Source organism: Ictidomys tridecemlineatus, chromosome 6 (assembly GCF_052094955.1).
Source record: "Ictidomys tridecemlineatus isolate mIctTri1 chromosome 6, mIctTri1.hap1, whole genome shotgun sequence".
Classification (NCBI taxonomy): Eukaryota; Metazoa; Chordata; class Mammalia; order Rodentia; family Sciuridae; genus Ictidomys; species Ictidomys tridecemlineatus.
Window position 1 is genome coordinate 186178295 of NC_135482.1, and position 1151052 is coordinate 187329346.

General features: G+C 39.9%; 3 protein-coding genes and 5 long non-coding RNA genes across 33 annotated transcripts; 4 read left to right on the forward strand and 4 right to left on the reverse strand.

Annotated features, from left to right (window-relative positions):
- Positions 1 to 16982: 16982 nt before the first annotated feature.
- Hs6st3 (heparan sulfate 6-O-sulfotransferase 3) lies at positions 16983 to 670615 on the forward strand. Of its 2 annotated transcripts, XM_040281659.2 has the most exons (3): positions 16983 to 18714; positions 145839 to 145916; positions 663742 to 670615. In XM_040281659.2, the coding sequence occupies exons 1-3, from the start codon at positions 18011 to 18013 to the stop codon at positions 664448 to 664450; spliced, it is 1491 nt and encodes a 496-aa protein (XP_040137593.1). In that variant the 5' UTR covers positions 16983 to 18010; the 3' UTR covers positions 664451 to 670615. The 2 variants fall into 2 exon arrangements, with proteins under 2 accessions (XP_040137593.1, XP_005317088.1); XM_005317031.4 differs by lacking the exon at positions 145839 to 145916 and having other exon boundaries at positions 16987 to 18714.
- Positions 670616 to 776296: 105681 nt separating this feature from the next.
- On the reverse strand, positions 776297 to 785780 carry Oxgr1 (oxoglutarate receptor 1). 5 transcript variants are annotated; one of them, XM_078016227.1, is made up of 2 exons: positions 785665 to 785780; positions 776297 to 780327 (listed from the first exon to the last, which is right to left on the reverse strand). In XM_078016227.1, the coding sequence occupies exon 2, from the start codon at positions 780251 to 780253 to the stop codon at positions 779240 to 779242; it is 1014 nt and encodes a 337-aa protein (XP_077872353.1). In that variant the 5' UTR covers positions 780254 to 780327; positions 785665 to 785780; the 3' UTR covers positions 776297 to 779239. The 5 variants fall into 5 exon arrangements, with proteins under 5 accessions (XP_077872353.1, XP_077872352.1, XP_005317087.1 ...); XM_078016226.1 differs by having other exon boundaries at positions 785605 to 785747; XM_005317030.3 differs by having other exon boundaries at positions 776297 to 780269; positions 785605 to 785746.
- Positions 785032 to 793662, forward strand: LOC144365194 (uncharacterized). Its single transcript, XR_013423479.1, has 3 exons — positions 785032 to 785791; positions 786230 to 786442; positions 790498 to 793662. It is a non-coding gene; the product is annotated as an uncharacterized LOC144365194 (long non-coding RNA).
- Positions 793663 to 810327: 16665 nt separating this feature from the next.
- Positions 810328 to 824112, reverse strand: LOC110598589 (uncharacterized). The gene is made up of 4 exons (XR_002484448.3): positions 823840 to 824112; positions 823586 to 823752; positions 819477 to 819532; positions 810328 to 810648 (listed from the first exon to the last, which is right to left on the reverse strand). It is a non-coding gene; the product is annotated as an uncharacterized LOC110598589 (long non-coding RNA).
- Positions 824113 to 941393: 117281 nt separating this feature from the next.
- On the forward strand, positions 941394 to 963695 carry LOC120888508 (uncharacterized). Its single transcript, XR_005732188.2, has 4 exons — positions 941394 to 941852; positions 960836 to 960952; positions 961257 to 961481; positions 961732 to 963695. It is a non-coding gene; the product is annotated as an uncharacterized LOC120888508 (long non-coding RNA).
- Positions 963696 to 971593: 7898 nt separating this feature from the next.
- Mbnl2 (muscleblind like splicing regulator 2) lies at positions 971594 to 1122013 on the forward strand. Of its 13 annotated transcripts, XM_013360597.4 has the most exons (10): positions 971599 to 971854; positions 1019308 to 1020049; positions 1070874 to 1071038; positions 1078152 to 1078352; positions 1081158 to 1081421; positions 1088046 to 1088099; positions 1088751 to 1088904; positions 1095642 to 1095677; positions 1096935 to 1097029; positions 1119226 to 1122013. In XM_013360597.4, exons 2-10 carry the CDS (start codon positions 1019876 to 1019878, stop codon positions 1119238 to 1119240), a joined length of 1158 nt encoding a protein of 385 aa, XP_013216051.1. In that variant the 5' UTR covers positions 971599 to 971854; positions 1019308 to 1019875; the 3' UTR covers positions 1119241 to 1122013. The 13 variants fall into 13 exon arrangements, with proteins under 13 accessions (XP_040137599.1, XP_040137600.1, XP_013216051.1 ...); XM_021729891.3 differs by lacking the exon at positions 1096935 to 1097029; XM_040281660.2 differs by lacking the exon at positions 1096935 to 1097029 and having other exon boundaries at positions 1019448 to 1020049.
- LOC144365195 (uncharacterized) lies at positions 988679 to 1008766 on the reverse strand. Its single transcript, XR_013423487.1, has 2 exons — positions 1007760 to 1008766; positions 988679 to 990206 (listed from the first exon to the last, which is right to left on the reverse strand). It is a non-coding gene; the product is annotated as an uncharacterized LOC144365195 (long non-coding RNA).
- LOC110598669 (uncharacterized) lies at positions 1036701 to 1042825 on the reverse strand. 9 transcript variants are annotated; one of them, XR_002484561.3, is made up of 4 exons: positions 1042064 to 1042547; positions 1039197 to 1041145; positions 1038987 to 1039102; positions 1036701 to 1038153 (listed from the first exon to the last, which is right to left on the reverse strand). It is a non-coding gene; the product is annotated as an uncharacterized LOC110598669 (long non-coding RNA). The 9 variants fall into 9 exon arrangements; XR_013423486.1 differs by lacking the exon at positions 1036701 to 1038153 and having other exon boundaries at positions 1038232 to 1040181; positions 1040305 to 1040370; positions 1040585 to 1041145; positions 1042064 to 1042550; XR_013423481.1 differs by having other exon boundaries at positions 1038987 to 1041145.
- Positions 1122014 to 1151052: the final 29039 nt, after the last annotated feature.

Below are 1151052 nucleotides of genomic sequence, written 5' to 3' on the forward strand. Positions count from 1 at the left end.
AAAAAGAAGGAGCTCTTCCAAATTCATTCTATGATGCCAACATCACCCTGATCCTAAAACCAGACAAAGACACTTCAAAGAAAGAAAACTACAGACCAATATCTCTAATGAACTTGGATGCAAAAATTCTCAATAAAATCCTGGCGAATCGAATACAAAAGCATATCAAAAAAATTGTACACCATCATCAAGTAGGATTCATCCCTGGGATGCAAGCCTGGTTTAATATACGGAAATCAATAAATACTATTCACCACATCAATAGACTTAAAGACAAGAACCATATGATCATCTCGATAGATGCAGAAAAAGCATCTGACAAAGTACAGAATCACTTTATGTTCAAAACACTAGAAAAACTAGGGATAACAGGAACTTACCTCAACATTGTAAAAGCTATATATGCTAAACCTCAGGGTAGCATCATCCTAAATGGAGAAAAACTGAAGGCATTCCCCCTAAAATCTGGAACAAGACAGGGATGCCCTCTATCACCACTTCTATTCAATTTAGTTCTTAAAACACTAGCCAGAGCAATTAGACAGACAAAAGAAATTAAAGGCATAAAAATAGGAAAAGAAGAACTTAAATTATTGCTATTTGCAGATGACATGATAATATATTTAACAGAACCAAAAGGGTCTACAAAGAAACTGCTAGAGTTAATAAATTAATTCAGCAAAGTGGCAGGATATAAAATCAACACTCATAAATCAAAGGCATTCCTGTATATCAGCAACAAAACTTCTGAAATGAAAATGAGGAAAACCCCTCCATTCACAATATCCTCAAAGAAAATAAAATTCTTGGGAATCAACCTAACAAAAGAGGTGAAAGATTTATACAATGAAAACTACAGAACCCTAAAGAGAGAGATAGAAGAAGATCTTAGAAGATGGAAAAATGTACCCTATTCATGGATAGGCAGAACTAACATCAACAAAATGGCGATACTACCCAAAGTTCTCTACAGGTTTAATGGGATACCAATTAAAATCCCAACGGCATTTCTTGTAGAAATATATAAAGCAATCATGAAATTCATATGGAAAAACAAAAGACCCAGAATAGCAAAAGCAATTCTAAGCAGGAAGTGTGAATCTGGAGGTACAGCGATACCAGAGTTCAAACTGTACTACAAAGCAGTAGTAACAAAAACAGCGTGGTACTGGTACCAAAACAGGCAGGTGGACCAATGGTACAGAATAGAGGACACAGAAACCAATCCACAAGATTACAACTTTCTTATATTTGATAAAGGGGCTAAAAGCATGCAATGGAGGAAGGATAGCATCTTCAACAAATGGTGCTGGGAAAATTGGAAATCCATATGCAACAAAATGAAACTGAATCCCTTTCTCTCGCCATGCACAAAAGTTAACTCAAAATGGATCAAGGAGCTAGATATCAAATCAGAGACACTACGTCTGATAGAAGAAAAAGTTGGCTACGAACTACATACTGTGGGGTCGGCCTCCAAATTCCTTAATAGGACGCCCAGAGCCCAAGAGTTAATAACAAGAATAAATAAATGGGACTTATTTAAACTAAAAAGTTTTTTTCTCAGCAAGAGAAACAATAAGAGAGGTGAATAGAGAGCCTACATCCTGGGAACAAATTTTTACCCCTCACACTTCAGATAGAGCCCTAATATCCAGAGTATACAAAGAACTCAAAAAATTAAACAATAAGATAACAAATAACCCAATCAACAAATGGGCCAAGGACCTGAACAGACACTTCACAGAGGAGGACATACAATCAATCAACAAGTACATGAAAAAATGCTCACCATCTCTAGCAGTCAGAGAAATGCAAATCAAAACCACCCTAAGATACCATCTCACTCCAGTAAGATTGGCAGCCATTATGAAGTCAAACAACAATAAGTGTTGTCGAGGATGTGGGGAAAAGGGTACTCTTGTACATTGCTGGTGGGACTGCAAACTGTTGTGGCCAATTTGGAAAGCAGTATGGAGATACCTGGGAAAGCTGGGAATGAAACCACCATTTGACCCAGCTATTGCCCTCCTCGGACTATTCCCCGAGGATCTTAAAAGAACGTACTATAGGGATACTGCCACATCAATGATCATAGCGGCACAATTCACAATAGCTAGACTGTGGAACCAACCTAGATGCCCTTCAATAGATGAATGGATAAAAAAAAATGTGGCATCTATACACAATGGAATACTAAGCAGCAATAAAAAATGACAAAATTATAGAATTTGCAGGGAAATGGATGGCATTAGAGCAGATTATGCTAAGCGAAGGTAGCCAATCCTTAAAAAACAAATGCCAAATGTCTTCTTTGATATAAAGAGAGCAACTAAGAACAGAACAGGGAGGAAGAGCATGAGGAAAAGATTAACATTAAACAAAGACGAGTGGGGGGAGAGAAAGGGAGAGAGAAGGGAAATCATATGGAAATGGTAGGAGACCCTCAATGTTACACAAAATTACATAGAAGAGGATGTGAGGGAAAAGTGGGGGAACAAGGGAGAGAATTGAACAACAGCAGATGAGGTAGAGAGGGATGATGGGTGGGGAGGGGAGGGGGGATAGTAGGGGATAGGAAAGGTAGCAGAATACAACAGTCACTAATATGCCATTATGTAAAAATGTGAGTGTGTAACCGATGTGATTCTGCAATTTGTATTTGGGATAAAAATGGGAGTTCATAACCCAATTGAGTCAAATGTATGAAAGATGATATATCATGAGATTTGTAATGTTTTGAACAACCAATAAAAAAATATAAAAAAAATAAAAAATAAAAAAAAATAAAATTCAGGAAGGCTTTTAAAACTTTCCTTTTTCACAACTTAAGTTGTCTCTTGTCCAAAAAAAGGAATGACAGTAATACATGCATTTCAAGACAGAGTAAAAGTTGTCTTGCAAGATGAGCAGGGTAAGGATGTTCAGAAAGTCTAGGTTCACTCATTCAGCAAACATTCATTGAGTGCCCACTATAAGCCAGGTATCATATTAGCCTGGGGTTACGGTGATAAGTAAAAGCATTGTCACCACCCTTTGGAACACATGTCTAGTAAAGAAGATGCACATTAATCAAGTAACATACAAAGGGGTGTATAACTGAAGATAACTAAAATGCTATGGTTCCTGGTACTAAGAGAAGGTGCTATATAAGAGAAGGGATTTGACTTAGCAATAGAATTTATTAAGGAAAACTTCTCTGAACAAGCGACATTTGAGATAAAACTTCTAGAATGGGGACAAATTATTTGTTGAAGAAGGCGATAGTTGTGTTTCAGGAGAGAAAGTGTAGGTCTGAAGGTCAATGTCCACAGACAGAATTGAATATGCATTTTCCATTTTAGAAAATAAGACAGAACTAGTGTGAATACAGTGCCGAGAACGAGGGAGGCAAGGTTGGCATGAGAAAGGGCCTTGAAAGCCATATTGAGGACTTAGGTCATTGTCTTAAAAGCAATGAGAAAGTACTAAAGCATTGTAAACAGGGGACTGGCATGATAAGCTACACACAAAGGATACTATGATTTCAACGTGTAGAATAGACTGAAAGATGCAGAGGCAGAGGGATCTGGTAGGTGAATTGTGAGCCAAAGCAGTAGGTAATGGTACCTCAGTTTATCATGCTAAGTTCTGAGAAGTATTTAGAATGTGAAATCTATAGGACTTGTAAATGGATTATAGATGAGGAGTGAAGAGGAAGAATGGTCAGAAATGACTTGCAGGTTTCTGGCTAAAGAAGTTATTGCCATTAACTTGAAGTGCAAATCAGGGGAAGATCACACATTTGGTAATGAACTTTTGGGATTGGACAGATTAGTAAAACAACCAAATAGAAATGAGAAAGGGGTAGATTACCTGCAGGTGAAGTTGAGGCGATAAGTGTGACTAGGGACAGGGAGATCTGGGAATTGCTGTATATAAGTGGTAGATTAACTAGTGCTGAGGCATAGGTGAAATTTTGGGTAGAGAAGGCTTAGAGTAAAAAGAGAGGAGTGCCTAGGACTGAGCATTGGGGAACTCAAATGAATGAAAGGGACTGGTCACAGAGCTCAAGTCACCTATGGCAATTGTACATGTAACCTAGCTTTCTAGTCCTAGTGAAGAGTGGGACATAGGAAAATGAGAAATATTCAGCAGAAATCATTCATTCCTTCAATTATATATGTAAAGTAACGCCTACCGAGTCAGTCATGAAACCTGACACTAATACCCATCCAAAGAAGAGGACAGTACAGACCCTGCCAATGAGTAGCTCACAATCCAATGGGTGTATCAAGATTTCAGGTTGTAGCTCTTCGATTTGATTTTAAAAAAATGGGGGGCCATGGAGAAATCCATTTCCCACACTCAGACAACCACTCCTTCCTAATTGATCCTTAGATTCCCCAAACACAGTGCTGTTATCCATCTTGAACAAGGCCATCCTATGGTTCTTTGAGGAGTCAACAGTGAAGTTGACAATCAACTGATACCTATCTGGAGAAGATTGGGCCTTTTAGTGCAGAAAGAACCATCCAGGTACAAGGCCAAATGGAGAAAACATTACTCTCTTTTGTTTAGAGCAATGGCCTTCAACTTTGGCTTAATATTGAAAGGATAGGAAGAGTTAAAAAAATTATAGTGCCTGGATCTCAGTTTCTGATTTAATTGGCCAGGAATGCTGTCTGGATATCAGAATTTCTTTTTAGACTTCCCAAGTTGCACTATTGTTCATCCAAGAGTGAGAACCTCTGGTCTAGAGCAATCAACACCCAAAACTCACCCTTACTTATTCCTACCAGTGTTTTCGCTATGTATTTACCTGTAACACATCTTTGATTTCCAATAAAATCTGAGCTTGACTTTCTTACTTTATCTTATTTATCATATTTTGTTTGTCTGATTCTATCATAAATTTTAATTTTTAGCAAAGCCTATAATTACAATGTTTCTTTTTAAATAAAAATAACAGCAATGATATTCCTGCCGTTGGCCTCAAACCAAACCTATATACTTTATGAACTCTGTAGTTTACTCAAGGAATTTCTGTCTCTCTTACCACATAGGTATAGGGAGCTGAGCAGAGCCGAAGCAAGGTTTATGTTATAAAACTTTTGGGGCAGAGAGTTGGGGGGGGCTTAGAAATGGGGAAGGGAATTAGAATTTGGGTAATGACTCATGATCTGATTAATAGCAGTCTTGACTTGATCCTGAGTCATCTCTGTGATTGGGTGGGGGAAACCAGATCCTGAAAGCTTGTATCTCAAGATAATTTTCTAATGCTTTCAGTTTTGGAGAAGAGGGTATTTGATTAATCGATGCAAACTTTTTAGATTCAACTATTTTGACTTTGATATGCCCCAACAATGAATAATTAAATATTCACAGCATTGCATCTAAGAAACATTCTCACTCTTGTAAAGGATCAAGCCAGAGACTACAGGAACACACCTGTAATAAGATAAAGATGAGTTTATTTCTTGCTGCTATTAAGGAGACCTCCCACCATGGGGAGCTATGGATTGCCTTGAAAAGAGGAAGTTAGGAGTAGCTTATTTTAAGTGCTTGTATTAAAAGATTTGGGGGAGAATTTAGAGAAGCAGGGATGAGAGTATGCAGAACAATTAGGTGAAGAATATCTTAATGCTTTTTATTTAGGAAACAGGAGGAATGAAGCAAAACTAGAGATGTTATTGGAAAAAAGTGGTTGTCATTCCTATTTTTTTTTTTGGAGGAGATATTTGGTCATTTTGTGGTGGAACAGTGTCTTTGTTTTGATCTCTGTACAGACATATTTATGGAGTGGCCTTGTTTTTATCTTATTCATAATCGTGGCCAGTGCTCACCTGATGTTGAAATAATGTGAGGTTGTTTATATCCAACAGGAAAACACTATGGCCTAGCTGGCTGCAACTAGTCCAGCTACCAGCTGACAGTTGTCAGAGCTGTGTTTTTCTTTTTCATCAGACAAGTTGGAGTCAGGGTGGAGATGACAAAAGGGTCAAGGAAAGATTAGGGATGAGGGATGGGATGGAAGTTAGGAAACATGAACAGAAAAAAAACTAATTTAAGCAGGCATAATATGTCTGCCACACTTCTTCAACACAGAAAGGCCCATCAATCATTCCAAGAAGGCATCTGCTCATTCTCCGAAGATTCATTTGTACTTGAATGGGTCACCATATAAACCGTTTTTCTAAATAGTATATTTCTTTCACCTTCTTCTCTTTCATTCTCCTTCCCTCCTTCTATTTATTAATTCAAACCAACCCTCAACTAACCAGCCAATATTTTGTTATGTGCCAGGCACTAGGCTAGTATATAATTTTCCACTGTAATATAACAAATTACCAGAAACAATGGTTTAAAATGACAATTGTTTATTAGTTCACAGTTCTGTAGGGCATAATTCTGGGTATGCCAGGACTGGGTTCTACTCAGAGTCTCACAATGGAAAAATCAACGAATTAGCTGAACTGATTTCCTATGTGAAGCTGTTAAGAAAGAATCTACTTCCAAGCTCATTCAGGGGCAGGCAGAATTTAGTTCCTTGAAGCAGTGAGGTTGAGGTCCCAGTTTAATTGCTGGATGCCAGGGACTTCTTGCTGGATGTCAGGGACTTCTCTCAGGTCTCGGAACCTGCCTGCATTTGCTTGTTAGATGCCCCCTACAGGCAGTTCCCCTTCCAGGTCAGCAGGAGTATGTCTTTCAAACTTATTCTTCTGAAATCAGCTGGAGAAACCTTTCTACTTTTAAGGGACTCATCTGATTTAAGTCATGTCTAACCAGGATAATTTTCCTTTGACTTATACCATACCATGCCCTGCCGCACCATACCATACCATACTATGCCATACCATTGTCAGAGCTTCTGCCTGTACTCCATGGGATGAAATTATACAAGGGTAAGGTTTTAGGGGAGTTATCTTGGAATTATGCCTATCTCGGCTGAATCAATAGAGATACCAATAATCAGGAGTGCCTCCCCACAGAGAGAGCTCACAATCTCTTGAAGGAGTCAGTCATACAGAAATAATTTAGCATGTAGTATGGCAATAGAGCTACATAATTGTAGTAAGATGCAACAGTGGAGGGAATAATGAACTTTACTGGAGTGGAATAGAGGGATGATGGAGTGTCCAAAACTCTTTATTAGAAGAGGAAATATTTTAGTGGAATGTGGAAGGGCACTTTGAGTCATCAGGTGGAGAATACGGAGAAGAGCTCTTTTATGATGAAAGCCTGCCAGCATAGAATGTGTGTGTGTGTGTGTGTGTGTGTGTGTGTGTGTGTGTGTGTGTGTGCATGCGCGTGCACGTATGGTGGAAGAAGGCTCTTTGACATAAAAGTGCAGTAGAGTGAGAAGATGGAGCTGATGCTGTTTAGTAAGGTAACACGCAGAAATAAGTGATGGAACAGGAGCTGGTAAAACAGACCAAAGGAAGGAAGAGCAATAGGACAAGTGATAGTGTTTTTTCTCTTCACAAGCAAACACTCCTCAGTAGGTGGTTTACTTGATTTGGATAAGTAACCATCTCGTGAAGTATGTGATCATCTCATCTGGCTCTGCTGTTTTGTGCTTGTAGCAAATAGAACCTTTCACAACAAAGACCCACAAAGACAGATGTTTCAATTTCCTTTTTTCAGAAGAATGAGATGTTTTTGCATTTGCTACATCAGGATAGCACCTTAGAGTGAGACACTTAAATGATATACCATTGCCTTATAAAATCACAAGAATAACACTTAACTAACAATAGTTGGTAAGAACTAACATTAAATGCTTAAAAGCAATTCACAGGAAAGAATGATCTATAGGCATCTCACACGTAGAGGAAAAATGAAAGAGCAACTGTTTTGAAATGCCTTTTTTGTGAAAAAAAAGCATATTGAATTTGGGTGTCTGGAGTATAATTAAGAATTAATTGGATAAAAAAACCATGAGCCTCACAGCATGACTTAAAAAACAGATACCTTAATTAATTGAATAACAATGGTTATGCTTGCAGAAGTTATATGTAGGACATTGATTCGGGTTTGGATGGGTAGGTTTATGCTACGTTAAACTACTGATGTTTTTTACATTTAGAATATATTTTTAAAATAAAATAGACTGCTAGAAAAATAGTGAGCAGATCTTAAGGCATTAGGAAGGCTCTGAGTAAAATAAGTTTTTACTACCTGATTCCTTAGGGGGAAAAAGAGAAATAATTATAAAAGTTTTAAAAATAAGAACATTCTGTATAATAACCATTATAAGGTAGCAAAGAATAATTTTGTCAGATAGCTAATATGCTTCTATGACAAGGTGACCCGTCTTTTTGATAAATGAATACAGATATTCATATATATGTAATAGAATTTTGCTTTTGTGTGGTATAATTCATCAGACATTTCGCTAGGAACATCGGATTAAATGGTAGCAAAAGGTCACACTAAAAAGGCTGTTATCAGCAGTAGGAACACATTGAATGATTTGCCAAGGAAGTTGAGCTCACTTCACCTTAGATAAAACGTAAGCGAGAACTGTCAGAGTTTTGAAGCTAGGCACCCGTTAGGAAGGGAATCTGTGGAAAATCATTTGGCAATTTAAAAGAAGAGCATATTTATTTCTTAACATATTCAGAGAACATTTATTCAGATGCCTACTGTGTTAGTCAGCTTTTTGTTGCTATGACTGAAACATCTCAAAGGAACAACTTAGAGAAAGAAAGATTTATTTTGGCTCAGTGTCAGAGGACTCAGTCCATGGTCAGCCTACCCCATTACAGAAACATCATGGTGGAAGTACATGGCAGAAGAAAACTTTTCAGCTCACAGTAGTTGGGGAGCAGAGAGAATGGAGTTAGGGAAAAGACAAATTGTTCCAGGGCAGGCCCTCAGTGGCCTACTTCCTCCGACTAGGCCCCATCTCCCAGTAGTCCATTTAATTATCAATAGATTAAGCCATTAAATGTCTCATTCCACTGATGAGGTCATAGCCCTCATGATCCAATCATGCCTAAAAGTCCTATCTCTGAACCTTGCTGCCTTGGGAACCATGTTTTCAACACATAAGCTTTTGGGGGGAAATTCTAGATCCAAGCCAGAATACCTACCAAGTACAGGGAACTGTGTGCTAAGTGCTTTGACAAAATAAGAGTCCTGCTTAAAGTCTACCCTTCGGAAGGTTTCAGACTGTCTTTCGGTGCTATGGAAAAATGCCATCCTAATACAGCAAAGAACACTCACCTAAATCACCTCTTAGAGTCTGCTGTAGATATCTGACTTCTTATGATTAAAAATGTATATCTGCATATATGGAGAGAAGGAGAGAGAGGGAGAGAGAAAGGGAAGGAAAGAGAATAAGTGAAATTCATTGCCAATATAGAAACAGGGAGCATTCTATCCTGATTTATCAGATGAAATGTTAGGAAAGAGAAAATAGTCTTTATAAAATGTACTTCTACCTAGACTCTTCTCTCCAGAGCTAATAATTAAACCAAGGTTATCTGCCTTGCTGCAGAAAAATTAAAGTGTATTTTAAGCTTGCTTTCGTAAAATGAAATGTAAATGTTTTGAAGCTCAAATCCATTTTAAAAATGCAAACATTTTAATTTTCTAAAAGAACTAATAATTGTCTACATTGGTTTTTGCACCTAATCCTGTGTCTTTTGCTGCCCATATTAATGACATTATTATATGTGAGGCATTCCAAGTTAGGAGCGATATCCTTAGTCTCCTCCTCTCTCACTCCTTCATAATGAGTCACTAAATCCTATTGGTCCTACCTCTGGGATATTTCTCAAATTTCTATTCGTTGGCTCTATTGCTACTATTCCTTTTGTTTGAAATCTTGTTTCTCTCTTGGACCATAGCAACTGCTTACTTAGTGTTTCACAGATTCTGTCAACAAATATTTATAGAGCACTCACTGCTATGTGTTATCTATGTTATAAAAAACATATTTTTAATCTCCTGTCCAGAACTCATAACTGCTATCCTGGTCCTATTGCCAGCTATTTGTTTGATATCTCCATTTGGCTATCTCATTAGTACTTTAAATCCAACAAATCCAAAGCAGAACTCAGACTTACCCTCTCTGCCCACACCACGTCATCTCTAAGACCTCTCAATTTGTCTTTCTCTTATTTCTCCTTTTCAGTAAGGGGAACTCTCAGTCTCCTAGGAGTTCAGAGGACAAATCTCAGCATCATTTTTGATTCATCCCTTGCTCATTCCCCCTTATCCAATTTTTCAGAAATCTACTGATTTCATTTCCACCATCTATCTTGTATATAGTCATTTCTTTTCATCCTTGGAATCAGACTACCTGGTTCAAATCCAAGTAGTGTCATTTACCAAGTACATGATCATAACTTCAAATGCAAAACTAGACCCTTTTAGATAACAAAATAGGTATATTTTTAAAATTTTAAAATGTGGCTTTGCCTATCAAGAGTCAAAGTCTAAGGAAAAGGAGGAAAAATGTGTGCCGACTTGACCTTTTAATCTCCCCAACTGGATTTATTTTATCTATCTATCTATCTATCTATCTATCTATCTATCTATCTATCTATCTATCTTTGTATTCATTTATTTACTTGCCCAGGAGAAAGATTCTCAAAGGGAATGTAGGGAGAGTTTGCAGTATGTGGGCTCAGGTGGATTTGGTATATAGCTCATGCAATGGGATATCTATTGGCATTTATTTGGTGGGGGCATTGTCCTGCATCCATGTGACTTTTAAGTATTCCCCTACATTCAGAAATTGAATTATACCTTCATGATAGTAGGGTTTTAAAATGAAAGGAGTGGGTTTTTGAGATATTTTATATTATAGAAAATTATTTTGCTTTTGCATTTAAAAAGAAGCCTAGCTCATTTGTGAGAACATCAAACTTCCTCATTTTCTTTATTCCAAAATATATAATTTGTCTTGGTGTATGATCTCTGCTTCAATTAATTAAATTAATTAAAGTTATTCCTTTTTTTTCCCTTATGGTATGTCTATTTAAGTCAGATCTATTCTTACTTATCCTACTGCTATTTTTAATTCTGGTGTCCACTAACATCTTTTATTTTCTTCTTGAAAGAAATGGCATCTGACCTTCTCTTAAATCCTAAACTGAGATATTTAAGAGACACAAGAGGTAGAGGACTTCTTTATGTTGTCTTCTGTAGTCAGGTCTGAGCATTTACATATTGAAATACTCAGTATTTTATTAATCATCTTTACATTTTCTTTATGTTGCAATCATGCTATCATGTTAATTTTGAGATTATGTATGTAGGTAGGTTCTGTTATCTATGATGCTTAATTTGAGATTATTAAAGGAATTATTTCAGAATATTTGTTCAGTAAAAATGAGATGGGTCTGATGGGATTAAAAGATCACTGGTTTTGATAGTAATGGGTCACTGAGAAAAGGACATCAAAGAGCTGAAGAGATTGGCAATTAGGAAGGGTCTCACAGTTCACTAGCAGAAGATGCCAATCATAGGAAGATGGTAGCTGAGACTATAACAGAATAACAGAAGACCCATCAGAAATTAAGATATGTGTCTGAGTCCAGGTAGGACTAAAAGGGAGGAAAAGGTAATTGCCTATGGACCACACTTCTCAGTCAGCACAAAGATGCTATATAAACTCCCTAACTTAGATCACTCAGGGGAAGAGGGGTGAAAAACATGACCTTGACCACTCACCCTAAAGAGAAAGAGGTTAACTAAGAAGTGACTAAATTAACTTAAATTAGATTCTTTTCATTTCCTTCTGTTTCTAGCAATGGAATCTTACAGACAATTTTTGTCTTTTTATTGACAAATGAAGGAAGTTACACCTTTCCAGAGCAAGTCTTTGGACTCATGACTTTGAAAATTATTTTCTCCACTGCTGCCATCCTATTGCAAGTCCTACCATCTCTTGCTTGGACAATTGCACTTGTCTTTTATCTGGTTTCCCTGCTTTCTCTCTAATCCTTCCCAATCCATTCTTCATGGAGCCTAGTGAGCTCTCAATATCCATTAGTTGTGTCAGTTCCTTGCTTACAAGTCTCCAATGGCTTCTTTGTAACTACTATCATGCTCTGAATGATATAGCCCCAACCTCTCCTCTAATGTCCCTTTTCTACCTTGAGCCCCTATTTCTTTCCAACTCCAGAACTTTGCAATCATTGTCTGTTTAGAAAGCGTATCTCCAGGGTGTTAGGCATGGCTAGTTCATGCTAATCCTTTGGGATGCAGCCTCTTTGTGTCCCTGTGACAACAGTCTCTGATGACTGCAAAATGAGAAGGACTGGCCTACTCTCTCCACCCCTGCCATTTACTCTTTGTCACATAACACTTTTTATTTCCTTCCTAGCAATTGTAATAATCTTAGTTGACATTCAGTTGATGACAATTCCTTCTTTCCAGTTGCTTAGGCCCCACATCTTGGCATCGTCCTTGACTCTTTCCTTTATTTTCCACATTCAGTCTACCAGGGAACATCAATGGTTCTGTCCTGAAACTACAGGCAATCTCACTACTTCCCACCAACTCTTCTGCTACCACCTTGTCTCCTTGTCTTGGTCTGAACCACCATCACCTCTTACCTGGTTAAGAACAGCTATTTAACAGGCTTTCCTGTTTCTATTTTTGTCCTCTTATAGTTTCTTATCAACAGTCAAAATGACCCTTTAGAAACTGTTCATATCCTGCACTGATTTCCTATTTCTCTAAGAGTGAAATTCTTACAATGTCTCACAAGTCCTGACATGACCCATCTCCCATTATCTAACTCTTTCTATACTGTTCTGTACTATTGGCTTTTGAGCTTTTTAGGACAAAAATTATTACCTTTATTGTTCACTAGTGTATCCTAAGTACCTAAAAATATCTGACACATGTCAGGGTGTCAACATACATCTTTTAACTAAATGCATGAATTTCACTTATTTCTTCATCATTCATTTTTCCACTGTTGGAATGTAAGATACATGTGGGCAGGGTCCTTATTGTTCTTGTTTCATGGTGTGTTTAAAACATTCAGAACAATAGCCAGTATACAATAAATGCTTAACCAGTTCTTGTTGAAGAAGTAAATGCAAGTGGGGATGTGGCTCAAGCGGTAGCGCGATCGCCTGGCATGCGTGCAGCCCGGGTTTGATCCTCAGCACCACATACAAACAAAGATGTTGTATCTGCCGAATACTAATAAATAAATAAATAAAATAAATAAATAAATAAATACTAATAAATAAATAAATAAAAAAGAAAGAAATGCATATCTACTGTGAAAAAAATGAGTGCATCTACTTACATTATATTGAATTAATACATTATGCATACAGTTAACATAGTTTCCACTGTTCACTCAGATTGCCATCTATGGTGAATAAAGAGGTTATACAATAAAGCAAAACATGAGCTGTTTATAAAAATAGAAAGCTATTGGAAGCAGAATGTAGGGTCACAGTTGCCCCAAAGTTACAATCATGTAGTGAACTGGAATACATTTAGTATATATCACAATTCTTTTTGCAGTTTGCCCTGACTATACAAAGTCTTACATTTAATTTCCTAAGGAAAAAAAAAAAGCTACCACTTTGCTGTTATTTGCAAACTGCTTACCCTAGGGGGTTGGGGGGTTGTTTACAAAAAATGAGAAAGAAGTCATTTCAGTGTATAAGAGCATTTTCTATTTTTGAAAGATAGATTCACGCTGCCATAGACTGACATAATCTATTTTGGTTTTCATCGCCATTGAAAGGCATTCATATCTATATATTTCTGTGTGCTAATGTAGGGATCCAAAACCATTCTCTGTTATTGTTTGGATTGTTAATCTCTCCAGGGTTTCCTCAACATTCTCAAGGCAGTTTCTTGCACCAAAGGGAAAACGAAGAAGTTGAGATGCAATTTTATCTCCCAATTGAACTTGATTAAATGGAGACTGTTCTAATCAAAAGTTTGAATCCTGGAGGAGTGCAATGTTGCTAACAGGTTTGAGTATATCTGAGAAGAAAAAGGAAGAAGAGTACTAAAGTTAAGGCAGAGAAATAATCAGGCAAGAAAATAATTGTAGTAAAGCTTATTAAGGCATAAAATTAGGTGAACAAATTGCCTCACAGATAGTGTTAAGCTCATTGTTAGACTGGCAAAGGAAGTCGAAGAAAGCTCTTTGAAAACATTATTTTTATTATTTTAATAATTTGTGTAGGAATCATAGTAGCTGCAATCTGTTAGCCAGAAAACAATTGCCAGCTGGTGTCATCGTGGAGTAACTATAGTAGGCTGAATGCAAACATGTTTTTCCTTTTTACCTGGAGAACATTCAATTTTAGAAAGTTTCTATTCATTTTTGCCCGAATGTGAGGTCTGCCCTTGTAGATAAGAAAGCCTGTTTATTGCATGATTTAAGAGCATTGATTAGGTCATACCAAGACCAAATTTAGGACAGACCATGTTTACCCAACCAACGTTACTTGTCATTAAAAACGAATACCTGGTACATGCCTGAATTATCTTTGTAATTGCCTTGACTCTATGTGTTGTTTTCCATGTGATTACCTAAAAGAAATGGTGGCACTCCATTAGGTATTTTACTGGAACCAGAAAGAGAACTTCTGGGATAATGTTTGTTAAGGACATTCTTATGGACACACAAGTTGTATTAGCAACATAACTGTTATATTTGTTACAATATTTTCTTTTGAAATTCTTCTAAATAACTTATTTTAATAATAGTATAATAATTTCATGATTGTTATTATCTTTCCCCTGTTTATCTGGAAACTCACAGACTAGGTTCCAAAGTACTGTAGGATGTAGAATTGCTCAGCTTTGCTCATAAAGCCAGGGGAAAGGGAAAATAATTTAATTATTCTGTTGTCTCTTCCTGCTTCCTGACTCAAAGAGTCCCAAGAGGGGAGAGAGGAAATTATGAGCTCTGTTGTTGATGTTCACTGGATTTCTTCAGTGATGATTTGAATATACTCCAGGGAAGTTATTTTCTAATCCTGACTTTGCTTTCACCTACCTTTCTTTGGTTCAGTTTCCTCATCTTTGAAATGGGATATTATACTTCATTAATCTCCTTAAGGATTTTGTTCTGAGGTACAAAGGGCACAATGGCTAGGAAAGAGCTTTTCCACTATGGAAATTACCACTAGTGCTCCAGTTAACAATTTAGGTGACTAAAAAGGTTCTATTTGTCTGTGTGATATCAAGTAAATGTATAGAAAATAAGAACCTTCTCAAATAAGGCTATATGAAAAAGTATAATGATTTTATTACTTGATTAAAGGTTTTATATATATATGTATATATATATATATTTGGAGGTATATATACATATATAAATAAGCAACACCATCAGCTAGATGTATTCAAGAAATAATTGCTGGAGTTGTAGCTCAGTGGTAAAGTGCATGCCCAGCATGTGTGATGCACAGGGTTTAATCCTCAGCATCTCATAAAAATAAAATAAAATAAAGGGTATTGTGTCCATCTATAACTAAAAAAATTTTTTAAAAAGTTGCTGGATTCTATTGGGTTCTTATTCTCTCACGATTTCTTGCTTTGAAGTGTAGTGTGATGCCATTAATGGTATTTTAAACCTAAGTGAGAGCAAAATAAATAGAATCAAATGAACTTTAGAGAAGCTGATTTATCTAACCCAACACCTTTCTTACAAATATAGGCTCCCTCAGTAAGGGCACAGTTTGTGGATGTTTATAGAGTCACAAACAGGAAAGGAAACAAAGGAAGAAAACTTTATTGAGAAGAATCCCCAAAATAATATTTTTAAAAAAGAAAAATAAAAGTAAATTTCCTATGGGCAAACTTTAACATAACTGCAAAGGGGACATGATAAGGAGATCAACAGGGTCTCAGGAAGTACTTACTGCATAGATTACAAAGAGGCCACTTGGGCAGGTGGGCTACTATGGAGGTGTGGAATGCCCAGGACTGTGCTGGCAGGATAGCCAGGAGAAGCAGTTTGGCCTGGACCAGGAAGTCACACTGCATTGACTCCAACTTCAATACACTGCCATTCTTCACTCAGAAAGCAGGTCAGGCAGGTCTAGGGATAGTGCTGGGGCAGTTACTCTAATTTGATGGTAAATCCATTCATTATCTAAAAAATAGAGGTTGATTTTAAGAAAATATTTGGGATTAAATACAAAATCTAAATACTTGATAAATAAAGTTTTCAAAAACATCTGCAGAAAAAGAAGGGCTTAATTTATGAAATACAGCCAACCAAGGGGGCTGGGATTATAGCTCAGTGGTAGATCGCTTGCCCACCATGTGTTTGGCACTGGGTTCGATTCTCAACACTGCATATAAAAATAAATAAATAAATAAATAAATAAATAAATAAATAAATAAATAAATATCCGTCAAAAACTAAAAAAATTTTTTTTTAAAAAAAAAGAAATATATGGGCCTGGGGATGTGGCTCAAGCGGTAGCGAGCTCGCCTGACATGCGTGCAGCCCGGGTTCGATCCTCAGCACCACATACAAAGATGTTGTGTCCACCAGTAAAACTAAAAAATAAATATTAAAAAAATTCTCTCTCTCTCTCTCTCTCTCTCTCTCTCTCAAAAAAAAAAAAAAACCAAATATATGTAAAAGTAGGTGCAAAGGAGTCAGCCTTGAACATTAAGAAACCCAGTGCACATTAGTAGAATGAATTTAGAAGGTGATCACTAAACCAGTATGTTCTGCATGGTTGTGGACTGGACAGTCCGGAGCTGGAAGAAATGAAATGTGCATTGAACACAGAGTCTCATATACAAAAGGCATCTAATGGATGCTGGTTGAATAAACAGAGTGGAGTTGGGCATAGGTAAGTTCATAGTTGAGAAAGGACCGAAATAAATTTTGAGCACCAGTTAAGGATGTCTTGGGGAGCAATTTCCCCTGCCCAAGGAGGAGCCAGCGAATCCGTGTTAAGTCTAGTTTAGGTGGTTCCTTCAGCGGTTTGAGACGTTATTTCTGTAAAGAAGGCCGCCCAGGTTCTGTCCACTCTCAAACTGAGAAAGCTGCCATGTAGAGGTGTCAGATCAGCACCAGAGACGCCCTCCTCGGGGCTGTTTCTCGCTGCACCTTAGCCTTTCTGCCAAATCTTTCTTCGCTCCAGGCTGAAGGGATTCCCACCCCCAGTTGCCGCCCCCGAGCCCCTCGGAGCCCCGGACTCCTCCCCTGGAAACTCCTCCGGGGCTGGGGAAGGCTTTGGCGCATGCTCCGTACCTAGGGCAGGTTTTTTTGCTGCGGGTAGCAGGGCTCCTGTCACACCGGCTGGCGGGTTGTGGCTGTGCCAGCCTGTGTGTGAGAGAGTGTCTACGTCCCTGCTCCTGGGCTGACCAACCCGAAGCAGCAGTGCGACTATCCAGGAGAGGCGGCTCCGCAGAGGCGCGTCGCCCGCTGCCGCTGAGGGGGCTGCTCTGCAAACTTGCGGCGGGCGCCGTCCGCCCTCGAAGATCCCGCGCCTGGCGACCTACGGGCAAAGGTGCTGGGTACTCGAGAGGGGCGCGGTGCCACGGTCGCCTGGGGCGGCGGGGCCGGGCCGCGCCTTCGCCCTTGGCGGGCGCCCTGGCGAGCCTCATGCAGCCCCTGCGCTCGCGGCCACAGCAGCCCAGCTGCCCGGCTGCCCCGGGCAGGTCCAGGTCCCGATCCCCGCTTCCCAGCGCCTGAGCGTCTGCGAGCCGGCGGCGGGATGCTCTGTGTCGCCTGAGAGCGCCGCGCCGCGCCCGGGCGGGAGCGAGGAGCCGGCCGAGCCCGGCGCCCCCGGGAGTGTAGGGCGCTCCACGCCGCAGCCGCAGCCGCGCGCGCCGGCGCCCGCCTTTCCTGCTCGGCTCACAGGCCCCGGCTTCGTCAGCCCGCGAGTGCTGCGGGGCCGCCAGCCAGCCACACGCCTCGGCGTCAGGGGCATGGAGGAGCGGCGGGCTCCGAGCCGCGCCCCGGAGTCCCCGAAACTTCCGAGCAGGCGCCGGTCCGCGCCGCTGCAGCCATCGCCGCCGCCGCCGCCGCCGCTTCACCTGCCGGCCTGAGAGCGGGACCATGGATGAAAGGTTCAACAAGTGGCTGCTGACGCCGGTGCTCACTCTCCTCTTCGTGGTCATCATGTACCAGTACGTGTCCCCCTCTTGCACCAGCTCCTGCACCAACTTCGGGGAGCAGCCCCGCGCGGGGGAGGCCCGCCCGCCAGCCGCCCCGAGTCCCGCCCGCCGCGCACAGGCGCCTCCGGAGGAGTGGGAGCGGCGGCCCCAGCTGCCGCCGCCGCCCCGGGGGCCGCCCGAAGGGATGCAGGGGGTCTCGGCGCCGGAGGACGAAGACGAGGAGCCGGGGGATCCAGAGGAGGAGGAGGAAGAAGAGGAAGAGGAGCCGGACCCCGAGGCCCCCGAAAACGGGTCCCTGCCCCGTTTCGTGCCGCGCTTCAACTTCACCCTGAAGGACCTGACTCGCTTCGTGGATTTCAACATTAAAGGGCGCGACGTGATCGTGTTCCTGCACATCCAGAAGACCGGGGGCACTACGTTCGGCCGGCACCTGGTGAAGAACATCCGGCTGGAGCAGCCCTGTAGCTGCAAAGCCGGCCAGAAGAAGTGCACCTGCCACCGGCCCGGCAAGAAGGAGACGTGGCTCTTCTCCCGCTTCTCCACCGGCTGGAGCTGCGGGCTGCATGCGGACTGGACTGAGCTCACCAACTGCGTGCCGGCCATCATGGAGAAGAAGGACTGCCCCCGCAACCACAGCCACACCAGGTACTGTCCCATGTCCCGTCTAGCTTCCTGCTACCTTGCTGCCCCAAGTGCTGCCCCTTTCCCCCAAGTCCCGGCCCCAGGCGGCCCCGAGTTCCCTGTCAGCCTTTTGTAGCGGTTGGGGCCGAGGCTTTGGGTGAGGGATGAGAAATCTCTGGTTAGCGCCGGGATCTTGAACTCACCAGTTCTTTAGTTCCCCCTGCTTTCCGCTACCCCCTCCCACCTCCTGCTTTCACCTTCGAAGGTGTAGGGAGCTGTCGTGTGCTGTGTATCCTGTCTGCTCAATGAACACCTTGGAATGGCTATGGGATCGGGGGCTGGTTAGACCAGAGGCTGGAATCTTACACTTAAGTTCTGTGGCGGAACCCCAAACCCAGGAAAAGGCAGGGGGAGGTGGTGGTGGTGGAGGGCAGGAGTTTTCCAGGCATGATATAGAGGAGAGGAATATAATCTCTTCATAAGTGGCTCTTGGGTGACTGCCCACCAGCTCAGAAAACAATCCTCCTGATGGCTCTTTGAAGATCCACCCGCAAATTCCTGCTTTATATCGATAACCCTAATTCTGGAGATGGTCTTTGTTACCCAGCAGTGCCAGGATTTGGGCTCATGCTGTTCTCAGCAAGATTTCCACTCTCTCTCAGGCTATTCTATCAAATTTTTTCAAAAATATTTGTTAAATGCCTACGGTGTGCCTGGCAGTGTGCTATACTAACTGAGTGGGTACAAAGATCACATAAGTAACATACTTTGCTTTAATGGCTCCTCCCCCCCCACTCCGCCCCCCTTTTAGAAAGTGGTAACGCAGTTGAAGATTAGGAAAGTTTGAAATCTAATAGTCAATGAAACTGCTTATGCTATTAACATCCTTTGAGAGAGGCATGGGTTTAAGAATTTGGTTGAATGCTCTTTATGCCCATTGCAATCTGAAGATTAATCTGACATGCTTGCTCAAGGGACTAAAATATTAAAAGCTTGGAACACTAGTTTATTGAAGTTTTTATCTCAAAGGTTCAAACAATTTGGTGTTAAGGAAATAGGAATTTAAACACTCGGCTCAGTAATGTTGGTATCAGACAGCTTTTGCATTTGACATTATGGAAAAGCTTCATTTACTGGAAACTACCCAGATTCTGGAATTCGCCGCCACTGAAGCATCTAATTCTACTTCATTTCTCCAAGTATGAGCAAAATTTCATTATAGGATTTTTTTTTTTTTTTACTCTGGTAGTTTTTCAAATACTCTCTCTCCTCCCTGCTTCTTTCCCTGTTTCGTGGAAATTGATTAGAATAAGAAACTGACTGGGCTTGGAATGAGGGCATTAGAGTCTCTCAGTAGGATACTTTGGAACCTTCTTTTTAAAAAATTTTAATGGTATGTTATTTTAGATTCTGCCACTTCATTTGGTCCTAAAACAGCCAAGTATTACTTCCAAACTTTTTAACATAAGCATGCTCACTTAAGTGAGTTCATCTGTTATATTTCATCCTATGCTGTATTCTTTTTATTTAGATATTATTTATTCCTGTTTGACACCAGAGTTTGCTAGTGTGCTTCCTAGCTATTATTTCACTAAAACTGAGACTTTTATTATCACACAGAAATACCTAATGACTGTTTAGTAGGGATTCATTTTTTTAAACCAATGTCTTAGTGAATAGATGAAGATTTAGAAGTTAGAGGAGGGCCCAGAATGTAAAAATAATTGGCTTTTTTGCTGAGTGATGAAATGATGCTGCCATTAAATGAAGCCCTGCATAGATCACAAACAGTAAGGTGTTACTTCTGTAGGAAATACTGAATATCTCTATTTCATAATGTAGGAAAATTTCAGCTTGACCATTTAAACATATTATTTATATGGCACAGTGTAATTATTTCCTTTATTTAGTGATGGATCATAAATATTAATTTCTCTCCAAATCACAAGTTATCAAATACTCAATTCACTTATACTGGTTTTCTTTTTTTAATATTTATTTTTTTAGTTGGACACAATATTTTTATTTATTTATTTTTATGTGGTGCTGAGGATCGAACAACCCAGGGCCTTGCACGTGCTAGATGAGCACTCTACTGCTGAGCCACAACCCCAGCCCCAATTTTCTTCAAAAAATTCTTATGGTAGTATTTTGTTTGTATCACTTTTTATAATCCTCTTTTTTTAAAAATACTATCCTCTCTTTTTCCCAGCAATTCTCAATTGCTTTTCTTCTCTAGGAAGGAATCGTTGTGAAATAAGTGAAGCACCCTGCATCCAAAGCTATAGGAATAAAGTTGAAAAGATGTTAACCTTAGCATCTTCCTAGCAGAGAAGACTGAATTAGTTGTCTGTCATTGTAATGTTTGTGTACAGCGTTCTACAGTCAACCAGATTAGCCTGGATAATGGAGGGTACATTTTCACAATGCAAAATGGCAGATAATCTATTGCTACATAATGGGAACAAGGTTCTATTTCAAATAGGGCTGGCTCTAAGCAAAACTGAGAAGTAGATCCTGCTGATTTTATTTGCCTAGGCTCTCTGCTTTTGATCCTCCCTTGGTACCTCCTCCTCATTTCTCTCAAAGATCAGTGCCCTTATGGATCAAGTAATGGGTAACAGCTAGGAATCTGGAGACAGATGGATGTGGTCCTTGTATTAACCAGCCATGTAACCAGTAAGTTACTCTTTCTGAGCTTCAGATTCTTCACCTTTAAATAATTAGAATAATTTGAATAATTAGAATGTCCCTTACAGAGATATTATGAGAACTAAATGAGCTAATATATGTAAAATGCTTAGCATAGTTTATATGCATAGTATAAACTGCTGGTATACAGTACTTAAGACTTAATATGTGATATATAGTAGTACTGTGATATTAGTTGCTAATTTTAATAATATTTTTCCTAATAAAGGCCTTTTTTCCCAAAAGGATCTGAGGTCAGTTCCTTAGAGCAGCTTGGGTATAAATGGGTTACCTTGACTTACTTATAGAGATGCCATTTTATTTATTTATTTTTGTACTGAGAATCCTAAGTTCTAAATTTAAGCAATAAATTGGAAATTATGGAATTTGGACATTAATCATTGCAGGGGGCAGGATAAGGAGCAGGGGATGGGGTACACACAATATAATAGGCATTCTATTTATGAAAAAAAAACTATTTGAAATGGTGAGAGGAGGTAGGAAAATCTGGGAGAAAGGCCCAAGCAAGAGTGCTACTCTGAAAAGGGACGTCTGGAAGGGTTGAAGGATCCATCATGGAAATTACACTTGCTCATGAAGGAGCAAGCCTCTGGGTTAGCAGTGTGGATCCAGCACAGAAGTAATTTCTAATCACAAATTGCTTAGAATAAGACAGGAAGCTAATAGGCAGATGGCACATCTGAATGACTTCTTTTCTCATATTACAGATAACTTCTTCCTGTTAGTTTTGTGTTGCTTTTTTTTTACTCCCAATTATTACTTGGTATGTTATTGTTTCACACTATCTTAGACTTCTTTCTTTTTTACTGAATGTTTTTCCTCTTAATATGCATGAACTGATCCTTGGTTACTGAGTATGGATAGAAACATACCATTTTGTGGCTAAAAAAAGACCAAAGAGATAATCTAGTCCCACAGTTTTCATGAGTAATCTAACTCTAAAAAGGTGAAATGATATGCTTAGGGTTTCTCCAGGGAATTCATATTTTGTTTTCATAATTTAAATTCAGTGTTTTGCCTACTTCATCATCAGTTTGTCTCTGTAGGAGAAGGTATTTTAAGTACCTATTTACTATGTGCCAGGCATGATGATGGTCTTAGAATTTTGAGCAGTGTCAGTCCCATGGAGCCTAGGCAGTTAGAGAAGACAGACAGATTTTGTTAGGTGAGTATAATGCCAATTCTTAAATAATGCTGGAAGATATCCCATCACATCCTCTTATAGGTTGGGTGGCAATCTTTCTGCTTTATGACCTGTATGCCATTGGTCTTATTTCAATAGGAGCCATCTGGATATTATATTAGACCTATCTCTATGTTATAAGTGATACAAACCTAACTCAAACTTAATCCAGCCAGAGCGGAGTTACTTATGTTACTACTCCCCAGGAAAGAGTAGAGGTGGTTTCAGGACTGACTGGAACTAGGATCTCTGTCCCCACACTCTTTTGCATAGTGATCTCCTTCTACTAAATTGTGCTCATTCCATGAGGTGGATGAATGACCTTCACATCTAATAGCTCAGCAAGCCAAGAGGAAAGCAGGCCTTCTCTGAGTTCCTTGAGAGTTTCTTTTCTGAGAAGTCTTGGAGAATAACTGACAAATTTCAGCTTGTGTGTTCTTTCAGCCAATCATTGTGGCTGGAGAGACAGTGTTCTTTGACTGTTCTTGTATTACAGAACTACCTCTATGACTGGGATGTGTGTGTATCTGTGGTGGTGGTGGTGGTAAGACAGGGAGGAGGGGAAGAAAAAGGGAGAAAGGGAGAAAGCCTGCTTGCATGTGTGTGCATTGGGAGTGGGGGCATCAGTTATCAGAAAGAATACAGCTCCTGAGCCTATGGAGTTCTGGACAGTCCCTCCAATTTGTTGACTAAAGATGCAAATAAATTAGAAATAAATGAATCTTCAGATCTCTTCTTTGTATTCACATTAGGGAAATTTTAGAGTCAAACTGCAACTCAAATTTATCAGCAACATCTGGAAACCATGTTCATGTGAGATTTTATTGAAGGAATTGGTAATGTTTAATATGGAGATGGAAAAAATATAGAAAGACATAAAGCTTGTCTTCAAATACTCAGAGGATTATATAGAAGGTAGAGGAGAGTTGTTCTGTATCACTCTAAAGAATAGAATTAGGTTAAGAAGCAATGGAATTTCAACTCAGAGTAAGAATTTATAAGATTTTAACTGTCTAACATGAGCATGAGCCGTTGTGTGAAGTGGCGTGGCGTGTCCCCCAGTAGCGAAAACCTTCAAAGTGGCTGGGGAGCTACTGATGTGGTAGGAGGAAATCTTTGGGGAGGGCTTAACCTGAGTGGCCTTCTATTTTATGGATCTAAGATGAGTGCAGGGTATCTTTTGTCTCCCCTTTCCTACCTCATGCATAGACAAGAGAAGAATAGTCCATCCTCCAGAATTTGTAAGTATTTCTATCTAGGAAACTTTTGGTAAAGCACAATCTGATGGTGACTATTTTACACATTCAGGGCCAAAAGCAATAAATGAACCCTGTGTACTAAACTGCCTGCTTCTTAATAATGAGTACAAAAAATATGAGATGAGAAAATGTAACACAACTCTCCACAAAAATACCAGAACCACTTTGAAACATCTTCTGGTTATTGCTTTTCCTTTAGACACCAGACTAAAATATATACAGCATCTGTAGGGCTCTGTTTCAAATATTCCAGAATGTTATAGCCTGTGCTGCTTTCTAAAGCATAATCTGTTTGATGTCTCTTCTAATTAGAAATGTTGAACTGCCAAGAAGGTTAATTTTTACCATAAGGTTTGTGTGGCAGTGTAAAACTAAGAGATAAGAGACTGTCTGTATGCCGTATCCACTTATTTGTTCATTACGGGGTTTCTTAAAGTATTGCTTCTGCTTCAAGCTACCAATATTTGCTATAAATCAGAAAGAGGTTAAATTAAACTCATTCAGTTTTTGTGAGCGGCAAGGATATAAATTGGAAGTAGTCAATGGTAATAGATGATTTATTCTTTTGCCTTTTTCTTTTTAGTCACCTTGAGATATTTGATTGGGTTGATTTTAGAGAAATAGAAATTTTCATGTAATAATTAGAAGCTAGGAAAATTTAGCCACTGATAACATGGTTTTGCTTAATCTTAGACTCTTAACGTTATTATTCCCCAAAGCTAATTATTTTCATCTCATTTTGACTAAAGACAATCAGAAGCTTGTGTCATTTGAAAGTTATTTATGCTCAATAATGAATTAAACAGTTTAATTGAGACAGGCAAATTCTAATGTGATTTTAAGAGTCACAAAATAAATTATTGGGCCTAGAAATTGGTTCAGTATGAAAGCAATTAAATGGGGAGCCTGTGTTAATATTTTGTAGTAATCACTTATCTTGTTTTTGAATTTGTGATATGATATATACCTTTACAATTGATTTTGATTAGCTAATATAACATTGTTTAAATTATAACTAAGCATTTACCTAAATGTCAGAAAATATGCTATTTATTAACTTAGGCAGTATTATTTGTTTTTGACTTCCTCTGGTAAATACACTTGCTGGTAAATACATATAGAGTACCTAGTACAGAGGTTAACCCATAGAAGATGCTCAGTAAATGTTAGCTTTTAGATTACCTTTTAAAAATATCAATGTAACTTGACAAGATTGTGGTCCTTTAGAAAATGGAGTTAATGCTTTGTGTCAAAGACTATTATCTCAGGTGAAAATTCTAATTTTTATTGGTTGACTTTCATAATTAGTTAAGGTATCAACTCCCCTCATTCTCTAAAAGAGGAGTTAAAGTAAGTATGGAGGCCAGGGTTTATTGGGCAATGTTAGGAAGTTTCTCCTATCAGACAGTGTGCCGCAAATCAGAAGTTCATTTGGGGACAAACAGATGCCTTTTAGGAAAGTTAATTCCATCATTCATTTTTACTTTAGAAGAAAAATCAGCCTAAATTGAGAGGATGGGGACTCTGATCTAGGATGAAAGGATGAGAGAAGTGTATATAACCTCTGTTATATACAGACTAGGTATTACTACTGTTCTAAGCTAGATGGTTGAGTTGTTGGCAGTTGGAGGTTATGATATTGAAGGGCAGCAGGAAGAGATTTTGAATTAGAAAATAGTTCTTAAGAGAAGTTAGAGGAAACCAATAACAAATATTAGCCACTGAAAATTACTGAAAATCGTGTTGCTGTCTGATTTCTGAATTCAATTAGAGTGATGTTTAAGAGCGTGGACTCCTAAGTCAAACCTCCTGGATTTTCATCTGGCTTAATCACTCACTGCCATGTAACCTTGGATTGAGTCAGTTATCTGTTCTTCTCTGCCATTTCCTTCTCTAGAAAGGTTTTTCCAGAACCTTGGCTCAAAGGTACAGCGCATGCCTAGCATTCGTGAGGCCCTGGGTTTGATCCTTAGCTCCACATAAAAAAAATGAACAAAGGTATTGTGTACAACTAAAAAATAAATTTTAAAAAAAGGAAAATGGGAGTAGTTAGAGTAAAATTTTGCTGTGAGCATTAATAATCCATGTGGTTCTCTTGGAACACAGGAAATCTTATGTGTTAGCTATTTTTTTATGGGATTTGTCTTATACATACATGTTGTTTTGTGTAATGATAAAATTATAAGTAAGCTTGTATTATCCTTTTTGAATCTGGAAATTTTCATTATAAATAATGCAAAAATGAACTTGCAAGTTACAATGCAAAGAAAAACTATAAAAGATAAAAATTAAATGTTAATTCTTAGGACTCCATGGATACTCCATGGGCACTCAGTGACTACTGCTGAATGGAAACTTGCAGCTTTTCCCCCAGCTTATTGTTTTATTTTTTATGGGAAATTAATGAAACAGCAATAAAAATGTTTAACACATACAATGAAATTCATACATGAAACATTCCTGCAGTGAAATGGAATTAGTTGCCTGAGAGCACATAATATTTGTAGTTCATTACTATTATGAATATCTTGCCATTTTTTTATTGATAACTACAGTGTTATTTTTTCCAGAACCTTGGCATTTTATGCTGTATGTGTTTGCCCCTACATTCTAGTTTCTTTATAAATCCAAGATGGTATAAAGGCTGATCACATTGATATCCTTAATATTTATGTATTAGATTTACAGAATATTTCTTCCAAAGTGTTCAAGGCTCTGAATATGTATCTGTACACTTACTTGTATGATGACATCTGTATTTTGTGGACTCTAATTAGAAACCTGTAAACTTTTATGGATTTACTTCAAAAGTGAAAACCTAGACTTAGAAAGACACGTACTAACTTAATGTGTGAGTATAGTCTGAAGATCTCTATAATACAGTAAAGTATAAGGTGACAAGCCAAGGAAGAGAGCAGACAGTGGTCATCTGGAGTATAAATTAGAAGGGTGCCACAGAAGAAGGAGAGAAGGCAAAAACAGTCAAGGTGAAGAAGGGCTAAAAGAACCAAAGCAGAAAGAAGGGAACATTGAATGTAGAAGACAGAAATTCGTCTTGTGTGCAGTGGTTTGCCTCATTAGTGCATTTGTGGGAAGTAATCAACTATCCAGGAGACCATCTGATTTGAAGTGCAAGTATATTTAAATGCTGCTGCTGTACATTTATTTACTTATACCTTCTTCTTCTGTATCATGATGCTGTTTTACACCGTTACCAGCTTTATTAGCCAGAATCTTGGCAAACAGAAGCCCCTTTGGGGATTTTGAAGGAACTTGCTACGTAATTATGAACAGAGGTAATGGAACCAGTATTGGACCTCCAGGTACCTTGTAACTAGTAACAAGGGGGCAACTGAGTCTGTGAAGTAGCAAATGGAGAGAAAGGCTTTATCATATCTGTTGTCTTCTGGGGGCTAGCAGAAGATACGTCTCTGCGGAAACCTAAGAAGAGGTTTGTGGAAAGAAACAACTGCCATAACTATAGGCCTGAGGAGAAATGAAGTGTGGGGAGGATATTCCTGGACCATGTTCTCTTCCCACCTGTCCATTTTTTCCATTGTCTTCCACTGAGTGAATCTACTGGAGGCTATCAGCACAAGAGCTAGTTGATGTGTTTGTTCCTTGGCCTGTGGCAAGGCAGAGGAAGATGGAAATGGATTTGGAGTTGCTGGGATTGGGAGGAATGAAATCAGAAAACAACTTTCACAGTGTCTTAAAATAGTTTGAAGTTTCTTCTAATTCATTTTATGGATGCCTTGGTTTTGTTCAACAGATGAGACAAGAACCGATACTATATTTTAGTACCTGTACCAAGTGTCCTCTTCATGGATCAGAGTTTCTACCTAAAGAATAGTGAATACAGAAAAATCAATAATAACAACAACAACAAAAACAAAAACACTTTCAAAAGAACAGCCACCATAGGCAAGAGACTTTTTGCTGAGTATTAAAAATAATGCTAAATTTAGGTATTTGTCACCTTAGCACATAAGAATGAGCTGGTAAAGTGACAGATTTGGGCAGTTAAATTTGTATCAAGATGCACTGTAGGGCTGGGGATGTGGCTCAAGCGGTAGTGCGCTCTCCTGGCATGCGCACTCGCCTGGCATGCGTGTGGCCCGGGTTCGATCCTCAGCACCACATACAAACAAAGATGTTGTGTCTGCCGAAAACTAAAAAATAAATATTAAAAAATTCTCTCTCTTAAAAAAAAGATGCACTGTAGACAACACATTTTATATTATATCTATGGCAGTTTATAAATTTGGAGTTACATAATAATATTAGTTTAGGCATGACAAGTAGTGTGCAAAACTGGGTATAGTTTGCAAAAACATATTTATGAAATGAGATGCTTTCTGTTGCTTAGATTTTCTTCCAAGAGCATTAAGATTCTTCAGAGTAACATTTATGAGCTTTAAGTCTCTCAAAAGGAAAATGTGAGGGAAGAAAAAAATTATGTCACATATGAAATTATTCTATTGTATTTAGGTTCAATTTTAAAGGACTTTGAAATACTATTTTTGTTTTTATTTTGGGGGAGATGTGATATGTATGAAAAGTGTGCATTTTGCATGTTTCTCTGCAGAATGTATAACTTTATTATTATTAGATAATGGAAAATAATTAAAATTGATATCTGATGAAACTAGACCCAAGAAGGAATTATGCTTTAATCCTGAGAGTCAAATGCCACAGAAAAGCTCGTTTATATACATATTGATAGATAACAAAACAATATTCAATGGAATATCTGTATGTATCACATCTGTTGGGATGGCTGTGGATGTTAAATCTGTTTTAACAGATTTTGAGTTTCTGGGAATAGGGCCATCCCTGGAGAATATAATACCCTATGCTGTCTTTTTCTTGGTCCACCTTTATACACAGTTCTCTCTCTTTTGTTTTTCCTTAGTGTCCCATTATATGCCATGACTATAGGCAGCAATGACATGTAAGAAAGGGGGTAATCTTTGGACCCTTGTTTTTATGGGAAGAGTTACTTATCACAGTAAATTTGCCTCAGGAATTGTCTTGTGATGGCTATGAAAATTACTAGTTGTAGAGAATTTGTACTTCATTGAACTGGACTTAAGTCCTATTAACTTAAAAAATCTGGAGAAGGTGTCAGGGAAGATTTTCTGTCCCTCACAGCTTCATCAGGTTCCTTATTATGCCTTCTATGAATATGATGAAAGAGGTGAATTAATAGTTATTTCTATTTCTAATATTTGTATTAGAAGAGATTTATATTACTATTCTCATTGATAAATGCAAAAAAACACTTGTGAATGAAAACCTCTGACACCATGGAGAAACTCAGGTACATTGGAAACATCAAATTTATTATTGGATGCGTTCTAAAAATATTTGTGATCATGGCCTGTTCTTTGTCTTTTAAATTCAGACTTGAGCCTAAAACACTAATACAGATAAATTTCTCTGCTTTGACAGTTTTATTCTCCAAGTTCCTTATGTGTGCTATAAAGAATAATTAATGTAATGAAAAAATCAATACTGTGTATAAATTATTTAGGTTTTACTATCATTGTAATTTTCTCTTCAACACCTATTGATCAGTAACAATTCATTTGTTAATTTCTTCCTAATAAGATATTCATTGTATTAGGTCTGTAGTAGTGCTGTCCCTGCACTTTCACAAGCAAGTCATGAATTACTAATGATACATGGAACAAGTTAACTTACTAGTGAGTGCTGTGAGATGGAAAACAGGCAAAGGGGAGTAATTTGAAATGCTCTCCTACAGAAAGTCTGTAGGCAGAGAACTGCTAATAATTAAATGTGTATGCTCTTGAAGGTTATTAATTTGTACTTTAAAGTTTTAAGGTATGTATTTTTCCAAGTGTGAATGTATTTTTTATTTTATTATTATTTAAATTTTTTTTTTTAGTTATTGATGGACCTTTATTTTATTTATTTGTATGTGGTGCTGAGAATCCAACCCAGTGCGTCACATATGCCAGGTAAGCACGCTACCGCTGAGCCACAACCCCAGCCCCTTTTTATTTTATTTTTGATTAACATATGTTAATAGTGCTTATTAATGAGGTTTGGCGTGATATTTAAGTACACACACATGGAGTGCGTGGATCGAATCCAACCTCTCTTTATTTGCTTTCTCTCTTCCCCTCCTAACCTCTAGTAATTACTATTTTACATTCAAGTTGACTTCTTTTATCTTGTTTTGGGGGGTAGGATAAGTATAGAGAGTTCTTCATAATTATCTACAATATTGTTCTGAGCAGGATAGTTACTGAATGATGTTTTGACAGGAGACAACTGAATCAATTTTGAGAATGGGAGAAATCTGAGACCTTTTGGAAATTCAAAGAGATAAGAATCAGAGAATTCAAACTACAAAAATTTATGTCAAAGAGGACTTTTGCATTGGATAGTTTAGGGAGGAAGAGGAGTAACCTGCACAGAGCTGTAAGTTCATAATGAGAGAACTGGGGTTTGAATTGGGGCTTTCTCATTTACTTTTTTATTTCTTCATTATGTCCTTTCCTGCCAGCATTACCTGAAGATGGTGATTTAATTTTATTTTCTTCTGCATCTTCAGCACCTAGAATAGTGCCTGGTACATAATGGCTGTCAAATAAATGCTGGCTGACTACCACCCCCCCCCCAAAAAAAAAGAAAGCATTTATTAATTTATTAGACAATTTGAATGAGAATATGCACTTCCTCCCCATTTTTAGAGTTGCTGTGGGTTAAGAAATGAGTATGGAGGCACTTTTCAAAGTCTAAACTGCTATACAAATTTAAATTTACATTGATAGTGAGAGGTCTTTTGATATAAAATGAAAAAGGAAGGCAAGTTGGATTTTGGAAATGCAATGAATATATTATTCAGCTTTTATAGAATGTTTAAAAAATCAAGAATGACAAAGATGAAGTTGAAAATGTACAAAACACATTCAGCTTAACAACTTGTTAGAGTAATGACCAGCTTCTTTTAAAACATGAAATAATATGTCACAAAAGACTTATCTGAATCCATACATTTTTTCCCTTAGACCCCATCAGGAAAACTTTTGTTCAGGGATTGCCCAGTTCAAGGTTCAGAGGTTCTTTTCCTTATTTGTTTTTTTCTCCATTGATGCTTTGCCATTTTAAGGAAAGTATCCTAAAATTCATTCATATTTAAATTTTTTGCTCAAGACTTTTATCTTTTCATGATAGATATAAATTGTAACTGTCTTAATATGTCTTAAAAGTGAGCTGAGAATGTAAGTGTTCTTCATTGGGGCTGGTTTAGGATGTGGGAATTTGTTACATACTTTAGGATGTGGAAATCTGTACATACTTGGTTTTGCAAGTAATTACAAAGAAAGCAAAATGTTATTTTAGAACAGAAAATAAAAATTTCTAGACTCTAGACTTGGTAGAATAATAAAGATCTATTAGCCAATAGTTTTTCTTATTATGAGCTGGTTTTCATATGTGAGGCATGGTCCTGATCATTTCTAGGATATGACAGATTTGCTTGAGTCAAAATCTACAAGTAAACATAACTCCTAGGATCAGATGAGTGTTGGAAGAAGGTCATCAAACTGATGGAAAACCATAGAATTCACAGTGTGATGTTTCATGCTTTGACATTGGGGCCTTGCTGTCCCTGGATGGGCTACCCATCCCAGGGCTAGCAAATTTCTAGAGAAAATAAATGATTTACCTTCTGTCATATCATATCTTTCAAATGTAAACCAATCAATCCAGAGTCCTTACCTCTAACCACTTCCCTTAATGGGCTCCTCTAGGCGACTATAACTGGCTGCCCTAAACACCCCAGACCAGATTTCATGCAGTGAGAGGCAGCTTCTATGCCCTAGACCCTGTTAAAATGACTTAAACAAGTCTAACATACTTACCTTGTCTCATGCCTTTATTTCTATGGAAACCTTGATAAAGGATCTTTTCCATGTTCCCCCTTTCCCTCTGCCCTCAGACCAACCCTGGTGCTTCCCTTTTTGGCCATGCATGGCATGCTGTACCTTTTACTTCCAGGGATCTGTGAGCATAAAAACTGCTTCCTTCATGACAGTCATATCTGTGTCTGCTTATCTTACAAATATAAAAATAAAAAATAAAATAGCTTAAGATATTTTATTTAAAATAAAAAAAATCTTAAGATTTGTCTTATCTTAAGACAAATCCTGAGTATACTCTTAAGCAGTTACCAAAAATGAAACTCAAGCACTGAACAAAGAATCTAGTTAAACACAGGCAAAAGGTGGCAACAAGTGGGTTTCAAAACAGTGCAGAAGCCCGTGGTTAGAGTACAGGTGCAAAGACAAGCGGAGACCAGATCTAGGATTAGAGTACATAATGCCCTCACATCCACAATCAGGATTCTGGGTTGGTTTGAGAATGGAGTGGGACTGAATCTCCAAGCCACGTGTTCTAAGCTATAAGAAGACATGCTCCTAACAGGAAGCCGGAAAAGGAGGGAGAGAGTCTAAGAACTGTGACACCAAGCAAAATCGGACACAGCCAATTCCCTACAATTTAAAAAATACTATAAAATCATGGGATTGTTGACAAGAGAGTTATAATAGTGTCTTATTTTAAAGTATTTTTATAGCTCACTAGCTGAATTGATTGATTGATTCATTTCTGATTGTATATATAGCCCAATACTAGGCACTGTGGAGGATATAAATTGAACAGGAAACTTGGTCCTAGCTCTCAAGGAGCAAAATTATAGTTGCATTTTAGACAAAATAGCTGGTGAATGTGTACATCGAACATTTGATTCTTGGTACTATAATAAGAACTGTTTAAAAAAGCGATGAGGAGGGTGTCCTTAAAAGAAAAAGTGTGTATTTGCAAAATTGAACAAGTCAGGTAATAAAGGGTTGAAATTACCTGAGAGATGGGATGATATTGGGTTGGAAGTGGGGCTTTTATAGTGGGTTCTGAAAATGTACTGGATTGAAGAAATTATTTTTGATTTCCTAAGAAATTTGGAATTACTTAAAATTATTAAATAGTAGTAGTTATTAAAATGTGCCCAGGGACTCCTCTTTTCAAAAGGTGAAGTCAATATTGCCCCCAATATTGGCTTTAATGGCTTTTTTCTAATAAGTAGAATAAAACCGAAGGAATGAGATGCTATTTCTGGTGTTGGGTTATAAAAGGACTGTGGTTTCCATCTTTGTTGCCCCCTCACCCCTGTTCTGAGGGAAGCCATGTTTTGGCCAGTGTCAGAGAGATGCCTACCTGGTGAGGAACTGAAACCCCCTTCCAGTAGCAGTATGAGTAAAGTTGGAAAGCGATCCTTCATCCTCAGGCAAGTCTTCAGATATTGTAGCTTTGTGAGAAATTCTAAGCCAGATTTTTAGTGTTAACAGAAATGAAAAGGCAAAGGGGGTGATTGTAGGAGTGATATTTTAAAGAAGATTAAAGATAATCTAGTCACAGAGCATAGGATTTCTTCTGTTCTTCCCCCTTTAACAGAAATGGAGACAGATGGGATTTTTGAGTACAGATACAGGATCATTGGTAAGATTGATAATTGAAAGATGAGGTGATTGATCACATGTTTTCTCTGTGAAATACCAGGCAAGGTCATTAGCTGACAGTGGTGAGGGGAGGGAAAGGATATTGGAAATTTGAGGAGAGCAGAGATGTGAATATTGTCTCAGAAGTTGAGAAAACACATTCCCTAGGGAAGTATGTTGTCTGGCAGCAGTGAGTTCTGCTTGGTATCTGTGATGATACATTTGAAATCAAATGTTCTGATTTAGTCATCTTTTCCCACTGCTGTGGCTAAAGGACCCAACCAGCACAATTATAGAGGAGGAAGAGTTTATTTGAGGGCTCACGGTTTCAGAGGTCTTAGTCCACAGCAGGTGGCTTCCATTCCTCAGGGCTCCAGGTGAGACTAAACATGGCGGGAGAAGGTGGCAGAGGGAATCAGCTCACATCACAGTGATGAAAAGCAGAGAGAAACTCCACTCTCCAGATACAAAACATATACACCAGAGCCATGACCTAATTTCCACCTCCTCCAGCCACACCCTACCAATTCAATTAATCCTCAATTAATCCCTATAAGGGCATTAAATCACTGATTGGGTTAAGACTCTCACAATCCAGTCATTTCTCCTCTGAACCTTCTTACATTGTCTCACACGTGAGCTTTTGGGGACACCTCACATCCAAACCATAACATGCTTTATGATTTCTTCAGCAATGCTTAACTGCTTTGGTAGAGGTACAGACTAAGTGCACACTTGACTTTAACCAGAATTGGAGTTTTACCCAGTGAGGAGCAAGGGAGTTGTGGATGGTGGCAAAGGAACATTTACAGTATCACACTGTGCCATTTAGTCCATTTAGGACATAAGCAAGGATGCGAGGGTGTGTGATAGATAATAAGAAAAGCTATAGGGTCAGTTATTCTATGTCAGAGTTGAGGCTAGAGGTCTTTTGGGGTTGGGAGTAGCAAGGAGTGCTGGAGTGCTGGCTTAAGTGTGCTGGTCTCTAGGAGACAGTGCTCAAAGAACAGTGTTTGAAGGTGAAATGGTAGGGTGGACATTGTTCCTTGTATGATTTGGGTGAATGGGCACCTGAGGTAGAGCAAAGAAAGACCTTTGCAGCTTAGAAGGTGAAAGAATGGTAGGGACAAGACAGTGGATGAATTATCCATGGTTTTGTTAACGTCAAGAGTGATGGTAATAAAAGTAGAGTTGGGAGACAAAGCAGCAAACCTGGTGCTGGAGCTTAGGCAGTCCCTGGTGCCAGCTCTGTGGGTAAAGGTGACAAACATTGCCATGTGCTTCAGAGGACTATGGAAATAGTCACTCACCTGAAAGTCAGACCTCTAGGCTGCTCAGTTTTGTAAAACTGTGGGAAGGAAGGGGATAAAGGGCAGAAAAGAGAGCCAAAAATAAAAACAAAAAGAAGAAATATGGATAGGAAGTCAAAGAGAGGGAAGAACCTGAATACCATTCTGCAGGGAAGTGCAAAGACTCTCCATTTCAATATCCCAGGAGGGATGTAGGAGCTCCAGGACAGTAAGGAGATCAGGGTGCATTCCATGAAGGGTTAAGCCCATGAGTTCTGTTGCCTTTATCTGTGTTACTTAATCACATTTAATGAAAAACAGCAGAATTTGTTCAACATTCTGAATAAAACAATAATATTTGTAAATAATATTTGTGATATCTTTTTAATCTAAAAGTATATTTAAATTTTAAAGCCCTATGTCAAGCCTCTATTATCTGAATGCTTTCCTTGGGAGGGCCAGTTCTGTCCTAGTGTTGCCAGATACTTCGGATTTTCCAGTAGATGGATGACCTTATAAGGAGCAAGTCTGATTATTTGGTGTGAGTTGGAAATCAGCAGATAGGTTCCTGAGAAGTAGATGTTTCTGGAGGAAAAAAGTCCAAATTTATAAAGGAAGATTAGACTATTTCAAGCCACTTACAATTTTGATGACATGGGCTGTGAGAAGTTGGGGATAATTTTTGTAGTTTCCCAAAGGTGATACATTGCTTATATGTGGAAGGGACCTCATTCATGGATAGACTTGCCAGTGTTTTGTCTGAAACTTTATTCTCTACACATTTGGAGAGCACTTACATTTATTCAGAATCTCTTATCCCTTTGTTCTGTTCTAGAGAAGTGTTTTGGCAGTGAAATAAGTTACACTGGTGCTAGTGACTTTGAGGTATCAGAGAGATCAAGGAAAGGCCTAGGGATGAAGACCTAGCTAGGCTAGGAGGATGCAGACTGTGAACTGTGCACCACAACCAATGTTTATTAAGTCTGTACACTTAATGTTCATTATGACATGTCCTAAGCACACAGAGGTGGATGGAAGTCTCTCTCTTGACGGAAGTCAATGATAGGAATAATTAACTAAGGTACAGTATGAGCAGGCTGCAAGTGCTGGGTACTGGGCTAGGCCCTGGGGATAAAGAAGGTGAAACAGATTCTATTCCTTTTTCAAGGATTGACCACCCCCAAACTGAATGATTGTAGTGTAGTGTGGGACATACCACCATGCAGGTACAAAGGGTATGTGGTAAAGCGCCTGCAAAGCTGGCAAGGGCTCCCTAATGTTCTCAGACGCATGAGATTTTCTGGTGGACAGATGACTTCACAGGGAATGAAGCATGAGGCTGGAGCAAATGATGACTCAGAGGATCATATGTCAGAAAGTGAGTAGATGGGAATAGTGAAATTGTAAAGAGTCATCAGAATTCAGAATAAAGAGTAGTTAATGTCTTCAGAAAGGTGTGGTAGAGACCTCAGAAGGGGTAATTCAGCAACTGTGCACAAATTTCTTAATCTTGTCAAGGAACTCTCCAAAACCATTTTCTCACTATTTCTCACCCATTTGTGTCCTGGATGTATATGGGTGGACATGTTGCTTGCTGCACATTGATCAGGATAAAGTTGGGTCATAAGTGATTTCTTACTAGCAGTATTGGAAGTAGGAAAGTTTATGAAAAATAATTATTTTTTAAATAGATTAAAGAGGATTCAAGGTGACCAAGTGGGATCACTCTTGTGTTCCATAATGCTTTCTGAGTGTGTTGTGAAGGGGTGGATTTGCAAGGTGTCCTAGAGGAAAAAGGTTGATTACTCCACTTTCAGTGTATGTGATTAAGAACAGATGAACAAACATACTATTCAATTATCACACAGCTTAATTACTTGTGAATGTGCACATTAAGGTACAAAACCTTCCTAGGCTAACTGCATATTTGCAAATACAATTTGAAGTGGACTACAGACTTACATAGGAGAATTAAAAATATGGGTAAAACCAAAACCAATTAAAAGGAACAGAAAAATGTATATGCAAGGCATCTAGATTTTGTTAATTTTATAAGTTGAACTTAAGCCTTTAAAAATCTTAACTTCTAAGGAAAAACAACTTGAAAGAACCTTTATCATTGGTTTAAATTTGTTTCAGGGAAAAAAATCCTCTTTTTTTCTGACCTCTAGAAGGAATTTATTGCTTAAAGGAACATGGAATGACATCATGAAAAAAATGTTTTCATAATAGTTTTGCCAAAGATACTGAAATATTCTTCAAAGGTTGTTATTCGCATCATTATTATAAAATAGAGATTTTGGCATGTAAGCAATAAGTAACTAGAAAATATAATGAAAAAAATCTCATTCACTATAGTGACAGAGACATAGGAGTAATCTTTGTTAGGGATGACTGTGACCAACATAAAGGAAGCTACAGCATTTCATTAGAGATAGAATTGAGGCATGAATGAATAGACAAATGTTTCCTGAGTGGAGGAATGCACATTGTAAAGATTGTACATTTTTATTAAGTTAATTTATAAATCTAAGAATAAAAAATATACCAGGCCTTTTCTTAACAAAACCATTTCAAAACATTTTGGAAAAAAAACACAGGTTATCAGAAGTATTACTAAAGAAGAAAAGTGGTGAGGTAGAGGCAGTCCCAGATAAAAACCATTTTAGAAACAATAATTAAAACTATCTACGGATGTATAGCTAGAAGCATATACAAATAGGACAAGAAATAGGTACAATTGCATTTATGAGTTGAATGTGTGATATAGTAGTTAACTATTACATAATTATAGGGAAAGAAATACTCAATAAACAGTTTCCAAAAAATATTAAGAAACACCACAAATTCTTTTAGATCCATATCAAACATTATATAACATACTATGTCCCAGATGCATTCACTAGTCGAACATAAAAAATAACACAAACTTTGGGATAATGTAAAATTGGGTGTATTCATGATCCTTGGAAAGAATGCTTTCCAATGGATGGAGGGATAAAAGAAAACACAAAGGAAACCATTAAAGATTTATCTGTATAAAAAATGTGAAACATGTAGTGAAGACAACATAAGTGAAATTGGGAAAGAAGAGGGCAGAGTTTCCATGGGCTTGCCTTGGCAGCAATACCAGACTCTGTTGTAAGATTAGATTAGTTCCTGATTTATGTAGCCGGGAATGCAGGGTTTTATTGGATTGAGGAGGTCACATAGAGCAGGAGCAGATGCAGCCTTCTTATATTCTGGGATCTTCTTTGAGGTGGGGGTGTCGGGGCTTCTGCTGCTGGCACTGTGCTCACTTGGGGAGAGAGGTGCTGTTTCCAGATTTGAGGAACTCAAGTCTTGCTGTGTCTCAGCCTCTTTATATTCAGGGCTAAAATCACCCTGCTGGCATGAATTACATAAAAATTGATTCACTTAAACTTAAGGAGCCATTTACAAATGTGCTGTCTTAGTTCTTGAGCCAAACTCAGCTTCCTCAAGGTCACATCTTAACTCCATAGGGCCAAAGCTGACTCAGAGCCCACATGGCTCTGAGCAATGTCTCCAAGGCTTGCTTTTCAGTACCATGGAAAGCTCACTCCTGTGTAAATAGGTTGAGGAAAAGCACACAAAGTAGGGGAAGGATTAATGACTTTCTTAAAGGCATTCAAACTGGTAGAAAAACTATTACACTCTCAATAGATAATTGGGCAAAACTTAGGTACAGAGAATTTTCTCATTAAGAACCTCAATAAGTAAACAACTAGAGAAATATTAACCTCATCAGTAAGCAAGGGAAGTAAAATATAAATTAAAAAAACACACGCCTTACACCTACTAAATGAGTAAACATTAAAAAATAGATAGAATAACTCAGTTCTCAGAAATTGTGGTGAAATGGGTTCTTTTGCAAATTTTCAACCTTTAATTATTGGCTTTTGGATAGGAGTTTGACTATATATAAGGAATTTAAAAACTGCCCATTGACATTTGTACCAGCAAGCTCACTTTGCTCCCCACCCCAGGGAATTTATCCTAAGAAATACTTCAAGAGAAGGAAAAAAATATTCACTAATATATTCATTCAATCATTATTTGAAGCAGAAAAGTCATGGAAAAACCAGGGAACAAGTAGGGATTTGAATATCAGGGGAATAACTAAACTATGACATGATAAATTGATGGAATATTATCCCCATTAAAATGATAATAATGAAAATCACTGTATTAAAAATGTTTGAGACACTGTTAAAGAGGACACAAAATGTTATCTATTCAGTCATTATATTTTTGTATCATATCTGGTATCATTTCTGTATTATATCTGGTTGAATCCTACCAAAGATCATGACAAAATGAAAAAATCATGGAAGTGTAGATCATTTTAGTTTTATTTCTATTTTTTTATTATTATTGAAAATAGTTTGAGTAGTGGCTAAGAATAGATTCTCAGATTACTGGGTTCTGCTAAATCCTAGTTATGCTATTTACTAGCTGTGTGACTGGGGAAAGTTACCATTTTTGTGCTTCAATTAGTTTGTCTGTGAAATGGGTATACCAAGAGTCTACCATATAGAGATTTTTGGATTACATGAGATAAGTATTTATGAAGTATTTAGAAAATTGCCTGGCATGTAGAAAGCATTTTGTAAGTATTATCTATTGATATAATGTAGCTGTTAATAACATCTAAATAGGTATAAAATCCCCAAATGAACAAACCATGTTCTCATGAAATGCCATCCCCTGGGGCCTAGTTTATAATAGACACTGACTTAGCTCCTAAGTCTGTGTAAGCAGCAAAGCCTTCAACATTGGGTCATGACTTCTTTCATACAAGGACTCTGTTTTACTTGTTTTTATGACATGCTGGTTCATGGTAAGTAATCAACATGATTTTGATTAAATTTCCAGGACATATGGCTTTTTGAGGACTTGCATAAATAGTTAGTCCAAGTTTAGGTAACCATAGAAATTGTTTCTTCTTGACCTTGTGCCTGCTTTTGACTTCATCTCCTTTCCTTGCCTCTCTGTTTCTCTGATTTTTTTTTTTTTTTTAGGAGGCCATCAGGGCATGTTCTATCCAGGCTGGGCCGGAAGCTTTTCCTTATCGCAGTATGGAACTCTGTTGATGTGTCTTTTATAGTTTTTGTCACATGATATGTACATTTTGCATTCACTGGCACTCCCCTAGTTCTAAGTGACAGAAATAAGTCTAATTAGATCATACTAAAAGTCGTGTTTATTTTTAAGGATACGATTACAGACCACAGCAACATCGTAGGAAAATAGATAATAGGCCAACAGGTGTCAGGAAGACTCTTTAAAGATTGGGTCAATTTTGGGGAACTGTGCAGCAAGAATGTAGGCACTCTAGCTCTCCTTCCTTGACATGGGGATATATTCTCTTCATTTATTGTCTTCTCTTACACTGCTACTTCTTGATTTTTTTTATAGGCCCAATTATATGTTTTTGGCTGAGAAATCTGGCCCATTTCATCTTTGTGAGGTCTTCTGATTGCTGTTCAGCCTATAGTCAGGTGACGGCCCCGACACTCGGGGTTTGGGTGGCTGGAGAGAATATAGGGGTAATGTGGAATGTAGATGTCTCCTAATCAATAGAGATAGGGTCTGAGGCAGGATCTTAAAAAGGGGAAAACAGCATGGCAAACACCCCAATATACGTTTATTGTATAACAGTCTCCCCTCCTCAGTTAATTCCCGAACTGTAAGTTTCTCGATGACAGATGAGCATCTTATTTGTCTGTGTTCTAAGCAAACAGCATGGTGTCTAGCATGCAGAAAGTGCTTGACATACACGTATTGAGCCAAACTTTCAAAATTCTGATAGTTTGCTCATTATAGCAAGTGCTAAATTGCAGTAAATTTCCCAATGAATGCCTGAACACAATTTTAAACTGTTGATGAAAGAGGACGGCTGTTGCTTGTGGCAGAACTGCCATCCTGTCCTGATTATGTTGGCACCTGACTTGTGTTATCATCATTCGGAGAGGCTCAGGAAAACTTGAAGGAGGTAAAAATATATTTAAAGAGAGATGGGAGTTTATATGAAGCTTGAGTTTTGGAATATACAAATTAAAATTTTACTCCAAGGTTTTTCATTTATTAAATATTTGAATTTGAGAAAGTAACTAAGTTCTCTGAGCCTCAACTTACTCATCTGTAAAATGAGAAAAACAATTTAACTCAGTTAATTTTTTTAATTTATATATGATAGTAGAATGCATTATAATTCTTATTACACATATAGAGCACAATTTTTCATCTCTGATTGTATACAAAGTATATTCACACCAATTTGTGTCTTCATGCCTGTACTTTAGATAATAATGATCATCACATTCCACCATCATTAATAACTGCATGCCCTCTCCCTTCCCCTCCAACCCCTCTGCCCTATCTAGAGTTCGTTTTTAGACTAAGAACTTAATGATATTGTGAAATAAAATTTCTAGCATGAAGTAGGCATTAGTAACTTAATACCCTTTCCTTTTTCTCTACTTGCTTTGTATCTCCTTAAATACCTTGAGAGTTATTTTGAATAGAGTCCTGAGAGTCTTGATTTCAGTAGCATAAGAGAGACTCTTGTGGTCTAAATATTTCATAAGAGGAGGGCTTTCAGGAAAATTCCAACAGAATTAACATATGTGATGCTTCCTATGGTCTAAATATATCAAAATAGCAGAATAAATTTAAAAATTATAATAAATATCACAAAAGAAAAATAACTTTGAAAACAATAAATGGAAGTAAAACAAAGAAAACCAGGTTGAATTGTAAAAAACATTTCAGCACCAAAAAGGAAGTTCGTATTTGGAGGGTAACTGGTAAAGACTGAAAGCAAATATCAAGAATTACAAAGAGATAAGACGAATGATGATATCCATAAGAAGATAGAAAAGAAAGCACAATATCTATAAAAATATGCAGTGATGATGAATTACTGCAGCACCTGGTAATGCTACAGAAATACCAACAAACAAGGCAGGCTATCAAGGGTAGGTTTAGAGCACTGGAGTGAAGAGTTACATCAGTTGTAAACTATAGTGTTCTTGAATTAAAAATATACAAGAGGTTGCATGAGGACAGAAAATTGATTAATATTTATATGTTTGTAATAGGGACACTATTACAGGCTGAATTATGTCCCCTTCCAGATCCTGTGTCAAAATCCTAACCCCTGTTGTGTCAGAAAGTGAACGTATTTGGAGCTGGAGCTTTTGCTATGGTTGGGATATGAAATGTCCCCCAAAGACTCATGTGTTGACTACTTGGTCCCCAGAGCAGGAATGTTTGGGGATGGGGCTTTTGGAAAGTGACTTGATCATGAAGCCTTTAACCTCATCAGTGGCTTAGTCTACGGATAGATGAATAGACTCCTGGGAGGTGGTGGAAACTGTAGGTCTTTGGGCTATACTTTTGGGACCTATATCTCATCCCCGTCCCCTTCCCTCACCCCTGCGTCCTGCTGCCTTGAACTGAGCAGCTTTCCTCTGCCACTCTTTCCTGCCATAATTTTTTTGCCTTACCTCAGGACCATCGCAATAGAAGCAGCCTACCATAGAGTGAAACAGCTGAGATAGTGAGCCAAGATAAATCTTTCCTCCTCTAAGTTGTTTTCCTTTTCACAGTAAGGAAAAGCTGGCTAATACAGCCATTAGAGATAAAGCTAAATGAGATCTTAGTGTAAGCTCTAATCCAATATGCCTGATGTCCTCAGAAGAGAAGATCAGGACAGAGACACACACAGAGGGAACACCACATGAAGACAAAGAGACAAGGTGCCATCTATAAGCCAAGGAGGAATGCTTCAGAATGGTATCTACTTTGCCAACACCTTGATCTTGGACTTCTAGCCTCTAGAGCTGGGAGAAAATAAATTTCCTTTGTTTAAGATACAACTGTGTGGTACTTTGTTCTGGCAGCTCTAGTAAACTAATATAGGCATTAAAAAAAAGTGATTGGATGGTCAGATGGTCACCATGGAAACCATAGGAAGGACTTGAGACTCCCTCTAACTTGAAAAAGAAGAACTTATAAAAGGAGAGACAGGAAAGATTTTGAGCTGCTTTCCATCAGTGACCCTAATTAACAGTATCAGAGGTGTTTGCCTTCAGGAATGTGAGTGAAGGAAGTTCAAAGGGCAAGATGAGTCTAAATACTTATGTGACTGTGAACTTAAAAAGCCCAAGAAATCAACTAAAAACTATTATAGTAATAAAAGTTCAATAAAATTATAGCATATAAATCTATGGTCTCAAATGCTCCATATATCTATAAAATATAATAAAATTAATCTCCTTATAAATGGCATAAGTAGCATTAAATAATTGCAATTAATTTAAAGCAGAATATAAAAGCTATTTGAGGGAATTTAAAATAATGGAGACTTTTTTAAAAACTTAGTAAGTATGCAGACAATTGTAACATCTTTTTCTTAAGTAAAATTAAATATAATAATAGTGATATACTTTATAAGTTATAAAGTAATATTTGGGGCTGGGGATGTAGCTCAGTGGTAGCACGCTTGCCTAGCATATGCAAGACCCTGGGTTTAATCCCTAGCACAGCAAAAACAAACAAAACAGTAAGGGTTGCCAGATATTGTTTTATATTAGTGTTTAGGATACCAAAATAGAGACTCCAAACAAATTTTGGGGGAAAGTTGATTTTTAAGATGGTCTAAAATACTTCAGTATTAAGAAAATAAAGAATGCCTGATTTCTCCGTGATAAATCATTTTGATGCTTTAGGTGAAATTTTCATTAAATATATCCTATTTTCTACTATAGAGTATGGTCAATCTCAGACTGTGAATATGAGAGCTTGGTGGTGCTTGCATCTATTTTCTGAGTGCCCGTGAATTGTTATTTAATATTTTTACTCATCAGTTTTTACTCTGTACAATGGGAATGAGATTGTTGTGAGGGCTAGTGAGTTTGGAAATATTAGATTATGATGAAAACTGCTTTCAAAGACTGTTTGCAATATGAAATATAATAGAAAAAAGGAAACTATTTTCTACTATTAGAGACTGTTCAAAATAGAATTGTATGCCCTCTTCTCGAAAATATGTTGAAGTAATAACCTCTAGTACTTTACAATATGACCTTGTTTGGAAACAAGGTGTTGCAGATGTAATTTAGTGAAAATGAGAACATAATATAGTTGGGTGAGACTCTGATCTAAGTGATGTCTGTGTAGGAAGAGAAGAGACACATGGGAAGAAGGCATGTAGAATGACAGTAGAGGTGGGAGGCCTGATGCCAGAGATTCCTGGCAACACCAGAGGCAAGGAAGAGACCAGGAAGGGTTCCCTTCCAGATGACACTGTGGTTTCTGATCCATGGTTTCCAGAACTGGAGACAATGCATTTTGTTGTCTTAGGGCACCAAGTTTGTAATACTAAGCAACTCTGGGAAACTACTTAAGGAACTGTGGAGTGTTTGCAGCCATTTAAAACATATTCTTGAATATTGTAAGACTATAAAAAGGTTCTTAAAACATATTAATAACTAAACAGGTTATAAGATATTCAGTGTGCTGTGACTCCTATTAGCTATATATCCATTCCTTCAATTTGTTTTCCATACACCATAGTGTTAAAATGTTTTTTTTTTTTGGTATTTTAGACTTATTTCCTTAATCATACTTTTCTGAAGTATTCAAACTTAGTAAGGAGACAAAAATCTATGAATGTTAAGTTTTACTTGGTATTATCCTCTGTGATTCAGTCAATTATGCCCCTAGTAAAAAAACACAATTATAAGCACGTGTTTTCACTTTAAATTTCAGTGCATGGAGCTCGGTAGAACCATTATGAGCTCTGGTACATAAGAGACCTAGCATTGATGAATCAGTTAGAATGTATAAAATATGGGAGGCTGACTTTCTTTTTTTTAATTTCTTTTTATTAGTTGTTCAAAACATTACAAAGCTCTTGACATATGATATTTCATACATTTGATTCAAGTGGGTTATGAACTCCCATTTTTACCCCATATACAGATTGCAGAATCACATTGGTTACACATCCAAGTTTATACATACTGCCGTACTAGTGTCTGTTGTATTTTGCTGCCTTTCTAAGATACATGTATTGCAAAAACATCAGAAAGTTACAAATTATAAATTATAGCATAGCAGGTTGGTCTTCAGAATCTGGACAAGGTTTGGGATGAACTGAAGAGTTTCTGAAGCTAATGGATATCTGTTCTGGGCTGGATAGGAAAATTGACTAATAAAACTTGAGCACCCAGAGTTTCACTTTCCAAATCCCAAATCACATAATAAGATACTATTAGAACTGGTCACAGAGGATTTAAGTATGCTTGCATACCTATCTGAGGAATATTTTAAGTTATTTATAAGTGTATTTTTAACCACCCAAAGGTTTTAAAAATGCCTTCATTTCCCTTTTGGCTTTTAAATGCAACAATTTCAGAGTTACCAATTTACCAATACTTAGAATTTAGATGTTTTAAAGTTAGTTGAATTGAGCAATATCCAAACATGTTGGTTTTATGGGCTTTTTGATGCAGTTAATTAGAGGCTTATTAAGGCACTTTATACATGGAGAGTGAGGCTAGAATTCCTCCACGTGAGAGTCACCTGAGATGTGTGGAGTAGTGATGTCTGCAGAAAAGGCATATGCTTATTGCTCAGTTATAATGTATGTTGATGCCTTGTGGCCATCCTCCTTCTCTTAGGGTAGCTAGGATCTCTTTGATGCTTCTGAAGAATGGAGAGAGCAAATGAGGCAGCAGATGGCTTCCATTGCTAATAGCCCAGGCTAGTTTATCATAGCCACCCAGGATGAGCTCACCTCTGCTTCAGTCCAAGGTGTCTTCCTGGTGGCAATGATTAGGGGTAGGGTGTTAACAGATTCTTGAACACTTGGTTTATTTTTATTGGCTGTGGTCACTCCATTTAGATGATTAGCTGGCCTTGGGCCTCCAATGTTTTCTAGCTGCTAGACTCCCTGAATCCCACTAAATCAACTATCCACTAAATCTTATCCAGTTGAGCTCTCTCTTTGTCCTATACTCCAGCTTCCCTGAAACTCATTCTGCTCTTGAAGAGGAACTCATAAGACTTCATGTTACACCACATTGATTATTACTATTGCTGTATATGCCGCAGTTCTTACCCCATTATACTGGTATTAGTGTTTCAAGAGAGTCTCATTATGATGATGGCAATGAAAAGTAATGTTTGTGCAACCCACTATCACACAAGACTTTGTTCCCTTAGATTATACTCTAATATTCACTCTTTTTTTAATAGCTAAAAACTTTAAAAGAGTTTCCTGTGAGCTGGCTGGTGTAAGACATTCACATGCTAGTTTCAGGGAGGTGCTATTATCTCAATTTTGTAGATGAGGAAATTAAGACAAGGAGAGGTAATTGTCCAAGGTCACAAAGATGGAAAGTATTAGAACCCAGGATTTGCTCTCAGGTGTTCTGACTCAAAAGCAGGGCCACTGAGCTATACATAGTTGCTTCTTTCCAACTATGTCTTTAATTCTGCCATTTTCAGTTGTTGTAAGACAAATTTACAAAGACATGTTCTTCTAAATCAGTAGTATATTATATTTTTAGTAACAATATCACAATTATTTTGAAAATAAAATGTGTTCACCTTAACCTATATCATTCCCTACTTACATTGTCATCATGGGAAAGTTTCTTGTGTGTATGGGCTGATTAGGAGGTTTGACTCATGCACAGCGTTAGCTGAAGTGTGTTGAAGATAGTGAATTTGAGCTCACATATTTTTCATATGGGGGCTGAAGCATCTCAGATATTAAAAAGAAAAGGAAGTAAAACATTCAGGATCTTTCCTTAATGGTTTTTAAAACTGGGGCTTATTGCTCTCTTGATGGCAGTTTCTACCCTGAATTGCCAGGAACAGCAATTTTAGGTGTGAAGTTATTAACCATCTCAGAGGGTTATCCTTTAGGACAAGGACATCGCTGGGGACTTGAATGGGAGAACTGATTCTAGGCATTAAAGGTCCCTGTGGACAAAATCGTTTAGCCAAGCAGACACCAGCAGTCTGCCTCCTTACTCTGGCTCTTCTCACTTCTTGCTTAATGGAATACATGTAAGATAAGATAAAGGGAAGAATAAAGTAGACATTGTTTTATTTTCTTTCAGTAATAAAATGTGCAAGCAACTTTGACCTAAAAATCCTGTAAACTCCTAACACAGTGAGTATGGATAATTCTTTGGGATGGTGTTTGGAGTTAGCCATGGATTTTGACTCTTGAGCCAGAGAGGTATGGAATAAATTCTGAGGCCATAATCAGGTAAGTACATATTTTGTTGATGTAATGGACCATCCACATTAAGGGATGGTTAAAATAAGCAGCTTTCGTACCCAACCACACTTGGATTACTACCTGATTTTAAAGATTTTTACTTTTGATGACAGGATACAAATAGGTAGCAGAAAGCAGGATAGAGTGCTGATAAGCAATACAATTTATTACCAGCTTAATATACAGTATGCTACCAATGATATCCACTCCTGAATGTAGGCTGATAAATGTAATGATAAGCCAGACTCAGGGAGGGTATTTCACTGTGTGACATTCTGCCATATGTGGGAAAGTAAGAAAAAAGATTTTAGAGTGGGATGACTTTGGAAATGATGTTTAGTGTGTGAAATTAAGTATGGAGCTAGCAATTTTAAGTGAAATGCTGGCTATTTGAACTGCAATTAGGAATGAGATTTCTGAATATTTATTTTTAATTTATGTTGCACACACTCCAACAGTGTTTGAATTGGCATGCACTTCAAACCACTATAACTCCATTAAATAAAAGATAAAAGCAAGGTATAAATAATGAAGCTAGGTATTGATTTAAATAGAAAAACCCAGGTTATGGGAGTAATTAACAATTGGAGGAAATATTTACTTCCAATTTACCTGGAGTCAAATGTTTAACTCATTTCTATTTCCAAATGGAAATAGAAATGAGTTAAACAACTCTCCTTGTTTAATAGCAGGAAATGTGCTGGGAGGAAACTTATCCAGCACCAAATTCTAAGGCATTTATTGCATTGATCTCGAGTTAAGGAGCACTAAGCTTCATAAACCAAACTCATTTCCAGTTTTGTTTTATTTATGAATCTTATCTCTCTTATCTTAAACGTGTTCTATCATGCTATGTTTTCATATCCTTTTAAGACAACCAAATCCTACATGGCATGAGGCACTGTGTAAGCAAAATAAAGGCAACACAATGAGTAGGGTCTTCATTTACAGGTTTTATAAAATATGAAGCATCATTTAATGTGTTCATTTACAATTGACACCTGATAAAGTCTCACAAGTCTCACAGTTTTATGGTTTTCTCCAGCAAGTCAACAGCAAGTGATTAAGATTCTGTTGGGAACATTTTAGTCAATGTCCATGGTGGTTCTATAATCACATGCTTCCTCCCATCTGGATCTCTTGTAGCAAGCTACACTTCCATGCTGTCGGCTTGTTGACTTCATATCAGCCCTTAATCCCTCCTCCTCCTCCACCTCCTCCTCCTCCTTCTCCTCCTTCTTCTTTTCTTTCCTTCTTCTTCCTCTTCCTCCTCCTCTTCCTCCTCCTCCTCTTCTTCTTCTCCTTCTCCTTCTCATTTTAAGTAAGTCCCCTCTTGACCTTAACTTGGTTTGGGTCATGTGGTTCATCATCCACACTATCCTTTCACCAGCATCTTTAACCAGGCTGCACTTACGCTTCTGCCGCATCTTTCTCCGCAAAACCTGTCAGCGTTCATGTTACAGTTTGGTTGCTTTTCTTCTGTCTTTAGTTGCTGGAGAAAACCACAAAACTGTTCAGCCTGTTGCCCTGACATTATCATGGAATCCTGTTAACATTGGTTCCCTTCTCTAAGGCTCCCTCCTCTCTCTCTTCCCTCTAGTCCCCACCTTTCTTTTCTGCTGCATCAAGAAAACTGGGTCTGTCAAGACGATCTTCACTTCTCCCCACTTTCTCTAAAAGGATGGCTACAAAGACTAGCTCTTGATTCATGCCTATCACAGACTGAATGTTTGTGTCCCCTCTCACTAACAATTTCATATGTTGAAATACTACCCCACAATGTGATGGTGGTAGGAGCTGGGCCATTGGGAGGTAATTGGGATGGGATGAGGTTATGGGAGTAGAGTCTTCATGAATGGGATTTGTCCACTATATGAAGACAGTGAGAATATGGTCATATAGGAAATGGGTTCTCACCAGACATTGAATCTCCTGGTGCCTTGATCTTGGACTTCCCCACCAGAACTGTGGGGAATAAATTTCCATTGTTTATAAGCCACTCAGTCTCTAGTATTTTGTTATAGTGCCCTGAATAGACAAAGATATTACCAAACCATCCATGATGCCCAAGCTTCAGTCTTCTCCCTCCTCTAATGTACCTATTCTATTAACTGCTGCCTCTTCTGAATCCTCAGTATCTCTTTCTTTGAAAGGATATCAAGTGTCTCCTTTCCTTAAAACACAAATATTAAAAACAACCCTTAACTGAGTCTAAGTCTCCCTCTGTTCCATCTTATTCCACTAATTGAATCTTCTGTGCTTGCTCTCACCATCTCCTGTGTCTTCTCTCCTTATGACTGCACTTGGATTTCTGCCTCTACCACTCTTGTGAGATGGCTTTTGCTTAGTCCACTGGTGACATCTAGTATGTTAATTCCAGGGAATACTTGGTATTCTTTAGGTGATTAACTCATTAAAGCTATTAGTTATCATGCTTTGTGATTCTGATTCTCTCTTTATTTTGGCCTTTTATATTTGTAAAGTTCCCCCTTTTGTTCACATATTCCTGTTATCTAGACATGTCCTTAGTTTTGCTCTTGTTCTAGATCTTGGAAGATCTCACACATTTCATGGTGTGTCATATCTTCCTTGTGTGCTTGTTGACTGGGAAATAGAATGAGACTAACTAGACCTATAACATTCTGGTTATTAGAACTGCATTAGGGTTAGAGCATAAACAGCAGGAGGAAGTGACTGCTCTCACATTACTGGAGTTTTTGAAGAAAGAGCCCCCATCCATTACAACAGAGTCACTTAAATATATCTAGCTGACAACATCCCTGAATTTCTAAGTGAAATAATTGGGGTAAGGTCTGTGAATCTGTGTTGTCAAGGCCTTACTGAGTTACTTCTGATGCACTGTTTATCTAAGTTAGGAACCAATCTTTTGTTAATGGAAATTTAAAATCCTTATATTTGTTTTCTCCACTTCATATGGAAGCTTTCTGGTTGCTGGAGTATCCATAGGCAAGATCAGAACTTTTTTCTGAAAGCCCCTTTGAATGTTCTTATGATGAGTAGAGTTAACCAAGTATTAGGTTCTATCTTTTGAGGTGCTAGCTGTGTGGTAGCCTAGAATTATTTAGAGGCAGATGTTTTCCGATGATCTGTCCTATAGATGTTTTCATATGCAAAGTGGTTGACTTTGGACAGTGCTGTATCAGGGTGGGTCCAGGGTGGGTTAGACTTAAAGTAAATCCCATAATAACTGAATGGAAGAAATTATTTCCCATAACTCAGATGTCAGCTGAGACTTATGCCTAGCTGACTGCTCCAGGAGGGTGCTAAGTTTTTTTTTTTACCTCATATTTAAAGTTCCCAGAGTACCTACTGCCTCTTCTGAGTTTTCCAGAGATTTGAGGTTCATGTGGAAATTACTTCTGAAAGCCGCAGCCTCTCTCCACATCCCAGTCCGTCCCCTCCCTGTCTTTTCTTCCTTCTTTCTTTTCCTCTCACCCACCTACCTCCCCTCTCTCTGCCAAGAGCCACTCACATTCCCCTCCTTGTTTGATGCACAGAATTTGATAACTGTCACTTTAAAATTTGAATGTGGTTAGGATCTTTCCCTTCATTCCAAGAGATTTATCAAGTTCTTATTTTTTTCTCCCTGTGTTTTTCCTAAGAGGAATTCTGGCAATAAAATTTCTCTGTCTCACTTTCTAAGATGTCTCTTTCAAAGCTGTTTCTTAAAAATGACAGTGTTGGTGGTGATATAGGCAATATTGTGAGCCATTTGTTTTGGCCAGGGTTCTATTTCTGCAAGAAGATCATTTTATACTTCTCAAAGAGGATGCTGTAGCTGGCGAGGATGCGTCTAGATAGTCTGATAACTGGATTAAGGAATAAGTTACAGAGAGTGAAAGCTGTGATGTAGCTTTGCTTCACATAATTTGGGATTGGAGTTCGGTTTATTGAAACATGGTCTATTCTGATTGTATTTATATATTACAATAAAGTCATTTCAAGTTCCTGGGGGTCCATACATTGGCATGGTAACAAGAGTGCCTGGGAACCAAGAATTGAAAGTAATTTGGAGCACTAAGTCCTATCTTTAAAAATTCATCTGGATCAGTAAGTAATAGTAATGTTCATATGTACAATGATGTGTGGGATGGGCTGAATTGTGTTAACACCTCCAAATTCATATGTTGCGGTCCTAACATTCACTATAGAAGGTGACCTTATTTGAAGATGGAGTCATTACCAAGTTAAAATGAAGTTATTAGGGGCTGGGCCCTAGTCAAATCTGATTAATATTCTTATAAAAAGGGAAAATTTAGACATAGACTGACATACAGGGGAAAAAGCCCAGGAGATAGGGCTGCAGGAAGTCCTTCCCTTTCAACCCTCAGAGGGAACCGACCCTGCCTCCAACTTGACCTTGGGCTTAGGGCCTCTATAACTGTGAGACAATACATTTCTGGGTTTATCAGCCCTACCTAGCACATTACTCAGTGTGCCTCATTTCTTAGGCCAAATACTGAACTGAATAATCTAGCTCTATGGTTAAGAAGGGAAAATAATAAGAAAGTATTTGAAAGATATTCCCAGTAAAAATAAGAATACATTGTTTTTGGGAAAAGGAGACTAACATTTTGGTAAGCACAGTAACTTCTCTTAGTGTTTTCACACTTAATGCGGAATAGAGTCCCTTTTTGATTGGTACATTATAATCATACATGATTGTGGATTCATTGTGCCATGTCCATACATGCACATGGCATAATTAACCCATCTCATTTCCTGGTCAGTACCTTCCACTTTCCTCTACTCCTTCCTTTCTCTCATCTGCTTGCTCTTCTCTACTGATCTCCCTTCTATTATTATTATTGTTATTATTATTACTACATGATAATTATATATAAAATCAGGAATTATTGTGGCATCTTTGTACATGGATATAGCATAATTTGGCAGATTTTGTTCCCTAGTACTTCCCAATGTCCTCCTCTCCTCTCTCCTTGATCCCCTTCCTCTATTCTCTTGGTCTCCCTTCTAATTTTGTGAGATTCTTTTTCTTTTCTCTTTAGCGTCCACATATTAGAGAAGACATTCAACCCTTGACTTTGAGTCTGGCTTATTTCACTTAGCATGATGTTCTCCAGTTCCATTCATTTATTAGCAAATGACATAATTTAATTCTTACTTATGGCTGAGTAAAACTCCATTGTGTATATATACATTTCTTTACCCATTTGTTTTTAAAAAGAGGAGACAATAGCAGAGCTGCTTTGCTTTGGTTGAAAGGACACAATATGTGTGTGTGTGGGGCTTGTTGCTGTCCCCTCTCCACCTTATCCAAACCTTATGTGATATGGCATGGTAACCCTGAGAGACAGTGGGAATATTATTGGCAACTCCTCTGAGTCAATGAAGGAGCTGTGCCTGAGGGTTAATTAAACTCTGCATGGGTCAGGATTTGCTACTGTTACAATGTCCTATATGCAAAATATCATTCTTAGGAAGGTGATTATGTGTGTATGCTGCAATTTGGGATGATATAGAAGATCCTACTTGGGGAAGATTTTAGGGTCTCCAGACCTTGGGATGAACAACCACGGTGGGGGGGGGAGGGCGGGGGAAGAATGACTTACCTAAATAATCAGTGTGAACTTGTCTTTCCCTAACTTCCTTTTCTTGAAGTAATTCCAGGAGCAACTATATCCCCAAATCTGCATTCATTTTTGGCCCTGTTGGTTAAGCCGTGAGCTTTTTAGTGAGCCCTGTAGTATTGCATTAAAAACTGCTTATAAAAGGATTTACATTTAATGAATTTTGGTACAGCTTTCTCTGAGCTCTTTATCCTACCCTATCTAGTCTGGAACTTCCTCCTTCAATTATCACTGCTTTCAGACTTTCAACCTCTTCCTCTCTGATGACTTATTCTGTGTAGTTATTAGAAATGTTCAAGCCTTACTCATTTTGTGAAATCCTAAAATACCCTCAGATGGCTCTGCAGCCCAGCTCAGCTTCCTGCATTGTTAACACCCTCTCTTCCTACCACTGGGCAGTTTGAGGGCTGCTGGTGTTAGGGCTGGTGAGCATCTGCCACAGGAGGTGTGCTGCTTCTGATTTTCCCTGGCTTTCATCAGCTCACCGCCCTCGGCTTTCCATTACACTGTCTTGAAATGCTTTGCCAGGAATTCTAAGTCTTGGAAGGTCAAATCTTTACATCTGCTGTCTTTGCATTGAATTCAAAACAAGTCCTTAACAGCATCTAATACAAGCTATTTTACTCCACTAGAGTCTCTTGTTTTTGTTTTAACTATTTGTATATGTTCTTCTTTAGAGTGTTTGTCTTAGTTTATTAATCCACTTAAAGCTTAAGGTGTTTTTTTTTTCTTTAAAAAAAAACCTTTAAAATTTTCCTGGTTTAACTTTAAACATCTTCTTGCCACCATCCCCCTTTTTTAACTTAATTAACTTGGCAAAAAATTGTATTTATGGTGTGCAATAGAATGTTTCGAATTATAAATACATTGTGAAATGGCTAAATCAAGCTAGTTGGCATATGCATTATCTTGCATGTGTATCATTTACTTGTGGAGAGAACACACTTAAAATCTGCTCTCTTAGCAATTTGGTTAGTATGCTGACATTAACTACACTCACCCTGTTAAGTCTCTTGAACTAGTTCCTCCTGATTAAAAGTCTGTGTTCTTTGATCAACATCTCCTTAATTCTCCCCTACCCTGAGCCCCTGGTAACCATTATTCTACTCTTTACTTCAGAGTTTAACTTTTCTAAATTTTTGCTATGAGTGAAATCATGAGGCAGTTGTCTTTCTGTGGATGTTAACATAACATCCTCCAGGTTTATCCATATTGTTGCAAATAAAAAAGACTTTCTCCTTTTTCAAGTCTGAATAGTATTCCTGTGTGTGTGTGTGTGTGTGTGTGTGTGTGTGTGTGTGTGTGTGTATCACATTTTCTTTGTCCATTCATCCACTTATAGATTTAGGTTGATTCCATTTCTTGACTACTGAAAAAAAAGCTGCAAAGAACATGGGAGTGCAGATGTCTCTTTGACATACTGATTTCATTTCCTTTGGATGTGTACCCAATAGTAGCATTGCTGGGTTACATGATACCTCTAGTTTTAATATTTCAAAGAAACCCCATACTGTTTTTCATTATGGGCATGCCAGTTTACATTCACTAACAGTACACTGGTCTTCCATTTTTCCCACATTCTCACCAACACTTGTTATCTTTCTTTTATTTTGGTAGTAGCCAATCTAACAGATATAAGGTGATATCTTATTGTGGTTTTAATTTTCATTTCTTTGATGATTAGTGATGTTAAGCATTGTTCTCATATTCCTGTTGACATTTGTACATCTTCTTTTGAGAAATGTATGTACAGATACTTTGCTTAATTTTAATCAAGTTGTTTGCTCTCTTGATACTGAGTTGTTTGAGTTTCTATGTATTTTATTTATTTATGTTTTTTTTAAGAGAGAGAGAGAGGGAGGGAGGGAGGGAGGGAGGGAGGGAGAGAGAGAGAGAGAGAGAGAGAGAGAGAGAGAGAGAGAGAGAGAGAGAGAGATTTAATATTTATTTTTAGTTTTCAGTGGACACAACATCTTTCTTTGTATGTGGTGCTGAGGATCGAACCCGGGCCACACACATGTCAGGGGAGCGTGCTACTGCTTGAGCCACATCCTCAGCCCTCTTATGTATTTTAGATATTAACCCCTTTCTTATCAGATGTATGGTTTGCAAATATTTTCTTCCATTCCATAAACTGTTCCTTCACTTTGTTGATTATTTCTTTTACTATTTAGAAGCCTTTTAGATTGCTGTCATCTAAAAAATGTAATCCATTTGTCTAGTTTTGTTTTTTTGCTATGCTTTTGGGGTCATATCCCTCTGAATTATTGTCCAGTGAGGCTATTCCCCTATGTTTCAGGACTTACATTTAAGTCTTTAATCCATTTTTTATTCACTTCATAGAGTGTGAGATAAAGGTCTAATTTAATTCTTCTTCATATGGATATCCAATTTTCCCACCATTATTTATTGAGGAGTCTATCCAATCCCCATTATATATGCTTAGCATATTTGTTGAAACATGGACCCTTCTGGGGTCTCTTTTCTGTTACTGTGGTTCATGCTTCTTTTTAAAACCCTTTTTTTTTGTAGATGGACACAATACCTTTATATATATATATGTTTTTTTTTAATGTGGTGCTGAGGATTGAACCCAGTGCCTCACACATTCTAGGCAAGTGCTGTACCACTGAGCTACAACCTCAGCCCCTGATGCATCTATTTGCAGTAGTTTGGTGTTTGATTGCTATTTACTTCTGATATTCTTTTATTTCTTTATCATATTAATCTTTTAATTGTTGAAATTTTTTACATTGGTCTTATTCTGGTTATAACCTTAAATATCTCAGCTTATGGCTTTATGCTCTTTTTAAATGTCTCTTTCTATTTAATTTAATACTATACATGGTAATTTTTCTTTTTCACTTGTTTTACTTCTTAATCCCTTTTCTATGGTGTCATAGTTTCATCTTTATTTTCTCTCTTTTCGATTTTTGAACAGTTTTTGTTTTGCTCTTTTTTTCTATTCTTAATAGTGTAATTTTTCTCTTTATGGTATTTTGGTTTTAGCTATTTTATGGGTTTTAATCTTATTAGTTCTTTGTATTGTAACTATCAAAACTCTTCTGTGTTATTTATCTATTTCTTATTTTCACATTGTATTCTATTCCTTAATTTATTTTATTATCATTATTTTAAAAAATTATAGACACATAAACATTTTTGCTATTGAAATTGTGAAGGTGTTATTCTCAGTAGTCACAGAGGTTAAATGTTCTCGTATCTAGCATTTGCTTTTTTGGTTTTCAAAATATCTCTCCATTTTCTTGCTTTGTTGATTCATCAGGAAAAGTAGTCACCATATCTCCAGAGTTGTATATTACATTTATTGTCTGACAGTGAAAATGATTCCCCTTATGGAAGAGGCATATTTTATATTAGAATTAGAAATTTTCCTTTTTTTTTTCATCCCATAGCATTCAATTATTGATTAGGAGCCGGATGTTCCCACATTCATTCTATCTGACACAAGCATTGGGACAGGAAAGTTGCTCAATACCATGTGAGGCATGGTAGAGAAAGCTAGAGGGGAGAGCTACCTCTGAGGCCTGGCTTTGCGTGAGAAACTTCTAGAAGACCATTCTGGAAAGAGTCTATTACCATGCTCCTGAAAACTGCTGCTCCTCGGCCTGCTTTGCATATGTAGTGTGACTTGCCACTCCTGTTGGCAGATTTATGGGAGAATCCTGATGATGAGGTTTTCTTTTCCTGCATGGTCCCATGACAAGGAACACCTGGACTCTGATAATCACATGGGCTTCCTTTTCTTTCTTTCTTTCTTTTTTTTTTTTTTAACATCAAATGTAAGTATGGACAAATGAAAGTAGAATGCAATAGCTGTTTTGGTTAGAGCACATAGGGAATCATAAGTCTGGGACACATTTTTAAAAACAGAATGATGGAGTAATATAAAAATCATGCTGTATGGGACGAGTTAAGGGAATAGTTTGTCTAATTATAAAAGGAATTTAAAGGAAATTTGCTTCCTCTTGGCACATATCCCTAAGGCTGTCATGGAAGAAGGGTTTGCTAACTAGGGCAGAACTAGATGCATTGGGTGAAATTTACAGGGAGTCAGGTTTGGCTGTGTTTATGGAGAAAATTCAAAGATGAAAACTGTTGAACCACGTAGGCTGCTGCTTCATAGTGGCTAAGAGGACCAGAGTTAAAGGGAGGTTAGAAGATTCTGTGGTTCTTTAGCCTTGTGCTCATTTTTACCTCTGGCTTTAAAATTGGTATTTTAGAAAATAATTTTTATTGCATATATTTAAGATATACAACATAATGGTTATATGTGTGTATGTGTATATATATGTGTATACACACATATATATAACCATTATGTAGATACACATACATGTATGTATACACACCCACACATATATATATAACCATTATGTATACACACACACACACACACACACACACACACACATATGGTTACTATAGTGAAGCAAATTAACATATCCAAATGCTCTGATTAGCCTATTTTAAAAGAGGATATTTGCATTTAAAATGAATTTTCTCATCTGCTTTTATTTCTTTTGATAGTGAAAAAGAAATTCTTTCTCCTCAGCATCATTTTGGTCATATAACATTAAGCATTGGTCATTGTCCCCATATCCAGTTGGATTCATTGGGTGGAAATTAAGGTCATGCTGAGCAAAAGGTGTGAGCATTGGATTGGATTCATTTTAGAGCCAAATCTTTATCTTTCCAGAGACTTATTTTATCTTCATTTTCTTCAATGAGTTTTAAATAATATATAGTAAAATGCATAATCTCAAACATTTACTATGAGTTTTGACAGTTGTGTACACCTGTGCAGCCACTTCCTTGCCATTCCTTCCTGCCTTTGATTTTTCCCTCATCCCCCACAACCCCATCGATAAACCATATTCTGATTAGATTTGCGTGTTAGATTAGCCATTGATTAGATTTGCCTGTTAGATTAGCCATTGATTAGATTTGCCTGTTTCTGGACTTGATATAAATGGAACTGTGCAACATGTACTCATTAATGTTTGTATTTCTTAACTCAGTTTGATGTTTGGGAGTTCATGCATGTTGTCACAGGTATCAGTAGTTTGATATTTATATTATATTTTATTATATGAATATATAAATTACCCATTTTACTTACTGAAGATTTTATTTCTTGAAACCTAGAGGAACAATGATGAATATAATTCTTCAGGGAATTTCTTTCTGATTGCATTACTTAGTATTGTCATATTTTGACTTTATTGTGCTTATTTCTATTGAAAAAAACAAGGAGATAATTGATATGTAATGTAAAATGCTAACAAGTGTCTGCTCAGGAAAATCTTCAGTGAATGTGAGAATTCTAATTAGAGCAATTAATTGTTTATCTAATTTTGCTCCAAATATATCTTTTTTGTCCTAAACTTAAGTGAACTAATAGGATACAGTAGGATGCTCTAGAAATCTGTGAAAGTTTAGTAAATTGCTTAGTAAACGAGTTTCAGAACAATTTTCAAGTGATTTATAGAATTTGTTGTGATTTGCATAGGTTTTGAAATGTCTCTTTATTCAAATCTATTGATAAGTTTTAAATGTGCTAAGTTATTACCTTCAAAATAAAATGGTAAAATATATTTGTTACCACTTTATAATAGCTAAACTTTGTAACCAACTTACTGTGAAATTATAAAATAATTTTTCAAGTTTATTGACATATGAATTAGACAATAACTAGGGACATTTACTTATTTATTTATTTTAAAAATATTTTTTAACTGTATATAGACACAATGCCTCTATTTTGTTTATTTATTTTTATATGGTGCTGAGGATCGAACACAGTGCCTCTTACTTGTGAGGCAAGCACTCTGCCACGGAGCCACAATTCCAGCCCAAGGGATATTTATAGTTTATAAAATTTGATACATTTTCACAAATGTTGTTGTTATGAAACCCCCAACAGAACCAAAATAACGAATACTTCTTCTATCTCCATGGGAAATTCTCATGATATAATGTTAAGTGAGAAAATAATACAAAATTATAAGTCCAGAATGATTTAAATTCACATACACAAAATCCTTTCAACATGTATAGAAAAAAGATGAAGGAAACATTGAAATGATATAGTTTTTTTTCTGGGTATGTAGTATTATGGGTGGTTTTATGTAATTTACAGTGTCCTCTATTTTCTAGATCTAGTATAATCAGAATGCATTATTTTACAATAGAAAAGTCAAGTAATGGAAAAAAAAAGTCTAAAGAAAGCTGTGAACTTGCTAATCTGAGTTTATCATGAACTCTTCATAGTGCATTTCCATGTGGCTGAGGAAGTTTTTGCTTAGGGATTTTCCCTGTAAATAGTTAAGAACGTGTCCTCTATGCTAAAGGAAGAATTGAGATAAAGAAGCATTTTTTTCTTCTGGAAGTGTTCGAGTGCCTTGGATATTAATATAATTTTTCTGAGTAATCATGTTAATAAGTATGGTATGTAAAATAATTCCTACAGTATCTGACTGCTTATCCTCCTGGAACTGAACTGAAAGCATTATGTGAGCTCTAGGTAATGAAGGTCACAAATCAAAAGGAAGAATACATGAAAAAGGATTAGAACAAAAAGAACTAAAGCCATAACTCTACATCCCTGTTATAATGAATCCTATAATTTGACAAATGTAAGCGGGTAAAAAATGGTACTTAATGAATTAAGGATGAGCTGATCTTCCCTATAGCCTGTTGGGAATCAAATCTTTTTTTTCCTGAAATACTGAAAGATTCAGAAAAAAAAATCCACGTATAAATTAAAATAATTTGTTACATGGAAGGGTATTATAATTTCTTATAAATAATATTCATAGAAAAGAGTGATTTTTCTTCTTGAGTGTTGCATAGGACTTACAGTATGTTCAACACAAACAATGATTACAAAATATTTATGTTTATTTTTACTTAACCAGTAGTAGTTGCCTATCATGTTAGTAGGCCTCTGAAAAACACAAGAAAGGGGAGAGAGTGATTTCTTCTCAAGGCATGGAGTTTAGTGCACTATTTTGATGAGAACTTGTGTTTAAAACCAAATATTTCCAGGTGGGGTGGTTCACGCTGTAATCCCAGCAGCTCAGGAGGTTGAGGCAGGAGAATTGTGAGTTCAAAGCCAGCCTCAGCAAGAGGGGCACTAAGCAACTCAGTGAGGCCCTGTCTCTAATAAAATACAAAATAGGACTGAGGATGTGGCTCAGTGTTCGAGTGCCTCTGAGTTCAATCCTGGGTACCCCCCCCAAACAACAACAACAACAACAAAACCAAGAACCTATTTTGAGTTTGAAATTAGTATTTTCAATTCTTATTTTCATCCGTTGGAATTTAAAACTATGACAGCATTGATCAATATAGTTGTAAATTTCCATTAGAATTAGTGTTTGGGTCATTAACAAAAGAATGTATTCTATAAAAAATATATGAAAGCCAGGCTCAGTGGCACACACCTGTAATCCCAGCAGCTCAAGAGGCTGAGGCAGGGGGCTTGCAAGTTGAAAGCTAGCCTGAGCAACTTAGCAACTTAACAAGAGCCTGTCTCAAAATAAAAAAATACAGAAGGGCTGTGTATGGAGCTCGTTCATTAAGCACCTCTGGGTTCAATCCCTGGTACCAAAAACCAAACCCCAAACCAAAACAAAAATATATGAAGATAATTATTCATTTTTCTTAACTGGCTTTAGTAGCACTTTGGATAGGTCATTTTCCTAGAAACACTCTACTCAAGGAAGTAATCATTTATTATATTGCTTCCTAATTCTAGGGTTAGCAGAGGCAAAATGAGACTAATTGAAAATCATCTGGTAACAAGTCAGTGACTCTAAAGGTAGGTATTTCAGTCTTTGGCCAAAGTGTAAATGGATGATATCACATTTAATATCACATTAGGGTGCTAGTCACAAGGAAAGGAGCTATACTTTGCATTATCAGAAGGGTATACATTGTGCCTGTGTTTCTGTGTGGCAAAAAGGTGTGCAAATTGTTGCTATGGGCACTTCTGATGCACATGAACTTATTACAGTATTATTCTAGAAGTTTATAAATGTGGTTAATCTATATGCCAGAGATAATGACCTATCATGAAAGGACAATTAGTGCAATTAAATACTTTATTCTTCTTTTGTGCTTGTGGTCTGTTTTTCTTCACAAATCCTCCCACTTATTAAAGGGATGCAATAGAAAATCAAAAGCAGAAATATGATATTTGAGTAATGTTTTAAAAAAGATATTTCAACATTAAAGTGCTGATGCTTTCCAAGACCTTAATTGTATTTAAAAATAAATGAAATTCTGATGACTTACATCTTTCACTTCCCCAAACCTTTCTCTAATGTAAATGCTATTTCATATAAAACTCCTTAAGCAGAACTTGACATCTTTTAAAATCATTCACTATCATAACATAATGTAGTCTGCAAATGTTTTTCACTTCATTTGAAATGTCTCTGTGGATGAACACAAATCCTATTGATAGCATCGATTGAATGCCTCACTATCATTGCATAATGAAGCTAATATCAGTGTGAAATAAGATAATGAACTTTTAAAATTTAGTGAGCTTCCAAAAACTTAATTTACAGATCAAAATAAAAACTTGGAATAATAAATAATAATATGTAAATGTCCCTTAAACAGGGACATATATTCTGATTTGATATATATTCAAAGAAAGTATTTTCTCTTCTTTAAAAAATATATATTAAACCACCTAAATATACATGTGAATATGTGTGTATATATATTTATATATATCAGATAATATAGTTTTGAGAATTACATATATTTATGTACTTAAATATATTTTTATATGTATAAGTAGACAAGGTAGTTTCAAGAAAATCTTAAATACTTATAAATAGATTGTTGCAGATCATTACGATTGAAATTTTAAATTATTTGAATTGAGGAAATATATAAAAATTATAATTATTATGATTTAAGAACTTGAGGTAGGTTTTCATTTTTAAATGATTACCATTTATTGAAAAAAAAAAGACTATTTTTTATCATTACGAATGAATTGTCTTCTCTTTCTAACTACACTAAACCAACCATTCAGTTTCCCATTGCGTGTTTGGGAGAAGTTTGTTCTGAAGATTTTTTAAGTCCTGTTTCCCTCCCTTCTCTGGCTGCTGTTTGACTCTTGTTCAAACCATTGCTGACCAGCAATCCTACGGGGTGGGCACTGGAGGGGAAGCAGGGGAAGAGACAGAAGTTAGGCAAGTCAGTGTTTTTCTTATTTTCCCAAAAGCTGTTGGGTAAAATCAGGTTTTCAGTGTATTTTTGATTTTAATTTATAGTGCATATGTGTCTTTCACTAACTTAGGGAATCCTAGACTCAGTTGAAAATAAAGGCAGTCAGATATAGGGAAAACTTTGAGATCAGACATAGAGAAGTTCAAAGTCCAGCTCAGCTGTGGTGAGAGAGTTTAATTTATTAGACTTTGTCTCTTTCTCATTTCCTGGAGAATAAGATATCTGTTTGGAAGAGTTGTTATGGAAATTAATAACAATTTATGTTAAAAATTGTTTTATGTCATATTTACAGTTCCTACCTTAGTATGTCTAACAGTTTATTAGAATATATTTAATATTGGAGGCTCTTTCCTTGCTAATATTAAGATTACTAAGTATACCATAAAAATTAGTTATCAGTGACTGTAAGTTTTAAAGCATGAATGCTTTAACCAAATGTTCACATAGAGTTGGCGATCCCATCAGAATCAGCAGAAAAACCCAGAAGAGAGGTTTGAAAGCAAGGACTTTCCAGATCCCAGTTTCCTTCAGGGTGTGGTCACTATCAAAAGATTTCAATTTGTGTACTTTATGGACAAGATATGATCCTGAAGTCACTTATAAATAAAATTCTTTAAAAACTACAGTATTTAAATTAAATAAACATCAGGAAAAATTTGAAAACCTGGATGTTCAAAGAAATTGGACAGAAACTTCTAATGGGTACTTCTAACATATATTTGGATTTCTTCAAGATACAGAAATGATCAGAAATGATATCCTATTCTTCTTATTATTGTCTGACCTTGGTTCCCAGGACTTTTGTGCTAGCCTAGGACAGAAGCAATTTTATAAATGAATTTATGCACAGGAAGAGTTGAATTAATCTCTTGGGAAAAAAGTTTTTCAAGAACATTGTGGTTTATTTTTAAAAGTTATTTTGTAAATTCAGAGAATGCATGGATTAGCACTTTTAATAAGAAAACAATTGTATTAGCTAGTGTTGAATTGTGAAACTGTTGAGCCATGAACAAAGCAAAAGGTGGTGTTGATGGGGAGGCTCAAGCTGCTGAGGAAATGACTGTACCATCTATCATCAGCAGCACAGGGAGAGCTGCTTGTAGTTTCCAGATAAGGAACTGAAATGCAGAGGTGTGAATAAAAGCCAATAGAGTGACTGAATGGTTGAGGAACCTTTTAAAGTCAAATTCTGTTTTTCTCAAACTTCTGTACTTATGCATATTTTAATGGAAAAAGGGGAAAAACCTACTTTGACATTCTCAATAATGATCAACCAAGCACATAATGAAGGATTAAGTTAATTCTTAATCATTATAGGGAGTATCATTCATAATGAATCCAATTTCATTAATAAATTAAAGCTGTATGCTTGTCTCATTTTACCCTGTATTTTTTCAAATGACCTCAATCACTTAATCAAACCACAGCTAACCAGCCCTTTAGCCAGTTTATTAACTGTCTCTTATAAATGTTGCCAGGTTTCATCTGTCATGATAAGGAGTCATAATGAGATTGAAGATTCATTCACCATTGTCTTAAGTGCACATTGGCTAAAACTACATGTTTAATGAAGGAATTATAGCATAGCAGAATAAAGGTAGGAGGACTTACCTGTATCATGGTCAGGTGAAATACATGTGGGCAGGGTCTATGGATAGAGAGAACAGTAGAGACAGAAAAAAAAAAAAAAGAGGGGAGGGGGAGGTGAGATTGCATTTCTTAACTTTTGACCTGGACACTAGTTTTTTCTTTAATGAACATTTGAGTTAGATAAGAAAATCCACTTAAAGATCAAATTTACACAAAGATCCCCAAAGAAGTAGAAACAACAATCTAAAGAAAAGGAACTTCAGGAAATTCATCTTTGGAGAGCTTAAATAAATGACAAGAAAATGACCTGTAAGTGGAAGTATTCATGAACAGTAGATAACTTCTCAAAGCAACAGTTCTTGTGATAATAGCAAGATGGTGACTAGGGTTGTGGCTCATTGGTAGAGTGCTTTCCCAGCACATTTGAGGCACTGGGTTCAATCCTCAGCACCACATTAAAAAATAAATAAATAAAATAAAGGTATTATGTTCATCTACAACAACAACAAGAAAGCAAAAGGATGAAGAGAATAGGATGAAATCCAGGCAGCTACGTAGTGTGGCAGATTTGGAATGCCCAAGAGTAAGGATTAGAAATGATTATTAAACCAGGAATAAGGCATATAAATTGTGGCATGTAAGGTTAAATCAGGAAACATGTGGTGGCTGGAGGTGAAATGCACCCAAAATAGTCAACTATCCTGTAGGGAGGATGAAAGGAAGCCTGGGAAAACATCCTCTTTATCATGAGAGAGAAAGGGAGAGGGAAGGGGAGGAGAGAAGAATTGGACTAAAAGGAAGGTAAATTTAGTTATTTTACAAAATTTCACCTTCATAATAAAATGTAGTCTCTAATTTGGAAAAGGGACTAGAAAACAATTTGGTTGAAGGACAGGAAAACAAACTAGACTTGGCAGGAAATTGAGTCAAAGATCATTTAAATAAACAGGTCCTGATGACTTTCAAATTAGAAGGCCAATTATTGATGATTCTGGCTCTAAAGTGCTAAAAATAATATCTTTTGTTACAGTAAAAACTACTCTTGGTGATTTTTAGATCACTGTGAACTGTTAGTGTCTCCTTCATTATGCTTTATGTCAAAGGACACAAAGGGAAATTTACTTTTTATTATGAGAGTAGTTCATGATCGTTTTAAAGAAGTACCTACATTTTTATAGCTCTTTTCTTCTTTATTTATAGCCACAGTAATGTGACTTACCATTTTCCTGTACTGGGAAAAAACACCTCATATCAAAGTGACTTGTATTCACAATAAGAATTCTACCACAAATCAATAAATTTAATTCATCGTATAAATAGAGTTAAGGATATGAATCACATGATTATCTCAATAGATGTAGAAAAAGCTTTTGACAGAGTTCATACCCATTCATATTTAAAACACAAGAGAAACTAGTGTTAGAAGGAACTTATCTCAACATTGTAAAGGCTATATGTGACAAACCCAAGGCCAACATCATATGAATGAAGAAAAGCTGAAAGCATTTCCTCTAAAAACAGGAACAAAATTAGGATGTCTACCCTCACTACTCCTATGTAACATAGTGTTTGAAACTCTAGTTAGAGCAGTCAGGCAGGAGAAGGAAATCAAATGGATACAAATAGAAAAAATAAGAACTGAAATTATCTTTGTCTGTTAATGACATAATCTTATATTTAGAAGACTCAAAATCTCCTCCAGAAGACCTCAAGAGCGGATAGACAAATTAGTAAAGTAGCAGGATACAAACTGAACATAAATAAATGAATAACTTTCTTATACTCTAATAATGAACCTGCTGAAAAATAAATTAGGAAAACTATTCCATTCACAATAACCTAAAAAACAAAATACTTGGGCATTAATTTAATCAAGGGTGTAAAGGAGCTGTACAATGAAAACTATAGAACACTGAATAAAGAAACTGAAGAAGACCTTAGAAGATGGAAATACTTCTGGAGTTCTTGGATAGGCAGAATTAATATTGTCAAAATGGCCATACTACCAAAAATGATATACAGATTAAATGCAATTCCTATCAAACTATCAATGACATTCTTCAAATAATTTTAAAAAGCAGTTCTAAAATTCATGGAAAACTAAGAGACCCAGAATAGCCAAAGCAATACTGAGCAAAAAGACTGATGTTAGAGACATCATAATACTGAACCTTAAATTATGCTACAGAGCTATACTAAAAAAAACCAGCACAGCACTGGCACCAAAACAGACACAAAGACCAATGGAATAGAATAGAAGACACAGAGACAAACCCACATAAATACTCACATTAGAAAAAAGGTGCCAAAAACATACATTGGAGAAAATACAGTCTCTTCAACAAATGATGCTGTGAAAACTGGAAATCCATATGTACTAGAATGAAATTTAAACCCTATCTCTCACCTTTTACAAAACTCAACTCAAAGTGGATCAAAGACATAAGAATTAGACCAGAAATACTGCACCTACTAGAAGAAAATGTAGAACCAGCACTATCAATATGTTGGCTTAGGAACTGACTTCTTCAACAAGACTCCTAAAAGCATAAGAAGTAAAATTTAAAAAAATCAATAAATGGGATGGCATCAAACTAAAAATTTTCTTCACAGCAAGTGAAGTGAGCCTACAGAATGGAAGAAAAATCTTTGCCATCTGCTCCTCATATAGGGCTTACTATCCAAAATATATAAAAAACTAAAAAAAAAGACCTGAACATCAAAAAAAAAAAAAAAACACCCAAAAACCCAAATCAATAAATGGGCAAAAAAAAAAATTAAACAGACATTTCTTAAAAGAAGAAATACAAATGGTCAACAAATACATGAGAAAATGCTCAACATCTCTAGCAATTAGTGAAATGCAAATTTAGACTACATTGAGATTTCATCTCACTCTAGTCAGAATGAAACAAGAAGGGTTGGCTAGCATGTGGGGAAAAAGGTACATTCATACAATATTTGTGGGACTGCAATTTAGTGTAACCACTATGGAAAGCACTATGGAGATCCCTCTAAAAACTTGGAACAGAACCACAATATGACCCAGCCATCCCACTTCTTGGTATATATTCAAAAGATTTAAAATCAGCAAACTACAGTGATGCACCCATATCAAGGTTTATAGAAGCACAATTCACAATAGCCAAGCTATGAAGTCAACCTAGGTGCCCTTCAACAGATGAATGGGTAAAGAGAATCTGGTATATATACACAATTGAGTATTAGTCATAAAGAATAATGAAATTATGGCATTTGCTGGTAGATGGATAGAACTGGAGACCATGTTGCTAAGTGAAATAAGCCAGTCACAGAAAGTCAAAAGTCAAATATGTCTTTGATATGCAAAAGATATTCCAAAATAAGGGTAAAAGAAAAGAAATAAAAAGACAGCATGAAAACACAAGAAAGATCAGTGGAATAGAAATAGGAGATTGAAGGGAAGGGGATTGATGGGATAAGAGAAGAATAGTGGAATGACCTAACTTTCCTATGTACACATATGAATATACCACAGTGAGTCTCACCATTATGTATGTCTACAAGGCAATAGTCAAAAAACCCCCAAACCAACCCCTATAAGTAACTAGCGCAAAGATCAGTGGAGTAGAGGGAAGGGAAAGGAGAAGTACTGGGGACTGTATTAGAACAAGTTATAATCCATGCTTTTATAATTATGTCAAAATGAACCCTAATATTATATATAATTAAAAAGAATTAATAATTAAAAAAGAAATAAAGATCTGTCTGAAGTGAGAGAAGCCAATTGGTGTGTCCCAAAGCTACCAGTGACTCAGGGCAACTGAAAAGAGTGAACCAAAAAATGAACTCATGTTGACCCTGACATATTTATGTTTAAAATGTGAACATTTTATTTGGGTCAACTAAAGAAAATATATGCTGTTAAACAAAATTGCCTAATGCTCTTCCATAAAGGCCACTTTTTATGAGTCCATGACTGAATACAAGGCACAACATTATATTTTAAAACAACAGGGATTTGAAGGACCTGGAAAACTACTAAAAAAAAAAACTATAGAAGTTATTCATCAGTAGCTGAAAAATGCCTGTATTTGTAAATTAATATTTTTTCCTTAAAATGTCTGAGAATAACTCAATTTAATGGATGATAAGATATTATCTGAAGACTAGCTATTTAAAGTCAACTAGCTTCACTAACATTGGTAAAACTACTAATGTTGGAGTTTTTTTTTGTAAATTTTTTTAGTTGTTGATTGACCTTTATTTTATTCATTTATTTATATGTGGTGCTGAGAATTGAACCCAGAATTGAACCCACACATGAGGCAAGTGCTTTACCACTGAGCCACAACTCTAGCCCTAATGTTAGAGTTTTGATGGAATATTTATAGTTGTTTTTTTGAGTTAATTAAACATCAATAGATTTTCTGTCTGTTTTTCAGTCTAAAGGTCTATGATTTATCTGAAGTCTTGCAGAAAGGTCCACATCAATTTAAAAAATAGCTACTAGGTCATAAAAATAGTACATTGAATAGTGGTAGCATTGGAAACAAGACTGGTTCCTGTCCCAGTGGTTCTCCTGTGACTCTGGGCAGGACACTCTAACTTTCTGGTTCTTGTGCTGCCGTAGGCTAGATACCCTTAAAGTATCCTCTTAGGTACTCTGAATCTATGTAGTGTTTTGAATGCAAAGAAAATTTATGAGAAAAGATATAAGTAAAAAATATAAATGTACTAAACTACAAGTATATGTTTGTATTTCTATGTTTGATTTAGTCTATCTATAGCTATATATATCCAAGTTCTTGAGAAGAACTTGAGTGGGGAAATGTAGATAGCCAGGATATTATTTCTTTTTGAAATGTAGTCAATGGATTGGACACATTTCTAAGTGGAAGCCCCATAGACATTGAATATGGACATCAATGAGGAAACAATTAAATTGGCACATCCATGTGATCCAGTCTGCTCAATTAAGACTACATGGATATAAAATAGTATGGAAAATGTAAATTTCATTTTTAAAATAACACATATGCACAATTACATACACACACACACACACACACATCTTGATGGATGTACACCATTGTCACAGTGTTTATCCTTAAGTGGAGAGACTATAGATGACTCTTGTCAACAGAAGAAATATCCAGTATATAATAATATTATTTTTTAAAATCACTATATAAATTTCCTAGGGCTGTTGTATCAAAGTATGACAAGTTGGATTGTTTGACACAACAGAAATTTATTGTCTCATAATTCTGGAACAGAAGTTCTAAATCAAGATGTTGGCAGGGCCACACTCCTTCTGCAACCTGTAGGAAGGACCCTCTTTGCTCTACAGCTTCTGGTGTTTTCCAGAAGTGTTTGGTATTCCTCAGTTTTTTGTGGCTGTACTTCAGTTTCTGCTTCCACCATGCATACTGTCTTCCCTCTATATGTCTGTGTCTTCGAATGGCATCCCTTTCCTGTGTGTCTTTTCTTAAAAGGACACCACTCATATTGGACTAAGATCCTGCTCTAATATAGTATAATCTCATTTTAACTAACTACATCTGCAAAATGACCCTATTTCCAAATAAGGTCACATTCTTAGCTACTGGATGTTAGGACTCCAACATTTTTAGGTGGGGGGTGGGTACGGTTCCACCCATAGCAATCACTTACTCATAATTCATCTAATCTTCTATTTATCTTCAAAATATTCTGCTCTTGAATAGTTCTTTTTCTGTCTTTTAGTTATCAAGATGTATAATTTACTTGGCTTTTCCTTCTCCCTCTATTCTGTTAGCCCTGTATTATTGAGATTTTGTGAGATAAAATGTTTTTTAAACCTCTCTTTTGCTATTATTGCCCTCCCCAGTTCAGATTTCCTGTTGTTTCATGCTGAGATGCTGGAGTGTATTTCTAATTGTCTCATTACTTTTTTTTTCTTTTTACACTGCCTAGCATCAGTCTATTCTGAGCACTTCTATGTGATTCCCTATGCAATCCATCCCATTTCTAAGGTGCATTTCTCACCTTATTGCTCCTTTGCTCAAAACCTCCAGTGCCTTCTCTGAATTAAAATATCCGAAGCTCACCACTCTGGCAGTAAAGGTCACTGATGACTTGGCACTCCTTTCTCTATCTTAGTTCTTGCAATTTTCATATACAATCTCTGTCCTCTAGCCTAGCACAACTGCCTGTGATTCATCCCAAATGCACTGCACTTTCCGTCTCCTCAATTTAACTCATACTGGTACATTCATTGAAATACTTTCCCTGATTCTTCTCCTGCTGTAGTTTGGATGTTGTGTGTTCCCCAACAGTCCATGTGTAAAGGCTTGGTGCCCAGGCTGGTGGTCCTGGGGGATTCTGTGGATCTTTAAGATGTGGGGCATGGTGGAAGAGCTTTAGGTCATTGGAGGGGTCTCTTCAGGGGGATTGTGCAACCCTAGTCTCTCTCTCCTTCTCTCTCCCGGCTTGTGTTGGAGATGTCACTTCTTGCTCCAACATGTGTTCCCACCATGATGCACCCCTGTCCACAGCCCTCACCACAGGTCAAAACCATAGGACTGCCTGATCTTGGACTTTGAACCCAGCTTCCTCAGATATTTCATGGTAGCCATGCAAAGCTGACTAAAGTACTTCTCTGTTCATTTATCAATGGCTCAACAGTGACACCTGAAATACTGTCTTCTCTTAGGAATTTTCCCAGGACCTTCATTCAGATGTTCTCTTACCTTCATTTGAACAGCAGGTATTTTAGCAATCTGACTTAAGGCATTCATCCTGTTTTGCTTTTGGTGATTGTACAATAAAGCTTTCTCTACTCACGTCCCAGTTAAGTGTGAGCATTGTAGACACACACAGATATGTACCTCCACTCCCTAAACTGCAAAGCCCTAGAAGTGAGAGTATATGTCTTGTCTGTCTTTACATTCTCCACAGTGGCCTAGGATACTTCCTTAAAACTATTAGCCCTCTTTACAGGCATTAAATTGTGACTAATTAGAGCACACAAGAGGGAGTTCAGAAGTGCAACTTCAATCAAGAAAATCAGAGTATAGATAACCAAATGTGGACAATAGCCTATTAAATCTATTGGATACTGTGATATTTCCCCCAGGGAGATGCTGTGGAGCAGTGTAGGGATTGCACCCATTTTCACTCAGAGAGTCTCCCAGTTTTTCCCCTGTTACACAGGGGGTGGATTGTATTTCGTCTGTAATTGATTAGAAGATGCAGCGATTGGATCACTTTCCAGGACATGTAGTTTATCTGGATCAACCTAATGTTCTGTATGCAAAATACATCAAAAGTGAGCAGAGTATTTAACATGAAAAATTTATAATATGTCATTTCTGCTATGGAGAACTACCAGTATGAAAAATTATACCTTAAATTTTAGTAAGTTATATAGGATAAACTTTAAAAATGTAATCAGTGATGTCACCCTCTATTAATGGAGGTTATCAGTTGAGGACTTTCAACCAGAAAAAATACACACACACACACACACACACACACACACACACACACACATGCACACGCACACACTTGCTATTCATACATATACATATTTACTGATGTACTTGCTGAAATGTCTGCTACTAAATTTAATCAGTATTAGTATATAGTACTGCTATGCTAGGGAATATTAGTATATAATACCGTCATGCTAGGAACTCCATTAATGTGAAATTGAGCTCAGTGGTGGGAGACAGGGACCCTGAGTTTATCACTAGCTGGCTGGCTCTGACTAGCCACTCTGAACCTGTTTTCTCAGTTGTAAAGCAGGGAAACTAAAATGCCCCCAAAGGTTTATTGTGAGAATAAAATAAGATAATTTATGTAAAATGGCACACTATCTGGTGCAGGGTTATGTTTCAGTGAATGGAGTGCTGAATAATGTTAATAGTAATGTCAGATAATTTAATATTTAGTATAGCATCAGTTTTAGAGTGGCAGAATCATCACTTTTATTTTCATTTGCTGAATTGTTTCCACAATTCATTGAAAGGTTAGGAGAAAGAAAAGGGATATGACAATTTGTCTTTAGTTGGCTGGCATGCTAAATTTGAAAAGAAACACTTTTAATTTCTAAGATAACTATAATTATAACAAGTCTCTAAATTTCAAGGAAAGAAAAGACTTTCAAACCTCCAGATGGTCCCTAGAGTAATGTCAGAACTCAGTGGTGAAGGGTTCCTATTATATTTTAATTTTCAACTATTAGCAACTGTGGTTTTACTGTTCAACTTTGGATGCAACATCAGTAAAATATCAAGGATTCTTCTAATATTCTTACTTTTAGAGTAAGTGACTTTATTTATAAAAGAGTTGGCCTCATACAAATTATTGGAAAAAACAAGACTCTAATGGATGAGCAGATAAAGATAATGAATAGATGTCTCATGGAGGGAAAGGAAAACAGCCATGGGAAGAAAAATGTTCTTTGTACCAGGAAAGTAAAGATTAATACAGCAAAGTATCTTTTTGCTTTCTAGCCTATCCTGATAGGAAATCTTTTTGATACAAAATGTCCAGATCTAGTGACATTGATTACTCGCCTAGAATATTGGTGGTTGTAAAGTTGGTTCAGCCCTTCCAGAAGCAGTTGGATCATATGGAACAAGAACTATATAAATACACCTGCAGACTCAATTTTACTTTTGGAAATCAAACCTAAAAAAGAATTTAATGATAGAAAAATATAGGTACAGCAAAATGTTCATCACAATGTTATTTAAAATTATGAAGCAATATTGATGTTCACGACCATGGAAGTGGCTAAGGCAATCAGTTATACAATGTGCTGTCAATACACATGTATTACAATATATGTAAATCTATTTGGCAAGTTGAAAAGTGCTGGTAATAGTGTTGATGGAGGAAAAAAAGACTATAAAATTATTTGTACAGCAAAATAAGTCCTATAAACATATGCAAGGAAAAAATTGAAGGAATGACCCAAATAATAATAGTAACAACCTAAAAGAGGTGGTATCTTGGTTTTCGTCTTTCATAAGTCTGTGAATTTTCTTTGCAATAGTTTTATATTATATGAAATTTTTAATAAAGTAATGATAATTAAAAAAGCAATTTTCTCGTTTTTGAGATTTACTGTTGGGCAAATATATTCTTGCCTTTTGGACAAGTTTATCTTGGCCTCCAAGGCAGAAGCTGAATGCTTAAATAGATATTAATTAGCCCCAGGTTCAGCACTAGGGGACAACGAAAATGTCAGAGGTTAAAACAAATTTTGATTGGGATAATTTATACAATGAAAATTCATGTCTATGCTGTTCTGGTGAGTTTTCCTTTAAAACAAGGTTAAGGATTTTTTTTAAAGGCTAAGAATGTCAGTGATTTTTAATAACTGAAACCTGATAACAGAAAAATGATTTCAGTTATGCCAGGTACTTCTGGTTTCCATGGCCAACAACATAAGTGAAATTACTTTATCTCAATCTGTAATTTATCATATTATTTTCCTGTCAAAATATGTGAAATTTAGGATTGCATTTAATCTTCCAAAAATGTTTTTCTGAATAAATAGAGAGGATCATAAACATGCTGCATTATTGGGTAGGTCATAGTTGTGGAAACTTTTTTTAAAAGCTCACGGAAGGCCTCCTTTTAGCCAAACCCAAAAGTCACCTTTTCAGTAGCCTTTGACTGGATCAGGCAACTGATTTCTCCATCCTTTAAACACTATCCCCCTTGAGGCAAGGTGTTTCCCACCCCCAAGCTACACTTGTGATTTTCCTTCTGTTTTCTCACAATGTAGGGTCATTTAACAATCTCTAAAATGCTGAGCCTATATTTACTGACTTTCGCCATGTCGCGTACACTATTCTAAGTGCTTTGAAGGTGTGAATTTGCTAAATTATCCCAGAAGCCCTTTGAGGTAGTGGGACCACCAGGCCCATTTCATAGGTGAGTGAACTGAGACCCAGAGAGGGTAAGTAACTCAGGAAATGGCAGGCCTGGGACAGGGACCCAGCAGTCTGGTTTTGAGCATGGGTGCTTTACCACTGCACCTTCCTATTTCTTACAGTGTCACTCAGTGCAGAGAAGTGGCACCAAGAACCCTCAAAACCCAGACATGGTTTGGCGATAATGGGCAAGTCTATGAGAAATACAGAGGGTGGAAGATACCCAGTTCTCTAATTAGGGGGCATGGCAGGGGAATGTTTTAGAACGTCTAGAAGACCAACAGGATTGAATGTGACTTTTCACCATCAATGGTAGAGCTGAGTTCCTGGTGATGTTCCTAGGCAAGATCCTACTGCTTTAGAGAAGCGACAGCCAAGCGACAGCAAAGGAGGCAGCAGGGCTGGCTTTGAGGACGTGAGCTTTGTGTTTGCAGCATGGTTGGTTTGTCAGCTCCACTAACTGGGGGACTTTGGGTTTGTTTCAGGTCCTTATCTGTAGGGTTAATACTACCCCATTCATAATTCATGACATAATAACTTGATAAATACTACTGCCTATTCATAATTAAAGGAAAAAATGTATTATGGACTCATACCCATAGTGCCCAGCATAAACACAGGCAGAGTCTAGGACTGATGCCCTCTTGTGAGTGTAACCATGCTGGCCCAGGAAGCATATCAGTGAGCTGCAGGAGCACTTTCAGGAAAGGCTATTTTTTCCTTGGAAAATCTGTCAGGTCAGTCCAGCAAATGGCAGGGGGCTACCACTTATTATCTGGGTAACCCGGGGCAATTCCTAAACCTCTCTGAGTCTCTGCTATTAATCTGTTCAACAAGGATAATGACATTTAACTTGCAGGGCTTTGATGGGGATTAAAGTTAGCTAATAAGGTCTTTAATCGCTAAATCTACTTTCTTATTACTTTAGTATTTGATGCCATTTAGTAAATGTTACCTTTGGAAAAACTTTGACTGTGGTTTCTCCAGCCTCCATTTTTATTGCTGTCTTCCTTGGAAAGTTCATTTCTTTGCCCTGCCATTCAATAAATAGGACAATGAAATTATAGAGATTTTAATTCCTTAAGGTTTAGAAATGAGGAGTAGCTCATTCAAGGAAATAAATCTTGGAAAACAAGGAAAGGGAGAAAGTCTTATAAAACAAAGTACAAGCTGGCAGGTGTAGCTATTTATATTGATCTAAAATGAGGTAAAATTGGGTAGGAATAGGCATTGGCACTGATATTTCAGAGGGCAGTGAAGAAGTTGCCCAGGTACCAGTGAGACAATTTGTCATTTTGGACTTTTAAATAGAAGTCAAGAAAAGAGCAGTAAGCAGTTGGATGACTTGAAAAGCCGATCACTGTTCTCAAGAGAATCTGTTCTATTTGTTCAGCGCAGGTAACCTTCTCTGGATAAGAACCTTAAAGGGTCAGATTTTGTGAAAGCTTCTATTTCAGGGGAAAAAAAAGTGTTATATTAATTACCTCTTGAATTTTTTTTTGTTTTCTTACAGAATACATTATTAGTGTTAAAAGGGGGCTTAAAAACCACATAATATAAGCTCTTACCTCTAGCCAGGATTACATGTAAACCTCACCTCACAGATAGGTTAGGTGCATGCCACAGACTTCTCTGAAGTGTATGGTGAGCTGGTTGCTCACTCTGGGCACAGACAGGCGCAATACAGTCCTTCCCTCAAGGAGCAGTGAGGACAGAGGCAGGAATGAAGGGGCACAGGACTCTGCATGTTACCATGGGTACCAAGAAGGCAAGTGCTGCATTCCTGGTGTACATGAAGTACTTTGGGAGCGTTGAGGAGGAAATGAGTATTTTTAGGAAGATTGGAGAAAGACTCACAAAGAAAGTAACACTTGGGAGAAATCTGAAGGCCACGTGCTGTTCTGAGGGAAGGAAACAGTTGTGTGCTGGTGGAAAGCCCCGGGCCATTCAGGATGTGTGATAGATGGTTGCTTGGCTCTGTGAGTTGTAATGAAAGGAGAAGAAGGAAGCCCACGGAGAACAGTCATGGAGGTAGGAGGAGAACCAGGGAAGTATCAATCCCAGACAGGGTGCTGGAAGAGGGAACAGATGACATTAACGCAGAGGTAGGGGAGGTCAGGTAGCAGGAGACGAGGGGTAGGTGGCAACAATCCTGGAAAGGTGAGGGAGCGTACACAGGAAGTTCCACTCTGTTTCTCCTTCTGGCAGGGAAGAGAGAAGGGAAATAGTTTTGAGGAAGGTATTGCACGTGCGTACACCAGATGCAGAAGACTACCTGAGTGTGTTTGTGTGCTGAGAGTCAAGCCAGGAAGGAGGGCACAGTTGAGGATGCAGACAGGGGAAAACTCGGGGAGGAAGAGTCCAGAGAATGTAACAGAGGCTAGGATAAAGAGCACAAATGGGAGGATTAGTTCTTCAAGAAGCAGGACAAGTTTCCTATTGGGTAGGAAGGACACAGGGACCAGTGCAGGTAAAAAGGAGGAGAGGGGGTGGCATGGGCATCTGCAGGGGAAGCAGCAATAGCATTTATTTCATTTATTCTCTTTTTTTGGAATTATATAGTTATTTTGTTTGCATTTTAAAAGAAATGGAGGTACTGTAGTAGTAAATCATCGCAGGTTTGCAGAAACACAGCATCATCCATACCTCTCTCATATGCTGATCTGGAAACAGATTTTTTAGGGAAAGAATTCCTGGTCACATCTTTTCAATGATTTTCTCATGTACTCAATATCCAGATAAATCTGAGACCAGAATTAGGTAACTACTTAAGGGACTGACTAGTGTTTTCATCTTACTGATTATACTATAATTTATAATAATAACTGCAGTGGTCATTTAACAAATATACAAAATAGAAATTAAATAATACTTTGACTCCAAAAGCTGCATGTATTAATATCAAAAGATTATTCTATTAGGCAAAACCATGTGACCATTTTTTATCTTTAAAAACGGATTTTAGGGGCTGGGGTTGTGGCTTAGCATTAGAGAGCTTGCCTCGCACATGCGAGGCCTGAGTTCGATCCTCACCACCACATAAAAATAAATAAATAAAATAAAGATATTGTGTTCAACTACAACTAAAAAATAAATACTAAAAAAACAGGGATTTTATATAGCTGAATTTGGCAATAACATCAAACACATGAGTATATATATCCTGAGGTACAGTGTCCCGAGTGGTTAGGAGCCTGAACTATGGCCCAGAAAGGACATAGAATAAATCACAGCTCTCTTTCTTATTTGCTGCATGACCTTTGACATGTTGTTTTATTACTATGAGCACTAACTGTCTTATTTTTAAAGTGTAGTAATGATAATACCTACTTCATAGTATGTTATGAGGATTAAATGAGATACTTTATGTAGTTCTTAGCAACATGCCTGACACATAATAAGCACTCAATAATAATCATCAGTAAAATGAATAATGATGGCAATACGAACTTAAAATCTATGTTTGTATATGAGTTTATCATGGTGCCTCTTGTTTGATGATGACATTGTGGTAATGACAAATGTTAGAAATGGGAGACTTTCACATACACTAAATCTGCCCCTTTTTAGAGCCCTTCTGAGGAGGTTCGCTTCATATGGTTTTCCCAGGCATCTAGAGATCCTTATGGTGTGCTTATTGGTGTTACTCTGTTGATAATATTAATTATGTTCTGAAAGTTCTTTGAGTGGAATGAAAGAGCAAAACAGAACTCTGGAATGTTCAAAGGCTAGTTTTATTTCTTATGCCTTAGGGAGGGTTATTTCCTTTGTATAAAGAGGTCCAAGTTGTCTTATTTCTTTGTTGCTGGCCACAGAAGCTTCCTATTATGCAGGAGTGTCTAGAGAGGTGGCAACTGATTTTAAGATTTCAGTTTTACTATTTTCTTCTGGACTATGAGTTCTTTTTACTTAAATTTACTTAATCTTTAAAAATCAACAACAGCTTTCCTTATAGCTCAGGACAGTTCTGAGGACAAATGAGGGAAATGGTGGTATTTAAGCATTTATTGAGTCAACATATTTTTATTTTTTTCTCTGCTCTCAGAAGGTGTGGCATCTAGTAGGGCAGATGGAGATATAGTTACATGGCAGGGAAGTAAATGCAGGGAAGAGGTGTACAGGTAGGAAACAGAACCCAGGGGGCTGGGCCAATCACCAAGGGCCTCTCAGACAGGGAGGTGGTACTTGAGGTTGGTACAGGTTCAGAATTTCAAGAAGAAATTTGTTGCTCTTACTGACTAAAACTGTAATATTGAATTCTGGTTTGACTGTCTCCATTTCCCTGAAGTTCAATTATTTTTACTCCTTGGATTTAGTTTTATGAATATATATTTTTCTGAATAGCATTTCTAGGCATTGGGGAAAGAGGTATCTAAATAAAAATGTTGTGGACTGACGATTATATGCTGGATATCGTGCTAGGTGGCATTTGAAATATGGGAAGAAATACTAAACTTTGCTCTCAAGGTGCGATGACCTAGTTGAGGATTATAATGCATTCAGGCAGAATGAGATGCACGTATAATAATAGGGATATGGCTAGTACAGGTTGGGTGTCTCCCTTAGCTGAAGTGCTAGGGAGACACAAAACAGAAGTGTTTTGGATTTTTTAAGGATATTTGCATACACATAATGATATATCTTGGGGATGAGATCCAGGTCTAAACACACTTCATTTATGTTTTGTATGCATCTTACAATACAGTCTGAAGGTAATTTTATATAATATTTTTAGTTGTGCCTGCATTTTGACTACAACCTATCACATGAAGTCAGCTGTAGAACTTTCCACATGTGGTGTCATCTTGGAAAAAAAAAATTCAGATTTTGGAGCATTTTAGATTTGGGGTTTTTGGATTAGGGGTGCTCGACATATCTTATGGAGGCCCAGTTAAAGAAATGTCTATAATATATGGAAGGTTTCATAGAAGAGAGAGTAGGATCTTATCTCTATCTTGGCAAGTGAATGGGACGTGGAAGTGAAATGAGTTGCTCCAGGGAAGGCAGGAAGTGTGAAATTGCATAGATTCTCTGAGTGGCTGGGATGGCCAGGGGGTAGGGTTGGTGAAGAGATGCAGTGGGAATAGGTTGGAATAGGAGGGGGAGCTTTTGTCTCTGCTTAGACCTTTGCCACAGAGTTCTTTTTTTCTCTTGTGAGCGGAGGCTGGAGGAATGTGTTTGACTGCTCTTTAGGTGAAAGCACACGACTAGGTCTTGGGAGAGCCTTTGAGGATAGCACTGATTGCAGTGTGATTTGAGAAGCCAAAAAAAGAGGAGATGAGTTAGGAGGCTATTGCCAAAATGCCATGGACAGAGAGACCTCTAGTTCAAGATCCATGAAGAAAGCAGATCGTGAAATCTTCCCTTCCCACACAAAGCTCAGAGAAATATGTAAAAGGAAAGATTATAAAACCAACAAATTCATATGTCTGCTAAAAGAAGAAAGCAAACGGGGTTAAGCAGAAGCACATATGAGCACAGGGAAGTTTTCTCACACAGAATTGGAAGTCAGCAGCATAAATGAGATCACCATTACTTAACACACACAGGGATCTGCTCTTGAGGAAACAGAGAGAATAGAATAATCTGAAAGAGACTTCAAAATGCAAGTATTTAATATGTTCAGTGTGGTAAATGTGTTCATACTTATAAAACAAAAACAAGTGTTTACAAAATAAGAGTGGACAGTTATGCAGAATCCACTTGGAGATCTTTGAAAAAAAATCCAGAAATTATTAAAATAGAAAAAAAATAGCTAATAGGCTATATGGTAGCTTAGAACACAGTTATTTGAAAGATCACCCTAAGTAAAGACATTGAAGAATCATAGAAAATTTAAGAGACACATAGGATGGACTTAGCAGTTCCAACATTCATCTAAGTGTCCAGATGAAAGGACAGAAGGTGAAAAGACAAAAGGGAGGAAAAGTAGAATAATAGGAATGTAGGTTGAGTATTGGTTTACTCAGCTGTTGTGTCACTGTGACCACAGACCTAACAAGAACAACTTAGAGGAAAAATTTATTTTGGCTCAAAATTTCAGAGGTTCAGTCCATGGTCAGCCAATGCCATTTTGCTCTGGTCCCAAGATGAGATAGAACATCATGGCAGAAGGTCATGGTGGAGGAAAGCGGCTCAGGACATGCAACAAGGAAGGGGGTGGTGGGAGAGAGAGAGTGCGAGAGCGATTACACACAAGCATACTAATTACTAGGGACAAAATATAAACCCCAAGGCATGCCCCAATGATTTCCTCCAACCACACCCTCCCTGGCTTCAGTTACCACCCAGTTAATCTGTATTAGTGGATTAATCCACCGATTAACTCACAACTCATAATCTAATCATTTAACTCTGAAAGTTCTTCCATTGCCTCACACATGAGCTTTTGGGGAACACTGCACATCTAAACCATAACAGTATCCCTTATCTGAAATGCTTGGGATCAGAAGTATTTCAAATTTTAGATTGTTTTCAGATTTTTTTTGATATTTGTATATACATTACAAGATATCTTGAGGATGAAACCCCTAAGTCTAAACACAAAATTAATTTTTGTTTCACATACACCATTTACACAGAAACTGAAGGTATTTTTACACCATATTTTTAGTGTACCTGTGTTTGATTGCAACTGGTCACATGAGGTCAGGTGTGGAATCTTTCACTTGTGGTATCATGGAGCTCAAAACATTTCAAATTTATTTGGAGTAAAGCTTTTCAGGTTAGTGATACCCAACTTGTATAGAAGAAAGGGTCAAATATGTGAGAAACTTGGAGTACTCATTAAATGTTTATAAGCTGAGTATAAAAATGAAAGCATTGATGTTGTACCAAGAGAGTAGATAGGTAGGTGATGAATGTACTGAATATAGGAAGAAGCAGAAAGTCATGGGCAAAGCATTTCAATTTCATTTTGGACTTTTTGACTTCGAGATGCTGGAGAAGCATCTGTATTGATGTTCTTATCCAGCAGTAGAAACTCCAAGTCCGGAGCAGAGGAGAGTTATGAATAAAGGGCACCAAGGCAATACTTGAAGGAACTCAAGTGCACAAAATGATGGAAAATGCCATAAAATATGGTGTGAAGAATCCTTTTTGATATACACTTCTTGTACTGTGTGGCTTAACTTTATTAAATCAAAGTTGACTAGTACAAATAGGTCTGTCCCATTAAAAGTTTATCATAGTTGAAGGTGAAAGATGAGACATTTTATGATATCTAGCAGTTCTTTTTCAAGTTTAATCTTTGGATTAGATTGTTTAGTTTATGTGTGATATGTTAAATAGCCATTGTGTTTGGTTATTATAAATGTTTTTCATATAACCAGCCATGTGCTTTTAAAAATTACTGTTTTCTACAGTCTTCTTCTCCCCAATAATGAATGACTAAATCATCATAGTTTCTAATTGCGCAATAAGAGATTTTCCCAAATAATCTGATGACAACATATATACAACTTTATTTTTGGATTCGACCTCAAATTTCTAACGAGGCTGGAATCATCCTAGTCACCAATTGTTAAGAAAGGAGGGAAGCTCCTGGTTTTATAGAGTTGTTCTTGGTGTGGAATAATACTTTCATGGGGGAAGTGGGCATGTAAGTATGATTTTTTTTTTCAGTATCATTTCAATACATTCTGGTATTTAAATCTTAGAAAGACTGAAAAGAAGTTGGACAGCATACGTTATTTTCTTTGGTGCCTGCCCCAGTGCTATGTTCATCTATAGTGCCCTGTTCAGAAGATGCCATCAAAATAATATTATAGGTTTAATTTATAATGATATTTATAACGATTTTTAGCATATCCACAGCTTAATAAGTTTTCCCCCTTCTATCTTGGAAATATACCATTATTGCTGTAGTACTGCCTGAAATGATGTACTTAGATCATTCTGTTGTGGTAAATTCTTCCCAGCAGAAGTTCTGAATCTGCCAGTGTTGACAGTTCTTTATTCAAAAGTGTAGTTGCTAGCAGGGGTCTTTTTAGTAGAAGAGTTTAAATATATTACCCATGAGTTCTTAAATATGTATAAAACCGGGGAAACATTTTATGGTCTTGTTGGCATCCTAAGATACATGACTGAGTTCTGAGAAACAGTTTTCAATCTTTAGAGATGTCCCATCAGTGATTCCTGCGGCTTCACGTCCCTGTGCTGATGTCGCTGTAGTTCGGCCTTCTCTAGGAGGCAGGTCTTCTTGGTCTTGGGGAGTCACTTCAAATGGAATTAGGCCTTCTCTTCAAGCTTGTTTTCAAATCTAGAAAGCACCCGTACCATTCTTTTTCTTTTTTTGAACCAACTAATGGACTAGCCTTTACCCATCTTAAGTGTTAACATGGCACCTTTGCCTCAGGATTAGAACCTCCATTGAACCAAAGAAAGGGATGATTAGAAGTATTCATTTTGGAGGAGGGCTCCTTTAATAATTGATCAAGGAGACTTAAACCTGTGGGTTTCTTGCCTTTCTGAGCTTACCTGTATTTCTGGTAAGGATGAAGCCAGGTCTTGCAAAGTTAGATTAGTAGTACTGATTGTTCAAAAAGTAAGAGCCCTGTATTTTTTTTCCCCAGGACCTACAACGTTTTAAAGATACATTAGACAAACCACGAATACATATTTCATGTGGTTTTTAGGAATCAGTGAAGTTCTTCAATAAGATAGTTAAAACCTATTTTATCAAAGCAGGTCATGAAATATTGATTTCAGCTAAAGTCAATCCTCATGTTATTTTGTCTTATAAAATATTCAATATTTCATACCTCCTATTAACAAAAAAATAAGTTCTAAATTTATGATGAAAAAGTTGGGTGGCAATTTAAAAATATACAAGGAGACACAAAATCCCCCCCCCCCACCCCATTCTTGTAGGGGGAATTTGAACAGTGTATTTTTAATTTATTTTTTAGTTGTACTTAGACACAACAAAGGTATTTTTTAATTTATTTTTAATGTGGTTCTGAGGATCAAACCCAGGGCCTCACACATGCTAGGAGAGCATTCTACTGCTGAGCCACAGACCCAGCCCTGAGCAGAACACTGAAAAGAAGCTTCCTTAAAAATATCACCTGGGGTTGTCCAGATGTGTCAGCTGGAACCCTTGTTCCTATGGGCTTACCTTTCTTGATGTAGCACACATGCTGCTTTTGAAGTCCCAGAGTTTGTCCTGTATTCCTCTGGAGGGTCGTGTTCTGGCAGACTTAAAAAGCCCTGGGACACCCCTTCATTTATGAAAGGCAATGCCAGGAAACTATGGCTTCATTCCAGAACATCCCTTTCAGGTATATTAGTTACTGCAACAAAATACCTGAGATAATTAGCAGAAAAAGAGAAAAGGTTTATTTTTAGCTGACAGTTGTGGAGGCGCCATTGCTTTGGGGCCTGTGGTGAGGCAGCATGTCATGGCAGGGAGTACATGGTGGAATAAGATACCTCAGTGGCTGAGAAGCAAAAAGAGAGAGGAAGGAGATGGCACCCCAGTACACCTTCAAGGACATATCCCAGTAACCTAACTTTCTCTCATTAGTCCCAGCTCTCAAAGGTTCCACCCTCTTCCAGTGGCCACAGGCTAGGGATCACAGGCCTTTGGGAGACATTTAAGATTCAGACTGTAGCACAGTGCCAGATGCCAGAAAGGCTGTGTTACTGGTTATGCTGTGGTGACAGTGATATGAAAATCTTCATAGTTTACTATGAAATAGTTTAATATGAGAAATGGGTCAGTGATGGTTACACTCCAGTTGTCTTTGCTTGAGAATCCAGGTGGATGGATGAGCTTCCATCTGGGAAAGAGACCTGAGATTACAGGAAAGGGGCTGTTAGACTATAGGCTGAGTCCCAGGCTATAGGCTAGGTTCATTAGACTATTAGCTAGGTTCCAGAGCTTTTCCCTGGTCCCTTCTGCTCATTTCTCGATGACCAGAGCAGCTACCGAACCAAACCTGATGTTAGTTGGCGTGAGGAATGTGGTCTTCCCTTAGGGAGAGAGAGTCAAGATTGTCAAAGCAAAAATTGTACCAGAGAAGTTAAATAGGTTAGAAAGACCTAACAGGTTAGGTTATTCAAGGTTATTGCAGTAGGAAAGAAAGAGTCCAAAACATGGTCTAGAGTCAACTCTGCTGAAACAAAGGGTACTAGAATTTTTAATAGCTGGAGTGGGACTCATAGGTCATATGTGTTTGCTAATTGGCCTTATTCACAGGAAAAGTTACTTTTTTCTCATTTTTTTCATGACAAAGGGTAGTCTTAAGATTTATAGCATGACATCCACCTAACTTAGGCTTCTTCTCTCTCTCAGAGACTGTAAGACAGGAGCCCTGTCTTTCTTGATGGTTAGATTTCAAAGAGATGGCTCCTGGGTCTCGAAAAAGACATTTCTGTTTTTTCTTTTCATTTTTTTAATTTTTTGTTTTAATTAGTTACATATGACAGTACAGTGACCTTGACATATCATACATTTGAATCAGATGGGATATAATTTCTCATTTTTCTGGGTGTGCAGGTTGCAGAATCACATTGGTCATGCAGTCACGTATATACACACAGTAATAATAATGTCTGTTTCATTCTACTGTCCTTTCTTTCCCCTCCTTCCCATTCCCTCCCCTCCCCTCCCCTCCCATCACTATGAGAAAGACATTTCTAAGTGGCAAAACTGGCAAGAGGCAGGGGTAAGACTTATAATATCTCAAAGGGGCAGACAAAGAATGAAAAATGATGTTTTCTAAAGCAAGCATTTTCAAGAGACTAGAATCAAGAAGTATGTCTAAAGTTTTGTCAAGTAAGGTTGTCTTAATCAATATGAACAAAAGAAGAGTCTACCACAGGGCAGGTGAGCACGGGCATGCGTGCACAAGTGGGGTGATGTCAGTCATTGGCTTGATTACGGGCAACAGAAGTGAATACTGGTTGCCTTAAGCAGAAAAAGCCTTTTGAACACCATTTGAAGCTCATAGAGTTGATGGGAGCTGAAGGAACCAGATATGTAGCGAGCAGGGTCCTGGGACGGTAGGCCTCCATGTTTGGCAGGTATAGTACAGTCAGGGTTTTTCCACTATTAGACAAAGATGTGGCTGTCACCAGCACTTCTGTAGCTGCTATGAGTAAATGCTGGCTACCCCTTTAATTTTGTTCCAGAGTTGTTGTCTGGGCTGGACTGTCTTGATTTGCAGAGCTTTGGCCTCTAGGTAATGGGAAGTGACACTCTCCCTGCTGTGCCCTCACCCACTGGTACTTTGGAGGGAGTAAGCTCCAGTTTGGGCTTTGGTAATGGGAGGTACGGCAGTGAGTTCCACCAAGACTGAACCTTATTGGAGGTAACCCCCAATGCCCAACCAAAGAGAAGGTTGTCTAGACAAAGCAAAACACAGAAGGAACACAAAACTACTGATGTCCTCCACCTGGTACTGGGTAGATGGAGAGGTTGTGAAGAGAATTCTACCCTGTGAAGACAATTTTTCACATTCTTCTTTTCAATCTCTTCTGTGGACCCTTTGATGGACAGCAAACCACCAGATCACTCTGACCACCTGATCTCTCTGGAAAGTGTACTTTCCTGCTCTGACCCCTCGTTTCACTGGCCCAGCCTCAGAGATCTTCAGCCACGTGAAGGACACTTTCTCTCCTGTAAGCTCTTTGCACAAAATTGATGAATGGATGACTGAGGCTCAGGAAGTCTTGGGGATATATCTGTTAGGAACATGAAAACCTCTCTTAAGATAACAAGATTCCGTCACTTATTTCCTTAAAAGGAGAGGCAAGGTGCAGTCATTGAAGCTACAGAGACCAGGGGTCAGACCACTGTCACTAGCTGAGTTCTAGGTTTCTCATGATAAAAGAGGAGTTTTTCGTGCACATGTTGCAGGGGTTTGGGAGAATGAACCAGGAAACGGCTGCAGAGTATGCAGCACATGGTAGGCACGAATAAATGCCAACCATTATTAAGAAAGGAACTTCCTTAACTCTGTTTCTTTCCCCTCTGCCAGAGTTATTTCTCAGTAGCAGTCACAATCCTAGCTTTTGTTTGAGAGGAAGGAAGGACAGGAGTCTATTTTTGAATTGGCTTCTGGGGGCTGCAAAGTGCCACATGCTCTGGCTCTATCTTTCCTCATAGCCTGAGGATCTCCCATGTGACTCGTCTGGCCTAAATCAAACAGGGCCAGAAGAGAATCTTGTGCAGAAAAGATTAGAACATTATCTGTAAGGCTGCTGGGTCATTTACTGAGCCATGGTGCTCTGCAAATATGAAGCATCATGAGGAAAGGTTTATGAGACCGTCTTTACCATGTCTTCCCTCTAATGCTGCATTAATCATGCTGGCGTGTGCAAGTACCCAAGTGTTTTGAGAATAAGTAATTAATTAAAATGTTATATGTAAGTGGCATGCAGTATGTGAGGATTTTATGGAAATCATTACCATTTCTATGAAAATTCCTCTTTGGATCTATTTATAAATATGTGCCCAAAGACGTGATATCTCTGATATATAAATAAACTTAGTGTGTGTGTGTGTGTGTGTGTGTGTTGATTTATTAGTGAGGGCTTAGATTATGAAATTGGAAGTTAATACTAAAATTTTTTCCAAGTGTCATTAAAACTTAACACCATTTTTTTTAGAAGAATGACTTAAAAAATTGAACAAATCAGAAAGCTTTATTGGCAGCAATATTGTGTTTCTTAAACTCTAGTTGCCTTGGTTACTCTTGGAATATTAAAATAGTCTGGGCTTTGGACAGTGAGGACTAGTCCCTATTTATTTTGGGCCCATAATAGTTCTGATTAGCCCCTCTGCAGAGCAGGCAGAGAGGAAGTGTGCATGCTATCTAGAAGGAAAAAGGGCCACAGCAGCCATGAGTTTGGGTCGTTTCTGAGTTCCCAAAGGAAATAGCATCATCAATACAGAGAATCATCATCTCTAAGACACACATGATTCTTTCTCTGGATGTTTCTGGTTCTCAAAGGCACATTCTTGACCAGTTATTTAAAGTCCCTATTTTAGCGGTGAGCAAAGAGCGCCCGTTGAAACATGTTTTTATTTTTAATTTTTTTTTTATGACTGCTCACCAGACCCACCCCTTCCTCAGAGTCAACAGGGGTAGAAAGTTGCATGGTCATAGGACACTTTTGAAAAAGCAGTGCTCCCCAAGTGCTCCTTTGTGGCCTGCTGTTGGACCTAGCACTGAGCAGGACTGAAAACTTATCCTGGAATCAGAATTTCAGAGTGGAAATGAAATTGAAGAGTTTGCTGAGATCAGCCCATGCTCTTCAGATCAAGTGACCAAGAGTCGGAGAGGTGGGATTTCAACTGAGCGTTTCTGATGCCCAGCGTAGCATTTATCTCTCATTTTTTTTTTTAGACTGAGGGGAAAAAAAATTTCACTGATTCCACATAAAACAAAGTCCTTGCTGCAGGAAAATTGTCTGGTAGTGCTGTAATTTTAGAAGTTGTCATGATAAGAGTTATAAGGCACAGAATCACTGAGTGGTTTGGAATTACAGAGTGGGAAGGAACCTTGGGCAGGAATATAGTCCTCCATGCTGCTTTGAGGCCCCAGCAGGTGTGCTTTTAATACTGCACCTGCTCACTGCTGATCATCCTGTAATGGCCCTCAGAACGTATGGAGACACAGATATGAGAGGGAGCGCTCAGAAGCAGGGATCTCTGTCTAAATCAGGCCTGTTTTGCTTATTTAACATACTCAGTCTACTTAGAATCACTGCCTACTGTATTGTTGAAGTATGGATGTATGCTTGCTTATAATTAAGAGAGAGCCACCCAATCTGCATTTTAGTCTTTCCACTTCTTTCTTTCATGACCATCTCGTGATCCATGCTGATAACTTAAATGGTTGTCTAACTAGCAGTTAGTTAAGAGAATCAAGAGTGAACAGTATAAAAGAGGTGTGTGGTAACCTACCTGCCAGGCACTACTACCAGTCTGCGCCTTGGGGTGAAGAACGTATCATTGTCACCATCTTACAGATGGGACCTGGGCATCAGGGAAGTTCTGATGTGTCCCTCTGAAGGAGACACAGTTGATAAGTAGTGGTGGTGCTAAGATTTGAACCTGGGCTGCTACCTCCAAGGGAGGTAAAGACTTTAAATAGAAAATTGCAACTTGATAGCGGAGCTCAGCCTACTTCCATTTTCTTTCTCTTGCCTAAAAATAAAGTCATTTCATGTGATCCTGTTAGCTAGTGCTTCCTGCAAGGGCAGCCAAGGCAGCCAAGGAATTTTCTTAAGTTTGCAGATCTCCTGAAGTTTAAAAATGGTGGGAGAGTGGATTTTTTTTTTTTTTTAAGCTAACAACTGGAGAAAAGCCGATGAGGTAAGGGAAAGCTTAAGACTCAGATTGATAAAAGCCTTGCTGGAACTGTCAGAGGGAACACTGTGTTATGGAGGAGAGTAGGGACGAGGAAATAGAAATCCATTTAATTGCATAACTGATGGGCACAGGAAATGGTAGAAATGCAAACCAAAATTATTAATCAGGCAGTTGACAGCAAGGCAGATCTTGATGTAGCCTAGAATTTGGTGGAAAGCTGTATTGAGTCTCTAAAAGTAGCAATGATAGATCAAGGGATTTGTTTTATTTAAATCATATGACTGGACCAATGAGATTGTAATGAACTTATTAAAAAAATGATCGGGAAAGATTTAAACTCAGATAGTGCTGATAAGGGGTACTGTAAGTATACTCACATTGATTATCTTTTAATGAAGAAATGCTGAAATTATAGTTTTTTGTTTAGGACGACAAAATCAGAGTTTTAGAATAAGCTACTGTAGGAAATGCTCAGATGTCAAAGTAAAAAGTAAATATTGTTTTATCAACATAAAACCTGTGGTGAAGACAGCCACATTCATGGAAATCCTGATAGTTTCATCCTTTCCTTCCTCTTCCTTCATTTACCCCTTTGCATTTCTCATCCTTTCATCTGCATGAGTGATTTTGCAGCTCAAAACGTGTTCCTTTGTCACAGGGAAGGGTGGCCCGAGATATAAGTGCCATTCTTATGGGATGAGATATTTTTCCCAAAGTTTTGCTTTCGCACTCTGATTCAGCATCTGAGGAGCTGTGCAGGCCTCTCTGGTTACTTGGATGTCTTTTCTTTGACAACATGCTTTTCTCAGTGGGCCTCTGGCCAACTTCACACTACACTTCTTGGCAAATTATGAGTTTTGTTTTCTGATCTCACATGTAATACCGTGTTTTCTCTGTAACTCATACCATGGAGCTTCTTAAATATCCTCAGTTCAGGGAGCCCCTCGTCTCTCAGTAATTTTTTTCTATGATGCCAATAGATATAATCAACCAAACAAATTTAATAGTTCTTATTACATATTAGTTTTAAACAACTTAAAGAGTAGTATGACCTAACAATTGTAGCTGGTTGAAAATGATACACATAGTTTGAAAGAAAAATATTTTTGTTTAATCCATAAATTCCTGCAACTAATGGTATGTGTGCTAGTCTTGAGCACTATGCAGATTCTCAGTTCTGATGTCAGATTGGATATCATCACCTGGTTTTCCATTCCATATTCACCTACATGTGATACTGTCTTTATCAACAACTGCCAAAATTCAGCTTTGCAGTTATGACATCATTCCAAGGTATGCAATGCAGTCTACTATTGAAATTGTGAACTCACTAGAGCTGGTAAGTGTCTGTCAGATGGTGCTGTGTTGTCTTCAAGAATTAAAAATACTTGAGGTACCCTGTGAGTTCATCCTGGAACCCTAGAGTTCACAGTATGAGAACCACTGAGGACTTTGATTCATAACCAATCCATTTAGCAGAGGGTCCACATATTTCCTTTTACTTAATGGCTCTCAATAGTATAACAAAAAACACTTTACTTCAATTTATGACAAATATTTGCTATTACTTTTAACTTTTTTTTGAGTTGTAGATGGACAGCATGTCTTTATTTATTTATTTATTTATTTTTATGTGGTGCTAAAGATCAAACCCAGTGCCTCACACATGGTAGGCAAGTGCTCTGCCACTGAGCTACAGCCTCAGCCCTTTGCTATTGCTTTTTACCAGGAACACTGTTAAACTTTTATCTCTATTTATAAAGTAATAATTTATAATGATAACTATTGTAAGCATTTTAAAACTCTCTTAAAATGGTCACTGTCAAGTTCAGTCATAAGTGGCTCAGGTGCACCTTACTTCCATTGTAAGAGATTTGATCCATTTATAATTGAAATAGAGAGGTCAGAATAACATAAAAAGTTCTTTGTCTTACTCTCTTAAGGCATTGTTCACCTTGTGTTTAATATTAATTAGTTTTATAGTAGATCGTAATGATTTCCTTGAGAACAAATGAGACTTGGCGACTGTAGTAGACTTCTTTAAAGAGGCAAGTTTGGAGGCTGTCAAACGGGATGCAGAGCACAATGATATTTAAAGAAAGACAGTGGCTTTTTTTTAATTGGTGACTAATAAATAAAATTTATTTGGAATCATGTTACAAATTAAACAATTTAATTTCTGTTTCTATAAAAGAATATAGATATGGGTTATATAATAAGGATAACACATAAGGGGTAGTAATGGTATTTGTACCATTATTATGGCAGGTAAAAAGGAAAAGATAGCAAGAGAGTGATGGACAGAGGAGGCCGGGCAAGCTCCAAGGGGAATGTATTAGCTCTAGGTAAATCTTGCTTGTCACACTGTGTTTTGGGCATCAGAGTAAATTATCACCTGTTAATAAACCTTTGGAAGGTTTTCAGCAGATAAGGATAGTCCTCAGTTCCTCAGTGCTCTGAGAAAGAAATTGTAAATGCAAGCATGCCAACATCATCTCACCTTCATTCTATATATTTGCTTTTTTATTCTTAATTAAAATTTTATATAAAATGTAAGCATACAGAATGATATTAAATGAAAAATACATGGCTTCAGAATTCTAGACTCACTCTCTGGAGGCAACTTCTTCAGGATTTTTCTATATATACCTATACCTTTGTTTTATATATATATATGTATGTATACACACACACACACACACACACATATATATATATATATATGATTTATCAACTTCAGATAATATCTACTGAATCTTAATGAAAGAAGAATTTATCTCACACATCATTCTCTCTCATGCAAAAATTGTAGATCTATTATTTTTTGGATTTTCATTTGGGGTTTTTAACTTTAGTATGATTTGATATCTCTGTATGATTTTCTCTCTTCATACTTTTAGTTCAATTATTTTGTGTCATCAGGATTTAAATATTAACCTTTTCTTTAAACTGTATTTAAATAGAAGCTCAAAGCCAATAAACACATATGATATTATGATCAAGCAAGTATTATCCATTATAGAATCCACTGTATGATTTGACCTTCACAGAAGAAAGTTGTTCCAAGAAGTGAATTCCTGTTTCTCAAAGGAGAATGGGTAACAATTATAGTCCAAATGATCTATCTCAGTCTCTCTTTATTAAAAAATATATTCCTCAGAATTAAGTTAAATTTCAGAATTAAGTTAAATTGCTCCCTGTTTAAACCCTGGTGTCCAGGTACAACTTTCTTTTTCCTGGGGTTGCTAATGGTTTGCTTTGTGCTTGTTGATACAATGAACTCAAAACTCTCTTTACCACCCCATTATATCTTCCAGTTTAAAAATGATGACTTTATGCAATGGAATCTATTCCCATCTTGGGAACATTATTTTTGGGTTTGCACACCTGTCATCCTAGAATGTTTTTCATGGTTGCTGAGTTAGTTTCACTTTCTTGGATCCCTGTACTTCTTTTTTTGGAGTCCTTTGTGGAATTTTTTCATAAGACACGTGCCTATGTCCTTACATTACCGTAAAAGTCTTTATTTTGCCTTCTTATTTAATATGCGATTTAAAGTAAAGGCTAAGTAGGTGGAAATATAGAGACGTGAAATAATTTTCCCAGGTAGCTGCACATTTCTGCCCATCATCTGATGATGTCTATGTGCACTCTAATTCCTGTCTGGTTCCTTTTGCTTTGTTAATAGGCTTTCTCCCATTTCTTTTGAAGATTTTAAAAAATTTTCTTTATGTTTCACATTTGACATTTCACAAGGATGGGTCAGGTTGCTGTTCTATTTGACACTTAGCGGGGTCTTTTGAGTCCAGTGTCATTGACTGTAGGAAGTTTCTCTGTTTAAAAAAGCTCTCCCTCCCCTCCCCTCCCCTCTTCTTCCCTCCACTTTTCTCCCTTCCCTTATGAATTGGTTCCCAATTCAGAGGAAAGTGGGAAAATGCAATCATCTTATTCTCTTTCTTTTGGTTAGTTTGGCGAGGAGATTATCAAGCTTGTTTATTTTTCCAAAGAACCAACTCATTGTTTCTTTGATTCTCTACTGTTCATTTAGTTTCTATTTTTTTAATTTCAGTTCTTATATTTATTTTATTTCTTTCCTTCTACTAGTTTTAGGATTGCTTCATTCCTTTCTAACACCTTAAGATGCATCAGGTTGTTTGAATATCCATTACATCTTCTTTTATTAAGTTAGGCCCTCATTACTGTAAATTTCCTTCTTAGAATCACCTTCAGGGTATCCCAGAGATTCTGGTATGTTATATTTCTGTCTCCTTTTGTTTCTAAAATTTTTAACTTTCCTGCTTAATTTCTTTAGTGACCAACTCACATTCAAAAGCATACTATTCAATCTCCATGTATTTGTACAGTTTATGTAGTTTTTCTTGTTTATTTCTAGTTTTATTCCATTATGATATGAAAAGATACAAGAGATTATTTTATTTCTTGTATTTCAGCAATAATATTGTTGATGATATTCTTGGTATCAGTATTCTGAGATGGATTTTAATGTAATATACCATAAAAAACTAGCAATTATATTGGTGTTATTTAGGACTGGGATTTTGTCATGTTAGAGATATATAGTAAATGAGGCTAAGGTAAAGTTAAAGTTCTGTATTGGAAGTATCATTATGAACGTGTGGAGTATTTTCTGTGTGAGTATGTATGTACATTCAAGTATGTATTACTGTCTCTGTCCACTTAAAAACAAAGAGACAATGACCAACCCCAATAGCAGCAAACACGCTGATTGCCTCTAAACCCCATCTCTCACTAAAATGAAAGAAGTTATTCCTGGTAAGGAGTAAGAAAATATACAAGATGGACAAGGAAGTTATCAAAGACTGCTAGGATCATGTCAAAAGGATTATGTAACTCACTTGGATATCAAAAAGGATATCAAAAAGGATATTTCATATCAAAAAGGATAGTTACAATGATTTCAAACATGTGTGTTTAAATTGATGAATTCATAATAAAACAATACTCCCCCCACCAAACAAATAAGAAGAACTCCATATTCATGGACCTTTGTAAGAAATAAAACTCAAAGATTCTTAAAAAAAATGTTGAACGAAAGGAAGGACTGTAGAATTTATCCTACTGTTTTAGTTATAAACAGTACCTCAGGATAACCATGTAGCTGATGAAAGGAAACTAATATTTATAGAAGTATTTCAGGTAATAAATGAAGAACAATGATGAGAATATCATTTGATGCAATCCTAATGAATGGCTTGTTCTAGTCAATGATAATCAATGGCTGATAATTTCAGAGAGAAAGGCAACTCAACATTAGATATTTTTTGTTGGAAATATATGCAACACCTTTGAGATTGTTTTTCCAACAACTAAAATCTCAACCCAAATCAGATCATGCTTCCAATAAACCTATCTGGACAGTAGAGGAACATCAAGTGACACTGTGGGGAGGCTATCCATAAAACACAGGCTGAGAAATTCTACAGCAGAAACCAATTTCTTCAACAAATTTAAATTGCAGGGAAGATGAAGATGGAAAGGAAATCTATAGGATGTAACAAACCAAGAGACTTAATCAACCATTCCTGACATGTGCTCCTTGATTTGGAACCTAATTCAATAAACAAACTGTGTTTTTAAAAGAGATCATTTATAGGACAATTAAGAAATAGGGGCAGTGAGTGATAGTATCAAGGAGTTGTTGATGTTGGGGGACTGGGACTTAGTCATTGTGCTAGGGGAGGTTTTGTCTTTTGGAGTTATATACCTGAATATTAACTGATGAAGTGTTTTCGTGCTGGGAATTTCTGAACAATTCTGTGGGTTGAAGAAACAGGTTGGGGTATGTGGGATACCAGATTGGTCATGAATGAATACTTTTGAAATGGGTGTTAGGTATGTAGACATACATTAAACGATCATTTCTAACTTTATATATTTGGAATTTTTATAATTGTAAGTATGAAAGAAGAAAGAATAAAAATGAGTTTGGGTTAAAAGAAGGTAGCCACCATGGGTGTTTTTGGTGATTCAATGGAACTTTTTAGACATAAAACCTCTTCTCTGAGAGAGGGTTGACTCTGAGCTTTATATTGGTAGTCTACATCACTTGAGGGTCTATATCACTTGAGGGTATCGGGATATGCACTGCTTGTTCAAATGCCATAAGAAGCAGAGCTGCATTTGGGGGGCACCCACTTCTGTCCTGTTCCTCTCTTGTCCCACAGCTTGATGCCTTCCTTCCTTCATATTAGCTGGCTTTTTCTATCAGGGAGAGAGTGAAATTTCCATCTCCCTTTTTTACAGAGTGACTCTCTTGTTTCCTCTTAGGCACATGTTCTTATTGTTCATCTCCACAAGGATGGGAGTGTTCTAAAAAAGGTCTTCGATAAGTTAACCTGATTACCATTCTTCAGCCCACCTGGGATGCTGTCTACCTGAGATCTCTTGATTTGGAATCTCTGTTTCCAAGGATTATTTCCAGGAGACATTCATGAAATGGATCTGACCTTGCTCTTTTGGAGACTAAGAATGCTTCTTCATAGGTAAAGAGAATAAGGAAAGTTGGAATTATATGGAAAGACAGTACTGCTTCATTGAATACATGTCTGATAAAGTCATAACTAAGGCTGGGTTTTCCGTTTTTGGTTACCAAAAGTTACTGACCAAGTTTTATATAAAAGAATATTGTATATTGTTAAATATGAGTTAAACTATATTGGCAATGGGCCAAATACTGAGAACTAGACTTACACTAAGGAAATAAGTCTTCCAGTGGATGAAGTTACTAGGTAAATAAAATAAAAGTATGCAATGACTCACAGAATTTTGCTTAGGCAATCAAGAAATAGATTCAAACAATGAAATTTCTAGATCGGGAAATGACAAACTAGACTAAATAGTAAAATGTTGAGATGGTAAGGCAAAATGATGAAACTCTCTCATGGTAGGTAGTGGAATAGAGAATTGAGTGTGGGTATTCCCTGGACAAAGTCCCTTTCATCCAGACTATTTTTAAAAATATTTTTATTAGTTATTGATGGTCCTTTATTTATCTATTTGTTTATATGGGTGCTGAGAGTCCAACCCAGTGCCTCATATATGCTAGGAAAATGCCCTATCACTGAGCCACAATCCTAGCCCATCATCCAGACCATATTTTTAAAATATTTTTTTCTAGTTGTTGATGAACCTTTATTTTATGTATTTGTTTACATATAATGCTGAGAATTGAATATAGAGTCTTACACATGCTAGGCAGGCATTGTACTATTGAGAAATAACTCCAGCCTTTCATCCAGACTATTTTTAATAGGCTAAATCTCATTTAATCTGAGTTCTGTCACCACCCTAATATGGACACTTCTGAAGGTCACTTGTTACCTCTGTATTCTGCAAAAACATCTGCAGACTCACTGTAACAATAACTTAGCTCTTTATCCTTTCCAATCTCCCTGCTGCAAACCAGCATTATCTTTTTTCCCTATTGACGTTTTGGAAATGCTGCCTTATTACTTACTGGACTCATCACCTGGTACTATTTCATTTATGTAGTCATTCACTCAACACATATTTATCAGTGTCTGTAGTCTGTAAAGCTCTGTGCTAAGTACTGGGCACACTGAAGGAATGAGATGTGGTTCCTGCATTTCTGTGTGCAGAATCTTGTATAGGTGATCATGACTTCTTCTTCCTTGGGCCAACATACAGGAGACAAGTCAGTCTCCTACACTATTATCACCTGTTACTAGGCATCTCTAAAATAGCACTCGCCATGATCTGTATTGGATTATAGTTATGAGTATATATCTTCCATTAGACTAGTACCAGAATCATTGATTTTGAACAATTCTTTTCCACCTTCCATACCTTTATTTTTATGTTATCTATTTCTTTGTTTTTGGATGCAACTATTGTGACTTTCTAACAATACAGACAGACCGAACTCCAAACCAGCTAACTAACAAGACTGCCTTCATTTGCAATGGTGAAGGGCTCCAGATCAGATGACCAGAAGCCTTGAGGTATACTGTTCTTCTCTCAGCCTGCTTTGGTGCCTGTCTTCCTACTAGTGAGCTGTTCCTCCAGGATAGTGAGAATTATGTCTGTTTTCCTTCTCTGATTCTGAGAATTGTCATTAAAAATTTCTACCTCAATTACAAAAGTTTTATTGTTTTTGCTTTTGAAAAACTTAGTAGCCTAATTCATTAAACTTCAGGGATTCCTGCTAGAAAGTCAGCAAAAGAAAAAAGAAAGGGCTAATAAGTATTTATTAAACTTTTCAGCTATTCTTAATGATATCAATAGAATCTCGGAAACACGATCAATTGTTATATAGCAAATGTTTGACATATAAACAGTAAGAATGATCGAACACTTATATGTGCTTGGTACCAAGCCAAGTCTTTTTGAAATGGAGTAACATTTAGCCTTTGCAACAATTCTGTGAGACAGGTACCTTTATTTTTGTTTTATGGCAGATTAAGACTCTGAGACTTAAAGCATTAATAATTTGTTCATAGCTATGGAATGGTGAGTCTGAGATTTGAACTAAAGACAACAATTGTATAAAGTAACATATATGTTTCTTACTTCCTCTCTCTCTCTCCCTCCTTTACTTTTTTAATGCAGATAACTTATAAACAGGTATTTAGGGAACCAGAATGTACAATTACATTTGCATGGTGCTATCAAATTAATTTATCAAGGCATAATTGTATAAAATAACATTCTACTTAAGGTACTAATATTAATATTTTATCACCACATATCTTTGTTATTGAGTCAGTAGGTTGACTGAATTACAGTTGTTAAAAGTTTACTCTGCATGTAGTAGAGAAATACTTTGTAATCTTACACAAGTTACTCAATGTAATTGAATATAGAAATTTTACTTACTGTATTATTTGTTACTAGATTAGAAAGGTGATTCCTGCTCAAGATTTGTGGTGCAGTATGGAACTTTTTAAAACTTACAACCATGGGAAATGGTGGTGGTGTGTTTCCACAGAAAAGGAGCAATGGGTCTTTGAATGTATACTCATTTAAATGTTTCCTAATGCAAGTCATTTTACATGAACATATTTTAGCTATTGAGCCATGCTCCTAAAATGACAAGTACAGTTATCATAGTTGACAATAACTGGAAAAACTTTCTTCCAAATATTTTCCTTAGAGAAAAAAAAAGATTTTTTTCTGCCTTGTTTAAGCTCAGTAGCCAGCAGTTTTGGGGTTTTCTAGCTGTCCTCCATCTCTGCACAGCCATGCCCTGGCTGAGGTGCCCACTTCTGCTTCTCAGAACCTTGTGATGGTGGGCACTGAATTCAAGCTGCATGGGAGCCATGGTAGGCTCTGGAAGGCTGATCCTAAGACAGATGTTTGCTTTCATGGAAGAACTCTGATCACCCAGTACTCTCCTAAAACAGTCCCTGCCTCTGAACCAGCTTTTGGGGAATCTTCAGACTGAGCATGACCAGGAGTTGGATGGAATTGCCACCCACTTAAGCTCTTTCTTGATTATTCTCACACCTCACCTCTGCCCTGGTTTATTTCAGAGTATCTCTTTCTTTAACTGCAGGCCATCATAAGATTTTTACTTGGTGACTTTTATCTGGTAGTTACTTTTACTTAATAACTTACAGATTTTGGTAATTTTTGGTCTTAAAAGCACATCATGACCCTATTTTGTTTTATCTGCTTCATAATACTAACGGGAGAAAAAAATATTATTAGATGAGAAACTATAGCCTTGAAAAAGTTAAGGAACTCATCTAATAGTACAACTAGTTGGCAAAGAAATCAGAATATCAGCCTTAGAGATTGTGACTCTTGGTCTATGCCTCTTGAGACTAGACCCTACTGCTCATATAAAGCATTCTCAAAATAACACTTCCCATGAATTCATCCCTTACATTAATTTGAGTTTCTGAGACTTTGCTATATTGCCAGTCCTTGACTTTCAGAAAAATGATGTTGAACTCTGCAATTCATTTTGACTTCTGGGGCACAATGATTCCAGCAGTTGCTAAAAGTATGCTGGGCCATAAAGGCAGTGTCTTAATGATTTAAGACAAGAATCCTTTATTCCTAAAATAACTTTGCTCACTAATGTGATCAGGGAGCTCAATTTCAGTTTGACAGAGGTTTCAAAATAGAGCTTCATGAAGGAAAACTGCAATTAGATATTCACGGGTAATATTCTTAAGTTTATGAAGTGGAATGTTAATGAAGAGGAGTGTTGATTTTATATTAGTTTAATTATACTACATTTAAGAATATACCTACTGCAGATTGTAAAGAACTCTCTTGTTCTTTTGCCTCTTCTTCTTGCTCGGTACCTGTTGTGAATAAAGTCATACAATTCTTTGCAATCTGTAGCAGACATCAGGTCTCATGTAATATACCTGTTGTGAGTAAGCAAATAAGATCCTTAACAAAATTCCTCCTGCTAGTACTCAGTTGCAAAATAATGTCATAGTCTCACCTTCTTATCTCTGCAAGCTCTCTTCTGAACTAAAGACCTCTGTGAGATTAGGAGTGAAGTAAAAGAGTATATCAGAGAAATCGCCAGCCCAGTCACTCAAATCTAAATTATTAGCTTCCTTTTCAAAGTCTTCTGCAATTTCTTTCTTGATTCAAGCATTTGGAGATTAAGGATTTCTATTTGGTGGAGGACAGCTGTTGTCAGGGGGCCCCTCCTGGGTGAATTAAAGAAGTGATAGAAATGGTCTGAGAGCTGATTCTCAATGGCCATGGAAATGAGCGCAGGACATGGCCCTGTTGTTTTTCTCTTACCAAATGTTGTGGATAATAACAATCATTTTGATAACCTCCATTTTCTTGGAAAATGATTGAATTGAAAATATAAGCTCGGAAATTACAGAGTGTTGTGTTCAAGCCTCAGGGAAATCTCATATGAACGTTGATGTTTCTTCCCTTTTGTTATTGTTTGGGTCCAGTTTCTTGTTTGGTGAGAGAGACCCAACTGAAATACGTTCACTTTCACTAGGGGCCACAACAGTGCCAGTGACCCTGAGAGGCTCAGATGCTTGAGCTGAGGGGAAAAGAAACGGATAGTGCCACTTTGCTCCTTGTGCCAGAGACCCTGGTGTGTCGGTCTCTTTCTCAGTACCTGAGTTATATGTTAGTCTTCATCTCCCTCTGAAACAAGAACAGAGCTGAGCATGTCTTTTCTCTCTCCCTTTCAGTTTGAGGCCAAGATAGACTTTGCTTGAGGTTCCATTACTTTTCCCCTGGCTGCATCATAAAAATATCTTCTGCTAAAGGCCATTCTGACCCATGCTACACAGCCTGGATGAACCTCCAGGACATTATGCTAAATGCAATCAGCCAGTCACAAAAAAAGACCCATATGCCATGACTCCACTTATGTGAGGTACCTAGAGTATGGACTGGCGTAGTCAGGAACTGGGATTGGGGAGGGAAATGGGAGTTGCTTTTCAAAGGGTGCACAGTTTCAGTTCTGCTAGGGGAAGAGTTGTGGAATAGATGGTGGCGATGGTCACACAGGTGTGTGAATGGGCTTCATGCCACTGAACTTCACACTTGAAAATGGTAAGATAAGTCTTTCCACAATTAAATGAGTTTTCTTCTATTGTGCTATCTGTCGTACCTCGGTTTTTCTCTCTCCAGCTAGATAGTCTCACTCTAACATGTAAAATATTCACCCAGGAACTCAAATGCAAAATTTGTATCCTATTTTTTTTTTCATACCACACATCTAATCCAGGAGTTTTGGTTAGTTTCCTCCTCAAATATCTCTTTGCTCTTTCTACCACTCAGTCTGCCACAGTGTTCCTAAAGCAGAATGCCATTCTCACTTTGCTGGACATCTGTGATGGCTTCCTGATTGGTCTCCAGCCACGTCCTTCCCAGCCTTTCTTTTGGTCCTCCCTCTGCCTGAAGTGTCCTTCCTCCTATAGTTCCCTAAGCTGGCCTTTCCATTTTTCAGGTATTTCTGAAAAGGTCATGACTTGAAGAGGGCCTTTCATCATTTGTTTTTACTTTTTTAATTGGCATATAATATTTGTACGTATTTATGGGGTACAGTGTGATATGTTGATATATGCTTATTATGTGTGTTGAGCAAATCAGGGTAATTTTCCATATTCTTGTGCATTGATCAATTGTATGTGTTAGGAAGCTTTGGACTTTTCCCTTTATTTTGAAATATAATTGTTGTCCTTTGTAGTTTCCCTATTGTGCTATAAAACACTGGACCTGTTCCTCACTCTTATCCTTAACCTCAATGGATAAAAAATATATATATATATATATATACATATACAAATGGAATATTATTCATCCATAAAAAGAATGAAATTCTTTCATCTATGGGAATGTGAAGGGAACTGGAGGACATTGCATTAGGGGAAATAAGCCAGGCACCGAAAGAAGTATCACACTCATTTGTGGAAGCTAAAAAGGTAGACCTCATATAAGAGGTCCATAACCTGTTATAACATTTTTTCTCCTCATTTCACCTCTCCTCAGCTCTTCTCCAAATCATCCCCTCTGATTTTCCATAGCACATCTATCATATGGTGCCCTTTTCTTGAGTGCTTGATTGGTTGTTGACTCTCTCCTCCAGGAGAAAACAAAACTCCTTTGCTATGTCCCCAGAGCCCCAGCACAGGGTTGAGAACATGGTAAGTAGTAAGTAAATTTATCAATAAATGAACAAAATTCTATATTTGTATTACTTTCCTCGTTTTAAAATGATTTCCTTCAATGTTTTAAATACACTACCTAGTTAATCATGATATTGAAAAAAACACATGGATCTGAAGAAGTTATATATTTGTGGTTTGTTTCAAAGATGTCTTTAAATATGTGATCCTAGTAGCTGATAATAAACATGAGAAGTCGTGCTCTCAGAGGAGCGACCTTTGGTCCACCGGTCGCCTCTGTCTGCTGCGTGACCGCACCACATTTCCTTTCCATGAAGATGAGTTGTTAATCCTTGTGCATCCACTTTGGAGTAACTATAAACACTGTTTTTCTCCTTCTTATTTGTAGAGTGCTTTAACATTTACAAAGTGTTTTCTTATTTATGCCTCATAGCAACCTGGTGAAGTAGGTATGATTATCTGACTTTTAAAGAAGAGGAACCTCATTTCCAGCATCCCAGGGTGAGTGAATGGCAAACCTGAGCCGCAGACCACCCACTGCATGTCTTTTATCCTATCTCTGGCACGGTGCTGCCTCCTCACTGTAGCACAGCTCAGGGGCAGACACCCATCCAAACATTCTGAACTGCTGTGAAATCCAACACAGTTAGCATCATATTTTTTAATCATGGTAAGTTTTACCCATATAAATTTGCTCCATTTTCTTACATGTTAATTGATTAAGTACCTGGTGGTATAAAAACACACAAACATACATATTCCACCTCATTTTTTCAGTAGTGGTCACTCAATTCCAAAATTGTATATTTTGCTTGAATTTAGAGGTGGAGGAATTAAGGGTGCTTGACATGATGTAGCTTTCTGAATTTAAATATATATCTCTTTCTGCTTGCCTTGATTGAACATGCTTTGGGTCATGGGAGAATATTTACCATGAATTGTTGCAATTGGAAACATTTATTCACATGTACAAATCCCATCTGCTCTTCCCAAATTGGGTAGAGTAGGTCTAAATAAAGTTATACACTCTGTCTAAGTGTTTATATATGAATATGTGTATACTTGTGCATAGATTTTATCTATATACATATTAACATGTGTAAATAGTACATGAGGGCTGGGGTTGTGACTCCGTGGTAGAGCACTTTCCCAGCATGTGTGAGGCACTGGGTTCGATTCTCTGCATTGCATATAAATAAATAAATAAATGCCCATCAACAACTAAAAATACATACATTTTTTTTAAAAAAAGTACATGAATGTGTATCTAATGTGTACATATACACATGCATGTATGTATCTGTATGTATATACCTATGTGTTAGTCAATTACATACACATGCATATTTTTTTCTTCTAACAATGACCAGTTTAAACTGGCTATTTTCCTTGAGGCATTACCTTTCATATATGCATGAGAACAGACAAGGTCCTTCGAAGTGCCTTCCCTTTGTGAGAAATGAAAGGAGGAAGGAAAGATGGCTCAGGGCAAAGAGGATACTTGCTTTGTCATCAATGGTTCACATTCTGAGAAAGGTGGCGCTCTGGAGATGTGATTAGAATTTGCCCTACACATTCTCCTCTATAGCAGGAATTCTGGAAGGGATAGCTTATGCAACTGAATGTTCTTTGCCCTTCCTCTGGTACCCTTTCTTTTGCTAAGACATATAGTATATGTATACAAGTTTGAGATTGACTTTACATTATTATGCACTTGACGTTTGTTCTGTGGATGGGTCTTGCAAGTTTGATGTGGTTCAGAGTAATGTCTGAGTGTCTTTCCACTGAGGAGACCTTTGTTTTATGGGTAGAAAACACCTGAGGACTTAAAGCCTTCTCTAAAATATCAATATCTACAAAGATATTTGAAAATCCAAATAAATGGTAGACATTGGGGTCACTATTTTTTTCTATTATTTTTGACTCTGTGAACAAATACATAAAAATTTTTCAGAGGGAAGCTGTGATTTTCTTCCCATGAATTTTCCTTCAATATCTTTTTCTAATCAGGTTCTCTGATAGATAAGTATCTTTTCCTGCTTTTAGGTCTGTGTGTGAGTACTTACGACTCCCAGCACATCTTCTTCCCTTTTATTCACAATGGACCACTGGAGCATTTTTTTTTTTTTTTTTTTTTTGCTTTATTGTCCTGCGGGTTTAAAGATGATGCTGCAGCCTGTGAGGGTGGACGTGATTGAAGATGTCACTGTGTGATTAACAGTTTCTGGGGTGTAATTTGCCATGAAAACTATTTCTGGGCATGCAGCACAGGACTTTCTTAGCTATGATCCCAGCTGATTTACCGAGGACCCAGGCTCTCATCTTACAATCTATCCAACACTGCGGCTACCAGGGAGGCTCCGCAGCACCAGACCCACAGCTTGGTGGTGGAGGTGGCTGCTTCTCAGCATTTTGCCAGCAGTGGTGTGCTTTTTGAGGTTGTGCATCAGTGTACCTTTACAAAAGTTTTCTGTTGTTTTTTGTAGTTTTCTGAATGTCTGAATTCTGTTCACTTTGCAGCAAATTTGTGGTATCCCATTTCTACCCTATACTAATTAAGAATCAATATACTGCTCAAAACATTATTTCTAAGTGGATTAGATAATTAATAGCACAAACAGTTGTTATCTTCTGAGCACCTTTTAAGTGCCAGGTATCTTATCTCTGCTGTTTCACTTTTTTTTTTTCCCAGAAAGGCAAGATTTTTAATTTTACAGGTGAAGAAACTGAGACTAGAATATCAAACTATTTGCCTGAGATTTCCCAGGTAGTAAAAGGTAGAGCCAGTTAAGGATCCAGGGCTCTCTGACTCCAAGACTCATGTTTGTCATGATGTGGCCTCAGTGACCCATGGCTTCATATTCCCTTATGCAATTGGTTCTGGCATGTGATTGTTGGCCTTATGATTCTTAGTGAAGCATGAATCAGTGATCCTATGGTAAATTTCTAAAACTCTAAATGTATTATTTATGGCAGATCCAAACCTCCTTAATGCACTGTGGACTTGATACTTTAACTACACTTTCACTGGAAGATTGGCGCATATTGGTGTTCTGTCTGCCTGCCATCCTGCTGAAGAAGGTGTTAACTTTTCTGAGGTGGCTTGCCACTTCTTTATCTGTCCAGTGACTGTCAGATTGCTGCCCAGTTAGCAGAATAAAGTTATAATTTGTTTATTTCTATTGATAAATAATATCTGTAAACGAGTTTATATTCCCCCAAGCAGAGATTCATATCCAGATTAATTCTCCTCTGGAATCTCTATAAATTTTAGCTGTTGAGGTTCTAATCATTTTATTTGTGGAGTGATGCTGGTTATACACATAACTACTTATGGCTTATTGGTATAAAGAATGGGTATATGTCTATTTTCTGGTGTGTCTCTCTTTTCCCATAGCATTGAGTTATGGGAGTCCAGCATCTGAACCACATAGCTGAGGGATCACTTGTAAGTGACGCTTACCATAAAATGTTCTGTCTTTTAAAAAAATATTTTTTATTTGTTCTTATTAGTTATACATGATAGTAGAATGTATTTTGACATATTATACATATATGGAGTATAATTTGTCATTCTTCTGGTTGTATATGATGTGTAGTGGTCATATAATCACATATGAACATAGGATAGGAATGGAGATTCATTCTACTATCTTTCCTGTGTCCATTCTCCCTTGCTTCCCTTCATTCCCCTTTGTCTAATTTAAAGTACTTCTGTTCTTCCATACCCCCACACCCTTATTGTGAATTAACATCGAATATTGGAGAAAGCATTTGGCTTTTGGTTTTTTGGGATTGGCTTATTTCACCTAGCATGATAGTCTCCAATTTCATCCATTTACTGGCAAATGCCATAATTTCATTCTTCTTTATAGCTGAGTAATATTTCATTGTGTATATGTACTACATTTTCTTTATCCATTTATCTTGGAAGGGTTTCATAGTTTAGCTATTCTGAATTGAGCTGCTATAAGCATTGATGTAGCTTCACTGTAGTTTGCTGATTCTGATGACTAGGTCAAATGGTGGTTCCATTCCAACTATTCTGAGTAGTCTCCATACTGTTTTCCTGAGTGGTTGCAATTTGCAGTTCCACCAGGAATGTATGAGTGTACCTTTCCCCCCACATCATTTGCCAACATTTATTGTTGCTTGTATTCTTGATAATTGCCATTCTGAATAGAGTGAAATGGAATCTCAGTGTAGTTTTAATTTACATTTCTCTAATTACTAGAAATGTTGAACATTTTTTCATATATTTGTTGACCATTCATATTTGTTCTTCTGTGAAGTGTCTGTTCAGTTCCTTAGTCCATTTACTAACTGGGTTATTTATTTTTTTGGTTTTAAGTTTTTTGAGTTCTTTATATATCCTGGAGATTAACACTATATCTGAGGGTCACGTGGCAAAGATTTTCTCCCATTCTGTAAGCTCTCGCTTCACATTCTTGATTGTATCCTTTGCTGTGAGAGGCTTTTTAGTTTGATTCCATCCCATTTGTTGATTTTTGATTATACTTCTTGTGCTTTAGGAGTCTGGTTAAGGAAGTCAATTCCTAAGCCTACATAATGGAGATTTGGGCCTACCTTTTCTTCCAGTAGGTTCAGGGTCTCTGGTCTAATGTCTGAGTCCTTGATCTACTTTCTGTTGATTTTTTGATGAGAGATAGGATTTAATTTAATTTTGCTACAGATGGATTTCCAGTTTTCCCAGCACGATTTGTTTTAGAGGCTATCTTTTTTTCCAAAGTATGTTTTTGGTGCCTTTGTCAAGTATGAGATAACTGTATTTACACAGGTTTGTCTCTGTGTCTTCTGTTCTGTCCCATGGGTCTGCATATTTATTTTGGTGCCAATACCATGTCATTTTGTTACTATAGCTCTGCAGTATAATTTATAGTCTGGTATTGTGATGACTCCTGTTTCACTTTTCTTGCTAAGGATTTATTTGGCTAATGTGGGTCTTTTATTTTTCCAAATGAATTTCATGACCTCTTTTTCTATTTCTATGGAGAATGTCACTGGGACTTTAATAGGAATTGCATTAAATCTCTGTGATGTTTTTGGTAGTATGGCCATTTTGACAATATTAATTCTTTCTATCCAAAAGCATGGGAGACATTTCCATCTTCTAAGGTCTTCTTCAATTTCTTTTTTCAGTGTTCTGTACCTTTCATTGTAGAAGTCTTTCACCTCTTTTGTTAGATTTATTTCCAAGTATTTCATTTTATTTGAGGCTATTGTGAGTGTGATAGTTTTCCTAATTTCTCTTTTCTCAATGTATAGGAATGCATTGATTTGTGGGTGCTAACTTTATATCCTGGCACTTGGCTGAATTCGTTCATGAGTTCTAGATGTTTTCTGGGTGGAATTTTTTGGGTCTTCTAAATATAGAATCATGTCATTGGCAATTAGGAATAGTTTGAGTTCTTCTTTTCTTATTCATATCTTTTTAATTTCTTTCTTCTAATTGCTCTACTAGAGTTTCAAAGACATCGTTAAATAGAAGTGGTGAAGGAGGGCATCCTTGCCTTGTTTCAGTTTTCGAAGGGAATGCTTTCAATTTTTCTACATTTTTTAGAATGATGTTGGCCTTGGTTGTAGCATAGATAGCTTTTATAATGTTGAGGTATGTGCCTACTATCCCTAGTTTTTCTAGTGTTTTGAACCTGAAGGGTGCTGTATTTTGTCAACACATTTTCTGAATCTATTAAGATAATCACATGATTCTTCTCTGTAAGTCTATTGATGTAATGACTTACATTTATTGATTTCCATATGTTGAACCAACCTTGCATCTCTGGGATGAACCCCACTTGATCATGGTACACTATCCTTTTGATATGTTTTTATATGTGATTTCCCAGAATTTTATTAAGAAGTTTTGCAATGTGTTCATCAGGGATATTGGTCTGAAGTTTTCTTTCCTTGATGTGTGTTTGTCTGGTTTTGTTATCAGGGTGATAGTAGCTTCATAGAATGATTTTGGAAGGATTCCCTCCTTTTCTATTTCATAGAGTTGTTGAAGGAGTATTGGTGTTAGTTCTTCTTTGAAGGTCTTGTAGAACTTGGCTGAGAATCCATCTGGTCATGGGCTTATCTTTCTTAGTAGGCTTTTGATGGTGTCTTCTATTTCATTGCTTGAAATTGATCTCTTTAAATTGTGTATGTCCTCTTGATTCAGTTTGGGTAGGTGATATGTCTCTAGAAATTTGTTGATGTTGTCAAGATTTTCTATTTTATTGGATTTCTATTTTTATTAAACTATTTCAAAATAGTTTCTATCATCTATATTTCAGTAGTACCCTTTGTGATATTTCCTTTTTCATCACAAATTTTAGTAATTTGAGTTTTCTCTCTTTTTTCTTCATCAGTTTGGCTAAGGGTTTATCAATTTTATTCATTTTTTTCAAAGAAACAAATTTTCTTTCTTTTCAATGTTTGGATTTTTTTTTGTTTCAATTTCATTGATTTCAGCTCTGATTTTAATTGTTTCCTGTCTTCTACTGCTTTTGGTCTTGATTTGTTCTTCTTCTTCTAGGACTTTGAGATGTAATGTTAAGTTATTTATTTGGTGATTTTTATTCTTTAGTGAATGAGCTCCATGCAATGACCTTTCCTCGTAGCACTGTCTTCGTAATGTCCCAAAGATTTTGATATGATGTATCGCTATTATCATTTACTTCTAAGCATTTTTTATTTTATCACTGATTTCTTCTACTATCCTTTGGTCTTTCAGCAATGTATTATTTAGTATTCATGTGTTGTAGTAGCTTCTATTTTTTATTTTGTTGTTGATTTTTAATTTCATTCCATTATAATCTGACATAATTCAAGGTATTATTTTTATATTTTTGTAATTGCTAAGAGAAGCTTCGTGGCTTAAGACATGTTCTGTTTTAGAGAAGGATCTGTGTAACTGCTGAGAAGAAAATGTATTCAGTCATTAATGGATGAAATATTCTATATGTCTGTTAAGTCTAAATTATTGATTATATCATTTAGTTCTACTGTTTCTTTATTTGTTTTTGTTTTGAGGATCTATCCAATGGTGTAAGAGGTGTGCTAAAGTCACCTAGTATTATTGTGTTGTGGTCTTTTGAGTCTTGAATTTGAGAAGGGTTTATTTGATGTATGTAGATACTCCATTATTTGGGGCATAAATATTTACGATTGTTATGTCTTATTGATGTATGATTTCTTTAAGCAGTATGAAATGTTCTTTTGTCCCTTCTGATTAACTTTGGTTTGAAGTATACTTTATCTGATATAAAGGATAGAAGCCCCTGCTTGATTCAGTTTGGGTAGGTGATATGTCTCTAGAAATTTTTTGATGTCAAGGTTTTCTATTTTATTGGATTTCTATTTTTATATCACATGGATCTCATAAACAAGCAGGGGCTTGTTTATGAGATCCATGTGAGTGATATATTTTTTCCATCCTTTTATTTTCAATCTGTGAATGTCTTTGCCTATTATGTGAGTCTCTTGGAGATAGAATATTGTTTGGTCTTTTTTTTTAAAAAAAAGATTTTTAGTTGTAGATGGATACAATACCTTTATTTTGCTTACTTAGTTTTTTTTCTCTTTTTAATGTGGTGCTGGGGAATAAACCCAGTGCCTCATGAATGCTAGGTAAGTGTTCTACCACTGAATCACAATCAGAACCCATGGGTCTTGTTTTTTAATCCAATCCTCCAGTCTATGTCTTTTGATTGATGAGTTTATCCTATTTATATTCAAAATTATTATTGAGATGTGATTTGTATTCCGCATCATTTTGATTTATTTCTGATTTTTAATTTGGATTAGTTTCTCCTTTGATTGACCTTTCCTTTAGCGTAGTTCCTTCCTTTGCTGATTTTCATTTTTTTTTTCCATTGCATCTTCGTGGAGTATTTCACTGAGAATGTTCTCTAGTGCAGTCTTTCTAGCTATGGATTCTTTTAACTTTTGGTTTTTTTTTATTTCACCTTCTATTGGAAGCTTAATATTTCTGGGTATAATATTCTTGGTTGGCATCCATTTCTATTAGAATTTGATATATGTTATTCCAACACTTCCTAGCTTTAAAGGATCTGGGTTGAGAAATCAGCTGAATTTGAATTAGTTTTCCTCTAAATATAATCTAAAATTTTTCTCTGGTGACCTTTAAAATTCTATCCTTATTCTGTATGTTAGGCATTTTCCTAATAATGTATCTTGATGTGGGTCTGTTGTAATTTTGTATATTTCGGGTCCTGTAAGCCTCCTATTTTCCATTTTATTCTTTAGGTTTGGGAAATTTTCTGATATTATTTCACTGAAAGAATTGTACATTCCTTTTGGTATATCTCTGTGTTTCATCTATAAATATTAAATTTGGTCTTTTCCTGTTATCCCATACTTCTTGGAAGTTCTGTTCATGGTCTCTTAACATCTTTTCTCCTTGGTCAACTTTATTTTCAAGACTATATTTTGTCTTCAATGCCTGAAATTCTGTCTTCAAAATCGTCTAGTCTGTTGGTCATGCTCTCCATTGAATTTTTAATTTGGTTTATGATTCCTTCATTTTGAGGATTTCTGCTTCATTTCTTTTCAGAATCTCTCTCTCTTTATGGAAGTTATATTTCACCTCCTGAATTTTCTCTCTGATTTCATACCTTACTTTGTCCTTTATCTCATGGATCAGTTTAACTATGTACATTTTAAGCTCCTTCTCTGACATTTCTTCCACTGTGGTTTGATGGATTCTATTATTGGAGCATCTTGGTTTGTTTGGGGAAATTTGTTCCCTTGTTTTTTCACATTGTTTGTGTGTGGATCTGAGGCAGTAGAGTTTCTACCCTGTAGACTTATAGTGCCCTTGAAGGTTTCCTGTACCTTGACATTAAGAAGGATACAAATAATAACAGCAACCAATGCAAACAATGTTCAGCCTTAAACCCAATAGATGGTTTTGGGTTTGTTTTTATAATAAACAGAAATGATATGTTCAGTCAATCCTACAATAAAAACAGGAAGTTTGCAAAAGTGTTTACAGTTTCAAAGGTAGACAGAGAGAGAACAGAAGGTAGTATAGGATGTGATGTTTATGAGGAAGGAGGAGAGAAGGTAGAAGTAAAAAGTTAAAGGAAGAGCAAAAGATGGAATAATAGAGATTGGCTGTTAGCAGGATAAAAGAAAGAATTGATGGAAACAGGTAAGTGAGGAAGAAAAAATATATATATATACACACAATAAAAACTAAAAAATAGAAATAAAAAAGTAAAAATAAAGGAATATAAAAAAACTGAAATATAGTAATCAGACATCCTAGTCCTCCATAAATCGATACATGAAAAATAATTGGTTTCGGGCTGGGGCTGTCACTCAGTGGTAGAGTGCTTGCCTAGCATGCATGAGGCACTGTTTCAATCCTCAGCACCACATAAAAAAATGAATAAATAAAATAAAGGTATTGTGTTCATCTACAACTAAAAAACAGTAATTGGTTTAAAAATGGTAGAAATGTGAGAGAAAAAAGAAAAAGAAAAGAAAAAGAACTCGATGAAAAATTGAACAATTGTTAGGGTTGGAGTACAAAAGATTTTCAGCTTCCTTTGTTAGCAATTAGGTGGGGTTGTCTGGAGTATGAAGCTTGTTCTGCCCTCAGGGTGGGGTTTCTAAGGTGAGAGGGTTAATCCTGGAGGCAGAATTCCTGAAGGTGGAGTTTAGGCTTAGATATGCTCCAGTCTCTTTGCTGAATGCCAGTTGGTCTGGAGATTTCAAATCAGTGCACCTCCCTGGCTGGCCCAGCAATTGCAGGTCCTGCTGGAAGACTGCATCCCCGGGAATCTCCTTTGCTGTTAAGAGCCAGTTGTTAGTCCACTATGTTGCCTGTGGACCCCACTATTCCTGGTCTCTGATTCAGTCTCCAAACTCAATCTCTCCTGTCCCTACCCTTTCAAATTCCTAGTCAGGTACTTCTCTCCTGGATGATCCTTCAAGCAGCCAGATCAGAGGCGGAGGGGGAAGCCGAGTGGGTTTCCTACACCAGTGTACCCCTGTATAAACCTCTCTCCACCCTTGATTTTCTCCTGGTCATTTAGACACATGCTCTGTTGCACAGCATGGGTTTGCCCTGCTTGTTTTTTGAACCAGTCTTGGATTGCCAGAAATTGACTCCTTCAGCTGCTGGCCCCCACACTGCAGCTGCAAAATGATTCCTCCCACTGTCCTCCTCTCACACCACAAGGAGATATGGTGGCTTCTTTCCCATATAAGGATATTGTGCAGTGCACCTTACTGTTTTAGTTGGGCAGTGACTCTGATCTCTAAATTTTCCGTGCTTTGACTGCCTCAGTCTTCCAGAGAATTGGGTTCCATTAATTTCCTTATTGCTTTATGAGTTTGCTTTGCCTGGCTTTGCCTCCAGCCATTGCTGTGGCTGTGGTGCTGGGGATTTCTTCCTCATTTTTTTTTTTAATATTCAATCTCCTGAGTCCATGATTTGTTTTGAGTGTCTAGTATTAAATTCCAGTAAAGTCCCCCCTTAAGTTTTGCTCATTCACCCACCTTGTTGAAAAGCTCCCTGTCCGATTTTCTTGGTTTCACACCATGGAGCTACCAGGGAAGTGACCTCTCTAATCTGCCATCTTCTTGTCTCCCCAAACGTTCCATCTTGCATAACAAACCTTGCAAGATGTGATACAGTATGATATCTGGATATATAGGCTACAGTTTAATAAGTATGTTGTTTGCAGTAGTATTTAGGTAAAGTTGAATGTTAGCCTCCATTATAACATATTTAATATTGTTTTTGTTTCAAAGTCAGAGTAAAATTTCTAAAAAATTAAGTAACACCTTGGTAAAATTTCTTAATCTTCTTGAGTCATTTTTTCTCATCAGAGATAATATATATGCTTTCTCATTTAGACATTTTTAATGAAAGGGAATATCTATATCTATCTATTCACATGCACATATACATATACATATGCACACAAACACACTGAAATTGATTTGGATGGTGCCTAGCATTTGGTCCTCAAAATCATATTTATCTTCTCCCCTTAAAGTATGAATCATAGCAAAGTAATTTTTATTTTTTTATAATTTCTTTCTTTTTATATTTGTTTTCTAGTTGTAGTTGGACACAATTCCTTCATTTTATTTATTTATTTTTATGTAGTGCTGAGGATCGAACCTAGGGCCTTGCACGCACTAGGTGAGTGCTCTGCCACTGAGCCACACCCCCAGCCCCATAGCAAACTAATTTTAACTCATTTTATTTGCATTTTGTTTTATCATAATAGTCATCAATATATAATTGTTGGATTGTTATCAGATGACTGGATATTTATTATCCATAATTGAAAGAATTGGCTAAAGGATACAAATACAAGTGTCTTGGTTACTTGAATGGTAATATAAAAGGCTTCTCCCAATATACTATTTCATATTCACTTAATTTTTGATATGTATTAAGGTCAATGTTATTACATAAAAATAATAAAGAATAGCTAGGAACAATAAGATTTTTAATCCAAGTGTTTATACTGTCTCATTTGAGGGAATCATTTCAATTAAGCAAGAATGAGAAATGCATTTTAGCTCATTTTTCTTCATCTATAATTTTCTATAAATAAAATTTCATGACTTGATTAAATCTATAGAAATTATAGGACTGTAAAAGAAATGAAAATTGATTGTTTTTATTATCATTAGTTTAATTTGAATGCTCCTTTATGTTTATAGTTTTATTGAGTTTTCTTGCATGGGAGTTTATGGACTGTAGGCTTGGAAATGAAAACACTCAAAACCAAGGTGGTGGGTGGGGGCCAAATACAAGATGAAGGAGTAGGCATGGAGGTCATATGCATCCTGTGAGTTGGCAACAGAGGATCCACGAGAATGCCCTCTAAGAATGGATTAAGTTCTTGAATTATTTCAGTTCAGCCCACTCCATTAGATTAAATAAAAATTACATCCTCTTATCTTTTCTTCTTGGAGGATATAGGTTCTCTCTCAACAGAGTGGGTTGACATGGAGTTTGTCCATGAGGGCCTTGTCTTGAGGTCTGCAGTCCCTTATTCCCATCTCCCAGGCATTCAGTGCCATCTGGGGGTTCAAGAATCAATCAACTTTTGCTGCAGTAATAACCCTCAAATCCCAATGGCTTATACCGGCAAATATTTGCTTCTTGTTCCTGTTAGTTATGGCTGTGGTTGGGCTGTGGCTTTTGTCCAGATTGCTGGATGACTGTGTGTCTATTTTATGTGTGTTATCTGTCTGGAACCCCAAATGAAAGAAACAGCTCCCATCTTAGCACAGTGCATTGGCTACACAATCCAATTTAAAGCCAGGACATGATGTGACATCATCATGTCTGCTCAGAGGCCATTGCTGAAACAAATCACCTTGTCAATCCTACAGGAGGAGCAAGTGGCTATTTGTGAGTGATCATGTAATCTGGCCCACATTAACTTAGTTTTTGTTTTTTTTTGTGTGTGTGTGCAGTTAGATAGATGTTAGGGGAGAAATGAGATGAAAAACATTCACAACATATTATGAATTCCCATACCTGGCATGTGAGAGGCTCTAGGTGTTGAAAACATAAATGGTTCAAACTGGATGTCCAAATGAAATTCATAGAAATGTTTTATAGGACCAGATGTGTTTTCAAGTGACACATCCCATTCATTCATTTGTTAATTTGTGTAATGGATTTCTACCAAGCATTTACTGTGATCCAGACTATTGCAGGTTCTGGCTTCTTTGCTTGCCTTCACACTTGCTCTCTCTGTCCAGGTATTCTCCTCTATTCGGGAATTCAGTTGCCATTTGTATGGTGCTGATGGAACCTGTTCACAGCACAGGCTCTGTCCTGAGCTGCATGTTAACTATCTTCCAGATGGATACCTGCACTTTGGTCAGCTTCTACCCTTCTAGTACCTCATGTTAAAATTGAACTCACTGTACCTCCAAAGCCTACTCTCCCCATGAGTTCCCCACTCAATTCTGCACTCAGTGATTTATTGAGTAATTATGCATTCAACTGATATTTACTAAGTACTTACTATATGCTAGGTGCTACTTAAGATGTTGAAGATTCAGCAATGAATAAAACAAGCTTCTTACATTCATAAAGCTTTTACTTCAGAAGTGGTAAGACAGCAGAAAACAGTTACTAAATAGCAAAGATGCTAAGTACAGATAGTGAATGAGAATACTGTAACATTAAGTTAAAATAATAATTGGGGTGGTCAGGGGAGACCTCTTAGGAGGTGGCATTTTATGAAGACCTGAAAGACAGGAAGCAACCAGTGATGTAAAGATCCTAGAAACTCAATTTCATGTCTAGGAAGCAGTTAGTGAAAACACCAGAAAGTGGGAACAAACTTGAGGAGTTCAAGGACATAGAGAAGGCCATTTTGGCAAGTGACACAAAGCTAGGTGGGGATGGTGGGCAACCCAGGCTTTGAAGGTTGCAGTAAATGTGGTCTAAGTGGGATGAGAAGCCAATAATGGAGTCCACCATCAAGTCCAGGCATTATCTTCGATTCCTCTTCATTTCTGATTCCTATATCCAGTCAATCTCTATGACTTTCTTTTTCTGTTTTGCACAGAATTCTAAGTTCCACTCACCTCACTACATCCCTGCTTCCCTGGTCTACACCATCACCATTCGGGGTATCTTTTCTCTGTCTTTCTGTCTCTAGATTTGCCGATTTCAGCCTGGCCTCCACCTCCCTGCAAGGGTGATCTTTATAAAATGCAACTTTGATCAAGCCAACGCCAGTGTAAAGACCTCCAGTGTTTCCAGGCATCTTGTTCAAACACTGCCAAGCCCCCTCCAATCACACATACACACAAGAGCTCAGTCTTGCAGTTCTACTGTGCTGCTTACTTGTAGTTCTCTGAATGTTTCATGGTCACTGACTAGGCATGCTTAGTCCCTGTGCATCTTGTTTTTTCCCATTCCCACACCTAGGTAACTTCAATATCTCCTCCAAGTCCTGGCATAAGTAGAGTTTTCCTTCACTAACAATCTAGTCTGGGCTAATTACCTCTCTTATGTATGCTTTTTGCCTTTTGTGTCATTTCTCCTCATTTAAGCATCACTCCTTATTTTTCTCATCTGTCTCCTCATCAGAGAGTGAGCTCTGTCTCACTTGCTCTTGTATCTCAAGAACTTAACCAGTGTCTGTCACTAGTGAATGCTTAAGAATATCTCTTGAGGGCTGGAGATATAGCTCAAATGGTAGAGTGCTTGCCTTGCATGCACAAGGCCCTGTGTTCGGTCCCGGCACCACGCACACACACAAAAGAAAAATATCTATTGATTGAATGAATATATATGTGAATTCTAGTGGCCAAAGATACAAGGAGAAATAGTTTTCTCTATGGGTCAATGAGTGCTTTGTAGATAAAAGGTGCTCTACATAAGTTAGCTGAAACAAATGAAGTGTGTGTGTGTGTGTGTGTGTGTGTGTGAGAGAGAGAGAGAGAGAGAGAGAGAGAGAGAGAGAGAGAGAGAGAGAGAGAGAGAGAATCTGTTTCTTGAATTAGAAGTAGAGTTGGGCAATGGAAAGAAAAGGAGAGTACCCCTCCAAGACAGAGAACAAATCAGCTCAGCGCAGAGGAGGGAATAAATAGTGAGCCTCAGAGCACCAGGATTTGACTCTTACTACTCATTGCCTGACGAGGGCCAAGTGCTCTACCTAGCACATGCTTCAGAGTCAGAGGCCTATGTACAAATCCAGCGCTAGCCTTACTGATTATAGCCTTGGGTAAGTTATTTATCTTCTATCTGATGGGAAGATCACTAATATCCACTTTTTAAGGCTGACACAAGGATTCAATGAGATAATGAAAGCACCGAGAAAATTGCCTGACAAATATTACTGTTATTACTAGAACCAAAATACAAATATGATTTTTTTTATCAAGGGCTATTATTTTATTATTATTTGTGTCAAAATACAAATATAAATATTTTTATAAGGGTTTCAGTGTCAACCAGATATGATAATTTTAAAAGGCAATATTGGTAGTCAGTTTAGGAACATACTCAATAAGAATGAACATCAGGTTGGGAGAATGGCATGGTAAGAGAATGGGTTGCAGGACTGAGATTCTCTGGGCTCACCCGGAAGCACTGTGGCACTTAAGAAGCTTCAGAGGGGTGCTTGACTTTCTCTCAACCTCCCTGTCAGCAGACTGCAGAAATGGCAAGTCCATTCCTGCCTGGACCCCAGCTTTCCTTCTGGCACTTCCCTGATCCTTTTGCCGTCTTTGTCTCCAACTTTCTGTTGGATCCAAATGAGAGAAATGGATTTTCCTCCCTCTATCTCATTCCTAACAAAATGGCTCATGTTTTTATTGCTGGAGTGGAATCATCTATGAAAAGCTTAAAGAAATCAGAAGGAACAGTGCTCGACAGTTCAATTCCATTCAACCAGCACTTTCAGCTCCCACAGGATGCTTGATTCTGAATTACTTGGAGATGTCATTAAGGTAGTGTAAATAACTAAAACACAGGGGATAAAGGGTTGACTAAAGGCAGAGGGCAGTTAAAGTCAAGGGAGCTTTGGTGCAAGGTGTCTAGGAGAGCTGTGAAGCAGGTGATGGTGTAGACTGAGTGCTGAGCTCTCAGAATGTCAATCAGTTTAAAGAGGACAGAGGCTGTGTGGTGGATATGTCATAAGCATTTAGGGTCAAACTGATTGTAGGTACCCTCTCCACTGCTGGACAAGATGTTCCAGATTTAAGAAAGAAATTAGAGCTCTATGTCTGGAAGTCGGCATTTGCTTGGGTAATATTTGAGTGTAGATGGTATAAATGCACAGGGCATTTAGAAAGAGGGGCAGTGATGTTTCTTATGGGATTTCATTAAGCCCTTTTCTTGCCATCTTATTATTTTGGAAATTGAATAAATTCTTTCAGGCCACCAGAGCTAATTAATACATTTGGTAATCTGCTACTTCATTAAGTGGAATTCCTTGAGGAGCCCATGAAGCTTTAAGATGTGCATTCTAGGGATAATTCCGTTGCCTTTCAGTAGTAATAACAATAGACACGAGTTATTGGACATTTACAATGTGCTAGGCACTTTGCTCAGAGCTTTTAGTAATCCTCCTTTAATCTGTACAACAATCCTATGAGTAGGAGCTTCCCCGGCCTGTTCCCACAGCCTCATCTCCCTTATTTGTTGCAATTTCCCAAATTACAGCTGTTTCTCTGGCATCGTCATCTCATTATGTATATAATATTGTAGAATGAAAAGGACCCAAAAATCTGCTTGGAGGGATTGCATTCTTCCTGTGGAAATCTGATTGCCACGAAGCCAAACCAAAACAGTGATATAGAAAATAGAGAGCATTTGAAGTTATGTATGTATGTCTTAGTCTCTGAATTTTTAACATAATTCTTTTGGATGAATTTTGTCAATTTTAAACCCAGGGAAGTATGAAGTTCTCCATTGTCTAGACTTAGCATTGTACCTAGAAAATTCATCTTTAAAAATTTTCAAAAGATTTATTGATTGTTTTCCAGTTTTTTTTGAGGTGATTGACAAATAAAAATTGTATATATTTAAGATGTACAACATGATGCTTTGATCAATGTATAGATCATTAAGTGATTGCCATCAGAAGCTGGTTAACCCCTCCCTCACCTCCGAGTTACCATCTATGTATGGCCATGGGGTGGGAATATTTAAGATCTACCCTTTTAGCAAAATTCAAGCACAAAATGCATTATGTTAGCTATAGTCATATGCTGTGCTTTAGCTCTCTAGAACTTATTCATCTCATAACTGAAAGATTGTACCCTTTTGACCAAAATCTCTCCACTTCCTCCAAACCCTATCCCCTGGCAATCACCTTTCTACTGTGTCTCTATCAGTTCAACTTCTATAGATTCATGTTATTATATTCCTCTTATTTTTTTAAAATTCCTTTTAGCCTCTCTTATAACTGGTATCTATCATTTCTGTTAGGTAAATTGGTCCCATTTCCAAACTTTAATTAACATTTGCCATTGATTAGATTTTGGGGTCATATGCTACTCTTGGAATTAATGAGAATATTATGTTTAATGGTTATTTTAAAATGCAATTTTATTGATTTCAGAAATAAAACCCTTACTTCTTTCAAGAGAGCAATATGTTGGAGGAAAAAGGATGCTTTCACTGTTAGTAGTTCAAGATTTGTCTCCTAGTTGCAAGGATTTTCTTTTTCAAAATGTCAAAACTAAAAAGGGAAACAAAAATAACATTAACAGACCCACGTAGGAAATTATATTATTTGAGGATGTCAAATTGGAAGATGGAACATTTTTTTTTTGCAGACTTCCCTGCTTCCTGAAAATAGCAGTGAATAACACAGAAAATCTTTAATGCCATCTTTGAGCTTTTGCTTGCTAAAAGGAACTACTGTATAGCTCTAAAGATTCTTAAAAAAAACACTTTGCAGAAATATTTTTTCCTTTGCAGAGCATCTTCCTGTCTCTGTGCATAAGTGCACTCCCAGGGGCATGCTCACTCCATCTTCATAGCCCCACATATCTTCATGCATGTGCTAAATTCTGTCAGGAAGGAGCTACGGCCTCCTCGTGAATAACAGCAAACAGTACTGTGCGTGGGCTGTATTGCTTCATGTAAAACATGGCCCTAGGTGATCACTCTGTACTTTGTCTCTTAAGCCTCTAAGGTTGGATGTGAGCTCCTTGCCATGGTGGTCAACGTCACACACTCAGACATTTGTTGTGGAGCCAGTGCCTGAGAAGCATTGCTTGGCCATTTCAACAAATTGTCATCCACCTGGTAACTCCAGATGTTCATAGAAGGCCTACAGTACTTGGAACCCTTTGTGCCTCAGTTACCTCATTTGCCAAAAAGAAACTTGTATCTTTCAAGTAAAGGTATTGTGAGAGTAAACAAAATAAAATGCCTGGCATATCTTGAGCAGTGCCCACCCATTTCATAGAAAAATATGCTCTGGATAAATGTTGGTTTAAGACCAATTTTTTTCCTGCTCTTAATAGTAGGCCTGAGTTTATCAATTCCAGGGACCAAATGATATCTTTCTATTTTAGATCTGTTTTTAATTGTGTACTTTTTCCTGAAGTATAAGACGTAATTTTGTACTTTTCCAGTATGTTCCTGAGATCATAGGTGTGAGTGAAAGAGTGATTTAGCCTAGTGTCATGCTGGGTCAGCATATTAGCCACTTCCTCTTGCAATACCTATAAATGGAGGCAGCTGCCACTAGTGGTCCACAGAATTCCTGGGAACCTGCCTCCCACCTTCACATTCAAATCTCTGATCTGGTCTCAGCCGTCCTTGTCACTTTGGTGTCTTGCCATGTAAGTCTCTGGGTCTTGCTTAATGGAACTGTGACCCACATGTATTGGACTTTTGACAGGCATCTCCCTAACTGCCTACCTCAGAGTGTGTCTTTTGCTCTTGACTGTCTGCAAGGTAAATCAAACAGGAAAGAGAAAGGTATGTGTTGGCTAGAATCCCTATAACAGACCTAAACTGTAGTTGGTATTTAATATTCTCCTGTGCAGTTGATGCAAAACATCACAGAAAGAGTAACTTCCTGAGGCCATAGGACTTATGAATGATTTACTGGGTTTTGACAACCATGATGGTGATGGTTGGTGACGTTGGTGACTGTGCAGCTCAGAGCAAGAACTTAAGAAGACATTGCATGCCATGCCCACCCTGCTTCATGCCTGTGCCTATGGAGGTAGAACTGTCCTGGGGAGCATCAGAGATCAACAATGAGCCATCTGGCTTTGATGTAGTCACCATTTACCCTCTTTCTCTGTTACAGGACCCTAGTATTTAGATCTACAGTGTACTTTCCATCCAGAGCCTCTGCACCATCCTGAGGCTTATGTTGTAACTCTGTTTCTCTTTCTCTGAGCAGCCTCCAGATGGATCTGTGTGGTTCACAGGGGACTAGTTCAGTGTCAGGACAGATTATCTAAGAATATTTGATAGGTAGATGGTAGAAACTATCCTTAGCTTTTAGAGCTAAAGTACATCTGAACACTAACAGTACATAAATGAACGTGCCTTATAGAGTTAAAATAAGGCTTTGGTAACAGGAAATTGTATTCTCTGTGAGTATTGCTGAACAATTATTATGGAGGATATATATATATATATATATATATATATATATATATATATATGAGAGAGAGAGAGAGCATAGATTACTTAAAAAAAGAACAACTACTGGGAATTTCTTGATAGTTATGTATTTTCCCCTGGGATCTTAATTACATTATTTAAAAATTTGATTATAAGCTCACTGGATAGGAATTAGCAGTAGCCAAGTGCCTACTCAGCATTAAATTCATTTTAATAACTGAGTATTAAGTACCAAGAAATGAAAACCATTAAACATTTATTGATTTGGAGTTTTTTAAAATTTCTGTATTACCTCTATGTATTTCATTTCATTTTTAATTTTAAAAGCTATTCTATAACTTGCTCAAAGATAAGACGGAGGCTCTGGCAAATTGTAATATACCTTATTTTTATATTTGACCTGAATTGTGGAAGGTTGACCTATGAAGAAACATCCCATTTATAATCTTATTCATTTTTTACTAGAAATAAACCTGGGGATACCTTTTAGCTAGTGTCATAATTAAGGGATGTATAGATTGTGGTTTCCTAAGATTTTTTAAATAGCTTGCCAGTAGGTCAAATGATAATAAGATTAAAATTAAACTTTCTCATAGTAGTCAACAACCTTAGTAGCTCACTTCTATGTTCTTTCTAGGAATGGTAAAAAATATTTCTCACACTGACAATGAATGACATCCATGTGTTTCAAATCCCTAGATAGAATGCCTTCAAGAACTACAGACCAGGCTTATTCTATACCCCACTTAAAATATATTTCCTTTGAGATAAAGCATTAGAACCCCAAAATAGCTCATCTCTGTGCCTCAGTGTAGCCAAAACATCTCTTGTGGTTAGAGGTGGAACCCAAAAGTGGAATTAAACATTGGAATGCTACCAGTTAAGTTGGGAATGGCTGCCGTTTCCCTCATAGTAAAATCCCACACCCCTCCAGTGGTTTTCATGGCCCACATTATGTGGCTCCTCTTGCCTTTTGGATTTTATCTTTTGTCCCTCTCCCCACTTATTTCTTGACTGGAGCCACATAGTCCTACTTGATGTTTTGACAGGTCTGGCATTCCCCTGCCTTAGCACTTTGCCCTGGAAGTGCCGTCTGGATGGAAGTCTCCTTTCCTGGATAGTCACATTGCTAGTTCCCTAAGTCTGTGCTCAGATGTCACACTGTTGGTGTGGCCTACCTTGACTATGCTACATAAAGTTGCAGTTTGCTATTGTTTCTCCTTTCCCCCACACTTTTGCATATCTAGTCCTCTTCATTCATATTGCTTATCATTTTGTGACTATATTATTTTCTCATTTGTTTTGCTAAATAATATGTCTCAAGTACTTAGACCAATGCCTTGCTGTGTTAATTGGATAGGTAACTATAGGATACATCTTACATCAGATCTAGGATACCTCTCTTTTGGAATTCCTCACAAGTTAGCTTTTGTTCAGTCTGTGATTTGACTTTGTCTGGACTGTAACTTCCATTCATCCGTATCCTGATCCTACCATTCCATTTTTTTTTTTTTTTTGGTGTGTTCCAGTGCTACCCATGGGCCTGTTAGGACAAAGCCCAGGCTGGAAAACTTATGGCTATGAATTCATGGCAGGTGGCCATGGTATTCTGCCTGGTTATCTCTGAGATTAGAGACACAGTTGATAAATGACAGCCTGCCAAGCGTCTATTACTACATCCCAGCTGTGCATGGGACTGGGTGTGCATCCCTCATTCGGCTGTGTGCAGATGCACCTGTTTCACTCTGAGCTCTGGCATGTCTCAGAATTTCTGATGATGGGGACTAAATAGATGGAGCGATTTGGGACCTGATGTAAGGGTGAAAATCCTCGCCTAAAATGAAGCTTGGCCTACAGAATGGCATCATCAGAATTTCAGATGAGAGCTGATCTGCTTTCCAATTAGCTTCCATTTCAAATTTTTAAAGTCTTTTTGTGGAGAAAGCCACCCTAGATTAGGCTGGTTCAAATAATGATATCTTTCACTCCAGGTTTCTGTGACTAATAGTGGTCTTTCCTTGGGAAATCCACAAGAAATTTAACCAAATACGAAAATTTAAAATTTTATATAGAAAATAAAAATCCATAATTTTTTATGGCAAGGTACGTTTTGGTGCCATTGCATGAATGATACTACATTAACATTTAATTCCTGTTGAGCCGGATTCCTTCCACTGCTCAAGATAACATGGCTCTAGGAACCATATAATATGTTGGTGTTAGCACTCTTCTTAGGGAGTGAGCTTTAGACCTGAATTGAAAAATTCTACATAATAAGTTGTATCACTTACTTTTATAATGTTCTGCCAGCACTATGTGAGCATTATATGAATATTTTTTCATGAAATTGATGAGGATGGATATTTAATGTTTATTAGGTAATAAGAGTAACACAGTTTCATTGCAATTTTCAATATAAAATAGATTTCCATCTATAAATTTGTTGAACTTATTCAGTCTTGTAAATCCATAAAAATATGTGTTTCTACATTATATATGTGTATCTGAAGTAGATTATTTTTGCCAAATAATAATGGATGCTTGTATCAAAGGAGTTGTGACCTTAAAATTAAGAATTTGCATATTGTGAAACAAAATGAAATGTTTAGTTAAAATTAAAGTTGCAATAAATTTTAACATCCGAACCATCTCAACATAGATGCTTTAAGCACTTTAAGATTAACACCTGCATATTGCTGACTACCATGATACATTGCAGTGGCTATAAAAGATTATTTCATCTCCTAAATCCTTTTTTTAAAATGTCTTTTAAAAAACGGATTGATTTGACACCAATGAAACTTTTTATAATGAATCATAGCAGAGAACTGCATTTTAATGCCTGGTGCCCCATGAAATGATTAGAGGGGGTGGAGAGGAAATGTATTTTCCTTATTCAGGTACCCCTCACATCCATTTGAAATTCCGGATCAAAGGCTTTAATGCTTTCTAGCTACCGTCCCCTCTGCAATCTACTTCCTTTTTATGTAACTGCACTGATATCATCCAGGGCCTCAGTCCTTGTTCCCTGCCCTGATTATCTGTAGCCACCAGCACTGCTGTCCTGTCTCTCAAGGATTTTGCAGGTCACATCCTCCATCCCGTCATGCTATGACATCCTGCTCACTGCCCAGTGGTAATTTGCACTTCAGTTTCTATGATGTAACCCTAAGAAGCTGAGTTGGAACAGCCACTCCCCTCCATCTGCAGCTGTGCTTGCTAGGATTCCCCCAGGAAGGAGGACAAGTTGGATCTGTGTTACTTTCTCTCCATTCTCATCCCCCTCCTAGGACCTCTTGGGGAGTTTTCACCTCTTAATTTCTTTTTTTCAGTGCAGGGAATTGAACCCAGAGCCTTGCACATGCTAAGCACATACTTCACCAGTGAACTACATCCCCAGCTTTCATCTCTCAAAGTTTTAGGAACCGATCTTAAAGGTTAGATAGTTGAATTCTGCCTTGATTTGCTGGAGATTTAGGACTGACTTGTCTATTGTAGAAGTTAGTCAGGTTGCCACAGTGGAAAGTCTGGAACTAGTTTCTGGAAATTCTCAGTTCTGATTTTTATTATTGTAAAACTGACTTTTCAAAGATGTCTTCTGGTGCATAATAAACCCCTAGATGAACTGAGGAGAAAAATGGAGTTCTCATAATGGAGAAGGATTCGGGAGGATGGACAGTAATAAAAGCCACTTTCCATTCACCCAATTTATCAATGCATTCACTCATTCATGTACTCATTTATTTTTTTCCTTTACTATGGGCCTCTAACAGTACCAGCTATATTTTATTTTAAACAAGCATTTGGGATTTGGTGCTTGTAAATGTAAACTCTATGGACTAAGGTCCATTTCAGCTACTATAACAAAATACCATTTTAACAACAGAGTTTATTGCTCACAGTTCTGGAGGCTGAGAAGTCCAAGATCAAGACACTGATAAACACATTGTCTAATGAGGCCCTATTCCTGCTTCTTTTTTGTGTCGTCACATGGTGGTAGCAGTCAAGGAACTTTCTGGGGTCTCCATTCAAGGGGGCTGTACCCTCAAGGTCTGGTCATTTCTAAACAACCCCACTTCAAATATCATCACACTGAAAGCTGTGTTTTAGATATGAATACAGGGGACATAAGCATTCAGTTTAGCAAACCTCACACTGTTAAGCTGTCCTAGACTAGATCTAGTCTGTTTTAAATTTTATTTATTTCTACCATTTTCTTTGTATCTTTCTCAATTAGAGATTCGTTGTCCCCTCTTACTAGACTCCTTTTTGTTGGCTGACTTGTTCGCCTGGGAAGGATGCTAGAAGCAATATTAAAGGATGCTGTTTGCCAAATGCCTTGGGAGAAGAAGCTTAGAGGGAACTGCAGGTGCTGGATTTTATGTTGCACACTGTCCTAGTGATGGTGAGTCCAAAGTGGGTCTCAAATTTAAAGTATCTGAAAAGGACAGAAAGTGAGAAAGGGCACTCAAAATTCCGCCTTCATTTTGGTACCGTATAAAGAAATCAAGTAAGCCAGAATCTCTATATGTTCCTTTACTCTCATAGAGATTGCTGTGTGTGAGGCTGGGGTTGTGGCTCAATGGTAGACCACTTGCCTAGCATGTGTGAGGCTCTTGGTTTGATCTTCAGCACCACATTAGAATAAATAAATAAATAAATAAAATTATTGTGTCCATCTACAACTAAAAAAGAAATCTTTAAAAAAAGATTGCTGTATAGTCCTTGTGTTTATACTCATACCTTAATATTAGACATGATTATAAACATAAAGAAGGAACACCGATGTGATTCTGCAATCTGTATTTGGGGTAAAAATGGGAGTTCATAACCCACTTGAATCTAATGTATTAAATATGATATGTCAAGAGCTTTGTAATGTTTTGAACAACCAATAAAAAAAATTTTAAAAAAAGAAGGAACAAGTTAGATATCCATTGAAAGGAGTATAGTTAAATAAGTTTGGTACATTGATATTCTAATGTATAATACTATAGTATGTGACTGTTAAAAAGGTAGTATTAAGGCTTAAAGGCAGATTCGTGAGATCAGTATGTGTTATAAAATATAATCTTGGTTAAAATGTGCACATGTCTGTAAATCATTAAAAATAAATAACACATACAAAACTACTGCTATAGTTTTATTTGTTGCAAAATATCTATTACGTTTTGTAATTCTAAAGTAATATATTAAAACACCCCACCCCTTCTACATATCCTTTTTTATTGCCTTCTAACACTACTATGTAAATTACATTGTTCTTCACCTTGCATTTTTCATTAAATATATCATAGATATTTTCCAGAATATATCATTCTCTTCATGGCTACAAAGGATCCTATATGTCTATGCCATACTTTATTAGGTCATTTCACCACTGGTGGACTTTTAGACTGTGTCTGATTTTTTTTTTTGCCATTACTAACAATGCTTTGCTGATAAATATGTAAACAATGTTTCTTTTTTCTCTTTGGTACTGGGGATTGAACCCAGGACCTTGTACATGCTAGACAAGAGCTCTACCAACTGAGCTATACAGCCCTGGCCCAGCAATTATCTTTGTATGATGAAGTTTTAGAAGTGGGATTGCCAGACATGTGCATTTAACATTTTAATATCCTGACTAATATCCTAGGGTTCAAATGATTCCTCAGAGAATTACTAGTTGTGAGGATTAGTAACTATATTTTTTGTTTTTTTTAAATGTGGCTGAGTGTGAAAGGAACCACTGTATGAAGCTGATATGCAATTTGCACTTGATATTTTACTCAAAATACAACATTAGCCCATGTTAAACAGTAACAGTCCTTTTATTTGCAATTATGTAAATAACATACTTTGATATCCTCAGCTAAAAGGGCACTGGGTGAACTGAGAATTTTTATTATCTTTGTTTACTCCCATTATTTTGGGAATAGTTATATTACAGATAATAAGGCAGACTTTTTTCATGTACAAACATCTTCTTGGAAATATAGAACATTTGGGGAAATTAGCAGGAAACCTTTTAGGAAAGCGAAACTACTGTTTTTTAAATTACTGCTTCGTTGAGCCTGTTATTAACCCCATGAGTTTTTATACTCTTCAAAGCTATGTAATAGATAACTTCTGATTTCTTGACTTGGTTTGGGACACGATACTATCCTAGACTTTTCAACTGCAAATAAGAAGTTTGGGTTATGGACTTGACTATAGCAATACAGATGGTATGCAGAAGTCAATATAGTAATATAACTGGAAAGATAGATTATCTATACAATCCCTTCATCTTACATGTGAGGGAATTGAGAAAGTGGGATGTTAAGCAATTTACAGCAAGTGTGAGTTAGCAAGAGTAGGAATCATGCTATAATGAGGTCTCTCTATTCTAGGCCAGTTTTCTTGTCACCCAGCCAGGCTATATTTTGTAGGCAAGTTCAGAGGTCATGGAATAAATGCTGTCTAAGGGCTAAGATTTCAAACATTGAATACCTTTCACCCAGTTAGTGATAACTAGGGGAAGAAGAGATTTTCCTCATAACCTTCTGGGGTTAGTGCTCTTCCCTGCCAGCCAGCGGGGAGTCACAGTCAACTTTGCCTTTTTTTTGGCATGTCCTAAGATGTGAGCTGGACTATTCAGAAATCCCCTGCTCACATATTCACAGGGTTTGTAGGTCAAGAAATACAAATGGTATTTTTCTGTATTCTTTTTCTGTGAAGCCGACTAAATTACTTGTATACGTCATCATCACTATCATTATTACTTCTATTTTTAGCATTAGAGTTATGATTTGGTTGGTGAGATGAATTTCTGGCCCAGAGGCCTCTGAACACCTGACCACTATCAGTCCTCAGCCAGCTTTGCCTTGCCCACTTATTCCAGACCATGGTCACTGTCCCTCTGAGCATGAGTCACCGTCATCCACTCCAATGACCGCATCCTGTTTACATGTTCAGCTTGCTCTTTTATGTTTGCATAATAGCTGTGTTCTAGGCTTGTTGAGACTCAGGTTAGTACTTGAGAGGAGTGAATTAGCTGCTCCAATTTCAGAGAACAAAGTTATGGATCCTCTAAGTGCCCTTTAGATTGTGAAACCATCCAAACCTTTTAAATATATTGTCTTCTATTATTTTATTAGATACCTTCTTATTCCAAGGATCTTTATTTTCTTCCTTTCTAGGAAGAGAAAGGAGAGAGAGAGAGAGAGAGAGAGAGAGAGAGAGAGAGAGAGAGAGAGAGAGAAAATAAAGAGGATCCTGTTTTCTAGTGGATGTATAGGACTGTGGGTGGTTGTCTTTTATATTGTGTTTCTGGGAAACTTAAAATTTTACATTCAGGTTGCACAGAACTCACCTTGGTGTCTGCACGTTGTGATGATATACTGCTGCTTTCCTCTCACTTACCCTCTTTTAGTCAAGAAAACACAAAACTTTTTATAGATATTAACTCTCAACAACCCCAGTGGATGAGCTAAATGGGAACCGGAAAGAAAGTTACAGAAAGGATAGGCAATTTCCTTGACAACCCAGAGAATACCAGTAGGAGGAAAGTTCTGTTAATTTCACAATTTCTCAAACCAGAGCATTTCCTGATTTAGGATGGTTCATCCAATTTGGATATACCCTACTGACTCAAAAACTCACATCAAAGGAGATTTTATTTAACTGGCCAACTGCAGGCATATGAATGGAAAAATATATCTCTAGGGCAAAAAAAATTTGCTTTTTGTAGAACTTTCAATATATTTTAAAAGAGGGATTAAAATACCAGCATCAGTTTTAATGCCTGGGCATTATTATAACAGCACATTTAAGAATATATGAAATCATCCTCTGTACTAGGCACATGAAGGGTACTTCAATGTATTCCATTATTTTGATATTGAAAATTTCTACAAAAACCTATTTCCATTGTGGATTATTTGCCTGGGCTTAAAGATTGAAGTCATATATTTAACTCATTTTCTTCAAAAGATGAATATTGTCAGTGTATGCTGAACTTCAACATTTCTTTCAATAACAAATGTTTTCCTACAAGGTAGTTAAAATTAGGAAAATTCCTTTAAATTTTAAGTGTTTTGTGCATCTGGTATGTATATACATAGAGTAAATTTTCTATTTTTGGTGAGTAACAAAATGCATTCAGTTTACAAAATGAATCTCAAATGCTAAGTTTCTCTCTGAGGTTTGGACATTTTTATCTTTTTGATTGACTGGAACCCTTTCTACGAGTAAAGAGGGCAAGAAGTTCTGAAGCAGTAAGAATGAGGATAGAGTACACTGAATCTTAGATGTCATACTGGTTTGGTATTTCAGAGGTGAAGAATTCTATTACCGTACATGGCAAACTCACATGCTCAAATAATAGTATTTCATTTTTCATTCCTCTATATAGTAAGCGACTAGATTAACTATTGAAAATATATTTTCTCTCTCCAGAATCCAAAGAGAAGAAAATTTCACCTGCTAAATTTATTAACTTGTACAGCTAAAGCAGATGGTATGATAGGAAAATATTGATTTTTTTATACTGACAGAGCAGCTGATAACTTATTTTTGGTTTGACTTAATGTATAAACTGTGAGTTAGGTCAAGGGATTTTTATGCTATTTTGTACTGGCTTATCTTGGACTTTACAAATCCAAATATTGACTTGTCCATAAAAAAAAGAGCCTACAATGAATTTAACCCATTGGGGTTTTCATAATACAGTCACAGATTTTCCTTAAAGATTTGTTCTCCTTATATATGTACTATTGTATAGTCCCCGTGATGTAGCCGTGAAAAGAAATGACTCAAGAGTTGGAATGTGCTACTTTGGTGTCCAAAAGTATTACTCTTTATTTATTTTTTTTATGGGTACCTGTGTCCTTTTGCTCTTTTCTCTGAATTTGCTGGTGATATATTCTTAATTATTCTGTCCAGTCTTTATGATCCTGCACTGTACTTTTGTGAGGTCTCGTTTTTCCTGCCTGTGCTGTGACAGCTGAGGTGAAGACCAAGGTAAGTGACTCATACTTGGGTCAGTAGGAGCCTGTGCCTAGAACCAACTCTTGACTTAGTGCAGGACACTGATACCAGGGAATGAGGAATCTAATGTGTATCTGTCTTGGCTGAGAAACAGTGCTCCTCTCCCAAAGGAATGAAAGTTAGGAAAATTCCTGGAAGCACTTTGGTATGTCCCTGGGGGTCCTCCCACTTTCCACAACTTCTTTCTCCTGGAGGCAATAACTTACTTGAATTTGGTGGAACCATTTTCTGAATTTTTAAAAGTTTTCCTACAGATGCATGTAATTTGAAACAAAAAAATGGGATTGTTTTTGCATATTTAAAAACTTCATTTAAAAGGCATCATGTTGCATGCTGCACTTGCACAACCTGCTTTTAAGCTTAACATTGTGATTTGGATATTGATCACATTAATATATATAAATAGAGTTTGTTTTTTATTGCACTCCAATTGTGCATTACATGATATTATTAGATTTAATTTATCTTTTCTCTTGTTGATGGGCTTTTAGATTTTCCTAGTATGATCTGTAATGCAGAACCCATTTCCATGTACACACATGTGAGATTTTTCTCTAGGGCATCTACCTAGGAGTGGAATTGCTGGGAATTTACCTCTCATTATTATTTATATATTGACAAATTATTCTCTTGATTGGTAATTGCATCAGAAATGTGTAAGAATGTAGTTGCTTCATGTCCTCACCAGAGGTGGTATTGTCAGACTTGTAAATTTTAACTATCAATCTGGTGTGTATAAAATCTTTATCTCATTGTAATTTTGTTTGCAGTTTCTTGATGACTAATAAGCAACTTTTCATTTGATTATTAGTCATTAAACTTTTTCTTTTGTGAATTATTTTTCATAGCTTTTGCCTTTTTTTGGTGGTGATATTTTTCTCATTTGTTTGTAAGAATGCTTGATGTATTCTGGGATCTAACCCTTTGTTATATGTATGGTGGATATCTCTTTTCTAATCTGTGATTTCTATTCACATTTTTAAGTGCAATTTTTATTCTTAATCTATTTTTATCAATTTTATCTTTTTAGTTTCTTGTTTAAAGTCTCATGCACCAACCCAAAGAGGCTAAGAAACTCTCCAAGAGTTTTACTTTCTGTTCTTCATTTCTGTAGTTTACATTTTTGTAGCTACTTCATTATCAGATCAACGGTTGTGATATCACAGTGTTTGTGTTCAGATAATACTTATTTTACTTAATAATTGCACCCAACTGCAAAAATAGTTATGCTAGCAGTTCACATATGCCAAAGAGAAGCTTTAAGTTCCTTCCTTTAAATGAAAAAATAGATATTTTATTCTATTATAAAGAAAGAAAAAATTGTGGGTTTAAGTTGCCAATATCTAGGATAGGAATTGATCTGTCCATGCAATTGGGAAGAAGGAAAAAGAAATTTGTGCTGATTTTGCTGTCTTACCTCAACTTCAAGTTAGGGCCATGGTGTGTGGTAAGTGCCTAATTAAGATTTGTGGGTGAAAGACAATTAGAAAATGCATTCCAATTATTGACAATGTGTTATGCCCCAAAGCATTGAGACTATGTGAAGACTTCAGCAAGGAATGAATCCCCTCAAATGGGTGCATCAAGCCATTTACTTCTTAAGAGTTGGTTACATAGACTCAGGAATAGACTTGGATAGGAAAATATAAAAAATACAAGATAAGCTTGTTGAAGAAGTAGAAGAACATAACAAAGGCCATTGAGGAGGGTTAGCAAATGAGGAATTGGAAGAACTTGAAGAGTTGTCAACAGAGGAAGAGGAAGAAGAAGAAACTGAAGCAGAACCAGCAATGTGGACATTACCAAATTGCATAGAAAAGACATGAAAAGACAAAATAATGGAGTACAGTTCTCAGATGGAATGCAGCATTAAAGGCACTTATATGGTCATTGAAAGATTAGAGCCTCCGCAGCAACACTTTGTGGAGTTAAAAAGAAAACAGTAACAACTTCCAATTACAGTGTTATTGTAGAAGTTTTTAGCACATAACCTTCAACTATTGAGGATTCCCAACTATCAACATTGTCTGTTTTTGATACCCGACCACCCAAATCTTCATAGCACCATGATCCAGAATCACCCAAAGCAGGTGGCCTTCTTTAACATGTCATTAGAAGGGGAGGTTATAGCCTAACATCTTATGACATAACCATTGTATGTCTCACATAATTTTCTAAAAAAGTGTGAGAATGGTACAATAATATATTTTGAGACATAGACCACATTCACATAACTTTTATGATAGCGTGTAGTATAATTGTTTTATTTTATTATTATCATTGTTAATCTCTTACTGTGACTAATTTATACATTAAACTTTATTATAGGTATGTACATTTAAGAAAGGACATAGTTTACATAGGGCTTGGTACTGGTTTAGGCACTGGGGGCCATGGATATTTCCCCGATGGAAAAGGGAGGAGGACTGAACATAATGAGGGCCTAGAACTGGCAGAAATTTAATGAGGCCCAAGTTGTGAGTAGGTAACCCTGTTGCAACCTGATTCTCTCTCCAGTTAGCACATTTAGGAAGCTTACAAACTGTAGAAATAGCCATCTTTAAATTTTTACAAAGGAAATCAAGCAGTGATATTTGAAAATGAACAAAGATGTCCATTATAATGTTAAGAGGAAAAGTAAGAGTTTGAGATTTCAACTATTCAAATACAACTGAATTCTGAGAATAAGATAATGTTTTTCAGAACATGAGTGAAGCGTGGCAGGAATTTGGTGCCAGTCTCTGTATTTTGTCTGATAGATTGTATCCAGTCCCTGCCTCTTCCCTTACGCTTCTACCTTGAGGCACGTTTACTGGAGTGGACAGAGGGGGTTTGATGGCAGGAATGTGTAGAGATAAACAGGGTTTCCTAATGGGATGAAGAGAGTGGCAAAGGCAGCTTGCTTTTCAGAACTTTCTTTTCTTTTCCCTAGAGTCACAACAGCAGCTTCAAAACATGGGGCTGTTTTGTCCAGTCTGTGAGATTGCATATCAGCAATGTGCTCCAAGGAAGAAGGGGCTCTGTTCTTGTGATATGTGCCTCCGGATGGTTTTTAGCTCACCCAGTGATTACTAATTCCTGGTTGTTAATGGTTAATGAGACACAACTTGGATAGCTATGAGAGAAAATCATTGGTCATTCCTTTAAATTGAATTCTAGATGGGAGCTGCCGATGGCAGTGACTTTATCCAGCCAATCAGATGAGGAAACATTGCCTTTCCCAAGCACGACCAGTCAAAATTATTTCTTGGTAACCTAAAACTGAATGTTCTTTTTTACAGTACTGTGAAAAATAAATGTTAAAAGAGACTGAAAGGGAAGCCCTGAAACATAAATTTAATTTTTTCTTTCAATCTAAAATGTTTTATTACTTTGTACATCTTCAAATTACTTTGTTGTCTAAAGAAACCTTTGGATTTAATCTTTCTTTTCCTTTATTTATTGTTTTTTTGAGGACCTTATGGTCATGTTTACACTCATAGACAACATATGAGATGATAAGGGATAACACAGGGGAAGGAAAAGGAAACACGAGGCACAGTCTCTTTTCTGCTGGTCTACTTTTCTTATGTGCCTTTCTTTCTCTGTTCTCTGTGGTCCTGCCCTGGACCTTGACTATCCTGGTCCTCTCTGCTGACACAGATCTGTCTCCACCATGCCTTTACCCCATCCTGGGCCCTGCTGTTAATGCAAAGACGTGTTTCTGGAACTCTGCTTACCGGCTTCTGTTGACAGTTCCTCTTCTGACATAGTGGAGGCCTGGAATGTCAGGGGCAAGGAGGAGCAGTTTTCCAGGGGTCCAATCAGCTTCTCACTGATTTTGAACATCATGTTTAAGAAGTGAGGGCTCGGAATTAGGAACCAAAGACAGAAGACTTAATTGTACTAGCTATTTCCCATATACAGTCTAAGTGAATTCTTCGTATGCAAGATGGTTAATTTTTCTCATTTAACAGATGAAAAAATTCAATCTAATAAACTTAAAAGTACTGTTCAGAGTCACAGTGGCATGGTCATGGTATAACCAAGGCTGGTTTTACCCTGTTTTTTTTTTTTCATTGGAATGGAAACTTTTATAAGATAATACTAAATATTTGCATTCATTCAAGATTTATTTGGTGCCTGTCACTAAGTGTTGCACTTGTATTATCTCAATCCTCTCAACAAACTAATGAAGTAAGTCCTTTAATCTGCCAGACCACCTACCCATCTATCCATCCATTCATTGGTCCATCCACCTTTTACTTTGAAAATAAATAAACTAAGGAATGGAAGGGCTAAATTCTGGCAGGATCTTCAGTTAGTCAAGAGTAGGGTAGGAATTTGAAACAAGATAGTTTGATTCTAGAGTCTATACTATTCATAACTATGTTCTATTACAGGGAAACGTGTGTGTATATGTGTGTCACTACATATGTATATGTGTGTATATCTTTATGTGGTTATATGATGTGCATGTACATATGTGTAAGCATGTATAAATGTACATATATATTATATATATACTTTTGGCAATCTTGCTACTGTATTCTAAGCACATATAATACTGTCTGGTATACAGTAGATATCTAAGAAATATTTGATGAATGAATGAATAAATTTACAGGATCTGTATCTCCATGAGGGGGTTTTCAAGATGGCAGAATAGAGGAGATTGCTTTCCTGGCTGCTTCATGGTTTGAAAAAAGCAGATAGGCATCTTCTCAGCAGGATGGGTAAACAAACAAAAACAAAAACAAAAACAAAAAACTGTGTGTGGGGGGACTTTTACTGAAATTTAAAACTAGAAATTCAAAGTTGATTGAGGACTCAGGAGATTGGATATGCTAAAATAAGGAAGAAATCCCCAGCGGCACAGAGGCTGCTGTGGCAGGGCCAGAAGCACCAGTCAGAGCCATCCCTCTGCGAGCAAAGTTGGGGGATAAGAGAATTAAAGGAACCCGCTTTTTTAGGTGGCCTGAGGCGTGTCTGAGTACAGAGCACTTAGAGATCAAGGACATTGTCCAACAAACCTGAAAGACATGCTGCACAATATCCTTGTGCAGAAAAGAATTCGCCATCTCTCCAGACTGTGTGAGGAGGACAAAGGAAGGAACCATTTTGCAGCCGTAGTACTGGGCCTGATAGCTGAGGGGGGCAATTCCTGGTATACCTTAGTTTGGCCCAAATACAGGCTCAGTAAAGACACTGCATGACATAGAGGGTGATTAAGTGACCTGGAGCAAAACAAATGTGAAGGGAGGTTTACACAGGGGACAATTGGTCACGGAAACCCACCCAGTTCTACCCGTCCCCCTCCAATCCAGCTGCTTGCAGGACCTGCTGGGAGAGACCCATCTGGTCTGGAATTTGAAAGGGCAGGGATGGGAAAGATTGAGTTTGGAGACTGAACCAAAGACCAGGAAACATAGGGTCTGCAGATGTCAGGGGACTAAGAATTGGCTCCTCCACTACACTAGTGGAACCCAGGGGAGATCCCTGGGGTACAGTCTTCCAGCGTGGACTGGCATTTAGTGGACCCTGGAGGTGCACTGATTTAAAATATCCAGACCAATTGGTATTCAGCAAAGAGCCTGGAGCCCACCTAAGCCTAAACCTGCCTCCAGGAATTCTGCCTATGGGATTACCTCTCTCACTCCAGCAATCCAGAGGGTGGAGCATCATGCTCCAGAGGATCCCACTTAAAATTGCTGAGAAGAGTAGCTGAGAATCTTTTTAACTCTAATGAAAAGAATTCTTTAACTTTTCATCAATTTTTTTTCTTTCTCTGTTTAATTGTGACCTTAATAGTACATGGTCATTTATACATATTCATATTTGTTTTTTTTTCTCATATTTGAGAGAGAGAGAGAGAGAGAGAGAGAGAGAGAGAGAGAGAGGGAGAGAGAGAGAGAGAGAGAGAGAGAGAGAGAGAGAGAGAGAGAGAGAGAATTTTTTAATATTTATTTTTTAGTTTTCAGCAGACACAACATCTTTATTTGTATGTGGTGCTGAGGATCTAACCCAGAGCCGCGCGCATGCCAAGCGAGTGCGCTACCGCTTGAATCATATCCCCAGCCCCTTTTTTCTCATTTTTATGCCTTTATTTTATTTCTATGGGTGCTGAGGACTGAACCCAGTGCCTCACATGTGCTAGGCAAGTGCTCTATCAACTGAGCTACAGCTCTAGCCTTGTTTTTATTCCCTCATTTCTAGCATTTTTGAAGCCAGTTAATTTTCATGGATTAGTTTTTTTTTTTTTTTTTGAGGACTAGGATGTTTGAGTAGTATATTTTAGTTTTGTTTTGTATTCTTGTATTTTTATTTTTAATTGTTTTACAATTCCCACCTTTTTTATTTTTTAGTTGTAGTTGGACACAATATCTTTATTTTATTTATTTATTTTTATGTGATGCTGAGGATCGAACCCAGGGCCTCGTATGCACTACAATTACCACTGAGCCACAGTCCCAGCCCCTTACAATTTCTACTTTTTACATATATTTTTTTCTCTTACCTATATCCCTTGATTCTTTTCTTCTGCTAACAGCTAATCTCTATTATTCACTCTTTCTTTAATTTTTTACTTCTGTCTTCTGCCCTCCTCCCTCATAGTCATCACATCCTATATCACTTCTATTCTCTCTCAGTCTACCATTTGAAATTGTACATCCTTTTGTAAACTTGCTATTTTTACTATAGCCAATAACTGGTCATATCATTTCTTTTTATTGTGATGATTCACATTGTAGATGTGACAGTAGGAACTATTTAGTTTAATGCTGTATATTGTTTGCATTGGTTATCGTTATTATTTGTCTCCCCCTAAACAGTGAGGTACTGGAAAACTGCAGGGCAAAATCTACTGTCCACAGGGCAAGATCTACTGTCTCAGATTCATACTATTAGATGGGTAGACACACAACATGAAAAAACAAGGGAAAAAATCACCCCCAACAAACCAAGATACTCTAATAAAGGACTCCATTGACAACATAGTGAAAGAAATGTCAGAGAAGGAGTATAGAATGTACATAGTTAAATGGATCTGCAAAGCAAAGGACAGTATAAGGAATGAAATCAGTGAAAAAATACAGAAGTGAAAGATCACTTCAAGAAAGACAGATTATGAAAAATAAAAACAACCAGAAATCCTCAAAATGAAGTCAAAAAAACAAATTAAAAATTTAATTGAAAGCACCACCAACATCGTTGGAAGACAGTTTCAGGCAATGAAGACAAAATATATAATCTTGAAAACAAACTTGACTGTGGAGAAAAGATGTTAAGAGACCATGAACAGAACTTCCAATAGATGTGGGATAACCTGAAAAGGCCAAATTTAAGGTTTATTGGGATAGATGGAGGCTTGGCGATACAAACAAAAGGAATGCACAATCTTTTCAATGAAATAATATCAGAAAAAAGAATGAAATGGAAAATCAAATATAGGAGGCTTAAAGGACCCCATATATACAAAATTACAGCAGACCCACACCAAGGCACATTATTTTGAAAATGCCTTACAGAATGAGGATAGCATTTTGAAGGCTGCCAGGGAAAGCAAAGGGAACATTTAGAGGGAAAATAATCTAGATCTCAGCTGATCTCTCAACACAGACCCTCAAAGATAGTTTGAGTCTTGAAATACTATATATCCAGTTCTGAAAGAAAATGATGCCAGTCAAGTACTATACCCAGCAAAATTAAGCTTCATGTGTGAAGGTGAAATACAAACCTTCCATGATAAACAAAAGTTAGAAGACTATACAACTAGAAAGACTGCAATACAAAAAAATGCTCATTTATTTCTCCTTTCTTCTTCTTGAAATGTGAAAACCAGCAAAGGGAAGAACTACACTAAAAGAACAGTGAATCGATGGAAAAATAAATTCAAATTAAAAAGCAGAAATAAAATGACAGGGAATAAAAATCATATTTCAGTAATAACATTGAATATAAATGGCCTAAACTCATCAACCAAAAGACATAGACTAGCAGATTAGATTAAAAAAACAAGACCCAACAATATGCTGTCTCTAAAAAACTCATCTCATAGGCAAAGAAATCTATAGACTGAAGGTAAAAGCATGGGAAAAAACATATTATTCACATGGGTCATGTACAGAAGCAGGGATTCCGTTTCTCTTATCAGATAAAGTAGACTTGAAGCCAAAGGTAATCAGAGGGGACAAAGAAGATATTTCATATTGCTAAGGGAATTATACATCAACAAGATATAACAATTGTGAATATTTATGCTCCAAACAATGGAGCATCTACATACATCAAACAAATCCTTCTCAATTTCAAGAAACAAATAGATCACAACACAATAATACTGGGTGACTTTAATATACTTCTCACACCACTGAATAGATCCTCCTAACAAAAACTAGCAAGGTGTGGTGGTGCACTCCTGTAATCCCAGTGGCTTGGGAGGCTGAGGCAGGAGGATTGTGAGTTTGAAGCTAGCCTTACCAAAAGTGAGGTGCTAAGCAGCTCAGTGAGACCCTGTCTCTGAATAAAATACAAAATAGGGTTGAGGATGTGGCTCAATGGTCAAGTGTCCCTGAGTTCAATCCCCAGTACCCCCCAAAAAACAAAAAAACAAGGGCAGGGGTTGTGGCTCAGCAGTAGAGCGCTTGCATAGCACATGCAAGGCCCTAAATTCAATCCTCAGCACCACATAAAAATGAATGAACAAAACAAAGGTATTGTATCAAATTACAACTAAAAAATAAATATTAATAAAACAAAACAAAAAAATAAAGAATCATAGAACTGAAAATATAATTAGTAATTTAGACATAACAGACATATATAGAATATTTCATCCACCAACAACTGAATATACTTTTTTCTCAGCAGCACATGTATCCTTCTCTAAAACAGGCTGTATCTGAGGCCACAAAGCATCTCTTAGCAAAAAAAAAAGATAATACCTTGCATTCTACATTCTATCAGATCATGATCATGATGGAATGAAATTAAAAATCAATGATAAAATAAAAAATAGAAGCTACTCTAAGATCTGGAGACTAAATAATATGCTATTGAATGATTAATGGATAGTAGAGAAATCAGGGATGAAATAAAAATTACATGGAGGTGAATGAGAATAATGATACAGCATATTAAAATCTCTGGGACACTGTAAAGGCAGCGCTAAGAGGAAAGTTCATTCATTGAACTCATTAATTAAAAGTATAGAAAGTCAACAAATAAATAGTCAACATTACATCTCAAAGTCCTAGAAAAAGAAGAACAAGTCAACACCAAAAGAAGCAGAAGACAGGAAATAATTAAAATCAGAGCTGAAATCAATGAAATTGAAACAAAAGAAACAATCCAAAAAAATCAACAAAGAGATAGTTGGATCTTTTCTTAAAATATTGTTTTTAGTTGTCAACAGGCCTTTATAGAATTTATTTACATGCAGTGCTAAGAATCAAACCTAATGCCTCACACATGCTAAGCAGGTGCTCTCCCACTGAGCCCAACTCCAGCCCATAAAGTTGGATCTTTCAAAAAGGAAATAATGAAGAGAAAGAGAGAACTCAAATTATTAAAATTCATGATGAAAAAGGAAATATCACAATGGACAGTAGTGAGATACAGATGATAAACAAACTATTTTGAAAATTTATACTCTAAAAAAATAGAAAATCTTGAAGATGTCAACAAATTTTTAGAAACAAATGACCTATCCAAATTGAATCAGGTGGACATAGAAAATTTAAACATCGATTTCAATCAATGAAATGGAAGATGCCATCAAAAGCCTACAAGAAAGAAAAGCTCAGGACCACATGGATTCTCAGCCAAGTTCTACCAGATCTTGAAAAAAGAATGAAAACCAGTCCTCCTCAAATTATTCCATGAAATAGAAAAGGAGGGAACCCTTCCAAACTCATTCTATGAAGCTACTATCACCTGATACCAAAAACAGACAAACACATATCAAGAAAAGAAAACTTCAGACCAACATCCCTGATGAACACAGATGCAAAAATTCTTAACAAAAATTCTGGCAAATTGTATACCAAAACATATTAAAAAGATAGTGCACCATGATCAAGTTGGGTTCATCCCAGGGATATATGATTGTTTCAACATATGGAAATCAATAAATGCAATTCATCACCTCAATAGACTTAAAGAGAAGAATCATGATTATCTCAATAGTTTCCAAAAAAAGCATTTGAAAAATACAGCACCCCTTTATGTTCAAAACACTAGAAACACCAGGAATAGTGGAACATACCTCAACATTTGTAAAAGCTATATATACTAAATGCAAGGCCAACATCATTCTAAATGGAGAAAAACTGAAAGCATTCCCTTTAAAAACTGGAACAAGACAGGGATGCCCTCTTTCACTGCTTCTATTTAACATAGTTCTTGAACTCTAGCCAGAGCAATCAGACAAAAGAAACAAATTAAAGGAATACATATAGGAAAAGAAGAACTCAAACTATCACTATTTGCTAATGACATGATTCTGTATTTAGAAAACAAAACAAAACAAAAATTCCACCAGAAAACTTCTAGGACTCATAAATGAATTCAGCTAAGTGCCTGAATTCAGCTAAGTGTTAATATAAAATTAACACCCACAATCAATTTCATTCCAATATATCAGTGATGAGTCAGCTGAAATAGAAATTAGGAAAACTATTCCATTCACAATAGCCTCAAAGAAAATAAAATATTTGCTAATCAACCTAACAAAAGAGGTTAATGACTTCTACAATGAAAACTACATAACACTAAAGAAAGAAATTGAATAGGACCTCAGAAGATGGTAAGATCTCCCATGCTTTTGAATAGAAAGAATTAATATTGTCAAAATAGCCATATTACCAAAAGCACTATACAGATTTAATATAATTCCTATTAAGATTCCAATGACATTCTTCATAGAAAAAGCAGTTATGAAATTCATTTGGAAAAATAAGATACCCAGAATAGCCACAGCAATCCTGAACAAGAAAAGAGAAGGAGGATGCATCACAATACTTAAATTACACTACAGAGCTATAGTAACAAAACCAGCATGGTATTGGCAACAAAACAGATATGAAGACCATTGGTACAGAAGAGAAGACGCAGAGACAAACCCACATAAATCAGTTATCTCATGCTAGACAGAGGTGCCATAAACATACATTGGAGACCAGAGACCCTGTACCTACTAGAGGAAAAAGTAGCCCAAATCTCCATCATGTAGTCTTGGGAGCTGACTTCCTTAACAAGACTCCTAAAGTGCATTAAGTATAATCAAAAATCAACAAATAGGATGGAATTAAACTAAAAAGCCTCTCACAGCAAAGGAAATAATCAAAAAATGCGAAGAGAGAGCCTACAGAATGGGAGAAAATCTTTGCCACCTGCACCTCGGATAGAGCATTAATCTCCAGGATATATATAAAGAACTCAGAAAACTTAACACCAAAAACCAAATAATCCAATCAATACATTGGGAACTGAACAGACACTTTACAGAAGAAAAAATATAAATAGTCAAATAATTTATGAAAAATGCTCAACATCACTGGTAATTACAGAAATGCAAATTAAAACTACACTGAGATACCATCTCACTCCTACCAGAATGGCAATTATCAAGAATGGAAGCAACAATAGATGTTGGCAAGGATGTGGGGAAAAGGTACACTCATATATTGCTGGTGCGACTGAAAATTGGTACAACCCTCAGGAAAGCAGTATGGAGATTCTTCAGAAAACTTGGTATGTAACCACTATTTGAGCCAGTTTTGTCACTCCTCAGAATATACCCAAAGGACTTAAAATCAGCATACTACAGTGACGTAGCCACATCAGCATTCATAGCAGCTCAATTCACAATAGCTAAACTATTGAACCATTGTATATGCCCTTTAACAGATAAATGGATAAAGAAAATGTGGTACATATGTATATACACAATGGACTATTACTCCGCTATAAAGAAGAATTAAATTATGACATTTGCTGGTAAATGGATGAAACTGGAGACTCTCATGCTGAGTGAAATAAGCCAATCCCCCCAAACGAAAGGCTGAATATTCTCTCTGATGCTGTCACACAATAGGTGGGGTTGGGGAGGAGGAGTGGAATTTCACCAGATTGGACAGGGGGAATGGGAAGAAGGGAAGGGGGATGGGAATGGGAAAGATAGTAGAATGAATTGGAAATAACATTCCCATGTTCATATATGAATACACAACCAGTGAAACTATATCATACACAACCACAGGAATGGGAAGTTATACTCCATGTATGTATGATATGCCAAAATACATTCTACTGTCATGTATGCCAAAAAGAATAAATAAATAAATACATAAAGATAGGTTAGAGAGGGTGCTGTCAAACTAAAATAATTCAAGGTGGATTTATTTATAAAGAGACTCTCTCTGAAGATACAGACTAGAAGACCCACGGGTAATCCAGGGACTCAGGACTGGAAGGACCAATGCTTTGTACCATCCCGGCGTCCACGGAGATCAGAGGGGGAGTTTCTGAAACCACAGGAGAGCACCACTGTCGGTCTTGTAGGGACACAGCCTCTGGAGGGGCCCCAAAGAAGGGGCTGTGTTTCCCTCTGCTCCTTCCTCCAGTCTCTTATCAGGGATTCCCAACCGTCAACCCTAGTGAGAAGCTGGGGCTCATGGGATCCACCTGCTGTGGCTCCTGTGAATCAGCTTCCAGGTCAGCGAGCAGGTGGAGAAAATGGGAAGATAGAGACTGGCCAAGGGACCTGGCAGAGAATGACTCTGTTCATTGTCTTCCTGTACTTTCTATTTCCAGGAAGTCAGAATTCCTTAGGGGCAGGCCAGTTACTGAGTCTCAGAATCGACAACTATAACCATGAGGGGACAAGACAAGCAGGGATGTGTTTCAAAGCCCAAGTCAGTAACTGGCTGGAGATGCCTAGTGCAAGGGAAAAATGTGAATTGATGTAGTTAAATTCCGAAGATGTCTGTGAATGGGCCAGGGCTTCAGGGGCTTCTGAACATAGGTGTCCTGTGCTATGTGATACTGGTAGCTGCTGCCCATCACTTGACAGGTGGACCTCCCTTGGTGGGAACCAAGCCTGGAGGTACACACCCTTTCATCTTCAAGGCTGTGACTGCTCTTGGCAAGGTCGGTTCTTCTCATCAGGTCTGTCTTTCCCTGTAGTTTCAGACCACACAACTCTTCTGGAGCCTGGAGCTGCGGCCCATGGTTGAGCCTGATGTGCCTTTTTCTGTTTCCCACAACAGCGCCTGTAGCTGCCTAAACCATTCCCTCAAAGGCTTGCATCTTTTCACAGGAAGGTGCCCTTGGGATTGACTGTACACCTTTCTCTCATTAGTCTGCCTAAACTAAGACTCTTGCATACAAACATGCCTTCAGAACTATATTAACTTGGGTAGCTTACCTGGATCACAGGTGGTCTTATTCTCTTCTACCTTCTTTTCTAAAAAAATAATTAATGTTAAGTCGACAAGTAAAATATATGTTTATGAGTAGCTTGTGAATGGCTAAACCAAGCTAACTGGTGTATGCATTACCTTATCTAATTCTCATTTATTAGCAGTGAGGATGCTTAAATCTTCTCTTTTATTCTCTTTCACCTTCTGTCCCATATTCCCAACTTAGGTGCTTCCTCTGTTCCACTTGCTCAGTTTGCCCATTTTCCCTTCCAGTCTTAGTTTGTCATTCTTGCTAAGGAATCTTAAAGGCCAAACATCATCCCAGTAATATAAACAGGTTGCTGTAGGGATAGAGGCTGTATTTACTGAGAACAATACTGTGTGGTGTTATTCTCTGTGACTGTGTTTTGAATTCTATTCTTTCAACATGATGTGTTCATAAAAGTGTGGGTGATGAAAGTAGATAGATCCAAGCTCACATTGCCACAGGTAGAATTTTCTTAGCTGTAGTAGCATCGTTGGCTCACTCACTCCTTGACTCACTTATTTCAAGAGCATTTATGGAGTACCTCTGGGGTACCAAGCACTTATGTAGGCTCTGGCAAATTGGAGATATACAAAGATGCTCATACCCTTGTCTTCTTGGAACACATCCTTTGTAAGAAGGTGAGAACAATGTCTGCTTTGGAGTGTGGGCTGTTAGGATAAGATGAGATATATAGAGCAACCAAAACAGAATTTGGCACATAGTAGTTGCTTAATAAATATTATTTGTCATTCTTTCCCATAGTAAATATTATATTAGATACATTTTAAAGACTTTTGTGAAATAGCATCTGTAGGAAAAATATTTTTGAAAAGCATTTTCATGCATCATTAAGTTGTAAAAGAAGAAACTTTTTTTTAAAGGGTAGAACGTGGAACAGTGATTCCACACACATTTAAAGTCGCCTTTGTTTTTTCTGCTACATAAATAGCTCCAGTTAGAAATGATGGCAGTTCTCATTTTCTCTAAACCGTCAGCTTCTTTGAGCTGGCCGTGTTGGTTGTAGAGGTCTGCTTCATAGAGATATCTTATCTTTAAAAAAAATGTAAAGAATCTTTAACTTCTTTCACTGCTAATAGTTTTATATCCTCTAATAAATCTATGACATTTTATCTGGCCCAGAGCTTCTATAAATTCACATATTAGATAGCTGAGCCATATGATGTGAATTTTTAAGGCTGTTCCACTGGCTTCATGAATTTAATTCTGTAATTGTTGAAATTAATGTAGTCTGACAATGTCATGATTTTCCCCTATTTTTTCTGCCTCAAGGTTGATGCATCCTGTTGGGGTGAATGTGTGGTTACTGAAACCATAACAGTCCACTACAACTACAAAACAGTGATTTCATGAAGAAATTAAATATCAAAAAAAAAATACTTCCTAAAACGATAATATTGGAGCACTAATGAACATTTGTTTTGTCAACTACTTTGAAAGCTTTTACTGGACTGTTAATGGTATTTGCAGTGTAGCCAAAATAAATAAATAAATAAATAAATACATAATTGAGGCCTTTTATCCTTAGGTGGCTCAAATAAACTCAGTAAGAACATATTTAGCAACAGTGCATTATTTGACTGAGTTTAATAATTATCAATCAACCAGCTCATACTTTGAGCCACACTGTTGATAATTTATAGAACACATGCGTGGGTGGTAAGTTTTGTCTGTTTGCCTCTCTAGGCACAATTTCTGCCTGTCTCCACCTGCTTTGTCTCCTGGTGTATTAGTCAGCTCGGCTGCTGTAATAAAACAAAACAGACTGAGTGGCTTAAACGATGGAAATGTATTTTCTCACAGTTTGGAGGCTGGAAATGTAAGACCATGGTCTGTCTGGGTTTGGTTTCTGGTGAGGACTCTCTTCCTGACTTGTAGAGAGGCACCTTCTTGCTGTGACCTCACATGGCCTTTCCTCACGTTACCTGGGAGAGGCAGAAGTGGGGGGTGGCGGGGAACGAGGGAGAACAAGTACTAGAGCGAACTCTTCTGGTGTCTCCTCTTGTAAGGACACAGATGTCGTGTGGTAGCTTCATGCTCACGACCTCGTCTAGTCCTAATTTCCTTCCAAAGGCCCCCCTCCAGATACTATGACAATGGAGGAAAGGGCTTCACCATGTGAATTTGGGGTGGACACAGCCTTTAAACCATGACACTGGGGAAGCTGACCTTTACAGGCATTTTTAGCCTCTTGCCAACTATTGAGTTTGGCCGGTGGGGAACATCATCGGGTGATGGAGGGAGGGCGAAAGTGAGTCAAGGGTGTCACCAACTGGCTGTGCCCCTTGCCTCAAGGTCATGGCTCTCCCCAGGCAGTCCTCTCTGCTTCAGGTCCTGTGGTGACAGCCGTGCTATGGCAGGTCTTAGGACCCTGCACTATCCCTGTGCTTTTTCCAATTTCCCTGTACCCTGCTTTATCTTTGTAAGAAGTTCCTTTATTCAACCTCCCTTTCTCAATTTGAAGATACCTTCTATTTCTTCCTGCAATCCTAATAAAGTTCAATTGAGATATTTTAAAATTTTTAACATCTTAGATGTTGTACTTTTGGTTGAAGTGAATTGGCAGAAATCTCTAATAAAGAAGAAATTTACCTTTCCCTTGTCCTAAATAGTTCTCCTGCCTACCCTCCACCATAAAACAAACTAACTCCCCACCAAGCCCAACATTTTTACAAATAAAATGGATACCACTTTGTAGATGAGTAGTTTGTGTATTCTTACCTTTTGATCAGAAAGCATCCAGGGTCAGGGAGAGCCTTTTGGGGAAATAATTATCCAGTAGTTAACATATGTCTGTTGGATCGTTATCTAAACGATCCATCAGTGCTTTCTTGTTCATCAGATTGTTGGTCAGGGAAATGTAGAGCTGGTCCTAGAACATTGCCATGTGGTTACCAACCCCCTGAAATTGTCACTTACATATTTGTTCCACGACTTAGGGCTTATTCCCACCTGCAGAATTCCAGCTGAAATTCTGATGGTCTTAAGCACCTTAGTGTTCTAGGCACCGAGAACAATGCTTATGGGAGCTTCCAATAAATATTCGTCAAGTTAATGTTACCTGCAATCTGATTACCTGCAGGAGGGTGTAGTAGATAGGACTTGTGGGAGGAAACTCATGGGATTTCTCGAAATAAAGCCCTTTTGGCAAACAGCACACAGTGACAACAGATATGGGGCAGTCAGCAAGGAGTGTCAGGGCTAGTGGCCTTTGGAGTCTAGCAAGCTAAGGCATGGTTCTAAAAATCTGGATCAGAGGGAAGGAGGCTCCTGGAATTCTGGACAGGTGGAGAGTGTATCAGCAGATTGTAAAATGTAAGCAGTGTGGAAGATTGTATATGCTGGGTGCTGTGATACGAGCTAAGCCATGCTCCATACCTTAGGTAAGTTGTCTCTCCAGCATGGAAAACTGAAAAAATTTTTATTTTCTTCCCCATAAAATGGAAAAAAAAGTCAGTCAACTTCAGTTCTAACATTAAATTTTCTTTTAAGATGATATACTGTTATTTTTAAATTTTATAGTAGATTTTAGGTGCCTGAACTATATATACTATAGCATGTAGACTTACACATTGTTAAGAGTCTGAAATACAGATAATGAAATTGAAAGTATGATTGGAAAAAAATCAAGATTATATTTCCATGGGCATCCATAAAACATTAATCACAGTTTTTATTTACAACTTTATAAGATAGTCTAGAGATGCTGAAGTCACTATGGTTCCCCTTCTTGCCATTTTATAATGTAACGGGATAAATTGATTTCCTTTCTTAACGAGGCACAAACCACATAAGGCAAAGTAAATAAAGGCCTTCAAATGGGCTTTAATAATTTCTTGGCCTTCTAATTGACACAGATGTCTGTGTTGAGAGGTGATGAGCAGCCTTTCTTGTGGTACAACATAAACTTCATTTTCCCTAGGCTGAAGACTAATACCACAGGAAATGAAAGGACACAGGAAAGCTTAGAGAACACTGGAGGCAGAACAGCTAATGCAAGGTGAGTATCCAGTCAAGGAATTCACAAGATCAGTAAAAGCTTACAGCGCCCCCTAACTCTCTACCGTGAAAACAGCCCACTGAAATAATACCAGGTAAATTATACCAGGTGAATGTTTTATCAGTATCCTGGAGGTTTTCTCTCACAGAATAATTTCCTTAAAATAGGAGTGTATTATTCAGGCCTAACAACTAGTAATTGCCCAGTGTCTGAGTCAGTAATGGTATAATAAAATTAACTTATTTACAAAGAATTATTATTACGTGTTAGTGAATTTTAGATGAATAATTAGTCAGTTTAAAATTTGCAACTTCTATCCCATTGATATATTGTGTTTCTATCGCTTTCCTTTCAAAAATTAATTTTTCATTAATCAGGAAGCATGCTTTAGCTCACACAGTTTAATGATAGAATTCTTTTTGTGGAGGGGAGATGACTCTTCTTGTAGCTGTGTGTTTACATTTCAGTGGGATTTTGGATATGAACTTGGTAAAAGGAGTTTCTTTAGCATTTTTTGTATGATGAAACTGCAAAATTGAAGGTAGTGTGCATTTTGGTTTATAAATGGAATGAGACCATGTAATGGGATTTTGTATTTGTTAATGATTTATAGGATGTATTTTTGTGTTAAATAATCTCTCATTATTGTGAACCACGCTTGTTTTAGGATACTTTGTTTCATGGAAGCAAAACAAAAGAGCTTGTTTTGGGTTTCAGTTTTTGGTATTAGCTTGTCGGTTTTGTAATCCAATCAGGACAAGAAAGGGACAAATCATGAGTGAGGCAGAGATGGACAGGAAGATGAGTCATCCTTATTCTGCAATAGGAAATGTGATAGTGGCCATTTAGTAAGAGCCCTGTTGGTGGGGTGACCTCACACACACAGGTGTGCTTGTTGGCTCTGATGACTCAGCCCCCCAGGCTTTGGGACAGCACAGCTTGTTCCACTGCCCTTTGCATATGGACCCCAGAGAGGCTCCAACCCCTTCCTGAATCGTGCAGCTAGTTTCAGCTACGGGCAGGGTTGATATACACGGAGCACCTTTCTGCCGATGCCCCAGTCTGGGCCTGAGCCCAAGAGCCATCTCTAGTGTTGACATTCATGGATGGAACAGAGCAATCACTTTCAAAAAGGCACACCTACACTTTGTGGCAACACAAAAATAAGCCTTTGAATGTTGTATCCGGAATGCGTGTGAGGAAAAACCACTTAGTTTCTCATTTTTAAAAAGTTACTCTTTTTGTCTAACTTGAGGGAGCATTGGGAGAAGGAATAAGATTGCTTAGAAGTTGCAATAATGTACACATCACAATTTTTGGCAATAACTATATGACGACCTTGCTAGTTGCTAACATAAAAGGTCAAAATGCTATCATTGGATGTCTAGTTGAGGGACTCCGATCTTTCTCTGAGTCATGAGAAATTTATTTTAGATGGAAACTGAATATTCTAGTTGTTTTTCTTCTGATCTCTTTCTTTTCTCAAGTATAAATTAACAATATAGAAGAGCATGTCTCAGCCCAGTATCAGCAAGCTGTCCATCCTAGCAGCTCACATAACTCCTTTACATGTTACCTGTGGGTTTTCAAGATGTTCTAATTTCTATGTCAGGAAATTAGCCTCTGCGGTACTTTCAGTTATCCTGTGGTTCTTAAGGCTAATGATTGCAAATGAGACCCCTGAGCCCTATCACTGTTAGTACTGCTGGTTCGGACAGGGGAGAGTAAAGTAAAATCTTGAAGCCTGTACAAAACTCTAATTTGATTAATTTGAGATTAACTGTTTAGCACCTTCCTGAAATTAATAAAATAGCCTTGCTTATGTATGCTCACAGTCCTGTGTTCTAAGCAGAATACAAATGCTTTGTTTTAGTGTGAAAGTATGTAGATTAGAGATGGGCAGTGCTTGGCCCAGGCTGTAGGGCCACCCTGTATCAGTATCTTTCTACAGGATTCTTCTGATAAGAATCTTACATTCTCTGAAAATGAATGTCTGCTCCATCATCCATTACTTAGATTTCTTTTAGGCCATTCTGAAATAATTTGGGCAGACTTTTATGTTTGTTTAAGTGGAGCATGTTTGCATTGTTACTGGGAGTTCATTTAATTTTTACAAAGGGTAATTGAATTATTCTGAAGTTGAATGCATGGTTTATGCACAGCAATATATTAGCTTGTAAGTTGCCAATTGAGGGAGTCACTGTGAATAAAATGTTTCCTACATGCATCCTAAGTATTTTGGGAGCTTAAAATGTGAATTTTGATCACAGACATTCTTTGTAGACAGTAGACTTAATTGGTCACACCTGACAGGTATACCTATATTCAAAGCCACTTAGAAGTAAATGCAAATCAAATCGAGTTTGGCCTAATTAAATTATCTGGGGGAGGTAAGTATGTGAAGTTGCTAATGTTGTTATTACAAATCACCTACACTAGGAGGTGCACACAAGTTATACTCTGTATTCTGTTTGGAGACCTTTCGGTGAACCAGTGAGTAATATCGAAAGCCTGCCAATTAAGAATCAGTAGACTTTAATATTCAGAAAGGCATGTTTCCTCCCAAAGTGTTACATATTTTCTGGAAACAAGCACTGTACTTTCTAATATTTTTCTCACTGCACAGATAGGATTATTTTAGATAATCATGTTGAATGTGCACCTCTTTTTTTATTATTATTATGAATGGAGGAGATAGTATTGGAAAAGGCAAAGAAAGTGGCAGACCTTAAAGTTCTTGTACATCGGTCCTTACTTACACCAGGATGTCATTGGTATAACACTTTAAGATCTTCACTTTGCTAAAAAATACAATAAGTGATCAACTTATACACATTGTTATTTTTCATAACATTATTGTTATTTATTAGATATATATTTGATTATCCAAAAATTCTATTGACTTAGATTTTTTAACTTTCATGTCTCTACTTTTTTTCTTTGTGCACTACTAAAATAGATAATAATTAAGTATCTTAATACTAGAGAATGAGTCAAAAATAGAAATTTCAATTGGGTAAAGTAGGAGAAATCTAACAGAGCAAGGAGAAGTAACTTACATGGATGTTGTCAATTATGGTGAATTCTCCCTGGGTAGTGGTATTAGGAAGCTTGCTTTATGTCTTGCCAATGACTGGCCAATCTTGTTAAGTACCATTTCTTGTGTCTCTGGGTTTCTGATGACCCTCTGTGACAGTGGGAATGCTCAGGTTTAAGAGAGGACAAAACTAGAGGTGTCACTTAGTTAGGATGATTGATTTTCAAAAGGACCTGACCCTCTTGAAAATGGATCTCATGTCCTAGTTTAAATAATTTAGAACATTTGAAAGCAACAAATGGATTTATGTGTGTTTCAAAGGGGAAATGCTTTGATAAGTTTCAGGATTTAAATGAAGAAATCAAAACATCACAATACCTTTTGTTTTGATGGTTCACATTTGTGTTAATCACAGTATATGAACTTTTTTCTCACTGTTTAACTGTAACAATACACTCTATAGTTTCGATTTCTATTATATATGGTGTTATATTTTCCTGTTTTAAGAAATTTAATGGCATTGTTATTTCCTTGGGGTCTTTCATCTAGTTTAGATATCTTAGTATGAATGCACATTTATGGCATATTCATACAGTAAAATGAAATATTAAACCAAGATATGAAAGGATATTTTTGTCAGGTACATTATAGGTGAAGCATTTTAACAATGGATATTATTGATAAGAGCCAGTCAATCCTGACATTGTTCACCTTAATTGATTATTTTTCACGTAGCTGATGGTTTCCTGATATTCCATGATGTCTCTATCTAGCTAGCATGCCACATAAATATTCTTATTATATTCAATACTATAGTCTATTAAATTCATGGTTGTATGGATCAGACACTTTATCTTGACACAAGATAAAACTTCTTTGGCCAATCTCATGGAAAGAATATGCCCTAGATTGTTGTTTTTGCATGATTCTGTAATAAGTAAAGTGTTGTAATAAGTAAAAATATGGTTTTACTTTTTAAGTATGGACATGCTTTACCTGTCAGATATGTATCTTCTCATCAACAGACTGTACTTACTAACAACTTTAGGATACTTATTTATTCATCTTTTGCTTCAAAAATAGGCACTTAGCATTTGTGTAGATCCAGCAGAACAACAGTAGTCAATTTGATCTGGCCTCTAAAGCAGGTGTCATTTTGATAAATGGTACTAATTAAGCTAAGGTTTCAGGTACGAAGCCGATTGAGTTAGGTGTTGGCACCTGGATGGCCATGGCCAGACAAGTACAGATGTCGCAGCCAGGTAGAGGCAGCACTTTATTAACTTCCTTGAGTCTCCAGGTTTTGCATCTCCCATCATTTGATCACAGAATCTCGGTGCTGGGGCACTATGGCTGCAGCTTGCATTTATTCACAGGTTGTAGGAGGCCAAAGCACTTATGGAAATTTCAGCTCTTTCAGGTCATTTTTTTTTCTCACTGATCCCTATCCTGCAGTGAGAGACAAGTGCATAAAAATGATTAATTAGACAAGAAGCCTCATTGTTTTCAATCCATGATTCATATTCCTCCTGCACAACAAGGGTTTAAACTGCAGGAAACAAAGCTCTTTTATGTCTTCTTACATTAATTTCATTATAGATTGTCTAGGTAAAGAGTGCAGGATTCTGTCACTGCTTTCTTCTTCATGATTAGAAAGACTTTTAGTGCAAAATGACATTGGGACATGACCTTCTCTTTTGAATTTCTGTCTTCTTGGTGATCTCACAGGATCAAATTAGGCCTTGGACAGTTCCACTATTGAGGACTCCAAAAGAGGATTTATGATTCCTCTTATTTTCTCTACTTACTCACTAAAAAAATTTGTTTTGATTAGGGAGAGGTACTTTGAGATGATATTTTAATAATCTTGGAGAACCAAATTTGTTTTCTTCAACTTTCTAACATGGAGGTTAGAAAAAAGTATCAAGGAAATATTTCAGGCTTTGCAGGCCATATGGTCTCTGTCACAGCTATTTAGCTCTGTGGTTGTGATGTGAAAGCAGCCATCAACAATACATACATGACTAGGTACCGTGATGTTCCAGTAAAACGTTGTAACTACCAAAACTTGAAATCTCATGTAGTTTTCACATGTCAAGAACATTATTTTTCTTTATTTTTTTCAACCAATTAGAAATATAAAAACATAATTAACTTGTCGCTGTACAGATACAGACAGTGGGTCAGTCTTGGTCCATGGGCTGTGGTTTGCTTTTACCCTGCTCTAATGCATTTCATGAAACTCTGTGCACGGTAATTAAGCATTATCCCTGCCTTCAGGGAACTTTTCATTCAGATGGGGAAAAGCATATCCATATTACAAGACAGAATGTAATTAAATGCTCACTCCAAATCTCAAACCACCCTAATTCTCTGACTAGTCCTGGAAGGAAGAAGAAGAACCAGGGAGAGATGGGATAATCAAGGAGTGTGGGTGTGAGGGGAGCAGGGTGGTGGGAGGAACCGGGAAAGGCTGAGGTCCTGAGGCACAGGCAGTCCTGGCAAGAACTGGCAGAAGATACTTTTCAAATTTAGAAAGTTTCAGATTATGATAAGGGAACCCAAAATTTAACTACTTCAAAATTTGGTTTTGTTCTTTTGTAGAGACATAAATAATGCAAAGGCAATATTAAAAATGTGCTCAATTTTTGAGCCCTATCTTGTGCTGAATGCTGTTCATTCAGTTATCACTTATGATGCCTTGCACAAGTTAAGAACTTGATGGCATGGTAGTCATGTCTGTTTACTGGTCTTAGGACCAACTGCTGTATAGCTGCTATAACAAAATATCATAGTCTAGGTGGCTTAAACAACAGACATTTATTTCTTCTAGTTCTGGAGACAAGTAAGTCCAAGATCAAGGTGCTGACTGATTCCGTTCTCTTCCTGGCTTGCAGATGGCTACCTTGTCACTCTGTCAGGGTTTGTGGGGTAAAGGGAGGGAGAGACAAAGCTCATAGGAATGTCAGACCTCCAGTATCTCTTCTTAGAAGGGCACTAGTCCAGAATGAGAGCCCATTGTCTTGGTCTCATCTAATTCTAATTACCTCCCAAAGCCCTACCTCTACCATCACATTCATTTTGTGGCCATACAGATACAGACAGTGGTAAAGAAGAGCTTCATCACATGACTTTGCCATATGACTAGGACACAAATGGTCTATATCAGAGGGGTATTGAGAATATAAAGTATAGAACACAACTTCAACCTTCTAGGGCATCAGTGTCTTAAGGGGAAACCTCACTTAAGCTTTAAGAAATAAAGTGATATATGCAGAAATAAGAGGATATATAATTAATTTGCTAGAGGAGCACAGTAGGAGAAGCCCTTCACTCTGCTTGGGCTGATAGGGAAAGGGAAGGATTCATAGAAGGGGCAACATTTAGGCAGTGTCTCAAATGATGATAAAGAATTAACTGGGTAGAAGAGAAGAATATTCTCAATAGTGTGTATAGAGTTGGGAATGTATGTGTTATGTTCAAGAAAGGCTATTATGTCAGCCTGTGATTAAGGATTAGAAAGAATATGTTGGTTGGCAGGAAAAGTTCAAAGGAGTATCAGAACTTAGGATCTTGAAAGATATTTCATATGATAACTGAAGTATTTGAACGTTATCCTGTAGGTAAGGAGTTGTTGAAGGACCCTGAGCAGAGTAATGATATGACTAGATTAGACATCTAATCCAAAAATGGATTAGAGTAGGTATAAGGTTGTGGCAGGAAAATAAGTCAGGACCACGTGAGACTGAAAAGTAAAACAGATGATGAGGCTAGGAATGGAGAAGGTAGCAGGAGGGGAAGACAGTCTAGAAAAACTTTTAAATTCTCGTTTGGACAGCTAGATAGATGATTTACTCATCAATCAGATGGGGTCACTGGATTGATTTCAGGGAATCACAAAATCAGCCTTTGGACATGTTGAATTTGAGGTTTTAAGTATGATTATCTGTACCCCTGCTCAAAGTATGTGAATAAAGATGTAGATTTGAGAGTCAACCAGCATAAAATTATAGTCAAAGTCTTTACAGCTAAGGAAGCTTGGGGTCAGGGAGTCATGTAAGAAGAGGAGGTCCAAGGATGGAACTTTGATGGCCAGTATCCAGAGATGCTTAGAGAAGCAGCCAAGAAGCTGGAGGGCTGGATGGGAATGGAGGAAGCAGAGGCATGCATGTAGGTGTTTTTTGAGAAAACTAGGTGAAATGAGGTGACAAGGTGGTGCCTGGTGTGAAAGTCAAGGATAAGAGAAGCTTTGCGAAAGACAGGCAGTGTCAGAACTGGGGATGTAGCTTAATTGGTAGAGCAAATGCAAGGCACAGGATTCAATTCCCAGGTCCCCTAGCCCCCCATGTAGACACAAAGATGGGCAGTGTCTGAACCTTTTCATTGGCTAAGATTATGGAGCCAATGGAGAGTAAAAGCAAATGATACAGAAGAAGAAGTAGGTGATTTATACATTAGGGTCCTAAAGGAGTTAGGTCAGATGGGAGAACTCAAGATGAACAGAAAGAGACAATTGGGAAGATTCACAAATTTAGGACTGGAGCCAAGGAAACTGAGGGACCTCCCACCCAGATCTATGTCTTATCTGTAAATGAGTGTAAGGCTTCGTAGTCAGGATGAGATAGAAAAAGAGGTATGAAGAAGGATTGGAGAAAAGAGCAGTTAGGGTCATGGCAGGGTTTCTTGACCTTTACTGTGCTCATAGATCACTTGATGTTCTTGTGAACATGCAGCTCTTGATTCATTAGGTTGGAGATGTGTCTGAAAATTTTCAGTTTGTCACAAGCTCCCAAGTCCTGAGTGACACCTATACCATAGGTCCATGTACTCAATTTCGAGTAGCAAGCAAGTAGGATGCTTTCTAGTTTATACTCATTGTATGCACTCACTGTTACTTCTAAGATTATGTGTTTATATGGAAGGTGGGGTTTGAAGAATCAATCTCTCTCTCTCTCTCTCTCTCTCTCTCTCTCTCTCTCTCTCTCTCTCTCTTTCAGACATATCTCCAACCTAGTGAATTAAGAGAGGGTTGAGGGATAAGAAGTTTCATTAAAAGGGGCAAAAAGGGCAGAGCCAGTTCTTAAAAAGACAGGATCTAGACAGGGCAATGGAGAATTCTTAACATTCTGGACATGAGCTTGAGAAGATGTGGATAGAGTAATTGGGCAAGAAGAGGAGTGGGTAGGGATGTTTCCAGAGAGCCCAGAGATAAAGGACTGGAGAAGCATTGGCTGTGGGAGGAATCAGGTGGATTCAGGAGGAAGGGAAGAGCAGTAAAAATATGTGAGCAGAAGAAAGGATTGCACCTAAAGATGATCTCTGGGGTAGTGTTCAACAATGACAGCAAGCAGCAATGGCAGAGGTGCTGTCGACTGGTTGTGAGGTTCCGACTGAGACTTGGGTAAGAAAGTTGTTTGGAGGGAAATTGACCAACCTCTTCCAAGAGTTGAAGTGTTGAGGTGTGTGAGCCTAGGGCCTTTTGGACTGTACATGGACTTGGTCTACTAAAGAAGACGTCTGTTTATTTTGTGCACACAAAACAAGAAACCATTATAGTTTCATTCCATGCTTTCCTGAGCATGTTAAGCGTTCTTTTTGAATGACAATGCAAAAGAAATCTGTTGCCTGATGGATACATCTGTTTTCCCTTAATAAACCATTGACTTTTATTGAGAGAATGTGTTTTCCTCTAATTGTGGTGTGGATATGCTTCTTTTCCCTTAGAATTGGAAAAAAAAAAGTTGAAGTAGAATTAAATTCTACTTCCTGCTGTAAGTGGGACCACTATCAGGCTAGTAAATGTAGAATTCCATTCAGGAAAAGGCCCCATTTTTTTTCTTGAAACCATAGAACAAACCATATGCAAAGGGCTTGTCATGTCCACCAGAATGTGTAGGATTTTACAGTGTTCCAATATTGGTCCTTTGTTCTTTTTATTCCGTTAGTTTTGTGCGTAGCTGTTACTGTTTTATTGAAAGCAGAAGCCAGTGGGAAATGTAATTTTGAACTTGACAAATATAAAGCACTCATTTGATTATAAAGGGTTTGAAATACCTAAGAAATTACCATAGTTTGAAGAGCTGGAGCAAAATAAATCTGAAATGGAAAGAGATACAGAGATGAGGACTGAAAAAGATACCTAACAAATCAAAATAAAACCAGTTTCGTGGAAGAGAAAAAACACAGAAGGAAATTGGGAAAATAATAAAAGAGATAATGAAATATAATAGAAAAAGATGAAATGATAGCAATTTGTGTTTACCTGGAAGCTTTCATCCAGAAATTAAATTTGATAGGCCCCGGGGGATTTGGGGAGGTTGGGCAACAGGCTAATAACGGTGTGCTTCTAGGAGGTTAGCAATGGGGTCTGAGCCAGTCTGTATGTAAGAAATAAAAATTGTGAAGGAATTTACATTTGGTCCAAGAAGCCTGTAGGGGACTTTTCTATAAAGAGTTAACTTGGTCAAAATAACAGCAGAGAAGATAATTTACATTCAGGATGCAGGAGCAGAAAGAAGTGGGAGAGAGAGATTTTAAAGGAAGTGTGTGGAATGAATGTTGTTACTGACTGTGTATAGGATAGGACAGACAATGGCACATCATTGTAGCAGGTTCTGGAATGGATGCTGATGATGAACAAGACTCCCCCGTCCAGCTCTTTCATCTATTAAAAATAAGTGAAGAATATTTGCAGATTTGGCAAGGTACAAGGGGATTCTTAGATGCTGCTGTACAAACTTCCTTTGAGGACAAGTGGATGATATATCACAAAAGCTGTAAAAACACCTATTTTCTGTGACTAAAACCCCCATGCCAGGAGATTTTTTGTAAATAATAATTATTAGAGATGTCTTTAAAGACATGTGGCTTGAGGTGTTCGTTATGGTATTATTTATACTTTGGAAACAACCTAGATGTACAACAATAGTAAGTTGCTTAAATATCTCTCTGCTGATTTAGCCAATATGAGGTGATGAATTTATTGAGGTCACATTATAGAAGAATATTTAATGTCATTAGAAAATCTTTATGAAATATCTTTAGGTGGAAAAGAAACAATTCCCTGAGTAGTTTGTTCCATAGTAGAAGAAATGTGTGTCTGAATATGTGGCTGGATATTGCGTATTTCATCATCACATACAGTTAGTAGCAGAGGAATGGAAGACAGGGGTATCTGGGACCAGGCCTTTGGGAAGGACACTGTAGAGCAGGCAGTGGCCACCTGATGTTTCCTTCTGGACTTCTCCCCCCAGGCAGAAACTGCTCTTTTGTCATAGCCTGGATACCTGAGTACCTTGGGTACCCCAGAACAAGCTACTTTGGGTCCAAACAGAATGATCAGAGGAAGCCCTGTCCTGGTTCCAGCAGAAATATAGTGAGAACATCCCTGGAAAGTGAATTTCTGTTTCTACCCAAAAGGCCAATAACATTTCCGTGAAATGTAAGACAAACAAACAAATAGATGGAGGCGGGGGGATGAATTGTTTTCCCCCTTCATTCTCTATCAGTTTTTAATGCTCCCTGTCCCCTTCATCAAAAGCCCTTGGGTTTTATACTAAATCGACAAACCATCTTCACCTTCACGTCCTTGTCATCTACTGATCTCTTCATCATCCCTATTCAGTCATTAAAGATTTGGGTACCTGATTCATGGTCCTATTCCTCTCCGTAAACCTATCACTATTTAGTGACCTAGACACATTCACTCACCCCACCCCACCCCTAGCTTGCCAATGCCTTCTCCCCTGCTACCTGTAGAATGCTCTCCCACAGCCTCCATTGTCCTCTTCACTTTCCGACCTACCCAGCTTAGACTAGACGTTTTCTCCTGTAGTAACTCCCTTGAAAAAGCCCTTGGCTCTTTTTAACCTTTCTTCCTCCATCATTTATTTCTAGAAAAACAGCTATTATGACTCTTTCACTCACTGTCTCCATGCAGGCACCAAGATGCTGAATATTCCTAGAGACAAAACACTCCAGAAGCCTGCAGAGGTTTAATTGTAAGTTTGTGATCACAAACCTCCAATAGCCTGGTGGTGCAAAACTCCTATCTTACTGTCCTGATCCAGTAGGTTCACTTTATCACTTCCTGATATGGTGTCCTCTCAAGTCTTTGTGGATCTTTTCCTCCCACTTCTCCATCAGCTGGTGACCTTGCCTTTTAGGATGGCAGAAGGTGTCCAAAAGACAATTATTTGTTTTCTCATAACCAAGTCTGTAAACCCACCTGCATTGTTCTTTTTATTACAATAAGAGAAACATCCCTTCTCCCCACTTCTCCTTGTCCTCTTCCTCCTCCTCTGTATAAAAACAAACCTACAATTCTTAAACTCATATTTCTCTCCAATATCTGCTTTACTCCTGTTTTCTTAATAATCACTCTCTTTAAAAAATTGTCTACACATACTCTGATGCTTCACTTCTAGTCTTGTTTTTAACCTCAACACCCAGTTGAAACTGTTCTTTTCAAGGTCACTGTGACCTTCATGTGGCCTAATTCAGGGACACTGAATTTGTACTTTTTTTCTCAGACTTACCTCAACACTAGATCTAGTTGACTACTCCCTTATTTTTTATTTTTACTTAGAATCTTATGTATTTAATGTTTTTATGCATAGGAAGAGTTAAAAGAAAATTTAACAAACTGTTCTCTAGCAGGAGTTATGAGAAGGCTTCCAGCATTTAACCTTTCTGAATTGCTTATATTACATTTTCAATCAGTAAAAATTATTATTATTTTTTTAAAAAAGGCATTATGAGAGCAGCTTCTGCTTTCTTGAAACCCGTTCAACTTGGCTTCTTTAACCCCAGACCCTCCTGGTTTTCTTTGTATCTCACTTGATTATTTTTCACAACTCTGCCTTGAGATGTTGGTGTTCCTAACAGCTAACGTAGGCCCCTTTTACCCACCTTCAACTGTCTAAAGGCTTATCAAGCTGAACATGTCTAGAATGGAATGTTTCTCCATCCTTCTTCCCACCTCCTCTTTGTGTTCTTTCTTAGTAAGAAGAAAGGACTCTGGGGCTCATTTGTAATTGGTCCCTTTTACAAGTAAGATCTACTTTGTCACTAAAATCTGAAGCACTCACCCGCTCTGTCTCCAGGCTTTCTGCTGCTGTCCATTTTTACCATCAACATCCTAAGCCAGACTACATCACCTTTACGTGGACTGCTACAACAGACTCCTAACTCTCTCAGAACCCAGTATTCCCACTTGTCCTACATTTGTGGACCAAAAAACGTTTTTTTCTAAAAGTCAAATCCAATTTCTTAGGTGAACTTTGAGCTCCTTATGATGGCCTCTGAGGCTTTTTTGTCTATTATTCTAGCCTTATTCTGTGCCTCTATTCCTTTTGCTATTGCAATCTCATTCTTTTGGGCTCATATTAAATGAAATTAAACCAGAGAAGCTTTCTTTAACCTCTTAATACAAGTAGGTCTCCACTGTTATTCTCTAGTACAGCACCATTGTAGTTTTCTCTAGGACACTTATGACTTGGATTTATGCATATGACTGGAAACCCCCCCCCCCCAAGTCAAGGCTGTTTTCTCTCCTCTGATCATGTTTTACCACCTACCTGGCACAGTGCTTGTGCATAATACATAATAATCTTTCAGTAGGTATTTGTGGAACAAATGAATAGATGAATATTTGCCAAGTATTGATGCTATTTGGTGCCAATGTGAGGAGAAAGAGAAAATGATCCAGGCTGTAAGATGATTACCATGTGGCTGGGTGACACAGGATAAATGTTGAGGGTTGGCAGCACAATATGGGGAAATGAAAAATACAATAGCAAGATTCAGACCTTGAAAAATGACAAAATGATGATATCTTTGTGAGGATGGGAAAATAGAGCAGTGGAAGGGATTGAGGAAGGAATACTGGGAGTTCAGTATTCTATGTCTTTTATGGGGACCCTTATCCTTACAGAATATCTTCAGGCAACCTGACGCAAAAATAGAATTCATGAAACTGCTCAGCAAAGAATACAGAACAGAAACTACAAAGACATTAAAGTCAAAAAAGTTTATGCAACTCAGTATCTATGAACATGCTAGTGAGTACTGAATGCATACCATGCTAGTGGTTGATATGCAAATCGGTTATTTACTTGAATGATGCTTATTGATTATCAAAGGAGTCCCTTGATGATTGTTGTACATCTTAGATTGTTAATATGAAAGAAATCTCTTCATCTGGCTACATAAATGAAATCGATCATTTAGTAGCAGTTGGCTTATCACATTGCACTACTTTACATGAAAGATGGTCTCCATAAAAGCAGTTGTAATGGGTGGCTTAATAAGGAAAACACTGTTAGAGAATACAATTTAACTGTTCTTAGCAAATACAATGCTTTTTGCAATGCACTCATTTGTTTTATTAAAGCCAATTATACATTTGTTTTTGCTAATTTTTACTGTACAAAAGAAACTTGGAATACTTAATAGTCAATTACTGTGAGCAGGCAGATAAAAATAATGAATGTTATCACACAAAGAGTTGATATATAAGAGGCAAGCCAAACATGAATATAGTATATGGAAATTTGTCAGAAATTAATAACTTCTATTTTAAGCCTCTTTAGAGCATTTGAAAAAGGAAAACCTTTAAATCAATTAGATTCCTACTTTGGTCTGTGTAGATGGCTGACACGATTCAATCTAAATGGAATGCTAGTAAAAGCTACAATCAGCGTCCTCTCAAAAGAGCTGACTTTTTCCTGAACAACACCTGAACACAATTGACAAGCAAACTCTCTGTGCTCAGATCTTCATCTTTAGTCATTTTGGAATATTTGATCTTTTAGTAGTCATTGGGAAGGGACTCTGAACTTGCCTTCAAGTGATAATGAGAATGATATCTTTCAAGCAAGTGGGATCAGAGAAGGCTGAATGCACTGATAATAAAATCTGGCTTGTGAAATAATAAGAAAATATTTTTACTCACTAAATATTCAACCTGAACCATTTTTCAGGTTTAGTACTTGGTATAAAAAAAATAAGTCTGGTCCTGGCATAAAGTTGAAAATCTCAAAGTGACATACATGAAACATTAAAGTTTACTCCCATGACATGATGTGTACTATGACAGAAGGATTAAGGACACCATAGTTTGGGGGTGTAGGGGAAAGGGACAGGCTGACCAAAGGGTACTAAAGTTTTGGTTCAACAGGAGGAATAAGCCTTAGTGATCTGGAGCACACAATGGTGATTATGATAAATAATAATGCATTTTTACTGCACGCTGCTGTCATATATAACAAATTAGAATAAATAAATAAATTTAATTAAAAAAACACAGGAACATTCCTCTCTTGTGTTCTAGCCTAACATAGAAGGGTCATGGAAGGCTTTCTGGAGGAAATAATAGTTCAACTAAGCCTTTAATTTAAATAGGAGTTAATTACGAAAGGAGATAGAGAAAGGAGTATGTTTGTGGGTCCTGGAGCCTTTGGATAAAGGAAAGGTCTGCAGGATATCTAGAGCTTGGAATGTTAAGAAGAGGGGCAAAGATAAGCACTGATCTGCACTAGGGAGCAGCTGCAGGTTCAAGGAGGATCAGGCCTGCTCAATATTTATTTTGGTTGTTCTGTGGCTGGAGCTGGAAAGGAAGTACCCCCAGGCAGGCCCACGTGGGGACATGTCAGGATGCCTTTGAGGCACTTTAGCAAGGCATGGTGGTAACTTTTTCTTGGGCAAGAGCAGGGGCAGGGGATCGAGAATCTGAAGTCAGGGAGTTTTATGAGTTAGAATAACCAATAGGTGTACAAGTAGGTGATTCTGAATCACAGGACAGTAGATTGGTCTTTTCTGTGGACCAACAGATGTCACAAAAGAAGGCAGGCCTGCATCCTATTCCACTTACCACAAACATAGTGCCTTCCTGGGCCCCACAGAAGTAATAGCAATGATGCCAAGAAATTGAATGGCCAAAACGAGAGGGCAATAAATCCTTCTGCAACTCAGGTACTTTCTGTTTTTCTTTTGTTTTCCATTAAACAAAAGGGATGCTTAATAGAACTGTCAGATGTTAGATCATTAAAAATATTTTTTTGATGCTAGATCAGTATTTGCTTTCTGGCACATAACTCAGGAGATTAAAAAAATTGAATGACATTGCTAAAATAAAACTTGTTCCATTTCTATCTATTTATTTTTATAAAAAGTTTTCTAAGCCCTTACATAAAAAATGAAAAATAGGAGTAAACTTGATGTAAAACATCATCTCATTCTTTCATTGTTATATTCTCCATGGACCTATGAAATAATTGAAAAACAAATTCAAAAGCATTTTAATTAAGTTTCATCTAAATTCTGGCTTATATAATTAATATATAGTTGTCAAAATATAAAAAGTTACATTGTGTTCATCAATTGTATTTAATGAGAACCCAATTCTGGAGAAAAATGTTATCACCTAAAACCTTATGGTCCCAGGAGATTAGAAATATTAAATTTACCAACTTTTTTAGAAAGATGTATGATAAGGTGATCAATAAAAGACTTTCAAGCATAGAATATATTGAGTTTAAATTTTGTTGAAGAAGTAGAACAGAATTATGAGCTCAAAGAGAATGATGCAAAATTTTCTAGTGTTAAAGAAATGCTTATTCATGTGTTTTTTAACTGGATGAAGAGAGAAATGGAATCACTGGTGATTTCACATATTTTAAACATTGGACATGTTTAAAAAGAATGAAGTAACTGTGATATTTTTAAATTATGAAATTTCCCAAATGGAGGAGATTGCATTCTTTGCCAGTAAGATCCTATATGGAGTTGTATGGTAGTTTTTTGATATTGACTTAAAATGTGAGGCTACTGGTTTAGGGAAGGAAAGTTGGGTTAAAAAAAAAGAAGAAAAGGGCATAGTTTAGATTCCTAAGAGCATCATAGTTAAGGGTCGGTCGTTCTTCTCCACCGTGTAACAAGAGAAGGAAGCCAGGAAAGGATGACTTGCTGTAATTTTGCAGGTTGTCTTGATGGGATTGGAGATTAGACTGTTTTGGAGGCATAAAGGGTGGGGAAAGACTTCTAAAGAGACCCAAGGCTGGAGCACAGGAGCAACCTCTGATAGCAGAAATACCAGTCTTCAGGGTGGCTGACAATGACCTGAGAGTGATAGCAATCTGGTTGGTATGTGATAGTCTTGAAGCATGTATTGGTAAGAAATTCTTAAAATGAATGGATAAATGCAGGCATTAAGAAAAATACAAGAAATTGAATAATATAAGGGGCCATGAAAATCACTGAGGCAGAGAAGATAAATCATGTACCCAAGGTCACCTTTGGGGATGGCAGATAGAACTTCAACTTCTCACTTTTCTGCTGGTCTTTATAAGGTTACCTTGTGCTTCTCTGCATTATGTTTTACATAGAATTTTCTTATGAAGAACATTGGAAATGAGGTGAGAAGTCTGGAAAAGTGTGTGCCCCTCTGCAGGACCCTAACACCTGGCTTCATCCAAACCATCCAACCCACCTTGATACATTTCCAGACCAGTCTCCTCTTTGACCCTAGAATTCAGCATTTCAGCTCCTGGCTGGAGCACCTCCATCTCCTAACTTGACTTGGCATCCTCTGGATCCTTGAAAACCTACCCTCTTTCTCCCTGATTTTCCAAACTCCACTTGTACTTATACTCTGTACCAGCACTGTTCAGGAAAAAATAGAATGTAAACCACACATGAGACACATGGGATTTTATTTTGTTACTTATTTGTTTTATTGTGATAAGAAGCATTTAACAGGAGACCTACCCTGGTATATAATTTTTAAATGCATAATGCAGTACTGATAGCTGTAGACACAATATTTTATAGCAGATCTCTAGAACCCAGTCCTCTTCCATAATTAAACCTTTTGCTGATAAACAGTAACTCCCCATCTCCCTCTCAACAGCCCTTGGCAATCACAATTCTAGTCTCTTGAGGCTCTTTCAGATGCCTCCTGTAGGTGGAATCATGCAGTATTTGTCCTTCTGTGACTGGCTTTTTTCACTTAGCAAATATCCTTTAGTTTCATCTACATTATTGCACATGGCAAGCCTTGTTTTTTTAAGGCTATAATAGATGAAAAGTGCTGTGACAATGTGGGTAAATTGGAATCCTTTACCTTCCTGTGTGACTGCAAAATGATGTACCCACCATAGAAAATAGTGTGGTGATTCCTCATAAAATTAAAAAATAGAATTAAATTATAATCCAGCTTCTGAGAATATATCCAAAAGAATTGAAACCAGGATCTTGAAGAGACATCTGCACTCCCATGTTTATTGCAGTATTATTCACAATAGCTATGACATGGAATCAACTTTAGTGTCCAGAAACAGATGAATGGTAAAGAAAATGCGGCGCCTACCTAATGCACTGTAATTTTAATTTTCTAGTAGACAAACTTCCAAGAGTAAAATGAAACAGTAGCTGGTAGTTAATGCACTGTATAGTGTGAATCTATATGGCAAATGTCAGTGCTAAATTCTATTTTTATTTACTTGTTTCTTGAGTAGTTTTCTCGGTTTTCTTGGCAGACTGTATTCTACTTCGGGGCAGGAATCATGTTTTAAACTTCTTTAATATTCTTAGGGTGTTCAGCATAATGCTCAGCCATAGTAAGAAGCTTGATGGACCACATTTGTTGAATTATTTTAACCAGTAGAACTTTTTGTTAAGCCACCTTGATAATCTGGCTCTGTTGACTGGCCCTTTGGGAATGGGATTGCTCTTTTTGGAACAACAAAGCTGTCACGGTTTTCAATAATTGACAAGGCTGCTAATAGCTGCTGCTTGTGTAATTAGACAGTCATTTGAATTTGTGAGCATCCTGGGGGTGGGACTGTTGTGTCTTCTGCTCCTTCTAGTCACAACAGCTTTTATTTTAAGTATGAACATCTTTACGTACAAATTAATAGTTCTTTGAAAGGTACTAAATGCTCTTTAAGAAAATTATGAATTTAAATTTGCCCTGGGGTGCTTATCAAGTTGGTTAATGTTATCACACTTACATTTGACTTACTGAGAACCTTGGTTGGAGACAAATTGGCTGAGCTGTCCCAACTTGTCCCTTAGAAACTTCTGTTTTTTTTTTTTTTGTTGTTGTTGTTTTTTCCAAAGGCTATGAAGAGGGCTTTGCCCTGATTCTGGAAGTGTTATTATCTCTTCTGATAGGCTTTATGCAGAGAGATGTGGCCTTCAGTATAAACAAACTGACAAAAGGCCCCTTGAGATCTTAATTTGTTCAAATTAAAAAGAATGTGGAAAGATAAGAAAGCTGTTTAAAACCTGGCCTCCACTTTAGTACAAGTCCTTTAACCATTCCTTTGGGGAAATTACATCACCCTTACATGGCGGTTTAATGAAAAAAAAAAAAACAGTCATTATTCAGAGCAGGGATTTCTCTCCATCTTTTAGCCTCCATCATGAATGCAGTGGCGTGAATTCAACAGTGCAAATTCTTGAACTGCAGCTATGTGAGATTAGAAAACCTCTCAGGTGTGCTGAAAAGGAAGCCGGTTTGACTTTATGCTAAAATAAACCTATCACATCAAAACCAGTTTTGTAGTAGAAAACCTTGGTCACAATTATACTCTGGAGGCCTTTTTCTTGAAAGGGAGAACATTTTTTTTTTTCCCCTGTAATTGTGACCACTATACTAAAGCAATCAGGAAGGTATGTTAATTTACTTCTAACTGATAGAACTGATTTCCTAAAAGCTTTAAAGGAATGGGAGATGTTAGTGTGATGAATTGGAGATGCTTAATCCCATCACAATACAAAGCAAATTGAATTCTTATGCATTCCATCTATTTTGATATTAATCAACTAAGGAAAAGAAAAACACCAGTGAAAAGAAAATACAACAATAACAACAACAACAACAACAACAACAACAACAACATCTGTGTTCCTCACCTACTTCTAGGTAATTCACAGTTTCGAAGAGGTTTATACAAGCTAGCTTTAAACTTTTACCAGAAGAAATAGAATTGAAATATGATGCCTCTGGTGTTAATTATTGAGGTGTATTCTGCCAGGGATTGGAATCTATGGGTGGCCTATAACAGAACTCTGCCAAATATGATCTATTCTGTATACAGATAATGAACTGTTGTCAGTTTCCCTCAAGGGAAATTTGAATATATTGTATTCCCCCTCTAAGGTAGGTATAACTATGTTTGAAAATAAAATTGTTGTTGCTGCTAATACCTATTAACTTTAAATGTTACTCACACGTCTGTGCTTGGAAGTCACAGCATGTACTGAACATTAATTTTAATCACTTTCCATAGCAGTAAAATTTTGCTTCATAACCCACTTGGAAAAATGAGAGCAGCAACTGAGGGGCTAATTCTGTGTTATTACTAAATCGTCCCAGATGATTGAAATCAAGTTCCCAAGGCTGATTTGGAATTGACACATGACAAGGAGGTTAATCTTGGATCTATTTAGACTTTTTCCTTGCAGTGATCACATGGAGTTTGGATCCTACAACTTAGGATTTAGAGAATTGAATCAGAGAAGTATGGAAGGGGTATTGCATTAGGACCATCATCTTAAGGTCTCCAATTGATATAACTTAATTTTTTTTTCCCATTTCAATTCTTTTGACAACTCAAGGTTATAGCTTTGAATTCAGTTTCCCTAGTTAATTCATGGATTCTACATCCTCACTGGTTCCATCAAATTTTCAGAGAATTTACAGATGTCAAGACATGAAGATACACTCAAGTTCTTCTCAGGTCCCTGTTGGTTGGTTCCTATAGATTGCTGCCAACCGATTTGTGATCTGATGATAAGGTCATCCTTGGAGCCACTTCTTCAGCCATCAGGTTCTCTCTTGAATTTAATTGCTTGTCATCACCCGGCAGGATTGGGAAAAGGGCTGGGCAACAGCATATATTTTTCCAAATAAGTCAATTGATGACGCCTGTTTTAGATGCAAAAGTCAAGAATCGCCTCTTTGGTTCTTCTCTGAACAGAAATCCCCACATAACTATGTGTGTCCTAGATTGAAAGAAGGTGATAATTGTAGGGAAATATCCTGAATTATTAGGGAATATAGAGGGGAAAAAAACCAGCATTGGTTAACATTTGAAATTATTATTTTCTGAAGGTACAAGCAAACTGAATCGACTTTTGGAAATGTAAAAAATAATAAGGTTAGTCTGAGTAAAAGAAAACTATCTAAAATATTAATGAAACATATATTTTATATATATATATGTATGTATATATATATATGAATATATATTTTCCTCTTCTAGATAAGAACCACATCTGTAAAGATCATCCAGCCTAAGCATTTAACAGTTAAGAAACAGAGACCCACAACTAGCATGAAGTCACACAGCACATGAAACCAGGTCCCCTGACTCAAAGCTCTTTACTTATCCACCCCCTCCCCAAATTGCTTTGCAATGGAAGAAGATTAGGACAAACTTCTGATGCTAATAGGTGGAAACATTGAGATACATTATCAAGAACATTTGCAATGGTTATTTGAAAAAAATGGTTGGGCAGCTAGCGTTTCATCCTGGCCCAGGGCAGTCCTGTGGAGTCGGTACTGATTGAAGCTGATTTCTTTACCCTCACTTTTAGATTACATGATTTTTAAGGCAGATACTTCAAAAGGGTTTACAAATATAGACTTGATTGAATAATTTACCAGAGAAACTGCCCCTCTAGCTTCCCTAAATTCCAGAAATACATTGTGTTTGTTTCCTTTTTTGGTGAATGTAGAGGGAACATCAATCTGCCCTTTCAAGGAAATGTAAGGATTTTTCAAGATGTTTAAAAACAAAAGAGTAAAATTGCCTTTGGATCCCTTGAGAAGATTGGACTGCCTAGGACTTCAGCTTCTTCCTTGCAACAGAATGGATTTCCACGGGGAGAGGATTCAGAACTTTATGGGCCAGAGCGCGTGAAAGATGTCACAGGCTTCAAAAATAATTTTTTTGTGGAACTATTTCTTGAGAATGGTAATTGATTTTACTTAGTGTCTGCCAAAAACAACCTGGAGGGAAAAAGGACAAAGTATTCACGGGTTTCTGAGGATGGATAGAGATTTAGATGGATATTAGAGAGACTAGTTTGTATTTCATGACTCCTTGGCTGAGAGAGTGAGAATGATGTTTGGGGAAGTCCATAGGACATTTCTTCTTCCTCTGATAATATTCAAAATGTGGACTTTGAAGCAAAATCTCCAGAAAGACTTTTCTCTCCTACTCTCCTATACTTCTGGTCCTTGGGTCCTTCTCTTTTGGTGCAGTGTCTATTTAGCAGGGTTATTTGGTAGGAAAAACACCTGCCAAGATGCAGCCTCGTCCTCCTCCCTCCTTCCCTCTCCCTTTCTCCCTCTCAGCTATTTTCCTTCCTTTTTGCTGCAAATGACTTTAAACTGGCAAAATCAACATGATGGTATAACAGAGCTCATATTTTTAATGTGGCTCTTTTTGTGTGAATCTGGAAGTTTAATGTACACACTGTATACTACAGTTTCATCCTTCAGGGTCTAAGTTTTGTATATCTTAAGGTTCCTTCTATATGGAGTCAGTTGTATTTTTGATATACCTTCCAGCTGACTTCTCAGTCATAAATTGATTAGACACAGAATCCAGAGTTAATCCAGAATTAATATAACAGAATATTTAAAATTATCATCTAATTCCCTATTGTCTATTTTCCTTCTAAAGTAGATGTATGTGAACTCTCATGACTCAAATACTTGTCCTGAGGATCTTTAGACACCTTAACCCTAACTCACTGTTTGGATCTAAATCTCACCCTTGTCAATGTACACTTGTACATCACCAAAACCTTTTTTTTTTGTAGTTAGTTTGGGAAAGAGGACATAGTGTGAACAGGCTGCAGTATTGGACCCTTTTTTCAGGTTTTTAAAATGTGTTTGCATGATCCCGATGATCTTTCCCATCCTTGAATGGGGGAAAGCTTTGCTTTTAAAATCTCTAACATATTGTGCCATTTCTTATTTGTATGTTCCTTGTGTATCCAAAAGGAGAGTAACTTCCTATCTGATACTGTAAGGAAGGATTCTTTATGTACTACATATACTCGTACCCTAGAAACACTTGATTGTGTGTTAAATAATTAGGTAATCGGTATTTCTAATGATTTAATTTATATCAGTCAGAAGCCCCGGCTGGATTTAGATTGTTATATAGGTGTTTACAAGTGTTTTATTGATATTTGGGGAAATTGCATGGGTGTTTGGATGGGTTGGGAACATATTAACTTTCCCAATTAAAATAATAGATGATAGGCTCCTACCACCTGGAAATTGCTATGCAATATATTTTCAGAAAAAAAAAATTGAATTCAGATGAGGTATGCCTGTGTTTCTGTTCTGAGCACATACATGTACAATTATATAGTAGCCCATGGTGGTAAAGTTATGAAATCTTTTGCATGACAAATATTCACGTCTGCCACATTGTATAATTGATGTGGCTGCCTGTTAAAATCACTCAATAGGTTTTTAACCTTTCTTGACAGTTCTCTCTATTGCTGACTGTATTATTTTCTTCTGCTTTTGGAATGGTCATTGTCCTCTAGTCTTGTCTTTTCTCTCTTCCCCAAAGATGACTTATATTCTCATTCCTCTGTCATCAATCTCTGCAGAGAGAGAGCTGAACTTTATTTTGAACCCTATTTCCTTTCTCCCTTTCCTGTCCCCTACTTTGAACTGGTTGCTTTTCTGCATACAACTTCAAACACAACACAGCAAGGAGGAGATACCTTGTCTTAACAATGGGCCCCAGAAATCTTTCTTAGGAGGTAGTGGGATAACAGTGCTTAGGGATGCGTCCTGCTGTGTGCTAATGCAGGGAAAAGGCTGAAAAAGGAAGCTAAATCAACCCTATGCATAATGGGCAGAGATTTAAAGTTGGAAGGAAAGGAAAGAAATGGTGAGAAGGAGAGGGAAGATAGAGAAGTGACTAGAAAACTTACGGAGAAGTAGAAACCGCATTGGTAGAAAAAGCCAAGGACTTTATAAGGTCAAGGTGATTTGATTGTCAGGTTTAGGTTGCTTTTATTCTTTGCATAGGAATGCCTTGTCTCCTCAGTAAAATCTGCGACATACACAACAGCTTGCTGGGGTGGATTTTTTTTTTTTTAATGTCAAAATGTAGAGATGAGGGCAGCATTAAGTCACAGTAGCTCAAAGGCATAAACAACCCAAATGTCCATTGATGGATGAACATATAAACAAAATGTGGTATAAACGCAGAATGGAACATTATTCAGCCTTAAAATAAATGAAATTCTGATACATGTGCCAACATGATAAACATTATGCTATGAAATAAGCCAGATACAAAAATTACACATTTTGTATGTTTTCACTTATGTGAGGCATCTAAAGTGGTTAAATTTATAATGAGGAAAAGAAGATTACAGTTCATGTTTGATGGGTACAGAGTTTCAGTTTGAAGAAATCCAGGGATAGTTGCACAACAAAGTGAGCATCTGCCCATAGAACTGCACACTTAAAAATGTCTAAAACGGAAAATTCTAGATGATGAGATAGGGAAAGAGGTTGTAGGCCATGTCCGGGTTCCTATTTGTGTAGGGTGAAAAGATGATTCAGGAACTGAATCACTTCAGCAGAGGTGGGTTTTAGAGCAGAGAGGTAGACCCTTGCAGTGGGTTGAATGGTGTCACCCAAAGATGGCTGTGCTCTAGCTGCCAGAAACGGAGAATGGAACCTTACTGGAGAACAGATCTTTATAGATGTCATTAAGAATTTCGAGATGAGCTCACCCAGGATTTCCCGGTGGGCCCAATATCCAATGACAAGTTTCTCATAGGAGACAGAAGACAGAGTAGCAGGCCACGTGAAGAAACACTCCGAGACAGAAGTGATGTCAGGCCATTTCCTGGGGTCAATGGAAGCCAGGGGAGACCAGCAAGCATTCCCTTTCTTTGGGCCTTCAGAGGAGCACAGTCCTGTTGACCCCTGGATCTGAACTTCCAGCCTCCAGAAATGTAAGGGAATATGTTTATGTTTTAAGCCACTGAATTTATGGAAATACGTTACAGAAGCCCTAGAAAACAAATATATATCCTGAATGTTCCCTGCTCTGGAAAATCTGACTAAATTTGGGCCAGATGTTCCTGAGTGCACAGAGGATGAGCTTCTGGCTAATTTCATCAATATCTTAGGCATCTCAGCCAGCTTTTAGATTTTAAAAAAACAGACACCCACCCTTATTAGGTCTGATACGTGTGCCATGAAACCCAAAGAAGTTGGATATACTGGCTCCATGGCAATGTTTGTGAGTGTGGTTCCGCTGCACCAGGATCTCTTCTTTTAGTTTTAAAATGTAGTCTTCTGGCATCTGGCCAAGACCCAGTGAGCCAGAAACTCTAGGGAGAGTCGCTAGGAATGTGCATTTTCATCACCTTTCAGGAATTCTTACGTGTATTAGATTTTGAGAACCACTACTCTAAGAGGTAACATGATTTACCTCATGGATGTTAGCAGGCAAAAGACACAACAAATGACTTTCTACCAAAAACTAACTGCCTTTTTCTCATGTCATTTTTTCAAACCATTTTATTGAGGTACAATAGATACATAAAAATTTGTACATATTTAATAGACACTAGGATGAATTTGGGGAGAAACGTATGTGTGGGAGCCCATCAGGGTTGTAAACATGTCTGTCCCCTCTCAAAGTTTCATCTTGCCCTTTTAGTTCCTGCTAAAAACACTTAATGTAAGATCTGCCATCTTAGCATTTTTAGGTATATAAGACAATATGGTTAGCTCTGGGTACTGTGTATATAATAGATCTCTAGAATTTATTTATCTTTCATAATTAAAACATTGCATCTTTTAACTACCACTTCCCCATCACCCCCTTTTTACCTGTACATGATACCTTCTAGGTCCTTTCCTGTTGTTGCAAATGGCAAGATTTCCTTCTTTTTAAAAACAGAATAACATTCCATTGTATGTTGTGTTAGTTAGTTCTTTGTGACTATGACAAAAATATCTGACATAAACAATTTGAAGGATGAAAGATTACTTTGGCTCATGGTTTTCGTAGGTTCATGGACATTCAGGTTGTTCCCATATCTTGACTATTGTAAATATGGTTGAAGTGAACATTGGGGTGTAGATATCTCTGCACCATCCTGATTCAATTCCTTTCAATATATTTCCAGGAGTGGGATTACTGGATTAAATGGTAGTTCAATTTTTAATTTCTTGAGGAATTTCATATTTTCTGTAAAGGCTATGCCAATTTACACTCTCACCAGTAGTATATAGGATTTCCTTTTCTTCACATCCTTGAGACGACTTGTTATCTTTTTTAATATAGCTATCCTAACATCATTTTTATCTTTCAGTATGGTGTTAGCTCTGGGTTCTTCATATATTGCTTTTACTGTGTTGAGGTCTAACCTTCCTATACCTAATTTCTTGAGAGATTTTATGAAAGAATTTGAATTTTGTCGAATATATATTTCTGCATGTACTGTGAGGATTATAGGCTTTTATACTTCATATGCTTTGTTCTTTTATTGTATCGTATCATGTTTATTGGCTTGTATAAATTCAACCATCCTTATTTCCTCAGGATAAATGCCAGTTGCTTATGGCATAAGATCCTTCTAATGTGCTGTTGAATGTAGTTTTCTAGTATTTGTCGAGGACTTTTGTATCTATGTTCATCAGGGATAATGGCCTGTAATTGTGTTTCTTCCTCTTGATGAATTAACCCCTCTACCTTACATAATGATCCTCTTAGTCTTTTGTGACAGTTTTTGACTTAAAGTCTATTTTATCCGATGTAAATATAGCCACGCCTGCTCTTTTTTTTTGTTATCATTTTGCATGGAACATCTTTTTTCGAATCCTTCAATTTTATTCTATGTATCCTTAATGAGTTTCTTGTAGTCAGTATACAATCGGATCTTGTTTTTTTAATCCATTCAGCCACTCTATGTAATTTTTATTGGATAATTTAATTAATTTACATTAAAGTGATATTGATAGGTATAGAATTACTATTGTCATTTTATTAATTATTTTCTGATCATTTTATAGTTTCACTGTCCCTTTTTTGCTGTCTTTCTTGTCATTTGTTTGAGTTTTTGTAGTGATATACTTTTATTCCTTTTCCTTTTTGTCTTATATATCTGTCACAGGTGTTTTCTCCATGACAGTCACTGGGCTAACATAAAGCAATACCATTTTAACACTCTATTTTAAACTAATAACAATTTAGTTTTCATCACATACAAAGTGCTCTGCCTTTACTCTGCCCACCTTTATTATGTTGTTGATGTCACAATTTTTACCTCTTTTTAAATATTGTGCACCCAGCAACAAATGTATTGTAATTATATTTTGAATAAATACTTCTGTTTTTCTTTTATCCTTGAGTTAAAAATGTGATGATGCAACACAATTAAAAATTTCCAGTATTCTGAAATTGACCATTTATTTACTTTTGCCACTGAGTTTTTTTTTTTTTTTTAACTTTCATGCGTTTTCATACAGTTGATATGACAGCAGTCAGGGGGAGCTTCTAGGTATTAAACAGCTATACAGTTGCTCTTTTACATTCAGATCAAATTGAGCAGCATTGCTGAACTGTATGTATGTGTTGAATTGTAAGTGTGTGTTCATTTCCCTGAGATCATGAGCTCTTCTCTTGTGGGGCTACTTTTACTTTATTCTTGTACATCTTATCTCTAGGGTGGGTCTTTGCAGAAAGAATATATTGCATGTTGGAAAAGATTGAGCATTTTTCTTTATTGTTTTAATTTTAAGAAGTTGCTCCATTGTTAAAATTGCAAACATTGTGTAAATGTTTGAAAGAGCAGAGTTCTGTTCTTAATTAGAATAGTTCTATTTTCTCTATGTCTGCAACTTATAAAGGTAATTTTTCCACAGAAGAGCCTATCAGTTTATAATATAATCTTTCTTTTTACAAGTACATGGTGGACAGGGCTGGGGATGTGGCTCAAGCAGTGGCGAGCTCGCCTGGCATGCGTGCGGCCCGGGTTCGATCCTCAGCACCACATACAAGCAAAGATGTTGTGTCCGCCGAAAACTAGAAAATAAATATTAAAAAAAAATTCTCTCTCTCTCTCTCTCTCTCTTAAAACAAACAAACAAACAAAAAAACAAGTACATGGTGGACAGTCCTCCTTATCTGTGCCGAGCAATCTACCTTATTACTTCCCCAAAGCCTGGCCCTTTTAAAAAGACAATTGTAGATAGTCTTCACAGTTGCTGCTGGTATAGCTCCTTTGCAATCAGCTAAAGAAAGTGATGTCATTTCAGGTCCCTAAGGTATAAAGATATAGAAAAGGTCACAGGGAAGGACTGACACCATAAAGAAACTCAGAGGCTATCTAGCTTAGAGGAACCAAATGAAAGAGACATTTTGCTTAAAAGGAAAATTTTTGTTTTAGAGGAAGGAACTTCAAGTTATTCCAGAAAAGAGAAGTCTATATGCTTTGAAAGTCCAAAGGAAAAAAAAGCTGACTAGGCTGATGCCTGACCTTGTGGCTTTTTCCATAGCAGTGAGTAGAAAGCCACTGTTTGGTAAGAATTCTAAGTGGATTTCAGCTGTTGAAAAACCAATAGTGAAAAGACTGAATCAGAATAAGTGTTGAAAGTTAAGTTAGAAAAGACATTGTAGTTTTATTTTAAAAATATTCCTCACTTTTTAGATTCTTTCTTTTTAAAATGTATCCAACGAGTAATTAATATTTGACACCTAGCTGGAACAAAGGTAAGGGTGGAAGACTCAGAGATAAGTGGGTCTCCATCCACAGGCACTTGATCTTCTAGATTAGGGGCCTAAGGGACCGCTCTTACCTGTGAGAGCAAACAGGTTTTATTGTATTGTAATGTACTACACAATGTCTTCCTGAAAACCAGGATGGAAATTGTTCAAAAGCTGAGAAATATTGACTTTTAGGTTAATAGTAGCAAGGAAATGAGGGCAGATATACATAGAAATAAAAGTATGATAAAATTACTAAAGATAGCATCAAGTATGGTATATGGGCCCTGGGCTTATTTTTCTAATTTTTAACATACCACTTTTATGATATTTGTAATATACTAAAAACTATATTAAACATTAAATTCATGCAATATGAATTTATTTTAAAAGGAATTTGCAGGGCCGAAAATGGGTAGCTCAGTGGTGGTGCCTTTGCCTAACAAGTAAGAGGTCCCAGATTCAATTCCCAGCACCATTAAAAAAAAAAAAAAAGTTTAAAAGCTTACCTAAAGTTTTAATGGTCTGCTAACTTATTTTATGTAACTTTTGAAAACATAAAACTTGATTTTTCACATTGGGGTGGCCTTTTCTGATGGTAATCTTTTAGGAGATTCAGATTCAAATCTGATTTTAATGGACACTCACAAACTTTCATACAAAATTTCCTCAGAGGAATAGAAACTAGCCTTTGCCTTTCCTTGTAAATAAATCTGTAGAAAACTGTTATGGTGTGGATATTTAATGTCCTCTGAAAAACTCAAGCGTTAGACAATGCAGGAATGTCCAGGGGTGAGATGATTATATTATGAGAGCTACAACCTCATGAGTGGATCCAGCCATTTGATGGGTTCATAATTTGAATGGACTAATTGGGTGGTAACTGTGGGCAGTGGGCATGACTGAAGGAAGTAGGTCACTGGGAGTGTGCCCTTGGACATCTTGTCCCTGGTTTCTCTCGGTCTCTGTGCTTCCTGCTGCCATGAGATTAGCAGGTTTCTTCCTCTGCACCTTCTGCCATGATGCTCCTCTGCCTCTCCTCAGCCCAGAGCCATGGATTTGGCTGACTATGGCATGAGTTTCCTGAAATAGTGAGCCCAAATAAACCTTTTCTTCTCTGAATTGTTCTTGTCAAGCATTTTGGTCCCAGCAATCAAAAGGTGACTAATACAAAACTTTGTCCGTATCCACAATTCTAGTGATTTGTGAGTTTTCTTTAAATCTGAGTTACTGAAATACTTTTCCGATTCTGAATCTTAGTCTACAATTTTATAGCTCTCTCCATTTTCTTTACCCCTACATCCCAGTTGAAGACACGATGTTTGACCTTAGTTTAATCATTAATAATTGATATTTTAAATTAAATAATTGATATTTCCTTTACAGATAAACTCACAATTGTCCATGATCCCGGAGCTTTTGATGTCCTCCTTTTGCCATGCTTAATGATAGCGTGCATTTTCTAAATTGTATTAGTATTGGTATTAATATTTTTTATTTTCTCTTACTCTGCTGTATTCAGTAGAATAGAAAAAAAGCAACTAAATATTTGAATATTTACAGAAATGTGGCTGTACAGACAAGGATAGTGCCATTAGGACAAAGCTTTGCACAGGAGATACACGCACTCTGCAATTGGTACAAGAAGGGAAGTGGAGTTTCACTATATAATGAATGGAAACAAGAGTGAGATGAAACTTCTCATGTAAATATTAAACATTTTTTTTGTCATCTCAAAATGGCAGCAGACATGAGAGCTAAAATTCTAATGTCTGATTTATTAATTTACTTGATCAATCTGACAGTGACTTCTGAGTATTTTTTATAAAAAGAGGGTATAGATTCCTTCCTCACAAGGCTGCTTTGAGGGCTGAGTGATGTGCTTAGAGGATTTAGTATAGAGTCCTGGTGTGTGGTGGGGGCCAGCAGTTCAGCGTCTTAGGCCTCTTCTCACCTGACTAATGGTGCACTCCTGGAGAGCAAGGACCACTCTTGCCTGCCTTTTTAGGGCTTTGCACAGTGGTTCCATAGTAATGGGTATTTTTATTTGTTAATTTTTCCTTCAGTTAGGATGTTTGATGTGATTTAGTAATAGAACTGAATTTTAAATGAAGAGTCATAAAACAGATATGCTAAATTTTAGGGAATTTTAGATGAACTGTGCATGCTCATCTACAGAGAGAACTCTCTCTTGGATGTTTTAAGAGCTATAGTCAGGCTTTGGTTATCCATGGTGCAACATATTTTATCACCCAAACCAGTAAGTATGCTTTTGAGAGTGAAAGGATATGCTATTAATATTTATGCCTGGAACTTAGGTAAAATCTGCATAAGTCCCAGGCAAACAACGATGTATGGCCCTCCAATTCGTAGTTGACATGCTTGATTTGGGATCTGATTTAACTTAAGGTGGAGCATTTCTCAAAGGGATCTGTATTTCTATTGAATTAATGTGATAATTACCTTCTAAGCTTGGGTGGACTTATTCCTGGGTATGATCATTCTCAAAAGTGTTAGGGATCCTTCTGAAGACAGTGTTTAGTTCCTTGACTACTTAACAAAGCAGTGCTGCCAGGATCCTGAGATAATAGGTTTATCCAGAGATTAGAGCATTCTCCTTTCCTAATCCTACCACCCCTGGTCTCAGAAGAGCCTTCACCCTTTTCCTACTGTGTGTCCACATGGGAGTTTAATTACAGTCTTGCAATAGCGCCTGGAATGCCAGACTCTGATTCAAAGTCAAAAATTGTTTAAGGATTATTTGAAGTTTTGCAATGATCTGTGCTGACATTACTCTCCAAGTTCCATATAAAATTTATCATATTTATTGGAGAGGTAGCCTGCTTGTGGTTACAGCAAAGTCTCTTATTTCCAGACTGGGTTTGAAACCTTGATTTGCTCTTTAATTTGGTGACGTTTGACAAGTTACCTAATTTTTCCCTTTAATTTTTTCACTAATAAAATGAGGCCACTACACTTTACAGAGACTTGAGCTAACAATAGTTCAAATATCTAGAAGAGAAGAGTTTGAAAGATTTTACAACCAAGAAATGTTAAATGTCTTAAGGTGATGGACATATTAAGTACCCTGATTTGATCATTATCCAAATGTATACATATATTATAACACCACATTGTGCCTCACAAATATGTGTAATTATTTTATGTCAATAAAATAAAAAATGTAGGGATGATAATAGTATCTATCTCAGCATTGTTGAGAGGGTACAAATAAAATTCCTATCTATAATCACAAACTGATGATATTAACATTGAAATGCTCACAGGACTACAGAGGAAAAAATTTAAAAAAATCATGATCATAGCACCAGGGCATTAGACACACTAACAGTAGGAAATTACTCCATAGGAGACTTAATGATGGAAATCTCTATGATAGAAGAACTAGTATTTGATTGGATACAATATACCCATGAAATAAAGGTAACATTTTCTTTGTTTAATTCTTAATGCCATTGATTTTTTTCAGGGATTCTGCTGCAGTTGTTTTCACTGTTGTTAATATTGGTACTATGGTCCTCAATATTTTAATCGTTTTATAAAGTATTAAATTCCATTTGATTTTTGCAATTCTCTGTATCAGTTAAATACAGGGGTCCAGGCACTGGTTAGAGGTTTTGAAATGATAGCTCTTTATTGAAGTCTGGGTAGACTATAGTGGATTTAGTGTGTCTGTTGTTGAGTTCTCTGAAGGAAACTGGAAAATAGAAACATTCATAGACCTGACAGCACAGCATTGGATAATGACTGCTTCTAAATCCTAGACAGAATGGTCTCAGCAACACTGCCACCGAGTGATCTAAGTAAGGTCATCTTATTATCTAGTTTCCAGTTCTCGTGTCAGATGTCAAGAAAAAAAGAGTAAGTTTAAACTTTGGAAAAACACAAAGACAGAAGAAAGGGCCAAGGGCTTTGGAAATAGGTAGAATAGTATTCAAATTCTGGCTCTGGGATTCACTCTGTGAGCCTCTATAATTTTTTGGAGTGTCTGAGCCTCTCTGTGGCATGGTATTGATAGCTTCTTAGTTTTTTGGTCCCCCAGAGCAGGGATCAAATGAAATCATGTGTCAAAGCAGGTACACTTAGTGGACACTTGGTGTAGGCTCTTTCTTTCCTTTTATCTGGCATTCCTCAGACTGTTTCTTTTGATCTTAGAAATCATCCTTTCTATTAGTAGATCCCCAATACCAATAGCACTTACTAAATGAATATTGATTCTATAATGAATGGACAATGATCTAACTAAATCTGTTCATTCATCAATCAGTGACTATTTTTATGTCAGTTACTATGCTAAAAATAATAGAGATGAACAGCACAATCCTTTTGCTTTAAGGTTCTAACTAGAAAGAAAACATGCATTGTGAGTGTGTGGAGTGTCTGTACTTCAGTCCAAGTGGGGAAAACTTTCACAGCAGATATTTGAACTAAGTCCACCCAAAAGAGAAAGAGGGGAGGGGAGAGGCAGCACTGTATGTAAGGATGTAACACTCTCAGGGACTTAGGAGGAGGAAGCACGTGTTCTGTGAACTTCAAGGATCACATCTTATCTAGACAGCAGTGTGTGTGTGTGTGTGTGTGTGTGTGTGTGTGCGCATGCATGTGCGTGTGTGTGTGTGTTTGTGCTTGCACGTGCATGCAAATGGTTTTTGCATGTGTGCACAGGGGGAGGAACCCAGGGTGAAAGATTAGGCAGGGGCAAGTCACAAAAGGCCTTGCAGGATGGGATGAGACACCTGATGGAAACTCTAGCAGACTTCAAGGCAGGTGATTTAGTCCCCCAAAGGCCTGACAAGAACAATTTTAGAGGAGAAAAAGTTGATTTTGGGTCTCATAGTTTCAAAGGCCTTAGTCCATAGATGACTAGTTCCATTCCTGGAGGCTCTACGTGAGGCAGAACATCACAGTGGTAGAGTATGGTGAATAAAAGTTGACTCAGGACATCACCCCAGGAAGAGGAGAGACAGAGACGAGAGAGAGAGAGAGAGAGAGAGAGAGAGAGAGAGAGAGAGAGAGAGAGAGAGAGAGAACAAAGCTGGGGGGTACGAGAGAGAGCGAGAGTGCTCTGTTTAACAAGGACAAAACATATACCCCAAAGACATACCCCCAGGGACCCATATCCTCTGGCCATATCCCACTTAACTTCATTTGCTACTCAGTTAATTCCTATCAGGAGATTAATTCACTGATCGGATCAAGGCTGTCATAACCCGATCATTCCACTTCTAAACCTTCTTGCTTTGTCTCACACATGAGCTTTTGGGGACACCTCACATCTAAACCATGACATAAGGATTGACAGAACTAGAGTTAGGCTCTTCTGGCTGCCATAGATGGTGCCCGTGAAGTTCCAGGTGAGGACACAGGTGGCTGTGGAAGTTCATGGTGGCTCTGAGAAGAACAGTGGGACCATTTCAAAGATCTCAGTATTCAAGAGTTACTGCACTATGGGGCTGAATGGATGTAAAATCTAGAGGAATCCAATTCCAGTTTGAGTTGTATCAGGAGAGATTCTTTAATTTTTAACAAACATAGACAATATTTTGTGTTTATGATTTTCTAACTTGACTACAAAGACAGTGTTTTAATATGTGAAAGCTACAACTCTAATATGTCATCTTTTAAATTATAATGTGGGTTCTTTCTTAAGATTCTGCCTTTATGAATCTTTAACTTTGATCATCGGATTTTCCATTCATTTTTACTACTCCCTCTTCTGCATGTAGTTTAACTGGAAAAATTAAAAAGTAACTATTGATTAGCATACTTGTCAGAAAAAAATCCTAGACAAAGAGAAGGGGTAAACTTTTTTTTCTTAGTGCCAATTAAAATCATATTACAATGTGAAGTTCCAACCAGTGGCTTCATTAAGCTGTGATTGGATATGTAGTCATATTTTCCATAGAATATTGTTTTATTGGTGATGTCTGTTTTGAGTGAAGACTATATTGTTTCTTTCAGAATTCTATAGATATGCAAAATTAATAAAGAATCTAAGCCTTTTACTTATTGTATCTTCTTTTATTGAAACCACCAAGCACAAAACAAAGCATCAGCGTGAATACTTCATGTGAATATTTTTGATGTCTTTATTTGAATCCCTTGATCACTACTTTGCAAGACTGAATGACCTGTCAAATATTTTCTTTTCATTGTGTAAATTCTCTTATAGTTTAATCTGTATGCCTCCTTTTAGTTCCCTTTATGGAGGGTGACATCCCTGGACTTTATAGTAATAGCCAAATAGAATTTAACAGAAATTCATGCATTTGTGCAAATTATGTTTTTTTTGGGGGGGAGAGTATTCAATTAAACAAATTATTTTAAAAAGTCTTTTAACTGTAACCTAAATATTCTATATTTACTTTCACATAAATTCATTAGTAAACACCAATAAGTTTTAATAACATAACAGGAATTGATTCTTTGTTTAGTGGTTGTAAAGATAATATGAACACTTTGATGCAGTACAGTTTTTTTTTTTTTTGGTCTATATTTGTAAGTAATGGTAGGCTTCAAAGTTTGGGAACTAAAATAAGATGCAGGTGAGTATCAAGTAAAAAGGGGCAAATGGAGCAGTGAATGAAAAGAGAAAATCGATTGTGCACTGCTGTTTTTAAACTGTTAGTAAATATCCTTGATAATAGATTTCTATTTTCAGTATTAAGTGTGTACGAACTTAAGAACACAGTGGCTCTCTAGTTGAGGGCCAGGGGACCGCATGATGAAATGGAAAAAAAGAACAGGAAACAGCTCTGATGGTGGAATAATTTTGCATGAGTCACTGAACCTGTTTACCTTTTTTATCTTCAAAGTCAGGAGATGAAAATAGTTGAATAATAGGGTCTTTCAAATGCTATCCTCCAATGCTTGCTAAGTACTATGAAGACTGAAACATGCAGAGGCTTTGGCCCTAGTCAGTTTTTCTCAGCGGGGACTAAAACTAAAATTGACCAGAACAATTGTAGAGGAGGAATAGTTCATTTGGGGGTTCATGGTTTCAGTCCATACAAAGCTGACTCCATTTCTCAGGGTTCCAGGTAAGGCAGAACCTCAGAATACCTACCCCAAAGGCACACCTCCAGGAACCACCTCCTCCAACTACAACCTAAACACCTTCAGGTTCCACTCAATTAATCCCAGCAGGGGATTAATTCACTGATTGGGTTAAGGCTCTTGTAACCCAATCATTTCTCCTCTAAACCTTCTTGCATTGTCTCACACATGAGCTTTTGGGGGACACCTAATATCTAAATCATAACAATTGCTTAGGAAAAATGGTCCCTGGTTTTGCTTTTGTTTTTACATTGAAATCTGAAGGTAAAGGATTTTATGATCCTGGACTAATGTACTTCAGCACAATCTGGTCAGTGCATTAGGGATCTATGTCAAGCACACAAGTCGTCTAAACCAAGGATCTTAAAGAAGAAACAGAAAATGAAGGTGCAGAGGGAACCCTAGAATGCTCTTAGAAAGGAAATGTACATTACCATCACAGAGAGAGGATTTGTCCCTGGTGATATTTATCTGGGATGAATGAAGGTTATCGGAATGTCGAATCACAACTGTCATTCAAGAATGTTCAAAAGTAAGATGTCTGCAACATCACAACTAGGGATCTTTATCCCCAGGAAGTTGAGAAGGGCCATTTAGCTCCTTGACTGTAAATAAATAAGAGAGAAAAAAAAGACTGTCATTAACTGGCAGGGGAAAAATGAAAGAAAAATAGGAATGAAGGCCAGCATTTTATATCTTTTAAAGACTTAGAGCAGAGGAACCTTATGTTTTAACCTGAACCTTTTGGAAGAATCATAAGAGAGAAATATATTTAAATGAGCAAGACTGAAACCAATGAAGAGTCCAGTGATTATTTCTGTTCTCTGTGACTTATTATCTGAAGATAGCATGTGCGTTGGAGGGGAATAATCAAGAAAAGTATAAGAAAACCTAGATTTTAGATATATTGTTCAGTTGTGTTGCCAGAATTAGTGAAATAAAGAACCAGGAAGCAAAGGATTCATCAGTAAGATTCTCTGTGAAAAATCGTGAGTAGCAGCATCATATACCCATCAACCTATTCTGGGTTTGTCAGGGCAGAAACTAATTGTAGTAGTCAGCTGACAAAATACCTCAGAAAATCATCTTAGAAGGAAGAAATGTTTGTTTTGCTTTTTTTTTTTTTCAAAGTTTTTCTTTTTTTTGGTCTGTGGTTGTTTGGTCCTGCTGCTTTGGACCTGTGGTAACATAGTACATCATGGATCATGGTGGTCATATGTGACAGAGGATGTCTTTCACCTATGGTGACTAGAAGGCAAAGAGGGAGGAAGGGGCTGGTGTCCCAATATCACCTTCAAGGATAGGCCTCAATGACCTAACTTTCTCCAACTAGGCCCCACTTCTTCCATCCTCTCCAAAGAGACTGACTCGTAACACATGGGGCTCTGGGGGACATTCTAGTCCTTATCCAGCCCTCCTGACTATTATTGCATCTACGAGAGAACTGGAAGGGTTTCTGTCTCTGCAACTTTCAAGAAAGAACATCTCTTTAAAAAACTAGAACCAGTAAGAATTGAAATCAGCAGTTAACTAGAATAAGGCACATCATATTGTGAGATATCGTGTAAGCATTTGAGTATAGAGAGCTTTTTATTGTATGATGTGTCAGTCAGATTTTCACCACCAGGACCAAAATATCTGACAAGAACAGCTTAGATGAGGAAGTGTTTGTTGGGCTCACTGTTCCAGAGGACTCTGTGCATGGTCAGCCAAATACATGGCTCTGTCCTGAGGAGAGGCAGAGCATCCTGGCAGAAGGGCATGGTGGAGGGAAGCTGCACACCGTATGGTAGCAGGAAGCAAAGAGAGAACAGGAGGAGCAGGAACAAAATGTGTAATCCCCAAGGCACAAAGTGCTATTGATATTACCCAGCGTCCTACTTCCTCTAGTCACACCCACATCTTCCTACAGGTACCACCCAGTACAGTGGTCCTTTCAAATTATAAACCCATCAAATGGTTTAATCCGCTGATTAGAATACAGCTCTCATCATATAACCATTCTTCCTCGGATCATTCCTGAACTTTTAGGGGACAGCTCATTTCTAGACCACAGCATATGACTTCCTGAATTAAAGTGTTAGCTGTGAGTGCCTAATAGTGATTCTGAACCTATTCTGTGCCTTGTACCTCTTTGTTTTGTCTGTAGAAGGTTTGTGTCAATTCTCAGAGTAAAACTTTTTAAGTGAATACAATTCAATATATAATTACAAAGAAAAATATTTATATTAAAGTGCTGTTTTCAAAAAATTATAATGGAATAGATATTTTATGTACTATGATTTTGAAGTAACAATGCATATTATTAGTATTGTGAGAGATTTTACGGCCTAATGTGATATGAAAATTTATGTGAATTCTTTTGGTGACACTCACAAGATGGGAATCCTTTGGTGACATATGTCCTGTTTTTATAATTCAAGGAAATATTGAATTTCTACTGGAGGAAAAGAAAATTAAGATGTAATTTTTTCCCTATGAAAGTTAATAGGTTTCCTGGTTCTACTGCAGTCCCTTTGAGAGTTCAAGGACCTCAGGTTGAGAACCTAAGTTTTTCTCCTAAGTTTTTCCCAGTCTAGTCTCTCATTGACTTAACTTTCATAGAGGAAGAGAAAACATATAAAGGTTCATATTAATATAATAAATGGAAAATAAATGAATTTTGTAATGTTTATTATAATTAGAAGGCTAGATCCTGATAGAAAATATTGATTTCTTGGAGCATATTTCCAGCACCAGCTTTCTCCTTAAGATATATGAACATTGGTAGAGATTGGGTGGAAAATTATTCAAAAACTGTGAACAAACATTTAGAAAAAGAGGATATTTTTGGTGCCTGTGATGCATAGTTCTTAAATATTTAATGAGTCACAAAGATTTAGTGTAGATTATAGTATATGACAAAAGCCATGGTTCAGACATTTATTACACAGCACAGACTGTTGGCTTACTAAGGATAGATCTGGAGAAGTACAGAGTAGCCACTGACCCAGGCCCAGAGCTGGATGTTTCACTCTGATGTATAGTATTTTGTATGATAAATGCATTTCTATAAAGAGAAACAGACTGTTTGACAAAGGACTCCAAATTACGAGGCTGGAGAATTCACTGTCACGGCAGTCATTTGTCTGATCTCAGGATGGAGCCTGGTATCCTGGGTCTGGGGACCACTCCCTGGCCCACATCACTGGTCTAGGAGCCAGTGAGGGTGCGGGCAGCACCTCCATGTCCTCTCCACCCTAGGTGTATGAGAATGTGAAGAATTAGTGCTTCATCTGGATAGTCATTTGAGTATAGTAAAGTGAAACCATTCCTAGAACACAAATAAATGGTTATAATATAAATATTTTTTGTTATAATCTCAGACAGCACAGTTTCTCATTGCAAAGAATGTTAAGAATTCATCTTCTACATTTATGCAGGTATCACTGTGCCTCTCTGGATCGTCTGTGTCCATACTGGAAGAGGTGTAGAAGTGAGATAAGGGCTGAGACCCCCAGAATAAAGCTCATAGGAGGAAATGTGCCTTCTGTTCATGCAGAGCCATTCTCAAATAGCTTTCACTGAAAGGTGCTCCAGAGGCTATAAAACAAAGTGCCAGCTTCTCCCATGCTGCAGAAAGACCTCAGAGTTCTAGGAAAGTGTTTTGGCTGGCCCTGGCTTGTCCACACTGGGGAGGTGATTCACACAGTCCATGGACCAGGGAAAATTAGATTACTTCTATTTCTGTTACTGCCAAATAATGAACAACCTGTCCTCTCTTTAAAGATGCCCTGTCTATAAAGTGGAGCCTGACCCTCATGGATGACTGCAAACAGAAAATAAACTGGTCAACTCTGAACTCAAACCCATGTAGCTTCTATTCAAGCCCTTTTCCAAGATTTATTTTACAGTACCGGGAAATGAACTCCAGGGACATGAGAGGTTTTGCAGTTCTCCAAAGGCAGCCCAGTGTCACCATAGGTTGTATCTAAAAGGTGAATGTAGAAGGCTTGGTTTGCACAGATTTAATAAAATTATTTGCAAGTGTTACAAGTTGACATTTCAAAATGCTGAAATTTGAAAATAACTCTAAAAAATTTCTAATTAAGCAATAATAAGTGGGAATTGACATTTTCTACCATTCACTGAGAAGTTTTCCAGCTAATAACCCCCTCATATCTAATCCTCAACCCAGAGCCATTATGTAAGTATAGAATGACATAGTGGTACTGTGTAGAAAATTGAGGTCTTAGCATCGAACCTACTTCTCCCCTGCTCAGACTGCCTGCAAAGTGCTATTGATATTACCCTAAACCGAAAAAGCATTTACTCTTCTTTAGAAATTTTGAATAGAAATTGACTTTCTTTAAGCAATCTCAATTTAATTAATATGCCACAACACTATTGACTCTGATTCACTTAGCATCCCTTGAAACACTCCAGCTATTTTTGTAGTGTGAAAATTGAAAGTTCCTATTTAGGAATTTTAAGAACAACAGGCACTTAGGGTGATCCAACAGAAGTAAAGCTTTATCAAGGAGTGGCTTGGGATGATGGCGAATTTATGCACTTGCTGTGCTGGAGAGAGGGGTCCACGGACAGGACCATGGGGACAGTCCTCCCATTTTGCCCAGGCAGAGCTGTTCATGCTTGTTGTCATAGTCATTTCATTGTCAATTCTTCTCTAATATGCATAACAAACTCGATGGTCATTCCACCTAAGTGTCCAGTGAGTTCTATGGTTACTTCAGGTGTAGCAGAAGGAGCCCCGGAAGTAGGATCAAAATACCTGGTTTTAATTTCCTTGTGACTGAAGAATATTGGGCAGTTTATTTCATTCTTCTGTGGTTTTTTACTTGTCTATAAAATGGGAATGACAAGCATTCCTACTTCACAGACTGGTTCAGAGGTTTGAATAATACTCCATGTGAAAGGGCCACGTAACAATGCTTAACAAGTATGGACAAAGGTGTTTTAGTTAAGTCTGACCCTACAGATGATGACTGGGTCTTGGAGAGCTCAGTATGTTGAGTCATCTGATGTTCTGTGGAAATATAAACCATTAATCCTCCTTCCTTGGGCATACCTTGAAAGGGAGAGTGTCATCTATGCTTCCCAGTTTTGGGACTAAACTTCTTTGAGAAGAGATGTGTCATTCCTGACCCTGAATCTGAGAGTGTGGTCCAGATGTTACACCACACAGAGACTGGAGAATCATCTGTAAGACGAACGTGAATTTGGGTGAAAAGCATATTCAACCGCCTGGGACACAAGTCTAGGCAGAAAGACAGTGTTTTAGTCAGCTTTTTATTATTGTAACAAAACACCCAAGAAAACCAACTTTGAGGAGGAAAGATTTATTTGGGCTTACAATTTCAGGTTCTAGTCCATGGTTGGCTGGCTCCATTGCTGTGGGCCTTTGATGATGCAGAGAATCATGGTGGAAAGGACATGGTAGAGCAGAGGTACTCACTTCTTGGTAGCCCTGAAGGAGACAGGTGGGGGGGTAGTTTGGGAGGGGAAAAGACATGCCTCCAGTGACCCACCTTCCTCCAAGCAGGCTCCTTATGCCAAAGTTGCACCACTTCCTGACAGAGCACAGGGCCTTTAGGGAAGACAGGAAGCAGTGACTTACTCTTCGTTGTTCACACCTGATGGCTGAAGTAGATGTGAAATGGCAGAGTAGATGTGAAAATTTGAAAATAAAGATTTGCTTTTTAAATGTGACATTAAATACTTATCCATATTCCATCATCGCAACAAAAGGGAGGACAGATTTATTCTGGCTCATGCCTTCAGAGGTTTCAGTCCCTAGTTGGCTCTGTTGCTTTGGGGCCTGAGGTGGCCCATCATGGCAGGAGATGTGGTGAAGGAGGCCTGTTCACCTCATGGGGTTGGATGGGGTTGGGGCCCCCCATATCCCAGTGACCTAACTTCTTTCCCCGAGGCCCTGCATTCTGAAGGTTATACCACCTCTCAACAATACACAAGCTGGGGACCAAGCCTTCAATGCATGGGCCCTTAGAGGGACATTTCAGCTATAAACTGTAGCACTCCACTTTAATTTTGCATGTCCCCTTCTCAACAAAAGTGTGGTGAGTTTCATGGTTGTTTAACTGACAGGATATAGAACTGGGAGACCCACGTTTAGGTTTGCACTCATTCTCCATTTGACTGTGAGCCCTTCCCTTCAGATTTTTAAAGTCCTTTTCACTTTCAATGTCTTTACCTAAGACGAAAATTCTGTAACATATTTTACTTTAGATTTTGATTAATCATTCACTTATTCAACAAATATTTATTGACAACCTATTCAATAAATGGTAACTGCCTCAAAAGAGTTTTCAGTCTGGCTGTACTGAATGATACATTCTAACCTTTCCTGCAAGATTGGCATCTCTTATCTTATACATTAACAGGAAAGAATTTTGGATTTCCTTCCCTAATTATAGGTAACAATTTCTAAACCTTTATTATTTTAATTTTTATTAATCATTATTATTTTAATTGCACATATTTAAGCTCTAGAGTGTGATATACTAATACACATATACAATGTGTACTGCTCTAATCAGGGTAATTAGTATTTCTTTCTCCTTATCATTACTTTGTTTAGAGACTATTATGGTTTGAATATGAGGCACCCCCCTCTGAAACTGTGGACCAAAATAATCTTTTCCCATGCTAAGTTGTTCTAGTTGGGCATTTTGGTTCGCAACCATGAAAAAGCTGACTAAAAGGAGGCTTTGCATGACTTCTGTTTATTCGTAAAATACATAATAGGTTATTGTGAGCCATGGTCAAGCTACTGGCTGTGGAACATTAGAACTACTTCTTGTTGTGCTTGGTACCTGCTGTCTGTTGCCCTCCAGCCTCCTCTCCCGCATTGCCACCCTTTCCAGCCTCTCAGAATCACTATACTATTCAGATTGACTTTGTTTTAGCTTCCACATAAGAGAGAGAATATGCAGGATTTGTTTTCTGTGTAACAAATTTCTTCTGGTTACAACTTAAACTGTTCTTTCTGCTTTTCCTCAGTGGGGAAGCAGAAAATCTTTCTTCCTGTTTGAATATATTTTATCATATTAAAATCATTATTAGGCTTTCTCAGGGCCCCATGTCATGTAATCCTGTGTTGTTACTTTAAGTTCCACAGTGAACTGTTAACTTGCATCTTTTCTCATTTGGCGTCAACCATTTTGTAAATTTTAAAATATGAGGCTGTTTTTGTAAGTGCTGTGTTTATAACATTTGCAATGTTGTTGGTGCCTAGGATAAGAAATTGTATTATGTTATGCTGAAAAATCAAGGAGTGTGTGTGTGTGTGTGTGTGTGTGTGTGTGTGTGTGTGTGTGTGCATGTGTATTGTCCCTGCTGGGAGATTCCCTTTGGGTTTAACTTGTGAGAACCTTGCTCTTAGGGAGGATTGGACATGGAATAGATTTTGAGTATTTATGCCATTAAATAGCTCAAGGAAGTAGGTTTTTGAAGGGACAAGTTGGAAATGGAATCTGGAAAAAGAATTAGAAAAAATAACCAAGTTTTAGATCTGGGCTCCCATGGTTGATCCAAGGACACTGTTTGGATGACCTTGGCTGCATTCTGATAAGTCTTCCTGGTAGGAAGAGATTGTTTGTAGGGATCTGGAGACCAGCAAGCTGTAGCAGATGATTCTACAAGTGGCTGAGGTAGTTGATTAGAGCTGAGAGGGGCTAGACACAAGGCAAAGGTAAAATCTAACATGGCTATCTTGTGAACTGGCAAGATTACCACAGTTTTTAGACTGCAAAGGACATCAGATCATATTGTGTATCCTCTCACTTCCTGGCCAGAGAGCACATTTGCCATTCCAGTTGTTGGTGTGTCTCTCATACCATGTGCTCTTTGTGAAAGCTGACTTGAGGTGGAAAGCTCAGTTAGAGCTAAAGACAACTTTCCTCTGTATTTCCTAGTATTCCTGATATTATTATGTCAATTTGATCCTGGTGCTAATTCAAGAAAATGAACACAGATTTCTTATAATGGACTATTTAAATAGTTGCAGAGATGTATGTTTGTGGAGAGGCAGGAGAAAAGGTTTCTTGTGAAGCAGGGCAGTGGCTTCCCCATGCTGTGTCTGTGTTAACAAGCTGTCCACGCTTCTCAGTTGTATGCACGGGGCAGTTGCATTTTATGTGAGGAATAGGTTCATAAAGACCTTGCATTTTTCAAAACTCACATAATTCAACACTAATTTCTCTATTGTAATAAATTGCCATGCAAGGGGATATGTTTCAAGACTTCATAAATCTAGCACAACTGTAGTGCAATTTTAATTTTAAATATACTTTTTATGTACATCAAATAACATAAAAATAACACATGAATAAATAGGCTATAAAAAACCTCGACCCTTTGCATAGCTTTTTATCACATCTAATTTCTCTCCATGGTTTTTGATTTGGGGGAACTTTTAACAGTACTACCATTCAGTGCATTTGGGGGTATTGTTATGAGATACAGAAACAATTATAAATTATAATAGCATTGAATATTAAAAGAATAGCACAACAGTTACAAAACCATTCAAGAGTATTCCCAGGCTATAAAGTCAATTGTGGTTCATGGGTAATTTTATTTCTGGTATTTCTGCTTACCAGTTAAATTTCTGCTGCCTTATGAAATGGCAGAAATGCTAGCAATGGTCAGCTACCCAGCTGCCAGCCTTGGAGGGGTGTGATTCATGGATGGTTTGGGAAGAGTGAGTGAGTGAGTGTGTGTGTGTGTGTGTGTGTTTAAATATTCAAGTTGTTATTTTATGTTGTTTTATATATATTTATATATGCGAAACTAAGTCATACCATTTCAAGTTAGTGTCTTTTAGATTTGTATAAATTGAGACTATTGTACATTTCTACCTGTTAATGGTTTTCATGATAACTAATGAAAGTTTAGAAATGGTTTGTTTATATGCTTGAAAGAAATATCTGATATATATTCTTTTGTTAATCCATATTGCTGTGGAATGAATTCAGTACCTCCCAAATTCATATGTAGAAGCTTTAATTTCCCATGTGATGGTATTGGATAAAAGGTGTTGAGAATTCATACCCTATTTGAATCAAATGTATGACATGTCAAGATCATTGTAATAATAAAAAGAAGATGTTAACAAAAAAAGTAGGTTACATGAGGTCATGAGGGTGGAGCCCTGATCTGATACGATCAGCCCTGATCTGGCTGGTGTCTTTAAAAAGAGGGAGTGCCATCAGAGAACTCTGTTTTTATGTGCTTGAATGTGTATGTGCACTCATGGGAGCACCTGGTAGGAAGGTAAGCTGCCTATAAACCCAGAGAAGAGGCCTCAGTAAGAAACCTACTTTGCTGATAATATGATCTTGGGCTGTGCAGACTCTACAACTGTGAGAAATATGTCTGTTATTTAAGCCACTCAGCCTATGGGCTTTTGTTATGGCAGCCAGAGCATACTAATACATGTGTCATTCTTTGATATTATTTGAGTTTTGATTTTTCTAACTTATAGTTAGTGAATATACACATCAGATATTCTCTTTTAACTTAAAAATTTATTATCTAGTGTAATTTATGTTAAGAATTGAATTGTAAATGTTATCTTTGATTCTGGTGATTGGACCTTTCCTTTTTACTGAGCTTACTGTTGAGATTCCCTCACTTGTTTTGAAATATGTTCAGGGTATATATGAAGCTGTGGCAGGTACTTGGTGATTTTGTTTGACCTCAACAAAATTGTCTGTTGAGCGACAGGGAAGAGAAATGAATAAATAACAATGCTACAAGGCTGAACAAGATGAATGGGAAAAAATAAAAAAATAAAAGGAAGCTTGAACGAAATGGATTTAAACAGCACACCTTCTTGCTTTGCACTCGGTCCCATCAACCTTTCGGTTTCTTGCCAGGCCAAGAGCTTCCTTCCTTGCAGAGCTCATGTCTGTTTTCCTTCTCCTGGAATCGTCTTCTCTAATCCCTTCACTCAACGACTTCCAGTACCACTCTAGGAACAGTTCCTTCAGGAAGTTTCCCTGAAGCTCTGGATTACTCAGGGTGTCTGTGGTCTACAGTAGTATATCTTTCTATTTATGGTACTTTTTGCTTTATCAGTGATGTTTTAATAAAAGTTTAACTGGTTCTGGAAAAGTTGAATAGCTGGCTATAGGAGAAAAGCACCCTGTTTTATAGTGTTCGTCAATTTTGGTAACATTACTGCCCCTGTAGTTGGGAGGAGATGCTCAGTAAGTACTAAGCTTTACAGCATTCCACCAAATATAAATATGGATTCAAGTGCAGAAAACAGTAAAATAGGAAATGGTGAACTTAAAGTACTTAACACTTGAATTTTCTGTGTAATGAAAACTTATCTAACTTAATTTTTAGTATTGACTGTGTTTTATGACTGGCTTGCCCAAAATTTTTGAAAATTTAGCAAGTGACTCTGGTAGGAGCTGGCTGTAGCAACCATTGACAATCACAGCATTACCTGTGAAACCCGTTATTCAGCTCATCAAAGCTGGAAGGTAAGCTGTGTTTTCCTTGTTCTATCAGTCACATTTGGGGTGGGGTAATAAAAACCACCAAGGTGATCCCCCTAGGAAGGGTTTTATGCAAGGAAATAGAAGCTTATGCCACCTTGGATTGGAAGGTCACAGAAGCAGGTTTCTTGGAAGCAACTGATGTATAGAAACGTACCCAGAAGCTGTCTCAGCAGATTTCCCAATCTCAGTGGGAACCACCACTGCTGATCTTAGGGATTCTCAAGAACTAACCTTCTGTACATGTGTCTGCTTGTGACTGCCTCCAGAGTCACCCGGATCCCGCGTGGATGTCTCTCATTACATAACTCACCTGGCACCACCTGGGAAGGGCGTTTCTGACTACTGGCAGGGTTCCCTTTGCATTTCACAGTGTCCGTGAAAGGGGCAGAGATGAGAGCAGGTCAGTGATAGACATGCTGCCTATCTTGCTCACTTACTTGGCACAAGCTCTGAGGCTGCTGTATGCAGGAGGTGCTCTGCATGTGAAGCCAAGGTGTTGGAAGTCTGAAGCACAACCATTTTGAAGAGCAATGGCCTTTAAAACAAAGGATTTATTTGGACAGCTCACTAAATCATCCTGACCCAGTACCTGTAGCATTCAGATAAGCCCAACTTAAGAAATAGTTAGTATTCTGAAAGTTAATGTGTAACTTAGTTGCTTGGAATTTAAAGCGTATTTCTGCCTAATAACAATGATGTAAATGTCAGTGAGGTCTCTAGACTGGTCCATAAAAAGCCACTTCACTCACAATGTTGCTGAAATATAGCACTAATAATGTCATAGCTCAACTACCTTAGAGAACACTCTACAAGAATATGCATTTCAAGTTCCAATTCCGGTGCTGGATCCACGTTTTTGCTTTTGAATCTCTGGCAATCAGTGCAGGTATTACTCCTCCCTGATACCTGTACAGACTTTACGCTGTGGAAATAGAAGCATTTGAATGTAGTTTTAGTTTTAATCATAACAGGAAGATTTAAGTTCTGAGTGTCCTAGTAGTAGATAGAAATTCTGACTATGGGAAGAGGTTCTAGTGGCTATAATAAAAGTTAATTCTATGTGAAATATATAAGATGAATTGCTAGTGTTTTATATTGGGGTTTTCTGTATTATGCTTATTTAATTAAGGCTAAAGTTTTCATTGAAAAAGAATATAAGCTATGCAGTTAAAATTAAATTAGAAGAATAAGCTATATTAAATTTGCATAGACATTTTCTTTAGTAGGTCTTACCAGGTGAGTGAACCATACCTTGGGGATATTAACTCTGGCAGTTCTTAAAGGAATCACTTAGTAAATTACTGCTACAATGAACCAAAAGATACCCTAAAGAATACTAAGGAGAGCTCTACGTTTCTGGGGATGGGGATCATGTCTTATTCATTGTGTTATTCCTCCAAGAGTTGGTGCTGTAACATACAGGCATCCAGTGAATGTCAAATGAAATAATATAGCTTGTCCAAAAGCTAAAGATAGAAAAGGAAGCATAAACTAAAATTTAAAACAAAATCTAATAATATTCTATTAGAAAGAATGAGTAAGATTTGTGGATTTACAAATGGGAAAGCTGATGCACACTTATGAGGAGCTGAAGGTTAGAAATGATCACTGCTATTCACCATACAATTCAGATTCTTTGCCTTCTGCGTAGCCTGGCTCTTCCTGGAAGCTTCATGATGAGATGGGGGCTGTGACAGGTTGTGGCTAATGAGTTGTTGATAGAAATGATATACTTTGTATACAACCAGAGATATGAGAAATTATGTTCTATATGTGTAATAAGAATTGTAATGCATTCCACTGTCATATATAAATAAAAAAAATAATTAAAAAAAGAAATGATGCTTCTAGATGATGTTTCTGGTCTATAGTATTTAATTGCTGGTTTGAGGTACTAGACCCCATGTTCCTTGACTACACTGACTGAATATGTTCTAGAGAACCTCCATCAGCTTAGATCCCTTGAGATGTCTAGAAATCAATAATGTGATCATATAGTTTTTTATTCAAACCACTTTTGAATAAAAAACCCCAGTTTTTTATTCAGAGCACTTTTGAGATTTAAGAGGAGGCTGAGACAATAGGGACATGTGGTCACTTAGAACTAAGCCTTTGCTACTTTAAGCTACTGAGGGTTGGGTTGTTTGTTGCTCAGCTTAACTTTCTATTCAGTGATATACGGAGCCCAAATTGGGACTGAAGATGACATTCTTTCTGGATTGCTTTTAAGTGAGTATTATCTATTCCTTGAGTTGCAAATAACAGAAATAGGGCTCAAGTTTGTTGAGGCAAAACTAAAGGAATTTAGCAGCACTTGAAGTTCAACAAAGAGTTAAAAAATACAACAATGGGGAGCACAATGGGACCACGCCCCGAACAGTCAAGCTTGGGAACTGAATGTTGCCAGGCCCTTCTCTTCCACCTCTGTCTCTATTTCTCTGAGTGTGCTGGCCTCACTCTTTCTTACCATGTCCCTGTCTCTTGCACAGGGGGATAAAATATGGTCAGCAGCTCCCAAATTCTAAAATTTTTGACTTTACCAGCAGAGAAAGTCGGAATTACATATGTTGTCTGAATTTAATTTCAAAACTCCCAAGCAAAAATTTGGCTCAGGTTTGGAAAGATGTCAACCTTCTAAACAATCAGTGGAGCTCAGAGGTTTGAGTCAGAGGGCCAGAGCATTTCCCTGGGAAACACACTGGGAAAGGGAAAGGACCAGCTTCCAGAAGGAGAATGGGGGGCTGGCAAGATGAAAACAGGTATTTACTCCACATGTGTCCATGGATATGTCTAGACACCAAGATACTTGCTCGAACATTTTCAGGAGTTCTTTCTGGAACTGAGAAAAGTTAATCATTACTTTTTAGTATTTTCTTTTGTGAATCTTTTTGGATCAAAGCCTTGGATTTGGAAATAGCTTGCTGGAAAAAAGAAATGAGATGTAGGGCCAAGAGCCCAAGTAAAGGTAACTGACCAACCCAGATATCAAATCAGAAATGCTGCTCTTACTAGAATTATATTCCAATCAACTGAGCCGAGCCACGGGAACATAAATGATAAAATGACATTCAAAGTGGCTTTTTAAAGCTGACCATCAACTTCCATTATCTGCAATTAGCTTAGACTTAAAAAAAAAAAAAAAGCAACCAAAACTAAAAGTTAGATGGCATCAAGTTAAGCTTGCCTTCCAAAAGTTAGATGCAGGGGTCTGTGATGGGGCTCTGGCACCAGTTTCTCTCCTGCTGTCTCCCTCTCCTGCCTCAGCTGAGCATGGAGTCTCCCATGTTTTCAAATGTAAATTTGAGGGGTAGAACAGAAAATCCCCCCCAGCAAGGTTACCAGCCTAACTCTCCTACAGCTCCAAGGAAGGTACCTATGATTAAGGGCTGTGTCTGGATGAAAATAATTGCTTTAATTAGCCATCAAACAGGCTTCAGGGTCAACATGACAATGGGTTTCTTTCTGTGTTTGATTTAGTAGAAGCAGTTAATGATTTTGTTTTTATTATCTTTACCCCCTGCTTCAGAATTATTTACTTAGCACATGGAAGGCAACAGATATTTGTTATTATAAAATCAATTTCATGCCTGACTAGACCATCTCTTCCACCTTTGTCATTACTCTTTGAGCTTTGGGTGTTATCGTAGGCTCATTATGTTTATACAACTAGATGGCAGTGGGCCCTACTAATAATTATTTGGGGAATTTGAGTCATACAGCAATAGGCAGTGTATTTTCATTCTGTTTTAGAGAATTTTCGTGTATTCCTTTTTTTTCTCATTTCTACTGAAATTTCTAACGATGTTAGAAATGTTCTTGAAGTCAAAATATCACATCATACTTTCTCCTTTTATCTACATGATGTTAAGAGTAGATTATGTATCTAGAGTAAAACTCAGTTTGCGAAAGGAGTAAGACGTATCCATAAGCTATCATTTTGGTTAAATGCATTCTTCTCTGAAATGTTTGTTTTCTCAAGTTCTGTTCCTTTGTTTTCTCCAGCTTTTTATGTAAGGATCAAGGAGACAATCATGACTTTTCTGAAATGTCAGTGGCTGTGAAGTTAGATAATCTAAAGGCCAGTAACATTCTCCTTCTTTTGATTTTCTTTCTCCTTTTTTTTTTTTTTGTGGTGGTGGTGCTGAATTAATTTCCAACACATACATGAAATCATGTCTTCAGTGCTCTCTGTGCCTCTTCAGAGGAGACTGGTACAGGGTTGTGGATGGTGGCAGGAGTGACTTGGCCTGGTTCCATGAGGATTTGCCCCCACTATTTCCATTCCCATCCATAGCCTCTGATTGCCCTCTGTTGCTAGCATGGGAGATTTACCTGTCCATGTGTTTTTGCTAGGGTTCAGAAATGAATTTGCTACTCACATTGTCTAAGCAGCTTACCATCTTCCCCCTGAGGCAGGACTCCTGCCTCATTCCTCTCTCTATTCCTATTTCCTGCTCCACAGAGCTGGGCCTAGAACATTATCCTCACTGGCACCTACTCCCAACAGGACAGTTGTCCAGAGCCATAATTCCACTCTCTCATCCCATCACCTGATCTTTCCTGCTGTTTGCTTTGACCTTAACAACCAGCAAACATTTTTGAGCAGATTCCCAACTTGACTAGGAGTACTTGCTGAGTTTCTTTCTGGCTATGTGATATTCATCAAGTTGGAGACCTTCTGAACCTTAATTTATTTATTTAGAAAAGGGGACTAATATAAATATCTATCTTATCTACTCCACAGCTATTCTGAGAATTCAATACAGTAAAGCATGTGAAAGTATCCACATACATTACTGGATAGAGTTCATTATTTCATTTCATTGGAGATAAAACATCTAGATTTCTGTTGATAATAATCTCTATAATCTTTATTGGTGAATCTTGCTGAAAATTCTGTGCTGGTGTTATAGTTTAACACTGAGGTTATATAAAAGTTCTTGTACTACTATATGTGTCGTCATTATCTGGGAGTGATTTACAGAAGTAGATTCCTGGGTCTCATGTCCACATACACTAGCTTTCAATCTTCTATGGAGTTTAGGAATCTGCATTTTTAAAAAGTACCACATATCAGTTTTCTACTATCACAAGATTCCACAAATCCAGTGCTTAAATAACAGAAATTTACTGTCTCACAGTTCTGGAGGATAGAACTCCCTCTCTGCTCTCATTGGATAAATAGTACCAAGAGAGTGAGTGGGTTTACTCATCCACCCACTTGTTTCCACATCTATTCTATGTCATAATTAGAAATAATGGAATATTTGCTTAACAGATCTAATCCTGCTTTAACCTGGAACAGTTCCATCACTCTTCCCAAGCCCTTGTTTTGACATATTAAAAAATAATGCTGTTTCATTTTGGGGATGCCTTTCCTACGTCTCTGTTTCATCCAACACTTTCTTCATATTTCAAACTCCACCCGAGTTTAAGCTATTTAGTGAAGGATTTCTTGAATAGTGCAGTCTATGGGGACATAGCTTTACTCTAAAATCTTGGTTGAGTTTTATCCTCTTTATTTTATACATATTTTTATTAATAATTTAAATTTTACTTGAAGCAATAATAGCTTTATTTTGAAATGTTCTTTGCTATGTACTTCTTACCTAACAAAAATGCTCTTAATTCTTTTTTTTATTTGTGTATATTAATTATACAACATAGTGGATTTCATTGTAGCATATTTATACATGCACATAGTCATATTAATTGCTGTATAAATTTGTCACTACTAGAGATATGTGTAATGCTTCTAGATTTTTCTCTTCATTATATGTGGAACCTTTAATAGGTGCTCAGTAAATACACATCTTTTTAAATACTTATTTTAATTCAAAGGCAAAGATTAGCGCACTATTCTACAAGGTAAGAGTTTTGAAAAATGGAAATCTTCAGAAAGGTGATAGAACTTTCAGATGTTCTTGGAAAAGGTTGATGGTTAGTTATATTGTACTGATTAAATGGAATATATGCATTAGTTAAAATCATAACTGTGATGGTGGCAAATTAATATGAAAAATGTCACAAATTCTATTTTAATTTTAAGTGAAGAGAACTGGACATAAAGTCATATTTATATTACAAGTATAGCTATGGAAAACATGAATAAAGGCTGGGAGAGAACACAAATATGAAAATAGTTATATTTGGGCAATAGATTAATGGGTGAATTATTTTCTTTTAATACTATAATACTGCTTTCATAATAATTGGAAAGCATACCACAAGAAACAGTTTGGACTGTTGCTAGCTATGGAAAATAATACTGTTTGTGGAAATGGAAAATGAAATGAGTTATACAGGGACTTCAGGAGCCTTCATTGCATGCACTAATTCTGATACCCATATGTGCTTAACCTTTAGCTTAAACAACAGTGGCCCCTCAGCTAATAGGCGAGATATTTAAAATATGGCTTGCTTGTTTTAGGGGACCCATCTTGGAATGGCGCCCTGTATATGGACTGTAATCTCCATATGGTGATTTCCCCCCAAAGGTAGAACTGCCAGGAGGCTATCTGAAGCTGAAGACCGAGGACAATTAGTACCCTTCACTTTTTTGTGGTTGTTGCTCCACATTCTCACTCAAGCTCTTTTGGGGGGCTCTCTTCTATTTTGTTTATGTGGTAAAAATGGTCTCTTATCTTTGAATCATCATGTCCTTTTCCCACATGACAATATCCTGTGGGGTTTTCATCAGGGGAGAAAAGGCAGAGCACCTGAGTAAGATTTTGCTACGATTATCTCATCATCTCTTTTCATTTTCAGTGCCACTGGCAAAACTCTTTTTTAAAGAAGGGTTCAGCAAAATGATTGGCACTTGGTAAGTGGTTGATATTGAATAGGAAAAGCCAAGAGCTAATTTGAAGTCTTTATATAATGTTCTTTGTTTAAAAAAATGAAGAGAAAAAAATCCAAAATTAGAACGCTAAGAACTAGAGCAGTCTTGCACCATACTGTTTTAATTGGCTGCTTCTCATGAGAAGAATCAATAATTTCTTTTGAAGTTTCACATCGACTGCTTAATTTTGATCAAGTCTTATAATTAATCAGCTGTGAATAAAATGAATCAGCTGTAATTTTGACCATAATTTAAAAAAAATAACTACAGTAATATAAGTAATAGGTTATCTAACCTTATTCAAAGCCTTATAAATGATTTGAACAGTATTTTGGAGGAGCTACAACTTATCAATTTGCTCATGAGTATCAGAAATCACATTTTCAATATCTTTTCAGAACACATTTATTGAAATGTTAATGTAATTTTCCGTTTTTCAAGTATTATACCTGCTGATTTTAACCATCAAGTAAAAATATAATACCTGCTCTAATTCCAACACCATACTAGGCACCATGCAGGCAGAACAATGAGAGCAAAGCAGCTTACCTTGTAGTTCTGCTCCTTAAAGACTTTATGGTATCAGTGGAGGAACACACAATCCACAGAACCATCATGAATCACTGACTTTCAGCGTAGCCTATTAATTATAAAGTGATTTCAGGAAAGAAAAACTGGAGTAGTCTGAGCTCCTGAGAAGGTACGGGACTTGTGTGATGGGTGGTGGGTGGAGGCTGTGTGTATCCCCCAATCCTATTCTTTCCTTCTTGGATAAGAATAGAATTTAGATGTCCAGCTGAAGGCTACAGTTCTCAGACTTTTTTCTTGCCAGTGTGACTATAGGCTTCTTCTGTCTAATGATATGTAAGCAGAAGCAGGTTTTAGCTTCTAGACCTTGCCATTAAGGCAAAAAGTATGCTCACCCCTTACTCCTTTTGCCATTCTTACTGTCTGGGAGCAGGAGCGTCCATCTTACATTACGATATTGGAGTTGTGGACATATGATGGATGCCAACATAGAAGGTCAGTGTCATCAGAATTGTCGTACCAGCTGATAAGAGAATTAACTCATCTCTTGTTTAAGCCATTGTTATTTTGGCCCTTCCTGTTGGAGTAGCTGACTATATCCTAATTAATACAGATGGATAGAATTTAGATCAGCAGAAGGAAAGATAGGGACATATCCTGCGAGGGAACAGCAAGAACAGTGGCTCTGGGTGGGGATCAAATAGTGAAACTGGTCAACTCTCAGCTTACACTGAAGAGGGGATGACATTATCAATTGTTTATGTAATTTAATGAATATAATGCAGTTGTCAATTCTGACATTGGTTGAGCATGGAGTATATGCTGGGCACTGTGGATACTGCTGTGTCCAAGGTACCCAGGGCCTCCAGGGTTACTGAGCTCATGGCTGAGTGGTGGGAGAATGTAAACCTTAAACACACTATCATACAAATTGTAAGTGATACGAAGGGCAAGGTTCAATATTTTTATGAGAGGACTTACTAGAAGAATTTAATCCTGTCTGGACAGGCTAGAAAAGTTTTGTTGTGGAAAATTAATTGCCGGATTGAGAACTAAAGCTGCATAGGGTTTATCTAGATCTGGGCCATGGCCATTCCTGCTTCTGAATTCTGCTGCTTCTGTTAGCTGGTCCTCGTCTTGTCCATCTCACCATCAGACCTGTGTCTTTCATCTGCATTTGGGGCAACTGCATGATGTGTGGGAATTCTCAGTTGTGTTTGTGTTGTGTTCAGAGGTTCTTGGCGTCAACTCATAAAACCATATTTTGGTGCTATTTTAATTTTACTTATTGAGATGATTCACTATTTTACTTTTTATAAGGGATCTAATGCATTTAAAAAGTGGTCAGATTGTATAAAGAATGGCACGGGATCACAACTCCCTGCAATAAAAACGTGTGCTCCTGTGGCTCAACCGTGTGTGGACATGGCTTTTGGGTTCCTCAGTTCCTTGCCTTGGTGTCTTCGGGCAGGAGGTTGCAATACATTCCATTGGAAGGTTGTTTGTGTCTGTCAACACACCTCTTGTTTTGTGTCCAGTTTTAGCTACTGGATGGTTCTGCAGAAGTGATGTGTCACTGAAATTTTCTTTTTTTGACAAGTCTCTTACCTGGTGGTTAATGGCTGCAGTGAAATATTGTGTCTTCAAGAAATGAACCATTTTTTCTTCGCCATATGTTCTAGTTTTTGATGATATATTTGCCAAAAAATTGCCAGTGAAACATTTTGTTTTTCTGTTCATTTAAAAAAATTGACCGTTTCTCCGTTCTGTGTTTATTATTCCTATCAGTGAAGTAATGTGTAACTGCAATCTATCAGGCATTATATTGTAAATGGATTGAGTGATTGCCTTCAACACGAGGGGCTCAGTGTAGAGAAAGAAGAGATGAAAAATTCAGGATGTGTTCCATTCAACAACAAATGACATAGAAAAATAGGTTTTCACTAAATTGTTTGAACAATCTGAGTTCAAACTCTTTGAAGAGAGTATATATTTTGTAATCAATATAAAGTGAATTATGTTTTTGTCCATCTCGTATCACATAACGTAAAAACCTGCTGGATGTATTTTTAGCTGGAAAGAAATCTAGAGGATAGGTCTGATAGAATCTATCTTAAAAGAGCTTCGAGGTCAACCCAAATTTATGCTGCTGTTCCCCAATACTGTAGTCATTTTCTGGAGCAACCACTAATATTGTGATAGAATAAGAAGTATGTGTGACAGAGAGACAAAACACACATAGTAAGACACCATATATTTATGAAACAAATGGAATTTCAACATATGATTTAATTCAAAGGAATAAGAACCGTTGTTCTGAATTGGGGCTATTTTGATATGCTCCTTCTCTTAAGCACAGCCCTCTTTAGCATACCCCAGTGCTGCAATAGGAATTTATGTCTTTAAGGGTAGCTAATGATTGCCTTGAAATATGTACAGAAAACCAGCCAATTTCTTGTAATTCTGAATGAATGAGGAATAAAAACAACTGTGCTGCTTTCTTTTTGAGGTCAAGAAAAGGAAAATAGGTAAAATTGCAATAAGTAGCAATAAGTATGATTTAGAGAAAGATCTGTTGAGGAGAAAGACCATCAGTATTATAGCTCCAGCTCTACAATAGAATTGTGAAGGCCACTGTGGCATTTTTGTGCTGAGAGCTTTAAAAATAGCTGCCTGAAGTGGGTAAATTGCCTGCGTTTGTAAGTATTTACTAGATACCTTGAAATTATTGGAAATAAGTTTATAGCGAAACCTGGATTCTAGTTCTGGTTCTGGTAGTAGTTACATGATAGGCATATTTCCAAAAAAGGAAGATGATGGAATTATAAGGATAGTTTCTCAGGTTACCTGGAGCTGTAAGTTCTTTGGGGCCTTCGTCATGAAGCAGTAAGTAACTATGGTCATCATATTATGCATGGCCACCTTTTGTCCTCATAGCAGTTAAGATTTTAGATAGTCCTCTATTTAAAATGAGGTCACATCCTGCCTGCTAAAGCAATCTGAAGTTGAAAGTGCATTTCATACACCTAACCTACAGCACAGCATCTGAAGTTATCTATTGTTCCCCTTGTGACTGCACGCAGCTCGCTGTGGGTGCCCACCCTTGAGAGCGTTGGCTGCATGTTCCTATCCTGGAAGAAGACCCCAATTCAAAATTGGAAGTACAGTGTCCACTGAATGTGTATTGCTTTCCTACCATGGTAAAATAAAAAAATACCAAGTTGAAACATTTTAAGTTGGGGACCATCTGTGTATGCAGTTAGTGGTACAGGAAAAGAATAAGGTCTTTAATAAGACTTTCCATGGGTGGGTCCAATTGGTAACTGAGCCAGACTGAGGACTTCTGGTGTTAAACACTTATGTAAGGTTCTATACTTACGTGAATTGCATGATAGTTGGGAAAAGCATTCATTTTAATGAACTTACTGAACTCCTTGGACATGTAGCCTCAACTGTATTTTCATCTCCTAATTCTTCTCATTTACTGTCTAAACTTTTTACAGTGCCTTCACAAGTACTATCTTCCTTGGTCTGCACAATGAGTGTTAGAATAGGGCATGTCATGAGACCTCCCCCTGCAGCCAGTCATGCATAGGTGTGGGTCAGAGGTGGAAGGAGAAAGCTGACTCTTCAGGAGACACAGTATCCAATGGGAGAGAGAGAAGTCAGCAGCCAGGAAGTCCAGTCAAGGCTGTGGCTGGAAGGAGCCCAGCTGGATGTGCTTTATTTAGCAGCAGCATGAACTGATAACAGGTGAAGGTCAGTACCCAAGAGGTCAAGAAATACTGAAGTAGATGCGATCAGACAGGACATTCAGGAGACACAGAGTGCATGTAGAATGTGGGGCCCACAAACAGAGAAAGGGGCAAGGGTTTTGACGAACTAGTGAAGCAGTGGGGAAACCATCAGGATTAGTGGAGGAAATCAAGAGGGTTGGTGGAATCAGCCAACTTACTCAAAGTTGTTCCGTCCTCATGCAATGGGATGCCAGAAGTTAAACTTACTTGTTTTGATTACAGTATCTCAATAAAATATGTATTTTCTAATATTTCTAAGTACAATATTTAGTTACTTTTCTACCCTCTCATTGTAATCATTAGGGTACTTCATGTCTATTATTCATTTAAATTCTTGTGTATAGATCTTATGAAAAACATGGCATCAAAGATTCACTTTCTGTAGTCAGGAGAGGCGCTGGACTCCAAAGAAGTTTGTGAAAGAATATCATTGTAGGCCATGCACCATGGAAACCTGAGACTTCATCTGTGCTTACTCAGGTTGCTGTCCTTGAAACAGAATTTTAGAATTCAGGGTTCACTCAAAGGACTGTTGTGAGCATGAATTTTAAAAAACTGATATTTAACACAAAGTTGCAAGGAAGGAATACAAACCAAGTTTCGGAGAGCACCTTTGTTGACTGGAAAATCCACTCACTGCCAACCCTAGTTCTACAGTCCTGGGTGAGTGACCTGGTTGGGAATCTTGTGGTATCTTCTTCATTGTGCTCCAAGCATATTCTGCCTCACAGTCACGCTCTTTTCTCGATTTTCAGAGAGAAGTCAGTGATCGTGGTACAGGGTGGATTTTTTGTTTGCTTATTTGCTTGAAGAAAAATACAAACAAATGTTTCATCTGTCTGCCTATTCATTATGTATATATTGCTTATCATCTTGCCACTCCTAAGTTATAAAATGTTCTTTTTATCCATATGGATTAAATTCTGCTTCTTGCTCAGTAGCTTTTGACCAGGTGGACGTTAATTCTGCTTTTCAGTTCTCCATGAACCTGGACCATGCAAAAGCTGAGCCAAGCTATCTTATGACCCTAAAATATTATTTGTATTCTAATGGATCATGTTTCTTCACTTTTGAAAGTGTTTGTCATGTAATACTTGAGTCAACAAAATGTTGTAGCATCATAATCACAGGGACCACCTGTGAATGTATCCCTGTCCTACTTCATTTCTGAACCTATAGCTAGGGGTAACCAGTGTTCTAAACTGCCTTTTAATTTATAGTTTTATCACATAAGTCACTTAATTTCATAATCTCAAAATGGGTATTGATAACTGTAATTTTTTACAATTTGCTTTTTTTCTGTCAAAATTATGTAAGAAAGTTCTGTGACTTGCCCATTACAGAGAGGTGCTTTCTAAACTTTAATGTGTACACAGATCACCTTGGGAGCTTACTGTCTGGTTCAGGCTGTCCATCACAGGACCTGAGGCTGTGCATTTCTAACAGGCTCTCAGGTTTTGCTTGTGCTGATGGTTTATGGATCACGCTGTGACCAGCAAGATTATGGAGGAAACACCTTGCTCACAATTAATGGAAGGTAGTTTCCTATGAAATAGTTTCTGTATTTCATGAAGTCCTACTTTCCTGGAAACATGTATTTTCATTAATTTTATTTCTTGCCAAAAACCTTAATGAAAAGGTGGAGATTATTAAAAAGAATCACAGGGCTAGCTCCCTTTGACCTCAGAGTAGTCACTAGGGTCATAATAAGCTAAGTTCCCTCCTGTTGTTGCATTTAATTGGGTACTTTCCCTTCACAATTCCTGTAGAGAGGATATTGGTCAACAGTTTTTAGAAAACTGGAATTTTCACATAATGATAATGTGTGTGGGCTATGCATGTCTTACTATCATAGGACTGAAAGCATATTTTCATTTGTTAGTCTTATACTTCATCACTTCCTGAACCTTTGGCTCTTGTGTGCTCTTATAGTATAAGATAATCAACCTATAAGGAAAGAGCACGGAGGTGTGTGCCAGAGCTTCGAGCACCTCTTCGGTGGGATTCAGCAGAAAGATCTGCCACTCTGACAAGTGGGTGATTTATCATCTCCAGCAAGAGAAGTTTAAGGAGCAGTGGGTAATTCTAATGGTCTTCAAAGTATATTATGTAGCAATAATTTTTCTTATTTGTTACTTAGTGCTATTTATTCTACTTATGAATTCACAGTGCTAACCTATGAAAACTGCAATTGTGTTCCACTTTTAAAAGCACCATTAAGCCATTGAGAAAATGGAAAATATGGGCACGTGTTATATGTGATGTAATAAAGTGGTACAGAATATGGAATCGGGCTCTCAGGTTGTAATAGTTGTCGGCCTTAGTGAGAGGAATTTGTGTGCTGAAGAATAAGTCATGAATTGTTTCACCCACTACCATTGTTCTAAATAACAACGTATTTGGTACGTGTGCTATGGAGTGGAGATTCTTTGTAGGCTGAATAGAGATAAAAGATTTGACGTTTAGTTTGAAGGACTAGATAGCTTTCCTTTTCAAAAAAGAGAAAATTATCTCCTTGGTTTAAAGCAAAAGAGGAGTTTCTGTGCTTGCATGACTGACAGTTTGTGTGGTGCCCTGGCTTCAGGTATGGGTGGATCCAAGGACTTAAGTTATCAGGGTTCTGTTTTTCTCTCCTTCTCCCTCTTTCTTTATTTTCCTTCTTATTGGATTCATTCTTTCCAAAGACAGGCCAGATTGGCCAGCTTGAGGCTGACACTGCCTCACCAATGCAATCTCCAAGAACAGAGTGAGCTGAGTTCTGTGTAGCTTAACAAAGTTATTCTTTTCTTCTTCTTTCTTTTAACCTCTCTCTCTGTCTCCTCTCTGTATCTATTTGACTCTTACCCTTTAGCCCTTAAATCTCTCACATGGAAAGCTCTCCTATCTTCTTCCTGAACTACCCTTCTCTTTCTTTGTATACCCAAGATGTTCAAAAGCTCTGAGTGTAGGCGTGGGGAGGTGGTGCTTGTTGCAGAGGTGGGCAATAGGATCTGCTCCAGAGTCAGTATTGGTTACAGATGGAGTCATTCCAACAATTTAGCTTAGAATCCTTTAATCTTTTTTTTCTCATATTGATGCATTATAATCATTCATAATGGTAGAATCTGTTGTTACGTCTTGGTAGATGCACACCAAGTGACAATGCAGTTTTGGCCAACATCATTCCCCAGTGTCTCCCTTTTCCCTCCCCTCTTCTTCCCCCGCCCCCCTGGTTGCTTGCCTTTGGGCAGCTTGGATTCCCCCAAAAGGACCCTTTGTTCTCCTAATGGGAGATAAACTCATGTGTGAGGAAGACTAAGGGTTCTAACCTTGGGTGTGGAAACTCTGGCCTAGTGATCCTGTTGCCAGGATGGTGCAGACAACTTATCTTTAACTCCTAGCCCAGGGAGAGAGGTAGTGTGTGTGTGTGTGTGTGTGTGTGTGTGTGTGTGTGTGTGTGTGTGTATACACCTATGTGTTGGGGGGCCGGGGCTTACTAGGCTGTGCTGTGTGGAGCAGGGAAGGGGTGATCTGGAAGAGAAACTGAATTTCCTAATGTACATGGCAGCAGCCAGGGCAGAGCTGCTCTCTGGAGGTCCTCAAAAGACCGACAGCTTTGCTGCCAAGCCAACAGAGCAAAAGTGAATGCCAGCAGCCCTGTCCCCTGCTCCCCAGTGTTTTCTCATAAAAGTAAATCAGGTAAGCTTCCATATAACATCCTGGAAGTCCCTGTCCAATCCATAATTAAAGATCTAAATGAATCTTCTTTATTAAGGTTTATTTCTAAATGTTTAATATCTATGAGATAAATCTGATTTACCACGTTTCAGATAGTCTCAACCATAAAAATGTACAGGAAAATCTTATATAATACCTTAAAAGATTTTAATATTTGACTATTTTAAGATCCTTAGGGAGCTTTATCTCTTTAGAGATATTTTAAGATCTTTAAAGAGCATTACTCACATATAGCTCAATATGCCATTACTTAGTATCAAGCTATACGTGGAAAGTAATTTAGTGAAAATTTAAAAATGGAATAATACCTCATGCCAACTTTAAAGTAACTTTGGTTATGTATTTTATTTTTCTTTTCAGGGAATTTAAAGCTCAATGTTGAAATTCATTACAGTATTTTTAAAGTCCCCACTTCATGCAGAAATGAATATTTCCTCTCTAGTTAATTTTTATTTCTCTTGCTACTAATTTCCTATGCTAGGTATTGTCACAAAATGGAATTGTCAGCAGGTACTGTGTTCATTTTGCTTCTTGAAATTTAAGTAGTTAAAAAGCTTTGTGTAGACTCTAACTATAAAAAAACAAAAACAAAACAAAAATTACCTTCCCCCATTCCAAACCTAAAATAGCAGAAAGACCAGCAGAGTAGAATGAAGGTAACAGGGGAAGAGAGGACGCAGGGAAAGTGGAAAGACTGGGACCTGGATGAGAACAAATTATATTCCATGCTTCTATGATTATGTCAAAATGAATCCTAATGTTATATATAACTAAAAAGAACCAATTAAATAAAAAGCGTTTCGAGCTACACTGTAGTGCTACCCAAAACTAGTCCTTGGACCAGACCCACACCATTTGGAAGCTCATTAGAAATGCACATGCTTAGGTCTCACTCAGATTTATTGAATAAGGGGCTTTGGTGATGAGGCCTGGAAATCTGTTTTAAAGTCTGAAGGATGGCCAGGTGTGGTGGCACACACCTGAAATCCCAGTGGCTAGGGAGGCTGAGGCAGGAGGATCACAAGTTCAAAGCCAGCTTCAGCAAAATTGAGGTGCCACTCAGTGAGACCCTGTCTCTAAATAAAATACGAAATAGGGCTGGGGATATGGCTCAGGGGCTGAGTGCCAAAACAAACAAACAAACAAACAAACAAACAAACAAACAAACAAAAACCTCAAGGATGATTTTGATCCATGTTTGAGTTTGAGAAATCACTGATATAATTAGATTTGCTAACTTTTCCATTTGTTATAAATATACACATGTGAATTTATTGTAATTTGTATTATAACTTTCTTCAACTACTTATTGTAAATTATTGGTTTCTGTTTTCTATAATATATTCAGATGGTTATTTTTTTAAAAAAGAAAACATATTTTGGACTAGATTTTTCAAAATACAGTGATATATTTGAAAATATGCACTATGACCACCGAGGAGCAATTCTAAGGACATAAGAAAGAACTTGGTATCATGAAATCTATTAATATAAATTAAAGGAAAAATCCATTGTTCATTGAAAATGCATTTGATAAATGTAGTAGTTATCCCTAATAAAAATTCTAAGTAAAATGGAAATGAAAGGAAAATATTTCAGTATTTTTAAGACTATTTGCTAAAACCAATGACAAACATCACCCTACATCATAAAATACTCAATTCATTTCTATGAAATCAGGATAGAGAAAAAGGTACTTTCTATTACTATTACTATTTAATGTTGTTTTATAGGTTGAAGTAAATGAAAAACAGAAAATAAAAGAATAGCTAGAAATGTAAATATAGAAAAGGCAAGGTCAACTTCTTCCTAGAGATATTTCTGTGTACCTAGAATCCCTAAGAGAGGCTGATAAACACAAGTAGATTTGATGAGGGAACTTTATAGAAGAGTCTGGTTATTTTATTGATAGACACAGAGAGATGGAAGTAGGAAAGGCATTTCAGTCACAAGAATGACAAAACATGTACAATGCTTAAGTTTAATTTCAACAAGAGAATCATAGGATTTAGATGAAGAAAATTATAAAATAGTATTGAAGGATATAAAACAAGATATAAGTAAATAAAAGGACTAGTATTCTTGTGATATATAAACTCAATGCAATTTCATTTAGAATATCAAGTTATTTTTGGAGTTGAATGAAAAAAAAATTCAAGGTTAGGAAAAATGAATATCTGAGAGAAAATTAAAATATGGAAAAGAAGGATATTGAAGAGTCATTTTTCTTACCAGATATGGAAACATACTCTACATCAGCTGCAATAACATCACATAGTGTGGAGCAGAGCAAAGATAAACAGACTTGAAGCCTAGAGTGAGTCCCTGAAATGGATCTTAGTATAGTTGGAGTGTGGTAAAGCAAATATTTGAAAAGGATGCTTTATTTAATAAATAAAAACTCACAAGAAATGGGTAGCACTACTTCACATGCATGCAAAATTAATTTCAGGTGAGTAAGGAAAATCCTTTGTTCATATATTAAAATAATGATTTAGGACACCTTTCTAATCAAGACAAGGCATGTAGACACGATTGAAGAGAATACTTTTAGCTATATAAAAAATGAAGAGTTCGAGTGTGGCAGATGCCATGAAGACAAGAAGCAGGCCACAGCTTGGAAAGATATTTTGGATTCATATTTTCCAAGAAGGCAGAGTCTGGGCAAAGATCAGGTGCGAAGGCTTTATCTGTGAGGTGCAGACCCGGGTGAGGTTTGGAGAAAGAGAAGCAAGGGAAGACGTAAGATGTGGTGCTGGCTGAAACGAAGTGTTACGGCTTCACCAGGAGACAGAGGAGACACCACAAGTGCTTGGCCGCTGTGCACGCTCAGGACCTGGTGCTCCTCCCAGAGCTGCAAGGAAGGCTCCTCCTCTGAGAAGTCCTGGGAGGAGGGAAGAGGGACCGCCTCTGCCTAGCTGCCTCTGTGGGCAGTGAACTTTCAGAGGGTGTCACTTGATGGTGCTCATGCTGCTTCCCAAGACAGTTCCCCTGTCTCCCACTGAGGGGTTCCTCCAAGTCTGGAAGGACCAGCATGGGCCTGTCAGCCCATCATAGTAGGGGCCCGGAGATAAGGCCGCCCATCCAGGGCTGGTGACTGGTTGGATCCTGGTGATAATGGGTTTTCTAGACAGGGGGTATGAGCAAGGAAACCTGAAAGGGCAAAAGATTTGTATCCAACCGGCTAGCAGAAATATGTAAATAGGGCACTGTGGCAGGGTAAGTGACTTCCTCAGTGGATTTAGTGTTCTAGGCATTTGTCCCACTAAGAGGGCGTCATCAAGAATGTCTCACCCTTTGGAGTTATTCTGATTTTTGATGCATCTTGCTGCCATAGCTTTGGTCAGAGCTCCCATCATCTCTTACCTGGACAGAGAGGACAGGGCCTGGGAGTTAGCTTTCCTTCCGCTCTCGAATTGTGTTTCCACTACAGCAGCCAGAGTCATTCCCTTAAGACTGAACCCAGAGCATTTCATTTCTCAACTCAGAACCATCATGGCTTTCCATCTCCCTTAGAGAGAAGCTACAGTCCTTACAATGACCTGTGAAGCTCCACCTGATGTGGCTAGTTGTCACCTCTCTGATTTCACTATTGCCACTATCACCTTGTCCTCCTAGCTCTAGCCACACCTGCCACATCACAGGTCTTCCTATAGGCTTTTTACCCCAGGGCCTTGTTATGCGCTAAATAACACTCTTCCCTGGGCAATTCACTTGGTTTGTTTTCTTTCTCATTTCTTATTCAGAAGTCACTTTTTTTTTTTTGATGAGGCCCTTTTTGACTACTCTTGGGAAGATTCCAAATTCTTACTTCTGACATTTACATTCTTCTACTCTACCTATTTTTCTTTTACCTTTAGAACTTTCTAATGTAACATGCTGCATATTTTACTTATGTATTTTATTTTCTGCCTCCCCCTTACACAGTGTGTTTCATTTGCTACTGTATCCCCAGAGCCCAGAACAATCTCCATATAGTAGATGCTCAATAAATAAATAAATAAATGGCCAATGAAAAAGTATAAGGGCTAGATGCTGCTGGCCTTGGTATTATAGTGACATGGTTGCTAACAGCATTGGCAGTTGTGTTAGGAGCTAGAAAGAAGCACCCGAGTTCTCAATATCCCTGGTTTGATCCAGGTTTGAGGTAGGGTAGAAACTGTTATAGTTTCGAGTATGAACTACGTGTTGGGGGAAGATGGAGAAATCTTGGAATATTGAGTTATTTGAAATCTGCTTGAAAATAAGCTTTTGATTAATAAAAATATTGATATTTCTGACAATTGAATAAGATAAATACATTGATTTAAAATTATATTCTTAGAAGATCAAACTTTTTTATCTAATTATATGAAGAGTTATCGAAATACTGCTTTTTGCTATGATGGAGCTTCCTTTATTGAACTAAAACTGGAAAATAAGTGCTGCTAGCAAAATAAAAACAAAAACATGATTGATTTTGAAAAGCTCATGTAGGCAGGATTCCATTCCAATGAAATCAATACAAAACAGTGATCTAATTCACCATCCAGGAAGATGCTAATGATTGTTTGTTGGCAAAAGCACATTCTTGTTCATTTCACCCAGTACTTATTGAGTGCATGCCTTCGTCTCATTTGTCAAATTGGTGTTCCATGGAATGCTGTATTATAAGAAGCTAGGAGTTGTGCTACAAAAGATTTTCTGTGATGAGATGTGTTTGGAAAAGCTTGACTTCTGATGTTGTAATACCTAGGAGCATGTTGTTTTTGAAGTATGTGATAATTCCCGTCCCATAGAACACTTTTATTACAGTATTGGAGAATAGTATTTTCTGATTATGAGTTTAGGACATAAAGGCATATAGAGCAAATATATATGACTTTTGAAGATAAATAATAAGTTATAAATTATCTTCAATGATCATATATATTTTCACCTGTATCCACACATACATACATACAGGCATGCACACATATATTTATATGTATATATATTTCTATTTGAAGGTTTGTAATGCTTTAAAGTAATAGTTAATTTTGACTCTTTGGTATTAATTTAATTAATTTTACTCTTTGTATTAATCTCCACCTGAAAAACAATGGTAATCTGATTATTTTAACAAGGTAAGTTTAGTGAGGCAATTTCAATTTTTAGTTTCCTAGGCAGTGGAATAACGTGGGGTACCATGTTTATCCAAACTTTGCTATTAAAAATAGCCATTTAAATTAAAAGCACTTTATTAAAAACAAACCATTTTTGTTAATTAAGGGTATTTTTAATCTATATAAAAAATAGATGTGTTTTTAAATTATTGATTTTATTTGACTAAAGTTCTGTTAAAAACATATAGTACTTTAGCTGAAAAACAGAACAACAACAACAAAAAAACCCACAGAAAACACAAAACAACCGGGAGTCTGACAAGTGTTTATTGAGCTTGCCACTGTGCCAGGCACTGTGTGGGCACTGGGGACCCAGAGATGTCACCTCTGTTCCCCAAAATTTATTCCACTATAGACTTCAACTTGTTGAATAAGTAGCGTGATCATTAGAATAACTTTAACCTTCCTCCAAATTATTCAATGCAAAAAGGACAAGTTTTCCATTTGATCCATTTCAAATTATTTCTAATTTTATTATGAAAATTCTAAATTATTTTAAACATTTATTAGATGAAATTATTTATGCTGAATATGTTTTTCTGCTTTTATATACTGTCAGATTCTAATTTTTTGAGTCTCAGACTTATTTTATAGTTAATGGATGATTATCTTCATTGATAACGACTTCTGTAGTTTCTCTTTGGAAATGAGAGACTATAGAGCTATTTAGAAGGTATGATACCCCCACACTCAAATCAAGGTTTTATTGTTGAAAAAAAGAATAATATAGATATTTATGAAATGATAATTGTATCCTGAAATAGAGCAAGAGCAACTTGTTAAATTGTTTAAAAATAGATTCGGTTAGAAGCTTATCCACCTGATGTAGTTTTTGAGATTTTAATAATGTTTTGGTATTCCTTCAGAATATAATATCAGTTTTACTAACATTTTCTGAAGGTCAGGGCTGCCTGCTGAAGGTTTTCTGCTCTATTACTGGGCCTCTTAGATTTGACCTATGATCTTATACCCTGTTTTGGAAGCTCAGAGTGAGGGTCATTGATAGGGCTCATGACCTAACACTTTGGTATGTACAGTGACCACCCTTTTAGGGACTCCTTTGGGTAGAGAGAGAGAGCACTATATTGGGGTGAGAGTGGATGTTAGTTGTAGTGTTCTGTTCTCACCTTGCATTTTCGGGAGCCTTGGAGTTGCATGGTGGTGGCAGTATCTTAAAATTATAGTTCCAGATACACAGATCCATTGTGGCACAGAGAGCCAATAGTGGGCTATCCATGTCTAGGGGAATGGCATTGTGTTTCTTGGGTTTTTAAGCTCAGATGGATTTGGTAAGGCTGTATTTAGCATTTGTTCCTTTTTTGTCTCTAGGCAAGATTCCACAGAGAGAGAAGGCCATATATTCATTACTCGAATGTGAATGTTATTTAAGGAACTTTTATTATGATCACTATTTGTTACTAATACAACATGGAGGTTAATTTCAGAGGAGTTTCTACATAGGTGTCTTTGGTTCTCTTTTCCTATTTCAAGCAACACATCTGCACATTTATATTAATAATGTATGGTATAAAGGAATAATTCAGTATGGCGGAGTTATTATAGTGTTATTTCTTAGTTTACAAGAAATACCTCAAATTATAAGAAGAAAAAGTCATTTTCTTATCCCAGAGGAGATAGATTAAGTAGCACAATATAGATTGGTAAAGGAATTGCTGGAAATAGTATTCAAATTACAGTTTTGTGAAAAAGGCTACAATTATAAGCTTGCATACCTACATAAAATAAAGCACATGTTTTTTTTTTTTAATCTTTGAAAATTTGTAGGGTGACTTTACTTTTTCAGGTTCTTTAAAAATACTCTGATGTTATGTGCTGTATGTTTTAGATAATAAGAATGTGGCTGCTAGTGATGAAAATGGGCTTTTTTCCTGAATGAGGAGATTGTGTTCATATAAATACAGTGTAACATGCAGGCGTGTGATGGAAACCTTCCTAATCCTCAGTAGCATTGCTGTAATTCTCTATGATTTAAAATTTCCCTGTGTGACTAAAGCGAGAGTTATTTTAAAGAAGTCATAGCAAGAAGCAAAGCCACTGAAATTTTACGATTAGTTTTTTAAAATAGTGTGTGGTTAAAATGAGGGTCGTGGTAACAATCACAAGAAGATGATCAATGAACAGGCTTTACTTTCCAGCTGTTCCACCAGATGCCTATAGCTAGGTATTTTGCACCTTTTAAATAGGCTATCTATAATAGAATGAAAATGCTTCCCTTTAAAGCTTTTTAATTTGATGGCAGTAATATCACATTTTCCCTTTTCATTATTAATAGCAATACTATTTCTTTATGATAGAGTAGTTCACACTCACCTCTTAAGTCTTTTTAAAGGAAAATATTAAATATCAGAGCGCAGATGTTTTCCTTTTCTTTCCCCCTGTCATTGTGATTTAGAAGTGGTTGCTGAGGAGAAGCAGTGTTAACATAACCACAGTTGATGCAGTTGCAAATCTTTCTGTTTTAAGGCTCAGGGTTCTCCCCATGGAGCAATCCTGGCCTCTCTACAGATGTTGAGCTCTCTCTCTCTCAAAAAAAAAAAAAAAAAAATGCTGAGCCTGATGCAGATGTTCCCACATTGCCCAGCACTTTGATTAACCTTTCATGAAGTATCTGCCTAAGGAAATCTGGATTAGTATGTTCCCACATGTCTTATTAAAGGCCTGCCAGGCTTTATTGAACGTTGTGTTTATACTTTTTGTTCTATGGACAGTTTTAGTGTCTAGTTAAGTATCAAATAGAAATCATTAGTGCACACTAACAAGGATGTCTTGATGTCTTGTATGAGCTGCTGGCCTGAGTTGGCCGTGGGAGCCATCTTGGTCGTGTTTGCGAATTGTCAGTGGAGAGGGAGTGTAGTGACATAGGCAGGAGGCCTTTGGCTTCCTCTAAGGGGTGGCTAACAGAGGGTCTGCGTCTTCTCAGCGAGGCATGTTAATAGACTACTCTGTTGTTACCAAATGTTTGGGATAGGGTTTCCCAGCAGGTGTCCACACTCCAGTCCAGAGCCCTCAATCCAGGAGTCACTGGCCATATGTAGCTATTAAAATTAAATAAAAATCAAAATTAAGTTCCAAAGTCATGCTAGTCGCATTTCAAGTGGCTAGTGGCTCCTGATTTGGGTAATGAAAATAGACTATTTCCATGATTGCAGAAGATTCCACTGGATGGTGCTGCTCTGAATGCCCCTGTCCTGCAGAGTCCTATTTATATTCTGTATTCTTTAAAGGATTTTTCCAATGGGTTTGTGATTTCTTAAAATATATAGTATTAAAGGGAATCATATCCACTTTTCCCTAGAGGAACGATCAACTCCCAGAACTTCTGACTTCGCATTGGATCTTTGTGATTTGGAAGTTTTTGGAATAGCTATTTTTTTTTTTCTTAGATACCTCCAGACAACTCTCCAGGAAGCTGCTGGGCAGCTGATGGTTTGTCTGCATACTGTGAACTATATAACAATGGAGAGAAAAGCTGCTGCAAAAAGTTCCCAGGGTTTAGGAAATACCAACATTTTCCAGGCTATTTTTGTATGTTGTGAAATTTACAAAAATGATTTTCTATTGCTATGGCTGTTAAGATGTCTTTAAATGGATGAAACCATGATTATGTTACCCCGATATTCACTTTATGCCTACTGTGAGTGAATAGATTTGAGTACTTTCCAATTTTCCAACTTAATATGAAATCCCTTTTAGAATTACGTAATTTCTTTTACATGTTTTACTGGGAACATTTTCCCTAATTTTGTTAGATTTGCTCTTCCCCATTTTCTGAATTGATGTGGTGATTTATTAACACAGCTCATTGGATAGTCTCATCTCTTACTCAGCTCACTGCATTAGTCTATAAGCCTCTATGGTTGTCACCAGTTTCTCTCCCCTCCTCCTCTAGTACTGCTGCTAGAGTCACCTTCCCAGCATGCTCGTGGGATTATGTCTCAAACCAGTTGAAGTTGCATTTCCATAGCTCACTGTATTAAATTATTTAGTATTAAATTATTAAATATTGTTAACTGCTGAGTCACATCTGCTGAGTCACATCATGGTCCCTATTTACTTTTTAAACTATTTCCAACTACTTTTTTTTAACCTTCTTTATTATTTCATTTTTTTCTAATAGATGTTCCAGTCTTTTGAATGAACCTTTCCCCTTCTGCATAAGTTCCTAGCTTCATCCCTGTCCACTTGTTCTCTGCAGTGACTCTTATTTTATTGTAAAGATAGAAGTGGCTCTCACAGCTTCTTTCTCTTCTACATTTTTCTGTATTTTGCCTGTCTTCTTTCCTGGCCACTCTTCTCAGGGGAAAAAATATTATATCTTCTAAATTTATTGAACCAAAGCTGAACTCTGAATTCCTACTCAAAAACCTTCAGTAGTTTCTTCCTGAAGTGCAGGTTAAAGTAAAAAAGCTCTTTGGTGTTCAAGCACATCACGATGGGGCCCAAGCTTGAATTGCCAGATTTAACTCTCATCCTGTTCCTTCCTTGAGGGGCTGATGTGTGTGTGTGTGGGAATTCCTCTCTGTCTTGCTAACTCCCTACCCTGACCACTGCTCTTTCTTCTAAATAAATGTCTACCCCATTTGGAGACATTTTTGAGCATCCAGGCAAAAGTCATGCCCCAGATGAAGGTATTTCAGATTCTGTCCGTGTTCAAAGCTCATGTCCTCATTTGTACTCCCACACCAGGTACATCATTTTTCTTGGTACATCATGAATATGATGTCACCTCCTGGCAGAGGAGCTACTGGCAACCAAGTAGTGCTGAATCAGCTTATTCTGTTCCCTGCAATGCCTGGCATAGTCCTGCATACACCAAATATACCAAAACTTTTGCCTGAATGAATAAAAGCCTAAACTTTTCCTGAAAACCAAAATGCCTGGTTTCTCTAAGCAATGTTCATATTCTATTTTGTATGAAAATTGCTTAGAGAAATCAGGTATTTTGCCTCTTCCATGAAAAAAAAAAAACCTCTGGATTAGAACAGAGAAATGATTAACTTTTATTACAGCTGGTGAGATGTGATTTTTTTCTCAGGGGAAAAAATATTATATCTTCTAAATTTATTGAGCCAAAGCTGAACTCTGAATTCTTTTTTTTTTTAAATTTTTTTTTATTTTTTAGTTCTCGGCAGACACAACATCTTTGTTGGTATGTGGTGCTGAGGATCGAACCCGGGCCGCACGCATGCCAGACGAGCGTGCTACCGCTGAGCCACATCCCCAGCCCTGAACTCTGAATTCTTACTCAAAAACCTTTAGTAGTTTTTCTGTACTGAAATGCTCAACTTTGTTAGATTTGAGTGTAGGGATTTAAACCTACCTAGTGATTGTGTTATGGATTCATTGTTTCTGTGCATAAGTGCTAAGGGTTTAGGATTTTTAATAGAAAGGAAATAGAGAGTTTCAAATGAAGTGAGCAGAGATGTGTGCATCCAGATGAGCGTGGTTTTGCATGTGAACACACAAAGTATGTCATAAGAGAAAAGAGATGGTGGAACTGGAAGATGGGAGAGGCAAATGGTTAGAAGGCAAAACAATTTATCATTACAAGTAGCTAAAAGGCTTTCTGCTAAGAAGAATATTATAAGGTCAGTTTTCGCCTAGACTCACTGACCAAGAACACTACTTCTTAGATCAAACACTGGGGCTTATGTATGTTATTTCATCATAGGTCCTCTGAGGCCGAATGCCATGCCCTCTTCCTGTGCACTTCTTTGAACCCCAAGACATCTCTGATAGACTGCCATTGAAACCAAGATGAAGCAGCACCCAAATTGTTCTACAGCAATTGGAAAAATTTTTTATTACTGAACTCCATTTCAACTTTATAGATATTAGTTGACCCATCACAAGGAATGAGGTTATTGTGTCTGACCTTTGTGTCCTCTGCCTATTTTAAGGGCAGGGAGTAACAGCTCAGCAGAAGTGAAACTGTGTACCTCTTCTTGGTCGAGCAGGTTTTATTTCTACCAAACACCAGGAAAGATGTGGAAGAAATTCTATAGTGCAGGGAAAAAAAGTGGAGATTACTAACACCTATTAGAGACAAGGAAAAGCAATATGTCCTTTCAACCCGTAAATTTACAAATAGCAAAGAAAAATATATTTTGAAATAATTAATTTCTCAAGTTAGGTAAAAGCTTAAGCATTCTTAGTTCATCCAACTACCTGGTTTTAGTAATTGTTTCTGAATATTTTACCCTAGAGAAAGAAGCTAGCAGTGTTGTCATGTCTCTTTGGACTATTTCTCTTTGTGGGTTGAACTACCGAGTTCCAAGCTTTAATCCAGATACTGGGAATTTAAAGACAAAACAGTCTCAGGGTCTATGGAATTTATAATCTGTCATACGAGTTATCCAAATAAAGCAGCAATGAAAATAGAACAATGTAATGTGAATTTAAAATATAAAACTCCATGAAAGTAGGATTGCATGTGTCCTCTTTACTGCTTCTTAGTGTCAAACGTCTTGCAAATGGCAGAAACAAGAGTAAAAATGCGTGTCATGTTACATGGAATTTAATAGAGAAGAAAACTTCAGGAAGTGGCATTTGATCCAGGTGACCAAGGGCTTCCTATGGATGGTGCCACCTGAGCGAAGTCTTGAAGGATGTGTAAAGTCACCTTTCTTAGAGAAAATGGCTCCCAGTGGAACAGATTATGGTGGGAATTCATTCAGGACAAGAGAGAGAGTGAAAAAGCACAGTCAAATGAAGGAACAGGCCGTGTTTGTGTTGGGTGGAGCACAAACAGGTAAGTTGTAGAAAAGCAAGTCCAGAGTAAGAAAGGACTTTAGAGCCAAGCAAGAGGTTTGCACTTTAACATGAAGGCTACCAGAAACCCGTGAAGCACTTAACAGAATGGCATCCATAGATCTCCAAAGGAGAATCACTGCTATTGATGTTTGGAAGGAAAGTGGTAATGGGATAACACAGACCAGAAAACTAAAACATTCAGATTATAAGATGAAGAAATCTCACTAGGTAGGTAACATTGCCAGAATGTTTAAAATCACTGGAAGAGGTTATTCTCTTTTTTTTTTTTTTCCAAAAAACAAATTTAGAAAAGATGAATATGTGTTGACTATCTAAGATCTTTTTATCAACCGAAAATATGCCTAGTAAAAAGAACTGATTATATAAATTATGACATATGCAGCTGATGTTAACAAAATTACATACCCTCTTAAAATATTCTTGAAGGTTATTTACAGACATTGGTAAATACTTATAAAAAGCCGTAAAATAGATAAATACTTTACAAAATCATGTATGTAGTATGGCAATTACTTGGCAGGAAATTATTTATATAATATAAAATATATGAGGCTTATATATATGAGCTTTATATGTCAAACATGTGGACCAATGTTGAATAGATATTATAGGTTTATATATAATATTTATATTATACTTATAATTTATTTAATTACTAGAAACACCAAAATGTTAATAGGAGTTATTTCTGTTTTGTGAGATTAGAAGGACTTTTGCTTTCTTCTTTCTTCCTTTTATTTCAAAAATTTAATCATTTAAATGTATTCACCAAATTATAATAATTGTTTCATGTTATTATGATTTGGAAAATTTTGCTAAACTAGATGATTTATAGTGTCACTCCTTGTCTAAGGGTCTTTATTTCTATACTTTTATTTTAGAACAAGTATTAGCAAACCATGGCCCTCAGACTTAATCTGGCTTGCTATCTGATTTTATAAATGAAGTTTTATTGGAACACAGCTATGGCCCTTCATTTACATATTGGTTATTTTTGTGCTACATTGATAGAGTGGCATAGTTGTTCTAGAGACTGCATAGGCTGCAATGTTTATATGGCCCTTTATAGGAAAAGCTTTCTGACCCCTAATCTAGGACACTGAATTGGAAATTTTTAGCATTTAAAGTAACACACTAATTCAGTGAAAATGTGATTTTAAATTAATATTTCGCATAAATTTTAGCACCTAACCTTCTCTAGAAATTTGAACTTTATTTAAACAAATTTTGTGAATAGAATACTCACAGGACTTGGAAAGCAAGATCCAAGTTGACTTTCATAGAACTAAGACGCTTAAATCTATCAGGACCTTAGATGCCTGGGCCCACTGTCATTTTTCTGTGTCCTGATTTTGTGGGCTGCAAACTCTTATTTACAATCTAATTTTGTGGGAAAGGTAAGGGGATAGCCATTTTTGCTAGGTGGTTAACCCACTATTCAACTGAAAATGCTTTCATCACTGTAACAAATATTGCTCGAGGTATTCTGTAGCCAGCTGTAGGAGGAGGCAAGAGGAATCCCTGTCCTTAAGGAAAACAAAGAATCTAACCAAGAAGAATGGACATTCTGGGTAAGGGTAGAATTAGAGGAACATAGGCATATATGAATAGGAAGGACATCTGAGATCTGAGGAAATAAGATGAAGATATATGAATAAATCTGGGGAGTTTTGTATTTATTTTGACCATATATTTTCCCTTTGTTTGGGATAATATTTTTTTTTTTTTTACCCAAGGGTTGTAATGACTAGAACTAAGGAGATTTAGCTTGAAATAGGATCTTGCAGCTTTTAAATGTATCTAACTTTGGTTCATGTGTTTGACCTATGCAGATTTCATTTTGATGGACCCTTGTGTTACCATATTAGTCTTTGAGAAATTACATTCCTTGGTGGTTTATTTTGAGAGCAGGGTAGATTTTCATTTAGAATAAACAGCAAAGGACACCAGAGTCTCCTCTGCTTCTAAATATTTTCTCCCCAGTTTTTTGATTCAACATTTATTTTATCTAAAATTCCTTTTTTCCCCCATCTAAAATGTTATTAGACCCAGGGAGCATTGAATTATTTGTTACACATTAGGGTCAATGTTTAATCAAGTGACCATCTAATGGAGATGTGCCTTAGTTAATAGGAATGATTGATGTTGGTAGGAGTGCAAAGAGGTGTTTATTTTTGGAGCTGGGTATGACTGGAAGACACCGTGAACTTGTGACGGGAAAGGGAGACAAAATAACATATAGAATTTGGAAGGTTTCAAAGCTCACTTTCATGAGAAGCACTGCTGGACAGTTTTCTAATGATTTTCTTGTTCTGAATTTTCCATGTTTACATCCTTCTACATGTATTTATTTATGAAAAGATCAGAGGTATCTAATAATTCCTCTGAAATTAATTCCCAATTCTGCACTGTGGATATTGTGTTCCTAGGCCTTACTGTGGATGGAAAAATCTAATGATTTTTTTTATTTGGAAAAACTATTCATGGGAACACTATTGACAGTGATAAACTTGGTTGTCAAATATTATCATTCATATTTGCTTGCTATGCTTATAAATATTCCTGAAAAGTCCATATTTATTCCTTAAGTAAACATTTAGTTTTAAGGCATTTCATGAATATTTTAATATTTGTAATCCTGAAAGGCAATATACTTTAAAGCAAATTATTTTCAAAATGCAAAGAACATAAAAAATACATCATTTATGGGATTTTCTAACTTGCCTTATTCTCATAGTTTTAGACAGCTCTGTGTTTGCACAAATTATATAATTTCTGCTACAGGATCTGTACAGATTGTACTGTGTAAATACATATATTTTGCATAGAGAATATCTAACATGAAAATGAAAATAATGTAATTTATATAAATAACATGTAAGTAATTTTAGAATCTAGCACCAAGTAACTCATTAACAGTTTAATAGCCTCAGAAATGGCTATATAAACCCTGGGCACAGTGGTGCATACCTATAATCCCAGTGGCTTGGGAGGCTGAGGCAGGAGGACTGCTAGTTCAAAAGCCAGCCTCAGCAACAGTGAGGCACTTAGCAACTCAGTGAGACCCTGTCTCTAAATAAAATACAAAATAGGGCTGGAGATGTGGCTCAGTGGTGGAGTGCCCCTGAGTTCAGTCCCTGGAACTAAAAAAAAAAAAAAGAAATGGCTATACAAAAAATTATTTGTTATTTATAACTGTACGCACATGTGTCCAACAGGATTATACATGAAATACATAGAATCTTGTCAAGATTTGTTTGTTGCTTTCATGTGAATTGTTATCCCATTCATGCCTTAGTTAAAATTAGCCCAAATTATTTTTCCTCCAAGTAGCCATATGAGGGTGTTAGACACTGTCCCTGAGTGAAAGTGCCCTTTCAGTGAGAGCCAGAGGAATCTTGCTGATGCTGGTGAAGGTGCCAGCCTTGTGAGTCAGTTTCTCTGCTTGCTCTGCATAAATGCCCTTCTCGCTTCTGTGTGCATGTTGACAGCGTCTTTTTGTGTTCCAGGATTGCTATCAGGAAGTGCTTAACTCAAATAAATTAGCTCTTTACTTTTAAGAGAAAATATATTTACCTCCCTATAAAACTGGACTCTAGATGATAAGAAATCTTGACTTCAACTAATAATTTTTGTCCCCATCATTTATACCAAGCTGCTGCTGGAAGTGCCTTATCTGGAACTGTTCCTGGATTGGGTGCCAAATAGACAGGCAACCTTGATGCAGATCAACACAAAGGCGATGCAGACAGCTTTCTACCAGTGTTAAAATAAAACGTTCGTACACCCAGTGGATGGCTGAATGGCATTATAATCCAGAGGGGAATAATCATAAAGGAAAGAGTGGTAGTCAGCCACGGCATTTTGGTTAACCTCTATGTGGAGGGATTTCAAATATGTTTCATGAAACCAAGTGTTCTCTCTAATAGCCTGTCTTGGAGGGCAAGTTACTTACTGTTGGCATTATTAATATTTCTATACTTGTATTTTTCCTGCATTCCTAACCTTGAGCAATTATTGGGACACATAGACATAATCTTACCTTCATAATATAGAACAGTATCCATCCATTTCTGCAGATGATGGGAGTAATTATTAATGATTCTTTGAAAAATGGAAAAAAAGTCTTCTCACTAGAAGCTGGTAATATCCTAATTGTGATATTTTGAAACACTACAAAAATGCTAATTTTTAACGTTGCCTTTTAATTTACCTATGTGAGATGAGGATGTTTAAAAGCCGCTATAGTAAAGTCATTAAAATAATATATTGGATTTGTTTGAGATTATTCCTGAACAGTGGGTGTTTATTAATTTTGGGTTTTTTTGACTTATTGTGACACAGAAAATATTTTAATTTGTTGTATACATTTTGAGTCGCTCAAAATTCAAACAATAAGATTTCCCCTTCCCTGGGCAGTAAACATAATATGAATATTAGTTCAGGATATGGAGTCGGTTTAATAAAATCTAATTTATCATCAGGAATAAGCTCCTACTTCATATACATGTTTTCTTAATATACTTTATATGTGCCGCTGCAAAGATGCTGTAATTTGGTTTTTTAAATTACAGCTCTCCACGACAAGAGGGAAGCTTGATTTGATTAATTATGCTTACAAGCTGTTAGAGAGGGGGAAAAAGAAAATGGTTTTGACTTCAGTTTTTGCATAATTGCTGCTTTTTGGATTTACATTACTTCCATCGGTTGTTGAGAAATGAAGAACTAATTTATTTTAAAGAGAGAGATAAGATGAAGAGTTGAGGGTATCAATACTGAAAGCAATAACATTTAACTACCACTTTGATATGGTGATCAGTAAGATGAGAGAAAGCATTTATTAAAACGTTAGCGCCAGTCTTCGTAGATACATTTCAGTGTTTAAGAAAATGCTTATTCTTTTATTCCTCTGATGGTTTTCATTTTGCTTAACTGACAACAATGGACGTGACATTATGATAAACACCATCGATTCCTTCCATACTTCTTCACTGAAAGCATTTGTGATGATCTTCAAGTTTGGTAATCATCATTCCGCTAGAAGAGTAACTGAGATTTATTTTAGTTCTTCTTAGACAAATAATTATAATTAGAAAATAATTATTGCTGGAATAGTGCCAGAGATGACAGAAAATATAGGCAGCCCAATATGCGAAAAAGTCACCTTTGAAACTTGTGATCAGTTTAAAAATCAGATAAATTATCATTTAAATAATCCATATGGTTTCCCTTCTCTGTAACTAATTAGTAGACACTGATCAGGTGGTGGACTTAGGTAAAAGGCAGTGTAAGGTTTATTTAAATCCAAGTTAATGACCCTGGGAGGTTGAAGGCAGTGGTCATTCTTGAGACACTGTTTTCATTCCTGCTTCCTTTCCATTTCCTTCTTATTCCTTTCCTCCTGTCCACTCCTGCGGATGGGATCCAGCAAGAACTCCCCTCAGCATCCGTGCATGGCTAAGAGGAACTTGCACTTTTCAAGTTCATGGCTTCATAAATAAGTATTCTCCTTGCTGTCCAGTGGTGTGGGTGCTATAGCCGGTCACATTGGAAAATGGCACCCCATGTTGACTGAAGAGGGCTGAGAGGACATCAAGAAACTTTCCTGGAAGATTAGGAAAATTAGCCTTTGTCTAGAGGGAAAGAAAGAGAAATTGTATTTGGCATGTCTCCTCTATATTTGTACAAAATATTTACACAGTCTTCAACTGTGGAAAAACAATTTAAAATACTTTCTAAGCATATTTTGCAATCAAATACACACTTGGCATAGTTAGCAAACATTTACTTTTCTCAAAGTTTCTTCCAGTTTTGTTCAAGGCTATGCCCTGAGTTCTCATAGTGCTTTCATCTGCTCCTAACTTAGTTTTCACCACCTTCTGGGTTTTATTATTTGTTGTTCTCACTTAGCCATACATTGTTGGGGACGGGGGTGGGAGGGCATCTACTTTAGCATTTACTTAGTTCCAGGCTGAGCACAGCACATAGATGGTGTTCAATAAGTATTGTCTAATGGAATGATGATAGTCAATTCAGTGATGATAGAAATGATCCCAGTTTTGATTGATAAAGATTTAAATGTAACATTTTAAGAGGTTAGAAATATTTCATTGACTTTTGATTGCAGTAATGTTAGTTTATTTAGCAGAATTTTTTGCATATACCAGAGGTGCTTAAATCAAGTTATTTAGTCCACTGGGGCTCCATTGATGGATTTAATATTAATATAAGCTCTTTGAAATAGTTTGAAAAATATTGCATGCCTGTGTGTTTTTCTGGAGAGAGGATCAAAGCTTTTATTAGATTTTTGAAGAAGTCTGTGAATTAAACAAGATTTAAAATGACTGAGTTATAGAGTAATTGTTTTGGTGAAAAGTTCAGATTTTGTCACTTATTGTATGTTCTATCTGTACCTTATCATTTGAATTAAATTTTGATAAAAATGAAATAAGGAGTTACATTTCATTTAACACCATATTTAGTGTTTTATAATTTAAAAGACACATCAATGTCCTTATTTTTAACAATCACAAGAGCCTTTAAATGAGAGGAACATTGGTAAAGAAAATCAGTAGCTAATTACAGTAGATATGTAATATGTAATTAAATGCATTCCACATAAATGCAATATTTATAAATGGATAGAGTAAATACATGAAAGAAATTTTCTAATAGTGATTATTGGGTGGCTTTTATAGAAGTTTTTTGCTATTAAAATCTATTTTAAAATCTGCTTTTCAAATGTATATACATATATATATATGTGTGTGTGTGTGTATATATATATATATATATATATATTGTTTCTGTTTCTTTTTTTTTCTGTGTTGTAGCTACTACTCAAAAAGTTTTTTCTCTTAGAAGTTGTTCTTTACATTTTGTCATGCTGATCATCTTTCTTCAAACATTTAAAAATAAATATAGCCACACACATATCTATATACATATTCACACATTTATATGTATGAGTATATGTAATCAAACTGGGAGCAATCTGCTTCAATGACATTAGAATAATTTAAACATTAATGAAGCAAATTTTATCATTGTCTTTTGGGAACCCTATGTTTCCATGGCGAAGGAATCTGTCCTTCCTTCACTTAAGAGTCTTAGGTTTGTAGCAGGTAGAATGGTTGTCTCAATTTTTTGAGGTACAGGCAGAAAACTGGGTACAACCTAAAAATGGATGCACTGGAGAAAACAAGTTATATCTACCAGCCAGTGATGAAGGGAAAGGGAAGTGCCAAGTTATGTACACAGTGAGCAAGGATAACGAAGGGGACTTAAGGTTGCCGCCTCCCTCTCCTCCCTCTGTCTCTTTCTCACACCCATATGCAGATATACCTATGGATGTACACAAACGTGCATCCACATGCTCTCTACACCCTTGAACATTGTGTGGAGCATTCTTTTGAGTTCTTCCTCTTTTTACCTTACAGGGCTCAACTTCATATTTACTAAACCATAGCTCTCTTGATAAAATGTGTTTTGTTTTGTTGGAAGCTGAAGAGTTATGAACAAATACTATCTGTTGCTTTGTGCTACCTCATACACCGAGTGGGTCTTCCCAACAACCCTCCATCAAACCAACACCCCCCGCCCCCGCAAAAAAAAGAAAACAACTGAAAATTATATAATTCAGGTAAGTAGAAATCAAAATATTTTTCTTCAGGCCAGATAAGTAATTAGGCCAAGAAGGCAAATAAATATTGTGGCTCAGGCATAGAGTGCTGGCCTAGCACGGGTGGGACCCAGGTTCAATCCTCAGCACCACATAAAAATAAAGGCATTGTATTGTGTCCATCTACACCCCAAAAATAAATTTTTTTTTTTAAAAAGAAAAGTACTCTCATGGATGAATTTGATAACCAGTTTTCAAAGTTAGCATAAAAGGTAAAATACAACCATGTCATGTTTATGAAAGGAATCCCAGTATCTGCAAAGCCATGTGAGCCGTCAATGAAATTCCAGCCCATTGTTAGGGAATCCACAGGGAAGGTTATAACTGTGACAGCTAGTGAAGAACCTTGGTTATATAGATATACTGTGTGTTCTTTCATTTCTGTCTTCTTTTTTCAGGTGCCATAGCTCTATCTGTGGACTGGCAGTGTATACATATCTCTCAATGCATGGAGTTTAAGCTTTGGCATTTGGGGGGTAATGTCAGTCAGATTTTTCTGGTGTGACTAAAATACTGGACAAGAACAACATAGAAGAGGAAAAGTTTGTTTTTGACTCATGGTTTCAAGAGGGCTAGTCCATGGTTGACTGACTCCATTGCTCTGGGCCCCAGGTTTGGCAGCACTTCTTGGTGGAAGGGCATGGCAGAGAAGTTCTGCTTACCTCATGGTGACTAGGAAGCAGAAGGGTCTGGGAGGGAAGGGGCCACAGGAGAGATGAACCCTTCCAGGGCACATCCCCAGTGAGCCACCTCCTCCAACAATCCCCCAGCTCCCTATAATTACCACCCACTTAGTCAGTTCTAACTAGGATGGACTGATTACGTTACAGTCCTCACATCTAATCCAATCATTTCACTTCTGAATATTTCTGCATCAACACGGAACTTTTGAGGGTTTCCTCATGTTCAAACCATGATGGGGGCACTTTCCGGAATTTTTAAATGAAGATGGAAAAGCAGGAGATGAAGTTAGTTGAAGCCAAGCTCTACTCACTTTTTGATACAACTGAAGAGATGTCTTGTGAAACATGGGCATGTAGCAGGTTGAAATGGAAAGTATCCATACCCTGTTTTCTTAAAGTAAACTGGATTTCTTTTGAGAAACACATTATGTCTTGTCCACATGTATCATATATTATGGAGGCTTGTCCAAAGAGAGCATTTTGCAATATTCAGTTAAAGTAATTGGTTCATAGATGGGCATATGAGATAGAGTGGAATTTTTTTCTAAGGCTGGGTAAATCTGGGCAAGGTGTGGATCCTGGCAACTGTCTTGCCACCAAGTAGAACTTGAGAATGAATCCATCCATACAGAGAGAGTAGGTTCTGGGAACCTAGTTTGATCCCCTAAATCACTCTCTGTTATCTTTTTCATTTTCATAAGCCAGTAAGTTCTGTTTTTGTTTAATTTACTTTGAGTTGTTTTTATCTGTAATCTACAACAGGAAGGTTCCTAACTGATACAACATCTGTCCCTTCCTGAAACACATGGATGCTATATTAACTGGAGAGTAAAATAGAGCTCCATAGTGCTGCATAATGGGACCATATAATATGATCCAGTGTGGCCCTCCAGCATCTCTAAGAGTGTTTTCTGTTAAGATTCTAAATCCTTAAGTTGTCTGCATAACCCCCAAATATTCATCCCTTCTTCTTTCCTAATTCAAATATTTAAAGCTATAAATCTCTTAGTAAGTAATATTTTAGTTCGACCTCTCAGGTTTTGGTATGCATTACTTTCCATTTCCATTATGGCTCATTATTTGATCCTTGAGTTATTTATATAGTTTGAAAATCATGAACCATAATATTTTGTTCAATTTTCTTTGTTATAGGCTTCTAACTTGGTTAAATTGTGGTCAGCAGATATAATGTTCGTGATATCCATATTTCAAAAAAAATGCATATACTTGTTTAATGGTCTGATATATGGAAAATATTTATAAATGTTCCACAGGTAGTGGTGTGTGTGTGTGTGTATATAAAATATTAATTTTTTTTCATCTTTAATTTTTGTCTATGTTGTTGTCCTATGTCACCAGTTACTGAAAGATCTTTGTTAAAATTCTCCCAATGCTATAATGAATTTTTCAAGCTTTCTTAATAGATCTGTCACACATTTATTTATTTGGAATTTATGTTATTTTCTGAATATAAGTTTACAATTATTACATCTTAGAGGATTGGATCTTTTGGTATTGTGTGCATGCCCTCTTTTTTTTTCCCCCAAAACACTTACTGCTCAATAATGTATTTATTAATGTGAAAAATGACATCGTCTTGTTTTTGGGTGGTGTTCACCCATAGAATGTTTCTGTCTAGGGTACGAGGAATTGGCCAGCACCTCAGACTAGTTGCTGAACCAAGAGCTACCTCCTTGGATTCTCAGTCTTGCTTTCTATTATCGTCTCAGGATTTCTTCTATCTTTGTATTGTCTTGCAAGGTCAGCAGTGCACTAGAAGAGATTTTTTTTTTTAAAGGAATATATCCAACATTGTTAGAAAGTTAATTTCATCTGGTGTCTTGTGAGAAACAGATATTCTTCATTTTTTTTGCCCACTTAAATGCTTATCTTACTTAAAGACTCCAAAGCTACCTCTTCAGAGAGCTTGTCTGTCAGACAGAATTAATCCCTACCTCTGAATGTTTTTATATTTGTATGTAGACTAGATTTGATTCTGTCTTAGACAGTTCTCATTTATATATCTTAGTTCATGCAGGACTTTTCCACTTCTCCATCAGTGTCTCCCCTCTTCCTGCCCATCTTCCTAAATGCCATAGATTCTTGCCAAGTCTAATACCAGTTTCCTGTCCTCCATGTTGGCATCAGGTATTCTGCTCCTTGCTCATGGGTGCCATTCCAAAACTACCATTACTTTTTTAGCCTATGTCACTGAAATAGCACCTTATAGTTTATAATTCTGCCTTGTTCTCTAATTTTATGATGGCTCCAGGTAGAAACCAGAAAGAGGTTAGTGTATTAATGTTCTAATCCACCCTGATGCCTATTGGAGTATCCTTGTGTCTTTAATTGTGTATACAGTTGAGTTGAATCTCCATTGCCTACTGAGTATTTGCTCCCAATTCTCCTCAAGCTGTTTGTTCTTTTCCAGGCTAGAGAACTAGTATGGTACTTGGCTTCACATCTGTCTTCAACTTCTTATTTACACAGTTTAGCTTTTATGAGTCATTTTTATATGCTATGTTTGCACTATTTGTTCAGTCCCACATCAACTCAGACATGCAATTCATTATCTTTCTTAATTTCTGCAAAGACACCCATTCGTGTAAAGCAGTTATTGTCTATAATACATTTTACCTATCAAGGTAGTTGCATAAACTCAAATCTCTGTTGAAGAGAAACTCTGGGGCAGCTCTTAAGGAGGATAGTGTTTTCATCCACTTCTTCCCTAACTCAAAAATATCTTCTAGCAGCTCAAGGCTGCCCCATGCTCTCTTGCAAGACTGCCATTAGCAGTGTAGTCATTAGGAGATTAGAATCCATGTGGATTGTAGTTTTGCATCTGTTTCTCGTGGTGTGGTTGAGCTGGAGAGAAGGACTATACAACAAATTTTTTTCAACGTTTTCTCCTTTGACTCCATATGCTTTCTGACTCCTGGTACTACATCTTCTGTTAGTCCACAATAAGAAAAACTGGAATAGCTCTACAAGAAATGGCTTCTTTGGGGAGTGAGTTTAGGGTGCAGAAGAAGAGCGTGCACGCACACGTGTGCGAGAGAGAGAGAGAGAGAGAGAGAGAGAGAGAGAGAGAGAGAGAGAGAGAGAGAGAGAAATGGAGAACTGTTTACTTCAAGTCTTGGAAGCCTTTGGATATGAACTCACCATTGTTCGGTTGAACAGACGGGACTCATTAATCTCATGCTTATCCCATTCCAGAGGCTAATCAGTTTATAGGACTTTGGAGGGGTAGATATTTTGTATGAAAACTAGATCAACACCATGAACAACAGTTATACTCATCTACATGCATGAATGTCAAGAACATGATGTGAAGTGAAACAAATCTCAGAAGAGAGTATATTCAATATTCCATTTATGTAGAGTATAAAGAGATGTAAAACTAAATTATGTATTGTTTAAGGTTACCTATAAAAGAACCCCCAAATAATTTTAGGATTAATAGGAATATTCTATTTATTGACCTGGGAGTTGGATGCAAATATTTCATTTTATTATTGTTCTTTAAACTATGCATATACATTTATACATTTTTGTATGTTCATGTATACACACACATACACACTACATTTCAAAGTTCAATACATACATAAATTAGACAACAAAAACAAAACATCCCCATGAATATGGACAGAACAATGTATCAGAACTCTTACACTTCTAAAATCTAGTATTAATCTATTATTAGATCTATGGATAAACAGATCTTATTTAAATGTATTTGACCTTGGGAAAAAATAAGGCACAATTGTTACTAAACACGAAGTCTTTCTTCTTGCTGAATATATATCAACTGTAGAGGAGAAAACCAGTGACTCATGACATGCTACACCCAGTGTCTGCACAAAGGATTTAGATTAATTATTCTTGGGAGGTTTAGACATATTTCTCTAAGATCCTGACAACTGATATTGGTTGGTTATGACCCAAGCTGTTACAAAGAAACTGAAGGAATAGACTGTCATTTCTGTGGAAACAGAAAAGTTTAAATATAGCCAATTATTATTAATAGTCGCAGAATAAATAAGAATAAACATAGCACATCATTTAATCTGATAGCGAGGGATTTTTTTTTTATACAGAGTGTAAGGACATGCTTTAAACACTTTATATTCAGAACAATAATTCTGCTAAAGTTTGCATTTAGATTTTTAGATTAATATTGTATCCTCTTTCAGAGAGAAAAAATGAAAAAAAAATCAAGAAATCTCCCTATGCAAAGGGAGATCCCTATTCAAAGCTCATGATGAAATTAAAGCTTTATATAATATAGAGAGCAATTTGCCTATTGGTACGCATTAATTTCTTTTCTCTGTTCTCCTTGTCAGCCAGTATAACAAATGAAAATGTCACTTTTTTAAACAATGGATTGTTTGTGCTAATCATGTGATTATATGTATTTTCACAGACTGGTACCTTTCAGCAGAGGGTATTTGTATTCTTCTGCATTTTCAATAACAATGTGCCAGTCCTTTGAATGGGCAAAATAGATATCCAAGAGAGATGGGACTTTTTCACAGTTCTGAATGAAGACAGTGGGTTTTCTTTATAATAAGACCATGTTCTTTTTTTTTTCCTTTTGTAAGAACAACAGGGGTTGACACCATTGTGGAGTAAGCCAGATATACTTTAGCCCTTGGCTTCTTTCCAGAAGCTTGGAGTGCTCACTTCTAATTGTACTTTTAAAATTATCATTATTGTCTTAATATTTACAGTTTGCATGGAACACATATTTGGAGCACACATTTGTGTTAAGTGCTGTTTTGTTTTTGTTAACCAGCGCTCAGGATCACTATAGTTATAAGGGGAAAGACTTTATATATAGGTCTATATAACAGATATCACGTATACATGCACACACACATATATTCATATACATACCCTCCATATACCCATGTGTGTGCAGTGGACGTTTGTGTGTGAAAGTCTTGCTTTAAGCAAGAACCAAAAAAGAATAGTCAAATAGAGAAAAACATGATTTCCTAAGTTCTAAGCCATCCTGACATGCCTAGTTCCATTGTCTCCTTGGGTTTTCTCCAAGTACAATTTATTTACTCTTGATTTGGAGGTTCTGGAAAGAAAAATGTAGCTCTATCAATGGAGTGGGGATAATAGGAAAAGTCTCTGTCCATCTCAAACCCTAAGGGTGCCCTTCAGGAGAAAAGCCTACAATTGTAAAGTTGCCATTTGGCCTTCTCTCCCCTAAAGGATAAGAAAATTGCAAGTCACATCCAGTTTGTTAGTTTTATTTCAATTATGATAATTTTAGCTGAAAGCTAAATTAGAGCTTAATTTTAGTCACAGCCAGCAGGAGCAGATGCTACTTTTCTGGCTCCTGGACATTTCTTCTCCTCGTTTGAACAAACACGCCTATCCTCCTTCTTTTTCCTTCCTACTTTCTATGTTATATATGAAACAGCAAAGAAAAAAATGGACAGGAAGTCTTAAATCACAAGGACTCTTGGATGTTGGTTACCTGTTAATTTTAAATTCTACCAATGACATCAAAAGAAAAAAATCATTTTTTTTGGCATGTAGATATTCGAAAAGGAAAATGTTAATTCTGTTTTGATATCTGTCGTTAGCTTTTTAAAAATAATAGCCATATGGAGATACAGTTCATCCACTTAAAGTGTACATCGCAATGGTTTTTAGTATATTCACAGAGTTGTGCAATCACTACAATAAATTTTAGAACATTTTCTTCAGCCCCAGAAAGAAACTCCATGCGGTTAGCAGTCATTCCCCATTTCTTCCCACCTCCCCCAGACCCTGGAAACTACTCATTTATTTTCTGTATCTATGGATTTGCCTATTCTGGACGCTAATATAAACAAAATAAAAATATGTGGTCCTTAATAATTGGCCTTTGTAATTTTTCATAAAGGTTTCAAGGTCCATCTGTGTAGAAGCATATGTTGTGTTACGGTTTGGATGTGAAGTGTCCCCCAAAACCTCATGTGTGAGACAGTGCAAAGAGGTTTAGAGGAGAAATGACTGAGTTCTTGAGAGCCTTAATCCAATCCGTGAGTTAATCCCCTGATAGGGATTAACTGAGTGGTAACTGAAGGTGGGTAGGGTGTGGCTGGAGGAGGTGGGTCCCTGCGGGGCGTGACTTTGGGATATGTATTTTGTATATGTCTCTCTCTGCTTTCTGATCATCATGTGAGCCACTTGCCTCCACCACCCTCTTCCGCCATGATGTCTAGCCTTACCTCAAGCCCCAAGGAATGGAGCTGGCCATCTGTGCTCTGAGACCTCTGAAACTGTGAGCCCTCAAATAAGCTTTTCCTCCTCTACAGTTTTTCTGGTCAGGTCTTTTAGTCACAGCAGTGAAAAAACTGACTACAACATATTGGTTCTTTATTTTTTGTCAAGTAATATTTATATCAATATGCCATATTTAATCATTCGTTGGCTGATGGACATTTGAGTTGTTTCCGTGTTCTGGCTATTTTGAATAATGCTGCTATGAATGTTTATGTGATTGTGTAGGCATATATTTTCATTTTTTGAGTATATACCTAGAAGTGGAACTGCTAGTTCATAGGTAATTCTATGTTTAACTTTTTGAGAAACTGACAGACTGTGTCTCAAAGTGACTGTACCAGTTTCCATTCCCACCAGCAGTGTGTGATGATGAAGGATATAATTGCTTTCTGTCTTCAGTTTTTATATTTCTGTTGTTGTCGTTGAGCCACACTAGACTAAAAATGCCTGTACTCTGCCTCAACATTACAGTGTCAATACCAGCAACAGTACTTAACAAACTTGTACAGATGTATTTTAGGATTTCATTATAAAGCCCTTGAGAACAGCTTTTCTATAGTTCCTTGTTGGAGCCAACAATTTTCCAATATTAGAGCTCTCTGAATACTGGAAAAACAGGATTGCTGCTTCAGAAATTGCTTTTCTTTGTTGTGTGAGGACATCAGAAATGATTCTGGGGTTTGAGATTCTGATGAGGCTGGAGCCATAAGTGCCCCACAGGTACTGTTTTTCTTGGTTACTCCTCAAACACACTTTTTCCTTTGTCTACTGGTGGGAAGGAGAAGATGAAAAGAAGAAAGAAAAAGAGGAGAAAAAGGAGCAGGAGGAGATGGCACCAGAGAACTCCCTAGTATCTTGCAGAAGTAACACAGTTTCCCATGGCTTCCTTCCTTTGGCCTGAAAAGTCACCCTTATGCATCCATGAACACTGTGATCCTTTACTCATTCTTCTTAGCAAGATGCTGGTCCTGTGTTCTTCCTTAGGATTATGAAATCATTCTCATTCTTCATTCACAGTTCCAAGCACATTTGTGTGTCTTGGCTGAACCAAGGGAGGAGGGGATTCTGAACCTTCTCAGTGCCTGGACCTGTGTTGTGTTTTACTGCAAGTTTTTGTTGAGATGTGAGAACATTCAGTTCTAATAAGTTTCCCTTGCTTCTCTTGATTGTACTTAGCTGTGTTGTTATGGAAATAGTCTCTGCTGAAGCATAAATGTGTACAGAAAGCTGACAAAGAAACACAGAAGGTTTGAAAGTGGGCCTTTTTTATCTTGGAGATAGGGTGGAGACTCACCATAGTGCTGTTTTCCACTTTAATTTTCCTCTGACGTTAGAGTGTGTCTTATTTATCATTGTTCAGTGTGGCATTTCAGCTGACTTCGACACTGTTGGCAGCTGCCAGCCTCCGCATGGCCTGGCAGCTGGTGTGGAGGGTGTTGAGTGAGCTCCAGCATCCTCAGAGCCAGGCAAGTGTGAAGATGCTGGGACCCCAGTTTCCACGTTGAGTGGGGACTTGCTTCAGTGGATCATCTTCAGTGTCTTGGTGAACCCTCTTCCTCACAGAGTCTCCTGTTTCTGTGGTAAGGACCATTGAATTTGTTTGGTATTTGTATTGGTCCAGGTCAGACCAATGTTTATGTCATACTTAGTTTGACTATTAGGATTTCACTTTCTGACCCCTTCCTAGGGCTAAGGCATGCAGCAAAGATGATTTCTTGGGTCCCAATGCACAGGAACTTCCTTTCGTTCCTTCCTAATTATGAGAAATAATTCAGTTTTTAAAAAAGAAGTATTATGTGATTATATTTGTTTGGCTTTCTTATGTAATGCAGTAGAATATTAAGGAAAAAATGTTCTTCCATACCTCTGCTTTGAATTTCATGCTTTTTGACTAAATGACCTAGGATTGAAGTTACCTACCTTCCCCCAGAAGATTCCTCCAAGTCCTTGAAGATTCAGCGCCTACCTCACTGTCCGTCTTTACAATACTATTTCTGTCATAATTTCTGGTGGTCTCAGTATCTATGAAGAAGATCCTTTTGGTCTTTTTGCCTCTCATTTCCTTTATCACCATTTCCCCTCTGATAACTGTTTCCTTGAGTCTCCCTCAATTGGTACAGTTTAGATCTTGTTGTTACTAATAATTTCAGTGCTTCCACATCGTAGTTCAAGAATCTTATCCTCTGACCACCATTTCCTATATTTCTGATTTATTTTTTCTGCAACACGATTCCAGCAATTCTTCAACTTCTCTAGAAACTGTAATCCACTTATTATTGTCACCTTTTGACTGTTTGTCACCGCCTTATGCCCTTTCTCCCCTTCTGTTACCGTTTAGATATAAGGTGTCTTCCAAAATCTCATGTGTAAGACATTGCAAAAATGTTCGAAGCTGAAAGGATGAGGTTATGAGAACTGTAACCTCATCATTTCACCTTTGAACGTTTAACTGGGTGGTAAGTATAGGCAGGTAGGGTGTGGCTAGAGGAAGTAGTTCACTGAGGGTGTGCCTTTGGGGTTTGTATTTTGTCCCTGGTGAGAGACACACTTGTCTTGCTTCTTGTGGTGCTTTTCTCTGCCACACCCTTCGACCATGGTGTTCTGTCACACGTCAGGCCCAGAGCAATGGAGTTGGCTGATCATGGACTGAACCTCTGCAACTGAGCCAAAATAAACCTTTCCTCCTCCAAGTTGTTCTTGTCAAGTCTTTGGTCACAGTGGTGAAAAGCTAACTAAAATGCCTCTTTAATCAGCATGAATTCATAGTCAATCATTTTATTCCTTTCCTTGCCCTTTCCCCCAATGTTCCTGCTCTTCTGTCACCTCCCTGGACTTGCTTGGCAGTGTTTTACCCAGGGTAGATTAAAACTCTCTGCTTACTCTACACCTGCTTCCATGCAGAAGAATAGAGGTGGGGAAAATAGATGAACATACTGATAGGTTGTGTTTGAAGTCATGACCATGAATCTTAAACAATCCTTACCATGCTTCTCTAGTTTATTCACTCCTCACTTCCTAGACTATTCCACAGCTTTTCTCAAAACAACAGCAACAACAACGATTTCTGATCTTCATTCTCACCTGATGACTTTGGTTCTACTTCAATGAAAATGGAAGAAATTGGGAAACAACCCCAGACTCTCACCACCACATCTATCTGCTCACATACTCTGCCTTTACGACAGTGGCCAGAGGCAAAGGTTTTTCCACCTGTATCAAGGCAATCTGTTAACCCAATTAGCAGTTTCTACTGCTTTGCCTGTGCAAGAACATTACTCCGGGAATTTCCCACTTCCTGGCCTGCATAATCAATTTCCCTCTCTATTTGATCATCCTCATCAACATTTAAAAATGTAGTTTCTTTCTCCTATTAAAATAAAGAAGTCTTCAATTGACTCAACTTCATTCTCAAGCTCCTATTTGCTTTCCTTTTTCCATTTACATCAAATCTCCTCAAGGAATTTACTATCTCCATTCTTCTCCTTCTTATCTTCCATGAACTACAACGGTGGTTTCTTTCTACCACTCCACTGAAAATGTTTTGCTCATGATGACTTACATATGGCTAGGTCAAGTGGTGAGTGAAGAGCTATGATCTTGCTTGTCCTACCAGCAGCATTTAGCACAGCATCATTTCATTTTTGAAACATTTGACTTCCAGGACACCAGACTCTGCTGATTCCTTCCTATTTCACAGTTGATTCTTCTCAGTCTTCCTTGCTGGTTCTCCATCACCTCTTCAATGTCCTAAAACCTAGTCCTTGGATAGCCTCTATGTTTCTTCCACTTAATGGTCTCACTCCTGCTCAGGACTTTAATTATTATCTTTTTTCATATTTCCAAATCAATAATTCCTGCCTACACATCTTTCCATTACCCTTCCTACAGCTAATTGCATATATAGTAACTTAATATCTAATAGATTATCTCACCATGATATGTCCAAAACAACCATCTGAACTTCCCACCAAATCTACACCACCCTCCATCTTTCCTGACTTGGTAAATGGAAACCATGTTCCAGTTGCTCAGAATAAAGATCTAGAATCATCTTCAACATCTCTTTTTCTTGGATACCTTAGATTCAATGTTTAAGAACATCCTAAAATTTTCAGGAGATGCTACTTCTTATCCTCCTCACCACCATCAACTAGTCTAAATCAATAGCTTCCTATCTGGTCTCAAATGCTTCCACCTTCTCTTCTCTGTACTTTATTCTCAACGAGGAAGTCACATAATATTCTTCTGCTCAAGGTCTTCTATGGCCCCTCAGCTCTGCTCCAGCCGTGTTGGCCACCCTGCTGTTCTGGGAGCTCAGATCCTTCCTGGGACCTTTGCTGTCCTATTCCTTCCGCCTGGTGAGTCAACCCCAGTGCCTCCTTCCTGTCTACTCAGCACCATCGCCACTGAAGAACCTATTTAAAGTTGCAATCTGCTGCCTTCTGGCACTTTCTATTTTCCTTCCTTTTTAAATTTTGCATCACATTTATAGCCATCTAACATGTTACATATTTCACATCTTATTTTGTTTATTTTTCTATCCCCTCTACCAGCAGAATATATACTTCCTAAAAGCAGAGATTTATGTCCAATCTCTCAGTGCCATGGACAGTGCCTGGCACAATAGGCACTCAATCAGTAGGTGTCCCATGAATACCATGTGGGTTTAAATTGAACCTTCTTCTCTCTTATTATAAACTGCTCTCCCCCAAAGGATGTGAGATGACAATTCTCCTTTAAATGAATCACACTGAGAAGCTGGATCCTACAGTAACCCTCTGTGCCTCTGTGCTAGCCATGAAGATGCAGCCTCGGAGGATAGTAAACTAGGCTCCAAGAGGAAACTGACAGTGATGGCTTGCACTAACAGGCTGACAGAGATACAGAAGATCCTTCCTTAATCATCTTCCAAAGCTTTGTTGTATAGATAACAGCTTCACCAACAGGACTGATGGCCTCCTACGTGTCTTTAGGATAATGGTAAAGGGTACTCTTTCTGTTAATTTTGATAAAGCAAAGAGATTATGGGATCTCATGATATTTAGTTAGAACCTGCTCTGGGTTAAACTGGGGCCCTCACCCAAAACATACATTGGAATTCTCACTCCCAGTGTATGTGAATGTGATCTTAAATTTGGAAACAGTGTCTTTATAAATAAGGTTAAGTTATTAATGTGGGCCCTAGTCCATTATGACTAGTATCTTTATGAAAAGGGGGAAATTTGGACACACCCATCTATGTATCTATATCAGTAGAGATAAATGGAGATGGAGATGGAGGTAGAGAGAGAGACAGATACGCATATAGCTGTGAAGACTCATTGAGATGGCCATCTATAGGCAAAGAATTCCTGGGGCTCCTAGAAGCTAAGAGAGAGCTCTGGAGAGATTGTCCTTCAGAATTCTTACCAGGAATCCATCTTGCTGACCCTTGATCTCAGATTTCTGGTATCTAGAACTGTAAGACAACATATTTCTGTTGTTTAAACAACTGTTTGTCCTACTGTGTTCGAGTAGTATCACCTTATTTTTATTTGATTACTGTACATAGCTCAGGCATAGTATTTCAGGACTGATAAATTATTTAAATCTCAGAGCTTTATATTTTAATTATCTAGAGAAAGTTTTCATCTAGTATTCGTTTGCTAGTGAAATCATGATGTACATTGAAACATTCTCAGACATTTAATGAAAAGAAATGAAGTTTTTCTACTTTTCTAAATGCATGATTTAGAGGACCAACTTTACAATTAAAGTGGCAGGTTATATTTAACTATTTAATGCTATACTTTTAGAAGTATTTTGATAAATACTGCTTTAGAAAGGCAATTTATATAAATGATACCACTTTAAAATTTTCTAAGGCAAGGAAGTATTTTTACATAACCATGAACATTTAACTAACTATTGGGACTATAAATGGAGTTTGGAAAAAAAGTTTATTCTTTGAGGGGCTAAATTTGATCATTTAAATTGGTTGAAAAAGTTTTTAAGATATTGTAAAATTCATTTTAAATTGAGAGACTTTAATGTTAGTAAGAAGTGGTTTTGTATGTTAAAATCTTTTCCCTCCTGTATTCATTATGCATCTTAAGATATGGTAATATACATAGAACTATATTTTTAAAATACTTAATTTAGTTTGAAATTATTGTAAGAAAGAAAAGATCTAAAAAGAGATCAGTGGTTTAAAATTCCATAGTGATAATGAAGTTGGAGGGAACCTCTATACTAAGTGGATTTTAGTCTAAAGACAGTGGGAAAGCTACACTCAAATAATAATATTGGATAGCATTCAATTTATTTTTGAAAAGTCATAGCTTGAGACATATCTGAAATATTTGGATTTTTCTTTCATGTTTTGATTTTCTTTTTGTCAATTTTTACATCATAGTTTAAGATGTGGTTTCATGTAAAGATACACAACGGTTTTGTATAATACATGAAGCACTGAAGATGTGGGTGGATCTGGCTCTTTTACTTGATGTAAATTTTGAATCTGAGTTTCAGTTCTAGTTTTGCTGAGTAGCTAGTGGCCTTGAGAAAGTCTTTTTGCCTTTTCAATTTTATTTTTCATCATCTGTAAACCCCTAACAGCCAGTTTAATTTGGCTCCCGAAAGTCTTTGTGGACCTGACAAGTTTGGATGTGTGTGGTTTTTTTTTTGTTTTTTCTCCTAAGAATTCAGTCTGTGCGGCGCTATTTGTAAGATCCTCTTATTTGGGTGGGCTTTTTGTATTGCTCTGTATTGCATTCAGTCTCCTTTATCGAGATGGCCTTTTTGGACTTCTCATTTGAACAAGTACTACTGTGTCACTGTATCTGTGAAACTTGAAAAACACCATTGTGATTTAACAAATGAAGATATTGGACCGTGTACAAACTATCACTTAGTATCCTAAAATATGCATTGACTTGTGTAGTGCCTGTTTTATGCATCAGTCAGGGTTTTCCAGAGGGAACCAGTTGTGTGTGTGTGTGTGTGTGTGTGTGTGTGTGTGTGTGTTAGATAGGGGATTTATTTGATTAGGCAATTGGCTCACATGATACAGAAGCTGAGAAGTCCCATGACAGCCTGTCTATAAGCTGGTTATAGCTGCATTGGCATAGTAACTTTTGGGGTATACCTCATCTTCAAACCATAAAAGGGGATTTTATTATAATAGCCCAAGTGGGCTAAGACACATTGCTAAACATTTATTTGACTACATATACTCAAGGAAAGGAAATGGAAATGCAGACATGTTGTATATACTTATTTTGGATCAAGGGCTAATATTTAGCACCATAAGTGCACATTATGAAAGCTGAGCTCAGAATCAAAGCAAAGGAGAATCTCCACAAAGAGTCCATATTTGTAAATCTGGGTAAAGGATACAGGGAGATTCCTAACAAATGTTTGTCCTTTCCTGGCAGGTCATTAAACCTAAAGTGATTACTCTTTAGAGCTGTCTATTGTTAGGATTTTGGGGTAAAAGGCAAGTACAAGACATAGGAGAGGTAACCAGGTATAGGGACAGAGTCTGGGCACTGAGTCTGTTCTTTCTTTTTAGATGTTTGTGGTATTAAGTGAGATGGGGAATTTGAGTAGTTTCCTTCAGTTATTGACAGTGTTTTGGAGGAGCAGCAGTTCTTGTATTTGCCAGAGAAATACACAGGGGTGGAATCTCTGGTTATATTGTGGGTAGAGAGGAATGCAGTGCATCATTATAAGCAGATTTTGCATGATATGGATTTGGGGGTAGATGCTTTATAAGATTTAAAGGTTCTTTTGATGGCAGGATGCAACACACTGACATATGTCTAGGTGAAAGGCAAAACACTGTTACAGTTCAAAGGAGATAAGGCTGCAAGGCAGTGTCATACCGGGTGACAGTAGGGATGGTACACAGATAGGTACAGGTTAATAGTCAGCTGAAGCCATGAGGGCCAGGTTATATACATAGCATGTAGAGTGGGGATTTTAGTGAGGATTGGAGAGTTCCCTGTGGATCGTCAAATCTAAATGATCCCATAGACTCCAGGACACAGGGACTATCTCTAGTTTTCTGGTCCTGATACCAGGGTGATTACAGTAGATACATAGTGATGCAGGATGTGAGAGCCCCATAAAGGGAGTGGTTGGAGTGTAGACTTAATTAACTGTGCACAAAGGGGAGGTGACTGTCTTGAGCAAGAACCTCAAAACCGGGTCAAGGCAGCCTGAAACAAACAAGCAACCAAACAAGCATACCAAACTCAAACCAAACCAAATCAAATACCTATACTACAATAAATATTTTTATATTTATTCTTCATGTATTTAGTTGATGCTTCTGGGTCTGCCATCTGTTGGTGGGTGCTGAGAAATTACAGGTGTTCACAATGTAAAGATCTTAGAAATCACCTTCTAAATCTCTGTATACATTGGCCTATGCGAGGCTATGGTCACCTTGAGCACATTGACATGGGGAGGGGGTCTATAGTTGCTAATCGGGGGTGGCTGGTACAGGAGTTTTCATGTGCCTATTAAAGGCCATCTTCATAAGCAGGAGACCATGCCAAGGGCAAGGATAGAAATCATATCCTGTGTAGGGCGTCCCAGGAACACCTTTAGGTTGAAAGGGGTTGAAAAGTCCCTGGAGTCACCATTCTTGACCAAGGTGGGCACCCCATGTGAAGATACATTTACCAGAAATACTGGCATAGTCTTTCAGTGGTTGGAACTGACTGTCCTGGCCAGCCGGGTGATATTGTGTCCCCAGAAGCACAGTAGCTGGTCCTAATAGAACTGGCCGCCCTTTCCATCCTGGGCTCCACTGTAAATAGGAGTCTCTGTGCCGCCCACACTTGTCTCTTTTAGCTGTAGCAGGGGTGAGTGTTTCCATGGCGATTCTAACTTCTGGAATAAGGAATCTCTGAGGGGGCAGTTTTGGCTGGTACACAGGCCCTGGTAGTCTAAGTCGCCCACCTACAGAGTGTAGGTTTATAAACTTGAGGGGTGTTGGTAGAGTGCTCCTCCTTAGATTTTCCCCATCCTTCAAGTCCTCTTTGATGGATTATTAATGGCTTGCATAATTAACCATTTTGTTTTTTTGAAAGATATATAGAAAACAAAGAGAAAGACACTTTTTGTTTGTGTCAGTAGTAGAATAATCTCTTCTTTGATTAGGCTCATGTCTTTATATACATGAGCCCCTCTTTATTATTGCTTGGGAAGTAATAAACTTAAGTGTTTGACATTTTAAAATGCTGTGAGTTCCATTTAATTTATCATTGTTTCTCATTTATTTATTTCTTTGATGTCATAAAATATTATACCCTTAAACATTTGATTATAAACTGAAAGTTTTTACTAGCTGGTAATAATATATATTCGTCTATTTTTCACACTTTCATAAATATTTTGTATTGAAATATAGCATTTTTTCATTTTAATTATATTTTAAAGTGTGCTTTAAAGAAGCATGTTCTATAAGACTTATAACAGAAAAGCAATTCCCCGTCCACTCTCTGCTCACCACATCCCCACTCTTCAGAGATAACTATTTTGAAGTCTTTGAACTTAGTTTGCTATTTGCCTTATGTTTCTAGTAGCATGATTTTTCAGATTTAGATATTACCTAATTATCCACTGACTTTCTGGTTGTTATGGGCTGAATTATGTCCCTCTGCCATATTTATATGTTGAGGTTGTATTCCCAAAACCTCAGAATGTGACTGTATTTGGAGAAAGTTCTTCACGGATGTGGTCAAGCTCAAATAGGCCAGAAGGGTGAAGTCTTATCTGGTCTCACTGGTGTCCTGATGAGAAGAGGAGATGAGGTTACCAGCACCCACAGGGAGATAGTGTGAAAACACCAGAAGACAGCCATCTGCAAGAGAAAGAATGGAAACCAACCTTGTTAACACCTTGATCTTGGACTTGTAGCCCATAGAAGTGTGTGGAGTAAGTTCTGTTGTTTAAGTCTCCCAGTCTGTCATTAATTTTACTGTGACAGTTCTAGAAGTCTAACATACTCATAGGAAAGAAAGGTAAGATTTTTCACTTTCTTATACCTTCATATCCCTGTCCTGAATTTACATGTACAAACACCCAAAGTTATAAAAGTTATAATAATATTATAATTATATTAAATAATTCATTGGGGGTTGTATTGTTATATAAACTATTATGGATGAGTACACTATGATTAGATAATCTTTCATTTTCCTGTAATTAATAGTTGTGTTATTGCTTTCTGTTCAGTTTTCCATGACCAGTCTATACTTCATTCTCAACTCTCACGTAAGTGTAAATCTCTTCTCAACATTAAAGCACAGAAAATAATTGATCAGATTTTCTTTTGAATAAATTTGTTCTAGATTTTGCTATTGGCTATCCCCCAGAATCTCTTTTCTATAATCGCAGGCATTCCCATGACCTATCATTTATCTTTAATCCCCTATTTCCCGGCCTCCTTTTTTTTTTTTTTTGGCTTACTTCCTCATTTTGGTGGAACACATCTTCCAGTATCTTCCTGAGATAGAGTCATGGGAAATAAGTTTTCTTATACACTTAAAGTTGTTTCTAGTTTCCAATATTGTTGTAGAGATGATGGAGGCCATTTTCATTTCTGATCCTGTGTACAGGCCTCACCCTTATTTTTTTTCTTGGGTTATTGTAGCTCCCAGTATTCTGAATTTCATGATGATGGACATTGGAATAAGTACTTTTTCCATCTTTTTAGCTAAGCATTCAATACACTTTCTCATTTTGGAAATATATCTAGAATCAGAAGCATTAAAGTAAAACACTTCTCTCTCTTATTTTTCTCTTCTTTCAGTTTGTAGCAACTGTTATGTGGAAGTAGCACCTTCTGGATTGATTTCCTAATTTTATTTTAATTTCTTCCCTATTGTCGAACTTTATCTTCCAATCCTTTAAATTTTTTTTTCATTTTTGCTATCATGTTTTAATTTTTAAAAATTCCTTAATGTGGAAGACATTACAACACTGGGAACACTTGTTTCTTGAATGTTTTGTAACCTCCTTTTTCTATTTTACAGATGTGATGCCTTTTCTTATATCTAAGGATAATAGTAGTAGAATTTAAAAGACTTTGTTTCTTGATTATCTGATTCATTTTGTTTACCCCGAGCCTCAGTTTTCTAAAGGCATTCTTCAGATGTGTGGTAGTCTTGGTTGCAATTACTGTGCTAAAGTGTGATACCAAAAGACAAACTACAACTCTAAAAACAGTGTGAGCCCTGTTGTTGGAGGCTGGCCACCTGCCGGGAAGTATAGGTGTTTCCCCGAGAGGATGTCAGTCTACAGGGAAGGCAACTCTTGGCTCAGTCTTCTGGGGTGAGCGAGGGAAAGGGACATGGGGCTGCTCAGAGTCTCACAGTTCTTTCTGTAGGTTTTTACTTATTTCTGGTTTTCAAGACACAGTATTTACAGAGCGAAAAATACTTGTTTTTCCTCTCTCCAGAATAATCTTCCAATCTTCTGTCAGAGCACGAGACAGAATATGGAGACCTGATGCTTCTTTCAATAAACATTACTGATATCTATCAGTTGTCCACAGGGTTCTCTACTTTTAGAGATTCCTGGTGCCTCTAGTTCCTGGAGTTCTGGGGTATGACATATCCAAATCCAGGGCCACCTCCTGCCAGCTCAGGTGCCAGTTTCCTCATATGTCATTAACACCAGTCCGTTTGATTTTTCTCTTTCTCTCTCGTTATGGTTGTCGGGCTACACCTTAGTACCCCTTTCTTACAATGTAGTGGGATTCGGGAGGGCAGGGTGGCACCCATGTCAGTTCCATCTAACACATTTCTGGAAAAGCTGCCTTGCATTAAAATTCTTTTTCACAACAAGCCTCCATGTTTTGAGATCTTGAATAGCCAAAGACACCGGGTGGCCCTCTCTTTCAGTTTTTCTCCAGTGTGGGCAACCTTGCACCATACAAGTCTTACAAATGAAGTAGTTTATAAATATATGTATAAACTACTTCATATAAGTTTTACTTTTCTTGTAAATCATATCACATACAAATTTCTTTCCATGAAGTTACCATTCTTAGTTTTGTCATGTTGTACTTTTCAAACTGTGGTATTCTTGCTCTGGGGTAATATTCCAGGGAAATCATGAAGCCTTTGGGTGAATATGGTGCTTGGCTTATCTACCTGGGGTAGCAATTTCTCTGAAAAAAATTTTTAGAGAGATATGGGTTTGAGAATGAAGTTTGAGGGGATATTTTAATTATTTCTTAAATGGAAATTAATTAAAATACCTATATGATAAAAACTTGTATGATATATTATGAAATTGGATAAAAATTCACATGGATGTTTTTTTAAATAAAAAATTATGGCTTCAAGAATACAACTTCCAGCCAGTCACAGTAGCACACACATGTAATCCCAGTAGCTTAGAGGCTGATTCAGGAGGATTGAGAGTTCAAAATGAGCCTCAGCAATGCAAAGGCACTAAAACTCTGGGAGACCCTGTCTCTAAATAAAATACAAAATAGGGCTGGGGATGTGGCTTCGTGGTTGAGTGCCCCTGAGTTCAATTCCTGGTTACTGCCTCCACCCCCAGCAATATGTATCTTTTCTAGTAACAGTAGAGCTCTCAAACTCAATGAGCTTTATTTTATAACTTTTAATGAACTTTACTGTAAAGCATAATTCTGTATGCCTATATATGTTTAGAGGTGATTTTTAATGTACATGCCTTCAGTTGATATAAGATGCTCTGAATCAGGGTCTCAGGTGAGCTTCAAAATTGAATGTGTCTGCACATGAGGACCTTTCCATTAGTTGTCCTCCTCTCTTTACCACTGAATCTCCCTTCTCCCTCTGAAAGGTCCATGATTTTCATCAGATTTATGAAGGAGTCAATGGTGAAAATAATATTAAGATCTTAACAATATTAAAATACTAAGATTTTTAAAAATATTTGTAGTCGTAGATGGCACAATACTGTTTTAAATAGATGGCACAATACATATTTAAATAAATATTTTATCTATTTATATTTATGTGGTGCTGAGGGTCAATCCCAGTGCCTCACACATGCTGGGCAAGTGCTCTACCACCGAGCTACAGCCCTAGCCCACCGATCTGCTGGTTTTTTTTTTTTTTTTTTAAAGATTCCTTAAAGTCTTGCCATTTGAAGATTGAAGCTTCTATGGGATATGGTTTCTTTCTGTACTTGGATCTTTAGGATTTGAAGCTCAGTGACGGTTTGTGTTTCTTCTCCTATTACTTGTTGTAGTTTTGCCGTTTGTCTACGGGGCTCTTTCTTGTAGACTGAGTTCCATGAAGGCTGAGGACTGCCACCTACTACACTTTTAAGCCCAGGTATCTAACACTGTGCTTGCTCAGTGGTACATGTTGAGTTGAACAGAATACCAAATGTGTTCATGTGGTTCCCCGGAGCATTGCCCTTGCAACCAACAGAACATTCTGTTGCACATTTGTTTGAACTTAAATGATTCAATTATCACGTTTACGTGCTTAATGTCATCCTATCAATTGTGTTTTAGAGTCAGATGTTTTGAAGAATAGCTTCTCCTTAACAAGACAGAATCCAGACAAAGCAATAATCTGTCTTTACTCAGCCCAGACCTAATATGTTAATTCTGATTTAATTTAATTTTCTTCTGCTCATGGCACTGAAATTTTCAAATGGTTCATTTGGTGCTTAATTATCAGCTAAAAATTTCACCCTATCTAGAGAGAAGCCACGCTGTGTCGAGTGCAGATCATTTATGTGGGCACATTTTTGCTCTTCTCACCATTGTTGGGCTCTGTGTTATTTGAAAGGAAATGTTTCCATCTGTGACTCTAATTTGGAGATAACTGATATATCTGAAAATGTATTTCTGAGTATTCCAGGGCTAAATGCCCTGTCCTCTGACATCACGTCTGTTTTCCTTACTTGATACCGCACTGCCTTTCTCTTCTCTTTAAGTGTCTGGGCATAAAAGCAACCTGGCCAGTTGGACACTTTCCTTTCATCTGAAGGGAACAGTGTCCTGGTAGGAGGGGTTTCTGACTCCACAGCATCAGTAACACCAGATTCTCAGGTCTCTTCCTTTTTTTTCAGAGTCATATGCCATCTTGCCACTCTTTAACTCCCCTGTATTGGTTTCCAGTTGCTACTGTGCCAGAGTTCACAGACTGACTGGCTTAGAGCAAATCAAATGTGTTACATGCAGGTCCAACTCTTGCCTCCCTGGACTAGACAGGAGGTGTTGGCAAGGCTGCATTCTACTCTTGAGGCTCTTGGGGAGAATCCATGGTCTAGTCTTTCCCAGCCTCTGGAGACCACCTCTATTCCTTGACTTGCGGCCCCTCCCATCTCCAACGCCAGCCATGGGGAGTTGTGTCTTTCTCACATCATCACATCACACTCACCTCTCCTACACCTCCTTCTTTCACTTTTAAGGACTCTGTGATTAGGTGGACCACCAGGATAATCCAGGACAGTCTCCCCATTTCAAGGCCAGATTTTAGCAACCTTCAGTCCCCTTTGCCACATAACATCACATACTCATAGGTTCTGAGATAGAAACATTGACTTTTTTGCAGGGTGGGAATATTGAGTTTATTAATCTCCTTACCACACCTCTCACTTTTTCATTCTAACTCTTATGCTTTATTTATCTTTTTGTTTTCCTTATTTCTTCTCTGTCATCCCTTAGTCACAGTATTCTGTACTCATCTGTTGATTGTATTTTATTTATTTTAATATATTTCTACAATATGTGTTATATATGTGTAAGGGGTGACAGATAAAGATTGAACCCAAAGAGGGATTGAAGCCAGAGGTGCTTTACCACCTAGCTACATTCCCAGCCCTTTTCATTTTAAGACAGAGTCTCACAAAGTTGCTTAAGGACTCACTAAATTATGGAGGCTGGCCTCAAACTTGTGTTTCTCCTGTTTCCTAAGAAAAAGCTCTTTAAAAGTGTTAGCACTTTAGTCTTTATAAGAAATTCATAAGGTTGTCTTAAGATAGACACCATTTTCGGGCCCAGAGACAATAGTAGTTTGTCTAACAGATTCTTCAGCTATCAGTATAATTCTTTCATACTCACATATTTTACTTATGATTAAAAGAAGCTAATAAAATTTATAGGCATAATTAGGAGGAAAGATATTCTTACTTGAGTATCCTCAATGAGGTAGGTATGATTATTTTCGTTTCCCAGACTGAATCTCAAGGTTTAGAAAACTTGCTCAAGGTCAGATAGTTGGGATTTGATACATACTTCAGACACCAAAAGCTCATGGTCTTTCATCATGAGACACCATCTTGTTTGATGAATATTTGCAGAGTTGGTTATACATTGCTGCTTCTCTTTCTCTGTTGATTTCTAATTCAATCAATACTTTTAAAACAGTGAGTGGTCATATTGCATTTTGGTGGGTTTATTGAATTTATTCTCTCTTCTGTGGTAGTTAGTGGCACTCATTGACGATGAGCTGTCCTTTATTACAAAGAAGTGTTTGGTGTGAATTTCAGTTCCTTCTTTGGATGCTGCTTTCACATTGGATGTGTCTATTTAATGAAGGTCACTGCTTATGAACAATGTGGGTCTTTGGAACATCGTCCCGTGAATCAGGGTGATGAACCGGCTGATTGAAGTATTACATGGATGCCTGTTTTCCTCATAGATAGATAAGAAATCTTACGACATAATCTTTTGGTTTCTCCCTTATTATTTGCTTGTCCATATATAAATGATGATAGAATAGGGAGTTTTTTTTTCAATTGCATAAGGATCAGATTTGAAAAAAAGTAATAGACCATAGTCATATTTTCTAGTAAAGTCATCTTTAGATTCCGTGTTGAAGAAACATTTGGGTTAGTAGTAATCTTACCCCTCAGCAATAAATCAGCATTTGGGAAACTCACTGGAATGAATGGTGTTGGAAACCTTTTACTCTTGTTTTGTGTTTGAGCTTTATCTGCAATGAATTGGACAGCCTGCAGGAGGAATCTCTCTTAAAGTCTGCTCATAGTGCCTTGTTTTTCATAAGGCTGTCATCAATCCTTGAAAAATGCAATTACTTAGAAAACAAAATATAGCCTCTAGCAATTTACCTGAAATATTCCTATTTATTTGTAGTTTCAGGGCATTGTTATCAGACAAGATAGCTTTTTATAAAAGATGTTTGTATTGGTGAATAGATTAATTTTTAAGTGTGGGTACATATATCTAAAATCTAATATTATTTATTGAAATAGTATGAAGATGTTAGGTAGCTAATGGATTTTTTTTTTACAAGAAAAAATTAGGTGTAAAAGTCAAAAACATTGGCCAGCAGAATTCATTTTTTGCCACACCCATATTTACTACTTACAGTTTCTACAGTTGCCATCATGTGTACTACAGAACAATATTGTAAATTACTATTCATTTGTATCCTATTCTGAGGGAGTAAGGTATTGAAATTATCCATTGGAAATAAGTGATGTGAATGACCATATTAAATATTACTTAAAATAATAAAGTTAAGAAGAAAAGGTTCTGTAATTCCATGTTTATATATTCCTGGTAGAGAATCAGAAATATGTTAAAAATTTAGGACATTGAACACTGATTGAAATGCAGTAAAAATGGACCATAGATCAATCTGTAAGGCATAGAGTCTCTCAGATGGCCCCCAGTTATCCCAGCCTCCTGGTATAAATGGTCTTGTGTAATCCCCCACCCTCAAGTAGCTTTCTTGTAACGTGTAGAGTATGTTACTCTTGAATTGAGGTTACAAGAGATTGTGGCTGCTGTTTGTTCAGTGCCACGATTGCCTTCTTTGTTGTATGACATGAGCTTGATATGGGTCCTTCCACAGTTGAGTTACAGAGGAGACTTAATTTTGGATGACACCTTCTCTGTGGCCAGTAGGAGCCCTGGAAGTACAGAACCTGTCTAAGCTGTGCCTGCATTTCTGATCCATAAAACCTATGTGATAATAATCCTGAATTGTTGACCTGCCATGTTTTGTGGTAATTAGTTACATAGAAATAAATAATGGATACAGCTTCCTTCTCTGGATTTATCTACCAAAGCTTCTGTTTTGTGATAAAACTTATGACAGAGTTGCCCACAAGGGAATGTTAGGTTTGACCATACATCCTGACTACAGTTTGCTTCGTGCTGGTCTTTTATTTCCTCTCTTAAAAGTCAAAAATGATGAAATTATCATTGTTTTCTTACTCATTGTTCAGAAAATTAATTGCATAAATGAAACCAGTAGGCCACTAAAAGCATTCCTGGTACATATTCCAACATTACAATTTGGGGGAATATTAAAATTTTATACTGCAGGATAACCTCCTATTTGTACTAAATAATAAGTTCCTTCTTTCTGATAAGTCCACAGTTAACACTAATAGGAATTAATAGTATGATAAAAAATATGCTGGGCAGTGGTATCATCTTGTTTTGGTTTATGGGATTCATAGGAACAGAACATATTATACATGTTCTGTGCATAGGAAAAATTACAATCCTGTCCTCTTCCTCTTTTTTTAATATTGCGTTTTTCCTATATCACCCTTCAGGTTCCAGTTAAATGACTCTGTCAGTACTTTATCTGACTTCCTTTCTTCATTTTGCTTCTTCTGCCATGATTAGGCTGGGTGTCCCCACTATGTACTTTCTTTTCTAGAGCATGAATATGTATAGTTATTGTTTAGTTACTAGCATTTTCCAATAGCCTTCAGGTTATTTGTTGAAGAAATAAATAAATATGGCTGTCAATAGTATGCAATCAATTAGAGCATTCTTACCAAGGAGTCAGCAAAAATGCAAGAGATGCGTGCTCCAGATATAGTCCATGTCATGGGAAACCTCTAGCATTTACTTTTCTACAATATTATAATAGCACTCTACTGGAGAATTGAAGGATGTTGGATATAGATTTTGCAAAAGAGAAGGCCATCTAGGGAGGTGTAACGTTCAAAATCCATTAGAGTCTAGTTGAAGACCCATTATTGTAGTTCCAATTACTCTGCATCAGGAGGTGTTGGCTATTCACGTAACACTGAGAGCTGTGGTTGTATCATATTTAGAGGGTCTAAGGGAATGTATCTCAAAGTATTTCAGTGTTTAAAACTACTAATCAATGACTAACCATGTAGGATGAAACATAACTCTAATTGTGACATAAATGGCAAATATGCTTTCCAAAGCATTTTTTCCCTGATGATCTATTTGTCAAGGTTACTGAAACCAGCACATATGCTCAAAGATTGAATGAAAAAATTGCTAAATGTTGTGTTGCAAAAGCTTGCTTGCAGAAGGATTTGGACTTGTCTTCACAAGGACTGCAGGTGTCTGTTTTGCCACCTAGAGAACCAGCATCCAGGGTCATCAGAATACTTCATTCCCAAAAGGTCTCAACTTATTTCCCAAGGCAGACTTCACAGTGGTGGCACTTCCTGGAGAAGCCAGTCTCTTTTTATCTAGTGCTCTCAGAGGGAGGACTTTTTGCTCAAAGAAGAATAAAAGTGAAGATAAGCTTGAGAACTAGTCCAAATGTCCCTAGAAAGCTGGCTTTTACTGATGATGTCACCAATAGGAGTCAAGATTGTTTTGAGCATGGACAACCCACAGGGAAAGAAATTCAACAAATTGAGGGTCTACAAAATTAAAACTTCATATCAATTTATATCCTAGAAGATTCTGTTCTCAGCTGCCTAGAGCTACCATCAATGTTGTACTCCTCCCAAACAGATACTGATGATCTTATTTTACTTGCAATCCAGTGTTTGACTCTGATTCCTTCCTGAATTTTCAGTTATCTTAAAAGTCTGAGTATAATTTCCATTTTATGAGATATTAATGGAAATTGGTCTGCTAAGTTGAAAAGTTAAACAATCTGTTCTTGGTTTTTGAGTTTTTCCCCCATAAATTGAAATAAGTCATTCATGAGTCATATTATTTATTTGTTCTATATTCCTTTTTTTTCTTAAAAAAGTGTTTTTGGAAATTACTGTGTTGTGTTTTTGTTTGTTTGTTTTAGAAATGTGTCTTTCTTACTGGAGGTATAGCTCAGATGTAGAATGTTCCCTTAGCCTGTGCTAAGCCCTGTGTTCCATGTCCAGCAACTCTACAAATCCTCGGGATCATATTGTTTGCTTAAGTTCATTTCTTTCCTTTTTCAAACAAATATCTCCCAAAGTCATTAATATTAGAACATCTCCTCAAAAAGGTATCATATTTCAGCCCCATGAAGACTGAGATTATTGAGATACATCCAACTTCCAGAAATATATTTATGATATAGCTTGGGTATTTATGGTCTTAACTTGCCAGTCACGTTTAAAGGAAGTTTATTTTTCAGACATGTGTTGTCGGACTTCATTGCAACATAAGGCAAAAATTTAAGGCACTCTGTTAATTTTAGTTCAGTAGCAATAAAAGAGGAAGGGACAATTTCTACAAAGGAAATATGGTTGAATTGTTAATGCCAAAACCTCGATACATCTGTTAAACAAAGATGAAGGAGAATCTATTCATATAAAAATAAATAATATTGTTGGTGTCAATGTTGAATGAATCTCTTACAGGGAATACGGGAAATTAATCAAGTATTTATTTCAAAGGGAATCATGTAAGCCCAGTGCAGATGGTATATGAAGTAAAGATGAAGCCCTCTTTCCTTAGTTGTTGAATGAGACACTGCAGCAAATCTTACCCTGTGCTTCTGAAGGGCATAGCTGGGCCTCTGAGCAGAATGCTTTGCAGAGTAATAAGTGTGGATTCCAAATCAGCCGAGTTCCTACAACCACAAAATTTCCTTGTCTGGATCAGTGTTTCTTGTTCCTGCCATTATTCATATGAATTGTGTAACCACATTAAGTCAGGCCACTGAAATTAGTATTGAATGAAATCCAATTTCCCAAGTCTATTGTTTTCCATCATGTTCATAACAGATGTTGAGACTTGAAAAGGTTTGAGCTGAACACGTCTGTGGTTTCCAGTTAAGCACAGGAAAAGCCAGCTTCCATGTACTCGTCACGGTCTGTACTCGTGGAAATCCTGTAATGTTTGGTGTGAGACGATTCTGCTAGTGTTGATCAAACCTGCTTAGAAATCTGGCATTGCGATAAGTCACTTTGGAAAGTCTTGGCATAACGTTCGCCTGTAAAACATAGAAAAGGGTCTTCTCAAGCAGAATTATCATTTGTGTGCAAGATATGTTTCTAGAATTAGAGTCTGTAAAATGCGGGATCTCCAACTCTTAACTTAGGTGCTCATTTTGCCTTCTGTATAAAGTGCTGGTTGTTCTTCTGCTGGGCATAGATAAGGAAAAAAAAAAAGACACAAACAACTCTGGGTAATGAATCTTTTACTTACCTGGCTGTTATTTTGGCTTTCCATCTTTCACCGCGAATATAATAACGAAATTGAAAATCCATGGAGGGTGTTCTACCACCTGCTGGTGTATTCCCTAACGCAGCACGATGGAGAGAGAGGGTTTGAGCTCCTAACATTATTAAAAATCAATTTATCAGTTGTAGTGTTGCTTTCTCATTTTTCTGGGTCTCAAAAATATACCCCATGCTTCTTCCTTATCCGGTTTCATTTTGAAAATTTATTTCTCAACTTTAATATTTTAGGAATGTTATTACTTTTGAAAGTTAGTAAAAGGAAAAATGATTTGGGAAGATTATCTTTTCCTACATGATATCAAGATGTTGCTCTCTTTCAATTTTAGTCCTTTTTATTTAGAAGCATGTTTCTATTTATTTGTGCAATCCTAATTTGTGCTTTCTGTGGGTTAGGGAGATAATGAAGTCTTTTGGTTAAAGGCCAAATAGGATTAAGTGTAATAAATGAAAGATTGTGAAGTATGAAAACAATGGCTGTCGTCTCTTACATTTTTTAGTCATTTTATAAAGAACTTGGAACAGCAAGGTTTGATTTGGTTTAATTTAAAAAACTAATCATTTATATTTATATTAAACTGAGATGCTATAAAATAAAAATGTTAACCATTGTAACCAAAATGGGAAAGGTGGCACACTCCAGCTACATGACTCTTCAGAATAATGGAAGAAATCAAATTGATAAATACTAATGGCCTATGATATCTTCTACGGTACTGTGTTGTTACAGCTAATATTTACTATCTGTCTCAGCCAATGAAAATACAAAGGGGAAAACAACTGTAAAGAGGAAATTATGAAACAAAATATTATTTGCAGATCATATGATTATATACCTTAAGACATCCAAAACAGTTATCTAGCTATTAGGAAAATCACAGAATTCAGTGAGATATCTGGATAGAAAATTAATACTATTCAAATTGATAGCATCAACATACTTTTGAGAATATAATGGAAAGTAATATAATAACAATAATAATAGGGGAAATATGCCAGATCTAAAGGGAATAAAACTTAAATTATCTGGTCAAAATATTCTTGAACTAACAAGTAAGATAGCAGTTCTCACTTGGATGAGAATATCCAATATTGTGATGAGGTCCTCAGTCTGTAAATTCAGTGCCTTCCCAATAAAAATTATTGCCAATAGGAAGGTGTATACGTTATATGTTGTACACAACAAATTAATCCAAACTTAGTGACTTACAATAATAGTTCTTTATTATTTTACACAGTTTCCATGTGTCAGGTATTTGGGAGCCACATAGTTGCGTGGCTCTGGATTTGAGTCTCTCCTAAAGTTGCAGTGAGGCTGGCTGTCCTCTGAAGGCTTCATGTGTGCCAGACCATTCATTTGCTTCCAGGATGGTTCAGCATGGAAATATGAGTCAGGAGGCATCACTTCCTCCCATGTGGCCTCTCCAGGGGCTGCTGCAGTGTCCTCACAACATGGTGTCTGGCTTCCTCCAGGACGAATCATCAAGAAGGGAGGGTGTTGTGGAGCAGAAATGTCTTTTATGACTAAACTTTGAAAGTCACATACTGTCACTTCTGCAATATCTATTGGTTGCATGGTTCACTCCAATTTTGTGTAAGAGGAGATTACCCAAGGGCACGAATTCTTTGAGTCACAGGTCATTGGCAACCATCTTAGAGGCTACTGTCACAGAAAGAGTAGATTCTTTTGAGGAATGAGACTGGGAGTCTTGATTATATTCCATTGTGAGCTCAGTGATTTTCTTTTTTCCTGTCATGCATCCATGTTATCTTACAATACAAATTAGTTGTTAAAATTTTAACCTGTGGCAGAATTTGCTTTCAAGTTACATGAGAGTCCTTATATCTTCAAAATTACGTCTAATCACTCTTAAGATCCCAGCTGTGTTCATCAAACAAACTCTTCTCAAGTTTAAGAGTCTAATAGACCACCATACAGTAATTATAGGAGACTTCAACACACCTCTCTCACCACTGGACAGATCTTCCAAACAAAAGTTGAATAAAGAAACTATAGAACTCAATAACACAATTAATAACCTAGACTTAATTGACATATATAGAATATACCACCCAACATCAAGCAGTTACACTTTTTTTCTCAGCAGCACATGGATCCTTCTCAAAAATAGATCATATATTATGTCACAGGGCAACTCTTAGACAGTATAAAGGAGTAGAGATAATACCATGCATCTTATCTGATCATAATGGAATGAAACTGAAAATCAACGATAAAAGAAGGAAGGAAAAATCATGCATCACTTGGAGAATGAACACTAGGTTACTGAATGATCAATGGGTTATGGAAGACATCAAGGAGGAAATTAAAAAATTCTTAGAGATAAATGAAAACACAGACACAACAAATTGGAATCTATGGAACACATTGAAAGCAGTTCTAAGAGGAAAATTCGTTGCTTGGAGTTCATTCCTTAAAAAAGGAAAAAAACAACAAATAAATGATCTCATACTTCATCTCAAAATCCTAGAAAAAGAAGAGCAAAACAACAGCAAAAGAAGAGAAGGCAAGAAATAATTAAAATCAGAGCTGAAATTAATGAAATCGAAACAAAAGAAACAATTGAAAAAATTGACAAAACTAAAAGTTGGTTCTTTGAAAAAATAAATAAGATCGACAGACCCTTAGCCATGCTAACAAAGAGAAGAAGAGAGAGAACTCAAATTACTAGCATATGGGATGAAAAAGGCAATATCACAACAGACACTTCAGAAATACAGAAGATAATCAGAAATTATTTTGAATCCTTATACTCCAATAAAATAGAAGATAGTGAAGGCATCGATAAAGTTCTTAAGTCATATGATCTGCCCAGATTGAATCAGGAGGATATAGACATCCTAAACAGACCAATATCAATTGAGGAAATAGAAGAAACCATCAAAAGACTACCAACTAACAAAAGCCCAGGACCGGATTTGGATATACAGCAGAGTTTTACAAAATCTTTAAAGAGGAACGAATACCAATACTTTTCAAGCTATTTCAGGAAATAGAAAAAGAGGGAGAACTTCCAAATTCATTCTACGAGGCCAACATCACCCTGATTCCTAAACCAGACAAAGACACTTCAAAGAAAGAAAACTACAGACCAATATCTCTAATGAACCTAGATGCAAAAATCCTCAATAAAATCCTGGCAAATCGGATACAAAACATATCAAAAAAATCGTGCACCATGATCAAGTAGGATTCATCCCGGGGATGCAAGTCTGGTTCAATATACGGAAATCAATAAATGTTATTCACCACATCAATAGACTTAAAGATAAGAACCATATGATCATCTCAATAGATGCAGAAAAAGCATTCGACAAAGTACAGCATCCCTTTATGTTCAAAACTCCAGAAAAACTAGGGATAACAGGAACATACCTCAATATTGTAAAAGCAATCTATGCTAAGCCTCAGGCTAGCATCATTCTGAATGGAGAAAAATTGAAGGCATTCCCTCTAAGATCTGGAACAAGACAGGGATGCCCTCTCTCACCACTTCTGTTCAACATAGTTCTCGAAACACTGGCCAGAGCAATTAGACAGACAAAAGAAATTAAAGGCATAAAAATAGGAAAAGAAGAACTTAAATTATCATTATTTGCAGCTGACATGATTCTATACCTAGCAGACCCAAAAGGGTCTACAAAGAAGCTATTAGAGCTAATAAATGAATTCAGCAAAGTGGCAGGATATAAAATCAACACACATAAATCAAAGGCATTCCTGTATATCAGCTACAAATACTCTGAAATGGAAATGAGGACAACCACTCAATTCACAATATCCTGAAAAAAAAATACTTTGGTATCAACCTAACAAAAGAGGTGAAAGACTTATGCAATGAAAACTACAGAACCCTAAGGAGAGAAATAGAAGAAGATCTTAGAAGATGGAAAAATATACCCTGTTCATGGATAGGAAGAACTAACATCATCAAAATGGCGATATTACCAAAAGTTCTCTATAGGTTTAATGCAATGCCAATCAAAATCCCAATGGCATTTCTTGTAGAAATAGATAAAGCAATCATGAAATTCATATGGAAAAATAAAAGACCCAGAATAGCAAAAACAACTCTAAGCAGGAAATGTGAATCAGGCGGTATAGCGATACCAGACCTCAAACTATACTACAGAGCAATAGTAACAAAAACAGCATGGTACTGGAACCAAAACAGGTGTGTGGACCAATGGTACAGAATAGAGGACACAGAAACCAATCACAAAACTACAACTATCTTATATTAGATAAAGGGGCTAAAAGCATGCAATGGAAGCAGGATAGCATCTTCAACAAATGGTGCTGGGAAAACTGGAAATCCATATGCAACAAAATGAAACTGAATCCCTTTCTCTCGCCATGCACAAAAGTTAACTCAAAATGGATCAAGGAGCTTGATATCAAATCAGAGACACGGCATCTGATAGAAGAAAAAGTTGGCTACGATCTACATACTGTGGGGTCGGGCTCCAAATTCCTTAATAGGACACCCATAGCACAAGAGTTAAAAATAACTAGAATCAACAAATGGGACTTACTCAAACTAAAAAGTTTTTTCTCAGCAAAAGAAACAATAAGAGAGGTAAATAGGGAGCCTACATCCTGGGAACAAATTTTTACTCCTCACACTTCAGATAGAGCCCTAATATCCAGAGTATACAAAGAACTCAAAAAATTAGACAATAAGAAAACAAATAGCCCAATCAACAAATGGGCCAAGGACCTGAACAGACACTTCTCAGAGGAGGACATACAATCAATCAACAAGTACATGGAAAAATGCTCACCATCTCTAGCAAATCAAAACCACCCTAAGATACCATCTCACTCCAGTAAGATTGGCAGCCACTATGAAGTCAAACAACAACAAGTGCTGGCGAGGATGTGGGGAAAAGGGTACACTTGTACATTGCTGGTGGGACTGCAAATTGGTGCGGCCAATTTGGAAAGCAGTATGGAGATTTCTTGAAAAACTGGGAATGGAACCACCATTTGACCCAGCTATTCCCCTTCTCGGTCTATTCCCTAAAGACCTAAAAAGAGCATGCTACAGGGACACTGCTACATCGATGTTCATAGCAGCACAATTCACAATAGCAAGACTGTGGAACCAACTTAGATGCCCTTCAATAGACGAATGGATAAAAAAAATGTGGCATTTATACACAATGGAATATTACTCTGCATTAAAAAATGACAAAATCATAGAATTTGCAGGGAAATGGATGGCATTAGAGCAGATTATGCTAAGTGAAGCTAGCCAATCCCTAAAAAACAAATGCCAAAAGTTTTCTTTGATATAAGGAGAGTAACTAAGAACAGAGTTGGGAGAAAGAGCATGAGACGAAGATTAACATTAAACAGGGACGAGAGGTGGGAGGGAAAAGGAGAGAGAAGGGAAATTGCATGGAAATGGAAGGAGACCCTCATTGTTATACAAAATTACATACAAGAGGAAGTGAAGGGAAAGGGGGAAAAAACAAGGGGGAGAAATGAATTACAGTAGATGGGGTAGAGAGAGAAGATGGGAGGGAAGGGGAGGGGATGGAGGATAGTATAGGAAAGGCAGCAGAATACAACAGACACTAGTAGAGCAATATGTGAAACAGTGGATGTGTAATCGATGTGATGCTGCAATCTGTATACGGGGTAAAAATGGGAGTTCATAACCCACTTGAATCAAAGTGTGAAATGTGATATGTCAAGAACTATGTAATGTTTTGAACAACAACAATAAAAATTAAAGAAAAGAAAAAAAATTTTAAAAAGATTGAGAATTGGCAAATCAATCCAGAAATTCATGTAAAGACATAAAAATCTGAGGACATCCTAGAGACTTTCCAGAAAGAAAAAAACTAAAATTTATTAAAAATTTACTCTTTACCAGACATGATAATAAACATCCTATAAAGTTTATATTAGTTATAGGATTAAAATTTTTCTACTTCATAGTGTTACCAAGAGTGTAGAGGAAGAGGTCTCTCAAATACTACTAATGATATCTCTCAAAATAAAATATACTTTGATCTTTCTCCCCAGCAGTTCCACTACTAGTTATTCTAAATGCATAGTCTTGCCATGCCCAAAAAATATATACACAGTAAATGTTGCATAGTTGCTTGAAACAATAAAAAGTAAGCTAATAAATTAAAGCTGCCAAGTAATCCGAAGCTAGTTGATTAAGTTCTAACCATACAGTGAACTTTTATGTGTATATTCATTAATGAGAGTTTTCTGATGGAAGTGTGTTGTTATGAAAAGAAAGCATTCATATACAGTTTGAAAATCAGTCAAATGCTCAACACTGGTTACTATAAACTCACTTTTAAAAAACAGCAACATTAACAAAGTATTTGAACATATATGTTTTCTGAATTTGAGATTTCTGAAAGGAAACACAGAATCTATGAAGAATAGATCCTTCTGAGGAATGAGACTGGGAGTCTTGATTATATTCCATTGTGAGCTCAGTCATTTTCTTTTTTCCTGTCATGCATCCATGTTATCTTACAATACAAATTAGTTGTTAAAATTTTAACCTGTGGCAGAATTTGCTTTCATGTTACATGAGAGTCCCTATATCTTCAAAATCATGTCTAATCACTCTGAAAATTAAATTATGCTACTGGGTGAAAACAACAAATAATAATATGTGTATTATTATTATTATTGCAACAAAGCGAAAATCATAGAGGTGATTTACATGGAAAACACAGGTAAGGTAAGGGTTGCCAGAATCTGATTAATTTTAATCTCTAGCACCAGTTTTCTCTTAGCATTAGTAGTTTTATATAAATTAGTACCTTGAAATAGACCCCATTAAAATTGAAATAAGAATTACATGCTACAAAAAAATAAAGCCTTACCGTATGACAGTGTTTCCCAGTGTATTATCCAGATTGTTTGGATTCAAGCCTCCATCAGATGAGCAATAATTTCCCCAAGTACCTAAATTATGAAAGTGGTTTCTCATAGCAAATGTCAAAATTCATTTAAAATGAACATACATTGAATAATTTAAGCAACTAAACAAAGACTAACCAATATGAGAATGTGTCCATCTCTAGGAATTGGCACGAAGTAAATAAAACTAGCTAAATTTGAAAAATTTGAACGTCTAACAACAACAACAACAACAACAATAATAATAGATTAAGCAAATTAAACAAAAAGTAAAGGCATGAGTCTATAGTAATTTTTAGATCACTTTTTTGGAGATCTTTTTTTTTAAAACAGAAGAATGCTAGCTAAAATATAGAAAAGTGCAGTGTTGTAATTCCAGCTCAATAATCAATCAGACAGGGATCATCAGTGTATGCTAAACCTTTGGGAGAAAGAAGGTGAGGAACAGGATATTCGCAAGGTCTCAGAGCACCTTATCACAGATTTCCTCTCTATTATGAAGTGAAAAATCAACCTCTCCTGTGGAGGTTACCTTATCTGTGTGATTCACTGGTAGTGGATAGTCTTGGATTTTAGACTTCTGATATGACGTTATATCACCTCAGTAATGTTCATGTCAGAGAGAATAATCAGACAAATTCAGAGAGAGGCATTTTGACAGACAGCTGGCCTGCATTCTTTAAGAAAAATTAATCTATGGTGTTTTGTAATTTTCATTGAGAGGTCTTTCACCTCTATTGTTAGATTGATTCCCAAGCATTTTTTTTTTCTTTTTTGAGGCTATTGTGAATTCAGTAGTTTTTCTGATTTCTTTTTCAGCTGATTTGTCATTGGTGTATAGGAATACAATTGATTTATGGGTGTCCATTTTATATCCTGGCACTTTGCTGAATTCGTTTATGAGTTCAAGAAGCTTTTTGGTGGAGTTTTTTTGGGGGGTCTTCTAAATATAGAATTATGTTGTCAGAAAATAGGAATAGTTTGAACTCTTCTTATTCATATTTCTTTAATTTATTTCTTTTTTTAAAAATTTATTTATTCTAATCAGATATACATGACAGTAGAAAGCTCTTCAATTTATTTTACACAAATGGAGCAGAATTTTTCACTTCTTTGGTTGTGCATGAAGTAGAGTCACACTATTTGTGCAACCATACATGTACCTAGGGTAGTGATGTCTGTCTCATTCCACCATCTTTCCTACCCTTTTTCCTCCTCCCTGACTCCCCTTTGCTTCATCCAAAGTTCCTCCACTTACCCCATGCCCCCTACCATTTATGGATTAGCATCCACTTATCAGAGAAAACATTCCACCCCTGGCTTTTCGAGATTGGCTTATTTCACTTAGCATGATATTCTTCAACTCGATCTATTTATCTGCAAATGCTATAATTTTATTCTCTTTTAATGCTGAGTAATATTCCATTGTGTACATGTACTACAGTTTCTTTATCCATTCATCTATTGAAGGGCATCTATGTTGCTTCCACAGTTTGGCAATTGAGAATTGTGTTGCTATAAACATTGAAGTGGCTGCGTTACTGTAGTATGCTTTTTTGAGGCCCTTGGGTATAGACTGAGGAGTGGGATAGGTGGGTCAAATGGTGGTTCCATTCCAAGTTTTCTACAGAACCTCCATACTGCTTTCCAGATTGGTTTCATCAATTTGCAGTCCCACCAGCAATGTGTGACTGTGTCTTTTTCCCCACATCCTCACCAACATTTATTGATGCTTGTATTCTTGATAACTGCCATTCTGACTGGAGCGAGATGAAATCAGTAGTTTTGATTTGCATTTCAAGGTAGACACTGTTGAAATACAGAAGATAATTTCTTTCTTTTTTCTAATTGTTTTAGCTAGGGTTTCAAGGACTGTGTTGACTAGAAGTGGTCAAAGAGGCATCTCTGTCTTGTTCCAGTTTTTAGAGGGAATGCTTCCAGTTTTTCTCCATTTAGAATGATGTTGGCTTTAGGGTTAGCACATATAGCTTTTACAATGTTGAGGTATGTTCCTACTATCCCCAGTTTTTCTACTGTTTTGAACACGAATGGATGCTGAATTCTGTCAAATGCTTTTTCTGCATCTCTTGAGATAATTATGTGATTCTTGTCTTTAAGTTGGTTGATGTGTTGAATTTATTGATTTTCATATGTTGAATCAACCTTGTATCCCTGGAATGAACCCCATTTGATTATGGTACACTATCTTCATGTATATATTTGTTTTAAGTTGTAGATGGATACAATTTTATTTATTTATTTTTATGTGGTGCTGAGGATCGAACCCAGTGCCTCAAGAGTGTGAGGCAGGCATTGTACCAGCCCCGGTACACTATCTTTTTAATATGGTTTTGTATGTGATTTCGAGAATTCTGTTAGGAATTTTTGCATCTATCTTCATGAGGGATACTGTTCTAAAGTTTTTTATCCTTCATGTGTCTTTGTCTGATTTTGGTATCAGGGTGATACTCGCTTCACAGAATGAGTTTGGAGGGCTTCCTCCTTTTCTATTTCATGGAATAATTTGAGGAGTATTGTCTAAGTTTTTCTTTGAAGGTCTTGTAGAACTTGGCTCAGAATCCATCTGGTCTTGAGTTTTTCCTTTCTTGGTAGGCTTTTGATGGCATCTTCAATTTATTTCTTGAAATTGATCTGTTTAAGTTTTCTGCCTTCCTGGTTCAATTTGGGTAGGTCATATTTCTCTAGAAATCTGTCAATGTCATCATGATTCTCTATTTTATTTAAATATAGATTTTCAAAACTTTTTTATTATAATCTGTATTCAACAGTATTCATGATGATATTTCCCTTTTTATCACAAATTTCAGTGATTTGAATTTTTTCTCTCTTTTTCTTCATTAGCTCGCTTAAAGGTTTATTGATTTTATTTATTTTTTTCAAAAAACCAACTTTGTATTTTGAATTTTTTCGTTTCAATTTTATCTGATTTTAATTATTTCCAGTCTTAAACTGCTTTTGATCTATTGATCTATTCTTTTTCTAGGGCTTTGAGATGTAATGTTAAGTTATTTTATATGGTGACTTTCTGTTTTTAAAAGATTACACTCAGTGTAATGAACTTTCCTCTTAGAATTGTCTTCACAGTGTCCCAGAGATTTTGATAAGTTGTGTCGCAGTTCTCATTTTCCTCTAAGTATTTTTTATTTCATCCATGATTTATTCTACTATCTATTGATCATTCAATAGTGTATTATTTAGTTTCCAGGTGTTAGGGTAGCTTCTATTTTTTATTTTGTTGCTGATTTCTATTTTCATTCCATTATTATTTGATAGACTGTAAGGTATTATCTATTTTTTTTGTATTTGCTAAGAGATGCTTTGTGGCTTAAGATATGATCTATTTTAGAGAAGGATACATATGCTTCTGAGAAGAAAGTATATTCAATAGTTGATGAAATATTATATGCATATATGCTGTTAAATCTAAATTATTAATTATATTCATTAGTTCTATAGCTTCTTTATTTGGTTTTTGTTTGGAGGATCTATCTAGTGACGAGAGGTGTGTTAAAGTTATGCAGTAAAAAGACCTTAGAAAATGGCAAGACCTCCCATGTTCTTGGATAGGCAGAATTAATATTGCCAAAATGGCCACACTACCAAAAATGCTATACACATGTAATGCAGTTCCCATTAAAGTTCCAATGATGTGTTTCATAAAAATAGAATAAGCAGTCATGAAGTTGATTTGGAAAAATGAGACCCCAAAATAGCCAAATCAGTCCTTAAAAAGAAAAGTAATGGAGGAGGCATCACAATACCAGATCTCAAATTGTATTACAGAGGTGTAGTAACAAAAATGACAGGGTATTGGCACAAAAACAGAATCGAAGACCAATGGAACAGAATAGAAGACACAGAGACATACCCACATATATACAGTTATCTTATATTGGACAAAGGCATCATAAACATACATTGGAGAAGAGATAGCCTCTTCAACAAATGGTATTGGGAAAACTGGAAATCCATATGTAGTAGATTGAAACTGATCCCCTATATCTAACCTGCACAAAACTCAATTCAATGTGGATCAAGGACCTTGGAATTAGGTCAGAGACCCTGAGTCTAATAGAAGAAAAAGTAAACTCTCCATCATATTGGCTCAGGAATAGGCCTCCTCAATGAGACTCCTAAAGCTCAAGAACTAAAATCAAGAAGCAATAAATGGCATTAAGTTAATAAGCTTCTTCACAGCAAAGGAAAGAATGAAGAATGTGAACAGAGAGTCTACAGAATGGGAGAAAATCTCCCTGTATGTCACATAGAGCATTAATCTCCAGGATATATAAAGAACTCGAACAACTTAATACCAAAACAACAAATAATCCAGTCAATAAATGGGCAAATGAATGGAACAGGCACTTTACAGAAGAAGAAATATGAATGGTCAAAAAATAGAAATACAAATTAAAAATACACTGAGAGTCCATCTCACTCCAATCAGAATGGCCATTATTAAGAATACAGGTAACAATAAATGCTGGCAAGGATGTGGGTTAAAAGGTTCACTCAGATATTGCTGGTAGAACTGCAAATTGGTGCAACCACTCTGGAAAGCAATATGAAGATTCCTTAGAAAACTTGGAATGGAACCACCATTTGACCCAGTTATCCCATTCCTTGGCTTATACTCAGAAGCCTTAAAATCAGCATACTACAGTGACACAACCACATCATTATTTATAGAAGCTCAGTTCCCAATAGCCTAGCTATGGCCCCAACCTAAGTGCTCTTCAACAGATGAATGGATAAATAAATTGTGGAACACATCGACAAGGGAATATTACTCAGGTATAAATAATATGAAATTATGGCATTTACGAGTTAATGGATAAAACTGGAGAATATCATGCTATGTGAAATAAACCAGTCTCAGAAAACCAAAGTTCACATGTTCTGTCTGATGATATGTCGATGCCCAGTGTAACTCCACATCATGTTCAATCACAAGAATGGGATCAAAATTGTAATGGGGTTGCACCCCATATATGTATAATATGTCAAAATATACCTACTCTCATATATATCTAAAAATAATACATTAAGAAAAGAAAAAATTAATCTAATGAAATGCAAAAATAGAAGAAGGTATATTTGAATTTAAAAAACTAGGAGACTTAACAGTGAAATGCAATGCATAAAATTTGGATGCTAGATTAAAAAGAAAAATAAGAATTCTAAACAAGGCATTTTGGAGTTGTAGAAACAATTGAAGTCATTTAAATATATATATTAGATTATATACTGAATTTTTCTTAGTTGTAATAGTGGTTTTGTAGTTATTTAGAAAATATTTTTATGTTAGAATATAAATGTTTTCATGGTGAATTATTTAATCTGCTGTGGTGCCACAATGTTCAAATGACTGAGCAATGGTTGCTATACACACACAAAGTTCATGAGTGAGTGCTGATGTATCAAAACAATTACTTAATCTAGGGGAAAAGCACATGCTACTTACTGTAACATTCTCTAGGTTTGAAGTTTTGCAAAATGGAAAGAAATTTGTGAAGTATAAATTAGCTTACACAATTTCCAATGGGCACATTAGAAAGTTCTTGGTGTGAATTCTACCTCCAGAGGCATTTCCAAAGCTTGAGAGGGGGTGCTTTGGAAAAACCCAAAGTAGATTATCTGCATGGATTTTTTTTCTTACTAAAAATAAACATGAATATGACGAATAATGTGAATGAATATACTTTTAAACAGCTTTGCCCTTAGCCACTTTTATCAGTTTAAACAACTTGTGCATTTCATAGGACTCTGTCCTTCAGAAGTGACTGACAGTAAGGGTGTTGAGCAGCTAATCATGACACATTTGCTTAAAAGGTTATTTAACTGGATTCCTTTACAGGAATGTAGAAAATTGCCTAATTATGTAGGTGGATTAACTAATTAGACTGTTTTAGAAACCCTGTGTTCCTCATTGGAGCTTTTCTTTTAAACCCTTAATGGGTTAACAGAGAGTAGTTCTCACATCAGCTGCTCCAGTATCACTTGGGAAACTCTGAGTGAGATTCAATGAATCGGAAACTTTTGGCCTGGGCCCTGCAATCTGGTTTTTAGAAACATTCTCTCAGTGAAACCCATCCATCCTCTCATTGGCATATACATTTCCAGGAATGGTCACATAGGACTGTGGCGAAGCGGTAGGGCATTATAGATCCTGGAGTTAATCATACCATGATCTGAACATGCTTGAAGCACTGAAGGACTCTGGGAGATTTGACCTAATAAGGCAGAGCAGCATACAATAGATTGCTACCTCCAGAGTTAGCAAATTACAAACCAGTTCTGTTCAATATTAGTCTCTAGTGGGGGTTGGTAGACTCCTTCCATCCTGGCCTAGGGAAAGGCTTGGCAGAGGAGAAGCTAGCTGTCAATCAGGTGTGGGCATGGGGTTGGAGGGACAGGGATATTCCATGGCCACCCCTGTTCCACAGCAGATGGAGTTAAAGGTCCAAGGGCAAGAGTGGGAAGTGACTTAGATTTGGTTACCCAGACAGAAAGTGAAGATGTGCTTCAGGAGGCCAGAGTGATGGGAAGTTTCTCCTAATCTTGGAGCAGGGTCCGGCAGAGTAGGAGCTAGACTTTCATGGAAGGATTGGATGTTAGCATAATCTGAGGACAGCAGCAGGAGGGGCTTCCTGGGGAACTTTGAGGATGAAAGAGACCTTAGCTTGTAGGGAGGGTACACTTCTGGGCATCTGGGCCAGAACATCTGGATGTTTTATAGGAGCTATTGACAAAAATGGGGGAGAGAGAGGAATTGTCTTAGTGCTTCTTTGTCGTGTTGAATCCCTCTAGGAGGTAGCAATCTATTGTATGCTGCTCTGGGAAAGGTTCCACTTTCAAGCCGGTTGTGGAAAAAGAGCAGAGAAATAAGGTGAATCTCTGATATACAGGCAGCCTGAGCCAGGGGAGGGTGCTGAAAAAATTCAGTCCCACTATCAGAAAGAGCTACTACTATCCTGTCAGGCTGGGCTTCCATTGATACCAAGTAGAATAAATCTTGGGGTGACCATCATTGGGAACACTGCAGAGAGATTAGGGGAGGCAGTAAACATTATGGCTCTGTTGAAATTCTCAACAGACAGAGACAGCTCTGATATCTGGTGCTTTGTATTATTTAAAAAAAAAAATCAAAGAGGAGGGCAAAGGAACATTTATATAAGAGAGATTTAACCGAGAGACTAGCACTATGCAAGAATGGTATATTGGCTAAATAAAAGTGATGATATTAATAAATAGACTATTAATAGCTAAAAAGTGGACTATCTCAGCATAGAGAGTGGTTTGGTGTGCCCCATTTGACTCCGTACCTGGCAGTAGTAAGCGCACACTTATTCTCATGTTGTAAAAGATGGTGATCCACCTGACTCCGTTGGGAGAGACTGGAGCCTCAGTCAGTCCATACTGACTCCCTACCTTGTCACAGTGGTTTGCTGACCCTCCTATTAAAATGTTTTTGACTCTTTTAAATGTTTTTCTTTCTGAACCACTTCCTTTTATTCTGAATAATGTAATAGAAAAAAAAAATGTGAAGCCTTTAAAGACAGCTTTAAAAGGCTGTTAGTCCAAACTAAGACGTTTGGAGTTTAGATCCAAACTCACATCATTTTAAAGTAACAATTCAGTAGACTTTTTCCATCTGACAGAATCGACTATTTGAAAACAGCAAAAGGGTGAGTTACCTGTTTCCGGAAGTGCTAAAATGGAGCACGGGCTGCTTGTTTACTTTGGTTATAGAGAAGTTCCTTTCTTCTGGAAGAGATAAGATCTGATTGCCCAAATGCCACCAGAAGCCAGCAGCCAGTGAAAACCTAACCAACCCGCCACCCAGCTGCAACAGCAGGGCCCAGTCCTGCATGGCCAGGTGGATGCTCAAGATCGGCGCTTCCCTGTCACTGCTGTGGCTCACTAGGGATGTCTTCATGATGACTTTCAGGGTCTTGATGCTCTTGTTTGAAAAACATCATCAGTTTATTTTTCTGATTTTCTAAGTCAGTGGTTCTCAGAGCATAGTTCCCAGACCAACAGCTTCAGTATCACCTGGGAAACTTGTAATAAACACAAATGAATCAGAAATTCTGGGAAGGGGGCCCAGCAATCTGACAGTGAGAAGCCCTTGGGGTGATCCGGATGCAGCTCAAGTTGAGAACTACAGTGTTAGGGAAGGGCTGAGCAGAAGTTGCCTATTAAATTCAGTGGAATGGAAATATTAGAGGGAGGCAAACTAAAAACAAAGAAAGGGAATGAGTCGTCCTCTTGGAGGGTCCTCTAATGAAGGAATTATCTGTACAACCCATTTAACTACTGTGGTAACACATTAAAGATGAGTTTGTTTTCAAACAAATCAATGAATGAATGAATAAGTAAAGATTTATATGAATTTATAAAATGAAAGCAATTCTGGACATTTAAATTCTTATACATTATAATTTGATTACCGGAAATATACTTAGTTGCTGGGTTAGAGCCTGCTGTATTAATTGGGTTTTGTTTAGTTTGTAAGGGGTATGAGATGGGACAGAACAGACTGCTGTAATGGGTTGCCCAGACACAGTGAGAGTTTTTCTGTCTTATCTCTGGGCCCTCCTGGGCAACAGGAGGCGCCAATCCCTGCCGCAATTCAGAAGCCTCATTCTTCCATTTGTGCTTCTTCCTGTCATCCCTAGAGCCTTGCCTTTATTTGTATCACTGGTGGAAGGCAATGAAGTCTTTAGTTCATTCCAGTGAAATGCAAAAACCTGTAGGGGGCAGGAGTTTTCTCATAGCCAAGAACTGGACACAACCCAGATATCCTTGACACGGCGCAGAGTTAGACAAACTGTGGTATAGCCTTACTGTGGAATGCCACTCAGCAGTAAAACCCAATAAACTAGTGGTATGTGCAACACATAGGAAAAGAATCTCAGAAGCATTATGCTGAGGGTGAAAAAATTCAGGCCTAAAAAATTGTGTACTGTCCAATTCAATTTATTAGACATTCTTGAAGTTTGAAAAAAAACACACAAAGAACAGATTTGATATTGGCAGGGCTTAGAGAGAGGAGCAGGAAGTTGTGATTGTAAAGGGTGGAATGGGTGACAAAATACTTTTGTGTCTTTATTGAGTTGGCAGTTACACAAAGTTGTGCATGTAATAAAATGAATTGCCCCCCCCCCCCAGTCTGAATATATTCTATGTTAACTTCTAGATTTTAATGTTGTGTTGTAGTAATGCAGGATTTCACCCTGGATGAGTAACTGAAGGATGCATGAAATCTTCCTGTACACTTTTTTGGCAACTTATTGTGGATATTTAGTTATTCAAATATTTAAAGTTTTAAGAAAAGAAACTTGCCCAAAAGTGACACACACCATTACCTCAGACTTCATTGACAGGGACTACTTCCGTGACCACACATAACTGCAAGAATTCTGGGAATATTGGAAGGGGAAAAATATTTCGACTATATATTGTTTGTTCTCTATTGCTGTAACAGAATACTCAAAGTTTGGCATTTTATAAAGAAAAGAGTTTTATTTGGCTCACATTTTTTGAGGCTGGAAGTTGAGGATCAGGCCACCCCATCTATTTGGCACAGGGTAAGGGTTCCTTTCACTTCATCACAGTATGGTGGAGAAGCAGGAAGGGAAGTGGTCTCATGTGGAAGGGGGCAAGGCTTGTGTGCGGTGGTCTCACTTTGTAACAACTCTTATGAGAACTAACTGAGGTGCTGAGGGAATCCAGTTAAGCCCTTTAACGGAATTGTCCCCATGACCTCACCCCTCTCCTGTAGGCTCCACATCTTAAAGGTTCCACCACCTTGACATCCCTACACCAGCCAGGCTTCCAGCGTGTAAACTGTGGGAAGCAAACGATACCCCAACGGTGGCAGGGGGACGGGCAGCCTGTGTGCCCCAGCACCACCAGATGCTCACTCCCCAGGCACCCCCAGTCGGTTCTCCAGTCCTTATGATTCTTCTGTAGCCCCATCAGCTGTAAACACTTCTGTGAACACGCCGGTGGCTACTGCGGCAGAGTCACCATGGATACCACTGCATCAGAAGGTTCTAAGAGAATGGAGAAGTCAGAAGGTTAAGGCGTTCTTGATCGTGATGATTTATCTGGTTATTGATGAGAGGAAAAGGAAGGGATGAGAGGACAGTGAAGTCCCTTTTATTCTTCTGTTCCATTCAGCCAGGTTTAGGGCTTAATAACTATTTTGTAATTAATTTATTAACTTTTAGAAAAGAAAAAGATTTTTTTTTAGTATTCCCTTTATGCACTGAGATTATTGCTCAAAATCAAAACATAATGGGGCTGGGGTTGTCGCTCAGTGGTAGAACGCTCGCCTCACACGTGAGAGACCCTGGGTTCGATCCTCAGCACCACATAAAAATAAATAAACAAAATAAAGATATAAAAAAAATTTTTAAAAAAGAAAAAATCAAAACATCAATGCAAAATATAGGAAAATAAAAATCCCCTCTCATTAAAAAAAAGGCTTTTGGGGGGGGCTGGGGTTGTAGCTCAGTGGTAGCACACTTGCCTAGCACATGTGAGGCACTGGGTTCAATCCTCAGAACCACATTAAAAAAAATAAATAAAGGTATTGTGTCCATCTACAACTAAAAAAATTTGTTTAGAAAGGATTTTTTAATTTCATTGTGATAAATTTTGGATAACTTAAATGAGGGAAGGATTTATTTAACTTAACATGATCAAAGACATAAAGTAATTTATGTCTCATTTGGATGACTGCTATTAAAAAGAAAGGGAGAGAAGAAAATAATTAGTGTTGGTAAGTGTGTGCAGAAATTGAAACTTGTGTACTGCCCATGGGTGACTCCTCAGAATGTGTAAGCTAGAACTTCTGTCTGATCAAACAGTTCCAACTCTGGGCATGAATTATTTAATTGATAGATTCACATAGATGTGTGTATACTCACATTTGTAGCAACATTGTATGTAATAGCTGAAAGATACACAGATGTTCATTGGCAAATGGATGATAAACAAAATTTGGCACATATGTGCAATGAAATATTATTCAGCCCTAAAAGAAGAATGAAATTCTGATACATGCAACAAAATGGATAACTCTTTAAGAGAATCATGCTAATTAAAACAAGCCGGACACAAAAGGATGGGTATTATACAATGCTATCTCTGTGAGGTGCCTAGTGGGAGCGATCAAATTAGTAGAGATCCAAAGCAGAATAAAGGTTGTGAGGGTTTGGGAGGTGCAGAGATCTGGGAGTTATTGTTCCATGGAACTGAGTTTCTGTTAGTAAACAACTTCTGGAAATGGATGGTGGTGATGTTGTATAACATTACGAATGTGTTTAATGTCACTGAATTGTACACTTAAAATAGCAAAATTGTAAATTTTATCACAATAAGAAAGTAGGGGGAAATAATATTGGAAGTAAAATGTTTTAAGACTTTAAAGTCATTGGCTGCTTGTCCCAGACATTACAAAAAATTCTATCAGACCCATAGAAAGGAATAGATTAGCTCAATTATGTTGAAATTATTTCATGATCTTCCTTGTAAGTAGTAAACATTGTACAATTCAGAATTGCCAAGGGTTAATAATATATATATATTTTTAAAAATTTTGAGTACTTTTTTAAAGGGTCTGTGTCCAGAAATTCTTCTTCAGAGACTTTAGGCTAGTGTTTCTCAGTCTTTGGTGCACATTGGAATCCCCTGGAGGGTTTTGAAAATCCCCTTGTCTAGACTGCATCTCAGACTCATGAATTGTATCAGAATTCTGAAGGTACATCTGTACCCAAGGTGATTCTGGTGTGGATGGTTCAAGAATCCTCACTTAATAAATGTGGCTCCAAATAAAAGGTTATTAAACTGATCCATAAATAACTACTATGTGTATTCTTGTATAAAGGAAGATATTCATTATAGTACAAAACAACATTAGAAAACATTTTTGTTAAAGAAAAGCTGAAATAAACTACACTGTGTGTTAAAACTTCATATATTCCAGAAATTGTATTTCTAGACAATGGTGATATTACAAAAACCAATATTTATTGGAAAACAAATGATAAATAGAGGATTTGCATTTTTAAATCTTTTGATTGCAGAATGATAAGTTCTCTAGTCAGCTTGGCATCTTTCTGACCAAAATACCTGAAAAGAACATTTAGGGGAGGAAAAATTTATTTTGTCTCATGATTTTACAGGTTCAGTGCATGGTGTGCTGATTCTATAACTGTAGGTCCAAGGTGAGGCTAACATCAGTACCCAAGGGTGAAACAGGGAAAGCTGCTCAGGCTATGGCAGCCAGGAAGCAAAGAGAGTGAGCACTCACCAAAGACAAAGTAAAAACTCTATAAAGGTGCATTGCATCCTCCAGTCACACCTGCCCACAGTTACCACCAATGAGGTCACAGTTTCACGATCTAATCATCTCCAAGCATTCTTACATTGTCTCACACTGGAGTTTCTAGGGAACACCTCACATCTAAATCATAATAATATGTTCTAATTTATTTTTACCTACTTCTTGAAAATCTGATACCTCTGCATTTTATTTCCTGTGCTTAATATCTGTGATTAACTAATGATCCACAATGTGCTCAAATCATAGTGGTTGGCGATGACCCTGGTACAGTTATTCTGTGCTTATTTTCTGAAACTCCTAACATCCTACTTCTCCATGTTCATTGGCCCTCTCTCCTGTTCTTAGGACTGTTGTACTTCTTACATGTTAACAATGAGGAGAATGAAAGGGGTGTCAAGGAAATAACCTTGAAGCTCTTTGCAAAATGTAAAGGAGAAAAGCTCATATTACCCACTATTGTTGCTGATGCAAACAACTCAGAACGTTCTGGATCACAGTTAAATTGAAATCTCAGTGGAGGGAGTGGGCAGGTAATCTACAGCTTGATTCATTGGGCTTGTTTGAGACCCAGTGTATTTTGCAGCCTGATCCATTTGCCTGCTGCTCACTCACAGCTTTCTTTCCTTAATGGCTGTTCTGACTCTCCATCCAGACTGAGCAGAGCTTAGTCTTGCAACAAGTTTCTGCTGAGAATCCAATGAAAACTCCTTTCACAATTTTTATAATTTTCATATAAATGTATGAAATCAAAGATAATTCACAGAGCTCAATATTTGATTCCCAAGATGCCCTGGAATTCCCCATAGGATTTTGCTCAAAGTTCCCCAAAGTCATGTGATTCTGTTGCCACCCTCCCACCCATCACACCCACAGCACCTAGTATTTCTGGATACATTTTTTACCCACTTTCTTACACATTCTGCGGTCCCCTCTCCTTTATTATGCATAATAATACCAAGTCTAGATTCTTCTTCTGTACCTCTAGGCCAAAACTTACTACCCACTTCAAAATAAAGGGCTCTACAGCTACAGGTTTACTTCTCTATTTTAATTGAAGATGGCGTGTTTTTAAATAACAAGAAAATTCAGGAAGTCTGCTTTGTATAAAAGAATCTTGTGTGTAAATACCTATTATATTAAAATTTATTATATTTGAAGAAGACATATTTTCAGTCCAGCTGGTAGACTTATTCAATGAAAAAGGACTTCTCACATTATGAACATTAATCCATACTGAAGCCAGCAAGCCTGATGTTCAGCGCTTTTAAAAAACCATAATTTTCTTCTTCAATTTAAATTACATGGTATAATTCAGTATCTACAGCGTAATTCTTCATTTTAGCAGAAACATAATAAAACTGAGTAAAAATTCGATTTTTGTATAAATGTATAAAAGGCACATTTTGTCACAAGGAAACATTTAATGTCACTGGGATCTAGGAGGGACATGAAACTCTATCAGAGTAAACTCTGTGTTTGGACTCAGGAGGAGAAAAATAGCCTACGAGAGACAAATAGCATCTCCCTGACATTGTGTGCTGGTGGGGGTTGCAGGCCTTGGGGTGCAGACGTAATCTGGAAAGGATAACCCGATGACTGAACGTACCCTGTGCATTTTAGTAGGTTTACCCCTCCTTTTGGAGAGAAGGTCATCCTCCAGGAGGGGGCTTAACTCTCTAGCGGCATGTAAGAGAGAGGGACAGGCAGTGCATTGAGCAGAACTACTGAGCAGGGACCAGTTGTTTCCCCTTTGGAACAACTGCAGGAGAGCAGGTGGAGGGTGTTTGGTTATCGAATCAAAGGATCACCACCTCCTTCCCCAGTTTTCTGCCTGGCGAAGCAGAAAGCAGATGCCTTAAAATACCCAGTTGCCTGAGGTATTGTTAACAGCTGTCTGATGACACGGTGTGAGTATAATTTGGGATCCCTTCATATCACCATCGCTTGAGCTGCCACTGAAGTCTTTCCGGGCAAAGCCTTGGGAAGGGAGATGTTGCAAGTTGTGTTTTTAATCTGTGCTCCTTGTAGCGAGCCTGCACATTTGTCAGCACCTCACGGGCCTCTGTCGTCTGGGTAGCAGACACCCAGGAAGACTGATGAGCACAAGGATGAGGCTGGGAAGACACCTCTTCAGGGCTATTTCTTGGGCTTCACTGCACAGCAATAGGAACAGAGTGAGGTAGAGGGAATTAAGCAGACTGGGTTTCTCCCCATTCACAAAAAAGGAGGAAAAGAAAAACAAGCTTTATGTTCACCTGGAGAATATTTCAGAAGGGTTAGGATGCCAGGGTATTGATTATTGATAACTGTTTTCAGAGAGATATTTTTTAAGTTTATATTCTTTACACCCTTTTTATAGTTTTAGAATTACGGCAAAATTTCCTGACAGTATAATTATATTGATGAATTAGTAGAATATTTGAAACCTGGATCTTGTGCTAATATAACAAGACACTTCCCCCTGGCCCCAATTGCTCAATGTAAGATAGGTAGTGTGGCTTGCATCAAGGGTCTGTAACCTTGGGAGCATATTAGGACCGTCTGGTGATGTAAAGACGAAAACAAAAGAAAATAAATAAGCTGATGACTGGTTTTCAGGCCCATAAATTTTGATTTATTTGGTCTGAGGTTGGACCTAGGCATTATTCTCTGAAAAAATCCTCACTACCAAGTGTTTCTGATATACAGCTAGGGTTGGAAATCAGAGGTCTATAGCCAAAGTTATTTTCAGCAGCAGTGTATTGTAATTGTTCTTCTGCAACTTTCTTCCTTTAGAACCATGAAATTTTGACAGTTCTTTTGTTGATCCTTGCTATGGTTTACATGTGAGCAGTCCCCCCAAAATCTCCTGTGTGAAGCAATGCAAGAAGGTTTAGAGGTGAAATGATTGATCAGACTATAAGAGCAATGAGCAAATTAATCCACTGATAGGGTAACATAGTGCTAACTGTAGGGCAGGGTGTGGGTGCAGAAGGTGGGTCCCTGGAGGGCGTGCCTTTAGGGGGTATATTTGTTCTTGTTGAGCAGACCTCTCTCTCTCTCTCTCTCTCTCTCTCTCTCTCTCTCTCTCTCTCTCTCTCTCTGCTACTTGGTGTGGTGACTTGAACAGCTTTCTTCAGCCACACTTTTCTGCCATGATGTTCAGCCTCACTTTGAGCCCCAAGGAATGGAACCAACTCTCTAGGGACTGAGACCTCTGAAATTATGAGCCTCAAAATAAACTTTTTCTCCTCTAAAATTGTTCTTGTTAGGTCTGTTGGACACAGCAGCAAACAAGTTGTGTAAAACAACCCTCAATTTTCTTTAAAAAAATCTCTGGGAGGAAATTTTTTGTAACATATATGTAAGTTATGAAACATAACAATAATATGGAACCCATCAACACCGGATCCAGATTAAGCACTTGTGTAGAATCATTACTATTGAACTTGGGGATGCATTCCTCTAAAATCTGACGTGCACCCAGAACCCCTCCAAGGCAATCGGTGTTAGGGAGTCTGTCTTCTTCATTCTGGTTTTAAAAACATTTATTATTACTCTGTGCAATATAACATTTTATTTCGCTGGATTTTGTGTGCTACAAAAATAGTATACTTTCTTACCTTAAACAACTTACTTCTTTTCACTTGAAATTGTTTCTGAAAGTTGTTCATGCTGTGTATAGCTGTATTTTATTCATTTTCATTGCTAATAATATTTCATTTGTGTGAACAGTTTGAGTTAGTCATCATTTTGTTAATGGATATCAGAGTACATGTTATTCCATTCTTCACAATATTGTGAATATGTTGTATTATCATCTTTTAAAGAGTTTGCTAATTTAATATAAATTAGCACTTGCACTTCATGGTGCCCTTATTTATATTTAGCTGATCATTAAATAGAAATATCATTTAAAAATATTTTTCAGCTTTATATAGGGATAATTGACAAATAAAAATTATATATATTCAGTGTGTACAACATGAAGTTTTGATACACATATACATTCTGAAATAATTACCACAGTCCAGCTAATTTACAAATCATCACTCCATAGTTGCCTTTTAGTGTGTGCAAAGATAATACTTAGGACCAACTTGTTTAGCATAGTTAAGGAACATAATATGTTATTTTTAACCATAGTTACAAATACTATTCATTAGATCTTCAGAACTTATTTATCTTGTAGCTATAAGTTTTATACTCTTTGACCAACATCTCCCGATTTTTCCCACCTTCCAGCCTCTGGGAACCATGACTCTACTCTTGGATTTTATAGTTCAACATTTGCAGATTCCACATATAAGTCAGATCAGTATTTGTTTTTCTGTGTCTGGCTTATTCCACGTAGCAAAATGTCTTCCAGATTTATCAATATTTTCATGATTTCAGAGTTTCCTTTTAGAAAAAACTGAATTGTAGTGTGTTTTATACACACAGACACACACACACACATACACACACACACACACAGGAGTGGGAGGGATTGATTACAATGATGGTTTCCAGGGCATCGGGGATGGAGGAAATGAGAAGATTTTGATCAAAGAACCCACTTATATCTTCCATATCTTGGCAATCATGAGTGACGCTGTGTCGGATATGGAAGTACTCTTCTTGAGATGGCGATGTGCATCTTGTGGATATATACCTGGAAGTGTATTCTGGATCATATGATAGCTCCCAGTTTTAATATTTTATTTCCCCATGGTGTTTTACATAATGGCTGCACCAATTTATATTTCTGTCAACTGTGTGTAAGGGTTCCATTTTCTCCACATCCATACTGGTTATCTTTTGACATCTTGATAGTAATCATCCTAGAAATATGAAATGATATTTCATTGTGGTCTTGATTTGAAATAGATTGATTTTTTTCCTTTGCTGTGCAGAGAATTTTTTGTTTGATGTAGTCCCATTTGTTTATTTTTTGTTGTTGTTGTGTTTTTTTGTGTCATATTTGGAAAAACATTGGCCAGATCAATGTCATGGAACTTTTCCTCTATAGTTTCTTCTAGGAATTTTATAGATTCAGGGTTTTATATTTAAGTCTTTAAATTTTGAGTTGATTTTTGTGTATAAGAATACAATTTCATTTTTTGAAATAGATAAGGAATCAATTTCCTTTTTTATCATTTTATACATATGGATCTCCAGTATTCCTAATATCCTTTATTGAAGAGTTTATAGATTCTTTCTCTTGCTGATAAATCGTATTGATACTTTATTCCATTTTTTATTTCACTCATTATATTCTTCAGCTCCATATTTTCTGTGGTTATCTTTTAAAAGTGACTTTATGTCTTTATTGACCTGCTTTTGTTATTGTATTGAAGAGAAATTTATCCTCTTAGAGTTCTGGAGACCACAAGTCTAGACTCAAGGTATTGATAATACCATGCTTCCTTTGATGGCTTCAGGGATGAATCCTTCTATGTCTCTTCCAGGTTCTGTTGACTCCTGGAAAAGATCTGCCTCTGGCTGCTGTAACAACACAATCACTGATTTATATTTACATGGCCTTCTCTTCTTTTCATATCTCTCGTTTGTGTCTCTTTTTAGTACACTTGTCATTGGATTTAGGGCTCATCTGGATAATCCAAGATGATCTCATCTTGAGATCATTAATTATATCTGGAAAGACCCCTTTTCCAAAGAGGTTCTCATTTATAGCTTACTAGGGGTTTGGGCATAGACATATCATTTGAAGGGCCCCCATCAGACTCACTGAAGACATTCACCTTCCTGAAATGGAAGTAACTGGTCTCCAAATAGTCTAATATTTAGAGACAGTGAATAACGTACATATGAATTGAACTCAAGTGTGAATGCATTTAAAGACACACTGTTAAAAAGGATTTTGGCTATCTATTATTTTTACTAAAATAAAAAGAACAAGAAGAAAATAACTGTTGATTTTTGCTTAAATAAGTTATAAATCTAACATTGAGATGAAGCTTTCTGAAGCATAAGCTTTCCATTTTCTGTGCCTTATTACTTGCATTCCTCACCAATGTGAAAATGGGGCTGTTTAGATTTTTGTTCATGTTCTTAACAAATATGTGATTTAAGGAGATGTTTTATGTGAAGCTGTGACTGTTAAGCAAATTCTTCCTTAAAAGCATTCTCTGCTTATTTCAATCATGTCTATTCCCATCAATTTGATTGAAATGAGTGGCTGGGCTTTTCCCCAGTGTAATCCCCAGGGTATACAAATCATGGTTTGCCTGACACACAATGCTATCGACATTAAAAGCACTGCTTTGTTTGATGATCACAACTTCTAAGTTGCAGTTATCTTATTTTGTCATGATGTTAGTTTAAATCTGCTTTACTTTTCTTTTTTAGAGCTTTGGCCAAGCTAATCATTCTCTGTATTCAGAGAGGAAAAATAAAAATGATTGCCTTGTACGAAGGAGCATTACAAAGTCATTTGGTCTGGCTTCTTGCCCACAAGCAGATGTACACTTTGACTAGGCCAGTCCAACCTTTGTCTCTCCAGAAAGAGAGGTACTGCCTTAAATCTTGTCAGTCTGTTCCACAGTTAAATATACAATCAAGTGACTTTATATACTATTATTCTTATTACTAATCTCTGTGGGGGTTTTTGTTTATTTCTAGTTGGTTAGTTAAAAATAATTGAAAAGAGTGGTAAATACATTAAGAATTCAACTTATGGGGCTGGAATTGTGGCTCAGTGGTAGAGCACGGGGGCGACCCGGGTTTGATTCTCAGCACCACATAAAAATAAAGGCATTGTGTTGTGTCCATTTACAAAAAAGAAAAAAAAAAGATTCTCTCTCTAAAAAAAAAGAATTCAACTTATGATCAATAATTGGACATTTGAAAGTATTAAACTATGTAATGCATTTTAATGTATTTTTATAATTTTATTTTATGACTCTGGAAAACTTTGTGTCTTTTCCAGCTTTACCTATTAGTATAGGCTATTTAAGGTTGCTTTACCTTTAGGAGTTCCCATTTTTCCATAATTTCATCAAATTTGTCGTTCGTATAGCATTTGCCATGTCTTTCTCCCGTCCCTCTGTATATCTAAGAAGAGAAAAACTAGAAAACCTTCAGGACCTCCCTCCTGTGGGCATGAAGCACCACTCTCTTTTTCTTTTACATTTCCTTCCTCTAAGAAGAGCTCAGGTAACTTTCTGCAGCCACCAGATATATGCCATGGGACAATGCCTAGGAAGAAGCCAAGAGGGTCTTGAGTGGGAAAAGCCAAAAGCCCATGGGCATTGTGTAACAGTCACCAGACGTTAGAGAACAGGGAGTTATGATTCTTTTCCTCATTGACTCCTTTGTCCTTTCTCTGGCCATCTCTGAAATAATGGGTGGAATAGGTGATTCTTAAATTCCTCTCTGATTTTAAAATTTTACTAATGTCATCATTGTCTTTGATCTCACTGGCTAGCCCAGATGAACTGCAGTGATATTGTATATAACACATTACAAGGAACTCTTACTTACCCTTATCATGTCACACACCTGGGCGACGAGCCTCTGCCCTCTTTCTTGACATCAACACAGGCCACCCCTCCTTAGCGCATGCCATCATCACACAGGCATCCCTTCTGTACTTTGACATGGAGAGCTCTTGTTTCAGGATCTTTGCACTTGCTCTTCCCTCTGCTTGGCATATCTTTCTTCAGTCTCTCTTCTTGCCTTGATCCTTCTTATTAAAATCTTAGCAAAATGCCACCTTCTGAGTGGGCATTGCCTGACCACCCCTAAGGACCTGTCCCTTCAGTCACTTACCTCCTACTGCTAGCTGCTGCCCATCACTCTATGTCCTTTGTCATGACTTGTCACGGTTGTGCTTCCTTGTTTTCTTTTTGTTATCTTCCATATACTTGACACCCCAGTATGAGGACAGAAATCATCTGCAAGTTATTTCTGCTGTATTCTAGTGCCTACAACAGTACGTAGGTAGATGTGCAAACAAACAAAAAACACGGAATGATAGATTTATTTTTCCAAACTCATCAGATTATTTTATTTTTTGTTTATTTTTACTAAAACACACAGTAAATTATCATAATCTGTCTAAGAAAATCTTATCTTCAAGCCAGAGTCAGTGTGTATAGCAGGGCACTAATTTTGGTTCTCAATTACTTGCCCTTATTGCAATACATCTCAACATGAGATTAAAGCCAATTAGCAAGTGCCACCTAAAATCTAGAAAACTGTGATATATTAACTATGCCTGACCTTGAATGAAAATTGAATGCTTGTATTTACTTAATGTGGAGAATACAACCCATGGACTTAAACAAGTTAGAGTTATTGATGGAGATTTTCTCCATGAATGCTACTGTTTTATATAATTAGTGATGCTGGAGGCCCTGGGAAGATAACAGTTTCTCTGTGTATATATATTTTTAAGGCTATATTTCAATGATAATTTAAGCCAGCATTTCTCCCTAGGTTTATTTACATATTTTGTCTCTAGTGTTTTGAGTTCCTGGCATTTAGTTCCCTTAATAATCTGTTTTCTGAGCTTTGCAAGTTAGGCAATATGGTAACTATGTACCCAGAAGCATATGGAATCCCGAATGATCAACATAATCCAGGCTTCTACCAAGTAGGTGGTGTGACTTCAATCACAAGAGCAGATGGAGTTAAAAAGGGTGGATGATAATATCATAGGGGCGAAGCTAAGAAAAGTAAGCATGCCCCTATACTTAACTATAATACAAGTGTATTTTATCTTTTATAGGAAAAAATGTGCAAATATGCTCCAAGTACTATTTGTGTTCTTCAGCGATTACTGAAAATGAAAAGTTAGTTTCCACTAGTCTTGTCTTCTACCAAGTCAAGATATTCAGGAGTGTTGCTTCTTTTGCTAGTGAGATTTTCGTTGTTGCTCAGTTAGCTCTGGCCACTGCTGAGGCTGTAAGTGGGAGTGAATCTTCCTTCTCCTGGTGTTAGATCTGGTTGGAAGTACTTCTCTTGCTTGTGGTGAGTTGTATCCCAGGAGCCTGTTCATTTTGGTCTTAGCCAGGGTTAAACTCAACAAGGTTCAAAAACATTGAACTTAGGCTTGGTATTCTCAATACCTTCCATCCCTCCAATGCCAGCATGTACAACCCTTTCTAACAGCTTCAACTTTTATATACCAATAGCTATGTATGAGGGACAAAGTCCACCCACTTACTTACCAACCAAAGCTCGAATTCTAGTGAAGTCAAAAAGTCCTGTTCTATGCCACAAAGATAAGTTTTGGAAACTTGTTTTGGATTTAATAGAAAGGGCTGTCCAATGGGATTCTTTCAAAATTAAAATAAATTTTTCTCTATGGAGAAGTTCCAGCTCCAGGAAAGAATGTATGCCAATATTTATTTATTTATTTAAAAAGTTTTATTCTAATTCATTATATATTACAGCAGAATGCATTACAATTCATATTACACATACTGAGCACAATTTTTCATATCTCTGGTTGTATACAAAGTATATTCACACCATTTGTGTCTTCGTACATGTACTTGGTGTAATGATATCCATCTCATTCCACCATCTTTTTTACCCCATGCCTCCTTCTTTCTCCTCCCACCCTTTTGTCCTATCTGGAGTTCGTTTAATCCTCCCATGTTCCCCCTACCAACCCCATTGGGAATCAGCCTTCTTATATCAGAGAACACATTCAGCATTTTGTTTTTTGAGATTGGCTAACTTAGTATTATTTTCAGCAACTCCATCCATTTACTTGCAAATGCCATGATTTTATTCTCTTTTATTGCTGAGTAATATTCCATTGTGTATATATACCACATTTTCTTTATCCATTTATCTACTGAAGGGCATCAAGGTTAGTTCCACAGTTCAGCTATTGTGAATTGTGCTGATATAAACATTGATGTGGCTGTGTCCCTGTAGCCTTTTTTTAATATTTATTTTTTAGTTGTAGTTGGACACAATACCTTTATTTATTTATTTTTATGTGGTGCTGAGGACTGAACCCAGGGTCTCGCACGTGCCAGATAAGCACTCTACCACTGAGCCACAACCCCAGCTCCCCCCGCCCCCGAATAGTCTTTTGATAAATAGCTTATCCTTGCCCCAGAAACTAGACCTCAACTAACATTCTTGTTTTATAACTTTTTGTGTACTGCAACATAACACTGGTTGTACAAATGTTAAAATTGCAGTGGATGCTGTTGGTAATTCCATCCCTTTCCACCTAACTACACTGTGAGAAAGTGGATAAAACACCCCTTGTCTGGAAGCCAGGAGATCCTGGACTAGATGTTGATGACTCATGAGTTGTGTCACTACAGAGAAGTTACTTCAGCTCTATGGATATGTTTATAGAATTAGAGGATTTAGACCATGGTCATCAGAATTTATTCTTCAAAACTCTTTGTCTCTTTAGCACTCTTATCAGTAGGTATATAGTAATGCTATTATTAGTCACAGGATTGCCTTTATGGTAATGAAATTAATACCAATGACAACATAGTAACAATAAGATTTATTTTTAAGTGTTTACTATTTTTTCAGGTTCTATAATTTGTGTGAATTATTTTGTTTAATTAAGGTGTATATTTAATTATATGTATATTACTATGCCTATTTTATAGAGGTTAATTAACCTGTCTAGGTAATTTATTTAGTAGGTAGCAGATCCAGGACTCAAACCTGGGTCCTTTAGGGGGCTCTTATGGCACACATGTAGTGCATGCAAAAAAAAAAAAAAAAGAAAGAATACAGCTCTAGCATAAATTAGCTGTAAAATCATGTGGGACTTGCATTGGCATATATGAAATTGAAATCAAAACAAAATGGAACTATGCAATAATAATATAAAAAAGAGGTAAAACTATGTAGGAAGGAAAATAAAAAAAGATCCATAGGAGAAAAAAACCCTGGAATGTTGCTTCATAGTGACACAGATTGACCAAATGCCTTTAAGGACAAAGCAACAAGATTGATTTGTGTGAATAAATATTGATTTGACAGAAAGTCAGACAAAGTAATTATATGAGTAAGTGTGTCTACTGTATATTAAACAAAGCAATCTGGGGAGAAAACTGTTGTGACAGACAGTTCCTGATAGCACTTGGGACTTCTCCCCCTGACATCCTTTACCTCTGAAATCACATGGAGAATGGTGCTTTTCCTCCAAGCCAGTGTCTTTCCAGGTGCTTCCATGTCACTCAGCCTGCCGTGCTGGAAATCTCACAGGCACCTCCCCAGATTTATTGAGAAGCAATTGGCAAATAAATGTTTATTATTAACTTGAGTTACCATGCTAAGTTCTCCAGAATTTATCTTATGGCTGAAATTTATAGCCTTTGATCAGCATCTGTCAACTCCCCGACCCTCTAGGCCCTGGTAACTATCATTCTGTCCACTTTTTTGAGGTTATATATAAATATATGCATATGCATCTAAAATATATAAATATAGATATAAAAATATATAAATACATATATGCATATAAACGTTGACAAATGAATGCATTATAAAAATTCTCTGTCTCTGTCTCTCTCACTCTCCATAAGTGTATTTGTCAACATTTAGATGATTGTAGAACTTGGATGCTGTAATTAACGCTGTAGTGAGCGTGACTGTTTATCACAGACATTTTTGACCTCCTTTTCTCCTGTCTCACTGCTTACTATTGTTTCCTCTTGATTTCTGTATAGGTGCTGGACATTAATGTAGAACCAGACCCACACAGTCCTAATTCTCTTGAATCTTGCTGCTTTGGGGGGATTATTTGTGGTGGAGACTTTGGGTTTGTGAGGAAGACCCCATTCTGACTGGGGTCAAATTGCTGTGGCCAAATTGTGATGGAGTCAGGAGAGATGATGAGAACTACCTTGAGGTTTTAGGGGCGGCAATGCAGGGAAACAGTCGTAAGTGAATGCACGACCCACGTACGAGCTCCTTCATGGCTTGTCCTCACTACTGTTCTTGAATCTATCCCTGCCTTTTCGTTCCTTCTGCTTCTGTGGAGCCCAAGCTTTAATTATGCTCCCTCTGTTAATTATGAGAGACTCTGGTAATTGGGCTCTACAACATCCCTCTTCCTAGTGCTTTCTGCTGGTGTATGAAGTCATTGTTTTACTCACAAGCAGTCGGCACCGGCATCTCTGTTGTTTTTCTAAGTCCAGGCCAAGTTCCTCACTTTATGATTCAGAGTTCTCCATCAGCTGTTCATTCCTTCCCTCTTCACCCACCTCAGCTCCAATGTCATCATTTCTCAGTGCCGTCTGCCACTCAACCTAGTCTCATCTGACGCATAATTGTTCTTAAAACTGTTTGTGATACACCAAAGCCATGTTGCTTCTCTTCCTCTCTGTGTGGTGTGTCTGTCCACACACTTTTTTCCTGAGCCATTTGAGACCATGTTGCAGATGTGATACATCACCCCTAAATATGTCTTCTGCAGCTCCCAGAAACGGAGACCTCTCCTACACAACCTCAGTGCCACTGTCAAACCCAAGGGGTCTGCGCTGAGGCAGTGATGTCATTGAGGTGCCATCTGTATTCACATTCTCCAGTTTCTGAAAAAAAATAATGATCTCTATAGCTGCTTTCCCTCAATCCATGATATAATCAAGGAAAGGTATTGTGACAGATTGTTTGGTCTCTTTGGTATCCTTTAATTTAGAACACCCCTGCAAGATATTTAGTCTTTCGCTACATTGATATTTTTGAAGAGTATATGTCAAATGTTTTGTACAATGTCTCTCTATTTGAATTTGTTTGATGGTTTCCTCATGATTATGTCTGTTAAATATTTTATCAAAAATGCTACATAAATGATATTGACTTGTTATTTTCCCACTTCTTCTTTCCTTGGCTTGACAGTTCAATCACTTCCATTTTGTTATTGCAAACACTATATTCCATTCAGTGAAATTCAGGAAATTATTACATGATCCTTTCCCTGTACCAGGTGATCTGGTCCATGAAGCAGAAGATTATCCTTCCTGGGCAGTTCCATGATGCACAGAATCCAAAGAAACTTCCCTAATTAAGTCTGCTTCCAGTCATCTTTTGTTTCCTGAATTTCCACAGGACAATAGTCTATGAACTGTAAGCTTTATTTAATTATTAATGTTCAGCCTGAGATTATAGTGCAATTTTAATGTGAGAATTTTTGTCAATAAAACTATATTCTGAAGTCAGATCTTGTCCACTGCAGCATCTACCACAATGCTAGACCAAACGCAAGGGCTTAAGAAGTAGTTGAGTTGGTTCTGTTTGTAATGTTTTGTTTTTAAAGACTTTTCCTTAAATTAAGGTAATTTTCCACAGCTTTGTGCAATGAAAAGGAGCTGTGGCACAGAAAATACACTAATACATGGCTGTGGATGCATTGCATGACTTTTTGAAAATCATCCTTTCCTAACATCCTTATTATGTTTGTCTAAGACTGGGATCAGTTTGTGTTTCCTGAGTACAAACTTGAACACTGTGAAAGATAATCAGCAATGTGTTGAGTGATTCTGATTTTTAAATTAACCATGGATGATCTTCAAAGCAAATAATCTACACCTGCAAAACTAATAATTTAATCCTTTTCTCTACATATAGGATTAGATGGCTAAACCATCATGTTATGCTGTACAGGTATTGGTCTTACTGTGATGCTGTTTATCATCTGAACATAGTGCTTCAACATTTCTCTTTTAGAAATCAAAAAGATAGCTCAGAACTGCAGAGGATTATAATGTAGCCCAAATCCAAGTAGACTAAGCAGAATTCAGTGGGAGACTAGTGTTTTATTAGAGGTTCTTAGATTTTGCTTTGCACTTTATTATTCTACTTTAGGAGAAAAACATTTAAAATCATGGACTAACCACCTCATTCTGGTTACTCCAAGACCCCTGATATTATCGTCCCATCTGGAATCAAAGATTTCATTCATCACTGTTGGCTTGTTTGTTCATTCGTTTATTTATTTTGGATAAACCAGTGCCCCAAAACTTTGCATGATCTCATAAGAAGTTTTGTACAGCCTGTCTTTTCTCCTATTTTGTGCTTCTGAGGCCATTTGCCATGTGCCAGGGTTTTATCTCACTCTCTCATTTTCTTTTGTTGTCTTTTCTTATCTTTCTTTCTTTTTAAATGTGGAGCTGGGGATGTAGCCCAGGGCCTCACACATGCTAGGCAAGAGCCCTGCTGAGCTCCATCCCCAACCTTGTGCCCATCTCTTGATTGCTGGTGGCCCTGACCTCTCAGTCGTCCACTCCTGAAGCCTCAGCACTGGATTTGCCACCGTTCTTAGGTAAAGAACTTTTTGGATGATTTTAATGACCTTTAAACTGTGAACTATCCTCTGGTCTGCCTTGTTTGAGATCTGAAAAAACAAACCTTGAGCTATTTTAACCTACACTTCTGGTCGCATCCATATTACTGTGTATTACATTTGCATTTAAAGAGCTTAATCATGGAGCAAGTGTGAAATAATTCTATATAGACATAAAGAATGAATCAAAATAACCATATTGAGTTATTTAAGTAATAAGTTGGATATGAGATTATAATTAAGAGAATTTAACATTCAGAGGGATGGTGTGTCATATAGTCTTTGAAAAATTGCCATCACATTTATGCCTGATAAATATATATTTCACGAATATACTAAGGCATTATTAATTTACTGAACAAGATGTGGTTATAGGAATAATTAATTAAAATGATTTTTTATATTTCTAGAAATAGCCAGCTATATAAAAAATGTTTTAAATTAGTAAGGGCCAATAGACCCAGAGCTGAAGAAAAATATGATTGGGCCTACAATTTCTGAGAGTAAGAAGGGAAAATGGCATTTATTCTATTCTTTTTTTAAAGTTTTTGAAATTTCCTGTATTTGGTTGCATTCTTAACCTGCTGTAGTTGGGATAATTTTGTGAAAATCTGAAGGGTTTGTTAAATATTCAATAAGCTCATTTAAAAAAAAAAGAGGTCAGATGTGCAGAGGTAGAGAACAAAATGGTGGTTATCATGGGGGCCTTGGAGATGTAGGTCAAGGACACAAAGTAACACTTCTGTAGGACAAACGGGTCTTGAGAGCTGAAGTCCAACAGGAGGACTATACGGTAGACTGCCTTATCTAGGGATTTTTGTTTTCTGTGTTTCTGTACCCTTGGTCAGTCACAATATGAAATATTAAAATGGAAAATTCCAGAAGCGTACAATTAATAATTTTAAGCTGTACACTTTCCTGAGTAGCGTGTTCCACTATGTCCTGGCCAGGGCATGGGTCATCCCTTTGTCCAGCGTGTCCACACTGTGCACTCTACCTGCTCATTGGTTGCTCAGCAGCTATCTCAGTTATCAACTACACTGTCACAGGAGCACAGTGCTGTGTTGGAGTAACCCTTATTTTACTTCGCAGTGATCCCAAAATGCCAGAGTAGTGATGCTGGAAATTCAGTCATGCAAGAGGGAAGCTATTAAGTGCTTCCTTAAGTTCTTGACTTCATTAGGAAGAGAAAAAAAATCATATGCTGAGGTTAGTAAAATCCACAGTAAGAGCAAATCTGTCTGTAAAATAGGGAAAAGAATAAAGAAATTGGTGCTAGTTTTACTGTCATACCTCAAATTAGAAAGGTTACTTCTCCTTGAAACTTAGGCTCTGTGGGTTAGAGGGTCTTATGGTAGTTAATATAATTGATTTGTATTAGAGATTTTTGTTAAATAAGATTTTACCTGATCTTGTCAAAATAGCAACTATGTAAGATGATTAACATATTAATTTGTTTCACTTTAGAAATGATTTTTCTATCTTTCTCTCTATATAAAATATATAAATCCCAGAACATCATGTTGTAAACATCAAATAAAATTTACTAAGAAACAACAGGTCTAAATAAATATGTATATTGAGTTCATGTAAATAACTGTTATTTAAAAAACTTTCCCTGATTGGTATAAATAGAAAAATTTTCCTTTATATCAAATACACCAATATGGAGACATAGCATTTTTTTAATTTTAATTTTAATTTAATTTTTTTCATTTTTTTATTGGTTATTTAAAACATTACAAAACTCTTGACATATCATATTTCATACATTCGATTAAAGTGGGTTATGAACTCCCATTTTTACCCCAAATACAGATTGCAGAATCACATCAATTACACATCCACATTTTTACATAATGCCATATTAGTAACTGTTGTATTCTGTTACCTTTCCTATCCTCTACTATCCCCCCTCCCCTCCCCTCCCATCTTCTCTCTCTACCCCATCTGTTGTAAATTAATTCTTTCCCTTGTTTTTTCCCTTCCCCCTCACTACCTCTTATATGTAATTTTGTATAACAATGAGGGTCTCCTTCCATTTCCATTCAATTTCCCTTTTCTCTCCCTTTCCCACCCACCTCATGTCTCTGTTTAATGTTGATCTTTTCCTCCTGCTCTTCCTCCCTGCTGTGTTCTTAGTTGCTTTCATTATATCAAAGAAGACATTTGGCATTTGTTTTTTAGGGATTGGCTAGCTTCACTTAGCATAATATGCTCTAATGCCATCCATTTCCCTGCAAATTCCATGATTTTGTCATTTTTTAGTGCTGCGTAATACTCCATTGTGTATAAATGCCACATTTTTTTATCCATTCATCTATTGAAGGGCATCAGGGTTGGTTCCACAGTCTTGCTATTGTGAATTGTGCTGCTATGTGGCAGTATCCCTATAGTACACTCTTTTAAGGTTTTCAGGGAATAGTCCAAGAAGGGCAATAGCTGGGTCAAATGGTGGTTCCATTCCCAGCTTTCCCAGGAATCTCCATACTGCTTTCCAAATTGGCCGCACCAATTTGCAGTCCCACCAGCAATGTACAAGTGTACCCTTTTCCCCATATCCTCGCCAGCACTTGTTGTTGTTTGACTTCATAATGGCTGCCAATCTTACTGGAGTGAGATGGTATCTTAGGGTGGTTTTGATTTGCATTTCTCTGACTGCTAGAGATGGTGAGCATTTTTTCATGTACTTGTTGATTGATTGTATGTCCTCCTCTGAGAAGTGTCTGTTCAGGTCCTTGGCCCATTTGTTGATTGGGTTATTTGTTTTCTTATTGTTTAATTTTTTGAGTTCTTTGTATACTCTGGATATTAGGGCTCTATCTGAAGTGTGAGGAGTAAAGATTTGTTCCCAGGATGTAGGCTCCCTATTTACCTCTCTTATTCTTTCTCTTGCTGAGAAAAAACTTTTTAGTTTGAGTAAGTCCCATTTGTTGATTCTAGTTATTAACTCTTGTGCTATGGGTGTCCTATTAAGGAATTTGGAGCCCGACCCCACAGTATGTAGAACGAAGCCAACTTTTTCTTCTATCAGACACAGAGTCTCTGATTTGATATCAAGTTCTTTGATCCATTTTGAGTTAACTTTTGTGCATGGCGAGAGAAAGGGATTCAGTTTCATTTTGTTGCATATGGATTTCCAGTTTTCCCAGCACCATTTGTTGAAGATGCTATCCTGCTTCCATTGCATGCTTTTAGCCCCTTTATCAAATATAAGAAAGTTGTAATTTTGTGGATTGGTCTCTGTGTCCTCTATTCTGTACCATGGGTCCACCCGCCTGTTTTGGTACCAGTACCATGCTGTTTTTGTTACTATTGCTCTGTAGTATAGTTTGAAATCTGGTATCGCTATTCCGCCTGATTCACACTTCCTGCTTAGAATTGCTTTTGCTATTCTGGGTCTTTTGTTTTTCCATATGAATTTCATGATTGCTTTATCTATTTCTACAAGAAATGCCCTTGGGATTTTGATTGGCATTGCATTAAACCGATAGAGAACTTTGGGTAATATCGCCATTTTGATGATGTTAGTTCTTCCTATCCATGAACAGGGTATATTTTTCCATCTTCTAAGATCTTCCTCTAATTCTCTCTTTAGGGTTCTGTAGTTTTCATTGTCTAAATCTTTCACCTCTTTTGTTAGGTTGATTCCGAAGTATTTTATAATTTTTTTTGAGGATATTGTGAATGGGGTGGTTGTCCTCATTTCCATTTCAGAAGTTTTGTCGCTGATATACAGGAATGCCTTAGATTTATGTGTGTTGATTTTATATCCTGCCACTTTGCTGAATTCACTTATTAGCTCTAGTAGTTTCTTTGTAGACCCTTTTGGGTCTGTTAGATATAGTATCATATCATCTGCATATAGTGATAATTTACATTCTTCTTTTCCTATTTTTATGCCTTTAATTTCTTTTGTCTGTCTAATTGCTCTGGCTATTATTTCGAGGACTAAATTGAATAGAAGTGGTGATAGAGGGCATCCCTGTCTTGTTCCAGATTTTAGAGGGAATTCCTTCAGTTTTTCTCCATTCAGAATAATGCTAGCCTGAGGCTTAGCATATATAGCTTTTACAATGTTGAGGTAAGTTCCTGTTATCCCTAGTTTTTCTAGTGTTTTGAACATAAAGGGATGCTGTACTTTGTCGAAAGCTTTTTCTGCATCGATCGAGATGATCATGTGGTTCTTATGGTTAAGTCTATTGATGTGGTGAATAACATTTATAGATTTCCCTATATTTAACCATCCTTGCATCACAGGGATGAATCCTACTTGATCATGGTGCACAATTTTTTTATATGCTTTTGTATTCGTTTTGCCAGGATTTGATTGAGGATTTTTGCATCTAGGTTCATTAGAGATATTGGTCTGTAGTTTTCTTTCTTTGAAGTGTCTTTGTCTGGTTTCGGGATCAGGGTGATATTGGCCTCATAGAATGCATTTGGAAGAGCTCCTTCTTTTTCTATTTCTTGAAATAACTTGAAAAGTATTGGTAAAATTCTTTTTTGAAGGTTTTGTAAAACTCTGCTGTATATCCATCCGGTCCAGGGCTTTTCTTGGTTGGTAGTCTTTTGATGGCTTCTTCTATTTCCTCCTTCCTTATTGGTCTGTTTAAATTGTGTGTATCAGGTAGCAGAATACAACAGTTACTATTATGGCATTATGTAAAAATGTGGATGTGTAAATTGTGTGTATCTTCCTGACTCAATCTGGGCAAATCATATGACTTAAGAAATTTGTCGATATCTTCACTATCTTCTATTTTATTGGAATATAAGGTTTCAAAATAATTTCTAATTGTCTTCTGTATTTCTGTAGTGTCTGTTGTGATATTGCCTTTTTTATCCCGTATGTTAGTAATTTGAGCTCTCTCTCTTCTTCTCTTCGTTAGCATGGCTAAGGGTCTGTCGATCTTATTTATTTTTTCAAAGAACCAACTTTTAGTTTTATCAATTTTTTCAATTTTTTTTGTTTCAATTTCGTTGATTTCCGCTCTGATTTCAATTATTTCTTGCCTTCTACTACATTTGCTGTTGTTTTGCTCTTCCTTTTCTAGGGTTTTGAGATGAAGTGTGAGTTCATTTATTTGTTGGGTTTTTCTTTTTTGAGGAATGAACTCCAGGAAATGAATTTCCCTCTTAAAACTGCTTTCATTGTGTCCCATAGATTTTGATATGTTGTGTCTGTATTTTCATTTATATCATCTAAGAAGTTTTTGATTTCCTCCTTTATGTCTTCTGTAACTCATTAATCATTCAGTAACATATTGTTCATTTTCCAGGTGATGCAGGATTTTTCCTTCCTTCTTTTATCATTGATTTCCAGTTTCATTCCATTATGGTCAGATATGGTGCATGGTATTATCTCCAGACCTTTATATTTACTGAGGGTTGCCCTATGGCATAATATATGGTCTATCTTTGAGAAGGATTCATGTGCTGCTGAGAAGAACGTGTATCCACTTGATGATGGTTGATATATTCTATATATGTCGGTTAAGACTAGGTTATTGATTATGTTATTGAGTTCTATAGTTTCTTTATTCAGCTTTTGTCTGGAGGATCTGTCCAATGGAGAGAGCGGTGTGTTGAAGTCACCCATAATTATTGTGTTGTGTTCTATTTGACTCTTGAACTTGAGGAGAGTTTCTTTTATGAACGTTGCAGCACCATTGTTTGGTGCATACATATTAATTGTTATATCTTGTTGGTGGATGGTTCCTTTTAACAGTATATAGTGTCCTTATTTATCCCTTTTGATTAACTTAGGTTTGAAGTTGATTTTATTCGATATAAGTATGGCCACTCCTGCTTGCTTCCAAGGACCATGTGAGTGGTATGATTTTTCCCAACCTTTTACCTTCAGCCTGTGTATGTCTTTTCCTATCATATGAGTCTCCTGATGGCAGCATATTGTTGGATTTTTTTTGTAATCCAGGTTACTAGCCTATGTCTCTTGATTGGTGAATTTAAGCCATTAACGTTTAAGGTTACTATTGATATATGGTTTGTACTTCCCCTCATGCTTGTTTATTTATTTATTTTAATATGGCTAGTTTTTCCTTTTTGGTTATTTTTTTCCTTTCCTTTACTGAGTTACCTCCCACTGTTAGTTTTGGGTGCTATTTTTCAATTCCTCTTCTTATAGTGTTTTGCTCAAAATGCCTTGCAGTGCTGGTTTTCTGGCTTCTAATTCTTTTGACTTTTGTTTATCGTGAAATATTTTAATTTCATTGTCAAATTTGAAGCTTAATTTTGCTGGATATAGTATTCTTGGTTGGAATCCATTATTTTTCAGCATTTGAAATACGTTGTTCTAGGATCTTCTCGCTTTCAACGTCTGTGATGAAAAATCAGCCGTTAACCTAATTGGTTTACCCCTGAATGTAATCTGCCTCCTTTCTCTCGTAGCTTTTAATGTTCTCTCCTTGTTCCGTATGTTGGATGTCTTCTTAATTATGTGTCTCGGAGTTGGCCTATTACGGTTTTGAATGTTTGGGGTCCTGTAGGCTTCCAGGATTTGTCAATCCATTCCATCTTTCATATCTGGGAAGTTTTTTAGTATTATTTCATTCAATTTATTGTTCATTCCTTTGGTTTGAACCTCTATGCCTTCTTCTATCCCAATGACTCTCAAGTTTGTTTTTTTTTTTTTTTTGACATCCCATATCTCTTGGATAGATTGCTCGTGAATTTTAAGCATCCTTTCTGTGTTGACTATATTCTTTTCAAGTTGATAAACTTTGTCTTCATTATCTGATGTTCTGGCTTCACCTTGATCTAGTCTATTTGTAATATTCTCGTTTGAGTTTTTAATTTGGTTTATGGTTTCCTGCATTTCTAGGATTACTGTTTGATTTTTAAAAAAATCTCTATTTCCTGGTAGAGCTATTCTTTGCCATTTGAATTTGCTTATTTAATTCGTTTTCAAAATATACTTTCATTGTTTGGACTTGCTGTCTAAAGTCTTCTCTAAGATTCCGTTCCATCTGAGTTAGGTATGCCTTGAGTTCTTTCTCTGTCCATTTGTCTGATACCTCTAGGTTCTCCTGTGTATTTAAGTTGTCCTGCATTGTTTGTAATCCTTTTTTCCCTTGTTTTTTCATGTTGTTCAAGTTACTTTCCAACTCTGTTTGACTGCTGTGTTTCTGTTTTCTCCTTTAAATTTGTTTTGGTTTTTATAGTTCCACTATCTCTCCTTTGTGTTAGGAGACAATGTTTAGAGATGTTGGATTTAATTGTGATTTAAGGTAAATTCATTAGTTTCATTAAAGGCCTTCATATTTTGATGGCATATAGAGAATTGAAGTTTGGACTTAGGATTTTATGTTAAGGTCGGGCGATTTGATGGTATGGAGGTTAGTATATGTTAGCTTCTTTGGGGGGTTGCTCAAATGCAGGCGGATATTAACAATAGAATAGACAGGAGTACGTGGGGGTAGTTAAGGGCTTAGGCAGACTATAGACCTATTTGTAGTATTCATCTATTTGCATTTAGTAAGTTATATGTAATCTGGGTGTTCATTATTAAGAGGAAAGATGGGGAAAAGGTAAGGATGCAAACCAAGAAAAAGAGAGGGAGAGAAGAAAGAGAAAAGAATAGAAAAGAAAAGAAATGATTAAAAAATAATAAAATGCAGTAAAATAAAAATTACAATTAAAAAAATTACAATTAAAAAATAATTTAAAAAATTTAAAATTAAAAAATTAAAAAAATGAGAAAAGAAAAAAGGCACTGTTAGGCTTCTATTTTCTTTGCTTCCAGTAGGTGGTGCTGTGCTTTCTGGGCCAAGATTTTGCCCTCTGGCTGTAGGATACAGTCCCTGTGAGGCCGCTCCCTCCTCTCCCACCCGGTGTCTCTCAAAAACCTGTTAGCTTAGGTTTATTCCTGGCCTCTAGTCTCCTGGCTTCTCCTTCTAGCCAGGCCTTCCCCACTGTGATGCCTCTCGGCAGTTCAAACTATACTCTGGGCTTGCAGTTTGCTGGGTGTGGAGCGTGGCTATTGGGAACTGGCACCTTATTGTTTTGATTTCTTCCGCTTGCCCCTCCCCCAGAGCTGGCAAGACAGGTTTCGTTTTCGCTGCTGACGGGAGTGGGAGTTGGAGGTCAGGTGCCTTTACCTTTCCCCACATCTCTATTCCCGCTCACTCTGATTATCCCTTCTCCGGAAAGCCGGGGAGAGATTTTATGCAAATTCCCCGCTGTATGGGAGATGGGCTGAATTACACACACCTGTTCTATTGCTGTGATCTGTCGGAAACTGGCGATGGTGACGTCAGCTCTCCAAGATGGTGGCCACTGGCTTCCTTGGTGGACAGTCCGGTGTGGGAGACAGATCTGGACCGCTTCCTTCCCCGTCTCAAACCCCGAACTCAGCCCGGAGCTCAGTGAGGGCACAGCCGGCAGGACTCCACAAAATCCACAGCACTGTTTCCCTCTGCGTTGCTGGCCCCTTCTCGTCTCCCTGCCATCTCTACCGCGGGGCGGGCCGCGGATCAATCAGCCTGGATCTCCGGTGGCACAGTTCACTCACGGTTGAGACCCAGTAACCAGTTCTCGGTAATGGAAATCCTTCCTCTAGGTTTCAGTACACCCCAATGTTGCTGGAAATTCCTAACAAGATAGCTTTTGGTCGTTCTAACTCGTTATTCACCTGCGCAGTGATGCGGTACACGAGGGTGATGTACTCTATTCGCCGCCATCTTCCCAGACCCTTGAAATCTTTTATACTCACAGTTTATGGATTTACAGGGAAGGGACACAGATGAAAATCAGCCAAGGGAAGTGATGCATGGGGCAGAGTCCAAAAGTACTAGGCAGATTTCCTATTGTCCTCTCCCATGGAGTTGGCGTATATTAGTCTTTAATATCATGTCACTCTTCCTATGTGACAATATGCAGGGACCATGCCAACCAGGGTAACTCATCCAAGGCTTTGATACTCAGAGATGTTATGAAGGCCCATTATATACTGCCTTCCTAGATGACCTTTGGTCTTCAGAACACTCAAGGGATCAGGCTAATACCCGTTAGTGAACTCTTGTTGTAGGGATGCGTGCGCCAGCGGGTTGAGCCCAGCAGAGGGCCAGGGAGGGGGCCGTAGGTGCCAGGTGTTGGGGGAAGTCGGCTGTAGTCCCGGGATTGGGGGGGCTGAGGCGAGAGCAAGCAGGCATGCCAACAGCATTTTTTAAAAAACTCAGGCTTTGTTCTAGAAAGATTGTGAATTCCAATTCCACAAACTCTTCTCTCCTCTACAAAAAACACTGTGTATGAGAATGTGAATAGGTAAGATAGACGCTCTTAAGCAATTAGCACAGTGAGGACAAGACTACTAGAAAGTGAAAGAACCTCAACAACATCTCCCTTAAACCATGCGTTTCATACATGAGCAAACTAAGGATTAGGTGATGAATGGGACTTGTCCACAATGAAGACAGTGGCAGAGTCATGTTTTGAACTATTTTCCTCCATCCTAGGGCACACATCTTTCCACAATTCTGGAGAAAATGGGTCTGAAATAATCTATTTTTTCTTGCCATTTCAATTTTGGTGAAATTTATGAAAATCTTCAGTACAAACTTAATTCTTTTTATTTAAAATCACTTGTCACGAGAGGCTCCACATTTAATCCCAAACATTGCAAAATGAAATTTTCTGTAATTTTAGTATCATTCAAAATATTGCATAGACTATTAATTCAGTCTAGTATGTGCGCATTGAACAATCCTCTTCCATGAGAAGGACTCAATCCACATAAAGGCCCAAGGATACTAAAATATTGGTAGATTATTAAAAGTATTACTGTGATCTGAACATTTGTGTCTCCTAAAAATTCATGCTGAAACCTAATCATCCTTGGGAGGGCGCTTCAGAGTAGTGAGCTCTTTAGTGCACAGACCTATTGAATGTCATTAGTGCTCTTATAAAAGAGGCTTGGAGGGCCACCTTGCCTCCTTCTGCCGTTTGAGGATACAGTGAGACAAGCCCTTTTATGAACCAGGCAGTTGGCCCCCTGAAAACACTAAATCTGCCAGTGCCTTGATCTTGGACTTCCCAGCCTCCCGATCTGTGAGAAGTTAATTTAAAAAAAATAATAATAAACTAACAAGCATATGGTGTTTTGTTACAGCAGCCTGAATGGAATAATTCAGGTACCATACAATGGTCCAAGATTCTTCTTCCCGTCGTCAACAGACTCTTCCCTTTCACTAACCTCTCACACTAGGTTTTGTCACCAAGTCCTGTTAAGTTTCCCTGTCAGGTGGGTGTCAACATGTGCCTCTCCTTTTCTGGGCAGCTGCTCTAACCCCAGGTGGTCTCAATTTGGGTAAACTTCTGCCACGGTCTCTCCTCTGGACACCAGTCTTTTTCCTTCTCCCCTAATCCTATACCATTCAGGTTTCTGAACATCACCAAGTTATTTTTCTAAATTCCCAATCACTCCATGGCTTAAAACCTGCCATGGAGAGGCTGAAGTTATAGATGTATTATGAGTACATGAATCTTCTCTGCTTCCTTGATCCTAAATTCTAACTTTTCTTCCCGTCTGATCCCTGGGAACTGACATTTCAGCCATCACACATCTCTACTCACGTGATCTTTTGGACTTTCTCTTCGAATTGTTCCACAGAGTCTAGCGAATTCCTTCATTTTCAAAGGCACTTCTTTTTCTAGGTCCACTCTTTCTACTCATTCTTTCTTGTTATTTTATCCTCCGGATACATATGTCTAGGGAGTTATGTTTTCTTTCTTCCTTCCTTTCTCTTTTTTTTCCTGTGTATATTTCTATCAATTTGTGTTGATCCCATTATTCACAGATTCCATATTTGAGAATGTGAAACCCCCAAATCCATGCTGATGTGCTTTCATGCTCATCCGTGGGATGGCAAAGAAGCCTGCGTTGCCAGACACACGTGGTGTTCTCTTTGACGTCTCATATTATAAGCAATGGTCTTTGTGTGGTCTATCTGGGGCCAGGTTTCCACAGTTCTGGGCTATTTGTTGGTGCTTTGGCTTTTTAAAATGCCTAGGCCTCATGCTGAAATGCTTTCTAGTGTCCAACTCTAAGAAGACTTTATGGAGAAAACACAGGTGTTAGATAAGCTGCATTCAGGCATGAGTTACAGCAATACTGGCCGTGAATTCCATGTGAACTAATCAGGATTAGATATTAAATGTCTTTAAACAGAAACACACAAAACAAGGTTATGTATTGATTGATGAAAATCTGAACACAGGTTTATAGGAACTTAATCCTGGGGTTCCCTTAGAAGCAATGGTTCAGTACATGCTAATTGAGTCTTTATGGTGACTCTATAGAACATATAGTCTGCAAATGGTGGGAAATGATTGCAACTACTAGGTGGAAGGATGAGTGAGTAGATGAGATGCTTCCATAGCCCTGTCCCAAATGCAGTGATTTACAAGGGAACAGAATTTCGTTCCAACAATCTCAGTGAAGAGACTTATTGAAACTTCTTTTCTAAGGTGATGATAATTATTTTACAAACTCCCAGTTTAAATAGCAAGACATACTTGTGAATTACTGAGGTTTGGAACGAGAAGGAAGACAGGCATTGGAGACTTGGTTCTAGTTGTGGCTCTTGCTCTAAGGTCCTGAGTAAATCACTCCTTGAGACTTTTTTACCATTTATGAAATGGCTGTGAATCATATCTACTTTCCTTGCATTACAGGTTGGTTGAGAGAAAAGAACGAAGAGTGAAATAACAGACATGAACTACGTCTGTAACTTCAAAAATGTTGAATGATTGTGTAAATATGTTTTACAACGTGTTTATACTATTGCTTAGTGAGCAAGGCCTACATCTGCTGTAGCAACTACATTTTCTACTCTGTTCATTCACCTCCCTCCTTCTTTCTGTATCTGATATCTTTATTCACACTGTGCCGAGAATAAAGACTACCCTCAAAGAAGCAATATTTCACTAAGTGTTCATATGTGATATTTATCAGTTTGGTTCTGTTCAGATGTATAAGCTGACTGCCTTCCCAATTTCCACTTGGGATTTTTTTAAACTATCTTACCCTTGACCTAGTCAAACTATTTGAGAGTAATTGATTAGCTAATCCATTCATTAAATAACGATTGAGCATCTATTCTGCACCAACCTTGGTGGTCAGTGATGGAATAGCAATGTTGACCAAGATGCAAATGAGAACCCTGCGCTCATAGAGCTTCCAGACTCTGGAGTGAACCCTGGATAATTAGCCACAAAAATAACACAAGCAGGAGGTGAAAAAGAGGACCAAACTCCATAAAAGATGGTAACAAAACTACAGACCTGGGGAGTTGACTGGAAGGAAACGGTGATGTCCTGATGATCTGAGATCCAAAGAATTAGCTGGAGATGAATTGGTGCAAAGTTTCTCTTTTGAAAACAGAACTTGGCCTGTAGAACCTGGGCTTGTTTAGAGATAGCAAGAATAAAATCTCCTGTCATACCTTATAAACGGTTGTTTATGAACTTGCACATTAAGAATGAAGATGTAGGGATGAGGTAAGGAATCTGAGCAATTCTGAATTAAAGCAAGACAATATTTTTTGTTTGTGGATGAGTCCAGTGGCTTGGTGTCTTAGATGGGTGGCCATTTCTAGCTTATTATACCAGAAACTGTTCAGTAATGAACATGACTATGGAGAGGAATGATATTAATTATATGACTATGAAATTTTTGACTGAGCAGTGATTTTAAATGACTATTATATGTCCCCAACAAGCCCATATACTAATGACTTAGGGTACAGCCTGCAGTGCTATTGGAAGCTGGTGGAACCTTTAAGAGGTGGAGCCCAGTAGAATGAAGTGAGGTCATCTGGGGGGTGTGCCCTTGAAGCTGGTTCCTCCACCACACACTTCCTAGCATGATGTGATGCATTGTCACAGGCCCGAAGCAAAGCGGACAAGTGACCATGGGATGAAATCTCTGAAACTATGAGCAAAAATTAACCTTTTATTCTTCTACGTTGATTTTTTTCATGTGTTTTGTCATAGTAATGAAAAGCTACCACATATACAGATACACAGATTTTTTTCCCCTATATTCTTCATCTCTCTTCTTGCATTAAGGCCATTGTTCTCTCTTTGCTACTGCTTTCCTGTACTGAGGAAGCAGAGAAAACCAGATGCCCTTATATAACTGAGAACCCTTTGCCTTTTGAACTCCTTCCCAGCTACATGAGTCACTCTCTTAGTCTCTAGATAAAGGTTAACCTTCTTTTCCCATCTTCCCTCTCATCCTGCTTTTGTTGTGTCTCTGTGGTCAGGGTAGGGCCCTTTCTATCTTTTGTAGTCTCAGTTTAAAAAAAAAATCATGGTTTGTTTCATTTTTGTAAAGCTACACCTCTTATTTGATAAATTAACTTTAGAAGTGATATGGTGCATATCTGGTAGAAATAAGATTTGTAGAAAATTGTGTAATCCTCATTGTGCAGAACATGAAGAGAGGCTTGCATATAGCTTTTTGCCAATAATCTTTGTAATAAAGAGCTTAGAGTGTGATCCTATTATTTGAATTTGTGCCCTGCTTTATGGTCCATTGTCTACAATTGTGATACCGAATAGTGTAAAATCCTCCAAATTCGAACTTATTTTTGTACGAAGTAAGGTTTGGATCTTAAAAACAGAAAGTTCCTAAAAGGTGAGGTAATTATAATAGCAAATACTGAAAATTATTCAGTTTTATATACTGTGTGAAAACAAAAGCTAAATGGTGAAGTGATTACCACCTGTCCTTATTTACACCAAGATCTTTCTAGTAAGCCTTTATTTGTTCATTTATTGCTCTATCGTCTCTCAAAAGAAAAGCTTTTGGCTAATGCTGTTATATTATTTAGAAGATTTCTGTTAGCTTCAGAGGGTATTGGAGAGACTCTATTCCTTTATCCAGCACCTGAGTTGAGAGATAAATTATATCCTTATAATAGTTATAATATTGTAAAATTCTTATAGTTTTAGAGAATGACAAAGAGGATGTTTATTTATGTTACAGCATCCTCATAAGTTTCTAGCAATTTCAGCTTTTCCTATTTTGTATTAAATCAAACTAAGTCAAACGATCCCTAATGGCAGACTAACCTCTATTCTTGATTCTAAGTAGGAGCTCTAGTGCTAAGTCTTCTGTATTATATGAATCTGTTCTTCCTTTCTTCTCATGCTCCTTTCTTGAGTTGCATGTGGTTGTTTTCTGCAAGTCTGTCAAATACTCCCTAGCAATGTATTAAAGAAAAGCACTGACTTTGAATAGTAACTTAGATATGGAGTCCCCCCTCCCCCTTACCTGTGGTTTCACTTTCCATGATCTTAATTACCTATGGTGACCAGGGTCCAAAAATATTGACTGGAAAATTTCAGAAATAGATAATTCACAAGTTAAATTGCATGCCATTCTGAATAGAGTGATGGAAATCTTGCTCCATCCTATTCTATCTCTTTGTCTTGCGTATCCACCCTGTATATACTACCTGCCTTAGTTACTTACCAATCGTCTTAGTTATTAGATGGATTGTTGTGGTGTTGCAGTGCTTCTGTTCAAGTAACCTGTGTGCAGTAGCTTGATGATGCTGTATCAGATGCCTGGATCATTTACCCAACTTCATCTCATTCTGTAGGTATTGAATCATATCACATCATCACCAGAAAAGGAAGTTTAAGTATCCCAAAATAAGAAGATATTTTGACACAGAGCATATTCACATAACTTTCATTACAGTATAATGTTATAATTGTATTGTTTTATTAGTCACTGCTATTAATCTCACTGTGCATAATTTATAAATTAACTTTATCATTGATATGTATATATAGGAAAAAATAGCATATGCCATATTTGGATAATCTGGGGTTTCAGGACTTTCTTGGAGGGTTGGAGTGTGTCTGTCACTCACTGAAAACAAGGGGCTGCTGAAGCACTTCATGTGCTCCAGTCTTCCCACTCACATTTCTGTCATTACATTCATTAGAACTGTTTTTTTTTTTTTTTTTGGTATATCTTGACTTCTGACCCTTGCCAGGTCCAATAATATTGACTTCTTGAGGATGGATTTTAAGACAAGTTTTATTTACTTGTTTTATATACCTGGTTATATACCTTGGTAATAGGAGGCACTACATGCATAGTTAGTAAGTGAGGGACATAAATGACAGAAGGAAAGAGGGAGGGAGAGATGGAAAAGAGAGAGAAGGAAAAGTAAAACAAGGAGGATTGGAAGTCTCTGCCACTTAGCAGCCTGAGCCTCACTTTTCATATTTGTAAAAAAGAGAAAAATGATAACTGGCTCTGTGGTTAATAGGGATCACCTGAGAGAACTTTTATAGACTATCTGGTAGGGTTAATTACTTTCTTCCAACCTTCCTTTTGAAAACTCCTATAATTCCCCTGGAAGTTTTCCCACATTAATCCTGGCCAATGGGTTTAGAAATCCCAAGATCCAGAATGTAGATTATATAGGCCAAACTTTGTTAAACTAAATTTTAATTCTTCCTTTGTAGCTTCCTTTTGTTCTTTTGAGCTGGGCCAAGTGGTGTCCAGAGTCACCTCTTCCCACTTGCAGATCAGTGACATCCTATCAATAGTCTGGAATCTGCTGTGGAAGTGGATCAACATATCCCTTCCCCACCAGCAGCCTCTGCTCAGCCCTTAGGCCTTTACCAGCCCAGCACTGCTCACATCCCTGCTGTATCTGTGCTATGGACAGCCCTTGGGCGAGGGCCATGACGTTAAGGTGCTTAGTAGCCCCTTATGTTAAGGTAGCACTTGCTTAGGTAACTAAGTTGATTCAACCAGAAACAAAAATAAAAACCAAGTGAATGGCAGAGATAAAGCTACATAATTCAAGGAGAAACACAGTCACCCCTAATCTTAGAAATAGTTGCCTTTTTAACAAGACAATTTATAGCACAGTTATCTAATTTAAAAAAAAATGTTGTAGTAGGATTTACCTTATATAATGTCTTGTAAGGTTTTTATCATATTGTTAAATATTTCTGAAGATCTTGTTTTCCCTTTGATTCACTCATTCTTTGAGTAATCTGTTCTTGTCTCTCTCAATACTTTCCGTCTTAACAAAAGTTAAGTCAAACCTTCTTATAAAGCATGTAAATAGCTCACTTTTTGGACCCTCCAATTTGAATTGTTAAAAAGTGTCTTTAACATTTCGATTTATTGGAAGGCAAGAGTTTTATTGCATCTCCTACAGAAAGACAAATGGAATATTTATTGTTCTTTCTGGCCTAAAGGGCCCTTTAACTAGAGAAAAGTAGTGTGCTGATTACCAAAGAATCCAGAAAATTTCTTGCCAGGAAAAAACAAATAAAATATAAAGAGCCATTAAATTCAGGGTCCTTGCTTGTGCTTTGTGTGTGTAACATGTTAGAGCTCACACAGAGGTACATGGGATGGCAGTGATGCCCTGCCTGGGCTCTTTCAGGGGCCAGGTGTCCTGCCAAGTGCTTTACATTCTCGCATTTTACCCTCACATAACCTTGTGGTGCATCTAGACCAGCTCACAGCATCTTACCTGTTTTACAGAGGGAGAAATGGCCCTAAGGCTATAATGACTTGCTGAGGAATCTATTTACCAGATTCACAAAACTAGCAATTCTTCTTGCTGCTGATCAGGAAACTGAGTCTATGGTTCTGAGTAGGACCTACTTCTTTCTAGTTCTGTGGCCTTGGGAAGGTCACTTAACTTGTCCTTGCTTCATTTATCTTACTTTTTTCTTACATTTCTAAAAATCCCCATTCATAGGATCACTCTGAATACAATGCCTGGTACATGAGAAGTGCCAAATTTGCACTTTCTGCTCTTGTTTTTGTCTTGGCTACTATTACGAGAAAGTTTTCCAAGAGAATCCTTCTCTGTCTCATTATTAGTTCTTAGCTCTACACTTTTTTTTTTTTTTAAATTAACTGAAGAAAGTGTGACTGTTGTTGCAGCAGTTGTTTTGTGTTCCTCCCTGTGAGACCATATCCTAAGATGCCCCCCTAAGAACCTTGCCCTTGTTATCCACAACCCCTGAGCACCAGGAGAACTTGTGTCTTGCTTCCCGCTCTCGTGTGGAAAAGGAGATGGGACATTCTTCCTGTGGATATGCTATTGTATATAAGACTGTCTTAGAGGATGGGAGTGGGAAAACCTTTTGCCAGTCTTGCGACTACCGTGAGGACAGCTCTAGGAGCCAAAGGTGGCTCTCGGGAGGACTTCCAGCTAATAGACAAGAGTCCTAGGAATTGAATGCTGCCATTAGCCACATGTGCATGGAAGAGAATCCCCAGCTCCAGGAAGGAATGCAACTTGGCTGACGCCTTGGCCACAGCCTGTGAGACCAGGTGGTGCTGTGCCCAGATTCCTGACCCATAGAAGCCACCAGATGGTAGCATGTGTTGTTTTAAGCCACTAAATTTGTGGTAATTTGTTACACAGCAGTAGATAACTAATACACATATCAATTCTAATTTCTGAATACTTATCTAACTGACCAATTTTTCCTTCATTAGTATTAGACATTTAATTTGAATTAAAGCAAAATAAAATCTAGTTTTAATTTTGTAAGTGGCTTTTCATAATTTCTAATTATTGCATGTAAGTGAGATTATAGAGGCGAAACAGACTCTTTTACTCTCAAAGAGACATTAGAGTTAGTCTAATCATTTTATTTTATAGATATAACTTTCCTATAATAAGGTTTGGATTAATATCAAGATTTCTTCATTGCTCAGTACTTACACTACACTGCATTGTCTCTGTTCACTAGGAAACTTTCACTGAGATTTTTATAAGATTGCTGTGAAGACAGCCTTAATTATCATATTTTTTACAGCCACAGGGATTGAACCCAGGGCCTTACACATGTTAGGTAAGTGCTCTACCACTGAGCTGTGTGCCCATCTGTCTCCCGCTTTTTGGAGACAGGCTCTTGCTAAGTTGCTCAGGCTGAACTTGAACTTGTGATCATCCTGCCTCAGCCTCTTGAGGCCCTGAGATTACAGGTGTTCACCATTGTGCCCAGCAACAACCTTGATTTATATAAATATTCTTTATATTGTTTATTTATAAGGAAAGGGCCAAGGTAGAAAGTATATTCATGATTGGCCTGTACCCATCATGGCCTCGCCCGTCATGGAAGATTATGGACAATTGCCAGAACTGGGGTAGTTAGTGAGGAGCATCATAAATCAAACTTTGCCCCAAATAATATCTAATTATCTAATAATGTGTCTTGATAGCATCAGTTGTTAACTGGTTAATTAATGGGTTAGCATTGATAAGGAAGTGGGTCGTGGGTATAATAGGAGAGGTGATAACGGGAACTTATTACAGTTGATGGGAACCCAGGAGTTGGTAAGGTGAAATCTGAGACCTTGATTGTGACAGGAGAATATCAGAAAAGGGATTCTGATGGGAACATGAGTCCACAGGGGAGGAGTGACAAGACAGGAGGCATTGACACAGAGTGGCTCAAGGGAATCCCACTCTGGTGCAGGGCTTCAGGTTTTGAGGCGAGAGATTAGAATAATTCTCTGACAAATCGAGAACAGGAAGGCCCACGGTGCTTTGCACACGATTTATTTCCCTTTTACTACCGGGTCACCATTGCAGCCTTGAGTTTTATTCCATTGAGATTTCAGGGCACTTTCTTTTCCTCCTCCTAAAAGTGACTGCTTCCTCTCCAGACTTACTGTTAATTTGTAAGATAATGAAAATAGAAATGGATAGTGTAAACAGCTAAGATCTAAAAATCTTCTTTTATTAAAGTACACCTACCTACCAGGAATGAAAACAGAGTTATTTGAATATGAAGCTACCACCAATTTAGAGTATGTAGATTATTGAATGTTTGTTTTTGTCAGTATAGGAAAGACATCAAAGTAAATTAAATTGGAGTGGGGATCAGGAGGGTACTGAAGAGAGGGCTCCCTCCTTTTTTGAGAGTCTTTTAGAAGAGGATTTTCCTTGTCTTTTGTACCATAAACACCCCCTTCTCCCTAATTGAAAAGACCTATCTTTGTTATTATTGAACACCATTCTATTTTTAACTTCAACTTGCAAGGGTCATTTGGAGCTGTGTCTGACCCTCTGAGCCCTCCAAGTTGGATGTCAATACAGACTTAATAAGTGTCCTTTGTTTTCTCATCATCCAAGTCACCATTCACAATGTCAGTTGTGTCAGGACCTGAAATGGATGGCCCTGGGTAGCCTGATAACTCTGCCAGAGTTATGCCCATCTGTCCTGCTCTATAGTCTGAAAGTGTTGAATGTGCTCAGTGAATCTTGGTAAAACTATCTTTTCTCAGCTTCATACAGCTGTATTTATTAGTGTTACAGTTGTCACAAGCATCCACATTCATGCGTCAGAAATGCTTTATAATGACATTAATTTTATCATTTACCAAATGAGTAGTTTGTGGATTAAAAATCCCCAGTACTAAGCTGCTTGGGACTCTAATATTGATAGAAGACATGCTTACACTTATTACCTATCTATATAAGATGTGGATGATGTACAAGCAATGAGACAGGCCTTGTGTCAAGTTATACACTTTCAGAGTCTCAGTTATTCACTGGGGACAACCATAAAGTTCAAACAAAATTGTTATGAGGATCAAGTGAGATAATACGCAACCTCCTTAGAAGAGCCTGTTTCATAGTAATAGTAAACATGGTGGGTATCTTGATTATTATTATTATGTGATTTGGAATGCTTAACATTCCTTAATATTAAGGTGGCTGATCAATTTTAAGCCTGTTTTTTATTGTGGTAAAACTTAATTTTAAGTGTACACTCCACTGACTTTCATGCAATCCGTACTGCAATCAGGATACAGAATATTTGTATTACCTCAGAGAGTTCCTTGTGCCCCTTGCAGTCAATCCCCTGTCCCCAGAGAAAACCACTTTTCTTATTTCTATCATCAAAGATTCATTTTTCCTCTTATACTAGTTTGGATGAATAGAATCATGGAGCACATAATTTCACGTCTTGCTTTTTTTCTGTAATGTTTTTGGTGTTTGCTTGTATTACCTCATGTGTCAGTGGTTCAGTTTTTTCCAGTGTTGAGTGGTATTTCTTTCTAAAAAATATACAATTTGCGTATCCATTCTCTTTTTGATGAACATTTGGGTTATTTCCAATCCATGGCACTCTTGTCAATAAAACTGCTATATACATATAACATACACGTGTATATATATATGTACATATATATTTTTTCCTGTTTCTAAGGATTGAACCAGGGGTGCTCTACCACTGAGTTATACCCCAGTCCTGTTTATTTTATTTTGAAACAGGATTTCTCTAAGTTGCACAGGCTGGCCTCCAACTTTCCATCTTCCTGCCTTAGCCCCCTGAGTTGCTGGGATTACAGGCATGTCCCGCCATGCCCAGCCAGTATATACACTTATACATATATTTTTGTGGGCATATGTTTCCCTTTCACTTGGATAACATCTGGGAGTGAAACCCTTGGCTCATAGGACAGGTGTAGAATAGCTTCTAAGGAAATAAACAGTTTTCAAATGGTTTGAGCATTTTTATATGCTTCCCAGCTATGTGTGAGAGTCCTTGTTTCATGGCTGTCCAGTACCAGCCTTTGCTGTTGTAGCTCTCTAGTGGGCATGAAGAGGACCTCATTACAGTTTTCATTTCCATTTCCCTCTTAACTAATGACCAGGAGCTTCTTTTCATCTGCTTGTTGGCCACTTATCCATCTTTCTTGATGCAGTGTCTGCTCAAGTCTTTTTGCCAATTTTTAATTGGTTTGTTTGTTTTTATTACTGATCATTTTTTATGTGATTTGGGTATGTATATAGCAAATTAATTGTATGTATGCACCACTCTTATTATGTATTTATTCCTTCTTTCAGTGGAGGGAAATCGTTGCCAAAATGGTTCACTTATCCTCAAATAGACTCTCTAAAGTATCAGTACCTTTGTTTCAGGATTTCACACCAAATCCAGAGCCAAAGCAGGTGTTGCTACCATCTGAGAGTGATAATCATGTGCAGATGCTACATATGGCATCTCTAGTAACTCAGAGTCTACATTATGTGGTTCTCTACATTTTTACACTTTTGTGACTTAATCATTTCCTTCCTATACTTGTTTTAATTTGTCTCTTCAAGGAGAAAAAACAATCTCTGTGAGAATAATTAGCTTTTATGAATTGGGTATTTGAAGCAACTGTTTCTTTTCTTTCTCTCTTCTTTTTTTTGGGGGCAGCTCTTTGTTTGGGGGTGGTAGGGACGGCTTCGCCTTCCCCATACAGCAAGGTAGCTGTGAAATTTGAATGCTCTCATTAGCTTGTATCAGGGTCATTGCAGGAGTGACAGCTAAGAAATGTTAATACATACTTAGAAAATGTGTTTGTTAATGGTTCTCAGGCAGAGACTGTGACAGAGATGCCCCTAATTCCATAAACATAAGGCATATTAATCCCTTTAGTTGACAGGTGCTTAAATGGGCAGATTGGATGAGTAATTGGGTTGTTCTTCTAATCCTTAGCTTTGAATATAAATGAGAAATGTCTTGATATTTTTATTTGTCTTCGGTAACATTTTCTAATTGATTTATTTTAAAATGAACTGTTTCTGTAGAACAGTGATTCCTTTAGCATCTGTTGTTTGTATGAGAGGAATCGCGATTTTAAAACATTTCTAAAAGTCCACACCTTTTAACATTCAACCTCTTTCCAAATCTCATATAAAGGACTTGGGAAGTTATGTTAGAAATAATTCATGTTAAATCACATATTATTTGATGGGGGGTGGGAAGTACCAACTATTCTCTAGGAATAGATAAAGTCCTTTGGAGGATGCTCAGTGCCTTGTAGGCCCCTGGGACACAATTTAGTGCGTACTGTGTGACCCCCAAATATTATGGTGGTTTCCAAGAGAGCTTAAGTCAATTTCAAGTGGAAGCTCCTACCTAGGAATGGCCTGGCAGCTATTCCTTTGCATTTGACAACAGGGAGAGAGATTACTTAACACTTCAAAAGGGTGACCGATATATATTTTTTTAAATTTTTTTTTAAGAGAGAGAGAGAGAGAGAGAGAGAGAGAGAGAGAGAGGTGTTAATATTTATTTATTTTTTTTAGTTCTCGGTGGACACAACATCTTTGTTTGTATGTGGTGCTGAGGATCGAACCCGGGCTGCACGCATGCCAGGCGAGTGTGCTACCGCTTAAGCCACTTCCCCAGCCCCCTGATATATATTTTGTTGAAGGCTCTAACCTGTCAGTGTGATGAAGGGTTGAAGGAAAATTTTATGATTAGTGAAAGGGAGGAAGAAGGGAAGATATTTTGTGGAGCAGTCTATCTGGGCAAGTTTTGGAAGGAAAAGTTGGGAAGTTCTAGACTGTCCAGGCAGGCCAGTGAGCCCAGAAGTTATCCAAAGGTCAGTTAGGACCCGAACAACTGCACCAACCTCAAGTGACCCACCGGAGTCAAAGGATAGCAGGGTGCTGGGGTGAGCTCAAGTAGTAAAATTCAGTACCAGATTCCAGAGAGACCCAAGAGTAGAGCCTAGGTCAGCTAAGGGGCCAAGTGTTGTATATATATATTGTTTTTCTAAAAGCAGGGCCTAGTTTCTTCTTTTATGTCCACATACACCATCATTTGTACAGTTTGAAAACCTAGTCCCTGCAGAGAGCTGTGTAAGGTTTTCCTTGGCTAGCATTTGTGACATTAACAAATGTAACAGGGAGGGGTGGATGAGATGAAGTTTCTGTTACCTGTGAAAACACATTGCAGTGGTTGGCGGTGGGCTAGGGGCACTCCTAGGAGGAAGGGTCAATATGTCTTCATTTTTGTACCTTCTGACTCTGGCACCATAGCTTGCCTCCATCAGGTACACAAGGAAAAGCAGTTGATGGAGTGAATCAGATTCCTGACTTTATACCACACGGGGGTGCTTCTTTTTTTTTTTAATTTTTTTTTTTAGAGAATTTTAATATTTATTTTTTTAAGTTTTCGGCAAACACAACATCTTTGTACGTGGTGCTGAGGATCGAACCCGGGCCACATGCATGGCAGGCGAGCACGCTACCACTTGAGCCACATCCCCAGCCCATGTGGGTGCTTCTTAATACTGACTTTCTTGAAAGGACTCGGTAATGCAAACCTTTTTTTTTTTTTTTTTTAAATACTAAATACATCCTACATTTTCCACTTTCTTTGCTGGCGTAAAATTCCTTTCTTTTGCCAAAGGATTACCTATGGCATGGAAAAGCAAGTATCTTTGGAAAGACTCTTTCCACTGGTATTGAGGGCCTGGCATTGAGGGAAAGGACAGGGTAGAAGAAGTATAAATTTCAAAGGATTGCTGTCATTTCCATGCAAGTGCCTTTTGTGTGATTATTAGTTTCTTTTTAGAGTTTTTCAGATTCACAAACTTTCAGAGGTGAGTCTTGAACCAATTTATTCCCTCTGTGGCAAAAAAAAAAAAAGGCAAATTTTCAAGATTTGAAAATTTAAGACAATAAAAAATAAAATTCTTGCATTTGTTTCAGAAAGACATTGGAGAAATTTATAGTTGCCTATTTTACTTTTCAGCTATGTGATTAATGTAGTTTCCTTGTATTTTGTAATCCTTTTATGCTGGGTACCACATGCATTTGAGGAGCTGGAATACTAATGGCATTAAACTGTTGTGTTTATTTTGGATTAGTGAGTTTAATTACAGTCTCAGCCTATTCTAATCAGTTTTATATTTTTATTCAGACATTAATCTGGCATCACATACAGATAATTATGACAGCTTCTTAATTTGAACACAATACAAAAACTTTCAGCTTATACTCTGAAGAGTATAAGGCATGTACCATAATCCCTAGGCTCAAAGGTACTGGTTTCTTTGTTCTCAGACACTAGTGAATGCAACCATTACTTGTTTTTGTGAATTTTGCTTAGTTTCATAAAATTATAATACTTAGTTTGTTTACATGTCTGTGAAAATATCCTGAACTCTCCATTAGCTACAAAGGAGACCACTAAAGGGCTGTGTGTATTCATCTTCCACTGGAACTTAGGAATTAACAGGATTTTCTAGCTATCATTTGTATTTCACATCCAGGGAGATGTTCATCCTAGACAAGTCTAACAGGAAGGTTAGGAACTTGCTTATATTTATACTTAATTTTCCTTGGAATGGCTTGATTTTTAAAACTGCAGTTAGCATTTCTTCAGGTTACAAGAACTGTGAAATTTAAAAGGTGACAGTGACAACTTATTTAAGCATAGCATGTGTGCATGCAGTGGGGGCTGGGAGAAGGCAGGTTTTGAGTTAGGCATGTATCAGGTATTTGGAAACTTCTTTTAGAAATTACTCCATAAAGGGCTTTGACTTGGCACTGTCTGCACTGTTTTCTCGGGTTGTTGTGGAGGGCAGATGGAAATACGTGGGAAATTCAAGTGTTCTCTATCATGTTCCACTTGTGGCCAACACTTAATAAGCATTTTCTGTAGTTAAGATACAAAAATACCTACACAACTGGGCACCGTGGTGCATGACTGTAATCTCAGCAGCTCAGGAGGCTGAGGCAGGAGAATCTTGAGCTCAAAGTCAGCCTCAGCATCTTAGCAAGGCCCTGATCAACTCAGCAAGACCCTGTCTTTAAATAAAATATAAAAAGTTCAGGGGAGGTTGCTCAGTGGTTAAGCATACATGGGTTCAATCCCCAGCTCTAACAAAACAAAACAAAAAGACAAACTGTAGATAGGGCAAAGGGAAAGGAGGGGGAGGAAGGGGACAAGGGGGTAAATAAAGATGGTGGAATGAGATGGACATCACTACCCTAAGAATGTATGAAAAAGACACGAATGGTGTGAATATACTTTGTATACAAGCAGAGAGATGAAAAGTTGTGCTCTATATATGTAATAGGAATTGTGAGGCATTATGCTATCATATGTAACAAATTGGAATAAAAAAATTTTTAAAAAACACTGTACATTTGAAATAAATAGAAATTAAAACAGTTATATAAATCTGCAATTCAGTTTCTGGATAGTTTTATGAATGTCCTGCAGGGTGTGGTTTACAAAAGGTTACATTATTTTATCGTATTTGATTTTAAATACAAGGATTGTCCCTGAAATTAATATATTTTTTAGTATCAAAACATAATATAAAAATCTGTCAATGTTGAAACTTAAAGTATTCTTTGCAAAATTTTAAGCTAAAAGGGGAGAACTATTTATGAGTTTCTCTCAATTTCATCTCATAAAACATATTTATCTCTGCAGGTGGCCAACCATTCTTACATTCATATATATGCTTCTTTTATAAGTATAGTGCAATGCTTAAGACCTTCAGTTTGTCTTTTGGAGAGATTAAGATAATTTCTTTGCATAGCCATTCACCACCTGCTTAAACCTGGGCAGATTTTTAAAGCCTTGATTCCTTAATGGGTGAAATGGGAATACTAATACTACTACTACTACTAATAATAATATCCACCTCATAGTCTGTGATGATTAGGTGGACATGTGATATGCCCTTGTTGGGAACATATTAAGGGTCAATAGATGTTTACTTTTTATATCCTGTAACTGGTATGGTGTCTTGTACAGATTAGGCGCTCAAAATTCATTCATTGAATAAGTCACTACTTTGAGGATATGGAAACAAAACCGGTTCTAAACACCTGCTGAGATATTCTGTATTCACTGTATTGTAATTTGTTAAATAGATGTCCAAATAGGGTGCTGGCTACTTGAAACAATATCAAGACACTCTGCTTGGTGCTCTGGGACATATCAACTAGAGGAAGGAATCATCCTTGTCCACAGGGTCTTCTATCACTGTTGCAGATGTTGGAAATAGGACTTGGATGTCTGAACAATCTGAGATTAACAATTTAAATAACAAATGAAATGGTAAAAGAATATGAAAAGATTGTTAAGCAAGTGGTGAAGATAATAAAAATTTGGGAAGTTAAATAAGATGTCAAGCCTCAGGAAAAATTTGCTTATCTCACAAAAGGTCCTTTATATTTGATAATATTTAGGATTTTTAGCATTATTTTCAACACTTAAAATAAGCATGTTCCATTTCCTTCTCCCAATCTTTATATTTCAGCAGAGATAATATATTTGTTTAATGCATGAGAACCAATGTGGCCTGGTTGGACACACAATAATGAGTGAAAAATATTTCCTGAAATGAAACACACTGCACAAGTACACATGTAGCTAAAACACAAACTGCAATATTGTAAAGCTATTCAGCTCAGGTAGTGTTTTAAATGAGGACGGAAGATGAACGTCATTGTGTGTGTTAATTATTGATCCTGCAGTGGTTTGCTAGGAATTGAGTTCTTAGAAAAGAGAGGTACAGAGAAACACCAGGAGGATTCTGAGGAAAGGAGAATGACCTCCGTTGGGGAAACTCGGGCCAGCTTCATGGGGAAGAAGGCGTTTGATCTGGACACAGAAGAGAGATTGTCTCGGTGAATCCCCCTGGTGTGCCATATCTATCCGTGTCAACCTTACACAGTCAGATTTATGGCAAATCCTGATCAAAATGCTACATGCTGATACTCAGCCCCTAGCACAGTCTGGTCATAGCAGGGCTAGTAAGTATTTGGGCAAATAAATAAATATTCCATCAGTGTTGTATATGTCGGAAGTACGTTGGGATTGGAAACGGTGGGTAAAACTCTCCTGTTTCTTATTTAGTTTTGTTTCGCTTGTGGTCCTGGACATACCACCTGGCACATCATAGATGCTTAAGTATTTGTTTGATCTATGGCTCCTGGGTTGGGAGCAGTTTTGATAGGCTTATGTGGCAAACAAACTAGCAAGAGCTTTCCCATGGCTAATGTGTCAAGGTATATGATAAATTTGAAAATGTGTTTGTCATTGTGGTACTGTCACGAGGTGATATGTAGGTCAATTAAAAATAATAAGCCAGGCACAGTGGCACATGCTGTAATCCCAGCAGCTCAGGAGACCAAGGCAAGAGAATTGTGATCGTGAGTTCAAAGTCAACCTCAGCAAAAGCAAGATACTAAGCAACTCAATGAGACCCTGTCTCTAAATAAAATTTAAAAAGGGCTGTGGATGTGGCTTGTTCAATCCCTAGTGAAAAAAAGAAAGAGAAAGAAAGAAAGAAAGAGAGAGAGGGAGGGAGGGAGGGAGGGAAAGAAAGAAAGAAAGTCTTCTATTTAGTGCTTCTAACTTTCCCTGTCTGTGACAAGCAAATCACATGAATAATTTCATTTATTGTCTTTCTGTCTCAGTACTGTAGATTCAACCCAGGGGTGTTTTACTACTGAGATATATACCCAGGATTTTTATTTTTTTTTTCTGCGAGTGGGCCTCACTAAGTTGCCAAGACTGCCCTTAAACTTGAACTTGTGAACCTCATGTCTCAGCCTCCTAAGTTGCTGGGTTTACTAAAGATGAATGCCATTGCACCTGGCCACATGAATCATTTCTAAACTTTAAAATGATATGCAAACAGATCTGATTCTCTTTTGTAAGTAATAGTTTTATACACCAAGCAGTGAACTAACTTCATTTCTTCAAGGACACAAAGTCAGTAAGACCTGTAAATGAGTCCAATAACAGAGCCCCCCCTCAAAGATCTATTACACAAATAAAGTAGCGTATGAAGATGTGGTCTTAAAAGCAAGAGCATAAATAAAACTTTATTCAGTAAGTAGGAATGAAGCTGATTTCAGTGAGAAATAATTCTATTCCTACCTCAAACAGTATGCCAATGTAAATGCCAGCTGGATTAGAGTTAAATTTTTAAAAAATTCTAGAAATTCAATAAGGTTTATAACTTCCTAATATTTTTATATTATCATTATATAATTTCCTAATATTTGTATATTCTATATGTAAAACCATGAAAGGAATAACAATGAAAATACTGGGGACTTGATAGCATAAATATTTACAGGTTCTATAAATTAGAGGAATCAAGGAATACTAAGCATAAAGTTGAAAAGCAAATGTCAAGTTATGAAAAACACAAAATACACATCAGGAGGTGAGATACATGATATAATTTAATGTACATACAATAATAAACTGTTTTACAAATTTACAAAAAATACAAATTTTGTAGCTAAAAACAGGCAGAGGAAACAAGCAATTTTCCATATAAATGCAAATGGACAATAAGCATGTGAAAACATGTACAACCTCACTGATACTCAAAGAAGTCAAAACTAAAGCCATAATGACTTGCCTTATATGATCTATCAAATTGATGAGTGTTAAAAATAAAACTTTGTGCTGGGAAGAAATTGTGAAAAACCCACTCTAATGAGGTATTTGGGTATTTGTTTCAGCGCTAGCTATAAGAGTGAAAAACTGAAAAAAATTAAATTTATCCCACTGGGAAATATTAAATTTTGCTTTGTTGACTATAATTATTGTCAGTCACATTCTAGTTGCATCCAATGGAATAAAAGTTAACCATTTTAGATATAATTTTTAATTATACAGAAAGTGCCGTAACACTACATTAAGTAAATAGCACATACATAGAGAGTAATATTGACTTGTTAAAATAGTAATATATGTAAATACAAAGATTGAAAGAAAATACATCTAAATGCTAATCATCGTGGTCTAACATAATTTATTTTATGAAAGATGTATTTTCCAAATTCCCTAAAGTTAAAATATTTTAGGAGAATATAGATCTTAAAATAATGATAAAATGTGTGCCACACATTTTGTAATTTTATGTGAACCCTGCAGCTTGCAGTGAGGAATGAGGATATTGAATTTCCAGATTACGTTCTTTGACCTTGCTGTCACAGCAAACACAAGCCATCTTTGGTGAGATTTTGGCAAAAACAAAGTGAAACAACATAGCCCAGTGAGACCATCTAAGATTCAACTTATCCCCAAACAATAAAATAAAATCTATTTTCAAAATGATTTAGGTGTTGGTAACTTAAACCTGTTATAAAATTTAGAAAATAATAGAAGGCTTTCATCTGGAGAGGACTAGAATATAGCCCTTTGGGCCCCCACATTCAGTAAAGATTCAGCTGGGCCATCTGGAGCAATGAACTTCAATACCCACTGCCAGTCAGGGAGAGGAGGTTGTGCAGAATAAAGATCAGGACCAGACACCCAGGTCAGAAGAATTTACATGGGAAACATTTTGGGATTCCCATAGGCAGATATGTGAAGAAGAGCATCCTAAACATAGGAAAGGTATTTTCAAAGGCTGAGATGGGTGAGATAAGCTGGAAAAATCTACGAAAATGAGAATTTTGGTGGGGCTGGAGCCAGAGGTGGGTGAGGAGAAATGGTAGGAAATGAGGCTAAGAAGTGAACAAGATTTGATTCCTATGTTGCACCAAGACTTCATCTTGGTATAAGAGAGTATTTAGATTTTATAGAAGAGGAGTGTCACAGAGATTGCTTTAGAAAGACCTCTCCATTGCCAACCTAGAGAACAGGTCAGTGGGAAAGCCAGTTAAAAGTGGGGCAGATGCATTAGATACATTAGATATTTATTTAGATAAATCCAAATCAGAATTAAGAAGGATGTGGTAGAAACAACAGAAGTAGACGAGAAATGACTAGTTGGGGGGGGGGGTGAGTGAGAGAGAAGAATCGATCGTGACTTCAAGTTTTGGGGTTAGGTCACCAGGAGAATGATAGGGCTCTTAATATAGCAAGAAACATGGGAGAAACTGATCAGAGATAAGAATTCTGAGAATGAGAATGAGAGCACATGCTATGGAGAGGTTTTGTAGAGAAAAGAGGAAAGGATTGAATACAGTTGTCCCTCAGCACACAGGGGACTGGTTCTAGGACCTCTGGTAGATACTAACACACAAGGATGCTCAAAGTTCCTTGTATAAAATGGTGTAGTACATGCACATAGCCTGTGTCCATCCTCCTAGATACTGTAAGCCATCTGTAGGGTACCTGTGACTTGGAGGACAAGGGGAATGCTATGTGAAGAGTTGATACATTGTTACACTGTACTATTCAGGAAATAATAATGAGGGGAAAGCCTGTGGAAGCTCAGTACAGATGCTGTCACTGTGGCTGTCACTGCATTTTTGATCTCCAGTGGGTTGAATCCATAGATACAAAAGGTCAACTGTAATTCTGAGAAACATTGACATTTAGAGAATATGATGTATTAAGAAGATTCTTGGGTTGAAATAGTTAGGTGCAATGGTCAGAGAGCTAGGAGGAAAATCTGGAGGTGGGTTGGGAGGGAGGGAGGGAGAGAGAGAGAGAGAGAGAGAGAGAGAGAGAGAGAGAGAGAGAGAGATTATAGTAGCCGTAAGAAAGAAATTACCAGTAAGAGAGTGTCAAAACTGCAGAGAAGATGAGTGAGACAAGTATGGAAGGATTTCTCTTGGATTTTTCAGTACTTTGTGAGCACTCCATAAAAACATCTCCAGTTGAGAGTAGAGAATTTCTAAGATTCCATACAAATCCACAAAATTTCCATTTCACATTATATATTGGTATATGTAGTGTATCTGTGTGGGTATAGCAGCCTTAGACACAGGATTTAATCAATATTAATTAGAAAAACAATTGAAAAAAGAAAGAATAAAACAGAGAGGCTCTTGTATGATGTCCCTCCTTCTCACATTTTCCCTGATGACCCTCTTCCTCTGTTACTTGCTGTCTACTCTCAAGAGTCAATAAGAAAGTCTTCATTTCAGGCTCTAAGGCAATGCCCCTCGATGCACCACAGCTGTGTGATGGGAACCTATGTCTCCTTGCAGGTCCTTTGCAAAGGGATGCTTTCTATAGTTCACTATCAGATGACATTCTTTTTTTAATTGGATTTTGAGATGCCAGCTTCAGACACCATATTGTTTTATCTTTCAATGAATTTTATTCATGGATTAGACAAATCATTTCATAAATTTGTGAATACCAGCATTTTTTTAAGTAAAATTAATGGATATAAATAGTGTAAAAACAGGTGAAAACATATTGCTTTATCTGAGTAAGCATGTGGTCAAAAAAGAAATCAGGGACGCAAGAGAGAAAACCAGCGCGTTCTCTTATGCAAGTCACTTAGGAATTTTCAAACTGTCCATTAATTCTTACAGAATAGTAAGTTTAGGAATTTGTAGAGGATGTTGTAGCAAAACAATTTTTAGAAGAATTCTTCACTATTTAATTTCAACAGTATTCAAATATTCACTACGTGTATATTTTTGTTTTCCTTCTCAAAGCTTTCTTGAATTTGCAATTACAATTGTGAGAATGATGTATTTGGTGGATATTTAAGGTTTGAATACATGTCATGTGTTAATCGTTACGATCTATGTTTTGGGTCTAAATCTCTCTCCTAAGATTTGCAAATATCATTTGTCGAGAACCTTACCAGCTAATGAAGCCTAATATAATTGTCTTGTGAATACTTTCGATTACTGATGCTATTTAGCATTTGACTTACCAAAATCCATGGTGGAATTCCTTTCTTCCTCTAGCTGGTTTTTGATGAGATGAAAAATAGACCATTTGAGCTTTGGTTTCAATTATGAATGCATATCATGTTTGCAATTATGTTAAACACAAGCAACAAAGTGTTACATAAATTAAACTGGACAGTAGCCAGATCCTTTTACAAGATGGCAAAGGCAAAAACAGGAAAGAGCCTTTCAGTGTCTCTTTAAACCCATATGGTGAGCTTTGCCAGCTTTGTTACCATTCCCAAATAATGAACTTATTTAGTCATAAGTTTAATAAATATACCATTCTGATGTGTACTAAGGAAATACATTTTAAAAAACAAAATTTTCATTTAGCTCAATCCTTTGGAGACAGAATTTATTTTGTGGTTTACTAATGGTTAAATAAAATAAGAAATTATTTTTATTCATATTTCTCCTTAACCAGTTGGGATTTTGGAAGTTTAGAGTTTGAAGAGACTTTAGTATCACTGAGTCTGACCTTTGACGATGTATAGGCAAAATATAAGGTTCAAAGAAATATATTTACACAAATGCAATCATTAGCTAGTAGTTTTGTGATTTCAACTTCACCTCAAATTTCTTGATTCATGTTCTAGTACTCTTCCTAAGCAAAATGCATCTTATCATTGAAAAAATACGGACATGTTTGCATCTTGCACAAAATTGGCTCAGGTGTTTAAATAATGGTGAAGTTTATGAAAAAAGATTTGGAACCTTTCTTAGAACCTTGTGACATTTGAGCAAACACTGTAACTCCCCTTCCTTTCAAAATAAGAAGATTTTTGAGGATTCAAGATGTTTTATTTTCTCTTAATGTAGCCCCTGTAGTTATAATAAATAGTTACTCAAAAAAGTAACTTTTAAAATGGGGATATTTTACACATAACCGGAAATTCAGGCTCGGACATTGCTATCTTACAATTATGGTTCCTTAGGGAATGGGGTGACTTGCTCAACCATAGGAATCTTCTCACAGTATAACATTAATCAGAAAATTACAGTTCCTGAGGGAAGTTGTCTGGAACATGATGTTCGGTACAGATGGGGTGGGAGCAGATGAAGAGAGGGAGGGCGCGGAGTCGTCCTACTCCTTCACTAGGGAGAGCTCAGGAATCTGTGAGGAGACTCCTATGGATGGAAGGGACACAGGATAATACAACTCTTAAGTCTCTTACAGTCCAGTGATGCACTTCCATTATCCTCTTGCTAAGCTACAGCAATTTTCATTGCCTTTTGAAGGAAAGAAAAAAAAATAAAGTGCCCTGCTTTTATTTGGAGTGAAGGGTACAGCATTTCAGAACTCTCGCTGTCTCTGCTGCTTCTGCCTAATGAAGCAGCTTAGGGACCACGTGAGAGGAATAGCTGTAGTTGGGGCAGGGGATGAGACCAGTTTGCAGAGCTGTCTACATGTGCACATTGGCATGGAAGACCTTTGATTGGCTTTACAAAATAATAGTCGATGTTCTCTGTGGATCTTGCAAGAGAATCTTCCTGAAAAAAGACATGTTTCATTTATGCCACTTCCTTCTGTTACTGGCAGCCCTGCAAATGATCTGGAACAGGTGGGCATACCAATAAGCAAAGAGTGTGCTTTACAGCTCGTCATCCTCCGCTTATCTTATTTTGATGAAGATACATACAGGGAGGATCGTATTTGTACTTGATCTTGTGTTGGGAATCTGTAAAGCACTAACAAAATAAAAGGGGCAATTTCTCTTTGGTAAGTTAGTCGACTATTAAAATTGAGAATAATTTTCTTGCAATTTCACAGTACAGTTTTTCATCGATGGCAGTCATCATTTGGGGCAGGAAAAGGAGAAGCAGTCTATCAAAAATAGATAAAGAAAAGCCACACCACAGCCTGCTGTTTCTGCTATTTTGGATGATCGAGCTTGTGCGCAAATGAAATCATGACAGATTCATTTATATGAAATGGCCATTGCTGATCTCCTTGCCAGAAACTAGATTGCTTTTTTATTTAGGAGATTTGCAGAGCAGTCCTTAGCTTTTTTAGTTAGTGGCAAAGTGGCACCTGGCCAAACTGCCTCTGCTCATCCGGTTGGTGTTGCCAATATCTTGGGAAGCATGCATTGAAGTGTATTTGCAGTCAATTGAAAAAAAAATTTCTGTGTGTTTTAATAATTTGCAAAGTTAGATTGGGTGATACCCCATATAGCCCAACATGAAAAGCTGGGATAATAGAAATTTTGCAGTCAATCAGATCAGGATTAGGAACAAAAACAATAACACACACAACTTATGGATGATCTTTTCAATTAATGGCATTTGCTATTATTGACCATCTCTGAAGTGCTTAAAGAATTTGCCTCGCTGGTTATACAAGACAAAATTATTGAGCAACTGAACTCAATAAAAGGATTGATTAGAGAACATAAAGGTATTAGATAGTCGCAAAGGAGAATCCTTCTTTAGAATCATGAACTAGCCAAGTGAATTTTTTTTTTTGATAGCTCTTTGACTGGTTTCCACTGTCCCTTGGAGGGCCTGCTTGCTTGCTAATCGGCAGAGGCATGGGACGTTTTTGCTGTTAGCCCACACTCAGCAGTTCTTAGTCAGGAGGCAGGTGTTGGAAGAAGTATTATCAGATAAATGAATGCACTTTGCAGTTTTATTTTGCTGTTTGCTTCTGCTCTCTCTCCTTTCAGGTACCAGCTGTTGGTGTGTTTTGTGGACCAATACTTTCATTTATTTATTGAGTGTCTTGATACAAGGACCTTGAGCCACAAGCTGGGGCTAAGAGCAAAATAGACCAAGATCCCTCATGAGCCTACATTCTCATCAAAACCTTTCTCTTTGCCTTACTTCACAGCCCATTGGGAATGAGAGAGAAATCAAAGAGTGAAGATGAAAACTTTGAGTTTTACTAGTGAAAAAACTGATTAAAGAATGTGTTTTTCATTGTATTAGCCCAAAAGGGCTTGCCATTTTAATCTTTTACTCCTTGACTACACTTTGAGTTCCCTGGATGGAACCATATCTGTCATGTTTAGCACCATCTGTATGGGGCCCAGCATAGTTAAAAAGTATATTACACAGTTTACTAGAACATTTATATGACTCATACCAATATAAATGTATACAAATATGAACATATTTAGATACACATACATAAGTAGACAGTTGATTTTACACACACAGTTTTTTCTTATTTTTCATGGTAGTTGCATTCTGTAAAGTTGCTGTGAACATTAGTGCACATTAATTTTTAAAACAATTTCCTAGAGGAGGTACAGGGTCAGGTTCCTGCATGCCTCTGGTCACAATGTTTTCATCAACTGATCAAGACATAAGCCTGTTTCATGTATGCTTGTGTTTACAGATGACTTATTTAACATGTGTTGATGATTCATTAACATTGGAACCACACTAGAACTCATGCCTGAGCAAAGCTTGCTCACACACACGTTTTCTCTCTCAGCCTTCTCAGCCTTCTTGTGCTTAGAAATACCAGACAGCATTTTAACATGGTGCTTAGCACCATTGCAAAGAGCAAAACCACCAATAAAAAGCACAAACATGCAAAAAGACACTAAATAGACCATGAAGAGGACACCTGTTGCGTTATGAAAGATGAAATCAGGAGGTAGTGAGTAGGCTTTTGTACTCAGTTGGGATCATGTGCATTGGGCAGCCCAAATTTTTTGTGACATTGAGCATATGGTCTGAATGACTGAGAAAGCACCCTATGTACTGATTTTGGTGTAATTGATAATTTTATCGAGTAACCGTTTTACACATAGGGAATCTGTGAGTAACAAAGACTGACTGGGTATATGGATACATATTAGTGGCATCTTCTGTCTTTCCCGGTGAGTTCTGAGCTTTAGCTTGGATGCATGGTACTCTGAAGCCTGGAATTGGAGTTTCAGGCTTTGAGCAGGGAGACAGGATAAGCCCCTCTCCCCTTATGCACTGGGCTCTATAATCTAGACCTTCTCTCTGCCTGTACCCTGGGAGGTGCCCTAAGAGATGCACAGGTTCCATGACTCAATCAACCCACTTGTGTTAAAACTAGCTCTGACCCAAATGCAGTGAATGTTGAACTGGAGAAGAAATGATTGAAGGAGAGGAGGCAAGCAGAGACAGTGTGTGAAAACAAGGAAACAAGCTGTCTGCACTCCACCAGGCAGCAGCAGGGCCCTGCTCCCTGTTTTGTGCCAGGTTCCTGCTCCTCAGCTGTAACTGGGCTTCACTGAGTCGCTCCACACTTCAGAAACCTGGAGGCCCTACCCATCCCAAGATCAAACCCTTTCAGCCGACTAGCTGTCCTTTCAAGACAGGAGCACCTGAGCCATGTCTGCACCTCTGGAAACCTAGAGATCAGCACCAGGGCTGTGAAGCGCCCCATAACTGCCTTCATGATTGATTAGCTGTCTGGAGCCTTTTTACAGATTTTTGAGTCAGAGTGTTTTCCCAGTGTCAACCGAATAGGCGGATGCCTGAAATTCCTTTATTGAGGAGAAAAGACTTTTATTCTGTAATTATAGAGACAAAGAGGAGATCATAAAAATATTCAGTTGTAACAATATAGTGTGAATGCTTTTCAGTTAAAATATAATTAGACAACAAATGTAAATCACTAATTATGAGTTCTTTTTCTATTTTGATGGGAAGCCATACTTCAAGTGTCTGTAGCGAGGGGAGACCTCAGTACTGAAGCTGCATAAAAGTGTAGGGAGAAAATAGAATAGCCAATTAAAAGAATGAAGCAAAACAAAAGCAACTTAGGCCATTTTGCATTTGATTGGACTTGGGCAGAGGAAAGCTGAGTTATGAGGTGTAATCTTTGCAAAAGCATTTGCTCTGCTTGGCATGGTATTTAGGATAGTGAAAGAGGAAGGAAGATGAATTTGTATAAGAGAAAGTGCATCATTTGGATCTGAAATGTTCCCCAGAGGTCCATGTGTTAAAGGCTTAGTTAGCTCTCAACATGGTGCTTTTGGTAAGTGGGAACCTTTAAGAGATGGGACCTAGTGGGAGGTCTTGCATCAGGGGGCACTTGCCCTTGAAGGGGATCTTGGAACCAGATTCCTCATCATGAGGTAAATGACTTACTCTGCCACCTACTTCTGCCATGATGTGCTGCCTCACCAAAGACCCAGATCAGTGGGGCCAGTCCATCGTGAACTGAAACCTCCAAAACTCTAAGTCCAAATAACCTTTTTCTCCTTATCAGCTGATTATCTCAGGTATTTGTTATAGTAACAGAAAGCTGGCTAACAGAGTGCATTTGTTTTGTAGGGTCATTGTAAAAAAAAGTACCACAAACTAGGTGGCTTAAAAGAACTCTTTATTTTCCACAATTCTGGAGGATAGAAGTCCAAGGTCAACATGTCACAGGGCCTTGCTCCCTCTGAAACCTGTAAGGGAGTATCTTTCCTTACCTCTTTTGGCTTCTGGCATTTTGCCAACAGTCCGTGGTGTCCCTTGAATTCAGAAGGGCTCGTTCTCATCTTTGTCTCTGTCTTCATCAGCTGTGATCTCTTCTCCCTGTGCCCACATGGCATTTCCTCTTCTTACGAGGACACCAGTTCTGCTGGGTGCGGGCCCACACAAGTGATCTCATCTTAAACTATTTCATCAGCAAAGGCCCCATTTACAAAAGAGGTCACATTCACAAGTCTTGGGGATTAGGACTTCAACTATCATCATTGGGCATGATTGAATCCCATACCAGAGGATGGATTCTACTGTTTGTGCAAATTCCGAATTTAACTTTGGGGACAACCTTATGGTCACAGATTGCCTGTGGACTCCTCTTCCTGCTAGAGCTTTTTAAGTTCTCCAGTGAACAGGAGCAAACAATACACCACTGGCATCTGCCCTTGGTAGTTGAACCAACTTCATTCTGCCTGAGCAGGAAGGGAGTGCTGGCATGACCTAATGAGTACCTGCGTTTATGGTTCATTTGTGAAGGAAAAACAAAGGCTCAAATGTTTATGTCTGGGAAAGTCCGTGTGTTATGCCTACTTTTTTGAGGGTCTTTGTACATCTTCCTTTTCCTTTTTTCTCTGCTCCTCATTATTTCTGTTGTCCTTTTTTCTTTCAAATACACAATTCATTTACTGAATGTACTATAACACATCACTTGGACACACTGTAGTAAAAAGTAATTTTTATTTGAAAATTTTATTATTTTTGTTGGTTTGGTGAATATTTGGGGGGAAGAGCTACTTTTGGAGCATCAGATTTAAGAATAGTTGATAATCAGTGATCATATGTGAACTAGTGTCAAATTTATGACTGTTTCCTCCTCATTCTGTCCATTTTTGCATTTTTTGCATCTCATTGATCTGAAGAGCAAGTCTTCATCCCCTAGATCCGCAATGCCATGGAGCCGGGGCATCTGTGCTATTTAGTTGTCAACGTGTTTTTCACCTGGTCTTTGAAACGTTTCTGCAGAATTGTGGGATAATCCCACTTTGCCTGGGAGGAGTGCTGGAGCAGAACATGAACCACTGGCTGAGGTCTCGTGGGCAGAGAGTGACACTGTTTTCTGATCCTGGGTTTTCTAAGCTCCAGCTTTACCTCCTTCCTGCTCTACTTTCACCTTTCACGCATTTTCACATTTGTTTTCCCTCCACTCCTATGAAAAGGTAGCCACAAATAATTTATTCTTTATGATATTTTATTGAGATTTCCTGACCAATACTAGCCCCTCAGGTATATTGACTGCTCAGAAGGACTTTTTTTTATGTTTGGAAATCAAAGTTGCATATTAAAGCTAATAAAAATGTTACTGTTAATTAAAATTGAATCATTAAAACACTATTTTTAAAAATTTGTGGCATGAAAATACTTTTTATATAGGTGACTATAAAAATAGGACTGCTTTCGTACCACATTTGAAAAGAGAAGAGAGGTTTTTAAAAATATTAAATCGCCCATTCATTCATTCATGACTTTCTCTCTTTCCTGTGCAGAACTGTTGTTATTATCCATGCCCCAGATTCTCTGGAAAGGGAAAGAACAGTGACACTTTACAGCCTGCTGAAGTTGGACTGTGAATCAGATCAAATCACCCTCCTTTTAAAAATATAGGGTATATATATAGTGGTATGCAGGCCTTTTATGATCTGATCTCCCCACTGCTCAGGGACATGCAGTCACTTGAATGTGCCATTTTCCTTCTCACCTGGTCACATGGTGCTGCTTCTGTCTGGAGGCACCCTGTGTCTTATTTGCACAATGAACATTGCTTCTCTCTTCATAATCAGTAGAAAAGGTATTTCTGACTCATCATGTAGAATCAGATGCCTTTTACTCCATGTTCCTATAGTGTTTTGCACATGGCTCTGGTAAAATAGTCAACCTGTTGTTTATTTGTTTGCCTATCTGTTTTCCATGCTAGCCTGCAAGTTCTTTGAGGTCAAGAATAGTATCTTCTTATCTTTATGTATCCAGTCTATGCACTTGGGGAACTGGCACATAGATTAGTAAATGTTTATTGAGTGAATGCTTGTTTTATGCCTTGGTTCATTTTTTTATACAATTCAGCTTTTCATATCTTTACATAATTTGTTTTATCATTCATGAAATAATTATCACCTCCTTCTGAATATATTGCTGAATAACACTGATTCATTTTAACACTATTTATCTTAGAAGTAGTTTAGTAATTAAAACCAAATTACAGCACATCACTAATTGTACTTTCAGGCATGCACTCAGCCAGTGAGAGCTTTGGTAGGTTGCTGTACCCAGCATTAGCACACCACCCTGCAAACCCTCCCAGCCAAAGAGCCCATGCACTATTCTGAGTTGAGTGGGTTCTGCAACACGTGCAGTTTGGAGTGAGTTGGCCTCTTTTGTTATGTATTTTGTATTTTGGTGAATGTTTCTGCCAAGAAGGAGTATCCCCTTGGATGTTGCAATGTGGGTTTTATAGTGCCTTGAAAGTTCTCCAAAGGATGTTCTAGAAAATACAGGATAGTAGATAACAGGATATTAGGGACTGATGGAAGTCCCTTACTATTCCGAAGGGCACATGCATCAGATGTACAGCAGTTATGAGTGGTATCTGGAAGAAAGTATGGCAGAATCTGTGTCATAATTTCAGGAGATTTTTAAAAGGGTGAAGAAGCAACTGCCATTATGTGATGAATCTCTTTGGGGAAAAAGATTTCCTGACTCCATGTCATGTGAATAGTGTTAGAGCTAATTCCTTTAGAGCTGCTATTTCTAAGAGTGCGCACCACCCCAACTTTATCCTCTAAATGAGCTCTTGATATTATATGCAAAGTAATAAAGTAATAAAGCATATAATAGAAGGGGTTTCAAAATAATAAAACAGCAAGAGGTAATAATAACAAATAAATTCTCCCATTTATCTATTACTTTTAAAACATGTTTCCTCGTTTTCACTGCTTTCTTAAACATCTAGTCCTAGCATGTAGCTTATGTAATACTATCATAACATTGTAAGTAATATACTTCTAAATTGAATACTGAAAGAAGCATAAATACTTAACAGTAAGAGCACAAAATTAAACAAATATATTATTTAAACAAAAATAATAAATGAGGAATTATCTCCCTTTCTTAGTTTTTCAGGAGTTCACATATTTTCCCTAGTGTTTACTAGGATTTTGTAAAATGGCCAGTTAGATAGAATCCATGAATCTGCAACTCTGCTTTTGTTAAGGACAAAGGTCCCATCTCCATGCTAATTCTGGTATTCCACTGGAAGTCAAAATGGTCTATTCAGTTATAGCCTTTCACACTATTTTTTTTATTTGTTCACTCTTTACAAAAAGCTTTAGAGGAGTCCTGTTTTATGCCTAGCACAGTTCTGGGTCCTGGGTCCAAAAGAACATCTCTTTCCTCAGTGGACTTGGTTTCTAGTAGGGAAGGCAGTTAACAATAACTAGATGCTCTCAAGCTAACGTGGGTCAGTTGGCTGGAGGGCCTGCTGACTGAGTTAGGAAGACAAGCACCACCTCAAGGAGCTGATGCCGGAGCACCTGGAGGAATCCGGAGTGCCAGTCCCTTGGATATCTTCAGGGAGAACATTTCGGGCAGGAGGAACATTTCTGCAGAGGCTCTGGGATAGGAGCCCACACGGCAAGCTTGAGGACCACAATGAGGTTAACATGCTGGAGCAGAAGGAGGCTGCACCTTGCTGACATTTTTTTATTCTCTTTGGGATGGCAAACTTCAGGAGAGTTGCTAATCTGACTCATGCTGTATATGGATGAGTCTGGCTGCCAAGGCTGAGAAGAGACTAGAGGGTTGGTTAACGTGGAGTTAGGAGAACCAATCAGGAGGCTACTGCAGCGCTCCATGTGCTTGTGGTTTTCAAACTTATTTCATTCCCCAAACATGCTATTATATCTTGGCTGCGATAATCCAAATTATCCATGTGCATTAAATAATCTAAGTCTGTTATGCCAATTTTACACTTCATGAAGACTAGATTCAAAACTACCCCAGGGACTATTCATATTCATATTATGAGTGTTTGTTTCTGATGAAGCATCCGCATTCTCTGACTAGCTCAGGAAGATGAAATCCAATTACAATGGCCACATTTATTAGAGAAAAGTTCTTTTCCCACAGGTGACATTACCAAACAAATTAATTCCAGAACAAAAGAATATTTCCAATTAAAATTAATATGCCCCAATTTATACTCACTGTTATTTTGATAAAACTTGAGTCCAATCAATTCTTACTTAATGGTTGTACCTGACAATGATTTAACTTAATCAGTTTCAAGCAAAAAAAAATGCAACTACAAATTAAAAGGATTATAAATGCTAATGTTGTTTGCTAGTATTTCATTTAGAAATATGGTACATATTCAATGGGCACATCTTCATGGTTTTGATAAACGTCTTTTTAATCAATGAACTTGTGATGAACCCTGAAATGATTTAGTTCATTTGAGCTGCTATAATAATATGCCATAAAATGGATGGCTTTTAAACAATAGAAGTCTCTCTCTCAGTTGTGGAGCCTGGGTAGGCCAAGATGGAGAGGCTGAAAGGTATGGGACCATTCCTGGTTTATAGATGGAACCTTCTCACCGTATCCTCACATGGCAGAAGGCCAGGAGGTTTTCTCAGGCCTTTGATTCCCAGTGGTGAGAAATTTGCCCTCATGAACTAATGACCTCCAGATACCATAAAATTGGGCATTAGAATTTCACATACAAATGGGGGACATGTATATTTATTCCATTGCAAATGATCACACACAAAAAAAGAAACTTAGGTTTCATGCCTGTACGTAAGATTGGCGACTCTATTTTCCTTTTCTTTGAGTGTCATCAAAAAATTGGTGCTACAAACCTATAATTATCAAAATAATGTACAAATGGGTCATGTAATTTTGAAATATTATTGTGGATGAACATTGTAGCTGATCTTTTGGGGATAAATGGAAAGAAGATGCCATCAACTGAGTGGCCTACCTATCTGAGGCAGGAGAGTAAGAGTGATGACTGGCTCGAGGGAGACAACGTGGGTTTGAACCCAGAGTCTGCTCTTTGTAGACGTCTGACATTGGGCAAATGACCAGTTGAAGCCTCTGTCTTCTCCTCTGTGAAGCAGGCACAAACATGATACCAGCCTCTTAGATTGCTGTGGGCAATATTTTTAAAGGCAGGCAGTAAACATGCAAGCTTTTCTTCTATCCTGAAGTTTGCTGCCTAAAGATTTTAAGAGCTTTGTAGTTGTCTCGAATGAAGTCTCCCAGAGAAATTGTTCTTTTCAGGTATGAGAAAATCTGCCGAGTCCACATTTGCCCTTTCAAAGATAAAATGTTTATGAGACAAAGGAGTTCACACATGGGTTTTATTACTAAAAAATCTAGCCAACTAAATATTAGTTCATGTCATTTTTCTGGATTGCCCTTGTTTTTTCCTGGATTTCCTTTCTTACATATAAAAATGAGAAATCAAACATGGACAGCTTTGAGTTGTGGATATGTGAAATAGTTAATTACAAACCTGTCCCTGTGTGTGTGTGTGTGTGTGGTGTGTGTGTGTGTGTGTGTGTGTGTGTGTGTGCCTAGATATGGCAAAAGTTTTCTCACCCCACCTTCTTTCCATGCCCTGCACAAACTATCAGAGAGAACAGCAAGCATATGTCCATTCTCTAACACCAGACTGTCAGCTGAATTACAGGTGTGATTTGGTGTCCAGGCTAATTACCAGAATGAAATTGGAGGAAGGGAGGACATTTATCACACATAGTGGTTTCCAGGGCCTTCCAACAGGTGAAGCGTTAGGAAATAAGCCTCCCCCAGTAGCCAAGTTTCCTTCATTTATGGTGAAAACCCTTACCAGGTATGCTCTGTCATTGACCCTGTGGTTGGTGCTGTGGGTGTTGCAACGGCTAGAGAAAAATGTCCGTGCCCTTGGGAACTTCAGGAGGATGAAGAGAAGCCTCATATTGTAACTGAAGATATGAAACTGCCAGCAATATGATACCACCTACTTTTTTTAAAAAAATCTAAAATAAAGAGTGAAACCCTTGCTTTGAGACCCAGTACAACTGCTAAAGGCAGGGGTTGCTTCGGCTTGCCCCAGCTGTGTAATTATGTAAAGCTAATAAGCTTCATAACCTCATTTCGGGGTTACTATTGTTCGCATTGCCTCTATTTGTGTGTTTTGAATCCAGCTCATAAACCCTATAATTAGGAAGAAGTATCAAAGTGCCTACTTACACACTTTTTATTTGTTTTCTAAGGTCGTGATTGTCTGTAAGTGCTTGCCTGGCTGACAATTCAGCAAACGGAACGGCTTCCAAACACCCTCATTGCAGCTCTCTTGATGTTGCTTTCTGTTTCATTCCTCACCTTGAAGCCATTCAGTGTTTCCCAGTTTTAATTCCACAGAAAAGTAGGAAAATGTTTATTTTCAATTAAAGCCTTACATAGCTTTGCTAGTTTCCCTTTGCCATTTTAAAGGGACCAGAGGAAATTAAAATCAGAGACTGTTAGTCATTTGACTTCTAGTAGTCAAAAGATTGCTACTCACTTCTCTGCATTGGAAGGGCTTTGAGATTTATCTCTGTGTCAACTGCCTCTCAGTTGTTGATACTCTATGCAGTTAGCTGATGGCAGCCCTGATCTGTGTGTCTCTTAAAGAATTTCTCCTTCTCTTGTTGTTCCCGTAAATAATATGTTGCACAAGTTGAATTTAATTGATTTCAATGATACCTGCTTAACCCCAGATAAATGATACATATGACTGCCCTGTCTTTCACAGAGGTGTCAGTTCTTTAGTGTGACCTTAATCTTGAAATAGTAGTTGTTGTTTTCTATACACTTGACATATCTGGGCATATTTTTAAAATCCTGCAGATCAAATTCCAAAACAATGACATAAGGGTCTGGGGATGGCATCTGGGCCAAGGAATTTTTAAAGCTCCCCAAGTGATCCCAATATTCAGCCATGAATAGGATCCATGGAGTTGGATAAAATTAGGTAAATGCATAGTTGCTGGGGATGCATGAATTATTTCTTACCTGGTAGGTCAAACATGTTGCACTGGAATTAAATGGACTTGGGTCTGAAATTCTGGTCTATCACTGTTATGTGACCTTGTATGAGCTACTTAAATATTTTTGAGCTTCCGTTTTATCAGGTGTCACATTTTACAAATGACAGTGCTGTGGTGAGGATTAAATGAGGTACCACCTGTCAAATGCCCAGTGTGGGACTATCATCCAGTAGATCTCAAAGAATGTTCGCACCTCTTTCTCTCCTCCTGCTTCTAATACAGAATTTATTTCAGCAGGTACTTTATAAGTGATGAAATATGTAGTCCCCTCTGGCAAGTTATTAGCTCATTTATTATATTATTTAATTTTTAATATTTCAGAGTATGCATTATTTTATAATATATGCATTTAGAGTATGTATGATGAATTATTTATAAAGTATTATTATTATTTTACTTTAGAAAAATAATTTTAGAGTTACAATATTATTCCAAACAGAGGATCCTTTGCCCAGCCTTCCCTAATGTTAACATATGCATAACTGTAGTTCCTGTATCAAAACTAAGAGATCAACATTGGAACAATGCTATTAACTAAAGTATCCGCTTTATTCAGGAGTCATTAGTTTTTCACTAAGATCCCTTTTCTATTGAAGGTCTGATCCAGGATCCTTTGTTTAGTTTGCATATATCTTTAATCTCGTCCAATCTATAACAGCTTGTGGTATTTCCTTCCCTTCTCAGCCACACTTTGTAAATGATGATCAGTTATTTTTTTTTTTTAATGTAGGATTGTCTGATGACTACTTGTAAATACATTGAGTTTAGGCTTTTTGGGGAAAAAAAACCTCACAGAAATAAAGGATCCTTCTCAGTATTGGGAGCATATGATGGTGGCACATATGAATGTTTTTATTTAACTAATAATATAATTCGAGAAAGGCGATATATGGAGGGGGCGACCTTGGTTTGCTAGGGCTGCTATAAGAAGTGTCGCAGACTGGGTTGTTTAGAGAAACTTATTTTCTCAGAGGTTTGCAAGGTAGAAGTTTGTGGTCAAGGTGTGGGAACCCGTCTCTTGCTTTGTAAATGACCATCTTCTCACGGGGTCTTCACGTGATCTTCCCTCTGTGCCTGTGATGCATACTGGAGCAGGGCCTACCCCGATGGCCTCATGTAACCTTGCTTACCTCTGTCAGGGCCCTGTCTCCCAATAAAGCACACTCTGAGTTACTGGGCGCTGTGCTTTGACCTAAGCACTTGGGGGAGAGGACGCAATTCAGCCCATAGGAGGGGCCTCTGAAGCAGGGACACACAAAGCAAAGGATGTCACCAGGATGGTCAGTGACCTGCAGTGCTCCTTAGAGGCAGAAGCAGCTTCTTGGCAAACTGGAGAAAATGGTCACAGTGGCGCTCGTCAAGGACAAGTGCTCACTGGGAGAACCAAGCTGCTCTGGCACCAAACAGAAGACAGTTGGTTAAAGACCACGGTGGGGAGTGGGTGGGAAGGGTCCTTGCGGCTATAAATGACTATCAGCAAATCATGTGCCAGCCTTCCAGCTGTACAAGTCAACATGATATGGCAACGCAGCAAGATATTTAAAGGTACAAAAATCTTTTTAAGGAAACATTGAAAAAGGGCTTATTCAGCCAAAAGAAGAAATTGCTGATGGGGGATTTCATTATCTTTGAGTACTGTGTGTGAGGGAGTTCTTAAACCAAGGACAGTGACCAGCTGTTTCGAAACTTCACAAGAACAGATTTCAAGTCAACAGACTTAAATGGAAATGGATGAGACTTAGATTAAAAAGAATAAAAATTTTTTTGACCCAAACAGTGGTTGAACACTAGAAAGGTTACAAATGGAAGACACATGATATTGTAAAAAGAACATTGGTGTTTGAGTTAGAGACATCTGTTTTAAACACCAGCTCTTCTAATCAGCTGTATGACCTTGGACAAAGAACTTCACCCCTAGGATAACATCAGCTTCACTTACTTTTTAGGGCTAAATAGGCTTCTATATATAATGTAAGCAAGTTTCCTAATGTAAATTTAGCAGATTTAGAAAAGAGCTTGCTGCTCAATAATGGTTGGCCTGATTGATTGTTACTTTCTCCCCTGTATAATTTCATCCCCTAGATGTTTCTAAAGAGTACAGCATTCCCTGCTCAACCCGAACTGGCATATAGGTAATATTATTTGAATACCAGGGAAATGATATTTCTAGGTCCTTAGCTGTAAGACTATATTTTCTATCACAAAGTACTTTTGGGGCTTAAATTCCTAACCCTTTAAGAATTCAGGCAAAGCAGACATGCTGGAAGTTCAATAGAAAATTACAGGGAAAATGGTAAACCCCCCTTTTTAATGTCAGAATAATGCAAAGTCTTGTGTTTGAGAAGAAGCATGAATTATTTGACAAATCATAGTTTATAAAATTCAGCTACGGTTAACCGCTGTGTGTTACTGGATTTCACAGAAATATTTTTCTATTGTAGATATAAACCCCTTAACAAATAATAAACCCTGACAGAAAGGCATGGTAAAATACAGGGGCTCATTCATGGAATCTAAATTGAGGCTGATCACTGTGCTTTCACGATTTGATTTAGTGTGCTAGCTGTGTGTTCACGCTCTAAGACAGCCCTGCGGCTAATATCTTGGCATAGCTGTGAATGCTGAGCTTTAAGTTGTGGTTTGGGGTGTTGCCCTTCAGCTTGAGGAAATCTCACAGTCTTTGCCTGGCAAAGTGAGCAAGCTTTGAACTTGACTGTTCAACGTGGCTTCATTGTGTTCCCCAAGCTGGTGAGATCTGGAGGAATGTGTGCATGGCGGTCAATATAAGTAACTCCTGTGAAGACAGAAGTTAAGTCTGTTCTACTTTCATAGTTAGAAGATTCAAAGACTGGGAGAATGATCCCCATGATGGCGTGTTTTTGAACCTCTGATGGTAGGTAGCCTGAGCACCCTCTGGGGCCTTGTTCTGCTACAAAGAGCTGCCTTCAGGCCCTGCTGGGTGTGTGGGGGGTGTGTTCACTGTTGCCAGGTCAGAACCTCCAGCCCGAGAGTCTGCTTGAGCTGGCTTGCCCTCCTGCTGCCGCACCGCTGTCCGCCACTCTGCTCTCAGAGGCCCTAGTCTTCATGTGACCACCACTGCACAACAGCCACCAGCTACAATTTCTTTAAAAGGTCATAGCTCCATTGTGCTTTTCACTCTGAAGCTGCTTCTCTGCCCAGCCACATAAGGGTGTCCTGCTCGACACAGGTCTTTCTCTCCTCCCTGCTTGTCTTCATAGTTCAGGGGCACATATTTTCTCCCACGTGTGTTTACCCCAATGTCGGCTCCTGGAGGTCCTGGCCGAAGAAAGCAAGGGAAGGAATTCACCTCTTCCCAGTTTAGACCCACCCTCCGAGTGTCATGTGGGCCTCTCCAGGGAGACTGACAGTGGGAATAGCCAATCCCTTCCGATTCTGCCCTTCCAGATTCACAGAGGAATGCTTTCAATCTTTTCCTCCTGAAGGTTCTGTGTCACCAAACTTCCTCTCATCTCCCTGTAAATTACGAAGACAAAGGAAACGTCCTTTAATTTCAACATCATCGGTTTTATATCATTTGCATACAATGCCATGTGCTGAACTCTTTGCTGACAGTCTAGGCTGAGCTTGGTGAAGCCTAGTGCAGTTCCAGTCCAGAGCTCTTCCGCCCTCTGTGTAATCTCAGGCTCTGCAAACAGCTTGGGGAAAACAAAACGTTTGCCCACAAGAACAAGCAGTAGATGATGATGTCTGTTTCTCCGACCGCACTCAGAGACTTTGTGTTAAAGATCATCTCTTGCAGTGCAGCTTAGTTCCTTAAAACCCACCTTCTCAAAGTTTCCACTCTAAAACATTTTCTTTGTTTTGCGTTTGCATAACTCAGTTGTCTATCTGCTTATTCTAATGTCTTCCCCCACAGCACAGACTTTGAAGTGAGTGGGGGGTTTAGCCTGTTTTAAGATTGCAGGTTCCAATCTTCCTACCAGGAAGGGAGTGTTACTCTGTCCCCTCCCAGGCACACAAGAACTAGGACCTCTGCCTCTTTTTTCCTTTTGTCTTTTACATTTGGAAATAAAATATTTGCCAAAATGACACCGTTTTTTTTTTTTTTTTTTTTTACAAGGGCTAGTCTTATGTAAGAATTAATAAATTCACAAAGCCCTTCAAAGTAGAACTAATGAAGCCTGCAGAAATATGCGGATGACCTTAGTGTATAGATTATATTTGCTACATATTTTAAATTGCTCACCTAATACTGAGAAACTTTAAAGTATTGTATTTAATGATGTATGTCACCAGATCTTTAGCAAATAATGAGAAGTTTTATTTTTCCTCTTATGCCTTTGTTATTTCTTTTAAATAATATCTTCTCTAGCATATTGCTAATAAAGGAAAAAGCCATTGTATTGAAACATGGTTCATTGGCTAAAAAGGACTCCATATCATCTGAATTATTTACGTATTTGTAGTGTTTGTGTTCTCCTCTGAATTTAGAAGTTTATTTTTAATGCAGTAATATTAGACTTACTTAATCAGACTTACTTTGAAAAAGCTAATAGAGCCAGAAAATAAAAGTTTCACTAGGCTCAGCCAGGATGAAATCATCAGCTTCTTCATTCTAAATGTTCTTTAGCTAAAGGTCAGCAAACTCATCTTCATTCTTACAAAATGTAGGCAGAAATGAGAAGAAAGTAAGAGGATAAAATGAGAGAACCAAAATTACTTATAATTATATCTCTATGAAGTAATAATAACTTTATTACCAAGTTGCATATGTGGCTTGACATTCTAAATGGGTTGTATGAAATTAATACCAATAAAACTATAAAGACAATTACTGGCAAATGTATAAAATAAAAGGTCTTTAAGCTCTTTTTAAAATATTGAAAATCGTAAGTGAAGAGTACATGGTAATTTTCCCCCTCGTGTTTGGCTTTAAATCCTAGGCAGGCCTATTGGCTAATAAATAGTAGGAAAAATGAAGCTTGGGAACTAGCCAAAACCACACAATAAATTTGTCCTATTAAAACAAAGTGTTTTTCACTGATTCTGTGGTCTATGTATTTATTTGAGGAATAATAATGTGTATTGGTCAGCTTGCTGTCACTGTAATGAATACCTGAGATGATGAATTTATGAAGAAAAAAGGTTTGTTTTTTGGCTCATAGTTTTGGTCAGTTGACTCCTTTGCATTGGGCCTGTGGTGAGGCAGGAGTGCATGGTAGAGCAAAAAGGCCCAGGTCATGGCCAGTAAGCAAAGAGAGTGAGGAGTGTGCAAGGGCTTCCCAGTCCTCTTGTAGGTCATGTTCCCAATGATTCAATACCTCATACTAGACACTATCTTTTTATTTATTTATTTTTTAGGTACCAGAGATTGAATTCAGGGGCACTCAACCACTGAGCCACATCCCCAGCCCTATTTTGTATTTTATTTAGAGACAGGGTCTCACTGAGTTGTTTTAGCACCTTGACATTGCTAAGGCTGGCTTTGAACTCGTGATACTCCTGCCTCAGCCTCCAAGCTGCTGGGATAACAGGTCTGTGCCAATGCATCCAGCCTAGACTATCTCTTAAAGGTTTCACCACCTTTCAATGGAAGCGCAGAGACCCAGACTTTAACATGTGGTCCTTGGGGGGAACGTTCACCATCCAAACCATACCAAGTGAGATGTAATAAGAGTCTCAGTTCTGATACGAAAGAGTCAATAACCAGGTTATGCCTGTGTTCTAGCTCCTCAGTTGGGCCAGGTGGCATTTTATATGGAGAAAAACATCATCCAAATATTGCTCATTTTTCAAAGATAGGCAAATATATCTAAAACTAAATGTAGTTAGAAGATTGATTACCTGGTACATTTTTAAGAGTCCTGTAAATACCATCTGTTATATTTGAATTGTGTCCCTCCAAAACTCAGACTTCTAGCCTCCAGAATTGTGAGAAAATAAATTGCTCTTGGTTTAGTGATCAGCTGTGGTGCTTTGTTAGAGAAGCCATAGCAGACCAACATGCTGCATAGGTTAGATTTATTTATTTTTTTATTTTGCTGCACATCAAACCTGGTTATCACAGTGACGGCCTCTGCTCCCTCCACCTTGGCAGTGGCCGCATCAGCCTTGGGCTTAGTTGTCCAGCCCAGTGGCTTCCTTGAACTCCCTTGCCTTCCAGCTGTGTAATTGATAAATAAAGGTCAGGTTCACCTAAACTTGAGGACAGGCTCGGGTGGGTACCATGAAGTCTTACAGATTGTGTCACATCACAGTCCTTTCTTATTGCTGGCATCCCTGGCTCTTCTCTTACCTGGTCTTGACCTTGCCAGCTCTCCAAGGTCCATGCCTCTAAGCTTTCCATCCTTCTTTTTGAGCTTTTATGGATGATCTGGTACCTAGTTAGGATTAACTTTATTTTAATTAGCTTGTGGGAATTGGGTGTTTTTTTAATCTTCTGTATATCTATATTTTGATTTGTATACTAATGTTTTTGTTTATGTTTTATCTCTCCTGTAAGATGATTGATCCCCATGACTAATTCTCTTCACAAAGTATAAGAAAGATATCTTGAAATAATTATAGAGTCGATGTCTTCTTTCTTGATCTAATGTCGGCATCTAATGGAACCGTTTGCCTTGATTGACAAAGTTATTTTTGTTTTCCTGTCTTGAATTTTTTACTCCTCTTACTAGGTAAATTCTCCATCCTACCAGCAAGCATCGGCCCCAATCCTTTATTTTCTCCTTTTCTGAAGGTGTCCATACTTGATGCTGACCAATCCTTTGAAACACTTCGGTAGTTTTAAAAGTGAAAATTCAAAACGTAGTGATTAAATTTGGCCAGTAGCAATGGAGTTTCAGGGACGATTGAGAAAGGGAAGGCCCTAGACATGAACTCTCCTTCTTTCCCCTCTGTTCATTCTCAAATCTTGACGGAATCTTTTTAATTGTTTCCTTTTTCACTTCTTCTCTGAGAGAGAAGTGTCTCCCTTGTTTTCTAGGAGAACCTCTTCATGGAGTCTGTCTGTATCTTTTCTGACATGGGCTTTGCAGACTCTTCTGTGTAAAGAGCCTCTTCTGTCTTGTAGGCCTGATTAACTGCCCTCTGACCTCAGCTCCAACGTCCCTCCTTTCCAAGGCCTTTCCAGACTCTCAAAGGACACTTAGGGCTCCTTTTTTCTGTGCATGCCCTTCCCTTGGACATATGAACATTAAAACAAATAAGTTAGACCAGTTTTCTGCCTTCCAACTAGTCTCCCAGCCCGGAGGGCAGAAGCGAGGAGAACACAGAACCAGGAGACTCTCGCCATGCTTTGGGCTACATGGAGAATTCCCTCAATGCTTTGCTCCTTCACATTCCATTTCTGGGTAAGGTCCTTTTCTTTAACCTGTTGACAAGCTCTAGTCTAATCTTTTCCATCAAACAGAATCACAACAAAATTTTTTTGTCCATTATATTTCTCTGTTGGAGTTAAAAAAAATCACCCATTCTCTGTACTTGATTCCCCTTTTCACTTCTTTTTATTAATTTGTTTGGTTTTCTTTAGTTAGACATGATGGTAGAATCCATTTTGACATAATTATAACAGCATGGAATCTCAAAACACTACACTTGCCTTTAATGATCTCAGCTTGACTAACATTGCTTGTCTGAAGGTCACGCATGAAGTCCAAGTGCGTCATCTAGAATGGAGTCTTCTAGGGTTCTGTTTATCTGATCATTCACAGTTGTGGGCACTTGGCTCTACTCTCCTTGGAACGGATCCCTCTGGCATCTGTGGTCTTGCTCTTTCCTGATTCTTCTCCCCTTTGTCTTTGTCATTCTCTTTGGGTACCTCTTCGTCTGCCTGGAACTAGAAGCTAGAATACCCAAGCCTTAATCGGCGGCTCTTTCTTTTACATTGCTCAGCCTTACATTTTTCTAGGAATCAGCCATTTGTTTTAACAAAAAGCCTGACCACCAAATTTATCTATTGAGATATTTCATCAGTCCTGTAGAGTGGAAGTTGAAGGTCAACATTATCATTTCCTGGTCTGAATTTGTAATTCCCCTGTCTCACAAGATTTTGCAGTCTAAATTTACATTGGAATGTATTTATATGTTCTTTTGTGTACATCCATATTTTTTATGTTAAATTTCACCTTCTATTCTATCTATTATGTTTTCTTCCCGGTACCAGCCACTATTGGCATTTCTCTTATGATTAAAAAATACACACACCTTTTTTTTAAAGGCAATATATTTTTTTCCCACTGACATCATATGGAAGCCCTGACCCCCATTACCTCAAGCCGTGAGTGCATTCGGAAATAAGGCTTTCCAAGAGGTGATCGAGCTACACCAACACCATCAGGGAGGGTCCTAATTGGATTTTATGGTGTCCTTATAAGAAGAGCAAATTTGGACACATAAACAGACACAAGATGCATATGTTCAAAGACAAAGGGCTTGTGAGGATGCTTACCAAAGATGGCACCGGTAAACCAGGAGGGGAGATCTAGCCAAGAACCGTGCTGCCAGAACTTTGGTCTCAGACTCCAGGCCTCCAGAACAGTAAAGGTGGATTTCTGTTGTTGAAGTCACCCAGTCCCTTGCTCACTAGCAACCTCTGTAGCTATAATAACCTCCAAATGTATTTATTGTTGAAGTTCTAGATGGAGGATTTTAAAGGGAGGAAAAAGTCCTTTCTGTTCTGCTCTCTTTTAACCTTTCTTGTTCCTCACAGAGATGTTGTTGGAGCTGACTTCAGGGCAGTATTCCCGAAAGCCAGAGTAGTTACCAAGGATGTCAACAGAGTGTTTCTCCAACACCCGAAGCCGCCCAGTGCTCCGTTTCTCCTTACCCAGCTCCTCTTAGAGCTGATCTTTGAGTGCTGAATCTGCCAGCACCAGATGCCTCCGCCCTTTGTACACATCCACACCAGGCCTGTTTTTGTGCATGACCTTGGGAACGTTCTCTTTCCTGGAGATCTTCCTGACCACCAGCCTGCAGTGAGCTCTCTCTTCTCCATCCTCCATCCCGTGGCATTCATGCTATCCCTGGGATGCAGCTCCACTTCATCCTTCAGCCTCTTCAGTGTTTTGTCTTCTTTAAGTCTTCTTTGCTTGCAAGAATTTACATTTTCTGAGGGCAAGAAAAAACTATGACTGAACAATTCTCATTTCTACACTCCTCCCCACCGTCTCTGCAGCATCTTTATGCTAGAAGGGCTGCTGGAGCCCTGAGCACACTGGGGTGCTTAAACCTTGAATTAAAGTCAGAGGACTTGACAACCCTGATTCTTCATGACCATTTGGGATGAAAACGTGTGATCAGAAACAAGGCTGATAGGAGCTATTCACATCTGTTGTCAGAACTAAAGGGGACATTCAAATGCAAAGATAGATTTATTATTCTAGATTAAACCTTTGTCTTTTCTTGTTCTGTCTCTTTCTTGCTTTAGTCAGTACATAATATGCTAGGGAAAAGGGAACTGCTACTGACGGTTCAATACATTTGATGAAAAGACGCTTAAATTATTTTAGGGGAACTTTTGTTTTCCCAGAAACCCTACTGGGGATACTCCTCATGTTAAAAAGTATGAGGATTGGTCTCTTTTCTAATTTTTCTTTCTTGCTTGTGTAAATGCACAATAAATTCCTTTGACAGTCAGAGGCACAGACAAATGTTATTGGAAATCTCCAACCTGTCTTAGGGAGGAGTAACACTTTCAACAGTGAACTCGCTGGGGGACACTCTGTTATGATGTCATGACTTCTTACTCTTTACAAATGTCAGCAACATTCATCTTTTAAGAGTTTCACTACTCTAAACATATTTCTTACCACTTGTTCACTCATTCAATATATACTCTACTGTGTCCTGGGACTGATGTCTATTTTCAGTTCACGCTGGTTCTTGTGTCTTAATATACTCTATTCATTGTGTAGTAATTTGATTTCCTTCCTATGTCTTAATATACTCTATTCATTGTGTAGTAATTTGATTTCCTTTCTGCTCCACCTTTAGTATATGGAGCAAGAGCTTTCTAAGGATTTTGTATACATGTGAATTTTAATCATATTCTCATAAAAATCTTGGACTTTGCCTTAGCATTTCCCCATGTTGCATATTCTCAGGTGAAGTTCTTATTTTGTAAATAAGGTCCAAGAAGGTGAAATGACTTATCCAATGTCACACAGCTGGCTCACAGGGGAACCAGAATCCATATTCAGATCTAACTTCCAGTCTTGTGCTTTCTTTTCTCTCTCTCTATCTCCTCTCTGACTTTCCCTATCATTGTCTCTTCTCTTCTCTCGGGTTCTTGTTTGATCTATTGTAATTAATACATTTCAGTGTTAACATGCTTACAGTGAGGACCCCTTCAGTAAAAACATATTGCAAAGACTTCATAATTGTTCCAGACCAATAATGCTTGTAGGTGATTCTAAGGAAACGCCTCAGAAGTGTTGAGAAATCATCAATGTGGTAGGGTGGCTGAGAATTCTGAGGCCTTCCCTGATTTAAAACAATGTGGTTATGTGTGACCTCTAAGCACTTTCCATGAAATCGTGTTTGTATATAGGCAACATCTTTTAGTGGAAAGAACAACGGAATAAGAACCAGAATGCTACAGTTCTAGGTCATGACCTTGGTCCATTTTATCCATTAGAAACCTATAATAACACACATACAGATCTGTTATTAAGATCCATCCAAAAAATATGTGTGAGTGCTTCTGAAACTATAAAAATTCAAGATATTAATTTTAGACAGGATGTGGGAATCTCTTAAATTATAGCAAGATGGTTCTTTTTGTCATGTGGGAGAAAATGCTAACTATAATTACAAAGGGACATATGTTTGGTGGTTTGTAAAACAATTTAAAAAAAACTAATTGTAAATCACAGTGAGGAGACAGCATGCATATGGAGTGAGAGCACAGATTCTGGAACTAGATTCTGTGTTTACTTCATGCCTCTGGCGTTTAGCAGCTCTGTGACCAGGGCAAATTACTTGAACTAGCTGTGCCTCAGTTTCCTGTGAACCTTGATCTATGGGCTTGTTTGAAGATTATTAAATTAGGGTATTTAAATGTGTGGAATGATGCCTGGCTCAGAATGGGCATAATGTGACTGTTAGCCCTAAATTAGTTACCTGCATAGGCATTACAAGGGTCTGTGGTGTGACCCAGAGTCAGAGCTGCTATTATAACAATGTAATCAGGTGCTTCTCCAGTTATGTGATAAATTTGTTTCGTCCAGTTTGGATCATTTGGGGCTATCAGTGCTCAACTTTTGCTTTAGATGAGTAGACAAGAGTCAGACAAAAATAGAATAGCTAGAAATCTCATCTGGACACGATGAATTATTGCACCTTCAAATAACCTAGTCCTGATGCTGATATACAGTAGTACCCTCTTATCTATTGTTTCACTTTCCAAGGTTTCAGTTACTCATGATCAAGATTAGTCTGTATAAACATACTTTATATCCAGAGATACGAAAAATTGTGCTCTATATGTGTAATAAGGATTGTAAGGCATTCCTCTGTTGTCATGTATTTAAAAAATAATAAAATCAATAAAAAAAGATTAGTCTGAAAATATTAAATGGAAAATTCCAGAAATAAACAATTCTTAAGTTTCAAGTTGTGTGCCAATCTAGGTAGCAGTATGAATGCTCATGCCATCCTGCCCCATCTCACCTGGAAAATGAATCATCCCTTTGTCCAGTGTGTCCACACTGTATGCACTACCCACCCATTATCCCCTTGGTAGCAATTTCAATTATTAGATTGACTGTTGTGATATGCTCATGTTCAATTGACCTTTATTTCACTTTATAAAAGTTCCAAATTGCATGACAAGTACTATGGAAGAGGCATCAAGGAATAAAAAATGGAAGGACAGATTAAAGCTAGTACTGTTAGGCATTGATGTAGGGCATGTAGGAAAAACACAATACATATAGTGTTCAGTATTATCTGTAGCTTCAGCATCCCCTGGGGATTTTTGAATGTATCTTGCACAGATAAGGAGGGACCACTGGATTGATATGCTCCATTTTTCTTACTAGTAAGCATTTTTCCTCCTAGTGTTACCTATTTGTGTCTTCTTTCTCCCTTTGTGACTAAACTTAATTTTCCTCATATAGAAACAAAGAGGAGGGGATTCTTAGCTAAGATGGCAGACTGAACACATGGTTTTGCTTCCTCTTATTTCAGGGAATTTGTTAACAGAACACTGAGGGGATAAAAATGGTATCATAAACACTAGTGAAGAGATGGAGGTGGGGGTATGAACTACTGGCTCACATAAAATAGAAGAGTGTTTATAGCTAATTGGAGCAGCAAAGGCTGCAATGGTTTGATCCAAAGAATATAAGAAGAAATGGCTGGGAGTGAGAAATGCTTCCGAAAACAGGGACCCTGAAGTGGAATAATTATTCTCTTTGTCCCCTACCTTTTCTGCAGCATTTATTGCTTGGAGTTTAAGAATATAGACAGAGGGCTTAAAAGGGCTGAATGTTTGTGTCCCTTCAAATTCAGATGTTGACGCTCTAATCCCAATGGTTTGGAATTTGGAGGTGGAAACTTTGGTAGGTATCCAGGTCATGAGGGTGAAACCCTCATAAATGGGATTAATGCCCTTAAAAGAAAGGGCCAGAGTGTGAGCTTGTTCTTCCTCTATATGTGATACACCAAGAAGACCACCATCTGTAAACCAGGAAGAGGACCTTTTCTAAAAGTTCAACCATGCTAACTCCCTGATCTCAGATTTCCAGCCTCCAGAACTGTAAGAAATAGATACATGTTATTTATAAGCCACTTGGATGTGGTAATCTGTTACAGAAACTCAAACTAAAATAAGGTTTTTAAAAAAGTAAGCATACTTTTTGCTGGGGGCTGGTGAGGAGAACCAAGAAAACTAACAGGAAGGTTTGTACTATGGGGCAAAACTTTCCATGTGGTAATGGTTGGGGGCCACTGGCACAATGGTGGCTCCTTACTGGTTCACCTCAAGTGGAATTTGCCAGTTAACAGAGCCCAGGAGCACAGAAACCTCATTATTATTATGAATGAACAACAAAGAAACACAAAATGCTTAGGAAAAGTCCTCAGTGTTGGAGAGAAAGACCTACAAAAATATGAAAATAGGAGCTAACTTTAAAGGAAGCAGGTGATACAGAGTTTATAGAAAACACAGAAAATAAAAAAAAAGTTATAATTGGTGTACTCGGGGAGATGTGTCCATAAAACAGGAGCACAGTGCTGTAAAAGTGAATAATCAGGGAATGAAAAAGAGTTCTGAAAATAAAAAATATTATTACTGGTATATAACACACAATAGAAGATTTGGAAGTTAAATTTTTATGCAAGAATACAGCATAAAAAAACAAGGAACTAGAGAAAGGAGATGTAGAAGTCAATTTATAATGTTCCATGTTCAACTAAGAGGAGCTCCAATAATGAATAAGAGAAAAAATTGATGGGAACACATTTTAAATAATATAAGAACATTTTCTGGAATTAAAAATTGTCACAAATTTTCACACTGAAAGACGGAGGGCTGATGTGAGTGATGATATAATTTTAAAAATTTAGAACACAAGGTTAAATAGAATTAAATTTTCTAAGAAGATCCACTTTTCTTCTGACCGCTCTTTAGCACACTGGATTCTAGAAGGCAATGGAGCATTGACTTCCAAATAATTCCAAAATTATTTAGCCAAAAATTCTATATCCTGAAAAACTATCAGTCAGGAGGCCAAGTAATAATAGTTGAAGTAGTTCAGATGTCAATACTTATATAAATACTTATATTTGTATAACCCCAAATTTACATAGCCTGTACTGTGTTTTCTAAGCTCTATATCACCTGCTTCCTAACACTGCTCCTTTTCACATACACACACCTTCCTAAGAAGTTACTTGAAGATGCACAGCAGTGGAAAAGAAGATGTGAATTAAAATATAAAAGTTAATAAGTTTCCAAAAACCAATAATCCCAGGGAACAGTAAGAAACATCACAGGATGATGTATCTATTGAACATCTAGGGAGACCAGAGGGAAGAGGAGAGCAGTTCAGGAGGAAGGATTCCTGAGAAATGATGGATTCATTATAATAAAGAGTGCATTTCAGAGTAAAAGATATTGGAGACTCTCATAAAGAAATGGTGTATAAGAAAATCAACAATGAAGCACTAGGGAAAACCAACAGTTTCTCAAGAATCAAGGTCCAAATAGGAATAACTACCGCAATTCAAATTATGATGAAGAAATCAAACAATATATAGAGCAAGATTAAAAATAAGGTGTAATTCTCTCAATAAGAAGGGAGAAAGGAAAAACGTGCAGGAGAGCATCATATAAATATGAAGCAAACTAAATTGTAGGCTAATTTTGAGCAATCCTGTGATGTCAACAGAATGATTCTTTGAACATTTTCCTTCCAAATTCACAGGGCATAACAGGGATCCATGACATCAATGGCTGTTTAAAATGGAGCCCTCATTGGTTTACCTGTTGTTTCTTCCTTGCTAGAATATAATTACCAACATGGCCTTGTCCACTGCTCTGCTCCCAGCATGGAGCAGTGTCTGCCCTGAAGCAGGTTCCTGGTAAATATTTGTTCCTTGGATGGAGAAATGAACATTTTCCCCATGGCTGTAATAAAATAAGTTCTCCTTACTAGTGTTCAGCTTCTGAAGTTAACCTGCAGGCAAAGAGTTAATTCTAGCTATAAGGGGCAAATAGAGCCATTCTAGACTTGGGATGGTCCTGATACTATAAACTAATGATCATCACAAATTACATGTACATAGCATGTGCTGTGATTTTAACACTGCTCTAGGTGTTCACATGTGAACAGCTGGCACTATTATTACTCCCATCTTACAGATTTCCGTACCAGCTGATGGAGGGGAGAGGGGGCAAGGATGAGGAGACGTCTCCTCTTTGTATTATAGATCCTTCTGAGCTATGTGCTTTTAAATCACGGACTTGGATCAAAATTACAATTTTAATTATCTAATCTAATAGGTGCCCAGGGTCAGGGTTTCTGAAGGGAAGCGCTCTGCAACCTGAATAGTTAGACCTATGGCCTCCTGGGTCTAACTATTGACCAGGGAAGAGCGTTTAACATGTGGTATGTTGACCCAGCTGTGAGACTCTCTAGGAGAGTCTTCATCATAATAACACTCTCCACTAATGCATGTTACATGTTTAATTAAAATTTACTTCAGCGGTGAGGGCTTACTCTTGCTTCTGTATGTTGAACCAAAACTGAGTATTATATACAGCCTAATAATTGAGTAATCTATCTCTATTTCTTAATGCTAAAATCTTACAATTTTCATTTTTGTAATGGAACACAAACGGGTTTGTACATAAATGACACTTTATTCTGTGCTTTCTGAATTCAGTATGATACCTAAATAATAGTGTTTCTTATGTGGGAATAAGTTTACTAGAGTTCACCTTTTTATGAGAATAAAAAGGTTGGAGCATGTTAAAGTATACAATTATATGGTATATAAAACAGATATTGTTACTCTGCTATTTATATGTGACATCTCTCAGGATAGTGATGTGAGACCAAAGGTTTCATCTGGTAGTTTCTTATAAATAGATAGAATGGATGGTGTGTGCTGAAACAGCACTTTTGAAGTTTTTTTTTCCTTTTTCTTTCATTTCAAACTGCACCTGAATCTTGTAAACATATTCTCTGAAGATTGGAAGATTTAGAACATACTATTCGCTGTCTAAATAAAACATCATCTAAATGTGAGAAGTTGTTTTAAAAATGGGGGTATCAAGTGTAGCGAACGACCTCAGCGTATTTAGGGGTCAATTGTAGAGAGTCAGAAATGAATTACCCCACATTAGAGATGCTCAATGGTACAATGGGTTGTGGAAATTGGAAAGAAATAGGTAAAAATAATAGGTCAAACCTATTACATTGGCTTTTCTTCGGTGTAATTTTGTGCTGAAAAGCACTGAACCAGGTATCACCTAGTGTTTACTGAAGAAGAAAACACTGAGGCTATTACATTTTTTATGAAATAAAACAATCAGTTGGGCAAAAACTGTGTCAAGGGAAGCTTGACATGGGTGTTGGTGACCAGAGTATATGACACCCAAATGAGTTTTGTTTATTTGTATTTAAAATTTATACTTAAAAAAATAACATGAAGCCTTATAGATGGTGAATACCTTGGTAAACCCAAAATACCTTCAGTAGCATAGCAAAATTTATTATAGACTTACAACAAGCCCCATGAGAGCATACCGTATTATGGATTTCCCTCTGTATCACTTTGGTAAAAGTAATAATAATTTAAAAATTACAACGTTAAATTGTTTAAGAAGTTTTTTGTTTTTGGAATTCATATAAGTGAATATAAATCCTAATGTATATGCTTTGATGAAAAAAGAATTCTATATAAAGTATGTGGACACCTATTCATGTCTTCATACATGTACTTTGGATAATGATATCTATCACATTCTAAGTGTAATAAGAATTGTAATGTATTCCACTGTCATTTATTTTTTTAAAAAAAATCAATTAAAAAAAGAAAAGATTCTAAACTAAAATTTTTCATATATATTATTTTTTAGACCAATGAACTGAGGTTACATTTAATCAGTAGCATCTCATGCATGTTGACCTGTGCAGCTAACACAGGTATTTATGTACCTGTGTTATGTATTTGAGTATTTATGCTTTTGCATGATCCCTGTTATTTAATAAAGAACTCTTTATATGTGAGAGAAGAAATGCAGAGCTTACAAGTGGTAATATTTTTCCCTTTCAGAATGGCTTTGGAAAGTAATTGACAAGGTCTGTGGTTCGATCACCCTCTTAAAAGGGACTGGCCCTCCTGACAGCTTCACACTGGGCTTCATTATTAGTTTTCTGGTGGTTTCTTTCTTGCTGGATTCATATACATCTTTAGCAGTGGGAAGGAACAAGCATATTGATGGGCCCAGGAGATCTAGATCTGTGTGGGTGTGCTCCATTAGACGAAAGTGAGATGTCCGATACTCTCAATGAATGCTTATTTGCAGAGTCAGCCAACTCTGGAGTGGACTTTGGGAGCCACTAGGATAACCCCTTCATTCTGTAGATATGGAAGGGAAACTGAGATACAGAAAGGCAAGCAGTTTGCCCTCTGCATGTGACCTTGCTCCTTGTTCCTTAGTTCAGTTACTGAGTTCATCATCCACGTCATTATCTGGCAGTAACCTTGAAGTCCTCTTCTCCTAGGGGTCCCCCGGTCCTCTTTTCCTCTTCCTCTACAATCTCCAGCTTGTCCACTCCTTAGCAACAGCCCTCACTATCTAGATTATTCCAGTAGTCACTTGTCAGGTGGTGCTATGGTAATCTGGTCACCTTTCCTTTCCTTCTCATCTGTGATGGGGGCTTTCCCTGGTTCCTAGAGGGGACCCTCAGCAAGACAGCCATTTCTACTTTAGACCCCTTCAACAGGTTTACCAGCTGAGGCAGAGCTCACTGTGCACTCTCCCCACTCAGAACCATTCAAAGCCAGGCCTTCCTCCCCTTGAGACGCATCCTCAGCTCCCAGAAGGGCTGTCCTTGGGTACTGTCCCTCCAGGCCTGTGCTTCCTTCATTCCCATCTCCCTGTACTGGGTGGGGTGGAGCTCTCCTCTCTGAACACATCTTTGTCTTTTATCACAGTGTAGACTCTTGGCCTGGTTGTCTATGGTGAAGCAAATGCAGCTGTGGAAGCCAGAGCTGTTTCCCTTCCCACATCCTCTTACCTTTGGTTCTCACCGAAAACCTTGAGAATTATGTAACATATTTGCTGTCTTGGCACAAGGCTTCTGGGTTTTCTAAAAAAATCTGCCTATTACACATACATTTTACTGCCTTAAATTCTGTACTTCCTTACATAGACCCAGTTAATTGTATCTGTTTATTAATCGATCATTGTCACCATCCTCATATATACCACCAAAATGCCTCTCTAATGCAAGTATGATCATAGTTTCCTCTTATAATTCCCCTCTCCCCCTTTTTTTGAGCATCTACAACTGAAAACCCCGATATTGGAATGGCACCCACTGCTCCTCTGTTTGCCTCTGGTCTGGCTTTCAGTCCTTGTTTTTCCCTACACACAGCTGTCTTCTGGATTTTTCCAATATCTACGGCAGGAAGGACAGTAAATAAGTACTCAGAAATGCTCTTAGCTACCCCAAGCCCCATGGGCTTCTAAGGAATATGTTCTCTGTCCCTATGCTGATTCCCTTCACCCAATGCTCCCAAAGTTTTCCTTCCTCCTAATCCACTCGATTTCCAGACTCAACTCCAGACAGCCTCCCTGGGGCCCCTTCGCACCTAAGCGTTCTCAACTGAGTGTTCCTCCTCTTCGCTCCTATAGGTCTTCCGTAGCACCTAAGTTATATTGAATTGAGTTTGTCTCCATGGGACTAAAAGGTTATTTGTTTAGTTCATCTTTGCGTGTCATGCCTAACACTTTAGCAGGCACAGAATGAGCATCTATTTTTGGATGAGTAATAGTTTCCGTTCTCCATTTTCTCACCGTCAAGTTGAATAGATATAGTCTAGAAGCTCTTTATATGATCATGCTGAGTATGAACTGTTGTCCAAAATGCTCCCTCTCCTTTCCACCTAGGAAGACAATGCTTACACTTGCTTTATGATATCCACAAAGCAAATTAGGGAGAAATAATATTCATGGGTCTGCTACAAGTCTGAATGATTTCAACACTTGCAGAATTTCTACAAGGGAGGATTCTTTTTGGACTCAGGCTTCCAAATTCCTTACTGTGCTCTATTTTGTGAACAATGGCTGCACTATTACCAAATGATGCTACTGAACACTTTATTGTCTGGGTTCATGATAAATCTCAAACAAATAGGTAAATAAACAAACAGACTTACATTTAAGAGACCATACCCCTGTATATATATGTCTCCACATGTATATATACAATACATACATATCTATGCATATCTGTCTGGGTATGTATATTTAAATCTTCAGAAAACTATAAAAATCCACATGTTCTGTATTAAAGAGAATGCTGTCTAGCTATTTATCACAATAGTCTTGCTTCTTAGGAACAGTTTCCAAAGACATTGAGCAGTGTTGCGTGACTTCTGTTGCCCTTCTCCTACTAAAAAGGAATCATGCAACTTGAAAGTTGAAATTTTTGCATGATGAAAGTGTTATGCTTGTCATTATATTGTTAGAACTCTAATTGGCCTTAGGAAAGCTACAGATAGAGTATATATCGTAGATTTTCAAAATCACATCAAGAGCAGACTCAGGTGAGAGGGAAGTTTTTATTCCTATCCTTTCTCCGTAGTTACACCTTCTGCTCCCAAAGACCCAAGTAGTTGTTATATAGGGAACTTGCCTGATGACCTCTCACAACTATTTCGCTCAGTGGTAGCTTAGTGAATCTGGAAACTTGCTCTCTCAGAGATATAAAGGCATTTTTGGAGGGGGGCGTAAAGCTGGCTTTTTATCAGTATTATGAGCCTTTTTGATGGACTGTTGCTTTCTTGTTTTCCCACTGGTATTTGCCATAGGAACTTTTATGATTTGAGGGTTATTTAAAAACTTGTCTATTCATCTCAACAGAACATTGATGAGAAATCTCACCATATTTGACTTTTCACAGACTTATTGTGGGATCTGCTTATTTTTAGATAAAGATGGCTTTAAACATTTTTGTATTGAATAGAGACCCCCTGCTTGCCTACCATGAAGCTCTTTTTGCTGGCTGGGATTTGAATGACTATTGAGTATTTTTTCCCATACCCTGGAGACTGGCCATCTTTCTTTCATTTTTTAGTGCAAATATTTACCAGTTCCACAAGAAGTTGAGATGATTGTCTTGAGCACACAAATTGCCCAAGAGGTTTTTGGCTAACCTGTCCATAGAAATAGAGCCTATGATTAATAAGAAATTATGCTGTAGCCTTGTTTTCTTTGCTAAGGAAAAGGCAGTGACTGTCCTTGCTCATTATGAGATAGATGTGGCCAAAAGTGCAGTTGTAGCCGTCATAGAGCATTTGGCATCTCTGCTAAAGAGGAGAAATTATGATACTGGCAAAACAGTCTGGGCGGGAATCAAATATACCGGTGCTAGACAAACACTGACTGTGGCTGGTGAGTCACAATGGGGACACTTCAGACCTCCATGTGGCGGTCTCAATGGGATCAGTAGTCAATTTCTGCCATATCTAAAGACTAAACAGCATTATAGACGCAGACTTAGTCTTCTGTGACAGCAGCTATACTTAAGCTATGTTATTTCTCGCTCTTTTTCATGTTTCATAGATCATTATTTCTTCTAACATATTAAACATCACCTGATATTAGAGGGAGGAAATGAATGGATGTATGGTAATCATCTTACTCATTTTTCTACTATTCCAAAAAAAAAACCCTAATGATGTTGCTATAGGTAATATAAGTTTATCCTCAAAAAGGATAAGCTGTTCTTTTTTTATTTTGGATTTTCAATATCAGCAAGAATGGTTTTGCATCTCTTTGTGTTTTAATCTAAAGGTTGCCATACCATGTTACCTAACCTTGAGTGTTTATATGAAAATTGCAAAATGTAAAAGGCCTTCTCTTAGCTTTCTAAGCAATGGTATTAATTTAATTCAGATGCTACACTTCAGAATTTTAGCTAAATATTGAAGTTTGAATTCTCTGCTCAAGCCTCATTAGTAGTGATTAGCTAACACAAATGCATCTCTGATTTATGCATGTTTAAAAATGATTCTGCAGAGCCGTCTTGTGCAGAGCTGATTGTTTTTTGTGTACAGTTTTGTCCTTCTAGGCCATCTTCAAACACTGTAATCAAGTAGGCACCTAGGGACACAGCACTGGCAGATGCTATGCTCTGCAAATTAACATTATAGATATAGTTCTAGAAATTGAGAAGACAGATCTTTTTGTGATAATGAGAGGATGGGACTAAATTTTACAGAAAACAAATTTTATGCTGGGAAGGTTTGCTTTTCTTTTTTTTATCAGATACTGTAAATTTCTAAATGAATTTCTGACATTTTGAAATGTTTTGACAGTCCTTCATTTGTATGAAGCTTCATGTGTAGCAGCCTCATTGACTTGTTTTTGTTTAGTCTGGTTTTATATGATCGTTTTTACCTCTGTTGAATTGGTGGAAAATAATTGAACATTTTTTTCAAGGCTCTAGCTGGCACAAGGTAACTCTGAATCCAGCCAGGAATTTTTTTCTATGGCCTAATTTTCACATTGCAATGAACATAAAATTTGCATCTAGTTTTATTTTTCACTCTCTTTACTGGTATTTATGTAATGCAGAATTAAATGTGGAGTGTTAATTAACCAAGGAGAACATAACCATCAGCACAATCTACACAGTAAACCTGTTCCGATCTTGAGGGTAAAGAGCCATGTTTGGGAACAGTATTATTGAATCGGTGCTCCAAACAAATGACGGAGCTGAGCAATGGGAACCCAAGTGCCGAAGGACATTTTTCCTTACTCCAAAGGATCGTAAAGCTCTCTTTTCTCTTCTCAAAAGACTGACAAAAATCCATTGACAGGAAAAGCATGCAACTTAATTTTGTGGACAGACTGCTAATTAATTTGAGCAACAATCAATCTGATTTTCAGTATCATCACTGTTCTCTTTTAAAAACGTGAATTTTAAGGTGTTCATTTCCTGAATGTCTTAACATTATTTGAATTACTGATTATTCTATCAGGAATTAAAAAGGAATCTTGTCTTATAATAAAACACGTTTTTCTAATGTACACTTAAAGAGAATTTTTAAGTTGTTTAGGAAAATATGACTCCAAAATCTTGGAGAATTCTTTGCTGCCTGGCTGTTTATTCTCGCACCTGAACCCCCTGCACTGGGATAAGACATTCCTTTATAATGTTTTTTTTTTTTTTCCCCCTGAGGAGATTGGAAATTCCATAACAAATTTCTACTCTGCTGCCCAAAAGAATTGTGAAGATGTGATTTTTACCCTTGTAAGCCAACAAGTTCGCCCGCCCTAATTTAATGCAGGCTGGCAAAAGACAACAGGCCCTGTGTTCTTTACTCATGTTATGACAGGTGGCATGAGCTTTGTAGTTATTCCTCTTCCCTGAAGCCCCTTGGGCCCAGGTAGAAGCTGTGCCACAAGGATTTTTGGCATAGCCCAGGACCCTTGAGGATAGACACCCTGGATAATTTACAGTTGAATGGATGTAAACCTGGAGGGAAACACTATCTTTGTCTTCTAAGACTCTTTGCCATATGTCTTAGTCCATTTTGAGTTGCCATCCCTGAGGCTAGGCGTGCCATCAAGGAAAAAGGTTTATTTGGCTGAAATAATCAAATAGCATTGTACCAGCATCCTGGTGAGGGTCCCCTGGCTGTGTCACAACATGACAGATAAGCAGACAGGAAGATGTCTGCATGCAGAAGGGGAAGGGGAAGGCAAACAGATGGGTGGCCTTATTTGATGACAATCCACTCATTCCCATGAGACCCGACCCACTCCCATGGGAAGGCATTCATCCCATCATGGAATGGAGCCCCCATCACCTTTCACTGGGCCCTGCCTTAAATAGTTCTTCACCTCAACACTGCCACACTTGGGACCAAGCTTCCAGCATATGAGCCTTTGGAGGACAAACCATGTCCCCACCATAGCTTCACACAAACACCTTGAAAATTTAAGCTGGCACAGAAACTGATATCAGATGCCCAGAAACACCATGAATATTGTCTCACATACTGTCAAGTGCAAATAACTGGGCCCATCCTCCATCCTCCTTCCTCCCAATGATAAACCCAGGGTGTTCTTTCAGAAACACTGGGAGTAGCAGAAAATTGGTTCTAGGATTTTTATTATAGCCACAAGCCATCTTATTAGCTACTGGCTGCTTTGCTCATTCAGGAAAGCTTGAAGTCCCCCTATACCAGGACATCAATTGGACAGGAAGACTATATTTGTAACAGAGCACCTCCACCCCATAAAACCCTTTCTTATCTCTACCTCTGAATAGTTGGGAAAATTTAAATATGACTTTGTCAACTTCTGCCATCTATAGTTATAAGAGTCAAGTTTAATCAAAGCATTAAAATAGAAAAAAAAATGTCTTATAGATGACTTTAAGACACTTCCCTTTCTAGGCATCTTCCCCTTTATCTTATTCTCCCTCTTGGGTTTTAGTGAAAGAAATTTTTTTAAACACACTTTAAAAAATTTTTAAGACATTTTTATGTAGTGCTGAGGATCAAACCCAGTGCCTCACACATGCTAGGTAAGTGCTCTACCACAGAGCCACAACCCCAGCCACTGGAAGGAACTTTTGAGATCCTTGAGGGAGGCTGAGAGAAAAAAAGGAAGGGTCTTTCTTTCCTTTCCTCCATTCCTCAGTCCCTACCCACTGTCTTGGTAGTATTGGCTCTTTGAGCAGCAGATGCTATCAGCTTTGAATTGTTGTACCAGGCTCGGCTTTGGAATCTGTCTATCAGGGTTCTAGACATTAGAGCACATCTAAGAACCAAATCTACTTAAGTCTTGGCTATTAATGAAATCATAATAGGGTGATATACTTTTATAGGGTGACAGTGTCCACCAGTCATGAGGAGAAAAGTTTGGGACCTTTGCTTTTTCAAAAACCTAAAGCACAGGGCTGGGGATGTGGCTCAAGCAGTAGCGCGTGCAGCCCGGGTTCGATCCTCAGCACCACATACCAACAAAGATGTTGTCTCTGCTGAGAACTAAAAAATAAATATTAAAAATTCTCTCTCTCTCTCTCCTCTCTCACTCTCTCTTTAAGAGGAAAAAAAAAAGGAGAAAAGTTTGGGACCTTTGCTTTTTCAAAAACCTAAAGCACAGGGCTGGGGATGTGGCTCAAGTGGTAGTGCGCTCGCCTGGCATGCGTGCGGCCCAGGTTCGATCCTCAGCACCACATACAGACAAAGATGCTGTGTCCGCCGAAAACTAAAAAATGAATATTAAAAAAAAAATTCTCTCTTTCTCTCTCCCTCTCTCACTCTCTCTTTACAAACAAACAAACAAAAAACAACAACAAAGCACAGACATAACATGAGCACAGAGATTGATTTTGGGGGAAATTTAATGAAAAATGTAGTATTATGAAAATTTGATTTTGCTATGTAAACCTAACATTAATTACAGTCATTTATGTGAATGGCTTCACATTTATCTCTAATTACCATGCAGCACGATGATTATTCATAATACTGAATATGTGTAAGATCAATGTTTTTAAGTTGCATTGATTATACCACTAAAATCTGTTCCTGTGTGACGCTCTGTCTTCATTTGGCTGGACATCTGCTAAAGTAGCAGAGCTTCCTGTTTACAACTTAAAACATTATTTATTTATTTTTAATGGATGGAGGGATCCATTTGCAGGCAGTTTGACTGAGTCACCATGGGCATTAGATCTTCCTATCATGAGAACGGTGTTAGCTATAGTGGGAAAGCAGGTACTTTAAGATTTTGACTCCAGTGGCTAATTATTGGGCTTGCATCTTGTTTTCTATTCTTGCTACTTCTGTTATTATCAGGGAATGATATTATTCAAACCTAAATCTATGATATCTACTTTTATGCCCACCAAACAGGAGTATAGAATATCCTTAATATACTGAAATAAATTGAACTGAAAGAAATTAACTATGTAGGAGGGTGAGTGATATAAATTGTTCTTGCTTTCTGGTTTAGGAATCAACTTTCTCTTCTTTCTCTTTTTGTCAGTGTGACTGCTAATTTTACCAATGTATATTAACCAAGACCACTTTGATTTAAAAGGTATCAATTTTGCATGATGTTAGAATGTGTCAAAATAAAGCAAGGGATCTTAGGGTAAGTGGATCCCCAATAAATGCTAGTTATGTAGAATAACATTTGTATTACTGCAAGGGGATTATTGAACATCAATCTATCCTTATTGAGTGTCTACTGTGTGGGCCATGCATTTGGATCTGCAGAATTAATTGATAGGTTAAAAAAATGTTTTAAAAAATTAGGTGCTTTTAAGACTTAAACTTGAATCATTGTGTACTTTTATAGCTTCAATTTGATTTTGAAAGAAAAGTTTAGTGGTTCTATGATGGAAAACTTGGCCCTGTCCATACACCAATATGAACTATTTATCCATACTCAGGTCATCCATTGGATTTTAGGTCAGTTTTAAACTCTTTGATGCTGGCTTTGTAATGGAAATAGAAAACCCATGCTCTTATGAAACAGAAGTAACCAGGCCAGTGGAATTACTGTGGGAAAATGTCTGAATGTCTTTTAAAAGCTTCTGGTTAAATGTAGGCCTCTTGAGTTTCACACTGAAAGCTCTGAGTTGTCCTGGTGAGGTGGGGAAGCTAGGCTGTAATTTTGGGAGAGTCCCTTTTACTGAAGGCTTTTTGTTATATGTGTTTAGTTGCACTCTGAGGCTTCAGTGGGATTATGAAAGCTCAATTCTTCTAGGTAAATTTTTAAAAGAACAAATTTATTTTCTGTCTTTTTATTTGGGTATGGTAAAATGGATACAGCAACTCCACTCGTTATAAAATGATTGAATAACCAGTGTTTTGACCCTTTTGTTATAATTACATCTCTGTAATGTTGAAGACTGGATCAATCTAGCCATATAGCCAGCATTTGAACCTGTGTTGTCAATCGTTTCTGCTGTGTAAAAGTGAACAGATTAATCAAGACATGCATTATCCATTTGTAATCAGTTTTCAGATGCTCCCACTTTATTGAGATTTGAATGTCCAGCATCCCCCACAATTATACAAATTACTGATGTGCAAAAGCATTTTCCCAAGTTATCATTAAGTGTGCTTTCTTTAGTGATGAGTTTATACAATGTTTAATCTTATTTATGCACTCTGTTAATATTTATTATTATACATTTCCTTAACTTCATCAGCCTGGAATTCTTTCACCTTAAGTTTCTAGAGCACAGTTTCAATTCCAACTTATTATAAAATTATCTTAAAAAGTGACATATTATTTGGAGTTTTTGCAATGGTTTCCCCTCCCCTTGTCTCCAGGGATGATGGTATTTAAATGGAAATTTTCTTTTCTAATCTGTTTTGTCTGATAATTTATATGAAATTGTAAAAATTTACATATACTTACATATGTTTTATTGACATAAGTAATAGATTTTGACTGTACAGTTATGATTCTAAATATCTTTTTTTCTTTTCAGATTAAGTATTTGGCTGCTGTCTAGAGTTTTCCTTTTGAAAATGTAGCCATTGTATATTTGTCTATGATGCATATTTTAAAATGATTTAATCTTTCTGAGTTATTACTATAATAATCAATATATGCAAATTATTTTTACCTCTATTTTATTGCAATGTGTTAATAAAGTAAATAATAGGTTAAAAAATGTTGATCTGAGTGACTTCAAATTATATCAGGCATACAGAGGCTGATTGTGACTAGCTTTATAACTGGTTAGAACCCCTGATCTTTACATTGTTTTAGCTCTGCAGTATATTTTAGGAATCAAATTGAAACTTATTCTTTAACTGGAAAATTTCTGTTATTTGAATGTGGCCAGATTGACATTTATCTTTAAAATACTTAATGACATTTATCTTTAAAATACTTAAATTGCATCACCAGCCTCATAATCCCAGGGTGGTCCTCTTTAAAATAATCCCAAATCTCAAACAATATAAAGTAATTTTTCTTAACTTGCAACTCAGCCGGTAGAAAGAAAATTGTTATTTGCTTGGTGACAATGTGGCAGTTATATAAATGTAATATACAAAGTGAATACATAAATAGTATTTCAGAAACAGAGAATCATCTGAGTCCCTGTTGATTATAGTATAGGTACTAGACATTTTAATGGAATTGCTTCTTAATTACCAAACTCTCTTTGATAGCCATGAAAAAAAATTGGATTGGACAGTATTGATTCCAAGCACTTCTGCTCCTCTTTAGGGATATTCTGAGCTGGCAAAACACATACAGATGGGCAGACAAGACTGCTTAGTTTGCCCTCTGCTGAATTTGATCAATAGGAACCTATTTCTGCATCAAGGAGAAGTGGCTCTGTTAATTTAGGCCTGGAAGTCTCATCATTAGATACTCTTGAGTAAGAAGATTTAAAATATTTTACTTGAGATATAAATTGCATGTAGGCATTTTTTTTGTAGTAAAACTTGTTTTTCTTTATCTTCTTTTTTAAAACATGTCAAGGACTTCTTAGAGTTATTTATTTTTCCTCAATAAGAATGCTAAGTGGGTCTTAGCTACTGACTTCAGTAAGTAGTAGATAAAACCACTGATTTACCCAGTAACTTTGTTTCACAGTAGTATTGCATGTAGTTTTAAGGAACTAGGGAAAGACAGGTTTAAAAACAAAAACAAAAACATGTTGCCTGCTGGAATGGCAGTGTTTATTTCTCCTGTCATTATTCAGGTGGACACAATTCTTGTTTTGTATTCTGCCTTTTCCAACTGGGGTCTTGTCTTCATTGTCTTGAAATATTTATTGAGTTGTAACCATGCTCAAGGGTACCTAGTTGATAACATGTATTCAAGAATATGTTGGATATTAGAAAAACACAATTATGTTTTTCTGTTTTAAGTGCTTATTCACGTTATCCTGGTTTTGGTTTAAAATATATATATATCATGTGAATTGACTGTGTTACATTTGATTTATGAAGCTTCGATCTCATAACAAAATACCCAGAGACGTTTTCCTTAGGTATTTTCTGCTCAGTCTTCACATGGGGCCATTTCTCTGAATGCTAAGATCAAGTTCAGACTCACAGGGGCAGGAAATAATCGAGGAGGAACAAAACCTTGGCAAGCTGCAGCAGTTCATAGCCGAGGTGCTCCTGCTCTGATCTGACTTTCTTTTTTTAACATTTGGAATAGGTTCTAGGAGACTGTCTTGCCTAATCTGTTATATTTGTCAGATGCTCTAGACAAAGAAAGAAAAGAGGGAGGGAGGGAAGGAGGGAGGGAGGGAGGGGGAAAGAGAGAGAGAGAAAGAGAGAGATATCTGTGAATTGCAGTTTGAGATTTGAAATTCCCGGATCATATTTCCATTTCCTGCTATATGCATTTCAAGGGAGCTGGGACATTATTAAAGCCATCAGGGAAATGGATTGCAGTCAATGCTGATAAAAACGAAGAGGTTTGCAAGAAAGAGGTGGCGTGGCAAGAGCCAGAGAGCTTTCACCAGTTGTAATTGGTCCTAGTAGAGAGATGCTGGGACCTGGTGGTGGGTGATCCTCTGAGACTGCTAATCATACTCACTTGATTTTTACTAATTTTATCATAAGTAAGGAAGAAAATGTCCATTTCTATAGCAGCCATCAAAGAAAGGGAGAGAATTTCTCTTACTCTGAAACCCCTAAATTTGAATCACCCCAAAAAAGGACTATCAAAAATAGTAAAATCAGCCTATTGCAGTGATGCCTGCATTCCTATGTTTACACCAGCACAGTTCACAATAGTCAGTTATGGAGCCAGCCTAGGTGCCCTCAACAGATGAATGGATTGAGAAAATGTGGTATACACACTTAGTGGAGTTTTACTTAGCCATGAAGAAGAAAGAAAGAAATGCCATTTGCTGGTAAATAGATGGAACTGGAGATATGTCATGATACGTGAAATAAACCAGATTCAGAAAATTAAGGGTCAAATGTTTTCTCTCATATGCATCAGTTAGAGATAAATAAGCAATTGTTTTTAAAAAGGCATCTCATAGAAAGGAGAACAGTGGAAGAGAGGAAGGAGATCAAGAGGAAGGAAGGAACTGAAGAATAAAATTGACCAAATTATATTAGGTGTATGTATGAATATATCACAACGAATTCCACTTTTATGTATAACGATAACGCACCAATTTAAAAAGTAAATTATAGAAGGAAGAGCCACAGAATGGGGATAGGGAGTCAGGGTAGGGGAAGAGAAGAGGGAAGGGGTAGTGTTGAGGACTGAAATGAAGCAAACTATACTGTACGTGTTCATGAAGATGTCAGAATGAACCCCACAATTATGTAAAATTAAATGCACTAATAAAAACATTAAAAAACTATCATGATTTTCTTATAATAAAGATCATTTTGGTCATTGTATTGGAAAAATCCAAGCAAACTGTGAAAGTCATACTGATGTTAGGGTAGAGGGTAAAACAATGTATAGAATTACAGAGTCTATCTGAAAATACAGGTTCAGTCCAAGGTTAATATCCCTGGGTGAGGACTAAGCATGCAGTTGTGGAATGGAGATGAATTCTGGTATTTCCACAGTTGCTGTGTTGCAGTATGTTCATTCCTACATATTCACTGGGATAAAAGATGCTTCTAATTTTTCTCTCCTTTTCCAACAAATCTTGGTAGGAATGAATAGTGTGTCCCTTTCTTAGGCACACAAATGGCTCCAACTCCTTCCTAAGACTGATGCCCCTCAAGCTTGTATAGAAGTGGATCAGCTTTTGTAACTTTAAAATGATAAATTGAATAATGGTGTAATTAAAATCTGCTTTAATTAACTTGCTACAGTGTGTGCATATATTTGTAAACCACCTTTCAAAATTCAGTATTTGAAAGTTGTAGGAGCGATTTGAAGTTTGACCTTAGAAACATTTTGAAAGGTTATTTGCTTGATTCTCTTGCAAGTGTAATGATGATTAATGAGCAAATTCGTTTACTTTTAAATACTTTTCGGGTAGCTAAATTCACTATTGCAGTTATTAAAGGCAGGAGTTTCATAAGAATCTTTTATTTGGAGCTCAAGATGGAGCCAAGATATTACACATGATATAACAGCTAAAAAATAATCTCTGTGAAAGAGTGATATTTTCCCCAGAATCGAACCATTCTTCTGCTTGTGTTTTATCCCAACCCCTGTGCTCTTGTTGGTCTGTGGGAGACGAAAGCAAACCCAACAATGGACAGGAGAAGGCTGGCTTCAGATTACCGCCCATTTACTGCAAATTTAGCAAATTAAATGAGTTTACTCTGTGACGATAAGTTATTTGTGTGGAGTTCTTCTACCTTCAATGATTTTATACATAGGAAAATAATTATTTTGATTTGGTAACTAAACTTTATCCTGGAATTTATTTTTTTCCTTTTTAGGGATCACATATTTTCTGCAAGATTCTGTAATGTTTTGTGAATATGTGTTTTGTTGGTTTATCTTCTCTAAATTCTCAGGTTTAAGAAGCATCTTGATATTTTCAAACTTGGAAAACTGCTGAAATGGACTGGAGGCTGTAGCTCAGTGGTAAAGGGAATGCTTGCTATGAAAGCTTGGGTTGTATCCCCAGCGCTGTGAGCAGGAGCACACACCCTGGGTCAGCTGAGCCACTGATCTGTTTTCCATATCCTTTAAGAATGAATGCTGGCAGGGGTGTAGTGGTCTGTCTAGACCTGTAATCCCAGCTACTCAGGAAGCTAAGGCAGGAAGATTGCAAATTCAAGCCCAGCCTGGGCAATTTAGCAAGGCCTTGTGTCAAAATAAATAAATAAAAGGGACTGGGGATGTGAAGTGCCCCTGGCTTCAGTGTCCAGTACTGCAAAGAAATACTGAATGCCATCAGTTATTGCACATGCATTTGCTTTCCTGTTAGGGTCTGTAAACAAGTCAGGATGGCGCCTGTCATTTTGCCAGAGGGAGTGGTTTGTGAAGTAACGCCAGCGAGCCATTAAGTGTGGAGATTTCTTATTGGTTGACTGCTGTATGGAGTTTATGTTAATTAAGATAAGCTGTGTGGAATGTATATATACACCCCTCCTGTCCTACAATAAACGGCTCCCACTCCTGCTGTATCAATGTACACAAGTTGCTCGTCACTCCCCGGTTATTTTGCTGCAGCCGGACTGCGGCACTTTCCTTCAGAAAAACACATGTACATTGGTATTGATTTTTGATATCTTAATTTCTTGGTAATACACTGTAGGAAGTCATTATTTCAAATAACAGTGGCTTTAAGAATTATCTCATAGGACTCCAGTTTCTATTTGCAGACAGCTTTGGTAAGGACATAGGTGTGGCATGGTGGTCACCAGGCACAGGGCTGTTTGAGTCTGTCTCTTTCAGTGGTGAAGTTCTGAGCATGTTATGAGTTCTGAGTTATGTCAAGAAGCATAACTTTGTTCACATAACCCATGTGAGCTGGACGTCTATTGCCAAAAACTAGCTGCCCGGGGGCAGGAAGGAAAAAAGCACCCTAAGCGCTATGGAACAACTCACTGTGGGCTTTTAATTATCTGAGCTTTACATAAGCAACTCTACAGAACGGGAGATACACCCAATTAAATGACAGTAAATTTACTTTGCTGCAGAATTCAATAATTTACATCTTGGTTTCCCTGCATTGCATTAATTACCGATTTGGTAGCAGATGAGAAAGCATCTGGGTAAAATTTAACCTACATATATTCAAATTAACTACAGAGATGGATTTATCTGTATATTTATTCACTCATTTATTCAGTATATTTATGTGCTAGACGTTGGGGATGAGAAGACATATAAACAGATATAAACAGCTTCACATCCTTCAAAAGCTGATAGTGCTGCAGAGGTGATTAGCATGTTAGTAAAATTATAATGTATTACTACAAGGACAGCAACAAAATATGTTTAATGCATTTGTAGTATTCATTTATTCATTTCATAAATATTACCTGAGCGTCTACTATATACCTGAGACACCATGATGGGCTTGAAGAGACACGCTCTTACAAATAAAGGCAGGTCAGATGTTATAGGGAGAACACAGCCCCTGGGATTTCCAAGTCTGGCAGTATAATAGACCACCTGGTTCCAATAACTAGAGGCTGCCAAAAAAAAAAAAAAACAAAAAACCTCAAAATCTTTCTAAGTGCATTACTGAGCCAACACAAAAGAAATGAATCTGAATGGCCAAAGCTGAAGCAGAGCTGAATCCTGCAAGGTGGATGAGCTCCAAGGCTGGCTTTCACCCTAAGATTTCCGCTAAATCTGGGAGACCTTGAACTTTCATATCAGGACCCAGTGGCTCGACCAGATAGCTGGGGAAGCAGTAGCGCAATGCCATGTGAATTCTTTCTCTTGAAGGAAGAGTGAGCACTCCCAAACTCATTACATGAGGCAGCATGACCTTGATAACAGAAGCTGGACAAGAAGGCATGGGGGTCAGGAGAAACAGAAAGTATAGACCTCTCTCCTCATGAATGCAGATGCAAATATGCCATCAAATTTGTACCATACAAAATCCAGATGCTTCTAAGAAAGATAGTGTTTAATGATCAAGTTTTGTTGTGTCAGGAGTGCAAAGTTGATTTAATACTATAGATTAATGTAGTATATTGCCCAAAACACATTAAAGAATTTAAATAACTCTCCATATGTTCACTTGGGAGGCTGAAGCAGGAGGATGGTGAGTTCAAAAACCATCCTCAACAATTTAGCAAGACCCTAAGCAACTTAGTGAGACCCCGTCTCAAAATAAAAAATAAAAATGGCTCGAGATGTATCTCAGTGATTAAGTGCCCAGGATTCAATCCCCAGTACCCTCCCTGCCCTCTCAATGGGTTAAGAAAAATGAATTCTATAAACTTCAGCAGCTCTTTTTGGCTTAAAAAAGTATAATTCTTAGTAAATTCAATGAATAATAAGACTTCATTTGTCTGATAAAGGACATTTTTACCAAATTCGCAACAAAGAGATACCTAGTGATGAAATACTCAAAGGAATACTTTTAATGTTTTAATTAGTGCATTATAATATACATAATAGTGGGGTTCACAGTGACATGCTCATAAATGCACATAATAATTTCTCCACTTCTTTCCTAGTACTCCCTTTTCCTATCTGTTCTCCCTTCCCCTATTTCCTTCTTATACTTCTAGTCTCCCTTCTAGTTATTTATTTTTTAACTAGTACATTATAATCATGCATAAGGTGGAATTTGTTGTGATGAATTCATGCAGGCACAGGGCATACTTTGGTAGATTTCAAAGACTCCTTTCTAAGGTTAGGAAGAAGTTAGGAATGCCCACAGCCACCACTTGGTCTCATTGTCCTAGAGGTTTTAGCCCATGCAATAGGACAAAACAAAAGTAAAAACTGGAGGAAAATACAAAACTGTCACTGCTTAAAGGTTATCTATGTAGAAATCCCAAAATACCTATAAATAAATTGCTAGGTTCATAAGACAGATTAGTGAGTCACTTTAGAGAAAAATCAATGTGTAGAAGCAAGCTGCACTTCTGAATGCTGCTGGCTTGCAGAAGTGACTAGCACAACACATATAAAGTAACTAGAAATAAATCCAGCAAAAGTTTCATAATACTATATTCTTATTTGGACAGTGTGTGAGGTAGCCAAACAGAACAAGTGAACAGTAAATATCATATTTATTGCTGAAAGAAATCTGCGAAAATCTAAAACTACATAAACTGTCATATTTCTGCTAGAAAAAGGTTAATTTTCCCAAGTAACTTTATAGGTTCATTGTTAATTTACTAAAAAGCTCAACAGAGTTGTGTGATTTTTGTAACTAGACACACTGTTTTTTAAATTTATTTGTAAAAGGAAGTGTGAGGGATATCCAAGATACCCATGAAGAAGAAATTAAGAAACAATCAGACCTACAAACCTACATCTAGTTTAGACAATGTAAGAAGTTAAACACAAACGATGGAAGATTCACAAACGATGCAGAGCAAGATTCAGGCATATATTAAAACCAATTTATAGAGATGGCATTGCAGAACAAAAAGAAATGTAAATAGTTCTTAGGAAAATGATCAATCATATGATAACAGTGAAATTAAGTGCCTGTCTCTATACCAAAAGTAAATTAAAAGTAATTAAAATTTGAAAATGAAAGCAAAAGCTATAGAATGTTTAGAAGAAAATACAGGATTATGTTTTTATGACCATAAGGTAGAAAAAGATTTCTTGAACAAGACACAAATAATGCAAGACTCAGAAATGCCAATTATTTAGTAAGGATTTAATTTGACCATATTAAAATGAAGATTTTATTTATCAAAATGCATTGTAAACAGAAAAAAAAGTCAAAAATTAGCAACACATAGAAATGGCAAATAAGTAGATCCAGGTTACATAAAGAACTTCTTCAAATCAGTAAGAAAAAGTTGATCCAGTAGAAAAATAGAAAAACAAAACCAACAACAAAAAAGGAAGATGGAATAAAAAAGGAAGATAAAATTAAAAGGAAGATAAAAGACATATGGCAAGCTGTGAAATAATATTATTAGAGAAATTACAAACAGAATGAGATACATTCAACAAAGCAACCAACTAAGTGTTGTGGAGTGAGAACAGTGGCAGAGAGCCTTTATTCCGTTTTGGGATTTTTCAGGGAAATTACCCATGACTCCAAATGCCATCTTTTCAGTACACATCCTAGGAAATGCTTGCACATCACTGTGCAGAAAGGTTCATAGCATCAGTCTGGAATAGTTGAAAAATGGAAACAACCCAGGTGGTTCTAGGTATTTAAGAGGTTATGTATTTATAAAATGGCAGGAGAGGGAACCAGTTGTCTAGAAGTCACTCTGCATTTAAGGAGAAGTCTCAATAGAATTTGATCAACTGTAGGTAAGGAGAGTAATGGAGTGAGATAAGTCAAATGGATTCCAGGTTCTGATGTGGGCACTTATGTGACCAAACATGATGTTGACCATGACAGTCTTTTCTAAATCATGCTATAATGTTTTAAACTACAAAGACATAGCTGTCCGTAGAAGTTTTTTATATCCTTTGATTAATTTGAAAATGTCTCCATAGTAAACAAAATGAATATACTATATTGCCAGGACACTGTATATCCCTTCTGTGTGTGTGTGTGTGTGTGTGTGTGTGTGTGTGTGTGTGTGCGCGCACAGAGGAAAAGGGAGACTCAGTTGTTATCAGCACAATCATTCATACCCACCGGACTGGAAAAGTAAGGAGATTGTATAACACATTTAGGGTGAGATGTGTCTCTTACCCACTCATATGGGGAGTTGAGAGTGGTATAATTACTTAGAAAACACTTTGGAGTTTCAAATAAATTCAAGCCTCATGAGCCCAGCAACTCCCTTAGTAGGTGGAATCCCTGGATAATTTTTGCATATTTGCACCAGGAAATATTCATAAGAACATTCTTAGCAGCATGACATAGGAACCCTCTAAGTGTCCATCAGCATTTAGAATCAAGAAACAAGTATGAGCTTACTCATACAATGGAATAGTACATACGAATGAAAATAACTGAAATACAGCTTGGATCCTAATAAGGGTAAATCCCACACAGACACAGGAGGAATTAAAAAGAAGCAAGCCTCTGATAAAGCATCATGATTCATTTATGTAAAGTTAAAAATTATTATTGTTTATTTATGTATTTTTGGTACCAGGGATTGAACCCAGGGACACTTATTTACTGAGCCACATCCCCAACCCTTTTTATATTTTGTTTTTCTTGCTAAGTTGCTGAGGGCCTCACTAAGTTGCTGAGGCCGGCTTTAAACTCATGATCCTCCTGCCTCAGTTTCCCTAGCTGCTGGGATTACAGGCATACATCACCATGCTCAGCTAAAACTTGAATTTTTAATACATTATTATGGATGCAACTCACGGGAGGCAGAACAGATTAGGCTCAGCTGGGGGTGGAAGGATGGGGTATGATGAAGAAAGGCAACCTAAACACTATAGGGCAAGGCACGCTTTTCTTCCTTGGAGCCTGGGTGGTGCTGGCAACGTACTCCCTTGGTTATACCACCTCAGAAGTTTCAGATGTTCTGTGTACATCGTGATCTCTATATGGTGGTCAATTTTTAATAAAAAATTTTTAGAAGAGTTAATAGCCAAAAATATTAATGATACTCTCTCTGAGCCATATATTTTTTTTTTTGTGTGTGTGTGTACATTGAAAACACTTTAGAGCTGCCCTCTTAGCACATTTCAAGTGAGCAGTACTGTTGTTAAGACTCACTATCCTGGACATTAGGTCTCAGAGCTTAAGCATCTTTGATAACTGAAACTTTGTACTCTTGGACCAACATCTTCTCATTTCCCTTCCTCCTGCTGCCCTGGCATCCACCGTTCTATTCTGCTTCTGTGCCACGTGTAAGTGAGAACGTGCAGATTTGTCTTTCTGTGTCTGGCTTATTTCACTTAGTGCAATGTCCTTCAGGTTCCACCATGTTGTCACAAATGTCAGGATTCCCCTTAGGTACTTATTTTCTTTCTCTCATTGATTTATTCATTGATATCAGGGATTGAACCCAAGGGTTCTTAATCACTTAGACACGCCCTGTACTTTTAATTTTATTATTTGGGGACACAGGGCCTTGCTAATTTGCTGAGGCTGGCTTTGAACTTGTGATCCTCCTGGCTTAGCCTCCTGAGCTGCTGGGATTACAGGCGTGCCCCACCCATGCCCATTAACATTTTCTTTCTTTCTTTTTTCTTTTTTTTTTTTTTAAGAAGCAAAAAGGAAAGGAAGGAATAAAGGAAAAAAAGGATGAGAAAGAGGGAGAAGAGGGGGATGAAGGAGGAAAGGAGAGAAATGTGGTGAGGGCTGTTGCTGATTAGCTTGCTTGCAGTGGTCATTTCTCAATGTACACATATCTCAGAACATCAGGTGATACACATTAAATATGTGCAATACTTATTTGTCAGTTATTCCTTAATGAGACTGAAAGGTGGCAGGCACCATATCGTCATGTTACATGGCAGACATTCCATGACGGGAGAGTACAGGTGTCACACCTGAGAATTTGCTGGTCACAGTATAAGAAGCTGGGTGCCCCCCAAGGAGAATTCAGTTTATCTCTAGTTATTAGTAAAAAATTTTAGGAAAAAAACACAAAAAAAATAATAAAACAGTGTTCTGGAAGCTACAGCACCACTGGGAAGCAGTTTCCTTTTTTTCAATCATTTCGACTTTGCTTGCATCTCTTTGGTCTTCCCCATGCCCACTGCAAAGCTGTCCCCTCACCAACTTCCCGCTATTGCTTCCTCAGCTGCGCCTGCTGGAGTTCAGTATGTCTATCCTGCATCCGGGTCCTGTCCTTGTGGTTTCTCTGAAATTTCAAAACTGGATTACACTTCCCAATTCTTGTGGTGTCCCATTCGCCTTTGAACAGGAAGCAGCTACCTCTGAAGCAGCGTCACGCAACAGGAGCAGAAGGAAAGGGAGCGCAGGACAACTCGCGGGGATGCCGCATTAGCACTTGGCACTGTCCTCTGCTTAAGTCTGTCCTGAGTCCTGATTCTCTTTAATTAGTCTCATAGGAAAAGAGAAGCAAGATCATGCTGCAAAATGGGATATTTTTGGAATTCTCATTATTCTTTTATAATTGTGCCCCTGGTCATTTTTTTTCTTTACCCCAGTAGGGTTTCTAATAAAAACTGGAAACTAGACATGTTTAATTTATTGAACTTGTATCGTGTGCAGGGCATTATACATATTACCTGAACATGCAGAGCCTGGTCTCTTTACTCAACGAGTCTATAATCTAAAGGGACAGGTGCCAACGTAATAACTAATTATAATAGTAAGTGGTGATAGTAACAACCTTTGCACTTTCTGTATGATAACCACTCTTCACATCAGCCCACCTAATCTTTATGATGACTGTATTGCATGGATGGTATTTGGCCCCATTTTACAGGTCAGGAAATTGAGGCAAAGAAGTCAATGCATGTGCCCTAAGTCATATAGCTACTAGATGGAACAGTGAAAATTAAATAAAACAGGCAGCCCAACTGTTGACCCAAGCCTTGGCCCACTGTTCCGATCCACTACACACTTAATATTAACTTCCCTGTGAAATAAAGCAGTGAACAGGGTGGGGGCTAAGTATGAACTAAGAACAGTCTAATCAGTAACAAGATTCTAGCTGAAACCCAGGAATTCAAACCTGACCTCATTCAGCCCCCAGTCCTGGGGCAGTGTAATTCAGTCCTAAGTTTTTGTCCATTGACATCCAAGGGCCAAGTTTCTCTAATGATTACAGCTTCTACTTTCTTTAAATATACCTTGTTGTTGACTCTTCCAAGCAGCGGTTTGCATTTTAAAATATCAGAAATCGCTGCACAGAATCCTGACTGAGAAGTCCCAGCATCGAATTCCAGTGGATGACCAATTGGGCTCAGGAACACGAGTACAAATGCTGATGGCATGATGGGCTAGGAACCTCAAATGGACATCATTTCCCTCATAAATTATAAGAAGTCACAGGAAGGAAGAAATGGGTGTCTCTAAATTGATATAAGTTTGAATAAGAATATAGAAAGAGAACTGATAGAACATTTATTTCATTATGTGAACATTCAATTACTTGGGTCACTTAAATTTTATTGAACATTTAACAGGCAACACACATATGTGTGCACAAACACATCACAGCACTACCAATCCCATCTCCTTTTTCTGCAGGGGAAACAAGGAAACTGAAAGTCAAAGGCACGCAATGCAAAGCTGTGTTTGATTTACGGTTCCCACTGCAAGTCTAAAGCCACCCGAACACACCTGCTGGGACAGGGCCTTATCATCATAAACAAGGAGAAAAATCTACCGTACCTACACCAGGAAGCCCTGTTCACAAAGGCTGTGGAAAGTGTAATTTAGAATTTTGGACGTTTTTAAGAAGTAAAATCTTTATTTTGGATCTTTGGGCATTAAACATAAAATACAGCAGTTCACAGAAAGATATGACTTCACTGAGCTAAAAAAGATCATTTTAGATGACTTTTTCCATATTGATCTCCTTCAAGGAAGCTAGTAAATAATTTCAGCACCACTGTTTTCTTTTTGTTAATTCATGTCTTTTACCAAAGAAAAGCAGCGTTTGCTAATGGAAGAAACAAAACAAAATATTTACACCACACTGTGCCTTTCTTTTGACAAGGGCCGATGTGGTAAGCAGACTCTTTCTCCCTCATAAAATTGTTTACATGAAACAGTGGGAGAGAGCTAAAGGAGAACAGTTTCTCTTTAGCAGCTGGAGGTTGTCTGAAAGGAGTCTTCAATTCCTGTGCATGTTTTGTAATGCAGATTTCTTTGAAAATGGTCTTGCCTGTGCACCTTAAATACATTTTAGAATTATTTTACCATGAAATTAGTTTTCTCCGTCATTGGCTTAGTTGAATTCCCCCCACCCTTTTTTTTTTTTGATCAATGCTGGGACATTAAAGATAAAGCCCTGGCTGCACATGCTATTTTTGGAAGTTACTATCAAAATCCCTCCTGCAGCAGGCCAATGTGGTTTGAGAGGCAGGTCATTATGGCAGCATGGCTACTTGGTATCCTGTTCTCCATTTTTCACCCTCAGGCTTAATCCTCCACTTTCTACCCTGGCTACTGTGTTTGTGTATTTTAATAACCACAAGTACAGCAGGAAAGGCATTGCCAGAGCAAAAGGAGCCCAGACCCTGGTTGCAATGGAAAGAGCCATGTTTGCAATTTCTGAGTCAAATTTCATGGTTCAGAAATTAGGCTAGGAATCTAGCTGGTTGGAAAATGGTGTTTGCAGAGATTATCAGAAGAGATGGAAGAAGAGAGGGTGAGAGTGATGATGTTGATGGTGATGCGGCCACAGTGATAGAAATGGTGTCAGTGGGAGTGCTGAGGGTGATGGAAATAGAGATGGTGACAGTGGTGATGATGATGAGGGGGATGGCGGTGGGACAGAGGCGGTAGTGATGAGCATGGTGCTGTTGGTAGTAGTGGTGATAATGACAGAGGTGGGAGGGTCATGGTAGTGGCTTCAAAGCATCCTAATTATGGTTCCAGCAAACTTTGTTTGAGCATTCCTGTTTGTTTTCTACGCTCTGGTGATTTCACACCAAGTAGCTTTCTTTCCATGCTAACATGTTTTTCTGTCTCTAAAAACACAATCAATTTTAATAGGGAAAATTAAATCTTTATCAAATAACGCTACACACATATAGGCGATTCTTCAAAGCCGGCAAAATAAATTTTCAATTATTTGTTTGGTACACACTCAATACCCTTGGGAAATGAGGGTTGTAAAAGGAAGCCAACCCTGTAATTTAATGGGGTTAAAAATCTTTCCATATTCACTTTTCCCCTCACTGTTATACCTGAGAGGATGGTCTCTGTGTCATTGTTAGTTGCACATTTGTTTTTTTATTCCACACTTTGAAATATGAATCTATTACAAAGGATCATGTTGGTGAGGCATTGGGGATGAATAAGTTAGGAATAGTAATTAGTTTTCAGACATTCCTTTTGAGGATGGCAATGCATTTTTCCCCCAAAATAATTTCCTCCGGAGCAGTTGGTTTATAATAAGAACAGTTTAGTTTGACTAAATTTGCACATTCTGAATGGACTGCCTTTATCTTCTTGACACATTATTTCCCAATTTCATTGTACTGTTCTTTCAGCTCATCATTTCACACAAAAGATATCCTCTTCAAGATATGGCAGCCCATGACACCTATTCCTCATGTTTAGAATGTGAAGCCTTTCCCTCTTAAACAAACAAATAAAACTTCTTCATTCCATCCCATGTGCGCCTCCCTCCACCTACAGCCTCACCTCTTCCACTGTCCTATGAGTTATCTGCTTTCTCTTTTCTCACACATTTCTTTATCCCACTACACTCTTTTTTTTTACTGGTTGTTCAAAACATTACAATGCTCTTGACATATCATATTTCATACATTTGATTCAAGTGGGTTATGAACGTGGATGTGTAACTGATGTGATTCTGCAATCTGTATACGGGGTAAAAATGGGAGTTCATAACCCACTACACCCTTGCTGCTGTCCTAATTACTGCACTGACATGTCCTTGAATAGACACAGTGCCCAGTATTGCTCAATGACAAGGCCATTTCCCAGGCCTCTTACTGGTCTCCTAGATGGCATTAGACCTTGTTGATTCCACCCTGCTTGATAACTATTCACCTGGCCCTCTCCAGTTTGCCATTTTAATTTTAGCTAAACAATCAGTTATTCCAAGATGACTTTCTGGACCCAAGTCTAGGAAAGAAATAATATCTGTATTTCCCCATACTTTAGGAACTATTAAAAGTGTTTATTTATGTATCTGTCCTATTTACTTTGTACCCCTAGAGCCTGGCTCGTATATGGCACACAGTGGACATGCATTTTCCTCAAGTTTCTTTTGTTTCAGGTAAAGGAACCTTTCTCAAGTGTAAGCAAAAGGAGAATTTATTGTTATGATTTCAAGTTACATCTTGGGTCAAAAGGCAGAAAGTGCTGCTAGAGAGAATAGAAAGAGACAGCTGTAAGAACCAGGACACTTTGTCTATGATGTACTTTGCCTTCAGGGGACAAACAACTGCTAGCTTCTGCTTCTTTCTGTATTTCTGTCCCTTGCCCCCTCCCCACTATGGATCAGCTTTTCTTTGGTGGATTTTTTTCTCTCCTCCACATGCTGGGCATAAACCCAGGGCCTCCGTGTGCTGGGCAAACGCTCTACCACTGAGCTGCACTCGCAGCCCCAGCTCTCTTATCTGCTTCCCTTTCTCTCTTCTCACTTTACACATCCTGGGTTCCAGTCCTCCATGCCAGGGGAGCAGAAGCAAGCGGTAGCAGCATGGTTCCTGGGGTGGCACCCTGGTTGTCTTTAGGGTGCTCTGAGCTTACAGAGGGTGGGGATCATGAGCTGGGCAAACACACCAGCGTAGGACTACTTCACTTGCACATCCAGTGCATGATTGAGCAACTCTCTCCCAGTATTCTTTCATTTCCCTAAGAGTCTTAACTCTCAAAAGATGGATATCCCTCATTTACAAGAAAGTTATTTTATCTAGGGTAGCTTCAACATGCCTCTGTACTTTCCTAATTAACATAGTGGGATATATTGTCTCTATTAAAAGTGCTAATTTTATCTAAAATGAGCGTTTAGTAGTGTCTGAGTTGACCATCTCCTGATTATTTTGTTAAAAAACCAGGGGTTAAGGTTGGGGAGAAGATTCAGTTCTATGTCACTCAGCTGTTGACACAGTGGGACAGTGTAATAAACACTGCCTCAGGTCTCAGACTTACAACAAAGTGCATTTGTTTTTCTGGGTTGTGGGTCTGTAGAAAGTGAGGTTTGATTTATTTTAACTGACCTTCTTTGGGTTTGTGGTATGACTAGGATTGGATCTGGAGGGGCAGAAGCTATTGGGGCTCACTCTTCTCAGGCAGGAACCTGTGTGGAAACATTGGCTGCTTCTGAAGGCCTGGCTCAGAGGTGGCCATGGCCACCTCCACCCACATACTATTATTATGGCAAGAGACAAAACCAAGCTAAATGTCAATAGGTGAAGATATATATGTTATCTTCTCTGTTCTTATGTCAGTTCATATGGCAGCAGGAGGCAATAGTAATTGGTAACTAGAACCACGTGCCCTGAATTGATTATATGATTTTCACCAATTTTTAGTTTTCAAGGTCAAGTTCAAATTCTTTAGCTTAGAAATGCTGCATTGGTAGGTATGCAACTGCCTCTGGCTATTCTCTTTAGCCTCATTTTTCTTAATTTTTCCTTTTTCCTTTTCCCTTCTGTATGCACAGTTTGGACCTGACCAAATTGTATCATTGTTGAACATAGCATGTTTTGTGTCTTCTCACCTGATGTCTTTCTGAGTCTCCTCCCCTGCTTTAACTAGCTGACTAGATATTCTACCTTTAAAACTGAGGTCAAGGAAAAACTTCCTGTTGGAAGCATCTTATGCCAAGAAGCCTGGGCTATGTTCTTGCTTTAACTGTCTCTCTCTCCATATGGAAGTTCCTCGGGAGCTATGGAAATATCCTAACTTTATGTCCCTTAGTATCCAGCATAGTGCCTAACTCTTAGGCACACAATCAATGCTCAGGAAAGGAGAGGAGAATCATGAAAAGACCAAAAAGTAGGAGGAGGAAGGAAGGAGGGAGAGAGGGAAGCAAGATGGAATGAAAAGATGGTGGTTGATTACTCGTGGGACAACTTCATTTACCGGATTCATCCAGTAAGTGTACGTTAGGAATATCTTAGTGCTATAGTTAAGAGATAGAGGACCTTTGCCAATATGCCATGGTTTGATCATTTTCTGTAGGCATTGCTCTTTTTTCTAGAGCATTCAGATATATAGCACATTTACTAAGTATATTTGGTAATATTCTATTTAGGTATTTACTGTGTTCATGCTACAAATCTCTTTCCAAAGCTCAGTGTGCCCTTCTCTACTTCCTTGTAAATATTTCATGGCTACTACCTTGCCAAGAAGTATCTGCCTGAACATGGGCGGGTTTAATTACACAGGGAGCACTCTTGCCCTGTCATTGACTGATATGCAGTTAAAGGCACAACCTTGAGTACCCCTTGTGGAATGCTAATAAGGAAATTGGGACTTAGGTGGTATTAGGTCTTTTTCTTATTGGAAAACAGAGGGTGATGGATGTTGCCAGGGCTGAGTTCCTCCGTATTCCAGACATGTATCAAAAAGAGTTTATCTTTATCTGAGCACCCGTGCCAATGTTCTCTGGAGCCTAAGTGACTGCATGACACATCACGGTAAATAATTTCTTAAAAAAGTATATGCGGGCTTGTTTTAGAATGCATGTGCAGTTTAAAAATAGGTAAGGAGTTTGACACACACCTGATTGCCTTTGAGATGAAATCTGAAGTGTCTGCCACTGCAACCTCTTCCGTGGAAGGTTTCTCCTCCTCTCACCTCATCTCCAGCTGCTCCAGCGGCAGCTAGCTCTACAGAGGCGGCGTGCAATTACTCAGAATATCTGCCCCTGCTCCTGGCAGGGACTTACGCTTCCTGGCTTTTGCACATGATGGATGGCACTTTTTGTAAAATGTGATATCTCTGGAATAGGGAGGTTGAGTCCAGAAAAGGGTAGGTCTTGGTTCCCCTGGGATGGCATACTGAGAAGGGAGCTGGCTGAAGTCAAGAGGCCACCGAATGAGAGCCACAGTGAGATTTCATCAGAAAACAGCACACATGGCGTTGCTCGGGAACGTGCCGACTGCAGTTTACTCTTAAGTGAGAAACTACAGTGGTTTGTTCTGTGTGAATTTCTTTCCAGGATGTGGTTTTAGTTTAGTGGAATGGAAAGGGTCTGACCAAGGGTTGTGAGCCTGTGTTGCCACTTGGCTTCCTTAGGAACCACGAAAGGAGTGGAAAGTTGCAGAGATGGCTGTCAACAGACAATGAGCAGTGAAAATCAATGGGAGGAAAATGGTCCATTTTTGCTTCATTGATTTTTGCTGGTCAATGAATCCTCTTCATTTTATGTGCCCCCCTCCTTCAATTCCTTTCCCTTGTTGGACACATCTTAATGTTACTGCTCTGCATTAAGCACAGTGCTGAGAGCGACAGGGAGTCGTTAGTGGGGTGATGTGTCAGGACTGGAGGAGCTCAGTGAGATGAGGCCAAAGCTAGGGGAGGAGGATTCTTTCCCCTGGACACCAGCGGGTTCATGGAAAGGAGGGATCGGGGCGATGGGGTTAGGATTGAGAGGTTAGTTTAGCGAATAGAGGGACTGTGTTCAAATGGATAAAACACAGTAGAAAAGAGATCGTGAGGATGTCTTCAATAGATGAAGAGCAAGAAAAGGATCCCAGAGAAAGTATGCCAAATCTGTGTGGGTCAAACAATGGGATTTAGAAGGGATCTTTGAAGTATTAGTTTCTGAACTAGTGTTTTTGTGAGATTGCAAAGAAAAAATTAGTATTTAGCATTCAGTAATAGACATTGAATGTAGTAAGTTAATCATTTGGCATTCTTGTTTCCAGCCAACAGACTAGGTGGAAGAACTATTTGGTTATAATGAAGAGAAATCAGAAATTCAGATAGCATGACACTTCTGACATGGTTGCCCCAGGGAGGCTTGTTTCTATGGGAAAACAAGGAACTGGAAAGTGTTTTCTCTACCTAGATTGGTTTTAGTTATTACTTTCAAATAACCTTTAGTTGATTTTCATATTTTTAATTTTCAGGTGAGAAACTAAGATTTAGAACTTTTAAAAATATTGCAAAAGGTCAAATAGAATCTGAGCACAATGCTCAGATGAGAAACCCAAAAAGTTATTTTGTCTGTTAATTGACTATTACACATAGTACTTTATGGAAAAGTAGTTGAGAGTAATAAGGATTTCACGAAGTAGAAAAAGTGAAGTTCAAGGTTAAAATGCAACTCTGTCCACTCAGTGAGGCTAATTTTTTAAATTCCAAAATTGGCCTTTCAATGTATCTTTTGCATTTGGAGATTCCTGCTCTAATGCCTAACACAGAGAGTTGAGTATTCTTGGATTCTGAATGGATTCAATTATCTGAGCTATTTTAAATTTCTTTCTTTCTTTCTTTCTTCTTCTTTTTTTTTTTTTGTTTAAGACTAGGGAGATGGGCAATGACTCAGAAGCTTGCTTCATGGTCCAGGCAATGCCTTGTAACAGGAAAGTCTGTGCTTATGTAGCTCTGTGCACATTAACCAGGGATGACAGGAGGTTCATAGAAGCTCTTAAAATAGATTGCATAAATGCAAGTTTTCCTTAAGGCCTTGGGCGCTAATACAAGCAAAATAGTTTAGTTTCTTGATAATAAATATGTTATGTGTCTTCAAGCCAGTTTTCACAAGTTTTCTTTTATTTCCCTGGAAACCTCCGCCTGCCCCTTGACCATCAGCAGTCTGTTAAGGCTCACATCAACAGAAGCTATTTGGCCAGAATACAGCCCTGAAAAATAGCTGCATTACCCAGCAACCAGAATTACAATGGGAAAATCCTCCAAAATTGTTCCAACTTTCTTGTTGTTAATGTTATGTACTAATCAGAGACTTGACTCATCCAACAATGATATCAACTGAAATCCTCATAACTTTTCCACCTGGTAAACTAGGTAAGTTAACTCAGTTAAACCAAACGGCTGTGGTCGTATCCCAAAATGAGGAAATCAAACTTATGATAATTAGCTCAGCCCCATCCAAACATATTTATGTAGCTAAAAGGAGGAAAGGAAAGAAGAAAGAAAGCAACCTCCCTGGTCTCTTTTCAGACTTCATTTCAGATTGCTTTAGAAGATCGTGAGCTCACCTGTGGAGGTGCACAGATACCTTGGCAGCTCGTATATTTGTACTTGCAGAGAGTAACAATAACATGAAAATGAGAAGTAACTGTGCTTTTGCTGAAGGAATCGATGTGCATCCTCATAGCTGGTGAAAGCTGTTAAACGTGAGGGATAAATCTGAAATAGTCATGATAAAAAGAGGCAATCTTCATCCTGGTTGGAGACTTAAGACTCCAGGAACACAGATAATTAGGTTAATTTCTCTTGACAGCTTCTCGGGCTCCCTAGGCATACGCAGTGGATGGGCTGCGGAGACTTCTCTGAGATGGAGAACCGAGATTTGAATCATTCCTCCAGACAGTGCACTCCCTGTGGTGACATGAGATCTTGTGAATGTTGCCGAGCGCTGCTCACTTGGATGGGATATATTTGTGGTGTAGTGTCTTGAATCATAGAAAGAGAAATCTATTTGTGCTGTTAATGATGGGAAACCAATCCCCGAGGAAAAGTTGATATCAAAAGCTGGTGGAGTGGAGCTGAGGATGACAACGCCACGATTTGATAGTGTCCTTGAGTTCCTCTAAGTAATTCAGAGCAATTCGCGCAGAGGAAGGATTGGAGCAAGTGGTTAGGAGGAATTTCAGGCAAGTCAGAGCTATTTAATATTGGACGTGAGTTCCTGAGAAAGGCTAATTACTCCTCTTCCTGTATGCATTACTTTTTTGGAAATCAGCTTCTTTTGTTAAAACATCGGCCATATAGCATTTCTTTCCTTTTTCCTTATGAGGATCCAGAGGCTAACAGAAGTCAAACTCTGTGCCTCCTCCTGCAGTCACATTCTGACTAGCACTAGCTGCAAGGAGAGCCTTTGGGATTCCACTGCACTGTTGCTTAATTTGTTAATAGAGAAGGCAGGGTGCCTTGGCGGTTGGGGAATGGGACAGCAGAAGAAGAGAGGGATGTGAAAGGACTTTGTATTCAGTTATCAGAACTGTTAGGAAGGGCAGCTTCAACTAACATGAAGCAAAATCTAAAAACCACTGTAGTCTTTCAGAGGCGACAGTATTCTATGCTTTGTTAACACCTGTAGACTTGACTTTCACTTTCCTGTGAAAGTGGTAAGTGCATTTATGGATAGGATCAGGTTCCTAGAGTGCAAGAATGGACAGCCAGGCATGGCCTTCTGCTGTTTAATCAAGGAGGGATTAATTTCAAAAAAAATTAAGTCTCATATTGCTGAAAAATGAAGTACTATATTGCCCATTAGCTGCATGATTTATTAAAAAATCAAAAAGCAAAACAAAACAAGCAAACAAAACAGCAAAAGAAGACAAATAAATACCCCCTTTTTATACCTTTACTTATTTATTTTTATGTGGTGCTGAGGATTGAACCCAGCGCCGCACACGTGCTAGGTGAGCACTTTACTGCTGAGCCACAACTCTAGCCCCCCAAACCTTCTCTCTCTGCCTGAGTGCCAAAGAAGGTTGAGGTATCAAGAACGGGAACGAACTTTTCCTCCAAGAAATTTTATCCTAATTAGATATGGCCAGTAATTTGTAACTAATTAATGTTTGCTTAGAGAAAAAAATAGTATGTAGCGCAGTGCCCCAGGCCTGAAGCAGTGGGTACTCAATCGATATGTGTTGGATGAATAACTGATATGAACATTTAAGAACCTGAATTAAGACTTAGTGTTTTAAATGAGGGTAGATTCCTCAGCTTCATTTGTGTTCATTAATTGTCTGCTTCTTTTTTGACCCAAAATATAAAAAGAGAAATGTAGAGAGAAGTGTTTTTTAAGGATGTCAAGAGAATAGAACATGGAGAATAAAGGAAATAATGATGCAGAGTCCTGAGCAGCAAAAACCAAGAAATGTTGCTTAAAAATTAATGTATTTAGAGAAATATAAAGGATGAGGAGAACAGACAGGGCTGGCAGGGGAGAAGAGAAGATGTCCATTATCCTCATAGTTCTCTGGACTCATCTCCAGTCTAATTGCTCACTCCATTCCTACTTGAAATGAAATCTGATCTCACTTCCATGTAAGTGCATTTTCACTGTCGCTGTTGGACTGGTTCTTATTCGATCAATAATAATAACAAGAATAATATTCTACTATCATTTATACTTAGCATTTGCTTTGGGCTTCTCACTCTCTGCTGATTTTATGTTTACAACTCCAGTTTTTACAACCGTTCCATAAGGGAGATGAGATTACTCCCATTTTACTCGTGCCCTTCAGGGGCAAAAGAAAGATCAGGTTAATTGCCCCGAGTTACACAATTTCCAAGTGATAGTAGGAGAATTAAAGACAGATTGATTAGACTCTTAAGCCCTTTCTCTTTCCTTCTGTTGTCTTTCTTTGGAGTAACTGAGAAGAAAAACTAGGAAAGGCACATCAGATGTAAGCATTTATGCATCCATCCATCCATCCATCCATCCATCCTTCCTTCCTTCCATCCATCCGTCTGGCAAATGCTTGTTAAAGGTCTACTGAGAGTCCCTGGGAATGCAGTGAAAAGTAGAAAATAGTCCCTATGTCAAGGAACTCTCTTTAGCACAGGAGTGTCAATGAGACAGGCAATTATATGTCCTAAAATAGTGACCATTAACAGGAGTGAGCAGAAGTTGACCTGGAACACACAATTAGGCCCTACCAAGTCAGGAAAGGAGGTGTTTGCCCAAACAGGTTTTTAAGTAGTTAGTCAAGAGGACATTGGGCAGGGTGGACAGGAAGAGGCAATAACGAAACAGAACATTGGTAGTTCTAGGACAATCAGGTACTTACAGAATCAAAGTATAGAGAGAGCCATGTCAAGACATAGGAATGGAGAGGTAAGTGGAGGCCCCATTATAGAAGCCTTTGAAGGCCGTGGGTGAATTTTGCATTTGATGGTTGGAGCAGTGGGAAATCATTGCTTGATTTTAGGTAAAAAATGAAAGCTCAGGTTTGAACTTTAAAATAATGACTCTGGCTGTACAGGAAATAGTTTAGAATGGATTAGAACAGAGTCAGGGAGACATGTCCCACCAGAGAGGGAATGGTAACCTGACTCGAGATAGTGACAATGGTTAGCAGTGGATAGATTTGAGAAATATTGATGAGATGGAATTATGAGAACTTGGTGATTTAAAATATGGACAAGTGGACACATTTTAATCAATAAGTTGATCAAGTTCAATCAATGTCTAGACGAATTTTGGGGACAGTTGTCCCACGTGTTGGTCATACAGTCAATTCACCTGTGTTACCTCCCTCTCACCAGAACACCTCTGCAGTCACCATGCAGTGCGACAGGGTGACTGGGGAATTATGCAGGAGCTTCTCACCACCTGAGCCCAGTAGTGACTCTGCTCCCATCTCATTGGCCAGAACTGGTCACATGGACCCAGCAATGGTAGGCACACTGAGCAGTGCAGTTTTCTGTGTGCTCAGGCGTGGGGAACCTTTCAGATGCTGGAAAACACTAGTATTGTTCACCACCTAAGTTTTCCACTTAAAAAATTTAATAACTTGTGTATGTGTATATGTGTGGATGCTTGTGTGTGCATGTGTGTGATATGCGCTTCAGCAGACTTAACTTCTGTGTTTTGGATTGACAATTCATGAAATTCTTGTCCTATCAGCTTTCATGAATTTGGCTGCTCAAATATCAGTTTTTATTAGAGTGCCTCTTTGTCCACTTGGCTACTCCTTGACCCCCACTTCTACCCACCTTTCGCCACTTTGTGTTAGGTCTCCCTTTAAATCCAGTTTGTGGGGAAGTTTAACACAGTCCTGGAAAGTGACTCGCCTGTAATCCTCAGTCCTTGGGTGAGCTGCCCCAGGTGTGGGTTCATTTGAGCACATCCCCAAGGATTGAAGAAACATTTACATCCATGGAAAGGGTACTAAAGAGAATGAAGTGATTTGGACACCTTATGTTTAGATTCATCCCAAACTCATTCAAATAAGATTGATTAATTGCAAAAATAGCTTCTCTATCCAAAAACCGTTATTTTTTACTGTATAAACAGGATTTAGGGTTTTGATGGGAAATGAGAATTTCTCCATTTCCACTGCCTCATAAATTTCAGGATCTGAGTGAACCAGCAAGTATATCGCCTCTCCTCTGCCTTAGACACCAATTGAGTCAAAGGAAGATGAACTATCTGAAATCAAAGAGCACACAATCTAAAATTCTTGTCAAGACTGTTGAGAAAAGTTTATGATAGAATTTTTTAAAAATGTGTTCGATTATTTTAAAAAAATTAATCACAAACAAGAGCTTTGTTGCTTGCTTTTCTCCCTAAGTACAGAGGGAAAGGGTGTGTTTCTTTTAGGGAGGATTCAGGGTTCATTTTTCGCTCAGGTGAGCCCATAGTAGGGTTGTGGCAAACATTTGTAGGATGAGTTAAGAGCAGGAAAAGTGAATCGAGCGCTGTCTGCCCGTGAGGGCTTCTCCTTCTCCAGAGCAGCCAGGCTTAACCCGAAGACTGGTAGCAACACCAGCAGCTCCAGGGGCTCATGCCTACCTGGTGTTTCTTTGTTGTCCTCCGTGAAGCATCTGCTATGAGAAACAGTGTGCAGATCCACGCTGCTTCTCCACTGGCTGGATCTGGGACTCTGGACAACTTGCAGCTTTTCTGCTAAAAAAGGTGCTCAGCTAAACAGAAGGATTGGGGTGTGATCCTGCCCATCTGTCTCACAGGCTTGATGTGAGGTGGATGAGTCTTGTGCGCGAAGTGCTTTGGAAACTAGAAGGTGCGGCGAGACGAAAGGCAAACCAATTATTTTTCAAAATCCTCTTTCTCTGGCCAGGTGCTCACTCTCCTCACCTGTGTTTCTTTCTTCTCTTCTTTGTTCTCTCTGTATCCTGCTCACCTCTGTCCTTTCACAACATGCTCATTTCCTTGCTCTCAGGTCTGCACCCTCTGTGCTTCATCAACTCCAAAAATAAAAGAGGAAGTGGGGAAAATTCCTTACTGCTGCTGAAGGTTTCAGCAAAGCGCTCTTTTCTCTCTTTCCACTCTTGTCCTTAAGCATATTCTTCACAGTGCCTCTCATCCACTCTGGGCACTCTATAAATATTCTTATTGGTAATAACCCAGGGAGTTGCCTGTTTCTACACCAGCAATGATATTTACTAGTTACCTATGACACTGATCTTCAGGGTCCTTTCTCCTGGGGTAAATGCAGGCTCATTATTTTGGTCTGTCAATCTAACTTTCTTTGCCATGTCTCCCAGTGGAGCCTGAGAAACCCGTTATGATACTGAGATCATTAGCTTTCAAGTCTGGCTCCTTGAAGCCAAACGGAATGTATTTTCTTTTCATATGACAATAATTTCCCATCTCTTTGTGTTCATATGCCTTATTTAATTTTTTCTGGGAGAGGGGGTAAGTCTCAGCTTGGATATAGCATTGTCTCTTCTAAGGCATATTTTTGTCTGGTTTCTTGAAAGTGCCCATAATAATCAAATGACTTGATTAAGGTCATGTTCTGGGCAGAGTCAGCTTGATCTATCCAGGTGCCAACCAGCTTCCAAAATGACTTTCCATCAATTTCATACAGCAGTTTCTTTCCTAACTTCAAGTTCAGCCAAACATTAAGTATAATTAAGTAGGTAAAAAAGAAATCTATAGGAAAATGTAAAGCTAAAGGGGGAGTTTTATCCTCATGGGTACAATGCCACTTTCTGTTGTTGAAATTCTATTCAAAGCAGACACTAGGAAAAACTGTTAAAGAGAAAAAATTCACAGCCGTGCCTATGCCTTTCACTCCTGGTTACTCTTCATGACTTCTTCAGCGTTTCTCAATGGGTGTCCACTTTCCCCAGTATTACTTTTAGCGTGTCCTACACAATATGGAGTTCTTAATCCACCAACAATTGATATTGATGGAAAAGGTCCAGTAAGCCAGCTACCGGGGGCTGAGGTGGATGTTCAGATGCAAAAGCAGCTTATTCTCATCTTTGTGGAACTTCCTCACTTACAAGACAATATAGAGTCAAGCTGATCGACTGAAGGAAAGGAGTAGGGCTTGTGAATGCATGTAACCATGGGAACAATCAAATTTTGAGGGTACGGCAGTCAGCAGTTGAGTCTAGAGATGTGAAAGGTGGTTGGGGGCCTCCCAGATGAAGGAGGGGCTTATTAGGGAAGGCTTCCCCCAGAAGAGGACAGCAGGTGCAAAGACCCAGTAGGTGAAGAAGCTGGATTCTGTTGAACTGAAAGGAGGCGGTGTGTTCAGAGATGGGAGAACACCAGGGCAGCAGCTTGGGAGCAGGTGGAAGAGGTATCAGAACAGAATCCCCAAGGCCACATGTCCATTCATGTCACATGGAGTGACTAAAGCATTTTAAATAAGGACTGTGACATAATCAAAATTTTGTTTTGAAAAGAGATGTTTAGTTTTTTTGTGAAGGAAGAATAAAATGTGCTTTCAGACTTAGAAGATTGAGAAATCTGATATTTGAAGTGCATATTTTGTGGTTCACTACTACATTACCCAGCACATTATGTTCCTGTGTATCTCTGTGGGCAATGTGACTCATTTAAGAGATGGGCTGCCTTGACAGAAGAAATTTGTGTCATATATAGATATGTGTGCATATGTGTTTGCATTTTAAAATAGAATTACTTTTAGAGCAGGGTTAAGTTCACAGTAAAACTGAGAAGTTGGAGCTGAGATTTTCACCTTCTGCCCCACATTGTCATCAACTTGCCCCACAAAGTGATGTATTTGCCACAATTGATGAACCTACCAGTATTGACATGTTATTAACACCCACATCCTTAGCTCACGTTAGGGTTCACTCCTCATGCTGTACTTTCTGTAGGTTTGGAAAAATGTACATTGATACATATCCACCACCATAGTACCATATAGAATGGTTTCAGTGCCCTAAAAAATCCTCGGCATTCCACCTGTTCATTCCTTCCCACCCCGCCCCACCCCATCCCACCCGCAACTCCTGGGACCAGGATGTCCTATAGTTGGAATCAAACAGTATGTAAAACAGCAAACTGGTTTCTTTCACTTAATAATATGTTTCAGGTTTTTTTTAAATGTCATTCCACGGCTTGATTCCTCATTTCTTTTTAGTGTTGAATGATATTATTTGGGTATACCAGTTTGTTAACCCATTTACCTATGAAAGATATCAGGGTCACTTTTTTTGTCAATAATGATAAAGCTGCTCTAGATTTCCAAGTGAGGAGTTTCCAGCTCTCCAGGGTGAATACCAAGGAGTGCAATGGCTGGATCATAGGGTAAGAGTATGATTGTTTTCTAAGAAAGTACCAAACTGTCTTCCAAAGTAGCTGTGCAATTTTTCATTCCCATTGGCAATGAATGAGAATTCCTGTTACTCCACATCCTTGCCAGCATTTGGTATTGTGAGTGTTTTGGATTTTAGCCATTCTAGTAGGTTTTTGGTGTAGCTCCATGTTGATTTTTTTTTTTAGTTTCCATTTATCTGATGACATAGGATGTGGAACATCTTTTTCATATATTTTGTTTATCAGTTAAATATGTTCTTTGATGAGGTGTGTGTTAAGGTCTTTGGCCCATCAATTTTGGATTGTGTCATTTTTTATTGTTGAGTTTTAAAAGTTCTTTACATGTTTTGGATAACAGCCCTTTATCAGATATGTCTTTTGTAAATATTTTCTGCCACTGTGTGGTTTGCCTTTTTGTTATCTTTATAGTGCCCTTTTCAGAGTAGAAATTTTAATTTGAATGAAATCCTGCTTATCAATTTTTTTCATGTATTGTGCATTTGGTGCATGTATTGTTAGATAGTCACTTACTTGTTAATTCTGTATGTAGTCAGAGGTCCTGAATTATAAATAGAAAGATTGGATGTTTAGCATAATTTGTATCAGTGATTGGGGAGCTTGGAATTAGAACAGACTTGGTCTGGCACATTACTTCTTCAACTCCAAAGGCAGGGAGCTGGGATGAGAAGTCATGTTTAGATGCAAGACTGCCATTGTGTCAGACTTCATAAGTAGTCAGAATTTCCAGTTTCAGGAGTGCCAAATCTGCTAAAAGTTGGATAAAGGGACAGGCTGGCTAGGAATACTAAGAGACACACATTATTTGGAAAGAATCCATTTAAGGTGAATGAGAACAAAGTTGGACCGTGATCAGTTATGATTGCTTGTTGTATAGTTTCTCCCCCACTGCAATTATGTCTGTTTCTTGTGGAGTTGTGAAAGGGAGATCTGATGTTTTTTTTTTTTTTAATCTGTGTGTGTGGGTTTTCTACTCCCTTCTATGCTAAAATAAATTAACACGATGAAGAAGGTGAGAAAATTCTAAAAGAGCTATGTTACTTACTAAGAGCAAACAATGACCTACTAGCTTGTTTTGAAAGATAAAATTGAGGGGGACAGGTTTCCCCTATCATGATATATTGAGGTGATGCTGTCTTGGAGTTGTGAGTGTACCCCCATTGAATTAGAAGCCATATAGATAACTGATAAAAAGTCTTAGAAATTGCTTTGTAATTAAATTTCATTTTGAATTGTGACATCATTGCCAAGTTAAAAACTCAGATTTAACAGGAATTGCTCTTCATTGGTATGCTAGTGTCAGGAGAGATTTTGGAAACTCTAAATTTTATAAATCACTGATTACTTTCAGTTATACTCATTTGTATTGATATGAATGTTGCATTCATGTGGAATAGTAAGCGTTAAAGGACAAAGGCCATGTTTGGTATCTGTACACCGTGGCTTTTGGCATCGGCTGCCAGCACATTTTAGAAATGCGATCAATATTTAAACAAAGTGGAACAAAGGATTGGATCCTGGGTCCCGTCCACACTGTGCACATTGGGCTTGTAATCCCTTTTCCATGTGAGTTTGAACGTAATTGCAAGGTGCCCATAGTGGAAAGTGTGCACACTGGTAAAGCAAGACGTGCTCAGTGTTTTCTGTTTTGTAGAATTATGTTCTGAATGTGAGCCTGGCTGTGTGCATCCATCACCGCAAACAGAAATGTCTGTGCCACTGGAGAGTGTCTAGTGTGAGTGGTCAACCACATTACAGACAAATTAAACTCAAGTTTACTTGCCAGAAAAAATGATTTATCTGAACAGACCCACACAATCAGAACCTTTCCGTATAGGAGGAGAATGGTTTTTGTTGCTAAGTGATTCATTTTTATTGTTACCCACATTTTAGTTCCACCCAAAATGATCCTTCAATTTTCTTTTCTCCTCTTTTGGCTTCCTCTCTTCGGATGCGTATGGACCCTGTGAACTTGGCTGCTTCTCTCCTGTGAAACAGGTAAGAAAGAGTGATTTTGCTATTTATAATTCTTTCTGTGCTCTAAGCTCTATCTGGGCTAAAAACAGTATCTGTTCCATTGCTCTAATTTAATATGCTGAGAATTTGCTCCTAAACTTGAAAACTGATCCCTCTTAGGATGCTTCTAAGATGAAATCTTTAAATTATTGATGACATACACTGTATAGTGTTATTTAAATCATGTGTTTTTATTTGTATACCAAGACATTGTAGGAAGAGCAATGAGTTCCTGAAAGTTGAAGTGTAAATTGATTCATCATTCCCTGTTGACTTTTGTTCCAACTTCTGGTTGAATGCTCATTGGCAATGCTGCCTCATGTTTTCAAAATCTCAGCTTCTTTTGTTATCTAGCAACTTCTCCATCAAGTAGTTGGTTATTTATAAAGATTAGGGAAATGCACTTGGTGGGTACAACTGGGCCATGAAAACTCCTGTCAATCAAATCATCTTTTGCATGGTGAACAGTCGCTATCATCCATATGGTGGTTTATTTTTTCTTAAACTGGAACCCACATGTAATGGAAATAATATTCTCGGTCACTTTGAATGCATCCACTGCATTTTTTCATTCATTCAGTCTTACTGTAAGTACGTGTGAGTATGTTTCCTGTGGCTCAGTGCAAAATCTCAAGGTTCTTAAAAAAAAAAAAAAAAAGATTTTTTTTTTTTTTTACACTTCTTAAAGAAAATGGGCATAAAAAATGTTCAGGCTAGGGTTGTGGCTCAGTGGCAGAGCACTTTCCTCGCACATATGAGGCACTGGGTTCAATCCTCAGCACCAAAACAACAACAACAACAACAAACACAACAAAATAAAAATACTATGTCTATGTATGACTAAAAACATTTAAAAAAAATGTTCAAGAAGGAAGCACAAGATGCTACAATAACACATCATTTAAAGGTGAGAAAAATTTCTGAGAAATGCCTCCATAGGCAATTGTATCGCTGCATGAACATCACAGAGTACTTATCCAAAATAAGATATGCTGTTGTAGGTTCACTATTACCTGTGTGTCACTGATCAGATGTCATGGGGCTGCTCAGGAGTGCATACCTGTGGTCCTCAGAGGTGTGTACCTGATTTATTGAGGAGCAAGATTAGTAATATGTGTGATACTCACAAATATTTGTGGGGAAAAAAATAATAAATAATATGTGCATGTTGGCCACATCATTCCTATAAACTCTAAGATAGGTCTTTGTTTTATTGACATGAGGAAATAGAGATTCTAGCTTCTATTAGATTTTTTCCCCAAAGAACAGCCTTTGAAGTTAATCTTTAATGTTATATCTTCATCCTTTACCCAGGCTTTTTATAGCAAATGAGTATTTAAAGAATAAACTACAGTTAGCAAATTGCTCCTCATGTTAATTAGTGGCTCTTAATTCATCAGGACAGACAATAAACTCACAGGATTTTGTGCCAGGAATATTTTTCTATATATACAAACACATTTTTCTCAAATTAGTAAAAAACAAAACAAAGAGCAACAAAAGCAAAGATACTGTGTTTCTAGTTTTGACTACCAACTAGGAAGCAGAATTAAATTTTGTGCTCAGCTATAATAGCTTTCACCCTAGTTCTTGGTTAAATTCTTTTTGCCCTGTGTTTTATAAAATTCTATAAAATTCATCATTTTTAATAGCACTACCTCTCTGTGTTGTAATAGTATGTCTCTTTCTCTAGGCAATGTTTCAAGTGGCAAATTATATTAATATGAATCATAATTAAAGGTAATACTTTTTAAGAGGTCGCTAAGTGCTAGGTACTGGTGGTGCAAGTCTTTTTTGTATACTAACTTGCTTAAATCACAGGCACGTGCACACACTTGTACTCCTACACTTATATATTTGGAGCACATTTGGTTGACATTTGGGGGAAAGAGTGCATTGATATCATAGCATACCAGATAACACTATTCTTCAAACGTCTTCAGCCAATCTTTCTTCTCTCTTTTCCTCCTTCTCACTTCTGCCCCTTCCTTCTTAAGTGCAAAAATAAAGTTCACTCTCTTTGGTAGAGCAGATTATCTCCTTCCACCCCTTTCTCTCAGACTTAACTCTCAGGCTTCCTTTCCATATTAAAGAAACCCAGAGTTGCATTAAACAGCCTCACACAGGGACAAACACATTTAATTTCTGAGAACTGATTCTTTCACTTGTATAGGCAATAACTATAAGCAATGATACCAGTTCTTGGAGTTAGTGTCTTTAAATAATTTTTTTTGATTCAGCAGCAGTTGAACATAATTCAATAGGAATTTAATCATAATTAGGTTAGACTCAGGACCTTAATTCTGGAACTATTGTGCATTGAGGACGTACAACAGAATAAGGGCATCTGACATGTGTTTTTTAATGGTGGAATACATATGAAGAAGGTAGAGCATGTGTCCATCAACCCCAGCCTCAGAGAATGAACTGAAGCATGAATGGTCACAGAAGCCAGGCTCCCTGTTCCACTGTAAACAAGCGTTCCCAATATCTTTTTAAGGGTTACAAATAAAAATAAATATGCAGGGTCAAATTTGATGGGAATTAAAATGATTAAAATGAAAATAGTATTCCAATTCTGAAAGATTTATGAGATGACTGTTTTGCACTGACCAGACTTAGAATGCATTTGAAATATTAATATGTATATTACACCACTGAAAATGCTTGGGGTATTTAAATGACATGGTCTCAGACTATTCTTTTCCAAGTAGCAAACAGTTGCATTTCAAACAGTTGCATTTTATGATGTCACTTTAGAAGCATATTTTATTAGAACGCTTGTATCATCTAGTCTATAGATAGAACTCCCCAGAATATCTACAGAGTGGTAATGCATTAAATATAGGTCTTTTCACAGCATTTTCAGGGTAGTAGGCAAACTTGTTGATAACCCCACACTGTTTCTATTATTGTATTAACACAGTTAGGCTATGCTTCTTCAACTCTTGGAGCACATTGTGCTATATGCTGTACCAGCCATCATATCAAGCCACTTCTGGACAGTCTGAGTGAACCATCTACGGGGAACCATGCAAGGGTCTTTACTGCTACCATAAACTTAGGACATGGGTGTCTAAATTGCAACTGCTTGTGAGCTCTTCTGAATGCTTACCATCATTATTTCCTTGGTAATCATGCTAGGGGACCATAGAGTATAATATAGTTCTTAACATAATTTACCTTCTTGGACCAGTTCCAAAGAACACCCATGTTCATCTCAATATCATACTTTAGCTAATTAAATTCAAGGGAAACTGCATTTATTTGAGGGAATTATCCAATTATTTTTTGCTAACTAAACACATTTTGAACACTTTAAAAAGAGAGAGAGAGAGAGAAAAAAAAAAAAAAGAGTGACCATTGCTAAAAGTTGTTCCCAAAGCCATAAGCATACCATCTGGTAGTTCTTCCTATGGTCATTGTTTCAGTATTCTGTGCAGGTTGGAGGGATTCAGGGACACATTTCACATTGCCTTGAATAAAAGAGCAGGGAAAGTGGAGAGATATATTGTTTCCAAAGGGAAAAAAGAGATTGTTCTAATATACAGAGCACTGGTAACTTTATAATTGCAGTGTTAATGTGCAGAAAGCCTCAGGACAGTACTGATGCATGGGACTCTCAGCTGAGCATGGTGAAGAGCATGAGATCTCAGCTGTCTGCCCCTGTGTGTGACAGCTTTGGTAAGTGGAACATTCGCCTGCCTCCACCGGCCCACCTGCTCAGCTTGTGTCCTCATAGGCACAAGGACCTCACTGTACCAGTTATGGTGATGAAATATGCCCCAGCTACTAGCAGAATTTCCTGCTAGCCAGGTCACCTGCAAATGGCCTTAGCCACGTACTAAAGCCCTGAGTGAAGCATGGTTCACCTTGTTCACTTTCCTCTCGTGGCCAGATCTCTGAATTCCAGCCACTTCTGTGATAATTGTGTCTCCAGAATCTTCCAGACAACCTCCGTGTCACTGGTTTATTATCTTCTACCCAGAAAATGAATTCATTGTACATTGTGGATTCTAATGAATATATGTTAATAATTCTTTCCATGGTACTTCCTCCAACAATCCTTCTGACCCACGGAATCAACTCGAACATCTTCCATCTCACACTTTGTTAGGATCACATTCTTTTTAACTTATACCAGTAATTCAGCATTCACCCAGGTTGTTCTCTCACTTTTCCTTTCTTCCTTGTCTGTGCCTCCTTTGGAAACACTTGGCACATAGATAATTCTGCCTGGCATGTAAAAGTGAATTAAGTTCAACTAAACTGAAAGTCTCTTATTCATTTTCTTTCTCTGCCCTGAAAATCTCACCACTTTCTGATGATGGCAACTGCCCTGAAAATCTCGTCACTCTGAAAATTCCTACTGGAAACTTGTACCACTTTTCTGCCCCCTAGGTTGTTTGTATGTAGTCTGCAGGAGCTTGAGGGCCTCTTGTTAGTAAATATGCATATTTAGCAAGCATTTGTGTCAGCCTCGCTACCTGGAATGTTGAGAGGATGGCTACCGTCTTGTTAGATCTTTCATGTTAATCTCCACATTGCTCAGGAGGAATCAGGAGTTCACCCCTTCCAGGTAAGAGAAAGATATGACCAAACTCTCATTTTTCTCCATCTATTCCAACAGAAAAACTACCAGCTGGTATTAGAATGAAGTGGGTAGATCGACTTTCTATCCAAATTCTGTCACTGGCACTCACATTCCACTCCTTACCCCACTTTAGTGGGCTGTCTGTCACCTGGCTACCCTTAGGAGGGGGATCACCTTAATGATGGTGGGTGATCATCCTTCTTTGTTCTTCCTTCTTCTCAAGGGTATACACACGTACACACATACTCACACACCCATTCTCCAGACAGGAACACTAAATTCTACCATCACAGGTAAGATTTTCAGATCTTCCAGCCAACCTTGGAGAGGGTGGCATCTCACTTTTTTTTCCAAAATGTGTTCTGTTATGGGATATAGTCTAGTGGCCCCAGGAGCTTGGTCTAGGACTATGGTGTGGTACTGTGTTGTAGTAAATCTTCCTCCCTGGCCTCGACCTGGTCCTATGTCAGAGTGCATATTTCCCCCAAGAAGCTTGAGTACTTCACCTGTCTGGGCATTCTCTAGATCCCTTCCTCGTGTAGAAATTTAGCCCCAGTATCTACAGACAGATGACTGTCTCAAGGTCGAGTCTCCATTTCAAACAGGGATGTTTTATTTTTTTTTGATGAATGGCCTTACTGGGACCCTAGTACATATATGAGGGTTTCTAACTGAATTTGAACTCCTGCATGACTTTTAAAGAGAAATTAAAATTGATTTGAGTCTTCTTATATATCGACAGGAAGTACAGTAACTTCCTTCTGGAAATCCTCCCACTCTTAAAATGTCATGCAACCTGAGGGGCTTATCCACTCCAAATAGGAGCCGAGGGGTCAGTTCAATTTCTGTTTTAAGAGAAGGGAGACTGAATTCTCTTCAGTTTGCTAATGCTATTGCTTGCTTGCGGCTGCCAGGTTGGGTGGCTGTTGACAAAATCGGGCTCTCCGCTCTGACAGATGCTGCTAATTCACATCTCCACACTGGCCAAGGGCACTCTGCCAATGTCGACTTTTGAGCAAGGACAACTTTAATTTCTCAGAGCCATGCTCAGAAAAAGTTGCCCTTCGCTTGGCTTCCCAAGGTCATGGTTCTTGCTGTTCAGCTCATTTAGTGTCTTTTCCAAACCAGATCTAGTGTTTGTTTTCTGCTCCTGGAGATACATCCCTAGAAGTTGGGCAGCTCCTGGCTCTTTGTGCTTAAAATGCAAAAGGTCTGACTGTACCCATTTCCCAGACAGTTCATCATTTGGAGGGAGGTTAACTTAAGGACCCCGGGGCCTCAACATTCATCCTTTTTAAGATTTCCTTCCAGGATTTCAGAGAGACTCTCTGACACCTCTCTCAATGGGATGTCTAAGCAGCCACAGGTCCTTGGTAGAGAACTTTGCTATATATAAAGATCATTTAGGTTTTTGAATGTTTTACAGGGCTTAGTCACTCATTGCACTTATCCTTCATAGCCATTTTGCAAGATGAGTGTTATTTTTCTTCATGACAGCATGTGGCCTGGCCTAGGCCGCCTTTGCTTCAGAGTGGTGTGGGCATTCATTTGTTCAAATGAATTCATGTTACACTCTTGACCTTCATATCTGACAAGGAAGAAACTGATATCCTGATGTATGAACTGAATTACATGTTTCCTCAATAGCAAAACAGTGAGTGTGTTATGATGCCACTTTGCCAACAGCTTCAGAGAAAAGGGTGTTTTCTCTTTCTTTTTATGATTATGTCTTTTTAGCTTCAAATGACACATGCTGGGGATCAGAGTGGTGGAATGATGGAGACAGGGATATAAATTCATGAGAGAAATGTTATGATTTATTAAAGAATAAATGTCAATAGCGCATGCTTTAAAGGAGATCTCAGAACCAAGTATCATTATAATTTTTGTGAAATGGTTAAGTGACTTGCCTCAGGTCTTGTGGTTGCTCCCGTTGGAGTCCTCCCACGACATCAATGGTTCTCATCTTCTGTGATGCAAAAGAACTCCCTCTGGAGCTTGTTATGGTTAGAGACAACCAGAAGCACCTGGTATCCACCAAATCTCAATCCTTAAAGGTGGGGGTCTAGGCAATGGCTTAGCATCTGGAAGTGCCCCGAGGCCCAGGTGTTGAAGGTTTGGTCCTGAGCTTGGCACAGTTGGAAGGTGGTGGAACCTTGAAGAAGGGGGCCCAGTGGAAGGTTTTAGGTCATGGGCGGGGGTTAGGGGTGACCTTGAAGAGGATTGTGGAATTCTGGTCTCTACCACTCGTTTTTCGATTTCTGGATTCCATGAGGTGAGCAGCTCCTCTGTCATGTGCTCCACGCCATGGCATGGCTCGCCACAGGCCCGAAACAACAGGGCCAGTTGCTCCTGGACTGAAACCTCTGAACTGTAAGCCCAAAGAAGCCTTTTTTCTTATGAAGTGAGCTATCTCAGGTTTTTTACAGTAACAGTACAGTGCAGTACGGTAACCACCAAGGTCCAGGAACGTGTATGTTTATGAAACTCCAATGGAGAACTTGAAATATCAAGTTTCAAAACGCACACATACACACACGGACACAGATACAGGCACAAGACATGATTTCAAAAAAGGAAAATATGCTTTTGACCACATACCCAGCTCCTGTACTGGAGAAACTCTGCATGGGGGTATTAATTCAGAGTTTATGGGATGAGACTGACTGCTGTACTGGTACTGGTCCCACTGATGGTCTCTTCTTTAGCATAACCAGGACTGCTGGGAGATCTTTCATTGCGACCTCTTCTGATACATGCTTAAGGAATATAGCAGTCTGAAGAATCATTAAGAGTATCTTTGCCCTCGTTACAAATCTAGCTTCACTGCACTTGGAATTGTGCCCCGTGGCTTTAACCCTTCTGTCTCTTTCGTGTTTTTCTCTGCTGTTTCCCCTCTGCTAGCTGTCCTGTTGTTTTTCTTCTCTTGTTCTGTCTTGACATCTCTTTAACTCCTCCTGACTGTTACTACACTCTTCCCCTTTCCACAATCACCCTGAGGGAACTGTGCCTTCCTTCCTTCCTTCCTTCCTTCCTTCCTTCCTTCCTTCCTTCCTTCCTTCCTTCCTTCCTTCCTTCCTTTCTTCCTTTTTTTACACAGCCCATTTATAACATCCAGTTCTTGTTAAGTGGATTCAAGAATCTATTGGTGCAGAATTTGTTAATGGAGAAAGAAAATCTCTTGTCTATCAAAACGAGCACAGGGGCCGTTATGTCATGAAGGTGTCTGCTTCTAGGGTGGCTGCCACTTGGAAGAGACTTCCCAACTCTTTTGTTTTTAATCTTTATTTTTTGGCTGGTTAACAGTCTCCCTATCAGCAATATAAACTTCACTAGGAGAAAATGCGTTTGCTTACCATTACTTCCTTAGAATTTTAACAGTGCCTGTGTGCTGAGAGCTGGCACTTTCCATGTTAGGTAAAAAGAGTTGATGAGGAAAATAGCCACTGAATGAGCCCAGAGAGTGTTCCTGTTTTGTTGATGGCTTCTTTTAGTGATTTCTCCCATCCTGCTCGAGCTAAGATTATTAAGAGCTTAATGAAAAGAGCATATTGCCTCTTTATTTAAAGAGCCATTTAATGAAGACTCTAGTATCATTCCAGCCTGGGGCAGGGGGAGTGTAATTGACATGACTTCATAGGGCCACATTGTTAGTTGTGTAAATGTGCTGCTAAGACCCGGATCGCAGCATCCTTGAAGACATCCTTCTGTATACCACTAATACTAGGTTTGTAAAATGTATACGTAGGGAGCTGTATGTTTAGGATTTGGATTTTTCTCATACACCTACCACCCTCACCTCCAGGACAGTGGTTCCTCTGACAATTTCAGCATGAGGCCCAGACACAAGGCAGGCATGAGCCACCCGCTCGAGGTCTTCCTGGCTACAAGCCCCTCTGGGTAACTGGGCCTTGCAAGGACAAGGGGCAGAAGCACAAGGACTCATAGGTGGGTAGTGTCCCAAGGCCCTCTGTGGCCTATGAGCTTCACTAGAGGAAAGAGGGTGAGAGGAAAGAGCAGACAAAGGAGTGCTCGCCACAGTAAACAGGGCTCAGAGACCTGGGCTTCAGTCGGGTTGCTCCTGGAATCCACTTAGGTCATTTGTAAAGGTTCCACCCCCGCCTACAGGGGCCACATCTAATCCTTGATTTTTATTTGTCTTTGACTTTGTGGGGTTTTTACTTTGGGGAGGAGGATGGAGGAAAGATTCAGAGTACAGAGGTCAGAGTACAAAGCAGGCTGTGTGGAAAGAGCTATCTATGCCTGCCACACCCCACCCAACTTTTCCAACCATCCTAGGTAAGATGCCAGGCCTACAAATGGAGAAGCCACCTCAGATATTCTAATCCCAGATGACACCACATGGCGTGGAAAATACACAGTCCAGTGGAGCGCAGCCCAGATTGCAGAAGGACATACTGCTATTGTATAAGCCATTGAGCTTTGGGGTGATTTATTACACAGTGACTGACAAGTGACCCAGGGGCTTATGCCTAATGATTGTTTGAGCAAACTTAGGACTTGAGAAGTTCTGGTTAGTGGGGATGGAAAGAAAGCCAGGATCGTCATCCATTTAGGAGACGAACACAAATGCACTGTTCCCCTAAGGGTGTCACCAGCTGCCCAAGGATAGTATTTAAGAGACTCAGAGTAATATGTGAACTTGGCCCATTCTTGGTGGGACAAGACAGCAAGCAATGGTCATTGGTAGAACTAGCAAGAGTTAGGATACCAAGGATAGGTCTCTGGTCCACTGGAAAAATATAGAATGAATCATGGAAGAAAAGCAGAGCACAGAAGGGAGTCATTGGTAGGTATACATGTGCCTGAGGTCAGCCATAAGTTAATTTCAGACCTCTTAGCCAGGTGGACACAGGATTGCTAATATTTCCTGTGGCCTTAATAAGTTCTACGTTATGATCTGAGAGGGTTAATCCCATAGGTAGTGGCCATCCCTGAAAAATGTGGGATGCCAACAGTGAGGTATTCTCGATTATTGCATGATTATCACCTTTTAAAGATCACCCCCTTACCCTCATCTAATCAGTCCATTACTAAGTTACAGTATTTCCCACATGTATGTCACAGGGATCCACTTTTATGCTCCATTGCTATAACCTACCAACGTCCACACAACCTCTTTGTGTTGAGTAGACAATTCCAGCAACCTTCTAGCTACTCCCCCCAGCTTGTACTTATAGACCCTCCCATTCATTCATTGTCAAGTGCTCAAAGTGGTCATTTACACAGAACTTTGGATGTGTCCTTTTCTGCCTCTGCAAGGGTTTCCCATTGCCCTCGTGCTGCGACCCCCAGCCGGCAAAGGAAGACGCGACACAGGATTCTTCCTTCAGCAGTTTATTCAGGCCTTTATTTTGACATGTCTTCTAGCTTCTACTACTACTACTCCTACTACTCCTACTACTCCTACTCCTACTACTCCTACTACTCCTACTACTCCTACTCCTACTACTCCTACTACTCCTACTACTACCACTCCTACTACTCCTACTACTACTACTCCTACTACTCCTACTACTACTCCCTCACCCGAGCGCCCCAGCCTTGATAAAGCACATCAAGCCCCAATGCACAACTGCCACGTGGACTTTTCTCATAGGGTGCCAAGTCACAGCGTGCCAACTCATACTGATAAGGAGTTGTTTGTCACAGACTACAGCGGAAACCGCCATCTTGTAATGGCGGCCACAGTTCACAGAAACGGCTCACCACACCCTCGGATTAATGTTATAGGATTTTCAATGAGGCTTCAGGGCCAGCTAATATCTGTCCCATGCACACCTGTGCAGCCCTGTTGTATGTTGCTTCTCTTGATGGCTTAAGGTTGTGCCCTCCTGACCTTCAGAAGGTATCTAGATCACACTGTCTGACCACAGGGTCTCTTTTGATTCCTTGTCTTCTAAAATCCCAGGCCATACCCTTCTTTGTAGAAGCCTTCCTTATGTACCAATTGATGTCGCCACTTGGCCCTTATGACATCACCTGATTTTGACCCTCTGCATAGCATTTCTCACCGTGGGTATTTTCTTGTTTATGATTTTGTTGTTAAATATTTCTTTCCTGAACATCTAGACAGATTTGTCTCTTTGTCATTTCTTCCAGCAGCAACCTCACATCACCCTCTGTAATGTCACTCTCCCTTTGAAATGTGAATTTCATAAGAACAGTGATTATGGGCTGCTTGTTTAGCTGCTGTACCCAGATTTTATTTGGTTTATTTGGTTTGAGCTGAATGAAATCTCCTTTTTATCATACACCTTTGAGGTTGGGAATATTGAGTGGCTCCCAGAAAAGATTCAGTGACCAAGTGTAACAGCATGCGTTCAGTCAGATTTCTTGTCTTTTGGATTCTTAGAAATTTTCTATCATTCAGGAGTGTGGACACTTGTGTGAGAGAGAATTAAACTTAAGGACTCTTCACTTATTTCTCCAGTTGCTATAAGCATGTGGCATGTGTCAGGCACTGTTTTGGGCCATGGGATACAGACATGAACAAAAGATCTACAAATCCTTACCTCATTAGGGGCTTTTATTCCCATGGAGAGAGACAAGATAATAAACATCTATCTGAGGCAAGTAAATAACTTAGTAATTAAAGCAATGAGGGCAGTAGAGAAAATTAAAGTAGAGTTAGGAAGCTGAGCAGGTAAGGGCATCAATTTTAAGTGGGGCACTCAGGATAAGGCTTCTCTGGGAAGATACCATTTGAGCAAAGATGGAAGAGGGGGATACAGACCTGCAGCTTCTGGGAGGATCATCTGCTGGGCAGCATGAGTAGCCCTTGTAAAACCCGACCTGCCCAAGGAGGGCAGAGCCCAAGGTGGCTGGCATTGAAGGAGCAAAGCAGAGAGCAGTAGGAGATGAGGTCCGAGAGTGGAAGGGCAGGCCTTCATTCTTTGGTTTTTGTTTTTAAATTACAGCTTCATTCAGATACGATTCATATACCATAAAATCCATGCTTTAAAAGCTCCTACTCAGTGGTTTTTAGCATATTCCAGTTGTGAACATCACTATCTAATTTCAGAACATTTTCATTAGCCCCGACAGCAACCCTGGGCCTGTCAACAGTCTGCACTCCCTTTCCCTCTGTGCCTGCCAAACACTGATCTGCCTTCATGGACTTGCCTATTGTAGACATTCCGTGTAAATGGAATTGTGCAATGTGTGTTTCTTTGTGGGTGGCCTGTTTCACCCACAAAGGATGATGTTCTCAAGGTTCATCCATGTGTTAGCATGTATCAGCACTTCATTCTTTTTTTTGCCAGGTAAATTTCCATTGTACAGATATAGCACAGTTTGATTACTTGATCACCAGCTGATAGACATACGTGTTGTTTCTGCCTCTTGGATACCTTGAACAATGCTACTATGCAGGTTCACATGCAGGTGTTCCTTGACTTACAATGTGGTTATGTCCTGAAACCCCTTACAAGGTGAAAACACTTAAGTGGAAAATGCATTGACTATACTTAACCTAGGAAGCATCTTTTCCTAGCAGCAGAGCGCACTGTAGAGTGTCACTTGTTTCCCTTGGGATAGTGGCTGGCTGGAGCTGAGGTTCATGGCTGCTGCCCAGCACTGTGAGTTTCATAGTGCTTATCAATAGCCTGGGGAAAGGTTAAAGTTCAAAACCTACATGAAGTTTCCCTTGAAAGTGTACAGCTTTCCACCATCATGAAGTTGACAAAGCCTTCGTTGAACCATGGTGAGTTGAAGGCTGTTAGGTGTTGTGGTGTGGATGGTAGAAGCCCCCACAGCTCCTGTATCAATGCAGAGATTATGGATGTGCAGAGGTGAAGTGACTGGATCATGAGAGCTGCAACCCGGTCAGCCCATCCTAGTGGAAGTGGACCAGCTGGTGGTGACTATAGACATGTGGGGCATGGCTGGGGGAGGTGGTTCCTTGCAGAAGGCCCTGGAAAGGCATCTTCTTATCTTCCCTGCAGCCTCTGCCCTGCTTCTCCCCACATGCACATTCTCTGCTTCCTGACCACCATGAGATGAGCAGTGCCCCTCCACCACACCCCTCTGCCATAGTGTTTTGTCTCCCCTGGGGTCCAGAGCAATGGTGTTAGCCCAGCATGGACCAAACCTCTGAAACTGTGAGCTAAAATAATCTTTTCCTGTTGGAGGTTGTTCTTGTTGGGTATTTTGGTCACAATGACAAAAATCTGTCACAGCAAATTTTGTATCAAAGTATGTTTTTCATTTTCTCGGGTATACCTGTGTGCAGAATGACCACATGCTGTCTGTCGTGTTGAGACCAGACTGAAGGAGGTCAAAGGTGGAAGGACAGAGACCAGTTAGTTGGCTAATATTATAGTAATTTAGATGAGAGAGGATGGTAACTTCTAGATAAACTTTTTTGACAATCAAAAGTCCTGGGACACAACTGAGCCATGGACACCTTGTGACAGTCTTCTCCTTCTATTCAGAAAAGTGCCCTTTCAGCTCTTCAACCATCAACCAGCCATCCTGGGAATGATGTGAAAAGACCCATATTTGATTGATTACTACCCTGTGGCATAAACTTTATAGAGAGAGTCTCTATTCATAAATGTAACAATACTGTACTGGATCAACATGAAATCTATTAAAATATAACTGTCTGTTAATATAAGAACTGTAAAACATAATTGTAGTTGGCTTGTTAAGAGCACATTTGTGGCCATGTTATTTAAAGAATTTTACCAGTTGTAGACATCCACATTAGTTAGTGTAATGCACTAATGCATTTCAACTTAGGATGCATCTTGGCAATTTTTCTCTGTCTTTTGGTAGAGTGAAAGTTTGGATGGAAGGAATGAAGAGATTATGAGAGGAGAGGGATAGTAATAAAGAGAAATACAGTCCATACATCTTTGGACCATAAAATGCCTTGTGGTGGGGGAGAGGAAGAGAGAGAGAGAGATAGGGGACAGAACGAGGATGAATCACAGCTCACATCTGTCAAATTACTGATGCCTTTGGCTGATGAGATCATTAGTAAATTGTGCCTATGCTGCTGTTTGGAACCTAATGGTCTGTTTGCTTAACAGAAGGGTATCTATTCTTTTAGCACCCATAGTACATAAAATTGGTTTCTAAAGCAGGGAAATGGAGTGAAATGTAGTGAGTACCTCCCATTGTATATACATTTTCACATTAACCTTCAATACATCCTCTGAGTCGATGCTGTGTTTCAGAGAATGGATTCTGGAGCCAATCCTCCTAGGTTCAAAGTCCGGTTCCTGCCCCTTACCAGTTGCTGCCTTGGGCATGTTATGTAATGGAGCTGTGCTCTGTGTCCTTATCTTTGAGCAAGGCTTCCCTCATAGGATGGTTAAGAGGGTTAATACCGGACAAAGCATTTAGAGCAGAGGCATCCCTTACCAAGTGCTCGTGAAACAACATTTGAATTAAGTTCTGCCAGAGACTGGATCTTTTTCATCTGCCTTGCATGTTGACTCTTTCCAAAACAAGACCATGTTACATACCAGTGATCACTTCCCTAATTTACCTATTACATTTTTGATGCTAAGAAATCCTGATGAATGTGGGAATCAAAAGTTCCATAAATCATTAGATAAGTCCAATTGAGTTTGTTGATTGAGGCAACTAGTGGGCCTGACCTTTGACACACACGTACCATATGACTTTTGTTATTTAGCGTACAATTATAATGGTGGACAGAGCAAGATTTTAAGAAAAATGAATCTCAATTCATGTTACTCTTTATAGTCTTCCTTTTTATTGTACAATTTTATTCTTAGTTTTATAATCAAATATGGACTATAAATCATGACTCTTAATTAAGGCCCTGTATGACAGATCTAACTTTTCCCCCTTAAGAAAAGAAGGGATAACAAATAACAATGTTCTAGTAGCTCTCAGGTGCTATAACCTCACTGTATAGATGGCAGTATTCAGTTGGCTTCCTGTTCCTGACTGGATAGATTTATTTTAGGTGATACCTGAAATGCCAATTTCTGATGTCTTGTAGTTTCATGATTCTGGGCACCTAGCAGGCACTTGGTAAATATGAGTTGATTGACTGATTTGATTCCTCCCGCTCTCTGGTCAGTCAAATGCCTTCAGATCCTACCTTGTGCGTGTGTGCGCAAGTCTCTTTCGCATTCTTTTCTTTTGTTTGGCAGTATTGGGCACTCTAAATGGGAATGGATCAGACATTCTGGCATATTCTCACATTTTACTATTGCTATTTAAAGAACCTGTTTATTAGCAAGCCAGGATGCACAATTGGCCGTGCAGCCTGATGGAGCTCCAGCTTCCATTTTTTTAGGTGCTTCCATCAGGACCTTGTGAGAAAGATTCACTGGAGGCATATACAGGACGTTCCACAGCTAGGATTCATGGATGTTTCTGTGATGGCCCTGACAACTGCAGCCTTCTGGTGCTCATGTCAAGAGCATGAACAGGCACCGCCCCTCCTCCTGAAGGGATAGGCGTGGTCCCAGGTGCAATCCTTAAACCTTATTCTCTCAGGGAAGGGAATGTAACCTGACTCTCTAAAATATAGTTCAGCCAACCATGTATCTCCAACACCCATGAGAACGCATTCTAACATCCTTGGTGCAGATGGACCAACCACAAATCTCACCATTTCTGACATTCACGATATAAATTAGCAAAGCTTCTGTTGTTCACTGAGGTACAGATTACAGTTTCCTTCACCGAGGGGTCAGACTGGAGTGAGCAACCATCCTTTGAGCATGAATTCCCGATTGGGTCAGCTGATGGCCACTGGAGCATGACTTCACTGAGTCACAGGCCTCATCTCCACCAGGTATGCTGCTCACAAAACTGCCCTCTCTTCTGCGTGTTCTTTCAGTGAGCTGTCTTTGTGTATTTGGAGAGGGTGGGTGTGGCATCGTGAAGGTTGGCAGGCCTCCTGCATTATAGATTGTTTTCTAAGTGCGTACACTGGGTGACATAAAAAGAAAAAGGACATTTGGAAAGCTCCTTTTTCTTTCTGTTAAAATCTCCCTCAGATGTTGGCAAAGGAGTTAACCGACACCTATTGAAACTATCTATTGGTCAGTGGCTGCTGCAGAAGGCCAGGTCAGGGCAGTGTCTGGGCTGGTGTTGAGCTGCAAAGATGGTGTGAATGACCACAAGACAAAGAACAGAACATGGAGTATTTAATTATCAGTGAAAGGATGTGAGGGGGTAAACGACCCAGGGGTATGGGGAAGAGCACCGTGACCTGCCTTACTCCTAGAACAGCTCTGAGAGGAGGTGGGCCTCCCAGGAAGGGTAGGATCTATACAGGAGGAACATGAGAGGGTTTTCCAACCTGCTGGGGTGAAGGGCTATTGTGGGGGAATGGAGAGGGGAGTTCCAAAAGATCAAGGGGGGAGAAGTGAGTGAAATGGAGGGTATTTGGATTAATATTTTATTAGCTCATTGAAAGCTCACATTTTTTTTTCTTAAGCACTTCTTATGTGCTATGCCATGTGCTAAATCCTTGAAATCTATGCACCCATTTAATTCTTCTCCAGACTACCTTTCTTAGTCTATTTGGGCTGCTGTAATAGCACACCATGGTCTGGGAGGCTTAAGAAAAGCGTTTGTCTCCCCCAGTTTCAGAGGCTGGGAAGTCAAGATCAAGGTGCAGGCAGATCAGGAGTAAGGTCAGGGTCCTTCTCCTGTTTTCAGATGGCTGCCTTCTTCTTACTTCCTCACATGGCAAGGAAGAGAGAGAGAGAGAGAGAGAGAGAGAGAGAGAGAGAGAGAGAGAGAGAGAGAGAGAGAGAGAGAGCGCTAGCTCTCTTCTATCTCTTCTTATGAGGTCACCAAGCCTACCAAGCACACTGCACCCTCATGTCCTAATTACTTCCCAATGGCCCCATCTTCAAGTACCATTCCGTTGAGGATTAGTTTCAACAAAATTCATGCAAAAAAAATGGATTTTGCGGGTACATCAACATTCAGCCCACAACACTTACAAAATAGTTGCTACTATTATTCTTGCTCACCAGAAGATGAACTAGTGGCAGAGTTAGGCAGCTTGCCCAGGGGGTCACGTAGCTAAGAAGGGACAGAGATGCTATTGAACCCAGGAAGCCTGACTCCAAACACTGCAGCCCTCACATTCACAACTACTACTGTGCTGTTTGGCCTCCCTGGTGGCCAGTGGCTGTGGTAACTTGTGTACAATGGGAAGTCCTGGAGACTGGAGATATTTAAAGTGAATTCTAAACAGGGATTAGCCAGGAGTGATGCCCGGTGGGGTTCAGTGACAGGAAAAGCAATCACTGATAGAGAGAAACAAAAGTCAGCAATAGGGAGGCAAAAAATATGTATGTGCAATGTAAAAAGCTCTGTTGTATGATTCTTATTAATGATTCCAGAGTTTCAAGGTGAAACTGCTAAATGTAAGGTTAGAATTTAAAAGTAATAAATACAGAGAAAGCACGGGGAGGGTGGCCATGGGACAGAAGGATGGGTCTTTAGTGGCACCCTTGCTCCATGATGCTAGTCCCACAGTTCCTGACGTAATTAAACACAACCTTGCCTTCCCTCCTCTTCAAAAAGAAGTGAGACCCTTCTTTTGGAATATGGCATCTTATCTTGTGATATCAGACCACAAGTTTTAAAAGTTCAGTTCTGATAGGACAGCTTGCAAAGTGTGTGCAATGTAAAAAGCTCTGTTGTATGATTCTTATTAATGATTCCAGAGTTTCAAGATGAAACTGCTAAATGTAAGGTTAGAATTTAAAAGTAATACATGATGAAAAGTCTGGCTTCTCAGCCTGCCACTTTGGGGGAAATATTACCCCCATGAGAAAACTCTGACCCAGAGTTCTGTATTTCACACGCAAGTGCTGATTTCTGGCGAAAACCCTCCCTTTGAGGGTGTAAATAAGGGCTTTTTCAGGAAGATGGAAACATTTCCAAAATTTTCAAAATGATCTCCCAAAGCAGCTGAAAATATCTTTAATGTGGAACAAATTTATTCCTTTGTAATTGCTGCTTTACATTCCATGTAATCACATGGGAGAATTCCCTAAAGATTGGCAGGCTGCAGTTTAAATCCATCAAAAACATGCAAGAAAATACGAACAGGCAGGCTTCCACTAAAACTCAGAAACACTAATGAGAACAGCAAGTGGGTCAGCAGAGGGACGTGCCTTCCCAGGGCTGTTCCCTACACTCTGGGAGGAGCCCTTCCAGGGTTGCTCTGCGTTGGGAAGAAGTCTCAATCTGTGATAGACTATTCCATGGGATGGAGCCAGTGTGACCAGGTATATGCTAGAGGTATGTCCAGCCCAGCGCAAGCATGTCTTTTGGAGTCACGTCTCCCTACACTCTTTCTGTCACCTAGAGAAATACTGACACATGCACAGTGCTCCAAAAACACTTGGATTTAAATAAATCAAGGGAAAAACACTTGCAGGAAGATGTGTTTACTTGCCTTCATTTACTCTAAAATTGCACTGCGAATCAAGACAACTCCATGGGGCTAGACCTCTAGGTATTTAATGAAGAAATTTTTGTGGCTATTTGAAAAGTTCTTTCATAAGCACACAGAGAAAAGATATACATCTCTAGTTTATTCTCAATAAAAAATTTGTGTCACATCAAGAAATATGACTAAGGAAATGGTGGAAAACTGCTTATATGCATACACTCACTGCAGAGGGCTTTTCTTTAAGACTTTGACTGTACTGCTGCTTTTAATTGGATTTTTTTTTTTTAATGTAAAAGCTGCTGGTTCAGGCTCTCTCTATTAATGGTTCTGAATTTCACTTTGCCTGTGTGTCTGAGATGTTGCACACCAAATCAATATTTCTGTTTCTTTACCTGCTCTGCCATTGTGTGACCTTGAGCAAGTATTTTATTCTTCTTAGGTCTCAGTTTACCCACTTCTAATAAGGAGCTAAATAATGCAGAGATTTTTTAATCATAAGATTTGAATAATAGATGTCTGAAAAAGCTTTCAGATTTAGGATTTGAAACCACTGTATAGTTGGCAGTGATAATAATAGTAACAGCTTGGATTAACAGAGAAGTTTTCTTCCAACAGCTCTAGCCACTTTTACATTATTCTTTCTTCATTTGTCCTCAAAATACCCTTAAGAGGTAAGAATAAGAAACACCAGCTTTCTCATTTTGTAGATTAAAAAATAATTGAAGCAGAGGAATGTTGGAATGAGTACTAATTTTCAAAATCAGCATTTCTGAAACAGGGAACTCCTGGTTTTAAAATGGCAAAATTGTCTTCACCACATGCTGTTTACCAGGGAGGAATCTTTTTTTTTCCTTGAGTCCCCAACCCCGCAAGGCTGTGTCTGCTGCATGCTCATCTCTAAACAGGATAAGGGACCGTCTTCTGCAGTTCTTCTGCAAAAGAATGCTGCCCTTCCACTTAGATGGTGATTGTTATTCAGTGCTCAGTGCTGTCACTGAATGGAGAGGGCCATGTTATTTCTGCTCCCTGTGAAATTGATTCCATGGTCCTTGTAGTGGGTACACATTTGTAAGGTGTGTACAGATCGCATCACACTGCCTCACAGGTGATCCCTGTCCTCGCGTCCTGGCTTTCAGATGACTTCCACCTGTAGCAGTGTGTAACTGAAAACCAATCACTCCTCTCTGGAGAACATCACAATTTCTACCGCTGAAATGGAAATTGACAGGAGGAGTTAGCTACAGCTGTACCTGATCGTCCAGGGATAAATTATTTTGTGTAATTGTTAGAGCCCTGCTAAGACCTAATGGAACGAACATGTTGTTTTCCACACCCGTGGGTATGGATAGTCCTCGCAGATATTGTGTGCTTGGATTTAAAGATGTGTGAGTCTGTCAGTCTGTTGACAATGAGAAAAATTAATTTGAACTGCTGATAAGGAAGGAAAACATACACAATGAATTAAATTTAATAGACTGAAAAAAATTAGGTTTCTCCTTACTATTTCCATGTGGGAATATGTCAGACTTCATTTAACTCAAATAACGACAGATATCAAGGCCTGCTCTGCTGCAGTCTGTTTGAGAATTCTGCACGGCGGTTTGGTGCGTGGTGGGCACTGTTTTGGTGAGCCTCACCTTTTAATGTAAAATGTAATGATGTGTGTCTTGAGTAGAAAGAGGACAGGCTGGTGGTTAATGACGAATATGACATCGTTCTTGTTCACTCTCCATGGTGGCTTTGCCTTCCCAGTAATGGACCTTGGAGTAAGGCCAGACCCAGGGTGGGCTCCCACTTTCTGAGGTCCCAAGCAGATAGCTCTGAGCCCTGGAAGGGGATGTAGGGTTTTACTACTAGTGTCTCAAGCAGAATAATATTTTGGTTTCAATTTTCTGCATTAATGTAAGACCCCTGGGGATCTTGGCATAGATGGTATGGCTCTCCTTCCACTGGACCCGGCTCCCTTTTATGGCCCAAAAGATGATAAGAATGGTCTCAGTCACTGTCACCATGTCCTGGATATTCTTCTCTTATTTTATTAGTAATAATGACTTCATTGTTTTTGTATAAAGATTACCAGCATCTTAAAACTAATTGTTATAAAAGATGAGGCAAGGGATGGACATTATTATCCAAAGTACATTGGTATGAATATACTTTGTATTCAACCAGAGATATGAAAAACTTTGCTCTATACGTGTAATAAAATTGTAACGCATTCTGCTGTCATACATTAATAAAAAAAATTATAAAAAAAGATGAGGCAAGGGAACATACACTTTTGGATATAGTGGTCATTAACGTTTGGCAAATGTCATCCTATGTGTTGCTTTAAGCAGACAGAGTAATGAAAATAACACTGAAATAACTTTAAAATTGATGGCACCATAAATGTGATTTTAAGAATAACTACTTGAATTTTGCTTGAAGTTAACAAGAGACTTACTGAACCTAAAAAGATTCTCAAGAAATGTTGGGATGAGCAAGTGTCTGAAGTTAAGAATAAAGTTAATGAAGAAATTTAAAGGTTGAAATCTCAGTGCTTTCTATGCTATCACTTTTGAAATTTAAACTTATCTATTGATTTTCTGCTCTGAAAGATGAGGAGGTCAGAATGATTTTACCCCTTGATAGTCTCCACCTGCTATTTCTGTTGGTTCCATGATTATGTTTTACATGATCAAGGCTCATAACATTTACCCTTTTCAGGGTAATATTCATCCCCATGATTTCAGTATTGTTATTGGTTATTTAAATTAATAGAAGTGCTCAACTCTTTCTATTTTGGGGTTTCCAATTTTCATTTTTGCTTTGATTTATTCCAAGATCTGCTGGATCTGTTAAGCTGTAGCCCCTGTATCAGTTTGAATCTCATTTCTAGAAAAATACATTGTTCCTGCTTCTTAGTTTATGTGAGGCAATCCCTTTTTTAAAAATTACTAGCATCGTTCTTTTATTATTGTTGTTGTTGTTAATTCTCTTTTATTCTCCAGTGTCATTCATCTTAACCTGCTCCAAGGGTGATCATTCTGGGGTGTTTGGAGCTATCTCTTGGCTTTCTTGTAAAGCATGAAGTGTCATTTTACCTTATGTGACACGTGCTAGGGACCTCATTGAATTTCTTGCTTTTTACTCTATGGGATATTTTTAGGTTTTATCCTTGTTTCTGTGTACCTAATCTAGTTTGATGCTTTCACCAGTGCACAGTATTCAGTGTAATTTATTGTACAAAATGGGACACTTTCAAGGCTAAAAAGAGCCTCATGAATCCCTGTCTGCTCCAGAGTGTCTGCAGCTGAATGAGCACCATCGTGAGCACACAGGGATTTCCACAGCCCTCCACTCCAGCAGCCACATCAGACCCCTTCCCACTTTACCAATCTGCTGACGTTAATATAATGGCTCCATGTTATTTTAATTTGAATTTTTCTAACTACCAATACATTTGGGCTTTCTTATTTTTGTTTGATTTTGATTCATGGGCTTTCTAGATATGACTCTCTCGTTGGTATAGACCACAAACAACTCTCAATTTATCTTTTTTTTGTTTGTTTTTTTTCAAATCTGCAGATAATAACCTCAGTTGAACAGAAATTCTTACTTTATTTTGTTTAATCAAGTTCATCAAAGCTGCTTCCAGTCAGCACCAGGAGGCCCAGGTGGGAGAAGTCCTTCTGCGTTCTGAGGTTATTATAATGTGCTCCTCCCCCATTTTGATATTTAATTGATTGCTAAAGCACACATTTTGGTTTGAAGTCCACACTGTATGCAGTCTTAGATAGGAATACAGTTTATTTTTATCCATATAGTGAATTGATTTTACCAGTGATACTTGCTAGATAAATTAATATTTCTCAATTGATTTAAGGCACCAACTTTATCATATAAAGTTTGTCTTGCCCTAGTGCCATATTGTATTTAATACATTGACTTCAGCGTTTTAAAAGTATCTCTTAGTGTGAGTGCTCTGTCTTTGCTTTTCTTTTGTAATGTTGAACTGGCTATTTTTGGAACTTTTATCAAAATTATAAAATAAGTTCTAAGATGAGTTTATCAAAATCCAAACATCTAGCTGTTGTTGTGCATTGTGATTGTATTGCATTTTAAATTGATCAGGGAATGATTGATTACTTCTTGTTACATATCAAATATTCCCACCTCAAGACCATCTGTTATATTTTTGAGGTCATTCAGTAGGGATAAAATTTTTTCACATAAGGGAATTATGAATTATTTTAAAATTTCTATAAGCTTTATAAACTTATTGTTGTTAGGAATGATTTCTTAATTTGTATTTGTATCTTCTAGTTCATGGTTGTAGAAAAATGCTGCTGTTGTTATGGGTTGATCTTGTATCTGCCAACCTCATACAACCCTCTAATTAATTCCATGGGTTTGTCTGCTGATTCTATTGGTTTTTCTGTGTGGACAATTATATCATCTATAAATAATACAGGTTGTTTGCTCTGTTTTTTCTGATCTTTAACTTCTCGTTATTTTGTTGATGTTGTGGTTTCTTACATTATGGGCAGGTTTTCCAGTACTTAGAAGCAGCTACAGTGCTGTTCAGAGATTTTAAGGTGACTTAATTGGAAGTTATCTTCCCATAGTTCTTATAAACTCGAGAATATATTTCTGATACTTTTAATTGCATGATTCTAAAATTATTGTAGGAAACCTTTCCTTTGCCTTGAAATCTTGTGGACTGTTACACTAATGCAGAGCTGGGTGTATTGCTTTGGATAAGTCTGAGATCAAACTCTTTCATTCTCCTTTTAAATGCCTTTCTTCACCCTCCTTTATTAGATATCTATTGTACCTCTCCTTACCCTTGAAGTTCAGTGACTTTCCACAATGTACTTTGGCCTTGATCTTTCTGTGCATTTTTTTTTTCTGGAGCAAGATCTAAGGATTCGAATCTTTATTTCAGGGAAGTTCTTTTCCCTTCGTATCTTTGAACTTTTATTTCCCCCCTGTTCTCTTCTTCCTGAATACCAATAATACACATTTAGGGATTTCTCTCTTTTTTCATGTCTGTGCTCATTACCCTAATCACTTAAAAATCTTTGCCAATTCCCATTTTACTCCATGTAATTTCACCACGACTGTGATATTTTTGCGTATTAGAATGTGTCCATTCTAATTTTGGTAACTTTGTATGTGCCTTTGCCTTCTCTTTCCTGTCTGAGCTCGCCGGCTTGCTTTTCACTGCCTTGTATTGTCTTACATATTCTTTGAACTCTTGTCTTCTTTCTGGGCTCTTTTCTTCAGAGCCATCATACTGTTTGTAATTTCTCTGAGGCAAAAGAAAACTATCTGTGCTCTGCTTCTGTTCCTTAGATATTGCCTGGTAATGTATGTCCCAGCGGCCTTTGCTTATTGCTTCTTCAAGATTTGATGCATAATTGCGCCCCTGGATCCTTTTAGAGGATGACTCATGTGGTGAGAGGTCAGCTATTTGCTGAAGGAGAACCTTTGGTGAAGCAGCAGGGTGACCGAGCACTGGAACAGTCTGACACGTCTTCTCACTCAATCTCATTTGGGATCCTCCTTTCAGACCAGGAGGTGAAGGGGTTTCGATGGCTCTGAGCGACTCTTTAGGTCATGACGACTTGTTACAGTTCTGTGGCTCCTGCGTGTCTGTCTCTATCATTCCCCTTACGGTCTATGTCGTGGTTTCCCCAAGGGAAAGCTGGGGACGTACAGTAGGAACAGATAGGTGGTATGGTTTCTCCTCTAGCAGGCTTTCCCTGACTGTCTGTGTTCTGTCCTTGTGACTTCCAGAACCTTCACCCACCTCTCCTGTGCGGCTCCACCCTAGATGTCATTCTCAAGGCCAATGATCCCTGCCCCTTCCTTCCAGGCGGTGCAGGGAGCTTGGTGAGCACAGGCGTCCTATGTGTGGTCTGAGGAGCTCTGCACCCCTCATATAAGTCTGGGTTTTGTGTTATTTAGCATATGTATTTATAAAGTATGTGACCTGTTTTCCACAAACCACACTTGTGTAAAAAAGAGCACATTTATATCTAACTACCAAGGATCATTCACCAGCATTTTTTCTGAGTTTTTCTATCACAGCCTAACACAGTGGTTCTTACACAGTTTATATGAAGTCCATATTCATATGTTCTATTTTCTAATGGAAAAATCACTACAGCAATACAGTAGTAACATATGAGCAAATTGGAGTGTAAGATTTATATTTTCAGTTTAGGAATGAGGAGATTGGATGTTTCTATTTGCATGTATACTTAGGCTATAATTTGGATCTTAAATGTCCCATAAAAGTTCACACGTTAAAAGTCTGGTCCCCAGGGTGGTGCGATTGGGAGGAGAGGCTTAGTGGGGATTCCTTAGGTCATGGGGTATGTCCTCAAAAGAGGCTGTGGAACCCTGGCACCTTCCTCTGTTTTTCTTCTCGGCAATGAGGTAGTGGTTTTGTTCTACCAGGCACTCCTACCATGATGTGCTGCCTCAACAAACGCCCAAAGCAATGGGGCCAACCAGTTATGGGCTAGGACCTCCAAGGGAGAGCCAAAGTAAACCTTTTCTCTTTATAAGTTGATTATCTTATAAGGATTTTTTTTACAGTAATGTGGAACTGATTAACACCATTTTGGACTAAGGAATTGGGTGGTTTACAATTGATACATATCCATATATATGTCAAGTCCAGTTACGGGAAAATTATAGCTTAAAATGATGATGTAGTAAGTACAAGTAGTAAGACTAGCTCATAGATGGTAATAACCTAAATCCATTCATTTATCTGATATTGATTAATTAAATAGATAGTATGATATGGAACACAGAGGGAATATACTGCAGTAGTAGGAGAAAGAGGGAAAAAAGAAAGAGGAAGAAGGAGAAGGAGAAGGAGAAGAAGAAGATAGGAAAAGGAAAAGAATAAGAAGGAAAGAAGGAAGAGGAGGAGGAATGAGGAGAACTTTCCTTTTAAAGCTGTCATTCTAGTGGGGGTGGATAGATAAGAAACAAACATGTAAGTGTATAATGTAAGGTATGAAAACTACTGTGGGAACACACATTTTAAATAGGGTGATGCAGAAAGTGGTTCTCTTAGGAGGACATCTCGGAGGACTGTGTTGCTAATATGGAATGAGAAACAGATATGTCACTCTATGAGGGAATGTTTTCAAGCAGAGGGAGAGTAAGTACTGGGTCTCTGAGACAGGAATGTTCCAGAAGTGTGTAGAGAAGAGTAGGAAGGACAGTGTGGTTTTGGAGAGGTGAGTGAGGGGAGAGTTGGGGGGATGTGGTCAGAAGGGTGGTCAGGGTCTGATCGTGAGCCTATGGGGCATGGTACGGCTGTGGACTTTATTCTCTGTGGGGAGGAAGCCTATGGGGCTCTGAGTGAAGGAAAGGTACGACATGGTTATTATTCAGAGGGTCACTCTGACTTCTGTGTAGACAATAGGCTCCAGAGGGCAGGTGTGGATGGGGACACGGAGCCCAATAGGAAGTAATTGTAATAATCTGATTTCAACCTGAGCTGTGGGGACAGAACAGAGTGGAATTCACTGGATTTTGACTTTATATTGAAGGTAGAGCCAGCAGGACTTGAGATCTAAAAGTTTGAAAGAAGTCTAATTTCAGGGATTTTTCTTGGTGTGAATTTTGGGGGGAATGGTGATGCCACTTACTAAAGGTAGCTGCTATGCTCTGAATTATGTCCCCCTCTCCAAGTCATGTGTTAATGCCCCAATCTTCTGTGCAGCTGTTTTTGAGATAGGGCCTTAAGGAAATATTTAAGTTTAGATAAGGTCATGGGAGTTGGCCCAATTCTGATTGGATTGTAGATAAAAGGAAGAGGAAGATCCCTCTCTTTCTCTCTCTCTGCATGTGCACATCATAGGGGTCATGTGAGCACAGGGAGATGGATGGCAACCACAAGCCAAGAGACAAGAGGAGCCCTCAGAATGAAACCTACCTTGCTGGCACCTTGACCTTGAATTTCCAGCCTCCAGAGAAATACATTTCCATTGGTTAAACCACCCACTCTGTAGTACTTGTTATGGCAGCCTGAGCAGACTAATACAGTAATCACCAGTAAGGCATCTATTATTTATTTACTTAGTTATTTCAAGGAGGAGCTATTAATCAAAGAGTTTGACTTTTGACAAGTTAAATTGGAAATTCTGTTAGGCATGCAAGTGATGTTGCCTACTAACAGCTCAGGGGAAAAGTACTAATACTGACGAAGGCAAACTAATAGTAATTTATAATAAAACCTAGAATAGCGATCGAAAGTCAGAGTTACCTCAAGGCAACAATGATTATGCACTAAAACAGTTTCTTTTCTGAAATTGGCAAGAATTCGATCTATCTTTATGCACACCTTTGCCTGGGAGGTTGGAGCTTGGCAGTTGGTGCCCTCACTACACTCTTTCACCAGGGTCCTTGCTAACTTTAGGAATAATATAACCTTCATTCATGAATACCAAGTACTTGACAACTTGAGTGAACTGCTAACATGCAGCTCTAGTAGAAATTAAAATATATGGAATTTCTTGCTATTTCTTTGTATTTTAGAATTGAAGGGAGAGATTTGTGGATCACTATGGAGCCCAGTTAGAGAGCTCTCTTAGTCTGAGTTATGTGGATTGGATTAGAATCTGAGGCACTGAGTTAGCGTGGTCCTTGGTAACAATGGGCTTGAGGGACAGCCTTGTTCACCTTTCTGTAGAGTTGCTTCTGCTTTGTTCTTTCCTACTCATGCTGAGTGCGTTCATGTTCTGTGCTCTTATATTTCTAGAATGTCTTTTTTTTTTTTTTGCTCCTGTATTTTCAAACTCTTACTCATCCTTCTCCTTTCACCTCTAGTGCTACCTCCTGAAGACATTGTTCAGAGTTGCTAAGACAGATAGGGGCTCTTTGTGTTATATTCTCCTGTTGCAATGCCATACAGAGTTCTGTTTTAGCAGGTGGTGTATTGCATGGATATTATAGTGCATACTATTATTTATCTAGATGATGATGATGAGGAGGAAAATAATAGCACTAACACTTATTATTTGGTTGACAATGCTCTGTTTACTTCATCTATACTTCTCATCTCTATTTCCCACCCAGTATTGAGCACTTCATAGGTATGCAATAATAATCTGTTAAGTGATTACATATTGAGTGGTCACAAATAGCAAAACATTTTTCATCCCTGACTCATTTTGTTGAAATTTAAATGCTCTTAAATATGCATTGGTTTTTAAGAAAGTTTTAATTTGTATTTTCAGTTACCTATGCAAAAGGTACAATAGCAGAAGAACCCCATTGTTTCAGAGTCATTGTTTGCATTAGAACCTCAGTGAACACTTTTGAAAGAATTCCCCTTACTCTGGTTTTGGTGGATTGTTGGAAACCTAAGTAGTTTTTTTAAATGATTAAATGTTAGCCTCAGCTATTGCCACAACAATGCAGTGTAACAAGCTATCACCACATCTAGTGCATGTGCTACCAGAAACATTGCTTCTCCTACATGGACCTATGGGTTGTCTGGAGCTCAGAGATTAGGTCTGGGCTCTCCTGGTCTTCTGGAATAGCCATAGTGAGATTCAGGTCTGCTGCACATTTATTACTCTTCTAGGTCCAGTGGGATACCTGGGACCAGCTCTTTTTATGGCAGTGGTTGCAAGCTCCAGAAGGGTAAGAAGACTTGCTCAGGACTGGCATTCTCCTGGCCAAAAAAAAAAAAAAAAAAATCATGTGACCATCCTGAAAACAGAAGGGCAGAGAAATATAGTCCTCCTGAGTCAGTCTGTATCTGGGTTAGAGGGCAGGAGTAGGGGACAGCAATCGGAGCCTTTAAATTTCCCTTGACATAGAAACTTAAATAACTTTACTGGTCCAGGAAGCTGATATAAAGCTTTTCTTTTCTCTGATCATTTTGAGTTTCCTTGAAATGCTTCCTTTCCTTGGAGGAGACACCATCCCCTAAATATTTTTTTATTAAAATAAAACAGATTTTATTAATATAAAAGCAGTCAGGGAGCTGGGGATGTGGCTCAAGCAGTAGCACACTTGCCTGGCATGCGCGGGGCGCTGGGTTCAATCCTCAGCATCACATAAAAATAAAATAAAGATGTTGTGTCCACCAAAAACTAAAAAAAATAAGTAAATATTTAAAAATTCTCTCTCTCTCTTTAAAAAAGCAGTCAGACCCAGAACATTCTGAGTTTCTCTCTAATTAAGACCAGTCAAATATTAATTAAATTTGTCTTACCTGAGGTAGTGGACATGCCTGTAAACTAATCCTTAGTCCATTTTTTATGGGAAATAGTTGGAATAGTACTGGTTAATTAAGTTACTTAGAGCATGATAATCATAAAATGGGTATTATTTATTTAATCTGCCATATATCACTAATATCACTAAAATATCACCCATGTACAGATCTGCCTCTTCTCTCCATCCTTCTAAGATGGAAAATAATAAACTTTGCAAACCTTCTTGTTTATTGCTTGCTTGGGATAAGTAGCTACTTATCTTAAATGAGTAATAAAATAGATATGCCAGTTGTAAACATTAGAGGTCCGATTGAAACACCAATAATTTAAGTATTTATCTTTATAATTCCTATTAAAAGCAGCTACCTGGTAAAAAGGAATTATCTAAAAGCACTTTGGAACTTCTTATTTATTAGACCTCTTTTATAATGCCTATTCTTCATTCAAAGTCATCTCATAGTTCTCATGTTTTATGAAGCAGCATTCATGCTAAAATCATTTCACTTATTTCTATAAAGAACAGATTTTTGTGTTCTGGAACACTATCCCTATACTTTCGATGTACAAGCCTTTAGAAAACATTTATTTTCATATTTGGGCTGAAAAGACTTTAGAATAGAGAGAGAGTTTATGATCCAAATATGTGCTTTCTGTTTTACCATTTTTATTGGTAAGTTGTCTAAAATGACAAAGCACTTGTTTAAAAGCTATTTACTTAGCACAAGGTAATGGAGTTCATTCTCCCTGGCTTTCAGAACATGTGTTCTTGGGGGCAGCAGAGAAAAGCCTGGAGAACCTCCCAGTCTAAAACAAGGTTAAGTTCGTGTGAGTCACTTGCTTAATGGCTGATGGTCTCAGTTCTCATTAACTCTGACCTTTTCCTAATTGTTGGTAGTGGATTTGTACAGCATTTCATAGTGCCTCCTAGAGGACTATGGCTTCACTCAGTGACCTGTGCACTTCCCCCAAATTGTGTGGCCGACATTTGGGGGACTAGGTCTTGTCTCTGAACTTTGAATGACTTCATCTAAACTGAACTCTCATGGAGGCTAACCTACCACTGGGGGGGACAGAGGATCAAAGGGATAGATGCTTTGGTTTCAACCCTTGAACAGTTATTGGGTTCCAACAAGACAGAAATTATATCCCTATAATTTAGCATTATTCAGTTACCCACTAGCAGATCAAGACAGTAATGAGCTGGTCAATGCAGGGAATATAAAGATGAGTAACAAATGTTCTGCCCTTGGGTGGCTTAAACTTATTTGGTGAGGCACCGTTTGTTTCTTTGTCACTTAGGAAATGATATGATGTAAGGGGTACAAGCACAATCTCTAAAATCAGGCCAAATGAGTTATATCCCACCTATGTGAGTCATTAAACATCAACTAAATTACTGTCTTGATCTGCTAGTGGGTAACTGAATAATGCTAAATTATAGGGATATAATTTCTGTCTTGATTTGGAACATTTAGATGCTATTTTGGACCTTTCAAAAATGAAAAGAGATAAACTATTGATTTTCTTGTATTCTCTCTGCATCTCCAAACTGATAATAGTTTTATTATTAGGTTTACTAATTCCATTGGTTACCATTTAATAATCTATTTGAGCCTCAATTTCTGTTCCATCAAGTTGAAGTGATGCCTTATGACTCATCACAATGAAAGCTGAAGGAAATACCACATTAGACTTGTCCCTATCTCTTCTTTTAACTCACAGATTTTATCGGCTTTACCATTATTTTCATATTATCAAGATAAAGTTACTGTCTTCCAAAACCATAATATGGATATTTTGTTCATAAGAAAGTTTTATAATTATTTAAGAAGTCCTTAGCCTGTAAGTTCATCATTGGGCAGATAAAGTTCATTAAGAGCTTGATCCTATAGAAATGTGGAAGCTGATATTTCTCATCTTCTCCTTGAGAGAGACTATTTCCCACACTTAAAAGTCCAGCGTGCTCTCAATTTGACTTTAACGTTCAAAAGCTTGCCATATTTTATTTCACTTCTTATGACTTCTGTGAATAAATTGTTTATTTGGGAGTTATTCATGAACATGTTTTTAAAAATATACTTTGTCATATTACTAGGGTTGAGAATAACTCCAGCATGACTGTTTTCCTGAGTTCACTTTCTGTCCAGCCATTCTTCCTATAGCCTGCCCCAACGTGGATGATTCTCTCCAAGCCTGTGGGAACCTTCTTTTAGGGAGAAATTTTTCACTTATATTTTTTTCCAAACCTTTTTTTTTTTGCTTTGTTCTTACATTTACACAATGATTATTTTGTAGACACCTATTCAGTACCAGACACTGCTGTAGGTTCTTATGATGCACTTATGCTTAAAACAGACAAAATCTTTATCTCTATGGAACTTTCACTGTAGTCAGGGAAAAAAATTAAAAAATTAAAAACACAGACATGTTAGGTAGCGATGAGTGCTATAGAGGGAAAAAACAATATAGATTGGAGTAACCGAGACTACCATGGCTGGTGGGGGCACAGTTGTGGATTTTTAAAAAATTAAGAGATCATATTTTAGAGCAATTTTGGGTTCATAGAAAAACTGAGCAGAAAGTACAGCATTCCCCTGTACTACCTTTCCCCCAGTTTCTCTTTTAGTTTTATATCTATACATATATATGTGTATAGAGAGATATTTTACATATATATAACTAAGATCCACACTTCACATTCAAGGTTTATTCTTATACGGTGTGCCTTCTATGAATTTTGACAAATGTGTAATGTCATTTATACACCATTACAGCATCATGCAGGTCAGTTTCTTGGCCTGAAAATCACCATGCTCCTCTACTCATCTCTCTCTTCTCACCCAGAATGCCTGCCAACCCCTGATCTTTTGATTGTCTTTACGGTTTTGTCTGTTTGAGAATGCCACATAGCTGGAATTATACAGCACGGAGCCTTTTCAGATTGACATCTTTCACTCAGCAAAACTCATTTACGGTTCCTCCGTGTCTTTTTGTGCCTTGACAGCTCATATCTTTTTACTGAGGGTTGTGGTTTTTAATCAGGTGAGCTGCACAGGTCCCATCATCGTCATAACTTCTGAAAGGGTGCCTGGGAGTCCAGGAATCCCTGAGCATATTAATGTTCTATCCTCACACTTAATAGATAGTCCGGCTGGCATGGCCTGTAGGAAAATGGCCTGTCCACTCAGCTCTTTGAATGCATCATCCATTGCCGTTTAGCACTGGTGTTGATCCGAAGAAGTCTGACACTCATTACTTAGTAGGTGAGCTTTGTATTTTATTTTTTCCAGATATTCACTCTTAGGATTTTCTGCTAATCTCGATTGTTCTGAAATTGCAAAAGGGTGGGCCAAAATCTTGTATCTTTTAAATTTGATTCTGATTAAAATTCTTCTTCAGTTATTTATTTAATTATGTTTCCCCAACACTTTTTTTTTTTAACCTTCCCTCTCTGGAACTTCTATTGAGTCAATATTGGCTCTCATAGGTTGAATCTCTTCCCCTCTTAACTTTTTTCTTATGTTTTATGTGCCCTTTCCTTCTGTCTCCACACGAATCTTCTAAATGTTATCTTTAACTGTTTGAATTTTTGTCTTGATAATTATATATTTATAGTGATAAATGTAATTATGTTCTTTTTCCTGTTTGCATATGATTCCTTATCATAACATTCTGTGTTGGTCAGCTTTGCATTGCTGTGACCAAATACCCAACAAGAACAATGTAGAAGAGGGAAAGTCTATTTTGGCTCTGGGTTGCAGAGGTTAGTCTCTGGTGGGCTGACTCCCTGGCTCCGGAGCCAAGGCGAAGCAGAACAGCATGGCAGAGGGGCAGAGGGGCAGAGGGGCACAGTGGAGGGCACTGCTCTGTTCCTGGCAGCCAGGAAATAGAGAATAGAGAGGGAAGTGGCGGGAGTGGGGAAGAGGCTGCAGGGAGAGTGAACCCTCCCAGGGCAGGTCCTATGACACACCTCCTCCAGCCCCACGCCCTCTGCCTACAGTGACCACCCAGTCAGTCCATTCACACTTGGATGGGCTGATCAGGCTACAGCTCTCCAGATCCCATCATCTCACCTCTGAAGGTTCCTGCATTAATACAACAGCTTTTGGAGAGCACTTTGTATCTACACCATAACACACCCTATTCTTACTTGATGGTGGCAATATTTCCTTCCAACCTCTAAAAGGATAATAATTCATTTAAAAAAAAAACTTTTTCTTATCTGAAAGAAACATGTTTCCTCCAACATTAATTAAATTTAGGGCATTTGGATGAGAAATACCCAAGTAGGAAAAATAGAGACTGGAAAGTTGACCTCAATCCCTCTTTCTACCAGTACCACTTTTCCAAAAATTGTTTAATATTTGATAAAAAGGGGAGTGAAATGTTTTATTTATTTTATCTAGAGGGGAGTACTGAGCTGTTAATCCTTGATACCTACTAAGATGGAGATAGGAGGTTAGGGACTGGTACATTTCACTTCTGGGTTCCATTTTCTGTTTTACTACCCACTCCCCATGATTACCAACACACTCTGAACTTTGTGGCTACCCTGGAGCTTCCCCAGGAAGACTGGCTTTAATCTAAATAACCAACAGGGTGAACCAGCTACTGACAATATTTTGAGATAAAAGCTTTGGGCAACTTCCTGATATTTCAATGTTAAACACATACATATACAACATGTTTAATTTCAGGTCTTTTATGATCTGTTTTGCTATCAATTATTTCAGATGTAATCTGTGACTTTGAAAGAACTTCAAGTATAACTATCTGGCTAGTTAGGATGTTTTTGTTTTAGTAAGAGGTTTCTCGTATATTGTCCATTTTACTTATGAGTGTGAGGAGCACTGGTAAATGACAACAAGTTTAAACATTATTAATTTGCTTATTATACAACTTCTGATTGTGAACACTTAAACCAGGCATTGTATTAGGCTCTGGTGACAAAGATTGCATCGTCATAAAGACAGTGTTCCTGGTTGCAAGGATTTTGTACTTCAGTTAAAAGATATCCAAGTAAAGCCACAGTTAGGGCACGGTGGATGCATAAGCTACAGGCATTCCAGGACATTGTGCAAACACAGGGACACATCATTAGACAAACTCAGTGAAGGAGGAAAGTTTTCGGTAGTTGCTGAGCTGAAATTGGATGACTTTGGAGTTAGCCAAGCAAAGGGAAGATACAGTACATTCTGGGCAGATGGAGTCGCTCAGCTAAGGATACAGAGATTCCTAATTGAGGAAACTACATTTTGTTCGGTATGTGAAACTGTATGCTACGCAGGAGAAGATGAAGAGGAACGTGGATGAAGACCTATGGAGAACACAGAGCTCAACCCCAAGGAACCTGTGTGATGTTTGGCCTGGAATTTATCCTGAGGATAAGATGCATCAGTGTAGGATTTGAAGTAGGCGAGTGGCATGATCAGAATTGCATTTTGGAAAGGTCACTCTGGATTCCGTGTGGAGACTTAAAATGATGCCTCCATCAGTGTGCTATGTGGAGCAGTTACTTTATTTCTGCTGATATGTAACAGTGATAGTTTAGGGCTGGGCTGCCCGTTGTCTTCCTTGTTCTAATCCTCTCCAGACTGGTAACTCACCCTCTCTCCCCAGTACCATTTCCAAAGGTTGGAGCAGGGGAGTCTTGAAGTCTGGAGATATAACACCATTTTCTGTTTCATTCATGGTCACCATTTTTGCAAAACTTGTGGCATTAAGTTGAAGCTTTCCCTTATTTGGCTGCTCTGCATAATTATTGCTGCTATTATCATTATCATCATAATCATCATTATTATTATTATTATTATTACTGTCCATACTTTTTACTAGTTCATTAAGTGTGGGCAAAGCAGGTGGTATGATCTAGTTTTACCATAAGTGCCTTAGATTGTGCTCTTCTAGATACTCACTACTACTTATAAGTGGCTACTGAGCACTTTAAATGTGGTTAATTTGAATGGATATTCTCTTTAAATGTAAAATATAAACTGGATTTCAAACGTACTAAGAAAAATCAGAAGATACTCTGATAATTTTTATGTTCGTTATATGTCAAAACTGATGGTTTAGATATGTTGGGTTAAATTGAGGAATCATTAAATTCCTTTCATTAAATCATTTGTTTCTTTTTCATCTTTTTGTGTGGCTACCATGAAATTTAAAAGTGCATATGTGGCTCATATTATATTTTTATTGGACTGCACTGACTTAGAAGATTTTTCATTATTATATAATGTAGAAAGAGCATTTGGGAGATTTTTTTTTAATGACAAGTTAATTTTAGTCAGATAAAAAATATTTATCTAGTACTCTACTAGAGCTGTAGTGGCAAATAAAGTCTTCACTCTCGTGGAGCTTATATTTTAGTAAGGGAAATAAACAACAAGTAAGCAAATAAATATGTAATGTCATTCTAGTTATGATGAGTGTTGGGAAGAAACTGGAGCAGGAGGGGGTAGAATTTCCTGCTGCTGGGAAAGTTGGAGCTTCTGTGGATAAGGGATCAGGAAGGGCCTCTTGGAGGAGGTATCATTTTCACACACTGGGAAGAGAAAGAAGGAGCAAGCCAGTTGGACCTGGTGGGGAGATGTGTCACCAGCCAGCAGGAGACCCAGCAGATAGGGCAGGAAGAAGCTCGCTCAGTGAGTTAAGCTGTAGCAAGAAAGCCCGTGGGGGCGGAGCAGAGAGGAGAGGAGATGCCTTGGTGAGGAAGGCAGGGTTGTTCTCAGAGTGTGATTCACAGACCCCTGGGGATCCTGAGAACTGTCAGGGGCGTCTGCAAGGTCAAAACTATTTTACTGTGTTAATATTTGCATTCATGATGGAAAGCAATGGCAGAGCCCAAGTGCCTATCAAGGCGGGGACACAAAACTCTACTGGTCCCTGTATTCTTCATTGCCATTCAGGACCACTACCCACAATGCCTGCTTCACTTAAGAATGACCTTGAGGAAGCAGTGTTTAATTGCATTGAATCTGGAGCTGTGAGTACACATCTTCTTAACATTCTTTGTAATGAAATGGGAAGTATACATTAAGCACTCCTGCTGCTTATCCAGACAGAATGGTTGTCCTGGGGAAAAAGCAATGGACACTTGTGAGATTCACCAGCAGTGTTTCTCACCGAGCACCGTTCTGACTTGAAATAATCTCTTACAAATTGTGATTATTCAGATTCAGGTATTTGGTAGATATTTTATCAAAAATTAATCTATTACTTCAAAAGTGATCTTAATCCATGAGAACAAAGGATATAATTTGTTGCTAATGATACGATTTGACACTTAAGAGAAAGTTAAGTTTTAGAAAAACCTAGATCAACCTGCCTGAGCTTGGCAGGTGCCGTACAATCAAAGACTTGTTGATATCATGTGATGAAATGGATCATATTTGGAAATTCTATGTAACTCAGAGCACTGATATTTCCAGAGACCAATGCCTAATGTCAAAAAACCACATGTAATCCTTACTACTCTGGAGGCAGGGAGATTACAAGTGAGGCCAGCCTTGGCAAGTTAGTGAGACTCTGTCTCAAAATAAAGGATAAAAAGAGTTGGGGACGTGGCCCAGTGGTAAAGTATCCCTGGGTTCAATCCCTAGTACAATCAATCAATCAATCAATCAATAATTCCTGGGTAAAAGATTCATCAAAGTGTGAGATAGATGAATGTATTTTGTATTTTACCATAACAATACCTGAAATTCAGGTCATAACTAACCTTAACACTACTACTTTCCAAGTTTGCATATAGTACCAAAGAAATCTATCAACAATTCTTTGAAAAAATGCTATTAAAATATTCTTCCCTTTCCCCTAAATTGGTGGGAGCTAGATTTTCTATGTATCCTTCAACCAAAACAACCTGTCAAACAGACTGAGTGCAAAAGCAGGTAAGATAATCCACTGTCTCCTATTAAGCAAAACATTAAAGAAATTTGCAAAATATAATGCAGTGACATTCTTTCTGCTCTTTTTTGAGGGTAATTAGTATGATTTTTATCATAAAAATATAGTAATTATGTTAATATTAAATGAGTTTATTATTGCTATTTATAAACAAGTTAATAAGTTAATGTTCTTACTATTCCTGTTTTAATTTCAAATAGTGTGAGTTTTAGTAGGTATAACCTACATAAACAAAAGCTCTTTGGGATCTTCAAGAGTTTTAGGGATTTAAAGAGTCCCTTAGGCCCAGTTGAGAACTGTTGATCTTCAGTAAAAATTTGGGTTGTACCCTAAATAATGGGAAGTTACGGTAGAATTTAGACATAGGGTACAATAAAATCTAATTTTTATGTAGAATATTGCTATAGCCATTGAAGACAAGAATGTATTTCAAGAGGTGGTATGTGAAGGCCAATTGGGATGCTCTAATTTAGAGAAGGAATCTTGGTTCAGGGTAGTTGTGCTAGTTATGGTAATCATTAATTGAATGTAGAATATACTTAGAAGGTAGAACCTATGAAGTTTACTGATGATTCAGATGTCTCTAATATTCTACCTCATTCTTATTTATCTGTATGCCTTTCTACCTTTTGATCATATGCATCTATGTATTATATAATTGCAACCATTAATGACCTTATATTTTATGTCCATCAATATTTGTTTTTTCAAATTAGAAACCTTTGTCATGTGAAGGCCTGATCATAATAACTGTCATTTTCAGGTTTGCATATTACTCTATAAAACAGATAGGTCATAATTAAATTTATTATTTTTGCTTATAAAATAATTAGTTAACTTTATTTTTAATATTGTAGATAAATCATGGAGATATTTGCATTTCTAACAGCTTTCTTCTATTGAATTATTTCCTGAGCATAAATTTAGATGGGCTCAAACTTACCATTTAATTATCTAAGAGCAAATGTTAAGAAATGTTCACTTCTCCCATTTATTATTCCAGAAGTTGCTGATAGTAAGACCAAGGGTCTCCAAGTGCTTTTTGTCTCAATACCTTGAAGAATAACATGAACCCAAGTACATGGAGGGTAAGAATCCAGAAATTAGAGATGGGCCTGATCTTCAAATAGTTTGAAATTTGAAAGACAAGGAAATATGATGAATTTGTTGTTTTGTTTGTTTTGCAAATAAAGTTTGGATTAAGGACTTGGAGCACTGCTTTCTAACTTCCTCTTTCCCACCATCATGGTTCATGAAGCACCTCTTCAGATCCCAGGGAGGCATGGAATGCAGTTTGAAATCCCATGGACCAGATAGTAGACGTGCTCATTCAACTCACATGGAGCATATACCTTTCTGTGCTGCTATGGGATAGGTTCTGTGAATCCAAGATGAACAACCCCTCATTTGACAGGTGACCCAAGTCAGAAGCCTTCCAACTTTGTTTTAATTCTTCCTTTATACAGATGTTCTTTAGCTGAACAGTCTCCAAGCCCATTCTTTTACTTCTGATGTCTTTCAAATCTATTCCCTCTATTCTATTTCCAGTAACAGTTTGGCCTTTATCATCAATCACCTGCACTAGTACAATAAAATCTCAATTGGTTGCCTTGCTGTGGTTTACCATATTGGTAACTTATCCTTAAACTATCAGTCCTCTATGTCTCTCTTGAGATAGACCTGATGCTACCAGTCTCTACTTTTACAACAATGACCAGCAAGTGCTTCTTATGATTTTATATGCATTAACGTCATCTGGGGTCTTGTCCAATTGCAGATTTTGCTTAGTAAATTTGATGATTTGGTATTTCTAACAAATTTCATACATCATGGGTGCATCCCTCATACCTTTGAGCAGTGAGGATTTGATCATTGTTCATTGCTTATAAATGCCTAATTGTCTTCAGAGCATAATTCAGTGCTGGCCAGAGACTGTCTTTATCCCTAGTCTAACCATCTCTCAGTTTCCCCCTCCACTCACTCTTCTGTCCTCTGTCATCATTATGTTTGTCATTTTCCTAACAAACAATGAATTTATTGGCAATAAAGAAAATATTTGTAAACCCCTCTTCCTACCTTGTCTCCACAGTTAGGTTCTGGGAGATTCAAATTCTTCAGGCTTGGTGAAAAATTCAACATTTAGAAAAATGGAATTTTGTTTGGATTAAACCAGATTTTATAGATGTCCATTTTTTTTGCCTTTCAGACATATGTTGAAAATTTGATTATTTTCCAAGAAGTCTCTATAAGATCATTACAGGCCCAAAGTTTAGAAGAGTTTTCTGGGAACATCTTCTTTTTCTGTGTGTTGGCTTGATTCAGTTAGCATAAATTTCAATTCGTGATAATTGCATTAAGCCTTGAACTGTTTCTTATATTTATTGCTCTCCCAGTGCAGGTCAGCAGGGCACAGGGTGGACCTTGATCCATTAGTGCTTCTGCAGCCAGAACCATCCTTCTGTCTAAGACAGGGTTATGGGCCAACCTCTGGGCATCTTTACAGCAAGCAATATGGAAATGCCAGCTTCCTTGAGGGCACAAGTACTTTGGCAACAAAACACTTTTGAGTAAGGAAAGTAGCACAAGTGGCCTGAGGTCATGGAAGCTGAACAGAAAGCATATTCTGAGAAATTCAAGAGACTTTCAGAACCCAGATCCCACCCCTTCTAGGAGCACCTAGAGTAAGAAAGCAGTCTGCTGCTGTGCTTTGGAAGTGCACTTAACAGTCATGGCAAAGCCTGGATCTTCTTCTTCTGGATCCTACTGGTTTTATGAACTTGAGCCTATCACCAGATATCTATAAAACTTCATTTCCTCAGGCAAAATGGAGGTTTTACTTCCCTACCTTCCTACTGGGGCATTATGAGCTAAATGAGATAAGACCACAGCAGAGAAACCATCACCACTTTTCCTTTTCTCAAAGAATTACTTTTTTGATTTTTAAAGCCAGTGAAAATTGGGTGGCTGACATGGCACCAGTCATCATTGTTGGGACAATGTGTGTAGCTCAGAGTTCCTGCTGCTTTTCTCCTCAGTCCCTCCACTTTTCAGGAATGAGCACGGCTGTCTGATATCAGCTTTATTACTGATCTCTTCTCTCCCTACCTATCTCCAAGAGCCAGTGAGCTGGATAAGTACCAGGTGGCCATCCCAGACACACCAGCCCCTCATGTTCCCTGCAGGGGTCAGACCCATCCCAGGCTGCATCCAAAGACCAGCCTGGTTTCCCCAGTGGTCACCCTTTTCTGTGGGAAGAAGGCTGAAAATGGTTCCCCAATTTCTCTGAGAGAGGGGAGCTCCTATTGAGAGGCACAAGAGACATCTAGAAAGAGGTAAAATGAATTCTTACACATAGACTTTATTCTTTTTAATCCTTGTTTTTTCACTTTAACATACAGATGTCTTTCCCAGTGAGTAATGTGTTGGAATATATGTTGGCTTAGAGAGTTTAGGAAACTTGCTCCAGAGCTGCTAATGTGGATTGTTGAGTGTGTTGCACACTTGTGGTCTTTAACAATCATGAAACGGCTGAGGTCTGGGGTTTCCATCAGCAAGTCTATTCAGTGACTCTGGGCTGGTGGGCAAAAGATCGGTTCAAAAGGACAGTGTTGATAGAAGCCCAAGATGTCCTAAGAAGTGCTCACAGAAGGTGAGAAATGCCTGTTCTGAACTTCAGGAGATGGAAAAGTCCTGAAAACAGTGGTCCAGGTTTGGGATCTGGGTGACCTGGGAAAGCATCAGGATAACAGAGGCCCTTTTCTAACAGCACAAGCAGCCCAGGTGTTTTACTTAGGCACTGGTTGACCTCATAGGGGAAAGGAAGCAAGTAATCCCTGTCTCCCACTCTGGCACTTTGGCTGACCTGATGAGACAGCTCTCCCCAGAGTTTCTCCAAAGTGGAAGCCTTTTCCAGGAGGGGTCTGTATGCAGGAGGTTAAAAGTGCTAACATAGGATGCATACTTAATGTGATTTTCTGCTTCATTCTCCTTTAAAGATAAATTGAGGAGCTCAAGAGTCAATGTTTGTAGCTTCATTCTTTTGTAATTGGATGATGTTGTTTGCGTTTGCAATGGGAGCCAAGTGAAGTGAAACTAAAAACTTCTTAAAAGGTGTTTTGATTCTTCAAGGGAGTGGAGACCTAGAGACTGATGAGTTATTTGGACCTTCCTTGGAAAAACCCCAGATGTTGTCAAGCCATGTACGTTTATTTACTTAAAAACAAGCTTCCCATTCCTCAGAGTTTCAAAAATGATCCTGCATGTTATTGACAAATAATAATTTAATGGACAGCCTGATTAGATGGGCACAATGAATTAGCTACTGGCCTGACAGCCGTGCGAGCATTATGCTCTGTATCTGTTTACTCAGCACTAGGTGAAATACAGAAGTCTATTGAAAATCAGATTTCCATGCTGCTTTGTCAAAGCAAATTTAATCACGGCCAGAACATGTGGCATCCATCATTTCCACTTCAGAAGACATCAACGGGGGCAGATCAGCAACAAGGAGCCCGGCTGCCATGGCTGTCCTCCACTCACATGAAAATTAAATTTAACTATAGATCCTTGATAAATGAGGCCGCCGAAGCCATCAAACATGATGACTAAGTGCTCAGTATTAAAGTAATCCCCAGAGGCCCCCAAACTGGAAGAAGCACAGTCTCATTTGATCTGGCCTTGAGCTCTTTGCAGGCGTTCACACCTCTGCTGTGGACAGATAAATATGGGCTTTAGCATACTGCCCCAGGGGGCCAAAGATTATTCTTCCAGAAATCTTTACTCGGTCTTTGCTTTTCCAGAAATTTCCATTAGTGCTCTCATAGTCACTTACCCAATCTATTTTTTTTCTCCTTTACACACAATTTTCCCTTTCTCATCATTCTTTCCACTGTCAGGCCTTGCTTATCCAGCCCCCCAAATGACTATTAGGTCTCAATTGTTTTTCAAAATGTTCTTTCTCCAGCCTCACTTTCTTCTTCCCCAGGCTCCAAAGTATGGAAAATAAGACTAAATATTTAGTCTTGGGGAATGGCAAGATTATGAATAATTTGAGGGCAGGGACCATGTATGTATGTATGTATGTATGTATTTTTACCCCCCATAACCTGGAAATAAGCATGTGACATGTAGACAGGGCCCAATTTATGTATATTGAGTGAATGGGTAAATGAATGCTCATGAAAATCAATCAAGTGGTCTGATGACAGGATTTAGACCCTGTGTTTCTGAACATAATCTAGACATAAACATTGACCACACTGTTCAGCGTCTTAAGGATAATTATGTTGACCCTATTTGGAATTTAGCTCTTATTTATTAAAATTTAAAGGATGTATTTAATCATATCCATCCCATGTGGTTCTTCAGAGGCTTAAGTACAATAATTTATTAACCAAGGTAAGCAGAGGGCCTCCACATGACAAAGACTCAAGATGTGTTAGCCACCTTGTTTTTGTTCACCTTCTCCACTTTCTCCTCCTCCTCCTCTTTCTGTCATCATTGTTTACATGCTGTCTGCTCAGCACCAATCTTGGCATTGTCTAGAAAGACGAGGACAATGCTGAACACGTGGAGCAACATAAAGAGAAATGCAGAATAGTCCGTGAAAGCACAGGATTCCAGGGTAGGCCTGCTCAGCTGTGTGTAGAGAAGTCTGGCTGAGTGGGAATGGATCTAGGCTGCGGAGGGTGAGCCATTGTAGGTGGAGAGTCCTGAATGCTCTGGAGAGTGGAGATATGCACAGGAATGGAACGGACATGTGGCCCAGGAATGGGACTTGAAGGATGAGAAGATTAGGGGTGAGCAAAAGATTCAATTATGTAGATATGGGTAGAACTAAGTGTTGGAGACTCTTGAATGCCTGGTAGGGTTTCAATCTGTGCATTACATAAGTTCTTTACCAAGAAATCACACATAAAAGTGAGTAATTATAGATTGGGGTTTGAGAGGCTGGAGTGTGAGAAATCAGATATAAGGGGGAAATGGAAAGTGTCTGTTAGAGGAAGAATCAGTGGGCTTGCGGGGCTTGTCTGCTTCTGTTGCCAGAGGGGTGAGGAGCACACTGCTGGGAAGGCACAAGCCTCCTTTCCCGACGCCAACAAGACGGAAGGGCAGGATGAGTTCACCTCCTTCCAAACTGATTGACTTGCTGGAATAATTTTAAGTGTTACTAATTGAGAATAACTCTACAGCCTGAGAGCACTCTGCACGTGGAGGTGTATTTATAACTCCTTTTTAACCTCATCAAATGCCAATTTAAAAACTTATAGTCAATAATCAAGCACATTTTAACTCCCCTGGAAAAATTATGGTATACACTTAAGCATGCCCCCATACTTAAATTTTCAACATGAAGCCTTCAAAGGGTGTTTGGACTAAATAAATATTCTACCTTCTTCTCAGATTTACATAGAAAATTTTTGAAGTTGTTATGAAAATTGTTAAATTTTTTTCCTGGTATCTCTTGGAAACACTTAGAAGCTTTGGCAGAAATCGTTGTCTTTGGTCTAATCACATATTTCCAAAGGCAGTTTACAAATATGTTATTTTTCTATTTACTAATTATATTTATTTGATACACCAATCACTTAATAGCCTCTGGCTGCATTTACAAATAGTATTGAAAAAGCTCCCGCTGTTACACTTATAATTTATTATAGACAACATAAAAACAAGATACTCTCTCTCTGCATGCATCACACACACAGAGATGCTTGGAGAAAAACCCTGTACAGATCCCGAGTGATCAAATAAAAAGGGCATTCTTTGCTGGGGGCTCTAGCTTCTTTGTAGACAGTTGGAGACTGTGACTTGTCTCCATCTGTGGTTGGGGAGGGGAGAGGCATGGTGATGCCCAAGATGCTAACTTCAGTTAACAGTGCAAGGTGGAAAACTATGTCCTGGAAGGGCCACGTTGGCATTTGCCCCCACCCGCTTCACATCTTGTCGGGTTAACCTGAATCGACCTGGTGGACTGTGGTCCAGAAGGATCTCAGAGTCTGTGAGGAGTAATACTTTCTCCAGAGATACTGGGCACAAACACTGTCCCGTGTGGAGGCCACCAAAGTAGCCCGGTTTCAAAGGATGCCAATGGTCCATTTTTGGAGGAGGGAATCTTCACCTACCTATACCTTTTAAGCCTCTTCCTGTTTGCATAGTGATTCTTGAACATTTATCAGGTAAATAAGTGTTGTTGCCCTGGGTGAGATGTGATCAGCCTTTACAACACTCTGCTCTGGTAGTTAGACTAAAGCACTTCTCTCTTGCCTCCAAAACCTAAGCAAGACCCTGTTGCTGGGGTTATAACTGAAAGTCACTTGCCACTCCCAGTACAGCTCCTTCCATGCTCATTCCCTCTTAGGCAATTTTTCCTCTGTTCTGACACCCCACCCACCACGACTCCCTTTGAAACCATTCCCTGTATTACTTACAAGCATTGGTTTCTTTCTCTGTAGCTTATAAAAATTGTAAACACCTCTGAGGTCAGGGACATGTTTCCTACATCCTTGAACCCCTGACATACCTAATGACTAGTGGGGTGCTACTCACCTAGTTAAATGCTAACTATAACATGACAGAAGAGAAATCACCTTAACCAGGACCTGATAATTTTATTCACATTGTTTCAAAAATTAAGGACACTATTCAATAAACCATTGCTGAGACTGATAAATTATTGGTGATAGATTGGGTGTCAGGAGTCTGTTTTATAAATGGTGGTGTGAGAGAGTCTTCCTCTGTTTGCAGAAGCACATGGTAAGATAGAGATTCATTGTAGTGGGAGATGCTGGTGGATAGTGATGCTTTATAAAAGAGGAAGAGGGTACCAGCAGAGGGGGAGGGCGGGAGGTAAAGAAATGCTTCTCTTCAACCTTACAGTTTTTCCAAAGCCCAGCATGCCTTAAAGGTTATGCTTCACATATAATGGATGCAAATGAAGCAAATGTAACTACCACACATGCACTACATACTTCAAAACAGGACAAGCAAACACTAATCATAGCAGGAGGCGCCTTGTCCTCTGTGTTATCAAAACAGCATTCTAAAGGAACTTTGCTAAACACAACAAATACACAATGTGATTCATGAAGAATGAGAGGCTGTTTACCATTCTAGCTAAATATGTGAATAATGTATGAAGTAATCCTTATCATACTTGGAGGGGGAAAAAGGTGATGGCTGAGACTTAACTCTTGTCTTATATATTAATTATAAAGATCTCTTGCATTATGAATCTCTTAACAGTTTGAGAGAGGAAAGTAGCTTTGTTTTAAAATATTAGGAAATATCCTAGTGAAATATTTGAGGACATGAAAATTGATTTTGACAATGTTTAGATCACAAAAGAAATTTAGAGACTTAAATTAGGAAAAATCGTGTTGTCTCTGAATATTTGCCAGGTTGACTTTTTAGGTGGAATTTGTACCAGATCCACAGTTTCTTGATGGTAGTAGTCAATTGAAGTCATGGGTGGGCAGAGATTCTGTATCTCCACTACTGTTTCTCTTTGGGCAAGTTCCTCATTCTGTCTTTTTGAATCATCTAAATATTTTTTTTTCCTGCTCCAGCATTTCTATGGGTTGTAATGATATCTGGGAATACCAGTGGTTTACTTTCCAGGGTTTTTCAATGAAGTGGTGTTTGACTGAGGATCTTATTCCCTCCATTTAGAAAAAAAACAAACAAAAAAACCAATGATTGACAGAATACGTCCTTTGTCCTTTGGGCAGAATGGTTGAGAAATAGGAACAAAGAGAAAATAAGGAAATTATGAATTGAGAAAAGGCACCCATCTGTTCATATACTGTCCCAACCGTCACTTCCTTACTAGTTTTCTCTATAAACTGTAATTGGAGCTCAAATGCATGTCTACCATGACAGCAGCTACAAAATCTAACCCAACTGCGGCTTTTGCACAACTCCATTTGGGGTCTCATTTGGAGGTCTGTTTATTTCCAAATAGCTCTTTGTTGTTTTCTTACCATTTTAATGATTTGTAGAATTGAAAAGAGAAACCTAGTAGATGACTGGCTGCTCGTTGGCCAGCAGGTGGTGAGTGCTCTCACTGCAGCCCCTCCTAGGTTCAGAGAGGCACAGTGGCTCCCTTTATGCTCTGACACATGTCACTTGTTCTTTTACTTCCCTGGCCAAAACCTTACTGCTGTTCTGATTTCCAGTTCCCCACCCAAGCCTTCTCTCTTGTGGCCTACATGATAAATGTGCTTGGTATTTTCCTGTAGCTCAGGGACTAGACATTCTCCACATGAGAACCTACTTTGTTCCTTTACTCTCAGGGTTTGTCTGATGAATAACAAGAGTGGAGTATTAGGAATGGGCCATTGACAGGCCTGGCAGGGGAGAGAGACTGTGGGCTAAAACCCCATCTCTACAGAGAACTTTTAGTGATAACATGATGTTGGAAACTTACTTGGAATGGCCACGTGAAGTTCTGAAATTGTCCAGCAGGTCAGGTACACAACAGTTCAACCCCCTTGCCTTTCTTCCCAAGTACTTTCTGGTATATTTTGTAGTTATTTCTTTCCAAAACAAATTCTACCTTTAGCTGAAGCCCATTATAATGTCTTTACAGCACTTGGACATAAAACTTATCTTAAAACTCCATGTATTTATCATGTGCTTGTAAGCTTGAACACATTTTCTTTTCCTTTTCTAATTTGTCCCTTCACTTATATGTTGATTCATTTTATCTGCTAAGTAAGCATGTTACCAGGAGTGGTGGCACATGCCTGTAATCCAGTGGCTTGGGAGGCTGAGTCAAGGAGAATTGCAAGTCTCGCTAAGTGACTTATGGCAACTTAATGAGGCCATAAGTCACTTAGCGAGACCCTTTCTCAAAATTAAAAAAAAAAAGAAGAAGAAAAAGAAAAAAAGGGCTGGGGATGTGGTTCAGTGGTTAAGCACTGCTAGGTTTAATCCATGGTATTAAAAAAAATTATCAGCCTGTGAAGTTCAGGAAGCATTTAGGGATGTCTTTCAATCTCCCCCCATGTATCCCAATAACACCAAGCCTTCTCAGCCAAAGGAGCCTTGATCATTGTAGTTTAAATTTGTTAACGGATTCCTGGTTGAGGATAATCTCCTACACTGACATTTAAACCATGCCATTAATTACTAACTAACATGCTTTTGTAACTTAATGCCAGTTCCTTCACTGCACTGTACAAACCAGTTTTGGTCTAAAATAAATCTCATGAAGGAATCACTTCTCTTTGCTTAGCTCAGGACATCTAAATTAGCCCTAGGCATTCCTATTTATTTCTGGTTCTGAGGACCTTGTGGAATTAGATTTGACATGGAGTCCCCTACAGGGAGCTGGCAGCTGGCAGCCCAGGATGGATGAGGCACTAAAAGAGTGTGGAGTAAGAGCGACCTCAAGAACAGATTAATCTCTATCTATGCACAGATGTATGTCAGATAGATTTCTGGGAACTCTGAAATACAGAAGTGGAAAATCTTAGATCTGGGGAGGATCTTAGGAGTTATTTAGTCCAAGCCTGACATTTTATCCATGAGAAGACTGAGTCCCCAAGATAAGATGTGACATGCTGGAGTCCCTGAGGCACTAAGTAGGAAAACTGATATTAGAACCCAGGTCTTGTGGTTCTTCAGAATGCAGAGTGGTTCGGGTGTTTAGGAGTGTCAGTTCTTCTAGCTGATTTTAGGGCTTAGCGCATAACGGGATCTGAGAGTTAACTAGCAAAATTGAAATGACTGTAATAAATTAACAATGTATAGTACCCGGGAGCTCTGATTACAGGTGCTGTAAAAATGGAGAATGTAATGAGAATGATAACTTTACCGAGCAGCCTCTGAAAAGGGGATGATATAATGTCTGCCCAGAGCCAAATGGGAGATGCCTCCTCAAATCAACCAGTGCTATGTGTTGTCATGGAATATATTTGGCCTCTGTGCCATGGCTTGCAACAGTGGTATCCAAAATAGCCACCAAGGAGCCCAAAACATAAAGTTACCTTCAGCTCTGCTAAATTATTCATGAGAGGGATTTCTTGGTAGACTATGCAGTTGATCATTCCATTTGCTTTAGAAGCAGCTCCACAGTTTGCCATTGCTTTACTTTTGTCAATTAAACCATAACATTACAGGAGGAAAGTTTGGCATCGCGTCTGTTTTCTGAGAGTGTTTTCCTGTTTTGTTTTTCTAGGTATTATTGCATCTAAACATTTTTACCTCCTCTGGATTAGTTATGCATATGTATAGATTTGAAACCATTGGATTCAAAAGATCTCCAGGGGCAAAAAGCCTCTAGAATAAACACTTAACGAATTATGTTTGAACATTACACAAGACATGGTCCCTCACTCATTAAGAAGAAGACATGACAAAGTTAGTTCCTCACATTTATGAGTAGAAAGATTAGCCTGGCAAATGAAGGGGAAGATGTAAGCCAGCAACGACGCCATGTCTCTTTATTTAATTAAGATATCCTGCAGCTTTTCCACAATATGGAAATGCCTGTGGTAAGTAAGGAGAAGTGAGTATGGTAATGGGGTCGGGTGGAGTTCCTTGATAAGGCACCTCTACGTAAAGTGTTAGAGTCCTGTTACCCCCAGAAGGTTTTCTGTAGTCCCATCAGTACTTTCATTAATGGTTATATAAAAGCATAATCCAGAAAAATAACAGCCTCTTCCCCTTTCAACAGTCAACCTCTTCTGGCGTGTTGGGAAAGCGGAGCTTAGTCTCAGTCTCTATTCCTGATGTGATTTGGTGCATTTGCTTCTCTCCTGGTCACTTTTTCACCTCGCAACCGCAGATCCTGCATTTGTTCTATCTTCTTGTGCATGAACTTCTGCAGAATGGTATGTGTGGTGAGTGACTGCTTTCACCTCCACCTCCCTATCCCTCTCCTACTCCTAAGACTGCTACTCACATTTTTTTTTTTAAGGAAGCACTAAAAGGAAAAGGAGCAATAAAGGTCAATTTTTAATAGGTATTTTCTCAGAGAAAATTCTTTTGGTTCTTTCTCTGCCACTTTCAAGTCCTGTTCCATCTCAGTCTGTCTTTCAACATGTCCTTTTGGCCACACATGATAGCTGAGAACCTCTATATGTGATATTCTACACTCAAGGACAATGAGAAAAAAAAAATGGTGGTCTGTGCTCCAATGGGGAGCCACATTCTGATGATCAGAAAGAGGCAGTTAAAATGATCAAGTAAACAAGATGCTTTCAGAAAACAACTAGTGCTAGGAAGAAAAAGGGCTGTGCTTTTTGATTCTTCACATATCCATGGTTTGGCTCCCTTCAGCGGGAGGCACCAGAGCACTCACAGGCTGCAGTCCACCGCTATTCCCACCTCCCCACAGACACAGGGACAAACTGGCCTAAAGCAGTGCATTGCTCATTACCTAATTCACTCAGTGGAGAGAAAGCGCCTTGGAGACTTTAGTTGCCTCCGGTCTCTTTTCCGGTGCAAGGTGCAAAACGTCTACTCATCTTGGTTGTCATCCACTAGATAATTACCAAATCCAAAGAGGCACTCAACCCCAAGAACAATTCCCAGACACAGCCAGAGCAGGGAAAAGACATGTTAAGAAAGAGAAGCACAATCTTCATGGATGCTCCTGCCCACAGCAAGGAAATCACTTAACCACCTCACCAATCTTGTTGGTTTATAACCATTTGTTCTTTACAGGGAAATCTTTAGGGAAATAAAAGATGGAAGCATTATCAGGCCCATTGCTCCATATGGACCATCTCTTAACTACAAAAATATTGAGCAGAAACTTTGCAATTGATTTTCTTTTCTTTTGAATCTAAGGCAATGCCAGTTTCTTGACCAGGATTCTCTCCTTTTGTCTTCATATGAAGGGAATTAGTTTCAGGATCTATTCTGCTCTTTCAGTAACATTCTTCTTTTTTCCAGGAAAGTGTGCTTCAGTTACATAGGAAATATACTTATCTGTTTTGTCCATGACACAGACTATGAAGGATGGCAAATAAATTTTGAAACATGTCTTCATATGAGCTATTTTAAAAAAATGTTCAACAGGCCAAGAATAGATGACAGAATCAAAATTTTTTCTTAATAGGATGGAATGATGTATTTCAACCATGGATATGAAATATGACAGGGATAAATATAAAATCCTGAATCCTAGACCTTATCTCCACTAGTTCAGGGTTAGGGAGACCAGGCTCCACTTGAGAGTGGTTGATGTAAAAAGACCCCCAGGGCGTGAGGAGAAGGAAACATACCCTGCAACCACAGCGTGGCATAGCTTCAAAAGACAAGTGCCCAGAACAAGGCAGGGCATGTTCCCAGTGATGTCTGAGCTGGAAATCTCAAATCTGGAATTTGATGGCTAACCTGGGGAGCATCTCACTGGCAGAGAAAATGATAGACCCGAGAACTTTCAAAGCAGGTTGGCTGCAATAGAAGGGCATCTGAAAACTGAAGAACCTAAACCATTTCTGGAACTGAGGAATTTGACCTGGAAAGAGAGTGCGTATGCAAGTTTATGACTTTAAATACGCACAGGGCCATGGTACCAGAGAACTGAGGGCAGATCACAGGCATTCTTAATTAGAACTTTAAGTTGACCAAGTTAACTAAGGAAGAAGTAAGCACTTTGCCATTGAAAAAGACCAAGAGGGAGCTGGAACAGATCTGTAAAATGTAAATCACTCTTAATTATCTTTGTTTTGATCATTTTTATGACCTTTGATACACCTAGGCTAGTCTTCCTTTGAGGCCCACAATATGGAAAAATCCAAAATGTGAGTATTTTTCAGCTTTAGGTTCCTGTCTTTCTACCCCCTTGCCCACCCGTGTGTGTGATTTTGCAGTTTCTGCAGTGCTGACACTCAGGCGAACATCTGATAGGACATGGCAGGGGGTTTCCTGCTGGCCTGGGAGGTGCAGCACTTACTGATGGCCACTTGAGAAAATCTGGCTCTTAATGCCATTTAAAAATAAACCTATTTAGACATTCACAAGTGAATCTCTCTGAAATGAAGCTCGTACTAGAAGAAATATTTGAATATTATAAAAATAAAGCAACTCCCTTTAAGTCTGGCATTTTAGAATGAATCAAATGGGTCTTTGTTAACTAAAAAATGGAAAGATGTACCCCTTGCCCGCTGAATATATAATGGAGACGAGTGGCAGACGTCTCTGTATGATGCCATCTACATCTTGCCGGCATTATTTATGCAGTCTTTGTCAGCCATGAGAAAGTTGCAGTGGACTCTGGGTAGGGCTAAAATGTGTTTGTCTTTTGAGTCAATTTTCACTCAAATTTCATCTACTTATTCAGATGGTGAGTTTGATAACTCGGCTCATTGTGCTCATGTTCTCCCCTGTAAGAATGCGACAATTATTTTAATTTACCTCATCAAACCATTGTGAGCAGACTTCTCAGCTGAATATAGTCAAGAGAAATTAAATGACATCCTTCTATGCTGGCATATTTACTATTCTGCACTCCCTTTATAGCCAAAACTACTCTTTTGAAAAGCTGAGGAAATATTTTAGAGCTTATCTCAAATTATACTCAAGACCACATCAGCGATCCTGGGCAGGAGGATGATGTGAGGCAGTGCTTCTGATGGAGGTCAGCCCATTATTATCTTCAGCGTGATAAGTACGGTTTGTGCTGAACTTTTATTTCTCGCATAAACTTTAGAAGAGAGGATCAAGCCTCCACAAGGAGATAATGTTTCCTATTTATCTTTCAGGTGATTCTTTGAAATGTTAATTAGTTTCAAAATCAGTTTATTACCTGTTGTTCATATTGCTGTTATAAAGAAATATGAGTTCAGTAGTTTTCATCTGTATTCATAATAACATTTTTAAAAAGATGTTCTAAGTGGAAAAATCCAATACCTACTTCAAGATGCACCTGATATAATCTGTAGATGATAAAAGCAGGTAGAACATTCTCTGGGATACTGGAAGGAGGAAATGCAGCCCTCATGTATCTGCTGCACTCAACACTCTTACAGAGAGAGTAGGCCTGTCTTTTTTTTATCTCTGTATTTTTAGGGTATAACACTGTGCCTGGAACATGGTAAGTATTCAAGAGATATCTATTGATTTTGCTATCAATCATACATTTCAGGATGAAGTGGAAATAGAATGATTCTATTACAAGGTCTCTGAGTTTATTCTTCAAGATTTTAATAACAGTGGCAATTGACATTCTGTATTATAGCTTTGCCTAATCCGTTTAAAATACATTTAGTGTAGTAGATCTCAGTCTAGGCTTATATAGCTTCACTGAGGACTTTAAAAAATCTCAGTGTGTCAGGCTGCCCCCTGGCCCAGATGGATTGAACCTCTGGGATGGACTGCAGGTATCAGTATTTCTTAAAGGCTCTCTAAGAAACTCTGGTGTGCAGCTAAGTTTGAGAACTGTTACAGGAATGTGTGAGTGTGTGCATACGTCTGTGTGTGCAAGAAATGATGTAGACTTCATTGTGTGGGTTTTGCCGGTTACCATTTCTCTCCTGTGGCAAGGGCAAGGATGGAGGGTCTGGAGGGGAAGAACTTGCACGAGACTACAGAAAATACATAAATATGTATGGAGAAGGAGTTGTTGCTATAAATCACTTCACTATTAATTATGCCATGGCCTGTTTTTATGTTCACTCTTCTTTATAAATGAGATGAAATAGCTTTACAATGTGCCTAACATCATTTTAAAATGCCACATAAATTCACTCCTGTTTTTATGGGGTTGAAATTTTTTAACACAAAAATAATTTGCCTAGCTTGAAGAATTTGCATAAAACCATTGTAGGGGTGTGTTAAAAATTACTCTTCTTTCCTTTAATGTAAGAGCGCAAGTCAGGATGGAGGATAGATTTCATTCTTACGGTGCCCCAGGTGAATCTCACATTTGCATATTAAAGATTCAATTTAAAATAAACTCTCAAGTCACCATGGGCATTTACCCTAGAATATGTATTTCGGCGTCAGCCTGGGACCATGTAAGGCAAATTCCTAGAGGGACAGCCATGTCCCCACTTGTTCCAGCTCTGTGGCCCTTATGTAGTTTTTTTTTTTTTTTCCCCACAAATGATAGGAGGAGGAGAGATGCCCTGGGTAGACCAGCAGCCCTTATGCCAGACAGAAAACAGTAAATTACAGAAGAAAGAAGGTAGAGCATCTGAGTTTTAGGTCTCAAAGTCTTGTGACATCACGCCGTGCCCTTGGCAACAATTGTGCTCCCTCGTGGGGGTGAGTGGGTGAAGGCTTGCTGTTGCCAAGTGCTGCACACAAGATCAGAGTTGAAGAGAACAGGAGGAAAGAGACCTGGGCAAGAGCTCCCCTCAGCAGGGTCAGCTTGGCGCCAGAGAGAGCTCCTAGCAATTCTAGATCCCTTCCTCAGGCTCATGTAGTCCGACCATCTAGTATTTCTTTATTCCCCCCAAATCACTGGAGGCAGCTCTGTTTTCAATAAATGCTTTTGATTAGAGTCAAAGTCAAGGTACTATATTAATTGAATATGTATTCCTTTCTTATTATTGAATTTTTAAAACTTAAAGAAAATGACAAAATAATTTTCCTTGAGATTAACATTGTGGTATTTTTATTGTCAAAAAAAAAAAAAAAAGTAAATGGCCCAAGGAAGCGGGGACAGAGGGAGAGGATTCAACTGAAGACTTTCTGCAGAACATTTTAATTAATTCTGCTCTTTATATAGTCCCATTGCTTTGTCTGCCACCTTGATTGTTTTTGCCTCATCTTTCTTTGTTGTGCAGGTTGTCTGAGGTTTGGCCAGTGAATGAGTAATGTGTTTACCTGCTACGGCAAAGGAGTTTCCAGTTTTAGGTCTTAGTGTTGCTTGGTCTGTAGTTTGTTCTTGCCTTAAAGACTTACAGTACCATAGCGTATTTTAAGGCCTGAGAATCCTTTCTTGAAATCCCAGAGATTTGCTTGAAAGATGAAGCTGTCACAGAGGCACCCAAGGAAGTCGTGACAATTCTCTTTGACTTGGAGCAGTATTTAGGAGAAATGCAGAAAAGTGTAAAAGTTGCAAAAGTGGCGTGTTTACCGAAGGACAAATCCAGTCTGCTTGGATTTTGTCTAGTTTTTTTCCTTGAAGAGTTATGTCACTATACCCCTGCCCTCCTCCCACCCCTGGCCAACCTACTATTTGACTGAAAATATTTTCTAATGCTTTTTGATTCAAATTTGGGTTTATACAGAGGAACTCATCCTTTCTCAACATGATGAGAAAATATGTGTATATGATATGCATATATGATTCACCTATCTATCAAACAAGAAATTGACTCAGCCAAAATCATCAGAGCCAACATCCTGCATCCTGCCAACGTCTTTGCATCCTGCAGCAAAAACCAGGAAGAGCCAGTTTGATGGCTAGTTTGAAGCCATCAGACCAGGCAGGAGAGCTCTTCCTTACTTGAGGGAGGTTCAGCCTTTGGTTCTATTTGGACCTTCAGCTATTTGGATGGGTCCACATCCATTGAGAAGGGCCATTTTATATCACTCAGTTTACTGATTTAAATTTTAATCTCATCTAAAACCAACAATAACAACAACAACAATAATCCATGGAGATACCCAGAATCATGTTTGATCAAGTCTCTGGGCATGCCATGGTCCAGTCAAGTTGACACATAAAACCAACTTTCATAGTTACCCTAGAGGCATTTGAAGCCAGTTGTGATTCTTCCTCTAGTGATGTAGCTCTTTTTGGTTTTGCCATTGCTGGGGATTCAACCTAGGGCCTCCTGCATGTTTAGCATGCATTCTACCACTGAGTTGCACCCCTAGCCTGGAGATACCATTCTCCATCCTAAACCACCCTGGCCTTTAGTCATTCCTCACACAGGTGAGTTTGACACATTGTCCTCCTGGGGCTCTCCCGGGGCTTCCCCTGTGCCTAATCCTCCCCAGCCCTTTCTCCTTAGTTTCATCCCAGAGAAGGAAACAGCCTTAGTAGCAGTCATTACTGAGTGTGTACACAAAATAATTTTCACATTTTGAGAACTACAATTTACTTGCTTACTGGGTGCATGTGTTAATTTATTTGTGTTTTCCAGTACACAGTTGAGATAGTGGATCAGCTGGGGGATAAGGGAATGGCATCAGGTTTGGAAGTTTGGAGCTGGCTTTATCAGAGTACAGAAGATTAGAATATTCAATCCTCATTATGTGCAGGAACAGCTGTGGCTCCAACATGATTCCAGGCTTATACAGAAATCATTAAACTGTTTTCCTGAAAGTAATCAAAATTCTAATATTTGATAAAAAAAACTCTTATACTTTGTAAATTATAGAGTCAAAAGTCCTCTGCCCTTTGACGAACTAATTGTAAATAATCAGCATTAATTTAATTGTGATTTTTATGTCTACCTGGCAGTTGGTAAAATTTTTTGTGATGTGCAGAAAATAAAAGATTAGTTAATAAGAAGAAAATAGTGATTTTTCTTTTAGATAACTTTCAGATGCATTGTTTTACCTGGTAACACGAGAAAGCTCAAGAAAAGTCTCAGTTGAGTCCACAGCACTTTTAAATTTCCTTGCCAGCTGTACCAGGACACTATGGGCTGGCTGCAGCATGCCATGTCCTTCCACTTGCATGCCTTGGCGTGTGGCACCCTGTCTCCCTGAATTACCCACCGCACCTGCCACCTGGAGACACCCTTACCCATGCTGCAGTTCAGGGGACTCTGAGCTGAAGGGTCTTCCCTGGGACATCTTAGGCACTCCTGAGCAGTAGAGTAACACGTGCATTCTTGTGTCACCTGCTTGTCACGTTGCATGTTGTTTCTGTTGACATGAGTGCCTTTCTGCAGCCAGGGCCTTTGAAGGCATCACACATTAGTACATATCATTGCTGTTAGGTGCCTGAGGCAGAGATCCAGTGCTGAGCGGTGAAGACATGCTCTCAACTCCAGTTCAATGCACAACCAAGTCATGTCATCTTCATAGATAACAGTGCTTAGGAGCTTATGAGATCAGCAAATGAAAACTGATTCCCCCACTAGATTCCTTTAATGATAGGGACAGTGTCTTTTTTTTTTTGTATCCCCCAAACTTAGCATAATTATGTGTTGAGTAAATGAAAGGATGATTAATGTAAGCAATTTCATTGTTGAATTTCAGTTTTATATGAGCAAGTAACTTTTCAGAAAACCTCATTTAAGTGTTTATGTTAATTTCTCTTCATAAATGCTGTTTTGAAGCTGATAATTTTAGGGGTAATGAAAATTCAAAAGTTAGGTCATCTCCTAGGGACAGAGAGTAGAATTCATATGACACTTCTACTGGTATGAAATATTTAGACAATTCTAATCATAGTTTCAGTAATTATAAAATTATTAATATCAGCTCTCAGTTATATTTAGACTTCATAGGTAGAACTTAACCTTTAACTCTGTCCAAATCTGTCATGTAAACAACCTAAATTAACTATCCTTTGAGATTAAAAACTAATATCTTACAAGGATTTACTCAGAGTATGCTAATTCATTGGAGCTTCCTGGAAACTAAATTCAGATTCAAGACAATTAAATGTTAATAAATTTAGTGATCAAAGAGACAAATATCAGGAAGATTAATATTCTTTCTTATGCTTTGGAGACAGGTTCTCCAAGTGATAAAATAATATGTTTCCTTTGAAGGTGCACCTTAAATTACAGTGCTTGAATGTCCTTATATATTTAGTGAACAAGCAAGGTCCCCCATCCCCAGCATTGAGATAGGTGCTAGGGTTGGTGAGTTCCTTAGAGAAGGTCATAATAAGAATAGAAATGTATCTATTCATTCAACAGTTTTCATAGAGAAACTGTCATGTGCCAGACATGCTCAGCACTGGGATGATTGACAGGCAAAGCAAGGATCTTGTCTTGTGGAGCCTACTGTGGAGGCAACAGGAAACACAAATGGAAAAACAAATACAAAATAATTAAAAACTGAAGGCATCATAATTGCTAATGCTCCAGAGAGCATGATATTTCATAATTCACATTTGGACATTTTTAAAGTTTGTTTTTGATTGACACATAATAATTGTCCATGAGGGTTGGCTTTAGGGATGTTGGCCAGAGCCTCGGGCTGGGGATTTAACTGTAGAGGTTGACTCAGTATGCAGAGTTTGCCCAGGGCATCAGACCATAGTCCCTTGTCCGCCTACTGCTTAGCTTGACCACCACCTGCCTGAGTGCTGTTTCTCACTTGAGGAAATAAAGCTAATGTAGGAAATATTTAACTTCAGCTCTCTGCCAGCTCTGTATTGACCTTGTGTGTTCAGCTCTGTAATTTTAAGACTTCATAAATATAAAAAAATACTTACTTTTTTATCTTCAGTTTGGCTTTAATTTCTCTTCTCTGTGAGAACTGTAAACCTGCCAACTTTAAAGTTAGTTGATCTATTTATTCTGAGCTGTAGGAATACAGAATAAGTCAGCTGTTATTTTTTAAAAGTTAAAGCAATCTTAACGGATATCCTAGGGAAAAAGTTTATTGCATGCATTAAAAATAAAATTTGGTTTATTCCAGTGGTTTTAGAGCAATTCAAGGTGCAGATATTTATGACTTAGATGCATGCTACACACATATTACAGAAGCACAAAGGGCTATGATGATAGTTTCAATGTCTTTCCTCTTTAAAGTGTTTTGCTTTTCTGAAGCTTTTTGTATTTCTCTAACCATGTCCTTATAGTATCTCCCAAGGGCAGGTCTCATTGTCCTGGATCCTGATTTATAAGCTCAGCATAGAAGCAGCCATGGGCAGCAGCTGAGCTTGACTGCTTTGAAGGTGGCACATGAGTTCTGTATTCTCTATTGTTGGCCTCCTGCCAACAGTCACATCTGTGGTCAGAACCAGGTCAACTAGAACAAGAAGGGTTAGAGGAGAAGGGTCCAGGGCCCTAATTCAGCCCTTCCTTCCTGAGGGCTATGGGCATTGAACACATGCATCCAACTGCCCACTCTTGGAGAAAGTCTAGTGAGGCTGCCAAAGCTAGATATCTAGGCCAGGAAGAGTGCAAGGAAGAACTTCACTGTGATGGAAGAATAGGTGCATTTGGACAAAAGGCTGGAATTTGGCAGTGGTTTATAGGAGGCAGGCATTTGGTAGCAAAGGCTATTTCAGAAGGTAGAGGGCACCTGGCTGAGGTTCAAGTATAAAAGTATAACTAAAATCCAAAGCTAAGGGACAGGGGGCCAAGAGACATGAATAAGGTGGAGCTTTAGCATACAGCAAAAGAACACAGCTATTAGAAATGAGGTGTTTAATGGTAGAAGAGGTAAGTCCAGTTATAATATGGATATGAAATATGGATTTAGGGCAGAACTTGAGTAGATGCCCTTGGAGTGCAGAAGGGGCTGGAGTTGTCCAACTGCAGGGAGAGGAGTGAGATAAGGTCTGGAAAGGACGAGTTTGATGCTAGGAACCAGTGGGGCCTCTTGGGCATGAGACCTCAGGGGTTACTGGAGATAGTAACTCCAAGCATCATTGAAGGGGCTCATGTAATTCTCCACCTGTATAGTTTATTTTCCATTTCCTCTCTTGGCACTACATTATGATCCTTTATTCCTGACTTAAGGCCTCTCTTCCCTTCTTGGTGGACTCAAATGCCCATCATTCAATGTTCAGCATATGCTTACTGAGCACATACCCTGTACAGGAGCATTGTGAAGAATGCTTGGAAGGTTCCAGTGTTCAATAAAGTAGTTTTCTGATCTCAAGGAAAGACAAGGGCAACAATAAGCACAAGTTGAGGTGCTGTGTTGTGGATATGCAGAATGGATATTCTGTTGTGGTGCAGAATGCACAGTGGGTTGTGGGTGGACAGAGGGGGTCCCAGGAGTGTTCATGGAAGATTTTACAGGGGAAAGTTGACTTAAAGTGAGCCTTGGAAGAAGGCAGACTTTCCATAGGTATGGATGAAGGGGATAAAGCTGCAAATATAGCAGGTATATAGGCATTCTTTAGCCTTATGAGCATTTAGGAGAACAAGTAGACAAAGGTTAGACAGAAGAGGTAAGCTTGCAAATGTAAAGGTAACCTTGTGCAGATACACACACACATATAGTAGAGATTTAAGTGTCAGATCAATTCTACTGTTACACTGCAGCTTCGTGTGGTAGTCCCGGAATCTTCTTGAATTTTTCATGAATAAGATTAATGCATTGAAAGAGGTGCCTAGTTTTATCCAGGGTGAATTAAAAGGAAACTTGAATAAAGCCATGGCAGAAGGCCTCAGCAAATTGTGACACCATCTCGAAGTACCGTAATGGTAACAGTTTGAGGAAGGACTGAAAGGAATCAAAGATGGCGGCCATTTTGAATCAGAGAATGCTGGGACAACCAACAGCTCCAGGAAGTCAGGAGGAGGAGCCTTTCATGGAATGCATGTGCATGCATGTCTGCACACACGTGCTCTGGACTAGGCTAGGAAATGAGTGCAAAAACTGAACTACAAATACAAGCTTGATTAGGCAGCTAGCTGAAGATACATGAGAACATGCTCTGGTAATTAGAATATGGGGTCACAGCTCAGGGTATGTGTTCAGGACTCATAGGGAAAAGAGGTCAGAACTTTGGATTTCATACTTATTTAACGAACAGAAGGAAACAAGGAGCGGAAGAAAGAAACAGAGGCATGATCATCCAGAATAAATGAGAAATGTGTCAGCAAGCCAATGGATAAGTTTCATGGAGAAGGTATCACAGCTTGTTCTTCCTTAATTAGAAGTAAAAAAAAAGAAAGAAAGAAAGAAAGAAAAAAACCCTATATCCCTATATCTATCTAACTATACTATTTTCCAGTGGACTATAGATAGAACAGCAAAAGTCAGCAATTAAGATAAATAGGAGTGTCATAGCTCAACAAGCACATATATTCATTAATATCCATTTTCAGAATATGAATAGCTAAAAATAAACAAAAGTTCCCTGTATCTGCTATAATAAAATCCATGTTTACTGTAACAAGTAACTTGAGTTTTCATTGTCTGGTGAAGAGTCTGGGCAAAGTCACCCCATATGTGAACCTTGGATGGAAGAAGGAGCCAGTATATCTTCAGGGAAGCCCATTCCCACCAGCTCCTGGGTATAGGAGTGCCTCTCTGTCCTCAGCAGCCCACCTCAGGCACTTAGCCCAACACCATGGTCCCAGCTCCCTTAGGCACTTCCTATCAAGAGCTGAGCACTATGGGATTTAGTGCAGTTGTGCTGTGTGCAGATTGAACAGTAGTATAATCTGGAGGAAAGTTGGGATGCTATGTGGATATTTGCAAATTAATAGTATTAAACACAAAACAGAGAATCTCAGGAGGAGTAAGTTCGAGGAATCTACTGTATTGCATGGTGATTATAGTTAATCATAATGCATTGTATTCTTGAAAATCACTAAGAGTAGACTTTAAGTGTTCTCACTACAAAAAAAAAAAAAGGTAAATAGACAAGACAATGCACAAGAGCTCAATCTGGCTCTTCCAAAATATATATGCATATATTTCTATATATACATATTATGTCGTATACCATAAATATATGTAATTTTTGTCTCTCAAAGGAAAATAAATAGTATTAGTGAATTCTCTAGGACCAATGGTGAAATGGTTTACAGTAAGAGAAGAATGGGCTCCTTGAACTTTAAGTTAAATATGACAGTTTTTTTTTTTTATGGTAAGATAAGATAGAGATGTCTAATGAGAGGAAAATTACAGCTTTCCTGCAGAGTTCCCTAGGCCTAAGGATGAGAAACCTACAGCAGCAATGTATTTTGTGTCCTCAGGGCCTGTCTACTGCTTGCTCCTGGTGTTGGTAAACATGGTTTATATTACATATGAATTACTTGGGCATAGATGTAAATACTACTTCTATATTTAGACTCTCACGTTAGGTTCCGCCTAGAGCTCCTTGAACAATTTGTTATTAGAAAATTTATGATCTGTAATTTGTAGACATGTCAAAAAACACACCAAAATGAATTAATAAAGTCACTTTAAACAGATGGCTCTTTAAAAGAAAAACAAGTGCTGCACGGAGCACAGTACACGGAAGTGAAGCGAGATGTGGAAGACAATACATCTCATCTCAGAGTCTCCACAGATGTCAGTGACAATAAATATTAAGCAGAGACAATAAGATCTGGATTTTTTTAGTGGGAAATTGCTTCAAACAATTTATTTCTCCGGAATCTGAGCCCCTTAAGTTAACATCATAGATCACAATATCTTGATCTCAGGTGTGAATGAATCAAGGAGGGATGGGAAGTTTCAAGAAGGATCTGAAGGTCCCAGCAGCCTAAGCTTAGCTTGTTGAGCCTGGACGATTTCTTCTTACAATGGAAATGAATTTTGATCAACCCACTATTGACCATATGTCCTTCCTAAGGCTCTTCAATTTGGAGAGATGTACACCTGGGTTTTCCCTGGTATTAGGATAGGAGAGGTTTGATTGTTCATAAAATAATAGAATGGTCTTGAGTTTTCATGCCCCATATTTGTGACACTTAAAAACACTGGACGTAAAGGAAAGAGACTTTAGGGATTTTTTGTTTGTTTGTTTTATTTTTATTTATGACTGACACCTCATAATTGTAATTATTTTTGATTGACATAAATATTTGGGGGGTACAGCATGATGTTTCAATTTATGAAAACATTATATAAAGATCAACTCAGAGTAATCAGCATATCTCTTACTTTTAATATCATTTCCTAGCTGGGCGTGGTGGTGCCTGTCTGTAATCCCAGCAGCTCGGGAAGCTGAGGCAGGAGGATCACAAGTTCAAAGCCAGCTTCAGCAAAAGCAAGGCACTAAGCAACTCAATGAGACCCTGTCTCTAAATAAAATACAAAAAAGGGCCAGGGATGTGGCTCAGTGGTGGAGTGCCCCTGAGTTCAATTCCCAGTACCAAAAAAAAAATATATATATATATATATATATTTTTTTTTTAAAAAAAAGAAATTATATATATATATATATATATTTGAGAAAATTCAAAGTCCTCTCTTCCATCTCTTTTGAAATATGCAATGCATTACTGTTACTTACAATTTCCCTACTGTACAATCATAAGCCACCAGGTATTGTACCTGAGACTTGGGTTTTAAATCTGTTGTTTTTTGTGTGTGTATGTGCTAACTACATGTGTAGTTAGATCATTAAATTTGGGACGCTTATTTTCTTAACTTTAAAATGAAGTTCCTTTCCATCTTGAGCCATGTTTTATTTAGGTTTTTATACCTGCTTTTAGACATCCATTCCTAGAAACTGCTATCTAAATAGACATGTTCAAATTTTCATAGTCACTTAGATTTGGCCAGAACTCACTATATCTAAATTTGTCAACTGGAATCACTCCTTGATCATTAAAAAAAATATCCTGCTTGGGTGTACTTTTGGGCTAATTGAGAAAATTACTTGCTTTGGGACATTGAAAGAGTTCTGATTCTGGTGGGTGGGGCTGGATGGGCCAGTGCACATACAGGTGAGCAGGTTTTGTCCAACTTGTGTGAAAAGAGCCAGCAATTGCAACAGTGTCTCTGTGAATCATTACTCATTAAAATGACAGAAAAGTAGGGGGCCTGTGTCTGAGGCTTAGTGGTAGAGTGCTTGCCTAGCATGTGTGAGGCACTGGGTTCAATTCTCAGCACAACATATAAATAAATTTTTTAAAAAGTTCATTGACAACTAAAAAATACTTTAAAGTGATAGAAAAGCAGTTTTCCAATGCTAAAAGTGACATTAATGATATACAATAGTGGCTCACGATATTTCGACTGTACTTGTTTTTGTTGGGAGCAGCTGCTACAGTCAAGACCCATGGTTGGATATGCTGAAGAGAGATGGCCCTCTATCCAGTGTCACATCTGATTTTTTTAAACTACTTAATCCAGATAATTTGTAGATCATCTTTAAAGTTGAGATGGGTTTGCCACCAATGAGGTGCTAGAAATAGTCAGTTTTTCTGTTCATAAGTAGAGTTCATCACTGAAGTCCAGATTCAGCAAATGTTTATGGAGTGCCAGATGTTCTCACTGGTCTAATCTCATTGTACCTTTGCAAGTACCCTATGAGATAGGTCCTATTGTACCAGTTTTTATAAGTGAAGATGTTTTGGAGGAGGTTAAATATCTCACACAAGGTCACATAACAATGGCACAACTAAGTCTGAACCCTTTCCTACTAGAGCCAGTTCTGAAAGGTTCACTTTTCGGGTCTGTGGGGTAAGAACAGGTAAAAAGGTGTCTATGAAGATACTGATTGATGAGTGGAAATGGTGGTGCTCATGAGTAAGGACAGCAAAGGATGGCCTAAGAAAACACCTGGATGGTGCTGCGATGTTGAGGGAGTGTGGCAAACACGGACTCTTGAGCTTTCCATATTTCACATCCTCACGGTTTGGATTGGGTTTCTGAGAAAATGTGGTGTCTGTAGGCTATGTCCACTCAACTGAAGTGATCCCTCAACAATCTTTGCAAGTGCATGGAGAATAATGTCTTTGTCATGTTGTGGCTATCCCAAGCTCTTAGTGACCTGCTGCACTGGCCCCATGGTGCCCACACCATAGAGCACTCAGGTGGATTCTGCTTTTGGGAAAGATCTTGTAACTCAGTGATTGGGTGTCCTCAGTACCCACTCAACCTCTCCGCTGCTCTTGATTCCCAGCTCAGACTAGGAGCAGAATAGTATAATCACAAGAGCTCCAATTTTGGAGTCAGAATGCCAGGGTTTGAATCTCAGCTCCTTACTGAACAGCTGTATGACCTTGCGGAGGATGCTTAACACCTTTGTGACTCAATTTATTATTCTGTATAATGACAATAACAATAATAGCTAGCTCATCATTAGTGTAGAAGGATCAAATAAGTATATAAATGCTTGATTTGCTTTGGGTTGCTCAGTTATCTTCCAGAGGCTAGATGGATATGTGTAGATATCATTATTCTTCTTTAAATTCTTCTTTTTGATTGTCCTTAGTTTTACCTTTTTGCTCTTATTCTTATCTCTGTCTTCTACCCAGTGCTCTTTTTAAAAATGTCCTACTTTATAAATGAGCATGCCATCCAAATTTACTCTCCATTTATTTTACTTCCAGCAATCCCATCTTTGGAAAATATATGTATTCACAGTTTCAATTGTCACCTAGCTTCTGATAATGTTCAAATTGAGATGCATATTCAATAAGGTGAATTCGAGGTGCTCAAAGTGTCACGTTTTGGGAGAGTTCCTTTAATGCGTATTTCATTGCTTTTCTCAAAAGCAGGCATGTACTATTATTTTGATATTAGAGAAGAGAAAGTTAAGTTTTAGAGAGATTTGCTAACTTGCCCTAAGTCTCACAGCAGGTAGATAACAGTTATCACTACCTGCTGCCTGTGGAGACTTGAGAGTTTCTTTTTTCCCAACCATTTACAGATTCAGTTACAAAGCATGTAATAATGTTCTGGAGAATTTGGGCAATATTGCAAGTGCCAGGAAAGGGAAACTTTTAAGTCTAAAAAAATAGCATAGTACAAAGAGCCCAGAGCCTGTTTTAAGATCTGTCTTAGAATCCTCTTTGAACCATTTGGAATCTGTGTCACCTCTGTCTAGTCACCTGCGCATTTGATTTTTATTTTATTCATCTGATAAAAAAATGGTATCATAACCTTGTTGATTGCGAAAAATTTTAAATGGTATCAGACTCAAAAGGTGCTTGTAAATCTTTAGTCATAATAGAAATATAAGTTTTATTAACCTTATTATTCATTTTTCAGGCCAGTAGGGAGACACCTGTAATTTCAAACACAGATTGAGAAATATTAATTAACTTTTGGGCAAGATTCATTCTAATTACTTGATGTAATATTGGCAACAAAAGATGAAGAATAATGGTGGGCTCATGCTTTTGAAAAAGAAAAATCTGTCTTGTCTTCAGAAGGCAGATTTTCTAGGGTCCAAATGAAATTTGGGATGATTTTAACCAATTCCTAAGTAAGAATATATGTAGTCAACTGTATTTTATGGATCAATAAATCAGTCTTCCTCATTTTCCTCTATTTCCCAATCTAGTTTATTGCACTGATACCTAACTGGGTTCTGAAGGTTATAATGACATTAGTAACACAGGAGCATAGGTGTAGATTATACCTTTGGTTCATTTAATGGGCCAGGAAAAGGGTGTGTAGCTGTCTCTTTAATCAAGACGACCTTAGGCTGTTTCACTGCGAATAACCCAGGTGCTGATCACCTTAATGACAACACTATTTTAAAAAGCATTTTAAACACATTATACTGTCTATTATTCTATTTTTTTTTCCTAATGGAGCTGTCCTTGAAGGACTATTATGCCATTCCTTTCAGATGTTTAATAAAGCAGGAGATTATAATGATCATGCTTGAGAATAGGTTTTGTGCAGCTGGGAATTGCAATATAGCAATCTTCGATTAAATCATCAAGATGCTAAAATGTATTTTTAGTGCAGTGGTGATGGGGGTCTTTATAAAATTGGTTTAATCAGTATTCCCTAAGATCATTCCTACAATATTATTTTTAATTATTATCATCCTAGTCCAAACACACGTATTTACGATCCCTTTGTGCACAATTCTCGAGGCGAGGTCTGTGGGTTTCATCCTGGGTCCTTCATAGGCTTCAAGTCAGAAACACCCCTGAAGCTTGTGTAACCAGAGGTCTGGGTACACCAGTCACTGTAGAAGGTGCTGGTGTAGGGGCTGGGTGTGCGATCCTGAGTTTGCCTGTCTGGGTTCAAAAGCATAGTTAGCACTTGGTAATGGCCATGTGCAGGCCATGCTGCTCCATTAGTTTTGAGAATAGTGTTATCTCTTGAGAATTAAATGAGATAGTTTGCATTAAGTAAGCCTCCCAAACAAAACCCTTAGCAAATGCTCAATAAATGGTATTGCTTTAAAAATAATATGTTGACCATCAGACATAATGCTTACCCAGTACATTTATATGTATGTCCCATACATTTCTATACTATTCTTATCACATTGTGCTTGACAATTCAAGAGTTTTAAAATATGGAGCCACTGGTCTCTAACAGAGCAAGTTGGTTCTTTTTTTGTCAGCATCATAACATTAAAAAAAAAAATCATTCCTAGCAACTGAGTTCCAGTAAAGGAATCATTTCTGTCTCATTATGAGCATACAACTTGCAAGAGAGAGGTTAGATTGGAGATCAGGGTCTTTGACCCAGAAATAAAAATCCCAGGCCTCTGTGATGGAGGCAGTGATGTAAGGGAAGCTGGCTCTGGAAGCTACAAAAAATGTTTCTTTGTGACTCATGAACTCTGGGAAGCAGCAAATGCCAAGAGGGGGGCTCCAGATAGAAACGGTGAGGCTCCAGGGGCCTGAAGAAAAGAAAAAGCCAGTTATGCCCCCAGAAGGAGGGCTACACTGAGCCAAGGGTCCAGCTACAGGAAACATTTTGAAGGCCCAAGGTTGGAAGGATAACTGGCAATTCAACCAATAAAATATTTTCTTTTTATTTCAGTTTAATTTTTTAGTAAGTCAACTATGTAGTCATTGCATAGAGAGATTTTAATAAAAAAGTTCCCATGACACAGGCATTTGGCTATGGCTTAGGGAACGCTGATTTCCATCACATTGCCCCAGACCCCACTCCTGTTTAAACAGTGAATTTAACACACTTATGTTAGTAAAGGGTAGGAAAAAAATTAAACCTCAGGGGTCAAGATAGTAACAGAGTAACAGCATTTGTTCTGCTTTAAAAGTAACTCTGTTTTTGGTCTTTGCTCCTCTGGAATGAACACCATTCTTCTTTCATCCAAAAAAAGTTGAAAAAACCACTCCCTGTTCAGGTGTTGACTTTATGCTTGAGAAAGTCTTATAGCAATGGAGGGGGGGGAAACACTTTGATCTACAATTTTGAGGGAAAACCTCAAGTGTGTAGGGAAAGGAAGGAGAAGGAAGACTGGCAGTCTTTCCAGGCCAAAGTGATCGAGGGTGGATTGGAGGAGTCAGGTTGGCCTGGAATCAAGGCCCTCCTTTTTTTTTTTAATTTCATATTTTTATATTTTAAGCATATTGAAGGTCAATTCATTGATGAAATAAGGACCATGGAGAGGAGCCATGGTCTCAAGAATATCCTACATTAAACAGCATCTACGGGTAAGGGAGGTTTGAGTCCTTATTATTTATTTATTTATTTATTATTAGTTGCTCAAAACATTGCAGTGATCTTGACATATCATACATTTGATTCAAGGCCCTCTTTATAGTTACTCTGTGCCTCAGTCTTTAGAGCACATTGCAGCAGGAGCTGCCACCCAGCTCAGAGAGGGGATCCGTTGTATGGCTGGAAGGAGGGATCTGAACAAACCCACTTGCCTGCTTCCTGTACAGTACACGTTGCAAGGATTCCATCATATAGCTCCCAAGGAGTCCCTGTGAAATGTGGTCAGAGCCTTTTATAATGTGAAATGACCTACTCATGGCCATGTTTTCAGGGAGACAAGCTTGATGCCAAACTCATCCTTTTAGAGACCGTTTCATTCTGGGTTCATCAGCTTTTGGAAGAGGAATGAGCTAATGAGCTCTTAACCTCCAACCTCCTCCCATCCTTGGCCCCAAGCCAGAGGTCTGGGCCCTATCCATATGACCAGCCTGTGTGCAAATACCTACTGACTCTTCTCCTGCCTCTATTTTTTTTCTGCCTGGCAGAAAACAGGAAATAATATAATTGGTTGTAGCCCCTTCAGATACAAATGATAATAATACACATCTAGTTTATGACCTTACTCATTTTTCATCACCCCAAAATAGGAAAAATAAACTACTTGGTTGTTCCTTTCAATTGAAAATGAACTATCAAGTTCACCAAGTGGTGTGAACTGCATTTTGAAAGTTTCCATAGAGCATGAGTAATTGGGCAATTTAGCACAATACTTCTGGCTGATGGATTCTGCAGAACTTTTCTCCTACCTATTCAAGAACTCTTTACTTGGGAAAAACTCTGCATGCAGTTTATGTGTTTTTAAGTGATGACAGTACATACTTGCTATCCTTTTGTCTTATAAAATTACCAGAGACTATTTTTTTTCCCCTCTCTCTTTGTGGTGAACTGCTGTAATCTGTCTTGGAAAGTACTTTTAAAATACCAAAGATGAAGTTCTATTTCCTTCACAGATCATTGGGTGCTTTGCCTTAGCACCTTGCATAATGAATGTCTCACTGGCATACTGCTTAAGCATCATTTAGTCACAGAGCCAGAAGAAACTCCCTATTTGCCTGGGAGTGGCTCTTTTAAAGCCAAAGCCATCTACACACGAAAACACAAAGAAAAAGAATGCACAAGGTCACGAGAATTCATGTGGGTGTGCTCTCTCTATGAAATGATGTAGGCACATCGAAAATACAGGGCTTCTTAATTATACTCACAGAATAGCAGACAACTTCATTACACGGAATTGTTCCTCATCCCTGGAAACAAGCAAAGTATTCCTCAGGACACCAAATGTGTACAAAATGAACCTCTGGGATAGTGCTCAAACATGGCTGCTAGAATAAACGTAAAACAAAATTGTTAAAAGAACCCGTATTAACTAAATTTCCTTCTAAATCCATGGGAAAATATCTATTTTCATATGTATTTTCAGAACAAAAGCATTCTTTTCCATCTGTCTGTATGTGGAGAGAAGAAATTTGAAGCACTAACTACCATGGGTAATGGCAGAGGAACAAGGGCAGAGGCCATGGTGACATTCCAGCTGCACATACAGTACCCACACAGGCATATGTGACAGAGGGAAGAGGGTCTCCACGGGAGAGCACCAGGACGTCTTGTTGACATAGTGAATTGGCCACATACATGTGTCTTTTCTGCCTGTCTAAAACCCTCCCAAAAAGTTAAAAGGGCATTAATTTATAAGAACCAAGACAACAAATGAGACAAGATCTGAACAAAGTTTGGAAGAAATTGAGTGGATGTTCAGGGCTTAGCTTTGCCTAGTAGTAGATGTTAAATTTATGAACAGTAACCGAACGGGGTGCTAATGAGTACTGACCCAGTTTGCTCCAAGATTTTGAAATTTCCAGCACTTGGATCTTCATGCTCCATGCCGGTAGAATTGAGGACCAGGCAGCAATCCCAGAAACCCTGTTCATCTATGGAAGACATGCAACAATCCTTCTCCCATTCCACAAAGGGGGTGGTTTATTCTTGAAAAAGTTTGAAACAAAGACACTAGTGTATAAAGTGTCATGGGAGAGATGGGACCCTAAAAGTAGAGATAAATGAAGCTTGAAAATCTGAATGAAAGGGTCTTTGCTGCCAGAATACCAGGAACTAGGTGTATTTCCTCTTCATTGGAATTTCAGAGAAGCAAATCCAATGGCTCCAGAGCAGATTTCAAAGTTCTGAAATCTGTAGGTATCTTAAAGAAAAGACCAGATTGTGGCCTAATCCCTCTAAGCTCACCAGCCACCTGCCAATCTGTAGAATGAGCTTTTTGTTTTTCTTCACCAGTAAGCATTCTTAAGCCTCAGCCTTAAATGGGAACTGACAGATGAGGATGAGACACATGAGAAAAATCTCTCCATGAAATAGTGAAAACAAACAAACCAAAAAATATAATTTCAAAGGAACAGAGAACAAATAAGGAGCAAAACATGAAATACCCGCCTACACACACACATATAATAAACATTCTCCTGAAGTTAGAAAGGTGTGTTTATGAAACAAGAACTGAATGTTATCAAAAGAACAGTCAAAGAATTTTTAGGATTTAAATATATGCTATTTAAAAAAATAACAGAATAGAAGATAAAATCAAAGAAACTTCCCAGAAAAAAAGACAAGGGCTAATCAAAAAAACTGACAATGCTGGAGAATCAGTATAGAAGGTTAGCACTCAGTTGAGAAGAACTGCAGAAAGAACAGACAGACTGGAGGAAAAGTTCTTATAAATAATTCAATGATTTTTTTAGTACTAAAGGAATGAGCCTGTTTTTTGAAAAGACAATGGAGGAAACCCTTGAACAATAAGACATAATTATTTTCTTTTATATTGGTTCCTTTTAGTCACACATGACAGTAGAATCCATTTCGATATAATTATGCAAGCATGAATGTATCTTATTCTAAATAGGACCCCATTCTTATGGATGTACATGATGGTGGGATTCACTGTGGTGTATTCATACAAGTACATACATAGGAAAGTTATGTCAGATTTATTCTTCTGTCATTCATTTTCCTAGCTCCCTTCCCTTCCCTTCATTCCTCTTTCTCTAATCTACTGAACTTCTATTCTTCCCCTCCCCTGCTTATTATGGTTTAGCTTCCACATGTCAGTGAAAGTACTATACCTTTGGTTTTGGGGGATTGGCTTATTTCACTGAGCATGATAGTCTCCAGATGCATCCGTTTAGTGGCAAATGTTATAAAATCATTCTTTTTTAAAACTTTTGAGTAATACTTCATTGTGTGTATATATATACCACATTTTCTTATCCATTCATCTGAAGGACACCTAGGTTGGTTCCATAGCTTAGCCATCGTGAATCATTGTGAATCAAGCTGCTCTAAACATTGATGTGGCTGTGTAACTGTAGTATGCTGATTTTAACTCTTTTGGATATTTACTGAGGAGTGGAATAGCTAGATGAAATGGAGTTTCCATTCCTAGTTTTTGAGGAATCTCCATACCACTTTCCAGAGTGATTGTACCAATTCACAGGCCCACCAACAGTGTATGAGTGCACTTTTCCCCCAAAATCCTTGCTAACATTTATTGCCATTCTGACTGGAATGAAATAAAATCTCAGTGAAGTTTTAATTTGCATTTCTCTAATTGCTAGGAACACTGACCTTTTTTTCATATATTTGTTGACCATTCACTTCTTTGGAGAAGTGTCTGTTCAGTTCCTTGGCCATTTATTGATTGGATTATTTGTTTGTTTGGTTAAGTTACTTGAATTCTTTGTGTATTCTGAAAATTAACACTCTATCTGGCCTGAGAATGTAGCTTAGTGGCAGAGCACTTGTTTAACATTTGTGAGTCCCTGGATTCAATGCCCAGGGGTATGGGTGTGTGTGTGTGTGTGTGTGTGTGTGTGTGTGTGTGTGTGTGTGAAAAAGAAGAAATTATTTTCAATTTAGAATTCTATACCCAGAAAAGCTCTCTTTCAAGTGAAAGAGTACACATAGAATTTTTTTCAGGACTCAAATATTTTACTTTAATGAATCCTATTTTAAGAAAACTATTGAAGGATGCTTTTCAGCAAAATGAGGGAGTTATCCCTGAAAGAGGAATACATGTAATCTAAGGAAAGAAATTCAGCACAAGAAAGGACAAAGGGAAGTCCCACTCCAATACCTGGGTTATTTATTAGCCCTTGTAAGAAGGGAAGTTGAATAAAAAACATAAAATGATTTGGTTCAGAAATGTACAATATTTAGAGTCATGATAGTGTAAAGATTGATCACTGGCCTAAATCAAATTTGTTATTATATCATGTTAAGGAGATGGTGGAGGATAGTATTATATTTGGGTTAAAGACTCAACTACAATCATGTCAAGATTTGGTAAGTTAAAAATAGCATTATAAGCTTAAAGTTTAGAAATATAGGGATACATAACAGAAGAAATAAGTACTAATTTATATTCCCACTGTAGTTTGTGAATTTTGGGGTTTTGGAAAACCTAGAAAAACTTTCATCAAAGAGCTCTCTAATTTTACAATCGTAAACAATCATATTACATAATCAAAGACTTAAAAATATTCAATAATGCACAGAGATTTACAGATTCAACAAAATAAAATACGACTGACATGTTAAAATTCTGGTTGTTATGCCATATAATTAATATATTATCTTATTAAATATATGCCTGTAGTATTTTACTTTGCTGAATCCCTAAACACTCTGTACATTTGTTGAGTCTGTATATTTTTTAAAAAAAATATTTTTATTAGTTATTGATGGACCTTTATTTATTTATTTGTTTATATGTGGTGCTGAGAATTGAACCCAGTCCCTCACACATTCTAGGCAAGTGCTCTACTACTAAGCCTCAACCCCAGCCGAGTCTGTATAGTTTTTGTTTTTTTTTTTAAAGAGAGAGAAAGGAGAGAGAGAGAGAGAGAGAATTTTGATATTTATTTTTCAGTTTTCGGCAGACACAACATCTTTGTTGGTATGTGGTGCTGAGGATCGAACCCGGGCCGCACGCATGCCAGGTGAGCGCGCTACTGCTTGAGCCACATCCCCAGCCCAAGTCTGTATAGTTTTGATATATAGATTTTCTGGATTGTGCTGCTCAGGCAAACCAAATGCTGTTTTTTTTCCCCAAAAACTTTTTAAATGTAGTTTTTAAACCAAACTGTATGATACATGTGCATCTTAGAATGACTGGACAGATGTGCACAGATTCGTCATGTCTACATCTCTCACATTCATGGTTAGCCTCATTATCCATCCTTTTTCTGGTAGATCTGTAATGTACCAGTGATTCCCTTTCTCTTTTCTTTCAGCTTCTCTTTCTTATTTGTTCTTTCATCCCTTGTCCTTTATCTACAGCTTCTCTTCCTCCCATACCTACAAAACTTAATTTTAAAATTCCACTAAGTGCTAAACAAAAATTAAATTTCAAATATTTTGAAAAAACACTTAGAACCATAATATTATGACATTTTATAGCATGAAATATAAAGAGAAAATATGAGTTAAAGGAAACAAAAGAAGACCGATTTTTTGAAGAAGACCAGATGGGTATTAGATTTCTCATCCACATGAAAATATTAGATTTCTCATTAGACAGGAAAATATCTGAGAAGAAGTAAGTTTGGATTACAGACTCTGTATGCATCCCACTGTATTATGTAACAAGTAGGGACAGAATAAAGATATTTCTAGATATTGGAAGATCAGAAAATTTATCACCCACAGACCCTCTCAAATACATATAGTAAATACACATAGTAAATCACAGATTATACAAAAAATTATTAATGAATTTGACTTCATAAAATTGAATACCTCTCCTGGTTGTGGTGGCCCATACCCATAATTCCGGTGACTTAGGAGACTAAAATAGGAGGAGGATTGCAAGGTTGAAACCAGCCTCAGCAACTTAGTGAGGCTCTACGCAAGTTGGTGAGACCCTATCTCAAAATAAATTAAAAAAGAGTTGGGGGTATAGTTCAGTGGTTAAACTCCCCTGAGTTGGACCAGTAGCAAAAAATAAAAATACATATATATGATAAGTCACTAAACATAAATCTGGGAGCATATATTTGGAACATGTTTCATGAATATATTCTTAATATGATATGTATATATATTATATGTATATAATACATGATACTTCCAAAGTCAATACGAACTAGAGAATACCACAATAGAAAAATGAGCATAAAGAGTATTTAGGCATTTTTGAGAAGTAGAGTGGTTTATCATGATTAATACACATTTAAGTAAATTTTTTAGTTTATTCCCATTAGGAATCAGGGAAGTGTATGCATACGAAGACCAAAGTGAGATTATATTTCTTGCCTACCAGACTGGTAAAGTTAGAATATCTTTTATCATGTGCTTATGAAAATATAGAGCAATAAGGACTCTACTATACAGCTGGTAGGAATTAGTACAACCAGTTTGGAAGGTAATTTGGCAGCAATTTTTTAAGTGAAAAATGTGCATACATATATATTTAGTTGTAGCTGGACACAATACCTTTATTTTATTTATTTGTTTTCATGTGGTGCTGAGGATTGAACCCAGCACCTCACATATGCCAGGTGAGTGCTCCACTGCTGAGCTACAACCCCAGCCCCATAAATGTGCATATTTTATGATCCAGAAGTTCCACTAACCCCTCTCCAACACAGGGAAGCTGCCACTTATATGCTCAGAAGGTTTGTATTTTGGTCAGCTTTTTTGCTGCTGTGACTGAAAGACCTGACAAGAACAATTTTAGAGGAGGAAAAGTTTGTTTGGAGGCTCCTGGTTTCAGAGGTTTCAATCCATAGAAGGGCAGCTCCATTCCTTGTTCTCCTTGTGAGGCAAACATCATGGTGGAAGAGCATGGCAGAGGGAAGTGGCTCAGATGATGATCAGAAAGGGGGGAGAGAGAGAGAGAGAGAGAGAGAGAGAGAGAGAGAGAGAGAGAGAGACTTCACTCACCAATGGCATGCCCCTAATCATCACCTCCTCCAGCCTCACCCTGTCTCCCTTCAATGACCACTCCATTGATCCCATCAGGGAGACATTTCACTGATTGGATTAAGGTTTTCCCAACCCAATTGTTTCTCCTCTAAACCTTCTTACATTGTCTCACACATGAGCTTTAGGGGGACACCTCACTTTAAACCATAACAGCTCATATGAGGATGCTCACTATGGTGCTGTTGCAACTACCAGACAGTGGCATGGTGAGATGTTCTGAGATATATTCAGATTGTGGTGCTTAACAAATACGACCATTGGATTCTGGATTTTTACATTTAAGTGCCTGAATATCATTACTATCACACACTCCATTTTAAGACCATAATATTTACCGTTTCAAAAATTGATCCTATTTGAGAACACTGGGTTTGGAGATGAATTATATATATCATATACTACATATTTTAATCTATATCAGCTATTATTATATTTTCATGGTATACTATATATGTTTTTCCTTTGTGAAAATTTTGTTCTGGATATCTCAAATAACCCCTGATCACAACCTACTTTAATCTGAAATGAATTCCACATTGCTGAACTTCAGTTTCTTAAAAAATACAATAAATGCAGCCTGTGAAAATACATTTATTTTAAAAATTATCTTCAAGTATGCAGTTTACAATTTATAACATTTATTCTGTTCTGGAGATAAGAATGAGATAACATTGTTAAGACACAAAACTTGGAAAATACTACAAGAAAACATAAGGGAAGCACTTGATGATATTAGCACAGCTAAAAATTTCCTGAACAGGACACCAATAACTCAGGAACAAAAGTAAGAACTGAAAAATGGGATTACATCAAATTGAAAAGCTTCTGCACGGAAAGGAAACAATCAACAGAGTGAAGAGACAGCCTACAGAATGGGAGAAAACTTGCCAAGTAATCACCTGACAGATGAATATCGAAAATATGTAATAGAATAGAATCTAATTTTAAGAAATGGGCAAATGATCTGAATGGACACTTCTCAAACGATGAAACAGATCTGACCAATAAATATATGAAAAACTACAAAATATCTTTACCCATCAGGGACATGCAAATCCAAACTGCACTGAGATTCAACCTCACCCCAGTGTGAATGGCTATTCTAAAATAATAAGAAAAGTAATAACAAATACTGATGAGGATGTGAAGAAAAAGAACCCTTACACACTGTTAAGGGGAATGTAAATTGGTACAGCCCACTATGGAAAATGGTACAAAGGTTCCTCAAAAAGATAAAAATAGTTCCACCATATACTCCATCTATACTACTCCTGGGTATGTCCAGAGGAGGTGAAATCAGCATACGAAAGAGATACCTTCATATTCACGTTTATTGTAACACGGTTCCCAAGAGCTAATATCTGAAATCAGCCTAGATGAAAGGACAAAGAAAATGTGTTATGTATACCCAGCGAAGTATTATTTCTGCCACAAAGAAGAATGAAATCATCTCATCCACAGGAAAATGAGTGGACCAGAGGACATCATGTTAAGTGAAAGAAGCTGGACACAGAAAGACAAGTATCAAATGATTTCTTTCACATGTGGAAACAACAAAAAAATGTACAAGGGGATCTATTAATTAGTGAAGGGGAAGGGGAGATCAGAGGTGGGAGGGAGGGGGAAACGAGAGGGTGGAGAGGCATGGACACTGACCAAGGGTGGTCAGCAGAGAGATGGAAGAGCCTGGGTTCCTTCTGGTGTCCCTGACCCCACCCTCACCCCTGCACCCTCCGGATGTCCTCTTATATGAGGCAATACTTTGGTATGAAGTTAACCTTTCTATTGCTTGAGGCACATATGACAAGAAATTTAAATAAACTCACTTTGCATCTAACAAATGTGCTAAAATTTGCAAATGCTTCTTCATAAACATGCACATTTTCCTCTGAAAGAGAGTTAATAACAGGGAAGATAAGTCAAATAAACCTTAGAAATAGAAATGATTGAATACTCGTGTTAACAAGAACAAAAATCTAGTGTTGCAGGCCATTTATTTAAATGAGAAACTTAGTGTCCAGAGAAAAATAAGTGTTGCTTGGGGTCATTCAGCAAGTCTGTGGCTTATCAAAATTAGCTGTCTGTGCTGTCGGCCACTTCATAGCCTCTATGTGGGTTAAGTGTCAAAAGGAGAATTTGATGGGGAAAGGAGACAGGTATTAAAACAGATCCTGTTTCTGTGTGGTCATCAAAGCCTGTCCACCTAAATCTTCGCTTGATCCTTTTAAAACTGCATCATTAATTTGAAGGATTTGGATAAGACTGGGGCATTATTATTTTATGATTCATTTTAAAGGAATACACAGTGACAATACTTCCAGTATTGTTCATAAATAATGAATAATTATAGGTGCTTTAAGGAATCAGGAATTTTTAAGCAATAAACATGCTCTGGTTTGGTCTATATCCTTCTGATTCATGCACAACCCTTGACACTTGTCCATCTCAGCCTGATTTGACTGTGAAATATTCTAGCCTTGATTTTGACCCTAGTCTTCTTTATACCATAGTTTCTTAACTCATGCCTCCTTGCCTACTTAATATTTAATATCATTTGTATTCTGACACCTCTGAATATTATGCCACAAGAAGGTTTTTCAGTGATCTAAAATAGAGCCTTCCTCAACAATGCTGGTGGAGTTACTGTCACAGATTAATGCGAAGTGAAAATCTGAGCGTAGAGCAAAGCAGAAGGATGAGCAAATTTGTCCCCTCTCTGGATGGAAGCCTAAATCATAGCACATTAGGTTAAATGATCTGAGATTTAGGTCAATGTGTAGCTGGCTGAGTTTCCACTGCACAACAGGCTAACCACCCACTAGATCCTGTAATCTCCTGGCCACTCCCACTCTGCTTGTCAGTAAGCATTTGAAGAGCACCAACTCTGTGCCCAGCAGTGTTCAAGGCCCTGGGAAACATGTTGGCAAGGTAGGAGAGGAAAGTGCAGTGACCCAGGAGTCATAGAAATGTAGCACATATGCAAAGAGAGGAAAGTGCAATCTAATGGATAAGGAAGCTAATCGAGTCATTATGCACATTCTCATAAATCCTACAGAAATGCTTTGACCAGAGAACTACTGAACACAGAGAAGGGTGTGTGTACCTGGTGCTTCTCTGAAGAGGTGGTCTTCAAAGATGAGTGGAATTCTGTATGTGGAAGAGAAAAGAGAGAAAGGGACTATTTCAGGCCAGGGAACATCATTTATAGTAGTAAGAAAATCACTGCTGAAGCAAAATGAGTATGTAGGAGGTCTAGTGTGGAGGATGTACATGATGAGAAATCAGGCAGAAAAATCTAGATAATAAGAGACTGGTAGATACAAGGAATGTTCACTTTATGTTTTCACAGCATTATTTAAAGCTGGTTCTCCCTCCTCTCCATGCATGTTGGTTAACTCTGCTTATTGGTTAAGTTGTTAGTTTGTTTAACCTAATGTGCTGTGCCGGGTCATCCTGTGTATGTACACACCTCAAATGAAAAAGATTAACCTTCTATCATGTACAAAGGATAAGAAACTACAGTTCATTCCTATGAACTCAGATAGAGCTGTTTCATATCACATCTGCAGCAATGTAAATAAAGTCAGTAATAATATTGACAAACCAATAGGATAAGGTGAAAAGATTTTAGTGGTAAAACAATAAGTATGTTTATCTATTTCAGGTTCTTTATTATTAAAAAGTAAACAGCATAAAGACTTCCTTATTGTGCAAATGTTTCGTTATTTTATAAATCAATCTCTAAGATTCCTTCTTTTGTAGTCTGTGCTATCCTTGCCAAAGTGAGGCTTGCAATAATTGTTGCCTGGGAAGAGAATATCCATTAGTCCAGGTATTGGTAAGTCAGTGGTAGATTAGAAGCACTTTCTTTAGCTACTAGAATGGCTGCCAGGTAGTTGACTCTGTTTCCTTTAAAAATTAAACCAATGTTTAGGAGACAGCATCCAAGGAACCAAAGATAGCTTGTAAGTTTGTGCCTACCACGCATCAAGAACTAGTTAAGATGCTGAATACAGGCAATATCCATGAACTGTGGAAACAGTCCACTGAAGGGAAATCCCGAGTCCTTGAAACCTGGCACACACGTGTCATGTGATCCTTTGCTTTGACATGAGAGTGCAGAAAGAGCCATGGAAACCCAGAGGCTGGGAATGAAACCAACTGAAGAGCTCATCCACCCTAAGCTGAGTGGAGGAGCGGAGCTTCGTGGCAGTCAGAGTTCAATTGCTGAAGAGTTCAATTGCTGTTATATCTTAGGCAAGTCCCTTCATCTTCTTTGTGCTCAGTGCCCAAACCTCCATTGAAATCCATTGAGTATTTACAATACAATCCTCACGGATTCTCTATGAGGAATAAAAATGAATTACTATCATCACAATTTATATATTAAAAGCTTTATCACAGTGAATTTTTTTTTTTTGGTAATTTAACTAGAACTAGACTGCTTCTTACTTCTCCACTATCCATAGAGAAAAGTTTGCCATGTGAAGTTTGAAGTTAGCTGAATAAGATTCACGCATTTTCAATGTGATAAAATATTTTCAAATGCTTTTCAATACCATTTGCATATGAACGATTTGTCTGCTAATTACAGATGAGTTATTCAGTTATTAAAATAGACCCTATAGGACTTATGATTGGCAGCATTTTAGTGCTTACTTTTTCATCAAAATAGTTGATATATATTTCTTTGAAAAGACTTCATTTTAGACTTTTTAAAAACCAATCCACTTTCCCCAGCTTCATATGCTATTCCTCTCAGATAGTCTGCATCAATGAATCTTTAGGGTGTTGGTTCATCCAGTGCTTGAAATAAGTCTTAACTCTAAAGTCTGTGAGCAGTTGGTGCTGCCCATGTTGAACAAGTATATTCAAGACACAAGGGCAATATTCTAAGGCAAAGATTGTCCAACTTCCCATATTCATACTTAAAAAATTTCCCAGTAAACTACATCTTATGTTTTCTAATTGCAAGGAACAATGATGAACATGTTGTATTATCCCCAAACCATCGATATCCAACTATTGAGTAAAGTGTTTGCCCCTTTTATTTGGTGGGGGGTGTACCGGGGATTAAACTCAGGGGCTCTTGACCACTGGGCCTGAAGATGTAATTCAAGGACACAAGAATCCTAGACTACAAGGGATTTTTTTAAAAAATTATTATTATTTGGTGGTGCTGGAGATTGAACCCAAGCCCTTGTGCCTGTGAGGCAAGCACTCTACCAACTGAGCTATATCCCCAGCTCAACTACTTAGAATTCTAATCCCACTGCTGCTCCTGACTGGCTGTGTAATATCAAGTGAGGCTTAGCACCTCTCTGAACCTCATTTTGATGTTAAGAGAGGTCAAAAAGTGCCTCGAATGGACTCTCTTGATCCTATTCCCTGCTCAATATCTTCCAGTCCACACTTGATAAACTTGGTTATTTTCATATCCCTGACCAAAGTGCTTTTTAACCTCTCAAAACTTTCTCAGAATAGGTAGAGTAATTATCTCAGCCTTATACTATGATTTGGATATGGTTTGAGTGTGGCCCTGAAAGATTCATGTGCTGGAAGTTTTATCCCCATCATGGTGGTGTGAGGTGATGGAATCTCTAAGATATGGGGCCCACTAAGAGAAAATAAGGGCACTGCCCTCAGGAAGGGATTAATGCTGGTCTCTTGGCATGGATTAATTATCACTCAGTGGATCCTTATGAAGCAGGTTTGTCTGTCTTGGCTTCTTTTCTTGTTTCCCGTGTTGCCCTGCGATCCTTTGTGCACATGGCTACTTCCCTGTCCATTTCTCTTTTGTGTTGTAATGCAGCCAAGGGGCCCTCCCCAGAGCTGAGCAGATGTGGGCCCCATGCCACTGGGCCTCCAGACCTGTGAGCTGAATAAACTTCTTTTCCTCATTAAGTACCCAGTGTCAGGTATTTTGATAGTGCCACATAAAAGAGACCCATACACTTTTCATTTAAATGAAGAAAGAAACCACCATCACCACCAAAACACTAAGAAAGATGCCATTGGGGAGAAATATTAATTCAGCTAATTCAGGAGATACCAGTATTTTTTTTTTCCATAAGCTAGAAAGCCTAAGTTCTAGTTCTTTTTCTTCTGTTGACAAGTTGGGTGACCTTGAGTGAGTCACTGCTTAGGGGTCCCCTGGTGATATCTCTAGAGTGACAGAGGTCTTAGACACTCATTATAATCCCTTCTGAGTGCTAACATGATGTGATATAGTTCTATGCAAATGATCTGACATCAGTAAATTCTGTGCTGGGTAATGAACGCTGTAATTTCTCATGGATAATTAAGGGCTACTTACTATCTAACATTTGAGTTGATAATTAATTTTCTGTTTAGTGATTTTTTTCACATTTTCTTTGACTTTTATTCCATTACATGATATTTTATGTTCTAATCTAATATTCAGAAACTAGTGTCCTTATATAAATATTTCCCCCCAAATTCTTCTAAAATGCCTCCAAAGAGTCAATTTGACTTGAGGACTTTTTTTTTTCCTTACATGATCCTTAATAAGTAAGGATATTCCAAGCCACTTGCATGTAAATTTATGAAGAAGTAACATATACTTGGCATTCAGTTTCACAAGCACATCGATGTAGGAGCCTTTCCTAGAAGATGTGCTACATCATTATCATTTTCTTCTTCACTAGCCCACTCTGTAATAGAGGCAGGTAAACCATGCACGTTTGCAACTTTATTCAGTGCTTTGAATTTTTCTCCAAATGATTGAACCTTGTGGATGTGTTCTCAGTGGTAAGCCCATTTAAAATTTTTTATGCCTCATGATCCTGATGACACATCAAGAGCAACTGATTTAGGAGAACAGATTGCTTGCTGATCCTTGCTGCAAATAGCTTTCTTACTAAATCATATATTTTTTTGTTTTGAATCTTAAAAAATAAAGTTAAAGGTAATTGTTACATGAATTAATCTTTTGCTTGAGAAAAATATCAGTTTGGGGGCCTCTCTCTTTAAATTGGATTCCTCTTGAAGGTCTATATCTAAAGTAAATTATTTCACACTCACTGTTTTCTACATGTTAGTTTAAATAGATTTAGGTATCTGCTCATGTAGTTGGAAAATTTTTCTCAGAATTTAGGCTTCTCATCTATTCCCTTATGTTTTTAATACAAATCTGTAGAATGCTTTATCTCTTCACTTCAAGCCTGTTTAACATTTAAATAATGTCTTCCTAAAGTGATAGAAAATTGGATCTCTGAGTTTTAATAATCTCATAAGAAGTAAGAGCAAAATGAATGAAATGTTTAGTTTATATTGGTCATAGAATCAAATTTATCTGTGGAATAAAATGAGATAGTATGGTTTAATAGAGGGGCTTTATCAAATTACTTTAAACAGAAACTTTAAAGGAGCTTGTTTAGTTTCTGTTTCTTACTTTTTTTTTTTTGAATAGTTGCTTTCAGGAAAAATGACCTTTTCCAACCACACTAGTATAATATTGGAAAATGGACCCCATCCAGGCCCACTTTTCTCTTTACATGCTGATTAGATTGCAGTAGAATCATCTCATGCAGCAGCTATTTTTCTGAGTGCTACTTGAATATCCAGAATTGATAGAAGATGTAGAGGGCACTGCCACCATAGTCCTGGCAGGGCAAAGCCAACATCTGAGCCTACTTAGAGGGTGGAGACATCCTGCAAAGCAAGGTAATGAGCAGCGTTTTAGAAAATAACCCCAAGTGTGGAAAAACATCTGTATTAAGGAAGAGATGACGTGACTTCAGGCTTTCATGATAACTGGAGATGGGGGGAGAAGGCCTGAGCCAAGGGGAGTCAGGGACAAGATATTATTGGGCCTGAGAATTTGGAATGAGGCTGTGGACAGAGAAGGAGTATACAGAGGTCTTCTGTGCTGATTGTCAAAGTGTGTAAATGAAGTCCAATTATAGTCACAAACATCAGAGTCTAACCAAGTCACCTAAATGAGTGAGGACTTCAGTTCTGTCTAAAGAGAAACATTCCTATTTAATTTCAACTGTTGTACCCATTGGTAGATCAGACCTGGTGGGGACAGATTTTTTCCAGTGCAGCCAAAGGCCCAGTTTTGAAAGAAAATGCTCTTAATGTTAAACATTAACTAATGTTTTGAACTATATGTTCACAAAATTAAAGGTATCTGCTGGCCTGATATAGTTTAGGAATTATCAGTTCTACCCTGATAAGGAATATTGGAAGATTTAAGCCTGAGAGAGACATGAAAGACAGGGAATTGGCAAACATGCAAGAAGTTAGCAGGAACCAGATCAAAAGTGGATCTATGGAAACTGTAAAGGAGGGTGTATAATTTAAAGAGAAATTTCCAGAGAAATGACAGAACTTGGAAATGATAAGTTCATATAGAAAGATAAAACTCATGAGCATAAAGCCTACCCCAAGAGTTTTGACTTGGGGTTCAGGTTAATGAGGGCATAAAATAGAAAGTTGATGGCTTGCGGGACATGGAGACCACTTTAATTTCTATGTTCCAGGGTTCATGGAAATACTAGAGGGATATCCTGAAGGTGGATGGTGATTGCAAAAATACTGAGAAAGAGATATAAATATCAACATGGCTTAGGTTCTTAACTGATTGCCTATACAAACAATATATATTTGTACACATCCCTCTTCCACATATAGATATCATTTATGCAGAACATTTTATATTTTAAACTTGGGAAATATAACAGGTTGGCTCACTTTTCAAATATGTGCCATTCCATGCTGCATATTGCAGATATTCAGCTATTCATGCATATACAGTGTTGCCAAGTTTTATAAATAAAAATACAGAAAGCCCAGTTATATTTGGATTTCAGAGGAACAATCAATTGTTTTGCATAAGTATATACCAAAGATTTCATGGTATATACTTATGCAAAATTTACTGTATTTACTCAAAAAATTTATTCATTGATCATCTGAAATCCAAATTTAACTGAACTGTGTTTTATTTGGCAGTTATGCATGCAGGCATTGGGGTCTTCCTGTTTCTCTGGGACCTCACTAACCCAGTATTCCACTTGGTCCTCTTTCAAGCTATTCTCCATAAAACAGGCAGAGTAATTTCCAAAAAAGCTGAGTATGTCACCTCCTTGCTTAAAACTTTTCAGAGAATTCTCTTTACACTTACAATAAAATTCAGATTCTCTACTCTGCCTTGCAATGATCTATGTCTCCTGCTGAACTTCATTTTGTGTGCATTATTCTCTCCCATAGTGGTCAAGTTCAGCACTCTTGCTCTTTATTGTTTTCAGCCAGTCAGCTAGCTCACACCTTAGGCCTTTTGTGCTTGAAATGCTCTTTCCAAACTTTGCTCATGTGGCTTTTTAAAAAATGTTTTTATTACTGTGTTATAGTTATACATAATATTGGGGTTCATTTTGGCATAATCATACAAGCATGGAATGTAATTGACCCCACCGCAGTCCTCAGGACTTCTCCTTACTCTGCTCTCCTCCCTCCCTGTGCTCCCGTGTCTCTATTCTACCAGCCTTTCTTCTAGTTATTTTTAGTATTTGAATTACTGTTTTGTAGATATACATAAAGGTGAAGTTCACTATGGTGTATTCACATAGTATAGGTATGTAGCATAATTTGATCAGTTTCATTCCATGATTCCCCCATTTTCCTGTGCCTCCTCCCTCCTCCTCCCCAGTCCCCTTACTCTGCTCCACTGATCTCCTTTATAGTCCTTCAAGTCTTAACTCCAACAGGACCTCCCCTGATCACTGACTAAAGTAGAATTTCTCAAGCAAGACACCGTTCATGTTTTGTGGACTGGGGGGAGAGACTGTCCTGGGTATTGTTAGATGTCTGTCACCATCTCTGGCCTCCACCCACTAGATGTCCTCTTTTATGTCAATTAAAAATGTCTCAAGACATCACTGAGTGACTCTGGGGACAAAATTGTCACTAGTTGAGAACCCCTGAAGCAGCTGTCCCTCTTCTAGTCTGTATACATCACATTATTCCCTTTCCTAATTTGTGGCCCTTAGGGTACGTGGAGTTACTCCATTTGCTCTCATTATCTGCTTTCTCTTGTCCTTACTAGAAGAGACACTTATGTACAAATCTTGGTCTGTGTTATTCATCACTGTATGCCTAATTTTTAGAATCATGCCTGGTATGTAGAGATGCTCAATAAACATTTACAGAACACATGTCAAATTCAAGTAACCTTTACTGAAAAATCTACCAGGTCCTAGATACCACTAGGCTCGATTGAAATAACAGTGGACATGATGTGGTCTCTTGTGTTCACAGTCTTATTGGAAAGACCCATTATGAACTCCATGATATATGCAGTAAAAATTAAAAGCTCTACAGGGTATAGTTGTCGAAGCTAATAATGCTACAGGGCATGGATCAGTCTCATAAGACAGAGGTTCATCCTTCTCCAATGAGAACATTTCCCCAAGAGAAACACTGGCTGGATCATCCACGGCTCATCTGTAGAGCTGGTGTTGAGGTCACTGGGCACATACTGCACAGAGGAGAGGGGAACTTCACGTATGAAACTGAGGGTCCTTTAAGCCCAAGGAGGATGGTGGAATGCTTGGAGGGAAGAGTACATCTTCTATAGCAGGTTAGCTGTATTGAAGGGAAGCAACTAAGGACTTTATTTGAACATGGAGGTTGGAGAACTTTATGGAAGAAATATTTAGAGTATATTTGTTATATTACTGTGTTAACTGTGATACAATATAATCTTGCTCTAAATCATAGCCTAATTTCTGAACTTTATTTAACACTGATACAGAGCACTTTTTTTTTCCTTCATAGGGGTTGTTTATCTTCTGAAGTAAACTTTAAAAAGACTACGGTCTGTCCTGCCTCCTAAGAAGCCCATAAATCATAAGTATTCAGTTCACTGCAGTTTCATTTGAGGGATGTACTCAAGTTAGAACTACCCAGAGGAAATACCCTAACCCCCCACTGTCCCCTTTTCTCCCACTTCCCACAAAACAACCACCATGGCACCCTCCAGCATCACAGAGTGGACTGGTCAACCTTTGCAGTTCACATGAATGGAATTATGCAGTGTGTGCCCTTGCCTTTTCCTTTTTGTTCAGCTTTACATTTGTGGTATTCACCTGTGTTGCTTCTCGCAGTAGTTCACTGCCTGTATTATACTGTTGTATAAATATGTCCAAATGTCCTTATTGATTCTATCTGGCTTGAGTTTTTGTAAATAGTGCTTCTATGAATATTCACATCATGCCCTTTGTAGGTATGCTATGTGTTTCTGTGGGATGTAAACCTAGAAGTGAAATTGCTGGTATGTGTGTGTTTAGCTGTAATAGATCCCGTAGAGCAGTTTTCCAGAGTGGTTGATTCAATTTACTTGCGTGAGAGTTCCATTTGCTCTATACCAGAAGAGAATTTTTTTTAAATGTGGTAACTTATAGGATTAGGGTATGATAAAAAAGGGAAAAAAGAAAAGTGTTGCATTAAGAGAAACACCACCTAGTTGGCAATAATTTTAGGTATACTAAGCATACTTCAGAGTTTATAACAAAGCTGATCACTTCCTTTTGTGAAATTTTACCCATGTGCCCACTTGAACCTACTTCAGACCTAATAATGATGGCAAGGATCTACTGAGTCTAGGAAATTTAAATTATCCCCAGAATATTGGGGACATGGGAATAACTTACTCTGTAAGTATATAGTGTTCCTTTAACTAAATCATAAAAATCATTGCTGTTTTATATGAAAAGTTTATGAGGTCACATGAATGCTTGCTTACTGTGCATATGGTAAGAGCTGTGCATTTCAAGTTAAATATAGGAGCAGTTCTGGCTGCAAAGAAGTAGTTTAAGAAATCAAGAGAACTATAAATGGCCATCTGCTCTATTCTCCATTTTTATTTGCTGAATTAACCCAGTGCAATATTTTAATGAATAATGGTTTGGTATTCCATCTGCTCATTAATTTTTTTCACACTATAGAATAATCCATCATTTTTACTGAGTGGAAACAATTTGCTACTTTGTAAAAATATTTTTAAAAATAGAGGCAGTGGGTGTAATTCAACTTTCCATTAATTTCAAGTGTATTTTGGAAGCAGAGATGCTGAGAGCATCTTTGGGGTCATAGTGCTGAGAAATGAATTTCAGTTTTTTGGGATAATGATACATATTAGTGATGAAGGTCTTTATTTCACAGCGTTGTAGATTTGGATTTATTTTGAAGACGAGAGAGAACCTTTCTCTATGTGATCAAAGGTTGCAGAGTATAAATGCCACCAACAATTAACATAACACTTTGGCAAAAGAATGTAAGGATAAGTTCTTCTAAAGTAATGTAAAACATATGTCATTATCAAAATTGAGCTTGTGGTGTTCCAATTCTGAATTTGATGCTATGAATCTATAACAAGTTGAGCATATGTGTGTGTCTGAGCACACACACCTGCACATATTTAATTAAAATTTCATTGAAATGTATTTTTACTTTGTTCCTTTTTTATTGCCTCTGTCTTTTTATTTCTCTTAAGTTGGCATGGCACATTATATGCTTTCAGGCCATTTAAGGTTCATGTGTCCGGGAGCAGATGTCGGTTTAATGACATCTTTAATGCCTGCTGTGCCACTTCCACGAGTAGATTCCCGGAAACAGGATTTGACCAGAGGGTTCAAGCTGGCATTTGGAGACCTGATGAGTGCAGTGAGAGGTGGTGAAGAAAAGGGAAGGGGATTAAGCGTATTCCACTATTGACAATTTTTAACATTTTTCATCATTTACCAACTATTTTCTCTCCTGGTGGTTTTCGAGCCCAGTCAGTTTTAAATATTTTATCAACAGATTTTTAAAAGCCTCTCCTCTAGTTCTTATCGGTTCTGGGACCTGAGGGTATTCTTACCTATCAGTCGAGATTTATTATTCCCTTTAAAGACAGGGCTGTGTTGGGCAGAAAGAATGGTGAATAATTAGTAACAGTGTTACAAAGTACTGCCGGAATATTATCTTGAAAGAACGGTTAAATTCAAACAATTATGACTTCATACAGTAATCATCAGGTCTAAAGTAGGTGAACCAGCTTAGAAGCACACATTCTAATCCCATCAGATTTCATTTATATCTCCTTCCTATTGGAGTAGATGAATTAAAGCCATATTGTTTACTCATTCGGGTCTGTCTATGAAGCATTATATACTTTTATTTCCCTCTGTCTCTTGGTGCCCACACATGGTTTGTATGATTTCCTTTAAACAATTTTTCCCACATTAATAACCAGATATCTAGTATAATTGGGGTGATTCCATACCCATGTATAAAGGACATATGACACATTTTTTCATGATAGAGGTCTTTTAAAATTTGAAGACCAAGCAAAAAGAAATGCAGAAAAATTAAAGAAGTCAACAAACATCTTAAACACAAGAACTCAGGGATCCTGTTTGGTTGATTATGAACATCAAAATGAACAGACAGACAGTACAGCTTTGTAAAGGGAGGCTTTTCCTGGTGGCTGCAGCTTGGAGGATTTTTATTTTTCATTGTTTCATGTTTTTGTAAAATTCAGTTTTGAAACAGACTGTGGATGACTTTGGGAACTTGCATTCAGAGAAGTAGCATTGCCGAGTATCTCCAGGGGGCTACAAAGGATTGGCAATCACCAACAATCTGTTCTAAACTGAGGCATGCATGTGATGTACAGCTTATGGAAGAGAACTGTGTCAATGAAGGCCACATCAAGACTAGAACTCAGTGGACGCCTGTGCTATCATGTCTCAGTTTACCCATCACTAGGTCTTTTCAGATGGAGTAATATACATTCCAGATCATAGAAAGGTTTTCTTTAATTATGAAGAAACATGGGCAAGAAATCATCATGCTCCTTGAAACTTTACTATGGATTTAATGGAAATAATTCCATTAAAGCACTCTTTTTTTTTTAATGGACACATTATCTTTATTTTTGTTTACTTACTTTTTTAATGTGGTGCTAAGGATCGAACCCAGGGCCTCATGCGTGTAAAGCAAGCGCTCTACCACTGAGCCACAACCCCAGCTCCCCATTGAAGCACTCTTTAATTTTAAAACATACAAACTTTTTAAATATTTCTGATAAAATCGAATCATGGAAATTGAAGGAGGAAGGACAATCAGGTCTCCCCTGAAATCTCCAAGAAGGTCTACATGATAGGAGCCTCTCCATTTCATTCTCAGCTTGACAGCTGTTCCCGTCACCACCACTGTGCCCCTCTTGCCAACACAGGGCGGGGTACCTAGGCACATTAGAGAATCTCAGAAAACAGGTACAACCATAAAGGCATGAGTCTGGGCATGGTTTATTGGCACAAGATAGCCCAGGTTCAAATCCCACTTCCTCAGTTAATGGCTCCTGTAGTTGGGGGAAGCTTCAATTTGTGCATTAGCAGATAAAATTAGCTACCCTTCTGGGTTATTATGAAAATTAAAGTTTTATTTCTAAAATGCTCAGTTCTTTGCCTGGCAGTGTTTGTACTCAATAAGTGGTAACGGTTACATTATAAATCTGGTCTTAGCTAGAATTCTTTATTTCCTAATAAATAAGCAAAAGTTTGGGATGAGAAATGAGGCTTGTGTGGGACTGTAAGAAGTGCTAGGGGATTTCTCAGACCATGGCTGATTTCCAGTGCTCCCAACATGATTTATTCTAATCAGCACTAAGAAGTGTAAGGAACTGCTGTGAGTCTCCTGTGCGATCAATTGATAGCTAATTTAAAAATTACCATTGGGTCTTCCTTTGTTCCTTTGTGTTAGTTGTATACCTTGGTGTCCAGAAAGGAAAAATAGCACTAGCAGCTTAAAACCCATCAGAGAGTAAAGTATATTTGTCAAAATCATAAAGAATGTTCGATTATGCAATACGTTCCAATGAAAGGCCCGTGTTGATTATCATGTTAATTAGAATACATTCTTTGCTACTGAATGTTCTATACAATCAATGTTTTACTTCTTTATGTCTCAAAGCACATAATTTGTAGTTTTCTGAAATAGAAGAGACAGATAGTATCAAATCTTTGCTTTATAACTTATTCCCCAGAGAAGCTTATAGCTGTGCTGAAAAAAAAAATTGAAAAAAAAAGAAAAACTTAAGGCATATTGTCAGAACTATACACTGGGATATCATAGAAAAAAATTTTAACCTTATCATGAAAAGCTCAAGGGTATTACCTATATGATCAGCCAAAGAAATAAAAACAGGCTTAAAAACAAGCAGAAAACCAGAGACACATCAATTCTCCTTTTCATTATTACTTTTCTCTCTTTTTTTCTTCTTTTCCATTCTTTCCTAACTTTATCAACATTTTGTAAATGAAGAAAATTTTTAAAAAATACATTTATTTGGTGGAATAAAAGTAAAAATAAAATTCACTTTTTAAAGATAGCATCTGGACAGATTATATGACCATTTTCTTACCCAATAAGTGTTAAGAGGAACAAATCTATTACTTCAACGATGTCTATTTAATGCAAGCAGTGTGCTGGGAGCCATGGACTGATGGACACAAACAGGATAAGATCTCTACCTTCAAAGAGCTTCCGGTTTACTTGATGAGACAGGACAGTGAACAAGTATGTAGAATAATTTGTGGTGAAATGAAATATGAGTGAAAATAGTGAAAAGCCCACAGTTGTCTTCCAGGAAAGGCTGAGCTGTTTAGCCAGGGCAGGCAAATGTTTCTCAGTGAGCTGAGCTTCTGTGTTCATCCCCAAAGGTCCTGGAGACTTTCTTGGGCACATGAGAGGAGGGCGTGTACTCCAGGAGAAGGTGTAGCATGAAGAACTCAACAAATTGTGAAGATTTAGGGACCAGCAGGGCACCAGGATTGCTAGAGTAGAAAGGGCATGGACAGATGAGGTGGAGACAAGAATGGGCAATCAACAGGCCAGGACTGAGAATAGAAAGTGCAGGGGACTGGAATTTACACTGGACAGAGGGCAGAGGATTTCCAAGGCAGCAAATGACCAGGAGGGAAAAGGAACTGATTTCCTTTGTACAAATGGATTCCAGAAGTGACGCTGTGGAGGCTGGTAGGCAGACCGGAGAGCACTAGTCCAGCTATGAGACACTGTGGATTGATTTAGAGGAGGAAAATATAGGGTTTGATAAAGAAAATATTGGAATGCATGATTTCTAGGGTGGGTGTGGTGGGCAAAGAATGGGAGAGTCATTGTTGAAGATGCCTTCTCGTTGGAGCAATTGGTCGGATGTTACTGAAGCCATGAACTGCAAAAGGAGATCCTGGATGGGGAGCCTGTGTGGACCCCAACATATCTAGCTTGCTTGATCATGCTCTTTCTTTACTCTCCATGTGGCTCCTTCTTATTGAGGTCTTTATTTGGAGATGATTCTTCTCCCTATCTCTACCTGTTGGTGCTGAGTGACTGATTCTCCCAACTATATGTCCCCACTCATTCACCAATTTTATGGCTCATTAAGCTTTCTCCAAATATGAAACATTTAGCTCTAGCCCCAAGATTTCTACCCAGAACCTAAACTCATGCTTGACCTGCTTACTGGACATCCACTAGACATCTCAAAGCACTCACTCCCGAAGTCACACCAAGTCACAACAAGTCCAATGTGCTTTTCCCTTTGTTTGCACATCTCAATTGAAGGCATCTCCAAGGTTAAAAGAGCCTTGGTCAGAACCCTTGGAGTCATCCTTGTTTTAGTTAATATTCCATTCCTATGACCAAAATATCCAACAAGAACAACTTAGAAGAGTGAACGTTTATTGGGGGCTCATGGTTTCAGAGGTCTCAGTCTGGACGGCTGACTCCATGGCTGTGGCTCAGGGTGAGGCAACACATCCTGCAGGAAGGACCCAGCAGAAGGAAGCTGCTCCCCTTATGGCAACAAGGAAGCAAAGGGGTGGGGAGGGGCCTCATGGCGGAGCGCCCTTCCAGGCCACACCCCCAGTGACCCTCCTCCAGCCACGCTCCTCCTGCCTACACAGTCAATCCATTCAAATTGGATGGACTGATTCCATTATGGCTCTCACAATCCAACCATTTTGCCCCTGCATTAAGAGGAATTGGCCCTTCTTGGGGAACACCCCATATCTAAGCCATAGTAATCCTGGACGCCTCTCTCTTGCATAGCCGCAGTAATCCTTTCAAGACAGATGTCTAATTGCATGGCCATTTCCTTTCAAATTCCCCAGCGCATTGTCCTCTCCCTCCCTTGGAATATGTGTACAGTCCTTGCTCTGACTCACAGGCCCTGTGTGACTCTTGCCTCCACTGCCACTCCAACCTGGCCTCGGCTCCTCACGGGCTTCCCACCAGCTGCTCTAGACCCTCTCCTGGCTCCTCCAGCTCCAAGCTCTCTTGCTTCTCAGAGCCTTTTCACTTGCTGATCCTTCTTCCTGAGACATTCTGCCAAAAGAAACTCACAGAGCTCTCTGCTCAAAGTCACATTATCAGGGAGGCTATTTTGGATAAAATGGCGATTACCTCCATCCTCCACTCCCTAATCTCTCTTAACACCACAGCATGTATCATCGCATCATCTGTTACATAGGCGTTCACTTCACGTCTGTCTCCTTTCGGTGCAATTTAAGTACCTTGCACATCGGTTCAAGAACTTTACGATATTAAATCACTTAAAATTCATGACACCTAATGACAAGGTAGTCTTAGTCCCCTATTATAGACCAGGAGATCAAAGCAGAGAGAAGGTAAGTAAATTACTGAAGATCACACAGCTTCCTTGTGGTAGACCTGGGACTCAAATTTAAACAGTCTGGCCTCTTCACCACTGTCAGTTTTATTTGAAAGCAGGGACTTATTTTCACTGTCTTCTGTTTCTCTGGTACTTAGAATGTGGCCTGGCTCTGTATGTGATGAATCAAAAACTTTGGATGTATTAATTTGAGATAATTGGACAGTATCTCTTTCCTATGTTCAAAAACCAAAAGGAAATGTAAAATGATAGAATCAAAGTTGCCTTTTATTCATTCACCATATACTATTGATTTTAAGAATGTCATTTAAGTGCTTTCTTTTTAAAGCTCTCAGGATTTTTAAATCTGCCTGCATGATTTCATTTTCTATTAAAACACTGCTATTGTAAACTCAGCAGTAAATACTAAATATTAAATACTTGATTGCTTTCTTATGGTCATGTGCTGAGTCTAGCAAATTAATCAAAAGAAGGCATGTCTCTAAAATTTCCTCCTTCTAATTGCACGGTGGGAAATAGTCACTCAGATGATATTTGATGAGAAATTCTGGCAAATCCAACAGGGAAAACTTATACTGATCATGACAGGGGCCAAGCACTATGTGAGTCTGGTCGCAGAGACCTGGAAGGTGTTCCTCCATTTCTGCACGTAAGGGTTCACTGTCCTGGCAACAGAAGAGCAAACAAATAAGTCCACGAGTCATTACAGCAGGAGCACAGGCTCTTAGGAGATTGGGTGGAGGGTGAGGTGATGGGAGAGGCTTGGTGGAAGGGAGGACATTATGTAGCCTAAGAGGCTTGTGAGTATTTGCAAGACTGGAAAACAGATGGGAGGGAAGTAGAGGTGGGCAGTGTGGGTGTCGATGGTGGGCAGGAGACTCTCCAGATAGAGAAGCAAGCGTGAATAATGGGAAAACCCCATGTTGTGAGTCTTCTTACTAGTTGGTGTTTCATGGGGGAAAATGTCTATTAATTTGTGAAAATCCAATTTCTTCCTAGCTCTATAAATTGCAGTACAACTATTGAAAGCTCAGAACTGCATATGTATAAAAATGACTGTCAGGAAATAAAAGAATGCACTATCATTTTGTATGTTCTTTAAAATGTGTTTACTTTTAATTATGAAAATGTCAAATTGTGGTTTTATTTAACTTCTTCCTCTTAGAATTGACATTTTGATACAGTTTTAAGAAACAACCAAAGTTCTACAAATGATGGTTAAATTTTTACTGAATTTTAGGTTTGTTTCCATCTCAGATACATTTTTGTAGTAAGATCATACTAGTAGTATGATCTTATGTAGTAAGATCATGCCTGTAGTCCCCAGTTTGCTTTACCTACTTTGTTTCAGCTGATCCTAGCAATAGTTTTGTGAGCTAGACAAAGGACAGCTCAGAATACCATAAGTCCTTGCTTCTCTTTTAACCCAGTTTCAAAGAAGCAGATGCCATGTGTTCAGATCACTGTTGAGAGCATTTAATTCCCCAAAAGATGGCAGAGCCCTGTGCAAGATCATGGATCAAGTGGCACAGCAAGAACAACCCTGATGGAGAGTGGGTCATATGACCAGTTCCAATCAATCTTGGACCATCCATCACCAGTGTGTACAACCTGTACATATCACTAGACTTGCCTGAGTCTCAATAAATCATATCTGAAAATGTGCTGGTAAAGAAGAGACTAAATCATCTCTAAGGTCCCTTATAGTTCAAAGTTCTGGTACTTGGTTTGAACCTAAAATAAATGAAGCAGAATAAACCCTACCGTTAGAAAAAAATCTGTTAGAAGGTTTTGGTAAAGCATAAAGGTTTTAAGACCTTGTGACATGAAATGCATTTGGACATGTCGTCATAGGCACCCTGTAAATGGGCACCTCTTCAGATGGAAGGCACTGACAGCTGCTTTCATACCTCCATTCTGTACCTTTTCATATATGCAACCTGAGTTGACTCGGTCAGGCGAGTCTTCTTACTTTAAGTGATTTACTTTGATTAGGAATGTTTGCTTTTCTTTATTATAGGAAATAGAAGTTTTCTGCCAACAATTTAAAGAGAGGATCAAAAAGAATTATTTTTCAGATAGTATAGATTGATAGAAACAAAGTTGACACTAGCTAGGGGAAGTTTTTTTATTTGTTAGTTTTGGGTTAGGCCATATTTTCTGAACCACGCGTCTATGAAATGTAGAGTGAAAAATGAAGTTACAGAAGCCAGTTTTAGAAAGCAAAAATGGTATCAAGTGTTGATATTTTAGAGCACTATTTATTTTTTATGGAATCTATGACATATAAAGAGGCACCTGTACACTATAGGAATTCTTGGGAATTCATTGTTTCTTGGGTTCTAATCCATAAACTAGATAATTGGCTGGAGGTCAGAGCTAAGATTTATTACCACCGATAGTATATTTTCTAAGGAAATACAGAAGCTTCTTTTACCTCATTTTGGATTAAGGGCTACATTGTATCAGCAATTCCTCAGGATTTCTTATCCTAAAAATCCGCATTCCTGTTTTAAAGTACTTATAGGTATCTTCTCATCATCATCACTGCCATCTGTTCCCACTCTTTAAATCATTCCTATGGAAATGCCCATACTTACAAACCCTGCCTATAAACTCCTACTCCTGGAATCAGAGAGTGTTTTGAAAAGGTATCATATTCCTAATATTTCTTAGAAATACTATTTTATAATACAGAAATCACTACATGAGAAAATCAGGAACTGGCTATGCATTTCTATAGATTACACAAAAATGGCAGACGAACTCAAATCTAAAGCTCAAGTCATTTTTATATCTCTGAGATGACTCATTGGATAATTGCATTAATTCTGTGTCCTGTGAGTAGATAAAGAGTAACGGAGTAATCCTTCAGAGGCTGGAGCCGAGTCTATGTCATTTGGTTTCCTTACCACCTAGTAGATGTCAGCAAGTCTTTATTGAATAAACAAAGAGCATGAGAGGCTCCCAACCAAAGGACAGACACAAAGCATGTTTATTAAAGAATAATTCATGAGATAATAGTGGCAAAAGGGCCATCTCTTCTTTCCCTGAGTGTGTTCAAGAGACATAACAGTTCAGAGTGAACTGAAGTCTTTCGAACCTTAATATACTTAGTGCTGGCATCTTAAACTAATTTATGGATGTGACTTTTGTAGTATGTCATAGAGATAATTTGTCTACAATCATTTCATAGGCATCACTGAATAGCCATCCTGTAATAAAAGTCCATCATTATTATATTGAATCAGACTTAAATACAGAATGGAAGTTGTACTCTATTGTAGAATGCATTTAAATACCTTGATTAAACCCTACTAACTCAATTTCAAATGACATTTTGTGCCCTTAGTCTCTTAGTGTTTATTCCACTACGTGGAGAATCCTTTTGCTTGGCTTCTCACCGTATTCATTGATTCCATTTTTCTGTTAGTTTATGGAAAAATTAGGGTATTCATAAGTTTATATTAACTACAATCCCTTAACAATTTTAAATGGTGCAGTAGTGAAACTAACTCAAACATATTGAGTTTATCATGGTTGAATTGTGTTTTAAGAATCAGTTTGTGCTTCTTAATCTTTCACTATTGGTCATTCCCCCTGAGTGTCTTTTGGATTTCAGCTGCTGCTAATCCAGGCTGAGGTTTTCAGGAAGCCTGGGGGTTTAGCTTCCACCATGTTGAGCTGGTAAAGTGAACTTGAACTGTAGCCAGGGTGGTTTCGCTGGAGGAAGACAGGGATGAATAGAATGCTAGAATTAACTCAGTTTCCCTAGTTGCTTAGGAGTGCAATCTCTGATGAAGCAAGTCTGCTGGTTTGTCAGGCCAGGCAAAAGCTTCCCAGCCTCTCCATTTACATTAATCTAACACCTAGCAACCAAAGCATATAGAGATTTGGAATTTTTTTTTAAAAGGTAAAAACCTTTTTAAACCAATGTGAGGTTGCTTAAGATTCAAATGACAGTTCTTTGCTGAAAGTCAAATTGTATTCTTTGCCCTCTCTTTGACAATGATTATAGTAATTGAACAGAATATAGTCTTCTCCATTGAAGTGTATGAATGTAGACACTTAAGGTTATATTTTCAAAGCAGCCTATATAGACTTAGCCATGTGTCTCCTGTTAATGCCATTGTGTCATGCAAGGAAGTCCTTTTGCTCATTGGCTTGAAAATACACCTTATGACATTAATGCAAGTGCCTTCGGTATCATCAGTTATCCCATTATTCTATGACTATTTTTCAATTAATTTTATTCCAGAATGTAGAGTTATCTGAGTTTTTTTTTAATGATAGTAGTGTTAGTATTTCAGTATTTATCAAGTACTGACTGGATCTTTTTGGTTGAAGAGTTGGTTAGGAAAATTACGTCAAGCTCACTCACCACCAGAGTAACCGAATTTTAATACCTTCTGGGGATACAGACATTTATATAATCTAACTCTATGGCACCGAGGTGCAGTGTATGTAGTGTATTTATGATTGAACAGAAAGTTTCAAACAGCAGCCTGTGAAATTGGATTTTAGATGTAATGTACCATAAATAAGTGCTATAAAGATTGCCTTTAATGCTATAAATCAGATTTTATTGGTTTCAGCTATCTCATTCTGGTTATTGTATTACCCACAAAATCAGAGGAAATCAAAGAGCTGGAATATTTTTTATTTTAATATCCCATATTGTACAGTAATGGCACATGCACCCTTACAGCTTCCTTTTTGGGCAGGTTGGACAAGGTTGGCAGGTGGCAGACCCTAGCAACATGTCATTGGCAGGATCGCTGTAAACAGTCAAACTTTGGGACTTGGAACGTTTTAAAATTTCCTGTCTGTGAAATATACAAGGTAGTTGAATTGGCAGATTCTTTCCCTTTTCTGAGAAGCCAGTTGTCATGGTCTTCATGCCAGGCTGACACCTGTAGAGATTGGCAGGTGAGGGGTGCTTTGCCTCTTCTGCAGTTTGTAGGCGCGGGTGATGATGTTATGCATGGAGGGATGGAAGGAGGCCCGTCATGCATGATTTATCTGAATTATTCACGGCATCCAAAACTGTTGTGATAAAAAAATAGTTATCTCCTTAAATAATTTCCTAATATTTGATTTAGAATGCCCCCTTCTCTCTCCCACTTTGATAGTTTTCTGTTAGGTGTCGTTTAGTCAAGAAAACTGGCATATTCTTGTCATTTCGATGCATAAGAATGTATACAAAGGGACTGACTGCCAGAGCCCAGGAAACTATGGCAGGCTCAGAAGCAAGTTAGGACTAGAGCAGTTTTCAATCTATTTAAAAATATGGTTTGCACTTGGTTTTTGTGCTGTTTTCTTCAGCGTTTATCTGGTAGTTCCAGATCCTGTGGGGAACCCACCGAGGCCTTGAATGTCTGACTTAGTCTCAGTGTGCAAGGCTGAAACTGTGTAACCTAAGACAGGAGGACGGGGGAAGGCTCTTGAACTGAGGGTATCCAAGAGCCACGTCTTTATTATTTTTCATTTGTTAATTTATTTATTTTTACTATAGCGTTGTACCATATATGTTCTTCTTAGTTCTCCCACCTGAGAAATAAGCGGACTTGGCAATCAGCAAGGTCACAGAACCATTGTGATTTATATTGATTACAAAGAAGTCTAATTCCCACAAATGCTTAAGGGATCCTCAACCCGCTGGAGAGAAGTCATAGGTAACGTTAATACCGCGGATATGATGCCAATCCAAGTCCAGCAATTATTGTTTTACTTTTTTTCCCCAGCGTAAGAAATCTTCTTGATGCCACCTTGCCCGTGTCTGTGAACTAAGCTGGAAGAACTAAGGGGATTACGCTGATCAGGGCTTGACATTTATGACTGCCAGTTCACTGCTGAAAATACAGCCAAGGAGCTCAGCCCGAGACCTGGGAGGCAGCTGGATCCCCGGGTGTGCGCTGGCACTCATTTGAGGCTGTACTCAATTTTCTGGGAGCCCTGTGGACTGCCTGTATTGAACAAAGAACTGTCTCTGTCTTAGAAGTATATGTGCAGCTGCAAACAAGAGCAAGGGGGATCTTTTCTTTAAAGACTCGTGGTGCTCCTTCTGTGTTCTTAATGGAGCATGAGGGAAACTCCTTCCCTCTCTCCTCAAGACTGGCTGCTCCAAGATGCTGCCACCAAAGCAAAACACCACCATGTTGCTTCATGCCCGCCAAAGGATGCCAGTTAACCTTTCAAGTTCCTTTTGTGTCCTTCTCCGTACAACTCTCTTTAGGCAAATGCTAAAAACATAATTTTATTTATTTATTTTTGTTTTGGGTTTGTTTGGTTTGTGCTACCTTATCTCCTTTCTTCGGTCCTATCTGCCTGAAATCAGCAGAAATGAATTATTATTCAGCAGAGTCAGGTTACTGCACCCATGCACCAAGAGAGATCATGCACCAGGGAGACCGAGGGTGTCTTTCCAAACAAAGGGAAAGACAGAGGATATTATAGGATTTTGAGGGATAAAGGAGTTTAGGCGAAATTTAAATAAGGCAGTGTTTGGATAGGCTCAAGGCAAAGCAGGGCTGCGTGCAGAGTTTAATGTTGAGTCTGGACGGTGAAGTGGATTCGAGGTCCAATTTCCCTGGAAACTGTGCGGTGAAGATAGATGTAGAATGTCATAGCCAGAAACCCCGTATTTGAAGCTCTGTACCTCGAATGGAAATTGAAGCTGCTTTTTGTGTTAAAGGGACTTGGATCCTTGAGGGCAGGAATGGAATATTTCATTTTCACTCATTAATTTTCAAAAATGAAAGTTTTTGATAGTTTATGATTTAAGCAAACAGAAGTATCTCAGTAAGTACAAGGGCAGTAGTCACCCAACGAGGGTGTTGTTAGGATTCTGTACAGCTTCAGGACCTACCTGGGAGGGGTACAGTTTCCTCTTGATGTTTCAGCTGGCTTTGTCTGTGTCTGTGGGTCCAGCTCACTGAATGGCCAGGCACATTTTTTTTTTTTACTTTCTTAGTATAATGCTTAATTTCTTATCTCCCTGACCCTGTAATAGTTAGGAAAATTTAGTTTGCAAAGAGCAAAGTCCTCAACATACTTAGATTCATGGCTGGGAAAATGTATAGGCTAACAACAGTCTAGGAAAGAATAGAAAGGGCTTCAGACAAGGTTTGATCAAGTCATGACCTTTTTTTATTTCTGTCTCTTCCCATGACTCTCCCTACTGTCTGCTTTGCCCACATATTAAATATAGTTTCTTTTGAAACTCATAATGATTAAATTATGGCCTTTATATTGTATCCTTTTAAAATTCATTCCTTTATGCATTTTTCCTCAGTCCTGCTTTCTTAATAATTTTATCATCACAGTCTTTCAGTTCACTCATTCTGTCTTCATCTGGATCTTATCTAGCTGTTTAATCTCTCTCTTGGGTTTTATAGTTCAATTATTTTATTTCTAGGAATTCCAGGTGGTTATTTTTCAAGACAGCCGGGCTTTGTGATAGCATTCATGCTTTTTACATAATTTCAATTTCTCCTTTTATGTCCTCAGTCATTTTAAATAGACTGAGTTTTTATTCTGTATCTCATAGTTCTACTGTCCGTAATCCGTGGAGATCTATTCTTTTCATTTGATCTGATTCTCATATGGTTGATTGTTTTTTTCTCTGTCCTCATTTTCATTTGGTAGTTTTTGTTTACAAACTTAACTTTTCTTGAGGCTTTCTTTGAGACCTGGGCTGAGAATTTAAATGGGAGTTGGGTTAGGAGGCAGGAATTTCAGGAGTAGTCCTGGCCAAGAATATTGAATGGGAGATTTTCAGGTTGTAGAGTCTGAAATGAAATTTAGTAAAGATTCAGACCCAGAATTCATGCATGTACCTATGAGTATGTATTCTCAGGGAAAAAAAAATCGCTTCTCCCAGACTGCAGCGTACGCCTGTGCTGGGGACAGAGGAAGATACATCTTTTTAATCTAAGATTTTTCAGTGAAATTTAGGCCTTACCATTGCAGATAGGCCTAGCTATGGCTCTCTGACTTTTTGCAGACCAAAGACATCTCTGCCCACGCAGGCTGTAAATGCAAACTTCTTGGTCAGAGAGAATCTCTGGTCAGCCAGTCAGTCCCTGGCCGGCTGAGCTGACCCTTCCTGCTCTGGTCTGCATTTCCTTCCTCACCTTTTTTTTGGCTCTCCTCCGCTCACTGGTCAGCCTGTAGGTTCTGGGGCAGTGACTCCGCTCTCACTGCCTGACTTCTGGGAGATTTCCCTTAGTTTCTATGGACTCAGCTATTCACTTAAAAAAGGTCCGTTATATTTAACTTGGCATTTCTAAGCTCCAAGTAGCAAGTAGGTTTCTAGGTTACCTAGTTGTATGAGTCAGTGTCCTCCAGAGAAACAGAACCAATAGGAGGGATTTATCTATATCTGCAGAGGTAGACCTGTCTTTATCTATCTTTATCTGCATATCTATCTACATCTCTCTTGCTTTCTCACTTCTTCTCCCTCCTTTGCTAAAGATTGGGAGATACGGATTGTCTCAGACCACCAGAGCCCACCTTGATGCTGAGTGGAGTCATCTTCTCCAGTATCTAGGGTTGCCTGGAGAGGAATGGAAACCAAAAACAAGAGTGGAGTATTGGTGCAAGAATGCAGGGCCAAGGTGGACCATCGGAGCAGCCAGTGTCACGTGCTGGCCCATGTGTCACACATATTTCAACACAACAAGCCTTTATTTAGTGCCTATTTTGTTCCAGACAGGAAACAGAACTGGGCTTGTGGAGACTGCATAGTTATGTTTTCCTTGCTCACAAAGATGTCACCTCTGCTAAGTATTGACCTTTGGTCAAATTTTGCTAGGTTTGTGAAATGTTACCCAAATGTTGACTTTTTTTGTGATGTGTTATTTTTGGTAACATACATTTTAATTTGTATAGCGAGTTATATAAAAATAAGAGAATATATTGTACAGGTGTGTATATAAGTGTATAAGCATATATATATATATATTTGTATACATATATATGCATACAGAAAAAGTAATGAAAATCTGTATGTCATTACTTAGCTTAAGAAATAATAAGTGTCATCCCCTCAAAAAAACCTCTCTCTCTGATCACAGTATGCACAATTCCTTCAGAGATTTCATTTCTGATTTTAATATTATTAATACCCCATCAGGTCACTTTATACCTCCAAATATACATGTAACCATAAGCAAATATGTTTTTAAATTTTGCCTGATGGTTGATTTCATATAATTGGACAATATTTTTCTTTCTTTTATTTGCTCAAAAAGAATTATTCTTTATTATTTTAATTTTATTTATTTTTTTGAGATTATTCTCAAGATCCACTCATGCTGATGTACACAGCTAATATATTAATCATTTACCCAACAGTAAAACATACCTTTGAGTGAATATACCACAAGTTTTGGTCAATTCTGTTTCTAATTTACATTTTGTTTTGTCAGCTTGGGTTATTAAAACCTGTATGTGTGAACATTTTTTGAACCAATTTTTTGCTGCATATTTCCAGATATTTCTTTGGGTATATATCCAGAAGTACAATTTGTTGGGTTGTAAGTCATGTTTATGTCCAAATTTTCAAGATGCAACAAAACATTTGCCAAACTTCTACCAATTCACACTAATTTTTTTTTTTTTTACAATTTAATGTTTACATTTTACCAATTTAATATTTGCTCTTTGGGTGTTAAATAATCTCATTTTTAATGTAAATTTCCCTAATTATTAAAATTAAAGTTAGTGTTTTACATTTTGAAGGTTTTAGGTATTTATTATTTTGTAAGATGCTTACTTATGACATTTGCCCTTTTTTAATTTTTAAATTTCTTTTTCTGTTGTGCATCTTTATTTTTGATACATTTATAAATTGCAAAGAACTTATTCGAATATCTGGTAGTCTTTATGCTCTCTTTATTATTCATTTTGAGAACTTTTAATTTTAGCAAAGTTGAGCTTATCTGTGATTTTCTTTATATTTACTAGTTTTGTGTATTATATACAAATATTTCTCTGAAAAAGTTTTATAAATATATTTTCATATTGTCCTTCAACATATCTAGATTTGATTTTTATTTATGGTGTGAGGTAGGGAATCACATATTATTTTCTTGGCATTTTAACATTCTCCAACACTGTTGAGAACCCTGTTTTTTCTCTTATCACTTTGCAACTACCTATGCCAATTCTTAGTTTTCACATATGCATAGATCTGTTTTGAAGCTCTAACTTCTGCTTCATTGATATATTTAAATGTACTTGAACCAATACTTTACTGCCTTGTTTTATAGCATAGTAAGTCCTGATATCATTATAATAACGATGATATATGATAGGACAAATATTTCATCTTACATTCTTCTTCAAGTGTGTATCTTGACCATTTTTAGTTATTCAATATTTCACATACATTTTCTAATCTATTTATCTTTAGAAACAGTTGGGAAGAACTGTTATTTTCATAATATTGGGCCATTCTATTCATTGATAATCCTATCAATTTTTTGTTTAATATACTTTATTTTTTGTTTAAAATGAGTAATTTCTAAACATAAATACTGCATATAATTGGCAGATTTATTCATTGGTACTTGATATTATTTGATGCTATTCCAAATAGTATGTACTAAAAATTATATTTGGTTTCTTATTGTTGTCAGAGTATGGAGATGTAGATAATTCTGAATGTTTATTTGCTATCCAACAGTTCTGTTAATATCATTTATGGATTATAATATTTCGTATTTTATTCAGCTTTTTTGTCACTGTGACCTAAAAACCTGACAAGAACAATTTTAGAGGAGGAAACATTTATTTGGGGCTCATGGTTTCAGAGGTCTCAATGCATAGATGGCAAACTCCATTGCTCTGGGCCAACGTAAGACAGGACATCAAGGTAGAAGGGTGTGACAGAAAAGCAAAGCAGCTCAGGACATGATAATCAGGAAGCAGAGAGGTTTCATATCAGGAACAAAATATATACCTTAAAGGCATGCCCCAGTGACCTACCACCTGTAGTCACTCCCTACTGGTTACCACCCAGTTAATCCATTTAACTGGTTCAATTCACTGATTGAGTTACAGCTCTCGTAATCCGATCATTTCTCTTCTAAACTTTCTTGCATTGCCTAACACATGAGCTTCTGGGGAATACCTCATATCTAAACCATAACACTTTATATGTTTGCTCTGGGTGCTATGAATACACATATCTTTCAAAAATGAGGATAGCTTTAATATTTTTCTACACTCTTTTATTGTATTTTCTTGCAATATTGGCAGAGACCTCTTATCCATGTTCATAAAAGAAAGGATACAAAAGCCATCCTTGTCTTGTCCTAATTTCCAAGTTAATTATTTTGAGATATTACATTTATTATAAATGTTTTCATAAAGCCTCTCTAATAAGTAAATTATATTTATTACTATAAATACTTTCTTCAGATGGTTTCTGCTTTGACGTAGTCATGCATGTTGAATTTTAGCTAATGGTTTTATTCATCTGTGACTGTAGCTCCTTTAATCTTTTCATGTGGTAAATTAATCAATTTTCCAAAAATATTGTGTTCATGGCATGAAAGCAATTTGTCTATTATGAGCATATTTTTGATACAATGCTATATTCTATTTATTAATGTTTTATTTGTGAATTTTTGAGTTATATCCATGAATTGTATTGGCCTACTTACTATTTCACTCTCTGATGCTCTTCTCTAACTACTTTGCATGTTTTAAGGTTATAATAGTCTCATAAAATGAGTTAAGGAACAAGTGATTTTTCTTGTCTCTGAAAAAGTTTGTGTTTGCTTTGTGTTTTTAATTATTTAAAAGTTTAGCAAACTTCATAAAATTATTTGGGCCTGGTATTTTCCTAGTACAAAGATTTCAAATTGTGGTTTCAATTGCATGAATAATTACACAACTACCTAGGTCTTCTAATTTTTCTTGAGCCAATTTTTTTAAAGTTGTATGTCCTAAATGTTTATCCATTTCACCTGGGATTTCAAGTTTATTTGTATAAATGAGTTTATAAGTTCCCTTCATTATTATTTATTTTTCTTCTGCTTCTGAAATTTTATCTCCTTTTTCCTCTGAATTATTGTGTTTTTGTACCACCTCTTTTTTTCTAAGTTAATATTTATCAGCAATTTGCCTATTTAAGAGGTATTTTCAAAGAAATGACTTTTGACATTTTTATTCTTTCTATTGTATATTTGTTTTCCAGTTCTTTATTACTCTCTTATTAATTCTTTCATTGTGCTTTGCTTGGGTTTATACTATTTTTCTTTTTTCTAACTTTTCATATGAGGCTTACTTCATTAAAGATTTCTGCCTTTTAAATATGTGCGTATGAGTTTATAAATTTCTCTCAGTGTTTACTAGCTGAACCCCACAGGTTTTAATATGTGGTATGTTACTTATCATTCAACAATTTATTTTAAAATTTTCCACCCCCTTTATTATCCATTTGCTTTTTCATGAGAAATGTAAAAAAAAAAATCTATAGAGTTCTTGTCCTAGATATCTATTCATTTTATATTTTCAACTTAATTATTTAGAGCATATAGAATACAATCTTAGATGATACCAGTCTCTTGAAACATACTGAGACTTGTTTTATGGACTCTTGTGGGTGAGTTTCACAAATAGTTCCTATTTCTAAAGAGGAAGGTGGGTTCTGCATTTGCTTACTCCACCTAAGTCAAGTTCGTACTCTCCAAATCTGTATCTCCTTAGTGGTTTGTTGTTTGCCCCCTCTATCAATTTATTTATCAGACCTTGTTAAAACCTCCAAAATCTTGGTGGATTTGTCAATTTCTCCTTGTGTACCTGTAAATTTTAATATATGAAGTTAAAAACTACATTTCATATAAGCCTAAAATTATTCTGTCTGACTAGTTAGTTAAACCCCTTATCAATGTGAAGAGGTCTTGTTTGTCTCTAATCATGCTTTTTCCCCAGTTAGAGTCTGTTTTTCTCTTTGTGATATTTGGGGTTAGTATTCACTTGGCATAACTGATTTCATTTTTTGCATACTCCCAAGTTCAGAAAATTTTTGTGAGTTTGTATACATCTCTGTGTGTATACACATGCAAACATACACACAAATGCAATGTGTACACATGCAGGTGTGTGTGTTCACTCTAGTAATCTTTTAAAATACTGGATAGGTAATTTCATTGGGATTTCATTTTACCCTTTTCTTGTGTTCATTTATGTCTTTCCCTGTTTTAAAATTTTCCCTTGTTTCTTGCTTCCTTTTGAATTTTATCTGTGTACTTACTTTATTTTTTTATTATTTTTTTTTTAGTTGTAAGTTGGACACAATATCTTTATTTTTATGTGGTGCTGAGGATCAAACCCAGTGCCTCACATGAGCGAGACGGGTACTCTACCACTGAGCTACAGCCCCAACCCTGTACTTATTTTAAAGTAAACTCTATGCCTATTTTTTTCATGGTTACTGTGGATGGTTTTATGTGCATAATTAGCACAGCTTTAAGTTCGCATCATTTTTCTTTTATCCCAAATGATATAAAAACCTAAGAGTGCTGTAATTTTAATCACCATACTCACAACTTATAGACTATTATTTCACACTCACTATGTTCTGTCTTCTTTTTAGCCCTCACAATTAAACCATTTTGAACATCTATGTTTGTTTGTATGTATTGTAAAGTTGCCAGTATCTTTACTCAGAGTTCAATTTTGCATTTCAAACCTTCCATCTGGTCTATTTTTTTTTTCTTCCTGAAGCATACCCTTTAGAATTTCAGTGAGGGAAAGTCAGCATGTAATGAGCACTCACAGGTTGCTTTTCTGAAAACATCCTTGTTTTGCCTCTTTCTGGAAAGTGGGTTTTGCTAGACACCGTGTCCTAGGTGAAGCTGCCTTCTCTGCACTGCACACTGTTTTCTGCCATTTACGGAGAAGTCAGGCATCATCATAATTGTTCTTTTGTAAGTGATATCCCTTTCTTCCCCCCTCTGTTTCCTTTAAACTTCTCTTCTGTATTTTCAGCGTTACACTTTTGTCTATAACATGTCTAGTTGTGGATTTTTAAAAATTTTGTCAGCTCAGAGTCTTTTTGGATTTGAGCTGTAGCATATTGAAAACATGTTAGAAATCTTATTACCTTCTAAATATTGTTAGCTTTTTCAAGATTTCCATGATACCTTCCTCTCCCTGAAATGTCATTTAGGTTGACTTCACAATTTCTTAGTCTTACCTCTCTCTTTTCCATTCCTATTTTCAATATTTTTCTCTCCAGGTTGATTAAAGTTTATATTCAAGTTTATTAATTCTCCCTTCAACTTTTGAGTTTATTGTTAATTTATCCTACTGAATTATAAATTTAATTTAAAATTTTAATACTTCCAAAGTGTTTTTAAATCTGAATTATTAAAAACTATATAATTTTTTATTGTTAAAATGAATATTCTTTATGAGATGTTTGTAGGCTGTTATTAAATCTCTCCTTCTTTCATTTTGCTGTACTGTTCTGTTGGTTGTGGTTTTTGAATTGTGATTTCCATTTTTATTTAGGATTATCTTGAGATACATTTGCTTTACAGTTTTATGTTGCGTTCCTCTAGAGAGGATGTCCAGGAGCACTGGATACACATTGAATTGTTTTCTCTGATTGAGGTTTTCCAGTCCACAGAAAAAGTATGAATGTGGATAACAAATTTCTTATTCCCCTAATGATTGACATGATCAGTAGTTCAAGTAAATTTTTTTTTTCATACCTGGTGGCAAGGATCCTCATTCTTTCTAGCAGTGAAAATTGTTTGTTATTCACTCTTCCATGCTGGGGTCTCAGCTTAATGCAGGGCTCTATTAAGTTGCTCTCTCCTGAAGAGACCTTGGCTCTTATATCCCACCTTGGGTATCTAGACAGACCACTCAGTAGAGTCAAGGTCACAGGGGAGAAGCAATGGGCCAACACCCTCAGGACAGATGAGGCTTTGGTCCTGGCTTACCTCACTGGGATTTGGCTCCCTTCGTTTTGAATTCCTTATTTTCCCAGCAGTTCTGAGAAGGCTTTAAATATCTATGCTTTTTAAATGATTACATTCACTCTTTGGGGAGATTTCAAAGGGAAAGTTGTTGAGAACGTTAAATTTTTCAAAACCAGAAGTCCTATCTAAGGTAGATTTTCCATAGTGCCTTTTAGAAGAAGGATGGGAAAGAAAATTATTTTGAGTTTTATCCTTTTTAAATATATAGTTCACCTTTGTATTTGGAATCAGTGGTGTTCAATGCTCTTCAATGTAAAACAGAGGCCGTGTGAAACATTTTCAGTGTGAAAGCACAAATGCCTGTGGGTGGATTGTTACTAATTTCCTGAGAAAATAAAGGTCTACACAACGGGGCAGTAAGCAAATGAGCTGGGTAAGTGGTGGTATTTCAGGCAAGTACCTTTAATTTCAAGGGCAGGGTTTTGTTAAACACAGAACGGGTTAAAATCAAACCTTCAGAGTAGTTTTATTCTAGTTTGGCTTACGGACGTTCCCGATTTGTACCTGGTAATTGTCTATCAATTCTTGTCTTTCTAAAAATGGCAGCCTTGTGGCTCTATTTATATAAAGGGCACAGAAACAATAAATGTTTTTATCATGAAATATCAGCCATGAATGTTACAAATATTGTTCTCAAAAGCCTGATAATAGAAGACAGTTTGTCCAGTCATCTTAAATTTAACTAGGTAAACAAGAAAGTTTTAAGGGCGAATAATGTTGTTTGCATAGAAAAAGAAATAGATATTTCATTTTTCTTGTTCTCTATAACAATCCTTCTATACCAAAATCTGAAGATTTTGTTGTCATTAGAGACTGATTCTCAGCTCTAGTCTGTACCATCTCAGTTATCTACTGATATCCCAGACATGTTGCAAAATTCCCCTAATGCAATTAACCTCAATATACTTTGGCTATATGTCATATTTCTTAAAGATCAACTCAAGGCTTTTGCAAGATAATATTGCAAAATTCTCAAAAACCCAATTAATTTCAATTCACATTAGTAAGGATGTCATATATTCTTTAAAAATTTCCATTAACGATAGGATGTCCGATCTGGTGCTCTAGTGTTCATGAAATCCTCCCAAAAATGAAAGCTAGGGATACTGAACGCAGAGTGGGAAGAACTGCCATTGGACAAGTGTGATGCGGTTATGTTTGGAAATCAATGCAAGTTAGAGCTCATGGGTGAATGAGCTTTTTCATTAATTGGAGCTAATATGGTCTGAATGTTGATTGTCTTCTCTAAAATTCATGTTGAAAATTAATCCCTAATGCACCAGTGTTAAGTGGTAGGACCATTAGAAGGCGATTGGGCCATGAAAGCTCCACCCTTATGGGTGGATGGGACTGGTGTCTTGTAAAAGGGCTGGAGGTGTTGAGTTAGGCTTTTCCATCTCTTCTGCCACATGAGGACACAGCATTTATCCTATTTGCCCTTTTCATTTGACCCACAGTGTGAGGATGCAGCAAATGGATCTCACCAGACGTTGGGTACTGTGCCTTGATCAGGGACCATTCAGCTCCAGAGTGTCAGAAATAGACTTTTGATCTTTATCTTGTCTGAGATATTTTGTTACAATTTCAGGAATAGACTCAGATAGGACCTAATGGAGAGCTCTCTTTAGTTCAAGAATATCAATAGTGGAGAGTTGTTTCGGGGACCCCAGAATATCAGCTAATATCTCATAGCTTCTGAATATCAGAGGACTCTTTGATTTCTGCAATTCAACCTTTTCATATATCTTTGCAAGATTATCTTTGCAAAAACAAAATAAATTTAGGCTACCATTAAGGACTTAAAAGTATGACATCAGCAAAGGAAGATTGAGTCATTGGTTTTGCCATTTAGCCACTGCTGGAGAGCTCTGAGTATTGCATATAGCGTAAGCTGAATTCCAGCCATGGGCAGCTTCCACACTAAATGACAGTTACTGTAAGTGGCAATACCATTTCTTTATATCGTTCGTGCTGGTGATGGAACTTTGATAGTTCAGGCAGTACACTACACTATGGATCAAGGAAAACACTGCCTCTGTCCATATGGTGCATCATCTGAATCCACCCAGCAAGACATTAGTAGATGGAAAGATCTGGAAACACGTGAATGAAACGTGCATGTTCACAGTGAATCAGCCCAGCCATTTGTTTATGCCTCTCCTCTCACTGTGCTGCAAGCCACACTTGTAATCAGAACCTCTTCTAATTCTTTTCGTATTCTTTCATCTTGCTTCCGTGTCACTCTTGTAACTCTGGAAGCAGCAAAGTTGGCAGTCTGCCTCTTCCCTGCAGTGAGTCAAAATATGGAGGAGCAGATTCCAGCACTATCCCATGAATCAGCCAGCCAGTATGTACATCAGCAGGCTTGAGTGTTCCTCAGACTTCCACACAGAGAGGCAGGAATATAAAGTGAAGGCATGTGTACCAACACAACAGGGAAAGCAGAAATGAAGAGCAACTGCAGAAAGCAAAAGGAATCTCAGCTTGGTTCAGGAACAAACAACACACAGTTCTGTTTGCTGAAGAATGAAATTCTTTTTTTGTCAGAAAAGGTTGGTTTAAGGCCTGAACTCTTTGCACAGCCCTAATTGAGTAAATGCAGTTCCCTCTAAGTGCACTGAAAGTGAAGGCTCTAGAAAAACTTTAAGGAGAACTTAGAAGTTCATTGCTTGTTACCTAAATTCAAAGATAAAGAAACCAAGGCCCAGAGATGTGTTAGACCTTGCTCTAGGCACTTGGAATGGTGAAAGAGCTGGTAAGAGAATCTGACCTCGCAGAACCTAGTTCTCCATATTTTCAGTGTGCAGTGATGTTCTGGACGCCTAACTGCGACCCAGATGAATGTGTAAATGTGGAGTGGATGTTATGGACTGAATTTTTGTGCTCCTTCCCAAATTCATATGTCAAAGTCTAATCCTCGGTATGATGGTATTTAGAGACAGGACATTGGGCAGATAATTAGGACAGAGTCCCCATGAACAGGATTGCATTCTGACCCAACCGTGCTGGATCCCTTATCTTGAATTTTTAGCTTCTAAAACTGTGAGCAGTAAGTTCCTGTTGTTTATAAGCCACTCACTTTAGGATACTCTCTTACAGCAGTCCAAACCAATTAGGATGGTGGGTCTTACTGTGACAAGTGACAGGGAGCACCTATCCCTGGGTTCTGCATTTGCACCTTAGCACTGACCTCATCTGTCATTGCTGATATGCAGGGCAAGGTGGTGTGGAGAAGCCAATAAGAGAAAATGAAAGGCAGAATGGCTTGTTATGTGTCACCAATACTAAATAAGGGTTTATAAGGCTAGAGATTTGAGTTCCTTTGAAATGCAACCATTATCCAACAAATGAAGCTTCAATTTTGATACCCTAAAGTGATAGAGGCTCTGAAACTTGGTCTCATTCATTCATTCACTCACTCATATACTTATTAAATCACATGTCTGAGTAATTCTGCTTCAGAAAGTCTTTGAAAACCTTTTCACTGCCAAAGCAATTAGACATCATACTATATTGGCTTCACTCTCCACAATGTGGCATTAATAGTGTTCTCTACCTTTTCTATGAAAATATTTCCTGCTGAGTCTCCAGGAACTCACACTTTCTTTACTTTACATGCATGTCTGTGAGCTGGCTTATCACCACCTTCAGAGTTACCTCCCCCTCAGGTCACCCCTAAAAGGTGAATTTTTTGTCCGAGATTCTCAGCTACTACTTCTCTCTGAGGAAATTCTTCAAGGGAAATCCACGGGCTCCAGGAGCACAGCCCTCTGACCAAGCACAGCGTCCTTCCTTTTCTGCTTTGTCAATATTTCTCGCAGCACCTACTCTCACACCCCTGCCCAGAGCGGCTGCCTTGGTCTCTTGCCAAGATTATTAAACTTGCCTCCCTGTTGAGTTCCCTGTTTCAGTATTGCAAATAAAATCTATCCTCTTTATTATGCTCCCATTTTAAACTATATAAATCAGGTTTAAGCCCATTTCTCTTAGGATTAAATTTTTTCAGTGTCCATCTTTCTCATAAAGGGGAACGTTATAAGAAAGGCCTCAGTTACCCGGACACTGCCTACCTCTCCAGTCTTAATGACCTGCTGCTTCTAGCCTGGCCCTTGAAGTTGGCAGGACAAACTGTGTGGACATCCCTGTCCATCTTGGCTCTTTCATATCCTTCTGCCTTAACTCCTGCGGTTCACCCTGCCTGGCACCCTTCCTCTCTCAGCTAGCTCTTCACTCAATGCTTTTGTGTGGGTTAGGACTCAGTTCTGACCTAGCCTTCCCCCAGCATCCTTCCTGGCTATACTACCAAGGTTACCATTCCGGTTCCCATCTGCTTGTGTTCCTTTTAGCATCCTGGGCATAGCCCTATGATACCTCCAATCACATTGCACATAACATGTTAATTAAAATCTAGGCCTCTCATGAGAGGAAACCATACAACCCCATCTTTCCCATGGTAGGAGCTGCAGTGCCACATTTAGGCAACAAATCTTTCCTGACCTGTACTGTCAGACCGCTTGCCTTATGTCGGAAATATAGAGATAAATGTTGTAGGGATCCAGGGAGCCATGTTGGATGGGGAGACCTTCAAACATGGTGAGAGTCACCCGGGATGAATGAGATGAGCCGCTCATAGGACAGGAAGTGCCACTTAGCCCGAGGGAGGAAAGCCCAGGGAAGGAGCTGGAAATACTGCAATGAGTTACCTTCAGCTCTGTTCTGCACTTACCCTCCTCTGCACTTTTACTCCTTCAATTAAGGAAACACAATCCCTTAAAACCTTGACTACAGAGGCACAGGCGACTTCATCCACGATTTGATGAAATCCAAAGCTTTCCCTAGGAGTCATTTCTTTCATCTGGCTTCCGCACATGTTTAAGCCAAGAAAAAAGTACATTTGTGCTTGCCAGGGACTTGCAAAATTTGCTCCTGACTGGCAAAACACAAAACGCTTTTAAAAATGAAGAAACCATACAGCACACCCTGCCATCTCATAATGGCAAACGCGTTCCCGTGCGCAGAGATTGGTGGGAAGGCGCACACGGCGCACTAAGTATGCGGCTGATAAGGGAACTCAATGGTGCTGTTGCCAAACCCCACTTTCAGACACACACTCCGCACCTACGGACTTTGGATGAAGTTGCCTGTGCAGAGCTGAGTGGAGAATTTGGCTGTGTGTGTGCAATTTGGCCACAGCGGCCGCTCTGACTATTGAGAACCCAGCAGCCTGCCATTCGAGGCAGGTCTGGGCACATTGCTGGATTTCTCATCCTCTCACAGACACCCTCTGATCCACAGCACAACCTGAGTCATTTTATTTACTTTTGATGCTTCGTGGTGCCAGAGTCACAGCAGCGCAGCTCAGAAGGGAAGCAGGACATGTTCTCCAGAAGTCCCTACTGCTAGAAACTCAGAATGGAGTTGACATAAATCTAATGAAATGAAAGCGCCCTCTTCCTCTCCCTTGAATCCCAGAAAGCAGTGGCATTTGGAAAATTGTGTTCTAAACGAGTTGATGAGGGCAAGAGTTCAGTGGAAGCTAGCCATGAATTTATATATATTTGAAGATTTCTTCTCTATTCTTTTCCTTTCTGCTGTTTGAAGATAACTCATGTTCAGCTTTAGGGAGTTTAGTTTAAATATCATGCATGTACACCTGAGGATTTTTTTTTCAAAGAAAAAAATGGAGAGGTTTTTAGAACTATAATGGTTATGGACAAATAAAATAAAATAAAAATTAAAGGTGAGGAATGAAAGTGCTTTCCTGGGCTTCCTTCTAAAAATCAGAAGAAAACTTCAGGCAGTTATATTATTTGTGAACTCAAAATTTTGCAAGTTCTTGGTGAATTCAATGGTTATTATTGTAACTACTGTAGCCTTATATATCTCTGTGTCAATTTAAAGTTCACTGGTTGGAGGCTGCCTGTATGCCAGATAAGAGAAATATTGAGCTTACTGGATTGGTGTCTAGCAGTATTGGTGGTGGCCATGGATAAGTGGTCCACTTGAGGAGCACTGGGTCAGTACCTGACCCAAAGTTGTGGGTCATTTTGTGCTTTACACTGTATGGACCCAGACATTTTATTTTCTCCCACCAGGATCATAAATACAGTTGGGAAAATACAGCACACATATATTGAACAGAGATTAGCTCTGAGAATTTGGACAAGTTATTCAATCTGTCTCATCTTCCATTTCCTTGTCTGGGAAATGAGCATAGATAACGTCAAAAGCTTATTCTGTTGATTCACTGGGAACACTGTGCCGGGTCATAGCAAGTGGTTCATTCTGACAGCTTGTATTAGTATTGAGGCATGAGATATGCAAGGGAGGTGATGGCTGGTGATTAAGACCAAAGCCTGAGAACTTGTATGTTCATGGGGTCCTGTTTTGATGGACGGCATAGCTTCTGAGAGGAAGCAGAATAAACATGTCAACAAAAAATAATGTAATCTCCCTTCCTCCCCATATGGTAGTGCTTCCCCACAGCCTCTCTGGTTGTCTTGGAAGCTGAGTGAAATTCCTGTCTTCGTTTGTTTTCACAGGGTGTTTCCATGGTGCTGGAGAAGAGCACCTTGGGATGTGTGGACACAGAGACCCTCTGCTGGTTTAGAAGACAGTTGGCTGCAGTGTTCTTGTCTCCTTGGTGGGAGCTTTGCTCCTTTATGGAGAGAGCACCTGGTCCAGTGGCTTCAATGGAGAAGCTCCTGTAGTTGGTTGTTGCCATGGTGTGACCCACCCCTGGCTTTCCCAGGGTGGAGGATTCTTAGTACTTGGGATTCTTAGTACTTGGGATTCTTAGTACTTGCAGTGTCAAGCCTGGGAAAGTCTCAGGCAACCTGGAACAAGTTGGTCACATCACATAGCTTACCCACTTACCATTTTGAGCACCAGAAAGGTACAATTCCAGTTTGTAAAACGTTTGATAAAGTAAGAGAATGCTATGTTGTGAGACTGAATGATAGTAGGAATCTTGCATATATTGGATGGAAAATATCTCGGATGAGGCAACATTTAAGCGGAGGCCTCAAACATAAGAAGGTCATTAAGGCTAGCTTGCACCTTCTGTTTCTTATTGTTTAATCTCAGGCAAGTCATGAAACCCTCTCTAGAATAAGTAGATGATCATTATAGAGACTCATACCTCTCATACCTAATCAGACATAATTGTGGGTACTTTTGAGAAGTAAATAAAATAGGGCATACAAATAAAAAGATTTTCTAGCTTTACATTTTAGCAATATACATTTAAGTTTGTTCAGACATAACATATGGTCTATGACATCTGTTCTGGAAAATGTTTTACATGCCCTTGAGACGAATATGAATTCTTCTGATGTTGAGTAGATTCTTCAATAGATTTCTGAAGTCTAACTGTATTTTTAAGTCATTCAAGATTTCTATTTTCTTTTTGATCATATGTTAGTGATTTTATCCATTATTCAAAGTAGGTAATTGAAGTTGCCAATTATTTTATTTGGTACCAGGGATTGAACCCACTAACCACTCAGCCACACTCCCAATCCTTTTTATGTTTTATTTTTAGGCAGGTTCTCACTAAATTGATTAGGCTTTGCTACATTGCTGATCCTGGCTTTGAACTTGTGATTCTCCTGCATCAGCCTCCTTAGTTGCTGGGATTATAGGCATGTGCTACCATACCTGATTTGTCAACTATTCTGTTTTTGCTACATGTATTTTGAGATTGTTGTTAGGTGTATATATGTTTAAAATGGCTCCTTTTATTCATAAATTTGATTGATTCTATTTTCATTATAATATGTCCTTATATATTTCTAGGAACAACTTTTATTTTAAATTCTATTTGTCTAATATTCGTATAACCATTCTAGTTCTATTTTGTTTACTGTTTGCATGAGATATCTTTTTTCATTCTTTTATTTCTAATTTCTTGTGTCTTTCAATGTGTATGTATTTTTATAGCATATAATTGTATCAATTTTTTTCATCCATTATCCCAATCTCTACAAATTCATTGAAATATTCATTTATATTTAATGTAATTACTGATAAGAATGGAATTACATCTGTCACTTTGCTATTTACCCACACCCACACACCCACATGCACACAATGTCATAATATCTTCCTTACTATAGACTTTTTGCAATAGATTATTTTCTAGTGCACAATCTTAATTGCCTTGTTATTACTTTTATCATATTTTTTTGAGCCATTTGCTTGGTTCTTGCCCTGGGGATTGCAGTTAACATGTTAATGTATAACAGTCTAGTTTGGCTTTATACCAACACAATTTCAGCATTACAAAAGTGTTTGTTCTTATATAGCTTCATTTATTTCTCCTTTCTTTGTGCTTTGACTGTCAGAGAAATTATATTTTACTTGTTTTGTACCTCTCAATACAGATTTATGTCTATTACTTCATATAGTTGTTTTTTAAGTCAAATAAGAGAAAAAAGAGTTCAAAACAAAGAATGAGAAAGGACATATATGCTAACTTTTATACTTACCTAGGGAGTTGCATTTACTTTATTCCTTTATATGGATTTGAGTTATATTCTTGTGTTCTTTCATTTTAAACTAAAGGAATACTTTCTACTGGAACATGGGGGGGGGAAACAAATACATTTTCTAGTTTTCATATGGAAATATCTTAAATTCCACTTATTCTTTGAAGGATATTTTTGCTAGTGTAGAATTCTTGGTTAACAGTCTTTTAAATTAGTACTTTAATTATGTCATCTCACTATCTTCTGGCCTCCATAGTTTCTGCTGAGACATCAGCCGTTAATCTTATAGAGCACTCTTGTATATGAGAAGTTGCTTCTCTCTTGCTACTTTCAATATTCTCCTTTTGTCTTTAACTTTCAACCATTTGATAATTATATGTCTAGGCGTGATCTTTGAATTTATTTTGTGTGAAGTTAGAGAGCTTACTGGATACATGAATTCATGTTTCTTATCAAATTTGGACAGTTTCAGACATTACTTCTTTGAATTAGCATTATTCTCCTTTTCCCCTGCTCTTTTCTCTTTACTTCTGGGACTCCTATTATGCACACTTTGATTCTCTTGATGATGTCCACAGGTGTCTGAGGCTCTTTAATTTCCTTTATTCTTTTTCTTTCTATTCTCTAAGTGATAATTTTAATTAATCTACCTTCAAACTCACTGATGTTTTCTTCTGCCTCCTATAATCTCTATTGAGCCATATAATAATTTTTAATTTCAATTATTCTACTTTTCATCTCTATGGTTTCTGATGAGGCATTAGCTATTAATCTTATAACAATTAACAATTTTCTACAATTCTTTGAACATATTTTAAACACTTGATTTAAAGTCTTTGTAGCAAGTCTCATATTTGGGCTTCCTCAGGGATTATTTCTGATGATTGCTTTTTTTTGGAGGGGATGCTGTGTATATGTCATACTTTCAGGTTTCTTTGCATGTTTTATAAATTTTTTTGCTGTTGAAAACTGAATATTTTAAGTAACACAGGATGGCAACTCTAGAAATCAGATTCTATTCTCAGAGTTTGTTACTATTCATTGTTAGTTTGTTTAGTGACTTTCTAATTATATTTTGTAAAATCTGCATTTATTGTGTGTATGTAGCCACTGAAGTTCCTATTAGATGACCTTAATTGTCAATTAATTATTGGAAAGATTTTCTTAAATACCTGGAACTATTAAATCTTCCTGTCTTACTGTTGGACACCTTTAACACTCACTAGGCTTCAGCAGATGCAATTTAAATAATAGCTTGATTTTTGTGTGTGTTAAAAAAAAAGGCTTTCACACTAGGTAAGCTTCAAGTCAAGTCAAATAAAAACAGATTTGGGGGTGGAGCCTTTGAGAGAATAGTGAGAGCAAATAGTGACCAGTTTTCCAGGAATGGGGTTTTGAAGGAGCTGCTAGTCCATTCTGCCCCTCCAGTGGCTGCCAGGCTGCCAGTTTTACCTGTGATTGTGAGCTGTTAGTTTTCAAGGCTACCTTGGAGCTGGGGAGGTTAGTGGGAATAGGGAAAATTAAAACACTATGAACCATGCTCTTCTTAATGAAATTTAGACTTTTTATTTTTAAAAAATAAACACTTTCTGAATTGCTGTAAAACTTTGGTTAATTTCTAGTTATGAGAAAGTTGATTCTGAAAATTTCAACTTTTTACCCAATATTCTCATTAGGTTTTTGTGGAGAAGAATCTCTTTGGATACACTTACCAGCATGATTAACTGATGCATCCCTGGCTATTGAAAGATTTGATAAATTGCTGTTTTTCTCAATTATTCAATTGAGAAACCAATTGAATAATTATTCAATTGACAACCCAATGAGAAGAACTGTGTCACTGTGATGTTACAAATGATGAAACAAAAAGAAAGCAAAAAATATTCTATCCTCCACCTCCTCTTACCACACTTTTCATATTTTAGGTGTAAATGGGACTTCCCCATTAATGTCATTTTTCAAGAAGGGATTTGATATCCGTTAGGTTATATGGATTTTTGGTCATATATTACTTCTCACAGATCAATGCATATTGAGACAAAACATATCTTTATTCTCTTGAAGGTACTTGAAGCATCATTATGGAAAGTGGAATTATATTTTTAAGTCAAAGAAGCTGTTGGAATCCCTAAGATACCATTATATGGGCAACAGAGCTTAATCTCTTAGTGGGCCTTGGTTAGAATTCACCATTGCCTGTGGGCATGGAGATGCACCAGGTTTCATGGGCGTGATTAGGGCACTGCCTCGGGGAGGTAGAGTGCAGAGAGTAGAGGCAGCCTAGGAAACTGACATTCTTGGTGGAATGTGATAAAGATTGGCTTTGTAACATGCAGCCAGCAAACCCCAAAGAGGAGGTGAGAATCAGTAGCAGAAACCGTGGCTATGCATCAAACTCTGTCATCTGCTTATTGGTATGATGAATAGACAAACTACGTTTAAGAAAAAATTCTCTGGAAATGGTTTTCCTCTATGGATCTTTCTGCAGAGGTAACGTGCTTCCATAAATGGCAATTGTTTGATAGGTGATCTGAAAGAAAGTTTTGTTTACTGTGGAGGAAATATCCTGCTTTACAATCTGCATCAGTCCAAAAGCACGATTCAAATTCTAATATTTGTGCTTGGCTGCTAGAAAACAAACAAACAAACAAAAAAAAAAGATGAAGACCTAAAGTTTTAGATTTTATAGACCTAAAGTTAGTTAATTTTTAATTTTTAGAATAAATGTACTATTTAATAAAGATCCTGGCATTAGAATTTGGGTTGACCCTATAGTGCTTCTCATTTTTGATAAACATTCTCACATTGCAAAGAGGGGAAATTCAGTACCATTGCAGGTATATACGAAAGCCAGTGGCATCCTTGGTTACTTTTCTTTTTCTTTTTTTTGCTTTTTTAGAAAAAGCAGTAGAGTAAGTTCCTACTGTTAATCTGGCATTCCCAACTGTAGGATCATATAACTTCAAAAAGAGTTTTATAAATGAGGCTCAGACAGTCTCAATGACTGTCTGCTAAAATTCATGAGAGTCAGAGAACTGGTCTTCAACCCCGCACCTTTGATTTCTTGTGTTCAGTGTCTGTTCCACATTATTTCTCTTCACATATTCTGTTCTACTCAGGGAAAGTGTAATATTGAATCAGGAGAACTGAATGTGTATGGAAATCTTCATAACTATGTTTGACATTATATGCACTCTTCTGATAGGAGTTATACTATCAGAAATTAATCAACTAGTTGCAAATATCACGTGATATGGACACTGCACGGACACCAATGCAGCTTGTATTGGACTATACTATTTTAGTTTGTAAATAAACTTAGGAACATTTTATCTCGAATGTTGGTTTTGAAGTTCACTCTGATCCAGGCAAGAGAATATGCTTAAAGGGAAGGAATACCAGGCAAATCACTAAGAGAAGTTCTGGGTTTGTTGTGCTAAAAATAGTTTATAAACAGTTTGATAGTTTATTCCCTTTCTAATTCTGTTAGCACAATGGTCTATTTGAACTAAAAACTCTGTTGTATTTTTTTTTTATCTTTCATTCTTTACTGAAAACTATCACAGGAATTATTTGCTACTAATAACCAACATGAAATTCAATAGAAAGAAAATCTCTTAGTAAAGAAAACTTAGGATTCTCAAGGATACATAGGAAGAAACAGAAGGACCTACAATAAAAGCCTCAGTTTAGAGAGTTAAAAAATAAGTAATGTAGTCATGTTATGCATTGTGATTATGAACTGCTGAATTGGCATTTACTGTGACAAGAGTCTCCAATTTAGTGGATGCATGTCATTGGAATTTGCCCTTTCTTTTTATGTGTCTTTCCATGATGAATGCTGGTGCTGGGAAATGAAGAGCTCTTACCCTTTTCATACTTTGCCAGGTGCTGGTGAACTTGCCAATTGATGCTTCTATAATTTTTGCTTCAAGGTCACACGAGGGGACAGAGTCATCCAAACAAGGTCACTGACAACGTTAAAGTTAATAATTGTTTCTTGAAAATAAAAAGTCACAGAAACATTAGGGCACCAAGGATATAATTACTATGAGATGGGAAATGGATTAAGAGAATATTTTCCTTTAAAAATGTGATTCATTTAAAATAAAATGTGATAAATAGTGCTTGGACAACTAAGGTCATTTGGTCTGCTCTCAGTAATTCAATTAGGGGAAATCTGAAAGCGATAAGTGCATGGTAGGTGGGAGCTGTAAAAGCACTGGACTGTTAATAATTTGAGACTTTCTCATCCCTTTATGTGCATGAAAGTGGATCAATTATGGGAACGCGCAAGTCTCCGTATTGTCCTCGTTTCACATATGGGCCCTGAGGGAGATTGCACAAGGACCCCAAACCATGAGACACAGCTTTGCCTTTTGGAAGAGGTTCACTGTCTTCAACTTGATCTTCAATCGGGAAAAAATTTAATAACTGGCTTTTTTTCCTCCTCTTTTCAAGTTGTAATTTCAACATCCTGAGAACACAGAGCTCCTTAGATTCAGAGCCTCTCCTAAGATGTAGGGCAAACGTTCAAGTGCAATTTGAGAAAATGCTTGGTACTACAGCAGGCTAGGGCTGGCCAGGCTTTCCTAAGAGCACAGACCCAGGGAACGTGCAGGTTCCACTTTTAGTGCTCTTTCCTCAGAATTCTTAAATTTTAGGTGGGCTTGTGTATACTCTCGGACACTGTCTATTCCACTGTCTGGGGATGGAATCTAAATTTAATTTCACCCAAAGCAAATCTTCTAACACTGGTCACATTTTTCAAATGGAAAAAAATAAAAATAGTCAGTTTGATAATTATCAATACATTTATGAGAACAATGAGATTATCCTAGAAAATTGTAGAAATATGATTATCATAATATGCTGTATACACAAGCTAAAAAGGACTTTTTTTTAAAAAAGTGATGTCATATGTTTGATTGTTATACCTTCTGTCTAGATATCCAGAACATGAATTGTATATAAATAATTAAGAATTTATTATATTCTTGATTCTATTATTCATTGGTGAAGTTTACAAATAGAAAGCAAATTGTCTAAATGTACCCACTCTTTCTTGTTTTCTTTTCCCCACCCTTTCTTAAGAATCTTTCTTTAGCACTGATCAGTCAGTCTTTTTGGCTTGTGCCTAATGTTGGCTGACTTAAAGAGAAAAAAAATTAAACAAGTTTGAGCGACCACACTGACCTTTCAGAAAGTCAAACAGTGAATGTGTTAGAACATGTGGATATCATGATGATGCATTATTTTATGGAAAGCAGAAAGTGCATAAAATTATCCTTAACCAAGTTCAGACTGAACTTGGTTACACAGATATGAGGAGATACCTGTTGTTCTCATTCTCTGAAAGGCTAAAGGGAAAAGTCCTTACCTGGACTTGGTATGTTATCATATCACAGGGGAAAAAGGGAGAAATAGAAAAAGAGATACTATGCGACTGTGGTAAAATGGACCTAGCTTGAAAAACTCCTCTGGAATTTAAATTCTTACTTTTCTTTTACAGTTGGAAATTTTTCCAGCCCCTTAATTTGGACATTCACCCACAATATTCCTTTGGTTTTCCTCTTCTTATCACCATGTACACTATGAAGTTAATCCTCTGATTATCCTTCCCTAAAGATGATTTCTCTAAATAAATTTCATAAATTTTGTGTGGGTCTTTATTTTTTCCAGCTGCCACTAAATGCATGTGACTTCAATTTGGACACTTAAGAATTGATCATGATGGAGTATTTACACTAGGGAAATTGGCAAATGATGCCAATCATACTCCCCTTCCCATAGTTAGTTATTGGATATTTGCCAGCACACCATTGACTGTCACTTAAACTTCATAGATCTCAAATACAGTGTGCATAAAATAGAACTCATTTATCTAACCATCCACCTCCCGCCACATTCAGATGCTCTCTTATTTCCTGAGGGACATTGCCATTGTTAGTGCCACTAAGTCTCTTAACATTGAGAGCCTCTGAACTCAGTCCTTAAGTCTCTTCTTTGCTCCACCAGATCCACAGTCAGTTAATTTCATCCTGTCTCATAACTTTACCCACAGTTTACTTGCTGAGTGCTTCCTTTTTTCTCTGTCCTCAGATCTCTCTGCAGCCTCATGCAGTGGCCTATTTGACATCCCCACTGGGAGATCTGATAGACATTTCCAGTTCAGCAAATATTGAGCTGGAGTCTGAATATTCCCACTCACAGACTTCCCTAACTCACTTATGGCCATTCCAACTTTCTAGTTGTCCAGGCAGAAGAATACCTTGGAATCTTCCTTGACTTACTGTCTCATTCACACTCCATACCCAAGAAGAAATCCTCATAATTCTATCATCAAAAGATAACATGAGAGCTGGGGATGTGGCTCAAGCGGTAGCGCGCTCGCCGGGCATGCGTGTGGCCCAGGTTCGATCCTCAGCACCACATACCAACAAAGATGTTGTGTCTGCCGAGAACTAAAAAATAAATATTAAAAATTCTCCCTCTCTCTCTCTCTCTCTCTCTCTCTCCTCTCTCACTTTCTCTTTAAAAAATAATAATAATAATAATAATAAAAAAATAACACGATTCTCTTTCTGCTCACCACTTCCATGACTGTGAGCATCATCATCTCTCACTTGAATTTCCATCATATCCTCTCTGTTTACTCTTCAGTTGCTGCACTAGCTTTCTTGCTGTTCACAAAACTTCCCACAACATGCTCCTGTGGTGCTGCAGGGTTTTCCACCACCTGGACACTCAATGGGCTAATTACCTCCACCTCTGTCAAGTCTTTGCTTTCCCCACAGCATCTAACATCTTAAAACATACTGTATTGTTTATACATTTATGATGTTGGCTGTTTATTGTGTGTTTTCCACATCTAGCAGTTCAGCTGTAGGAGAGCAGGCATGTTGGCTGTTTTGTTCTGTGATGTATAGCAAGAATGAAGAGTAGGGACTGGTACATAGCTGGCACTCCATGAATCTCTGAATAAGTGATCTGCCTTGAAAGGCTATTCATTTTTTACTTTTTCTTTCATGTCCAACTATACCAAAGTCCTTACTTGGTGGCTTCACCTCCAAAGGACTCAAGGAATAGGGAGGTTCTGAACAAGTGGGTCACTTTGGCTGTTTTGGTTCAGGGGCTGAGGCTTGGGTGAGGATTATGTTTACCTGAAATAACTAGGAAAAGAAGTACAAAAATGAGTTCCAAACGTCAAATGGCAGCACTAGAACTTTGAATCCAAGAGGCTTTTGGAAACTTGAAACAGGCAGTTTAGCCAAAAGATCAGAACATTGAAACTAACCTGATACAGGGGAAAAGCAAAGTGTGAAGCCCAAACAGTGGCACAATGGACCCGTGGATAAGTCAGCAAAATGATGTAACAAAGGTAGATGGCTCTGTCTTTCTAATGTGTCATCCATTCATTCTGTCCATTGAATTCCTATTACCATCTACATTCTTATTAACTTTAGTGTGTGGTACTAACTCATAGAGATAGCTGGCTCTTTCTATATGCCCATCTTTGGCCCATCTAATCCACCTTGGTCTCAATACCAGAGTCATCTTTCATGATCCTGTTATTATTCCCTTTCATGCCTATCAGCTACCAGGAAAACGTACTGACTATTCAATCTAGAATTCAAAGTTTAACTCCAACTGCATTTTGAAAATTCTTTTCCCCCTATTTTCCTATGATACATTATTTATTCAACAAATATTTACTGCATTCCCTAGTATGGGCTGGGAACTTAGCAAATATTTTTATGTTAGTCCATTCCTTAAATCGACATTATATTTTTCTCTTTGTACCCTTTTCCTAACATTATCCTCCCTTTTATTGGAATTTTTTATCCCAATTATAATTTTCAAAATTTGTTTTTCAAGAGTTATTTAAAAGGTTTTTATTTCACATTATCATTTGTGAACATTGCAGTAATGGCCCATCCCAAGACCTGGACTCAGTATGGTATCTATGGCATGGACAGTCTGTCTCTTTCCACATCCTAGCCTGGTCCCTTACTGCTTCCTACTCTCCAGGTACAGGAGTCAATCTGCCCCTCGTAAGCATGCTGCACCCTTCTTGCCTCACTCCATGGCTCATAGCTCTCTGTTGGCTTTCAGAATTCTTATTTCTTCTCCAACCACTGAAACGCACTAAAAAGTGTCTCCTCCGGGAAACTTTCCCTCTCTTTCCCACACTTAGACCACGTCATGAGACTCCCTTCACCCTGCAGCCTCCTCTGTATCTGGTAACGCCTAAACTAGGGAACCTGCTTCACACGTGTGCATGTCTAATGAGCTTGTACATGTCTTTCTGATGAGACTTGAAGTTTGTTGGGATCCCAGAAGTCATGATCTCCTTGGTTCTCTATCCCCACAGTTCCTGTTCCAATTGTTTGATAATATCAAAGTCTTCATTTAATGTTTGTAGTATCATTGAATGGACTCATATTTGACTGCATATGTTACTTTCATGACACATATCAGACAGGCAGGAGTTTATATACAAGTTGGGATATATAGTCTTGGGCATATATACATACACACACATTTATGTTGCTTCCACTATTACATATAATACAGTCTCTTTTCTTCTTTCTCTATACACACACACACACACACACACACACTCACACACACACACACACATGCTCCTCAGTTTTCAATGGGGTTGCATTCCGACACACCAATTGTGAGCTGAAAATGCACTTAATACACCTCACTTTCCCTAGCCTAGCAGCACAGCACCCTGGAATGAGTCAGTTTTTTCCCCTCATCTTAGTGTGGCTGACTGGGAGCTCAGCATCACAAGAGAGTCTCAACCACGTAGAGTGAACCCAGAAAAAGATCCAAATTCAAACCTGAAGTACAATTTCTACTGAACACCACTGTAAAGCCTAAATAATTGTAAGTTGAACCCTGGTACGTTGGGAACTGTCTTTATCTATGTATGCATAAAATATACTGTATCGTTTCTACTGTATACCTGAATATATTACATATATATACATATACATACATATATGCATAGAGAGAGAGACATGTGACTGTGTTCATTCTCCACTATCAGGTATAATATGATCATACAATATCTTTAGATAAATACATATAGAAATGCAGCTCTGCATGTGTGTCCCTGGGTGTCCACATGTATGCCCGTGTATTTTTGTGTTATGTTAATATGCAGATCCTTCTTTCCCTCTTTTCTCCTCTTTCCTTTTGTTTCCTCTCCCCTCTTCTCCTCCTCTTTCCTGTCTTCCTCTTCTTTCATCCCTCCCTTTTGTCCCTTTTCTTTTCCTTCTTTCCTTCCTCATGTCCTTCCCTCTCTTTCCCTTTTTTCTGCCTGTCCCTTGCTCCCTCGTTTTTCATCTCCGAGACAGGACTGTGCTTTGGTGCACTGGGTTCACACAATGAATGCTGCTGATGGTTAAAATAGCCTCCATCCCCTGTACCGAATTGCTGATATACAGGTTTCTGGTTTGAAAACACGTCACCCTATTTGTTCCTGATTGTACAGTGCATCAGAACAAATTGTTTCGTATGTTTCTCTGAAAGGAAGATTGAATTCAGCAACACAGGTGTTTAGGAATCTGGGTTGTGAACGATGCCTCCAGTCTCCAGGAACCTTTTTGAGGGAAAGAGTTCTGAAACGCTGCCGCCGTCAGCAGTAGGACTCATCATTACTCTAAGGGTGCATGTTTCAAGAGGTGCTGCCAGGCTGGCCTCAACTCACACCAGGCTGCTCTTTAGATATAGTGCCATGGGAGCCAGCAGCAGGGCAGCAGGTTCTCTTACTGGGTCACATTAGCATCATATCACAGTACTCATCAAGGAATTGATGATGGAGCTCTGATCAGCAGGGATGCTTCTTCCTCTGCAAGAAGAGAAAAGTGCATTTAAAAAAGGTTCCCACATCACTGCTGCTGGAGGTTTCATGTTTGCAGAAACCTTTTCTGAGGTGGACACAAAGACGTCATTCTTCAGCTCCTCTAGAGCCAAGAGGGGCTTGCCAACAATTAGAAACTCGTATCTTCCACTCTCTGCCAGAGAAATACAGGCTGAATATGAGGCAATGTGTAAAAGCTTCTGAATTTTGTTCCTTTTAAAAAACCACCCCTTGCAAAAAAAATAAATATCCTGATTGAAGCAAAATCTATGGTGAAAACTCTGTTTCGTTTTTAATCATCATTTTAAAAACACACATCCCATCTGTATCTCTCTTACACACACTAGATGTGCCTGTGCCTAAAGCCAGTTATTAGGAAAGAGCTGGCAGTCGGTGTGTGAGAAGTGATTATTTAACTTGACGGGGGCAGTGCTATGTTATCCCCTAGAGAGGTCACATTATGAGATGCTGAAGAAGGGACTTCTCGGCTGTCCTGTTGGGCTCACCAGAGATTTTCTTTTGTTTTTAAGTCTTTTTTTTTTTAATAAGTGGAGGGAAAAGATCACCCAAGCCCCTAGGACATCGTTAAGTTTATGTTTTCCCTCTGCTAATATCTGTCAGAGGAGCACAAAATGACCAGTTGGGTTCCTTACGTTTTGCTTTTGAGCTCAGTGGAACTTCTCAGTCTAACTGAGCCACTGGCTGCTGCACATCAACTTTCCTTAAGGAGAGCAAATTCTGGGAACATTTGAGATGGGTCAGAAAATGTGCTTCAAAGTCTGGTTCAGAGGGGATGCATTCAAGATTAGCATTCATCTCCAGGAGGGTGAAAGGAATAGGAAACATCATCGACATTTCTAATACTTCCTCAAAACTTGTGGATGGAACTGTCCAAGGGAAGATTGCTGGGTTTTGTTTAGGCCTTTTTATTTGTGTCAATCCTAAAATAATTGCAATCTTCTTAGAAGCCTGGCTTCTTTCATTTACAAGATTGTTTCAAGACTCTGCTATGTCTGCAATGAGCCATCTCCAGGAAGAGAATTCTGACTTTTTGTTGAGTAACAACATTACTGAGGACAACCAGGCTTTAGATAAAGAAAAAAATGAAATTCCACCAAACTACTACCAATCTGGTTCCCTCCCCTGCTATTTTGATGTAAGTGCTGTTCTTAGTGCGGATGGCTGGGAAAGGAGGCACACACCACATAACACTGCTGCAGAGACAGGAGCTGTTTCTCCTAACAGACTAATCCTGGGCTTCTCAGAGGCATCCACATCTCCTTTTTTAAAGAAGGAGATCATGCATCTCAAGAACTCAGAAACAGAGCTGAGTGTAGTTCATGGTACTAAAAGATCTCACTTGTTCTCACTGTAATCATGATGACCACAATTATAATTCAGAATCTGTGGCCTCCAAGAGGAAATTAGATCATGTATAAAACATACCAATACACATAATCCCTCCGAGAGCTTACAATTTAGACTAATACTGCTGTGCTTTTGTGCACTACCTCTGAGAATTAGGAAGATTATCTTTGGTTTACTTTTGAAAACACATTATTAAAAATAACTAATGTGATAATTTTAAAATGTAAGAGAAATAAATTACAGTAGTGGTTTTGGATGCCAGGTCTGAAGTTATCTGCTAAGTTGAGCAGAGCAAACCAGTAAGAGTACAGCCATGTAGTGATTTACTCTTCAATAATGCTTTTCCATCCATGATTTCTTAGGATACATTATAAGATCCCAATTAGGTCACATGCTCTTTGCTCATTAAGAAAACGCATTGTATTCTTATCACTAATCACAAATTCAGGTCTAGAAGTTACTAGACACTGAACTAATGTTCAAAAAGAATAGAAATATGTTGTTGGAACTAATTTTGACCTCCTCTGGAAGTTCTACTTGTTTTCAGACCATAATAAAGGCCTGAGAGCTAGAGAAGTGATGAAATCAATCGATGATGGCATCAGAGGTATGTTTAGGGCCAAGAATTTGGACTTAAGATGAGGCCAAAATCAAGTTCCTGTTTTTGGCCAGTACTCATGCTGAGCCCTTATGGCAGAAAAAGAAGGAGCAAGAGAGACAGTGTCAGAGGATCCTGGTGAGATCTCCCAACATTTTGTCTATTCTGAGAAACTAAAGTTCATGTTTCTGAGCCCCAAACTTTAGATAGGTTCTAAACCTTAAATTTCATAGCAAAGTTGACTGGCTTGGTAAAATTATACAGAAAACAATCTCATGGATGCTGCAAAGTATATTTGGGATTCATCTCCAATGGATACAAGTTCTGAAACCCCAGACAAAAGGTTTACTCTTCTTTTAATATGTGTGTGTGTGTGTGTGTGTGTGTGTGTGTGTGTGTGTGTACATATGCAAAGAGGGAGGAGACAGAGAGAGAATGCATGCATATCCCAAAGGACAAAGCAGGGAATGAAAGAAAAAACCCAGTCAACCCTAACATTTATTTGGCACAAGTAAAAAGATAGATAGATATATAGAGAGAGATATATCCTTTATTTTTATGTTTTGCAAAGACAAATTAGAACCATAATAAGGAATTTTTTTTAGGTTAACAACTTAGAATTTGCTTATAAGGTATGAGATTGGATCACATATGCCAAAGTATATGATTCAAAAAAACATTTTGGAAGTTTGAGAAAGGTTTTTCTGTGAGGGCTAAAGATTTGGAGAGGCCACTGGTGACTTTCTCAGAGGAGATTTTGTGAAGAGGCAATTTGGCTATGGGCATGCTAACACAAGTATTCTGTGATATCTTTTGGGATCTATCTTGGCAGCAGACATGGATAAAGAAGTGAAGGGAGAGGGACGGAAAGAAGAGTGTCAATTCTAAAACTTGTTTTAGCCAGAGAAAGCTCAGTATTCAAAATCACCACCCACACAATTGAATCTACTGGCTGGGGGCAGGATTCACCCTGAAAAATGGCTATGAAGCATTGGCATATGGATGCACATCAAAGCAGAAGCAACCCTTGACTTGGCTATTACACGTAACTCCCATGGAAATCTAGGACACTTCTGGCATTCCAGAAAGTTCCATTATACCCCTTTTCCCTAGAGATAATGACTACTTCTATCATCATTGGTTAATTTTGTCTCTCCTTGATGTTCACGTAAGTGAAATCATACCTCATGTACTTTTTTGTCTGGATTCTCACCATAGTATCTGCTGGGTTGAGTTACCATTAACCTGTTTAATTTTTTTTTTTTTTTATTGCTGACTACTATTTCATCACGTGCCATACTTTATCTAGTCCACTACAAATGAATGCTTGTCCTGCGTCCAGTTTCTGGCTATCATGAATGAGGTTTCTATGAACATTCTTTTCCTGCCTTTTGGTGCATATTTCCCTTATATCCCTTGTGTATGTGTGTGAGAGTGTGATTGCTAGATCTCAGGGTGAGCACACTTGGAGCTTGAGTGTGCGATGGCAGAGCTTCCTGGAGTTGTGGCATTATTTTCCCTCCCTCAAGCAAGCTCCTCCACATTCTTGCCAGCAAGTGGTGATGTCAGTCCTGGATTTAGCTCTCCTATAGGGATTGCAGTGGTATTTCATGGCAATTTTAATTTTCACTAATAATTAACCACATTTATTTTTGCTGATTTATCATTTGTATATTTTTTTCTTGAGAAAAATGCATATTTAAATCTTTTGTCCTTTTTAAAGAAATAGGTCCATTTACTTTTTTCCTATGAATATATGGGAATTCTTGAGTTACTTTACTTTGAAGCTTTTTGTTGGATGTATGTATTGTGGGTATCTTTTCTCATTTTGTCTCCATGGTGTCTTTTAGTAAATTACTTCCTAAATTTAATGAGCTGTATCATTTTTCTTTGGTGGATATTGTTGTTTTATATTAATAAGGAGATAGTTTTCTTCCCAAAGGTATGAAGTTATTCTGTTTTCTACTAAAAGTTTTATTATTTTTCTTTACATTTATATTCATAGCATACCTAATATTAATTTTCAAGTATGCTGTGAAATAATGGGGCAGGATTTTTTTCATGTAGGTAAAAAATTGCCCCAGAACTATTTATTGAAAATAAAATTTTTCCTGCTGAATTTTAATAGTGTCTTTGTTATAAATCAATTAATTAACTGTAAATGTTTGAATCTATTTCTGGAGTATCTATTCTGTTTATAACTATACTTTTGGAGCTTTTTTGCACTTGTTATATTATGCTTATATTTTCATGGCAAGTATTCAACATAATGCCACATTTAATGGATAGATAGGATTTAGTTTATAGATACACTAATATTTACTTAATCTCCTATGGCTTATAAACTCAGTTATTAAATTTGTTTTCTCTATTAAATACACTGAGTAATTATGCACCCTTATTTCACACAAAAGCTGGAGGAATAAAAAGACAATTAAATTTTTAATGAAGAGAGCCTCTTTTGTGTAGTGTGAAGTGCATTAATACAACATCATAAGAACTCAATTCTAGTCAAGATTCTACCACTTATCAACTGTACAGAATAATTATAGGCTATAATTTGGGTATAATAACACCTACCTCCCAGAATTTTTATAAGATTAAATCACACTAATGGATATGAGTGCTTTGAAAATTGTGAATTGTTATACAAAACATTTTTTTCTCAATAAATAATAAGATTGACAAGTGAAAAATAGTGTTAGCTAATATTTTTTTCATACATCTGGGGAAAGATAGTCTTTTCAATAAATGATGTTGAGAAAATTGTAAAAAGTGAAATTGAACTCCTATTTTATAGCATATATAAAAATTAATTCAAAATCTTAAAGACTTAAACACAAGATATGACATCATAAAACTCCTAGAAGAAAACACAAGGAAAAAGCTCTTTGACATTGGACTAATCAGTGATTTCTGTTTAATAATTCAGTAGCTATGATAGAACTAGAATGATTATAATAGTATTGAACAATATAAACCTTCAGATGATGATATTACAAAGAGAAACATTTTGCAATGTTAAAAGATTGATACATTGACAGACATAGCAATTATAAATGTACATATACCTACCAATAGAGACCCCCCAAATATTTGAAACAAAAAAGAAAGGATAAATAGACAACTCAAAAATAGTAGTCTGAAATTTCATTATCCCATCCAATAACTAATAAGCAACTAGACAGAAAATCTACAAGGACATAAAAAGGCCTAGACAATATTATCAGTGTTACTTAAATGGCATTTTGTACATTTCACTCAAGGATGATAATAGAAGACATATTTTTTCCAATATGGAAAATATCTTATACCATACAATAATTCTGAACAATTTTTTTTTAAATTAAAGTAATATAAAACATGTTTTCTGAACACAACAAAGTTAAATTAGAAATGTATAACAGGTCAGGCACCGTGGCGAATGCCTATAATCCCAGCTGCTCAGGAGGCTGGGACAGGACGATCGCTGATTCTAAGGCAACCTCAGCAACAGTGAAGCGCTAAGCAACTCAGTGAAACCCTGTCTCTAAGTAAAATACAAAATAGGACTGGGGATGTGGCTCAGTGGTCCAGTGTCCCTGAGTTCAAACCCAGTATACTCCCCCCACCAAAAAAATAAATATAATGAAGAGAAATCTGGAAAAATGCCAAATATTTAAGTACTAACACACTTTTCTAAGTAAACTGTGGGTCAAAGAAGAAAACAAATAAAAATCATTTTGGGGGGAATAAAAATATATTGTGGGTCAAATAAACACTAAATTAAAACAAATATTGTGGAATGTAGTGAAGCAGTGCTTAACGGAAAATTTATAACCCTGTGTGCTTATGTCACCAAAGAAAAAAGTTTTGCAAGATCCAACTTAAGAAACTGTAAAAGAATAGTGAATTAAATTCAAAGCAAGAAAAAGAGGGAAATATTAAATATTAGAGCAGAAAATTGTGTGTTTACATATTACCAAAACAGACTTAAATAGGAAATGAGACCAGATGTAGAACAAGTAAAGAAGTTGAATTAATAATTTAAAATCTTTCCACAAAGAAGAGACAAAGTTCTGATGTCTTGATTAGTTTATTTTATCAAATATTTAAAGAAATGTTAATTCTTATAAACCCTTTCAGAAAATAAATGAGGAGGGAATACTTTTCATTTTTTAGGCCAAAATTATTCTGATACCAAAGGCAGATAAAACTTCACAAGAACAAGCAAACAAAAATTACAGACCAATAAATCCTTCATGAAGGGTTACACAAAATCCTTAACAAAATGTTAACAAAGAAAATTCAGTAACAGACGAAAGAAAGGATTATATACCATGAGAGTGTGAGGTTTATCTCAGGAATGTAAGGTTGACTTCACATATGAAAATCAATCTAACATACCAAATGAATAGTGTAAAGGACAAGAAAAGTTTGACTATCTAATAGACACAGAAAATATTTGACAAAACACAAATCATGTTTATGATGAGAATGTTCACCATATTATAAATACAAAGGAACTTCCTCCATCTTCAAAAACCTTGCAACTACAGGTGTGGTGCTGTACATCTGTAATCCCAGAGCTCAGGAGGCTGAGGCAGGAGAATCTCAATTCAAAACCAGCCTGGGAAACTTAATGAGATCCTGTCTCAAATTAAAATAACAAAACTGAGGATGTAGCTCAGTGGTAAATGAGTGGTAAAGCGCACACACACACACACACACACACACACAATTCCAGATGAATTTTTTTTTCAAAAATTGACAAGTGAATTCTAATTTTTTAATAGATATTCAGTGGACCTAAAGTAAAGACAATTTTGAAAATGAATAACAAAATTGGAGAACTCAATCTACTTGTTTTTAAAACTTACCATAACTTATAGTGATCAAAAAGTGTGGTATTTACATCAGCACAGGGATATAGAAGTAAAGGTGAGAATCCTTAAATAAAACCTACTTATTTATGGTCATTGATTTGTGACAAATGTGTCAAGTCAAATCAATGGGGAAACAATTTTTTTTTTCAATAAATAATGGTGCTGGACAACCGGTATCCATTCGTGGAGGGAAAAAGAACTTAGATTGTACCCTCATACATTGCAAAAAAATAACTCAAGATGGATATTAAAACTAAATGTAAGTTTCTAGAGAAAACCATAGTTGAAAGCTTTATGAACTTGTGTTAGGCAGAACTGTCTGAAATGACACCAAAAGCATTACCAATTAAAGAAATAAATCAATAACACAGACTTTGTTAAGCAAAAACCTTTTGTATTTCAAAATGCACATAAAGAAAATGAAAAACAAGTTACAGACTGAGAGAAAATATTTGCCAGTTGTATATCTGAGAATGGATTTGTGTTGTGAATATAAAAAGAAGTCTTCCAACCTAATAAGACAAAAAAAAATCCTAATTAAAAATAGGCAGCAGATTTGAGTAATAGACATTTCACCAAAGAAGTTGTGCAAAGGCTAATAAGTGTATAATAAGTTACAGAACATCATTAGTCATTAGGGAAATGAAAATTAAGGTCACAGTTAAATACCATGATATGTCCACAAGAATGGCTATCATCAAATAGAAGAGTGTGTAGCAATGATGTGGAGAAACTCTCATATATTTCTACTAGGAACATAAAGCAGCACATTTACTTTGGAAAACATATTGGTAGTTTTCAGATAAGTTAAATAAAACCTTACCACACAACTCCGTAATAATCACTTGTAGTAATCTGCACGAGAGTGTAAAAATATATTTTCACACAAAGCATTGTTCATGAATGTTTACGATTGCATTATTCATTTAATAGTCCTAAACTGGAAAGCACCCAAATGTCCATTAATTTCAAAATGTAGAGATCCATATAATTAAGTTCTCTATTGGAATAAAGAACAAAATGCTAATGTATATATACCACAGAATGCATGAGCCACAATTATCCTTAGTGAACAAAGCCACACAAAAAGAACAAATCTCTATGTTGTATAATTCTGTTTATGTTAGATATACACAGAAGCTAAATTTATAGACACATAGGAGACATAGCAGATTAGTGGTTCCCTGGACTGGGGGGTCTGAACAGGATTGACTCCAAATAGGCTCAAGAGAATTTTTGTGTGTGTGTGGCGGGGGGCGGGGGTTACCAGGAATTGAAATCAGGGACACTCAACCACTGATCCACATCCCCAGCCCTATTTTGTATTTTATTTAGAGACAGGGTCTGAGTTGCTTAGAGCCTCACTTTTGCTGAGGCTGGCTTTAGACTCACGATCCTCTTGCCTCAGCCTTCTGAAACGCTGGGATTACAGGTGTATGCCACTCTGCGTGGTCCAAGGGAATGCTTTTAGAGTGGCAAAATGGTCTAAAACTGAAATGGGGCAATGTTGGCAACTCTATAATTTTATCAACTATAATCAGGTCTTCACATGCGGTAAGGATACCCTATAGTATGCACATTCTGCTTAATCAAGTTGTATGAAATAAGTTTCATGGTTCTCATCTATAGAAAGGGGATCTATACAACATGTGTGTAATAAATGGGTTATGCATGTAATAAATGAGGCATTTCATGCAACCAGTTGTTTCTCAATTCTCTGAGAAACAGTGAGTCAGTGTTTGGCATTGACCTCGGCATCATAATCTTCAGCTTCCTATTTATAGTGAGTATAGATTGTCTTTTTATCTGCAAATCCCCAGTTGTTGCACTCTGCAGAAGAAAATTCTACCCATGCCTGTGTAGATAGATCGCTAACAGTGAAAACCCAGGCTCCAACTGTTACTTGAGGCTTGAGGTTTCCTGGGAGCTCTGCGTCTCTCACTTAGTGCCTTCTCCTGTTCCTTTCTCTAAGCTTTTCAAATCCTCAGCTCCTTCCTCTCCCTCACTCTAACATGCAAATGCCACCTCCTAATTTATGGAGAATGTAACATCCACGCACAGATCTGCTTTGACAATCTTTATGCATCTTCCACCGTCGGTGCACCTTCTTTCCTGACACTGTGTCAGAATTGTTCCTCCTCCCCTTCTTGGGCAATTCTTATTCTCATGCCTTGGATCAAGTCCTTCAACTTCCCCAGGGAACCTCACTCCATCTCTCATAATTTCTCCACTGCATCTTAAATTCGTCCATGTCTTTCTTTTATTCAACATTCTCTCATTAATAAGCAAAACCAACAAAAATGTTTCCCATCTTCATTCGGCACTTACTGTTTCATGAGTACAGTGCAATATTCAATAGATTTTTATCACATGTCCACACTGTTGCAGATACCCTGCTAGAGGTCGAATTCACCGTGGTATCAGAGAGAGCTGGACCTTGTTTTCATGGTGCTCATAGTCTAGTAACTAGGGAAGCAATGCTTAAACATAATGAGCAAATTAATCAACTGAATTTATTCCTAAATTAAAAAAGGAAAATATCAGAATGGTAAGAGAACATATAATAGAAACACTAGGGACAGTTCCCTGAGAAAGTTATATTTTAAATGAATTTTGAGGGATGAATAGGGTACAGCAGGCACCAGGAGATTTGAGGCTGAGGAGGAAGGAAAGAATTCCCATTAAAAGAGACAAAAATGTACAAATGTCTTGAGGCTAAATATATGAGAATAGCTTGGTGTGGGGTTGAAAAGGCTCAATTTGAGTCCCAGCTTTCCCACTGACTGGGGCATGGTGTGGTCATGAGCGTTAGTAATAGAAGCCACCTGGAGATGAAGCCTACAATGTGGTCTTACTACACTGCATGAGTAATTTAACACTTTATGTGCACTACACCTTGGGACCTTGCCATAGCTCTAATTATTATTACCTGCAGTTTTAAATGTGGAATCAGAGACTCACAGGACTGGGATTGCCCCTGGATACAGAGTAGTAAGTGCTAAGGTAGATTTTAAATTAAGGCTTTTTGAGTAAACTAATGTCACTGTGATTTGGGTACATCGTATACAGTAGGCGCTTGGTATTACTGCTTTTATTTCTATTCCTTTCTCTTTCTGTTCTTTTTGATCTGACAAATCCATCATCCATTCATTGAAATATGTCACTCATGCTATTTTTCCGGATATACTTTTCTCCCCAATATCACCATATTGTTATATATCTCATTAATAAGCAAAGCCAAACAAAAATGTTTGCCGTCTTCATTCTACACTTACTTTTTCATGGATACAGTGCAATATTCAATAAATTTTTATCACATGCCTATCACTTATAGGGTTATGGATAATTTTTAAAGAAGGTCTTTCTACTTTTTTTTTTTACCGCTTTTCTACTTGATTCCAGAATTAGAAACTTATAGCAACATGTTGAGCTTTTCATTTCTTATTTCTAACAAATGCCATTTGGTCTGTGTAAGCACACTTATTTCTGCCTCCAGAGTTGTGAATGTAAATTGCTAGACTTTCGGTGGAACATAATTTTCAAACTTTTACTATCAAACAACAATCATATTTTATGATTTCATGAAAATAATTCATATAGTTATGGCATTTTGTTTCAGGATAAGCAATTTATATATAGCAGAGTGCATCTAGTTTGGTTACTGTTTCATAGGAAATAAATTTATAAGTCAAAATGTTCAAACCTCACAATGTAAGTCACTTACATTGCCTTAAAGTTTTACGTTAACACATTTTAATTATCTAGTGACATCCATGATGGACTACAGTAGTACATTGCCATTTTTCTTTTATTAGGTAGGATATCACTTAGTCATGGAATCATAAAATGTCTTTCTTATGCTAAGATAGTCTGTCAAACCAAGACAAACACCAAATGTCCCACTTGTATTTGTTTTATTTATGATACTCAAAAAATAGTATGACTATGGATCGGGCTGAGTAATTTATATTTTACTAATGCCAAAATCTGTAAATGGTATAAAATATGAAGTAAAACTATACTAGTAAGGCAATATTTAAGTAGAGAAATAGATAGCAGGACATAGCAGACAGCTTCAGGTAGATTTTTCTATTCTCTTAATATCTCAGTTATAACAAAATCTTCTGAAAGGGTCAGTATCCAATTAAACTTTTGTACTAAATGTTGAATACAGAAGCAGTTACTTCTTTACAGAAAATATGCCTTCTGGATACTTCTATAAGGCATGTCAAGTTTTAGGATAAAGAAGCACATTTGTTATCCTAGTTCAGAGATAATTGCTTGCCATTAGGTTGGTAGGAACGTAAATTTTACTCATTTCTGTCAGCTAGCTTGTCAACTCCCTAAACTCTATCTCCATCTGCCCCTCCAGTGACAAGCCGAATATCATTTTGCCTTCCACCAAAATGATAATGACTCGTAAATGTAAATTTCATTGAAATTACACGTGTGGAAACATTTATTAACCTTCTCTTTTAGGAATAGAGAAATCAGATGGGTTGATCTTTGTTCAGCAACATTATTTTAAAAATCTCATCCCAATGTGTTTACTTTTCTTCTTACAATGCTGTAAACATATCATTGACTTTCTTCTCTCTCTTTTGGTTTTTCAAGAATTACATATGTGTTTGGTGTCAGGCTTTGGGCATTACAGTGTCACAGAAGGGCTCTTACCGTCCTTCCTCTAGGATGGAGGAAGAGGTAGTGAGAAAAGCCACCGCATGTGTCCTTGTGCTAGAATTCTTGCCTCTGAGCCAGGACGGCACAGACTGTGACTCTCAGAGAAGCTTTACTAAAAATATGTTATTTTCAAATACCTACTGGTTTCGATTTTTCCCTAATATTAAACAACTTGTCACCATTTACCAAGTTATGTTTTTAAGCAATTTGTGCTGATTAACTCATTTTAATCATAACAATTAACCTTCTAGATGTGATACTCGGTATGATGCCCATATTGTAGATGTAAAGAACAAGGGACTGAAAGATCACACCCGTGCAGAGCTGGTGAAGGGTGAAGCCACCAGCTATTTGAACCATGGCATCTGATCTGGTGGAGCCTACCCTCTTGGTCATGATGTGATTTTGTCTTTTAACATGTTAAGTTTTGGGTCCCCTAGCAAAACGATTAGGCAGAGTGAGAAAGTTGATGCTCAAGCTCCAAACACGTGGTCAGTGTTCAGAAATGCCTGCATTTAACGCCAGGGGTGAAGCAGTGTCTGTCTGATTTCAAAGCACTTGTTCAAAATGCTCTGAAACAGGCCTTCTACAGTGGGACACAGCAGGAAAACCTCCCTGGGCTGCTGCCACCGCATGGCACCCCATTCTTGGCAAAATCCCACTGGAAGAGTGGAAAGCTGTCCAGTGCTCAGTCCCTTCTGCCATACCTCCTCCTCCAGGGAAAGAGGAAGTCAGCAAGGAAGCTGAGCGCGTAGGAGCCTTTCTTTGCATTAGGTACATTTATCATTATACTAATTCAACCTCTGCATCAAGCCCTTCTTTTTTCTTTAAGAGCAATATAGTCAGTAAAGATCTGAGATCCTTATATGTTAGTCTTACATTTACCCTTGAGAATAAGAATTCTTGCTGATAAGAAGTGAGCTATAAAATATGGATACCATGTCTCAAGTATTTAAGGATAAAGCGATAAACATGCAGATGGGACCATTAATGAACATTAATTGCTTTAAATTAGGTTTTATTGTGCAGTGGGTAAATTGGAAAGTACACATTTGCATTGGTAATAGAAAATTAATTTAAATGCTTCAGGAAGCAAAATATCACCTGATGTGCTAAAACCTGTTATTTGTGGCAGATTTAGAAGGAGACTTGAAGGGTACCATGTATTAAAATAAACTATGCTGGAGGCACATGTGTGTGCGAACATCTTCTTTGGTATGAACCTTGCATGGTTACTGAGTTTGCCTAGGCTAAGAGAGGTGCCAGATGGCGCCTGGCTTAATGTTGCCTGTTTACCACACTGTGTCGCCAAAGTGTGGTGGTAGTCTAATGGTGCACTGTAAATCTCAGTTGTATGGGCCCATGGGAGATAATTGGATCCTTCTTCCTCTCTCCTGGGAGGACATGTCTTGATATCTTCGAGAACAGATCATTGCCTACCCAGGTCTCTTAAGTGCTTGGAAGGAAAATGTCACCACTGCACCTTCCTTAGAGGCCCATTCCATTGTAGCACACGTGGAGGAAGCCTCCCTCAGGGTCTCCGGCAGTAGTTAAAAGCCCTCTCTTCTTATTTAATTTCTTAAGAGTCGGTGACAGGAGCCCAGGCAACATTTGATGATGCTTCAACTTTTCTATTCTTGGGTAAAAGTAATCTTTTTTCCTTCTTTTTAGCACTTTTTTTCTTTTAATTTCATATTCCCAACACTTATTTTGCCCTGGATCTTGCTCTGAAAGAGACAGTGTTTAAAAATAGTAAAAACTCTCTAATAAAAAAGGTGCATAATAAAGACCTTTGGTCCTAAGGCAAAAGCAGTAGGAAATTGTCATCACAGTTGTTATGACTTATATAGTTGTGCTGCCGTTCCTGAAGATGAGAAAATAGGAGAGAAGTGGGTTTGTGAGGAAGAGCAAGAAATTGAGTGTGTTTCACAGGCGGGAACACGTCGATGTGGAGGTCGGGAGATAAATGGAGGCTAGAGATTAAGAACTGAGAGCCATCAGTTTATAGATTACTTGCAAAGCCATGAGACGGGATGAGGTCACCTTAGAAGTACATGTAGAAAAGAAGGTTTCTATAGAAAGAACTGAGCCTGGGGAGACTTGGGCAGTTTGAGGTCTGAAAGGGGGAAGGGATGGGCTTGGAAGACCCAGAGGAAGTGAGCGAGGTTAGAGATGAAAGAGAAGGATGGGGAGATGTGGTGTCCTGGAAACCAAATAAAGAAATGCTTTAAGGAGAGGGGAGTGGCTAGCTGAGTGGAACGCGCACAGAGGTGGAGGTCCAGGAAAAGGACCTACTGGGTGGCCTTGGCAGAGGCATTTTCAGTGGTGCAATGGGGACAAAAGTCTCTTTGAGGTAGATTCGTGAGAGAAGAGCAGATGAAAAGCAGAGCTATTGAATACAGACATCCTTTTGTACGGAGTTTGATATAAAGAGGAACAGAGGACACGGTAAAAGCAGAGGCGAACGTGAGATCAAGAGCCAATTTTTTTTTTTTAAAAAGGTATGAGATATTTCAGCAGGAATGGGTGACCATGAGAATAATTCAGGAGTAAAGAAAAATGATGGTACCAGAGAGAAAAGAAGTATCGGGGAGGGGATGGGATTCAATATACAAGAGAGTATTGATCCTTGATTCATCCAGAGAGAGTTCACCTGTGGTTAATATTGAGTGCAAGCCAGAGTGTATGGGTAAAGTTAGAAGTTTAGAGATTTCATCAAATAGAATATCGAACCGTGTTTTTTTATGTTTTTAATCAAATTTTATTTCATGAAGTCAAATATTTTCTTAGGCCTTTAAGCAACCCATTCTGCAAAATGGATAATGACCAATTAATGGAGATGGAACATGTTTTGCTGCTCGTGCAGCAGACGGTCTAGTATGTATTTTCTATCAGGCAGACACAGCCGACCTCCTTGGGGCCCTCAGTGATACTCCACCCTGGCTGCTCTTTGGGCAACTCTTCTGACAGCTGGAATCAAACCCCAGTGTAGCCAAGAACAGTCTCTTATACTGAGCAGGGCTGGACACCTAGGGATCATGGAAGTACTCACAGCTATGTATACTGCTCATTTCTTAAATCTGGATTTATCCTCTTCCTGACATGATGGACGGTGGCAATTCCCTTCAACCAAAACTATGCCCAGTAACTGCAAGGGTATGTCCTGGACCCATCTCCTAAATAGGACAATTACCGTAATGTAACTGACATGTATATTAGTTTGATAGGGCTGCTGTAGCAAAGCACCGCAGATTAGATGGCTTAAATTGCGGAAAATTATTTTCTCACATCCCTGAAGAAGAGAAGTTCAAGATCAGGGTATCTATCTGCAGGGCTGGTTCCTTCTGAATGCTATGAGAGAAGACCTGTCCAGACCTCTCTCCCTGGTGTCTTCCTATTCCTGGTGTTTTCTCTCTTTGTGTGACTGTGTCCAAATTTGCCCTTTATTGAGGTCACCAGTCACAGTGGATTAGGGTCCATCCTAGGGAACCCAATTTAATCTCTCATCTCTTTAAAGACTGTATCTCTCATTAAGGTCACATTGTCAGGCATTGCAGGTCAGGACTACAAACAGATTCTGAAGGATCATAATTAAGTTTGTCACACCAAGTTATGATTTATTCAATTGATATTTTTTAAAATCCAAGTAACACCTAAAAACACAAAAATAGCTTTTAAGAAGTGAAATGATGGTGGAATGTGAAGGACATCATTATCCAAAGAACATGTATAAGGACATGAACTGTTACGAATATACTTTGTATACAACCAGAGATATGAAAAATTGTGCTCTATTTGTGGAATAACAATTGTAATGCATTCTGCTGTCATATATAAATAAGAAAAAATTATTTTAAAAAGATAAAATAAAACTCAAAAAAAGTATTCTATGATTTATCATGAAATCAGCTTTGTCTTGATCCACTGGGCCCATTTGTAATATTTGCTCCATGACAGTAGTAGTCACTTTCAAATATTTTTCTTCTCTCATTTATTTTCAGATTTCTAAATACCATGCACATGCTACTACTTGTTTGTCCTAATAAATATTATGCACTGGCTCTATGGTATGGAATATGAGGATTTTGCTTTTATACTTCCTTATATATACTTCCTGCCTACCTCCAGGACAGATTTACTACCAAATGCTTAGTCGGGGTTTATTATTATGTATGGTTCACAGTTGATGCACAAAGGTCTTATATTTCTTACATTGGTCTATGTTTAATTGTATGTAGAGCTTAACATTGTTTTGTTTCTTTGCTTAGTTTTTGGACCTGTTTCCGATGCATCTTTCTCAAACATTCTACCAGTGTTGCAAACTCCTATCCGTATGGTCAAACATACTAGGTCGTCTCTACCTCCTACTTGTTTCCTTGGCAACATCTCTCCTCAAACCCCCCACTTTGATTGGACCCTGGGACTATTTTATAGCAGTATCCTGAAGCTTTCTTTCCCTTTCATCTTAGGAGGGACATTTATTACTCCTCCATGTTGGATCCACCATTTCTTGGATCCTAGTTCTTTTTTCTTCTTTTTTGATTTCCTCCTTCATGTTGAAGGAGGAAAGACTTTATAGAAACTATTTTAAAACTTCAAATATCTGAATATGACTTTATTTTATCCTGTGCTTAACTAATCATTTACTTAGTTTATAATTCTGGATTGCAAATCATTTCCCTGGAGAATTGTAAGGGTGTGCTTCCATAGTCTTCTAGTGTTTTAATGAGAATCTTGATTTAATTTTGACTCTTGACCCTTGGAGATGCATTATTTTCCTCTGGTTTCTATTACAAGTTACAACAATTTGTGTGGCTTAAAACAGCAGAAATGTATTGTCTCACAGTTCTGAAGGATGGCAATCTGGAGTTAGTATCACTGGGCTGCAATTAGGATGTCAGCAGTGCCGAAGTCTGGCTGGGCACAATTCAGGAGCCACTTGTCAAAAGAAACTACTTTATTTTTAGAACTACAAACGCCAAACAAAACAGCTCCTCAGGGAAAAACCCTCAGAGCCCAACTGCCACCACCGGCTTCCACAAGCCTCTCACCCCCACCAACCTCTCAACCTCCCACAATCCTCCTGCTCTTGAGGCCGATTGGCTGGGTTGCGTGGGCGGAGCCAAAGAAGTCCCCCAATGAGCAGCTCCGTGGAGGAGCCAATCAGCTAGATGTTGCTGGGGCCGCTGTGAGCCAATCATCAGCTGGCAGTCTGAAGGGCAGGGAAACAGCCCAATGAACATCACCGCAGAGGAGCCAATCAGCTAGATGTTGCTGGGGCCACTGTGAGCCAATCATCAGCCCGCAGCTAGAAGTTTGCTGGCAGCTGGATCATCAGCCGGCAGCTGGAAGTTTGCTGGCAGCTGGAAGTTTGCTGGGGCCCCTTTGGCTGTGGCTCTCAACACAGCAGCTCTTGCTTTCTTTGGATGCATTAGGAGAGAATCCTAATGCCTCCATGCTCATGCTACTATTTGTTTGTCCTAATAAATATTATGCCAGCGTCTCTGCTTGTGACTAGTCACTTTAGTCTTCAAGGCCAGTGTCCTCAAGTCTCTCTGCTCCATCTTTACATCACCTCCTCTTCCTTCTTCTTCTTCTTGTTGACCCTCCTAGATATTCACAGGATTGACATATTTTTTTCCCTGTGTTTTCTGTTTCTTGAACTTTTTGTTCTAGTTCCTTGAGCATTTCTTCAACTTATATCTTCCAACCCTCCTACTGATATTTTCTATTTCTGATATCTAACATAGTGATCTTCATTTTTATAGTATCCAATTCTTATTTCATGACCACAATAGTTTCTCTGAGGATTTTTTAAATTAGCTTTTTAGGAAAAAAAAGCTAACTGTAACATTTCTTCTTTTCAAGTACTTTTTTTTAAAAAAAAAAAACAATGTGGTTTTTAAAATTTGTTTGTTTTTACCTCTCTTTTTCATGTGGTAAGACTTCATCAAATGTCTGGGTGTTGTTCATTCTATTTAGTGAGGTGATAAAAACTTAAAAGGTGATCCCAAGGTGAGTCAGATTTTTGTCAGGGAGACCTCCAAATGCCAATTTCTCCAGGTCTCTTTCTCTTTCATGTTTCCACACAAGTGTTCCTTCTCAGAGTTCCTGGAGCCTCCTTCTGTGGTGTGAGCCAGGCAGTGAGCTCTTGAGAGCTGAGTGCATGGAGGAGCTGGAAAAATGTTGTCAATATTTCTTACTTGCTGTTGTCTCCTCTCCCATTCCTAAGAAAAAGATTCTTGTGAGTTTGTACCCATTGCTTTTTCCTTTACTGTTTCCTTTGCCATGTTCCAGGAGAAAGCAGAAATAAATATATGGATTCAACTCGTCATGTTTAACTTTAGTGTAGCACCCAAGAGCTCCGTTCCACTTCTGTTGCCCAGGCTTTCTTCTAGTGCAAGATGAAGAGAAATCCAGAGCTATGGCTGCATGCCTTCGTCGCAGTTCAGTCTCCACTCTTGACCTCTGAGGAGCAACTGCTTGAACAAGAATGAAAAACCACACTCACGCACTTTGCAACTTTAAGTATAGATGTACTTCTGTAAACCTAGATCTCTTAAAATCTAAATCAAAACCTAGATGTAGACAAAATCAGCAACTATTTTTATTAAATTTTTAAAAAACTCTATATGTATAATACTCAGTTTTTAATATTAGAAAACATGCTTATTTTCTATCTTATTCTGAAAAAATAAGGGTATTTGAGTTATTTCAAAGAGGATAGGGTTTCCTCAAGAATGAAATAACTGGGACTATTCTTCTATTTGCAAAATCAAAGTGTTCCACCAAAGGGTTCTTGTCAACTAAAGAACAATATCTCCCAAAGATAAATCCAGTTTCCAGTTTGGAAGCTTCTGCTGCTACCATTTGGAATAATGGTTTTTCCAGGTTCAAAATGATGTAAGAGGCAGTCTCCCCTGGATATTAAGTTGCCCACAGATGCCTTAAGATAATAAAGAGTGAAGCAGGAGAGGCTCTTCTAAGGTTAAATGAGGATCCAAACCAGATGTGGAAATCAGTCTGTAGCAACTTGAAGGACTCACCTCTCTCTCCAACTGTCACTAACAGCCACATGGTCTCCCCGTGGGATGTCACTTTTTCTTTGTGCATCTGCCCCCATTTTTCAATTTCAGCTGTCAATCCACCATATCTACCACTGTGAATCCTGTTGCAAGCCAGTCTGGTTAGTGCCTCATGATCATTGCCTGAATGGACAGATACCTGTGCTCCCGGTCACCCTGGTGGGTCACTTACTCATCTCTGGCCAAGTAGATACCGTCTGTGTACCACAAGCAGTCAGTCTAAAGCTGCTTCTTGGCACAGTGTTTGCTGGCAATTTGAACCAAGCACCGAAGACTGGGTGGCTCCATCAGCAGGTACTTATTCCCTTGCAGTCCGGAGGTCAAGGTGTCCGCAGGGTGGTTTCTTCTGAGACCTCTCTCTTTGGCTTGTTGATGGTGCTTTCTCCCGTTTCTCCACAGCAGTCTTGTTCCCACTGTACGTGTTTGTATCTAGCATTCCTCTTGGAATGACATCAGTCATATTGGAGTAGTGCTCACCCTCATGACTTCATTTTAATTCCCTTTTTCGAGACCCTGCTGCAAATGAAGTCATATTCTGAGGTACTGCTGGTAAGGACTTCAGAATATGGAATGTGGAGCAACATAATTCAACCCCTGACAGACACTATGTAGCCTGAGCTACTTGGAGCAGAAGCTGACTCTCAGGGTGCATCCACCATTGGCTCCACCACAGTGCTATTAAGCACGTGTGTATTTATAGTTTTAGAGGAAATTGAATTATCCAAGAGAGGAGTCACTTACATCAGTCGTGGGTAGAACCAGGCTCAATGTATTTTCCAGATAAGTTTCTTTATGATTCCCATTCCACCCCAAGAGACATAGATAACTAATTTCTTTCTTTCTTTCTGTTTTTTTCTTTTGGAGTTCCCATTCCTGGTTTGTGGTAGTCTACCTCAAGGATTTTGAGGTCTGAGTCATAATTTTCCAAATTATTTATGAATGTGTTCTTCAGGAAAAAAGACCAAGAAAAGTTGACAAGTCTTGTGAAGCTAAGATAAATGACACCTTCTGCTCCCTTTCATCTGTAAGATCCATTACTCTGTCAAAGGAGTAATTTAGATGGCTGTGATTTGTTCCTCAAAAAGGTATTTCAGTTCTTCTCATACCCTCTCCTTGGGTGTGGTGATCAGCAAGTTTAGTGCTTAGTTAGAATATATCTCCAAGGGAACTAGAAATAGAAGGAGAGTCAAGGTCATTGTAAGTAGAGAAAAGTGGGCTTCATATTTGTTTTTATTTGAATACTTCCTACATTATCATGTATGCAACACATCTCGGGGTAGAGTAAGAATCAGCCCTCTGGATGGTTGGGGCTGTATTCATATTAAAGGAAAAAAATTACTTACTATGTTATTATTTGGGTCTTTGGTTATGTTATATGAGGACAAAGCACAATAATATATACGATGTTGCTTTTTTAGATTCAGAGTTTCCTCTATTAAACTAGGTTGTTTGGGTTGGTTTGCATTTTGATAGGACATGTTTTATCTACCAATAAAGATGACATAAAATGAAAAAAGCTATATAAATAAAAAAATAATTTAAAAAGAGGAGGTAAATGACTAAGATTTATGTCAAATATATCTTTTTGCTAGCAGATGTGGTATCTGGTTGGATCAAAAGCCTTTTTATTAATAGGACATGGGCAGGCTGGTATTTCTACAATGGTCACACATATTTCTTTGCATATTAAATTTCACTTTTAGACTTGTGTGTGCATATATATTGTAGATGTGTGTATATATAAATATGCATATGCTCTATATGTATATGTGTATGTGTGAATATACATCTTACACATTTTTTGTTTAAGGAAAATTAAAGTAAAGCAGAAGGTTACATATCATTTTCATTCCTTGAGCCAAATTCTTTTTATTTAAAAAAGATTTATTTTCAGAATATTATTAGCAAGTCTGTGCCCATATCACTTTACACTCAATTCTCTTATATATCTTATGATATTGTATTGTAAACACTTGATTACATTTCTTTTCTCTCCTCTAGAATTGAAGTTATACCAGACTCAAGTAAATCTTATTTCACATTTAAGTGAATATTGGACTTGGCCAAAGTGTTTACTTATTTATTGTTTCATACTGAGTTTTTTTTTATTTTAGAGAAATATATTTAGGACATGATCCTATGATATTTTTTAACACTTTTCTTTTCAATATTTTATTATAGCATTGTGGCTAATATTTAAAATCAAGATAAAACCAGGATTGGCTTTCTCAACTCAAAAGCAATGTGAAGAATTGACAATAACAGAGTTATTTAGATTGAGGGCTTGACTCACCTCACTGTGCAACTACTAGTTTCTACCTATGCACTTCACTATTTATTTTTCCTATCAGTCCAGCTTTAATTTCTCAGCCCTTCTAGCATAAGGAAGACATATCTCCACAGGAAACAAAGAGAGCTGAATTGCAGATAGATGCTTTTCTTATTTGTAAAACAATGTATTAAAATGTCAATCCCAACTCACCCTGAGAATGAGGATGATAGGAAAATTACATCTCTTTCCTCGGCTGGTCACAGAAGGAAGAAGGCACTGCCATAGGAAGCTGTTTGCTTAGTCACCACATCCTTACCTGTCTGGCTGTCCTCAGCAAGATTCCTCTGTGCTTGTTACTTCACTTGAACATAGTGAGGTCATCTCCAGGTACCATCCTGGTCTCTCATTAGTCTGTTCGATAGGATCAGCACTCATCTGTGGGTTCCCAGCATCTTCACGGCATTTATAGGATGTTAGCCTTGAGCATCTTATAAAACAGTCAAAAGTTGGCCATTAACTGGACCAGCTAATTGATGGGTGGTTAGAAACATGAGCATTTCCTTCACCTCCTGGGTCAGGCTTTTTAAGCCCACTGGAGTACCCTGTTCATCTCACCTCAAAGAGACAGAAACAGGGACCCCTGACTACCCTTTCCCTCAGCAACTACACGGATTCTTTATGCAAAACAGTAACAGAGACATCCACACTTGCACATTTGGATCCCTTATTTGCTTTCCTGTTTCCCATCCTATCCCAATGTTTAAACCCAACCCAGCCTCCACAGTGCCACCAGGCAGAGCCAGAGACATGTGCCATGCCCTCCCGGCTCCAGTGTGCTTCCTTTTCACATTAGTAGGAGGAACTCACTTGCAATGCTGCTGTCCTAGCTTTCTGCCCCCTCAGCCACCATTTTCACACAGAGGTCACCCACTGGTTACTGTGGCAACAAAGCTGCATGCAGAAGATTGTTCTTTGCCATTGCTTTCTTTGAGGCAGACATCCCACATTCATTCATCAAGCATTTAAGGATCTGGCAAGTACTGGAATTCAAGAATGGGATCAAAAGGTCGGAGAGACTTGGCCGTGGCCTTGAGAGTGTCTTGTGAAGGGAGTTTGGGCATAATAAGAAATAGAGGCATTGTGGACCCAAAGGTCCTGCTCTAAGCCTAAAGACAGAGGTAATAGAAAAATGGAAGGTAGGAAAAGGGGGAGAAAAAGGGATTAGACTCTGGCCTATGAGAAAAAGGACTTTGAATGCCATCACAGCCTGGCCCTGCAGGATAGGAAGATACCGAGTTGGTGGAGGGGGAAAGGTTGCCAAGAAAGACTATGGGCCCATCCTGGTACTCTCCCCTAGGCACAATTGACTCAGGTAGGCCACCACAGCATCTGTAGCCTCCTGGCCACTTACCCATGCCTTGATGGCCTCCAGGAACCCTGTCACCTACTCACCACATGGTCAACAATGCTTCCCCACAACCAAAAAGCTGTTGTACTCCAGTCCACACCTGCAGTATGGGTAAGTGTAACCTGCCCCCCTCCAGCCTGTGTGCGAGCTTTGTGAGCTCCCAGGGTGTCCTGAGAGGGGTAGGGCAAGTGAGTTTAGGGTAAGCATTATTAGATGCTGGATGAGGGCGGAGCACTCATGTACCTGGACCCGGGGATGAACTGGGATTCTTTTTTAAATTTTTAAAATTTATTCTAATTTATTATACATGATGGCAGAATGCAATTCATTCCATATTATACATATAGAGCAGAATTTTTCAAGACACTGATTATACACAGAGTATTTTCACCATTTGTGTCTCATACATGTACTTAGGGTAACTCATTCCACCATCGTTCCTCCCCCTTGCCCTCTCCTTTCCCCTCCCTCTCCTTTCCTATCTAAAGTTTCTCCATCCCTCCCTTGCTCTCCCACCCCAATTGCCATTATGAGTCAGCATCCTCATCTCAAAGAAAACATTCAGCCTTTGGTTTTGGGGGATTGGCTTGCTTCACTTAGCATTATATTCTCCAACTTCATCCATTTACTTGCAAATGCCATGATTTTATTCTCTTTTAATGCTGAATAATGTTCCATTGTGTCTATATACCAAAGGAGTGAGATGAAATCTTAAAGTAGTTTTCATTTGCATTTATCTAATTGCTAGAGATTTTGAACATTTTTTTTAGGTTTGTTGATTGATTGTATATCCTCTTCTGAGAAGTGTTTGTTCAGTTCTTTGGTCCATTTATTGATTGGGTTATTTGTCTTTTTGGTGTTAAGTTTTTTGAGTGCTATATATATCCTAGAGATTAGCGCTCTATCTGATGTGCTTGTGGTAAAGATAGGCTCCCATTCTGTAGGCTTTCTATTCACCTGATTGTTTTGGGTTTTGTTTTTGTTTTTCTGAGAAGAAGCTTTTTAGTTTGAGCTGGGATTCTTTGCACATACCAATCTTGGGACAAAGTGGATTCTTCCATTACATACATAGAGTAACATATATTTCAGCAAATGTGTAGACAATATGCTGGCATAATTGAGGAGATCTTGGTACTACCAGGTTCTAAGGGGGTTAGATCACAGGTCCTGGTCATATCCCCTGGGCATATTCTTTTCCTCACTCCTGAATATTTAAACTTCCAAGGAAGTGTATATTTTGCAAGAGTCATTGGTGGAATCCCAGGAATGATAAAAAAAATTATAGGGAAGGCCTGGGAGCATGCTGGGGAAGCATAGAGGTGATATATGATTGCTTTGGAGCCACACGAGCACAGTTGGGATGTAGGCCTCACACTGACTAGCTTTATGATATTGGGTGAGTCATTTAAGTTTTCTTGGCCTCAGTTTCAAAATCTGTAATAGGAGAAAATACTTAACATCATTAAGGTGTTTTTTTTTTTCCCTTAAGATCCTCAAAATGTGCCAAATTGATATTGGGCTTCTTTGCCTCATTGGAATAATGGACTCAGCTTACAGGGTTTTCCACACTTTTGACTCCAATAAGAATAACACTTGATCATATAAATTTTGTTTGTATTGGTTAGAGGCCTAATGTTAGAAAAAAAAAATAAATAGCCACCAAAATAAATGAGCTTGCTGATGATCAAGATAAGAATTCTTTTTTAAATATTTATTTTTTTAGTTAGACACATATCTTTATTTATTTATTTTTATGTGGTGCTGAGGTTTGAACCCAGGGCCTTGCATGTGCTAGGCGAGCACTCTAATGATAAGCCACAGCCCTAACCCCAAGAATTCTTTTTAAAATAAAAAATGTGGCACCTATTTGCAACCATTCACCTTTGTTAGGTCTGGACAATGGGTGTAGATTGCTCCTTCTCATCCCCCAGGCTCAGATGTTGGGCAATACCTTCTCTTCATTGGATTCTCTCACCATCTCCTATTTCTGCTGTTCTACCCCCATTGCAAGCCCTTCTCCACCCTCCTGCTCGATTGACTCTCCAAAGAAACAAGACTGATCCTATCATTTACATGATCACACCCTTCATTGGCCTTGCTGTCCTGGATTGAAGTCCACACCCCTGAAGGGACGTGCGGGATCCTCAGTGAACCCAGACTCTTTTCAATGCCACTCCCAGTGCATTCAAACATGGACCATGAGCTTCTCGTGAAAGAATTTCTAGACATACTTTTCTTAGCAGCAGATATTTTCTTCAAAGGAAATCCAATTTAAAGATGCATATGGAAAAATGCACAGAGCTGAGCTGCTCTGTTTGAGCTGCTGGTTGGAGGTCTAGAGCCGTAATCTGGCTCCTTCCATTGCTCCCACCTCCTCCTTTATCCTGCACAAAGAGATTCTAAGTAAGCTTAATTTTTAAACCATGAAGTCTGGATTTGCTGAGCCTCTGGCCATTTGTTGTGGTCTTATGCTTTCATACTTCCTTTATAAATCCCCTTTTCTTGTTTCTTTTCCACACCATCTGTGTGAAAAATGCCTCCCCACCCTTTAATATACAGTTCAATCTTTACCCCCAGTGCAAATCCTGTGTGGGCTCCTAGGGAAAGTCAGGGGTCTGTTGAATGTGCTTGCTTGGGTATATTCCTATCTATGCCATAAACTAAGCTGCTGGATGCCAAGAAAATGTATTATTTATTTTTGGTCTGGACCATAATGGGTGTATTTTAAATATTTGGGGAGCTAATAGTACACAACTCATAAACTTACTAATTATTTTTTCTTTTCTGAAAATAGTACATAAGGCTTAGTCCAGATATTAAGGATGCCTGTCCATGTTCAGATACATTTGTACTTATAAATGTGTATATGCTCTTTTTATATACACAAATATATATTGAACTCACTGAAATTGTGTTTGTGCATAAATATTTAGGCAGCATAATAGCATGTTAAAGCATATAATCTTCATATCATTTATTTTTCTCTTTATATTCACCATGCTCAGTAAAATCTTGCCTCCTAGAGCTTAATGTTTTATTCCTCGTCTATGCTAGTCCACCATCCTTTGTTTCTCTGCAGTTATGTTTAAAGATTTGTAGGAATACAATGATTCTTTGATACATGCTGCATTATCACAAGAACTCCAGCTGTAAATTGGGCAAATGGAGGAGAATGGCTTTGACTCCAGAGGCTACTGAGGATTCTTAGGGAATTAAATGTAGTGGATCATACCGCAGATCCTGGAGCTGCAGTACCTGGATTTTAGACCTGATACAAAAGAGACTTCATAATAGCAAATTTTGTTCATTAAACTAAAGTGCTTTAGGTGAATTCATGGTGGAAACCTCATTAAAGGCCAATAAAGAAAGAAGCTCTCGCATTGATATCTTAAAATAAATGATGGGTTTATTTCTTTTGTCTTGATCATGGTGCAACCTTGCATTAGTTGATGGATTTTCCCCATGTCTTTTGTTAGTACCAAATGAAAATAGTTCCAGAAAAGCACCTTATTAGCGTTGTTTGGAAAAGAAAAATCATTGACACACTTTCGAAAGCAACTTTATATCCTTCCATTCATTTTTATAAACAATAAATTAAATTACCTGTAGGGATTCTATGTGAGACTTTTTCCTTTTTAATCTAAGACTCTACCTGCATTGAATGGAAATGACTGCATGCAACAGTGTTCTTTTGAGGTAGATTTACATTATGTGTACTGTTCTCTGTGCTTTGTAGATTTAAAGGATCTGCACTTCCTTCATATATTGACAGAGGGCTAGAGAGGGGAGTGCAGAATATATCGTTTATGATATTTAAATGTCAAATGCTCATTCATCCAGCCTGAGTCCAGCTATATATAACTGTTCCCATTAAGTCTGTCTTATCAGTGCCTCAGTTGGAAATGTCAATTAAAGAAGGAATCTAATCTCATTAGAAAACCTCAATGACAATGCCATGATATTCACATTTATCTGTCAAATTGTGTTTCTTCTCATATTTTGATGTTTTAATTAGACCTTGATGTGCCTTGGCAGAGTTTTTACCAATGGACACAATCCTCTGATGGAGTCTCCTTTTTATTATGTGTTCATTAAGACATTGTAAGAGCATAAATGCTAGCAGGTGGCATTTCATTTTGGTTTGATACATTCACAATTCATTTATTCTCATTGTGTTCCAAGCAAATCCTACCCACAGCATTGTGGAAACAAGACCTGTAGCCGTCCCTACTAATAGGTTTTGGTTTATTTGGCTAAGTCATCACATTATTGTAAAACCATCATCAGTCTTGGGGAAATAGTCACTCTTCACATGTCTGATTTCTATTGATGTTCATAATGTACTACTTCCTTGCACAGAAAAGAGACTTGTGTTTTTCTGTAGGGTTAGGGGGAGGAGCCTTCAGTCATAATAACAACAAAACTAAGCAAATCCTAAATCACTTAGCATAATAGAACACAATTACTTCTATCTTCAGTTTATAAAACTTTGCGGTAAGAAAATTACAAACCACAGAGCTAGAATCTGAAAACAATTGAAGTGTGGGAGGAAGGGTTTGAAGAGTATTGTTTGTTTTTAATAGAAATAGGCATTTCTGTGCCAAATTACTCTGCATTCCTCCTCTAATTGAAATGATCTTTGTATACTGGGGAATCAGAGAGGGAAGTTGTGAGCTAAGTCACTTTCTACAAGTCCCTTAATATTTGTTTATCTGAAAATATTTAAGCATTTGTAATTTTGGAGAAAGAAGAATTGGGTAGCACAGGTTACACCCTGATTTCACACATTTATATGTTGCCCCAATAACTGTTTCGCTCAGAATGAAAATGTTCTGTATTTTTCTACCATATGTATTTTAGGAATCTGGGTAAAATAATTATCTTTTCATTTCTCTTTTGTATTTTATTTTTTCTATAATGTACTTTTTACTGTTTTTTATGCATGAACGCTTCCTAAGGTGGTGTGTTTTAAATCACATTTCTGTGTATCCAGAAACACCCTGTTCTGAGGCAGTCCATGTTCCATTTCTGAACTTTGGGTAGCTACCTTAAATGTTGGTGTTTATTCGATACCACTGAATACTTTTGAAATGAAGTCTTCATTTGCAGACAGAAACATAAGTTGAGTCCAGGCTGGGGGCTTATGTGGATAATTCTAGAGGCTTCTGAAAAACTCAAGCCTACAAGTGAACTAGCCTCTCAGTGTGCACATATTGGTAAGGTGAAAGAAGGGATGTTGCTTGATCCTAGAAAGAGAATCCCTTGCAAAGAGAGCTTGTTGCCTGGTGGAGGACCAAAGTTTGAATGACTCCCGGGTGAGAGTGTTCCCATTGAGTTGTCAGCTTGCACTTAATATCCTTTCATACTCTTGATGCTCGAGCTGACAGCTCTAACCTGTTATCACTGGGTAGCGCAGCTCCATGACATGAAATGTACAACTAATTACAATGCATTTCACAGTGGCGTATGACAGCAAGGATGCTAGAAGAAGACCCATCTAAGAAAGAAGCTGTGACATGCACTTAGGAGGGGCTTCCCAGGACAGTGGGAGTTGAAACGTCCTGTGTGTGTCTATGCATTCGATAGTAGAGAAAGAGAGAGCACATAATATATAGGTGCATATATGTTTGTGTTAAATGACCACACAAACATATTTGTTCAACATTAATGACTTTGTTTTAGCTTGCAGCAAAGACATCTGGGTGAAAAAAAAATCAATACATAAAATGAGTATTCAGCACACAAAATTCAGAAGTGACCTCTTTGGCAGGGGCTGGTCTTCTTTATCTGTTGATCTTCTATTTTGTAATAGATAAGTATCATTTAACTTCTTTCTTCCAATATTCTACAATAAGCCAATGAAAAGTGATAATGCAGGTTAAAACAGTCATTTTGCCATTAAGCAGACCAGGTATGATTATTTTTTTAAGTTGAAGAGATTTATGTTCATTTCTTATTTTACCTCCTTTTTTGTCATCTAGAAATAGAAATATGATTACTGTTTATGGAAGAAGGGTTAATCCTTAAATACCTGGCATAGAAATGTGGAGGATTCAAATACACATTGTGTTATGTTCTTACAACAAGCACATATTTATGGTTCTGATTAGTCACTTGCTGGGTAAGTTGCATGCTACCAGCATGTACTATTTGCATTACATACTACAAAGAGAATAACTTTGACATTAATTCACTCATTCAATTAATATATACTGGACATCAACAGATCTGAGGCATCATGCAGTTGGGGTTTCGCCTTCAGTGGAAATCCCTGTCTGTGCGCCGTGCCCACCCATGTGAATGTGTCCCAGGAAGGGGCTGCATGGGAAAAGAAGAATTCCTCAAGTCAATAAAATGTCATCTCCTAAATAGACAAACAATGGGAAGGATAACAACTATTGCATTTGATTCCTATTTTCCCTCTTTTACCCAGAATCATTTCCCAAAACTTCCAAGGATCTGAGAAACGTGATCCACATTCATGACACGCTGCTTAAATTCCCTGCCAAGCAGGATGGGCCAGAGAGCAATTCAGACAATGAGATATTCAAAATGCATTTTTGGTGCTCAGTTAATGACACTGACAAAAATCGCAGGTATATAGCTTTGGGGTTATATTTTTAAAACTGAAAATAATTTCATTTTTGGAGTGTACAACTTTACTTACTTAAGTTATTACTTTCCCTTTGGAAAAGTAACCCATCATTAAATTTTCATACGAGGAGGAAGCTGCTTGCCTGCAGTCAGACACAACCCATCATCCCACTTTCTCATTACCGTTTGCGTCTCCTCCAATCTGGGGTCTCATTTTCCTTTACAAACAGCTTGAAAAGCTTCTTCCTTGCCTATTTATTCTAGCAAATGATGACCTTTCAAGCCGTGAAAATAACTGTCACAAGGGAAAAGATATTTTTATTGATGTGAAGACCTGACTGTGGTTTATTTCACAGAAATATGTTTATTCTCCTTTAATAATTATATTTCATTACCTGTGTAAATAGTGTCCAAACAGGGCTTAGTAATGCTCATCCGCCAAAGCCATCCAAACTTGCCCTGAGTTATTGTAGTTTCCACTGAATGCAAGGAAACCAAACCTATTCAGTGGCTTTGATGTTTTGTCCTAGGTGGACTTGATTGTCTTTTTAATTGTTGTTTTAATTTAGTATATCTAATAATATTTTTATTCATAAGTCACTTAATTCACAGATAGTCCCTTCTGTCAAGAGTTTCATGATCCTTGTGACTGAATGATCAAGTAGAAAAGCTTACCGACAAAGCAAGCACTCTTGTGGTCAAGAAAAATTAGAATGTCACATTTTATTCTAGACCTCTGATCGTTGTCCCTTAGTTTCCACACTGTGGAGGGGACGTAGAAACTCACACCACATAATGTTAGTGATGAGGGATGGGATTCATAGCCATGTGCTACAGACACATTTTACTAGACATCTGCTGTCCACAGCTACTTTTTTTGCTCTTTCCCATTGTTTCATCCAATGCATGTGATAATTAGATACATTAAAATGTGATTGGGGTATTTAATATTCACTGGTGATAAAAGTGCAACTTAATATATGCATACTTGCTGTTCCCTTTCCTCGGGCCCTCTTTTTCTCCTTTTCATTAAAGAAACACTAACAAATACCAAATACATACTGAAAAAAAGAATTTTTTTACAAACATAATGGCAAAATATTAATTTTGTGCATATTTTCAGAATGATAAATATACAAAATAATTCTGTTAAAAATAATCTGTACAGTGAGACAAATTTATACCATCCACCCCCAGTGAATAAATTATTCTACCCACAGCGGAATATTTGTGTTTCAAGACAAGCCATTAAAAGTTTTCTTGGGGTGGAGACTTCTGAGTCTGGATGGGTTTTCATGCTGTAACACATGGTGAGGTTGTGTGTGTGAGAGAGAAGGAGAGATTTGGTCACAGTTGGCTGAAAGTCAATTACTTTGAATTTGAGCAACTTATGTTTGTTACACATCTAGACAGGGTGAGTTTAAAGAACAACTACAATATGCAAAATGTCTCTAAACAAGCTCACAGTTGCACTCACTCTGGTGTTTTAGATTTCTGGGAAATGAAGGGCAGAAATGATTATATATTTCCAACTCGCATATTAGCCAATCTCTGAAAAATCGGAAGCACTTTCCATCTCTAAAATGATCTGGTAGGGTACATGTCAATCCAAAAGGAGTGCACGCCATGGGTGAGATGTATCTAAATATTCCCATGCACAGGGCAGGAGTGCTGGCTGGTGACTTTGAGGAGAGAGTACTAAAAGGTTGGAGGGTGTCTTCAAGGATGGGGACCCTCAGTCTGTCTAGAAATAGACATTGGCCTATGGACAATAAATGAAAAGTTCAAGTCGCTGAGGGCCAGTGACCGATCCAGGATAATTTTTTACTTAAAAAAAAACAGCAATAAACAATGAATGGGATCATCGAGCACTGGTTTAGTTTTCATTTGCTTCATTTTGATAACAAATCTGTGAAAGGAATTGAGCATCTCTGGCTCCAAACGTTTCGACCAACAACGTTTCAACCTGTCTTTGTTGGAACTAAAGCAGGCCAAGGGAGTTCTACTGAAGGTTGTGCTTTTATGAAGACATTTGGAATTTTTAATGGATTTTATTATTTGTGATTTATGTGACCTTGTGGAGCTGGTGGCATGAAGAGGTAGGAGTAGTTTCATTTGGATCCAAGGACGGCAGATTGAGGGTGCTTCCTTCCTTCTGTTTTCAATTGCTGCCTGCTCCTCTTTGGGTCTTATGAAGGATACTGCTGAAGGAATAATAGAGAAAAGATGCTCACTTGATAGAGAGGTTTATTCTAACCCCATAGGCTGTCAAATTCACAGCCTCTGAATTTAAGAGTGTTTTCGTTAATGAGTTTTTCTTCAACTTATGAATCTGTCAGTTGTATATGAGCTCCTTATCCTCTAAGGTGACCTACTTAGCATGATGAACTATATTTATAATCTTCATTAAATAAGCTGCCCATCACCCTGTAAAGGGGCACATATCCTGGCATAGATCCTTCATCCAGCCACTGTAGTTGGCATGAGGTACACCAGCCTTGCTTAGCCAAACCTTATTTACCCAGGCCCCTGACCTTAATGGTGACTTAATTCTGCTTATACTTCCAAATGCAAATGAAATTCTGTCCTTGAGGCCTTTCCTCTCTCTCCAGTCCAAAGAGGCCACATGTACTGGGCATCTATGATCTGGGTTGTGTGGTAGGCACCTGGTGCTCTGGCCAGGCGACCAGTGGTGAGATGCTGTAGAGCACAGTGGGTATTGATTCAGACTCCAGTCAAAGTGCTGCTCACTGATTGTGTGACCTAGAGCTATTTAACTTCTCTGGGTTCTAGTTTCATCTTCTATAAAAAGACTATAATCAAAATATAGCCTTCAGAGAGGAGTATTCTGAGAATTACATAAAACAGCATTCATAAGGGTTAGCATACAGTGCATAGTCAGCCCCCAGGAGGTTATTACTACTCCTAGGGCCCTGGGAGGTGGGCATTGCTAACCTCCTGGCTGGTAAGTAGAGGAACTGGAGTTTAAATTCAAATTTGGGAGACAATAAAATCTGAACTCTTCTCTGTTTCCCATGTCTTACCTTCATCTAAATACTATCTGTAGCAGTTTTCACATTTATGATAAACTGCTTCTGGTAGGGCTTAGGTATGAAATCTCCCCCAAAGCTTGTATGTTAATACAGGAATATTCAGAGGTGAAACGATCGTATTGTGAAAGCTGTAGCCTAGTCAGATCTTCCTAGTTGGAAGGACTGGGTGGGGCAGGCTAGAGGAGATGGGTCACTAAGGATGTGTCCTGGATGGGTGCACTGCCCTGCAGGCCCTTCCTTCCTCTCTCTGCTTCCTTGCTGCAGTTTCCCTCTTCTGGGCCCTCTCCCCAGGAGGTGCTGCCTCATCTTGGTCTCAGAGTAACGGACCTGGTCTCCAGGGACCGAATCCCTGAAATCTTGAGCCCCAAATAAATTCTTCATCCTCTAAGTTATTCCTGTGGGGTATTTTGGTCACGGTGACACAAAACTGATTAAAACAATGTCCTATGTGCCCACCTATGTGGCCAGTGAAATAAGGACAGGAATAAATTCATGGATTATATGTAATAAGAGGGTTTCCCAAAAGGTGTTCATTGGTTGGTTAGGTCATCAGGATCATCAATTGTGTTTATAGGATATTTACTTATTTGTAATTGTTGGTGTAGCTGATTGACATGTGGAAATAAGAACACTTACTTTACAAGCATGAAGCAGATGCAGTTCAACCTTTGGTTCATCTTTAGAGAGAGAGAGAGTTATGAAAATTAGGGAGCAGGATGCTTGTACCTTGGCTGTTGTATTCTCTTGTTATTCAGCACCCTAAAGTTAGTTTGTCAATGGATGCTTGTTGAGAAATATGATATTAACTTCAGATGATACTGGCCATAGTCACCACCTTTGTATTATTCTCTGCAGTGTCCAGTATTGATGTTATATTAATATCGATACCTTCGTACACCATAGACTGGCTGCCTATCTGAAAGTTCACAGGAAAGGGATACATGTTGGAAAGTTTGGCCCACTTTGAGGAAGGCCTCGGGTGACCTTCGAGTTCTCATGCTTTGAATTGCAGTGAAGAAAAGTTGCGATGGATGCTGTGGACAGCAGTCCCCTCTTAAGGACTGGTCATTACAAAGTCATAGTTTTGAGCTATCTGACTCAGTCCTTCTCAATATGATTTAGTTTAATTTATGATTAAATTTAAAAAAGGAAAAATAATAATAAAAATAAAAATTAAGGAAAAAACATCACTTAAAAATACTGGAAACAACTGATAAGCTCTGAAACTTAGGCAAAAATGCAAGACTACCAAAGCATTTGGTTCCATTACTCAGGTTATAATTTATATGCAGACGTAGTGTCCTGTGTATGATTTACTATTCAAAATGCAATCAGATCATCTTTGTTTGATAGATTAGTATTTTGAGTTTTCATAACAAAAGCTTTTCTACACACTATTTCGTGACTCCCTTCCGACTTGGTATTTGAGACTAGATAATAGGATATCCTATAAATACACCACAGACTTCTCTAGGGTGTGCCCTAGGAACTGCATGGATCATCTGAAATGAAAGTCATCTCCCAAGCAAGGAGGGAGTGCTCAGGAAGTGGCGTAGGCTCTGGGATCTGATAATGTTTACCTGCACTGTCATGAGCAGAGACTATGCTTTGAGCATTGCCAAGGACTTTTAAAACTGTTGAAATGCATTTTTTCATCACTTTCAACAGTGCCTCTGTGCAACGACTATTACTCTGCATGGAAACTACCCAGGGTCAGGGAAATGAGAAAATTCATTCTGAACACCTGAGAAGGTCTCAGATGATGGCACCTAAGAGCCGAAGAAATAATCTGAATATGGCTTCTATCCTTCTTATTGACACTGCTTAGCTATGATAATTTTTAAAACAGTTTTAATGTTCTAAGTTGGAAATAAATACCTACCTACACATCATTATAGAGAAATGTGAAAGGTCAAGTGTCTAGCATAGTCCTTGGCACCCAGCAGGCTCTCAGTATTTTCCAATTCCCTTCCTGTCCCATAGAGAATCCATCACACTGGTCAACTATGACAGTGTCTACATGACGGCAAACCCTGCATGAGAAAGTAATAAATCAAAACACATGACTAGTAGCCTCTAATGGATCTGCTTCATTTCACATCTCAGCAAAATGTTTATTTCAAATTAATGTGTCCTGACATAAGGAGGGGGTGTTTTCAGCCAAAATATTTAAATTGCAGCTGCCTCATGATTGATAAGTTGTCAGAGGGCCATGTGTAAGTGATTGCTTTGGTGACAAGCTACTGAAGATAAGGGATTTTCACTGGAGTGTTAAGTCAAAGACCACAACCAACTTCCGTTGGTTGGCCCTGCCTGTGCTCCTGTGAGCTCCAGTCTCTAAAATGTCGACCAGTTGACAAAAGACCCTTTGTATCTTTTCTTACCACTGGTACTCGCACACAGAAGGGAACAGAAGGAGGGACAAGTGGTTAGAATTTAAATAAACAGTGTGACTTAGTGCTGTGACTTTGTAAGAAGGAGAAACTGCTGTAGCATGTTTTGAGAGCTTATTAGGCAGCTAAGGCCACTTTCAGGGTTTCTTCGTCTCTTTCCTTTTCTTTGTTTTCTCTTTCTTTCCTTCTTCGTCTTTTTCTTCCCTTTCTTTTCCTCTTTCCATCTTAGAACATTGTAATGACCTAAACCTCAATCATCAGACATAAGATACTAAAGAAGAAACAGCAAATTTGGTGGATTCATACCCTAAAGAATAATTCTTCAATGAGTTCTGGCTCTTTATAAGCTCTTCATCAAAGTGCCATTTCATCTCATTTAACTCTTACCCCAATCAATCACCATTTGGTGGGTGTAACAATGGTGGAAATTTGGTAAGACAACCTGAAGGTCAAACAGTGTGCAAATGGGAGAAACAGCAGTCAGACTTGAACCTAAGATGAATGCGGTCGACTTTTACTCCAGCTGCCATAACTGAGCTATCTCATGTTTATTTTGACTAAGAGAAAGACTAATGCTTAGACGGTTGAAGACTTATCATTCAGTCATTAGCTAAGACTGACATGTTCAGACCCATTCAAACAGCAAACATTTTTAGTGAAGAAATAGTTTCTTCATTTCTGCAGAATTATGTAGCCTTGGGGATCTTGCCGATTTCATGGTATACCCAAGGACACTTACCACTAATAGGAAGGCTTCATATTCTGAATCTGTTGGGAACTTTAATCACAGATTGCTTTCAGAGAGCTTGTGCAAATCCTGAAGATGAAAATAATTAAACTACATTAAGATTCCATACTGAATGATTCAGTGGCATCTATTTCTATATGAATATTAATAATGATTCAGGCAATAACAGATGTTCATTTTTCATTTCCTTTTCTGGCCTAGCTATTCTTGGTCGAATTTGTAAACAAAAATGTATATTTTTTCCATTCACTTATTTACTAATTCTGGCCTCCTATTAATTTTTTTGTGTTTTATTTATTTTATGCCTTGCATTCAGAATTATGCAAATTCAATTGCTACTATAAAAATTACTGTGTAGGAGAAAATAAGTTGTTAGAATTGTGCATTTTCTAATGCGCTATTGGAGGGACATTGTGCAGTCTATATTTTACCACACTCATGTTGCAATTTTTGTTTGAAAAGGCCATTTGTGGCCAAATGATGATCCCATTTGAACACTTAAGTTTCCTACTCAGGCTCAATGACCCCCAATGGTTAAAGTCCATCAATAATCCCAATTCACAATTTCATTTTCGTTCCTGAGATGAAATCACCCATTTTCTGTTACCTCACTTTTATGAGGTAAAAGTTACAGCTGCTTTCTCTGCTATACAGGTGATAGATCAGAAAGCTGATTGCCCTGCTCCACCTGTTTTTTAATAAAAATATGAAAATGGATCCCAAGTTCATTGTGAATGTAGAACAACAGCCTTCTCTCACGTCCAATAGACCTGATTTTGCTCAGCCTTTGTCTTTTAACTTGGCCAGGTCCTTTAGAGTTCCAGTGCAGTTTCTGTGTGGACCAGATTGTTTCTGCTAGGTCTCCTCATGGCAAGGTGTTGATTGGCCATACACAGAACCTAGGGGAAGGTCACGCAGAGGTGGCCTGGGATCATCTGATCCCTCACTGAGGTCAAGGCCAGCAGAGTTCTTTCACATTCATAGTCTCAATCCCATCCCCCGCGCCGCTTTCTCCTGGAAATTGGCTGGAGCCTTGTCACAGGGTTATCTTTCAACTGAAATTATATTTTTTGATTCTATTCTTTGTGACACACAGTCTTCCCTGAAGGTATCTCATTTGCCATTATCCCTCAGAAAGTTTAATAGTAACTCTCAGCAACAGTGTAGGTGGGACCGGGTCTACAATTCCTGGAGGATAATTTCATAATATGTAACAAAAAATTGTAAATGTATCTATCCTATGTTTTCCTAGAAATCTCTTAGTAGAAACTTAGTGATATTGAGGTGTACAAGGTTCATATGCAGTGATGTTCAACACAACATTAATAATAATAGTAATAATAGTAGTAGTAATAATAATAATAATAACAACAACAATTTGGGGGGTGGAAACTAATATTCCAAAAATAATAGTTGGTTAAAAAATTAGGGCTTTTGGGCTCTCAGTGGTGAACTAAGGTTTTGTGCTCACATTGTCTTCCTTCATAATAATTCATTAAAATGTAGTATCATAAATCGATAGCAGTGATGAGCACCACAAAGGGGAGGGAGGTCAGTAAATTCCCCGAAGCATTAGTAAGGGTCCAATCAGAAATAACAGAAGACATGCATTTTTTTGAGGAACTGAACTGCAGAGCTGGGGGGCAGGTGAGACAGGTCAGAAGCACAGGCCAGGCTGCCAGCAAGCGCAGGTGGGAGTCTCGCACACGGGCTGGAGCTGCTGCCTACAGGTAGAATCTCTTTGTTTCCCCTGAAGTCCCAGCTCTGCCCTAGGGCGTTTCAACTGAGTCAGGCCCACCCAGATTGTCTAGGGTGGGCTTTTGTTAAAGTCAATGAATTGTGGACTGTAATCTCATCTACAAAACATCTTCAGAGCAACCCTGAGGTGGGGGTTTGATGGAATGACTGGGAACCACCGCCTAGCCAAGGTGATACACTAAACTGCAACACAGAAAGATGGAAAGTGGATGGAAGAGTGTTCTCAGTGAATCAAAGAGGAGGTATACACAATGTCCCGAGGAGGCCACAGCAGAGGAGGGGGCTAGCCGGCCTAGAAGAACACCAGGGACATTTTCTAGGCAGGTCTAAAAAGTGAGGCAGAAAAAAATTACATTCCATGAAGGCCTGTGAGTAGCCTTGCATCTTTCTTTCATCCTTACGTTCTTACAACAGCATACAACTGACCCTTATGCCTGGGAGCGGGGACGAAAATTGTTCACCAAGGAAGCAGAACTAACATCTGGGAAGAAAAGAAATATCCACAAGCTAGACAGTTCAGGACTGCAGATGGGACCAACGCCGATCTCATCTAGCTTTGAGAAGGAAACCCTAACCTTGACAGGGAACTCAAGATCTGCTCAGGCCAAATAAAACAAATATATGAGTGTAGTTCAAATATGGACACTCTATCGGGCGACTGTGTCTCACTGTTAAATATAAGTCGGCAATCAGAATCTCCAGATGCTTGAGGAGCGGCACATTATTAAAAAAGAAAAACTGTACTCCAGGATGGGTTACCCAGAAAAATCGAGAAACAAAAGGTCACTTGCATGAGGCAAATTCAGAAAGATTTAAGGGAGTAATTACATTAATAAAACCAGAACAAGAAGCCAGGGACAACAAAAATAGAGGGAAAATTTTTCTTGAAATTTATATATATAAATATGTGCATATTTCAGAAAAATTTAAATTGGGAAGTATGGATAAACAAAGGAAAACATATTCCCTAAATAATAAAAGTCTAAAAGTTGGGAAATATGAGTTAAATATTAAAGCATTAAAATCGATCTATGCGCTCCAACATGTGGCAATTAAAAGTTCCACTGAAAGAGAGGAGAAAATAAAGAGGAAAAAGATAGAAAACCCAAGAAAAAAAATTAGAGTTGAATTTGTCAAAATCTTTTCAATTGAAAATTTCTACTGAACACTGAATAGAGGAAAAGAAAATATCCACAAGCTAGACAGTTCAGGACTGAAGTTTCTGAAACTTCAGGACTCCAAATTCCAGAAAATATCCCCTAAAATTCCAGAGAGGGAGAAACTTTTCACCAGGGAAGAGCTCTCCTCTGAAGGAGGGCACAATGAGCAGCAATGCAGGTTTGAAGACACCATCCAATACCTTTAAACCAAACATGCCAAGGAAAATGGGCTTGCACACCAGGTTCTACTAGCTAATGTTTATCTGTGGGTGGTGAGGGACTAGTTATTTCACTTGCCTTAGCAATGTTTTAATAACATTCTATAATATTTTCCAGAGGTTTATGTAGTATGTTTTACACTTTTCAAAGTTTAATACACAGAAGCAAATACAAAATTTGCATATACCTCAATCAGGGCAGAGCAACACATGACTTTTGTAAAAATACTTCATTTCTTCTGAACAATGGACTCACAAATTGCATTAGCCTTTTAGATGACAATTGTTTTGTTGAATCCTGTTGAGCTTATTGACAGTCTAGGCCTCTCCTGTTTTTCATTTGTGTATTCTTTGCTCAGGACCTGAACATGATTTCTTATTTGCTTGTTTGCTGTTATGTCCAAAGCTTTATATTATTCCTTTTAACTTCTTGTATTTGAACAGCCCATCGGGTATGTTATTGACAATTTTGTGGATGCTGATTTTTATCTTATATATGAAACCTAAACTAATAAATCTGTTAGTCTGAAGAGCTAAAAGGAAACAAGTTGAATCCTTTGCTTGGCATCTCATGGTATCTGGGTCTGTGTCGGGGAGGAGGAAAAATTATCCTGTGAGGAGAAACAAGCTTCAATTCCCCTAGTTCCAAAGGGACTGCTTGTCACACTAGAAAAGGTCATTTGTAAAATTGTTTCCTTCTGGCCTAGAATAGATGATACGCTTCCCCCACAGCGAATGATTCACTCCTGTTTCATTGAATTTAATCCTTAGGCTGGATAATGACTTAATTGGTATAAACTCCTCACCCACAGAAGGCAAGGGCACCAGGACATCCGGTCCTCAGTCTGTTCACCGGAAGCAGTATTTCAGCTACTGGAGACCAGCCTCACAGAATAACACAGTCGCAACTTTGGGGTAAAGCATTTACTCACAGAGTGGTTTTGATCATCATCGTAAGTAGAATAATTTTTTTTTTTTTAGCTGAGTTTGGGAGAAGAAACATGCTGGATAATAATCAGCTATTTAAAACAGTTGGGTTGATCTGTCAATCAAAATTGCCATCTAACAAAAGAAGTACTATACTTACCAAAGTCACAACATTTCTATCATGACAACTGGCGCAGTGTATTATTAAAACCAGCCTTTCACTTTGTTTGCATTTCATCTAAGACACGATGCACAATTTGAGACAGGTGAAATGTTAATTACTGATCTGAAGATGTAGAGAATGACTAATCGAATAATGTGGTAGCTCACTGAGATTCTACATTATGTATAGACAAATCCTAATTATGGTATTTAAGAATAAAATTAGAAGAGGCTGGATTTAAGTAACTATTGCAAGTGGTTAAATATACATATTTAACTTGCTTTAGGTTTTATTGTTTTCCACCTGGGCACAAAAATAAAATCCAACACTACAGAGTTCACAGGGCTAGGAAGAAAAGTTAGTCAAAATTTAATACTCAGATAGTCTATTGCATATGAGGCACTTAGTGAACTTACAAAGGAGTCCCCAATGGCCAAATTGTTTATAATTTGATGAGGAGACAAGAAGGTGCGAGAAATTACCTATTAACAAAAGGATACTTAAGAAAACATTGTGTGGCATATACAAGGGATATAAGGATAGAGGCTGGATTGAGATACTAATTGGTGTTCACAGGCAGGTGGGCTGAGAAAAGTGAAGAGGAACTGCTGGGACAAATGGTGAGCTTAGCTATTCATATCCTTGAAATTAAATATCCAGGTGAAGTCAATTAGAGGCCACATTGGTTTCAGGTTCCACTGCATTTGTGGGCAAGAATCATCAATGGAAGAGTCTGTTAAAGAGCATATAGTCTACTCAAGTCAAAAACAGTCTGCGGCCATCTTGGTAAGACAAGGAGAAAGGAATCTGTTTATCAGTAGGGATTTCCATGTATTTGTTTGAAGTCTCTGAAGCCTTTAAGAGAAAACATTCTGGCAGATCTATGTCCAGAGTGGCCCTTTGGGGACAATATTTCTATCTACGAAGCTCAGTTGGTGCTTTTTAAAGGAAATGGTCAGTGAGTTTGCAGATGAACCCCATCAATACTAGTAGCCGATACCATGTATGTCTACCATGCTTCTGAAGTCCAATGTTGAGCCTACCATGGTACAAAGAAGATAGCCACTGCTTTCTTCCTGCTACCCCCTTGGTCATCAGCACAACTGTATGAAATCTGATGTCAATTTTCCCATTGCAAACCTCAAAATAAATCATTTGTTTGTAGTTACATGAAAAAGAAACTTTGAAGGATATAATCTTTTAATTTATGAAAGCAGCCAAGAGAAATAAAACTAAGACCACTGGATTTAAACCTCTTTAAGGGGCTTTTAGATATCTCATATGAAATGCCATGAATATTCAAGTTCACAACCCATTTTAGCCAGACATGAACAAAGGGAAGGCTGATGGATGGGGCATGTGGCCTGAGAAAGTTGATTATACTCTGTAAGCTTCAATTTCCACAGCAAGAAAGATACATATGAAAGTGATTTTAAACTATAAAAACTAATAAGTCATAAGGTGTTATTATTGTCATTTTCTTCTCTGTAACTTTGGGCTAGTCTATTCAACTACTCCAGACTTCTTTCTTTGCCTTATAAAATGATGGATCTAAAGGATCTCAAAGGCCCAGTCTCTTTTAGGTTTAAAATATTTATATATATTGAACATAGTTGCTCCCTGAATTGCTTACATTAACTTTAAAAATCAGACCCTAATACTTGGCAGGTGAAGTTCTGTTATGAGGAAGAGTATTGGTTTTCAAATGGCAAACCATGTGTGTCTATAAGGTAACTCCCAGAAGAGACAAACTTTTCTAAATGATCTATTGACATTGGCATTGCCCATCATTGATGCTTTTTCTTAGCTGGCTTAAGAACTGTATTTAACCAATGACACTGAGAACTGTCAGTGTTAACCCAAGAAGCAGCTCTGCTCATCTGCATTTAGAAGGTTGTGAGAAGAGGAACCAACCTGTAATTTTCTGGTGCATCCTAATTAAAAATGAAGAATGAAAATAATGTTGTGCTCTCATCAGAGGCACTTAGCCTGATTGAGCGCTTGCTTTCTGTTCAGCATAAAATTGCTGCAAATATTTTCATATGTCTAAAGTGGGAATAACAAAGAAAATGCAGTAAATTCATAGGCATCAGTGTTACCCCTACTTAACTGACAATTGCTCTTTATGTTCTATTTGTTGGGATTACTTATTTCACAGCTAGGCCTCTTTACAAAGAATGCTAGATATCTTCCTTTATAAAAGGGCTTGGCTGGAACATGTTGGTATTTGTCCTTGCCTCCAATGTGGGGATACTTCCTACTTAATCCCAAATATCTAAGGCAATTCTATAACCTGCCTCAAAGCAAATAGAGGTCAGTGGGTCATAATATGGACAAGTAGTGGCCTCTGTGTCAGGTGATTTTAAGCATATCAGATGGAATTCTGCACCTGACACTCCTGTAGTCCCTGTCTCCAGCATAAGTGCCAACCTGGTAGTCATTTGGTTTTTCACACACAAGGTGCATTCAGTTTGGATAATTTTTAAGTCTCGTTCCCAAGCTAGCCTGCCCTAGGCACATTTAGATCAGGGTATTTAAATCAGTCAAGTTGATGTTGATGCCTCAAGTGGGCAGATAATTATAGATTAATAAATCATAACTGGATGAGGAACAAAGATGAGAAGTTAAGATTGCTGAATCCATGGTGGAGCATTGTGTCTGAAATCCTCCATTTGAGCTGAGATGTTGTTCTTGAGTTGGGTGACCCAAGACCTGGGCTAAAGAGCCCTTGAGTAAGCAACCAGGTCTAGGACCACTGAAGGGGGATCTCATGGGCTCAGCAAAGACAAAGCCAGGTGTGAGGGAGCAGGACAAGAACTGTGACAACTGGAACACTGTCCCAGTAGAGGACCAAGTCAGATGGCTGGAAGAGTCTCTACCTAGGCCATATAGGCCACCTGAAGTGTTCATCAGGGATGGGCAAGAGGTGCTAGAGGCTGTGGTTTCCATGGGGGTACTCTATGACCTGTTTTCAGAAACTGTTGAAGCAAGATCATTTGGCTGGGATTCTATTGAGCCATTTAACAAAATAAACTTTATTTTTTTTAGAGCAATTTTATGTTCACAGCAAAACTGAGAAGAAGGGTATAGGTACCTCACATGGTCCCTGCCCTACACAGGTGTAGCCTCCCTCCTTATAGACCTCCCATATCAGTGGTGCATTTACTACAACTGATGAACTTGCACTGATGCCTGGTTGGTGTCTCAAGCCCACAGATGGTATCTGGTTTCCCTCTCAGTGTTGTACATTCTATGGTTTTTTACAAATATATGATGACATGGTGACATGTATTCACCATCATGCAGACCAGTTTTCACTACATTAAACATTCTCTGCACTCTGCCTACTTATTCCTCCCTCCTTCTCAGTCTCCTAGGACTATTAAAATTGCATGTGAACAAAAGTAAGTGTAACTTTTTGAAGGGTAAAAATAATAAGAGTCAGATTAAAACACCTTTCAGGGTGAGTTTTACTCAAATTCTTGCAGGTGGTATCATTCATAGGAGGCTGTGCTTTTTAGCATGTTGATCTTCCTGGGAATGTTGGCAATCAGCAGTTACATCTGGGTGCTACAGAAGGATGTGGGGACTCCCTCCTAGCATCTCAGTGTTGTTCCTCTTCCTTCATTGCAATTAGATGTTGATGGGGCTGGACGCTGTTTCTTAGGGTCCTGTGTGGGCTGAGGAGCAGCCAAGGCTGTTCATAACTTGGGTCTCCAGATAAAAAGGCATGGAAAAAAATATGTGGAAGCTAAAACATCACTGGAATTTTAACAGTAAGAAAAAATTCATATATTTACCAGGGTACCAACGAGTACCAATGAGTAGGCAGGGTGCAGGGCAAGTACCATGTGGTATAAGAAGTACAGGTGATGAAGTACTTGGGGTGGCACTGAGGGTCCCAAGAGGATGACTTTGCTAGCAGCCATAGTCAAATGCATCTCTTCTTTGAACTTTGGGTTCATTTACTACAGGATTTTTGTTTTGCCTAAGAGTTTGGGACCAAAGCTGAGTTTCTGATGATAAGAAAGGGAAGACCAACCACTTCCCCAAGATCCCAGGTGACTGTCGGCCTCACTTGCAAATAAATGCTTTCTAGGGTATTTAAAGATGGTTGATTTACAGAAACAAAGGAGTCCCCTGCTCAGCAAGCTCGTGTGACTGAGTCAGGTTGCACCAACAGTCTTCCTTCTCATTCCCACCCATGGCACCTTGGAGCAGTGGAGAGAAGTTGAAGTTTTGCCCTAACAGCAGTTCTCAAACCCAATTTCCCACAAGGACCTACTGAGCAGCTTCTGAAAATAGGTAGATGTGGATCTGTAGCATATTTACAGATAACTATATAGATATGTATTCCTTAGCTTCACTCCAGACCTACTGTTCCAGTATCTGAGGAGGCAAGGCCTGTGAATCTGCATTTTAAGACCGTTCCATGATCTTGTAATCAGTCAGACCTGTACTGAGGAAGACTGAGGCAGAGGCTGAGGCAGAGGTTCATGCTGACCATGCTCCCTTCTGGCCTGTGCGTATGTGCCCTGGAAGCTGGACACAGCAGACATTTTCTCCTTAGCACAATCTCTGTGCTCAGCTCATATGAAGATGCCCTGACTATCTTAAGGCTAATGTATACATAGAAACAATAGAGGAAGAATTCAGGATTTGTTTCATTCTCCTCTGCTTTTCCCCATAGAAAGCCAATGAAACAGAAAGGCAAAGTATTCAATGCCAGTCCTCTGAATGAAAAGTTAATAGTGAACCATCTCAGGCCCTCTATTGACCATTGATGATCTAAAGGAAGAACTGGAGTTAGTGAGGTTTTTGTTGATAGCATAATCGGCGTCAGTCAATAAGAGTTGCAAAGGAAGGCGGGCATTCCAGATAGGCTTTAGAGTGAGGAAATCTAATGAAATAACTCCTGGGGATATTGGATTTGTGAACCTTTCAACCATCCTGCAGAAAAGCACTAAGTGTTGGTGTCATGAGTTCAAGAAAACAACGAGTAGAAATCATTCCAGGACTTCTGCCCACATGCTCACAACTGCATGATACATTTGTGGAATATGAATTAACATTGCACTTACAAGCCACTTTACTTTTTTTCTCATAATTATCTGAGTACAGCTAATGAATTTAGATTAGGTTTTTTTGAAAAACATGAGACCATAGGAAAATCTGGACCTTGTATGTGTAGTGAGGTAGCAAGGTGCATGAAAATTTCCATAGGAGATTTCCAAACATGGATAGTGCAAATCGGAGAATGCCCTCGTGTCTTTCTCTGATGTGTGTCAGATTAGTTGCCTCTCAGATGAAGGTCAGAAAGATACTGATGGATGGAATCAATACTATTCAATTTGCCTGTACCCCTCCACTTACTTTCTGATCACCAGTACTACGTCCTTCCCTTCCTGAGAGGAGCCCTTACCTCTCTCTATGCACAGGCCAGGCATTTTCACATCTAAGCACTCCTCCTACACAGCCCGGAGCCTGACTCACAGAGGAAGAGTATCCCAGTGATGATGGACGCAGTCCTGCCCAGACCACACCAACTGAGCAGGGAGAGTGAGAGAATCCTCTTCTGCTCATCTGTGGAGAAGTTCTCTGGCATGTCAGGTTATGGAGACGATACAAAACGATAAGCCCATTGAAAAACAAGGGGTGGAGGAGAAGTAAGTAGATGCAGCTCAGTTGTTAATAGGATAAAAGAAAGAATAAAAGAAAAAGAAAGTTTGGCTGTCCTACCCCTACCCCATTCCTAAACATCATCTCTTTCTTTCCTTCTTACATTCTCTTACTTGATATGCACACACACACACACACACACACACACACACACACACGCACACACATTGAACTACAAATTCTTTGAGTGCAGGAATTGTGTCTTATTCACTTTTGTATCCCTAGATCCTTTCCCAGTAACAACTGCTATGGAGAATGTCTGTGGCCCTCAAAGGCTAAACTTTAACCTCCAATATGATATTAAGAGGCCGGACCTTTGGGAGGTAGGGCTTTGGAATTATTATTGGAATGAGTATTATTCTCATTTTCCTGCTATATATAATTAGCCTACTAAATGTTCAACTTGAGGTTTTGAAAATGGTCAAAAAATAGACAAAGAAAATAGGAGGAAGTAGTATTACCTGAAAATACATTTTTTACATGAAACTACCACATAATGTGGTTCCCAGCCTGCGCGGCCATATGCATTTGGAAACCTGACTTAGCATATCTCTGCCTGGAGGCAGCTGCCACTAGCTCACCCTGAACCCCCAACTCAGCCACAAGGCCCCCTCCATGAGCACAGCCCACCCAGAGCTGGCTGCTTTAGGTCCCAGAGACTAAAGTGATAAAATTGGGCTGTGTAAGGTCTTGGGTTTTTCTCAAATGAACCTGAACCTCTGCAAGTAAGTGCACAGGTTAGGTAAATAACTCCTTCATTTGATTACTCAACAAATGTTTATTAAATACCTACTAAGTTCCAGTCACAGTCCCAACCACAGCCACCTCTTGCCTCAAAGAGAAGCAGGCTTATCCCACTGTCGTGGGTTCTTGAATAAACAGAACTTCAGGGGAACCCAAGTCATCACTTCTCTCAGGGAAGCAGAGGGACTTCTAATGAGGTAGATTGTTGCTCATGGCTTGGTGACCAGGAAGTTATTTTTTGTGTAGGAAAAACTCATCACCAGGAATAGTTTAGGTGTCATGGGGAATTCTGGATGGGAAGTCTGTCTCCCACTGCCTTGGAAAACCAAGTCTACATCCCCATTCTTTAGGAAGAAATGGGAGCTTCTCAGAGTGGACTTGGCCAGTTGGACCTGGATGACCATATTGTTGTGAGAATAGCACATTTCTCTCAGACTTTTCTGTGATTCCAAACCTTGACTGGATTTACCAATATAAAATTATCTTTTATCCTAAATTGATCTTATATCTGAACCTGACATCAGTGTAACCTTCCTGGTCCAAAATGAAGTGAGTCAAATGTTTCTTACTCGGCTTTCACATCTTTCTTAGTCCTTTATCTGCACTGGCCAGTGACCTTAGCTTGACCTGTCTCCTCCCTGGCTGACCCCACCTCTGCCTGTGACCCCTATCCCGTCAGCCTCTGATTTTTTCAGATCCCGGCTAGACAGAACATCCTGCAGTCATGTAATTATGCAGTGAAAATAATGTAACTAGGCACTCCAACAATGCATAATGCATAACTTCCTAAATATATGCATAATTTATTAATAAAGTAATACTATGGTAATAAAATAATAATAAGAAATAAATAACATTTTAACATCTACATGAATCATTTTCCACGCGGAAACCTATAAATTCATTAACTAATTCTCTGTGTGAAAGTAGAATATGAGTGATTACCACTAGATGGTCCTCATCCTTGCCTGTCCTCGTTTCCTTTGTGTCCTTTGGTGAACCTCTTACATAGTCTCCACTCTGCATATGTATATTTTTCTCTTCACTTCTAAGGATGTCTCCTTATTAAGCCACCATCCAAAGCATCAATTAAGCACCTGCATATCCATGGAACGTTTTCCGGGACTGTCTTCCCACAGACTTTCTATTTATGTCATGACTGTCTCATTCTGGATTTTCCATGTGTTTCCCAGAATATTGGGTGCCACACTCTCTCTGTGAGTTATTCTTTATGGAACCATGTTTATTTATGTTCCTACATTGTGAATTTATCATCCATATTGTGAACTATTTTCTAACCTCTGGTATGTTCTATATAAAAAATGACATTGAATGTAATTGCAATAGATTGAGTAGATTCGTTAGTATTCTATCTGTGAAGTTAGGATTTCTAATTATGATTGTCCCAGTAGAATATAAAATATATTGAGTAGAAATATATTTGGCATTGAGTAGAATGCCAGCTTTCTGGGATAACAGATGCCTCACTCTGATGTGACATACTTGCCCAATAATACTTTAAGTCAAGTATGGTCTGATTTCACTTCTTACCTATTGCATGAACCTCACTTGATTTTTCTTCAGTGAATGGACTGGGGATTATGTGAAATGGGTGATTCAAATTGAAGCGAATGCAGAGAAAACCCAACAGAATTTTATGACATGAACTGATGTTAGAGATTCTGGGTCATCTGTCTTGACATTAGCATCTCTGTTGATACTTCCTGATGAGAAAGGTTTATAACAATGTGGAATACCAATAAAGGAGGGAACAAATGTGTTAGGTTAGACATAACTTACTGATTTGAAGCTATGGAATTCCAGATTCACAGTGACAGACTTTTTTTTTTTTTTTGAATTCCATATTAGAACTCAATGAGATACAAGACTCATCTAAACAAAAGTATAAAGTTACATGGTGGGATTGAGAGGTGGCATTGTGTGCCCAAATAGCAAGAAAACAAACTAGCCCGGGACAGCACTTTAAAGCTTTGAGCGTGGTAGGTAGCACTTTCTTTCTTTTCTTTTAATTTTGGAGTAAAAGGAGTCAGCTAAACATCCCAATAAATCAATGGTGACTTCATTTCATATTGATAGACAACTATTGGGTAGTCTCCATGAATCCCTATAGGTCCCCAGTACTCTTGAGCCAATAAAGACTTCCCAAAAATCTGATACAAGTTCTGCTTCCATGGCTCCCTCCCCACACAGGGAAGGGCTGCTAAAGGCCTCAGTAGCTGTGATGGATTCTTTCATTCAAACACTACAATGGAAATGCAAGTGATTCTAAAGGGAGAAAAGAGCAGGAATAGAAACCTAGTCCTGTGCAAACTGAATCAAATAGAATTTTTAAAAACAGTAAAGCTTCAAAGTGTATTTTCAGAAGAAATTGTCTTCAAAATGATTCCTACTGAGGAACATAAAATGAAAATCCATTTGAGGATATAAAAAGGATGCGCCAGCTTCCTTGTTTGGTACCACAACTTTACTATTGTAAATGTCATCTTTTTTCTGTGCTAAATTTTCTTGGCCTTTTTTTGGTGTGATGTTAATGGGAGAATTTCAAAACTCCACATCTGTCCCAAGCTACAAAGAAGCATTTATAACCATAAGCTTATAGGACTGCTTGTTATAGGAGTGTTAAATATGGACCCTAAATATCCTCATCATTCAAAACCATTGATTGCCATTGATCAAATAGAACTAAACTGCTTTTGAGTCTCTTTGAATCCCTTGCATAAATATATATCGAGGGGCTGTTTTAAATGTCCATTAGGCCTTAACGTTTCTCTTTGGAGCCATAACCATTTATCATATGACTGTAAATATAGATTCAGGGATGTTTAAAACGCACATTATTTACCTGGCAAGGCTTAATGGCTCCAAAAGATGCATTAAAGCCTGTTTTTAACTCCTCTCCAAGAATAGATCCTGAACACCTCCCATGTATGATTTTTATTTTATACCAGGGGAGAAGATGATGATACTAGTAATTTACTCAGTGTTTTAAATAAAATATATTTCCAAGGAATATGCATTCCACAATTTTGTGACGATTTGTAAAGGTAATTTGCTTTGAGTGGTGCTTTGGTAGAGGCAGCCATCCATGGTTTTACTGAGAACCCGTTAAAAAAACAATAGAGCCTCCAAAGAAAAAATGAAAAATTCTCTTCCTGTAGAGTAAAAAAATGATTAGGTTTCTAGTTTTAGCAGTATGTATTTACTGAAGTTAATATACATGAATAGTTAAAATACAATTTTCAGAAGACCTGATGATAAGAAATAAATAATTACTGAAACAGAACAAAGAGCCTGGCCATCTCCTTCCGTTTACAGAAACATGGTATAACAAGGGTAGCCTGTCAAGCAGTGGGGGCTAGTCAGTAAATGATGCTGGCTATCGGGACACACTATGCCCAGAGCAGCTTCCATCTGGGCGGAAGAATTAAGTGGGTGTTTTAAGTAACTGTTTTGTCACTGTGACCAAAACACCAGACAAGAACAACTTAGAGAATGAAAAGTTTATTTGCAGCTCACAGTTGCAGGGGTTCAGTCCATAGATGGCTGACTGCATGGCTGTGGGTCAAAGGTAAGGCAGAATGTTACGGGGGAAGGTCCGAGTGGAGAAAGGCTGCTTAACCCCAAACCAGCCTCACGTTAGTCATTACACCAAGAGAGGCAGAGCAAGGGAGGATCAGAGAAGCAAATCAGGTTCTTCCACTGGAAAGGTGTATTTTCCCATTCCAGGGCATGCCCCCAGGCACCTACCTCCTTCTGCCATGCCCCACCTGCCTATAGTTACTACCTAGTCAATCCATTCAAACAGGATGGACTTATGTGGATTCAGTTCTCATGATCCAATCATTTCCCCTCTAAATATTCTTGCATTAATGGGAGACTTGGGAGGATACCTCACATCCAAATCCTAACAGTGGGAACATGAAAATTTTTTAAAAATTAGAAGACAATATTAGAGAATATTTTATGACCTCAGGCTAGAGAGCTTTTTTAAAATATAAAACCTTGAACCTTAAAAGAAGGCTAACTTTGAGTTTAGTATACTAAAATGTAAAACCTCTATTAAAACAACATCATATACAAAGTGGAAAGAATCTAGAAAGCAACATTTGTAATGCATATTATGACAAAAGATCAGTATCATATAACTTCTCTGTGTCATCAAGAGCAAACAAGCAACACAATTGAAAAGTGGGCTTGTTTAGGACTAGGTGTAAGATAATTGTGAAAGAGGAAAACCGAATGTCTGAGAAACCTATAAAAAGATGGGCCCACGTCACCTTATCAAGTATGCAAAATTAAAGTTTGAGACTGTCAAAAGTTGGAAAGATTATGAAGCAACTGGGACACTCACTCATGTTGCTGTCTGGAATTTTAATTGGTATCTACTTCAGAGGTTTGATTGCAAGATGCAGGAAGTTGAAGGCTTGCATTCCCCATGCTCCACCAGCTCTCAGCTAGCCATGGCATAGAACAACCCTTGACATGTGTATCAGCATAAAAAGAGATACAGAAGGACACTGATGACTGTTTAGAATAGTGAGCATCTGGAAACAGTCCAACTGTCCACCAATGCAAGGATTAATACAGAATTTGTAAAGTATTTGTAAGATACTACACTAAATAGCATATTGAAAGGAACCTTCAGAATGGAGGACACCCACATCTATCAACACGGGTAAATCTAAAGAAGTAATGTTGACAGAAAAGTTAGCAGCCTGCTCATTTGAAGTTAAAAAAGATCTTATGTATTTTATGAATTTATGCCTCTAAATTTAGGGACAAAACCAAACATTGAAAGGAATGAAACACGAGGCTCATGTTAATCATTACACCAAGAGAAGACAGATCAAGAGAGGATGAGAGAAACACATTGGGTTCTTCAACTATTTTCCTTTTTTAAAAAAACTAAAAAACATGACAAAATTCTAAATTTGATTAATTGGGTGTACTTGAACATCTTTTATGATTTTTTTAGACTTTTTTGAATCCTATTTCTAGTGTTTCTACTTTGAAAGTTTACAAAGCACAGTAGTCCCCTTCTAAACGCTCTTCCATTCCTTACTCCACTTCCCAGAGGTAGCTGCTGCCAAGCACCACTAGTCAGCCACATTTCTTCTGGTGGTCACCTCTCTGTCACTCCTGCAGGTGGACATCTTCGGATTAAAACATTGTCCGTTCCCCATGATGAATGTTGACCGCTGTGCTCACACCGCTTTCTACCTTCCCTCTGCAAGTGTAAGCATAGTTACATCAAGATCTGCAGTGCCTACCTTGGTTCCATTAAGTGTTCAGAAGCACGCCCCACCACAACTTTCATTTCCTGTTCCTCTTCTTTCTAACCTGGGGTGCCTGAGTGCAGTACCTTCTCTTCCACTTCTGAGACTTTTTCTTTTGTGCTTTTACATTGTTCCGATTGATAACCTTTACGTTCTGTTCCATCATCTTAATGAAATCTTCTGTACTTTCTCTGAGGTAACTCTCAAAGATCAAAATCAATAGGGGGTATTTATAGTATTGGGATCATTTAATGTGGTTTTAAACAGATACAAACAGGAAATCATGTTTGTTTATTTCTTATGTTGCTTTTTGCTTTTCCCAGAAATTTTATTTGCCTTCGTTTCCTGAATGATTCACCATTATTATGGCCTCAGATTTTTCACTGTCACATTCCATTGTGGGGCTGAAATGCTTAGACTCTTTTTAAAAGTCGACATTAATCTGAACAGTTCACTAAAATTGCCCCCGAACCTCTAAGGCCTAGAAGAAGAAACTGCTTGAAATCATATCCTACCATTGCTAAATAACAAAGAATATTTGAACCTTAACCTTATATTTTTTTTTAAAAAAAAGGAGGTTGAAATTTTTCTTGAATAAATGTCAACCAAAGGAGCAATGTCAGTTCCATCTCTAGCAATAATTGAGAGTGTTTACTTGATCTAGACTCATCATTAGTCTTCTTGTAACATGTCACTAGGTAATTTCTATTCCCTAAATATTTTAATTAATGCAAAGTGCAGACACAAAGTCTGTTTGTCTGTATCATCCATCTATCTGTCCATTTATCATCATCTGTCTATCATCATCTTCCCTATCATCTATCTCTCCATCATCTCTCCATTATCTATCAACCCATCTGTCTGTCTATATTAGTTTAGGCGGCTGCACTTGTTTAGGGTCTCAAGAGATTGAAACCAAGGTGTCAGCTGGGCTGGGCTCCTCTTATCTGGAAGCTCTGAGAAAGAATCTGCTCCAGGCTCACTCACATTTCCAGAAAAACTCAGTTCCTTGTGCTTGCGGGAATGAGGTCTCCTTTCCTTGCTGGTTGCCAGCCAAGGGTTACTCCCCAGTGGTTACTTTTGAGAGGAAGGTCACTTCCTTCCTTTTACAAAGCCCTTCATCTTCAAACTTCACATCTCTTGTTTTCTTTTGCTATCAAGAAAGTTTTGTGCTTTTAAGGACTCTCCGTGATTAGATCTTGCCCAGCTGAGGCTTGAATCCGCAAAATCCCTTTACAGCAGTACCTAGATTAGTGCTTGATAGAATAACGGGGCAGGGGAATGTTGGGAGAATCTTTAGAATTCTGCCCTCAACACTGTCTGTCACATTTCTACTCTGTCTAATACACACTCATCTATCCCTCGCTATTTAATTTCTATTCTTATTCTGGAAAGGGGACACAGGTGGTTTTCAGACTTTTAAAAGATGACATCCAGTAAAAGTAGAGTAAAAAAGAAAAAGAAAAACATGAGCACCAATATAGCAAAAGCTGGTGGCTCCTCCATTAGTGTTGAGATGTGGCCCAAGTGTAAAAGTAAGCATTCGCCAAGAAGATGGGAGCTGGCCCCGACTGCGATGGAAGGATGCGGGTGTCACGTCCTCCATCAGGAGACTGATGTCTTGCTCCAGCCGCGAATGAGAAATGTGAAGTGAGGAGCTCAAAGCGGAAATTAGGTGCAACTGAGCAGCACAAGAACATCTAGCCGTCTGTGTCTGGGATGGCAGGGAACATCCAGGAATAATTTGTGAGCAGTGTACATCGCTCAGTTTTTGAACCCATAAATCTGAAAAAGATGTAGTGAAGAAAGAAAGGAAGCATTGTTTTATAGAGTAGGGCTTTGGCAGAGTGTATGATGGTGCTGTCCACATGCATGAGTTGAATCTCCTACACTTCCGTCCACTGCACTCCTGTTTGGCTCTTCTGAAATTGATAGAATATTCTCTCAGAGGGAGCAGGTTCTGAGGGGAGTAAGAGTCTCTGGTCCAAAGTAGGTGTGAAGAGCCATATTTCTTATGTGTTTCCCTGTTTCTTTTCTTCCTGATACTTTCTGAGACTATAGCACATAATACACACTTTCACCCAGTAAACGGGCCTCAGTACTCACACTAACCCCGCCAGTGTGTATCCTCATTCCCACCTTGCAAAGGGCAAAGAAGAAGGAGATAAGGAAATGGAAATATAACATTTCATATTTAATTGAAATTCATTTCTCATGACTCTATGAGGTGAGTGTTATTGCTCACATTTCACAGTGAAACCAAGACAGTAAGAAAACCAAAATTCAGAAATGATATGGAACTTGGCTGGTTTCAAGCTAGAAGTGTCAAACTTGGACTTGGTCCTGGATTGTGTCCCTAAGAGCTCCTGTCACACGACAGCAACATAAGGATCTCATACAGATGCCACCTGTGTATAGGAAAATTTTATTTCTGATATATCACTTAACTATATATTAAAAATATAATAAAGCATACAAAGAGTATGATTTTCCAAGTTCTAACAGATAAGGGATCTTCACACCAGACACCCCTAGCTGACAAAATAAAATAATAGCAACCAACCTGCTCCATGCCCAGGCTTCTTGACTCCGGCTCCCCGCAGTTCATGGCACCTCCTCTTCCCCCCTCTGAATCCAATGTCTCTGGAGATTTCCTGAATGTTCCAGTCTTGGCCAGCGTCCAGCCGCACACTTGCAGGACCCTCTATAGCACTTATTGCAACGATGATTAAATAATCATTTGTGTAATTAATTTTAATGCCTATCTCCCCTACCAGATTTGAATTCCATGAGGGCAGCAAAGAGTTTCTCATCACTTTATCTCTTGCACTGACCTATTAAGTCTATAAATAAATGCCAGGTTAAATCATTTTTGTGCAGACCTCAGATCAAAGCTTTCCTTCCATCTCCTTTTAATTGAAGAGCATCCTGAGATTACAAGACATGTTTGCATGCTGGTAAGGAACTGTTACCAACTGTGACTCCTTTTCAGCATGAATCAAAATATTTTTTTCTATATAATAGAACCAACAACTAAAAAAGGTCAAAAAATAAATTGGATGCTGACTTCTGTAACGACCAATTTCAATTTGGGCAGTTCATCAAAATAGCCATACTCCTCAGTGATCGGCTATATAAAGTAAAGATTATAAACTAGAACTTGTGACATATATCTTGCTTCACAAAATGCCTCTTTAATCTGTTTTGTATAGTGAAATGTAAGATTTAATTTGAAAAATAATTTAATAATGACTGCTATAAGGTGGCTACTATTTTCCAATTTCTCATCAGCTGTTTTGTTCCCTCCTTTCTTTTCCACTTTTTTTCCCCTTCTTACCACCCACCTATAGCATCTTTCCTGAAATGATGAAGCTTTTTAGTAAAATATTTTAGTAAAAGTAGAGCATTGTTAAGAATCTTGTTCCTTTAGAAATAGTCCAGGCATGTTCTATCCAAATCTCTTTACAAAATATTGGCTATGAAGTGGCAACTGAGAAATCCCTACCTCAAGATGCCAGAAAATGTGAGACTGATGTTTATTCTTGGTATAAAGACAGCAGCAAAAGAGAGCTGTTTTCCTTCCTTTTTTTAATTTCAAAATTATGTTTGTGTTTTGACTTTTAAAATTATTAGGATTTTCATAAATATTTGAACCTGTGGAAATAATCTCATGAACATTCTATTTCTAGGTCTATAAAGCAATTACAAGCTTGAAAGTGCTATTTTATTGTAATAAAAAGGAGAGCATTGGTGATATGTGGCTTGTGGTTTATTAAAGCCAGCTTGCTTAGACTTTAAAATGAGTAATTGCCAGCATAATTACTGTTTTACATTATGTGATCTGCACTCAGCTTTTTTCTGTGAATCAGTCTTTCTACAGGTTTATGGAGCCCTTGCTTGCAGGACTAAAGAAATGTAGTTAAATAATTTAGCACTTATGCCCTTACCTATGGCTGTGAATCTACCTTCCACTAAGTTGTCCTGGAGATTCTTTAGTTAAGCCTGGAGCAGCAGTACCCACACACCCTTAGCTGCCCTGAGAGCACTGATGTTTTGAAGCACACCTTCAAGGTCTCTTCCGCAGCTGGGGGCTGCTCTCTCAGCCTCACCCACAAGGTGCCAACAAATTGGAGGTGTGTGTCTTTGGGGGACTCCAGGTGCCGAAGCATCTATCTGTTCCAGCTCTCCTGTGTTTTTCTGCTCCTCTTCCCTCCTCCTTTCCTCTCAGGTCACCTGGACGCTAAAGGCAGTGGTGAAAGAAGTTGTTTGCCTTCGGGGCCCTCAAGATGAGCCCCCAAAGAATCTCTACCTTCTCTAAATGTACCTGGTATTTATAGGCTCCGAGACCCAGTTGTCATTTGTCGTGTACTGCCTTTCATAAAAAATGTTTTTTGATCATGCACTTTTATCTCAGGAAAATAGATTGTATGCTCTACAAGGTCAAGGTGATCTTCCTTCTTTTTATGTGACTCATAGCAGCTTGCCTATGGTAGGTGGTAGTTAAGTGCAGAAAGAAGAGACTTGAACCCTACAGGATGCCTCTTCTTGGTCCAAATCTGACCCTGAAAGCACCCAAGGAGGGGAGCAACCTGCAGAGACCTGCGTCCGTTCTCCTACTCTCCTTGAGTTTGATACTAGCTATCTTTTGCTTTTGAGGCTTATGAGCTTCAGGGGGGGGAAAAAAAGAAGAAGAAGAACAAGAAGAGAGTGATTTTCAGTGACATGCCAGAGGTCTTCTGCGATCTGGCTTATTTTTAACCGAGCTCACCTATCTGCTTAGCTATGATTATCATCACCAATCAGGCGACTGATAACCATTTTGTAGCTAATTCACTGTCTTCTGTGTGTTATCCCCATCTTGGAAGTGGACACAATGCATACTGTGAAAGGTAATTTCTTCTATCGACACAAAGCAATATAGAAGCAAAGATTTTCTTCTGTTTGAGGGCCCTGGCTCCCAAGACACTGACATAGATGTGCCCTGCAGGATCACCAAGTTTTCCATTCCCTTAGGAAGTCGAGTTTCCTGTCATTCCTAACACATGTTTAAAGAGTAGCATTGAGAGAACAATTCACATTAGCACATCGTCCTGTGCTCTCTTCATTGCCTATCTTTATAAGAGCTCCATGAAATACTACGTAATGATGAACACTGCAGGAACGGAAGGAAAATCACGCCATTTGTAAACAGACTCATGGGGAGAAGAGAGACCTAGAAATTGGATTCACAAGCAGACTCTACAGCAAAGTTTTAAGTTCTTCGAGCCCTGCCAGGCTGACCACTTCTCTATTGAGGCTAAGGGTCATCTCCTTATGATGGAAGTGCAGGATGTCTCTGCTTTTATGGTGCATAGCCCTTGAGTGTGAGGTGCTCAGTGGCATTACTTTAGGACAGGCACAGCAGTCTTACATCTCTCCACATAGTGACCTCCTATTTGCCCCTGCTATGGTGAGTGGGTGGTTTGTGTTTCAGTTGGGAGTCTTCAGAGATTTGCAACACACAAAGTGTCATGTGTGAGAGAGACTAAAAGCTAATTAAAACCAAGCTAATTAGAATGCGTGCATACATCACAATATTTATCTAATAGTAATGCCTAAAAATGTATATTCAGGACATATTTAGAGAGTCATTCTAAAGAAAGCACAGCTTAGGTATGGAATTGCAGAGCTTAAGCAAATGAGCCACTAAGTTTTTCTCTGGTTACCCCCAAACACATTCAGAGATGTGTCCTTATTTCATTTTCAATAACAGAAATGTTTTTATTGAGATTATTTTACCTTATATGAACCATTAGGGCCATATGTAGGTCTTAAAGAGAAAACCTCCAACATTTAAAGATAGCGTTGGTTGTGCATATTGCACATTTTACACAGTGCCCAGGGGTGATGGAAGGTCTCTGTGGTCCAGCTCATTAATACTGCTGCAGCAAAATTTACAATAGTTACACAGAACAACTCAATAAATAGAGTCTCACCTCAAATTACATCAGGTTTTTGCCAATAAGTGATTTAGGAAAAAAAATTGGTTTTCAGAGGTTGTGGATTTTATGTTAAGTCAGGAGTTGTAAACCTCTAGAAACTGGATGTCAAAGGCCCAAGTTTTCAGTAGCAGAAGCCCAAACTGTTCCACTCTTCCCCAGACATCTTTACTTCTCAATGTCTTATCAAAAACAAAACAAAATGATTCACAAATTGTCAATTCGCTGTCCTTTGTTTGTTTGTTTGTTTTGGTTCTGGGTTTTTTTTTAGTCTTAAATCACTCTGCTTGGGCTTCCTGCTTCCATTTCAGACTCACATTTATGCTTTTCTGAAGGAACTTTTTCCCAGGGTCCTGACACTTAAGCTTCCTTTTAATAGTGAAAAGGACATGGGCTTTGGATGCAGACAGATCTAGAACTTAATCCTGTTGCAACTCTCAGTAATTTGCTTGAAATCTTGGAACATCATTTTTATCAGTCTCTAAAATCTATCTTGTAGGGTTTATAGGACATTTAAAATCTATATGCATGCAAAAGTGCTTAGCCTAAAGGAGATTGTGGCAAAGACAGCAGATTGTGTGCCAAAGGTCCCTGCCTTCTCTCCTTAGTTCCTGGCTGGTGTGTGGCCACTCCTCCCCCACCCTAAGCCAGCCTGGCACAGTTCCAAGGCCCCCCCACGGGCAGCATAATGAAAGCAGAAGTTTTATTCCGAGAGTTTTACACCTTTATTCTTTCTTCTCTGTTTCTTTCTCTACCCTGGGATCCCCAAGAGTTTCTCCAGTGGATACTCTGGACCAGGATGAGGGGCTTCACCCTGGGATGGAGGAGAGATGAGTAGAAGAGACACAGGTGGCTCCTTGACCCCTCTGTGGGGCAGGCCTTCCAGTCCTGCCCTGTGTAAGCCTGGCTGTTTTTTATGGGAGAGAAAAACAAAAGTCCATCTTGCTAAGCCTCTACTCTTTTGAAGGAAAATCATCCTTACATGATTTTCTACAGCCGAATCTAACTCTGATTGATAAAGTTTTCAATAAATGTTGGTTCTCTCCCATTCTCTGCACAATGCGTTGTAAACTTCCTGTGCAGCTCCTCTGAGCTTCCGGGTGGAGCCAACTGGTCAATTCCTATGGTGCATCTACAGCCCAGCGGCACATCACTTGGGCCCAGGGACCTTCCTGGCAGGTGCCTTCTTGCTCTCCACCCATCAACTTGATCTCGGATTAACCAGCAGTTTGTTATGTAAGGCATTTGGGGTGATATTTCTAATTCATCCTTCTTTCATTTCCTTGCAGAGACCTCAAGATTTTTTTTTAATCATCTCATCTTAAATTCCTTTAATTTGTATTTTATGATTATAGGACTCTTTTGATGAAATAGGAAAAAGTATTATGAAACACTTTACCTAGCTCTCTTCCAATTTCTTCATCCCATAACTTTGGTATCCTTCCAATTTAGAAAACGCTTTCTCTCCATTGCTCTATTTCCTCTTGGGCTCACTGTGAGCTTCTCCCAAGCACACTCCTCTGTTTTGAAAGTGAAGGTCACAGGTCCTTCACAACACTGTGGAGACATTACAGCCAATAGAAAAGTAATATGCACCTTGTATTAACATTTATGAGCACTTAAAACACACCACACAGTAACATATCACACACATACACAAAAATGTGTAAAAGTCTTGCACATTGACATACAGCTGTGTCTTTGAAGTATGTAGTTTGATAAATTTTGACACACAGATATTCACCAAGAAGCCATCACCACAATTAGGATAATGAACATACTCATCACCCCAAATCTCCTGTGCCCTTTGTAATTCCTTCTATTGGCCCTCCTCTTCCCCTCATCAGGGCAGGAACTGATAGTTTTTTTAAACTATAAAAAAATTATAGTTCTTTTAAATTATAAATTAGCTTTCACTTTGCAAAGTGTTATATTAATGAAATTCCAAAATATATACTGTTCTGTTGAGAGGGGTTTTTTTTTTTTTTGATCTGGTGTCTTTTACTTGGTGTAATTATTTTGAAATTTCTCTATATTTTGTGCACATCAATAGTTTATTTTTATTACTGAGTAGTATTTTATCATAGATATACCACGATTTGTATATTCACTCTCTCAGTGAACAGTTTGGTAGTTTTCATCTTGGGTATGTTTATGTGAGAGAGAAACAAAAGTCCATCTTGCTAAGCCTCTATTATTTTGAGTATTCTTACATGATCTGCAAGCCTTACATGATCATACATTTTTTACTCTTCTTAAACACCCATTTAGGAATAAACCATGGATCACACAGTAGGCATATATTTAACATTTTCAGAAACTGCCAAAGTTGTCTTCCAAAGCAGCTGTACTATTTTATGTTCCAAACAGCAGGGTATGAGATGTGAAGTATTTAATAGATTTGAAGTGGTGTCTGACCATGGTTTTAATTTGCTTTGCTCTAATCACGAATAATGTTGTATATATGTTCATATGTTTATTTTTTATTTATCTCTTTAAGCCAAAGTATCTTTGGCATTTTTAGTGAATTATTTATTTTCTTATTATTGAATTTTAAGACTTCTTTGTATAGTTTGAGTACAAATCTTTTGTCAGATATGTGATTTGCTAAGACTTTCCCCCAGTGTATGGCTTGAATTTTATACTCTTGGCAGTGACTTGAAGAGCAGAATCTTTTAATTTGGGGTAAGTAAAGTTTATGATTTTTTGTTGTTTTATATGGACTAAATTTTGTTTGCATATCCATGACACTAGGAAAAATAAAAATGTAGATTGCTTTGAGGATAATTGAAATTGTAACAAGACTGAGACTTCCTGTCCATAAACATAGAATAACTTCAATTTAATTTCTTTCATAAGTGTTTTTCAGTTATCAGTTGGTTGGAATTATGCCCAAAAATTTCATATTTTTGATACTGCAGATGGTTTTGTTTCTCAATTTCAAATTCATAGTGTCCATTGCTGATATATAGATGCTAATGAATACTTGAATATTTACATTTTATCATGTAACCTTGCTAAACTCAATTATTCTTGTAGCTTCCCCCCCCACACACACAGAATTCATTAGACTTTCTGCATGGTAATAATGTCATTCTATAAGTTTAAAAAGTCTTTAATTTTTCAATTTTTCATCCCTGTATGTGAAACCCTGTTGGTCTCTACTCTAGTGCAGTGATGCCTTCTTTTAATATTTCTTGGAGTGAGATTTTGCTGGTGATGGGTTATTTCATCATTATTTTTGAAACATCTTTTTATTAGTTAGAGCTAGGGGTTTTTTTTTTCTTTCAATACCTGGAGGTTGTTGCTCTATTATCTTCTCATTCTTATTGTTTCAATGAAAATTGTCACTATCCTTTTCTTTTCCCTCTGTGCATCACATGTCACCCAGTATGTCAAACGCTGCTGCTGCTTCACATTTTTAGGTCCACAGCTACATAGTATACACATCTGTATTTAAATGCTTTCTTTGCTATTCTGTGTGATATCAGACAAGTTACCTAACTTCTCTTAGATCCTGTTTTATGCAATCTTATAGTTTCTGTAATGTTCTATGTAGTATGACCATGAAACTTTACTTAAGTTTTTAAATCACTTATTTGGTTAAAATCTTTCAGTCATCTTTAAAGTAAAATAATATCTGTTTTATTCTTCACTTTTTATTCAGAACCTAAATTTAAGCAGCATTTAAAAAATGTGAACTTTATAAATGGAGTTCAGATATACTTGGCTTCAAGCACTGACTCTGTCACTTTGTAGATAGGAGATCTTGAGGAGGTGTTGGTTTCTGTAAACTGGAGATAATAACAACGACTGTTTTATGAGCTTCTTGGGAAGTAATAAAGGATAAAAGGCATGAACATATATATCATAGTCCCTGCCTGGCACACAGGGAACACTCAATATGCATTAGTTCTTGTGAGGGCCACTACCACTGTCATTATCATTCACACTCCAAACTCCACCACACGAGGAAAACTCACCATTACTTTTCACTTGGATTGTTTCATTGGCTTTGAGTCTTTTCCCTCCTACAATCTGTTCTCCTCGCCAAAGCTAAAATGTTTATTGTAAAATAAAAATTGCAAGCATGTCACTTTCTGCTTATACCCTTTAATAACCACTCCCTGCAAATCAATGACTCTAACTGAACTTGGAACTTCACCACTTACCTCCTGCTTAGGCAGCTTCTCATTTCAATCCTATCTGAGCTTGCCCAGTGCCTCTCCACTCCTGATAATCCTTCTTTCTTTTTGCCAAGAGTTATACCTTCTTTCACCTCTCAGCCTCTTTCTAGGGGGTGCCTTCTTGGAACTCCTACATTATCTGCATTATTCATCTGACTAATTCCTTTGCATCTTTCAGATTTCAGTTCAGCTGTTATTCCCCCAGGAATCTGTCTGACTGCCCATGTTCATGTTTAGCATCCCTTGATATATTTCCTACATCCCTGCTAAATTCTCTCCCTGACTGTAGTTTGGCTGGTTGTAATTCTCTACTTTCTTGTCTGTCTCCTCTACTGGCTGTAAACTTCTTGAAGGGAAGGATAATGCTCACCTACACCGCTGCTTGGCAAAATATTCTCACTCAATAAATACTTGTTGGATAACTGAGTAAAATAAGGTAAGAAGAATGAGTGTATAAATACTGAAAATGCAAGGTAAGTGAGATTAACTTTTAGTATCATAGAAGTTCAGAGGGGAGAGAGAATTCTTCGAGTTGGTACTTGATAAATATTGACTGCATGAATAAAAGAAGCCTGATATTATGTGAATTTACCTGATTAGTGTCAGATTCATGTCTACAATTCAGCATTCAGATCTTTTAAATTAAGATGCTTTTCATGGAATTGCTCTGACCTCCAAAATATAGATGGGAAGGGAAAATACTTTATAATTTAGAGTAAGAATTTTTCATGGGATGACTTAAATATTATTGTTCAAAGTTCTCTTTTAAAACATTTAACATTGCCTTCTACTGAACGTTGTCTTATACCCACTCACTGCTTGAGTAATTTTCTAGATGTTCTGTTACACAAAATATGAATAGAATAGTGAGTCCTTTCCCAAGTTACAAGATCCATGATCTCTTCTATTTTGTTATCATCCTCATAGTATGACAGGCTCTGTTGTAGTCAGCTTTTTTTTTCCTGCTGTGACCAAAAGACCTGACAAGAACAATTTTGAGAAAAAGTGTATTTGGGCTCATAATTTCATATATCCTAGTCCATAGATGGCCTAATCCATTCCTCTAGGCTTGGGGCGAGACAGAACATAATGGCAGAAGGATGTGATAGAGGAAAGAAACTGGGAGCATGACACCAGGAAGCAGAGAGAGAGGAAGCTCAGCTCACACAATATAGACCCCAAAGGCATGCACCAGTGGCCCACCTCCTCCAGCCACACCCTGCCCAAGTAACCGCTTAGTTAATCCCTATGAAGGGCTGATTGGGCTAAGGTTCTCGTAATACAATCATTTCACCTCTAAACTTCCTTGCATTGTCTCACACATGAACTTTTGGGAGAATACCTCATATCCAAACCATGATAGACTCAAATATGAAAAGAATTATGTGGGAACTCAATGGATATGGCACCTTCCCACATCATGGATTTCACCAATTTATCTGAATTTCCTATTTCAAATGAAAAACAATCATTTTCAAGATAAAGCCACAGTATTTTTCTGGGTCTTATTAGAGAAGTCCTTCCTATCATTTGATTACTAACTAAACTATAAAACAGAATGATAGTGGTGGTGGAACTGATCTTACTCCTCCATTTGGTGTAGGTGGCAATGAGAGGGAAGGAGCCATAATTTGATTTAATAGCAAATTGTGAGTTTTCATCTTCAGGATAGTAATAGGTGCCGTTCCAAGCAATGCAAGTCACTCCCTGTGAGAATTCACAGGGCATGATTGAGGACAAGTCCTGAGGCCTCCTTTTATTGTCTAATCCAAGGAGAAACTGTCTTGATATCTCTGAGTGAGAGAGAGAGAAAATAGAATAGGTTTCCAGTTGTGGTTAATGACATGCCCATGGTTGAGGTGAGAGTATGGCAAGGGTGTCTCCCCTCCAGGAATTAAATACCACCCCCAGAGGGGGTTTGGGCACAGAGCATCACTGGTGTCTGAAAGCAGTGTTACGCTGGTGTCATCTCAGCCTTGACATTGAGACCAAAAGAGGCTCTGCCTTCAACAGATCCGGAGAAGGCACGGGCGTCCCAACCTGAACTAAAGAAAACATGGCATACATGAGTTCAGGGCTCTTTCAGTCTTGACCTGTTTCATTCCTTGTCAAAGGCTCACACTTTCTCTTCTAAAACTGTAAAATATTTGAATCCATTTGGTTAACAAGTTTTCCTACTTCCTCTTCATTTTCTGTATATGTAACACCATTGTTCCTTGGATTTTGTTGTTTTACTGGTTCCTCTTACCTTTGTTACATGCTCATTCCAATTAGAATTTATTTATTTTTTGAATCTTTATTCTTTTTTTTAAGAGAGAGAGAGAGACAGAGAGAGAGACAGAGACAGAGAGAGAGAGAGAGAGATAGATAGATAGATAGAGAGAGAGAGAGAGAGAGAGAGAGAGAGAGAGAGAGAGTTTTTTAATATTTAGTTTTTAGTTTTTGGTGGACACAACATCTTCATTTGTATGTGGTGCTGAGGATCGAACCCAGGCCGCACACATGCCAGGCGAGTGCGCTACCGCTTGAGCCACATCCCCAGCATGTAAGGTACAATGGTTTTTGAACATGAAATTTCATGCAATTCATCTTTATGTCTCACCTTTACTTCTTGCTAATATTAGTCTTTGCTCGTGATATCCTCTGTTTTTATTTTTGAGCTTGACAATTCCCTCTTCACCATCATCTGGAAATTTCCATTAATTAGGTTCTCTTCCAGATCATTAATAAAGTGGTAACTCAAACAAGGCCTGACATTCCTTCCCCTGGCTCCCTTCTGGTCATCTTGCAACTTGAAATGCTGCCCTTTACTTTGGTATCTTTTAAGGACTTGCCAACCACTTTGCAATTCCCCAGGTGTTTTCAAATCCAAACATTTAAAACTAATTTTTGGTTGGTGTTTCAGAATCTAGCAGAATGCCTTGCACATAGTAGGCATTAGGTAAATATTATGAAAACTAAATTGGGTTAGCAGCTCAACTGTTGGCTCCATTCATTGAGTTTGCTTCTTCTTACTCCTACCAAAACCAAAACCAAACCAAAACAAGCAAAAAAAAAAAAAAAAAAACCAAAACCAAACCAACAACAACAAAAAAGCATTAATCTTTTGTGACAGACTTTTAAAAACAGTATTAAGTCATTTTCCTTATACATACAGGTGTTCTCAACTTACGATGGGGTTAGATTGCCTAAATTGAAAATATTGTAAGTCAACATGCATTTAATACACCTAACCTACCAAAATTCTAGCTTAGCAGTGCAGCACACTGTAGATTTCTGACCCTCAGGACTGAGCAGTGAACAGGGGGCTATATGTCACTGCCATCATGATGGCAGAGGGAACCATACTGCTAGTTCATGAAAGTTCAAAATTCAGAATTCGAAATCCTGGTTCTCCTGAGTGCATATTGCTTTGCATCACCAGGAAGTTGAAAAATTATAAGTCAAACCATCTTAAGTTTGAGACCATCTGAATTTAGGGATTCTGCATGTCTATTTATAGCTTAGATTCTGTTTTACTCCAGACACTGAATAGATAATAAAAGTAAACAGGATTCAAAATATTCTATACATTAAAGGGCAACTTTAATACTAGTCAAGTTTAATCAGGTCTTTATAACATCACCCATTTCCTAGGATTTCCCCCCCCCCCAACAAAATGAGTATGATATACTTGGCTGCATGGGGTCCTGTGAGTGTCATAGATAATGAGGGGCTAGGAAAACCTTCTGACTCAACCGGACTAACTTGTTCCTATCCCATTTCCTCTATCATAGGAAATGCTTCTCTCTGTCCCTTTGCTCAGGGCAGAAACTTAGGACGCCTTTGGTTGACTCCTTTTCTTTTTCCTCCACATCCAATCAGTAGCTCTTCCAATTGCTGCTTTCTCAAGAATACACCTCACCTCCACCCACTGCCACCTATGGCACTGCCCCTGGGCCACTGCCATGGCCTTGAAATCCTCCCGCTTCCACTTGGCCCTCCTCTGGCTGACTCTCTGCAGAGCAGTTGACTTACCCTTTGAAGCGTGCAGATAAGATCCTGCCTCAGCACTGCCTTTGTTCTACAGGATGCTTCTTATATGTGGGGATTTCTAATAGCATTTGAAATAAAATCCAAACCTCTTATTTACTTATGATCTGGACACTTCCTTCAGACCAGGAACTCATGAGGGCGGCCACCAGGTCTGTCGTTTCCACACACACTTGGTGGGGGGTGCCACATTGCCTGGCATGCAGCAAGCAGCCACAGATATTTTTGCTGCATGAAGGAAACACTCTACACAATTGTTGCAAGGGAAAAAGAAAGATTGTTTCCTCTCGGCTGAGTCATAGACTTTCTTCCTAGGTCAATGTTTTAAAATAGATGGCTCAAAGATGTCTAGAGGTGAGAAATAGTGAATCTATATGACTGCACCTACATGGGTCCCACCTACATTATCCAGACTCTGACATTTAATAATTATTGAGTATTCAAGAATGCCATTCTTACAGATGAAAGTAACTATTTGTTAAAGAGGAGGGAGCTGAAATTAAAATGGAGAATGCTTTGATGAACATTACATCCAAATCATTAGAATTTCATATAGATATAATTGCTCCCTCAGAAATAGATTAAATATCCACAGCATTTTAAATGACATTTTTACATTGTTAAAGCACAGTTGATTATAAATTATGAGTATTTTAAAGCAGGCATGCTTCCTCTCCATCAATCAGCATTATCATGACCATCTTTTTAATAAGATTATTTGCTAATGCAAAACTGAAATGAGCAATGCCTAGAGCAGCATTAACAGTGATCAAGTGACAGCACTCCCACCATTAGATTCTCTTGCCAGGACATGGTGTCTGGAGAAATTTGTTTTCCTGCCTTCACACTCACCAGTGTAGCTTCTGCTAATGGGCTTTTTTTTTTTTTCTTTTTTTCTTTTTTTTTTTTTTTTTTTTTTTTTTTGCAGATGAGGAGTCATGAGTCCCTTTCAGCTTTAAGGTGCTAATCATTAGCCGTTAAGAAGCATCTTGTAGAATAAGCACTGGCATTCTCCCCAAGAGCTGAAGGTTGAGATGCTGCAGGGCTATTTTGGATGCTAGATTTTGACATTTATACTCATTCAAATGAGGCACATTGTATATTAAGTTGACAAAGAAAGTAAAGTCATCAGGCTCTCCCCTGCACAAGGCTCAGCTGGGGATGTTAGCCAAGAGGTTCTAATGTGCTACTTACCTGCACAGGTTTTTTTTGTTGTTGTTTTTTAAGAGCCTAGGGTTATATATGATGGAAATTATCAACAGAAAAAAAAGTGAAAGAATACATAAAATCTCTAAGAGAAGTATTATATTTTATTTTAAAAATCTGAGAAGAGTAGGGTTTTTTTGTGTTGATGTGGGAGGGTGATTTGGAAAGGGAAGGAGGCATGTTCAGTGGGCTAAGAATTACATTGGAAAGTTATCCAGATGGAAACATGTCGGTCACTCTGACCATAGGTGTTACCTACCTGCAGTCATTCTAAGCATTCCCTATAAAAGAGCCATTGACATATCGAAGGGAGGGTATTGAGCATGAAATGCAAAACTTGATCCACCCAAGAAAAGGTATTGAGATATATGTCAGAAAACAATGTCGTATTCTGAGGAGCAGTGAAGAGGGTCAAGGTCGTCATTCCTGCCGTTTCGGAGTGGATCTGCCTATCTTGAGAACCCCGAGTTCTCTGCACTCAGCGGAGGGAGTGAGTATGTGCTCTTGCCGACCATAAACTATGCAACTGAAAAATGAATAAATCAGTAAAAGTGGAGCTAAGACTAAATATATCTACCATAGAAGTAAGTTTAAACTGGCTAAACTAAAAGAAAGCCTTTTCAGACAATAAAACCACCCGTATGTATGCTGTATAAAATGGAGACTTATAATAACAGGTGACCAACAAAGAGAAGTCACAAAAATGGGAAAGACTTCCCAGGCAGGTACAAATGAAAACAATGCATAGACAACCAGGTTGATATTAAATGAATTTGAATCCAGGACAAACCTAGACAAAAAATGCCATGTTATGAGGAAATAGAGTACAGTTTATAATTGAAGCGCTAATAACAGGAATAATTGAACATCAAGATGCAATATAAAAAGCATCAGAAAACATACGGTAAGTGTGGATACTTTAAGTTATTCATAACAGTCATCAACAGACCAAATGAACAAAAAATAAATAATGGTTATAGAAAAATCTAAATCCCATAATAAATGAGGTGGATTTAATTCATACACGTATATCAGATCTGCTACCCCCCAAACAGAGAGAAAGCTTTTTTTAGCGCTTCTAGGAACATTTGCAAAATTTAACATGCTAGCCATAAATAAAACTTTAGCACATTCACCAAAGCTGAAATACACCAAAACAGTTTTTTGCTCAAATTCAGTGAAAGGAGAAATTGAGAAGTATAACAATTTAAAGACAGCAAAAGCTACAGCCATGGGAAATTTTCAGAAGTTTCTTTTATACAGCTCTATAGACAAAGAGGAAATTAAAACCCAATTCCCTCAAATCAGAAGAGGTTGATGAAAAGATGAGAACTAGAACCTGTTCTAGTACGCCATGCTTGAAGGACATGATAGTACTCAACAACTTGCTAATAAGCAAGAAAAATAATTTATATTTCTAAGAAACAGCAAATTAATTATGAAGAAAAACAAAATCATCAATTGGACAATATAAAAATTATAACACTAATCAAAAGAAGAGCCAAAAGCTGGTTAACAGGAATGGAAAATAAATTCTTTCCTAGCCTAATTAAAAGAAGAGAGAAAAGCAAAATAAAGTTTTAAAAATTGTTAATAACTACAGATGCAGTAGAAATTTAAATAATCATGAGAGTGTTTTTCTTAACTCTGTACAAAATAATAGACTATGGATGAAAAGGATGAATTTGTAAGGAAACAGAATATAGAAAATCTACTACATAGACTGATTTCTACAGAAGAGATTATTTCAAAGTGCAATTCTAGCTAACTCCAATGCTGGTAAAACTGTTTCGGAATATGCAAAATAGAGTAAGATGTCCCTGTTATTTTAACAAAATGACTGTCTCTAAGGGACAATCTATTTTCTTGCCTGTTCAGGAACCTGAGGTCTTCGTGTGTGGCTTGGAACCCTCTCAAATATTTGAACTTGGTGATCACATCACTCCAACTTGTTTTTCTGACATCACTTCTCTTCACATCCCCTTCTCGGTCTCTCCTGCTTCACTTACAAGAACTGCTGTGATTACATTAGGCCCACTGGCATAATAGTACAATCTCCTCATTTGAAAATCCTTAAATTTTACAATTGCACAGTCCTTTCTACCAGGGAAGCTACTGTAGTCAGGTTTGTTGGATGAGGATGTGGGCATCTTAGGAAGGCCATTATTCTGCTTCTGTTCCATATAATCAAACACATTTGATCATACATATGTATCATCAAACATTTATATTGACATAACATTGATATAACATATTAGCATAACGTGTTTATATATTATATAAATTTTATATATTATACCAATATTTATAAAATATAATTGTGTACTACATGATATAATATTGTTGGTGTAACATGTTTGATCACACTATATGTGTTGGGGGTCATCCAACATTCTTAGACATTGCTGGAAGCTGGTAGAAGCTCCATGCACACATGTTTGGATTATTCATAGCATTACAATTGCACTCCAGGGTTTTTCTCTCTCAGATTCACCTACACATGATCAAATGATTGCAGATACAAGGATACTGACTGCAGCATTTTTGTGACATCAGTGAATTCCAAGTAAGTAATCATCATCTAAGCAAAACTGGTTACAGAGGCTATGGTTACAGAAGCTGTGGTATACTGAAAAACTGCAGACTTTAATGAGCAATGCTCTTCTCTGAGATGTGAATCATTTTTAATTGTTCATAAGAGGCACTATTTTTTAAAATATATTTTATTTATTTATTCTTATGTGGTGTTGAGCATCGAACCTGGTGCCTCACACATGCAAGGCAAGCATTCTACTACTGAGCTACAACCCCAGCCCAAGAGGTACTTTTTAAACCAAAAATTAAGCATTTCAACATCTCTGAAATCAGGATGTCTTTTAAATAATGGTCTGTAAGGCTTAAAATGGCAGAAATGCTTCCCTTTCCTAGTGACAAAATAACTAATGGTGTGTCTTCTGGTCAGTGAGAACTTAAATTTGATGAAATACTATAGTTAAGTGGGGGGAAAGTTGCACTTAATGTGTAACTGTGCATCATAAGTGCACAAAACAAATTTATGTAAACACACACATTTTCTTCCTTTTTTGGATCATGACTGTTAAAGTTCAACCAGCTTTTCATTTCTCCCACTGAAGTCAACTCTCTTGATCATACTTGCTCTCTCATGTTATTATCTCTTTTCTGGGCTTTCTCTCATAGGAATACTTCTCAAAGGAGATAATCTATACTTACTTTCTCTAGTTCTTCTTTCTGCTTTATACTCCTAAATCTATTCTAATTTATTTTTCTCCCACTAAAACTTCCCATCGATATTAGCATTGCCCTTGATCTTGATAAATCATTTAGCAGTGTTAGCCACAGTGGCCATGCCTCCTGTTGGAACTGCTTTCCTCCAGGACACCATGTGCTGGTTTTCCTCCGCCCCACTGTAGTTTCTTTCAGTCTCCTTGCTTTTTTCTCCGCATCTCCTTCACTGCCAGGTATGGGCAGGGGGAGGTCTCCGGGCTCCACCTCATTTCCTTTCTCTTCTTTGTTCACGCTGGTTTGTGTGCTGGTGGTGGTGTGGAGAGCTCTTCCATGCTCACCGCTTCAATACCATCTATTTGCCTTCAATTCTCACATTTTTATCTCCTGAGTTGGAGATAAAAATGTGAGAATTGAAGGCACCTTCCCTGATCTCGTACTAATACATCCAACTGCCCACTCAGCATCTTCAATGTCATATATGCAAAACTCTCAATCTTAGGATATCTAACTCTGAACTTCTCATATCCTCCCCCTAAAAATTGATTCCTCCCTCAATCTTTCCACCTTAGGCAGTGACTCCTCCATTCTTTCAGTTGTTCTGGGTCAAATCTTTAGAGTTACTCTTGGCTCTGGAATTCCTTTCACAGCCCATATCCAAGCCATGTTCTATTCCTGTCCACTGTACCTTCCAACTACATTCAGAATCTGACCACCTGGGGCCATCTCTGTCCATATCCCCACTTGTCATCTTTGTGTGAACACCATGCCCTCCTTAGTAGTCTCCCAGCTCCAGTTTCTCTTCAGATGATTCTCAAGAAAACATCCAGCCCATCCTTCCAAAATGAAGTCACATCATGTCATTCCTTTCTCAGATCCTTCTAGTAGTTGTTTCCTTCTGTATAAAAGTCAAGTTCCAAAATAACATTCTGCTTGATCCCCTGTAGACTTTGACCTCATTTCTACTCTTGGCTTCCAAATCCATTCTTCTTGGATGCCCTTCTCTGATAGCAACAGAACTCACTCTCCTCTTTAAGTCTGCTCAACTGTCACTTTACCTGTAAGTTTTTTTTTTTTACCACCCTTAAATTTTGCTGCCTGTTTCTACAGTTGGATAAGACCTCCCACCCTACTTTCCTATTTGAATTTTCCCCATCATTATTATCATCTTCTAATTGACTACAAAATTAGCATATTTATCTTATTTATTGTCTGTCTTCCCACAGCAGAATGTACACTCCTTGAAGGCATGGGATGTTGACTATCTTGTTCACTGATGCAAGTACCAGGTGCAATGCTGTCACATGCAGATCACTCAGTGACTATTTTTGGAAGACTAACAGTTCCTTATGTGTTGATAACATGGTTCTGGAAGGAAGCACAAGTGAATGATAACAAAGACTTCTCTTTGGAGGACTTGGTTTTAGGAGACAAATGAGGGAGGGAAACTACTTTTCACACATGGTTTCGATTTTGAATGTGATGCTTCTTGCATGGGTGAACATTCCAGCTTGATTGTTTACAGTTTGAAAATGTTAGATAAAGGCTCTAATGTCAAATGCAAGTTGGAATGGAGTAACAATTTTTAAGTGAGAATGTGAAACCTTCAAGGTCACCAGTCATGCCCCTTTCCTCCGGATCTGTCTCCTCTAGCTAGATAATAACTTAAGGTAAAGGTAAGTCATTGGAAGGAAAAGGTGTCATCTGATATCTTCCATTGCTGGTTCATTCTTTATCATTCTATTACCCCACTTTCAAAAAGAATTTGTGGAAAGTAGTGTCCAGGACAATAAAGTTCTTAAGATCAAGGTCAAAATAGCACTGAGTCACAAGTAAGAGATTTTGCCTTCTTACCTAAGAAGACGTGGAGGCCGGCTGGTGGGTACCTGCTTATGAAATGGACCAACTCAGTCTCTGGCAGCAAGACTGGGGCAGAATCAATACTTGATTAAACTAATGCCAGATACCACCCAGCTCGCAATTGTGGGAGGTCAGAAGCAGCAGTTAGGATGTTGCTAAGCAAAGGCACTTTGTTACCATTAAGTATTTTCTCTTCCACTGAAATATAAACCCACCGGGTGAAACAAGCCATTCTTTATTATTTTTAAAAGTGACTTTCTGTCTAGAAAACAATTTACTGCCTCCATAACTATATCTTCTTTTAGAAAAGTGTATAATTGGCTGCCATTTGACATTAGGTGGCGGTATTAACGTCTTGAAATTCTCTTAATGCACATTCTCTTTTTCTTGCCACAGAGCATCATTTTCACACTCTCTGAGACTCCCTTGCCATCTCCCCTAACCCAGTCTATTTTGAGAATTTTGCAACCATAAATGATTTTTTTTGAAAGAGTCAGGTTTCTTGATTCAACTTAATAGGATGAAATAAGTCAGATTAATAAAACAATATAATGTAACCATGGTTATTATTACCTTTGATTAACTTTTTTAGAGTAATACTGCCCACTGTGCCACCTTGTAAACTAATATGTAACTACTTGTTTATAGCTTCTTCATCAATTTCTATATCCCCCTCACTCTAGAGCAACTACCTACTTCTCCGTGGCTGAGTGAGAGGATGGAAAATAAATGGAAGATAATGTATCGCTTCCTGAAATGTAGTCAATGGAGACAAACACCTTGATGATAAAGCAATTTGGTTTTATTAACAAGTAGTATGCCAACTGCATGAGAGGCACTCAGCAAAGATCTGTTCATTGACTATATGGATGCATAGATGGATGGATGGATGGATGAACAGATGGGTGGATGAATGGTACAGACCAAATATGGAAATATGATGGTCATGCTCATTTCTCTGTCCTCTCTCATCCTGTCCTGTCTTCAACGTGATTCTTTGGTTTCCCAAAGTTAACGAAGCATCTCACATCTGTAAACCAGATTGGACTTTGTCATCTTTGGAGTTATACTAGCATTCCATGGAAAGATAGTATGTGAAGATGGTAGTTATGATGATGGTCAAATGTACACAGTGCTTCATTTACTTTTGAGAAAATCCTAGAAATATAACAGGCTCCTAAAAATATTAAAGACTAGAAATAAAGTGTGTCATAGCCAAACCAGCGGCAGAGGGCAGGAAAGGGAGTGTAACTAAAAGTCTGAATCCAAAATTGTGAAGAAAAGGAGGAAAAAGTAAACACCAATAAAACAGAACACATAGGAATAATAAAGAAAGGTGATTAGAAATAATTTCAAATATGTTGATACTCTCAATAGGTATATGAGGTCAAACTCTCCTTTTATAACGTAGGTAGTTTTAAAGAATAGAAAATAAAAATTCAGCAATATTCTGTTTATAAGTGACACACATAAAATAACACACCTTAAACATAAGTACACAGAAAGATTGAAAGGATGAAAACAAGATATACCAGGCCTATGCTAACAATGAATGTACTGTGGTCGAGGTCACAGCAGGCAGGTCATTCTGTAAGCTGTGGCTGTAAGATTTCCAGCTCGTGAACATTTTAAAGGAACAAAGAGCATATAATTAAATACCATTATTTCAGGTGCATGATATTTCAGCAGAATATGGAAGCTTTTTAAAAATTCTGAAGTTCTTTTTCCTCCCAGAAAATGCCAAATTCTAAGTTTACCTTCAAAAAAATAGAATCATAGTTCTATGATTAGAAATTATTAATTTTATATCCTTATTTAAATGCTGCTGATGAAGATACATTTTATACGAAACAAGTTTCAGTAGAAAATTATATGCTACCAGCTTTTGCTATAATTCATGAACCTGAAGATCATAAGATGTAATCTAGTCCAGTAGCATCTTAATCAAGGGAATGCTGAGAACCGGCAACTTCCTTAATAAAACCTAGTGCAGGCTGCCTGTGGTGGAGAGAGAATCTTCTTGGAAATGGATAGTGTCCACTCTTATTTGTCCTTCAAACTTTGTAGATAGGCATGGCTCATGTTTTAAAGTGATAGCACATTTCTCCATGAGGTCAGTGTGGTGAGGATTAGCTCTGAAGGAACTCTCAGTCCCTTCTAAGTTCTACCGCCCACCTTGGATCAAGTCTGGTTTGATTAATACAGGGCAAGTGATGAGTTTCCTTACCGTCAAGCCAAGGATTAATTTCCACTGTCTCAAGCCATCCTTTTTTTCCGAGTTATTCATCGGGAGTTTCTCAAAGAAAGTCATTTGAGGTGGGAACATGAGTTTGAAAAAAAGTATGTTCAAAAATGTGCTGTACAGAGGTGGAGGATATTGATAGCCATCCCCGTAGTGCTGTTATCGACTTGCTGTGGCCTCACTGGAAGTCTCTGGATGGAGTACTTGTCCTGGGAAGTATTTGTCTTTAAGATGACCCAGATTTTCCTGGAGCACATGGCCATTAAGCAACCTCTATTCTCCCCTTGTAGGACCACTGCATACCATGAGTAAGATCCCATAATGATAGTGGAAATCCTGCTTGGCGAATAACCGATCTTTCTATTATTTGGTGAAATGAGGAAATGGGGGGCAGGCTTTTATATAGTTTTTCTGGAGCCCTTAGTCCTGGTGCTGTATGAAATAAAAGTAAAACGCAACTTGTGGTCTTTTCCATGTTAGTTGGACAGTGAAGGGGCCGTGAATTGGGAGAGTTCGCGAGAGCTCTCTGTTGTAATTTATATTGGGGGTAGGCTCTAATTTTTGAAGATTTATCAATCTGGTGCTTGAAGAAGCATATCACAGGAAATGTTTTGTATCTTACAACTCTTTTTCCTGGCTATGATTTATTGGAGCCTGGTACTATAAATCATGCTCTTTGATTCCCCCTTCTCTTTCAAAATAAGTGACTCATTCTGCAGAGCCATGCTTGCTCTTTTTTCTTTTGCTTCCTTTTAAAAATTCTCACTGGAAACCTTGTTTTAATCTCCTCTGATCCTGTACGTACCATTTTTCCTGTTAATTCTTATTTAAAGAACATTTCTGTTAGTCGCATATCATATGGTAAAATGCAAAAAGTAAAATCTTTAAAACATTTGAGTCCTTCATAAAGATTTCAATATATAAGCCACATTATTGCTTGGAAAAAAAAAAAGTTATAAATGAAATTTTATCTTATTTTGATATGTTTTCCCTTTTCCATAAAGAGTATAATTTTTGCTGGGCCTGGAAAATATGAATTCAAATTATAAGTCAGGTTGTAATCAATGTTTATTTTTTTAAAGCCAAACTTCTAGAAAACCATAAAGAAAAATAATCGTATTTTTTACAACACTGCAGGTAAACAACATGGATATTTAGAAACTAGAAGATTTTAAAGGAACAAGAGGGTAAATCAATAACTCCCACATGGAGGGAAAAGATGATTTTCTATTCAAGATATCAAACAAAACTAACGTGATATTAATGGCTGAGCGAACCGGCTTCCCATTCGCACTTGCACAAGGGGGAGGTTAAGGATTGGCAGTTGCTCATATAAATCAAGTCTGGTAAGAACCGTATGAATAAGTGTTTGACATTTTCAGTTGGAAAGGAGCAGCTTGTCTTCAGTTCTGAGAAACCTTCCCCTTGTGACAATCATCTTTTTTTTCCTCTCTTGATGGAGCCGACTTTTAATATCAACTTAGCATAAGCAAATGCACCATTGTCCAGAGGGCAGAAATGTCGGAGGTGGCAAGGTGGCCAAGATGAAAAGAGAAAATGGGACCCCATTTGCCCATCAGAACCAAATCTGTCACCCATGCATTTGCCAACACATTTTAGTTAAGCTCTTTCTTCTTACTTGTGCTGTGATCCACAATTCTCAAATCCAAAGAAACAGAGGAAACTTGGTGACATATAAATCAAGACAGTTTTCTACTGTATGTCAACTTCCAAGAGGCATCTACATTCTTACGATTAAATGTCTCACTTGTAAATTACTTGTTGAACAACTACTAACCCAGCATAATTTTGGAAGATCTGCTAAGTGCCCAGCCATGAGAAAGTATGTTGCTTGAACATAAAACTCACTCTAGACATCTGAGTTCTGCTCCTATCTCTACCCCTAGTCAAGTGATCATTGCAAGTCACATGACTTTTTAGCCTTGCCAAAAAAAAAGGAAATTTAAATATATTTTCTAATGTTCTTCTAGCTCAAACATTATAGCCTCAATTTTTAAAATATATTTTTATTTGTTCTAATTAATTATACACGAGCGTAGAATGCATTTTGAGACATCAAAATGGAGTATAACTTCTCATTCGTCTGGTTGTACATGATGTAGAGTTACACAGGTCATGTAATCATATATGCACACAGGGTAATAATGTCTGATTCATTCTACTATCATCCCTACCCCCTGCTCCCTCTCCTCCCTTCATTCCCCTCTGTCTAGTCCAAAACACTTTTATTATTCCCCTTGCTCCTTGTTGTGAATTAGCATCTGCATATCAGAGAAAACATCCAGCCTTTTGTTCTTTAGGATTGGCTTACTTAGCTTAGCATTCCATTCTTTAGCTTCATCCATTTACCAGCAAATGCCATTATTTCATTCTTATTTAAGGCTGAGAAATATTCCATTATGTATATATACCACAGTTTATATATCCATTCATCTGTTGAAGGACACATAGGTTGGCTCAATAGTTTAGCTATTTTGAATTGAGCTGCTATAAACATTGATATGGCTGCACCACTGTAGTATGCTGATTTTAAGTCTTTGGGTATAAACCTAGGAGTAGAATGACTGTGTCAACTGGTGATTCCATTCCATGTTTTCTTAGGAATCTCCAATACTGCTTTCCATAGTGATTGCACCAATTTGCAGTCCCACCAGCAATATATGAGTGTACCTTTTCCCCCACATCCTCACCAACATTAATTGTTGTATAGCCTCGAGTTTTTAAAAATCTACTCCTGACCTGATCCTACTTTCCACCTCACAAAGGAGGAAATAGAGGGAAATCAAAAGACAGAACAAAGTGCAAAACAGTTGTGAGAAAATGTGCTAGGAATTAAGATGGTGCCCAATCAACCCATTGCAAAAGTGATAACCTCATTTTTTATAAATATTCAGGGCTTCATAGCTATTTTCTAATCTGTGGGAACTAGCTGTCAAAGCAGAGCAGGGAACATTCACCCTTCAGTGGTGCATCAGATGTGACGAAAGTAACCTTGAGAGCATCCCTGTGCCCTTGGCACACCTGGTTTGGGCATGGAAGAAGAGGCAAGACCAGACCTTTGTAAAGGACAAGGAATTTCCCGAATGAGTCATAGTTACCTTTAAAGTTAACAATATTCAATACCTCCGAACTCGTTTTAATGCATCAAGTTATTTAAGTCTCTAGCTTTTCTCAGTTGAGTTGGTCTGACAGGCTTTGTCCCCAGCATTACTCTTGTCGCTGGCTGGCTGCTGCCATCATGGGAAAACAGCTTCCTTTTGCAACCCTTCTAGCTGACCTTGGTGGGGTGTTCACTTTCACCTTTATCTCCAGAAAGATCAAGCCCAGGAAACATGCTGTAGTATGTTGTAGCAGCTGTTTCTGATAGAATTGGTCATTGTCGTAGGCAAGAATGGTCTGCTTAAAAAACATAAACAAAAGCACGGACTGGGGGTGTGGCTCTATGGAGCACTTGCTAAGCATTCATGAAGCCCTTGGTTTGATACCCAGCACTAATAATAATAATAATAATAATAATAATAATAATAATAATAATAATAATACCATTAGCAGGGAGTCCATCCCCCAGTAATATCAGGACTAGACCTAAGAAAAGCATTAGATTCATTGATGGTACAAAACCCGCATTTGAAAACCACCCCCCTCCACTCCCACTTTGAGGCAGAGTGTACTTTCTTCCCAAGACTAAGGGAAAGTAGGGAGACTAATCTAGAGATTTTTACAATTATGTATCCAATCTCCTTTTCCCTTGTTTTAAAAGTTAACTTTTTAGTTGGTGCATAAAATTATACATAATTATAGGGTACTATTTCAATGTATATATTCATTGTGCAGTTTTCAAATCAAACATCTCTATCTACTCAAACACTTCTCATTTCTTCTTAGTGAAAACACTCAAAAGCACTCCTTGCTGCTTTTTTCAAATATACAATACATTATCATTATCTGTAGTCACCGCTGTGCAACAGATCACCACAACTTATTTTTTCCTGTCTAGCTGTAACTTAGTCCTTGCTGACCAGTCTTACCCTATGCCTGACTCTCCCCAGCATCTGGTAACCACCATTCCACTGTCAGCTTCTAGAAGATCAACTATCAGAGTCCACACATGTGAGAGACCATGTAGCATTTGTCTCTCTTCTTAATGATCTTTAACTTTTTTGCATGATACTAATCTTGCATTGAGGATTGGGAGGCTATAAAAGGTTATATTACCTATTCAAGGGTCATAGACATAATATGTGATAGAATTTGAAAAAACCTCAACCCCAAAATTCTACACATCTGTCTTTTAATAGGAATATAAAATAGCAATTACCTGAGTTTCTCCCCTAAGTTGAAGCTAGGGTCAAAATAAGGTGAGATACATACCCAAGGAATACAGAGTGTATGCAGTACCTATCTATATAGAGTTACCTATTTCAAACCAGTTATTTCAGTTATTTCCTGTTCTTTGGGTTACATAAAGCTGACGGTGCTCTGAGACTAGGCTCCCATCTTTTCTCCATCTCAAGAATAGCATAAGGTTGGCTCCTGTTTTGATCCCATATGAAATTATGAAGCATCATTGTAAATGTTTGATTCATGAATAGGAATAATAATTTTTTAAATTAAAGATATAACATTTAAACACTTGCTGTATAATTAAATGATATTTTATTTAATTCCATTTTTAGGTCAAGATACCTCTTAAAACTGTCATCTCATTAGTGAAATTATAAAATTTGATTTATAAAGTGATATTAGGGACATACCTATGTGGTACTTGCATCAGTAATTCTGCTAGATCTGAAATCATTGATAAAAAGTAAACAGCTAGTGAACATCACTGGGTGCTGGAGGGTCCTTATGCCATTGATTCTTGTCATGGTACTAATAGATGTTTTTGGTTTGATGTCAGTTGTTTGTCAAGGAATTATAATAATATTTTTCAAAAAGCTTTGCTTTGACTTCTATTATACTGTGAGACTATTTTTTTCCCAACCTCCCTACCATCTGTCTTGATTCTGCCTTGGAAAATATCCCTGATATTCTATCCAGAAGGGCTAAGTGAAATCAATATGGCAACAGCAGATTGCTGATGCGGTCCAGCTTTTAAGTGGGATGTTGTTATGATTAACAGTGGCCTAGCTCTTTACCTCTCTATTATCCCAAGGCCATCTCAGAACACTTCGGTTGCTCATCAGATTCAATTAATTCTATATGCTTCCTAAAAATGCAGCATAAGGATGGAAGAGATTAAGAGGGAAAAAATGATCAATTATATTTGACTTTTAGTGCGATTGGAATGGCCTGGTTTTCCCTTTTCATCTATTTTGGTTAAAGATTAATCCATATATAAGAATATCATATGTTTTAAAATAGGTGCAAAGAAAATCATTACAAGATCTATTCTCTTATATGTCATATGCTTAGCTAGAGATTATATAGAGAACTTGTGCTTTTTTCAATATGGCTACCCCAAATGTGAATTTATATTTGTGTAATTTATGATTTTCTTCCTAATTTTATAACTAATAAACTTTTTAAGCAATTATTTTATGTCATCTACTGCTGTTGTTTTCTCACAACCAACAACTAAGAATTGTGTGTATCTCTATAACTAATAGAAATGGGGATGTCACGGAGGAGCATTTCCTGGTGGGACGATTCTGAGTAATGAGAAGGGTTTGACTGTACCTATAGGAAGGGGTGGCTGGGGCTCCAGGGAACTGGGAGAGAGCAAGATCAAAGAGCGCTAATGCTAGAGTATTCCATGCATCATTCTAAAAGGGAAGTATCGTGGGAGTAGGGTAGCTTTTTACAAGATGTAGTCAGGAGGCATTTGATTAGATGTGCCAGCGATTTTAATGAACATAAAAAGTCAAATTTGTTCCCTGATGTGAGAAGGATGAAGGTGAATCTCACTTCACATGTGATGTAGGGCACTTTGGTTGATCTCTCTCTCACTTTAGTCTCTCTTTCACTCTTGTGTTTACTTTGTCCTCTGCTGTTGCAAACAAATGCTCTCCATATGGCATGAAAGATGGCCACGGGCATCCCCAGATTTCCAACTTCTTCATTTAGCAGAGTATAAAGAAAACTTGTGTCTCACAAAGCCCACACACAACTCCCAGGGCAAGATCGACTGTGTCTCTGCCAGGGACCTGCATCCTCCTTGGACCAGTTGCTGAGGTGGAGAAATGGGGACCCCTGCTCTTTACCAGGCATACCTCAGGCTTATGTGCCCTCGTGACTCCAGATGTGTTGGTGGGGTCATGCAAGGAGATAATTGTGGGGGAAAACCTGCTAAATAAGTTGGAGAAGAAGACCACAAACCAAATGCAAAAATCCTCAAGTAATACGGAGGGGAGGGAAGCTTTAGGCCCTTGCTGATTAGTTGACCATGGCTGATTTTGCACAAGACCAATCCATCTAACATATCTGGTGATATCTATTCAGAGCTAAGCCAGTTTGAAAATGCAGACTTCATGTACCCCCTTTGTATGCTTTCTTTTCATAAATGTTTTGCCTGATGTCATCCATTATAATATAAATTTTCAAGCTTCATTAAGTAACTGTGTGTTGCCTACTGTTCTGCCTTGCTTTGCAGGAAAACCACAAAAAATGTTTGTGAAATGAATAATATTAATAATCATCATGCTTTTTCTTTCTTGTATAGAGTCATGTGTAGAGTCTGTTAGGTGCTAGATGCTCTGTAATAGTACAAATTCTTGCCATTGTGATTGTTCTCATTTCACTGGGCACCTGGTACACTCTTAGAGCTCTCTGATCTCTCCTAACTCCAGTTGCCTCTGTCACCCTTTAGCTTAGGAAATAAATAACCCAGATATTTTTAAGTACTTCCAGCACATCAGTTCTCAGATTTAGCTTTCACTCCCCCACTCCATTTATTCCCTCTGCCATGTTAGTCTCCACTTAAATAGAAAATTAACAGTTGACTCTATAATTATTTGAGGAGTTAATTAAAACTTGCTAAAATGAACAACCATCAGGAATTTGGGTTTTGCCCCCTAATTCTGTTACAGATATACTCTGTGTTTGTCACAAGTAAATTATTTCCTCATTTTGCCTTCAAGTATTAATTTCTTTGGGATACTATGTGTTTTAAAAAGTCAAAGATATTTTTCACATTTTAAGCAAAAATGTCAGAATATACAGTGTGTCTTATTATTTGTGAATAATTGTGTATGTAATTACACACATATAGATGCATGCATACAATTTGTTGGCTCACTACTAGATTTATTTACTATTTTTTTACGATTCTTGCATTTAATTCATAAATCAGATTAAGTTTTGGGTTGTGTGTGTTTGTGAGTTCTCTCTTGCCCAATTCTGGAATCAGTGTTACACAAGCTGATAGAATGCATGTGAAACCTTCTTCTTTTTTTTTTCTAAGCTCTGGATAGTTCAAGTAAGATGGGTGCTTTTCATTTCATTACTTTGTTTCTCTGTTACTGACTTATAAAAGTATCTGGATTGGTTGTCTAAATTGGAGATAGAGCTTTGATTAAATTTTAGCTATTTTTCTGCAGTCATTGAGGTATTTTAAATTTTCTTGAGTCAGTTTCATTGGTCTACGTTTTCCATGCATACTTTAAAACATATTTGTGTAACATTACGCATAGTATACTATTACAGTTTTAAAAATCATTTATGTATCTGAAGTAATGCTGCTTTTCTAATATTATTATTTGTGTTTCCCTTTTGTACCAATTTGGCCAAATAATTGTATATTTAACTTTTATTTACTTTCTCAGCTCTGTTTTCTGTTAATTTTCTATTTCATTCATTTCTACTTTTTATCTTTCATCAGTTTACCTTTATTGTCTTTGGTTTTATTTTGTTGTACTTATCATTTAATTTATAGTATCCTGATATCATAATTCACTATAGTTCATTGTTAATAAATAAATAGATATATCAGTTACCCTAATCTACAAGCATGAGCATAAACACACTTAAAATGTTCAATTTTCTGTAAAGAGTTTTCAGTAACTACAGAGATTCTCAACGTGCATTTTCCCAGAACTAAATACCATCAGTTTAACAGGAGGACAGATGTATAATAAAAAAAAGTTTTTAAAATCTTCATTTGCTTGTTAAAATCTTCCTGATACCATGGAAGGGAGGCTTAGCATTTCTCATTTATAGCCAAGTTGGCACTTGGGGAAAAGGTCATAGAGTGCTAGTTACAGGGCCCAGGAAAGACTGTCATCTTGAGATATGTAGCTAGATCTGCACAAGCCTTGAGGGAAAGCAGGGATTATAAGAAATGCCGTGCTCCACTGTCACAAGATCCAGTGACATGGGACCGGTGGCTGTGTGCATGGCCAGTTCCACACCTCCCCTTCTTCATGGGGTAGCTTAAACAAGCCCTATCCCTCCTTCAACTTGCCTATCTTTAAGTGAAGGTAAAGACACATGCCGCACGGCTTGCACCAAGTCATTAGACTACAGAAGTGTTATTGTTAATGAGATCATTGTTTAAAATTCTATGTATGCCTTTGACCAAAAAAAAAAAAAAAAAAAAACAAAAAAACATTAAAAGAACATATGCCCCATGTTCCTTAGACTCCGATGTGAGTCTGACCCCTGGGCCTCCTGTTGAGAAGAAGCAATTAACCATGTAGACACTTGAGAAGCTCTGGAAACTGTGCCCAACAGTCAGGAGACCAGCCATGACATATCAAACTGTGAGGCTGCATTCACTTCCCTCTGAACTTCTGTCAACCTAAGTTGACATGTGAGTGAAGGTGAGAATGTAAAACATCAACCATCAATGGCATTTTACTTTCAAGATGAAAAGTTTAATTTTTTCTGCATAAAAAAGAACATAAAAAATTAAAACACATAAACAACATAGAAAAAAGTGTAAAATTCAATTTTTATTTTATTTTATATTTTTAGTACAAAGAGTAAAACCCAGGCCTTACAAGCTAGGCAAATGTTCTACTACTGAGATACCTTTTGATTTTATTTTGAGACAAGGTCCCACTAGGTTGCTCAGACTGGCCTCAAACTTGGGATTCTCCCCTGCCTTGGTTTCCCCGAGTAGCTGGGATTGGAGCTGTGCACCACGCCCAGCCAGATGACTTATTTTCTTCCACAAAGAGAGAATCATGATCTAGCCAATACCCTTTCCTGACATCTACATATCCCTGGTTTACTTATCTGTGTATTAGCTTCTGTGGTATCATGCAAACTCTGTTCTCCCTTATCACATGCTGTGAACATGTTCTCAGGTTTTAAAATAATATTAAAAACATATATATAATTAGCTGTGTCTGCCGCTGCATGTTGTAGGGTGCATGCACCTCCTCAACATAAGTCCACTCCCAGCATGTGACTGGGACCTTTTTTTGGAAACTGGGTCTTTGCAAATTTAGTTAAGTTAAAGACATTGAGCCAACGTCGTCCAGTTTTGTCACTATATGAGAAAGACAGAGGGCCAGAGAAACAGAGGGCAGCTAGGGAGACAGAGAAAGAGACTGAAGTGAGGCAGCCCATGCCCAGGAGTGTTGACAGCCACCAGGAGCTGAAGAGGAGAGGGTCAGAAGCTCAGGCAGGACCTCTGAAGGAAAACTGCCTTCAGTTCTGGCCTCCAGAACTCCAAGGGGATACTTTGTTTTTGAAGCCACCAGGCTTGGGAACCGTAATTATCCTTCCTTGCACAGGTCTTCTGTACTTGGGCACCCCGGCCTCAGCCCTATTTTTAGAACCAGGGCCACCCAAGAAGCAGTGTTCATTTTCAGCTCATCCTGCAGGATTTAGGACACGGTTCAGCACTCGAGGGTTTACCTCATGTTCTTGAAAATGTGGCAGTGGTTTAGAAAGCTATATTTGCTGTAACTTATCTGCACTCTACTTGTGATGTACTAGCAGGGCCTTCAAGTTAAGCAATCCATTGTATCTCTGAAAGGTGATTATCGACCCTCATGTACTTCAGGTATATGCTCTTTTAAAAGTAAAACTTTAATTTTTTCTTTTTTGCTAAAGTAATACATTACCATGAAAAAAACTACATTTTTTAAAGAAGTAGAGACCTAAGGTGAAAAATAAAAGCCTCAAATTTCAGATGTAGGCACTTATAGATATATTTTCTCTTTTTTATAATTATTTTTTAAGAGAGAGAGATAGAGAATTTTTTAATATTTATTTTTCAGTTTTCGGTGGACACAACATCTTTATTTTATTTTTATGTGGTGCTGAGGATCAAACCCAGCGCCCTGTGCATGCCAGGTGAGTGCACTACCGCTTGAGCCACATCCCCAGCCCCATTTTTTTTTCCAATATTTATTTTTTAGTTGTAGTTGGACACAATACATTTATTTATTTATTTATTTTAATTTTTATGTGGTGCTGAGGATCGAACTCAGGGCCTCACATGTGCTAGACAAGCACTCTACCACTGAGCCACAACCCCAACCCCTGTTTTCTCTTCTTATGGTCACAATTATGATTTTGATTACCAACTTGTATTTCCAGCTCTTGAATTATTGACTTCACATAGACTTAATGCCTCCCTGTGGTGAAAGGTGAGGAACTCAACTGCTCCCATCCTGTTCCCCATTTTATTTCTACCTATTCATTTTGTTGAGGATCCCGTTATAGTCAAGCTTTATTATATTTACATTCTCATTTGCAAAAATAGAAAAATAGTTAAATATTTTATGCTTTATCTAAAGGGTGATTTTAGACATTTAAATGTTATGTTTAAATCTGCACTTACAGTGTTAGACTTATGTAAGGAAATTTTATTCACTGTAGAACCCAGGAGACTGTTTGAGCTGATAATGAAGATAATAAAGTCATATACCTTTAAATCATTAAGTCGTGTATTACAAATCATCAAATTGCTAGAGGGAGAATCTTCCAAATGTCTCAGTCTAATGGGACATCACATTTATTTTAATTTAAATTCCATATCACTTAATTATTTTTATTATTTTTTAAATTCTTCCTCCAGAAGTTTTACTGTCTACATTTTTTTTTCTTTTTTGAAGTTGAAAGCATCCATCAGTAGTTAAATTCCTGAGTTTTTGTGTTTCTGAAGATGTGTTCTCCCTTTGTCCTCACCATTTCTTGGTTGGATGAGTAGATAATTTCATACTAAGATGTGTTTTTTCTCTGTCCTTGGAGGGCATGGCTACCTTATCCTTCAGCACTCACACTCCTGCTGAGAAGACTGATACTAATCTTCCTCTCTTTCTCTGGAAGCAACCTAGTTTTTCTCTCCCTGGAAACTTTTGGGATGTTCACTGTATATATGGAATTATGAAATTTTTTATCAAGGAGTGGTTGGGATCCAATGGGTCCAACTGTTTCATAAATGGCTGTATAATTACTTTGATGATTTTTGCCCCTGTCCACACTTACAAAGTTTCTTGTATTTGTAATTTCCCATTTCCACCGGGTCTGGGGGCTTCCTTTGGTTAGACAGGTTTCTTCTGCCTTGAGTTTGGGAGGCTCTCTTGCTTGAGATAGGTCTCATCTGTTGTTGGCTGCATATGGCCCTCTGCTGTTTTCTCCATTAATTTTATTCCATGTTTTTTCAATTTAGGAAAAAATAGAAATTACCATGTCTCCACCACTCAGAATTAGCAACTGCTTTAGTTTGTTTCACAAAATAACTTTCTTTAAAAAATTAAAATTGATGAAATTGAAGGCTCCTTAGGTTCCCCTTCCCAATTTTTTCTGTCTTTTTTCCAGACAATCATGCATGTGTATTAGGTGTGCATCCTTCTAGTCCACACTCATACTTCTATTTCACATGGTGAATGGAAACCTGTGTGTATATAAATATCACATTGTGAAGGAAAACATACTTTTTCAAATTGCTTGTTTTTACTGAGTCCTGTGTTTTTGAGATCTATGTGTTTTGATGGAACACACATACACACACACACAACACACAACTTTCACTTCTGTCGTTCTACTGTGATCTTAGGAGGAAAGAGATATAAATTTTGTGTTCAGTTTTTGCCTTGAACTCTGATCCTAACAATTAATAAATTAAAACAATGAAACCAATGTGCTATACACACACACACACACACACACACACACACACACACACACACATGCACACACACAGCTGTGTATTTACTATATGTATGTTTTAAAAATATGTGTGTAAACTAATGAAATTAAAAATTACATTGCTGGCAATTAAGATCTGTAGGTGTTTAGGTCTATACCCCAGATCAGAGTGGGCAAGTTAATTGAAGATGTTCTAAATACTGATGGTGTTAGGACGCAGATTCTCATCATTTCCCAGCCTTTCCTCGGCTACGGGAGATGGGTGGACCTTTCCAGTTGTATGGACCTTTCTCTTCCGGGCAGCTGGAGCTCTCCTCTCTGTTCTCCAGGTTGTCCTTGCTGCCCAGTGAGTGAAACTAACAAGGTGTTATTCATTGTCGCAGTGGCCTTTCTCAAGACGGCTTCTTTTTGGCAGAATAAGGTATATTTATTTGGAGTCCAACCTGTTCTTTAACCACTCAAGTCACTGACTCTAAATAATTAGCAGTTGCTAAATTTGTGCTGTGGGAGCTGAGCTCCTCGGAGGCCCTGCAAGGCTGACAGCTCTTTCCCACGTTCCCCTGTCTCCTCCACTGTCCTCTTTCCCTTTTATTTGCTTTTCCAACTCTTCTCTTTTCCATCTGTCTTCTCTCCATTTCTGTCCCTTGAATTTCGGGAACAACAGAACAAATTAAAGAGAGAGGCTGGAAACAACTTTCTCTCCCAAATAATCCTGTTCAAGGGGGGATCTGGATCTTCCTGAGAATAACAATTCACGTGGGTGAGACGCGTGGCCTGGGCCGTTTCCCTTTGCAGATGAGGTCTGAGGGGGAAAGGGTGTGTAGGGGGGGAACTCGGGGGAAGAAAAGGTGACCTACTAAAAAGTTTATCAAGCCAGTTAATTTTACAATGATTATTAACACACACACACACACACACACACACACACACACACACACACACACACTGGTAACAGGATCCAGCCTGTAAGGCAGACCTGGACTGCTGTAGATTAAATCCTGATGATAAGTTCCTCCACCATTAGGAACCCCACAGCTCACTCAAGATCCTCAACTCCTTCGGCTTCAGTTTCTTCCTGTGTACACTGGAGATTCTTTTTTTTTTTTATTGGTTGTTCAAAACATTACAAAGCTCATGGTGCCTTTTTCATAGTGTTGCTTATTAAATGAGTTAATGTTTGCAAAGTACTCAGAACAGTGCTGTCTAGTAAGCACTATCTAAAGCTTCTGAACTGCATAAAATAAAAAATAAATGGGACAAATTTGGACAAGAAAGTAAGATATAAGGCATATTGAAGCAATATGCGTTTCAAACATAATTATTCTTGAATAGCCCTGAAGCTAGAAAAAAAATTCAGATTTTCAAAGGGAAATGTGGTGTGCAGAAAAATAGTAGAAATGGAAAAAAAAAATCACAATGACTTGCAATTATCCCGACAGAATCACAGTCATTTGTAGTCTAATTAAGAGCAGTTCATAGTACTCTTAATTCAACGTTTACTCACATTCACTTCTTTAGATTCTGAGGACTTCCTCACATACTCTTGCTCCTCCATTGAATATTTCAAAGCCTTTTGTATGGAGTGCACGAACAACACTAATTTTAGCTCCAATTGTTGTATTTCCAAAGAAGCTTTAAAAAGTGTTAAGTCGGACTGTTTTCAAAGAACAATTCTATAACAAGAAACTAGACTGTGGTTTGAAAGCGATTGGTCTTATTAACTGGAGAGCCAAAGCGTGGCCTGATGGAAAAGGAAAAAAGGGACAAGTGATGATTATATCTTACACTTTCATCTGAGGCTTCCCAAAGCACCTGAAACCAAGTCTCATTATCATTTCTTTAAATAGATGAAGCTGCTGAGATAGTGAGCTAAGTGTGTTTCCCAAGGTCACACTCAAACTTGCTAACACAGTGATAAAAATCCAATATACTTGATTAGTGTTCGCTGCCCACTCATCCTCTGGGCATTGATCGGTACACGTTGCAGAGAGTACATGGGCAGGAAGATCTCCGAAGCCATCCTGTCAGGGGTCCCCTTTTTGGGTGCTTGATTGCATCCAGACAAGTGTTCTTCCTGCTGCTCCTGTTCAGGCAGAGTGGTTGCTAGTTGGGAAATGAGAAGAACAGGTGTGTTCCCTGGCTGATCTTTTGTGCCATGTGGGCACTTTCTCATACTTTGAATTCCCATGGAAGAATTTAAGCCCTCCCAAGTGCTTTTGTTTTTTTTTTTTTGTGAGTCTTTGTTTTAGGGATAACTTTTCTCTGGAATGTCTGTTCTGTTCAGGGTTGGTTTCCAGAAGGCTTTGGGAATTTCAGGAATTGCAAATGACTTTCATCTTCTGAATTCCATTGAATTTAAACCAGTGGCCGATCCTCAAGTCCAGATGAAGAGAAGGATAAAGGAAGGGACCCTGCACTGTCTGGTAGGAGCCTATTGAAATCATCAAGAGTAACTAAAATCATAAACTCAGTCTCCTCTTAGTTACATTGGCCATATTTCATACACTCCGTAGTCTACATTGTTTCTCTGAGCCTTAGTCTCTTTGTATCTACAGCAGAATTGGCTTAGTTGAATGTAAGATCCTAAGAATGCACCAGCATTCTGGGGTTTTTCCAGGGACTTTTCTTGGGTTGAGCCCCTGAGAGTTTCATTTCTCTTTCTCTCCATCCAACACAGTGCACCTCTCTTAAATTCACCTTGTAGGTTGGAACCAAGCACTTGACAAAGAATATGGTAATGTATTCAACAAAAGCTTTGTGTACTAAATATAGACTCAGAGTTTTAAAGAGCATATTTTTTTTTCCTTTTATGAGTGCTGGCAGGTGTTTTACTATGAAACAGGTCTCCGAAAGGGATGAGGACACGTTCTATTTTGAGATAAAAGCTTTATCTGATATTTAGAAATGACATTGTAATAAATGCTATTACAGCTAATGAAATCAGGGTAGCAGTTGATTTTTTTTTATTTAATTGTATGAGACATATTCTTCTAAATTTCCATGTTCAGAATTTGAGCATAAACTGGCAGGAGAACCTAATGCCAATCAATCAGAACCATAGTTGGTCTTTACTCCATTCTATTTGTATCCCTCAAGGTTGTAAGAGAAAAAAAGAGTCAGGAAAAATAGAGGTTAAATTTTTAGAGACCAGAATTTTCATCTCCTTTCCCAGTACTTACACGAAAGGGCAGCAATTAATTATCCAGTGAGAAACGTTTATAAACCTTAGTTTACAAACAAAAAACAAATGATTAAAAGAAACATATAATACGGAATTTCTGTTTATACCCCTTGGAAAGTAAATGCAATAGTATGGTGTTAATCATCTTAAAAAGGGAAAATTTAAAACCCTGAATGCAGCAAATTTCCAAAGCACTGATTATATGTGCTAATTGTCTTTTGCTTGTTATTTCAATCCCTTAACTAGGAAGATTCTTAGCATATGTCTGTTTTCCCTCTACTTTCTTCAGGCAGAAATTCCCTAGGGGGGAGTTTCCTGACAAAATCATTAAGTAGAAGTTTTATGAGCCTAGGTGGGATAACATTTGGAGATGACTGATTACATGATTGCAGCTAATTGTTTGTGGGACTTGGAAAATCTCTAACATCTTTAAGGGGAATCCTTTCACTTGGAATCCATCAAAAGAACTGCCGTTTTTCTCTAAGGATAATCTTCCTTTGGGGTGCCACAGAGAAATATTTCTCAGGCAACCTTGCACCAACTTCAGTCTTTTTATTTTTTGATGAAAATCCTCTCCCCTTTGTCACCAAAATATAATTTATAGCTACCAGGCCATCCTCAGCCAGGAGGTTTGCCCTTCGAGGAGATTATCTGAGACCTCTTCAGGTTGCATGCAAGAAATTATATATTAACTTTGTCCCATTAGGGCCTTGCTGATCTGAAAGAATTGATAACATTTAACAAACAGGCATAGCTCACTCCAAGGGCAGAGCTCTTGAACAAAGCTAATCTATGAGTAAATTGCCTTAAGCATTTCAACTTTAGTGTATTTTTACTCACAGCATAATTATTAGTCTATATATTTTTGGCACCTTCTAATTGAAGGATTTTAGACACTTTGCTAAGTTGTAGTTAGTAAATAATTATCAACTGGAGTCTATAGTGACTCCATCCCACTTCGCCAGAGTCCTCAGCCCCATATCACAGTCCCATCCATTGTATTCTCATTTCATACTACAACAGGACAGTGCTAGTTACATAGCAAGTCTTCCAATACTATTCCCAATGGTTCATCCAGTCGACGTTGAACAGATCTCTCCTGTGGGAGACACAGTGTGACCACCTTAGTCACTGTGGGGTTGTGCCCTCATAAATGCACATACATAGGGTCACACACGTACACGCCCCACCCTTTAGACTTGAAAGGATGGGGATCATCTATGGCTCAGTCTTTTTGTTTGTTTGTTTGTTTGTTGCAGAAGCTAGGTCTGTCTTATTCTCATTGCCACTAATTTGGGAAAATGTGTGATAGTGACCAATTATGGAACCCTGGGTTTGGTGTGAGGCAGGGGTTGAGAATGGCAAACGTAAAAAAAAAAAAAAAAAAAAAAAAATCCTGCTCATTTGTAATTGGTTATACATCCTGTACACAACTTCCATGTTGGCTTCATAAACTCTTAACTTGTAACCAAGAAGTAAATCTGGGTGTTGTAGCAAATGTGGATTTCGATGACAGTTGTGCCCATGGGCGATCTGGTGTTGTTTGGTGATAAATGGTGGCTGGAGCCATGTGGGGTGGATCCAGATGAAGAAAGGAAGCTGGAATCTGAGGAGTGCAAGTGGTGGCATAAAACCAGCCAAGTTTACCTTGACCTGTATAAAATCTGAGCCCAAAAGTAATTATTAAGTGGGCAAAATTTGTACCTACCCCGAGCTAAAAGGGAAATAGAAAAGTGTCAAGACAACTTTACTGGTACCCAATGATCAGCCTGGCTTAGAACCTGGAGTCTTCAGGTGCCTTCCTTGCTCCTCTGCCCCCACAGGAAGCTATAATATTTTTGCTCTTCTATTTTAGCCAAGAAGAATGGGGCCCCCCCCGGCTGGAAAGGGAAGCTTCCCTGGGTGCACACCACCATGTTTTCTTTTTCTCTCTTCTTCTTCAGGCAGATAAGGCAGAATCTCAGAGACTCCAGGCTTTTGTTTCCAAGGCCTGAAAAGAATGTTTTTGTTAATTTTCCAGTTGCTAGCTCCAACCTCACCCTCTCTTTGTTTACCTTGCCAGAGCTTGCAAGGTAGGTCACCCTTGCTTAGCATGCAGGCACTACTTTTAAGTGCCTTTGAAGCAACAGATTGAGGCAGAAGGAAATGAATACTGTATATGCAAAGAGGAGTATGCTTAGCGTCACTCCCTCAGCTAGTTGACCGTGCAGAAAAGTAATTGCTAGCAGTGATTTGAGGCCTGAGTTTTGCAGGCAGCACATTTAAGTACATACCTAAGCCTTTCTAAGCAAATGATCACAAACTCCGACTATGTCACTTTTGTATTCTTATCTAGCTTTTTCCTTCATTTCTCCTCAGACACAGTTGTTAGGGTGTAGAATTTTAACATGAATACTCAAACTCCATTTCTTGTACTCTCACTGAAGTGTGATTAAACTTAGAATAGAATGGGTTCTTTCCTGCCACATAAGTCACAATGCAGGAAGGGGGAAAAGATTCTTTATACCACTTTACTCTTTCAGATCCCATGAGCATGCCCTTCATAAAAAGCAATATCCAAACTCTTCAGTTAGCATGCAAACAATGTCATGGGTCCTACGAGCCATTTATATGAAATATAAAATGCCAGCAATCATGTCATTTAGTATCTGACATCTGCTTGCTTATACCCCTTGCTTATATTCACAGCACAATATTAAACTGTACTCTGTAGCCAAAAACAAAACAAAACAAAAACCTCTAGATAGACCCTTATTTCAGAAACTTCAGTGAACACAAAACATCGCCTGTAGGGTTATAAATCCAGATTCCTGGTATCCACCCCAGGAAATGAGTAGATTGGCGACCGACAAGCTGAGATGCTGAGGTTACTGCTGGTCCATGCACTATTCTGAGGAGCACTGCTCCTGGCTCAAGGGCCTACGCCGAGCCCCCCACAACCAAGTACCTAAAACAACACACACACACACACACACCACATCACAAACACACACACATGCCACACACACACACACATACACACCACATCACAAACACACACACATGCCACACACACACACACACACACACACACACACAATCTGGTTTCACTTAAGGCAGGAGATTTGGTAGGTTTATTTCCGTGTAGGGTAGTAACACTTATCTTCTTTATAGGACATCTCACCTGCCTTTGAGGAAATAGCAGAGAGAGTTAGAGGGCCATTAGGATAGACGGTTGAGAACATCCCCGTCTTTAAAACCCCAAACTAAAGAGACGCCGTTAATGCAGACATCCATTCTGTGCTTACCAGGAGCAGAGGCTTGCTGACATGTTGTTTTAGATGGACCATTTAAAACCTCTAATCAATTGGTAATTATTAATATTTATTATAGCTCTGATGAAACCCCCAGCATATATTTACTTTCTAAAGGTTGGTAATAAAAATGGATAGACTGATAAACAATTAGCCTTTGGGAGGACTTGGCCTCTGGTTGTTCCTCACTCCTAACCCTATGTGTGTGCACACGTGCATGTGTGTTGTGTGCATGTGTGTTGTGTGCATGTGTGTTGTGTGCATGTGTGTTGTGTGAGTGCTTGTGTGTGTGCATGTGTGTGCAGTGTGCATGCATGTATGTGTGCATGTGTGTGTGTGCATGTGTGCATGCACGTGTGTGTGTTCTCTAGTTTTGCTATGGAAAGAAGAAGAAGTAAATTACCACCCCACTCTATCCTTTCTTATTTGGAGCTACACAATTACATCATTAAGTTAATTATGCCAGCAATTAAAAAGGATCTAGTTATTTGGGAACAGTTATTCAGAATGAATTGTTCCTTAATGCCTCTACACATGGATTGGTTTGATGAGAGAGCAAGAAGTCTGTAGGTCAGTGCAATATTTCTTGCTGCATTTGGCTGTCAGTAGATTTCACTCCTGCCCTTGAAAGGCTCAGAAGTACTGGATAAACCACATTATACCAGTCCTTATCTTTCTTATGGGTATTAGGGACAGATATTCTCATTAACTCTCAGCTTGTGAATTATGGGCCAGCCATTTACTGTACAGAATAATAAATTGTGCGGAACTATGTGTGCACAGCTATTGGCTCTGAATGTTGGCTTTCCTGCCCAATGCAGTCTAGTTATTTGTGGAAGCCAGTCTGGAGCTCCTGTGGATGAACTTATTAATTGAAAATGAATCCTGATTATGTTTTTTTGCCATTTACCAATTCTCAAATAATTTCTCTTGAGTGTAATTTTAATGCTGCCATGTTCTCATTTTTTAAATGGCTGGAAACTTAGACAAATATAAATTAAACCTAATACTTTCATGTTTTACTTACATGCCTGCCTTTTGGAACCAAGTGATTTTTAATTGGATATTATATTCACTTGACATGAAGAGTGGCTTTATAAGGTGAAATTTTGTTTGCAGCAATATATAGAAAATTAATGCAAAACAAAGAGGGCTTGGTTTTCTTAGTGGGAATGCAACAGAAGGAGATATTGGGAAAAAGCTCATCTACCGTGTGGCATAGTGAGCACTCAATAAGTAGATATTGAATCACAGGTTGATTAATTATTAGGTAGTAACCTAAAAATTCAATAGAAGAGGTTGAGACAGACTCATTTTTTATCAAGCTTGAGTTGGACTCCAAGATCAGTGCTCACTCTGCCTGGGGCCTCTCTGCGGGATGCCCATCAAGGGCCGAGGCTCAAGTCCTACATGTTCAATCAGTAATTGCCTCCGAAAGGAGGGTGTCGCCGTAGTAGGTGGTTGATCCGTTGGTGCAGCAGCTTCTGCATCATCAAATAAGACGATGCATGAAACCAAGAGGCAACTATTGAAAGAATTCAGGGAACCTAGATAAGCAATCTCACGATGGGATCACTGCACTGTTCGGAGAAGTATAAAATAAACAGACTAAAAAAATGGCTGAGGGGGTAAAGGAAGGAAAAAAACCCTAATGATCCTAGGCCTGAATTGAGAGAGCATATGTACATTTTAGCACTGTTGTAATAAACAAATGTGCGCTGTTTCCTCTTCCAAGGTGCCAAGCCTTCAAGATCTTGGCAGCTCTGTCCTGTCGCACAGCAGGCATTCTGTGCCCTCCCAGGCGGTCAGAGCGGATCCTGACAGGACTGCTTTTGATACTCATAATCACGACCTGACTGAAAAAAATCCCAGAATAGATCAGGCATGGACCAAGGCAAGTACAAATAAAGTGTGATTTGCAACGGAGGCCACCCCTCCTCCCCGTACCATGATGCGCAGAGACTGAGAAAACCAAGTATGAAGTACCTAAGGGCCCTTTGGTTTAATCATGACTGAGTTTATGCTTCCTGTACTTTCTTTGTTGTATTTTTGGTCTTCTTTCATGTTTAAAGTCTTTTAAAAAATATTCTGTAGTATTTTAGCTTTGCTGAAGGAAGTGAGGATTTTGCTGAGGGTTCATATGTAGGCCAAGGTTTTACATGGGGAGTAGAAGCATGTTCATATAATGCTCCTGGTACCACACTTGGATTATAAAAGATGCTTAGAAGATTCTTAGTAGAAGCACCTAGAAGCCAAAATGGTGGTGCAGACCCTTAAAATCCAAGTTCAAGATACCCATGGGAATTGAACTTGGCAGAACCTTCAGAATCACTGCGGTTGGACCCTCTGCCTCTGACCTGGCCCATCCCCAGTCTGAGATTTACCTTCTAGAGGCAAGGGAATTTGCCTTATTTTCGTAGGTTTGTGATATGCCCCATTCCAGTGCAGCCCAGGAACAAGGACTGTAGATTCCAGAGCCTTGCTGTACTATAGGAAAGCCCAATGGAAAAAAGGCTAAGAGGGATAGTTTCTTGGGTAGCAGCAGAATAGGAACCCCAGAACAACAGCAACAGAAAACCCATGGTCATCAAATGCTCAAAATATTACAGTATAAAAATATTTATAATAAGTACAAATAGGGAGAAATCACAGATTCTGTTGTTGGAGACATGTATTAAAAAATCATCCTAAGGACACAGGTATGAGGAAATGAGCTGATGTTTTATAATCCAAGTGTGGTGCTAGGAGCATTATATGAACAATGGTTAATGGAGGTTGAGAAAACCCCCAAGTTATGTGGGTATATACCAGTGCTTGTAAATGGATATTTAGATAGCATTGGATAAGATCATTTCTGCTGGTGCCTGTAGTTTTGGCTACCTCATGGTCTTTGCCCCTCATATGGATTATCGTATTGGATGCCATATTTAAGAAGTTTGGGATTTGTGCCATGAGACTGGAAGAAGTTTGAAATCATTCTGTGAGAATTTCTTCTTTGGGAATGGAAATAGAATTCACTCTATGGGAATTGGTCCTGTGGGGATGGGGTGTGGTTGAGACTTTTTGAGGTAGTCAGCAACTACCTGAGAGCTGCATATTAGAAAGATCCTTCTGACTGCAGTGTGACAATACATAAGAGTTGGGAAGTCATTTGGGGGAAGACAGCTGAGGGGCATTTGAGTAAGAGGAGCTAACAGAAAATTTATGCCAGGATGAATGTGATCATGACTGAAAATTCATGATTTAAAAAGAGATGAAAGACCAAAATGTAGACTTGCAGAGTCTTCCCCAGACTATACAAGAGTGGACATGAGGTCAGGTCAACGAACATAGGTGATTCAGCTGACTCCTGGCTCTTTGATCTTTCTTTGGACCTGTCCCAAGATTAAGAAGATATATTTTATTCTTAAACACTACTGTTCTTACCATATAATGTTTTCTTTTAGGGACATCTGAATCTTCATTGTCTAGCTTACTAGACTCAAGTTGATGGACTTGGAAGGAAACCAAGATGAGTCATAAACTTTATGATCTACTGGCCAATCCTAGGCAGAAAATGCTATTATTGGAAAGTCCTGCTAAATGTTTGTTTTTTTTTTTTTAAGCCTGGGCTTGATCCTATCGGATTGAGTAGAGTAGGAGATTTGGGTGAAGGACTGGCAGATGTGGAACACAACTCCTAATGCAGTTAGAATTGGGCGAGAATGGCCATATCAAAAGGAAGAGGTATTAAACAGGTGTTCAGGTCTAAGAAGCTTGGAAGAGAAGTAGACAGAAGGGATCAAGGATTCATGCAGAGACTTGACAGCACACCAAGAAAGCAATAGTAAATACTCTTGATATGATGCCAAGTGCTTTCTTCAGTTCAAGTTAGGAGTGATTTCCCTGCATTGCTAGGAACCAACAGCTTTAGGTGGACAGCTCGAGTCTTGTAAAAAGAGCTAATAGGAGGTGAAGAGCTGGACAAGGCAGTTCTTGGCACATTCATTCCAGATAAGATCTCCATTTCCAGGGGTAAGGGAGAAAAAGTCCTCCTGATTCCTTTTTTTTCTCTCTCTCTTTCCTTTGTCTAGAGCTATCATCAACCTTTGAGTGGGGCACTCTGAGAACTGAGTGAGTGCTAGAGACTCAATCTCCAGAGAATTGCAAAGACTCATGCATCCTCAAATATTTCCTATAATCATGGGGCTTCACAGGCTCCTCTCAGACATCTCGCTGAGAATGCTATTCCGGGATGAGACTGAAGTCAGATGTGTTGTGGCACAAGCTGGGTGCACTTGGGGAAATGTCACGTTCTGCCTTCCTCTTGCACATCCGCAGCAGGCAGCAGACAGTGGACTTGAGCTGACGTCCTCACCTCTTGAGTACTCCTAGCTGCACATGTGTATGCAGTCGAGTTGGGTCTGGCAGAATGGCATTCTTACTGGGAGGTATGGGAAGAAAGAGATTATTGCACAATAAAACTAGCAGCACCCGCAGTGACAATAGCCAAGAGCGTCACAGGCCTATTAAGTCCAGCCACTATATTATCCTCTTTACCTTTACATTAATACTCTTAACTTACTGATGAGGAAACCAGGTCTAGAAGAAGGTCATTGTGATGGGTCAGGGGCTGATAGCCATGTCTGTCTATGAAGAAGTTCATGCTTCCGTTATTCCAGTTCCCTACCTTACTCTGGTGACACTCTCCTCTTCCTGCCCTTTACTGAGCAAAAATTAATCTTAACATTTCGGATTTTTCCTATTCCGTATTTGCTGCCAAACTAAACAGGGCTGTCACTAGCCCATAGAGTGCCTGTGTGTGAATTGTAAGAAGACACTCCTTCTTCCAGGTGGATGCCACCCTGTGCCAGGGCACATGGCTCAGCAAGCAGAGAGTGGGCTGGATTTCAGTGCCCTCACCTCCGCTGCCAGATGCCCTTGTGAAGTGAGCAACCTGCCCAACTCTACATAGCTTCCCAGAGCCAAATTCTCCAAAAGGGTTTTGGAGTTGAAGAGTCAGCCACAGAGCTTTGTTCTCTGGAAAAACTGTCATGTGTTCATGACAATTTTTCACTGATCTTGATATTCACTTCATGTATCTTCTTAAACAAATTGCTCTGGAAGTTTACTCTTTTGAAAAGGCATGTACTATAAAAATGGATAGATAAAACTCTCAACAGGAAACCAGGGCAGATCATAACTCTGCGGCAGTTCAGCAAATGAAAATATATCAATAATGAGATGAAGCCCAATTCAAAACAACTTATGTTGTCTTTGGGCCTCAGAAATAATCTCTTTCCCATTATTAGGGTAAACGCAAATCTTTTTTCATTTCTTGTAAATCCAAATCTTGTTTTCAAGAGATGATCATGTTTAGCTAGAATTGCTTCCACTTAGCTATTATAGCAGAATGACAAATATGTTATTGTTGGTGTTTATTGGCATTATTATTAGTCATTGTCAAACCTTGAAGGGAAAATCATGGACTGAAACCCTGAAAAAGTAATCTTATTTTCATAAATATATTCCCAAATAATTATCTCATGTCCAATATCCACTTAGCCTTAATACAAACTTCTCATGTGAAGCAGGAAAGGTTGTAGATGACTTAAGAGATCTGTTAGGAAAACAAATAGAAGAGAGAAGACGTAGTTTGTGATATATTAGCATCTGTATTGATTGTGAACTTTCAAGCTTCTCTCAGCTACCCTGTTTTCTTTTTTTTTTTTTTCCCCAGACTCCAGTGGTTTTCTTCAGAGAACTTAATCAATTTACCAATTCAGCCCGGAGGCTGCCCTGAATTTCCTGTTTATAAATGTTGATGTCCAAGCAAAGGAGGTGGCTGAATTATTTTAGAAATTGAAGGGACTTAAGAATTATCTTGGAATTAAGGATTGTCGATTTTCTCCATATTCTCCAAAATGGTTGCCAGAAACGCATCTCATCGATATAAATGAATAGATTCTCTTTGTCCTTGTTCAGGTTTAGCATCTTTCCTTGTGCATGGATGAGGGCCAGTTAGCTGCGAGTGGCCACTAGCCAGCTCTAAGACTGGGAGATCTGGCATCTGGAAGGCTGCGTTAAATAAGGATCTTGGTGCCGCAGAGTGACTGGGGGAAAGGGAGCTGGCAGGGGAGCTGGTGAATTTGATGCTGTGTTAGGATCTTGGGGTTGCACTTTCCTGTCCTTGTGTTGTGTGTCTTCTTCCTCATCCCCTGTCCCCGCCATTGGATGACTTTATCCACACAGAGATGTCCCTGGCTCATCGCGGGCTGCCTATATGGGGAAAAGCTTGATGCCACACAGCGAGCAGAGAGGGAAGGCGTGTGGAGGATTCGTGCTTATATCAAAGCCACTTAATGTCACTCGCTGGAGGTGTGAGAGGAAACGCCCTCCAAATACGTCAGGGGGAATCCTGGGTCTCCATTATGAAGGGTACAGAGGAAAGGGATCAGACAAGAGCAGCAAAGAAATTCTGAGAGGCCAGAAGCTCATCTAGAAGAACAGATAGAGGCACTGGACCTGAAATAATTAATAAATAAGTGGAGTAAATTATTTCAAATCATGTGATCAAATAGGAGCAAACTATTGTTTGTTAAAGGAGAAACAAGCCTTAGAAATCCAGCATCTTCGCCAGGTTCACAGATATGAAGTTAACGTGTAAGAACGGAAGTTCTGGACGTGCCTGAGTCCTCTCTCTGAAAAGGAAGGGGTGTGTTGGTGGTTTCCTCTCCCAGAATCCAGCTGCTTTGGCTAGTCTTCAGCCTCCTGCACTTTGTCCCCTGTTGGGTTAGGACTCTGTTTTAGCATTTGACATCTTACAAACAATCTCTGAGACTTTCTACCTTGTCTTCATTTCTGTTATTGTCTCCAACTTCCAAATTCCAAAAGTTTCTCTTTTTCCATTGAGAAATTGTGAGTCTACAACTGGTTGGCTCTGATCTCTTCTCCTCATATATGCTATTAGAAAAATGAAGATATTTGTTCATGTCTTGTACAAGGAGGAAAAGAATCTTCCAGGGCTTGGTCATTGGTACCTTAGTTTGGGGACAGGATAGAGCCAATACAGCTTTGTCAAGCAATTTGAGAAAATACACACTAATTCATTTCTCTGGAGGAAGGGCAACAGTTTTCAACAATGAGACCTCTCGAATGAGAAGATGTGATTTAACAGAGCCTGCTGGTGATGTGGGTAAAGCATTTGCATTATAAGATCCCATGAAAAGTGTTATTGATTAGTCTGAGCAGAGGGTACCTTAAAACCATCATATTTGGCATGTCATTGATCTTCAGAAACTCTCACCAGGGCGGCTCTGCACTTATCCACAAGTTTAATAACAATACCCTGAAGAAAGAAAGACTCAGTGGAGATTGCAGAGGACAGGGAGGCCCTGGAGGCCTCTCTTGATTTTAATGTTTTTAAGCTCTTCCAGATGCAGTGCTTTGATTCATCACTACCAGGAGGTTGGAGACTGAGCTGAAGTTTACTTCCTGCTGAGAAGAAAGAGGCTTTGATATGAATAAACAAATTGCATGTTTATTTGTATCGATATCTGCCGTATCTCCCCCATGAGGATCTGGGGAGATCAATGGTGGATATGAAAACCCTTTAGAAATTAATATGACCTCCCTAACTGACCTAGGTGGCTGAAAGTAGGTGTTTTAAGTGGGGCTAGCAGGTGTAGCAACAGAGGCAAGTGAAGAAATCACAACCTACTCTTCAGGAGTTGGGCCTTTGAGATGCATAACTTTAAATTTTTATTTATCTGGGTTTTTTTTTTCAATGCAAAGGCAGAAAGCCAGATAAAATAGCATGTGCTAATATGTATCGTCGCACACAGGCACACACATGTGTAGTTGCACACACAAAGCTTTTTTAGTCAGTTTTTTTAATCGTTCTGACCAAAACATCTGACAATAACAATGTAGAGGACAAAAAAGTTTAGTTTCGGCTTATGGTTTCAGAGGTCTCCTCCATAGATGGCCAACTCCATTGTCCTGGGCCCAAGGTAAAGTTGAACATCTTGGAAGAAGGGAGGAAAGCAGCTCAGGATGTGGTGGTCAGAAAGCAGAGAGATCTCTGCTTACCAGGGACAAAGGCATGCCCCCAGCGACCCACCTCCTCCAGCCACACCTCCCTGCCTACAGTTACCACCCAGTTAATCTCTGTCAGAGGAAAAATGCACGGAGTGGGTTAAGGCTCTCATAACCCAATCAAATCACCTCTGAACTTTCTTGGGTTGTCTCAGGCATGAGCATGACACCTCCCACCTAAATGCTAACAGGGACTGTTTTAGGCTGGTATTCAGCTGAATCATGATCATGCCATCATTCTTGCTTATACACAGATAAAATGATTTGGCTTTGCTTATGAAGCAACAGAATGGGTTTATAATTACTCAGCTAAAAATACTGTTCAAAATGCATTTCACAGAGGTTACATATTATCAACAAGCAATTATAAATTAGGTGCCACAGACTCGACTGCATCCACTGACTAGATTAGTTTGACTTGACTCTGATTCCACTGTACCTTCTATCAAACCTATCCTCATCGAAATGATAGAAGACAGCAGTGTTCCATACAATGAAACCATAAACTTTTCTTAATAAAAAGGCAGAAAATGAAGTATTTTAATGTAGAATTCAGCCCTCAGAAAAGCTCTTTTTATAATTGGTCTATGATTCTAAAAGGCACCTCCCAGAATTTTGCTGGTGACAGAGGCAGTGTGCAAGAGAGCTGGATGCTTACTTGTACTAATAAGAAAAGGCACACCTTTGATGGACCTGGGCTTGATTGGAATTACCAAATGCAGAGCTAGAATGGGTCCCCAAATAATGTAATCTTTAGCAAATGACAAAGTTGGCGTGCTACGAAGCCAAACCACATGAAATTGGTTCAGCTTATTTCTCCTGGTTTTGATCTCCAAAAAACAGCCATTTTGCAAGTTTCAGCCAAACAGAATGTGAGCTGCTTGCCTCCAAGTCCACTTCCACATGGGGGCAAGGCAGCCGAAATCAGAGGCTCTAATAATCTGTGCCTTTCAGGACCTGCTCAGATTGCCTTTCCAAGTCAGAAAGAAGCCCCAAAATATAGGCTGGCAGGATTTAAAAAAAAAGACACAACTGAGGCACTCACACAAATAGGAAAGCAGCAAAGACAGACAGGCATGCACATACCACACACACACACACCAAAAAGAAACACAGTGGAGGAATGGAAGCCCATACTTGAATCAGCACCTGCCATGTAACTTGTGTAATTCTAGACAACGATGTATATAATTCTCCTAAAACATTGTTCTGTAAGCATTTCCCCACCTGAACTTGCACACATTAAAAGAGCATCTCACAGTCACAGTTATAATATAAGCCAAATCATGGCTACTTCTTCACTTAAGATTAAAGAAACAAAAAGCCAGTGGATTTCCGTTGCTCAAAATCAACCAAATTTTATGCCGTATTCTAAAAGGCTCTGCACGAGGCATGCAACCTAGAAGTCTATCATCTGACTGATCAGACCTCTTGACTCCAGGTCCCTTGGCCTTCTATCAGACCCTCTGGGCCTCTCTGTCTCAGAACATACGGAACCCTCTGTCCTTAGACTTGCATCTTCCTGAAACAGGTATGTCTCCTTTTTTAGCCTTGTGGATAGCTGCCGGTTGCCGCCCTTCCCAGACCTCTGTAACTGCAGCAGACTCCACATCCGCTCTGGTCGATCGCCTGTTTGTGTTCTTGGTAGCACTAACCACACTCTCCAGTTATCTTCGTTTATCTATTCTCTAGTCTCTGTCTGCTTTGTGTCTTTTTTTTTCTCCAAGATTATATGTTCCTTAATGACAAAACACCAGATTTTTAAAAAATCCTTTCTTTTCCCAGAATCTCGTTCATACCTGGCACATAGTCAGTGTTCATCTAACAAATGAACACAGTTTTAGGGCAGAAATTTAAAATCAGTGTTCCCTCTAATGTTCGTGTCCTTTCCATTGCACCGTAAGGCCCTCCTACAGCTGGTGATGCAGACGGGTGGAGAGTTACAGCCAGAAGCAAAACACAAAACAGAGTCGCGTGTTTGCTAACATGGCAAATATAAGATAATTTTACATATGATCAACAAAGAATTGATTTTTAAAAAAAATTTAAATTTACCTACAGTGAAACTGACTGACTTAAGCTGTACAATTCTGTATTCACACATGTAGAGATTCTTGTTGACAACCCTCACAGCCTGGATGTGGAATAGTTTCATAACTCAAAATCTCCCTCATCCTGCCCTTTTAGAATCAAGCCTTCATCTTATTCCAACCCCAGGTAGCTACTGATCTGTTCCCCATCACTAGTTTATCTTTTCAAAATGCCATAAAATAGAATCACACAGCATCCTTATGAGATCAACTTTTTTTTCAATTAGCTTATTTTCCTTGAAATGTGTTCAATATTCTGTGACATATTAATTGTTCTTCATTAACTAATAAGTAATATCCTACTGCATGGGTATCATCATTGACGGACATTTGGGGTGTTTTCAATTTTTAACAATTATGGACCGAGCAGTGATGAACATTTGTGTATGGGTTTCCGTGTGAATATACATTTTCATTTCTCTTCAGTAAATACCTAGGAGAAGAATGGATGCATTAGGCCTTCCATAACACAGAAGTGACAAATGCATGTTTAACTTATGAAGAACTATCTGTGTTCTTCAGAGTGACTATACCAGTTTGGGTCCCACCTGATCAATGTATGGAAATTACAGAAGTTCCATTATTATTGGCACTTGGCATTGTCTTTCATGTATGCATTTAGGCATTTATGGATGTATGCATGTACTTGTTTATATTAGTCATTATAATACATGTATAGTAGTATATTATGATGATTTAGTTTGCATTTCCCTAATTTTTGTTTTCCATTTTCATATCTTTATGCTGAAGTATCCATTCAGATATCTTGCCCATTTTTTATTCTTTGCCTTAATATTGCATTTAAGAGTAAGTTCCTTATCATTTTGTAATGACCTCTTTAAGTAACATATAATCTGCAAATATTTTATTTCAGCCTGTAGCTTAGCTCTCATTCTCTTGACAGTGTCAATCTCAGAGCAAAATTTTCAGTTTTCATGAGGTCCAGTGGTTCAATATTTCTCTTATGGGTCATGCTTTAAGTGTCATATCTGAGAACTCTGCCTCACCCAAAATCAGTAAAGTTTCACTGGTTTTCTTCTATAAGTTCCCTAGTTTTATATTTTATATTTAGGTCAATGATTAATTCTTAGTTAATTTTTGTTTGAGGGTTCAGTGTGTTGTTCAGCTTTCTGTTACTGTGACAGAATACCTGAGAAAAACATTTAAAAGAGGAAAGATTTATTTCGACTACAGTTTCTGAGGTTTGCCCAGTTGCTTTGGGGCCTGTGGTGATGCAGGACATCCTTGGCAGCAGAAGCATGTGGTAGAGGATGCTGCTTGTACCTCATAGGACACAGAAAGAAAAGAGAAAGAGAAAGAGGGAGAGAAGAACCAGGGTCCCAATATCTCCGTTAAAGGCACATGTCCAATAACCTAATTTTCCTGCACTATCTGTTGAATATGCTACCTTTCCTCCATTGAATTGCTTTTTCAACTTGTCAAAGAAGGTTGAACTTACTTGTCTTTGAACTTACTTGGGTGGATCAATCTGTGCTGTGTTCCATTGTCTATTCCTTTGCCAAAGCCACCCAGTCTTGGTTTCTGCAGCTTTACAGTAAGACTAAAATCACATAGTGCAATTTCACCAATGTGAGTCTTGTTCCAAATTGTTTGGGCTATACCATTTTGTCTTTCCATATAAATTTTAGTGGCAGCTTAAGTGTATCTACGAGACATCCTCCTGGGATTTTGATTGGAATTACATTGAATGCCTAGATCAATTTGGGGAGAACTGGTATCTTAACTATTTTGAGTCATCTAATCTATGAACATGGTCTCTCAATTATTACTTCTTTGATTTCCTTCATCAGCCTTTGCAGTTTTCAGGATGCAATTTTGCTTCTCCGTACGAAGTATTCTGTGGATGTCAATTAGATCCAGTGGTTGAGGGTATGTTCACTTTCATATCCTTGTTTATTCTCTGTTTATTTGTTATGATAAATGATAGCGATGTGTTGAATTGTGGGTTGCTTATGTTCTTCTTCAACTATAAATATATGCTTCATGGTTTTTGAAGTTCTCTTGTGAGATGCATCACAATTAGAATTATTATGGACTTTTACTATATCAACCCCCTTCTCCTTAGTAATTTGTTTTTTATCCCTGGAAAAGTTCTTGGTCTGGAAGTCTACATTGTCTGAAATTAATGCAACAACCCCAGATTTCTTTTGATTAGTGTCTGCATGGATATCTTTTGTGCTCTTCTACTTTTAAATTATTTATGCTATAATATTTCAAGTACATTTTACAGACAGCATATGTCTGGTTTTCTCTTCTGAGAATTTCTTTTAATTTACACATAGACTGTTTTATGTAGTTCAATTACTGACATGCTTGGATTTAGGTTTACAGTATTTATTTATTTACTTATTTGCTTGTTCCCTTTTGTTTTCATTCTTAACTCCCCTTATACTTGCTCCTTATAGATTACTTGCATATTTTTGGTTGTCCATTTTAGTTTATTAAATGCCTAGAATAATTGGTGGAGAACTGGTATCCTAACTATTTTCAGTCATCTAATCTATGAACATGGCCTCTCAATTATTACTTCTTTGATTTCCTTCATCAGCCTCTGTGGTTTTAAATTTTAAAATATTTTCCTCTGTATTAACTTTCAGTTCTTGTCTAGAGGTTACACTCTATAGACTTAACTCTTTATAGTCTACCTAAAATGAACATCGCATCACTTTAAGTGGAATGAGGAAATTTTGGCCTTTGGTGTCTCTTCCTTTTGTTCTACTCATCAAATATGTTATAACCACTATATATTGAAATTCCATCAAATTTTGCTTTTAGATGAGGGGGGAGCCTATATATTAACCAGATTCATTGTTCCTGAAGTTCCAAATTCCCACTGACAGCACTCTTTTTCCTTTGAAGAACCTGATTGTTTTGTGGCTCGTCTGCCCATGATGTGTACTCTTGGTTTTCCTTCTTTTGAGAATGCCTGTATTTCGCTTAGATTCCTGTAGTATGTTTTTGCTACGTTGAGACGTCTAGGTTGACAGTTCTTTTCTTTCAATATTTAAACAAGGCTGTTGCCCCACTTCTGTGGTTTCTGATGAGAAACCCACAGCCATTTGCATCCTTCTTCTTCTTTGTGTAATATAACACTTTTCTCTGGTTGCTTTTAAGGTCTCCTTTGCCTTTGCCTTTAGTTTTCTGTGGGGTGACTATGACATGTCTGGGTTTGGTCTTTGAGGTTATCTTGTTTGGAATTTATGAGCTTCTTAAATCTTAGGTTTGTTTCCTATCGCATTTGGGATATTTTAACATTACTACTTCAAGTAATTTTTCTGCACCACACTTCTCCATTTCACTCTTGGATTCTGATAACACAAATACCTTTTGATATAATCCTCCAGGTATTGTTCACATTTTTCACTCTTTTCTCTCTCCATTTTTTTAGATTGCCTCCTTTCTATGGAGCCATCTTTAGTTTCAATGACTTCCTTCTGTCACCCCCACTCTGCTCTTGAGTCTATGCAGTGAGGTTAAGTCTTTTGAGCCATTCCTTATGTCTTCTAGGTCTGTAATGGGACAAATAGATGAGGATGGTGGCAACTCTGAGTTCAAAGAGTAATTCTATAAAATGAGCCCACTGTACTGATGGGCACATGCTTTCTTTGCCCAAAAGCAATCTGCCTGCAGCCCTGCCTGGCCTGAGGGAACCAGAAATGTCACAGTCCTCAAAAAACTGAGGTGGGGTGGGTAGAAGGTGTGTGTGGCAGGAAGTGCAGGGCCAGAATGATGGGGGTCCAGAGGGGGCTGATTATCAAAGAAAAGACAATGGGTTGCTAAAAGTTAACCCCTGGGATTGCATTTCCCAGGAATTGCTACAGATTACCCCCTGTGCTACTCCTCCCTGCCCTTAGGCAGTTGATAGGGAAGAAAGAGAAGGTGGAGGATCCTGCTGGACTATAAAAGAGCAAGACACCCTCACTCCTGTGGGCACCCAGCTCTGGGCCCCACTTCTCTCTGGAGAAGTCTGGCTCTGTCCCTTTCTTAAATAAAACTTGCTTTCTACACTTGCCTTGGTGTTTCTCAGTATTTAATCTTCAACACCTGGGGGAATGAGAGCCAGATCCTGATTACCAAGACAAGTATCAGATCTTTCCTAAGACTTTGTATCATTCCATTTATTTTCATAATATTCACTGTTACTTGCTGGAGCATGGTTGGAATAGTTGTCTTTGATAATTCTGATATCTGATTCAATGCAGAGTTGGCATCTCTTGATTACCTTTTTCCTTGAGCGATATTGAGATTTTCATGATTCCTTATATGTTAAATGATTCGGTTTTAGACACAAGATATTTTGAATATTATATCACGTGAATCTATGGAGAATGTTGGTTTTTAAAATAAAAATTAAAAAAAAATTAGCAGGAAACTGGTGTTTAGACCAAAATTTGCTATCCACCTTCTATGACCTATGAAAGTAATGTAAGTTCATATATCAAACTTTGTTGTTTCCTTTGAATCTGCCAGATCTACAGGTTTCCTTATGACTAGTCTGGGACCTGGAAAATTATCTACCTCATATTTCAGCCCTCAAAACTTTTGGAATGCTTTCAAGATCCAGATCTGTCTATGCATGGTTCAGTGGTGAGCCCAGGAGCTCCTACACAATTTTATGGTATTTTTCATTGGTTCCTTCTTCTCTAGGATCTCCCCCATACACTCCTGCTCCAAATGCATCCCTAGGCTATCTGAAAAGAAACTTGGGACTTGATTTTGATACTCCATCACATAGCTTCTGTACCTGCCTCTGCTTTGGGGACTGAGTAGCAAAATAAAAACAATGGGGGACCCCCCACCCCCGTGTCCTTAACACCAGCATTTCTCTTATCACAGGGAAGGTTTCCCTTCTCAGATTTGAGACTCTGGTCCAAACCATAATATTTCCTGGAGTTCTGGGCAGAAGAGAGTAAAAACAAAAAATCAATTAATAAAAAATAAAAATTCTCCTCCACTCTCTTTGTCCCACAAGTACCATCTCTCCCACTTCTCAGACAGTAAAAAGAGGGCTCCTGTTGGAGACTTCCCTATTTGTATCCAGTATGCAATTCTGGGTGCTTGAGTGACAGCTAGGAGAAACTGCAGGCTAAATTACACAGGGCACCTGCCCTCTGATTTGATGGCTTGATGAGTTCCACTGTTCTTCCCCAAGCTGTATGCTATCACTTATTTTTCAGAATCTTCAGATATTTACTCTGTGGGTTTTGTCAGATTTCCTTGGTAGTATTCAGTAAGAGAGATGGGAAGGGTCTGTTAAAGTCACCTTAACTAGAACTGGACCTCAAGAAAGATTTCTACAATTGTATGAATATTATGCAACTATGAATAAAACTATAGCCAGCAAATCAGATTAAGTCAAAATGAGCTCTGAAACCAGTGTGAAAGGTTACTGGTTCTAATCCTCAACAACAACAATAAAATGAAAGAAAAACACAGAAGCAAACAGTTATCTTTGTTAGAAAACAGAGTTGCAACTCTTTCTATTCAGATAAATTTGTCTTATTTTTAGAAAAGTGTCATTCTGAGCAGTGGAGATGTTACCTGTCCTTCTTCGATGATAAACATTGCTGTAGACTAACCTCTTGATAGACAAGTACTTCTGTCTTTTAAGATTTGTTGGTTCCTGTAGCTTTACACTAAACTAACAGCATAATACAAATTCTAAAATAATGTCATTTTGCAATTCTAACACACACATACACACACACACACACACACACATTTCTTGTATACTATATGCAAAATAATTGTTGGAAATCATAAAAAATAGGAAGTACCAAGAGGTTAATATAAAAAGGTTAATATCTTATTCAGGATTCAAAATCAGCTAATATTTATTGAGTCCCTGCAGCATATTAAGTAGCATATATGATAATTGTAATATTGTTGGAAATGAGGAAAAAACTGAAAAGTAGAAAGTAAGTCCAGGAATATTCTATCTTAAGATTCAGATTGAACCATTTTTTAAAGTATTACTGCATGCTAAATAGCATGAAAATCCTTCGCACATACATAATTGTAATTGTTTACTTTTTTGTTATGTATCTATTTGTTTTATCTTGCCCATCCAAATGAACCTCAGGAAGACATTCTGTTAAATTTTAGTGGCTTTAAGTACTGTTTATGATTAAGAATTTTTTGAGGACACAAGAAAATATACTCTTGGGTCACCTGCAGGAAGGGTTACAGGGTAGGGATCAGTAGTTGCCTCCCAGGTGATCCTGGTGCTCAGCCTTGGCTCACAAGGCTGACTTTGGGGCTTCATTAATTAATTACCCCACAAAAATTAGGGTTAATGTTTATTAACTTCCCTGCATGTACCACCCTATGCGTATATGCAGCAGTGTGAGATAGGACATGCACCTTGACTCCCCAACCTGTCGTTGTTAATCGTGAACTCATGTCTTTAGAGGTCTTTTCTCCTTCCCTGCTCTCCCTAGTTCCAAGGAACCTGCTTTTTCCTTTTGCTTTCAGCGGCTATTTCTGGTACCAGGCCCTCAAGTGTCACAATGTGAAATAGATTCTGCCTGGGTTGAGAGATGACTCCCTCATACAGCAGCAATAACTTTCAGGTTACTGAACCTTGCTGAATCTGTTTCATTAGGAACCTTCTCTTTATTGGGCGGATTCCCACTGTCCTCTGACTTCTGACCTTTGGTCTTTGGGTGCATGTGAATTTTCTATTCTTCATCATCTATAATAAATAACTAAAAAGCACCTGTTAGGTGCAAGGTGAGCCATGACAAATACATATGTAATCACTATCTACCTAAATTGCAGCCATGGCAAATATTATTTGTTGGTTGTCCCTAGTCTCTCTGGGCCCAGCTGCAGCCTCAAAGGTCTTCTAAACACAGCGGTCCGACAGTCATGCCAACCATCAAATTTGGCACATGGGATGAACTATGCCAAGCTATCAGAAGTAATGATGTGTGTAATCTGGGAAAATAACACCCATACTCATTCTCACATGAGAAACATTTATGAGCATAACCAGAAAGAGCAAGAAAGAGTATCTTTACCTTAACAATACAATGCTGTCCACCTCTTCCTTTGTCCTTCTATTTTATCTGCTTGAATTTCACATTGAAATTCTACTCTTGACAGTTTTTAAATTAATGCTGACTTCTAATAAGTCCTTGTTAAAGGTTTGCCTGTCTACTTTTCATTAACATAATGCTTTTATGAAGCAAATTAATATGGTTATTACTTCTCAGTGTCTATGGATCTTAATATATAAACAGCATACACACATACACTATACCATACACAACACATATAGATTTGAACATATATCTGTCCATGCATATGTACATATACTTCTGTAGAAATATATTGCATGTATATTAAACACTCACACATACATATATGTGTATATATAATATATTCTAGCTCTAAAATGGAAAATGAGTTGTCGTTTCACTGTAAGTTTAAGCAAATGGAAAAATTAAAAATTAGTTTTGTGGACAAGAAGATTAGATACCTTGCACTCATAATAAAGAGAGGTGGCCTGTGGTTTTGCAGCAAGACTTAAGCTAATTTTCTGTGGTAGATTTACACACATGAGCTACAGAAGGGAAACATATTTTGATCCTGAATTTGAAACCCAAAGGATGGCTCAGATGGCTCCTTGGGAGCTCATAGCCTCTGCCCATTTTGATATTCTGGGAGGAATGAAATTTCAAGTTGACCATGTGCGGTCCCCTCTGGTGTTCCTTGGAACACTTTTGATGTTTGTCACCATTAGTCCTCAACTTTTCTGTAGTTGTCCTTGGAAATTGCTGGTCTCTCCAGTCCCTGGCCACCAATTTCTGACAAGAGCTGCTAAAATAGTCTCATATTTGGCTTCAGACATTAGCTTACAGTCCAGGATGCTGATTTGGGTCCATATGAGTACAGATTGCTGGTTGAGAGGAAATTTTATAACCTGTGTTTTGGCCCCAACAGAGAGGCCTCTGGTCCATGTCCACTTTTCCAGAAAGAAGGAGGACTATTTACCTTGGGTGTAAGTAGTTCAGGTGCAGCGAGGGCAGCTTTTCCGTCCAAGCTGGCACAGGGTTTTGTTTATCTGGAGAAATTGTGCTCTGTGGCAGCCTGGCTGAGTTGGACTCAGAAATTTTGACTCTCCATTATCATGCTTCTTGTAATGAGAAGCTCATGGTGACATATGTTTATTAATCTTAGTTAAAAGACACCTGCCCAGATGGTTTATACCTGGGAAACGTTCACAGTCATCAATCCTTCTCTAATCAGCAACTTTTCCGTCCCTCCGGGCACCGCAGCCATTTGTTGAGATGCCCAAGAGCAGCTTCTCCACCCTGCGTGGTCCAGGCCTCGTAAGTTAGAAGGACGGAGGGCAGTGAGACACACTGCTACGCCCAGAGCGAGAGAGCACCTGCTCCCTAACACACCCATCCTTCCTGACCTTTAGTTGAAGGATTCTTTTCTCATTATCCTTTACCTTGCAGTCTCAGAGTCCTGGTAAGGAGGTGCCCTCTCTCTATGGGCTCACATGACAGGCTGTACTGAGAACAGCTGCACCCAGCAGGGTTCTAATCACCGCTTCCCCGGGCTGGGACTGACAAGGCAACCAGAGTGGGTGCTGGGCTTTGATTGGAAAGCCTCTCACCACCCTGCATCCATTAGCCCAGCTTCCTGGAAGCCCCTAGGTATTTGTTGCTTGCCACAGAGGCTAGACTTCTATAAACAGAAACATTATTCTGGGGTGAAATTAGCCAAGGTATTAAATTGATAAATGTGATGAGGAACAGACTTGGTGGTTGGGAGACAGAATAAGCCAATCATCTGTGAAATACACAACAGCCCAGACTATTAGAGCAGGAGAGGTGGAGAGTTGTGAGCCTGCCAATGGTAACATGATATTTCCCTGCATCCCATTATGTCAAAAGGGGATTTACTGTATTTTTACCTCATGCTTCCTTCCGGCTTGTGGGTCGGAGAATTGCAATGTGAGCCTTGATAATTTAAACAACCATCATTAGGCAATGCGCATTTGATGTCTAATTAAATCTCTCATACCGCAGGATCACAACCACAGTCTGTCTTCCTGGGATCTTTAGAGTCTGCTACATACCAAAAAGCAATGATGTATAAATCTGCAATCAGTTCTCAGAAGGCTGGAGAGCCAGGGATTTATTTCCAGTACAATGCTCTGGGACTTGCATGCTAGTTTTAAGGAATCCCTCAGGAGGGAATAAGGGTTATTGATATGGTTCTAAGAATTATATCCCTCATAAAATATTGTCTAAGGATAGTAATTTTGGTTTGTCATCATAACCCAAATATTTTCTTACTGATTGAATATGGTGACCCACCAAGGAGGATTAGAAGCATCATGGAAGACTGAGGTGTGCAGTGACCTGACCACTTTGCTTTCTGATTGTGAATGAAAGGGGAAGTGAATTTATGACACCTTTCATACTCTCAGACAAATGGCAAGGGCCACTGATTTTCTTTTTCTGAAGAATTCAAGCACAGTGTCATTCTTCCTGCATCAGTTCCCGAATTTCCATCTCAGGTCACAGATAAAACTCCCGATGTGAAAATCTAAAATTCTGAACTTATAATTAGGCACCTTGGTCCTATACATGTGCAAACCACATCCGATAAATACTCTTCTCCTGCAGATTAGAATTCAGGGAAACTATAATAAATGGTATGTTCTGCCTCGAGAAATTTACAATCTTTATAAAATAGACATGTTTCAACAATGAAGATTCTTTCTAACATTTAGATTTTCTGCATATTTATGGCCAAATTTTTTAAAATAGGTTTTAAAACATCTCTACATAATTTCAGTGCTGTGAAAACAAAAATGAATCTTCTCTTTGACAAATTACTTTGCTTGCAAAGACGATATTGGACCACATGCATTTTTTTTTCTTCCCTATTTCTGGGGCTGATAATTGGAATTAGAATCTGGTGTTGACTTCTGATAAGAACTTGAAAGGTGAAGAAAGGAAAGAAGTTACACAGTGGCAGATTTTGGTCACTTTACCATCCTCTGAAAAAAAAAAAGAATAAACCAAGATGAAGAGTGTTGTTTCAGCCCACGATTCTTGATTTGATGTATAAGGTCATCAGATGGAACATGAAGTAGAGATGCGCTTTCTAACCAGCTGTGTATTTTGGTTCCAGCTGACTGGCAGTATAAAGAAAATGTGTCAGTCATGAATATTAAGTGTCTTTCTAGCATTTTCCTTCCAGATGGAAGCAACATGCACATTGTAGCAATGCTTCTTCCAGCTGACAAGTTTTCTTATTTATATTTTTGGCAAATCATATTGATTTTCAACTGTGATTTCCACCTTAGTACCCTACTGTGTGGTTTTTAAAAACATTCAGCTTAGTTTCTTTTACAATTCTCCACCCCCCAACAAATCTATACAAAGTCATCCCAACACAAGTCCTTTCATCATCTCTCAAACACTTTACTCCTTTTCATTTTCTTTACTATTTTTGCAAATACATAAGATAAACCTACCTTTGTAACTGACCAATGGCATTATGACCCAGTGGGATTATCACAATACTGTGAAAATATTAATCATCAATATTAATATTAAAGCCTACTGTTGTTCATGTTGTCTTCATGCCAGGCTCTTGAAACATACATGGTATTCATCGTGGTTCTTAATTGTCCATTAACTCTATGAGTTAAATGTGACTGCTTTCAACATGTAGATGAGGGGACTGTGGATACAAAAGGTTAAATAACTTCCCCAAGCCCAGGAAGCTCATCAGTGGCAGAAGCAGGGTTTGAAAGTGACTCTTCTTGAATTCCAACCTCATTCTCTTAACTGCTAAGCTATCAAAATTCTATTAACTTGGTGATTCTGTTACTCATTAATATCTGCCTTGCATTTTTCAAACAAAAATTCAATAGAAATGTAACTATAAAGATATGTGAAAAGGTTATGTTTGCATTTATTCAAATTTCTGACTTTTTGCAAATTATATCCTGCCTGGTCTCCAGAGAGCAGAAGGAGAATCATATCTAAAAGGAATGGTTTTATGTTGGGAGACTAGTTTTCATTGAAGAGCTTTCCCCTCTACTCTTATCCCCATGGCAACAAGCATCTCTCTGAATTCTCCTTTGCAGTCTCCACCAACTGGGAAGGAGCTGAACTTCCTAAAGGGGATGCAGCTTGTTGGAGGGGAATCATAGTGGTCCAGCACAGAGGTGGTCACTGTGCATGCCCAGCTGTGACCTGTTTCCTGACACAAGCTCATAGCTTGAAGCTCTTGGGAAGGAAAAAGGGAAAATAAACCTAAATTACTATCATAATAATCTTTATCATAATAATCATTATTGATAGAAGATCTGTTTCCAATCTTTTCGTTACCTTCCGGAAGCATTAAGATTCACATAATTTAAGCAGTAGTCACCACAACTAATTTATCCAGCATTTGTTCAGCCTTAACTTTGTCTAAGTCAATCACTGAAAATGAAATCTTGCCTTTTGATTTGTTGCTGGCCCTTATTTGAATGGGAAAAGGGAAACTTCACATTAGAACATTTTAAGCCTCATCATATTTTCCTTTTCCACATGATAAACAGATCTTGGCAAAACCTCAGATGCAAAAGAGATTTTTTAAACGAACCATACTGTCATTTATTTTGAATGATATGGCAATAAACCAATAATTCAAAGGATTACTGAACATCTAGACTTCTAAAGCAGGACAGTAGCTCAGACGGGTGATATAAGGAAGCACCATTCAACTTAACAAAGTTTCAGAGGTTAACTTTTTAAAGAAAACTCATGTCTTTTCAATGTGATGATTAGCTGAGAGAAAATTTAATAGATTGAAAAGACATAGGCCTTGGTGATGGAGAGATAATCTCAGACACCTTGCAATTCTGAGATGTTGATATATTACTGGAATTAACCAAGCTTTGGTTTCCTTATTAATGAGAAAAAAGTAATAATTGGCACCTTGCAGATTTATGTTCAAAAATAGGATTAAGGTATGCAAGAAGACAAAGAAATGTTATAAAATGGTAATTTAAGAAACTGACACCTTCTGGTTTTTTTTTTCATTTATTTCCTGGTGAGTCATGGCATTATTACCTGTCTATGAAGAAAGCTGAGTGGACCAGATTTCTTAGGTAGGGCTATTGGTCAGGCAATAATGCAGTGGACATTATCTGTTAGCTCTCTGCATATGAAGGTGTGTCCTTAATTGTCTGAGAATTCTGACCACAACTGGCCAGACATCTGACTATGCAAATCAATAGGATGAGGACATCCACAAACTTTCAAAGCCCTCCTGTTTAAAAATCCATTTAGAAGAGAGAGAGGGTTGGCCCTTCAAGGGAAGATACTGAGAAAGATCCAGATGGATGAGCCTTTTAATTATATCTATTGACCCTACTACTGGAAGTCACCCAGTCCCAGGCAAGAATGCACAAAGGAGATTTTAGGCTCTACTTTTAATCTAAATGAAATGCTTCAGGGCAAAGCAGAGAGCCCAGATGCTTGCAAAGCTACGAGGTCCGGGACTGCACTGGTACAGGCACCACCTGATGGCAACACTGTCCCAGGAACAGGGGCATGCACGGAGTTGTCCTCTGATCACTTCATTGCAAAACTGGCAAGCTGCGGTCCCCTGGAGTACCCAGTTGAAATGAGAACAAAGGCAGGAAAAATAAACAATTTGGTTAATTGAGTTTGAAAGATAGAATTGCAATCAGGGACCAATAAAAGGTGTAATAAGAAGGACGTTTAAAAATTCTAATAAACCTTGAGGAGATAGTCGTCTTGGAGCTCTGAAAACAACAACAACAACAGCCACAATGAAGAGCTGCGACATCATAGCCGATTAACTAGGGATCTATTTAAGAAAGTGGTTATGGGAAAAAGTTAAAGTTATTTTATTTTTAAGTTTTGTTTCTTTTTTTTCTATTTTAATTTTTTTATTAGTTGCTCAAGACAATACAATCATACATTTGATTCAAATGTGGTATGAATTCTTATTTTTCCACGTGTACAGATTGCAGGATCACATTGGTTATACATCCATGTGTATACATACAGCAATCCTAGTGTCAGTTATATTCTGCTGCCTTCCCTATCCCCCCTCCCCTCCCCTCCCCTCCCCTACCATCACGTCTCTCTACCCATTCTACTGTGACACTTCTCTCTCTCTCTCTTTTATTTTCTTAAGTTTTGTTTCCATGGCTTCAATATTTCAATTAGTTTTAAAGGGTCTTTTGGAGACCCTTGTAAGCATTTACCTGTCATATTGACCTTAAGAAAGTCACTTAAACTCACCGAGCCTCAGTGTTCTCATCTTCAAGATGAAGACAATAATGCCTGTGTTTGTAGAGCTAGGATAAGAAGAGGGGAGGGGTGTGTGTGTGTGTGTGTGTGTGTGTGTGTGTGTGTGTGTGGTGTAGAAAAAGAATGTAGGTTTGAATCCCTGCCCCCAAATAGGCACAAAACAAATAATAGCCTTTATTATTATAAGGAGCATTATTATTCTCATATAATTTTATTTTCATATCAAATCTATAAGATAATTTATTACTTTAATAATTCTATATATAGATAGAGAGAGAGAAATGGAGAGATGATGAAGTGCTTATCCAGTACCATGTGGCTTGTGTCGCTTATGAAATTGGGAGCTTGCCTCATTTCCTCTGACCCCAAATTGTTTTATCTCATGAAGCTACTACCAAGTATTTGAACAATGACCAAAAAATTGATTTTCTGGTTAAATGTGTGACCATCCTGTCCCAGAGCATTTCCACTGAAACTATCATTCATCCAAGGGACTCAGTGTCTGAACAATTAGAGTGTTGTCTAATTATAGACAAATTCTATTCTTCATTCTCACAATTCTGTGCTTTTATCCCAAGGTCAAATTTTGAAAGGTAATGCGCAACACTTTTCCATTCCTGGTAAAACTTTTTTTTCCCCCCTTTTCACTTGTATATTGTAGTGCCCAGGATAGCAGCCAACCAACAGAAATCCTCCTTTCTTCCCATCACTAAATCCACCCTGTACCTGCACCTGCCTGTACCCACCTTCCCTCCCATGTGAATAAGGTTGTCAGGATCCTATTGAAAGCCAAATATCTCATCAGGATCTTGCATCTCAAAAACCCTCCTCTTCCTGTGCTCTGTGCTCTCAACCTCATTTACTACTCAGAACAATCCAATTATGTTTTCCTCTCCTTCCTCCACAGATATCATGTGGTCACTTCCTGGTTCTTGTGTCCTTCGGTCTTTCCTCAGCATTCAGCACAGTGTCCACCCCAGGCTTCGTGAACACTGATCTTGGCTTCTGGATAAGCACATTTAGTTTATTCTTTTTCTACCGACCTAACAGGCTGCTCCATTTCCATCTCCTTGACTGATCCTTCTCGGATAATCTCAAGGACATGGGACATTGAGTATCTCTCAGACTCCAAGATCCTAAAAGATCTGAGATGCATACCGATATTCTTGCACTTAATTATGGATTAGTTATTTTAAAAAAAAGGTAGGCTTAAGTCCTATGCACAGATGCTGTCCAATATACCATATGGCTTTCAAGGTTTGTTTATCCTGCTGCGTGAATGGTGTTTATTTTCTCACTTGATTTGTTTTCCTATTTAAAAACAGCTGTCAGAGTTGTCTTTATATGGTATGTGTGTTTGTATTTTAAATATTATTTTTAGTCCACATTTAGCACACATTCTCATTATAATTTTCTAAACTACTCTATGACTATGAAATATTCTACAAATAAGAGTAAGGTGAGACCAGTGTGGGACATCTGAGTCATGATACTATCAACAAGGGAAAGATATTGGAATACGTTCAACTCGTTGTTTAAGTGGTTATTGTCCCTTTATAGGGAGAAGCCTGGGGTCTGAACAATTTCAGTGGCTTATCCACCTTTGTACAGTTCAATAGACAGGACTGTCCCTATTGCTGGTGTTCTTAATGAACATATGACTTTATATTTAACATTGCTTGAAAAAACAGGGATTGAGGGAAGTCATGCCCATTTATTTTGCACTGGTGAAGATCCCTTGGCATCTAGTAACAGAGAACTCAGGCCAACTAGCATAAGTAGTAAAGGGGTTGAGCATGTCATATGAACAGAACTTCAGAAATACATAATAGCAAGATCAGTTGCTCAAGAATATCATAAAGGACTTGAGCTCTCTCTGTCCTCTGTGTTGGCTTCATCAAAAGGTGGTCTCTCCCATAATTGCAAGATTGTTGAAGTAGTACCAGAGCTACTCCAAAATACAACTTTGTCCAGCAATTGAAGAAGAAGGAATTCAAGAAATTCATGGGGAAGGAAAATTTTCCTAGTAGAAAAACTTTCTTCTATGTTTTTATTATTGCAATATGGTTATACAGAAGAGTATAGTTTGACATGATCAAACATGCATGGGATAGAATTTGCTCCATTATAGTCCCCCGTGCTTCCTCTTATCCACCCCTCCCTCTTCCCCCTGGTCCCCTTCCTCCACTCTACTGGTCTTTCTTCTATTTATTTATTGTTTTTTTAATTTAATTTTAATTTTTTTAAATTTTTAATTGTGCTTTATAGATATACATAAAACAGAAATTCATTGTGGTATATTTGTCTATGTACATAGCATAATTTGGTCGATTTCATTTCTCCCTTATCCCATCCTTCCTCTTTTCCCCTCAATCCCCTTCCTCCACTCCACTGACCTCCCTTCTATTTTCCTATAGTATTCCATGCTTCCTCTTTATTTTGCTCTAGCTTCTACATATGAGAGAAAATGTTTGACCCTAGACTTTCTGAATCTGGCTTATTTCATTTAGCAAGATGTTCACCAGTTCCATCCATTTACCAGAAAAAAATGCCATAATTTCATTCATCATTATAGCTGAGTAAGACTCTATTGTGTGTAGTGTATGTGTGTGTGTGTGTGTGTGTGTGTGTGTGTGTATCTCATTGACAAAACTGACTATGGACCCAACTGTGAACCAATCAGTTGCAGCAATAGACCCATCCCGAGTGACGTAGAACTTTCAGGAGTTGCCTGATTCTGGAAAAGGTGGAAAGGGAAGAAAACTGGAGTGTGGGCTGCAATAAGAAAGAGAAGTGACTAATGCTGAGACAACCAAGGGCGTCTCCTCCGTCACTCAAGGAGGAATCCAGGCACCGTTACTGGGACCATGTGTGTGTGTTTGTGTGTTTTCCATTTGGAAGCTTTTTTCTCTTCTAACAAAACTCACTTTTGAGAAAAGCTCTTTAGCTTTTCTTCATAAATATATACATTTTTCCAAAAGTCTTATTAGCTACTGTGTTGGCAAGAGCCTTAAATTAAACATGCTTCCTGTGGTACTGAGAATGTTTAACTACCCATCATCTGGTCTGTGGCTGTGCCGTGGAGGATTCCACTTCTTCAGAAGGCACTGGTGTGCTCAGGGATCGAGCACATTCCCAAATCATCCAGAGGCTCATACAATTTTAAAATTTTCTCCTTAGAAAAAAAATTATCTGAGCTCTATAATCTCTGATCACAACCAACCAGTTGAATTATCTTCCAGTGACTTCCCCCTTGCTAATAGTGTCTGTGACTCAGACGTCCCCATGCTGGTCTCACCTCACTCTTAAATACAGAATATTCACATTTTCAAGTGTGTTCCCATTGCTCTTTTCTATGGCTCTGGAAAAAAAACACACTTATTTTCAAGTGATATAATAAAGCCTCACTCACTGTTAATACCTCTCCACTTTCCATATTTAGTTTTGCTGCAGATCAAATCTTCCCCAAGTTCACACATCAGCACAGAGTCCCACACTCACCTAGTGACACAGGAACAGGCCATTATTCTACTGCCCTGACTCTTCATTTTACTTTATGACAGGAATCTCCACATCAAACTGAACTCCAGCTTCTTCCCCCAGTGCAGGTTGGACAAGAGTCTGTCGATGACAGATTCCCGCCCTAACCATCCAGTCTGTTTCCAATCCTCTTAGGATCTTTTCTCTGTAATTGTTACATCTTGGAATATAATAAAGTCAAAAAACAAAAAGAGAAAAAAAAAGAAAAAAACACTTCTTATCTTTGTAGAGTTGACAATGAACTAATTAGCCCACTAACTCATTGAGCTATACTTATACCAGTAAATTTGGGGCTTTGGGAAGTGTATCAATCCTTCAAGGCCACTGGAGCCACATTTGCAGTTAATGGGCTCATATCCCTAACTTACTACCAGGGAGGGATGGGGTGTGGATAGGAAATAGAAGCCATTAGTCCTCACTGTACCCAGAGGGGCAGGTGAGAGTGACTTTGCACAAACTGATGAGAAAATTTGTTTTGTTTCCTTTAAAAACAAACAAAAGCGAACAACTCAGAGTTCAAGCCAAGATTGGAACTCAGTATTCCAGGCAAACAGCTCTATATTCAACTTTGAAATCCTGCCAAAATGTGTGTGTGTGTTGACAGCCGTAGGCTTAGTACTGAGAGTGGGGAAGCTCTGTGCTGGGGCCTGGGCTGGGCTGGCATCTAGCAGGACTCCCAAAAGCAGGAAAGGAAAAACGTTTCTGTGCCTCTTGTCGTGATATGCTTAAGGAATCACATAGTAGATCACTTGAAAGATACCCCCAGATGATGTGTGTCGGGGAGGGAGGGATTGTACGAAAACGACATTTTTAATGTAATTCCTGCTCCCCAGAGCCAGAGAGACTGTGGAGGTGGTCTTGCCCTTAGCAGTTTGCAGCTCATTTGAAAGAAACACATTTAGGACCCATCTCTCCTGTGCCTTGAGTTGTGTCTGGGCAGGGATCTAGGGCAGTCTGAAGTGTGGGCTCACAAGCTTCTGGACTGCAGCAGTTGCTGGTGACAGCATGCCACCTGGGCCTTCCTCTCTGTCACTCCAAGGCAAATGGTTGGGAGTGGAGTTACCCAATTCTGTAAGGCCAGAAGTAGGGAACAGGATGGGAGTGGTGGGAAAGCATGAAACTTACTGCCACAGAGAAAAGCGAATTTCTTTCTTTCCTTTTCTTTTTTTTCTACATTTTTTGTTTGTTCTAATTAGTTATACATGACAATAGAATGCACTTTGACGAATCATACATAAATGGAGCATAACTTCTTCTGCTGCTTGTACGTGATGTAGAATTACAGTGGTCATGTAGTCATATATGCATGTAGGGTAATGATATCCAATTCATTCTATTATTCTTCCTACCCCCTTACCCCCTCCCCTCCCTTCACTTCTCTCTGTCCAATTTAAAGTACCTCTATTCTTCCCTAGCCTGCCCCCTCTTATTGTGAATTAGCATCCACATATCAGGAAAAACAAACATGCATCCTTTGATCTTTAGGATTGGCTTAGTTCACTTAGCATGATATTCTCCAGCTCCATCCATTTATCAGCAAATGCCATAATTTCATACTTCTTTAAGGCTGAGTGATATTCTGTTGTGTATATATTCCTCAGTTTCTTTAGCCATTCCTCTGTTGAAGGGCACCTAGGTTGGTTCCATAGTTTAGCCATTGTCAGTTGAGCTGCTATAAACATTGATGTGGCTGTGTCACTGTAGTATGCTGATTTTAAGTCCTTTGGGTATAAACCTAGGAGTGGGATAGCTGGGTCAAATGGTGGTTCCATTCCAAATTTTCTGAGGAATCTCCACACTGCTTTCCATAATGGTCGTACCAATTTGTAGTCCTACCATCAATATGAGTGTTCCTTTGTCCCCACATCCTCCCCAATATTTTATGGTTGCTTGTATTCTTAATTATCGTCATTCTGAGTAGAGTGAGATGAAATCCTAGTGTAGTTTTGATTTGAATTTTACTAATTGCTAGAGATGTTGAACATTTTTCATATATTTGCTGATTAATTGTGTTTCTTTTTCAGATAAGTGAATTTCTGTAGAGATATGTGTATCAGGTGGAAGACTCAAATGTCCCTGCTGTAGCTTCTGAGGCCATGCAGTACAGAGGGAGGAGGAAGGTGCCTCAAGAGTTGGAAGGCACAGCCTGGGGCTTACAGACAAACACAGTTCTCAACTTATGCTTATTACACATACAGAGACATAAATCCTCAAGGGCTGTGTCTGGTGGCTCCCCCACAGATTAATCACAGCCACTATTGGGAATGAAGAGAAATTGACTTTTTCTTCCCTTAAAAATAATATTAAAATCTCTGCTTATGTCAGTTCACTGTGCAATGCTCGGGTTACCTCAGCTGTACACAGCACTCCAGGGATCCTCTATTATTTTTCCTGCTATTGTGATCTGTTCTCTCAGGGTCCATCCTTCCTTCAATGTAATTTCTGTGCCAAATAAGGAGGAACAGTTTCATTTCGACAATAAGTCACAGAGAGTGGGGTAGAAATCACACCAGACTCTTAGAGGGAACTGTGTAGAAATTCAGCAAGAGAGAAGCCTCAGTGGTCCTCTATGCACACCCAAAATAAGTCCATGACTAGGATTTAGGACACAGGTATCACTCCTCCTTTGCTTTGGGGGAGGTACAAATCATTTCACTTCTCTGTGATCTGTCTTCCCTTTTGAAAACTCATATCCCAATGTATGCATGTATTAACAACTCACCTCGTTCTACCAAGGTTGGAAACTGGGGTCTTAAAGTATGCTCAGACATGCACTTAGAGATATGTAAATGATAAAATTGGTATAAGAGAAAAATGAAATGAGTCTAAGGTTGTTTTGGCCATAAATGATTTTGCTTAGTAAAGGGGACCAAGAATGTGCCTTGGAGCTTTCCAACCCTAAATGCCAAGATCAAGATGGAAAGGATGATGACGATAATGACAGTGATGATAATAATCAGACCAAGAGCTGATATTTATTCATTGTTCACCTTGTGCCAATCACTGGGCTAAGTAAGCTTGTTGCTGATATTAACACATTATATTCTCTCCCAAATGGGAAGAGGTGGATACATTGATTATTCCCATCTTTCAAGCAAGAAAACCAGACGTGACCATATGACAAAAATAAACATTTTTCAAAAGAAATAGAATATAGGACTTGATGTTTCTGCCTGGGTCTCTAACAAGGGGTGCCATGTACTATAGTGGCAGCTCCTATGGGAGCTGGCGTTGTGGCTCAGCACTAGAATGCTCACCTAGCATGTGCAAGGCACAGGGTTCGATCCTCAGCACCACATAAAAATAAATAAAATAAAGGTGTAAAAAAATCCCCATGTTAAAACTGAGTTAGACAGCATGAGAAAAACAATTATGTTGTTACATGGCATTTCCCTTAAAGTGAAGTTCAGTTTTTAAAATTCTGTGAAAAGATACAGGGTTTTGTTCCAGGTATGCAGGACTCTAATGCTCTAGGTATATTTTAGGGTCTCTAGAAGCCTGGGTTGTTCTGTCTCCTAGAAGAATTGTTCCACATATTCTATTTCAGGGCTTCTATTAAGTATGTATGCACACTTACAAATACATAGAATTGCAGATGTCTGTGTCACTCAAGGGTAAGACCATGGCTGGACTTGGGATTGATTCTGTCTTATGAAGGAAGAGACCTACATAACTAGTAAGCAAACAAGGCACTGTAATATCACCCAAAGAATATCCACAGACAAAATCAAGACATTCCTGTAAAAATAATGTTAATGTTTCCAAGGCTCAGAATAATGGATGATCAAAGTTAAACTAATTTATATATTTATGAACTCATCAAAATTTCACTGAAGGTTGTACCAGATATTAAAGGCATGATGGAAACAAAATGGACCAAGCCCCTCTCATCATGAATCATAGGACCCAGAAATAGATACTGATAATGTAAGAAGTGCTTTAAATAAAGTGTAGTAGCACCTTGAGAGGATGAGTGTGTTGACAGTGTGAGCATATGGAAGAGCTTCTACTTCCTCACGGGAGCAGGTTATAGAAGACTTTTCTGAGGAAGTGGCACTGACGAACAAGTTGGGAAGAATATCAGAATTTAGTCTGGTTTTGACCTCAATAATCCATTTGAAAAAAAAACACATTAAAGTAAGTATTATATTTACTCAAGTGACCAAAAAAAACCAGCAACAATAAGTATCTGCTATACATTCAATATTTGTTATGGTTTAGATGTGAGGTGTCCCCCAAAAACTCATGTGTGATATAACTCAAGAAAGTTTTCAGTTGAAATAATTGGGTTATGAAAGCCTTAATCTAATCAGTAAATTAATCCCCTGATGGGGATTAACTGGGTGATAACTGAAGACAGAACAAAGCGCTCTCTCTCTCTCTCTCTCTCTCTCTCTCTCTCTCTCTCTCTCTCTCTCTCTCTCTCTCTATGTGATGTTCTGAGCCCTGTCCTCCACCACACACTTCCTTCCACCGTGATGTTCTGTCTCACCTTGAGCCTAATGGAGGTGACTGTCTGTGGACTGAGACCTCTGAAACCCTGAGCCTGCAAATAAATTTTTCCTCTTCTAAAATCATTCTTATCAGCCTTTTGGTCATAGATAGGGAAAATAAACTGACTAAAACAATATTTCTAGCAAGAACCTTATAAAATGTAATCTTAGGTAACTGAATGGGTTGATAAATATATAATATAAATTAACTATGAATCAATTTAATGTTGATAGTTCAATTGCAGGAAAGATTCATATGTTCTTATATTTAGATTCTAGAATGTTCAAGATTTCTCTAAGCTGATATCTGTCAAATCTGTATCTTCACCCAGTACGACGGCCTATGAGATTCTCTCTTCCATGAGGTTTCCCATGGGAGCAATACCATAAACGGTAAAGTGAGGGTTCTGAATCAGATACCTCCAAGTCAACCTGAACCTTGCAGGCACTGGTCAAGTGGTTTAAATTCTCTGTGGCTTATTTCTAAGCACCTGGAAAGTGGAAATGGTAAAGACTAAGTGAGATATCACCTGTGGAGCCATGAGCACAATTCCTGGCACAAACACTCAAAAGTTGATGGCCACTGACTAAAGTTACACCCCAAACTGCACACTACCTTCCACAACATGACTCCTTAATTCCTATTTCATCACCATCCCCATTGTGGATTAAAGTGTGTCCTCTGTTCTTACATGGAAGTGCCAACCTCTAATACCTCAGAATGTCATCTTCTTTGGAAATAGGGTTGTTGTAGGTCATTGGTTAAGATGATGTCCTAGTGGAGCAGGGTGAGCCCCTACACAAGTGTAATTGGTGTCCTTCTACATAGGGGAGATTTGACACACACTTGCATACAGAAAGAGTGCAATAGGAACCTGAGGCAGAGATGAGGGTGATGTACCCCCAAGTCAGGAAACACCAAAGATTGTCGGGAAAATACCAGATGCTAGGGGAGCTCAGAAACTGATCCTGCTCTCCACTTTCAGAGCCCTCCTGTCACCTGGACCTTGACTTCTGATCTTCAGAACTGTGAGACCCTAAATGTCTGTTGGTTCAGCCAGCCAGTTATGCTACCTTATGGTGGCATCCCTGGGAAATGAATGCACCTTGCCCCAAATCCCAAGCAGAAATCTCCCCTCCATTCCCTTCTGCACCTCCATCTATCATTCCCAGCCATCCCTGGCTCTCTCATCTCACACCTCTGCCCCGTTCTTCCTCTCTCCCCCCTGCACTAGGCTCAAGCGTAGCTTAGCTCAGGGTCTGGATCAGTCAATATTCAATCAAGGAAATAAAACCTCCGTGCGTATTAAAGAGTTGGTAGCAGGAAGAAGTTTCACAGTTGTGGGAGAAGCTTTGAGCATAAGATCCGAAAAGAACTACAAAATCAAAGAAAAATTACCGATTAGTCCTGGTGTGAATGAAAGAATCAAGACTGCAAGAGCTGTCGGAGGCAGGCATGAGGATCTGACACAAGGGGCCCTGCAGGTGGTTGGAGTAGAGGCCTGTGGAAGGCTGCTGACTCCCCCTGGCTTGTTGGCTCTGTTTATTCCCAGCTCGGAGTCAGCGTGGGCCTGCAGGCACTGCCATGCCATCAGCAGAGCAGGACGGGTAAGAGGGAGCCTGTATTGTGTGCCTGTCTCTGCCTCTAGCCCCTGACGACCTCCACAGTGCAATTCTGCTGCCTCCCAAATCCTCCGAGCCTTCACTCTGAGGCCATTCCACCCTGGAACCATACAGAGAACGGGATTCCGAGCCTTGCACCACTCCCACTTTGACAATAAATCACTAGAGCTCAGGTTGGAAAAAACTCTTCACAGCCTAGTGGCTGATAACAGACATTTATTTTTTCACAGACTGGAGGGAAGAAGTCAGTCTGGCTCAGCCAAAGTCCAGAGTCGGCAGAGCACAGTTCCTCTGCCGCTCTGGGGAGACCCATCTCTTCCAGTCCCAGTGGCTGCCTCCAGTCCTTGGCTCCTGGCTGCATCACACAGTGCTGTGGGTTCTTGCTCCTTTTTTGTCTCTCCTATGAACTGTGGGCTCCTCATGAGTGCTGAGGCATCTTTCTCTGCCCCAGCCACTTAGTCTGGCCCAGAGCAGTTGTGACATCAGAGTTGGTAGATGACCCCAGGTGATGGGCTATTGCAGTTAATATTCTGCTCACAGCCACATTGGTTAGAAAGTGCTTGCTATCATCGTGTTTTTTTAAAAAAAAATCATTTATTTATTTAATCAGTTATGTATGACAGCAGAATGCATTTTGATTCATTGTACACAGTTGCAACACAACTTTACACTTCTGTGGTTGTACATGATGTAGCATCACACCATATGTGTAGTCATACATGTACCTAGTGTAGTGATGTCTCTCATTCCACCATCTTTCCTGCCCTCATGCACCCCCCTCCTTGCCCTTCCTCCCCTTTGCCCATATTTCCTCCATTTTTCCCATGCTTTCCTCCTCCCCATTATGGATCAGTATCCACTTATCCGAGAGATCATTCGGCTTTTGTTTTTTTTGGCTTACTTCACTTAGCTTATCTTCTCCAACCCCATTCATTTACCTGTAAATGCCATAATTTTATTCTCTTTTCATGATGAGTAATATTCCATTGTGTATATGTACCACAGTTTCTTTATTCATTCATCTATTGAAGGACATCTAGGTTGCTTCCACAGTTCAGCAATTGTGAATTTTTCTGCTGCTATAAACATTGAAGTGGCTGCATTACTACAGTATGCTGTTTTTTAGTCTTTAGGGTACAGACCCAGAGGAGTGGGATAGCTGGGTCAAATGGCGGTTTCATTGTAAGTTTTCTATGGAATCTCCATACTGCTTTCCAGGTTGGTTGCCCCAATTTGTAGTCCCACCAGCAATGAATGAGTGTGCCTTTTCCCCCACATCCTCACCAACATTTATTTTTGTGTATCTTATTGATAGCTGCCATTCTGACTGGCATAAGATGAAATCTTGGAGTAGTTTTGATTTGCATTTCTCAAATTACTAGAGATGTTGAACATTTTTTCATGTATTTGTTGATGGAGTGTATATCTTCTTTTGAGAAGTGTCTGTTCAGCTCCTTAGCCCATTTATTGATTGGGCTGTTTGGGGTTTTTTTTTTTTTGGTGTTAAGTTTTTTGAATTCTTTATATATCCTGGAGATTAGTGCTCTGGCTGGCATGTGTATGGTAAAAATTTGCTCCCAAAATGTAGGCTTTCTATTCACCTCATTGATCGTTTCTTTTGCTGAGAAGAAGCTTTTTAGTTTGAGTTCATCTCATTTATTAATTCTTGATTTTATTTCTTGAGCTTTAGGAGTTTTTATGCTAAGGAAGTCAGGACCTAATCTGACATGATGAAGATTTGGGCCTACTTTTTCCTCTATTAGGTGAAGGGTCTCTGGACTAATTGCTAGGTCCTTGATCCACTTTGAGTTGAGTTTTGTACTTAGAGGATCAAAAAAACCCCACCAGAAAACTTCTAGAATTAATTAATTCAGCAAAGTAATAGGATATAAAATCAAAACCCATAAGTCAAAAGCATTTCTATGTATCAGTGATAAATCCTCTGAAAGAGAAATTAGGAAAACTGACCCACTCTCAATAGCCTTAAAATAATAAACAAAAGAGGTGAAAAACCTTCTATGAGGAAAACTACAGAACACTAAAGAGAAAAATTGAAGAAGACCTTAGAAGATGGAAAGATCTCCCATGCTCTTGGATAGCAAAATTAATATTGTCAAAAAGGCCATACTAACAAAAGCTCTAGACAGAGTCAATGCAATTCCAATTAAGATCTAAATGCCATTCCTTATAGAATAGAAAAAGCAATCATGAAATTCATTTGGAAAAATAAGAGACCCAGAATAGCCAAAGTAATCCTTAGCAAGAAGAGTGAAGCAGGATGCATCACAATACCAGACCTTAAACTATACTACAAAGCTATAACAACAAAAAATGGCATGGTATTGGCACCAAAAACAGACATGTAGACCACCGGTACAGAATAGAAGACACAGAGCCAAACCACATCAATACAGTTATCTCATAGGAGACAAAGGCACCAAAAACGTACAGTGGAGAAAAGAGAGCCTCTTCAACAAATGGTGCTGGGAGAACTGGAAATTTATATGCAGCAAAATGAAAATAAAACCCTCTCTCTTATCATCATGGTTTTCATGTAGCTCTTTAATAAACCAGAGCTCCTCAAATAGTATGATGTGAGATCTCATTGCTCTCAGCCTTCCCTGGAGCCGGATGGGCCTAGGTTTACCTAGAGCCTCCGGCCTGCTGGCCTCATCCATTTGCCCAGTAGGCTGCACAATCCAGTTCTCTGCACGTGCCAGCCCATGAGAAGTGGGGAAGCAGCACTGTTTTAGTAAGATTTTTCATTTCCGTGACCCAAAGACCTGATGGAACAATTTTAGAGGAGGAAAAGTTTGCTTTGGGTCACAGTTTCAGAGGTCTCAGTCCATGGATGGCCATCTCCATTCCTCAGAGCCCAACATGGTGGAAAGTTGTGGTGGAGGAGAGTGGCTCAGGACATCATGTCAGGACAGAGAAGGGAGAAATACAGGGGTTCGGGGGGAGCACTCTCCACTCAACAAGGATAAAATATATACCCCAGAAGCATGCCCCCAGGGACCCACCTCCTCAGCCATATCCTACCTGCCTATAGTTACCACCCAGTTAATCCCGATCAGGGGATTAGTGCAGTGATTAGGTTAAGCTAGCATAACCCAATCATTTCATCTCTAAACTTTCTTATATTGCCCCACACATGAATTTTGGGGGTATACCTCATATCTAAACCATAACAAGCATTCTAAATAAAGAAATTTTGATCTTCTAGTTTATGTTGTTCTACATTTCCTGAATTCTACTGTGAACTGAAAATGCAGTGTAGTGTGGTAAAATAAACACTTTAATGGAGAAAGAAAGGCTGTGGTATTGGGCTCTGTCTCCATTAACACATTCTGTCATTGTTCCCATCAGGTAACCTGCCCGTGACTCAGTTTCCTTGTTACAGAATGGGAATAGCAGTTACATCTAGCCCTAAGGAGTAATTGGTGTGGAAGCACTTTCTACACTCTAAGCTCTGATACAAGGATTGATCATGTTTTATTGATTTGGAAGCAGAAATACCGATCCAGCTCATGGAATCTGATCAATTCTATATAACTATCTTGAAAATTGCCATTTGGTTCATTTCCTGCTTTTATTCTTCCTGAGGTTCCCAAGATGGGAGACACAGGACTCCATCTCCTATAACATGTAAGCAGGCTTGACCAGTGACGTGCAGGTCAGAGGAGATGAGAGTCCGGCAGGCATAGATCCCAGTATCCACAGAGCCTGGAGCCAGCAGGAAAAGCACAGGCTCTGTGCTTTCCTCAGCAGACTCCCTGTCAGGGGACTCCCTGGAGGCCGGGCCTCCTCACTCCAGATTTCCTTTCTGGTCCTAATTCTCTAGCCAGTTCTACAGGCTCTCCTTTACCCACTCCTCCTTGCCCCCACAAGTGTCTTTTTCTCCCTAACTAGCTAGAGTTGACTTTTCTTGGTTGTCCTGAAAAGCACGGCTGGAATAAGAGCTTAAAAGCTTTTAAAATATAAATTCTATCCTAAATCAAAGCAATAATCTTTTAATAGTTTTGATAAAAATTTATTTTATGTAAGATTTCTATGTTACTTTTTTTTTTTTTTTAAACTAGACTTCCCTAAACCCCAATCAATTTCTTTATCTGTAAAATAAGCTTTCTTTATTTTAGGGTTGTTTTGAACACAGATTGATTTTATCATTCAACAGATATGTACTCAGTGCTTATTATTTGTCAGGCACTGTCCTGTGTTTGGGATACATGTAACACGTTTTTAAAATATCTAAAAACAAGTGTTTCAGAAAACGTGATGCTTTATTAAACAAAGTAAAGAAATTTGAAATGATTGTCATAAGCCTTTAACTGAATACACAAGGAGTTCAAAGATCTAATGTGCCGTGAGCATATATCAGTGGTGCAAAATGAAAGTGTGGTTATAGATGTCATATTTTAACTGTAATTTAGAAATGTAATCAATGCCTAGATACACTGTGAAATATCTATTATGAGCTCTTAACTGTGGTAGATCAGGTGAATGACTTCCAAAAAGACACAATTTCTGTTCTCAGGGGATGTAAGACATAGACGTGAAATAATAATTTAGCGTATGTATCAATCTGACAGTACCAAATGGAACAGAAAGTCAGAATTCTTAGAACAAAGGGAAAAAGAGACCACTGCCATCCAGCTGGGCTCTGTTTTAAAAGCAACATAAGAGTTATTTGAGCTCAGGGTTTAGTATTGAAAGGATTTGAAAAAGTACTTTTGATAGTTGTGAGTGCTGTTTCCAAATACCCCCCCCCAATTTGAGCCACTGGTGGGATTCTACATCCTGTGGTTGGATGGAAACATGTGGCTAGTTTTGATGAATGAGTGGAGGTATGTATCACTTCCGGGTCAAAGCTCACAATTGTCACTTCCTGGTCAAAGGTCATAATTGCCAGCATGAGTCTCTAGATCTGTCTGCCCTCTGGCCTGACAGCCAATGGTGTCCTCAATGGCTCCATCGTCAGTTGACTCTGGAGTATGAAATCGAGGCCAGCTCCCTGCTAACTTAGGACGAACACTGGCACAAAAACAAGCCTTTGTTGTTTTAAGTCACTGAGAGTAAGAAATTGTTTGGTGAATGCCACCAAACCAGCCTAGTCTGACTGATGCAGCACCTACAGGAGAAAAGGCAGAAGTGAAGCATAGAGTTGGGCCTGTAGAATCATCAATGGGCCAGTTCTCCAAAAAGCTTAATTTTGAAGAGACAGAGTCTTAAAAAAAAAAAAATGAAAGAAGAAAGAAAAGATGAGGGATCCAGATGGCAGAGAGTTTCACGTTGTCAGACTGAAGGGACCTCTTTCAGGAAACTCCAGTTGGTTTTGGGTAGAGGATTTACGTGAAAAGTCAATTTGATGATTAATATGAAGGAAATGGTCTCTGAGAATTAAAACAGGGACACAGATGAAGAGAGCCAGGGTACAGATGGAATGTAGAGAGGCAAAAGTTCCTCCTAAAATGATAGTACGACCCTCCTTTAAGCTGCAAAACAGGACACAACAAAATGCATGCTGATCTGGGGAGAATTTATAGATTCACCTCTAGCTGTTTGAGCTATTGCTTAATATTTTAGACTCAAGGAAAAGGCTCTGGGACCTGGGAGTGCACGTTTGTCATGCCTGAGTTACGGTTCTTGTTAGCCCTGTAATAATGTATTCTTTTTTAAAAAGTGAAGTCTAGTAATAAAATCTTTATTGTAATCCGATGCTAACATGACTCTCCTAACTGAGAGTTATGTTTGGTGAATTTAAGCAACCCCGGAAAAGAGTCAGGCAAAGAATTTAGAAAGATAAGTTTGGCAAAAGGAACACTCTTATGGATGAATGTTTTAAAGGATTTCCTAAAAATATGCCATTTCATATCCTGTCTTGTTTTCCACTTTTAAATTTGAAACTACTAGTTTTTAACTTTTAATTTCTTTAAGAGCAATCTGGAGATACATTTGAAAATGCAGAAACTGTGGGTCCATGAATCAGCAAGTCTGGTGCAGCAGAGGGTTGGGAACTTACTCATTACGAAGTTGCTCAGATGATCTACAGGCCACACCTGGTGCTGTCTCTGAGTTCCCATCTTGACCACAAGCTCCATGGCACCAGGGCTTGTGTTTTATTAGTTGGGGGATTGCTGCCACTTACCACAATTCCTCCACATTTAAGATGGTGCTGCATAAGACTTATGGACACTGGCTTTGCAGTAGGAGAGAGCTGGATTTCCATATATTAGCTCTGTGACAAGATCCATAACCTGTTTGGTCCCTTGAAAGGTGAAGATATTGACACCTTCCTCCCTCAGGTTTATGGGGCTTATAAACGCTTATGAATCCATAGACTTTGACACAGTGCCTGGGGCTGGGCATTTGGAGTAGATTTTGAGCCTCTTAGGATGAGCACACTAGCATGCTCACATTGGGGTTCCTGGCTGTTATGTTTTGAATGACAGGCTGAAAGGAAAGTGACCACAACGCTCGGAGCAACCAAGAGATCTTTATTACAGCAGTGAAACAGAGGAGAACAGAGAGAGAGAGAGAGAGAGAGAGAGAGAGAGAGAGAGAGAGAGAGAGAGAGAGAAGAGAAAAGAGAGCACTCGTGCAAAGGAGACAGAGAGAGCAAGAGAGGAGAGAGAGAGACCCGGCAGGAGGGAGTTTTTATAGCCCAAATCTAATGGGGTCTTGGGTCTGCAAGCTGCCTTGTTGGCACACAAGGGGGTTAAGTGTTCGGCCTTGAGTGTCAGGTTGAGTGTTCAGCCTTGAGCAGGGGAGCGAAGCGCTCAGCCTTGAGCGGGGGCTTGGGCGTTTGGGCTTGAAGCAAACAGGTGATAAAGAGCCAGACAGAGGGTTGGAGTGGCCAGGTCATCCTGCAGCTGACTTTGTTTGGCATGCCCTGCAGACAGCTTACTCAGCCTGTCCTGCACCTAACACAGGCATCTCCCAAAAGCGCACCCAAGTGTGACAATGCAAGAAAGTTCAGAGGAGAAATCATTGAGTTGTGAGAGTCTTAACCCAATCAGTGAATTAATCCCCTGATTACCTGTGTGGTAACTGAAGGCTGGTAGGGTGTGGCTGGAGGAGGTGGTCATTGGGGGTCATGCCTTTGGGGTGTCTGTTTTGTATCTGGCGAGTGAAGTCTGTCTCTGCTTCCTGATCATCACTGAGCCACTTCCCTCCACCACTCCACACTCTTCCACCATGTCCTTCTTGCCTACCTCCAGCCCTCAGGAATGAAGCCAGATGTCTATGGACGGAGACCTCTGAAACCACGAGCCCCCAAATAAACTGTTCCTCCTCTAAAACTGTCCTTGCCAGGTCTTTTAGTCACAGTAGTGAAAAAGCTGACAGAACCTTGGCCAAGGGTAAAAGTGCCAAATACCCTCCAAGATTGGAACCAGGTGAGAGCTGATTTGGAAAATGTGGTTCGTACCTGGGGGCTACAGCAAGGCGTCCTGGCTCTGCAGTATGACAGAAGAAACAGGGTGGTCCCACAACGGTGGCTGGTTTAAAGGTCCAGTAGCCCTCCTATCAGGCCGACACGGCTCCATTTTGTTCTGGGATTTAACCAACATGATTAGAAATCCCTTCTCCGCCCTTCAGTCAGGGAGGGAGGCAAAGGGAAGGAGGAGCGCAGGAGGAAGCAGGCCCATTTCCTCCCCTCACCAGGTCCAGGCGCTCCACACAGGCATTTGGGGGCTGTTACGTGTGTTGTTAGGGCCACAGAACTCTGAGGAGAATGAACAGACCTTTATGAAGGGCTCACAGCAGGGTCTCTGTGCGGACCCTTTCACGTCCTGACTCATGGAATCCTTCCAGGAAACCCTTGGAGGATGGTGCTGTTTTGATCTCTAATTAGAGGCAAGGGTGGTAAAGCTCCAGGAGGGTTAAATCATTCGTCCAAGTTGGTAGTGTCGAAGCCGGGCTCCTGGCCAATGGGCAAGTCTCAGAACCATGTTCCACAAGAATTTCTAGTTAAGTTGACCCTGGAGGGGAAGAAGGAATCGCCCAGCGTGGGGCCTCTGCTGCTGACCTAGAGCTTGGGTGTGTGTTGGGGGGCAGGGGGGACCTGCATGGCTTTACCTGAGGGGACACCGTCCACAACACGACAAACCAACAAACACCAACAGATGTAGCCAAAGGCTTAGCCATTTTTCCTGTGTTAATAAAAAATAAGAAATTATAGTTTAAGTTTTCCTGTGGTCTTAATTATAGGCTGATGAGCTGCCGACAATACACTAACACTAATGGTGACGGTCATCCCACAGCAAGCTCTCTAGGGACCTCCCGGCCCCATCAGGGCTGTTCAGGACAAGAGACAGGAAACAATGTTCTGCAGGCAGCAGCACCAGCCCCTAGACGGTGTGAGTCTTTTCTTGTTAATGAAGTAAAATGAACATTTTTCCTGGTGTAAAAGCAACAGCAGAAATGAAAAGCCATTCTTGTTACTTACCTCAGGGCTGCGAAGGAAATATCCATTCAGCGTTAGCCAGGAAGCGACAAGGCACCATCAGGCAGGGAGGACCAAGAAGAAATGGGCCTATTTTTAAAGGGCTTTTGACTCCTGATAGGATTTGGGCCCTGTTCCTGAGTCATCTTTGAATCAGAATAACAATTCTTTTTCATCCACTTGGCTAGAGTGTTAAAAAAAAATCTTTGGAAAATGTTCAATAAATGCCTTGAGTTCTATGTAAATAGAAAAAAAAATGTAGATATTGGTGAAAAGAATATCAAAGAAGAGCTTAATATTACTCAATTTTTGCTATATTGGGAAGCAAATGTATTTATTACCAAGTACAAAAAGGTGGAATTATTTCATAGAGTAGAACCTACAGTGGCTGCAACATGGTAGGCATTTAAGAATTTTTTGGATGAATTAATGAATAAAAAACATGAACAGAAAACTTCATTAAAAACAAATTAGAAAGTGAAGCATGTATAATAAATAACTGTTTGTACCTCCCTTTGTAACTTAGTCTTTTGGTACTAAAAGAAGTTCTTTTTTAACACGGGAAGAATATCAAGGCTTGAAATCAAAGGCAGAAGCATAAAAGAACCAGCAATAACCTGGCTCTTAAGCCCATGTCACAGCTAGGCTACAACCCATTTCTATTAGATTGGAAAGTATGTGCCCAGAACAGATTAGGTAAAGGGACGATCTTGGGCAAAGAGTGTTTGGGACATGAGTCTGGGGTCTTCCAGATGGGCTGGGTGGTATAACTGGTTAGGATCTGGGGTTAGCTGGGATGAGGCACATAGCTTTTCCTGGTCACCTTGACTCAGACACAAGTTCAGAGGCATCCCTACCCTGGCACGGCTTCATAGCTTCAATCTACCCCGCTACAGGACATTTGTCTAGCAAATTTTACTGATGGTAAGGGGTGGCTAAGGGGGCTCACATAACAGAAATCACACAGAAGTTAGTTGAAAAGTTAATATGAGCCATCCTTATTCTTCAGATCTCTCAGTCATCTGGCACTAGAATCCAATATATCCTCAGATGCCTTCCCTCTTAAGTGTGGCCTGCCATTCTCTGTTTCTTTCTTGAACTTTGTCCTTGTATTTCCCTTTTCTCCAAATACAAGTTCACTTCTGTAGGAAGTAGTCGATTCCTCGTTTTAATTCCCCAGCCCCTCTGTGCTAAGCCTAGAACTTCTGTGTAAAAACACACACCAAGGTAGATGTGTTACTGAGCAGGAACCTTCCCCTAAAAAGAATTCTAAACTTGGCTCTGGTAACCTTTCAACATGGTTCTCCTCCTCACTGGCACCTGAAGACGCAGGTCTGCGTGGAACGGCGGCTTGCCTGTTACCAGTCATTAGCTGGCTAACAGTTACCTTTTATTCTTCAAACTCTGGGACATCGTTAGGTGAAGCTCTGCTCATTATAAAATTGTCAGTTATGGTATCTTTCCTCTTCTGGATGTAAGGAGTTACCTTTGTCTCAGACAGCGGGGACCCATCCTTGATATCTAACGTAGGAGTTGCTAAAAAGATCCCTGTCTCTGGCGATTCTTGCAGGTTTAAATTCAAGGGAATCTGGTTGGGGTTATTAGGTTCCTATCATTAGAGTTCCTGGGGACTGGGTGGTCACAGGTCCTGCCTCCTTCTGCTGCTCTGCTCTGAACCCACTACCAAGGAGATCAGCTCTGCCTCCTCTCTAATTTTATTTCTGGTCTGGCAGAGGAACTATATTTAAAGCCCTTGCTTCTGAGACAGTTGGGTATCAAGATCAATTTTGCAATTTACTTCCAGAAAGATGGTAGCATAAGTGCAGGTTTACCAACCCCACAGCTATCTTAGGATCTGACAAAAAGGAATAAAAGCAAAAATAGGAAGGCAAATGTTAAAAGCACAGAAAAAGAGTTCGGTATGAACTCTATATCCAACTTTAAGAGAATCCATGCCACAGAATGCAATGGGGACTGAATGGAAGGGTGCTAAAAGCCATCGACATGCCACTCCCCTTCCCAAGAAGGCTACAGCCACCCATGCACCGGCACTTCTGTCCTCACAGCACAATAAGGAGCGAGGCCCCTGGGCCACAGCCCTTCCCTGATCTGCTGCTGCTTCTCCTGCCTCTGCTGTGCAGGACCAAGAAGTATTTGTCCTTTCCTTCTCTACCACCCAGAGATCTCTTGATCCTCCACTGCAAAAAACAAGGGAGTTAGTTCAAGTGCATCTAGCTTCTCCCTCCACTCACTCTAGCTCCACGTGTGTTGGCCTTACCTTCAATCTAAGGCTTTCTGACATTTACATCTGGACTTCAACGTAGGTAAGGTATAAAAATTGTAGAACAATTTCTGATTTTGTTCTCTAGGAGGATTCTAAAAATTAAACAATAAAAATCCAGTAAATAACACGTATAATGTGATCATGTCACTATTCACAAGCAGTGTGATTAGAAGGGAATGTAAAAAATTGGGTTTGGTAGTGCAGCTCGGGAGGCTGAGGAAGGAGGATCCTGAGTTCAAAGCCAGCTTCTACAAAAACAAGGCGCTAAGCAACTCAGTGAGACCCTGTTTTTAAATAAAATACAAAATAGGGCTGGGGATGTGGCTCAGTGGTCTAGTGTTCCTGAATTCATTCCCTGGTATCTAAAAAAAAGAGGGGCGGGGGATGTACAAGGATTTCTTTAACTCTTGCAAGGTCAATGGACTCTGCTTTCCTGTACCCCATCTAGTCCTTAAAATTTAAAAGAATATCATGTTTAATTATTGGTTGCTTCACATCTAGTTGTAACTTTCTCTTTCAGCTTTTTATTTTCCTTAGAGTTGCTAATTGTCTTTGTTTTTACCTTATGTAGAGAAAGATTCTCTGCCTCTTTTGTTATTGAAAACATTCAACCTGTGAATTTTGGTGTTTGTTGAAAGGAAAATAATTTTCTCCCATGTGTATTTTTCTTAAAGATATCTGAGTTGCCATCTTTTTTAATCTTTTCCTTGCTGACTAGGTTAATTCCAGGGTCTTAGATCCCACCATTTCCATAGATCTTTTAAAATTTATGTTAAGATATTTTTTCAATACAATCACCTTTTACCACAGAAAGTGTAGAGGAAGTAAAATATTTGAGCACATCATTGTTTTTATCTTACCCGTATTCTTGATCAATAATTTGCCGAAGCATAAAATTCAATATTTAAAATTATTTTCCCTGGAAAGTTGGAAGCCACTGATACATTGTTTCTGTACTTCAAAGTTCTGATGAGAAAATAGTTGGCCATTTGGGCTTTTTAAATTTCTTTAAATTTGTTTTAATTAGTTATACCTGACAGTCGAATGCATTTATGCAATTTGATATATCATACATAGATGGGATATAATTTCTCTTTTTTCTGTGTGTACATGTTGCAGAATCGTATTGGTCATGCAGTCACATATATACTTAAAGTAATAATGTCTGTTTCATTCTACTATCTTTCCTATCTCCACATCCCCTCCCCTCCCCTCCCATCACTTCCCTGTACCTAATCTAAGGTAACGCTATTCTTCCTCAGTGCCCCCTGCCCCCCACCCCTTAATGTGAATTAGCATCAGGTCCCTCCCTCTAGAAGATTTTGGATCTTCTCATTTGGGGTTCTAAAATTTCATTCACATTCCTTGAATTTCAAAACCTTTTCAATTTGAATGCACAGAGTTTTTTCAGGCTTACTTGGTACTTATTTTTACATTTATTATTTCTTCCTTTTTAGTTTCTTTTTTCTCTTTACTTTCTATCACGATTTTTTTCTGGATGAGTAGTAAAATCTATAGAATCCATCTCTCCATCCCTTAAATTAATTTCTCAACATTCTCTGTCTCCTTACCCTTTCTTCATATCTGTAAGGTTGCCTGGACCCCATCCTTTATCTCATCTACTGACTCTTTTTTTCAGGCTTATTACATATATGCACGTATGAATGTAAATTAATTTCTAAGAACTCCTTCTTGTCCTTTTCCTTAGTATCCTATTTTTGTTTAATAGATATATTAATATCTCCTGATAGTCATATTTTAAAAGTTCTCTTTGCTTCCTTAAATCACCTACTTCTTCCATACAGTTATTCTGTTTATTCATTCCCCCCCCAAAATGTTTAGTAACTCTTTATGGATCTCTTCAGATTTATAGATAAAGATGAGGCTGTTCAAGGTGGGTAATTAGTTCTGCTTTTCTCTGCCATTATGTTTTTCTCCAACAAAAAGCTCTCTTGTCATAGTTTTCTAAGGCTGCTGCAAAAAGAAGTCCCATAAACTGGGTGACTTAAACAATAGAAACCCATTCTCTTGCAGTCTGGACTCTGGAAGAGCAAACTCAAAGCCTAAGTAGGGCTGGTCCCTCTGAGGACCATGAGGGAGAAGCTTCCCAGCTTCTAGAAGCCTCAGGCACACCTTGTCTTATAGCTCTCCGTGCTTATGTGCCTCTGTCCAAATTTTCTCTCTTTGTAAGGACACCAGTCATACTAGATTAAGGCTTGCTCTAATGACCTCATTTTAACTTGATTTATCTGCAAAAAATGTTACTTCCAGGCAAGGTTGAATTTACAAATACTCACAGTTACTCTGGGGGAATACACTCAACCCATGACACCTCTCAATGGGAGATCAAGGATAGTTAAGTTATTTTTTAAGGCCAAAACGCATTTCAAACAAAGAAACTTGACTACACATGCTTTGTCCAAAAGCAAAATGTCATGAGCTGACTGATTCCGCCTGCTGGATGCTGGCCCCTCTCAAGTCCCAGCTGTCCTTCTGGAGGGGCAGAGCTCTGAGGCAGGAGAGTTGAGGGTCCTCATCTGTACACATGGCCCTAGAGGAGACAATCTCCAGGTTGTGGCTGGAGTGATCTAACAAGCAACCCCTTTTAGAAAGTCAAAATCAGTGCTTGAATGACAGATTCTGGCGTAGCTATGGGAAAGCACAAAAGTGACCTTCTGAGTGATGAAGAGGAAGGCTTTGAAGGACGTATGGGAAGACCTGGAAGAACTAATACAGGCACGTTCTCGTAAGCCTAGGAGGCACCTTTTGAAATTCAGAAGACAAGTGATAGGTAAACCGAGAGGCTACTGCTATTGCAACCATGAATTCAACTCGAGGAGCCACTAACTCCAAAAAGTATTAGCTGAAAATCTGTGCAGTTTACATCAAGGCTTAGTTTAATTTATTCTGGGGGCACCTGCCAAACAATGGGGGCCTGAGTCTGAGAAGGAACACTGCCTTCCTGAACCAGGGATTGCTCTACAGTGATGATTCTCAATTTCAAGAAACAAATGCACATCAGGTCATGACATATGGAGACCCTGACCATGAAGAACAACTGTGCTGCTCCCACTCACTGTCCCTTCACATCTTCACCCTCTGGGTGGGTCCCGGTTCCAAGAGCGCAAGCCATATAGAAGGAGAAGGTTCATGTACCCAATGCCCCAGAAGCACTCCCATGTCATAGCAGCAGAACTGTTACCCATGCTGACTCTTCTCTGGGACTATTTCACCCAAATGGAAGTCACCAAAAAAAAAAAAAAAAAAAAAAATTCCAGTCAAAGCTCAGAGGATCTTTCTGCACTAGGTATTTTAACCACTCTAGTAGGATGTGTTTGGAACACTTCTGTTCCTAGATTTTCCCTGTGCAGAGGTCATAAGTGGTGCTCTCTCTTGTACTGGGCCTGCATTTCCAGTCTTTCCTGATTTGCTCCAATTCTGCCTGAGTATAGCACTAGACTCTGCCCCTAATCTTGTGGCTTAAACAGAAAATTAAAACAGCCTCTTGCACGGTGCAGACTGTAATGCCATCAGCACCATCAGGCTTTCAGCGGGAGTCCAATGCCTCCAGAACTAATGGCTCTCCAAATTCCCACCCCCCTAGGAAAGGGTCATTGCCTTTTAACTGCTATGTAACCCTCCGAGGCTGTTTGGGGGTACATGATGTGGCAGAGAAGGAGGAGAGCCTTTAAAGTCATTGGAGGTCAACGTGCTTCATTATATACACAGAGCTTCGAATTCAGTTTTAACCTTTGATGAAATCTGCAGCGTTGGGATTTTTATGCTAGAGCAGACACAGAAAATCACAGGTGCAACTAATTTCGGTTTTGACTTACAATCACTGTGAGCCCCTTGAATTTTTATACGAAACTCTCTCTTTAACTTGGGTGTAAAGTGTCAGAAGTCTGTAGCGTGTCTCTGGAATGTACATTAATGGGTAATATTGATTTGTGGAAATTAATTACTAGAAAAATAGCTCTCAGCACTTAACTGTGTTTGGGAAGATTCGAGAGCCCCCTTGTGGCTACAGCTGCCTAAACAGAAAACCAGTGAAAAGCTTTGAAGTGTTTTGTTGTCTTTTTATTGATATCCACCACCACCACCCCTTTTCATTACATTCTTTTGCTTGCTTTATGCCTTTAAATTGTTTTTCGTTTAGAGAAGCATAAACATAATATACCCATTTCAATGAAGGATGCAGAGATAGTAGCAGGTGTCAATTTTAAAAGGACCAGTGACTTTTTTTTTTTCCTTCTGATGATCGCGTAGAGAAATCATCAATGCAAATGATCATTTTTAGGGAAATTCACAAAGCAAGAGAATTGCAGGCACATTATTTTGCCTCTTAAGGGATTCCTTCCTTTATTTTTAATCCATGTATTGATTGCACAAATGTAAAAGTCACTTCTTGAAGCCCCAAGCTACGTTTATCTTAAAAGTCTGACAGATTATTTTCTCAGATTTACATATAGCAGAGGAGAGTGGGAAAGTAAGTGTCCTCATTTGAGTGTTTTAAAATCTTTAAGAAACAAATGTTGAAACCTATTACCTCTCTGATGCTTCAATCATGCCTGAAGAAAAATATTTGCAACTTAAGGTCACTGTGCCTCACACTTGAATTGATGAAAGAAGCACTCAAGGCGACTCTGAGACAGAGCCGATTGATTTTTTTTGCTGGGAGATTTCAATGATCATGCATTTTTTTTGTTTAGATTTCTGCCATTGCTTTATTAATTAGACAGAATTACAACAGGGCTTTTGAGCCTGCTGCAGCTGAAAGCTCCCATTGAGGGTCCATGTGGTGAGCGGGGCTTCTGGAACACCTCATGCTAATTCTCATGAATAAATGGATTTTGGAGAGAACCTGATTAGGACTCCGTACTACTTCCAGGGTAATTTGGTTTCCCCTAGATCCATTTGTGGAGTAACGCTGGCATCTAGTCACAAATGAATTACTAGCCCTGCCTGTGGTTCCTAGTACAGAGACAAATATCATAGATCGGAAATGAAGAAGAAAAAGAGAGAGAAACACCTGATGTTTGGCCCCAGAGAGAACACAGGGACATTAAAGATGGCGTCTGGCCTATGTTGTCATCCACACAAGGTGTGATCAGCACAGACCTCGGCTACACAGCATGGGGGGGCGTGATGGTGGCAGCTGAGGTGCCCAGATAATGCTGGCCAACACAAGACGCTGAGCAGCAACTGCTTCCTTCCTTAGGAACTGCAGACATGTTCAAGCTCTGACACCATCCATCCTGGTCTTTTTTGATATGGAATTTGTGAAACGTGCAAATTCTTTTAAGAATCTGCATGAAAGGGGCTGAGGAAGTAGCTTAGTGGTAGAGTACTTTCCTAGCATGCACGAAATCCTGTGTTCATTCCCAAGCTCTGCCAAAAACAACAAAAACCAAAATATCCAAATATTATGGATAAAAGACTGCAAGGGTTGTATCTGTATATAATTTTATATACATATATATATATTATTGAAACCTCCAAACTTGAAGAACAAACTGCTAATTTCATGTTTTTTCTTTAAACTCTTAACCAGATTAGAACAAAAGTAGATGACGAGGGGTAGTCACAGATGACAGGGTCAGCTCCTTAACGTCAAGCCGTCTTGGGCATATTATATCTCAGTAACCTAATAGAGTACTTGGCATGAATTGCATAATCAACAAGCACTTTACTTGATTTTTTTATTGGTGCAGTACAGTTATACATAAAAGTGGGGTTCATTGCGATTCTATCTATATGTGCACAGAACATAATTTGCTCAGTTTCATTCCCTAGTACCCCCCTTCCCTCCCAGCACACCCTCTTTGTCCTCTACTCCATTGATCTCCCTTCTATTTTCCTCATAAGGTTTCTTTTTAATTCCTTTTTTCTCTGTAGCTTCCACATATAAGAGAAAACATGACCCTTGACTTTCTGAATCTGGCTTCTTCAGCAAGTATCTTTAAACAGACAAACTAAACTATCACAGGAGGCAAAGAAGGAAAAGAGAAGTCCTGCTCCGTGGCTCCTTACTCGTTGCCCTTGGGGAAATCCTTTTATACCTTTGAGCATCAGTTTCCTCATCTGGAAAGCCAAAAGAAAAAGATTTCCATTGCTACCCCTGACAGGATCACATAGTGAGATAAAATGATAATGGACGAGGGAAGTATTTCTGAAAGCTGTAAGATCATTATACGAATGCCAAGCACCACAGGCTTTTTTTATCACCAGCACAGCCTGTTTAATATCCCCAGTTCACTGGGTTTGGGCAGATTTTGAGGCTCCAGTGTTGCAGGAGAATGGGGGGATATTGAGCATACAGTGCACCTATGCTAAGGACCTGGTAGGTGTCAGCCACCTTCACATTCCTTATTTGATTCAATCTTTGCCACAACTATATGAAGTTAACATTTATACCCTGGCAAATAAATAAGATGAAAACTAAGGCTTCCAGAGGGGGTATGAGCTAACCAGTTCACACTGGAAAGGAAGTGGGCCTAAAATTGGAACACAGGTCTTTTCCGCCTTGAAGTCTATTTTCTTTTCACTGCATCTTAAGTGAAGTTTCCAATAGGCATGAAATTATGCACTCATGCTCTGTACAAATGAGTAGCTTAACTTGAACTTGCCTTGAATTTTCTCTCTCCGAATAAAAGATTTGGAACAGACAACTTCTGGATCCAGCAAGCTTCTTTGAATACTTTTCTGAGTCTTTATAGCATTTTGTACCAAAAAAAAAAAAAAAAAATTAAAAAGACCGACTTTAAAGCCAAAAAGAAAATTATAGCATTGCATGAGCTTTGGCTTTATCTGAATTCTCTTGCATAGCTATTTTCAACCATCCTTTATTGTTCTGAGACTACTACAGCATTCTGCTTCTAGATTCCTTGGGAGCATTAAAAGCAAATCCAACTGCAATTCCCCCTTGTCTCCAATACCCTTTCCTCCTGTGTAAATTTGTTTCATGTTTTGTGAGTGTGCCGAGTTGAGGAAAATTGCTTCTATGGCTTCTTCTAAGCCATAAATATGTTGAGGATCCTCTGGAGCCATGTGCTCTCATGCTGAGGTAAGATGGAAGCCCTCTATGCCTCCTGCTTCCCGTCCACTCTGTGTGTGCAGTGTGCTGCCCCTCTGTCATCTGCTGCTGCCTACTCACAGGTAAACACAAGATCTTCACCCTGAGATGCTCCTTTGGTCTCTCCAGCTTAAGTTGAAAAAAGGCGGGGCCATTAAATCAGAATCTGCATCTCCAAGACAGCCTGACTTTGACAAGATGTCACAAACATTCTTGCTTGTGAAATCGAAGTCATCTAAACCCTAGGAAGCTCACAGGGTTGTTTTGATGACTAAATTGGTCAATGCAAGAGAATATCACCTAGCACTAAACTTGGGCATAGTAGGCCCTCAATAAATGTAGGCACTCAATAAACATTGACCATTACCATTACTATTAATGTCAATTTTCATTTCAAATGGAATTTTCCCTATTTTCAATTAGCTTGCTCCCTAGTCATCATCTAGGTGGCCTCTGGGATTTTCATCTTTGTGGGATCCCAAGGGGTGGAATCAGGTTGGAACTTCTCAGGAATGTTGTTTAATATGCTAAAAACGATTGCATAGTTCAGATAGCAAAATCCTAAAACAGAAGAATCCTTAATGTAAGAAGATGGCAAAATCTAGACAGGGATGATTTTTTTTTTTTTTAATTCTTGTGATGTTTTGGGAAATTGCATCAAAGCTGTCCAATGTAGCTCTAAACATTGTTTTGCTCTTAAATATCCTGATTTACTGCTTTTCCTTTCCAAATTGGCCAGTGCTAAACAATTGCCACAGGAACACCTCATCGTTTCTACTGAGTGACTGTGTGTAATTCTCACATTCCCTAGAAGCAGTGCCTGAGAAATTAGCTAAGAAGAGAGCGTGGTGAACAGAAGGGCCTGATAACACAATCAGAGTGTACTATCTGCTGTTCTGCTTTGCTGGACTGGGATTAGAGCTGTGAGTGAGACTGAATGGGCCCTTATCTCACTCCGGGGCGGCTCCAGGCTCCAGGTGGATACACACATGCATAAACCACTGCTTTGCAGAGCGCCTTGAGATGTCCTGGTGCCCAAATCCCAGTGACGCAGCACCAGGCAGGGCTCCTCTGAACCAAATAATCACGGAAGTCCCTGAATAATGCATGAGAGCAGGACCCTCCCTGGCACAGTGGAATCTATGCAGGGAGGAGCTGTACTCAGCAAGATAGCAAAACAAGCCCCTGGAACATGCATTCCCTGAAATTTATTCTTGCGGCAGCCACTTGGGGGAAAGTGAAAGCAAATGTGACAACCGCCCTGAAATCATGGCATTTTAGCAAGTCTGAGGCTCAGAGGTTCCCTGTCAATATAAGGCAGTGATGTGACAAGGTTTTAAATTTTACCTTATTGATAAATACAACTTCTTCCTCTAGGGAAGTGAAGTGTTGACTGATCATCATTGAGAAATAACCTGTATCATCCAGGACCCTCCTGGCTCTGGCTCTGGCTCGGTCGGTCAGCATCATCCGTGGCTTCTCACAGTTAATGTTAGCCAACACCTAGACACTGCAGACAAACTGCCTCTCAAGAGGCCATTTCTTTGAGGACTGGCACTGAATGTAATCAGGTGAGGGCCTCCATCTTTCAGATCCAGATGTCAGTTTTAATATAGCTGCCGTTCTGAAGAGTGGGGTTGGATCCACAAATATTTAGTCTCTCATTGGATATCCCAGCTGTTCATTGCATGAAAAACAAACAAATCTTTTTTTTTTAGAAAAAGGTTTCCCTACCATCATGTCAACCTGACTGTCCTGAAATGCCCCTCCCAGACTCCTGTTCCCAAAAGGGTACCTCCCTCCTGCAGCCAGGAGTGGGCAGAGCCTGCCTTCCCCACTCTCCTTTGGCTTCAGGTATCCATGTCCATGGCACCCAAAGATGCCAGGCCTCATGGAATGGCCTGTCTGCTCCCACTGTGTCTGAGGTTAGATACATGGGTGGAAACTAAATGTAGTCATTTTGACAATGAAATGGAAACAATTCTCTTGAAATGGGAGGAATTCCATTTCTAGGAATTTATTCTTTGTACAAATATTTACAGCTTAGGATGATCTTCACAATTTTTCTATAACCCTCCCCAATAGGATGTGCCTGATTGTGCAAAACCGAAGATTAGTCCCATAAATCACACCAGAATATTACACTCTCAAGAAAGAACATTGTACTCTTATGGAAAAATAGTAAAAAACAAACAAAAATTTCACTCTGTATTTTTAAGTCGAAAGCACAGGTTAGAAATATACTGTACATTGTGATCTCAAATTTAAAAAAGAAAGAAATGCATATAGACTCTGTGTGTGTGTGTGTGTGTGTGTGTGTGTGTATGTGTGTGTGTTCAACTGTGAGTTATCAGAGTGAAGTGGTTATAGGTAATTTTAATTTTCTTCATTTTCACTGTCCTGCATGCCCCCCATTTTCAACAATGAGAATATATTTCATTTCATTCTGGGGTGGTGGAGAGATAATAGTTAAAAAAAAAAAAAAAAAGGCTAAATCCAAACTACTCACGCTTTAAAGTCCCCAGAGTCAGCAGTAAGGAAGGAGATGCTGAGGCTCTGGCCTTGGAGGGAAGCTCACCTGTTGCTTACCAATTGAGAAGAGTCGAGATCTCTGGGCACCAAGTAAAATAAAAATGCCTTGGCTAAGTGGTTCTGGCCTATTGGGAAGGAAGTCACCGTGAGGGAGGCCAGGGCAGCTTGGTGGCCTGCTGCACACTGTGCTGCTGGGCTTCTGTCTGCGCTTGTCCCATTTTCTCCCCACAGTGCTGGTCGTCCTAGGAACCAGTGGCTCTGACACACACCATTGTCACTGTCGGCCCCCCTCAAGTTCTTTGTTATGATACTTAACAATCAAGGTTTCCAATTTCCCGTTTGCTTAGAACATCATTCTTAAGTTCCCTAATTTCTTTTCAAGGCTTGAACAAAAGGCCTTTCATTGCGGTGTCACAGGGCAGCCTGATTGCTGGGCGCTCAGTGACGCGCTTGCCTATCAGATACAGCGCAGGGCCAATAATGTGCCACCCAGATAAAGAAGAATGGGCAGCCCATAATGAGCACGCCGCACTAAAGGGAGTCGAGAAATTAATTCTATTCTGAGTATTTGGAAAATGATTCCATCCACAGGACAGCAGGTGGGAGCTGTTTCACTTGTCAAAATGCACACAACCTCTAATGTTAATGGACGGTCACTCCTAGGAGCCCTAAGGTGTGCACCAGTGGCCTCCTGCTCTCCAGGTGCCCCCAAGCCTACCACTTACCATCACTCACAGTGCCTTTCCAGAGTCACTGTGCTTTGATAAAACTTGGTTACCCAGAGAAAAGTCTTTTCAAAGTCTATAAGGCAAGAGGAATTTCAAGAAATTTATTCTATCCTATACATTTCACAAGATCCAAGAATCCCTGAAACAGTGGCTGATATCATTTATGTATTCACCCCACAAACAATGACCAACGGGACACCGTGATGTGTCAGGTCAGGTGCAGTATGTTCTGGGGGAAGAAAGGTGAGCAAGGTAGACTTCCCTCTCTCCAATCGTGTGAAGTTTGTCCAAATGAGAGAGCATTCCCTGGTGGCTAGAATAGAGGTAATGCACAGGGACTCAGGTTTTGTTGGGGGAGCAGGGAAGAAATTGTTTCCACTGAGCATGTCAGAGACAGCCAGGTGGAGAAGTTCCCACTTGATTGGGTTTTATGAATATATAGAACTGTGGAGTGCTAGAGATATTAATGTTGCTGCTTGATTTTATAAGGGTTAGGCTGGTGGTGGAAGGAACATAGTCATTAAACTTCCAAGAGCCTAGCATTTTGAAAATTCTTTCATTTGTGTTCTCATTGGATTGGCAAGTCACAGCCTCATAAAAGGGAATGTTTTTAATCACCACAAGCAAAGTGATTCCTGAGACTTATACTCCTTATTCCGCCATCCTGATGGAGATACTTGCTCTAGCTCCTCTCTATTCTCTTGTGATATTGACAGAGAAAGATGAGATGGAAGGGAAGGAGAGAAGAGGTGTAGAGCAGACCAACAATAAGGAGGGAGGAGGGAGCAATGACAGATGGGTGTGAGATGCAGCTTGAATCTGTCCCCCACTTCCTTCTCATCCACACCCACAGTTCTGGGCTTGTCCCTGCTAGTCTCTAACCATAGTTTCAGAATGTCTTGTTTTCTGACTACTTCAGTCTATCTTTATCTATTGCTAACTGAATCTCCCTAGATCAACACTTTTCCTCTATTAGCAGATCACAATTGCTTTCAGAGCCCAGGACTATTTGGTCTCAACTTCCTCCCCAGGACTATTTGGTCTCAACTTCCTCCCTACCTTAAGCCCCCTGCCTTTCATTCATGTGTTAAAATAACAATTGAAACCCACAGCATGAACCTTCTGGCCCAGTCCAGCTGCTCTGCGGATCCTTAAGTGAGAGAGCTCTCTCAAAAATTCTCTGTCCACTTCTTACCTCTGTAACTTGCTAATTGATATTCTTTCTACCCTACCTCACCTGTACCAACAATGCTTGAGGGTGTTTTATTTATTTTCTTATGTTCTCCGCATTTCTTACAGCAGCTCCTTACACATTGCAAACCCTTAATAAGCACGTGTTGATTAAGTCACTATCTAATTAAAGAAGGGGGAAAACTATACAATAAACTGTTAAATATATTCTTGAAGCAGTTGGGAAGAAAAGCAGTAAGTTTGATATTTAAAAAATAAATAAATTGTTACTAATTACCTGTTGTATGAGAAATGTTCGACATTTTGGCCTAAGTTTTGTCTCTGTGTATCATTGACCATTACAATCAAATGATAGATACATTAGAAGATTCTTTCTACTCTTTGCTCATATTTTGTACATTACAAAATAAAATCAGATTATTTTTAAGAGAGAAAGGAGGGACATATAAGAAAGGCATATTAATTGTAGGTATTCAAGTACATTTATTGTATGTAATTATCACTTTTTAACACAGTGATTCACTGAACATAATGGTGAGCAGGACTTTGTGCTATAAGCTGTGGGACATGAGGGCCCAGGTAGAATTATCACAAAGGAACCTAAAATCTTGGATGTGACTAAGTGTGATAAGTGGTGCAGGAAGTCTGTAGCTGGAAAGTCAGAGGTGGTGGAGATGCACCCTGAGCTGGTCCAGGAAAGATGAGCAGGGTTCTCAGGAATACAGGAGACAAGGACTTTACAAAGTGAGTTATGCCCTTGGTTGTGTTTAGAATTCTTCAATGCTTACCTTCCAGCAGAGCAGGGTGCCAAAAGTGGTCCTAAACCACTAGGTTTAGGGCTAAGTGATCATGGACTTCAACCTCTGGAAAAGTGTGTGCTCCATTTCTTTGAACTCTACTAAGCCATGACGGCCTTCATAGTGATGATCAATTAAAATAATTACTGAGTAATAAAAGTACCTCACTCTCTAATCTATCTGAGTATTCAAGAATTTGCCATCATTATCCTATGGCCACAGATGGATGATTCCAAAGAGCTCCAATCATTTTGTGCTTTCAATGAAGTAGATGGCAAAGGGAAGCTCTGTGGACAGAATACTGTCACTAAGGCAAACAAAGTTATGTCTCAGGGATTGCTCTGGTCCAAGGAGATTGTCAGAACTGCCCAATAACTTGGTAGTTTGCATATCTCTCACTCTATCAAAATCATTGGATGCCTAAGATCTTTTGGGGTCGAAGTCTTATTAATTTCCATGTCTCCCATGTCTAGCCCCAGTGTTTGTAAATAGAGGGGACTCAAATGTTTGCAGAGTTACAAATGAATGAATGTATAGTTAAAGGGAGTAATGATACTTTACTTATTTATGTTTCTAATACCTGGGTAGAGTTTAGACTAACTAAAATGATAAATGTATGAGTAAGTGATACCCTATGTCGGATTGGGAGATTGAGTTAAAACTAAAGGAGTCAATGAAGGTTATTCTTTATTTTATTTATTTAGTTAGTTTTGGCCACCAATACCCTTGGGTCTTGCTTTCCTTCCTCTCTGTTCTTTGTTTTATCATTTTAAAACTGATTTTTCCCTTCCATTGTACTGTTGAACAAGTGAGGCCTAAAACACAAGTTCCAGAATTCAATGGTATAGAATCCTTTAAATACTTCCAAAAGAAACTGAATTGGTAATTGTGGGAGCAGAAGAAAGAATTTCTGTTGTTCTGGAGTGGGATGTTTTATGAATCGGCGGCCTTCTGTCCCTGTGACAAAATACCTGAGACAATCAACTTGTAAGGAAGAAGGTTTATTTAGGCTCACAGTTTCAGAGGTTGAAGTCCACGATCACTTAGCCCAATTCCTTCTGGGCTCCCTCATGGTAAGGTAGCACATCCTGGTGTGGAATGTGCGGGGGAGCAAAGCTGCTTACCTGGTGGTGGCCAGGAAGTACAAGCTGGAGAGCTTCAAAGAGCATGTCCCCAGTAACCTGTCTTCCTGCCATTCAGCCTCATTTCTTGAAGCTCCTACCACCTTCCAGTAGGCTCCAGCTGAGGCCAAGCCTATACATATGGGTCTGTGGGGACATATCAGATCCCAGTTACAGCAGGAGGGGATTCGTGGAAGGGAAGCATTTCTTGTCACCAGTGAAGGTCAAAGGATACCCATCATGTCATTGATTGTTTTTGTTGTTTTCTATCTGAAGGCAAAGAAGCAAATCAAAATAGAGGAAAAAAGTGAGATGAGTAATTTAGTCAAATTTTCAATTGTCTTTTTCATTATTTCCATGTCTTTCAAACCTTTTGGTTTATTTTTATACTTTTCTCATTTTGCATCCTTATTACTTTGCAGGATGGAAGAACAAAACACAAGTAACAAACTGTTTAACTAAACAATTCTCAAACGCTCCTAGCCACTCGATACAGGGCCCTGAGATGGGACAACTCCATACTTACCAGTATAAATGTTCCCCTAGTACACTTCTATGTCTCCATGACAGATTTAGCTTTACTTCCAAGTTGATTTCTTGGGCTGATAAAACTCAGAGACATTGGAGATTTATTTCATTAATAAACATCACCCTGTGATTTCATTAAGCATGGTTGAAGGCAATATTAAATGGAATAAAGTTTAACTTGAATCCAAGACAATTTCAATCCTAAACCAACTTCATTCAGCTCTAAGATCATGCGCTATTTTGTCAAATATCTCTGTTATCAACCAATTATGGGTATTATTTGCCCAAATCATTCCTATGTGCACTCATCGATAAAGGGTGCATCTGACTACAGTTAAATCAAAGGCTATCTTACAGGTGCATGAGAAACTAAAGGAACAGTGGGAGGGCTAGGAAGTCACTCTGTCCCCTCTGTTCTCACAGCTCATCTCCACACTGAATGCAGTTGGACCCAGGGGTCAGGACAGCTTCCATGCTGGAGAGGACTACCCTGCACACTCTCCAGAAATCACCTCTGTTGGGGAAGAGTTATCGTGGCTTTCAGTGGGATCTCTAATGCAACAAAGCTTCTGGAAGCACTAGGGCCAGCTTTCCCAGTGAGACCAGAGCTGCGTCATATCCCAGAAGAATTCAGTTAAATCTTCACGCCACCACCCTTTGTAACTCACATCTCCAAAAGCCTCCAACTCCAATGGTTCTTTAAAAACCTGGATCATATTAAATTTGAGACCATCAATAAGATGGAGACATATTCCTTGATTGTCCCTGGATTTTTTACTGGTGCTGTTTACATTGTTTGGGGTGTTTTGTATTTTAACAGTAAAGCTGGAAATTTTTCATTTGTAGTCTAATTTGACCTGATTCAGCAATCTTTCCAATTTAAGTTCTTCTGCCCTGAGGTGTTTGGCACCCTTAACACACTGACTTATGGACTCATCATGACTGTACTTCTATATTTATTATGCAAATTGTTGTGTGAAATGAAAACCAGTTTCTGCTGGTAGAACTGAAATAGGAGGTGTCCCAACACAGGACTACAGCGGGGTCTGGGGTGAATGTCATCTAGTGTTCAGAAGTTGTCATATCCACTCCGAGCCAAACTTCACCGTCACCATTCCCTCATGGAACCCAGAGGCTGTGTCAGGCGTTCCCTGCTCTCCCTACTGACCTGCTAGGACATTTTCTTCCACGGATAGAGTCATCATTCCTTCACCCAGAAAGAGAACAGAGTGCTGTGGGATGGTGATTGGCCACGGCGAGGGCAATGGTTGGCCCATACTTGGCAGGTTCAATGCCTTCCTCCTCCTCAGTTAGTGGGCCGCTAGTGTGACTTAAGATACTGAGGTTTCTTTAGCACATTTCAGAACTATCTGGCTTTCCTATTGGAATGAGGCTATCCATTCACAACAATAGAATAAAGAAAAATGCATAACTTTCAAAAATGTAGTTTATTAATTCCTTTAAAAAACAGAATTTTAAAGATTTTTGCCCTTAAACTTATTTTTCCATTACTTTTGCTGGGATTTTTCCCCCCATTCTGTTTAGTAGAATAAGCACCAGGGTGAAGATTTCCTATAAAATGAGAGGTTTGCCTTTTCATGATGTTGTGATCCCCCCCCCCAACACCAAAAAAAAAGTTGTTTTGAAGGGAACCAGACCTAATTAAGTCCAGATTCTGTAACTTACTGGCAATGTCATCTTGGGAAGCTTTTTCATCTCTTCAAGTTCTGAGTTTACTCAATACTAAGTGAAAACAAAGCCCCACCCCAGAGCATTGCCTAGTCTTGGAATGGTACCTGGCATTCAGCAAGTTTACCCCATCATGGATCTTGGGTGCTCATCTATGGGGAAAGCATTTGGCATTGAAGCATGTCAGTGAGTTTAATCTAGGAAAAAGGTCATCTTTGCGATTTAAGACAAAATTAGAAAATGTTTGCCTCCACCTGCTGCAAAGCAGTTTTTGTAAGGGGTCCAGGAGTGATCTGTTAGACGACTTGAGCAAAAGATCCCCTTTAAATTAAATGTAATCTTCAACGCCGTGTTCTTTCTTCATGTGCTTATTAAGCACCTCTTGGTTCTCTTCTTTGGAATTAAGAAATTCTTCTTTTCCACTGTTTTTAGATTCTCCAATGAGCTACATGTGCCCTGAAAATGTGGCCTGGTTTTCCTTTTTCTCCTCCCTCTTCACCATCCCACTGAAAGCCACGATAACTCTTCCCCGACAGAGGTGATTTCTGGAGAGTGTGCAGGGTAGTCCTCTCCAACATGGAGCTGTCCTGACCCCTGGGTCCGACTGCATCCAGTGTGGAGACGAGCTGTGAGAACAGAGGGACAAAGTGACTTCCTAGCCCTCCCGTTGTTCTTTTAGTTTCTCAAGCACCTTAAGATAGCCTTTGATTTAACTGTAGCCAGGCCCACCCTTTATCAATGAGTGCACATAGGAATGATTTGGGCAAATAATACCCTTAATTGGTTGATAACAGAGATATTTGACAAAATAGCACAGGATTCAAGGTCAATCCAAAGTCATTCTTTGGCAGATTCTCTGTCAAAATATGTGTGTGTGTGTGTGTGTGTGTGTGTGTGTGTGTGTGTTTCCTGTCAAGTTTCTACAAAGAACACTTGCTAGGATGAGTCAGGCACCAATGGCCTGGCCTGGTCTGGCCCTCTGGCACCAGGCTGAGGCTGCGGCTGCACAGTAATGCTTTCTGCTCAGGACATTGCACAATGTAACCACTTGCCAGGAACCAGCACCAGCCTTGTCTGATCCAGCACCAACCTTGGTTCCTAGATTCTCTGCAGCACTAAGCACAGGGTCAGGGCAGGCCTGGTGCTCTTCATAGGGCATTCGGGGACCACTCTTGTCCTCTGGGGGATCTCTGGGTTAACACGATTGACCCCATATTTCTGCAGTGGACCCAACTCAATGGGCCATGGACTAGAGTGGAGGAACCAGGATCAGACTGGCTTCTGTGGAAGCACAAAGGCCAAAATGGGGTTTAAGAGCATGAAGAGAGCTTGGAGGCCTGGTGTTCAGGCTGCTCCTCCGTGTGGTCCTTTCTACATCTTCTGTGACAGATAGACCTCAGTTGTCAGCTACTGACACTCTTCCTCTAATTTCTTCCAGGAATTTCTATTACATCACAATGTTGCGGGATCCCGTGTCGCGTTACCTGAGCGAATGGAAACACGTCCAGAGGGGGGCCACGTGGAAAACCTCTCTCCATATGTGTGATGGAAGGAGCCCCACCCCCGACGAGCTGCCCACCTGCTACCCTGGGGACGACTGGTCTGGGGTCAGCCTGCGGGAGTTTATGGACTGCAGCTACAACCTGGCCAACAACCGCCAGGTGCGCATGCTGGCCGACCTCAGCCTGGTGGGCTGCTACAACTTGACTTCCATGAACGAGAGCGAGAGGAACGCCATCCTGCTGCAGAGCGCCAAGAGCAACCTGAAGAACATGGCCTTCTTCGGGCTCACCGAGTTCCAGCGGAAGACTCAGTTTCTCTTTGAGAGGACATTCAACCTCAAGTTCATCTCCCCCTTCACGCAGTTCAACATCACGCGGGCTTCCAACGTGGAGATCAACGAGGGCGCCCGGCAGCGCATTGAGGAGCTCAACTTCTTGGACATGCAGCTCTACGAGTACGCGAGAGACCTCTTCCAGCAGCGCTACCACCACACCAAGCAGCTAGAGCACCAGCGGGACCGCCAAAAGCGGCGGGAGGAGAGGAGGCTGCAGCGCGAGCATCGGGCCCACCGGTGGCCAAAAGAGGACGGAGCCGCAGAGGGGACTGTCACTGAGGACTACAACAGCCAGGTGGTGAGATGGTGACCCCCTGCCCACTCCTCTTTCGGGAGGGGGGCGTGAGCAGGTGCACTGACCATCTGTTGGAGACATTGGGCCATCCAGAGGACCGCTGGCTCCGGGTGGCTGTATTGGGACATCTGCTTCCTCTTGGTCTTCATTTTTATCCAGCTGGAGGTTATCTGCCTTGTTCGTTTTTTTTTCTTGACATTTTCAATCAGTGACTTGAAGTAGGGTAGGAATGCATCCTACATAGAAAACATTTGAAGGTCAAGGAGAAGCAGTGGCCGAAGGAAAGGGTCTGTGATCTGTGCAGCCTTGCAGGTGATCCTTTGGGGAGCTGGACCCACAGAGATGCACATGAAAAGCCAAGTTATGGCTTGGATGTTCTGCTGAACCTGGTTTGTTTCATACTGTCTCTGTCATGGAAATATTAGTCTTTTAAAGAGAGAGAAAGGGAAGGAGGCTTCTGCCCTTAGATGAGGTTGCACGCCGACCCTCACCTGACTGCTGGTTCTCGTCTTTGAACTCTGTTTGAATGCAGCTTCCATCCTAAGTAATGTGTTTTGTTGCTGCAGTTGTTTTTCAACAAAATCACTGACCATCTCTAGAGACCCGCATCCCACCAACCCTGGCATCCCGGCTCTATGCCATGCTTCCTCCTCACCCTTAGGAGACAGGGAGTGGACACAGGACAGGGGTGGCTGTGGCTGAGAAATGAACATTGGTGGGGTTTTAGGGGAACTACTTATTTACTGAGGACATCACACTGTACCAGTTGTAATCTTCAATGTGAGGAATGAATGATCAATTAAGGGAGAAAAAAAATCAGGAGAAATAACATGTTTAATATTTCCAAACCAGCTACAGAATCTTAGTTTTTAAAAGAATATTTCAGAGTTTAATCTCTTTGGGGACAATCCTCTTCTTTGCCAAGGTACTACCAGGTTTGAAATTCTACTGTTCTAGAAGAAAAGAGATTTAAAAAGAACTTGGCCTAAAGAATAGGAGCTTAGCTGGTATGTATACAAAATATATTTGAGGTCACTACATGAATAATAACTCTGATTTGGGCCAGGAGACATGAACATCACTCACCAGATGGTCATTCCAGACATAGATACAGACACTACATTCCAACATCCCCAATCTTTGTAGCCTAAAGTTCCTTCCCATGTTGTGTGCACCTGCTCTTAGATTGCGCTACACCCAGCAAATCAAGTCGGAGGGTATACACTTAACCAAAACCCACTGTATTGCCAAGAGCTTATTTTCACCTTTTCCCAGTCACAAGTGCAGTAACCAAAAGTACACTGACCAATGGGGGAAGTAGGAAGGAAGGAAAAGAAAATGTTTTTCTCTCCTCCAACTGGAGGCTCAGAGCGGGTAGAAAGTTTCACACACATTGATGTGATCAGTCCTTCCAAGGAGTAGAAAGACAAGTGAACCTCCTAAGTCAGATGGAGAAGCCTGTTTCATCAACATCCACCGTGTTTGATGTTTAAGCCTGCTTTCCATGGGCCACCCCACAGAATGCTCTCTGGGGTGGAGAGTCCGTCAACCCACCAGCATTCATGGAGAGGTGCTGCACAGAGGACAACCCCATGTCCCCATCAAATACAGATCTGGAGAAGTGGCTCCCATGCTTCTCTCACTGCCCTTGACTTAGCTGAGGACAGGCTCCCTTGTGCTATGAACCAAGGGAGACCCTTTCTATACTTTAAGGATTCTCTCCTTTAACAAGGTAGATAGTCTTGGTTCCAGTTTCCCAGATGAGGAAGGTGAAGCCCAGAGACCATAGGTGGCTTCCCCATGGATTGTAAGGTAGACCTAGCTGACTGCAAAGTGCAAACACTTTACTTATTCCATCCTGCTCTTCATATGGGATAAGGCTCAGGTCTCCTAAAGCCTCCTGTTAATCATGCAAGAAGCCAGATGTTATTGCCCTGAAATATTTGTCCCTGACCCACATAGGTGGCACAACTGTGATAGCACCAAGCTAGCAGTGACCCAGAGCCGTGCTGCTTTTGGGTAAGTCCCTTCCACATCACTGATTCAGCAATGAGCTGAGATCAATGACTTCTTGGGCAGCTGCACTTTGTGAGCCATATATAAGAGTGAGTTAAAAGGGGCCAAGAAAATAGCATTTGTCAGTTGGTAGAAAAATGCCAACCAAATATCTGTGTCTCCCCTTTCCAATCATGTGTTCCTAAACTAGGGAGGGGAGGGACATTGCTGCAGGGACTAATGAGGGGCTGTGTCTCCATCTTCACATTTGGGTATTACAGTCTCGTGTCTTGCCCAGAATAGAAATACACACATACACACACACACACACACACACACACACACACACACACCGACAATCCAGTGTTTTGTTACGTGGAAAATCAAAACAAGCTGGAAAGCATTTGGATTGTTTCTTCTAAACCCACTTTACTTTTTGGCAGGGAACCCGTGCCGCGCTGAGAGGCGGAGGCAGCCCCTGCTCACTTCACACTGTTCCCAAGGCACCTGGGATTTCTATCAAAAGGCTTTCCATTGCCTTTCTGCTGAAGGCTTGATGTATGGGGCTCCGCTTGAGACCAGATAGCAGGATGCTCAGAGGAGAAGCCATCTCTGTGTGTTGGCCTCCTCCTCATATCATTTCATTGTAAAGCAGCGCACTTGTCACGTCCTGGGGGTCCTGTGTTGATGGAAATGGAGAGCTAGGGAAGTAGTGTGTTCTCTGAAAATTGGCTGCACACCTACATGCGGAGTGACTCTCAGGGACGGGATGCCCGAGGAAGGCACCTGGGCCCAAGGATCCATGGGCAGTCAGTGACCTCAAGGTCCCAGCCCAAATCAGCTCCAGGGCATTAATGTGCAAAGCTCCAGAACACACATACACACACACACACACACACACACACGGGGAGCTCCACGTCCTGTCAACCCCTGTAGTCCCCAGGTGGACACCCCTTCCCTTCTCTTGGCAATGGAAGCCTCAGTGACCACGTTGATACGAGGTTCTCTGTGTGGGGAAAGGGGGAGACATTTTATTAAGAACCAAGATACACACTTATTTTGTCTCCTTCTGGCTTTTTGGCAGCCTGCTCTTGGTAACTGGAGAAATAATCATGATCTTAACAAACGATGTTAGACAACAGTTAAGGAAATCATGGGTATGCTCATTTTCATCTAACAGAGTAACTTCACCATAGTTTGACCAAAGGTTTGAAGTATTTAAAGTGTGAGTGGATGGCCTGGGGTTATGGCTCAGTGGTGGAGCACTTGCCTAACCTGTATGAGGCCCTGGGTTCGATTCTCAGCACAGCATATAAATAAATAAAATAAAGGTTCATTGACAACTAAAAAAAATTTTTTTAAAAAAAGTCTGAGTAGAGATAGTGCTAATTTGGGGAAGAAAGTCTACCAGATAGACTTACTAAGGAGCTGAGACAAGAGCATCAAGGCATTAAGATTAAGCATAGTAGGCAGGAATTCCATTTGACGGTTTTAACCCAGACATAAATAAGATTGATGCTATTTTCCTCTCACTTAAGACAAATGGGTTTGATAGCTCTGGTGTGTGACATTCTCAGAAACCCAGGTCCTCTCTTACTGCTTTTACATTTTCATGTGTGGCACCCACCCCATGGTCCAAGATGGCTGCTGCAGCTCCTGCTATCTTATTTTCATTTATGATGCTAGAGGAGAAATGAAGAGAAGTTGCTCATATCACTTCCAGTCACATCTTATGGGCTAGGACTTAGACATTAGCCACATCCAACTGCAGAGAAAATGTCTTTATTCTTCATTGCCAGGTACCTTGATAAGTGCGGGGGTTCCATTATGAAAGAAACAATGTGAAAATTAATACTGATAAAAACTATTAGTCTCTGACACAATAGGGAATTGAAAAATACTTCAAGTGCTTTTCAATGTCATTTATTTCATCATATGTTTTGCAAGGGATGAGATTAAAATTCATCACTTTGTATAGCATTTAATGCTTTTCAAAACATTTTTACATCTAATATCTCATCTGGCCTTCATTGCGTTCTTGTGTGCTAAAGGGGAGTTCTACTCATTATCCCATTTGAGAGTTTGGAATGAAGATTTAGAGACATTGAGAGATTTCCCAGAGACTCTAATTCATTAGCAAGTTGCTCAGAGCCGCAGTCTTCCGACTTCATAGCCTTTCCCACTACTGTATGCTGCTCAGCATCCGTTTTGGGATTGGGAATTGCAAGAATATGAAATCTAAGTCTTTATTGATTTATATCTTCCCTCACCTCATTGTGGAACTGCAATGACCTAGAAACTGCCAAGGTCGAGTTGACTCTCCACTCTGCCTCCAGTGCAGGGGCCTCTGTGAGGGTGAAATGCCCCAGAGATGAGCAGTATTGAGGAAGCCCTTGACCCCGGGGGAGGCGTGCAGACACCTCTGGCTGGATGTCTGCCCTCCTCAACCTCAGAACTACTCACGATGAAGGTGGAGAGGATGTGCTCCACTCCTCCGGGAAGCTCAGTATTAGACGTATGCAGACTCAGTAGCGCCTGTTAGTGAAGCTTAAGGGTGATCAATACAAGCCCTGCTCCACTTCTCCTTCCCCAGCTCCCTGAAATTTTATCAGCAGAATATTGCGCTAGTTCTTAGAGGGTTTCCTGGTGTTAAATGAGTTCCTTGGCACATTCGCTAGAGAGAGGAAATGCTTTAGGCTGCAGCAAGCTACCATCTTCAAAGATTTTTTTTTTTAATTCCTCCAGACACAACTTGTGGCTGAGACCGAGAGTCCCTGTGATGAGGACGTGTGGGGGAGGGGAACCAGGGGAGCAGGGTAATATAGAAGAAATGGGGCTATCAAAGGAGGCAGATCCTTCAAAGATGGAGAGATGATGAATAAAATATGTGCCAGGCAATCCTGAAAAACAGAAAAATGACAGTTTCCTATTTCTAAGATATAGAACAGGGGCAAGCTGAGGTAGCATGTGGACCACAATTCCTTCAGCCACGGCAAAGAACAGGAAAGAGAAGGGCTCTTGAGACTGGACCAGAACACCCGCTGCCTTTAGAGCCTGAAGGCTGGTTGGGTTGGGGAGTGGAATCAAGGAGAAGGCCAGGTTGGATGTGGGTAGGAAAACCCTGGTCGGTCACCACTGTCACTCTAGGGCTTTCCTTTGCCAGTCATGGTGCCTCTGCTGCTCTCCTCTGAAAGCTTCCAAGCTGGGACCCAGTGCCATCCAGGGGGGACTGCACTGGTCTCCTCCCAGGCGCTGTGGGCATTGCTTGTCGTCCTGCTCCTCCATCTCTGCTGAACACGAGCCCATGCCTACGTCTCTCTCCGAGTTCTCCTGCACACATCTGAACTCATTCCCCGATGCTTTGAGTTAGCCCTTCTGGGCCAGCGGGGGATGCTGAGACCTGTGTGTTTGGTGGCCACGTGCATCTCCACAGTACGTTGACAGAGATTTCCAGAGGACTGGCCTAGCTGTGAACACCAGCAACGTCTGCAAGAAAAAAGCCCCTCAACGTCCAGGCAAGGACTCAAGGTAACCTGACAGGATACCAGATCTGGGAACATGGACACACAGATGTTTCTCAAGGCCGTGTTCCAAATTGTCTATGGAAACCACTGTCACTGCCATGCTTCAGCACGCTGAGTGGGACCTCTGTGGGTTCCGTGTTCTGCTGCACTCTGGCCACTCATCAAAGGGCCAGATGCCCTGCTGGAAAGCCTCAGCCCTTGCTGGGGAAACCCTGTTCTGCAGAGCAGAGTCTCGTGTGACTTAGTCATTGTCACCCAGCCTTCCATCTCCTGGCCTTGTGTTTTTTTAATCATGTGGCCATCTTTTCTTTTCCTCCCCTTTTTCTTTCCCCCAGAGTACTTTCTGGATTTTGCTTGCATAACTATTTTTCTTTCATGTATCAACTCAATGTTAGAAAAATCTGGATCTTTATCTGGTGCCCCATTTTAGATGTAAAGATAGTTATTCAATAGCTAGTAAATTATTTCTCCTAAGAGATATTTCCTTTTGTTTCTGTGCAATAATATGTATGAACTCAGTTACTAGGAGATTGTATTGTGACATTATCAACCTTTATTGCTATTTAAAAATGATAGTTTGTAGAACTGAGGATTTCCATTGATGTGAAGCACAATTTAATGGATAAGTTAACATATTAAACTGTTGTGATGTCAAGAACAATTGTTTTCCCCTGTGTTTTTGTCAGAGACATTTTTTGCAAAATGAGAAAAGTTAGTTAAACACTTTAAGGGATTTATGGAAATTGAATCCATGGGATCAGCTTAGTCAAACTCTGTAAATCCATGCTGTGGATACAAATGTGGTTATCGGATGGGAAACTCTAAAAGTCATCAGAGACAAAGGAAATAGGGATTGAAACAATTTAGAGCCTGTGAGGCCAAGGAGGATTCCAGAGGCTCTGAAACACATTAGCTTCTAACCATGGTGCTCCTAGCCTCCCACCCCCACCCCCACACTGCCCACCTCAGCACCTTGAATCTGCTGTGAAATGCGGAAAAGCCACCAGGAGATGAAGGGAGAGGTACAGACTTGAGAAAGATTGGTGGGAGAGAAACATATTGGAGTAAAGAATCTGGGGATTCCATTTAACACAAAGAAAGAACAGGAAGGAAGGAGGGGAGGAGGAAAAGGAGAGAAACCCACAGTAGTGAGCTCTAACAGGGTTTCTCCATGGATTCAAGTGTAGGATTCAATGCGAGATTTTTTTTTTTTAAAGCTTGTTCCCATAATGAAAGCAAAGAAGGAGAAATTTCTAGCAGAGAAAAAAAAATCATTTGAAATTCTCTTGAATGATGCAATTTATAATTTTTCTTCTGTTCTGTGCAGTGAAAGCTGTAGGTCCTTGCTTATGGGTGAGAATTTTTAACTATAGAAAAAAATGGCATCTGACTATGTCCCTCTATCTAATGGGAATCATAGAAAGGGAACTATCCATAGGAAAGACTCCAAAAGATGGAAATTAGACACACACACACACACACACACACACACACACAGAGAGAGAGAGAGAGAGAGAGAGAGAGAGAGAGAGAGAGACAGAGATAGAGACAGAGACAGAGAGAGCAATTTGGGGTTTGATTTCCAAGAAAACCCTGGAATAAGAGAAAGACCTAGGAATCCTGAGGGTAACTTCTTTCTCCATTCATCTTGAAAATACAATAGTCCCCGCTTTGTCCTGGGAGCTATGTTCCAAAATTTCTAGTGTGTGCCCCAAACCATGGATAACATAGAATCCTCCACCTACTGCATTTCACTGTAGATCTCAGCAACCTGAGTCTTTTCACAACTATGACCAAAATACCTGATGAGAATACGTACAGGAGGACAAGTTTATTTGGCTCATGATGGTGTCAGAGGTCTTAGTCTATAGATGGCCGGCTCCATAGTTATGGCCCCAGGTAAAGTAGAACATTATGGTGGAAGACTGTGGTGGAGGAAAGCAGCTCAGGACCTAGCAACAGGAAGAAGAGCAAGAGCTCAGCTCATCAGCAACAAAATATAAACCCCAAAGGCACCCTCCCAGGGACCTGCCTGCTCCAACCACACCCTACCTCCCCATGGCTACCACCTGCTTAGTCAGTGGGTTCACCTACAGATTAAGCCACAACTCATAACTCTAAATGTTCTTGAATTGTCTCACAGATGAGCTTTTGGGGTACACCTCATATCTAAACCATGATACTCAGCATATAATTTTTCCTTTCCTTGAGAACTCTGCCAGCTTCTCATTGGCATATCCAAATTGTTATCAACACTACTCTTACATTTGGGGCCATTATTAATTAAAATGAGGGTGACCTGAACCCAGCATTGCAATATGACAACAATATATCTGAAGCCAAGACCAAGTGACTAGTGGGCAGGTAGCACACCCAGCATGCAGGATATGCTGCAGGAAGGGGTGATTCATGTCCCATGCAAGATGGAACAGGATGGTGCAAGTTTCATTACACCACTTGAAACAGAATGCAATTTAAATCTCATGAAGTGTTTATCTCTAGAATACTCCATTTAATACTTTTGTCCACAGTTTACCATAAGTAACTGAATGTGTGGGAAATGGAACAACGACTCAGGGGAGACTACTGTAGTATTAAAAGTAAAATTGAAAAACCGTGGAGTATATTGAAAATATCCAATCCACATAATACTGTTTTATTCTCACAGGCCAGTTCTCATATCAAATATAAATATGCAAATTAATGCTGTATAAAATAGGCCAGTGCAATTATTTCTTTACTTTACAAACAATGTTAATATTTTATGATTACAAAGTAATACAAGATCTTAGATTATTCAGAAAAATATAAGTTACTTAAAATCTATACATTATAGAATTCAACCCTGAGATTATTTTGATCTATTTTCTTTCATATTTTTATGCCTTAACAATTAGGGTAAATTTTTGAAAAATGCTTTAAGAAATTGGAATCATATATCCATCAGTGGAACTATGTATATTAACTTCTTAATAACCATTCTATAAAAACATGATTTTAATAGCTGCACGTAATTCTGCATTTTCGTAGTTTTGGTCATTCTCAACTTTTCTTTTTCAAATTTTCCACTCCTATAACACTGAAATTTATATTTTGTAAGTAAGTAGCATTTATGTGGCTTTGCATCCCTGTTGGAGAGAAGACAGTAAGCTGCTTTGGTTACATCTTCCCAAAAAACCAAAAAGAAAAAAAAATAATCAATACTGTCAAAATGACATAGAAGCAGTTAAATGATTTGTGGAAAAAAATAAGAAAAATTGATTTATCCATATAATCAAAGAAAATTATATGGGTCTTCTAGAAGCACTCCACCTGACCCTGGATTATCATTTCTTAAGACAGTGGGAGCCCAGCTGCTGGCTGACGGCCCTCAGCTGAGTCTGAAGGCCCTGTTCTCTGGTGTGATAGGATCTGGGGGCCAAGCAACAGCTAATAATGCCTCTGTGGAGGCAGAGGCCATGTCTTTGACTGGCAGCAACTCTGACCATCAGCTTCGCTCTGAAGCACCCAGGAGGGTCAGCTGAGGGCTGCATCCTGGGGCACCCCAGTTCCTTCCTCCCGGGCTTCCCTCTGCAGCCTCCCTTCCCGGGGCTGTTCCTCACGCCCAGCTCTGTCCCAGGCTCCGCTTCCCAGGAAGATGGCCTGACCCGGAGCCCCAGGTGCCAGCCTCCACAGCCTCTGAGCGTTTCCTCTTTGATCTTAGTACCTGGAGACTTGCCTTCCTGTCTTGAGCTCAGCTATGTTTTTAAGAATATTTTGGGCAATTTTTCTACTTGTTTATAACTGAAAGGAATCTGTGCTCGCTCCGCCAGTGGAGTTAGCAGAGAAGAGCCCGCCGTGAGCCGGCTTCCGGGGCCTTTCCTCATCCGGGGCCTTTCATCATCCGGGGCCTCACCTCCCTCTCTCCATTTCCGGCTCCAGAGTCCCCTGGTCAGCTCTCACTTCCTTCCTGTTCTCTTGTTTCCCTCCTTCGTCTCTTTCCTAAACCTTCCCCTTTGTCTTCGTTTCCTTTAATAACGCTTTTTCTTTGCCTTTTTATGCTTTTTTTTTTTTTTTTTTTACATATTTTACCTTTCTATTGAATTTTAGTTCTCGATTTTTAATCTTACGCTTATGGTTGGATCGTTTTCATCTTATTATTTGGTATTGGTGTCCAGTTTTTAAATCTTTTGTTTTAAACCTTGTCAATTTCACTATGTCCTAAGCCCCACCTTTCATTTTTATTGGCAGTCTACATTCAATTTTCTGTCATTTCTCATTGTTGTCGTTGTCATTTCTTTCCTTTAGTTTGATGCAGACTTGTTTTATTTCTGTTATTTTTAGCCACTATATTATCTCAAAAATTCCTCCTGCACAGTTTTTTACTTGTTGAAATTATACTGAGGTCCCTTTGAGGCTTTATATATGATTAAATTCTTGTAAAACTTCCATGAATACCTGGAAAGAATATGTACTGTCTTATTAAATTATACATATATATGCATATATATACACACACATACATATACAGAAAATATAGAAATATCTAATATAAATATATATAAGGCATACATATAACAGTTCACCTACATATATATCCCTGTATAGAATCATTTAAATTCTACATACATGAGTGTAACTATACATACATACATATATGCATGATTATATATATGCATATATATATAAACATAATTTATCAGAATGCACAAGAATCTGTCTATAATGTGTCTCTACAATTCATAACAATTCTTAGCTCACATATTTTGGTCATTTATTTGTGCTCATGACTTGAATCATTGAATATTTTTGCTTTAAAGTCTCCCATTTTCTCTTTGTCATTATTATGGTTATCATTATTATCTTGTGGTTAAGGGGGCTCAAATCCAGATCCCTGAGCCTGCTAGACATATGCTTTGCCACCGAGCTATATCCTTAGCCTTCATTTGAGCATTATTGTAAACATTTCAAAGTTTACCATGAACATGTAGTTTGATTTTTCTCACATAATCTGCATCTTTGTCTTTTTTACTTTGAGAATTCTCTTTGTTTACATAATTACTGATGATTATTATAATTTCCAGATTATTGCCTTTCCTTTGTTTTTTCTACTTGTGCTTCTTTTCTATTTTCTGTCACAATAGGCTATGATTTCTTTGAAATCCATGTTAGAAATGCAGCCACATTTACTTGACTCTCTTTTATGTCATCTGAAGCTCTTCACATTTATGTGCTTCCCTTCTTCCTCCTTCCAGTCCTTTGTTTTAATTATCTGGAGTGACAACTCTGGATTCGAGATCAACTAGGATTCTCCCTTCAAATCACTGGCGATACACTATTACTATAGTTAGCGCCAGATCTGTACACAAAGGAGGTAGGACAGTAAAAATTCACCCAGCCGAAATCTGTCATCCTGATCTGCAAACTCCGAGTCCCTTTCAGAGTCAGAGTCCTCACCGTTCTGCTGTCATGCTCACATGTATCTGATCATTTAAATTATTCAAACAGTTGTGGCATGTGAAATGAGAAGACATGAAGATAAAGAGGAAATTAGGACCTCACAAATTAGTGTCTGAAGGCCATGGGGACAGCTTGCTTTCAGGATGTCATCAGCTCCTATGAATAATATGCAGCTTGTTGGGAAAATAAATAAATAAATAAATAAATAAAGGAGTGACGACTTTATCAGAGCTTTAGAAATGCAACTATCTTTGAGTTTAATGTGCAAATAGCTACCCCATCATGAAAGACTCCAAGGAGTGGTGGAAGGAAGAAGCCTTCTGTGGCAGATAGAGATGGCTTGATTTTTTTTCTTAATTGAAGAATATAATTTTAAAATATGTCTGTGCAAGAGCACTGGCAATTTTAATAACAAGGTAGCAGTGATTGAATAAATATAAAAAGTTCTTTGCTGGAAAGGAGAGGTGGTGCCTTCACAAATCCACGGTGCTCACCTTATCAGAGGCACAGCCAGGTGCTTATGTCTTCCCTGCTCGTTTCAACACCTACAGGTGTTAGGTACAAGAAGTCATCAAATCCTTGCAAATCAGGGCACCCCTCCTAGAAGCCCCGCCAGGAAGCCTGCCAGTTAAGTTTTAAGCAGAAGCACATACATTACTGTTCTTCTAAGAAGCCACTGCTGATGCTTAGCATTTCTTATGTGCAGCTGCAAGTCACAGCCCCTAGTCCCTGCCACCCCACGCAGCTCCCCTTGTGGAGGCAGCAATAGAAGCTCAATGCATTAGCTTAGCCGCTAAAGACTGAGGGTGCCACAGCCAGGACCCTCTGCTAATATCTTCACTTTCTTTGCTGTCTAGGAGAGAGAGCCATCTCTAGGTGAGGTCGTGAAATTTGGAAAAGGTGTACAGTACATTCACCATCACACAGTGATGCTGCATATCTTGGTATTACTAGTCATCAGCTTTCCTAGAAGTTATCAGAGCAAATGTTCACTAATTTTTAATAGCCTCCAAACTCAATTACCAAGATATCCACCAGAGTGGTACCCATGACTCAGAATGTCAGGAGGGACTCTCCCATACCTTTACCACCTTCTACATCTACCACCAGCGTGATGACAATTCTATGACAATTCAAGTCTCTTCGCTGTCTTTCTTCTTTTCTTTGTAGGCTTCTTTCTATTCTAAAAACATTCATTATGCCTCTTCCATGAGCCAGACAAATACTAAATGCTAAAGTTCAAAGAATAGGGTCCTTCTGAGCCAAAACACTTCAATGTTTCCAGTGATCCCTTCAGCATTCACCAGACATGAACCCCAGAATAACCCCCAGGGAACCACCCTCAGCCACCTGAGCCTACAAACCCCACCTTTCTTGCCTTTCTTGAACACAGTCTAGTGTTGATCTGTACTTTGCTCCATGCTCAGTCACTTTGAACCAAAACAGTCTTCCCTCTTCGTTATGCCATGGCCCAAGAGGATAGATCAGCTCTACCTCCCACCGTACACCACGGAGCATCCTGGTATCCAGCTCAAACATAAGCTTGGCTTTCTAATTGCCTGGCATTGAAGGTCATATGCATCCTTTCCCTCTTTGATCCTCTACTATATACTGAAGGTCCTTAAGGGCCAGGATAATTTCTGCCTGCTCACCTTTGCTCAGCCTGACCCACAGTAGATACTCAACATATATTTGATGGATGAATTAGTAGGCAAAAGCATCAGTGACAGAGAACGAACCCAACTCATCTCAGGCAAGCCACAAAAAAAATCCCATAGTATCCACAACGACCCATGTTCTCACGGGTCCCCAACAGACTGAGCTCTCTAGATGCCTACTTTTTGGTGAACTATGAACACCTGTTCCAAAACACCTTCTGCTTAACCCTTCAATTTAACATACCCAAACTGAAATTCATTACCTGCTTTTTCACCACCAGCCCCCCAAATCTGTCTTTCCTTCTGAACTCCCTTAAGTCAGTCAGGACCTACAAACCCACAGGGTCACCCAAGGTAGAACCCCTAGGGGCCTACAGCGACCCCTTCCACCCTGGTGACAGTTTCCAGAGTCTGTTCCTACTCTCCATTTCCAGAAGCACCACCCAGTTTAGACAGTCATTCTGTCTCACCTTGTTTGCCAGAGGAGATTTTATACCTATTTTAAACTTCAAAGAAATACTATGAAGCATTTTGACTTTTTTCCTCATTAGAAACTGAGTATCAGAGAAAGTAACCAGTAGCCCCTTAGTAGCCATAAAGTTGACAAATACTGAAACTATATGAAGTCAGCTTCATCCAAAAGCTCAAGTTCAATTCTGCAATGATTGTTTTCCCAGTGTCCAAAGTCTCTCCTCAGTCCAACCCCCCTATTCAAAGACTCCATCATGTCACTTTCCTGCGTAACCTTCTTAATGGTGACTGTTGATCTTAGGATCAAAATAACACTCTGTAACATGGCCTTTAGGATGCATCAACCTACCCTCACCTCACTCTCCACAAAATCTGTCCTATATTCTAGGGATATGGAATTGCTGGAGAATTCCTCCAAATGGCCTGGGGAGAAATATGCCTACTGGGTCGTCCAGAGAGGGCAGAGTTGATTAAGACAATAAGGAAAGAAGCAAAAGACACCAAAAGACCTGGGAAACCTTCAGGGTGAAGGGCCTCCAATAGAAAAATAACCATTTGGGCTGGGCATGTAACTGCAGTTCTACCTCCATGGCAGAAGGAGAGTGGTGAGAAGAAAGGAATATTGAAAGAGAATTCTTTGAAGAGCCACACAGTCTGAAAGGATGCTAGCTGAGAGAGTCCAGCCTGATGTTCAGGTGCCACCACTACAATGAAGTCACAAGTTATAGACAGAGGTAGGAGGACATGTCCAGCTCTTCCTAATGAGCAGGGCTTGTGTCTGTCTATGGTTTTCACCAGGAGGGACATTTTGTGACACTTTCCCTCCTAATTCACCTTTGGAGAGAGAGCCTAAGTACATATCACCCACTTACGTAAAAAAAAAAAAAAAAAAAAAAAAAAAAAAAAAAAAAAAAAAGGCAATCTGCCTGAATTACTGAGGTTGATTATAAAGAATAAGGGTAAATGATTACGTTTAGTACAATTTTAAAATTTCCATATTTAATTCTGTTAGGATGGGTAATCCTAAACCAATAGGTGGTTTACCAGAATATTTGTCTCTCTTATGGTACTGCTACCTTTGGATAGTTTGGTGTCTGAATGAAGTGGGAGCTTATTATAAAGGGAAACATTTTCGTTGGGGTTTGGCTTTTTATTTTGTTTTTCAACTCTTAAGACTCACTATCTTGTTAGCATGTGGTTCCTGGACTGTCTATGGATTTCCTTGATGAAAGCCTCAAGGTAAATTGGTTTGCTTTACCTCCTGAGATGGTAATTTAGATAGACAAGAAGAATCAGACTCCTGAACACTCTCATTGGCCTCTCATGATCAAATCTTCCCGTAAACAATCAGAAATAGGTAACAGTGGTGGGTTAACTCCTTGTTAGCAAGAAGAAATCTGTCCTAGGCTCAGGCTCTGCTATCCTTTTAGCCCTACAGTCACCTCCCGAGTGCCCACTCACAAGGCCATCCCCGTGTTTTCAGGACCAAGAGCAAACTGGCCTCCTGGCCATCCCACCCTTCTTTGCACCCCTCACTAGATCCTGTACTGCATGGGGGATGGTTTGAGGACCCTCAGGCCAATGGTGCAAACTGGTGTTAAACCCTACCTTTACCACTCCTGCTTGAATGGGCACCTCTGAGGCCCAAAGGGGTCTTGGGAAGAAGTTTGTGCAGGTCCTGGAAGCAGTTGATGGTTTTAGGCAGCACTTTCTGGGGTCCTGGATATGTGGAACATGGAGCAGAAGGTGGAGAGGGTCACAGGCTTCAGTAGATACATCTGTCCTGGCCCCACAGAGTCCTTCCCCATGGGAGGTGCACAACCAGAGGGAAATGGTAGACTACTGGTTGCCTGGTTCTGGGGGTCTGTTATTGGTGCTCAACTTCTCTGGGCCTCAGTTCTGTGTAGGAATCACCAGCGAGTCCTTCCCCAACCTCACAGACAAAGCTAGTGAAGGAGGCTGCCTGATTACCTTCTGGAAAGGTAACTGGTTATCTAGTTGGGACCATCTCCTTAGACAACCATAGGAGGTGTCTGATGTGCTCCCAAATCAGATAAACTTTGGTTGTTCACAAACGCCTGTGTTCAGGACCCCAGCTGCTTCATCTCTTCATTTCCACGCTCTGAAAAAGGAGTTGCAAAAGAAATGTTAGAAGAATGCAGTTGAACAAGAGTCCCTGGAGGAGGTGGTGCTGTAAAGCCCCCTCTGCTGCCCTCGGAGCAGATCCTCTTCCCCATGAGTTACACAGGCAGGAAGGCGGGCGGACCCCAGAGGGCTGCTGGGAAGCAAGTGCGGCCCCTGATTTCGTTGCAAACCTTTCTTACCAATAAATCCATCTTTGTAAGCCTCTGCCTACTGGAGAGGTGGCCCTGACCGAGCAGGAGGGGACATCCCACAGAGCCACACTCCCTGTGTAATCCTCTAGGCTGTCAGATGCAGGACGCTCCAAGGAGGCCAGCACATTCCTTCTGCAACTTCCAGAAACTTCACAGCCATGTCAGGGCTCAGCACGTGTCATTAGCTCTTTGCTCTGCTGCAGGCTCTGCTCTGGTTTAGCTCTTGCTGTCCTGCATCACCACAAGCGTAAAGCAGAACTTGTCTCAAATCCTCCTGGAAGTAGTGGAGTGTGAAGAGGAGGTAGAGAATACGTCTGACCTGTGTGTGGGTTGGGCTGCATAAACCAGGAGGGGAGCCTGGGCTAATACTATTCAATCTGGGTGAACAAGCCAGTGTTATAAGAAGAAAGGGCAAAAGCACAATGTAAATAGAAATAAATACAAAGGAGAAGCCGTGTCCTAAGGAGAGTCCTAGAATTCAGCCGTAAGCTCTTTTTATTTGAGGGCTCTGACATTGATCTGTTGTATCAATACCAAACACCTAGAATTTTTTTATGCTATTCTTTAGGGGAAAATAAGGTTCTTTGTAACTATAAAGTTATTTGGTTCTCCACGCTTCTCAGTAAACCAGTATAAACACTCATAAAAGTCCTGTTAAGACTGTTAGCCTTGGGCTGGGGTTGTAGCTCAGTGGTAGAGTGTTTTCCTCAAATGTGGCCCTGGATTCGATCTTCAGCATCATATAAAAATAAATAAATAAAATAAAGATATTGTGTCTATTTACAACTAAAAAAAATTAAAAAATAAAAAATAAAAAAAAGACTGTGAGCCTTTGCAGGTGGCCTGGAACCATGCGGGTGCCTGGATCAGTGGCTCTGACCAGGGGGAAGGAGCCACGCAGGGGACTGCAGCCCATATCGCTTCTCCTATTGCTGATATTTTATCTCATCCATGATCCAAATATAAACATCTCCTTCTAAGTCGTCTCCTCCAGAGCAGACAACCTTGCAGCTGTGCCTCCTCTGTCCCTCTGTCTCTGCCTCCAACCGAGGGCAAGACTTGGGGTCAACATTGCCCCAGGATATTTGCCGTCGTGTGCCATGTTGATGGCTTCACTACCCCTTCTCGCTACAGCACTCAGCAGCTGAGACCAAGAACTATGGGATGGATGGTGGACTGTTCACTGATGTCCCTGCTCCCTTTTCTGGGAGGGTTAGGATTTGTCCTTCCCTGCTCCGTTGAACTCAGGCAGGGTGGATGAAACCTGAGCAGGAGAGATGTGTCACCTCCAGGCTGCTTCTTTAAGATGAAGCAAGCTGGATGAGTGTGCCCAACTCTCTTGGGCCCCAGCAGCTAGTGATGCCGAGGAGTGGCTGCTCTACCAGCCTGGCTCTCAGAGTGCAGAGGATCCCAGGGTGGTGACTTAGTGAGGGCAACCCCAGCTGACCTGTGACAGAGACACAGCATGAAGAGAAAATAAAGCTTTGCTGTTCTAGTCCACTGTCCTGAGTGACACAGAGTCAAACACGAGTGAATTCCAGAAGAAAGGAAAATACATTTGGCTTTGCCTTGGAATACTTGACTTTTAGCTCTTCCTCTTCCTAGAAGAGAGTTATTAGTCAAGTTATTTAAACCATGGAGCCTCGGCCCCGCCTCATCACACGGGGTCCTTGGAAAGAACAAAAGTGAGATAATACGTGCGTCTGCTTTGCAAATAGAAATATTACCACCAAGGGGGGCGGGGTTCTGAAAACCTGAAGGAGCAAGAACTCGGGCTCATCAGCTTCCGTGTCCCCCAGTGACTCTCCTTTGTATGGTCAGCAGAGGCAAGAGTGACATCTGACTCATATGAGACAACTGGGGACCTGCTGAGGATCATGATAGGAAGAGGACAAATAAAGAGAAAGAGTGGGTCCTGTCCTGTGGAGGCTGGCCCTAGAAAAAATAAGACCAAATGTCTTAGAATGGTCTTCAGAACCCTTTCAGGGTAACATTGAGAGGAGAAAGTATGGAGGACTCTCAGCCGGAAGAGAAGCAGAGAGCCCTGAAGTCCACCAGGCAGGTGTGTTGGGAGCTGAGCATGGGGCAGGGTGCCAGTTGCAACACTGTGTGATCACACACAAACACACACACACACACACACACAATCTCAAACAGCCCATGATGAGGTCCTTGTCATTTTTCTTATGTTTTTCAATGAGAAAACAGAGGTTCCGGAAGGTGGAGTAACATCACAAGCAAGATCTAATCCCAGCCCTGTGTGACTTCAAAGTCCGGGTCTCTGGCCAGCCACACTCCTGCCGTTTTTAAGGGCTCTTTGAAGTGGCACTTCCCATCACTCGTGCACCTGTAAGAGCTGGTGGCAGGCTGCATTAAAGCCCCTGCCCTCCCTCCTTCTCTCTCAAATGCGGTGGCTAAATTTTCTCCTCACATAGCCCTTTGGCAGCCCGTGCTGCCTGCAGGGCCTAATTGAGCCGGATTCTCTGGGGGCCCCGCTCTGCTATTTCCTGATGAGCAAGGGGAGAAAGGAGTGGAGAATGTGACCGTTCTCATTAACCAGGGACCCCCATCTGTCATTCCTCTTATAGGCATCATCACTATTTTAATTAACCATCTTTACCATTGGGCCCGCAAATAATTGTTCTCTGCATTGTTCAAACCACTAGGATGGCTACTTTTAAAAGTGCAGGTTTCCCCTCCATCAGCCATTGCTAATTAAAACCCAAGATGATTTCACTCCCTCTGCAGAAGGCCCACAAGTCAGGTAGGAGGCGACCCTCATTAGCACAGGGAAGATTACAAGCCCTGTTGTCATTATCCAGGCCGCAGGACCCTTCTGAAGTCACCACTTGCTAAGAGGGAGCGTTGATCCGAGGTAGAGTTTTGCCCTACAGAGCAAAGCAAAAAGACGATTTTTTACTCCAGCAAGGGGATGAGATAGCATTTACCTTCTGAGGTGGAGGGGACTTTTCTAGTTAAGCAGCAGGTAAAAAGCAAAGGGTAAGGAAGTCCCCAAAGTCTGACTGTGCAGAAGGTTGTCTGGAAAGGAGTTCAGTAAAGAAAGCGACACTGGGGGTTTGGGGCTATAGCCCAGTGGTTGAGTACTTGCCTGGCACACGTGAGGCATTGGGTTTGATCCTCAGCACCACATAAAAATAAATAAGTGAACTAAAGGTATTGTATTGTGTCCATCTGCAACTAAAAAAAAAAAAAAAGAAAGAAAGAAACAAACAAACAAACACTGGGACTCGGGGTCATGGAGACACAGACTTCCAGGATTGTTCTAGAGAAAGGCTGTGGAGGTCTGAGACAGATGTGATAGGGGGCGAGCACAGTAGGTGGGAATCTTTACTGGGTGTTATAGAAACAGCCGCACAAAACTGCTTCAGATGCAAGGACAGCACAGGACAGCCAGGTGGGGCTACCACGTGACCACAGGTGACTTGACGTAGCCCAAAGGCTGCATGTGGCTCCAGATGGCGGAGAAATGTACGGCCCGATGGTCTTCTGGCCAGACAATGGCCAGAGCACATATAAAAACAGATTTCTGACCTCTCACCATCACCAGGCTGCCCTGGAGACACCCACTGTCTGTGCCAATCAGGCCAGGAACCCAACCTGCCGTCTCTAAGTCCATCTTGAGGACGTTAGAGCACTGTCTCCACCAACAACCCAAGAGGTCGGCCATCTCCAGTGGTAGTCAGCCTCCCATGGCCAAGACTAGATTACTAATTGATAGCTTCACTAATTTCCCCCCAACCACTCCAACTTCAGGACCAACCATAGAAGCCACAGATGCTCCCTAACCAATGGCACGGCCCCCCACTTCCAGTTAGCGGCTTCCGTTTCCCCAGGCCAACAGGACATTCCTGAAGCCATTTTTCCTTTGTCTGTAAAGCTCCCCCTCCACTCCCTCCATCTTTGAGACTCTTCCAAACACAGAGACAGCATTTGATTCCCATATTATAGCAAGTGCAAATAAATATGCTTTGATCATTGTTTATGCTCGTATTTCCCTCTGTTTTCCACCCCAGGGCTTATTGGAGGCCTCCCTCCCCCAACCACCATATCTTTCAGGTCATGGTTGATGACTTCCCATGTTCCTTAGGTAAGACCCTGGGTTTCTTCTAAAACCATCCCTGGCTATATCCCAGGTTAACTGGAGCAGCTAAAAAGCAAAGGATAACTTGTTATGTATTATGATAGAAATTACCCCAAATCATAGCACCTTCATACAACACGCATTTATTATCTTACAGGTTCTAGGCAAGACTGAGCTGGGTGCCTCTGTCCCTAATATTCTTCAGGCTGCAACCAGGAATCCTCTGAGAGCTCTAGTCACCCTGGGCTCCACTGGGCCAGAATCTCCAAGCTCACATGATGGTAGTTGGTGGGCTTGTCTGTCACAGGCTGTTGGACTCAGGGCCACCTCCTGTTCCTTGCTACATGAGCCTCCCCACAGGCGCTCCACCCTGGCAGCTTCACCGGAGTGAGCACTGGAGAAAGTGTCCTCCAAATGGAAGTCTTTTATAATCTAGATGCAGAAGGGACATCCCATCCATTTGACCGCACTCTACTCATTAGAAATAGGCCATCAGCTCCAGCTAACGACCTGCACAGGAGCCTGGAGACAAAGAAGGGGATTGTTGGAGGCCATTCTAGAAGGCTGCCTACCACTTTTTCCCCCCGACTATAACTGGGCTGCTCCCTCTCTCTCTTACTTCCCCCCAAATCACCAGCAATATCTTCCTCCTTTTCCTCTTTGAGTGAACACCAAAGGGCTCCATTTGGTTTTTTTTTTTTTCACATCCTGTCAGATCCTTTTCACTTTCCCCTTTACCATCATCCTGTGAGCAAGCCGGAGCGGCCATTGTTCTTTATGGACTTGAGGAAGACTGTTTTGCTAACGGCAGCCGCAGTGGAAGCTCAGGTTCTCATTTCTCCTTCCAGTGTCCTCAGATCGCCAGACACGTGCAAGTTCTGCCTGCAATTCTGCCCTGGGCTGTTGGGAGGATCATTTGGGTCCACAGATGTGAAAGTTCCCCCAGAAGCTGATGATGGTTGTTTGGGGACTGCCCTTTGGGGACTAGAGTGGCTTTGATTCTTCTAATTGCACCACGATGGCAGTTTCCATTTTCAGATCTGACATAGTTTTCGGCTCTCCCATCATGGCAACATCCTTAGGTTTTCTGAACTGATCTGGGGTAGCTAAATGACAGGGTGGACACAAAGAGATTTTGCCTCCAGCCAATAATCACACCACTGTGAGTGACAATAGGGAATTCTTTCTACCAGCTGAGTGGACATCCGGATCCTTTTAATAACCTTTCCCCAGGCAAAGATTGCTGCCCACATGAAATCTATTAATAACCTCACCAGGCTTTAATCCTATAAGGCTCATGGCAAATTTCCACTGCATGTTTCTTCCAATTTATTTGGGAAACAAGGAGTGAATCTCCATATGCAGATTAAGGAGACAAACTTTCGAAACAAAGGAACTTCAAAGAAAGAATTTGTATATATTATTTATTTGTCTCCAGTGCAAAACCATGACGTAGAAAAAAGAGCGTTGACTCTGGCCTACCTCCATCAAGAAAGCATTTGTCATATTCCTGACCTCTGTTCCTGTAAGCATCATGGGGGTGGGGTGGGAATGCCATATGGCTCTGAAAGGGAGTTTGAGACCCACTTGGGGATTTTTTTCTAACATGCATTAAAAATGCAAAGACAATTTATGAATGTGTTTGTCACACTTACTGAGGCAAAGAAAAAACTCACAGCTGATGCAGCGTGTCCCTAGCATAAGGCCACTGCAGGGAGGGCCAGGACGTCTCACATCCCACACTCCTCCTCCCCAAGGTCCCGGTGGTGTCCCTGCTCCTTCCTGCTGGACTGCTTTATCTCCAAGCATGTCTCCACATCTTGTGCACTCAAATTTGGAGATAGGAGGACCATATATTATAGAAATCATTATCCTTAGCAGGAGCTAGAAATCTCATTTTAAAATTATGGTGCAAGATCCAAAAATCACTGACAGTCCCCAAACTTCCCGCTATGCTTCACTCCCCAGCGACCGTTGGACTGCTCATTTATAATGATTCCTTACCCAAAGGCCATGGTCATCTCGAGCCCAAAGCTAAAGCCAAACTCATCCCCCTCTGCTACATGAATCTCACTCTCTTCTTCTTTCCTTGATGCAAGGGTCACAACAAGCACATTACTGAGTTACCACATCCCACAGCTTTCCTTCCCAAGCTTTCCTCACGGTAACTGTTTCTTTGGAACTCACCGACGCAGCTTGGCCAGTCTGGCTTCTCTCTTTCCTGACCTATTTATTATTCTAGAATCCCACGTGTGCCCTCTCTGCACTCTGAAGCCAGAGGGAGTGCACTAAACACAGATCAGGTAATACCACTGCAACAGTTTCTAGAACGAGGCCCAAGATCTCTCATGCCCATTTCCTACCCTTTTAACAAATCCCAAATATGTCAAGAATTCTACCCCTTTGTCCCATCTCCGTGGCTTCTGCTCTGGCTTGGGCCATCAGTGTCTTCTGACCGGATCGTTGCAGTACCCTCTCCTCTATTTTGCATCATCTGCCCTTGGCCCCTGTGGGTCGTCCTCATTACAGCAGTCAGAGTTTTGAAATATTTTTAAGCAAAGTCAGATCATGTCACCCCTCTACTTAAAATCTCCCAGTTGTTTTCCATTTCATGCAGAATAAAAAAATCCATAAAATGGCCCAGGAGGCCCGCTCCCTCTCCTCTGCCTGCCCTCTTAGCCTGGTCTCCTAGGACTCCTGCCCTCTGACTCGGCTCCAGCCACACCAGCCCCCTGACAGTCCCTCAGACACCCAGGCATATGCCGCTGCTCAGGACCTTGAAGTTGCTCCTCCCCTGTCTGGAACATGCCTCCCCAGATGCTGCCTCCCTGGCCCCCTTGAGGACAAAGGCCAAACGCCACCTCAGCAAGGCCAGCCCAGCCACTGGCCACCACAGCAGCTGTTCTGGCCCCCTCCTCTGTCCTGTGGCATCCATCACATCCTATAGTCCACATTTTTTTTATTTGTCTTGTTGGTCTTCTCACTCCACAAAATATAAACTCACAGAGAAAGGCGTTTTTAAAAATTGGTTTATGATTGATAAATCTTCAGACCCTCAAACAGGGCTCGGTGCCAACACATGCTCGATTCCTCTATGCTGGATGAAGGAGCCACAGGTACAAGGACACTGCACTCCCTCCCCCCACCCCCGCTCACCACAGACTTACGCTCTTGACACGCTGCTGTATCATTTGCCTTCCTCCAAAGAGCTGTGATTAAAACTCACGTGTCTGTGTGCAAGTATTAACATAGTCTTTCCTCATATTTTTCTGTTGTCCCTGCAATGGATCTCAATGGGAAACTCCTCTTCATCCCTCAAAGCCCAGCTCATTCAGCTTTCTCCTTGCTCTCCATCCCTCCCTCTTCCTTCCAACTGGAGATACCTGCTCCCTTACCTCCCTATCAGCACGTTGACGAAACCTCTCTTTAATGTAAACTTCTGTTATTCCAGTTATCGTTCAGCTCTCTGTGCCACCTTCATCTTCGTGACTCAGGGACCGCATCCCAGACCAGGAGCTAAAGGCTCTCGATGGAGTAGGTCTGCAATAAACCATCACTCTCTCCCTTGCATTGAATAAAGGGGAGCAACGGACTTCAAAGACCGTTTCCTGCGCTCTGAGTGCATCGGACAGGAGCTAACACAGTGCCAGCCAAGTAAACAAGAAGTTCCAGAAGTGCTTGCAGAATAATTAGCCCAGTCTTCCCCACCTGGCCTGGTGGTAAACGTCAGCTGGAAACCTGTAAAAACTGCAGGGTCCTAGGACCCAGCTCAGACCCACCAGCTCACACTCTCCAGGGGATCAGCAGCAAAGCTCGATGATGAACAAGTGCTACAGGGAAACCTCAGGACCGTGCAAGTTTGGGCAGCCTGAGCGAACCCTGGTGACACATCGGGGCCTTCAAGCAGATACGAACGACTCTTCATTCTGTCGCCTCACGGACTTACTTAGGTATTATTTTGATGGCTGAATATGGATGAAAAGTTTGACTCCTTAAAAATTCCAGACCACTGCTCTGAGCTGGGAAGCACAGAGGCCCAGAGGAGCAGAGAACCCAGGGCTCCCTTAATGCTTCCTCGCAGATTCACAAGTTCACTTCCAGGGGCTCGTCTTCTGCTGGCCTCAGCTCACCCATCTGTAAAATGAACATCATGCCACCTCCTCGCTGGGGGATTGGGAGGCTGAATTATATTTTGAAATTCACTGCATCCGTCAAGGAGTACAGACGTGCGAGGTCTAATTAAGAGCAACGAGTGAGCATTCCTGAGTTATCATGCTGTAAATGTCATGTCCGCATTTAAATTCACTGATTACAGAGCTCCTTGGTCTTCATTTTAAGTAGCTCCCATATCACCTTGGTTCCCATTGTGCTCAGGACCCCTCCCAGGTCCCTTTCAGGCCAAGTGGCATTTCTTGGCCTGTCCTTTCTGGGCTCCCTCTGGAGAAGAATGATATCAGCTTTCAGCCATGGCTGCAGTCTGCTCTCTGACACCAGAGCAAGCTCAGCCTCAGTGACCGCATCTGCAAAATGGAACAGAGTTGACTCCAAAGGGCTGAAGAGCATAAAAGAATAAGGGGGAGCAACGGGCTTCAAAGGAACTGAATAAAAGAACAGGAAGTGAACACTTGGTGGTTATTCTTAAAGATAAGAACAATGCTAATGGACCAAAGATTGAATACTGAGAGAGAGCGAAAAAATAATTGCCAAGCAAAGAAACCCTGCAGTACAAGACTCTGTGCTGTAAGACTAAGATGTTCACAGGAGAAGGTGTGATTGTGTCAAAATGACGTGACTAGTGTGTGTGACTCTAATGCACTAATAAAACATTACCCAGGTGAATAGGAGCCAGGGAGTCAGCGATAGAGACACCCGAGATGCAAGGGGCCCAGAGATAGAGACAGAAAGAAAGATGGGCAGGTGCACATATGTGTGTGTGTGTGTGTGTGTGTGTGTGTGTGTGTGGAGAGAGAGAGAAACATTGATTTGAAGAAGTTAATTCATGATTGTGGGGCCAGCAGCCTGAAATCTACAGGGTAGGCCAGCACACTGGAGACTCCAGTAGGAGCTGGTATTGCCGTCTTGAGTCTGAGATCTGAAGGGCAACAGGCTGGAGTCCCAGGCAAGGTTTCTAGGTTGTGGGAAAAGATGGAAGCCTCAATCTGTTCTTGAGGCCTCCGACTGATTGGATGAGACCCACCCATTGTGAAGCATAATGGAAAGAGCAATCTGCTTCCCTCGAAGTCTACTGATTGAATCTTCATCAAATCTTAAATTTTAAAAAATGTCACAGCAATATGTGGATTGGTGTTTGATTTAAAAATCTGTGCACCGTGGCCTAGACAAGTGGACACGTTCCGTTAGCCCTCAAGTGCTGAATTCCATTCTTACCCTGCTGCCATCCTGCTTGGGAAAAGACCGGTTGCTCCCCATTCTCAGTAGGAAGAGCAAGCCCAGAGACAAACAGAGGAAAGCAGGCTGGCGGCCTGTGCGTGCAAAGGTAGTGTTATTTCCAAAGGGATCCAATTCCCTCTTTAAGATATTACATTTTTGCAAACCCTCCAAGTTGGTTAAGGCAATGTCTGTTTCCACTCCCATGTTTAATCCTTTATACTTAGAACAAACTGTCAGAGAGGAGCTAGTGAAATTGTGGTTATTTCCTCCAGGGAAGAGATAAAGTAATTTCTAAAGTGTGGCAAAGGATAAAAATTGGAATCCAGATGAAATGCATGCAGACTTTGGCACCCAGTGAAAGCGCCGCCTGCTAAGCATCTTGCCCAGCTCCTTGTCAGGTGTGGCGCACCCAGCCTGGAGAACAATTCTCTTATCTTCCCAGGCCAGCTGGCTCCCGGTGTTCTCCAGGCAATAGATCAGAGAGAGCTGCTTCCAGCGCTCCGCTTCCAACCAGCAACCCTAGGACCTCCCCCACCGCCCAGCTGTCTAGCTGATGGTGCTTACTTGCCAAACCAGTTTCCAAGTTGGGCCTTGCTGAAAGAACTGCTGTGGGTGTTCATCCCCATTTTGCAGATGGAAAGATGAAGGGTGGTGATGAGCTGCTTTTCAATGACAGAGCCAGAAAGAGCATCCACCGAGCTGGTTTCTCCCATTGATGAATGCACCAGGGCTGGTGCTAAACCAGCTCAGCCGGGGTAAGTGAAATTCAAGTTCTCTAACATCCGGCACGGTAACAGCAATGACTGCTGGGTTGTGGGGCTCAGTGCTGGGCTATTTTCTCACTGTCTAGAAGTAAATGGTGGTGATGAGGAAGAGGAAAGGGAAGAGGAGAAGGAGAAGAAACCATCTACAGAGCTTCCATTCTGTGTCGTGCACACACACTAGCTTCCAGAGTCTACCAAACTAGGAGTTTCAATCCCTGATTTACAAAAAAAAAAAAAAACAAAAACAAAAAAAACAAAAAACTGAGACCTCTGAACCACAGTAGCAGAGCATGGATTCACACTGTTCTCATTGACCCTGTCCCCTGAGTCACTGACCCCTGAATGTGTGGTTCCTCTAGCAACCTGGACCCGACTGTTGGAGAATATGTGATGTGGGCAAATTCGACACATTCATCCTTTAGGAAACTTAAGGGTGCTTTACCTAAATTTTGAATTTATCAAATTAAAATTTCATTTCACACAACCCGAGACTTCAAACTTGAGGGCTTTTTCAGCTGGAGTTTGACATCATCACTAACAGAGGTGAAGCAAGTTATCCCGCTATGCTTCATTATGTACAGCAAATACCACGCCTGAGAAGAAGGCAGGGGGCTAGAATTTCACAGAAATGTATTCCCTGACTGGGTATAGATAATGCCAAACTTGGGGAAACTTATGCAGATAAGTAATAAAAGGGGAGGAAATGAAAATGACCTCAAAGCTGACCCCAGCTGTCCCAGGTGCTGTGAGACCTAGTAGGTCTGACCACCATCTTTTGCTCAATACAGAAGTACTTCCTTTAATTATTCTCATTAATGCTTTTTATTTATGATAACATTGTCCCCTATAAGAACACCCATTCCACTTTTTTTGGAGAGGTCCCATAGGAAACTAGATTTCTTTTTTGCCGAAGAACTTGCTCTGGAATTTTCTTTGCTGGAATGCGTGTGTTCTGCTAAGTGATAGATACTGAGATATCTTGGTGGGCTCAGAAATTAATTTCCTTTACGTTTCATGGCCTTGCATGCTGGTGCCCACAGTTGCTTGTCCCTCGTATATCATTCTCTCCAATTACAAACCCTGCTTGAGAAAAACTGGCTGGAGGAAACATAAAAGTAGATCAATCATAATATTTATACTCCCTGGGAAGGAACCCATTCTGTTTTCCTGGCCCACAAATACAGTATTAAATTAACTTTCCTTTAATTCATCAAATGCAAGGCGTTTGTTCATTTATGCATTCAACAAATATTTATTGAGTGCCTACTATATATCAGACACTGTTGAAGTGGCCAGAGATAGGAGTCACCAATCAAACTCAGAAATCCCTGTCTTCATAGAACTTACCTTCAAGCCATAGGTACCTGGGTGTACCTTCCCGTGCACACAGTTTAGCTTTGATGTAAGTGGATTATAAGCCAATGTTGGTGCTTGAAGGGGTAGATTGGTTATTTAACAACTTTTTTCTTAATTTCCACAGACTTAATAATTTTAAATAAAATTCCATTAGTGAAGCATGACAGGCCTGTAGAGCAGTACACAAATTGTAAATCTCAATGAATTTTCAAAAGAGCATATCATTGTACCCATATCAGTAAATAAAACATGGCTAGCCCCCCACAAGACCCCTTTTTGCCCCTATAGTAACTAACTCTTTTCCCCACAGATAACTGCCATCCTATCTCCTATTACAATCAACTACTTTATCTGTTTTTAGACTTTATGCAAATAGAGTCATTCAAGTACTCCTTTTAGTGTGTGTGACTTCTTTTCTTCAATCCTGTTTTTTTTTTTTTTTTTTAGATTTCTGTATATTGCTGTGTGTAACCGTAGCTGGTTCCTTTTGTTCTGCATAATATTTTGTTGTAGAAATGCATCATAATTCACTTATTCATTTATTCTACTTTTGGAATTTGGGTTGTTTCTAATTGGGAGGTACTGATAATAGCAATAAGGATGTTCTTGCATATACACCCATGGGGCCTAGGCCTGTTGAAAAATCAAACTAGAAATGGAAATGCTAGCTGAGTTTCTGGTATGCACAGGTTCCATTTTAGTACATGTTGCCCATTGATTTTGCAAATAGCTGTTCCCCTTTATGCCCCCACCAAGTGGCTATGAGCTTCCTATTTCTCCCACATTCTCATCAACACTTTTTTCTCGTCAACACTTGGTGTTTGACATCTTTTTTTTTTTCCTTTTAATTCTTATCCATTCTTAGCAAATGAGGAATTTTCAGCAGTTAACATTTCAATCTCTCTGGTGACAGCTGATGTTGAGCACCTTTGTAAGGTCAGTTCTTATTGGTGCACTGAATTGTATGTCACAGTGGGATCCCATGTTGCGTGTTCCTACACGATGGGACCTGGCTTGGTCCCCTCCCCCTGCCCCCCTCCCTCCCTGTGGCCCATATTGGCCTCTCACTGAGCCTTGGGCATTGGGTGTTGTTTGCTGTAAAGCGCCTCTTCCCAAATTTCTATTGTGTTCTCTGATATTTTCTTGCTGAGTTGGGGGAGTGTTCTCAGGTTCTGTGTCGGGTTCCTAAATAGTCCTGCCTGCTTTCCCTCCTCATTCTGTAGCCTGCATCTCCTTCTCTTAACATGTCTTCATCACCAGAAATCCTTCATTTTCAAGTTGTCCAATATTTCAATGTCTTTTTATGATCAGTGCTTAGTGTAGTCTGTTTAAAAACTGTTTTCTCTTACCATAATCCTGTGTGAACTTAGTATTTAACATTTACCTGAAATTAATTTTAGTATCAACATTAAAATGGCTGAAGTCATTTTCCCCACAAGCATATTTTTATGTATATGGGTTTTTGAGAGAAATTAAATAGGTAGATAGGAGTTATAGCTAAAATATCATTAAAATTTAAAAGTGAAAATAGCAAACATTTTATATATCACTTATGTGCAAACCCTGCCCTAGACATCTTACATGTCTAATTCATTTTAGGGACTGTGACTTATACACTATTACTTTGATTGCCATTTTAAAAATTAAGAAACAAAGGCTCAGAGAGACCAACTCACTTGACTAAGGCCACACAGCTTGTAATAGGCAAAGCCAACATTTGAACTCACACATTTTGGCCATAGAACTAGCTCTCCCAACCGCAAGGCAAGGTTGCCTGCCAATAAATCTTACATAGTTTATGGTACATTACATAAATGGTGTTTCAATGTCTACATTTGAACAGCCTATTTACACAGCAAATATTACATGACTTTAGAGACATCAATTTTTTTTTTAAGGTGTAGCTACAGGATATAAGCTGTGTCCTCCTTCCCACCCTCTCATTCTCCTCTGATTTTAGTGCCTCTGCTTATATTCGGGCAGGCAGAACTACTCTGGAGCAATTTTTCTTTAATTTCAAAGAGCGTGCTGTCATGGTGGTCCCCGGTGCACTGGGCATGCTGGACATGAAGCACCGAGGTCCACTCCCGTTCCGTAGCCCTCCCTCGGCACTTGCAGTGCTTTTACCAAGAGCTTCAAGCACAGTTTCCATCTCCGCTCTCCTTGTTTCTGTGGCTGGAAGCCAGCCCTTTAAAATCAATTTTGCTTGTCCTTGACTCTGGTGGTTGAATTTCTATTTGATTTTTATTTCTTATTCTTTCCTTTATTTAAATCCTGGCTTCCATCCAAAATGGGAGGAGACATGGGCCTGGACCTCTGAACACGGACACCTCCAGCAGACTGCAAGGTTACATGCAGCCTGCCACATCCACCTGGGACCTACAGAGCTGCAGAGAGTCACCGATGGCCTCCGGCTTGTGCGGGGCAGCACCTTGTCACCTGCCTCAACGGTAACACGCACCTCAGCCATCAGGCAGAGAGAAATGCCGGGCAGTCATAAGTGGCCTGTGGCTTTTAGAGTAAGTTCTTGGCCAGGTGGAGTCAGCACAGAGCTGGTGACAAAGTGCCGCTCGTCCTTCTTCCCCGCCATCCATCAGCCTGTGGCAGGTGAGAGCCGTGCAAAGGTTTGGGTCCACCCAATCATATTATCCTGCTCTAATCAGGCTCCAAATCCAGAAGCCCAGAGGACTAGATGGGGTACAAACAGAGCTCTAGACACAGAAAACAGGAGTTCAAAGCCCAAGTCATGGCTGTGTGGGTTCAATGTAATTAAAAGTTCCTTGAGGTGCTCTTGGGGGAATGACTGCCGCTTGGGCACCTGGAGAGGAAATTACTGGCAGTGACTTTGACGAACAAACTTCAAAATGCAATTGTGCTACTGAAAAATCTCTGTCCTAAATGGTGGCGGATAGAAGAAATCATTGAAAGACTCCAGGAATCATTCATATACTAAGGGGAAAAAAGCAAAATCCACAGCAAATTTTCCATAAAAAAAAACAACAGGCATTTAAAATTGTTGTTTGAAGTTGTTTAAGACAATTCAAACACTGTGGTTCCTGAGTTTCAGAACAAGGTCATTTGCAGATCTCACCAGTTTTGCTTTGAATTAGGCTCTCTGGTTTGGTATGACCTTGAAAAAGTCATTGACCACTTTCTGACTTTTAAGTTTCTCAAGAGCGAGAGAATAGCTTTTTCGACATTATCTCAAGCTGTTACCATTCAGGTTTTTGTTTCATGAATGAAGGAAAACATGGGGAAAATATTGTTAAATGATATCTGAGTTCCTTTTTGACCTTAATTGTCTTGTTTGTACATTCAAAAATATCTTATTTGTTAAACTATTCATTAACAGTTTTTTTTTTTTCATTTGTAGCACAGGAACATGCTAAATATATACTCAGGGGTACGGGGGAGACATGGTCTACCCTGAGTGGGAGGGTGATTTCAACACTGACATGGTTTAGGATTGCCACTGCATGGTCAAAATAGAGCGGATGCTTTTATGTTGCTTTTACTAAGGCTTTAAAATTGTGAATAGAAAATGTACCCACTCACTGGCTGTTCACACTGCCCGGTATCCCCAACCTGAGTGACTCTAGTTCCTCCTCTTCTTACTCCACGTCACAAACTTTATGACAGTGTTATAACAGTGGCTTTCCTGGTGACAGTCAACTAGATGAAGTCAGAGGGAGCCACCGGAGGGAAGGCCAACTCCAGTAATCATCAGAGACGACCGCGGAGCCTATCAACACACACACACACACACACACACACACACACGCACACACACGCACACACACGATGGTGGAGGTACTAGAAAACAAGGCCACTGGAAGTTCTTGGAACCAAATGTGCTGTAAGCAGCATCAGCAGCCGCCGTGTCCGAGGACCCGAGGACAATTCAGACCTGAAATCTCAGCCTAAGGAAATGGCCTCTCCCGAGCCACCTGGGCTCCGTGGCTGGAGGCCCGTAGTGGAGGCTCCCATAAACCAGCTCAGCCTCCGTCCCCGGGTCTCTGACCTCTCGGACTCTCTAGATTCCCGCCAGCAACAGCCACAGTCCACCGGCGCTTCTTCACTTCAGAACAATCCAACTTTTCTCAGGTTTTTTATTTTTGGACTCTTTGTCTTTCTGTAAGGGAGGAGCTGGACGGACTCTGGACGGGGGAGAAGCACACTGCTCTGCCAGCCGCATTTACTTTCTTACCCCCCCTGTTGGCCCTCTCAGAAGGATGCTGCCAAGGTGGCTCCCAAGGTCAGCCTGTGGGAGGCGAAAGGACCGGCCCTGGGTGCTGAGTGGCAGCAAGAGGCTCCCCTTGTCTGCCCCGGATGTGTCCCCCCCGAAGCCCTCCAGCACCCAGCGACTGGCTGTCTGTGCCTCTCTTCCCACCAGCACCCCTCCAGCTCAGGAGCCGGCCTCAGATAAAGCTCATCGTGAAGGCAGAATTAGCTTAAATTAATTGGTTTCTGAACGATAAAAGCATTCTTTAGAGCACAGAGAGGCACACCAGCAGGACTGCTTCATGCACAGCTCTGCTGCACGGTCATGTGGCCAGGTGATTTGAAAGAGTCATGAGATGCCCTCCCCAGGCAGGTAGGTTCTGCCCCACCCCACACAGATGGGGCATTGCTAAGGATCAAGTGCACGCGACTGAGTGCCACAGTGCGGCGGGCTATTACCTGGGAGGGGCTTTTCCACCTAGGAGCCTCCTACCCGTGTTCCTTATATGCCAGGCACTCCACTAGGCCCCGGCTTTGCTGACAGCCTAGAGAAGTGAGAACCCTGCCATTCAGAAGCCGAGCTCGCTCAGGAAAGGGGATTCTGCCAAGGGCACCGGGAAGGCTGCTCAGAGGGCGTTCACGGTTGAGCTGAGCCTTGAAGAATGAGTCTGATAAAGCCACTTGAAGAAGTGAATTGCTACAGCAGCAATGAATTTGCTCTTTTATTTGATGAGCTGGTCCCTAGCTATTGTCACTTGGCAGAGTCCCAAGTTGGAAGTAGGCAAGGTGGGTGAGATCCATCAGGGGAGAAAATTAGGAGTTCAAGGTGGTGGCCCGAGGTCACCTGCTGGTACGGGGTGAGCAGAGAGGGACTTCCCCCACCCCACCACAGCCCCAGGGACAGAATGCAGCTAGAAAGGTCTCAAAAGCTGCTCGTGTTCATTTGGGCTGACCCCTCTGGAAACACATTTCCTTCCATGACGAGGCTTGAACGCTTCCTGGAAAGTACAGCTTGCTCTGTGTAGAATTGGGGACCACACCTGAGTTTGTGAACCACACCTCTGTAGTTTAAAAATTAGTCTTCAGGTGATAGTCACACAAAGTAAAATGAAACCAGAGCCTCACTCATGCTAGGTAAGTGCCCTACCACTCAGCTGTGTCCCCAGACCCACACAAGCCATTGTAAAGTAAACGATTCAGGGCCGCTTAAACACAGTGTGGCGCAGCCGTACCCTGATCTGGCTCCAAATATTTTCATCACCCAAAAGGAAACTCCATACCCTTTAAATAATTACTCTTCAATCTCCCCTCTGCCAAGCCCCAGGCAACTTCCAAACTAATTTCTGTTTTTATGCATTTATTTATTTTGAATATTTCATATAAATGGAATCATGTGAAATGTGAATTTTGTGCTTGGTTTCCTTCATGAGCATCATGCTTTCACAGTTTACCCGTGTTGTAGCCTTTCTTCCTTTTCATGGTGGAATAATAATCTATGTGATAATAATCTAACTGATATAATAATAATAATAATAATAATATTAGTAATAATATCAGTTTGTCCATTCATTCACCAGTGGACATTTTGGTTGCTTCAATCTTCTGGCTATTTGTGAATAACACTCATAGGAGCACACATGTATGTGCATTTATTTGAATATCTGTTTTCAATTCTTTTTTTGGTATGTCCCTGGAAGGGAAATCACGCGACCATATGGTATTCCTTTTGGGCAGCCCTTAGACGGTTATCCACCGCAGCTTACCACTGAAGTTCCCTTCACAATGCACCAAGGTCCTAAGGCCTCCGCATCCTCTCCAATGCTTATTATTGTCTGATTTTTTTGTTTGTTTTTTGCATTAAAGCTATCCTAATGGATGTAAAGTGGTAGCTCATCATAGCTTTGATTTGTACTTCTCTAATGACAAAGGGGAACATCTTCTTGTGGACTTCGTGACCATTGGATCTCTTCTCTGAAAAAATGTCTCTGTAAGTTCTTTGCCTACCTGTTAATTGGGTTGGCCATCTTCTTGTTGGTGAGTTGTATGAGTTATTTTTCTATTCTGGATATTATGTGCTTATCAGATACATAATTCACAAATATTTTCTTCCATCCTGTGAGTTGCCTCTTCACTTTTATGATGATGTTCTTTATTTTGCAAAAATTTACTTTGATGAAATCCAATTGTATCTATATTTCTTTTGTTTCTGGTGACTTTGTGTCACATCTAAGAATGGATTGACAATTTCAAGATCACAAAGACTTACCCCGTGTTTTCTTCTAAGAATGTTATGGGTTCAGCTCTTGTATGCAGGTGTTGATCCACATTGAATTAATTTTTGCTCATGGTGTGAAGTAGGGATTTGTTTGCATGTGGGTATTCAGTTGTCCCAAGACCATTTGTTGACAGGATAATTGGCTGTGGGTGAATAAGTTTATTTCTGCACTCTTCATTCTTGCACCTTTTCTTTTTGATAAAACTTTCATGACAAATAGTTCAGCCATAGTAAGTTAGTTCCATTTTTTTCATTTCTCTTTAAAATAAAAAAGTTTTGGATACTTTTTAAAGTATTGGCCATTGTGATGATGTAGCACTTATAGTGCAAAGCCCGGGATAAATGGCGGTCCTCATGTGTTCTTCCATTTGTTCTTGAGTTACCTTGAAAAGTGGCCATTTATTAGAACTTTAGATCATTCTCTCTCGAAGCTCCTTTTTCTGATGAGCTTTTATTCTTGTGCAGTGCCACTCCTGAAGCTCCCCTCTTACATTTACCCCACCTGTGATATCCTGGGTCTCGCTCCACATTTATAGTTTTTTTTTTTTTTGACCCAAACTCTGGCTGATTATTTACCTGTTGAAATATTTACATTGACTCTTTGAGGCCACAGCTGCTCCTGGCAGAATTACTGTTGAGCCCCAAAGGGCCAGTCTCTGAACTTTTCCAATTGAAAAGGTCAGGCAGTTATGGGAACTGACAATTTTTAATTTTGTAACCTCTGTGGGAAGCCGGATGGGACAGACTCCAACAAATAAATCAGTGTGAGCTGCGCAGGTAACCCACCGAAAACCACCCTGGGAGGAAAGAAGGGGTAATTTAACTCCAGTAAACAAATGGGGGTGGTGGGTGCTCCCACCACCGTGTCTAGCTGTGTCATTGTGTAGACTGAAGGAAGCTTGAGCTATTAATGCTTTAAATCTCTCGCAGGCCTTGTCCAGTTAGGTCTCACTGAGGTCCACTCACTCTTTTCTGATCCAAAGAAGATTACGTACTGATTTATGAGGCCTCAGAACGGCTCATGCTGGGATGTCAAGGAAACTCGATTCTAAATAGGATGTTCAACAGCTCTGAAAATGCCTGGACGTCTTGACCATTCCGAGGCATGGGTGGAGATCTTGTTTTTAATAAAGCCACTTCCTTCTACTAAGATAAAAGAGAGAGACATTCGCATCATGTCCCAAGATGCTGGGACAGCCCTTAGTCACTGGGGTCCCTGAGTGCTTGCCGTGGACAATGGAGAAGGAATCCGAGGCCCTCAGCTGAGCACTGAGACAAGGCCTCCGCAACAGACACTCCTATGACCCTAGGGATGAAGTTTGAGTCTTCTGCACGCCCCACAATACGCGCCTTGGGATTTACAAGGAAAATTCTAGAGACGTTATCATGAGGAAGTCATAGACCAAACTGCTATTTCTCTAATGTAGCCAGACTCAAGAAACATTGAGCTTGAGAACATCTATTAGTTCTTCTTCATTTCCTGGTAGAAATCTGGCCCTTCCATATGCCCTCTGCTCCCCTCAAAGATCCCAGCTCCTGCCTCCCCTGGTCGTTCTGAAAACTCACCTCCTGGAGGTTGGAATCCTCGTCTCCCGCCTCTCCCTCTTCTCTGATGACCTTTTTCAGTCCCTCTCTGGTTTCTCACCTTTTGCTCCTGAAGAAACACCCCTCCAAGTTCCAAGCTTTGTCCTCTATGCACGTCATCCTGCACAGGTTCTCTGTGCTGCCCGCTGGCGTTAGTGGTCACCTGAATTCTGTTCCCTCTCCAATCTGTAGTTCTCAACAGGTTCCCAAACTCCAGACACGTTTACATCTGCCTTCTAGACCTTCCACACGAGTTCCCTAGAGGATACTCATATCTGTTCATCTACAACATACCTTTCTGAAATCCATACTCAGCATTTTTATTCTCCATACTTACCTTGGTTACAAGACATCAGCCATATTACCAACTCCTCCCACACTCCAAGTTCTTTTGGGGGGATACTTGGGAATTGAACTCAGGGGCATTTTTCAGCCCTTCTCAATTTTCATTTTGAGAAAGAGTCTATTTAAGTGGCTGAGGCTGGCCTCGAATTTACAATCCTCCTGAGTCACTGGGATTACAGGTGTGTGCCACGTCCAAACCCCAAGTTTAAACATCCTGGTAATTGCATTTACCAAATTCTTTCACATATTGCTTATATAGGCCTATTGTCATTGCCCTACTCAAGGCCACAACAACCTAACAGTCTTCTGATCACAGCCTATAAGCTCCATGAGCCCACTTTGCTTACCCTCTCCTTCTACCACGTGAAACAGTACCAGAAACATTGTAGACAGCTTCTAAATACTTGACGAATAAATGAACAAATTCCACCCTTCCACCCTACATTCTCTCTCCCTTAATCCATTCAACAGAACCATCAGAATTAACCAAGACAAATACCTGGTTTTATCATCATCCAGACAGCATCTTGAAATGACCCCTTCCCACGTGCTATGAAATGAAACCCACCATGTCTGAATGTGACCCCAAGACCCATAACAGAGAGAGACCCCAAGTGACTTCTGAGGACCCATTTCCTACCACTACCATCTGATGGCACCCTATGCTCTGAAAAGACTGGGTGAATCCCTGCCTTTAATGTGAGGTAGTATTTCAGTCTCTCTGCATTGGCTCTGATCTCTCTCCCAGAAACATCCTTCTGTCTTGGTCTCTGAGATGAAATGGCCTTTGGTCTATAGTTGAGTTTTTAAAAATTAAGAATTTGTAGCAGGCAAGTAAAGTTAGTAAGGTTTGAGGGTAAAATTAAATCTAAGTAAGGGACAAAAAAGGCTTCTATTTTGAATCTCCATCTTTAAACATGGCCCTTCTTGGATCTTTCAGCCTTAGAACTCTAACTGGCCTGACCAGCTTCACCAACCCAACCGCAGAAACAGAGGAAGGAAACAGAGTGTGCAGACCCCACTTCTAAGGGTTTTGGGGTTTTTTAATTGTTGATGGACCTTTATTTTATTCATTTTTCCATATGTGGTGCTGAGATGGAGTCCACACATGTGCCTGACACATGCTGGGCAAGTGAGCTACTCTGAGCCAAACCCAGCTCCTTTCGAAGGTTTTTTTAAACAAAGAAGAAACTGAGGAAGGGCCAGCAAGGGAATAGTGGAGACCAACCCACCAAGGGACAAGAAGGGGTAAAGAAAGCAGGATTTGAGATTGCAAAGAGAGAGTCTTCCAGAGACTCCAAGGAACAAGGAAAAGTCCATATGCTGTGGGGCCCCGTTGGCCATACAGAAGAAAAGTGTGTAGGAGAGGCTCCCTGTCAGCCACCTGCCTTGTCCTGGCTCTAAATGGTGGCAGTGGCCATCACCACTGAGAACAGAGGGCAAAGCACTTCCCCTTCTCCAGCGTGTGTGTGCCTGTGCATGCAGTCCATGTAATGCACAAAGCTCAGAGAACAAAGAGCCCCCCCACCCCTGTCAGCCACCTGCAGGCACTTGAGAGTGTTCAGTGCAGACAGTGAGAAGTAAAGACAGCAGGGGTTCCAACCAACCAGATAACCTGAAAAACAGATTGCACCAACTGTTTCTGGAGGCCCTCACCTCCAGGGCCCCAGATACCAAGCCTCCCAATCCCCTCCTCATGCCTCATGGAGATTTACCTCACCATACATCATCCAAGGTTCTGTCCTCTGACTCCTGCCACCTTTTCTGGCCTCTATTCTGCTCAACTAGATCCTGACTTCATGGACAGCAAAGTTGTGGCCTCTGCCTCAGCGTCCTTAGAGCCCCGCTCAGGGTCTCGTGCCTTGTGGCCACTCAATAAATGGTATTGACTTGGTTTTTACAGTTGCTTTAACTATGGCCCAAAGCAACTAAATGGCTTTTCAAAGGACTCCGCAACTTGTTAGTGGCAATTCCGCATCAGATGGCAGCTTCTTCCTGCAGAGGTTAAGCTCACCCTCTTTAGTCGAAAATTTTCAGCTATCTGCATAGATTTACCTAGAAAGCAACTATAGGATGTGTGTGGTGCTTATTTTCTTGAACCACACTGAAATCTAAGAAGCAGTTTTCAGATGAGAGATGGGTGTCATGCAGGGAATCAAGTACAGGCTTCAGAACCAGATGGACCCTCTGCTTGCATGCTCACGGGCAGGTGCTGACTAGCAAGCTTGCTTTTCTCCCCCATGAGAGAGGATGCTTGTACAAGCAGCCCAGGGATGCTCCAGGGTCGAACAAGACGGAACGAGGCCTACCAGGAGCCATTCTTCACCTACGTCCACTCCAGTTTTCTTAAATGAAACTTTGCCAAATAAGAAAACACTACAAATTATAAAAGCTAAAAATCAAGTACCACAAAATCCAGGGGTTGGAAAATACCCTTCCTATATTAACAGCCTGATATATCTCTATAATACCTTTTCCTACATTTTTTTTCTATCCACATTTTTTTTTCTAAAACTTTTTTATTGTGATAAAACATATGTATCATGAAAGTTGTCATTTTAGCCATCTTTCTGGCGTACAATTCAGTAGCATTAAGTACATTCACATATGTGCGATCATTACCACCATCTATTTTCATAATAGAGCCTGGGAGAGCTGTTCGCTTAAATGCGATGTGAATGATATCCCCTGAGCTCCCAGCACCACGGCCAGCGCAGGCTACCTTCTCTCTCACCTCCAAGCCTTGGCATGACTTTCTCTTCTCCCTGTATTTTAAATCCTTCTGCCTCCTACTGCCTTGGGATTCCTATTTACTTCTCAGTCTCAGCCTAGACAGACAAGGGAAGCTCTGTGGAACCCCCCCCCCAAACTGGACTGAGCATACTTCCTCTGTGCTCCTACCCTGGCAGTACTGAATTACAGCGATGAACATGCTATTTCACTTCCAGGGGCCTCTCTGCCCTTCCAGAGCATGAGCAAATCCAGGACAAGAATTGTATTTTATTTACCACTGAATTCCCCACGGTAGTGATTGATGTTTAATGGCTATTCTATAAATATGTGATGAATAAGCAAATGGACTAGTCGATGACCTACTAATCCTTATTTAAGAGCTACTTGAAAATGTCCTTTACCCAGATTATTTTCCTCAAATCCATCCGTTCTTCCACTCGTTCGTCCTTTCAACCACTACTTATTAAGCATCTTCTCTGTGAAGACACTGATATTAGACCCTGATAGGTTTTGTGTGTGAAGTGTCCCCCCAAATCTCCTGTGTTCATGCAGGGATATCCAGAGGTGAAAAGATTGGACTGTAACTGAATCAGTCCCTCCTGGTTCCAATGGCCTAACTAGAAGTTAACTACAAGGAGGTGAGGAATGGCTGGAGGTGGGTGCCTGGGGACGTGTCCTGGAAGGGTTCATCTTCCATCTTTCTGTCTCTGTTTTCTGGCTGCCGTGAACAGAGCAGCTTTCATCGACCTGCCCTTTGTGTCACGGTGTCCTGCCTCACTGTGGGCTGAGGACAATGAAATCAGTCCACCATAGACTTCACCTCTGAAACCAGGAGCCAAAATAAGCTTTCCTCCTCTAAACTGTCCTTGTCAGGTATTTTGGTCACAGTGACAAAAGAGCTAACAGAAAGCTGACCAAGACTACTGCAGAGAAGAAAAGACAAGAAATCAAGGATCTCGTAAAGTTTACCTTTGGATTGAAGAATGGAAAAGAAGGGTGAGAAGTAGAAAATAAATGAAGGTTGGGGACGTAGCTCAGGGACAGAGTGCTGGCCCAGCATGCACGAGGACTTGGGTTTGATCCCCAACACCACACACACATACAGAGAGAGTGAAAGGAAAAGAAAAAGAAATGAACAAATAAGTAAAATGTATAGTGAATCCACAGGGCCAGGAGACGTGGTTGGGCCCACTGTTTGTGACCTTTGACCTATTCCCTCTCTGCAGCTCTATTCACTCTGAACTATGTCTGCCGGCTCCAAAGTCCATGTGGGACACCGGGCTCCTCTTTACATGGCCACTCAGAGCTCACTGTATGAAGGAATTGGCTCCGTGGCCTTCTAGTACCCAAAGTGCCCTGGTGCCACTAAAGCTCTGAGAGGTGGCATGCAGGAATGTGGAGCAGACACCTCCCGGCCCCTGCCCTAGTTTCCTACTCAATCAGGCACCCTGGAAGGATGGCTCGTCTTCTCCTTGTGGCTTCTACTTTCTTGGTCTGAGCTTCACGACCAAAGGACAGACCTTCAGAATATATCTGCTGTCCCTTTAGTGCCTGAGCTCTAGACTTCTTCTCCCCTAAGAATATTTGTCCAAGTGAATCTTATCTTTCCTACTCCTCATAATCTAAATGTTTGTGTCTCCTCAAAGTTCATGTTTAAAAATGATTACCAACGTGATGGACTTAGAAGCTGGGGAGTGATTAGGTCACGGAGGAGAGCCCTCTTGCATGGATTTAGTGCCCTTACAGATGTGATCTCAATGTGCTGCCGTGCCCTTTCCAACACCTGAGCACTATGAACCAGACACTGATCTGCTAGCACCTTGATCTGGAGCTTCCCAGACTCCAGACTGAGATATGAATTTCTGTTGCTTGTAAGTGACTTAGTTTAAGGCCTCTTGCTATTTTGGCAGCCTGAGTGGACACCGTTCGACCCCTCTACTGTACACAAACATCTTGAGATCCCCAGGGTGGGCACCCTACAGGTTAGAGGTTGGTCCCTAGCCACAGGTACAAAGAAGGCAATTGACCTATCACCATTTAGAGATTTTCATTGTCAATGTGTTGATATTTTTCATTCCTCCTGGTGTTTAATTGTATATTTAATACAAAGTTGGGACTGTGCTGATGTTTAAAATCTGAGGTACAGAGTATTGAGTGTATTGTGCCTTTGGTTGCAGAATATTTCATCATTGACCATCCATCCAAAAGGGCCACATTCTTTTATAATTATAATTATAAAAACTACTATTTTTTTCTCTGATGAAGAAATTTCAAATGGCTTTGATATACGCAATATGCTGCATTATATATATGCCATTTGTATATATGTAGTATATTGCATGGCTTCATGCACGTGTTCTTGATATGTGTCCGTCTTTAAATCTCATTCTACCTTTACTCTTTGTTGCTGCTGTTCAGTTTTTTTACATTTATACATCTAATATTTTTCATTTCACGGTGTACATTTGCTAGACTTTATCTCTTCTTTTCTCCACTGTTGAACTTGTAGGTTACTCTAACTTCTCTCCTCCACAGTCTATCGTGACAAAATGTCACTGTGGTATTGTCCCTGTGGTACATACCCAAGAGTAGAGTTTCTGGGTCGTGAATGTCAGTCTCTTTAGCCCCACCAATTGTTTTCCAGCATTATTCACATCTCCACCGACCCACACTCTTACACACACTTTATATTATATCCTCTTCTAAGTTTTGCTGTTGTGATGCCTGTAAATCAGTATCTCATTATTATTACTCATATTTTTAGTTGCTATGGCCTTTTGACATATTTACATAAAATTGTATACCCCTGGGTCTTATCCTTCTGTGAAATATCTATTCATAGTTTTACTCACTTGTCCTATGTTTGCACTTAGCCTTACATCTTAAATATTTTCTCATATTCTTCATGAACTCATTACTTAAAATGAGTAAATAATATTTCATAACATACCACATTTTTTAAACCACATTCTTTAATTTCGTTAAACCCTTATGTGATTTCTAATTTTTCTAACTCTTAAATGTTCCCATATATGAACCTTTGTCTATACATGTGATTACTTCCTTTGGTCCATGTCTTGGGAGAACAATGATTAATTCAAGGGACAGAAAATATTATAAGTTACTTAGTACATTTATCAAATTGCTCCTCTAAAAGGTAATGTCAGTTATAGTTCTATGAATATCAATAAGAATATATGTCTTATATATATGCATAATGCAAAATTTTCCAAGCTCATTTTTGCTGAAATGTCTTGCTAGTGACACCTGGACCCATCTAAAGTAAATTAGAGATTTGTATCTCTTCTTTTTAGAATTGTTTCTGTGCTCTTTGCTCAGCTTCCCTACCCTGCTTGTGTTATAGTGTTGATTTACAAGAGCTCTTTAGGTAAATAGTACTTATGTTGTATTGCTTTCCATATTTGAGGCATTCGTTGATGATTCTGATACTTGAAAAGATGGAGGCCATCTTCCATGGGTATCTAAGAACAGTGGATTGCAAAAATGTTACCAAATATCAGAAAAAGTAAGAAAAATGTCTGCAAGCAGAGACAGAGCTTCAGATAATTCTTTGTGGCAACAGAATGCTTTAAGGCTAGCTGAGAGCCAGAGGGGCCACCAAAGGCGAGGTTCCAATACCTCCTCTGCTCTGCATCTCAGTCCCTTTCTTCATTTTACCTGTACCCAATCATTCTATTTAATGTAGCTTCAAATCAGATCTGTTGTATGGTAAACCTATTTGTAACACTCAAGTAGCTAATAACACAGCACCTTGTTCTGTGCTGTGTCAAATATCGCTAAAAGCCAGTGCATTAACTTCCAGAGTTCTGAACACGTGTGCCCAGAGCTCCTGTTTGCTCTTCAGGCTGAACATGTGTAAGGCTAATCATGGAACCATGTAGCTGTCAGGCTGCAAGGGGCACTGAAATCCCCCGACTCTACTTTCCTGTAGGGGCTCCTTCCCCTTTCTCCTGGCAGAGGAGAAAGAGTACATGGAGTCATTTAGCCTCTAACTCTTTGCTAAAAGGCTACAGAATATAGCTTTCCATACCAACTAGTGTTTCACACTTGATTTTTTATCAGAACCCCAGCTTGGCAGATTTCCATTTAGTTCCAAGCCCTTCTTTGTTGGATTCCAGATGCAGATACTATACAGGTGCTCTGCAATTTACTATGGGATTACATCACTATCACCTACCATAAGATGAAAATATTAAAAATTGAAAATGCATTTAATACACCTAACCTACAGAACATCATCTTAGCCTACCCTATCTTAAATATGGTCTAAACACTGAACAATGAGTAGCCTACAATTATGCAAAACCATCTAACACAGAGCCCATAGTTTCAGAATAAAATGTTGAATATCCCATGTCATTTGTGAAGAGAAGCACACGCTATGAATTTTTTTTTTTTTTTTTGTATCTGGTTTTCTTCACCCGATACAATGTTTTTGAGAATTAATCTATGTTGTCTGTGTGTATCAGCACTTAATGGTCATTGCTTAGCAGTAGCCGTGTGAAAATAACACAATTTGTTTAGCAAGTGAATTGTTGCTAGATCTCTGGATTGTTTCTGGTTTTTCCTTTTTATGGCATCTTATGGTCGTATGTTTTCATCAGGACATAAACAGCATAAAAAGCACCAACCATCAAGAAAAGACTGATAAATAGGACTCCATAGATGGAACCCAGGGTCTTGCAAATGCCAGATCGATGTTCTACCACTGAGCTACACCCCAGCCCAAGGACTTCTTTCAAATTAAGAATTTGTTGATCAGAAGTCAAGTCAAGATGGGAGAGGTGTAAAGCAGAGTGAGAGAAGAGAGTTGTAGAACTACGGAGGACTCATTCTGAGAGGTGGACAACCTTCCTACAGCTCATTTCCGTTAAGTAAACATCTAGAAATGGAATTTCAAGTTCTTAGGTTAAGTACTGTTTGGCTTTATTAAAAGAATAAAGGAATGAAACTACTTGAATTTTCCCCCCAAGTGGTGGTACTATTTTGCAATTAGCACCATATGACAGTCCAAGTTGCTCTGTGGCTTGAGTACATCTGGTGTTACCTAGTGAGTGTGAGGTAAAATCTTCATTTTTGTTTTTAATTTGCATTTCCCTGATGACTAAAGTGTTCAGCACCTTTTCATTTGCTTATGGCCATTTCTCTAATTCCCTGTTCAAGTCTTCTGCACATGTTTTCAAAATGGGATTATTGTCACTTTATTATTAAGTTGCAAGAGCTTCCTATAGATTCTGAACAAATGTCCTTTGTGAGATATTTATATCATAAATATTTTCTCCAAATATGTCTTGTATATGTTTATTTCCCTCATTAATATTGTTTTGGGGGGAATGGGGTGGAGGAAAACTTAATTTTGGCTCATGGTTTCAGAGATTCAGTCTATGATTTGCCAACTCCATCGCTCTGACCGGAGGTGAACCAGAACATCGTGGCAGAAGGACTGGCAACCTCTGCTCCCAGAGACAAAAAAATAAACCTCAAAGGCAGTGACCTCCTTCCTTCAGCCACACCCTGCTTGCCTACCATTACCACCTGGTTAATTCACATCAGTGATCAATACATTGCTTATATTACAGCTCTCAAAATCTAATCATTTCACCTCTAAACATTCTTATATTGTTTCACATTTAGTTTTTGGGGAAAACCTCAGATCTAAACCACAAAATTCCACCACAGGCCCCCAAAAGCACATGCCCCTCTTTCAATGCAAAATACATTTAGCCTAAGAGTCTCCCCAGTCTTAACAGTTACAGCATTGCTCAAAGTCCAAGTCCAGAATTTCATCTGAGACTCAAAGCAAACTCCTAGCTATAAGCCAAGATCAAAACTAAGTTACAGGGGCTGGGGTTGGGGCTCAGTGGTAGAGGGCTTCCCTAGCATGTGCGAGGTACTGGGTTGGATTCTTAGCACTGCATATAAATAAAAAATATTCTTAAAAAAAAACACTAAGTTACATACACACACGAAATACATAATGGCACAAAGTAAAAATTTCCATTCCAAAAGGGAGAAACAGGGGCATAGAAAGAAGGAATGGGACCAAAGCAAAACCAAAATCCAGCTGGGCAAACAAGGGCTGTAGCTGCATGCCCGGCATCTGGGGCCTCATGAGGTTCTCTCCACAGGGCTTGTGCGGCTCTGCTCCTGTGGCCTTGCTGATTGCAGTCCACTCTCTTGGCTTGGCTCGGCTCAATTTCTGCAGTTTCCTCAGCAGATGTTCCAAACTGCTGGCCTCTCTTATGCTGAGGGTTCTCCACTGGACCTCAGCTTCCTTCTCTCATCTTTGTGCATCACCCTCTCAGGGGTGACCTGGAGAAATCCCAACCCTGCTACTCTTTGCCTGGCCTCCCAGGCCTTCCTTTGAAATCTCAGTGGAAATCTCCATGAACCCTCAGCATCCTGCATTCCTGCAGAATCAGCACCACCTGGTTGATGCCAAGGTCTGAGCCATCTCAATCTGTGGCCAAGTGTCCTGGGTCCCTGGTCACAGCAGTGTCTGAGCATCTGGGTGACTGAGCATATGAAACGAATCCCTGGGCCCTCTTGTGTAAGCAGGGTGCCACCACAAGGTCTTCTCAAAGGAATTTTTACTATTATACCTTTGAACCTGAAATGGCTGTGCTCTTGCCAGTCCCTAAGATGCCCTTAAGCCATCTTTTCTATTGTTTCTGGGTAAAGTGTTTGTTTCCTTAGTGGCTATAATCTCTAACAACCACACCTTCCTTTGCCCCAGATGTACTCACACCTTTCTGGCCAAACTGCAAGTTTTTCCAATCTTTATGCTTGGCTTTTTGCTCCTCTGTACTTGGCTTAAAGTTTCCAGCAATATCCATGCCCCAGCCCAAATGCCATGTTGCCTTGAAATTTTCTCTGTCATATTCATTAGTCCACCACCTTTAAATTTGGCATCACAGGAAGTCTCAGGACATGGGCAGAATGTAGAGGGCTTCTTTGCCAGAATGAACAGCCTCTGGTCCAACCTCCAATAAAGTCCTCCTTCGCCTCTGACACCTCAGGAGCCCAGTCTTCACCATCTCTGGTCCTATTGGTAATCTGGTCTTCGGAGTCTCTACCAGAGCATCACTCATTACACTCCACTTAAACATTCTAAAGGTTTTCCAGCCTGTATCTCTAAAATTTTTCAAAATATTCCCTCCAAAAGCTACTGAACCACAGCAACAACTCCACTTCTCAGTACCCACCTCTGTTTTGAGGCAGCCTTTGCTCACTGTGACCAAAAGACCTAAAGAAAAAACAATTTCGAGGATGAAGTGTTAATTCTGTTTCAAGGCTTCAGGAGTTCACTCCATGGTGGGCTGACTCCATAGCTCTAGGCCCAAGATGAGGCAGAACATGGCAGAGGGAAGCAGCTCAGGACTTGGCAACCAGGAAGCCAAAGTTTTCCTCATTGAGCAGAATTTTCTTTTTAATAAATTCCAATCATCATTTTTTTTTACAGTTCAGTGTTTTCTGTATTTGTTATCTAACTGTGGATTTCAAAGAGAATTCTCTGTTGTCTTTCTTTCTTCCGTATTTTCTCTTAGAAGCTCTATATGTTGAGGCTTACTGCAGATATTAAATTCACGCTGTGAATGCTGTGAGGTAGTGATTGAGGCTCTTTTATTTTTTCCAAATGTAATATAACTTATCCAAGTAAATCTGTTAAAAAGACTCTCCCTTTTCCATTGAATTACCTTGATGAATTTACTGTGAAACAATTGATTGCATGTAGATCTATTTCTTTATTCTCTATTCGGTTCCATTGAATCTATTTCTATCCTTGTGCCAATACCATGCTGTCTTGATTAATGTAGCTTTACAGTAAGTCTTGAAATGAGGTAATGTATACCTCTAACCTTGTTCTTCTTTGTCAAAATTGTTTTGGATATTGCACAGTGTTTGCATTTTCATATATATTTTAGAATCCTCTTGTCAATTTCTACAGCAATGTTTGTAGGGACTTTGTGATAGTATTGAATCAAGTGGAAAGACTTGACATCTTAATATATTGAGTTTTGACAAATGCATCTGAATGGTGCATCTCTATATCTTTAGGTATTCTTTAATTTTTCTTTGCAATATTTTAGTTTTCAGTGCAGAGATTTTATACATCTTTTGTCAATTTTATCCCAAGCATCTTTTGAATTTTTAATAAATTTTATTTAAGTACCATTTTTCAATTATTCACTGCTACTATGTAGGAATAGATTATTATGTACCAAACAGGGTATAGAATATAATCTAAATATGCAGATAAAATTGACTTTTGTATTCTGCTTTCTTGCTAAATTCACTAGACAAATTTAGTAGTTATTTTCTTTATTTCTTGAGATGCACATACAATCATCATGCTGTCTGTAAAAAAAAAAGATAGTTTTGATTATTCTTGTTCAATGTTCTTGTTTTTGTTTCTGTGTCTCAATGTGTTACACAGACTAGGAGCACTACTATAATATTAAATAGAAGCATTGGGAGTAGATACCCTTGCCTTGTACCCAGCAAGTTTTCACTGAGTTTATTGTATCTATGGTTTTGTAGATCTCTTTCATTTGGGGAAGTTTTATCTATACCTAATTTGGGGAGAATTTTTTCTTGTAATTATCATAGATATTGAATTTTGTCAAATGCTCTTCTTTTTTAAAAATTTTTTTAAGTTGTAGATGGACATAACATATTTATTAATTTATTTATTTTTATGTGGTGCTGTGGATCAAACCCAGTGCCTTAAGCATGCAAGGCAAGCTCTCTATTACTGAGCTACAACCCCAGCCCCTCAAATGCTATTCTTTACCTGCTGAGGTGGTCACGAATTGTTTAATGTCAATCATGAAACAGCATGCAGCTGTGCATTCAGTCACAGGTCAGTTCCTCATGTGCACGTGATGATAAGTACCCAGCTATAGATTCAGAGGGAACTTTCTGTAGCTTTCCATAGCTTTCCTCTGCGTTCATCTCTCCACTCCATTTCTCTTCCCTGAGACTTCTAGCACCTGATACTCTCTGAACGGTCCTCTCAACTGAGGGATACTGCCGAGTCCCTTCCTGCATTACACCTAGTGAACTTTCTCAGGGCACTTACCTGAGACACTCTTGGCACTTTATTTCTTGCCCTTCTCTCAGTAATAACTATGCTGTGCTATACTTGCTCAATGTGTGGAAAACAGTGTTCCTTTCATATGGTTTGTCTGTTTTAAACTTTAAAAGTACTTTTAAAGTTAAAAAATATTTTAAGTGGAAAGATTAATCTGGTCATTTTTCCTCCATTAGGGCATAAGTGAAAGTCTTTGAATTTGATTTTATATTCTTATTTAAAACATACTTACTGGTAATGCAACATTTGTGTTAACATGGAAGATGCTTCATTGAACAATAATAGCAGATCATAACCCTAAAGATTTCCTAACATGAAAAATCAGGTGACAAAGAAACAAACACAGTCAATATATGAGATGTCAGAGGGAACCAGGTGCTAAGAGGCCAATTAAGGCAGAAAAGGTAAATGTGTGTTAGTGAGAAGGGGTGGCAGTTTAAAATGAGTGGATGGGAAGATGCCGCAGAAGTGAGGTAACTAGAGCCGAGATCTGGAGAAAGCAAATAAGTAGAGCCTGAAGCTGTTTGAGGGTAATGCTCCAGGCTGGGGGAACAGGCAGTGCAGAAGGTCTGAGGCAAAATCCTTGCCCTCAGTGTTTAATGGACAACCAAGTGGCCAGTGTGCAGAAATTGGAGTGAGGGAAGGACTGATGGACAAAGACAGAGTCTGGTGTAGGGGAGGCTGACCTTGCAACATCTTGAAACCCATTATAAGCATTTTGGATTTTATTCTAAATTCCAGAGGAATGAAATGTTCTTACTTTTTCTTTAGCAGGATACCCTGAGCAATTTAGTTAAGCACAGAAAAAAAAAATAAAGAAACAACAAAAAGATATTAAGAGGCCCTTGAGATAATTCAGATAAGAAATAATTATGATTCGAGCCAAAGGGGAACAGAAGAAGTAGTAGAAAATGGCTAGGATTAGGGTGTATTCTGATGGCAGAGTTGACAGAATTATAAGACCTTAGACAAGCTTTCCTCCCTCTCTCTCTTCAGCCAGGGCTCCATACCACCTTGTAATACTAGAAACACAAGAAGTGGAAATCATATTCTTCATCTGATTCTATTACACTAAGCTAAAATCCTGGGGCAGAGTCCAGAGGCTTCCTTTGAAGACAGTGCCGACCCGCCACTCGTGTGCTCCTCCTAGCAACATAAATTTGCTCTGGGCTTCATTTCTTAACCTTACACTACAAACTCCTTGGCCCCAAAGAATACACTAATAACCATAAACACAAAATATGTAACGTGGTAAACATCAGGATAGCTGGTGGGAATGTGCTCATATGGTAAATTTTAGGAGGACTGTCTGTGCCAACTTTGGAAATGTGAGTATCCCAGCTGAAGAGTTGGTGGCATAGACAGAAGGAGGGAAGATGGGCGTTTGTGGTGGCAGCAATGTGCATAAAGGCCACAGGGTGAGGGAAATCAAGATACATTGTGGACCTAAGAGTACTTCAGAAGGGCTGGAGCCGTTCATCAGGATATCACACAATGATCCCAAGGAGTCAAGCACAGGACGGACTTCGAAACCCCACGCTATGGAGTTTGTATCTTAACTGCAGAGCAGTGGGAACCATTGGCGATCTCTTTAAGCAGGAGTCTTGTCTTACACTGGGAAGGTCACTCTGCAGTGTGGAGAATGCATCAGAGTACAGCAAGATCAGAGACGAGGAGACCTCTTAGTGTGCTGCCGCAAGAGTCTGGAAGAATGATGTTAATAGCCTGAAATAAGCTCCTGCCAGAAATAGAATTGGAGAATTTCAGAAAATAACAAAGAGAATCTAAAGAATAGATGTGATTGGATGTGGCTTCTGGGGAAGAAAACAATAAAGAAAAAATCCAAATTTCCTCACTGAGATGCGGATAAAACAGAAGGACCATTGATTGAGATATCCAGTGGAGACAGAGACATAGATTTGGGTGACTTGTGATAAATTCAGTTGGAACAAGCTGAGTTTCAGCTGTCTGTGGACACCTCTCTGACACTGTCCACTGATAATTGTCCATGGAGGTCTAGAAGCTCAGGAGAGCCATTCTAGTTTGAACTGTATTTGTGGGTCAGAGTGTACAGGTGGTAGCCCGAGTGCTGGGGTGAAAGAGGTCACAGGGGACAGAGTCTAGAGGATTGAGCACAGTGGTTGAGAAACAATGACATATTAAGGGATTGATGAGAGAGAGAGAGAGAGAGAGAGAGAGAGAGAGAGAGAGAGAGAGAGAGAGAGAGAGGAGCCAGCCAAGGAGACTGTTATGTAGAAGCCAGTGAGGTAGAAAGAAAACCAGGACAACATGGAGGAGAATGTGGAGATGAACGAGCTGAGTACTTCCAGAAGTGGAGATAGGCCAACAGCAGGAACTGGGATGAAGATTCAGGTAAGAAGGAGCCTGTGGAGGCCATTGCATCTAGCAAAACACAAGTCATCCACTGTTCCTCACAAGAGCAGCTTCAGTGAAGTGCTCCCCAGGGTTGTGGGCGTCTGGAGGCAAGCAGGTGAGCAGAGCCAAGGAGGGGTGCGAAGGCAAAGGAGCCCCACCAGAGCTGAAGTGGGGTTTGAGGCACATGGAAAGCTTTTGTTGGTGTGGTTGTTGCCTGCAAGGGGAGATGGGTGAATTTGTTTAAATGCTGATTAGAAGAGTCAGTAAGATAGGAAGAGTCGCACTCACTGAAAAGAGAGTAGTGGCTGAACAGCGTTTCTGAGGACACAGGAAGGGTGGGACTCCAAAACACTCAAGGGAAGAGTACTTCTGAAAAGACCAGGCGTGGGTAAAGATGGACACCCCTATGGACTGAATTGTGGCCCCTAAAACTTACACATGAAAATCCTAATCCCCAGTACCTCAGGATGTGAATTTATTTGGAAACAAGATTATTGCAGATGCAATTAGTCATGTTAGGATGAGGTCATACTGGAGGCCAGAGTGAGCCCCCAATCCAGGATGTCTGATATCCTTAAGAAAGGGGGATTTTTCTACAAATGCACACAAGGAAAACGCCAGGTGGCAAAGACAGAGATCAGGGTGGTGCAGAGGAAGCCAGGGAACACCTAAGTTTGCCAGCAAACCACCAGAAGCTAGGAGGAGGCACGGAACAGACCCATCAAGAGAGGGAACCAATCTTGATCTCAACTTCCAGTTTCTCATACTGTGAGGCAACAAGTTTGTGTTGTTTAAACCACACAATACAGTAGTCACATTTATCTGCAAGGGATATGTCTCAAGAGCCCCAGGAGAGGCCTGAAACCATAGAGTACTGAACCCTATATATAAGCACTGTGATCCTGGGTCTGATAACTCAGAGGCTACTAAATAACTAATGGGCAGGTAGTGTATACAGTGTAGACAAAAGGATGATTCATGTCCTGGGATAAATGAAAGAAGAGTTAGATTATTTCATGATGATATTCAGAATGGCCTTCAATTTAAAACTGATGAATTCTTTATTTCTACAATTTTCCATTTAATATGTTCAGACATGGTGGACCACAGACAAAAATGATGAAAAGTTTTGGAAATGGTTATTGCAGTTTCTTCCCCCAAATAAGTGAGGCGATACTATACTTTGTTACAGTATTTTGTTACAGCAGTCCTGGCAAACTAATACAGTACCAATGAAAGTAAGTTTCCATTTTTAGTGACAAGACATTAAGGGAGATCTGAACTAATGGTGCTATTTTTATTACGAACTTGGACTTGGTGTCATCTGTGGGGAGCAGGTGGGGAAGTTGGGATGCAGTATTCAAAGATAAGAAGACAGAAAATAGCCATTCTGAACAACAGAAGACCCCAGTCACCTGGGCAGTTCTCAGGCCCCATTTGAATTTAGAACTCAATAATTTACAGTGTGCATGTTTGTTGTTGTTGTTGCTGTTGTTTTGCTTTTTTTTAAGAATCCTTCTGGTGAGAGTGCATTGCCTAAGTACAATTACTTGGGGAATCTATTTTCCACCTCTGGCGTGAAAGCCAACTATCTTTTTCTGCCCTGCTTGCCTTTTCTTAGACCCTCGTCCTTAGCAAAGGTACAAAGCAATAAAACTATTTTATTCATAGGAAAGGTCAATAAAATTATTCAGTGGGCTGTTTGCCAATGTGCCTCTCGTCTCCTTCCACCACCAAGAACTAATCCCCAGGGTTTGGCTTATAAAATCCATGACTAAAATATGTTTTTGTCTTTCATCATCAGCTTTCTCACAGATTTGGTGGCTCTGAGCTGTACTCTGGCACTGAAACACCTCCGCAAGGCATTTTTCTTTGCCCTTAAGTTCAAGGATGTCTTAAGAGGCTTGTTTTCTCTCACGATGAATATGAATCAAGCCTCAGCAGGGTCTGTAACTAACTGGTCCTAAAAAGTGCAGTAACATGGCTGTTGTAGGGAAGCTTCCTTTGAAAACCTTGCAAAAGTGCATTTTTTCCCCCCACATGAAGCACGGATTGGTTGGGATAAATCATGGTGACTCGTGCAAATCTCATAAAACGTAGGTGAAACACACAGAGAGAACAGCACATGGATATTTATGAAATTTGAATTTTTTCTCACTGCTTTATTTTAGATTCTGACCTCTGAGGGTGCTGCAAAATGCAAAGCGTGACGAATTTCTCAGAGATTTTGCAGGAGATGGCGTCTTCTGAGCAGGAGTCATTTTTTTTTGGACAGGAAATGGAAGGCAGAGTGATGTCCAGGAAGACTGCAGGAAGGACACAGAGAAAAGCAGTGGTCAGAACTGGACAGGGACAGGGAGTTCTGCTGGCTTGAGATGGTCACACGGGATGCCTGTGATAACATTCCCACGAATTCCTGACCCCTGAAGAAGTCAACAGCGGAAGTCAGATGACCAAGGTCCAGTGGCTCCTTAGAGAGGAGGTACTCAGCGACAGAACAGAGTCCAACTCCAACCCCCGTGGAAGTTCGTCCAAGCCTGCCAGGGATTCTCTCACTCACTCTCCATCGCCACTCACATCATGCTTTCTTGAGGGGGAGATTCATTCCTGGATTCTCGTTCTTTACCAGTGACTCAGTGTGCTTAGACAGACATCTTAAAACTCTTAGCATCCAGCCTACTCCCACCACTCTCTCCAACCCCTAGTTTCGTTTTGATGATCCAACCTCAAAAGTGCACCTGGAGCCTGGGATTGTAGCTCAGTGGTAGAGCACTTGCCTAGTACGTGTGAGGCCCTGGGTTCCATCCTCAGCACCACATAAAGATGTATCCATCTACAACTACAAAAATATAGAATAAAATAAGTGGAACTGGAATCAAATAATAATAAAGCTACAATGTCATTTTGAGATAATCTAGTCCTTGCCCCACCTCCCTCTAACTGCCCCCACCCAGTATAATAGATCTTGCCCACCCCTCCCTCTGTATAGACCTTCACAACCACTATTGCCATCATTGTTTTCTAGAAAAGAAAAGAAACACTGAAGACCAAGATTTATACAGCTTCAGCACATGGTTTCGTGATGGAGGCTAATGTGAAACGTGGATATTCTGATTCTGTATTCAAAGATCTTTCTACTACACCACGCCAGAGGTCCAAAATCCAGAGATCGGCAATCAGAAAGAAGGGACTACTAAAGTAGACTCGGGACTCTCTGGCTTTGAGACCACTGTTCTGATATGGGTGACTTTTGTATAATAGTCTTTTTAAATTTGGTCAGTTTCTATTAACATGTTTTAGAAGATGGATTTCAATTTTTTCTATATTTCATAATTTATTTCAAAACCCTTTCGTAAATTGAATCTCATTTAATCCTTATTTAAAAAGAAAAACTGTGAGAAAAGAGAAGTTTCGTCTTATTGGTCATTTTTATCTACATTTTAGAAAAGAGGAAAGTTCAGGTCTGAGAAGAGTAGTAGGCCCAAGCTCCCAAGGCTTGTTACATTAGACCTGAGACTGGATCTCAGCATCACGGACTTTAGTCTAATATTTTCTAATACTCAATAGACAGCCACTGAACTCTCACTATATTTCAGGACCTATACCAGAGGCCAGAGCAGTAAAGATCTCGCTAGAAAGTGTCCAATTTCGTGGATTTAGAAGTTTAGTAGGAAATTAAATTAGTAAACGAGAGAATTATTGATTTTCAGTGAAAAGAGAACTATGAACCAAAGGAGTCATTGGCTACTCTGAGCTTCCATTTCCTCATTTGCGGTAATCACTTCTTTGCAGAGTTATATAGAATGCACACAATGATACAGAAAAACCCCATTTTAATACATACTATACTATAAAGAAGGTCTGTGAGCAGCAGCGAGATGCTCACACTTGGGGGCAGTGAGTAAGAAGAGTTCCAGGCCTAACTGCTCCGACAAAACGGAAATTTGTTTCACTGAACTTAGAAGAACCAGCTTCCCACTGACTCATACAATGCCCTCTAAGCCCCTGTAATTTTGGAGGGTAGGGACCAAAACCTGCAGGGTGTCCCCACACAGTATAATAGATCTTGGAGAGATCTATTCTGACTTGAAATTTGCTCACATGCTGAATGAATAAGAATACATTGCTTACTTTCTCTGATTTGGAGCCCCTGAGGGGTAGAACAGCATAATTATCCCAATAAATAACATGGCATTATAAGTCAATAATGGGATGGCACCTTCCTGGCAGCAAGACTGTAATCGCACGAATTCAGACCTCGAGTGTGCCAAGGTGCTTGTTACTGCAGGGTTACCATGGGCTTATTACATTCTTTTGGTCTCGAACATGACTGTCTCTGCAGCTGAGTTCATTAGGCAAACAGCTGGCGTAATTGATAGTGTGAATACCACTTCATTTCCTGCTGCTCTAGGAGAATTCGCTCTGAGGTGGGAGAAAATGACCAGTTCTGCCGCTGTGAGTTCTGTTCAGGCCAGCTTTCCTCAAAGAGCGGGCTTGGATTGTGTCTGCAAATTGTCTTCTTTTCTTTAAAAGAAAGCCGGCGGGAGGGGGCCTATCAGTTCCTCTCTAACTCTTGGTGGGGTGGAAATCCCAAGGTCACATCTAACTTGGCCAGGAAGACTTTGACAGAGAGTTCCCCAGACCTCTGTAAAAAGCCTTGGCCATGCCACAGGAGATGATCGGATCCCTGGGAGGAAGAAAGAGGCTCCATGTCACCACTGTCAGCTGCAAGCCTGGGACTTCTGGATGTGAAGGCAGGGACGCCCTAGTTTGAAAGGGCTTTCTATAAATTCAATAGAGAACTCTGAGCCCTTTTAAACCAGTGTGACTCTGCACCATGTTCAGCCAGAGGAAGGAGACCTTGTGCTCCATTTGTGTACAACGGGTCTAAATGCATTCCACTGTCATGTACGACTAATTAGAACAAATTTAAAAATAAAAAATTATTTTAAAAAGAGCTTGAAACATTCAGTTGAGGTGGTGGTGATCTTTAAGGGGAGGAAGGGGAAACAGGATACAGGAATTCTACTGGATGGAGAGAAATACTTTATTGTATAAATTACCTTATTCATTTCAACAATTCCAATGAAAATCTCAGAAGGCCTTGTTTAGCTTGACAACTATTCTACAGAGTACCCAAAAATTATGATAAAATAATAGTCCAATTTGGAATAATCAAAATAATGAGATATGACTTGGACTTGCTTAAAAATAAAATATACTACCAAGCAACAATGTGTTTCTGGGACCAGAACAGACACGCATATTAACAGAAATGGGATATCCAAATGCAAAGAGATATAAATTCATGTGGGAAATAAAATCCAAGTGAAATTATTTTAAATCAGAAGTTACTACCACATTTGCTTTCATGGGGAGGGTCAGCAGTATGATCGCTGAAATTCATGTTGGTAGCTAACTAACATCAATCACTAACCATCCAGCAGCAGAGAATACCTGGAAGAGTCTGGAATTTCTGTTGTTTCATCTATTTTTTTTCCCTTTCAGTGGAATGAAAGAAGTATTTTAAGAATGATGCTGAAGGCAAAATTAAGTAAGTGAAAAGACTGTTAATAAAAATAGGAATTTCAATTTAAAAAATAATTTAAACAAACTGGGGGAAATATTTGTAACATGTATTATGAAGGATTAATGTCCTCAGTATGCAAAGAGACTAGTAAAGCAAAGAATAAAAAAAGAGCTTTAAAAAAGGGCAAATGACCTGAAGAATTAGTTCACAAAAAAATGATGTAAGCACATAAGTATTCCCATGGTGCTCTCTCAAAGTAAAATAAAGGAAAACAATGACATTATTTTTGCTTATCCAATTTACAAACATAAAATAGACTTTTTATAATCATTGTTAAGGAAGCAACAAAATGTACACACAATGAAAGAATAAACTGATCCATTTATGGATGGCAATATGTTGAAAATCTGGAAACCGTGCATGCCTTTTAACCCAGCAAGTGCACTCCTTGGCATTTATCCTGTGCAAACTATTATACCTGATCACAAAGATTTATGTGTAAGTATTTTCAACACAGTGTTCATAATTTAGAACAATGAAAAGGCCTATCCATACAGGACTGGATATGTGGTGCAGTGTTATACAATGGAAAACTATATAAGTATTGAAAGGCATATATAGAAGTGTATTTAATGATATGGAAAACACTCTTTAGAAAATTACTTCAGAAAAGTTTACACCTGCATGATTACAATGATTTTCTCTTGGTGGTGGGATTACTGTGATTTGTTTTTTCTTTAGCATTCTTTCCCACACTTGCTAAAATTTCAACAATGAACATTTAATGCAGTTGAAATTTAGAAACTATGGTGTCTTGTTATAGTTGCTTTCTAGAAACCTAGTGCAGATAATTTCAAAGGGTAAGACAGAGCCTGAAGTAGGCACCTAAGTGTTTCGTTCTAGTGGCCAGGTGGGTTGTGCCTGCCCATAACTAGTCCCCAGGACTTCAGGCTTCAGGGAGAGACTCTCCAATTGCAGCAGCTAGGGGTGCGGACTTGGGCCTACCACCTTGGCCTGGACCACAACAGCATCACTTTCTGCAGCCAAGGGTTGGGTCCTGGATAGGTCAGGGAGAGAGCTAGGAAAAGCTGGAACTCTGGGGCACGCATTTGTGTCTCTGAAACTATGAGGGCCCTTGGAGAACAAGGGAGGCTGCTTCACTTCTACCTGGAACAGCTCTTGCAAATGTCCTTTTGGCTGTTTCTAATTTGGGATCCCATGGGGAGGGTGCTCTGGGAAAGGTAGTTCCAACTTGCCAGGCTGATGCTTGTCTAACAACCACAGATGTGGATAGGGATACAATCCACCTGGAGATCTATTCAAATGCAGATCTGATTCTGCATCTCTGGCTGGGACTGGACAGTGCGCATTTCTGCATTTCTAACAAGCTCTGGAGGTGCCAATGTTCCTGGTCCTCAGAACACACTTGGAGTAGCAGGATTTGTCCCTTTAATGAAAATGGGAGGGAAAAGTGCATCAATAAGCATTGGAGCAAGAAGGGAGCTCTTGTCAGCTGCATTTTATTTTCTTTTTAAAATAATAAATATCACCTAAACAGACCTCAAGAGAAAGCAGAAAATTGGCTCATTTGTGATGAATAAAGGGCGAGTTTTTAAATTTCCTGATCTTTTGCTTAGGTCCCATTAAAGGAGTCTATGGCAACCACTAATCTCTATCGAGACTGAGCTTTTGGACTTATCTTTGATCCAAATGACCCTTTGCCACCTGGCATTGCATCCATTCTTGGTGGGGTGCTAATTTCCATTTCCCTCCCTCTATCAGGAGCTAGGAGGCCAAATGCAGAAAAGTACTGTTAGCAGGGAAAGGAGATTTTTTTTTTTCATGTGAGCATTTCATCAGCTTGCTTCTTTATGAGAAGCTGCCCCAGATTTTGATTTGTGGAGCTCATGACCAAGTGACAAATTAGGGCACGGAGAATGTATTATATAAGAGATGAGTTATTGGAGTAATAAGCACGTGTAAATAGCATTTACATATTTAATGATCATTTTATTCTATGGCAATTTTGCATTAAATATTCAGAAATAATGTTCTCTTTACTCATATAAAAGCCTTTTCTCAAGTGCATTATTATTACTCTGGGAAAAGAAACTCTATTATTGCCATTATGAGGCACGTGATGGCATTTAAGCCCTCATTTCTATGTCAGTCACCTCAAAGTCCCCATCTCTGCCTGCTTAGGAGGTCACCTTTTACTGTAACAGCAAAGGATGGTGCCTGGAGTTCCACTCTCATGTGTTCCACACTCCTGGTTCCTCCGTCCCTGCATGGTCCATAGGGCCAAGGAGCTTCAAGGGCTTTGTGTCCTCCTCTTCTTGCTTTGTTCCTGTTTTATTGCAGTTGCATTCTCCATTTCCCCCGAAGCTCATATTTTGTGACTCCTCGTTTCACCTCACCTATCGACCCGAACAGTACTGACCCTTTTTGACTGTGTTTTATTTTTTCCTTCAAAACCCCAATTCATGAAAGTCATTTGTGATTAGAGATATTTTCATTGACTACCTTGAGGGTCGTGTGAGGGAACATGAGGCTAGAGGTGACAACTTAGCCAACCAGGGCAGATAACTTTAAATAGAGTATGGACCGTCCTATCCTAAGAGTTTCTGCCTGGCGGATTGTGCTCCCCAAGGCCTGAAGGTCCTGACACCCTCTTCAACCTTCCCTGCAAGTGTCCCCTTTCATCTCCCTTCTCCAGCCGGCCATCCCATCCATCACGACGACTTCCTGAGACTCAACAGTGTCACCGTGGTTCCCTCTGGTTTGCCCTGCCTAAGTGGGCCACACCTAGGTGCTCACTCATTTGGAACAAAATGACCCATCCAGAAAACATGGCTGAACTCGGTGGGAAGGAATTCTGCCACCAGCTAATAGATCGTCCCTAGTTGGTTTTGTTCTTGTTATTTTCCCACTGTATCCTTTTCTCAGAAAACACTTGGCATTCTCTACAAAGGGCATCTAGCTCTTGAATTTTTACCCCAACTGACACGTGGGGGTAGAGGAAAGAAAGAAACTCATCCACAAACAGATACGAGATACGAAAAATTGTGGTATATATGTGTATTAAGAATTTTAATGCAAAAAAGTACATGTATAAAGGCATAAATGGGTGTGAACATACTTTATATAGAGAGATATGAAAAATTGTGCCCTATATGTGTAATAAGAATCGTACTGCTTTCCATTGCTGTCGTGTATTTTTTAAAAAGAAAGAAAGAAACGCATCCTTCATTTGGGGAACCTGAATAATCGTTCAAGCTGGTCCTCAAGATGAAATGGTTCACATGCACCAATGAAGCATGCACACCATCCACACTTGGCCCCTCTGAGCGGGGCGTCAAAGCATAGCTAGGAAGTGAATTTCTCACACCCTCCATGCAGGATTTCTACCATTACAGCTCTTAAATTTTCCCTTTCTTTCTTAGGGAACCTGCATTGGAGTTTCTAGCAGGTTTTCTGTGAAGGAAGGGTGGGTATTCAGCATCCCTCCCTTGGCAGGGCGTAGAGCCAAGAACACTCCTCCTACAGAGCCTGGCAGGCTGCTCCTGTGCACCAAGCTATCCTTCCAGCATCCCCATTCAGAGCAGGAGGACAATGCACCTACTTTGGGTGCTCTGTGCACGCAGCATTTCTCATTCAGCGTTCTGCAACTTTTTTCTATGCCCAGATTTCTAACCAGCCAGCTCTGGGACATTGCTGAATCCCCAATTCCTGAGTAGCCATGTTCTGACTCTCTTGTACTTTTTTTTACTCCAAACAAATTCTGGGTTTCTAAGTACAAGAAAATGATTTCCCAGCCGAATGTGGTGGCGCATGCCTGTCATCCCAGCAGCTCAGGTGGTTGAGGCAGAAGGATAATAATTTCAAAGCCAGGCTCAGCAACTTAGCAAGGCCCTAAGCAAATTAGCAAGACCTGTCTCAAAAAAAAAAAAAATGCTGGGGATGTGGCTCAGGGGTTAAGTGCCCCTGGGTTCAATCTCTGGAATGAGAGAGAGAGAGAGAGAGAGAGAGAGAGAGAGAGAGAGAGAGAGAGAGAAGCAGGGGAGGGAAGGAGGGAGAGAGATATTAAGATATTAATTAATTAACTTTTCAGTTAGTTACAGGTCTCCTGTTTTGGTCCTGTGCCTCGGGGCTGACTGGGAATAAAGGGTGCCATAGAACCTCAGTGTCAGGGACAGGATCTCCTATCACTGACAACTCAGAGGCAATTCCCAGTTCCTGTGTCTGCTTTGGACTTCTGGTGCTGACTCTGCTGTTCTGGATCTTTCCTTAAAGCAGCCAATCCTGCCTCGCAGACACTCTCATCCTAATTAACTTCTCTGGCAAAGATGCTTCAGGAATTCCTATAAACCTCTCATGCCATCTTGGTTCATTTTTTCCCAAGGGGTTTCATAATAAAGTAGTTGCAGGAATCCTTTGTTCTGGTTCTGTTTGACCCTTTGCAATTACTTCTCCAGGATGTGGCTCTGACTGTAGCTCACCCAAAAAAATATCCATGGGCTCTGGGGCAAAAATCTCATTGCACTGAGGCATGAGAAGTTCTGTGTCCAAGACACGGATTCTCAGTATAAGGGCCCCTTGCCTTTCTGTCTCAGAGATGTGCTCGTGTTAGAGAACAGGCTTGGTGTATTTCTTGCCTTGTTTCAATATCCTCTTCTCCAATTGCTGCCACTCTTAAGACAATCTCAAGTTTGGGGGTTGCATGCAGTCTGTATCAAGCAATCTGGTGTACCAGGGATCCTATTCCAATCAGCTTGAAACTTTTTGTTTTCAGAAATAATCTTTTATCTTCTGCAGGAAATTCTGTGTGTACAGATGTTGCTTTATACTGTTAGATTTGAAAAGATTTGCTGGCCAGCTTCTTTCTTTGGAACTATGTGGGCTATTGGTGTTATCAAAGAACATCCTCTGCAAAGTGGGAAGGCCAATTTCAGGGGAGTTTCCAAGTGTCCATCTCAGGGTTGGGAGTAGGGTCAGACAACAAGGCACATGTTTCAGGAGCAGGATTGAGCAGAGGGCTGAACACCTCAGTCATCAAGATAATAAATTACATTTTAAAATAAATTACATTTAGTGCCATATATTAAACTATCTAAACAAATGCAAGAATCCATGATGAGCATAATAAAACTTTACTTTTGCATAATGAACATCATAAAAACTTTAAATAAATACAGAATCAGTATTTCTGGTTTTCCTTTTTGCCTCAGGCTCCAGTTTGGCTGAACATACCACTGTGACTAATCCTGTCTTTATTTAAAATGTTGATGTTTGTTGATGATGACTTTTTTTCTTTAATTTTGATTTTTAAAATATTGCATCATGCATTATTTATCTTGATTACTGAGGGTTTTGTTTTGTTTGGGGGGTTTTGTTTGTTTGTTTGTTTTGGGTGCCAGGGTGAATACCATGCTCATCTCCCTGGTCAGTCTGTGCTCTGATCAATCTTCCTTTGGGGCAGTCACTCGAGGGCCAGCAGGACTTGGGGCTTGACAAGTTGAATTGAAGTGATTAATGAACGAGTTCCAGGTGCCCTGGAACTTGCACTGGGAAGGGATTGTATAGAAGCAAAAGAGAAAGTTGACCAATGGATACTGATATCTTGCCCAAGAAGACCTCTCCTCCTGGCAGCCTCTCACAGGTTGCTGACCTTTTATGTTCTTCTTTCTCCCTCAGCTCTTGAATAGTTTGGTAGCTCTCTTTTTTCCCCCATGATCAAAATAGCAAATTGGGGAATTTAGCTAGCCCCGAATATGCTATCAACTAAGAGGGATTAGACAACAGGATTTAGTTTTTTTTTTATTGTTGGTTGTTCAAAACATTACATAGTTCTTGATATATCATATTTCACACTTTGATTCAAGTGGGTTATGAACTCCCATTTGCAATCTGTATATGGGGTAAAAATGGGAGACAACAGGATTTTAAAGGAACATTTTTTTTTTTCCAACCTATGGCACATTCATTTAGTACAAGTTTGTGCCTGCCCACTAGTGGTAGGCACTGGTAATACAGCCCTGGTCTTGAAGGGATCCTTAGCCCCTTGGTCCTCAAACAGGCTGAGCCAGTCTTGCCCCAGACCTAATGAGACTGGCTCTCTGAGGCTGGGGCCGGCATCTGTATGGTACTTGGGTTCTGATGCTGAAGCGCAGGGAAGATGGAAAGTGCTGCTCTGGCTTTTGGGAAGATGTGAATAATTGTCAGAGAGGGACCATGACTAAAGCCAGCGTGGAGGGAGAGGGGAGTGGGAGTGAGGATTCGATCCACCAGGAACTGGGAAGATCCCCCCGAGGATGCCCTATTGGTGAGGACCCTGAAGGATGAAAAGAAATTGCCACCTTGTTGCACTGTGGGCCCTGGAGAAGTGTTTGTTTAGTTCTGACGGAGCAAGGTGAGGGCAGGAGTCAGGGCCAGAGAGGATCTGCCACTTGCTCGGCAGGACGCCAGGCATAGGACCCTGAGTAGGGTACGGGGGTTAGAGATGTGGTCCCGTGGCCTGACGTCTCTGAAAGGCTGCAGACTGATTTCCCTTGTGAGAGATTCGCATTCTACACCTGCATGCAGAGGGCTCCCAGGAACCCGACAGTGGCGATTTTGAGATCAAGTGGATTTAACATTCATTTGGTCCAAAAATCCTTTTCTGTTTTGCTCTATTTTGTTTTCATGGAATGCCTTCACCTCCAAGAACCAACTAGTGTACCATGAAACACACTAAGGAAATATTGTCAGAGAGTAGGGATTCCCAAGTGCAGCCCTGCAAGCCAGCCGTTTCAGAATTAGACGGCACGGTATCCAGAGCAGAAGAATAAACACAAAAAAGAGATCAACTCAACTTGCACTGGAAGCTGCTGAGAGTTTGCTTTGTGTTGCTTGGTTTTTGCATTCTTTTCTCATCCTGGTCAATAAAATATGTTTTTTTTTTAAATTCAAAATCACGTACAGGTAATATTTTATCTTCTTGCTTTCTCCCTAGTACTTAACTATAAATCTCTTTTCTTACTTTTTCATAGTTTTAATAGTTATTATTTTAAGGATCCATCAAGAAAGTAGCCCAGTTTATACGCCATTTCCCTTTGGGTGGCATTCAGGTTGGTCTTAATGATCCTGCAATTATAAATAATTTTGCTGCAAAGAACAGGTAAAATTATATTTTTCTTTTCTAGAATTATTTCCTTAGAATAAATTCCCAGAAGAGTGATAAACGAGCTATAAGATCTGAACATTATTATCCTGATGGAAATATTTGGTCTGGATGGAATTAATAAGTCTCTCTCTCTGGAGTAAGATTAAGGAATGGATGAGATTCTCAAGAACTGTCAGGCCATCTCCTTCATGATTTACCTGATGAAACCAGATTTCCCACTGGGCAGACTCAAACACAGAAAGAGTCCTTGCAGACAGGGAGCCAGGGTCTTCCCAACACTTTTTCTGTAACCATGGAGTCTTCAATTAAGAAGGGTTCTTAACTGAATCTTGGTAATTCTCAGAACACCAGCCCACCTCCGTCCATGCTGTCTCCCGGTCTCCCGGACCCTAGGAGCCAGTTGTTTCTGGCACGTACCTGCTGCTGCCCACTGCTCAATGGGCGATAGCGCCAACTTGGAGTTTCTGTACTAAATACTGAACTTCCTGTGGCTGAAACAGCTTGGGCACTCCCCGCACTGCAGCAGCTGAATTTCAGATCTTAACACCCAAAAGGAGGAGCAAAGCAAAAAAAAAAAAAAGGTTAGATTTCCTTGTGAAAAATGGATCCCGACAGACAGGACAGGGGCCCTTCTAGGTGGGGTTTGCTGCTACTCCCAAGTCTAAGCAGCCCAGGGCCAGGCCTCTGTAGTGGCTTTTGCAATGACTCTGGGCCTGAAGAAAGGAGCTCACTCCTTAAAAAATCTTCTAAGCAGTCACCAGGAGTGGGAAGTGAACCCCTCTTTCCTGAATCCTGGATTCCAGACTTTGACCCATGCCCTTTCGCACTCCCAGGCACCCTGTGCCCCTGGGCAGGGTTCACTCCCCACTCCTCAGGGAAAAACATCAGTCTTCTTCATGAATTAGCATCCACTGTCAGAAAGCAAGAAACGCCATCCAGCCCACCCCTACTAAGCGGTGAAGGATTGAAACTCCTCCTACTGGGGGCTGGATATGGTGTAAGTGCGCACCCCCAGGGTTCATGAAGTGATCAATGGGAGAGGCCATGGAAGGGTTAGGAGGTGGGACACGGGGGAGGTCCTTAAGTGGGGAGCTGCCTTCAGGGGGATAAGGTAGTCCTCATGAGACCCCTGACCTCTCACGAGGGCAAATTATTATAAGAGCCGGCCTGACCCTGGAATCACTCTCTGGCTTCCTGTTTGGTTATGGGATCTTTTTTTCCACAAGTGTTTCTGCCATTGTGATGCCAGTCACCATGAGGTCCTCATCATAGTGAAACCAACGCTGGTGATTTGTCCTTGAATCTCCAGAACTATACGCCAAATAAATCCCTTTTCTTCATAAAGTATCCAGCTTCAAGTGTTTTGTTATAGTAATGAAAAACAGACCAGTATAGCATCCTCAGATGACCTGGAGGGTATTCATTATGTTAAATGAAGCAAGCCAGGCACAGAAAGACAAATAGTGCATGATCTCCCTCACCTGTGGAATCTGAACAAACTCATAGAAGTTGAAAAAAGAATGATGGCTACCAGTGGTAGAAGCATGGGAAGTGGGCAAATGTTGGCCAGGTACAGATTATTGGACAGGATGAAAATATTTTGAGAGGAGTTGCACAACATTTGCTATAGTTAATAATACTGAATACATTTTGAATTTCAAAATTTCTAGGACAGTAGTTTTTAAATGTTTTTATTACCAAAAAACAACAGGCTTGTGTGGCAATGAATATGTTAATGAGCTTGATTTAATATTCCTCAATGTATACAAATATCGCATGAAAACATCACATTTAACCCCACAAGTACATGCAATATTTTTGTTAATTACAAATAAATTAAGCAAATTAAGTCTCTATACTTACTAAGACATGGAGAGGAAAATATTTCACTCTTCTTCAACAGTTTTGTATCAAGGAGGTTGTTAATCCAAGAGTAGACCCAGTTAGCTAAATTTCAGGCACAGGATGACTCTGTGGGGACAGAATGGGTTTGCTGGTGATGTGCCAAAGAAGTGGCGAGGTCTGTTTGCTTCTGTCCTTTGGGGTCTCTGGAAATGAGAGCCATTGAACTTGAGAACAAGAGGGAAACTTTGAGGTTTTGCTATTCATCTCCCTTACTTTATAGCTGAGAATAATGAAGCCCAAGAGGAAAACCCAATCACAGACAGTTATTTGGTTACAGAGCCAAGGCAAAAATTGGTTTCTCTGCCTCCCTCCAGTGCTTTTTACTTTCAATGTCATCTCCACGTCAAGGCCCCAGAGCCACTGTTTCCCCCATCCAGGAATATTTTGCCTGCCTCACAGCCCTAGAAACGTGTTTCCACAGAGTCTTATAGTTGGAAAGCTGTTAGCATATCACATAATGCAATTCCACTTCTCTAAAGCAATTTCAAATGATACCCTCCGTAGGTAAAAGGATGCTCACATGGACCTCTTTCAGATTTGTTTGGTGGAGAATAGTAGCTAAAAAGTGATTAAGGCAGTAAGGGATACCTACTCATCCAGAGTCTCACTATCTGATAGACAGACTATGTCACCAATGTTGGTCCCCATGCGAGACATTTATTAAATAAACATTAAGCTAGTAGGGGTAATTGTGCAATATTTCACACAAAGAATTCTGTAAGTTCGACGAAGCTCCAGCTCTCAGGCCTTTTCAGAATTCTAGCCCTACTTTGTATGAAAGGTTGTCTTGAGCCTGAGACAGTATTCTGAGCCCTACAGCATCAGGCAACCCAAATTCTTCATAGCTAAAGGTGGACAAAGGACCGTCAGGGATCTCAGTGTCATGCATACACATATAGGCTGCAGACCTTGCTGAGTGTTTAGACTCAGCTTGTGCAAGATGTGAAGGGTAGGGAAGGTGTCTCTAAAATATTTTGGCTCAGGGACATGTCTTGAAAACCTTGAATTTCACCAGTAAAGACCATTGATCCCATTTCTAACAGTCCTCATACTAGTCAACAAATCAATATTTTTCACCTATAAAGACCCATTTCTAACACTCACTGTACTAATTAACACAGTGTGGGATGATGGAGATTTGGCTCCCAGTGTTATATGTACAGCTGCCTCCGAATGTGTCACATTCCAGTGTAAGACCATCCAACTTTCCCCCGACTATGAACTCTTTTTTTTTTTGCTTATTGTTTAATTGTTCTAATTAGTTATACATGACAGTAGAATGCACTTTGATACATCATATATAGATGGAGTGTAGTTTCTCATTCTTCTGTATGTACATGATTTAGAATCACACTGGTTGTATAGTTATATATTACATAGGGTATTAATGTGTAATTCATTCTACTACCCTTCCTATTCCTGTATCCCATCTCCGCCCCTCCCTTCACTCCCCTCTACCTAATCTAATGTAACTCTAGTACTCCCTAGTGCCCCCTCTTATTGTGGGATTGGCTTATTTTGTTTAGCATGATATTTTTCAGCTCCATCCATTTACTGGCAAATGCCATAATTTCATTATTCTTTAAAGCTGAGTAATGTGTGTGTGTATGTGTGTGTGTGTGTGTGTTGTGTGTGTGTGTGTGTATCATACATTCTTTTCTCCATTCATCAATTGAAGGGCACCTAGGTTGGTTTCATAGTTTAGCTATTGTGAGTTGAGCTGCTATAAACATTGATGTGGCTGTGTCACTGTAGTATGCTGATTTTAAGTCCTTTGGGTATAAACTGAGGAGTGGGATGACTGGGTCAAATGGTGGTTCCATTTCAAGTTTCCATACTGCTTTCCATAATGGTTGCACCAATTTGCATTCCCACCGAAATGAATGAGTGTACCTCTTCCCCCACCCCCATCCTTGCTGAAATTCAACTCAAAGAAGATCAACAACTTAGGCACTAGAACAGAAATCCTGCACTAACAGAAGAAAAAGTAGGCCCAAATCTTCACCATCTCAGACTAGGATCCGACTTCCTTAACAAGATGCCTAAAACACTAAGAAGTAAAATCAAGAATCAATAAATGGAATGTATTCAAACTAAAAAGCATCTTCTCAGCAAAGGAAACAATAAATAATGTGAAGAGAGAGCCTACAGAATGGGAGAAAATCTTTACCACATGCATGTCAGATAGAGCAGTAATGTCCAGAATATATATATATATAAAGAATTCAAAAAAATTAACACTTTTTTTTTTTAAAAAAGACCTCAACCAATAAATTGGCTAAGGAACTGAACAGACAGTTCACAGAAGAAGAAATACAATTGATCAACAAATATATGAAATACATGTTCAACATCTTTAACAATTGGAGAAATGCAAATCAAAAGTACTCTAAGGTTTCATCTCATCCCAGTCAGAATGGCAGTTATCAAGAATACAAACTGTGCACTCTTGAGCAAAACTATCAATTGCATGTAGACTTAAAGTTGTATTTTACTCAACATTCACGAATGTTATTTAAGATACATTATGTAAGGTAGATTTCAGATGTCAGAGAAAGCTCTAGAATATCCTGACCTTGAGTCAAGTCTGTTCAACTCCATTTTTGTAGGTTGTGTCTTGTTCTATTCTTTTGTCTCCATGACGATTGAACAGTGATTACCAGTTAACATTAATCTAAGCTTTCTTTTCCCACAGTCTCCCTTAGAATATAGTCCTAGAAAAGCCATTTCCAGGCTTCTAGAGTTTCTGCCAAATTGCTGATTTCCTCCTAGGAACTAGCACACGTTCCTCGGAGGTGGAATGCTAGATCAGTGACCTTTCATTGAGCTGCTAATTACGTTCTTTTCATCAAGCTCCATGTTGGCAATATTTTGCTCATAATTGTAGCATCATAAGCAGACAATGAGCCAAGGCAGAATATAGCGGCCAGGGTGGGACACATAGTATGAAAGGAAATGTCAACATCAGTAGGATCCAAGTAGGTGCTTACCTACTTTGACATGCATAGCAAATTGTGGCCCAATACCCTTGGACCTCCATCTGCCTGCTGAGCAAATACAGTCAGCTGTCCACATCTGCAGGTTCTGCAACCTTGCAGTCAACCAACCACAGAGAGAAATTTTTTGAAAAAAATTTGTATTGAACATATACAGCCTTTTATCTCTTGTTCCCTAAACAATATAATTTTACAACTATTTATGTAGTATTTACATTTTATTAGATATTATAAGAAAAATAGATATAATTTGAGGTATATGGGGTGATTATGTATCTTATACACAAATACTATACCATTTCACATAGTGAACTTGAGAATTCATGGATTTTCACATCTCAGGGGGTCCTGGAACCAATACACCATGGGTACTGAGGGATGGCTGGGCCTCCGTCACAGACGAACTGATAACAAATTATGCAATGAGAGATTTGTTCCTTCAACTTACACGTCTTTCATGCCTCGAAATGCAAATGCAACCGAAGGGTAGACTTTGAAATCATGCCACAGACCAATGAGAGAGGGAGATTTTGTGGAGGATAAGGGGCTGGACAGAGACTCTTCCCTGCTCCCCTGAAATCAAACTTTGTATTTACCTCTTCTCCTGCTTGCTTGTAAGATTTGCCCTGATAAGGAAACAGAACTAAATCCTCTTACTCTGACACATCCAAATAACCTTGTGATAAGGGATCAAAAGGACTTCAGGTGGATTTGTACTCCACAGGTATAATATTTGCCTTGTCTGATTTGTCATTTTGCGCAAACATCGGCTATTATTTTTATGGCTAGTAGAAGGGCAGAAACCAAAGCTCTGGCAGAGAGCAAATAGCATATTCCGCAGGACAGAGGAAGACATTAAATGCTCCTAAGCGAGGGACTTGCTGCATGTGGAGCCCATCCTGTGATTTACAGCATTAACACTTGCTGTGCGCAGCCCCTCCCCGTAATTGGAAGCTGACCCTTCTTAAAATGGGAAAATTGTGGTACTTTTATAGACTTTATTTGGGATCTATTGTGTGTGAAAGTGCTCATTTGAAAGAAAGAGGCTTGGGGAAATGGCACTTCCGGCCCACATACTCAGCGGCGTACTTATCTCCACATGGCCTGGTGCCTGGAGAATGGGAAGGACCAATTCAGATGACCCGCCCCAGATCCAGAACTGTCTCTGGTGAGCTCACCATACCCTGTCCCAGGAGCTCTAACTGGATTTGCCTAATCAAGTTTAAGAATGGGAGGGGTCCCTCCTCCCTATCCTGCAGGGAACCCAGGGGTTCTGGGACAGTGTGCATGTGGTTGGGTTGGAGGAGGGGTTGGTGGAGAAGTAACAGTTGCAGAGCTACTAACACAAGTAACAATGTTCCAGGCACCGTGTTAGGGACTTCCCAGGTTTGGACTCCTTGATCCTTACAGTCATCTTACAAGTATACACTTTTGCTAGAGGAGGAAACAGCGTGGATGGGCAAAAGTAGGCAGTAAGTGGTAGACATGGGATTCAAACCCAGGAAGTCTGGCTGCGGAGTCTGGGGCGCACAAACCAAAGGCCAATGGTGGCCTGTTTCCCTTCCCTGAAAAGCCAGCTGCTTCTCGCCATCTTTAAGTGTATTGATCCAGTGCCTGATTGGTGGTCGCTGTGTGATCACGGCAAGGACAGTTACAGCAGCTGCTGGGAACTTGAGCAAGGCCCTTCCAGCTGCCCAGGCCGTGGCCTCAGTGGGGACCACGCTTGAACCTGCGGTGCAAGTTTCTCATCTCTTCTCACTTTAGCCTTCCCATTCTGTCCCCCCTCGTCCAATATAAAAACCCTTGTCTCCCCTATCGTATCTCACAAAAAGCCCAAGAGAAAAAGAAAAGCAGCCCAGTGGCCAACATCAGGAGCAACACCCAGGCATCCTCAGCGTTCTCCAGTTGGGTATAAACAATCCCACGGAAGTCACCTTCAGACATGGCGACGAAGAAATAAAACTAACACTAGACTGTGATCAAGTCTGAACAGACCAAATGCAGGGTTGCCTTGCAAACCACTAACTTGCACAAACATCCTCTCTCCCAAAGAACTGGAGTGACCACATCTTCTTTACCAACTGAAGTTCTAACCTCATTCTATATCTTTTTGCTTCTAGATAAAATTCATAATATTCATCATAGCGTTTTCATAGTGTCTTACCCAGGGCATAGTCCTGGACTCTCCACAAAAGCACCTTGCACAAGCTCAAATTCTATAATGAAGTCCTCCTAGAACCCTCTTGAGGATTCCCTGGGTGTGTGGTCTCTCCTGCTGTTGTGAGCACTTACAAAGCTAACGTTGCTTGAACACAGGTATGTCCCTTTGATAAAGACCCTAGACTGAAGAGTCTCAACAGCCACTAAAACTAAACCTAAGTCATTTGAAATAAAAAATTGCACATATATATGAAAACAAAATATCTACTTTCCACTTCTTTTGAGGTTGCAATGATCAGTCCTCAGAAACATAATTACAGGGCCTCCATTTCCTAAAGGAGAGGGAAAGTTTGTTTTAGATTTTTGTTTTGCCCCAGAGAATGTCACCATTTTGCCCTGTCACCATCTTCCACAATGAATTCTAAGCTGTAATGGAAAAGCTTAAGATCAAACTGAATTTTCAGAAGTGGAATATCAATATTCCCTCTAATGCGATTCTGTAGGACCAAGGTCTGAACTTGTCACTAAATTATTTCTAAGCTATGTAGAAATGCTATCTAAATCCGCTGTCCCGTCCATTCCCATTGCCTCTGCTGAGTTGTTTACTTTATTTGGAGTTCTTTCTTAGTCCATTTTCCATTGCATAACAAAATACCTGAGACTGGATAATTCATAAAGAATAAGAGGTTTTTTTGGTTCATGGTTCTGGAGGCCAGGAAGTTGAAAAGCATGGTGCCAACACCAGCTGAACAACTGCTGGGGCCCTTGTGCTGTACCATAGCATGGCAGACGGCATTAAACGGCAAGATAGGGCAAGTGTGCTAGCCCAGGTCTCTCTTCTCTCTTATAAAGTCACTAAGGCCATCATAGGAGGCCCTGCCACATGATTGTATCTAATCTTCACTTCTCCCCAAAGGCAACACCTTCAAATTCTATCAATGTCTGAATCTGGAGACTGTTTCTAACACTTGAATTTTGAGGGACACATTCAAGTCATAGCATGCTCCAGTCTCCTCTCTCCTGAATTATTATAACAACGCCCCAAAGACCTTCCATGCTTCCAGCCTTAATCCGCTCCAAGTCAGCTTTGGTTAAAGAGATTTTTCTAAATCAATACAGTGGCCAATGTGGCTCTACTAACCCAAAACCCTCAGGGGGTGACCGTCCCTTCTGCCTCCGGGTGGAAGTGAACAACCTAGCTGGGAGAGCCTCACAAGCTTGGATCCCGGTCATCCTTCTAGATGTATCTCCCAGGGTTCGCCCTCACACATTCTAGTCGGGAAACAGTCCCCCTTGGTCACGCCACTTGAGTTCGTACATGTAGCTGCTGGCACTTGAACTGTGCCCATCATTGCTCCCTTTTCAGAAGGCCTGTTCCTCACTGTCGCTGTCACCTGCTCAGCAGTGTCAGCCTCACCCTTGCAGGTCATGGAGCCTGGGCAAGACCCAGGAGCCCACCTGCCACTTAGAGCCTTCCATTTTAGAAGTTATTACATTATACCCAAATCTGCTAGGCAAAACGTGTTTTGTCATCCTATCTACCTGCCTACCTGTCATCTACCTATATTCCATTCTGTAAGTAAAATATGTACAAAGTTATGAATCATATCAATATAAATCTATAAAATATCAGAGTAATTGAATTCAATTATTATTATGCAAGCCTGCACATTCTGGATGTACTGGCAATATTTAGGGTCAGTAATCAACTTAAGACAAAAAGAACACATAATTTAGTTTATCCATATTTCCTAAAATTCATTTTTCTTGCCTTTATTTCATCAAAATTGTGTTATTATAACTAATATTTTCACATAATCTTTATCCTCATTTTGAAAATAAACTTCTAAGTAAATGAGACTTATACATAATTGCATTAAAATACTTTAAATTTTAATATATTTCTATTGAAAGTACAAATCAAATATAAAAAGTTTAAAGCCAATTCTTTTTTTAATCTCTTCAGTAATTTTTTTCTTTGAAATATTAAAAAAAAAGACTTCTAAAGCTGAAAGGTGAAGTAAAATTATAATGGAAATCAAATTTTTATATTTAAAAATTTGAAATAAAATTTAAATTTCAAAATAGTTTAAAAATTGATATTAGTATCACTATATTTTAAATAAAAACTTAAAATACTATTTAACCTAGCATTTACAATTCTAGTCATTTATACATGAAATTAGCATGGCTCTTCATGTATATTGCATTTAGGCCTCCATTTCTACAAATTTAACAGTAATATGAATTATTACTACTGCAAAACGTCCTTCAACTACCCATGTGCAACTGTAGAAGTATCTCATGAATTCAGGAGTATCTGTGGAATCACAAATTGGAACACCTAGAGACTCAAGGAGATGAACATTTAGCACCAGTGGAAAAAAAAAGCAGAACTTCATTATTCCAGAACTTCCTGCCCTTGTGCTCTATGGGAGGAAGATTGGCGTGTCCATTCACTTGCCTTTGTCTGGGGTGCTTCTCACCCCTGGACTCTCTGCCCTGCAGAGTGCATGTGCCTCTGAAAACCCAGGACCTTCCTGAGCACTCACACGCAGACATCTCCACGCTCCTCCATGCATCTTCCCCGAGCAGTTTTGAAATTGGGTGCTTTGGATTATGCTCACCCTGAGCCCTGGGTCTCCAGTGACAGCAGGAACTACAACATTTTCATGCAGTGAATATTCCTGTGTCATGTAGGATTCGGGGCCTTCTTGACCAGGCCTAAGGCAGGTTCTGATGGTCCGGGGAGGCAAAGTTACCCTCTAAATTATGCCAGATATTTCTATGTCTGCAGTTGGAGGCATACCTTTATTTGTATGGGAAGGATCAGCTACATAGCATTTCTTAGTTAAACGCAAGGCGCACACAGGCACCCGCTGTTGTGTGTGAGGTTTCAGGAGAATGTCTGCCGTGTGGCGAAAGTTGCCTCGCAGAGCACCGTTAGAAACACGGATCTGTAATCGGGTGGAGCCATTGGCCTACAGAGTTCAGGCTTTCTGGAAGGGAAAGGACTGAGGCTGTACTCACTGTTTGTTCAGTTTGTTCACTGGGATTTAAAGAATTCTCTAAAAAGGAAGGAGGATCAGGCCTAGGACCTGTCTCAGGAGCATCCCCCACCCCCACCCCCGGCTTTGGGATGGGACAGCTGTCTCTGGAATTCCTGGGAACACAGTCACCATGATGGAGGATGGGGTGCTGCTACTGTGGTTGCTCATTGGGATCTAGGCCACAAAGCCATTTATTTGAATTCAAAAATTGACTTTCCAGGACTGTCTTTTCCTCACATTTGGAAGCAGTTATTGTCCTGTCTGGACTGAGTAACCCTCAACCCCCCAAGATTCTTAGCAATAGAACCTGGACATGAGGAGACGCAGAAGAGACACCAGGTGTTTTGCTAACAAGGACAAACCAGGTTTAAGTGCTTAGCTGGAAAAACATCAAAAGGAAGTGACTGCATTTTCCATGGTGGTGTAGTGACTTCATTTCCACTCACCGTATTTGCAATAAACATTTATAACTTCTGTTTTTAGAAAGTTTAGGCTGGTGAAGGAAAACATAATAATGAGTGTCAGGTTTTGAAAAGGAAAATCAAACATCTAGAATTCCTCATATGGATGTTTCAAGTATCTCCATCTAGATTTGTCAATTGTACCAAATAATTTAAAAACATTTGATAATTGCAACACAGCATAGTAGATATCCCAATAAAAGTAAGCTCAGACAACCGGAGAGCCTAGGGGGAGAGTTCCTTGCATGGAGAGAACAAGGAAGCACTCAAGACAGATGATGCTTTTGCAGAGCTGAGTAGCCATTAGCTAGTCATGTGATGTGAAAGGTATCCCGGTAAGGGGCCATATAGGTAAAGGAAAGATGCTCCTTGAGAGAAATTTCCAGATATCAGTTTGTCTCCCTTGAGGAAACTCCCCCAAACTGTCAGAATGTTAGCTTGCTTTGTTCTTTAGAAGCATGTGATATATTTATAAATTATACTGGGATTATTATCTATGTATTCATCTCCACACTAGAGGGAATGTTCTAGATCATTCCTGAAAGTACTATGACGCAGGGGACTTGAGAGCAGGGATCTGGCCCCTGAGAGATCTGGCACTGCTGTTTATGTACTGTACAATTTGGGCAAGCATCTGGAGATAAGTCTGTTGCTCAAAATTATTTTTAAATTAATGAAGTTATTTGAGCCCTTCAATTTGAGTTTCTCCATTTGTAAAATAAGGGGGCAGAATAACAAGTGATAGACAAAGGGAACAATCTGGATAAGCAATGATGTTGGCTCAGGGGTAGGGGGTGGCATTAGAAATGAGGAGAAACAGAATGACTCATATTTGTTCCAGAGGCCTCTAACTCTGAACCCCCTAATCTGGTTATTGTGAGTTATATGTTGAGAGGGACTTCACCTTAGTGTGGACCTTGGGTTCCAGTGCCACTGAGTGGAAAAGACTGGGAAAGGTGCTAATCTGACCGATATCAGAGCCTGGCATTGAAAACAACTCCATATTCCCAAGAGCGAGGTTTATCATCCTACAAATGACACTTAAATGGTACCTGTAGAACTACCTAGAGAGAGAATAGGCTGGGAACAGAAGGACTTGCAGGGCATCTCCTGTGGCTATTCAAGAGTCAAGCCGAAGAGCAAGATTCGATAAAGGAGACTCAGAATGAGTGGCTCATCAGGAGTGCCCACGGGGAAGTAAGAGGAAAAACCAGGAGAGCATGGTATCACGGAAGCCAGGAGGGGAGAGGCTCTGCAGAAGAAGCGATGTCCGTCTTCATCTAACACTGCTGAGAACTCGGGTGAGGTAAAGCTAGCAAAGTGAAGGCCATTGGGAATTTGATGAGCAGTTTAGAAGGATGCTGCAGGGGAGAGAAGACAAACTTTGGGCAACTCTTTCAACAATGTTTCTTGGGAAGCTGAGGCAGAGCACAGATTGGCAGCTACAGGGGGACGTACCAGGAGAGGTGTTTGTGGCTCTGCTTCATCTTGTTTTAAATATTGGGGGCACTTTTGTTTCACACTTTTGTTTTTGTTAGAGCAAACTAACACTGCAAGCCAGAGAAGGGATGCTTGCCTAAGGAACCTTATTGGGAAGTGAGAAAGATGAGGAAGGGCTTAGGCAGCCAGGACAAGGAGGCTAGTGAAAAGGTCAAGGGCAGGGCCAGGACAAATGAGGTCAACTTCCTGATTGACAAATGCACCTGTGGACACAAGCAGGGGACCCAATCAGACAGACACTTTCGTACTCATGCTCCTAAGTGGGAAGTCCAATAGAAAAACTGAAACAGACTCTGGGATGGAGGGGGCACTAATCAATAATAGTGAGGAGCACATGGAAAGGGAGGAAGTAAGGAAAGGAGAAAATTCCAGAGACCATGAAAAGAACAGGCCAACACTCACCCACCAGATTCCCAGCTCTGGGGCCCCCTCTCTTTGGAGAAGTCTTTATCTTTGTTGCTTTTGCAATTAACCTACTTCTAGCTACTATCTCTGTGTTCTGTTCAATTCTTTGCTGAACAGAGACAACGAACCCTAGATAATAACAGAAGAAAGGAGAGGATAGTTCCTTGGTGGAAAGAAGCAGGCAGAGCCCATTTCCTGTACCTGAAGAAAGTGAGTTCAGGGTTATATTCTGCCGGAGGGTTAATTCCATGGAAGAAGGGGAAGGCATTCATTCCCCTTGGGCTGCTTCCAAGTGTTCTTAGAACTTTAAGGCATGGTTACCTGTTGAGGGAGGGCGGGAGAAGGGGAAATAGGAGGTTTGAGTAGAAAGGGCAAGATGTTAAAAAGTCACCTTGGAGAATGAGACAACGACTCTCCTGGGAATCCATAATAAGATTAGCCAGCAAAGTTGCACGCCCATCTGAAATGTATGACTTGCATTAAAGTGAAGCAGACACACACAGTTGTGTGCTTCGCTAAGCCAACGTTTGGCTCAGCTGCAGGAATGGAACCAGTGAATATTTGGTTTTGTCCAGTATTGGTGCTGGCCAGCTTGGTACAGAGGAGCAAGAGAATTAAAAGTATTTGCAAAGAAAGTGAGAATACAAGGGAGGCTGGTGGCTGAGGCAGAATAAATATCTGGTAAAGGAATAAATTATTCGGGACAGTGAGGAACTCAGAAAGGGAACATGCATCACGACTGAGTGATGGCTCGCTATGTAAGTTTGTCTTTTCTCCCCCTATTACTAAAATGTGGGTAATGTGCTTCGTGTTGCCTGAAGCTTGGAATTCTCAACTCAGATGTACTTGTGAAAGACGCAGACCTCATCTGGGCTGAGGTAACCAAGGAGACCAAAATTATCCCTGCAAAAAGCTTGAGTGACATTTTTAAGGAGACAATCTGGGCTTCTTCCGAAGGTGGCTATGTAAATTATAGGCTGGGAGGGTCAGAAGTCCTATGACCTGGCTGTCTGAGCTCAGAGTGGCGTGTGGGAGTGGGGACTGAGGGAACTCAGAGAACATGCTGCCCAGAAGGAATTGAACTGGGCCACCGCAACCCTGAGTTTCCTTCCACGGTCTGATTTCCCAGGGAAGTCCATCTGTGACCCCTAGCAGGTGCTCTGGATCCTCTTCCACTGTCCCTTGACTCAGGGACAGTGGTTTAACCACTGCTGTCTTTCTGGAAATACATTTTGGTGTGAAATAGGTGAGACTCCAGCTTCCTACAGATTCTAAAATTCTATAACACCCTTCTGTAATCATCATGGCATTTAATTACTCTCATTTGATTATTTTATTTTCCTTCTAGAATATGCTTTATAGAAAAATGTCCTTCTGCTAGCAGGACATTTCAAAATGAAGATTGCAAACACGCAGGCACCTGCCTCTCTATTTAGAAGTATCACAAATGAGCAGAGGGTGCCCACTGCCTAGGGCCCCTCTTCATTCCACTTAGCCTGCCTACTGAACTGGCAAGCACAGGTAACAGCTTTCTCAAAGAGTCTCTGCGCACCGTGACTGTGTGATGACAGCTGTGGTTGGAGGGCCCAAAGCTGCCACACAAATGCATTTGCTGTTCCCAAGAAAATGGTACGTGAATTGAGTTTTTTGGAGCCCGGGAAGGAGAAGGCTAAAAGGTGCTTTAATTTATGGTCTTCGAGTATGTGAAAGTGTATTTTTCTCCTTCTAAGGAGAACGACAGCTTTTAATGCATACCATAAAATGTGAAGTGATAAACTTGAAGCAGGAGATCTTTCGATTGGGCACAGACAGCGTCTCCTCACCACGATTCCTTAAGGAATCACTCGAATGTGCTGCTGAGCAAATTTGCCAGGTCACTGTCTCTGGATATAGTAAACATGGGTTCAGTAAGCATTGTTCCTCTGAGAGACAGAGGCAGGGCCACACTCTCCCTCGGGGTTACCTCGGTGTCCCTCGTCCAGGGGACTTAATATTTTGGAAGACATCAAGTTAGATTGTGCTTGTCTGCCCCTCCCGGAATGCATGTCCCCCTCTGCCAATCCAGCATGTCCTGCAGTAGGAGAGGGAGGGGTTGGGACACTTACATGAGCTGCCTACAGGTAAGAAAACAGATTCAGAGACATGAAGTGTTTTGCTCACAGTGCCCAGCATGCCTGGCTCAAACCCCAGCCTCATCTGCTCTTCTGCATGTTCCTAAAGCCTTTAGAATTCCCAGCCTCTCTCTTCTTGGAGACTCTCTCTGCCTGGCCTGTTTGTTCCAGCTTGATGGAGTCTTTTTTAGGTGATAATAGAAGAACCCTGCTGCTTTATGGGGTGATAATCCAAGCCCTATGTGGATAACCATTCTTTCAGGTGGAGTGGTTTATCCCTTTGAAATAGGAGGTAGATTAATGTTCTGAAACCCCAAAGTCTTCCTTCCATTCTTGCATGAGATAAAGACACTTGCATATTTACTGTTAACAGAGGCCTCAAAGGGAACCCCAAGCCAGGAGGAGCAGACCTCTGCCAGCAGGCCTGAAGTGCCCTTTCTTCTCTGGTGGCCGAGATTTGAGAAAGTCACCTGCAATTGTTGGGATTTCTTCCCTTGTCCTTTTATTTGAGCTTTTAAAGGGGTCAAACAGTGATCAGCTCTGCCATTCCCCCCTCCCTGGACTGGCCCTGAAAGTCCTGCATCCCAGAAAAACCCCAGCCCTGGGCAAACTGGGGTGGTTAATGACCCACTAAAACTTCAGCTGGAACAAGAGGAGAGGGGACAAGGAGAACAGCTAAGCAGAACGGAAGCAGAAGCTGGTTCAGAAATACCCCACAGTGCCTAGGTATTGATGCCACTTTCACAGTTCTCTGATGACAAAATAGGAAGTTTTGAAGGTTAAGGAAAGCAACCAAAAACTCCATTAAGTGAGGACTGATTAAATGAAAGTGAGACCCTCATTCACTGGAATATTAAACAGCTATAAAAATTAGGGGGCAAATGTCCAAATGACTATGTCAGATAATTTCTAAGATTGGAACCAAAAAATTCACACAGAATCTTTTGTGCATGTATATAATTGATTGAAGGGTACTGGATTTTTTTTCTATTGCTATGTAATAAGCCACCTCAAACTTAGTGCTTAGGGCAGCACACATGTTATGTCACCGTCTCTGGTCCTGATGGCTACTCTGCAATACCCTGATCAAACTGGTGGCCACCTGTATCCTCCTTAGAAGTTTCACTGGAGAATAGCTTCTTTCAGGCTCATGTGGCTGTTAGCAGAATTCAGCTCCTTTCAGTTATAGGGCTAAGGGCTTCAATTGGTCATGGCTGTCTGTGGGTGCAAGGTCACTGTCACCTCCAAGAGGCTGCCCACTCCTGCAGTTCCTTGTCGCATGGGGTTCCTACCATGGCCGTCTGCTTCCTTAAAACCAGCAAGGGAGCAAGAAACTCAAAGACTAGAGCTAGTGTCTTCCCCATGACTTGGTCACACGTATACGTAATCACATTTATGTCCTCACCTTTGCCCCATCCTGTTTGTTGGTCAGAAGCGAGGAGCAGGTACTTCCTGCCCCATGGGGCCGAGAAATCAAGGGCAGGAGACCAGGAGGTGAGAATCATGGGGCCACCCTCAGGTCCTGTCACAGGACCTAAGACACCTACAACAGCCACCACTCATGAAGAGAGGGGCCAGAGTACAGGGGTAGAGACTGACTTTTCCACTCTTATTAGTACTATTGGCCACACAAACATTTTACATTTTTATTAAAACAAACTCATATCAAAATAAAACAAAATCCCCAAACAAACAAGATTTCACTTAATCAGTTAGGAAAGTAGAAGAAAAGGAACATAGCCTTTTGCTTCCTTGGCAGGTGCCATCCAAACCCTTTCTCCAGCATAGGGCTTGATGACAGCAGCTGGCCAGTGCTTACCTGTAACTTGACCTCTGTGTGAAATTCCAGGTGTGTTTTATGGCAACTTCAGGACTTTGTAAAGAAACTCTGTTGCATCTCTTGAAAGCCCTTCTATGGTACATTTGTCTGGTTGATTGGGAAAATATGTTGTGATAAGTGGTGCGTTGCGTATTAAAGAGTTAACCAGGGAAACCTCATTTGTGATGTGGATGAGGACACCAGGGCAGGCTGATGACTGGACATGGAGGGTCCTGAGAGGCTGCACCCCCCCCCGAAAAAAACCAAAACAGCAGCAACAACAAAAGACAGCTGTATGGTCTTGTACTCCCGTAGGTGGCCCATGGACCAGCAATGTTGGTGTCACCTTGGACCTTGTTGGAAGGGAAGAATTTCTATTCCATCCCCACACCTACTGAATCAGAATCTGCATTTCAAGAAAGTTCAAAGGCAGATATTATAACACAATGTAGAACCCAAAAATCTCATTCACATTTTCACAGGAAATATCTGCCCAAGAATGCTTATTTCAGTAAGGTTTATAATAGAGAAAAAAAAAAAAACCTAGAAGAATAAAACTAATTGATCATCTGTAGGAAACTGAAAAATAAGTTAATGTGTTTACCAAAGGAACACTCTACAAAGTTAAAATTAACAAGGTGCAGCCACATATATCATGGATATATAGATTAATGGATATATGAGTAATTTCCCAAAAGATACTGTTGAACTTAAACAAAGCGGAAAAAAAAAAAAACAAGTTGCAGGAAGGAATATGCAATATAATAATACCATTTGCATAAAGGTCAAAAACTTGGTGTATAGATGTGTACATAAATAGCGAAATAAGCATCGGAATGGCAAATATCAAATTCAAGAGAGTGGTTTCCTCTGGGAAGGGAGACAGGGAATGAGGAGAGATATACAGGCGCTTTTCAGTGTGCATTTTTCACGCTAGACAGAAGATACACAGATGTTTGTTATATTTTCTCTCTGTCTATATTTCATAGTATAAAACAGGAAAAAAAATCAGCTTTTCGGGATGATGACAAATTGTCCTTCAAAATTCATATCCTGATGTATCCCACAAGCCATGAGTGGGGAGCCCACTACTCCAGTCCTCACCCAGTCTCGGCTGGTCAGACTTCAGATTTCTGGCTGGTCTGTTGGGCAGGAGTGAAATGGCTTCCCATTGCTGTTTAATCTTCCTTTCTTCGTAAGCAAGCTTGAGTATATCTTCATGTGCGTCTCGAACGTAGCTTCCCTCTTCTTTGAACTGCATGTTCACATCCCTTGCACATATTTTTCTATTTATTTGCTTTTCCTTATTGATTTGTAGGAGACACTAATTAAGAGCAGTGAGAGTGCAAGTCGGTGTCCTTTTTCTGTTTAAGTTGCAAGCAGTCCCCTCTCTCCTGAAGCAGAGAGAGCAAAGGCTAATGGGAGACGTCTGGCAGAGCTCTGGATACAAATTGGGTCACTACTTAAGTTTGCCAACCAAACTTACATGGAATATTTTTGTCTGTTACTGTTAACACATTATTATTAAGTGCATTACTATAAGAAAGTAAGGTCAACAATAAAATTCAAAGAAACTCTTCCTATCTGAACTTACTATCTCATGGTAACTTCAAGTTGATTTTGCTCTACTTGCATTTAAAAATAAAATAAAAATGATCGAATGCAGGGAAGTGTCCACAGTGATTTTATTTTACCTTGTAGAGCTTGATCGTTTTATTTTTCTGCTGCCATTTTTAACAGAAAAGGAAACAATGGTGACAAGTTAGCAAAATTTGAGATTTTCCCACTCAGCTAAAATTGGTATTAGCCTTTTTTTTTTTTTTTTTTGTGGTGGTGGTTCTCTTTAAGAAAATGGCACTCTCTGGAAATTATTTAATGGAATAAATTCCCTTCTGTGTTTGATATAGTTCTTCTGTAGCTGTCACTGTTTAGATTTTAAAAGAAAGACACATTTTCTTATTTAAACTGAGAGGAATCAATTTCTTTAGAATGCTGGAAAATCCTTGTGCTTAAACGATTAGGAAATCTCATTTGTGTGATGGATGTTCCTTAGAAAATTTTGGGTAGCAGCCCAAACAGAGCTGTAGTTCCATCTATAATGGGAAAGGTAGCAATGCATTGGTGAATGAGACCGATTACTTTAAGAAATAATGGGCTTTTTTTTTTTTTCTCAGCCCCATACCATCCCAAATGGGATTTTTAAGCACTGCAAAACAGAACTGCCATGGATATGTGTTATAGTGCTCAAGTCTGAGGTCTAATCCTGTTTTCAGGGACTGGCTGTATGGTTCTCCAAGGACTCTTGGTCACTTGGTCAGTGATTCTCAAGCTGGTTGGTAATTCTGTGTGCCCCCAGATTTTTAGAGCACCTCTCTGGGTTGTGATTCAGCCCACTTCCCTGCCTGGAGCTTGTCAATAGGAAGTGGAAGAATGGCCCAGGCAGTAGTCACCACCAGGCAACTCCCAGCTGAGCAGGACAAGGTGACAGCAGGTCAAGGATATTCCCTTGGGCTGGCCAGGCAAATGAGAGGTTTGGAGAAATACCATCTGCCCCAAATAGTTCATCTCATGCAAAATGGTGCCAGCATGTTACTGGGGATAAGGAAGGTCAATAAAAGAGGCTCTATCTGGGGTTTAGAGACTGGAATTCTTAGGACCTACTTTGACTCCCTGGCTCCCAGCACCAATCTCCTTTTCCTACTCTGTTTGGAAACCATTGGTTGAGGGCACCGGCCACCTCTGGGTGCATGCAGTTGTATGTTGTCACTCTGTTGGGCATATGGGGGCTGGGAGCAGATGAGACCAGCCAGTTTCATGGAGAAAATAAGGGGAAAAAATAAAAGGAGATTTATCGAGTAAGAAATTGCAGTGATGGGGCTGGGGATGTGGCTCAAGCAGTAGCGCGCTCGCCTGGCATGCATGAGATCCGGGTTCGATCCTCAGCACCACATACCAACAAAGATGTTGTGTCCGCCGAGAACTAAAAAATAAATATTAAAAATTCTCTCTCTCTCTCTCTCTCTCTCTCTCTCTCTCTCTCTCTCTCTCTCTCTCTCCTCTCTCACTCTCTCTTTAGAAAAAAAAAAGAAAGAAATTGCAGTGACTCTGGGAATTAGATAACGTGCCCAATTCTCAATTTTGGGAGTAAACACAGTGAGGATTAAATCCATAGGTATGACTCCAGGGCTATTATGAGTATCTGATACTACATAATACCAAGACTAACTCTGCCTTCTCAGAGGGAAAGTGACTAATGGCCACATTTTTCCAAGACCACACTTTGCTTAATTTTAGATCAAGACTTCCGGCCCTTCTTCTCTCTCTCACTTCCCCCTCGTCCTTTCTTTTGACTCTTGTTTCCAGCTGCTCCTTTTCAGCTTCTGCCAGCTAGTCACGAGCTCGCCATGCCTCCTCAGCTGGACTCCGGAATGCTGGGCTCCAAAATGTGAGCACACACAGCCTTACTCCCCCTCCTTCTTCCAAACACCGACTCCACACACATAAAGGTCACAAACTTTCTGTGACGGTTTTAGGATAATGTCAATGCTTATAATAGTGCTTGGCGTAAGAGAGAAGCTCAGTGAAAGTGCATGTGTGTATATCAGCTTTTTTGTTGCGGTGACCAAAAGACATGACAAGAACAAGGTAGAGAAGGAAAAGTTTATTTGGGGCTCACCGTTTCTGAGCTCTTAGTCCACAAGTGGCTGACTCCATTGCTCTGGGCCAAAGATAAAGCAGAACATCATGGAGGACAGGTACAGAAGCGAAAAGCAGCTCAGAACAGGGCAATCAGGAAACAGAGAGAGAGCTCCACTCCCCAGGGACAAAATATATGCCCCCCATGACCTTCCTCTTCCAGTCACGCCCTACCTGCCTGCAGTTACCTGCCTGATCTTATGGAGGTTTTTCTTCCACAGGCCCCAGCTGGCCGCCATGTTGCTTGTCTCTCCCATGACCTCCATCTTTCTTTGGCCTCTTCTCTTTAGCCTTCCTCAAATCTCTTTCTTTGTTGAGCTGCTAAGAGAAAACTGAGAATTTTTAATATTGAATGTTAAAATGCTTTTGCTCATTTTGTCCCTATTTTCCCATTTCCCTTGGGCCTTACCTATTTATCTAAGAAAATTAAATTTTTCACATTAACATGTTTATCTAAGAAAATTCAATCTTTTACTACAGTTTCTATAATCTGTAATACAAGAACAAAAGGAGCCTTTGAAATTACAATTCCTATTCCATGGCTTTATGTAATATTGACATTGTCACATCAACATTCCCCCAATAGTTTGATTACTGAAATCGTTTTTAAAGATTTTTTATTTTTTGGCAGTGATTTTCCCCTCCTTAGGGTAAATCCCACCAGGGTTGAGAGACCATTTATGGTTTTCTTTTTTCGTGATGCTTGGAATAACTCTTTTCTGTATGGTTTTGTCACCAAATGAACATATAGCTAAGGTCATTCATTTAATTTTACTTTTGGTTCTAAGCAGTTACTTTTTTATTTATGTAAATGTTGTTTAAATTAACTCTGCACAGAGGTCCAAAGCAAATCTGCACTGAGTATTGTCTTCGCAACAGCCTTGGTGGCGTGGTTATCCCCTCTCCCCGGCTTCTTGTTCTCTTCAAGTCATTTGCAGTGGCCTTTCCAGATTGCAGGTCGTGTCCCCTCAACCCTCTGCTCACTGCTCCAAATACTTAAACATGGCCACTTGGGCTCTGCTTGGGCAAACCCTGCCTGCATTTCCATCTCCACTATCCACCTTTCCTCTGGATGTTCCTGCTGAAATTTAATTCATTCAGACTTGAAATTACCAAACTCAACAGCAATTTGAATTCTCAGTTTCTTTGTCTTTGTCTGAAACATTCTGATGGCTGTCTTCTGTCTGGGAATCTGACCAAAGGCTGCTCTTTCTTCCAGCATCAGCCCATAAAGGCCATGGTGTGCTCTCCCTCCAGGAAGACTCCATCTGTATCAGAGTCCTCTTTCCTGCACCCCGGACTCTCCACACCAGAACATCCAACACACTGCTGCAGTCGTGCCTACCAACATGTCTGCCTCCTCCACTAATATGCTCCCCTGCTAGGAGAGGGACTATGGAGCTTGCTCATCATTTTAGTCCTAGAACCAAAGTCTCATCAGATCCTATGGCCTCCTCTAGCCCACACAGTTTCTTTGTGAGAAGCCAAGTGCTTTTGTGCAGTCATGACACTGTACAATCATACCTGGCAACCCTGCCTGCCACAGGGTATTTTCGCCTTCAATACATGTTGAATTAATTCAATTAATCCCTGGTTTTGACATGAACCTTCTAATAGCTTCAGTACTGATACTATTGAAAATTGTACATTGAAAATTCTTATTTTTAGTTTTTTAGAGAATTATTTAAAAAGTAGCTTCTCTGCAGATGATCCCATTTCCAATTTGCCAAACAAAAAACTCAAGCCTGCAGTAGAATTTCATTTCAGAAGGCAACATACCCCCACTTCTCGCCAAAATGCCCACCTGATCCACTAACAAGGAAATGTGGTTTGCATCTGAAATTTGACTCCTTCTATTCTGGGTTCTTTGAAGGAGTAAGTGGGTGGGGAAGGAGAGGACACAGCTGGAACCATTATCATTTGTTTGACAGACAGCGGGCTCCATGCTCCACCTCTTCCAAGCTTGGGAGAATCTGGAAGCATAAACCTAACCATCACCACTGTGGGCCTTGATCCCATGGTTCCTTTTGTTAGCACACATCCTTGTGGCTGATCCACCTCCGGGAGCTCAGAACCCCCCCTTCCCCCTGAATGCTGGGCAAGGACACTTCCCACATGCAGAGAACCTTTAGAGTAATCAAGGAAAGAAGTCATTGGAGCCCCAAGCTTCCTTTCCTCTGTGTTGTTAAAAAAAAAGAATTATCAAAATACTACTTTTGCCATAATTCAGGTTCTTCAAAATACCAACATATTCGTTTTGAGTGCTTCCGCCCCCACTCTATCACCACCTGGCCCTGCAGCATGGTGAGTGACAGGCACCCTCCCAAGCCCATTCCAAAGAGGGCAGCTATCTGTCGGCCCTGCTTGGGCCCTTGCTAGGCCTCTCTAAGAGACACTTTTGATCTGGAAAGATTGCATTGATGAAATATTTTTAGAATCTGCTCCCCCCTCCACCCCCCCCCCATAAAGAACAGAAAGAACAAATTTAAGTGTTGTAGGAGGAGAATGTGGACATAAATCTGTCTCCTCTCCAAGTGTTCTTTGTGAGGTCCCTTGTATTGCTTCCTGAAATATTTATATGAGCAAATACCTTGCCTTATCATAAAGAAAGTCTGGGATAACATAGTCAAACAAACTCAACTCTAAAAGAAGATAAAAACTCTCTCCCAGTGGGGGCTGAGGTTGCCAACTGCTGTTCAACATTTAGCTCTGTTAACAGCAGTGAGTAAATATTAGTGAAAGCAGTTTTTTTTTTCCTTTGACTTCAAGAACTGGGCAAATACACAATCATATAAAGAATACTCCACAGAGCAGATTTATGGATTTGTGTCAGGAAAGACTAAAAGGGACTCTTTCAGTTGTTACCCAAAGCAGGGGCAGAACTCTGATCTGAGGGTATCCCAGGAAACTCACCTTTTCTCTCCTGCACATAGCAATTTTACAACCTCCCTGTCAAAGGCACTTGGCATGATTTATCTGACATTGTTATTTTTTGTCAGTTTTATATTTTTCTATCTTTTCATAATTGTGTTTCTATCTTTCTATTAATTTTAATTTTTAAATGGCAAATCATAATTATGCTTCCATCTTTTATGCCTCACTAGAATATAATGTTTCTTGGGGAAAAACTTCTCACTTCTATTTCTTACACCTGACACACAGCAGAAAATCAATAAATATTTATCAAATAAATAACTTCTCAGAACCCCCTACCATGAATAATAATGCCTTTAATATAGAAAGGGTTTACCAGGCTCTTACTCTGTGACTGGTACACTCTGAGGGCTTTACACAGATTCTTTCATTTGATGCTCACAAAACTCCATGAGATAGGGATGCTTAGTACTACAATTTTGCCAGATGAGAAAATAAAGGAACAGTAGAAAAGCAGGCATGTTGCCATCACACAGAACCAGTCTGCAAACATAGGCAGTCCAACTCCAAGATCAGCAAAACCATCATCCTCTACTGCATGGGAAATCAGAGTATAACCAAGTAAAGTAATCAATATGAAAAAAAAAAATGGTGGAGTCTATGTGAAACTAACCCAGTTCCTCTTTATTAAGAAACTGATCATGTGTAGACAGCTAGTGTTACTATGCATGGTGCCAACATACACGAGTTTTAGTCAACATGGTTTAGTTAAGTAACACCAGTGTCCCAACAACTATTTAAATTTCAGTCCCCACGGAATCTTAACTGTGAATAATTGCATGAAGCGCACATTTTGCTGCAAGCTCTTCATTCCATAAGCCATCGTGTGAATAGCACATAGCCAGCCTGACCACCTTCTTCACAGTTCTCCACAGAGGGGTCAGTCCCCACCCAGACAGCAAAGCTTGCATTTGTGTTTCCTCCATGTCACTCAGTGATAAACCCACATGACATTTTACAAAAATAAGAAATGAAGGAGTGGAGTGGCCAAACAAGTTCCAACAGCATGGTCCAACCAAGAAATGGAAATTGAGGAAACTGGATGTGAAATTTGAGCCAAATGTAAATGCAGGTGAAGAGGCAGTAGCCGGCCAGGGGAATGCTGATGCTCCTGCTGTCTGAGACCTGCAGGGTCCAGTCAGAGGAACCTGGTGAAGCTGAATGTGCCAAAATGAATGAGGAGAATGTGAAGAAAGGAGGAGAGCAAAGTGGGCAAAACATGAAAACAACAACAAAAAAGTTCACATTATAGGAATCCTGAGGCACGTTGCACAATCCTGAAGACTCAAAGGATACAGGATTGAACAGTGACCCAGGAGAAGGAAGGAGCAAGACAGCAGAACAAGGCGTAGAAAAGGTGCTCGCTCCAGGATGCAAGTTCTGTGACGACGAGAAAGTTATTCATTGATTGTCCACTCTCCTTCTCAGTGTTTCTAATGTTTTAATCATAGCCTATTAAACGCAAGGCAGTTTTACTGTCTTCATCATGTCTGTATATTTTTGCAACTGACAATAGAGTATTAAGTATTTTTTTAAATGTCCCAAGAGATGTAGCATTTGGACAGACCATTCTCTTTGAAGATTATATTCCCATTTTATAAAACAGCACGTTCTATCTTCTTTAAATAAATTGTGCATGTAATACTTGTTTTTCTGGTTGTGTACAAAGTATATTCAGCCAATTCGTGTCTTCATACATGTACTTTGGATAATGATGTCCATCACATTCCAGCATCATTAAGTATTTATACAAAAATATTCAAAGGTCACAGGACAATCAGAACCTCTCCCACTGATTACTAAAGTCACTTTTCTTGTTTCGTTTTACATCCGTACATCTGAGGACAATTCGTATCCAAAAGAGTTTCAAAAGCAAATGAAGTGAGGAGTGAATGTACTTCAACTATGGAGCCCTGATTTATATTTGAAGTGTTGCTTCCTTTTTGCAATGAACATTGAAGGAAAGGCTTTGACTGGTCACAACTCCCACAGGGAAAAGCAGAAGCCAGAGGATAGAAAGGTGCCAGAAGAAAGGGACTAGCTGTGCAGGACACAGATCCTGAACTAGCTCCATTTAATTATTCTACAGTCTTGAATGCTCACCTGATAGCTGAGGGTTGGCCTCACCTGTAAAACGGAGGTGGTAGCAGCCACTCTGCTGAGAAAACATATGTACATATATTTACAGGATGCAAGTATTGTGCACAGTGCCTGGCAGATGGTAGGGCCCCAGAAGACTGTTGCAGTATTTTATACGACTAGAATAAGATCAGGAGAGAATCAAAACGGAACTCGCAAAACTAAAAATCCAAGGGTGATGGTAGAACCCTTTATCCACCCAATCAAGGCCAGGACACGATCATTTATTAAGGGTTTAGTAGATCTCTGGGACATTGACAGACACAATCTCATCCAATCAGTACAATGACGAGGCAAGATGTGGCAGAGAGCACTTGCAAAGCCAGCTCGCTGATTGCAGTGTCTCTGAATGTCCTCCTGCAGGGTATGGGCAGTGCTGGGTGATTAAGGTTAGGCCGATGGCTTGGTTGATCTCCAGAGCAACTTGGATTTTCGGATAAAAATTTTAGATATTCCAGAAATAATTTTCAAATTCAACAGTTTCTTTTTTTACACCTAATTGTTTTTCTGATTCCACATTCATAAAAACATACTTTAGCGTCTCTGCTTCCCCCTTTGTTTGAGTATGGTACAAAGAGAATCAAATTTTAATAACTACTATTATTATGTGTTTACATATAATGAGACTATTTCCATGTGCGCACAGATGGTCTGGAATAACTAAATGTTATTACAACCAGCTTTCATGAATGTGAAGCTTCTCCACCAGTTTCTCTGGTCTCTATCAATAAAATATTGTTATTTTGATATTCATTTTTTTGTAATAAACTTCAAGCTGCACTGGAAATTTTCTGGAACTACAAATTGCTCATGTTTCTTTCAGAGGGGAGTGGGAATAAAGGCTTTATTGTGTGAATGTGTCACTCCTGGAGTTGGAATAAATAAATTTGGGTAGATCATCAGTTAGCTGAAGTCCAAAAGCAAAGGGCTATGCAACTTTGACAGACTCTTGGCCCCTGATTATCCCTTCGGCTCATCTCTTACCATTTCACACATTTTTGAAATAACTACTTTGACCTAACAGTCTTCTTTCCTGATGTATTGTGTTCTTCTTTGTCTCTGGACCTTAAAACAATGTAACAGTCAAAAGATGTGATAGCTCAACTAGGGCCGAACCCGAGCGGATGAAGAGTCAGTTTGATTATGATACAGGTTAAACAACAAGAGAACAAAATCGGGTACCTTGTGTTCACCACCAAAATCACTGACTGTCATTTAAAAGGACCCCCGCTGTCTGCTCCCATATTTTTTACCTGCCAATCATCTTCTGCCATGGGCTGTAGGAACCTGAACTTCAGGCCCTTTACTAACTACAGTTCACCACTTGTTCCCCTGTATATGGTTCTGTTTCTTGATATATTTTTCCTCCTCAGCCTCCTTCAATTTCCAGAAAAAAAATGTTGCTTTACTTGACTGCTATGGCCTCGTTGTTTGTAGGTCCCTACCTGTCCGGATTCGGACGCTGAAGCCTAATCCTCACTGTGATGGAGTTTGGAAGAGGGGCTTTGAGAGACTGAGGTCATAAAAATGGAGCCCCAATGAAAGGGATTAGTCTCCTTATGAGAAGAGACTGGAAAGAATCCATCTGTCTCCAGGGCACATGAGGATACAGTGAGGAAACGGCCCTGTACAAACCAGAGTGTGAGCCTCATCAGACAGGGGATCAGCCGGTGACTCTATCTTAGACGTCTGAGCCCCCAGAACTGTGCCAAATACAGGTACAGTGTTTAGACCACCCAGCTTCTGGTATTTTTCTCATAGCCACCCAGACTGACTAAGACGTCTTCTCCTGGAGAGTTAAGCACTTTCACTGGTTGTTCAAAAGCCCACTCAATGTACCTCAATTATCAAGAACATGGCTTTAAAAAGGCATCATTTTGTGGTTGACATGAGAGTTCCTGTTAGAAAGATCTGTTTTCATTTAGGAACATACACTGGAAAGCTGATGCTAACAGAAATCAAGGATGGGTGAGCAGGCAGCTTAAAGAACTGTCCCCCAAAAGTCAGGTACAGTGTTTACAGTGTGGCACTGGGCGAAAAACAGGGCCAGAGGTTGGGAAGGGGCTGAAGACTTAGAGAGAAGGCGGTGGCCATCACCAGAAGGCAGAAGTTTCCAGAATCCACCAGAAATGGTTGTGATTTCTAAAACGAGCAGATATTGAGGTGATCAAGCCAATTTTCTATCACTCCTGCATCACGTGGATGCCCACTGAGCCAGTGGGGTCCTGTACAAAATTCCAGCCTGGATTCAAATCTTGGTTCCATACCTCTTGTTGTTGCATGATTGTTAGTTGTTATTAGTGATTTCGTAATTATTAGTTATTTAGGAAACTTTCACTAAAGGAGAAATTTAACATCCAATGTGAAGTCACCTTCTGCGTGGTTGCCACACGCAATCCTGCTGTGTCTCCAGCTTATCTACAGGGAAAGCCGGCCCCTTGTGGTGGCATCATAGGAGCAGGGACACTTGGGTACGAAGGAGAAAAGTCTGTGTCTCACATTTAATGTGAGACAAAGCAACAGAATGAAAGAAAGCACAGAGTGGAGACACAGAATTCCAAAGAAAGTGGGTCACCAGAGTCAGTTGACAAAGAAATTTAGAAAAAGAAATACCATCTCTCTTCCATCCTAGATCCCTGTCTCCGCTTCCTGCTGTGAACCATTTACCAGTAATTTCCCCACCTGTAAAATTAGAGGGCTAACTGAACGGTCCCTCAGGGCTCCTTTTGCATTGATATTCTCTGAATCTAAGCTTTTCAGGAGCTGGGGGAAAATAATACAAGTTATGTCTTATTGTAGAAAGACTCTGGGTGATGTGAATTAACTTAATTATGCACAGGAGATGACACAAATAATGACAGTCATTTAACACCTGGGTCAGAAAAAAGGAAGAAGAAGAAAAAGTAAATTAAGAGAAGTATTCTCCTGGCACCCAACAATGACTTGTTTGGATTCCTTTGGCAGTTTTGCAGCATCTGTTCTGAAAATTATGATGTGTTTTGAGATTACTACTCAGTCTACACACAATGTGTGTTGGACATTTATGTAATTATGTTATTAAAGAACCAGTTCCAGTATCTCTGGATGCAAATATGTCGATATAAGCAAAAAAATATCACCTTCCCATTCTCTTCAAACTTGGTAATTTAAAGATACTCATTATAAGCTGTCAGGTAACAATTGACGATTGGTCCAACCAATTGGTTAAAGTACAATTATTTGGAAGCAAAATGTTAAGTGTTTTTCTGTTTATCTGGCAGCAGTAATTATTGGCTTGTGTTTAAGTAACTCCAGTTAAGAAGAACTGCCACTTGGGAGGACCGGCGGCAGTGGGTGGGTTGGGTTCACCCGTTGAAGTGACAGCAGACCTGTCTATCTTGCAGCAAAGACTGAGGCAAAGGGAGAGGGAAAATGGTTGTGATTTCTAAAATCAGCAGATATTGAGGTGATCAAGCCAATTTTCTATCACTCCTGCGTTACGTGGGTGCACACTGAGCCAGTGGGGTCCTGTACAAAATTCCAGCCTGGGTTCAAATCCTGGTTCCATACTTCCTGTTATTGCATGATTATTACTTATTATTAGTTATTATTTGTGCTTCAGCTCATCCATATGTAAAAATACATATGTATTTTAAACATACAAAATGTTTATGTATTTTCAACATTTCAAAATACGTATGTTTACATATTAACTCATAGGGTAACTGTGGGGATTAAATGAATTAATACAGATAAAATATAGGCAGCCATGCCTGGGACAAAGCAAGCACTCTATGAATCCAATTGATGCTTTTTCCAGAACATTTTTTCCACAAGGAGAGATTTAGGGAAGGTATTAAATAGGAAAGAAACAAAAGGTATTTCTTGGTTGTAATATCCTGAAGTCTGAATAATGGTGATTTTCCTGTCAGTTCTTCTTTGAGGTAAAAAAGGGTATCACAGGAAACAATGTAGCTAGTTCAGATCACAACCTACACAACTGCTCATTTGCTCTTGCAAAAGACATCTGTGGAGGTCAGAACTCAGAATTTATTTATGCACCCAATTTTGACCACATAATGTTAAAAAGATGTGCATTTCAGAGTTAATTTTTTAAAAAAAGTAATAATAATAAACTGTGTTACTTAATTAAGAACAGTCTTGCATGAGACTGGAATTTTCCTTTCTCCTGCAAGTAGGAGGAGATGAAGATTGGGAGGATTCTCTGTACAGTTTGTAGCCACTGTCTTGTTTTGTGCCAAGGCACACACCATTCGGCCCACCGTTACATTTGCAGCAGTAAGGTAGTGAAAAGGGCAAAAGATGTCTTAGTAGAGCCAAGAAAATAGTTTTGACCTCCTGGGCCCCCTGAAGGGACCTCAAGGACTTCCAGAGGCCTGCAGATCACAGTGGAGAGCCAGAGCTTGAAGGATTATTTGAAAGAAATGATTAAAACATTTCAGGCTGATGCTAAGAAACCCCTGGAAAGCAAAATTCCTGGATGCATATGATGTGATTAAAACCTGTGTTTTAAGGTGTTTAATCTTAGAGGTGGGAACAGTAAGGGCCAATTACGGGGATGTCAACAGCACTGCCTGGGTCCTCCTCTGGTGGGGGAGTTTCCTTAGGTTTGAGTCAGTTTTCATTTAAGCTCTATTAAGAAATGATTAATGGGAGGAGAGTGTAGTAGCTTCAGAGAAAGACCCAGCACGGCATGACCTCCGTCGTACTAAAGTTTCTGAACTACTTGGTGTGAACAAATTGTAGACAATCATCTAAAAGTGAGAGGAAGAGGAGAGAACACAGAGGAGACGATAAAGGAGATGGGGGGAGCTGTGACACCAACGGCTGAACTGTCCTTCCCTTCTTGCTCCTTGTGACTCCTGGGAGATTAGAATCTGCACTGTTAGAAGGATTTTCTTTGAACCCAAAGGACACTGATATAATGGAATCTCTTTTCTTAAATTCAAGCATCCTAGGTACTTCTGAGTATCTCAAGATGGAGGATGATGTGTGCCAATAACAAGAGCCAACATCTTTTAAGGGTTGGCTCCGTGGGGGTGTTCTTCACCAGTGCAGGGATCCACGACAGCAGGTCTGGGACACCTGAAAGAGATTTCCAAATGAACACATTTTATTCATGCACCAATGAGCGAGCGCTAAAGGACTAGAGCAAGAAAGACACTAAGGAAGCATATCTGTTGGTTTAGAAAAGCAGCTCAACCAGCAATTAAAATAACAGACCCTGAAGCAAGTCTTGAGCTCAACTCCATCGCACCACTTTCTGCATGTGTGATCCTGGGCAAGTCCCCTGATCCCTCTGTGCTTTAGTTCCACCTAAAAAATAGGATCATGATAATAGTTTCTCATACATAGGGTCCTCATAAGGATTAAATGAGATGATAGATATAAAATGCTTATAACCAAGCACCATAAAGAGTCTGTTGTCATAGTCACCACCACCATGGGCACCACCAACCTCATACCCTATGGTATAATGGCTCATTTAAAATATTTGTCTTCACTGTGGGTCATTCTAAGGCAGCACACAGCAAAGAAGTAAGCACATAGCCTATTTTTTTTTTTTAGCAGCAAACTTAATCCTCGAGATTTCTGCCCACTTGGGATTCCTTTGACACCCGAGGGAATTTTAGATAACAGTCACTGGATCTTTTGGTCTAGAAACTGTACTTGTGGCTTTCACTTGGACTCCATCCATGTTCCTGTTCCCAGAGACCAACGATAAGAGGCATTTCCATGTTGAAATTATCTCTACACACACTCTACCCTAATGGGCTGTCCCCTTTGGTTCATTTTTCTTTCTCATTTTCCCTTCTAATTTGCCACAAACTTCATTTAATCGAGTTACTCGCAGATACTTTTTATTCTTTCCTGACAATTTTTCTTTTGACTTCCAGTCTTCCTGTGGACTTGAGACTAATGACTGTGGGTTTGGATAAACAAGCATGTCCCTCAGCACCTCCTCTCCAGCCTGCAAACTCTGCTCCATCTTTACCAGCCAGGTGCAGCCTCAGGGTAGGTTATTTTTTTCCTTATGCACCAATGCTTATTAGAGTTAGCTTGTAGCTTACAGTGATTCTGGTCATATGGAGATATTTCATGCTTCAGCAGACACAGAGGGAAAGTTGTTGGCAAAGAAAGTCGTAGCACAACCTAGCAATTTGTTTTTTGTCATGAAGCAGGACCCCAAAGCTGTTGTGCTTTCCTTTCATCCTGGAGAGAAAGACACACACAGAGCCAAGGTGAATACTACCATCAACAGCAACTCCTGTGGGGGTGCAGAGGCAAGTGACCAGTGGAAGGATTAGCTAGCTAGTCCCACCGAGCTCACCTGATATCCCAACAAGCCCAGGACACAACAGAATTCAGGCCATGTCTCAAGTGCAACCTCCCCACTTTCCACTCCACCATCTCCTCTGCTTCAGCGCTCCCTTGGATCTTCCCTAAGTAAAGCAAATTAGGAAAGGGTCAGTATTGTGAAGCCTAAAAGTAGCCACTGTGCTACTTTTTACAAAGAATTTTTATGGATGAGAAAAAAAAATTTGAAAATAGCCCGATGCCTGTGAACTAGTATCAAATGTAGCATGGATGAGGAATTGGTGGACATCGATGGGCAAACGGTACATCGACGAACTTGGCCAGTTTGATTTGGATTCCAGGTGGAGATTGGCATTTCATAGAAAGACATCTTGTCGCCTTTCCCAACATTTCAGGCTTTGCATTCTTCCAGGGACTGATGCCTTTTTTCTGAGGCGGTTTTATAACTAACAAGGTTTTCTGCGCCCTCTAGTGGATGCTTAGTTTCTGACATTTGAGTCAAGGTGATGTACAATTAGGGAGGGAATTTTGCCTAAGGGAAGAAAGGGAAGGCTTGTAGTGGTCTCCTGCAGGATTTGAAGTGATTTCTGGAGAGCCTTTAAGGATGGAGGGGGATTTTGGGATGACCCCGCCTCTGTGTCCCACAAAGACAGGTTCAAAGCTCCACTTATCTCTCCAGCCTCTCTCCTGTGCTGCCCAGCACAGGTCTGTTGGAATTTCAGTTCCTTCAGCCTGCATTCTATAGTTTATTCTAAGAACTGATTATTTCATCTGAAAGTCAACAGTGGAAACTTTATTTTGTCCCTAAATTCTGACCCCCCAGGAAACGAGGTTTGAAAATGCACTTCTCAGAGAAATGGAAAAGGAGTCTTGGCTGTTAGGAGGGCCAGCAGCGAGATCTGAGTGCAGTTTTGTGGGGCCCTTCTTTCAGGTCTTAAGTCCCACAAACTCATAGGAATCAGGTGATTCTCAAGCTCAGGCTTCCAGAAAGCCAAGGTGATTTGTGAAAAGCTTTGAAAGATACATTCTGAGCTATAACAGCTGCAGCTGCTTGGTCAGAGACAGATTTATTTTGATACAGCTGCCAGGCCCTGGTTGTGCCTTCTGTAAATTGTGATTCCTGGTAATTATTGGAAGTGACACCAACTCCTGTTAATTAACCCCTCTGACACTAACAGAAGGTGTGCTTCCTCCAGAGGACTTGGGGGGTTGGAGTAGAGGAGATCTCCTGTCTCTGCACCCCCACCGCCTGAGCCAGCAACCCTGGAAAGAGCAAGATGATGAAGTGGATTTGTTCAGAACTGCGACTTGATATTGATCCAAGTTATGGTATCCATGGCTTATGTGGTGATAGAAGAAAGGATGGCAGGATGGCGTGGATCAGTCCACCCTCCACGGCTGTGATCAAAATACCCAACCAGAGCAACTTAAGAGGAAAAGTTGATTTGAGGCTCCCAGTTTCAGAGGTTCAGTCCATGGGCAGCTGACTCCATTGTTAGGAGCCTGAGGTGAGGAAGAGCATCATGGTGGAGAAGAGTTTCTCAGCTCACGGCAGCCAGGAAGCAGACAGTGTGTGAAACATCGGTGACAGAATATAGAATCCCCAAGGACACACCCACAATGACCTCCTTCCTCCAGTCACACTCCACAGGCCCATGGATACCACCCAGTGAGTCCATTCTAATCATTAATAGATCAAATGGATTAATCCATGATTAGTTCATAGATCTCACAATCGAATTGTTTCGCCTCTGAACATTCCTTCTTTAACACAGGAGCTTTTGAAGAACATCTCCTATGCAAACCTTACCAGAGGAGCTGTGTTAGGCATCAGGAATTGTTTCTAGTGTATGTATAGGAGATCTCCAAGATCCGCTTTTCTACAATTCTTATATCATGTTTTCAAAAGATTATTGTCTTAAATAGTTATATAGTGGAACAGAATGTGTGTGTGTGTGAAGAATAATAAGAATACAAATACCTGTACCCACTCCCTTTACAAGGCAACACCGGATTTGTCTGTAAATGACCTTTCTTCATAGCATTCATCATGACACACCCCTTTACCAACACTCTGCACCATCACTCTTCGACATTGACCCAGCTCATAGATGTGAAATGGCAGCTCCCTGTATTGGTTTTGCATTTCCTTGAATTTTAATGAGTTTAAGCAGCATTCTTCATATACCTATTTTCGCCTATTGTTTCTACCCAACTGCTTGTGTAAGAAGTCTTTATATATTCTGGATGTGTGGTGTCAGCTGTTTACATTGCAAGCATCTTCTCCCAGTTCAAAACTTACTGTTTTGCTCTCTTTCCTGTATATTTGGATGAATACAAATTCTTCATATTTTTATGTACTGAATGTAACACACACACACACACACACACACAGTTTGTTTATTTATATATTGAGGTTTATTTTAAAGACACTTTCCTTCTCGGATTCTTAAGGATAGTCTCCTATGTCATCTGAACTGTTATTGTACCGCCTTTTCTCTTTGTGGTTAACGAAGGCCAACTGTCTGCCGAGTGCTTGTGCCACTCTCCTTTCAAACAGAGTTGGGATGAGATGGGCGAGGGAGAAATGAAAAGTTGAAGACCAGGCAGAGATACACATGAGAGTTTATTTGGCCAGTGGGGCCACAAGCTGAAGGAACACAGATGCTGGGACCACTACAGGTAGGTAAAGTGATGGAACGTAACACATTCAGGTATTAAATCTTAACTCTCCAGTAGAGAGTAGTGGTATTGGAAATAGGGGCGTTTAAAAGGTTATTAGGCTGAAGAGCAGACCCCACGAAGGTACAGCCAGAAGATAGCCATTTGTGAGCCAGGAAGTGGGCCCTCACAGAAAACAACAGTGCTGCCCCCTGACCTCAGCATCCAGCTCCAGAACTGTGACAGCATATCTCTGCTTTGTATGAACACTCCCTCTATGATCGCTGTTAAACCCACCTGAACTAAGACACCTGCCCACCGTGACTGCCTACACCATCATTTCCTTGAGCAAGAAACAGTCTCCTAGGGCTGTTGCCATTTCAGTGTTGGGTTATTCTGTTTCATCACCTATGGCAATATGGAAATTGGTATCTTGAAGTGGGAGTCGACCTGAACAAATTCTAAAATATGTGCCATTAACATTGTATGGCACACATGGTGGACATGTGATGGGCAGCAAGGAGAAACAGCAAGAAAGATATATTGAGAGCCGTAGTGTGAACCAATGTTGCCTTCTATAGTCTCGAAAGCAGACCACGTACCTAGCAGAAGGGTAGCTCTTCAGGAAGTAATTGGAAAGTACTAGAAATATTGTTGTTGTGTGCCTGTTTCTATTCACTTATTATATCAAGGTATCAAGAAAGAGAGAGAGAGAGAGGGAGAGAGAGAGAGAGAGAGAGAGAGAGAGAGAGAGAGAGAGAGAGAGAGAGAGAGAGAGAGAGGAAGCGCAGTGTCCAAGCAAGAAGTGGTTGTCTTGAGACAGAGATGAAAAGGAAAAGAGAGAGTCCAGAAATTTAGAGGTTTGGGGTTTAGCAAACCTATTTCTATACCCTAAACCAGGATTAAGAAGTTAGGAAGAAAAAAATACTTAGAGCAACAAAGGGCCACTAGGAATTCTGAGTTACACAGAAGTACAAGGCCCTGAGACCAAGATGGGAGCAAGGTTACTTCTTTCCAAGTCAGGATTATTTTATGAGACAGCCTCTAGGTACTTACATCAAGAGAGGCAATAGTGGGATGTGGGGAGCAGAGAGTAAAGATGTGAATCAGATGAGAATTAAGTCTGGGGAAGAATTGACAGATTATTCACACCTGGAATTTACCAGAAGCAAACAGATGAGAAGTCCACCAAGTTTCTGTGGGAATTGTGTGGCTAATTAAACTGCAATATGACTTCAAAAAGCTCATGACTATAAAATAGCTCTCATCCCTCCAAATGGGGCTTTGTAAGAATATGATGGAGAAAATCTTGTCCTCGAGGGAGGCAGACTCCTCAAGGCCCATTCTGGATGGACACTTAGGCAGCCTCCTCTCCCTGCACCAACACTGAGCACTGCACTCACAGAGCTTAACCATCCTCTTCAGGCCTCTCCTGGCCATTTCAATCTTTTGTAAGTTTTGCTGTTTCTGCTTTTCAAATTTATACATTGTCACTTCCATTTCTGGACAGGATACAATAACAGACATGCATGTTACAAAAAAGTTTCTGAAATAATTTAAATAACATTTAAACACTGAAAAATATATCATGTTTATGGATCAGAAGATTCAATATTGTTAGGGGGTTGATCTTGCTCACTTGATCCATTGATCTACCGATTAAGTGTACCCTCAGTCAGAATACTACAAAAAACCCTTGAACAATTAGTAAGATCATTCTAACGTTTACATGGAGAGCCAAGGGCTCCAGGACTCAAAAAAAAAAAAAAAAAAAAAACTTAGAAAGAAAAAACAAATGGGAAGACTTTTACTATCTGACTCAAAGCTATTCTAATGTGGCAGTGTGATATGGGACTAAAAATAGTTTATTAGACAATGGAATACAATAGACACTTGAGAACTAGATCCATATGGAAAATTAATTTTTAACAAAATGACTAGATAACTTAGTGGCAATGTGTTCATTAATTTTTTCAGTAACAATTTGATATCCATATGCCAAGTAAGGAAAGTTGACCATGACCTCACACAATATATAAAAAAATTAACTTGAAAGGGATCATTAAATGTAAAAGCTAATTAAGCAATTAAATGATTGAGCTGAATTATTAAACATTCTCAAAGAAAACATCTTTTATTAATTAAGGCAAAGATATCTTATAGAATGCAGAATGCAGAAACCATATCTATCAATTGGACTGAATCAAAATATTTTGCTCTTCAAAAAAATGCTTTTTAAGCAAAGAAAGAGTCAAGCTACAAACCAACTGGGAGGAAATACTTGCAAACTATATGTCTAAGAAGGGACTTGTACCCAGAATAAATAAAGAACTCTTGCAACTCAATATTAAAAGACTGATAGAGCATTCAGAACAGGCATATTTTATTTTTAAAAATGTTGCTGATATATACGTAAAAGAGGTGCAACATTATTATTCATCAGGGAAATGCACATTACAACAGGTTGATACCACTACCCACCCATTAGAAGGGTTAAACTTTTTTAAAAACTTACCATAACAAGTGCTGGCAGATATACGGAGCAACTAGAAAGAATGCCACTTTGGAAAATTTCCTAATAAAATTAAACAATTCTTTACCATATGAATCACCTTCTAAGTGTTTACTCCATGTAAAATAAAACATACACAGATTTGTACTGAAACCTTATATGCAATAGTCAAAAATACAAGAAATCATCCAAGAGTCTTTCATATTGTTAAATGAACAAATAAATTATGGCACTTCTGCACAAATTGATTATCAGTTATCAACAAAAAGAACAATATTGATTCAGCACAAATGTTGATAAATCTCAAAAATATAATGTTAATTGAAAGACATAACAAAAAGATGTAAGAGTGTGCATTCTATTGATATGAAATTTTCAAAAATCAATAAAGTACATCAGAAGTCTCTAGAGCTTGGAGGTGCGGGAAGAGGACGGATACAAGGAATATGTGAGAAATTTTTGGCATGATAAAAGTGTCCTACATAATGACTGTGGTGGTGATCTGCACTACTGTGCAAATTTTTCAAAATGCAATGAATTTTCCCTTTAAATTTGATGGATTCTATTGTATGTGAATTATACCTTAAGAATGCTGACCAAAACACTCATGCATTTCATTAATTAACTAATTAATTAACTAACTATCTTTCTGCCAGCTAACACAGAAGTCAGCAAGAATTTCCTGTCAGGGACCAGAAAGGCCTTATAGTTCCTATAAGGAACTTCTATTGTAAAGTATATAACTCAGCCACGATAACTTCAAAGCAGCCACAGATGAAACATAAACAATGACGATTTCATTGATGACATTAAAATCTGAATTTCATATACTTCTAATGCATCAAAAATATTCTTCTGATTTTTTTCAACCATTTAAAAATGAAAAAATAAAAATAAAATAGCCAGTGGGTCATACAAAAACAGAGAGACTATATTTGGTTAATAGACTATATTTGGTTTGTAGACTCTTGAGTTAGGAAATTCAGTTCAGCATTGAGTGAAAACCATCATGGTGGCACCATCAATTTGCTTTCCCTTTCTAGGAAAGACATTGGACATTTCACCATTATTATATTTGTTATGGGTTCCTCATTAGATAGGTAGGGTAAGAAAGTTTGCTTCTATTTCTAGTTTGCTAAGAGTTTGTATCATAAATGGAAGTTGGATTTACCGAATGTTTCTGTATTTATTGAAAAGATCATATTATTTTCCTGTTTACTTTTTTAAATAAAGTGAATCATGGTTTGGATCTGGACCTGATAGCTCATGTGCTGAATGCTGGTCCCCAGAGCAGCACGGTTCAGAGGTGGAGTTTAGGCAAGATCAGGAGAGCCTGACCTCAGCAGTAGATCAAATCAGTTGATGGACTACGGGGAGTTGGAGCTGGGTGGAGGGTTAGGTCCCTGGGGTCTGCCCTGAAGAGTTGAATCCTCTGTCTCCTCAGCAGGAGCTGAGCAGCTTTCCGCCACCACTCCCTTCTCCAGGATCTTCTCCACCTCAGCCCCAGAGCAATGGAACATACAACTATGGAGTCAAACTTCCCAAACCCTGAACTGAAATTGATTTCCCCTCCTCCAAGTTGTTCTTATCAGGCATTTTTGATCACAGTATGGAAAAGCTGACTACATACAAATCTATTTTAAAATGTTAAATCAATGTTGCATTCTTGGAATTAACTCATCCATTTATGTTGCATTATCTCTTTAAAAAATACATTATTAAACTAGTTTTGTTTTTTATTGGTAGAGGCCAGGCGGGCTTTTTACATTTGTGTCTACGAGTGAGTTCAAACCCTGTTTTTCTTTCTTTTACAATACTTTCATTTTCCTTTCTTTCTTTGTAAATCCAAGTTAGACTACTCTGTTTTCCAGGCATAATATTTTGTGAATATGCTTTTTGAATGCTGGATAGAAGTTGCTTGCCTGTTCATTTGGACTTGGTGTTTCTTTAGTGGACTATTTGAAATTCAAATTCTATTTTTTTCATTATTATAGATCCATTCCATTTTTTATTCTTCATAGGTTAGTAAGCTTGTTTTATATTTTTGATGTCTAAAATCCAAAAGCGAAATCCACAAAAGTGTCTAAAAATCTACATTTGTCTCTTAAAAAAAAAAAAAGACAGATTAAACTACTCTGACATGTAGCCTGAATCTCATTTTCAAGCCTTTTATGTCTATTGTGATCACAGTCATTTTTTGCATTTACTCTTCCACCTTATTTTATGGCTTCTGTTTGTCTCATTTTTGTTTCTTTTCTCCTTTTACTTCTTGATTTCATTTGGTCTAATTGGTATTTATTTAAGCATATGAAATAATTCTTTATAATTCTTAGGTGGAATTAGATTAATCATAATCCTCTTTGTTCCATGAGAGACGCTCACCATTGATGTATGAAAAGTCTTCCTTTGCCTAATTGCCTGTTGGCTTGTTTCTTATTACAATTAACACTCATGATCTAATGACACAACTAAGCAGCAGTATCAACAGCAGCTAACTCAGGTGTGCGCTCTGGTACTCCTCCTGTTTTGCTTTTTCCTTGTCTTTCTGCTGAATTATCATATATTTAAATTATTTAAGTTTGTTCTTTCAGAGGTTTTTAAGCCCTTGATGTTTTCACACTGAAAAGTAACACACCCTAAAGACATTCGGCAAATTTACTTTCCTCCTCAACAGTACAAATATCTTCTTGCACTCCTTACAGTATCTCTTCTCCCAAAGTAAATACTAACAGTCCTCAATGTTTTAGTTTCACCTTGTGTTTTAAACCCTCCCAAATAAAGCACTATCATTATTGTTGTATAAGGCAATTCTCGTTTACTTTTACCTAGACTACTGCAAACATTCTTGTGCACACCATTTCTTTTTGTCACTAAGATGTTGACATGTTTGTCCTTTTTCCAGAACGACATTCCTTGGAATTTTCTTTGGTGGGTCTGTGGATGGTAAACTTTCTAACTCTTCTTTACTTGTAATGTTACATTTTAAAATGCTTTGCTTCTCAAATGGTACTGTTTCTGAATACAAAATTTTCTATTAATGCCTAGTTTCTTTTTGGACATATTGGAGACTTTTCATACTCTTGTAACTTATAATTTGCAATTAAAAGTCAGTCTTCAGTCTTACAGACACTCCTCTGCAAGAGATTTATCATTTCTCTCTGGCTGACTTTGATGGTCTGTACTTTATCTGATGTGTTCAGTTATCGATTTGTTTTGATTTACCTCCCCTCCCCCGCCCCCCGCCCCGGATTTGGGGGCCTTGCAACAAGAGGGCCTGGGAGTTTTCAGTAATTCTGGAAATCAGCCCTAATCTTTTCAAATGCTTTTGTTGATTTTTGTTTGTTTGTTTGTTTGTTTTATTTTCCTTCACTGTTCTCTCTTTTATTTTCTTCTGAAAATCTTCTCAGTTATATGTCAAACATTCTTGCTCTAGTCCAGATCAAGTTTGTTCCTAAATTTCATTTTCTTGGCTTCTTTGGGTTGCATGTCAGCTCATTTTTTCCTGATCTCACTTCCAGTACATAATTCTCTGCTTGCTGTATCTAATCTACCATTTTTATTTCAATTTATTACTTTTGTTTTTTCTAAAAGTCATTTTTTTTCCAACTTTACTGATTCATTTTCAAAGATTCATTTTCCTTGTTTATTTCTCCAACCGTCTCCTTTATTGTTTCAAATGCAGTCTACGTACTATTTTACAACCAGCATCTGATATTTCTCAGATATGAAATCTTTGAGGGTCTGATCCTTCTAACTTCTAATCTCATGTATTTCCTATATTTCCACCTGTGAAACATTCAAGGGTCTGACTCTTCTACCCTCTAACCCTAATGTATTTTTCACACTGGGCCTCTGTGTTGGCATTTCTTACGATTTCTTTTTTAATGTGTTTCTCATTATCCTTGGAAACTATGCCAACGGGAATTTTTGGAGACCGGGGTTAAACTTGTGTTCCCTTAAACAGGTTTAGCATATGCTGCTACAATTACCTGGTGGTACTACCCATCTGGAAATTCCTTTAAAATCAATTCTCCACTTGAACTTCAAATTTTACCATGCAGGTAAACAACACATTTACATGTAAGCTGGATGCTGACTTTGATTTCTCTGGGGGCGGGGGTAAATTCATTTTTCTTCTATCCAGTGTCAAAGTCAATACAGGCTATTTTGCATAGTCCCTTTCCACTCTGTAGTTTATTTGTCTTTCACCTTAATGAGGAGAGTGCAGCCCATTGATAGGCAGATTTTTGCGGAACCCGACTGCTAGAATCCCCACCTTGGTGGAGATGCATCCTTAGGTCCTAGCTGTCATACTCAGCCTGATCACACATCATTCCAGAAACTTTGAAGAGTAAAGGTAGGTGCTATTAATGATTATACTGGAGAACCCAGGATGTATGATCAACCTACATATCTCAACACAGATGTCAAAACTTAGTCTAAAAAACTACCAGGATGTTCCAGATGCTGTTGGGAAAATTGCTGCTCTTGTTACTTGCCAACTTCTAAATCCCCACCTTTACTTTTTCCCTTATGGGATTCTTTAGTTTCTTACCAGCTCATCATTTTTGGGGGTCGGCAAGATTCTACTGGGGATTGAACTCAGAGGCACTCAACCACTGAGCCACATCCCCAGCCTTTTTTTGGTATTTTTATTTAGAGACAGGGTCTCACTGACTCAGCGTCTTATTTTTGCTGAGGCTGGCCTTGAACCATGGATCCTCCTGCCTCAGCCTCCAGAGCTGTAGGGATACAAGCATGCACCATCACACCTGGCAGCAAGCACTTTTATAGATATTTATAAAAATATTTTATTTATCTGTTTTTATGGTTTTCAACCAGAAGGGTATGCAGTAGATTTAATCCAGAATGTTAGCGAAGACAGAAGTCAGTCCCTTGTGAAAGACAACACAAAGATTCAATTAAAGCAGGAATCTTCGATTTCAAGCAATTGGCCAAGTAAGCATTAGGATTCAAAGCAGGTGATTTCTGTTTCTAAAAGAGGCTTAGTTTTGTTATGGTTCTGTATATGATACCTCCTAGGATATTGCTATGTGCCAGGAACACACAGAAATGTGACTGTGCATTGAAGAAGGTGATAGCATTGGGGAGAGAGAAATCACAGGGACGCAGAAGACTGGAGCCCAGGTCCTGTAGGAGAAATGCCCCAAATGCTTCAGAAACAAACCAACAAATAAAAGATGTGGAGTCATTTACTCTGAACTAGATAGTTGGAGAAAGATTCACAAAAGCTGAATTTTAGCACTATTTTCATGAATAGTTGAGATTTGAATAAAGATGTTTACATTGGCCTTGTTTTAGTTCTTTAATATGAATACTCTCCATTTGTCCTTAAATTTAAAGGAAAAACATCAGCTCCACTATTTAACCTTTTAGATGTTCTATATGAATTGGAAAACATTTTATAAAAAGGAGATAAGTTGTTGCTTGAGCACTGCTTATTGTGAGTGTGTAGGATTTATTCTTCATTTTATCTGTGTAGGATTCAGATGTTTACAATGTTTCCTTCAATGATGTGATAATAGCAAGTTTGTAACAATAAAAACTGTCTTCTTGTTCTTCTCCTGCATGCTTCAAATAGCTAATTAGGGCATTTGACCATATACAACTAGCAACCAAGGATCTCTGTATATATTTGGGACACACTTTAGGGTTATTAGTGAGAGGGATTTAGATAGATAGATATTTTTGAAATGTATCCCTTGTGAACTCAGAATATAGCTAGAATCATGGTTCACTATAGTTGCCAAAAGAGCTGGGTAAATATTTTGTTGACTTTTGATAAGCAAGTGCACCATACCAATCACTCAAACTAAAAGGTACACACGACTAATGAGGCTAGTTTGCAATAATGTGCTATCTTTGAAATTAGAACTGTTTTCTTATGCAGGTTTTAATCTAGGGTATACCATGGTACCTTGCACACAGTAGGGGCTCAAAAGATGCTGGTGTTCACTTACCTGAAGTGCAGTTAAAACAAATACACCTGTAAGTCATGCATGCTCCTGTTCTGTAAGTCCTTGCTTTTATAATCCAAGACATAAACAAAGAATATTTTATGCTTCTTTGCTTTATTTTTAGATGTTTGTAGAAGCTATTATGATTAATCAAAAACAAATATTTAGTATTAATATAGTATAAATGAGCATTTTCAAAAGAAAAACAGTATGCTTAGGCTACAGACATATTTTTTAATCATGGAAAACAAATTTGATGTTGTTATCCATAATATATATTCACATACCATATAATATGTAATCTCCAAGGTAGGATAAGTATAAGCAAATAGAGCAACTCTAAGAAACTTATTGATTAAAGAGCAGGTTTTAGAAAGCCTGCTCCTCTAAAACCTCCAAAATGCATACAAAATAACAAAAATCAGAGTGCCTTACCTGCAAATCTGGAAATAGCTCTGCCATCACACTACCGGCCCCTAAGACTCTCTTCTAAGAGGATCAATGGAGAGAAGATGCCAGGATTCCACCCCTCCTCCCGAGCCTGGGCTCCCAGGAACAAAGCACATACCAGATCTTAGCAGTTAGTGGAGGGCATTTGGAATAACCCCCTAATCTCCCTGGCTTAGTAACCAAGAGCTCTTTTTGTTCTTCAAACGTTCATTTCTGTTTCAAGGATGTCTCTGAGTATATTAATTACTGCTTTTTTGAAGTTTTTTTTTTTTTCTTATGCTGTCTGCGGTGTTTGTTTTCTGAGGACTTCTTTTTTCTTTGTTTTTATTTTGGAATCTCTAATTCCTATTACTGGCCTGCTTGAGCTGCCTCGTTATTTATGGCTGCCCACTCATCCTGAAGAGGAAGGCCCTAAGGCAGTTCCCCCTGTGAGTGAGCAAGTCCATAACTGGGCGAGCACCTGTTGGCTCTAGAATGGTCTCTCCTTTGGTGCAAGGAACCCCGTGTGGTGTGCTGCTTCTACCCACTGGTTCTGGAGTCCGCCTGCCTGTGTTCATGAAGCAGGCAGTTAAAACAAAGTTCAGCACATGACTAATGCTATAAAGTTGCATATATTAATGCTACATTTTTCATTATTTTAGAGACTTTGCCAAGATTTTGCTGGGAATTGGAAGCCTGAGCTGCCAGTGATATCAGAGCCAAGTACTTCTACTCAATATTTGGGACTTCACTTTTACTGTGCTTTAGTACGTTTTTATTTTGTGTAGTTTTGATTACTTGTGGTCAACCATGGTCCCAAAATATTGCATGGAAAATTCCAGAATTCACAAGTTTTAAATTACACATCATTCTGAGTAGCATGATGACATCTCCTGCCATCCTTCTCTATCCCACCCAGGACATGAATCATCTGGTGTATCCAAACCATATATGCCACCTTCCCATCAGTCACTTAACAGCTGTCTCAGTTATGAGATCCATGGTTCTATCACTGCACTTGTGTCCAAATAATCCTTCTTTTACTTAACAGTGGCCCCAAAGTGCAAGTGTAGTGATGCAGGAGATTTTAATAGAGTATATTGTTATAATTGTTCTATTTTATTAGTTATCATCAATCTCTTACTATGCTTAATTTATAAACTAAACATTATAAATAAACACACATGTAAAGAAAAAATAGTTTATATGGGATTTGTATCATTTGTACAGTAGCAACTGGAGTCTTGGAACCTATCCCCATGGATAAGGGGACTAGTGTATGAAAACTGACCTCAGATTAAGAGTCTTTCTGCTTCATTCTTTCCAGAATGAAAAATCTAGAATTCTCCTGGTGTAGAAAACAGTTAATCTTTGCTTTGCACAAGACAAAGGAAAGTATCTAGGGGTATAATGTATAATTGTTTCTTATTCAAGTTTAAATCAAATTTTCTTTTGTAACTCTTGTAATTCTCTTTCAGAGGGAACTGGCAGCTCTAATTCCTGAGTAGTTTGGATTTAAGCAGAATGCAACCTGCCTTTGATTCTCTCTGCTATAAGATGTGGATCCATTTGGTTTCATGATTCATTTATAAGCACTCAGTTTCCAAAAATTAAAATATATGTACAGGTCTAATCCCATTGTTATTTTTATGCAATTTTAAGGGAGGAGGCTTATGTCTAAGCCACCATTTTTAAATTGAAGACTCTCTAACACTGTTATGGTTTGGGTATCAGGTGTCCGCACAAAGTTCCTATGTTAATGCAGAAATGTTCAAAGGCAAAATGATTAGGTCAGGAGAGCCATCATCTAATCCATTCACCCAAGTTTGAATGGATTGACTGGGTGGTAATCATAGGCAGGCAAGGTGTGGTTGGAGGAGGTGGGTCACTGGGATCATGCCCTGAAAGGGTTCACTTTCTCTATGAGCACTTCTCCTTTCCCTCTCTGCTTCCTGCCCGCCATGCCGAGCAGCACTTCTCTGCCTGGCCCTTTGGCTGATCACCTTGCCCTTTGGCTGATGCTCCACCTCTCCTGTTACCTAGAGCAATTCAGCCAGCCCTCCAGGGATGGAACCTCTGAAACATGGTCCAAAATAAACTATTTTCATCCTCTAAGTTGTTCTTATCAATTTTGTTGGTTTGTTTTTGTCACCGTGATGAAAAAATTACTAATATAAAAAGTTGGTACTGGGAAGTGGTTCTGTCTGTGACTAATCTGTGTGACTCAGAAGAGTTTAGAACTGGTTTGGGGGAGCAGTTTGCAAAAGTTTGGTTGGAGAAGTCTTCGAATGTTGTACTCAGATCTTAACGGGTGTTTCTGGTGGGAGCGGAAAAGACCAGAACGCCAATATAAATGTGGACAGTCAAGACTGTGCTCATAAGGTTTCAGAGGCCAACAGGTACTCCCCTGGATATTGGGCTAGAGACAGTCACATTATGTTTTCACAAAGAACTTGCCTACATTTGGCCCATATCCTGAGACTTTGTGAGAGGCTGAACTTAATTCAGGTGGTGGACTAATTAATCTGGTGGAGAACATTTCAAGGTAGTACAGCATTCAGGCAGGTGGGATGTGATTGGAGGAGATGGGTCACTTGGCGAGTGCCCTGGAAAGACTTACCTTCCCTGTGGCCAGCCCTCCCACGTCCACACTTTCTGGCCACAGTAAGTGGAGCAGTGCATGCATCATACCGTTCCAATATGATACACTTCCTAACTAGGGCCCAGACCAATGGAGGAGTCCTGTTCATGGATTGAACCTCTGAAATGTGAGTCAAAATAGACTTTCCCCTCTCTAAGTTGTTCTTGTCAGGTATTATGGTCCCAGCAATGAAAAGCTAGCGAACACAAACACCTTAGAGGGGAAATAGTCGAAAGCTTGCGTGGGATGCCCAGGAAGCATTCTGTGTGGGTTCACTCCCTCACCTAGGATAGGTCGTACGGAATAGAAGAGAGGGGTTTTCTCACTGCTAACAACAATGAAAGTGGACAAAATATATTAAGCCAAAATTTTAGGCCTGGGACAATAGACAGAGCGGCAACAGGAGTCTCACACTCCCCCAAGCCCCTGCCTCCTTCCTGGCTACCAGGCAGTGCACTGGAGCTCCACAGAACACAATGGTCCCTTTGGACTGAGGAGGTAGAGGCCAAACTTGGACATAACCGGAATGTCTTCCGTCTCTGGAACTGGACACCAAAGCAGAGGGAATCACTGGAGGAGTCAACTAGGAAGGAATGTTATGGTTCGGATATGAGGGGGGCCCCCTAAAGCTTCTAAGAATAGTCAGAAGTATAACGATTGAACTGTGAGAGCTGCATCCTCCTCAGTCCGACCTAGTTTGAACGGACCAACAGGGTATCAACCACAGGCAGGGGGAGCACGGCTAGAGGAGAGGGGACCCTGGGGCAGTGTCTTGGAAGGGTTCATCTTCCATGAAGGCCCTTTCTCTCTCTGTTTCCTGGCCACCATGAATGGTACAGCACTCCTCCACCATGCCCTTCCTCCACGAGGTTGTGTCTCACCTTGGGCTCAGAACCAAAGACTAAACCTCTGGAACTGTGAACAACAACAAAAACCTTTTCCTTCTCTAGTTGTTCTCGTCAGGTATTTTGGTTACAGCTTCAAAAAAGCTGATTCATATGAGTAGATTCCTGGGTCAAGGGCTGTTTGTACAGGGAGGCGACTTGAGTCTCCTCAGAAAGAAGTTGTTGTGCAAACAGAGATACCAGTGGCCACGTGGTACCAGGGCACATTAGAGTCCTGACCCGACTAGAGGGGGAGAACCTCATTACTACCCCGTCATCTCATCTAGCTACAGAAAACTGTAGAACGGCCAGAAAAGCCATGCCCTAGAGAAAGTCCCACCCTAGATCTGCTTTGAAAATTATGAAGAAAGAAGCAGCCATTTAAATATGTTTAAAGAGTTGAAGGAAATATAATCTACTAAGTGAACGAGGAAAGTTGAGAAGAGAAATAGAAAGTATAGATTCCCAAAGTAAAATAATGGAAATAAAAAACTCACTGCATAAGCTCGATGGTAAATGGGAGATAACAAGAGATCTTGAAATAGATCAGAAAGAAAGAGGGTCATAAGATGGAAAAGAAATGAGCAGAGCTGAGGCTTGGAGAGACACAATAAATAACAAAATGAAATTAAAAACTGCCAGACCTGCAATGTAGAAAATTCTACAGGACAAACCACTTGGTTTCTTCATGACAGAAGTGGCAATAAAGGAAGGACAAGCTCTGATAAATCAGGAGGAGGGCTGGAGTTATACCAATGAAATGCAAGGCGTGGGGCTTATGTGTATCCTGATTTTGGGCAAAAACTACATATAAAAAAAGACACTTTTGAGGCAGACAGAGAAAGGAAAAGCAGATTACTATTCAATAATATTAAAGAACAATCCTTACTTTGGTTTGGTTTGGTGTGTTTCAAAGGAGATCAATATTGAAGCAGTTATTGGTGAAACTATATATTGGCTAGAACTTGCCTTTACATGTTGAAGCCGCCAAACATGGAAAGAGATGGATAAAGCAAGAATGATAGGATAGCGACTAAATGGCGAAATTCAGACAGAGGTGTGTGAGGTAATTCACTTCTTTCTCTAGTTTTGTGCTTGAAAATTTCTGATATAATGTTAAAACCCAACCGGGAGGTGTTACTGTGCCTCACGGGTTGGGGACAGGATTCCCTGGCGTGCCTGTGCTCTGGGGCAGGGAGCCTGACCCGAGCCAGTCCTTAACCTGCCAGCACACCCACCCAAGTAGCTCCCTCCAGCAGAGTCAGTCTGAGCTCTGTTCCTTTGTCCTCATACTTTCTCTTTTTTGGCTGTTTGTATGAGGCAAGGTCACCCGGGGCCCACTCTAGCCTGGGAAGTGTCATCAATCCCTTTTTTTGGCCTCAGTTCAAAATGCAACCTCGAGCAAAATTAGCCCAGATCTCTTTACTTTGGAAAATAAAATTGACCCTTTGAATTCAATTTAGCTCAGATCTCGGTGATCAAGTTCAATCGGCAGAGCCCTGGAGGGCCGGCTGTCATCTGCACCTAACCCGCCACTGTGGGAAAGAGGTCAGGTAACACCGTGACAGAAGAGCTGAATCGAGGGAAGGTTTTTTGAGGATAATGGGAAATTATGCATGCTCCCAAGCTAAGGTCAATGATCCAGGGTAATAAAAATGTTAAAAACTTGAGAAAGTGGGATTAAGCATTAAAGCCAGGTCCCAAAGAGAGCAAAATAAGGATCATAGATACAGCTGAAGAATTCATTTCAGAAAGAGAGGTGATTTATTTTTCTGTACACTGGTGGGGAGAAAAAGAAACAGCAAAAGAAACTACAGAGACAAGGTAAGATGGACATGAAGGAGGCGGAGGTAGCATTTCTCTGGTGTGAGGGATTTTTGAAGTCAGAAGGAATAGCGGAGAGAAAGGAAAGGGCTTAGGCCCAGGGCTAGAATAACACCAGTGGTATAAAGGCTCATCAGGTGCTCTTTAGTGATGGCCCAGGAGTTGGACTGGGCATTAGAGAGAGGATGGGGGAAAGCCAGAGAGCTGCCCAGGTTCCTAGTGGACCTCTGAATGTGACTTTAGGCTGTGCAGTAAATGTGGATGGGCAAGTAGGGGTCCTCCAGTCAAATAGTTCATTTCTTGTGGAACAGAAAGACCAGGAGAGGACAGTTCAGAAGGTGGTGGTTAAAGGGCACCATCCTGCAGGGAAGTTCATGTTCAGAGCCATCAGCTTGCCTCTCCCACTCCCCACTGCCTGCCTGGCCAAGGTCCCTGGTGAACAAGCTGGCTTAGATCTAAATCAGAGGCAACACCCTAAACAACCCTGGAGGGCGTGGAGCCTTCCTATGCTACCCTCTCCTCTGCTTAAGTCATGTTTTACAGCCCTTTCTACAACAGATGTGTAAGCTTATCTCTGTTCTCTCACCATGGAGAAAATAAGTGTCATGTCAATGCAATAATGACAAGGCTGCATTTTCACACACAGAGAAAATATGGGCAGCCTATATTTTAAAGTAAGTTTATTTATTTTTTTCTTTTTTTTATTTTATCAATTTTTAAAATTTATATATGACAGCAGAATGCATTACAATTCTTATTACACATAGAGATCACAATTTTTCATATCTCTGGTAGTATACAAAGTATATTCACACCAATTCATGTCTTTATACATGTACTTTGGATAATAATGTCCATTATTATTTATACATTCCACCATCATTTCTAACCCCATTCCCCTCCCTTACGCTCCCACCCCTCTGCCCTATCTGGAGTTCCTCTGTTTCTCCCCTGATCCCCCTCCCTACCCCACTATGAGTCAGTCACCTTATATCAGAGAAAACATTTGGCATTTATTTTGGGGGGATTGGCTAACTTCACTTAGCATTATCTTCTCTAACTCCACCATTTACTTGCCAATGCCATGATTTTATCCTGTTTTATTGCTGAGTAATATTCCATTGTGTATAAATGCCACTTTTAAAAAAACCATTCATCTATTGAAGGGCATCTAGGTTGGTTCCACAGTTTAGCTATTGTGAATTGTGCTGCTAAAAACATTAATGTGGCTGTGTCCCTGTAGTATGCTGTTTTTAAGTCCTTTGGGTATAGACCGAAGAGAGTGATAGCTGGGTCAAATGGTGGTTCCATTCCCAGATTTCCAAGGAAACTCCATACTGCTTTCCACTAGTGTTATTCTAACCCTGAGCCTAGATTGCACCAATTTACAGTCCTACCAGCAGTGTATGAGTGTACCTTTTTCCCTACATTGTCACCAACACTTATTGTTGTTTGTCTTCATAATAGCTGCCATTCTGACTGGAGTGAGATGAAATTTTAGATTAGTTTTGATTTTTCATTTATCTAATTGCTAGTGATGATGAATCACTTTTTCATATATTTGTTGATTGATTGTATATCATCTTTGATCAAGTGGGATTCATTCCAGGGGTGCAAGTTGGTCCAACATACAGAAATCAATAAATGTAATTCATCACATCAATAGATTTAAAGATAAGAATCATATAGATACATAAAAAGCATTTGACAAAATACAGCACCCTTTCATGTTCAAACATTAGAAAAATTAGGAATCAAAGGAACATATCTCAACATCATAAAGGCTATCTATGCTAAGCCCAGGCCAGCATCATTCTAAATGGAGAAAAATTGAAGGCATTCCCTCTAAAAACTGGAAAGAAAGAGACAGGGATGCCTTCTTTCACCACTTCTATTTAACATAGTTCTTGAAAAACTAGTCAGAGCAATTGGACAGGTGAAAGAAATTAAAGGGATACACGTAGGAAAAGAAGAACTCAAATTGACACTATTTGCTGATAATATGATTCTGTACCCAGAAGACCCAAAAAGTTCCGCCAGAAAACTTTTAAAACTAGTAAATGAATACAGCAATGTAGCAGTACATGAAATCAACACCCATAGATCAAATACATTTCTGTATATCAATGACAAATCCTCAGAAAGGGTAATTACCCATTTACAATAGCCCCCCCCCCAAAAAATACTTGGGAATCAACTTAACAAAAGAGGTGAAAGATCTGTATAATAAAAATTATAGAACCCTAAAAAGAGAAATCAAAGAAGACCTTAGAAGACCTTGCTCTTGGATAGGCAGAATTAGTATTATCAAAATAACCATACTACCAAAAGCACTATACAAATTTAATGTAATTCCAATCAAAATACCAATGATATTCCTCATAGAAATAGAAAAAGCAATCATGAAATTCATCTGGAAAAATAAGAGACCCAGAATAGCTAAAGTAATCCTTAGCAGGAGGAGTGAAGCAGGTGGATTCACTATATCAGACCTTAAACTATACTAGAGAGCAATAGTAACAAAAACAGCATGATATTGGCACCCAAACAGACTGATAGACCAATGGTACAGAATAGAGGACACAGAGACTAACCCACAAAACTACAATTATCTTATATTAGACAAAGGTGCCAAAAACATCCATTGGAGAAAAGATAGCCTCTTAACAAACAGTGCTGGGAAAACAGGAAATCCATGTGCATTAAAATGAAATTAAAACCCTATCTCTCACCATGCAAAAAACTCACCTCAAAATGGATCATGGACCTAGGAGATCCTGTGTCTAATAGAAGAAAAAGCATGCTCTAATCTCCATCATGTGGGATTAGGCTCCAACTTCCTTAATAAGACTTTTTTGGTGCAAGAATTAAAATCAAGAATCAATAAATGTGATGGATTCAAACTAAAAAGTTTCTTCTCAGCAAAAGAAACAGTCTGTGAGGTGAACAGAGAGCCTACATTTTGGGAGCAAATCTTCACTCCTCACACATCAGATAGAGCACTATCTCTAGGGTATATAAAGAACTCAAAAAGCTAAGCACCAAAAAACCAAATAACCCAATTGATAAATGGGCCAAGGACCTGAACAGACACTTCTCAGAAGATGATATACAATTAATTAAAGTAAGTTTATTAATTGTATCAACACACCTACTAGGGATTTAAATATTTACACCAGATATTTTCTCAAATATTTCCGCTTACTGATAATCGAGCACACACAGACACAATTCAAAGAATAAATTCAGCAGTTTCAATGATATATTTTGTTTATAGTCACAAAAGAACAAAATATTTAAAGATAATTAATATTTCCTGGAGTGTTTCCCCATAGAAATCAAAAAATTATTAGGTTTGACTTAACACCCATGCTGTTAGAAAGTGTGACCTCCTTCCCCAGGTCATATTGATAATTACAAATGCTAATCAGTCCTATAAATTCAGTTAACAACTTTTAAGATGCTCTACAACAATAAAGATATAGCACCCTCCATATCTTGCAGGTACTATTTGCATTGACATCTTGTATAATGAATCTTGTTGGCTTGCTTCAATTTATACAACTGACCAAACCCAGTGAACAGACCCAGTTCAATGATCTCAAAGCAAAGTTTGAAGGACATGAAACTTGGAGCAAAGAGATTGTTTGTTTTGTTTTCCTAACTTGGCACTAATTTAAGATCCAGGAAACTCACATGAACTTCAGTTTCCACATATATCTAACAAGCTGATAGAATGAGAGATTCCCTGAGATGCCCCTCAGTCCAGTCATCTATAATTCTGCTTGATTGCTTGACTGGTGAGCATACATCTCTTATTTCTACCTACAGGAAGATCCCAAGCAGATTGTAGAGAACTCTAGTGCCCAGCCCTTGACTTTAGCCATAATTACCTGAATGCACAGTATCAGCTGGGAGTTCATTGAAGGGGATATTCTGGACTTCTCAGAAGTGTAAGTAAATTATCAATAGGATTTTATTTTTGGTTGAGTTTATGAAGTATCTCAAGGGTTATTTGAACAACTGACTTTCTTTGCTTGCTCAAGGTCCCCGCTTTCTTTGCACCTCACTATTGAGCAGATGGCCTGCTGGAAGTTGTTGCTGACCACCACGTAGAGTAACAGGTTACCAAATGTGTTCAGAGCAGCCAAGGGTCTAGAAACAATATAAGCTTCATGGATCTGATTCTCGATGGAGCAGCTGATGGAAAGCAGGCGAGATTCAATCCGAATGACCCTCAAGACATGGAATGGTAAAAAACATATATAAAATACGAGCAGGAGCAGTATGGTCAGCCTGCGAGCTTTCTGTTTAAGGCAGCTCTGAGTCTGAGGTCCGTGAGTTAGGGTGTTGATAATTGTCGTATAGCAAAGTGTCACGATCACCAAGGGGAGGCAGAAGGTGGTGGCAGTCAAAATGAGATTGTACCATTTGATAGTGGTGAGGTCATCTGAACTGGTGAGGTCAAGACAGGTGGATCGATTGGTCATGTTAGTTGATGTAATCAAGAAGGTCATGGGCATGACCGCCACCAGCGAAATGATCCACACCACCGCACAGGCTACCACCGTCCACCGAGTCTTGTGGATGGAAAAGCAGCTCATTGGGTGGATGATCACGATGTAGCGGAAGATGCTGAAACAGGTGAGCAAGAGGATGCTGCTGTACAGGTTGAAATGGAAGCCGAAGCGGATGAACTTGCACATGAACTCCCCAAAGATCCAGTTTTCCCCGCTGGCGTAGTAGTGGATGAGGAAAGGGAGGCTGGTTAGGTACAGCAGGTCGGTGCAGGCCAGGTTCAGCATGATGATGGTGCTGCTTCTCCAGGGCCGCATCTTGAAAATGTAAGTGGAGATGGCTACTGCGTTCCCCGGGAAGCCCACGAGAAAGATGATGCCATAGATAACAGGGAGGTAGTGCATCTTGAGGGAGATTTTTTCATCAGTGCAATTTCCAAAAGCAGCTGCATAATCGGGGAAATCAGAAGCGTTTGCTAAACCATCCAGTGGCTCATTCATGGTTGTCTCCTTTCATCTTGCAAGGAAACAAGAGGGTTCACTTTAGCAACATGAATGAAGTAAGGAGTAACTGGCTGGGAAAGGAAAACAGAAACCATTAATGAGAAGGGAATGAAAACAATGATCGACTTTTAAATGAAAATTGCTCTTAACACCCTAAATTTGCCACTTTTTTTTTTCCTCTTTAATCTCAAAAGAGACCCTGTGGAGAAGAGATTGAATTTCTCAGAAACTGACTGTGAGGCAAGTTACTAAAGGCATCTAATAATAATATAAAAGTTAAATTGCCATGAGAATTAAAGTGAAGGATTGGGAAAGAAACCGCACATGGGGGGGACGGACAGTTTGTCAAGGTGACTGTTTGGCAAGTCATCGCTATCATCATTGGAGACCCGGCAACAAGGCCTACCATGCATCAAACCCAATGCACATCTCTGACAATATATATTAAGTCTAAGTTCATGAAATGTTGCAAAATGTTTCTTATTTTCTTAAGTTCATGAAATGTTGCAAAATGTTTCTCTTTTTCAGAAGACACTAAGACCAAGAGAGGTTTTGCAACCTGTCCCTGATAACACACCGGGTGGCTTAGCAAGGGATCCAGCCCCCTGTTCTTCTGATTTCAAAGCTGTTCTCTAGCTTACCTCTCTGAACTCTCAATCTATATTTTATTGATTTTTTCACCAGTGTTATGGTTGGATGTGAGGTGCACCCCAAGAGCTTACATGTGAAACAATATAAAATGGTTTAAAGAAGAAATAATTGATTTATGAGAGTCTTAACCCAATCAGTGAATTAATTCCCCTGATGGGATTAACTGGGTGGTAGCTGAAGGCAGGTAGGGTGTGGTCATTGGGAGCATGCCTTTGGGGTATATATTTTGTTCCTGGGGAGTGGAATCTCTCTGTTTCCTGCTCATCTCCCTGCTGCTTCCCTCTGCCACACTCTTCTGCCATGGTGTTCTGCCCCCACCTGGAGTCCCCTTCTATGGACTGAGACTTCTGAACCATGAGCCCTCAAAACTTTTCCTCCTCTAAAATTGTTCTGGTCAGATCTTTTAGTCACAGGAGTGAAAAAGCTGACTAAGACACCCAGGATTATCCTCGATAACTGAGGGAACAGGAAGTGTGAAAACGTGAAAAGACTGAATACTGTGAGTTTCTTAAATCTGGATTTTTAATGCATTGCAACGTTATGTGTGTGAATGATTCAATTGCAAATTTCCGCTCTTCTAATCTGTTTTAACAGCAGCTCTAATCTATTCGTGTGTGTGTGTGTGTGTGTGTGTGTGTGTGTGTGTGTGTGTGTGTGTTAGGGTGGGATCAGCTGTGCAGTACAGCAGTTAGGAGCTTGGGCTGTGGGGGCAGGGAGAATGATCTTGATGCTGGTTTAGCCATTTAGTAGCTCTGTGTCCTTGAGCAGGCTGCTTACACTTTTTAGGGCTGCAGGAAGTGCAGTTTTAACTCCCTTCATCTGGATTCTCAGTTCCTTCTAACGTTTTGACAGTGAGTTTTTGCAATGACTAAAGCACAAAGACTGTTTAAAAGAGTTACTTAATTATAATGGATTCAAATAGCTGTTGGTAAAATACATCCCCTTATACACTGGTGAGGCCCCCACTGTGTATTAATTAGGCACTCTGCCAGGTCCCAGAGATAATGAATGAATAACCACAGAGATGTACTGGGGGAGATAGACACAGAAAATTATTTTAACAAAATATAACTTTATCTCATGGAGCTGTAAACATATTTTGTAAAATAGCAAGAAAAACACCTGGCACACTCCCAGGCACATAATAAGCTCAGTAAAAGTTAGGTAGCTGTTAATCGTTAAGCCATTTGATAGAAAAATGACCCGAGGATACTGAGACCACACACACACACACACACACACACACACACACACACACACACCCAACAGTTACCTGGAGAACAGGAAAGAGCACTAAAGGAAAGTCACTGAGAGGGAACACTTAAGCTGAGTTTAGCAAGAGGAAGGATTTTGTTTGAATCAAGGATGGAAAGGTATTCTATGCAAAGGGGACAGCAGCTTGTGCAAAGGCACCAAGAGATGACAGGGACAGGGAGGTCCGGGACCTTACTAGCCAGTATGGCTGCTCTGTTAAGGGGCACTGGGAGATGAAGATGGGAAAGAAAAAAATAACTAATGAGAAAAATAATAGTGCCTCCTTTGCAGAAAGCACTCCTCTAATTTAAATTCATCTAATCCTCCCAACAGATGAGGTAGGACTGTGACTGTCCCCATCTTACAGAGGCGTGAAGAGGCAGTGTGCCCAGGGTCCCAGTGCTGGCTGCGGCTGAGTCATCTGCCTGCAGGACAGGCTGCCTCTCACAATGGGGAGGCAACAGTGCCCCACGGTAATGAAGATGAGTTGGACGTTGTCCCAGGAGAGCTCAATAAATCACAGGCTGCAACTGTGACCCAGGGCTAAATGCCAATTATACCTACTTCTTTGGGTTGAGAGGAGATTAAATGATTTAAATAATTTAAACACAGAGTTGAGAAGGGTGCCTGGCTCCTGGCTTGTGCTCTCTCAGTATTTCCTGTTATTATTGCCATTATCTGATCTTGAATCTACACTATCAAGCATTTCCTCAGAGTAGTATTGAGACGTAGTTCAGACTGGCCCAAAATAATGAATCTGAAATTGGTAGGCAAGAGGCAAGCTGATAGCTCTGAACATGAACTTCCCGGTATGATGGTGCCCTTTAACCACCACCTTCTGAACTGTCCTCTCCTGGTCCTTCTGTTCCACATGAAATGAGCTATTTGACTGGAGGACCCCTACTCGCCCATCCACATTTACTGCACAGCCTGAAGTCACATTCAGAGGTCCACTAGGAACCTGGGCAGCTCTCTGGCTTTCCCCTCTCCTCTCTCTAGTGCCCAGTCCAACTCCTGGGCCATCACTGAAGAGCATCTGATGATGAAATGATGAAACCATTTCCTGTCCTGTTGACTGGCCTTCAGTAGACTCCTCCCCTCCCGTAGGGTGCAGGATGGAATGCATATCTGGTCATTACTCTTATTCTGTATGAACTGGGGAAAGAATAGGTCAGGGATATGGGGCTTGCTCAGGGGAGAGGATCTCTGGGACCATGCAGTGCTGAGTGGGTGGGCTTCTTGTTGAGTTAACTTACTCTAATTGGAAGCACTATGCACAGAACTAGCACCTTCACAGCCCTGGAGGTGACATCAGAACCCCCACCCCCAACCCCCCGACCCTGCGCAGCAAGGTGCTCTGAGGCCAGGAACCCACATGGGCAGCCTCTCCCTTGGCCAAATCCCTTACATGGGATCCTGCACTGAGCACAGGCAGTAACCTAACCCTGAAAGGAAAGGGTCACAGTCAGGAATCCCTGGAGCCCCCTCCTCACAAAGTCAGTTCTGAGGATGTCCAGAGGCCACTCACTCACTTGTGCTTCTGAAGCAAAGATGTAAAGATTGTTTTGGTAACAACCAAAGGAGTCTTCCAGAATACCTCATTCCAATTGGAATTTGGCTTAAAGAGTCGTGAGAGGGAGAGAAGAGGCGAGAACTCCAGTCCAAGCTGCTGTCAACTCCATGAAAGCAGAAACACAAGACACCCCATACTACCCAGGGGACGATACTCAGAAGGGGCCCAATAAATATTACTGAATGCATTAAAGAACAATCGACAGCATCAGCAAATGGTATTCTGTGCTGAAGGGCCAAGGAAGCCGTACGGATAATTCAATAACAAAACGAAAACCAGAGCTTGTTTCCGTAATGTCTTAGAGTAAGGATCAAAATTACTACTCTTGTCATTGCCAAATAAAACCCCGGCCTTGATCTGAGGACATTTTTAACAATAATCACATCAGGCAAAGGCAGGTTGTAGGTAGAAACAACCACCTTATTGTTTTAAAAAGCAACAGTTCCACTTGGAATTTAATGGAGACTGACTAACCAATTGGAAGGCAAAAGGGATTGACTGAGAAACTTAAGCTGTCTTGCATAACCCCACCAAAGGGGTGTGGTCTGAGTTTACAAAATATGTGTGATATCAAGAACAAAACATAAAAACCAGCCTGTGCAGTGGGAAGGTAGGGTGAAGCAGTTTCTCTTCTCCCTCATTCCAGGGTCCCATCACGCAGTGCCCAGAATGCCCAGTCCACAAACAAAACAGTTAAACTTTGAGACATTAAATAATAATGTGCCACAGCCCCAGGGGAATTCCCTGTCTTTTGCCACCATGGAGGTTCTGGGACTTGAGGAGACTACAGGCCACCCCGGACTAATGGGCTCTTTATATACTAAAAATATGGGTGTTCTGAGCTTCAATATTACCCCATATGTGAGTGTTAACCAAACTGTATGCCGTATGAATAAAAGCAAGCACCAAAGGTTTGGGACTTTTTGAAGAAAAATATGTAATTTAAATCTCGTGTCTTTTCCATTGAAGTTAAGGAGGGTTATGATCCTTTGAAGCTAGCTATAGACTGTCAGTGTTTGGGATCCCTGTCTTAATGCCTGCTCACCCCTGAACGTCACAGATTGAGGACCCCAGGTGCTGGGTAAAGAAGGCAGAATCAGAAGGGGTATCTACCTGGGGATCGGCCTGTACCCCTCCACCTCCACAGGGTCCGCGTGTCCATTCAGTGGAGTTACTGACAGGAGATGGTTCCAGGGTGTCTGTCAGCTTTGCAGCAAACCATTATCCAACCACCACCCCCTCTGCGAGCTCCGCCTCCTTCTCCCCTCTCACCCTGGGCAGTTCCCACGCTGCTGGCCCTTCACAGCAGCTCTCTCCCCTTATCCCAAGCTGCCAATGGACCAGGAGGAACACACTGAGTGCACAGCCTTCCCTTCTCCAGGCAGAGACTTTCATTCATGTGGAAGACTCATCTCGTCTCCAGTCTATACATTTGCATGCTAAGTTGATTCCATGCAGGTGGAAACAGCAATTCTTAACCCAGAAAATCTGTGAGTGGGTGAATATGATCCTCCTCTCCCCGCCCCTTCTAGGTGTCCTAGGCTCTTACCTCCATACCAAAGGGCCGCGATCAACTCAAAAGATGAAGACTGCTCCTTCCCCAAAGTAGCCAACCCCAAAGACCCCGCACTTCGTGTTGAAACAAAATTCCAACTGTGCTAGGCACTGCGGACTCTCTCTCTCTCTCTCTCTCTCTCTCTCTCTCTCTCTCCCTCCCTCCCTCCCTCCCTCCCTCCAGGATCCAGGGTGCTCCTGCTGCCTCCAAAAGAAGACACCGTGGGGAGGAGGCGCTGCTCTGCCCAGCCCGGTGTCCTGCATCGGGACCCCCGGGCACCCGGCCCGCTCGGGACTATGCAGGGTCCCCAAGCACCTGCTCTCTCCGCTCGCCGCCCGGCTCCCAGATAGCTCTTCCCGGTAGCGCTGGGCTCACCTGGCGCCCTGGGCTCCGCCGACGCCCCGCGTGGCGGTCGCACTCTGGCTGCCACAGGGAGGGCAGAGGCGTCCCAGCAGACCCGCGCCGCCTCGGCCCCTCCCACCACGCCTGGCCCTGCCAACAGGTGCGCGCCCTGACCCCACCCAGCAGAGTGGCGGGCAGCATCCTCCCCCGCTGGCTTTCCAGGGCGCTGGGGACAGCATCTTCCACTCCTAGGATCTCAGGACAGCCTCCGTCCCAGATGGCGTGAAACTGGCCCAAAGGAAGTGTTTGCAGAGGTGCAGACAGCCTGGCAGGAGGGTGCTCGCCCCAGAAGGGTTGCGGTTCTGGGCCTCTTATTTAGCACCTAGTGGAAGTAACTTACTAAGGGTTGTCCTTTCAGGGCGTCCATCTACAGTCCTGCCCTCCACCGCTCAAGGTGGTTTCAGATACTTTCTGTCAGTGTGGGACAAATTATTTTTTGGACAAATTATTCTCAGTTTTACTGTTTTTAATCAAATAGTTCAAAGTGAACATCACTTTTGACCCTATTTTGTCCCATTCTTTCGTCTGCATTCTCCAGATCTAGGAAGCAATGCTGTCCCCACATGACTTGGGGACAGCACCCTCCCTTCTCTGAAACTCAGCTGCAGCATCCAACACAACAGGACCCAAGCCGGAGACTTCGAAGGTCTTCCACCTTCAGAGGCTAGGCAGGTGTGCAGAGAACACCAGCTCTCTGCTGCGTCCTGGAGGAGTGTTGAATGTACCTTCTGGGTTTCCTTGTTGATGGAAGGTAAATAGCCTCAAAGAGTCCCGTCAACGTGGAAATGGTCTTAAAGATCAGCTTACTTAGAAACAAGTATCAGGTCCTAGAATTTTAGATGTGGAAGGGATATTTTAAAATATCTATTCTTGGAAATGCAAAACGGTGCAAGTGCCAGGGGAAAACAGTGAACAGCTCCTCTAAAGATTAAAATAAAGAGTCCACCCTCTGATAATGCCACCAGCAAGAGCAAGGATGCTAAGCCAGGCATCCCATCACCCAGGTGAGATGACCGGCACAACCCTGTATTGGATATTATCGTTATTATTATTATCACCCTTATGATTAATTTTGCGTCGGCCCCTCTGGGAAATATTTTGCATATTTGGACAAATTATTCTCAGTTTTACTGTTTTTAATCAAACAGTTCAAAGTGAACATCACTTTTGACCCTATTTTGTCCCATTCTATACATTCATCCATCTGACATTGCTAAATAATTATACTATGTCAAGTATTGAAGGGATAGTGAAGAATAACACAAAATCTTTTCCTTTCAAGAACTAATATCCTAGAGAAAAATTAACAAGTTAAAAATGTGATTAAGGTTTGACACTGGCAAATAAGGATGCGACAAGAGCCAGAACTTATGTAGAGGAAAGAGCGGTCAGAAAAGCTTCTCTGGAGTAAACCTCATTTAGACATTTTTCTATAGTGAGTAGAATTTTCAGGAAAAGAGGAAATAGCCTAAAAATTAGGTTATTTAAAAACAAGTATTGGGTCCTGGAATTTTAGATGTGGAAGGGACATTTTTAAATGACAATTCCTGGAAATGCAAAATGGTACAAATACTGTAGAAATAGTACAGTGGTTCCTCTAAATATTAAAAATGGAATTATGATCTAGCCCTTCCACTTTTTAAGTAAAGAATTAATAACAGGGATTCAGAGGGATATTTGCATACCCAAGTTCATGGCAACATTATTCACAATAGAAGGAGGAAGCAACAAGCATCTATCAATGGATGAATGGATAAACCAAATGTGATGCATACAGACAATGAAATACTAGTCAGCCTTAACAAAGGAAAGCAATTCCGACACGTGGTGGACTATGGATGAACCTTGAGGACATGATGTTAAACAAAATAATACAGTCCCAAAAGACATACTGCATGATTCTGCTTGTACAAGGTTCCTAGAGTTGTCAGATACATAGAGATAGGAGTAGAGTGGAGGTTGTCAGCTACTGGAAAAGAGGGGCCGTGGGGAGTAATTGGTTAACAGTATGGAGTTTCAGGTCTACAAGATGAAACGTTCTGTGGATTGGAAGTGGTGGTGATGTTTACACAGCAGTGTGGATGTACTTAATGTCATTGCACGATTAAGATATTAAATTTTATGTTTGTTGTTTTTTTACCCCAGTTTTTAAGAAGCTGTTCTTATGAATGCAGTCTTCTGGTCCTAGCTTTATAAAGGATTTAAGAATTAAGAGAAGCCCAAGTGACAAGCCTAAGGTCAGGCCTGTGTAAAGCCAAGGCTCCAAGCCCTCTGCTGTCCCTACCTTCCGCATTCTGGAAGTAGCTGGGCCACTCGAGGGAAACCATTTATTAGACTAGAATTTGCCATAATCCAGTACACTCAATTGCTCCACCAACGTGATTACTAAGAACTAATGGCCTTTTAAATATTTTATATTTTGCTTGTAAACATTGCTTACTATGATGCAAAATTCCCACCAATGCTGTAAGGCATTGCAGATTAAAAAAAATACTCCCCAACATAATTTTTTTCTCCTTTTCTGACATATTAAATATATATGGAGTGTAACTCCCAATATAGATATTAAAGTCTCTACGGAAAGAAAATATGTCTTTAAATCAACTTGCTTTAGAAAATGATGTAACTCTTTTAGACTACACACTAAACTTCAAATTGGGGACCTTGAGGTTATCCTTCAATAACTTGAAGTGAAGAACTTATGTAACTGTAAAATTGGTCTCTTGGCCAGATGCAGAAATGCATTTTCTTCTTCAAAATGAGCACCCAATGGAGCGGGATCCTGGCACTGAAATTCACAACTACTCAAGCAGCACAGGTGTCACCTGTCATGTGCTGCAATTGCGCCTTTGAAGCAAGGGATGGGGCTTATCTTCATGATGATCAATAGACTCAAAACCTCTCTAATTAGGAAGCACTGACACCTTAGAGTCTCCTGCAAAAAAAAAAAAAAAATACTGCATAGAAGGCAACATCAGTGAGCATTCTCCCCAAAGCCATTAAGTTGGTTGGCAGGGGGAAGAGGGGAGAAATAAGATGTTAGCTCTCATTCAGAGTTTTATTGAGAAGAGAACAAATAGTCTGAGTATGGGCCATTCTGTTCCCCTCTCCCTTGGTCATCATTACCCAAACTTTGGATAATCATGAAGCCATTTCTAGAGTTCCAGCTACAGCTGACTTTGCCATTCCTGGCCCTTTATAGCCCTGTCCTACTTTTTTTTTTTTTTTTTTTTGGTAACTTTGGTTATAATATGATACGTTTGTATCAGAATATAATATTGAATCTCATGATATCATTTTCATGAGATGCCTTGATGTTTTGGAACAAAGGTTAACTTATTCTCTAATGCCCTTAAGATGGATTTCTCAGTGAAGGTGGACTGATGAAATCAGGCCAGGTTTTGATCTGCACTCTACTAGGCCACACCTTGAACAGCGTAGTGTTTTCCAGATCCCTACAAGACTTCCTTGATGACCAGGAAGACTTACGGCACTGTGGAAAGAGAGAGTACTGAAGTGTCAGGTCCAGATTTTAATTTTGAAAGCAACTCAATTAGAGGGAAAAGGAAATTCCCTTTCAGGCATCTTTGAGACCACTGAGGAAAAGCCAGGCCAATTCCAGATTCAAGGGATTTTTGTTTACAAATCTAGGAGAAACTTCAAGAATTGTTTATTTTTTAAAAAATGAGTATTTAATGTTGGGCCAGCGTGAGTCACTTTCTGTGCTTTTATGTGACCATCATCTGGTGCTTTTAAAAATGTTTTCAAAAAGATGTGTCATCGTGGACACTTTGAAAAGGGTTCTTCTGGACAATTTAGAAGCTACCGAGGAAGACGTTGGTTAGATTGGCTATTTAGGTCCACCTGGAGTGTGATTTCAGAGGCAGCATTGGGGTCTTCCAGAAACACATAAAGAGCCAGGCAGGTGACTGATCTGGACAGGAGGACAACAGTTAAAGACAGGAGGGCCTGTCTGCTCGGGAGCCACCAGAGGGTGACGAGTGATGACCAATGGAGGCAGGAAAGACTGAAGGAAATGCAGTATAGAAAAGTAGTCTAAAGGAGCCAGAGAAGAGGGATTCCTCAAGAAATCGACATCTTCATCTTTGCTGGTGCAAGTCCCTGCTTGGATTATCCTGATTTGAATCTGATAATTTCTTTAAGATCTGATTAAATACTCTATTTGCCCAGAAATACTTGTTTCTCCTCTGAATTCATACTTTACTTGTTGTCTGTACCATACAATATTGCATTTATTCATTTTAAGTTCTTAAATGATTTTAAAAAGTTACAGTACTCCTATAGACTTGAGTCTTGATGTTGAACAGAATGGCCCGCACCTCCAGAGAAAGCTGTTCATATTCTCCTCTCTGGGTATCACACAGCTCCTTAAATAGGTACATCACATGGAAGGCAATGATGATTACCTACAGCATTGGGCAGTTACTAGAACTAAGAGTCTTATTCCTCGTTTATGATAATTAATACTGAATTCTTTAGATTTTTTAGTTACTAGTGAAGACTAAGGTCACTGGTCTCTCTCCAGTAAGTTGAACATCTGGAAGGAAATATGCCAAAAGTGTGGGCAAGAAATTAGCAAAATGAAAACTAAACTGGAAAGGTTGAATCGGGTAAGAAATTATTGGTGACCTTGGAACCGTCAGTCACATGGTTGAGCTAGTTTATGCAATAGGGTGTAGGGTAAAAATGGGAAGCTACAATTTGATAGAAAAAAAGAAATAAGGATGTAGCTTGATGATGGACATGTTTAAAGGAAGGCTTTTAAAGTCTTTTTTTTTTTTTCAGAATAGAAGAAATTTAAGCATCGTGGTGACCATATAGGACAAGAGAAAACTTTTGGGTGATGTAACTGTCCTACATCTTGATTACAAGTAGTACTGGTAACTCAAGGACATTTGTTAATACTCACTGAACTGGATATTTTATATTTGTGCATTTACTGTATGTAATTATATCTTGATTCAAAATTAATTAACTCCTAAAAAAATATCTGGTTTAATTGGTGTATGGGAAGTGGATTGTGTATTGGGGTTTCTATAAGCCTGCCAGGTGACTGTACTATTAAGGAATGTTTGAGAACCACTGGGCTAAATCATCTGCTGGGAGTGAGGGAGGTCACAGAGAAGAAGGAAACCTGGGAAAACTGATCAAGGTTTGAAATTAGCAGATGAGGTTAAATAGGTACGACTCTTGTTTCTCAGGATGTAGCCATGGATTGCCTGTGTCACACCTTCTATGTTGCTTGAGTGTGCATGCTAAGGGGCCACATCAGAGCTACTGATACACATGTCAAGAAGGAAGCCCAGGGGTTTGCACATTTGTGAGCTTCCTCCAGTTGATTCCCATATTCTGCAGTTAGAGGGTGTCCTGAATAGAGGGACCACATGAGGGTGAGACAGAGTGCCAATGGAGGGAAGGGGGTTCAAAGGAGGGTAATTCATAGCAGGCGAGGGCAGCTCTACCTTGGAGTAGAGACAGTATTTGGAAAATCAATCACATGAAGACCTGCATAGACAGGTGTCTGCATCAAAGCAGGGGAGCACACGCAGCTACCCTGTGAAGACAAGCCTGGGGAATCCCAGGGCAGGAGAGGAGTAACGAGGCGAGGAACCAGCCTGGGGTCTGAGTGTCCAGCAGTGGACCAGTGATCCTTGGGGATGAGTCTTAGGGCAGCAGCCAGTGCTTCTTAATGATGAAAAATCCTGAAATGAACAACAAAAATAGATGGGCAGGTCTGACCCTTTTCATGAGACGTATATAACATTAGCAAAATGTCACATTTCCAAGAGAAATGTAGCATACGTTTGAGCGGGATCTGGGGTAGGCTTTAGGAAAATGGAGACATTGTTAAGAAGCAATTTCAGAAGGGGAGTCAGCTTATGCCAAAACAGGAGGCTGAGAATTGAAAGAAACGCTTAGGTAATAGCATGAAGTCCAGTTTGCTCCTCCCCCCCAAAATCGTCTGAGAAAACAGTGGAGATGGATGATTCTAAACCACGGAACGGGGGCCTGTTGTAAAGGGTTAGTGCTCTCTCTCCAATCCTGGCCGCAAGAACCTGGCTGCCATGAATCCTTCAGTCTATAAGGAAATGATTTCTGCCAACAACCTGAAGCAGTTTTGAAGCAGATCTCTCCTCACTGAGCCTCTGATAGGAACCCAGTCCTACCTAGCAGCCTGGTTGCAGCCTGGTGAGACCCTGAGCAGAGGAGCAGCTGAGCTGTGCTGGGACTCCTAACCTTGGACTCACAGAAACAGGAAGATCATAAATGGGTGTTGTTTTAAGCTACCAAGTTGCTGATGATTTGTTATACAAAGTAGATAACTATGACGGACTTTGTCTTAGTATCTAATTACACGGGCCCTGGGGACCCATTGGAAGGATCTGAGCAGGCCAGTGCAATCAAAGCTGTCAAAAGTGTTTAGCACTTTATTGTCCACTAGGTTTTCTGTTGGGCAGGTTTTTGGTTCAGATATTTTATCAGCAAGTTTCCACTAAGAAACAAGAAGATCTTAGGAGAAATGTCAGAAAGAAAATATTTGTTGTTGTTTTATCTTAAGGATTGATCTTTCTTATTTCTTCTATTATTTATACGTGGGGGTGACGTGAATTACATATTGTATTTGGGTCATTTGTTCGGGTTTTCATCTTCCAGTGTTTACTTTTGTGGTTGAGGTTTTGTTTCTTTGTTCTCTTTTTTTGGACATTCGAAACTATGATAAGAACTTCGGACAAGAACTGTATGGGTTCCCAAAGCTCTCTGCTTACTTAGTGGAAGACAAAGAGAGTCAGGATTCAGTGCAAAGTCTATTACCAGCATGAGGAAGCTTTACTGATACCAGTTTGCCACACTAACATTATCTTTCTCTTTAAGACCCTCCTTTTCACACACATGCATACAGATCCCTACCATGTAAAACTAGCCCCATGTTCTTCCCCTTTCCAAGGTGTCCATAATGCAGCCTGGGACTTTTGTGAGCCCCAAGTGGCATCATTAATGACCAGCACAAGGTGATCTAGGGAGAAGGGAATAGAAAAAAAAAATTGTTCTAGCAATGCCCTCAACTTCTGAACCCTACCTTGTGGTATCCTCATGTGAACAAAATATTAATCTCAGGCTTTCGGAAGCTCAGAGATTCAGATTCTTCGGTTCTGAGATAATGATTGTTTGCATTTTCTGTAATAGCCAATTCTGACTATATGAACGTCACCTAACATTAAAAAATACACTGTGAGATCCCTTTCCTTCCTCCATTAGGACTTCTCCTGTTTCCTGAGCTTTTCTAGAGAACATTGTGTCATCATGAGCTGCTGAAAGGTGTCTCTTTTCCCTGCTAATATCTTATGTCACTTTTCCCTTTCAGCCACCACAACTGGGCAATATCATATTTTCTTTGTCATGCGTCCGCATTTGAATCGAAATGCCTTAGAAGCACACATAATAGGCTCTGTGATTTCTTTGTTGTAGCATTTCCAATTTCTTCCTTCTGACCTTTTGTCTGGTTTTCATGATTAATTTTTTTCTAAGGCTCTGTTGACACAACAGGGCCACTGTACTAACCTATTAACCTTTGAAAAATCGAAGTTGAAATCTGATTTGAGTAAGAAACCCAAAATAGTTTTCAACTAGCCTGGGGTTTATGAACAATAAACCAGACAAGTTCATCTCTTTGATGGACGGGGTCTGGATGTGGACCAACCGATGTGAAAAAAGAGGAGATTGAAATGGAACTTGATAGAACCGAAATGTAAAGATAGCATCGGGTTTAATCTTAAGGCAGCTCGCCTGAGCCCTCGCTTTTAGAAACAATAAAAACACTGGTAATTTAATTATGTTAGCTATTTATTCCTTTCCCGGCTTCTCGTAGACAATCCTCAGGAGTCTGCCCTTTTCTGCTTTGTATGCTGATATATGATCGTTAGTGAAAATCGTTAAGCTGTTTATTGGTTCCTCCCTTCCTCATTATACCAGATTGATATTTCATTAAACTGGAATTTTAAAAAATCCTTTTAAGTTGTAAATCCTACTTTAATCCAAATTGTGAGTATAACTGTATCCAGACCTTGGATAAATTCTCACAGCTGTCTGGTGATGGTGGAAGGCGTGATGTACGCTCCGTTTGGCTAATCCGCGCTTGCAGAACAGAGTGGCCCCCTCGTAGGACTTCGACTTCCGAGGTGCTTTATTCCTGGCCTGTGCACACCTCCCTGATCCTTCCATCCGTGTCAAATCACACTGATCACCAGCCCAGTGGTTTTAGAAGCTTTTTGAGTCTTTATATCCTTGCTCTCGGTTTTATTTTATTTTTAACTAGGGGCAAATAGGTCACCGCCATCTCAAAGTGTTATATACCCATATTTGGTTGCTTTATTATCTATTTATTTGAAAAAAAAAGGTATACCAGTACTCTGTTCCCTCACAACTCCTTTAAAGCCTGGTTTTCTTTGGTCTCTGCGGTTGTCACAGTGAGTCCCAGGGGGTAGCTACCCGTGAGTGTGAGAGTGTGTAAGGATGGAAGGGAGTGTTGCAGGTCTGTTCTCTGAATAGCTGACCTTCCAGACCAATTATGATAAAAGAACAGCTCCAGGGGGCCTGGGGTTTCATCAGGTTCTGTACCCAGTGCCATCAGTCACTATCTCTGCGAAAAAGCAGAGGTCTGGCCACATTCTCTCCTGACATTAACACCTGGACTGGACACTGTCTCTACACCATGAATCCATGCACTCGCTTACTGCTGGAGCAGGGCTAGCTACGTTATTTACAGGACCCTGTGCAAAATGAAAATCCAGGTCTCGTAGTTTTAAAAGCAGAGAAATTTTCCTTTAAAGGCATTAAAATACAAAACTTTTCTCTTTCTTCTACAATCTCTCAATCCGTCGTCACAGAGTTTTTAACTTATTATTTGACATAATTCTAAAGAGAAATTAAAATTCCGAAGTATCAACATTAAAATTGGCCATCTATCTTTATGAGGTGCCATGCCACATTTAAATACAGATATGGAAGCATTTAAACTTATATGAAGCATTCTCAAAATTACACAAGCCATATTTTGAAATTCACCCAGGTGTGTTTTGGTTTTACCAAAACAATGGAAATGATGCACAAAACTAACTCAGCCGTTCTTTTGCTTTCTCATATCTACATCCTCTCTCACCACTATCCCTAGTTTACTGATGAGTGAAGAAAAAATGAAATCAAAAGGAACTATGGGTCACCCTATTTTCCCCTCTTTTCTATGTCATCAGTATAGTGCAAGTGTTCAGCTGTGACACACAAGATAGGATACGACAGGGTCCTTGCCTTCATTGTTCAAAGCAAGTTCTAGTTCAACCAGGAAACAAAGCCTTTTTGGCCCAACCACAGATGGAACACACTCAGCGGTTCTCAGAGTACCACTGAACTCTAATGCCATGTTTGTCCACTAGAATTCTTTGTCAATGGGCACTGTGAATGCTGTTCGTAAACAGGGGTGTAGGAACTGGGCAGTGGGAGTACATTTTGCACCTTTCCTGTCTGCTCACACACCTGCTTCATTATCCCAGGATATTTTGCTTACATGTAGAAGTTCAAAGATTGTGTCATTAAGGGTTTCAAGAAAGCAATGGCACAGCATTAGACCAAAGAACCCTTTCAAGTGTGGGACACTTGGCTATTGTGTGCCCATGCAGTCAACCCTGGCCTTCAGTTAGGAAACCAGTTGTTTGACGGACTCAGGTGTAACCCTAGGAAAATTACCACAGTTAAAACCTTTTTCAGAAATGTCAGAAGAACACTTTTCAGTCATCATTTCTAATGATTGTGGACTATAAAATATATCGAAACCTGATTATCTTTGATTGAGGTTGATGGGATGGCTTCTATCACCTCTGGTTTCATGCTGCAGTGTGATTTTTCCAAGCTGAATGAGCTGGATTATCTCTAGCTTCTGGTACTGTCGTATGTCTCAGTGATCATGTCCACAAAAGCTTATTAATGCCTTCCCTCCCAGGTTGCAGAGCTGAGATGGTTTCTCCATCCTGAGTCACTCCAGCTCATGATGTCCTTTGGATATGATGCTTGCACACAAGTGATTGATGAGATGCCTTCCTCCCAGGTGGGCTCTTTCTGTAGGGATCACGCTCCGTCCATTGAGGGTTATGTCTTAAGAGACAAAAGAATAACAGTGCAGACCTTTGAAAATTTGCCCCAAAGGAACCACTGCATTGTGTACACATATGCAGGGGTGGGGGTGGCTGGGAGAAGGGTGGATGGAGAGGAGAAGGCAATGACATGGTTTTCTTCCTCAAGGACTTTGTGATAGCCAGCAATCTGTTTGTACTTCATGTTTTTAAAGCTTTCTCTATGCACAAGCTTTGTAAAAATTAAACTACTGGAGACAAGGAGGATATTACAAATACTCTGCAAATACAAATAATTTGCAAATACCCTGTCCTCAGACCTAACAGAGCAGTTGCCAAGGACTTGTTACTGCTTTAACCTGCTTCAGAGAATGTTCCCGTTACATATCAATAGAAATCATCAGAGAAATATGCCCATGTTTCTCAAGTCAGTGGCATTCCAGCCACGTTGTTCTCCTTGTGTACCCTGGAAAGCTTAGGAAACAAATTCTTGCCCCTCAACTGTTTTCCTTGAAGCAAGGAATGAGAGAAGGTTGCACTCGGGAGTTCAGTGTGCTGGGTTCTGAGGTGGGAGTCCTATGACCACCCTTCCCCTCCTTGCCCCTGTGCACTGACCCCAGCCATGCACATGTGCAGGGATAAACAAAAGCCAGTTTAGACCTGCCTCTACTGTTGCCCTGAGTCTCTTTGAGGTCAAAGAGACTGCACACAAGTGATTGGTACTCTGCACATTTAGCAAGGTACCCAGGACATCATACTTGAAGCTGGTCGGCAGGGCTGAGTTCTGTAGAAGGACACCATTTCCATCTCCTCACTCTCTCTCTAGTCCTTCTGGGGAATGCCCCAGCCCCCTCCCGTTCTCTATGACTACTGTTCCCATCAGTCAATTAAAATGTGCCACAGATATTAAGGGGGAGCCTACTAAAGAATAGCCCAGTGACATGAGCAGGCAGCCATTGAGTTGGAAATGACAATCACCATAGTGCAGAGTTGGGCTCTGGGTATTTCTAATGGGATGAACTTAGGTTATTTAATTCTGGAGGCTTGAACGTTCTCAAGAAAAATGCTTCCCTGATGTTTCATAGAAAGACTGGACAACTTTAAATCTGCACATGTAATACATGCCATCAGGGAAACTGTCAAGGGCGATTGCAACATCAGAGGTAACAATCACGTGCCTACTGCCGTGCCAGGCAGTGTGAACTAAAAATAGCCAAGATTTCATGCTTATCTGAAATAAGTTCACAATCTAGTTGGGAAGAAAGACTCTACATATGACAAGATGTTATTGTATATCTACATATTATGTATTGATGACAAATAACACTTTACCTTTAAACTCTCAAAAGTCAAACAGGTATAGAAAAGTGACTGATCCAAAATATGAAATGTATAATTATATGACACCCTGCCATCTCCTTCTGTTGGTACTAAAGGTGCACTATAGATCGTAAGCCAGTGGGCTTAGTTATGAAGAGATCAACATGGGAATCCTCTCAAGGACCCTGAGTATCTTGGCCTCAGAGTCTTATTCTAGCTATAGGACAAGCCATAGTAATCGTCTACACATTAAAACTATTTTTGTGTCGCCCTGCAAGTTCTCAGCATCTGTCAGCCTGTTTACAATGCAGAGCTTATGCAGCCTGAAGACGGGAGGCTCCACATGAGTTGAAATGACATCTTCAAGGAAGCCTTGACACCTCCCATAGATGTCAATAGCTTTGCCATATGCAGCTGGTTCTGCCAACAGACAACATAAGCACTAGTATATCTTATAAGGACCCCTGTCATCATGCTTCTTGCTCAAAGGTGCCAGTTATTACAAAGCTCCTGTGAAGCCATATTGGTCCCATGCTATATTTGCATGAAAGAGAATCCAATGGTCTTTCTGGCTGTGGGGGTCTGATTATTTCAGATAATAAGGAGGGATGTGAACATACCAAGCAACAGCAAAATCACAAAAAGAAGAGCAGGATATAACAAAACTTCATTTATGTCTTTGGTGACTTTTCTAAAATAGAATCCTGATATCCCTGCCCCTGTTTCTGGCTCTGCTGATGACTATATTGTGTTCATTTCAGCACAACAAAACACCAAGACAATATTCTAAGGACATTGGTGAGTAGTGCCCAAACCCCATAGGCTCCTCTTCATAGTAGAAAAGGGAGTATTTTTCTCTGAATGCCTTTACGAGTTTTTTTTCATGAGCTTTCATTTAATGTTTTGATATTGAAGACTGTTTTGTGCAGGCAGGCTCTCAAGACACCTTAGGGTCCCTCAGTGCCACTCTCCTTATGCTAAGGTGACTACTTCATGGTTCCCTCCCCTCTTGGAGGCTTTGTCTTTGATATTAGAACCAGATATCAAAGTGCAGTGACTCAAAATCAGACAATTTCAGAGCACTTTCTCCAGTGAGTTTCTAATAAACATGGGGTGAGTTGTCATCTGGCATCCAGCCAGGGATTTGGCTAAAGAACTCAGGGTGGCCAGGCCAAGTCAGAGAGGCCATGAGATGCCTCCCCGAGAACAACTCTGGAGTAAGATGAGCCCTTTCAGGATCTAATAAGGAACCGCAGGCCAGTCTCTGGATGACTTGGATGCGTGAGTTTTCAGGAAATTCTGAATACGGCGAGATACAGTGGACCACGTCATATATTATTGGGGTCAGGGTTTGTCCTCCTCCCTGTAAGTCTCTCTTGTTCTCTCTCTTTTCCCTATGCCTGGCTCAGGACTTGTTGCATGCTAGCCATACCACAAGGTAGAGTAGCCAGTTCAGGGAAGGAGTGGATGTCTGGGGTGGTCAGACCTGGTGAGGCACCATCAGGACCCACAATCGCCCTATGATGTCAATGCTCCCTTAGCAGACCTCAAAATGTTCCTGCTGTGTTTCTCTCCCTGGGGTTAACTGATGGATCCGGAGGATGTGGGTCCTTAAGGAAAGTGGAGTGGGGCTGCATTTCTGTAGCCTCCTTAAGGTTGTTTTCCAGCACACACTTCCTCTGGCCATCTTCTACAGCGAGTCCCAATTTGTTTTCAGATTTTTTTCCTCATCTTAAAAGCTAGCTACATAAATGAAGTAAATTCCCCCCTGACTCTTAGCTTTGTGGGAAACATGCTGTGTGTCTAGAGAGCAATAAAAATTCCAACCCAGGCAAGTTAGGGGCAGTAGAGAACACGTTCTTGCCGAACGGTAGTAGTCCAGTGTTTCGGGTGTTGGCCTTGTTGATACTTGTTATATAACACTGTTTTATAACACTCTTTCAAAACTGGATGCGCTGCTCTCAAATTCAATTTGGTATTAGGGATTGTGAAACAAGGAAGGATTTATGTGAATTTGAATTTTTGTGGGATGGTGGGGTCATTCAAATCTGTGGGGTCTTCCAGCTAGATGGGTTTGTGTTTCATACCTGCTTCCGCTCCCGTGTCTGGATGCAAGGTCTTTAAATCCAGAATTTATTTATGCTGCTATTTTCCCCAAAGAAGAATGGACACACCATAAATTTCCTCAGTGGGTGCTATGGTTCAGATGTAAGGTGTCCCCCAAACTCCTGTATTCATGCAGAAGTGTTCAGAGGTGAAATGATTGCACTGTGAAAGCTGTAACCTAATCAGTCCATCCTAGATTAAATGGTCTGAGAGGGTAGGCAGATGGGGTGTCGGAGGGTCTTTGGGGGCGGTGCATCTTCCCTGTGACTCTTCCCCTGCCCCCCCCCTGCTTCCTGACCCTGTATGAGCTGAACAGCTGTCCTCTGTGGGCCCTTTCCCCATGATGCACTGCCTCACCTTGGGCCAGGGCATGTGGGGTCAGCTGTCCCATAGCCTGAGACTCTGAAACCGTGAGCCTCAAATAAACTTTTCCTCCTCGAAGTTGTTCTTGGAGAGTATTTTGGCACAGGAACAGAAAAACTGACTAATACAGAGGGTCAGGAAACTTTTCCTCTGGTTTTAACTCATGTTGAAATTACTGACAGTACGAGGAGGCATCCTAGCAAGCGTTTCCTTTCCACAGGTACAAAGCCACGCCAAGGGGGGGCAGGCTCTTGTTTATTTTCACAGCTCCTCTATGAGACACCATAGTACCGTTCTCCCTGTTTTATATGAGAGGAAACAGGGCATCAGAGACGCGCCCAGTTGGCCAAACAGGTGGCACAGTTATCACTCTATGGCCTGTGCGTGCGCTCCTTGTTGACTCACCGAGTGCAGTCAATAAGGACTCCCTGGGTCCCTTTCCCCTTCCCCTGCAACAGGTGGCCCTGCTAATGCCCAGAGTTCTCCTGCTATTTAGTCACCAATGATTCTTTCCACTAAATCCTCTCTATCAAGACATTGATTGCCTAGAATTTCAAAAGAAGGTAAGGGAGGCCCACAGATTTTTTTTTTTTTTTTGGTGGGGGCAATATTCAGAAAGTGTTGACTGCTGTGGCTTGTAATTAAACTGTAGTAGTAGATAAATTGCCTTATTTTTCTTTCTTGTCATATATAAAAAATAAATCTCAATATCCATCATCTGCCTATAATCTTTTTGCATTTTTTGTGATATTTCTTTAAATTAATTAAATCTTAGGAAAGAAAACTTTAAAAACCTGCAACACTGGACCAACCGCCCATGGGTGTTGGACTGGGAATTCATACCTAAGTCTGCCCGGTGGTGTGCTTAAGCATCTGAGCTAGGTGACAGGAGAAAGCACTGAAACAAGTTTTCTACAGGCATTGTGGAACAAGGGGGAGGAAAGCTGTTCTTCTTTGCTAGTTTCGAAGCCTAGGGAAAAAAAGGTGAATAAAGTTTTAGAAGCTTCTTTAAGATTTTCTCTGGTCTCTACGGCCACTCAGCTGGAGAGACCACCTTCTCTACTTACTGTCCCTCCGGTGTTTACAGGCTCCCCTTCCATCTCCTTCAGGGCGCATGGCAGTGCTGCCCTTGCTGCCTCTTCTGACGTTACCTGTCATTACTTCCTTTGACCAATGAAGTGGGAACAGAAGTGGCCTGTGTCATTCCCAGCAGAACCTTAAGAGCTAGTATATGACTCGCCATGGACCCTTCCCAGTCCTGAAAAGAATGAAAGCATACATCTAAACAGGATGTCCACCAGCCCAGAGGCTACAGTGCACATCTGCGCTGTACATGTGATATAGGGAAAAATAAATGTTTGTCGGCCCATGTGTTTCAGCAGCATATGGAAGCCTGTCCTTATGCATCCACACAGACTCCCATGTGCAGGGCAGTCCCTCCCTCCCACATTCTTAATAGCTTATTCACTTCATTTCCAGGATGGTGTTTCTGGTTAATCCCTTTACCCTCATGAGCATCTCCTCTTCTGCATCTTTTCTGGATCCTTCTGCGTATTCTGTTCTGTAAATGCTGCAAGGACCCAGGGCTCAATCTTCATTTCTTTTCCTTTATGCTTCCTTCCAAAAAAAGGTCTCGTTTGATTTTTAGAAGTCAATATATATCCACCCATAATCTCCCTTAATGACCAAACACATAGAATGAACTACCTGTCAATCATCTCCAGCATGATGTGTCACTGAGCACTTACATTACAGATACCTAACAGGAGTGTTATTTTGCAAAACCTTCTGCATCTCATATATAGTCACACCAGTGTCCATCCAGCTGCTCAAACTGCAGACCTAGAAGTCATGCTTGATTCCACTCTTCACCCAACTGTCCAACGTCCCATTTACTCCCACAGTAAGCCCAGATGGCTTAAATTCCAAAGTATTTCCCAAATTTGATCACCTATCACTGCTTCTCCTATCTCCCTCCTCTCTTGCATCAGAGGCACCACATCTGTCATGTGGTAAACTTCCATAGCCTCTAACTAGGTCTCTACCTTCTCTCTTAGACTGCCAGTAACCAGAGAGCAGGAATAGTCTTCTTTTAAAATATGAATTGCCTCCTACTATTCTCATTTTTAAAAACTACAAGGCTTTCTGCTGCACACAGAATAAAATAAGACCCTCTGTGGAAAGAGTAAATTATGCTGTCCTTGTTTGTAATTCTGAAAATGGAACTGAAAAAGAAGCTATAGACTGCCTTTCAGAGTTTAGTAGGAAATATTGGAATAATGGAAGAATGTGAGTGTCTGAGGAAACAAAAAGCTAAACTAGGATTACTTTGTTTTAGGTTAAAAAAAAGGAAAATATAAATAATATAAGCATATTAGTTACCCACTAATATGCTTTGTCATCATTGAGTGAATTTCCTCGACTCACAGAATAGCTCTTTGACCTTTGCAATTTGGGAAGTATTTTTATAAGTTCCAGGAACCATTGAAATGTATCATTGAGACTAAAAATGTCTAGCAGAAGAAATCACATTGGTAAGAGTGTTTTGTTATACAAAACCATGTTTGTTCACCTAAAGTGGTTAATTAAGTTTGTTGTTAGAGATTGATTTTTACCTACCAATCTCATAGTAATTCCTTCTTTCTGACCTTCCTTGTCTATTTCTAATGAAACTAACACATACAAAAGGACTTTGCAGATTCTTTTAAAACTAGGAACACATCTAAGAAGGATTTTTTCCTTATAATGATTTTTAGTAATAAAATTTTGTAAGACACTTTAGCATTAAGACACAAAGTAGAATAGCATTCTGTCACGGTACTCCTTGCCTGGGCTCCCAAGGCCCAGTGTCTTTGGATCAACATTACCTCTCTGAAATCTTTTCCTGTGGCCTGTTTTCTTACTCACTATCTCCAGGAACTCTGGCCTTGTTGATGTTTTTGGAATACAGCAAAGTGACTTCAAAGTTAGGGCCTGTAGGCTTGCTGATTGCTCTGTTGGTTATTTTTTTTTTTAACATTTTCTTTTTTAAAAAATTTTGTTTTAATTAGTTACGCATGACAGTACAATGATCTTGACATATCATACATTTGAATCAGATGGGATATCATTTCTCATTTTTCTGAGTGTACAGGTCTGTTGGTTCTTCCCATAATTCCCACGTACTCAATATTTGGTTTTGGCACAAATGTCACCTCCTCCAACAAATCCCACAACACTCTGACTTTCCCCTCCACCCCCATTAAATCACTATCTTATCACCCTCTTTCTCTTCTACACTTGATGCATCCTCTGGAAATATAATATCTGTTACCCGTTTATTTGTCTTCTTCTACTAGAACATGAATTTCATAAGAGAAAAGACCTTGCCTGCACTGTTCACCATTTCTCCCTGGCATCTTGAGCTCTATCTAGTGTGTAGCTGGCTATGGAAAGGCCGGAGTGAATGAGTAAATGTGTCTAACTTCAAAATCATCTTAATGGATACTAATATCAAGTATTATCTCATATCTCTACATGAATTAGGTCCAAGGACACTTTTATAATAAGATAATTGCCTCATTCTGACAATTTAGAACATATTTTATGGGATAAAGTCTGTAATCAGGTTTAGCTAATGAGCATGTTTCATAGGAAAGACCACTTGAAAATTGTCTGTATTGATTTACCTCTGAATTAGCAAGAACTCAGCCTTCAAGATGGACAAACAACTCCTGCCTCCATACATCTTGAAAGTCAGGTTGAGCTGGTACTGCACCCAAGTAAAGTTTATTGAAACGTTTAGGATTGTCTAAAATCCTCTTCTAAGAAAGTTATCAGCATCTCTATTTGTATATCAACAACTGGACCTGAATAAAACCTGGCATGGACAGAATATTGCATTCTCACCTGCTTGTTTTGATGGGATCAGGGGTGAATCCAGGACATGGCCAAGGACTCATAGTCCAGCGGGAAACATCAGCCCAAGCTGATGTTATGCTCTCAGATCCAGCTGTGTGAGACTCTAAGAGAGCAACGGTAGGGGCAATTGGAATGATCCTTCCACGTGAGTTATAAATTTGTATTGTTTGTTACTTCTAGCAGGGATTCAAAGATGTCTGCATGGCACAGTACTAAGAACACTTGCCTTCTATTTGTAGAAAAGAGTGAAATGCACCTGTTCATTCTTGGTCTGAGGCTTCTTGTTGTTACAGTGCCAATTTTTCCACATAGCTTTTGGTTCATTTGTGTTTTCCATTTCAATTGTTTTCAATCAATTTCCCTAGAGATGTATCTCTTTCACCTAGGTTTTCAAGTATGGTGATTTTGTTGTATAACACATGCACAAACACACACACACACACACACACACACAAACTTTTAGAATCTTTGTTAGTTTTCTGTTATTTCTCTCTTTTTAATACAGCATTGGAGTATTTGGATCTTCTGCAATCTTCATCTCTCTTCTAGCATTTTCAGAGCTGGACTATATATGCAAGGAAACTCAGCCAGGGATATTTTTTCTTTGTTTAAGTAATATTGATATCAATAATTGATATTAATATAAAATTGATATAAAATATTATTAATATTCCTATTACGAAAGTTTTCATAGATTATTCTAATTTTATTATCCCTTGAATATGCAGAAAAATTTCATGGGATTTTTTTGTTAGATGAAACAGTAATGAACTGAACTATTTCAATGCAATGTTTGTATCTTAAACGGGCCCCCATCTGCAGTTATCTCCTTCCGTCTTCTCCCATATGAAAATAAGTTTAGTGAAAAACAAATCAAGGGTTAACACATTTTTTGGTTATTTTACCATGAAATTCTTTACAAATTTATTGCTGTCATTTCATATTTAAAGTAAAGCAGATAAATAAATAAAGCATAGCAAAAATTGGTTTGGTTTCAGCTTATCAGTAGTTCAAGTATTATGTGCTTGGAGAATATTCAAATGTTTTAAGTTTTTTGGCAGGGAAAGAATTTTTTGAAAGTCTACCTCTTTTTCACCTAAAACAGATTTGAAAACAATTATGTACTAATTTTATCAGTTTTAGATATGAATTTCATATTTCAGTGTGATTTTGAACTTGACTTGGGTTACTCTATCCACTTGGACAAGTAAAATTTGCTAATTTTTCTAGTGTACAGATTTAATCACAATTTAAGAATACAAAAAAAAACTTTGTCATTAATTTTAAAAAAACAAATGCTGGGGCTGGGGTTGTGACTCAGTGGTAGGGGGCTCACCTAGCATGCTTAAGGCACGAGTTTGATCCTCAGCGCCACATAAATGTAAAATAAAGATATTGTGTCCACTTAAAAAACTAAAAAATAAATATTAAAAAAACTACTAACAGGGTCCTGCTCTTGATGGGGTCCGGCTCTACTGCCTTGTGCATCAGTAGCTGACACATGGTCTATGGGGTTTGCAGACCTCCCTTTCAAAACAACAACAAGATCTAACCTGAATCTGTACCGACAATAGGGCATTTCATTCTGATATTATGGGGGTTACTGTTGTCATCATTGCTTTCTATCTGTCAGTGTAGAGGTAAGAATCACACCTCATCAAGGAACATCCTTGTGGTTGTTTGTGTCTGGTGAAGTTTTGATTAATGCTATTTAAATGACTCCATTTAACACATACTGGTTTTCAGAATCTGCTTATATCTAATATAACATTTAATACCTTTTACTATTTAAAACATAGAGCTATTTTTTTTATTTGTTCCAATTAGCTATACATGACTGTAGAATGCACTGTGATACTCATACATAGATGGAGTATAATTTCTCATTCCTCTGGCTGAACACAGTGTGGAGAAAATATACAGCTATTTTAAAATTGTAAAACAAAATCATTCATTTGGAATCCTAAAAGGACTCTATCTTCATGCAGGAAAAAAAAAGGCTTTCTATTTTCTTCCTTTGGTTTTCCTAATATATTCAATTGCTAGTAGAAGTAGGACAATTTATAATGCTTTAAAGAAAGCAATCTTTTCTATTTTTAAATTCAGAAAGGAGGTTTGTAGAACTTGAGGGTTGCCAGGCAGATTTGTTTTGCTATGGAGCTGACAGTGATGAAATATCTGGTATTTTTTTAAGGTTTTTTTGTTTGTTTGTTTGTTTTTCTCCCTCTCTTTCTCCAGATCATCCTTCAGGATTAATATGAAACATTTCATAACACTATCAAAACAAAATAATACTTAAATACAGTATAATAATAAAATAATGAGGCACTGGGGCTGTGGCTCAGTGGTAGAGCACTCGCTTGGCACATGTGGGGCACTGGGTTCTATCCTCAGCCACATAAAAATTAAATAAAGGTATTGTGTTCACCTACAACTAAGATAAATATATACTTTGTACAACTAAGATATATACATACTATATACATATACATATTATATATAATTAATATGATATATATATCATATACATAATATGTGTATATAATAAAATAATGAAAGTAACAATTAAATATAAGTAACAACACCCATAAAGTGCTTACTCTGAGCCAGGCACCGTGCTAAGTACTGTTCTATTTTAGCTCATTGAATCCTCATGAGAACCCCCTAAGTAGGTACTACTATCTATTTCCAGTAAGAAAACTGAAACACAGAGAAACTCTATTGCTTTCCCAGGATTATGACTGCGAAGTGACACCGGTGACATTATAACCTAGATCCTTACCATACAGTCTGCTTGTCTGATAACCAGGCTACACCATCTTGGCGGAGTGTGAAATACGTTGGTTGTTCATTGGTTTGTTTTGTGCTTCTGTGTAGCTAGTTTGAAACTTGTTCTCCATAATATCACAACAACTGGGGAACTAGTGTTTTTCAATTTCAAAAAAATAAAATAAAATAAAATCTCAGAAATACGGTGTCCTCGAGGGGGCCCCCTGACCTGACCTGCTCACCCATTTTGGTTAAAAATCTCAGAGTAAATAACATCCATTCAGCAGTAACAATACACACTGCATCACTGTAAAAATAAAGCCACTCAGGAATTAGGCCTCGTCTTATTGGTCCGTGTGGTTTTGACCTTACTAGAATTTCATACTCTGGAAATCATCATTGGCTGAAAGGGCTTCCCTTTGCTAGCTGGTACCATTGCCTCAGTACTGTATTAGGTTTAGTGTGGGCTGAAGTGCAAAGATACTGGAGGACAAGAGAGGATTTTACTAGGAACTCTGTAGACATGGGGTATACACATTGCTTGATGTGTATGAATATGAAAAGTCATTGCTGGGGGAATCACCTGTCTCCTTACTTCTACAAGAAACACACAGTGGATTTTGGACCACTCAGTGCCCCTCTGTTACCCCAGAGGCAGCAGCACTTAGAGGAAGGTAAGAAAAAGAGCTCCAAGGTCAGCATAGATCCCTTCTCATTCCACATGCCGGTGGGTCTCAACCAGACCATGAAGGCTAGCAAAGAGAAAGCTGTGGCCACAGGGTGGAAGTGAACTTGCTTACCAGTGTGAGCCAGGCCTCGTCTAGGAAGTTCTAGCAATTGCTGGGGCAGGATTGGCAGAGCCTGAAGGGACCAAGAGCAGTAGGAACGAGACCCCCTAGAGGCACAGAGCATCCCTGCTGCTGCACTCTGTGAAGGTGAAGCGAACCTGACAAGGCCCTGGACCTGCGCTCACCCTGGAGGCAGCAGGAACGTGCTAGCACCTCTGGGAAATCAGAGAAATGGGGCCGTGGAATTTCTACACATTCCCCCCTCTACAAACCCCAAGTATCCTACCACTTCTTGAACATAGATCTAAAACACTGGCAGGTCTCTGAAAAATTGACACAGTTGCTTTTAATAAAGTTAGGATGAAATCTTCACTTATTTGAATGCCTCCATGATCAAGTGATAGGATGTCTGTTTTGTTGCCTACAGATGTGTCCATTTATTTGGAGTTTAAAATACCTGCCACTCTAAAATATTTACTTATCTCTGGTAAATTCTGTTATCTAAGGTAGCCAGGAAATATAGTGCACTTAAACTTGAAGTTGTTTCAGGGATCATTATGAAAAACTTTTCTAAAAATCAATCAATATGCTCTTCTGACTTAGTCTTAGGATTTTGGAAATTCATTTGGCAGAAGGACAGGATGTGGAGTCTTGCTTCTAGATGGTGCAGACTATCCTTTGGTCAAGTTGGTTGGCCGTGAGGAGGTAGCTGGAGAATGAGTCTCTATGCTGTGAGGGAACAAAGGGGGCCCTTCAACTGACACTAATATTTAAAACTGTATGTCATGAGATACATTAATTCCTAGGCCACAGATACTTTGAAAGTGAATAGCCATGCTTTGTGGAATTCTGTAGTAAAATTCAAAAAAAAAAAAAAATTGCTGTGATTATCCTGCCCCATCCTCTGGGCCAGATATTTCTCCTGAGTTTCAAACTCATATTTGAAGTGCTTAAAAATGTCCAAAGTACCATTTGGATGTCTCCACATATTCTAAACTCATAAGGTAAGCAGCTATATCAACTAAAAATACAGAATGTCCATTTAAAATTGAATTACAGATAAACAAAGAATAATCTTAGTACAAGTATGCACACTGCAAAAATAGTCCTATTTGGAACATAGCTACAGTGAAAATTATTCATTGTTCGAAATTTAAATTTAACTGGATGTCCTATATTTTTTCTGGAAACCCTATAAATAACATGTCCAAAAGCAAAGTTTTCATCTTATCAAACAAGATTACTGCACTATTTCCTCTATCTTTTTTGCTCCCTTTTAAAATATTTTACTTAAAAACAGAGTCTTGCTGGGTTGCTTAGGGCCTTGCTAAATTGCTCAGGCTGGCTTGGAACTTGTGATTCTCCTATCTCAGCCTCCCAAGCTATTTTCTTTATCTTCAGAATGAGGATATGGCACCAATATCCACTCATTTGCCTTTTTCCCCTTTCAAATCTATCATTCATTAAATAGTTGGATATCTGTTAAATTGTAATATCTCTTAAAATTTAATTCTTCCAGTTTTCTCTATTTCTATTAAACCCCCTCGCCGAGCGTGACCACACCGTATCTTGTCTTCATCATCGCATTGGTGTGCTTCTTCCTCCAGTCCTCAGCCATGCTGGTCTTCCCAACCTAAAATCATCATGGCTCTCTAGGGCAACGGGTTGTCCCCATTTACCTCGGATGTTCCAATTCGACTTTGAAAATCCTACATTCAGGGAAACTCAGTCCCGGGAAAATGAGGATCGTTGGTTGCTCTCTTCAAGATGAAGTTCACATTCTTCAAATTTGGTTTACAAGACTCTCCATGTCTCTCCTGCCACCTAATTACGTTTGTAATGGCATCTCCTGTTTCTTGCCCGTTGTAGTCAGTATTACTTCCAGTAATAGGAACTCTTCGCTCATTTATAAAAGTCCCTTTGATCTTTTGTGTCTCCAGCCCTTTGCATTTATTTCATTGTTTTCCCTTTCTGAAAGGATGCATCCTCTGACTCCCCCATGGTCACCCTGCTACCTCCCCAGGTCTATACCATGACACACCTGCTTTGTACCTGCACGTCACCTGAATTGAAATTTAGACATTGCTTACTGTGGAAATTCTTCCCTAAAACTCGGTTTGTTTCAGAGCCCTGCTCACGAGCACCCCAAGTTCCTGGAATTTAATGCGATCATTTTATTTTACTGTCCTTTATCACATTACATGGTAGATGCTTTCCTCCTTTCCACCAGGGGAAGAGGCATACTTATCTTATTGCACCATTAGTGTTCCCAGTGCCCAGCAGCGGTGTCTGGCACAGAGAAACTGAAGGAGTGTGCCTTCCTGGTTAGCCGTACGTGGTTGCCCACAGCAGTTCAGTTGTGGTCTTCTCAAACTCCAACCCTCTTCTGCAGCCTCACCGCTGCTCTCAGCCTCTCAACCTTCTCCTCTCCTGAGTTCTCTCAAGAGGCTGCTCCTCTTGCCTGGCCCAAGACAGGCATCTGACTGGTGTTGGTTTCCAGCCACCTCCACTGTCACTTCCAGATAACTGACCTCTCCAGTTACTTGACGTTCTTATGTGTCTCAAGAGTCCACTTGTATCTCCACCACCGCCCTACTTCTCCCCGTCATTTCTCAGGGACAGTGTGCTAACAGCCTCCTACCTGGCTTTTACCTCTTCTGTGCTGGACTCTTTGCATACTAGTTTCCACACTGTGGCCAAAGTGATCTTAAATTTAAATGAAAAATCTGCTTTTTTTGTCTATCCAACTTCCTCTCTCTTCCAGCCTTCCTTCTCGGACCTCCCCTGGAAGTCTCCCTGATTGCTCAAGGCTGGCTCTGGGAGGTCCCCATGCTACACTGTACAGACCTGTCAGTATTGCACTTAAAACACTGCCATAAAATTGCCTGATGACTCGACTTTCTCCTCCCCCTACAGGGTCAACTCACTTTCCGGTGAGAATGCATCACCTGAGTACACCTGCCAGTACCCAATACTCAACCCAGTACCCGATCAATACTCAACCTATTTGTAGCATCAGCCAGTGCATCATCCTTCCAAATGGCACCTTCACTGCTTATCAGTGAGTTAATTATTTACCTAAATGCTACGGGACAAAAGCAAATATATTGATGAAGTTCAAGAAAACATCTATCATGCTTAGAATTATCACACCCATTATTCTGACTCAGGGGAAATAAAATTAGCCAGTCAATACTCACGAATTTACAAAAATAAATGCAAAAGGAAGCATAAGTGTGTGATTTTGTTTGTAAGCTTTTCTCCTATTTTATTTAGAAAGAAACAGTATAATTAATAAGCACAGATGTTTTGATGAACACATAATGTATGAAGATGGAATTGGGTACAATAATAACATAAAGGGACATAGAGTTTTTGTACCATGTCACTCAATTCAGAGACTCATGATGGAGGTAAGAAGGAGAGTCCAGCCTGTCAGAGCAGCATGGGGGATCAATCTTGGCTGCAGAAGTCCTACAGATGTGTCTTCTGCTATGTCCAGAGAAGAAAAACTTCTGAAGGCAAGAAATCAACTTGTCCAGGGCTGCTCCAGCTGGCCACAGTCAGTGCTGCAATAAGACATTACCTTTTGGTTATGTTCACATCAGTTCACATGGCCTGTTATGTGACTCTGCTATTTGGGATTTGTCTTATTTAAGCCTTTTACTCCTTGTTCCAGTAGATGCATGTTTTTTATAATCCTTGTGGATTTTAAATCTAAGACTTCAAAACTCAACTCAGGAAGACAGATCTAATACCCAACTAAAAACCCAGTCAGATGTCTGAAAGATGAGCCATATTTCCAGGTAACCATCAAACACGGAAATCCTCTTTGAAAAGATGGATAAAAAATTTACAGATTATAATTTTCTCTTCCTTGAACATTTCCCTGAACCCCATAAGAAAAGAAAAACTGCCCAGGAGAATCAAGATGATAATAGAGAAACCTGTCTAAAGAGCTAAGGGCGTCTCCATACAGTGACTTTTAAAAATTAATAAATCTGGGGAAATTTACTAAGTTTATCTATTCAGAGAAAGAAATTTCAAATTAATTTTCTAAAAAAATAATTTTAAAAGACCAATATGTGAAGGACATACTTGGGACAAAATGATACAGGGAAGACAAGAATAAATGAATAAAGGTATTTATATAAGAAGATTAGTTAAATCAAGTAAATATAGAAATATTATAGCAGGTAAAATATGATTTTTGATAAAAGAATTTGGGGCAAGTGGATATAATGTCCCCCCACAAAGTTGTCCCTGTATTAATCCTGGAAATCTGTGAATGCATTACTTTTTTCATTTGTTCTAATTAGTTATACATGATAGTAGAACGCTTTTGACACATTATTCATAAATGGAGTAAAACCCATTCGGAATTTCTGATTGTACATGATGTAGAACATGGGTCGAGTAATCATATATGTACATAGGGTAATAATGTCCAATTCATTCTATTATCCTTCCTATTCCCTCCCTCCACTCCCCTCTACCTAATCCAAAATACCTCTATTTTTCCCTAGCCACCCCCTTATTATGAAGTAGCCTCTGCATATTAGAGAAAACACTTTAATGTCAATAAAGACTTTGCAAATGTGGTTAAGAATACAGAGATGTGGACATAATTCTGGATTATGTAGGTGAGTCCAATGAGATAATAAGTGTTCTTTATTAAATTTTTATGGATTCTTTTTAGTTCTATATAGCATCAGGATACATTCTGACATAATCACAAAAGCATGAAATATAGTTTTCTCTAATTTAGTTCCCAGCACTTCTCTCAATCCCCAACTCTCCCCCCCAACTGTTCCCCTCCCTTTATTTTATTAATCTTTATGCAAGTTATTTATAGTTTTTTTAAAAAAATAATGTCATGTATATATACTCAATGTTATAGGAGAGAGATGCTGGGTCAGAGCAAGAAGATATGATAACAGAAGCAGAGTTCAAAGTGATATGGGGCATTCAATTGTGACCTTTTAAAACTCATGCCTGCTTGTATTCAAGCCATCAGTTAAAACTCCCCGTGGAAAACCTGTTTGTACAACACTATGGTCCCAGTGAAGGCATTAGCTCATGGGTTCTGTCCATTTCTCTCCTCTTATGCATTCCCTGACTTCTGTGTGGCCTCTGAACTTGCAGTAAATCCCCCCTGCCCCCACCCCAGGACCTGTAAGTAATAAAATGTGGATGTCAAAAAAAAAAAGAGTATGGGTTGTGGGACATGAACCAAGGAATGCTTGCATGTTTGCAGTGTATAAAATTTGGAAAAGAGAAAAAAGAATGAATTCTCTCCCAGACTCAAGAAGGAATATGGCCCTGCTGACTCCTTGATTTTTAACTCATTGAAACTGACCTCACTCCTGACTTCCAGATTGGTTTGTTTTGTCTTAAGCCAAACAGTTTGTGATAATTTATTATAGAAATAATAGGAAACAAATATGGATTTTCATACCTAGAATGGGGTACTGCTACAACAAGTATCAAAAATGTTAGAATGGATAATGAGAAAAAATGGGATAATTTTGCAGGGAATGGTATAAAAAAGTATGAGATTGCCTTGAATGGACTCTTAGAAGAGATTTAAATGTTAAAAATTCTGCTGGTGAGAGTCCAGAAAGTAGTGTGGAGGGTCCTATATTATCTTTAAAAAATATCCCCAATAATGAACAGATTGCTGAAAGAAACTTGAACATTAAAAGTAATGAATGCTATTGGAAACTCAAAAGGACATAAGAATCATGTTGTAGGAGACCGGAGGAAAGGAGAGATCCTTCCTAGAGAGTGATAGAAAGCTTAGTAGAATTTTTTTCCCACAGTTGCATGGAAAGCAGAACTTGTAAGAGATGAACTTGCATAGTTAGCTGAAGGGATCTCCCAGCAGAATGCTAAAAAAGTGACCTGGTTTCTATTTCCTATTTATAGTCAAATGCAAAAGGAAAGAGATAAATTGAGCAAAGAACTGGTAAGCAAAATAAAACCAACACAATGTTTTGGGAAATTCTTAGCTGATGCAGATTGCAAAAGATGCTAAAATTAAGAGATTCACTGATATAAAGAGTGCTCTAAAAAGGAAGCCAAGAATTCAACTGGAGAACTTTTTAGTATTGCCTCAAAAGGATCCAAATGCCTCAGCATATTGTCACACCAAGAGCTCTTTTAAAATATCATGAGTGCCTCCTGTATACCCTCAGCCATCTCAATAGAAGCCTAAAAGAAGATGGGATTATTCAGATGGGTAGCAGCATTTGTCAAATGCTTCCTCCTGTATCATTGAAGACAGAGTCATATTATTTTTCTTTTATTCTGTTAATGTGGTAAATTGCATCAATCTTCTGATGTTATTCCAAACTTTCATTCCTCAGGTAAACCCTGTGATGTATTATTTTTTTTTTACAATGCTTGATTCAACTCATTAACATTTTGTTAAAGATTTATTTTTCTTGTATGTTCTTGAGGGTTATGAACACATAGTTTTCTTCTTTTAACCTCTTTTTTCTTCTTTTCTTCTTCCCTCCCTCCCTTCCTTTCTTCCATCCTTCTTTCTTTCTTCTCCTCCCCTCCTTTCTTTCTTTTACCTATATGATTCAGGCCTCATAAAAAGAGTTGAAAATGTTCTTTCTTACTTTTTCTGAAGGAATTTGGGTATTATTCCTTCTTTAAATATTGGATACAATTTACCAGTGAAATTATCTTGACTTGGAAGTTTTCCTTGTAGGAACAATCTTGCAAGAAAATTCAATTTCCTTAACAAAAATTTCTGTTTCCTCTGAATAAGATTTGGGAGGTTTCATTTTTCATCAATGTTTTCAAATTTATTGGCATAAAGATACTTACATGATTCCCTTATTTTCTTTTTCATCACTGCAGTGATCTGCTCTTTCAATCTTGATATCTATTTTTCTCTTTTTGCTCAATAAGTCCTTTTTAACTTTTTACCTTTTTGAAGAATCATTTTCTCCCTTTAACTTTCTCTGTTATCATTTTTGCCTTTTTAATGATTTCTGCTCTTAACCTTATTATTTAATTTCTAACACTTATTTTAGGTTTTATGTGCTTCTCCATTTCTAACTTTGTAAGAGGCACTTGACTGATTCCCTTTCCTACTGTAAGCATTTACCACTTAGCACGGCTTCAGCTATATTCCTAAATTTTTACATGCTGCTTTTTAAAAAAATTTTCAGCTTAAAATGTTTTCTATTTTCCTTGATATTTCCTCTTTGAACAAAAGATTTCACATATTTGGAGGTTTAAAAATATATCATCATCATTATTATTTTATTTTGTTGCATGTGGTCAGAGAACATATTATGGAATCTTTTGAAATGAATCAGTGTATTTAATGGAGCAACATAGGCTATTTTGGTGAATATTTATGTCTCTTGAAATTATTGAGTATTCTGCCACTGTGAGCAGAAGGCAAGCTAGGGAAAACCTTTACACTTTTCAGTAATCTTACTGATACTTTGTTTGATTCTGTGAAATTCTGAGGAAGTGATGTTAGCACTTAAGTTTTTTGTTATATATTGCCTACACTTCTGTTAGTCTTGTCAATTTTTGCTTCATATATTTGAAGCCCTCTTCTTGAGGCATATAAGCTTATGTCTGTTAATGTAGCCTGGATTAAATGACTCCTTCATCCTGTGACATGCTGCTGTGCATTTCTCACAATATACTTTGTCTTGTAGATTTCTTTGTCTGACATGGAAATCCTCACTCACACCGGCTTGCAGATCCTTAGTTTTGTGCAGCACAACTTTTCCTGTACTTTATCTTTCAGCCTACCGATGTCTGCTCCAGTTACACATCTGGAAACTGAGGAAATTGTCCGTGGACCCATTGAGTGCTGCCTATGGCCCGACATGTCCTCTCTCTATCAGAGGTCATGATGATGCTTCCTGCCCCCCGGCACCAATACCACCCTGTCCTTTCCCAAAGGAGCCTACCTGGCACTTATAAGGGTATCCATGCAGCAGGAAAGAGGAATAGCTGAGGATCTCAGCATCTGCGGGTGACAGTGGATGGCCAGGTATTCCCCAGCAGGACCTCAGCTCTCTCTTCATTCTCATGTGGCCACTCTCTCCTAAGCATGGGCATCTGACTTAGGCCTTCATGCATACAGTCATGCCCTGCTGTCAGCCCTCAGTCAGTTCCTCAATCACAAGCATGCCCTTTTCATATGTCTTTTCCTTCAGGTTAGGAATAAGTTAAGATCCCCACAATGACCTTCCCTGACTATAATACGCAAAGCACTTTCCTCCTATGACTCTTTACCACAGAATCTTGCTCATTTGATTCACAGTTCTAACCTGAATTATAGATACACATATTTATATAAAGGTAAGTCTATGTGCATATATATATATATACAAATGCATGTTTTAAAACTCCTTCTCTTCTACCTGATTTTAAGCCCTAGAGACCTTGTATAGTCTATTAACAAATAGATGTTGAACTTTTTCTCTTCTATCTGATTTTAATCCCTAGAGACTTGTATAGTCTATTAACAAATAGATGTTGAACTTTTTTGGCACCCAGAGTGGATGATCAACAAATAATTTTTAAATGCCATTAAAGTGAAATATCCTAACAATGATTCAGCCGGTTATTTTTTTTTAATTTTACAATGATGCAAAAACAATTCACATCCAATAGAAACTAGACTTTGAATTTTGATCTTTCCCAAAGCTAGTGATGTGTGAGAGGTTACTCTCTAGCAAGGCTGGGTAGAGGCAGCAAGCCCAGCCCCCAGTCAGTCCCTCAATCACAAGGAGGAAATAGTGGATACTCTGCTGCGTTCTGTGTTGCTAAGCTAGGACGTGTGGTAGATTAGGTGTATTTAATGCATTTTGATTTATGGTGTTTGCAATTTATACTTGTTTATTGGGATGTAACACATTGTAAGTCAATGAGCACCTGTATACTTAAATATAATCTGTATTAAATATAATCTGCACGACTATATGCACGAAGGCCTAAATCAGATGCCCATGTAACTGAGACAGAAGCTCAGGAGAGAGTGGCCACATGAGAATGGAGAGAGAGCTGAGGTCCTGTTATGTCTATGGATTGCATGCATACATGGAAACATCTCAGTCTACACAGGCCTACTAAATTTATGGATGAGAGAGGGGCAACATATCTTTCTATCTTGACCACCCACCTGCTTGATTACTTGGCCTTTGGGAGGTCCTTAAAAGTGCTACCACTGTTTCATTTTCTGCTAGGATTTCAAGTGATAGGCAATATTTCTCTAATATGTTTGCTCACCTGCATTCAGATAGAAATGTCTAGCTGTCCAGTATTTTCAATTGAATTGAACAAAACCACACATTTCTGCTTTTCTTTCCTTCCCTCTTTTTATTTAAAAGATTGCCTGAAACCACCCTATGACTCACCTAAACAACTCCCTATAATCCCAGAGAATTAAAATCATCGTACTATATGCATATAAATCATCATACTATATGCATTATATGCATGCCCATGTTTATAGTAGCCCACTTCACAATTTCCAAATGGTGGAATCAGCCTAGGTGTCCATCAATGGATAAATGAATAAAGAAAGGGAAAGGGGAGGTTCTGGGGAAATAAAGTAATGGAATTATATTATAGTATTGTGTGAATGTATGAATATTTAACAGTGAACTCCACTAGGTAGGAGGAGAAGTTGTGGAGTTATTTTTGTTCTTTGGGAGTTTGTTTTTTCCTTCTCAGGTCTGCAAAAACACACTTGAAGCCTCAATTCCATTTCCAGAGGCTGCAGTTACAAAATTAGGTTTGTCTGCCCTCTAGTGGCATATTCGGTGATTCCCACAGAAGCCAGGTATTTTGACACAGGCTTTGGATGGAGCTGTGATAAAACTCCTCTTTCCAGATCATTTCAATCACGAAACCATGATCCTGATCCTTCTTCAATCTTTAATGCACTCTGTGTGAAAGAAAACCTCTCACTTTCTTTCCTTTTTATCAATGTTTGCATTTTGATACTGAATATTGATTATCTTCATGTGAAAAAATGGAAAATATTTCTAAAAATACCTTTTGTAACAGGTAAAGCCTTTAGAAAGGTATGATTCTGTCCTATGAAACTAGAGTAACAAAGGAGTCCTTACACCTGAAAATAATGACATAACTCATAACAAAACAGATGATGTAAAATATTAAATGATTCCTGAACGGTTGGAAATATGGATAAGGGATCGTTCTTATTGTCCAATATTCTCTACACCTGTTACCAACCTACTTTCTGATATATGGCCAAACGGGGATTTTAAAGCAGGGATTAAAAAGCAGGCATAATGGCCCCCATGTTTTGATAAGTGTTTCATGATAGTGTGATCCTTGGCTCATTTTGATAAGCAGAAAATTGTGGTATGTTCTCCTCTCCTAGACAGTCACAATCACCATCCAGGAAAAATTTCTTTAAGCTTTATCCTCAATATTTTGTGTGACAAAACAATAAGCCTATTTTTGTTTTTAAATAAAGAAACGGTGTTGAATATCACCTTGCCTGCCCTTGACTTGCCCCACCCCAGCTCATTGAAATTCTGGCTTCAATAGCACAGACATCTTCATCCTTGCCGGTCTCAGAAGGTACAAGTGAGGATTCCAAGTGAGACATATGTTCATTCTTAGGTACCGTGAGTGATTTGCATCTCTGACATCTCTCTTAAAGTGACATAGCTCATTGCCCAGGATCACTGTCTAATACACTGACCAATGGCCATGGCAGATTCGGACTACGGACTTCATTACTTGTCTTCCTCGTGGGACCTGACACTTGTGCTGCCTCCATCGCCATCCCGGGTTGGAGTCAGGAATGGGGAAGCTCATGAGGGAGAACGTTCAAGGAGTACCTGACATGCACAGTAGCTAGTAAATGTTCAGAGTTGAAAATTGAAATTTATTTGATTACATATGCTTACCCATGCAAAAACTGTCACAAATTCAGGGTATCGGGTTTTGAGAAAGTGAAAGATTTAATTAGTTAAATACTGAGCATTCAAAAAAGAAAAAAAGAAAAGAAAAAGAAAGATATCTTATTGTGGGGGCAGTGAATAAAAACAATTGCGAAGAAGAGTTATGACTTAAGGTAACATTTTACTTTTACTTTCTAAATTGCAATCTGGTTAAAACATGTATTTTAGCGCACTGAAAACTGGAAAAGTTATGATAGGTGAGGACATTAGTAATTATTAGTAATTCATTAGTATTATTAGTAATCCAGACTTCCTCTCTTCCTTCTCTATTTTTCATAAATTTATCATCTTTTATGTTTGTGTTTGAGAGGTCTATGGAAGGGAATAATTTGGATAACAAATCTGAAGTTAAGACAATGAAATTATGTAGATTTCCAGTATGGACTGTATGATAACTCTTTTTGCTGGATAAATCATGGCCACAAGATGGGGATGTAACCTAATCTTCATCTCATGCTGGTGACCAGCAAAAAAAACTGAAGAAAGAAAAAGTCAGATTTTAAATTAAGGCAACTCAACATTCATACGAGGTTTACCCTGATTTCTCATAGAATGTAATGGTAACTTCGACCCTATATCCAAAACAGAAAATGTACTTGGCAGAAAGACCAAATATATATTTCATAACAGTTGTTTTGAAAAATAATTTGCACAATATAACAACCCAAGCTTGCTTACCTATTACCTATGAGCTACTGGAGAATCCCAGGGTCACTGCATTCGGAGGGAGACCTGGTACACAGGTATGGAGGTTTGGGTCTGCTTTCTAGTGGTATCTGAGTTGTATCAGATGTTTTTCCAGTCTTCCTCTCTTCCTACTCTACTTTTCATAAATTTATCATCTTTTATGTTTGTGTTTAATCTAAGAATTCTTCAGAATGTTGAATTGAAGCATTTCCTAATATAACAATTTTATTGTACCATGATGGCTTCCCAGAGTTAATCATTTGAATGTACTGACACCTGTTGTAGCCTTTTAGAATATCAATACATAAGTGTTATATCCACGAAATATCTATATACAGATAAGCTACAGATATATAACTATGTCTATCTCAAATATGTGAAGTCTATATTTAAGCATGGACTCAATTCTTATAGAAGCTTATATCAACAATTACAGAAGTTTGTATCAACAATTCTAACGGATGAATTTATCGACATGTAAGTATAAAAGATCAACTCATCTTCACATATGAATAGTGATGTAGATGTAAATAAGGGGTGTGTGGGTGTGTTGATAGATGTCAGATCATGAATTATGAATGCATTCTGATTACCCAACATCTGACTAATGAGAATTATAGAGTCAAAGAGAAGACAGAAGAGAAATCATTAGAAAGAAATTCAAATGACAGACATGTGAACATTGAAAGGGTATTGAGCACCCAAAGAAATAAAAAGAACTAAACCTCTGCCCAGGGCATCACTGGCAATTTCAGGACACCAACGGTATGTTTTCTTCAATCTAAAAGTTAACAAAGAGAAGAAAAAAGTGAGTCATAAGTGAAACGTGAGGAATCATCATAGCATTTGACTTGTTCCCATCATCCCAGAAGTGAGAATAGGGGGGCAGGACTCCAACCTCCGCAGGAAACTGTTCCTCTTTGGATTTCACACTCAGCCAACCTAAGAGACAAGAGTAGAGGTAGATCAAAATTCAGCAGGTAGAGAGCAACTCTTCCACTTGGGAGCAGAAAAGTAAATGACCCTGGGAGGGCTGTCCCCAGAAGGAAAAGAAGTGGTGTCTGGCAAGAGGAGTTCTCCTAGTCTCACGGAGTGTTTAAAGAAAAATGCAGCATGGGGCAGACATGACTGACTCAGTAGAGAAAAATTAAAATAAGTACTTCTTAACTGCAGGAAAACAGACGTCTGAGCAAAGGATTATAATAATTACACAATGTGGCTCACTTGTGAGTAATGGTCACAGTCACAATGTAGACAATGAAGAATTGTGATGCACATGTTTTGGAAAATAGGTGGGAAAATGGGAAAAAAACCTAAACTCTCTTCCATCATAGTAGAAATCCATGGATAGCTAAACTTTAAAAACAAAGAGCTAGCATATGAACTGTTTATATGAAAACATGAAGTAAGTACCTGAAACACAGCAAAACAATTTTAAAGTAAGGGATAAAAGCAGACAGGACAGAGGATTTTGCTTTTTTTCAAAACCTTATAAATCACATAGGCAAGGAAGAACATGTTTCACTTTGATACAAATTATACGAAAATATTTATCCACAAGTAATTGAGGAAAACCTCTTTTTGGTTGCAGTAAAGGAACTCTGAAAGCAAAAATGACTCTTTATGAAGACTCGTTTCCAGGGTCTAGTGTTCTGTTTGTTTCCAGGGCTTTTAGCAAATACTTCTGTGCAGTCCTAAATGGGCCTGCTGCACCCCACCATAAATGCTAGGTGGTTTGAAACATGAAGAAGCGTTCTGCCAGGAGAATTTAAGCATCATAAAGAAGAAATTATTGGGAAAAATTATTTTAAAAATTAGCCATCTGTACAGTGAGCTTTCAATCACATCCAGAACATTCCTCCCTTGGAATACAAAATTATAGTCTCTCAATTATTAAGAAGTAAACACTTTGTGGCAATCTTCACTCTTTTTATATCTTTTTAAATAATAATAATTCTATAAATCCTATGAATTATCTTATCAAATGCCATTTTCTTTCTAGGGAGGGGCTTTTAGAAATGTAAGTACATTATTAGACTATGACAGTAATCTGTATTCTTTACAATATCAATAATATTGCCATGATAACTGTGACTCGCCTTATGTTCATAATATAAAGTTATGTGTTAAAAGGGATTAAATCTGTCTGTGATGAATATATACATTGATGAGCAAAATAATTTCTAAAATTGTTGTGGTTTTTCAATTTTAATGGGATGTAAAATCCCGAGGTGAAGTTACCAGGGCTGTGACATGATGGGAGTCAGGACGATTCTTACAGAAGGCTTTCGCTTGGAGTCAATTTATAAATGGTCCCTCCTTCCCTTCCCTCTTCTCATCTCCCTTCCCTTTATCCCTACCCAAAATCTAACTCTATAGAGAGTGTGTTCACTGATGAGTTCGTGGAAACAGCAGCTGTATGGATTCTCTCAGTAAATCACTGCTGTGGTTTAGAGGTTGTTTCTGCTCAGGGTCCATGTGTGAAAGGCTTGGTCCCCAAGGTGGCACGAGGGGGTGGTGGGGGGAGGTGTAGGAGGTGAAGCCAAGTGGAGGTCCTTAGGTCATTGGGGGCATGTCCTTGCAGATTGTTGTACCTGGTTTCTTTTTCTCTACTCAGGTTCTAGAAGTGACTGTTTTGTTGCTACACATGCTCCTGCATGATGTATTGCCACCTGCATTTCTCACCACAGGCCAAACTGAGGACCACTTATCTTGAATTTTGAATCCCCCAAACTGTGAGCTAAATGAATCTTTTCTTCTTGTATACCAGCTGTCTCAGGTATCTTCTTGTCGTAACATGAAGCTGACTGGTGCAATCACTTTAATGACAGGGTTGAGAATCCTGGTTTTGTTTTCTCTCTTGGAAAAAAGCAAAATCACTTGTTTAAAAGAACTCTTATAAGGATGTATCAAAATAAGCCAGTTTCACCCTAATTATAATCCTGCTGAAAACATTTATCTCTTTGTAAGAATTGCTCTCTTGTCTAGGTGTATTCTTTCTGATCTACTGAGCAAAAGAAAAAAAAATTTGTACTAGAAATTAAACCCAGGGGCGCTTAATCACTGAGCCACATTGCCAACCCTTTATAGTTTTTATTTTGAGACAGGGTCTTGCTAAGTTGCTGAGTCTGGCCTTGAACTTGCAATCCTCCTGCCTTAGCCTCAGGAGCTACTGGAATTACAGGTGTGTGCTACCGTGCCTGGCTTACCTAGCAAATCTTAACTATCTTTTAAACTTGGTTTTGAATCAGCTCTTATGACTTTTGAAGATCTCTGTTAACAGTTGTCACTGCCTGACCCTCTTCTTCCCTGCTCTATAAAATGCCTCAGCTCATCTCATGCAAGCTTCCATGAGGATGTTCTCCGGTGCTATGCCTGCTGTCCCTTCATACCAATGTGTATTCATTAAGAGTCACTTCAAGCTACTTGTTCCCATGGTTTATGTTATTGTAATCATGCCATTCAATTAAATCTTACACAAAGCAGGAAAATGTGTACAGGCAAAAGATGTATTTCTTTGAACACTAATTTAAATGCCCTTTTGAGAAAACTCAATAAGGTTAAGTCTACACACACACACACACACACACACACACACACACACACTACAAAAACTAAATAGGCAAAAGAGATTTGAAATTCGGAAAAACAATATAAGACCTAGAGGGTTAGGAAATGCTGCTACTTTATAAGTGTCTTTTGGGTTCACTGATTTGTAAATACATTAAAACAAGAAATAGAAAAGATGTTGTACCTGTGATTTATAAAAGAAAGAGATCTTAGTTTTGCATCTATGATTTTAGACATTCAAAAACATTGATGCTTTCTCTAAGGATTGACAGAAATTGAAAAAAAAAGTTTCAATGTTTGTATGTTTTTTTCTTTGACTACCCACTTCAACTAAACCTTTTGATCAACCAATTGTCTGTGCTGATTTCAAAATAGGGCTCCGACTTTCAATCCCTCGCCCTCCTGTGGCACTTCTGCAGTCTGAATGTTTGTGCCTCTCCTGCCAAGTCCATATTTTGAAACCATATCCCCAACATGGGGGTACGGAGGTGGGACAGTCAGAGATGAGTAGGTTATGGGGGAATCTTCCATCACACTGGGATTAGTGGCCTAAAGAGGTCTGCAGGAGTCTGTTCACCTTTCTGAGCTGTGAGGACGCACGAGAAAGCACCATCTTTGAAGCAGAGAGCCCTCATCAGACGCCACATCTGCTGGTACCCACTTGTAGAAGTGTCAGACATAAACATCTACTGTTTATAAGCAAAGCAACTTAGTATGTTTTGTTACAGCAGCCCAAATGGGCTGAGACAACAAACTAAATATTTATTCAAAATATCCAATATTGTAGACATGAGGCTAATTTCTGAGACATAGTTGTTAAAAAGGAAAATGTGGTCCTGTCGAATAGACCTTACAATTGTGCATAGTTATGTTATCTTTTAACATCAACTTGAACTATAAATATCTTTTACTTATATGTTTTCCTTGCTGTTTGACAGGCAGCTAAAAGGTGGGAAATGCAATTTCTATTTTCATATTTTCAGTACCTTAGGAAGTATCTGGCACTTAGTAAAGACTAAATAAATGTTGGTTGAACTAAAATAAAAATCCAAAACTATATTTTCTCTAAAAGTTCTCATGTCTACGAGCACATGTAGATCAAAGAGTATTGTGATATAGTTTGTGGATTTGTCTCCTTTAAACGGATGACTGGAATTGGAGCATAAATCCATCAATGATTTTTTAATGAGGGGAAAAAAAAATAACTACATGATTGCACAATTACCTATCAACTGGGGCATTATTTACAAAGAAAAGTACTTACCCGGCGAGGACCTACTTTCAGAAATGTTCCCCATAGTCTGTCCTCAGCGGGTCTGCAGCACAAAGGGTCAGCAAGGGAAGAACCTCATGGCCAGCAAGTGCTTTTCGATAAATTTGGTCTGCACAAAGGATGAGTCAGAAGAGCACTTGGTTCCAGGGAGGGACGGCCTGCGAAGCAGAGATGCTTTAAGAGCGGTGCTCCTCCCACACTTTCAACGGCACCCCCACCCCGTAAAAACAGCCTGGGATACACACCAGGATTCCTCGGAACAGCTTGCACTTTTAACAAGTTTGATTCAGCTAGAAAGTTTCTGATTCCCGCACAGCAGAAAAATCAATGGAAAGTCATGAAATCGGAATCAATGCCATTGAGAACTTCACCTTGAAGCTCTCCATACTCTTGAGCAAAATCTGGTTTTTGTTTCTAGGACTGGTTGCTTGACAGTCCCTGGAACGTGGCCAAGAAGCTTTGCTGGGTCACGTGGCCGTCACATCAGCCCTGGGTGTTTCTGTGCTAACTGTGGATGTCAAGATTCCTTTAACAGATGGTGGAGTTTCACACTTCCAGGTTCTCATATAGCTGGAGCATATATCTGGGCAACATGCAGCCACATTTTACTAAAAGTACAGTCACCTTATTGTGTTGTTCTTAAGAAATTTAAAAATACCATCAAGAGCAAACAACACACCCAATATCCAGGAGCCTATTTACCACCCGGCATTGAAAGTTGTTAACATTTTGACATGTTTCATTTAAATATGTTTTTGGAAAGTGAATACGATAAAACATTCTGAATAAAGCTTAAGCCCCTTTTCCCTGTCTGTTCCCAGTCTGAATCTATCCTTCCCTCCACCAAGGTAGCCTTTATCAGGAATTCAATATATATGTGTGTCAAAGGGAATCGTACATATATATTTGCATAAAAAAGCATTGATTTGTATGATTTTTATAATAATTTTACAATAATTTTTTCTTTTTTACATTCAAAATTATATTTTGTAATCCATATATGAATCCTTTTATTCAATATCTGATATTTCATCAAATTTACATCATATAATTTATTCATGCACTTATCGATGAGCTGTTAGATGGTTTCTAGTTTTTCACCGTGACACCATGCCTCAGTGGTTTATGATGTCTCTTTGTTCCCATCATCAAGTTGTCCTCAACCTGTGCTTCTTGGAGGGTGGTCCACACCCTGGCTGTTCACCTGCAAATTTTTACAGTCCATGGCCACATAAAAGATCAGTGACTGGAGAGAGCCAGCTGTGTCACAGGGCACGATTTTTGGTTCACCTGACATTTCTTTTTTCCATATTTTATTGGTACGTGAGAGTTGCCATAACAGTGGGATTTCTCGTTACATATTTGTGTGTGTGCACACTACGATGACATAATCTGACCAGGAGGCAGCAGGCCTGGAGGGAAAGGAGAAAGACTGGGAATGATATGGGCCGAGTCACCCGTCATGTCCCAGCAAGGCTTCCTCAAGGAAGGAGGTGACGGTGGGCTCACATTCTGGGGCAGGCCAAGCACGGACTCCGAAGATCACATGCATCAAGACGGCATTTCTGGGTCTAGAGTTTGTGTCTTTTCATTTTACTCTGTACCAGGAAACTGCGTTCCACAGCCGCACCTTAATAGACTCATCCACAGTGTCTGGAACTTCAACTTTACCCCTATGTTCTTAGCCACTCTATTTGGTTTTTGGTATTTGTTTATGATGGCTTTATTGGTATATAATCCACATACACATAGTCAAGACCATTGAGTATTTTTCAGCATATCCACATAGTTGGGCAGCTGTCTCCATAACCAACTTCAAACATTTTTATTATCACCACCAAAAAGTCCACATCCTTCCAACCATCACCCCTAACCTCCCCACCTGTGACCCCGAGGCAGCCAGAGCCCGCTTCCTCTCTGTATGGATTTGCCGGGGTCTAGACATTCTGTAGACACGGTCTTTTGTGACTGACATCTTTCACTCAGCGTGACGTTCTCAAGGTTTGCCCACACTGTCACCTGTTGGCAGCACTTTTGATCCTTTTTACTGTCAAATAATGTTCCGTTGTCTTGGTTCTGCCACATTCTATTTATTTATTCTTCAGTTGGTATCTTGTTGGCTCATTTCTACTTTCTTGGCTTTAATGAATAAAGCTGCTATGAATGTTCATGTACAAGATTCTGTGTGAACATACATTTTCTTGAGTATATATCCAGGAATGAAGTTGGTGGGTCAAATGATAACTTTGCATTTAATTTTGGAGAACTGGCAGGCTGTTTTCCAAAGTGTCTATACCAGTATACACTCCTACAAGCGGTTTGTAAGGGTTCTCTTTTGCCACATCCTTATTCTAGAAATTTTTGATCATCTCCAACCTATTGGTATGATATCTTAATATGGTTTTGATTTGTATTTCAATAATAACTACTGTTGAGCCTCTTTTCATGTGCTTATTAGTCATTGGTATATCCATGTGGAGAAATAGCTGTGGGGACACTCAGCCATCTTTAATCGGTTTGTCGTTTTGATTCTGAGTTATTTATTCTATTTATTCTAGACACAAATCCTTATCAGGGTATTTTGCAAATGTTTTTCTCTATGATTTTGTTCTATTCATTTTTTTCTAATTGTAAATGAGAAAGGACATATTTAAAGATAGGCATGCATCTGAAATGTACAGTTCAATTAATATGTAAAAATTTGACACATAAATATTGGTGTGTGTGCGTGTGCATATATGTAGATGTGTGTGCATATCGATACACACAATGAACACATACTTGTCTTGCTAATTTAATACATTACCACTAATGTAGTAGTGACCCATTACTACAACTGCTAAATTAACACTCTTATTTTCTAGTGCTTTGCTAAGGGTGTTGTGGCTATTTTCACAAGAATTGCTCTGTGGCTTCCTTTTCTTAGAAGTTGTTTGGCTTTCCTGACAATATGCTGTCCTCATGAAGTGGGTGCTTTTTCCTGAAGCATTTGTGAAGAATTGGTTTGATTTCTCCCATAAAAGACTGTTAGAATTGAACTGGACTCATCCGATTCTGATATCCTTCTGTGGGAAGGACTGTGGTTACAAAGTCCTCTTGTGCTGGGTGCTATACAGAGTGCACTTTGTGGTGTTGTTCTGGGTTTTGTTATCTTTCTGCAAAGAATATTGGACTTTAGGAAGGCACTTAGTTACTCATGGACCACTTGATGAATTTGAGGTCAATTTGACGTTTTGTTCAGTGGGTTTAGAGAACCCTTTACACTAGGACTGGCTTGGTCTCGCTACCAATATCGGACTCTGGCCTCTCTATGGGACACTCTGGCTGGTTGCAGCTCGAAGTCTGTCATCCTCTGAGTTCTCAGACTTGTCCAACGTGAAGCTCCTCAGCGGTTCTTTGGACCTCTCCTGGTTTCCTACACAGCAGAACTCAGCATTCAGCCTCAACGGTCCCTCTGCAGGCTCCTGCTCTGTTGGGGCTCTCCTGGCCATCACTCCACCCTGCAGAGAAGACTCTTGACTTTCCCATGCTCTAGTCTCTGCTGCCCATGAGGACATCGGTGGCTTCCCTCATCTGCTCACCTATCATGGAGACCACGGCTGAACCCATGAAGTCCAAGCTACTCCTGCCCATCCCTGGGTCCTCTGGTGGCCATGTCCCTGCACTCCCCTCACTCAGAAGAGCCTCTCCAGGGTGCTGGACTGGGAGAAGAGACACCTCCCTCCTGTGCGTATTGGAGTGGCGAGGTCATTGCTGATGTGCCAGCTCCCTGGGTTGCACCTGTGCACTCACTCAGGGTGGGATCAGAGGGCGCTGACCAGCTGGGAATGCTTTGCTACTATTGTTATGTCCGTGTTCAAAGTGACCAGTGCACGATCGTTTCTGTGATGCACTGTGTTGTTTTAGTATCGGTGATGCGTAGAACAAATTGGAAATTTTCTGGCTCTCTGTTCCTCCAAACACTCTCAGAACAGAAACTCAGTACCTGGAAGTTGAAAAGACCTCAACAATAAGGTCCTCTAGACTGGCGCCTCTTGGTGGGGTAATATTTTACTAAATTTTCTTCATAAAAATAAATTTAGCTTTTGGAAAAAAAGCTACACATGCCACTAATAAAGAATCCAATTAATATAAGAAAAGCAAAGATGAAAGCAAAATACTCAGATTCTGTTACCTGTGCAGAAACATGTGGTCTTTCATAAAAACAGAATCATATATTTTTCAATAAAAAGTATTAAATGTAATTTGTCTGAATTTAAGGGAAGAGAAATAAATGGCAGTAAAATCAGTTAAGATCATTTTAAGTTCCACATAAACGTTCCTTCACTCCATGAGGGATTTTCCAACAAAAGTTCCCTCAAAAAACGAAGGAAAGATACTAAATAAAGCATTGAGAATGTGGAGTCACTATGTCTCAGCAAATGCACAATAGAGCTTTAGACAGGGCCAGCTGATTACCTGCAGGGCTCCATAAACACATTAGCAATCTCATTCCTCCTGTTTCATTTAGACTCTGTAACCAGGATTCCCACTGTTCTTTAGCATTCGTTTTGTATAGAGATCCATGTATTGCTCACCACCCGGGCGGCGTTTTCACTTTGAAGTCCTTTATTTTCCTTCATCTCTGGATTTGTATCATCTAGTAATTTGCTGAAGAGGCTCGTGCTGGGCCAACTTTGCTAGTGTGCAACCTGTCATAGGTACAGAGACCTGCACGGCACCTGTGCCTGGGTTACTGACGTAACTCTCTTGGCATTCTCGAGATAGTTTTAACCAGAGGCTCCTCTTCACACAGCTGGTTGGATTGGAAGATGTTTGTTGGGCCCTCAGAGTGTCCCTGGTTCTTTCCTTCAGAACACAGCACTGCTGTCTCGGGGCTCTGCATATCACCAGAGGCATGTTGGAGGCCAGGCTGATGTCATTCCCTTCTTGCTGCCTGGATATCTGAAGAGATCCTCCTTCATCTTTGGAGAGCAACCACGGAACCATGTCTCTGTGTCCGGATTCCTACGTTACAGGTTTTTGGAACCCAGTACACTCCTGCCTCAATCTGCAGACTTATGTCAGGGAATTATTCTTGTAAAATGCACTTAAGTGCTTTATTTTTTAAGTCAGGAAAGAGGCAGCTGTGGGTCCCCATATGTTCTTTATTAAGCCGTTCTCTCCCACTTGAACCTCAATCCTCCACCAGCCGCAGAAAAGGGAGGCTCAAAACTTCTTCCTCCAGAGCAGGGAAAGAGATCCCTTAAAAAGCAAAACAAAGGCCTGACCCCAAGTCCCTCTTTGGCTAATTTATGGTAAAATTCCTTGCAAAGGCTCCCTGGGACGTGATCGGATCCCAGCTTTGGGGTGGCGTGGCTTCCTGCTGTTGCTGAGCTCCTGTCTCAACAATAGCCATCTGTCTTGCCTGCTTTCTCCACACGTGGAACCAATTTCTTACACTGTAATTCTCCCCGTCGCTTGTTTTAAATCATTGAAGTTGTTTCTTTTTCCTTTCTTGACTCCTGCCTGACAGATATGTTGGCGACTATTTTTAATAATAGTCATTAGATTACACTTACTATTTGTGTTTTTCAAATCTTATTCATCTTGTCTAATTTTTTGTTTGTTTGTTTTTGTCTTTCTGGTCTACCACTTAATTGAGAGGTCAAAAGCTTTCCCTCTGTATAACAGATCCTTTAATTTCTCTTTATATTTCTGCCATTTAGAAGTTATTTTATGTTTATTAAGATATGCGATTCAATGCCCACAGGATTAAAGCAGTTCTATTTTTCAGGTTGGAGCTCAGAGGCAATTTCTTCTGCTCAATCAAGTGCATGAGTCCTGCCAAACTTCAGTGGCCCAAAGCTCCAACAGGGGAAAGTGTGGTTTGGGTCTGCACATTTCCTTTCTTGGTGCAATATTTTTCTTTCTCTAGTTTCTCCACCCTTCTGACTCAGTGTGCTTTTTCTTCCAAATATTTCTCAGTTTCTGGTTCTCCAGTTTCACACTTGTTTCCCAGCAAAGCAATAGATACCTTCTTTCCCGTAGTATGTGTGTGTGTGTGTGTGTGTGTGTGTGAAGGTACTTGACTATGTATGAACACACACACACATTTCCATTTCAGTGGCATGAATAAAAAAGCTTTATAGGTTTTTCCTTCCCTTGCCTCTTTTTTATAGCACTAAAATCAACTGTTTAAAGGCATTTACTGCTAAACTCATCAGGGCTTGGATTTTGAAAACGTAATTCTTTTGATAACTTTTCATTTTTAAATAGCTATTATTTTTACAGGTTTTCTGTTTTTTCCTCATTGTGATAACTTATATACTTTATACAACAGGCTTTGATCCAGACTTCCGAATCTAGTAGCATTGTTTTATTCTAATTCCCATTTAATTTAAAAATGTAATACTTAGTTTAATTACTTGCACATTTTCCTGTGTAACCAGAGAGCCCATATCACTTTTATTCCTTCATAAATAATTTCAAATTAAATTTCATAGAACATGTTTTTATTATGAAGGGATTAGCCAATATGCTTATGTTATACTTCATGCAAAAAAATACTATTTGCATAAAGAAAAATTCAATGCCCCTCTGTCATTCTGCCCTCCACTTGCCCTGAAGTAATGCTAGCAACCTGATCTATTGTGCTTCAACCCTCTTCTGCAAGCTTGTACACACATGCAAATTCTTCTTGTTGTTGGCTCTTTTTAAAATAAAAAGTGGATACATTATATATCTTAGTCTTCCACTTCCAGTTTTCCTTATTAAGGTAATTGGATATCCCTTCAAATGGTATATACAGATTTTCTTTATTCTTCCTGGTAGTTGCATAATATGCTATTGTGTGGACAAATCGTAAAATCTTTCTACTATCGAAGGACCTTAGAATTTATATTTTTTAATTCTACAAGCAACTCAGCAGTACAGGTTTTTCTATGTGATTTTAATTCTATATTATAGATTTCCTCTAAGAATATTGCTAAGAGTATACAGTCTTCACATTAATATTTATGACCAGATTACTCTAGTAGCAACCAAGACTTTCCCCAGCAGTGTAAAACGATGTCCATTTCTCACATTTTCTTCTATGGTGAGGATTGTAAGTAATTTCTAATTGGAACCAATCTTGGGAGTAGACATGTACTTGAGAATTTTAATGTGTTTTTGTCACTACTAATGTCATTGATCTTAAAAAAAAATATATATATATATATATATATATATATATATATATAGAGAGAGAGAGAGAGAGAGAGAGCAATAAATGCATTCTCTTGCAGCCCTATATATTTGTAAGGCCCATCACATTCTCTTCTGTGCAGGTGCTCTGTCCACATCCACTTATTTCTTGGATTGTGTTATATTCTGTCGACACTCTACACACTTGTTGTAATGACCCACAGTCAGTCATTTACTCATGGCTGTTTATTCAGTTGACTGATGGCCACTGAGTGCTTGCCCCTTACCAGGCACTTTTGAAGGTCAAGGCTTGCGTACTTTAAACAAAGCACCACCTAGGTTCTCCTGGCCTATGTTCTGCAGAGAGAGGAAGTAGTGAGGTACATGAAGGTAACGACATTTCAGCTAATGTCAAGGACCAGGGGGAGATGGAAGGAAAGGTAGGGAATGATGGGATGGAGGATCTCAAACGTGTAATCCGGTAAGCCTCACAGAAGAAAACACTGGAAAATGATATGAAGGGGAAGGTCACGGTAAAATTGAGCTCAGTGTTTTCCAGGTAAAGGAAAGTGTATATGCTAAGAAATAAGCTGGCTATATTGAAGGACATAAGGAAGTCTGTGTGAGCATCATGGTCTGATTTGGGCTTGGTTTCCTTTTCCTCTATTACTTGGGTGATATATGGACATTATCATGGAGGAGGACAAAGGTGAGTTGGGAAGAATATCGTCAAGTCTAGAAGCATATTCCAGCAGTGCGAACCCCATGGCTGTGCAGATAATGCTTTTGGAAAGCAAGGCAAAGTGGTTTTTCCTATGGTTGGATGTAGGAGGTGAGGGTTTAGGAGGAGTTCATGGTAATCCTCAGGTTTGGGACCTGAACAGAAGCTTGGTGCTATTTACCAAAATGAATATCCATAGAGTTGGAGTAGGAAAGAATAAAACCCCAAAGTCTTCTCTTGGACATGCTGAAATTGGAGCACCTATGAGATGCTCCCAGGGAAATGCTGATTGGTAATTGGAGAGGAGAGTTTGTCTCTCAGGGGAGTAGTTACAGAGGAAATGTTTAGGCGGGAATCATCAGACTCTGGGTGACATGGAACCCTGTCAATCACCAAAGAAGCACCCGGAATACCAGCAGAGCTGAGAAGAGAGCTTTGATTACTATTTTGTGAAATTTTTATTTCAGATCTATCTGAATATGTGCTCTACACAGTGATACAAAATGCATTTTTTCACTGAGGGTACAGGAATAGACAAGTCAGGAAAACATTGATTTAGGATCCGTTTATATTGCATATCATTCATGAAACCATTCCAGATTTTTTTCACCCAGAAATGAGCTCTCCTCTTCTGACCCTCTTTGGCTCCTTTCTAATGCCACATTCTATGTCATATGAGAGCTATTTTTGCCAAGAATCTTGTTTTTGCAGTGAGTTCAGAATTTTTTTGAGCATCTAGAGTATGCATTGTTTATCTCTGAATTCTTGGCAGGGTTGTTAGCATATTTGTTTGCACTTTGTAAATGCTAAATACATATTTTGTTAATAGATGACTCAGATTTACCCATATCTAATTCTGTAGGTGACAAATTGACAAGGGAAGCCTAAAAGAGAATCCAGAGGCAGACATTAGGGAATTTACTTTAATAGGAGGGGTGAGGGAAACATATCTACACATTTATTCCAATGAGAAATCCCTGCCCACTTTAATAAAAATATTTTTGAAAGGGGATTTGTTATTAGATGAAGCATTTCCCTCCCATTATACACTGGATACGACTTCCTAAAATGGGTTTCATGGGTAGACCTTAGGAATACACAAACTCTCTGCCAGTGCATATAAAATCTGCTTGTGTGTGTGCATGCCTGTGCACATGTACACACACATTCACACGTACCGTGGAGAGTAAAAGTCCAAAACTTCCAAGAATATGTTCCAGATCAAGAAATCACAAATGTACATTGATGATTCATCCCTTTCAATTAAAAAAACAACAACTCCCGAACTTTCTGCATTTTCCATTGACTTCTACTCTCTTTCCTCTCATCCTAAATACCATGCAGCTAGGGTTAAAGTCCCAGATTCTCTGCTTACTCCAAGAGCACCCTCTTGCTACTAAATTAGGCATGGAGGGAGGCCCTGAGACTCTTTCGGGCCTTTAGGAAATCATTTAGCCACTGATCTCCTGTGGCCTGATCCCTTTAGTAATCTCTTACTGGCTTTCCACAGCAATCAATCACCTGTCTGCTCAGGACCACCTTCATTTTAGGAATATGTGATTGTCTGGCTCATTCCCCTGTCTCCCAGTGGGTGGGGAACAGCCTCACTTGTGTTCAGTTTTGATCTTTCTGCTGCGTAAGGGTTGAGTACTAGGAAAGCCACTGCAACTAGTGGTTCTTTGGGACATTCCACATCCGGGTTTTCCCCGAGAGTGGCTGCACCTGGCACAGTGGCGAAGAGGATGTGTCCAGAGTTTGAGTGAGATTTTTAACGTCCACACTTGTCTTGCAGCCCTGCCTTTGGATTCCCCCCACGATGAAACTTCTTCCTGCACACTTTCAGCATGAGCAGGGAGAGCTACCTAGCCATCAGAGCCATGCGAACACCGTGGCTATTAAACAGCGACTGCCCTTCACCTTGAAGCTCATTCTCTCTCCTTCAAACTAATTTCCCCCATTAAAACAGACCTTGCTTCCCAGAGATGAGATGCCAGAGCCCCAGGGAACCTAACCTCAGGCTTGAGAACCAAGATGTGCAGCCAGCCAAGGAGGATACAGACAGATTACCCTCTGAGTTTTCGGGGTCAAAGTGTGCCACCTCTGTAAGGAAATGCTCTGATGCCATTTCAGTTGTTCTCCAAAGCTGCCCTTTCCTGGCCGCCAAGCGAACAGCTTTTAGAGGAAGCCGTCTGGACTGGATACTAATTCAAGACCGGACCCTCCCAGCAGCAGTTAGGTGAAGGAAGGGAGCATCCTTCTGGCAGGTGAAAGAAATAGATTCCTGGTTCTTCTTCTTTTTTTTTTTTTTTCCTCTCTTGCCTGGGATCTAAAAGCCTGAAGCATTAATCTATTCAAATGCCACTCTTCCTCTGCCCTAATTGAGTACTTATCTTAACGGCAAACGGTTTGGGGGTGAAATTAAATCACTTAAAAGGTGACTTTTTGGAAAGGAGCGTCCTAGGACATCAGGGATTTCCTTATCCATTATCCGTTTAAAGTGCAGTCCTCTATTCTTGGCTGATCTTCATTCTCCCCTTCCATTAGGCTGTTTTTCTTGCAGCAGCAGCAGCAGCAGCAGCTGCCGCCTTGGGAACATCTGAACTTGGCCGCCTTTCCTCTTTGTTGTCCATGACAACTCCCTCGCTCCCAGGTAAGCAGGATATTGCTTCTCCACGTGGTTCCTGATGAGTCGGACACACAACAGGTGGACACAGGGAAGGAAATGTTAAAACCCCACCCTCCTAGAACTATTCCAGGACTCAGAATATCCTCCCCTTTAAAGCACAAGCCCTGGACTCCACCACCAGGTACTCGTCCTGGAGAAAGTCTACTTGCTCAATGAACCCAGCAACCTCCTCATTTTGTAGAAATCTAGTCCACTACTTGAGTCCTGGAATAGTTCTAGGAGATGCAACACAAATGATCTCCCCAACTGCCTGTCACCTCCTCTTCTCCACTGACTAGGCCCTCTGCCATCTCTCAGTCCTCGTTTCCGTAGCCACACATTGACTCCTGTCATCTAGCGTTTGAAACAGCACTTACCACATTGAACGGACTCTGTACTGGTCTGCTCAATACCAGATGGACTACGGCTAGTGACCACATAGTAAGAGGTGATTTTTGTAATTTTAAAGAAATTTAAAAGACATAATATGATCAGACATTTCACAAAGATGGCCGTGGATGTGAAGAGGTGAGGGAACTATGTTAGTTACCAGCGACATAGCTTTGTAGCAATCTCAGCCTTTTCCGACTCCAGGTTTGTTTCCACCATACAACCCCTGAAAGCAGGTCGATACCTTCAGAGTTGCTTATGCTGAGCTTAAGCTTCCGTCATTCAACTAAAGATGCTGAACGTCAACGGGACTGTACTTTTGCAGATAATAGTCTTCTCTACTCACTTATTTAGTTTTTTAAGGAAACATCAGTTCAGAAACCCTAGCAGAAGGTCCATAGGAATCACAGAGAATTGGGAATGTGAAGACATGTATACATGTGTTTGACTGTAAAAATTTCATTGCATTGACAACCTAAAGTAGTTCCAAGTATTTATATATTTTGTCCTTACAAGCCCCTTCCTCTCACATGCTGAATCCTTCAAGATGATCAAGTGAATGCTAGTAGCACTGCTACCCACAAAGGATGGCTCTGGGCTTTCAATGTCACACAAGCATATTTCAGTCTGATAGAATGGTTCATCACAAAAATTAGTTTTATTGCCCTGTAGGACATTAAATCGTTCTGTCTTTAGCTCAGAAAATAATTTTAGTATGTATTTTCTGATGGATTTTATGTCCCCTGTTCCTCTACTGTTTGTTTGAATCAGTTTTATCTTTCCACTGGCTCTCTCATTAATAGGTTATTTAAATCTACGTTATGTGCAAGTTATTTATTTTTAGAGAATCAGGCTTATAGGTGGTTGATACTGTGACAAAGATATAGTTTACATGGTTATATTGCCTTTGCAAATGTCTTCTTTTGTTGTTTTTTTATTCAGGTCTGATGTGGGAATAGATGTACCACTCCCAGGTGTACAAATCCAATGATTTTCTAATACTGTGAACATACACACATAACCAGCTAAATATCAAGAAACAGACCATCACTAGCTTGCATACTAGAAGCTTCTCATGCTCACTAACCTTGCCCCAAAAGGGAAGCTTTCCATCCACTTTCAATCATTATAGTAGATTAGTTTTGCTTATTTTTGGACTTTATATAAATGGAACCATAGTGTATTTGGTTTTGGTTTTGTTTGATTTTTCTCAACATATTTGTGAAATTTATTCAGGCCTCAGTGCAGTGGTAGTTCACTCATTCATTGCCTTCTAGTGGACCATCATATGGACACACCACAACTGACCTGTCCATTTTTCCCACATTTTTAATTGGTGCATTATTGTTGTACATACTGATGGGGTTTCTTGTTACCTCTCTGTACATACACACACTAGACCTATATCATTTGGCCAATATCACTCCCCAGCATTTCCCCCCTCCCTCACCAACTCTCACCCCTCGGTGCCCTTCGTTTACTGATCTCCCTTTGATGTTTAAGGAGATCCACCCCCACATTCCTTTCCCCCTTCTCTCTCTAGTTTCCACATATGAGAGAAAACATACAAGCCTTGACCTTCTGAGTTTGGCCTATTTCACTTAACATGATGGTCTCTAGTTCCATCTATTTTTCTGCAAATGACATGATTTTATTTTTCGTTATGACTGAAAAAATTCCATTGTATGAAGCATTACTCAGCCATAAAGAATGACTTTATGACATTTGCCAGTAAATGGATGAATCTGGAGACTCTCATGGTAAGTGAAATATGCCAATCTCCCCCCAAAAAACAAAGGAATGTCTTCTCTGATATGTGGAAGCTAATGCACAATGAGGGGAGGTCGGATAGAAGTTCAGTGGATTAGACAAAGGGGGATGAACAGAAGGAGGGCTGAGAGGAAAAGGAAAGGGAGTGCATTGAATCTGACTTAACTTTCCTAGGTGGATATGTGAATGAACCCCAGTGAATCTCACCAGTGTGTATATCCACAAGACTAAGATCCTAATTAGAATAAGATATATTCCATGCTTGTATAATTATATCAAATGTGTTCTACTGTTATGTATAACTAAAAAGACCAATAAAATAAAATAAAAAATTCTATTGTGTATTTATACTTCGTTTTCTTTATCCACTCATCCATTGACAGACACTTAAGCTGGTTCCATAGTTTGGCTGTTGTAAACAGAGTTATCCACGGACCACTGTAGTAAGAGGACTTTAGTTCTTCAGGATAAATATCTCAGAGTGATATAGCTGGGTACTATGGTGGTTCCATGCCTTGTCTTTTGAGGAATCTCAATACTGATTTTCGTAGTGGTTGTACTAACTGACAATCCCACCAACAATGTAAAAGTTCCTTTTTCTCCACATCCTCTCCAGCATTTATTATTATTTGTATTCTTTTTGACTGCTATTTTGGCTGGTATGAGAAGAAATCTCAGTGCAGTTTTGATTTATATTTTCCTAATTGCTAATGATGTTGAACATTTTTTAATGTCTTAGCCATTTGTATCTCTTTTTTGAGAAATGTTTGTAATTCATTTGCCCAATTAATATCAGAGCCAAAATCAACAAACTGGAGAATAAAAAAAAAATACAAAGGATCAACAAAACAAAGAGTTGGTTCTTTGAACAGAAAAACAAGATTGATAAGTCCTTAGCCAAAAAAAAAAAAAAAAATTAAAAGAAAGGGGGAGGAAACCCAAATTAATAAAATTACAGGTGAAAAAGAAGAAATCACCACAGATATCTCAGAAATCCAGCAGATTATTAGGGACTATGTCAGAAAATACACTTCAATAAATTGGAAAACTGAGAAGAAATGGATACATTTCTAGACAAATACAATCTGCCAAAACTGAATCAAGAGGACACAGAAAATATAAATAGACCAATAATATGATGAGATACAAACAGTAATAAAAAAAAACTCAAAAAAAAAAGCTCAAGACCAGATGGATTCTCAGCTGAATTCTACCAAATTTTTAAAGAATAACTAATGCCAATTCTCCTCAAGTTTTTTTATGAAATAAAAAGACCTCTACAATGAAGACTATAGAACATTGAAGAAAGAAGTTGAAGACCTTTCCGTATTCCAAATTCATTCTGCTAAGCCAGGATCACATTCATACTAAAACCAGATAAGGACACATGAAGCAAAGAAACTGCAGGCCAACATCCCTGATAAACTTAGATGCAAAATCACTTAACGAAGACTTAGCAAATCATGTTCAACCACACATTAATAAGATCGTACACCATGACTGTTAGGGTTTGGGTGTGAGGTGTCCCCCAAAAGCTCATATGTGAGACAATGCAAGAAGGTTTGAAGGAGAAGTGATTGGGCTATAGCCTAGACCTATTCAGTCCGTTGACTCCTGGTGGGATTAACTGGGTGGTGACTGGAGGCAGGTGGGGTGTGGCTGGAGGAAGTGGCTCACTGAGGGCGTGGCTACGGGGTATATATTTGAATCTGGCAAATGGAGTCTCTCTGCTTCCTGATCATCATATGAGCTGCTTCCCTCCCCACACTCTTCCACCATGGTGTTCTGCCTCACCTCGAGCCCCAAGGAAGGCAGCTGGCTTTCTGTGGACTAAGACCTCTGAAACAATGAGTCTCCAAATAAACTTTTCCCCTAAAATTGTTCTGGTCAGATATTTTAGTCACAATAGCAAAAATGCTATCTAAAACAATGACCAGATTGGTTTTATTCTAGAGATACAAGGATGGTTTCATACATGCAAATTAACAAATGCAATTCATCACATAAACATAATTAAGAACAAAAGTCACTTAGTCATCTCAATAGATGAAGAGAAAGCCTTTGACAAAATTCAGCACCCATTTATGATAAAAACACTGAAGAAAAGAGGGATATAAGGAACCTACCTCAATATCATAAAGGCTATATATAAAAAGTCCAAAGCCAACCTCATAGTAAATGGGGAAAAACTGAAAAAATTACCTTTAAAATCTGGAAAAAGACAAGGATGCCCACTCTCACCACTCTTATTTAATGTAGTGCTATTAATTCTAGCCATAACAATTAGGTAAGAGCAGGGAAAAATGGATAAAAATAGGAAAGAAAGAAGCTGTTTGTAGAAGATATGATCCTATACCTAGAAGATCCAAATGACTTCGTCAAAAGACTGCTAGAGCTAAAACAGAAATTCGGCAAAGTAGCAGGTTACAAAATCAACATACAGAAACCAATAGCTTTCCAGTATACCTATAATGAATCTGCTGAGAAAGAAATCAGGAAAACAATTCCGTTCACAGTGGCCTTTAAAAAAATACCAAGGAATAGATCTAACCAAGGAGGTGAAAGACCTCTACAATGAAAACTATAGAACATTGAAGAAAGAAGTTGAAGAAGTCCTCAGAAGATGGAAAGACTTCCCATATTCATGGACAGGCAGAATTAATATTCTTAAAATGGCCATACACCAAAGCAATATACAGATTCAATGAAATTCCCATCAAAATACCAATGACATCCTTCACAGAACTAGAAAAGAACAGTCGTAAAATTTATTTGGAAAAATAAAAGACCCAAAATAGTCAAAGCAATTTTTAGCCAAAACATCAATTCTGGAGGCATCACAATACCTGACTTCAAATTACACTACAAAGCTTTCATAACAAAAACAACATGGTCATGGCATGAAAACAGACCCATACACCAATGGTAGAGAATAGAAGACACAGAGACAATCATCTGACCCTTGACAAAGGTGCCCAAAACATAAAAAGAGCCTTTTTAGCAAATGGTGCAGGGAAAACTGATGATCCATTGTTAAGGTCTGTAAACAAGTCAAAATAACACCTAGTATTTTGTCAGGGGAATGTTAGAGTTCGTAAACAAATCTGGATGGTGCCTGGCAAAATGCCAGAAGGAGTGGTTTGAGAAGTAACAAAAGCAAGCCATTAAGTGTGGAGATTCCTCATTGGTTGACTGATGTATCTAGTTTATGCTAATTAAGATAAGCTGTGCAGAATGTATAAATAGCTCTGTTGTCCTAAAATAAACGGCTCCTACTCCTGCTGTATCAACGTGCACAAGTTATTCATCACCCCCTGGCTATTCTGCTGCAGCCGGACCCGGCAATCCATATGTGGAAGAATAAAACTCGATCCTTATCTCTCACCCTGCACAAAAAAATCAACTCAAAATGGATCAAAGATCTCATAATTAGATGAGAAACTATACAATTCCTAGAAGAAACTGTAGGGTCAACACTCCAGGTTATAAACACAGGCAATGACTTTCTCAATAGGACCCCTAAAGCTCAGGAAATAATGCCAAGAATTACTAAATGGGATTGGGATCAAGTCAAAAACTTCTGCACAGCAAAGGAAACAATTAGGAATGTGAAGAAAGAACTTATAGTGAGAGAAAATCCTTGTCAGCTACTCTCTTCTGTCAGAGGATTCATATCTAAAATATATAAAGAGCTCAAAAAACTTTACATCCAAAATATACTTGTTCATTTTATTTCTTGTGGACGTTTGAGTTGTTTATAGTTTGGGATGACTATAAATACAGTTAATATGAAGACTTTTGTAAATGTCCTTTTTATATTTACATAAGCATATAAAGGAGCAGAATTGCTGAGACATAGAGTATACCTATATTTATATTTCATAGGCTCTACTAAAAACCACTATATCAATTTATACTCTCATGGCAGTGTACAAGAATTACTATTGTTCCACATTCTTAACAAAATTTGGCAAGGTCAGGCAGGTTATCCAACTGTAGTTCTGCTAGGTATAGAGTGGAATATTATTTTCCCTTTTTTTTGGGGGGGGGGCTGCAGATTGAACTCAGGGGCACTTGAGCCCCAAGCTAAGTTACTGAGGCTGGCTGTGAACTCTTGATCCTCCTGCCTAGCTTCCTGAGCCCCTGGGATTACAGGCATGTGCCATCACATCCAGCTAATTTTACTTTTAAATTGCTTTTTTTCTGATGAATAACTTTTCATATGTTTGGATGTCCTGTGTGTGTGTGTGTGTGTGTGTGTGTGTGTGTGTGTGTGTGTGTGTTAGTGATGTGGGTGTTCAAATCTTGTTGCCAGGTTTCATTTGGGTTGTCTGTGTATTTCTTATTAGTATGTAGGTTAGGTTTAAATATTTTTTAATATAATTTCCTTTTCATTGAAAATGCTGCCTTTATCTTCTTGTTGTGACTTGTCTTCTTAGCCTCAAAATGGCATCGTTAGGTGAAGAGAAGTTTTCAATGTATTGATCTTTTTCTTTATCACTGCGGGTTTTTTTTGTCCTGTTAAGAAACCTTAACCTATTTCAAGGTCATGAAAATATTCTCCCAATCTCAATTGTTTTTATTTTTCATGGTTAACTCAGTCTTCAATCTAACTCACACTGACTCAGGGATTTTTGAGTGAGGTGTGTATGACTCAAATCTCTCGTGGGTAATACTCTGGAGGGTAAGAACAGCTGAAGGTGAACAAGAAAGACTGTGCCTACAGACACCAAAACATCTGCTCCATTTAGGGCAAAGATCTATTAATTTTACCGGTTTAGTATCACGTTGACCAACGACATGAAATTTTTTAACATGTTCACTAAAGTGGCTCATTTGCCAGGCTGGTTGCAGCACTGTGTAAACACAGCACAGGACTGAACATGGAGCCACTTAGAGGAGAGGGATCTTGAAATTGGCTTCTGGCTCAGACATAATCACTCCCAGGAGACACCTGTTAACAAAATTGGACTTGATTTCCTTAGTCGGCTCTTATTATGATTATAAATTAATCATTTTCCTGGCAGGGGGCTGAACTGGGTCTAAGCTGCCTCTGGCTCTAAGATCCAACGACTCTTTCCTTCTCTGTTATTCCAGGCAATTCAGCTGATTAATATGAAAATTAAAACATAAGTAGGTTTAAAAATGACCACAGGCCACGTAGATAATTTTAGATTTTGTGAAGGAGGGAAGATTACTTTTTAAGGTCCTTACAGCTCTAAGAGTTTATATGCCTACGTGTACGCATATATAAACCCACTTGTAGGTAGAGACTTATGTGTAGACACACACATATAGATATAGATTTATATGTATACATACACACGTGTAGGTGTATAGATTCATGTGCATATATACATGCACAGACTCATTTTTGTGTGTAGGCACTCGTATAAAATGTAATCATAATTAAATTGTATTAATAAAATAAAAATTTCTGTGAACTAATCAGGTTGCTCTTTTATTTATTCAATCTTATCTAATATTGCTAAAGTAATCCAAATTTCAAAAACTCTTAAATTTAAAAGTAGCTATTATATAATTTTAGCACTCATAAATTACCCTAAATTTCCTATTAGTATTGTCAAAATGTTTAATGGAAAAATATCTCCATAAATGCATGTTTTTCCTGATCTCAGATTTTGTGAAAATCAGGAGATAGCAGTGGGATGATTTGATTTAAAATCATGAAACATACTCAAAATTCACTCTGTTGCATTTGGGGGCTGGGGTGGAGCCTCTCAGAGAGACCGACAGCTCTTCTCCAGAGCATTGATACTGGCTCAGGCCAGTCCAGGCTATTCAGAGATGCCACAGTCAGAAGGAATGACAGTGTCTCCAGACAGGAGCCTCAAACCAAAGCCGTGCGTGGAGATGGTGCTTCCCAGGGTCAGCCCCTTCTCAGGGCATCTCAGGCCCCAGCTCGGGGGCAGTGGGGATTCATTCAGTCAGCAAAGGGCAAGGCTTCTCCTGAGACTCTGTAAGGCACAATGGAGGGCTGTGTGGTTGCAGAATTGCTGAAATAGTCAAAATATGGCCGACAGTCCATGTTTTCATTCTTGCTAATTTCTCATAACTGAATTTCCCTGATGGTCCTCTTGAAACCAGTTATTAAGGGCTGGGGATGTCATAGTAGAGGGTGTGCATGAGACCCTGGTTTCAGTCCTCAGCCCTGCAAACAAACAAACAAATAAAAAAAATCCCCAAAATAAACAAGATGAAGAAAAATAGTTATTAAAGAAGGAAGTCCTGAATATGGGAATAGACTTGATATCCGTCTCTCCACCCCCGCTCTTAACCTATTCTTGGTGCCCATCTAACCAACTAGAACAATGGGAGACACTTTTGTCCAGGGACAGAAATCAGATGGTTGTTCCTGACTTCTTCCAGATGGCAGCTGAGTGCAACTTGGTTGGAGCTTCGGTGGGAGTCTTTGCAGCCATCTCAGCTGGCCTTGGCCCTCAGAGCAGCTCCCTCTGATGCATGGCTTTCAACCTAACCGTAAGTAGTATGTGAACCCTATGAAGCTGGTAGGACTCTTGCTTGCATTTGGTTAGAAAAATTCTAAAACGCCAGTGAACATCCATATTATTTTAATCTCAAAACTTTAAGGCAAAGTCATTCAAATGGAGTTTTAAAAACCGATATAACAGCTAAAATCAAGGAAGACGAAAATCTGTCATAAGGCCATCATTCAGCCAATCATTCAGTCATTATTTGTGGGTACAGAAGTTCAGGATTCTTTCAGCGCACCTGAGCATGAGTCATGACGCAGACCCACTGCCACAGACAGACCCCCAGACGGAATCTCAGGGGCTTGAACAGACACGTCTTAATGCCTCAGAATCTGGGGTGAGCCAGACTGTCCTATTCCATCTTGTGCCACCCTGGAACATGTGGCCTCCCACTTGAAACTTCAGAAAAATCGGGGGTGGAGGAGCCTTCCTCGCGGGTACATTTGCATTAACCTGACACAGTGGTCACCAGATCCAGGAGGACTATTTTTATAAAATTGTTCTTACTAATATAATTTCTTCCATGAATACAGGGCTGTTTAGTTTTCCTGTTTCTTTTTTAAATTTTTTAATTCGTTCTTTTTACACCTGCTTTCATGATCATGTCCAAGAGATCTGCAGTGATGTCATTTAGATGTGCTTTCTCTGGTTTTCCTTTTCAAATTTATCAATGTTATTAGGCATTTAGGGGTGGGCTTCATTACTCCTTTCTGCTTTGCATTTGTTTTTTATTTTTATTAATTTCTGCTCCTAACTGTATTGTTGACTTCCCTCCACCCTTGTGGGTTTATTCTTCTTTTATTTTACAACTTTTGAGGTGAATGCTAAGTTATGAATTTTAGGGTTTTCTTAATTTCTGAGACATTTATTTCAAGAATAAGAATTTCTTCGAGTGATGCTTTTGCAGCATCCCTTTCAATCTTTCTGGTACTTCTTTTGTTTAAACATGTCTTTTATAAAGACAAACAGACAAATGGTTGTATTTTCATTTGTTTTGTTCTACTCCACACAGAAAATAGTCAACTAATCTTTTCAATAGTCAATCAAATAATCCATTGTCCATGTAAATGAACAACTATTAATATTTTGCAGTCAAATCCACCCTCTTATTTTGTTTTTTTATGGTCTTGCCTCCTTGGTACTTTTTCTTCTCCTTTCTTGACTTATTTTGGGCTGATTATATTTGGCATTTCATGCTTTTCTTCTATGTGTTTTGAAATTATATATCCTGTTTTTATTCTTTCATCTTTGAAATTGAACTGTAGATTAACCTATCAAAGTCTAATATTAATATTTCTATTCTCATATTGCACAACACAGAGATCACTAAAATATTAACAATTTGCCCTCCTCATTTGTCACTTTTCCAAGATTTTAATTACACATTTTTAAATAGCTAAAATCATTGCTTTTTTGTTTTGACAGTCAAATCCATTTGAAGTTACCCACATATTTCTCACTTCCTCTGTGTTATATCTCTTTTACAATTCAGATCTCCCATCTGGAATCATTTTGTCTACCTAAAGTAACATGTTTTAAAATTTCTTTTAGTGCAATGCTAATGGTGAAGACTCTCAATTTTAATTTGACTAAAGTTTTCTTTATTTCACCTTAGTCATACAAGATACTTTGCAAAATTCCAGTTTGCAATTTATTTTCTTTAGGTACATTGAAGATATCACTCTACAGAACTCTAGGTTATTTCTTCTATCTTTCGTTCATTTTCTTTTTCTAGTGCTGGGGATGTAACCAGGGGTCTTGCTATGTTAGCCAAGGTCTCTGTCACTGAGTTACACACAAACCCCTGGATCCCCTGTTGAAAAGTCAACTCTCAGGGCAACTACAGCTTCTCTGAGGACAGTCTGTCCTTAGTCTGTTATTAAGATTTTCTCTGAATTTGATTGCTTGCAGTTCTTTGTAATTTTTGTAGGTGTGGCTGTCTTTTCATATATCCTGTTTGGGGTTCTAGGTTTCTGAGATCTATATACTGGCCCCTTTTATCATCTCTGGGAAACTCTTGGCTATCATGTTTTTAAATATTGATTTTGTCTAATTTCTTCTGTCCTCTCCTCCTATGACTGTGATTCCACATTTTTTACATATTTGTTCTTACCCCAATCATTATGTAATTTCAATTCTTTTATTATGCTCTATAATTACCCCAATCATTATGTAGTTTCAATTCTTTCATCTATGACTTCACTGTAGGTATTTCTATTGAAATACTGTTAACTTACAATTCTGTCTTCACTCTGTCTAATCTGCTTTGAAATGATTCTTTCACACCTACTGCTCTGTTATTTGTTTTTCTTTTTTCTCCTTGAATTCTAGTTTCACAGATACTAGAATTTCTCACTGTATCTTCTGTGACTCTTATTGTCTTCTCTACAATATCACTAGTTTTGTTTCTTTGTGCTGCATCTTCAATAATTTATTCTAATTTATTTTCCAGTTGAGTAATTCTCTCTCTTGATGCGTCTAATTTGCTGTGGTTGCCACATTTTTGTTTTTTTTTTAAATAGGCTCATTTCTTTTTCTAGATCTTTTATCTGGTTATTTTTCAAATGTGCAATGTTGCTTTTTTATATTTTTCTGTCTCTGCGGATACCTTTAAGGTTCAGCAGTAGTTTTCTTATAGTAACTCAGTTGTTTTACAGTTTCTGTCTAATGGTGCCAATATTTGAAACCTTGTATTTTGTTTTACTTGATTTTGCTGAGTTTGCTCGTGAATAATAATTTCCTTGGGAGTTCTCTTCTCTTTGGCTGTGTGCTACATTGAATGTGAAATTTTTTTCTAGAAACTGCTTGAGAATGTCTGTACAGGCACTTCCCTCCAGAAACAATTAACTTTGCTTCTCTAAGGCACCTGTGGACCCTATAATTCCACCACCATTTTAAATGAGACCCAAGACTTTGACGTACCTGTGTAACCAAAGAATTTAAAACCATCAAGAATTTCCCCTTTAGATTTGCTATTTTAGTTTGCCCTCACCTTTGAGTGTGTGTCTGTTTATAGTCTGAGGGTTACAGTCTTTGAGAAGGGGCTTAGGGAGTTGGATCACAGAGTTTCTTTGAGTCTGCCCTCCTTGTGTGGGCCGTGGGTCTGCTTTTCCGTCTGTCCACAGAGGAGACCATCAAGTATACGATTCCAACACATTGGAGTTGCCAACTCTCCAGGTGAAAGTCACTTTCATGCTTCCTTAACTTTGTAGGTGGTCATTTATATTATTTACTTAGAACTTTTAATAATCTATTTTTAAAATGTTACCCCATCTTCTTAACTCTTTTCAGCCACTAATGCAAGTTCCAGAAAGCTCCGTGAAATATGTCCTTTCCTCCCATGATATTAAATAAACAAACGTGGGTATGTTGGAGAACAAAATTTAAATTTTCAATATTTCTAGGAATAAACTAAAACCTTGGGATTCATTTTCTATTTGTTGGGGGATGGCTTGATATTCCAGTGGTCAGCCTTACCTAATTTCCTACCAACCCTCTTCTCCCCACTGTGGACACACAGCTACATATAAATATCTTGTTTTCTGTTACCGTTTTTTTTCTGTGGGAAACTGTATGAAAAGAACTGTCCTATTTCATTTATTTAATATCTCTTGAATCTATTCTTCGCCCCTTGCGTTTTTCTTGTAGCCATTACTCATGTTACTCCGCTCTGAGCTCAGGGGGATGGCGCAAGCTGTTTTCTCTAATTTCTTGATTTACTGTTCATTCTATTCTTTAGGACTTCCCTTCGATTTGTCATTTTTAGTATAACAGTTTCTCCCTGAAAGAAATCTTCCCTGTTCTCAAATTGTTCCTTTTTCATTTATAGAATATCTTATGGACTCCATGGAGAATATAAACTTGGTCTGAAAGACAGGTTTCTCCTGGAGCCCACGTGGCTCATGACCAGTGTCATCACAGTGGCCTCCTCTGGTGGCTCAGGGGCACACACGTTGCTTGAACGACAGGATTCTTTTTTCTTGTATCATATTTTTCTTTTCTTATCCTTCCGGATGCTTGCGTGCATATAGTATGTGAAACTCAAGTAAATTGTCTTGGGAGGGGGAGGGTAAGGAAGGGAGAGAGAAAGAGAAGAGAGGGAATAGATTTAAACATTAACCATTTTTATCCTGACAAGAGAAGGAAAATGTCTGTCTGTCTACCTATGTGGACCTTCCTTCCTCCCCCCCCCTCCCTCCCTCCCTCCCTCCCTACCTCCCTTCCTTCCTTCCTCCCTTCCTCCCTTCCTTCCTTCCTCCAGGTAGAACTTCATCCACCTACAAGGTAGGGGAAGAGCTGTGGAGGAGAGAGTTCTCCACCTGGGGAGGAGTTTCATCTCCTGTCTGTCACTACACTGCCCCGTCCTCATTAGGAGCCCTCGCAGCTGTGAGCCCCTGTCTGTCACCCTGCTCTTTGGGATAAAGAAGCCCAATTCTCCCCGTGAACCTCCGATGCAGGTTTTGCTCACACGGAACATTCCTGCCAATGTCCCACGAGGCCCACTGCCGGAAAGAATGTTTTTCTTTCTTCTCCTCTCTCTCACTCCACGTGCTCCCCTCTCTCCTGTTCCCCTTGGGGAAGCCCAATATAATCTCTTCCATGTGTTGAGCTTTCTCAAGAGGCGGGAAGAGTGGTGGGCTTTTGTTGTCAGGTCTATAATTTTAAGGGCTTTGCTCTGTGTGCTTGAAATTGGAGAGTTAAAATATAAAGAGAGGGCATAATACAATTTATTAGCTCAAGAAAGGTAGCTTGCTGTAGGCTCTCTGATTATCAAAATATAGAGGCCACGTTTAAGTACACGTTCCTTGAAAGAAAAGAGAAAATAACAGAAACAAAAAGAAAGTCACTTATTTCATTCTTTTAGGCAGCTTCCTGATCCATATTGGGCCTGAAGATTAATTTACTTATTTAGTCTATTTGAACAAATCAAAGCAAAGAGCACATGGTTCCTCCTTTGGGTGGAGGCAGGGGACTAGAAATTGAACACAGGAATACTTAACCACTGAGCCACACCCCCAGACCTTTTCATTTAATTTTTTGAGACATGGTCTCCCCTAATATGTGGAGGCTGGGTCAAATTTGTAGTCCTTCTGCCTTGGCCTCTGAATCACTGATTACAAACATGTGCCACTGTCTCCAGCTCATATCATTTTATAACTGTGCATGCTAAGTGTGACGAAATACATACTTTCATCAGATTTACTCCTCATCAGTTGTGGCCCAGGCTTGATGTCATGAGCAACTCTCAAGTGGTCAGGAACATGAGTTTTATTTATTGCTACGGTTGTCTGTTATGGTATAATGTTAACAAAAATTATATTTTATCATTTCAATGGGCATTTGGGAAGACTCAAAACACAATAGCACATCAACTTTTAATGTGACTGTGCTATCACCACTAAGAACTGTAGAGAGATCACTGGGAAAAGACAGAGTGTGGTGAGACCAGTGTATGCCCAGGAGCTCTTGAGATACTAGGCTAGAACTCCCCAATGTATGTGACAGCATTTATTTCATTTAATATTGAACTTAATAAGAGAAACAATCCTAAAGAATAGTTTGAGCCTCTGCATAGGTAGGGTAGGATACCCTCATGAAGTGCAAAGGGCAATAGATATTAAAATCAAACTAGCATTTATGCTATCCATCACTGAGACAGAGCAAGAAGAGGTGAAGCTAACTAGAAACTGAGTGCCAGTGAGCTTTGGCAGGCCATCCCGGAGAGATCTGCCAAGTAGGTTGGTCAAGTCATTAAGACGGTAGGCCACTGGGTTACTTGCTAGTGGTAGCATGCTATGTTTGGTTTCTTGTAGCAATTTGACATATCTGTAGAAGTTTAGTTTAACATGTGAGCAACTGGTAACTACTCATTCAACATGAACCATCTGAGCCCTTGTGTTTATTCAGTATAGCCACTGACACCCAAGGCAGGACATAGAGGACATACATATCAAAATACGAGGCCCCAAGCCATGTGTGAAAACACTATTAGCAGTATGAATAATCATTGATGCTTAAATCACTGCTATAATCACCAACATCATGATTAGAAAATTAAATATTAATGCAGTAATGCTGTGACCTGCAGGAAAGTTAATTCAGGTTCCCAGACTGGGCAGTGAGGAATGAAGAAAAGACAAACATACACACAAATAGAGATCAAGCTGGGTCTCGGTGGTTGACTACAACCCTGGAGGGAAGGTAGTGACACCCAACAAGCTCAGCATGTTTATTATATAGGTATAAACATCAAAAGGATTTATTGTAAGAAAGTTTTTTCTAAGTCATCAGAACCAAGGTCTTGAGTATGAGCAGCCAGATTATGATTATCAGCTTGCACCTGTAAATTTCTACCCCTGAGCAGCTGTTGTCTCAGTCTCAACGTCAAGAACCAAATAGCTCATTGGCTGGCACAGAACCTCCTATTGAACAGGGTGTCACCATAGCAACGGACAGTCTCAAATCTCTGCCTTCACACGGAGAGTTTCCAAAAGAGGCATCATCTGTCCCAGGACAGTTCAAGACCCATGATCCACTCACCACTCCCAACAGTGTACTGTGAATTTCTCAGCAAATATCATTAACTTAGTGAAGGTACCATATGAGTTAAACATTGTGAGAAGCACTTCACACATGTTTTCATTGAAGCCTCATAACAACCTTCTCACCCCTTTCACAGAATAAGAAACTGAGACTCAAATAGGTAAGTGGGCATCCATCAAAGCACAGATTTGAACCTGGTTCTAAAGTTTGCATTGTTTTCATTAACCATGTCACTTCACACATGGGCATTATTTTTTGTGTGGAATGATTCCTTTTGCTGCCATGTATTTATGTTTTAGTCTTTAATTATGTAAACTTGGACAGACATGTAAAAAGTATTTTTAAAAAGGCTGCACATAAGAATTTTTCACATCTTTATAATTTATCATACCTACTTTTAAATAAAGATGAGTTAAAGTCACACTATGTTTAAGGAAAAAAAATTAGCATGTTTTCCTTTAAACTATACCATGAATCTGGGTGTGGTGGTGCATGCCTATAATCCCAGAGATTCAGGAGGTTAAGGCAGGAGGATTCCAAGTTTGAGGCCAACCTCAGCAACTTAGCAAGGCCCTAAGCAACTTAGCAAGACCCTGTCTTACAAATAAAAAATGGCTGGGGATGGGGCTCAGTGGTAAAGCATCTCTGGGTTCAATCCCCAGTACCAAAAAAAAAAAAAAAAATTAAAAAAAAAGAACTGATGAATGCTTTGCATTTTACATACTGACAAACACCTTTTAAGCAAAATAGCTGATTTAATATTATTTAGTCTGCAACAACTCTAAATGGGCCTCAGGAGAAAATGGATCAACAAGAGCTATGCCCCTGCTCTGATGCAATATCCAAGGAGAAGAGAAACTGCCCAGGATCAGGTGATGTGCTGGGATAAGCTCATAGTGTCTTGTGAAACCTGATTAATAAGTTTTCATGAATTATGTGTGCATTTTGTTTAATGTAGACATTATTAAAAATAAATCATATAGTCTTGCAATTCAATTACATTTTAAAAAACTAAGATGAAAAATACTCAATGTCACTTCCTAATTGTTTTATTACATTTTTGCCAAGACACGTGACTGAATCAGTCAGGGTCACTCCAGGTGAATTGGACTGGCTACCAAATAACCACACAGAGACAAAAAAAAAAAATACCTTTTTGGGGTTCAGTGACTGCTCCTTGACCTCAGCTCCCACAAAGGAGGCAAGACAGGCAGGTGAGAGAGAGAGCATGCCTGAGACCCTCCTATATTGGGTGGAAGCCATTTATAGACTATTCCACCCAAACAAGGCAAGGGGTCGGGCTTAGGAGGGTGAAGTCTTGCTTGGTGATGCCTTGGTCAGCAGTTTGACTGACATCGTGGAAAGTCACACCTACCTCAGGTGCTGTGTGGGGATCACAGGCAGAGCAAGCGAAAAGGCACACATACATCGCACAGCCCAAAGGCAGCAATGTCCGTCCAGTCCCCTCATGTACTCAATGCGCATAGCTCACACACACAGCCCGTGGATGGCTCTCCGCACATTTTGGTTCCTTGGGCTCTTGGGTTATTTCTGTTGCATCTGTATTGTGGGAATATTACATAATGTTGTGCGTTCTTGTGCTTTATTGAGCACTTCTTCTTAACTCTGCGTTAAGAGACATTGCATGGATAATATGAAATTGGTCACAATTAGAGTTTTTACACCACACAAGTTGGCAAACCCCACAAATTGGGATTGGATTTATTGTCTTGCAGATTTTCTAGGCAAAGTTTGGCCAACTACAAGCAGCTGAGGAGTGGCAAGAGAGACCCCAAACCCTAAAATACTACATATTTTGTACTTTACAGAAAACCTTTACCAAGCCCTCATCTAGTTTGAGAACCTATGGAGAAAACATTAACAACACAGGTTAAACATTACAATAGGCATCACTGCAAGGCTCTTGCCTTGAGACTGGCACAAAAATTTGAGAAAATATTCTATCAGTATTCAAAAATGACTATCCAACCCAGCAAAAACTTCTCTTGTAAATTGGCAAAGGAGTGGAGTTTAATTAATATAATTTATTTAAGGGTGAGAAATAGTTTAACAGAAGACCAGATAGCAGAGTTAACGACAATCAATGCATTAGGAAAAGGAGTTTGCAGATGAGGATACCACTCACTTTGTTAAATCAAGGCTGAATTGCAACAACAAGTTGGCTATGGATACAAGAGTTTGGCAAAAATCAATGAAAGTATTCTGTGAGAATAATTGGCTACATAAAATGTATAGTGAAAATCCTTCGTATTTTATTGTCATTGATATCACATGCTGCATATTTTAAGATCAGTAAAATTAATAATGAACTTATATATTCATGTATATGCATATGCTTTTCCCCAGAGAACTAGTTGTTAAACATTCACTGGCTCACCTGGAGTCAGGCTCCAACAGGTGTGGAATTGCTATTTGCCCCAGTGATGCCAGCAGGCCCAACTTGAAGTCCTTGATGATTTTCCCTGCAGACCAACCCCCAAAATGAAGATGGGCCAGCAGACAATAATATGTGGGAAAGTAGTGAAGCAGGAGAAGTCAGTAAACAAGCCCTGGTTTCAGAACAGTCAAGAGCATCAGATCCTTCACGGTTCCATCCAAACTGAAGGAGTACCTAGCCCATTAACCTACCTGGAGATCAGAGGTAAGGAAAGCTGGAACCCAGGTGGTGCATACCTGTGTCAATAAGGAAATGAAAAGCACAGCTTTGATCAACGCGAGAAGTTCAGGGATGCACAGTTTCTTATTTCTTCTTTACACTCCAGAGGGAACCTGGCTCTTCCCACTGAGTGGCCCACCATCTGCAGGGGTCTTGGAGTCCTCAGTGGCTATCCTATACATGGGTGACCTCAGGAGAGTGTGTGTTGGTTGGAGTGAAAGATTTTAGGACTGGGTCTGAAGGGGCCATGCAAAATGGGGATATCACATGGTATTGCCTCTGCCATGGCTCCCTCCTTTTTCCTCTTTGCCTGGCAAGCTCTCATCAACAGGACATTTTCCCTTGTAGATGGCAGGCCAATGAGACGACTTGGTTTAGCTGACTGCATAGTAAACAGGAAAGGGTTCAGACTCACTAGTCCATAGTCATCTATGGCAGACCTGCAGGTGTTTAGGGAGTCCCAGATCATCCAGTATAAAATGTTGATTGGGAGCTTTGGGGAGGAATGAGAAATGAGATTCAGAGAAGTTTCTTGCTCTGATATAACCGCTTTCTACTTTAATTTGACAACACCGTTACTCAAAGTATTTGGCCAATTTAATGTCTTCATCTCTAAACCAGTGCCTTCCTTTACGTTACCGCAATCTCAGGATGTTTTCCAAAGCTTTGTTTATGTAAAGGAAAGTGGGTATAAAAATAGATATATTAGGGAAAGTATCTGAAGCCTGGATGACACTCAGCAGAAGTCTCAGGACAGACATGCTAACGAACACCCCTGTGACACACACTGCAATGGTGGTGTCGGGTTTGGACATGGTGAACAAACAGTAGGAGCTTGCACGGGTGCAGTGTGTGGCTGTGTGTGGTGGGTGTCTGAGCCACTTGCCAAACTCTATTTCCAGAACCCAATTCTAAGGGCAGCACAGTAGGAATGTGCTCCTGGAACGACATCAAGCGAACAGGCGACCTTCCTCTTCCCCACCTGGGAGCCGAAAATGACATACATGTGAGGGAGGAGCTTCCACATGCTTCTTCCCATCTGCTTCCTGGGCTTCAGAATAGAATGGAAATGCTGAGAGTCAGGACAAAGCCAGAGCCACTGCTGTCAGTTGGCCCAGAGGCACCTGCTCTCGTGGTGTTTGGCACAATGCAGGCCCTGGGCACTTTGAAGAGAGCAGCCGTCCAGGCCCATTGACCACAGGGTCTACACGTGCAGTAAAAGGGGATCGCTCCAGGGTTTCCGCCTTCACAAAGCAAAGAGGACCAAAAAAGAGGCATGTGAGTGTCCAGAGACAGAAGTGCAGGAATACCTAGTGTCCAACGGTGGCCCCTGTGGTCCTCGCGTGGGGAAAGGCTCCCACCTGTGGCGCCCTTGCTGGGTTCCTCTGCTGGGTCCCTCCTGGTGCAACTCTACCATCTGTTGTGTGGAGTATTCCGGGAGAGGCCTTCCTATTCTTGTAACCTGCAGAGGAATGACAGATGAATGTGGGGGAAGGGAAAGCACATGTCCCCTCTCTGAGTGGGCTTGTGTGACTTCATGTCAAACAGAGCTATAATTGCAAATGAGCTTTTGAAAAGAATATGTTCCCAAACATCAGGTTGCATCTTCCTTAACTTTCTGTTTTCCATCTATCTTTTCTCATTAAATTTATTTTTATTTTTGGTATAAAGGAGAATCCTACTTCTAAAATTTAAAAATTAAAAAAATAAATGGAGCTAGGTGTGGGAGAGAACATGACTACAAAGGACCAACAGAAAGGAATTTGGGGAGGTGGGCGGAGGGAGAATTCATCCTGATCGTGGTGGTAGTTAAATGATGCATTAATCAAAGTCAAAGAACTCTATTATTTTTGCTTTTCATAAAGTAAATTTATTAAAAATTTTAGGCATGTCAATAGCCATTGTAGCCCCTTTTATGAAAAGGATTATAATGTGAAATAAAGGGACAAGATACTGGGGAATAAAACTGACCAAATTATATTGTTATAGTGTGCATATGCACAAGTATGTAATAATGAATCCCATTGTAATGTGTTATTATAATATACCAATAAAAATTATAAATAAAGTGAAACAAAAAAAGAAGGGGATAAAAAAATCAATCCGATTGACTGAATTATCCTGTTCTACCAATAAGATAGCCAATAATCACATGTGGCCATGGGCGGTTGAAATGGATAGGCCAAAAGGAGACATGCTCTAAGTGTGAGGAACACACTAATTTCAAGAACTTCATTCAGAAAAAGAACAAAAATATCTCATAAACGATTTATATTGATTATTGATGCATGTTCAGAGGGTAATATTTGGGTCATATGGTATTAAATAATATGTCATATTATTTATTTTTACTTTTTAATGTGACCACTAGGAAATATAAAGTTCCATTTGTGGTTCACAGATTTCTAGCACATATTGTTTGGCTGATGCTATGTACAAGGAATAGAGAATTATGAAATTAGGAACTAGTTTGGAACCCCCCTTGTTGGTCCTCCCGCCCCACCTTGAAATTTTACACTGGTCATTCAAACTTATTCTCGGCCATCAGCTACTTCTTCTCAATGTTTCATTTCCTTTTGGAGACAAAGTTTAAAATGTAATCAATAATTACAGAACTCCTTACTTGACATTTCCAATTCTTCATCTATTAATGGCTCTCTAACCAGAGTTGATTTTGTGTCTCTCCCAAGAGACAATTGGCAATCTCTGGATACATTTTAGTTATCACAACTTAGAGAGTGAGACTACTACTAGTATCTAGTTAGTAGAGGCTGGAGATGGTGCTGAACATCCTTCAATACCCAGGACTTCCCACACAACAAAGAATTCTTCAGTCCAAATGTCAGTGCTGCTGAGATGGAGAAAGCTTGACACACGTTTTCCAGTCTTCCCACTGTTTAACAAATGTATATTGATAACCTACCATATATAACTCATTATGCTAAGCATTTATCAAAGAGAAAATAGATATGGATCCTGTATTTGCCACATTTACAGAGATAAAATATTTGCATGGAACACAGTAATCAGTGATGTCATAACAGAATAATGTCACAAGAAGAGACTGGGATAAGTGATAGGTAATAGAGTGAATGATGTCTCACCTGTATTCTTCGTTTCCAGTTGGATACGATATGATGTTTCTAGTTGGATATTTTAAAATCTAACAGTTAAAATGTACCTCATCAAGTTTCCCTGTGACCTATGACAATTGATTCTCTGTGTACACCATTAATATTTTCATCTCCAAAGGTTGAAATTTGGGCAAAACCTTTGGTATCTCTAGCTTCTCCCACGACTTTTTCTTGTTAATTATCTAATCTAGTTAATGTAAATAATTTTGCTCACTCCTTTTATAAATGTTGGCAAACAATTTTGGAGATATTTGGTGCTTTAAGAAGTATAAATTACAGCATGGCCCCAGGATGCTATCTAGCAAAAGAAGTAAGTGAGATGCCAGGAAAGGATGATTTCCACGCAGGTAGTAAATAGCCAGCAAATAAGTGGCAGAGACAAATATTACAGAAACTGAAAAAAGTGAGATCAATATAGAAAAATACAATCTTAGAACAATCTGTGTTATTCTATTCTAGATATTTCATACCTACATTACTAAAATAGACTTCTAGTTCCTGCCCTCAAGTCCCCAGATGTCAGGTTTCATTTAATTTCCCTAAAATGTGTATTTTATTGTGGCATTTCTTCTGTTCTCAAATCTGCAATGATTTCTTCCCTAAAGTATTGCAGGTCTGAATTTCTGTCCTCACCTTAAAAGGTGCTCTACAATTTGACTCAAACCTGTCTTAATCTCTCACTACCCCTGATGTGAAAATACACAGCTGCCAAGGGACAAGCCTCTTCTTCCATGTTTCTGTGGCTTTCCCCACTCTTTCCTTTTGACATTAATTCAATGCATCTTTCCAGGCCTATCTCAACTCCTTCTTGAGTCTTCTCTACCTCTCCAGGGCACACTCTTCCCCTTCATGGAATTTCTGTGCACTCATAACAGGCATAACACACTCATAACTATCTAGTACTCTGTTCTTATTCTTTAGGATTCACATTCATGATCAACACCATCCAACATTAAACTGACTTATTCTCTGAAAATGAAGAAGTTAATACAACCCGAGACATGAAAAGCTGTGCTACAATTGTGTGCAATTTTTTTCACATTAAAATATGATTGAGGGCTGGGATTGTGGCTCAGCAACAGAGCGCTTGCCTAGCATGGGCAGGACCGGGGTTCAAACCTCAGCACCACATAAAAAAATAAATAAATAAAGGCATTGTGTTGTGTCCATCTACACCAAAAAATAAATATTTAAAAAATATGATTGATAATATAAAGCAAAAAATAGTAGCAATATACTATATAGTTTATAACATCTAAAACTGAAAAGTAACCGTAGCCAAACAACATAAATCAAAATGCATCCTGCTATCATATATACCTAATTAGAATAAATAAATAATTTTTTAAAAAAGTTATGTTGCACTATCCTTGCAATCTTGAATTCATCTCACCCAGTCCTTACAAGATACTTGATGCCTATTTGCTGCTCAAAAAAATTCTTGAGACTATGCATTTGAATATCTATGACTATGATTGTTTTGGGAATGGAAAGTGTATGTAACTTACTCCTTTAAATAAGCAGATCAAAATCTCTTCCAAAGGAGGGTTACATTTCAAAGCAATTAACTAGATGAGCAAACACATCCAGTGTTTCTTTTCAGGACATTGAGAGTCTGTGACACATTCTTTTAGTATATTCACAGATTATAAATCTTAATCCTGTGAATGTGAATGTGGCTTGTAAGTAGGCATTTAGAGTCATATCAGGGGATTGAGATGGGTGACGCTGGTACTATCATGAATGGTTGAAAAAGAGGTACAAAACCCTGACCATAGTTTTAAACCTTCATAGGATGTCAAAACTGTGAAATAATGTTGTTTGCAACCCAATAATAAGTGTGCATAATTAGAACTGCTTTGAAACCCACTAGAGAGCTAAGGTGGCATAACAATCAGTTAATTTGAGTTCCAATGAGTGACAAGACCCTCTAAGTTTAGATGAGACACATGAGCTATTTTTGCTTTGTCAAAGCTGGAAGGAAGATATGGAGACAAGTGGGTATAAGAAGCAAGCTAAACTTAAACATTTTAAAGGCCAATGGTAGGTAACTAGTGGCTTAGGTGCCTAACTAATTCACACACAATTGCAGTCTCATTTCTATGCACCTCCACAAGATGCTCACAAGAAGACAGATGGCAGAGCAAAAGACTCAAAGAACCCTCCTGGGGGCACAGATGTTTTGGAAGTGATTGAAATTGGGACAAAGATAAGAGGGACATTAAAAAAATGAAAGGTGAAGACATGGGATCTGTTAAGACATGAAAAATACCAGAAAAGTTATGATCAAAAGTAACTATAAAAGACATTCTTTTCTTTTTTCACATTAAAATATAATTGATGATATAAATAAAAATAGTAGCAATATACTATATAGTTTATAACATGTAAAACTTAAAAGTGACAATAGCCCAAACAACAGGACAAATAAAAAGGAGGAATTAAGCCTATAAATCAGTAGTGAAAACATATCTGGATAATCCTAAATACTTTGGAATCAAAAAATATAATTTTTAAATAATCCAAAGACAAAGTTCTGACATAAATTAGAAAATGTGGTGAATTTTCCTTAGTAAAGGAAAGCACAACATTTCAAAATATTTGAGTCATAGCTAAAGCAGTGCTCAGAGGCAAATTGATAGCAAGCTAAAGACTGGGAGAAAATAATTGAAAAATGTATAGCTAATAAAGAATTTGTACTGGTAATAATTAAAAATAAGAAATAACATTAAAAATAAGGGAGATTTTCAAGGTGGCAGAATAGAGGAGCTTGCCTTCCCGGATGCTTCATGGCATAAAACCAAGAGAGCAGACAGGCAGCTTCTCAGCAAGGTGGGTGAACAAAATAAAAGGTGTGTGTGTGAGGACTTTATCAGAATTTAAACCTGACATTCAAAGCCAATCGGGGATTCAGGAGGTTGGATATAATAAAATAAGGAAAAACTCCCCAGTGGCACAGCCGTTCCTACAGCTGGGCTGGATGCACCAAGCAGAGTGGTCCCGGCACAAGCACAGTGGAGAGATAAGGGAATTCAAGGAACTTGTATTTTTAGGAGGCCTGAGGTGTGTCTGGGTATGGAGCATTGAGAGATTAGGGACATTGCCCAACTAAGCTGAAAGGCATGTTGCACAGTATCCTAGTGCAGGAAAGAAGCTGCCAACTTTCCAGGTGATATGCAGAGGACAAAGGAAGAAACCATTTTGCAGTTATGGCACAGGGTCCAACAACTGAAAGGAGCTTAATCCTGGAAAACCTGAGTTTGGCCCAAAGTACAAGCCCAGTAAACACAAACTACATGACATAGAGTGTGCTTAAAGGATCAGGAGAAAATCAAATGTGCAGAAAGGTTTACAGGGGGGACAACTAATTGTGGAAACCCACCTGGCTCTACATCTGCCCCTCCAATCCAGCTGCCTGCAGGACTGGCTGGGAGAAATATATCTGCCCAGGAATTTGGAAGGGTGGGGGCTAGAGAGACTGAAATTGCACTCAAGAACAGGAAATATGTGGTCTACATGTGATTTAGAATGCTAAGAATTGGCTTCTGCACCACACAAGTAAAACCCGAGGGAGATCCATGGGATATAGTCTTCCAGCATGGACTTGCACTTTCTTGGCCCTGGATGTGCACTGATTTTAAAGTCTCCAGAGCAATTAGCATTCATTGAAGAGCCTGGAGCCCACCTAAGCCTAAACCCTGTCTCCAGGAATCCAGGAATTCCACCTAGGGGATTACATTTCCCATTCTAGCAACTTGGAAGATGGAGAATTGTGCTCTGGATGACCCCAGCTAAAACTGCTTAGAAGAGAAACTGAGAATCTTTTGAACTCTAATGGAAAGAATTCTTCAACTTTTCATGAAGATTTTTTTTTTCTTTTCTCAGCTTAATTGTGACCTTAATGGTACACCGACATTTATAAATGCTCATATTTTGTTTTTCCTCACTTCTAGTATTTTTGAAGCCACTTATTTTTCATGGATCAGTTTTTTGAGGATTAGGATATTTGATTAGTATATTTTAGTTTTCTTTTCTATTCTTTTATTTTTTTAATTTTTACTTTATATATATTTTCTCTTACCTATATCTCTCAACTCTCTTTCCCTCTTCTCTTCTGTTAACAGCAAAGTTCAATTGTTCTTTTACTCCTCCTTTAAATTTTTACTTCTATCTTCTTTCCTCCTCCTCATAATCATCATATTCTATATCATTCCTGTTCTTTCCCTGTCCATCACTTGAAATTATAAACCCTTTTGCAAACTTGCTATTATTATTGTAGGCAATAACTGATCATATCATTTCTGTTTATTGTGATAATTAACATTGTAGACATCATAGTAGGAACTATTTGGTTTATTGCTGTATATTGTTTTGCATTGGTCATTGTTCTTACTTGTCTTTCTCCTAAAACAGTGAATTACTGGAAACCTTCAGGGACATTATAAGTCCACAGGGTAGAAACTCTACTGCTTTCAGATCCATACTGGATGGGCAGACACACAATCAACATGAAAAAGCAAGAAAACATATCAACCTAAGCAAATCAAGATACTTCAATAACAGAATCCATCAACATCACAGTGAAATAAATGGCAGAAAAAGAGTTTAGAATGTACATAGTTAAACTGATCTGTGAAGTAAAGGATGGTATAAGGAGTGAAATGAGAGAAAATACATGAAGCAAAATGAGAGAAAATACATGAGTCTCTATCACATCAATAAAATGACTCAGAAGAAAAAAAAAGCAGAAATCCTTGAAATAAAGGAATCAATAAACCAAATTATAAATTCAATTAAAATCATCACCGACACACTAGATCACTTGGAAGACCAAAGTTTCAGACAATGAAGACAAAATATGTAATCTTTATAATATATAAAACAAAGTTGATGGTAGAGAAAAGATGTTGAAAGACCATGAACAGAACTTCCAACCTGAAAATACCAAATTTAAGATTTATTGGTTAGATGAAGCCTCAGAGACACAAACCAAAGGAATGCACAATATTTTCAATAAAACAATACCAGAAAATTTCTCAAACTTAAAGAATGAAATGAAAATTCAAATATAGGAGGCTTACAGGACCCTAAATATACAAAATTACAACAGACCCACACAAAGGCACAAAAGAAATAATAAAAATCAGAGCTGAAATTAATTAAATTAGAACAAAAAAAAATTCAAAAAATAGACAAAACAAAAGTTGGTTCATTGAAAAAAAAAAGCAAATTTTATAAACCCTTAGCCAAGCTAGCAAAGACAAAGACAGGAAAACCAAATTACTAAAATTTGGGATGAAAAAGGAAATATCACCATGGACGCCACTGAAATACAGACCTTGAAAATCTATACTCCAATAAGATAGAAAACCTTGAAGACATCAACAGCATAAAGAGACACAGAGACATAAACTCTACCTAAGTTTAATCAAAGAGACACAGAAAATTTAAACATATCAATTTTAAGCAATGAAATTGAAGATGCCATCAGAAGCCTACCAACAAATAAAGCCCATGACCAGATGGACTGTCAGCTGAGTTCTATGACTTTCAAAGAATAACTTACACCAATACCCCTCAAATTATTCCATGGCATGGAAAAGCAGGAAACTCTTCCAAACTCATTCCATGAGGATAGTATCACTCTGATACCAAAACCAGAAAAATACACATCAAGGAAATAAAACCTCAGACCAATATCCCTGATGAACATAAATGCAAAAATTCTTGATAAAATACTTGCAAATCACATACAAAAACATATTAAAAAGATAATGCTACATCATCAAGTGGGGGTTCATTCCAGGGATGCAAGGTTGGTTCAATATACAGAAATCAATAAATGTAAGTCATCACATCAATAGACTTAAAGACAAGAATCACAAGATCATCTCGATAGATGCAGAAGAGGCATTTGACAAAATATGGCATTCATTCATTTAAAAAAAAATAGAAAAACTAAGGATGGTAAGAACAGAGTAAAAGCTATCTAGTCTAAACCCAAGGCCAACAGCATTCTAAATGGAGAAAAATTGGAAGCTTTCCCCCTAAAACTGGAACAAGACAGGTTTGCCCTCTTTCACCAGTTCTATTCAATATAGTCCTGGAAATGCTAACCAGAGCAATTATACAAGAGAAAGAAATTAAAGGGATATAAATAGGAAAAAAAGAACTCAAACTATCCTTATTTGCTGATGACATGATAATGTATTTAGGAGACCAAATAAACTCCACCAGAAAACTTCTAGAACTCATAAATGAATTCATCCAAGTTCCAGTATATAAAATTAACACCCCTAAATCAATTCCATTCCAATACATCAGGGATGAAGCAACTGAAAGAGAAATTAGGAAAACTACCCCATTCACAGTAGCCTCAAAGAAAATAAAATATTTGAGAATCAATCTAACAAAAAAGGTTAATGACCTCTACAATGAAAACTACACAACACTAAGACAGAAATTGAATAAGACCTTAAAACATGGAAGGATCTCCTAGGTTTTGGGATAAAAAGAGTTAATGTTGTCAAAATTGCCATGCTACCAAAATCACTATACAGATTTAATGTAAATCATATTAATGTTAGGCTGATATTCTTCATAGAAATAGAAAAAGCAGTCATGAAATTCATTTGGAAAAATAAGAGGATATCTTTGATGTAGCAGAAAACTCAATGGGGTCCTAGGCAAGAATTGAGCCCCACAATAAATCCTAATTGGCAAAGGCAGCTCTCTGTAGGACTCTCTCTTGGCCCTGTTAGCTGCTGTGTGTCTCCTTCACTTCTTCCCATCCTCCAAGAAAGCACACCCTTAGGAAGATACACCTGTGGGTTCCAACTCCTAATAAAGCACATTTCTGGCTGCCCTGGAAGGAATGTGCTTTCTTAGGACTTGATGGATGGGTGGGCGCTGACCACGGGCTCAGCTCCTACTCAGATTCCTATCAGCAAGTTTTAGGAGACGGAGTTCTGACAACATGAAAAGATGGCAAAAGATGTAATCAGGACATCAGAGGTCGAATGATGGCTATTGCCATGAGGAGCTGTCCTTGCTTGGGAGAAGGAGCTGGAAGCTGCCTCTCCCTGTCCCCTCCCTAACAAACACAAGTGTGCACACACATGTGCGGGCATGTGTATGTTTTGGTTCAACCATAGAGCAGGAAAATTCAGAGGGATGGGCCACCTTGATTAAATAAGACTCCCAACACCCACATCTAGACTTTCAGCACTGCACATATCCCATACCCATCCGTGAAACTCCCGCCACATCTAGTGGCTTTGGTGTGTAACAATGAATTGGATTACAAGTCCTGCTTGGCTTGTCTGGGGCACTGTCTCATCTGGTGAGCAGGTACCTTGCAGTGCTCAAGCAGAAGGAAACAGGTGCTCTATTGTGTAGTCATTTCTTTTTCACATGTTCCTCCTCTAAATCTTCATTATCCGAGGTAAAGAAAATGGTTCTCATTCCACAAAGGAGGAAATAGTCTTGGAGTCTTCATGGGTCTTCATCAAGGTCAGGCACACAGTGAAGTTTTGAGTGGAACTGAGCTGGTAAGCAGCCACCCCAGACCCCTGAGCTTCCTGATTCTAAATCCAAATGCGGGAGTCTTCCTGGCCCTTTCTGCCCACACACTCCGGCAGGGTTCTGTATTGCTGTGGAGCTTCATCAATGATCCTCCACCTGCTGCTTTGACAGTCCACCAGGACACAAAATTTCTTTGAAACTGAAGCTCTTTTCATCCTGTTGGGCTTTGAGGGTCAGTGCCTATGGATGTGTCTTTGTTTTTCTAAGCTTTAAAAGAGAGCAAACAATGCAAAGTCACATTCTGATTTTCTGTAGCTTTTCTCTGCTTAGTCACGCCACTAGGCGCTGTGTGTTGTGAAAAGGAATATAAAAGCTTTTGGCCGAGTACATGAAAACAGGCTTGTTTTTCTCTTTACAATTTAGAAAGCATTTGCACAGGTAACATCTAATTTGGGTTTTGCCTTGGCAAAAGAGATGGCGCTGAGGCCAACATGTGCACAGCAGTGGTTCACCAAGGTTACTTCTTTTACATCATTATTATTTATCTCTTCACTAAAGCACAGGCATGAAAGGGAAATTCCTCTAATAGTTCACTGCTGAGGAGTAGAAGCAGGCTGTCCCACGTGAAGATTTCTCCACCTGCATAAGGTCACGAGAGGTACCTGTTCTGTATTCTGGGTCTCCACCAGGGACCTCCAATCATAGTCTCCAAAGGCAAAGCTTAGGAGTTGGCACTGTTCGTAAAAGCTGTCCAACAAAATCTTTTCCATAATAATTTTAAATTATGATTGTTCAGTCAGAAGATGGAAACCCCTTTGTGGGATGGAGTATGAATGTCCTTCTTTTTTTCTTTTTCTTTCTTTCTTTCTTTCTTTTTTTTTTTTTTTTTTTTGTACTGGGAATGGAACTCAGGGGCACTAAGCCACATCCCCAGCCCTTTTTTGTATTTTATTTAGAGACAGGATCTCACTGAGTTGCTTAGGGCCTCACTAAATTGCTGAGTCTGGCTTTGAACTCTTGATCTTCCTGCCTCAGCCTCCCGAGCCACAGGGATTCCAGGTGTGCACCATCCCACACAGCACCTTCTATTTTTCATATCTGCAGGACTCAGCTCTTTCTTGGACATGCTCTGGTGGACCCCTTGAAATAGTTAATTAAGATAACTGGTTTTGCTGGGTGAGGTGGTGCATGCCTGTAATCCCAGCAGCTCTGAAGAATCGTGAGTTCAAAGACAGCCTCAGCAACAGTGAGGAGCTAAGCCACTCAGTTGAGACTCTGTCTCTAAATAAACTACAAAATGGGGCTGAGCATGTGGCTCAGTGGTCAAGTGCCCCTGAGTTCAATCCCTGGTACCAAAAAACAAAAAACAAACAAACAAAAGTGGTTTTTAGGCGAAGTTGAGTGCAACACTCTCTCTGAAGCCCCTGTGGTCTTTGATCAGCTCCCCATGCATTTTTGACTATTTTAAATGAGAAGTTTTTTTCATTCATTATCCCAAATTAGCAACGAGACTGCTTCATAAAATGAAAATGTTGAGATTTTGAAGGAAAACTTGAAATCCTTCATTGCCGTGACCCGGATACAGACTCTGTCCTTGCTTTCCATTTCATGGGCCTTGTCAAATGACATGCAGTTGTCTCTGGGACACCGGAAGAGTGATGCAATTAAAGCTAATCACCAGCTAAGCCAAGGAGGAAGTTGTGTAGGACAAAGCACAAGTTCTCAGAGGAGGTTTTCCACCAGGAAGAGCAGTCCTTGGACTACGGAGCAGCATAAATAGCTTTGACCCATTTGCAGCTGCAATACTGAAAAAGGGCTGTTGTCTCAGGAAGGAATGTCACAATGGTGATGTGCCTGGTTTACGTCTAACACTCGGAGAGAGAGGCAGGCTGGCCAACGAGCTTTGTCCGCTCTCTCCGAATGTAGGCCAGGGATTCCCATTGTCCTGAGCCCCATCCCCAGCCCTTTTTTTATATTTTATTTAGCCCTCCTGACATTTGGGGCTGCATAGGTCTTTGTCGCGGGGGGGCTGTCTTGTGCATTGCAGAATGTGGAGCAGCATCCCTGGCCACCCCTCACTAGATGCCCTCCATCCACCCAAAATATCTCCCCTGGCTTGCAAAATCACCCCAGTGGAGAACCTCTGGCTAAACATTTGCCAATGTCTTCAATTTTAACCTCAGCCATTATAAAAATTTCCAACAACATTGAAGGAACTCCTTAAGATGTACTTAAAATAACTAAAAATAAGTTTATTTAAATATTTGAATAACACTCAAGAACTATATCAAGATCAAAGATGTAAGACAAGGGGAAGCATTCCAGCTTCATATAAACCCAGCAACCTCCAGAACGGGGAAGCAGATTTGTATATCAGGGCAAGGAAGATGCAGACTGCTGAGATTCAAAGGAAGATTAGCTTAAGCTTCTTAGAGTTTCTGCCTCTAAAGCAACAGGACAAGCTTTTCCATGCAAAAGAAGCCCTGATAGCATCAGAAAAAGAAGAAAAAACAAAAAATGGAAAGGACAGTTGGAAGATCAAGAAGTCCTTTCTTTTTTTTTTTTTTTTCTTTCTTTCTTTTTTTTTTTTTTTTCTTTTGGTAACAGGTTGAACACTGGGCCACATCCCAGCCCTGTTTTATATTTTATTTAGAGACAGGGTCTCACTGAGTTGCTTAGGGCCTCGGTGCTGAGGCTGGCTTTGATCTTCCTTCCTCACCTCCTGAGCCAGCCACTGGGATTCCAGGTGTGCACCACCGTGCCCAGAAGTCCCTTCATTTTAAATGAAGCCTCTTGTAATTCGAATATTGCACTCCAGAGAGCATTCCATGCCCCCCGCCCCCCCGATTTCCACCTCGGCAGATACTAGTATTCTGGGCCAGGAATGTACCCACTTCCCCAGCCCCGTGCCTTTCCCCAAATCAAGGCACACTCCTTGTGGCCCTCATTCCCTCCCAGGTCCCCAGGCCTCAGGGGGTGGCCCAAAGAAATAACCTTCAAGTAAAAGGGAAAGTAAGGAGAAATCAGGAGCCCAGACTCCAGGGCGAGGGGGGCAGGAAAGGTGTCCCTTGGGAACAGAGGGCTTAAGTAATACCAAGCCCTTACGGTGCCATGGCACAAGTAATGATGCTCTTTTTAGGAAAAACAATACAAAACAAGACAAAAGAGGATGCAATTACTTTGCTACTCTGTATACTATTACCACCTACGTATAGATTATAAATTGTTTGAGTTTGCCTATTTTTAATCTTTATACAAATAGATTGTACTGTACATATTCTTGTTTATATTTTATGAATAACAACAACAACAAAAAAAAAAAACATGGTGCTTGTTGCCATAGTTGGTTTTCTCTGCCATTTAATACTCCACTGTAAGAATATGTCATGTGTCTCCGTTCTGCTGCTGTTGCCTATTGCCCATCAGGCTTCTGCAACTATTTGTATGTGTCCCGTGATGCAGTTTAAGAGCTTTTCTTCCCTCTCCTATGTCAGAGGTAAATGGCTGAATTTTATGTGCTGTGCGACTCCAAATGTCCAGATAATGCCAAAATGTCTCAGATGGCTCGTGCCATTACACTGCTGTCAGTCTGCCGTCCTCGCCAACGCTTGGAATTGAGAAGCATGATGACACATACCACTGTGTGAAAAGAGGGCTCAGTAAGGTTTTAATTAACCTCCACCTGATTACTAGAAAGGCTGAAATCTTTTTATATTTTAATTGGATATTTAGGTTTTCCCTGTGATAATTCTTTTTGCCTATTTTACATCTCATTGTTTTTCTTATGGATTCATGTGAGGTTTTTTTTTTTTTGGTACATTCTAGATACTAATTAATTTTTCCGTGTGTGTGTGTGTGTGTGTGTGTGTGTGTGTGTGTGTGTGTGTGTGGCCGTTAGCGGTTCGTTTTTTTAAGGCCCTCTGTGGCTTCATAAATTTTAAAGCTCAGCTTTCGTTCACCTATTTCAGTGGAGAAAAGAGGAAGAGGGAAACAAGAGTCCACTCCTGCTACAGGCAGCTCCCTTGATGACAATCTTCCTCGACACCCCACAGCCTTTCCAGCCCTGTGTCATTGTGCGGAGTCACTCTCCTGGCCCCAGCTGGACTAGGAGGGCTGGGCCTGTAATCCCACGGCTGGGCCCATTACCACTCCTACCTAAACTGAGTCTCTGCTGCTAAGGAGGAAGGTGAGACTAGACATGGAGGTGCCACAAGTGGCTTGTGACACTAATTTTCCTAATTTCAGCTGCTTTAACAATGCATGCATAGGATTGCCTTTCCCATTGCTTTGTCTTTTATTTATATATTATATACCATGCACCTACAAGCTAGGGCTCTGCTTCATTTATCTGTATATTTTTCACTGGTGACAGTCAACTTAGAATTCATGGTGTGCTTTTATGGCGGGGCCAGAGCAGGGGGGTAAGTAGTCTAAGGTCATTAATTCCTTTTCCAATTTTTTTTGTAGCTATTTTCATCACTTGTTTTTCCATATACTCTGGGATTATTTGGATAGATTGAAAAGAAAATTCTTGGGGTTTTAAATTGGGTTTTGTTAACATTCTTCCAACCTTTACAATATCGAATCTTTCCAATCAGAAATACGGTCGGCTTCTGCATTCCCATAAGCCTTTCCATCACATCTTCATATAGGTCTTCTATGTTTCTGAAGTAATATTATTTCTACATAGATCATGATTTTGTTGACACTACAAATAGAATTTTATTCCTTGCATCTTAACTTCTTGGTGATGTATGTGAAAAAAAAAATGCAACTTTTAAAAAAATCTTTATTTTTTACTTATAAGTGGACACAATGTCTTTATTTTATTTTCATGTGGTTCTGAGGATGGAATCCAGGGCCTCACACATGGTAGGGGAGCGCGCTACCTCTAAGCCATAACTTCAGTTAACATGCATCTTAAAACGTGGGTTTCATATACATTCACTTTGCTCTCTGTCCTATCCAGTCTAAAAAAGCGTCCACATTTTATTTTGGGTAACTTCCTGCACATAATCATACCTTTTTCCTCTTTTCAGTTGATAGCTGAGTATAACGACTATTAATCAAACGGGCTGCATCTTCCAGAACCCTGTTAACTCGCTATGCTGAGTGGACTCCTGTCTCTTGACTTTAGCAGCAAGGGCTCCATATTTCCCTGCTCAGGGTGCTGCTGCCTGATAGTTTGAGAAGCACAATTCTCTACATTTTGGGGATTTTCTTTGCTTGTTTGTTTTTTGGTACTGGGAATTGAACACACTAAGTCACATCCCCAGCCCTTTTTGTATTTTATTTAGAGACAGAGTCTCACTGAGTTACTTAGAACCTCGCTAAGTTGTTGAGGCTGGCTTTGAACTGGCAATCCTCCTGCCTCAGCCTCCTGAGTTGCTGGGATTACAGGCAGAGTAGAATGAATTGGACATGACTTTTCCTATGTTCACATATGAATATACAACCAGTGTAACTCCACACCATGTACAACCACAAGAATGGCAAGTTACGTTCCAAGTATGTGTGAGATGTCAAAATACATTCTAGTGTCATGATAACTAAAAAGAACAAATAAGAATGATTTTTTTTAAAAGATCATCGTGCATCTCAGAAAGCAAAAATGGGAGCGACTTATCTGTGCCCACGTGCATTTCTTCCCCTGAGGTGTGTTCCCAGATTGGAAGACAGACTCGCCTCCCTCCGCATGGCCTAGCCTGGGTGAGCGCTGGGAGACCAGCCTCACCTTTCCACCTCAGTATGGTGGGAAAAGTGACTGGGATCCATCCAGGTACCAGCAGCCTTGTGTGTATTCACACAAAGACTCCCTCCCAGAAGCTGAGTTTGTCTGGGTGTCAGTGGAGAGCCAGGGCTGACTTGCCCAGCCCGGAGCAAGGAAGACCAACCCTGATTGGTGGTAGCCTGGCTCCTCTGGCCTGGGACATCACTGAGAATGCAGATTCTAGTTACCACCTCTATGCTGCGTGCATGCACGACATTTCTGACACCAAATGTGTGGGGTTTTCTCTCACACCAATCAACTCTCCAACTCTCCAGATACCATCTGGGTGTCCTGCAATTGGATTCCTTCTGACACTCATCATCTGGAGTTAGTGCAGACCCAGGAACCAAGGGCTTAGTCCCAGGAGACCGCCTGCCCCGCTGCAAACACCAAGTGCAGGTCCAGCCCACACAGACGAATGACCAATCGAGAATGGAGTCAGAAGTTCCCACAATTCTCCTCACGATCCATAATTTGCTAGACCACCTCAGGAAAATCTCAGAGTAACACTTGTGTTCACTGGTTCAGTAAAAAAAGAGGCAACTCGGGAGCCACCAGATGAAAGCCATGCATGAGGCCAGGTCTGGGCAAGGGCACAGAGCTGGTGTGTCCTCTCTGGGCACACCACCCTCCCGGACTCCTTGCTGATTAAGGTTTTTACAGAGGTTCCATTACACAGGCAGGACTGATTGAGTCATGGCCACCAGTGATTAGCTCAGTCCTGAGCTGCCCACCCCTCCCAGGAGGCCAGGCTGAACATTCCAACTCTCTGATCACATGGTTGGTGCCTCAGCCCCCAATCCCCTCCTGAAGCTCACTAGGGACTTCCAGCCACCAGTCACCTCCTCATCCTTAACTCAGGGATGGTGGAAAGTGCCTGTTATGAATAACCACAGAAAATCCTCTCACCCCTAACACACAGGGAAGTACAAGGCTTCAGAAGCGCTGTGCCAGGAACTGGGGAGCATCTCCTGTATCTCCCATGTATCCTCCACCCTCCCTCTCCTCCTTGGGATTTCACCGTCAGGCTTACCCAGTGGTCTCCTGCAGTCTTTGCCTGCGACCTTCTCTCCATCTCCCCATCTGGCCTTTCTGTCTGCTCAGCTCTCGGCATGGACACGTCACTTTCTTTTAGAGACTTTTCCAGTCCCCAGGGTCTGGCCTGGGTTCTGCTCCGAGGGCCTGGACACCACTGTTTCTTCAGCTGTGCTGCGCTGCGTCTGCTGGTGCACCCGATTCCTCCCCTCCACGGGCAGCTCCCCGGTGGACAGAATATGGCGGTGATTCTTCATCATAGCATCTGGTGCCTAGCAGAGCCATGGCACGTGGCAGGGGGTCCGACCTGGGTCTGTTAATGACCATTGTTTGCAGTCAGACCAGACTGAGCATTGACCTCCTGGAAACAGCAGCAAGCAATATCACAGCGCAAAAAAAAAAAAAGAAAAAAAAAAAGAAAGAAAGAAAAGTAAAGCACAACTCGCATCATTGCTGTCCCATTCAAACCTCCTTCACCTCTGTGATCACACAGCCGAAAGAGGATTCTGGTTTTTTGAATGAAAAACTTAGAACTGTTTACTGCCAAGCGTCAGCTACATTAGATCTTGCCCTGATGTGGCACAGGTAGGTCACAGGTGCGATGTGGTTCCCTTTAGTCTCTGAGTGGTGGAGGAGGCAAGAGGAGGTGACCTCTCCTGCCCCAGGCCACTGGCTGTGAGCAGCCTGCTCCATTCACCCTGAAACACAGCAGGAAGGAAGGGGGGTTTGAACAAGCCTGCAAGCTCCGGTGGCCCCTCGGTGGAGCCACGGTCAGTCCTCAACTAGACGTGCCTTTGGGTGGAAAGTCAAAGGAAGCTTGTATTTCAGGCTCTGCAGATTGCAGCGGCAGACCTATCACCCTGGAGCCTTGGGCTTTCTGCAACCTTTATAAAAGAAGCGAGGACCATGTTTTCTCACAGTAACAGTCAGAGTAGTAACAGGGAAATCAGCAGCAGCAGAAGTGGTGGTACTGACAGTCCTAACCATATTGCCAAGGCAAAAAGTTGTATGGGATGAAATACATAATATTCGTCGTATGTGTGCTCCCAAAGCTCAAGAGCTGGAAGCACACACGGAATCCTGTTTAAAATTGGACAAAATTTTAAAAATGTAAACAAAAATTCTTCAAATTTAAAGTCTTGTGCTTTATCTTAAAAATCCATGTAGAATTTACTTGCTACTCCATAATATTTGTGTTGTCAGCTCTTCCCTTTCCACCCACCCCCAAAACTGCGAGTTATAAATATGTTCCTAGAACACAGGCAAAGTTCATCCCGGGACTTCCTGACACCCCTGCCCCCTCACTTCCAAGCACCCTGAGGCTGCACATTCCCCAGCTAAATAAGAATGGCTGTGGTTGGCCAAACAGCATTCTTGTTTAGCTTCTTCACTGTCCTGGATGTATGAAATAAAAGATGAGCCATAGAAGTTCCATGTTAATAAGAAAAATAGTAGACAGGACAAAAATAAATAAATGAATGAATTCTTAAGGATAGAGGGGTAGGAGTTTTCCCTAAGCCAGGATGAGGGCCTCGCGGCATGCAGCTGGGCCTCCCGGAACCTCACCGTCTCCAGAACAGCTGGGAAACCTGGTCTTGGCGGCTCCGCCTGCCAGTGGGCTATCCTGTTTATCCTACTCCCATCCATTACTCCTGGCAGAGACTAGGAGTCTGGAAACCCTTCCAGGTAGAGTCTCTCCAACCTTGCTGTCCCTGACCGGGGAGGTCTGATGGTGTTTTGTCATCGGTTCAGGGGTGGACATCATTTGGGCTTTCTTAGCTAAGTGAAGACTATGTTTCCATATAGTACAGAGTAGCTCTCCAGCACCAGGCTCATCCAGAGGGACAGCGTTGGAAAAGGTGCTAGTGTATCTTTGGCACTAGACTGGACTTTTTATAGCTGGCGAATAAGAGAATCAGGCTGAATCCTAACTTTCTGGTTCTGTGCTGACGCAGCTTTCCTCGTGGCTTCGCGCCAGTGAGTGAAAGGTACCATCTGAAGTCTGGAGAAAGATGCGCAGTCATCTTCTTTCTGTGTCCAGAGATCTATCCTTGTTAGGACAAATAGCCCAGATCATCGTCCATAAAATAAGAGGATGAGATCTCATCATCTCTAAGGTGCATGTGAATTTTGAAATTTCCCGTTTAATCATCTGAGAGGCAGAGATGCTCCATAGCCCTACAGGGGAATGTTGTCTTAAAATATTTTATGGGCTGAAGATTCCAATGAATTAAAAGAATGACGTAAATCCATATCCAGACTAGATGAGAGTGACATGTCCACCCTCTTCATTCCAGAAAAGAACAAAATTAAAACTCCCCGAGGGTTGATTCAGATTGAGAGCAAGTTTGCCCAAGACCAACAACAAATGGTCCCACCAGTTCATTCATTAGGATCTCCTCAACTTACCCTAGAGGTACAAAAAAAAAAAAAAAGTACATCTCTCCTGGGCCCCTGATGGGTTTGGGATGAATGTGCTCAGTTAAAAAAAAAATTATATATATATATTCTTTTTCTTTTTGTCTCTCTGAAATAAACTGTGCTTCTTGGCAGGAAAGGCTAGTTCCTCAGATTTTTTAAAACTTGAAGTTTAGTTCAGAGACCACAACCCTAAGCTTTTACATAATTTTGAAGGAGATGGAAGCAGGGGCGACCCGGTGGAGATGAGGGTTAGAGGAGGGTTGGCCCCACTCAGCCCTCCCTCAGGGTAGCTGGGCTTGACGGGATTTGCATGGTCACACCCGGGGACATTGCCCAATAGCTCATTTCTACACAACAGCAGCTCATAGTGAAAATGGCTTCACTTCTACTTTGAGGGCAGAAAGGAACTTGACTGTCCACCTCAGTCAACCTCTGGTTCTGCCAGGGAAGCACACCCCGACCCACCAAGACCTTGGTCCAGTCCCTGCAGCTGAAGAGTGGCAGAAACAGGTTATCAACACCTGGCACCTGAAGTCCAAAGGGCCCCAAACCAAATCCTGGCTGGTGGCTTCCTAGCTCTTTTCCCTCGGTCATTCGCCTAATCTCCTCTGAGCCTCAGTTTCCTTAGCAAAACAGCCTGAGGCCCCTTCGTTTTTAGGGTTCCCATACAGACTAAACGCATGGGCATGGCCTGGGCCTCCCACGTTGGAGAGGCACGTGCTGTTGTCTTGCCTCCCCTTCCTCTTGTCGCAGGTTTAATGGAAGCGCCATGAAGTCGGTGATCTCCTTTTCTGAAACCTGTTCTGCTTGCAGTCTGATGTTGCGTAACGTGCAGGGACGCGGGTCCCTGGAGAGCTGCGACCAGACCGGCTGGCGCGGGCCGGGCGTTCCGTCCGCCAGAGGGCAGCAGAGCCCGCCGGGCGGCGCTCCTGAGTCGCGAGCCACCGCGGGCCCTTGGGGAAGGGCCAAGTCGCTCTTCCTGCGTGGTGCTGTTCCCTGGAAGCATTTTTCCTGTCTCATTTAAGTGGGAACACGGTGTTTTGGCAACTGATGTGTGCCCACATATTTTTTTTTTAGCTTTGTTTGGTTGGGTTTTGAGGGGCAGTAACGACATTGGCTGAGCAGCTCCTTACTTCCATTTGTGATCCCAGTTCATCCCTCAAGTGTTCATTTCTGTTCCCAATGTCCAGAGGCTCCAGAGGATGAGTCACTGTAGGAGGCAGAGGCTTTTTCTAAACCAAGGCTGGGGCTGGGGTGAAGAAGGGAGAGGTGTTTTACTGGATTGTCCCTCTGCCTCTCTTCTGCGCACACAAACTCAGCGTGATTTATTGAATGCTTGGTGGATGTTGACCAACAGGAGGCTAAGGAGGTGGCGGGAAGGTTCCCCTTAATTTTAAAGACAATGCACATTTTTTTTTCCTCCTCCGAACAACTGATTTGGGAGGAAGTGGAAGTGTTAAAACTGTACCCCAGAACTGTGGCATCTGAACCCCCAGTTTCACCAGCCCCCCGGATGGTTTCTGTGTGGTTCACATGGTGAGAAACAGCCACAGAGGGCTCCCAGTAGCTGCTTTCAAATATTCTGAGGACCAGTATTTGGAAGAGTCAGTGTATTTGTTTGGCTCTGCTCTAAAAGAAAGGTGTAGCTTTAATATAAGCCTCGAGAAGGAAGTTTCTACAATATTCTACAAAGCACAGAGGATTCCCAGTGGGACCTGATCCCAATCCTTGCCAGCGCCTTACTGGTCAGCAGGTGAGTCCCACCTGCAGGGCTCAGCTACACCGCTTCTTTCAGATTCCTGTTACTTAAGTGAAGATGTGATTATCTAAACCCCCGCTGGGTAGTGATTGTCGACTTTTTTTTCATTCAGTGAGATAATGAATTTGAAAGTTCTAGAACACAATGCAAACATCAGTTGTAGCCATCAATAACACCAGGGGTCCAGGATGGAGTGCCTACCCCAGGAGGCGGTGAGCACTTCATCACACACTGAGGAGGGGCGTGAGTGGAGGCAGGGAATGTGTCAGAGTCTGGGGGGGGGGGGGCTTTCAGCTTGGTTGGAGGTACAGGGGAGGGTGGAAAGCCAGAGGAGAGGGCCAGTGAACTCGGACTCCAGAGTCGACTAGATTCATTTTATTGGGTTACAATTAAAACCAGAGTCTCCTCCGCCCTGACCCTTGGAAATCCGGGCTCTTCAGGACTGATACTGAGTGGTGGCGGGTTAGCTCAGAGCCTCACCAACACCCTGGCGCCTTGGAGTAGGGACCACTGCAGAGGAGGGCAGTCTGTTTACCGATTCTCACTCCATCCACACAATTAGCCACAAGCGGAAACAATGAGAAGAGTGTGCGAAGAGTTCAGCTGTGACCGCTGGAGCCCCAAACAGCACTCGTCTTGTCAGTACTGTGTTATTATCAGGAAAGAATCGGTGGCCTCTCTTGGGAGGCGGGCACCAGGACCAGACAGAGGGGAAGCATAAAGCAGGACAACACAGAGGCCGGCGTGGGAGGCCCTGCTCAGCGTCTAGTACACAGTAGGTCCTCTCATTGTGTTCCTGGAGTGAACCAAACGAAAGAGCAGGAAACCCAGCCATGGTGCTTATACCTACGTGTACCTACTTGTCCTGTAGAGCACCCCAACAGGCAAAACTTGGCTAGCTAGGGACGGTTTGGCTCTAGCTTAACCCGCAGGTCTGATTTGAATGGTACCCCTTAAATATGGAGTTAATAAAAGTGCAGAATAGACAGAAGCCTGCTCTGTCAAGTGACATCTCGGGGAACACTGCGAGCAGGATTCCTTTCTGTTGTCGTAGTTCCCTGTAACTGGACATTCCAGTCAACAGGTCCACGTTGGAGCTCTGCCTAAGCTCCCTGCCCTTTAGTTTTCAAGGGTAGAAGGCCTGCGGGGGCAGGGGGCTGGGAAATGCCACAGCAGCCAGCGAGGAGCGGGGTTGAACTGGGCCGCCTTTGGCTACATAGTCTGGGTTGAAACAACGTGGTCATCTACTTTCCCACTGGGATAGTTTCTTCCTGGGTTAGGGCAAGAACTTTCCTCTGCCCTCTGCCCACCCCTGCCCCCTGCCTCCTTTACACTGGATCCTTCTGGTGCCCAGGAATTCCCCAGGTTCCAGGTGTTCCAGAAACAGCACTTCCAGCTTAAGCAACGGACTCTGGACTATGTGCTATCTGCCTGTTGCCTTTTCGACATTAATGAATGAATAATATAGGGAATACTTCCTTATTTAACTGAATTCTGGAAATAACATTCAAATGAATTTTCTGTTCTTATTGAGTTTCTACCTAAATAACAGATGTCCATCTTTTATCATTTGCTGACAGTTCCATGGGGTTGTATTTTTTTCCAGCTTTCCAGGTGACTTTTTTTTTTAAGTGGGATGCCACAAAAATAGGGGAGAATTTGGGATCAGGCTGTCTGCTTGCTGGTCCAGTCTTACCCCCACTAACTGTCCAACCCTGGGAACATCCCTTACCCCAAGTCCCCTAGAGGGCCTTGGTTTTTCCACCAGCAGACAGAGACCTAGCCAAACTCCCATGAGCTCTGTGAGGGCGTACGTAAATGCTCTGAGATGTGTCATACAGACATGTGTGTGCTTGCGTCTTTAATTCTTCTACGCTGTCATTCCTATTTGCTTCCTCTAATTTTCCCTCTCTCTCTCTCCCCTCAAAACTGGCATTTTTAAAACTGTTGCTGTTAAAATGAGTACTTGCCTTTTAAAAATCTTCAAGTTGCTAAGCAGCGTCTGCCCCCTCCCCTTTTATGCTGCCTGGTTGCCATAGTATCATTTGAGCATGGTAACAAGAAGCAAAGAGCAATCATTTTTCGCTAAATAGGGTTGGGCAGACGGATAAACATGCTGAAATGTTTCCTTACAACCCATCTCAAGGAAGGGAACGCTCTAGAGTACACACCTTGGTCTCTGTCATCGTTCAGTACCTCATCTTCCCATGCCCCCGTGGCTGTTGTCACCTGTGGCTCCTCACGTGACACATCACCCCTGGCACAATGCATCCCAAAGACTTCTGAAGAGATGCTGCTGCCACTCCGGTATGTGTAGCTATTCAGGGCTAAATGCAGACTCCGATCCTTCTTGGGAGTTGCTAAACATAGGGCACCGAGTATTGTGACAAAGGTGCTCCTGCCGCAGCAGGTTTGGGGAAGATAATAGACGTCACCAGAGTGACATCAAAGGGTGCTCTTCAGAAATGGAAAGGATAAAGACAGAGATGAAAATAAAGAACCCATGAAATCGAAGGTGTGTTTCAGAAATAGAAATCCTGACTCCTCTCCATCAGCTCAGCGCTCACGAGATCAGGCACGGGTCACCAGGAACACAGGCTAAAACACGGGGCTGGGGGTGACCCCGCTTTGACCTGCGTGGTCCTGCAGGTCCAGTCTCCAGGGCCAGGAGGCACAGGTGTGGCTTGACCCCTTGTTAATGTGGCGGGGTTTTGTGGTTGATGCTCTCCTGGCTCCCAGAGGGTGCTCCTGCTGTCAGCCCCCACGTCCCCTCTGGAGGACCCCCCGAGGCTCCCCACAGTCCAGCCCTGGAGTGGTTGAGGCATTCTGGTTGATCTGTGTTCCTGCCATACTTTTGCAAATTATTCTGAACATCACCTCTTACACCTTGTGCCCCCCAAACATTTTCCCAAAGGCAAAAATCAAGCCCATGTTTCCCGAGGAAGTAAATTTACTCTTCCCGATCAAGCCGTCAGCGCGCCGTCCCCCCTCTAGGAGAACATGCCTGTGCGCAGCCTGCTCTGGGAAGACGCCCCCTTTGAGCTTGGGTTGCAGGATTGAGATGAACAGGCCCTGTCACCCGCACTCTCACGCTTGGCCAGCCAGTGACAATGACATACCATTGCCAGGCAGCTGGTTAAAATAGGAAGCGCGTTCTGCCGCGCCCCGGTGCTGTGTGCTGATCCCCTGAGCTGATCCCCTACGTCTTCAACACACAGGGCTTAGGCTTCTCAGGCAAAGGCAGGGTTGTCTCCGGACTCCTTCAAACAAGTCAACTTCTCCCTCAAGGTGTAATGAAACTTTTGTCCTGAGTCTTGCAGGGCCTTCTTATTCTGCGTCTGACACCTTCCTTTCTTGGCAGGAAGCCACTTCAGGGTTAAGAACGAGTCTTGACTGAAGAGTCCTAGAGCAGAAGAGATGTCTCAGTCATTGCTTTGGCAGGAGATCAGACACACAGGTAGATGGTGTCCATCCAGCAGGCTGTCTCAGGAAGCTGTGTTCTCCCACATCACTCTGTCACCCACCTCAGCAAGGGCTTGCTGATCCTTGCTTTGGGCAAGTTCTTTGTGACACCAAAGCAATGCATTGTCTTTGTTTGGTTTGGTTTGGTACCAGGGATTGAACCACATCCCCAGCCTTTTTTACTTTTTTTTTTTTTTTTAAATTTAGAGTCAGGGTCTTGGTCTTGCTGAGTTGCTAAGTGCCCTGCTAAATTGCCAAGCTGGCTTTAAACTCAAGATACTCCTGCCTCAGCCTCCTGCCTCAGCCGCTGGGATTACGGGCGTGCACCCCCTAGCCTGAAAGCAATGCATTGTTAAAGCCCAGTTTTCTGGAAGCAGAATCGATCCTTCTGCGTCCCAGCTTCCTTGGTTCTTCCCCACTTCTTCCTTCAGCTGCCCTGGTCCGGGTGAAAGAGCCCCACAAGCTGAGTAGCACTTACCACGTGGTCCTCAGCATGGTGACTCCCAGTGATCTCACCTACAGCCATATCTATAGCCAGGTGTGTTTCGCAAGCATTTCCCCCACTTTCCAGACCCCACAGATTTCTGTAGTTTCTAACTTGACTTCCCAGACGGCTATTGGTCAGAGCTTCACAGGACTTTGGCTGTTTTGTTGGATCAAGTTCCAGAGGTTTGCCAAATAACAGTCTCGCTAGAGGACCCCCCCCTCACAAAAAAAGAAAAGAAAAAAGACAAGGATCAGAAAACCTCTGATTTGTGTCACCATGAAAAGTTCAGATCATCCACCTAAGGCCACTGTGCAGAGTTGAGAAGAGATGGGAACCATTGACTCCTGGGAACTGGTATGAGCTGCTCTAGCATGCCACTGGACTCACTCCTTCTCCAGGGGAAGATGACCGGTGCTGGTTTTTATGTTCTCTACTGCATCTTATTTCCATGGAGCATCTGATTCCGTCAGGCATATCAATCCTCTAAGTCAGGAGTTTCCCAACTCATTTTGGGCCAAAGGTCTTAATCTGTTCTCTTTCCGTACTAGGAACTGAATGCAGGTTTGCTTAAAACACCAAGCCACATTGCCAGCCCTTTTTATTTTTTATTTTGAGTTGGGGTCTAGTTACATTGCTCAGGACCTTTGCTGAGTTGCTGAGGCTGGCTTTGAATTCATGATCCTCCTGCCTCGGCCTCCCGAGGCGCTGGGATGACAGGCGGGCACCACTGCGCCCAGCAGGCCTTAATCTTTATATGAAGTGTCTGAAGGCAACACCAGACTGGTTGACAGTGCAGAACGTTTGGGGTCCCCCACTCTCCTAGAGTCATGCACTGTAGGAATCATTACTTTAGGGTTTTACTCCTGACTCCGTCAACTTCAAATCTGGAATTCTATGGGCTCTGTGGCATAATTCTTGACATGAGATTGTTTCTTGAACTCACTGAAAAAAATTGAAATGAGCAGTATTTTTGTCCACTTGGAACCATTTGTAAATCCATGCTTTCAGCTAGAAGGGACTCTAAGGCGCTCTATTAACCAACATACCAGTAATGTCCTCTTCCCACTGCAGGGCCAGCCGTTGCCGTGAGAGCCCTTTTTCCACCAGGATGCCTAATTTAAGTGTTTGTCTATAGCTCTGAATGTTCTCTGGCTTCAGCTGTCTACCAAAAGCTGGGAGCTGAGTCACACCACTTAACTGGCTGCAGGGTCTCAGTCCTGCTTCTTTCTCAGTCAATACCTCTCTCCGTCTCTGGTTCTCTTTCTCTCTGAGCTGGGTACAGTGTTATTTCATGTGAATTCAGAGAGCCCTAAAAGATTTCTTTTATATATTTCCTCTCCAACAGAGTGCTTCCATTTTTATTAATCTGTTTTACAATGCAAATCATGGCTTAATGGAGATGCACCATTCCATCTTAATGGACTCATGATTTCATCTGATAAGTTCTGTTCACTTTGATGCAAGAAATAGGCTTAGGATATCCTAGGATTTCAGCAATCAAGCTATTAATAAAGAAATAAAACAAAAATTATAAGTCAGGAAAGGCACCCAGGAAGACACGAGAGTCACAGGGAAGTTCTCCCAGTTTCTGAGCCCTCTGGATCTCTCTGACCTTTTGTAAAACCCAAAGGTCTTCTGAGTTTCAGTTCTTCATGGCCATTCCATTAGCTCTGAGAACAGTAACCAGGCGTATAAATGCTTAGACCTGTCTCCAGGTTAAGGGTGAGAGAAATGGGGATACCAGTCCCCCACACTGTTGAGAGGTACTCAAGGGCTAATGGTGTAAAGTGCTAATTATTGGACTTCAGACATCAAACTTGTTAGAAAAGGGTCTGGGAACATCTTTGTTAGATGGTTGGTCCTCTCAGTGCTTTCCAAAATTACACAGGTAGAGAACTGTTACTTCCATTTGTGTACAGGACCTAAGGGACCTAGTGGGAATGGGAAGGCCACCTGACCCACACCCTCAGGATGGTTGGATAGCCAACAATCCAATTCCAAGCAGACCTCTTAATGGGCTTCACACTGGACATGTCCAAAACAGAACTACTCAAGTTCACCCCGTACTCTCATATTTAGTGAGTAGTGCCGTTCACAGGGTTGCCCAGACCCCAAATCAAAGACTCCTGTTGTCCTCTTCCCTATGCCGGCTAGTCTCTTAGTTGTCAAATCCTATCAATTCCTTTTCCAATTTCCTTTTATATTTCTTTTTCTTTCCACTTTCAACACTATTACCCTAACGAACGCTATTTTAGATTTTGCCTAGTCTGGAAGAATGTTTTATTCATTAAACGCTTTTCAATACTATTCAGTTGAAAGACTGGGTTAGTATGGAATCTTTCTAGTCGGCCTTCCCTCCTGCCCACATCCATTATGCTTTCTCGCCTCCATTTATACTCCATACCCACCCCCCACAAGCTCTAAAACATAAAGTGGATCCTGTTGCTCTTGGAGGTCATGACACTGGACGGCCCTATCACCCTACCTGGTACGCCTTTCCCTCCGTATCCCACTCTCTTCATCCTACCCTAGTGCTGTAGAGCATTCTGCTGCCTCCACACATTCTGGTGTACTTTGCTTCCCCAGCATCCTTCCCACCCAGACTCCCATTTCCCGCCAAGTTCCTGTTTCAATCTGACCCATTTCAGGAAATCACTTGGAGTCCCAGCTCTACCTGCAACTAGGATATTGTTGGTGCTTTCTCACTTAGGCCTGATGCCAGATTGCTTCTTTCCCCCTTCTGTGTTCTGCCTTGGATCATGGGGCCTGCAAAGCCTGAAAACTACACTTCCCAGAAACCGTGCCAGAAATTTCCTGCTTAGATTCTGCCAATGAGAAAATCTCAAGTGAGAGTTGCGGGTAGAAATAGACAGCATCATTGTTCTTGTTGCAGCAATAGGCAGGTTAGAGGCTTTTGCAGAAGGCCTGAGTGTGATCTGACCGTGGCTTTCAGCATGCCTTCAGCAGATTTCCTGTATTGCTGCTTCTGGCAACTGAGATCACTGGTCAAGTCCCAAGTTCTTTTTCCTAATTTTAATTTTTTGATTATAAGGCAATAAGACATTGTTGCAAGGATTCCTAAATTTTAAAAGCAATTCTGACTGATCTTTATTTCCCTAACCTTTGGAGGCTAGGCATTGAACTCCCTGCGCTAAATATTTTTCTGCTGGAAACATACACAGTCATTTCTATTTTACTAAGTCAGGTAACTGATGATTTGGAAAGGAGTGTAAGCCAAGCCTCAGCGTTGAGCTCACTGCCATCCAGCCCTTTCCTTCCATCTGTGGTTGCATAAATCTATAGCACTCCATTTCTCCTTCAGTTCCTGAGTTGGATTCCGAAGCTTTTGCAAGAAATAAACCCTTGTGGATGGATCCCAGTCCTCTTGGCCAAGACCTTGAAATCTTACATGAATTTTGCTGGCCTGTCATACCAGAAACTTAACTCTTGCTTCTTGACCTCTGTGCTATGAATTGTACAACCTGCCAAAGGGCTGCAGCCACCCAGCCTTGAGTTTCACTACTACCTGGAAACTTTTCACTCTTATTACTAACCAGTGTTGGTTAACCATTGAATTCTGGGCCCGTGACTTCAGGTGGCAAATCACAGACCACGTTTGCTGCCATGTCCTCAATCCTGACTCATCTGATTATGACCTGCTCTCTTTCCTTCCAGGTTAATGTAGTCTTGAAGTCCCAGCACACACAGCCCCGTTGAGTTCAGAATGGTCATAGCTTTGAGCTAATAACATAGCAACTTCTTACAGGCAAAGAGTTTTCCTTTCACTTCAAGACCATGCAACCAGAGCTTCACTCTGGGGTATAACTTGTTTAAAAATGGAAGTCACTGGGGTCATAAAGCATAGATGTCATATGGTTTAACATAGATGCATCCCTCTGGTCAGAACTATGCATGACAGATCTTTCGAGTCCTGAAGTCATCCGCCCCTTTCTCATGCATACTACAGCACGGTAACCTGTTCTCCTTTTTCGTCATATGTTATATTTCCCAGAGCACATATGCTGTGCTGGAGACCCTCCTGTTCTGTGTCTCAGAGCCCCAGCCACACACACCCCGCTTTCATATCTGTCCCCCGTAGTTTCTCTGTGATGCTGAAAGAGTTCTTTCTTTCCTCTGGCACTCTCCCTGATTTTTCTCTCTGGAAAATTTTTGTAACCACACGTGTACATTTAGTACTACAGGCTCTTCTGTAAGAGGTAATTTATGGAAAACCAATCCATGTGCCTTCTGAGTGCCAGTGTTGGAAGTCCATGTAATCATATAATTTCAGGATCTGTTTCAGCCAGAAGACAGGGAAATCAATCTTTGGTGTGCCTGCACAATCTTCATGTCCACATCCGGAATGGCCTGCTTCATGCAGAAAAGTCACGGTAGCAATCGTTTTGCTTGCCTCTACTCTTAATATTTGAGCAGAGAAGTAATTTCTGCTAAAAATGAGCTATGGACTCACTACCTATTCTTCTTGGAAATATTTTAAAAGAGATTCCACCCACCTATCACATTGTTCTGCAGGATGAGTCACGAGTGCTGTAATGCCACAAAAGGCAGATTCTAGCACATTTGCTCATAGACCTGCTGGCTGGACAGATCGGCCCTTCAGAGCTGTCGTGCTCTGTCTTGTAACAATGTTGTGCACTCTGGCTGGCACAGTGGCAGCCTGATGACTTCACGCCCCTCAGTCTGACTTCATCGTAGGGCTTCATCCTTTCTCCTTCTCCCTTGCCATCCAGACTTGCTTCAGTCAGCTCCCCAAATCCAGTTGCTTGCTTTCCAATGAGGGTTTCCATGACAACTTCCATTTGTGGTAGTGCTGACTCCATCTCTGGGCCTCACCTCCCCTGCATGGCACTGAGCTCTTCTTTGTATGTCAGACCTAACATTCCTGGTTCCCTTTCCAACCTCCTTGTTCTTAAACTGTGCTTAACTTTGATCCCAGCCCCTCTGGACTCAATTTCCATATTGAATTTTGTCCTTGGATCAACCAGGGAGAATCAGAATTCAAGTCTTGCTTTGAAGCCCTACCCTGTCCTGGAGTGCTGAGTCAGATCACGAGTCTCCTTTCTTCTACAAGTGATGGCCATAAATTTTCTTGCCTGGAAAACAAGGTTAAGATCAGGAAGAAGGGAAATCCACCCTCCTTTTGCAATAGATGTGTATAGACACACAGGGCCCATCTTTTGAAACAATCCTATGTATTTAACCCATTGAAAACTCATTATCATTTTTTAAAAATTTAATCATACCTGTCATTTTTTTCAGCTGCATTCTTCAGTAGTGTCAAATGACCATCAACAAATAACAAATTGACAGTCTTGAGAAAGCAAAGGGGGAGGAAAGAGAAGGGGCAGGGAGGTCACCATTTAAATGTCTAAAACTCAGAGACAGAAGAGCAGAGGATTCTTCAGGGAGATGTTCCCAAGCCAAAGATCCTAGAGCCTTAGGACACAAGACAGCCCTTTGTGTGAGCTGGAGCTGCTGTTGGTTACAGAAGACAGGAGGCCAAATCACAGAGGTAGCAGATTTCTTTAACTTGCTGGCCACAGTCCCTGCCAATGACCACTGGAGTCTCCCACATTTTGTCCTTGGCGTGTGCTGGCCGGTTGCTGACTGCCTATGTGCTGTGTGTCATCAGGTGCAATTTAAATCCTTGTGTGCAGTATTCTTGGAGGAACAGCAGACACATGAGGGCAAACGCATCGTGCAGTACTTAGTACTTAGGACACATCTTGGCTCCTTCCCCCTCTCCACTCTCGTCACTTCCCCAAAAGCCTTATTAGTAACCATTCCTAGGAGATTCTGTCAGTAGCTCCACCACCCAGACGTATACAGTTAGTGACATACATAGAAAAAGGAGGAACAAACGTGCATCTACATGGTAACAGGATGAATAGATATTTTAACTACTTGAAACACTGTATGATATGTATTTTTATGTTGGAGAAAGCACAGGTTCTAGAGTTTGCATGACCTGATCATGGGCCCTTATTTTGCCTCTCATCTAGATAGATGCCCTTGAATAAATTATTTAACCTCTTGGAACCTGAATTTATCTAGGAAAAAAAAAGGAAATAAAAAATACCTCCCTGCTAGGGTTGTAAAGATGATGAGATAAAATTTGTAATAATCTGGACCAAATTGCTTTTCAATAAAGGTTATCATTAATATGCACTGGTGAAAAACAATGGAGACATTTTTAGTTTTCTAGATCTTTCTTTTTAAAAAATATTTATTTCTCAGTTGTAGTTGGACACAATACTTTTATTTTATGTATTTATTTTTTATGTGGTCCTGAGGATCGAACCCAAGGCCTTGTACATGCTAGGCAAGTACTCTACTGCTGAGCCACAACCCCAGCCCCTAGAACTTTTTTTGAGAAAGTTTTCTATCAATATCTATTCATCCTATAATATAATTATAGGTAACCAATATGTGCCAGCCAGTGTAAAATTTAATACCACTTCTCTTTATGCTTTTCAGTTGAACAGTGACCTAGACTTATTTGGAGAGAAAATGATTGGCTTATTAGACTATATTTGTGCTCTTGTTGGCCAGTTGGGTATTCTGTGGTTGTTTGCTCTACTGAAAAGCATTCATGATTCCTCTCATTGTCCCAATTGTCTTGAGAGCCCTCAACCCCATTCATTTCAATGCAATCAATATTTATGTGTCACTTTCTGTGTGCAGAGGGTGGTACTAGATGCTGGGAGGCAGCGTAGTTGAGGAAGAAGAGAACACTGCTCTGTTTCAAGGAATAGTAAATATGGCTGACAGCCAAAGCATCCGGCAAGTGACTAATAGAAAACAAAGAAGTGAATGCACTGAGCAAGTGACATGAGAAATACAGAGATAGAGGTTCATTTTGGCCAAGGAAACAAATTAATGGAGAAGGTAACCCTTATACCTGGTCTTGAAGTTTGGGCAGCATCTCACCTGGGAAGGTGGGGAGAAAGAGAGACGTGTGTATGCAAATACATTTAAGGACCTACATGTCTATGCTCAAGAAAACAGTGGGTTTGAGTCAAGTTATAACTTTGGAAGCACAGAATCCCTAAGTTTTATGGCTGGAGGGACCCCAGAATCCAATGGAACCATTTTAACAGTGCATGTTCTAGGGAATTATAGGAGTCGCGCTGAGAAAGTCCTGCTGGAAGTGATTCACGGGAAAGTCTGCACTCCTTGTCACAAGTCATGGATATTTTCTGGAAGTTTTCAGATTTGGGTAGCAGAAATTGAATGTATTTGTGGTTCTTATTCTTGCTTTGGATCCTTCAATAATAGCAGGTCTTCAACCTGGACAAAGTACCTGGAGAGTTTGTTAAAATATGAATTTCTAGCTCTTAATCCTGGAGTTTTGACTCCATAGGTCTAGGTGGGACCTGAGAATCTGCATTTATAGCAGGTTCCCAGGTAATGAGGATGCTGCTGGCCTGAAGATCACACTTTGAGAAACACTGCTCTAGAGTCCCACTCAACCATCTGAGGAGCCCTTAGAAGTATTGAGGTCGGTACCCGAACACAGACCAGCTGGCCAGAAACGCTGCCGCTGGGAAATGTCTAGAGGTCCATGTAACAGCCCCTGGGTGGTCCTAGGTCAGCACTTCTCATCTTTTCTCAGGTGTGTAGGAATCACTAGGAGTCTTGACAAGGCACAGATTTCTTTTCATCCCATCTGAAGTGGGACCCAATGTTACACATTTCTAGGCAGCTCCTAGCAGATGTCAATGCTGCTGGCCAGAGGGGCCTTTGAATAGCAAGTCTTTAGGAAGTCTGATATTCTTTATTTCTTTTTATTTTCTTCTCATATCTCCTTCCAAGTTTCCGTTTAGTGGTTGAGTCAGTGCCCAATCCCCTTTCTGTCCCCAGTGTAATGTCATCACACACCAACCAGAGCCCTGATTTGACTTATGCCCCAAAGAAGCCACAGAGGTGAAGTACCACGGTCTGGTCAGCAGCCAGGCTGACCCGAAGGGGGACTCTGGGCAAATGCTACTCTGCAACCCACAGTCTGACACAGAGCTGGCAAATGTGCCCCCGGTGGCCTGGACCTGGGCACACCCCTCTGCAGCCTGTTGTCCCAACTACCGACCGCTTGGCAGGCCACCCACAGGCCTCCCGGCTCTTCCTCACACGCTCCCGAGAGTCAGTCGCCCACCCTCTCACAGCAACTTGACTTTTTTTTTTTGGCACAAATTACTCTTTATTATAAACATAATTCCCAGAGAGAGAATAAGAAGCTTTCTGGCGTATCTATTAATCACGAAGGAGATTGAAAGCTGGAATAGGAAAGGGAGAAAGAGACTTACAAACTAAATGGAAAATGCCCATTTGAAATGAAGATTCTCTGACAGGTCCCCCCTGTAGCCTCTGCCCCCCTACCCCACCCCTTCCCTTCACAACCTTCTCTCTTTTCTTTGCTTGGGTATAGGGTGAGGCAGGGGAGCAGAGGGACTTTTCCCCCTTGTATTTTCTTCCATGAAGGCTGACATTGGTTTGAAGTGCTCTTGGCTATAAAACTATCCTTGGAGGAGTTAAAAATGAAAACATTCCAAGGTTGTTCCCTTACAACCTTGGGTAGATCAACGCTAGGACACCCAAATTATTTCAATTAAAGGAAGATATCAGCACAGGCTGCACTGTGCTGTTGTTTCAAAAAAAAAAAAAAAACCCAGTAATTGTTTTGCTCAGCTTTGTTCTACTAAAGCTGTGTTTATATGAACAAAAGCCCCTGGAAGAGTTTAGTGCTTGAAATTCTTCTTCATAGGATCTTGTGACATTGCCACTTTGGAGGGGGAACTGATAATTTATTGACCGATTTCTACATGGGTGAGGAAAAGGTTTGCAAGGATTCCAGGAATGATTTCCAACTGGACATGAATATAGATCCATGCAAAGGCTGCAGAAATTCAGGCCAATTGTGATACTCTGTGATACTCACAAATTTGGGTCACTCTCTCAATTAGTTTAGCTCCTCATCTGTGTGAGTACAGAAACAAAAGCTACTTGGAGCCCTTGCGGGTTGGCAGAGCATCTTAAAATACCCTCCTAAAGAGGCAAGGCTGTAAATTCAAAACAGACTTCCAAAATAAACTCAGCAGGGTAGCTCTCCGGGAGCCTGCAGAGCCAGGCCCTGACGCCCAGTTTGAGGTGTTTGAAACTTCAGTACCCTTGATGGTGACAGTCCTCCTCTGTGAGCCTGCTGTTCCCAGGAGGAATCAATCATTCTGAAATACAGTTGGATCTCTCCCTGTCCAGATGCAAGCTTTCACAAACTCTGCCCACTCCCCCAATCCTGCTAGTTATTATCAATCCTCTGTTGGTGGGAGGGGGCTGGGGGGTTGGGTGTTCTTAGTGCATTTTCCAGTGAGTGGCCATGTGAAGCTGAGCTCTTCACATATGAGGCTGGATCAGGACTTTGATCTTGGACATCGTCCGGGGTGGTGGACGGTGACAAGTGCAATCCTTTCAGAACTAAATCCAAATTCTGTCCTGTTTGTCTCAGCTATTTCTGCCACCAGAGCAAACTTCTATGTTTTGGAGCATAAGTACAGATCATCTGTTGTGCTTTAAAGTGGGTGTCTTTTTTTTTTTTTTTTTAAGGAGCTAATTCCGTTGTGCAATACCACCAAGAAGAGCCACTTGTAAATTAAATTTAGGTGTGAGTGTGTTCCTCCACTCATGGGGACGATGAGTCATATCCATCTTCATGTCATTATGTAACTCTACACTTAACAAGAAGAGCTCCAAGCCCTGGCCACAGAGGAGGGACCCCTTCTGTCTATGTAACCCCCAGGGGCTCTGCTCTTCCCTCCACCTGTCCTGGCCTTTCCATGGGGGAAAAGTGGTGTGACTGACTTGTCCTCATTTTCCTGGTTTTAACTGAAAGTCCTGTTTTCAAATGGGCCTGGAAGGTCACCCTCACAGGCCCCAGGTGCTGAGGGTAGTACTTTCCACGGCATTAACCTGGGTCCTGCAGGCTTTGGGTCCAGTGGGAAATCTACAAGATCCCGCGTCCTGGAGGCAGAAGGCAGGTTTGAGATCTGTTCTGGACATAGTGAACAGGTCTCCTCTTCCACATGGAGCTGTGGATGGGTGTGAAGGAGTCCCCATTGCTGAGGAAGGCAAGGGCCTGACAGGTGAAAGGTTTCTAATTCCACTATATTGCAGAGAGACTGAAGCCAGGAAGCACTGTGAATGGGGGAGGGACCAAGTTGCTATGGCTTGGATCTGGAATGTTCCCCAAAGGCTTGTGGGTTGAAGGCTTGTCCACCAGCTGGTAGCACTGTTAGAGGGTGATGGATACTTCAGGAGGACCTAGTTGGAGGACCCAGGTCCTTGGGGAGTGCCCTTAAGACTATAGTTTGTACCCTGCCCCTTGCACGTGCTTCCCGTCTCATTCTGTGTTCCCAGGCACCATGAGATGAGCAGCTTTGCACACACCCTTCCACCATGATGTTCTGCCTCACCACAGACCTGGAAACCATGAAAATAGCTGACTCTGGCCTGAAATCTCTGAAACCATAAGCCAAAATAGGTATTTCATCCATTAAGTTGTATTTCACAGGCATTTTGTCACAGCAAGGAAATGCAGACAAGCTTAAACCCAAACTGGGTTCAGGTATCATCAATGCCACTTATTTGTTCTGTTTCTGGGATAAATTATTTCTCTCCAGCTCAGTTCCCTTGTCATTACAATAGAGATGGGGAGTCTTAAACTTCTGGATACTCCATCAGTTCTGTGTGCTACTGAACAGTAGACAGCTGGAGAGAACAGTGATGTACCATGTATTTCAATCAGCTGGAAGGAAGGGCTGGGAGTGTTTTCACCCAAAAGAGATGACAAATGTTTGGATAGATATGTGTGTTAGTCACTCTGACCGAAATTCCCCTACAGGAACAACTTAGAGGAGGAGAGGTTTCTTCTGTCTCACGGTTTCAGAGGTCTCCGTCCATGACTGGGCAGCTACACTGCCTTGGGCCTGAGGCGAGGCAGACCTTCATGGCAGAGGGAAACTACTCAACTCATGGCAGCCAAGAAGCAGAGAGAGGACAGGGCTAGGGCGAAGGCAACCCTTCCTGGACAACTCCTACGGTGACCTACTTTCTCCAACCAGGCCCCTTCCAATAGTCCAGCTAGCTATCCATTTAATGAATGGATTCATTGATAAGGTCAGAGCTCTCATTCATTGAAAACAGCCCCACCTCTGAACCTTGCTGCATTGGAAGCCGTGGTTTCAACCCATTAGCTTTTGGGGGACATTCCAGATTCAAACCATAACAATGTGTTTAACCTTATTTAAGTATTGCATAACATACATGTAACAAAACATCATGTACCTGTGTTAATTTTTCTGTTCTTGCTGTGACAAACTACCTGAGATAAACAATGTCAAAGGTTTCAGTGGTTTCAGCCCATGGTCAGCTGGTTCCACAGTTTCTGAGCCTGCAGTGAGACAGGACATCATGGTGGGGAACATGAAATAGAGCAAAGCTACTCATCTCATGGTATCCGGGAAGCAGAGAGGGAGATGAAGTTTCTAGGGTTCAAATACACCCCTCAAGAGCATACCCCAGTAACCTCTTCCTCCAACAAGGCCATATCCTGAAGTTCCACCATTTCCCAAGAGCCTATTAATTTACGAATTCATAAGTGGATTAACCACTGAAGAGGGCAGAGCCTTCGTGGTCCAATCATCTCCCAAAAGCCCATCTCTGAACAAGGCTGCTTTGAGAACCTAATCTTCTACACATGAACATTTGGGGGATATGTCAGATCCCAATCATAGCAGTACTCCATTAATAGGCGTAATTTTTATGTTTTTATGTAGCAATTAAAATTAATTGAATTTTTAAAAAAATCTCAAAACAATTTACTTCTCTTAGACTTCAGAATATGGGAGCAACCTTGGCTTCTGGATGAGGTTTGTGTTGTCATTAAAAACTATCCCCCAGTATCTTTTGCACATCTAATGTGCTTTGGCTTTTAGGCAATTGATATTCTCTGCATATACTCATCAAAGTAAAACAACTTCCATAATAAATCAACACCAAACTTCAGTAGTTTGATATGGTAGAAATTTGTCTCTCGTTCTTGGAAGTGTGTTTAAAGTGGAGAATGGAATGTTGTGCTCCACATGGACATTCCCAGATCCAGGAACTGGGTCATCTTTAATAGATGGTTCTGAGGATAGGGAAAGTATATCCATTTATTTTTTGAAAAAAACAAACAAACAAGTCATTAGAGTTCCTGTTCAGTTGGGGGAAAACTAGTCATATGGCCCTTCTCAGATGCAAGAGGAGCTAGGAAATACGGTCCTTGGTTACACAATTACTTCCCAACCACAATTCTAAGTAGAAATTGTTTTTCCATGTTCTAAATTTTTCAGGCTTCTAACACATGTACAGCACTGTGCTGAAAATTCAGAATGAAAAGATAATTACAACCCAGACCTTACCCTCAAGGAGCTTGCTTTAAACATGGGTCAACTATTAACCTTTCCATACTGCTCTTACAGGGCTTGTAACAGTAATGTTCAGTCTATTGATGTAAGCACTAATGAATACAGAGTATGGGGAAAGAAAATCAGCCAATAAATGAATTTAAAGCTGATATCTCAGAGAACATCTGCACAAAAACTTTGGTATATGGATAAGAACACATGAGACCCAGAGAATTTAAATAACTTGCCCAAATAATCTTACCTAATTAGTGACAGAACTAGGTTAAGGTCTGGCTCTTTCCATATTCCAACCCTAAACACCTCCCAGTATATATGAATATATTTCTGATGACTATGCAACATATAAGAATTTATGAGCTCAGCTCTTTTTTAATATGTGTTTAAGTGACTGGAATTTCCCAATGTGGTGTTGTTCGTAGATAGCACAGTCAGCATTCATCATTATACCTACAGCACATGTGGACATCATTGCTTCATTGGGAAATTACCTTGCCTCTTTTGAATATTATCTTTATATCCATCTTGGATTCTCTTTGCATTCAATAACAGCTCACATACCCCCCAAAAAACTATCAACTTCTCCTCAGATAATAATAACTATCAGGCTAATTTGTCTTACTTCAGTCTGATGGCTCTCAGAAGTTTGAACAATGATTTGTTTCAATATACAGTGCTCCTCACCATGTATCCAAAGCCACTGGCCACATTTGTAAATGGGTTTAGCTTGTATTTAAAAACAATTATTGTGATCTCTCCCAAAGAACCCAAGTGGGTTGGTCCAAATGCCAAGTCTGTATGATCTGTCTGCTCTAGTTAGATTATCACTGTCAGCTTTTGCAGAGATATAAGGGGATCTTGGGACTTCTGAAGCAAGTTGTAACTATCCTTTCTTCTAAGTCCTGAGGCAAGGGACATACCTATTATGTAAGACAATATTTTCCTTATGGAGATTTCCTTTCCTAGAAATTCTTCTGACCTGAAAATTTTTACCTGCAGAAGCTGCAAGACTGGTGTGTCCTTCTCAGGTATACACTGATGGATGGGGCCGGAACTTAGGCTATTGCTGAGGATTCTAAATCTCTATCCTGGGAAAACCAGGAGTAGTGGAGATATGTCAGAAGAAATATATATTAGAACATATATTAGATATATTAGAAGAAAATAGTTTCCCAATATTTTAGAGTATGTTCCTTGAGGGTAAAGGCCATTTCTTAATTGCCTGGTTAGTCCGATGCTCCAGACTGGAGCTGTTCAGTGAATTCCATTTCTAATCCTAGTGAGTCTGGAAATGAGACCTTGGAGAGGTCTTATTGGAGCCAACGGTTCTGAAATGAAGAAGTTGAACATACCCTGCAACTCTGAAGCTATCCTTCCCAGCCAGTAGGTCTTTTTTGAACCAGAGAACATAGAATTTGTAGACCAGACCATTTGGGGATCTTGGAATAAACACACACACATACACATACTCACCCCAAAATGATCTATAAATAACTAAGAAGGGCTATAAATTCTATAATCAATTTCCCAATATGTAGATGTCTGTGCTTCTGGTTATTTGGCCAAACTGAAATTCCCCCAGAGAGTCTCAGACACTACTAAAGTCTAAAATCCATGCCCTCAGCTGTTCAGCAGGAGGAAGTACTGCTGAATGGAAAGCTTAATTTCTCAGCATATAAATAAAATAAAGTTTTCCTATAAAGTCCTAGACTTGCATATTTTAGCTCCCACTAAGTTTTTTACCTATGTTTCTTCAGAAAGCTACTAAGACACTGATTTATCTTCCACAGACATGTTGTAGATTGTGCTGAAATAGCCAAGTTTCTCCTTAATTGACAAAAAATAAAAAATCCATTCTATGTAGCTGGATTCAGGCCCACTGAGATTTTTACCAAGAACAAAAATACTTTGTGTGTATATCAAAAACAGTTGGAAAGAACTGAGTTTTTTTTTTTTTTTCTTCACTGATATCATCAGACTAATGGCGTTCCAGGCAATCAGCTGGCATTGTTCTCTTGGCTGTGTATAGCCAGAAGGGCTCAACTGAAGTGGCCCAAGAAGCCTGTCCCTTACTCTGGACTCTAAATCTGAAGGTGTAGTTTGTGGTTTGTGTTCTTGTCCTTTCACAGGCAGACTCCTGAAGACTTCATCCAATTCTTTATTCAGTCAGATATTCAGCAAAGATGAGTTCTGAGCTGAACGATATGTGGGACACTATGGTGGGCATTAAGAATTCAAAGATGAACCAGCCACGTCTTTTGTATTCAGAGTTTTCCTCAATGTCTAGAGAAGGAGACAAATATCTTACTGGATTGCAGTCACAGTGGGGGAGAAACCAAGTTCACGCAGGATGGTGTGCATGGCTGCCCTGCTGCCCACCTCCAGAGGGGTCGCAAGCATGATTGTCTATGGGACGGGCAGCCCTTAAGGAACAGTGGGAACCCTCCTTTGGGAATTTGCAACATGGCGGCTCTGGGAGGAGAAAAGCTTCCTAGAGAATGAGACACTTGAGTTGAGCCTTGAAACAAGGAGTAGGTTAAAAAATGACAACAGGGAAGAAGTTGCAGAGAACAACCCAGGCAAAAGGATAAAAACAGAAGGTGACTAACAAGTAAGGCCAGAGCTCAGAGGACTAGAGGAAGTGTGAATGGAGATGAGACTACAGGAAGCAGAAGCCAGACAGGAAGTGTCCTCTCTGCCCTACTGAGGAATTGGAAATGTGTCCTGTGAGTGCTGGAGAGTCTTCCAAGGGCTTTAGATGGGCTTTTAGTTTTGAAAGTTCACTTTGGAATCAATGTGGGAAATACACTTATACGGGTAAAGGGTAGAGGGGTTGGCTAGGGAACTAGGAGATTAGGTTAGTTAGGAGGCTGCTGAAATCACCCACTAGACAAGAGATAGAGATACAAGTTAGGGTGATGAGGTGCACATTGATTCAAGAAATGACAGAGATGAAGTTCATAATCTAGATGACAACCCTGACATAAGGGATAAAGAAAGGAAGTTGCTTGGATTTGAAGCCCTTCAGGTGAATGGTAAATCGTTTATCCAAGATTGGAAACCCAGGGTGAAGGTGACTTTAGGGACCAGGACAATGAGTCTGGTTTGGAGATGTATTGCCTTGGAAATTGGGACTATCAGGACAGGTTCAGAGAGAATCTGGAGCTGAGAGGATAGGTCTGAGCCACAAAAAGCAATTTCAAACCATCAGTGTTTAGGGCCTCGTAGAAGATATTCTCCTGCATTTCCTATTTTTTCCCCTTTTCTCCACTCTGAAATGACCTCTGATGAACTCTCCTGATAATTTAACTTTTTCAAAGACATCACTGGGAATCTAATCGGTCTTGGCTGTCAGATTGAATTACCACTTACATGGCCCTCCTCTTGATTATACCAACTCCAAACTCCTTTCTCAGGTTTCTGTCTCTGTTTCCCTGATTGCTTCTAGTGAAACAGTTGAAGAGACTTTTTTCCTGAGCTCCTGTCCTGCAGTAGTGCAGTAAAAAGATACTAAATCTGATTCCCTACTCTTCCATGAAGTCTTGGGCAAATTATTAAATTTCTCTAAATGGTAGTTTGTTCAACTTTATAAGCAAATCTAATAAAAACCTGAGCAAGATAACTTGAAGTTTAGATGAAGTTTAGGGTAGTAATATTTTGCATGCCCCATCAGTAGATGCTCAATGAACATTAAATTTACTCATCCACCAATTTTGCAAATCAGAACCTATTAGAGTGGGAGGAAAACTTAAGAGACCTTCTCACCTCATTATAGCAAATTAAAGAAGACAGAGTCAGGCCCTGGAGATTGAAAATGACTTGACCAAGTTTACACGCTCAATTAGTGACAGTCTTTGGACTCTACAGCATCAGGTGCTCTACCCTGCTCCTTCAGTTCCAGCTTGTTTTAGAAAAGTGTCTAGATTCACAAATTTCAACACAGCTTTATTGGGCTTTCTATGGGAGACAAGCAGGTGAAGCTGTGCTAGTTATCTCTCACTGCACAGCTAGCTACAACCAACTTAGCAGCACAAAACAACAGACGTTTATTATCTCATAACTTCTCCAAGTCAAAAGTGAGGAGATAGCTGGGTCTTTGGCTCAGGGTCTCACAGGACTAAATCAAGGTGTCGGCTGGGCTGAGCTCCTGTCTGGAAGCTCAGAATTCACTTTCAAGCTCATTTAGGATGCTGGTGAAATTTGTCACTTCCTGGCACCATTTTCTTACTACCTTCTGGCTAGGGGTTACACTCAGGAACTGGAGGCCACTCGTGGTATTTGCCATCTATCACAGATCCTCTCCTCACTTGGCATCTGACTTCTTTAAAGCCAGAAGAGATGTCTCTCCCTCTGTCAGCTAGCTAGCCATGTAGTAATGTGTGTGTGTGTGTGTGTGTGTGTGTGTGTGTGTGTGTGTGAGATGTGTTCATTCATTCATTCCTGGACACAGTTATAGGAGTGGTAACCCATCACCTGTGCCATATTCTACAGGTTGGAAGTACATCCACATCCCACCCAGGAGAAATCACACAGGGCAAGACAACAGGAGATGGAGATCAGGGGACATCTTAGAATGCTGCCCTATGCAGATGCCACCATGGGTTTCATTGTAAGCGTGTCATAGAGCACAGACTGGTTGGTTCTCAGTCTTGTCTAATAACGGGTCAACACCACACTGTCTTCAGGAGAGCCGGGTCTGCAAGGGCTCTGGAATGACTGTGGGAGCTGATCCAAGTCCTCAGGTGGCCCTGTCAAGCCAGCAGCGACACCAAAGCCCAGAATGACACAGGCACAGTGAGAGGAGAAAGTGTGTGTTTATGCGTAAGAGTGTGAGAGAGAGGGCATATGTGTGTGTGTGAGTATATACGATGGGTGCCTCTGTGTGTGTGTGTGTGTGTGAGAGAGAGAGAGAGAGAGAGGTGCGCATGGTATGCAGGGGGTGGATGATGGTGCGTCCGCGTCTGTCTGTGAGTCCATGTGTGCATGTCCAGTGCTGAAGGGGGTCCTTCCAGGGAGCTCATCAGGAGACTTCACTGCCTGCCATTCTGGCAATTTCCGGAGGAGCTTTTTTCCTGAATTGTTGGTACACTCTGTGACATGAGTCATGCTGCCTCTTTATTAAAAATCTATCTTCTCCAGCTGAGGCAAAGCAAATATTTACCCACATCTAACTCTCGTCTCAGCCTTGGCAAATGTCTGTGCCTTCTCCTTGGAGTTAGCTACCCATACCGCCCGGGGATGGCCAAGACCAGGGGACATCTAGCTCTCCTTCAATCCTCCAGGGACCTAAGTGCTGGGAGGCTCTTGATGTACCCCCTGGGGTCATCCTGCCCACTCCCACCTGAAAAGTGTCCCGGGAGCTCTGCCTTCACCACCTCTGCCTCGGCTGCACTCCTGCCTGACGCTCCCACACCTGGCCTTCCCTCTAAGGTCTACGGCTGTGTGACACGCCCCGCCACCCCTCCTCCCTGACACAAGGTGACTTCCCACTGCAGCTGGACACCTGCTGGGCCAGGTGTGTACCCCTGAGTGGGGCCAGTTGCCACACACCTGCCATGTGCTTCTCCTGTCCTCCTCCTGCCCACCACAGGCCCCTGTTATCCTACCCTCCACAAAAAGCAAGGTATCTCTGAAGTCCCACTCCTTCTGACCCCGACCACACCCAGACCAGAATCACTGTCCCCGGCTTTGGCCTCCCCTGCGGTTACTGATGACCCTGAGAGCCCATTTAGGCAATGCATGGCGTTGTGTGTTACAGGGTTATTTAATCACATCAGATGGGCAGCTCTTGATTCTCTAGTGAGATTATACATACATAAAAGCCACATTTGCGTTTTTTCCCCAATTCTTTTCTTTCTATCTTTCTCCCTTTCTCCTTTTCTTTTCATGATACATTCAGGCTTTGGGTCTAGACAAATCTACATTGAAGTGTTGTACCTGCTGCTTTCTACCTGTGGAAATCTCTGTGATGGTCATATTTCTTATGCTTAAATGAGGATAATAATCGCCCCTTATTGAGGGGAAGTCAGCAAAATAACATATTAGTGTGTATATATGTGCCTGGCACATAGTAAATGTTCAATTAATAGAGGATATCATAGAGTCCGCCATTGCACATAGATGGCCATTTCGGTTTAACACAGCAAGAAAGAGTAGAGCACTCTCAGTGAATCTGGCACTATGGCTTCATTGATAATCATTGATAATCCACTCACCATGATTTCATTAAACACTAAAATAAGAAGCACTCTTTGTCCATAGCGAATACCTATTGTATTCATTAACGTTCATGATTAGAGGACCTGGTTTTGGTTTTGATTTTTGTGTTTTTTTTTTCTGCTTTCATCTGTCTCATGCAGTCCTGTTAACAAACAATGGGAATGTGGGCTGCCCCTGATGAACAGGTGACCAGGTGGTGTCCAGGTGTTAAGGAGACGCAGATGGATGCCTTCCCATTCTGCTGTAAGTGGGGAGAGAGCGACGACCTTCAAGCTCTCTGTCCTGCCCTGTGCACATTCCTCATGCTTGTTGGAGATTGAGGGAAATGTCTTATGATTCCGGCTCCTCTCCTGCCCAGGGGACACTCACCTAAGGCTGGGAATGAAGGTCGGGCTGGTAGTAAGTGCCTGACAGGTACCCGCTAGGTTGAGGGTCCCCATCTCTTACAAGCTGATCCCTAAACTCCAGAACCTGCTCCGGTGGGAAGACAGCTGTCCTGACAAGACCCTGCTTCACTAGATGTTAAAAGTGGAACTTGGGAAATTTACCTTGAAGCTGAAGTGGAAATGTTTATCGTCGTGCTTGAAGGTGTGCTTTTGGAGTGATTTAGGACTTTCTTCAGTCCTTTTGTGGGAAGTTCAATAAAGATGGGAAACCTTCAACAGTAATTCTATCAGAGTAAAATTGGAAGGAGTCGAATTCATTGGTTTTCCCTTTCGCAGAATGCAGAGTGCCTTGATTACTAAATGAAATACTGTATTATGAAAGTCTCAAGAAGAAAGTAGATTTATTTTCGAGAGGTGCCCACTGAACCATGATGTCTAGTGCTGATTATCACAGAGGAGTCCTGGAGGGAGACAGCTCCATCCCATGGTGGATGCTGCAGCCCTATTCTCAGGCAGCTGGTCAGATCTGTCTCTCTGCCCTTTTCTGGGATTATTAATCAGCTGCATTGATTTCAGTCTGTGCCATAAACCACCCTTTAAACCCTTAGGTCTGCCAGATTCCATAAGTGTCCCCAAGGAGCTTAGAGGTGGAGAGTTTCAAGCCCCTGGAATCCACGTGGCAGAGAAGAGCAAGAGGGACCTCTGCATCTGGGAAGACCCAGCCACAGCGTCCATGGCAGCTGCTCTGCCCACTCCTCTCTGACCCATCCTGGGGCAGGTGGGATTTGGAGTAATTTTAGACTAGTACTGCTAACCCCAGACAAGTACTCCTCCGATGTGTCCTTCACCCCAGGCTTTCTCCAGAAGCCTCTTGTGAGAACATCATGAGAAAATAGGGACAAGCCATTGATTCCTTGGTGGCTTGCAAGACTCTGGAATAGCTCTGTAAAGCCTGTTGGTCTCCACATCGGCCTTTCCCTGCGTTCCCGGAAGTTTTCTAAGCACTGCATCACGTTGATTTGCCAAGGAGCCTTATCAGGGAGACATCCTTATTGCCCACGGTTACTGATGAAGAAGTAAGACTCAGTGATGCTCAGTTCTGTAACCAAGAGGGTGCAGCCAGAAAACAAGAGAGCTGGTGTGTGGGCACCAGGCTCTGATTTCAGAATTTCACTTTCAGGTTCCATTCCGTATCACTCTGAGTCTGACGAATGGTACCCGAGAGTGGGATCACTAAAGCCATCTTCTCCGTGTCTTCATATGACAGAAGAAGCAAGGGAGCTCTCTGGGGCCCACTTGACCCCCCAAAGTCCTGATCTCTAAATACCATCACATTGGGGATCTGCACTTTGGGGGAACATAGACGTTCTGCAGCACCCTCTGCCCTCCCTCCAAACCAAAGATTAGCCGATATTAATTAGTTTACTCTTAAATATATCTGTCCTTTGACACACTGTGTACTAGAAGTCTGTTAAAACTTACAGCTCTCCTGCATTTCTACCAATCTCGTGGCAAGCATGGAAAACAGACTAAGAGTCCTTTGGTTTCAGCTGGTGGGAATGGTCCCAGGAAACAGAGGGCAGGAAGCACAGACAGGATGAAATGAGAGAGACTTGGCCTGAGTTTTAGCTAGTCTCTTCTACTAGCCCCAAACAAGAAAATTAAAATGCAGGGGAGCTGGGTGCAGTGGCACACACCTGAAATCCTAGCGACTCAGGAGACAGAGGTCAACCTCAGCAACTTGGTTAGGTCCTAAGCAACTTAGCAGACCCTGTCCACCCCCCACCTCCCCCAAAAAAAGCAGGAAAAAGAAGTGTGGAGGGGTTGTTTGAGATTCAAAGAGCAGGGTCTGGAGATATAGCTCAGTAGCAGAGCATTCGCATAGTACGTGCAAGGCCTATCACCAACACACAAACCAACGCTAAGAGAGAAGGGCTATTTTGCCGACGCAATTTGTGAACATATTGATTGGATCTTGCTTTGAAGAAATGAGTCATAAAACATCTGGGGGACAACTGGGGAAATCTGAATATTTAGCAGGGATCATATCATATACAGGTACTAATTATGCTAGGTATGCTCAGTGTATTGATTATGTAGGTGAATGTTGGTCTTTGGAGATGCTACTAAAGTTTTCAGGAGTAAAATGTCACAACGTCTGAAATCTACTTTAAACACTACATAAAAAAAATAATGAAGTATGTGTGGCAAAATGTTAACATTTTAAAATTCCAGACAATGGTGTATATGGCATTCATTATGCCATACTATCGTGACAATGATAAAGCTAATGAAATGGAAAATTACAGCCTTGGTCTGGCAGCGTAAAAGCAATGTAGTGATTTATAAGACCTATTTAGGGATAATTGCCACATGTACAATGGCTGTTAGGCATATTGTGAATATGTCAGATTCATTTTGGTCAGTCCTTTTGATTCCCAAACCACTATGTTCAAGTGCATTCAGAGGGCCATCGTATGTGGCATGGGAAGAATCTTCTTGTGTGGCATGGTCCAGCTTTGGAAGGACATGGAGGGAGGGCACATTGTCTGAGACCCTGAGGACAGTCACAACCAGTGGCCTCCACTGGGAAGATTTGGAAGGCCATCCAGCCTATTCAACAGCTGACATTCAGTTCTGTCCAATCAAGGAGTGGCAGCAGCCACAAAGGGTAGAGACCATGCAATGTCCCCTCCGTTTTTTGTGCCCTCCTAAGACCCTCTCATCCTTCTGGTTTTTAAAAGCACCTGTAAACATTTTTCTACTTTCTTACATCGTGGCTACCCCCATTTTATTGCTACTCTTACAGTCACATGGACTCTGTCCCTCAGAACTCCCCCCTCTTATGTTCCCCCGGCTTGCTCTTCTTCCTGCTGTTGTCTACCATTTTTAACAATCTTTTTGTCAAATTTTTCTGGTTGAATTCTCATAGGATGTTCTCCTTCCTTTATCCCATTTTTACTCTACTTAAAAATTTTATCATGATTTATTACTGCCATTCTCTGACAACTTTCTTGTCCTAGTACCACCTGCCTCCTTGTAGAGGACTGATGATATACCTACATCTACACACACACACACACACACACACATACACACACACACACACCCCACTTTGGTAAATGGCATGTCCATCTTGAATTTGCTCATGGCCTGAACGACACTCAGGAACATGCTGGATAAAAAGCATTTCTTCAACACATGACCATATATTTAGCACTTGAATTTTGTTGGTGAGCTTTAATTTTGTAGGTCCCTCCTGGTGGCAGAAGCAGCTCCAGTTCACCTTCCCCTGTTGCTGAATCCTCCATTTACTTCCCTTATGTCGCATCCGGGTTTGTTTGGGGTAATTTAGGTTACATTCTTCTCCTGTTGGAGTCTATAATGCCTCTTCTAAATTGAAATTCTTCCTTCAGGGAGCCAAGAACTCTGATGCTGCTACATTTGCATCTGGGTAACAGATTTGCTATGAAGTTGGACTACCGGGGAACAAATTCAATGTTTCAGAAATTTTACAAAGAGTTACATTCCTCAAGGTCTCATCCAGTGAGCTCTGTCATTGGGGACAGATGGTCGGCTTTAAGTATAATCAGGAAGTTTCAGAAACATGACATAATGTTTATCTCTCCTAAGATTTTTCTTGTTAGTTTGGCTTCTGAGAAATACTCCATGTGCCCATCTCTCTTTCGCTCTCTTTCTCTCTCTCTTTCTGGGAGAGTGACAAAAATAATGTCTAGGAAGAATTTTGCATTGTCTTTCATAAAAGAACATATTTGCTTCTAATAATATATATGGGTTATACTTTAACGTCCTTAGAAGATAAAAACTTGGTTTTTGTCTCTTACAAAAAAAAATAATATGCTCTATTTTGAGCAAATGGAAAAGCTACAAGCCGAGAAGAGACAATTATAGGAGAAGAATCCAAAGATAATCATCCTGGTCCACACTTCTCCAAATCGTCCTTCACACCTGCCCTACCTCTGCCCTTTAGATACAAGCTCTAGCGGCAGAGTCTCCTGAGGGCGATTTTAGGATCTTAATGAAGGATGGCATTTGATAAGACGTGACGCATGTTCAGTAATTCAACAACAAAAAACCATCTGAAATGCAAATCAATTTTAAAACGTCTTTATGTGAATACAAAAATGCCCCCCAAAGCCAACTGTGCCAGTTTCTTTTGAGGAAGTAGGACTTATTTAGAGAAGATAATACGTGTTAGAATTCTTTCTATTGCTTTCCATGCTGAATATTCTTCATTTAGAAGTAGCACCCATATTTTCTCCCTCCTGTCTTGAAATGTACATATATTATGGCTAGAATTTGTTTGGAGCATCTGTGACCACTACAATTTGCATACACCTGTCACTACCTTCTTTCATTCTATAGGATCATTTAATGTCTTTCAAAGTCTTCAAAGCTCTAAGGGGGAGAGGGAGGGTCTGGGAAAGAAACGATCTTGCTAAGCCCTGAGTGTACACTTCCCTGGAGCACAGAATGACTCACGTTCTCCGTGACGCGAGTCACTCATGTGCAGAGCTGGAGTTGTGAGCTACTACATCTCCCAGGGCTGTTTGTTTGCTGGGGAGGCAGATGGAGGGCGACTGCTTCAGAAGCTACAGGGCCTCGGCTGTGGACTCCAGCGGAAGCTGGCCAGCCCTCCCTCACCTCACCTTTTTGCCTCCAGCTCTGGGCTCCCTAAAGTAAAGCCCTACTAGTATTTTTTTGTACCTGAGAATCGAATGAGAAAGGAGGTTAATTTGCAAAACAAAGGGAGAAAAAGCCGACTAGCAATTCTAGGTGGAAGATGAATAGAGGGGAGGAAAATGAAAGTGGCAAAAACCCAAGGGAGGTTAGCTTTATTATTTAATGAGAATGAACATGTATTCTAACTGTGTATATTTATTATTAGTTGCATATAAAACAGTAGAACGTGGTGGATTTAATAGGAAAATTTAGTAAAATAAAGGATTGGTAATACTGCATTTTTTCATTCCTTAATCTTGATTTCCTGCAAAAAAAAAAAAATGGAACTGGGCTTCTCTTATTGAGATAATGTATTCACCCCTGATTTCTCAGTGTAAATAGATAGAACCATCAAAATGCTGAGTGCAAGGATCTTGTCTAAACAATTCCCACCCGAGTTGTATTTTTGAAAGTGGTGAATACTACTACAGAGGCTCAACAGTTCTTAGGTCTTATTTGCTCGAAAGCTAGAGCTGAGGAAGCTGGACTTCCCTCCACCCTCCCTGGGAAGTTCAGCTCTCACTCCCACTTTCCTGCACAAGTCCCCTGGAAAGCCATCTCCAGAAGTCAGTGGTTGGCTCACCAGGAGGCACACATACCCTGTACCTGCATTTCCTCTGTACCCCAGCTTTCATAAACATCTCTTATTGATCTGGCCTCCCTTCTGCATCTTGTCTTCCATCTCAAACCAATGACTCCTAGGGACACTCCCCAGGAAATTGCAACCTGTCCACTTGCCCTAAGGGCAAATCTGGAATCCATCTAGATGCCCAAGGAACAGGGCCAACAAGCAGCTTGAAAAACTTGGTTTTCTCCATCATAGGAATTTTTCTAATTTGCCTTGAAAAAAATCAGAAATATTCCTCTAGAAAAATGCAAAGCTAGCAAATCTTGTCTTTTTTTTTTTTCCCAAAGATGCACCAATCCTCCTAAGAGGATCAGGGACTCTTTACTTTCCACCCAACTACCTGGCCCAAAATTATGCTGCCAGTAAATCTGAAATTTGGTGTTAGTCTGTGATAGCTTAAAAATTAGTGTTGTGTCTTCCCCCCATATTATAGTAGTTTTTTTTTATAGACTCCTCTAAAATTAAAAAAAAAAAAAAAACTTGTTCCCAAAGAAACAATTCACTAGTTGTAAAATTGTGTCAATATAGTCAGCATCAAGGGAGACATTTGAGAAGTTTTCTCAAGTCCTTTATGATCTCATATACACAGCATTTACACAGACCCAATTCTGACATTAGACCCTTGTGTGTCTGGTCATACCACATAGCCACTGTCTGATCTGGACCTCAGCACCGCACGAATATGACAGAATTTGTTGAAGGGCCTTCCTGCCATCGAGGCCTCCCAATTCCTTCCTGCACTTGTGCCACTGAATTCCACCCATGCCAAAGTGCACCTGAGTCTTCATCCAAGTGGAGAAGAGGCAGGTGTGGCAGGTACATGGGCTTCTGGCTTCCTGGTCCCTGGTACAAATGAAAGGAATAGCATTTGTGTGCAAATAAACATACTTGTCTTTCTTCAACTCCCAGATAATGTTTTATTGTTAGCTAAGATTTGGTGTTAGCCTAGGGATTTCCTAGGATTTTCCTGGGATCTATTCTCACTATAATTGATAACTAAGTAACCCCCTTCATATTTTGGCTTTGTTGTGTACTCTACATTTATAAAGTACAGTGAGAATGGGTCTAACCTGACTTGTTTGGGGGCATCTCAGTGAGGGCGACCAGGGAAGAGAGTGGAAGTCATTGTTAATATGGACCCTGATAGAGTGGGACAGGGAGTGTGGAAGTGAGCCCTGCGTATCCTGGCCTTCACACCAACACCCAGAAAACAGCAGTGTCTACCAAGACCACGTCCTTCAATGAAGGAGGCACCTGAACCAAGGCCAGATAACCGCAGGGTCCTGACACTGCCTTCTCTCTGCCTAGAGACTGTCACTACCTTATACCAGAGATCATGAATTAAAATTCACCAAGTTCCTGCCTCTGCCATCAAGGACGTTCCTTATGATTACTCTTAATCCTGCTACTCCATGATAGGCTGCAAATGAGGAAGAAATGGAGAAGACCTCAAATAGGGACAGCAAGGGACTCAAGACCGCAAGGGACAGGGCTGAAGGGAAAGGAAACTCATAGCAGAATCTTGGGAAGGATTCTGAGATAAAGGTGCAGAGTTGACTTAGTAACTGTGGTGCTCGATAGAGTTCTGTGTTTGAACTCTCCAACCTTACATGCACACGGTAGAATTGTTCTTCCCCCACCAAAGTGAAGTGCATCTGTGTAACTTGCTTTAACACTGAAGTATGGGGGAAGTGATGCATATCTCACGTGTAGGTGGAAGCTTCAAGAAATAATGTATGCTTCCCCAAATTTTCTTCTTGCTCTGGCTTGTTGCTCTGTTTGAGAAAGTGTCTGCTCCATCAACCTGGATCCCTTAGTGACTACAATGAGCAACCATGGACGGACATGTGGAATGATTGAGAAATAAACTTTATTGCTTTAAGCACTTGAGATTCGGGGGATGTTTGTTATTTCGGTGTAATTTGGCCAAGCCTGACTGATACTGAAGGAGCATATAGAAGCCAAGAAGAGGCTAAAATCAATCATGGCAAGAAAGAAAGCAAAATAATTAAAGATGAAGAAAGGAAAAGAAATCAAGGAGGATATGGAGAAAAGGAGGGAGTGAAGGGGAATATAAGAGAGAAAGCAGAGCATGGTGAAAAGAAAACATATCAAAGGGGAAAGAGTTGAGGATCAGGGGTGTGGTTGTTTAGAATATCTGAAGTGAATGACGATTGGTCATATGAAGTGAGTCCCTGAGCCTTGATATTAATTGTGTACTTTGAACTATTTCTTAAATAGTTGATAGCTAGCATTCTATGGGTTATGTCTCAAACTGTGTATCTGAAGTCAGTATTATTTTTACCTGGAAATAAGTTAAAAGATATGGACATTGGATGGTGCTCAAACCCAGGACAATCCAGCCACATTATTCAATGATAGTTTGGGGCAGGACAATTGTTGAAGCTCTGACTTTTCTTGGAAGCCTTCCCTGTTCCAAACCCAAAGGCATATTCTATCATTGTCTTTGTATTACATGACCAATCTTCTTTCCCACTCAAAGCCAGGAGCAGCTGCCTGGGGTGCCCAGAATGGCCCATGGCCAGTCACCCCATGTTCACAGGGTTGTTGACATCTGAGGATTAGGTGGACAAGATTGAAATGGCACCTTGCAGGCTACTTCTGGCTGTATTTCTCAAGAAATTCCACACTGTCACTTAGTTGGAAAACAGCTCCCACTGTGTCTGGTTGCAAATAGAATATGGGGCTACTGATTTGCTATAGGCCATGGCAGATCACTATTTCCTTTGGATACTTTGGTATGGCCAAGGTAAAGAACATCAGGCCAGATAGTGTTGAACACCAGGTTGTATTAGAAGGAGAATGTAATGGTGGTTATGCAAACAGAGGCAGTGATAAGAACAGCTGAAAATTTGAAAAGTTAACTACTGTGGTCAGCCCTCTTTCTCCTTTGGTTATGGAGAAGCAGGCACATTGCACAAAGTATGGGAAGTCCCTACATTACCTGTGGTGCTGAGTACACTGTCCGTTCACTTTCTGGTATCCTGGCCTTAGACGCAGAGAGGAATGTTTTCCATCTGCGAATTGGTGAAATCTCTAAATTCAGAATGTATGAAGATAATTTGAGCTGTGCTTATAGAATGCATGTTCATGTTGGCACTTGTCCCTAACTCTATTTCCATAACTGTTCCTCCCCCCTCAGCTCTGTAGCATTGGCTTGGTGTAAAGCACTAGTCCACCATGGCTGGGAACGGTTCCACTTTGACAGTCTGGAATGATATTTTTTTCCCCAAATGATTTTATTCCCTACTAACTAAATAAAGAAATCCTCATATTTACCTGATTCTTCATCTTGCAAATGAAATAATCCATTTCACATCCATTTCTCGTGTGCTGAAAAAATTCCACAGGGTCTGTGGAAACGAGAGCATTCTCTGCCCTGGATATGCAGAGAGGAAATGCATGGCGTTGCAGCCACCCTCCGTCTCAGTACCCAGGGAAGGATGGCACGGAGCTAGCATCAGCAATACAGGTATTGGTTCTTCAGACATCCAGGACTTGTTTTCATGAGAACCAAAGAAGAAATTCATGGTTTGAAGACAAGGGAGATGTGGATGGTGAGTGAAGAGATGAGCGAGTGGCTTCAGGAGTCAAGAGGCAATAAGAACAACAACAATGAAAAGGAACATAGTGTGGGAGCAGGAAGGGAGGGGACCAGGAGAGCTGAGCAACCCTGCTCTGGCAGTGAAGGGAGGGAACTAGAAATAACAGCAGAGTCAGGCACAGACCATGGCTCTGTTCAGCCCAAACCTCTACACACACAGGTTGGACTTTGGAGAGCTTAGCAGTTCTCCCGATTGAAGATAAATGGTTGGGAAAGAGCAGGCTGAACAACTGGTTATGTAACAGGATAACAATGCAGGTTTGTTTCCTGCAAAATACATTCATGTATTGATAACGTTCAGTTGAGACCCTGTGAAGAAAATTTTAAAGAAAGTTGGCGCCTGGTTCCATCCCTAGAAAACACTCTGAGCAGAGAGTTAGCTCTCTGTTTCTGAGTGGAGAAAATGCTGAACCTGGGAGGAAACATACCTCTACTGGTATCCTATTATTTTGATTCTCTAGAGCCTAAAGAACTATTCAAACAGCCCGTGGTCACGTGCCATTATACATTTGTCCAAACCCACAGGAAGTGCAATGCCAAGGGTGACCCCTAACGTCAACTAGAGACCAGGGTGGCGCTGCCCTGGCAATGCAGCTACATCAGCTGCACCGAACATCCCGCCCTGGTGGAGGGTGTGGGGAGGCTGTGCCGTGGAGAGGCAGGAGGCCTGTGGGGAATTCTGTGCCTCTGGCTCCATTATGCTGCGATCCTAAAAGTGCTCTAAAAGGTAAAACTTACTTAAAAGGAAAGAAGACAAATCATGATCATACAAATGAAGAGGCAGCATCAAAGATGGATGAAAATTACTATTTCCATGAAAACTGGGGGGATGCACGCTGAGGTATACCTTGTACTTACAGAGTTAGTGAATTTTCTTCAGGGGATGCGGTGGAATGCAAAGTGACGTTTTGTAGTCATAATTACTATTATTAAAAATAAAAGTGGGTTAATTAGTTCTATTCTTAGAATGAATACATGTGCACTTGTGTATGCATTAACATACACTTGTACACACACACACACACACACACACACACACACACACACATACACACACACACACACTCCTAAGAACATTCCCCATTCAACAACAAACCAAAAACGCCTGTACAGGAGCAAAGGCTCCAAACCGACTCTGAACTTGGGGACTCTCCACGCAATATGCTTGCTGTGTGTGGATTTGATGAAACAGGCCTGCACTGGAGCCAAGATCCACTGTCACTGGGGCTGTTTATCTTGGAGACGATGCAGGGCTCTGCCAGGGAGCTGTGTGGGTGTGAAACTGAGGGGAGAGGAAGTGGCAGGAGAGACCCCGCCCTGGCAGGCATCACGGGAACACCGCGCCTGCCTCCCGGGGCCCCTCTCCTCGCGATTGGCTGAAGGCCTGCGTGTGCTCCCATGGATGCCCACCGCCTCCTCTTAAGTGAAGTGCTCCTGTGGATGAATCCATCTGCTTCCTGGAACGCTGTGCAAGCTTAGTAAATATTTAATGTCGGCTCTGCATCGGCCTCAGGTTCACAGAGCCGTCGTCCTCTGCTTTCCCAGAAGGGAAACAGCCTCCTGAGCTGCAGCTTCTCCGGGAGCCTGGGTGGTGTGACTCTGGGCAGTCTGCAGACAGGCCAGGCCCTCCACAGGAGCAGAGGGTCACCGCGAGCTCTCCAGGAGCCCCTTATCCATCCCAGGACCCAGAGCTCTGCCTCCCTCCTTATCCACGCCATGCAGTGACTTTTCCAGTAGTTCTCATGAGCATCTCCATTCTGCAGAGGGAGGAGTCGAATCCGAGAGGGCAAAGACAAACAACTCCAAGCTGGTGTGTCAGAGGTCCATATGCTTACAGAAGGGGACAGCTCACTCTTCTACGCCTCAGGACACTACTGTAGCTTCATGACACCCTTCATCTCCATGGCTCCCACCTGAAAGTGGCTTCCTCAGAGGATGGATGGCTTTCCCTCCTGCCTCTGCAGGGGGCTGTTCTCCTAGAGGTGAAATTAGGAAATGCATTGAGTGATGCGCCTGCAGTATACCTCCATGTCACCTCTGGGCTCACCAGGAACAAAGTCACCTGAGAGTCTGGGCCCACAATGTAGAGCTCTTTCCTTCTTGTTCTTTGGAACTGTGTGGCTCCCTGCAGCACTGGGAATGTTTTTTTTTTTTTTTTTCCTATCTTGGAAATTGTTGCCAATCTCATAACCAAAAGTGGAGAACTTTTCCAATCCGCAGTCATCAGCCCTCCCACACGCTCGGCTGGGAGGTACGCAGGGCCCAGAATGAAAGGAATCAGCGAGGCTTTGACTTGCCCAGCGTACATTTGTGTTAAGTGGTCTGCCATTTGTTCTTCGGAGTTACTCATGCTGTGAAGCCTCCTTACCTTTTGAGTTGAAAAGCTGAATTTAACAAGATGAGTGGTAAGAACAGTGAGGCTGCATGAAGTAGGAGAAAGATTAGCTATTTCTCAATTGCCAAATACATTCTAACCAATTTATAGACCTACAGGCAATGGCTCAAATCCACACGATCTCTTCAGGTTGCTCCGATACTTGGAAACTTTTCCAAGAGAAAAAAATATATGTAGTTTACAAAGACTGATAGGCCCGAATCCTCAGGAAGCCAGAGAGTTACCATGTTTGTGGTTGTTGGCCAAGCCGTGGATGCAGTCAGGCAGAGGCTTAGCAATACATAATGACTCCATTCTCACTTTACGTCTTTCTGACCCTGTCTACAAGGAAAATCTTGATCAATAACTAGGCTCTTTATTTGCATGCCCTATCAAAGGTGCAAATCATTAACTGCAGACCAAGAAAGGCGGCCCTGGCTGTGGGGTTTCCCTTAATGGAATATACTCTTCAGTTAGACTTTAGGATAAAAAAGACAGAGCGAGCTTGTGTTTACATTGCTCCTCCCTGGAGCACTAAAAGGACTATAAAAGTTAAAAAAAAAAAAGATAGTCCTCAATAAAAATTTTTAAAAAGTCTTCTGCTCCTATAGAGGCAACAGAAACCTGATTTTTTAGGTAGGGAAGTGGATGGTCCAGTGGTCACTGAATTGGCTAACAGCAGTTGAAGCCAAGAGGCAACCTGAATCATGCCTCAGAAAACCAGAATGGTGGCACCAGGATCTTTTCAAAGTGGGGCTAAAGAGATGAAAAAAAGAAGACTTCCTTGATAGTCTGTTGAAGAGTTGGTCAAACCCTAGATTCCTTCTCCCACTCTGCACAATCTTGGGATCACGTTCCCTTATGCCCACCCTGGCAGAAGACTAAAAATTTATTTCTTGGAAGGTTAAAAAAGAGGCATCCTGGCATGAAGAAACACCAGATGCCGTGTGTTGAATGTGTGCTGGTTATGTTTAACAGTCAGCTTGGAACAGAGACGGGGAGGGTGGCGTCTAACTTGTCATCACTGCCAATTGCAGTGGTATAAACTCTCCCACCGGAGTTGATTTTGAGATAACTACATGAAATCTCCATTCATGGAGTTGGGAAGAGATGCTCACAATTAGCTTTTTGTGGAATAGAGGAAGTAGGTTTTCAGTATGTTAAAAACAGAGAATTTAAGAGGATGTTAACACAGTGAACCATGAGACGACCACCATCTTTATCCCTCATGTCTATCTGATGCCCATATTTAGGCAGCCATAATAATACCTTTCATTGGAAGGTTTTCTTGGAAAGATCTGACAGGCTGAGAGAAGATGGGAACTAGAAGTATTCATAGTCATGAATAATCATGGCTCTACAGTGGATTTTATATGCGACCATAAGCCCACGCCCGTAATATTTTCTAATGATGCTTTATAAACCCGTGTAAACAAAAATCCAAAGATGAGCAGTAATTTTTTGGAAATCTGACAACTTGAAAGTCAAAGATGAAAACAGAAAAAAAAATGGAACTTAGAACTGAATAAAAGGCAATGCAGAGAAAAGAACACAAGAAAATCGAGAGCTATTATTAAATTTATGAAACAAGAAAAGGAAGCTTCTTAAAAGGAACATTTGCAAAGTAGGAAGGAATCTTGGGAAATTTTTTAAAATTAGGCAAAAGAAAAATGTCAATATATGAATCAAAAGATAAAGTTCAGGAAACACTCAAGAATGGAGAAAAACAAATAAATTATCGGTGAGGCAACAGTATCTTTTAAATAGAGTATTAATTCAGATGTTTCAAGCTCAAAAGATAGGAATGTCATTTTAAAAAGCAGAGAAAAATATCTCCTAAATGCTGTAAATAAGACTTTCAGAATTGAAAAGCATGAGTTTCCACATTAAAAAAGCCATGAACTTGTTAACACAGTGGATAGAAAAGACCCCAATCCAAGAACATCATTCTTAAATTTCAGAATATTAGGGACAAAGAAAAAATCATCATAAACCTTTCAGAAATTAAAATCAAAAAAATCAAGATTCAGAGTAGCATTGGATTCCTCAAACTAGAAAGTAGAGATAAATGATCAATGCTTGTCTTCAAAATTCTCAAAGGCATCTGATTCCCAGTCTAGTATTCTATATCCAATCACACCATCGGTTACTTGAGAAGATTTGCAGAGATGCTGTCAGACATTTGAGGTCCAAAAAATTTCCCCTTTGTACCTTTTCTCAGGAAATAACTGGGAAAAGAAGAGCCCCTAAAGCATGGAAATATATCAAATTTTAAAAAATTGGATCCAGAAAACAAGTAATCAAATATAAAGAGCAGCCAAGAGAATTCCCCAAGATGATGATGAAGAGAGATTCCAAGACGTCTCAGCAGTAAATCCAAACCATGTCAACTCCAGGTTGGAGCAGGGGGGCGAGGGCTCTAGAGGAATAGCTTTACAAAAAATCAGTAGCCGATCAAACGAGAATATTTTTGTTGTGAGGAGATGTACATATACAGTAAAGAGTTTAAGGATTAGTTAGTAATCAGTACACAAAAAAACTAAGCAACCTCCCTCCAAATTAATTGTAAAAAGGAAATGATTACTCACTCCAGAGACATACAATTGTAGGATAAGATGGCTGGGATGTAGAATATTTGCGTTGCATGTGCAAGGCCCTGGGCTCAATCCCCAGCACTGCAAATGACAATTTAATAATAATAATAATAATAATAGAAAGGAAAGGCAACAATAGTTCACTACATGGAAAAATGTGGGGAATATGTGTGCATAGTGAGTGTGTGGGTGTGGGTGTGTGTGTGTTATATGAAGAGAAAGGGGCATAAGACTTAGATTCTAGTCTTCTATTGAAAACAATTGAAAATTAATAAGAAACAGTATGAGCAAATTATTTAGAGAAGCATAACCATAATTCAAAGAAATAGTAAAAAGTTAAAGCAGTTGGTGGCAGTGAGAAGAGATGGTTGGGAAATATTTTTTTTTCTTGGAACTGTTTTATTGACCTTTTTTTTGTCATTTTTTAAAATGTATATATGACAGCAGAATGTATTACAATTCTTATCACACATATACAGCACAACTTTTCATATCTCTGGTTGTATGCAAAGTATATTCACACCATTCGTGTCTTCATACATGTACTTTGGATAATGACCATCACATTCCACCATCATTTCTAACCCCATGCCCCCTCCCTTCCCCTCCCACCCCTCTGCCCTATCTAGAGTTTGTCTATTCCTCCCATGTTTCCCCTCCCTATCCCACTATGAATCAGCCTCCATATATCAGAGAAAACATTCAGCATTTGGCTTTGGGGGATCGGCTCACTTCACTTAGCATTATCTTCTCTAACTCCATCCATTTACCTGCAAATGCCATGGTTTTATTCTCTTTTATTTCTGAGTAATATCCCATTGTGTACATATGCTACTTTCTTTAAATCCATTCATCTATTGAAGGGCATCTAGTTTGGTTCCACAGTTCAGCTATTGTGAATTGTGCTGCTATAGATATGTTGTGGATATATTTAAAATGAACCTTGTACACTAATGTTCATTTTAAATCATGAGTATACATAATTTTGATTTAAAAGTAAATATACAATAAGAAATTAAAATATTATATTTAGGGGAAAAAATAGAAAACCTTTAACAAGTTGCCGTGTTTTGAATGTTTTCCCTAAAGTTCTTGTGTTAAAAACATAATCCCCAATGCAGCAGTACTGAGAAGTCCTGAGGGCTCGGCCCTCATAAGTGGATCAACACCCTTATCAAAGGTGTGGGGTGCTTATCCCACAAGTGGGTTCATAATGAAAGAAGGAGTTTGCCAATTTGCCCCCACCTCGTGTACACAAGTGTGTGCACCATTTTGTCCTCCTCTGTCTCATCTGCCATGTACTAACACAGCAAGACCACTCTCACCAGATGGGAGCCCTAAATTCTCAACTTCCCAGCCTGCAAGACTGTAAGAAATAAATCTCTTTTTCATGAACTGCCCACACTCAGGGACTCTGTTATAGCAGCACAAAACCAACTAAGTCACAAGGCTATTTCTATGGATGCCTGGATATTCCCTGAAATGAGGGACACAGAGGATAGTTCATACTTGTGGCAGAAGCATAAAGTCCTAAGCCCTACCTTATGGTCTGGTGCCTATTCTCAAAGGGGAGGGAACATAGTAGGCAACAACTTGACAATGTCCAACATCATAAGATTCTTAAAATTGGGACAATTTGTCCATGTGCTGGCCTCAGGTTAAGTCATGCCTATAGATTTCTCCCACACTTCACCCTTACCCTTTGACATATTGGCAAGGAGAGACTTGCCAAACTCCCTTCTAATGATCAATTTCTAAGTCTATCCTTCCTCAACATTTTAATTCTGTAAATTTAGTTTCATGTGGTAGAATGTAGTAGATTTTCTTTGGGACAAATACTCTGTGCCAGACTGTGCAATATGCTAGGAACAAGTGGCGTTCATTGAGTTCTCCATTCTTTGACATCATTCATTCAGCATGTATTCATCTAGTGAGTCCAGAAACTCAGGAAATTTGTTAAGTGAAACAGGCAGGGTTTCTTCCTCTACAACCTTAGAGTCATGATAGGGGAAAAACGGAAAACAGAAAGGGAATTAGAAAAGGGAAAATATTAGACTGGAGATGGACTGACTTCTAATTCTAGAAATCTTGAATAAGAGTTTTAGTTTCTACAAAGGATTTAACCCAATTTTTACCCTGTTGATTCTTTTAAGCATGTGGGTTAGCAACAGCCGTACAGGCAGAAAAGGGAGTGATTAAATTTGTCTGGGTATAACAAGGACGGTGATATAGACGAGAACTGGGTCTTGGTCTGCTTTTATCTCTCGTACCTAACAGAGTCCCTAGCACAGGGTTGGGACTATATGTTCACAGACAGATGGATGGATGGAAGGAAGGAGGAAGGGAGGGAAGGAGGAAGGAAGGAAGGAAGGAAGGAAGGAAGGAAGGAAGGAAGGAAGGAAGGCAGGAAGGCAGGAAAGCTCATTCAACTGAAATTTGCCTTTACTAAAGGAAGTGATTCGAAAATTAGAAGGACAAGTTTTAGGGACCGTGTAAATAGTATTGAGGAAAGAGTTATAAAAGTATTAGGAATCTTTTTTATTCCAAAAAGAGGAATCGTTTGGATAGATTTGCCTCTGTGACTCCTGTAGCCCAGAACATGAGTAACAGGCTGTTCAGCTGCCATAAGTACAATTTCTAGATGAGCCCAGGCTCCCAAGGGGTCATGCTTTCCAAAAAAAAAAAAAAAAAAAAAAAAGAGGCTCATTTTAGAGTCCTTTGTTTCCTTAGTTTAGATTCCAAGGAATCAGAGAATTAATTACACACATGAACTTTGGGATTTTTTTTAAAGCTATTTTTATGTGAGTTGGAAACACATTTTCCATTATCTCATTCCAGGTTGTTCTCTTTACTAATGCTTGATATGTATTTTTAGATCCAGGTTTTAAATAATTTTTCTGTTTAACATCAAGTCCTATTCCACTCATCTCACCTTTGTCTAATTCCAAAGTCGTCATATTTTGGGGGAAAGAAGTTAATTTCTTATGTTTAAAAGACACTTTTGCTATTAGGGAAAAAAAGTTTGTTGTAACGTTACCTCTAGGGTGACTGGGCCTTCTGGAATTAAATGGCCGTCTCTCAACCCAGTTGCATGATCTAAGCTGAGTTGGAAGGAAATGCCAGGCGACATTCAGTTCACCTTGCTGATTGGGTTGCTTCCACACTCACTGGAGAAGACAAGAAAAGACCCCACTAATAAATCAGAGGATGCTTTCGTTGAAAGCAATCATTGCTTCAAGAGAAGAATAAATGTAGGTCTACCAGAACAGGAGGCCTCCTGCTTCCTAGAAATCAAGAGCAGACATGGCCTAATTCCTTTGTTTCTGTCTAACTGCATTGAGTTTGCACTTAGCCCTTTGAAAACTCAGTGTGGAAAATGAAGTAGCACTAAATGAAGTAGCTCATTGTGATACACCTAAATACCACCTGTACACACACACACACACACAATTGGGCAGGTGAGCCCCATAAATTTGCATATAAGCACATGGTCAACTCTAAAGGCATTGTTTGAAACTTAAAAACATTGCATTTATAATTTTACTTTAGATCCCTGGCTTTAACCTTGTTGGCTTCACAGGTAGGGAAAGCAAGGCAGCCTTGAGACCATGATATTCACAGAGTATAATTTTTTGAGGTCATAACTATGCTCTCGGGCCCCATTTGTCCTCTGAGTGTGGATGCGCTCTCACGCTTGTTCTCAGGGCATGCCTCAATGGGAGCTGGCAACCTGTGCCACACTGGCTGGCCACCGTCCATCTGCCTGCGGCTCTCTCTGCAGCCTGGGTGGCTGTCCCTCTGCTTTGTTTGGGCTGAGTTAGCCATATTTATTGGCTTGGCTTTTCATTCCTAAGGATAAACTCCTTGGAATGAGAATCAGGAATCTCAGCTTTCAAAACCTGCTCTTCTTAGCACTGTGCAGTCAAAATCTGCTGGCTTTATAGACCGCTGAAGGGAATTTCTTTCATTTCACTCAACAAAAGTGATCCTTTTAGTTTTCTTTAAACCCATTTTTTTTCTAATATCATAATTTAGGCAAAAGTGAGAGAGTTAGTTCTCAGTTTTTCAATTGAAGTGGATGAGGGCAAGCAAAGCTCTAAGGCTGAGGAAGGGATTTTCCATGGTTTGCTCAAGATGTTTGTTGATCCCTGCTGCTCAAGTTGCGGTCTGCAGGCGGGAGCACAATGAATGCACACCCGGATCACCTGGGAGCTTGCAGAAATGGGGAATCTCAAGCTCTGCCTGAGACCTACTAAAGCTCATCCATCTGTCCATCCATCCTTCCCTGCCTCCCTCCCTCCCTCCCTTCTTTCCTTCCTTCTGCAAAATCTCCAGGAGGCTCATATGCATAGGAAAGTTTGAGAGGCATTGATTTGGATATTGTCCTTCACTGAAGCCAATGCAATTTCTAATGGCATTTAGCACTAAATGATAAGAAAAATTAATCCTGGTGAACTTCTTACTTTTGGGCTTCTAAGAACTCACCATCTTCTTTTGCCCACTCACCTCTAGAGGCTCTGGGGCGTGTCCACCATAATCATCTAAAGTCCTTTTGCTGCTAAATTGTGCCTCACTGCGGAGAGTAAGGAGCTTCAGCAGGCTCCTTGCCAATGTCAGACTCTAGGTCTAAACTTCCTAGAGCGTGTTGGAATGTTGAACTGTTCTTGGTGACTTCTACATTGACCCTCAAATAATTTTAGGCAAAATTTGTACAAATGACTCTGAGCTTTTTTAAAAATCACTATTGTAACTGGAATAAATGTTTCTACCCATCACCTTGGAAGTGTCTAAAATACACACTTATCATAAAACAGCACACTCCAGATGATGATGGATTCTATTGTCACGGATAGAACAAACCTCCCTGCACAGTCTCAGCCACCACGCCCTGGGCAGGCCCTCTGACCTGGAAGACCCAGTTTGGTGCTGTTGTCCATCTGGGGTCATTCTCAATTTGCTTGACTGGTCACACCACACATGTAAACAGTCTCTTCTGTGACCCAGGGCAAAAATCCATGATGCCACAGTGTTTCAGATATGCAGGGACACTAAAGTGGGAGACTCAGAGCTATGTCTTATGGCTCAGGGTTAAGATGGCCCTCTAGTCTCAATGAGGGACACTGCAAGCAACTGCTGATGGTACTGCCCAATGCTGGAAAGCCTGGAAAGCAACACCTCCACTGTGCATGCACGCGTGCACACGCATACACACTCATCTCAATTCCCTTACATCCAACAGGAGACAGATTCTGTGACCTGTGTCCAACATATTATTACCCTCTTCATAAAGGAAGCAACTATTGAAGACCTACACCCCACAGCCTCAGAAGGGATCTCATCTGCAAATAGAGCAATGGCAGATATGTCCATCTCACTTTAGATGATGTTATGATGGAAGATACAGGCCCCTAATCCAAACTGAAGTGGATTTTTCTAAGCAGAAATTTGGACACAAGCAGAGACACAGGGAGCAGAGGTCCTGGTGATGACAAAGATGGAAATTTGAGTGGTTCACCCACAAGCCCAGCGATGCCCGAGGCTGCTCGGAGATGGACTATGCGAGGAAGGATTTCCCTGCGGGTGCCTTCCTTTCTAGCTTCTGAAGTTGTGAGAACAACTTTCTCTAGTTTAAGCCACCCACTTGGTGGCATTTTGTGAGGCCAGCCCTAGCAAACTAACACACTAACCATTCTCAAAACAGCTCACCACAGACCCCTGGGTGTGTTTTATTAAGGTACTAATCACATCGGCATCCTTAGGATTTCTGAGTTTTGGGGGCTTCTAACTTGTGATTCTTTTCTTTTTTTTCCTTTTCTTTCTTTTTTTGTGTGTATGGTGCTGGGGATCTAACTTGTGATTTTTGTGAGTGCCTTTACTCTGCCGTATTAACTGGTGATTCTTAGCATGGTATCTGGCACACAGGGAAGCTTCATAAATACAGAATGGGCACATGGATGAATGAATAATGGAGAATCGTCATGTAAAAGGAAAATTTTGCAAATGCTAAATTACCGGTTCAGTTAGGGAAGGGAGGTTTCTGAACTGCACAGTATAAATACCCTTATTGTGCTGTAGCCTAACAGGAACTTTCAAAAAAAAAAATAATAATGTACTGTATGAATTTCTATATTCTCCTTCTTTTAGAGAGAATTAAATTTAGATAAAGTATTACCATTTGGGGATTAATGTTCCCTCTTTCTAAATAATGCCAGAAGATGAAGACTATCTCTTAGTTCTAGGGAAACCCAGCTTTGATGTTATCCCTCATCTGGTACCTGTCAATGACCTGGTCTCCTTGACCAAATAGAAAGATCTGCTCGAAGCCTCCGGGGGACAAAATTGGGCAGCTGTCATTATGTTCCCTCACTTAGAAAAAGTAAACACTCTCTGTTTGCAAAATAAACTTTAAGGGCCTATGCAAAAATATAGCCTCAGGGAAATGAGGAGAAATGAATGTTTTTATAATAGTCCCCTGAAAGAGGAAATGTCACCTTAATTTAATTGGGGCTTTGCTATTACATTTCTTCTCTATCTGTGACACAGTTAAACTCTATTATCTAAACCACTGACCCAAGATGAGCTACTTTTTCTAAAAAAAAAAAAAAAAAAAAAAGGTCTTCCTGACATAATTTTCCCAGTGCCTTTTGTGAGTCTTTTGATTCTGAATTAATTATTCAGAGGAAGGGAGAGGGGGTCAGAATTTCAGTTGTAAGGTGTACTAGCTTGTGGCTGTGACCAAAATTCATGACAAGAACAACTTAGAGGAGGAAAGATTGATTTGGGTCTCAAAGTTTCCGAGGATTCCATCCATGCTCAGAGGAGGCAGTGCGTCTGGTGAAAGGCACCAGAGAGGAAAGCCACTCACTTCCTGGCAGCTGGGAAGCAAAGAGTCGGGCAGGGGGACGAGCTCTTCCAGGGCACACCCCCAGGGGAATACTTCCTCCAGCCAGGCCCCACCTCCCACTGGGCTACGGATGGATTAATCCACTAATGAAGTCAGAGCCCCTGTGATCCCATCATTACTTAAAGCCCCGCCTCTGAACCTCATGCTTTCAACACCAGACTTTGGGGACTTTCTAGATCCAAACTATGACAGGTCTGGAGCATGTGTAGTTTGAAAAGCCTATCTAGAACGGTGGTACAGATTGACAAATGATCAAATTTTCACTTACATGATTTACAGAAAGTAAAGAATAGCAAGTCCTTATTGATAGGGATACAAAACAAAGGTATCTTCTGAGCATCAGCGACACCCTAGAAATTTCCGGGAAAAAATACCATTTATCTGAATCTTGAACTTGAACACTGTGATGTATTATGGAAATGAGGCATGTGATTAAAAACAAAACGAAAAACTATACCCCCCTCCTATCTCACCTTCTCACTTTCTCTGTATATCATTCATACTGGCCATGACACATAAAATTCATCTCTTTGGAAGTCTATTCCCAAACCCAGAAGCTGTACCTGTAACTGTGAGTAGACATTCTCCACCACTGAAATTGGACTTGCTTCCTCTACAGCTACTGTTTACTGGTGTTCTCAGACAAGTGAATAGACATGCTTTCTGATTGTGGGGAATAGTTGCTATGTAAACACAAAGTAGCAAGTCATAATGTTTTGTTAGAGACCTAGCAGGAATGGAAAAACATCCCAAAGTATTGGAATAGCAACCTGATGTTCCACGTTGGTTAAAGACAATGTTAAGGGAAAACCTGGTAATTATTTTTTCAACTCAGGCGATGTGCTGTTTCAGATGTTTGCTTCTGAATTAAACAAATTATCAGATAGTCCACAAATCATATGAAGTCAAGCAATATTTTTAAGAGAGTCTGTGAACATATTCATGTACGCAGTGGCTCCCTGACATCATCATCTTTGCCTTAGTATCAATGTGAATGAGATGGCAGATGAGGCACAGGACGTTTGCTGAGTCAGCTAAAGCGGTCCTTTCCTCTGCTGGGTCATTCTGAATCTGCGACATGTGGAAGGGAAAACCCAACAACACCAAGGTTGACTCCATCATGATTCTGCCTGCTGGACTCTGCTCCCAGGACCAGAGCTGAGAATAAGGAACTACCTTCAGTGTTATCCAACATGGAATAAGAGGCCAATAGTATTTGCTGAACAATGAATAGCTGAATATTAAAATGTTAGTCAGCTACCTGTCTATATTAAGAATCCTAAATAATAGAAGAAAATAGCAAAGAATGTTCAATTTGAAACCTCAGGAACCAAACCCTAATAACTAACATCACAAAGCAAATCAAACAGAATATATTTTGGAAAGTACCTTCAGTGTAAGGAGATAGTTGACTCACTGTTGGAATTAGTTCTTGATTGGAGAATTAATTTCCATGTTCCACAATATTGCCATTGTCGTTGTCAATCGTGGGAGGATCAGTTAATGATGCATTTTTTTTTTAAAGAAAAACAATAGATCTGAAGAATAGAAACCAGAAAGTTAAATTCCTATAGGAAAGCCTAAAATGTATAGAAGACAAAGCATTAAAATCTGTACACGTGGAAAAATGAGAATTCATACCCTATTTGAATCAAATGTATGATATGTCAAGATCATCGTATTGTCTTGAGCAACTAATAAAAAAAAAGAAAAAATTCTATAGGAATGAGTTCCCTTTTTTTATCCAAATCTAGATTTCCCGCCCCCCCCCCAAAAAAAGAAGAATTAACCTAACATTGGACTCTTATACTATATCTTCTTTTAAAAAAATCAGCTTTTTCACACATATAGACAGGTTGTGGCTGAATTTTGCATTTAATCATGAAGCTGAGTATTTATGTGGACATCCTTCTGTATGACTCCTAGACAGTGTCTTGGTAGCACAATAGTACTCTTCCTGTCCTTCAGCTTCCCTGTGCCCCCTGAGAAGAGGCAATTTTGAAAACAGAAAATGAGGTCAGAGGAATAAGTGCATTCTACTATGCCTCACAAAGGGTCTGTATTATTTATCCCTTAGCCTACATATTTGTCATACTTAAAATTGACTAATTTCTTTTCACATTAGCGACATTATGGTAGGGAAAAAAAAGAGAGAGAGAGAAAGCTCTATTTTTTCTTAAGTTGGCATATAGTTTAGTTTTAAAAAGAAAAATGCAGTCCAGAAGTTTTAAAAGACCAGCTTCAAAACTCAACAAACCCAATTAATCCCCAAATTAACTTCCAGGTCCCCTGGGGCTCTCCAGAATTGTCAAGAAATGAAGAACAATGAAGAAACAGCTATTACGTAAACAGAAGAGACTAGAAATATGATGCCCGTATCTGCTCTCCTTCAGCAACGGGTCGTCTCAGTTCTGGCCTCCTTGCAGGCTCCTGCAGGCTGTGCTCAGGGCTGCTCTCTATGCAGCATCCCTGAGAATGGGCATTTCAGGGTCCAGTAACTTCTTATCATAAATGTATCCAGGTGAGGTTGCTGGATGCCCCATAACCTGGGATAATTTGCTTGAATACCTTGTTCTTAGTGTTCTTGTTAGACATGACTTTGCAAAATGAAACAGAAGCCTAATTATTTCAGGTTATTTCATCTTTCATTCATATCCCCAACAGCTGATTAAAAACAGAATAATGCAGAAGTGTGGCCCATACTTTGCTGAATGCTGGGAATACAATGGTGAATACAATTCTACCTATTGATGTTTGGGCTCTGCCTCAATTGTCTTCAACCAGAGGTAAATTACCTTGGAAATTTCTTTAAAACAAGATTTCTGCCTTTGTAGTTTTCTGGGAAAATTTAACCTGGCCAAAGCCAAATGTTTTACTGTATTTTGAAAGCTTTTTATATCCCCAAATGGTATCATAAATTCAAAACGATCATGTAATTGGTTTTTGCATTTAAAGATCATTGTCTTTCTGGGGTTTGCAATTGTATTCATGAGGTAGTGAAGTTAGGAAGAACACACTACTTTGGCTGCCTGCCTATTGAGATACCAAAAATTGGGGCCAATTTTTCCACACTCTGTCTAATATGCATGCCTAGAAGGCGCACTCCTATTTTACTGGCTACTGATGATCTGGTTTTCTGGGAGAATTTTTTTCCATGCAATACTGCCCAGTTGTGTGATGTGGCCCTTCAGCATATCTCAGTCTGTTTGTGCTACTATAACAAAATACTTGAGACTTGGAGATTCATAAAGAACAGAAATGTATTTTCTACAGGTATGGAGCCTGGCAGTACAAGTTCAAGGCACCAGTAGGTTTAATATACATTGATAGAGTCTACTCATGTGTCCTTCTCACATGGCAGAAAACAGAGAAGCAAATTTGGACTATACTAAGTCCCTGCCGCCATTTTACAAGGGTGGAGCCTTCATAATGGAATCACTACTTCCCAGCGGTCATCACCTGTAAATGCCAGCACACTCAGGAAATTTCAACAGGAAATTGGAGGGAACATTCAGACATTGAGAGCAAGGAACTCACAATGGCGCACTCAATTTTGTGACTTTAATTTCAATGAGCTGACTTCAATTTAATGCATTCTGCAAAAGAAGTGCAACTGGTAATAATTACAGAATCTGGTCATCCTTTACTCACATTGCAGCCACAACCTAACAACTGCTACCTTAATGCATTGCAAAGTTGAGGCTGAAGTTCTCTTAATTTTCAGTGGTTGTTCTGGTCAACCTGACACTGCACATCTCATGGTTATCCTGACCCTTTTCATTTGGGATACTTGTCTGTGACTAGGATGCCAATATCCTTACTTACCTAAGTTCATCCTACACCCTATGTGCTGGAGAAAGCTAAGAGCTATCTGTATGTTTGTGAAATCAAAAGCATATGTGAATATGTAAATGATACTGATAATCATCACTCCCATTTATTGAATACCAACTATGAAGTGGTCATTATGCTGTGTGCTTCACATGTGCTATTTCATTTAAAACTCCTGGTAAGAGTAATGGGACATAATTATTCCCCAGTTCAAGTAATCTGCCCAGGATTACACAGAGGACGTGCTATGATCCAAAGGTAGGACTGGCAGATTCCAAGGTGTACATGGACTCTCGCTCCACTCCTAGGACTTTCTCCAGAGTTCAAATGTGTCAACTTAATAATTAACAGTAGTTAATTCAGAGCAGTCACTATGAGCCCAACACTGTCAGTGTTTATACAGTATCTGTGGAAGCCTTCATAGCATGTGACCAGCGTTTGCTTCCCCTCCTGGTCCACTGAGGCTCTGTGGTCACCCCGTGATGGAGTTGCTTTTAAGCAACCTAAGACGGTAGCCCTGATCTTGAGGGTAGAGAAAATGCAAATGTGTCTTCGTGCCTGGGCGTGCCTTCCCACATCCCCAGGGATGGAGTTACCTCACCTGTCCTTGTAACCCTGTCCCCCTTAACCTTCATTGGATGGAAATTTCTAAAGAATCTAGAGTCCCCCCAATAGAAGTCCACCCTGAATCGCGCTCGCGCTCTCTTGCCCGCCTCTCATGAGATTCCTTGCTCTCCCACTTGGGGAACTTGAGGCCGGGGGCAGAGGAGCCATCTGGGGCTAAAGGTAAATTGTGTCTGTGTTTTATTTGATGCCTTAGGGAGTTCACTCCAGCGACCTCTAGTTTAGCTGTCGGCGCGGGTTGTAGGCAGCAAGTATCTAGTTTACTATTCACAAATGAGGTAGATGCCGTTAGTACAGCTGAGGAAACGGAGGCATAGAGTGGAAGGATATTTTTCAAAGTCACCTGGCTTGTAAGGCATGGAACTGGAATTTGGAATCAGGCAGCCTAGTGCTGAAGGCTTTGTGGGCATCACTGTTTCATTGCTTCTCAGCTTATCCAATACCTTTTGAAGACAGTTTTGCCAAACCACCAGAGCTAGAAAATTTTTCTTTGAAACTACCTACATTCACGTGTACATATGGTGTGCCACACACACACACACACACACACACACATACACCATGCACACAAACACACATACATTTTCATATTTCAACACTTTTCTTGTTACCTTCATCATAGGAATCATTTTTGTTTTGAAACTTACCAAACCAAATATATCCCTCCTGCCCACAGAGTACATCTAGAGTTGCCTCTGTGTTTTGACCCCTTCTATACAGATTCCTGTGGACACCAAATCAAACAGGATCTAAAGAACCAATGTGTTTGCAATTCATTCTCCATCTGTCATTTCATTTTCTTTGGTCCAGTGCAGGGTGAGCAAAAAGTTTATTTGGAGGGTATATTCCAGCATCATGGACAGTGGAGTGAGTGGGAAATGGGGTGACCCAAGGCACAGAGCGCTCAGGCTGATGCTGCTCAAGAGTACAAACTCTAAATAGTCCTGCTCTTGTTCCAGGGCCCTCTCCCACCTAGCCCCAGACACTCCTCTATCTCCTCTCAAGGAGGTAAAATTCTAGCCATCTATTCAGGGCAGAGCTCTGATTTGGATGTCAAATAAAATTGATTGATTTTATGATTCTGTAAAGGTCACCTCAAAAGGTGAAGTGATTTCTGCTGCAGAGGAGCACCCATAAATCCAGGCTATTTGTGACAAGTCTTGTCCCACTCTAGAAAGATGGATTCTTGGATCTGCATCTAATCCTAGAAAAAAATAACCAAATTTTCCACTGGAGCTGGCTCAGGAGCTCATACTCTTTAGCCATCAGGAAAGACTTGTGTACATTTAGACAACATGGCTGAATGTGATTTGGTTGTCACTTGGTCATAGAGTTATAAGAATGAAAAATTGAATGGCCACAGTATTCCTTTGACAAAATGAAAGGAGACCTGTCACACTCCTCAGGTGGCACACCACCATCAGTTAAGGGCCCCAGGACACGAGGACTCCAAAGGACGGAGAAGGTCAGCGTGTGCCTAGGAGCTGTTCTTCTCCTCCAACTCCTGAAAAGCTCCATGGGGCAGTGGGTGGGTGGGTGGTGGTTCTTCTCGGATACTCAAAGGATGCTTGCCATAGAGCAGATCCTTGGGGAAAAAAAAAGATAAGTTGAATGAATAGATGAGTTTCTTTTTGAAATCCTTAATTTGTCCTAAGTATTTGGCTATCATTTAAACCCCTTGGGATCGTTGGTGAGGTAAATGAGCTTTGGAAAATGGGTGAATGTGGTTGAAAAATAAAGAAGTAAAGGGGTGTGTGTGTGTGTGTGTGTGTGTGTGTGTGTGTGTGTGTACAAGGGCACTTGCATGCAAGCTTTTATAAAAATAGGGAATGATGGATGTATGACGGTCATGCCTATGAATCTAAGACAAGAAGGTCCACTGTTGAATCATGATTCCAATCTCCCTAAGATAATCCTCAAGCAAAGGTAAGACACTGGGGAAACTCAAAGTTGCTTAGAAACATGGAAAAGGAAAACAGAATGAAACTATGGTTAAATGCCTGGAGCTGTCAGGCATATGAAGAGGAGGGGACTTTCCTCTCCAATACTTGGAACTAACAAAGGCAGAGACTGTGGTTCCCACTGAGCAGGAAGGAGGTGGAGTGAACTATCTAATGATCAGTAGCAGAGGAGTGATTCCAGCCTAGATTTTGGCTTCGGTGGCTGTTCTTGATTCTATGCAACTCCTGCTATCACCAACTTGGTGCAGGCCCTCATTGTCCCTTGACAGTGTCCCTCTCTTTATTCCTTATAGCCTGAGATAGTTTTCTGTTTTCCAAATCAGACATGCCCCTCCTCTTCTTCCTCTAAGGGCTAAGAGAGGATCTGATAGTCCTGTCTTTGCCCTTTTCCTGTCTCTCAGTCCCCCAGGCAGCAGGACATTTCTCACCTCCAGAGCTTGGTTATTCTACCATCTCTTTCTGGAATACCTGCCCCTCCCAACTTTGCCTGGCTAATGGAACCACAGCATCCTGCAGCATTTGCTTGAGAGCTCAGTTCTTCCAAACATCTTGCCTGGTTCCCAGGTTGATGCTGGGGCCCTCTTCAGCATTTCCATAGAATTTGCTGACTTCCTATGCCTTAAGATTACCACATTAAATTGAAAGAATCTGTAATCTGACTAGTTTCTAGGTTCTTTAAAGGCAACAGGCAAATGCTACCCTGTTTTACACCATACACAGTGCTTATAATAAATTGCATTTTTAAAGTTGCTTTTCTCTATTAAGGAAAATACAAAGAAAGAGAAGTTTCTTTTAGATAGAGTGAAGAATGTCATCATGAATGGCATCTGCTTCTTTAATGACACGTTGGGTGCCAGGTGGGTGTGAGAGGATGGTGACACAAGGAAAAATGGCGGAGGGCGTTCAGGAGGGAATGCCACTCCACAGCCCGCTCCCTGTCGGTGTCTGTACCCAGTTCTTCACAGTCCTGGTCCGTCAAGGAGCTGGCCCTTTTCTTGTACATTATTTATCTTCACTCTGTCCCCCAAACCCATAAGCATAAAGATAGCAAAAATGGCACAGACTCACTAGGACAGAGAAAGACAGGGAAGAAGTCTAGAGCAGGTGGGAAATGTCAGTCTTACTTGGAAGACAGAAGGAATATCGATAAATGAACTTAGACCTAGCAGAGGCAATGGCCCCCAACTGGGTAGACGCAGAGGAAAATGCTAACAAGAAGGAAACCAGTTCGTGCTGCAGACCCCGGTGCAGACTGCGGAGACTCTGTTAGTTCCCAGAAGGTGGGCTTATGGATGGGGGAAAGCAGGATTGGCTGTAGGAAAGGCAGACTCTTGAGATCTCATCTTCCCCCTTCACAGCCAATGGATGACCTCCCTTAACTCAGCACCAGAAGGTTTCTTTTTCCTAGAAGCGAAGCGGGGAATGTTCTAGACTCAAACGTGGAGACCAGGGGAGAGAGGCACTGCTCTGGAACCAAGGCGTCCTGGGAAGTGCTCACGGTGCGGCGGCACCCTCAGTCCCTTCTTCTTTTTTATTTTCAAGTTTTTAAATTTGTTTTAATTAGTTATACATGACAGTAAAAAGTGTTCATGCACTTTGGTATATCACACATAGATGGGATATAATTTGTCATTTTTCTAATCACACGTGTTGTAGAATCACATCGGTCATGCAGTTATATGTGTACATAAGGTAATAATGTCTGCTGCGTTCTACTCTCCTTCCTGTCTCCACATCCCCTCCTCTCACCTCCCTTCACTTCCCTCTACCTAATCTAAGGTAACTCTATTCTTCCCTAGTGCCCCCCTCCTTACTGTGAATTAGCATCCACATATTAGAGACAACATTTATCCTCTGGTTTTTTTTGGGATTGGTTTATTGCGTTCAGCATGATATTTTCCAACTCCATCCATTTACTGGCAAATGCCATAATTTTATTCTTTTTAAAGCTTAGTAATATTCCATTGAATATATATATACCATATTTTCTTTATCCATTCATCTATTGAATGGCACCTAGGTTGGTCCCATAGTTTAGCTATTGTGAATTGAGCTGCTATAAACACTGATGTGATTGTATCACTGTAGTATGCTAATTTTAAGTCCTTTGGATAACCCTCAGTTCCTTCTCCCACTCAGTTCACCGAAGGCTAAGCCAGACCTGGGTCCTAGGACAGGGACTGTAGGATCTGCCTTTATTTCATTTTATTTTTATCAGTGCAGAGCTCAGAGCTGAGGCCACATCCTCGTGCCTGCTGGGCAGGGGCTCTACCACTGAGCTCCACCTCCAGCCCCAGGGTTCTTCAGTGGAGAAATCACTACCTTGTAGCAGCCCTGAATGTGTGCCTTGGGTTTCCTTCAGGAGAATCTCCTGCAGACATCACAGTCCTGCTGGGGCCACTTGTCCCTTGGCTACGTGACTGAACGTCTCAGGGGACTAAACCCAGCACAGGCTTTTCCAACAGGCAAACTTGGCTCAGGATCCTCCCAACAATCCAGCCACGACGTTTCCCAGACTTCTCTGCAGTGTTGGGCTTCTCCTACCCAATTCCTTCCTTCCCCCTCCTGTCACAGGTCAGACTTGCCGGCTGTCTGTCTGGAGGCTGTCCCTGTCTCCTTCTGCTACCTCTTCCATTATTTTCCACAGGTGTCTCTACAAGGAACCTCCTACACATCCAGTCCGGAATGGAGGCCTTCTTAGAGGATCTGAGTTGACACAGTGGTGCATAGAGGGATCTGAGACAATAAGTGCTAAGTGGAGATTTGGGGATTAGCTCACTTACCACTTGGCTGACCAAGAGGACTCCATTCTGAGTCCTCAGGATGGAGCATGGAGCAAGTAGTTGGTGGCACAAAGTAGTGGCCTCGTTCCTGAAGATTTCAGTGGTGGTGACCAAATGTTCCCGGGAAAGTGAATACCCTTTGCTGGTACCACGGTTCCAGGTGATCAGGCGTTAAAAACTGAGAGAAGAACAATGCTCACATCAGTGGTGATTACTCATTTGTATGGACACCCGCAGAGGGATGCTGAGAAACTAGAGCAGTGAACACACAGTCAAAGGCTGAGTGGGAGAGCCGGAGGCCATTTTCTTGCCGCCACTGAAGGATGGAAATAGCCAGAGAGCAGACTTCCAGGGATGTCTCAGAACAGAGCCAAGGAGAGTTTCTTATGCCAAGGTCAGGGTCCTGGTTAGGAAAATCCAGAACCTTGAAACCTGGAATCTGGATGGATTCCCCCCAAGGATTTTGGCTCTGCGTACACCCTTGAATACTGAAGCATTCTAAGTCAGCTTTCCCATTCCCAGTGAAAGCATTTCTCTGAGGCTGGAAGATGCATGGAGCCTTTTCCTTAGCAAGGCAAGTGCCTCCCTCCTTCCTGTCTGCCAGGCAGATGACTCAAGTTAAATCTCAGCATAATCTTACTGGGGACATGCTAGGCCTGATGAGAGAAGGGAGAGATTACTCACCAAAGAAGCCAAAAGAATTAGCAGGCATTCTGTGGGAGGAGCCAGCCCCTGAGATTGGATTTTTGAGGGTGATTTAATTGAGGATACCAGAATATAAAAAGAGATAGGTAAGAACATATAGACTTGTGTGCTCTTCCTTGGAATATAGGATTAAAATTTCTGCCCAGGGCCAAACTCCCTGCCAAATATGCTTGGTCCGTAAAGCAGATATGCCTGGGTTTCCCTAGAAAATGGTAGAAGTCATAGAAGGCTGAGCCTGTGGCTGGAGCAGATTCACCCCCTGGGGCCTGAACTCCTTTTTGAGGATTGAGCTCTTTGGGGCTGAGAGGAGGCACTCCTCACCTAAGCCTGTGGAGGTGCAGGCTTCAACAATACTGACTGTGAAAAGAAACTGATTTATTTCCGTGTTGGTGGCTACTGAGAGGAATATTCAATTCTGTTGGAGAGTTTGTGGAATAATTAATGATCAGCACAGAGAAATTTAATGAAAAAACAAATAAGCTGTACAAGAAAGAAAAAGCAATAATAGTGCATGCTATGGCTCAACATGAATAATAATTATTAGTGAACACTGAGTATTATTTAAGTAAAAAAAAATAGTGATGCAACCGTTTTGCGGAAATAGAGGGAAAAATATGGGTTCGGGACCAAAGAAATTCTCCAAAAGTGCTTCAGCGGCATCTTTCATGGTAAGGAGTAAATAGAAATGTCTAAAATAAACATGATGCAGAAATACAATGGTAGGTATCAAAGTCACTTAAAAGTTTAATGTGGAGCTAGGGTTTTAGCTCAGTGGTAAAGCACTTGCCCTGCATGTGCGAGGAACTGGGTTTGATCCTCAGCACCACATAATAAATAAATAAATAAGGTTAAAAAAAAAAGTTTAATGTGTTTCTGGGAAGTGAGTCTTGGAGATGGACAGCTGATCAGGAAACGACAATTCTTCTTACGAATCTTTATTCTGTTTGAGTTTTGGAAATTTCATGCATGGAATGCCTTCATACAAATAAATAATTGAAGAGTCAATCACTTGTGCAACAGGTGAGAACAAGGAGCAGCTCCCAAGCTTAGCCTGTAGCAGAGTCACCCCACCTCAGGCCTTCGCAGGCCTTCACAGGCCTCTTGACCACGCCACCTGCTCTTCTTCTGTGTTGAGTGCTCATTGTCCCCTTTTCTGTTCCGTCTTGTCACTCTTTCTCACCTGCTCACACCCCCTCCAAAGGTTCTGCCTTTTCTATTTGCATATAAATGTGCTCAGGCTATAGCAAACACATCTCCTCAGTGGCTGGAGAGAGGATCTTCCCATTCCACTTTACTAATCCAGGTTCCCCTCTGTGCTCTGAGCTGATCCTTACCAAAGTAACTTTCTCTTCTCCCTTGGGCTTAACTTCCAGAGATGCTTGCTTTTCTAACTGCTCTCGTCTAAGAGAAGCTCACCAGGTTGGCTTGAACTATGCTCTGAATGTCTGGGCCTTTGGTTTATTTTTTCTGTCCAGCCCCATCACCTGAGAGCACCCCTGGGACTAAGAATCAGTTTACTCCTGGTCCTGGGGAGGGAGGGAAACCCAGTCAGAACAAAACAGCATGTGCAATGGCCCTGGGTGGAAAGAAGCATGGCCCGTCAAGGGGACAGTCAAAGAAGTCCAGGGGCGTTGCAGAAGAGAGAGCTGGAGGGACAGTGACTAACAATGACACGGGAAAGATGGGCCAGGGCCGAGTGACACAGCTGAGAAGAAGACCAGAGTGACTGAAATGTCATCTGCTTACGTATTTTTGTCTTGAAGACCTGTAGGAAATCACAGGTTTGTTTGGAGTAGGGACGAGTTGTGATCAAATTTCCATCAAGGATGAAAATCTTTTGAATGAACTGCAGAGAATATATTAAGATGAGAGGAAAAACCTGCTCAGAACGGCACAAGAGAAATGTAGCCGTCATTGGATTGAGGTATGACGGTAGCAAGGAGGATACTTTTGAAACCAAGAGCTTCAGGGATAAAGTCAATACAACTTGGCGATGACTTGCTTAGAGATGACGAGCGAGGGAGGCGGAAAAGGTGACCTTCAGGTTTCTGACTTAAATAACTGAGAAGCCGATGGTGCCAATCATGGAGAACTGGGTGCTGCTGAAGGACCACACCTGAAGGAGAAGTCCCAAGTTTTTGAGCTTGAGATGTGTTTGAGACAGCTGAGTGACAGCTTTCAAGAAGTCGGCTGGATATACCATTCTGGAGCATAGAAGAATGGTCTGCGTTTATAGATAAAAATGACGTGGTCACAGGTGCACAAGTTTCCCATCCCTACTTGGTATCAGAATCTATCTGTTAGTGGCTTAAAACAACGTGGATCTTATGTTTCCAGATGAATTTCAGGATTGCTTTTCTATTTCTATGAGGAATGCCATTGGGATTTTGATCGGAATTGTGTTGAATCTGTAGAGTGCTTCTGGTAGAATGGTCATTTTGATAATATTAATTCTGCCTATCCAAGAGGATGTGGGGGGAAAGTACACTCATATGTTGTTGGTGGGACTGCAAATTGGTGCAGCCAATATGGAAAGCAGTATGGAGATTCCTTGGAAAACTGGGAATGGAACCACCACTTGACCCAGCTATCCCTCTCTTCGGTCTATACCCAAAAGACTTAAAAACAGCATACTACAGGGACACAGACACATCAATGTATATAGCAGCACATTTAACAATAGCTAAACTGTGGAACCAACCTAGATGCCCGTCAGTAGATGAATGGATTAAAAAAATGTGATATATATATACACAATGGAATATTACTCAGCAATAAAAGAGAATAAAATCATGGCATTTGCAGGTAGATAGATGGCATTGGAGAAGATAATGCTAAGTGAAATTAGCCAATCCCCAAAAAACAAATGCTGAATGTTTTATTTGATATAAGGTGACTGACTCATAGTGGGTCGGGAGCATGTGAGGAATAGATGAACTCTAGATAGGGCAGAGGGGTAGGAGGGGAAGGGAGTGGGCAGGGAATTAGCAAGGATGGTGGAGTGTGATGGACATCATTATCCAAAGTACATGTATGAAGACATGAATTGGGGTGAACATACTTTGTATACAACCAGAGATATGAAAAATTATGCTCTATATGTGTAACAAGAACTGTAATGCATTCTGCTGTCATTTATTTTAAAAACATCAATTAAAAAAAAAAAGAAAAAAATGTGGATCTATTACCCAACAGTTCTAGAAGTTAGACGCCCAATATAGGTTTCACTTGGCTAACATGGAGGTGTTGGCAGAGCTGCATTCCTTCTATACCTCTGAGAGAGAGGGTATTCCCTTGCTTTGCCCAGCTTCTAGAACTCAGCGTTCTCTCTCTCTCTCTCTCTCTCTCTCTCTCTCTCTCTCTCTCTCTCTCTCTCTCTCTCGTCTCTCCCCTCTCTCATAGAGACACAACTTGTAGATATTTGCTTTCCCTCCCTGCCTCCCTCTGACCTCTCACCCACCTCTCTTTATCTCTCTGACTTTTGCTTCTACCATCACCCCCCACCCAGCTCCCCATAGACTCTCACCTTCACTTTCTGTCTTCTTTCTTATAAGGATCTTTGTGGCTACACTAGGCCCATCTGGATAACCCAGGATAATCCCTCACCCCAAGATCCTCCATCTAACCTATCTGCAGAGTTCCTTTGACCATGTCAGACAATATTTTCACAAGTTCCCTGATTAGAACGTGGCCCGCTCTGGTGGAACATTCTTCTGGAGACACAATTCCATAAAAACATATGTTTTCAAAAAGAAATGAGGTATTTTAAACAACATGTTGTTTTCTCTTAAGCTGACCTAATCCAACTCAGAAAGATAGGGAAGCATCACAGACAAGGGCAAGGATGGGATTTATAGCACTGCTGAAATTCAAATTGTTTGAGTACTTTTTCCCTTAAAGGAAAGATCCCTTTTAAAACATGTATAGGAAGAGAACTTATTCCTGAAGCCTGGTAGATTGAGAATCTATCCAGCTTCAACCCTGGAGATGTTCCAACTATAAATTTGGTGAGCTGCAAATTAGGATATACCAATCTTGATTAAAACCCACTCATAAGGACACACTTTTCCTGGTCTTCTCACTCAGGTACCAGCATTGGACTGTACCAGAGCCTGGAATTAAACCCACCGTGAAGGTGATGTCTCTCACGATTATGTCCAATTGAGTTATTTGTGAAAATTGTCTTTCCAGCACTTGAAATGATGAGATCTTCTAGTTGGGAGGGGTAATACGCCAGAGCATGACAAATCAGAGGATACAGAATGGTTCCCAGAGAGTGACAGTTCCTTATCATGGGGTTGGTTCCAGCTCTTCACAGTATTGGACAATCAAGCAAAAAAGGTTCGTGTGTAGGCTAGTGCACTTGACCCTGACTGTGAAGGGATAGGGTGCTGTTTCACAGACATAGAAGGAAGATATGTTTATAGAGCCCGGGAGACTACCAAGTCCTCTGGGTGACTCCTGCACCCTAAGCAGATAGATCCACTTAGAAATAAGTGCCTGGCATGGAACCCATCAAAGGGAAATCAAAGTAGGGGCGGAAGAAGGAAGTCATAAATACTCAGTTAGCACCTAGTGACAAGTTACAGAAATAATTATTGCAGCTATTACTCATTTTTCCTCCTTTGCTATGCATATATTAAGTGCCGGATTTCATTTGCCTTCTCTTTCTTCCCTCTTCCTGCATTCTGACATAGTGAATATCGGGGACATTTACGTATTTATTTGTACCTGAGACTGAAACCAGGGGTGCTTAACCGCTGAGCCACATCCCCAGTCCTTTCTAGTTTTTATTTTAAGACAAGCTCTCAGGAAATTGCTTAAGGTCTTGCTAAGTTACTGAGGCTGGCTTTGAAGGGGCAGTCCTCCTGACTCAGCTGACAGAGTCACTGGGATTACAGGCATGTGCCACTGTGCCTGGCCATTTGTTTCATTCAGATCATAAATAGAAGACTACTGATGGGAGGTCACAATGGGAAAAGAGGAGTGGACATCACTCCAATAATTGATGCTTGGAGGTGCGTGGAGAAACTGGCAAGACTTTGAGTTATTTTCCTTTTGAGAGAAAAGCTTAGCCCACTTTTGATGCATCCAGAGATATAACTCGTAGTAGACTGTTTGGGACATTTTTTGAACCGTCAAGATGGGAATAAAGATGTGGTGGCATTTAACAACAACCAAGAGGTCAACTTTACACAGGAGCTTGCTGCTGTTGCACAACCCACCACCTTTCCAAGACGTTCTTGGGAATTACTCTCCTCCATTCTGTATTTGGTCTTGGCAAGGAAACTGAATGGATCTTGCATAGAAGAATGCTAGCTGGCCGAAAGAAAGGACAAAGGTAACTTGTAAGCTACACCAAGCAGAGATACATCTGTGGCTACATTTGAAGATAATAAGCTTATGATTTTATAATGTCAATAGAAATGTCTGGTTTCACTACGTAGAAAGAAGTGTGCTGTGCAGTTATTATGTAGTTACACCAAACATGAAGGAAGTGTCACAATCAAATGTTACAGGGGAAGGCTGTGACATCTTTTCAATGAGAAATTGAGGGGATTTTATAAAGATGTGGCTATGGTATATTTCTCCAATTTGGTTTTTCATTTCCATCGTTCAGTACCACTGATCACTTTGTCCCAACTAATTCAGTCCTTCTATCATAAAATTTAACGGGAACTGCAGGAAATTGTATCTCTCATGGTAAGTACTCAAAATTCAGCAGCCATATTTCTCAAACTCTAGTTACCCCTATTCTTAACGTCACAGAACTTGAGAAGATTCCCTCTGTTTCCATTGTACCCCCCAAATCCTTCCCTTTATAATGTCAAAGACTGGAGTCTTTCGATTTGAGAGATGCCATTTGGCAAGTGCCTTCTCTTCTCCCCACTGTTTTTTTTTCTCTCTCTCTCTTTCCCTTCTCTGATCTCTCTCCAATCTGCCATCACTTTCTGCCAAATATCCCGCACAATCCTCTCTCTGCCCAGATAGCCACTCACCTTCCTCCTGAGCACCTAGTGGCAAACACCTGTGTTTTACTGTTTGACAATTTCACGCCCACAGTTGGGTTCACCCCGGAAAGGAGAGGCTCACCTGGCCAGTTCTGTCTGCAAAGGGAAAAAAAAAATGTGCATTCCTCAGTGTGTCACTTCCTCTCCTGAATTTTCCTCTCCATGGTAGTGTCCAGTCCTTTGCCTGGGTGGATGGTGTACATCTACCTGCCTTCTTGTGTCAGTAAGAGGAGGAATTCATCGCCCTAACCTCTCCAGCCTTACCAATTGCCACCCGGTGGTTGAATTGCTCATAGACACGTGCTTCCAGGCAAGGGAGCTAATTATTCAGCCTGTAGAGGAATGAGACGTTTGGACAGGCAACAAAACCCCCAGTCTCTTTTCTTCCGTACTACGCTTTGGTCTGCTCATTCTGATGAGAGAGTGAAACTAAGACTTTTAAAATGGAGCCGGAGGTTTCAGAGATGAATATAAAATATGACTGCTTAAGTGATCATTAGAAGCCTTCTGATCCAAACCACGCATTTTGAAAATGAGAAGACGGGGGCGCGTCAGAGGGAAGCATCAGCCAGTTAGGGAGAAAGGGGCTGCTCTCACGCTCAGGCCACCGCGAGGCCCAGCTTCTCTTTCCTACAAGATACAGGGTGTTATCTTAGGAAAATTTAAAGTGTATATTCAAAACAGCCAAGATCACCTAATACAGATTGGCCTAATGTTGTGGGAAGACTTGAGAATAATCTCTCTTCTCTTAAAAAAAAAAAATACAAACAAAAATAAGAAGAAGCCAACAAACAAAAATCACTGCACTCAGCACCTGGCTCCCTGGCTCCCTGGCTCCCTGGGTGCCTGGTTTCCTCTTGGCTTCTCCTGCTGGCCCATGGCCTCCAGCATTTTGCCTGAGTTCCTGCCTCATCTGAGAAGGGAGGGAATCTCCACCTCCTCCATGTCAATCACGGGTGGGCCTGGACTTCCAACCCCAGGACTCCTTGGATTTCATCTCCATCCTGTGCTTGGCACAAATGGCTTGTTTCTCCCTCCCTTCCCTGAGTCAGACACTTAACATTTCTTTGGTATCTCACTTTTTTAAAAAAATATATTTATTTTTTAGTGTTTGGCGGACACAACATCTTTGTTTGTATGTGGTGCTGAGGATCGAACCCGGGCTGCATGCATGCCAGGCGAGAGTGCTACTGCTTGAGCCACATCCCCAGCCCCGGTATCTCACTTTTTAAAAACATTTATTTTAAAAAATTATAGAAGGCTTGAAATCCAAGGGAGGTCAGTGGAGTAAAGGAAAGGGCCGGGGAGGAAGGAGGTGAAGGAGAAGGGAAATACTGGGGAATGATATTGGCCAAATTATATTGTAATGTTGTGTGTATGTTTGAGTCTGTAACAACAAATATCACCATTAAGTACAATTATAATGCACCAAAAAATATGAGCAGGAAAATATAGAATGCTTGGGAATTAGCATCAGATCAAAGTGTGGCACATATTCCCATGTTTCTAATAAAACAATCATCATTCATTTGATGTATTTCCTTTTAGTCTAGTTTCATATTTTATACATGTTATTTCAGTTATTTTTGGAGATCCTGAATATTTTCCGTGGCTCTAATTGTTGCAGAGTATTCAATAGAATGTTCATTCCTTCATATACACTGATATTTGAAATCCAAAATAAACCCTAACCCTAACCCCAACAGAGAAAATGGTTGCCTTTTTGACTGGGGTGAGATGAAATCTCAGTGCAGCTTTGATTTGCATTTCCCAGATGGCTAGAGATGCTGAACATTTTTCATATAACCATTGGCCATCTGAACTTCTTTTGAGAATTATCTGCTCCATTCATTTGCACATTTATTGACTGGGTTATTTGTTTTCTGGTGTTAAGTATTTTGTGTTCTTTATATATTCAGGATATTAATCCTCTCTCAGAAGAGGACCTGGCAAAAATTTTCTCCCATTCTGAAAGCTGTCTCTTCACTCTGTTGTTTTCTTTGCCTAATAATAATAATAAATTGATGCAATTCCACTTGTCCATGCTCACTATTATCTCCAGAGCTGGTGGAGCCCTGTTCAGGAGGTCATCAGCTGCGCTGATGGGTCTTGAAGTGTCTCCCCCAGTGTCCCCAGTGTTTTCTTTCAGCTATTTCCAAGTTCCAGGTCTTACATTTAGGTCTTTGATCCACTTTGAGCTGGTTCTTGTGTAGGGTGAGAGACAGGGGTCTAGTTCCATCTTCTACATATGGATTTCCAGTTTTTTCAGCACTGTTTGTTGGAGAGGCTGTCATTTCTCCGCGGTGTGTTTTTGACAGTTTGTGAAGAGTCAGTGGCTATAGCTGCGTTGGTTTTCCTCTGGGTCCTCTGTTCTATTCCATTAGTCTGTTTGTTTATATGCCAGTCCTGGGCTATTTTTGTTACTATAACTCTAGCATGTTTTGAAATTGGTATTATGATACCTCCAGGATGGCTCTTTTGATTTTATATTCTTCAGCTCGGGGGATAGAAAACATGTTAGGCAAGTAGTCTGTCCCTGAGCCGCATCCCTAGACTCCAGCTTTGCTTGGTTTGCTCAGGATTATTTTGACTATTTGGGGTCTTTTCTTTTTTTCTGCAGAATGAGTTTTAGGGTTGTTTTTTTGTAGTTCTGTGGAGAATGTCTTTGTTATTTTGATCGCCCTGAATCTATGGTTTGCTTTTGGTAATATGACCATTTTAACATTAGTTCTGCTGCTCTGTGAAGTCATTCACTTTCAATAAAAACTACATACAATATTATATACCAGTAAATATAGTACTTAAAAGTGTTTTGTTGATTTGTCAAAGAGGCCGGGGTGTTATTCAATGCATAAATGCTGAGTCTTGTAATGGTGTTCTTCAGCCTAACTGGAAAAATCGCCCTCCGCCATCATTGATCTAATCACAGGCTCTTCCCTCTCCAAGCATGGGGACTTCCAGATTCTTCTGGGGATCCCAGTGAGTCAGCCTTTTAATATCAGGCTAGTGTTACAGAAAGGGGCTGTTCCTGTTCCCATGTGACTCTGATGAACATCAGAAATGATCACTCTGTAACACTGATATTTTGATCCTATGCCAGAAAGATGGGGTGGCACTTCACACGTGTCACCTCCAGTGCTCCAAAGGTCTTCCCAGGTCGAGGTGATATATTGAAATTGGATCCCAGGGGCTCCCCAAGTGAACACCCAGTGACTCCTTTTTTGCAGGGACCCATTGGCTTCCAGTGATGTTCCCACCCTCGGTTACAGCAGTGACCAGAGGATTTCCTCTCCTGTGTATTTTGTCATACACCAGCAACTCTCAGAGTTCCCACTTGAGCCTTACAAATAGATGAATTCTTAGGAATGTACAGACAGTATGAAAACGCACAGTCTGATCCTTTGGGGTCGTGGGGTAGATTAGAAAGTATTGAACTTCTTATTTTTCCAAAGAGGATCAAGCCTTACTATTCTTCTCTTTATACAAAATACATATTCTCATTACCAAAAAATAAAGACAAATATAGGCCAATAAAGATATGCAACAAATATTATCTTAAGCTCACCACTGAGAGTTAGTCACTGTTTACATTTGGTTTATATTCTTCCATGATTTTGTCCAAGTAGCAAGTAAGTTAAGGAGGTTTTGCTTTGTGCCAGAGGAGGCGAAAAAAGAAACAAGGAAGCTAAAAGGTTCAAAAATGGGAAAAGCAATTTGCTATTTGTTCTGTGGCAGCAAATGTAAGGAATCAGAGCCTAGGGCCACACATAATACTCCCTAATGTAATTAGGAAGCCAAACCTATCTATTTCCCTCTGCCATTGGGAACCCTCACTATTGCAGCTAAAAGAAAAAAAAATGAAACCAGTACAATATCATTTCTAAATGCACAGAGGACCCAGATATGAGACCTCAGCCCAGGGAGAATTGATGTGGCCCTTGATTTACTAGAAAATTCTTCTGGGGAACATTTGGTTTCTCATCTCCACCACCGACAGATTCATGCTTGGAGCAAGGCTGTTTTAGCTTTCAGAGGGAATATTTTCCCTAAATTCACCCACAGAGTAATTGTCCTTAAAATGAAGCTACAAAAGGTGAGAAGATCCTTAGGAGGCACTTGGGCTGACAAATGGCTCAGCCGCAGCCATTACCTGGGAGGTGGGAGCTTGGGGGGTCTCCTCACCAGACCTCGGTCCCTCCTCTGCATGGTGGAGCTAGTAATCCCTGCAGGACACCTCCCAGGATGCTTCCCCCAAATCGTGCCCTATACATGGGGATGAGGGCACCCCTAGATCAGTATAGCTGTGCACTGACATGAGGAATTACCATGACTTCTGGAACCATAAGTGTCATCTCAGTATCGTGGGGACACATGCATCTCTCTCCCTGCATTTCTGCTCGGATCACAGAGCCCACATCTGCCACACACATTCTGAAATTATGTAACCTGACCTCCCTTTTTTTCTCATAGCTTTTGAATCAACCAGCTGAGTGAATCAAACATCTGCACAGGACTGATAGTCGTCTAATTTCCCCAGGATGCCAGCACACGTGCAAACCCAGCCCGAAGCAAAGACTAGAGAGGCAAAGAGCATGCCCATCTGCAAAGCTTGGTTTTTCTCTAAGCCACCAACTTCCTGCAGGCAAGGGGCCAATGCTCCCTCAAAAGCCAAGTCTACACTCCTCCCCTGATGTCCAGTGTTCTCCCTACCCAATCCCCAGCATCCCTTTTGCTCCTTCCCCACCGGCCCCCTTCCTCCTTTCCCCCAACCCAGGTCTCAGCACCACCTTTGATCTCAGCCAAAGTCACTTGAAACTTCCGAAAGAACCATGCTTTCTCTGAGCTCCACCCTTGGGCCACATGCACCCACCTCTTGCTCTGGGACTCTTCCACCCCACTAACACCACATCCTTAAAAGACTCACTCATCCCCTGATTCAGAGTCACTCCAAGGTGGGCTATGGGTGTATCCACCATTACACCTGTCTGCTGAACTCTACAGATGAGTGCAGTGGCCAGAGGCCCTCGTTGGTGGAGCAAGGGATGGAGCCTTCCACACAGTTCCACAGGGACTGGGCACATGGTGGAACTCAGAAGATACCTGCTGCAAAGAAGAGAGGGGAGGAGGATGGGAGTTTAAAGGTGGGAGACATACACTTTATCTTTGATAAGATGAATCTGATGCTTTAGAGGGAGAAGAACAAAAATAGTCCCTGGTTTCCGTGGGGAAAGAAATGAGTGTGTGTGCACACATATACATATATATACACACGTGTGTATAGATCTATACAAATGTGTGCATATTTCATGTGTATGTCTACATTTGTTAAATGGTGTTTGTGCATGTGTGCTTGTGTGTGTGCACCACGTACACATGTATGCATATGTGTAGGGATATGTATACATATATGCATATGTTGTGTTTCTATACAACTACACATGTATATATATTTATGTATGTCTGTGCATACAAACATATCTACGTGTTCCTCATCTTCTTGGCTCCTTTATCAGCCTATCTGCAGAACCCACAATATACACAAATAAAATTAATATGATCACAACTTAAAGGGACAGATAAGGACTTTTAACTAATTTTCAGCCAATGGTTATTGATGTTTACTCTCGGAACCACATGCCCAGCATGTGCAGCTGGTGACGCTGTGTGGGCCACCTGCTACCTAGCGCTTTTTCAATCATGCTTGATTACCAAGATGAGGGAGAAAAATACCAGACTGCTCCACCTGATATGTATTTTATCATTCAGTCTGTGTTTGAGCAAAGGAGTGCAAACCATGGGTGTCAGCAGCATGTAAGATGCATGGGGCTCTGGCCACCTGCCGCAGCGGGTCCCTGGCGTAGTGTCCATGTGTTCTGTTAGCATGATGGAAAACAAACTCCAACTGGCCACAGTAGGTGACAGGAGCTAACGCTCAGCCCTTCCTGAAAGCGACCCATGCCCTCGCTGATGCTGACATTGTTCCGAATAAATTTTCCAGTTCCCTTGTTCTGTGTAAATAAATTTCTTTAAAAAAAAAAAAAAAGCAACCACCAGCACTCGCTCAAGGCCAGCCTGGTCACCCGGCCTTCCCTTTGGATGGCACTTCTCAGTGTGTTCAGCGCTTCTCGTGCAGCATTTAGTTCGCTCTCCTTCACGGCAGAGGATGAAGGACAGTTTATACTGTTGCTTTTGTATTCTTGAAAAATGAAGATAATGAGATTGGAGAGATAAAGTGAATTTCCCAGAATTGTCCCCGAGAAGAGTGGAGGGGCCAGGTTTATCACAGATCAGACATTCTGAAACCAGAGTGCAGTGTGGTAGAAAAACAAGGCCTTAGAAGCAGAAGATCTGAAGCCTGTCCACGTGTATCTAGACAACCCCTGGACAGTTCTCCGCTCCTTCTGCACCTCATATTCTCATGGGTGAAAGGGAAACACCTGCCTTCCCCTGGCCGGGCTTTTGTACTGCTAGAGCACCAAGAGTCAAGGCTGGCCTCTGAAAGGGTCGTCTGCCACTGTGGAGTTTGCTTATCATCTTCTCAACTTCTGTTCTTCAGGCATGGATCAGCCTGAGCTGAACTGGACCTCAGCTCCAAGATCCTATGCAAACAAAGACCGGTTACATGTTCCTACATCAGGACCCGATTCAATTTTTTGTTGTAACTTATCATCTGTTAGCTAAAATAGCTCCTTTTGCTTTGATTAGAGACAATAACACAAGTTTTAATGAGAGATGGGCACTTTCATCAAGAAGTAAGTCAAATGAAATTGAAAAACGTTTTGTTTGGAAGTCCACACCTGTAATAAAACCATGCTATCATGTTTGCAAAAGGAAATGAGTAACTCTGATACAAGAGTTGTCGCCAGCACACCTGGCAGAGTGCTTTTCAATTTACATAAAGTTTACGTTTCAAAAAAATCACTTATAGGTTGGTTGTTTGAAGTTTACGAGCCAAGCTATACAGACAAACCAGTTATCTCGTTAAGCCAACCTCCACAGGGCTACATAATCACAGTGAGGGCAAAAATGTAAGGGTAATAATTCTGCTGTGTTTTGTACTAAAAGGATCTTTGTGGGCTAGCACCATTATTAATTCACTGATCCTATGGGCAAATGTCATCACGTAGAGTAGCACAAGATGCCGAAATCAGACATTCTCATTTTCAGGACAGCTGGAGAAGATGCCACCCTGCCATTGAGAGGAGGCTGAGGAAGGGAGACCCCCGTGCAGCTGCTCCATGCAGTTGGCACATGACCAGAAGGGATCACCCACCTGCATCTGCCACAAGCTTGCAAAGAAAAGAAGAATCCACCCCTGCATCAGTGCTCAGCTACATTCCCTTGTATAGGACACTCCTGATTCAGGTGTTTGTAGGTCAGGGGACAACTGATTTCCTAATCTTTATTCCTTGCTCTAGGAATTAAGACACAAACAGTCTTCAATTATAAGATCTAATACACAGGAATAACCTAAACCAGGATGATCATCATCCCTGTTACTATGGCAGCTCGATTGGCCTTTATAGATTAGCATTCAAATCCTCAATTAGAAGAAAACGGTTGAAGAAGATATCATCTTCAGAAAGTGAGGATGAAATGATATTAAAGGCTATTAATTCAGAAAAAAATCAGAATAAATAGAAAAAAAAATGTCTTCATTGTTCATGCTTTCACAAAAACACACCGGCTGTTTATCTTTGATCTGACTACAACCCCACCTTTCCAATGTTGTCTTTGCTACTAGGATGGATGTGACCTTGGGCTGGAACTAATCCATCACTAGAGGAGATAAGAACAGACTCAGTCCACCTGGCAGGTGTCACATGCAGTCAGGCAGAAGGCTGGGCTACCCCAGAGCTTAAGGAAATTATTAATACTCCACTAGAGAGGCCAGTTGGAAAGCAGAGGGACAGTTGAGCTTCTTGGTATGAGCAGGGTGCCCAAGAACTGCTGAGTTTTGTGGGTGCCCTATTTTCTGTCCATGGTTTGGCAATCAAGAAGCCCAGGATTCTACAAAGAAGCTGGAAAAAGCCTTATACATACCAAAGGTTAGAACTAGCCTAGGACTTGGCTGCAGAGATCCTGACTTAACTGGTGTGCAGTGGGTTAAACAACCTGCAGGTCGCACTTTGAAAAAGAGTGCATTGAGCCATAGGACCAGATGTCGCCCCCAAACAGGTGGGCCAGCTGCAAAGCCTTCAAATGAATCGTTCCAATGCAGAGGAAGCCAAGTCAAAGCGTGGTGCGTGGAGGCCCAGGCAGAACTCACACCTTCACTGAAGGTGGGGACCAGAACTGAAACTAACTTCCAGGGCCAGGCTTTGGTTGAAGACCATTTAACCAAAAGCAACTTGGTGGGTATTTGTTTTGTTGTTGTTTTTTACTCTTCCCGCATTTTTTACTGGTGCCTTATAGTTGCACATACTGATGGATTGGTTGTTAAACATCTGTATGTGCACACAATGTTTGGCTCTTCCCATTTTGCCACCCAGGTATTAAAAGTCCTGCCATTCTTCTAGCTGAGTGGTTTCATGGGGGCAGGAACTGTCTAGGGAGATGGCATTTCGTGAGGTGGTGTAGAGGGTTGGGCAGGAGAAGGTTGGAAAAGAAGGAAAGAGAATCCCAGCAAGTGAGGAGGCAGCAGCCGTACCACGCTCTCAGGGGGCTAGGTATTCTCTTAAGTATTCTGCTCCTTGGCATCACAACCTTGGGTAAAGACACACTCTTCCAGCTGCACTTGGGTCTTCCAGGCTGGTGGGGCCTGAGGGCAGGATGCAGCCACAGTGGAATGGCTGCTGGACCCTGGGTGGCAGGTGTGTGCACAATTGCCGGCTTCTCCTGGGATTTCAGCTGAGAGGTGGGCGGAAGTTTCGCAGAGTGGTGACGCGTGTGGGCTCCGCAGCTGGACTGAGCTTGCCTCTGGTGTTATCACTTCCTGGCTCGAGTGACCACAGGCAAAACACTGAATCTCAATTATTTGATTGGTAAGATGCACATAATTATGGCAATTGCCTCATGTTTCGTAGTGGGGATTAAATGGGACGAAGTGACGGTTACCAGTAGAGGCTCCCTGTGACGGCTGTTGCTGCATTAAGGAGCTTGTCCTGGTCCTCTCAGTCCTTTCTCTGTTAATCCGCCCTTCCTCTTCTCAAGTGCTCTCTGACCCTTGACTCCCTGCTCTTGGCCTGTGCACACGCTGTGAGTGGCTTTGTGTTTCCACATTGCTAAACCAACTTCACTGCACAATGAAACTGCTGGGAAGACACACCCACATCCCACCTTCCCTCGCCACCACTCATCCCCCGGAGCCGCTCTTGCCAGGTCCCTGAACGCCTACGAGCCACATCCATGGGCGCTTCCCAGTAGGTGCAGGTGGGGCTCCTGCCACCCTGGGGCTGGCCCGCTCCGCCCTTGGCCTCTTTCCCTCTGCTGCCCACTCTGTGGGTTCAGCGGCTCCTTCACTCCACAAGCCCTCAGCCTCCTCAGGGTGTCTGGGACCTTCTCACGCCCACCCCTCCCTCCCCACTCCACTGATTTCACTCCAGGTTCTCAGTTCCCACCTGAGTTCCCCCGGATGTGTCATGGCAGCCTCCTTCACCTCAGAATGGAAACCTTCCCAGTGTCTGGAAGTATCCCTGGCCTTCCCCACCTCCTGCACATCCCTCAAAGCTGAGTCAATCCACCACATCACAAGCAAGATTTTATTTCTTTCATGTTAATGACATTTCCTGGGCCGTCTCCCCCCCCAGCTGTCCACATTTGAGTAAATGGCTTTATTATTGGCAAAGTTGCCCAGGCCACCACGCTAGGCATCGCCTTAGATTAAATGCTTCCCCCACAACCCTCTCCCAGGTTTGAGGACACAGAATACTACGACCTCCAAAGTATACCTGCTCCTTTCCACCTTTCTCCAGTACTCAGTCTCAGCCACTGTGACTCCTTCCTGCCCTCTGCTTGCATTCCTGCCGACCTGCAGTCCATTTCCTACCCAATGCCAGGATGGGCCATGTCACTTCCCTTTGTAAACACACCTTTACTTGTCTTCCTAGAGCAACTTTAACAAACCTCAACCCTTCCATCCTGGACTTTGTAGCCTCCCACGATCCGACTCCTCATGACCGCTCCAAGGCACCGGAGATCACTCTTCTTCCTTCTTGCTATCTCCAGCTTCACTGATCCTTGTGCTGGAGCAGTTCAAGTTCTTCACTCATTTCAGGACATAATGTTACTTGGGATATCCTTCGAGAACATTCTTCACCCCACTTTGTGTATGAATGAATCTTTCTTGACCTTCAGGTCTTTCTTCCAATGACGCTTCCTTAGAGAGGTATTGTCGGAACATCCCACTCTAGCTCCATTCCTGTGACTGACAGTTCTCAATGCCAACACCATTTCTCCTTCATAGCACTAATAACAACATGCACTCATTTAATTCATGAAAATGGTTTCACTTTAAATGTCCACCCCAACAGAATCAAAGTTGCACCTTTGATTTCCATTAGATGGAACCTAAATTCCACAAGGCTAGGGGCCCTTCCATTGGTTCTACTCTTATATCCTCAGTGCCCGCCACAGTACCTGGTACACAGGTGGCTTCCTTAAATGCTTATCAAGTGGCCAAATGAATCAAATTTATCGAAAGCTTCAGGAGTCTCCAGAGATTAACCAGCACTAGTCAAATCTGGTAACGTACAATGTCTTGGCCCACCCATTCAGTCCCTTCTCCAACATATGTCTGGTTAATCCTGGTGCTACGACTGCATCAATTCCTAGGTAACCTCTAGGTGGAACATCCTCTCTTAGTGTATTACTGCTATTTGGAACATTCCACCTATGCTTGTCCTCCCTGAGAACTAGGCATTAACTCATCCTACAGTTCTCCAGCACCCGGCCCACCTGCGGGTGCCAGCTCACACCTGCAAACACCCTCAGATTAACTTCAGCATGGCCTGGTTCCCTTCTTGAAATTATTTCTCTCTCCCCAGTTTTGCTGTCCTGTGGACTCTGTGTGCCTCAAGAAGATATTATTTGTCACTGTATCACCAGAATCTAGCACCTTATGTAGTGCATAATCAGTGCTGGGAAATTTTTGTCAAATGAATGGATAAATAAATACGACTCTCCGTAAGACCGTTAGAATAACGGTTCTAGACGACTCATTTTTTCGTCTTCCTGCAATCAATATGTTGATAATTTTAGGCTAGAAATTCAATATGATATACAGGGTGAATTAGTATGATGTAAGCCATGGTACTAAAATTATACATAATAGCATAATTATACCTGGTACCAGATAATTAGATGTGATAAGTGACTTTAAAAGGTTTTAGGTGCATTTTCACTAATGGTTGAGTCTTGGTAATCTTGGACATTTTAATATTGCCAGTTGACGTGGAGCTTGGTGATGGTCCATTTCAGCTGTGAGAGCTTCCCATTTCCACCACGTTCTTTTTCCTCTAAGGCACAGTCAGGGTATGTACTTTCATACATTCATTATACTGGATGGCTTCAGTAAAAGGTAGCTGGAGAATAATCTCCAAGGACTCCTAGAGCCCCACAAGATAAATGCGCACAAGTAGCTGCATCTGTTTTGGCCTAGAGAACATTAGTTTTTCAAATAATTTCAACCTTAATCTTTCCCTTGCCGTGTTCCGTATCTGTTGCATAAAACAGTGACAAACCACCTTTGTGCGCCCTGCAAGGTTGGAGCCCTGCTCCTCTCCTGTCTTCCGTGGGCATGAAGAAAACCTCCGGGACTGAGGAATTACTATATATCCAGGGAGAGGCGGGTTCGCTGATAGAGGAAATCAATACCTTTACCCACAACCTATAATTTCCGTGCAGAGATATTAAGATTGGGCTGCATCTGGAGCACCATAAAAGGCATTCCGTGGATGAGGACACTACTCAGTCCATACCCTTCAATTTTTTCTCAGCCGTTTAAAAATTATTTCACCCTCTTGTGACACTCAGGGAAGCGGAGTCCACTTGAGCTAGTTCTGAAGACTTGACGGAAGGTACTACAGAGGGGTAAACAGGGTAAAGCCAACCTCTAAGAGATCTCTCGGCACCTAGAAATTAGCCACAGTGGGAAGCTTTAGGACTAAAGAGGGGAGGGATGAAGCTGCACTGGAATCATGGTAGAAAGGCCCACGGTGACAGCTAGAGCTATGGAGGGTCACAGTGACTTCCAGAAATGAGACTCAAAATGAAAGAGGAAACCTGGCTGCCCAGGTGATTCAGCCCATAGAGGACAAACTGGGCACAGAAATGTAGGGGCGAGGGGGAGACAAAAGGACAACAGCCAGCCTACAGCCACGGTTCCAGTGACCATGACACCCCTCCACAGTTTCTCCCGAATCTTCTCCATTTCCAAGACATCTTTTTGCCATCATTGGGTTCTGAAGACCCATCTTTTGAGAATCAGCAGCTTAGAAAGATGCAATTTAAATTGACCATCCCTCTAAAGTCTCTTTTGTGATCTTTGTTATTCAGATTGTTTACCAAGACCAAGGGTCACCAATTACTTTGACCCTAGAGCTAGACTGTGGAATGCCAGGAAATTGCTTTCTGTGATACTGCAAATTAAAAAGCAGAGTCACAGAACCTCAAAAGACACTGATTACCCAGTCTGCTGCTTGACGAGGCAGGTCAGATGCCTTCCGTATTAACTCTCCTATTTGTAAACTCAGCTAAAGGTTTTTCTCTGGTTTGAGGAACAGATATACTGTATTTCTCAGGTAGATGAATTGTCTTGATATCGTATTTCTATTTTTATTCAAAAATTATCATCGTTCTTTGCATGTACAATTACTCTGCCTTATATGCTACATGAAGTCAAAACAAACTGAGAAATAAATTCATAATCTCTACAATAGATTCTTATATTTAGAGTGAGATTATTCATTACAAATTCCTGGTTAAAAGATGGTTTCTATTTCCTAGTTATTGAGCTTCTATGTTTATTCCATTAGTGTGTCGAGTTCGGCTTTATGTTTATTCATTTTCCTGGAACAATATTGATAATCTCTCGAAAGTTTTCTGCCACAACTGTTTTTCTTTAATTTGCCCCAGAGAGTTTTCCATTTGTTCAAGCGGTTTTTCATTAGTTAATTTTTCCGCCAGTTGTGCTCATTTTCTGTGTTTTCTTTCTAGCATTTAATTCTCTTGATAAAAATCACATGGACAGTGTGTTTGTGTTCTTTGATCTACAAATGCACGACTACTTTATTTGAAGTATTTACAATTCCCCTAATTTTGATTTCGGTAATGTAATGTTTCTCTAGAGAATAATATTATTGGATATTTGGGATCCAATTAAACTAGTTAAGGCTATTAACTACTTAAACATTTGCCTGATTTTTATCCTTAGGTTTTTTTCCCACCCTTTTTGTGGTTGTGTATGGAGTTCTTAATTCAATGTTAGATACAAATCCTTAGAAAATTCAGATCCTCATATCAGGAAGGTTTTAGTGTAAAGGAGACTTGCAGAATTGTATCTCTGCTGAACTTCAGACGCATATTAGGTTGTCTGGGATAGTTAATTTTATGTAACCTCTTGACTGAACCATAAACTGCACAGATATTTGGGCAATCCTCATTCTAACTATTGCTGTGCAGAGTTTTCTGGATGTGATTACTATGTAACTCAGAAGTCTTAGTAGAGCCAATAGCTCTCCATAGTGTGGGTGGGCCTCACCCAATCAGTTGAAGGAACAAATAGAACAAATGGCTGACCTACCCAAGCCAGAGGAAATGTTCCTGACTGATGCTCTTCAAACAATAATGTTGATTTTTTTTCCTGCCTTCATACTTGAACTAAAACATGAACTCTTCCTGGGTCTCAGGTCTGCTGACATTCAGACAGGAACTATGCTATGGGCTCTCCTGGGCCTTCAACTCAGAGCTCAGACAGCAGATCTTGGGCTTCTCAGCCTCCACAAGTCTGTGAGCCAGTGCCTGATAACCAGTCTATACACCCTCGCAGGCGCACGCCCCCTGTTAGTTCTGATGCCCTGGACAACCCTAATACAGCACCTGAGACCCTACGTGATTCTAACCTTCGTACTTGACCCGTCCACTCTCCTCTGCTAGTCTTCGCCCATGGCCCTTCCCAAGTCGGTAAATGCAGCTCCGTCCTTCCGAGTATGCAGGCCCCAATCGTGGGAACCACCCCTGGCTTCCCTCTGGATCTCAGTTCCACTACAACCCTTCACCCTGCACCACACCCTTCTGCCATGATGCTCCGCCTCACCCTGGGCCCAGAGCTGTGGAGCCCACCGACCACAGACTGAACCCCGGAAACCGTGAGTCCCAATAAACCGCTCCTCCTCCGTGTTGTTCTTGTCAGATCTTAGGTCCCAGCCATGAAAAAGTCAACCAAAGCACTTAGGAAATATCTGTGGAGTGAATGAAGTCAGCCGTGCCTGGACCGCCATGGCTGAAGGCAGAACTCCCGTTGGAGACCCAGGGGGAAAGGCCGTGGCTCCAGCCGGGAAGGCCCGCCTCCAGGAACTGGGACCCAGTGGTGGGGGGCAGGACAAAGGGAAGGGAAAGCTGCAAGCCTGGCTTCCTGCCACAGGACCTGAACTCCAACCTGCCACTCGTGAGTCGGGTGACCTAAGCTCTCCACCGACTGACCCTCCATTTTCCTGAGTGGAGGCCTGTTTCCTGGGGTTCACGGGTGACTTGGAGGGGAGGGTTGGGGTCCTGTTCCTCCCCGAGCCTGGCGCCTGAGGCAAACTCGACACCAGGTCGATGTTGTTCAATAAGCAAAAGCTGGGGAGCCCCTGTGGGTGCAGAGACCCGAGGAAGTCAGTCCCCAGAGGTGAGGACACACGGGATGCCCCTGTGAAGGGCAGAATGGCCTGATCCTCTGACTTTTGTGGCCATGTGGAAGGGACATAAGGCAAAGGATGAAACGGAGACAGTGTGGCCAGACCCTTGAGGACCTTCAGTGGCAGCCACAGGTGTGGTCTTTACCCCAAGGCACCCACAAGTCATTGAAGGTATCGGGCAGGAGTGTGACATGGGTGACAGGATGGGAATATTTGACAAACATCAGTCTGTTTGAAGGAAGGGTTAAGCAGCCCTATGCATGCTGCACCCCGGATTTAAAATGAAAAAAATCTGCTCCAGCCCCAGGTCTGCAAGAATCTAGCAAGTTGCGTGACATCTCTTCAAGACCCCACTCCTCTCGCCTGCTGCCTGGAGTTAAGACTGGTACCTCCATCACAGAGTTCCTGTCAAGATTAAATTAGCTGTTGCATATAAAAAGCTCGGGCTGCTCTGACATATAGAGAGCTCCCTTTCAGCTATTTTCTGAGCCTCCCTATGATAGTGACATTGGGATAGAAAGAAGAAGACAAGTTCTCGGGTCATTTTGCACATAGATGTGGCAGTGCAACAGGACTCGGATCTTGCAACTGCTCAGAATTGAAGAAAATGTTAATGTATTTTTCCTGCAAACCTTCAATCAGTCAGTGTTTTTAATTACAAGTACGACAGTCTTTACTATCTGGGTTACGCTATTAACTCTGTCTACCTACCTCATCAACACTGCAGAGTGCCCAGAGAGTCAGGTTTGCAGACTTGGTAGTAGGAGCAGTGCAGAGCCGACTGCAAGGCCCCGTCCGTTGCCATGGAGAAGAGACATAATTCATACCTCCCAACCAGGCAGTGGAAGCCAGAACCTCTACCATGGCTTCCTGTAGGCAGAAAGCATTCAAATGCCACGTTTGCCAGAAAGCGAGTTCTGAACGGTACCTCCTCTCGTCCATTAGTGTCCTCTAAGTGGAAATCTTGCCCGGTTCAACTGATGGGGATGCCCTAGGTCATGCCTTCATCGGAGCTGCAAGACCAGGGAAGTCTCCTGAGGCGGGATGGCACTTCCAGACATGAGAAGGGTATCTGATGCCTCGAGGCCACAAATAATGATGCACAACCACTTCTGCTGTTCACAGACATTGGAAAAGCAAGGGAAAGGACATATTTACTCAAAGGTGAGGGAATGTTAAAAAGTTGAGCTTGTGGTTGAGACTCGGATGGAATATTCAGTGGCATTCATCTACCAGACGTGTGGAAATGCGGATGTGGATTTCAGGGATGGCCCCGTGGGGAAGCCTACAAAAATTCAAGTTGCCAAGGCAATGCAAGTGCCTGGAATTGTTGGCTAAACTCTTAATGAAGGGTTTCTGCACATTTCTTCCTGACTTTGTTTCTTTTCACTTTGAAACTTTATTTATGGTTGGTAAGGTAAAAATGCACAACAAAGTTGCAAATCTATGATGTTGGATTTAGATAAGTGACAGCTTTATCTTCCAGCTCAGTAATGGTCAAAAAAATTAAGAGCCTCTAGAATTCTATTTTATTCTTGATCTTTTCATGGAAAGAATATAAATTAATAGTTATCTTGGTGCACTGAGAAATTTTAAGTACAAACTTTGATGTACAATTTTACATTCAGTATTCAAACCATTTGCCAACTTGGGGACCATTCATATGAATTTGGAGGATATTTTTCCCTCATGCATTGAGGGAGTTTCAGTTCTGAATACATTTTCTATGTCATAAGATTGTTATCTCCATCAAAGCTTGATCAAGAAGCAGAGCTGCTGCCTGATACAATCTAAGGGAGTCATAGGCGTAAGACGTTTATGCAATCCTGGGAGCTGGGAGGGGAACCTCTGCAGGCTGTTGGCTCTGTGCCTACTGTGGACCTGAAGTGTGGAGACTTTGTGTCTGCCACACGGATAATGGAGAAGAAAGCTGGATGTGGCTGAGTCAAGGGCAAGTGGGAGCTACATTGACGAACAAGGGTTCCACAAGGTCAACTGGAACCTGAAAGACAAACTGGAGTCTGCATCCGTGTCTCAGTACTGACAGCCCCAATGCTGTGGGGTATGCTGCAGAATCTGGTACCTTTGGGCACAGAGTTACACACATACCTGTGCAGGCCTTCGAGAAGCTGAAGAGGCAGATCCTGGGGGAGCTGGAGGAGAGATGAGTTGGAATGCTGACTCACAGCAAGGAGCCAGCCAGCAGATCAGCCATGATGCTCACAATCTGCCACCGTGCCTGCAGCCCTGCACCGACCTTCAGAGTATAGGACAGATGGTCCGTTCCCTACCTCATGTCAAATGCCTCTTGTGGCCAGCTAACCTAGAATCGTACAAGAAAAGGAACCTGGTGAGACATAGTACCAGCTTCCCCAAATTGACACACCACTGCTGTAAAAATTCCTACTCATAATATTTGCATTGTATAACTCATTATTCTGTAGAGAATACCAATCAACATTAGACCACAGAAAATTCCGAGCTACATTTATTCATGATTTGACTGCAAACGATTTCTAAGAGCTGTATCTCTTTAAAACTTGCCATTTACTTAATCCCTCAAACATTGCTTGCATTCGAGTATCTTATTTAACGTCCTAGCACCCACAGACACCACCAAAAGATGAATGGCGCTATTGTGGAGTGTTTTCAACTAAGTAGACAGTTGCACTGCAGAATTGCTCAGGAAGCATGTTGCCCTGCCCTCTGTTCCTGGAGGCGAATTCCAGGCGCCTGAAGGAGGTGGACTAAATACCTCCTCGGAGATCCTGGGCTGCCTGACCTTCCACCCAGAGCCCTGCTGTACTGAGTTCTTACTTATTCCCTTTAAAGCTTCTCCTTTGTTTATGAAAGTTCATTATCCATCATCCACCCTTATCCTTTCTTCCCTACTTATGACCTCAGACTCTTGTGTCTGAGATTATTTCTCCTCTCTCGCTCATTAGGCTAATGGACTAGAAAGGGGGGGGGGACCTTTCCTCGAAAGCCCTTCTTCCTTGAAGTCCCTGAGTGATGAGCTTTTAATGATCTACCACTTTCTTCTTGGTGAAACGAGGCTGGGGGTCAGTCATCTGCACACGAGAAGAAAAGTGGAACTTCAAAGACCATCTTATCTTCAGACACACACAAGGCCTCCTGTCTGATTCTCATCTGGGCTTGCAATTAATTCTTTTTCTTCTTTCCTTCATATCGCAAGGCAAATCAATCATACTTATAGGGTTATATTTTACGTGCTTGGCTGTTGTGTGTTCTGTGAGAAATAACCATTTCTTTACCTTTAGACCTGTACCCTGATACGGAGGTACAGGTAGGCACACAAATTCATGAATGGATAAATGGACTGGGGGTTGGAGGATGGACAGATAACACATCCAGGAAGAAGGGGCTGTTTTGAAACCATTTACCTCTATTCCTTTTTAAATCCACACTTCTACCTCTTCAAATCTAGAAAGGTTTGTCCACTAAAGAAGTTTTACTTATTAAAGAAAATAACTTTAGGCTTTAGGAGAAGTTATGTTGAAATTGCTATCTTCAGAAAGTTCTAGAATTTGAAATTTTTCAGTGATAAGTTATTAATAATTCAAACCCCTTCATATATAAAGGAAACCAAAGTCTGTTAAGGGTTTGAGTTGTCCACTTAAGCACAGGATCCAAAACTGGAACCTGGGCTTTCTAAACACTGTCACTCCTCCTATGCCACATGGAGAAGTATAAGGCCTGGCCAACTTGCATGCAAAATTGTCTCAATTGATCAAAACGAGCATAATTGAAGTGTAATGCTGGAATACAAATGATGTGATTAGTGGGTTGCTAGATTTATTTTTTCATCTGTAAAAAATCATACTGTGCCTACAAGATTATGGCCTTGTAGTTAAACCACAACTTAAGACTGGATAGTCAACACTGGAGCCTTTTAATGAATTATTGTTAATATTTTTAGATGAGATAATGGCATTGTGATTGTATTTTTTGTTCAAGTTCTCTTTTAGAAACACACACTGAGATGTTTACAAATGACGTGATCTGATATCTTGCATTTACTTCAAAATAGTGCTGTTGTGCTGGGAGGAAATAGATGAAGCAGGACTAGCCTTATGTGATAAATTATTGAGACTGGGTGATACATAGAAAAGAACTTGTTCTATTCTTACTACTTCTGTATATTCAGCATTTTCCATATCAAAAAGTTAACTTTAAAAAACACTGCCAGGTGGTGCTAGGTGGTGGTATAAGTGTGAGTTGTTTATTTGTTTTGTACCGGGGATTGAACCCAGAAACGTTTAACCACTGAGCCACATCCCCAACCCTTTTATTTATTTTTATTTCTGACACAGGGTCTCACTAAGTTGCTTAGGGCCTTGCTAAGTTGCTGAGGCTGGCTTTGAATTTGAGATCCTCCTGCTTCAACCTCCTGAGCCACTGGAATTACAGACACCTGGCTATGAATGAGATTTGAGTCAGGGATTTGAATCACATCTGCCACTTACTAGCTCTTTATGGATAGGACAGCTGTAAAATACCTCCTTGTGTCATGGTAAAAATTAAATGCAATAATACATGTAAAGTCCTCAAAACAGCCCTTGATACTTCTGTAATCAAATTTACTTGTTATTGTCATCTGAAAAGGTGCCACAACCCTAAGGCATTCTGGTCCTCCCCACTCCCATTGCAATGTTCAAGACAAAATTATAAAATAAGTAAAAGAAGTGAATGCCATTATTGTAGATTTGGAGCTAGAAAGAGTGCTCATTGAAGTCTTCAGACAGCATGAACGAGGAAGTCAAAGAGTTCAACGGCAGAGTGGAAAAGAAAGGCAGTGAGTGCTGTTGATTATAAAGACAAACTGTGACCAAATCAAAGCAACATGGTGTCCCACACTCAACAGAGAAGCAAGCATCATCAGTGGAGCTGACTCAGGCTGGACGATGGGTCATCTGACACAGCCAGTAGGTTTTACTCATTGCCAAAGAAATGGCTCCCTACCGACCCTCTCTGACTCCTCTTCCGACTGTGCACTTTGGCTTCCACCCCTGAGCTTCTTGTCCTTGCTCCATGGTTAAGTGATGCAGTTAGAGTGATGGGTAGAACAGAGGGACCTGTCTCCAGGGCTATGCTGGAGATAGGAAAGCTACAGGAAATTATGCCTTCAGCCAGAATTGAAGCTCTAACACTGGATTCATAGTATCCACCACTTGCAAATTCAAAGGTGGAGACCCATTGCTTTGCAGAAGACATTTGGGGGGCTCCTCAGAATTTTTCCAGTGTCCATTTTAAATACTGATGAATGTATGGATGTGGAAACAGATCCTGGCATTGCTAATTCACGTACTGGTTGTCAAACGTATACGGATTAACAACCCTGAAACAGAGACCAAAGTCTAAACTACCTGGGTCTGTGCACTGCTTGGAACACTACTGGCCATCTCCACCGGTTACTTGCCTGACTTCTTCTCCTACCACTTCCACCTCCACCCTTTCATGCTCAGCTAAGAATAAGAACTCCTCTACCTCAAGATCTTGCCATTTCCTCCATCCAAAAAACTGTTCCCTCAGGTCTTTTGATGGCTTGCTTCCTTCCTTCTTCTTCATGTTTGGCAGATTCAATCTTGGTGTAGCATCATCCCCCTACAACAGATTGGTACCATAACTGACTCTTCATTCATTATCCTTTTTCTCTACTTTACTCTTCTACATTAACTTTTTTGTGTGTGTGCCAAGGATTGAGCCCAGAGGGCGCTTAACCACTAAGCCAATCCCCACCCCTTTTTAAAATATTTTATTTAGAGACAGGGTCTCACTGACTTGCTTAGCACCTTGTTAAATTGCAGAGGTTGGCTTTGAACCCACCATCCTCCTGCCTCAGCCTCCTGAGCTGCTGGGATTACAGGCATGCACCGCCGTGCCTGGCCTTCTGACTTTCATCATGTTTTAACCACCATTTAATTTATTTAGTCACTTAGTTAATTATCAACCTCCTCTTCCTGCATAAAGATATGTATTTGTGTCTGTTTTATTATTTAATAGATCCCCAATGCCCAGAACACTGCCTGGTACATAGTTAGTGTTAAATAAATATCTGTTTGATTGAATGATGGATGAGTGAATGAAGGAACCCACATGAAAAAAAAAAAGTACAAAAGTACAAAACTTATAATTACCAGATGAAGATAACTCATATTTTTCAATATCCCTTTATGATAAACACTCTTAAAATATTAGGTATAGAAAGAACATACATCATCATGAAGGCCATACATGACAAACACACACATAACCTCATATGAAATGGGGTAAAGTTGAAAGCATTTTCTCTAAAATCTGGAGCAAGATAAAGAATTACACTTTTACCACTTTTATTCAACATAGTTCTAGAAGTCCTAGCCAGAGCAACTAGGCAACAGAGAGAAATAAAGAGCATCCAAGTTGGAAAGGAAGAACTCAAATTATTCCTGTTTGTAGACAACACAATCTTATACGTAGAAAAACATAAATACTCTGCCAAAACCAACACCCCATTAGAATGATAAACAGATTCAGTAAAGTTGCAGGCTACAAGATCAACATAGAAAAATTAGTAGCATTTCCAGATACCAAAAATGCACCAGCCAAAAAAGAAATCAAGATAGAAATCTCATTTATAATAATTTCCAAAAAGCAAAAGACCTAGGGATAAACTTAATCAAAGAGATAAAATATACCTACAATGAAAATGATCAAACTCTGATATGAGCTATTGAAGATGATACCAAACAAGGAAAAGACATTCTTCGCTCATCGATTAGAAAAGTAAATATTAAAATATTCCTTTTTTACCCAAAGTGATCTACAAATTCAATCACTATAAAACATCCAATGGACTTCCTCACAAATGTAAACAAAGAAACAGAAAAACATAAAATGCTTATGGAACCACAAAATATGTTCCAAAGCCAAAGAAATTCTGAGAAAAGAACAAATCTGGAGGTGTCCCACACCGGACTTGAAAACATGCTACAGAGCTACAGTAACCCAAACAGCTCGCTTAGTCTTACCTGCCAAGGCCGGTCCCTCTCCTGGCCACCTGGGTCTGTCTCCTGAGTTCTAGCCATCTGGCTAAGGGTCTGATTTATCTCAGATGTTAGCCACAATGACGCATATGCCATATGGTAGAAATTGCCCTTCTTCTGTAGCCCCCAATCAGAAGGTCACCTTGGCAATGCAGTAAGTCCCACTTTCACACAAAAGACACACAGGTGGGATGAGGGCTGGTGTTGGTCAGGGCCCTCGGAGTTTGTCCATAGCGTTTAAAGTTTCAGGGTCTAGCCTTGGATTTGGTACCTTGGTCAGTTAGTAAATGGCTTAGGGAAAGGCTTATCTCAAATATTAAAACAACTATTTAAGTTAATTTTGTTATTTTTTTTTAAATCTCCACTTAAAATATTTGCAAAATCAGAGTGGGGATAGAGCTCAGTGGTAGAGCCCTTCCCCAGCATGAGCAAGGGGCTGGTTCTATCCGTGCACTGCAAAATTGAGGAGGCAAAAAAAGAAAGCATTATAAAATAAATAAATATTTACATAGTAATTTCAAAAGAAGATAATTTTATTCAGCTAAGTGCATATAAATAAACCAAGCAGTTAGCAAAGTATACCGATATGAGGAACTCCTGGTCTTGTTTCTTGAATACATGAAGTTTATTTTTTTGTGTGTGTGCCAGACTTTATTTGAATATGCTGTTTAAACTTACTGTTTAGGGGTGGAAAAAAACCTGTGCTATCTTAACAATGTTGAAAAATGTATTGATTATGTAGCCATTAAGTGATATATCAACTTACTTAGGGAACATTTCTTGTTCAGGAGCAGGAAGTGGGTTGCTGCCTGGCCATGTCAGTCTGGCTCAAAATTTTCTCAGGGGTTGGATCCCCCAAGTAGTGCAGATGTCTATAAGTAATTCCGTGCTCTCTGCAGAGTAGCACTCTGTATATAAAACAAATGACAGAAGCACAGCATTCCCCTTGAACTTCTTCCCCTCATTCCTATTTCTCTTGGACGGCAAGGTGGGATCCATAAGGCCTGAATTTTATAACAGCGTCCATTTTATGGACTCTAAATATGACATCACTGTTGGATTACAGCTTACATCAAATTTTTCCCCCCATAAGAAGACTCTCATTCTGAATAAGATCTGTCAGAAGGTGACAGCTGTTTTTTGTTGGCTGTAGAATTAAGTAAACAGTTAAGACAGTGGAGCTTTTACTAAGATGATTTAATAAAAGCTCATTAATGTTGTTGATTTACATAGCTGACCCAGATAGAATACAAAATTCAACACTGCGCTGCGGTAATGTCATCACAATATATTGATGTATTCAGTGCATTACCATCATTAAATTTTAATTTTAAATTTAATCAAATTTGTTAAGACAAAAGACAGAACGCAAAGGGAGAAATATTGGAACTATTGGGGAATATTGCACCTTAACTTTCCTTTGTTTTCTAATTCAGGTAAAGAATTTATTCGGCATCGTCAGGAAAGTACTAATAGGTCCGCTCCTATGAAACACAGGCACAAAGTTATTTCTGAGACTAGGAATCAAAGCTATGAAATCAGTCAATATAGAAGCCGATGAGCAGTTAGAGAAGGGCCGTGGAGCTCAGGAAACATCCTTTGTCTCTAGCAATTGTATCCACAGTAATGAATCAGCAAGAAAGCATTTGACCCAGCAAAATCCACCCGCCTGCATGGTTCTGTATTCAGAGCAGAGTGAGGAAAGAAAGAAACTTGGGAATTTTCTATTTTCCACATCTGTGCCCGATTCTTTCTCTGTGTGCTCACCACACAGCCACTGCGGGCGGCAGGGTCTACTTGAGGAGTGTGTGATTCATGTTCCACACGTGAAGTTCCCTGAGCCATCCTTCAGCTTTATGGGATGGAGAGGGAGGGGACGGATATTTTCCATTTGGCTCTAGTAGTGCCTGACAGTTAATAAGCAGGCCTTGCCTGTAAAACTTGTAAAATAGGAGAATTAACCCGTAAATTGTTGTAATAAAAACAACTGGCAATATTTATTGAGCATTTATTATTTTCTCAACACTGGGTCCTTTAATTCCATCAAAAAAAAAAAAAATTTCTTGTGGGGATGGCTGTTTCTCCACTGCAGAGACGAAGGCTTCTAGGGACTGGGAGCCTGGGCAACGCCACATGCTAACGTGGGAGAGGGGGGACTTGAACGTGAGGGTGGGTTGGAGTCTGCTCGACTCCAGCGCAATGATGGCTCTGCAGCGATGGTAACATGAATGACAGTGTGATCAAGTGGAGGGAGGGGGGAGGGGGAGGGGGGTGTCAAGTGGAAGGAGGGGGGGGAAGGGTGGGGTCAAGTGGAAGGAGCTTGGGAAATGGTGGGGTTTGTGGTTGGTAATATGGGTCTGGGTTAAAGCTGTGACCCAAACTGGTAGTGGGACTGGAACAAGTTATTGTAACTCCACGGGCCTCAGTTCCCTCGTATGTAGAGTGGACTGCATAAAACAAGGGTGGGGACAGGTCTGCTTTCCCTTGGACACCCCCCCCCTCCTCTGCTGTGTGCAGACCTATTGCAAACCCAACTCATCGCACAGCTGAAGAGACAGGGAACCTCGGGTGGGTTTGCTGTGCTCTCTAGGTGGTTCCTAAAACCCACCAATCAGAGGGAGGGCAGGGGGTGGGCTTACCTCCCGAGAGAATGGCTGTGTGTTGACTTGGTTTTCTGTAGACCAGCATTTCTGAAGGTACATGTTTCACATTAACAGGAGTAACCAAAAAAAAAATGTTTGGGTATAAATAATATTAAAGCGGTATTTCTTGACGGTTTTCTCAGACCCTTTAATATACTACTGTGCATTGCAAATCTCCAAGTGGACAACACAGTATTTCCCAAGCAAACCCAGAGGAGAAGGCTGTATTATCTTCCCAGGTTGTCCCATGGGACCAGTATCCAGCAGGAAAAACTACGGGGAAGTACCAATTAATGAATGCAGGATTCAATGACCCAGTATCGCTCCTGTGGCTTGGAGAGTGGAACAGCTCATTTCAGATCCTTTTGCAGAGAATCTGAACCTTCTGAGGGACTGCAGCCTGGCCCAGATAGTACAATAGGATTGGATTGTTTTTGTACTAGATATAAAAGCTAATCCATGGATTTATCAATTTCATAGGACATAGAAACCTTAGTCATTGGTTCTTACCCTATTACAGGCAGCGTTGAGAAGTCTCTGTAGAAGATTCATGTAGATCAGGAACTTGTGAAAGATATATATAAAAAAAAGGGAGAATTAGAAAAGAATTAGGGGAGAAACACAAAGAATATCCAAGAGTGATAAGTCTGTGACGAGCCCTTAATAGTACCTACTGGTCCCAACCTCATCTGAAACTACTAAGTAGATATGTATAGGTGAGCAGGTTGTGTACTGCACAACTCCAGAGATGCACACACTCCAAGGATGTTGACTAGGACCTCAATAACTTCCAGGGAATATGGATACACAACCTACATGGCCATAGCACGTGGGCTTGAACATCAACTCCAAGCAACTGAATAAACTAAGAATGGCTTCTGACAAAGTATTGTCTTGGTCAAACTGTAACTGGTTTTTCCTTTAAACAGATTTAGATTATTTCAGGAATTTTAGACTATTTCCCTTAGACAATTTCGGGAAGTTCTCTGTATTTCTGTGGCCAAGAAAATCCTTTCTTTTTATTTCCTCCATGTGAACGAGGGAGTCCCCCAGAATCCCACTTGCCAGATTCCTGCCCAGGCCAGTGAACCGAGTCTGATGGGTTCTCAGGTTTCGGAATTCGGCCATGTCACTTCAGCCACTAGGTTCTGCAGGGACCCAGGACCCTGATTGCTCTGCTGCCTCAGTTTCTGTACTTGTACCATGAAGACAAAGCAAGTGGCCTCCCAGACCGAGAATGAAGTGATAAATCACTATTAAGTGCTTTGCAAAAGGGAGCACAATGAATGCTTAATAATCCTTCCAATATTGCAGACATAAAGATAAATTAGGCAATCCTTTCGTCTCTCTTGAGGACAGTGTCAGAATCCTTATTTGGGTGTCAGTTAGTCTAATTAAGGCAATAATTACTTGTTAGTTGATTCAGCGTGGAAAAAAAAAGTATACTAATTGACCATCTCCTAAAATTTATGTTTTTTAAAATTTTTTTAGTTGTCAATGGACCTTTATTTTGTTTATTTATATGTGGTGCTGAGAATCAAACCCAGTGCCTTACACATAGTAGGTAAGCACTTTACCACAGAGCTACACCTCAGCTCAAATGTATGGTTTTTTTTGTTTTGTTTGGTTGGTTTTATTACAAATTTGGCAATCCTATCATTGGCTAATTTCAACATTTTTTTTAAAAAAAGCACATTTATTTCTAACCAAAAGGAACCTTTCTTATATTTAAACGGGAAATCTTGATTACAGAAAATTTTTTGAAGCACAGTCCATAGTATTAGCTCAGCGATGTTACATAACTCAAAGTATGTATGTAGAAAGCAAAGTTATAAATGCTTAATTATGTTAAAAATAACTTTTAAGATTTAAATAGATTAAAAATACCATCCGTGTTTCTTAGACAGGGATCCAGTAAATTGAGAACTTTTAAAGTCACTTTGGGGGCCTGGTGGAGAGCGTGTCATGAGGAATCCCAGGGCAGCCTTTGCCTTTGGCGAGTAGCTGTGGCACCAAAGCCCAGAGTCTGATTTTGCCAAACTGTAATTTGTATGTGGGTAGTTTTCCTATTCATTGATAGAAAAATCTTCCAGTCAATAGGTGCAAATGTTTTCGACTATAAACAAACACAACTGAAATGATTCTGCACAGTGAGTGTTTAAATGTTACTTATTTTCAAGCCAATGCCAAGATGAAAACTTCTTCGTGGGGGGAGGGGCGGCCCAGTTCCTGCTGCGGGACGGATTTCTGGCTGCAGTGTGCTGAGGTCTTGGGCTGCAGGTGAAGCACAAGTGGGGGCGGGAGGAGTGGCAGGGAATGGGAGGACAGGACATTGGCGCATGATCTGACACCGTGTAGAGTCCTCACTGAAGTCCCCAGGAGCCACTGACTTCCAGGGAGTCCCAATCTTCTCTGTCTTTCCTAAAAGCTGAGTATTATGTTGCCCTTTCCTCGCCCTCAAATAAAAGGGGTGGGGGGCTAGAAACTAGATAAAAAGGAAGATTCCTTCCAGCCCTAGGATCCGTGATTGTAATCTCCCCCGTAATCGTCTCAGGATTGGACTGTTCTGCAAAATAAAATCACTGCATTTGTAAGTGATCAGGCTTGTTGGAGGGGCTGCCAATCCCAGGGGTGTGTGGGCAACGGCTCGGGAGAGACGGAGCACAAGCACCACTAGAGCACACGCTGGAGAAAGTAGAAAAAGAACAATTCCCATTTTGTGCTGCTGTAGAACCCGGCCCTGCTAATGGAGCTCAAGATGAAAATGAGTCAGTGAATATTTAAATATGGTTACTTCTTCCTTTTCGCTAAGCCTTTTAGATGCAGAGGTCTATAAAGCTGTGGTTGGAGATTTGAGAGAAAGCACGCAACGACACGAGACCAAGATGATGTAAGGTGGTGACATCGGCATCAGGATGCTGTTGCTAAGGTGAACCTGTTTTTCTCTCCAGTAATTGCCCATTTCTGGTAAAGAACATATCCATGACACTATCCCTTTTCCTGAAGCAGATACAACAGAGCCAGATGCTTTCTCTTTGCACAAATTATTTTAAAAACAAAGATAAAAAATTTTATTACAAAACATAACACATGTCCTTGGGAGAATATTCAGAACATTTTGTGTAAGTTGGAAATTCTAATTTGTCAAGAATGTATGCAAGGATCTGAATGGATATCGGGATGAGATCATTTCATGGATGGACCTGATAAAAGGTAACTGTTTTTGAATATAGGGAGAAGGCAGATAGGAAAGTATGTGATGGTAAAGAAGAAAGACCTGGAACCTTATGTGGTTGGCACAGAAAAGGCAGCGTAAGGAGACCTGGGTGTGAAGGAAGAAGGACAGAAGCCACCACCTTATGGCTCTGAAGGATGGATTCTGCCATCACTACAGCCAGCACGCAGCAGCAACAGTAAGGAACAAGAGGTGGCACTTGGTGACACAGTTAGAGGCCAAGGTCAGTCTCCCAGGGCTGCTCCTGGGCTTTATGTCTTCTGCTTAGAGCATGCTCCTCCAGAGATTCCCCAGAGCACACCCTGGGCCCCGGAAATCTCTGCTGAAGGGCACTCTGTTCAAGCACCCTGTTGCCTCCCAACTCTGCTTGGGATACTTAATGTCACTTCCTGTGTCCTACATTTTCTTTCTGTTTTTTTTTTTTCTGTACACTTCATCCTTTCTAATTCGCCATATAATTTTTTTTATTCTAGTTAGAGCTAGTCCATATCAAGAGTATGGACTCCAAAGCCAGCCAGCCTGGGACAACTGGCCTCCCCACTGACCACGTGAGTGATGCTAGGAGGGTCGTATCGTGACTCAGACCACTTTTCTCGCAGTGAAATTAGGATAATAATAGCATCATGCATCTGACAACACCGTGCTCCACACAGTGACCACTCCACAAATGTTTAATGAGTAGATTGCTCCCCCTGTTCCCAGTCCTGTGGGGAGCGTCCTGGAAGCACTCATCATCATGTGTAGAATTGGGTGGAGGGAGAAGAGGAGGGACACATTTTCCACAAGTGGATGTTTTCTTTGGAATATAGGATTTAGGCCAGATTAAGATTTGCCAGGGTAATTGCCCGTGTAGGTCACTCTCCAGCCACCAGGAGCCCTCTGCTGGTCAGGAAAGCCTGGGCATCTGGTCTCCAAGATGGGCCTGAGAAGGACTGGGAAGACTGGTCCAGCCAAGATATGCCAGAGCCCCAGCGACTTCCAGGATGGCTGTGAGTCTAAGAAGTGAAGAGAGAGATGTTGAGGCGTGGCAGCTGCCTCACAAGTTCCTGTCAACACTGAGGACCACAGTGAAGTAAGGAAATATGGTGTCAAATAGAAAGATGTTGAGTTGAATGAGGTTAGCTGGCATGAATGTGGCCCAATGAAAAGAAAAGAAAGAAAAAAATGAGAGAGAGAAAATGAATGATGTATCTGGACCAGTGCATCCCCAAACTATCCACCAGTTCACCATACTAGTTAGATGAACCAAAGAGTCTCAGGCATCGTAAATCCTCCAACACCATGAGCTACACACCCTCTCCTGGAGATTCAGGATGCTCGTTCCTCCGATCAAAGGTCTGAGAAGTCCTTCAGTAAAAACACATTTATTTATTTCTAATTTCCCAACTTACGTACCATGGATCCTTTCCTTCAGGAACACTTTGAGCCAAGCACCCATAGATCTTCCTTCAGGGATCATTGTGTAATACAAAGAGCTCTGTGGGGTCAGGTCTGTGTCTCACTTATCTTGATAGATCATCTCGATGGTCTCAGATGGGAGCAATATATTGTGAACATAGGACAAATCCTGATGGAAGGCAAGTGGGTTGAGGTTAGGGTAGCAGTCCTCAAAGAACAGAAAGAGATGGAAATGAGAACAAGGGTGTTGACAGAGGATGCACATCAAATAGAGCACTGATCTTCAGGGTGTATGAAGGACTCAAAAATCTTAACACCAAAAAAATAAGACAAAAACAACAACAACAAAAAGAACCCAATCAATCAATGGAACGAGGAACTGAACAGACACTTCTTAGAAGATGATGTACAGTCAGTCAACAAATATATGAAAAAATGCTCATCATCTCTAGCAATCAGAGAAATGCAAATCAAAACTACTCTAAGACATCATCTCACTCCAGTCAGAATGGTGACTATTATGAAGACAAAAATCAATATGTGTTGTCGAGGATGTGGGGGGAAAGGCACACTCATGCATTGCTGGTGGGACTACAAACTGGTGCAGCCAATATGGAAAACAGTATGGAGATTCCTTGGAAATCTGGGAATGGAACCACCATTTGACCCAGCTATCCCTCTCCTCAGACTATACCCAAAGGACTTAAAAACAGCATACTACAGGGACACAGCGACATCAATGTTTATAGCAGCACAATTCATAATGGCTAAACTGTGGAGCCAACCTAGATGTCCTTCAGTAGATTAATGGATAAAGAAACTGTGATATATATATATATACACAATGGAATATTACTCAGATTAAAAGAGAATAAAATCATGGCATTTGCAGGTAAATGGATAGAGTTGTAGAATGCTATGCTAAGTGAAGTTAGCCAATCCCCCCAAAAAACCACAAATACTAAATGTTTTCTCTGATCTGAGGATGCTGATCCATAATGGGGATGGGGAGGGAGCATGGGAGAAATGGAGGAACTCTAGATAGGGCAAAGGGGAGGGAGGGGAAGTGGGGGTAGGAAAGACGGTGGAATGTGATGGTCATCATTACCCTAAGTATATGTATGAAGACACGAATGGTGTGACTCTACTTTGAGTATAACCAGAGACATGAAAATTTGTGCTCTCTAGGTGTACTATGAATTGAAATGTATTCTGCTGTCATGTATAACAAATTAGAATAAAAATAAATTGACAAAAAGAGTGTTGACAAAGCTCAGTAAGGAGTATTATATTGTAGAAAATCAAAATCAGTTGCGTTTGCCTTTTTTTTTTTTTTTTTGGAGTGCTGTGGATCAAACCCAAGGTCTCACATCTGCCAGGATAACACTACATTCACTTTTTAAAATGCAAACTGGCTATCACAGCTGTGATGACACATGCCACATTTTATGTTTCTCTCATGTCTCTACTCCCACTCCAAGATGACAAGGTCTCCTCCAGCCAATATTCTCACCTCCGCAGGGGCCCATATATAATCTCACTAAGATTTTTTTTTCCCCTCCAACCCACTCACTTCTGATCCTTTTGAAGAAGAAGTTATTCCTATCCTATTAAAGACATTTTCGAAGAATCTGGGCTGTTCATCCAACATCAAAGGAACATAAAAACCTGACTCTGAAATAACACCCAGTTTGGTGACACCGAAGCTGCCCTCTAGTTTGACTTTTTGACTCTTTTCTGATTTTCAAACACTTGGCTCGAATGAACCTCGGAAGCCCCTTGGGGACTGTTCCTCCAGCTTTGATTCTTGTCCTTGTGTCTCAAATGCAATCTCCTACTCCTCCTGCATCATATTTTGGTGCTCCCACATTTTATTTGCTTATTTTAAAAAATCACGATTGCCAGTGTATGTGTCTAGTACTGTGATGCACCCACAAATAAAACATGATGATTCCCGCCCGTGGGCTGCTTACACTCCTATGAGGGAAACAGACAAGTACCAAGTAGATTACACATTTGGGGAAGTGTTACAGAAGAGCGAGGAGAGTGGTTCTCTTTCCATCCAGATGCTGCAGGACCCCTGCTGAGCAGGACCTCTGCTGAGAAGATGAGCAAAACGTTGTGGATGGAGCAATCCTTCCAGGAATCCACCAGGAGGGAAATCATTCCACCCACTGGAGCATTTGAGGATGGAGATGGAGGTCTGGTTCTATATTATAGGGCAAGGGTCCGAAAAGTAAGTGAACCAACCATTCATGGTGATCCCCAAACAGCCTAAGAGTACAGCACGGATGAGCTACAAAGAAATATGCATGTGGTCCTATTGACGGGGAAGAGTAGGAAACATACTCCTTGATGCCTCCTTTCTGCACTTATTATCATCATTCACCATGTTGAAAGGTGAATGATCACTAGCAAGTTCCCTTGGCCATAATGGCTGGCAGGACCAGCGTGCTCCTTGCCTGATGTTGCTGTTTCTTAGGCTCACAGGCATCTGCAATTCTGAAGAACTATAGGTTTTACCCTTATCCCAAAGGCTTGTAAGACTTTAAGTGATCTCAGCTTCAGGTTTGACATGTCCAGTGACCTCTAGCCTGGCTTTTTATCTGCACCCACTGGAGCATTTGAGGATCTGCAACTTCAGATGCCCTTGGGCCCAAGGACAAGAGGCGTGATGCAACCATAGCTCTGACATTGCCCAACCCATAGGGGCTCTTGCCTCAGTTCCACATTTGCCAAATGGTGCCATCAGGCACTCTGGAAAGCTGCAGTGAACTGACGGGACTTCCATGGGATATTTTATATTTTCAAGGAAAATAAGGCAATACTTGACATCTATCAGACACTGTGCAAACTATGAGCTCAAGATAACTAGCAATTTCTGTGTTAGAATCCTATTGCCTTCTTTCTGATGATATTTGGTATCTTTGCAAAGCTATATTTCAGCAGTTGCTAAGATGAAAAGCAAGTACCATGCAAAAAAAAAAAAAAGAGTCAGCATGGAACAGGAAATGAGAGTAGTGGTTCTAATCAGATTTACAGCTTCGAGCTTTGCATGCGGTGTTCAATAGGCAGGCACCATCTATTAATGGCTAATTGAGGTTAAGGATGAAATTAAATTATTTCTTTAAAATATTTTGTATTAGCTTTTCAAATAGCTACTAAGTTGTTAAGACATAAATACGGAAGTGTTTAGTAAAGGGAATAGTTAGATATTACTTTTAGCCCGAGAATACAATGAAAAAATTACAAGAGAGCTGTGAACTAAGAAAGTTAGAAAATCTCTACCTTGGTTCATTACCACTTTTTAAACACACACTAATTCCTTTTCGGTGGAATCTCACTAGGACTCTAAAACCCAAGGATGATGGCGACGTGGACTACAACCACAGTAGGAGGGGTGGTCGAAGCTAATGTGCACTGAGCCCTACTGTGTGCCCCATTCTGGGCAGGGGGTTCCTCAGACATGACTTCAGGGACATGCTTTCTGTCATTTACTTCACTCTACTTTCCTTAACCCAGAAAACATTAGTCTTAATTTTCCCTAAAGTCTTCTGCCCCTGAAACTATTCGAGAAAATTTAGAAATTTGTTAGCATTTCTTCTCTTAAATTTGACAGAAAACTTTATAAATTTTTCTGACAATTAGAAAACCAATTTTTTATTCCCTGCTGCATTTCAACAACCCACACATTAAACACATACCAGTCTCTTCTAAGGTATGTAAATTATCTTCAGCATCCTAAATAGAAATCAATCAACCACAATCGACTCAGCAGAGCTAGCGATGCTAGGCGTTAGGGAGGGTACAGAAAGACCTCTTCCCTCAAGGGGTTTACAGTCTGGTTTATACTTGAAAATAAAAAATAGTCTATACTCAAGGACTAAGGAGGGGGCACGAGCTAGAATATAACATTGAGAGAGGAAGGAGCCCTAAGACTGGAACGTCCCAGATCGGGCCGTCTGCATCTTGCCCGCCTGTCTCGTGTCTCCCTTGCTATAAACAACCTTCTCCTTCCTAGACATCTCCTCGGCTAAGTCAAACACTCCCATCTGTTCTGAGATCCCTCTCCTTTTCCACTCAAAGGGAGACTGTTTCTCTGGAAAGCCCCACCATTTAAACATGATCAAAGATTCCCTCGTCTGCAAGCTTGCTGACCTTTGTCTGCCCACTGCAGAGAAGACCTCAAACTGTACCTCGCTCTCAGCTTTTAGGTTACCTCTCCCTTCCCTTCCCTGGCTCAACTTATGATCTCTCTCTCTCTCTCTCTCTCTCTCTCTCTCTCTCTCTCTCTCTCATACACACACACACACACACACATCATCGTTTCTACAGTTTCACTATCAATCTTTTGCTTGAGCCCTGTGTCTGTCTTTGGCCCTTTATCACTGGTACCATTAACTAGCTAATTGTCCAACAAACATGTTAAGGAACTGTTGCCTGCTATTCCATACCTGCATGTAGTAAGGACTAAGAGCGGTCAGTTTTCTCCCAGGGACTAGTGGGGTACCTCATCAAGTAAGACTCATTTATGATATTCTGTGACGGCTGCTTTGGTGAATCAAATATCAAGGATTGTGGTGGTCTAGGCCTCTCTGAAGGAGGCCCTGTGGGTACATGGGCTATTATTGGGTGGAAAGAGGCAAGAGGGGTGTTAAGGGAAAAGAAGATGTTTCAGGAAAAGAGAATCCAGGCTCAAACTTGGTAAGGACATGACACATTGCAGAGACTAAAATTGGTTGAGTCATCCTGCATGTGCAGTAGGAGGGAGGGAGCTCAAGAAGGGCAGCAGAAGATCATACTGGGAACTTAGGCAGAGGATTCCCCTTGGAGATCATGGGGACGCGCTGTGACTGGACAGTGAGTGGAGTGGAAGTTGAGGGGCTAGACTGAGGTCAGAGAGGTAAGCAGTGAGCAAAACCAATGGGGGCTTGAATTAGGGACACAGAAGAGAAGACAAGGAAGGTGAATGGATTCAAAAGATTGACAGGAAGACTCCAGAGGATTTGGATACAGACAGTGAGACAGCTAGGCATCAATGATGGTGGATTCCATTCTCTGAAATGGGAAATATAAGAGAAACACATTTCAGTACAAGAAAAAAGTTATTTCAGATAGAGACCAGGTGAAGATGGGTTACCTCTGGTACCTTCAAGTGAAGAACTGGGACCAGAGATGAAGAGAAAGATCGGGAATCCGTCAGCCTGTAGAAGATAAATGATGACCGTCACTGGACCAACCCAATGTTGTTGTCTTTTTGTTCCTCGGGCTCCCTCCTCTGCTTTGAACACAGCTGATCATCTCCTCAACATTCGTTCTGTGTTTGGCTTCTCAACAATTCTTCCTACGTGGCATATTGTAACTTCAGTAAAGACTGAGCTTCTTTCCAGAGTTTCAAGAAACTTACAGTGAGTTACAAAAAGAAAGGAAGAAGGAAAAGGAAGAGGATGAGAAAGATGGGGAGAAGAAGAAAGAAAGACAGAAGTCCAGCTTGGCCCCGAGGTACACTGCGTCGGTCCACTGCTCATTTGTTAAAGACTGTCCCCTCCCATCTCCCATGTGCCAGGTCATGAAGATTAATGCTGGAAGACAATGGCGACTTCTGATGCTGGCAAGCTGGTTGGAAAGGTAGTCCATAAGTAAATAATTAACCAAACCTATGTGTAACCATACCCTGTAACAGTGTTCTGAAGTGAACAGCTTCTATCAGATCTTGCTATTTGAAGAGTACTCCATGGACAAGCAGCATCAGTATCACCTGGGAGCTTGTTAGAAAAGCAGAATCTCAGCCTCCACCCAGGAACTACTGAGATTAGATCTGCATTTTAACAAGATCCCTGGAGGGGGGGCGGTTCAGGCACATTAAAATCTGAGAAGCACTGCTGTAGACTTCAATATGGGGGGGGTGCTGCAAGACAACAACAGGTGGACCTGAGTTCGTCTTGTGGGTCAGGAAGGGTTCCCTGGGAAGAACGGCTTCTGATCAGGCTGGAGAGGTAGGCAGAGACTAGAAGGAACAGGGCCTTGTGGGCCATGTGGAGAACTGTCATCTTTCCCTTCAGAGCCACTCAAAGATATTCCAAGGATGTTCTGTACCATACATTAGTTGGTTTACACAACGTAAGATTGTTTTCTGACAGTTCTGGAGACTGGACATCTGAGACTGGGGTGGGGCCAGAATGGTCAGGTTCTGGTGAGGACTGTATCCCCATCCTGGTGAGGGCCACCTTCTCACTGTGTCCTTCTGATGGAAAGAGACCGCCCTCTGTGTCTCTTCATACACAGACACTAATCCCGTCAAAGGCCCTACTCTCATGACCTCATGGAAACCTAATTACCTCCAAAGTCCCTCTCTCCAAATACCATCTTCTCAGGGTTATGACTTGAACATCCAAACTCTGCTGGAGGTGGGGGTGTGGGGGGAAGCACAATTCAGCCCATCATAAAGTTTAAGTAAAGGAGTGCAGAAAAAAATTAAGATGTTTATTTTTGAATTTCCATTCTGGCTAAAGTGTGCAAAAGGGCTTGCAGCAGGTCAAGAATATGCTCAGGAGACCAGCTAAGAGACTGTTCCAATAGTCACCGAAAATGGCAACGATTGCTTGGACAAAACTGTACTGGTAGAGCAAGGGGAGGCATTTCCAAACATTCAGGGGTTGAACTTGACAGACTTTGATAATGAATTTCAAGTGGTGGTAGGGGAGGAGGACCCAGAAAGACTGGCAGGGTTTTGGTGTGTGCAATTGAGTATCATGTCAATTCTTGAGATAGGAATCATGAAACCAGCAAGTCTGTGCAGGGCACCTTCCTAAATGCAATGAACAGTATAGAAATACCTAAGGAAAGGTTTCGTTGAGTGATCGTTGATCAGGTACCAGCTACTGTACAGATGTTTGATGCATGTTATCTTAACATACTACACAAGACTTGCCCTCTGAGAAGGGAAGATTAACACAGACAACCTACCTATACCAGACCATGTGGTTCAGGGTTTTAAACAGTCTTCCAAAGGAGAACTTCAGAGAAGCTACTGTGGACAGGGAAGACATGATGGAAGAAAGAAGAAAATTCTCCACTAGAAAGTTCCTTTAGGAAAACAGGAGAAAAAATTGGCTAAAAAAGGGAAGGGCCCGATTATAAAGGACGTTCAAAGTCTATAATTTGGATTTAATACATGGAAAGGTTTGCGGATGAAAGGAACATGACTTTACATGACATAGGAAAACCTGTCTGGCAACACGGGAGCTCAGCTCAGGGTTGAGGAGCCTGGATTCCCAGAGGCCATTAATTAGCATTCATATCATGCAGGTTATAGGTCAGCCTTCTGGACTGGGTGGGAAGAAAATGAACAAGACTTAGAGGTGAGAATGGAGGACAAAGATGACTAAAGTTTCAGGATTCAGATTAGAGGATGAGAGGTTTCAAAGTCAGAATGCAAGGGAAATGGGGAGAGGGGATCTTGAGCTAGGTGCATGAAGTATAATATTAACTATGTGGATATTTTTAAATAATTTTCTACCTGTTTGACCATGGAGCTAAATTAAATTTCCAGAAAATGATAGTATGAGAAAGCCTACAAGTTATGATATTTGACAAATTTATATGGGAACGAAAAAGAGAATTCTAAGTATAAAAATCGAGGGGAATAAAGCATAATATTCTATTAAAGAAAATAGCCCACAAGTCATATGAAAAGGGGTGTTTTAAAGATGCAATTGGTGAAATAAAAAGAAGCCATTACATTCCAGATACACCAAAGAGTTGCTTAGTTTAAAAAAATAAATAGTGTCGGGTTCAACCTTTAAGATGAATAGGGGCTGTGTTCCTGTCTTGGTTGAGTCATGGAACCATCATACTTAATTTTTAAAATTCTAACATGTTGTGTTTAGTGGAAGGAAATGTGTGCTTATTGTGTTTTCCGAATGCCATATGTTTTTGTTTTTGTTTTGAAAGCATGCAGAAATGCTGTTGACTGGAAAAAATAAATAAATAACCCAACTAACCCTTCTGCTTTGCTTTTCTTACTTATCTCAGAGAACCCCAGCACCTTCTGGAACATCTTTTGTGGCAGGGTATTTGGTGGTGTCCCTTGAATCACACACCATGAGTAGTCAGTAATGAACACCTTCCTGTAATCCTCATTTCATTAATGACAATGTGGGCCAATGCACAGTATTTATCAACTGGCACCTAAGACAGTTAAGGCACACCTAACTAACTCTCGTGGGTACCTGGCCAAAAAAAAAAAAAAAAAAAGTGTAATGTGTAGATACCAATTTTTATTGTTCAGCATTCCCTAATTGAAGTCCCCAGTGGTCTGAAAACTTAGATGAAAGATATATGGGCTACAGTAATTAACCACTGCGATAGCAGACGTTGTGCAGGAAAACTGTGTGCAAGGGAACAGGCATGTTTTGATTTTTGAATGTGTGCTTGGGCTTAGCACATTCTCCCTCAATCATGGAAATCCTATGTAAACGTTCCATAAGGTCTTACTTTCCATGCAGACACTGAATTGTTTTTCTTAAAAAAAAAAAAAAAAGACACACACACACACACACACACACACACACACACGCACACGCACACGCACGCACGCACACGCTTTGTCAAATGCTGTATCGACTTCAGTTCCAGGTACAACCCGGATTTCTTTTGAATCTGCGGAGTTTCGCGTTCCCTAAAGTACCACGGTGCAGCCACGAGCTTCGGGCTGGCTGTCTTCAAGCGTGTTTTCCTGAGCTACCCCTCTCCCTGCTCTGCCAATTATGTGCCACTTTGTCTTGGTGCTATGATTGCTTTCTTCGGAGAGGGAAATTCCTCTTTCATCAGTATGGATGCACTGTTTTCAGACGCTGCAAGTGCTGTGTTGCTGTGTCAGTCATCCTATTAGGGCCAGCTTCAGACGAGGAGGGCTGACGATCTGGCCGCCCATTGGCCGGCCGCGGCGGGGCGGGGTTTGTCGGAAGGAAGGGCCGCAGCTTACAGCAACAGAGTTTAGACTGTCTTTGCTTCATCATCTAAAGGTAAAATTTTCCAGATACGGCAGACGGCTTTCAGAGTACAATAAACACGGAATGAGAACCATTTGCATGGAGATCTCTTCCTCATGATGCAGTGGAGAAGCCTCGGCCACTGGATCCTGCCAGATGTTCCTGGGGTTACTGTACATGGGAAGGACAAGCAGAGCTAAACAAGGTAGGAGAACCCCCCCCCCCATTTTTTTTTTTTTTGAATGTTTGAAGAGTTTGCTGCAGTATGCTGCATTCCATGTGTGTCGCTTCGGGAAGCCTGGGAGACCGGATTCCACTAATTCAAATGTGATGCTTGCAGGGAACCCTGGAGTTTTACGTAACATTTTGATTTGAGAAAAAGAAATGGCAAAGCTTGAATCGATGCCGCCGGGTAGGAGTGAGGCATTAAACCGAGTTTTTATTCAAAGAATAGATCCCATTTATGAGTATTTTTAAAACCATTTGAAACCTTAGGAGCAATCTTATATTCTTGTTATAAAAAAAAAAAAATTCTTTGCTACTCTGGTATAGCTCCAGAATAGATAAAGTTCACATTGATCTTATTTGAAAACAGACTTGCAAATCAAGAATGAAGGGAGGAAAAAAAAAACTTCATGGCAGATAATCATCGATGGAATGTTTGGGCCAAAAATATGCCTATTTATTGGAAATGAGGGACCTCCCTCGCTCTGCAATGTTGAGCTTTAATCGAATTTCAAAGGCACATTTCTAACAACCTAGCAAGAGGTAGCTTTCTGGCAAGTTTTCGATACTGTAGTTCAGTGTTTACATTTCTTTTCCTGGCGTGTCTGAGCCTTTGTTTCCAGCTTAAAAGTGGAACCATTATATTCAAAAGTAAAGCTGGGTTAATAATGCTTACTGCAATTATCTGATCTGTATGCATTTTTAATGAGAACACACAGCCAGCAGAATAATTTAATGAGAGCAGGCTAGCTTTTAAAGCCGTGTTTTCACTGTGCCGAACCATATCAACTTTCTTACTGAGAAGCAGCAGTGAGAAATGATGGAGAAGATTTATTTTTAACACACTTGGCCCAGGAGAAGGAAAGGATATGTTTGTTAAAGAATTCTTTCTGCCCTTTTCCGTCTTAAATTTCTGCCAGGCATGAGGAAACTGTGCTTTTTTGTTAGGCCTCGGAAGCATGTGTTTACAATAAATGTGTAACATTTTTAGAATAGTTAGCAAGCACTGGAGCGAAGAAGAAGAAGAAGGAAAAAAAAAAATATCTGACTTGCCTAAGCACCATGAATCTTCTTCAAGAAACGTTACTGTCTCTTTAAAAGACAAAGGTTAAGTGGAAAGATGTTTGTTCATTGGGGACTGTGTGCATTTGGGGGACAATAAGTTAAAAAAATATATAAGGCTAGGGGACATGGTATAATCTTTACGTAAGAGGAAGTTTCTTCAGATCTCCTGCTCCTTCTGAAGGGGCGGCAGTGCTCATTTAAATAACGGCAATGCCACGTAGATTCTTCTAGACCCACTGTTTTTACTTTCAAGGAGAAGTGCAGGACACTAGCCCAGAACTTCTGACGTCATCCCCCAACTATTTCTGCTGTGTGTTCTTTTCTTCGAGCTCGTGGAGAGGAATATTTCTCTACGTCCTGGCCAGGAACATTCTAACTCCCAGTTGGCAGGACCTGAGTTACGGCTTGGCGATTCAGCCTGTCCTTTGTGCACCCTAAGCCCATCCCCCTGGTAACTAGGGCATCTCCTACCTGCCGGTCAGCCTAGGTTTTCTGCAGGGTTCTGGCTTGGCTGGTGGAAAGCGGTGGGGAGCACAGCTCAGCTTTTTTTCTGGCCTAACTTCCCTTTGGCGCAGGCCAGTACTGCCACCTGTGTGGACAGTCCCCCCCCCCCCCGTGGGGCAGAGGGGGAGTGCCAATTCCCCTATAGCGATTATCTAGGATACAGGTTATACCCCCAAGTTCAAGGCTGGTTGGGATGTTGGGAACAGCTGCTTTTTATAGATAAAGCGCCATGTCCTAGGGCAGATGGCCCAAAGGAAGGAAGGAAAGAACAATACTGCGGACTGTTAACCCCACGTCACAGGTGGCACCCTGGGTCGTGGAGATGGGGGGCGGGGAGGTAGTGTTGACTAAGAAGCCTCCAGAGATATAATTCTGCCTGCGGGAACACACTGGAGTTGGCCGGAGTTCCCTCTGCTAGTTTGTGTCCTCCTCACTACTCATGTCGCCTGAAGCAAGTGTCTCCCTCAATATTTCCATCTGGTAATAGAACTGGATAATTCTTACTGTACTTTCATGATGCTAGCACTTTAGGAGACCTTGACCTTGTGTCAGAAAAGAAAGTTGTCTGTCTCTTGGCACAATGAGCTATTTCAAGTTCCAAAGGACAAGACCTTGGTGTTAACGCCTCGGGGTATTAACCTACACAGTCATATATACAGCCCTTCACTGTACTCCTGTAAAATCTCTACCGATATTTATCCTGAGACCCACAAATAAAATTTCCAAGGAACTCAGAGCATGGTTGTTTACGTTTTCTCCATTGATCTAGTCTAGCATACTGGAAACCTAGCTCGTCAGACTATTCCAAATGATAGGCCCCAGAGTGCCCCAAGCATCTTGTGCTATTTTTACTCTGACTTTTGTATTAAATTTGTGAAACTGGAGTGAATAAAAAAGAAAACAGAGAAAAATATGCTTGTGAAATATACTGGACCTGTAGTTTCACTGCCTAACAGCCTGCCTTCTTTCTGCTCGTTGTTTTAATTTGCTGTTGCTATGGTGAAAACAAATCAATATCACATGGCCACCAGCCAGTCCCGCGCTTGGGGAGCGCCATAGAAATTTAAGATCAGGTACTCAAGATTCCAAGCAAGAACAGGGAGGAAAGGATTTTTAGATATCGAGAATTCCTCATAGTAGAATGAGTAGGGTCAATCTGGAATGTTCCCCCCCCCTTCCTTTCTTCGTACACTACAGATAAGGAGGAAAAGATGGGAAGACAGACATAAAGATTTGTTTACATTTTCCAAAATAGCAAAACAGCATTAATACTGGAATAGGTGGGGGACATTGCAAGGGGCAAAGGATTCTAATTTAACTGTAAGACCTGCTGGTTGCTGAAAACACAGTTTGGGGCCCTTCAACATCTCCAGGTAGAGCTGCACATCAGAACTGGCTGGGTCAGGAACGTTTACCAATGTCATATCAGCCAGAGAAATCTGGCAGCGAGGAAGAGGAAGTGGGTGGGCAGTGGAAGAGAGGAGTGTTATGGGAAGGTAGAGAGGCAGGAGTCCCCTGAAGAAAACTGTCAGTCAAGTCAGGCCAGGTGAGCAGGGCTCCCCAAGGGCATGGCAGAAAAATGGGAGAGGACTTTTATCCCTTTTCACAAAACCTGCCTCGCGGCCAGCCGGAAGCCCCAGCAGGAAGAGAAGGGAAGAGGCTGCAAAGAGAAGTGAAGGGTCATGAGCCCAGGCATCCTTTCTAGAATGTTCTCCCAGTTGGAGGGACGTGGACGTGCACTTCTGTTTAGTGCAAGGAACTTGGTATTTCATGCTTCGGGAAGTGCCTCCTGGAAGAATGAAGCAGGAAGACTTAGCCAGGCTTGCAACCATTTACACATAGTTGGTTTTTTTTTTTTTTTTTTGTCTTTCTCTAGTTTTTTACTCAACTCCGTTTTTGTTTTCTTCTTGAAAATGTGCACAAACTGTTCATTGCAGCTGTGGTATAGTCTTAATCAGGAGTCAAAGTGATACATAGTGGCCTCCAACTGCACAGCATTGGTTACAGAGACTAGTCCCTACCTCCAGTTGCTGAGCAGGAAAACAGGTTGAAAGGTAAGGCCCCAGGGGTTCTTTGTTGACATGAGCTCTGAGGCTGGTGGATAAGTTTTCTAGCAGCTGGCCCCCCCTCTCAATATGGCAAAAAAAATGCTCAGTAGTAAAATCGGACTCAACAATGCACCTTAGTGTTATGACAAAGAATGCATTGTCTAAGGCGGCCCCCATCAGTATATTCCATCAATCAGTCAACAAGTGTTTGTTAAACACCTCTTGGGCTCCCTGGCTCTTGCTATGTGTTTAGAACACCTTTGCGTGTGCACAAAAACGCATGGTACAAAATCGCAACTTTCAAAGACTTGAATAATATCGCTATTGACTAAATGAAATTAGCATTGTTAATCATGAGAAATTGATTTGGGTCTTGAGACGGTGTTGGTGTTTGGGGGCGGAACAAGAGGAATTCTGAGTTTTCTATCGCTATGGGTATGGACTTCTTCCCCTCTGTTGTATTTGTCGGCGTCAGTACTGTTTAAATGGCATACAATGACGTGAGGTGAGCAGTAGGCATATAAGAACGCTCAAGCAATCCCAAACAGGAGGCTACTGAGCCCTGAAGTGACTGGGGTCCACAGGCACATCATTTAGAAAGCCTTAAACACCAGCCCATAGACAAAAGGAAATCTTAGACCCTCTCCCACTTCTGAGCCGCAGGGTGCCCGCTGAAGCCCCTGCTGCAATTAGCTCACCATCCCCAGTCCCCATCTCCAGCAAGGAAATCTGATACCTGGCTCTGGAGGGTTCTGCTTGTCTCTTTTTTTCATAAAAGCAGAGTTCCTTTTAAAAATTGATTTCCCTGTTTAAACACCAAGTCGTTTTTTTGTTGGTGGTGGTCTGGGAGCTTTTCTCTTTCTTTTGTTTTTTTTGTTTTGTTTTGTGTGTGGGGAGGGTCCCCTAATATCTGAGAATATCTATCCATTCTTTGGGCAAAGACAAACTGAGTGGTTAAGGACCCAGGGAGGGGAAGAGCTGAGAGAGAAGACTGCGGGTGTAGCCACACTTAAAAGAACTCTTTTCAGCCCCGGGTCCTGGCAGTTGGGGAGCAGGCCCCAGACAAGCTGGTAGTCAGCTCTGGGGGTGGTGAGCCACCTGGGAGGGAAGAGGGAGGGGGAGAGGCCCCCTGTAAGGCTGCTGGTCTCTGTCCTAAGCCGTCTGCAATCCACAATAGCGAGGAAAGGAGATCCTTACAAACAAGATAAGAATAGTTAAGCACACAAATGCCTTCAGAAGGGTAATTAACATATGTGTAGCTACTTAAACTTTGAAAGGCTTTCGCTGGCATTATCTCAATTAACAGTTCAAATGGAGAGTTAAAAAGTGGGAGCCTAGAATTAGGGCACTCTGGCAAGGGCATGCTAGGTAAAGCTCCTCAAGGAGATGAGTTATGAACCAGATTTTAAAAACTTTTAGTCGTTGATTTTGTTTTCTAGTGCTTGAATTTTGAAGCACAGGAAAAACTTAGTCATGTGAAGCATCTCACAGAACTCCTTTCCATTTCCTGTCCCATAATGCTTTTGTGGATAGCATATATATATAGACTAGACTTGGGGGTCACAGGCAGCCTAGAGGCCATGGCAGAGCAAGAAGAGTGTTGACTGACCAGCTCAGGCTGCACACACAGGCATTGGGGGACAAAGCCTTTGTTTGCTCTGTCTCCCACCTGAGTCATAACAACAGAAAAAATGCTTCTAGAAATTACAATTCTCTAATGTTGTACATGGCCCCGCAGGCTGGGAGAAACCAAAGTCAACAAGAAAATCAAAATTCAGAGTATTCCATGTTTTCACAAGAACATCTCCCTGAGTTCTCTCGCACCTGATGAAAGACGGGAAAGAAAATTCATATTTGGGGGCATGAGTTCTGAGCAAGGTGCTCTACAGACACGTGTAATCAGAGCCTGAGAAGCGCAGGAGAGTTCCATAAAATTAACGCTATTCCCAGGTGGCCACGGGAAGAAAAGCTCCAGTGACTCAGGAACACACACACACCCAGGAGCCCACAGCTAATGCCTGGCTGAGCCACCCCTTAGACCCAGGTCCGTGAGACCCTCAAGCCCCACAGGTGGGCAGCGCTGTGGTGCCACCTGAACAGATCAGATTGGGAAAATAAAAGAAAAGTCTCAAAGTAGAGATAGGAGACCAATGAGTTTAGAAGTCTCAGATGTACTTTATAGTACTTATAGTATAATGAGTAATTGTGACGGTAACATCTGACATGTGTATGTCATTTCAGTATTTGTGCCTATCGTCTCTTTTAAAGGTCACACAATTCTCCCTCTACCCCGTCTTATAAATTAAATGAGAACCGAGTTTGAGTGAGGTTAAGCAATATGCTAAAAGTTTTATTAGCCAAAATGTGGAAAAGCTATTAGTCCTACAACCCATGGGGATCCGTGCATATGACACTTAACGAGATAAATGAAATGACACTGTGGTCAGACGTGGAGTTTTCTGGTAAAGTGTGTTGTGCAGTTGAATGAAGCCCAACCCAAGCGATTTGGGGGAAGACAGTGATTGAAATCTAAATTTTTGGCATCCTAAATGCAAGCTTCAATTAATCAAACTGAAACTATTGGTGAAGCCTACAGGATATAAATGATTCAGTACGTGTAATTTTAAGGTTCTGAGAGCTGGGGAAAGGAGACCTCCATTTGGAGTCATAGATAAGGTTTCATGGAGGAAGAGCTACTTCCTCCGGTCTGAGTGGATCTATTTTGTCTAGCTCCTAGTTTCTTTTCTTTCTTTTTTTTAATATTATGACAAAACATTTACTGAAAGAAGTAATAGACATAGTTGCTTATTAAAATCAAATGAATTAATAACTTCAGAGTCTCAAGAAACTTGCTGTAGCACAAAAATAACAGGTATGATTTACAAATATAATGAAATAATTTACAAATATAATGCTAATCATACAAATATATTTATGATTTACAAATATAATGCTATATAGAACAATACTGATAAATTGTAATTTTAAACATCAATAAATGTGGAATGTCTACTAGACTCCAGGCCCAGGACAAGATTATTCATTTGTTAAGGAAACAAATTGAACTTTCATCTTGTCTGTTATTTAGTTTATCCTTTTAAAATGTCAATTTTCATATAGGTGAAGTGTATGGAACGGGTTACTTTTGTCACGCAGTCATACCATTTATAAATAAGTAACTCTCCTGGTGATGATTGTTTCTGCTAAAAATATTTTTCTGATAAGGAAGCACAATCAAATGTTTGTAGAAGACATTCAAGAAGAAGGATGGCATGGTGGGGAGTTGGGGGGCCAAGGAGGAAAGTTGACTTTGGAGAATAGGGATGAAGTGTTAGGGGGGAGTGGGAGATAAGGTTAGATGGAGTCCTGGAATTGGAATAGGGAAGAACTAAAGAGCTCATTACCTGGAACACGAGTCTAATGCTTTATAAAGATCCAACGGGGACTTGTAAGATAGGGTTAGAGGTTAGAATGTTCATAATGAGTGAAGCCACTGGTCAGAAAAATTTTGAGGTATTCTGGGAATAATGTGGGAGGGAGGTGGATGAGCCTGGGTGAGGATGGAGGAGAAAGGGCAGATCCAAAGGCACCGTAAGAGAAACCTGATAGAAGCTGCTGAAAACTTGGAAGAGACAAAATGACATCACTTTCTCTCCAGCAGTATTGATGGCACCATGACTGAAATGCACGTAGGGAGATAAAAAGGACCCATCAATCACCGGGGACAGGATGGGAGGAGGGAGGGAGATGGTGAGTCTTTGCTTGGGGGCGTGGTGTTTTTAGCTAATGATGGGACATCTGAGTGGAGATATCTCATAGATGTTTGACAGGGTGGGGACAGAGACCAGCCTAGAACCCATGCTTCCAGTGTACACCTGAGACACAGCTGAATTGAAGCCACAGTTGAAGTCATGGAAAAAAGGAATGTAATCATAGACAGATGACCAAGGGTGAGCCTTGCAGAAGGCAGCTAATGGCCTGGCAGGAACTAAAAGTTAATAAAGAATCAGGAAAATGAATACCCATAATGGACCAAAAAAAAAAATAAGTAAGTAGCACTATAAAGTACCATAGCTCTGTCTCCGTGATTTCATGGGGAAACAGCAGAGCCTTCTGCATGGAACTCCCCTGCAGCATATTTGGCCCTCTCTGGTGTGAATCTCTGGCACCGGTCCTCTTGGAGGCACGTATTGTTCAGTGTCGTGTTCAGAGCTACAGATTATTGAGTGGATAAGGGACCATTGTAGCTGTATCTTTCATATATGTGTATGCATAGGTGACTTTTAAAAATGTCATTGTATTTTTATACCTTTTTTTATTATTATGTGGTGCTGAGGATTGAGCCCAGTGCCTCACACATGCTAGGCAAGTGCTCTGCCACTGAGCCACAACCCCAGCCCTATAGTTGCCTTTAAAAAAAAAAAGTAGACTTTTGCTAGTAACTGCCTTTCAAAATATGTATTTGTGGATGTTTCTGGTTAGGATAATCTTTGCAGAGTGGTTGGAAGTATCACTGGACACTACCATCCGAGACCAAGACCCTGGGGATTCATTTTTCCTGGATCTAGCTGATTTCGATCGAAGCCAGACATTAGGACTGTGCTGAAGGAAATAGGCTTTCAAGATGAGAAAGCACTTGGAAGTATGCAAATGGTGGATGCCCTTGTGCCAGATGCCTCCAACTACGAACCGAGGGCTGACTGGTCAGACCTCCTGTGCCTGCACAGTACCTGGGGATCTTATTAAAAATGTAGATTCCGATTCACTGGGTCTGGGGAGGGGCCGGTGTGCTACTTTTCTAACAAGCTCCCAGAGGAGGAAGATGTAGCCGCTCCTGGGGGGCCTCTAGCTTAGGATGGCTGCTTTGCATAAATATGAGTGGCAGCAGTCCCTAGATCTGGGTGGCTCCGGTGAGGAGCGCTCTGGAGGGCTGGGGGCCAGTGCCAGGAGGCCTCTCCAAGCTGCTCAGGCTCAGAGCAAAGCTGAGGCTGGACCACTGAAGCCACCAGACTGACACCAAAATTGCTAGGGCGAAGGTCAGGAGGCCGAGACATCTCGGTGTTGAGCAGCTGTGTAGCCACACACACCCCGCGTGTGCGTGGATGTCGCCCTGAGCCTGAGCTGTCTGTTGTCTCTCTGGATGCAGACTCTCACATCCTCCAGGGAAGACTGGTGTGTTTACACATCTGCTCCAGAGACTTTTTCTCCCTAAGAAATAAATGTATTGGGAATCAGCCTTAAATCCCCCCCCTTTTTTTCTAGATGTAGGGCAGAACTGGCGCCCGAAAATCTAATGTGTCTATTTCAGTCCTCACACCTTCAGTGAATTACTTCTGGGAACTGATAAACCCATTCATTCCCTTGTGATGTAGATAATGCTCTTCCCTCTACATTTTCTCTCTCTCTCTCAAAAAAAATATGAAGATGCTAGATTTAAAGTCTTGGAATAAAAATGAAGACATTTTTAGGAGAACTGTCTAGTGTTGTAGCCTCAGCAAGCAGGTCCGGCCCGGTTGGAGACGTACCTCCTTAACGTCTTACACCTTGTGCTGCGTCTGTCTTCTCTCTTGGGTGCTTCCCTCCTGTGTGTGTCCCACATGTGGCCCCTCTTTCCTAGAGCCAGGAGTTGAGCTAAACTGATTTAGAGGAAGTCTTCTCTGCCCAGATGCCCATTTAGTCCGCACACAGATGGCTGGTGGTTTTATGCATTTTTAATTTGCCAATAACCTTTTAGGAATGAAATGGAGCAAATGTTTATTGAGTTTATTGAGCGCCTACTAGATGGCAAGCCCTCCGCTCAGAGCTTTGTGGACATCAATTCAATTAAAACTTTTCATGAAGAAAAGAGACTGAGTCGCAGAGCAGGGTGAGACCCACGTTGGCAGACTCCAAATACCCAGCCCCTGTCCACCAGTTGCAAAAAAAAAAGAGGGGGAGTTGCTTTAGGAAAACTTCTACAAACACTGAACTGTTAGCAGAACTCCCTGAATAGTTAAGCAGAAAAACAAACAAACAAAAACCAATTCCTGGCTCACCTCGCTCACCTCCCTTGCAGGCAGGTGTTCAGTTTTAGCCAGGAGTCTCTCTCCCAGAGGTACTTGCTGCATCTCCTCCGGGGTGGCGAGGCCATTGTCTCCATTATTGGATGTGATGAGTTGGCCTTTTTGTGACTTTTGAGTCTCTTGTGTGCGCAGGCGCACACGCTGAAGGAAACTCAAAGGACCCCTGAGTGTCAGCTTATGTAAACAACTGAAATGGACACCCTAGGCAAAGGCTCATTGTCAAGGGCAAGACCTGCTGAGAGTGAGGTGCTCCTGTGCAGTGGGGACTTTGCCACCCTCTGAGCCATCTCTTAGCAGTCCCTCTCCTCCAGCTTCCCTTCCGCTGCCCGTGCTTCCTGTTTTCATGCCACCCCACCCTCCCCGGGATGCTCTCCCTCTCTGACTCCTGGGGCTGTCTGCTGTCTGCTCCCCACTCCTCCCCAACCCGTGGTCTCCCTTCTCCCCAATAGCTGTTTTGGCACATGCCGCTTCAGGTGAATGGCTCAGGGAGATGCCTCTCATTTCCTGGTTCTCTCCAGGCCTGACTCTTGGCGGGAAGAAGGCATGATTGATTTTCCCCTTAGGAAACCCATCATTTGAGCCCAAGAGTATCAACTTCCTGGCAGCCACCACAAAGACCATCCCCTCAGGAAACAAAATAAACCCTATCTCTAGAGTTTCCCTGTTTCTTTTCTTTTAAGTTCCCGGTGCAACTAGGCTGCAATTAAGAGGCAAGATCAAAGGGACTTACTGCCCCTGGGGCTGCTGGGGCCAAGGAGCTTTGGTCTCTTTAACTCTTTACTTCCCTGACTTGCTACTTCAGTTGCCCCCTGGTTGCTCAGGGCACTCCAGGACCAGGATTGGGGTTTGCTATGGGAAAACATGTTGAAATTGGTGGAAGAACTCTGCACCCCACACGGATGAAAATTAGAAGGGAATCCCAAGTAGAGAAGGAGCCAGGGATTATCATGTCTGCCCTCTACCATAGCCTGACCAAGTGTTTCTGGCTACTGCGCGTCTTCCCCTAGTGAGTGGATGAACACACCCCCATAATGTGTACAGGTCATAACACCTGATGGGGAAGTTGCTCCTCCTGCTTAAATAAAGTGTGACTCCCGCTTACCCTTATCTTCATCCTCCTTCAGGACTCTGGAGTAGCACTGAGCAGGTCAAATGTCTGAGCAGGCTAGCCCTTTCACATATTTGAGGAAGTCGGGCTTCCTCCAACAGGTCCAATATGGCGCCTCCTTTATTCAGGGTATAATCCATTTATTTATGCATCACAAGATACTTTGCTTTTCCAGCAGCTTTGGCCTATCATTGACCCATTTTGAATACTGAACCAACAATCATGGAGAAAGGGGTGGGGCTCTCCATTTTCCCTTAGCTCCACTCAGGCCTGAGCACAGAGGGGAAATTCCACAGGCAAAGGTGAAGTGGGGAGGGAGAGACATCTTCCACACCATAACAAATGCTTTAAAAATGATCTTCCATCCCAGCCATGGACTATTGCCATCTCCATTTCCCACCAATATGCTAGACATTGGCTTGCAAAATTATTCTAAGGATGATAGATGGACAGACAGTCAGAGATTTAGACGAATATAGACAGATTCGTATCTTCACATCATTTGAATAATACACTAAGGCAGTTTTCAGAGATAAAGTGCATGGTTTAGGTTTCCTTTTGTTGTTTTAGTTTTTCTGCTCAGCTAAACAGTGATGGTGTTGGCAGCAGCCCTCGGCCCTCCTGAGTTCCTTTGTGGCTCTCAGCACTGAGTCCCTAGCAGCTCAGAGATGCACTCTACCCTTGGTGGGTGCCAAGGTCACTGAAGGGACTAATTAATCCCAGCTCTAGTCAACAGCTGGCTGCACTAACCTGCTGCCTTCCTGGAGACCGAGAGACCAGGAAGGATTTTGTCCCCCAGTTCCGCCAGGCCCATTGGGCACCCTGGCCAAACAGGGAGCGCAGGAGGGCGCTGAGCTGTCACCCCACAGGGTGGCCAGGTGTTCGTCTAGGGAACGCAGGAACACAAAATGACTCCCTCACACAACTGCTCCAGATTATCGGGCGTGCATTCAGATAAGCTTTCCAACGTTTCTCAGGGAAATCTTCAGGTTGATATTTAACCTAAAGATCCCTGGGTCCCTCCCCGATGCCACTCTGCCTCTCTCTCCCTCCTCTGCTAGTTTTATTAATGTCCTATAAACCTTGCCATCCTCTACCATACTGAAAGCTTGCATTTACTGCCCGTTATCCAGCTGGCACCCTAAAGAGCATGAATCCCCCACCTCAGGGTAAAATTTATGGTGTGTAACCCAGAACACACTGGATAATTGATCAGAAAAAGTCACTGGGAGTGATAGTTTCTGGAAAGACTGACAAACCAGGAGCCCAGCATGTAGCCCTGGAGACGGCTGTCGCTTAACACCCCGTAATACTGGGCTGGGCATTAGCTCCCTCGGCCAGGTACGTGTTGGGTCTTGAGTTACTTGTTCTGCAGCTGTGCAGTTTTATTTGATGTTCTGATCTCTTCCTTACAGTTTGATAAATTCGTAGGAGAAACGCCAGCACAGCCTGGTGCTTCATCAAGCCGACAGCACAGAGCCCGCCGGCACCTGAGGGGCCCATGGAGCTGCCTTTCAGTGGTGGCCCTCTGTGGCTCTTGCCTGCCTGGACCCCAGAGCTGCTGAGACAGGGAACATCCGCACAGGAGTTAGTTTCCCAGTTTGGCAGGACCCTGCAAGTCCTGGAGTTGGGTCTGAGACACTCCATCTCACGCGCTGATTCAAAAAACAAAATCAAAAACTTATGTCCAGTACATCAGGCTCCTAGGAGCCTGTTGCTGTTAAGTAACAAGCGTCAACCTAGCCACATAGCGGCACGTCACAGGCACAGGAGCCGCCCTGCCCGGGCCCAGGCCCGGAAGGTAGGGGCGGCCATTCCATGGGTCTCTTCCTCAGAAGGGCCTGCGCTGGAACCCTTCCCGGCTCTCGGGGAAGTAGAGCTGGGACTGACTGATGTGTCCCCCCTTCCCCCGTTCCTTTATCCCCCCTCCCATTTTCAGGACTGAAAATTAGAAACACTTTTCTCCTACACACAAAATGACTCCCTCACACACTCTTTCTCCCTCTGCTGTGAAATGGCAGCTGCTGCCAGCAAAGCTTCTGGGAGGAGACGCGTGCCACCCCTTGTAGCCACAGGGGAGTCCACAGGAGCCTGGTCACCCGGGGGGAGGGGTGGGATCCGGAGGACCCCACGGGGCTCCTGGGCCCTGCAGGGATTTTATTTCTTAAACTGGGTGTGGGTTACACAGATGCGCCCATTTTGTCCAGAGCTGGACACTTAGGATCTTTTCTGTCTAGAATAAAAGGTTTTGAAGATGTGGCTGGCTGCCTTGCACTAAGGTAAGGCGAAGGAGAGCCGGTGGGAAGGTGCTCCTGCCCCCTCCCTCCCGCTCGCCCTCCCCCCCTCACCTTTCTCCGTACCTTGTGGGGGTCCAGCGGTGGGTCCCTCCGGGACCAGAGACATCAGTGATTCCAAGAATAACCAGAACCACAGCGGGGGCCCCGCAGCCATCTGGCCATCCTATCCTGGACCAATAGGACGATAATGCTCTAGACTTGAAACTTGAAAGGAGGTCATCAGTGCTAGATAAGAATGACAACGACAGTGACCATGACAAGAACAATATGAGTCACTTTACCATCCTGCACAAAATATCTCCTTTCGTTTTTTTTTTTTTTTCTCTGATATCAAGGATTGAACCCAGGGGTGCTTTACCACACTGAGCCACCCTTTTTGATATTTCATTTAGAGACAGGGTCTCCCTGAGTTGTTAGGGCCTCAATAAGTCGCGGAGGCTGGCTTTGAACTCACGATTCTCCTGCCTCAGCCTCCCACTGAGCTGCTGGGATTACAGGAGCACAGCCCGGCTTCTTCTCTATTTTTGTTTTATTCAAATTCAAGAAAGTTATGCTTCAGAAGTTTTTTTTTTCCCCCCAGATGGCAATCAAGATTAGTGGAGAGCAGGAAGTGGGAAGCACAGATGACAGTGCCCTGGGCCCTTCTGCCCTTTCTTGCCCTGTAGCCCCAGGTGCTGGTTAGTCCACTGAAGTCAAGGGAGTACAGATCTCAGAATTAAATAAGGGTAGATAAGGGGGCTGGGAGCAAGAGGCCAGATCTCTTGGGCCTTTGGTACAGCTTTGAGTCCTGGGTTCCCACGGGGTGCATGGGAGTTCCCAGGTCCCTGGGGACTTTGCATTCGAGATGGTCATGTCCAGTTCTCTGGAATTTTGTGGAGATTTAATGAAACAAAGTACCAAAAGCACTTCACCCATGGTGAAGGTCCTTTTGTCGACGGACTGAGGCTGTCCCCACTGGTGATTTAATCATGACCTGCTCTACTTAAGAAAATTTTTCTTGGCTATAGAAAAATGTGCAGAAAAAAATTACCATATGAGAGGTATAGGAAGAGGAGAAAAGTAATTCTTAATCCTCCCCACTTCCATTCCCACATGAAATTTACACTCTAGCCTGACCAACGGGACACGTAGATGAATTGGTGTGGTGAAGGTCATCCATGCCACGAGGTGTTCTTTGAATAGATGACCACCATCCAGGAGAGGCGGGGGGCTTCCGGGGGAAGATGGCACCAGCCGTGGGCCTTGATGTGGTCTTGGTGTGGCAATGCATGCACCCACACGGCTTCTCTGGAGCAGGAGGTGATGTCAAGGGAGCATGTGGTATGGACTAAGTTGTGTGTTGCCACTGAAGGCCACAGCATGGATTTCCAGCCTCGTGTGGCATGCAGCAGACAGCACCTCGTGTTTGTGTGCAGGTGAGAGATGGTCAGACATGCTTTAGGGAGATCTGTCTGTGAGCGGTTTAGACCTGAGAATTGCAGACACTGGTAAGCCGTGACGAGGTGATGAGAATCAGGTGGGAGGTGACCTGTCCACATAGGGGGTGACTAAGAGCACGGGCAGGACTTGTCGAGGCCAAGGGAAAGGGAGCCAACCAGAGAGGACCTGGAGACACATACTTAGGGACCAGTGCTAGTGACAAGAACACACAGCAGGACAGGGGAGGGCCATGAGGCGCCCGGTCATTAGACTCTATGGCGTGCAGAGCTGGAGATGGAGTTGGGGTTGACCCAGAGAGGACTGATCTCTAAAATCATAAAAGGAGTGGAGATGGCTAAGGAAGCAAATGTAATTCAGAAAATGGCTGATGACAGGCCTCATCAAAGGCTTACATCAAAGGGGATTTCCTAGGCACTCCACTGGCCTAAAAATCCAAGGTGACAACGTTTCAGAGCAAGCACCTTGGAACAAGTGTCTCAGCCTCAGGATCTCTCTCAGTGCCTTTGGGCTGTGATGCGAGATTGTGCTACTCATGATGTCCTAGATGAGGTTTCACAGCCAGGTGATAAGGGACAATAATGTGAGAACCTAAAACGTCAATAAAGGTAGGGACTGGGCCTTCAGCCATGATGTGTGGAAGCTAGGGTGACACCCCAACCTCTGGGAGAACGCTTCGAAGAGTGGCGAGTGGAACTGCCGGGTACCAGAGAGCAGAAAGCAAAACGCTTAGAAGGGAGTGTGGGATATTTAGGGCAGTCCAAGGAGACAAGATGGTGAGAAGACAAGAAGCAGGCTAAGGTCATTTAGGTTCCAGGGGAGTGTGAGTGGGGCTGGCAGATGGCACCTGGTGCAGCTTTGAGCTTGTGGGACCCATTGGGAATGGATGGGCTGGAGCCATGGGGAAGAAATGGTTTTTGGAAATTTTGTAGGAAAAGGTTTGATTCTCTTACAACAGGAAAGGTGAAAACCTTAGATAAATTTGTGGCAAGGTGGCAAGTTGAGGTGCAAAGGCTTCCCTGGAGAGGCTCCCAGGGGCCCCTGCCTTGAATCTGTGCTATTCAGAATAACCGTGGTGGGGAGGGGCCTTAGCCTGCCTTCATCCCTATTACTAATTAAAGACGAGCTTTGCATCATTACAGGCTTAACTATAAATACAGCCCTTGCCGCTGCTTTCTAAAGTGCTACAATATTATTTGTTGTACTTGGGTTATCTTATTATTTTCCCTAGCTTTTTGCTTCATTCCACTGGGTTTCAACAAAAGATCCTTCATAAGCCTAGCTCTCTTCCCTTAATTAATAGAATCTACCACTGTGGATGCTACATGTGGAATATTTTAAGAGTCTCCTATTGCAGCAGTCCTCATGGACTAAACTTGGGCCAATGTCTGGAAAGTAGTAGATACTCAGTAAATGTTTGTGGGATACAATTGAAAGATGCAGTGTGTTATTATTGAGGCAGGCCTTCGTATAGATGATTAGCATGAGTCATACTCACAGAAATCCATGGTCCATCATCCACCCAAATAGAGCCAGAATTTTCCATTCCGATGAAAACAGAATTCATTTTCCCCTTGGGAGTGTGCACATTTCTATGAAGTTGAGAAAGCAGCTAAACCCTCCCCTCTTCAATGAGGTATATATATATATTTATATATAATTATATATAAATATAATTAACAGAATCTACCACTGAGGATGCTACATGTGGAATATTTTAAGTCTCTTTTATATTTTTAGATATATATCTCATATATATATATATATATATATGTATATATGATCTTTTTTCATTTAAACTTCAGAGAAGCTCAGCTGATGAAAACAATTAGCTAAGGGGGTCTAGGGATTAAGTGCATGAACCAGGTGTTATCTACTGTGTCCTAAGTTCAAATAAGTTCTAGTTGCTTAATTGCTGTAGGATAGAGGATTCTGGTCAAGTTAGGTGGCACACACTGTACAGCACATCTCACAAAACAGATTGGCCTATTTCTTTGCCCTTGAGGGGCATTGGGAAAATAAATAAATAAAAGAAGCACACCCATGGTCAAGGCCAGAAAGACTCTTTGCAGGAACGGGACAAGGCCTTCTGCCTGTACTACATTCACTTTACCCATCTGCCACCCTGGGAGAAGAAAGAAGTGTTTTCCACATCCATTCCAAAAACTCTTACCAATTACTCCAAAAGTTGGTTTTGTTAGCTGCACAAACTCCTGGGAAGTTTGGACTAAAGACAGATTTCTTGGCCCCTGCTCCCAAAATTCTGACTTGGGAGATCTGGGGTGCGGCCCAAGAATTAAACTGTTTATTGTAAGAACATAATAGTGATTTAGACACAAATTATTTACAGACCTCCCGGCAGATAGATTTACAGACATTCAAATCCTGTGTACTCAAATTGTGGCTTTCCAGACTAGGGATGTATCCTAGTAGGGATGCACTTGCTTAGCATGAGTAAGGCCCTGGGTTCCATTCCCAGTTCTGCAAGAAATCAAAATATAATAAGTAAATAATTAAGATCTGGCTTTCGTACAGACTAGATTCACAACTGCACAACTTGAGGCAAATTTGAAAATCTACCTGAACCTCACTTTTTTCATCTTTAAAACAAGGAGTAACAACACCCACTTCTCCAGATGATGGTCAGGGTTCAATGAGGTCATCTAGGTTAAGAACTTGTTGTATTGCACAGAACAAACACAAATGCATAATAGTTAGGGTATGTTTTCTGGGGCAAACATGAAACTTTCGGAGAACAGTCTTCAGTTAATGCTATGGATCCTCTAAGGCGTTTCAGAAAGCAGGGACTTCAGTACGAGGATTTCTGCAAATTCTTAAGGGCTTGTCATCACTTACAAAGACCTTATTGTTCTTTTAGCAAAATGCAGAAAGCTTTACATCCTACAAAATAATTTTATGCTAGACTTTGGGGAATGTTTACATTTGGTAGACATGGTGAGACACTGGAGCTTGTTGTCCCAGACTGAAAGGATCCTAGTATTTCTAGGGTGACTGGAATGCAGTTGCTTTCAAAAACAGGAGGGTTGGCTACATTTGGAAAGTTTCTTATAGTGCATGTGTGAAAGCGGAGCACTTGAACAGGCTCCACGGTAGGCCATGCCGTGAGCTGTTTTGGCACGGATAAAGTTGGTTCTGTCCTCATTCAGGCTGTTTTTAGGTTGTTCAAGCAGATGGTAACAGGATCATATTGGGATCAAACTCCTGAACTTAAAATTCTAGAAATGAATGAATAAAAAAATAAATGAACAAATGAATTTCTTCTGAGGCCAAGATCTACCCATGACATCTGCCAGTCCGTTCTGGCCCTGGGGTCCCGGGGAAGGTCAGCCTCTTTGTTGCCAGGAGAACAAACAAGGATGCTTCAAGGTGTTTCCTGGAACCAGACCCTCCTTCCTTCCTGGATGTGGCGACCCCATTGCCTCTGGAGGAAGACTCGCCATCATTTGTTCTTTTTCTCCCGCTGAGAACCATCAGCAGCAGAGATATTTTCACAAGTTAGGTGTTTGCTGGAGCTCTGGGTCATGAGATTTGGGTCACACACAAACAAGAGGAAAGAACTGCGGTCTGGAGTCTGTTTGATCAGCACACAGGGAGAAATAAGAATAGAAAAGTAGAAAAATAGAAAAAACTCAAAAATAGAGGAGGGAGGGAAAAGGGAAATGTGTGATACTCTGTAATCTCAATCAAAATATATCTGCAAATCTTCCAGTCCTTTGTGAATCGTCTTCCAATGGCTCAGCCCCTCCATTCAGACAGTATTGATTAAAATCTTGTGTCTAGTACCCTGATGCTGTGGAAAGGAAGAAAAATAAAAATGATTGGCAGCCAGCAATCAAATGGAGAAGTTAAACCATACATATGCATATCGCTTTCCCACGCACATGTGCCTGTGCAGACACACGTGTGCGGGCACATACAAAGGCTCACACAGCAAAAGCCAACGGGGAAGCCTGAGACTGACGCTGTTGGTATTGGGCCGTCAGCACTTCAGGCTTAATCTAGGGAGGGAAGGAGGGAGAGGATGCTCCAGTTAGGCCGGTGGGCGTGACTCCGGTTGGAGTAGGCCTTGCATTGAATTTCGAAGGATGCCTGGATTTAGATAACTGCGGAGGAGAGTGGAGTACATCCTTTATCAAAGGAAACTGCTCAAACAAAAGCCAATGGAAGGAAATGAGCTTTTATTGTGTACACACATGGGGCTCCTCCGAAAGGAAATTGCCTGATTCAGGACACTTCCGATGCCTCCTCTGAAGCTACAAGGAAAGGCTGGGCCTGTGCCCACAACCCAGAGGTGTCTCCCTCAACCCAGGCTTAGCTGCTAGGAAGTGGGGCGGATTTCAGCCAATCATACCAACATTCCTAGGCTTCCAGAAACCTTGATTACAAACCATCTTGGGAACCCCAAAGGCAGTTCATGTTTTTCCTTGTACTTTAGGGTATTTGGATCTAGGAAAGAGTGGAGAGCAGGCACTTGGCTCTTGCGCTCTTTATAGACATTTGTAGGGTCCAGCAGCCCCCCTGAGTTTAACCCTGTGCACTTTTGGCCACTCCTCTGCAGAGCCTTTTAGGTTCCCTGGTGGGAGTCAGGTCAACCGATGAGGCCCTGTGATTGGCTCTGAGGGGTTTAACTCCCAGGCCCTCAGCCAGACAATATCAGCATCAACACTCTGACCATGAGCTTTGGCTTTTGCAGGGCACTACTTGGTGTCTGCTGCTTGTCCTGGGCTACATGGGAAGCACAGAGACATCCCCAGCCCCCAAGGATGTTAAGACACAGACGAAGAGTGTATACATGCCAGTTAATGTAGTAAGAAATGGAGAATTCCTGGGTCCTGGAGCTCTTGTTTCAGGAGCTGGGGGTATCTAATAGTCTTAAACAAGTTTGGATTGAGCAGGACTTGGTTTTTTTTCTTCCTTTATGTTGCTTGATTGACAGTTTGAGTACAGTTAAGCTTGGATCTTGTGGGGATGCTACTATAACTGGCATACATGATGGAGAGTCATTTTCCACTGACATCAACCTCTGAATATGGTGCTGGGAAAGGAAACAGGAAAGCAGGCTAAGGAGGCTGAGAAGAAGTGCTCCTACAGAGGAGGCACCATCTTGCCCGCTGACTGCTCCTCACCCCCAAGCTTTGGCATGGCACAATGTCACCATCTTAGTCCAACCCTCCCAGATCCTCCCCCAAATGACTGTCTGCAGCTGTGGCCAGTGATGGACATGGACAGTGGATGCAGGAGGGAAAACTGATCAAAAGACCGTGCTTGAGCATATCACGTTCCACTGTGGTTTAGGTGGATGGATTTTCTGTTTACCCTGGAGAGTGAAACAGTCTAGGTCCCAATGTTTCTTATGAGTTTCTTATTTATTTAGTCAGTCAACAAACCTGAAGTGAGCAGCCAGCAGGTACCAAATGCTGTTCTGGGTCCGGGCTGCAGAGATGCATCCGCCTGGCCCTGGGCTCACTTGGCTCCTCATCTAGCCCTTGACAGACACTTCAGCCACAAGGTCAACCTCAAGGAGGTGAGGAGAGTGGAATAGGAGGACACGAGGGTCAGCAGGGGCAGTAGTGGCTCTCTAGGGTCAAAGGTCCAGGGACAGGGTTGAGAATGATTTTCCAAGAAGAGACATTGGAACTCAGCCTTGGAGGTTGCCCTGAATGACAGCCAGCAAGAAAGGGGAGAAGGGTGTCACAATCTCACAGTCTCCTAATTAGCATGTTCTTTCTAATTAGTAGCTTCTGGGGCTTATCAAGTTATCTATAAACGAAAACTAACAGGCAATTGAGCATTGAACAGTTTTCTTTCTGGCTTACTCCTTTCCTCTTTGAGGGAAAACCACTTGAATTGACAGTTCAATTTGCCAGTAAATATCATAATGCGGATGCGCAGACAAGGCTATTTTATTCTGCATGGGAAGGGCTGGGTGGCTGCAGTTTTTATTCTTCAGCATGGATCTTGCTTTGAGACCATTCATCAGGAGCAGCAGGGAAAGAAGGGTGGAGTAGAACTTCTCCATGTATTCCACGGGCTCTGCCTACTCTTCTGTCTTCCACAGCATCAAAAAGGCAAAGAAAAATGGAAACATGCCCTCATTCTGGGCCACAGTGTGGACAGATTTTTTACCCTCCCCGACAGCTAAAAATGACTGAATAAAAAAGCGATTCATCTCACATGACATTGAATAAGGGTGGTTTCAAAATTCCTCATATTTAAAAGGCTAATTTACAGGATTAGGTCATAGAAATTCTTGTAAATTTCCAAAGTGATTCTTCTATTTAGTTTATGTCAAATAGTATCAAACATTCAAAATTTTAAATAATAAAAAAAAACTCGTAAAATATCTGCAACTTATTTGTGTTTTCTTGCATTTCAAACATTGTGACTTTTGTAGATGTCCTGATTACACACAGGCTGTAATTTTGAGAGAAACAAATTGGAGGACATAGAGGGAAAACTAGGCCAGTGCCCGATAATACCACTGAATAGATCAAGATCAGAAAAGCTAAGGAAAACATGTCACCTGCTTAGAGAAATACGGAAACAGGTAGTGAAAAGTCCACTCATATGCAGGATGATTCTCCAGACCTTCAAAGTTCACCGAAAACCATGAAACTTTGACTTTTTCATGTATTAACGGGGCTTTTGTACCTTTGTTTTACAATGTAGACCAACTGATAATGCGCCTTGTCCCTCATTGACTTTGTAATCTCATTCTTTGCCACTCATATAATGGCCTGTTTGTTTTGCTGCTGGTGCATGCTGGCCAAAGAATCAGACATTTGTTTCACGGGGCTTGTTTTGAAGAAATCAGTTCTGGGTACATCTTTACACTGCCCGTAAAAACAGAAGCTTATCTGGGTGAGGGATAAACCGGCACTAGGGTAGGCTTCCATTTCCCTGTTACTATAGAAAATGAAATTGAAGTATAATAAAACTTCATTTTAATCTAATTACTGAAGAGCCTGAATTATAGAGTATTCATAAAGATGTACAGTTTTATTAATTATAACGACATACAGCAATTTGAACTGGCCAAGTGTATTTCATCCAATAATGACCCTTAAGAAGCTCTTATTAATGAAGAGATAAGAAGGATTTATAAGTAGTATCAGAAGTATTTATATCTAAATGAATGGTAATGAAAATCCTGAGAAGTTTGGACTCCTAAGTAGGGTAAATATTACCACTAGAATTATGTTAAGACTGCCAATTTATTCAGCAAGCATGCCCCTTACCCTCTCTCATTTCATAAAGAGCACAAAGGTAAACTTTGGCCTAATCTGAGGGTGGTTTCAACTCAGAAGGGAATTCTGATCCGTTAGTGGTGGCTGCCTGCCTGGAAACGTTTTTGGGAAATTCTCCAGTGCCAAGTCTAAACTCACAGGGAAAAAAGGTTCTGGGATCAATTAGTGATGCCTGCCGTGGTAGCAAGATCCGGGAGGACCAGATGGCACGCATTTGCTACCCTTGGCAAAGGCCCTTCCAAACCATTACAAAATTAGGATTCTCCCAAATCATCCTCATCCCTCTACAAAACAATAATGATTTCTATGTTTCTCTAACTCAGTTTCTAGGTGTCTCCAAAATCCAACAGTTCAAATTTCTACAAGAATGGTAGCCATTTAGCTGTCTTAATTCACTTAGTCCCTAAGTAACAATATTAAACTGAATTTACTAAAGGTGGCTGTGTAAAATGCCTTTTTGTTTATGCTGAGTTGGAGGAAAATTATTTTACCTGTTTTCTTTCTCAGATGTGTTATCTGTGGGCAGGGGGGTTGTCGCACTGGAATCTGCCTTTGGAAATATTTGAATATTTTCTTTTAATTTCAAATGTAATCATTACTGTAGTTTTTGAATTAAAGGGAGTAAATACTTCTTTCCACCCATTAAAATAAATTTGAAATGCAGGACCAAGTCCACAGAGTATTATTATTATTATTATCATTATCTTGAAGTAAAATAATAGATAATACATCGGAGGAGGAATGGGCGGAGGCCTTGGAAACCTCTATCATGTTCTAGGTACTTTGACATTTACTTTCAAAAAACGTTTTTTCCCTCTGTAATCCTCCCAGCTGCTCGATGTGGAACATTGTCCCATTTTATGGAAAAGAAAAATGAGGTTAGTTCAGTGTGGAGCTTAAGTTAGAATTAGCTTCTAAAATTTGCTGAAATTTCTCTTCAGAGTTTAGAATTTAAACATATGCCCCTTGTCCCAACTTTTAAACAGGACTCTGGCAGTGATGTTTTCTGTATTGACTAATACGAATTCAAGAACTTTAGCATTTTAAGAGCCCTCCAGGAATGTTAGCTACTGTTGTTTCTCTTGCACACACACACAGACACACAGACACACACACACACAGGGCAAACGCCTACTGAACTTCAGACATTTATTGCAAACCACTCTGCCTTCTTATTTCCAAAAGAATGCCTATTCTTTATGTTAAAGAATTATCTAAAACCTAGAAAGGGGAAAATTTTATAGGAAGATAAAGACCTAAGTATTCAATAAAACCAACAGTGTGTGTAAGAATCCAGAATAGTCCTGCCATTTCATACAGGATGTAAATTGAACTAACTCAGAGGAAGTCTGCTCTTAGTTAACCACTGTGAATAAATTCCTGTTTCTAGAATTCTCAGGCTCTGCCTTTGGGTGGGAGAGAGGAAGGGGGCTGGTGGTAGAGGCTTTCTCCTCTCTCTTTCTCTCTCTCAGAAGGCTTTTTATTAATTTCTCTTGCTGAATTTTTGACCCTGTACAGAAAAAGAGATCTATTGTAGTGAGCCACACTCTGGGACAGGCTCCCCAGACGGGCTCTTTCCTTCCTGCCGAAGGACACAGATATCGGCTTTATGAGCTGGTTACAGTCAGCTTGGCCACAAAGCCAGCAGATTTTCTTAATATACTTATTGCTGTTCTGTAAATAGCACAGGGGCAACCGTGAATCTAAATCAGTTATGGGGTCACAATGAGACCCAATCCTGGTAATGTTGGGAAGAAAGTGTTGAGTGGCCTAAATGATCAAAGTAGTAATTGGAATTCTTTCTTACTGTGCCGACGGAGGGTCTCAAAACCAATCTGTTGAGTACCTATTGTCTACCTCTGAAATTTAAGGAGATACTGCATGCTAGCAGCCCTTTATTCACTGTATGAAATTCTACGTAAATACCAGCTGATAATATTAGTAATAATAATTATATTAAAATTTTTAATTAAGATATGAAAAGAGCTCTAAGATTGCCTAGCATGTTTCTTTAGAAAGATGATTCATTTAAAAGGCAATGTGCTTTATTTCTTTCTTCCCAAGGTGCTTAGAGGAACAAGCATCTTAATCCTAGCTGTATGTATAATATAAAAGCCTGTAGGAAACAGACGAAGGTTTTGTTTCTTTGGTTTGGTTTTGTTTTCCTCTAAAATGGGATGCTACCATGATTTTAAAAATTCCAAGTGGTTCTTTGATCCATTTAAAAGCAGGACACCAGAGCGGTGCTCTGAGACCTCGGACAGAGACTGCTAACTTTGAACTCTGGCATTCCTACGGCTCTTCCTCTGCTCTCAGAGATGGCTCTGTCTCTCCCATACCTTTCCTCTCTCTCCCATACCTTTCCCCTCTCTGTTGATGGAAGCTAACGATGCAGCCCAGAGCATCAGCACCCGTGTTCCAGGGTGAAATGTCACGGTTATGAAGGCGCCAGTGTTGCTGGTATTAAAACTGCTTAGAACTCTGGATGTTTTCTTCTGTTTATTCATTAAGCAGTCAAAAAGAGCAGAATGGTGCATTAATTAACAATGTCACTTACACTATATTTTAACTCACATTTTGGTTCAGCTTCATAAGCAGTTCATATTGGAATCTGCAGCCTAATTAAGAACTCTGTGAATTTTACCACCCCAAATAGGTTTACTTAAATCCACAAAACATTTAGCCCGAATCAAAGCATATTGGGTAAATCCTTTATCATCTGTTTTAACCTTAAACTAATTTACCATCAGAGGGCCTCTTTCTGGTTTAGTGTTTTTATGCTACACTAGCAACTATGTTTCTTGGCAAATATTCCTTCCCCTATTTATTACTGCTGGGTTTAACATGTAATTATTTACTCTTTGCATAACAATTTACTTTTCATAATATTTCATAGTCATGGTTGAGGCTCTTGGTGCGTGGTTATGAATAGCTGAGCTGGTTAAAGCCTGAGACAGTGATTATAGGCCCCCGATATCACAGACTCTTATTTCACCCCAAACCTTAGCCAACCATTCCAAAAATACGTATTAAGCATCCTCCAAGGGACCAAGCTTCGGCCCAGTATCTCTGTTCAGAACATGCAAAGAAATTCTATGCTCAGTATTGCTGTTGGGAATAATCAGATCAGGCTGGGGTCCTCACTCAGTGATAGAGCACTTGCCTGGGATGCACAAGGCCCTGGGTTCAATCCCTAGAACCACACACGTGCGCGCGCACACACACAAATAAAATAAAATAATAATAATAAAATTAAGAGAAGTGTTTTCTTACAATCCTCCTTTTCTTCTAAAATCCTATGAAATCAAAGGAGGTGGAGAGAATGTGGAGCAAAAAGCCTTAATGTAACATGCAAACTGTCACTTAGGGTGCCTTACTGGTTAATTTTACAGAGGTTATGTTTTATTATTAGAAGCAATAATAAGCTGTTATAATTTAACATTTTTATGCCAAGGCTATGAAAAGTGTCATGCAAATTTTACTATTATTAGAAAGCTACAGTTTGCAAGCCATTGTCTCCCTATCCATTCTTTCATTTAATCTCCTTTCTTAGAAGTTGGCCAGCCCTCTGTCACCACAACCCACTTACTGTGAGTTGGAATAGTTCAACTTGTGATCAAGTTGTTTAAATACTAAGCTGGATCTTACCTAGGAAGTTATTTTTCAATAACGCGTCCTTTCTGATTCACAACTTGGACAACAGTTCATGAGATACAATAGGCCTACTGTAATGTTCCAGTGAGCACAAGCCCCAGCAACAGAAGAATATCCAGACTTTGTAAAATAACGTGATTGCCTGTTTCTGTACTTTCTCCCATTGGAGGATGTTCCTTCTGGAAAGTGCATACACATTTATGAACCATGTCCCTTGATTGTACTAACATTTGACCTATTGTTCAGTTTTAAAGGAGGAAATGACATGTTCCTAAACACAAAAGCCCAGGGGACATTTTTAGAATTTTTGTCTTAAACTCTTTTTGTTTTAGTTTATGATGATAAAAATCTTCACTATCTTAAGAAAAAAACATACTACCTAATGTCAGATGATAAGCACGTAGACCTGACATTCAACATTGCTAGAAAAAATTTTAAAATACATTTATTTACTTATTTTTATGTGGTGCTGAGGATCGAACCCAGGGCCCCGCACTTTCTAGGCAAGCACTCTATCTACCGCTGAGCCACAACCCCAGCCAGAAAAAATAGTCTTAAAGATCTGACAATATGATGATACATAATTTATTTCAGCATTTCTTGTTTCACATTGGTTCTAATTGTTTATTTTTTTGAATTCTGCTGTGATTAGCATCTTGACACATAAATATTTAATCCCATTTCTAACTCTGTACCCCTTTTTAGGATAAGTCCCTCAAAATGATATTCTTGGGAATTGAGGGTTTTTTTTTTTTTAAATCCCTTACAGATCTGAAATATTTTTCATTTTCATGTAGGAAATGTAATATAACTGAGTAGATTATGTGGAATATTAAGTTTCTCCCTCAAAATTTCACAGACTCTTTTTTTTTTTTCCTTTCTGTCGGCTTTTCCTCCTTTGGGCTGCAAAAGAGATGCTGGAAACCTACCAGACTGAGTGTGGTTAACTGCTTTGGGGGGAGGGCTCACTCATCTTGGAGATCCTCCTTGCTCTTGGGATTGCTAGGAGGGCTCCGCTTTGCAGCACTTCTCAGTGGCTTCACCCAAGTTCTGGAAACTTCTTTGGATCTTCTTTCTCTGTTCTTTTTGAATTTCTCACGATCTCTATAACTCATCTTTTGATTATTGCTTCCATTTCATTTCTTCATTTGTTGTTTGTTTGTTTTTCTCCCCAGGAGCCTTAACAGTTCTCAGTTTGGACCTTTGTTTTCTGACCCCCCTGTCTGTCAGTCGTAGTTCTCAGATCATTTTAACCTCTTTTCCATACTTCTCTCTAGTGCGTCCACCAGGATGTCCCAGGCGTAGTCCCCACCTCGTCGATTCCACTTTGAACACTGACGGTGCCCCTTACTGAATCAAACTCAGGTTTTAATTCTGCTATGGAAATGCGGGTTTCCTCCCTTCCTTTCTTATGTCCACCAACCGCGCTCACTTCTGACTCTCTCTTATGCCCTCTCAACCCACTCTGTTGTTTTCTTCCAGTTTCTCAGTGATGCCTTGCTTAGAAGACTCCTTGTTGTGGATTGGGCTTTGTTCAGTAGCGTCAGGGTGGCGTGGAGGAAATGCTGGCCGTGACGTCCATCAGACGGATGTCCCGTCCTTGCCTGTCCTTACAGGACTCACCTCTGTCTACCTAACACTTCCTTTGCTTAGCCTGATGCCCAGCGTGCAGCTCAGCCAAGCCTCCTGGCTACGGCTGTCTCCTCTGCACAGGGGAGAAGTACCCTCGGGTTGATGGTTTTTTATTTGATACAGCTGCTGGGCAAAGTATAGAGGTTTTCTTTAACCAGAAGCATATTCACACTTGTGTCTGATACATTTCCTTGTTCCTATAATGGCTTGAAGTTTTCTTTCCACTGGGGATTTTGTGAGAAAAGTTCGATGGCTCCTTGCGCTCAAATTGACATTCTATCAGAAAGTCAGAAACTTTTGAAATATATTAGAGACTTTGAAGATGGACCTTTATGTCATTCTTCTTTGCATTTTATTTCTTATTTTTTAAAGGACACGTGTTACTATTATCAGTGAAAGATATTTTTTTTGTCCTTTTGTGAGTTGTCTTTTTAATCAGTTGGTGAATCAACTGCAATAGCACAAATTGAGTTTATATATTCATCTAGTCTCTATTTTATCCAGCTTTCCACATCATACTTACTGAAGAAAGCATCTTTCTCCACATGGAGGTTTTGTTATTATACGATCTAAGTAAGTCCCTATGCATACGGAGATCTCTTTCAAGAAATTTTTAGTTCATCCCACTGACTTATCTGTCTATTCCTTCAGCGGTAACAGACTGTGGTTTTAATTGTTTCAGACCAACAGCACATGCTTCCAGATGCATAAGACCCACCTCACATATTGTGGTTCTTTCCCAGAAAACATGTGCCCTCTTCTCATCTGTTCCTTCTTTCAGAGAAAGGTCAAAAACATTTTTCAGTTTCTTCCCTCTACTTATATCAACCTCCCGAACAATAAAAAACTCTCTCTGAGATTTTTATTACAACCCATTTTCAATCTACAAATTAATTGAATAAGCACTAATTTTTTAAATGACCAGAATGGGGAGCCGTGAGTATAGGTCAGTGGTAGAGGCCTGTCCAGCATGCCTGAGGCCGTGGGTTCCATCCCCAGCACCAGAGAGGAAAAGAAGGATTCCAGTCTCCACGTACAACTCAATTTTATTCAAATATTACTTTATACCTCTAAGTAAAGTTATTAATATTTATGCTTGTCCAATACATTTTAAGTTAGCATTATTCATAGCTGTTTTATTTTGTGAATGAGCTCTTTTTCTCTTTTGTATCCCACCTGATTATTACTAGAAAACTACTGGTTCTACTTAACTCTATTCACTTATCTCATTTCTAGCAACTTAACAGAGCTTACTTTTTCCTTGTGAAGATTAAATTTAATTCTTTTGAATTTTCAGGATGTATAATCATATCATCTGAAGAGAATGATAACATTTATCCTCTTTTCCAGTAGTTATGGTCTGTATTCCTATTACATATTAATGTTATCAGCTGCCCTGTTTCTTGACTTTTTGAAAATTTTGAATAGCTTTATCTTCAGAACATTCTCAAAAATAATGGTTGTGATAAAGGTTTCTCCATATTTTATATCCTGTCGTGAATGCAAGTTTCCCCAAGAGAATTTTAAAGTAATAATAGGGACCAGCAGCAGATTTTTCATGTCACTAACTGAAATCTGAGACACTTATACTTTTCATAAGTAATAGTTTTATGTTATTAAAAAAAAACTTCAGTGTAGTACAGGTAAGACTGGTTGCATATAAATTTCATGCTTAAAGAAAATTTGACTTGGACATATAAATTTGGAATAAAATCAAAACCTTTGTTTTTATTTGTTTCAACCACCCATCCATCCAACTATCCATTCATCATTTACATATTTAGCAAATATATACTCAGCCCTATGCTTAAAACAAAGACTTTAACAAATATAGTCCCAACCCTAAAGCCTCAGCCTAACCTTATTAGGGACACACAGTTCTCTTCATATAATTTCATCCATAAATGTTCATGGCTTGCATAAATGCTGTCTAGTGAAAATGTATGTACTTATTAAATTCTTGTTATATTCAAATGCTATCCTTATGCATTAAAACTTGATCCTTTGCGATAGAGATACCTTTGAAGAGACTAACGCAGACTGAGTCCTGCTCCTTCATTACCAAAGTCCCCTCCAGTTTCTTTTATTCTTGTCAAGGTTTCTCCTTTAGGCAAGTTTAGAGCTGTATGGGTCAATGCAGAGAGATTAGCATGTTTCAGGCTTAGTAGTTTCCTGATTCATTAAAAAAAAAAAAAAAAACTTTAGCAAATTCTTTCTTTACAAAATAGTGGCAAAATTTCTCCCTTGAGACAATAACACCATACTTATGAATACTTGTCCTAGAAGTGGTAATATAGGATTTTTTGGAAGTTTATATTCTAGAAAATGTGTGAGATTTTCCTTAGGAATTTACAGTAATTTTTTTCCCCCAACACATAAAACTTTAACTATTAGATGGTGCCAAGTAAGAAGCATGTAGACATTTGGATTAAAATAACACTATCTTATTTTCAAATTTGTTAAAATTTCCGATTTCTCCTTATAAAACAAACTAATAATTTTCACCAAAAATTCTGTAAATGATGATTGAATTGAATTTTTTATTAAATTATTTATTTATTCTAATTTGTTATACATGAGGGAAGAAAGCAATTCATTTCATATTAAACACATATGGAGCACAATTTTTCAATTCACTGACTGTACACAAAGTAGTTTCACACCATTCGTGTACATGTTCTTAGGGTAATGATGTCTAACTCATTCCACCATCATTCCTGCCCCTTGAGTTGAATTTTTGATGCGTGATGCAAGACTTAGTTACACCGTGATTGAAAAGGAACTATTCAGCAATAGTATGAAACCGAGTCATGGAAATTCTGGTTGTAAAGTTTTCAGTTAAAACGAAACTCATTGTCATTAACATCCTTTTTCTGTAAAATCATCTCTCAAAAGTATTTGCTGAAAAATCAAAGAAACTTTTTAAAATCTAAACATATGATTAGAACTTGCCTTTTGACTTCCTTGGACCTGAAACCTGGCTCTCCCGCTCCTGCCTTTATATTTGATTCTTATGGTTTTAGGGATCTAAGACCCACTACAATTCTCAATTTGCATTTTGGACTGTCTTATCCTCGCTCAGAGTGTCAATGTTTAAGGAAATAAATACTTAACAGTTGATGGATTTCCTGAAGCAATGTGAGGAAAAACACATTTTCAGTAGCATGAACACTGCTTTCCAGTGACATAAACAGCCCATTTATATATTTTCCAGTAAATAAATCAGTACATTGGATTTTCCAGTCTCAAACGTGGCACGACATCCAAAGTGTACTCTGTGGTCATTTCAGATGATTAGCTCTGCAGAGCATTATTTTCTTCTCCGAGGAGGGTTAGTGATTCAGACGAGATCATTAGTCTTAATGAACCCTGTGCGTCTGCTGCAGGTTAACAAAGCCAGGGCTCCTGGGCCTGGGCTTCACCCTCACGCCTCCCTCCACCAGGCCAGAAGCAGAATTCCTCGCATGTCCAAGGTGGGGGGCCTTGGTTCCCCATTGTTCTGTATTTCCGAGAGGAGGAGGACTCTTCAGGGTTAGAAGAATTACCAGAAGTCTCCTTATTTAACCACCAGAAGTCTTCTACATCTTCCTTTCTACTCCATTATATTTGTTTACTCTACTATAAAAAATAAAATAAATTTAAATTATCTACCACTCTAGTATTGGGCTTTCTCTTTGACCACCATCAGCTTTTTAAGTAGAATTGATGCTTCCAGAAACGGCGCTGGGGTTTTCTAGGGCTGTGTGGCCACTCACGCCTCAACCTGACAACCGCTGCTTGGTCCAGGGTCATCTTCTAAGTGTGGGGGGTGAGGCCTGGAGAGGAACAGTGACTCTTCCCAGCACACCCCGCCAGCTCGGGCCTGTGCAGGAACCAGCACAGCTCTGTCTATCCGCTCTCCCTGTGTCCAGCTCCTCCCAAAGGGCAGCCTGGTGGCCCTGACATCTTAACACTTGACCACATTTGTCCTTTCATTCTAGAAACTGCTGAGGGCCTGATGAGCTAACTGTGCTTGGATGGAGAGAGAGGTCAGCCGAGCTAATGGTCTATGAAGCACCTCTAATGCACCCACAGCATGCTCATTCCCACACCTTTGATGGCAATCTGCTTCCCTTTCTGAAGGAAGCTACAGAGGAAGCCTAAGCCTCAGCTTAAGACTGGTCACACAGAGTCCTTATAACGGCCAGCTGGGGGACATGGAGGTTTATCCTTATTTATTTATTTTTTAAATGGGACCATTATTTGAAGCGGAGTGAAGCTTTGGCATGCCTCTTGGCTGGATTTGGTTAAAGCCACTGGCATGGTGAAGAGCTTGGAATTAGACTTGATAAATATTTGCAACTGATGAGTCATTCTTACTGGAAAAAGTGAGGCAGACAGGAACGTCTATCCCTGCCAAATGTGGCAGAGATTATTAAAACGGTCTTAACCAAAATTTCCACTATCAGTGTTCCAATCTTCCTAGCACAGCTCGGCAGGGAACCCAGAAAGGAGGATGATAGAAACCCCAGCTCTGCTGGAAGTCTTCCAATTTTTCTCCATCTGCAGGATACGGCTAGAGTCTCAACAGCAACCTAGTCGAGACTAGGCAGCTGAAGTTTCAAGTTCAATGGCTTGCTTAAGAGTTCAAGGCTGTCTAAGTGGCATCTCTTGACTCGTAGCACTATAGATTTAAGTAAGCAGCCATTTCACCTTTAGAGACACACTTTTGTTAAATCCTAATAAGTAAGGCATTTAGATTACCACCAAGAAGACATATTTTAATGAGTAAAATGTTGTGCTAGGCGCGGTAGCACACGCCTGAAATCCCAGAGGCTGAGGCAGGAGGATCATGATTTCAAAGCCAGCCTCAACAAAAGTTAGGTGCTAAGCAACACAGTGAGTCACTGTCTCTAAATAAAAATACAAAATAGGGCTGGGGATGTGTCTCAGTGGTCAAGGGCCTCTGAGTTTAATTCCTAGTACCCACCCCGCAAAATGACCAAAAAAGTCATTTATGTCCATATGTAGAGTTTTTACTCTAATCATAACAATTATTTCACATTTCATCTTTAGTGAAAAAGAGAGCTGTATTAGCAAAATAGCGCTTAATTACAAAAATGTATCATTGCATGATCAATTTGCTTTTTCATACATAGAGTTAATGACAAAAAATACACTTCAGCCATTGGAATATGCAAAGTTCCAAAGTCAATAGCCACGTGATAATCTGCATGCCAGAAAAGGGTATTTTTCAGACTGTACCTGTTCACCCCCCACCCCGCATTTTATCCTGTCAGGTTGGTTTTATTCAAGCCATTGGTTCTCTCAGAGAAAGAGGTCAGACCAGTTTGAAGAACTAGCAGCCTTAGAAGAGCAATTGAAGTATGCAGGTGGGAACTTGGATGATAAAATCGTTTTGGAAATAATGAACAAGTAACTTGAGAGTTTGTCTTGAGGGTGGTATCGCAGGTTATACCAGGTTATTAATTTTCCAGCTCAGCAGTATGCCTCTTGAAAAAAAAAAAACTTAAAGGGAAACGAATATGTTTTTGAAAGAAATGCATTGGGTAGACCGGAATTACAGAACTGAGTGAAGTCCACAGGCCGGTGACCTGAGAAGCAAAACTCCTTACATTTAAATAAGAACTGTGTGTTTAAAAAAAAAAAAAAAAAACCTGCAAAATAGCTAGTAATGATAGTTGTGCTGAGCACGCTAAAATGGATGTCTAAAGGTTTCTTGGCCGTCTCCATAATCCAAAGCACTGGCCCATGGAAATGGAAACTTGTGTAAATAAGGAGCTTGCCTCCTTCGTGGGGTATGGGCATCAGCTTTGACATCGTGCTCCTCCCTTGGCAGGATTTAGGGAGCATTGCCCCATCCCTCAGTTTCCCGGTCCATAAAATGGGAAGAAACGTGCTCGCCATCCCAGAGTCTGCTCGCCACCAGCAGAATAGCCTGTCGCTGGGATTTTCCTTTCTCCCTGTTTCTCTGTTGCACTCCTTAAAGTGGTGGCCCCTTGTTACCATGGTGACACAGCACAGGGTGACGTTGCTTAGAAATAATGACAAGTGGTGGCAGCAGGGAGGCAGAGGGGGCGGTGATCAGCCTCTGAGGAGGGCCTGGTCTGGGCGGAGAGGCGACAGAAGGAGCTGTTCCAGGAGCACAGGGCTCTTGTGCAGGGAGGACTGGCTGCCCTGCTGCCGCCTCCCGTGGTGGCACTGGGTTGCCTGGCCACGCCCGGGCGTCCCTGGGCTCACAAGTTATAGAATCCGTACTTTGTTGCCACGGTTATTTTATTGCTTGGAGTTCGGGCTTTCAACACATAAATATTTGTTGTTGATTTCAATATCTAGCAGTTATAGCTCAATTTCCTGAAAGATAAGAGCAGCGTTGACTAAGACCCATCTCTGTAGGCCACTGCGTGCTTGTGGCTTGAGTCACTCCTGGTCCGTGGCAATGGGAAGGTAAGGCAGGAAATCGGTTTATTCATTTATTTATTTATTTTTACTTCGAAGGTGAGTGAAACCACAACAAAACAAACTCTTGTTCGAATAAACGGGCCTCTCCCGGGCCCTACAGCCTGGGCTTGGCTTTTCTGCCACGGCAGATGCTGGGCTGCGGGCAGGGAGTCTTCTGCCAGAGGCTTTCTGGGTCCCAGGTCTCCTGAAGCCGCAGCACCTTCAAGCCCCACGTCCCCAGCACCTCTGGGCTGGGGTGGCTCTGTTCCACAGGGGAGTGGGGGTGGGGCTGGCTGTGGGACCAGGCCAAGAGCAGGAAGGTTCTTCCAGCAGAGCATCTCAGTCCTCAGTCACTGATCACAAACCTGGAGAGACCCCTGGCCAGACCTCAGGGGACCGGGCCAGAGGGAGGCCTGTTTTCTCTGGCCCTCCGCAGAGACCTGTTAACGCCCTGAGGTTCTGTGCAGTGGGGGACCAAGTGGCCCAGAGTGGGTGTCTACTTGTGGAGGACCCAGGGCCGAGGGATGGCCTTACTCAGGAGCATCTTCATAGCCGCTCGGGCCCTGGGCAGCTGTTTCTGCTGACAGCCTTGGGAGCCTTAGCTGCTCCATTCAGAAAGTGGGAGACCCTCCTTCTACGGTGGGACCACAGCGGCCCCCAGCCCTACACCGTGGTGACTAGGCAGGGTCTTGGCACAGCAGCAGCATTCTGTATGCTGGGCCAGCGGGAGAGAAAATGTGGGTAAGGACAATTCAGCCTCCGCGGCACCCGGACCTGTGGCGTTTGTGCACCTGGGGCTGAAGCACCCCACACCCAGCCCCTTCATCCCCGGCCCTTCCAGGGTGCTTTTCAAGGTAGGAGTGCCCCAGGCACAAACCCGGCCACCCCTCCCTTCCTGGACCCACTTTTGATCTGCCCCTCTGTGTGTGCGTGCTCTGGAGCAGGAACAAAATGGCCTCCACAAATGTCCCCCTCCCCTGGTACCGACGCTCCCTCACCATCCCACAGCTCAAAAGGCTGCTAACGAATCTAGGCCAAACCCAGCCGAGCTGATAAGATTTCCAGAAGAGTTCCTAAAAATATATTTCTCCTTAAATCAGCCTTGCCAATCACAGTTACAATCACAGAACTTTAGGGACAGAAGTGGCTTTCGAAATTGCTGAACCCCTTCCTTTTTAGAGCTAAGAAGCAGGAGGCCCAGAGAGCTTGAAACAATAGGAGAACAACAACGGCGGAGAAATATCTCCAGGCACATCAGGAAGACAGAGCAAAGCGAACCGTAAGGACAGGCGCCAACCCTGACCTTGCACCATACTCACACATTTATTTGTCCATTCATCCACTCACTCCTTCAGCAAGTATTTGTTGAGTGGCTACTAAGTCCCAAAGTTATGTGTTACTCTGGATGACAGGGATAGCGACAGACTCTGTACTCACACTCATTACATTCTGGTTGGGGGAGAAAGTGAACAGATAGACAAGTCATGATGAGTGTCGGGTAACGATATGAAGTTGGGAGGAAAGGAAAGCAGGATGAGGCAGGGTGGGGAGGTGGGACTGATGCCATATCACATCAGGAAAGGCCTCCCTATAGGCCGACATCCAAGCCATGTGACTGTCTGGGAAAGGAGTTTTCCCAGTGGAGAGAACAGTAAGGTTAAACCTCCAAGGTAGGACGGACATGCCTGGCTGCCCAAGGACCAGCTGAAGTCCAGGGTGGCTAAAGGGGAGTAAGCAAGGAAAGAAGTGGCCAGAGAAGGTAAGAGGCCAACCGCGGAGGTCAGCGGAGGTCAGCGTAGTGTAGGCCACAGGAAGGCTCCTGACTTTCACACCCAGTGAGGTCCCTGGGCAGGGAGCTGAGCTGATCTGATTACATGTCCAAGGCTCCCTCGGGATAATTTGTCCAGATGTGCCTGCGGGGGGAGAGGAATGGGAGGCTGGCTGGGAGGCCGCTGGCCTAACCCAGGGGAGGGATGAAGGTGGCCATGTGGGGGTACGAAGCAGCCAGGTTCCTATCAGGAAGGTAGGGCCCTGGACGAAGGGAGGGCATCAAAGGAAGGGGGCAGGTTTGGAGTGGCCACTCACGGAAGCTACAGCACTGCAGGAGCGTGGGTTTAATAGCATAGAACTGGACAAAGGAGGGGTTAAGGTGGGTTTGAGGCAAACGGCCTGCCTTCCGGCCACCCGCAGCCCTGCTCCCCACTGTGTGCTAACCTCCTCCTTCCCCAGTCAACAGGCCACCGGGCCCCAGGCCACCGGCCCCAGGCCACTGTGCTGGCTCTCATCTTTATTACCTTTCACCTTAAGAACATTATCTCCAAGAGCTCTCAGCAAATGTTTGTTCTAAGCTCCCCCCAGTCTTATCTCACCATTAAAGATGCTGACCCCAGGGTGATCCGTCAGTGGGCTCTTCCTTCTGTCTCTTCCTCTCCTGATACCTGTGTGGACTTCCTCCTGTACCTTCTGTGCAGTCCCCATCTCCACAGAAGGGAAGCCCTGGCTCTTCAGCCCTGTGCAGAGAATTCCGACTGTGAACAGCCCGACTGTGAACCCCTCTTGGTGGGGACCCACTCCTGACTTTGTCCAGTGCTGTCCATGCGCACACATGGTCAGAGAGCCGGGGAGCCACAGGACAGCAGACCCAGAACAGCCCTCCGCCACCTCCTCAGCGGCAGTCCCTCCCACGGGCCCTCCCCAGACCTCTGGCCTTTTTTTTTTTTTTTAATTGTCCCGTGTCCAAGACCTTGACCTTTGAAATGGGCATCTCCTTGGCTCTGCTCCTGCTCTCGGCTAGCCAAGTGTAGATGAAGAAAGCCACAAAGCCGTCACCATCCATTCAGAACAAATTCCTGAGCTTCTGAGGAAGCTGAGTCTTCTGGGCCCTTGATGTTCTGGGCCTTTGTTTCCCCCTGGGGTCCTGTTCCTGAGGTCCTAAGCTGCAGACTCTCTGCAGGGCTGCGGCCCTGTCTGCGTGCCGGGGCAGGTAGAAAGTGTCCTTGATTGAGGTGGCAGGGGCTTGAGGCAGGAGCTGCCCAGGCTTCATGTCCTGCTGTGTCACTTCAGGGCAGGCTGTGGCAATGAGCAGGTTATCTTCCGGCCTCCGTTGGAGCTGGGGGTCTAGTCCTTCCTCCCTCCATTAAGAAGAAAGGGTCCTGGGCAGGGCGAGGAATGAGGCATCCCTGCGCCTCCATGAGCAAGTCGAGGTCCTGGAGGGGCGGTCAGGGCCTGCCTGCCCTCACAGCCAGGCAGAAGCACCCAGACTCACCCCCAGCTGCCCCTGCCTCACCCCCCCGGCAGCGCACCACGGAAACCACCACGAAGATCACTTCCCCCCGCCGGATGAGGACTTCCTCCTCACGCAGCTCATGGCCACTAAGGGGCACGTCCTCCCAACAGGGGGCTTTCTTGGCTACTCCCGCCTCTTGAAACTGGCCCTTTGGCACCATCCAGATGCTCTTCCAGGTTTCCTTGTTCTTTTCCTGTGGTTTGGTTCCTTCTTCTTTCCGTCACCTCTAAATGACTAAATGAACTTGACCCTGTCCAGGTCTTCCTCTTTTCCCTCCTAGATTTATATGTAGACATACAGACATGCTGTCTCTTGCGCACGCTCTCTCTTTCTCTCTGCTCTCAGGGGGAACTTCCTCCAGTGGGGGATCCCGTCCATACTCTTCCAGTGCCACTCAGTGTCTTCAGGATCCGTTAGACTGATGTTTTACACCAGAGTCTGCTAAGGCAGCCTGAAACCCGACATCCCTATTCTCAATGGGGATCAGGCCACATTTGCATATTTTTGCATATATGCTCTGCATATTTACACCAATTTTTATAATTTCTGAATAGTCTTAATAAAGTTGAATTTTTTTAAGAGTGCAGCAATGTGTAAACTGAAGCAAGGCTATTGAACTAGTTAGGAACGTCATGAGGAATTAATCGTTGGGCATTTTCAAAAGCCACGATGCTAGCCACACCTGTGTGACTGTAGGTGTGCCTGTCAAAAGTGCCACATCCTTATAGGCACCAGCTTCTGACTACTTCATACTGTTTTCTGATATATTTGGGTAAGCATTGAAAACTTCAACTATATATTATTTATCTTAGAAAATGGTTTTCCTTTGATATCTTAATTATTTACCGCTGTCTATACATTGATTTTTTTTTTCAATGTAAGTTCATGGGCTGTACTGTTCATTGCTCTTATTTGGTGATAATTAAAGTTATGCTATAAAATTTTTGTCAAAAAAGGGAGTATTGACATTTTTAGGCATACAGGCAGATGAAATAACCACTAGGCTGATGCAGGGGCAGGGGAGAGTGTGTGTTAGAGTTCAGCTGAGAAGCAGTTCTGTGGCCAGTGAAGGAAATGAGAGTTTTAACAAAGATTTCTCTGGGAGCACAGGGCTAGATTTCAGCCTGCAGCACAGTCATGTACTGTCATCCAGGAAATGGTAGGTGCTGTGTCACTCTTAAATGTTGCCTAATCCAATTGCTTTTATTCTATTAACAGTGTCTCCTAACTGATTTATAAGTATTTGGATAGAAAACACAAACATGGTGGAAAAACATAATTTGAATACAAATATGTGCTGAATATGTTCTATCTGGCTGTAGTTTCAAGTGTATATTTAGAAAATTTCTCTTTTCTAATTAAAGATGGGATTTCTATCTCTGCACATTCCTGGAGTCAGTTATGAAAATAGATTAGAATTTTTTACATATTAAAATGAGCCCTGGATTTTATAAATTTTTTTCATTTGTACTGTAAGATAAAGGATATAGGGAAAATATGTCTAGTTGGGAAGTTTTCCTTTGTTGTGGAATATTGACCTTTCTGTCCCATTGTATGACCTTGGGTGTCTGTGTTTTATTTCCCCATGGAAATGTATTTGAAGATGTTCAAAAGAATCAGGTGCCTGTGACATGAGGACACCATTGTCTGGTCTAATTCTTTCCTCTCTTGAAATGAGCATTTTGAGTTGGTTGTACAATAGCATTTATTAAAGTTTCTCTAACTTGCATTCCAGAAGGGACTTTGAGGCTTGGTAGACAGAACTTTTCTACTTCCTTTCACTACCTTCATTGACTTTGAAGAGAACTATATCTGTTAGCCAGCAAAAATTTTTCCACCCGTCATGCGTGTGTCTGTGAGTGTGTGCCCAGATGGACAGGGGTGACCAGTGACATGGCTTTTCAAATATCCAACAATTAAGATAAAGTTCCTAACAAGTTAAAGTCTGGTCTTGCCTCAGCATACACACTGGTTGCATTCCTGAAAAATTCAGTCATACTAAGACTGTTCAGATTTTGAGAAATAAAAATGAAACTTGAGGTGGATGTCTTTGAAGAACTAATGTTGATTCTGGTTAGATGCCACAGAAAGAACATTTGTAATCTACTCCTAAATATGTTCCGGTTGCAGTATGTATAGCTATGGCTTAGACATGACTATCCCCTTGATAATAAGCAAGAAAACTGCAGCTCAGAGAGGCTAGGAACCCTCACACAGCTATTCAGAGGTGAAGGAGGGACTAGAATACAGGGCTGAAAAGTTGGTTCTTATCCCTAAGCCCAGTAGAATTTGCAAAGCACCATTTGATGTCACTTTTCAATAAATCAAAAAGAAACCAATACAGAAGGGTCTAGAAAGAACAATCCTTTTGAAGATATCATTTCTGTTGTCCTCCCCACTCTTTCTTATTGATAGGCTGATCAGGTTCTTTACGACTTTTGCAGGGCAATCTCTACACTGTATTTTTCTCGGTCCTGTGGGAAGGCTCTGGTTAGGAACCTCTTCTCCACAACTGTGATTAGTGATTACAGGGCAGTGCTACACCCCACTCCTGGAGGTCAAGTGGCTCTCAGCACCAGTGCTTCAGCAGGCGGCTCCCCCAGGGCCCTCTCCATCCAGGCGTCTGCCTCCCATAGGCTCAGGATGTGGCCGCGCCATTGATCGGCGGAGAGAGCACATTGAGGGTTATTTTAAATCGGGCTCTAGAAATAGAGGTGAGGATGCTCAAACATCAGGTCCCTCCTGGGAAGGCACATTTATTATTTTTTTAAATATGTTTATGAATAATTTTTTCATATTTAAGAATTTAAATATCAATATAGGAAACCCAAAGAGTCTAAAAATGAGAAGTAGGGAGGTCAAGGAGATAAGGGTTCTTTCTTGTAATTAGATTTATGCAAAATAAAATTAAAGACCTCGTATGAATTACTTAGTGGAGAATGAGTCCTTGACTTTCTGACTCGGGAATTGGTTTGCTTTGCAAAGATCCTTTAATCGGCTCTCTGGGAGGCTCATGTCTGGCAGGCAGCGAAGATACCAGAGCTGACCAGAGTAAACCCAGAGGGGCGAGCTGGGTGTGCGTTGCAGAGATAGCTCCCTTAAGGCGGTTTTTTGGATTTTGATCAGTCTCAGTCTCAAGACGGAACACAATTGATGTTTTTCCCTTCAAAAATGTACAGGCAATCTCAAAGTATTGGTGCCATGGGACACCTGGCTCCACAGCCGGACCTTGTCTGAGGATGTGGAATGGAGGGCCATCTCCTCTCCTGGTAGAATGAAGAGCCAAAGCTTCCAAACTGGCTTGGCTGCCTAATTGAGCTACTGTCAAAGAATGTGAGCGGGCAAATCTTTCACTCAGTCAAAAGCCACAGCTTTCTGAAAATTTGACACCTACAAGAGTTTTAAATATATTTTAAAAAATGAAGTGTCATGTAAGTAAAGACCTTAAAAATCATCAGGATTACTTTGCAGAGTGGAGTAGCCAGGCCTTTGTCATTTCTGGAATGGCCACAGAACCTCATGTCTTTTTCTGTTTGCTTAATTATTATTGGTGCTTTAATCTTACGTGCGTTAGTGAGAGTCATGGTGACATATTTGTACATGCACATAACATAATTTGATCCCTTTCATCCCCCAGTCCCTCACTTTGGTCTCCGCTCCTCCTTTGCCAACCTCCTTTTCCTACCTTTCTGGTGTCTCTTCTATTTCCATGAGATAACATTTTTCCCTTTTTTCTCTTTAGCTTCCACACATGAGAGAGAGAACGTACAACCCTTGGCTTTCTGAATCTGGCTTCTTTCACTGAACAGGATGCTAGTGCCATCCATTTTCCTGCAGATGACATAATTTTGTTCTTCTCTATGTCCCCTCATTTCTTTATCCTTGAACTTCAATCCTGTTTTTCCTTTAAAGACAGTAAGGCAGTGACCCTGGGTATTTTTTATAGCGTGCTCTGTCTGAGAAGATGGGCAGTCTACAAAGCAGCCCTCTGACTGAGGACCAAGCTGCTGGTCACCAAAGGCCATCAGTCCCTTTAAAGTGATCCTCTGTCAGGCAGGGGTTCACAAAGCCAAGCCCCACCCACCCCTACCAAAGGCTTGCTGCATTCTGCGTGGAGTCTTTAAAAGGACCATGTATGATCCGTTTTGTACTTGTTAGGAATGTCATATGATCTGTTTTCTAACTCTTATGGAAAAGTCTTAGCTGGGACAAACCTCAGGTGCTTTCAGTTCATTTGGTTTTATTTTGTTTTACTGATCAGACACAGCCACAGGGGGAAGCCTCTGGCAGCCTTCCTGCGATTACTTAGGTGGGCATCAGTGTCTGAAGACCTACAGGCAACCCCAGAGAGGCCATCTTTGTTTTTTTCCAGCAATGCCCAGGTTGCCCGGCATAGGGCAGGGCAGCAAGGGGTGCTGATTATGGTGATTCTCGAATTTATGCATCAGTCATCCCAGAGTCCTGTTTAAAACAAGATTGCTGGGGCTCCGTCCTAGAGTTTCTGATGCAGAAATTCTGGGGTGAAATCTGAGGATCTATACTTCTGCCAAGCTCCCAGCGGATGACCCACCCCCAGCTGGAGCACTGGGCATGGACAGTCGCTGTGCTGAGCATTCTGGCTTTTGAGGCTCACATCATCACTCACATTGGGGCAGCTTCTCACCCTCAACCTGCTAGGCAGCAGGACAAGCCAAGGGCAGCTGCTAGAAGGTTCCTACAGCTAATACTGAAATTCCCTACTCAGAGCATTATTCCTTTAGCTTAGAATTTAGTTTTTATAAAAATGAGAATGTTCTTTAGAAGAGGACCAGGAGTTCACTCAACAAACATGCGTGGAGTGAATTCTACAGACCAGGCACAGAGCTGAGCTCTGGAGACTCAAAAATAACAGCCGAAGTCTGTTTCACACACACAGCAAACTCTCTAGGAGTTTACATTGGGGGTAGGGAAAGCAGTTGGATAAATTAATATTTACAGTCCTTGTGAATTAAGGAATAATGATATCTGTTTAAAAAATAATTACCAGGTGGTGTTAAGAGATGGGATATAAGAGAAGGAATCAACAGTGGCTGAAGGCAGGCCGAGGAGGGAGTGCTGAGTCAGGATGCAGGGGGGGACAGCTTGCCAGGTATGAGTCAGCACAACCTTCAAGGGCCAGCTCCTCTCCTGTCCCATGCCAGGGCTTAGGGATGCAGCACGTTTCTGAACACTAGCAGAGGTGGCAGGAAGGGCGGGCTAAAGGAGAAACTAATACCAGAGAAATAATGAGGGCAGCCACTTCCAAATCTCTCCCAGGTTCTGCATGGGAAGGGGCTAGGTAGGGAAGGGTGGTCTGGGATGTTGGAAATAAAAGTGAAGAAGTCAATAGGAAGAGAGGAGAGGAAGGTCGATGGAAACAAAGTAGCAGATCTGAAGGATGAACTCATTTAGAGATCTGACTACATCAGGAGGAATCAAGCCAGCAGGACTGTGTGAATCGTATGAGATGAGAAGTGTTGTCATATAACATGATCCACTATAGTAACCATTTACCAACTCTGTGCATTCCTTAAATAAGCTACCAACGCCAAATATACACAATGAAGCTTCTTAAAAATAAAAAAGACATTAGAAAAAATGGAAGCGCAAGCAACCCAGTGAGAGTTTAACAGAAAGAATTGGTAAATATAGAATTAATTTCTATTCTGCAGCCCTAGGAACCTCTCTGTGGCTTCCCCTGGACTACAGAATAGACAAGACCGTTGTGACAGATAAGGGGCCTTGGTTCTATACAGTCAAACCTTTGACCTCCAAGTCATTGCCTTGCTCCCAAGGACAAGTACACCCTAGTCAGAGTCCTGGTCCTCCCTACAGAACTGCTGTAGAGAGAAGGAAGCCCAAAAGTACATTCTGTCAATAGATATTTATAGAGCAACTCTTTGTACCACCTTGCATTGGGACAAGTTTTTACAGGGTACTCAGACAGTTCCCCTATTGGTCCTTCATCGTGGCAACCATGCCAATATAGGCAGGGAGTATTATCAAAGTTTTACAGGTGAAGAAGGCGGATCTCAGAGACATTGACTTACCAAGGATAAATGACAAGGAACCTTGGCAAAATGAGGGCTTAGGACTTTCTACCTTTCCAGAAAGTTCTCTATTGGTTGATAGGCTAAGATATCACCATCAACGGAAGTATAAATGTGAACGTATATAATTCTGAATTTTCTAGTGGTAAAAAGGAGCAGGTGAGATTAATTGCAATAAGATTTCACCTAAAAGTTAAAATATTATCCATTTACCCAATACATAAGATATTAATAAGATATCATCGAATTCTTCAGATTTGGTGTATATTTCACACTTAAGGCTTATCTTAATTTGGATGCGAAATTTTCATTAGAAATACTTGACATGTTTAGATTTTATATTGATTACAATAGAAACGTAGGCTACATACTCAAGGTGGCCCAATCATATGTGAAAGTTTCTGATAACTGAACTGAGGTTCAGGTTTAATTAGTGAAGAATAAGATTTACAATGATTTACTTAGTCCCTCTAATGGAATAGCCACAGGTAGCAGGTGGCGGTGTCACCTGAGCCATCGCCCTTCTTCCCAGGAACTTGCAGACTGGCAGAGCCAGGGTTTCCTTAGGCTCACGCTCTTGACAATATGTGCGGCTTTGGTCTTCCCCATTCTTACCTGTTTTCATCTAATTCAAGTCTGCTCTGTCTTCCTGGTCCCCATAGCTCCCTGCCTGTCCTCACTTGTGACCGCGCGGGGGAGGCAGTGCCCCTGATAACCGGCTTCAGACCTTAGGCCAGGAACAGAGAATGAGCTGGGAGAAAGAGTGGATGCTCCAGAGGACACCATAGCTATGGGTTTGCGTGTGACAGTATGCACACCCTTTTCCTCCCAGGACGTCTTTGACTTACAAGTGACTGGGCCGTCAGAAAGCTTGGTTGCCCCTATTCTTAAATGCAAGCTTATATTAATGTTTTATACATGGAATCTAAAAATACTGAACTTGCAGAAGCAGAGAGTAGAATGTTAGTTACCCGAGCCTGGAGGTCAGGTGCTGGTCCAAAGACATAAATATCAGACAGGAGGAATCAGCTCAAGGAATCTATTGTGTATTATGGTGACCGTGGTTCATAACGAGGCATTGTGTTCTTGAAAATTGCTAAGAGAGTAGATTTTAAGTTTTCTTACCACAAAAAAAAAATACAAGAATGTGAGAGAATGCATATGTTCATTGGCCTGAAAATCTACAATGTACACACATTTCAAAACATTGTGTTACACTTGATAAAAACATAGTATCGTGTCAATTAAATAAGCAGTGTTTTGTAAAGGCACATTTGTCTTGATACAGCCTGGCTCTCAATTTATGGTTGAATTTTTATTGTAACTAGAAATGGAAATCTGTTTCTCTAGGTGTGTGTGGGGGGGGAGTATAAGCTAGTGGACTGGATGGCAAGCGTAGCCCTGCGTGGTTTTTAGGAATAGCTGAGCAGCCATTCAAGCCGCCTGGGCATATGTTTGCCTACTTCCTTCCTACCCCTGACGTGTGTCTTTGAGGATGAGCTTGTACTGTGACCTACCTAGGACTCCGAGAGTCTATGTGGCATTTTGCAGATATGGATGAAGCCCCATGTGGTTCGTGGCCCATCTCCCCGACACAGGCACAGCGCTTCCTTGGCGCTCACTGCTCTCCCCTTTGTTCTCCGTGGGGGTTGGAGGCGGGTGAGGCGGAGAGGAGGCAGGTCCAGGCTGGTCTATGAAACCTGAGCCCGAGTGAATTTGACTATTAAACTCACCTTCTTAAGATCCCAGACTTATGCTCGATGGTGTAGCTGCAGTGAACACACACCACCCAGCAGACAAGCCGGAGCCCGCCTGGCTCCCTCAGATATTTTATAATTGAAGTTAGATGTGCGTCACAGCTCTCCACGCTGACAGCTTCCTTAAGCGCACTGACGTCTATAACTTCTACAAACAAGTAAAACATCTGGGGATGAAGTAGCCTTCCCCACCAGCAGCAGGAGAAGTCTTGCTAAATAAACAGGTCATGATCTGATAAGCTGGAGAGATACCATAGGGGTTCCTGCCCTGTCGGTGGCGGATGAGACACAGGAGTGCTCGAAAGCCAGGGAAAGGCCTGTTTGACAGTAGAATTAATCGCACATAACTTTCCTAGCCTTGTAACTCCGCATCGTGTACAACCACAAGAGTGGGATCCTAAATAAAATAAGTTATACTCTATGTATGTATAATTTGCCAAAATACATTCCACTGTCTTATATAACTAAAAAGAATAAGTAATTTTTTTAAAAAGCCTGTTGGGCTTGGTTTCCCCACAGTTAACTGAATCTAATTGATCTGGGATCCCCCCACCCACCCTTTTTCAGGAAACACTTGAGAACCACTTAAGAGTTATCACTCTCTAAACTAACTTGGACACAGTCATGCATCCCTTAATGATGGAATGCATTCAGATAAGTGTGTCATTAGGTGACTTCATCATTGTGCAAACGTCATAGAATGTCCTTAATGACCTGGAAGGGGCAGGTCATCACTGGATGTGGTCTTGTGATACAATCAAGAGATGTGTGAAGTATGAGGTGTTTGAGGATTCTGGTGGCATAACACAGCATGCTGTGTTACAATAAACATTTTCTATAAGTTGAAGGAGTACACTTTAAAATAATGATTATAGCATATTCAATCCATAAAACGGTAACATCGTCATTTATTATCATTATCAAGTATTAATGACTGTACATAATTATATGTGCTATGCTTTTACAGCTGGTATGCAGTAGGTTCACATCATCATCACACCAACACATGAGAAATGTCTTAAGTAGGATTTTTTAAAAATTTAATTTGTTATATGCGACAGCAGAATGCTTTATAATTCAGAATACACATATAGAGCACAACTTTTCATATCTCTGGTTGTAACAAAATAGAGTCACATCCCTCGTGTCTTCATACATGTACTTAGAGTAATGATGACCATCGCATTCCACTGTCTTTCCTACCCCCTGCCCCTTCCCTTTCTCTCCCTCCCCTTTGCCCTTTCTAGAGTTCATCTAATCCTCCCGTGCTCTACCCGCCCTCAACCCCATTATGAATCAGCATCCTTAAATCAGAGAAAACATTCAGCATTTGGTTTTTTGGGATTGGCTAACTTGACTTAGCATTATATTCTCTGATTCCATCCATTTACCTGCAAATGCCATGATTTTATCCTCTTTTATTGCTGAGTAATATTCCATTGTGTATATATACCACAGTTTCTTCATCCATCCATCAACTGAAGGGTATCTAGGTTGGTTCCAAAGTTTAGCTATTGTGAATTGTGCTGCTATAAACATTGATGTGGCTGTGTCCCTATAGTACGCTGTTTTTAAGTCCTTTGGGTATTGTCCCAGGAGTGGGATAGCTGGGTCAAATGGTGGTTCCATTCTCAGTTTTCCAAGGATTCTCCACACTGTTAAGCAGGATTTTTTAGCTCCAGTATAATATCATTGGACCACTGTATGTGTGGTCTGTTGACTGGAATGTCATTACGACTATCATCAACTTCCAATCTTCACTCAGCTCTCATTACCTACACATTCATGTGGTATACATAACTTGCCTTATGTATTTGCTCCGATATCAAGACCGAGCAAATATATAAGGTAGTTTATGTCATATACACTTATTGAAGTTGATCAACTTTACTTATTCATGCTTGTCTTAGTAATCTTAAATTTTTAATGTTTAATAATTTTTATGATCCTTGAAAAAAGTAAGAAAAGCAAAATGCGCTGACTTTGGAAATCCAAACTAATTACATTTTCTGTTCTAAACGTGGTTTAACTCCAGCATCCCATACAAGAGAGCATTTTTAGATTGTGACTCAGTTAAAAATGAAACTGAACTCAACTAAAATGAACTTTTATTCATGCATTTGGCCTTCATTAAATCGGCCGATAAACATTTCTTGAGGTTCTAATAGAATCTAGGAGCTAAGGGACTTGGGATACAGAAAAGGAAAACTCTAAGAATAGTCCTTACCCTAGGAGTACCTACAACATGAGTGAAGATGAATATTGAACAGATACTAGCAGGAGAGGAAGCAGGGAGAGAGCAGAGAATAAATATCAGGTGGCTCCTACCTACATCCATCTGGAAGTTGGAATCTCTGTACAAAATAAGGAGCCCGTGTTCCATCCAAAATGACAATATCTTCATTACGTAGGAGAGGCACTTCCCAAATAATTGTTTATAGCATCCCCAACAATAAAACCCATGGCCTAAATGTGAAATTAATTGAGAGCCACAGTTCTAATACACTGTTTTGGCGATTAAGCACATTAGATTGAATTGTTTCAGAAGGCCTAATTATTGTGTCTGCCACACTCGTCTGTTTGAGTCATTCCTAACTTTTGGACTGCTGCCTAGATCACTCTGCAATACAGTTTCAGTTGCATGTTCTTCTTTTTTTAATGCACAACTTTCCTCACTCTACTCAAACCTCCAAGCTCTAACCTGCACTTTTACAATTTCTAGAAAAGAGCTAAATAGTTTGTTCAAGGGTCAATGCCATTGAGTTTGGGTATGAGTTGATTTTTTTTTTTAAATTATGTTTTGCAGGTTCATGATTTAAAAGTGCCTGTGGGAAGTTCCTTTTGCTGAAAACTGCGGCCTGGGAGAGCTTTTCATTTCTTGACGCTGACGTTATGAGCGGATGAAGATACCTCCGTTGTCTGACTTTGCCAATTGTTTAATTTCAGAGTTTACAAAGGAAGAAGGAAAGCTAAATTATGAACATCTGAGAGGCCTCTCTTCCAGCATCATCTACAGCTGTGAGTGTCAGAACTAACCATTTCCCAAGGAGTGCCATGATATTGAAGTCACTTTATTAAAAAGCTGTTGTATCTGCAAAACCATCAAGAGACTGGGACGTCGAGAGCCAGAGATGACACTGAGAGTGGTTTTATTGCGGCCCACAGTCTTCAGGTGGGGCATTTTGATTGATGAGTGACTCCTGCTGATACGTCCTCTCGTCACCATTTCCTGGATCGGACTTCATTAGGCAATTTATCACTTACCTTCAGACTTCCATGTGGGAGTTTTCACAACAGTAGTTTTGGAATCATTGGGACTTGGATTGATTTCACCACTTCACAGACACTAACGGAGCCCACAGTACTCTCTCACCATGGCTTTGAACGTTGCTCCTGTCAGAGATACAAAGTGGCTGACGTTAGAGGTGTGCAGACAGTTCCAGAGAGGAACCTGCTCCCGCTCCGATGAAGAATGCAAATTTGCTCACCCCCCAAAAAGCTGCCAGGTTGAAAATGGAAGAGTGATTGCCTGCTTTGACTCCCTCAAGGTAAGAGAATGGGTTTCACTTGTTGTTTCAAAGCCACATTGGGCTTCCAAAACAGAGTGCTTTACCTGGCCCTTTTACAGAAAGTGAACAACCACTTTTAGATTCTGTTTTCTTAACTGTGGTGACTTCGGGAAGATTTCATTCAAATTTGTTCATATCAGACACATATAAATTTTTTACACATCTGTGTTTAAATTAAAAATACATGATGGTGTATTTCTGGTCTGGCATGACATTCATGTACCCAAGAGTTTTAAATCAAAGTCAGGCTTGTGACAACTGAAGATAAATATTTTATTAACGTTTGATCTTCCGGAGGTTATGTAAAGGTGAAGAAATTGAATGTGTCACTTTCATGTGCCAGTTACTCTGACTTACATCTGGAAGAATTTTCTATTCTTGGGGTTCTCTTTCTTGACCAAGGGCTTTCTAAAATGCTTCTCAACCTGGCTTTCACTCTCTTTCAAAACAGTTTATGGCTCATAGAAATTAAATACGCACTTAATGCTTGGGAATCTGCCATCTAGTCTGTGAGTTATATAACAAAAGCCATGAACGGTATGCAGGTGACACCCTTGATGAGCTCATGTCTGGTAGGGACGTACATCAGCAAATAACTGCTGTGTAAGAAGAAAGGCACGTGCCTCACAGGAGGAGCAGAGGACTCTGCCCTGGGAGTCCACAGAGGACAGCTGGCTTCCCACATTTCAAGAGATGATTTCGGAGGTTGGCGCACCTGGGTTGTGTACTGAACGATCTAGTTGAAAGAAGTGGTATGATTTTGCCCAGAAAGCATCGAGGTTTATTTAGCCTTAAAATTAGGGTACTTTGAATTCCATATCATCTCAGCCTGTCCTAAGGGCATAATGATGTTGTTCTAAATAGAACCAAGTATGATAAACAGCTTAAAAACAGCTTAATATTTCCATCTCTGCAAGTCCTCAATAAGCTTACCTATCAGTTAACAAAAATTTATTTATGCTCTTGATATATGACTTGAGAACCTCTGTGCTGTGAGTTTACACAACAGTGACCTTGGCTTCTCTTTGGTTATTGAAGGGACTGGGCATGCATTTGGAGGATTTCATCTCATGTCAAGAATTATGTCTTAAAAGACTTATAAATCAAAATGTGTAACTCTAACTCTTAGAAATGTAAGACTTCCAAGATATATTTATGTATCTTCTAAAGGGAAACTTTGTCTATACTAAAAGCAGAAAAATACATCGATAGCTTGACAGAAATCTTTCAAAGGTAAAAATTTGACAAATTAAACGTATTATCTACATCATGAGCTGAAACTATTCTCTTTTTATCACAAAAGCTTATTAGACTAGACTAAAATGAAAGCGAGTAGATGGAGTAATCCCAATTCATATAAACTGTGTCAATGTAAGCTCACTGTACATTAGTATTTATTTTGCCTTTAGTCAAAGAAGCAAAGGTAGTCTGATTTGCCTCCATGATTGTCAACAATGGGAACATTCACCACAAAAGCCATGTAGATTTAAGCTGAATCACAAAAGTTTCAAGATACGGAAACAGGTCAGAGAGGAGAAATGAATTTTCCAAGTCATTCATAATTCTTTCATTTTATTAATTGAAACCTTCTCTGTCTGGATATTGAGTATTAACTATCATGATTTTTTTAGTTTCTTAAAGCTCTTTATTGTTTAAATCTAGTAGGGAATGTTGGGAAAATATTCCTGACCCATTAATACCACATATTTCTTGAGTATCAACCGGTAAAACGTCCCAACAAAGGTCTTGATCTGCATAATTCTTTACATTTCTGTGGATTCACCAGCTGCACGCTTGTTGGAGGAGTCCAATCCCTGGGAGCAAGGAATGTGAACAATCATGTTCAGCATAAAAAGTGTGAATCAAGCCATGAGCATATTGAACCCTATTCACGTAAAAATTATTTTGGGAAGTGTCCTGTAGGCCCATGCTCAAGAGTGGAAGGAAGCCTGGTTGTTCATTGCCTCAAGTTCTTGGTCACTTTTAGAACTGTAGAATTTCAGCTTACTTCATTTGAATGGGATATTACAGATTTTTCAAGTTGTCAAATTGAAAAAAAAAAAAAAAGGTAAAAAGAGCCTACAGGAAGAGGAGTAAGTCGGACCTGAGTCTATAACACCTGCTGGGCCTTGGGTGGTTTCACAAAGAGGAGAATACGCACCAGCAAAAATAGCTGAAGTGTGTGCTGTCGATAGCATCACTGTCATATTCGCTCTGCAAGTTTGTTTATATGATCAGAAGCCCTGGCAACCAGACCAACAAGTTAGAAGAGCCAAAAATCAGTAGCCAAAGAGAAAAATAATGATGATGATAACTGTGAAGCTACTTAACTTCATTACAGGTTGAACATCCCCAATCCATCCATCTGCAATCCAAAATGCTCCAAAATCTGAAACTTTTTGATCAGCAACATGATGCCCCATGTGGAAACTTCCAAACATGACCTCATCATGGGTAGCACTTGAAATTCAAATGTATATTTATTTAAATATTCTCTAACATTATCTTCAGGCCATGTGTATGGGTGTTTAAAAAGCATAAATGAATTTTGTGTTTAGGCATGGGTCCCATCTCTAAGGTAGCTCATTGTGGATATGCAAACATACCACACTTGGACAACTCCAAATCTGAAACACCCCTCGTCCTGAGCATTTTGGGTAATTCAATCTGTGTATTAAAATAGATAGTGTTGCTCAGGGGAGCCAGACTAGGTCAGAATGGGTCCAACAGACCTTGATGAATCCTGGCTGGGACAGGCCAGCTCTATCATTTGAGATAAGTTGTTCTATCTCCTTAATTTCTGTGTCCTCTTATGTAAAACTGATAGAATTCTCACTTCATAAGGTTACCTCAAGGACTACCTTGCCCACCACATCCCATGTTTTAACCCAGGGCTGGACGTGTTAGGGATGGCCATGTTGAGTCCTTCCCTTGGTAATGTATCCCAGTTCAGCCACTGATTGCAATGACTGGCTTTAAATGAAGGTGTGTCCAACTCTTCATATGTCCAAACTCAGAATCGACTGAATGGGTGGTAACCCCCAGTCTTATGAGTAATTCACAACATTAGAAGAACTGGGATGTGAGGCAAGTGCCATTTTTGGTTTTTTTTTAATCACAATATATTTTCTATGAATGCCATGAGGGATTAATTGGTATTTGTGACTGGGAGAGAATCTGTTGGCCTGTAAATATAGGGATGACTCAATTGTGAGCCTTTTGCCTTGTTGTTATTAGTTATTTGTATCTAGGAACGAAATTCCCAGGAGTACATGCTGAAACAAATTTTGGTTGTTGGAAGAATTTTGTTGAGGTCTTTGGTAAGGGAATTGTGCGTGTAAAAATGTTTTTATAAAAGAACATTTAGAAACATAGAAGAGTTCTTACAGTGGTATTTGTACATTACTCATAACTTGACAACATGCACATTGTTTCATGAGCAAGAAACTCCCTCATAGCCAAAGCCTCCACCAAGTGAAAACCCATCTCACATGGCTCTACCATCCGTAAAACATTTCCCTTCATAGTTGAAATATTTGATATTTTTTTTTCTTTCCAGATTCTCTTTCTTGTAACCAATAGGAATTAATCTGGACTATTTTGCAAACAGAAACATCTGGAAAGAAACACATGAATTAACTTCAATGCCTATCGAGATTAAAGGTTTCATTACTTACCACTTTCATTTTGAATGTATTCCTTTAAGCATTCAAATTCAAACTCAGCTTAAGAAAATGAAGCCATTTTAAAAATCAGATTGCTAATTTTGGTGGAAAATACTTGGTGCATTTGGGGGAAATTATTTAGACACTATTTAGAAATGTAGACGTAACATTTCTTAATAAAAGTCAGCTCAGAGAAAGACAGTGTGATTCTCTCCACACCTCAGTCAGGATGACGTCGTGTCTCTGTCCCAGGATCTTTCCGGTGGCTTTTTGTCTCGCACAGAGACCAGCAGGACAAGGTTGGCTTGGCCCTTGGCACAGAGCTGCTTCCTCCCCCTACCACCTGACTTTATTTTTACTGCTGCCCTCATCTGGTCCCTTCCAGGCCCCCAGATCCTTGCTGTCCCTCAATATGCCCAGAGGCTTCACCTCTGGGTGTTTGTACTTGGTCTTGGCTCTGCTTGGAATATTCTTGCCTCAGTTAAATGAACAGCTTGTCCTCTCATTTCTTTCAGGCCACTGATAAAAAAAAAATACCCACTCATTAGTGAAGCTTTTCTGCCATCCTTTATTCAAAGAGTGATATAAGCTGCACCTGGTCAGAATTGTGCCTGTTGGGATCCAGAGCCAAAGTCAGTGTCATACCCATAATAGGTGCTTAATAAATATTGGTCGAATGGTAGAGCATGTTCATCAGGCAAGTATCCATGCCTCATACAGGGCTGCAGTTCCCGAATTCATGGGGGGGGGTTGCACTTTAGGGGTGCCCTTCTTATCACAGTCCTCTATGTGATCAACACCCCTGGAGCTGTATGGTACATAACCCATGCAATAAGGTGCTATGGCCCTGTTGTTGGTATACCAGTAGATTTCAAAACCAGGGAGCTCAGTGCAGGAATTTGAAGGTACAGGTGTGACTCTCAGAGTATAGTGCGACATTGAAAAATTGACAAGTAAATCATTCGATTTTCTCTGCAGGGTAATTTGAGCTGCATGTGATGGAGAAACTGCTTTTTCCTACTCTGTTTCTAAATTTCCAAGATGAAAAATTTGAAGTTTTTGCTCATTTATGTATGGGAAGATGGCTATAAGCTCATGGCAAATAAAATGTAGTCAGTATTTGTGGATGACAATTTCAAAATTGAAAGTGATGTACATGAGGTATTTTGTGGCAGTCACTTGCAGAATTGCTTGAATATTTTCTAAATTACTCATCTGATGTGCAAATGTAATCTCAGACAAATTTTTCATTATTGATAGTAATCACTGCAGTCATGTAGAATTTAGTACATGTGAACATAGGTTCAAACATCCAAGCAATCCAACTTGTAATGGTGAAGAAGGAGCCTGACCCCAGGTATGTGTGGCTCCATCCATCCCTCCTGCTAACTCCTCTTACTGAATAAATCATTGATGTAATTAATTGTAAAATTCCTAATAGCTTAATAACATTCATGTTTAACACGTTTAGCATATTGAAGTGCAAAAAAATTCTAAAATAGAAGGGCTCAGGAGTAAACCTGTTTAGGTTTTTAGAAATGCAAATATTTTAAAAAGAGAAAGTGCAAGAGAAAGCAAGGCACGTGTTTCTGTGTCTGTATATAAATATTTTTCATCATTGATAGTAATTACTAGGGTTTTTTTTTGCATGTATGTGTAAATTGTATTTATTTACTTCTACGTCTGTATATAAATATTATGCCATCACTTACTGGATCTCTTCAGCTAAAATGTCCTTGGTCTGAGGTTTGGCCATGTGTCCATCCATGTGATTCTGGAACATACTCTCCTGCTACTGCTTCCCAGGGGGTTCTCCTTGTCCTTTACATCCTCAGTTCTCCTCTGACTTTACCTCCAATGCCACCGCTCCCCTCCTGTGCTTCCTAGCTGTGGGTGTTCTCTGAGGCTGGTCCTTCCTCTTTCAAACCCAGTCATCAGCTCTGCAAGTTCATCTGTTTGTATGTTCACTTCCCACCTCTGCCAGCGAATCCCAGTCTGGTTGTGGGCCCTTTCTGGCCACCTCCTGGGATCTAAGTGCCCCCTGAACATCCCCATCTGGATGGCCACTGTCACCTCCAGGTCAATATATCGAAAGCCCAACTCCTCGTTCTCCCCCCACCTCAGCCTCCACCCTGCCTACTCAATGCCTTGCTCCTCAGGCCCCAAACTTGAACATGACCTGGACTCTTGGTCTTTCTATTGTGGTTTTCTTGTTCTGGTTGTAGATGTCTAACGTCTTGAGGAGTTAATCAAAGCTGTGGAATCTTTGCCCAGAAAACTACCCATCATTGCAGGTTATTTCAAACAATCTCAAGGTCTTAGGGGTTTCTTGTTTCCCTTTGAAAGCCACGAATAGACTGTAGATTAGGAAACCCTCATCTAAAAAGAAGCCTGAACCAGTAAAGTGGGACGAGAAGGCCAGAGAGTCACTACAGGTACCATTTGGTTATTTCATTAATTTGCCTGGAACCAAGATCAGCAGCACATTCCTCCAACACTCACGATACTCTCTGCTAAGGGGCAACATTTAAATTTCAGGACAAGAGGACCACTGCTCCCTGTGTAAGAGCAGGTGGAATCAAGTGGTCTGTTTTTTTGCGTACATATGTAAATTTTATTTATGAGTAAGTGAGCCACAAGCTCCAAGTATGAATCTTAGAAACAAGTGTTCATTATGAAGACCAAGATAACAACCCTCAAGGTCCAAACGCTAGTTCCTATCTGTTCATGTAAAAAGAAAGGGTAAGTATACCTCTAACCCATCTCAAATGTATAGCACATTATTACACAACATATTGTTATCACATCTCCTCTATTAATGACATTTACATGATAAACCTCATAAAAATCATAAAATATTTGGTACAAACCAAAGTTATTGAAAGATAAAGGCAGAAATGGTGTAAGAAGAAAGAAATGATAGAAATGTGGACCTTAAGACGGCAGGAAACAACAACAAAAACCTCTAAAATATTTCAGAAAAGTTAACGGATAGTAGATTTGGAATAGTTTAAAATCAGAACAAATCTCTCTGGAGGCATATCCTTAAATTCTGAAGTTTGGACAATTCTTAGGAATAGATGGTAAATGGTAATGAATGATTTTTATCAATGGACAGTTTCAGAGAAGTCCAGATACTTACCAAGGACACTGGAGACCTGCAGTTGTTTATAGGAGCGGATTCTTGTATTCACCTTTCCCTGTCACTCGCCTGTCAGTCTCCTTGTTAAAGTCACTGGTATCTGCATGTCACAGAATTTAAGGGGAGTCATTGAATCTCAATGTGGACTCTCTGCATGCTCCTCCCGGGCACCGCTCCCCCTCCTCAGGAAGTCCGTTCTCCGGGTTTCCTCGTCTTCCCTGGTCTCTCCTCAGTGGTCCTCCTCACGATGCTTCTTCCTCTGTTCTTCTGTTAGAACTACTGCATGGGTAGGTTCTAGCACAAACACCATGAAAATGTTCATCTAAGGTCTCTGGCTTGTCTTATTAGAATGGAGTGAGAATGTAAAAGCACTCACAAAGCTATCAAAGTGGAGTTTCTTTCAGTAGTTTTAGGATTTTCTCCAACTCCTTAAAAATCATTTCCCCACGTCTCAGTTTTCCAGTGAAGGTCATTTGTCAGGTCTTTCAGAGGTTACAAGGTAGTGTTGAGAGAAAAAGCTTATCTTTTTTGAGGACATATTCCATGGGTCCAGACAATATTTAAAGTCAATTAAAAAATTGCAGCAAGCACAGCTTGTCCTTACCTTCTTGTCCATACCAGCACCTATCTCCACTCCAGGTTGCCCTGGCTCCTCTGACTGTGAGTCCCCATCTGATTCTGCCGTCTCCTGGGTTCCTTCATCGTGGCTCCAGAGGTTCAGCCCACGGTCGGCTGACTCCATTGCTCAGGGCCTGAGATGAGGCAGACTCTCAGGGTGGAAGTGTGTGGTGGAGGAGGACTGTTCAGCTGGGCAGCCGGGAAGCAGGGAGCTGGAATCAAGCCTCGAGTGGGCAAGGAGATGACTCTCAGGGAATCAGGCGTTGGCCTAAATGTCTCGCTTGGGGATAGCACAGACACCCAGTGGGTGCACCTTGCATTTTCCTGGGATCTCTGCTTCTCTCAGTAAGATGCTTACATTCTTGCTCAGTGTAAAAATGAGAGGTAGGCAAGATAGCCTCTACATGAGTTTTCTGTGTTAAAACAAACCGTGCAGCTTTATAAACAGCAAAACTTATTCTCTCACGGTTCTGGAGGCTAAGCGTTCAACATCAAGGTGTCAGGAGGACTGTGCTCCCTCTGAATCCTCTCTGGGGATCTGTCTTGGCCACTTGCAGCTGCAGTAGCCCTTACGTTCCTTGGCTCATGGCTGCATCGCCCCAGCCGCTTCCCGTCTTCACAGGGCTGTGTTCTTGCGTGTCTCCCTTCACGTCGTCTCCTCTGTTTGTGTCTGTGCCTGAATTTCTCCATCTTGTAAGGACACCAGATCTCTCTCAGGTTAAGGGCCACCTTTCTCCAGGGCAGCCTCATCTTAATGGGTACATCTGCAGTGACCCTGTTTCCACATGGAGTCACACTTGGAGGAGCTGGGGCTGAGGGCTTCCGTGTATATTTTGTGAGGACCCAATTACATAAACCTGAAACACCCTAGAAATCAAACACCACGGTCTAACGCAAGCCTAATTATTGGAGTAGGCCCCAGAGAGGAGGCGGAAAAACCTCCAGAGTCTTGGTACTGCATACAAGAAGGAATGGTAATACCTGGCATTCCGTGAACACAGCCTGCTGCAGCTAAAACGTAAGAACAGGTACCAAGGATTCGTGGGGAAACACGATAAAATTTATTTTCACCTAAAAATGAATGGAACGCAAGGTCAATTTTAATTTTATTTACATTTTTTTAACAGTTACATTTGTTTATTACTTACTTTGCCTTGGGCAGTGATGCTAACCTTTGTTAATATGTGAAGCAGTTCTATGGAACTATTTCTCATGAAGGATTAAGGAGAAAAAAACACCATATTGAAGGATTTCTTTAATATTCATATTTTTTTTCTAAAAGTGGGAATTTTGTCAGTGCTCTTCCATGGAAACTTGTTTTTAGTTTAAGAATTTTTAGGAACACAGTGACACAATAGGAAGCAAAGATTTAAAGAAAAGCCCTGGCCTAGGAATCTGCATTTGAGCACTGGTTTTGCTGCATTATCTTTTTCGCCTCTCTGGGCTCCGGGTGCCTCATCAGTAAATATAGTTGGTCCTCCTTGTATGTGGGTTTTGCATTCAGGATTCAAACAACGACATATTGAAAATATTGGGGAAAAATGTACAGTATACTGGATGTGTCTAGTATAACCACTATGTACATAACATTCACATTGTGTTAGCAATTATAAGTAATCTAGGGATGATTTAACATCGGTGATAAGAAAATACCAGGCCATTTTATAGAAGGCACTTGAGAATCCAAGGATGTTAGCCTCTGAGGGGATCCTGAAATCAATCCCCCATCAATATACTGAGGGATGCCTCTGTCATCACTTCATTCACTCGTCCATTCTGTCTTCAGCTAAACAGAATTGCAAACTAAAGAGGAGGCAGAAACATAATATGAATCAGTGACTTACCTCCAGTGTTGGGGAGTTCTCACGGGTTGTTGGGAGAGAAATAACAGGAGAGCACATGCCACCTCTAAAGAGGGCAGTTTCCCCCAAAGGACAGACAGCTGCTGTCTCCGTGAGATAATTCAGGTGATTTTTTAAAGAGATCTGAATTTCAATAGGAAGCTCTCCAATTCCTGAATCTTGACAATCTGTTAAAATATTTTTAAACCTTGGAGTCCAAACAAAATGCATTCACGGGATGCGCTCAGCCAGCAGACTGCCACACTTAGCCTCTGAAATAAACAAATAAATGCCCATCACGCAACAGGCAGTTCTAAACACCACCACCGTGACAGTGGGACCACTTTTCCCATGCCTAGGGACCATGGAGGGCAGAGGGAGTTAACAGACTGTCCTCAGGCATCTTGGAGACCTTTCGCTCGCGCTGCTTTGGTGCTTCTCTCCTGCCTAGGTTTCCCCTGGACTCACTGGCTCCTCCTCCGTCTCTCTCCCTGAACCCCCTCCTCCTCTCCACGCCCAGATGCTGGAGTCTCTCCAGGTTCAGCCTTTGAACATCTCTCCGTCTCCCCCACATCCACAGTGGGTGACTTCCTGTTCATTAGGCTTGTCTGAAAGCCCTTGGACTTGCTGACCCACTTGGACTCCCTGGATGACCTCATCTGATGCAGTGACCACACATATTTTCTACCTGCTTTATGTTTCCTAATTTCAATCTCCATTCCTAAATCCACCCCTTAGTTCTCGAGTCTTGTATCCCATTGCTCACCTGAAACCTCTACTCGTATATTTAAGGGACATACCAAATTCGGTAAGTCCACTAACGACCTCCTCATTTCCCATTCTCCCTTCTGTTGTCAGTGTTCTCATTTTCAATAGCTGGTACCATTCATTCAGTTGATCAAATCAAGCGCCTTGAAGCCCAGCTTGATTCTTCTATTAGCATTATTGCCATCTCCAACCCATCATAGTCCATTTCCTCTGTCTTCATATAGATCCTAATTGGACGAGTTCTCACGATTTCTTCTATGACTACCACGGTGTCTCAGATGCACAAGTGTACTGTCATAGGAACTCTCTCTTCTTTTGCCATTCCCTACCTCAGCAGACAGAGACAGCCTTTCAAAGCATAAGACACAGCATCCCACTCTCTCACTCAAAACTTTCCAGTTGTTTCCATTTCACTCTTGAGATCCAAAGACCCTTAAAGCCCCATCTGGCCCGGCCCTTGCTGTATTGCTGGTCCCATAGTCTTGCCCCTCTCCCACAGTCACTGTGCACCAGTTCTGTGGCCTGTGGGCTCTGCAGAGACTTTGCCCCAGCTTTCCCTTCCTCCAGGATGCTCTTCCCAGGTGCTGCAGGCCTCAGTTCTTCATTTTACCTGGTCTTTACTTAAATGCCAGGCATCTATCCACAACAGCACCCCCAGCACTTAGCCTTGAGTGATGTGGTCCATCTTTGTGTCTCTCCATCATCTACCTCCTCCCTTGAGAGGAGGTCAAGCTTTGAGGAAGGGACCTGGTGCCAGAACCCCACTACCTGGCAACTAATGGGTGCACCGTCATCTTTGCATGGAATAAATATATTCTTAAATTCTAAACTTTAAGATGTAACTGTTCCAATAAAATGTAATTCACTTCTCTGACTACTTATTAGTCAATTTCTCCCATTAGTTTATAGACAGAAAAACATGAGTGTTAAAAGCTTTGCACAAATGGGGGTCTTCGGTTTGCAACTCAAAGGTGTTTACCGGTCCTGTCCTAACAGGCGTGTCACATGGAGGCTTGTTGCAAGTGTTAGCAAGAAGTTATTAAAATTCACAGGGCAGCGTTGGGCCACTGTGGGCAACTCTACAGTTCCTGAAAAGCTGGCCACAGATGGATGCTTGTGTTTGACAGTTTTCACTAATCTGTTGCAAAATAAGGACTCAGAAATATCGCTAATCTGTTGTAAACTAAGAACTCGGAAATATGTTTTTCCCGGGAAAGTAAATACATTCCGTTTAATAGTTATTTTTAGTTCTGAGATTGTTGCTTCTTATTTTTCCAGTTATCCTAATATTCCTTTCTTTTATAATGGGATTGTCCTAGATGAGCTTCTTGGTTCTTTTTCCTTGATATCCTTACCTAACAGAGGAAAAAGTGCGGAACCATATTGTCGGTTGCTTGCTCTTCTTCTTAGGTTCTTACTGCTCGTTAAGATTTAAAAGCAGAGATCTCACTGTCTGTACAATTCGGACTAAACTCCACACCATCCTCCCCTCTCCTTTGAGTCATATACAATGGATGGAAAGAAAGGCATTGCCAATCTACGTGTTACCTAAGAGGACTCTGGATATTCTCCAGTCCTTTCCCTGCTGGCCATTGAGGACAGCTTGATTCATCATATAATAAGGGTGGGGGAGGGAAGAGCCCAACCAGAGACCTGAGACTGCGAATGTGTTGATTTCAGTGTACAGTAAGTTCCCAGCAGCCTGGGGCACCTGTCACACAATGCCAGGGTCTACACCATGGCAGGGGCACAACCCTGGGGCTGTGGAGACCGGGTTTGCTCTGCGGGGGATACGCCAACTATGAACCTCATCTATTTCACAAATTTCCCCATGAATTGACCCCACTAATACTAAATAGCATATTCCTTCCACTTGGTTTGATTCGATTTCTTCCGGCTGAGAGATTACAGCGTGGTGTGTGTTACTCTCTCTCTCAGCACTGTCGTAACCAAGAATAAGATTAAAACTCTGAGGACCACTGACCTTTGGGATTTGGAGAGTGAGTAGATGTTGACATGTTTATTTGTGATCAAACTTACCGAAGCCATCTGCCTGACCAACCTGCATTTTAGGGATATGACCCATGAGACCACTTTCTTAGTACTGAGGTCATATACCCACTTGAATATTCAGTCCTATAGAAGATGAGATTTTTCCAGGGAAAGGAAAAAAAGAAAATGACTTAGAGACCTTAACCCCAGTTAAAGCAAAACAAAGTGGCTCCATCTGTTAATATTTCACGTAAGTCACTCTCATCTTACTGGAACATTGGTTATTCTTTAAACAAATATAATGTCTAATTTTTGACTGAGTGATGTGATTGTTAAGGTACGTTAGGAATCATAAGATAAAAGCTTACTTGGTGAAAAATACAATACAGAACATGTAGGTTTAAAAAAAAAAATTGTCCACTCAGTTCACTTCTCGAATCTCCTGTGAAGGAATCCTTCAAGTGCTCCTAGCCTTTAGTAAAATCATTAATGACACCAAAGAGATCATTTCACACCTGTCATGAAACTAAGCCTTGACCCAGATGCTCAGGATCTAAAATTAATCAGCAGCAGCCTCATTTGGGACAGTTAATTCACACAGCCTGTCTTCCGTTCCCATTGGGCACCCAACTGTTAATAGGAGCTGTGATATTTGAAAAATATTGGGATAACGGAATTGTTAATGAGGAATTCCAGTAGGTACAATATGTTCCAGGTAGTACAGAAAGCTAAGGAGAGAGAAACTTCACTTCCTAGAGAACTTTAAGTACCTTTATTCATTTAGTTATTCTGCAAAGAATCATTGACTCTTTGCTAAGTGCCAAGCACCATGTTTGGTGCCTCAACAAGACACAAGGACCTAACTTTCATGGAACAATCCAGTTGAGGAAAACAATAACATTGGCAACAAAGGGTTAAAGTAAGCTAGTATAGAGACCAGGCCTGAAGGATCCCCAAACAGACAAGCCAGTTGGGTGCCTCGTATGTAACTTTAAATCTGATTCGCAAACAGAAGCAAAACTTGGCATGAGATATTTCTCATAAATGCTTATGTTTAAAAGAAATTGGAATTTAAGCTCAACCAATCAGAATCAACCAGCAGACTCATAATTATATAACCAGAGTAGGCCAAACAAGGCAGCTGTGTAATCATAACCAGTCGACTGTTAGCTTGTCTTCCTGGTTTGTCCCCTTGCCTTCCCTCGGTGGAGTTCCTGACCACTTTTAGGGTGGAGCGGCCCAACTCATGAATCACCATTTGTTCAAATATTCTTTAAAATTTTAGTGTGCTTCAGTTTACTTTTTAACAAAAACTAATGAAATAATCACAGTTTATCCAAAGTACTCGTCATTCACAAAGCATTGAGTGTCCACAGCTTGACTGACATTGGGCTGGGCACTGGAAATATGTTACAGAAATATTCTATATTGAGTTTTCTTGAGCTCACGGGGTTTTCGTTCTAATGGGGGTAACAAAAGAGCCCACCTCCCCTCCCCAAATTAGTTATTTCCCAGCTGTGAGAAGGGCTAGAGAGGAAATAAGGCATTCCAGTAGCAAACCATGTGATCCAGGAGGGCTTTAGGCAGACATCACTGCTGGGACCCAGACGTGTTGGCCAATCCCAGGAACCGGGTCCTGAGACAGTGACTAAGAGGAAAGGCATGCATTTGCATTTGATGCTTCCCACTGATTTGAGCAGAGGGGACGCAGGCCCTCATTTGTGCTGTGGAAAGACACTCTGCCTCTTAGTTGCAGGAGGTGGCATGGCCAGGACATCAGTTCCCACTGGCCCTTGTATCTTCCCGGTTCCTGGTAGTGACATCTGACTGGGGTGGTAGTGGCAGAGACAGGGAGACATGTGTAGGTTTAAAATAAATTTTGGAGGCAGATTCATTAGGAGAGATGGACTGTGACAAGTTATTTAAAGGATCAGTTAGTACCTTTTCTTATGGACCTTCAGTTCATGGAGACCATCATTTGAAGAGGAATCTGCCCTTTCCTCTTAAGAGCGCATCTCTCATGGTTCTTTTATTTTGTGAGACACTTTATTTATTTATCTATGTGTCTATATACTTATTTATCTTTATTTTCTGGTGCTGGGCATTGATCCCAGGTCCCTGCACTTGTTAGGTAAGGACTCCAGCACTGAGCTGCACCCCACAGCCCTGGTCACTTTATTCTTAAAGTTCTCGAAGGCTGTTCTCTCCATGGCCACTTAGGGCCATTTAGTAAAGCAGGGCTCCAGGGAGAACTTGGTTTATTTTTTAAACAGACTTAGGCACTGACCTGCTCATGTAGCAAAATCCTTCAAAATCTATCTGGTATGATTTGAGTTCCTATTATTTTGGGGTTTTCCTTGGCCAAGTCTTGAAATAGTTGAGTCTCTTTTTAACTTGTTCTTAGCATTTAGCCAGAGAGTTGTATTTAATATTTTGTTTTCCAGAATTATTTTTATTTCCAGTTTTCATCTTAAATAAAAATCTAAACTATTCTACTTTAGTTATGTTGCAGAAATTATTGTCAAGATCCAGATTCATCTCTGAGAGCCCCATATTCTCCCCTAATTGCTGAAGTCTCTACTTGGAAATACAAATAATCTCCTGATAAGAAGTTGAATTTATTTTTATTTTTCTATAGTTTTTTTTATTATGTTTATCTTTTTTTTATTAGATCTTTATGATTATATATAGTAGTTGGGTTCATCCTGACAAACTCAAGACATTCATGAAAATAGATTTCAGTTCATGATCACCCCCTTAAAGTTCATCTTGATATACATTTTTCTTAAACAATTTTTTGGGTGGTATTGGATATTGAACTCAGGGGCACTCAACTACTGAGCCACATCCCAGCCTTAGTTTGTATTTTAGAGACAGGGTCTCACTGAGTTGCTTAGCGCCTCACTTTTGCTGAGGCTAAGCTTCTCAAATAATTTTTGTTTCACCAAGATTTTTAATTTTATCACTCAGAATAATTTATTTTATTCTGTAAGTCAGTCTTCTTTGTAAATATTATTAAATGATATTTTACAAGTTATTGTTTTCCTTTCGTTTTTTGAATTAAATTTCCCAGTGATGTGCCTGTTCTATTTAAAGAATCTGTGCTGGGTCTTAACTATGGATTCTATAAAATAAAATTATTTCCTCTCATTATAACGTTTCTTTTTATCTTTCACTTCTATGTTTATTATTTTCTTTCCCTATCTCTTTGTCTTTTATGCCTAAATTCTGAGTAGAATATTTAGTTCTGTTCTCATATAAGTCTTTTTTTTCTTTAAAGCTTCTAGGGTTATGAATCTACTAGTAAAACAGCTTTGGCTGTACCTCAGAGCTTTTAGTTAAATAATGTTCTCAAATATGTTATGTTCTAGCTTGCTTAACTGGATCATTATTTATGCAACTATTTCTAAAATATCCAAGCAAGTAATTTGGGGTGTTTTAACCCTTTGAAGTTCCATTATTAGTTTCTAATGACATTTTATTACTGCAATAATGAAGTTGTACAACTTCTACTTGAGACATGTACTGAAATACATTTTGGTCCTGATTATGATCAGTATTTGTATGTGGCACATGACACCTGAGAAGATCATTTATTGTTGTTAAGGTACAATGTATAGTTATTTATTCAAACATGAATTAATTTGAGTGTTTTATGTCCACAGTTATTTATTTTTGTTTCCTGGAACTGTCTGAAAATTATAGTATTTCAAACAATTTTAATAGTACTCATGTGTTTCCTAACAATTTTTGTTTTCATAGAATGATACTATGCTATTCTGGGCTTAGTGTTTGCTGACTCTCCTGGCATCTTTAGGCCTTGGATCAATAAGTATTTAACCCATTGTCCAATTCATTCTTTAATATGAGTACACTACCCTTGCTTTTTTCTTCCATGTTTTCCTGACATATCCTATTTTATTCTTTTATTTTCAACTCTATCCTATCAATTTTTATCTCATGGAAGCATCGTTTTTAAATTTGATTTTTAAAATTGAAATTGATGTTGAAAAAAATTCTGTGTAACTACCTAAGAGATCTCTGGATCCTTACTTGGGAGCTTTTTTTAGGTGCCTGACCATCTAGGTGAACATCATTATGAGAGGTGATAGAATTGCACTAACAGAAATAGAATTCATTCACATCTGGCTTTTTTGGATGGGCTGAAAACTCAAATACTAATAAACGATGGCCATATTCATACAGCATTGTCTTGTGGTTTACTGTCTAGCATCTCTGAAGATGAAATTGGAGGAGGGGAGATCAAGTTGCCCTTGGCAACTCTGTCTCTTCCGTCTGGTAGCAGGCCACATGCTTGATGCAGAAGAAACTTCCTCCAAAACATGTCTTTATCCCCCCAGTCTTCAACATTTCCAGCTGTGTTCCCGTATCTGCCTCTTATTTGTCTCTTTTTTTTTCCTCTTTCTGCCTCCAAAACCCTTCACCAGTGAACCCATGACTATTCACTATTGTGCCATGTTCCTTAGGATAAACATGGGAACTAACACTCAGAAGACACAAAGCCATGTAAAAATAATAACTAAATATTAAACTTTTTAATACTAATTATTAGTTGAAGAGACTTTTTTTAAAGAGAGAGAGAGAATTTTTTAATATTTATTTTTTAGTTTAATATCTTTATTTTATTTTATGTGGTGCTGAGGATCGAACCCAGCACCCCGTGCATGCCAGGCAAGCGCACTACGGCTTGAGCCATATCCCCAGCCCAAGTTGAAGAGACTTTTTAAGAAAAGAGCTACATGGGTCAACTGCAATAGGCAGCTAAACAATGTGGTGCTGCGGAGCTTTGTGGTCTAGGTAGAATTTAGCTAAAAGGAAAGACCCACTTTATGTTGTGTACCCTGTGTCAGTGGCTGCCAGACATGATTCCTTTGGGGACTTCGGGAGGTTACCCGTTCAGCAGCCCTGGAGATGGATCCCAGGAATCTGTATTTTTAGAAGCTCTAGAGTGATTCAGACACATGGCCAAATTTAGAAAACATTACTTTAAATGATCTCATCACATCTGAAACTGTTCTTAAGCTGCATAAATCTATTATGTATCCCTGAAGATACTGGAAGTTTCCATTGGTCTTACAAGGTTCGAATAAGGCAGAAAACTATGCTAACTCATAGATAGCTTTTTCCAAGTCAGGATAAAAAATAGATCAGGTGCCTGCCCACACCCTTTGACTTCTTATTCCTGTGTCAGTTTCAATCGCAGTTTCCAACAATGCAACAGCCTGCAAGTCATTAGCTATCACTCTAAACTAAACCACCACAACCGATCCAAGCTGCTGCCCTTTGAAGCATTATGGTGTCATTCACTGGGAGGGGAGAACAATCAGTATTTGAGAAAATGGAGTTGAACCAATGAGTTGGATGTGTTTACTCTGGAGGGGGGGAAAAAAGATGCAGGGAAAACGTGTAAGCCCTCTCCAAATATATTCAGTATTGAAGAGGAGGTACAGTTTGCTCTATGTAAAGAATGGGAGCAACATTCATGAGGCCTGTAGGCAGACACATCTTTGTTCAATATGAGGAAGAAGCATCCAAACATGCCTTGAGGAATGAAAGTTCCCAGCTCAGGAACTGCTCCAATAGATGCAAGCCTGCAATTGATCTTCGGATTAAGTGTCTTTTTAGGTTTCTTCCATGCCAGAGACACTGGGAGACAGTCCCATGCAGAATTAATTACGGACACGGCCAATCCGAGCTTAGCAATACAAGTTTTCCCTGGTGTCAGTGTGGAAATATTTGGTTGCCTAGCAACCAATAAATATCTATGATGCATCAGAAAATCATTAGTTTGTGTCTGAATCGATCGTGTAGTTCCTAACACCACATTTGGTTCATTTCACTCACGACAAGGACTCCCATTAGAGCTTGTTACATATCCACATGGTGTTGAGCTGCCTCTTGAGCTGTTCTAAACTCCATCAAACACTAAACCAGCCGGCCAACTCAGCCGTGATTCCACGCACACAATAGAAAGAGAGGTTGGAACCGGGCAGATGCCGAGAGGAGTTGGTGAGGGCGAAATTGCAGTCTGAGGATCTGTAAAACCATTAAATACAGTTAAATCTGGCAGAGTTCTTGGAGTGATGGTACAAGTTTAATCATGAACTCTTCAACTTTGGAATTCTGTGAATTTTTAATACATGACTAATGCCAGCATTTAAGGTATGGAACAAAGTTTAAATACATAACATACTTTAGTCATAATGTTCCATTCACAGTCTCCTAGGAAACCAACAAAATATATCTGGATACTTTTAAAAGTTTGATCTCATTTATAAAAGGGCTGCTTTATATTACAAGAACCAAAGAACTGTTATTTGTCAAACTTCCATATTAAACATCTGCCAAGATATCTTATTAGGTTTTCTTAGTAATAATGACTCAGAGTCTAAGATAAACCATGGAACCCTGTCAGATTCTATCCACACTAAATAATGGAGACACTCATTTCCGCTCCTTTGTTTGATCTCTCAAACCCAAACCGTAATTTTAAAAAGTGATTGATTTTGATTAATTTCTCTTTCTCCATGAAAGATTTAGAACTGCTTTAGGTAACTTTTTTATTAGCCAGTCCAAGACATTTGTGCTACAATAAATTAATCACATTTTTAATGAAAATGATGGCATATTAATTGGTAATTTTGGGATGAGTGTTCTTCCTAATTACTTATTAACCTTTAAATCAGATATACACAAGGGAACAGAAAAAGATTCATGTCTTTGAGTATCTAGAAGCTTTTTCAAGGTGCTTTTATAAAAAGAATCCAGAGAAACACTTTCCCCCCTCCCAGAGGAAACTTAAGATTATATCGGGAGTGAAGGGTGGTTTGCTGCTGAACATATTAATATGCTGTACAAGCTTTTGGTACCTATTCTTGGCACTTCAGTGACTCATCATTAACAGAAGTAGGGTTGAGTAAGATAGTAGAAATGATGCTCTCAAACTTTCTTTATCACTTAAATTTGTAGCTAGCTGCAGAAGATTCTGAAAAGCAAAAAAAAAAAAAAATACCATCATTAGTTGAGATGGTTGGATTGAATATTTCAATATAGTAAAAAGTGAGGAAAGCTAGACCCACAGATTTCTTGACCCATGTGTCATGTCTGGCTTCGTGGAGATGAGGAAGGTTCCGTAGAGGAGATGGGAATTGAACCCAGCTCTCTGTCACTGAAACAGTAGGTCCATTAAATGGTTGGACATCAACCAGAGGAAGAGACAGAGAAGGGGATGGCAAAGGAGACGAGTCCAGTTTTTTCTTTCTGTTGAGAAAGGGCGTTCCCCTTCCGAGGCCCCGGTCCTGCGCTCTGAGTCCTCTGGCCTTCCTGTACACATGGCACTGTTGAATAAGGGTCATTATGTGAAGGTCAAGGTTCCCTTTTCATTCCTTCTGGAGATTTACTTTCCACCTGTGCTTTGCCCGTAGGCTCTTGCCCTGTTAACTCTTCTACTTTCTCCCTTCGTGCGTTCATCATATAGGAATTTATTAAGGGTCTCATGTGAACCTGGTTATGCTTTGGCATTAAAAAAACACGGCGGTGAAATGCCATTCCTGCCTTCAAGTCACAGAGTTGATGAGAGATCAAGATGATGCGGGGTCACTGCTCTCCAGTGTGATTAGTGCCAGGAAGGAGGTCTGTGAGCCCTGGAGATTGGGGAGAAGGTGCCGTTGGACCTGACTGGGAACCTGGGGGGTAGGAATGGGTGAGAGGGAGCAGCACAGACATTGCTGACTGCCTTCTCCAACCACGACTCAGCCGCCCAGCTCTGTCCTTTTGCCTCTCCATCTTCCGTGTCTCCCTGTTAGAACATCATCCACCTGAGGAGTTATCCTGGTGAGGACCATGCATCAGGCAGTCAAGAATAAGACACCCCTGGAAAGCGCCGCTACAGGCTGATGAAGGAGTCCACATACCCTTCCTCTCTGTGTGGTTGCCCTCTCTGGTTCCAGGTGATGATGGTGGCCCTGTGTGTCCGTCCCAGCAAACCAACACTGACAAAAACCAGGTGAAAAGATACTGAAGTAGAGACAGAGTAGTAACAGACAAACCAGTATAAACAAACACCTAAAAAAGCAAATACAAAAATGAATAGAGGAATAAAACCATCTTTGAAAGGAACAGAAGAGCATGTAATAAAGAAAAGAGTAATAAGAATAACAATCCCAGCTGCATTAGCTGCTCATATACCATACGTGGTGGACAGTTTCAGTGTGTCATATGTAATCCATAAAATAATTCTGGAAAAGAGGAGACCTAAAAAAGAAAATGAAAATCAACTCCTGGAACAGCGTTTGGCACCAGGTAAAAATTCAGTTCAGTAATACATCTTGAATAGAAGAATAAATCTAATTTTTTGGAGTCCATTCCTGCTCCAGGGCAGGGACCTGGTTTTATTCTCACACATCTCCCAAGCACCTGGAGTGGCAGCTGCCGCATGGTTAGCATGCCTTACCTGAGAATGCCTTACCTGAAACACAAAGGCGCGGGCGCTCAGGGGGATTCGGTGTCTTATGCAGAAATCACACGTAAGCTGGGAAGACTTAGGACTTGTTCACAAGTCCACCCGTGCTCTTCCGCTCCTCCTCCCTCGGCATAACACCAGTCTGGCCTTTCCGCCCCCCTCTCCACAATCATTCTCTAATTATCTCAGGCCTCCTCATATTCCAGAAGCATTTTTTTAGTCTAAAACTCACCAGGAAGGACTTACACAATAGCATACATTTGTGAATAGTTAGCATATACCTATTAGAGTGGGGAGGGATGGGTACATTTACTCCTCCTGTTTGTGCTGAAAATCCTCTGGGAATGCAAAAGCAGACGAATTGCTTGTCCCTGGCTGTGGCAGTAGGGCTGCAGCTCTGGAGAGTGCACAGTTGATTCTTAACAAAGTAAACAGACTCGCTGATGCGTTAAAGCTTGCCTTCTTGATCACCCAAGGTCATGTGGCAACCTGGTCTGTGTCGGCAGCCTACAAGCCTTCGGTATAATGAGTAGAGTGAAGCAAGTTACTCCGAGTGAACCTCGCTGGCTTGGGAGGAAGGCAGGGAAAAAAAGGGGTGTTAGGAATTGCAGGATGGGGACTATAAATGGTTGTGCTTGTGTAAGTAGTTCAGGTGTCTCTGAATGTCACAAAGCATGGGCATAGATGGTTTGGGTAGCTTATAGTACTAGATTCCAGCTACTTTCATTTTCTAGTTTTTTCCCCCATCCTTTCTGCAATAATCACTATTTTTCCCATTAGCTGAATAAAATTTAACGATTACTAATATTGACAATATTACAAGGAATTATGCAATGCTCGTGTCATGGAAGTTTAAATTGATTTAAGAATTTTTGAAGGACAGCTTGTAACTATCTGTTATATTCTCAAATGCTCTCATTATGCAAACCAACCATCTCATTTCTAGATGTTTGTTACAGGGAAACGCCTGTGTCTGTGCACAAAGAGACATGGACGTGAATGTTCATCAGTGACACTGATAATAGGGAAAAGTAAAAATAACCACAAAGCTGATCAATAAAGTAATGTAGGGAGGAAATTGGTTAAACAGAGAGCGGTTTGTCGATACTGGATACTGTGAAAGATTATGTGGTGTTTCAAAAATAAGGTAGAACTACGATTCTATCTCTCTATCTATCTGTCTGTCTGTCTGTCTGTCTATCTATCTTGTATCTGTCCTTGTTATTTGTCACCTATAGCAAACACATACCACAAGACTTATAAAAATCCCCCAAAATATTATTCAGTAAGAATGAAAACCTCACTGTAATATTTTGTATGCTATTATGTGTTTGTAATTGAAATAGAAATACATTTCAATAAGTTATATATATATATATATAATATGTTAATTAGATTTCAGCAGCTAAGCTTTAGCAAGAGACCCAAAAATTGCCTGGTTTTTAACTATATGGCATAGAATAATGAACAAGAAGCTAATCTTACCTCTCCTCAGAGGATACAGTGGCTGTTCCACGGTTATTCAGGTCCCAGGTTCGTTTCCTATTCTTGCTCTGTCATGGTCCAGGAGTTGGACCATGGTCCAGGCTAAGGTCACTGCTGCAGCCAGTTCCCAACTGGTCTTGAAGAAAAGGTGAAAATGTGGAAGAGGTCCACTCACCACCTTAAGGCTCCTAACTTCTAGACTGCATGCATGATGTTCACTCTTAACCTATCGGTAAAAACTTGGCCTAACAGCCATCCCGTATAGCAAAGGGCAATGGAAATTCAAGACCTGGACAGATGACCACATGTCCAACCACAGCTCTATTATGGTAGAAGTAAAAGAAAATACACTTGGTAGACCTCTGGTTGTCTCTTCCATCACCAACACAAGTGGAAGATGGAGGGGAATGTGAAGTGTTGTTCTGAGTGAGGGATGGCCAAGGGCACCTGTGCTTTACCAGTGTTCTTTGCATGGCTTAATGTGGGTACGAGGGATCTTGACAGAGGTCACATGCCTTCAGTTGCCTAAGCTCCTGTCTAATTCCAAGTGGGTAAAGGTTCCCTGGCAACCCACTTGATCCCCATAATTTTCCCAAGAATGCCACTCTCTTCATTTTACTTTTTACCTACAATGCCTTCAGCCCACTCTCTTCCACACTAACTTCCATTGAAACGTTTCAAACATCTGATGCTCATCATGAACTGGATGATAACTATAATATTAAAAACATGACCACTGACCTCTTGGTCTCACACTGGTATTTTCTTATTCATTCTTTTACTCAATAAATATACTGGACATTTTTAACAATGATGAGTACAGTTGACACTAACTCCGCGCCCCTCCCCACCAGAGACACCCATCTAATTGACAAAAATAGACATCGGCCTCAGAAGAGATAAGTAACAATGGCAGTTGTCGTGCTCAAGTTAGTAGTAAATCTATTAAGCTAAGTAGGACTTCAGAATGGAGGCCATCACTGGGATTAGTTTTCAGTGAAGGTTGCTTAATGAGATGAGACCAGAATTAGCACCTCAGGCACAGGCACTATTTGTGTCAACATAAAGACATTCCCCTGCGTGGGGGTAGCGTGAACATTTGTTACTTGCCTGCTCTCTGCTGTGCACAGGGCCAGGCATTCTGTCTGCAAAACTCCATTTATTCTTGCAATCTATTAGTAAAACAGGGAGCCTGATGTTATAGATGAGGAAAATGAAGCAGAGAGGGCTTATTTGAACAATTGGGACTCACACAGCTTGTAGGTAGAAGCGGTATGATTTGAGTCCAAATCTATTTTCTAGATAGATCTAGATCTGTCTGGTTTCTAATTACCTTACTGTGCCTCCGATATTTTCAGGAAGGAGGAAACTCAGGAGCAATGTGCCAGGTCTGGTCTGAAGAAGGATGGGTAGGAGAGCGGACTGAGTAGCTGGGTGTCATTGAGGTTGAGGTCACCCTGGTGTCTCAGGTACCCCGGTACAGGATCCAGTTACTTGTCGGAAGTGCTGTGTCATGCTTCAGTTGGCCTTGAGTTTTGCCCCAGCCCCAGGGGAAAGGAAACCCTGCAAGTCGGTCTTGCTCTCTGGCCCACTTAACAAACCAGTGCAGGTGAAGGGTTTCGTTGGAAGAACACACCAGCAGAGTGTGTTAGCTCTTCCATGGCAAGTGCTGCACCGGAGTCCTGCAGCCTTCCTGTCTCAGGAGCATGAGTTGCTTCTGGTTATCCGTGGTCACTAGAAATGAGGGTATGTGGTCTCTGGTCAATAAGCTCTGCTACTCGACTCCTTCTCCACTCTTCATGATTTCCAAGATGGCACTCTGTTAAACTCTTCATGATTTCTGTGTGCACCCGTGGACTCGGAGGTTGCTGATTCTCCCTGGTGCTGCAACAGTCTTCCCTGCTTTCCCCCCATGAAGTCCTCTCATCTGACAGCCAGAACAGAAGTTTCCTTCCTTGCCTGTGTTCCCTCCATTTATTCTCTGACCCAAGGTATAAGCCATTTCCAGAAGATCTTTTCTCTACAAGTGGCTTAGATTATGATTCGTCAAATGAGAGAAAGAGAGTTCTAGAAAGGTAGACCAGAGAATTCGGTATTATGGAAGACCTGAATGCCAAAAGAAGTGGTTCATACTTTTCCCTAAAGGTATTCTGACTGTGGAGTGTGGCTGGTAAGGAAAGCTCTTGAGTTCTTTGAGCAGGAAAAGACATTTGCCTTGAGTAATCTAGTAGAAACAGAACATCCCTATGAAGAGAAAAGGACTCTGCTGCTCTTTCTTCATAGAGTTTTGATATATGCCCAGCTCTCCAAGTCGATATTTCATGTAATCCTCACTGCCTGCCGGTCCTGAGGTTGTGGATGTGGCAAGTAAAGGTTGGAGAGTTTCATTTTGCTTGGTACTTGGTAGAGTTGAGTTTGATCCACAGAATTTCAAATCGAATACAATAGGTTAGGTCTATTGTGACCGTGAGAACAAACTTCCAGAAGTCTGTACTTATCAGGATCCATCCTGTGTTGGTTTCAGGAACAGAACTGAAAGGAAGGGCGGGAGTGTCCAGGAGGGGCTGAACTGCAAGGGACAATGAGGAAGGGTGGAGTGGACCCTTACTGAGTGCCCACCACGCACATTTCTGGGGGTATGCCAGCAACCCCATCAACACCCTCAAGAGAAAGTTCTTATTTTACCCATTCTTTGATTGGGAACACAAGTTCAGAGATTAGAAATGACCACAGCTTCTAAGTGGCAGAGCAGGGTTAGAACCGGGTCCTGTGTGGTGACTCTCGATCCAGAGCGCTCGGTCCCTCACAGCGCTGCTTCACATGTGGCCCCACACTTGTGACTGAGGTACGGGGAGGAATCACAGTCCCATCTCCAGAGTCAGGGAGATTGTGGTGAGGAGAAGACACCCCGTGGTCACAGAGGTGGTGACATGGTTGGGGGTAAGGTGGCAGAAGTCTGTTCAGGTAGAAATTTCTCAAGCTTCCAAGGGCAAGAGCCGGAAATACAGATCAGTGTGGCTGATATCATGAGGCCCCTCGGGAAAGCAATTGGAGTCAGAGGGGCACAAGGGCTGAGTGGGGGCAAGAGGGTGGCCACTACTGGGGCCAGGAGAAACCACCAGCACCAGCAAAAGAGATGGAGGAGGAGGGACAGTTAGCATCACAGGGGAAGACTAGGAATCTATCCATGTTCAGAGGTACTCAATATGGAGGCCACGTAGAGAAGGCTCAGGAACCAAGCACCTTGCAGCCAGTGAGCTGCCAGGATATTTCCAATCATGTCAACTTTATTTATTCCATTAAGTACTGTAACCATGAAGGACAACAAAGTATGTCCTCTCTCCAGTGTCACTGCTGTGGATACCCCATTTTCACTGTGGCTCCTTCTGCCTGGTTATTGTTTTCATTAAAGTATTTGCAGAACATTTGCCTTACATAAACAAATAGAAAAATAATAATAGTTTATACTCCCTGTGAACATTATAGGAAAGTGCAGGCTTCCAGCTAATGAGGTTTGGAGACAACATAGCAATTTTGATGCCCTGTCAAGCTTGTTAAATTGCGATTCTACCAGGATTTTACACTGAGCCAGAACCACCACATCATCCCAGGGTATAAATTAGGCATAATTGGATATGCACCAACTCTTTTGGGTCACTGGGATATAATTTAATGCCATAATTGAATAAATGATACTGTGGTGGCCTGAAAAGCCCTCTTCTAAAACTTCTAGCCCACTCTCAGCAAGTAACCGGAGAGGTTGAGTCCACAGTGTGAGTTTTATACCAGGGTTTTCCAGACCTAACCGTGCATCTGAAGGATAGCTCCAATTCAGACATCTTGCTTTGTGTTTTCGGTTGAGGGGATAGGAATTTGCATTTTTAAAAAGTTCTCTGACTAATTCAGTTGAAAAGTCAGATTTCTAAGACACTCTTTTATGGGACTCAGAGAGGAAATCTTTGTCACTTATTTTATCCCCCTAAAATTTGTGCGGATTGACTTAGTGGGGCCAGGTGGGGGAGATGTTTACTTGATCATTGCTGCACTGTGTGAGTTAAGTTAGAAAAGAAATACTTATCTACTTATGTAGGTCAAACATAAAGTCAGATTTGTTTATTTTTAAATTTTTAATTTGGTGATATATGCTCTTGGTGGGCTATCCAGATTCTCTACTACACATTGACCGTGAGTGGGAGTGTCGTGATCTGAAGTTGGAGGATGTCACAGTCCAGGTTGAGCTTCCCTAATCCCAAAATCCTAAATGCAAAACTTTTTGAGTGCTTCAGGGTGCCACAGTGGAAACTTAAACTTGGTTTCATACCCCAAATCATTAAGAATATTGGATAAATTACAGTCAGGCTCTGTGTGTAATTTGTATATGAAACATAAATCAGTTTCATGTTTAGACTTGTGTGCCATCCCCCAAATATCTTATTAGATAGATGTAAATATTACACACACACACACAGAAAAAATCTAAAATCCAAAACACATCTGGTCCCAAGCATTTCAAGGAGGTGATATTCTACCTGTATATCATACTATACGACCTCTGAAGACCTGCTTTAGATGCCAGATCTATCAGGTAGATGGCCTTAGCTGAGCTATTTCCAAAGTGTCAATAAAAATGTCAATATGTAGTCTGCTTAGTACATAGAATTGTTATAAAAATCAAAGGGACGGGGCTCAGCAAACTGTTACATGCTTATGAACACAATGCATGATTATGTAGAATTAGAATAATAAGCTCTATGGTATTACCTACATCAGGACAGTCCCTGAAGAGAAGAACTTGGAGGGATACAAGCGTTGCTTAATTTAGGAAAGCTCTATTTGACTTTTGTTATCTGATTTGTGTATTGATCTTCTACCTAAGGATTCATTGGAAATCTCCTTCTTTAAAAAAAAAAAAAAAAGTTAAACTAGGGTCATTGACACACTGCTGTATTACAGTGGCTTAGGAGGCTGACGCAAGGAGATCCCAAGTTCAAAGCCAGCCTCAGCAACTTAGTGAGGCCCTAAGCAGCTTAGCAAGACTCTGTCTCAAAAAAATGAAAATGGGCTGAGGATGTGGCTCAGTGGGTGAGCATCCCTGGGTTCAGTCCCTGATACCAAAAAGAAAGGTTGAAAGTCCCTCCTCTCTCTCTCTCTCCTTGGGCTTTCTGCCCACATTCTTCCTTCTTTTAATTGCCAGACCACCCTTAAGTAAGTAGCTGCTCATCATCACCTTCACAGAATTGTTTAAAAGGTAACATCCCAGTTAGTTCCCTGTCTTGCCTTCTTATCAAGTTCTGTTTAAATTCTTTTGGTTGAATTTAAAACCAGTGGCTAAAGTACAGTTTTAGGTGAATTACTGTTATTTTCGATTTCTCTTTCTACTACCCCTATGCATAATTAAGAAATTGCTGTAATAGGAGAGAATTTCTACTTAGCTAATTACAACCTACTACTTGGAAAGAAGAGTGACATCTAAGAAGACATTTATCAGGCAAATATTAGGAGAAAGTAGCAAACTCATCAGTCCCCAGAGCTCAGCCAGGGTAGGGTTGGTATAATTTCAGACGAACTGATTAAAGGCTAAAATCCAAATTCAAAATTCCAAATTGTATATGTTTAGACTTTTCTGTGTTGTTGTTGAATTCTCATGGTAGGTTTCTCAGGAAAAGTTCAATACATTTGATAGAAAGTTACTCAAGAAAGGAAGGGAGAGAAAAGGGGATAGAAAAAGAATAAATGAATTTGTTCATTCTCTCTCTCTCTCTCTCTCTCTCTCTCTCTCTCTCTCTCTCTCTCTCTCTCTCTCTCTCTCTCTCTCTCTCTCTCTCTCTCTCTCTCTCTCTCTCTCTCATGCTGACCTTGTCGGTGCCCTGGCTGAGCAGCCTCTGTGGCTACACTTGTTAATCTGAATGTGTTCGTTCCCTTTTTCCTTCTCATGCAGAGGAAGGTAGAAAAATGGAGACATTTCAGCGACATTACAAATCATTTTCTCTATTCTTGCCCCAACAATCTTTACCAAATGACCTAATTTAATAGGATGTTTCAGATGGAAGAGTTGCCCAACCTTGCTTCTTACCAGCTCCCAGCCCTTGCTCTCCACATGACAGTCTAATTTTTGCTGCCAACACTGCCTTTGATGAAATCATCAGTAACTATTAGTTGTCATGCTCAATGGTCATTTTTGCAACCCTGATTTTTAATGGACCTCTTAGCAGTATTTGACACTGTTGAGTATTCTCATTTCCCCAAGACTTACCTTCTCCTTTCTTTCAAGACACAGATTTCTGAAACAAACTGATGTCTGTCTCTTTTTGTCACCATTTTAACTATTTAAATGACACATATTACATTATATTGCAATGATTGTTTTTATTTTATTTTATTTTACTTTTTGGTACTGGGGATTGAACCCAGGGCTGCTTTTCCACTGAGCTACATCCCCAGCCCTTTTTATTTTTTATTTTGAGGCAGGATCTCTAAGTTGCTTAAGGCCTCACTGAGACTGGCCTCAAATTTGCCATCCTCCTGTCTCAGCCTCCAGGGTTGCTGGGATTACAGTTTGTATGATACATGCTACTGCACCTGGCTTGCAAAGATTTTTTTTTTTTTTTTTTTACGTTATTGAGAAACTGGTGCTGGGCCACCAGTGTGAATTCCACAAATGAGAAACTTGCTCCTTGGTTATCCTCATTTAACTTGCTTCATCTGAGCAAAGAACAGAGGAGCAAAGACTTCTAGAGAAATCTGAAGAGATGGCCAGCACCAGACAGGGAGCCAGAGGGAAATAGCATCTTAGGAATTAACTTGTTTTCCACAAGGAAAAAAAAAATGTGCATGGGAGGTAGAGAACCTCCGGACATTGTTCTCCTGAAACTGAGTAGCACCTGATGTTGGTTGCCTAGCAACAAGAACAAGACTCTAAGTTCTTGTCTGGTTAGGAAGCAAATTTGGATGGATTCTCAACGGGATTTCAGGGAGTCATGGAGGCTCAATCTTGGTTAAATCTTTCGATGTTCAGGAGGTCCTCCTGTGTGCCCAGGCCTTGAAACTCTTAATCCTTATCAACAGATCATTATTTCTATGCTTGTTCTGGTTATCTCCTAGTAAAATTGAAAATTTCTTTGAAGGATAGAAAAGAAACCTTCATCTCATAGATTCCATCTCTCAGCATCCAGCATTTAATACATCTTTAATAAAACCTCATCAATTGATTATGTGACCTACTATCCAGTTGGTGGTCAGAGAGACCCTTCTTTTATTTTTCTTAGTGGACACAAGTTTAGTGACACTCGTAGAGACAAACTTCGCCTTTCAACTCTTAACGCCCGCCCATTGATTTTTCCATCGAATGTGCCAAAGCTTTAAATTGATTCCAGTCGTTTCGGAGAAATGTGTATTTTTCTTCTGCAGGTTTTAAGGGGGAAAATATTTAATGTATTTTCCCTAGACTAAACCAAAACCAGATAGTTTTTCCAGAAATGTATGAATGAACAACAAAGGAGTTGGTACTTTGGAAGCTAAAATATCATTATATTAGATTTCAGAAAAGTCAAATGATCCCATCCTTCATGGGACTTCAGGTGAAAAGAAAAAAATTAGTCAGGAACAGGAGAGGGAAGGGAAAAATAAATTCAAGAGCTTTCCTGTACAGACTTGTGATATAAAAATGCAACAATTAAGTATAGAGCAGTATGACAAATTATATTAGTGAATATGAATTGCTTTATAGACAAAAGAATATTCATGACATCTTTGCTATTTAAAGATAAGATAGTTCTCTTTATCACAGAATCACAAAACCTTGGATCTGGAAAAGACTTTGGAGAATTAGATTATTTTCTACCCAGTGCCAAGATGGTAGTGACCCCTCTAGGGCAGGGATCATATTTTCTGCTTCCTCTTCAAAATGTCCACAATGCTGAGCAAAGAGTTGTGCTCTTGTTCCCTTAAATACTGGTTAATGATGTGGATACTGATGACTCACAGCTACAGGGGGTAGGAAGAATCTCTTCCCCTTACTTTCTGGAATTATGTTCCTATTTGTTAATGACCCATTTTGAGCCGTGGAGCTATTGTAGTAGGAGGGATTACATCTCTGGGATTTTCCCCGTGTCACTCATTAAAATGTCGTGCAAAGAGCTACACTGGTGCTTTTGTGACAGAGGAGCATTGGCAGGCTGCCAGAATACCGCTGGTCCAAGTTCACAGGGACCCTGCACACACTGACCTGCCCCTTCAGAGCCGGTCCTGAGAGCCTCACCTCCGTGTCGCCACAGTAGAGGGACCTACAGCGATTCATGATCCATACTCCTCTCAGAGTGTACCCAGGAAGTCGTACCAGCTGTCACGTGAGGGTAATTAACACATCTCTCTCAATTATGCATGCCAGTGGAAGAATTTCAAACATTTGGCTGGATAACAAATCCATCCCCTCTGTTAGAGAAAGGTCATCCCTCTGGCCATCTGGATATTTACTTTTCTTTAGAAATGAGCTTCATGGAATTTTCTGCAGGGAGGTAAAATGAGGAGGACAAAGGGAATTTCCTAGTGAAAGTGATCCCCCCATTCAGCCTTGCCTATGCCCACACACCCGCAGTCCTCAGGTTTATATCAGCCCTTGTTTTATTTATTCTAAATACATCCTATTTAGCCGGCTCACCCTCAGGACAGATGCTGTCTCAGATGACCCTGAAGTTGAGCTCTTGTTTATCTCTAGTTGAGGGTTTCCTGTACCTCCTTCCTGTGTGTTCATAAAGGGGACAAGCAGTTACCGTGGGGGGGACAGTGGGCACCGACAGAGAGACAAGGATGGCCGTGATTTGGGGGTTCCATCTAGCAGGAAGAAACACAATGGTCGTAATCCCTAATGACCAGCAAGGTAGGAACAAAGCCTTGAGGAGGAGAAAGGACCAGAAGCCTCTTCCTGAATGGGACTAGGAAGCACCGGGCATGGGAGGTGGGCCAGCGGAGGTAGAGTAGGAGTTCACACCAGACAGAAAGGGCCACGAGAGCGTGGATGAGGCCACAGGGATGGCAGGAAGTGTTTGGAATCTGAGAGCAATGCATTTGGACTGTAGCGGAGAAGAAAATGGGGTGTGTAGGGAGTTAAAATAGCAATAATTCCTTGAATCAGGGCTGTGGGAGAATCTGAAAGCCAAAGTGAGGAGATCAGACTGGACTTGGTAAACTGCACAAGTAAAGATTTTCAGCGGGGAAAATTAAAAATCAGAAAAATGATCATTGTGACCAATAGAAGTTGCATTGCATCCCCTTGAAACGCTAAAGTGAAATCCAAACCCCAGGTAGCTCAGAAGGCGGTGCACCGGGAGACCGAGGACTTTGCGGAGGCAATCAAGTTAAAATGAGGTCACTCCGGTGAGCCCTAATCCAGGACGACTGTGTCCTTATTAAAAGGGGACATTTGGACACAGAGACAAGAACAAAGGGGAGGCCATGTGACCCAGCAGGAAGACAGCCAGCTGCAAGCCAAGGAGAGAGGCCTGGAGCAGACCCTTCCCCACAGCCTCAGAAAGAGCCAGCCTCATCAGCGCTGCGGTCTCAGGCTCCGGCCTCCGGAACTGAGAGACCAAGAAGAGGCTGCGCTGTGGAAGCCACCCAGATAGTAGTGCTTCCAGGGCAGCCAGAGCTGACCAACACAGCAACAGCGGGCCAGGTGACCTGGGGTGGGCGGGAGTGAAATAAGGTGGACCTCACAGAGGACGGTGGCAATGGGAAATCGAAGGGAGACAGAGACCAAAAGTGTCATAGAGAGAGGCTCAGGACTGAGGCCCGGTAGAAATGTCAGGGTGGGAGGAACAGCGTACCCTCTGGTCCTCGTGCTGGGCCCACAGTTCAGAATGGGCGTGGGAAATCCTGAGTTCTGGTCAGTTCTGGCTCCAAAGCCAAATACTTCTGAGATCCCCACACAAGTTACAGTCTCCATCCTCTGGGTCTGTCATAAAAGGAGAGGATGCCCCAAGGTCATCATGGGCAACCTTGGACCATCTTGGATTCCAGATGCAAGAACTTATTGGTGTTACAATGCTAATTATGGGAAATCTCGTGCTAAATCCAATAAAGCATGTCTGTAAGTCCGTCTGTGTGTATGTGTGTAAGTGAAATTTACAGTCCATCTGTTTCTAAAAGGAATTTAAGAGAACTTTTAAAAATCTTCTTCTTCTCCTGCTCCTCCTCTCTTCCTCCTCCTCCTCCTCCTCCTTTTTTCCAAAGTAGAAAATTGACCCAAAGGAAAAGAAACCTATTACAGGTCACCTGAGATGAACTCATTATTGGATTTGAACTTTAGCTCTGAGTTTCCTGGCAGTTAAGGCAAAAAGAAAAACATGTGCTTATTGTCTGATAAAAATCAGTGTAATATGATTAGTTCTTGAGAAAAACATGTAGATAGGCTGAGTGCTCAGATAAGATTACCCTTAAGAATACGCAATTCAAGATACATTAAGAGCCATGCAGAAATCCATACTCTTTAATCCAATAATTCCACTTATACAGAGGAAATAAAAAAAAAGAGAGGGAAGGAGGACTATGTGTGTGAAAACGCTTTTCTCAAAATGATTTCTGAAAGTGCAGAACTGTAAAGAGCCAGAACAGGGAAATAGTTAACTTAATTGTGGTGTGTTCATTCAGGCTCATATAATGCAGGCATTGTAGACAGAAAGACTCTCCAGCATCAGAGAGAAACAAGGTTTATGATAGGCTCAGTGAGAACAGTCAGGAGATAAAATTATTCAGTCATCAAGATTGTAAGTTCATAAAAATATGGACTATATTAAAAGAGAGTGCTCAGACATAGTAGTAATTACGGTAAGGTGGGACTCTTAAGGGTAAGCCCCCCCTACACACACACACACACACACACACACACACACACATACTCTGTGCATTTCCCAATTTTTAATAATGTTTACAATTACATTTACGAGAACAAGCCAGCTCATATACTTAAGCTTTATGTTCTAGCTCTGCTTTATGAGATTACATTTTTTAATTAAAGGCAAAAAGAGAGATTTCAGAAATGTAAAAATAGCAAACTGAAATTCTATTACTTGGAAAGAGTGTTTTAATCAATGCTTTGAAATAGCTTTGGGTTTTTGGAAGACGTGTTTTTAAAAATGTGTGGATGCATGGGTGTCCTGCAGGGCCCTCTGGTTGGCTTTGAGGTCACTGAAGCTGCTGAACTAAGCACCTGTGAAGAGGCTAGTGGTGGCTGAGGCTCCCAGGGTCCCTGGTCCTTACCATGCTTTTGGACCTCATTCCCTGGGGTCAGTCTCTTCAGGAAACTCCCAGGCACTGGTGTTCTTCCACTCCCATAACTGCCCATTCTCCTTTCCAGGTAATTCTGGGTGCCATTCTCCATCTAGTCCTTGTATTAACTTGAATGAACCAAGGAAGAACCAACTGGTTATGTTGCATGGAAACATTGTAACGTTTTACCTTTTGGAATCCTCATGGCCAGTGGCAACATTTTAGAAATGATTCCGCCTAGGCAATAACTTGAGTGGGGGAAAAAAGAGAGAAAGAGAGAGATTTATAGAAGAAAAGTGCAGGTACACATGTCAAAAATTGGCCCAGGGTTGGGCAAAGTACTTCCAAACACGTGAAAACCGATCAATGCAATACATTACGTTAATAGAACCAGGGGGGAAGGGGAGATACATCATTTCAATTGATGCGTAAAAAGTAGTTGATAAAATCCAATAAATACCCTCTCACGATCACAGAAGCGAAGTTCCTCATCGGCTTGCAGCACTTCACCCACTCATCTCCTTTCCTGACTTATTTTCTGATGTCACTTTTTTTTCCCCCACATTCTGTTTCTCATGATTTCTATTTTCTTTCTACTCCAGCATCTTCTCTTATGGGAGGCAATTGATCGACAAACTCCTTGGCACTAAGCTTTCATGATTTCCAAGTTATTTTCACTGGAATAGCCTTGGTCCAGAAAGAGTAGGGAAGACCTTTGATAAAGGAGTCTGCAATGGGGAATCTGAGACCAGGACACCCTCCACGGGCTGCTTCTTCCCATTGGTCTCAATGACTCATGGTTTATTCTAAGCACAGCCATTGAGTTTAGAATTCAAATATCAGTAACCCACAACTTACTTTCTTTTTTTAATCACATTATTCACTACTTGTCAGTTTTGGAAAACTTAAAATTCCATTTTTAGCATTGAAATTTTTTTTTTCTCTGAGCTCCTGTACTACTAACAATGTTGTTACTATCTGTTGATTGGAAACACACCTTACAAAAGTTAGTGTGAACTCAGATGATTATGTGGTTCAATCTGCATTTTATTCTTCACAGTAGAGTTTATGGCTTTGGGAACTTATCATTTATATATTTGCAAGACCCTGTTTATACTGTCCAGAAGCAGGGTTGGGTGGTGCATGCAACTCTCTGTGCCCCTGTTGGGAAACCCTCATGATTGTGGTACCATATCTATGGTGGGAAACCACGGTAAGCTCAAAGGAAAATAAATTCAAGAAAATTCTTAGAAGAAGCTGCATGTATTGTGCCAAAAAGAAGTAAATGCCCCAATACCTCAGGACCTGGAACTTGAAAACGAGGCACTGAGTTCTGACCCCTAAATTCTAAAGACTCAATGGCTCCTTGCAGCCTAGCATTTGTCCAACTAATGGCTGGTCCCACGTGTTAGCTTTAAATCTGGAATATGAAAAATGAGCTATTCACAAATCTGACTATACTGAGGCGAGTGCTCAGTGGTTTTCCCTGTTGTTTTTCACATATCTGGAGGCAGGCACAGCTGCCCTCTCTGCTCATGAGCCCCACTGCTGCCCAGGGAGGAACCCAGATCCTAGCAGCCCCTGTTCTCTGTTAAATATCATGGACAGAAGGGGTGGAGCTGGTGGGGGAGGGATTGCTTGCTTTTGTGAGCTGTACATGGGTCTGCAGGAGTGTGCCCGGCTCCTCCCAGCTCTGAGCTCCAGAACTCTTCCCCTCTTGCTGCTCTTAGGCTAAGGAATGTCTGCAGCCAGAGCTGATGCAGTGGGGGTGGGTGGCCCTCTGTACACCAGGACTGCAAGGGTGGCCTGCTCCCTTCCCAGATGTTTGGACCTTAAGTCTGCGAGGGTAGCTGTGGGAAGGCCACCGGCCAAGAACTGACTGCTGGCCTCCTAGAAATAGGGGGCCCACGGCCTCTGGGCTTCTTGTATTTAAACCCTTCATGCTCACCCAGCTGCGACCTGCTCTCTGATCACAAGGGCACTGCTAGATGGAGTTCTGTATGAGATCAGCAACATTTAGTGATTGCAAGTTTGACATAATGCACTTCCTCATAATTTATTAAAGTTGCTAATACATTTTAAAAATATGTGAAGAACATGCAAGTCTCTGGGTAATACGCTGCAGTGCATTAACCCTGCATTGATTTTGCATCTCAATCAGAGCAAAAGCCAAAGTCCTCACAATGACCGGTAAGCTTCACCATCTGGTCCCCTCGCCATCCTCACCTCTCCCCTCTGGGCTACTGCTCTTAGCCTGGCTCACTTTGCTCCAGCTAGAACACCCTGGCCATGCTTCTGCCTCAGGACCCCTGCACTTCCTGTCTCCTCTCCCCAAGTCTACCAGGCTTGCTCCTAGCTTCTTCACGTCTCACATGTCATCTTTTCATTGAGACCTCTCTCGTCAACCTATCAAAAGTTGAGTCCACTTTCTATCACTTCTCAGATCCATTTTTCTCCCTACCATGATGGCCACTGTGCTCACTGTGTGTTTTATTGATTGATGGTGTTGAGTGGCTCCCTTCCCCCATTAAAATATAAGTTCCATGAAGGCCGGACTTTCACCTGGTTCATGCCTCACCTGATCTCCATTGCTGAGAACAGTATTTGCCATAGAGTCATATCAAATATTCAATGAACGATGGAGCATGGCCGTGAATTCTGTGCAGGGCCACTCTCATTGGAAGCACCCTGCTGTGGGATTTTCTTTCCACTGAGATAATCACAGCTTGGACACTAAGGTCAGCAATTCCAGGGCTTAAGGACTTCTGGGGAAGGGAGGAGGCCGGATGACAGGGCATAGGAAGTCTGCTCTTGGTTCTCAAGAGAGCTAAGTAAGAATCCAAACTTGGCCACCTACCAGCTCTGTGAGCACTGACCAGCTCTTCGACCCAGGTCAGTTACTTCTCTGGGCCTCCGTTCACTCAATATGTAAAATAGAGGCGATGATGCAAAATCCCAGAGCTGTGGTAAGAGTCAGGGTCACAGTGTGGAAAGCATGAGGCATGTAGAACTAGCTGTCATTAAAAATGAAACCTGTTTTTCTTTATAGAAATCATTTGTAGAAATTTGCATTATTGGTAAAGTAGGAAATCATATCCTTGTGGGTATTTTCATTTTGGGAAACACCGACTCTGTTTTAAAACTCTTGGCAGTAGTAGTTTTGGTCTTAGGGTGAGGATGGGGGTTTGGGGAGATACATCTACACATACTTCTAGCAAAGTCCAGCACGTATTTGTACACTGTAAAGATCCCTCAAAGGGAAGGAAATGGCATCCAAAGCAGCAAAAGCCACCATCAAGGTATGATTGTGTGCCCTTAGGTGTAGTCCACAAGGTGTAAAGGGTTTTGCCTCCTGGGCCCTGTGGGGCTCACTGTGGGCTCTGTGGAGGGCACGGATGAGCTTCTGCTCACACGCAGCTGCACACCCAGTGCAGGCCCGAGATGGGATCTGATGTCGACACTGATCCCAGCAATAGCAAGAGCAGGCGGTCGCGTCAGGAGCTGTCCCAGAGGTATGGCTGGTGGGAGAAATGCAGAGAAGGGAAGAAAGCTTTCCAAGGATGGTTGGGGAGTGGCCAGAGTCCTTCCTGTGGAGGAAGGGCAGCTAAAGGAGGAGGAGTGGAATCTGGATGACTCAAAATGGGGGATAAGAGAGAAAGTGAAAGTTCCACACCCTCCACCTCTGTTGCTAGGGAAGCTCCGTCCTGTGGGGCTCTAGGTCTTTCCAATAAGCAAAGCATTGATAGATGCCTAAGATGTCTGTGCATAATCTTAAAGTGCTGTTTTATACATGCATAATCACTTACGTGCTGGATTGCAGGTGCCTCCTTTTCTACAGGTTTGGGAAGCTTGTGATCTAGTACGGGAGCCCCGAGGCTGCGCCCGCTGCCCCTTTTGCCCTAATAGATGAGGTGCACTGAGAGGCTCTACTTTGGCTCTTCCCTTCAATTATTAGTTGGATGCATTAAAACTCAGCCATATTTACAAAATGTACTCGATTACTTCAATTGGATTTGCAAAGATGTATGATTTATGAAACCGTACGTGGATCCTTCTAGCTAATATTAGACTTAAATCTTACTTACCACGCTGGTTTCTCTCCTTATATTCCATGTACATGGATCCCAGGTCTGTGTGTCTGGAGTTTCTCAGGGAGGGAGACAATTCATCTGTGCACCCCTTGACCCAGCACGGACCCATATGGCAGGAGTCCGTGGTTTATATTCAGAGAGGGTGGCGGTTCTAGAGCCAGGCTGAGTTGTTCAACTCCGCGACCTTCCCTTACTCTCTGCAGGAGCCCACGTAGTTAGTTTGCCTTTCTGTGCTTTGGTTTCCACGTTCGCAAAATGGAGATCAAAATAAGACCTACGCCCAGTCGTGGACATGAAAGATGATTTCCTTAAAAGTCTTAGCACACATCCTGAGAATTTAGTAAGTGCAATTTTTAAATAATTCCATGAAGTGTTAAAAGAAGTACAGGGACTAAGAGCAAAGGTTCAGATCTGGGTATTGCCTCAGACAAGGTCCTTGGTCTGCCCCGGCCTCCCGTCTGTCAAGTGGAGGTATTAGCCGTCCTTCCCTCTCCCCCAGGTTTGCATGGGATCGTGGGTGCAACACGCTTAGCACAATGCCTAGAATTTGGCTAATAGTCAGCATTCCGTAACAGTAATACTGGTGTAATCACATGCAAAGAGCATTATTACTACACACACACACCCACACACACACACACACCCACACACACACACACCATTAAAAAAAAACACTAGACCATAACAGTGCATCCATTCCATTTACAAATCAATTTGACCAGCAGTTTCTGGAATATTCTGAGCTTAAGTATCCAACCAGTAGCAACCCATAGGGAACATTTGGAATTTTCCAAGAGAAAATACTTCTTCCATACGCAGTTTACAGAGAAGCCTTAAGATGGAGAAGAAGTGATGTCATATCTCACTGAGTGGCAGGATTTGACCAGGAGTTAGTTCTGCCCCCAGGCCAAAGAGAGGCAGGTTCAGATGCTGAAGGTGAGCCAGGTGTTTTCCATGTCTCCTGAGGGTGGACCATGGTGGGGGCAAATCAAGGGTGGTGACTTCAGGACGTCTGTGGATGGGCTACAGGTGCACAACATGGGCAACAGGACCTAGCCACTGCTTGGCTTTCTGTTGGAGCCTGGAGGGAGGCAGCTCTCAGACGTGGCCTCTACAGGCAAAGGAAAAAACTCTGTGAGATCCTCAAATGTGAAACCGGGGACACCCAGCAGATGTACTAGTTTGGTTGGAAGGCAGAAAGATGAGACTTGGAACAAAGTCATGTAAGTATTAAAGCTGGGGCACTGAGCAGGGTAGAGACCCAAGGTCGGTTCAGGAATTGTCCAGGGAACTTGGACTTAGTGGGGGAGCTCTGGGCAGGCCCAGCTGTGGCAAGGACAAAGGGTACTCAGGATGTGGCCAGGAGAAGAGGAGTGAAGGGGTCAGGCAGTTAGGAGGGGGGCATCCCGGGCTGGACAGAGCAGGCCTCCTGTCTCCCCTGGCCCAACCCTCATTGCTGTGGGTATCACAGTACCCGAAAAGGGTGACCTCACTTTGTGAGTGAGACCACAGAATGTTCCCTTTGTAAGAGCGACTTCAAAATGCTGGCTGCATTCACCCCTTCCCTTTGACTTCCCTCCCGCTCCACTGAATAATTCCCTCCCCCATGCAATTTTAATATCAAGGACAATTTTTATCAAGTCATTCTCTGTAATCAGAATATAAAAATTATCCCAACATTTCTCTTGGAGAATGGATCTTCAGAGACTCAGTAGGCCTTTATGCATTACTAATGAGTTCCTCCGTGAAACATTTTGTCTTTTGCTAAAATAAATCTCTCCCATTAAATCTTCCTTATGAAAAATCTGATAGCGTTTAAGCTGACTGGTTTCATGGGTAGGAACTCATTGCACTTGTTAAGGATTAGAACGTGTTCTAGTTGATTTCTCAGCAAAGAGGGGGATCCTAGGTACTAAGTTCATGGAAAAAAACATTAGAATCAGGTTCACAGAACCAAGTCTTCGGTCCGCACACACTGCTGAGTCTTGCCGACATAGCTTCCAATCTCATGAGAAAGCCGTTTCCAGCCTTTTTTTCTGACAGGTGACTGGGTCCATTTCCCAGCTCCACTGTGACCAGGTCATCAACCGGATGGCGAGGAAGAACAGGAATCTGTGCTGTCACAGTTCTGCAAACTAGAGGTCCCAGATCAAGGCGTCAGCAAGGGCAGGCTCCCAGAACGTTCTGGGAAGGGTCACTTTCTGGCCTCTCTCCTTACTCTGGTGGCCTCAGAAGGCCCTTGACTTATGGAGGGCCATTGTCTTCAGGCTGTGCACATGTCCCTGTGTCCAAATTTCCTCTTTTGAAAAGAACAGTAGTCCTATTGGATCAGGCCACCCCTAATGACCTCATTTTAACTTGATCACATCCCCAAAGGCTCTGTCTCCAAATAAGGTCACTTTCGGAGGTACTGGGAGTTAGGACTTCCATGTGTCTTTTCCGGAGAAACAATTCAACCCAGAACACTGGCTGACCAGTGTCAACTCCCTGAAGTTCATTATCACGCAAGGTCACCTATTCTGTTTTAAACAAAACTTTCACGTTGAGCCCCAAATCCGTGACTCGGCTACCCTTCACTGAGCCCAGGGAGTAGTGGAGAGGGGGGATGTGTCAGTCAGGAAGCACCTGAATGTAACCCTGGTTGACTTTAATAATATGACCTTGAAAAGTACCTTAAAGTCTCGGTGAGCCTCCTTCTCCTCCCCTTTCAACTGGGGTAACATATTACAAGAACGTTGTGAAGCTGTAATAAGAGACTGTGTGTGAAGAATGCTTTGTAAGGTGTGATATGAATGTTCCATTGTGAGTTTCTTAAAAAGGGCTCTGGGGAAGGGTGACGGCAGAGCCCGGGGCCAGTCTGCCTGGAAGGCAGCCCGGCTCTGCTGCTAACCAGCTCTATGACCTTGGGAAGTTATTTCCCCTTCCCTGCCTCTGTTTCATCCCATAAAATGGGACTGTTAATGGCACCTCTTTTAGGAGCTTGTAGAGAAGATGAAATGGGATTGATCTTCAAGAAGCACTTAGAAACTGCCTGCTACATGATACCTACAGTATTATATAAGTCCTCGCTATTTTTGTCAAGGGCAGGGTCACAGCCTCGTGTCCTGTGTGCAGTTTCATCCCAGTTTCTGGCATAAAGCAGATGCTCCAAAACCAGCTGTCAGATGCATGCAGGATGGAGACACCGCCCAGCCCCCACCTCTCCTGGGCAACTGCTCACCTTCTCCTTCACCGCTGCTGCATCAGGACCATGCAAGGCCCCAGGTGCTCTGCCCTACAGCTTCCCAGGCCAGTGTTTCTGGACTGAGGGAAGCCTTGCCAGGGGCAGCTGCAGGTCCTCCCAGACCAAGCCATCCACCAGCCACAGGGGAGTACTGTGTCCTTGCGTGAGTCCGTAGGAACGCACCCACGGGACGACCCGGGTCTCATCTCCCCCCAGTGCTTCTTAGACCCTCCTGCCTTCTCTCCCCGACATCTTTCCCAGTCTTCCTCCTCTCCCTGGCTACCCCTGCCTCTAGTCACCTGGCACCCAGCCCTCCTCCCACCTCCCCCTAGAAGCTTTGCCAGCCCTGACACCAGCAACCAGGACACTACACTCTCGCTTTGTCACAAGTATATTTATCATCAGGTGTGACATTCAAAATAGTTTACCTGGAAGTCCCCAAGTTTAACTCTTTAACTGTGGGTGGTGCTGACGTGTGGGGGAGACCTGGAGCCACCAGAAAGTGGGAGAAGCACTGAGCTTACCCAGGCTTGGACAGGGCTATTTTCTAGGTGGACTAGGAGTATTTCCCACGTGTTGATAAGTGGTGCAGGTCTATAGGAGCATGGCCAGTAATGTCGGCCTTTCCAGGTCTGACTGTCTCTCACTGTCTTAATTCCAGCTCTCAGTGAGCATTTCAAGTCAGATTGGGAGAGTGAGCAACAACAGCTGGTATGTGAGGTGGCGGCCTTTTTGTAGATACCTGTAAATTCTACTTACTTAAACAGTTGGCCAGTTCCTGGAATCACTAATGACACATGTGATGAAATCAGCAGCCCGTGTTTATTAAGCATTTACTTTATTCCAGGTGTTATATGAAGGCCTTTATGAAGCCTCAGGAATTTAACCCCATAGAGTGAATGGAAATTACCCTGGCTGGTTTTAATTCTGCAAATGACTGCCACTTACTCACCCCCATGTCTACCCCAACTACATAATCTGATCACCTGATAAGAACCTGATAAAGATCTGGAGTCACCCCTGGCCCTGAACTAGGGAAGCTCCCTACGATGGCTTCCACCGGGCCCTGTACTTCTCCGGTTATGGCGCTGATCTCTCTGTGGTTTAATTTTCCGTTTAATGACACAGAGTTTGGCACATAGAGAAAAGGGGTGAGTACATCTTCGCAGAGGAGGGGAGAAAGATCCTTGGATGACGGGCACTGGGTGTCCACTGTGAGGGTCCTGGGGCTGTGGGCTTTGAAGAGAAGCACACATTTATGAAGGTGGTGTCAGAAACATCTAGATAGTATGAAGTCCAACAGCTACTAGACCCGTTCTGTGGTCGGCTGCTTGGTTACCAAGGTCCACACTAACTGATGTCCCTCTGTGACTCAGCAGACATTTATATTCTAGTTAAAAAAAAAGATCCAAATGAAGCATCTGGTGCCCAGAAGTTTGTTTCCTTGAATCTCTGGAGGACAGAAGGGCTATTTCTGGTTTCACCAATTTCTCTTAACTGGCACATTTTCAATTTTAACATGAAAAATTAAGAGAATGAAAAATCCTTACCAGTAAGCCCCTTCCTCAAACTGATAAACAGCTTCCCCCCATCACAAGGCAGAGTATCGGGAGAGACTGATATTGCCCAGGCAACCTAACTCCACTTAAAAAAAAAAAAAAGGGCTTAAATATGCTTTGAAATGGCGAACTGCAAGCAATCGACCTTCTTTACCTTTCTTCCCCATTTGTTAATTTTATTTATTTGAAATGGCCACAGCATGAATGGCCAATGCCAACAGGAATAGGGCATAATCATGAATGAGTCTCAAATCTATTCCCAAGACACCTGTGCTAAGTTTCCCCCACCCCCTGCTGATAGCAAGCAGCCCTACCCGCAAATCCAGAGATGAGAAGATGCGAGCATCTGTGCCTGCCTCTAAGAGGGTCAAGCCCTGGACTGGAGGGAGAGCTCTGAGCTGCACCCATAGTCAAGGTGAGGCCCCACGAGGAGCCATTGAGCCTTCTGCTGTTCTCAGGGGAAAATGTGCGACATCCTTGGGTACTACCTATGCAACCGGAGCCCCGCGTTTCCTCATCCTCCCTAAACTCCTAAAGGTGCTGTCATCTGCGGCCGGTGGATTGCAGGTCCGCCTGTCAGCACCTGTGGGTTTGGCTCACTCCCCATCAGGCCACATTGTCAAAGCCTCCTTGTCTCTTTCTACCTGGTTCATCCATGAAGCAGCAGAGAAAAAGGAACACATCCCAGAAAACGGAAGATTGTAAATATCCCATCTCTCTCTCTCTTTAATAAGTACAACATTTTATGCTATTTACCAAGACGTTATAGTCTATAAAAGATGAATTGTAATATAAATTGAACCCAATAAGAAACAGAAAGGACCTATTTTTAGGCTCCTGCATAATGTCGATATGGGAAATCATTCATTTTCATGTGAGTTCTGGTTATCATGTGCTTTTAATGATTCCCCAAACCTACAGTTTCCTTCTAATCCCAATGCCCTTATGTGGTTGTATTTTATTTGCTACATTATGTAGTTGGAACTAATAACACCAAGAACTCATGCGGCTCAATTAGTTTATTTAAATTCAAAAGAAGCCTAAAAGCCTCATCTGTCACTTGCCTTAGAGTGGAGCTATTTCAGTCCCATAGTTAATGTTATAAATTAAGCTCTGATGTAAATAACCATTTTATTCCCCGACACTTTTACTTGCCCATATCCTCCCGGAAATGTACTGGAGGAAGAAGAGGAGGTTCAGGCCAAATGCTACATTGGCCTTAGCAACCTGACTCAGACCCATAAAAACTACGAACCTATAAAAACTGGCTTACCTACTCAGATCCCAGCCTTTATTCCCCTCTCACCCGCCACCTTCAAAAATCTTGAGATTTTTCAATGAGAGGTTTTGAAACTCTGGGGAAGCTGAGGCTTTGAATGTCTAGTTCACCCAGCCACTTGAGCCATTGAGAAGATTCTGCTAAGCCACTTGCCATGCATTTGGTGGCGTTCTTTGTTTCTGAGCTGTGCATGCTGTCGGTGCTTAAGAACCCACCTGGACAGAGTCCTTTCTGATTGAATCTGCCGTTGCCACTGATGTTCCTCAAACCTGGCCACACAGACGTCTCATGATTCAGAAAACACTTGTGGACCACTGCCAACAGACGTCCCCAGAGCCACCTTTTCCTGTAACTGTCGGTTTATGTGGCTAGATTGGGAACTGCAAGGGGGAAATGGATGTGGAATCCATGCCTGGCAATTTATATTTTTCTCTGAGCAACTGCTTTTGGGCTCTAACAACCTTTGGGAGATATGGAAATAAGATCACCCCCATTTCAGATGAGAAAATTGAGGCACGGACTGAAATAAATGACTTGTAAAAGTTCACATCACCCCATTGTGGAATGAAACCACCACCAGAATTCCAAGGATTTTCCAACTATAATCCACAGCTGCTTTAACCTCTGGATGAGTCACATCGTGGTGATAGTTCTGGCAAGTCTCAACAGAGAAGATATCAAAGAAAAACAGATCTGAGGCTCTTTGAAGAGATCAATGACCAGAATTGGCACTGGGCGTGAGAACAAGAATAACAAAGGATTGCCAGGCGCCAGGGCGCACGCCTGGAATCCCAGTGACTCCGGAAGCTAAAGCAGGAGGATCACAAGTTCAAGGCCAGCCTCAGCAACTTAGAGAGGCCCTAAGCAACTCAGTGAGACCCTGTCTTGAAATAAAAAGTAAAAAGGGCAGAGACTTGGCTCAGTGGTAAAGCACCTCTGAGTTCAATCCCCAGCACCAAAAACAGGAAAGGTAATGAAGGGGTCAAGAGCTTGGTAGACACGCCAGACTAGAGCACATTATTAGAAAAACTGAACAAGTACAGGGAATTTGTTTTAAATATCAGGTATTCTTATCCACTATGCAAAGAAGGGGTTAATAGGAATAATGATGATAATAATAATGATAAAGTTTAAGAATTCTACTAGGTGCTAGGAACTGTTCAAATGCTTTGCATAAACTAACTTTTAATCCATATCAGAAGTCGGTGAGGTAGAAACTAGATTATCCCCACTTTCCTGACTTTATAGATGGGGCAGCTGGAGGCCACAAAGGTCCCACTTGCCCAAGGACCCAGGACAACCTGAGCAGGCCTGGATTTTGAGTCCCAGTAGTCCAGCTCTGAGACTGTTCCCTTACTTTAATCCGCTTCTCCAAGAGAAGATCTAAGAGGGAGCAGGCATCAGGAAGGGAGACACCGTGTCCTGGTTCACTCACCTTTGCTTAAGTGACACTGAGTGTGATGCCTGCCACACAGCAGGATCTCAAGAAATGTCTGTTGAACAAATGGAGGAACGAGGCTTAAATGTGTACTACCACCTGCCCTCTCTACACCTGGCACGTACCACCTGGTGAGCTGCGCCTCTAAGGAGTCGTGTGACCAAGTAATATAGCACATACAGCAGGGGCTTAATAGTTGTTCAGAGGCAGGCTCCTTAACATCTATTACTTTTCCCATGGAAGATAAACAGGTTACAGTCATCTTCGGCAGTTCCTATGGGCCAAACCTCCTATTGTTAGAGGGAGGTGTTTAACAATCTCCTAATGAATCTGTTTTGTTTCTGCTTACAAATTTTAATTTGTTTTTTTCTATAAGGAGCATACTAAGAAAAGACTCTAAAAACTACTGTTTTAAAACAAGCAATTAGAAAATCTCATTTTCCTGCTATGCTTTTTCTCTCTCACACCAACCTGACTCTGAAATCTTAGCCAAAGCTGCATTTTTTTCCCCAGCCTGTGCCATGTAATTTAATGGCCACGTAACTCTGATAGCTTCGATCTGTTGTTCTGCCAAGTACACATTACAGTCATTTAGTTTCTTTCTTCATCCTGTTGAGAATCAACACGCATACTCTGTATTGGAATCCTCCATGGTGGCTTATTTTAATAAATTTAATTCAGCTTGAAATTATAACTTGATTCTAACCGTCGTCTCTCATCTAAATATTCCTGAAGTAGAGGTGATTTGGGGAGGTAGAATACGCTGTACAAACCTAATGTGGACTTTGTCAGAATTCTGTTATTATTTTTAATCAAGTGGTCTTCAAACTATATGAACTATAAGAAAGTCATAAATATAAAATCTAATAATCAGGGGAGATTTAAATGTACTGTAATGCAGAAATCTGATAGCGTTCATCTCCTGCTGAAAACCTTCAAGGCAGTGAAGCCCATACTGCTCACCTGGGCTCTCCAAGGTTTTGTCAGCCGGCTTCTGCCTCCTCTGCTCTCTCTCTTCAGCTCCACCCACAGCCCTCTGGACTCCAGCCATTTGCAGGCTCCCAAAAGGGACACAGCCCTAGCATATTCTCCTCCTCTCCATGTTCTCACGTTTCATTTTTCCCTAACACACACAACCCATCCATGCATGTGCAGTGCACACAACACATGACCACACGCCACACACACACAACACACATACCATAAACACACACCCTTTGACCACCACCCACTTCCTTGCCAGGTTCCCATGCGTCCTTTAGGTCTCAGCTTAAATGTCACTTCTCCGGGGACCTTCCCTGACCCAACAGTCTCAATTCTGACCTCTCATTTCTGTCTCAGCATCCCGCTCTGGAACATGTACAGCAATTTGTAATTAGACAGCGATCCGTGGCATTATTCCATTAACCTCTGTCCTCACCACCAGCCTGCAGGCTTCAGGAAGGGAGACACTGTGTCTTGTGTCTCCCTTACACTGAGCATGATGCCTGCCACACAGTAGGATCTCAAGAAATGTCTGTTGAACAAATGGAGGGATGAGACTTCGATGTATACCACCACCTGCCCTTTCTACAGCTGGCACGTACCACCCGGTGAGCTGAGCCCCTAAGAGCTGTGTGACCAGTGAGCCGCAGTCTCCAGAGTAGGCCTTGGAATGAGCCCATCTCCTTGGCCTGCGCTGCACCCCATGCCATCCCTCTTCCTGTTTCTCTAAGGCTTTCCACAGCATGGCTGTCTCCCACCTTCAACCAGCAGAAGACCTCTGTCCCAGGGCTGGGCCCCGCTTCCTTTATCTCTTGGCAGACAGTACTTGGTCATGAAATAAAAGGGAGGAAAGGTCAAAATGAAACAGGAAACAAATCCTACCAACCACAAGGAAGGTTGTCCCAAGACATTTCCGTCCTCATCCCCTGGGAGTATTTTTGACCCCCTGTTTTGTTTCATGATAATGTACGAAGATGCTTTACCTCTGCACACAGCGGTCGCTCACTCTTGTTACGATGACTTGCTTTGAGAGTCAACGGTTTTGACGCAGTGATATAAGTCCTGAGAAATCTTATGCCTTCATGAAAATGTCCTGATAAAACTGTTTTCTGTGTCAGATAGCTCATTAGATTTTGACAGTAGCTTTTCCTTTAGGATTTAAAAAATCCTATAGGGCCTCATAATAAAATCCTGCTTCCTAGAGATTTCCAGTGCTTGATTTAGTATGTCTCAGACATCCATGTACGAATATTCTTCAAAATACTAATATCAGATTGAACTAGGGTTCAAGGCTATAATTTTAAATATGAGTACTTGCAAAAATATCCTATTGAAATTGAAAATAACTCAAATCATAAAATAATTGAGTAAGTACAATTAAGTAGCCTTTATCATGTTTTGATGTGACAGCTTATTGTATGAAAGAACCAGAGACCAAAGTACTATAGAATCTGTGACCCTCAACTTCCTGTAAACAAAATATCATGTACAAATATTTCTGATGCTAATAGCATTTATTCATTGCTTACTATGTGCCAGGCAGTTCCCTAAACCTTATGCATGTGTTAACTCAATGAATTGCACAACAGAGCTAAGAGGAAGACACAATAAGTATTTTCATTGTACAGAGAAATAAAAAATTCAAGTAATAACTCAAAGTCACACAGCTAGAAAAGGATAGAGCCAGGTATGAGCCTTGTCCCCTTATCAATGTAAAGGCCAGGCAAATAATTCTTTTCTATTCCCAAATCCTCATACATGTACTTAAATATATTTAAATTTTTGTTATGTGTCCTATTGTTTTAAGAAGGATAGTGCTAGTTTTTATCTTCCCAGGATTTTAACTGTTGCTAATAAATAGCATCACATAGTGATGAAACTCAGTCAGATAGACCTGGGTTTAAAGTCTAGCTCTTCCACTTACCAGTTTTATGACCTTAGGAAACTTGCTTCTTGTACTGATCCCATCTCAGCAGCTTTGTAAAATAGGGATCATTGTTGCTGTTGTAAGGAGAAAATGATAACCATACATAAATTTGCCTGGCACAAACGTTATCAATAGTTCTCCTTATTCCCAGTGTGTGACGCCTTAGGAAATTGCATTAATTCTCATGAAAAAGAAGTTCCCATCAATAAATTATGAATCTGATGTTGTGCACCATGTTCTATTAAGCTGAAAATAATTTATATATTTCTCCAGGAATCCCAGGCATATGAAGGCATAAAAGCATTGATTAAGAAAACCAAATTGGGGGGCTGGGGATGTGGCTCAAGCGGTAGCTCGCTCGCCTGGCATGCGTGCGGCCCGAGTTCGATCCTCAGCACCACATACAAACAAAGATGTTGTGTCTGCCGAAACCTAAAAAAAATTATTAAAAATTCTCTCTCTCTCTCTCTCTCTCTCTCTCTCTCTCTCTCTCTCTCTCTCTCTCTCTCTCTCTCTTAAAAAAAAAAGAAAGAAAACCAAATTGGGGGGCTGGGGATGTGGCTCAAGCGGTAACTCGCTCGCCTGGCATGAGCGGGGCGCTGGGTTCGATCCTCAGCACCACATAAAAATAAAATAAAGATTTTGTGTCCACTGAAAACTAAAAAATAAATATTAAAAAAATTCTCTCTCTCTCTCTCTCTTCAAAAAAAGAAAGAAAGAAAGCCAAATTGGGCCTGGGGTTGTGTCTCAGCGGTAGAAAGCTTGCCTTGCACGCACGAGACCCTGGGTTCAATCCTCAGCACCATATAAAAAACCAAATAAGTGAAATAAAGGTGTTGTGTCTAAATACAATGAAAAAATAAATATTTAAAAAAATAAAACCAAAAATTCCCACTAAATTGAAATTTGAGCTGTTACAAGGCATTACATTAAAAGAGTAGTGATCAAATTAATTATATGAGTGAACACAGCTATGCTGGTGGCAATGTGGAAACTCACTAGTTCCATGCCCATTCTGTGGATTCTGCTTCCCCACAGCCCTCTGTCAGAGCCTCTGAACGTTTATGTATGTAGACTGAGGGCCCCGTGTACTCGTGAACCTTCCTGGGTGACAGAGGCCCACTGCGGTGCTTTTTGCTACAGAGAGAAGATGCTTAGCCTCTGTATAAGAAATGCCATTCTGCTCAATCTCCTGCACCCCAGCCGATGAGTGGTAGCTATGATTCGTGCCCCATGACACACCTTCTAGCACAGATGACATCAGCTTTGGGTGTGTGACATAAAAGCAGCCAACTCAAAGACTGGTCACATACCTTCCGGGGCCCAACCTGCATGCTCTCTGAGAGATTTGATCCTAACAGACGGAGAGACTGAGGCAATTATCAAGGGAGGGACAAAAGAGAAATAAAGTAGAGCTGCCGGAAGCAAGTTGGTGGGGCAGGAGGGACTCTGGCAAGTCACAAGGCAACACGTAAAGTCAGAATTGAAACAGCAAGGATGACGGGGCAGATTTGCAGAGAGAAGCCGAGGGAGAAAGAGGATTCCTGGGCTGTTTAACTTGGTTTCCTGTAGCAGTTCCGGTTTACCTGTGTCTTTACAGTAGACCTTCCAGAACTTGCTCTAGGATGTCCATTTGTACATTGGAAATGGAATAAAACATCTGCGGTATGGACTTGAGGCTCAGGGGACACACTGACATGGCCTGTTGCTACAGACTCTCACTGGGCATCCTAGTTCTTCTGAGGTCTTCACCAACTGCCTCATCCTCCCTAAGATGGAGACACCGCTGCTGAGAGTAGACCCTGGGGCAGCACAGGTTGATGGCACAGACCACCAGGACTAAGCAGGGGACCCACATGTGCCCTTCTGTGTGGCAGGGAGGGGAGATCCGCCCTGTAAAGAAGCCTGAACCGCCACAGGAGCAGCTGAAAATAGTGGGAGGCAGAGGGAGACTCCAGATGTTCAGAATTAGGAGGACGGTAAACAAGCCCATTCCCCCCAGACCCACAAAGCTTGCTTTTTAAAATTATTTTTGTATCTGGTAAGCAAACCTATAGTCTCTCTTCCCGTTGCAAATAGGATGATTCTTTAGGGAATGATAATAATCAAAGTGGCTAACACAGTGGGTTGTTGTTTCTCTAGGAATTGCATAATTCACACATCAACGTGATTCTCACAATGGGTAGATCTGAAAACTTGGAAATGAAGTATAAACACCTCCATATGTAATTACTCTTCAGGAGTGGTTGTTTGCACACCTGTCACCTAATTGTTTTTTGGGTTTTTTTTTCTGTTTTGCCAGATTCAGTGTCCAAATGTTACTGTAGCCATAAGCACACCTTGCTAGGTAGTGTAATGACATTAAGTTTGATATTCCTGCCATGGGGTGGGGTGGGGATCTGAGGTGGAGGAGTAATAGACTACAGGTGGCCCTCTGAGCTAATGCCTGCGCTCTTCACCTAAGTGTCCATTACTAAGAAATGTGGTTCCCGAGCTGCCCCCGCCTCTGTGACAGCAGATTGAAATCAGGAATATCTTCATTTCATCTGGAACACACACTTGAAATTTCACTCCTATCCTCAGCGCACGAATCCATCACATAATTTTTCATATTTTGACTTCACTCGATCATGTACAAACCAGTGTACATCAAGATCAAAGACTCCTTTGACAGGTCGTGGTAAATAGGCCCTTCTGCGCCGTCCATCCTGCCTGGAAGGTCTTTCTTTCTCTACTCTCAGAAGTCACATTTATTTGGAGTCTCTTGTTAGGATTTAGAAAAAAGAGAAAGGTGGAAGGAAGGGAGGAAGAAGGATGGGAGGAAGGATGGGATGGAGGGAGGGGGAGAAGAGATGAATCTTCTCTGCTCAACCGTTCAAGCAGCCATGATAATCCCATAATCCCTACACACACACACACACACACACACACACACACACACACACGTGCAGTCCCTGCCTCCATAGATCAGCTGTGATGGTGAGATGGTCAAGGTAGGCGCTGCAGGCTGCTTACACCAGTCCTAACCCGACGTGTGCATTTTACAGGGCCGCTGTTCAAGAGAGAACTGCAAATATCTTCACCCTCCGACACACTTAAAAACTCAACTAGAAATTAATGGGAGGAACAATTTGATCCAGCAGAAAACGGCAGCAGCAATGCTCGCCCAGCAGATGCAGTTCATGTTCCCAGGAACTCCACTTCATCCAGTGGTGAGTGGCCTTGTCTCTCTGCGGGCTGGGGCTGACCTGTTGGTGCGGGTGTGCCATGGTGACCCTGGCCTCTCCCTGCTCTGTCACTTCAGTTCCAATCAGAGCAAATAGCTTTGAAGCGCAGTGGATGCTGGGAAAAAAAAAAGTTGTTGTTGGTTTAAATTTAAATGGAAAAATGGGTAGAATCAGGGGCAAAGACAATCTCCACTCTGTATCTGGGAAATGTGCGTCACTCAAACTCTTCCTCGTTGCCAGAGCAGAAGTTTCCACAGCGTGGATGAGAATGTGTGTGTTGAAGAGGTTGTTCTGCCGATCAGGCTTGTAGGAGGCTAGCTGACAGGGATGCGTTTGGCATCACCTGAGGGATGAGGAAAGTGGGAAAGCCCAGGAGGTAAAGGGTTTCCCCAGGGTCCTGTAGCTAACGAATTGTGGAGCTGTGACTTGAACTCACACCTTAGCTGGGTGGCTTTCGACAGCGTGCTCCAACTGGAGCCAGACAACAGCCCCCAACACGGGTGTCAGAGGTAGCTCCGGGCCAGGAGACTGCCTCATCACTTGTCTCCTGTCTCTCCCAGATGGGCAAAGGGTGTGGCAGCTGGGACAAGAGCCACAGGTCAAATGCCCAAGAGACTTACATAGTGAATCCGTATTGTGCAGTCTTTCCTCTGTGGTTTCAGGGTTCGAAAGTACTTCCTTAAAGGTCTGGATATTGTTTTAGGAATGAGGCCCTGGGGGCCAGGAGTACCCCAATTTCAGTGGGCTTCATTTACATTTGTGAAGGATTTGTCCAAAACAAGTTAATTTTTTAAAAAAAAAATGACCCCCAAAACAAAGCCACAGTGAATTAAATTTGCTTTTTACAAAAAATGCATGCACAAAGGCCTATTTATAAAAATTAATCCTTATTGCAGGAAAAGTCTCCAAATGAAAAGCTACCCTGGAGTTAAATTTTCTTCTTGTGTTCTTGTGAGATGGACTGGGGAGAGTAGGGGTCACCGAGAAGGGAGGAGAGAGTCGGGGCAGGTTGTTGGCAATTCTACTTGTCTCCAGTAGCCAGGAACCAGCTCTGCAGGGGAATCAAGACTAAATGCCAGGTGAAGGGGACTCCAAGATTAAATGCCAGAGGAAGGCAACTCCAAGATAAGAAAGATTCAGCCTTTTGCAGGTAGACAGATACCTGAGAGGATGAAGGAAGAGTCAGGCCCAAGAAAAAATGGGATTGGATAAGAAAAGCTACCTAGAGAAGGTCTCCATTAAGTGTATCCGCAGGACAAGTAACAACTAGCCCAGATGTCCAGACTTAACAAGGACAGGGTTCTAAACACATTTAGTGCCAAAAATAGGCACTTAAGTGGTTCTATTTAAAACTATACACATGTATAATTTATGGTTCTCTTTATTGATGCACACATATAAATTATTTTATTAAATTACCTAAATGCTAAAATAATATAGTTATACATATTAAATAATGTCTACGGCAATGAATTTAGAACCAGCCAGGTCAACATAGTAACAGTACCTTATATATCTCACTCATTTGAATTATGCGCTTCCTAATTATTTAGAATTTAATAAGAATTGACCCTGTTGACTCAATGGCAATATTAATCTGAAAATTCCATTCCTACTCTTAACTATTAGTTGAACGATTTTTTTAAAGTTTTGTTTATATATTTGTCTCAAATATTAATTAGAAGCTAAATAATCACCCTCTCTCTGTGGGGGGAAAAAAAAGCACATTTCATTTAAATATTTCAGTAGAGGTTTCTGAATCACATGAAGTATTGAAATAAAAAATGTGACAAGCCTAAAAAAAATCACCGATTCTACCAGCAAATCACTTCAGAATCTCAGAAGTTCCTTACTGTCCAGTACGGTGTGTTTGGCTAAATAATGGCCCTCAGAGTGCCTGAATCCTATTCAGGGCACCTTATGTGGAAACAAGGTCTCTGAAGATGTGTGAATGCCATCACAGGTGTGCCTGTAAGGGAAAGGCCGAGGGAGGGTTGGCACGGATGGAAGAGGAGAAAGGCCGCATGTCCACAGAGGCAGACAATGATGTGGCCACAAGCCAAGGAATGCCAGAAGCCACCAGAAGATAGAAGCCGAGGAACAATCCTCACCAGGAACGTCAGGAGGGAGTATAGTTCTCCAGCACCTTGCGTTTGGCCCAGCAAAACTAATTTCGGACTTCTGGCCTCCAGAACTGAGGAAGGATAAATCACTGTTATTTTAAGTCCTCAAGTAATTTGTCTACAGCTGCCACAAACAGCTAAAAGATGCAGAAACTGCCTTAGACAAATAAATAGCTAAACAGAGAGTACCAAAAACCACTCTCCCTTTAGGTCTCCTTCTGGGCTAAACTTTGTTAAAGGATTTTCTTTTCCACTTCTTCTTTCATCTGGCCATGAACAGGTTCCACCAAGTCTCTGACCAGTCCTCCATATCACCAAACCAGTGGTCATTTCACCTCCGTTGGTGCTACAGTCTGAATGTGTATGTCAGCCCCAAATTCACATATTGAAGTCCCGACCCTCAAGGAGAGGGGATTTGGAGTTAGGACCTCTGGGGAGGGGGTGATCAGGTCGTGAGGATGGAGCCCTCCTGAATGTGGCAGTGTCCTTCGGAGAAGAGAGGCCATGGCCTTTCTGCCTGGAGGACACAGCCAGCAGCAGCAACCACGTATGGAAAGAAAGTGCCCTCCGTGCCCTGATCATGAATTTTGCAGCCTCTAGAACTGTGAGAAATCAGTTTCTGTTGTTTAAAAGGCCCCGGTTCATGGTCTTTGGTTATATCAGCCTGAATTACGTTATATCTGCCTGGACCATGTGGAACAGGCCTCTCTGACACCTCTGTCTCCTGTGCCCATTTCAAGCTTCTGTTGTAGGTAGAGATCCCCAGGCCGGATGTCTCTTCCTATCTACCCTGTCTCTCACGGCTTCATTAATTCCCAAATGTAAGCCATTTACAGAGACCCCCAAAGTGTGCTTCCGTTCTAACCCACTCCTCTGAAACCCAGGCTTACACAGCCAGCTGCCTACTGGACTCGCCTTCAGACTTCTCACGGGAACTTGACATGTTCAAAACCAAATTCTTTATTCCACTACTTTCCCGTTTCAGTAAATGGCACAATCGAGCTGAAATCCCAAACCCAACCCAGCAGGCCCTGGCACACAGTGCGTCAGCAGGTCCTGGCACATCTGCCTTCGAAACCACCCTCTTCTCTCCCTCCCAGCACCCTCGTCGGAGCCCCCGCATCAGCAATTCCTTCCTCATCTGTCACCCTCCACTCATACTTTTTCCGGTATAGCCTATGTATAGAATCAGAAGAATCTTTAAAAAACCTGCGTGGGATCCTGTCACCGCCTTACTGGAGACCCTTCAGTGCCGGGCCATGTCACTGGGGACCAAGCCTAGACCTTTAACCTTGACTCTGACCTACAATGCATTGTGTATTCTGGACCCCAGCCAATCCCAGTGAACCCCAAACTACAGATGTAATGTGCTGGGGAAATGGAGCTGAGGGTGGGAGGGGGCCGAGAAGCACACGGACTTGGAGTGAAGAACGGGGAGGAAACAGCAAGACGGGCATTTCACAAGCGATTTTCTTCAAGAAAGCTTTTTGCAGATCTTGTCCTCTGGCCTTTTCAGCTGTGGGTTAGTGCAGAGAGATGACGGGGACCAAATGGATCCTGTCTCCCGGCAGCATGGCAACAGCACTTCTGCAGAGCTGCAGGCCAGTTCTCCCAGCCAGAGCGGGTGCGCTTCTGGGAACAGACTCTTAAAGGTGCCGCCCTGCTCTTCCCTTAGCTGCCTGTGGGGAACCCAGTTCAGACACCAGGATGCCTTGTCAGCAAAGACTGCACAGCTCAGGAGTCTCCTTTCACTTGGGGACCTAGGAGTCACTTTCTCTACAGGGCTGTAGAGAGCAGCTCCTACTGTCTGTAGGAGGCTCAGGTTGGCTGTGGGCACACACGGCTTTCTGTGTGCTCAGAGGCATTCAGACCTCCAATATATTGGCCCCCCCACCTTTCTATTTTTTTTTTTTTTAAGAAATATGGCAAAAGTCTAGGGAATGCAGAAGAGTGGACTTAGCCTGAGACTGGGCGCCTGGCTGCTTGCAAAGCCTTGACTCTCAGAGGCACTGACCTTGGGTTTTCCTTCCAGTGTCTCCAACCTGCTCTTACCTGGAGACTGCGCATGCCTGCACCCACACTTGCTTCTTGTAAGTGTTGGGAGATTAAAGAAGACAATATGTGTAGGAAGACTTTGAGAATGCCAGAAGCTAAGTATTACAGTCCGTCATAATAATAATGCAGCACGCACATCTCAGCCAACGACTGTTGCTGTAATTTTTAACTAATCAACTTTAATGAAGAACACTATAAAATAAGAAAAACACCCAATTGAATCCATCTCTGCAAAGCCTGTGAATTTTCAACATTCAATTTCACATAACAGAAAATATTTATTTCCCACCTCATATTTCAAAAAAGAAGAGAAGATATTTGCTACCATTTAATTCAATTTCTATTTGGTATATTGCTATGCTGATTACATTTCTGTTTTAAAAGCATTGGATAATTTGAGACCCAAAAAAAATGTTATTAGTACTGACATCTACACTACTACAATGGCTATCTATTAAATTTGGACCATGGGAAGTTGACGAGAAATAGCACCTTGTTCAGCTAAGTGGCTTTTCTTCCGCACTGCAGATGAGGAAACTAAAGCTCAGAGAGGTTAATTTTCTTCCTGGGGTTGGGGCAGGGCAGGGTGGGGGGGCGTGGAATAAGTGGCAGAGCACTGGATTTGAATGTCAACCTCCCACTGTCTAAAATCTGTATTTTTACTTTTCAATAACCCATTTCTCTGTGAACTGCATCAATAAAACATACCAGGACATTTCATTTTAGATCATAAAATCACACGAACAAGCAACATATTTTTGAAGGCAAGATTTGGCTAACTGGAACGATTAGTTGACATCCAAAAAGGTTCTGGGGGATGAGTTTTGAAGTCCTCACATCCTGTTGATGGTCAAGACACAACCTGTATTTATGCTGCCCCACTGATATGTGGGAAGAGATGGTTGGGAATTTGCCTCCACAGAAAATCAAGATGGAGATGTGGGAGAGAGCTCTTTGCTCTAAATGTTTACTTTGATAATTAGTCTCTGAGTTAAATTACTCATTTAGTACAAGTTTTTAATACCTGTTTTAGTTCCTTAGTTTTGACACTGGTTCCCAAATTTCTCCACACACCTGACCATGTAGGAAAAAAAAAATTAATACACATTTGAAGGTCTCTGCCTAGACCTAGTACTCAGAGTTTATCTCTATTTTAAAAATTCCTTCCAGGAATCTCTGATACAACCGATACATTGAACCACTGATGTGTTTTGATTTATGACCATTCAGAATTGATTTTTTTAAGATCCTAACATTACTTAGTCCTTACACTATTAAATCCCTTGGCTCTTTTCCAATAGTACTAAATTATAAAAGCTACAGTTGATGACAAACCACAACTTGTTATAATTATGACTCAAGTGCATAATATACATATATAAAATTTTGTAGAAAGTCAAAGGAGGAAAAAATCCTGACTGCCGTCTATTTCCCACGTTGAGATCTCACGTTGCCACCTTCTCTCACAACGAATTTTATGTCTGAGCCATAAAGATCTAAGAGCTCCTCCAGGGAGGACCGAGCATCCGCCATCTAATACCGTGAGAAGCACAGCCCCAGCCACTGCACAAAGGCTTTTCAGCCTCTCTGGGAATCCCTACACAACCACCAATAATTCACTGTTTTCTAACATGACCATTTATAAGAGATTTTTCAGCTATTGTAAAGAAAAATGTGTTTACTAAACAAAGATTGTTATTTTCCCCATTTGAACAACTCATTCAGACTCACAAATAGACAACAAGGTCATCTGTGATGTATGAACAGAGAAGGGAAATGACACACAGAATGGCATAATTCAATGTTAGAAAATTGCATTAACATATGATTGCAAATGTCTGAAAACAAGTGTGTTAAAATCATCCACAAATAAAAACCAACCAAACAAACAAACAGCAAGAGCCATTCAGGTCTAATTCAATGTAAAAATTATTCTAAGAAAAATCTTTGGAATCTTACATTTTTAATGGTGGTTCTTTAAAGTGAATCAAGGTTCATTGTTCTCACATGTACATAATTTCTTTTCTGGAAGGCAGAATTATTTACATATTTATAGGAAGAGCTTTTTAAAAAATCATCTCCATGACCTACTAGTGTATTTCCTCTTTCAAGAGTTTAGGAGTCTCTATACTTCCCACAGGAATACAGTGACACAGAACACATTTAATAAAGTATGGGATACTTTTGTCACAATTGTCTTGATTTTGTGATCTAGGAAACCAAACCAAGACTTAATGGTTCATTGAAAAATTCGTTGGTTGAAAATTTTCAAACTCTTTCATCCAGCCTTTCATGAAGGGAAGGTTAGATGAGACGTCTTGAGCTACAGCAAAACATAGTAGGTCTACTTGAAAACCGCATATGAGTTTTGGGAATATATGTAGAGATGGAATGTGGAAATATACTGGCAACTCTGAGCACAAATAAAATCCCAATAGCTACACTATTTGAAAATGCATAAATTTGGTCAACTTGAAAATCAAGGTATAATCTTGGATTTTCTTTATTCCTCTCCGTTTGAGATGTGTGGGAGAATCAAAGACAGTTTGTATTCCATAAGCTTTACTGCTTTAGTGTTATAATGTTCAATCGTTTGAAACAATGAGTGCTTAGAGTGGTAATTATCATTTCCTTTTATTGAGAACACTTTCATAAGAACAAAGGTCTACTCTGTTTCTTGTAAATGGGTTTCTACGATCTTCTATATTTGTACATGGTTTGGGGAAGAAAATCTACATGGTTTTCATTTATGTTAAGGAAAACAAAAAATAGATGTTTAATGAATGTTTACAATTCAGCATCGAATTATGCAACTAACAAAAAATATTGTATAAAATGAATAAATTTTGCTCAAATGACACTTGCTGGTAATTTTGAAGTTTGACTCTCACCTTTTTCCTGTGTTGTCTTCCTTTAACAGCCCACTTTTCCTGTAGGTCCCGCCATAGGGACAAATACGGCTATTAGCTTTGCTCCTTACTTAGCACCTGTAACCCCTGGAGTTGGGTTAGTCCCAACGGAAATTCTACCCACCACACCTGTTATTGTTCCCGGAAGTCCGCCTGTCACTGTCCCGGGATCAACTGCAACTCAGAAACTTCTCAGGACTGACAAACTGGAGGTACTTCAATTATGTTTGTGTTTTGAGATGCATTTGTGGTAGAAAGTGCACTTCTGTGTAGGCAAATGCTTGTGAGGTCATTCTGCAAAAATGTTCTGCAAAAATGCCATGAATACATCTACACACACTCCTCCCAAACCCACACACTCAACATTGTATGGTTTGAGATGAAAGCCAGGTATAAAGAAAATTAGTCTGTGGGAAAGGAATCACTTTAACATAGGCACAAACCAGCTGTGTGGACTATGTGCATAAGGGCAAAATATTTCTCAACTAATAGAATATTAAATCAATCACTATTCAAGCTAGACAAGTGGCTCCGAGTTCTGATAGCCTCCTCCTGTTGCCCAGCACAAACCCTTCCTGGATCCTGGAACATTCTAGAGTTGATCAGAAGCTCAGCAACCAGGGCAGTGGGAGACAGTCAGGGACAAGGGTTGGAGCAAGTGGGACCATGACAAATAACCAATTGTTGTGAACATATTTCAAATTATTAAGAACCAAGTACACCTGCTCTAGTATGTTCCAGAATATCATCTCTGGTGGCTTCACTAGTGCACAGTGGGAATTGGAAGCTGGATAAACTTGGTTATTAACTGAGTTTTTTTTTTAAACGAAAAGTGTTATACAGATTCTAAGAAAACAGTCTATATTTTTATAAAACACAAATCTTCACATCGTGAATCAAACTGACCCTTCTTCGCTTTGTTAAATAAACCTTCTCTTTAATCAGAGCTACATAATTCATCTATTAACCTTACCGCAATGTCCCTATGATATTCAAAGAACTTTAGCAGGGTGTATAAAGATCCTGACAAAATTTTCAAAGTCCTCCTTTAATTCCATTATTGATTTAAGTTGTTGGGTAATCTATGTATACATAGAAGGTTGGATCATTAGAGAATATTCTTCCAGTGTGTGCTTGTTTAAATATTAACCCAGTAAACCTTGAGGGCAACAGAGTGTTTGCATCCTAATATCCTGTGGATGATTTAGAATTCAGAATGTCAAACTGTAAATATTTTTAAAGATGTATATTTTTTTTACTCAGCTTCAATCTGGAGTATATGGATCTCTAGATGAGGAGAATGCAAACTCTAATTGTTCTTGTTTTGAAAAGATGCAGCCTATCCCTGTGAATATTGAATAGATATGTTAGGGTACTAGAAAAGTGTTTGGGGCTCCACCTGCTGGGGCGCACAGAGCTTTAGTGTTCAGTGCATGCCTGTTCCAGAAAACAAATTAAATCAGCGGAGTTGGGAACAAGTAGTCCCTCCCAACAGAGTTGGTGGACAATGATATGTAAAAATGATTCACAGAGACTCATTCAGCAGAGCAGTCTCAGTTCATTTCAAACCAGGAATGAAGTCAGCTGTATACAGAGACCCTGGGCAAATGCTGGTCTACACCTATGATGTCACAGACAGGAATCGTTCCATTTGTAGAGAAAGGCTTACTCAAGAGTCTCTGCTAATAGCTTAGTAATCTGTACTTTGCACATTTTTTTTTAACTAAAGATGGAACATTAATACCAGCGTAGGAGGAGATAGTTAACGACTCGTGACTTACCCTGTTGACTTTTCCATCTCACCTGGCCACTGGTCAGTGAAACACTATTTCCCAAGTGTGTTTGACTTTCACAAGACTTGGGTTTCCTGTCAGTGACCCTTCATGGCCATTGCCACTTATACATGTTGACTATGAAACTGGACCCTAAGGAGAAATAACTTACAATGCTACTAATCCTTCCCTGCTGATATTTATAGGCAAGGAAGAATTAATTCATAATTAATATGCATACACTATTCATCTCAGTTCATGTTGTCTACGTCCAAAGCATAATTAAGAATACTTTCCCAGAAAACGAAATAAGTCAATTAAGATCACATCCAACTGCCTGTTTCTTTAATGTTGTCCACGAGTCACTTGAGTAAGACCCATCAGGAAGTGTATTAAAAAAGAAAGGAAGAAAAAAAAAAACAACTCTTGAGTTCTGAAGAAATCTTTCTTTATGTCATAAAATCTTGGTCCCCCAAATTCTGAGGATGGAAAATATTAGTTACTTGAGATTTCAGGCGAATTAGGGATTAAAAAGACTTCAAAAACCAACATTCGTAACTCTATTCTCCTTCCCTCCATTTGTCTTATCCTTTATCTCTGAGCATATTTTTCTGTTTCTTTTTTTAATCTCTGGGGTTGTCAAAACTAATAATATAGTTATCATCTTAAGATGAATGTTTTGGTGTCTCGGATATTGCAGTTCTTGCTATTGATGATCCTAGGCTTAAGTTCTCTCTGTAGAGCAGCAGAGAAGGTGGGGGAGACTGCAGCAGGCCCCTGGTCCTATCCACCCAGAGGGAGGAGGAGTGAGGATCTCATTTCCTATAACTTTTTGGAGTTGGACCCCTATGGTAGCTTGACATTATCTCTCCAATCAATCAATCAATCAATCAAACTCTATAGCAACCCCAGAATGTTTTCAGGTAGGAGATTGGGGGCGGGGAGACAGGGACCTTCCAACCGGCCACGAAGGAGGCTTTGCTGGGTTTTTTTCCTTTGATCTTTTAGCTAATTCGCTGGTTTCGGATTATTTTCTCAGCTTCAATATTCCCCCCTAGAAAAAGGGGGTAACCCAAAAGTGAGAATATTGTCGGAGATTCCGTAACCTGGGTCCTGGATAAGGAAAGCCTTAGGCTCCCAGGCACAAAAGCCACCCTGCGAAGCTCGGGAGGCGCCCCTTCGTCCTCGGGGCGGCGGCGCGGGCCGCAGGCGCCTCCCGCATCGCTGTCCTCCCTCCTGTCCCAGGTATGCAGGGAGTTCCAGCGCGGCAACTGCGCCCGGGGAGAGACCGACTGCCGCTTCGCACACCCGGCCGACAGCACCATGATCGACACAAACGACAACACCGTAACCGTTTGTATGGATTACATAAAGGGGCGTTGCATGAGGGAGAAATGCAAATATTTTCACCCTCCTGCACACTTGCAGGCCAAAATCAAAGCTGCGCAGCACCAAGCCAACCAAGCTGCGGTGGCCGCCCAGGCAGCCGCGGCCGCGGCCACAGTCATGGTAAGTGCGGCGCCCGCGCGCCCCGCCCCGCCGCCCCGCGCCCTCCCGGCCGGGGGGCGGGGCTTCCAGGGCGGGGACTCAGACGCTCCCCGGACCGTGGGGACGTGGAAGGCTGCTATTCCCGCTGCTCCGCTGCCTAAGTTTCGTGGTCGTTTCCCCTTTTTGTTTTGTTTTGTTTCCCCTCCTTCCCTTCTTCAGCACAATAAATAAATCCCTAAGGTTCAGGGAACCCCGTGCGACCTGCGGGCTCCAGTTCTGTAGTAACTGGGGTCCTCTGAAGAGAGGGACCCGGTGGGGTGGGGACCCTGGTGGGTGCCGAGCTTCAGAGCCGAGGAAAGGAAGATGGCCCTCTGGCGCTGAGCACTGGAAAGCGGCAGCAAGCTGTTGCGAGCAGCCAGGAGGGGAGCTGTGGCTGCACCGGATGCCTAGCAACAAGTGACCCCGTCAGGGATTTTTCCACTTCCTATCCCCCACCCCTTTCTTTTCACTTATCACAACATTAGAACCTATCACCCCCCACCCACCCACCCATGAAATTGTATATAGAACGGCAATTCATGGAACAGATGAAATCAGAAGTGTGCTGGATGGTGCTAAAATCCAGGGACCTGTCACCCAGGCTTGTCTCCTGGATGCTCCTCAATGTCCCTTAGAGACCAGCAGCAATATTATGATCCACACCTTGGGAGCCTGTTACAGCTCCAGAATCTCAAGGAGCCCAGCCCTCCCCTAGCAACCGGAGCACATCATGATGCTCTTGAGCCTACAGACTCTTGGGCCTCATCCTACATCTTTGGCATCAAGATCTGAATTTTAAAACCTTCTCAGTATTTTGTATGCACATGAACATTAGAGAAATACATGCCTAGAACACTGCTTCTCAAACTTGGCTGTGTTTTGGAATTAATCCAGGGCTTTTGAAAGGGACTGGCATTGACCCCTTCCTCCAAAGATTCTTATTTGCCGGATGTGAACTGGCAGTGGCCTATCTTTTAAAGCTCCCAGGTGATTCCAGTGCACATCCAAGTTGGAGAACCACCACACTGGGTGGCAGACATTTTTAATTAACTTGTTTTAAAGTGAGAGGTCTGGCTTATGAAAGTCTATTGCTCTATGATAGGCACGGTGCATTCACTCATTTAAAACAGCTAATGGGACCTGCCAAGCATCAGGCACTTTCTGGGTAGAATAAATAAAGGAGGCAAGTGTCTTTACCCTCAAGGCGCTTGGAATTGAGTAAGTGAGGGTACCAATGTCATTTCTTCAATGACATTGTAGAAATGCATGATGGGTGAGAGGGACATGAGGGCCTCTGTGGCCAATCCTCTCTTGGGAATGTAGGAGATGAAAGATATCATTTTTAAAAACATTATCTAGGTACAACTCTGGCCTCATACACTGACAATTGGCCCAAACAGATGAGTCATACAACAAGTCCATCACCATACAACCTTTTTCTCAAAGGCTTTATAAAGGCGTGGGCTTGTGTTCCGAGGAGAGAAGGACACAGAGCCTGCCCTGACAACATTGCCATTGGTGTGGACTTTGTGGTTATGTAGGTCTTTCCCACCTGAGCTCATCTCCACACAGCTTGAGAAGTGAGTCCTTCATCTTTTTTTTCCCCCCCGAGAGATTTTAATCCTGTAGTCTTCTTTCCTCTTGTCCTTCGCTTTCTTATATCATTGGACATTACAATGATTTTTTTAAGTTCCTGTATACATGTGGATGTGTACATCCATACAAAAGGGTTGGTAAAAAATAGAGAAATGTTCGCTTTTTGAGTTCTAGTAGAAGAGAATTAGAAGGAAGGATGGGAAAACGTTGACGAAAAGGAAAGTGCTTTAGAAGGCAAATGAGTCCTTTCCACTTTTGTCCAGGGTGGACTCCATCTTCCCACCCACTTAATGAAGGTCTCATACTCTGAGAATTTGTTGTTGTTATTGTTTCCATTGTAGTCATGTTTTCAAGCCAGCTCTCAACTTATCCTAATTGTCGAGTTGATTGTTGGGCACTAAGAACATGTTTTTCCATATAATTCACCTTATAAATATCAAACCAGAAACTCAGGACGTTAGCAGGACTGGTCAGGACTCTGGCAGCAAGAGACAAACACCCTCCTGAAGTACTGTAAATGACGAAGTTGGACTTCACTGTCGTGTCACAGTGCCCTTCCAAGAGGGGAGAGGAAAAACAAGACTCAGGAAAGCCAGGTGCAGGGACTTTCCCGCCGAGTTTGTCAGTTCCGTTCTGTGGGTCCAGCGTCTCCCATGACACAGACCATGACTCTGAGCCTCTAGAAGGAGGGACACATTCTTATATCTCTTGATAAGAGAGAAAACAGTATCTAAGAGTAATGTTACAGAATCTATAAATAGAGCTATTGTTTCCCATCTCTAGGGAAAAATTAGTTACATGTCATTTGGTGGCTCTTCCTGTAGTTAGAGGGATAAGAGCTTCTACTGGTTTAGTCTGGGCGACAATAGCCATTTCTCACTACCGAGGTATCAGATGAGGTTCAGGAATATGAAAACACCACTCCCTACAACTCAAGAACCTGTTATGACAAAACCACGGTACCAATAGTGACCTTAGGGATGAGCCCTGATTCTAACTGTGGCCTGATTTTTTTCTTCCTGTATTTTGGAAACATCAGTTTTGATGTCCACATCAACATTTATTTCAAATGATTTAAGGGACAGTGCACCTCTTACACACAGTAGGACATCCAGGCCAATGGGGCTAGGAGCAGTAACGTCATTGACACGCACAGGTCCACCCTCCCCCTGGTGGTCTGCGGCCACAGCTGCTCTCTCAGGCCCTGCTCCACGTGTTCACAGAACACTCGTCACCAGAGGCAGAGGTTGCCGCCCGGGATGCTGGTGGAGTCCGTTGCCATAGTTTCTCTGATTTTTCCACCGTGCCCAAATTTGGAGTTCTGAGAAGTCACAGGATCCCACGGCATCTTCAGAGGCAACCCAAAGGAATGTCGTTTCAGAACAAAAGCCAGCATCTTTCTGACAGTGACATAAAAATTACTTAATCTGTCATGTCTTTTTAGTTTAAGTGAGTCGCTCATTCGAAACCAGCCGAGGTGCAGCTGGATAAAGTCCTCGTTCCCTCCTAGCGAGATTCCTTAGTACCCTGAAGAAAAACTATAAATTTATTTCCTTGTTTAAAAGGACGAACGGGCTGATGATGTTAGCAGATGTCCATGTCCATTCACCTGGCCTCCTCATCTGAACCCTGGGCATTTCCATAGCACCGTTTTTATTGTGATCTGTGGATTCCCCCCTTATTTTGATTAATGAGACCCTTTTCTTTTTTTTCTTTTTTTTAATTTAGTTTTTAGTTGGACACAATACCCTTATTTTATTTATTTTTATATGGTGCTGAGGATCGAACCCAGGGCCTCGCACATGCTAGGCGAGCGCTCTACTGCTGAGCTACAGCCCCAGCCCTAATGAGACCCTTTTAAAAAGGAATTTAAAGCTTTTGACTCTGGAAGAGAGACATTTATTTCCTTTCAAGCCTTCTTCTTTTACAATACCTCTTAAAAACTAAGGATCACCTTCACCGGAATTTTTAAAATATGAGGATAAACTAGACAGAGCTTCTCTTGGGTAGTTTTAACACAAAACATGCTTGATGCTCACATACGCAGTCTTTGTTCACATACACCAAAATGGGGCGATTCAAGGAGAAAAGTAGTTTACAAAAGGAAACGGGACAAGCTGCCATCGGCTAGATAAGTTTCAGTTGTGCAGGAAAACATGCGCAGGGACTCGGAATTCCATCCTGCTCCTCCACATCCTCTCAGCCCTCATGGAAGTGGTAGCTCTGATCATTTTTTCCAGGGTTTCCTGACCCCTTGGATTTGGTCTTTGCCTGTAACACCTGGCCCTTGGTTGCTCACCTTGACCTGCAGGAGGGTTGCTCATCAACTCATAAATAGAAAAACCTGGCTGCACATGGGCCACCTCCCCCTGACTCATCCAGCATATGCTAAGTGGAGGGGTCCAGAGTAAGCAGAGGACTCAAGTGCTGGTGAGGCCAGCAAAAGTGGATGCCAAGTGCCTGGCACATGAAAGGGACTCAATTAAATAGAACCTTTTCTGCATGGGAACCTAAGCAGGCTCCCAGCGCACACTGGGCTCCTAGGTCTCTAAGGCTGGGTCTGAGCCTGAAGATCCTGCAATGCAGGTACACAAGCCAGCCGTCAGCAACACCAACTAAAACAGGAGAGTTTAGAAACATCAAAATAAGCCACATTGTCCCATGACTACTTATCCACAAGGAGTTTTAAAACACTTTCCATACAACTTTGCAATGTGGGGCCTCTGACATCTTAATTCTTGTGCCCTCTTCTCTAAGATCTGAGCGTTAGCTTGCAAAGAAGACAGCTGCGTCCAATAAAGAAAACACACACCACGCAGTGGAACAGACACTTCACCCCTGTCCTGCTCACCGAGGCATTGTTTCCTTACATTCCTAAATTATTCTAATTATTATTAATTATCTCTATGGAAATCAGATTTCAACAAACCAAAAAAAAATGGGGGGCAAGTTAACCTTCCAGGTGACTATCCTAAAAAAGAAACGTTAAGTATGTTTTGTTCTTATTCTACTGGGGGACTTCATTCAGTGATGCTTTGTTAATTTTGTTCCTAAACCCAGCCTTTCGAGACTCTTGTCAGAAAAGATGCTCCCAACAATGGATTCATTCTGAAAATGCTAGACTGCAGGTGAAGGGGCAGCTGAGTCTGGACCACTGGAGGCGAAAATGGTTTTGAGTTTAACATCCAGTTCGCATTCCCAAGGGCTCTATGAGAGTAGGCTATGCTGCCGCCTTTAATTAACATTCGTTTAAACTCAAAAAACAAAGCAAAGTCTGCATTTTTTTTCATAGTGTAACACTGTGCAGGGTCCAAAGAGTTTAAACAACACCACTGGCATTGTGGGTGTTATTTGATGTTGAATTTACATTTGAGGAAAAAATATCTACAAGTTTTGTCATTTTCCAGCTCATCGGGTTGCTTTGGTTAGTAACATTCACTGCTTGACTTTCACAGCATTGCTTTCCTAGTTTTTGGTGGCCTCTATCAAAACCACCTTCCAAAACCTTGGCCATCCCGAATCTACCTTGACCTGCAGCCCTTCCCACTCTGTTTTGAATCCCCTGCCCCAGCTCTTTACCCATCCCCTGTCAGGACCATACTTTCTGTTCTGAATCATCAAATGATTTTCCCAAGGAAAATATCACTAGTTATTCCAGTTTTAAGGGTCCATCACTATCTTATTTTATTTAAAATGCCATAGTTCTACCCCCAGAACTTTAGGACATAAATATTTCATTATTAGACAAATCTTAGGGATTTACCTATTGTGCTAAACATAGAAAAGGGATATTTCATTTTTTTTAATTTGCATTGGAGCTATTCCTTTGAATTTATTTTCACAGAATTCCATCTTAGAATTTTTCCATTTTTTGTTTAACAACAACTAACCATAAATAGGAAAAATTTTTCATTGTAGTCTAAATCAATCCATATTTGTTATTATTTCGGTTGTTTAAATGAAACTATCTCCCCAAAAGTATGGTTATGAGTTAAATATATTTTATTTCTAGTCTTTAAGCAGTTCTTTGCCATTTTTAGCTGTTTGCTATTGTACTTGTTCTAGCCAAGAGTTCCACTTCTCATTAATTGGTTTGATCACTTATGTACCTAAAAAAACAAATAGAACTATCAAATAGAAATCATTTTAATACCCAAGGACACTAAATACCTATTTAAAGGTATTCTCTTAAGTTTAATCCGGTAAGTTGTTTGAGATAAATTAATTATAATTTCAAATGTAATAGAAAACAGAATGGATGATAAGTTAGTCACTAGAAACAGAAAAATGGAAGAAAAGTGAGAATTTTGGAAGCTCACAATTTAAATTCAAAACTTAAGTTTTCTAAGATGCTAGCAGAGTGAAGGAAAGAATTGAGACAATTATCCACGAGATTCAGACAAAAAATAAAGATCCAAACCCAAACAGTTTTGCCGAAATAATCTTGTGTTTGAATATTTTTTTGCCTGAATTTTTTTTGTCTCAGTTTGCCACTTCATTTTGTTAGGCCAGATCTGAATTAAGAATGATTTTTATGAAAAATTTCAACTTGGATCGTACGTACCTCCAGTGTTTTGTACCTGAAAACTAACTTATCAGAAGTTCTTGAATCCGATGGCCCTTAAAAGTTTTGCTTTTTTTTTTTTCTGAAGCAATATAAAAAATGCTTATGGTGTGTATGCAAGCTGCTGTTTTAATTAACTTTCCTGAATTTCAAACATCTATATTTTACTCTCTTATATGCTTTTAACTAAGGTATAGTAGATGCATTTTTGCTTCGATACTAATTTAAGGTGTAATATTCATTTCTTTAGAGAACATTTTTGTTGTTGTGCATGCCTAGTGTTTTGTACGTTGTATATTGCATTCAGAATATTTTTTTCCTTCTCACCTATCCACAATGCAATGCCGTTCCCATGATGCACCTCTGCTTGCTGTTTACCTGTATGTTAATTCGCTTGAATCCCATTGGCCCACTGCCATCATGTGCTCGCTGCCTGTTATTAAAAGACTCAGTCGACTGCCAAAGCAATGAAGCGACCTCTCGAAGCAACTGTAGACCTGGTACTTTGACCTTTCACCTTTCGCTTTGCATGTAGCTTTTCAGAGAACCATCTGAGATTTGTATTACTTGTAAGATACTGGTTGCAACCAATCATTATTATTAATTAATGGAAAAAAAATTCAGTAAGGTGTTTAGCCATCTCATTTTCATATGTTAATCTGTGAAATAAATTAAACCTAACAAATTTTAATACCTTTTCCAAAAGAGTGAAGCAAATTTACATGACTTGGCTCAGAAAATGCTCATTATAATTCATATTAACCTTTAAATTCAAGAAATTGCCATGTAGTTAAAGAAAAGAATAGGTATTAATAACACCAAAGCTTCTTTCTCCCCCTTAGAATAGTTTAACCATTTTAAAAGCCGAAGCCATTCTTTTTTTTTTTTTTTTCCGTTGTTGTTGCTTGATAGTTTTTCTTTCCCTTAGTTGAGATGCTACCGTTTTGGGTTTCAGAAATCACGCTTTTGCTCTCAATAACAAATTCTCACTCATTCGACATTGCCGCTGTTTAAATTAAGGTGCATGGCAGAGGCATCTCCTTAGCTGTCGTTTTTTTTAAAAAAAGAATGTTGCAATTGATGATCTCTGTGGACAAGCAAGGTGGGTTTGCTTTAAGTTAGACATCTCTTATCGAATTCTTGGTTTCTAGGCCTTTCCTCCTGGTGCTCTTCATCCTTTACCAAAGAGACAAGCACTTGAAAAAAGCAACGGTGCCAGCACGGTCTTTAATCCCAGCGTCTTGCACTACCAGCAGGCTCTGACCAGCGCGCAGCTGCAGCAGCACACCGCGTTCATTCCAACAGGTACGCCCCTGACCGTCCCAGTCTGTGTCCTCGTGCCCTTCGGTCATGTGCTTCCTTCTCATTTCCTTAAGCTGTTTGGTGGCATCTAGTTTGCATTAAAGGTAGGAGACAGCCTGAAATGTCTCTTGTGCAGGATATCTAGATGTCCTGATCTTGCTTTGATAGCTAAAGAGGGTTAGGATTCTAAAGCCAAATATTTGACAGGGCCAAGGGACAGATTGAACCCCATGAGAAACAGAGCAGTTAGGGCTTCTAGTTTTCCTTGCGTTTACACAAGCCCTGCAAAGTCATTGATGTAAATAAGACCCTTTATGTGTGACAACTGAAATTTGTCCATAATGCTGAATGATCTAAACATAGCAATTCCAGTAAGTACTAACCTTTTTTTTTTCTATTTCTATTCAGAGTACTAAAAAAAAAAAACCAAGCAGGCTATTCAAATTAAAGCAACCCTCTACTCATATTTTTATATCCATTCTCTCTTTTTCTCCATCCTGCTCAACTTTCACCAAGTTCACAAATATATAAACTCTTACCTCAGTCTCTAAGCCAATGTCTGACTCTATGAGGCGCTAAAGGGCATGAACCTATTATTCCGCTAAGAGATCAACTCTATTGATCATAGAATCTCAGAGTTTAAAGAATTCTTAGTGGTCTCATCTAGTTGACAGTTTTACAGATGAGAAAACTGAGGCCCTCCCTCAAGGAGAAGTGAATTTCCAAGGTGACACAACTGAGAAAAGACACAGAACCTAGTTCCCTATGCCTAGCCCAACTTACATAACACCACACCACCCAAACAGCCTCCATACATGGCTTCCACAGAATTCTTCTGAAAAATCAGATGGAAGTAGATTTTTTTTTTAAGTAGCATAAGGTTCAGATAAAGGAGGAAAAACAAAGTTGTAATGCACATCAGCTCTCCCCATTTTTTCCCCACTTCCCTGACCAGAGACAAAGCCAGAGACACATATGCACCACGCACAAAGGAGCACAGCCACCACAACGTGACTGTGGTTTTCAGCACGTCGTCTGTTAGAAGCAGGGGGTGGCATAAACCTTGGTGAGATGACCCTCCATTGAGATTTTCTTTTCAAAGTCAAAACTCCTCTAGTAGCTATTTCAGGGTAAATGTAGATGAATAGTAATTTCATTATTGATCCTAATCCACATGATTGGACTTTTCCAGTTTATATTCATTTCCTTAAATCCCACAGCATATTAGGAATTAAGAATAGAGGGAGTTAAATAAGTATTTCTGTGATTTTCTTTGGAAAAAAAAACTATACTTTTAAATGAATTAGTAACCTGTAAACAATAGTATTTATTATATAAAAATATAAATTAGATAAGCAAAATGATTTTTTTTTTAGGTTTAGTTTTCTTGTTTTAGTTCTGTACCTATCTTAAACTCAGAGACCTGTTAGAAGAATCTATAATTCAGTACCTATTAGGGCTTCACTTTTGCCCTGTTACAACTGTTTTATTAGTGACCTCCCACACTCCTAGAGCATAGTGGTATTTGAACTTGTGGCCCACCTGAAACAGCCAGCTTACCCTGAGGCCCTCTACAGCGTGTCTCATAGACCTGTTGGCCACTAGATATTTTCAGAGAAAAAATATTAAGGAATAACATACTGAGGGGGAAGGCAAAAGGACAAGTCTATTTTGGAAGAATGGATGACAAAGCCATTAATGTCTCTGGGGAGACCTGTGAAACCCCGGAGCCAAAGACAGGACACACTCTCATGCATGTTAACCTTTCAGTCCAGTAACGACTGATTTGTTAGATCACTGAAAGAATTCTCACCTTAAAATATTTCACCTGGAAACCACTTAAATATTTCCAAAGCAAGAATCAATAACGTCCCTCACAAAATCACCTGATTTCTGTTTGTGAAAAGGTCTTCTATTAGGGACCCATGTTAGGGGTTGGCAGCTGTGGCTGTGCACTTCTGCCCTCTGGTGGATTCTCTAGGAACTGCTCCAAAGTGCCTGAACCTCCTCACAGCGAGGTTTGGAAGCCAAAGGGTGGGTCTCAGCCCATTTAATCCTGGGAATGAGAAGTGTTCCATCTGTTACATGATGTAAAGATCATAGTGGACAGACTGTGGATCTCATGTTCTGAAGTGGCGTTCTTAGAAACTTTCACGTTTTTTTAAAATGATAAACAAGAAAATAATTATATCAGAAGGATTTTCTTTTAATTTTTATTATATAATCTTTCTCCCATTTAAATCCATAACAGAAGTTTCTGTGTTTATGTTAGATCGAGTTTTTACTTCAGGGTTTCTTTCTTACAAACCATATTTCGACAGTATTTTTTAAGTGATAATAATAATAACGATCCTTTACTGTTAAGCTGGTTGTTTAAAAACCTCTACAAGTCAAGTAGGGTGCTCAAAAATAATTGTAACTTGGTAGGTTATTATTTTTAAATGGGCAATTTTTTTCTAAAAATGTTTTACATAAGCAACTATCATGAATAAGAAGCAAAAAAACATTTTTTATTCTCCTAGAGGCTACCGTTTGTCAAAAGGTCATTCATAGCAAAGCTTTTGATAAACTACTAACAATCTGCCACTGACACAATATGGAATTGGAGTTTAGAAATTATGCCTCCAGGCTGTACACATATTAATATACAATATCACACAAAATATGAGATTCTTCTCCAAAATTTTATAAAGATAATTATTGCCCCAGTTGATTTCCTGGCACATTTGTAGTGGGTGGGATTATTTCCCTTTTTTCCCCCTTTTTTGATAGGAATTATTTTAACCAAGCAGTTATACATTTTTCTTTGCTATGTTAGGAAAGTGGCAAAACCACACAGAGTTACAAAAATAGCAGCATAATAATTCTTGGCATTTCTCTGACAGGTTTATTCTGAGTTACTGTAAGTGTTCTTATAGACATTATCTCATTATTCTTCAAGATGTTGCCGTTCTATTACTAGCGAGCATAGTTATTTGCATTTTGCAGATGGAAAAACTGAGGCTGTGTGTACACTGCAAGGCGATAATATAAAATTAATGGATTTATCCAGATAGTTCTTGCTCACAGACACTAGAGCTGAAATATTTGTGCAACTGAAGCAGAAAGGAGAAGGCTTTGCTCATAGAATTAGTGCCCTAGTGAAAAGCCTCAACTGGACAGAGCAAAGGCGACCCACAGAACCCTTCTTGGATTTATTTCATTGCATTGGAAGCACAAAATAAGTCACATGGAGAAAGTTTTAGCCCAAACATTTTCTAATGATGAGAAATCATAAGGGTTGCATAAGATAAGGTTTTCACACAACTTAATGAGAGACTCAACAGTGTTCAGTAGAAACGACACCAGCATCAACACAACAAAATGTACTTGTCCAGACCGTGCAGCAAATGCTTCTTGAATGTGTGATGTGTTCTGGGTTCAAGAGCCAGTAATGAGAAGGCCAAGGAGTTCAGAGCTAGGTGAGACTCAAGTGTAAAGCAGCAGGAGGAGGAGCTGGGAGACTGAGCACAGCTACTTGAGAGGGCAGCCTCCCAGGTAAATGGGAAGAGCGTATTTGAAGACGAGGACATTGTCCACGGGGTCTGTGGGGAGGGTAGAGAAGGCAGGACCAGAGCCTGGCATTGAGTGAGAGAGCCACCATATGTCCAAAGCCATGCATTTCCAGTATTCACATCACTCTGGCCGGGGAGAGAGAGAGGCTTCTCCAATTAATTTGCTTGAACATGTCACCTCATCCAGGAGCAAAGCCAGTGTGACCATGGGTCTGCTGTTGATTGCTGACAACCCAGGTGACATTCACATGCACGACACAGGACAGCCCTTCAAGAAGCCCTGTTCACCCTGGATCTCAAGAGAGTGAGGGGAAGTGTGTATAGAGATAACTTTGAATCCAGCCATGGTTGAATTTCAAATGAAATGATTTACACAATAGGTGCTTTGATAAGTTTTAGGAGCCAGGTGTTCCTAGCACACCTCTTACTGATGGCTGAGAACCTGCATCCAGCACATTTGAGAATTGATCTATGTGTCCCATATGCTAGGCACACCTGCCTCTGCTCTCCCGAGTGACAGAAGAGATGGATGTTTCACAGGCACCCGTGTCTCTACATCATCAAAATTCTTTTGAATGCTCTGAATGAAGAAGCAAAGAATTCAATGAGATTAAAATAGAAAGCTGATCTAGATGGCATAGAGAGATAAGTCAAAGAACAGTTGAGCAGTTTTCTGGAGACCTGACATAGCTTGAGACCTGGAGGATAAAGAGAGTCAAGATGTTGCCAGACAGAGAGGACAGCCTGTAGGCAGCTCAAAAATAGGACAGATGTGTGATGTGTTCAGTTCAAAGCACTGAAAGGCTGCTGCTGTGTCCTGGTGGAGGATGACCACACGCGGTCCTCATCCTGAAAGTCCTGGCAGCCAGCGAAACCTTCCAGCAGGGGACGAGTAGGCCTGCCTGGGGAGATGTGTCTCCCAGAGAGGAGAGTGGACTCCCTGGGGAGCCCAAGTCCAGCCAGGACAGGGTCTCTCTGCTGGGATTAGAGGCAACGGTGACCAAGGCGTGAGAAGCAGCAGTAGTGATGGGCAGCAGGCCAGTGAGAGTGAGCTTTCAGAGCAGGGTTGCGTTGGCCTGTTGGTGAGTTGGACCTGGCAGTGTCGTGAAGGAAAGTGGCAGCTTTCAGCAGGGGCGAAACTGGTGGTGTCCTTGAGTTTTTCTTGAGAGACACAGACTGTGGGAAAGGGCAGAGTTTGAACATGTTAAATTGGAGATAGTTGTGAGTGGAAGGCACTGGAACCAGGTGAGCAATGAGATAAAGGGACCTGGGCTCAGAGCAGAGATCCCACACCGTGTGGGAGCCGTGAGCTCGTCAGTTCTCCTTCATTCCATGTGTGGAGTGACACTCCAGGAAAACCTACAGAGCAGAGGAAGAGACCCGGGAAGCCCCCAGCATGTGGAGATGGCGAGTTCAGGGAAGGAAAAGATTGGAACAAGTGGACCCAAGGGAGTTGCCAGAAAGAAAAACAAAAAGGGTGTGTGTGATTAAAAAAACAAACAAACTTCTAAGACAGGACAGTGGTTCATCATGGAGTGGCCAAGTGCCTAATGCTGCTGAGACTCAGGACAGTAGGCGAAGTTGACGAGTTGCCACTGCAGCAACATGGGGTTTGATGACCGGCACCTGCGGTTGGAGTGGAGCGGAGACAGTGGAAACCAGACTGGAGAGGATTGAAGACAAATGGGAGCAGAGAAGTGAACACTGACATGTAGGTGACTTTCTAGAAGTTTGTGAAGTGTAGAGAGGAGAGCTAGAGGAAGAGAGGGTGCCATGGAAGGGACTGTGTGTGTGTGTGTGTGTGTGTGTGTGTGTGTGTGTGTGTGAGAGAGAGAGAGAGAGAGAGAGAGAGAGAGAGCGTGTGTTTCACACTGGATGCCCTGGCACGGGCATTTGTGTTTGGAGAATCCAGTAACAGCCCAGTTCAATCGCCCCTTTTCCTGATGAGGTCATGTTAGCCTGATCAGAATGTGGACCAGTCAGGCAAGAAGTCCCCCATGGGTGTGTGACGTGCTCAGCAGAGGGAAGAAGGATGTGCAGATCCGACGGTCTTCAGCTAATATCCCAGAAGGCACTTCTGAAACCTTTAGTAGGTACACTTGGGTTCATTAAGAGCTACTTCTCTGACACCTATGCCCAGCCTGCAGTTATCAAATCCATATCTTACCTTGGTTTTCATTCCAAGGAACTGAACTGGTAGCAGATAGTTCCTCCGAGCTCTCTTTTACAGCCCTGCACAGCCAGCCACACGATCCCCCATCAGTGTTTTCTGTCATGTGCATCCATAAGACCCACAGGCAAGGCAACTGTTCCTAATCCCTTCCTCCCACCTCCCCACCTAGAACCAACCTGAGACTTCCTAACAGTCTTACCAAGGCCTCCCTCAGGGATCACCTCAGAGCACCATGACAGAAATCCCCAGCCTGGACCCCAAATCAGCCCCGATTCTGAACTCCTCTGTCCATACACTCTTTGGATGTCATTGCCAGGTGCCCATCTTTTCTCACAGTGGACCTCATAGCAGAAGGGAGATGGTGTACACATGTAGACCATTCCATGAGGGAGCCTCAGCCTTCCTGTGTTACTGGCTTTTAACCAGTCATCTAAAATCCTCTGCCTTGCAAGCCTTTGATTTAGAGGATAGGAAATCTTAATTACTATTCTCACTTTCATATCATTGTTGACACAAAACATGCTACAATCAAACAAACAAACTCCTAATGCAATCAGCGCAGTGTAATCTCGTGACTATCGAGCCCAGCCTGGATTCAGGAACAGAGTTCTATTTCTAACCTCGCCCTTGACTCACACAATGACCTTGGAGGAGTTACTGTGCCTCAGATTTTTTCATCTGTAAAATACCCACTTGGAGGATGAACTTGATAATGTCTGTAAAATACTTGGAGCATTATCACATGTCATTCTTACTAGAATCCTGTCAACGTGTATGAATAGAAAGTGTGAAAAGTAGTAGTCTGAGAGTAAGCTTGGAATATTATTGGCTTAAAAGAAGTCAGATATATTTGTGTCTGTGCTGACAATGTGAACGGCCCTAAAAAAAACTGTGTTGACTAACCCTACTTATTTCTGGTTGTGCTTCGATCTCACTTTGAATGTTAACTCTAAACCGCTAACCTGTTTCTTTCCCTTTATCCACTTTTTCCACCCACCATTGCATGACATCAGGGTCAGTTTTGTGCATGACACCCGCTACCAGTATTGGTAGGTTTCAACCTTTTTTATTTGTCTTTTATATGATGTACAGTACCTTCACTTGCTTGAAATTTATGTCAGAGATGGTAGAAATGCTTAGGAAATAGTAAATTTGAAGGCTTATTTGGCTTTAGAGTTAATATAGACTTTTTAAAAGATGTATTATTTAAGAAAATGATGATTTTAATGTGACCTCTTGTGTTAGAACCAATCACTCCAAAGGCCTAAAACCACAAGTACGAGTGTGCTTTTTTAATGATTTGTGTTTTGTTTCTCTTTATAGTTTATCTGGTATAGCATAAGAAAAACAGAGAGGCAGGCTAATTTCATCAATGTTTTAAAGTTCATAGTGGTGTGCCTTTATCTCCTCTTTGCTGTGTGTTAGAGTTATCAGAGTTTCCCAGAAGAATTCATTTTTTAAAAAATTATTAATGGATGTATTTTGAAATCAAATACCTAAACTGCCTGCTTGATGATCTTTCGTGTTAATTGACTTGTGATGATATTCTGTACCTCCACATTCCCTTAGATGTTAAATTTTAAAAGTAGATAGCTCCCTTCACACCTTTGAATGCCTTGGTACAAAAGTCTGTCTTGAGGACAGGTGGATTATTTCCACTCACAGACCAGAAAAACAAACATCGGCAAAATTTGGCTCTTTCAGCGTAACTATGAATGTATAACTAAGAATTTATATCGAGGCTCTGACTTTGCCTCTGCCGTTTATTGATCAAAATACTATACAATCCACAATCCAGTTGACATGGGCAATGCCAAATAGAAAAAAAATTAATTAACTCCAAAGAATACCCTTATCCAAAACTAAGTCTGAATATTGAGCCTTAGATGTTATAGGATTTGTGATGATTCTGTGTTTGATAATCATACGTTCTTACCTCATTGGATATTACCTCTTGAATATTTAGAAACAGCCATTAAATGACTTCCACTCTGTAGTATGAACTGGGAATGGATCTATTGTTAGAAATCAAATGTTTATAAATACATCAACCAAAGTAATCAGCTTTGGCCTTTCTGGGAATCACTGATTGTGTTTTAAAACTTCCTTTAATTGTACTTGTAATAAGCTATTTTCCCTTTTTTATTTCTCTCCCATGCTTCCTTGCTTTGCATTGTGATTGCATGCCATCTGCTGGTTTAACCCATGATGGCTTGCTGCTCTGATATTCACCATGCCAAAACCACTTCTATTACCATAATGCTACACCCTCCTGTTCATTGCTCCCATGGTTCCCCTCCTGAAAGTACCCATGATGCACAGCGCTACGTCCGCCACTGTCTCTGCAGCAACAACTCCTGCAACAAGTGTCCCCTTCGCAGCAACAGCCACAGCCAATCAGGTTTGCTCCTTTTAAAGCTTTCTTTCACAAATCCCGAACTCTAAATGAGTGCTGATATTTAAAAAAAAAATTCTCGGTGAGAATTTTTTTTTCATGTTTATCCATCAAATTTTATTTTTTAATTAGTTTATAGCAAGCATTGACGGACAGGTTGCACTTATTTAGAGTTAACATTTACTGCCAATAATGATGTAGCTATGTTTTGTGTTGCACTGTTTGTTTTCGTACCTAATATTGTGTAATTAACCTGACAGGCTTAAATTCCTTTTAGTACAGCATTCATTATCCAGTGGTTTGTGAATTGCCACACAAAAACGGTAGACGCACACCCACGGGTGCTTCAAAAATGGCTCTATTTTGATTCAATTTGTTCAGACCCTACCATCTGGGGTGGAGGGGAAAAAAAATTCTCCTCTTAGAAAAGTCTCCCCTTTGTCATGAATGTTAAATTTGAGGTCTGAATAATTCTTATCAACGTCTGACCTTGGTCATCGGTCTGGAAACTCACTCCTCCCCACTTGACAATCCATTAGATCCTGGAGTAAGAGCCACACCCCATTGGAAGAAGAGCACCTGCCACTGGTTCACAAAGGCTGGATATAACTGATTAGGAGAGTTTAACTCTGTTGGTTTGAGTGCATGAGCCAGCCGACCACGTTCTGTGGTCCCCAGCCGGCTGTATCTCCGACCCGACCACACATGCGCTCCTGGTCACCAGGAGACAGTGTGACATGACCCGGCATAAACTCTCACCCTGCCTAGAAAAACACTTTTTTGCGCATGCCCTCCCTTCATTGAAGAACAGTTTTGGTTTTTTGTTTGGTTTTGTGTTTGGTTTTGTTTTGTTTTTTTAAAAAATAAAATCAACTGTGCTGTTAAGGATGGAAAAGGACATACGACGAGTAGGCAGGAGGGGAGGGCCAGGCTAATAGGAGCAATGGTAAGTGGAGCCCAGAGAGCCACCGCCAGGGCACGAAGGGCCCATCCAGGCTGCGTCCTGCAGGATGTGGGATCCCAGTGCCCTGGGTTTCATCCTGAAAAGAGAGGTGGGAGGTAGGAATGAAAGTCAAAGCCTGTGGCAGTCCCACGGTGCCCTCACATGGCAGTCTAGCAGGAGAGATGGAGGAGCAAGGAGAGGCCCCGGGGCGGCACAGGGGCAGGTACAAACTTTGTGACAGTCCTTCAGCTCGCCACTTGCACCTCAGAATGTCCCTTGAGGAAGGCCAGCTCCACTTCCAAACCAGGAGAACAAGGAGCAGCAAATCCGTTTCCTTAGTTGGGAAAATTTCTTTTTTTTAAAATTCAGGGGATGGGAGAAGTAGGGGAGACCCTGGCACCCACCCATTGTTAGGGTCAAGCAGGTCTTTTTATGGGCCCCTTTTTAGGGAAGCTGGACGCCTGCTTCTTTTAAACTTCTTGCCTCCTCTGACCACATTTATGTGCTTTTTTTTGGACCCAACTTGTATTGCACAGTGCCATCCTAAGGAAACAGGTGTGAAGTCCAATACTGAAGTAGTGTTTGCTATCGTCAAATTTTGACTTTTATGGCAAGTTGACTATTTCTGACTCTTAAAGATCTTTTCTAGGAAAAGAGGCCAAGATAAGGAAATATTTTTGGAGTTTCAGGATAAATTACATATTATAAATATATGGCCATGTGTCGCATATATGATTTGTAGTCTGATGATTTGTTTGCCTTGTTTTATGGGAAAAAAAGACATAAAGAGATTGAGACATGTGTAGATTTGTATATGTGTAATGAGATGGGGTGGGAAGCCTGTGGACTATTAGAAGCTAAAATGTATTGTTTTAAAGCAAGGTGTGATTGGTAGAGGAACCAATAAGTTCACTTCCAGTTTAATCAAAGAATCATAATTAAAGGAATACTCACTCGCTTCAAGATTACTAGATTCTTGGTTTTGCAGTTTGTCAGAGTGATAGTTGCTGTTCAATTATGTGAAAATGATGAAGTGAAATCCTTTAGCAATTTTGTGTGTGTGCATGTGTGTGTATGCACACACACTAGGGATTAAACCCCGGGCTTTGCACATGCCATGAAAGTGCTCTACTTCTGAACTACCTCCACAGACCTTCTTTTTCAATTTTATTTTTGAGACAGGGTCTCGCTAAATTGCCCAGGGTAGCCTCAAACCTGTGATCCTCCTGCCTCAGCCTCCCAAGTAGCTGTGATTTCAGGCGTGTGCCCCCCCCCTATCTTTAGTGATTCTTGATGAGGCTCTGCTTACACATGAAAACCACAAAAAAATATATCATTGTAAACATAAATTCTCAGATATGATATTCTTTATGTATTTTTCAACAAGTTTCAAAGAGCAAAACACCTACAAAAAGAGCTTAGACATTCTCTTAGCACCTAAGAATGGGAAACTGAGATTCTTAATGACTGTGAAATATCAAGTTATCATCTTGTTAAGATTTTACTCTTTAAACTCAAAGCAAGCCAGGTCCATGCGATTACAGATGTCTTTTAAACATAATGAACCTCCGCTTTCTGGTGTGGGAAGGAAGAGTAGAACCCTGTGGCCTCCGAGATTCCTGACTCTGAGATCACACAAATAAACAAAGCAGAACGGGAGGAGGAGCCGGGCACTGCAGAGTTCATGTGCCAATCATCACCGGCTCCTGTCCTTCCTGGAGCCATCTGTCTTTAATACGAAACGCAAGTTGATTCGGACATTTTTTCAGTTAATTTGGCCGATTCAGATTGTCATTGAGTATTTCAAATCTCTTAGGTACCTGTAACTAGATAGAGGCCATTCACAGGACAAAGAAGCTGGACTGACACCTCCCGTGTTCAGTGATCTTTCCATGTCACCCCTTAGTGAGCCACAAGGAAGGGCCAATCTGTAAGTCCCATCCTCAGGTCAGATCATCTTTTGTGGATGGTAAAACTGAAACAGAGGTCAGCTACATTAACTCAAATGGCACAGAAAGGGTCTTGCCAGAGCCTAAGCAATCTGGCTCCAAGGTCTTGCTCTTAACCACCATGGCCTACTGTCTCGCTCTATGATAATAAATATATAACCCCAAATAAAATGTCAAGTGAGACCCGAAAGCAACGAACTCCATTACTCTTCGGGAAAATGAAGTAGCCTTGCTCATGCAGCTCAACTAAGAAGCAGCAAAACTGGGGAGATTAACGGAATTTAAGCAAGTCTGCCAGCTGGTTCTGTAATAGTCAGGTCATGTTTAAAAACCATAGAGTTGACCCCATTAATTCTGTGTGATATTATAGTCAGTGAAAACTACCAATAATTTCTATAGAAGATAAAGTGAATTAGTCATTAATCTTGGTGAAGCAGATTCATGGGTTTCTTTTGTCATAGACTCCACTCCTAGCCTCTTCCAGCTTCACACGCAGCTCCGCAATAAACGAAATCTCAAAAGAAAATGATGATAACATGTAAATTAGTCAATTCCAGTCCACTAACGAGGGACTAGAATGTGCAAATCTGTAGATGCCTATATTGAAACAGATTTAAGAGTGTACATGAAAAGAGGTAGAGATAAACAGCTTAGTGTGTGGATTACCTAGCTTTATTCATATGATAGAAAATTTTATTTAATAAAATGAGAATGCAGATTAACATTTCTGTAACTGGAATGATTATGCTCCAAAGTCTTGCTCTTAACCACCATGGTCTACTGTCTCTCTCCGTGATTATAAATACATAACTCCAAATAAAATGCCTTTGTATTTTTTATTCAAGAATTATTCTCCCTTTTCAAAGCAGGGGTAGAAAATAATTTCCAAATGAATGTATTTTAAGCTTTATCTTCCTCATTTATATACAGAGGTTCTACAGTTCCTCTTGTAACATCCTGAAAGGTCCAATGAAAATAGAGGTTGTACTATGAGTCTTCCGGGAACCCCCTGCCTCATCTAAAAATGCTTTTTCTACCCTCTGAATTCTGTGACTTTGGATATCTCTAAAGGCATCATCAAGAGATAAAAGGAAGGCAAGTGCTGTGGGGGAGGGCAGAGTGTACCAGGAGAACCAGCGATCTGATGGTGCAGAGTGCAGCTTGCAGGAGTGGCTGGCTCTAGGTACCGTAGACTCTTGAATGCCAGGCTAAAGGGTCCGGCCCCTGTTTGTCTGCCGAAGGGTTTTCAAGACATGATAGTGATGGAAATAGTATCTTAGAAGACAGAGCAGATGGATCTGAGGCAGGAGCGTCTGCAGACCATTAAGTGATTTTTAACAAGAACCTGAGCCAGGGCAGTGGTAGCTGGCCCGCTCTGTCTTGCCTTTGCCCATTTACACAGCGAGTGTTACTTTTAGCCCAAGAGGAATATAGAAAGATTTCAGACTGTGACAGAACCTGTCCAAAGAAATGTCAGGTGGCAGAAAGACAGATGCAGATGGACTGAAAGGTAGACTACGGCTAGTTGCTTCTTGGAATCTGATCTCAGCTGATCCCAGGACCTTGTGGGTGGCCTCTCTGGTCAGATGTCTCCTATATGCTCCCCTCGACAGGTGGCTTCCCACTGCCTATCTGGATGCTACCAAAGTACAAAGCCTCCAGGCCTGGGCTTGAAAGAAAGTCTCTTTAGATGTGGAGAGAGTCCACACTGTCCATGTCTCTCTGACAGCTCTGTGGACAGTGAGGACAGTGTCCATCTAGGTCATCCTGATTTGAGTCCATATTAGGAAGAAAAACTCTAACAGATGGGAGATGAGAGATCTTTCTGGAGCACCCCCAAGCAGTGCCCTTAAAGCTGACGAAGCTGGGAATGTATTAACGGACACTTGATCACATCTCTAAAAAGTGATGCTCCGTCTTAGTGATAACCCCAAGGCCTGTCGCATCTTCTGAACCTTCCTCCAAAGATCAACTCTTCCAACAGAGAGTTGGCCTTAAAAACTGCTTAGAAAATTAGTTGGTAATATATCCTACATTCATAGCCATCTATTTATTGGAATATTTAAATATATTAGAAAATTCCATTTTCCAGGTTTGCTATAGATGATAATTTCAACAAATCTTGTTAGAAAAAAAATAAAATGATTATGTGTAATCGGAATCCAATATTATGCTTCGTCTGGCCTGCTGCTGGTGACTAAAGGGCAAAGAGAAAATCTCAAAAGCTTCCCATTCCACTTCGCCCTCGCTGACGCATGTCAACACAAACCTCAAAGCTACTGTGTGCACATTCTTGGCTACGTGAGTTAACCTGTGTCAGCCAGGAAATACAGAAAGGTAGGCTCATGTTTGACTTCATCTCTCTGGGATCTCAGAGTTTTATGAAATAGCTATTATTCAATGCCATCTGTTGGGACTATATTCAGACAAATGTAGGAGGCATTCAACATTCCCCACTACTCACCACTTGACCCATTTTGGGGGCCTGTGATTGTTTCACAAGAAAAAAATCTTGTTTCTGCAAGGCCGCAGTGTGGGAGGAGTGGGCTCCTGTCAGCTCTTGTCTCCTGAAATACACAGCCAAGTGTCTGCCCTCTCCGTGCGGATGATCAGCCTGGGAAACACGCTTTCCTCACAGTTTGCTGGCTCCTGGGAGCACAGTACAGAACGCAGCTGGGCCCCACATAGGCTGTTCTCCAAAAAACAGCAGATACAGCAACTGTCAGAACCCAGCCCTTGCAAAATAGCCCTCTGGGCTGAGGCAACTTGGTCAGCGTTGTACTGCCAACCTGGTTGAGACACCTTGAACTTTTTGCTTATATCCAGATTTTAGAGAAGGGGTTCAGGTTCAGGAATGGATCTGGTTGCTTCAAAGGAGGCAGACTGTCCCATCAAATATTTTATGGCAAAGACAGGATTGGGTGTGTGTGCACTTATGAGTGTGTGTGTGCACATGCAAACGTGTGCACAGAAGATAGGAGATTGAGACTGAAGACTATTATTTTAAAAACTATAAAAATTGCATCATTTAGGGCTGGAGTTTTGGCTTACGGCTCAGTGGTAGAGCACTTGCCCAACATGTATGAGGCACTGGGTTCCATCTTCAGCACCACATAATAATTAAATAAATAAACAGTAAAGGTACATCAACAACTAGAAAATATTTTTTTAAAAATTTTTAAAAAAATATTTTCTAGCTCTGTTGAATGCTACCTCTTACCTGCTTACATTTTATTCTAATTCCATATGTCGGTGCTGAAGATGGAACCCAGACTTGCTCCTATGGTCAAAAAAAGAGTTTTTTTTTTTTTTAAGGTGGGGTGCTCTGCCTGTCTTAGGTGAACACAGGTGTCTGAGACCAACATAGAAGTAGATGATTTTTTTTTCTACGAAGTTAGAAAATAAGGGGTCAATAGGCCTTTTATTTTTCTGTCTCAGAAGCAGCTGCCTTGCAGGTCTACCATGAGGTTCAATTAATAAATGTATTTGCAGATTCTCTAAGGAAAGACTAAGTTATGTAAGCATTGCGAGCTAGTACATTTTCATTTTTCATGAATAATTTACACCTCCTGGTGAGAAGCTAGGGTAGAATTCTTTTGTATATAGCACCTAAAGACATAATATCGGTTCCAATTTTGTGCAGCTGAAGAGAAAATGTCAAGAGTCCTTCTGTGGAACTTCCCTGCCTCATGGATCCTCCTATTTATTATACCTCAAATCCCATCCTCTTTTGCATTTTGATGGAATTGGCGGGTGGGATTTTTTTGGATCGAAAGTCACATTCCCCTTAGTATGTTGGCTTTTGTTGATGGTAGTAAAACCATGCTCCATTTCTCTAATTTTAGTTTTCCTCCATTGAGTGGAGTGAATATGTAGTTCATCCGATGTGTGTTATTTCCAGCTTTAGGTTTGTAAGGCAAGCGAGAGGCTGCAGTGCAGGAATCTGGACCCATTTTCAGGGGCTGACTGATGAGCAGGGTCTTGTTCCTCACCAGGGCTGCTATGGACAGAGGAACATGTTTTCTCCCGGTTTCTTTACCTACCCAACTCTTCCGTTGCCTTCTGCACTTCTGCCCGTGTGTCAGGGAAGGGGCCAGCTCTCCTGTGCAGGTGATGGGGAGAAGAGACACACCCAAAGGTGACTCCACTTGTCAGATTTGATGCCACCCATGTCTGGCCACAGACCAGTTGGTTTAGGTCTGGCCTCTGAGCCCCTTCCCTCCAGGACTTGGCTCTAGGCAGTGACTTCCAAGGCTAGACGTGTCCAAGAGTCCCCTAGTTGAGGGAGATGCTAAAGACCTTCAGGGGTTCTCTGTTCAGCCAAAGAGATATGAGCTGATCAGAGGTCAGAGCACATCATTTAGAAAAATGAAAACAAAAACCAGTCCATATGCAAATGTTGCTTCGTGGGAAGTAAGCTGCATTCTGGGCCTTATCCCTGAGGTAGCTAGGGATGGATCTCTGAGGTGTGTGGAAACTAGATCAAGGATAGGTAAACACAGTTTGAAATTTAAAGAGCAGAGATGAGGTTGGGGTAAAGGAAAAGGCAGCTCACACCAGCATCCTACATTGCATATGTTTTTGAATGTAGCCCTATTAGGTGGGCTCTGTTTTCCCTTTTGCATGTAAAGAAACTAAAGTTCAGAATTAGTCACAGCTTTCACAAGTGGTAGAGCCTACATCTGACTTTAAGCCGGTCGTTTGTTGGCTTTCCATCAGTGTGACAAAATGCTGGAGGGAAGCAACATAAAAAGAGGAAAGGTTGATTTTGGTTCATGGTTTGCAAGCTTTAGTCCATGGTCGGGTGGCCCATTTGCACTGGGGCTTGTGGCAAGGTAGCTGTCATGGTGGGAGCACATGGTGAAGGAGGCCTGTTCATCGCATGGTGACCTGGAAGTGAAAGGGAGAGAGGCAGAGCCAGGGTTGCAGTCTCCCCACCACCTAACTTCCATCCCCTGGGTTCCATCGCCTCCCAGTAACACCAAGCTGAAGCCCAGGTCGTTAACACCCTGGCCTTTGGGGAACGTTCCAGATCCAAACTCTAACAGTCAGTGCTTCCCCCCCCCCCGACCTTCTTTCTCTCACTGCAGCTTGTGTGGTTTAGAAAGGAATTTCAGCATCAGTCTCGGACTTCATCTCCTGACACATGCAGACACAGCAGCTGTGATTAGCACAAATCCAAACAGGAGCATCAGGGCTCGGGAGCTCAGTGGTTTGCTTTGGCCCATGCTGCAGTGAGGGGGACAGTAGAGGTGGACGATGCAGTGGGCAGCCCCAGAAATGCCACTGAGAGGTGAGGAGGGGCTCAGTTCCTGAGGGCCTGCGATGGCAGCATGAGAAGCAAGCAGGAAGTGTTCAGTGAGACACTTGGAAATGAGACACCCAGGGAAGCTCCAGCTATCTCTTTGACCTCTTTCTCTGATGAAGTGATGAAATCAGGATTCAGAGAAAATCAGGTGTGTGTGTGTGTGTGTGTGTGTGCGTGTGTGTGTGTGTGTGTGAATAATCATGAACCACAGAAGTCCAGAGAGGTTAAGTCGTGTCCTTTGCTCACCCCAAGGTGGCCCTACAGCACTGGTGGATTCCAGCACCTTCCTCCTCTCCACCACAGAGCCTTCCTCTGAGACTTTATTTCTCCCACTGACTTTAATAAAAAGAATGGTTCTTGTCTACACCTCTTCACTTTGATTTGCACTAGAACAAAAGAAAATCAAAAAGAGAAAACAAAATGACTTGTACCAGAACAAATTTGTTGACAAAATGTATTTTCTGACACCAGCTTATGAAAAACTACAGCTATTCTAGCAACTAGAATCCATCATGCTTCAGCATCAAGAATAATATGCCGGGCCTTTGGGTCTGTGTGTTTTGTTTTCAGTGGTCAAATGATATTACTCTAACCATCAGTCCCCTTGCTCTGTAGTATCACAGATCTCAGAGCTTATTTGATAAGCTTCCTGCAGTCAAATGCAGACGGTGTTCACTATTCACCACAAGACATTTCTGGAAGGAACATCATGAAACTGATCGTTATAAAATGTCACCCATTTCCCCTGGCCACAGGTGCACCAGGCATTATAGGTCTGACCCAAGACCAGCATCAACTGAATCAAGGGATGAAAGGCAGGGAGTCATAACAGCAAATTAATCCCAATCACACCACCTGTACAACAGCACCTTTAAAAATTAAGATGCAGGTTACATCATAAATTGGAATAGAAGCCCGGACGAGCAAAGTGGCTTACCTAACTCGCATAAACAGCAAGGAGACCAGGTGGAGAACCCTGTTATGCATCCTGCCTAGAACAATCTTTTCCCTTTCACCAACAGCCTTAAATGATCATGGAAGGGCCCCAAGGACCTCAGAGCATGGGACAGCACAAACATAACTCAAGCCACTATGCGTCACGAAGCTTACCACGTGCCAGGCAGGGCACTCAGCCTTTTGTGTGAATTATCTCATTAAAACCCCCAATGACCCTGTAAGGGATGTTATTATCCCACTCCACAGATGAGGAAACTGCAGTTAAAGAAGCAGAAAAACTCACCGAGGATCATCCTATAAAGTGGCAGAACCAGGTTCATAAACCTCTTTCCCTCTACCAACCATGGTTCAGGGTGAATGTGCTAACGGTACTTCCTTTTTCTATTCTTTTTTTTTTTTTGAGCAATCAATAACTTTGCTTCCTCCTTAGAATTTAGAAAGTTTTTTTGAGGAATCAAAAAGATAGCCAGAGAAGTTCAACTTGATTCCTTCTTTTTCTTCCAGTACTTTTTTCCAGGATTAATTTCCTCGCTGTTCTTCCATTAATCATTCTTTCAATATTTGCCATTGTTACACTGAAAGGGCGAGAAGCACTTTAGTTATGAAGATTCAGGAGAGAATCCTTCATGGCGCCAATCAATTCCTATTGTTCATATTCTCTTGTTGACTCTGCTCTAACCCCTGTGACATTAAGGATGGCCTTGAACAAGGGAGGAAGTTAAAAGAGAGAAATCCAAAACGTGTGCAAAGAATGCAAAGAAAAAGTTCATTATCTCCCTTTGCCTTGGACAAAGTTGTCCCAGGGTTGGTTGGGTTTTGTTTGTTGGTGAAGCCTAGGCTGGCAAGCCGCCCCCACTAACTTCTGCTTTTTAGGAGGTCCTATGTGAATGAGGCAAAGGCTTGGAAGTTGGACAGTTGTGTATAAGGCAAGGCTAGACTCACAGAAGTGTCAAAAGTCATTTAGTCTAAGCACAGTAATCTAAGACTTGCTAATAAATACTGTGTCTTTTCAAAATATTCACATTTTATGTCTTAGAATAGGAAGTTTAAACATATATTACCATATAATAATGGTAGCATTTATTATGTGCTTCCTACCACCAGACACTCCTTAAATCCAGTATCTAATCCTTATGATACCCTATGAACTGGGAAAGGCAGTCCATTACAAAGACAAGGAATCCTAAGAATCAAAGATGTTGAGTGACTTACCCTTGTTTGCACATCTACTAAGCCTGGAAGCTGAGTGTGAACCAGGTCTAAGAAGAAAGAAAGAGTCTACCTCTTGAGATGTTAGCCTCCTTCACAGGGGACACTGATCATCACACACAAGTGACAGTCTGCTCTTGTAATGAAGGATTTTAGTTTGAAAAATGATTACTATGAATTGACAGTCAAACTTAGAGAAAAAAAATCAGAGAAATGCAGTCTAGAGTAGTCATCAAAGACAGGTCAAGTGATACAAGTACAGAAAAAGTAGTAAATGTCTTTTATATTTTTTAAAAAATCTTAAATTTATCAAACACAAGTTTATTTCCAAGATAAAGAGGACAGTATAAATCGTGTATTTATATCCATGGTAGCATTATTTGAATGCCTATTTAAATGAAAACTGCAACCTAATTGGATTTAGGATTAGGAATCCTAAAATAATAGCATGAGTAAAAGGAACCAACACTTATCAAGAAACCACTATTATGTGTCAGACATTTTATATGCATTATTTCATTTAATACCCATCATAACTCTGTGAAGTGTCATATCCATTTTTCAGATGAGAACACATCTTAGAGAATGACTTGCTTAAGATTCAGGAAGGTAGGAGGTGGCTGGAAGGCTGGCACCTCAGTAGCTCCCGCCTGCAGATTCTGTTCTCTTGTACCTCCACCATGTTTGAATGAGACTGGAGTGGTCAGTGTGGAATTGGGGTGAGCCTCTTTACTTGGCTTCCCTTAAAAGCTCATAACTACCGAGCTTACCTCATGGTTTTACATTGTTTAACCATGTAAGAAGAAACTTCTGGTCGAAGTAAAAACTTTCAAAGTCCAAGTTCAATATCAGAAATGAAAACATGATTGGTTGATGAGATCCACAAAGGAAATCACATGGTAGTCCAGGGAACAAGAGCTGGAGTGTAGAAGGAAGAGGACACCACCTCCCCCTCCCCTGTCCAAAGGTGGTAAATGGCAGGTGATTCTAGCGGAAAAGAGTCTGCCAAAGGGGATCCTCCAGTCCAGGACTTCTTGTTCTTTAATCTTGAACCACAGGCTGTTTTCCCCCACTCTCCTCATAGACCTGACTTCACATCAGCTTCAGGTTAACTCAACATTCCTAATTCAGAGTGAGAGCCTCGGCAGCCTGCAGGAGACCGCTGGGAGAGGCAGCGACCAGAAGCCTATTTTGGTTGTCTGAAAAGCCCCAAAGCTAACTTGGAAAGTGAACCCAGGATGTGGATGACGACTTGGGTGCACACACAGCAGAATAAAAGGCCCTAACTATGTGGAATCCCAAAGTGGGAAGGATCAAAGGAAGGACAGGAGGGAGGGAAGAAGAAGGGAGTGAAATGGGCCAGCAAGGGCAGTGGGCAGTTAGAAGTTAGTGGGTGCAGTTTCAGTTTGGGGGAGACAGTCTGGAGGTGGTTGGTGGCCACAGCTGCACAGCAGAGTGAATGAGCAGTGCAACTAAACTGGACACTTAAAACGGGTAAAGTGATGCGTTTTACCATATTTCTATATTACCACACTTTCAGAAATGAATGAGAGATCTGAACGGACACTTCTCCAAAAAGAGAAGGGATTAGAGGTGGGCAAGAAAGATGTGCAGTTGGACCAAGGGCTTGTTCTATTAAAGCTCACTTCTTAAAATCTCTTATTGTGGCCTTTAATACGAGTTCTGTCAGCACAGGGCAGGTACCTGAGGACAGGTGCAAATTCCTCCTCTTGGACCAGGTTAGAAGCTGAGCCTATTCTGGAGAGCGAGGCCTTCACAAAGCCACTCCTACTCCGTGGCTTCCCACCTCTTCTCAACAAATATACGTATTAGGAGCCCAGCGTGTGCCACGTGCAGCTTGGGCTTGTGGGAGTATAGCCACGAATGGGCCTCAGCCAGGGAGCGGGGTAGGCCCCCCCCACACACACACACACAGACACACACACACACACACACACACACACACACAGGCAAAGAACTAAGGGAGAAAAAACTGTGCTGGAAAACGTGTTAGACGGCAGCGTCATCCCACCGCTTTGGGAAGTACATGGGAGATGATGACAACCGAAAGACGCTCTTCCACGTCCAGCACCTTACATAAATCTGACTCTTACTTCCACTAAATTTTAGCATTTTGTTACTTCTCTGCCTTTGGTGCCTTCAAAGCTCGTGCTTAGCAGACTGAATTACACATTCTGCTCCACTGTTAGGACAGACACTGAGGCCAAATGTGTCCAGGATTCTAAGTCTCACATAATGGGGGTGGATACAAAAGCTGGGCATTCAGCAGAATTGGGGACTTTATGTTAAATCTAAAAGGATCTTTTATTTTTTTCCTTTTTTATTTCTTGACCTAAATCTCCCATTTATCATTGTGGGCAAAATCCCACATGGAAAAAAGAAAACCCTCTATATTGTATAAATGAATGTTTTTGAAATTTCTTTGCAGTTGCTGCATAAGCTGTTAAAAAAGAACTCATTGCTGCTCTGGGTTTTTCTTGACGCTGGTGAATCTGCACATTTATTAATTTTTATTTCTTTTTCATTCCCAAGTTGCCAGTTCATAGTCTCTAAGCAATTTAAGATAAATTTATGCCAAAACTAATCATAAGCAATAACAGATATATTAAGAAAAATATTGTCAGTATATGTAACAAAGTGGGTCTTAATGTCATATATGGAAACAAATGTCATTAAAAAAATGTTTTTTTGGATTCCACCTTCATGTCCAGAGGTCTCCTTCAGGGCAAGGACTCAGATGGGATTAGCCTAACGTTTGCCTTATTTCCTACACATCTTACTGTAAATATTCTAAACATTTAAAGTATTTTCTTAAATAACATGACACGGATATTATACATTGCTTCTTGATATAGTGGAGGAACTTAACTTTCTTACATATATTTTTATTTATTTTAAAAGTTGTTCAAAGTCCCCTGGTCACTGGTTTGAAACTCAGCCTTCCCACAGAGAAAGCAGTGGTCCAGATGGCTAGGTCTCCAGGTCACCTAGAGACACAATAGTTACAGGGGCCTCAAAACACTCTCAGAACGTGACTAGGATGAATTCTGCACGAGTGTGGACTCTCCATGATATTCTTGGGTGCATTGAGCACACCAGACTTTTAACCTTAAGGTTAGTTCCATTTCCAAAGTGCTTGGCAAAGGCATTGTCACCACAGAGGGCCCTTGGGGTGTACTATACAAAGTTTAGCACTCACGACATTTTCCATGGGTAATGCTGTTACAGCACAACATGGGCCAAACACCATCCATGTTCTCAGGTGTCATGGAATCTTTGGGGTTCAAGAGTTATGTTGAAAGCATGTACCTGAGCCAGATGCCCAGGGTCTCATGGAAAGTTTCTTACTCTCCTCTGCCTCCCGTCATTCATGATGAATCCTGTAACTGCCATATTAGTCAGAGAAGGTCTGGAGTATGAATGTGAAACCAGGTGTGAAATCAAAAATATCAGGTGAAAACTAGGAAGACAGAACCTGAGATCTGCTCCTGGGTGGCCACCAAATTGTGCATGCCATCTTTCGGATGTGCCCTGATGCCGTGGTTCCGTTTGCCCATGTCTCCTCCCTGCCCCCACCCCACCCCACCCCTTGACTCATAGCATCCTCCTAATCCAGGATTTTGTAGATTTTCTTTTTTCTTTCTCTGGCAGCTGCTAAGCACACATGATCTCATAGCTCCTTTCTTTCTGAATAAACATACAAGTTCTCAAATATATTTCTATTTTAAACACTCCCATAACACCAGGGCACAGGACTAGGAATCAGAAGCTTCCATCTCATATTCTTTTGCCTCCTTCCTCACTTGGAACCTGGAGTAAACCGTCCCTCTTGGATGACAGGTGGTCTCGGGACAGTCCTCTCATCTCAGTGTGAAAATCATGGGTGGGTGACCCCCAGAATTCTCCCCCGGGGGTGGGGATAGAAAGAAACTGGGACTGAGGTAGAGAAGAAGGTCCTAACTCTGAGAAGAGCATAAAGAACTCCCCATTATTCTTTCTTCCTTTCCACTCTGCATGGTCCAGCCCTGCACCCCCACCTTTGTAGGGCAGGCAGAAGGTGCATGAGGAGGATGTGGGTCCCCAGCCCCATAGGAGAGATTAACAGTGACAGGCAAGAAGACTTCTCAGAACAAGCCCCTGTGATGGGCCACCTGTGGGGAGGCTTTTCGGATGCAAAAAATTCAGAGATTCCTTTACAAATAAATCCAAGCCCCTTAATCCCCAACCAAGACATTATTTTAGGGGCACAGTTTAAATAATAACAATAATAAAAAAAACTGTCTAGTCATTCACTCGTATGACTTTTAGTAAACATCATGGTGGTTGCTTTGTTTTGTGATAAATTCTATCTGGTCTGGGATCTGCACATACTCTCAGAAATATATTGCCTGACCACCACCACCCCCCCGCCCCCCTAAGAAACCAAAAAGTCACTCTGGGATGACCTGGGGACTTTTAGATTATCCCAGGACTAGAGTCCTACCCCAGAGTGAAAGCAACAGAAATGATGGTCAAGCTTCCCGCCAGGCAGTTGGAGCTGAGAGAGGCTGGACAGGGGTGGGGAGGGGTCCTGATCTAAGCCGAAGGGCGGTTCAAGAGCCTCCCTCTTTCCACATGTGCCATGGGCTGACGTGAGCAGTGGAATCTGACTTAATGAGAATTTCCACCTTGGGATTTTATCCACACAGCCTGGGTTGTCAGTGTGGACCCCGCTCAGTAATCTTTAACGGGGCTAGTGTCTACTTCTCCTGTGTACCTCAATTATAAGGACTTTTAAATGAGAATGTTTCCATACATTAGAAAGTACACCAGAATCTTCTGTTCAAATATGACAGAGTCGAAAATACTGGACAGAAATGATGTCAGAGAAAAATTAGTGCTTTGGATGTAAACTCTGTTTTGTCATCAGAGGGAAAAACAATAATAATTCTGACAAAATTAGTCTTTAAGGTGCTACTTCATGTTACAGATGTGCCGTCCAATTTCAGTTTGCTCTTCTCAAGGATGAAACGGTCATATTTGAGAATTTTCTCCTAAGCCCCTAGTACATTTCTTTTCTATACAAATAATAAAAAATATTTGAAAAGAAGGCAAACATGGTACAACACTACCTTCCTTCAGAACAGTATTACCCTCAAGTAATGAGTAAGACCAGTTTTCAAAGTGTCCTTATATATTCCACTAATTACCTCCCAACTTTTGATACAATTAAGTTTTATAAATAGTCATAAGATCAGCCAAACAAAGTTCTTCAAAGTGTGTGTTCATTAACATGTATAATTATAACTGCTGTAATTAATTACTTTTTATCTGCTCCCATATGCTCACCAAGAGACAAAAGACATTTATTTGCTTTTGACTTTGGTAATCCATACTCTGATTAAATGGCAAATTATATTGAGCCCCAGGTGTTTGGCTGCCCCTCTGCCCTGGTGCTGTCTTCTTCTAACGGTGACACTCCACACCACTTTTGCCTTTGGGACAAGATCAGGGAGTCTCAGCAGTAGGGGCTGCCATAGGAAAGAGGTGCGGAGCAGCAGGGCAGAGAGAGGAGGAACTGAAGAGCAGAGAGTGGACGGAGGAAGCAGCGCTAGTGGAGGGTGCACCACGGAAGATGTGCAGAGGAAGAAGGAGGAAAAACCGTGGATAAGGAGCAGTGGGGGGCGTGGCTCAGTGGTGGCCCACTGGCTAGCAGGCCCAGGGCCCTGCATTCAATTCCAGCCCTGGAAAAATAAGTAAATGTATATATACAAAGAGATCAGGAAGGTGCGCCCACGCCGCCCTCCTTAGCTTGGTCATATTTCCAGTAAAATCCATTCAATTTTTCACTTTAAAATTTATTTTAAATTTTGTTTAAAGAGACAATGTTTAAACATCCATATTTTAAAAATTTCCATCTGAGGACCCGGGGCCCTGTTATCATGAGGACAGATTTCTAAGAAATATACTAAATATGGGAAGTTTTCTTCAGGGGGAATTTGTTTTTCTCTGCCAGATATGTGTCCCTCCTCCATGAGGGAGTCTAGTTCCCGCCTGGAATATTTTTCCTTTTATCCGTGTATAATAGGAAGTGGGAGAATGGAGAGGGATGTCTATTTTTCTTGGATATTTATGAATCCCTAAGTGGTCTCAAGGGGTCAGGGGCTCTCTTCCTGAATTGCTCTCTGTTCCATGACTGGTCTGACAGTCCCCTGTTGATGCTAGCATTGTGGCATCAAACCCTCAGTGACTTTTTATTTGTTAATTCATGCAACCAACAACTAAATGCCATCTCTGTGTCCAGCCCCATCCTAGACACCAGGGATGTAAAGATGAATGAGACATCCCTCCTGTCCTTAAGAGGCTTGACTTTGCCATGGGCTCAGTTAATACACACACACTGCGAGGAGGTGTGCACTTGGGTTTCCATGTTGATCATAGTTCCATTGAAATCCCTTCCTAGTTCACCAAGGCCAACAAGTATTTTTTAAAAGTATATTTTATTTACCTCTTCAAATTCAGCTTTAAAAAATAGTATCTGAGAGCTATTCACAGGAGAATTTAACTAAAATATCCTTTATTCCTTTTTTCTAATTGTTTCATGGTTTGAGAACATAGGGATAATTGGTCTCTCCCTGAAATGTTTTCCCTATGGATTAAGAAAAGCAGAAAGAGTTCTTATTGAATTTAACAGTGAGCTCTCGTCTTCAAAGATAACTCATCTGACACCCCTGAATCTTTGCAATGAGCACTTTCATGTAAGTAGTGGAAACATTTCTAACAGTCATCTAGAAGCTCACAATTTACAATCTTATGTACAGTTCCTAGAGATGGACAATCGGGTAGAAAACTCAATAGGATTCAGAGTTGGGGCCTCTGAAACACTGAACAAATCCTACTTTGTTCTGTCTCCTTTCGCACTCTCCTGTGTGAGGACTGGCTAGTTTAGCTGTTGAGTACACGGTGCCAAGGAGTTCAGGTTCAGTGTTTCAGTTTCTGAACAGATTATTTTGCTTTTAACCAAATGCATTTCACATCCTGGTCAGCTCTTTTCTGAATGATGAATGGCTTGGCCTAAATCCATCATCTTTAGGGAAGAGACGAGACAGCATGCATATTTCATAACTGGTGACTCAGTCAAGGGAGGAATAATATTTTCTTTGTAGGTAGAGGCTGTCTCTTGGTCAAGTGCCCTATTCCTCAGAGTGAAAGCAAGTGTCTGAAAATTGCAGGATTAATTCTCTAGTAGACCTTCTCTTCTGGTCCTGCTCACTCTCAACCAGCGCCACCTCCCCTGATGTTACTGCCACCTGGGCTAATGCCCAGCTCAGGAAACAGCAATCCAGACTTAGGTATCTCCTCCAAGAAAGTAAGGCTGATGAAAGTATGAAATGGCAGCTCATAGCTGAATTCAACCCAAAGATATATTTGACCCATACAGAGTTGTTTTCTGGAGCAGCACTTACTTGCTGAATCTCGAGCTTCTTTTGGAAAATGGAAGCTCAGGAACATGGAGTGTGGGTTTCTGCAGCTCCAGTTGGCTGGAGCTGAGTGACTGGGCCACACTCCCCACCTGGCCCATTCATTGGTGGTCACTTCCTACTTGGCTCCAGCAAGCTTACTCTTTAGTACTTCACCCAGACCACTTTTTAATATGCTCCCCATTGTCAGTTGGGGAGGATGTCATTGAGGATGCAGGAATCATAAGTGGCTGCTGCTAACATTGATAGGAAAGCAACTCATTTGATGTTCGATGAAGCCATTCATGCTTCATCTTCGGTAAATAGGTATGAGATCAATCATGGACCAGGTTCATGACTCAAGGATGTTTATTAAGCAGAATCATCAGATTCTTAAATCCAGCCACTTAGGGGGGATAGTTGAATTCACTTGGTCTGATTTCCTTTCCTTATCAAAAAAAAATAGACTACTGCAACCATTTGTTATTTTTTTTTTTGCATCAAAGATATTCTTGCTATAACTAGAGGGTCCACTGAAGACATGAAATTGCTCATGATTTGAGATCAAGTGTGTCTGTGTTTCAAAAATAGAACGGCAGGTTTTGTGGGCATCAGCTATTCTCAATTTTTGCAGGCTCCCCTTTTAATGGGAAAAAGGAATTGAAATAATGCTCTCAGTTCAGCATTTGGATTTGCCATAAAAAATTGGCTAGAATCTAAAGAAGTTAACCTCCTTTTCCCGTCCTTGTCCTCTATTACATAAAATCCTACTTCCTTGAGGGACTGGTCCATCTGGGAGATAAACAGAAATGTTCAATATATTTGATTTCAGTCCTCTCATCATAGCTTGCCAAGGTTTCTTGGAAGCTGTAGCAGTGGTGTTGCGGTTGGGTCGGGGTTTCTGATGCTCTGAGGAGAAACATTTGTAGCATCCATGGGGAGGAGGCAGGGACAAGATGTGATTGGCCACGCAGGTCACTCAGCAGTTCCTACCCATCTGGCTCCTCAGACAGTCCCCCTGTCCCCCATCTAGTGTTCCAGGCTCTGTTTTCTCTAGGTACTGCCCCAAGGCCTCCCCTTCCCCTGATTTCTGAGCTCACAGGGGTTCTTCTGAGCACCCTCCTCAGTTGGCCCTGGAAGAGGTCTAGACAAGAAACCATTGCTTCCTCTGGTCCCATCTCAGACCATCACCTCCGTGTCCTGGAGGGGATTCCTGTGCCAGGAGCAGAGTGAGCAGACATCTGGCTTGGGCTGGCCAGTGAAAACTGTGTCATCTTTTCCATGGCTTCAAAATGTGACTAAAATACATATCTAGCTCATCAGACCCTAGATAAATTCTAAGGGCCTACTGAAAATCAAGGGAATGTGTGTTAAAACTCAAACAAAAACAACGATGCTTCAGAGAGGAGAGCTGTAGCAGGAGCCCTAGCATGGGGGCTGTTTCTCTGACTTACACTCCTATAAATCTCATGAAATCTCATGAAAATTCTCAGTTGCCTCTTCCAAGAAGGCGTGGGTTGCTACGCCTCATGGGTTGTGTCAGGAACTTTGGGTATCCACCTCCACTTGGACCAAGTGTGGGGCAGGAAAGAAGCCACTGACAGTTGGTCTGTTGAGCTCACTTTGATGATCTATGTTTCAGTTCACCACTTTGTTAATGAACAAGCTCAGGGTGAGGGATTGTCCCTATCAGATACATGCTCCGTCTTCCAGGGTTAAGCTTGTTATTTTAAGAATGTATGTTTTGTGTTTTGTGCCTATACTAAAATATGCAGGCAGCTTTGAATTATGTTTCTTTACTGCCAATTAAAAACATAATCTGAATCAAGAAAAGCTGTATTAAAAATCAGATAGAAGATCCCTCTTTCTTTCCCTCTAAGCAGCTCCCCACCTCCTGCACCCACAGAGACACAGAGCTTGGCTCTCTTCTTCCCTCCAGCCTGTCCTGGTGATGCAGGATCCATCCTGCCTCCCCTAGTTCCCTACGGCCTGTGTGGTCCTGAAACCCCTAACATCAGGAGCAGCAATCCAGTGGGCAGCAGTTAAATAAAAAGCATCTGTTGGCAGCCATTCTTCATCTAAATTTCCATTCTGTGTCTATTTCTAGGGTGTATTTCACCCCAGAGGGCACTTAATTCACACTCTACCAGCAAGCTATAGTTCCCAAAAAGAAAAAATAACTTAATAATAAATGGTATTTTCAAGAAAAATGTTGCCACTAAAAACCGGAACGGCTAAGGAGAAACGCCCAAAGCTTTCTTGACTCCTAAGATCAAATCCCTTGAACCTCTTGAAGTTCATGGCTGCTAGGAATGTAATTTATTTTTTATACATACATATATTCCACAAGATAGACAAAGACATGGCCCAGGGTAGTCAGAGTTTTCTGGCCAGATGCAGGCAGCAGTCAATGGTTGCAAATTCGGTAGCCCTGACGCTCATTTTTATTTGTGTCTTTGTTGATATAACAGCTATGGGTAGGCTGGGACAGAGGGAAAAGTAGTCTGGGTGAACTAGTCACTGTTTGTAGTTTAACTTGGAATAGATTTATCGTCCAATTAAACCTCAGTGGTCACATAGGTCTCTTCGTCAAATTCAAGGTCCAGGCACTGTCGTAACTTTTTCTGTAATGCAGATTGGCCTGAGCTGCTTTGCCCATTGCTAGGCTTTCTGTAGAACACTTTTGTTTCCAGGTGGTTTGGAATTTTATTCTATAAGGCCTTTTGATTTCAGTTAGTAAGCAGGACTATAAATATATTCCAGAATATGTATCACTATGTATATCAGTTTCAAACTGCAAGATTTTTTTTCCATAATATGTTTTAGACAGACTCTTGTTAAAATTAAAAAAAAAAAAAAGGAAATAGAAAACTGGGACATGATTTGATGTCCTGGGGCATATTCTTGTTTGGAATGCTATAGATAGCATTGGAGCTCAAGGAAGAAGTAGAAAAAAATTCCCATTTAATAATCACATATCTAAACCTAAAAATGAAGTTATAAATTGACCTTTTGGGAATCTGGCTATTCCCCAATTATAATGATAATAGTGTTCAAATTCTAGATACAGTGATAATATTTCATTTAAAATCATTTTATTTTGTCCATTATCTATCAGTATATGAAATAAGGAATGTTATTTTCCCAATCAATTTTAAATTCCTAGGTAGTTTAAAAAAACAAAGAATGATCTTAATATCTGAAGCTTGAACTTCCATTTAGTATAAATATTTACTGTAAATAAGTTTTCTATCTATTTTTGTTAGTTTTATACACATCTGTATGTTTCAGTAAAATAAAGAATGTGCATGTTTATTTTGTGAGAGAAACCATCTGAGTGTGCTGAAACTGTTGTGCATAGACTACAGGGGACCCACTCTGGGGAAAGATCCTCATGTATAAACTCTGACATATGGATACTAATTACATTTGTAGAAATGAATTGAATTGAATCCCAGGGTGTGGGAATGTTTGTTGATCCTCACCATAAAGCATTTTTTTTCAATTATTTCCTAAACAGAGACTACTCTTAACTGTTTAAAAATAAGCATTTTGTTTATTAATGACACGAAATCGAGTCAAACATTGCACAAAGATGCTTTTGTTAGAATATGTTCAAAACTTGGCTTTTAAGCTTGACAATTTAATGGACTAGAGCACCAGGCCAAACTCCCCCTCCTGTGTGAAGGGATGGAGTTGGAAATGAACTTGGAGATGGAACGGCAGGGACAGACAGTAGTTTGCATTTGATAGTTCAGCCTTATCTGTTCTTTATCTGTGCTTTTGGATTTACGAAGAATATTTTAAAATGCTTTTAATATGTTACATTTAAACATAACCTGATTTTAAACCAGTGGTTATATCTCAGGAGTAGAATTGCTTTTGATGGGAATGTATTTTTGAATATAAGTTAATAGAGACATAATACCAGATTGATTATAAATTTTAAAATATTTCTATTTAAGCTTAAAATGACTTTTCAAGTAAAGCAAATCCTCTGATTTGACTTCTGATCCCCATAGCAAATATTAATTGAACAGTTAACATGAACATATAATAAAAAAATAAAAAGCAAAAATTATAAAAAGAGAGAGGCCCAAACAGACTGCACGCCACATATATGCTGTCACAGTTTTACAGAAAACACTGTGCATTTAAGTCATGGTTCCTGACAGTGGCCAAAGAGCAAAAGTGGTTAAATGTAAAAATTTTCAGCATGAGGGTGGGGATTGTGCAAGAATATAACTACATCAAAATGATGAGAAATTAGAGAAAGCACCTATTTTCAAATGTCTGTTTGCAAAGAGTAAAACTTAAACTCGGTGTTTTCCCTCGCAGAAGGAGGTCTAAATCATGCCTGTCTTTTTCTTTAACAGATAATTCTGAAATAATCAGCAGAAACGGAATGGAATGCCAAGAATCTGCATTGAGAATAACTAAACATTGTTACTGTACATACTATCCTGTTTCCTCCTCAATAGAATTGCCACAAACTGCATGCTAAATAAAGATTTAGTTCTTCCGGACAGACCACCACTCTAAGGAGCTAGTGCTGCTATATCATATATGAGTATTAAATATGGTATGCTTAGTATATTCCAACCTAAGATAGTTAACTACCTGAGACCAGCTGTGATGTTTAAAGACATAAAGGATAAAGTTTACTTTTAAAGGGTTTCTCAACATAGTTTCTGTCCTAGGAATATTGTCTTATCTCCATAACTATAGCTGATGCAGAACAGTCCGGCCCATGTACTCATTTCGACTCAGAATATCTCAAATTTAGCAATAAACAGTTAGCATTAGTTTAAACTCCTATTCCGAGGGCAGGTTCGATTCTAACTCCGACTGCTGTCATTTCATTGACTCCCTGGATCAAAGGGTAAGTTTCACTTCTTGATGAGACAGATGCCACAGCAAAGGCGAGAAGTGAAGTAAAACAGACACCTGTCCTGCAGGTCTAAAATCTGAATAGACGTTCAAGCACAAGTACTGGGGACACATCAAAGTGTGGTATTTGGTTTGCCTGGAGATGCCGCATTGAATCGTGTGATTCTAGAATAACATTAAATAGAATGAAAAAGAAACTTTGCACGGTATGAGCTTCATACCCCACCCAACAAAGTCTTGAAGGTATTATTTTACAAGTATATTTTTAAAGTTGTTTTATAAGAGAGACTTTGTAGAAGTGCCTAGATTTTGCCAGACTTCATCCAGCTTGACAAGAATGCGAGGCCCATGCCAACAGTCTAATCTAAGGGATTAGTCTTTCAAACTCACCATCCAGTTGCCTGTTACAGAATAACTCTTCTAAACTAAAAACCTAGTCAAACAAGGAAGCTGTAGGTGAGGAGATCTGTATAATATTCTAATTTAAGTAAGTTTGAGTTTAGTCACTGCAAATTGGACTGTGACTTTAATCTAAATTACTATGTAAACAAAAAAAAGTAGATAGTTTCACTTTTTAAAAAATCCATTACTGTTTTGCATTTCAAAAGTTGGATTAAAGGGTTGTAACTAACTACAGCATGGAAAAAATAGTTCTTTTAATTCTTTCACCTTAAAGCATATTTTATGTCTCAAAAGTATAAAAAACTTTAATACAAGTACATACATATTATATATACACATACATATATATACTATATATGGATGAAACATATTTTAATGTTGTTTACTTTTTTAAATACTTGGTTGATCTTCAAGTTAATAGCGATACAATTAAATTTTGTTCAGAAAGTTTGTTTTAAAGTTTATTTTAAGCACTATCGTACCAAATATTTCATATTTCACATTTTATATGTTGCACATAGCCTATACAGTACCTACATAGTTTTTAAATTATTGTTTAAGAAACAAAACAGCTGTTATAAATGGATATTATGTGTAATTGTTTAAAACATCCATTTTCTTTGTGGACATTTTAGTGATTGAAGTATTTTGACTTTTGAGATTGAATATAAAATATTTTAAATTTGGGCATCATCGCCTGTTCTGAAAACCAGATGCACCAACCATATCATTTTTTTGTTTGAGAAAAAAGAAATCTGGATTTTAATTCATGTTGGTCAGAGTCTAATTACTATCTATTTATCTTGTATTGTAGATCTGATAACCCTAGCAAAGGAAAATCACATCCTAAGTGTAATCTTACATAGTGCTTGTATCGTTACATTTGTTTTAATTTGTGGAAAGATATTGTAACTAACTTGTATTACTTTGGTAGTTTCATCTTTATGTGTTATTGATATTTGTAAGTTTCTCAACTATAACAATGTAGTTATGCTACAACTTGCCTAAACACTCAAAACTTTTTTTTTCTGTTTCTTTTCTTCATTAATTCATTTAAACTCATTGAAAACATAGTATACATTACTAAACGGTAAATTACGGGAATCACTGAAATATTTTTGTAGACTAATTGTTATAACAATGTCTTTTTTTCCTTTCCTTTCATGATTTTGATTTTAAAAATTATTAGCACACAACTATTTTCAGCCCTTTAATAATGGAGCATCAAAAACATCACCCGTATCCCCAAGCAAATATAGAAGACTGTATTTTTTACTATGATATCCATTTTCCAGAATTGTGATTATATGCAAAGAGTCATAAATATGCCATCTACAATAAGGAGGAGGCAAGGCAAATGCATAGATGTACAAATATATGTACAACAGATTTTGCTTTTTATTTATTTATAATGTAATTTTATAGAATAATTCTGGGATTTGAGAGGATCTAAAACTATTTTTCTGTATAAATATTATTTGCCAAAAGTTTGTTTATATTCAGAAGTCTGACTATGATGAATAAATCTTAAATGCTTTGTTTAATTACAAAAACAAAATCACCAATATCCAAGACATGAAGATATCAAGTCAACAAATACTGTAGTTAAGAGACTAACTCTCCACCTATATGGGAACTACATTTCACTCTTGGTTTTCAGGATATAACAGCACTTCACAGAAATATTCTTTCAGCCGTATACCACTGGTAACATTTCTACTAAATCTTTCTGTAACACTTAAAGATTTCCCTCATTCATTATCTTACAGTGTAAACAGGAGTCTAATTTGTATCAACTCTATGTTTTGGTTGTAATATTCAGTTCACTCACCCAATGTACAACCAACGAAATAAAAGAAGCATTTAAAAGGATTCCGTAGTCGTCTTCTTTTTTTTTTTTTTTTTTTGCCAACAGACTGATAATCAAACTAAAAGGTTTTTACATCCACATAAAAATGCTGTTAGTTGACTTCAAAGAAGACCAAACTCTGGTTTTCAAAAAGGAGACGGAGTGTTTTTGCTTTGGGCTTTGGCTTTTTCACAGAATTTTAAAAAATGGTACTTTTAGAAGTATTTTTAGTATTCTTTAAAAGTAGCAGTAAAAATCAACCCCACCACTCGTCCTTCCTCAAGACCCTGACTGATAATGAAGAGAATGAGCATCAATAACTAAAGGGGAAGGAGAGCAGTTTCTTTAGCAGAAAAGAAAGTGACCGTTAGCCTGTCAGGTGCCCTTCTGTAGGAGCTCAAGGAGGCAACGTGACTTGACCCGAGGTTGAAGAGAGAGGCAGAAAGGTGGGATCTGATCTGGGCAGAGGTCCAGGCCAGGTGGACCATGAAAGGACCAATGTTCAACAAAGAAAGGGTACCCTGCCAGGGACCCTTGCTGTTCCATCAGTAGCCACCCTTCTAGGAGCTGATGTGCGGACAAAAGGAGCCACAGGTTTCCTTCCCCATCCCTTCCTACTCTAAGGGCCTTGCTCAAGGAAGTGCTGTTGGCCTCCTGGAGGGTGTCATGGTCCACTTCTGTTGCAAGGACAATACCTGAGACTGGGTGGTGTATAGAGGTTCGTTTTGGCAAACAGTTCTGAACTGAGAAGTCCAAGAACATGGCACTGGTATTGACTTGGCTTGTGAAAGCTTCATGCTTCAACTCCCAGCAGACCCAGCAGAAAAGCGAGTGCGCGTGTGCAAAGGGGACAGCACACAGCTAGGGTGCAGCTCCATGGCAGAGCACTGGCCTAGCACCTGCAAGGCCCCCGGTTCCATCCCTAGCACCACAAAAATAGAAAAGAGAGAAAAACACGAAACGTGAGGGGCAGCCCCACTTTACAACAACTTTTCCTCACAGTGACAATCCCTTCCTTTGAAATCGAGATCTCCCTCACATACCAAGAGCTAGCCCAGAGGCATTCATCACATTGAATGACCTAATCCCCTGTCCAAGTTGCACTCTGTCAATACTGCTACGTTGGCAAATTCAATGTCAATATATGTATTGGAGGGGACAAACCATCTTCAAACCAACAGGTAGGAGCATTTAAGCTGGGGTGGCCAGAAATGACCTGGGCCAGGGCAGGAACACCATAGAGCATGGTTGATGGAAAGCTCCGGGCCTTGTGGGTACTTCTGAGACCCCTTACCAACATGGAAATTAACATTCACCACATCAGGCAAATACAAATAAACATGCTCATGATTTTAAATTGTCCCATCAGAATTCCCAAGGGCAAAAATACTTGTAACAATTTTGTAGATATATTTTTTAAAATAGCTATTTGGAAGAGCAATTTTCTTATTGTAATGTGGAAGAAGACTTGATATTGTGTTTGTCACTTCTTATACACACCAAAAAAAAAAGCAAGACAAAAAAAACCAGAAAAACCCCAACAACTCAATTAATAGAAAGTTCAAAGTGCCAACTTTAAAAACAAGTTGCTATTTTAAGTGAAAAATCTAAGACAAATTGTACTTAAAATTTTTCAAATATAGTTTTAATCAGTAAACTAACTTTTTATGGTACTATATATAACTTAAAAAATGCAACTTAATCTGAGAAAATACAAAAGCTACTTTATTTCTTACAACCCCACCGATTTTAGAGCATCCAGGCTGTCTGAAATAAAATTCAACATTCTGATATTTATAAGAGGACAATACTGATTGTCTAGAGAATGATTTCTTCCCCCACAAATACCCTAGTGTATGTGCAAAATTAAAAGATGACAGCTGTTGGATTGGTCTATCTCCATAGATATGGCTGAGTCACTGTGAACACGATTCAGACAGAATGAAGCACAGAAATGACTTCCTTCTGTGCTCTTGGTGGGCGAAGTGGATGGAGGGATGGAAATGGGTGGAAGGTGCCAAACTCCACGCTAAATATTCTACACAGGTTTCTAACGAGCCCATCCTGTGTCGGTGGTAACTGCTAAGTAAATCTCAACTGCCACAGAGATTCCTACTCAAGGTACAAGGAACACATTCTGTTGTGAGCAGTATCTTGATTCTAGATCAATACTACCTTCAGGGTCTGCCTCCTCACCTTGAGAGGTGACTAGAGCCACAGCTCAGCCCAGAAACTACCTCTGGTACATCCCGACTGCATAATCAACTGGCATAAAACTTCACTTTCTTCTTCTGTTTCAGCTGTTTTGAAAATCTGAGATGTCCCTTCAGCACATACCATGTAAATTTCATATGTATTAACTGACCTAAATTTTAATAAAACCACTCAGACATCCCCTTAAGTTTGGTGAAAACCCATAGAGTTAATTTTATTAGATAGTGTGCAAACAGTAAGTAACCTGTCTGGTTCACATACCTTTTACAAACTCTTTAGCATCATGATGGATCTATTCTAATGTCACATGAGAAATCAAGATGCATAAAAATTAAACAATTATTTCAAAATCAGAGCTTCAAGCCCTGGCTTGTCCTAACTCTATAGTAATGTTGCAAAGAGCTGTATTATGATATACTTCAGGTCAAAATTTTATTAAAAATGCAGAGTAGACTGGGCCTGGTGGTGCACATACATAATCCCAGCTACTTGGTAGGCTCTGACAGGATTGAAAGTTCAAGGCCAGCCTCTGCCATTTGATGAGATACAGTCTCAAAATTAAAAAATAAAAAAGTATGAGGATGTAGTTCACTAGTAGAGTGCCCCAGGTTCAATCCTCAGAACCACGAGAAAAAAAAAAAATTATAGTAATGTGTTTTAGGTGAAGCTCCAATAAAAATCCTTTACTAGGTTATTTAAGAAAAATGGGTTTACTTCCCTGTGGCAAAAAAAATAAAATATGTGACTTATAAAATACTTTGAAGCTAGGAACTGCAAAGTTCAATTCTAGATTTAGGACAGAGCCTAATTCTGTATTAGAACCAGAGGCAACAGGAAAAAAGTTACATTATGCCATCTCTCCAGTGTTACTCGGTTTTGTTCTTTTTTCTTTCTTTCTTTCTTTCTTTTTCCATATGGTTCTCCTTAAATAAAACACAGTGAAAATCATTGATTTTTTCCCAATAATGATATGGCATTGGGTCATGATACAGCCAGCCCCGGCAAAGCAGCCCTGAAAAGATGTGATTTGAAAGTCTGGGGAAAACAGCCAGAGAGAATGAATTTCTGGATAAAGGTCACATATGGAATAAGTTCCCTAAAATGCAATTGTGTCCAGAAAGGCTGAAAAGTTGGATGCTGTTTCCCGTTCTCATAACTTTACTGTGGGTCTTTCCAAGATTTTGGTTTATATAAGCAGAACAAAGAGAGAGAGAGAGAGAGAGAGAGAGAGAGAGAGAGAGAGAGAGAGAGAGAGAGAGAGAGAGAGAGAGAGAGAGATTTATATCAGTTCTTGTGATGTTAATGAGAATAACTCAACTTTTTTTTTTTTTTTGTATTAGGGATTGAGTTCAGAAATGTTTTTACCACTGAACCACATTCCCAAACCTTTCTAATTTTCTTTTTTTTTTTCTTTTTTTTACTTTTGAGACAGGGTCTCACTAAATTGCTGAGGGCCTCGCTAAGTTGCTGAGGCTAGCCTTAAACTTTCAATCCTCCTGCCTCAACCTCTCAAGTAGCTGGGATTACAGGTATGTGCCATGGTGCCTGGCTTAACTTTTCTTTTGCTGGAAAACTTCTTTCAAATGAAAGATCCAGGAGCACACCGCAGCATAGCTCTCTGACTAAAGCATAGCTCTCTCCCACTCCTGAGAGCCCCTAATAAGCCCTGCAGTAAAGAGATGGAAACACATGTATTTAAACATAAAAGATGTGCACTTATTTTATCCATATCCAAGGTTGCATGGCAGCTTAGGAAACCTGGCTCTAAAGTTCTAAATATGCCTGAACAAATAGAAGAGATGTACATGGAAATGCCAATTATACTACAGAATAAATACATACTCAACACTCTCTCACACATTTTTATATGGAGAGCAATACAAACACATTATCATTTGTATACCTCAAAGTGGAGGATTTTTTTTGGATTCACAAAAAGAAAAGTCAGAGTTTGTATGCCATAACTGTTTAGTGGTTAAGAGCAAAGTTTCTGATCACAGTGCCCAAGTTTAACTCTCAACTACACTAAGCAAGCGTCGTTGTTTTTCATCAATGAGCTGGCTCCAACAGTCCACTCCCCCACACTGTGACATAATGAGGATTGAAAGAGGGGATACATAACCAAGGACACAAAGCTTCGCCTGTCATTCAGCGAGTGTTCAGTGGGCCTCAGTGACCACTGGTAGAATACTATCAGAATAAGCTCCCACAAGTATTTATTTCCTTGTTCTATCTAAACGTCACTTGGAAATGAAGAGGCATTTGTATTTCCTCAATGACAATTAGTGCCAAAAACTGATGTGTAAATTATAGGAAATTCATAATAACAGTAATGAGCTGCATTATTTGGGGGAAATGTCTAATTACTTGAGCTCAACACGTGCTGTGTCCTGACTCAGTACTGCATGAGCAAAGTCTGGTTTTCTGCCCTCAAGCTGCTTACCACTAAAGAAGGTAAATACACCTGTGAACAGTAGAGAAGGGCACGTGGAGGATTGCGACAGCTCCCTCGGGCTGCCACAGAGCACCATGGTGAACTTGGCTTCAAAAAACAGAGCTGTATTATTATGTGAGCCCTCTGGAGCCTGAGGTCTGAAATTGGGGTGTCAGCAAGGCCATGATCCCTCTGAGACTGGTTAGAATCCCCCTTGCACTTCCATCTCACAGTGGTCCATCTCTGTCCTTGGTGGTCCTTGGCTGGGTGCTGAATCGCTCCAGCCACTGCCTCTGTGGTCACGTGGCCCTCTCCTCCTATGTCTGTCTTCACATCATCTTAGGAGGACACCAATCATGTTAGATTAAGGCCCCACCTAATGATCTCCTTTTAACTTGATAACATCTGCAAAGACCCTTTTTCCAATTAAGATCACATTCTCAGGGGTTAGGACTTTAACACGTTTTTGAGGGACACAATTGAACCCATAATAAGTAATAAGGGAGTTTGAATGAAGATTGTTTTCTATACTTATCAAAGTATTAATAATAGGGTTTCTCTGGCCTTTTCAGTAAGAAGACACCACCCACATGGTGGAATATGATGATCTCTCCAATCCTTCAGGAAAAGCCTTGTGGTGTTCCTGTTTTGCTTTTATTAAGATAACAACACTGTGTCATTCATAAACACCCAGCACATTTTTAACTAGATTCAACAAAATTGTTTGCAAATTTATTTCATTCTTTATTAGTTATCATGACTAATTTTACTCAGTCTGTATGGCAGAGACAGGTCCTTTCTTTTTCTTCCTTCCTTCCTCCCTTCCTTCCTTTCTTCCTTTCAATATACCTGAGAAATTTCAGCACTCACTCACAAGAAGTCCTAGCCAAGCCTGGCTTAGAAAGTCAAGTGGGCTGTCTGATGACAAAAGAACAAACACATCTAAGTTTTGTGTGCTCTCATCCTGTGAAAACTCCTTAATATGAAGTGTCTCATTTAATCCTTATAATGACTATGGTTGATTCTATTAGGAGCACCCCCATTTATAGATGAGCTGCTAAGGAGGAGACGTTAAATAACCAAGTTTGTAGTAAAGTGGGAATTCAAAGCCACGCATCTGTGATAGACACACCCAGTGCTTTCCTACCTCATTTGATCCAGCCATTTCACTCTCAGGGACTAGAAATTCAGAATCCCAAGCCTCACCCCAGAAGTACTGAGGCAGCATCTGCATTTTAACCAGGTCCCAAGGGATTCATATGCACATTAAAGTCAGAGAAGTAGCAAGTGGTGCCCAAGGTGTCAGAGGCTCTGACTCTAGAAGACAATGAAGAAAGATCTGTGAAAACCACTGAGCATTTGGATGACCCTCTTCAACATCCAAACTCAAAAGAATTGCGACTGGAGGCAACTGTGATCTCCCCGATTTTACACCATGTCTCCTCTTGATCCGTTCTCCTCATGGCAGTCACAAAAGAGAGATCAGATCATGGCACCACTGTGATCAGAAGTGGGTCCAGGTTTTATGGGGACTGAAGCTTATAAAATAGGAAGAGAGGGTTCTTAAAGAAAATGAGTCCCCCCAGTGAAGAATTTAATGTGAAAGAAAATATACAGGAAAAACAACATGGTATTTTATGAATCACCCATTTGACACACACCTAAAAACGTTTTGTTTACATTTATGACTGCATATTCTTTATCACCATCTCATCCAATACTATTTTTGTAATATTGCTTTCTATACAGAGAACAGAAAGGTAATTCGCTCTTCTAGAGTGGTTAGTTAAAATTTGCTTTTTGATATCCATATTTTTGTATTGATGAGTTAATATGTAACTTCACACACAAACATATACACCTATACACTGATTATCAAATAAACAGAGATTCTAAGTTGGCTTTTGTACAAATTCCCATTGGAAAGGATAAAAATAAATATTAGGACTTTATAATTCTTTGTGCTTTCTTTTCGTGAAGATAGAAATTAATAAAGAACAAATTCTCTGCTTAGAATTTTATGCATCTGATGCCTAGAGGAATTTTCGGTAGTTTCTACCACAATATCTTTTTTTCCCTCAATACTGTTAACCAGGGCCAAGCGCTAAAATATCCTCCCAATGCAATGAAACCCCCGCACCTTCATAATGTGATATCAAGTGAGCCACTGCTTACACTGGGATGGTTAGCAACCACATTAACCACACACAGGAATGCACCATGTGACAGTGATCCACTAAACACAAGGTAAAGATCTCCCTGATCAACTTCCTTGGAGCCAGATTCCCCCAAATGACCATAGCTGCTTTGATGCCACTCCACAAAAAGGAGTATGGTGGAATGAAAATCAGCGTAGAAAGAGAGAGTGGTCCCAAATAATTGCAGACTTTATAAAGTCATGAGCAGGAATACACACATAGCTGGGCTTCCTCCTTGAAAGGAATCAAGGACTTGGGAGGCCCTGAAGCTTGGGCTTCATTAATTTCATGGTTAAGTTTGTTTCTATCCCCAATTTTAAATAAACAAACATACAAACAAACCTTCCCTGTCCGCTGGTTTCCTATGATAAAATTCAGGTCCTTTGCCTGGCCAACACCACCTCCAACCTCATCCTCCCCTGAGCTAACAAGTGTCCCACTTCTCTGACTTCCACCGGTTGTCAAATACGTGGAGTCCTCTCTGCCTCCTGAATTCCTGTTCTTGCTGCCTGAAATTCCTGTTTCTCTCTGGTCATGACTGAATCGTTTTCTTCTGAAGACACTGTCACCTCCTCCAGATCTCACCTGGCTCATTCCACCTCACCATGGGTTGATTGGCCTCATGACGCCCATCACGGTTCGTAATTATTTTGCTCACCTCTGTTTCTGTGGCATGATCCGACTCCCATTGGAATTTAAGCTCTGTGATGCCAGGTCCTCTGTCTTGCTCACCATCATATTCTCTTTGCTTAATACAGTGTCTGGAACATAGGAGTGATCACACAATAATAATAAAAGTAATAATAATTTTTTTTGGATAAAACACTAGTTGTCAAAAGAAGCAGACACGAAAAAAGGTCAAAAACAGGAAGCTCTAATGGTTTCTTTTTCCTTTGTCTACACCCAATCACATTCTTGGCTTAGGAGCCCACCATAAATTCACTCATTTGACAAATATTTTTGACCTTCTAATTTGTGTAATACAAAATGCTAGAAAACATGAAAAACAGAGCTTTTTCCTTATTATATTTTACACAGTCTGAAATCATCATTGTTTAGATACAAGGTACTTAGAGAAAGAAAAAATAAATGAAAACAAAAAATAGTATCTATGTGAGGTATTTCATGATATGCTCCAAATGCCTAAGCAGACAGAGGGTGCTGTGGGAGACGGTGAGAGTGGGAGGTGTCACGCAGGCTCTTTGGAGGAGTCTCTGGAGATGGAGCTGTAGGAGCAGTAAACACAGACTTTGGCAAAGCAAGAGCCATGAGATGCAAGAGGAATAAAAATGCAGAAGGGGAGGTGGTGGTGATTAGAATGGACAGGAGCTCTTTTTTCATTTTTTTAATATTCTAATTTGTTATACATGATGGCAGAATGCAATTAATTTCATATAACATATAGAGCACAATTTTTCAAGACACTGTACACAAAGTATTTTCACCAGTCATATGTTATACATGTACTTAGGGTAATGATGTCTGACTCATTCCACCATCATTCCTACCCCGTTGCCCCTTCCTTTCCCCTCCCTCCCCTGTGCCCTATCTAAAGTTCCTCCATCCCTCCCATGCCCCCTCACAATCGCCATTATGAGTCAGCATCCTCATATCAAAGAAAAGATTCAGCATTTGTTTTCTTGGTATTGGCTAACTTTACTTAGTATTATATTCTCCAACTCCATCCATTTACTGAAAATGCCATGATTTTATTCTCGCTTAATGCTGAGTAATGTTCCATTGCTTATATATTCCAAAGTTTCCTCTACTGAAGGACATCTAGCTTGGTGAATGGACAGGGGTTCTATACTCGGGGAATAAAAGGCAAACAAAAAACAGGAGCAGTGACGAGCTTTTACAAGACAGCCTCAACAGGGGGAAGAGTGTGGCATAGTGGATGCTGGGTTGTGTGTCAGATCCTCCTTCAGAATGAAGCACCTGTTCCCCAGAGTCCTGGAGTGTGACAGCAGGCAACCCTGGGCTCCCAGCCTTCTTTTGGAATCACATTGTCTAAAGAGAGATGCCAGGTCCAAACTCTCCCTTCCTCCCTCAGGATGGCCCTGTCCAGCTGGTTGAAGGATGAGTATGATATCCTAGAGCTTACCCCGAATCAGGTCACGACAGTTCCCCGTGGGGCATGCTGGGATCTCTGTTAGGACTCTGCAGTCCAGCTTCCCCTGCGGCCTGACCATGTTTCCTTCCTTCCCTGCCTCGTGGATTGGTCCCAGGCGTCCTCTGGTCCTCTCAGTAAGCTTTCTGCATACTAATCTCCTGCTTCCCAGGGTGTCCAAAGAGTCATCAATCATTTACCAATCCCATTGTTCAAACACTTGGCTTCCTTCTGAACTGAGCCACAAAATATGTTTAAATTCACAATTTAATTCTTTTTTTGTTGGCAAAGAAAATTATTTGACTCTGTGTGTCTTACCTAAGGTATTACTAAATTCATCATAGAATAAAAAGGAAAATGACAACAGTCCAAGTTGAATTTTTTAAACTATGGATTTAAAAAATTGGCAAATTTTTGTGTACTTCAAGGAGAACTTGTAACTTTTAAGTTAAAAAACGGTCCAAATTTTTACTTTCAGTCTTTTACGTTGCTGAGCCCTATTATCAATGTTTCTTTTAAAAGAAACCAGAAAAAAATACCCAAATTAGTTCTTCTGGAAGCCAAGTATCTTCAGATAAAATTAAAACAAATTGCATTTGTTAAATACAATCTGGGAGCCATATTTGGTTATAGAACCCAAGTGATTATAAAACTCCAGAATGTGGTCTACAGAAAGAACATATCAGCGTCATTTCAAAGCTAACTAAAGTGGTTCCCTATGTAGTTACATATTATTTGCAAGTTTAAAGGGATCACACTTGAGAGTGAATATAGTTGATATGTACTATTGATAAAAAGCTTCCATCAAGCAGCAAGGAGTAATTAAAGAAACATACACACATAATCAATGTTCAGATCACTCCAACTCCTACAAGAGTTGTCAATATGTTTTGAATGTAAGCCACATATTAGGTGGTTTTGCTCTGGTAAAAATCTTTACAGAAATCAATTAACACACCAAGGGCATGAATCGATGCCTAGCTAAGGACATGGGGGCTGCAGCTTTTATAATTTCTACCCACAGGAGCCATGTGGGTGACAGGATGGGTTGCCATAGGAGCCCTTAGGTGGTCTTCGGTTTGGGCTGACCCTGACCAACTCACTTCATTCTGCTACCTGCGAAGGCAGTGTAGCATAGTGGTCATGGGCATGGACTTAGTGGCCAACTTACTGAGTTCATGTTCTAGCTCTCCGCCTTCCACCTGGGTAAGTGAGCTCCCAGTCCCGCCTTCCTTCTCTGCAAAAGGAGCTGATGATAAATGGCTTCTGTCACACAGGGTGGTGGCACGAATTCAATGAGTGAGTATACATAAAGCTCCTAGACCTGTTCCTGGAATAGAATTAGCTATCTTTGAAAAACAAATTCAACTTCAAAGGCTTGCCATTTGAAATGAATGTCTCTGTGTCAATTCCCAAACAGGACCACCTCCCAGCAATACTCCTGGAAAAGAGAACCTGGACGGGCTAGTCTCATTGCCTTGCAGTGGAATAGCTAAACCAGGGGCCAGTCATCAGGCACTGGCTTAGTTCAGCAGACAGCTCAGCAATTTATGTCCTACAGTAATGAACATTCCAGACTACCATTTCTGGGGGCACAATGGAATAAATATATTGAATGAGTCTCCGGAGGAGAATAACAAAGACAGCTGGATAAAATATTAAAACTCCCTCTTGAAATGCTCTGTGGAGCTATCAAGAAAGGAAGAAATGCTCAGAGGCTGGAAATAAAAGGGTGATTCTTTAACATAAACTAGCACCAAATCTACCTTCTGCCTAGTGGCACCTGCCCAACTCTGGTAAATTAGAGACTGTGTGGCACAAGAGACCGAAGAATTCAGCCTGTCCTGGGCAAAGAGGCTGACAGAGGAAGGGGACTACAGCCTGAGCCCCAGAGGACTACTCTGTCTGCAGGGGTGTGTCAGTGCTCACCAGCTTGTCTCTGGTATAATTTTTAAGAGAGCACCCAAAACCCAGAACACAAAGAGTTTTAGTGCAGTATTTTAAAAATCAAAATGAATGAAAAAGTCCATGATGAATAAAATAACAAAATCATAAACAAAGATAGGATGTTGCTATTTATTGACTTGCAACATTGGCAAGGGGAGTCAACTTATGGGTCAATGTCACTCTAGAAAATAGATACATCAATGCATTATAACTATAATGGGAAGAGGAAACATTATTTCCCCAAAGACATGTCACTAAATAAGTTAATAACCATCTATGATAAAATCTCTTTATGAACTAGTAACAAGAAGGGAACTTCCATATCCTCATAAAAGATATATATATAAATACCTACACAAGCATAACAATTAACAGTATTAGAATTTTCTTTAATATCAGGAGCAAGGTACCTTATAAACCATAGTTGTTTTTATCCAGTATTGCATAGCATCTCTTAGCTAGTAATGTGGTACAAGAAAAAAAATGTATAAAAATAGGAAAGAAAATATGCAAAGCTTATTATTTCTTGATGATATAATGTTTTATTTGGAAAACACCAAAGAATCGACATATTAGATTGATAACATGTGCTTATCAAATTGCCAGAATTTAAATTAATATGCATTCATTAGGATAATCCTATTTGTTATAATAGACACATCTCAATGACTTAACAAAAGAAAAATTGGTTTCTCAGGAGATGAAGCTAACTTAATAGGTGGAATGTGTAAGAGGGGCCCTCCTCCACAAAGTCACTTGGGAACTCAACCAACAGAGATGCACCTCATTCAGTGTGTGACCTCCACAGGCTTTCAGGCATGAACATCCAGCAGCATGTAGGGGAGGAGTGAGTAGGACTGTAGAGGAGGTTTTCATCAGTCAGAACTCAATGTGGTGGATATGACATTGGCTCACCTTCTCTCTTTCCGATGTCAGTCCCATCATGGTGCCTAATTGAAAGAAAGGCTGAGAAGAAAGCATATGTTTGGGGAGAAAGGGAAAGCTCCTTATGAAAAGCAAGATTGTCTCTACCAAATAATCAACAAAAATCATATGCCTAACAGCAACTTAAAAGTCAGTTCTTATACAAATTACGAACAACAATGGCAATGAAAGTATGACACATAGGAATTAATATGACCAAAGATGTGGGAATGATCATTGAAAAAATTTACAACTTTTGTATACACAAATGGGAAATAAAACAATGTCATGGAGATCTAACTTCTTTCCATATTGATCTATAGCTTTAATGCAATCCAATCAAAATAGTAACAAAATTGCTTATGGTACCCGACAAACTGATTCTAAAATGTATATGGAAAATTGAAGGGCTTAAAATATCTGAAACACCTCTAAAGGAGAAAAAAGTCAAGGACTTTCTTAACCCTTTTCAGGACTCCGTAATAAAACAGTAGTAAATAAGGCAGTGTGGAACTGATGTAGTGTTAGACAATGTCAACCAATGGAACAAAATTAAAAGTCAGTCCACACAATTAAAAAAACTTGATTCACAACAGAGCAACGAATGGACATTGAAGACCAATGGGAGTAGAGAAATTATATAACAAACAGCATCAGGGCATTTAGCCATCCAATGGATAGAAACAATATTAAGTTGGATCCCTACCTCCCATCATACAGGAAAATCATCAATACTCATTAGATTAAAGGGTTAAAAGTGAAGGGCATATTATATAACATCTTGGAGGCAGAGCAATATATATGAAATATTTAAAAAGAAGCTCAGATTCTTAAGGAAGAAAATTGAGACATTTAACTCCCTTAAAATTAAGAAAGTTATCTACTGGCTGTAAAAGATGAGAAGACACCAGCTAAGAGAAGATACTTAATATATTTATATGATGTAAAAGATTAGTATTTGATTATGTGAAGGACTTCTGTAAATCAATATGAAAAAGACAAATGGCCAATAAAAAATGGGTGACAAACATGAACAGGCATTCCATAAAAGAGAAAATATAAATGGCCCTCAAATGTGAAAAATTCTTCATTAATAACCCCAAAAAATCTAATTTAAAGTCACAATGAAATACCATTTCACACCTACCAGATCAAGAAAAAATTTAAATGATGGACAAGAAGGACCCTGATATAGTATTGTTGGGAGTTTAAATCAGTAGCATCACTTTGGAAAACAACATTATATATTAAAACTGAGTGTGCACATGGGCTAAAATCTCAGGTAGAGATCCAACTTACCAATGATACCCGCAGTAGGAGTGATAACAGGAAACGTGATGCAATCTGCCTCTGTCAGTCACTAACTCACACCAATGTTCTTGTTCAGTGTCTTCAAACATGGGAAGAGGAGAGGCAGGGTGGTTAAGTGAGTGCCTTTAAGGTTAGAGTGCCTGGGCTCCAACGTTGTCTCCAGCCACTAACCTGTGAACCCTGAGCAAGACCCTTAACCCCTATCCATGAATGGGGACAATAAGATTGAACATTTAGTGAGTGCCACTATGATTACTAATTCAATGAAAATGACACTGGAGACGAGGATGAAAGTAGACAGGGGCCAGGGTGGCCCATGCTGGAACGGACTCCACTCAGAACACTTGGAGTCCACCTGTCATCTGCTTTCACTGTCTCCTCAGGAATGTTCTGGAGGCAACAACCCCAGGTGAAGGCCACACTCAAAGTATCTTTATTTCTTAGCTAGACTATGGCCTGTTCCTAACAACTTCACACAAATTAGGAAGAAAAAAACCCACACACAAATTCCGTGTCCAGCTTCCAAGCATAAATGGAGGAAATGAATAAGTTTCTACTATTTTAAAAGGTAATTACTAGTGAAATACTTTCAGATTCACATTTCCTGTGAAATAAAATTCTGCCTTTCAAAGGTCTCTGGCAGAACTATTCAGCAACACCTTTGTTCCAAGCAGGGATTTTCCTTCAGTACAGAACACACTGTACCCTACTCAGAAAATGACTGATCTAATTTTAAAGGGGAGACAATTAAAGCATATAACTGTTAAAACACATTTAAAAATACCTACGCCATATCACTCAAGACACATAGATGTTGGTGAGCACTTTCATTTTGAGAGTTTTATGGTGAATAAATGTAGCTTGGTGACTAGGGTTGGAAACAATCAACAAAAAACTATTCAACCTCAAACCGTCTACACTTGGACTTCAGGTTTTAAGATAACTTCATATCATCAAATTTTAGCTTGTTGGCTTGAAGGTTCCTTATAAATATTTTAGACAATTCAATAGTTTTAACTTTGATGGCTTTTCTGTAGGCATATGATCAGTTCTTTCCCCTAAGTGAGATTAGTGAGAGATGAGAAGGAAAATGAAGAAAATGTCATTTAAAGCTTTTTGTTTCCTCTTGATCTGATTCAACAGAATTCCAAATTGTATGTGTCATGATTCAGAACCCGTGTCTGGCATAATCCAAATAGTAAAGATTATTTCACTAAGTTAAATATATTGAGTTTAATAATTCTAATTTTAAATGTTGATTTACCTAGAAAAATACACCAAATTTTGAAGTCTTCCAAATCATGCACAATTAAGAAATAGCATGCATTCTGTTTTCTTCTTCCCTTGCCAGTAAAATATAGGTAGAAAGCACAGTGCTCTCTTGACATCTCCATTTCCTCATCTCTAATTTTGAACATAAAGCAATGCTATATTTCATCAAGTAATTTTTCTGCATCTATTGAGATGATCATATGATTTTTATCTTTGAGTCTATTGATGTGATGAATTTTATTTATTGATTTCCATATGTTGAACCATCCTTGCATCCTGGGATGAACTCTACTTGATCATGGTGCACTATCTTTTTGATATGTTTCTGTATTCAACTTGACAGGATTTTACTGAGAATTTTTACATCTATATTCATTAGAGATATTGGTTTGAAGTTTTCTTTTTTTGATGTGTCTCTGTCTGATTTTGGAATCAGGGTGATGTTGGCCTCATAGAATGTGTTTGGAAGTGTTCCCTCTTCTTCTAGTTCATGAAATAGTTTGAAAAGTATTGGTGTTAGTTCTTCTTTAAAGGCCTTGTAGAACTCAGCTGTGTATCCATCCAGTCCTGGGCTTTTCTTGGTTGGTAGGCTTCTGATGGTGTCCTCTATTTCCTTGCTTGAAACTGATCTGTTTGGAAGACCATTTTGCAATATTTAAAACACAGAAAGTTTTATAGAATAAAACAACAAATGAATACCTACCTCATAGCCAAATTTTTAACACAGGCAAAATCCCACCAATGCTTCCTGATCACATGTCTTCCTCCTGAATTTGCACTGTACCATTCCCAGGCAACTGCCTCATAACTTTATGAAGCGTATCTTCATAAAATATGTATAATTTTACATGTGTATCCTTAAGCCATATGGAATATTATTTTTGAATTCTTAAACTTTACCTAAATGGCATCCTAGAACACAAATTCTTCTGAAACTTGATTTAGTCATCATGATGTGAGCGAGAATCATCCATGCTCAGGTATATAGTTTAGGTTTGCTCATCTTCACTGCTGCAGAGTTCCGCGGTGTGAGCGTGCTGTAACTTACACTCTGGTTTAGGAACTACTGTGAATATTCTTTCAATAATGTGCATGGACATTCGCTGTCTCCAGTTTCATATGCCACATCCTTTCCAACCTGTGATATTGTATATTTACATTTTTGCAAGTCTGCTAGTCCATTGCAATTTGATTCACTTTTCTCTAATCACTAGTACAATTAAGCTTCTTTCTTGCCAGTTTCTGGCCATCTGAGTTTTCTCTTCTGAAGAGTGTTTTATATATTAACCCTTTTATTATTTTTTTTTCCTTTTGGAGTTTTCCCTCTCCCCTCCCCTACTCTTCTTTTTCTCTTGCTTCCTTTCTTACTGGTTTGCTTTTTTTTTTTAACTTTTAACATCACCAAATAGATCAAACATTTTCTTTATTGCTTAATAAAGTCTTCTTTCCCCTAAGGTCATAAAAATGTTTTCCTATATTCTCATCTATAGAAATTTTACCTTTCAAATTATTTCGTTGAGGATTGACTTTCATATAGAGAGGGAAGCAAGGGCCCAATTCATTTTGCTTTCCTCCTGAGAACAGTGAAATGCCCCAGCACCATTTACTGAATGGTCTATTGGATTCCTTAGCAGCTCTTGCCAGAAGTCAGTGAACAGTAATCTTTCTTAGAAACGCATGGAAGTATTTGACTTTTCTTGAATGACATTTAAGTGGATACACAATTTCCTCAGCATTTTGAAGATGTGTGTCTTCTGGTCTCTATGGCCACAGAGGACATACCTGAAAAGTTCACTACCGAGTTGACTTGCTCCTTTATCCATCACCTTATCCCCATCCCTTTATGCTTCTCCTTTATCTTTGAGGTTCCACAATTTTAATACAAGGTTCCTTGATGCACATTTCTTTAAATTTATCTTGCCTGGAATTCTTTATCCCTTCTCAAATTTAGGGTTTTTTTTTTTTAACTTCTAAATGTTTTACAGTAATTCTTTTCGATGTTTCACTGACAGATGCCTTGCTTCCTCCTCCTGGAACTTCTATGAGCTGTGTGTCGAAGCTTCTGTCCACTCCCCATGTCACCTCATCTTTTTCCCTCTACCCCTCTCCTACTCGCTGGGGTGCCTCCCCTATAGTTTTATCAGATAGACTTCACATTTCACTCATTTCCTCTTCATCCACATCTACTCTATTGTTCCAGCTACATTTTAATGACTTCAATTTTCATTGCTTAAAATATCTCTGATTTTCTTCTCAATTTTGCAATGTTCTTTCTCCACCCTCAAAAATTGATTTTTACCGTAGTGACCCCGTGCCTTCTTTTATCCCTCTGAACATCTTAACCATTTATATTGGAGCCGCGAGAGGCAGCGTCATTTCGCGTTGCAGTCTTTTGCATGCAGGCGAGTCTCCCCAGTGCCTCCTTCCTCTGAGCTTACCCTTGCATCACCAACTGCTGTGGTATCTCTGTGTGCTGCACTCAGAAGACCCTCTCCCAGCCCAGTGTCCAGGGTACAAGAAGCCATTGAAGCCACTTTATGAAACTAATGGGTGGAGTTTTCCTGGGATAAGATACCCGCTTTACTGGCTCCTGGCTCCCCAGTACACATGGGAATTCCAGACTCGACTCTGGCTCTAGGTAGGATTCGGGACCCTAATCACTAAGGTGTTTCCTGTCCTAAGAGCAGAATGGATGCCTTGAGGCAGCCCTGACTCTCTCGCATTCCTATTCGACATGCTTACCCTTGGGAAATCAATTCACATCTTTGGGATAAATAGTAATAGCTGTGTGTGTCCACTTCTGCTCACTATTTTAGCTGAGCTCCCTCCTCATTCTGGCAACCAAAGAGTATTCCAGATAATTCTGCTAGGTACTTGGTAAAATGTATATTTTAACCACCATTTTCATGTGTCTACATAAAGAGTATGTATTTCTTTGTCCACTTCATGCAACCATTCCTAAAAGAACTCTTCTTCCCTCTCTTTCCCTTCCTTCCTTGGCCTCAGCAGTCTCCAGCTCTTCCCTCTGATTCCTTCCTTCCTTCCAGAAGCCAGAAACGTGAATAACATTGCAATTTATCGTTTCCCCCAATGATCACCTCCAATCAACAGCAAACCTCTACACATTCTACCCTTTGGCCCTATCATGTCCGAACTCTCTTCTCTTGCACTAGGATGGCCTAGGTCCTGGTCCTCTGTCCCCTTCCCCATCTGACTGTAGAAGTAGCCCAGATGATCTTCCATTCTTCTTTAAGTCTTGCCTGACTTTAAAATAATCATGGACATGAAATATTTCATGAGTTTTTATTTATTTTTTTTTGAGAGAGAGAGAGAGAGAATTTTTTTAATATTTATTTTTTAGTTTTCAGCGGACACAACATCTTTCTTTGTATGTGGTGCTGAGGATCGAACCCAGGCTGCATGCATGCCAGGTGAGCGCGCTACCACTTGAGCCACATCCCCAGCCCATGAGTTTTTATTATTATTATTTCTGTTATCTTTGTACCATGAAATTACCAAAAGGAACTTCAAAATATCATGTGCTTATTTGTGGTCTAAGATGATTTGGATAGCAGCCCAAGATTCAACCTTCCTCAGCTTTACACAAAAATGTATATGACACAAAGAAGGGGGAAAAAGAGAATGAAAATAAGGACTATCAAGTACTTGGTTGCCAGAATATAGGAGGAAATGCTACCAATTAAATTCACAAAGCTGAAATGAACATAAACATCCTGGGGTGATAGTGAATCACACATGGAGTCTTGGAAAGAGCTCCTGCCAGCCCGCAGGGAGCAGGAAGACACCCTGCCCCTCCTTCACTGCCCCCCACAGGCTAAGGACCCAGAGTCATTACCAGCAAGGCACAGGACAACCGGCCTCTTCTGCAGGTATGTTTTCATGCAAACTGAGTGTCTTTCAACCCATGTCTCCACACAAGCAGATTCAAGCCCAAACCCCTAGGAAGTAACAGGGCAAGACATAATGGTACTAGAAACTTGGATAGCCTCCCTGTTAATCTCTGTTTCACCAGAATAGAATTCTAGCTTTCTTACTAACACACCAAACACAACTTACTGAAAGTCAAATAAATGTAACCTTTCCTGAGCAGATCCCATCTGCAGAACAAAGTCCAGCTGGCCTGCATTGCATTCGAGGCCTCCTCTATGAGATGCAATCTACCTTTATAATCTTATTTCTCATTATTTGTCCAGACATTAGTAACTCTGGCTGCATAGTATTACCCAATATCTCTAGCACATTCTCTTTTCTCCCACCCTCTTGTCTAGCTTTCCCTTGTTTCTTCTGCCTGGAAGTCTCTCTTCTCCCTCTGATTGAAATCTTCCACGTTAATTAAAGGTCTGTCTTTCAAGGTTCAGAACCTTCTCAACATCTTCCAAACACTGAAACTGGAATCAATCAATGCCTTCTCTGTCCTCCAATAGCATTGTCTTGGTATTTTTATTTTCATACTTACCACTGTCTGTCTTATATCGCTACCTACAGACTGAATGCTTTTTATTAGCTGACACATACCACAGTGCCTTCTATTTCAAAATGTGCAATACACACATTGTTGAGCTAATTGAAGACAAGATGAAAATGAACTAGAGGGAGCTTCTTGCATAGATCTCAATTTTTACTATTCCATTTTATATTTCTCTTCAAAACAATAGCTGAGTTTTGTCACGAAGCCAAGATGCAGACTGAAAAGGAACTATATCTTGAATTTCCTTTGCAATTTTGAGGAGGAAACCCATAGGTGACACCTTCCCTGACAAAGGAAAGAGGAACTAGAGGCCACAGAGGTGGAGGAGGTGGAAACTGAGGTCATAAAACAAAAGGAAATCCTGTTTTCCAGTCTCCACAAACTGGGTCCAGTTGTTGATCTCTCCTGTTGAATTGGAGAAATAAAACATGTCCCGGAAGCTGCGCAGACGCTGCAGTAGTGGGAGAAGCAGGAGTGACCCAACAATACACAGGTGAGGTTCATCTCAGTTGTCTCCTTCTTCCTTCTTCCCACTGCAAGATAGAAAATTGATGTCAATTTTAAAGCCAGTTATACATTTGTCGCACAACAGTGAAGCTTTCAGCACCATTTTTAGTAATTTCCAGTTCAGCCAGCGCTGAACATAGTCAGACCTGCACTTAAAACCCCCGGGAGAAATCGTCCTTCTTAGTGGTTTCAGGAATACACATTCCATGATGGTTTGGGAAGGCACAAAAGTTGTGTTTCCCATCCCTTTCTCACCAATTCTAAAGCAAAATTGCTCTCGCTTCTCAGTCATTGATTCAACAAGTATTAATGGAGGTCTGCTAAGCTCCAAGTGCTGCGCTAAGAGCTGGAGGCAAACTGAGGAGGAAAGGCAGCAAGGCCCTTGACCCCAGGGGCCCCTTTCCCTTGGGAGAGACAGACACCAATCACGTAATGTCAATTTTCCTGCCATCAAAGTTAGTCCTTGGACAGGATATGAGACTCCAGAACAGGGGGGACCCGGGTTCCTCCGAAGACTTAGAAAACTTCCCCCAAATAACTGGGACACTGAGTTAGAGGCTGTGTGTACAACACAGCGGGGGGAGGGAGGACAACGTTCTAGCAGAGAAACGCAGAGACCCTGCTGCCGGAGAAATGATATTCACACACAGCGTTTAAGACTCCATCATCACGACCACAGCACGCCACATTCTCTTTCTGCAGTACTTTTTAGTAGCCAAGGTTCTGGGATTCTGCATACTCTTCTAGTTCACAAAAAAGCTAAGTATTTAGCTGTTTGGAAAGTTTAAAAGTAAAAACTGGGTTAAGAATTTGGGTGATAAATATAAGTTTTAATATGAGGTAAAGAAAAAAAGATGAGAATAGCAGAGTATGCGCTGAAAAATTTGAGTTTAGTTTCTTATTCTGTAACCCATCCTCCTTCCCCTCAAACCCCCCAAGCCCAGAGGCCTGGCCACAGTGCCTAAATCTTCCTCTGCTCTGTACGCTCAAATGAAAGGCAGCCAGACAAAGAGTAACTCAGAAAAACTGATCTCACTATCAGTTTTCTCAGCATTACTACTCTTAGACGACTCTTAGACCATTCTGATCCATTTTTCTTGAAGGTCTTAGGATAGACCATACTATGGGAAAAAAATTAAACAAGAGGAAACTGGTAAGTCTTGCCATCTGAGAGTTTATTTCTTAAACTTTCCAAAGTCTGTTTTACTGATTCAGAATGACTCTTGAAACCAGGATATAATTCAGTGTTTTTTGTTTTTTTTTTTTTCCCTGCTGGGCAGCATGCTCTGGTTTCTGTCTTGGCAGGGACAATACATTAATCTCCTCCTATAATCCTGACACGAAGGATTGGCACAGTATTTATTAATTTATCTTTCACTTAAATTGGTTTTGCCTTTAGCCTGCACTGCCTTTAACATTCTGGACGAACCATTCCTGTTTTTAGCATAATGTAAGATGGGGTCAAACTTCTACTTCTCCAGCTGGGCTTAATAAATAAAACTAATAGCTGAGATTGATTACCCATTTAGACAGCAAACTACAAAACCCAAGATGGATCGTGTAATCTGCAGCTCTATGACATGTATTAAATTTCAAGACATAAGATAAATAATTCATGTAAATAATAAGCAAGACACCCAAGAATAAAGTTTGTGGTAATCCTCTTACAGGAGGTGAAATAAATGACAAATTTTATTAACCCTTGACTTAGGATATCCTGTAAATGCATTTTAACTAATAATTGACTACTTGAGACTGAGGGAAAAATTAAAAAATTCTGTTACTTGTTTTCTTAATGAGAGACTTTCTTATTAAATATCTAGACAGACTTCTCAAAAAGTGTTCTCCAGATCTACATTTTTCTTACACGACTCTAAAGTTAACCTACCACCTTGTGATTTAGAAAATTGAAGTTACACAGATCATTCAGGGAGAGGAAATACAGGCAAAGGATATGAATGTCAAATCCTTCTCTTTTGGTGCCTGACAAATAGAACTCAATGGATAAAATATGAAGTAAGTGTTGAACTTTATTTGAATGTTTTAGGGGCTGGAGATATAGCTCAGTTGGTAGAGTGCTTGCCTGGCATGCATAAGGCCCTGGGTTCAATCCCAGCACCACCAAAAAATTGAATGCTTTCCAGTGACATAACCACTTAACCTGCTCCCCACAGGTTTCTTAATTTGCAATGTAGGGATTAAAAATTTCACTTCTTCATCGAGTAGCTTTGTGGCTAGATTAGTTAGATTTCAGGAAGCCAAGATAAGGCTGAAACTCTGAGGAAGATATGTAAATGAGAGATGACTGTTTCTCAGAACTTCTAATGAAGGACTGTACACATCAGCCCTGCCACTGAGACGTTCCAGCCCGGGATTAGGGAGTGGGTAGATTTCTAAGCCATCCAGAACAGGACCTGTGGCCCCCCGGACATAGTTCTTCAGCCCCAGGGATGCAAAGATGAGATGTGTATGTCCCCTGCAGCTCCAGAGGACTTGAATACTCAGCCATGGATACAGAGCTTTGGTCAGTTAAGCCCTCCCTGAGCATGTCTATAAGGCAGCAAGTAGACTAGGTTTTTCTGGAATGTTCTAAAGATGAAGAGAGTCCCTGCGTTCCAAGATTTATGAATTTGAGATGAAAATTGTATGCAGTGAACTTATTAATAATTTTTAGATTCTTTATTATTAGCATTACTCCAATTTTACAGATAAGAAAACAAAGGCACAGAGAGTTTTGCTGAGTATTTTTTTCAGCACAGCAAAGAAAGTGAGGGACGAAAATGAAATTTCACCTCCAGCCTTTGCCTCACTCTTTATCTTGATGTTTACAAGGAAGCAGAGAGACTTGCCACTGGGGTTCCTTTTTGTGTTAAATTTTGCTTTTCTCACAGGATTAACAGTTAACTAATCTTTACTAGGGATAAGAGTTTGAATTTTAGAAACTCAGTTCTTGTATAAAAGTGTTGGAATAATGACAGGCCTGGGCATAAGTTCTCCCGAGTGACTGTTTACTTTGGAAACAATTGCCTGAAATTGGGTGGCTTCTGCAGTCACGATAATGAGTTCCATAATCAAGGTGACCCCACCTAGGGGATCCAGTTGGTCTTTGAAAATTTCCAGTGAGGATTAGAAATGAGTCAAGAGGTCACATTTAGACCCCAGCATAGGCTTTGTATTTGGAGAGTTTAGAGGAGTTGATGGGTGGCTTTGAGACACACCAGAAGCTTTGCATCCACGGATCTGGAGCTGCTCCCAGACCCAAAGACGGGGTCACCCTATCCCCAGACCCAAAGACAGGTTCCCCCTATGGCAGATCCTTCCTCACCCGTCAAATCTGAAGCCAGCACCTTCAGTGCCAAGCCCGCGGCCCAGGCCTTCTTTCTTCTTCGTCTTCACAGCAACTGTTGTTGCCTGCAGGTGGCTGACTTCTTGGCCCCACACCTAGGGTGTAAGAGGCAAAAGAAAACCCAGGAAACTCACAGGTGGCTGACTTCTTGGGTTTGCCATGTGCAGAGCTTTCGGTGTACTTAGAAGAAATGGGGGAAAGTATGTCCACTCCATTTCTCCAGAAGTGGGAGTGTGTGCTCTCTCTCTTTCTGTCTCTCTCTCTCCCTCTTTCTTTTGTGTGTGTTAAAGTACATGTAACATAAAATCTGCTGGGTTAACCAGGTTAAGTGTACAGTTCAGTAGCACTAAGTACTTTCACAACCCTCACCACCATGCAGCTCCAGAATTTTTTCATTACCCTAAGTAGAATTCTATATCCATTTAACGCTAATTCCCACTCCCTCCTCCACCCCAGCCCCTGGTAACCTTGAGTCTACTTTCTATGTCTATGAATTTGCCTGTTCTAGATATTTCATGCAAATGGAATCATGCAGAACTTGTCCATTGTAATTGACTTATTTCACTTTCCACATTGTCCAGGTTATCTACATAGTAATATGCATCAGCATGCCCTTTTTTCCATGGCTGAGTAATATTTCACCATATAGTTATACAGTCCACATGCTGCCTATTCATTCTCCTGTTGGTGGACGCTTGGATTGGTTTGATCTTGGACAAAGCAGTGCTGAGAGTTATGGTGAGAAGGGACAGTGGACATGTGTGAGGGGTTTACTTGCAGAACACAGAGAGCTCGATTCTTGAGGTGTAAATCCAGCATCCTCCAACAATCCTCAGCCAGTTTTCCTTTAGGAAACCTGAGAAAGGCTATCTTATGTGTTTGGCAGCCTTCTGCTTATTTACTTTAATAACCTTCCAGTGTGGATCAGTCCACAGTATAGTCTGACACTTTTCAAATGCCAAAAGAAAAATGACCTGGTGAGTCTGTGCACATCTCCCCGGGGCCTCAGCAGTGCCTGTCAGAGACCAGCCCTGTACAGACTGCTGCAGCACTGCCACCGAGCCTCCGAGCTAAGGCACCAAGTCCTGTAACCGAGGTTACTGGGTAAGAGACTTGCTTGAAGACAGTGGAACCTGAGAACTGAGAGGCGTGCCCACTGATGGTCCCCGTCCCTGCAAGGCATGTGGACGTCAGCTTCCCGGCACGTGCTCCACATTCCTGGAGGCTCCAGTCAGTGGCCAGTGTCATGTGGTGATCCCCAAATTCTTACTCAAAAATGAGCAGTCCACAAATAACACCTAACCTTTTGTCACTAAAGCTAAAGGCTTGGTACTCAATCTGTGGTACTTATTGGAAGGTTTTGGGACAGTCAAGAGTTGGAGCCAAGTAGAAGGAAGATAGGTCACTGGAGGTGTGGCCTTGAAGGGACACTGGGACCCCAGCCCCTTCTCTCTCTCATGCTTCCTGGCCACCATAGGAGAGCACCACTGCTCCACCAAATGCTTCCTGTCATGATATTCTGCCTTGCCACAGGCTCAAAAGCAATGGAGTCAGCCAACTATGGTCTGAAACCATGAGACAAAAGAAACTTTTCCTGTTTTAAGTTGTTTCTCTCTGGTATTTTCTTATAGTGACAGAAAGCTGGCTGATAAACAGGGTAAAACAAATAATCCCAGTTCCTCCCCCAAGTTTAAAACTTGTAGCCACACTGCCATCAGAGTATCAGAGGACTGACTTTAGTTCAAATATTAAATATTTTAGGGTAGGAGATAGTTTTATTTTTCTTTTTAGACAATCTTTCTGCCTTGTGATGAACTCAGATTTAGATTTTGGCTGTGCTTTCCTGTGTGTCAATTCTGCTCATGACAAACATCAGAAATGGCATTCTGGGTATGTGAAATTCAGGGAAAGTCAAACCCTCATTTATAATGAAATGTGGAAACTAATTTGACTAAGAAGGGGCCTTGGTCCAATTCCAAACACTTATAAAATGCTGGATATAATATATCAAATGTAGTTACCTCAAAGCCAAGATTATGTGATAGAATGGGAAATCACTGTGTACAAAAGCAGAGAAAAAATGCAAACCTAGAGTGGAAAGTATGAATTGAGGCTGAAGCTGTCGACAGGGCTACAGGACCCAGTGAGAGTCCAGAGCCTGAGAATGATGGTAGGTCAAAAATGACACCAAGAATCCTTAGGCTTCTCAGTATGCAAGTTACTCAGAAACCATGCGTGGAACCTGAGGGCAGGATGACAGCATCATCTAGTTTGCCTGGGTCAGTCCCGAGGCCTGTTGTCCTGTCTTTATTATTAATAGCATCCCTCTTTGCTCTCAAGGGTATCCAAATCTAGATGATGAAATAGATGGTCAAGAGTTTCATTTTCAATTGATTTGAAATTTAAGGGTAAAGCTATCTTAGAGAAGACTGCAAGTTTACAAATGTGACCTAGACTGTCAACCAGAAGTGCCAAATCTCCCTCACTGCAGTCAAGGCAAGAAAGAAGGCCTTGTATTTATAGGAGAAGCTCCACCTGTTTCTGGACAAGTCAGGTACTGTCTGAAAGAGGAACTAGATGATTCTGTATGACTTTTCAGTTTCTACAGAAGACAACTAGAAAACTATTGCTGTATAAGAACTACAATAAATGGTAAGCCAAAGCAGAACACCTCCTTGTGTATTTGTTGAATAGCTGCAGGAAAAACTCAAATGCTCCTGGATTGCCCACTCTTTGGAGGGCTGGCACTGGGCTCTATGCCTGGATCTGTGAGCTAGGCTGCAGACCAGGCTTTACATTACAAGACCTGGCTATTATCTGTAGCTCATGCACTGCATTTTGTTATTAAACCTGCATGAGAGAAAGTATTTCCTTCATTGCAGAAAGGACAAACTACCAGGCAGAACCCTCTGTGACACACTGTCACATAGCAGTTCCAGAAGCCATTGTTGTCAATGCAATTATTATCATGTGCCCTTATTATCATGTGCCATTAGGTTCTGAGAAATACCTGGGCCATAATACCTGATTAACAGTGACAAACTGACAATAGAATGCCACTGATTTCCAATGCAAAGCTAACGGGGGTGTGAGGAAACACATTCCAATGGAACAAACTTGCCTTTGTGAGGAATCTAGTTGCGAGTGGCAGAAGCCCACTGATATCAACTTAATGGAAAATTTCATAGAAGATTGGCATGGAGGAGGGATCTCACATGCCAACAGTGGAACATGCACTTTGGTTTCCTCCTAAAGAGAAATGGTCTCCAGAGCTAAGTGAAACACCACCTCTGAACTAGGTGAGTCACCACTGCTTTTCTCTTGATTCTAAGAATCTACTTTGTTGACATTTCCTGAATGTTGTCATTCTCTGATGATGAAGGCTCAGTGCAGCTTTCTCATACTTTCTAGTTTGAATGCCCATCCCTCTGGATGCCAATTCTAAATTCAAGAGGAAACAGACCCTGACTGGCCCATGAGCAAGGCATGATGTACCAATGCCCAGAACAGGGAACACATGTGCCATCAACACAAGTCCTCTAGAGTCTGACAAAAACCCCAAAGGAAACTATGAAAATAAATGGTCACAAGCACTTTATTCTATCTCTTTAGTACCAAGAATCCATATTTTATTTTTCCCAAATACATTTGGAAATAAGTTGGGCATATGGGCACACAGAAGTATAATGTTCTGAGTAGATAGGAATTCCATTTTAGCACATTCAACTGTGCTTCTAAAATCTGTACGGGAGTAGATTGGATTGTGTAGTTAGTGAGCATCATGCCCAGGGTCCCTAACCAAGGCAGCCACTGGGGACTCACAAGGCTGGTGTCCTCAGTGCTCCACCCTGTCTGCTGCATCTGACTAGTCTTGAAGTTTCTGTACCCACCCACCTTCTCTGAGCTTTCCTGTCCTGCCTATACCAGGCCTGAGGCTGGAATGAAAGACAGGATCCTTAATAAGGAAATTAAAAACATAAATATTTCCTTCGCAGCTCGTCCAAGTCCAGCCACTCAGACATCCTTGATTTCTAAGCAAGAAACACTCCTGAAATTTTAAGGGGACATAAGACAAAAAACTATAGCAAGGGTATGTTTATGTTTTTATAAATTAGCTTAATATTCTTTAACCTTAATGACTTTTATCTTTCAAAAGTTATTTGCCTTGGTGATTTGTTTTATTATTGTTATTTTTTATCTAATTGAAATAAATTTTTTATTGAAACAGAAGTTGATGTGATTATTTTAAAGTGTAATTTCACATGCAATGAAATTTCATGCAATGAAAATTTTATTTTCATTTCACATAAAAATGAAAGGCTTTCTACATTTCCTACTCTTCAGTCAGATCCAGAATTTGTTTGTCTTAATATAAGGATTTGGTAAGAAAAACAAATGACTGACTAAAGGATGTGGCCCAGCTGTAATTGTTCTGTATTAAGCCTATGTCACTGCTCTTTGAGGAATTACAGCTATTTGAAATTTCACAGTTACAGTTTTCCTTCATTTAGAGTTTAAGTTCAAAGCTGAAAAATAGCATTGATCTTTAAGTATTATGAAACTAGAAATAATATCCTTTAATAGACAGAATGCAATAATTCAGTAACATGGAAATTTATTATAACTGTAATGCCATTTAATATTTTATATTCAATCTAATTCAACCAATACTTATTAAATACATACCATTGACTAGCTAGAACAGTATAGGGATTAGAAAGACAGAAACATTATAGCTTCTACCCCCTCCCCCAACTTTCATGGGTCCCCAAACCAGCTAAAATGACAGATGGAGATAAATATAATACAAGATAAACTGTGGTACACATGAGAGGAGAGGTATAAAGTGGGGAATCTGGCGAGAGATTAATTCGAGTGTAAGGGACAAATGGGGAGGAAGAATTTAAACTAAATTCTGGATTTGAAGTATGTAATCTCGTTATTCTGTATCCTCACAGACATTTTCAGGACCACCATTGACTTTAAGTGTGATTTTTTTACTTCAGAAAATGTAGAATGAATATTTAATAATATTGTTGATTTTTAACCCAAGGGCAAATCAGAGTCATGTAGAGGATTTTGTCCAATTTACTCGATGTGCTATTGGTGTAAAGACCGAAATCTGTTCAGGTGACACCTGGGGTCACAAATGTGAACGGTAAATTCTACCTCCAGTAACATCAAGGTGTTCATTGGCCACTGTAGCTTTTTTTTTTTCCAGAAAATTTTCTTAGCTATACTCGACCATAAACCACATTATGCCTAATAAAATTCTGATTTTCACTACAAGTATTTATTATTATTATTGTTCTACTATTACATCTGGCACATCTACATTATTTTTCTTTTTATTGCCCAAATGCTTCACTTACATGTAAATTATTGTTCTTTATGGTTTTGTTGCTGAAAAGACTTTTCCACAACAAGTTACAAAAAAAAAAAAAATCCAAGGAAAACACTTTAAATTACATTATTTACCAAAAAGACCACCTTTACATATTACTAGGCTAATGAAATGCATTTTTCAATCAAATCCATTTTTACATAATGCACGTCAATAATCACTACCATAAAAAATAACCATAAGCAAGACTTTTATCCTACCTGTCTGTACTTTCTTTTCTACTCTTCATTTTTCTTTTATTTGTGAAAGTTTGAATTGCTCCTCAGTGCCCTTGGGTCCATGATTACTTCTCATGACAATTCTTTGATGACGCCCACATTTCAAATTATTCATTATTTTGAATAATGCCTTAATTTCAAATGCACTCTGTACTCCCACTTTTTCTCCTGTATTATTTTTCCTTACATTAGTTTTGCACCTTTTATAATCTTGCGTTGAGAGTTCTAACTTCTGATATTTCCCAAGTGGCATCCCTGGAACGCTACTGTGAGGGGGATTATGGATCCAGTGATTTGGAATCTCCCTCATCTTGCTCCGACTCAATCCCTGCTTTCTTCCTTTGCTCTTCTGGTTCCTTGCATCCTCCCATCTGTCCCATCTAGCCTTTCCTTTGTCCACCTCCTTCAAAAGGTGTTTCCAGTATGAATTGGCCTCAGCTTTCCTTGACTATCTCTCTCAGGTTTCCTTCCTGTTTCTCTTGCCCTCTAGGAATTCATGTACAAAGTAGACATTATATTATCATGTTCTTAGGAGGCATTTGCATCTACAATTTTGTTCCCTTCTTTAATTATGTTTTCTTTTATTATTTATATATATTTTATTACACACCCTTTAAACTCTCTCATTTTCCCTGATTGGCATTAATTTTACATAATGCCATTGGTTGATTAATGTATTTCTCTCCTG

Excerpts from the sequence above, each read along its gene's own strand:
- Hs6st3 (XM_040281659.2), top strand. The coding sequence starts at position 18,011 with ATGGATGAAAGGTTCAACAAGTGGCTGCTGACGCCGGTGCTCACTCTC. Across the intron at positions 18,715-145,838 it reads CGCAACCACAGCCACACCAG|GCTGAAGACTAATACCACAG; the intron begins GTACTGTCCCAT and ends CATTTTCCCTAG. Across the intron at positions 145,917-663,741 it reads GGCAGAACAGCTAATGCAAG|GAATTTCTATTACATCACAA; the intron begins GTGAGTATCCAG and ends AATTTCTTCCAG.
- Oxgr1 (XM_078016227.1), bottom strand. The coding sequence starts at position 780,253 with ATGAATGAGCCACTGGATGGTTTAGCAAACGCTTCTGATTTCCCCGAT.
- Mbnl2 (XM_021729891.3), top strand. The coding sequence starts at position 1,019,876 with ATGGCTTTGAACGTTGCTCCTGTCAGAGATACAAAGTGGCTGACGTTA. Across the intron at positions 1,088,100-1,088,750 it reads TCGAAGCAACTGTAGACCTG|GCCTTTCCTCCTGGTGCTCT; the intron begins GTACTTTGACCT and ends CTTGGTTTCTAG. Across the intron at positions 1,088,905-1,095,641 it reads CACCGCGTTCATTCCAACAG|GGTCAGTTTTGTGCATGACA; the intron begins GTACGCCCCTGA and ends GCATGACATCAG.